Source organism: Nycticebus coucang, chromosome 18 (genome assembly GCF_027406575.1).
Source record: "Nycticebus coucang isolate mNycCou1 chromosome 18, mNycCou1.pri, whole genome shotgun sequence".
Lineage (NCBI taxonomy): Eukaryota > Metazoa > Chordata > Mammalia > Primates > Lorisidae > Nycticebus > Nycticebus coucang.
The window spans coordinates 29,766,951-30,875,038 of record NC_069797.1 but is presented as its reverse complement, the minus strand read 5'-3'; the positions used below and the strand labels follow the sequence as shown (position 1 = coordinate 30,875,038).

Below are 1,108,088 nucleotides of genomic sequence, written 5' to 3'. Positions count from 1 at the left end.
AATAGGGAGCTGGAGACGGAAGGGAGAAGTGGAGGGGCCCCATCATTAAGCGCGGGGCTCAGAGGAGGCGCTACGTCCTGAGAACTGCCCCTGAAAGGTTCTTCCTGTTGGCGTCTTTTGCAGACCAGTCACTGCTCTTTCAATGGCAACTTGGTGCTTGGAGTCTAGTCAGAACCAAATTCTTGTATTTGAGGGGAAATTGGAACTAAGCTCTTTCCCACCCACTCAGAAGCTACTACCACAGTTCTACAAATAGACACCTGCTCATCTCAAGAAAACTACTCATCTGGGGTTCACGGAGTCCGCCAGTGTCTCCTCTGTAGCTCAGCGTGTACTGTGGGGGTAATTTAGGGGAGTGACAGAGCCCTGTCTCAAGCATCAATACCGTTTGGTCATACTCTCTACAAAACCTGTAAAGACGCTCCCCTCTAAGCTTTCGAGATAATTCAGCTGTTTTTCAAGGTTTTGAGACTCTTAAACCCTTGGGTTTTGTTAATATTGTTTTCGTGCCCTGCAATCTCAACCTTTAGTGAGATACTGGGATGGAACCACAGAAGATTAAAAATACATCTATCGTACATTATATATATATATATGTATGTACGTATATATACATATATATGTATATATTAAATGTCTGTCTTGACACTGAAACCCTGTCTCTACAATTCAAAACAGTGAGAATTTTCTGTGGAACCTAGCATTTAGGTCTTAAATTGAAAATCCTCACTGGTTCTGAGGGCCTCTGATGTCTGGAAAAACCCACACCCAGGCACTAATCATTTGAGATATCACAGTCTCTGTCCTCACAGTCAGCTAAAGACTGGGGATATGACATAACAACTGTCTTAATTGGGGCCTACATTGGCCTTTTCACAAAATGATGTTCAAGCATCCTGCCCAAATCATAAAGTTTTATTCAATATCTACCATATGCGGCTGGACACGCTGGTATTGGACACACTGCTATAATATGGAGACTAACAACGCTTATGAAACTCAAAATGTTTCCTTCTCCATTCCCGCTGCTTCACTTGACTAGCCTTTAAGAAAAAAGAAAGAAAGAAAAGAAAAGAAACTCATAACGTAGTGGGAAAGCGATCCAAAAATAACTTTTAAACAATACTGGGTATATTAGTATACCAGTAGTGCTATGGAAGCAGTGAAGAGAGAGCTGTTAATTAGAACCAGAGAGTGCCTGAAAAATGAGGTGACAAGTGACTCTAATCTTGAAGAGTGAATGGGATTTTACAAGGCAAAGAACAGAGTGGCTTTCAAGACACCAACAAAGGCACAGAGACATTAAAGCAGATGGCAAAGCCACACTCCAGAAACTGTGCATCATAGTCTGATGTGGTTAAGAGCAAGGAATGGATCAGAGGCAAGGTATAGGACTGGAAAAGTAGGTTTGGGCCAGGATATGAGGTGTTTTATATGCCACACCTGAGCATCTGGACTTTATGGTAATTAGAAGCCAAAATAGGTTATTAAACAAAGGAGATACATATTCTCAGGTGTATAAACAAAACAATCTGATGGCCATGGGGAGGATAATAAGGAAGGGAGCAATTCTGGAGATGGAAAAGCTAGTTGGAAGGTTCTTTTTTTTTGCCTTATTATTTTTTCATTTTTTTCCTTTTATTTCTTTATTATTATTTTTTGTTGTTGGAAGATTCTTCTAGTAGTGCACTTTGAAGATTACAAAAGCCTTAAAAAGAAGAGGCATAGGTAATCATGAAGTTTTCAGCTGAATGGGAGGATGGACCTTAACCAAGCTCAGGAATACAGAAAAATAGGCGTCTCTGGGAGTAGGCAAGGGTGCAGACCTGAACTCACTTTGCACCATGGCAAGTTTGGGGTAAGCAGAGGACACATAGGAAGAGAAGTCCAGGAGGTAGATGAAAAGATGTCTACAGATTAGGCATGAAACATAGGTTAGAGTTGGAATCATGCAAGTTAGCAAGGTTGAAGAGGGAAAGAGGATAAAGCAAGACAAAGATGAGGACCAAGGCTAGTAACTCAGGCTGGAGCGTGCAGTCATACAGAGTGTTCACAGCACAAGGGCACCAGGCTGAATGTGGCGAGTAGGGGCTGAAATACATCCAATCTCTGCTTGTAAGCCAAGCACCCTGCTCCAGGGCTATACCCAATCAGAGAATGATATGCCTTTCACTACTTCTAAGGATGCCATATGGGATCCTTATGGGGGTACCATTAACTCTGGAAACAGTAACATTTAAAGTAGAGGTGAAGACAAAGAAACCAGCATAAAAAGTTAGAAACAGAAGTCAAAGAAGTAGGAAAATGTCTGGGGAGTTATGTCCCAGAATCCCAGGAAAGCGAGGAAAAAAGATGGTGGATGAGACAAAAAGTTGCAAAAATCAAGTAAGACTGGGTTTGGCAACAGACTAGGAGGCAACCTGAGAGAGGGCAGTTTCAGTGGACAGGTGGAATGGGCAGAAGCCACATTGCTGTGAGTTGAGAGGGAGGTAAATGTTAGGGAAGACCTTTTGGGAGAAAGAAAACTCATGTTAACTGAAAGATGAGAAGGAGCCAGTACAGATGAGAGATCACATATATTTCAGACAGGGTACAATCAACACAGTAAGACCTCAGGTAAAAAAGAAGGAGATAGAATCACTGGGAAGGTGGAGGGGACCAGTTTTACAGCTACTGCCATTCTTTTCATGCTAGTGCTTATATTTCCCAACCCATGCCCAGAGATTCCTATCATCATCTCTTGCTAGGTCTCCTACTCTGCCCTCATTGTCAGGGTGGCACCCTTGTATCAGCTTCCACCCAGCAACTTACACCCATGCACTCAGCCCCCATGTGGGCACAGAGAAGAGGTACAGAATAGAACTGGGTTCTCCTGGGGTCCCCCCCAAATGACCCACCCAGGAAGACAGTTCTGCAAGATAGAATTCTTAGGACCTATCCCTCTAACTCTGGCCAGAAGAAATGTCGTAGGGCCCAGTGACACTTGGTGGGACAAAGCATCTAAAACAGAATTCTACAGTAGAATGAAATCCATAATATTAGAAAATCTTTACAAATCCTGTGAACTGGTGCCATTGCAGATATGCCTTCTGCCTATTGCATTCATTTGGTTCTACCCAGTTAAAGCAATCAAGGCCAGTCCCAAGGCAAATTCTCATCCTGTGACCCTGCCTTTGCTGTCCACCAATCTTTGACATGTGTTGGCCAACTGCTTCTATTTTGATGAGAAAAAAACCCCCAGATTTTATGTTGAATGGAAGTCTGGACTATCATCCAAAACAAACATTCTGCAATTTTGTGAAGCCCTATCACATTTAAGAGTTGCCCCCATTAACTCCAAGATTTGCCTTGGTCAAAAAGCCTCCTGGTATTTCAGCAGCCCTGATGGTAAACTTCAGAGTTCACACCTTGGCAGCCTACTGAGTCAAATTCAGCTCTTGCATGTTTTGTTTGGCCTGCATAGTGATTTCAAAGTTTTGAGTCCACATTTAGAACTGGGGAATTTTATAGACAAATCTGGGTAGCTGGATTCTTTTGAAAATAATTGTTTTCTCATAATAATCATGTCTGCATCCAAAATGAAAAAAAAAATAGTGTTAGAACTCTTTTAGAGTTTATCGGTTTTTGTTTGTCTGTTAGTTTGTTTTTGAGACAGAGTCTCAAGCTGTTGCCCTGGGTAGAGTGCTGTGGCATCACAGCTCACAGCAACCTCCAACTCCTGGGCTCAAGCGATTCTCCTGCTTTCACCTCCCAAGTAGCTGGGACTACAGGCGTCCGCCACAATGCTCACCAGCTTTTTGTTGTTGTTGCAGCCGTCATTGTTGTTTGGCAGTCCCAGGCTGGATTGGAACCCGCCAGCCCAGGTGTACGTGGCTGGCGTCTTAGCCACTCGAGCCACAGGCGCTAAGCCTATCTATCAATTTTTTTAATTTTTATCAGAAAACCCAATAAAAAAGTGAAAAAAAGTAGATCAAGGGGGCCCATACAATTTTCTTTATGTCTAGCTTACTTTACTCATTTACATTTATTGCCTGTGGATATTTGAGTTTTTCAGCCCCTAATTTGGAGTGACCTAGGTGGAGTACGGGAGGATTATCTCTCTCCTTCCACCCTCGTCCTCACCCTTACCCTCATAATTCCTGCCTGCCTGTAATAAGCAAAGCCAGCAGGACCTGACCCTGCTAAACTTTGAGATACTGGATCCTGGGACGTTCTGGACCTAAAGGATCCTATATCCCTTCACTACAATTTTTCTCCAGAATGTGGCGTGCACCCACCTGAGTCCAGATAATGAGTTTAAGGACTACTACCTCCCCTACCAATTCTGAATTCCACGTAGGCTTAATCCAACTCTTGTCTCCCCTCCCTCGGCCCAAAGAACTTGAGATTCAGATTTTAGGTGTTTCAGCATGTTCAACATTAGTTGTAAATTATGTATTTTTTTTTTTTTTTTGTAGAGATAGGGTCTCACTTTATGGCCCTCTGTAGAGTGCTGTGGCCTCACACAGCTCACAGCAACCTCCAACTCCTGGGCTTAAGAGATTCTCTTGCCTCAGCCTCCCGAGTAGCTGGGACTACAGGCGCCCGCCACAACGCCCGGCTATTTTTTGTTGCAGTTTGGCCGGGGCTGGGTTTGAACCCGCCACCCTCGGTATATGGGGCTGGCGCCTTACCGACTGAGCCACAGGCGCCGCCCAATTATGTATTTTTTTTTACTAAACATTATCCAATGTTCTTTACTGTTGTTATACCCGAAATATTGTTCCTGCCTCTGGAATATAATATTTCTAACAATCACAGTTCTATGCATTTGCAATTCACAGAACATGCCAGGCAGAGGAAACAGCATGTTCAGAGGCAGAGGCATGAATGGCTTTGAGTGTGGTTCAGGAGCAATGAGAATGTCTGGTCAAATGTTATGATTCTTTGAATTATGCAAGTCTGAGGCTGAGCTCAGTGGCTCATGCTGGTAATCCTAGTACTCTGGGAGGCCAAAACAGGAGGATTGCTTGAGCTCAGGATTTTGAGACTAGCCTGAGCAAAAGCGAGATCCCATCTCTACTAAAAATGGAAAAAAAAAAACTATTGGGATGTGGTGGCAGGCACTTGTAGTCCCAGCTACTCTGGAGGCTGAGGCAAGAAGATCACTTGAGCCCAAGAGTTTAAGGTTTCTGTGAGCTATGAGAGCAACAGAATGAGACTCTAAAAGAATTATGCAAGTTTGAAATAGTTCATCATAAACTATCAATAATACCTCGCTTTATGCACAAAATTACAAGCAAAGGGAAGCCTTCACAATATTTAACATTTGTCAGGAATTGCACATTTTCCAAGCTGATGTGGGTGCTAATGTCAATTACAAGCTGTTTGTGCTATTGCCACATGCCGGCACCATTTTAGCTGGAAAAACAGTATCTTCCCTTCAATAAATTTACACTTACTGTTACGAGAAAGACAGTCTTGAATTATGGAAGTTTTAAATTTTGTGTGAAGGTTTCAGGAAGGCATTTCTTCTATAAAACTTAGCTGTTCTAGAGTTTGGTGTGGTAGGGATGTAGGATTAGTGGTAGGAGGAAGGTGGGCGTACACAAAGGGAGAGATGAGGTTGAGAAGATGATTTACAGTCAGAAGTCAAGTGCTTGGAGAGGAATGCATCCTTTACTTGTAAGCATACTATAAAATCCTCCCACAGTGAGAAAAATGCAAGAGAACTTCAAATTATTAATATTATTATTGAGACAGAGTCTCATTATGTAGCCCTCTGTAGAGTGCTGTAGTGTCACAGCTCACAGCAATCTCAAACTCTTGGGCTTAGGCGATTCTTTTTGCCTCCTCCTCCCAAGTAGCTGGGACTACAGATGCCTGCCACAACATGTGGCTATTTTTTTGTTGCAGTTGTCATTATTGTTTAGCTGGTCCGGGCTGGGATCGAATCCGCCAGCTTCAGTGTATGTGGCCAGCGCCCTAACCACTGAGGTACGGGCGCCAAGCCAACTTCAAATTATGTTGCTCATGAAGGCAATAGGTTGGCATTATAATCCCCCCCCACTGTCCCTTTCTCTCTTATTCATTCATTCAGATGCTTATTGAATGCCTACTATTTGGCAGCAACTCTGCAAGGCACTTAAAATACAAAAAAAAAAAAAAATGAATACGTTAGTCCCTGACTTCAAGAAGCTTCAGTAGAGTGGGGAAAATGAACAACAAAATTAATCATTAGGCTTGGCACCTGTAGCTCAAGCAGCTAAGGCATCAGCCACATACATGGGAGCTGGTGGATTTGAATCCAGCCTGGGCCTGCCAAACAACAATGACAACTATAACCAAAAAAAAAAAGTGGCTAAGTGTTGTGGCGGGCACCAGTAGTCCCAGCTACTTGGGAGGCTGAGGCAAGAGGATTGCTTAAGCCCAAGGGTTTGAGGTTGCTGTGAGCTGTGACGCCGCAGCACTGTACCCAGGGAAACAGTTTGAGACTCTGTCTCAAAAAAAAAAACATCATTTTTTGATTAATACAAAAATATTCATTAATCATTACTATGTGTCAGGCACTGTATTAGACACAGAAATACACAGGAAAAGCAGATAGACAAAGTCCCTCCCTACTGGTACTTACATTCTAATGGAGGAGACAGATAATAAACACATACATGCAGATAAGTTTAAATAATCATATAAAAATAAGATGGCTGGGCTTGGTGGCTCATGCCTGTAAACCTAGCACTCAGGGAGGCTAAGGAGGAGGATCCCTTAAATTTAGGAGTTGATACCAGCTTGAGCAAAAATAAGAACCTGCCTCCTATGAAAAATAGAAAAATTAGGCATACAGGCTCCCACCTGTAGTCCCAGCTATGTGGGAGGCTGAGGCAGGAGGATCACTTGAGCCCACGAGTTTGAGGTTGCTGTGAGTTGTGATGACATCACTGCACTCCAGCTGGGCAACAGAGTAAGTCTCCATCAAAAGAGAAGAGAGAGGAAGGAAGGGGGGAAGAGAAAGAGAGAGAAGGAGGGAGGGACGAAAGATAAGAAAACAGGACGATGTGTTAGTGACTGGCCAGGGCTAGCAGGGGCATTAAGGCCTCTCAGAGGAGGTGGCCATTTGGGCTGAGAGTGAGTTACAAGAAAAGATGTGGCTTTGTGAGGAGCTATGGGAGAAAGTTACAAAAAGAGACAAAAACAAGCGCAAAGGCCTTAGGGACAGAGCAAGCAGCGCTGGCTGCTGGGCATAAGGGCTCACACCTGGGATCCTAACACTTTGGGAGGTAGAAGTTGGAGGATCGCTTGAGGCCAGGATTCGGAGACCAGTCTGAGCAACATAGAGAGACCCCCATCTCTACAAAAAATTAAAAAAAAGAATTAGCAAAGAGTGGTGGTCTGCACCTGTGGTCCCAGATACTTGAGAGGACCCAGGAGTTTGAGGTTGACAATGCACTCTAGCCAGGACAATAGAGCAAGACCCTGTCTCAAGAAGAAAAGAAACAGCGCCCAAGAAGGTGATAAAGAACTGAACTTCCTTCCAGCACTATCATCTGCACTCACAGTGTGAGAATCATTTTTTGGGCTAATTCTCATGCTTCCTCTTTCAAGTCCAGTGAAAAAAAGTCTGGCTTTTTCTTACTTCCTCCTAAGGGTGAAGACCAACTTTCCCAGAAGCTTTCAGCAAATACCTTTACTGCATTTACTGTCCAAAATGAAGTCAGGTGGCTTTGTCTGAAGTCATCATTGGCCGAGGGAATGGGATTGCTCTTATGTCAGTTGGGACTATCCCTAGTGCAATGGTCAAGTCCCAGAACTGCATTGCCTCTCCTCTGTGCTGCAGGAGTGGGGCAGGTGTTGACAGTCAAGGTCATGTTCACTTCACCATAATAAGAAGTATAGATTTTATTCTAAGTGGAATGGAAGCCATCGTAAGAGTTCTACGGAATGAAGACACATGATTTGATTTGTTATTTTGTTTGTAAGTGTGGATTATTTTATTTTATTATTTTATTTATTTTGCAGTTTTTGGCTGGGGCCGTGTTTGAACCTGCCACCTCCAGTATACGGGGCTGGCGCCCTACTCCTTGAGCCACAGGCACTGCTCTTGATTTATGTTTTTTAAGGGTACCTTGTAGATATTTGTAACACACTTAATTAGAAAAAGTAATATCAAAGAACTCCTAAAACTCAGTAGAGAAAATCCAAACAACCCAGTAGAAGAAGGGACAAAAGACCTAAATAGACATTTCACAAAATAGAAAACATAAAAGTTAAATAAACAATAATAATGGAAATACAAATTAAAACTGGAATAACACCAGAAGAGATCGTTCATGCCTATAATTCTAGCATTCTGGGAAGCCAAAGCAGGAGGGTCCCTTGAGCTCAGGAGTTTGAGACCAGCCCAAGCAACAGCAAGACCTTGTCTTTACTAAAAATAGAAAATTAGCCTGGCATTGTGGTGAGCACCTGTGGTCCTAGCTACTTGAAAGGCTGAGGGAGGAAGATTGCTTGAGCCCAGGAGTTTGAGATTACTGTGAGCTAGGCTGACACTGTTGTACGCTAGCCTGGGTCAACAGAGTGAGCCTGTCCATAAAAAAAACACCAAAAACCTAAACTAAGATGCCATTCATACAGAGATAAGCAAAAGTTTTGAAAGCAGACATTTAAAACACTGTCAACTAATGTCATCACTTTAGAAAGCATCTGTCAATATTTTATAAAGTTTAAGATGCACATACTCTATAATTCAACAGCTCTGTTCTTGTGTATGCTTCTAGAGCCACTATGTCCATGATGATAGCTGCTTGTGGCTATTTATTATTTTATTTTGTTTTTTTGAGACATATTAGATATTAGATATTACTTTTTTCTAGAGTTTCACTATGTCACCCCCTGGGTAGAGTACTGTAGTGTCACAGCTCACAGCAACCTCAAACTCCTGGGCTTAAGCAATTCTCTTGCCTCAGCCTCCCAAGAAGCTGGGACTACAGGTGCTCACCATAATGTCCAGCTATTTTTTAGTTGCAGTTGTCATTGTTGTTTAGCTGGCCTGGGCCAGGCTTGAACCCACCACCTTCTGTGTATGTGGCCAGTGCCCTACCCACTGAGCTACAGGCGCCAAGCCATGCTTGTGGCTATTTAAATTTAAATTAATTAAAATTTAAGCTAGGGCACAGTGGCTCATGCCTGTAATCCTAGTGTTTTGAGAGGCTGAGGCAGGAGACTAGCTTGAGGCCAGGGTTAAAGACCAGTCTGGGCAACACAGTAAGACCTCATCTCTACAAAAATACAAAAAAAATTAGCCAGGTGTGGTGGTGCCCACCTCAAGTTCTAGCTACTCAGGAGGGGAGGTCACTTGAGCTCAGGAGTTCAAGGTTCCAGTGAATTATGACCTTGCCACTGCACTTAAGCCTGGACAACAGAGTGAGACCCTGTCTCAAAAAAAATAAAAGTAAATAGAATTAAAAATTTAGTTTTTAGTTGTAGTAGTCCCATTCCAAGTGCTTAACAGCCACACATGCTTGGAGCATTACATTAAACAGCACAGATGACAGAACATTTTCATCACAGTAAGTCCTTTGGGACAACACTTCCCTAGAGAAATATTCGCACACATACACTAGAAGTCATGTCAAAAATGCTGATTTTAGTGTTACCTGTAACTATGTAGAACCTCAGAAAAAAACTCATTAGTTCACCAAAAGGAATTTGTATGAATTGTGATATATTATTACACAGAAGTAAAAATCTACATTGATGAATTTCAGAAATGATATTGAGTGCAAAAAGCAAATTGGGAAGTGAACAGCATGTAGCTATTTTTCAAAAATTCAAAACAAGCAAAATTAAATGATGTATTGTTTAGAAATACATACATAAGTGCTAGAAGAATTTTTTCTTGTAACACCAAAACCAAGATAGCGATTCTAAAGAGCAGATACTGAGTTTCGAAGGTATTAGTTTTCTATTTAATAAGCAGTGTTGGATACATGGGTATTCGTTCCACAATATTTGTTATATCTAATTTTATACGTTATCTATATTTTTGGTTATATGAAATATTTCTTCTTATAAAGGTCACAATGACTACAGTGTAAACAATGGGCTAAAGAACAGGAGTAATATACGTGGGACACTTGTTAGGAGACTACAATTTGTCCAGGCAAGAGGTGAATGGGGACCTAGATCAAGAAGGCAGTGGTGGAGATGAAAAGAAGTGGCTGAATATGGAGCCAGGCGAGGTGGCCCGTGCCTGTAATCCTAGCACTCTGGGAAGCCGAGGCCCTTGGATCTCCCGAGCTCAGGAATTCAAGACCAGCCTGAGCAAGAGTGAGACTTGGTCTCTACTAAAAATAGAAAAACTAGCCAGGTGTTGTGGCGGGCGCCTGTAGTCCCAGCTACTTGGGAGGCTGAGGCAAAAGAATCACTTGAGCCCAAGAGTTTGAGGTTGCTGTGAGCTATGACGCCACAGCACTCTACTGAGGGCAACATAGAGAGACTCTGTCTGAAAACAAATAAAAAGTGGATGGATATGGTATATATATTTTGGAAGCTGATCCTTCTGACTCTAACCCTAACCCTAACCCTTGTGCTTGTGGTAGAGGTTTGCACGGAACATGGAGGACTTTCTAAGTCTGTCTGGGAGCTTTAGGGAAAGCTTCTTGGAAAAGGTAACAGATCATCTGAGTTTTAGGAGTTTGTCAAGTGAATAAAGGCTGGGGGAAAGGAATTCTAGTTGGAGACAATGGCTTATACAAAAAACTTAAGGCAGCAAGTCTCTGGTTTGGAAACTGAAGACTCGAGTCTAAGGAGAGAGAGGGCAGAGGCCAAAGGTAGAGAGGCAACTGTGTCCACTGAGGAGTTGAGATCTTATCCTGAAAGATGCAGGGAATTGTCTCCATTTTTCTTTCCTTCTGTCAGGGAGAAAGGAAGATCTTTGTGAAAAACAACAAAATATGGCACTGATCCCATGCTGTGAGGATCTAGCTACATGGAAGTCCTAAGTAGGCTACCCTGAAAAATCACTCTTTAATCACTAGCTACTCAGGAGGCCAAGGGGGTGTGATTGCTTGAGGCCAGGAGTTAGAGACCAGCCCAGCAACATAGTAAGACCTCTGTCTCTACAAAAATAAGAACAATTAGCTAGGAATGGTGGCACGTGCTTGTAATCCCAGCTGCTTGGGAGGCTGAGAGGTGGGAGGATCACTTGAGACTAGGAGTTTGAGGTTGCAGTGAGCTATAATTGCACCACTGCAGGCTAGCCTGGAAGACAGCGTGAGATACTGCATTCCAACCTGGGTGACAAAGTGTGAGACCCTGTCTCTAAAATAAAGAAAAAAAGAAAAAAAAAAAAAAAAAGGGAAGAAGAAGAAAAGATCACCCACTCACCCATGGCCCACAATCACCAAAAGCTAAATGTTATTGAAGTACAGAAATGTTTGGATAAAAATAAAAGGAAAAGAAGGGCAAATGGAGGAGAAAATGACAGAGAAAACAGGAGAAATTGGACTTGAGAGAAAATAATAATTAAATGCCATCAGAGACCATAGATCTTGGTTCCCTTAGGAATGCTGTTAGACTGGCTTGAGTTCATTTTTTACTATCTGAAACAAATAGTTAAGTATAATAACTGTGGTGTGATCCTCTTTTCAGAGGCTTTTCCTGAGACAAATCATAAAAATCTCAGCAAGCTAACATGCGGGAGCTGGTGACTCAATTCCACCTTTTTCAATGCATATCCTCTGTAATATCTTCTTAGCCAATCTCCATTTTTAATTCTTACCTTATTTTGCTCTCATTTAATTTTCTTTCTCCCTCATTCCAACAAGAACAATTTATCAGACAGAAGTAAAACTGAACGCATTCACAGTACAAATAAAGACTAAAATAAAATTAATAAGATGCATCTCACTCTGAAAGTGTGTGAAAAACTGCTCTCTCTTTTTAAGACAGAAAAAGAAAGAAAGGGGCGGCGCCTGTGGCTCAGTCGGTAAGGCGCCGGCCCCATATACCGAGGGTGGCGGGTTCAAACCCGGCCCCAGCCAAACTGCAACCAAAAAATAGCCGGGCGTTGTGGCGGGCGCCTGTAGTCCCAGCTACTCGGGAGGCTGAGGCAAGTGAATCGCTTAAGCCCAGGAGTTGGAGGTTGCTGTGAGCTGTGTGAGGCCACGGCACTCTACTGAGGGCCATAAAGTGAGACTCTGTCTCTACAAAAAAAAAAAAAAAAAAAACCTAAGCCAAGAAAAAGAAAGAAAGATTTCTTTTTTTCCTCCTAGAAGTCCTCAATTAGAATACCTGATTTCTTATTCAATAAAAAAAGCATCATGGAGTTAGAAAAAGAGGCCAAAGTTTGAAGTCCATTGGACCTGGTTCTAGGTCCTAGCTCTAGTATTTACAGGCATTTACAGTCGTAAAAGTGGGGCAGATAATATCTACAGTAGCTAAATTTAATTTAGTGTTTCCTATGCCAGAGGCATTGTTCCACATTCTGTACAAGTCTTAGCTCATTTAATCTTCACGGTAACCCTAAATCCGGAGGTAGATTCTGTGATACCCCATTTTACAGGTGAAGAAATGCAAGAACAGAGAGATTAGGTAACTTGCACACCATTACACAGCCCGTAAAGTGGTAGAATTAAAATATAAGCCCAGGCAGCCTGACTCCTAATAACTTAGACTCTGTAAGTCTAAGGATCAAAAGACATAAGTAAAAACACTTTGAAACTCAAGTACTTTACACTTAACTGTCTAAACAATCAACCTGCAGATCTACAAATTGCTGAGTGCTGCTGTACTTCATTTTACAAATTGCCACAAAGCAACCATTTGTGGATGGTGAATGGAACATAATCATGATGTTTTCTTAGGCACGTGTGTCTGTGGGTGTTAAGTTTTCACATTGGTCATTTTCACTTGTCTGATATAGTAGAAAACAATGATGACCTAGCCAGGAGCTGTGGCGGGTGCCTATAGTCCCAGCTACTTGGGAGGCTGAGGCAAGAGAATCGCTGAAGCCCAAGAGTTTGAGGTTGCTGTGAGCTGTGACACCACAGCACTCTACCAAGGGTGACAGAGTGAGATTCCGTCTCAAAAAAAAAAAAACAAACAATGATGACTGCTCAATATGACAAACAAGGAATCAGTAACAGAAGCTTTAATTAGATGATCAATAGCATTGTGGAATTATAAAACTATTATGCCTACATTTAGAGTGATCAAAAGAGATTGTGGGTCAGGCACAGTGGCTCATGCCTGAAATCCTCACACTCTGGGAAACCAAGACAGGAGGATTGCTTGAGCTCAGGAGCTCTAGACCAGCTTGAGCAACAGCAAAACTCTGTCTGTACTAAAAATTGAAAAATTAGCTGGGTGTTGGGGTGGGTGCCTCTAGTTCCAGCTACTCAGGAGACTGAGGCGAAAGGATCGCTTGACCAAGGAGTTCGAAGTTGCTATAAGCTAGGTTGATGCCAGGGCACTCTAGCCAGGGGCTGCAGAGTGAGGCTCTGTCTCAAAAAAAAAAAAAAAGAGAGAGAGAGAGATTGTGAATATTTAGCAGAAATCTGAACTTCTCAATAAATCATTAGATATTTTCTTAAAAACAAACATAACTCACATCTCAAATTAGGGCAAAGTCCTTTAGACTGGTAATTGCCAAGTAAGCCAGGTTTGTTATTAAACACTTTTATGAAGTACCATAACTATAAAATTATTTCAGGAATTCAAGGCTATAATTCTTTAGCAGCAATAACGTTTATATCCTCTTTGGTAGATTTGTTTAATGATGCCCTTGAGCTGCCTATAGAATCTACAAATCATAGCTGGAGCAAAAATGTCATGTTTGGGGCTGAGGATCTGTTTTGAAAGGTACATAGTTTGCAAAATGACACAAGGAAGTAGTGTGGCCTCCTAAGAGTTGTTTCATTATCATTACATTTTTTCAAATTGTCAATCATTTCAGAAAAATACCTCTACTTGGTAAGCCCAACAGAGAGAGTTTTTATTTCAATATGGAAAGAAAGTGCTGTTTCTTTGGTTGAGAATCAAATTAGGTAGTTGGCTTATGTGTAGGTGCTGTGTTGTAAGAAAAATGCAAATTCTTGAACACTAGACTGACCTTCAGCCCATGAGATGCTCACACCTGGGGAGCCGCGAGGGAGCAGAACTAAAGGGAGCTGATTCTCCTCCTCTCCTGCCGGTGTTCCCATGTTCTTTGAGTGGAATGACAGGCTCCTCATAGATACTTTCCATTCTCTCTCTTTCTTTTTTTTTGCAGTTTTAGGCCAGGGCTGGGTTTGAACCCGCCACCTCCGGCATATGGGGCCGGCGCCCTACTCCTTTGAGCCACAGGCACCGCCCGCTTTCTCTCTCTTTTATCCCCTTTTCCCTCTTTCCCATTCTTCCCTCCCTCCCTGTCTTTCTATTTGAATTAAAATGTTAAATATGTCAATAATGTGGATTAAATGAGTCTGTACATGTGTGTTCCTGGAATATAGACAGTACCATATAAATGGTCATTCTTAATGTAAGAAGCAATTTAGCCTAGTGCTTAAAGACCCAAGAGCCAGACTATCTTGGATCCAATCCTGATTCAGCCACTAAGAAACAGTGTGAACCAATATGCATGACTTAAGTCCTCCCCTGTAAAATGGGTCTGACAAAAATAGGACTCTTGTTTTGCGATTGTTGTGAAGATTAAATGAGTAGTAATAAACATATTTAAAGTGCTTGGCTGTGGCTCAAAGGAGTAAGGCACTGCCCCATGTACCAGAGGTGGTGGGTTCAAACCCAGCCCCGGCCAAAAACTGAAAAATAAAATAAAATAAAATAAAAGAATAAAGTGCTTAGGACAGAAAAAGGTGCTTATAGGAATGTAACTATTGTTACGTGATGCCACTATATTTCAGGTAAGTTAGAGAACTCAATTTTGACAATTCCTAACAATACTCAATGGAAACAATATTTGTGTATGATTATTTAATTTTTCATCTCCTGTTGCCACTTCTGTCATACAGCAATCACCAAGAAGATGAAAGGACTGAATAACTGTCCTCTACAAGTCTGAGGATACTTACAGTCCTTACTTAGGGTCAAAAGGCAGAGTGACAGGAGAAGTGACCTTTCTTACTGTGTGACCTTGGACGAATCGCTTACATTTTCTGAACCTTAATATCTCCAGTTGCAAATCATATATAATGTTGGTGTTACGTGTCTCACAAAGTGGCTGTGAGGATTAGATAAGACTCGCGAATGTTTTGTAAACAAAAACGTAGAAGATTGTTATTACTAACTATAACTTAAGCAGAGGCTAATACTACTGTTGCTATCAAGAGTGTCAGAAGAAATAAGGAAAGATAATTCATGAGTTTCCACAGCAACACTTTACTTAGGAATTTGTTGGCGAGAGCTTCATTTTTTTCTTTATATATAAAGAAGTTATGCGTGCATATATATAAAAATATTCTGAGAACTCTTTTTTTTTTTTTTTGCAAATTCACAATAGTTTCTTCCATGTTTTCCGGCAGTACATATGAAAAAAGAACCCATACTAAAACTTGTTTGCTATATTACAACCTTGATGTTGCAAAGTCTCTTGAGAAAAGATTACCTGAGTGTTAAGAAATGTGTGCTGAGTGTTAAGAAATGTGTGATTAACATATCAATTTTGTCCTCGTTAGTCTCCGGCATGAGATTAAGCATAATTTAGATTTTTAAAATAAAACAAGACAAATTAATTTTATTCTGGTTTGCACTATTGCTGATCTAGTTCCTCAAAGACAAGTTGTCAACATACGGTAAGTCTATGCAAAAGGGAAAAACATAAATTTGGTGCAGGTTTTTCTACATTTTTATGACTCCGAATCCAAGGTAGGAAGGATAGGAGTTATTAAGGAGCTTGCCCCTAAAATTAAGCATTATTTTATTAAACTAGATGAAACTTTCTCCTGTGTTCTTTTTTTTTTTTATTTTAATGAAGACAAAGTCTCATTTTGTCACTCTCAGTAGAGTGCTGTGGTGTCATAGCTCACAGCAACCTCTAACTCTTGGGCTCAAGCAATCCTTTTGCCTTGGCCTCCTGAGCAGCTGGAACTACAGGTGCCCACCACAATGCCTGGCAATTTTTAGAGAAGGGGGTCTTGCTCTTGCTCAGGCTGGTCTCAAACTCCTAAGCTCAAGCAATCCACTTACCTTGGCTTCCCAGAGTGCTAGGATTACAGGCTGAGCCATCTCCCATGTTCTCATTGTAATGAAAATACCTCAATTAGTCAGAATAGACTAAGCTAACCTGCAGTGACAAATTAACCCTAAAATCTAGTGATTTGACATGAGTCTATTTCTAGACATAGTTATTCAGAACCCCAGGAGAGATGTTCTGATATCTCTCCACATTGCCACATCAGGGGAAGAAAGAACCTAAAGAACCTTGCTTTGCCCAGAAGTGATGCCATAATTCTATTCATAGCCTTTTTTTTTTTTTTTTGCACTTTTTGGCTGGTGCTGGGTTTGAACCTGCCACCTCTGGCATATGGGGCCGGCGCTCTATCCCTTTGAGCCACAGGAGCCACCCTATTCATAGCCTTTCAACTAGAATTAGTCTTACAGACTATCTAATGGCAAAGGGGCAGGGAAATGTGAAGGGCACAGGGATATTCAGTGAAGGATAAATATCTCTGCTCCAACCCTCCACCCTTAAAGCAGGAAGATGCTGTCAGCCATGTTCAAGTACCACTATCCTCACTGCTTTGGCTCAGGACCATGCAGTGCAGAGGAAGAGCATAGATTGTGGGGTCAGGTTTCCCTGGGCTTGAATTTCCACTCCAACTCATTCCATCTGTGTGATTTCCTAATCCTTCATTTCTTTATCTATGAAATGAAGATTCCAACATTTACCTTTCAGGGGTTGTTGCACAGATAAGAAATGACTTATGCAAACCCTTTGACAAAGAATAATACTTGGTCACCAGAAAGACAAGCAAATATTTAGGGCAACAATTTTCAGCTCCAGCCCTGCAACACTTCAGGATATTGCAAATTATCTCGAAGAATGTTGTAACATTTTCAAAAGGCTCTCAATAACTAAGATTATTGTAAATTCCCTTCGTTTACTAAAATAAATTCTCTATGGGTCATTAGAAGTAGGATTGACATCACATCACTCTTAGCATATTATGAAAGAGGTGACGTTTTTATTATTTAACCTTTGCCCCTTCTGTGATATCTTTTCTCCTTCTCCAATCTCCAGAGTTTGTATCAACATGGGTGTGAATCTTGGCTTAGTCACTCTATATATGTTAGGTAAGCATTCTGAGCCCAGGTATCCTCATCTTCAATGTTGGAACAATCTTGACTACTTCATACGGTTGTTTACAGGATCAAATAATGCAGGGAAAGTCCTCAGCCCAATATAACCAACTGTCCTCTTACCTAGTTCTTCATGATTGTACCTGATCTCTGGGGCACAGAAAGCTATGAGTGCTAATTATAAGAGCTGTTTTAGAAAAATTTCAATGAAACAATGAAAGCCCAAGTCAACACTCAGTTATAACCTGCCTGGCAGAGAACGACATATATTGGGGTAAGGAGATTCTTCTTTGCCGAGACAAAACATTTTCTTTCTTTTTTTTTTTTTTTTTGTAGAGACAGAGTCTCACTTTACCACCCTCGGTAGAGTGCCATGATGTCACATGGCTCACAGCAACCTCCAGCTTTTGGGCTTACGTGATTCTCTTGCCTCAGCCTCCCGAGTAGCTGGGACTACAGGCGCCCGCCACAGCGCCCGGCTATTTTTTGGTTGCAGTTTGGCCGAGGACGTGTTTGAACCTGTTACCCTCGGCATATGGGGCCGGCGCCCTATTCACTGAGCCACAGGCGCCACCCTAGACAAAACATTTTCAAATCAGGGGAAATACACACAAAAATTCAGATTTCTGGTTTCTCTTAAAGAACTAGAAGATCTGTCCATGATGGTAACTATCAGCCTTCCTGTAGACATCGATGTGTTCTCTGTTTACCGCAGTCTCCACTACTCCCTATTACTTTACCTCTAGCTTGCTTCACTCATGGATCTGCTTGACACCTGTAAGCATTTGTCCAATAGGTTCAGGAGGGTAGTTGTGACAGAGCGATGACAGAAGCAGAGTCTGTAAACTTTTTTTAATGATTAAAAAAAATTAATAGCAGTGATTATATTGTTAACCTCTCAAAGACTGCACAGGTTAGCTGGCACACTAGATTTCTTTGCTTTTAGGTGGGATTATATCAACTGGATAATTGTACTGTCATAAAAGAAGCTCAGACTGGCAAGTAGGTGTCCCTGGGAAATATTTTAAATTGGGAAAACAGAAGACTATTAATAGTTTGTTTGATAGACTGGTTCTTTGAAAAATGGAGCCCAAGAAGGTGAAAAAATAGTAGCAAAAGATATTCTTATGAGTGGAAATGTTGAGAAGGGAGCCACTGATTCTGTCATTTCTCCACTGGTATCTGTTGTCCTGTGGGTCAAAGCCAGAAGAATAAAAGTTGAAATTTCAGGTATCTCATTGTAAGTAGAGAAGACATTTGGTGACAGCCAGTGGGACTCTCTTTTAAGTCTTGGAATTTCATGTCATTTGAAGGCAGGCTCGCTTATGATTTCAGTGTTAATAATAGATATGGTTTTTAATCTAGGCTCTGCTTTTTCTACACTTAGAGGCAAAATGAAACACAATAACCATTTATGATTTTGCTGTGCTCTGTTAAAACTAGTTAATGTTCCTTTCCTGTGCTAATGTACAAGGCCACTGTAGTTTATAAGGGTGAAGAAATTCTTTACTAATGACCTGTAATTTCTCCAGTATGTCCTAGAACAAAGCTGATTCATAATTTTACTAGGTGGGGCAAAGGGATTATATTCAGCCTTTCTTGCCAATTCCTTCCAGCATTTAATTGATCTATATGGGAATATTTTGTGAATCATAAAATTTTCAAGCCAATATGTACCTTAAGGAGCTCCTAATCCAACTTCCTCGTTTCCTTGAAGCTCAAAAGACAGAAAAGGCAGCAGAGTCAAGACTGGAACAGGTTTTCTGATTCCAAGTCCAAGTTGATATATAAGGTTTTTTTTTCATTTTCCATTTTCAACTACCTCAACCCCCCATTGCCTGAGAGATGTTTTTTTTCCTTACAGTCTCATGGCTTCTCGTCAATCATCCAAGCTTTCAGATTTTTTTTCACAGTCCTACTATTTTTTCTCATTTTCACAGGGCTTCCAGATTCTACTTTGAGAAATCTCAAGTAAGAGACACGATCTGGAGGCTTCCCCATAAAACTGTGCTGCGGACCTCCAAGAAAACAGAGAAATATGTAATCCACAGTCTTCAGTGGTCTCTCTCTCTCTCTCTCTCTCTGTCCATTTCCTGATGAAGTTTCCAAGGAAGCAAGGAGAGCCTAACAGGAGGATTATGTCTGTTCTTTTTAGAAACAAGTCTGTTGAGATTTCATACGTTTTGCTCATTTCTTCTTTTTGCTTCTGTGTTAATAAAGGGCTTTTAACAACTGTCTGACAGCAGATCTCTCTTGCACTGTCACACATGTAACTGCAAAAATAGATAAAAAAACAAACAAACATTTTTTTCTAAGATAGAGGAGGAGCACAGAAGAGATGTCACAGGTGATTCTGGCCAGGGCTGCCTCTCCCCACAAGCCCCCTCACTTGTGTGGGAAAGAGAAGCACAGACTCTTATGGGAGGAAAAATGAGGAAGGAATGGAGGGGAGGAATGTCAAAGATAAATTATAAGAGAGCTGCAATTTAAACTTGAGATATATAAAAAGAGCACAGGCTGACACATAATTAATGCAGATAGAAATATGCAAATGGGGTGGCGCCCGTAGCTCAGTGGGTAGGGTGCCAGTCACATACACCAAGGCTGGCGGGTTTGAACCTGGCCTGGGCCAGCTAAACCCACAATGACAATTGCAACAAAAAAATAGCTGAGCATTGTGGTGGGCACCTGTAGTCCCAGCTACTTGGGAAGCTGAGGCAAGAGAATCGCTTAAGCCCAAAAGTTGGAGGTTGCTGTGAGCTGTGATGCCACAGCACTCTACTGAGGGAGACATAGTGAGACTCTAAAAAAAAAATATATATATACATATGTATATATGCAAATGAAATGTAAAAAAAGACAAAGGATATTTGTAGGGAATACACTGGCCAGGGTCTGGCCCTGCTCTTTGCATATTCTTCATCAGATAGAGCTCACAAACTTTGTGACTGTGTCAACTGTGATAAGATGAGAAAAATAAAGACATATGCTGAATTTTTTATAATACCAAATTTATTCCATTTAAAGAAGTGTCATATTTCGAGATCATATCCTTCTTTTTTTAATTCTACAACACTTCTTTTGTGGAATGACAGTGAAGGTAGATGGTAACTGATGTGTTTTATGAGCTTCCTTGCAACTTAAAAATTTGATCACTGTATGTCCTTCTCCCATTTTTTTTTTGTTTTTTGATACCGCACTGATTTGTGAGACCCAAATGTAGAAAAATGCACACTAAATAGTGGGTGATTCCCAATCTATTTGGAAGAAATCTCAGTTAATTCACATATACTTCAGGGAGAAGACTTAACAAATATCTTACTTTTCATTCTTTTTTTTTTTTTTTTTTTGTAGAGACAGAGTCTCACTTTACCGCCCTTGGTAGAGTGCCATGATATCACAGGACTCACAGCAACCTCCAGCTCTTGGGCTTCCGCGATTCTCTCGCCTCAGCCTCCAGAGCAGCTGGGACTACAGGTGCCCACCACAACGCCCGGCTATTTTTTTGTTGCAGTTTGGCCGGGGCTGGGTTTGAACCCGCCACCCTCGGTATATGGGGCCGGTGCCCTACTCACTGAACCACAGGTGCCACCCTTACTTTTCATTCTTAACAGCTCTCTCCACAAAAATGTTCCATAAGTATCTCAAAGTAATCATAACAACTACTGTTAAGGGACTAATGAAACACTTCTTCATAACCTCTGACAATTTGACAGGAGTAAATTTAATAATAGCAGTAAATACAGATGGGACTACAGAAATCGAGGAGGTCCTGATACAAAACTCTTCCTGCGTTGGATGGCATCTCTGCTTTCTCATCTGAAATGAACCAGAAAATTAATTATAATGATCATAGCACTTAAGCAGAAAAATCAAAACAAAATCGGGGCTCTCTGAGAGAATGCCTTTCTTCTTGTTACCTCCGGCCCACTTCCCATATGCTGGAGGAGCTCCAGAGAGAAGGCAGTATTTACTGCGAACTTGGCTCCTGATTTATTGTGGAGTATGGCGCTGTGGCTTCCCCCAGGGCAGTTTCTTTCAGTCATTTACATTGTGTGGCAATAAAGTGCAGTTACACAAGCATGGGCCAAACTTGCTTAAAGAGAGAGTAGGCTTGGGACCAAAAGGGTTCTCAACCTTCCAGCTTGTCTTCCTCTAAAGTGGAGGCAGAATTTCCTCCACCTTCTATTCTCCTCTGAACCCCTTCACCTCTAGTACTTCCCAAGGCTGGAGGAATTTGCCTGGAAAGAGCTTTATAACGCACACCACTGCTCCCCAACTGTTTGTGGGAAATTGTTGGCCCCAGCCTAGAGTACTTACAGAGATGTTCCACTGTGCGGGTCTTCGTCTCGTTTGCAGAGCTGAAAGCAAATACGACAAGGGCAATGAGTTTGCCTGCTTTGCTTTTCTCTCTCTCTTTTTTTATTGTTAAAACATTCTCTTTAGTATGAGTTTTCTCATGCCTAACCCTGAGTAGCAATTTACATAGGCATTACATTCATTAGGCCTATTTCCTAAATAGTTGTTCTTATGGACAACCAGTTCTGATACGTTGTTGAAACTCATTCCAAAAGAGTTACACGGACAGAATATTTTTCTGAAGGAAAATAATTTTTGTCCAAGTTAAATGGTTTTCCTATTACATGATCGTGTACCTTATTCAGCATTTTGTTATTCACGAATACAACTTCCCACAAATGTGTAGGTTTGTTTCCTTGGTTCCTCTCTTTTAGGGGATCAGCTTTCCAAATGTCTCACCAGGACTGTGCAAACTGTCAAGGTCATCCAAAACAAGGGAAGTCTGGGAAAGCGTCAGAGCCAGGAACAGCCTGGGTGGCTGTCACGTGAGGACTCTTCCTCCAGTACCCACGGTTCCTCTCCTGTTCCAGCCTGAAGATCACCTCCGGTTTAGTAACACAGTACTCTGCTGAGACCAGGTTGCTGGAGCTCTCCAGCATCACGTCCCTATGCAGAGACCTGTGACTAGGATCCCGGTGTTGCTGCTCCTCCTGGGTGAAGCCCACAGCCACATCCTCAAATAACACTGATCCCTGGACTTTCTGTACAATCTTGTTCATTTTGTGCTGTTCTTGGGAAGACACAGACAACTTTGAAGATCCAGTCGCCACTCCCCCGGGTTGTTGCCCTAGCCCTAGAAGAGCAGGTAGACTCGGCAACCCAGGACCACCTCCCATGCAAGGCCGGAAGAAAACCTTGCCTGCTTTTCTAAGGCCTGTGGATAAACTCATCCAAGTGGCTCAGGGTTAGGTGCCATGGAAAGACCCCCACCTCTGCACTGGCTCAGTTCTCATTTTTTTTTTTTTTTTTTGCCACATTAATAGTTTTTATTGAACTTGGAGAAGATGTAACTCTTAATCAGGATTCTTACATTGCTGAGTATTTTTTCTTTTCTTTATGTTTAGAGTTGAAGTCTCAGTATTTGTCTGGGCTAGTCTCAAACTCCTAGATCCTTCTGCCTCAGCTTCTTAAGTAGCTGGGACTATAGGTGCACACCACCACACTGACACTTTTTTATAGGAAAAAATAAAAAAACTCAATATAGGAAAAATTGAGTTGGATTGTAATAGGGAGTGAGGTGAATTTCTTCTTGGGAGACATCATTGCCCAGTCATTATGTGTTTCATGGAGAATGCCCTTGCTGAATGACGAACTCCGCCTACGGCATATTGGCCGTTCCTTAAAGGCGTTCTGCCTATTTGCCCTCCTTTTGCACTGCATTAAATGACGAGTCAAATGCACGGCATTAACGTATGCATGCACGTCCTCTGAATCATGCTAGCCAATGAGGTTAACTACTCAACAATATAAACCAGCCCACTGCTGGCTCAACTCCAGAGGTGAGCAGCAAATGGCATCTTTTTAATGCAGATCTCTGTATCCCCAGACCAGATGTTCCTCTCCTTGTTTGTTTATTATACCACAGGCAGCACCGGGTAACAACGAAGGGAAATTTAAAAGGAGGAAAATCAGCCCCAAGTCCCCTACCCCTAACACCACAGCTACTTTCCTTCAGACCTTGACTATAGGCACTTCCATTCTTGGTAAAGCTCTCTTCATAATATACATACAATTGAGCAAGTTTATTTTAGATCTTACAGTAGAAAGGCCACATTCCACTTTGCCCAAGAATGGTTCCTAATGCAAGTCACTCACGTAGCCTGTTGTCCGCCTTTAGCTAGCAGAGTTTTTACCCTAATAGCTCAGAATGTTTAGATACCTTTATTATTCTTTTTCTTCTTGCAATCACTCCAAAGCACAACGTTAGAAAGACCACAACACACGCAGCAATGATGGCTTCGATCGGTACAGCTATGGCTTTCTCTGTTGGAAATGCAAACGCAGGGAATGAGAATGAACCTTTATAGGCGGCTCAGATGTCCCAGCCACGATGCCTTCCATTGTATCATCCTCTTAATTAAGTTCTCCCAGCCTCCCCAAAAGGTTATCTCCATTTTATAGATGAGGAACCAGGGGCTTTGAGATGTTAGTCTAAGTGTCCAATATCACAGAACTAGTGAATGGCAGAGGCAGGTTTTGAATCCATTCCTTTTCGGAAGAACAATGTATTATAGTATGATTCACTTCCCCCAAATGAATAGACCATTTTGTATTTTCTTCATCCACAATTTTTGCCATACAGAAAGTAGAACTAGATTGAAGTCAGTGATTTTTCCTGCCTTTTGAAAAGCTCAAAAGATACTGAGAGATATCCCAGAAGGAGAAAGAAAGAGGGGAAAGCTTTGAGAGCAAGAAGAGAAAGGGGGAAAAAAGAGAGAGAGAGAGGAGAGCTTTCTGGATTAAGAAGGGGAGAGCGGCTCGGCGCGCGTAGCACAGTGGTTACGGCACCAGCCCCATCCCCTGAAGGTGGTGGGTTCAAATCCAGCCAGCTAAAACAACAGCTAAACAACTACAACAACAAGAAAATAGCCGGGCATTGTGGCGGGCGCCTGTAGTCCCAGCTACTTGGGAGGCTGAGGCAAGAGAATCGCTTAAGCCCAGGAGTTTGGGGTTGCTGTGAGCTGCAACACCACAGCACTCTACCAAGGGCGACATAGAGAGACTCTGTCTCAAAATAAAAAAGAAGGGGAGAGACATAAGGGGTAGAAATGTATTGGCTCCAAGGTATAGAAAGAAAGTGGCAAAATGAATCAAAGTTAATAAATGCTTAAACATCTATAAAATGTAGCTCTTTGTCAACTATAACCCTAATGTTAAATAATGTTTAAAGCTCAAGAAAAAAATTAATAACTTAATCATAAAATTCAAAATCTATATGAGTTATTATAATCCTTTTAAAATTCTTACAGCAAAAAAGTATGCATAATGTGCTTTGCTTTAATATGTTTAATGGAATATAGGATGGAATTCTGAAAAGTAAAAGGGCTTTAAGCAAAGGTTTTTTTTTTTTTTTTTTTTTTAGCAAAGGTTTTTAAATGACTTTGTCTAAGCCCCTGGATTCTGATGCCACCTAATGAGAGGAAGGGGTTCCAATCATGGTTTAGATAAAATTTTAGATATTTAAAGTAAACAGAGAGTGTGCTACTTATTGCATAATTGAGTTTATGAATTGAGGTGTGGACAACACATATTTACTAAATAATGAATGTGTATTAGGCACGGTGCTCAGCTCTGCAAAAACCAGGACAGACGTGGAGGGCTCCTCTGCCCTCATGAAGCTCATATTCTATCCAGGGAGACAAACAGTAAATGAACAAAAACTACAGATTGAGATAAGAATTACAAAGGAAGCAGGGTCATGACAGGGCATATGAGTGGTATAAACCAGAGTGGAAGGGAAGAAATGACTTTAGATAAATCTAATTTCAAAGGCTAATTTCTATATACCTCAAGATTATGATATAGGGTTTATCCTCCCTCCCCATAAGTATAAAATATACAAACCAATTACCTTTTAATCATTTTCTTTCCTATGACTTACCCATCTTGGGATATTTGTGGGGAGTAAGTGTATTAAATGTTTGCCCTCTCTTGTTTATTCCTAAAAATTATTCTCATGAAGGTCATACCTAACTTCTGGAGAAACTTGGCTCAACAGGCCTCTACTTACAAGCCCTGCATGTCATAGCCAGCTCTGGGATGTACCGAAAGAGCCTTCGTCTTACTGGGGAGCCCCTCCACTTGCATATCAAGGACATGTGTCAAAATGAAGGGAAAGTGAAAGTGAGATGATCAGGAAAAGTATTCAGTCACTGGTCGGAATATTTTTACTAAGCCGAATAAAATAAAACTATATGCGACAGATTTCATTTTCATCAATAAGCTAAAATAAACTGCCTGACCCTCTGGCTTGCTTTGGATTCCAAGTTTCCATTGAAAGTGACTTTGGGATGGAGCTGGAACATATTCTTCTTAGTAAAGTATCTCAAGAATGGGAAAAAAAGTATCCAATGTACTCAGCCCTACTATGAAACTAATTTATGGCTTTCACATGAAAGCTATAACCCAGTTATAACCTAACAATAGGGGGAAGGAGGAAAGGGAGGGGAGGGAGCGGGGAGGTGGACAGAGGGAGGGAGATTGGTGGGATTACACCTGCGGTGCATCTTACAAGGGTATATGCGAAACTTAGTAAATGTGGAATGTAAATGTCTTAACACAATAACTAAGAAAATGCCAGGAAGGCTGTGTTAACCAGTGTGATGAAAATGTGTCAGACGGTCTATGAAACCAGGGTATGGTGCCCCATGATCACATTAATGTTCACAGCTATGATTTAATAAAAAAAAGGAAAGAAAAGAAAGTGACTTTGGCAAGTATAACTACTCCCTCCTGTTTTATGTTGTCATTTATATATTGACAACCCCTCCTTATATATATTTCACCCCTCCCATCTTTGTTATGGCAAAATAATTCTAAGACGTGTGCTAAATCTCGTGCTTAAGAAACGACTATGATGTCATTTCCACTTTTGCATGGCCTCATTTGGGAACAACCCCACTGAGCAGTGAAGTCATGAAAAACTCAGCATTGAGCCTGAACACCAGCAGCGGACAGTGTATGTTACAAAGGCAGCCAATGGCCAGAGGAGTAACAAAGCAAGAATAAATGAGAAAAACAAGTTGGTTTGGAAGAACTCCACCCCAAACAAGTTTCTGCCCACCTGAAAGGCGATTTGCCAAGCTGGCATCCTGATTGCCACACAAGCTGAATGTTTGCTTGTTTTTTTTAAATGTGCCAGGAGCAATTATGATGTCTTCTTAACTAATAGAGATAGTATCATTCCCTATTCTGTAAGTGTGGTCTTCACCACCAGTTGAGATGTGAGGCCCATTTCAGCATGCTTTTGTGGTCTCCGTGGAGGTGAATAGCCACAGCTATTCCACTGTTTCTACCCCATGGGTACTTAGGATATTTATAGGTTTGGTTTTTAAAGCAAGCAGCCCCTGGGTATACTGTCACTGCTCCCATATGCCAGCAATCATGGTGATGGGCATTCAACCACCAGCAGCTCTTCCTCCCCACCAGCTACTCTGTTCCTAGCCCAGACCCTCTACCCCAGGGGGAGGAAAGAAGATGTCCTATGGTTACGTCAATCTGACATTCCTGGCTGGGGTTCAGTTGGCTGCCTGGGGACTGGCAAAAAAGGCAATGAGTGGGTACAGGGAGGCAAATGACAAAGTGAATAATGTTCTAACAAGATACAGGAGCCTCAGCTTGCTGGGCTGGCTCTCGAGTACTGGCCCAAGACCAGAAAATGCTGTACATGAGCAGTTTAGCATCTGCTACACCAGGTAGCTCGCCTTTCTCTTTTTGTATGAGCAAGAAATCCGAGGAGGAAAAAACACTCAGAGATTCATTTGTTCTCTGTTAGTGCAGAGATGATCAACCTGGGTGGATGAAGCATGAAGCCAAGAGAAAAGCTTTTTTTCTTTCCCTCCCTCTTTTGATAAGCCTCCAGGTTAGAGTAAGAGTTAGGAGTGATTTTAGAGATCCATTTTCTTTTTTTTTCTGAGAGTCTCACTTTGTCATCCTCGGTAGAGTGCCAGTGGTGTCACAGCTCACAGTAACCTCAAACTCTTGGGCTTAAGCAATTCTTTTGCCTCAGCCTCCCAAGTAGCTGGGACTACAGGCTCCTGCCACAATGCCCGGATATTTTTTGGTTGTAGTTGTCATTGGTATTTGGCAGGCCCAGGCTGGATTCGAACTCACCACCTCTCGTGTATGTGGCTGGTGCCCTAGCAGCTGAGCTACAGGCACCAAGCCAAAGATCCATTTTCTTACTGGTCACCAACTTCCTTCTTTGTGGTACTTTTTTTGGGGGGGGGAGGGGGGCGGGGCAGAGTCTCAAGCTGTCACCCTGGGTAGAATGCCATGGTTTCATCATGGCTCACAGCAACCTCAAACTCTTGGGCTGAAGCAATCCTCTTGCCTCAGTTATTCTATTTTTAGTAGAGATGGGGTCTCACTATTGCTTAGGCTGTTCTTGAATTCATAAGCTCAAGCAATCCACCTGCCTCAGCCTTCCAGAGTGCTAGGATTATAGGCTGAGCCACCTCAACTGAACCGGGGTGTTTTTTTTGGGGGGGGGGTGTGTGTGAGGGGGTTCTTGGGTTTTTTGTTTGTTTTTACTTCTCTTCTGTTTGTCATTAGGCCATGAACTCAGAAGTCCAGTTCCTACATACCTGGTTGCCCAATTGTTTTCTACACTTGGTTCTAGAAAAATATCTTTGCTCAAAAAGCAGTGTCCTATATGGAATGGGCATAACTCCCCTAAAAAGACAGACTCAGTTTCTTAGTGGAAAATTCCTTGGATGGGAATAATTCTTCAAGAAAATCCTAGCTACGAATTATAATTGTCATTATTATTTGTTGTCACCAAAAATATTTACTGAGCACCTAGTCTGAGTTTTGCTCTGTGCTGGTTATTCCTTAAAAAGAGTTACCTTTGGGTGGCGCCTGTGGCCCAGTCGGTAAGGTGCCAGCCCCACATACCGAGGGTGGCCGGTTCAAGCCTGACCCCGGCCAAACTGCAACCAAAAAATAGCCGGGCGTTGTGGCGGGCACTTGTAGTCCCAGCTACTTGGGAGGCTGAGGCAAGAGAATCGCTTAAGCCCAGGAGTTGGAGGTTGCTGTGAGCTGTGTGAGGCCACGGCACTCTACCGAGGGCCATAAAGTGAGACTCTGTCTCTACAAAAAAAAAAAAAAGAGTTACCTTTAACAATCAGGTGAAAGTCCATGGTCTCCACTTTCAGAGATGAATTTGCAATACAGTTGTAGGTCCCATTGTCAGATTTCCTGACTTTGGTAATTGACAGCTGCAAAGACTCACTTGTCTGGTGGATTTGATGATGGTTTTTCTCTAAATTCAGGATGCTGTTACTTTTGTACCACATCATTTGAGCCTGGGGATTGGATTTCACGTTGCAAACCAAATTCACGGAACTGCCTTCCTCAGCTGTTTGGAAGTTGTTTCCACTTAGGAGAGGAGGAACTGCAAGACTCAAGCATTTAGATTTCATTAGCAGATAAGCAGTAGTTTGTGGTCCCTGTTCAAGGCCTTCCTTTAGGCATTTACTCATTTGATACAAATTTTTGAGCACCTATTAAGTGCTGATCACAGAGCTAGCAGCTGGGGATATAATTCAAAATAACACATCCAGTGCCAAACCCCATAGAACTTCTAATGTGGTGAAGACAAACCATGAAACAATATATGATTATGAACATAATGTGATCATAAATCTGTACCAAGTAGACAATTTATAATACTAGCCAGAAGCATAAGCTTTGGGCTTTTGTTCTCTGAGAGTTAATAAACCAACCCAAGTTAGTGTTGGATAAAATAGTACAATATTAAGAAGGCAGGCATTGGCCGAGTGTGGTGGCTCACACTTGTGATTCTAGCACTCTGGGAGGCCAAGGCAGGTGGATTGCTTGAGCTCAGAAATTCGAGACCAGCCTGAGCAAGAGTCAGACCCTCTCTCTACTAAAAATAGAAAAACTAGCTGGGCATTGTGGCAGGAACCTGTAGTCTCTGCTACTTGGGAGGCTAAGGCAAGAGGATCACTTGAACCCAAGAGTTTGAAGATGCTGTGAGCGATGACTCTCAGCACTCTACTGAGGGTGAAAACATGAGACTGTCTAAAAAAATAAAAATAAGAAGGTAGGCATTGAAGATAGTCCTGATTTCATCCTAATTTCATCTCTACCACTTGGAGATAGTTACTTAACTTCTAATGCCTCCGTTTTCTTGTCTAACAAATGGGATAATAATACCCATCTCATAAGTTTCTGTGAAGAGTAAATGAGTTAACCCCTGGAAAGAATTTACTACAGTGCTTAGCTACTGTTATCACTGTGGTGGCAGTGGTTTGGAGGGTTTTATTTTTGTACTTTATCTAATGGTTGTCCTGGCTGTATATTTACCAATGCCTATTTGCATTTCCTCAGTGGTCCTCTAGAAATAATGTCCTCCCAGAAGGTGTTGTGATCACAACTCTGGCATCTATGGAAGTGGAGAGTCCCTCTCATGCCTCCGCGTTTGCAACTCCTTATTCCCTCCACAACAAGGAGCAGTTGTAGACCCACACATAGTCAAACACATTTATCTCCGTGGCCCTTGCCCTTTCCAGCAAAGATGTAGGAGAGTGACAAAATGGTGGAAGAGTGGGAACCTGGGAAAAGGTAGAGGCGGAGAAGCAGGAAAAAGGAGCTAGAATAATTCAAACACTGAATAATTAGACCCCGAGTAGGCTGTGCTATTAATAACTCTCTCTGAAGAACGACATTTTGTTGCTCTTTGGAATGAGCTTGAATTCTGTATCGTTTCCAACCAGGATAGTATATGGTATTCAGAGGTGTAGGAAGCTGCTAGAACAGAGAACATGATTGTCAAATACAACAATGCCATTTGGGGACAGATCCTATTCATTATTTCTTCTTATTTAACTATTTAAAATTAAGTGTATCAGCTACTAGGAACACCCACTCTTTATGTACATTTCAAATAAAGCGAAAGTCCTCTTTGTCTCCAGGCTGGTCACTTTCTAACTCCTCTGAAATACCCACTGCTGTGAATTGGGTGTAAATCCTTAATAATTATGGAAACATTATTCAGAATCTAAACATCACTGAAATCTGGAACACATGCTTAGATACGTAAATATCATGGTGGTCAGCCTTAATAAAGTGGAGACGTGTTGGAGAAAAAAAAAAGGAGTTTTCTATATCTGTAGTGTTCCCAAAGGGAATATAGTGTACTGTTTTTAGGAGCATGGGAAGGATTTACATAACAGGTTTCATTTCTCTAATGACCTTCATGGTTTTTTTGTTTTGTTTTGTTTTGTTTTTGTAGAGACAGAGTTTCACCTTATCGCCCTTGGTAGAGTGCCGTGGCGTCACACAGCTCACAGCAATCTCCAAATCCTTGGGCTTAGGCAATTCTCTTGACTCAACCTCCCAAGTAGCTGGGACTACAGGCGCCCGCCACAACACCCGGCTATTTTTTTTGTTGCAGTTTGGCCAGGGCTGGGTTTGAACCCGCCACCCTCGGCATATGGGGCCGGCACCCTACCCACTGAGCCACAGGTGCTGCCCGACCTTCATGGTTTTGAGATATGTCCACATTGAGTTATAGAGATCTAGTTCCTTGCTTGCAGAGTGCTATGGTATAATATATGGTTTTTTAATATTGAGTACTTTGACGGACATTAGGTTGTTTTCATTAGAGTGTTAATGCTACCATAAACACTCTCGTACTTATCTCTTCATGTGCATGTATTTCTCCAAGGTTAATATCTGAAAGGAGAAATTCTCAGTCATAGTATAATCACGTTTTAAATTTTGATAGATATTCCAAAAGAGTTGATCTCAATTTCTACTTTTAGCAACAATGTATGAGCAAAACTATTTCTCCACATTCCCCCTTAAACAGTCAAGCTTCCATTTAGCTCTCGAGCTGCTATTTATAACAATAATAATACTTCCTTTGGATTGTGCATAACATCCTTGTCCCATTTTTTTGAGCTCATTTTGATGTATTAGTGGATGAGCTTGTGTCAGCTATTGTCACTATGAATCAGTGACCAATTGGCCATATACAGAGTGTGTGTAAATGTCTATTTTTATGAGACAGAGTCTCACTCTGTGCCCTGGGTGGAGTGTTGTGGCAGCATAGCTCACAGCAATCTTAAACTCTTGGGCTCCAGCGATCCTCCTGCCTAAGCCTCCTGAGTAGCTGGGAATACAGGTGCCTGTAAAAACAGCTGCAATACAGGTGCCTAGCTAGTTTTTATATTTTTAGTAGAGACGGAGTCTCACTCTTGTTCAATCTGGCCTCAAACTCCTGAGCTCAAGGGATCCGCCCATTTCCACCTCCCAGAGTGCTAGTTTTACAGGCATACGCCACTGCACCCTGCCTCGTGTGTATATATACATATATATACATAATGGTGTGTATGTACACACACGTATGTGTGTATGTATCTATACACACACACATATGCTTAGCAACAATCATAATTAGGAGGCTGTTATAAAGATGATTGTAAAAGTAGATTGAGGCTGGAAAACTAAAAACAATTTAAGTCACCAAATCACATTGTCAGCATTTCTCCTGGGTCTCCCTTAGGAAGGCTTCATGGAAAGAGAACTAGATTAGAAGCCTAGGCTTTTACTAGAGGAATAAAGTAGCTCTGAGCCCTATGATGTGTTGACAGCATCCTCAATAAAAACTTAGCTTCACTGACTTTTCCACACATTTCAGTTCTGCACCTCATGTTTAAAAGCGTAAGCTGGCCAGGCACGGTGGCTCACACCTCTAATCCCAGAACGTTGGGAAGGTTGCTTGAGGCCAGGGATTTAAAACCAGCCTGGGCACCATAGCAAGTTGGCATCGCCATAAAAAATAAAAAATTTAGCCAGGGATGGTGGTGCATGGCTATAGTCTCAGCTACTTGAGAGGATGAGGTGGGAGGATTGTTTGAGTCCAGGAGCTTGAGGTTGCAGTAAGCTATGAGAGCTGTCACTGCACTGTAGCCTGGGTGACAGAGAGAGAATCTATCTCGAAAGAAAGAAAAGAAAAGAAAAGAAAAGAAGGAAGGAAGGAAGGAAGGAAAAGGGAAGGAAAGGAAAGGAAAGAAAGAAAGAAAGGAAAGATCCTGGGGATTTGTATTTTGTTCTTAGGTCCAGCTATGATTGGAGCTGCTATTCTGGGCCCCAGTTTCCTCATCTGTCATTTTAAAAGGCTGGATTACCAGACCTCCAAGGTCCTATTATAGTCTTGGATTCTATCAGAGTACCCAAGAGATAGCTTGCTGATAATCAGTTTTTGCCAATTTGTTTAAAATAAAATTTTGAAAAAAGTGTCTTTGTTTAGAAACATGCAAATGATTCACTCTAGAACCTCAAGCTATCGGATGCCCCCATTTTCCAGAGTTGGGTCCCTATCAGTTTCTTCACCCTGGTATCTTAGGGGCAATGGCACCAATTTTTCACAGAAAAGTTGGCTGAGCTCTTTGGCATCAAGTGATTTTTATTTTTGTTACTAGCTTCCAAATAAGGAGCTCTTTCTACCAGTCATACCACTCTGTCATCCTATACCACAACATCCCTTACTATACTCATTTCCCTCACGCAGAACCAGATTTCCAGCCAAATCACCATCATGACCACCTACATACTATCATTTGACAGTCCTCTAACCATATATAGTTCCACCAATGGGTTACCCATACTTGAAACCCAACCATTAAAGAGCTTCACCATTTTGGATTTTAAGATTATGTTAAAAGATCCCCAAATGAAAATCTTTCTAAGTGGAACATAAAGCTAGACACCACAAAGAAAAAGATTTAAAGTTTCAATATAAAAAACTATTAAAATTTTCAAAATAAATAGGGGAAACAATGCAAAATTACAAATGACTAATTTTCTTAGTTTGCAAAGCCCTTATACATATCAACGAGAAAAAGACAACCTAACAGAAAAATGGATAAAAGACACAAGCAGGCATTTCACAGGAAAAGAAAAATCACATGAATACCTTTCACTTGTGAAAAGGTGAACACCTTCGTTGTTAGAATTTGAGATAGAATCTTACTCTGTCACCTTGGGTAGAGTGCCATGGCACATCATAGCTCACAGCAACCTCAAACTCTTGGGGCTCAAGCAATCCTCCTGCCTTAGCCTCCTGAGTAGCTGGAATTACAAGCACCTGCCACAACACCAGCTTTTTTTTTGTTCTTTAGTTTTTGGCCAGGGCTGGGTTTGAACCCACCACCTTTGGTATATGGGGCTGGTGCCCTACTCCTTGAGCCACAGGCACCACCCAACACCAGCGATTTTTAGAGATGGGGTTGGGGGGGGTCTCACACTTGCTCAGGCTGGTCTTGAACTCCTGAGTTCAAGGGATCCACCTGTGTTGGTCTCCCAAGATGGTAGAATTACAGGTGTGAGGCACCTCACCTGGCTCAATACCCTCATTCTAAATTTTAAAAATGAAAATAAAATTTCAAAGGAGGCTAACAAATTCTTAAGAGTTTAAGGGTACTTAGTGCTCACAGATAAATAAGTACTCTCATGCTTTGTTGTGGGAGCATAAATCTGCCAATTTGGCAATATCAAGACCTAGTTTTTAGCTTTGTTTTTTTTTGTGTGTGTGTGTGTTTTTTTTTTTTTTTGGCCAGGGCTGGGTTTGAACCCGCCACCTCCAGCATATGGGATCTGCGCCCTACTCCTTGAGCTACAGGCGCCGCCCTAGTTTTTAGCTTTTTAGTTTTTAGCACTACCACTTAATGTAGTGCAGACATGATAGCTTGACAAGCAGTTTCTTTCCCCCTTACTCACATATAACATTCAGCATCACTGAAATGGACACTGTCTTATCACTCTGCAGCCTGCAGGTAAAGTTGACATTGTGGTCATCTTCGCTGATGGAAGAGACACAGATGGAGCTGGAGTTGATTTTGTTTCCAGATTTCAAATCCACTCTCCCCTCTTCTCGATACCAGAGAAGTTCTTCCTCCCTGGTATGGTTCTGAACAGCACATTTCAGAGATTCTTGAGAGCCACGCCGAGTGTCCAGGATATAGTTCTCCGTTTTACCGTTCACAGTTAAAACAGAGCCTGGGAGTATAGGAAGAAACTATTGAGGTATGCGTGGCAAAAAAACCTAGACGTCCATCAACAGGGGGTGGTTAAATAAGTTATGTTTTATCAGCGAAAAATATATACTCTCAACAGTTAAAAATAGTCATGTTGATCTATATAATTTAATAAAGAAAAAGATCCATATGTATTATTAACTAAAAAAAAAGGAAAAAGTTAAAATGGTGGTCACCAAATTTTGCTGCAATTGGAATTACCTGGTAGTCTTTACGAAAATATTGATACCTGGCTCTCGTCCCCAGATGATATGATTAATTGACATGAGTGCAATCTTGGATTTTTTTTAAAGGCCCCAGGTGATTCTAATGTGCAGTGAAGTTTGAGAACCACTGGGTTAGAAACCAGTATGTACAGAAGGATTATATATATAACATATACACACACATACTATATATATATATATATATATTCATGGAGGAAAGATTTAGAAAAACTTCTATATCTATTGAATTTACATACACACACCAGATTTGATTTTCTTACTTCATGGAGTTAGAAGTAGAAAGCAAGGGAGTAGAAATGGAGAAATGAAGGGACTATAGCAAAATAAAAAAAATATTTAAGACATGAATATAGCAGGTGAAAATGCAGACTGTAAATCATCTCTAATAACTACTACAAATGCATCAAAATTGAACATGTATGTGAGGAAAATGACTTACAGAGGCTTTTCCGATTAGATGATAGGATTATGGACAAACTCAGTCTTGTATTTCTTTTTTTTATTGTTAAATCATAGCTGTGTACATCAAGGGGTACAATGTGCTGGTTTCATATACAATCTGAAATATTCTCATCAAACTGTTCAACGTAGCCTTCATGGCATTTTCTTAGTTATTGTATGTAGGCATTTGTATTCCGCCTTTAGTAAGTTTCACCTGTACTCATTCAGTCTTGTATTTCTGATATCTTAATATTATTTTAGTGGCATACCAAAACAAAAAGATGTCTAAATAGCCGGGTTTTGGTGGATAGACAAGATTTTGTGGGGTAGGTGAGCAGGGTAATAGCAGTTCTTTCTTCAGCTCTATTTTTAGAAATGCATTTATTACATAGTAATATACCTAAATTTTAATTTTCCTTATTCAGAAGTAAATAACAAAACTAAAAAAGACCTTTAAATGCCACAAATCTGCATCCTAGTTAACATTTGTTAGTATGTTAACTTTTCAGTAATACATTAACTTTTCAGCTACTGGCGAGGGTGAGGCAAGAGGACTGCTTGAGCCCAAGAGTTTGAGGTCGCTGTGTGCTATGATGATGCCATGACACTCTACTCTGGGTGACAGAGTGACACTCTGTCTTAAAAAAATTAATTAAAAATATATAGGGTGGTGCCTGTGGCTCAAGGAGTAGGGCGCTGGCCCCATATACCAGAGGTGGCGGGTTCAAACCTGGCCCTGGCCCAAAACTGCAAAATATATATATAAACTTTTAAAAAAAGTATAAGCTACTGGTAAAGATAATGAGATTGATGCCTAGTATTTTTCTTTTTTTTTTTAGAGACGGAGTTTTACTTTGTTGCCCTCAGTAGAGTTCTGTGGGGTCACAGCTCACAGCAACCTGTAGCTTAGGCGATTCTCCTGCCTCGGCCTCCCAAGTAGCTGGGGCTACAGGCGCCCTCCACAACACCTGGCTATTTTTTTGTTGCAGTTTGGCCAGGGCCAGGTTTGAACCCACCACCCTTGGTATATGGGACTGGTGCGCCCTACTCACTGAGCCACAGGTGCTGCCCGTGATGCCTGGAATTTTTTAAAAATCTGGGACAATATATGCCAAAACATTGAATGGTTATCTCTGGATAAAGGGCTTTAGGGAGATTTTTACTTTTCTTTCTCCTTTTATACATTGTCTAATTTATCTCACAATGACTATGTATAGTATGTAAAGCCAGGGAAGGTGGGGAAACTACTTACAGCTGGGGGTGAGGAGCAAACGCAGAAAAGATTTTCATGCAAGTCATGTGTTCAAATCAACAGAAGATTATTTGGTGTAAGATTAGTAATGAAATGCATTAAAATGTAGGAAAATTCTGGCTATGGCTCTGGAGAGAATAGAATACTTCACTTTGTCTTGTAATATTAGAACCCTAAAAACAATGTTTTTTCCATTTGGTTTTTTATTATGTGACTCCTATACTGTGAACCATACAAACTGCATAGTCATTCCAATATGGAATTTAAGGTTATACCCAATGCCCACTGACTTTTTAATTTTATTTATTTATTTATTTTATTTTTATTTTTATTTTTTGAGACAGAGTCTCACTTTGTCATCCCCGGTAGAGTGCTGTGGCATCACAGCTCACAGCAACCTCAGACTCTTGGGCTCAAGCGATTCTCTTGCCTCAGCCTCCCGAGCAGCTGGGACTACAGGCGCCTGCCACAACGCCCGGCTATTTTTAGAGACTGAGTCTCACTCTAGCTCAGGCTATCCGCCCGTCTTGGCCTCCCAGTGCTGGGATTATAGGCATGAATCACCGTGCCCAGCCTACCACTGATTTTTTTTTAAATGTGAAATTTCTCTTTATCTATAAAAAGAGGCCAAAAAGAGTATGAACTTACCTGTCATCTCATTCGGCAGAAAAACAATTACTGAAAGAAGAACTCTACATATTTGCATTACACTGCTGCTCTTCCACGCCATCTTTAAAAAATTCACTTCGAAACTACCGGGAGAAGAAGCATGCAGTTGGTATTGTACTTTGGTTTACAATGATTTTATGAACCTTCCTTCTGTCTATTTAGCGTTTAAAATAAGGTCCCAGATGAATCATCCTGGCTAAAACAGCAATACTTGTAGTTTTTAATTAAACAACCCTGTTCTGACTCAGTCCAAAGTACTTTTAGCATTAGGGCTTTTTTTTTTTCAGGCAACAAAAAGAAAACCACAAGGTAATAGATAAAACTATAGAAGGCACTTTAAGTCCCTGGTCTTCCCTAGAGAAATTGATAGATATCATTTTAACAGAAAAAGAGATGAAACTTACTGCATTCTCAAACAGTCTCAAAAAGTGTTAAAAGTTTCTATTGGGTCTTTTTTAAATCAATTTTTGATAGTGATGAGTCTTGCTCTGTAGCTCTGGCTAGAGTGCAGTGGCATCGTCACAGCTCACTGCAACCTCAAGCTCCTGGGCTCAAGTGATCCTCTTGCTTCAACCTCCCAAGTAGCTGGGACTATAGGCACCCACCACCATACCCAGCTAATCTTTTTCCTTCCTTCCTTCCTTCCTTCCTTCCTTCCTTCCTTCCTTCCTTCCCTCCCTCCCTCCCTCCCTCCCTCCCTCCCTCCCTCCTTCCTTCCTTCCTTCCTTCCTCTCTGGCTCCCTGCCTTCCTTTCTTCCTTTCCTCCCTCCCTCTTTTCTTCCCTTTCCTCTTTCTTTCTTCCCTTTCCTCTCTCCTTCCTTCCTTCCTTCCTTCTTTCTTTCCTTCTTTCTTCCCTTTCTCTTTCCTTCCCTCCCTCCCTCCTTTCTTCCCTTCCTTCCTTCCTTTTTTGTTGAGACAGGGTCTTTCTGTGTTGCCCAGGCTGGTCTTTAACTCCTGGCCTCAAGTGATCCTTATGCCTCAGCCTCCTTAAGTGCTGAGATTACATGTGTGAGCCACCACAACTGGCCTTTTGGGTCGTTTTTGTAAAGTTATTTTCTGATAGGAGAGAGTTTCTGAGACTATTCTGAATCGCGTATATTCAGATGGTGTGTACTTACAAAAGACTCAATCAACATGTGGCCTCTAGTTTTTTTGTTTTTTTTTTTTTGTAGAGACAGAGTTTCACTTTATGGCCCTCGGTAGAGTGCCGTGGCCTCACACAGCTCACAGCAACCTCCAACTCATGGGCTTAAGCGATTCTCTTGCCTCAGCCTCCCGAGTAGCTGGGACTACAGGCGCCCGCCACAACGCCCGGCTATTTTCTGGTTGTTTTGCATTTTGGCCAGGGCCGGTTTGAACCCGCCACCCTTGGTATATGGGGCCGGCGCCTTACCGACTGAGCCACAGGCGCCGCCCTGGCCTCTAGTTTTAAACCGTGTTGACCTCTGCTTTCCCCACCCCTCTGCTACTCTCCCCCTCCTAATACTCCTTGACCCAGCATGGACTAAAAATAATAAATAAATAATAAAGATTATTAATTATTTGGCAGAAATAGATTATGCTGCAAGCCTGCAGCAATCTTTTAATTAATCTTTTGCTTCTACCATCCCTCTCCCTAGGATAATCTCTACTTCTTTCTGGGAAAAACATATACTCAGGACTTCCTTTCAAGAGGTGTTATGATCAGAGTAGAAACACATAGGAAACTCTTTCGCTGCAACTGGCACTGTGTGTAACATGTTAGAAACATTATGTCTGGGTGGTGCCTGTGGCTCAGTGAGTAGGGTGCCAGTTCCATATACTGAGGGTGGCAGGTTTGAACCCAGCCCTGGCCAAACTGCAGCAAAAAACAGCCGGGCATTGTAGCAGATGCCTGTAGTCCTAGCTACTCGGGAGTCTGAGACAAGAGAATCGCCTAAGCTCAGGAGTTGGAGGTTGCTGTGAGCTGTGATGTCGCAGCACTCTACCGAGGGTGATAAAGTGAGACTCTGTCTCTAAAAAAAACAAAAGAAAGAAATGTTATGTCAATTACAAGCCCCACAGCAAGCCTCTTGAGGTAGTTTTTGCAGGTTTAGAGAGATTACATAATTTGCCCAGGATCTCATAGACAGTAAATGGCGGGGTCAGAATTCAAATCCAGGACTACCAAGACCAGGCTTTGTGACTGCCCTACTGCCTGGATTAATAGTCTCTTCCTTTAAGAAGCTACTGTTAATCCCTTGCAGTCCCCGGCCACTTGGAGTTCTGTCCCCTTAACACCAGTCATTATTAGCTTTCAAGAGCTGGAACACACCTATGCCTTCTTTGGGGCTCCTCTGGGGTTATCCTGGACCTGTCCTGACAGGAGCAAGTTTCATTCCTGTCAGGCTCTCCCTTTCTGGCAGGCAACCCTGCAGCAATCTTTTAATAGCATGAAATTAACACTAATAATGATTCTTTTGTAATTTTAAGATTTTGCCAAAAAGATTTCTATCACAGTGTTGTAACAGTGATGACGGCAGAATGTGATCATTAACAGAGTTTTTTCGGCTGGGCACAGTGGCTCACACCTATAATCCTAGCACTCTGGGAGGCCCAGGCAAGAAGATAGCTTAAACTCAGGAGTTCAAGGCCAGCCTGAGCAAGAGGGAGACCCTGTCTCTACTAAAAAAAATCAGCTGGGCATTGTGATAGGTGGCTGTAGTCCCAGCTACTCAGGAGACTGAGGCAGGAGGATTGCTGAAACCAGGCTGACGCTGCGGCACTCTAGCCTAGGTACCAGAGTAAGACTGTCTCAAAAAAATAGAGTTTTCTCAAACATTTTCCATTATAGGTGCTCGATAAAAACTGAGAGTGTGGACTTCTTGGCAGACCTCATTTCACCCTATAAAGGGGGAGGACTGACGTCTCCTCTTTCCTTCCACTCCACCAAGACAGCAACTTTTCAAAATGAATTTCCCCTCCTTTGGGGTGGTGCCTGTGGCTCAAGGAGTAGGGCGCTGGTCCCATATGCCAGAGGTGGCAGGTTCAAACCCAGCTCCGGCCAAAAAAAAAAAAAACACAAAAAAAGAGAATTTCCCCTCCTTTGAGTTTTTAATTTTTCTATCTCTATTTTCTACATAAAACAAATCTCATCACTTACCTGCTAAGCTCTGAAAAACTGACCTCCTTGTTCCTCTGACTGGAAACTCTGGATGATTTCCCTTTTACTATCCTTTATAATAACTTGAATTTGAACACTTTACGACAGTAGGGTCAAGTAAATAAGATAAATGGGGATCAAAGTCTGTTTCTTTTTATGGATTCTTAGAGAAGATAGTAATTGGGAAAGACATCTTTTTGTTTTAAGATATCTTCTTCTTTTTTTTTTTTTTTTTAGAGTCAGAGTCTCACTTTATCACCCTTGGTAGTGTGCCATGGCGTCACAGCTCACAGCAACCTCCAACTCCTGGGCTTAGGTGATTCTCTTATCTCAGCCTCCTGTGTAGCTGGGACTATAGGCGCCCACCACAACGCCCAGCCATTTTTTGTTTTGCAGTTTGGCCCGGGCTGGTGAGGATGGCTCAAACCCACCACCCTCGGTATATGAGGCTGGTGCCCTACCCACTGAGCCACAGGCGCCGCCCAAGACATCTTCTTAAGATCTAAGTTTAGAGAAGTATTGTTCCCATAAAGTCTGAACTTGTGTAAAACCTTGTAGCACATCTCACTAAACACTACCATACTCTGTAAAATGACTCTGTTTTGATAATCTATTATCCCAGGGATTATGATAGGATAAATCCAGGAAAGGTTTGATTTTCACAGCAGTCAAAACATTGAAATATTCTGCACAACTTAAAAAACACTAGAAACACCTTACTTCACTAGTAACCCAAGCCCAATGTGTAAATTGTACCAAGCCAGGCATGGCAGGGGACAGTTTTATCGCCTTGAGGCTCTCACCTGATTGGAGAATCCTTACATTACACTGTGTTTATAGTATTCTTTTTTTTTTTTGGGGGGGGGGATAGAGTCTCAAGCTGTTGCCCTGGGTAGAGTACCATAGTGTCACAGTTCACGGCAACCTCAAACTCTCAGGCATAAGTGATTCTCTTGCCTCAGCCTCCCAAGTAGCTGGGACTACAGGTGACCACCACAATGCCTGGGCTATTTTTTTGTTGTTGCAGTTGTCACCGTTGTTTAGCTGGCCTGGCTGGGCTGGAATCCACCAGCCTGGGTGTATGTAGCCAGTGCCCTACCCACTGAGCTACAGGCACTGCCTGTTTATAGGATTCTTAATCATATAGATGTTATCTGCCAAGTACTATTGTTCCTATTAATACAAAAATACAATAGAATAATATTTATGATTATGCACCCACTGGTTAAGCACACCAGAGATCTGCCCCTTACTAACTTTGTGACTTCGAAAAGTCATTTAACCTCCGTGAGCCTCAGGTTCTTCATCAATACAGTGGAAATAACAATTCATGTGTAGTACCCTCCCTATAACCCCACTGTGAAGATTAAATGAAATGAAGTATATAAAGCTCTTAGTAAGCAGTAGCTTTTATTACTACTATGAATACAGGCTGGGCGGGGCATCCTCAATAAACAGAACCTCACTACAGTGTTGCTAATGCAAGAATCATAGGTGAGAGCAGCTCCTGCTGGCTATACTACAAGCACCACCTAAGCTGGGGTTTGGGTTTTTTTTAAATATTTCAAAGTACTATCAGGGCATAAATATTATTTTGGTTACATGGATCACATTTATAATGCTTGAGTCATAGTTATTAAGTGTGCCTGTTACCCAGATAGTGTTCACCCTTCCAATCTACTCCAGCCCCTCTGTTTGCTTTCCATTAAGTTTTATGTCCCTCTTACAACCTTCAGTTAGTTCCAGTTTAATAGTGAGTACACGTGGTGTTTGTTTTTCCGTTCTTTAGATATTTCTTTTAGGACAATGGTCTCCAGTTCCATCCAAATTGTTGCAAAAGGCATTACATCTTCCTTCTTCATGGATGAGTAATATTCCACAGCATACATACACCACAGTTTGTTAAGCCACTCTTGAATTGATGGGCACTTGGGTTGATTTCACATCTTTGCACTTGTGAATTGTGCTGGAATAAGATATTTGTGTACAGGTGTCTTTTTGATCAAATGACTTCTTTCCTTTGGGTAAATACCCAGTAGTGGGATTGCTGGATCCAATAATGGGTCTTGTTTTAGTTTGTTGAGGTATCTCCATACTGTTTTCCGTAAAGGTTGGATCAATTTGCAGTCCCACCAACAGGGTATAAGTATTCCTTTCTCTCTGCATTCATGCCACAACATCTATTACTTTTTGACGTTTCAATGAAAGCCATTCTGACAGGGGTAAGGTGATATCTCATTGTGGTTTTTCTTTTTTTCAGATTAATATGTAGGTACAAATAATTAGGTTGCAATGCTTGTGTTTGTTAGGTAAGATCCTTATGTAGTTGAGCCCCACACCCAGGAGGTGTGCCATATACCCTTACATTGTGCCCATTGGGTGGGAGCACACCCTCCTTGTGGTTTTAACTTGCATTTCCCTGATGATAGTGATATTGAGCATTTTTTCATGTTTCTTGGCCATTTGTCTGCCTCCTTTTGAAAAACTTCTGTTCATGTCTTTTGCCCATTTTTTGATGGGGTTGTTTGATTTTTTTCCTTGCTGATTTGCTTGAGTTCTTTGTAGAGTCTGCTTATTCGCCTTTTATCTGGAGTATAGTGCATGAATATTTTCTCCCATTCTGTGGCTTGTCTATTTGCTCTGTTGATTATTTCCTTGGCTGTGAAGAAACTTTTTAACTTAATAAAATCCCATTCATTTATTTTTGTTGTTGCTGTGATTACCATTGGAGTCTTCTTCATAAAGTCTTTGCCTAAGCCAATAATTGCAGAAGAGTTTTTCCAACATTTTCTTCCAGAATTCCTATGGTTTCATACATTTAAAACTTTTAACCATCTTGAATTAATTTTTGTGAGTGGTGAGAGGTACCCATCCTGTTTCATTCTTCTGCATGTGACTATCCCATTTTCCCAGCACCATTCTTGGATAGGGATTCTTTCCCTCAGTGTATATTTTTGTCTGCTTTGTCAAAGATAAGTTGGCTGTATGTGTATGGTTTTATATCTGAGTTTTCTATACTGTTTCCTTGGTCTATGTCTCTATTTTTGTACTAACACCATGCTGTTTTGGTTACTATAATCTTATAGCATAGTTCCAAGTCTGATAATGTGATGCCTCCATATTTATTCCTTTTGCCTAAGATTGCCTTGGCTATTTGGTTGTTTTCTGGGTCAAAACAAAACATAGAATTATTTTTTCTAGATCTGTGAAATATGACATTGGCATTTTGATAAGGATTGCATTGTTGAAGATCACTTTAGGTACTATGGACATTTTAACAATGTTGATACTAGTGATCCATGAGCATGATATGTTTGTCCATTTGTTTGTATCCTCTGCAATTTCTTTTCTTAGTGTTTCATACTTCTCTTTGTAGAGATTTTTCACCTCCCTAGTTATGTGTATTCTGATAAGAACAGATACTACACTTGATCTTAGCCAAAAGGCCGAGAAGTGATAGTTATGTGTATTCTTAGCTATTTTTTTGTAGCTACTGTGAATGGTATCGAGTCTTTGATTTGACTATTAGCTTGACTGTTTGGGGTGTAATGTTACTGATTTATGTACATTGATTTTTGCCAAAACACCCAGAAACAAAGCCAAAGGTTCTTACCCAACATACCCTACAAATATAACCATGAAAGTAAAGTGGAGGAAAAAAATCCCCCATCTAAACAAAAGAAAATCCAAAAACAAAAGACAACAGCTGCTCCAGATAAGAAGGAATCAGTGATAGAACTCCAGAAGTTTGAAAAAATCAGAGAAAAATGACACCCATAAAAGGGAATACCAGCTCTCTATCAATGGATACCAACTAAAATGAAAATATTAAAATTACACATAAAGAATTCTAAATATGGATTGTAAGGAAACTCAACAAAATTCAAGAGACAATTGAAAACTAACTCAAACAAACTAGGAAAACAATTCAGTAAATGAAAGAAAAGTTCACTAAAGCGTTAGATATATTAAAGAAAAACCAAATGGAACTTCTGGAAATGAAAAAAAATCACTTAAAGAAATATAAAACACAGTGGACAGTTTTAAAAATAGATTAGACAACGCAGAAGAAAGAATATCAGAGCTTGAAGAATAACTCTTTTGAATTAACTCAGTCAAAAAAATAAACAGAGAATTAAGAGGAATGAACAAAGAAAATAAGAATTATTGAATTACATAAACAGCTAAATATAAGAATCACAGGCATTCTTGAGAGTAAAGAAGAAAACTCATAAGGGCTAGAAAATCTATTTGAGAGAATAATTGAGGAAAACATTGCTGGTCTTGCCAAAGATTTAGACATCCAGATAAACGAAGCTCAAAAAACACCTGGGAGACCCATTGCAAAGAGGCAATCATCAAGACACATAGTCATCAGATTGGCCAAAGTCAACATGAAGGAGGAACTTCTGCAAGCCGTAAAGAGAAAACACTAAGTAACTTACAAAGGAGAGCACATGGGGATAACTGCAGACTTGTCATTGGAGATCTTACAGAACAGAAGGGATTGGGGTCCCATCTTCAGCCTTTGAAAGCAGAAAAAACTTCCAGCCTAGGATTTTGTATCCTGCAAAACTAAATTTCATAAATAAAGGAAAAATAAAGTTCTTTGCAAACAAGCAAATACTGAGAGGATTTATCAAGACCAAACCTGCCTTGCAGGAAATACTAAGCAGGTTTTGAGTTTGCCTCTCTATGGATCCAAGATCAATGTGTTTTATTATTATTACTTTTTATTTATTTATTTTTTTTGAGACAGAGTCTTACTACATCGCCCTCAGTAGAGTGCTGTGGCATCGTAGCTCACAACAACCTCCAACTCTTAGGCTTAAACGATTCTCTTGTCTCAGCCTTTCAAGTAGCTGGGACTACAGCTGGCCACCACAACGCCCGGCTATTTTTTTGTTACAGTTGTCATTGTTGTTTAGCTGGCCTGGGCCGGGTTCGAACCTGCCACCCTCAGTGCATGTGGCTGGCACCATAACCATTGTGCTATGGGTGCTGAGCCTATTTTTATTTTTAATAATAATGGACTGATATCTTGGTTCTGGGTCCCTCCAATGTAGACCCTGAGACAAAGCTTTGGGCACAAGTAATTTATTTAAAGATACTCTCAGGAAGCATAGTAAGGAAGTTAGGGAAGGGGGACAACTACCAAAGAATGTGTTAATGAACAGGTTACCAATGTGGGCAACTGTAGACCCTTTGACAAGGGGTTTGTTCTTTGGAACACACCTCAGAATCAATTCATGAGTCAGAAAGAAGTTTGGATATTTATATACCAATTTTTCTCCATCATTCAATGATGGACACTCTTGAATTGTTGACTCTCTAGCACTTCCAGCCTGCCCTATGAAGGCGTAGTGGACTGTCTCAAGCTGACCAAGAATGTCTAGGCAAAGACACTCAGGAAGTCACCTGCTATGGAAACTTTGTAGACAATTTGTAGGTTGGCCAAGAGGATATGGGTAGGGCACTAACAGCAACTTCTACAACTGGATATTATGCAATATTAGGAAATAATGGTTAATCATTCTTAGGTGTGATAATGGTATTGTAGTTATGTCGACAATGTCCTCATTGTCAGGAGATGCCTGCTGAAATATTTATGGATTGTCATAATGATGATTGCAACTAACTTTCAAATGATTCAGCAAAAATAAACACATGCTTACACACACAGAGCAAATATCGCAAATGTTAACATTACTGAATCTAGACGGGGTACATGTATGTTTGACATTTTATATGACTAAAACATTGGGAAAGTGTATTTAGCAGATATTCGTTGGAAATCTACCACGTGTCAGGTATTCTAAGCATACGGGAAGCCAGGCCCGTCCAAGCCAATATGGTGCCTTTATCATGAGTGAGAAAAAGATGGCTTCTCACGTCACTCTACTGCCATCTGTGGAAAATTATGGTAATAATTTTACAAAGCTATGATGTCTATAAAATGAATGGTGCTCCTTGATCTCCACAACAGTATGCAGGTACCCTGGTACACCCATAGATGAGTAAAACAAATTCTACTAGGGTTGTCCAACCTGTGGCTGCATGCTGATTTTGTGAGGACTTTGCTTATCTGTGGTGCTGGACATCATGAAAAGTATGCATGGATCTTTTTTTGCTAATTAGCTTCCATTAGCATTTGTGTATTTAACGTGTGATCCAAGACAACTCTTACACTTCTAATGTGCAGCAGAAAAGAAAAAAGGTTAGAAACCCCCGGTAGGCCTTCAAAGGTCTTATATTCTAGAGAAGAAAGTTAATGGTGGTCTGCAGCTGCGTAGAGTACCCTCAGGTCCTGAGATGGGATTCAGAGAAATGCTATCATGGTCCCTCTTTTGGAAAGTCAAAGAAATGATGTAGTTTGTTTGAGGGCATACAAATCCCTGGAACATTCTTTTTTTTTTTTTTTTTTGTAGAGACAGAGTCTCACTTTATGGCCCTCGGTAGAGTGCCATGGCATCACACAGCTCACAGCAACCTCCAGCTCCTGGGTTTAAGCGATTCTCTTGCCTCAGCCTCCCGAGTAGCTGGGATTACAGGCGCCCGCCACAGCACCCGGCTACCCTGGAACATTCTTGTTTCCTAAAACTGACAGATGGAAGAAATCCTTTTCCCATAAGTAATTGAGCCTGGTAGTTAACCATTAAGCTTTAAGTAGTTTGATTGAATAAATAGAATTTAATACTCCAGAGATTCTGAAAGTAGCTTAGACCCAAAGGGAGAGAAGAAAGGCAGCCTAGGGTCTGAAAATTCCTGGGAATAGATACAAATCTGCTTCACGTTCTCCAGGCCCAGAAACTTCCGAAAAGGTAACAGAAAAGGGAGTCCAGGAACTGGCAGCCATAACTTTCTGATTAGGGCGAGTGTGGGAATCACCTGGGAACTCTCCAGGGGACTGTCCTCCATCAGTTTTTTTAAACACTTTCATTTATTTTATTTTATTATTATTATTATTTTTTTTTTTTTGCAGTTTTTGGCCATGGCTGGGTTTGAACCCACCACCTCTGGCATATGGGGCCGGCACCCTGCCCCTTTGAGCCACAGGCGCCGCCCAATGTCCTCCATCCGTTTTGATGGGACTCAGGAATCTTACCTTTAACAAGCCTCCCACGTGACTCTGGAACAGTGGGCTGTGAATCTTACTTTGAGAACCACAGACTATGTAACTAGGAATTGACCAGGGTGATAAAGGTGAAAGTTCTCAGTGGGCACTCAAGACACAGAAAAAGGAAAGAAGGGAGGTAGGGTGGGAAGGAGTGAGACGCAGGACGCCTGCTTAGAGACAAATTAGAGGTTCAAGCTGGGTGCTCCACCTTAGAAAGGGCTGTGTGCACAGGGCTACCCTGAGGGAGGCTGGCTGTGCAGGCCTGCAGGCCTCAAAGGACTTTCTGTTGCAGAGGAATGAAGAAGAGGACAGGGAGGGGAGTGACTAGGACATGGGAAAGCCTGAGGGTCCGTGCAGTGACTGCTGGGCAGTGCCATCCCACAGCTATGGAACCACAGCCTCAATCTCTGACCCAACTTGATGTGACAGAGACGGCAACTCAGGAAATGGCTAGAAAGTCACAGCAGGGTCATCTGTCTAGATCACTGGCAATGCCACTGAAGGTGTTATAGTGGCAGAAAAACTAGAAATCAGCCGGTCACAGCCTAACAATGAGACATGGGGTCTTTGAGCAATGCGGGACCACTGTGTTGCCTTTTCCATCCAGAACCCAACACAGCATCCACTAAGCTGCTTACATAGTGATCAGTGACCCTCTAACTTCTCACTCCCCACTATTGGGATTCCTCCATCACCAGAACTTTAGACCTTAAATCAAGACCCCAAAGCCCTCCTGTCCAGGATTACTGGATTTAGCAAATAAAAATACAGGACACTCAGTTAAATTTGAATTTCAAGTAAATAATGAATACCTCTGTAGTATAACATGTTCTATGTAACTATTATGTGCTAATCCATGATGAGCCGATATTTTAATATTTACACTTTAAAACATCACTGTTTCTCTGGAATTCAGATTTAACTAGGCATTCTGTCTTTTATCTGGCAATTCTAGGGTGGCGCCTATGGCTCAAGGAGTAGGGCACCAGTCCCATATGCCGGAGGTGGGGGGTTCAAACCCAGCCCTGGCCAAAAATAAAAATATATATATATATCTGGCAATTCTACATCTGTCTAATCCTCCTTTTTTTTTTTTTTTTGCAGTTTTGGCTGGGGCTGGGTTTGAACCCGCCACCTCCTGCATATGGGACCGGCACCCTACTTCTTGAGCCACAGGCACCAGCCCAATCCTCCCTTTTTTAATAGATGAGAAAGCCAGGCACAGTGGCTCACACCTGTAATCCTAGCACTTTGGGAATCTGAAGTGGGATTATTGTTTGAGGCCAGGAGGTCAAAACCAGCCTGAATAACATAGTGAGACCCCCATCTCTACATAAAGACTTTAAAAATTAGTTAGGCATGTTGGTGCATAATTGTAGTCCTAGCTACTTGGGAGGCTGAGGCAGGAAGATTATTTGAGCCCAGGACTTTGAGATTGCAGTCAGCTATAATGGGCACCACTGCACTCCAGTTTGGGCAACAGAACAAAGACCTTGTCTCAAAAAAAAAAAAAAAAAGAGAGCAAAGAAATAAAGTTCCAAGAGGTAAAGGGACTTGTCCAAAGTGACACAGCTCTTTGGTAACAGGGCCAGGATCAGAATTCATTCAAGACTCCTCCTGGCTGCCACACTGCCTCCTTTTCCAAATATCTGATTTCAGAGTTTCTAAATTTGATTTCTTGAACCACTAAGGAGGAACTTTAGACTGTCAGTGTAATTGCTGAAATGGTAGGCAAAATGTGTGTGTACGCGCATGTGCATGTGCACGCATGCAAGCACATATGTGTCTTTTTCTGGGGAGATGGTCGCCTATTTTAGCCTGAATGGACTAAGATGATATCCTATGCTCCACAACCTACCTATATCAAAAACAAAAATTTCTCTGATCTATCCTATATTCTCCTTTCTTTGTCCTCCATGCATTTTTAATTTGAAGGAAAGAGTCATAGGTACTAGTGTGGGTGGGTTTGTTTTTTTTTTTTTGAGATAGGGGTCTTGCAATATTGCCCAGTATGGTCTTAAACTTCTGGCTTCAAATGATTCTCTTGCCTCAGCCTCTCAAGTAGCAGGGACTACAGGTGACAGCTATGGGCATATTAATCTCTGCATGCACCTAGAAGCTGCCTATGATTATCACCATTTTATAGATGAGAAAATTAAGTAAACTTAGCAGGCCCTCAGGTGAAGATGATAAAACTAAGGTCATAACCCAAATACAAACACAGGCTATTTTCTTGTTGCAGTTTGGCCAAGGTTGGATTTGAACCCGCCACCCTCAGCATATAGAGCCTGTGCCCTACTCACTGAGCCACAGGAGCCACTGGTCAACAGGTTTTTATTTTTCCAGTTTTCTCCACCTGTTGGAATTGACAGGCCAGAATACCTGTAAGAAAATAGGCAGCAGAGATGTGACCTTTGTGACTGACCACTAGAGGTCCCTTCTCATCCACAGTGATTCTGAAGTTAGTCTGCAAGGGGTTAGAAAGGGTATTTCCTTGCAGCAGTTCTGGCTGCCTGTTACAAACCTAACTATTCTGTACCAAGTAATGGAGGAGTGGACGTGTGACAGAGCAGGAGTGACACAGTAAAATGGCTCTCTCAGAAGTGGATAATGTCTTCCAGTATCAGTCTTGAAGGGAGTTTTCAAGTAGGAGTACATCAGAGTTCTAAAGCTTCCTCCTCGTCCAAAAGGAAAAAAACAACAGGACATCCCACCACCCATGGTCACCAAACATCCAATTTCCTTCTGAGTATAATCTTCCCAGGGCATGTTTACTGGAAGCTAATGAAGCTTTGGTTTCAGGGACTCTCATTTGCACAGGCCCCTTCCAAAGGCCCTGACCTTAGTTGCTTTATATTTGTAATTCTGTTTTGTTTTCCTTTAGGAAGCCCCCTTCCCCCAAAGAGTATAAACAGCAAGCCTGTATCTAGCCCGGTCTGGCTCCAGGATACAGGATTTCTGAGTAGAGGAAAGAAAGTAGGGGGAGTTTCAAAGGGAATTTTCTTCTCCTTCTCCCGCCTCCCACGCCACCTGACTAATAAAAGAGGGTTTCCTGTGGGATGAAGAAGAGATTTATACAGGCAGCCACTTAACTTCCAAAGAGCCGGAACTGTGGGGGCACCAGAAGTGAGGGAGCCCCCTCTTCTTGCCTGCTCAAAGCTTTCCTTGGCCAGCAAGTCTGCCAAATCGTGAGAAGCAGGGTGGTTCACTGACAAGCCTGTAGCATCCTGTTGGCTGCTTTCTGAATAAATAAACTATCTTGCCAACCATTGTATGGATTTTGGAAAAACAAAACAAAACCCCACTGTAGCTCCTGAATTCCTATGAATTGTGATGAGGTGTGAACTTTACAAAGGATTAAATAATCAGAGTGGAAAGAACAATTCTGTTTGAGCATGTAAGTGGATTCTGAAATAAAAGCTAAAGCAATATCCAGAAATTTCCAAGCAGATGAGAATAAGGATCTAGGAGCTTTTCTATTTTTGAAAGAGAGCAATGCTGGAAATTTGCAACCAGCAATGTGCTGAAACCAGCTTGCATTCACTGCTAAGAGCGTCAAATCTGCCATAGCATGAGTATTTACACCACTGAAATTGGCAAACCACTAAAATTCTGGGCTCTTCTTTCTAGAACTTTACTTTATTAGCACATCAACGCCTGCACCTAACCACCAACACACACACACACTCACATACAGTGTATAAACTGCAAGCACTGCTCCTGTGTATTTGTGTAGACATAAACACACAAAGCACCACATATACAGAGGGTGCCAAAAAATATATACACATTTTAAGAAAGGAAAAAACTGGATTAAAATTGTAATACTCAAGTCACATTTGACTTTTGCAATTACAAGAAATACAAGATACAAGATAACAAATGTTGGCTGGGCTAGTGGCTTTGAGCCTGGTCCAGGCCTGCTAAACAATGATAACTGTAACCCAAAAATAGCTGGGCGTTGTGGTGGGGGGGCGCCTGTAGTCCTAGCTATTCAAGAGGCTGAGGCAAGAGAATCACTTATGCCCAAGAGTTAAAGGTTGCTGTGAGCTGTGATGCCACAGCACTCTACCAAGGGTGACATAGTGAGACCCTGTCTCAAAAAAAAAAAAAAAGGTAACAAATGTTATCGGTATATATTGAGTATTACAGTGTTTTCCTACTAATTGCATTCAGACGCCAGAGATGTCTCTTTCTTGAATTTGTAATTTTTCACTCCCTAACACAGAGATTTTCAACTGGTGTGCCTTGAGTGGATCTTAGATGTGCCTTGAAAATTTTTAAAGATCGTTTATTAAATTATTTTCAAAAGAAGTTCAAAGTACAGTAAGTATATTCTTTTTTTTTTTTTACTTTTGTTTTGATTAACCTAATTTAAGTGTACCTCAGAAGTTTAATCATAGATTCGGGTGGGCCATGAGATAAAAAAGGCTGAAAAATACTCCTAACATCATGAGGCCCTGAGTGCCACAGGGATTAAGTACCTGATAGGGAAACCTTCTGAGCAGCAGAGATAATATCAACCCCCCCACACAGTATCATCCAAATAGAAACCATGTCAAGATGTGGACAGTGTTTAAAGCTCTTCCTTTGCCTATGTGTATCCTGTTTCTCTGGCACAGGGAGAAATCTGAGATGAGCATCTTTGTGTCAGATGGATAGAAACAGCCAACGTCATGTGACTTTCTCAGGCCAATCCCAACCCTGGAGATGCTTCTCAGCCTGAAACATTACTCTGCGAAACCCTATGTGAGAGACGTCAGAGCGCGGGCATTTGCCTGTCTGCTTCATGCCGGGGACTCCCATAGCAAATCGGCTTTGAGGGAAATATATTATCCCCAGTTTTCAGATGAAAGAACTGAGGTCTGGGGAATTTATTCAAAGATAGACAGCTGGCAGATAGTAGAAGGTCTTGTTAACAATTTAAATAAAAAAATTTGGGGGGGGGGCAGTGCCTGTGGCTCAAAGGAGTAGGGCACCGGCCCCATATGCTGGAGGTGGCGGGTTCAAACCCAGCCCTGGCCAAAAATTGCAAAAAAAAAAAAAAATTTTTTTTTTTAATCAACTAGCATAGCAGGGTTTGTCAGGAACCACACTTTGCCCTATTTTTCTCTAACTCTTCCCTCCCCTAAACCTGTTCCCCAAAGCAAAGAACTTTTCTTTTTTTTTTTTTGACAGTGTCTCAAGCTATCACCCTGGGTAGAGTACCTTGTTGTCACAGCTCACAGCAACCTCAGACTCTTGGGCTTACGCGATTCTCGTGCCTCAGCTTCCCAAGTAGCTGGGACTATAGGCGCCCACCACAGTGCCCAGGTAAAAATTGTAGTTGTCATTGTTGTTTAGCAGGCCTGGGTCAGGTTTGAACCTGCCATCCCTGGTGTATATGGCTGGTGCCCTACTCACTGAGCTACGGGTGCCAGCCAAAGCAACTCTTTCAAGACTTTTAACTACTTCTTCTGAAAATCACCTTCATATCTTTATCTTTAACCAACAGGCTTATCCTTAGGATAAGGAGTGCAGTGACTTAGTTTTGCTTATTTTATGGCCATATCTTCAATGTCTAAAACAGAGGTAGCCACATCATAAATATCTGTTTAAAAAAAAACATCACCTTTCTTTTGAAGAATCTCACTCTGTTCACCTTGCCTAGAGTACCCTGGTGTCATGACTCACAGCAACCTCAAACTCCTGGGCTCAATCATTTTGTCTCAGCCTCCCAAGCAGCTGGGACTATAGGCACCCACCACAATGCCCAGCTAGTTATTCTATTTTTTTTTTTTTTTTTTGTAGAGACAGAGTCTCACTGTACCACCCTCGGGTAGAGTGCCGTGGCGTCACACGGCTCACAGCAACCTCTTAACTCTTGGGCTTACGGGATTCTCTTGCCTCAGCCTCCCGAGCAGCTGGGACTACGGGCGCCCGCCACAACGCCCGGCTATTTTTTGGTTGCAGTTTGGCCCGGGCTGGGTTTGAACCCGCCACCCTCGGCATATGGGGCTGGCGCCCTACTCACTGAGCCACAGCCGCCGCCCTAGTTATTCTATTTTTAGTAAAGTTGGGGTCTCACTCTTGCTCAGGCTGGTCTCGAGCTCCTGAACTGAAGCAATCTACCGGCCTTAGCCTCCCAGAGTGCTAGGATTACAGGCATGAGCCACTGCACCTGGCCTAAAAAAATCATTTCTTGACTTGTTAATTGACCTCTTGCTATGAGAGATGAGGATCTAGTGCACTGATTTTTCCCTCTTACCTCTCCAACTGTTTCCATTAAGATTTTTATCAGTATTTTTAGTTTCCCAGCTACACCTTCGTAACCCTAGGTAATGCACGTACACCTTTATTTCTTGTTCCACACTGCAGATAATATCTTTGGAAGTCACTGTGATGGTCTTGATTTCAGTGCAAATCAGCAAATCTACCTTGAGGGCCCACGCCCTTCCATTCCATACCAAGCCGCCCACACTGGCCACTTCTAGACCAATCAGTGACTCCCTGCCTAATTTTGGGAAATATATTTAAAAATAATGGGCACTGAAAAGTAGATTTTGAACTAGAATCATTCTTGGGCCAGCAAGGGAGAAAAGACTGAAGATAATGGAGCAAGTCCTTCCTAGTTTGTCAAATTAAACTTAGTTCAGAAGCATTCAAAGAAATATCCACAATCCAGATTTTTGCTGCCGATCTCCTGTTCTCTAAGGTGAATTCCTGCTCTCTCTGCAAGGCAGGACTCACATTTTACAATAGGAATACCTGAGGCCCAGGAAGCCTGGGTTCTCCATGGGTATTATTGGCTCAAAATACCAAAATACTCCCGTGGGTGCCCTACTCTGACATAAGATTGGGTGTGGGTTTCACTAGATAAGGTCACTGACACCGTGGAGCACAGGCCGTGAAAGGAAAACAGTGACGGCCTTTGTTTTCCTGGGCCTCTGGCTGGCATTGCACACACAGTGCAAACACTGTCCACGTTGCTGCTTTGTACAGACTTCTCGTTTGTGACCGTATCCCACCTGCTTCCAGAAGACAGCTTTGCTTGTCTTTTATGTTCACTTCCTCATTCCCCGGCCACGCCCACCCCTGTTCTTAAAGGTACCTGCCAGCTCTGTGGATCTGACTTAGGGACTTGACCTACAGGTCTTGTACCTGTCAGGCCTTTGGGTTTGGGTAGCACGCAGGGGGATGGCAGGAGAGCTTGATTCAAGGCCCCACAGCCTCCTGATGGTCCTGTTACCTGAAGAGAACCCCAAGCACTAGCCTGTGTCCTGTCCTCCTGCCATCCTGTGGTTTCAGCAGGAGCAGCAAGCTCTCTGCAGACTGCCCCATACTCTGGATACAATCTGTCAATACATCCTAGGTCCTGGCAATGTTTACTCTAACTTTTGCTGTCTGCTTGGAGACAGTACTCCCTACTGGAACTATTTTCCAATAGTAGGGCAGCTCAGGCCGTGACCAAACTAGATTTGAATTGTTAAGTTTAGGAGTTTGTAGAAAAGCAGTCTGGAGCTCACTGCCTGTTTCTTCTCACAGCACAGTAAGATGATATTTCATAGTTGTCTACTGATGACATTTGCAAGCTTCAACTCTAATTCAAGGTCAGGGCACTTGTCTGCTATTTGTTCTCTGTGACAGAAGCAGTGTATGGACTGGCATTCAGGTGTGACTTCTTATTCCTCTAGTCACACTCCTCTTTGCTGCATGTACAGCCAGGTTTCCATCAGTACTGACTCCAACATAGATATTTTTTCATGAAAGAATTGTTATAGATGAAAAATCTCTTCTCCTACAGCATGAGTCTGCAATGATAAATGGAATAAGGTGTTATTGCATACTTTTCCCTCATAGAGCACACATATGCCAGAGACTGATTTATACTCAGCATATTAGCTGTTTCCTTCCTATGGGAAGAGAAATACTGGATCTTCAATAATGCACATATGATATTAATTATTCTTTGTGCTATTGTGAAATATATATTCGATCTTCATCACTACTTCCTGGTGTACCACTCCACTAAAATCCCTGGACAGACTGGCTGAAAGTCATGTCCTTTTCTCTGCTAATGAATTGAAAGGAGGCTGGCAGCCCCTAGGGAGCTTCAGGATAGGAGCTTCTTACAGGAAAGATTGAGGCAGGATAAGAGGGTAGGGGCTTTTCCCCTCCAGGGAGGGGGCAGGGGCTGAAGGTTAAATTGAACATCAAATGACTTAATCAATCATACCTGTAATGAAGCTTCCGTAAGACCCCAAAGGGACAGAGTTCAGAGAGCTTGCAGATAGCTGAAGAGGTGGAAATTCCTGGAGGGTGACATGCCCAGAAAGGGTATGGAAGTTCTCTCCTCTTTCCCCATACTTTGTTCTGTCCATCTCTTCATCTGGCGTTCATTGATATCCTTCGCAATGTCCTTTATAATAAGCCAGTAAATTCAAGTGTTTCCCTGAGTTCTGTGAGCTGCTCTAGCACATTAATCAAATGCAAGGAAGGGGTTATGGGAACTCCCATTTTCAGCCAGTCTGTCAGAAGCACAGGTAACAATCTGGAGCTTGTAATTAGGTAATTAGCGTATGAAGTTGGGGAAGATCGGTGTTCAGATTGTGCCCTCAAACTGTGGGGGCTGGTACTATTTCTAGGTAGATAGTATCAGAATTGAATTGAATTAGAGGACACCCAGCTGGTGTCCACTGCAAAACTGATTGCTTGCTTAGTGAATAGAGACCCCCCAACCCCACATTTGGTCATAGAAGTCCTTAGCATTGATTGTTAAATGAGAATACAGGACAAACAGTTTGTTTGTTTTTTTCAAATATATTTTTAGACTTTCACATTGTATGCTGTTGAAATACATCCCAAACTGTCACTACATAAAGGACTTTTGTTTGCTTTCTCTTTAAGCATGAAATATGTCATTAGCTTTGTAAATGGATTTATGCCTTTTTTCACATTGGAGTGATTTATAGCATTGTTTTTACGAAAGAAATATAGATATCAATGATGTTGTTAGGGTTTTGGTATTTTCTTTGCTTTTAGAAACAAAATTCTTTGGTTTGAAAGCATTATTTTCTTATTCTAGGCTGGGTGTGGTGGCTCATACCTGTAATCTTAGCACTTTGGAGGGCTGTGGTGGGAGGATGGCTTAAGCCTGAGAATTTGAGACCGCAGTGAGCTAAGAACACACTACTACGTTCCAGCCTGGGGTGACAGAACAAGATCCGGTCTCTAAAAGAAACAAAATGAAATAAAAAATAAAGTGTATAATCCCATGGTTTCTAGTATATTTGCAGAGTTGTACAGCCATCACTATTATCTAATTTTAGAACATTTTCTTCCCCACCCCCCCAAAAGAAACTCTGTGTCCTCTGACATTCACTGTCTATTCCTTCCCAGCCTTCCAGCCCCTGACAACCACTAATCTACTTTCTGCCTCGATAGACTTGCTTACTCTGGACATTTCTTTGCAATCTACTCACACAATATGTATTCTTTTCTATCTGACCTCTTTCACTGAGCATGATGTTTTCAAAATTCGTCCATTCATCCGTATTGTGGTATGTAACTTCATTCCTTTTCACAGCCAAATGTTGTCCATTATATGACTATAACACATTTTATGTATTCATCCATCAGTTCGTGAACATTTGGATTCTTTCTACTTTTTGGCTATTATGAATGATGTTGCTATGAACATTCATGTACAAGGTTTTTTTTTGCAGTTTTTGGCTGGAGGCTGGGTTTGAACCTGCCACCTCTGGTATATGGGACCAGTGCCCTACTCCTGTGAGCTGCAAGTGCCACCCTCATGTACAAGTTTTTATGGGAGGATATTTCTCATTTCTCTTGGGTCTATACCTAAGAGTATAAATGCCGTGTCCTTTACACTCTATGTTTAACATGTCAAAGAACTACTAATCTGTTTTCCAAACTGGCTGCATGATTTTTACTATCTCATCAGCAATGTATGAGGGTTGCAATTTTTCCATGTATTCATCAATACTTGTTATTATTCCTCTTTTCTATTTTAGCCATCCTGTTAGGTGTAAAATGCTATTTCAGTACTGTTACCCTAGGTAGAATGCTGTGGCATCACAGCTCACAGCAACCTCCAACTCCTGGGCTTAAGCAATTCTCTTGCCTTAGCCTCCCAAGTACCTGTGACTACAGGTGCCCACCACAACACCTGGCTATTTTTTGTTGTTGTTGTTGCAGTTTGGCTGGGCTGCGCTTGAACTCACCACCCTCCATATATGGGATTGGCGCCCTACCCACTGAGCCACAGGCACCACCCAATGCCCCACTATTTTTTGATTGTAGTTGTCATTGTTGTTTGGCAGGCCCAGGCTGGATTTGAACCCACCAGCTTTGGTGTATGTGGCTGGTGCCTTAGCCGCTTGAGCTACAGGCGTTGAGCTTTTATAACTGTTTTATTGAGATATAATTTACCCATATGCAATTCACCCATTGAATGTGTACAATTCAGTAGATTTTAGTACATTTACAGTTGTGCAATTGTCACCACCATCTATTTTAGAACATTTTTATTACCACTAAGAAACTCCATATTCTTTAGCAATTTCACTATGGTTTTCATTTACATTTCTCTAATGGAAAATAATAAACATATAGCCACACTTGTTTGAACGTGAGTCAGGTATCATAAATGGTAAGAGAGATCTCCTGAGAGGAATTTGTGAGTTGCAGGGTGTCATTGAGACTAGTTATATACTTACACACACACACACACATATACACACATGCAGAGGGTACCCCCCTGCCGCACCCCCGGCATCAAGCCGTGGTGGGATGGCTCTGTCCGCGTTGTAAAAACTGTGGTAAGGCGGTGGGTGCTCCTCGGAGCGTTGCCCCCAGTCCCCCTGGTTTGCGACAGCAGCGCATAAGTTGCCTAGCATGCCTTTTAGTGAACGTAAGAATTCATGAGGTGCGGCATAAAGGCCTGAATAACCTTTACCCTGAAACCTGTTTAAAACTTGTTTGTTGAGTTGAATGATTAAATGTTGCCTGAATGCCTATAGAAACTAAGAATGAACATAATGATTTACTAATCCATGACTTCATCTACTCTAAGAGACTGAATGTCTCCAAGGGAACATGTTCCCACCATAAAAGTCAGTTAATTGAAACAATGCATCAAGAGAATGCAAAAACGGCGAGTTAAGATGTTCCTACCAGATACCCACTCCCTCCAGCTTCTTATCTCGTTCTTTGAAACTACATTCCTTAGTAAAGTCTTTCTCTGAAATCTATTTTTTCACTATAATTGTTTTCCACACAATTTTACTCATTACTCTTTAAAACTTAAATCTAACACCTAAATCATACACACATAACTCAAATTACATATAAAATCATAATTAAATGTAATGAAAGAAAAATATAAAATGTGAACAAAGCAGTCTCACAAAAAAGGAAGGTTTAAACATAGCTTAAAGAGAAGTAAAAGAGTAACTACTGATAAGCAGCAGTCTTTGTTCCCCCTTGCGGGCAAAAGCATTGTGTAAGAAAAGACGGTTGACTACTCACATCTACAAAACTTGATAAAAACTTTGTAAGCATCAGCAGGTCATAAAAATATCTTTTGTAGTCTGTAACTCATTGTCAAAAATGTATAAATACCATGCCTAAAATTCAGTAAAGTACAGCTGCTTTCTTCATCATCCTTGGTGTGTAGCAGTTTGTCATTCTCCTGCGTCGCCCTTTCAATCAACCTGAGCCGTTCTTGCCCTGAAAGCCCTCGGACTGAGACTCATTCGACTGGCGGTCCGCGGCAGCTGGCGCCCTCGAACAGGGACTTGAAGGACAGGTGATCTTTCTTTTTCTTTCTTTCTCTCTTTTCAGATTGAAGGCGACTCTCACCAGGGAGCTGCAGTCCCGCCGGTAAAGGCTGACCGGTTAAGTGTGAGTAATCAACAGGTACCATGAGGCACGCATTGATCAAAGAGGAACGTATATTCAGTGTCATGTTACAGCATTTGTTAGTTAAAAATGGGTTCAATGTGTCCCTCAAACGGTTGGAGGAACTTATACATTTTCTTATTAAGCAAGGTGCGGAGGAGCCGTACCAAGACTTTATTTCAAGGCTGGAAGAAGCCATTAACAGAATGCTCCCCCCGTCTGAGGGCACATCACTGTTGCTCAAACAGTTAGAAGCATGTATGGATGCCTCACCAGCTATAGCCCAGGGTATGGCTTATGCTGCAGCAATGCAAGGGCAGAAATTTAGCTCATATGTGAAAAACTCCTTCAATAAAGGAGGCAAGGGGCCAACAGCTCCTACCAACACTTGCTACAATTGTGGCAAGCCAGGACATATGCAGAAGGACTGTAAACAGTCCCATGCCAATAAGCCGAGGGGGGACCCACCCGGCTTATGCCCTCGCTGTAAGAAGGGCAGACATTGGAGAAATGAATGTAAATCAAAATTTCATAAGGATGGAACCCCCTTGAATGACAAGGGTGACACTGATCCTGAGGATCAGGACGTACGGAGATCAAAAAACTAGTAAAAGGGGCATTCTCCCAGCCCAGGCCCCAAGGGAGAGCAGGCTGTAGCTTGTAAAACACAGCCTTTATCTACATTGAATCCTCAAGCCCCTGAATTTACTATTCATGACCTTTCACGGGGCACGCCTGAGAGTGCAGGTTTAAATTTAGCAAGTGAAAAGAATGTCTTATTATCCAAATGGGATGGTGTTACTTTAATCCCCACTGCAGTAAAAGGGCAGCTTTTGCCGGGGACAGTTGGAATTATAATTGGGAGAAGTTCAAATTATACTAAAAACTTTGAAGTTATTCCAGTAGTTAACTCAAATTCAGAAAAGACAACGCAGAAGGAGACACCAGCGGCTGCTGCAAGATCTCACCCGCCACTTGGAGAAAATGAAAGTACACTCGCCGATAGCAAACAAAACCACCGGCACCCGGCACATTTCCACTGACTCCAAGACGGCTGAAAAGACCCAGCAGGGAAGGAAGCTGAGGGCCCCCCTGCCCTTCGTGGGGCGGGCCTGCCTCCCAAGTGTTACAGCCCCCAAACAGCAGCACTGACGAAATCCCAAGGGTGAGGTTTAAAACCTTTATTATTGACTCTTTGCCACTAGTAATTTATATAAATAAGAAAAATATTTTTACAAACTAAATCTTTGTCAATGGATAAGATTCTTGTCTTTTAAACCTTCTAATTATCAGTTTGGCTGAGTGAATAAGTAACTTCATGGTAAACTGGAATCCTGTTTAATGGAAAGTGAGTTTTTGAGAGTAAGAGAAATTAAACAGAAAGGAGAATGGCATTGTATAAAGAAAGAATCTTGTGTGATAAATTTTGTCCTGAAACAGAATAGTTATGTAAGAAAGTAAAAGGCAGAACAAAAGTTCAAGAAAGTTTAGAATGTTTGTAGATGGTCTGTGCAAGTTAAATGAAACTCATAAAAGAGAATTTATGAAAGAATTTACATGTGATCCAGTTAACTATGTATTTCCTTTAAAATCTTTTAACTTGTAAAAATAACCAATTGTATTGCTTCTTCTGATATATTTCATGTAAATAATAGATTGCTGAATGTTATGTTAATTGTAAAAAAACCTTCTTATGTACTGTTACCTGTAGACTTGCAAAATAATCCATAGTATGATAACTCTGCCTTACAAGTTTTACATACTGTTAATGAATTAATTAGACCTAAGAGATTTATAACAACATTAATTTTAAGAATTTTAACTTTAATCTCTATAGTCACTACATTTACAGTGGCTACAACTACCTTGGTACAAGAAGTACATACGGCTCACTTTGTCAACTCTTTAAGCAGTAACATTACTCTAACTTTAATGACTCAAGCCAGCATAGATAATAAACTTGAAGCAAAACTTAACATCCTGGAAGAAGTAGTTTTAGCCTTAGGACAAGATATCAAGTTTATACAACATAAACTTCAAACCAGATGTCACTCTGCCTTTCCTGCTATTTGTGTCACTCCTTTACCTTATAATATGTCCACTTCCTGGGACAAAACTAAAGCTCATCTACAGGGTGTCTGGAAAGACAATGATATTACACATGATTTACATACTCTCCAAAAGGATATCACTGCCATCAGTGAAGCTCATTTACCTAGCACTTCTCTTGATTCACTGGCTCAATCCCTCTCTGACAATCTTAAATCTTTAAATCCTGTGTCTTGGATTCAGTACATTGTGTTTATTGTCATTATTGGTTGCCTGATATTCTTTGTTGTTTTACTGTTACCCTGTCTCCTTCGTTGTGTCTTTTCCTCCTTAAAGGCTGTTCGCCAAGACCTCTTTGAGCTACGTTTCATTAACAAAAAAGGGGGAAATGCCGCACCCCCGGCATCAAGCCGTGGTGGGATGGCTCTGTCCGCGTTGTAAAAACTGTGGTAAGGCGGTGGGTGCTCCTCGGAGCGTTGCCCCCAGTCCCCCTGGTTTGCGACAGCAGCGCATAAGTTGCCTAGCATGCCTTTTAGTGAACGTAAGAATTCATGAGGTGCGGCATAAAGGCCTGAATAACCTTTACCCTGAAACCTGTTTAAAACTTGTTTGTTGAGTTGAATGATTAAATGTTGCCTGAATGCCTATAGAAACTAAGAATGAACATAATGATTTACTAATCCATGACTTCATCTACTCTAAGAGACTGAATGTCTCCAAGGGAACATGTTCCCACCATAAAAGTCAGTTAATTGAAACAATGCATCAAGAGAATGCAAAAACGGCGAGTTAAGATGTTCCTACCAGATACCCACTCCCTCCAGCTTCTTATCTCGTTCTTTGAAACTACATTCCTTAGTAAAGTCTTTCTCTGAAATCTATTTTTTCACTATAATTGTTTTCCACACAATTTTACTCATTACTCTTTAAAACTTAAATCTAACACCTAAATCATACACACATAACTCAAATTACATATAAAATCATAATTAAATGTAATGAAAGAAAAATATAAAATGTGAACAAAGCAGTCTCACAAAAAAGGAAGGTTTAAACATAGCTTAAAGAGAAGTAAAAGAGTAACTACTGATAAGCAGCAGTCTTTGTTCCCCCTTGCGGGCAAAAGCATTGTGTAAGAAAAGACGGTTGACTACTCACATCTACAAAACTTGATAAAAACTTTGTAAGCATCAGCAGGTCATAAAAATATCTTTTGTAGTCTGTAACTCATTGTCAAAAATGTATAAATACCATGCCTAAAATTCAGTAAAGTACAGCTGCTTTCTTCATCATCCTTGGTGTGTAGCAGTTTGTCATTTTCCTGCGTCGCCCTTTCAATCAACCTGAGCCGTTCTCGCCCTGAAAGCCCTCGGACTGAGACTCATTCGACTGGCGGTCCGCGACACCCCCCAAAGTGTACACATTTTAAGAAAGGAAAAAACTGTATTAAAATTGTAATACACAATATATACTGATAACAAAGGATGAATACCAGTTATATTTGACTTCTGCAATTACATAATATATAATATATAGATAACAGCTAACATAATATGTAATATATAGATAACAGCTCTTAAAATGTTTTTTTTTGGCACTCCCATATATATATTTTCTTTTAAACCCAGTCTTTTTTTTATTATTAAATAATAGCTGTGTACATTAATGCAATCATGGGGCACCATACACTGGTTAAACCCAGACTTTTTTTTTTTTTTTTTTTTGTGGTTTTTGGCTGGGGCTGGGTTTGAACCCGCCACCTACGGCATATGGGACCAGTGCCCTACTCCTTGAGCCACAGGCGCCGCCCTAAACCCAGACTTTTAAATACTAGAATCTTTATAATACTATATAAGAATCGAGGAGCATGGGCGGTGTCTGTGTCTCAAGGAGTAGGGCCCTGGTCCCATATGCCGTAGGTGGCGGGTTCAAACCTAGCCCCGGCCAAAAACCACAAAAAAAAAAAAAAGAATTGAGGAGCCATAAAAATCAGTTATAGCATCACCTTTGTCAGTCATTTGGGGGTAAAGGATTATTAATTTAAAGACAAGATACACATTTTTTTCTCTTACAAAAAAAACTAGTGTTCCAAAATTTCTGACTTTTCGGTTATGACAAATGACTTTCGAAATTATATTAATAGCAGATATTAAAATAATAAGCACATTTAATTATTGCTTTTTTTTTTTTTTTTGTAGAGACAGAGTCTCACTTTACCACCTTCAGTAGAGTGCCATGATGTCATAGGACTCACAGCAACCTCCAGCTCTTGGGCTTCCGCGATTCTCCTGCCTCAGCCTCCCGAGCAGCTGGGACTACAGGTGCCCGCCACAACGCCCGGCTATTTTTTGGTTGCAGTTCAGCCCGGGCTGGGTTTGAACCCGCCACCCTCGGTATATGGGGCCAGCGCCCTACTCACTGAGCCACAGGCACCACCCTTAATTATTGCTTTTAAGGAAAATATTTAATAGTGCATAGAAAGTAACTGCTCTTTTTTTTTTTTTCCTAGACAGAGTCTTACTATGTTGCCCTGGGTAGAGTGCTATGGCATCACAGCTCACAGGAACCTCAAACTCTCAGGCTTAAGCGATTTTCTTGCCTGTCTTCCGAGCAGCTGGGACTACAGCCTCCTGCTACAATACCCGGCTATTTTTTTGTTGCAGTTATCATTGTTATTTAGCAGGCCAGGGCCGGGCTTGAACCTGCTAGCCTCAGTGTTTGTGGCCAGCACACTAAGCTACAGGGGCCAAAAGTAACTGCTCTTGCAAAGAAACTCTTTTTTGTTTTGTTTTGTTTTCTAGTTTTTGGCCGGGGCTGGATTTGAACCCGCCACCTCCAGCATATGGGGCTGGCGCCTACTCCTCTGAGCCACTTTTAAGAGAGCATTTTGAAAATAGATGCCTGCTAGCCGGGCGTTGTGGCGGGCGCCTGTAGTCCCAGCTACTAGGGAGGCTGAGGCAAGAGAATTGCTTAAGCCCAGGAGTTGGAGGTTGCTGTGAGCTGTGTGAGGCCACGGCACTCTACCGAGGGCCATAAAGTAAGACTCTGTCTCTACAAAAAAAAAAAAAAAAAAAAAATGGAGACTTTACATCCTTCGTATTAACCTGGATGGAAGTAGAAGACATAATTCTTAGTAAAGCATCACAAGAATGGAGAAGCATGAATCCTACGTACTCAATTTTGATATGAGGACAATTAATGACAATTAAGGTTATGGGGGGGGAGCAGAAAGAGGGACGGAGGGAGTGGGGTGGGACCTTGGTGTGTGTCACACTTTATGGGGGCAAGACATGATTGCAAGAGGGACTTTACCTAACAATTGCAATCAGTGTAACCTGGCTTATTGTACCCTCAATGAATCCCCAACAATAAAAAAAAAAAAAAGAAAATAGATGCCTGGAAGTGTTTTCATTGTTATTTTATTCTTAAAAATGATATAACTGTATCATTACCTATGAAACATTTATATCTGTATGCTTAAAAAAAAAACTTGGCAACAGGACTCTTTGCCTCTACTTGTCATGGTAGTAACATGTTGACTACCTATGGTAAAAGTACCTTGCTCTGGAAAGTTCATTATTCCATAAACCTATCTTTCTCTTCCTCAATAAACTTTGTTTCCTTCTTGAATTAAAACAAACTTGGAAACAATCTTTTTACCTATTAATATTCCAGACATAGATTTATAATACTTTTCAATTAGCTTGGAAGAATAACTCTTTGACATCAGTAAATGTATTGGCTGATTTTCAATAAATCTTTTCATAATTGCTGGATGGAAATAAGTATTAGGATTTAAGAATGCGTTTTTGGTACATTTGCTACTGTTTAACTTTGAGAATATCTTTTTTAGCTGTGATGGTAATAAAAACCTATTTTCTTTTTTTTTTTTTTTATTGTTGGGGATTCATTGAGGGTACAATAAGCCAGGTTACACTGATTGCAATTGTTAGGTAAAGTCCCTCTTGCAATCATGTCTTGCCCCCATAAAGTGTGACACACACCAAGGCCCCACTCCCCTCCCTCTGTCCCTTTTTCTGCTTCCCCCCCCATAACCTTAATTGTCATTAATTGTCCTCATATCAAAATTGAGTACATAGGATTCATGCTTCTCCATTCTTGTGATGCTTTACTAAGAATAATGTCTTCCACTTCCATCCGGGTTAATAAGAAGGATGTAAAGTCTCCATTTTTTTTAATAGCTGAATAGTATTCCATGGTATACATATACCACAGCTTGTTAATCCATTCCTGGGTTGGTGGGCATTTAGGCTGTTTCCACATTTTGGCGATTGTAAATTGAGCTGCAATAAACAGTCTAGTACAAGTGTCCTTATGATAAAAGGATTTTTTTCCTTCTGGGTAGATGCCCAGTAATGGGATTGCAGGATTAAATGGGAGGTCTAGCTTGAGTGCTTTGAAGTTTCTCCATACTTCCTTCCAGAAAGGTTGTACTATTTTGTAGTCCCACCAGCAGTGTAAAAGTGTTCCCTTCTTTCCACATCCACGCCAGCATCTGCAGTTTTGAGATTTTGTGATGTGAGCCATTGTCACTGGGGTTAGATGGTATCTCAGGGTTGTTTTGATTAGAAGATGAACATTTTTTCATGTGTTTGTTAGCCATTCATCTGTCGTCTTTAGAGAAAGTTCTATTCATGTCTCTTGCCCATTGATATATGGGATTGCTCGCTTTTTTCATGTGGATTAATTTGAGTTCTCTATAGATCCTAGTTATCAAGCTTTTCATACTGCTTTGTTTTTGGTTGTGTTTTTTTTTTGTTTGTTTGGTTTTTTTTTTGTTTATTTTGATGTTGTTGATGTTGTTTTGTTTTTTAATTTCAACCTTTTCCATACAGATCCTTTTTCTTTCTCAATTTTTCTAGTTTAAGAATAAAAACCTATTTTCAAAACAGACTGAAGTTAGAAACACACTTGTGAATCACTGCATCACAAATTAAGCCAATATATATATTTTTTGAGACAGAGTCCCACTCTGTTGCCCCAGGCTAAAGTGCCATGGCTTCAAGCTAGCTCCTAGAAAGCTCAAACTCCTGAGTTTTTAAGGTGTCCTTGTGCCTCAGCCTCCTGAGCAACTAGGGTTACAGGCGCCCACTACCAGGCCTGGTTTGTTTTTCTATTTTTAGTAGAGATGGGGGGTCTCACTCTTGCTCAGGCTGGTTTTGAACCTTTGAGCTCAAGTGATCCTCCTGCCTGGGCCTCCCACAGAGCTAAGATTATAGGCATGAGCCACTGAGCCCTGGCATTTTTGTTACATTTTCTTCTCACCAGCCACCACTTATCAGATTTAGCCTCCTGGCTGCATAAAAATTAGATTACCTCACTTCCTGGCTTCTGGGAAGCCACAGTTGCAAGAGCTATTGCTGGTGAAGCTGATGCCCCATTAAAACATGCAAATTAGAACAAAGGTGCTGGGTGTGTCCAAGTAAGACATGTTCCCCAGGCTCTACGCCCATGCTCAGTGGTTAGGGTTCTGACCACATACACTGAGGCAGGCGGGTTCAAACTTTGCCCAGGCCTGCTAAACAACGACAACTGCAACAACAACAACAAAAATAGCTGGGTGTTGTGGTGGGCGCTGTAGTCCTGGCTTCTTTTCTTTTCTTTTTCTTTATGAGACAGTCTTACTCTGCCACCCTGGGTAGAGTGCTATTACGTTATAGCTCACAGCAACCTCAAACTCTTGGGCTCAAGCGATTCTCTTGCCTCACCTTCCTAAGTAGCTGGGACTACAGGCGCCCGCCACAACGCCTGGCTATTTTTTTTTATTTAATTTTTTTTTTCTTTTAGAGACAGAGTCTCATTTTGTCACCCTTGTAGAGTGCTGTGGCGTCACAGTTCACAGCAACCTCCAGTGCTTAGGTTTAGGTGATTCTCTTGCCTCAGCCTCCCGAGTAGCTGGGACTACAGGCGCCTGCCACAACGCCTGCCTATTGTTTTGTTGCAGTTTGGCCAGGGCCACGCTTGAACTCGCCACCCTCAGTATATGGGGCCAGGGCCCCACTCACTGAGCCACAGGCACCACCCAACTCTTGGCTATTTTTAGAGATGAGGTCTTGCTCTAGCTTTGCTGAGTTCAGGCAATCCCCTTGTCTCTGCCTCCCTGAGTGTTAGGATTACAGGCATGAGCCATTATACTCAGACGTCATTTTTTGGTGTCTTTACTTAACAAAGTAAAAACTAGGCAACCTTCATGTCAGTCTTTTTTTTTTTTTTTTATTATACCATACTGTATATACTTTATTAAATATACAGGTAATAACTTAAAAAAATAGTGGCATTTCGATACACGCGATTAAAACAAATACAGCTGCTGCAACACTTTACACAATTCTTACTGCAGCCAAAACAAAATCTAAACACACTTGTATTTATAAACATTGGGTCAAGGCTGTACATAAGAATACTATTTTACCTTTCATGGTAAATTTCTAAAATATAACTTGCTACAGTATCCTAACATCTGTAGTTCTTAGGAACTACAAGAATTTTTTAGGAACTTTTGTGCCAGATTATAATTCCTATTCCCTGCCTCTTTGGCTCAATGACAGAAGATCAAAACCAAGAGTGATGTTTCTGCTGAAGTCGCTCAGCTGGTCTCAACGTTCAGGTGCCACTGCATCCACAGGGCCCCTGCAGCAGGGGCAGGTGAGGGAGATCATCAGCCACTCATTGATGCAGGCCAGGTGGTAGAAGTGCTGGCAGGGCAGATAGCGAATGGGATCCCCACAAGAGAATTCCCCTTGTGCTTAAAGTCAGAAGCCAAACAGATGGAAGATCCAGCAGAGCTAAGTCTTTGTGGAAGTCGCTGTCACCACACTCTGCGTCTCGGAGCTGCTTCTATTTTCCAGCAGTTGTCTTATGTCAGCCTTTTTTTTTTTTTTTTTTGTAGAGACAGTCTCACTTTATGGCCCTCGGTAGAGTGCCGTGGCCTCACACAGCTCACAGCAACCTCCAACTCCTGGGCTTAAGCGATTCTCTTGCCTCAGCCTCCCGGGTAGCTGGGACCACAAGCGCCCGCCACAACGCCCGGCTATTTTTTGGTTGCAGTTTGGCCGGGGCTGGGTTTGAACCTGCCACCCTCGGTATATGGGGCCGGCGCCTTACCGACTGAGCCACAGGCGCCGCTCTCTTGTCAGTCTTTATGCAACTTTTTTCTAATACTGTTTTTTTAATTTAAAATTGTAGTAAGAGGCTGGTCTGAAGGTAGTGAGTTATCTTGATTTTTCACAGTTACAGATTGAACTCCTTGTTCTATTCTTTCCCCCCTCCTCACTACTGCACTTGACTAGTCTTTAAAAAAAAAAATTGTAATAAGAGCCCAGCCTGGTAGCTCAGCTCTTATAATCACAGCACTCTGGGAGGCCAAGGCAGGTGGTCTGCTTGAGCTCAGGAGTTCAAAACCAGCCTGAGCAAGAGAAAGACTCTGTGTCTACTAAAAATATAAAAGTTTGTTGGGCGTAGTGGTGGAGACCTGTAGTCCCAGCTACTTGAGAGGCTTAGCAAGAATTTGAGGTTGCAAAAAAAAAAAAAAAAAAAAAAATTAAAAAAAATTGAGATTGCTGTAAGCTGTCATACCAGGGCATTTTATCCAGGGTGACTGAGTGAGACTCTGTCTCAAAAAAAAAAAAAAAAGAAAGAAAAAGAAAAATTGTGATAAAATACACATAACTTAAAATTTGCCATCTTAATCATTTTAAACATACAGGTTAATGGTATTAATTATATTCACGTTGCCAGGCAACCTTCACCACCACATAGCTCCAGAATTCTTTTCATCTCGCAAAACTGAAAATCCGTCTACTCAGCAGTGATTTCCCACTCTCCCCTCCACAGACCCTGGCAGCCACCATCTATTTTTTTGTCTCTATTCATTTAATTACTCCAGTACCTCACATAAGTGGGATCATACAATATTTGTCTTTTTATGAATGGCTTAGCGTAATGTCCTCAAAGTTTCTCTCTTTTGTGGGATATGTAAGACTTTCTTCCTTTTTGTAAGACTGAATGGTATTCCATTGAATGTATATACCACATTTGGGAGGTTTTGTTTTTTATGCTTTTTGGGGTTTCCTTAAGGACAAAGTCTATGTTGCCTAGGCTGGAGTGTAGTGGCTTTTCACAGGCACAACCTTACTGAACTGTAGCCTGAAACTCTAAAGTTTAGACTCACCCAGGAAACTTTTAAAAAACGCTGCTGTAGAGGAATATGAAGAATGGTTGCTTAATGGGTACAGGGTTTCTTTTGGGGGTGATGAGAACGTGGTGGGACTAAATGGAGCTAATGGTTGCATAACCTTGTGAATGTACTAAATGCTATTAAGCTGTGCACTTAATTAATTTATATTATGTGAATTTTACCTCAAATTACACACACACAAAATACTTTCTCCCTGCATTTGCTTAGAGGAAAGAGTGTAATAAAGAGCATGTAAGAACATAGGGGACTTTTAGAGGGAAAGGAAATCTTGGAGGCAGCTCTCGAGAAGTGCGAGATTTTAGCAGAGAAACAGGGTGCTCTTCAAGGAGCTCAGCAACTTTCTTCTAGATGCCCTCAAGACAACTTCAGGTGAATGGTAAGTGGTGAACATTTACATACTTTACTTTTCAAGGCTTTGGTGGGAGTTGGATTTGGATTTCTTTTGGATGTGACTCTGTGCTGAGACAGAGCTAAATATAGCTTAGTTTTACTGGGGCTATACATTATGCCTGTTTTACAAGTTTGCCCAAGGCTGGCCCTAGATTCTAGGAATACATTCAAATGAGACCAAAGGCTCTGTTGCCCAGATGTAGTAAGGTGTGCTCAGATTTGAAGACATCCTCCAAAATAGAACAGCAAGAAATGAGGACTGTGCACTCTTCCATAAAGGGCCCAGAGCTCTACTCACACCCCCAACAAGAAACATATTCAGTTACCAGGGATATTCTGGCAGTCAGCAATTTTAGCCTCTAATTTTGATGAAAATACTTACCAAGACCGATTTGGCATAAACAAAGCACATTCACACCAGCCAGCTGGACTCCATCTTAAGAATACAAGCTGAAGCTCCAGAAGGGGAAGAGATTGATGCTATTTATGGGAACAATCTACAGCCATCTTTCTGTTACAGGTCTGGGGGAAAACGGTACCAAGGAAATTGTAGCACTGGAGAAAGCAGCTACCAAAATATTGTAAGCTCATGCAAGAGCCAAAGCTCCCTAGGAGTCCCTGAGTGCCAGGGACATGGAACAGGAGAGTGGGTCTGACCTTTGTAAGATACAATTACTAGCTCATATAGTCAGTAGGGAAGAGAGACACTCAAAGAAAGCAAAGAAGCAGCAATGAAGCCAGATAAAACAGGGAGAACTGATGTAAAAGAGAAGACAGATATATTAGGGTATGCCCAGATCTGAAGTATTAATATATTCTAGGATGGAATTGGTAGAAATTACAGCAAATCTCTAGGGGCACCAGAGCAGATGGTCCAGTGAAGTTCTCCAATGCTGCTTTCCAAGGCCATGCTGTTCCCTCCTATCCATCTCTGTCCTTTTCCTGGCAATTTTTTGTTCTTTTCAAGGTCTTCCATCCATTTATTAATTCATCCAACAGATTTTGATTAAGCATGGTCTTTATGCCAGGCACAGTACAGGCTCTATGCATACAGAGATGCAGAAAACACAAATAAGGCCAGATTAAGAAGAGCCTTAAGCACTAAAAAGATTAGGGTGTTCCTTTCCCCAAAGATAATTCAAAATAAAAAATGTTACTTTAAAAATTACATGAACTTAGATTGGGTAAAATGGCTCACACCTGTAATCCTAGCACTCTGGGAGGCCAAGGATGGTAATCTCCTGAGCTCAGGAGTTCAAGAGCAGCCTGAGCAACAACGAGACCCTGTCTCTACTAAAAAATACCCCAAACAACAACAACAACAACAACAAAAACTAGCTGGGCATTGTGGTGGGCGCTTATAGTCCCAGCTACTCAGGAGACTGAGGCAAGAGGATCACTTAAGCCCAAGAGTTTGAGTTTGCTGTGAGCTATGACACCACAGCACTCTACCCAGGGTGACAGAGTAAGACTCTGTCTCAAGAAAAAAAAAATTTATATGAACTCTGCCTATATGCTAAAATTAAAATAGTTTCTAAAATTAAAATAGCATATACTGAAAAAAAATGCGTTCTGAAGTTGGAAGATTAGGCACCAGTTACCTAATCTCTCAGAGCCTGCATTCTTGTAAAACGACAACAATAATACAGACTTCAAAGAGTTGTATTTCAATAAATTGCAGCCACAGAAACTGATTCTGCTTACAATGAATTTGTTAAAAGGGTATTATTTGGTTCATAGACTTGGTAGGAGGGCTGGGAAAATCAAAGGTTATACACAGATAGGAACAATGCCCTCAAACAAGTGGCAGAACTTAGGAAACTGCTTTGCTGCAGCTGGTCCAGCCGGCACGAGGCCTCGAGAGCTGGCTGCCTTGTTTGCTCTGTGGCCCGAGAAGCAATACGCTGCTGCCATCTTCACCATGTCCCGGCCAGAAAGAATTATCCACAGCCTCCACTTCTTTGTGTCACTACCCCCCAGGTCAAAGTCTGTCACAAGTTCATCTGCGTGGCAAACCTAGGCCACACACCCATGTCCTGTGAGAGTAAGCACCTGGCATTTTCAGCCAGCAGAGTGGGAGAAGGCCTTGCCTTCCACCAAGACTCCTAAAATGGAGGGTTCCCTAAACACATCAAGGGGTTTCAGGTGCCGGATAGTCAAAAAATAAGAAGGAATGTTCTTTCCAAAATCGTAAGGATTAGAGAGAAGCATTTTGTAGACTTGAAAGTGCCACACAGGTATATCAACACCAGCACTTTGTCACACTGTCACTGCTTCCCTACACTCCCTCCTTCTCCTCCCTCTTCTGGATCTATCTGGTATGCAGTTATACACCCCCCAGGCCAGGACAGGGCACACTCATAAATGCTAAGTGAATGAAAGATTCTGCTACTTTTGTTTGTTTAGTGGAACAGGTTGGTATTTCTCAGTTGTACCTCCAGCTTCCATGATCAGATCCCCTCTTGCCAAAGGCCCCGATTTCCACTGGGGACCCATGTAGTTCATGGGACTCGGACTCTACCTGTGGTCCCAGCAAGGGCGTGCCCATCCTCAGACCTAAATGAAAGCCATCAGCATATTCTGTTTGCCTGCCCACAGTGACTTGTTCAGGGGCGTGCAGGTGATCTAAGCTGCTCCAATCTGAGTGAAACTTGGCAATTTTGCTAGGACGAGGGTGTCTTCTGTTTTCTTGCTGGGTATGAATAAGAACACGTGTTTTTTGGGAGCTTCTGGCAGCCCTCTTGGAATCACAGAAGGAATCAGACTTAGAATAAAGTGAACACTGTAGAAGGCAGGTGCTTGGTGACCGTTTAGCCACAGGATAAAGCTATGCCTAAATCCAGACTTCTTAGAACTTCTCAGTTATATAAGCCAATAAATTCCATTTATTATTTAAGCTTGAATGAGTCAGGTTTTCCGATATGTACAACCGAAAGTATCTGATACCTGCTTCTCTCTTTTCCTGCCTCATGAGAATAGAACTACTGTCTATTTGGTGCTGGCTAATAGTCAGCCTTTTGGAAACAGAGATCAAAATCACTATTGTGGTCTCACTGTTGGGCAGCAGCATCTCCTTTCCTTAGAAATAGGCCTAAATAAATTTTAAAATAGAGTAGTCTTAGCTAACCAAGCGCAAGTTTTTTTTTTTTTTATTGTTGCAGTTAGGTGGGGGTTGGGTTTGAACTCACCACCCTCAGTACATGGGGCCAGCACCCCACTCACTGAGCCACAGGCACCACCCAACCAAACGCAAGTTTTTTTTTTTTGTAGAGACAGAGTCTCACTCACTTTATGGCCCTCGGTAGAGTGCCGTGGCCTCACACAGCTCACAGCAACCTCCAACTCCTGGGCTTAAGCGATTCTCTTGCCTCAAAAGCGCAAGTTTTAAAAGAAATTTCAGTAAACATCTTTCATTTCTCTTTTGCCTAGAAAGATGAAGACTCCAAGGAAGACAAAACTCCATACAACAAAACAAAAAACAAACTGCAAACCAAAGCACCACAAAACATTATGCAAAGAAAGCAAAAGGTATTCCATCTATTACACAGAGGAAAGTACTATAGAGTTATATCCTACCTTTTTTTTTTTTTTTTTTTTGAGGCAGAGTCTCACTCTGTTGCTCTGGGTAGAATGCCATGGCGTTATAGCTCACAGCAACCTCAAACTCCAGGAAGGGCTCAAGTGATCCTTCTAGCCTCAGCCTTCCGAGTAGCTGGGACTATAGGCACCTGCCAGAAGGCTTAGCTCATTTTTCTATTTTTCAGTAGAGATGGAGTCTCAGTTTTACTCAAGCTATTCTCAAACTCCTGAGCTCAGGCAATCCACCTGCCTCAGCCTCCCAGAGTGCTGGGATTACAGGTGTGGGCGACTGCACCCAGCTTCTAACTAGCTGTCCTAAAGCAAGTTCCTAAAAGTATAGCCTGAAACAGGGATGCTTGTATGAGTGATTTTTTTTTGCAGTCTTTGGCCAGGGCTGTGTTTGAACCTACCACCTCTGGCATATGGAGCCAGTGCCCTACTCCTGTGAGCCACAGGCACTACCCTGTATGAGTGATTTTTGAGGGAGAGCCCTCACTAGAAACCTGGAAGGGATGAATGGAAGCAAGATAAGGTAAGAAACTAAGAAAAGAGGAAAGAACTCTTACTTCATCAGCCTGAGTCTGCAGAAAGCTCTGGAGCATAAATTACTCCAAAGTTTATCTCATTTAGACTCAAGGGGGCCCATTATGCCCGGCATCCATCAGTCTTTAGGACAACGCTGGCAAGGGGTGGGACGCAGATACTGTGTGTAACTTCTCAGGCATTTCTGGGAAAAGCAGCTCCTTTCAGCCCAGGGAAATCATCCCCACAAGGGTGAAGGTGTAGGCATCAGCTCAGAGATGGGTACACCAGTCCGGTAGAGAGAATCTTGGCAGAAAACCAAGAGCAACTGCCAGCATTGACATGGCCAAAGTTTCTCTTTAAAATTCCTTTAGTTTACCCATTTTGAGACTTTACTCCATTCAAAACACATTGCCCTTCAGAAATAAAATAATTCTGGTTTATGCTAATTGCAACACATCGGCAAATGTATGAAAATTCCAATCGGATACTGCCTTTTTTTTTTCTTTTTTTTTGAGACAGTCTCACTCTGTCACCCTGGGTATGGTACTCTGGTGTCACAGCTCACAGCAACGTCAAACTTTTGGGCTCAAGTGAGCCTGTTACCTCAGCCTCCCAAGTAGCTGGGAAGACAGGTGCTTGCCATGATGCCCAGCTAATTTTTCTATTTTTAGTAGAGACAGGGTCTTGCTCTTGCTCAGGGTGGTCTTGAACTTCTGAGCTCAGGCGATCTCGCCTCAGCCTCCCCGAGTGCTGGGATTATAGGCATGAAGCACCACACTTGGCCTGCTTTGTGTTTTCATCATCTTTGTCTTCTCTAGGCAGCTTTTGTCCATTTCTCTAATTCTTCCTTAAGTTAATGCGTCTCTGTAGCCCTCAGTTCTTCAATTTCTTCCTCCACAGACTACGTGCCTGTGGTTTCCTGCATACTGAGTTTCAGTACTTTGTTAATGATCAGTAAATGCACATGTTCTTTCCACAGTTTTAACCAATATGTAAATCCGTTTCAGGTTTTGCTCTTTCTTGCTGTAAGCTAGGTGTGCACGCAATGTACATATCCCTCAGACTGAGTTAAGTACAATGGACACCAGGGTGTGATGGCGCGAGGTCTGGACAGATTTTGCAGCTGGGGCTAAAGTTCCTAGCCCTGTTCTGTGTGCCTTGACTGAGCTGATTAATGGCAGCTTGTGCCTTGACTGAGCTGATTAATGGCAGCTTAAACTCTAGGCTGCCCTGATACCCCTCAGACTGTAAGCATTGAGCAATCTGAAAACACATATAAGGTGATGGTATTATACATACTGTGATTGACATGATAATTATATTTCAAATCCCAAATTTGCTTTCAGATGGTTGCCTTATGGGTTCTGAGCTGACTTCCTCTCTTCCTGGTGTTTGGGATGTAAGTTGCTAGGATTTGACTTTCTCCTCCAAAAGTGATCCAGAAGGAGTGTTCACTTCTCAAGAGTTAACACGAGGGGGACCCGAGTATGGAACAAAGTTGAAATGAAGGTTTTAATTGTGATTCATTTTTTCCTCTCCCTTCTCTATTGTCCCTTTTCTCAGGGCTTCTCATCCCCTGAGAGAGGCTGTTGAATTTTTGGAACCCAATTCGTTGAACTATAACCACACTTTTTATGGTCTCAGACAGCTTCTCAACAAATTAGACAGCTTCTCAACAAATTAACTAAATAAAAACAAAACCTTCTGCCTTTCCATTTCTGACTATAGACAAAGTGTCCGTGCTGCTCCTACCTAATACCAGTCCTTCCACTGATATATTAGCTCCCTTCTCAAGCAGTCATATTTGAAGGCAAAACCTAATCTGTTTCCCCCACAAGCCCCGGCAAACTCCTCTCATTTGTTTCTTTTTCCCCATCTTCATTTTGGATAACCGCAAAGGCCACCTACCTGGTCACCTTTACTAGCTCATGATGTCATCTTTAATTCTTCTTTCCTCTTACTCAAGCAGTCGCTAAGTCTTGTCAATCCAACAGCCCGTCAATCTCTTAAATTTATCTTCTTTCTATCCTTACTAAATTCGCCACAATCACCTCTTGCTTGGATGACAACTATTCTTTAGCCCCCCCCCCCACAGCACCTGGAATTCTCTTGTTAAAACACAGATGTGACTACTCCCTTCCTCCTCACCAATGGCTCAGCCAATTTTCCATTTGTTGGGGAATAAAGCAAAACCTCCTTAGCATGGTAGTCAAGGTCTTTCATCCTCTAGTCTAGCACCATTTTGCCTTTACAGTTAACGGCTCCTGCGGCTCCTCCCTATACATCTTATTGTGAGGGTGGGGATTTGCAATGGAGGATGAGAAAGAATTCTGGACACAAAGATTACGATAGAAAGAAGTAAAAAAGTTTATTTTACTTTCAGAAAGAGAGAGAGAGGGAGGAAAGGATGTGGCACATGAAAGAAACACGTTCTGGCCTTGAGGTAAGGGGTTCATGATTTTTTACTGGGGTAAAGAGAAGAAAAAAATCGTTACTGCCCTCAGATGGTATCAAGAAGGCACAAGCAGCTGCGTCTATTCCCTTCTCCTCCACCCCTCTCTGGGAAGCTGGCTTATCAGGGTCCTTGGAATATTGTCTGGCAGGAGTACACTCTGTCTTCTCAGTTTCTTTTGAAGTGCTGTAAAAACAAACTCTTAAAGCCACAGATAGTTAATCAAAGGGGTAGTTGTGTGATGTTTCTTTTCAAAGGGGCAATTATATGTTGTGAGTTTTTTCTCTTTTTTTTGGTTATTTTTCTCCATTAGTTGGTTTATTAGCAATGCTATCTTTGCACTTATATTCCAGCCACCATTCACTACACATTTCTACGCTTCTATCCTTGCTGCTCTCTCAAACTGAGTGTGCTTTTCTCCTTTTTTCCCTGTTTAAGAATTCTTATTGGGCTCGGTGCCTGTGGCTCAAGCAGATAAGGCGCCAGCCACTTATACCTGAGCTGGCAGGTTCAAATCCAGCCCAGGATTCGACAATGATGTGCTGCAACCAAAAAAAAAAAAAAAAAAATAGCTGGGTGTTGTGGTGGGCACCTGTAATCCCAGCTACTTGGGAGGCAGAGGCAGAAGAATCGCTTGAGCCCAGGAGTTGGAGGTAGCTGTGAGCTGTGATGCCACAGCACTCTATCCAGGGCAACCGCCTGAGGCTCTGTCTCAAAAAAAAAAACAACAAAACTTAGCACAAGAGACTTTAAAACAAACAAACAAACAAAAAAAAAAAAAACAAAAAAGAATTCTTATTGGGTGGCACCTGTGGCTCAAGGAGTAGGGTGCCAGCCCCACATACTGGAGGTGGTGGGTTCAAACCCAGCCCTGGCCAAAAACTGCAAAAAAAAAAAAAAATAAATAAATAAAAAGCTTATTAATTGAAAACTATAAAAATAATGGTAATTTTTGAACATTTGTCATATGCCAAGTAGTATGTTATGTATTCTCTCATTTTATTCTCTGAAAAATGAATGCACTCCCTCAAGTTAAAATGGCTAGCAAATTGTTGATACAGGATTTAAACTTGGTTCTGATGCCAAAACTCATGATCTAACAGCATTGGTCAAGTTTTCTGACTCATAATTGCTCTTTCCTTTGTGTTGCAGAAGCAGGTTTCTTTTTTTCATTTCCTTTCTTTCCTTCTCCTTCCCTTCCTTCCTGTAGGACCTTACTCTGTCACCCAGGCTGGAGTGCAGTGGCATGATCATAGTTCACTATAACCTTGAACTCCTGGACTCAAATGATCCTCCTGCCTGTCTTCTCAAAGTGCTGGGATTACAGGCATGAGCCATTTCATCTGGTGTAGAAGCAGTTCTGTTATAGAGGTTAAACACGAAAGCCTTTGAAGTCAGACTTTCCGGATTTGAGTTCTAGATCTGTGGCTTGCCATCCATGTTGTATGACCTTGTGCCTAAGTCTCTTTATTATGAGGAGTGATATTAATAGTATCCACCTATTAGAATTGTTGGTGGGATTAAATGAGTCAACCAATGTAAAGAGTTTAGCACAGTACCGATTACATACTTCTGGCCCTGCAGACACAACCTGTCCTTTGTTGCGTCAATGCTCTATGTCCCTCCATAGATTTAGGCTGCTGGAAGCAGAAAGATCTCCCCGCCTTGTCTTCCAAACTCCTGCACTCAATACACAGATCTTTCACTAGATTGGGCACTCCGCAAACATTTGTCAAATTGAATTAGTAAATCTGCACATGTTTGTGCCAGACAAGAAGATATTTATAAGGTCATGATCTATGCTGAACTATAGCTTTAATTACATGTGAATCTTTTACAGAAAGTGGTTACCAAATTTGGTTAGCCACCCGAAAGCTTCTGCCTGGTTTATAAAACTCCAGGTCAAATATTCATTTCTTTGTGTGGGACACATTTCAAATCACTTCTAGCTAAACGTCTGAAGTGATGATATCCTACATATCCTGATTTGCTTATTATATTGTCTATGCATGTATCAAAATGTCACATGTATCCCACAATTATAATTATGTATACTTATTATTTATTTATTTTATTGGTAGTGACCAAGTTTCACTTTATCGCCCTCGGTAGGGTAGAGTGCCCTGGTATCACGCATTTCATAGCAACCTCCAACTCCTGGGCTTAGGTGACTCTCTTGCCTCAGCCTCCCAAATAGCTAGGACTACAGGGGCCTGCCACAACACCCGGCTATTTTTTTGCTGCAGTTTGGCTGGGGCCAGGTTTGAACCTACCACCCTTGGTATACAGGGCTGGCGCCCTACCCACTGAGCCACAGGTGCCACCCTATGTATCATTTCAAAAAAATCGATACATAATAATCAATTCATTGATTAAGGGAAGAGGCCTTGAAATATCTATCTGGCATTCTGCTTCTGAGAATAGCAAGTGTTTTTACCTTCAAGTCTTTCCCAAGTTCCCTCATTTGTGAGGCCAAGATTTTATTTGGGAGTAGGAAGGGACACCCTTCACAAGATTCAAGACTTCTCAGACACAGCTGGAGGTATTCATCTGTGGGGAAACAAAACCAGCCCTTCACCCTCCTTTTTCTCCTCCGGTGAGCAGTGACTGGTGGGGTTTAAGAGTTTTGGGTTTCACTTCTAACCATAGTAAAAGGCTATAGACTGAAAAGAGGCGTCAAACACGTCTTTCACCTGAGCCTGAGGATTCCTGGGAGTGCATTGGCTCAAGTTACATCCCTTTATTCCACTGCCCTGTGCTTGTTTATTTACATTTTAGCCTGCCTTACTAGGTGAGGCTGCAGGAATGAGGGGTCAGCAAGAGGTTTCAAAGGAGAGTGAACATGGTAGAAAAGGAAATATTTGATTAGCTTAACATGTCTCCTGGGGCATCTTTCATTTGTATTATTGTAAAAGTGCATGGTATAATGATTAAGCACTCCCAGGGGGCAGACAGGGTGGGGAACATGTAGGGGGTTAAGAGCTGTGGCTTTGTTTTGAGTTGCTGCTGCTATGCATAAGGCAGACTAGACCAAATGTGCACAGAGGAGAAGCAGCATTCACAGGACCAGAGTGACCATGCAGAGCACTAAACTCACCATCTTCACCTGATCCTGTGATTTTTCCTGTCCTATTCCTCAACTAAGACTTGTGAATTGCTTAGGCTGTAACTTGGAGTCAGCCTACAATCCTTTCCACTGCCTTCAAATCTTGTCCACTTCCCCTCCCCTAAGTCTTTCAAATCCATTTCCTTCTTTCCACCTCCACTGGCAATGTGCTCTTCCCAGACTCATGTCTTCTTAGAGTTTATCTTCCTTACAGGTCTCTAAGCCTAAAGTCTTAGGCCTCCTATTTCATTCTCCATGTTATTGTCAGAGGGATTTTTCTAAAGGCCTTCCATGGCCTTCCAGATCAAGCATGCTCCCCACAGGCTGGCTTGAGAAGTTCCCTGAATTCTGTCGCCTGCACACCTGTGAGCCCCTTCATGCCAGTAATCCTGACCCTGCAAACAATTCCTAGAACATGCTCCCAAAGCTTGCAGCTCTCTGTGCCTGCTTCTGGTTCTGCCCAGAATCTGTCCCTTTCCCCATGGTTTCTCTTCTCCCTTCCTCTTCCTCAGATTGAAGGAAGTTTTTCTCACCTGTACCCCCATACCTTTATTGTAGCATTTATCATAAACCGCACTGTATCTCTTACCTGGGCAGAAGAATGAACTGCTTCCCAGCATCTAGATTTGGCATACAGTAATTGCCCAATAAATAAGTGCTAAATGAATGAATGAACTCTACTATCATATTAGGGTTCAATCATAGTTCAGGGAAGGGGCCTTTAAATACTTGGTTCTAAAATAAGGAAATAACAATAGACATTTCAATTATGTTTTAGATGGGTAGAATTTCACACTTCATAAAAGGATTGTAAAGTTGTCGTGTTTCTTCAAGCGAAAGTGATGGACTAAAGCCTATTTTGAAAAGGGGCCAGGTGAAAAAACTTCTCTTGACTTGATGAAACACTGTAATTGTCAGCTTTGGATGAATACTAAGGGGTTTAAGAATTATATTCGCCAGGTGTTTCTGGACATGTCAAACCTGCTGCTTAAAAAAAAAAAAAGTCACTCCAAAGCCACAGTTTACTTGCTCAGAAGCGGTGTGAGAAGTGGGCATTTGAAATATGAAATGAATTTTGCCTAATGAGGGCTGAGACCAGTACACACAGGCAACAACGTGGCCTGACGCTAAAGAAACAGGTAACGTTAACACAAAGGGGCCTACTACGTAGCACATTTATGCCAGACATAAAGAGACACCTTCATTCCACACAGCAACTCAAGGATGGAATGGATTGCTGCCTTGTGAGGTAGTGAGCCGCCTTCTACACCCAGAGCCCCCTTCTCTTCCACGAAGGCAGCGAGCCCAAGCCGAGGCAGGACGAATCCGAAGTCAAGGTGGACACGAGACTGGGCCAGGTGTCCTTTGACTCTTCGAACGTAGACTCTTTTAGGCCTACTGATTTTTTCGAGTCCTCTGATTCTTTCGAACCTTTTGATTCTTGGTTGTTAGGTGTTAAAGCGCAGCTGAGAAAAGCTGGGAACAAAGATGAGAAGGGAGCTAGTAAGAGTACTCAGAGCAAAGGGGGAGCCCATTTGGGAAGAAACCATGAAGCAGACAATAAGCAAGTAAGGGAGAAGAGGAACAAACGCAGAAGAGGAAACAGGGAGGCGGAGAAGAGAGGGAGAGGAACCGCAGCGAAGGAGAGAGTGACCAAACGCGTCTGGGAGGCGAGGGAGGAAGGCGCGGCCAGGGGAAGCAGGCTGCTTTAAGGGAGGCCACGCCCTCTAGCGTGACGCAGCAGCAGGCCCGCTCGCAATTGGCTGCTTCCGGAGGGCGGGATGGGGTTGCTAGGCGCGGAGGGGATCCGGGTAGCCCCCGCCGCCCCGAGCGCGGAGCCGGGGGAGCGGAGCCAGGGTTAGCGGCGCTGGTGGAAGATGGCGAGAGGCTGGGGCGCGCGGCCGCCCTGGAGTCTGGGGAGCCTTCCGCTGTTCCTGTGCCTCCTGCTGCTAAGGAGCCCGGCCCAAGCGGCTCACATCAAGAAGGCGGAGGCCACAACAACGACAAGCGCGGGCACCGAGGCGGCCGAGGGCCAGTTCGACCGCTACTACCACGAAGAGGAGCTGGGCTCGGCGCTGAAGGAGGCGGCGGCCGCGGGGCCCCCCGGCCTGGCCCGCCTCTTCAGCATCGGCCGCTCGGTGGAGGGCCGGCCGTTGTGGGTCCTGCGTCTCACGTCCGGCCTGGGGTCGCTGCTCCCTAACGGCGACGCGGGGCCGGATGCTGCGGGGCCCGACGCTGCGGGGCCGCTCGTGCCGGGCCGGCCGCAGGTGAAGCTGGTGGGCAACATGCACGGCGACGAGACCGTGTCGCGCCAGGTGCTCATCTACCTGGCCCGCGAGCTGGCGGCCGGCTATCGGCGCGGGGATCCGCGCATCGTCCGCCTTCTCAATACCACCGACATATACCTGCTGCCCAGCCTCAACCCCGACGGCTTCGAGCGCGCTCGCGAAGGCGACTGCGGCCTCAGCGACGGTGGCCCTCGCGGGGCCAGCGGCCGCGACAACAGCCGCGGCCGCGACCTCAACCGCAGCTTCCCCGACCAGTTCAGCACCGGCGGGCCCCCCTCCCTGGACGAGGTGCCAGAGGTGCGCGCCCTCATCGAGTGGATCCGCAGAAACAAGTGAGTGTTGCCCACCCTGCCGTCGCGTCCACGCGAGCAGACCCAGAACCAGTGGGCGCTTAAACAATGCTGGCTCTAAGAGGTGGCGGCGGTGAGGGTGACACCCTGTAGCAGGGACAGGGCCCAAGGCTACTCCTGTCCCACTAATTGTCTAGGAAGCGCTGCCTGGAGGCTGTTGGTTCAAGAGATGAGGAGACTCCTTTCTGGCGTTCTGGTCCCCATTCTCAAAGGACCATAGGCTGTGAGAGCAATGGAAGAGACCTGAAGGATACGCTAGGTTCGCTCACTCATTTGAAATACAAGTTGTCAATATGGTTGTAACTGTAGGCACTAAGCTCCTTCCATGTTTGCATTTTCTCACTTTATGTTATAGCCACGACCTGATGACACAGACACCATTAATAACCCTGTCTGCATTCAGGTCAGATTGGTTAACTAATTCACATAGTAAGCAGTATAGTTGGGACTTGGGACTCAGGCAATCTGATTCCTGGTCAGGGTTCTTAACAGCCAGGGAGGGAGTCTAGAGCCCAGAATTGGTAAATGATATCTTCATGGTATTCTTCCTTTGTTTATTTGACAGAAATGAGTTCTTCCCCAGTCTTTACCTCTGACTCAGCTAAGGAGCACATCAACTTGGCTGGAGAACTTGCACCAAAGGTTTCTGGTGCCATTTGTGTACCTTATAACTGGCCTGGGCAAAATGGCTAATTGTTACACTTAATACACATCTTGAGCATTATTAAGCACTGTGTGACATTTAAAAAATGAAAAAGTAGAAGCACAAAGACTTCAAGAAATTAAAGACGAGAGAATATTATAAATATTTATGAAATGTGTTTATGTACCAAGTTAAACTTTGCAGGAGTTGTTCCCAGTGGTAAAAATGTGTGTGGGTTTTCAATAATGCCCACACACCTCTTCTCTTTATGTAGAAGAGGTAGAACTTGAGCTGAATCTTGAGAGATGGGTAGGATTCTCAACAAAAAGAAGGACAGGAATAAAGGAAAAGGGAACTTAACTCCAGATGGCATAGTGTCTGAAGTGAGCATGCACCTTTTCCCTTTTTCTAGCATCAGCCTTGCCAGCATGTATACATTTTTGCGTCTTCATAAGGCTTTTGAAGCAATAGTTAATCATTCCATCTTGATTTAAAGAAGGTTTCTGAGTGACAGGTAAGATAAAGGTGATAATGAACACAAGTTTCTCTGTGGGACTTGGAATCATTTCTTCTACAAGATTTCAGTCCTATATAGCACAACATTTTGAGCATTGAGACAGTCCCAGTCATTTTATTATCTTCCTTTTCACTTAACTCTCCTTTATAAGATCTTCTGTAGGTATTTAATTGCATGTAGACTTTCTGGGAAGATTTTCTTTTAAAGATGATCCTGTCATGACCTCTGAACATTTGAATAAGAAAAAATGTCTTGGACATATACTTGCCAGAAGCTGTGATGGCCAGGGATTTTCTGAGACGATCTATCGAATACACTGCTTGCATTGTTTAGACGTTTACAATGTCCTATCACGACCCTTGCAGAGATGTAAATTCTGTGGCTGGATTTTTCCGTTAAGTATTAGTTCTGCTGCTAATGCCAGTGAGCTTTGTCTTGGCTTAAGTCACCTTGAGGCTGTGAAGAGTTGTTTTGTTCTGGGCGGCCCCTGTGGCTCAAGGAGTGGGGCGCCGGTCCCATATGCCGGAGGTGGTGGGTTCAAACCCAGCCCCGGCCAAATTAAAAAAAAAAAAAAAAGAGTTGTTTTGTTCTGTGGCTATAGACTTCCCCAACCATACCCAACCATTTTTCAAACATGTAACTCTAATCAAAAGAGAAAGTAGGTGACTATGTAGGGTGAAGAGTACATCCATCCATCCCCAGTCTTCAAAAAGTAACTCAAAATGCATATTCTTTATTAGTAACAGAGGAAACTGATATGTGAATACAATTAAAAACACAAACACAAACACAATTTGAGACTGATATCTAAATATAGCACCAGCTTTATGAATAGGACATTAAAAAATGCAAACATTGGCTCAGTGCCTGTGGCTCAAGTGGCTAAGGCGCCAGCTACATACACCTGAGCTGGTGGGTTCGAATCCAGCCTGGGCCCGCCAAACAACAATGATGGCTACAACCAAAAAATAGCTAGCCGTTGTGGCGGGCGCCTGTAGTCCCAGCTACTTGGGAGCTGGAGGCAGGAGAATTGCTTGAGCCCAGGAGTTGGAGGTTGCTGTGAGCTGTGATGCCCCAACACTGTACCCAGGGGCAACAGCTTGAGGCTCTGTCTCAAAAAAAAAAAAAAAAAAAAAATACAAACATTAGTCTGCATGGGAAAACTGCCCTTTTCAGTTAGAAGTAGATTTTTGTTGTTATTTTGGATATGTAAAATCATAAGACTTCATTTCTTCCAGTTTAGAAAAATAAATTTTATTTTCTTTGTTTCACTTTACACCTCATCCAATAGGTGTTGAGACAAATAGAAAAATAAAAAAATTTAAACTCCACCATTAAAATAAACTTTATAGTTTACTTGACTCCCATGTTTTTTGCACACTAGATTTATTTTAAGTGAATATACCTGCTTAGGTTTTAAGAGATTATCATATAAATGATTTTTGATATGTTTGTGAAAAGTATTATCATAGTATTGTGGGTAAGTGCAGATTATTTTGGGGGAGCTTGTTTCCTGAATTTCCTGAATTCCTACAATTTCCTGAATCTTTGAAATTTAATTTGTCAGAGATCAGGTTTTCATAATTATTTTCAAGTTATCCACAGGTTATTTGGAGAGCATAATGGAGTTAATTTAGGGATTCACTTTTTATTATTTATATTTATCAGCTACTTTAAATCTTATATAAAGAATAACATGTTAAGTCAAGTTTGAGAAACCCTTGAATGGAAAGCATAAACTACCTTTCAAATAAGATTGCAGTTGATATGCAAAGTTGGTTTGACAAAGACTGAAAGCAGTAATCTTATAACCATTGTAATACATGTCACTTTCTTTTGAAATCCTCATTTTAAGAGTGGTATTGGTACTTTAAAAACTGTGTAATTAGGCCACTGGAAATCCCTGTGCCTTGTCAAAGAAAAAAAGGCTGAGTGCAGAAGAAAAGAACCCATTTGATGGAAATATTTTTTGAGACAAAAGACGTATTTCAGCTAAAAGATATGGAGAAGATTGCTCCCCAAAAGCAAAGCAAGATGAAACATCTTCTAACACAATTACTGCCTTACAGCTCCTGCTCTACAAAGGCGATGAAATCCTAGCCTCCCAGAGTGCTAGGATTACAGGCATTTCATCTACTGTTATATCAGTAAAAGAAATCCTTCAAAGTTTAGTTGATGATGGTGTGGTTGACAGTGGGAGAGGACTGGAATTTGCAGTTATTACTGGGCTTTTCCAAGTAAAGCTCTTCATGCAAGGAAACATAAGTTGAAGCTTCTGGAATGTCAGTTGTCTGAGGGAAGCCAAAAGTATGCAAATCTACAGAAAAGCATTGAAAAAGCTAAAATTGGTCAACATGAGATAGCAGAGCAAGCTATGCTAGTAAAAAAACTTTCTTCACTTTAGGACCAAAGGGAACAGCTAAAGGCAGAAGGAAAGTGGGGCATGGTGACTCAGGCCTATAATCCTAGCACTCTGGAAGGCCAAGGTGGGTAGATTGCCTGAACTCACAGGTTTGAGACCCCCATCACTAAAAATGCCGGGCATTGTGGCGGGCGCCTATAGTCCCAGCTGCTTGGGAGCCTGAGGCAGGAGAATCACTTGAGCCCAAGAGTTTGAGGTTGCTGTGAGTTATGATGCCATAGCACACTACTGAGGGCAACAAAGTGAGACTATCTCCAAAAATAAATAAATAAAGGCAGGAGTAGAAAAATACAAAGAATGTGACCTACAAATTGTGGAAGAAATACCTCAAACAAAGTAGCCGAAGAAGTTGTTAACAAATGGACTGATAACATATTTGCAGTAAAATCTTGGGCCAAAAGAAAATTTGGATTTGAAGAAAATAAAATTGATAAAAATTTTAGAATTCCCAGAAGACTTAGACTACATAGACTAAAATGTATGGTGGTGAAGGATGGATCTATGAGCTTGTGAATATAAATGTAAATTTATAAATATCCAACCTAATGTACTGAATTGTTATTTACCTATAACTATTTATTGTTTTATTAATTTTAAATAAAGAATAAATTGCTAAAAACCTGTGTAATTAGAGAAAGGAAAATAGGATTGAATTATATCACTCAGTTTATCACTCAAATCTTAGACATTTCATTATTTATCACTCAATTTATCACTCAAATTGCAGACATTTATTCTAAAAATATTTGATTAAGCCATTTAACAATGTTTCTGAGACCTGTTGCAAGAAATGGCAAACAATATGAAAAACAGACTGTAGTAGAGAATCTTGAATTTTAAAATTTTAATTAAAAATATGTAATTAAAGTAGCATGCTTCACTTATTTAGAACATTCTTTATTTTATTCTTCCATAATATAAATCCCAGGAGGAGATTTGTTTGTTTTGTTCACTGATGTATCCACAGTGCCTGGAATAGTGGTTCTCAACTTTCTTAATGCTGCAAACCTTTAATACAGTCCAAAGGGATTGCTACCCACAGGTTGAGAACTGCTGGCCTAGAACAATGTTAGGCACATAGTTGACATTTAATAAATATTTGTTGCTTAGTGGATGCTGAAGTCAGTGGGGGAAAAAAGTACTTACATTATTTTAGAAATACAAACTAGAAAGCTTAATAACTTAGCAATAGGGGATGGTTGGGTAGGTTAGAGTTAGGAAGTTAGAATATTTCTTAGTTTTTGTTTCTGTATTATTCTGTCACCCAAGAGTTGACGAATTGGGGCGTAGAATGATAGTCTATAAGGCAGTGATTCCCTATACAAGATGCTAGATATCTTCAAGGAAATGAGCATTTGTAGAGCAGGAGCTAGAAGGCAATAATTGTGTTAGAAGATGTTTCAAGTATGTTGTGGGTCATTACGAAAGTTTTGAGATACACAAAAATCAAGTGTAAAATCTTCATAGATGGAAATAAATGACACCCTCCCAACATCAATAGGCCAACCAAGGTGAAACTGGCACAGGTAAATCAGAAAGGACACTGTTGGCCAGGTGCGGTGGCTCACGCCTATAATCCCAGCACTCTGGCAGGCCTAGGCGGGTGGATTGTTTGAGCCCAGGACCAGCCTGAGCAAGAGCCAGACCCTGTCTCTAAAAAAAAAAAAAAAACTATAGCCAGGCGTTGTGGCGGGCGCCTGTAGTCCCAGCTACTCGGGCAACTGAGGCAAGGGGATTGCTTAAATCCAAGAGTTTGAGGTTGCTGTGAGCTATGAAGCCATGGCATTCTACCCAGGATGACAAAGTGAGACTCTGTGTTGAAAAGAAAAGAAAAAAGACACTTTTGTTGTTGTTGTTGTTTTTTTTTTTTTTTTTTTTAGAGACAGTCTCACTTTATCGGCCTTGGTAGAGTGCTGTGGCAACTCTCACAGCAACCTCTAAGTCCTGGGCTTAGGCGATTCTCCAGCTTCAACCTCCTGAGTAGCTGTGACTACAGGCGCCTGCCACAACACCCAGCTATTTCTTGTTGCAGTTTGGCCAGGGCTAGGTTCAAACCCGACACCCTCGGTATATGGGGCCGGCACCCTACCCACTGAGTCACAGACACCACTCCAGGAAAAAAAAAAAAAAAGATACTGTTAACTGTGTTTTTTGGAGGTGAAATAGTGGATCATAACACAGTCTGTCTCAACACTTTTGTAGTGACCCGAGTATCTTATTTAATTTTTGTAACAATTCTGGAAAGCAGGTGGTATTAACGTCCATTTTACAGATGAGAGGAAAACTGAGGTTCGGTGAATTAGAGGCAGTAAAACTTCTGATTTTATTACCAGCAACAGATCTGAGAGACTGAATGTTCTTACCCATATTTGCCTGGCTTCAACGCCTGTGCTATTGCCACTACACCAAATGGCATTCTTCTCTGGTGTCTGAAAGGGTGCTAATTATGATTACATTGGTTTTTAACTAGTCTCTTTTTATAATCTATTTTAGTGTTTAATCACTGGCGGGATGAACAGATTATGTATTAGAAGTAATTTTCATTGTTTGCTCTCTTCTGTATAGCACTGATCATGCCAAATCTTAACTTTTCAAAGTAGATATGTGATAGGTTTGTTTTTCTTTCAAGCATATATAGAGAAATGTTACATATCAGTCCCCTTTAGAATTTCTGTAGGTGAGTCAATTTCAATCACAGAAAGGCAGAAGCAAGAAAATCCAATTTAGAGTGCAAAGAGAAAAATATTTAATCTCTACTCAAAGTCGTGGTTTGAACTGTTACTTTACGTAAGGGACAATTGTGTAAATGAAACTTAAGCATGTTTTTTTGTCTTTAGCTTTCATCCTAAAAGGAGTTCTTAAATATATATAAGAAATATATAAAATATATATATAAATTTGACCAAATTGGGCGGCGCCTGTGGCTCAAGGAGTAGGGCGCCGGTCCCATATGCCGGAGGTGGTGGGTTCAAACCCAGCCCCGGCCAAAAAAAAAAAAGAAGTTAAAAAAAATTTGACCAAATTACAAATTGGTTTACTTCAAAGAAGCATTAAAAAAAAATTCTTTTGTAGGAGCATCCTTGTCTCCATGTCAGTTTAGTTTTTAAAGGCAAGATCAAAAACCATGGGTCCGGAAAGAGAGCTGCTTCTACAGTGATAAAATGGAGGACTAGTCTTTGATATGCTTTATTGTTTTTCTCTGAAAGTAGCTCAGTGTATCAGGATGTTTTGTTTTGTTTCATTTTGTTTCAGAATCTCCTCAACTGTGGCTTCTCTCTGGAAAATGTGAATTTAATGTATTGTAAAACTACAGTGAGACAAAACACATCCTGCTTTAAATTTTGTTAAGTAGAAATTCTCTTTTGACAATAAATGTAAAAAGCATAAAAATTATTAACTTAACTTGTGTATTAAAAGTATGTATATGTATGCCAGCTATGTTTTCTATGACATTGACACATTATGAATTACAAGCATTAGCATGAACTATATGAAATTATCATTTTTATAGGTCAGAAATGGCTGAGCCTTGGCAGGTTCATATAGTTCAACCTAATACATGATTTTGGAATTGTGGAACTGATTTTGGAACTTCCTAGAACATTAATTTATGTTGTGTTATCTAGCTACTTTCTCAGTAATGGAAAATTATTTACATTTATTTTAGGTTAACTTGAATTATAAAAGCTGTTTGAAATTTTAGGTTGATAACATTTTCTACCACTTGCTGTCGTTTGTGGTGGTCTGCTTCCAACAGCGGGTAGAGTTGTCTGTCTTCTAGGTCTCCAAGAGATACGTCTGAGTTCCTTTATGAACAATGTTGTGGAATTTAAAATGCGCAGTGTTTTCTGTGTCCTTTTTTTAATGATATGTGATTTGGTTGTGTTTTCAAAGGTTTGTGCTTTCTGGAAATCTGCATGGTGGCTCAGTGGTAGCAAGCTATCCTTTTGATGATTCTCCAGAGCACAAGGCCACTGGAATTTATAGCAAAACCTCAGATGATGAAGTCTTTAAATACTTGGCAAAAGCATATGCTTCAAACCATCCCATAATGAAAACCGGTGAGCCTCATTGTCCAGGAGATGAAGACGAGACTTTCAAAGATGGAATCACAAACGGTGCACATTGGTATGATGTAGAAGGTATGCATAGCCCTGAATTTGCTATATTTTCCCTCTGGTTGATTTAGTTTTCTTAAGTCTATTCTGAATGAAAAAGAAGAACATTGTAGAATTTTAATTTTTGAACATCTTATATTTCTTTTTTTTTTCAAACCCATAGTAAAATTAAAAGACTATGTGAACACTTAGGTATCCTTCATTTAAATTCACCACTGTTACCTTACTCCAAATGTTCTGCCTCTTCCTCTCACACTTTTTGTTTCTCCCTTCACACATGATCTTTTGTCAAACTATCCAAAAGTAGGCTCATGACACTTTAAGTTCTTCAGCATGTATTTCCCAAGTATAGGGACAGTCTTCTATGCAACTGTCTACTATCACCATAACTGAGAAATCCATAATAATTCAGTACTATAATCCCATATGCTGTCCATAAATTAGATTTCTCATTTTATCCCCAAAATAGCCTTCGTAGCCAATCAAAATTTGAGCATTGCATTTGGTTCTTGTGGAAGTCTAAGCCAGTTATGGAACATTCTATAATTTGGATTTGTTACTTTCTTCATGGTAAGATTCAGGTCAGATTTTCCAGTAAGACCATTAGTATAGATCATATCACATCATATCAGGGGCAAATAATAACAAGTTTCATGTAGCTAAATTGGACCACTTGGTTAATATAATGACCACCACCAATTTGATTTATCCATTTTATATAAAGGTACATTTTCCTTTTGTATTTTAATCTCTGGGGTAATCGTGTGATTTTTTTTTTTGCAGTTTTTGGCTGGGGCCGGGTTTGAACCCACCACCTCTGTTATATGGGGCCAACACCCTACTCCTTTGAACCACAGGTGCTGCCTGTGATTTTTTTTTTTTTTTTTTTAATTCAAAGTCTTGTTTACTTTGTTGTCCTGGGTAGAGTGCCTTAGTGTCATCATAGCTCACAGCAACCTCAAACTCTTGGGCTCAAGCTATCCTCAGCCTCCTGAGTAGCTGGGATTACAGGAGCCCATCACAATGTCTGGCTAGTTTTTCTGTTTTTAGTAGAGATGGGGTATCACTCTTTCTGGTCTCGATTTACTGAGCTCAAGCCATCTCCTGGACTTGGTGAGTGCTAGGATTACAGGCATGAGCCACCTCACCTGGCTGGTGATATTTTTTTCCTATGGTAAAAATGTAAATACATATACATATAACATAAAATTTACAATTTTAACCATTTTTAAGTATAGAATTCAGTGGCAGTAATTACATTCACAATGTTGTATAACCATCACCACTATTTTCAAAACTTTTCTTCACCCTAAACAGAAACTCTAAGTAAATATAAACTTATTATTAAGTTTATAATTCTCGTTCCCTATCTCCCTCTCCTCACCACACTGCCCACCCACCAGCCACTAGTAACCTCTAATCCAGAGGTTCTCAACCTGTGGGTCTCAACCCCTTTGTAACAATGAAAATACCTCGCAGCATTAGGAAGGTTGAGAACCACTGCTCTAATCTATAACACTGTATCTATGTATTTGTCTATTTTAGATATTTTATATAATTGGAGTCCTACAATATTTGTCCTTTCTCATCTCACTTATTTCTCTTAGCACAATGTTCTCAAGGTTGACCAATTTTGTAACATGTATAAGAACTTAATAATTCCTTTTTATGTATATAATACATTTTGTTTATCAATTCATCTGTTGTTGAACACTGGATTATTGCCACCTTGGCTGCCATGAATAATGTTGTAATGAACATTGTCATACAAGTATCTGTTTGGAGCGTCCTTGTTTTCAATTCTTTTAGGTATACATCCGGAAGTGGTAATTCTATGTTTAGATTTTGAGAAACTGCCAAACTGTTTTCCAGTTCCACCAGCAATATATTAGGGTTCTAATTTCTCATGGAATGCTTTATTTTATTTTATTTTATTTATTTTTGAGACAGAGTCTCACTGTGTTGCCTTTGGTAGAGTGCTGTGGCGTCACAGCTCGTAGTAACCTCAAACTCTTGGGCTTAAGTGATTCCCTTGCCTCAGCCTCTCAAGTAGCTGGGACTACAGGTGCCTGCCACAACGTCTGACTTTTTTTTTGGTTTTAGTTGTCATTGTTGTTTAGCAGGCTCAGGCCGGGTTTGAACCCACCAGCCTCGGTGTATGTGGCTGGTGTCCAACCCACTGACCTACAGGTACCACTGGAATTCTGTTTTTTAAAGAATTGTTAAGTAGCCAGGCCTGATGGCTCACACCAATAATCCCAGCACTTTGGGAGGCCAAGGCACAAGGGTCACTTGAGGCCAAGAGTTCAAGGCTGGAGGTCAAGGGTTCAAGACCAGCCTGGACAACATAGTGAGACCCTGTTTCTACGAAAAATAAAAAAAATTAACTAGGCATGGTCTCAAACACTGTAGTCCCAGCTATTTGGGAGGATGTGGTGGGAGGATTGCTTGAGCCTAGGAGCTTAAGGCTGCAGTGAGCTATGATCAGACCACAGCACTCCAGCCTGGGCAGCAGAGAATTCTCTCTTTAAAAAAAAAAAAAATTGTTAAAGAAAGCTTCAATTGTTTACTTTTTCTTTTTAAATGTTACACAAACAGCTATTGGTCTTCTGAACTTTCAGTATACTTAGAATAATAGCTTTTTTGTTTTTATGCACAGATTTAGAAGGAACAAGTCAACCCATGGAAAAGTCATCAGTGTAACCTTTTTCTCTTCTTGGTATCTGACCATTGTAGATTGGCTTAGGTTTTCTTTACCTTCTAAAAAGTGTCTTATGACATGTCTCTTCATGTGCCTTTATTTAAACCTTTGAATTACTCTTTTACATTTCATATCAAGCCACGTGTGTACACAAAATGGGTCGTAAGTTTGAGAACTTAATACCTTCTAGAATTTTCTCATCTCCGTCCAACCCCGTAGTTTCTACCAGTGTTTCTTGTGTACAAAAAGCTTATACAAAGAAATTTGAAATATTATTTAGAAGCCTACTTCCCCCCCATAATAAGGAGAGATGATTTGAAAATCCTTAAATAATTTTTTATATATAAGGGACATACTTTAATGTCTTTGATCCCCAAATTTCAATCTTCAGTAAATATATTTAATAAAACCTAACTTTGTGAACTAGTGATTTTGTGATGTAGTCAAGTTACTTTATTAATTTGAGATGGTATTATTTAAAATAATAATTTGAAAAATAATTTACTTTTCCTTTTTAGAAATAGTTGTAAAGACTTAGAAAGTAATTTCTAGTTGACTATTCATCTATGTTAAACTATTTAATAATTCAAAAATAAATATCCTGCCTTCACAGAAACCAAGTGTACTTTGGAATTAAGGCCAGTTTAATTGGTTAAACCAGTTATCAGATTTTTCTGATTCTTCAAACATCTGAAGAAGCTAAATTTTGCTGCTGCCCCTGTTATTGTTTTTATGAGCATTAACTTTTCTCCTGCTTTAGTTGAACGGTCAGACAGGTCTTAAGTTATTTCTATAATATCTAGGTTATTTCTCTTCTTTTTTTTTTTTGTTTTTTTTGGCCGGGGCTGGGTTTGAACCCGCCACCTCTGGCATATGGGACCGGCGCCCTACTCCTTGAGCCACAGGTGCCGCCCTAGGTTATTTCTCTTCTTACCTCAGCACGTACTGACTCATTTCCCCTTGAAGAGGAGGCTGTAATAGTTTCAGTAGTTTCAAACAGGGAAAATTTCATTTTGTTTATCTTATGCAGTGTAAGATGTTGTGAAACCTCGTGACTAGGCATATATTCAAACACGGATGTCCAGAGTAATTTCACGTATGGTTTATTGTCATTTATTTAGGAGTACTTCCTTAAAGAATTACAGGCTTTTAGAGCTGAAAGTGAATATATTGATTTAGTCTAACCCTTAGGCTTTATGGAAAATCAAGGCCCAAGAGAACACACAGCTATAATTTATTTGCAGTATAATTTATTCAATTAGCAAACACTTGCTGAGTAACTGCCAGTCCTGTATACTGAACCAGGTGATAAGGATACAGTGGGAGCCAAACAGGAACAATTTGTGCTCTCAGGGGTCAGAGAGTGTGTTAGTGTGGAATGTGAGTGATTGGCCCCTTCCACCTTCTCTGTTATTGCCAGTGTTGACTCAGCCCTTCAGGTTGCCTCTGTGGGTGAGCCTTGCTTCTCTCAACATGCCTTTCAAACCTACAGGACCCATTTAGGGAATGGCTATTTCAAAAAGGCTTGTCAGTTGTGTGCTGCCCTCCTAAGGGCTTTTTATTGTGAGAGCCCAAGCTGGACTTGTTCATGGAACAGAGTACCTTCCTTTGTTTCTTTTCTTGTAAATCACGGTGTGTTGATTTGTATGTCATTTGCCTGTCATTTTTTCTTCATTGTTTTAAAGACATTGTAAAAATCATCTGATGGTTTAGTATGTTTATACCAAAGCAAATTTAATGAAACTGAACTGTAGTGTTAGGTCAATTTTTAAAAATTGCTCTCTTTCAACTTATAAAATTTAAGAAAGGGCAAGTAACCCCAGACTCTATATAATTGAAATTATTTGATTAAATGCCATAGTTTTGTATAACTTCCAGAAGTTTTCTTGGGCAAAACATTGTTATATTTTACTTTCCCAGAGATAGACAGTGGAAGGCAGTGCTTTATAGTGGCAGAGAGAGAGCTATGGAATCCCACTGTCTTGGGTTTGAATCTCAACTTTGCCTTGACCACCGTGTGTGTGTGTGTGTGTGTGTGCGCGCGCGCGCGCGCATGTATGAATAAGAGAGAGATGTCTCGGAAAGTTAATGAATTTCTTTAAGCCTCAATTCCTACACACTGTATATAAAATGTATGAAAGGAAGATAAATATCATCTTCACAGGATTACAAGGCTCAAGTGAGAATGTATATAGAGCACTTAGCTGAAAATCTGGTACATGACTACTTATCTCCACCATGAGTTTAAACCTCATGAGGGTAGGGACCTTATTTATTCTGTTTTCTATTTCCAGAACCATGTGTGGCATATAGAAAAGTAAAAAGTCTTTTCTGAAGGTTTTAAAAATTTATATCTTTATTATTATTATTTTTTAGAGACAGAGTCTCACTTTGTCACCCTTGGTAGAGTGCTGTGGTGTCACAGCTCACAGCAACCTGCAGCTCTTGGGCTTAGGCGATTCTCTTGCCTCAGCCTCCCAAGTAGCTAGGATTATAGGTGCCTGCCACAAAACCTGGCTATATTTTTTGTTGCAGTTTGGCCAGGGCCGTGTTTGAACCCACCACCCTTGGTATATGGGGGCAGCGCCTGTGGCTCAGTGGGTAGGCGCTGGCCCTCTCTTTTGAAATTTTTTTTTTTTTTTTTTGTAGAGACAGAGTCTCACTTTACCGCCTTCAGTAGAGTGCCATGATGTCACAGGACTCACAGCAAACTCTAGCTCTTGGGCTTCAGCGATTCTCCTGCCTCAGCCTCCCGAGCAGCTGGGACTACAGGCGCCCGCCACAACGCCCAGCTATTTTTTGGTTGCAGTTCAGCCGGGGCTGGGTTTGAACCCGCCACCCTCAGTACATGGGGCCGGCGCCCCACTCACTGAGCCACAGGCGCCACCCTCTCTTTTTTGAATTTTTAAATAAATCCATCTGAAAAATAAGTACATCTTTTTTTTGTTTTGTTTTGTTTTTTTGAAAGAGTCTCACTATGTTACCTCGGTAGAGGTCTGTGGCATCACAGCTTACAGTAACCTCAAACTCTTGGGCTTAAGCAATTCTCTTGCCTCAGCCTCCCAAGTTGCTGGGACTAAAGGCTCCTGCCACAATGCCTGGCTGTTTTTTTTTGTTGTTGTTGTTGCAGTTGCCATTGTTGTTTAGCAGGCCTGGGCCAGGCTCGAACCCGCCACCTTCGGTATATGTGGCTGGCGCCCTACTCACTGAGCTATGGTCACTGAGCCAAGTTCATAGTTATTTAAAATATTAGATGATCTTGGGCGGCGCCTGTGGCTCAGTGAGTGGGGCGCCGGCCCCATATGCCGAGGGTGGCCGGTTCAAACCCAGCCCCGGCCAAACTGCAACAACAAAAGAAAAATAGCAGGGCGTTGTGGCGGGCGCCTGTGGTCCCAGCTGCTCGGGAGGCTGAGGCAAGAGAATCGCGTAAGCCCAAGAGTTGGAGGTTGCTGTGAGCTGTGTGACGCCACGGCACTCTACCGAGGGCGGTACAGTGAGACTCTGTCTCTACAAAAAAAAAAAAAAATATTAGATGATCTTTAAACTGGATAGCCTTAACAAAAATTTATATAAATATTCTTTCTACTTTTACTCCCATTCTGAGAAAATAAGCTTGCTTTACTGGTTGTTCCTAGATTAGTATTTTTTGAACTTTTTTTTTCAATTGTGACCTGTAGTATGAAATAGCTTTTAGTCATTTATGGAGTCAGATGTATTACCATTGTATCATGAGGTCCTGCCTTTTAATTTAGTTATTTGTGTATATCTCATTCATGATATATTAAAAATGTCATAAAAGAACACTTTTGTTATATATTCTGGTATGATTTCTTTGAGTCTGTTCCATTTCATTTAAAAAAATGGGATGTTGGAACCCACTAATATCATTCACAACTGCCTGGTAATAGGTTAAGACCTACAATTTGAAAAAACATTATTGTTGATTACCCCATGGTAGAATTGATTTATTTTCAAACTCTAAGTAGGAACAAAGCACCTTAAAAGTTGCATGTGATAACTTACTATTTGGAGGTTTTCTTTTCTTTTTTTTTTTTTAGAGACAGAGCCTCACTTTGTCACCCTTGGTAGAGTGCTGTGGTGTCACAGCTCACAGCAACCTCCAGCTCTTGGGCTTAGGCGAGTCTCTTGCCTCAGCCTCCCGAGTAGCTGGGACTACAGGCACCCACCACAACACCTGGCTACTTTTTGTTGCAGTTTGGCTAGGGCTGGGTTCGAACCTGCCACCCTCGGTATATGGGGCTGGTGCCCTACTCACTAAGCCACAGGCACTGCCCCCGGGGCTTTTCTTTTGCCCTGGCTTGTTTATATGTCTCAGTCACTTCCAGTGAGGACTGAGCTACAAATATTTCTCAGCTGTTCTACTTTTAGATTGTCCTCCTTATAATATGAATGAGTACTGAAATAGGAAATTGGTCAGAAATACAGTTGTCAGGCTTGTGTGTACTCATCTGAGTCTGTGGATTCTATGATTAATTAGGACAGCTGCCATAAAGCTTTGTCTTTTTAAGCCATTACTAATTTGGGGCTGAGCCATTTCAAACTCATAATTATTGTTTTCTTCTCTAGAAGAAGAAAATATTTTGTGGATTTATCAAACTTATTTCCCTCTCCTTTTCTGCTATGGGCAGTTATGAAAGGTGACTAAATGACATACGATGTAACCATCTCAAGTTTTTCCCTGAATAATAAAAATATAACTCCTTTACATTTTAGTAAGATCAAGTCTAATACAATTATGGTCACAACCACTCTTCCTTTAAAGTGGAGCTCAGACAGAGCAGTGCTAATATGCTCTAAATCCTGGGATGCATTTGGCTTGGAGTAGATTACTTGTGGAAAGGGAAGAGCATGGGGAAAATAATTATTCAACTATTTTCAACATCATAAAAGGTTAGATTTGCTCCAAAAATGGACCAAAAAGCTTATGTTTGAGGAATGTTTTCTGTGCCATTAAATGGGGCATTATGACTTAACCCATATAACACTTGAAAACTGTAATCTAAAAATAAATCAAATGAACGGTGTATAACTGAAGAAATACAAAATCTAATATTAATAGAAAAACCATAAATATAGTAAGAAATTTAAAACATGCCTTTCTTAGTAACTGTTGGAGCATAAAGACGAAAATAACAATAAGGATGCAGTAGATTTGAAGAACAGAAATAAACCCATCTGACCTAGTGAATCATGACCGTGTACAGAATACTGTCCTTGTCTATAACTTTCCTGCAGTCTGTTTACTAGACTGTAGATGACTAAGAAACTTATCAATTGTCACACTCAGAGAAAATGTGTCTTGTTTCATTAGTGCCTGTGTTACTTTGTTTTTAGAAGTATACAGGGTGTATATTAAAAATAAAACAACAAAAATATAAAAGCTTAAAGGGTTCTTGTATCTTTGCTAGTTTTTCATTTTAATAGGATCAAGTCTAAACTTCTTTTTTGTGTGCGTGTGTGTTTTTTGGCTGGGCCTGGGTTTGAACCCGCCACCTCCGGCATATGGGACCGGTGCCCTACTCCTTGAGCCACAGGCGCCGCCCAAGTCTAAACTTCTTAGCATGACAATGAAGGTCCCACGGTTCTAGCCTCATTTCCTACCTGTTCACTGCCACTGGACTGCTTGTTCATCCCCTAAAATCTGAACCTTCACACCTGTCTGAAACGCTTGGCTCAAGTTTAGCTATTAACTTCCTCTGAAACCTGTCCTGTAATAAGTGTCACTATCTTCCCTCCTTTTGTTTGTACAGTACCGTCAGTATAATGCTTATACACTACTATGTTTTGTGTCTCCTGTTACGAGTTTGAATTCTTTGATAACAAGTACAGTGTGGTGCTATTCACTTTGGAGTTTTGTTTGTGCAAAATGTACTGGCAGGGTAAAGAGTCCTAGAGGAAGGGAAACTAACGAATTTTTGTTGTTGTTTTCAGAGACCTGTTTGCACTATGTTGCCCATGCTTCAGACTCCTGGGCTCAAGCCGTCTTCCACCTCTGTCTCCCCAGTAGCTAGGATTACAAACACATGCCACTGTGCCCAGCTAGACTAGGGAGGTTTTTGCAGTCATTTGTAATGTGATCTATTTTAGAGAAAGGGGCTTTACCTAGAGGGATTCACGGGAATGGAAAGGGAATATTAGTTACATAAGAAATTGTGTAAGAAGAATTATAGGACTGACCGTTGGTTAATGATAAAACAGACTATCAAAGAATGAAAGGACCCAAAGATAGGACTTTGAGGTTTTTGAGCCTGGAAAAATAAGAATGGTAATGATAATGGGAATGGGAAGAACTAATTGAAGGGGTGTGGGGGTGAGAGAGAGAGAGTATTTTCCCTGCAGATGAGACGAGAGTGAAATTTGGAGATAGTACTTGATGTACTAGTCATAAGCACCCTCTAGGCAATTAGGAAATAGGTTCTAGAGCTTGGGAGATGAGAAACAGAATTGGGAGTCAGGAGACTTTTAGAAAGCATATGGCAGTGTACGTGATTTGAATTCCTAGTGTTCCCTGGCATAATTTAATGGCTTGGAGCTAGAAATTCAGCCAGAACATACGTATAAATGAACAGATGGGTGCTTTTTCACCTCCAAAAGGAATGCATTTCTGGTATTCTACACTAACGGATTTTTTTAAGGAATGCTGACAATTCATATATTAATTCTCAGCCTGTTCATGTTTTAAAAGTACAGTTAATAATCAGATGTAAATTAGTAAAGAGTTTTTTGTTTTATCCGATCTTATGCATTAAAGAGCTGGTTGAGTCTCTTTCTTTTTAATCTGGGTGCTGCCTAATTTAAAAGGAAAGCAAAAGGTAAAATAGTATTCTAAGCAGAATATTTGCTTGCTTGCTTTCTCTTTCTTTTCTTTCTTCCTCCTTCCCTCCCTTTCCCCTTTCGATTTCTTTCCTTTCTTTTTTTTTTGTGAGATAGAGTCTTACACTCTGGCAACCGCAAACTCTTGGGTTCAAGCAATCCCCCTGCCTCAGCTTACTGAATAGCTGGGACTACAGGTGTGTGCCACAATGCCTGGCTAATTTTTTCTATTTTTAATAGTAACTTGGTCTCTCTCAGACTGGTCTTGAACTCCTGAGGTCAAGGGATCCTTCCACTTCAGCTTCCCAGAGTTCTAGGATTACAGGCATATTTGCCTCTTGAGTGATGAGTTTGTTTGACCTTTAGGAACAGTGCAATTGTGTACTTTGTAATGTGGTAACAGGCCTATATGAACCAGACTCTGCTTTAGTGTTTGGTCTCCAAATCTTTAGATCTAGTGTCTGTATATTAGATGTATCTTCTTCTTTTCCTTTCTATCTCTTTTTTTTTAAACTCTAGTTGTATAGAGTACTTAAAAGAGAAAAATGCAGTTCAAAGAGCTGTGTGGGAGATAGTGTTAACCAAATTAGACACTGAGAACAGATGCAGGGCTGTGTAATTTAGTTTGACTCTGCAGAGTCATATCATTAGTAAATATATATTTAGTGGGAGTGGTGAAGGAAATAGATTTTCACAACGTAAATTGCTCAGCATACACAGACCAAGTTCAGTTAAGATTTGGTCACCAGGAACTTGCATTTAAAGATTAGGAACTTAGGGAATTTTATAAAGGGCAACCTCTGGTTTTCCATGCATTGGTCCAGGTTTTACACTTAATTTTTTTTTTATGAATATCATGATCATTACTTTTTAAAAATATCTCAGGAAGTGCAGAATTATCACTTAACTCATTCTCTGAGAAGAAATTATTCACAAAAGTCAAAGTTGTGAAAATTTCTCACTGTCCTTTGAAGTAGTTTTATTAAAGGTATCACATAAGCTCTAAATTGAAATATAAAGTAGAAATTGCTTACCTATATGCCTACACTCTAAAATGCTTTTCCTATTTAAAAAACATATAGTTTTCCCATAAAAGATTAATGTAGTTTTTGTTTAATGCAGTTTGACACTTTATAGTTGGTCTGCCAAGACAAGTAAAAACAAAAAATAAACTTGCTGTGTTTAAGTCTTACCACTGAAGCATCGACTATATTTTTTCTATTGGTTTTCTGCTAGAGGCAAAAGAGTAAATCTTTAGTACCTTTGAATATAGGGTTGAATTTATTGAAGTCTCCTCCCCCCTTTAAAGCTATATCTTTCTGTGGTAAAAACAGCAATAGGGACCTGGTCCATGACAAAGATGAATTGAGTATCTTAAAATATAAAGATTAGTTATGAGACAAATGGATTGAGTTTATTTGGGATGAGCAGATCTTTAGATCAGAAGAATTTGAACCCATACAATTATTATTGGTATTGATCACGATTCCTTGTAGTGCTGGACAGATTTCTAATTGTGACACTTGGAATCTTGTTCTTTGTACTGGTAAAGGAGTGAAAACGTGATATGTTTCATTGTACGTTGAATTCAATTTTTTTCTGAGCATAGAAGATGCTGGATTAGTAGATAGATTTCAAAACTAAAATATATACCTTTGACTTTATTTTGTCAATTCTCCTTGCAGAAGAAATGGTCTAAATCAGTGGTTTTCAAATTGAGTTATGTCTAGGGAGGAGGGGAGACCATTTAGTTTGGATACCTTTAAGAAGACCTTTAGTTCCCACTTTTACACTGTTGGTGGGATAAACTAGTACAATCTAGTACAATCTTTTTGGAAGGAAGTATGGAGAAACCTCAAAGCACTCAAGCTAGACCTCCCTTTTGATCCTGCAATCTCATTACTGGGCATCTACCCAGAAGGAAAAAAATCCTTTTATCATAAGGACACTTGCACTAGACTGTTTATTGCAGCTCAATTTACAATCGCCAAAATGTGGAAACAGCCTAAATGCCCACCAACCCAGGAATGGATTAATAAGCTGTGGTATATGTACACCGTGGAATACTAGTCAGCCATTAAAAAAAAAATGGAGACTTTATATCCTTTGTATTAACCTGGATGGAAGTGGAACACATTATTCTTAGTAAAGCATCACAAGAATGGAGAGGCATGAATCCTATGTACGCTTGATATGAGGGCAATTAATGACAATTTTGATATGAGGGCAATTAATGACAATTAAGGGCACGGTGGGGGTGGGGTGGGGGAAGGGGAGAGCAGAGAGAGAAAGGAGGAGGGAGGGGTGGGGAAAGGAAGAACAGAGAGAGGGGTGGGGACTTGGTGTGTGCCACACCTTTTGGGGGCAAGACAGGATCGCAAGAGGGACTTTGCCTAACAAATGCAATCAGTGTAACCTGGTTTCTTGTACCCTCAATGAATCCCCAACAATAAAAAAAATAATAATAATTAAAGCTTTAAAAAAAGCTTTTTAAAAAGCTTCTTTTAAAAAAAGAAGACCTTTAGTTCCCATACCTAGTCTTTCCTGAGAAAGACGTTTGCTGTGGGTGTTCTATCTCACATCCTCTTCTCCCACTTGACTGAAGACAGGCATACTTTCTTATCCATCTGAATCACATTATGGTATGTTGCCTCCAAGATCTACAAACTTCCAGGGCCTCAGAACATAAGGGACAATTTGGTGATTACTTTAAGGGTATCACCCTAAAATTTTCATTGAAAGATGTATTTTTAATAATGATTTCTTGTTGTATTTATAATTTATACAAATTTATAGTAAAATAATGCCTTTTGGATAAATTGTATGGCAGTGACTATTATAATAATCCAATCCAGAAGATAAAAATTTAATGCTTAGAGCATTACAGCCATTGGAAATTAAGAAAAAAATTAAATATATAGTATAGATTGAAGAATCCTAGGATGATCAGTGCAAGACTTCAGGCATTCAGGTATGTGACATTCTGTGGAGGAAATAGAATGGAAAAAAGATCAGGGAGAAGAAGGGATATAAAATTTCTACTATTAAAGAAGAGGTGTGTTCATGTAGTTTAAAATGCATAATTCTAGGAATCAAATCTCTATGGCATTTTTTTTTTTTTTTTATTGTTGGGGATTCATTGAGGGTACAATAAGCCAGGTTACTCTGATTGCAATTGTTAGGTAAAGTCCCTCATGCAATCATGTCTTGCCCCCATAAAGTGTGACATACACCAAGGCCCCACCCCCCTCCCTCCTTCCCTCTGTTTCCCCCCCCATAACCATAATTGTCATTAATTGTCCTCATATCAAAATTGAGTACATAGGATTCATGCTTCTCCATTCTTGTGATGCTTTACTAAGAATAATGTCTTCCACTTCCATCCAGGTTAATACGAAGGATGTAAAGTCTCCATTTTTTTTAATGGCTGAATAGTATTCCATGGTATACATATACCACAGCTTGTTAATCCATTCCTGGGTTGGTGGGCATTTAGGCTGTTTCCACATTTTGGCGATTGTAAATTGAGCTGCAATAAACAGTCTAGTACAAGTGTCCTTATGATAAAAGGATTTCTTTCCTTCTGGGTAGATGCCCAGTAATGGGATTGCAGGATCAAATGGGAGGTCTAGCTTGAGTGCTTTGAGGTTTCTCCATACTTCCTTCCAGAAAGGTTGTACTAGTTTGCAGTCCCACCAGCAGTGTAGAAGTGTTCCCTTCTCTCCACATCCACGCCAGCATCTGCAGTTTTGAGATTTTGTGATGTGGGCCATTCTCACTGGGGTTAGATGATATCTCAGGGTTGTTTTGATTTGCATTTCTCTAATATATAGAGACGATGAACATTTTTTCATGTGTTTGTTAGCCATTCGTCTGTCGTCTTTAGAGAAAGTTCTATTCATGTCTCTTGCCCATTGATATAAGGGATTGTTGGCTTTTTTCATGTGGATTAATTTGAGTTCTCTATAGATCCTAGTTATCAAGCTTTTGTCTGATTGAAAATATGCAAATATCCTTTCCCATTGTGTAGGTTGTCTCTTTGCTTTGGTTATTGTCTCCTTAGCTGTACAGAAGCTTTTCAGTTTAATGAAGTCCCATTTGTTTATTTTTGTTGTTGTTGCAGTTGACATGGCAGTCTTCTTCATGAAGTCTTTCCCCAGGCCTATATCTTCCAGTGTTTTTCCTATGCTTTCTTGGAGGATTTTTATTGTTTCATGCCTTAAATTTAAGTCCTTTATCCATCTTGAATCAATTTTTGTGAGTGGGGAAAGGTGTGGGTCCAGTTTCAGTCTTTTACATGTAGACATCCAGTTCTCCCAACACCATCTATTGAATAGGGAGTCTTTCCCCCAAGGTATGTTCTTGTTTGGTTTATCAAAGATTAGGTGGTTGTAAAATGTTAGTTTCATTTCTTGGTTTTCAATTCGATTCCAAGTGTCTATGTCTCTGTTTTTGTGCCAGTACCAAGCTGTCTTCAGCACTATGGCTTTGTAGTACAGACTAAAATCTGGTATGCTGATGCCCCCAGCTTTATTTTTGTTACAGAGAACTGCCTTAGCTATACGGGATTTTTTCCAGTTCCATAAAAAATGCAGAATCATTTTTTCCAAATCTTGAAAGTACGATGTTGGTATTTTGATAGGAATGGCATTGAATAGGTAGATAGCTTTGGAAAGTATAGACATTTTAACAATGTTGATTCTTCCCATCCATGAGCATGGCATGTTCTTACATTTGTTAATATCCTCTGCTATTTCCTTTCTGAGGATATCATAGTTTTCTTTATAGAGGTCCTTCACCTCCTTCGTTAGGTATACTCCTAGGTATTTCATTTTCTTTGAAACTATGGTGAAGGGAGTTGTGTCCTTAATTAGCTTCTCATCTTGACTGTTATTGGTGTACACAAAGGCTACTGACTTGTGGACATTGATTTTATATCCTGAAACATTACTGTATTTTTTGATGACTTCTAGGAGTCTTGTGGTTGAGTCTTTGGGGTTCTCTAAGTATAAGATCATGTCGTCAGCAAAGAGGGAGAGTTTGACCTCCTCTGCTCCCATTTGGATTCCCTTGATTTCCTTGTCTTGCCTAATTGTATTGGCTAAAACTTCCAGCACTACATTGAATAGTAAAGGTGACAGAGGACAACCTTGTCTGGTTCCAGTTCTAAGAGGAAAAGCTTTGAGTTTTACTCCATTCAGTAAAATATTGGCTGTGGGTTTGTCGTAGATAGCTTCAATCAGTTTTAGAAATGTGCCACCTATGCCTATACTCTTCAGTGTTCTAATTAGAAAAGGATGCTGGATTTTATCAAATGCTTTTTCTGCATCTATTGAGAGGATCATGTGATCTTTATTTTTGCCTCTGTTGATATGGTGGATAACGTTTATAGACTTGCATATGTTAAACCAGTCTTGCATCCCTGGATGAAGCCTACTTGATCATGATGAATGACTTTTTTGATGATAAGCTGCAATCTATTGGCTAGGATTTTGTTCAGAATTTTTGCGTCTATATTCATGAGTGAGATTGGTCTGAAATTCTCCTTTTTGTTTGGGTCTTTTCCTGGTTTTGGTATCAGGGTGATGTTTGCTTCATAGAATGTATTGGGGAAGATTCCTTCTTCCTCAATTTTTTGGAATAATTTCTGCAGTACAGGAATAAGCTCTTCCTTGAAGGTTTGATAGAATTCTGGAGTGAAGCCATCTGGACCAGGGCATTTTTTGGTTGGAAGATTTTTTATTGTTTCTTTGATCTCAGTGCTTGAAATTGGTCTGTTCAGGAGCTCTATTTCTTCCTGGCTAAGTCTAGGGAGAGGGTGTGATTCCAAATATTGATCCATTTCTTTCACATTGTCAAATTTCTGGGCATAGAGTTTCTGGTAGTATTCAGAGATGATCTCTTGTATCTCTGTGGGATCAGTTGTTATTTCCCCTTTATCATTTCTGATTGAGGTTACTAGAGATTTCACTTTTCTATTCCTCATTAGTCTGGCCAATGGTTTATCTATTTTATTTATTTTTTCAAAAAACCAACTCCTTGTTTCATTAATTTTCTGAATGATTCTTTTGTTTTCAATTTCATTGATCTCTGATTTGATTTTGTATATTTCTTTTCTTCTACTGAGTTTAGGCTTAGATTGTTCTTCTTTTTCCAATTCCATAAGATCTCTTGTGAGATTGTTGATGTGCTCTCTTTCTGTTTTTCGAATGTAGGCATCTAAAGCGATGAATTTTCCTCTCAAAACTGCTTTTGCAGTATCCCACAGGTTTTGGTAGCTTGTGTCTTCATTGTTGTTATGCTTAAGGAAGTTAATGATTTCCTGTTTTATTTCTTCCTTCACCCATCTGTTATTCAACAGAAGATTGTTTAATTTCCATGCCTTTGGGTGGGGTCGAGCATTTTTGTTAGAGTTGAGTTCCGCCTTTAGTGCCTTATGGTCTGAGAAGATAGAAGGTAAAATTTCAATTCTTTTGATTCTGTTGATATTTGTTTTGTGTCCCAGGATATGATCAATTTTGGAGAATGTTCCATGGGGTGATGAGAAGAATGTATATTCTTTATCTTTGGGATGGAGTGTTCTATATGCGTCTATCAAGCACAGTTGTTCTAGGGTCTCATTTAAATCTCTTATATCCTTGTTTAATTTCTGTTTAGAGGATCTGTCCAGCTCTGTAAGAGGAGTGTTAAGGTCCCCTGTTATTATGGTATTATCAGATATCATATTGCTGAGACTGAAAAGGTCTGTTTCAAGAATCTGGGAGCATTTAAATTGGGTGCATAGATATTTAGAATTGAAATGTCTTCTTGTTGTATTTTTCCCTTGACCAATATAAAGTGACCATCTTTGTCTTTTTTGACTTTAGTTGCTTTAAATCCATATGTATCTGAAAATAAGATTGCAACTCCTCTTTTCTTCTGAATTCCATTTGCCTGAAAAATTGTCTTCCAACCCTTGACTTGGAGCTTTAATTTGTCTTTTGAAGCCAGGTGTGTTTCTTGCAGACAGCAAATGGATGGCTTGTGTTTTTTAATCCAGTCAACCAATCTATGTCTCTTCAGTGGGGAATTCAAGCCATTAACATTTATTGAGATAATTGATAAGTGTGGTAGTATTCTATTCGTCTTATTTTGTGAGAGTCCATTGCTTAGTTTTATCTTTTGCAACAGTGTGGAGGTTAGGTTCTGTCCTTTAATTTCTGAGTTCTTACTTTGCTGCTGATCCATTGTGGTGGTCAGTGTGCAGAACAGGTTGAAGTATTTCCTGTAGAGCTGGTCTTGTGGCGAATTTCCTCAATGTTTGTATATCCGTAAATGATTTGATTTCTCCATCAATTTTGAAGCTTAGCTTAGCAGGGTACTGAATTCTGGGCTGGAAATTGTTCTGTTTAAGTAGATTAAAGGTAGATGACCATTGTCTTCTTGCTTGGAAAGTTTCATTAGAGAAGTCTGCAGTCACTCTGATGGATTTGCCCCTGTAGGTCAACTGGCGCTTACTCCTGGCAGCTTGCAGAATCTTTTCTTTTGTCTTGACTTTGGACAGGTTCATCACAATGTGTCTTGGAGAAGCTCGGTTAGAGTTGAGGCGACCTGGGGTCCAATAGCCCTCTGAAAGCAGAGTGTCAGAATCTTTGGTGATGTTTGGGAAATTTTCTTTTATAATATTCTCTAGTATGGCTTCCATTCCTCTGGGGCATTCTTCTTCCCCTTCTGGAATTCCTATAACTCGTATGTTGGAACGCTTCATAAAGTCCCATATTTCTGACAGTGAACATTCTGCTTTCTCTCTCTTCTTTTCTGCCTCTTTTACTATCTGAGTTATCTCCAAAACTTTGTCTTCTATCTCTGAAATTCTTTCTTCTGCATGGTCTAACCTGTTGCTGATACTTTCCATTGCATCTTTAAGTTCCCTGATTGACTGTTTCATTTCCTTCAGCTCTGCTATATCCTTTTTATATTCTTCATATCGTTCATCTCTTATTTGATTCTGTTTTTGGATTTCCTTTTGGTTATTTTCCACTTTATTAGCAGTTTCCTTCATTGTTTCCATCATTTCTTTCATTGTTTTCAACATGTGTATTCTAAATTCCCTTTCTGTCATTCCTAACATTTCTGTATAGATGGAATCCTCTGCAGTAGCTACCTCATGGTCCCTTGGCGGGGTTGTTCTGGACTGGTTCTTCGTGTTGCCTGGAGTTTTCTGCTGATTCTTCCTCATGAGTGATTTCTTTTATCTGTTTCCTTGCCCTAATTTTCCTTTCACTTCCTCTTGCTCTATAAGTTCTCGTGACTATGGAAGTTGCGGGCGAGTTTAGACGGATTGAACACACGCGACCACTTGCCGGTTTTCCACTGATTTAGTCCTCCTCTTGGGGTCCAGAAGTCTCTCGCTGACTCCCTGTATCCTCTCAGGGGTGATGATAGGCAGATCCCACCAGCCAGAGATGCCTGGAGTCCTATCTCCCCAGACTCACGGTGCCCAGATGCAAGGAAGCTGTTACTCGGCTGCCATCTTGCTCCGCCTCCCTCTATGGCATTTTTATTTACTTGATACATTAAAAACATTAATATAAAAGTTTTATTTAAAAATAAGAACATTTACTTAGTACTAATCTGAAAATGAAAGATCAACAGCTCTGGGCCCATAGTGAATTCAGGAAGGGTGAGGGGACCGGAGGGTTAGGTAAGTTCCCACCTCTTGCGTACAATGTAGGAGTATATCACACATTTCTGGGTGAAGGACTCAACTATAACTCAGACTTTGCACTTTACCTTACAAAGGCAAATGATGTAGCCTAGTTGTATGTACTCCCACATTAACCCAAAATTTTTTTAAAAATCAGAATTTACATTATGTAAGAAATTACTTGTTTACAACTATTTAAACTTAAGATGAGGCTGGGCGCAGTGGCACATGCCTATAATCCTAGCACTCTGGGAGGCCGAGGTGGGAGGATTGCTTGAGCTCACAGGTTCGAGACCAGCCTGAGCCAGAGTAAGATCTCGTCTCTAAAAATAGCCAGGCACTGTGGTGGGTGTCTGTCGTCCCTGCTACTTGGGAGGCCGAGGCAAAAGAATCTCTTGAGCCTACTAGTTTGAGGTTGCTGTGAGCTGTGACAGCACGGCACTCTAATGAGGGTGACAAAGTGAGACTATCGCAAAACAAAAAATAACTTAAGATGAAAACTCTTGGATACTAAAATTTGGAACTTAAAATTCTATGAAGTGTTACATAGTTTTCCAGTTTTCTGAGAGACTAGTGGACAATAGAAGCCTGCTTATTTATGATTATTGATAAGTAGGATAAACAGCAGATCATGCATGCCATCTGTACAGTGCTTTATTGTTTTGATGTATGCGTATAGTTGGATGTTTTGCTCTCGAAATTAAAGATTTATTTGACTGGATAAAAATATTATGAAACTGGGTGGTGCCTGTGGCTCAGTGAGTAGGACACCGGCCCCATATGCCGAGGGTGGCGGGTTCAAACCCAGCCCCGGCCAAACTGCAACAACTACAACAAAAAAATATTATGAAACCTATTAATTCTCTTTTAGCCAAATAACATATCAGCTTTAAAAAATAAACAGTTTTCTTAACTGAATCTGGCAGTAACTGTAGCTGCTAGTAATGTCAGGCTTATTTAAAATCAATGGATGGTCCTTGTTACAGTGAACTCATATATTTGCGTGAGTTGTTTTTGTGTTGAGGGAAAAATCAAGACAAAGAATCTGAACCAGCTACTTAGTTACGATTACTTATTACACAGACTTTGACATTTAGTATTGGAAAAATAAATGTTAAGTTTAACATAGATGGCATCTCACAAAAAGTTCTTCATAGCTCGGATAGTTAATAACCCCATTTGTTTCTATGTTTTTAGATAATTTTTCAAAAGTCATTTCTAAACTAAAACTTGGTACTTAAAGACTTCTTGATATTCTAACGCTAAGATAACTTTATCCTTTTGTCTCTATAATAAAGTTAGTTTGGGGCGGCACCTGTGGCTCAGTGAGTAGGGCGCCGGCCCCATATACCGAGGGTGGCGGGTTCAAACCCGGCCCCGGCCAAACTGCAACCAAAAAAAAAAAAAATAGCCGGGCGTTGTGGCGGGTGCCTGTAGTCCCAGCTACTCGGGAGGCTGAGGCAAGAGAATCGCTTAAGCCCAGGAGTTGGAGGTTGCTGTGAGCTGTGTGAGGCCACGGCACTCTACCGAGGGCCATAAAGTGAGACTCTGTCTCTACAAAAAAAAAAAAATAAAGTTAGTTTGCTACTCTTCAGACACTGATTGACTCTTTGGAGTTTACAAAATATAGATTAAGGTAGATATCACAGCTCACTAATCGCCTTCTAAGAATAGTTCATTATTATAGACTCAGAGGAAACGTACTTTACTTTTATGAGACTGAGTCAAGAGAAGGGTACATATTTTGTAGCTATCTGTTCTTGATTTCTGTTTAATCCCATCATGGTCAAAGAACATACTTCATATGGTTTCGGTTCTTTTCAGTTTGTTAAGTTTGTTTTATGATCCAGGATTGGTCTGTCTTGGTGAATGTTTCATATGTACTTGAAAAGCATGCGTATTCTGCTGTTGGTGGGTAGAGTATTGGTATAAATATCATTTAGATCCAGTTGATAGTGTCATTGAATCCTTCTCTAGCCTCTGCTGACTTTCTGTTTACTTCTTCTGCTAATTACTGAGATAAGAACTGAAGTCTGCAGCTGTAATTGTGGACTTGCCCATTTTCCCTTCTATTTCTATCAGTTTTTGTTGCACACTTTATTTTATTTTATTTTATGAGAAGGGGTGCACCATTCCTGGAAGTACTGCAATACCACATTGATGGCGTGGAGTAGATGGAGCAAGCTCTTATTCCAAATCCCTGCTCCAAAAATCCATTTAATATATTGTCCTCGGATAGAGGACGTCTCAGATGTTAAACTGATAAGAACAGATACTACACATGATCTTAGCCAAGAGGCTGAGAAGCGATGTCGTTGCACATGTTTTGCAGTTCTGTTATTAGGTGCACACACACTTAGGATTATATCGTCTTGGTGAATTGACCCTTATCATGAGGTAATGTCCCTTCTTTATCCCTGGCCTTTTTCCTTGCTCTGAAGTCTTATTTTATCTGATAGTAATATAGCCATTCCATCTTTGTTTTGATTTGTGTGTGCATGGTATATATTTTTCATTCTTTTACTTTTAACTTCTTTTTTTTTTTATTGTTGGGGATTCATTGAGGGTACAATAAGCCAGGTTACACTGATTGCATTTGTTAGGTAAAGTCCCTCTTGCAATCATGTCTTGCCCCCAGAAGGTGTGGCACACACCAAGGCCCCACCCCTCTCCCTCCTTCCCTCTCCGCTTTTCCTCCCCCCCATGACCTTAATTGTCATTAATTGTCCTCATATCAAAATTGAGTACATAGGATTCATGCTTCTCCATTCTTGTGATGCTTTACTAAGTACTTTTAACTTCTATGCCATTCTATCGAAAGTGATTTCTTTTTTTTTTTTTTGTAGAGACAGAGTCTCACTTTATGGCCCTCGTAGAGTGCCGTGGCATCACACAGCTCACAGCAACCTCCAACTCCTGGGCTTAAGTGATTCTCTTGCCTCAGCCTCCCAAGTAGCTGGGACTGCAGGCACCCGCCACAACGCCCGGCTATTTTTTGGTTGCAGTTCAGCCGGGGCCGGGTTTGAACCCGCCACCCTCGGTATATGGGGCCGGTGCCTTACCGACTAAGCCACAGGCGCCACCCCAAAAGTGATTTCTTATAGTAGCATAGATGGCATAGAGTTGGGTCTTATTTTTTAATTCAGTTTGACACCCCTTTTATATTGTACTTATCAGACTTCTAATGGCAGTTAGGAGGTGAGCCCAGAAATTCACAGACTACTATGGGATCCCTTTCTCTAGCTCCCTCATATCTTCAATCTCTTCAATAGTCTCTGGCATCGAGGGTCTCCCAATATAGGTGGTAAATAAGGATATGAAAGAAGTCTTCATAGGAAAGAAAGGATCTGCAATATCATTAGTTGTCAGGGAAATACAAATTAAAACTACGATGAGCTGCCACTACACACCTACTAGAATGCTTGAAATGTAAAGACTGACCAGGTGCTTGAGCCACTTGTTAGGTGATGACACAGAGCGGTAGCAGCTGGAACACTGATACATGCTGGCTTGGAATATGAAAATAGTACAAACGTTGGGTGGTGCCTGTGGCTCAAAGGGGTAGGGCGCCAGTCCCATATGCCGGAGGTGGCAGGTTCAAGCCCAGCCCCGGCCGAAAACCACAAAAAAAAAAAAAAAAATAGTACAAACGCTCTAGAAAATAGACAGTTTCTTACAAAGCTAAACTTACTATACAGCTCAGCCACTTCTATATATTTACACAAAAGTTATAAAAACAAGGCTAGGCATGCTGGCTCATGCCTGTAATCCTAGCACTCTGGGAGGCCGAGATTGGTGCTTAAGCTCGATTGCTTAAGCTCAGGAGTTTGAGAACAGCTTGAGTAAGAGAGAGACCCTGTCCCTACTAAAAATAGAAAATTTAGCCAGGTGTCATGGCAGGTGCCAATATTCATAATTGGCAGAGAGGCTGAGGCAAGAGGATCTCTTGAGCCTAAGATACTAAGGTTGCAATGAGCTATGATGATGCCACAGCACTCTACCCAGGGCAATAGGGTGAACCTCTGTCTCATTAAAAATACATGCCCAAACTAAGATCTATGTACAGCTTTATTCATAATCACCAAAACACTGGAAACAACTGTAATATCCATCACATAGTGAATGGTTAAACAAATGGTACCACATTTATGCCATAGAATATGTAGTAATAAAAAGGACTATTTATATATGCAACAATATGAATTTTAAAGCATCATGTTAAGTGAAAGAAGCTTAATACAAAAGACTAGATGCTGTATGATTCCATTTATATGACATTCTGGAGAAGACAAAAATATAGGGAAAGAAATTATTAATAGGTTAATAGTTGTCAGAGCCTGGGAGCTGGGGATGGGGAACTTCTTGGGGTGATGCAAAAGTTCTGTACCTTTATTTTGATGGTAGTTATGTGATTGTATGCATTGCACTATATACTTAAATGGGATGCATTTTATAACATAAAGTATACCTCTATAAGTCTGATTTTTAAAAAAGCTTTAAAGCACCATATTGATTAGAGAGATTGTCAGGTTGTTTTCAATCAATTACTTCATACTTGAGTAAAGGAGAATTGTTTAAAAAACTCTGTATGCTTTCAAAGAAGAATAAAATTTAAAGTATCATGCAAAAATATTTGTATCTGCTGTTTATAACCTTGTTTGAGTAATATGTGGTAAATAGCATGACAATAAATGTATGCCTGAAATAGTTGAAATGGTTGCATGGTAGCCCATTTTATACCATAATTTAGTAAGCTGGTTTTCCTCCATTTTTGGACATTTAGGTTATTTGCAGGTTTCTTCTCCTTTAATTTAAATACTATAATCTTCATTCTTTGAATAAATTATCTTAGCTATTATCTTAGAATAAATTCCTGGAAAAGGAATTTCTATGTTGAAGTCATGCCTATTTTAGAGATTTTATATATACATATACATGTGGATATACTATGTATGTATGTGAGTGTGTGTATACACACTATATATTGTGTATATATATACACATACACACAATTTATATGTATAAATTGTTACCCAGAAATGAGAGTATAAAAATACTATGCTGGCTTCTAGTTTTGTTTATGGTTTGATTTTTATGTAAAATTCCATATGGATTAAATCATTTATTTGATGTGATATGATGTAAAGCTCTACCTGTGTTTTTTGCCACCTAGTTAACCAGTTTTATCCGTGTAACAGTTGCAGACTAATTTTTCCCCATTGGTTTTAAATGTTTCTTTTATCATATTCCAAATGCTTTTGTTTTTGCTGTGATGATTTCTGTTTTGTTCAATTGGTCTGTTCATTTTGGCATCTGAAATGAACTACCTCAGTAAGTAGTTCTATAATATATACTTTAATAATTTAGAATGCAATCCTCTCTTATCACTTGTTTTTAAAAATTTTTAAAGATAATCTCACCCATTTCTCAGAAATTCTCATAGAGTTCTTTTTCCAAATTAACTTCTGGGGCATTTTCTTCAGTTGCAGTAGAAATCTACTTTTGCATGATATTTATAAATTAATTTGGGGGAATTTGATATCCTCATATGCCTCCTGTCTAGAGACATGATTACTGTCTACTACAATCTATATCCTTTAGTAAAATTTTATAATATTAATTTATAGTCTGCATTTTATTACATGTAATCCTATACATTTTGTGGGTTTCGTTGCTGGCATCTTTTTAAAAATTTTTCTTGTTATTGATGAATACCATATAGTAAGGATTGATGTTTGTATTGTTTTTAAGTGGCCATCATTTGATTTCCAATTTCATTTTATATGGCTTTTTGTTTAAATTAAACATGATCTTATCAAAGGAAAATTTGGGGAGTAAGATTTAATTGATATTCTGTACTTGTAGTAGATTCTTCACACGATGCTAATAATGTTCCAGTTAGGTACATTGTTCATTGTAATATTTCCTCACATTTATAGGACCTAGAAAAAGAGGGTTGTCTCCATGAAGCTGCCCTTTTGTTTTGGATTGTTTGTAGAGGTACATGTTAAAAAATAAATTTAGCTTGTGATCTATAGGACTAGAGACCACTAAACACATTTTCTTCTCTTGTAATTAAAACTTATTTTTAAAAGACTTCAGTCCTACTACCCTGGGGGATACAATTATATGTGTCATTGGTTGGAGCTGGCAAGTTAGGGTACTATTAAAAGTTACATCTAGGCGGCGCCTGTGGCTCAGTGAGCAGGGCGCCGGCCCCATATGCCGAGGGTGGTGGATTCAAACCCGGCCCCGGCCAAACTGAAACAACAACAACAACAAAAAATAGCCGGGCATTGTGGCGGGCGCCTGTAGTCCCAGCTACTCGGGAGGCTGAGGCAGGAGAATCGCCTAAGCCCAGGAGTTGGAAATTATGTGAGCTGTGTGACGCCACGGCACTGTACCAAGGGTGATAAAGTGAAACTCTGTCTCTACAAAAAAAAAAAAAAAATGGACCTTTTAATTTCCACTGTCCCAACCTCCTTTCATTCACTCAACACACAGTAGAACCTCTGTAAGTTGACCGTGTAAGAGACTATACCAAACTGGTCAACATGTGGAGGTGGTCAACGTAAGGAGCTAGGCCTACTGTACTGATGTATACATGTGGAATATGTCTGGTCAACTTAAGGATGTGGTCAGTGTAGGGAGGTGGTCAGCTATAGAGGTCCTAGTATATATTTACTGACGGACTATTATGTGCCAGGTACTATTTTAGTGCTTGGACTATCCATCAATGGGGACTAACAAAGACCTCTGTTGCTTGTGATCTGGCAGGGAGAAACAGGCAGTAAGTAATAAACATAAAGGGTAAGAGGAATCGGAAATTGAGAGTGTCTTGGAGACTGTGATGGGGAAAAGTAAGTAACAACTTTAAATGGGAAGATTGGGATGACCTGACATCATTGTCTAGTTGAAACTGGAACAAATTGCTGAAGGTGAGGGAGTTAGTCAAGTAGTGATATCTGGGGGAAGAACATTTTAGGCAAAGGAATAGGTAGAGCAAAGTCAGGAGGTACCTGGTGTGTCCAGGGCACAGCAAGGAGCCAGTGATGGAGAGGATAAAAGGAGATTAAAGAGGGAAAGCCAGAGATGGGGGGAAATCACGATGGGCCTTAGGCCACTGTAAAGACTTTGGCTATTAGAGTGAAATATAGGGAGTCATTGAACTGTTTTGAACAGAGGAATGACATCTGACTTAACATGTTAACAAAACTTCATCTCTGTTGGGAAAAGAATGTAGAAGGGAAAGGGCAGAAACAGAGAAACTTGTTAGGTCTGATTATAGAAATCCATGCAGAGAAATAATGGTGACTTGTACAGGGACACAGCAGTGGATTCTGGATATATTTTGAAGTCAGAGCTAGCATGATTTCCTGACACTTTGGATATGAAATGTGACTCCAAAGCTTTTCATCTGAGCCACTAGAAAGGTGGAAATGCCTTTAGCTACAGTGGGAAATACTGGGTAGAGCAGGTGTGGGGAAGATGAGTTCAGTTTGGGGATATGTTAAGTCTGTGATATCTAAGTAGAGATATTGAACTGGCAATTGGATACACAAGTCTGGAGTCTGGAAAAGCCTCTTAAGACTGTGCTTACTTGGGTGGTGCCTGTGGCTCAGTGAGTAGGGCGCCAGCCCCATATACCGAGGGTGGCAGGTTCAACCCAGCCCCGGCTGAATTGCAACCAAAAAATAGCTGGGCACTGTGGCAGGAGCCTGTAATCCCAGCTGCTCCGGAGGCTGAGGCAGGAGAATTGCGGAAGCCCAGGAGCTAGAGGTTGCTGTGAGTCCTGTGACATCATGGCACTCTACTGAAAGCGGTAAAGTGAGACTCTGTCTCTACAAAAAAAAAAAAAAAAGACTGTGCTTACCTTTCCAGCCTGACGTTTCACTACACCCCTGCAGTCCTGTGCTCCTGCCCCCATACTGTGCCTTCATCCTCCTCACAGCCTTTTGTCAACGTACTTAGGCCCTCCTACCCTATACCTTTATAAAGCCATTTCCACTAGAGTGCTCCGGAACCGCCACGTGCCTTTTGCGGACTCATACAGTTTTAATCTACCCTTCTTTAAGACCTAACTAAAAAATCTCCCCAAGAGGCCTTTCTAGATCTTCTCCCAACCCCAAATTTTTTTTTTTTTTTTTTTGTATAGACAGAGTCTCACTTTATGGCCCTCGGTAGAGTGCCGTGGCCTCACACAGCTCACAGCAATCTCCAACTCCTGGGCCTAAGCGATTCTCCCGCCTCAGCCTCCCGAGCAGCTGGGACTACAGGCGCCCGCCACAACGCCCGGCTATTTTTTGGTTGCAGTTTGGCCAGGGCTGGGCTTGAACCCACCACCCTCGGTATATGGGGCCGGCGCCCTACCGACTGAGCCACAGGCGCCGCCCCCCAACCCCAAATTTGGAATTAGTGACATAGGCCCATATTACCTTTATTATCATTTTTTATTGTGGTAAAATATTCATGATATAAAATTTACCATTTTAACCATTTTTAAGTGTACAATTTGCTGGCATTAAGTACATTAACATCATTGTACAACAATCGTTACTGTCCTCTGTCACCAAGTTTACATTCATTATTTATGGATGTAGTTGTCTACTCTAGATTGTAAACCAACACTTGGCCTTATTTGTAAGTGCTTGAATGAACATGAATGAACCTGACTGTAACCTGATCATCTCTTTTATGTATTCTGAGATTAGACTGCACGTCACCAGCGTGGTGTGATCCTGCTTGGGTGACTTTGGGATTGTGTTCAGTTTCTTTTGCACATTCTTTTTCAGAATGACATTGGTTGGAGTTCACAGAGCCCTGGAGTTTTAAAGATTCTTTGCTCAATTTCTAGTTTACTAGTTTCTGATATTTTACATTTAACCTAGCTTTTTTTATCTTATAGATATGATAAATATCTATAAATATGCTAATGAAATGAAGCATATTGTGTTAGGAAAGGTACACATATTTCAAGAACTGGATGTATCTCAAAGTTCATAACGAAACCTCAACAGAAATGAGATTAAGAGTTCAGGCTCCAGTAATATTGCTACTTTATTTCTGTCAAAGTTTTGTTAATGTTGCTTTTCTCCACTGTTTTACAGATCCTTGTTCTTTGATGAACTCCTAATGAGCAATGTTTTGACTGTTGACATTGACTTTTCTCTAGAAACAGATTTCAGAATTGTCTTTTTTTCTGTTTTCTTCCTGTCTTTTCTTTTATAATCAAATTAGCATATTTTAGACATAGAATCAGTTAGAAGTATCCTTTGTGATGACCTAACACTCACTTTGCCTATAAATAAAGGTGCGTGTTAACACTTGTTAAGTGGCAGAAGAATATGACTCAGGCATACCTGTTGATGCTGTGTCAGTGAAAGGGAAATTATTCTCCTTCCTTCTAATCTGCAGGATCCTGTATAATAACTATCTGAGATGCTTTGGACACTGGAGAAAGATGGCCCTAAAAAAATTGTACTTTGCGTTGTCAGAGGGGGAAAAAAATCGCTAGAGAAGACTGAGGAAATGAGAATTCCTCCTTGCCAGGCAGAGATATATACTAAGATTTTGATGAACTGTGGGGATTGACTAAGCCAAGCCTGGGCTTGTGCGGCACCCTTCAGGGATATTGGAAGGAAGTGACTAAAGTCAGGTCCCATTTCATGTGCAAAATCATGGGCTTGGGAAACCATCTGATATTATAAATATTTGCCTACCTACCTTGCAGGAGCAAGGTGAGATCAAAGAGAAGCTTTCCACTTTTTAGTCTTCATCTACTAAAAACAAGATGTGAGAAAATCAAGGTACAAGAATGATAGGGTTGTAGGGTTTCAACAAAATCTGTGTGTGTGTGGGCTTATACAGGGTGGCCATAAAGTCCATGTGCAATTGCACACTATTTTAAATTGCACATGAACTTTATGGCCACCCTGTATAGGTATAAAAGTGGTAAAAGTGGTTGACCATGGGTATTTATTCCCCTTTTAATTCTATCTTCTGTTAAACCCATTTTAAAAGAGTTTTTTGTGTCTTTTGCTTTTCCCTGATTTGTGTAGCGGTGCCACCCTAAATACAATCTTTCTTTTTTCTTTTAACACCTACTTGATAAAGGGGGAGGATAGTTAGAATAGTAGGTAATTGATAATGCTTTGGCATAACTATCATTTACAATTTTAAGATCATATGTACTCTTTATTTTTTTTATATGTACTCTTTATTATCATTCTGTTATAAATCTTAATCTCTTTGTACCTCACTTCTCATATCTATAAAATAGGTGACATAGTAATACTGCCTCATGTTATTGTAAACGTTAAACATTAATAAACAAAAAGCTCTTAAAACAGATCTACTATTTAGTAAGCACTCAAATGTAGAGCTATTATCACTGCTACTGTTAATTTTTTATTTATAATTATTATTTTTGAGGCAGAAACTCACTCTGTCACCCTGGGTAGAGTGTCGTGGCATCATAGCTCACAGCAACCTCAAACTCTTGGACTCAAGAGACCCTCTTGCCTCCATCTCCTGGTAGCTGGGGCTACAGGTGTGTGCCACAATGGCCAGCTAATTTTTCTATTTTTAATAGAGATGGGGTCTTGCTCTTGCTCAGAATTTACTGGTCTTAAACTCCTGGTCTTAAACCTACCTTTACTGGTCTTAAACCTGCCTTGGCCTCCCAGAGTGCCAGGATTACTGGTGTGAGCCACCATGCCTGGCCTTACTGTTAACTATTATTAACTGATATAGTCATTCTCTTCATAACTGTGCATTCTATCAAACATATTTCCTTCATGTGCTCTTTATCAGTGTATATGCCTTTCACCTTCCTTCTTAGTTTGTACCATAGTTCAAGAGCCTTCTCTAATTTCAAGCAATTTAATAAAAAGAAAATTTATGTATGTAGAGAGATGACTGATTTAGTTTCTTCAGTCTGTTGGAGGGTAGAACTCTTTTTACTTCTATGAATGAAATTATTTTTTCTTCCATGTTATAGGTGGTATGCAAGATTACAATTATGTATGGGCCAACTGTTTTGAGATCACCTTAGAACTATCTTGTTGCAAGTACCCACCTGCCTCACAACTTAAACAGGAATGGGAGAACAATCGTGAGTCTTTGATCACATTGATTGAAAAGGTAAAATAGATGACTGGAAGGTTGTGGTATACAGAAATGGGATTAAATAAGGAAAATATTTGCTTCCATGTAAATGATAATCTATAGAGTATTATTAGATAGGCTTTATTTTGTTTATGTTTCTATTATTTAAGATTATAGATTATCTTTAAAATTATCATCTATTAAAACATACTCTAGCTCTGCCTCATTTGCCTCTCACCCCTTGCTTTCTGCCCCATAGGACTCCCTTTGCCTGTCTTAGAACATTTTTGCAAAAATATAATTAGCCAAATTAGTATTACCAGGTTCTTATAACATCATGTGATCATGTTTGCTATAGAGACTTTACCACCGTATGAACCATGGATATCAGTTTCATTTAAACATCAGGCAGGTTAATATAACAATTGAATATACCAGAAACTATACGTTGTTGAGAAAATTATAAATCTGGCTTTGAGGAGAGGGAATTTCAAAACTATCTTATTAATGTAGAGTTCACACACATGACGTAAGTGTAGGATTTAATACTTTTGTCTATATTTTATTTCAGCTTCAAAGGATTGAAAAATATTCTAGGTTGAGAGAGGTGTATTGTTTGAAATTCTGGCATCACAGTGCAGAGAGAAGTTATGCTCTCTTGCCAAATTGATAGCCTCTGAGCTTTGATTCTTGTTTTTTTAGGTCCACATTGGAGTTAAAGGATTTATTAAAGATTCAGTAACCGGATCTGGTTTAGAGAATGCAACCATCTCGGTGGCTGGTATTAATCATAATATCACAACAGGCAGATTTGGTGATTTCCACAGATTACTTGTTCCTGGAACTTACAACGTTACAGCAGCTTTAACTGGGTAAGAAGTTAAACTACATAGACTGGTAATTAAAATGTCAAGCCTTTGTTTTATATCTAAGACATAATATAATCTAGTAAATGTTACTCTATCTGGCTTTTACTTTTTCCTTATTTTCTGATTTTTCATCTTTTTAAAATTAATTAATAACAGAGTCTTGCTCTGTCACCTGGCTAGAGAGCCATGGCCTCAGCCTCCCAAGTAGCTGGAACTACAGAAACATACCACCACTCCTGGCTAATTTTTCTGTTTTTAGTAGAGAAGGCGTCTAGCTTTGCTCAGTCTGGTCTTGAACACCTGATCTTAAGGGATCCTCCTGCTTCACACTCCCCCAGTGCTGGGATTACAGGTGTGAGCCACCATGCCCGGCCTGATTTTTCTCCTTTATAATGAAAAAATACTGTTGTTGAGCTTTTGTCATGTAGTCTTACAACTAGATGTAGCATTGAAGAGAAGGACAAATTTAAACACTTAAGAAGATGCTTGGCTATGTAAAGCATTGTCTTAAGGTTAATTAAACACACCAGAGTAGGAGAAACTCAGGGTTCTGTAAATAACATTGTGAAGAATGGTCTTATCATCAGTTTTCTGATGTATTAAATAAATGGTTTACCACCTCTCCTGGAAACCTTTCTAGAAGCTTACTTTAATAAGAATTTAATTGATAACATTTAATTTTGAACTTTCCTACTTGGCAAAAAAGTTGGAATGTCAGTTTGAAAAAGCACTGCAGAGAATTGGATAATTTATCCATTCTTTGACTTTTTTTTTTTTGGAAGAATCCATGATGTCTTCTTTATTTTTTTATTTTTATTTATTTTGGTTTTTAGCAAAGTTTCTTTAATGCCTCAGGGTCTCCTGTGGGCAGGAGGGGGGCATTATTATTATTATATTTTTTTATTAAATCATAGCTGTGTACATTAGTGCAATCAAGGGGTACAATGTGCTGGTTTCATATACAATCTGAAATATTCTCATCAAACTGTTCAACGTAGCCTTCATGGCATTTTCTTAGTTATTGTATGTAGACATTTGTATTCTACCTTTAGTAAGTTTCGCCTGTACCCATTCTAAGATGCACCGTAGGTGTGGCCCCACCCATTACCCTCCCTCCACCCTAACCTCCCCCCTCCCTTCCCCTTCCTTGGCCCTTTCCTCATAGTCTTATGAGGTTAGGTTGGCCAAAGGTTTATCTATTTTATTGATCTTTTCAAAAAACCAACTTTTGGATTTATTGATCTGTTGTATAATTCTTTTGTTTTCAATTTCATTTAATTCTGCTCTGATTTTGGTTTTCTTTTCTTCTGTTGGGTTTGGTATTGGAGTGTTCTTCCTTCTCCAGTTGCTTGAGATGTCCCATTAAGTTATTAACTTCCTCTCTTTCCGTTTTCTTGAGGAAGGCTTGCAGTGCTATAAATTTCCCTCCTAGGACTGCCTTTGCAGTATCCCAGAGGTTCTGGTAATTCGTGTCTTGATTCTTGTTTTGTTCCAAAAAATTGGTGATTTCCTTCTTAATCTCATCTATAACCCATCTATCCTTCAGCATAAGGTTGTTTAGTTTCCATGTTTTTGTATGGGTATGCAGGTTCCTGTTGTTATTGAGTTCAACTTTTATTCCATGATGGTCTGAGAAGATGCAAGGAATAATTTCTATTTTTTTAAATTTGCTGAGGTTAGATTTGTGGCCCAGGATGTGATCGATTTTGGAGTATGTTCCGTGGGCAGGTGAGAGAATGTGTATTCAGTTTTATTGGGATGAAATGTTCTGTAGATGTCTGTTAAGTCTAGATGTTGAATGGTTAAGTTTAAATCTAAAATTTCTTTGCTTAGCTTCTTTTTGGAGGATCTATCCAGCACTGCTAAAGGGGTGTTAAAATCTCCAACTACTATGGAACTAGAGGAAATCAAGTTGCTCATGTCTGTTAGAGTTTCTCTTATAAATTGAGGTGTGTTCTGGTTGGGTGCAAAATATTAATTATTGAAATCTCATCCTATTGAGTACTACCTTTAACAAAAATGAAGTGTCCATCCTTATCCTTCCTTATTTCAGTTGGTTTAAAGCCTGTTGCATCTGCGAAGAGGATTTGCAATGCCTGCTTTTTTCTGCTTCCCATTTGCCTGGAGTATAGATGACCATCCCTTCACCTTGAGTCTATATTTGTCTTTTATTGTAAGATGCAATTCTTGTATGCAGCTGATATCTGGCTTGAGTTTTTGTATCCAGTCAGCCAACCTGTGCCTCTTTAGAGGACAATTTAAACCATTCACATTAATTGAGAATATTGATAAGCCTTTTGAGAGTCTGGTGGACATTTTTAGTCCTTTTGTGACTGTGGAAGTTGGAATTTGATCAAAATTTTCTGGGTAGGTTTACTTTTGTGGTGGAGGATTACACTGGTCTTTATGGAGGATAGGTCTGACAATATCGTGGAGAGCTGGTTTATTTGTGGCAAATTTCTTCAACATGTAGTGTCATTGAAGTATTTAATTTCTCCGTCATAAATGAAACTCAGTGTAGCTGGGTTGAAAGTTATTTTGTTTTAGGAGATTTAAAGTCGATGACCATCCTCTTCTAGCTTGAAAGGTTTCAGCAAAGAGATCTGCAGTTATTCTAATATTCTTGCCCTTGTAAGTGATGGTTTTCTTTTGTCTGGCTGCTTTCAGAATTTTCTCCTTCATATTAACTTTAGTGAAATTGATTATGATGTGTCTGGGGGATGTCTTATTTGGGTTGAGTCATGCTGGAGTTCTGAAACTGTCTGCTATCTGAATTTCAGAATCTCTTGGCGTGTCTGGAAAGTTCTCCTTCATAATCTCATGGAGAAGAGACTCTGTGCCTTGTGAAGCCACTTTGTCGTTTTCTGGGAACCCTATAAGACGAATATTGGTTTTCTTCGAATTATCCCAGAGCTCTCTGAGAGAGTGATCTGTTTTTCTCCTCCATTTCTCTTCCACTTTGAGAGTTTGGGAGCATTCGAAAGCTTTGTCTTCAATGTCAGAAATCCTTTCTTCTGCTTGCTCCATTCTGTTACTGAGGGATTCTAGTGTATTTCTCAGATCTTTGAGGGCTGCAACTTCTTGTCTCAATGTGTCAAAATCTTCGGTCATTTGGTCTTTGAATTTGTTGAATTCTTGAGATATCTTTTGCGTTACTGCTTGGAATTCTAATTTGATCTTATTTGCTATCCAGATTCTGAATTCGATTTCTGATATCTCAGCTATGTGTTTGTGCATGGGATCTTGTGCTGTGTCTGCCCCATTGATCCTTGTGGGAGTTGATCTTCTCTGATTATTCATATTGCCAGAGTTTTTCTGTTGATTTCGCCTCATGATTGTTTTTCACTGTTGCCTCTGGCTGTCCTCAGAGTTGGGGAGGTGTCTCTCCAAGATTAGACCCCAACAGGATCACTCTATTGTTGCTGGATCTTTGTAGGGAGTGACCCTGTGTAGTTCCTCTGGGCCTGTCCCAGCCAGGGAGTTCTGGTTGTGGAAGCAGCTCTGGAGTGTGACACACTTGGATCCAGCAATAGGGTGAGAGGTGGTGTGCACGGTTCTGGGAGTGCCTAGTACCCAGTGACTTTGGCACAGAGAGCCCAAGTCTCCAGCAGTCTCTGGCCAGGAGAAGGGCTCTGCTCCGAGGCAGGGAGGGCTCCAGAGGGCACGTGGCTACCAGAGTCCCTGGCCAGACAAGCGGGCCAGTGTGGAGGAAGGGAGGGTACAGGAGGGAGGATGCAGGGTTGCGCGGCTCCCGCAGTTCCTGATCAGGACATGCAGAGGCCCGGCAGGTGTGGGTTGAAGGTCTGGGGTCATAGCGCAGCTCTTATGGAGGTCCGGGTGGTGCCAAGCCCAGGAGTTTGAAGTTGCTATGAGCTGTGACGCCATGGCACTCTACCCAGGGCAACAGCCCGAGGCTCCAGTGTGCCAAAACCAGTCTCACTGTGCCCCTGAGGGTTAAGGCTGTAAGGCAGCTCAGTCCCCGCCTTTAGGCTGCTTAGTCACTAGGTTACTAGCTCCCGCCCAATCCTTGCTCTGCGACCCTGAGGGCAGAGCTTGCTGGGGCAGTTCTCTCACAATGGCTCCCTGCAGCCCAAAGTGGAACACTATTAGCTCTGTCAGGCTCAGCGGCTCAGTCTGGGGCCCTAGACAATGCCCATAGTTTTCTGCACTCCTGCTTAAGCTCTCCCCAAGGAAGTTCAACTGAGTGCCAAGTCCAAAAACACTGAAACAGTTCACAGGTAAGGCCTTTCCGGTTTGCAGTCTCACTGCTGCTTGTACTTATGGCTGCCGGCATGATTAGGTCCATTGAACACACGCAACCACTTGCCAGTTTTCCACTGTTTTTGTCCTCCTCTTGGGGTCCAGAAGTCCCTTGCTGACTTCCTGTATCCTGAAAGGGATGATTATAGGCAGATCCCACCAGCCAGAAATGCCTGGAGTCTTATCTCCCCAGACTCACCGTGCCCAGTTGCAGGGAAGCTGTTACTTGGCCACCATCTTGCTCCACCTTCCCATGATGTCTTCTTTAAAAACTGTAAACATTTATCTTAAGGTCGGAGACCGGAGATTCAGTAGACAGTCAACCAGGTTGGGTCCAGCCGTACCCTGCTCACTGCGCCAGATGTTGCTGTCCAGTGGCCTAGTCAGAGACACGGAGGTAGACACTGCAGATGAAATGAATGATTTTTTAAGGGATGGCTGGTGCTTGCTCAGGCACAGCAGCAAATGGCTGTTCTCGTTCACATTCTCCCATTCTTTGAGTATTAAAGCAATGATTCTAATGAATTAACAGCTTGTATCTTCCAGTATTCTTTCCTTTGAATGTAATTTCTTGATAAACATTCTAGCGTATAGTACCTGAGAAGATTTGGTAAGAGAAATAGTTCTTAAAGATGTAATCTGGACTAGGCACAGTGCTTAGAACTTTGGGAGGCTGAGGTGGGAGGATTGCTTGAAGTCAAGAGTTCAATATCAGCCTGAGCAACCTAGTGGTACCCTATCTCTACAAAAAAATAAAAAATTAGCTGGGTGTGGTGGTGCACAACTATAGTTCTAGCCACTTGGGAGGCTGAGGCAACAGGATTGCTTGAAGCCAGGAGTTTGAAGTTGCAGGGAGGTATGATGATGCCACTGAGTTCTAGCTTGAGCAACAGGGCAGGACCCTGTCTCAAAAAAAGAAAAAGACTTTATGTCTGATTATTTGTGAGGAAACATCCTAAAGCTCTTATATTTATACATCCATGTAGTTTGAGGGTTTTTTGTTTTTGTTTTTTTGAGACAGAGTCTCATTGTTGCCCTTGGTAGAGTGCCATGGCGTCACAGCTCACAGCAACCTCAAACTCTTGGGCTTAAGCCATTCTCTTGCCTCAGCCTCCCAAGTAACTGGAACTACAGGCACTACCACAACACCCAGCTATTTTTAGAGACAAGGTCTCACTCTGGCTCAGGCTGGTCTCGAACCTCTGAGGTCAGGCAGTCCACTTGCTTCAGCCTCCCAGAGTGCTAGGATTACAGGTGTTAGCCACCATGCCTGTCTGTTATTGTTTTTGTTTTGTTTTGTTTTGTTTTTTGAGACAAGAGTCTTGCTCTGTTGTCCTGGGGTTGAGTGCTATGGCATCAGCCTAGTTTACGGCAACCTCAAACTCTTGGATTCAAGTGATCCTCTTACCTCAGCCTCCGAAATAGCTGGGATTACAGACACCCACCACATCGCCTGGCTAGTTTTTCTATTTTTAATAGAGATGGTATCTTTCTGTGGCTCATTGGCCTTGAACTCCTGGGCTCAAGTGGTCCACTCACCTCAGCCTCCCAGAGAGCTAGGATTACAGGCCTGAGCCATTGTATTGGGCCTTAGTTTGAGTTTTTATAGACCACTAAGTGTAAGACTATGAAAAGGCTGCTAGGTATTCATAATTAAAGCATTGTGTGTCTTCTACTCTAAGCCATCTACTTTTTCAAATTTTTTTTCAGGTATATGCCCTCAACTATTAGTAATATAGTGGTGAAAGAAGGACCAGCCATAGAGGTGGATTTTTCCCTCCAGCCAACTGTAACTAAAGTAATCTCTGACCCGACTGAGGCTGTGGCAACTGCTAGCACAGTTGCTGTACCTAATATTCCTCCTGGAACATCATCTTCTCAGCAACCAATTCAGCCAAAAGACTTTCACCATCACCATTTCCCTGATATGGAAATCTTCTTAAGAAGGTTTGCGAATGAATATCCTAACATCACTCACCTTTATTCATTGGGAAAATCAGTAGAGTCAAGAGAACTTTATGTGATGGAGATATCTGATAATCCAGGTGTCCATGAACCAGGTAATTGGTATGGTTTTATGCATAATTAATTAATCAGGAGTGCCTCTCAAAACTTCTATATTACTATGTTTCATCCAGAAAGGTCACCTGTACTATGTATAATTGGAATTAAGAAAACCTAACTAAAATTTAAAACAAGAGAAAGAAAGAAAATGTAACCCTTTTCTCAGAAAAGAAAAAAAAAATCCATTTGATAATCCATATTAGAGAAAATATTTAACATGTGAATAGATTAGATTTCTTTTGCTGATCGTATTTTTATTTTCATATTATGTGGCATATATATGCTTTGAGCATGCTCAAATGTATGTATTAATTAGTAAGGAAGCTATTTGATAAGAGATTTGTGAATGTTTTTCCTTCTTCCTTTGGCAAAATAAATGTCTCCTTAAATTTTTTTGTTCAGGATTTATATGTGTTGGGGAAAAAAAAAACAGAGGACTATGATAATTGAAAAGAGAAAGAAGTCTTCAATTTAATTATTTTGTTTGGGCGGTGCTTGTGGCTCAAAGCAGTAGGGCACCAGCCCCATATGCCAAAGGTGGTGGGTTCAAACTCAACCCCGGCCCAAAACAAATAAAAAATAAAAAAATAAAAAATAATTATTTTATTTGCAGGTGAACCAGAATTTAAGTACATTGGAAATATGCATGGCAATGAAGTGGTTGGAAGAGAACTGCTATTGAACCTTATTGAATATCTTTGTAAAAACTTTGGAACAGACTCTGAAGTCACAGATTTGGTTCGTAGCACTAGAATTCACCTTATGCCATCCATGAATCCTGATGGCTATGAAAAGTCCCAGGAAGGTAAAGTATAGTCTGGTTGTTTCCTGGAATTTCTTCCTATTTTTTTCTTGTAATTTACCATGGGTTTGGCTCTTGTATTCTTATAAAATAGGCCAGTCCATTCAACGATTGTGTGATAAAGTTTAATATTTAATGGCATTTTCCACTTGGTAATGACTTATATTTACTAAAAATTGTGGATAATTTTAAAAAATTATTTCATTTTAATAGTATTTCTTATTAAATTTTTATATTGGGAACTTATTTCATAAGTGAAAAATCAAACCAGGTGTCTTTTGAAGTTAGTACATTTTAAACCTGCTAAACTATTGATTTCCTATTCTTCTGCCTTCTCTGGGCAAGCCTATTTCTTCTGGGGCAATATAGCCAGGGCTAGGAGAGCCAGTTTACACAGGTCACCTTATGCAGAATACTAAAAGAGCAAAAATCCATCTTCTCCTAGCCCACGATTCTTTGCAAGCAATGCTAGCTGTGAGTAAACTAGGCAGTACAGTCTGATATGCAGTCACAGGACTTACTGACCTAACCACTGGAAGAATCAACTGGTCATTAGTACCTAGAGGCTCTCTTGAACAAATAAATTGGCTCAAGCTAATCCTTATATGCATACATATTATTCAGATTCTTTCCCTGTGGACCTCATTCTTTGTTAGCTTCACAAATCCCTGCTACATCTTCCCCAAACCTTTCAGAATGGTGGAAATAATTACTACTAGTGAGCCATGTGATTCAGGTTTTTTGTTTGTTTTGAGACACAGAGTCTTGCTCTGTTGCCTGGGATAGAGTGCCATGGCCTCAGGCCAGTTCACCTCTACCTCAAACTCCTGGGCTCAAGCAATCCTCCTACCTCAGCTTCCTGAGTAGCTGGGACTACAGGTGCCCATGATGATGCTTGGCTAAGTTTTCTATTTTTAGCAGAGACAAGGGTCTTGCTTCTGCTCAGAATGATCTTCAATTCCTGAGTTCAAGCAATCCTCCCATTTGGCCTCCTCAAGTGCTAGGATTACATATGTGAGCCAATTTTTTCATTCACTGGCAATTTTTCTCATTATGACAATAGTAGGGCTCCCACTCTTTATTAAAATGAAATATGCACAGTTAAATTGAACTCTTTCTACCTTATCTGTTTAAACATCCAACTCTATTCTTGCTAACTTTACTTTTTTGTAATAATTTTAATATGAACATACCACAGTTTTCTTCTTTTTCTTTGGTCTTTTTCTTACCATGTCTTAATTTGCTTTATATATGTACAGATAGAAGTATAGAGTCCTGCACTGATGAGTAATTCCTACTCAACATTATGATCATGCCACTGTATGTGGATTATTGACAGTTGAGCAGTGCTTTAATATACTTTGCGCAATTGGATTTGTTTTGTTTTCACAGCATGACCAGAGGGTGAAAATAGTTTTACCTCTCTGTTCAGAAAATCTGGAGACAAATTTTTTTAAATGCACAATATAAGAAAGATAGGTTTTAATCATAGTATAACTGTGAAGCCTGATGTGTTCATGTGTTCATATTTACCTTTGAGATAGGATAGCTGAAGTAGTATGAGTTGGATTAAAATGTAAGTGAAAATGGCTTAAATTTCAATCCTTTGTCATACAGGAGATTCAACAAGTGTCATTGGCAGAAATAACAGCAATAACTTTGACCTGAATCGCAATTTTCCAGACCAGTTTGTTCAGATCACAGATCCTACCCAACCAGAAACTATTGCTGTAATGAGTTGGATGAAGTCCTATCCATTTGTACTGTCAGCAAACCTGCACGGAGGTATGTCAACTTTGTATTTCACTGATTAGTTCTGGTTATGAGCATTTGAAACACTAGTGGAATTTTTTATGTTTATCATCTTAAGCTTTCTTAAAATGAGTATCCTATGGCAGAAAACATTAAAGGTCTTTTCGCATTACTTTTTAGGCCAATTTCCTGGCTGTTTCCCCCCTTTCTTTCTCTCTTTTCCTCCTGTTGTCTCCACCCCCTTTCTCCTCTCTTCTCTCACCTCCGTCTTTCCCTTTCACCTCTCTTCTTCTTTTCCTCTTCTCTATTCTTCCCCTCTTTCTCTTCCTCCTCTCAGACTTCTTCAGATATTTTATATTTATCTTTCACATTAGGAACTTGACAACACTATCTTTGTTATTCATAAAAATTGAACAATTACAGATCTGAATGTTTAGTCTTATTTTTTCCCTAAAGTTTAATAAATTCCTTTATGTAAATTTAGATCTGGGTAGTCTCTTATCTTTTACTTGCTTTATCTTCAACACATTGCCACACTAGAAAAAAAAAGTTTTTTCCTTGGTGCCACAGTGTTTTATTAGGTCTAGATAGGTTATGAGACATGTGAGTTATATATGCTTCATAAGGCTTCACAACAAGCATAAGTTAAATACAACTCATGTGGCAATTAATGTGTTAACTGCAGCAAAGTGGCCCCATTGTCATGTAGTCTCTGAGCTTATACACCTCCATACAATTGAGCAGGAATGGGTCAGCTCAAGAGTTTGATTAAAAATTATTACAGGCTTGGTGCCCGTAGCTCAAGTGGTTAGGGCACCAGACAAATACACCGAGGCTGGTGGGTTCGAGCCCAGCCTGGGCCTGCCAAACGACAATGACAACTGCAACAAAAAAATAGCTGGGTGTTGTGATGGGTGCCTGTAGTCCTAGCCACTTGGGAGACTGAGGCAAGAGAATCGCTTAAGCCCAAGAGTTGGAGGTTGCTGTGAGCTGTGAAGGCATGGCACTCTACTGAGGGTGACAAAGTGAGACTCTGTTTCAAAAAAAAAAAAATTATCAGGTGGCACCTGTGGCTCAGTGGGTAAGGCGCTGGCCCCATATACCGAGGGTGGCGGGTTCAAACCCGGCCCCAGCTGAACTGCAATCAAAAAATAGCTGGGTGTTGTGGCGGGTGCCTGTAGTCCCAGCTACTCGGGAGGCTGAGGCAAGAGAATCGCTTAAGCCCAGGAGTTGGAGGTTGCTGTGAGCTGTGTGATGCCACGGCACTCTACCGAGGGCCGTAAAGTGAGACTGTCTCTACAAAAAAAAAAAAAAATTATCACAGTGTCCAACTAGGGTTTTGTGAATGAGTGAAGTTATCAGTACCCAAGAGAATTGAAACATGTCCACATATAAAACTCACTTGTACACAAATGTTCATTCAATGTATAGTGTACATATTCATTAATGTTCAGTGTGCATGAATGTTCATTCAGCATTATTTATAATAATCAAAACCTAGAAACAACCGAAATAATGATCAGCTGATGAATGTATAAATGAAATTTGGTTTATTCATACAGTGAGATATTTGGCATGAAAAGAAATGAAGTAAAGGCTGGGCATGGTGGCTCATCTGTAATCCTAGCACTCTGGGAGGCCTAGGCAGGTGGATTGCCTGAGCTCAGGAGTTGAGGAGACCAACCTGAGCCAGAGTGAGACCCAGTCTCTGAAAACAGCAAGACGTTGTGGCATTCACCTGTAGTCCCAGCTACTCGGGAGGCTGAGGCAAGAGCATCACTTGAGCCCAAGAGTTTGAGGTTGCTGTGAGCTATGACGCAACAGCACTCTACTAAGGGTGATAAAGTGAGACTTTGTCTCAAAAAAAAAAAAAAGGCAAAATATTGATAATGCTGCAACATAGACAAACCTTGAAAACATTATGCTAAGTGACAGAAGCCAGTCACAAGAAACCACATATTGTATGATTTTATTTTTAGAAAATCTTCAAAATAGGCTCGGCGACTGTGGCTCAAGTGGCTAAGGCGCCAGCCACATACACCTGAGCTGGTGGGTTCGAATCCAGCCTGGGCCTGCCAAACAACAATGACGGCTGCAACCAAAAAATAGCCGGGCGTTGGGGCGGGCGCCTGTAGTCCCAGCTACTTGGGAGGCGGAGGCAGGAGACTCACTTGAGCCCAGGAGTTTGAGGTTGCTGTGAGCTGTGATGCCACTGCACTCTACCCAGGGTGATAGCTTGAGGCTGTCTCAAAAAAAAAAAAGAAAATGTTCAAAATAGAAAAATCCATAAAAACAGAGTAGATATAATAGTTGCCTTGGGATGGGATAGATACTACTGGGAAGGGAGGGAAGAAGAGAGTAACTGCAGGGTTTTTTTCTTTTTGAGTCATGAAAATTCTATAACTGTATAGTAATAACGGTTCTGTAACCCTGTAAATATAAGTGAATTATGTGGTATGTGAATTAAAAAAAAAAGAGTGACAAATGTTAGCACCAGGAAAAATAGGGAAGAAATTTAGTGTCAATGTTTGTTGGAATGTCCAAAAGAAGTATCATAGCTAAGATTTCATGGCCTGTAGAGTATACGACCACTTTAGAAGGACAGTACATATTTATGGATTTTTAGTTTTAGGAAATAAATTAAGATTCCCTAAAAATTGCTTCAAAAGATTGGCAGTAGTTGTAGAAAAACAAAACAAAAATCATAGTCGGTTCCCAAGAGTCAGATAGGAAATAATGAAGTAGCACCCTGGTTGACAAAATAAGTTTTTGTTTTCTTTTTAAATATTTTATGCCATGTTGGGTAGAAAATACTTCCATTTAGAGCATTAAAAATATTCTCTGAATAAGTCACATATCATTTTGGCTAAATCTAAAAAGTTAAAAATAGTTGTATTCCCGTGATAAGTCATAGATTTACAGATGTGGTCTCAAGACCTTGGCACCATGAGGGCTAGGCATCTTCAATCATGCAGACATCTTTTTTTCTGTGACATATTTTGTTTTCTCATTTTAAAGTCCTTAAATGGGTTTTGAAATCTTGGCAAAGAAATATAAAGGAGGATTTCTTGTATGCTGTAGGGAAGAAAAAACTTTCCCTTACCCTCTTAGGTTCTGCATTTGGAGCATGTGAATTAAGTTGGCAAAAGACAGCTACTCGGGAGGTAGCTGATCTTTTTACAAAGGGCAGAAAATTATGGAAAAGTGACTAGAGAAAGGAAAAGAGGGATGGGCTTCTAAGGGTGGTAAATTTGGTAAAGTGGTGGAAATATATGGGAGAAACTAGTGAAAGGTAAGGGTTATTTTGGTAGGGTTTGCTTGTGTAGACTCATCTTGGCATTGATACTGAGAATGTTCTCTTCTTTCTGGTGCTGGGAAGGTACCTTTCTCATGAGAAATTATGCCTCCCTTTAGGCAAAAAGAGGAAAGGCAGAGAGCCCTTCCTTCATCTTCTGTGTCTCAGTTGCCTTTAGCTCAAAGTAATTAATATGCCAAAGTGACATACTTTGGAGTGGTATTTTCTGATCCCCTTTACTGCCAACTTAATAACTTAGAAGGATTTTGAAAGAATATAGGGAAAAGCAAGATTCTTTTTTATAAACTACAATACTAAGGGTTTTTTTGCTGTTTTTGGCCGGGGCCAGGTTTGAACCCACCACCTCTGGTATATGGGGCCAGCACCCTACTCTTTTGAGCCAAAAGCGCTGCCCAATACTAACTTTTTTTGTTGTTGTTGTTGAGACAGGGTCCCACCCTATGCCCCTGAGCGGAGTGCAGTGGGCCTGGTAGCTCACCACAACCTCAAGACTCGGGCTGCGGGCACCCCACTGCCTCAGCCTCCTGAAGCCGCTGGGATTACAGATGCTCTCCGCAGCGCCCTGCTGGGTTTTTCCATTTTTTTCACCAGTCGGGGTCTCACTGTCGCTCAGGCGAGTCACGAAGTCCTGAGCTCAAGGGATTCCCAGCCTCCCACAGTGCTGGGATTACAGGCGTGAGCTACCGCGCCCGGCCCGATACTAACTTTTTTTATTGAGGTGAAGCTTATGTAATTCCAGAGACATTTAGTACATTCACAAGGTTTTGCAACTGCCACCTCTGTCTTGTTCCAAAATATTTTATTTCCCTAGAATAAACATACTAAACAATTGCTTCCCAAAATTGCCCTCTTTCCTCAGCTTCTTCTGGTAACCACCAATCTTTGTTCTGTATGGATTTATTTCTTCTGGATATTTCATAGAAATGGAATCACACAATGACCTTTTGTGTCTGACTTTTTTCACATAACATTATGTTTTCAGGTTCATTTGCGTGTAGCATATATCAGCACTTTGTTCCTTTCAGTGGCTAATATTTTTATGTATGTATACATGCATGTGTATATACATTTTTTAATCCACTTATTTATTGGTGGACATTTAGATTATTTCTACTTTTTGACTATTATGTACAATACTGCTATGAACACTGGCATACCAGTAGTTGAGTCCCTGTTTTTAATTTTTTTGGTATTACGTAGGAGTGGAATTAACATATAATTCCTGAGCCGCACTCGTAGCTCAGTCGGCAGGACGTTGACCTCATATATCAAGGGTGGTGGGTTCGAACCTGGCCTGGGCCAGCTAAAACAATAATGACAACTGCAACAACAACAACAAAAATAACCAGGCATTGTGGCAGGTGCCTGTAGTTCCAGCTACCTGGGAGGCTGAGGCAAGAGAATTGCTTAAGCCCAGGAGTTTGAGGTTGCTGTAAGCTGTGATGCCACGGCACTCTACCCAGGGTGACAGCTTGAGACTCTATCTCAAAAATAATAATAATATGATAATTCCATGTTTAGCTTTTTGAAGAACTGGTTTTCTACAGGGACTGAGCCATTTTACATCCCTACCAGCAATGTATGAGGGTTCAAATTTCTCCATGGCCTTGCCAGCACTTATTTTGTATTTTAAAATGATAGCCATCCTAGTGGCTAAGAAGTGGTACTCCATTGTGGTTTTGATTTGCATGTACCTGATGACTGATGACGTTGGGCATCTTTTCATGTGCTTGCTGGCCATCTGTATATTTTCTTTGGAGAAATACCTGTTCATGTCTTTTGCCCAATTTTTAATTTGGTTTTTGTCTTTTTGTGTGGAGGTGTAAGAGGTTTTTCTAAAAACATATTCTTAATACTATACCTTTAATAGCTGGTTTGCAAATATTTTCTCCCATTCTGTAGGTTATCTTTTTTTCTTTCTTAATAATGCCTTTTGATGCCTAAAAGTTTTTAATTTTAATTTTTTCTTCTTTTGTTGCTCATTGCCCTTTTGGTGTTGGTACTAATTATTTTGGAGATAGGCTATTTGGTAGAAGGACTTTAAGTCTTCTATGACTTTTGTGGGAAACTTTAGAAAATTAGCCATTTGAAAGACTGTACAAAGTCTGATGATTAAGTTCACAAACTCATCCTAGAAAAAGTGCTACATACCTCACTGTTGAATATCACTATGGTCACCTTCCAAGTACTCCCCTTGGGGAGACATTCACCTATGCTAGTTCTTAGTCTCCCTTTAAAGCAGTTTTGGAATTGTTTTTCTGGAATGACCATCATAGCTGTCATCATATGACATCTGACAATTAAGTTTGTAAACTTGCCACTGTGTGCTTACACTGGCAGCCCTGCACAAACACTGTGGTAAGTTCTCGTAACCTTGGTATATCAGTGTCTCACAGCGTATTGTGTCGACGTGTGGTGGTGTCTTGCTGAGTGGCATTCATTATTGTTGTGTGTTTTGACATATGACAACAGCTCTGATGGTCATTCCAGAAAAAGTTCCAAAATTGCTTTGGAGGGTAGACTAGGCAGTGGCATCAGTGCATGGCTTCCCGAGGGCAGCACTTTGAAGGTGACTGTAGTGACGTGCAGCAGTGAGGTGCGTAGCACTTTTTCCAGCCTGAGTTTGTGACTCATCTTTTAGACCTCATATTAAATAGAAGTTGATGCTGACTTTTTTCTGTTTGAATTTTTAGACATGGGTCATGTATCCTGGATGAAATGAAATGTTTTTGAGAAATTAAATTTGGGTATGAGGAGGTATTGAAACATACTTGTTCTTGTTAGCACTATTTTGAGGATAGAATGAACATAGTTTTTCTCTTTTTTTTTTTTCTGGGAATGTTTGCTGGTATTTTTATTATCGGATTGTTTCATCTGAATTCAAAAGTTGCATGTGGTTCATTACTTCCATTCCCATGAAGCGGTATGATAAAAAAGGGCAAAGATGAAAGGCTCAGTGGAAGGTAGAATAAGTGAACAGATGGATAAATGAAAGTAATATGACTTATAGAGAATAAAGGATTCAATCCTATGATGGGGAATAGTGGTGTGTGGCTTTTGCCTGAGAAGCACTCTAATTACCATGAAGAGAGTTGATATCATTTATATATTGAAAAGCATTACTTTTTTTGTTTTTGTTTTTGTTCTTTAAACATGAGACAGGGTCTTTTTGCTATATGGTGCAGGCTGGTCTTGAACTCCTGGGCTCAAGCAAATCTTCCCCTCTCAGCTTCTTAAGTTACAGGCAAGCACCACCACACCTGGCAACATCATTTTCCTTACCTTAGGTTGTGAAAAGTTAAATGATTAACTCCAGTTGAATAATTTCTAATATGACTATAAAATAGTAGCATTGTTTTCTAATGGAGAGCATTAAAAATTCTGAATAATGCTAATATGAATGTAAGATAAATATTTAGTGGGTATTTTAGTGGGTTAAGGCTACTTCTCATATCCATAAGACATTTTAATTTTAGCCTCTCTGTTTTAGATTCTACATCTGAGAAATAAGGAAGATAGATCAGTTGTACCTCATGAGTTTCTCCTTGTTTAATTATTTAATTTTATTTAATTAATTTATTTTTTTTTGTAGAGACAGAGTGTCACTTTATGGCCCTGGGTAGAGTGCCGTGGCCTCACACAGCTCACAGCAACCTCCAAGTTCTGGGCTTAAGCGATTCTCCTGCCTCAGCCTCCCGAGCAGCTGGGACTATAGGTGCCCACCACAACGCCCGGCTATTTTTTGGTTGCAGTTCGGCCGGGGCCGGGTCTGAACCCGCCACCCTCGGTATATGGGGCCGGCGCCCCACCGACTGAGCCACAGGCGCCGCCTATTTAATTTATTTTTTAGAGACAGTATCACTTTGTGGCCTAGGCTGGCATGCAGTGGCTATTCATAGGCACGGTCATAGTGCATAGCACACTATGGCCTTGAACTCCTGGGCTCAAGCAATCCTTCTGCCTCAGCCTCAGAGTAGTTGTGACTGTAGGCACATACCACCTTACCTAGCCTTTCTTCTTATTTTAAAATTCCATGACCTTAAATATATCTGAATTTTACTATAAAAAAATCAAATTTCACACAATTTTTCTGATCCTAAATATTATAAAAGTAAAATTGTTTATATTATACCTATATACTTCTAGTTCCAGCTCTGATTTATAAATTTGACCTGTAAATTCAGGTAAATTCCCAAGACTTTTCTAGTTAAGATAACCTTTAGGTGTCTTGCATAGCTATTTATTTTCTCACTTAACCTATTTTGATCTTCTATTGAGAAAATGAGTATATGTTTTATTTCTATTGAGGAAATTCACCTTGGCAAATTTTAATGGTTTTCCTTCTCTGCCAATATTTCGAAAAGCTTATTCACATGACTGAAAAGCTAATGGTCCATCTTGAAACACATAACATGTTACATTTTCCTCTTTTCCCTTGTAGGTTCTTTGGTGGTTAACTACCCTTTTGATGATGATGAACAAGGAGTTGCCACGTACAGTAAATCACCAGATGATGCTGTATTTCAACAGCTAGCACTTTCTTATTCCAAGGTAGGCTTACGTTTAAACACAAGCTGTATACAAAATTAATTATTTCATTTATAAAAATACCTTAAATCCTACCAGAGTCAGGGCAAGTGCTCTCTTGGTTATGCCTCTCGTGACTCCTGTCAGTCAGCATTGGGGCTTTTTCTCCTGTTTCCTACCTCACTTTTGAACATAACTATCTGTCTTTCTCCATTAGCTTTTGTCTATGTTTTTAGCATGGTACCTGGCATATATGCATGCTAGTTTATTTCATATGATAAATACTAAGGTTATAAACCCAGTAAAGTAAGCTAAAGGTAGGAGGTTGATGAAGTATAGCTCTGGGGCCAAATCTAGCCTACCGTCTACCATCTGGTTTTTGTTTTGTTTTTTTTTGAGACAAAGTCTCACTTTGTCATCTTCAGTAGAGTGCTGTGGCGTCATAAGTCACAACAAACTCAAAGTCTTGGGCTCAAGTGATTCTCTTGCCTCCGCTTCCTGAGTAGCTGGAACTACAGGTGCCTAACATAACACCTGGCTATTTTTAGTTTTTTTTAGAGATGGGTTCTCACTTTTGTTCAGGCTGGTCTTGAACCTGTGATCTCAGGACAATCCACGCCTCCCAGACTGCTAGGATTACAGGCGTGAGCCACTGCTCCCAGCCGTACCATCTGTTTTTGTAAATAAAATGTTATTGACCCACAGCCGTATTTTACATATTGTGTGTGTCTGCATTCTCTTTCAACATTTCAAAATTCATCAGTATAATTTACCATATTAACCAATGAAAGAAGAAAAATCCTGTGAATATCTTAATAGATGCAAAAGGCTGAGTTCAGTAGTTGCACCAGAGACTTTACAGATCTGTAATGCCTAAAATTTTTACTATCTGGCCCTTTTACAGAAGAAGAAATCGCTAATCTCTGGTCTAAGGCTTTTAAGAAAGGGAAACTGGGGAAGGCAGGCCTTAAGGTGATTTGGACTCATTGCCATGAATCACATACATACGCCCTGAATCTAAAAATAATAAATAAGTAACTGAACTCTTCAGATGCGAGCTCTGGAATACAGGGAAGAGATTTCAAAATACTCACAACTTAAAGGATCTGGTGTGATTTAAAGGAATAAGCACAATTTAGAAGGAGAGGGGACTTTAAAGGGAAATCTTTCAAACTCATAGCTTCTGGAGGAGGGAAAAAAGGCAAAAAGAAATGAAGAAATGTCCTTCGGCAATTAGATAGTGAAAGGAGAAAAGAAAAAAAGAGGAGGAAAATGTAGTTTTACCAGGCAGAAGAAAACTAATATCAGAGCACTCACAACAACTCTGCTTTTACCACTGAGGCAAATCAGCAAATGAAATATCCACACTGAAGTGCCTGGACTATGCTAGACTGACAGAAAAGGGCACTATTTAGCTAGGAATCAAGTAAAATAACCTAATGTCATAAAAATGAACAAGAGGAAAATGAAGTCCATGTAGAAAACCAGGAAATGAAATTTTACACATATAAAGCCAGGAAACGCAGCAGCGTCCGTAGCTCAGTGGGTAGGGCACCAGCCACATACACCCAAGCTGGTGGATTTGAACCCAGCCTGGGCCAGCTAGACAACAATGACCATTGCAACAACAACAACAAAAATAGCTGGGTGCTGTGGCAGGCGCTGGTAGTCCCAGCTACTTGAGAGGCTGAGGCAAGAGAATCGCTTAAGCCCAAGAGTTTGAGGTTGCTGTGAGCTATGACGCCACAGCACTCTACCGGGGGCAAGAAAGTGAGACTGTCTCAAAAAAAAAAAAAAAAGGGAGGAAACCCTACCACTAGTAAAAACTGAAAAAGAGGCTTGGAGCCTCACAGTGCTTACAGCACCAGCCACATATACTGAGGCTGGCGGGTTCCAACCTGGCCCGGGTCAGCTAAACAATAAGGACAACTACAACAAAAAAATAGCCAGGTGTTGTGGCAGGTGCCTGTAGTCTCAGCTACTTGGGAGGCTGAGGCAAGAGAATCGCTTAAGCCCAAGAGTTTGAGGTTGCTGTGAACTGTGATGCCACGGCATTGTACCAAGTGTGACAGCTTGAGACTGTTTCAAAAAAAAAAAAAACTGAAAAGAAGCAGAAGAAAAGTGCAAGATAGCACTCCAGACAGATTAAATATATCCAAACACACATTAAGAATATGAAAAATTGGGCAGCGCCTGTGGCTCAAGAGAGTAGGGCACTGGCCCCATATGCCGGAGGTGGTGGGTTCAAACCCAGCCCTCGCCAAAAACTGCAAAAAAAAAAAAAAAGAATATGAAAAATTATCTTAACTCAGTCAAAATTATATCATATATAATCATATAATAAAAACAGAAAAGAAAAAGGGAGGTAATAAAAGAAAATTTGATAGGATTCAAGAAAGAAAAAGACAGAATGATCTCTGGAATGAAGAACAGGAGTTAGGGAACTCAGGTTTCCAAATTGCAAATTTATTACAAAGCTATAGTAATTTAAGAGCATGTGGCATAAGAATGGACATATAGATCAATGAGATAGAATTGAGAATCCAGAAATAAACCCTTACATTGATTATCTTTTTTTTTTTTTTTTTGACAAGTATGCCAGGACAATTCAGAGGGCAAAGAATAGTCTTTTCCACAAATGGTTCTGAGACAACTGGATATTCATATGCAAAAGAATAAATCTAGATCCCTTCTTCACAATATACCTGAAAATTGGCTCAAAATGGTTTAGGTTTATACTTAAATTAGGAGCTAAAACTATAAAACTCTTAGAAAAAAACATAAATCTTTATGATTTTGGTTTTCTAGGTATGTCATCAAAAGCACAAATGACAAAAAGTGATTGTTACATTAGACATCATCAGAATTAAAAGCTTGCTTATTGCAAAGGAAACTATTAGTTTTCTGGATCTGCTATAACATAGTTCCACAAACTGGGTGGCCTAAGACAACAGAAATGTATTGTCTCACAGTTCTAGAGGCCAGAAGCCCAAAATCAAAGGCATCAGCAGGGTTATGTTCCCTCTGAAACAGGTGGGAGAATCATTGCTTGTTTCTTCCTAGCTTCTGGTACTTTGCCAGCAAACTTGACCCTCATTGGCTTCTAAATGCATCATTCCAATCCTTCATCTTCACATGATTATTTCCCTGTGTCTTTATGTCCATATTGGATTAGGGTTCACCCTAATCACCTCATTTTAACTTGATTACCTCTATAAATAAATTACTTCCAAGTAAGATCACATTCTCAGGTACCAAGGGCTTTGAAGGGGGCAGGTTAAGACTTCAGCATATCTTTTATGGAGGATGTAATTCAACCCATAACAGATAATGTCAAGGAATTAGAAAGATAACCCATAGAATAAGAGAAATTTTTTATAAATCATAATTATATCTGATAAAGGATTTAAATCTAGAATATATAAAGAAAACTCTACAGCTAAATAATAAGATAAATAATCCAGCTGAAAATGGGCAAAGACTCTGAATAGACATTTTTTAAAGAAGATAGACAAATGGCCAAAAAGCACATGAACAGATTCCCAACATCATCAGAGACATGCAAATGAAAACCACAGGAAGGTACCACTTTTTACCCAGCAGTGTGGCTATACTTAACAAAGAGAACATACATGTTGGCAAGGATGTGGAGAAATTGGAACCCTCTTATATACATTCCTGGTGAAAAAAGGTGAATGGTATAACTGCTTTGGAAAACAGTCTGGCAGTTCCTCAAAATGTTAGAATTACAGTATAACCCAGTAATTCCACTCTAGGTATATACCATGACAAATGAAGGCATACGTCCACACAAAAACTTGTTCATGAATGTTCATGGAAGCATACTTCCTAACATCCCGAAATGGAAATGACCCAAATGCTCATCAACTGATGAATAAGTAAACAAACTGATGAACAAACAAAATCATATAATGGAATATTATCCAGCCGTAGAAAGGAATAAAGTCCTGCTACATGGTACAACTCGAATGAACCTTGAAAACATTATGTTAAGTGAAAGAATTCACAAGAGACACACATTGTGTGAATCCATTGATGTGTTATATCCAGAGCTGGCAAATCTAGAGAGACAGAAAGTAGATTGGTGGTTGCCTGGGGCTTGGGGTGAGGTTGGGGGGACATGGAGAATGCTCATGGGCCCAAGGTTTCTCAAGTTATCTGTGGTGATGGCTGCACAACTCAGTGAATTCTGAATGCCATCTAATTATACACTTTAAGTGGGTGAACTGTGTGTCTGCGAATTATATAAATGGTCTTTGAGAACCTAAAGAAGACTGAGGGTTGGGCATCCATTCTGTGTTCATATACCGTATAGGCAAAAAAAAAAAAAAAAAAAGAGGCCTAAAAGTTATACACCAAAACATTAAATGATTGGCAATCTCTAGGTTGATATTTTCTTCTTCTGCTGCTTCTTCTTTTTTTTGAGACAGAGTCTCACTCTGACCTGGATAGAGTACAGGGGCGTCTTTGTAGCTCACTGCAGCTGGGCTCAAACTTCTGAGCAGCTTCTTGAGTAGCTGGGACTGCAGCAGGTGTACACCTGGATGCCCAGCTAGGTTTTCTGTTTCTAGTAGACACAGGCTCTTGCTCTTGCTCAGGCTGGCCTCACACTCTTGAGCTCAAGCAGTACTCCCACCTCAGCCTCCCAGAGCGCCAGGATTAAGGCTGTGAGCCACTGTGTCCTGCCTACTCTGCTGTTTTCCTATATTCTTCTGCATCAAAATGCCAGTACAAACAAATGCAAATGGAGATTCTTTTTGTTTCCAGGAAAATTCCCAGATGTTTCAAGGTAGACCTTGCAAGAGTATGTACCCTAATGAATATTTTCCTCATGGAATAACAAATGGAGCTAATTGGTATAACGTCCCAGGTAAAGATGGTTTTATACCAAGACCTTACAACTTGATGTCTTTTTCATGCCTGTGGATGGTACTACTTACTGTTCTTCTAATTCTCAGGAAGAATTGTTCTTTTAAAATGTTGTTTAAATAGTTTAAAACATTCAAATCTTTCCAACTACTTTTATTAATACATTTGGTGTGCTTTGAGTTTTGAGTAAGAATAGTGCACTAAAACTTAATTAAATTGTTATATTTTACTTCTGGCTATTACAAAGAACCTCACATTTGAATTCTTCTTGAATATGAAACTAAAGATGTTTTGCCTGTATCATAAGCATCTAAGAGCCCTCACATGAATGCATTATTTTTTTCATTCAGAGATGATATAAGATGAATTTAGCTTTTTACTAGGAATACTGCTTACTTTTGAGGATCTGACCTGTTTAGAACTTCTTCAGCATGACTAATTTTTAACTTTTTATCCTTTAGGAGGTATGCAGGACTGGAACTATTTGCAAACTAATTGCTTTGAAGTAACTATTGAACTAGGTTGTGTGAAATATCCATTTGAGAAGGATCTGCCAAAATATTGGGAACAGAATCGAAGATCTCTAATCCAGTTTATGAAACAGGTAACTATTTGGAAGTGAAGTATGTAATTTCTCTGAAAAGCAAGGAGTTTTTCATGTGTATAAGTGGCTTTCTTTTTTTTTATTATTAAATCGTAGCTGTGTACATTAATGCAATCATGGGGCACCACACAAGTGGCTCTTATTCAGTGATTTTTAGACAACACTTTTTTGAATTTCAACTTAATTATATTCTTCTAATTTGTTTAGCATATTTATCTAGAAATTTCCTGAATTTGTATAAACAGGGTGGTGATGTTTTGCTCTTTATTTTGAGACTGAGTCTCTGTTTCCCTAGATAGAGTGTTGTGGCATAATAGCTCACAACAACCTCAAACTCCTGGTTCAAGTGAGCCTCTTGCCTCAGCCTCCCAAGTAGCTGGGACTACAGGCACCTACCAGAATGCTTGGCTAGTTTTTCTGTTTTTTATTAGAGGTGGGGTCTCACTCTTGCTCTAGCTGGTCTCAAACTCTTGAGTTCCAGTATTCCACTCGCCTTGGCCTCCCAAAGTGTTAGGATTACAGATGTGAGCCACTGTGCCCAGCGTGATGTTTTTTTTTTTGCTCTTAATAGTTAGTGGTCAGTTTTTACCCTGTCTTTATAAAAGGCCAACATTAATTGGTTACACACAAAAGCATTTGTCAAATAATAGAGGGACTGTGGAGTAAATGTTTTTTTCCTTTTATTGCCAGTGATTTACTATGAAATTATTAATTTCTTCTTGTTTGGATATGCACATTGGCCAGTAGGTAAAAACTGTAAGAAATATGCTAATTGTTAATTAGGATAATCTGACTAATACTTTGTGCCAGCACATTTCTGTATTTTTTTCCCCTGAGTAGTATGGCATTAAAGGCTGTGAATTTTTACTAATATTTAAAAATATTTTATTCCGAAAAATTTTAAACATACAGAAAAGATATGATTAGTCAATAAATATTCCTATACCTACATATAACATTTTTAACATTTTGCTTTGTTTTATTCTTATGTAAATTTTACTTATATACACACACACATTTTTTGGCTAAACTATTTCAATATAATTTACAGGTATTGTGGTATCTTATCCTTAAAATGTTTCAGCATCTATCTCTTTTTTTTTTTTTTTTTTTGAGACAGAGTCTCACTATGTCACCCTCCGTAGAGTGCCATGGCATCACAGTTCACAGCTCACCTCAAACTCTTAGGCTCAAGCGATTCTCTTGCATCAGCCTCCCAAGTAGCTGGGACTACAGGCACCTGCCACAACACCTGGCTATTTTTTGTTACAGTTGTCATTGTTGGTTAGCAAGCCCGGGTGGGGTTCAAATCTGCCAACTTCGGTTTTTGTGGCTGGCACTGTAACCACTGTGATACAGGTGCTGAGCCTCAGCATCTATCGCTTAAAAAATAATATTCTCCTATATGCTATCCCCAAATGCTATTATTTCACCTAAGAAAATTAATAGTAATTTCCTAATATTACCTAATGCCTAATCTGTATTCAAATTTCCACACTTTTTCCTCAAATGTAATTTTATAGTTCTATTTTAGGACCAGGATCTAGTCAAGATTCAGGCATTGTATTTGATTATATCTCCTTTTACTCTTTTTAATCTAGAACAGTCCTTCTGTTTTTTATTTTTTAAAAAGGGACATTTCCTTTTTGAAAGAGGCTAGGCCTATTTTCTTATAGAATGTTCTGTATTCTGAAGTCATAAGTTTAAGTTTAAACAGTGTTATTAAGCGTAAGTCATAAGCTTAAGTTTAAACAGTGTTATTTATGTATTCCTCATGATAAAGACAAATTTAGCCTATGAAAAATTAGCCTTCAGAAGATAACATACAGTAATTTTTTTAATGAGCATTTACATTTAACTTTATTCTGAACTCCTAAATCCTATTTGTTCCATTTGTTTGCATTATTAACAATCTGTTGTTTTGGATATGAGCTCCCAAAATACTCACATGATGGTCTTTACTATTAAAATCTGGATGTCCTTGTACTTTATCCAGGTTCATCAGGGTGTCAAAGGATTTGTCCTGGATGCCACAGATGGCAGAGGCATATTAAATGCCACCATTAGTGTTGCCGAAATTAATCACCCAGTAACTACTTACAAAAGTGGAGATTACTGGCGTCTTTTGGTTCCCGGAACTTACAAAATCACAGCATCAGCTCGAGGGTGAGTAACTGAATGCTTTGAATTGAGTGCTTGAGGATAAGACACACATGACTTTCTTCTGAAGGATAATTACCAGAAAGTCTCAGAGAGTCCACTAAGCAACCTTGAATTTAATGCTATGTAATTTAGAGCTGGGTACACCTTTAACTCTCCTCTAGTGACAGAGCGAGTACACAACCTGTCCAGTGTAAGAAATATGTCAAATTATGCACTTTGGAGAGTGACTTTTTTTTTTTTTGTAGAGACAGAGTCTCACTTTATGGCCCTCGGTAGAGTGCCGTGGCCTCACACAGCTCACAGCAACCTCCAACTCCTGGGCCCAAGCAATTCTCTTGCCTCAGCCTCCCGAGTAGCTGGGACTATAGGCACCCGCCACAATGCCCAGCTATTTTTTTTTTTTTTTTTTTTGGTTGCAGTTCGGCCGGGGCCGGGTTTGAACCTGCCACCCTCGGTATATTGGGCCGGCGCCCCACCGACTGAGCCATAGGCGCCGCCCGAGAGTGACTTTTTTTAACCCTCCTCTTTTCTGATTGCTTGTCCCCTGTCCACAGTGTCCACAGATAAAAAGCCATGAGTGATTTCCGTCACTAGTGGTTAACAGTTCTGGGAAACAACTAATAGTTGGCAAACCAAACAAAACAGAACAAACACTCCTGTTTTGCTGCATACTTCTAGTCATGTTGTCCAATAAATGCTGCTACTTTACATTTGTACCCTTTTATAAAGCCTTTAAAGCTCTTTTAGGTTGGGAACTGTGGCTCATACTTGGTAGCACTTTGGGAGGCAAAGGTGGGAGAATTGCTTGAGGGTCGGATTTTGAGACCAGCCTGGGCAATATATAGTGAGACCCATCTGTAAAAAAAATTTTTTTTTTAAACTCTCTCACAGATACTAATTTTTTTTTTTTTTTTTGAAACAGAGTCTCACTATGTTGCCCTTGTAGAGTGCCGTGGTGTCACAGCTCAGAGCAACCTGAAACACTTGAGCTTAAGCAATTCTCTTGCCTCAGCCTCCCAAGTAGCTGGGACTACAGGCGCCCGCCACAACGCCTGGCAGTTTTTTTGTTGTGGTTGTCATTGTTGTTTAGCAGGCCTGGGCCGGATTCGAACTCTACAGCCCCAGTGTACGCGGCTGGCGCCCTAGCCGCTGAGCTATAAGCGCTGAGCTGACACTAATGTTTTTTTAATGGTTGCACATTTGCCTTATTGCTTCAGTGCAGTTTTGTTCTTATTGTCAGCTCTCTGTGGCCATTTTGATCTTTTTCACAGAGTTTCTTTCCATACAGATTTATTTATAAAGAAAGAGAAAATGAACTTACAACCTTTTGGGGGGGAAGAATTTATGAACAGCTTAGAATTGTAACCAACTGACTGTTTAATTAGAAACTTATTTTTACCATCTTGTAGTTTTCTTTTTTTTTTTTTGTAGAGACAGAGTATCACTGTACCGCCCTCAGGTAGAGTGCCGTGGCGTCACACAGCTCACAGCAACCTCTAACTCTTGGGCTTACGTGATTCTCTTGCCTCAGCCTCCCGAGCAGCTGGGACTACAGGCGCCCGCCACAACGCCCGGCTATTTTTTGTTGCAGTTTGGCCGGGGCTGGGTTTGAACCCGCCACCCTCGGCATATGGGGCTGGCGCCCTACTCACTGAGCCACAGGCGCCACCCCATCTTGTAGTTTTCTTTTTTATGTTTTGATAAGTATAGATGTTACCACAGGACATTTGCCTGTACCCCTACTAACCAGCTTCTTTCTAAAGAGTTAAGTTTGCACACCCCTTGAAGAAAGGGCAAATACATGAAAACACTTACTGTTATTACCTTTGTAAAAATGGTTTTCAAATATCTAGTGATACATAAACCGGTGGTTAGAACCTCACACTAATGAGTAATGAAGTCTGTTCTGTTATTTTCCATTTTGGCAGAATATTAGGTAAACTAAAGCAGCAGGGGATCTGAGAAGTAGGACCAGAGTGGTATGTTTGGTAGAGAATGTCCTAGGTGGGAACCTTTCAAACTTTCCTACCCACATACCCTGAGGGCAGACAAGTGAACTCAAATTCCAGAGGACTGGGAGTATCCACTATAAGCACTGTCTTTTCGAAGTCATATATTTAATCTTAAAAAATCACTCATATTTTATAGTATACTCATGTTTGTTCTTTAGGTATTAAGAAATCATAAATCAGTTAAAATTTTGACGCTTTAGGAAGTGCACTACATTTATCCCAAGGATCCACGTGTCTGCCACACACCTCTGTTTTCTAGGCCTTGGGTTCTCCAGCTTAAGCAATGTGGCTCTTATCTATTTCCTTTATTATAGGTATAATCCAGTTACCAAGAATGTGACTGTGAAGAGTGAAGGTGCTATTCAGGTCAACTTCACACTTGTTCGATCCTCAACAGATTCAAACAATGAATCAAAGAAAGGAAAGGGGGACAGCGTCAGCCCTGAGGAGAACAGTGATCCGACTACCAAGGAGTTTGAAGATTTGATTAAAGACCTTTCAGCTGAGAATGGTTTGGAAGGCCTCATGTTACCCTCCTCCTCAAATCTTGCTCTTTATCGATACCATTCATACAAAGATTTATCAGAGTTTCTGAGAGGACTTGTAATGAACTACCCACAAATTACAAATCTTACCAAGTAAGTTTCACCTTCTTGCTGTCTGTCTTGTCTTTTCTTTTCTTTTTATGTTAAGAGGGTACATTCAGCACTAGCCACGTTGAATAGTCCCTGAAATTTATTTAGAAATATTTGAGAAATTAATATATAAAGAATTGGGGTTTATTTTGTAACAGATATTTGCTTGGAGAACTTTCTGACAGTGAATTTTGGGAACTTTTATGAGCAGCAATGGAGGAGAATTGCGTGTTAGATTACAAATGTATAGCCTGTGTCTTTCAGAAATGCAAAATTGCTTTCCTGATAATTATTTTGACTGATTTCAAAACTCTTTACATTTCTCAGCTGCAGATCTATGGTCTAGTTAAATGTTGCTTGTTTGATTTTATTTTGCTGGAGGTAAATGAAGAATTTGGAATTATCAGTGCACCTGTCAGGAATCATGTGAGACCTTTTTTCAAATTAGAAAATGAAGCCCAGTTGCTGTCATTTTCTGTACTCTAGTCTCCATTCACAGATTCTGTTACCTGAAGCTTTAGGAACATGGGGGAAAATAGGCAGTCCTGGCTCATGTAAAGCTGATGGCTGAGACAACCTTTACTTTCACTTTCTGGGGCTTCTCTTCACTGTTTCATTGTTGGGCCGCCTTAAGTCTTGTTAGTTATTCCAAAATTATTTCTAGGAGTTTTTGATTCCTGTGCTTTGCCTGTTGTAAGTAAAGTCTTCACACTTTGCCATGAGGGTATAGTTCTCTACTGCATACCTCATGAACATGAGCTAGCCTTTTACCTTTTTACTTTGTCTTTCTTCGTTGGTTCTTTTAATTCTACCAGAAATTTTAGCCTCTTAAATTCTAATATATAATATTCATAGATGCAAAGAGTGATACTTACTTTGGCAAAACCAATTACCTGTCTTCCTCAACTGATTATTTTTTCTGCCTACTTTAGGTTTTAATATCATACGTCTCAGTGCCATAGAAAGTTTATAGACCCCCAAATGGACGTCATTTTACTGTTTACTTCATTTTTTTTTTTTAGCATTCTAATTCAAGATTACTGTTTAGTTAAATATTGCCTCAAAATATGACATACTTGCCTATGGTATAGGGCACAAGACAGTTGTAGGTCATATAGCAGCAGGCACTAAGTGTCACTGAATGGCATGATAAGAAAGCAATAACTTTTCTATTAATCTTGCTCAGTTTAATGCTAATATATTTTCTTATAAACCTCCCTTATGTTAAAGAAAGTTCATAAATATACATTTACTGTAGATTCAGGTATTTTTGCAATAAAATTTGAGTTAATTTAGCAGATCTATTAACTAGTAGTGTAGGTGACAGAAGATGGGGCAAATATTGTGAAAATGGGACAAGAATGACTGAATTTGGAGGAATGCTAAACTAAATCATAATCTTTCCTAAATCCAGTAATGTCTTCTATTTGACTTTGGTCAAGAAAAACTAATTTTCTTAGACACATTGTTTCAATTATTAATCTTTAATGAGTTTCTAAAGCTTATTTCATTTTCATTTCTATTTTTAAAGTTCATAAATCAGCATTAACACAATGCTTGATTACTTGCTGACTTTTTGTTTTTTTTTTTTTTTTTTTTTGAAAGTTTGGGACAGAGTGCTGAATATCGTCACATTTGGTCCCTCGAAATCTCCAATAAGCCCAACATATCTGAGCCTGAAGAACCAAAGATTCGTTTTGTTGCTGGTATCCATGGAAACGCTCCAGTTGGAACAGAACTGCTTTTGGCTCTGGCAGAATTTCTCTGCCTGAACTACAAAAAGAACCCAGCTGTTACCCAAGTAGGAAAATAGCCTGTATTGACATGCTTTAAAAGGAAAAAGCTCAGTGACACATTGATACCGGACACCATTTTAAAAGTTTTAAAATTCTTGTTAGATTTTACGCAGAGGCCCTTTTAGTACATTATAAGCTTTGCTTTTTTAAAATGAACCACCATTATAGTATATCCTCATTATTAACAGTTTCTTTCTATTATATTCCTTTGTATATATTAAGAAGCATAGAGGAAAACAATACTAAAAATTTACATTCAATCCTCTGCTCCTTTGTTTAATAATGAAGCTACTCTTCAAATCGTTACAGTTCTTGTACTTACTAACTTGAGGGACATCCATTCTTGGTTACTTGTAACTAAGACCCCATATTGAGAAGTCCAGTGGAAGAGGCAGTGTGGCGTTGTCTACTTTAGCCATCCATGACTACAGAAGAGAACTTTGATCCAGCGGCTTGGTCATGTATGATTAAGCAACCCAGTTCTATGTTGTCTCAGAGAAAGGAGGGAAAAAGTGCATCCTTCTAGAACACTCACTAATTGACCAAATTTTTAGTGGAACACTCACTAAGTCCATAGTGAACTTAGGAAAGGGGAAAGAGCTAATATTTGCTGGACACATACTATGTGTTAGATACTATGCCAAGTACTTTATGTATGCCACTAACTTAATCTTCAATTCTGTGAGAAATTATCTGTATTTTATAGATGTGGAAACTGAAACAGAGATTTTCATTAACTTATAGGAGGTCCCAAAGCTAGTAACTAGTAAAACTGGAATTTAAACCCAAGTGTGTCTCACTCTAAAGCCCCGTGAAGTTTTGTTACATCATTCTGCTTCCTCCAAAAGAAATTTGGAAAGAATTGATGTCATGATTAGGATCAGAAGGGACCTGTGTGATTTAGGGAGATGAACTTAGATTTGGTCAAAAATTATTTTACCATCTTCAGCCAAGCAAATTCTGTTGACTTCTTCACTTGAGTCACAAATAGTATGTCAGAGGGCTGGGCATATTTGGGGAGGCTGAGGTAGGTGGATTGCCTGATCTCAGGAGTTCGAGACCAACCTGAGCAAAGTGAGACCTCATCTCTACTGAAAAATATAGAAAAATTAGCTGGACATGTTGGCATATGCCTGTAGTCCTAGCTACTTAGGAAGCTGAGACAGGAAGATTGCTTGATGCCAGGAGTTTGAGGTTGTTGTGAGCTAGGTGGAGGCCACGGCACTCTAGCCAGAGCAATAGAGCTAGACTCTGTCTCAAAAACAAACAAAAAAAAAGTACATTATTTTGTAAAAATCTTAACTACTATGTCCTTAATAATTAAAAAAAATTAAAACTGTTACAGTTAGGTAACCTTTTAATGACTTTGTTGTGTCTGCTTTTTGTTGGAAAGCATTTGAATATTTGGTTGCAGCATAGAGGTCCACAGATTCAGTTGATTAGTCATTTGTGACCTTAGGGTATTTTGATTTGGGTGGTAAGGAGAAAGTAGACTTGTAGCACTAGTGGTTGAAAAGCAGGGAAGCATTTTGGGGGCATATTGTTGAAGGTATGGGTATTCTACTGAATTTTTCCAATTTCAAATGAATCTTTTTTAGAATCAAACAATGACTTTAAAATGTCACTTACTGAGAACTCAAATCAATTTCATCTGTAGTTCTTTAGGTGCCTTGGTGATTTCAACTAGGTGAGTCTGAAATGCTAACATGAGTGTGAGGTCATGATTCTCAAAGTCAGTGCACCTTTCATTGTATTCTCCAAATAATAGGTCTATAACAGCTGCATATTCTTCACATGATTTGCATATAGTATCTTCCTCATCAGTGGCCTTTACTAACTGGGGAAAATGTGCATCTGAAATTTCCTTTTTGAAGAATTATTTTGAAAAAAGATAGCTTTTTTTGAAATGCTTGGATTTGTTGCCACATATCATATATAGACTTAGTTTTACTTTGCAAAGAAATATTCACATCATATTGATTTGACATGATATCACACAGAAATGCTGCATTCCTATGGAAATCTTCTTTCAGTAATTCACAAATATGCTGATTTTTCATAAAATTTAACTATCTGTTCTTGTAGAGATAAAAATTTGGCTAATACATGTCCCTGCAATAGCTGATGTACTTTAGAATGATTGATAGAGCAAATCTACACCGAATACCTCATAGTTCAACTTTAGCATGTTAAAAATTGAGGATGTCATGTTGTATTATGCATAAACATAGTTAATAATATTTGTAACTTGTTGCAAAATGTCATTTAAACTAGCACAGAGATTTTGCTGATTCAAAGAAATGAGAGCATCTGGATCTCTTAATGCTTTTTTTTAATCTGTGCAATAAACAGATGCCATGGAAGGTGCACAATCTATATATACACTCAGTAAATTTACTAAATTCAGCGCAACATTATGACATTTATCTTGAAAGTTGTTGAAGATATCTCTTCCCTACATTCTGTTCACAAGAGTGCCCAAAGTGGAATAACTCTTTGTAGCCCAAAAAAAAAAAAAAAAAAAAAAATCTTCTGTTATGATCCAAATGAAGTATAAAACCTGCACCAAGTCAGTAGTATGAGTTGATTCATCCAAAGCAATTGAATAATATATATTTACCTTTTGAGGTATTGCATGAAGTTGTTCTGTGAAGTTGAAGGCTAATTCATGCTGCCAATCATTTATGGATCTTCTTAAAAGAGATTGTTGTTTGTTCTTTGAAACATTATCAGGGTCTAAGCATCCCACAACTTTGGCAATGCATTCATTCACAATTTCCATCCCTGAATGGCTTCCCTTTTTGTCCTGAGTTTGTAAGTTGCTTCAGTGGCATTATTTCCAGGCCTATTGTTGCTTGAAAGAATGGTCTTTGCTTTTGTTTTTTATCTTTTAATTTCTGCAATGCAACCTTTTGTGCCTCTCCCTATAGTTTAAAATATTTGTGGTCCTTATGAGTAATATAATGCTGATGAGAATTGAATTTCTTTTTTTTTTTTAAGTGAAAGTAGATGCTCCTTACAGAATAATTTCTTCTCTTAATTAAATGTTTTAAACAAAACTATAATACCATGAACTGACAGTGACCTGGTAGCATACACATACTTCAGGCTGGAGAGGCATGTTTGTTCTTGATGAATTTACATATAATAAATTCTTCTGACATTTAAGTCCAAAATGTATGTATGACTTGCCTTGACATGATTAATAATTTAAAGTAAAATATAAACATAAGGGCAATTTAAACACTGGTTTTAATCTATATAAATCAGTTCAAGGTCAGTGATTAGAGACCTATATTAAAAACAACTGAGGTCAAAAAATCTTTAGGAAGCAACCCTGGACTGATATACATCTGAAGATCAAGGACTAAAAACTATCTCAACGAATACTATTAAGCAAAGGATGTATAACATCCATCCCGGATCTGTTTCAAAAACAGCATGTTTCCAAAATTATACATCTCTAAAAATAGACATCACAGTATTAATAACTAAAGAGATGCCATTAGGATGAGTTCCAGAATATACTTTTCACAAAGCATCCCTGAGCCGACTGTTTAAGGGCTCTATTTTAATCGTGGTGCTCTAAGACCATCTTCTTTGCTTTAATTGGTTGTGTGTCTCCATTTCCATCTTCTTCATAATTGGCCTGGTCCCTCTTGGCAGCCTTTCTCCCAGTTGGCCCTGATAAGCTCTCAGATCTTCTGGCCATTTCTTCATCTGACACATCAACTTGCTCTGTTTCATCTTTTTTTTTCTCTTTTTTTTTTTTTTTTTTGATATAGAGTCTCACTATGTTGCCCTTGGTAGAGTGCTGTGGTGTCACAGCTCACAGCAATCTCAAACTCTTGGGCTTAAGCGATTCTCTTGCCTCAGCCTCCCAAGTAGCTGGGAGTACAGGCACCCACCACAATGCCCGGCTATTTTCTTGTTGCAGCTGTCATTGTTGTTTAGCAGGCCCGGGCCGGGCTTGAACCCACCAGTGGCTGGCACCTTAACCACTGTACTACAGGCACCAAGCCTTCTGTTTCATCTTCAACAGCTTCTGCGTTGTTCTTAGCCTTCATCTGAAGCATTACTTTTTCAACCGCAGGATTAAATCCTCTGAATGACATAGAGAATATCTTCACACCATAAGGAACTCTGCTCTTCTATTATGAAACTTTTAGCACTGGCAAATCTAAAACTTTAGCACTGAAACTTTCTCTACCAGCGCTGTTCACCAGTGATATTCTTTTCTTCCTCATCTAGTTTCTTGGTTTCTAAGTCTAGTGCCTTTTGCACAAACTTCACATGCAGCAGGTTCTCGGACAACTTGGTCTTCTGTTGGGCTGCCATGGCGAGTGCTTCATTGAATTTCCTTAATGTTGATACTGCAGTATCACAAAGCAAGCAAATCACCTTATCTTTAGCAGAAATAAGATAATACTGCAGTTCCCAATCCTCATTTAAAAAATTTGTTTTCTTCTGTTAGCATTCTCTTGGCTGTCTCTGACATGATGGGCTGTTAAACAGATAGAACTAAAAATACTGTTGAGCTATGCATCTACTCACAAATTCCACTTCAAACAGAAACACAATGCACTGTTTTCAAAAACTGGTAACAGACTGGTGTACTCAATGCCCAGAAACTCTCACCAACCAACCTGATGTGGTAGGGGTGTGTAGTAGTGGTGCGTGTCAGGGGGACGTTAGAACTGAATCATAAGTGTAGCAGCTGTCAGTTTAGCCCTTCTGGCTTACTAATGTTCTAATTGTGCTGGTCAATCTGGGAAGATTATTTCACTGAAACTTATTGTATTCTTTGGTATTTTAAATATGCTCATTTAAAAAATAAAAATATAAAAGTTGAACAAAAATGATTAAAATAAAAAGATTTGTTTTGTAAAGTTTGGATTCAGTCAAAAGGCTACACTTAAGGACCTAGAAGGCCACAGCTTCCCCATTCAGGGCTGGAATTACCTGGAGAGCTTAAAAAAATATACACATGTCCAGAGACCCGTATCACCAGAGATTCAGACTCAGTAGGCCTGTGGTGAAGCCTAAGAAAATCTCCCCCAGTGGGGAGCTTTAAGAACCAATGAATTAAAAGGTCTTAAATATTTTCAATCTGTATACTATTTTGCCAGAATAAATAAGCCAAGGATCTCTTATTCTGATTTACTATTAGAAATACTATGTAAGATGAAGTTTATCACAAATTTTCACGCCACTTGGGTAGGTATTAATGCCTCTGGATCATCTGAAGGTGAAATTATTATGTATAAGACAAATATCCCACCTTATTTTTTTTGACGTACTGATTTTGCCTTTTCTGTTTCATTTCTAAATATACATTGATACTTGTCAGATTTAATTTTTTTTTTCTTTTTTTAGAGCCAGAGTCTCACTTTATCATCCTCGGTAGAGTGCCGTGGCGTCACAGCTCACAGCAACCTCCAACTCCTGGGCTTAGGCGATTCTCTTGCCTCAGCCTCCCAAGTAGAGTCCCTCCTGGGACTACAGGCGCCCGCCACAATGCCCAGCTATGTCATATTTAATTTTTAATCTAGAAAATATAGTCTCACTGTTATTCTTGATCTAAGCCAGTGATTGGCAAACTTTTTCTATAAAGGGTCAGATAATATATATTTTAGGCTTTGTGGGGCACTCTGCACTATAGCTATTCAGTTCTGTCATTATAGCACAAAAGCAGTCATATGTAAATGAACAAGCCTGGCTGTGTGCCAATAAAACTTTATATAGCAGGCAGCAGAATGGGTTTGGCCTGCAAGTAGTGGTTTCTGACTCCTGTTATAAGTCATTGGAAGGTGTCTGGGGACATTAGATGTACAGTAGTATTTTACTTCTATAAAGTAATTTATTTGAAGCATGAGAAAATTTTACTTATATAATATATATACACACATACATATTCTCCCTTTAAAATTAATTGTGTTTAAAATAAATAATAAAGACTTGCTGTTTGAGGCATGCATAGAAGGTTACCTATTGATCTACATAAAGCTAATAAACTTTTTGATTTCTGTTTTCTGTTTTAGTTGGTTGACAGGACTAGGATTGTGATTGTCCCTTCTCTAAATCCAGATGGAAGAGAGAGAGCACAAGAGAAAGATTGTACTTCAAAGATAGGACAAGCAAATGCTCGTGGCAAAGACTTGGATACCGACTTCACAAGTAAGACTAATTTGTAAGCCTTAAAGTACTTTGGAGATGATTTTCTTTCTCTTGGCTAGGAGATCAGTTCTATTTTTGTCAGTGAGTAACAGGGGTACTTTCTTGTCTAGGTTATAAATGGAAAGTATAAATGAATACACATCTGGAAAACTTTTTGAAGTTTTCTTTTTTTTATTTGCAAACAATTTAAAGTTTTTTCATAGAAATTCAATCAGTAGTATTGGCCTATTCCATCACTAGTTGTACATCGATGTGTATTCTCTCTTCTCTATTCTCCCATGGTGTATAGATACGCTGTTTTGGAGGGGCCTGTTTCTTATTTACTTAAATGTGATCATCAACTATTTGTATTATTCTGTAACTTTTTTCATTGAATACATGATTGAAATCTTTCCATTTCAGTTCTTAGAGATCTCTAACATTCTTAACTAATGGCATCTTAATATGCTATTTTTTTTTGAGACAGAGTCTCATTATGTTGCCCTCGGTAGAGTGCTGTGACATCATAACTCACAGCAACCTCAAACTCTTGGGCTTAAGCATTTCTCTTGCCTCAGCTTCCCAAGCAGCTGGACTATAGGCACCCACCACAACGCCTGGCCATTTTTTGGTTATAGTTATTGTTGTTCGGCAGGCCCGGGCTGAGTTCAAACCTGCCAGCTCTGGAGTATGTGGCTGGCACCCTAGCTGCTGAGCTACAGGTGCTGAACCTTAGTATGCTATTAATCTATGGTAATTATTTAATCATTTTCTACTGATAGACATTTAGTTTGTTTCTAATGTTTTGCTTTTATAAACAATGCTGCAAAAAACACCTTGCATTAAAAAAAAACAAAAACAAAAAAGAATAAAATAAAAAAAAAACACCTTGCATTTTGAAAACTCTCATTTTCTTTGAAAGACAGCTTATATGTTCCCTAGATTGTTTTTTAAAGCAAGATATGTTAATGCTTTTTTTCCCAGTAAGAATTTTTTTTTTTTTTTTTTTTTTTTTTTTTGAGACAGAGCCTCAAGCTGTCGCCCTGGGTAGAGTGCCATAGCATCACAGCTCACAGCAACCTCCAACTCCTGGGCTCAAGCGAGTCTCCTGTCTCCGCCTCCCAAGTAGCTGGGACCACAGGTGCCCGCCACAACGACTGGCTATTTTTTGATTGCAGCCATCATTGTTGTTTGGTGGGCCCGGGCTGGATTCGAACCTGCCAGCTCAGGTGTATGTGGATGGTGCCTTAGCCGCTTGAGCCACAGTCGCTGAGCCTAAGAATTTTTTTTAACTTTCTTAGAATAATTAGTATCCTGAAATATGTAAAACTCAGAATAACCTACCTTCTATAAAGTATCTTTCTTACTTGAGATAGTGGCTTATGGAGAAATAAAGTATTTATCTACAAAATTTTTAAGTTGTCATTTTGCGTTCAAGTAGGTACTATTTTCATGGATTCTCATAGTAAGATTTAACCTTTGATATTTATATTTGACTTTTCTTTAGATAATGCCTCCCAGCCAGAGACTAAAGCTATCATTGAAAATTTGATTCAAAAACAGGACTTCAGTCTTTCTGTGGCTTTAGATGGTGGTTCTGTGCTAGTCACATACCCATATGACAAGCCAGTACAGACAGGTTAGTAGAATGTCATTTCATATACACATGTATACTATTTAATCTTTAAGGGGAAATTCCAGTTCAGTAATGTCCATCGTGAATTTTCTAAATGGTAAGCATTTGATCACACTCCACGAGTAAATACCTTACATAAGAAGATTGTACATATATGAACAGTTCAAACAGGTACTTGGAGAAGATAGGTCAGGATCTGAGGAAAGCCTAGCTTTGTAGAGTCTAACCATTTTGTTACATCTGTTCAATTTAATCCACAAGCATTTACTGAGTAATTATGTCCATAGACATAGGGAATACAAGTGACTATGACATAACATCTGCCTCAAGAAAATCATGTATAACCAAACATTAACAAGATAGAGTTGCCCTCCCCTGTTTTAAACTTTGACTAACTGATTACACCTCAGGGGCAGTTAAACAGTTCTTTGTTGAATCTCTGTGGGGTCACGATATATGGAGATAGTTTGGATTGTTTTTAGTGTAGCTTACAAAGAATATTACTATTAGGTCACAGTTGCCCCCAAATACAAGTTTGTTTTTTAGTGTGGTAGATGTTTATTGTCTTGATGTGCTTATCTTGGGATAAATAAAACCATTTAGTTAATGATGATAACTTCTCAATAAACTTCAGTGGAATGTCAAATTTACTAGAAGATGACATCTATCTATGAAGGTGAACATGGAGAAAAGTAGTTTGAATTTCTCCACTGACTTCTGAATTTTTCTTTTTCATAGTGGAAAATAAAGAGACTCTGAAGCATTTGGCATCTCTTTATGCAAATAATCATCCATCGATGCACCTGGGTCAGCCTGGTTGCCCCAATAAATCAGGTTAAGTATTTACTTTTTTTTTTTTTTTCCAGTTTTTGGTCGGGGCCAGGTTTGAACCTGCCACCTCCGGTATATGGGGCCAGCGCCCTACTCCTTGAGCCACAGGTGCTGCCCAGTATTTACCTTTTGTTAATGTAATTTTTGTTGCTTTAGTTGGGGAGGGGGTCTCACCTTACAGTCTTATTGATTCTCCATCTCTCAACACTCATAGATGAGAATATTCCAGGAGGAGTAATGCGTGGAGCTGAGTGGCACAGTCACCTGGGCAGTATGAAGGTAGGCTTTATAGAACTTAAATGGAATTAAGAGTATTGGCCACTGAGTGAAAGAATAGGCAACCTTAAGGGAATGACATCTGCTTCGTGGCTTTCTTGACATGGTTAGCCCTCAAATTGCCATTTTAACCACTTTGGAGTATACACTTCAGTGACATTAATTTGATTATATACTTCAGTGACACTAATTACATTTATAATGTTGTACCACCATCACCATATCTCTTCTCCAAAACTATTTCATTGCCCCTAAAAGAAACTCTGAACTCACTAATCAATAGCTCACTATTCCCTTCTCCCCACAGCCTCTGGAACTTCTAATCTACATTCTGTCTCTGTGAATTTTTCTGGTCTAAATAGTTCAACAAGTGGAATCATATGCACAGTGTTTTATCCTTCTGTGTCTGGCTTCACTTAGCATATGTTTTGGGGGTTCGTCCATGTTGTCGTATGTATCAATACTTCATTCCCTTTTTATGGCTGAATACAATACATACAATGCATTCTATGTATATATATGTATATACCACGTTTCATTTATTAATGCATGTGTTTATGGACACTTGCGTTCTTTCTACCTTTTGGCTATTGCGAATAAGGCTGCAGTGAACATTGGTGTGCAAGTATCTGTTTGAGCCCCTGTTTTCAGTTCTTTTGGCTGTATACGAAGGAGTGGAATTGCTGGATTATATTGTAATTCTGTGTTTAACTTTTTGACAAACCACAAAATTATTTTCCATAGAAACTGTACCATTTTCCTTACCAGCAATGTTTCAAAGTTCCTTCTAATTTTTCCATATCCTTGCCAACACCGTTTTTTAAAAAAACTATTATAGCCATCCTAGCAAATGTGAAGTGTATTGCATTGTGGTTTTGGTTTGTATTTCCCTGGTAGCTAATGCTGATGAATATCTTTTCAGGTGCTTGTTGGCCATTTGTATATCTTCTTTGGAAAAACATCTATCTATTCTAAGTCCTTTGCCCATTTTTGAAAAGTGGATTGTTTGTCCTTTTGTTATTGAGCTGTAGGAGTTCTTTATATGAGGGCTGACTGGAAAGTGTCCATCCATATATGTATCTGTTTTTCATATTACATGGCTGAAGGGGTAGACTTAGTGCGAGAGCATTTGACTGCATAGTGTATGGCTGGATACTTTCTGGACAGCCCTCACATATTAACATAAAGGATATGTAATTCCTTACCAGATTTATGATTTATAAATATTTTCTCCTATTTCATAGGTTATCTTCCTAATTTCTTCATCATGTCCTTTGATGTAAACAAGTTTTTAGTTTTCATGAAGTTCAATTTATTTTGGTTTTCTTACTTATTCTAATGTTGTCTTATCTAATAATCCCTTGCCAAATCCAAGGTCTGAAGTTTACTACTCAGGATTTTATGGATTTAGCTTTTATATTTAGGTCATTGATACAGTTTGAGTTCATTTTTATGGTGTGAGGTAGGAGTTCAGCTTCATTTGTTTGTATGTAGAAATTCAGTTGTCCAATCACCATCTTTCCACATCAAATACTTTTGGCACCTGTGTCAAAAATTAATTTACCATAGATAAACGGATTTATTTCTGGATTCTCAATTCCGTTCCATTGGTCTATATGTCTGTTTTTGTACCAGGACTGCTGTTTTGACTACTTTAGCTTTGTTGTAATAAGTTTTAAATTAGGACGTGTGAGTTCTTCAACTTTGTTTTTAAAGATTGTTTTGGCTCTTCAGGGCTCCTCACAATTTCATTTGAATTTGAGCATTGGGTTTTCTTTTTCTGCAGAAAAGGCGATTGGGATTTTTTTTAGGGGTTGGATCTATAGATCACTCTGGGTAGTAGTGGTATCTCTATAGGACTGTCATTCTGTCCATGAATACAGTATGTGATTCCATCTATTTAGGTCTTCTTTAATTTCTTCTTTACTGCAGTTTAATTGATTGTCCATCTACCTACAAATTAGGCAGTAGTAGTGAGCAGATGGGTGGTTAGCTGGTTGTTTCATTCACAAGTACAACCAGAAAATTGACTTCATTCTTATCTCTGCCTGCCTTATCTCCTTCATTTACTTTAAACTTGCCTATTGGGAGGCACTGTGCTATATTAGTGGTAAATAAAATTTATTCCTTGGCCTATTATACAAATAACTGTGTTACAGAATTCATCTATTTGATCTAGAAGAAAGCAACTTTCAACATGCCATGAGAACTTAAAGACAGAAAAGATTATGCAGTAATGCAGTCTTCTCTCCATAGAGGAGATGGTATTTGGGATGCAGAGATGGTAAAGCAGAACATTCCAGAAAGAGGAACAAGTATGGAACAGTCTAGTTAAAATATGGGATGTAATGGAGAACAGCAGAAGATAGGATGGAAAGGGAGTTTGGAGCTTTGAAAGCTTTGTTTTAATAAAGAATGGAAAGTCACAGGTTTTGAACAGGGATGATATAGCGATATAATCTGAGCTGTGGTTTGGGAAAATTAATTTCTGGACAGTGAGTTAAGGTAGTTTGGAGGAAGGGAGACTGATTTGGAATAGTCTAGAGAAGAAGTGATGAGGGCCTGTATTAAGGTAGTAGCACTGGCCATAGAGTCAAAGGATGAAGCTGATGTAGTGTAGAGGTAGAATTGATAAGACTTGGCAAGTAATGATCATGATAATGAAATAAAGAAGTAAGAGACGAGATTTTGTGGCTATGTGAGAAAATGAGTTAATATCATTAAATGAATTAGGAAAAAGAACAGGTCTCCTTGGTAAATTGAGTTTTTGAACTTGTACACACAGGCAGTTTCTGTGCCTGGATAAATGCTGTTACAGGCAGTGCCTAGTGTCACCAGCAGGCAATAGCTTGAGGGTGTCAGAGAACAAATGCTTATTCTTCTTTGCAGAGCTCCAAGAACAAAGATAAAGTTTCTGGGTTTTAGAGGGTAGCTAGCCCTCTCTGTGTGCTCATTCTTTCATTCATTCATGCATTCATCAGACAATAATAACTTCTTCTACCTACCAGGCACCATGGGAAGCACTGCAGACATAAAAATGAATTAGACATAGTGCCTCTCCTCAAGGGCTCTCTTAGGAATTGTCATGTTTGTGGCTGATTACAATGCAGAGCGATTTATTTATATTTGCTGTTAAATGCTGTATAGATTCTCTGTTTACATTCCAAGGTTTTCTTTTTATTTCACTTATTTGTTGTATTACAAAGCCTCATTCTTATTAATTTTCCCTCATTTGACTTTAAACTTTATATTATAGGATTATAGTGTCACCTATGGCCACTGTCCGGAAATCACAGTATACACAAGCTGCTGCTACTTTCCTAGTGCAGCACAACTGCCTTCCTTGTGGGCAGAAAATAAACGATCTCTTCTTAGCATGTTGGTGGAGGTGAGTCCTTCCCTTTTAACTAGAAGCAAACTCCAGGGATATGTTCAATGAAAATCTTTATCAAAACATTGTCATAATCTTTTACCAAAAATGTATATTATTTATTTTAAATTTATATAGAAATATTTTTGTCCAATGTATTTTTCCTAAATAAATGCCATTCATTACCTATCTGGAATCTGCTATAATTTAGGTAATTTAATCTTGCAAGATGTTGTAGGTTCTTTAATTTGGATATCACACTGTTACTCGAGTCAGTGTACCTTTGAAGAAAATCATTCAAGGTCTGAGAGCAATGATTTTCAACCAGTGTGCCATGAGAGGGTCTTAGGCATGCTGGGAAAATTTTTAAAGATCATTAAGGCCAGGCACAGTGGCTCATGCCTATAATCCTAGCAGTCTGGGATGCCAAGGAAAGTGAATTGCTTGAGCTCAGGAGTTCAAGACCAGCCTGAGCAAAAGCGAGACCACATCTCTACGAAAAATAGAAAAACTAGCTGGGCATTTGTGGCAGTTGCCTGTAATCCCTGCTCCTTGGGAGTCTGAGGCCAGAGGATTGCTTGAGCCCAAGAGTTTGAAATTGCTGTGACCTATGATGATGCCACGAAACTCTACCCCAGGAGCACAGAGACTCTGTCTCAAAAAAGAAAAAAAAGGGCGGCGCCTATGGCTCAGTCGGTAAGGCGCCGGCCCCATATACCAAGGGTGGCAGGTTCAAACCCGGCCCCGGCCAAACTGCAACCAAAAAATAGCCGGGCGTTGTGGTGGGTGCCTGTAGTCCCAGCTACTCAGGAGGCTGAGGCAAGAGAATCGCCGTAAGGCCAGGAGTTGGAGGTTACTGTGAGCTGTGTGAGGCCACGGCACTCTACCGAGGGCCATAAAGTGAGACTCTGTCTCTGCAAAAAAAAAAAAAAAAAAAAAAGAGTGTGATCATTGATGCAAATAAAATGTATTCATTAAAAAAAAAAAAAAAGATTGTTATTTTCAAAAGAAGTTCAAAGCCCAGTAAGTATGTTCTTTTTTTTGATCAACATAATTTAAGTGTGACACGAGATAAAAAAGGTTGAAAAGCTCTGTCTTAGAAGATTGTTAGGCTTTGACTGTATCAGAGTTCTCTTTTATATCCATCTCTGTGACTCAGAAGCATTGAATGAGGAGCAGACGAGGTCAGAATCAGTGAAGAGGGAGAAATAAGCAAGCTTTACAGTGTGCGAAGGGATTTTTCTTTTTTTGTTTGCTTGTTTTGGTCATGCTTGAAACTATTGCCTCTAGAATAACTGGCATTGTGAAAACAAAGTTAAATTTTAAACATTTTTTTTTAGGTTCACAAGGGAGTTCATGGATTTGTTAAAGATAAGACTGGAAAACCAATCTCTAAAGCAATCATTGTACTTAATGAAGGAATAAAAGTCCACACAAAAGAGGGAGGTTATTTCCACGTTCTTTTAGCCCCAGGTGTACATAACATCAATGCCATTGCCGATGGGTACCAACAACAACATTCACAGGTAAGAAACTCCCAAATTGAGTAGTGTCAAGTAAATTTTTTTTTTGGTTTTTGGCCAGGGCTAGGTTTGAACCCGCCACCTCTGGCATATGGGACCGGCACCCTACTCCTTGAGCCACAGGCGCCGCCCAATTTTTATCCTTACTAATGCTTCTGTTTTATTTTGAATTCTTGGTAGAAAGTTTGAAAGGAACATAGAAATTAAAAAGTGTAACCACTTCTAGATTATATTTTATCATCTTTTTATCTTTTGGCAACAAAAGGGAAATTTTTATAACATGTTGTATACTTTGGATGGCAGTGAATCATCTCCTTGGTTTGCTGTACAGGCCCTAAGAATGTAGCAGGGATACAGTATCCCCTAAGTAAACTCATTATTCTTACACTTTGTCCTCCTAGGTCTTTGTGCATCATGATGCAGCTAGTTCCGTGGTAATAGTCTTTGACACAGACAATCGGATATTTGGTTTGCCAAGAGAGCTTGTGGTAACTGTGTCAGGTAAAGAAATTTTCATTTTTAGTAGTTAATTAAAACCAGTCTTGACATTGCAGTTTGAGAGTGGATTGCCTCCACGATCCCTGGAAGCTAATCGTTTTCTTCTGATGTCTCCGTGTCTAAACATGATTTTCTAGGATCACTGTTCTCCTGTCTCTCCCTTCGCTGTTTTCAGGTCTGTTCTCAAATGTCACCTCCACAAAGAGGTGTTCTCTAGTCCCCTAACTAAAATAGTACCCCTATCACTTTCTCTACCCTTTTTTTCCATTATAGCTGACGTTGTATTATAAATGTATTCATTGATTTGTCTATTTTCAATCTTTCTCATTAAAACATAAGTACTAACAGAGCATCCCCAGAACCTAGACCCATGGTTGGCACATAGTGGGTCTTAATGAAGAGTTGTTAAATGAATGAATGATTTGCTTTTTATTTAGGTTATAAGTTCCTACAACTTTAACTTTTATTAGTTCTTCTTTTCCATGATCTAGGAAAGAAGAAATGTTTGTTTTCTCCAGCGTTAATGTGCACCATTGCTTGAATTATTGAAAGGTTCAGAAGGACAAATATGTTATAAAATAAATACTCTGCTGTATTGTATTTATTTGACCCAAAGAGCCGAAGTTCATTTATTTCCACATGCAACTTAGACTTGAGGCAAAACAACCAAGTTTTAATACAAAGTGGCCTGTCTTATTCATATAGGCCTATGTGAATTGGGTTCTTTGTCCTAATGTTTCATTTGACAATCTCTTTTTGATTGACCAATTTTGTTTAAATTCTGTTGAAAGCTTTTAGACCTGGCTCCCTCCATTAAAAACAAAATGTAAACTGTAGACTACTACATGATGTGAGCTTCTGTATGTGAGAGAGATCCTTTGCTGAAGGTAGTATACCAGAGGGCGGGCGCCTGTAACCCAGCACTCTGGGAGGCCGAGACAGGTGGATCGCCTGAGCTCAGGAGTTCAAGACCAGCCTGAGCAAGAAAGAGACTCTGTATTTATGAAAAACAGATAAAGAAGCCAGGTGTTAGGGCCAGGCTCAGTGGCTCACGCCTGTACTCCCAGCACTTGGGATGCCGAGGTGGGTGGATTGCCTGAGCTCACAGGTTCCAGAACAGCTTGAGCCAGAGTGAGACCTCATCTCTAAAAAAAAGCTGAGTGTTGTGGTGGGCGCCTATAGTCCCAGCTTCTTGGGAGGCTGAGGCAAGAGGATCACTTGAGTTTAGGAGTTTGAGGTTGCTGTGAGCTATGACACCAACACTTTACCCAGAGTGACAGAGTGAGACTCTGTCTCAAAAAAAGAAAGAAAGAAAGAAAGCAGTGGTAGGTTTAAAAGAGCTTTTAGCACAAATCAAATAAAGTGTAAATAACTTAGTGGTTAAAAACACATGAGCTAGGGTTCAGCTGTGGTTTAAACCTGTGTCACCCATTGGCTGTTTTTAACTTAATTTTTATTATTTTGTTATTTTTTGTTACTAAGACTCTTATTCTGATAATCTTATGTATAAATTTAAAATAAATGAGGGGTTTTGGGTGAAATAAAAAGTTATTAAAAAGGAAAAATACAAGTTATATAAAGCAGGAACAGAATAAGAGAGACAGTTATTTCATTGTGGTAAAAAGAAAAAAAAATAGATGTACATACACTTGTATAAAGAAAGATCTGAAAAAGTTGAAAAAATTGGACTAAGGTAATTAAAAATTATCTCTGGGTAATGGAAATGTAAAGATGTGAGGCTATGTTTGCTATTTTACTTAACTGCATTTTCTAACTTTGTATACTACTCATAATACTGCTTCTGTAATAAAAGGTTTTTCACAAGCGCATGCAATAAAAATAAAATAAATAAGGGATATACGTATTTATTTTAAGGGGCATAGTTATTCATACCCTTAAAGTGTAACACCACCCACATGATGGTTTTTGTTTGGCAGGTGCCACCATGTCTGCCTTGATCCTAACAGCTTGCATTATTTGGTGCATCTGCTCAATCAAGTCTAACAGACACAAAGATGGCTTTCATCGGCTCAGGCAGCATCATGATGAGTATGAAGATGAAATTCGCATGATGTCAACCGGCTCCAAGAAGTCCCTCCTAAGCCATGAATTCCAGGATGAAACAGACACTGAAGAGGAAACATTATATTCCAGCAAACATTGAAAAACACACTTTGCATTATCTCCTAGCATAAGTACCAAGCAAAATTATAGTTCCTCTTGGGAGACACTGCATTAAGAAGATAAACTGTCTTGTTTCTACAAAGAGCTTTGGGAAGTTAACTTGCTAAATTTGTATTTTCTGTGAATTTTGCTGGCAGTTTTGAACTTCCCTTCCTTAAAGTACTCTTAACCTTTAAAAAGAAATCTGATTTCTATTTATGCAGCAGAGATGGGACAGCCACTTTGTTTTTCTTTTTAATTTAAGATAAGCTATTTGGAGCTTATGTAATAATGGCATAAAGCCAACGAGTGGATGTTGTATTTTGCACATAAGGTATTTACTAGTGGCTTTAGGTTTTTTTTTCTTTACTTTAAATGGCCAAAAGAATCCAGAAACATTAAGGCAGGGACAGCAGTCAGAATCTGACATAAAGCTTTAAAAACTCGAGGTTTTCTCAGCCTACTGAGGAGTGCTTTTCTCTAGTTAAAGAAATAGCTGGAGTTTCTCTTATTCAGGTTTAATGGAGGTCGAATTGATTTTAAAACAAATACAACATTAGGAAATGAATAAATAGGCTTCTGCATTTGGCTTTCTACCTGTTCCAAGGCTAGATCAGAACTGGTAGGCTGTGCTCTAAGCAGGATTTCACTACCTCTCTTGTAAGGTTTAGCAGACTTCTAAATATTCCCATTTTAAGGGAGAATGTAAGGGATTTGTTGCAAAAAGACCTAAATGTCCACTTTAATGGAGCTGAGAGGGCGATCTAGCAAAAGCTAAAAATCATATTGCCTATCTTTTAACTTGGTAAAAACCCACAGGTGCTGCTGCTTTTATCTGTGAAGCACTAGCTTATTCTAGGAATGCCTAATTCTTTAATATTTCCTAAATTTGAACCCTTTTCTATGTTGTACACTTAAGGTTTTCAGATGATCCACCTGTCTACAAGATCTGAATTTTACTGAAAATATCTGGAGGTGTGGAAAAGACCTATGTGCACATTTTCTTAGCCTACATTTGAACATAAAATATCTATACTTCATGCTCCAACCCAAGCCTATGCTCTATAATAGCATACTATTTTTGAATAGCTTGGCCTGTCTTGTTCACATAGGCCTCTGAAAGTGATTGGGTTCTTTGTCCTAATGTTTCATTTGATAGTCTCTTTTTGATCAATCAGTTTTGGTAAAATTCAATTGAAAGCTGTTAAATATGGCTCCCTCCATTTAAAAAAAGCATAAACCATGAACTGCAGTGTTATATAACACCATGGTATGAAAGTGTCATCTTCACTGCCAATCAGGCAAAGACCAGAAAGATTACATTTTATTGTGTTTATCTTATGCTATTCGATGGAAAAGATGCTTTTTGTAAGTACAAGTCTTACCAATGATCTAATGGTTTAATACCTTTGAATGTTTTAATGGCCAAGTTGCTGCTGAACTTGTACTAAATCAGGGGATCAAAAAACTTGCTCTCATCTTTTCAAACTATATTCTGTATCCATTAATGTATCAGTCATCCTGGAGCTTTCCTGTGAAGACCTGGTGGTGCAATGGTAGCACATCGGATTCCAAAGCCTTCATGTAGAGTGGTTACCATCCATCCACCTAGTCATTCAACCAGATATTGTGACAAATGCATCCAAAGTGGCTTTATAAAAAAAATTTTCTTCAAGAATGGTGAAGTCATCACATTTGTTAATAAGTATCTGGATAAATCTGAGGATTCAGCGTTAAGCCATTTGGTATTAATTACGGTATTACCAACTGAGTTATGCCGCCTCACTCTCATCCCACCACATACATGGAACAAGCTCGTGCAATGCTAATAGTGAATGAAATATACATGATTTAATTTCTTCTAATCTTTTATTTTTTCTTTAAGTGCGTAATGTATTGCTCTTTTTCAGCTTTAATTTTAAGAGTACAAAGTCAGAAAACCACCAAGGGGCCTATGAATATCTGGCCCTACTTAGAATACATACTAACAGCTAGAAATGAAACAAAGTTTAAGTGACAGCCTTTGCTTTAGAAGCATTGGTCTTCACTAGATACTATTTACATTTACTTCTCTTGGATTAAAAATGTCTTTAATAGTACATGTCAGTGGCTGGAGGTCATGCCAGCCATGTGTGTAAATTTTTTTTAAAGAAATGAACATACAAATAGTTCTTTTAGCAATTTTTCCTAAACAACAATGAAAATTCTGCTATAAATCTGAAATCTTTAATGAATTTCTAAATAATGCATTTAGCTAGAAACAAGGCCTTCTCAACTGGTGTTACCCCATGAACGTGAATGTACATGACCCGTGTCTACTGAGACTGTGTTATCAGCCCTGCTGTTTTATTTGTGGATCTGACCTAGTTTCAGACCACAGTAACGGCTTAAGGCGTTGAAGCCATGGGGAATGGGGATGCAGTTCTTCAGTGTTTCTCTTAGACACTTTCCATTTCCTTGGAATCATGGAGGCAAGTAAGTATTACAGTATTAAGAAATTTGCCCAAATCTGAATTTACTAACAAGGCGTGGTTTTAGTCCCGATGATCAGTTTGTAAGCCACCTTCCTTCCCAGCTTCTTATTTAAAAAAAACAATGTGATTGAGTAGGTAATGTCAAAGTGTCTGCCTATGTAAATGTATTTATACTGATTATGTAGCTCAGTAAGATGAGCCCAAATAATTTCAGAAGGAAACGCCCTTCGGTCTTGATGTATGTCATAGAACACTTGGATGGTGAGTGGGATTCTATCCAGTAGAGGAATGCTTGCAATGCTCATTGAAGAAATTTGCTTTGGGACCTTACGGTGTTCCAGAAAGGAAACGTATTGTATTATTTGGCCCAGGGTGATTGATCGGTTAACCTTTGGTAACTTTAACCTGAATGGGATTGGCTGAATTAATTACTTTTGAATTTAAAACTAATTATGAGTTGACAAATAAATAAAAGGTTAGTGTTTATGTCTGAGCTTATTGTGTTTCTGAGCTCACACCAGTTACTTAGTAATCATGTCCATTTCTATTTATTCTCAGCATTAAACAGTTTAATCTTCTTGTTGCCAGAAATGCACTTGTGCCAGGTTTTGCCCCTGCTGTATTAGATGCTTCTTGGCTATGAATGCTGTAATAGTGCCCTATGTTATGGTTCTTTGGTGGAATTGTTTTAAAAAGGAACAACCCAGCATTTCCCCTATATTTTTTCATTATTGTTATTACTAAAAATTCCATTATTATTGATGTTTAATGATTTTCTGCCTAGTAACTTTTTGATAACTATTTGAATTTCTGATTTGTTTTAATTAGAGCAGATTTTTAGAGGGTGATTAAGGTCCTTGATTAACGTGAACTGAACTTGGATTTCTAGTTCAATAGGAAATCTCTCCTAAGACCCATTTCTCCTATTTTTAGCAATAATTCATTAGTGATTCCACTGTATTACCCTGGTTGATTTTGATTTGACAAAATACATTAAGAAATTTGACAGTAGACTACCATTTTGAGGCAATTGGATATCAGTTGTATAAATACGTATGATTATGGTTTTTATAAATGGCATAAGTTTACTAACCGCATTCTGCTGGCCATGCTGCAGATATTCTGGAGATATGACATAATGGTATTTTTTAATGATTAGATTAAAAATCAACTTTTCATCTCTCCATTTTTTTCCAGAGTGATACTGCTCAGCTCCAGAGCATCTATAGCTATTTATATGAGGTGTTCAGCACCCATTCATCTCAAGTGCTTCAGTCATTGGTTTGTTTCATGCACTGTGCCTTCAAAATGAATTTTTTAAAAGGGATTTTACATGTAGTTGAATAGTAGTTTTAAAAGGTCAATCTGTGTAATTTATGTGAAATCTAACTGTAATGAGGTTCTTTCTGTTTTTTATATGTAAACAATCTACTAATCCTGTATAAAAGTTATTTTATCATGTTTGTCTTTCTTTGTGTTTTGTCTCCACGTATTTAGTTTTTCTTCCTCTACTGGGGGGAAATAGTGCAAGGATCAGAATACAGAGTGTCACCTGTAGAATGTTTCTAGCTTCAAGAATTGACTCAAAAGAAAGCTTTTGTTTTTTAAATAATCACATAATTCAGTAGCCTGTATGGTTTTCTTTTCTGTTTGTAGCTCAGATTGATACATGTTGAGTCCCTTTACAGTGGCACCATGAAGCTGACCACTGAAAGGTTTATGTACCCATTAAAAACTTGCTTGTTAAAAATTCAGTTCTTTCCCCGCGTGAGGCCCAGTTGGAATAATGTGTGCTGAAACTTGTAGGCACGGTGTTGATGAATTCATTGGTTTGAATTCATTTGGCTTTATATAGCAAAACTTTGTTGCTATTGCTACTGTAATAGGAATTGGGAAAGCAAAGTAATATAAGAAACATGGGCTCTGCTGACAGAGAACTCGTAGGCCAGACCAGAGGAAGTAAAACAGGTTGTACTTCAATAGTGATTGGTTACCCGAAAAAGAGTCTCTGCTGTACAAGTAAAGCAGAGAGGTTTGAGTGTGGACTTTGGAGTTGGTCCAATGTATGACTGATTCTTGGCTCTGCCGCTTACTTCCTCTTCCTGTGTGACCTGGTACAAGTTTCTTAACATTCTCTGAGTCTCAGTTCTATAGTGATTAGGAATAATCCATGATGGAATTGCAGTGGGAATTAAATGAAATAATGTTAGCTCCGCGTAATAACTGAATGCCCATGGTAACCAGCATAATTGTCCTTCATTTGCTATTTCTGATCCCTTTTAAAGAAAGTTACTTTATCAAATACATGAATAAAGATCTGTTTACAGATGATCTTTTTTTAGTAATAGTTTATTTATCACTCATATTCATAGCTCAGGAACACAAGTCAGTGATAAATTTCTAGGTAAATCAGCCCAAAGAAATTCTTTATATTCCATAATCACTTTGCGCTCTGAAAGATACCGGCCTTCCTCATCTCTTCAAAATCTTTCCTGGAGGCTCGGCCCCTGTGGCTCAAGTGCCTAAGGTGCCAGCCACTTACACCTGAGCTGATGGGTTCAAATCCAGCCCAGACCCGCCAAACAACAATGACGGCTGCAACCAAAAAATAGCTCGGTGTTGTGGCGGGCACCCGTAGTCTCAGCTACCTGGGAGGCGGAGGCAGGAGAATCACTTGAGTCCAGGAGTTGAAGATTGCTGTGAGTTGTGATGCCACGGCACTCTACCCAGGGTGACAATTTGAGGCTCTTGTCTCAAAAAAAAAAAAAAAATCTTTCATAGAATCATAATTTCTGTAGAAATCTGCATATGCCTTCTTTCTTGTTTCAGCCACAGCAAACTTATAGAAAGCTGCAACTCCCAGGGATACAGCAAATGCTCCAACAATATGAATCTGCAGGTGCCTGACCAAGAGGCCACGCATCTGAGGTTTGGCCAAAGCACTGGAAGCCATGGTAGTTACTGTCCTTGATGGGTATGCCAACCTCAATGCGTCTTTCCCGGCTGAGGCATAAATGAACTCCAGGTGATCTTTTTAACTAAGAAGAAATCCCCTAGACATGAATACTTAAACAAAACTTCTGTTGTCAGTTTAATTATCTAAAGCCTGCAGTAAAGTTTTAATTGTGCCAAATGCTTTATATTTGTTTTTAAATGAAATTAGATTGTATTTATGCTTCTCAGTGAAAACAGCTTTAATTGCTACAGGAAGTCTGACCAGTGGGAATTGTTCTTTTTCTCTCAGTGTTTGAAATATTTCCCTGAATTTTTCTCAGGAGTTTTCTCATGCCTGAATCAAGAACTTTTTTGCTTTGTTTCATAAATAGTAATGTACCAGTCATGTTTAGTTTTTCAGATTTCTTTTTTTTTTATTTATTTTTTTGTAGAGATAGAGTCTCACTTTATGGCCCTCGGTAGAGTGCCGTGGCCTCACACAGCTCACAGCAACCTCCAACTCCTGGGCTGAAGCAATTCTCTTGCCTCAGCCTCCCGAGCAGCTGGGACTACAGGCGCCCGCCACAATGCCCGGCTATTTTTTTGTTGCAGTTTGGCCGGGGCCGGGTTTGAACCCGCCACCCTCGGTATATGGGGCCGGCGCCTTACCGACTGAGCCACAGGCACCGCCCAGTTTTTCAGATTTCTAAAAGCTGATTGTTTTCAGCAAAGTAAACATGATGTTCAGTGCTGCTACACTACTCAGTTATGAATAAGTGCTATCGTATAGTTTTTCACTTCTTATTCTCACTTGCAGTTAGTAGACTGTCAACCTAGTCTATGCTGTTTATTGCAACCCTAAGATAAAAACACCATTAATTATTATCCACAACGTAAAAGCCACGAAATCAGTAGATAATGCTCAATTTTAACTTTAATGTCACAATTTCCACTTACATTAATCAGGATATTAAAAACAGACATGGTATTTCTTTAATGTTTTGGCCAAGGTGAAATAGGATCCTATTCCCTATTACTGTATAGACAAATGTAGATAAGGTGAGCAAAAACAAGATACGCTGGCCTCTCTGGAGTAGAAACACGTTCAAGTTCAGGGGTCAGCATGAAAGAAGATTGAAGACAAAATTTTTGAGTGAAGATTTATTTGATCTGATTGAAGGTATGGTAATTGGAAGTGGGAGTACTTTGAAACAGATGCCTCAAAAATTCAAAGATAATTTATGGATTCAATTAGAAGCACTATGAAGAGGCAATGATAAAGTCAAAGCTGTAGATGGAAAACCAGCAGGTGGAGAAATTTAAGATAGAACATGGAGAAACAGAGTGCAGATGAAATAGAAATTGTTTTTTTGTTTTTTTTTTTTACTTTTTTTAAGACAATCTCATTTTGTTGCACTCAGTAGAGTGCCTTGGCATCATAGCTTGGAGCAACTCAAACTCTTGGGCTCAAGGGATCCTCTTGCCTCAGCCTCCCAAGTAGCTGGGACTACAGGCGCCTGCCAACAATGCAGTAGAGATGGGATCTTGCTCAGGCTGGTCTCCAACTCCTGAGCTCAAGCTTCCACCCACCTCAGCCTCCCAGAGTGCTAGGATTATAGGCATGAGCCACCTTACCTGGCCCTAAAAATTGTTTTAACACAATTACGTTCTATAATTGTCACCGAGGTTCAGCCAAAGTGAAGGAGTCATGAGGGAAAGTCTAGATTCCTAATTTCAAGCCCTTGAAGTTACTCTAATATTTATAATTATTGTTACTTTGTGTCATGGTTCCTAGTAGAGGTTTTCAAAACCAAAAACAGGCTTTTGATCTGATCTAGTGTCTGAAAGATGTGAGATGACAAAAAGAATTGATTCTAAAGGTAGGGAATAGAATAGATGGCAAATGGTCAGGTTATGGTAGTGACTGAAATGGAAAGCCATCCGATTCTTAAGAACTAATTTTAGATAGATTTACAGAAAAGTTGCAAAGATAATACAGAGTTGGTTGCTGGGGGTTTTATTTGGAGGACGGAGTTATAAAGGCAAAAGAGGAAGGACTATATAGTTCTCTAGCACATTTGAAAGAGGGACTGGGCATGGGAAATAGGATGTCTAGAACCTGAAAGGCATATGCCTAGCTTGGGTAGTCCAGGTGACAAGCAATGGCAGTACTGGTTCTAGGTGACCGAGTTACACTCAAATGTCTAGTGGATGGTAGAAATCTCCATTATAATTTCCCCAAGGGTCAAAAAGAGCAGAAAACGTTCTATACAGGGCGGCGCCTGTGGCTCAAAGGGGTAGGGCACCGGCCCCATATGCCAGAGGTGGTGGGTTCAAACCCAGTCCCAGCCAAAAACTGAAAAAAAAAATAAAAAGTTCTATACAGGTTTCAGATGTGGACATTATTATCAAACACTGTAAAACAAACGTACTTACCATTTTCAAAGAAGCAGAAGAAAAACCTGAAACTGTCACAGAGAACTGTAATAGAACTTTTGCAGATTAAAGTACAGAAACAAATGGATAGCTGGAGTGGCAGGTTGGGCCCAGAGAAGTAGTAAACTAAAAGATCTGTAGAAATTCTTACACAGCACAAAAACAAAATAGAAAATATAAAGGAGAGGGTAAAAAAAAGTGGGTTTAACACAATACTACGTGTTTGATCATCAGGGTTCAAGAGGTAAGAAAAAGAAAAAAACTAGGCTCGGTGCCTGTGGCTCAAGTGGCTAAGGCGCCAGCCACATACATCTGAGCTGGTGGGTTCGAATCCAGCCCGGCCCGCCAAACAACAATGACGGCTGCAACCAAAAAAAAAAAAGCCGGGCGTTGTGGCAAGCGCCTGTAGTCCCAGCTACTTGGGAGGTGGAGATAGGAGACTCACTTGAGCCCAGGATTTGGAGGTTGCTGTGAGCTGTGATGCCATGGCACTCGACCCAGGGTGACAGCTTGAGGCTCTGTCTCAAACAAAAAATAAAAAAAGAAAAGAAAGAAAAAAACTAGTTTGGAAACTATTTTAAGAGACAATGACTGAGAATTTCCCCAAATTGACAAAAGATATCAATTCCTAGATTAAAGAAACTTAATCCAAGCAAGAAAAAGTAAATATCCACATTGAGACATATCAGTGAAATTGCAGAGCACCAAAGAAAAAGAAAATATGTATATAGAAAAGACATTTACTTCAAAGTATTAGCAGTTACTAAGAGATTAGACTCACTCTCAGGAATGGAAACCAAGGCATATTGAAATTATACTTTGAAAGTGCTAGGAAACATGTTAAATAACTTCCAACATAGAATTCTACATTGAAACTATCTGTAAGAATGAAGATGATTAGTTGGATGTGATGGGTGCCTGTAGTCCCCTCTACTCAGAAGGCTGAGGCAGAAGGATCTCTTGAGCCTAGGAGTTTGAGGTTGCCAAGGTTGCAGTGAGCTGTGAATGTACCACTGCCCTCCAGCCAAGACCCTATCTCTTAAAAAGAAAAAAAAAAAAAGTGAAGGTAAACTTCCAAGTAGCAGAAAACATGAATGGCAGCAGCCTAGCTACCTACCTTCCAATATTTCATGGCAAAATAATGTAAAACATCAGAAGGTAAAAGTAAACCTATACATAAATCACACTCTCAGGATATTTTAAAGTCACAGAATTTTGAGACTTCAAACCGAATAAAGTGAGGAAAAATCACCAAGTTGCAGCGTGTCCTCACAGGGCCACCCTACCCGCACCTGCACCCCAGGCTCTATAGACGGAAGCAGATGGAGATGAACCGCAGGGAAGACAGAAGTCAGGTGCCAGCAAAAACACATCATGTCCTAACCTTGACCTGAGGCTATTGCTAGAAAGACTAAGTCCACCGAAGACTGAAAGGTCTAAAAAATATGTCCAAGCAGATCTGAGTACAAACTAGAGGGAAAGGGCTTCAAAGTGAACACAATTTAAAGGCAGCAGATGGTGATTGACAGGGGCAGAGCTTCTAGTAAAGGGGAAAAGTGAAAAAACAAGCACCCTTTGACAATTAAATGATGAAAGAAAAATGATGTAAAAGAGGAATATTTAGACTCCTGTGAGTCAAATGAGAACTGCAAAACCGGAGCACTTACAGCTCCTCCCCTTTGCCCAAACATACCAACAAAACCCCCCATAAAGTACCTGAACTTTGTTCTATTGACAGAAGAGTAAGAAAATACAAGTAACAGACATGAATGAATATTGAAAAGGAAGAAATAAATGTCATTCTTTGAGAAAAAATGATACATGCGGAAACTACAAAATAATCTATAGATAAACTAGAAATAAGAAAATTTTGTTCCACTTCCAGCTATAGGCAGGTTAGCTTGAAAGACCTTCTCATGAAGAACAATTTAAAAAGCTGCCTTTAAAGAAAAAAACTGTTTGAAAGACTGAAGAACTACTATAGTAAGGACTTACGGGATCCAGATCCTTGAGCAAAAGGAGTCGAGGGTGGACATGCTAGTAAAACTTTTGCCTTGAGGCATTTATTTCTTCATAAGTGGTGACTAAAAGGTCGAGACACCCAGCAGCAGAGGCAGGGGAGGTAAGAGGCAGAGAATCCAAGCAGAAGTTTAAGACAGCACTATTGGGTGTGGGGAAAAAAGAGTTCAGTGGTAAATAGGTCTTCAATTAGGAAACTTGAACAGCTACACATTAGAAGTAAGGCCTAGCTTGGGCGCCCGTAGCACGGTGGTTACGGAGCCAGCCACATACACCAAGGCTGGTGGGTTCGAACCCAGCCTGGGCTGGCTACACAACAATGACAACTGCAATAAAAAATAGCCGGGCGTTGTGGTGGGCACCTGTAGCCCCAGCTACTTGGGAGGCTGAGGCAAGAGAATAGCTTATGCCCAAGAGTTTGAAGTTGCTGTGAGCTGTGACACCATGGCACTCTACCAAAGGCGACATAATGAGACTCTGTCTCAAAAAAAAAGGAAAGTAAGGCCTAACCAGATATAGACCAATTTTAACAAAAGCAGAATTCCATCTGGTATTAGTTCTATCCCATGTTGGATTAAGCTGATCTTTTCCTACCTAAACTTCCTGAAAGAAGCAGCAAAAAACTCTGGAAGAAGATAACACCATCCAGAGTCTCAAACAATTATTACAAATTAACTATAATATATAACGTCCAATTGAAAGTTACTCTTATTATCAAAAGACAAGCTCAAATGGCCAGGCTCAGTGGCTCACGCCTGTAATCCTAGCACTCTAGAAGCCAAGGCAGAAGGATTGCTTAAGCTCAAGAGTTGGAGACCAGCCTGAGCTAGACTGATACCCCATCTCCACTAAAAACAGAAAAACTAGCCAGGCGTAGTGACACATGCCTGTAGTTCCAGTTACTGGGGAGGCTAAGGCAGGAGGATTGCTCAAGCCCAAGAGTTTGAGGTTGCTGTGAGCTATGATTATGCCATAGCACTCTACCCAGGGGGACAGAGTAAAGAAATGCATCTTAGAATGGGTACAGGCGAAACTTACTAAATGAAGAATACAAGTGCCTACATACAGTAACTAAGAAAATGCCATGAAGGCTACGTTGAACAGTTTAATGAGAATATTTCAGATTGTATATGAAACCCACACATTGTACCCCTTGATTGCACTAATGTACACAGCTATGACTTAACAATAAAAATAAATTTAAAAAAAAGACAAGATCAAAATAGAAAAGAGACAAGAAGAAAAATAGAAATAGTCCTATGGGAGGTACAGATTTTTCAGTTATCTATCAGAAATTTTAAAATAATCATGATGAATAAATGCAAGAAATTAGAAGATATGAATTTTGGCACAGAATTAAAATATATTTAAAGGGTGGTGCCTGTAGCTAAGTGGGTAGGGCGCCAGCCATGTACACAGAGGCTGGCGGATTCGAACGTGGCCCAGGCCTGCTAAAACAACAAGGACAACTTCAACAACAATAAAAATAGTCAGGCATTATGGCAGGTGCCTGTAGTCCCAGCTGCTTGGGAGGCTGAGGCAAGAGAATTGCTTAAGCCCAAGAGTTTGAGGTTGCTGTGAGCTGTGACACTACAGCACTCTACCCAGGGCAACAAGTAAGACTCTGTCTCAAAAAATAAAATAAAATACATTTTAAATTTAAATGGAGAATTTAATGGATACCATGGAGTAGATGTATTTCTTCCTATTCCTCCCACAGAGCAAGAAGCTCATACATTATGTATCAAACACACACATTTTCAAAAAGACTCAAAAAGGCAGAGGCCAGACAAGAGGCAGAGAACCCAAATAGAAGTTTTAGGCCTAATCACAGAGTGGTTCGGGTCACAGGATCTGAAGACAATGAAGATGAGTTCCCTGGGTTTTCTTTTTGTCTCACATACCCCATAATAGGTGCTGGAGAAGCTGGCATCCCAGAGATGCCAAACAGTATAGACAAGAAAAACCCACAGGAAAGCCTCTCTCTCTCGACGAAGGACCAGGAAACAGGTAGCCTAGTAAGATAGAATACTTACAGACAATAACCTTATTATTCTAGACAACACAGAAAAAATTGAGACCCATCTCCATCCCTTGCCAGTAAAGGCTGAGCGGGGAGCCTCAACTTCCACCCTCATCTGGCTGGAATGAAGCACCCGCCTCCGCTCTGTAGTGCCAAAAATGGCCAGTTGGGGAGCCAGGACTTTCATCGCTGCACAGGAGTAACAAGGCTCTCTGCCCACCTGGGGTATCAGTGATAGCCAAAGAAGAACCCAAATTTCTATCTGGAAGTAGAAGTTTCCTGCCTCCCCTGCTAGCACTGCATCAAAGGAAGTCTGCTTAAAGAGAATATTTAAATAAAATCCAGAATCTCATAACAAATACTTAAAATATCAGGATGCAATTTAAAAAAATCATTGATTATGCCAAGAATCCAGAAAATTTCAACTTGAGTGAAAAAAAGATGATCAATATGCCCTGACATCAAGATGACACAGATGTTGGAATTATCTCACAAGGACTTTAAAACAGCTTTAATAAAAACAATGAGCAATTACAAAGTTAGAACAAATGATAAAAAGAGTCTCAGCAAAGACACAAAAGATTAAATGAGGAATGGGATAGAACTTTAGATATTAAAAATACGATAACTTGCATACTTAGCAAATGGGCTCAAAAGCAGAATAGAGGGGAGAAAGGAAGACATTCTTGCTTGTTGGTGCATATGAAGACAGAATAGTAGAGATTACCCAATCTGAACTGTAGAAAATAGATCTAAAAAAATTTAGTAAAGCCTCAGTGGATTTTAACAAAAGATCTAGCATTCATGTCATCAGAGTCTCAGAAAGGTGGAGAAAGAGTATGGCAGAGAAAAAACATTTGAACAAATTGCTTGAAAATTCACCAAATTGGGCAAAAGACATAAACTTGAGAATCAAGAAGCTAAGCAAATTCCAAACAGGGTAAAGCCAAAGAAATCTAAACTAAGCCACATTATAATCAACTTAAGAAAACACTAAAGAAAAAGAACAATTCTTGAAAGCATAGAGAAAAGATACCTTAACTATAGTGGAAAAACAATCGACTCATCAGAAAGCGCAGGCCATGAGGAACTGGCTAACAAAAAGGAATCATCAACCCTAGATTTTATATCTGACAACATCCTTTAGCAATGAAAGGAAATTAAGACATTTTCAGATAAAAGAAAAACAAATAGAATATGTCAACAGCTGACTTACACTTTTAAAAAAATGGCTGAAGGAAGTTCTTGAAACAGAAAGGAAATGATAAGAGAAGGAATCTTGGAACATCAGGAAGGAAAAAACAATGGAAAGAGTAAAATATGAGTAAATACAGCAGGCTTTCTCCTAAATTCTGCAAATTATGCTTGACTGTTGAAGCAAATGCGTATTATAAGATTGTCTGATGGAGTTCTCGATGAATGTAGAGTAAATATTAAAAACAATTATAAGTGAGAGTAGGGGGGAGGACTTTATAGGAAGTAAGGTTTCTACACTTTACTAGACCTGGGAAAATGTCAACACCAAAGGACTGTGATAACACATGTATCTATAAAGGGTGGGTTTTAACAGGTTGAGGAGGCAAGATGAGAGTATGTGGAAGCAGTTAGCACACACACTGTCTAGATTGGTGGCTGGAAATTAAGGCTGGGACTGTAACTACTGTAGGCACGGGGAAAGCAGGCAATGGAGAAGAGAGCATAAGCCAGAAAGGGAGCTGAGGGAGCACAGGTGGAGGTAGGATGAAGGGAAGAAAGAGGCTGGCTGAAGACACACGTGAAAGAAGGTGAGGGAAATTGAGACAGTTGTCTGAAGATGATTCTCCTCTCAGTGAAGAAGGCACCTGCTGAAAGGATAAGCCGAGATGAAGGAGATGATGAGGATTCTGGGCGCAGAAAGTCGGGACCAGCACCAGAAAACAAACCTGTAGGGAGTTATCAGTAGCAAAAGCTAAGGTTTTCAGCCTCGGTACTCAAAAGCTGTAAAATAACGTATTGACCACCAGATGGCAGTGTGCGCGGAGGCTCGCAGCCCGTCGAGCTGGGCGCTCAGAGCGGAAGAGGCGCGGAGGTGACTCTCTGGCCCGCATCGCCTCTACTCTCGTATCCCGACTGACGTTGGACAACAAAAATGGCGGCAGGAACCAGCAATTACTGGGAAGGTGAGGGCGAGGCGGCCTCCGGGTGGGTCCCGTGAGAACCGGAGGGGCTGAGTAAGGACAGGTCTTGGGAGACGCAGCGGAGGAAAGTGCCAGGCCTCCGGAGCGGCCGAGCAAAAGAGCGGGACTTGCCTAGTGAGCGCCCTGGGGCCTGGGGACGGAGGAGACCGAACAGTCTGGAGCGGGAGGCTGGCCTGACTGGGCTCTGTGAGCGGGACCTGGGACTGGGGCTGGGCCGAGTGGACAGAGCGGGGACAGAGTAGAAGAGGGACTTGAGTCGCTAGGTTGAGGGGAGTGGAACTCGGACGAAGGAGCTTGGCTTGGGAAGTTCTTGAGTGGAACTCTAAAAGGAAAGCATGTTGAGCGAGAAGATCCCGAGTCCGGGAGACTGGGGAATCCCCAGCGCCTTGGAGTTGAGATCACTGTTGGGAAACTGAGTGAGAAGAGAGAAAGGAAGAACTTGTCAGTTCGGTCCGTTGGGGGGCAAGTATGAGAGAAATGTCTTTTGCCCCAAGCTGCTAACTTTACCTTCTGTTCTGGGGTCTAGGACTGGTTTGGTTAAAAAGGGAAAGTTGAGAGAATCTGTGTGAATTGTAATAATTACATTTACTATAATACTCTTCCTCCGAAAAATACTTTCTTGTGATTTGACAAGTGCATGTGTTTAATTCCTGAAAATGTGGTCCAATAAAGTGAGCTCATGTAAAATTTATTCCTGGACCATGGTGATCAACAAGATCTGAAAAGGCTTACCTTTTTTTCCCAGCTGTCTCTTTGCTTAACTACAACATAGAAACTACTTTCCAAACCCCTTTCTCCTTTCACTTACCACCCATTGAAGCCTCTGGAAACCACAGTGTTGCCTCTGTCAGCCCGTTGGTGTAAGAGCTAAGATCTCTAAGTTCGTCCGTACTTGGCTGTCATACTTTAAAATGCTTTTAGTGAGTTATGTTTTCTATTAGAGAAGACAACTACTAAAATTACAGAGAAGCGTGCTTATCGTTTAAAACGTGTTAAAATGACCATTAAAAGTGTGTGTGTACTAGCTAGAAAACATTTTAAATTATGCAGAATTCAAGACATAACTGCTGGTGTCTTTAATACTAGACATTGGGCTATTTTATTTTTTTTTTAAGCATCATGCTGAAGTAGTTACAGCAGCTCATTATTGACAACCTACTCTGTGCCAGGGGCTTTAAGCATATGATTACTAATGCGTAGAAAAACCCTGCAGATAGGGGATTAAAAAACAAAAAATCTGACGTTTATAGGTTAGATTGTTGATAAATCTCAGAGTGACCAAGCTGAGATTCAAACTGTGATTTGGTCTGTGAGCAAATATGTTTTGCTATTATAACTCTGCTTCCTCCATCTGGTTGCAAAGTATATTGAAATAGTGTTTTGTATTCCTTATCCCTAAGAAGTTCTTCCTTTCTATATTTCAGCCCTTTTATTTTTTATTTTTTCAGCTCTTTTATTTTAACCTTTACTTTACCATGAGTGAGAATTTATGTATGGGTTTCCAGACACTGGCTTCATTCACACAATCCATCAGATGCTGAACTACTATGCCAATTTCTCTGCTTCCTTGTTTGCTTCTACTTTTAAAACTTATTTTTGTCATATCTGACCTGGTTAGTAATACATTGTTTATTGTTAGTTTCAGCTCTCTAAATTTGTTTTAGTGAGTTTGCTAAAAGGCAATTTTAAAAAATTATTATTGTTTGGGATTCACTCACTGAGGGTACAAACAATTAGGTTACACTGATTGCGTTTGTTAGGTAAAGTCCTTCCTGTAATTGTGTCCTGCCCCCAAGAGGTGTGCTATACTCTGTGACCCCACCGTCTCCCTCCTTCCTCTCCTTTCCCAGCCCCCTCATTCCCCTACCTCCCACGTTGTATTAGTTCATCTACTATAAAAGACAATTTTTAAGTTTTGTTTATGATAATTTACTTTTTATTATGAAAAGAGGTTCATAAGCCTATAAAGATTTGGAACATAAAAAGACAGCAAAGGCCGAGTGCAGCAGCTCATTCCTGTAATCCTAACATTTTGAAAGGTTGAGGCTGGAGGATCGCTTGAGGCCAGGAGTTTGAGCTCCCATCTCTATAATAAATTAAAGAAATAATAGCCAGGTATGGTAACTACACTTGTAGTCCCAGCTACCTGGGAGACTGATGCAAGAGGATTGTCTGAGCCTGGCAGCTGAAGGTTGCAGTGAGCTATGATGATCCTACTACCTATTGCTTGGGCCTGGGCAATAGATTAAGACCCTATCTCCAAAAAAAAAAAGACAGCAAAATCCTCTGAAAAATAGTAATGTCTTCTCTCTTATAATGTTAGCTGATAAGTTTATATGATGCTGGTCATAAGCCATATTGAGTTCCTTTGGGATTGGTATTTTTGTTTTCCTCTGTATTACAGAATTTTAGTTACTGCTACAGAAATAATTTCAAGGGTGTTAAAACAACATTTGTTGTCTAGCTGTCTTTGGAATAAAGCTGAAAATGGTGCGCCTCCCATTGCTACTTCCCTTGCCCCATTTGAAGTTTAAAGTGGCTAATTTGCTTTCTGGGCAAGTCCTTGGTTTCATCTGTTAACACTTTTCTTTATGGGAGGAATCTGGAGGAATTAGATCAATATATGATCATTTTCATAGCTTGTTTTCTTCAGAATAGTCTTATGATTTTCATGTCTGTTGATGGACTTTTTGTGTAATTATTTGTTTTTATAATTTTGTTAAAGATCTCAGGAAACAGGCTCGACAGCTGGAAAATGAACTTGACCTGAAGCTGGTTTCCTTCAGTAAACTGTGTACAAGTTACAGTCACAGCAATGCCAGAGATGGAAGACGCAACAGGTATAGGTACTACCAGATTCTGTCTCTTATGCCTTAAACTATATAATGTTTTTAAAGCACTAAAAAACAAACCAAAATACATAACCTCTGTAACTTGATCTGTTGATAAATTTTTGGTGTTTTATTTTCTTTGTCATTGATTATTTTATTTTTGGCTTATTACTATTGCCTTATTAAAATTATTTCTAATTCTTGAGACTAGTATTTATTTGGATTTCTTAGACAAAGATTGCGACTGTGTCAGGACACTGCTGGGGCTTAAAAATGAGTTTATATCAAAAATATTAGTTTCTGATTCAGCCATTGTAAGGAAATGCAGGTGATCTACCCACATTATATTTCTTATGTTTTCTTATTGCTAAATAGATTTGAGGAACTACCCATGTCAAAGTATACATACTGCTACTCTGGTATTTATTCTATTAGAATGAATCTAATGCACTCAGGGCATTGGTGTATCCTTGCTATTAACCATTGAAGCTGTTTTTAATTTTTGGGTAGAATGCTATTGCGTCACAGCTCACAACAACCTCAAACTCTTGGGCTTAAGTGATTCTCCTGCCTCAGCCTCCCAAGTAGCTGGGACTATAGGCATCCACCAAAATGCCCAGCTATTTTGTTGTTGTTGCAGTTTCACTGTTGTTTTAGCAGGCTCGGACCAGGTTCGAATCCGCCGGCCTTGGTGTATGTGGCCGGTGCCCTACCCGCTGAGCTACAGGTGCCACCCTGGAAAGCATTTTTCTATGTTACCTGTGCTTCATGAACTTAATACTTTTGTTACTCCCCTTTTTGTTTTTTTTGAGACAGTCTTACTCCGTTGCCCTGGGTAGAGTGATGTGGCATCATCATAGCTCACAGCAACCTCAAACTCTTAGGCTGGAGCAATCCTCTTGCCTCAGCCTCTGAGTACTTGGGACTATAGACATGTACCACAACCACAATGCCTGGCTAGTTTTTATATTTTTAGTAGAGACGAGGTCTCACTCTTGCTCAGGTAGGTCTCAAACTCCTGAGCTCAGGCAGTGCACCCACCTCGGCCTCCCAGAGTGCTAGGATTATAGGCCTGAGTCACTGCACTGGGCCTTGTTACTCCTTTAAAGGAAAAACTATCTTAAAAATATTTTCTACGCCTGTAGTCCCAGCTGCTCGGGAGGCTGAGACGAGAGAATAGCGTAAGCCCAAGAGTTAGAGGTTGCTGTGAGCCATATGATGCCATGACACTCTACCCGAGGGCGGTATAGTGAGACTCTGTCTCTACAAAAAAAAAACAAAAACATTTTCTAAGAAATTCTGCTACAAATTAGGACTGACTTTTATAGTATTATTTCAGGCTAACTGTCCCTTTAAATAAAACACCTAAAGCCAGGAGGATCAAGATCCAGCACATATTTTGAAGTGTTTTGTTTGATGCTCAGATTGGAAGCGTGTCACAGTGGGTAAACAAAGCAATGATCAGACATTTTCTTTCAGGAATCTTTTTTTTCTTTCATTTTTTGTATTCTGAGAATTTCAAGGCCTATGAATCAGCACACACCTATAAAATGCATTAAATTTAACTGAATTGTAATATTATGGAGAATGAGTTTTTGGCCATTTCCCTTGGCTTATATCTTGATGAATATGGAATAGTCAGTAGTAGAGATTGTACTCTCATTCATTCTTTCAACAAATATTTACTGAGCATCAGCCATATCCCAGGCACAGTACTAGGTACAAGGCATATGTCTATGAACAAGACAGAGGCAGTTTCTTTCATCATGGAGCTTTTGTTTTTGTTGGCTCATTGTTGTTTTTAACATAACTGGTAGGGGAGAATCTGTATTAGTAGGATAGTACTTGGGTTGCCTTTAACAAGTAATAAAGAACTAGATATTTTGATGTCGTATTTTAGGGCAAATAAATTAAAATATTTCAAGAAAAGGGGCGGCACCTGTGGCTCAAAGGGGTAAGGTGCTGGGCCCATATGCCGGAGGTGGCAGGTTCAAACCCAGCCCTGGCCAAAAACTACAAAAAAAAAAAAAAAAGAAAAAAAAATATTTCAAGAAGAAATAAAACTTCAGACCTAATTAAACATCTCAAAATAAAAATACCCCTTATTTGCTACTTTTTGGCTATTTTACTGCTAGTAGCTATTAACTGTGGAATTAAATATAGGGAGAGGAAATAGTGGTAGGTAAGGTACTTTTCGATATTGAACTGATGGTTCAGTCTGTTTCATTTGCCACCCCCCAAGCACTGTCAAAGGGTAAAACAAAGTTTTCAAGTTAAGACTGGAGGGCATAGTCATTGCCTGGGCATTTATCTGTGTCCAATATAACTCAGATTTATATTGAGGTGCTCATACAATAATACATACCATCTGGGGACCTGATTTAGGTTAGTAGTTTTTCAAAAGAGGCAAAAGAAACCTTTGGGTCATGTAGTTTTTAGAATTAGAATCTGTTAAACATAAGTTACACTTATAAAAAGTTATATTTTAAACTGTCTATTCATATTTAAGAAGACAATTCAACACGTGTGTCTGTGTGTGTAACTAAAAGATGATTGCATATGTATTATCAGTAGAAATGTAGAGGATTAGTATTAAAATATGCTGGGCATGGCTTGTGTGTGTGCGCGCACACACACACACATATATATATAGAGAGAGAGAATGTAGAGCCAGTTCCTATATTCAATAGCTTATTATCTAATCTATGGATCTTTTAAATTTCAATTTTATTTCTGAGTCAGAGTCAAGGAAAGAAGAGAAAACTTCAGAAAACTTCCTTTGGGATAAAAATGTAAAAGATTATTCCTTTCAGACCACATAGCATGATCTATAATTCATTTTATGGCTTCTCCTATATGTTGAGCTTCATAAATAGTTTTATTTAACATAATTGATTATTTTAGACTAAGAGTTTAATTGAGTCCTGCTATAGCTTTAGTTACTTTCTATCATTTAGAAAATATAGAATTTGGAATTTCTTTATGTTTTTAATGTTTAATGTATTAAAGCTTGAAAAAAATCTTATATTCAAGTATGTTTTAAACTAAATTTAGTATTGTAGGACATTCACGATCTTTATAGAAAAACTTCTATAAAATCACAATTTCTTAAGAAATAGAATGGCTGGGCTCAGTGCCCGTAGCACAGTGGTTATGGCGTCAACCACATACACCTAGGCTGGTGGGTTTGAACCCGGCCAGGGCCAGCTAAACAACAATGACAACTGTAACAAAAAATAGCTGGGCATTGTGGTGTGCGCCTATAGTCCCAGCTACTTGGGAGGCTGAGGCAAGGGAATCCTTTAAGCCCCACACTTTGAGGTGCTGTGAGCTGCGACGCCGTGGTACTCTCCTGAGGACAACATCGTGAGACTGTTGTCTCAAGAAAAAAAAAAAAGAAATAGAACGTCTAGGGTTTTACTTGACCTCTTCAAGAATAATTACCTTGTTATTTTAAGAATATTTTAAAGGACTATATTTGAGTAATGGATTCCCTTTAATTGAACTTCTCTTTAGTTCTGACACAACACCCCTTTTGAATGGATCAAGCCAGGACAGAATGTTTGAGACAATGGCAATTGAGATTGAACAACTATTGGCAAGGGTAAGTACTTTCTGTTAAATGGCTATTTTGCTAATAACTGTGTACTTGTTAGATGTGGAACTTGATTATACTAAAACAGACATGTTTATTGATATCACCAATTCATTCAAGACAGTGTGCTTCTCCAGGCTACATGAATTATTGTTACAGCCATTTCTAGGTTATATAGATACTATTTTAGCCTTTATAGATTACTTGAGGAAAATGCTGAATCTTTGCCTGCTGTCTTACTGTTTTTGCTGTTAGCCAAAAGGGCATTTAAGCAAATCATTTGCTTTGTTATTTAGAGTGCTTTCTAAAATATTTTATTTCATTTTTTTTCTTTCTAGCTTACAGGGGTAAATGATAAAATGGCAGAGTATACCAACAGTGCAGGTGTGCCCTCCTTGAATGCAGCATTAATGCATACGTTACAGCGACATAGAGACATATTGCAGGTAATGTGCTGGGCTTGGGACTTCTGTGTTATCACAGGGTTTGTTGTTTTTAAATTCCTGGATAAGACATGTGCACGTGTATTTAAAAGAACAAAGAGAAAAAAATTACTGTGAAAATAAATGCCATGCTTTGGAAAAATTTTTTTGGTCAGAATTAAAAAGTTCCAAAAATGTCTAAGAGATCTTGCTTTTTCCTAGAGAAGTTGAGTAATATTGATCGTTAGGTAAATATATTTCTGCTCTGGGAAACCTAGCTAACTAGTTGTAAAAGTGAAATAACCAGTGGTCATGCAGAAGCAATAACATGGTGATTTAGAAAGTGTTTCTTTGTTGTTTTTTGTGAGACAGAGTCTTAAGCTGTCGCGCTGGGGAGAGTGCTGTGGCATCATAGCTCACAGCAGCCTCCAACTCAGGCTCAAGCGATCCTCTTGCCTCAGTGGTTTTTCTATTTTTAGTAGAGATAGTGTTTCACTTTTGCTCAGGCTGGTCTCGAACTCATGAGCTCAAGCAATTTACCCACTTTCGGCTTCCCAGAATGGTAGGATTACAGGTGTGAGCCACCACACCAGGCTAGAAAGTATGTTTTTATTAAGCTTTGAAAATAACATGAAAGGAGAATAATTTACTGTATTTAGTATATTGTTTGAGAAAATATTTAAAGTATAGATACCGATAAAACTAAACAAACTCTTAGACATTTGCATGGGAAGGAGGTATTAAAAATAAGGTAGTACAGGGTGGCGCCTGTGGCTCAAAGGGGTAGAGCGCCAGTCCCATATGCTGGAGGTGGCGGGTTCAAACCCAGCCCTGGCCAAAAAAAAAAAAAACTGCGCAAATAAATAAATAAATAGCAGTGAACTCTAAAAAAAAATAAATAAATAAGGTAGTACAAATAAGAAGGCAAGTACTTTTAATATTGAGAAAATTCAACCATTTCTAATTTTAAAAATGTCTTAGAAATAGTAATAGAGACTTTATCTAATGCAAAAAATGTGTATATTGAGTGAAAACCAATATCATATTTAATGGTAAAACACTAAAAGCATTCCCATTGAAGAAAAAACAAGTATATCCATGATAACCACAAATATTTACTGTTGTGGTCGAACTTCTTTGTGGTGCAGTTAGATGGTAAAAAGAAATGAAATTATTAGTATCAGGAAGGAGCAGGCAAAATTTCTTCTATGTACGTGGCTAAGATTATATTACCCTAGTACACCTTAGGGTAATTAACTGAAAAAAATAAATGTTAGAAACATTTAGTTAGATGGTAGATTAAAAAGCAAGTAGAGTTTTTCTGTATACAAAGAATAACCTGTTAGAAAATATAATGGAAGAAACTATGAAATCCTTGAGTACAAATTTAATAAGAAGTATGTAGGCCAGGCCCAGTGACTCAACATCTATAATCCTAGCACTCTGGGAGGCCACAGCAGGTAGATCATTGAGCTCAAGAATTTGCAACCAGCCTGAGCAAAACGAGATCCTGTTTTTATTTTAAAAAATAGATAAAATAATCCCAGCTACTCTGGAAGCTGAGATAAAAGGATCCCTTGACCCCAAGAGTTTGAGGTTGCTGTGAGCTATGATGCCACCGCACTTTACCCAGGACAACTGAATGAGACTCTGTCTTAAAAAAAAAAAAAAAGTGCAGGGGCGGCGCCTGTGGCTCAGTGAGTAGGGCGCCAGCCCCATATACCAAGGGCGGTGGGTTCAAACCTGGCCCCGGCCAAACTGCCAACAACAACAAAAAAATAGCCGGGCGTTGTGGCGGGCGCCTGTAGTCCTAGCTACTTGGGAGGCTGAGGCACGAGAATCACCTAAGCTCAAGAGCTGGAGGTTGCTGTGAGCTGAGATGTCACAGAACTCTACTGAGGGTGACAAAGTAAGACTCTATCTCTAAAAAAGAAAAGTCCAGAATTTGTAGGTGTAAAATTCTACCTGATGACATAGAAGAAGGTTGAAGTAAAGGAAAGACTAACTCTGCTTTTGGATGAAACTATTTCCTTCTAAATCAACCCATAGGTAGAATGTTATCCCAATGGAGTTGAGGGGGTTGTTTGTTTCATTCTTTAAAAAAAATGACATAGTAACAAAAGAGTTCATTTGGAATCATAGACGTACTAGAACAACCAAGAAAAACAATCTGAAAATGAAGATAGGTAGTAAGGGGGGCCTGGTCCTAGCAGATCTTGATGTCTTAAAAAGCTAAAATAGTTAAGGCAGTTCGATTCTAGAGAAAAAAATATCAATAGAACAAAGTCTATGTATAATCCCAAATATACATAAAGATTTAGTTTCTGACAAATGTGGTATTTTAAATCAGTGGGGGGAAAGAGAAATTGTATAATAAATGTACCTGTAACAATTGGCCAATTATTCAGTGAGAAAGAAACAACTTCAATCTCAGTCTTCATATCCAGAATAAATTCCAATTGGATCAAAAATTTGTGTAGATGGGCGGCGCCTGTGGCTCAAGGAGTAGGGCGCCGGTCCCATATGCCGGAGGTGGCGGGTTCACATCTAGCCCTGGCCAAAAACTGCAAAAAAAAAAAAAATTTTTTTCTGTAGAAAAAGAAACCATAAAAATAAAGGAAGTAAGAAATATATAAATTTGTAAGTAGTAAAGTACTTTTGAAGCAAGACTTGATACCAAAAACTATAACATGAAAACAACTAGAATGCATAGAAATAATAAAAAGACAATAGGAAAATGGCCAAAGGTTATGAACTTGCTTACCAAAAAATGAGTAACTAAAGCCATAAAAAGGTGCTCAGCCATATTCCCGAATATCAATGTACACATCAAAATGAGATACAGTTTATCATCTGTCAGATTAGAAAATATTGAAACATTTACGTGGGTCATTAGGAAAGTTTAGAGATACACAAAAATCAAGAAATGTAAAATCTGCCCTGACAGATACAAATGAAGCCCTCCCAGCAACACTGACAAGCTAAGCAAGCTGAAATTCACATGGGTGAATTTAAATAGATGCTGTTGACTATGTTTCTTAGAGTAAGAAAATGGACCATAACAGTCGTCTCAAAACTTGCATACTGACCCACACATAATCCATTATTGACAAAAGTATAGAAAAATGGGCACTCATCCATTTTTGGCTGGAACTTAAGTTGGAATAGTCTTTATAGAAGGTAGCTTAGCACTCAAATATAAATGTAAGCTTCTTTGATCCAGTTATTTTATTGCTAGGCATTTACTCTTCGAGTACACTTTTTAGAAAAAGAATTCAGTAGAATATATGTGTAAGAATGTTCACTGCAGCTTTGTGGTTTTTTGGTTTTGGGGTTTTTTTTGTTTTCTGTTTTGAATCAAGGTTGCTTGTTTTTGGGGATAGGGTACAGTGGTCTCATCATAGCTCACTGTAACCTCAAATTCTTGGGTTCAACCAATTCTCCTCCCAAGTTTCTGGGACTGCAGGCACATGCCACATGCCCAGCTAATGTTTCTACTTTTTTTCTTTTTTTTGCAGTTTTTGGCTGGGGCTGGGTTTGAACCCGCCACCTCTGGCATGTGGGGGCGGTGCCCTGCTCCTTTGAGCCACAGGCGCCACCCAAATGTTTCTACTTTTTATCATGACAAGGTCTCACTATGTTGCTCAGGCTGGCCTTGAACTCCTGCCCTCAAGTGAACTTTCCATCTTGGCTTCTCAGATTTCTAGGATTGAAGCATGAGCTACCACACCTGGCTGCAGCATTTTTTAATAGCAAGAAAATGAAAGCAACTAAAATGTTTATCAATAGAGAATTTATTAAATTAGGATAGTGATAAGGTAATGTTATATACAGCTGTTTTAAAAAAGGTATAGATTTCTGGGCGGCGCCTGTGGTTCAGTCGGTAAGGCGCCGGCCCCATATACCAAGGGTGGTGGGTTCAAACCTGGCCCCGGCTGAACTGCAAACCAAAAAATAGCTGGGCATTGTGGCGGGCGCCTGTAGTCCCAGCTACTCAGGAGGCTGAGGCAAGAGAATCGCGTCAGCCCAGGAGTTGGAGGTTGCTGTGAGCTGTGTGATGCCATGGCACTCTACCGAGGGCGATAAAGTAAGACTCTGTCTCTACAAAAAAAAAAAAAGGGTATAGATTTCTATTTGCTATTGTGAAAAGATTGCTTGGAGTTTTTCTTAACTACAAAAAGTAAAGTGTACATCAGAATGTAAGTATGATTTATTTGGCAAAAATGAAAGAATTAATAGGTAAGTTTACATGCAAAAACATTTTGTGAGGCTCGACACCTGTAGCTCAGTGGTTAGGGTGCCGGTCACATACACTCAGGTTGGTGGGTTCAAACTTGGCCGAGGCCAGCTGAACAACAATGACAACTGCAACAAAGAAATGGCCAGGTGTTGTAGTGGGCACTTGTAGTCCCAGCTACTTGGGACACTGAGGCAAGATAATTGCTTAAGCCCAAGAGTTTGAGGTTGCTGTGAGCTGTGACTCCTGGCATTCTACCGAGGGTGACATAATGAGACTCTGTCTCAAAAAAAAAAAAAAAAAAAAACCCCAAAACATTCTGTGAAAGAAGACACAAAAAAATAATAATAGTTACAAGCTGTGGAGAAGAGTGTTTTGTTTTACCTTTATTTCTTTTGGTGGTCTTTTAATATTCTTCCCATATTTATGTGTTATTTGTGTTTTTAAAAAGTCAGTAGGAGAAGCCAGGAGTGGTGGCTCACACCTGTAATCCCAGCACTTTGAAAGGCCAAGTCAGGTGTATTGCCTGAGCTCAAAAATTTGAGACCAACCTGAGCAAGAGTGAGACCCCATCTCTAAAAAATAGCTGGACACTGGAGTGGGTGCCTATAGTCCCAGCAACCTTAGGCAAGAGAATCACTTGAGCCCAAGAGTTTGAGGTTGCTGTGACCTATTATACTATGGCACTCTACCAAGGGTGACCAAGTGAAACTCTCTCTCAAAAAAAAAAAAAAAAGTCAGCAGGGGCTCCCTGAAAGATTGGATTTTGATTTTGATTTTGATTTTGATTTTTGTCTTTTCTGAATTTTAAAAAAGTGATGAATTCTTCTTAATATCTTTTAAAATACAGTGGTAAAAATAAAGGAAAATGTTTAAAGATTATTTTGTTCTTTATAATTTCTTGGGGTTTTTTATTATTAGTTTAGGAATTAAATTTTTATATAAGCTCTGAAGGATGAAATTTGAAAATAAGCCACATTAGGTATGCTGTTGAGTAGAAAGTACCTCCCAAATTTTATCCTAGGATACTTGAAGTCATTTTATCTTAGACTTTTTTCTTTATAATTCTGCCTCATAAAGTACTAGGAGACACAAAGGATAGTGACTTAATTGTACTGTACCCTACCACTGAATTATTTTCCTTTAAAAAAAGTTGGTCACTCTTCAGGAAAGTAATCACAAAGTTATTTTTAGCTTTTGGCAATTTGATTTCTAAATAGTAGTTTTCTTGACAGAAATTTACGATGTGATGACAATACCTAACTGCTTTGAAGAGGTAAAAATATATTATTAGCTTATCTTGAGACTAGATTTGATTTATTGCAGGATTATACACATGAATTCCACAAAACCAAAGCAAACTTTATGGCAATACGGGAAAGAGAGAATCTCATGGGATCAGTACGAAAAGATATTGAGTAAGTTACCTTTTTATTATTTTGTAGAATATTTATTCATATTTACCTTTAGAACATGTCTGTGGTTAATGGCAAATAGAGTAACAAAATCATGACTTAGATTTTGGGGTTTCTAATTTCTGTTTTACTGTTCTTTGAACATTCTGCTATGATACCATCCTAATCTCCTATGCCAGTTTGATCTTCTGCTTCCCTGAGTTTTATCATTCGCTCCTGCCAACCTCGACTTCCCTGTTTTAGTTTAAGATCCAGCTTAAATGATACTTTCATGAGTTCTTCTCTGATCTCTTACCATCCACCCTAAGAATTACAGCATTACCAATAATTGAAGTTCTCCATATTTCCTTTCCCAATTACCACTTCTCCCCTATCCCTCTCCCTTCTCCTAACATATATTCAGGTTATTAATACAGCCTTGACTTCCTTGAATATCTGAAATATGTGGGTTTTTTCCATATTTAATACAAACTCATAGCCTTCATCGCATTATTTGACCCCCAACATTTTAATGCTGACCTTGATCTATAATTTTAAAGTTTTGTTCTTTTCTTGTATCCCTTCCTCTCTCCTTCAATGATATATTCTAGTATTTCTGACACATTTTTTTTTTTTTGTAGAGACAGAGTCTCACTTTATGGCCCTCGGTAGAGTGCCGTGGCCTCACACAGCTCACAGCAACCTCCAGCTCCTGGGCTTAAGTGATTCTCTTGCCTCTGCAGCCTCCCGATTTCTGACACATTTTTAAAAAAAATTTCAGGGGCGGCGCCTGTGGCTCAGTGAGTAGGGCGCCAGCCCCATATGCCAAGGGTGGCGGGTTCAAACCCAGCCCTGGCCAAACTGCAACAAAAAAATAGCCGGGCGTTGTGGCGGGCACCTGTAGTCCCAGCTGCTCGGGAGGCTGAGGCAAGAGAATCGCGTAAGCCCAAGAGTTAGAGGTTGCTGTGAGCCGTGTGACGCCACGGCACTCTACCCGAGGGCGGTACAGTGAGACTCTGTCTCTACAAAAAAAAAAAAAAAAGAAGATACTGTAGATTATAGACAAAAAAAGAAAAGTACGTTTTTTGTTTGTTTAAGAATGTTGGGTTATTTTGGTGAAAAACACTGCAAACTGTTAGGCCTAAACTGTTAGTAAAACTATTAGGTCTAGAGAAGCATTCATATTTATCCATTTATAATAGGTAACATTTTTTAGAGGGAAGTGAAAAGGATTAAATATATATATACATGTATATACATGCCTTCCCTCTCCCCTCCTGCTCTTTTCCCCTTCCCCCTGCTACACTATAATTGTGTTTTCATCATTTATGTGGGCGTGCAGTTGTCTACACAGGATTATGTATTTTATTTTATTTTATTGTTGGGAATTCATTGAGGGTACAAGAAACCAGGTTACACTGATTGCATTTGTTAGGTAAAGTCCCTCTTGCAATCGTGTCTTGCCCCCAAAAGATGTGGCACACACCAAGGTCCCACCTCCCTCCCTCCTTCTCTCAGGATTATGTATTTTAATTGTTCATTTTACTTTGAATATCTCTGTGGTCATTTAATCTGATTTTGTGTTATCTGCAAAAAATGTTATTAAATTTTATCTTTTCTCCTAGGTCATACAAAAGTGGGTCTGGAGTAAACAACAGAAGAACTGAATTATTTTTAAAAGAACATGATCACCTTCGAAAGTAGGTATAATTGAATGTATGCATCCTATGTAGTTTTCCACATTTATGTTTATTTACTTTATAGCAAATGTTTTATGGTGTTTATTGTAATAAGTGCTTCATCAATGATAATTCATTCAGTTCTCTTTATGACCCTTTTCAATAGAAATGAAATTACAACCATTCCCACCATAATTAAGAAGATACTGTGCTGTTGAGTATTTCACATCACTTAATTATTACTTACAGGTTTTTTTGTCTTAATATTGTCTTTTCTTTAGCTTATCTATTGCTCTAATAGTTTTATTCACTATTACAGGTTATTAGTGATGAGTTAATATTTCTAATAATAACTTATGTTTGAATTGTTTGTTACCATTTATGTATGAAGAAGCTTTGCAAAGAGTAATTAGGGGCTGGGCACAATGGTGGCACATGCCTGTAATCCCAGTACTTTTTTTTTTTTTTTTGTAGAGACAGAGTCTCACTGTACCGCCCTTGGGTAGAGTGCCGTGGCGTCACACGGCTCACAGCAACCTCTAACTCTTGGGCTTACGCGATTCTCTTGCCTCAGCCTCCCGAGCAGCTGGGACTACAGGCGCCCGCCACAACGCCCGGCTATTTTTTTGTTGTTGTTGCAGTTTGGCCGGGGCTGCGTTTGAACCCATTATCCTCGGCATATGGGGCCTGCGCCCTACTCACTGAGCCACAGGCGCCGCCCAATCCCAGTACTTTTAAAGGCAGAGGCAGGAGGAGCACTTGATGCCAGGAGTTCGAGACCAACCTGGGCAATATAGTAAGACCCTGTCTTTAAAAAAAAATTTTTTTTTTTAATTAGCCAGGTGTGGTAGCATGTGCCTATAGTCCCAGCTACTCAGAGACTGAGGCAGAGGATTACTGAGCCCAGAAATTCAAGTTTACAGTGAGTTGTGATAAGAGCATTGTACTCCAGCCTGAGCAACAGAGCAAGACCCTGTATCTACAAGGGCAGAAAAAAGAGTAATTTGGCCATTTATCAAATTCACGCCCCCTCAAAATTGTTGTCTAAGATTTCAGAAGAAAATACCTATATATTTTAAAACAAGTCATCGTGTTCTATTCCTGCTTCTTCATCTCTTTTTTTCTCTGAAATATACTGGTTTCTCTACTGTTTGCTCTGTATTTTGTTATAAGATTTAAGGATGAAAAGAAGTTATTTATCTCTGTGAACTCAGCCTATGAGGACTTGAGCAGCTTTTATCTATGATGGTTAAGTGTTAGGAATTATGTTGATACTTGCTACTGAATATCATAATCTGAAGCTCATATGAAGTCATGTCATATGAACTTAATGTGCCATTTATTTATATACCTTAAAGATCACAATTTTAAATATAAGCTATTAAGGCCAGACATGGTGGTTCTTGCCTATAATCCTAGCACTCTGGGAGGTGGAGGTGGGAGGATTGCTTGAGGCCAGAGTTTGAGATCAACCTAAGCAAGAGCAAGACCTCTACAAAAAAAAAAAAAAAAAAGAAAGAAAAGTTAGCCAACTTTAGTGGCAAGCACCTGTACGTAGTCCCAGCTACTTGGGAGGCTGAGGCAGGAAAATCACTTAAGCCTAGGAGTTTGAGGTTTCAGTAAGCTGTGATAATGCCGCTGCACTCTGGCCCGGATGACAGAGTGAGACTCTGTCTCAAAAAAACTATACACACACACACACACACACACACACACACACACACAGACACACAAACGCGCGCGCGCGCGTGTGCACGAACATGCTGTTGAAACCAAAACCCAGAGAGATCAAGACCTTTATGAAAGTCTCAGTGCTTCCACTGTTGGAGCTAATTAAGAAAGTTACTACTGAAGTTTTGAGGTGCACTGTATATAGTAGACAGTGGCATCCTTTCTGATCCATGCAAGTTTCAGCTTGCTCAGCTTATTGGTATTGCTGAAAGGGCTTCATTTGTTTTCATCCACATGGCACTCAGTTGGCATCAGCTATAGAGCTGGGAAGAGAGCACTTTTGTGCGGTGATTTTCTATGATATTAAAAGTGGGTTAAACAAGTCCCAAAGCCTTGAGCATTTGTGGTGGGCTCTCAGGGACCTTACTCCTTCCTGCACACCATTTTTTTTTTTGTTATTTCAAGGATTCAGAAGAGTCCAAATGTCACTGAAAGTCAGGAGAAGAGGCTCAGCGCCCATAGCTCAGTGAGTAGGGCTTTGGCCACATACACTGAAGCTGGCTGGTTTGAGCTGGGGCCAGGCCAGCTAAACAATGACAACTGCAGCAAAAAAATAGCCAGGCATTGTGGTGAGCATTTGTATTCCCAAGCTACTCGGGAGGCCAAGGCAAGAGAATCGCCTAAGCTCAAGAGGTTGAGGTTGCTATGAGCTGTGACGCCACCACAACCCACCAAGGGCGACATAGTGAGACTCTCAAAAACCAAAAGAAAGACAGGAGAGGAGTGGCTGTCCAGTACTGCACTGACTGAGGAAAACATCACTGCTGTGGAAAAAAGGTTCAGGAACACAATTGAGTGACAGTTAAAAATGTTGAAGTGGCACTACCGGTTGAAATGCTGGCAGTGTCCAAAATCCTGCATAATTTTCTTCGAGTCAGGAAAGTATCATTCCAGTGGGTGCCTCCCACTTTTGACAGATGTGCAAAAGTACATCCATGTTGAGTAGTGTGAAAAAATGCTGGTCAGATTCCATGGAGGCAAGTCTAGATGTGTTTCTGACATTGTTACTGGTGATGAAACCTGGATTTACCAGTTTGATCCAGAGAATAAGCATTAGTTGACAGTGTGGATTTTTCCCAGTGAAAATTCACCAACAAAAATGAAGCAGCCCCAAAGTGTTAGAAAGAAAATGGTGGCAACTTTCTTTTCCAAAAGCAGTCATTGTCCCAGCTGTTCCTCTGGAGGAACAAAGCGTTGTGACTACTCAGTGGTACATAGCAGTATGCCCACCAAAAGTTTTTGGAAAGCTTCAACAACAGTAGCCGAAGACAGGACTGCCAGGGACCATCTTGCATCATGACAGTGTGTCTGCCCACACAGCCAACATCATCATTCAGTTCCTGGAGTACACAGAGGTTAAACTTACTGAGTCATCCACCCTGCAGCCCTGACCTGGCCCTATGTGACTATTTCCTGTTGCCTATGTAAAAAATTGCATGCACAGAAGGTTCCCCGGCCCTCACAATAGTGAGCTTATAGCACTTGAACAAAATGAGTGGAAAGTGTGTTTTCAAAAATGATTTATAAGAATGCAGAAGTGCATAGAATGTTGTGGCGATTATTTTGAGAGAATATAGTAATCAAAATGATTTTATGTTTCTCAAATTTTTGTGTATCTCACAACTTCCTAGTGTCCCTCTTATTAGTATTCTTTCTTAATCTGTTGGATATTATTGATTGGCACAAGGGGGCAGTCTCTTCTAAAGTATGTTTAGTTTATAGTATTCATAGCTTTGGTAGTTCTTTTTGTGTTTGATAGAGACCACCATAAAAAGAATTTTGCATTGGATCAAAACTACATAGATCGATTCTTGGAGTACACAGTGATTTAAAAGATAGTATATTCAGATAGCACAGAAAAGATTGGATTATATCAGTATTTCTATATTTATTACCTCAAAAAGAAATTAAACAGAAATATAGTAGTTTAAAAACAATAATTTGAGACTAGAATTATTACATACACAAATGTTATGATTTCAGAGCACATTGTGAATTATAAACTTTTACCTCATTTATTTATTTGATTATTCAAAGTAAGTCCTCAGAAGTCTAGGATTAGAAAAATGATGAAAGGATGGAAATCAAAAGATTTTTCCATTTTTGCTTGATCAGAGTTCAAAGTCTCAGATAATTTTACCTGTAATATACTTTGTATATATTTCTTTTAACATTCTTGTGAAAAAGTTTGCCTGTGCTCATTCTGAATAGAGAAATTGAGGCAGGATGAGGTTGAATGGAATATGAGCATCCGGGGAGTTACAGGAATTATTGAGATTAAAAACAAGCACTTAGTCATTGCTCTCAACATTAGAAAACAGAACTTCTAAATACCTTTTTTAAAAAGTGATCTTTTTGTGTAAATTACAGATACTTGCTAGGTGGTAAAATATTGTGTAAAATATGTTTATAAAATAGTATGAAAACTTTTTACTGGTTTTTCTGTGTTATCTGTATTTCATTTGCTAAGTGCTTTGAGGAAGAATAGGCTAGATTTTTTTTAATAACCTTTTCTAAATAACAAAAGCTATAAGTGCTCTTCATAGTGTTCATTTTAGAAGCATGAATAGTTGAACAACACAAAAATAATTTTTTTTTTAGAGAGAGAGTTTCATTTTATCGCCCTCGGTAGAGTGCTATGGCATCACAGCTCACAGCAACCTCCACCTCTTGGGTGATTCTCTTACCTCAGCCTCCCGAGTAGCTGGGACTACAGGCACCCACCACAACGCCTGGATATTTTTTTTTTGTTGTTGTTGTTGTTGTTGCAGTTTGGCCAGAGCCAGGTTTGAACCCGCCACCCTCGGTATATGGGGCCGGCACCCTACTCACTGAGCCATAGGCGCCGCCCCAGATCCTATAATATTGTTTAGTCATCAGTAGATCGTGAGCCTTTCCACATGTTATTTGATTTTTTTTTTATGTTTTAAAATGTATAGCACATATTCCAAAATATAGGTAATCATGATTCATGTAATCATTTACCTAATATTGACCTTTTGTATTATTTTCAGTTTTTGCTATTATACATAGTGAAGTCTTTGCATGTGTTCATAATTATTCCCTTATGAAAAATTCCTAAATTAGAAATGTAGTATTGAAAAATATATTATTTTTTAAAGCTTTTTATGTAATATTGTCTAATTTCCCTCTAAAATTTACTAAATTTGTAGTCCCATTAATAGCATATACATAAACACTCCCCAATGCCCTCAATAACACTGGTGTTTTGAGGGTTTTTTTTTTAATTCATGCCAAGCAGAGAGGTAAAACTTTTCAGGCCATAGATTTTTATTTATATAAAGGAATATATTTTCATCATAGAAAACTTAGGTTAAACAACCAACCAAAAGAGGTGTAAAGAAATGAGAGTTGTATTCATCTAACAGTGAGGACAAAAGATAATGTATTTCATCAAGCCCATTTGTAATTAATAGGCCATATTTGCTGCTAAGTTTACTTTTATTTTGATTTTTCATGAATCAAAAGTATTTTAATTCCCAGGATTCAGGTAACAAGTTTGATTTTGGACAATAAGGTCAGACATTTTATGGCTAGAAAAAATGTTTTAAGTTTTTGATTTCTTTTTTGTAAAATAATTTTTTTTGTGTTAATGTAAATTTTTACAACTTTATGTCAAAAGTACATATTTTTGATTTGAAAAGAGGAAGCAATTATAATTATAAAGCAATTTTTATAAATCAATGCCAGGCTTTATAGAACTAACTTTGTAATGAATTGTTTTTACCACTTCCCTATACTGACCACCTCCTAAAGTTGGCCTAATTTTCATAAATCGCACCTGTACCACATGTACATATCAGTACAGTAAGCCTAGTTCCTTATTTTGACATCAGTATGTTGACCAGTTTGGTTGCAGTCCGTTGGGTGGTTAACTTACAGAGGATCTTCTATGTGTGAAATCTGATTTTGAGGACTAAAGAGGATTTTTTTTTTTAGTAAAAGGTGAAAGATTTATTCAATTTGAAAAGAAACCAGAGTATAAAAGAGGATATTACTAATGTAACCAATAATTTTTTTGTTTTGCAAAGTGAATTCCCTATTAAATTCCTTTTAAAAAATTCTTATATTGGGTGGCGCCTGTGGCTCAAAGGAGTAGGGCACCGACCCCATATGCCAGAGGTGGTAGGTTCAAACCCAAGCCCTGGCCAAAAACTGCAAAAAAAAAAAACTTCTTATATTGGGGCAGTGCCTGTGGCTCAAAAGAGTAGGGCGCCGGCCCTATATACCAGAGGTGGTGGGTTCAAGCCCGGCCCTGACCAAAAACTGCAAAAAAAAAAAAAATTCTTATATTGTATATAATCAAACCATCTCTTAATTACAGATGAGGAAACAAGAGTTAGAAAGGATATAGGCCAAGGTCTCATAACTATTTAATAGTATAGCTCATACTAAATGCACATTTCCTATGTCACATCACACTGCCTTCCCTGATATTCGCTTCTTTAAAACTTATTTTAATGGGGCGGCGCCTGTGGCTCAGTCGGTAAGGCACCGGGCGCCCCATATACCGAGGGTGGCGGGTTCAAACCCGGCCCCGGCCAAACTGCAACCAAAAAATAGCCGGGCGTTGTGGTGGGCGCCTGTAGTCCCAGCTACTCCGGAGGCTGAGGCAAGAGAATCGCTTAAGCCCAGGAGTTGGAGGTTGCTGTGAGCTGTGTGAGGCCACGGCACTCTACCGAGGGCCATAAAGTGAGACTCTGTCTCTACAAAAAAAAAAACTTATTTTAATGAGCAGTGCCTGTGGCTCAGTGGGTATGGCACTGGCCCCATATACCAAGAGTGGTGGCTTCAAACCCAGCCCCAGCCAAACTACAACAAAAAATAGCCAGGTGTTCTGGCAGGAGCCTGTAGTCCTAGCTACTTGGGAGGCTGAAGCAAGAGAATTGCCTAAGCCCAGGAGCTGGAGGTTACTGTGAGTTGTGACACCATGGCACTCTACCGAGGGCAACAAAATGAGACCCTGTCTCTAAAAAAAAAAAAACAAACTTATTTTCATTGTATTTGGGAACCAGTATGGTATTGAGAATTCAAAGACCACTTGCTTTTCACCTCTCTGAAGAGCAAATGACCTGGCCTCTCTGTGTTTGTTTTGTTCATTTTTAAAATGGGATATTTCAGGCTAGGCGCCTGTGGCTCAAGTGGCTAAGGCACCAGCCACATACACCTGAGCTGGCAGGCTCGAATCCAGCCCGGGCCCGCCAAACAACAAAGGCTGCAACCTAAAAAAAAAAAAATAGCTGGGCGTTGTGGCAGGCGCCTGTAGTCCCAGCTACTTGGGAGGTGGAGGCAGGAGAATCACTTAAGCCCAGGAGTTGGAGGTTGCTGTGAGCTGTGACGCCACAGCACTCTACCCAGGGCAACAGCTTGAGGCTCTGTCTCAAAATAAATAAATTAAATAGATAAATTAAATAAATAAATAAAAATGGGATATTTCCGGTGAGGAAAAAAATAAATAAACTGGGATAATAGCTGACCCTCTGTGTTACACGATTTTAAGGGTGAATAGCTTAGGAGATAAGGGATTGCACAAAATTTGAAGCAGTCAAAAAATACAAAGAATTTGTTTCACATAACTTCTCAAATACAAAACTGTTGTATATAAAACAAATTATACTCAAACAGAATTATTTATAGTATTTAGTTGAGAATTATTTTGTTTCATTTCATTGACTATTTAGCAGATAGGATTGAGTTATCATCTGAGAAGGCACAGATTTACTGTATTTATTATTGTAATTGTGTACTTAGTTGTAAATATGCCCATGAATGAGTAAAGAATTATTACAGTCTAATGTAGGGGTTTACCTTTTATCTGCTGACAATTTATTATGTCATTTCCTAGCTATGTTAGAATTGATAATTTGAATTTTTAACTTCACCACCCGTGTCATTTGTGTAATCCAGACTTGTGGTTGCAGAAATATTTTAGGTAGGCATTTTAAAAACATTAAAAATGTTTTCACTTTTTATTTGCTTCATGATTTTAGCCAAATTTCCCTGAGGTCACAACACTAGTAAAAGGTTAGGATTCAAGCCAGGGTCTTACGATTATGTTGCTTGTGCAATATTGGACTATCTTCTCCAAGGTAAATGTTATGGCATCTGCTTCCCAGGGTTGCTGTGAATGGGCTTTGCAAACTGTGAGGCTGTTCTATATAAAGCAAAACATAATGAGGATTGTAAAATTAAGAGAAGTAAATACTGTAAGAAAGAGATTACAGACCTTTTTGTAATTCTGTCAATTCATATTTCTTGAATGGAATTTGAAATACTTTTGATGCCAGAATCGTCTTAGTGAAATGTAATTCTAATTGTATTAACAGACCTTGACTATATTTGAAAAATATGAGATATATGATCATCATAATTTTAGTGACCTTTAAAAGTGGTGGTTTTATCCTAATTAAATAATCAAATTATAACATCTGTGACCAAAAGAATGGAATAGACTCCAAGGATTTGGCATTAGTTTTATTAGCTATTTATGAACGCTAAAGGTTCGTGATGTGTTGTTTTTGTTGGAATACAAACTTGAATGTTGTGTGCTGTGGAGCTGGTGTTGAGGAGACAGTCACTTGACTCATGAGCAAGCCTCATCCTTCTGGACAGCAGCATTTGCACTTCAACCTCACCTCTTATTTTAAATTTGCTGCTTGTTGTTTACTAGGTAGGTACTATGAAACACATACATGTTCTTTATTTCTTTGTGAAATATCACACCAAGGAGGAAACATCATTATGAAGGTAATGGTAGTGAGGTAGGTTTCAGACAGTAGCACTTTTAATTGGAAAAATGGGAAGCATATGGAAGAAACTTTATGTAATAGTAATATCCATAAACTTTGGAGTATGCAAAGATTTTGTGACATATCCCTCACCTGTACCAGGGATTGTTTGTGCAGTAGAGAATTGAATTTTTAGCTTATAAGAACTGGTGGCATTTGATTATTTCACTGTCTATCATTGCATTGATGGGATATTTTAAAATGACATATCAAAGCTCCATTTATCTCAGGTAGTGCAATTGTCTGCCATATTGAAATAGATGGCAAAGGAAACTAGTATTACTTTGAATACTTTGTTTATTTTAATATTCATGTAATAATGTTCAGTTTTACAAGCAGAGTGACCTACTTGGGGGGTTTTATTTAGAACTCATTTTTCTTTACTTGAAGCTTGTTAGTTCATTAATGAAATCAAATTAATCTTGAGTTGGAGGTGCTCTGACATAGTGAGCTTTTTTTCCTTCCCAGATCTATTTGTAAAATACATATAATATGTATAGCCATATATATTTTAAAATACATACATCTACACACATATACACACATCTGTAAACCACCCCCTGAAACTTAAGAGGATTATTTCGGTGTTAACTCTGATCGATATTTTATTAATCTTAACAAGTATCTGTTACTCATTTATTTATTCATATCAATTATTTAATGAATGTCTCCTGTGTGGTAGATGTTGTACTAGACTTTGGGGAATCAAAGATGAATCAGACTTACTCTCTGCCCCTTGGGAACTTGTTCTGGTTAGAGAAATTGTAAACAAATAATTATATCCTATGAGATGTTTTTAAAAGTACAAAATGAGGGGTGGCTCCTGTGGCTCAAGGAATAGGGTGCCGGCCCCATAAACTGGGGGTGGCAGGTTCAAGCCCAGCCCCAGCCAAAACTGCAAAAAAAATAAAAGTACAAAATGAGATATTTTTCATCCAGTGCATAGCAGCATGCCTGGTATATCTTAAGTGCTTATTATACTCTTGAGTGAATTGATGAAGAGCAAAGAGTTATGAGAGCATACTCTTACAGTGTAGATTAAATAGTTCTATTTGAGTGTACAGATGGTATAGGGGAGGAATTGCAGAGATGACTTTTGAGCTGGACTTTGTAATAAAAGTCACTTTCATTAAGAATTGAGAGAGGAAGCTCAGCACCTGTAACTCAGTGGTTAGGGCACCAGCCACATACACCAGGGCTGGTGGGCCTGGGCCTGCTAAACAACAATGACAACAACAAAAAAAAATAGCCAGGTGTTGTGGCAGGTGCCTATAATTCCAGTTACTTGGGAGGCTGAGGCAGGAGGGTCACTCAAACCCAAGACTCTGAGGTTGCTGTGAGCTATGATGCTACGTTACTCTAACAAGGGTGACCATATGAGAGACTATCTCAAAGCAAACAAAGAATTGAGAGGAGCTTTGGTGGAGGTGAGGATATGAGTCATTAATTAAAGTGCCTTGATTTAAATCAACTGTGTATCTGTGAACTTACATAATTTACAGGATGCTTTTGCTTACAATATCCCTTTTGTGTTTACGACAGTTCCAGGAGATGGGTTCATATAGCCAAATGCTTGAGCCTTAACCAGACCCTGGCTTCTGCATTTAAGAGCATGTGGCCAGTTTTTTTATAGTTTTTCTTTTCTTTTCTTTTTTTTTTTAAGAGACAGAGTCTTACTTTGTCACCCTCAGTAGAGTGCTGTAGTGTCACTCATAGCAACCTCCAAATCCAGGGCTTAGGCGATTCTCCTGCCTCAGCCTCCTGAGTAGCTGGGACCATGGGTACCCACAACGCCTGGCTATTTTTTGTTGCAGTTTGGCCGGGGCCGGGTTTAAACCCGCCACCCTCAGTATATGGGGCTGGCAGCCTACTCACTGAGCCACAGGCACCACCCTGTAGTTTCTTAAATATAATGATTGCTAATATTGAATTTCTTTTACTATATTTCTAAAAGCATTGTTTTCTGAGTTATAAGTATGTGGAAGAGAAATATATACATATAATGAAATCTGTAGAGCAGATCAGCTTACATTAATACATTAGGGGTTTTTTTTTTTTTTGCGGTTTCAGAAACAAATTAGAAAATGGTTCCTTAATGTTTCATAGATTCTTTATGATTCAGTAGTTTTTCAGGATTTTTAGTCCATTCTAAATCATTTATGTACAGTGTGTCCCAAAAGTTGCCCATAAAGTTGCCATACATAGGGAAAGTGTGCCTTTACTTATAAAATATTCATTAGAAAATTTTACAAAGAGGCGACCAACATGTAGAGAATATTTTGTAAATACTTTGTAAAATTTTGTAATGAATAAATAGAAACTGTGGTGCCCATATTGTCTCATGAGCTTTCTGTTTCTATTATGGTTGAACAGTTTTTTATGACATTTTTATTTTGTATTTTTTACACCAGAATGTTTGGTTAAAAATACTTTATGCCCCAAACAGAAACTATGTCCCAATTTGTAATTGACTTCCTGTTGTATACATATTGTATGCTGTATGCAATCAAGATGGTGTGGTACTGGTGAAAGAATACATAAATAATTTAATGGGACAGAATAGAGACCCCAAAAATAGATTCACACAAATATGACCAGCTGATCTTTGACAGGAAAAAAGCTATTTCAGTAACAAAAGTCTTTTAAGCAGTGTTGGAACAACTAGACTCCACATGTGAAATAATGAATATGTACACTGACCTTACACCTTTCCCAAAAATTAGCTCCAAACAGATCATAGACCTAACTATAAACTACAAAAGTAGAAAACTTACAGAAGTTTTATAACATTAGGAGAAATGTAGGTGACCTTGGGTTTGACAATGAGCTTTTATATCCAAAATATACAAAGAGCTCTTAAAACTCAGCCATTAAAAATCTAAACAAAGATCTGAACAGACTTTTTTTTTTTTTGAAACAGAGTCTCACTTTGTTGCCTAGGCTCAAAGTGCCATAATATCAACCTAGCTCCCAGCAACCTTAAAATCCTGGGTTGGAGCAATCTTCCTGCCTCAGCCTCCTGAGTAACTGAGACTCCAGGGGTCTGCCACCATACCTGACTAAGTTTTTCTGTTTAGTAGAGACAAGGTCTCACTCTTGCTTAGGCTGATCTCATGCTCTTGAACTCAAGGGATCCCACCTCAGCTTCCCAAGATGGTAAGATTATAGGTGTGATCCACTGTGCCTAGCCTGGAAAAATACCTAATCAAAGAAGATACATAGGTGACAATTGAAGTATGTGAAAAGATGTTTAACACCATATGTCATTAGAGAATTGCACATTAAAACAATACTGAGATACCATCAAACACCTATTAAATTAATTAAAATCCGAAACACTGACAATATCAAATGCTAGCAAGGATATGGAACAACAGGAACTCTTACTCACTGCTGATGGATGTGCAAAGTGATAACAGCCACTTTGGAAAGGAATTTGACAGTTTTTTTAGAAAGCTAAATATGGTATTGCCATACATTCCAGCAGTCATATTCCTGGTAATAACTAGGAGTTGAAAACTGTCTAAACAAAAATCTGTATGTAAATGTTTATAGCAGCTTTATTCATTTTTGCTAAAATGTGGAAGCAATCAAGATGTCTTTCAGTAAGTGAATAGATAAGCTGCAGTATATCTGTACAGTAGAATATTATTCAGTGAAACAAAGAAGCCATCAAGCCTCCAAAATATGGAGGAGCTTTAAATGCATAAAAGAAGATGGCCTTCAAAAGCTACAAACTGTAATGTCAATTATATGAAATTCTGGAAAAGGCAAAACTAGAGATAGTAGAAAAATCAGTGTTGTCAGGGATAGGAAGGGAAGGAAAAATGAATAGTTAAACACAGGATAAAGTCATCTGAAGCTCTTAATTTCCTCCCTTCTGAATTTAGTTTGGGGAAGGCATTTTCTTTCTTTCTTTTTTTTTTGAGACAGAGCCTCAAGCTGTCACCCTTGGTAGAGTGCTATGGCATCACAGCTCACAGCAACCTCCAACACCTGGGCTCAGGTGATTCTCCTGCCTCTGCCTCCCAAATAGCTGGGACAACAGGCCCCCGCCACAACGCCCAGCTATCTTTTGGTTGCAGCCGTCATTGTTGTTTGGCGGGCCAGGCTGGATTCAAACCCGCCAGCTCAGGTGTATGTGGCTGGTGCCTTAGCCGCTTGAGCCACAGGCGCCGAGCCTGGGAAAGGCATTTTCAATGAAAGACCATCAAAGTAGAGTAAGTAGAGCCCCAATATCCTTTAGCTTTCTGTAATACTGTCAAAATACTGACCTTCTCAAGGGCATTGTTTTCTTTTCTGCTTTGTCTATGTTTTGAGTCTGTTTGTCTTTAAAGCCTGATGTTAAGCTTTTCTGGGCGCTAGAGATAGTTATGTGGTCACTTGAGCATAAATCATTTATTGACCCATTCAATTAAGTTAAAACTATAGCACTTTGGTTTAAAAAATGTGAACAGACGGGCGGTGCCTGTTTTCAGTCGGTGAGGCGCTGGCCCCATATACCGAGGGTGGCGGGTTCAAACCCAGCCCCTGCCAAACTGCAACCAGGAAATAGCCGGGCGTTCTGGCGCCTGTAGTCCCAGCTACTTGGGAGGCTGAGGCAAGAGAATTGCTTAAGCCCAGGAGTTGGAGGTTGCTGTGAGCTGTGTGAGGCCACAGCACTCTACCGAGGGCCATAAAGTAAGACTGTCTCTACAAAAAAAAAAAAAAATCTGAACAGACTGATTGTACTAACTACAATGCAGAGAGTAAACCCTAATGCAGAGTGTCACTCTGGCTCCTTTCCTATTTTCTGTAAATATGAGATTGACCATAATTAATTGTTTTATCTTAGTTTTACAAGTAATTGCCTATCAGATAGAACTTTATAGTTCTAGTACAAATAAATACTCTATGCTCAAACTTTTATGTGCTGAATTTTGTTCAAACTGAGAAATTGCTCATATCCTTCTGAATATCATCAGAGGCTAAAAAAAAAAAAATAGTTTGGCTGTTTCTGTATAACCTCAACACAATCAACAGGATGAAGATAATTAGACCACTTATGTGACCATTCGACTCTTGACTTATCCCCTCTCTCTGCTTCTGAGTCTGAATCTCCCAAAGAGAGAGACAAGTTTGTAGGCAAAACTGGATTCCATAAGAGTGGAAACATTTGCTCTGAGATCTTATATATTGCATCAATTATAAGCATTAAGCTGTTAGCTCCATTTCAGGAAATTTCCATGATTTTAATATGTAAACTGTTCAGGACCCTTCTACATTTTTACATGTGTGTGCCCTGAGTGATGTTATCTATGTTTTTGTAAATATTTTCTCTGTTTTTCTATGTAGCTTAATTCCAACAATTTTGTAGTCTAATAAAATCTTCTAAACATTAAAAAAAAAACCCACAGGATAATTAGGGCAGTAAAACTATTCTATGTAATATCGTAATGAAGGATACACATACATGACATTATGCATTGGTCAAAACCCAGAGAACTAACTGTACAATGCAGAGAGTAAACCCTAAAGCAGGGGTTCTCAGCCTCCCTAGTACTGCGACCCTTTAATACAGTTCCTCATGTTGTGGTGACCCCCAACCATAAAATTATTTTCATTGCCACTTCATAACTGTAATTTTGCTACTGTTATGAATTGTAATGTGAATACAGAATATATGCAGAATATATTTTCATTGTTACAAAGGGGTCGTGGCCCGCTGGTCTCCTGCTTTGTGTGGAGTACATTGGATACTTGCTTGTCCATTCTTCTCATATTTTACTAAGAAGAATGTGTTTCAACTTCAGGTTAATATAAAAGATGTAAAGGTCTCCATCTTTTTATGGCTGAGTAGTATTCCATGGTATACACATACCACAGTTTATTAATCGTGAGTGCCCATCAGTCTGGATCTACATCTTGGTGATTGTAAATTGAGCTTCAGTAAACAATCTAATACATATGTCCTTATGATAAAATGATTTTTTTTCTTCTGAGTATGCCTAGTAATGGAATTGTGGGATCAAGTAGAAGGTCTATTTTGAAGGGGGTTTTTTGCAGTTTTTGGCTGGGGGCTGGGTTTGAACCTGCCGCCTCCAGTATATGGGGCCAGCACCCTACTCCTTTGAGCCACAGGCACCACCCTATTTTGAGTTCTTTAGGATTTTCCATACTTCTTTCCAAAGGGGCTGTATTAGTTCACAGTCCCACCAGCAATGTAAAAGTGTACCCTTCTCTCCACATCTGCAGCTTTGGAACTTCGTAATGTGGGCTCTTCTCACTGGGGTTAGATGATAACTCAGTGTGGTTTTGATTTGCATTTCTCTGAAGATGAAGAACGAAGAGCATTTTTTTCATGTTTGTTGGCCATTCGTTTGCCTTCTTCAGAGAAGGTTCTGTTCATGTCTCTTGCCCAGTGGTAGATGAGATTGCTTGCTTTTTGTTGTTGTTGTTGATTAATTTGAGTCCTCTGTAGATTCTATTTACCAACCCTTTCAGGTTCTTACCTGGCAAATATCTTTTCCCATTCTGAAAATTGTCTGTTTCCTTTAGCTGTGCAGCTATGCAGTTCCTTTAGCTGTGCAGAACTTAATTAAGTCCTATTTGGGTGGTGCCTGTGGCTCAGTGAGTAGGGTACTGGCCCCATATACCGAGGATGGCAGGTTAGAACCCGGCCCTGGCCAAACTGCAACAACAACAACAAAAATAGCCAGGTGTTGTGGCAGGCACCTGTAATCCCAGCTACTTGGGAGGCTAAGGCAAGAGAATCACCTAAGCCCAAGAGCTGGAGGTTGCTGTGAGCTGTGATGCCATGGCACTCTACCGAGGGTGACAAAGTGAAACTGTCTCAAAAAAAATAATAATTAAGTCCTATTTGATTATTTTGGTTGTTGTTGCTATTGCCAATGAAGTCTTCTTCATAAAATCTTGGCAGTAGAATTCTTTATTTTCATACTGTGCTACCTGGATTTTGGAATATCTTATTTTTATGCCCTTTGATGTGCTAAGTGGTCATAACAAGGATGGTTAACAAAACCATTGTGCTGATCAAGGAGGTATTAGCCCCCAAAAACCATTCTGTCTTTTGTGGCCACTTTACCCAGGTGCCTGTTCACCTGTCTCATCTCTCTGCATTGTAAAATCTGCAGGGTTGGTTCCCTATCTTTGCAGCCTGTCTAACCGAGTACTTTGCAGGAGTAGTTCTATACACATTTGTTAAAGGAGGAGTGAGAAAAACATTCCAGGTCAGAAAAACAAAACAAAAACCTGAAAAAGAATAACAAATCTAGAAAAAGAATGACAGACTAAAATAAAGAATCAGAGAACAAGTAGTATGATAATAGTCATATCTTTTCTAAAGTATGTTACCCCAAATTTAATCCAATGTGTTTGCAAAGACTATACCCCAGAATATCCTCTTGAATATGTACAATGAGACATTTAAAGTTCTAAGAAACTTCAGATTAGAAAAAAAAAGAATAAATGCATACTTAATAATCAGTAGATCTTACCAGAATAGTGGGTTTATCTGGAAGTTTATATCAATTTTATGCTTAGATTTAGAATAAGTACGTAGTTGCTGAGAAAATGATAGCAAAAAATACTTAGTGCTTACTGTATCTCTGGTATGGATCTAGAAACTATATACACCTCTTTAATTCTCCGAACAAGTAGGTATTATTACCATCGTCAATTTATAGATGAGAAAACTGGGTCACAAAAAAACTTGCCTGAAGTCACGTACCTCATAAATGGAAGATCCAGCACTTAAACAGTCACACAGTCTGGCTTTCACCACCATATTTGTAATTTTTCAAATTCTTAATCAAAGGATTTGGATTTATATAAGCTATTATGATGTTTTTAAAAAGCTCGTCTTTGTTCCCTAATTTATGCAGTAACTTAGATTTCCTACTCCACTGCTTTATAATGAAATCTCAACAACTTTATAGAATTAACTTAGAAATTTTTTTGGAAAATAATTAGGAAAAAATATGCAAGTGTTTTATTTGAATGCCTACCCTGTACTTTTCACTGTGCCAAATGGATACACATGTCTGGAAGTTTGTTTTCCTACTTCTGCTGTAAAGCTGACCCTTTTATCAAACTTTACTTATAAATTTCTCCCTAAAATGGTTTTGTTTGTTTCTTTGAAATGTGTGATGCATAAAGGCAAATAATTTACAGACCTAAGGTGTGTTTGGTGACTTTATTCAGATTCTTGAATTCTAAAGTTTAGTAACCTGAGATTTGGTTTAGTTTCCAAAAAAAAACTTTCCCAAAAGGGAAGGAGCTTTTATGGGGTAAAAAAATTCTTACTTAGGGCCATGATGACTGTATTTACCTATCTTAGCTCAATAAGTTGGTTATGATTCTTAAGTTCTAAATAGATGATAGTGATACCTCTGAGCTATCTAGATTAAAGAAGTAGTTTAATTTCTTTATGTTATCATTAAAACTGTTCTGACTTTAATTATCAGGTATCTCTGTGAAAAAAATAGATTTAAGGTAACCAATAAAGGTAAGGTGAAAATTATACTATATGTAGATAAATTTATTTTGACTTTTCTCCATATTCAAAATTCTGGGCATACTGTATTCATAACTGGCTAAAAAAGTTTATAAATGTAGAACAACTAAGTGCAAGTTTTAACGTGCATTTAATAATTCCAGAATTTGAATTTTCTTTTAATTTACAGCTCAGATCGTCTGATAGAAGAGACAATAAGGTAGGTATAATTTTTTGTTGTTTTTGTTTGCTTGTAAATTTAATGAGAAGATCAGGTTAATCTTATAACAGTACTTAAAGTCAATTCATCCTCCTTGAAGATGAGATTTCCTCTAGATGGTAATGTATTTTCTTTTTTTTTGGCTGGGGCTGGGTTTGAACCCACCACCTCCGGCATATGGGGCTGGTGCCCTACTCCTTGAGCCACAGGCGCCGCCCTGGTGGTAATGTATTTTTACAGTGTCCTTTCCGTGTAAGGGACATTTGAAACCTAAAACATTTCAGAATCACTGGACTACTGTGTGAATTTTTCCATTTAATCCATACTTAGTATTTTCAGCCTTAAAATATACATATATATATATATTTTTGAGACTGAGTCTCACTATGTCGCCTTCGGTGGAGTACTATGGCATCACAGCTCACAGCAATCTCAAACTCTTGGCCTTAAGTGATTCTCTTGCCTCAGCCTCCCAAGTAGCTGGGACTATAGACGCCTGCCACAACACCCGGCTATTTTTTGTTGCAGTTGTCATTGTTTAGCTGGCCTGGCACGAGTTCGAACCTGCCAGCTTCAGTGTATGTGGCTGGCGCCATAACCACTGTCCTATGGTCACTGAGCCCAGCCTCAATCTTTTTATTCTCGCTTTTAAGTGGAAAGCAATCTTAAGCATGATTTGATAAATGCCATTTTTATTCCATTTATGTAGACTTGGTTTTTATAGCTGTAGAAATCTACTACAGTAATATTTGATATTATCTGTAATAACATTGAGCTAGTTTCTTGCTTAAGTTAAGGGATGCTTACTTGTTGTTTTAACCTGCTTCATTTTCTAGATTTGGGGAATTATTAAATATTTATGACAATAAAAGGTAAATTAAGTAGGTGTCTCTACTTTAGAATTTAGCAATGCATAAAGCATTGTTTTTTAGGAAAGGTAGAATGAAGCACATGGAAATAACAAATATTTGTATTCTTACTAGGGACCCTGGTCCTATGCTAAAGTCCTTTGCATGCATGATTTTATTTCATCTTCTCAATAACGCATGAGATAGACACTAACCATTAGGTCCTATTTGTAAAACAAAAATGCGATTAAGATAAGTAATTTACCTGTCATCACATGAATAAAGCACTAACACTAGAAACAGAGCTCCATTTCAACTACTACTATGTTTACTATTAATACGTTATAAAAAAGAACACAAGCCTTAGAGTGGGATTTGGTTTGAAACCTGGCTGTGGTACTTACTAGATCTTTGTTCAAAGTTGCTTTAACTTCACGGAGCCTTCATTTTCTTATCTACTTAAAAACATGGGAGAGATGATAATACCCACCCTGCAAGATTGTCGTGAAGATTAAAGATAATATGAGAAAAATGCCTACTATAATACCTGGATGATACTAGGTAATCTGTAAATAGTAGCTGTGTTATTAATACCAATCCTTCTTTTAGAAAACTTCTTATTTCAGTATGATTTCAGATTTTCAGAAAGTTCCAGTAGTACAAAAAAATCCCATATACCTTTTATCTAGCTTCCTCAAATGTTAATATTTGGCCACATTTGCTTTTTCACAGTTTATTTTTTGAACTACTTGAAAATAAGTTGCAGATGTGATGCCTCTTTACTTCTAAATATTTCAGTGTTCATTTCCTAAGTGTCCTTTATGAACAGTGTATACTGTTCATATCAGTATGTATTCATGGATTCTTACTTTATTCAAGTGATTATAATATAATCCCATCATTATTTAATAATAATCTTAATAGTTTATAATCTTTTATAATAATTTGCCATTATCATATCTTGAATTTTTATTTAAATTGCCTCTATTACATCATGCCTCTGAGCAGAATTTTCACAGTATTGCCTACTTGTGGATGGAAATCTCTTATAAATTTTTCTCTTTCATTAGTGCATGAGATCTGATCACATTTTTGCCAGGAATTCTTGAAGTTCCTGTATAATCCTTTTTCTTTTTTTCTTCCTTTTATTTCCCCCTCTTTCTGCCAGGTCTTCTAAGTCTAGGCTGCCTTAATTAAACTTTTCTACTCAGAGCTGGCTTACTTAAAGGCTGGTAACATAAGTATAAAAATTTGAGGTACCTAATAGAATAGGAACATTTCTGAACCATTAAACCACTTCTACTATTCTTTTGCTAATTAAAAGCATGTTATTACGGCTCGGTGCCTGTAGCTCAACCAGCTAAGGCACCAGCCATATACACCAAAACTGGCAGGTTCAAATCCATCCCAGGCCTGCCAAACAACAATGACAACTACAACCAAAAAATAGCTGGGCATTGTGGCGGGTGCCTGTAGTCCCAGCCACTTGGGAGGCTGAGGCAAGAGAATCGCTTAAGCCCAGGAATTTGAGGTTGCTGTGAGCTGTGATGCCACAACACTCTACCCAGGGGTACAGCTTAAGGCTATGTCTCAAAAAAGAAAAAAAGGGCAGTGCCTGTGGCTCAAAGGAGTAGGGCACCGGCCCCATATACTGAAGTGGCGGGTTCAAACCCGGCCCCTGCCAAAAACTGCAAAAAAAAAAAAAAAAGGGCATTATTACAAGGTCATTTATTTCAATATTATTCTTTGTTTCAAAATATAATTAGGTACTCCAAGTGAAATATCACTGAATATAGAGCTAATCATGGTCTCTTATGGATAATGTAATATATAAGTATCAAATAATTATTTTTACACATTTGATAGGTAAATAAAAAATTACCTTTTCCTTTTAGAGATACATTTTAAAAATTTGTGAACAAAAATATGTGAACAATTGAATATAGACTTTGACATCAATTTATTGAAGAACTAATATTTTTAATATTTATACATTTATTCCTAAGCTTTAAATGTATAACTAATATTATCTGTTGCTGAAAAAAATATGCCTGAACTTAAGAAAGTTGAAGTTTCAGTAAGTACATCAATGATTTATCATTTTAAAAGCATTACATATAATTTGGAGCTTATGTTTTGCCTCTGAGTATTTGATCTTTAAAAATAACAACAGCCTAGATTTCACTCAGCTTGACTCTAAATGATGGAATGAGATTGGAAAGTATGTCTAGATATATCTGATGTTGTACTGGAAATCATGCATATTCAACAAGATAATAACATAATGTATGATGATAATGTGCATTCTCTAAGGAATACAAAGTGCTTTACAGAAATTACTTTTTAATCTCTATCCACTTGTGAGTCAAAGTGTATAGGAGATGGTGATAGTCCCAGTTTAATAAAAGGTGTATATGATTCAAAGATTGACCTCAGCTTGCTCAGTCTAGGTTTGAAGTTTGTTTTTGCTTTATACAAGACCATAATACCTACTTTTAAATACCTTGTGATAAATTTTTTTTAAAAAATCACATTTTAAATGTATCATATTCTGTCATAGATGGTCACTTAAGCTGAAAAATCAGAACTAAATGATGCAAAGGAAGTTAAGTTTGACTCTTCTTGTGCTCTTTTTGATTTGGGGGATCTAAAATTCAATGTGTTATACAGTTGACATTGACCCCACCACCACCACCACCATTTCCTTCTGCTCTAATCTTGTCTGGTGGTTCTCTCAGCCTGCTACATTGTTCTGGTTCTGGAATGTCCTTTCTCCATTAGCCTAAAATAATCTTTATCAGATCACCTGTTTCTTGAGTTCAGCGTCTTCCACTTTCTTAGTTTATTCCCTCATTATGCTGACCTATGTCCTTTAGTAGCTTCCTAAGAATGAATAGGAGACACATTTTTGGACTTTTCACATCTAAAAAGTCTTTCTTCTACCCATATTCTTGATTCATTGTTTATGTATGATATAGAATTCTAGGTTGGAAATAATTCTGAAATATTTGAATATCACTAATGAATATTGATGCAAAAATATTCAACAAGATCCTAACAAACAGAATTCAGCAACACATCAAACAAATTATACATCATGACCAAGTAGGTTTTATCCCAGGGTCTCAAGGCTGGTTCAGTACACATAAATCTATAAATATAATTCATCACATAAACAAATTAAAAAACAAAGACCATATGATTCTCTCAATTGATGCCGAAAAAGCTTTTGATAATATCCAGCATACCTTCATGATCAGAACACTTAAGAAAATTGGTATAGAAGGGACATTTCTTAAACTGATAGAGGCCATCTACAACAAACCCACAGCCAATATCGTATTGAATGGAGTTAAATTGAAATTATTTCCACTCACATCAGGAAGGTTGCCCATTGTCTCCACTACTCTTTAACATTGTAATGGAAGTTTTAGCCATCACAGGGAAGAAAAGGCTATCAAGGGTATCCATATAGGGTCAGAAGAGATCAAACTTTCACTCTTCGCAGATGATATGATTGTATATCTGGAAAACTCCAGGGATTCTATTACAAAACTCTTAGAAGTGATCAAGGAATACAGCAGCGTCTCAGGTTACAAAATCAACATTCATAAATTGGTAGCCTTTATATATACCAACAATAGTCAAGCTGAAAAAACAGTCAAGGACTCTATTCCGTTCACAGTAGTGCCAGAAGATGAAAATTTGGGAGTGTATCTAACAAAGGACGTGAAAGATCTCTATAAATAGAACTATGAAACTCTAAGAAAAGAAATAGCTGAAAATGTTAACAGATGGAAAACATACCATGCTCATGGCTGGGAAGAATCAACATCGTTAAAATGTCTATACTACCCAAAGCAATATACAATTTTTTTTTTAATTGTTAAATCATAGCTGTGTACATTAGTGCAATCACCTGTACCCATTCTAAGATGCACCAAGGATGTGGCCCCACCCATTACCTTCCCTCCACCAAAACCTCCCCCCTCCCTTCCCCTCCCTTGACCCTTTCCCCATAGTCTTGTGCTATAGTTGGGTTATAGTCTTCATGTGAAAGCTAAAATTTAGCTTCCCAGTAGGGCTGAGTACATTGGATACTTTTTCTTTCATTCCTAAGATACTATTCCTAAGATTCCTATGCTTCGCTAAAAAGAATATGTTCCAGCTCCATCCATGTAAACATGAAAGAGGTAAAGTCTCCATCTTTCTTTAAGGCTGCATAGTATTCCATGGTATACATGTACCACAATTTGCTAGTCCATTTGTGGGTCGATGGGCACTTGGGCTTCTTCCATGACTTAGCAATTATGAATTGGGCTGCAATAAACATTCTGGTACAGATGTCTTTGTTATATTGTGACTTTTGGTCTTCTGGGTATAAACCTAGTAAAGGAATTATAGGATCAAATGGCAGGTCTATTTTTAGGTCTCTAAGTATTCTCCAAACATCCTTCCAGAAGGAATGTATTAGTGGGCATTCCCACCAGCAGTGTAGAAGTGTGCCCTTTCCTCCACATCCACGCCAACATTTCTGGTTTTGGGATTTTGTTATGTGGGCTATTCTTACTGGGATTAGGTGATATCTCAGAGTAGTTTTCATTTGCATTTCTCTGATGATTAAGGATGATGAGCTTTTTTTCATGTGTTTAAGTCCCTTGCCCACCCTGAAATGGGGTCACGTGTTCTTTTCTTGCTAATAAATTTGAGTTCTCTGTGGATTCTGGTTATTAGACCTTTATCGGAGGTATAACCTGCAAATATTTTCTCCCATTCTGAGGGCTGTCTGCTTGCTTTACTCACTGTGTTCTTGGCTGTGCAGAAGCTTTTTAGTTTGATCAGGTCCCAGTAGTGTATTTTTGATACTGCTTCAATTGCCTGGGGAGTCCTCCTCATAAAATATTCACCCAGGCCGATTCCTTCAAGAGTTTTCCCTGCACTTTCTTCAAGTATTTTTATAGTTTCATGTCTTAAGTTTAAATCTTTTATCCAGTGAGAGTCTATCTTAGTTAATGGTGAAAGGTGTGGGTCCAGTTTCAATCTTCTACAGGTTGCCAGCCAGTTTACCCAGCACCATTTGTTAAATAGGGAATCTTTTCCCCAAGATCTCGAAAAAATACTTCGTTTTATATGGAATCAGAAAAAACCTTTAATAGCCAAGACATTACTCAGAAATAAAAACAAAGAAGGAGGAATCACGCTACCAGACCTCAGACTATACTATAAATCGATAGTGATCAAAACAGCATGATACTGCTACAAAAACAGAGAGGTAGATATATGGAACAGAATAGAGAACCAAGAGATGAACCCAGCTACTTACCGTTATTGATCTTTGACAAGCCAATTAAAAACATGCAGTGCGTGGCTGGCAATCCGTAAAAGACTGAAACTGGACCCACACCTTTCACCATTAACTAAGATAGACTCTCAGTGGATAAAAGATTTAAACTTGAGACATGAAACTATAAAAATACTTGAAGAAAGTGCAGAGAAAACTCTTGAAGGAATCGGCCTGGGTGAATATTTTATGAGGAGGACTCCCCAGGCAATTGAAGCAGTATCAAAAATACATTACTGGGACCTGATCAAACTAAAAAGCTTCTGCACAGCCAAGAACACAGTAAGTAAAGCAAGCAGACAGCCCTCAGAATGGGAGAAAATATTTGCAGGTTATACCTCCGATAAAGGTCTAATAACCAGAATCCACAGAGAACTCAAACGTATTAGCAAGAAAAGAACAAGTGATCCCATCTCAGGGTGGGCAAGGGACTTGAAGAGAAACCTCTCTGAAGAAGACAGGAGCATGGCCTACAGACATATGAAAAATGCTCATCATCCTTAATTATCAGAGAAATGCAAAGCAAAACTACTTTGAGATACCATCTAACTCCAGTAAGATTAGCCCATATCACAAAATCCCAAGACCAGAGATGTTGGCGTGTATGTGGAGAAAGGGAAACATTTCTATACTGCTGGTGGGAATGCAAATTAATACATTCCTTTTGGAAAGATGTTTGGAGAACACTTAGAGATCTCAAAATAGACCTGCTATTGGAGCCTAGAATTCTTCTAATAAGTATATACCCGGAAGACCAAAAATCACATTATAACAAAGGTATTTGTACCAGAATGTTTATTGCAACCCAATTCATAATTGCTAAGTCATGGAAAAAGCCCAAGTGCCCATCGATCCATGAATGGATTAATAAATTGTGGTATATGTACACCATGGAATATTATGCTGCAGCCTTAAAGAAAGATGGAGACTTTACCTCTTTCATGTTTACATGGATGGAGCTGGAACATATTCTTCTTAGTAAAGTATCTCAAGAATGGAAGAAAAAGTATCCAATGTACTCAGCCCTTCTATGAAACTAATTTATAGCTTTCATATGAAAGCTATATCCCAATTACAACGTATGAATATGGGAAAGGGGGAGAGAAGGAGAGAATGGGAGGAGGGAGGGTGATTGGTGCAATTACACCTATGGTGCATCTTACGAGGGTACATGTGAAACTTACTAAATGTAGAATATAAATGTCTCAACATAATAACTAAGAAAATGCCAGGAAGGCTATGTTAACCAGTGTGATGAAAATACATCAAATGGTATATAAAACCAGTGTATGGTGCCCCATGATTGCATTAATGTACACAGCTATGATTTAATAATAAAAAAAGAAAAGAAATATTTGAAGACATTGTTTTCAGTATTGCTATTAAAGTCCAATGCCAGTTTAAATGTCTGATCCTTTGTATTGGATGTGCTTTTTTTCTCTAGAAGCTTTTAGGGTCATCTCTTTTTCCCTATTATTTTTCAGTTTCATTTACACCATGATGAGCTCGGCATGCATCTTTTCCTCTTTCTTTTTTTTTACTGTATTCAAATTAATATGAGGGTACAATATTTAGGTTACATTGGCATGCATCTTTTTCAATCCATTGCATTAGGCATCGAGTAAGTTCAAATGATGTGGAAACTCATCTTCAGTTCTGGGAAATTTTCTTACATTATTTATAATTTTCTTCCCTCCTTTTTTTGTGTGGTTTCTTTTTAAAAATTTTAAAAGGTTGTATATTGGGCCTTCTGAATTGATCCTTTCTTACCTTTTCTCTGTTTCCATTTATCTTTTTGTTCAGTTCTCTGGAAGATTTACTTAATTTCTCCTTCTGACTCTTCCATTACACTTTTCTTTTTGCTGTTTTTTTTTTTTTTTTAATTTCCTTGAGCTCTTTCCTGGGAGATTGATACACGTATGCATACATGTTTATATGTGTAGATTTCTTGAATCTGATGGTCTTTTTTTCTCTCTCTGAAGACATTAAATACAATTTTATTTTATTTTTTGGCTTTTTTTTTTTTAATTTTGTTGCTTATTTTTTATTTCTTTACTTTTTGTTGTTGAGACAGGGTCCCACCCTATGCCCCTGAGCGGAGTGCAGTGGGCGTGGTAGCTCACCGCAACCTCAGACTTGGGCTGCGGGCACCCGGCTGCCTCAGCCTCCGGAAGCTGCTAGGATTACAGGCGCTCGCTGCAGCGCCCGACTGGGTTTTTCCATTTTTTTCATGAGTCGGGGTCTCACTGTCGCTCAGGTGAGTCTCAAACTCCTGAGCTCAAGCAATTCTCCCTTAGCCTCCCACAGTGCTGGGATTACAGGCGTGAGCCACTGTGCCCGGGTAAATACAATTTTATTTTAGAGTTTCTTGGTCTTCCTATATTGTCTGTTTCCTCAGACTTGATTTTCTGTTTATCAGTTGGTTTGTTTGGCTCTCTGCCTTCTATGTTAGAGGCGTTTCTCAAATGTCTGCTGATGATCATTAGCTATTTGTTCATGTTTAAGGATGTGGCTCCAAAAACTGGTGAGTAGAAGCTCTTTGTGTGTGTTGTGGATGGTGAGTCTTGTTGGGTGGTGTCCTCAGAATGCATGATCAAGTAGAGACCTGGCTCTTTCATTGGGAACTTCAGATTGTCAGTATCCAAGTCTCTTCTCCTGGGCTAGGTTCTTCTGCTGGATTGGGGACAATCACTAGGCTGCCTGGGATAAGGAAGGTAGTTTAGAGGGCTGGCAACTCCTTATATAAATTTCCACAAATCTCTGAGTTTTAGCCCTACTCCCCAATTCTGCTTGCAAGGATACCTGATTCCTTCAACTCTTAAGCTTTTCTGAGTTCTGGGTAAAACTTGTAGTCGTCATTACATAGTGGTATTGAGGTGAATAACAGTAGTAGATTTGGAGGGACTAAATTTTTGTTGTAGTTGTTGTTGGTTTGGTTGCTTTTGGTTTACCCAATTAAAATTTTTTATTCTGAAATGTCATTTTCAGATTTTACCAAAATTTTATGCCAACTTACTAACAGGTGGAACTGGAATGGGCACTAAAAATGGCAGACCTTATAATTTCTTCAAGAACAGATAATTTTCTAGAATAGTTCTAAAAGTATTAGGAAGACTGAGTTGTTAGCATTGGAGCACATGAGAATATCAGGACCCCAAGAAGACTAGGACTTAATTATTTTCTAAATTTGTATAGATAATTTCCTGTAACTTCACTCAAAAGCGATCCAAATGCTAGCATATCCATATTATTATTTGTGTGTGTGTGTGTGTGTGGAGTAGCAAATGTTGTTAACATTTCTTATCACTAAAGTAGAATTTTTCTAACTTTTTTCAATTTACTTTATTAGGCATTGATATGTTATAAAAGTACAGTCCTCTCATTACAACAACTTAAATAATACTAAAATATATAAAGAAAAAATTAATCTCCCAGTAGGTGCCTTTCATTCTTTTTCTCCTAAAGTAACTTATGTTGGCTCTGCACCCGTAGCTCAGTGGTTAGGGTACTGACCACATGTGCCCTCCCTATAGTCCCACCTGCTGGGAGGCTGAGGCAAGAGAATTACTTAAGCCTAAGAGTTTGAGGTTGCTGTGAGCTGTGACACCACAGCACTCTACCAAGGGTGACATAGTGAGACTCTGTCTCAAAAAATAAGTAAATTGGTGGCACCTGTGGCTCAGTGGGTAGGGCACCATATACTGAGGGTGGCGGGTTCAAACCCTGCCCTGGCCAGATGAAAAAAAAAACAGAAGTAAGAATTGCTACAAAAAATAGCCAAGCATTGTGGCGGGCGCCTGTAGTCCCAGCTACTCAAGAGGCTGAGGCGAGAGAATCGCTTAAGCCCAAGAGTTGGAGGTTGCTGTGAGCTGTGACGCCACAGTACTCTACCGATGGTGACAAAGAGAAACTCTGTCTCAAAATAATAATAATAATAATAATAAATAAATAAAGTGACTTATGTTAACTGACAGTTGTGTATCTTTCCAGTACCTTTCTCACTGTCACACAAATGTACACAAAGATGTTTGTTTCTGAAAAATAAGAGGATTTGTGTTTTACACATTCCATGCCTTGCTCTCATCACTCAATATATCATAAGTATCCCTTCAGGATAATAGAAATAATACTAATTCATTTTTTTTAAATAATCAAATACTATTTCATAATATGATTGTACCATTCAGATATTGTTTCTGGGGTTTTTTGTGGGGGAGGATGTTTTGGGTTTTTTTTTTTTTTTACTGTTTCAAAAAATACTTCAATAAATAGTATGTTCTATTACAGATTAATTGTCTCTTATCTGAAATGCTTGAGACCAGAAGTGTTTTGAATTTCCAATTTTTAGATTAGAGATACTCAATATTTGTATATATCTCCTTATATACTTTTCTTTTTAGACTTCTCAAATCTTGAAATTCAAGTTTTTTGTATTTTTTGTTTGTTTTTTTGTATTTTGTTTTTTAAGTCACTCTGTTGCCCTAGGCTAGAGTGCCATGGCCTCAGCCTGTATCTCACCGCAACCTCAAACTCCTGGATTCAAGCAGTCCTCCTGCCTCAGCCTCCCAAGTGGCTGGGACTGCAAGCTCCTGCCACCACACCTGATTTTTTCACGTGGTCTCACTTTGCTCAGACTAGTCTCAAACTCCTGACCTCAAGCAGTCTTTCCTCCTTGGCCTCCTTGAATGGTAGGATTATAGGCACGAGCCACTGCACCCAGCCCAAAATTAAAGTTTTGATTCGTTTGTCATCTGTTTAGAGTATTTCCTCTAGCTTTTCTATTGAGTACTTCCTCAGTAAGACACGTGGTGGTTTATTCTTTGAGGCCTTACCTATTCAAAAATGTGTTCACTCGGGTCCCAGATAGGTCAGGGCATCACATCAGCTGCTTGTAGGTCTCTCTGGCTATATGGAGCAGTCTCTTCCTAGCTGCACAGACTAGGAGCACTTCAGTCCATCACTGCAAACTCTGTACATGCATATCCATAGTCTTCTACTGTCTGGGCCCTTAAGGAGGAGGTGAAACCCTAGGTCTTTGTCCCAAGCTTGAAGAAGAATCTAGGCTTCCCTGCCTGCCATCAGTTCCCTGGTTTTCTCTTTACTTGAGCCCCTCTCTATGTGACCTTTCTTCCTAGAGATCTCAAGGCAATTGGGGGCTTAAGGTTGACCCTCCCAACATGTCTGCTTTTGTTCTTATGATACTCCATTGAAGAAAGTGGGCCAAAGATGAGGTCAGGAATTTGTACTGTGCCCATCATCTTCCTGGAATCTCAATCTCTCTCTCTTTTTTTTTTAATTGTTTTCAGTGTTTTCAGAATTACTCAACAACATTCTACTTCCCATTGCTTTTTATAATGTCAATATCTGAAGCACTTCTTCGTGCACTGCATATCAAAGTGGATACTGACCCTGCCCGCTGGTATTCTAATGCACCGAGAGATAAGACTGTGGAGAATGATAATCCTGGATGATAGCAAAAGATACTTACTCAAATTCTTTAAAACAAGACGTCCGTCAAAGTAGTCACATGGAAGAGATTATATTCTACAAATAGTGGCCTTTTCCCTTCTTTCAGTCATGTTTAATAAATCTGTGACCTTTGTCATCTGGTTTGTAAACCCAGCATAATGTGTCACACATGTCCCAAAAATCTGCCTACTTGGTTCTCAAGTAGAATTTTAGAATACACTATTTTCATAAATTTAGGGCTGGTTGTATATGAATAATTTTTTGATATTTATGTTTCTGTTCTGTGTTTATGATTGTTAATTCCCTACTTCTCTCTCAACAGTTTTTCCTAATTAAGAACATTTTAGTAGCTAGTCCATTTTAAAATCATTTTAGGAAGTTTGTAATATGTGATTTATCTGTTAATGCCTTTTTTCATTTGTTATTTTAAAGAAAACAGGAAATTGCTTACTGCCTTCTTCAAAAACAAATTAGAGAATAGTAGTGGTTCATTCAGAAAAAAGGACAATGGGAAGGGGTTGGAAAGTGATTTTTTTCCTCCATATGTTTTCTTGCCCTGTACTTTTTAAGATGATGTTGCTCATTGTAGTTTTCTGTTCACTTTTAATGATATGATGTATCTATACAAGACCATCTTAAATGCCAATTTAATTGTCATCTCTTTCTCCTTTGTAGCATTGCTATGGCAACAAAAGAAAATATGACTTTACAGAGAGGAATGTTGAAGTCAATTCAGAGCAAAATGAACACTTTGGCCAGTATCCTTTTTGAATGTTTAAAATCTGTGTTTGGGGAAGGGGGACCGTAATATATATGTGATATATGTGTACTAGGTTTTTTTGCTTTTGGCATGTTTCATTTATCACTAGGGTAGAGCCCATCAGTAATTACAGGAAATGCATATACCATGCATTCCTACTTTGGGAAAGTTTATGCTATTTAATTCTAAAGATTACACATCAGGGGTTTAATACTAGTGGATTTAGAAAAAAATTATAAATGTGAATTCACAAAATTATGTTACATGTTTAAAAGCTCGTGAATTCATGTTAGAACTCCATAGTACACACTACTTTACCTAAATATCATGAATTGCATGCTTTTTCTTTTTTCAGTTTGGAGGGTAAAAATCACTGGCAGATGCTTGGTAGAGGGAAGGAAAGAGAGAACCATATACAAGGCTGGACAATTAAGTTTGTAAACTCATCCTAGAAAAAGTACTACCTTATTGCTGAAAATCACTTTGGTCCCCTTTGAAGTACACCCCTTGGGAAGCAATGTATCAATGCCAGTGCCTAGTCCACCCTTGAAAGCAATTTTGGAACTCCTTTTCTGGAATGGCCATCAGAGCTATTCTTGCACAAAATCTGACAATTAAGCTTGAAAACTTGTCCTAGAAAAAGTGCTGCCTACCTCCTTGGTGAATATCACTACAGTCACCACATGGCTAAGGAAAGTACTTTAAAGGTAACCATAGTGATATTCAGTAATGAGGTAGGTAGCACTTTTTCTAGGATGAGCTTGTGAACTTAATTGTCCAACCTCGTGTGTGGATGAGTTGTAGTTGCTGACAGAGTATTGTGACTCTTTATGCAAAGCTGAATTCTGGGATAAATACTCTATTTGTTTCTTGTGGCTTCTACTTTTTAATTTTTAATTTTCCCAATTTAAATTAAGATTACTAATACTTGTAAAGAAACTCACCAGGGAAACTTGCAAGCCTATTATTTTGAACTATTTAAGATAAACCTTCGGGGGGGAAAAAACTTTCTTTTCTAACGACTAAGGGAAGACACACCTTTAATTTTCAAAGTTGAGTGTCTTGTGGTCCTAGGTAATTTAAGGTAAGTTTTAGTTTGATAGCTCTTTACCTAGGGAAAAGAAGATCCTGACATTTGTTCCGAATTTTATTTTTGCCTTGTCACCTGAAATACAAAACCCCACACATCCAAAATCACTTATATGTTTTATAGGGCTATAAGCTTTACAGAGTTCAGTTATGTACGTTATCTCATTTTATCATTACCACACAAAAAGAGAGAATGTAGAAATTGTTATTGTTTTGCAGATGAAGAAGTGGTCCCAGAAAAATGGATTGTCAGTAGCAAATTAGAGATTTAAATCTTAAGAGTTCATTGCTTTTTCCATGGAATCATTGTCTTTCTTAATCTATGAACTTGGTTACCAGCAAGAATAAAGGCTCTTAGCAACGATAAAAGAGAGTATATTTAGCAAAACTTTTGAAACCTTGAATTTTTTGTAGGAAATACTAATTGAAGCCTTTCTCAATTATCTATTAGAATTTGCCACCTTCTTTTTCATGCCCTGTCTTCATGGTGATGGAGATGGCTAAAATACCAGTTAAAAAAATCCCCAAATATCCATGGAAAATGGATGTCTTTTCTAACAGCTATCTCAGAAAACCTAAAGAGGACTGTGGTTGCCCCAGCTGGAGTCCCTGCCCAACCTAGTCACTGGCTGAGGGAAGGGAATATTCTTACTGACATATCCTGAGTTTGTGTGTATACCTCATGGCAGAGGGTGAGATCAGCCAGATTAATATAGAAGGGGAAAGGGCGATTCCCAAAAGGGAAACTGGACAAAAATATTCATACTGTAGTCTATGCCAAAAATTTATATACCTGTCACTAGATTTGTTTATCCATTTACTAAGCAAGAAAAGATTGAGCATTTTCTCTATATATGAGATTCTTACTTTGTAAAAGTTTTTGTCCAGGGCGGCCCCTGTGGCTCAAGGAGTGGGGCGCCGGTCCCATATGCCGGAGGTGGCGGGTTCAAACCCAGCCCCAGCCAAAAAAAACCCCCCCAAAAAAAAAGTTTTTGTCCATTACTTACATTTTTAAACTTGTTTCTGCACATTGTCCTCTTTTTCATTAATTAATTCAAAAATAAAAAAAATTAATGCAGTGTATAAAAGCTTTATTTCAGACATAGGGAGAAATCCAAGATTAGAAGATGACAGGGTTCTAATCATGTAATACGTAGATTATATAAGAATGTAGAAATGAGGTCAGGTGCGGTGGCTCACACCTGTAATCCTAGCACTCAGGGAGGCCGAGGCAGGTGGATTGCCTGAACTCAAAGGTTTGAGACTAGCTTGAGCAAGAGTGAGACTCCATCTCTAAAAATAGCCAGGCACTGTAGTGGGCACCTATAGTCCCAGCTGGAGCTTGGAAACCTGAGGCAAGAGAATTGCTTGAGCCCAAGAGTTTGAGGTTGCTGTGAGCTGTGACACCACGACACTCTACCGAGAGCGACATAGTGAGACTCTATCTCAAAAAACGAAAAAAAAGACTACAGAAATGAATGTAGACCTTGGTAAGAGCAATTTTGTTAAGAGGAAAATGCAATGAGGAGCTACAAAGAGTGGGGATTATTCCAGCTCTCTGATATCCCAGGTGGTTTTTGTCATTGGTTTTCATGAACTTGGCCTAATACCTCTGTTAACAAAGAGGATACACATGTCAAAAACCATCACCAGAAATACAAAACAGCATAGGTGCTTTGGTCTGCAACATATAAGTAAGAATATGAAGATATTTTGGCAATACTAAGTAAAATACAGTTGTGACTGCTGTAAAACCCCTAAAATCAAAAATTTCCTACCTTTCCTTTTTTTATAATCTCCAAATAGGACGATTAGAGCAATTTAGTCCACTTGTCTACTATATCCTGCTTACTGCTGCAAAATAAATGTAAAATTTGAATAATTTACCAGTGCCTGTGATTATACAGACCCTAGAGTTTATTCCCATCAATTGCCTGAATTGGAGGGATAGGGCATAGCGGCAGGTGTTACCCTGTGAGGAGAAGATCAGGTATTTCTTCAAAACTGTCAGGCAAAACTCACCAGAGAGAGGAGTGAGAGAGATAAGGAGAAGAAAAAAGGGAAGGGGATGGAATGGGGCAGGTGGTACTAGTAGGCTGTGCCTGGGCCTCCCTGCCTGCAGAGTTCTGTTCCTGACCATGGTGACCACACTGACACCTATCTTGACCTGAAGCCTGGCATAATCCCTCTGTTCAAGTATGTGGGAACTGTCATCATTATTTTCTTCTCCTTCTCTATTAATTTTTTTTCTTTTTATTCTCATTTCTGTACTGTACACAAGAAGGGGAGCTTAAATTTTTTTGAGACCTTGAGCAGTAGGCATTCCACAGTTTTAGGATGTGCTGAGGATTCCCTCAGTATGATTTTCTTCCCCTCTCTGTCTTCTCTACTTACTGTTTCTGGACACCACTGATATCTATTTTTATCATTCTTATAACTTTTTATAAAGAGAATTCTCCAAATATGACCTTAATAAAGATTTCCCAAAGATCGTTTTCCTGCTGTGAACAGCCTGATCCAGAGGATCAACCTTAGGAAGCGGCGAGACTCACTCATCCTTGGTGGTATTATTGGTATCTGTACCATCCTATTGCTGCTGTATGCTTTTCATTGATGGGACATCTCCAGGGACTCTTGACAGCCACCACTTTCGTGCCCTGATCTGGAACAAGGAACTGTAGGAGGGAGAAGTTGACTGTGCTAATAATCAGCCTGATCAGCCAGATGAATTCAAGACTGACAGTGATGAATTCTGTGATACGGTCAGGTTGAGCTAAAGCCACAGTTTTTCTGTGCTATCTTTTCTAACACACATTTTTCTGGTTTTAGTTTAAAAAAAAGAAAGGGGCGGGGGGGGTTTCATTTGCTTTTGTCTCCCTAGTAAGTAAACCAATGAACCAATCAAAAACAAAGTTTCCGTGTTTCAGTGCTAGTGTTGAAGCCTGATGATAAGCCAGTTCTTATAGCGTGACTCTTCGGAAAAGCCAGGTTTCTCCACATCCAGACTGCTTTCCTTTTTGCCACCAGATTGAGTTGTGAGTAAAAATAATTTTTGTCCTCTTATTTTACATTCATGATGAGAAATTACAACCGCTTTCTTGATGATCTGTACTTTAAATTTCTACTTTGTGTCCTCACTCCTTTGGTATTCAAGGAAAATTTTGTCTTTCAAAGATTCTTTGAGATGCTGATTGGCCAACTTCAGCATGTTTGAGGTTGTCTGAAATGGAAAACACTGCAAAATAGCTTTTGTCTTTTTTTTTTTTTTTTTTTGTGAACACATTGTGGTTAACTGTATTGCTGAAAAAACATTGAGAATGACAGGCTGTTTTTTAAGGAGCCAGTCATTGTTTTGATTTTTTTGTTTATTTCTTCTATTGGATTAATATTTTCTACTACAAGAAAATGAAATCTCAATTCTACCATGACAAAAGAAACTAATAGACAGTGCCCTCATCTGTTCCTCATCATGTCAAGATTAACATTGGTAACTAAGTGAGGGGCTGCTCAGTTTTCATGAAATTTATTCAACAAGCCACATGTAAAAAGGTATTGAGGGGTCACTATCCAGATGATTCCATTTGTAAGTGCTTTGTAACTTATAAATAAGTTTAAGAACTGTTGCCTAATGTACCAGAAATTTTGTGTTCTGTGAAAATCTATTCATTCCAAATCCGTTAAGCTTTTCCAGACATCCAGAGAGTGGTTTCACTGTTGAAGGTACACGTAGCAGAATCTCTGTCTCTAGCTGCACCTGTCTTCTATTACCGTCCCTGGACAGTGACAAAATTTTAAACCACCCACCAGAATTCTTTTCATTTTTCAGTTTCTGTAAATTCATTACCTGTCTTACTGAACTACCACATAGTTCAAAGACTTCCAACACCTGCACTCCTCACTCAGAAAGAAAGCTGATCTTCACCATTGGAATTTACTACATTTATAATATTAGCTTCAAACTGTGCCACAAGGAATAAAAAATATTAGCATGTAGTTCTTGACTACATCATGGTGTATACCTGCTGTTGTCAGGTGCACTTGATGTATAGGCTGATGAGTAGAATAACACCCAGTCTGGTATAGATACTGAGAAGTTTTTCATTCTGGGGTCAAGGTTTCATTACATTCTAGGTATGGACAGCATTTGATATATTTTTCTTAACTATGGGGTTTATTTTTCTAAAAACGGGTTGGTTAATCAGTTCATTGGCTGCAGATTCCCTTAAAAGAAAAGTAAAAGTTTTCCCTTAAAGGATCAGGGAAGTAAGTTCATTTGTTAAATTCTCTGTTGGGAAAACAAAACTTCTCTCCCCAACACTTTATTATCTTTGATTTTTCAAAGGGCCTTGATGGGTGGTTGTGTCTCGGCTAGAATTTATGGGACTTTGGTTGCTATATAGCTGGCATTTACAAAATCTGAAGTATCATAAATAAAGTTATTTATTTAATTATTCCACCAGTCTTTTTTACTGGTCTGATTATTTGGTGCATTTGTTGAAGCTAACTGAGAATAAAACTAGGATACTAGCTGATCTAGCCTGCTACAGCTAAGCAGACTGCTTTGCTGGCTGCGGAGCCTTTCTGTTAGGATTATGCTTATATGAAGTAGTAAAGTTGGTTATTTTCCTTATGAAAATAAAGAAACTAGTTCTTCCAAGGAAGTTGAAAAAGCTTAGTGTGGATGTTGATGTCAGATAGATCTGACTAACCTCCCAGTGCTGTAGCCCATAGTGAGGGGACCCAGGGCCAGATGTAGACAGCTAGGACAGTGCTCTTTTCCTCTCTGGTTCTTTCACTTGCAGAAAGAAACCCTGGGCAAAGACGTAGAGGTGTTTACAGGAAGGAGCTCCGTTTGGATCTTGGGATAGCTGATCTGAACTCTTTCAGCTTCATGCCATTTAACTTTTTGTTTAACCATCTTGGTTTCCCCCTACTCCCCTTTTTGCTTTCTTCTTTACAGACCGGTTCCTAGGCTCAGGAGCTAACAACAGTAAGTTACTTGTTAAAGCCCATCAGAGCTGGGAAGCCAGAAGGAATTTTCTACTGGGTCCAAATAAATGGTGCCTCTTAGGGGAAGTTATCCTCCTTTAGCATTGTCTTATGTGAAGAATCTTTCTTTTTTGGATCTTTTTAAGTAACCACTCAGAACTTTTCACTTCGCTCAAAAATGTGAAAAACCATTGCAACAAAAGGGCAGAAAATTCCAAAAGATATATTTCTTTCTTTTGGAAACAGAGTCTCCCTAATGTCACCGTGGCTAGAGTCCTGGGACTGCAGGCATGTGCCACCAGGTCCTCCTGATTTTTCTGTTTTTTGTAGAAATGGGGTCTTGCTCTTTCTCAGGCTGGTCTCAAACTCCCAGCCTCAGGCAGTCCTCCTGCCTCTGCCTTTGCCTCCGCCTCCACCTCCCAGAGTGCTAGGATTACAGGCGTAAGCCACCATGTCAGCTCCCAGAGGTGTATTGCTAAGATTTTGTTTTAATATGCTGATGACCTTAGTAACAATAATCAATAAATCTGTTACTCAAATTCAGTCTCCCAGGTCCAAGTGCAATCTTTACATTCTTTTTATTATTGGTGATGCTGAAGGACTCTCTAACCTGCATTGCTCACTTTGATTTTTATATTAGAAAGGGCCTTTCCTTCTCTACTCTTTCTCTGCTTTTTCCATTCTGCCTGCTGCTCAGATCAGGCATGGGAGTAAACACCTAAGAATGGAAACAGGTAATGAGAAAAGACATCGTGAGGGCACTTTTGTACCCGGAAGCAAATAATATTAGTTCTTTCATACTGGATGTGAGTACATCTGAATGGAGAAATATACCTACGGAGCCTTTTGATGCATTGACTCTTGGCCTCTTTTGGAATTGAAGCACCTTGTATTTGCATTGTCTCCATTAATTTTCTATTTTAATGTTAATGCTCTTGATCTAATTAAAATGACTTTAAAGAACTAGACTAGCCTTTTGGTTTTTAATATCTCATGTTCAATCATTAGCCAGATATGATTTGTGGAAATCAGTTGGCCAGATTGTCTAATTTACAGTAGTAAGCTGATGGGGATAAACGGCTGTCTGGTGTCACAATCAATTTTGTGGCAAATACAACTAAAGAACAACTGGGGTCTACTCAGAAAATTACATTGTGTTCCATTCTCCTGTTAGGTTTAGGGATTGTTTAGCCTGGTCTCCAAAAAGATGCAGAACTTTCCATCATGGTCTGAACAAGCTAATCTTGTTTATTCCTTTATAAACCTGCTTACCCTTAAGTTTTATAGGTAAAGAGAAAATGAGGAAGGAACAAGTGAATTTATCCAGGGATATTTCTTGGATAAGAAGCTAAAACAAAGCCGAGCCGTGATCTCGAAGGATCTTTTTCATTTTCTCTGTACCTAAGATCAAACTTTAGTATCAAAGTATTTGCATCCATCCCTGCCCTATTAGCTCTTAAAGAAGAAGGGAAGTCAATTTATATCACACTTTGTTATGATGGAAGATGTTTCCTCATCAAAAATGCCAATACAGATTTTTTAAAAATCCATTCTTTTCCAAATGCACTTTCTAACTTTTTGCTTTTAAAATAGTTTCTTGGAACCAATTTTGTTGTGTTTGTACTTAATTTTTGTTCTCATCCAAATGTGCATTTTCTGACTGTATAGAAAAGCTTTGTTATGTAATTTAATAATAAATTAGAAATCTAAATAGTTGTGCCTGTGGTTTGTATTGAAATAGTAACTATTGGGTAGTTTGGGACTAGTGATTATGAAATCTTCAGTGTTGGTGAGTATTTCTCATGGTGTCCTAAAACCCAGGATGAAACAGCACAGGTGTCACATGTTTAAAAACACCATGTGAAGAATCCACTAATATTTTAGCTCAAGAAATGAAGGAGAATCTCTTACCAACATACAACTTTAAGGGGTACAATAGGAATCTAAATTACAGAATTTAGCCAGAAAAACAGATTGTCCCCCTGCCTAAATAATGACATTTTGTCCTGTAAATCAGAACTTGATTCTCTACCCAGAGAATGGAAATGCCTCATGTCCCATTACTTCTCAGATGTTCTTATTCATGTTTTCTGTGTCCTTTAAAGAAGTTACAGTACAGTTGAAATATAATTCAGATACCCTAAGTTTTACCTTCTTAAAGTACCCTCATGAACTTTAGTACTGCATAACTTCAGAACATTTTTATCACCCCAAAGGAAACCTGGTCTCCAGGAGCAGTCACTCCTTCATTTTTTTAATCTGACCATGCTGTTCTCCGTTTCTCAGCACCCCGGCTTGTTCCTTCCTGCCATCAATGTGGCTTCTAAGGTGCCACCTCTTCCTTGGGAACCCTGACCTTTCTCTGGCTGGCTAACGTGTATGTACACTTAGACATGCATAAAACCTAACTTAGTGGCTTTCCCATTTCACAAAGAGAGACAAGACCAGAGGGATTAGGAAACTTGCTGAAAATTACAGAGTGAAAGGTAAAGTGAGAATTTGAATCCTGAGGGCTCTTTGATGCCAAATATTGTGATAGTTCCACAAAATACATCTTTTTTTTTTTGGCCGGGGCTGGGTTTGAACCCACCACCTCCAGCATGTGGGGCCAACGCCCTACTCCTTTGAGCCACAGGCATAAAAGTCATTGATTTTGCCTGATTTAAAAGGTGATAGACCTAGAAACTATTTAAAGCCTTGTGGCTTGTTATTTTCAAGGAATGCTAACTGTTAGCCATGTGCTTCATAGAGAGGACTGCAGCTAGTCTTACTCCTTTCTGAGGACTAAGGACTCATGCAGTGAAGACGAAGAGAATGTGGTTTTCATTCAACCAAACTCACTGCCTCTAGGAAAGGTATAAAAGGGGATCAGGATTTGTTCATTGCCTGGGAAGGGGGATATATCGGGATAGCAGGACAAGCGTGCAGGTGCCAATCCTGTGTGTTGGGACGGATTGATAGGTAGAGGTTCTGCCTAGAGAAAAGACAGCCTCTGGTATTAAGCAGAGCGCTGGGCACACAGCTCATGGATTAGCTCTACAACATGTCTCCACAGACAGTGAAGAGCTGTGGGATATTCCTGAACACCGTCTAGTTTAGACCCTCAGAGTTCTTTCTAGAGGGTGCCAAGGCCACGTCTGACACAGCACATCACCATAGATCTTAGTGCCAGCCCAACTAAGGCACCAGGGCCTGTCCTTTCCAAGTGGGATGGCTTTGACAGCTGCCACTCCTGTTTAATCTGCCTTTTGACTGCAAAGGATCTGAGTCTGCCTGGACACACCTCCCTCTGATAACAGATGCCTAGAAATAATCAAGTGGGTAAAGAATCTCACTGAAGATGTTTGCTTTCAGGATGTTTTGTTTCTCTAACACAAAAACCAGCATCTTCCTCCTGAAGAGGAAGAGTTTTGCGTGACTGGGTTGGAACAGAAGGGAATATATTTTATCCTGATGACTAAGATTTCCCACCTTGATAAAGCTGCTCAGTTTGCAAAGCTCTTTTATTAGCCCTCTGAAGACACCTAAAAGCTAAGAGGAAAGGTTGCTGGGAGGTCTGTAACTTCCTGCTTAGAGGAATACCGGAGATCACTTGGTGATTTTCTTTTCAATCTCCTAAAGTTGTTTTTCACTCTGTTATCCTGAGGGGCATTCCGTTTCCCTCTAGGAGAGAAACCTTCTTGGAGCCAGCCACTTTCCCTTAGCTAGTGTATTTCTTTTAGATACTTTCAAACATCTAATCATTCACTGAAACTGCGTACAGCTTGGGGTGCCGCAGACAAATATGGTTGGTCGCTAATTGTATTTCAGCACCAAAAAGGTTTGTCTTAAACCAAATCATCTCCCCCAAAGTGACAAGTTATTCCTAAATAAATAGTAAGTACACCCTCAGTCCTCCACGTTTCCCCACCTGTCCCGCACTGCCTGTCCTACAAGCTGTGGCCCTATTGTTGGTGACCTGACTGTGTAGCAGCCACCTCTGGGCTGGTGTGCACCTCTCCTCTAGTCCCTGTTGACCCATCCTGCTCAGAGCTGCCTCATTAACTTCCTAAACAGCTTACAATATGTTGTTAACTGTTCAGGAATATCCCACAGCTCTCTGCTGTCTGTGACAATGTGTTGTAGAAAGTTAACCCACAAGCTGTGTGCCCAGCACTCCGCTTAATACCTAAAGCACAAATAAAATTCTGTTCACTCAGTGAGGTAGTATTATTTTACAGCAAAGAAAAGAAGCCCAAGAAATAAGTACAGATCACTGGTAAGAAGGCAATCGGCTGCCCCTTGGCTAAGCCAAGTTTCCCCAACCTCATCCCTTGTGAACTGCGAGCAGGGCTACCCAGTACAGTAGAAAGGAGTCATCAGAAGTCCTATATTCTGGCCCTGGGTCAGATTTTTTTAGGCCATGAGCAAGTCACGGGGTTTCTCTGACTTGTTTTCCTATCTGCCAAATGGACTCCAGTGACTTTACAAAGTTGTAGAGATCAAAGAAAATAAAGGATCACAACAGTACAGAATTCCTCAGATACTCTGCTTGATCTTAGCCAAAAGGCCAAGAAGCGATCAAAATTCCTCAGAATGTTCTCAAGAAATAACGTAGGGGCAAGGGAAGTTCTCCATTAGACTGCAAGTCCCTGGAGAGCTGGGGCCACGTTCTGTTCATCTTCTTACCACGTGTATGAACTTTATACAGAAAATGTCATATAACTCTTCTAAATTCAGTCAGTCTCAGAGCCCCTATCCTACTGGGCTACCAAAATAAAATCCATCTTGGTCAGACTCGAATCTGCCCTTGGCCTCTTGGGTAATGCAAATCTCCCGAGAGTCTTTCACTCTGCAGAACATTTGGAGCAAACACTCAGCTCCCACGCTGGACACCACGTAGGTGCTCACCGTCTGAGCCATACAGTCCCTTGAAGCACCAGTTCCTCTGTTTGTGCGCCACCCTTGGGCACCCCATCCCATAGCCATTCCACGAGGTGCTGCCGCACACAGGGGCTGTAAGGCAGGGAGCAAGGCATGAACAGGCACCAGGGGCCCCTGCTCCCCACCGCTTCCCAGTCTCCCAGGGAGCTGTCCTGTAGCTCCCAGGAGGAGCTGCTCCTCTCTTAGAAACAAGGCTGGCATCTCCTTTCTGGGATGAGAAGGTAAAAGAATGAGGTGTGACCTCTCTCAGAAGTCAACCCAGTGGCGGTGTCCTCCGTACCTGGCACACAGATTTTAGGTGGATGTTGAATGAATGGAGGAAGGAATAAAATGCATGCCACATAGTTTTGTTGTTGCAGCTTTTTGGCAGGGGCTGGGTTTGAACCTGGCACCTCCGGCATATGGGGCTGGCGCCCTACTCCTTGAGCCACAGATGCCGCCCCATGCCACATAGTTTTAGCACAAATTTGTTGTGTTCATAAGTTTAGGACCCAAAGCTATCCTGTTGTCTCATCTTCCCAGAGTCAGAGGGTGCCTACCACAGCGTCCTGGGGTTCCCCCTCCTCCTCAGAACTATGGAGTCCTGGGCCAGAGCCCTGCCAGTGGTCTAGCTGGGGGCGCCTCCCCTGGGGGACATTTGGCAATGCCCAGAGACATCTCTGGTTGTCAAAGCTGGTGTAGGGTGGAATAGATACTACTTATATTTAATGAGTAGAGGCCAGAGATGCTGCTAAATATCCCGCAGTCACAGGACAGACCCACAGCAAAGTGATCCGGCCTGAAATGTCCCACAATCACTGAGTCCACCTTACCAACCTCAACTAGCTCAGGCTGCCCACGGGACAAAGCGGGCACGGATGGTCTCCACTGCCCTTCGTCGCCTTTCCTTCCTACCACCGCTCATCGCTTTTTCATCCCCAAGACACGATTTACACCATCCCAGGTGACTTGATGTACCAAGGCCTTTATAAACATACACGTGCACGCCCACGTGCATGCAAGTGCTTTTGAAAAAACAGCTTTATTGAGGTATAATTGACATATAATAAACTTCATACTTTTTTTTATTGTTAAATCATAGCTGTGTACATTAGTGCAATCAAGGGGTACAATGTGCTGGTTTCATAAACAATCTGAAATATTCTCATCAAACTGTTCAACGTAGCCTTCGTGGCATTTTCTTAGTTACTGTATGTAGACATTTGTATTCTGCCTTTAGTAAGTTTCGCCTGTACCCATTCTAAGATGCACCGTAGGTGTGGCCCCACCCATTACCCTCCCTCTACCCAACCTCCCCCCTCCCTTCCCCTTCCTTGGCCCTTTCCCCATAGTCTTGTGCTATAGTTGGGTTATAGTCTTCATGTGAAAGCTATAATTTAGCTTCATAGTAGGGCTGAGTACATTGGATACTTTTTCTTCCACTCCTGAGATACTTTGCTAAGAAGAATATGTTCCAGCTCCATCCATGTAAACATGAAAGAGGTAAAGTCTCCATCTTTCTTTAAGGCTGCATAATATTCCATGGTATACATGTACCAGAATTTGCTAGTCCATTCATGGGTCGATGGGCACTTGGGCTTCTTCCATGACTTAGCAGTTATGAATCGGGCTGCAATAAACATTCTGGTACAGATGTCTTTGTTATATAGTGACTTTTGGTCTTCTGGGTATAAACCTAGTAAAGGAATTATAGGATCGAATGGCAGGTCTATTTTTAGGTCTCTAAGTATTCTCCAAACATCCTTCCAGAAGGAACGTATTAGTGCGCATTCCCACCAGCAGTGTAGAAGTGTGCCCTTTTCTCCACATCCACGCCAACGTCTCTGGTTTTGGGATTTTGTTATGAGGGCTACTCTTACTGGGGTTAGGTGATATCTCAAAGTAGTTTTGATTTGCATTTCTCTGATGATTAAGGATGATGAGCTTTTTTTCATGTGTTTGTAGATCATGCATCTGTCTTCTTTAGAGAAGTTTCTCTTCAAGTCCCTTGCCCACCCTGAGATGGGATCACTTGTTCGTTTCTTGCTAATATGTTTGAGTTCTCTGTGGATTTTGGTTATTAGACCTTTATCATAGGTATAACCTGCAAATATTTTCTCCCATTCTGAGGGCTGTCTGCTTGCTTTACTTACTATGTTCTTGGCTGTGCAGAAGCTTTTTAGTTTGATCAGGTCCCAGTTGTGTATTTTTGATACTGCTTCAATTGCCTGGGGAGTCCTCCTCATAAAATATTCACCCAGGCCAATTCCTTCAAGAGTTTTCTCTGCACTTTCTTCAAGTATTTTTATAGTTTCATGTCTTAAGTTTAAATCTTTTATCCAGTGAGAGTCTATCTTAGTTAATGGTGAAAGGTGTGGGTCCAGTTTCAGAATCTACAGGTTGCCAGCCAGTTCACCCAGCACCATTTAAATAGGGAATCTTTTCGCCACTGAATGTTTTTAATTGGCTTGTCAAAGATCAAATAATGGTAAGTAACTGGATTCATCTCTTGGTTCTCTGTTGTGTTCCAGACATCTACTTCTCTGTTTTTGTGCCAATACCATGCTGTTTTGATCACTATCAATTTACAGACCAGTCTCAGGTCTGGTAGCGTGATTCCTCCTGCTGTGTTTTTATTGCTGGGTAATGTTTTGGCTATTCAAGGTTTTTTTCTGATTCCATATAAAACGAAGTATTATTTTTTCAAGATCTTTAAACTATGACAATGGAACTTTAATAGGAATTGCATTAAAATTATATATTGCTTTGGGTAGTATAGACATTTTAACAATGTTGATTCTTCCCAGCCATGAGCATGATATGTTTTTCCATTTGTTAACATTTTCAGCTATTTCTTTTCTTAAAGTTTCATAGTTCTCTTTGTAGAGATCTTTCACATCCTTTGTTTGAAAGATAAATATTTCATCTTCTTTGGCACTACTGTGAAAGGAATAGAGTCCTTGACTGTTTGTTCAGCTTGGTTATTGTTGGTATATATAAAGGCTACAGATTTATGGGTGTTGATTTTGTAGCCTGAGACATTGCTATATTCCTTGATCACTTCTAAAAGTGTTGTAGTAGAGTCCCTAGTGTTTTCCAGATATATGATCATATCATCTGCGAAGAGTGAAAGTTTGATCTCTTCTGACCCTATGTTGATACCCTTGATCGCTTTTTCTTCCCTAATTGCAATGGCTAAAACTTCCATTGCAATGTTAAAGAGCAATGGAGACAATAGGAAACCTTGCCTGGTTCCTGATCTAAGTGGAAATGATTTCAATTTAACTCCATTCAATACGATATTGGCTGTGGGTTTGCTGTAGATGGCCTCTATTAGTTTAAGAAATGTCCCTTTTATACCAATTTTCTTAAGTGTTCTGATCATGAAGGGATGCTGGATATTATCAAAAGCTTTTTCTGCATCAATTGAAAGAATCATATGATCCTTATTTTTCAGTTTGTTTATGTGCTGAATTACATTTATAGATTTACGTATATTGAACCAGCCTTGAGACCCTGGGATAAATCCCACTGGGTCATGGTGTATAATTTTTTTGATGTGTTGTTGGATTCTGTTTGTTAGGAGCTTATTGAGTATTTTAGCATCAATATTCATTAGTGATATTGGACTATAATTTTCTTTTCTTGTTGGGTCTTTCCCTGGTTTGGGGATCAAGGTGATGTTTGCTTCGTAGAATGTGTTGGGTAATATTCCTTCTTTTTCTATATTTTGGAAGAGGTTTAGTAATATAGGTACTAGTTCTTCTTTAAAGGTTTGGTAGAATTCTGACATAAAGCCATCTGGTCCTGGGCTTTTCTTTTTAGGGAGATTTTGTATAGTTGATGCTATTTCAGAATTTGATATAGGCCTGTTCAACATTTCCACTTCATTATGGCTAAGTCTTGGTAGGTGGTGTACTTCCAGGTATTGGTCGATTTCTTTCAGATTTTCTTATTTCTGAGAGTAGAGTTTCTTGTAGTATTCGTTAAGGATTTTTTGAATTTCTGAGGGGTCCGTTGTTATTTCATCGTTACCATTTCTGATTGATGAAATTAGAGATTTTACTTTTTTTCTTGGTTACATTGGCCAAAGGTTTATCTATTTTATTGATCTTTTCAAAAAACCAACTTTTGCATTTATTGATCTGTTGTATAATTCTTTTGTTTTCAATTTCATTTAATTCTGCTCTGATTTTGGTTATTTCTTTTCTACTGCTGGGTTTGGGGTTGGAGTGTTCTTCCTTCTCCAGTTGCTTGAGATGTCCCATTAAGTTATTAACTTCCTCTCTTTCCGTTTTCTTGAGGAAGGCTTGCAGTGCTATAAATTTCCCTCCTAGGACTGCCTTTGCAGTCTCCCAGAGGTTCTGGTAATTTGTGTCTTGATTCTTGTTTTGTTCCAAAAATTTGGTGATTTCCTTCTTAATCTCGTCTATAACCCATCTGTTCTTCAACATAAGGTTGTTTAGCTTCCATGTTACTAGTTCTGTTGTTATTGAGTTCAACTTTTATTCCATGATGGTCTGAGAAGATGCAAGGAATAATTTCTATTTTTTAAAATTTGCTGAGGTTAGATTTGTGGCCCAGGATGTGATCGATTTTGGAGTATGTTCTGTGGGCTGATGAGAAGAATGTGTATTCAGTTTTGTTGGGATGAAATGTTCTGTAGATGTCTGTTAAGTCCAGATGTTGAATGGTTAAGTTTAAATCTAAAATTTCTTTGCTTAGCTTCTTTTTGGAGGATCTATCCAGCACTGCTAAAGGGGTGTTAAAATCTCCCACTACTATGGAACTGGAGGAAATCAAGTTGCTCATGTCTGTTAGAGTTTCTCTTATAAATTGAGGTGCGTTCTGATTTGGTGCATAAATATTAATTGAAATCTCATCATATTGACTATTACCTTTAACAAATATGAAATGTCCATCCTTATCCTTCCTTATTTCGGTTGGTTTAAAGCCTGTTGCGTCTGTGAATGGGATTGCAATGCCTGCTTTTTTCTGCTTTCCATTTGTCTGGAGTATAGATGACCATTCCTTCACCTTGAGTCTATATTTGTCTTTTCATGTAAGATGCGATTCTTCGATGCAGCAGATATCTGGCTTGAGTTTTTGTATCCAGTCAGCCAACCTGTGCCTATTTAGAGGACAGTTTAAACCATTCACATTAATTGAGAATACTGATAAGCCTTTCAAGAGTCCAGTGGACATTTTTAATCCTTTTGCAACTGTGGAAGTTGGAATTTGAACAAAATTTTCTGGGTGGGTTTACTTTTGTGGTGGAGGATTATGCTGGTCTTTATGGAGGATAGGCCTGAGAATATCCTGGAGAGCTGGTTTAGTTATGGAAAATTTCTTCAACATGTGAATGTCATTGAAGTATTTAAGTTCTCTGTCATAAATGAAACTCAGTTTAGCTGGGTACAGGATCCTGGGTTGAAAGTTATTTTGTTTTAGGAGATTAAAAGTCGATGACTATCTTCTTCTAGCTTGAAAGATTTCAGCAAAGAGATCTGCAGTTATTCTAATATTCTTGCCCTTGTAGGTGATGGTTTCTTTCGTCTGGCTTCTTTCAGAATTTTCTCCTTCATATTAACTTTAGTGAAATTAATTATGATGTGTCTGGGGGATGTCTTATTTGGGTTGAGTCGTGCTGGAGTTCTGAAACTGTCTGCTATCTGAATTTCAGAATCTCCTGGCATGTCTGGAAAGTTCTCCTTCATAATCTCATGGAGAAGAGACTCTGTGCCTTGTGAAGCCACTTCATCGCTTTCGGGGATCCCTATAAGACAAATATTGGTTTTCTTCTAATCCAAAGCTCTCTGAGAGAGTAATCTGTTTTTGCCCTCCATTTCTCTTCCTCTTTGAGAGTTTGGGAGCTTTTGAAAGCTTTGTCTTCAATGTCAGAAATCCTTTCTTCTGCTTGCTCCATTCTGTTACTGAGGGATTCTACTGTGTTTCTCAGATCTTTGAGGGCTGCAACTTCTTGTCTCAATGTGTCAAAATCTTCGGTCATTTGGTCTTTGAATTCATTGAATTCTTGAGATATCTTTTGGGTTACTGCTTGGAATTCTAATTTGGTCTTATTTGCTATCCAGATTCTGAATTCAGTTTCTGACATCTCAGCTATGTGTTTGTGCATGGGATCTTGTGCTGTGTCTGCCCCATTGATCCTTGGGGGAGTTGATCTACTCTGATTATTCATATTGCCAGAGTTTTTCTGTTGATTTTGCCTCATGATTGTTTTTCACCATTGCCTCTGGCCATCCTCAGAGTTGGGGAGGTGTCTCTCCAAGATTAGACCCCAGCGGGATCACTCTATTGTTGCTGGATCTTTGTAGGGAGTGACCCTGTGTAGTTCCTCTGGGGCTTCCCCAGCTAGGGAGTTCTGGTTGTGGAAGCAGCTCTGGAGTGTGACACACCCGGATCCAGCAACAGGGCGGGAGGTGGTGTGCACAATTCTAGCAGTGCCTGGCACCCAGTGACTTTGGCACAGAGAGCCCAAGGCTCCAGCAGTCTCTGGCCAGGAGAAGGGCTCTGCACAGAGGCAGGGAGAGCTCCCAAGGGCACATGGCTACCAGAGTCCCTGGCCAGACAAGCGGGCCAGTGTGGAGGCAGGGAGGGTATAGGAGGGAGGATGCAAGGTTGCGCGGCTCCTGCAGTTCCTGGTCAAGGCATGTGGAGGCCTCACGGGTGCAGGGCACAGCTCTTATGGAGGTCCGGGCGGCGCCAAGCCCAGGAGTTTGAGATTGCTATGAGCTGTGATGCCACGGCACTCTACCCAGGGCAACAGCCCGAGGCACCAGTGTGCCAAAACCGGTCTCACTCTGCCCCTGAGGGTTAAGGCTGTAAGGCGGCTCAGTCCCCGCCTTTACGCTGCTCAGTAACTAGTTACTAGCTCCCACCCAATCCTTGCTCTGCGACCCTGAGGGCGGAGCTTGCCGGGGCAGTTCTCTCACAATGGCTCCCTGCGGCCCACAGCCGAACACTATTAGCTCCATCCAGCTCAGCGGCTCAGTCTGGGGCCCTAGACAATGCTCAAAGTTCTCTGCACTCCTGCTCAAGCTCTCCCCAAGGTAGTTCAACTGAGTGCCAAGTCCAAAAACACCGAAATAGTTCGCAGGTAAGGCTTTTCCAGTTTGCAGTCTCACTGCTGCTTGTACTTATGGCTGCTGGCAGAATTAGGTCAATTAAACACACGCAACCACTTGCCAGTTTTCCACTGTTTTTGTCCTCCTCTTGGGGTCCAGAAGTCCCTTGCTGACTCCCTGTATCCTCAGAGGGATGATTATAGACAGATCCCACCAGCCAGAGATGCCTGGAGTCTTATCTCCCCAGACTCACTGTGCCCAGTTGCAGGGAAGCTGTTACTCGGCCACCATCTTGCTCCACCTCAGCCTCCCCCATACATATTTAAGTGACAATTTGCTAAAGTTCTGACATATGTGTATACCCAGGAAACCATTACCATAACCAAAATACTGAATATGTCCACTATTCCCAAAGTTTCCTTGTGGCCCTTTGAAATCCCATCGTTCCTTTCGCCCCTCCCTACTCCGTCCCCCAAGCAGCCACTGGTTGGCTTTCTGTCTCTGTACATTAGTTTCCCACTTCTAGAAATTTATAAAGCGCAACCGTACAATGTGTACTCTCTTACAAGGGGATCTGGTTTCTCTCACTGGCACAACCATTTTGAGATCCATCTGTGTTGTAGTGGGAACCAATAATCCGTTCTTTTTAATGGCTGAGTCATATAGCATTGCATGAATGTACCACAATCTGCTTATCTGCTTATCTGTTTTTGGACTTCTGGGTTGTTTCCCATTTGGGATCATTGCAAATAAAGCTGCTGTGAACATTCAGACACATGTCTGTGTGTGGACCTGCATTTCCTTTTCTCTTTGATAAATACCTGCAAGAGGAATCACTGGATCATTTAGCAAGTGTATGTTTAATGTTTTAAGAAACTGCCAAGATGTTTTCCAAAGTGTACCATTGTACAGTAGATTGTAAAAGAGTTCCAATTTATCCACATTGTTACCAACATTTGCTATACATTTTTAAAGTTTTAACCATTCTATTCAATGTGTAGTGATATCTTGGTGGTTTTCGTTTATATTTCCCTAATGACTAATGATACTTTCTTTGAGAGGCTGAGGTGGGGGAATTGCTTGAGACCAGCCTGGATAACACAGTGAGACCCCATCCTACAAAATATTTTAAAAACTAGCACGGTGTGGTGGTGTGCACCTATGGTCCTAGCTACTTAGGAGGCTGAGCTGGGAGAATCACTTTAGCCCAGGAGTTTGAGGTTGCAGTGAGCTAAGATTGCACCACTGCACTCCAGCCATAACAACAGAGAAAGATTTTGTCTCTAAAATAAATAAATAATAAAATAAGGCCAGGCATGGTGGCTTATGCCTGTAATCCTAGCACTCTGGAGGCCAAGGCCAGTGGATTGCCTGAGTTCATGAGTTTGAGACCAGCCTCACCCAGAGCAAGACCTCATCTTTAAAAATAGCTCGGCATTGAGGCAGGCACCTGTACTCCCACCTACTTGGGAGGCTGAAGCAAGAGAATTGCTTAATTCCAAGAGTTTGAGGTTACTGTGAGGGGTGATGCCATGGCACTCTACCGAGGGTAACAAAGTGAGACTCTATCTCAAAAATAATAAAATAAAATAAAATAAAATGACTAATGATGTTGAGCATCTTTTCGTGTGTTTGTCACTATGTATCTTTTTTGGTGAAATATCTCTTCAAAAATTTTGACAGGGAGGTGCCTGTGGCTCACTGGGTAGGGCGCCAGCCCCATTTCCCGAGGGTGGCATGTTTGAACCCAGCCCTGACCAAACTGCAACAAAAAATAGCTGGGTGGGGCGGCGCCTGTGGCTCAAGGAGTAGGGCGCCAGCCCCATATGCTGTGGGTGGCGGGTTCAAGCCCGGCCCTGGCCAAAACTGCAAAAAAAAAAAAAAAAAAATAGCCAGTTGTTGTGGCAGGCACCTGTAGTTCCAGCTGCTTGGGAGGCTGAGGCAGGAGGATCGCCTAAGCCCAGGAGTTGGAGGTTGCTGTGAGCTGTGATGCCACAATACTCTACCCAGGATGACAAAATGAGATTCTGTCTCTAAAAAATAAATAAATAAAAATTAAAAAATATATATATTTTGCCCACCTTTTATAGGTTGTTTGTTTCCTGTGTAGAATATTGGGAAAGATATTCAAGAAAATGGTATGAGCTATTGCCTGGGGAAAAGAATGAGCAGAGGGAAGATCATAGGTTTTAGAAGGCTTTTAATTTTTCAGTCCGCATAGACTGCCTTTTTTAATCATTTACATTATATTTTTTAACAAAAGAAGTGGCTGTGTTGAAGTCATCAGTATTGAAAGCATGTTTCTTAATGGATGAATGGAGACTATTCTGTGTAGCCAAGAGCACTTCAGAAACTCCACACTGGGTAGGAAATTGGAGCACCAAACCATTAGTGGAAGCTTGAGCATTGTACATCATATCAGATTCAATCATTTATGGCAGTGCACAGTTGGCAATGGCAATGTCTGAGACTTGGCTCCTCTGAGACCCCAACAAGGAGGACTTGGTATTTATATTTAAGTGAATATGGTTGCAGCTTTTTTAATTCCTTGCCTCTTCCCTGCTGAAGGTGACCTATGCAAAGAGAACCCCAGAGCAGCTCTGGACAGCTTGTTTCTGATACAGGCTCTCGCTAATTTCCTTTCTCACAGCCTGCTCTCTGCTTCCAGCCCTGCCTCCGGAGAGGGCACAGTGTGGGTGGTTTTGCAGATCCTGGGCAGATAAGCACCTTGTCCAAGTCCATGTCCCTTAAGGAAGCAATAGGAAGTTCACAAGAAATGCTTTATCTTCCAAAACCTCTTTGTGACTCTACTTTGTGGTCCTGCTCTTTGCTCCAACCCATTAATTCATAAAAATTTCACATAAACTGGGCAGCGCCTGTGGCTCAGTGAGTAGGGCGCCGGCCCCATATGCCGAGGGTGGCGGGTTCAAACCCAGCCCCGGCCAAACTGCAACAACAACAACAACAAAAATAGCTGGGCGTTGTAGCGGGCGCCTGTAGTCCCAGCTGCTCGGGAGGCTGAGGCAAGAGAATCGCGTAAGCCCAAGAGTTAGAGGTTGCTGTGAGCCGTGTGACGTCACGGCACTCTACCCGAGGGCGGTACAGTGAGACTCTGTCTCTACAAAAAAAAAAAAAATTCACATAAACTAAAATTCATCTCCTAGGCTGGGTTCTATCAGATTATTATTTAACTGTAAGGAAACATGGACATTTGCCTTAAAGAAGCTCTCTATTCCAGGGAAAGATCTATAAGGTTGTCATTATGTGGATGTCTTTGATTATGGTATGAAATTTTATTTCAACTTAAAACTCCCTGCAGTCCTCTGTCGAAAATGGCAAATTTTTATGGATCAATCCATTGGTTCAGCACCTGACATTTTTCTTAATTACATTTTTTCCTACCAAAATTGATGTGCTTTTGGCTTGGCGCCTGTGCTCAATGGTTAGAGCACCAGCCACATATATGGGAGCTGGTGGGTTTGAACCTGGCCCAGGGCCTGCTAAACAATAACAATGACAACTACAACCAAAAAATAGCCAGGCATTGTGGCGGGCACCTATAGTCCAAGCTACTTGGGAGGCTGAGGTAAAAGAATTGCTTAAGCCCAAGAGTTTGAGGTTGCTGTGAGCTGTGATGCCACAATACTCTACCAAGGGCAACATACTGAGACTCTGTCTCAAAACAAAAAAATTGATGTGCTTTTATTGTACAAAATACAGATTAAATAGAAAAATATAAAGAAAATAAAAATTCTCTATTTCCTCCACATTAATACTTGGCATACTTTTAGTTTTAAACGCCTAAACATTTACATGCTTTTTTTACAAAAGCGGGATCATGTTGTACATAATGTCTTGGGACCAAATTTTTTTCGTGTAATACAGCCTGCACAGCATCTCATGCCATTAATTTTTCATATGCAGCCATGCTCTGCAATGGCTTCATTGCATTTCATTATGCAGATACCCAACCCCTGATTAATGAACTGTTCAAATAAAACCAACACCTTTTATTATTTTTTGGCTACGAAGAGTTTCCAATTTTTGTCTCATAAGTAACCGAGCAACACTTGACTTTTCTTTTTAAAAATCTTGAAAGCAGGATACCTTTTGCCATCTGCCAAGCCACTATTAATGTTTGCAGCCTCGCGGTTTCTTTCTGGGGTGTGTGTGTGTGTTTGTTTTATGAATTGGACCCAGCTGAGCTCTCCAACTTGTCAAGAGGAATGTTCAGGCTATTTCTTGAACTCGTGGATCTAAAAAGAAGGGAGGCCAAAGCAGATGAATCCTGAGTGGGGAGAGGAGCACTCACCCATTTAGTGTGGGCCAAGAATAGTTATCATGGAAGCAGGGCAGAGGGGATAGAAACAAACGACCTCCTTTGCAAGGCTCCTTTTACACTTTAAGCCTCAGCATCCCCCAGTGCCACCTGTTCTTTGGAACGCTCCACCTTCTCTTTGCTGATTCGTTACTGCAGTAATTCACAGCCCTTGTTACCTATTAGCATCACCTGCAGACTCAGGGTTTCAGAAACAACAATAATGCCAGAATCTATTCCCAGAGGTTCAGATCCAATTAGACTAAGGTAGAGCCCAGACATTGGAATTTTTATTTTTATTTTTTAAGCTTCCTAGGTGATTCCACTCTGCAGCCAGCACTGAGAACCTCTGCTTTATGGCTTCCGGGCCTCATTGGGTTGCTGGCCTTGGTGCTGAATATCATGGGGCCACAGGCTGCTCTCAAGAGTCCCCACTTCCCCACCTGGTTCTGCCCCAGTTGGAAGCAGCTGCTTCAGAAATGCTGCTCCATGGAGGAGCAGGGTATCCCAGCTCTTTCCAAGGGATTAGGCTGAAAGGTCGGCGTTGCACTACTGCTGTTGCCTCCATCTCCCCAGACAGCCAGTTAACCCCAGATATAGCAGACGCTGCCCAAAGGAGCCCCTTTCAGGGCTGAGCTTTTAATGCCCAGAGGCGCATCATGTAGCTGAACAATACTATATTCATCTATATTCACATCAGGCAAAAATGATCCGGCTTTTGGTGGCTGTATTTTCTTCCTGGAGAAAGGGGACCTTGCTTTGGACCTGGAACTTGGTAGCACCTGGAAACAGAGAAAAGGGACAAGCGTGCCTGACAGCGTGAGGGGACAGCCAGCCACGCAGGAGGGAGCATCGGTCCCAGGCTCAGGGGTGTGGGTTTGAATTTCACGTCTACTTCTGCCTAGGAGCGTGACTTCACAATTAATCTTGTTAATGGTCAATTCCTGCTGATTATGTTGTCAGAGTTCTATGAGATAATGCTTGGATCAGCAAAGCCAGGGGTGTAGGACTGACTTGACACAGGAGAAGAGATTTTTTGTGACTGTACTAACCAGGCCTCTTTTGTCCCCTCTTGTTGACGGGGGAGAACACATCTTCAACTTTGATAAGAGCAGTGCAGGGGAGAAATGTGAGCTGTGTGGACAGACAGACGGAACTCGGCAATTAGTAGTTTAACAAGGCTTTGGGGTTTGATAATACCACCCCCCTATAGTATCACATCGTACAAATGCCCACATCCTACTTAGTCTTTCTGTTGTAGACAGGTAACTTCTATTTTTAGTTTGGAACTATTAAAGTTTATGCAGTTCTAAACATTTTTGAGCCTAAATTTTTTGGGACACGCACGTACACTTTTCTGTTGATTATATATACTGGAGCACACAATTGTTGGATTGTAGGTCACATGTATATTCAATTTTAGAATATAGCACCACATAGTTTTTCAGAGTAATGGTACCAGTTCCCACCAGCAATGTATAAATATTCTGATTCCTTCATATCCTCACCAATGCTTATGTCACTGGTCTGAATTTGTATTTTCCTGATGACAAATGAGGTCAAGCAGTTGTTATATTCTCATTAACTATTGGGATATCTTTTTAAATGTAATGCCCATTGAAGTTGCTGCACAACTGTTAATTGGACTATCTCTCTTTTCTCCAATTACTTTGCTGGATAAGTATATTGCAGATACATCCTCCCATTCTGTGGTTTGTTCCTTCCCTTTCCTAATGGTGGTTCTAAGGAATAGAAATTCTTATTTTTAGGCTCGGTGCCCATAGCTCAGTGAGTAGGGCACCAGCCATATATACCGAAGGTGGCAGGTTCGAGCCCTGCCTGGCCTGGGCCTGCTAAACAAGGACAACTGCAACCAAAAAATAGCCGGGCGTTGTGGCGGGCGCCTATAGTCCCAGCTACTCGGGAGGCTGAGGCAAGAGAATCGCTTAAGCCCAGGAGTTGGAGGTTGCTGTGAGCTGTGTGACGCCACGGCACTCTACCCAGGGCGATACAGTGAGACTCTGTCTCTACAAAAAAAAAAAAAATCTATCTACTAATCCAGAATCTTCTATGCTCAGAAAAAAATTGAATTCAACGTACAATGAAACATATCACGTTTTCACTCCTTTACCAGTATAAAGAACAAGATTCCAAGTGTCACCATTAGAAATCTGTCCAGCACTACAAGGAATTGTGATCAATACCAATAATAATTGTATGGGTGCAAATTCTTCTGATCTAAAGATCTGCTCATCCAAATAAACTCAATCCATTTGTCTCATAACTAATCTTTATATTTTAAGATATTCATCTTTGTCCTGGACCAGGTCCCTATTGCTGTTTTTACCACAGAAAGATATAGCTTTAAAGGGGAGAGGAGACTTCAATAAGGAATTTTGATACAAACAAACAAACAAACCAATGACAACTACAACCAAAAAATAGCTGGGTGTTATGGTGGGCACCTGTAGTCCCAGCTACTTGAGAGGCTGAGGCAAGAGAAACGCTTAAGCCCAGGAGTTTGAGGTTGCTGTGAGCTGTGATGCCACAGTACTCTATTGAGGGCAACATAGCGAGACTCTGTCTCAAAAATAAGTAAATAAATAAAACAGGTTGTCATGGGCTGAAGAGATGTGTGTGAAATTAGTGGCACATGGTTAATAAATAGTGTCACATAATAAATGTTAGTTGAATGTGAGTCTCTCTGACATTTTGGGGTGAAAATGAGAACATACTATTTACTATGGATTTAATTCATCTGTGCTCTGCCTGGCTACCCTGTAGTAGCCATGAGTGATGGGGGTGACTTTTTCACGTCTGCTTGCTCTCCAATCACATGCCCTGCCAGATGCCCAGATTCGGGTTCCATTCCTTTTCTTTTTCTTTTTTCTTTTCTTTTCCTCTTCTCTTCTGCTTTCTTTTCTTTTCTTTCTTCCTTCCTTCCTTTCTTTTCCTTCTTTCTTTTTTTGAGACAGAGTCTCGCTCACCCTGAATAGAGTACCCTGGTGTCATAGCTCATAGCAACCTCAAACTCAGGCTCAGGTGATACTCTTATCTTGCCTCAGCCTCCCGAGTAGCTGGGACTACAGGCGCCTACCACAATGCCTGCAGTTTTTCTATTTCTAGTAGAAATGGGGGTCTCACTCTTGCTCAAGCTGATCTCCAACTCCTAAACTCAAGTGAGCCTCCCACAGTGCCAGGATTACAGGTATGAGCCACCACGCCCGGCTCTGATGCAGGTGTTCTTAATTTCTTTCTTTTTTTTTTTTTATTGTTGGGGATTCATTGAGGGTACAATAAGCCAGGTTACACTGATTGCAATTGTTAGGTAAAGTCCCTCTTGCAATCATGTCTTGCCCCCATAAAGTGTGACACACACCCAGGCCCCACCCCCCTCCCTCCGTCCCTCTTTCTGCTTTTCCTCCCCCCCCATAACCTTAATTGTCATTAATTGTCCTCATATCAAAATTGAGTACATAGGATTCATGCTTCTCCATTCTTGTGATGCTTTACTAAGAATAATGTCTTCCACTTCCATCCAGGTTAATACGAAGGATGTAAAGTCTCCATTTTTTTAATGGCTGAATAGTATTCCATGGTATACATATACCACAGCTTGTTAATCCATTCCTGGGTTGGTGGGCATTTAGGCTGTTTCCACATTTTGGCAATTGTAAATTGAGCTGCAATGAACAGTCTAGTACAAGTGTCCTTATGATAAAAGGATTTTTTTCCTTCTGGGTAGATGGCCAGTAATGGGATTGCAGGATCAAATGGGAGGTCTAGCTTGAGTGCTTTGAGGTTTCTCCATACTTCCTTCCAGAAAGGTTGTACTAGTTTGCAGTCCCACCAGCAGTGTAAAAGTGTTCCCTTCTCTCCACATCCACGCCAGCATCTGCAGTTTTGAGATTTTGTGATGTGGGCCATTCTCACTGGGGTTAGATGATATCTCAGGGTTGTTTTGATTTTGTTCTTAATTTCTACATCAGTGAATCCGTCCTTCCACAGGCAGCAAGCTCAGGGGAGGTGGCTTTCCCTCCCTGCAGGCCCCAGTATCCTCCTGAGCCTCAGTGCCTGGCTTCCCCAAGGTCTGCCCCAGGGAGGTGCCTCTGAGCACTGGAGGCCTCCAGGGGAGAGTCTGTCTAGGGAACACGGCCATCTGAGACCTCAGTTCTTCAAGGAGGATCCTTGGCCAGGAGGGATTCTGACTTGATGTGGCTGAACCAGTCAGTGACACCAAAGGGGTCAGGTCTGAACTCCAGACGCTCCAGAAACATTTGCAGGAACCCAGAGATGAGATGAGAATCTGAGGCCTTCTCGTGAAAAGGATGGCTTGGCCTACAAGGTCAATACCAGAAATCCCTAGCAGACGCAGTTCTGGCTAAGTGCTGACGGCTGTGGGTGACCAGTAAAAAGACTGGCAGCATCAGAGGCGTGGGAAAGAACCCATGGGGGACACATCTGCAGATCAGAAACCAGAAACCACCTGGAGGCTCCCTTGTTGTAAACTCTTGCTGGCGGGAGACATCTGACAGTGGCAATCAACAGTCCACAACCCTGTCAAAAGCTGCTCTGAGATATTTGCAGTTTTAGGAGAAAAAAGACCAAGAGAAAGGGACAGTTTCTTTGTAGTTAGCAAGAACCATTGACAGATTTACCTGGAGTGATGAATATATACTATTGATGAATTATTACCATCTCCTACCTTCACCATACTGTTTTCAAAATGATCTAAAGTATGTTTCGCAAACAGAGCCTTTTCTTTCAGATGAATAAAGGCAAACTCTTATAGCAGGAACGAGTCCCCACATTCCTACATAAGAGCAAAGATAGGGTCGCCCTGTTTTAAACTCTCTGAGACCTTTGCCTCGGTTAATTAATGAGCTCACCAAAGCTTTTTGTTGAATTCAATCTTGTGAAATCCATTTTCTTAGCACAAACTCAGGCTTTTGATAGAACAACATCTAAATGAAAAGGACATTGAGGCTTTCCAAGATGTGCTTTGCAGCTGCTTTTCAATTAAAAGCCTTTTAAAAATGTGATCCATATTTCTGATTTGATGCTTTTCTAAAAGATGGAGCTTTTATTATTATATCTGCAGTTCCCTTCTAACTTCCCTAGCTGACTAGCTGCGAGTTCTTGTGCGAGTTCAATGAACCTCTCTGATCCCTGTGCAAACAGCCCAGAGGGTTATGAGGTCATAGTCCACCTGGAGTCCACCTGGTGGGGAGTGATGGTGAGAGCCCATCCCTTCCCTCGCTCTGCCCCTCTCAAGAGTGCCCTGGGGTGGGATTTGCCTTCTCAGGGCCTTCTCTTGTCCTGCCTGGGCCTGGGTCTTCCCACTACCTCCCTGACCACACCCTGACTGTCACGAAGAACATGAGTACATCTCAGGTGTCAAAACCAGCGCATGAAATAGCATGAACTGGGTGGCCAAGACCAAGTGAAAACATTAACCTTATTGGATTCATCAAATAGTCAGTGAAACACCCACTGTGTGCCAAGCCCTGTCACGGTCCCAGAGCATTAAGTACGTGCAGACTGAAGATTGTGGTGGGGGAGAAACAGACAAGTAAACAAGTAAACAAATCAACAAGGGGAGTTCAGAGGCTGGCAAGTGCTGTAATGAAAATAAGGCCCCGGGCGGCACCTGTGGCTCAGTCGGTAAGGCGCCAGACCCACATACCCACATACCGAGGGTGGCAGGTTCAAACCCGGCCCCGGCTGAACTGCAACCAAAAAATAGCTGGGCATTGTGGTGGGCGCCTGTAGTCCCAGCTGCTCGGGAGGCTGAGGCAGGAGAATCGCTTAAGCCCAGGAGTTGGAGGTTGCTGTGAGCTGTGTGAGGCCACGACACTCTACCGAGGGCCATAAAGTGAGACTCTGTCTCTACAAAAAAAAAAAAAAAAAATAGCCGGGCGTTGTGGCGGGCGCCTGTAGTCCCAGCTGCTCGGGAGGCTGAGGCAGGAGAATCACTTGAGCCCAGGAATTGGAGGTTGCTGTGAGCTGTGACACCATAGCACTCTACCCAGGGCGACAGCTTAAGGCTCTCTCAAAAAAAAAAAAAAAAAGAAAAGAAAAGAAAAAGAAAATAAGGCCCCTTAAAGGGAAAGAGAGCAGCTGGGCTATGGAATCTGGGGAAGTTTTGTTTTCATCTTTAGGCTTTTTGCATTTCTAAGTATGCCACAGTGAGCTTGTATTAATTTTGTAACCAGAAAGAAATTAAAGAAGATAAAACCACTCCATGTCCCCAGAGAATGTCACTCGGGAGGGAGAAAGTGCGCACCCAGGCAGAGGAAATGTGGAGGCCATGGGCTGGTGAGAGATTTTTTCCCCTCTATATCCCCCACTTTCTGTCCTGTCGTCATTATGTTGCGCTTGTAATTAAACCTGCTGCTTGGGGAGCCGCTGGTCTCGGTCGCCTGGGATGTATGTTTACCTCCTGCCTGTTTAACCAGCCCAAGAGCAGCTCCCATGGGCTGTGATCAAAACACGAGTTCATCAAGCTTGGTTCCCCTGGGAGGGCAGCCTGGCCCTGCCTGGAACTGTGTGTTGAGACCCTAGAATGCCTCTACGGGCCAACCAGAAAGAGGGAGCCAGGCCTGGGACCTCTCTGCCCTGAGATCTCCATGCTCCAGGACTTCCCAAGCCCCCAACAGAGGGGTGGTTATGAGAGGACTGTGGGGTCTTGTTTTAGGGGTGAAAGCAAATCACACTGGCCCATTCTTAGATCCAAGTTCGATTCCATCACACAGACCTTCCAACATCCATGCTGTCCCTTAAATGGACATCTTGCTGCATCACAGGCCCTTGGAATGGCTTAGCAAGTGGGGAAAGGGCTGACTTGAGTAGGCAGAGGAGGATATGCCAAAGGCATCCAGTTTTCCCAGCAGACCAAGCAGGGCCAGAGGCCCTGCCTCCACTTGGCGTAAGGCGAGGGTTAGACTTACAGCAAAGGGAGTCTGCAGGCAAGAGCACAGATGGGGCACTTGGTTCTAGGGTGAAAGCCATGAACAAGAACCAAATCTAAAGCAAAGGTCAGGAAGATGAGTCCCCTGGGAAGGGCCCTGGAGGTGGCGCAGAGAGGGGGAGCTTTTGTGGAGAGCTAGTCCTTCCAGGGGAGAAAAGAGAACTGCTGAGGGCTTCCAAACCCAAGCCACCACACTCCTTCAGTGAGGTGAGGCTGGCACGTCTAAAGGAGGCAGGTTTGAGGGAGACTGAGGAAGCTCTCGAAATCCGGGCACCTTGCAAAGAGCACTTAGTCGAGCCATTTTGTCATAAAGCAACTGCTGCTGTTTATCAAAAACAAATCCCCTTTTAAAAGCCTGGAAGAAAAATGCTCACATATTCACATTGATCGCTTCAGCTAATGGATTACAGGGAACCATCTCCCCCCTCATATATTCCTATTTCTTCAAAATTAAATTATAAATTATAAAAGTTGCTTGCCGTAAGGTTCTGATGATGTGAGGTATATGGAATAAGATCTGAAAGACTGCCTTTAGCATCACCCAGTCCCACTCCCCCATCCCATGGGTGAATGACCACACTTCGGTGTGTATAACTTAGGTTGTTTTATGTGCTGTTTTAGGTACGTTTAAAGAATGAATCTCACGTGGGCTGGGGAACACAAAAGTCTTTGTGGAAGAGGGCTGCTCTGCAGACTTGGCTGAGCCCTCAGAGTCGAGCATTGCAACATCAGACAGACGCCTCTGTCTGGGACATTCTTGCGCCACGGTCCTGCTCTCTGCATTCCTGAGTGTCCCAAGAAGGCCAGGGTCTCCTCTCACCCAGAAACTTCTTCCTCTAACAGTCAACTATGCAAAAGGGGATCCTTGTTCAACTTCCTTGAAGAATCCAGAATTCAAGCCACATTGAGAAATCTATAGAAGAAATGTCTTCATCCAGTGAAAAAAAAACAAGTAGAGAAACTTTGGAGACACAGGTACAACTGAGGCGAGCACGAGGGCTCATCTACCCCGGCTGTCCGGCTTCCCAGTGTGACCTTTGCTCCAGCAGACATACTCACGGGAAAAAGGCAGCTTCCGCCTGAGACCCTTCTGGCACGCTCCACGGCCACGAAGAAAGTTAAAGTGGTTTAGATTCCTGCCAATCACTCTCAAAGGACGCCACCAACAGGCCAGTCTGGTGGGCCCCAGCATCCCAGGTCCCAGCCACTTGGTCTTGGGGGGCATCTTCCCTCTGCCTGAGCAGTGCGGTTGCCATGGCAACCTGCTCAGCTGACCCATGAGGAGGCAGGGCTCAGGTTACTGTTCTCCCCAGCTCAGGAGAGGGTGCAGAACCTTCTGAACTTGTTCCCCTAATGCTTAAACCCTGTTTTCAAAATGATAAGCAGAAAAAAAAAATGGAGAGAAAATCTGGACATCTAAATGTCCAGCAATGAGAAAAAAGATAAGGAAATAAATTAGGGTTATGGTTTATTATATGTATTATGTAGCCATTTAAAATGGATGTTTACAACAGGTTTTTCATAACTGGGAAATGCTTGGGTCAGCAAATCTAAAGTGGGCTTAGAGGAAAATGTCCCTCAAAGAAGGGGCTTGGCAGCCTGTCAAATTAGGAGACACAGGACATCTGCTCGTTCTTGGCGGTACATGGAACACTCCAGTGTAGTTACAGCTCTGAGAAGTCTTGCAGTCAAGCCGCTGTACTTAGCTTGATTGAATTTGATGTTTTCCTGGTCTACTGCTGACAGAGCCCTTTCCCCAGCCACAGGGCTGAGGCGTGCTGCCCTGTCCCATTGTCCCCTCTCGGGGTGGTCACTCTGTATCCAGTGGGTAGCTGGCTCCCCACATCTCCCTGGAGGCTCCTGGAGCTCTGCAATGCTGGAGTTTCATTTCCTACCCACTCCCCGCCCTTAGCGCCCACCCCACCATCGAGGGAGAGCTTGTCGGATTGCATTAGAGGCCATGTCTGTTTTCAACTTCAATTCTAATGATCTGTTTTCTTCCTTCTACTTTAAATGGTGTTTGTCATAGGCAATGAGCAATCAATCAACCGCAGCACTGTCATTAATCTACCTTTAAGCGATGGATCTCTGAGTGGGCATGAGCTGGGTGCACTGGCTGGCCTCCCTGACCCATGTCTACCATTGGCCGGCTCTCACTCAACATCTTCACCCCTTCACACCTGGCAACTTCTTCAGGACTTGGTGGCACTGCCATTGCCTCAGGGAGAGCTTCCCTGATTCCATTATCTGTATTAGGACCCACCATCACATGTTTTCATGGACACTTCCTAACCCATATTGTAATTATGTATTCATTTGTTTATTCTCTCTCAACACTAAACTGTTAATTCCCAAAATAGCTCAGTATCTGGCACACTTTGGGCATTCAACAGCCATTCAATGATTAAACTAGAACTTGACACTTTATTCTTTTTTTTTTTGTAGAGACGGAGTCTCACTTCACCGCCTTCGGTAGAGTGCCGTGATGTCACAGGACTCACAGCAACCTCCAGCTCTTGGGCTTCCGCGATTCTCCTGCCTCAGCCTCCGGAGCAGCTGGGACTACAGGCGCCCGCCACAACGCCCGGCTATTTTTTGGTTGCAGTTTGGCCGGGGCTGGGTTTGAACCCGCCACCCTCGGTATATGGGGCCGGCGCCCTACTCACTGAACCACAGGCGCCACCCGGTGACACTTTATTCTTAAATGAACTGGCTAATACCTTGATATTTCACATCTAATTTAAATACTAGCTGCTATTCAGAATACATTCTCTTCCTAAATAAAACCTTGATTTTCCCTGGAGCATCAGTGTGCCCAGCAGACTGTATTTCCTAGCCTTCCTTGTAGCTAGGGGTGGTTATGTGACATGGGTGGTTGTTGTCAAAGAACGAATAGCTGAGGTTACTAGATGGGACTTCTAGGAAAGCCCTTTAAAGGGAACCTACTCAGCTTTCACACCCCTTCATGCCCTTTCCTCTTTCTTCCTTCTCGCTACCTGGAATGGCTGGAGCTATGGCAGCCATCCTGTGGCCATGAGGTGGAAGGCTTAAAATCTAGTGGCCCAAGCCAGGGTGCTGAAGGAAGAAGACTAAAGGTGCCTGGGACATGGATGATGACATCATGGAGGCATTGCACCTCTCTGGGCTGCCTCCCTATAGACTTCTTGCTAGTGAAAAAAAAAATCTTATATACACCAATGTTTGGAGGACCTCTGTTGTGCTCAGCCAAATATATTTCCTAATGAATTCAGGAAGAAGCAACTGAACCTATGAGGGGGCAGAGCAGTAATGGAGCAAGAGCTGGAACTATAGATGGGGGACCAAAGGTCAATCCAGCAGCCATCCACAGGGACTAAGGATAATGGGATGAGAACATCTTGGTGACAACAGCAAGGACCAGGTTGTTGCCACTCCTGTCCTTGACACGTTAGCCAGGGCCTCCAGTTTGCATTGTGACTCTCAGGGAAGAGGGGAGGGAATCTGAACTTACTCAAGTTCCTGCCACCTGGCAGAATGGGAGCAAAGGAGAAATCAAATCTGGTTATGAAGAAGTTAACATTTCTCACACACTTGAGTTTGCCCTGAGCATCATACATGCTACATTACCCTTAATAACTAAGTGCTAAATGGCCCTTTTGAATAGAACTGAGTCCAAGTCACCACCACCCCCAGCTCTGTGCCTGGTGTTCCACTGCCTTTACAGCTGCTTTTCAGACCCTTGAGACTATAGTTTAGAGAAGTCTGATCAGGGAGGGAAAATCACTGTAGATTCTCAATAATTCTTTTGGCATCTTCCCACCTCTACTCCTGCCCCACCCAGAGTCACCCAGATGGGGCATCCACCCACCCTTGCCCACACCCAACCCCCTGAAGCTCTGACCACACCTTCACCCCAAGCAGTCCTGTCAGCCTCCCAGCAATCTCCCTGTTCCCAAGCCCCTGGCACAAGGAAGAAGCCGTCATTCATTATAAATGACACCGACAACACTAACACCCGTGTTTATTGAACTCACACCGCGGGTCAGGATGACGCTGGGTTCTTCCCTTGCCTAACTCAGTTCACCTAATAGCATTGTTCCCGTTTTATGCACAAGAAGAGGAGGCTCAGAGATGTTAAAGGACTCGGTATTTAGACTCAGGCCACCTGACTCTGAGTGGCAGGTAACCAAAAGCACAGCCACCCGGGGCCAGGGGCTGCGGGCAGCTTGATCCTCCCAAGGCCGGGTTGTTACAGTCCCAAACCTGTGTGGCCATTCCCAGGCCTGCCGTGTGGGCAGGAGGAGAAACCGACTTTTAGCACAGCCTCCCCCTCTGAAGCCCATTAAGCAAAGAGAATAAACCCTGAGAGGCAAGGCAGGAGGAGCCAGGGCCTCCAGTTTGCATCCTCAGGGCTTCCTTGCCCTGATGCATTATTCATGCCCATGACCAGGCGGCAGATCAATAATGCAGGAGGCAGAAACTCTGACAGGGCCCTGCTTCCAGCTGACCAGCTCTACAACCAGCTGCCGGGAAGGACGGCTAACTGGGCACAGTGGCAGGCCTGCCTGGGAAGGCCACGCAGGTTGTGCCCTGCTCAGGTGGTGCCTGGGGCCCCTGAAATCCAGCTGCTGTCAGCACACCTGGCTGGGCACCTGGGCTGTGAACACCCCAGGAAGGGAAGATTTTTGCAGTTTTCATACTTCCTGTGGGGGTGTGGGGAGGCATTTTGCAATTAGCACAAGGGCACCGTACAAAGCTGGGCCAGTCCAGGGAGTAGGAATTTCTGTTCCAGGATGGGGGTGCAAGAGGCATCACAGCTTCTCAAGGTCCCTTCCTCCTCCTCCTCCTTTCCTGAGGCCTAGAGTCTGGGAGTGGAGACTCAGGAGAACCTAACGTGTTAATTTTGGTTGTGAGTAGAAGTTTCCTTCAGAGCAGCTCTAAGATGCCTGCTTGGCTTTCTTCCACCCTGGGAGGGTTCCAGTAGCTCCTGGGGAGTTGGGCTTTTGGGGCACACCCACCCCAACCCTCTGACTTCCTCTAATCCACACACCCAAGGCGCCTTCTGCACCTGAGCTGTAGCCTCACTGGTGAACATGCTGGGAGGTGGGGTGCAGGCCTCTTCTGCTGTGAGACCCCAAACTAATCTGGGCTTTCTCTCGTCCTTCTTTTGGCTTTTCAGTATTGTCTGGATTCTCTCAGCATAAACCAAGGAAGGAAAGAAGGAATGAAGGAAGGAAGGGAGGGAGAAAGGGAGGAAGGAAAGGTTATTCTTTAGAGAGGGGAGTTAAAGGACCCTTTGGAGAAGCTAAGGCCTAAACTTAAAGTTTCACTGGGCTCTCTGGCTCTCCCTTTCTGAGACGGTGGCAAAGCTGGCCCTCTGCTAGGGAGCAGTGCCTGAAAGCAGAGGGTGCAGGCAGCTCCGGCATCTAACCGGAGCTCACCCGGCTTTAAATTGCATATAAACACCCGAAGGTCTTGTTAAAGAGAAGACCCTGGGTGATAAGGTAAGGGTGTGGCCTGAGCGGCTGCCTTTCTGGCAGCCCCAGGCGAGGCCCACACCAAAGATCTAAGGACCACACTCTGAGCAGCGAGGCTCCGGAGTCCAGGCCAGTGGCTCCCTGCATTGGGTGACCCCTGGCATCACCTGGGAAACCTAAACATCAGGCTGCATAGGCCACACTCAGGCCCTTTAAACCAGATTCACTAGGAGTGGCACCAACTTGGGACTCTAAAGCTCCCAGGTGATTCCCATGTGCTGCAGAGTTGAGACACCTGCTCATTCCTTTATGTGAGGAGACTGAGGCCCAGAGAGAGGTGCGGCCCACCTGAGACCACACAGCCAATGCATGAAAGACTGGGAACGGAGACCAGTGCTCCTGGTTCCTGGGCACTCAGGAGTGTCTTCTGTCATGTGTCAGGGAAGGTAAGGGAGGGGTAGAGCTGAGGAGCGCAGAGAGCAGAGCCCCGGGTGAGCCTTGGGTGCCCGGAACTTCCCAAATTCTGGGAAGGGAGGAGCTGCCAGCTGTGTTCCAAGACATGACCATTCACGTGCAGAGCTTGTGGGCCTGCAGAGATCCTCACCTTGTTTACAGATGGCGAGCCAAAGGCCTTGTCCCGGTCACACAGCCCTCTGTCATTTGAAGCCTTCTGCACCATCGAGAGCTCCATCCTTTCCCTTACTGATTCCAAAACACACGTCCTCTCTCTAATCTTGTAAATTTCTGAAATTGGGTTATATCTGACAAATAATGGCAAAGAAACGTTCAGGCCACCAAGCTGGGCAGTAAAGGGGTGTGACTGTCACTGATGGTGCGTGTAGAGGGGCCTGCTCACCTGAGTGTGACTAAGTTCATGGCATTGCACTGGTGGTGTCTCATCTTCATTCAGACCCCTAGGTGGGGCTGAAAGTGCCTTTGACAACACCCCAACGATGCAGCACCAAAACAGAAAACTGAAGAGAAATATGACCGTCACTGGCTAGGCATGCAGTTAAAGGACAGGAAATGGCCAACTCCCTGGTATTAGCACACAGGCTGTCTAAGGCCTGGAGAGGCACTCACCACCAGAGCCCACTTCTCAAAGACCGTCCTGCTTCACCGGTTCCTGACAGTAGGACCTTGGGCAAATCGCAGGACCTCGCTCATTTCCATTTCTTTTCAGAAAAATGGGAGGATCCCTCAGAAGGCATGAGGATTAAATGAGATAGTTCACACAGGGCAGGGAGCCCAGCGCCTGGCACATAGCAAGCGCTCACCTGGCCCCTGCTCTTGCCAGGATTAACTTCTGCTGACACAGAGTCTGGGAGACTCCTGGTGGATGCCAGTGCCCCACTCTTTCCCTCCCTGGACCTCCAGGGCAGCCCTCTGGACCACCAGGTTCTGCTCCCGGCTGCCCTCATCCATGGGGGCACACACCCCTAGCAACCACAGACTCCCTCCTGCCTGCCATAGACCTTCTCCTTTAAGTCACAGGTCAGATGGGCCAGGAAGCCTGTCCCTCATCTTTGTGTCCCCAGGGCCCCTTGGGGAAGACTCCTCCACCCCACCCCCAGACAAAGGTTGCTTTTCCCTTCTGGCCATCTGGGGAGCACCAGTGGGAGAATTTATGCCCACCTGCCCTCCTCACAGCATTGTGAGCTCTGTAAAGCCAGAGCCTGGGGCTCATCTGTCCCTTCACGTCCCTGGCTGGCTCTGGCTGGCACATGGAGGGTGTTCACTGAATTGAGTTAAAATGAGTTGGATGGAAGCAAGAGATGAGACAGATGGGCACGTAGTTCACTGGGACAGCAGCGGCACTGGGGAAGGACGGGAGGTGAGCAGGTGATCCCCTACTGACCCTTCCATCAGGGTCTGAATAAGCACAGGGGAGTGGGGAGGTGGGAGGACCATTGGGACAGTCGTTTGTCCACTTGTGAGCAAACCTTCATGGAACCTGTGAGATGCGCTCCTGCTTGTGCAGGACCCCACTCACAGACACAGGCAGGGCGTGGGGCTTGGCCTCAGCAGAGAGACCAGTGACAGGACAGGTGCTCGGTCCCCAAGACCACTCCAGCTTCAGCGCCTTGTCTTGTCCCAATCAGGTGGCTCACCTCATGGAGAGGGACAGGCAGAGTCGCCAGCTGGAGTTGCTACACCTGAGTCTTTACCAGGATTATTTCTTTGCCCATTGGCCCATTCGCATTGGGGGAGGTGCAGACACAGGGAATTTACGGAGCTTCCCCACTGGTCCCAACTAGCAAGCAGCCAGGCACGATTTGAATCCAAGTAGGCCTGCTCCAGCTCCAGCCCCATGCTCTCCGCTCTGCTGCCTCCCAGGTCCTGAGATGCCCACCCCCACCCTACCCTCTGCGCCCCCTTCCCATGGCCACCTGGCATGGTGCTCTGTCCACACCACCTCCCCGCTTGGCACCCTACCCTCCTCAGGCCGCTGCCACCTTGGCACTGCAGGCTGGAAAACAAATCCCCCTCCCCCCCACTTCTCCCCTGACAACTGCCTCTCACCTCCCTTCCGTGGGGCTTTTTCTTTCTGGGCAGCAAAGCAAGGCAGCAAGAAGTTGACTTTGGGGCCAGACAGGCCTAGGGATTGGGTCAGTTCACCAAGATTTATTCAGTACCTTCCGTGTGCCAGGCATGGTATGACCTTGGACAAGTCCCTGAACCTCTCTGAGCCTCAGTTTACTAATCTGAACCCAGAGATAAGAGTACTAGTGACCCCATAGGACTACCATGTGGCTTCCAGAGTGTGAAGTGTCCAGCACATGCCAGTAGTCAACAAGGGCCAGTTACCTGCCCTGCTCTCTCCAGGCCTGAGATCTACACAGAAAGAACAGCTAGGGAAGATGGAACTAGCGTTACTCGCTTGCCTTAAGGTTGGAGAGGCTGAGCCCCAGGGATGATGAATGGCATCTCCCCAGAAGAATACCTCTAGTTGGCCCTGGGGCTCAGGTTCCCTGGTGCTTGGCTCCCAGCCCCAAGACTGGGCCCACAGGCCAAGTGACCACTCTCCCTGTTAGTTTTTAGGAGCCCCCTTTGCCCTAGCAGCACAACACAGTCTGGAGGTGAGCATGTATGTTCCGTTTTATTTTTTTCCATGCTAAGAAATACAGAGGCGTTACTGGTGCATGTGGTGATGGCGACGGTGGCAGGGAGTTCTTGTTGCTCCTTGGAGGATGCAGGGAGAGGCTGTGGTAGGGATCACTGTCTCCACACAGCTGGCGACTGGATCCAAGCAGGAGCTGGGATAGCAGGGCCTCTGTCCCCTCCAGCCTCCACTTGGGCTGAGGATGCCAGGCTGCCAGGGGCAGGGACAGCAGAGACCTTTCCTCACAGTTTCCTAGTGTTCAGGGTGGCTGTCTCCTTCAGGGCATCAAGCTGTCCTCCTGTCCTGTGATCTGGAGCCTCTACTTCCTCCACAAACTTTAGGGGCCTCTGAGCTACATCCCTGGCACCACAGGGAAGGTCTCAAGGCATCCTTGCCTGAAGGTTCCGGCTGTGCCCATTCCTGGGATTGTTTGCAGGCCATACCTGAGCAGGGCCCTCGACTGTCCTGGTTTTGAGTGTGAATGAGTATGTAGGTGTGTAGGTGTGTAGGTGTAGGGAGTGAACAGAAGAGCCTGTTTGTCTGAGTGTGACCACAAGGGAAAGAGAAGGTCTGGGCAGGCTGTGCCCTGAGGGCACACAGAGTCCCTCAGCACCATTCTCCTCATGTGACTCAGTCATCTCTCTTCTTCCTTGGTTGCTGAAGCTGGAACCCAGGACTGCCAGGAGACCACCCACTCATGACCCTGCCTTCCAGAGCAGGAGCTGTGAGCATCCAATTCCACAGACCTCAGCCTCCTCTGGCCTGGCTAGACTTCACCAGTGACACTAGTACCTGATTTCACCTAGCCACAACAAACAGGGCATCCCTATGTTGGCCTTGAAGATCCCATAAAGCAATCCCAACCAGTCCCTGCTTTAGGAGTGGGAGAGACTGGAGCTTATTCCCCAGGTGGGAGACATGAAGTAACACCAATGCTAAAGGGACCCACCCAGCATGTCTGGTCCCTGCATGCAGAGCCCCTCCTGGCAGGTGGAGTCTGTACCGACCTGCTTTCTCCCCTACAGCATCTGAGGAGGGTGGAGATGACTATCAAGGGACTGGAGAAGAGACATGAGGGTCCTTATGGCATGCAGGGGACATAGGCTTTCCCAACCTTGGGCCAGTCTGTCTGTGGCTGGGAACCTGCCCCTTCCAGCGAGGGGTGTGACCCTGGTGAAACCTGGGGGTGCGAAACCTCGGGGTGCGAAGGCCTTGCAGCATCCCTTTCCAGGTCTGGGAGCTGAAGCCGGCAGGGCAGGCAGGAGCAGCAAAGGCCCCTGTAGGTAGAGCCTGTGCCAGGGAGAAGACTGGAGAGGATCATGGGGCCCCAAACCAGGGAGGGGGCCAAGGGCCCTGCACGGCTCCTTTCTCATTAGGTCCTAAGACACAGAGGCCATGGAGTCCAGCCTCTGCCCCAGGGCACATGTGTGTACGCCCAAACCCAGGGCTCCCAACTTTTCTGCAGACTAGACCTTTGGCTAAGCCCTTCCCTCAGTCTTGGGACTCTCTAGAATTGGGAAATAACACATCTTTCTAAAAGCTTTCTGGAACACTCTCTTGCAGGTAATGCAAACATTCCCAACTGTATGGGAGTCTGTGGGAAGCCCTAACGGTGGTCCCAAAGCCTCCTCCAAGGAAAGTCTTCTGTTTGTGGATGGCCAGGGCCATAGAGCCAAGCACAGAGCATCAGATGGGGATGGCATCTGCACGGAGCCCTGAGCCAGTCTGAATGGGGACTCCTAAGCCACTCTGCATGGAAACCCCTGAGCCACTCTGCATGGAAACCCCCGCCTGGAGACTCCTGAGCCACTCTGTATGGGGTCTCCTGAGCCAGTCTTCCTGGGTACTCCTGAGCCAGTCTTCATGGAGACCCCTGAGCCAGTCTGCATGGGAACTCATGAGCCAGTCTGCATGGGTACTCCTAAGCCAGTCTGCATGGAGACCCCTGAGCCACTCTGCATGGGGCCCTGAGCCAATCTACATGGGAACTCCTGAGCCAGGCTGCATGGAGACCCCTGAGCCAATCTGCATGGAGACTCCTGAGCCACTCTGCATGGGGTTTCCTGAGCCAGTCAGCATGGGGACTCCTGAGCCACTCTGCATGGGGTTTCCTGAGCCAGTCAGCATGGGAAATCCTGAGCCACTCTGCATGGGGTTTCCTGAGCCAGTCAGCATGGGAACTCCTGAGCCACTCTGCATGGGGTTTCCTGAGCCAGTTAGCATGGGGACTCCTGAGCCACTCTGCATGGGGTTTCCTGAGCCAGTCAGCATGGGGACTCCTGAGCCACTCTGCATGGAGCCCAAGGTTGTATCCCAGAACACAGAGGAGCCTGTGGCAGGATGGGAGCTCAGACTACCCCCTTCCCCAGTAGCTGATCTTGGCCAGATCAGGTACCAGGAGTTCTTGGTTAGTACCCCAAGATGCAGCACAGGTAGGAAGCCAAAGGCAGCCTGAGTTGTCCTGGGAGATAGGCTGGGACCAGAGTCCTCAGCAGAGATGCTCCTGAAGCTAAGAAGTCTGGAAAGAGGCCCATGGGTCATGCTGTCCCTGTACTTGTCTTCACCATCATTCCTCTCGCTGCCTCCAGCTTGCCACGGAGGATTTAAGTGTGGCAGTTGCCTCTTTCTAGCAGGGATCCAGGGCCTGTGCTGAGGACAGCTTTGCTTCTGAACTTGGGGTGCTGGCATCACAGCAGGCATGTGGCACAAAGCATGCAAATGGTCTATTTTCTTCCCCCTCAAGAAAAATACAAAAGGTAAAGTCCCACGTCTTTGCTCTCAGTCCACAGACACAAAGGACTGTGCTATCTCTTTTCCCAACAGTTTGTCTTGTGTGTGGGGCTGGTTTTCTTCTCATTCTGGCAGTTTATGCTGCTTGGCGGAGCCCAGGAAATTGTGAGGATGTGAAACAAGGCAGAGCATAAGGTCAAATACCGGGATGTGTCCGTGAAATTGAAACACATTCTTCGTTGGTTTCACAGTAAACCAACCTTTCTTTCTTTCCTTCCTTCCTTCCTTCCTTCCTTCCTTCCTTCCTTCCTTCTTTCCTCCCTCTCTTCCTTCCTTCCTTCCTTCTCCTCTAGATTCTCTCATCCAATGTGGGCTGACACTGAGGCGACTTAGGGGTTTCCCTCCAAGTCTGTGCTTTTGAAGCTTGGGGACAGGTGGACACTTGGCAGCCCCCACCTGGTCCTCCGTGGTGTGTAGGCATGTGTGTTCAGAACTGTCCAGGTGGCCAGGCCCGCCTCTGTCAGCACAGCTCCCAGGTTAGTGTTATTTCTTCTGAACTGTAAATAAAAGAATAGTTAAGGCAGAACAGAGCTCAGAACATTGGCTCCTCAAGTCTCTGACTTGAGGATTTGGGTTTTTGTTTCCTAGTGGCAAATGGTAACAGGAATCCGGTGCAGGGTCAGGGACCTCTTTGGTTTGGGGCCCTTGCTGGAACTGAACTCCTGCCAGGGAGAGGAGGGCAGCCTCGGTGATGGGCATGTCACCCTAACTGGGACAATCAGAATCAGTCCTAGGACTGTAACTGTTGACAAAGAAGCACTTTTTTCCCCCAGTTTAGTTACTGGACTGATTAAAATGTGGGCTACTCTTGGGGTCACTATTACAGCTGCTCCTTGCCGTCTCGCCAGCGTAAGGAGAGATCCTGCCTGGGAATGGGGTCAACACAACGGAAAGTAGGACAAGAGGGCAGGACAGATTCTTGGCAACATCATTTGGGCCCCTGGATACTATAGCCATGCCTACAGATAGAGCAATCTGGGCTTGAATTTTTTAGTGAAAGCTGATAAATTCCCTTTGCCACTTTGAGTTGAGTAGTTGTCACTTGCCATTGAAAAAGTCCTGGCTAAAATGACAAACAGCAGCAGGGCAAAGGAGACTGAGGCACTGTAAGGTGATCCAGGAGCTAATGTCCTGGGCTGGCAGGCCCCTCTTCCCTCACACCTGCATGGCAGTCAGACCCTGCACTTATGGAGGAAACGGAAGCTCAGGAAGAGGAAACAGAAGCTCTAGAATATGCAGGACCTGAATTCTGAGCCCAGAAAGGCTGATTACAAACTCAAACATCTCCCTCTCTTAAGTGGCCAAGGTTATTCACAGGACCACAGCTGAATCCTAGGCTTTCTGCCCGAGGTGAACACTACGCATTAGACCAGTGATGCCCACAGTTTAATGACTGGGCCAGAGATCTCCTTAAAATGCCGATTCCCCTTCAGTGGGTCTGGGATGGGGCCTGACTCTACATTCCCACATGTTCCCCAGTGACCCCTGCTGCGGGTCCACGGAGCACATAAAGCTTCAGCTGATCACTGCAATGGGCGAGATGCCTGGGGAGCTCCCTTTGTTGAGTGGGTAATGGGAAGAAAATGGCAAGTTCTGATGTGGATAGCCCCCAAACGCACAAAGCTGCCTGGGCCTCATGAGCAGCTAGAGTCCCCTTCAAAAATGGTCCCCTGCATGGATAAACTCACTGGGCCACGGTTGGCGCTCACAGAAGTGTTAGTTCCTGAATTGCACCGTATCATTGTTTACGTCTGGTGTGTCCTGAATGTCTCCGCAGAGATGTACCAAGCCCTCCACTGTCAAAGCATAGTCACATCCATTATCTTGGGTCACTCACAAAAGCCTCTGTACTAGAGAGGCTTCTTCCTGCCACTTCCTGCATAGAAACAGGGAGGGTCAGCCAGGCAGGGCACTGGCCCAAGTCCCAGGGCATCAGAGCCAACCCTGGGCCTGTGCTCTTGCCACACCCTTTTCTGTTTGTTGATTTCACTTTTCAGATGTGAGAGAAGTCAGCAAACCGAGCCCCCCCGCCCCAGAGGGTCATTGCCTGGACTGGGTCACTTTTGTGGAGTGAGAAGATAAATCTCTGGCCCCCACAGGCTCTTACCCTTCCCCTCCCTCCCACCCAGCCCCAGAGGTAAGGCTACACCCTCAGGCAGTCCTCACTCCCAACAAGCTAGCTCACTCTGTGCGGAGGGGCTGGGCCTCACCTGCGAAGTTGACGGTCACAGCCACGATGATGATGACGATCCCCATGACGATGAAGGTGATGCTGAGCAGCCGGGCCAGGCGGCCCAGCCTCCGGGCCCCATCCCGATCCCCCTGCTGCATGCTACTCCGAGACTGTAGAGAGAGGATGGCAGGGACCTCAGGGGGCTGCCTGTCAGCCACATCGGCCTCAGCAGCCCTGGGGTGGCACCTAGCCGGGTCCCCAGGCACACATGTGCCCACTGCAGCCCATACTCCCGCAACTCCCCTAGGGGAGAGGAAGAGGCCTCCTCCTGGAGAAGAGGCTTGGGCTTCTTGTGGGGACCCTTACCCAAGCCCACGCCTCAGTGGCTAGAGACAGCTGGGAGCAGAACCAAGCAGTCCAGGGCACTTCCTCTTAGGACCACAGCAGGGTGGGGTGGGGTGGCAGGTGGGAGGGTGGAGGCCTGAGAGGGTGGACCAGGTCCAGGCCAGCTGGCAGGAGCAGACAGGCACGGCCTCTGCAGACCCCAGCCCAAGGCTCAATTCTGCAGCCATCCTGGGATCCTGCGGGGCTTTTTCTACAGCCTGACATGCTTGCCTCCTTCCCTCTGTGAGCCCCACTCTTGCCATGAAAGAGAAAAAGCGTGCTGCCACTATTCACTGCCACTGTTTCCCACCCCAGATCCTTTCTCAACCAAGCTCTCTCCACATTACACAAGAAGGTGAAGCGCCTTGCCTGAAAAGGCTGGGGCTGGGCCAGAGCCAGTGGTTTCACAGGGCCGGGTTTTACAGATTGCTCCTTCTAGACAGCTCGGCTCTTCTTGAACTTGGTTAATCAGGTGGGTGAGGGTGGGGCGGAAGGTTTAAGGACAGACAGGATGCTAGGAGGGTGCCTTGGCAGGAGGGGCATCCCAAGCCAGGAATGGTGGCCCCAAGATCTCCAGGCTCCTCCAGCTCTTGAACTCCCTTCTTTCTTCTTGCACTTGGCCCAGCCTCCCCAGGAAGGGGCACGGGCAGGGGTCTGCTAACCATGAGACTGCCTCTGGGCAGTCATTTGGTTATTTTATTTCCTGATTATTTGAGGCTCCTGAGTTTAGCATGGAAATGTAGTTAAGGATAATGATGATGGTGACGATGATGCCCTTCCTTGGTGCCAGGAAGCTTGCTAAGGATGGTACCTAAATTATTTCATTTAGTCTCAGAACCATCCTCAGAGGTTGGCAGGGCTGTCGCCCTTCCCTGAGGAAGAAGCTGGGGTTCAGAGAAATTTCCTCTGTTCTCGTGTAGGCACACCCCCAGGCCCTGTCCCCCTTCACCTCTTAGAGTTGTAACAGCCCCACTGCCAACTCTGTGCTCCTGTTCCAGGACAGAGTGCATCAGACTCCATCTGCTTCTTGCCGATGCCTCTCCTCCCAAGCCCCCGTTCACACTGTGTGCAGGAGCCCCAACCCTAACAACACAATTAGGTATGAATTCCTACCCCTCTCACCTCTCTAAGGTCTGTACCCCATGTCTGTCCCCACCTGTCAGGCCACTCCCTCAATTTGTCTGCATGGAGATTTCATCAGCCTCCTCCTCACTGGTCTCTCTGTTCCAGTCTTGCCCCTTCCAACCTCTCCTCCCTATTACAGACAAGATGAGATCTTTAAAATGTCAAGTCTGGACTCGGCACCCGTAGCTCAGTAGTGAGCTATGAGCTGGTGGGTTTGAGCCCTGCCTGGGCCTGCTAAACAACAACAACAACTCCAATTAAAAAAAAAAAAGCCAGGCGTTGTGGCGGGCACCTGTAGTCCCAGCTACTTAGGAGGCTGAGGCAAGAGAATCGCTTAAGAGTTGGAGGTTGCTATGGGCTGTGACGCCACGGCACTCTACCAAGGGTGACACAGGGAGACTCTGTCTCAAAAAAAAAAAAAAGGAAAGAAGGAAGGAAGGAAGGGAAGAAGGGAGGGAGGAAGGGGGGAGGGGAGAAAGAAAGAGAAAGAAAGAAAAAGGATTGCAGCCCAATTCATAATCACTAAGTCATGGAAAAAGCCCAAGTGTCCATCAACCCACGAATGGACTAGCAAATTGTGGTACATGTATTCCATGGAATATTATGCAGCCTTAAAGAAAGATGGAGCCTTTACCTCTTTCATGTTTACATGGATGGAGCTGGAACATATTCTTCTTAGCAAAGTATCTCAGGAGTGGAAGAAAAAGTATCCAATGTACTCAGCCCTACTATGAAGCTAAATTATACCTTTCACATGAAGGCTATAACCCAACTATAGCACAAGACTATGAGGAAAGGGCCAAGGAAGGGGAAGGGAGGGGGGAGGGTAATGGGTGGGGTCACATCTACCGTGCATCTTAGAATGGGTACAGGCAAAACTTACTAAATGCAGAATACAAATGCCTACATACAGTAACTCAGAAAATGCCATGAAGGCTACATTGAACAGTTTGATGAGAATATTTCAGATTGTATATGAAACCCGCACATTGTACCCCTTGATTGCACTAATGTACACAGCTATGACTTAAAAAGAAAAAAAAAAAGGAAGGTAGGAAGGAAGGAAGGAAGGAAGAAGTCGAGTCTGGTCTTGGCTCTCCATGAAAGGGATATACTTTTATGCCTCGGTGTCTTTGCATCCACTGTTCTCCCTACTGGAATGCCTTTCATCATCACCATATTGCTACCTCAACAGCTCTTCATCATCTTTTTTTTTTTTTTTGTGGTTTTTGGCCAGGGCTGGGTTTGAACCCGCCACCTCCGGCATATGGGACTGGCGCCCTACTCCTTGAGCCACAGGCACCGCCCTCTTCATCATCTTTTAAGAGTCATCCTCAGTAAAATCTTCCCACAGTGAGTAATCCACTCCTTCTGGGGCTCCCATAGCATCTTGCATAACTCTGTTTTTCCTTTACCACCTCGAGTCATTGTTTCTTGTGGCTCCTTCTCTAGACTGTAAACTCCTTGAGGGCCAGAACCATGCAGCCTCCATCCTGGTATCCCTCACATCTAACCTAGGGCCAGGCGCTAGTGGGTTCTCAGTAAGGATTTGAAGAAGAAAAGAATAAATGGTGAGAGAAAAAGAGCCAGAGGAGGGTTTGTTTTCTAATGACAGAACTTCATGAAAGAAATAAGGGCTAGGGTGGCGCCTGTGGCTCAGTGGGTAGGGCGCCAGCCCCATATACTGAGGGTGACAGGTTCAAACCCTGCCCCAGCCAAACTGCAACAAAATATAGCCAGGCATTGTGGTGGGCACCTGTAGTCCCAGCTACTTGGGAGGCTGAGGCAAGAGAATTGCCTAAGCTCAAGAGCAGGAGGTTGCCATGCACCACAGCACTCTACCGAGGGCAACAAAGTGAGACTGTCTCTAAAAAAAAGAAAAAAAAATAAGGGCTACAGGTCCCACTGGAAAGACACCTCGCTGTGGGGTTTGGCCCCACTCACTAGCACATGCCAGCTCCAACTCCCTGCATGGCCAACCAGGTCACTGAATTCAGGGCATCAATGACTCTGCAGCATTAGGAGAAAGAGGGGGTGATATGGAGAAAGGCCTCAAGGATTTCTGGGAACTTTGGTTTTAGAAATTCTGGGGCCATCTTGAATCATTGCCAGGGGACTTCTCAGCTGCAAGCATGACATTCAGGGGAAGGAGCAGGATTTAGGAGGTCTGCTCCCCACTTTCCAGAGGAACAGCTGTGCCTTCAGGACCATGGAGAGAGGCAGACATGTGCTGGCTTGGGTATGAGGCAGGTGGGAAGGGAAGGGGAGGAGAGAGTAAAGAGAATGATGGATCTTTCTTTGGTCAAGCTAAGTCCAGCCTCTTTATCCATGGGGCCATGAGACCACACACCTCAGTAACACACATTTGAGCCTGAGAGACACATAGAGGAAGATGCCCTGGGACCAACTGGACCAGGGCAGATCTGATCATGCTGTTTGCTGTGTCAGGTACTTTTTATACACTATCCAGTATAAACATCCCTACTATCCTGCAAATCCTAGCTTCCCGTCTGTACAGTAGAGAGAAAATAGCCACCTCTAAGAGCAGACTCCTAACTCATGGCTGGCAATGACTCCTTGGCCTGGAGGACCAGGACTGCGAAGTGAGAGGCACAGTCCTCACACAGGCTTGGGAGTCACCCCTCCTGGCACTGAATCCTGGACTCACCTCTTGCTAGCGGGTGGCCTCGGGCAGACTACTTTATCTCTCCAAGCTTCAGTTCTTCACCTGTAAAATCTCACAGGCTGTGGTCAAGACAGAGAAGCTCCTTGCCCCTAGCTGGAGTTCTGAAGTCTCCCACTAGTTACCAAATGAAGAATCAAGCCCTTGGCCCCAGGGGTGGAAGGAGATCCTTCATCTCTTTTTAATGAGTAAATTACCTGATGCTTCCCCCATTCCCACTCAATGGCATCATCTTTCCATCCAAAATGACTTAAGTAAAGGCACAATAATGATCATTGCAGTAGGGGCTGTTCGGGCTGCGCATTAATAGATCATTGTGATTGCAGTAGCTGTGGAAGCAGAGGGAAGAAAGACAGTTGGGAAGTGTGAGAGCAGAGAGGAAAGTTGGTGGGGTGGGCAGGATGCTGGGGGGAGTTGCCAGAGGCTGAAACCAGCCCGAGGAGGGAAGCAACAGAAAACAGAACTCAGACAAGAGCTGCTTCGACCCCTGAGGCTTGAGCCAAGCGCTTGGGGTCTGAGAAGGTGTGACAGGGCCGAGCAGCTGTTAGTCCTTCCACCCAGACACCTGGACAACCGCCTCCTTGCTGCAGGTCAAGGCAAAGCCACCTGCTTGCTCCTCCATGCCCCTTTCACACCCCTCTCCCACTTCCAGGCCATTGTTCCAGGTTAACCCTTCAGTTGCTGTAGAGCGGGAAAGTCTGCTGAGGGTCTGAGGGAGGAGTCAGGGCAGCTGCCATGGTGGGAGTGGAGGGTGGGAGGGGTTGGCAATGCTTAGGACTTGGGACAGCAGCTATTTACCAACCAATTCATTAGTATGTCAGTGTTTGAAGCCATATGTCTGCGTGCCAGCTGACCGCCAGCCTTGGTTGGGGCTCAGTACGCTTGCTGAGTGAAAGGATGCATGCACACATGAATGGAAGCATGACAAAATGCACTGCGTGTACATCACATCAACTAAATAATTCAGTTACAAAATATATCTCAGAAAGGAAATATGGAAGGCCCTCAATCTCTGTGGTGCTCCCACATGTTGTACCATCAACTAAATAATTCAGTTACAAAATATATCTCAGAAAGGAAATATGGAAGGCCCTCAATCTCTGTGGTGCTCCCACATGTTGTACCAACAACCCACAGAAACAGGGATGCTTAGGGGTCTCCATCAAAATCAGAGGTGGGGCCACCCACCTCCCCCATGGGCTGTCATGAGGGGTGAAGCCCCATTATTCCAAAGTTGGTTAAGGTCAGAAGTGCCCGTCCACTAGGAATCCACCCTTTCCTCTCCCATTGCAAAGTTGATAACAGCAACCACTTCCATTTATTATTTAGCATGTGCCAGACTCTGTGCTAGGTGCTTTCATATGCATTAGCTCATTTAATCCCCCGGACTGCTCTGTGAGGTAGATGGTTTTATTATGTCTATCTTATAGATGAGGAAACTTAGGGCAAGGAGGGAGGTGGAGTGATAGGAACATGGTCACGCGGCTCATAAGGAACAGAGCTGTTCTATCGCTATTGCTGACTAAAGCCGCTGGGGGGCTAGCTGCCTTCACTGTCTTACTAGCATGGAGGAACATGGAGATTTTGCAGCTTGACCAGGAAGTAAACTCTGGCCACCTCTGGAGGCTCACAGGCCGCAGGGCTGAGCAGGGCGGGGGCTGGACACCTGTGATCACAGCTGTGGGGCCCCTCATCCACCAGCCCTGGTCACAGCCACAGTGGTGCCAGGCTCCGTGTCTCACACCTATAATCCCAGCACTCTGGGAGGTTGAGATGGGCAGATGGCTTGAGCTCAGGCATTCAAGACCAGCCTGAGCCAGAGTGAGACCCCATCTCTACTAAAAATAGAAACATTAGCCAGGTGTGATGGTGAGCACCTATAGTCCAAGCTACTCGGGAGGCTGAGGTAGGAGGATTGCTTGAACCCAGGAGTCTAAAGTTGCTGTGAGCTATGATAATACCATGACACTCTACCCCAGGGTGACACAGTGAGACTCTGTCTCAAAAAAAAAAAAAAAAAAGCCACAGTGGCCACTGCTGGTGGAGGTGGAAGGGGAGGTGGGAGGAAAGGAAGCCAAGAAAGAGGGAGGGAAGTGAAATTCTTCCCTCCTTGCATAAATAGCCTGCAAGTTTTGGCTTTCTTGGCAAGTATACACCGTCCTTGTCCCCAGAACTAGATGCAGGTGGGGCCGTGGAGAGAGCAGTGATGTGCCCACCCAGTTGATGTGTACCTTACCAGCCATGTGGCTGTGGCCAAGGCACTGCTCTGCGTGGGGACAGTGAAGCAGACTCTGTTGAGCTCATGTTCCAGCACACTCTACAAACAGCAACAAGCTCTTGAAAGGATGTCAGAGCTGGGGGTCTCCTGCCACCCCTGGGATCAAGGGCTTGAGCCTTCACTTGGTAACCAATGGGGGCATTTCTGATGAGGAGTTCTAAAGTCTACCCTCAGGACCTGGAGTCATCATAGGAAATTTCCTCTCTTACCACACTCTGTCTCTCCTTGTACCTTGAGATGCCATTGGGTGGAACCAAGTGTCACTGCCCTACATGGATAACTGACCTCCTCCCTGCCTGGGAAATAGGAGTGTCCTGTGAACTAGACTGGTTTTCAGAACAAGGAAAACAACTGTGAACACACCCACGAATGCTCCCTGCCTGGCTGTCCCCTGATTCCCGGGGGAACAGTCTAGTGTCGGGGGTGGGAGCATGGGCTCTCACTCTGGGCAGCTGGCCTTGGTCCCAATCCTGGGGTTCACACTTACTATGGTTATTTCATGCCTCTGTACTTCAGTTTTCTCCACCGTTAAATAAAGACAATAATACCTACACCTTGGCTCAGCAAGGTGGTTATAGCACTAGCCACACACAGAGGCTGGTGGGTTTGAACCCAGCCCAGGCCAGCTAAACAACAATGACAACTGCAACAACAACAAAAAAAAATAGCTGGGCGTGGGGTGGGCACCTGTAGTCCCAGCTACTTGGGAGGCTGAGACTTGAGTCTTAAGCCCAAGACTTTGAGGTTGCTGTGGCCTGTGACATCACGGCACTCTACTAAGGGCAACATAGTGAGACTCTGTCTCCTCCCCCCCAGAAAAAACCTATGCCTCATTGGGGCATAGTCAGGATTAAGTGAGACAACACATGTAAAGAATTTAGAACTGTGCCTAACATTTAGTAGATACTCGGTGAATGATAATATGCATACTATTATCCCTCAATGCTAGGCTCCCTCAATTTTCTTCTCCCTGATATTGAGCCTGATTTCCCGGCTCCTGATATTTCCCCTTAGAAATTCACTTTCACAACTACACTTCACCCCCTGCCATCACCCCACCTGGCTCCTCCTTTGAAATATCAGCTCCAACGTCTCTCTCACCACCCCCATAGCCTTTGACTTCTCTGGGCCCCAGCCCATAACCCCTTCCTCTCCAAGGTTGTTACTATCTTCCCAACCTCATTCCCAGCCCAGCCCAACCCTTCCAAGTGTCATCTCAGCCATCCCTGCCAACATCTTCTGTGCCACCTGGTTCTGTTCTCACAGCATCTCTGCCATCCTCAGCCTTGAGTCCACCCAATGTCTAGGTCTAGAGAAAACCCCACCCCATAGGAGTCTTCTTCAGACTCATTCCTCCCTGGGCATGTCTCCCCTTTCACTATTTTTCCTCCCACCTCCTGGAATCACCTTTTCAAACCCTTGTCTGTCCACAGCCCTCTGCCCATGTCCTACATGTTGTAGGTCTCCAGAGCTCTCTGGGATGGCTCTAATATTTCTGAGAGACATCCAGGGCCTGAAGCAAACCCTGCTTCCCTCTCTTCTACAGTTCTGTCAGTGACCCTCTGCTGGGTCCGGATCCTCATCATCCCTGCCTGGACTATCTCAGGAGCCTCCTACGGGGTCTTTCTGCTCAAGCCCATTCCCACAGCACTGACCACACCCTGCCTCTGCTTAAAACTCTTTAGCAGCTCTTCAGAGCCACCAGGATGAAACAAATTCCTACAGTGAATCCCTGCCCAACTCCCTCCCCCATCCCACCCTCTGTCAGGCCAAATAGACCATCAACTGATCTTATCCATCCACTTCCCAATGCCTAACACAGTGTCATGTTCATAAAAGAGGTACGTTCTCAGGGTGGAGCCCAATCATCCTCTACCACTTACTTCCCTAGAAACAAGCAATTTGCCATTCAGGTTGACTGAACGAATGAAGAGCAAGTAAAACTAGGTCTTAGAGGGTCTTCAGAAACCCCCTCTGCCACAACCCTGATCCAGGCCTCTCTTCGCCTGTCACCTGCACATTCCCGCAGAGGTCCCCTCACCCGATCACCAGCCTCATCCCCTCAGCCCCTCCTCTCACCCTGCGCCAAATTTTCCACTAAAATGGAAATCTGACCACACCCCTCCCAGCCCTAAGTGCCTGCTACAGCAGGGGAGGAAGGAGCTTGAAAACCTTAGCTAAGTGAAATGAGTCAGTAACAGAGGGCCACTCAGTATGGGATTCCATTCTGAAATGTCCAGAATAGGCAAATCTATAGAAACAGAAAGATTAGCTATTGCCCAGGGCTGGGGAAGAGGGTTGGGGTGTAGCTAGAGTGTGCAGAGTTTCTTTTGGAGAGGAAGCAAATGTTCTAAAATTGATTGTGGTTAATATCACACCCATCTGTGGAGTATGCTTAAAACCATTGAATTGCACACTTTAGATGGGTGAACTGTGTGGCAAGTGAATTATCTCTCAACAGAGGTATTTCTTTTAAACCCATATGGCTTCCCATCCCCAACTAGGAGCCACCCAGCTGCCACTTAATTGCTATTACCACATAATATCACCATCTACTCACTTAAGCACTTTGTGTGGTCTAGCCCATTTCTAATGCAGATATTATAGTTATACCCATTTTGTAGGTGGGAATACTGAGAAGAGAAATTTGAATGACTTGCCCACAGCCACATAATTACCCTGTGGTTATGTCTAGCATGGGTGCTTCTTACCATATGTTATAGGGATTTGTTTACAAGTTTCTCCCCACTGGATGGAGGCTCCTGGAAACTGGCATTTGGTGTCTGGTTTAGCACTGTATTTCCTGCACCCAGCCTAGTGATTATCAGACCTGATTCAAGAACTTTAAAAGGGTATAGAAATGTTCTGGAGGTGCATTCGGTGATCTCACACCCTTAGACTCAGATTCCCTTTAACTAGAGCAGTTCCTACCCAACCTGCACCCTGCTACCCTGCACTGGGAGGTGGATTCTAGCAACTATTTTCTCCTGAGTCCTGTGTGGCTTCCCTCCCCAAAGCTTATCTCCCCTCCTGGGGCCTTTCACTGTAACCAAGAGATTGGCCTTGCCCAGAGACACTGGCTGTACATGAGGGCCTGGCTCTGCCTCCCGCGGCCCCAAGTGTAGCAGGCATCACAAGAAGCTCCTTGGAAGGTATCCATCCAGGGCCATGCTCAGCCCTGGCTCTTGAGCCCGTGCCAAGTCCTTTGGACTCAGGAGTGCTACAAGTGTCCTCTGATATCCTGGAAGGGGCGCTGGATATGATGTGGGGCACAGAGGCTTCCCTGGCTGGAGCCTGAGCCTTTATCAACTGGACAGAGGTGAGAAATATGGGCTTTCTTAGAGGACAGCCCGGAGCAAGCCACAGCTTCTGGGGGCTTGGTGACTGATGACTCAGCAGGAGTCACTCCAGAGGGGAGCAAACAGTGTCACCCCACCCAGTCCTCTGGCCCTGACCAGCTGGGCTCTTAACCTCATTCTGAAAGTTATTGCCATGCCCAGCTTCTCTGCTCTCTCTCTCACCCTCTCTCTCTCTCTCTCTCTCTTTCTCTCTTTCTCACACACATTCTCTGTCTCTCTCCTTCCTGGGAATGTCACTTGCCAACATCTAACAACCTTTTCTGTGGGATCCTCTGTAAGTACTTCTAATACCTTACGTTGTCCCCAAATGGCTTAGATTGAGGACAATATAAGACAATTCTCTCAAAAAAAGTAAAGACATCAGTACATGCCCCTCCCTGGCAAGGCTGGCCATGCCCTCTGACTGTAATTTTTACTCATGACCCAGGCCTCCCTTGCCCCAAGTCCTTCAAGTCAGATGCTGAAATCAGTGTAGCCACCAAGGTCCAAAGGGCTGCAGCAGAAACCACCCCCCATCCTGGGGAGCAGCCTGTGAACCCTCCCCTCCTCGTGGGCCCCTCGGGGGAACCAGGCCCTGGAGCCTACAGCGTTCAGCAGAGAAACTGCTGTTGGCTCTTGGAAACCAGAGCTGGCAAAGGCTGGTAGAATGTCCAGGGCACCCAGGGGGCCTGGCTCCCTTCTGGGATCACGGACCCTGGGACCCCTTTCTGACTTCAACCTCTACTGAGACAGAGGCCTACTCAGGAATGACTTTTGGGGACAGTCCGCCCCTTTATAAAAAGCAAGACTCGGGCGGTGCCTGTGGCTCAGAGGAGTAGGGTGCTGGCCCCATATGCTGGAGGTGGCTGGTTCAAGCCCAGCCCTGGCCAAAAAAAAAAAAAAAAAAACTGTAAAAAGCAAGACTCCAACTCTGCAGGATTTAGCTCCAAGCAGCTCCTGAGTCCCTCTCCCCAGCAGCCATAAGGTGCAAAATCAAGCCAAGATGCCCAGAAGCAAAGGTGAAAGAGGACAGCAAACAAAAGCTCTCATCCCTTGGCCCCTCTCCACGGTCAAGAGGGAGGCCCGCTGAGGAAGGGGGTCCTCCCGCAGCCCCCAGCATGCTGCTTAGTTTTCTCTGCACGCTAGGCAGCATGGGTGGTGCTGCCTGCCAGCCCCGGGAACAAACAGCAGTACTTACCATGATGGAAAAGATGAGGGGGATGAGGTTGAGGGGCCAGACAGGGCAGAAGCAAGAGACAATGGCAAGGATGAGGTAATCTTTGGGGACTTCCTGGTCCTGGGCATAGGAGGTGGTGGCAATGGAGGACGCTCGCCTCGAGCTGGCCCGTGAGCCGGGGGACCGGGGAAGTGAGGCCTCCAGGTGCTTCTCAGAGATCGCCTTGTAGGGCAGGCTGTGGCCATTCTGCTCCAGATCCAGAGCTACTGAGAGGGACTTGGACAGATTCAGGGTCTTGTCATCCTTGTCCTCTATCTTGGTGAGGAGTTTCTCCATCTCCGGCAGCTCCAGGGGTGATGTGGAGCCGGACTCCTGTGCTGGAGGCAACTGAGGCTGCAGGAGGTTGGCCATGTCGGCCTGGGGCTTGCACTGCTCTAGCTCCAGGATGGGACAAGGGGCTCCAGAGGGCCCTCAGTGCACCATTCTCCGGCCCCAGGGAAAGGCAGAAGCATCACCCAGGGGATGAAGAGCCAGCTGGGGGTCAGGAGGGCCGGGTGTGCTTCTCAAGACCGGCTGAGTTCAGAGGTAGGGACCTGCTGCCTTGCAGAGCTCCCAGGAAGCTGGAGCCAGCCTTCAGATCAGTTCAAGTTGGAAGCCAACTTTGCTGGCGCTGCTGACAGCACAAATGAGCAGGGAAGCAACAGAGAGCTCAGAGAGCAGAGGAAAGAATGCTCTTCCCGGGAGGCTGAGAGTGTGCGTCTGTGCGCCACACAGCCTCTCTCCCTCTCCACCCTCCTTGGAGATGCTTTTCTTTTTCAATTCCCCTCTCCCCAGAGAACTACCCTGCAGCATTCTGCCCGCCCAGCACAGCCCAGCCCAGCCCAGCCCAGTGGGATTGGGACAGCCTCCACCTTCCACTGCAGCCCTAGGATCTGTTCCTCGAGGCTGGGGCTCTGGAAGAGGAACAGACAAAGTGGGTCACAAAGGGGTGTGTCCTCTGCTGTCCTGGGACTGAACGTTCCTCTTCTCTTCTGCTACAGCAGGCTCACACTTCCTCCTCTCTGCTGGAAACTCTGGGCCTCAGGCCCACGTATCACATTCCACCCAGACCCTGACCCCTGACACAGAAGGTCCCGGTTCCAGAGGTGGGGAGATGAGAGCATCAGTGTGCCCCCTGGAGGATCCTGCCTGGCTGGAGAAGAGCAATCTGGGGGGATGTGTTGGCTCCATCTCAGCCCCGGCAAGGCTGTCCTGTGGGGCTGAAGAGCAGGAAAGCAAAGATCCTCCTGCTCTGGGGCTGCTCAGGGCAGATGCCGGCTCCGAAGGGCCTCTGATTCTGGCTCCGTGTCCTCTTGGATTTTCTCTCTGTCTTTGTTCTCTCTTGTTTCCTTCCTCTGTTCCTGCCTCCTCTATCCCTGCATCACTTTCTTTCCTATGCCCCTCCTTACATTGTTTTATAAAGGTGACCAGGCAGCCCCAGGTGTGTGTGAGGTTTGGAGGGAGCTGTATGAGATAGTTTAAAATCTTAGGGTCATTCATGATGTGAGATGGGAAATTAGAGATGGAAGGGGTTTCAGAGGTTGTGAAGTTCAAATCCATTGATATTACAGCTTAGAAATAGAGGCCTGGCAATGGGAAAAGATTCATCTCAAATTGTATCCCAACAGATATCAATCCCTATTTCCAGTCCCAGGGTAGTAAGGAGCAAAACCAGGCATCATCATGGGAAGAAACGGCTTTGGGTTACATATATACTGGCTTCAGAAATGCTACTTCCAACAAAGAAGGGCCAGCAGGTAGGAGTGTGATGGCGCAGGGCAAGGAGGACTGGCCCGAGGGAAAGAAGCAGGCCCCAGGAGAAGTATCAGTGCAGGACCAGTCTGAGGGGCTGTTTGTGGCTCTGGGGCAAATTTTGGGGTTTCATAAATTTGATTATATGAAGACCCAATAAAGGAAACCCACTGTTATTTTGCAAAATGCAGATCTTGGAGAAGGTGCCGCCTCCTCCTCTTAGTCCTAAGGGACACCAGGTGCAGGGCAAGGGAGTGAGCTGGGCTCCCCTTGCCCAGGAGTTTCCAGTAATATGTTAATGCCTTTATAAATATGTAAGCTCCTTTAGATGGTGGCAAGTCGGGTACCTAAGACCCCCTAGGCTCTAAGTCAGTATCCGCTTGGACCCGGGAGCTGAACCCTGGGTGGAGGCTCTGGTCCCCTGTAGGGCCTAGCCCAATTCAGTAGCCTCTAACCACATGTGGCTACTGAGCATGTAAAATGTGGCTAGTTCTGGCTTGGCACCACATACACTGAGGCTGGCAGGTTAGAACCTGGCCTGGGCCAGCTAAAATCAACAATGACAACTGCAACAAAGAATAGCCAGACATTGTGGTGGGTGCCTGTAGTCCCAGTTACTTGGGAGGCTGAGGCAAGAGTTTGAGGTTGCCTCAAACACCACAGCACTCTACCCAGGGCAACATAGTGAGACTCTGTCTCAAAAAAATAAATAAAATAGCCGGGTGTGGCGGCTCACACCTGTAATTCTAGCACTTGGGAGGCCGAGGTGGGTGGATAGCTTGAGCTCACAAGTTCCAGACCAGCCTGAGCAAAAAGCGAAACCCTGTCTCTACTAAAAATAGAAAAACTGAGGCAAGAGGATCGCTTGAGCCCAAGAGTTGGAGGTTGCTGTGAGCTGTGATGCCACAGCACTCTACCCAGGGCGACAGCTTGAGAATCTATCTCAAAAATAATAATAATAATAAATAAATAAAAATAAAAATAAATAAATAAAATGTGGCTAGTCCAAATTGATGTGTGCTGTAAGTATAAAACACACACTTAGCTGGATACGGTGGCTCACGCCTGTAATTCCAGCACTTGGGAAGCCAAGGCGGGTGGATTGCCTGAGCTCACAGGTTTGAGACCAGCCTGTGCCAGAGTGAGACCCCATCTCTAGAAATAGCCGGAGGTTGTGGCAGGTGCCTGTAGTCACAGCTACTCAGGAGGCTGAGGCAAAAGTATCACTTGAGCCCAAGAGTTGGAGGTTGCTGTGAGCTACCATGCAGGCCACAAAGAGAGACTCTGTCTCAAGAAATAAATAAATAACATAACATATGTACTGTTTATTAAATGTTTGATTAAACAAAAAGAGAGGGGAAAGCCAAGGAATTCTCAGAGAAGTCCCTGGTAGCAAAGTGGCCCCGGATTGGCTGGGGTCAGCACTTGGGAGCCCAGGCTTGTGATGTAAGATAATGGGGTTTGCAGTGCCACCTAGTGGCCTGTGGTGATGAGCTGACTAGCCAGAGTTGGGGTAGGAAGTGCGGTATGGTTTGCAGAGAAGTGGCAGCCAGTATGGTTTAGGGGCTGACTGCCCAGGGTCCCACTCCAGTCTGCAGCTCCCCCAGGTAGATGCTCATTTAGGTTCTTTTTTTTTTTTGATTCAGAGTCTCACTGTGTCGCCCTCTGTAGAGTGCTGTGACATCACAGCTCACAACAACCTCAAACTCTTAGGCTTAGGCTTAAGCGATTCTCTTGCCTCAGCCTCCCAGGTAGCTGGGACTACAGGTGCCTGCCACAATGCCCGACTATATTTTTTTGGTTGTAGTTGTCATTGTTGTTCAGCAGGCCCAGGCCAGGCTTGAACCCACCAGCGCAGTGTACGTGACCGGCTCCCTACTCACTGAGCTACAGGCACCACCGCTCATTTAGGTTCCTACATGAAGACCCACCAGCTATATTCATCAAGGTGTTTGGCCTACACAGTGTTGACTGAACACATTTTTTAAAAAATCATTTCACATAAAAATTGGGGTTTTTTCTTTTAACAGGAAGACCTGGGAATCCTGAGCCAACTTCCTGCAACAGCTGGGCCAGCTTTAGCCTTTAGAAGGGCTTTGAACCCCTGCCCAACTCTGAGGTCACGTGGCCTGGCTGGCATGGGGGTCCGAGTTGGGGGTCCTGGCCCAGCTAGACAAACACATCGGCCTCTTTCTGTTCTACAGTGGGCTGGCCTAGCTGCTCTCTGGGTTGGATACAGGGAACTGAAGAAACTAATTCCTTTCTCTTTTCCTCTTCCCTACTGGACAGTGAGCTCCCAAAGGGAGCAGGTGCACCCCCAGCCCCCTAGGCTGGGGCCTGGCTCACAGTTAAGGCTGGCTGGGTGGCCAGAAAAGGAAGAAAACACCAACAGGTGCCCAGGGGGTGTCCACGCATGACACTGATTCCACCTCTGCCTACCCCAATCTTCTCTGCGCTGCAAGTGAAGGACGCTGAGAGAGGTTAGGGATGCAAACAGCGGCCCTACATACTGGGGTCCTTTGGTGGGGCAGGGAAGAAACTTCAGAAGTGTCGGTAAGTTCACTTAATCCAAAGGAAAGAGGAAAAAAGAACCCCTCGTGTCTGTCCTGCAGCCCTTTGTACCCTTGGCAGCTCACTGGGTGCCAGGAAATCTTATGGGGCTGACAGGGTAGCTGTAACTAAAGCAAACTCCCCTGCTTGCTGAAGCTTTCCTGGGACCAGCTCAACTTGCTTCAGGGACCAAGCGACCTCCTGGCATCTGTGGACACACACACATGCTCTGAGTGAGCGTGAGGAAAGCTCAATGTGACCGTGCTCCCATCAGCCAGTAACCCAGCATTTCAGATCCAGGGAGGTGGGTCCCTTCAAGGAACCCACTGGGGATACTTTGCCCTTTCTATGCTTGCTCAAAACCTACCCCTACATCTCTTTGGAGTTATCCTCCCAAGACAAATCTTTCACCTTTTACCAATAATTATGGAGACTCTAATGAAAACTAAATTTATCGGGTGGTGCCTGTGGCTCAGTGAGTAGGGCGCCGGCCCCATATGCCGAGGGTGGTGGGTTCAAACCCAGCCCCCCGCCAAACTGCAACCAAAAAATAGCCGGGCGTTGTGGCGGGCGCCTGTGGTCTCAGCTGCTCGGGAGGCTGAGGCAGGAGAATCGCTTAAGCCCAGGAGCTGGAGGTTGCTGTGAGCTGTGTGACGTCACGGCACTCTACCAGAGGGCGGTACAGTGAGACTCTGTCTCTACAAAAAAAAAAAAAAAAGAAAGAAAACTAAATTTATCCCTCCAAATTCTCTCTAGGTCTGTTCATGCACCTACTTCCTCCTCTGTGTTGTAATTGGCGAGCACAGACTGTTTGTGATCTGTTCCTTTAACTCACCTTTACGTTCACTTTGTTAGAATAACAGGGTTTGCTCTCCCATACCTCTATGATCAGGCATTTTTGTCGTTTCAAATCTTTCACGGTTATGGAAGTTCATAGGGCCTCTGTGACCACATTCTCACAAATGTGTTTTTCTTTTTGGATTACCCTCCCTGCAATATTTTCATTGTGATTTTGCCAAATTGTTCTCTCCCCCCAAAAGGAACAGATGCAACTAGAAAGCTATAAACTGTATCCTTTCCTCCATATCCCTGAAAACTCTGGATCTTATTGTTGCTATTTGTTTTTGCAGCTGTGTCTCAGTCATTGCTAGAGGCAGGGGCTGTTCCCTGCAAGGACGGCAGCTGGCATGAAGGGAGTGGAAGGCACATATTTCCTAAGAGGAGCCAAGAGACTGGGTGTGCAATGGCTTTTTGTGAGCTGTAAAGCTGGTAAAGTGCTGCAGTAATTGCTATGATTACCTTCCCTTTAAAAGTTAACTCTCTTGCTTGAGCCCAAGAGTTTGAGGTTGCTGTGAGCTATGACGCCACAGCACTCAACTAAGGTGACAAAAAAGAAAAAAGTTAGCTCTCATTTGAACACGGTTCAAGTGGACTGGTATGAATCTTACATATCTACGTAGTTTTCTTCCCTTTTGTATACCAGTTCTTTATGTCTTTGGACCATGACTTAGCAGCTCTGTCTTAAATGTGAATTTTTCCTTTCTGCAATTTTTCTTTTTATATGCATGTCATGTATATAAAAAGAAAGATTGCTGTACTTTGCCCCCTATATTTGGACAAGCACATCTAGTCTCCATTAATAACCTCCATTCCTTTAATAATCACAAATTCAGCTGGGTGTGTTGGCTCAGGAAACACGCCTATAATCCCGGCACTTTGAGAGGGCCAGGCAGGAGGATCACTTGTGCCTAGGAGTGTGACACCAATCTGGGCAACATAGCAAGATCTTATCTCTACAAAAAAAGAAAAAAGAAAGAAAAGTTAGTCCAGCATGGTGGCACATACCTGTAGTCCCAGCTCCTTGGGAGGCTGAGGCAGAAGGATCGCTGGAGGCCAGAAATTCGAGGTTGTAGTGAGCTATCCTTGTGCCACTGTACTCCAGCCTAGGTGAACTTGTTTTTAAAAAACAAATCCTCAGGTGGCACTGTGGCTCAACGAGTAGGGCACTGGCCCCATATGCCGAAGGTGGTGGGTTCAAACCCAACCCCGGCCAAAAACGGCAACCAAAAAAAATAAAAACAAAAACAAAATCCTCACAAATCCATCTTTTCTCCACAGCAGATAAGTCATCTTGCAGAATGGATGTGATCTTGGGAAGTGGATTTTTTTTTTTTTTTTTTTTGTAGAGACAGAGTCTCACTTTATGGCCCTCGGGTAGAGTGCCATGACGTCACATGGCTCACAGCAACCTCTAACTCTTGGACTTACGCGATTCTCTTGCCTCAGCCTCCCGAGCAGCTGGGACTACAGGCGCCTGCCACAACGCCCAGCTATTTTTTGGTTGAAGTTTGGCCGGGGACGGGTTTGAACCTGCCACCCTCGGTATATGGGGCCGGCACCCTACTCACTGAGCCACAGGCGCCGCCCGGGAAGTGGATTTTAAAAAGAAAGCAAGGGTTCCAGAAAATCTGGAAGGCACATAACAAAGTCTGTTCTGGCCTGGTTTCCCCTACATCATCAGGGAGATGAGGGGTATATGTTAGGTTGATATGCACATGTACACACACAAATATTCACACACCCACACATCTACATAACACACACAGAGTACGTACAAGTTTCTTAAAAAACCCAGAATGCTAAGCAAATACATATCAGCATGCAAATACATGATGTGTATAGCCAGACACAAAGTCCTAGTAAGACAATGATACTAGCTAATGAGGGTTGAACTTTTAAAGTTTATAAAACACCTTTCCATGCATTCTTTCCACGTAACAATCTTGTGAAAAGAATAGCTTTTTTTTTTTTTTGTAGAGACAGAGTCTCACTTTATGGCCCTCGGTAGAGTGCCGTGGCATCACACAGCTCACAGCAACCTCCAACTCCTGGGCTTAGGAGATTCTCTTGCCTCAGCTTCCCAGTAGCTGGGACCATGGGGGCCTGCCACAACGCCTGACTATTTTTTTGTTGCAGTTTGGCCGGGGCCGGGTTTAAACTCGCCACTCTCTGTATATGGGGCTGGCACCCTACCCACTGAGCCACAGGTGCCACTTTTTTTTTTTTTTTTGAGACAGAGTCTCACTCTGTTGCCCTGGGTAGAGTGCTCTGGTGTCATACCTCACAGCAACCGCAAACTGCTGGGCTCAAGTGATTCTCTTGTCTCAGCCTCCCAAGTAGCTGGGACTTGCTTACACCACAATCCCCATTTAGTTTAGTTTTTCTATTTTTAGTACAGACAGGTCTCACTCTTGTTCAGGCTGGTCTCAAACTTCTGAGCTCAAGCCATCCACCTGCCTCAGCCTCCCAGAGTGCTAGGATTACAGCCACACACCTAGCCACAAATGTCTTAATAGCTGCCATTCACGGAGTGCTTATGTGGACCAAGCAGTGTGCTAAGTGCTTTAAAAGCATTATGTCATTAAGTCTGCATAACAGCCTATAATACAGTTGAGAACACTAAGGCTCAAAGTGGCCAGGTGATTTGCCCAAGGTCACTCAGCTGGACAGAAGTGAGGAGACAGAAGTCCAGCACATCTCTCCTGCTGTTCACGCGGCTGCGTACATCACGCCTTCACCTACAGAGGGCGCCTTAACTATTCCCAGGCTGAGAGTGCCACTGGGTGAGAAGAACCTGGGTTCCTTTCAATCCTGGAGTTTAGGAAATCAAGGACTTGCTGGCCATTTTATCATCTTTCCAGGAAATAAATACCTGAGGCTGAAACACTTCCCGGGCTGGTCCATCCCAAGATTCTAAGAGTATACGAAGAGTAACAATTAGTGGAATACCTTCTCATTGCCAGAAACGGCTCCCTATGAACCAGTGTCAATCCTCACAGCCACCCTGGGGTGGAGTCATGATCCACATCAAAGGTAAGGAACTGGAGGCTGAGGGAGGTGGCAGAGCAGGATCAGATCCCAGGCAGATCTGCCTATTTTTCTTTCCACTGTCAGAATGTGGTGCTGTCAGGTTCAGTGGGCAGGGCTGGGGCCACAGTTCCCCATGCCACTCCTAGTTAGACCCCTTGCCCCCTCTGACCAGAGTCAAAGACTTCCTAGTGTCTGTGCCATAGTCTTGACTGTGAAATTGGGAGCCCTGAGGCCTGTGGCTGGGGACAGGACACTGAGTGTGCCAGCCAGTGTTGGGGCTTGAAGAAAACAAAAGCATCTTCAATTATGCCAGTGGGACTCTCCTCATCTGCTATGAGGAACCCCCACTCCTTCCTGGGTCCATGCCTAAGAGTATTTCTCCAGCTTCCATGTAGTACCCCATGCTGAGCTGACTTTGGAGAGCCCAGCTCTCCAATGAGACCAGAAAGCCCTCAGGCCTCTGCTTGGTGCATCTGTGTTCTCAGCATCTGGCCCCACAAGCAACAGTGTTGACATTAGGGCCTCAGCCTGAGCTAGACCAGACACTGGCTCATTTTAGAAGCAGAGGAGTTCTCCAGGAAAGTCAGTGGAGCCAGCTGTGCCTCTCACTCCCTCAGCAGCCTTGGCCTAAAGACCCTCCCCAGAATCCTTCCTGGATCCCAAGTTTGCCCCTCATCATAGAGGTCCTGGGAGCTCTATTTGCCTGCCACTTAGGATACATGTAGGTCTTACAGACCCCCAATCCTTGGCCCTGCCCTGAGCTTCCTCCCCTGAGACTGGTGCAGACTCCCCTTTTATGGCAGCCCTCACTGTGACTCACTGCAGACAGCAGCTCTGCAGAAAGGTCCAGAGGTGAGGTTGACCACATCCTTAGCCTGGATGTCACTTTCCTCCCTGGGGCCCCCCACAGTGCTCAGCCATGCCTGGGTTCTTGCCAGGAACCAATGCCCCAGGTACCCTACCTGTGCCCTGGACCAGCATTCCATAGTGAGTTCCAGCCCTCAGGCCTTCCTTCCACCTTGGGCTGCTGAGCCCAGTGGAGTAGTGGTACCAGACAGAGATGGTAATTTTTGCCTTTTTATTTGGCTGCTTCTGACTAACTCTGCCCATCCGGCTTGAGGCTGCAGCACAAGCAAAGGAAAGGGGACCCATACTGTGTCATCAGACCACACCAGGCACCCACCCACATTCTCACACACAGGTCCTGTTGAAAAGCTTTCTTTCTTCCAAAAAGCAGCAAGAGAAGACAGGACTTAGAGGCACAGGAATGCATACAGCACTTTGCAAGATGAGTTCAAGTCCAAACGTAATAGCCGAGCTGGATCTTGCTCTCAGAGCTGCCACCCTAGACTGGGATGTAGGGGTGCCTCTCCAGTTCCTAGAGCTCCTTCCTGCTGGCAAGGTGCCTGCTCTCCCTTCTCCCCCACGTCTCAGCCCATTCAGTTTTCTCTGTCCAGGACGTTTTTTTGCAGTCTTCCCTTTTGCAGTCATCCATCCTGCCAGCCCGGTCTCCAGGTCTGCAGAGGCACTCGCTCAGTGGCTGGGTCAAGAGTGCTGGTAGCCCATCCTGGGGCCCGAAAGAAGGTAGCCCGGCGGCCAGAGAGCCGGCCCAGCAGAGGTAGCTCCCGGACATCGCCGCCAGCTTACCCCGGAGGCCTGGGCCAAGCCCGGCGCCCCCGCCACCGGCCTGGGCCGTCCTGGGTCCGTGTACTGGGAGCATGAGGCGCAGCGCGGCGCAGGTGGCACTAAGGGGCCTGCGGCGTCTCGGCGCGCGAGGCTGAGCCCTGCGGACGTCGGCTCTGGCAGCCGAGAGCTGCAGCCCGCGTCTCTGGCGTCCCCGCCGCGCACGGCCTGGCCGTGACACTCCAAGTGACCGCAGGGCCAGCGGGGTGCGGGGCTGGCGCGCAGGACAAGGGAGAGCGCGGTGATGCGGTGGATGGCCCTGCGCAGCGTGGCGATCTTGGACAGCCTCTTGCCGCCCAGATCGTGCCGCAGCGCTCGGCGCAGCTCGTTGAAAGCCTCGTTGTAGTCCAGGATGCGTTTGCGCTCCCGCACATTGGCCGCCATGCGCCGCGCCTTGGACCGCACCGGCCGGGCGCGCTTCCTGCCCGCTGGCTCCTCTTCCTCGGTCAGGTCGCCCCGGCCGCCGTTCTCCCTCAGCACCCCACACTCCCTCCTGGCCTCCGGACAAGAGCTGTCCAAGTCCTCCACAGAGCCCTCGGCCCCCTTCAGGCCCCTGAGGCCTAGCCCTGGAGCTCCTCGAAGCATGACCTCGACAGGCACTGCTGCTCCAGGGCGAAGCGGACAGTTCCCCCTCCGAGCACTGGCTCCTGCACGCTGGACACTCCCTGGACAGGCCCTCTCTAGCCGGGCTTTATGGCACCACGTGGCTCCCGCCCTCCCCTTCCATCCATCTCCCTCCTGCTTTATTACCTGCCTCCAGGTAGGTTGGGAAGGAAGGAAGCTTGCAGATTCTTGTGCCTGCAGTGCTCTGTCCGCCCCTCTGGGGTGGCTGGGTTCCACATTCTTCCTCCTAACCCCAGAGAGCCAAATTTGGCTCCTGGGCAGGAGGGCTAATAAGCTTACAAAAGGGTGGCAGGGATGGATTGAGCGTGTTTTAAGAACCTGGAAAGTTCTTGCCAAGTCCTGTGGGCAACCACAGAACTGTCACTGAGGAAAAGCCTGACTGTCCCTGAAAAGGGAGGGGCAGATCTGATGGGGGTGGGGGGGTCCTGCAGGTAAGACTGACCCAGAGCTTCTGGCCTTTTCAGCTACCAGAGCGAGGCTGGCTAGATGTGGGGTTTGATTAGGCCTGACTCTCCCCATACTTCACTGAGGTCCCTGTCTGCAGACAGGGCTGGGCTGAGGCAGCAGCAGAGGGTGATGGAGATTTCTTTGGACCCATCACTGACATGTGTTAGGGTCCAGGGCCTTTGGGCAGCCCTATTTCATGACACAAAAGTGGCATATTATGAATTTGATGAACAACCTCTCCCCCTGCTCTCCCCAGAGAGTTGAATTTTAAACAAGGTCTCAGAAAAAGAATAATGCTTTTTTTAGAGAAGGACCCACAGTAGAATTTTAGGCATCTGCAGATAAGTTAAAATTTGGAAGTAACTTAAGGTCACTCATTCCCAGCCACGATCCACATACCTCCAAAATGCCAAGGTCTGTTGTGGCATCAACTGGGATGGGTATGCAGTTAATATCTATTTTGCCCAAAGCACATTACCAATAATCCCATTATGTCAAACTGTGACTTTAACCATGGAGGAAAAGAATAGGACACTGGGAAACTGAACATATGTATTTATTTGGGGATTGTTTGTCTTGTTCACTAAACTAGAAGCATCCTCAGGACTTTGTATTTCTTGGGTTTTATTTTCCCCATATCTACAGTACATGTGGAATTATACAGCAGCGAGACCAGGGTGTTTTCTCCTTTCTATTCAATCTGTTTCCCACCTTCCCAATGCACATGTACATACATGCTCAATCAGTTACATACACACACATTCATACACACACGTGCACACCTCATGCAGTAGGATTCTACAAAGTGTTTGGGCCACAGACATCTGAACCCTCTGATCTACCCATTCAGCTTGTGACAGGATGTCAGTCTTGCCAAGTCTCAGAGTCAGAGACAGGGGACAGGACAAAGCCCAGGACGTCTGGTTCCTAAGTTTCTAGTGCATGGCTACCTCTGCTCCCACCTTCATCCATATCCATTAGCCCCTTGTTGCCACTCTAGAGAGAGTTGAATCACTGTCCTGTTCACCCAGACATGGACCCCAGGGCCTTGTCCAGCCCCTGGACTCAAAGGTGGGAAGACCGAGAGGTGGCACATGGACCTTTCAGTCCTAGAAGCGTGGGGGGGAGGTGGTGTCAGGTGGGAGAATTCCTCCCCTCACCTCCCCAGACAATGGCTTCTCATTACCTGTCCAGTTGTGTGTCCCTCCGTGTACCTCGGCTTCCTTTTCTTTGCCTGGAAGACAACCTCTCTATGAAAAAGTATAGGGAGGGGCGGCGCCTGTGGCTCAGTGAGCAGGGCGCCGGCCCCATATACCGAGGGTGGCGGGTTCAAACCCGGCCCCGGCCAAACTGCAACCAAAAAATAGCCGGGCGTTGTGGCGGGCGCCTGTAGTCCCAGCTGCTTGGGAGGCTGAGGCAAGAGAATCGCTTAAGCCCAGGAGTTGGAGGTTGCTGTGAGCTGTGTGAGGCCACGGCACTCTACTGAGGGCCATAAAGTGAGACTCTGTCTCTACAAAAAAAAAAAAAAAAAATAGAAAAAGTATAGGGAGACCCAACACCAGTCTCTTCTTTCAAGGTATTAAGAATTTGAAGATGGGCTGGGCACCTGTAGCTCAGCTTCAGCTGGTGGGTCCGAACCCAGCCTGGGCCTGCCAAACAACAATGACAACTACAACCAAAAAATAGCCGGGCATTGTGGCAGATGCCTGTAGTCCCAGCTACCTAGGAGGCTGAGGCAAGAGAATCCTTTAAGCCCGGAGTTGGAGGTTTCTGCGAGGTGTGACGCTGCAGCACTCTCCAGAGGGCGACATAGTGAGACTCGGTCTCAAAAAAAAAAAGAATTTGAAGATGGGGCGGTGCCTGTGGCTCAAGGAGTAGGGTGCCGGTCCCATATGCCAGAGGTGGCGGGTTCAAACCCAGCCCTGGCCAAAAACCAAAAAAAAAAAAAGAATTTGAAAGATGATGGCTTGCCAACCGTAGCTCAGTAGTTAAGGCGCCAGCCACATGCACCAGGGCTGGTGAGTTCAAACCTGGCCAGGCCTGCTAAACAATAATGACAACAATAACAAAAAAATAGCTGGGTGTTGTGGAGGGCACCTGTAGTCCCACCTCCTTGGGAGGCTGAGGCAAGAGAATCGCTTAAGCCCAAGAGTTTGAGGTTGCTGTGAGCTGTGATGCCATAGCACTCTACCCAGGGCAACATAGTGAGACTGTCTCAAAAAAAATTTTTTTTGAAGATGGTGACAGCATAGAATTAAACCAAATCCAGGGTGCCCATGAACCTGGTCCTGAATGTAAGTAACGGGCTCAAGCTTTGGAGCTACATTTATCTGGGTACCTGATCTGGCCAATCTCAAAGACCTTGAGAAAAGCTCTCAACCTCAGTTCTCTGCCTGCAAAGTAGAAATGAACCCAGCCTCAGAGGACTCAATGAGATGGAACCCGGTAAAGAGAGGGCCTAGAGAAATACTACATCTGGTTATCCTGAGGGAGCCTAACACCCCTCCGGCTGAGTGTGACCATTAATTAATAGGCTTCCCTTACCTTTGGTGTTCTTGGGACACCCATGAGCTACAATCAGGAGGAAATAGATGGGCAAGTCCAGAGTGCCCTTCATCTCCATGAAAGGGTGGAGGTGACCTGTCGAAGGAAGCCTGCCTTCCTTGTTCACTCCAGGGCAGCCTCAGAGAAGGGAATCTGCCCCAGACACTGAGGGGAGGGAGCCAATGCATCATAAACAAGCTTCAGCTGTTCCCAGTGGCTTTCCTTCCTCCAGTGACTCGGCATTCCTAGAACTCACAGGTCACGATGGACAGGATGCTGCTTAGTACTAATCGTTATTATAATTCATAATAATAATCTTAATAGTATTGGTACTGAGTGCATATCATAGGCCAGGCATTATACTAAGTGCTTTTAAACATACATTATCTTAGCCTCACAGCAACCCTATACAGAAAGCCCATTATTACAATACCCATTTTACAGATTGGAGACGGAGATTGCAAGAGAGTTAAGTAACTTGCCCCAGGTCAGAGAGCTGAGCTGGAGGGGAGCCAGGAACCCAAATCAGGAACTAGGCTCCGACTGGAAGCCCCTAACCCCTCTGGGCTGGGCCTGCATTCTCTGTTCAAAGAGTCCCCCACCACTGGGACCCCACCCAGCACCCAAAGCCTCCAGTGACTACCTATAGCTATTACAGGCCTGCCATCTGCCCTTTGAAACAAATGCCCTTGAGATATTTAAATAGTTTCCACTGAGTGTGAAAAATAAAAGGGCTTGGCTGATACAAAGAAAACCTGGAAGACTGGGAGGAGAGAGCAGGAGGGTCCCCCAGATGGAGAAAGACAAGCAGAAGAGAATATGCACTGGAAGCCAAGAGAAGGTGAGAGCAGTCCAGCTGCCTGCCTGCTGGGACTGAGATTGGCTGCCTGGGGTCTCCTTCACTAATTCTAACGTTCTCTAACCCTAGCTGAGATGATGGTTGCTCAGCTGATGGTTGCTGGGGTCCCCGTGAAAACATCAGAGAATAGAAGTGACAGGCCAGTGCCCACCTGATGACCCCTACTATAGGTGAGCAAGGGCCCAGTGAGCAGGAATAGCCTCAGGGGATTATGATCAGCCTCTAGGCTTCTCTGCTTGCCAGAGTTCTGGATGGAGTTCAGGGAGCCAGCAATGGGTCACCAGCCTTAGCTGCTTACCAAGCTTTCTTCCTCTACAAAGCCAGCCTAGAGCACTCCCCCACAGGGTTCCCCTTCTGTGCTTTTTAATTCCATCTTAAAATTGAGCAATTCAGCTTGGTGCCTGTAGCTAAGCAGCTAGGGCACCAGAGCTGGTGGGTTCGAACCTGTCCTGCGTCTGCCAAACAACAGTGACAATAACAAGAAGAATAGCCGGGCGTTGTGGCAGGTGTCTGTAATCCCAGCTACTTGGGAGGCTGAGGCAAGAGAATCACTTAAGCCCTAGAGTTTGAGGTTGCTGTGAGCTGTAATGCCATGAAACCCAGGATGACATAGTAAGACTCTGTCTCAAAAAAAAGAATTGAGCAATTCATGTTGCACTTTTATGTTCACGCTATGTCCACTTCTTTGTCACCCTAGATTCCCAGTTCCCAGGACAGGGCCTGGTACATAGTGGTTACAAGGAACTATTTGCTGAATATTGAATAAATGGTACAATCTCTGATATTAAGATATTCACGAAATTAGAAATTCCACACTGGTCTGATCAAGCAAGATTTATATTTAAATCCCCATAAAGACTTATTAAACACCTACTAAATACCAGACCTGTGTGCTGCGGGCTTTCACACACACAGACAGCCACAAATATATGTGCTAATTCAAGTTAAGTCTATAAGGTTTGATGTTAAAGTAGAAGGAAGTAAACTTTACAGCAAACAGAAATGTTTTAGAGTTCTCCACCCACCCCAATCACCTGGGGGTGGTGGTGGTGATAGTTCTAAAATTTTAATGCTATGGTTATCAAAGTGTGGTCATAAGGACAACAGCAGCATGCCCAAACCTTCTTGAGCCCCAACTCAGTTCTACTAAATCCAAACTGTTTTAACAAAGCAAAGTGGTTTAATGCTCAGAAAGATATGCAGTATTTTTATATACATAATACAGAAGGAGCCAAAAAAATGTATACACACGTTAAGAAAACACTGCATTAAAACTGTAATACTCAGTAAATGCCAATAACATTTATCTTGTATCTCTTGCAATTGCAGAAGTCAAACGTGACTTAAGTATTACAATTTTAATATATTGTTTTTTTATTTCTTAAAATTTGTATACTTTTTATTTTTATTTATTATTTTTTTTCTGAGACAGAATCTCATTATTTGCCTTTATTAGAGTGCTGTGGCAACACAGCTCACAGCAACCTCAAACTCTTGGGCTTAAGCGATTCTCTTGCCTCAGCCTCCCAAGCAGCTGGGACTACAGGTGCCTGCCACAACGCCCAGCTATTTTTTTGTTGTAGTTGTCATTGTTATTTAGCAGGCCCTGGCTAGGTTTGAACCCGCCAGCCTGGGTGTATGTGGCCTGCGCCCTAACCACTGAGGTTCAGATGCCAAGCCTTGTATACGTTTTTAACACCTTCTATATACACACACAATACATACATATATGTGTGTGTGTGTATATAATGTATATACATATATATTTGTTTTTCTAGAATCTAGTTAAGTAGTTATTAAATTTTAGCTTGTATTTAAAAAATACAAGAGTTCAATACATAATTCATGTGTACTATTAATTTAAGTCCTTTTAAAGGATACTTTTGACTACACATAAATTTCTTATTGCTCATTAACTTTAGAACATTGGATGGATGAGGGTCCAACCACAATAAGACAACTAAGGAGCTCCAGAGGGACAAACAGTAATAGAAAATCAGTAAGTAAGCACCTATTAGTCCGACCAGGGGTAGGAGGCAGGAGGATCGCTCGGCCCCAGGAGTTTGAGGCTGCTGGGAGCTATGATCATGCTACTCGCTCCTAGCTGGGCCATAGAGGGACACTCTCTAAAAGAGAAAAGAAAAAGGTGGTGGCTCACGCCTGTAGTCCTAGCACTGTGGGAGACCAAGGCCCTAGATTGCTTGAGCTCAGCAGCTGGAGACCAGCTTGAGCCAGAGTGAGACCCTCATCTCTACTAAAAATAGAAAAAATAGCCCGGCATTGTGGAGGGAGCCTATATTCCTAGCTACTCAGGAGGCTGAGGCAGGAGGATCCCTTGAGCTCAGGAGTTTGAGGTTCCTGTGAGCTATGACACCCTGGCACTCTAGCCAGGGCACAGAGTTGAGACTCTGCCTCTAAATGAATAGATAGATGATAGACAAATAGATGGATCGATAGATAATAAATGGGAAAAAAAGAGGAAGAAGTGAGGTCGAATCAAAAATTTCTCTGCTGCCCGCCCCCCAACATGAACACTCAGATCAACATTAGTAACAGGAGGTTAGGGCGGTGCCTGTGGCTCAAAGGAGTAGGGCTCCGGCCCCTTATGCCGGAGGTGGTGGGTTCAAACCCAGCCCCGGCCAAAAACTGGAAAAGATAAAATAAAATAAAATAACAGGAGGTTAGTAGAAGTGGGGGAGGCCCACACAGCAGAAGTTTCCCGGTGCGAGGAGCAGGCCCACCCTCCCGCCTCTTCCCTAAACAGTCGGCTTTCCCTTCCTGTGCTCGGCACCTCTCCAGACCTGCTCCCTCGCTCTTCCCTGCACACTTTGGGAAATAGCGCACGGCTGCAAATTCATAATTCGGAGGCCACACTCTATGGACCAATGGCCGGGGCTCCCTGGAGACTCGCCCTGCCCTCCCCCGTCCCCCGCATCCCTCTTCCCACGGGTCCCAGGAAGCCGAGGGGACGCGGTGGCTGCGATCCCCGAGGCCGCTGCGGGGCTCGGGGCGCGCGGGGCCACTTCAAAGGCGGCGGCGGAACAAGCATTTCCGCGGCACCTGCAGCGGCGGCTGAGCCCGCCCCTGCCCGGGAGCGCGAGCCGAGCCAGGCCGGCCGGGCGGGCGGAGGGAGGGCGGCAGCCGTGATTTAGGGCCGGGCGGTTCCGCTGGCGGCGGCGAAGGTGCCTATTACCGCTCGGCTGGGCTTGCGTTTCAAAAATTCCTGCTCTTCCTCTGGAAGTTCCGGCGTCGTTCCCCCGAGGGAGGACAGAACTCCCACCTTGGAGAGAAAGTCCAGGACGCACCCATGGGGTTCGGAGAGCTGGGCCCAAGAGAGGGCCCTGTCCCCTCCTCTCCCAGGCCGCGACCCTCCGCAATTCGCCTGATACTCAGGCATTTGGAATCCAGCAGATCTGGGCTCAAGTTCAGGCTCTGCCTCTTCGAGCTTTTATTGAACGAAAACTTATGGACGGCCTACAGATGTAGTTACTGGTAATACAGCGGTGAATAAAACCTCCTACGACCTGTCCTCACGGAGCTCACGGTGGGGAGAGCAAATGATAAGGAAGGATAAGTAATTTATCTGTAGGTGTATATTAGACAGTGATGAATGCTACAGAAAAACGCCAGAGAGAGTGAGCAGGCTTGTGTGGAGTGGGCAGAGGTGGGCCCAAGGGCAGCCCATCTGAGAAGGAACCATCTAAGTAAGGACTTGAAGAGGGCAGGCGTCAGGGCTTGGGGGAAGAGCATCCAGGCAGAGACCAGCATATGCAGAGGCCCTGACACAGATGGGTCCACAAGTTCCAGGTGTCCCAGGTGGCCAGCAGGGCTGGGGCTGAGGGAGAGGTGAGCTCATTTTGGTGACAAGGACTCAAGGGTGCATGGTCATGTAGGCCACTGCGACATCTTCAGCTTTTTCTTGTCAAGAGTTGTGAAGCCATTAAGGTGCTCCTGTAGCTCAGTGGTTAGGGCCCCGGCCGGGGCTGGTGAGGTTCGAACCCTGTCTGGGCCTAATAAACAAGCAAGCAAGCAAACAATAGCTGAGCATTGCAGCAGGTGTCTGTAGTCCCAGCTTCTAGGGAGGCTGAGGCAAGAGAATTACTTGAGCCCAAGAGTTTGAGGTTGCTATGAGCTATGACCCCCACATCACTGTACAGAGGGCAACAAAGTGAGACTCTGCCTCAATTAAAAAAAAATAATATAGAGTTGGGAAGCCATTAAATATTCATTTCCTCCCTCACTTTATGGATTTTTTTTTTTTTTTTTGCAGTTTTTGGCTGGGGCTGGGTTTGAACCCACCACCTCTGGTATATGGGGCTGGCGCCCTACTCCTTTGAACCACAGGCACTGCCCACACTTCATGGATTTTAAAAAACAAAAGAAAAACCATTAGCTTTTTCTTCCTCTGACTGCTAGATGAGGAATCCCTAACCCCTCCATCCTTTTGTCTTGGTGCCCTTCCCCCCTCCCCCTGTATCCCTGCCTGTGTTCTGGAGGTCGTGTCCTCTTCTCCTGCCTCTGCTCCATTCCAGGGACCTTGCTTCATCAACTGCTCCTCCCTTGGTTTTGTAGCTTTCCCTCTCTGCTGGCTGCTTCCTTGCAAATACGGATGTGCTCAGCTGCTTTCTCCAAAATTCATCTTTCCCGATATCCTGGAATTTGTGCCTTCTCTCCTTCTTTTTCTGTCCCTGACTCATCTCTTACCCTTCATTAGCTATAGAAGTCTATTTTTTTTTTTTTTTCAGTTTTTTTATGGCCAGGGCTGGGTTTGAACCTGCCACCTCCGGTATATGGGGCCGGCACCCTACTCTTTGAGCCACAGGTGCCGCCCCAACTATAGAAGTCTAGCTCTCATCACTCTCCATTCTCCTGTCTACTGAAACCCTCTTCTCTTTCATTCATTCCCCCAGGAAGTCTCTCCTGTGATAAAGACGGCCTAAAGAGCCAAACTGACATGATTCCCACCCTCATGGAACTTGTGGAGAAGGCCATCTAGTAAACCATGAATAGCATGAAATAAAAAAAACTTCATGCTTTTGAAGGGTTGGAAGTGGTACAGAGGAAGGAGTGTGAACTTCTCAGAAGGATAAGGAAAAGTTTGACAGGGGACATCATGTCTGAACTGGGTTCCAAAGGATGAATAGGAGTTTGCCAAGCAGCGAAGGAGTGGAAGGGCACTGAAGATTGAGTGGACAGCATATGCCAAGCCCTGGAAGTATGAGCCATCGTAGAATGATGTGGAAAATACAGCAAATAGACTTAGTTGAACCATGAACTGAGAGACCAGGGAATGGTGAGAGATGAGACTGGGCTCACTAGGCATCATGACAACAAACTTGTTTCTTGTCCAGCTGGGTACCACAATAGGTTGTTATAGCTAGAGCTCCTCTGGACAGTGTGGAGAATGGATGAGACCATCTCCAGGAGAGAGGAGCGGCCTGAGTCGTGCAGGTGGCTGTGAAGGAAGAGGACTGGAATCAACACCTGTTTGGAAAGTAAAATTGGCATGTGGAGATGCCAACTGGATATAGCAGATGACAAAAAAGGGATGTGTTATTTCCATATTCTCCTTCAAGTCTGGAGGCCTGAGATTTCTAGTAACCCCTAGTGATGGGCTCTCTAAACTAAGGTCCAACCACGAACATAGGAGAAGGCCCAAGAAGGGCAAGAGAGCTGATGTCATATGCTCGCCTCTTTCTAAGAGGGGTGGGGAGGTGCTGGGACACCCAGGGCTTGTGGCAAATAGTCTTGTTGTTTGCTATGCAGCATTTGACCATTCTGCTGCATAGGGGCGGAGGGGGAATGCCTCCATGGTGGGGCTCTGGGTGGCAGAGATTCCTGGCAGCTAGGACAAACAGGAATCCAGACATTTTTCCTTTACTTAAATCTGGAGCAGATATCCCATAAAAACAGGCAATAGTGGAGAAATCGCTGTAGCATTACCAGGGTCAGTGGCCTTCAGTGTCCTGTGCAGGCATCCAGAGGAGGTTACTGGCCAGGCCGTTGGTCCAGCTGTCCAGTTTTCTCTAATTCCTATGGGTTTCCCTAAGTTAATTTCCTGTATTTACTTGGTTTTTTTTTTTTTTTTTTTGTAGAGACAGAGTCTCACTTTATGGCCCTCGGTAGAGTGCCGTGGCCTCACACAGCTCACAGCAACCTCCAACTCCTGGGCTTAAGCGATTCTCTTGCCTCAGCCTCCCGAGCAGCTGGGACTACAGGTGCCCGCCACAACGCCCGGCTATTTTTTGGTTGCAGTTTGGCTGGGGCCAGGTTTGAACCCGCCACCCTCGCTATATGGGGCCGGCGCCCTACCGACTGAGCCATAGGCGCCGCCCACTTGGGGTTTGTTTTTTTTTTTTTTTTGTAGAGACAGAGTCTCACTGTACTGCCTTCGGTAGAGTGCTATGATGTCACAGGACTCACAGCAACCTCCAGCTCTTGGGCTTCCGTGATTCTCCCACCTCAGCCTCCCGAGCAGCTGGGACTATAGGCGCCCGCCACAACGCCCAGCTATTTTTTGGTTGCAGTTCAGCAGGGGCTGGGTTTGAACCCGCCACCCTTGGTATATGGGGCCGGCGCCCTACTCACTGAGCCACAGGCGCCACCTTTACTTGGGTTTTTTGTTTATTTGTTTGTTTTTTTGAGACAGAGTCACACTTTGTTACTCTTGGTAGAGTGCTATGGCATCATAGCTCACAGCAACCTCAAACTCTTGGGCTCAGCCTTCCACGTAGCTGGAACTACAGGCACCCTCCACAATGCCTGGCTATTTTTAGAGATGGGATCTCACTCTGGCTCAGGCTGGTCTCGAACCTGTGAGCTCAGGCAATCCACCTGCCTCAGCCTTCCAAATGCTGCAATTATAGGCATGAGCCACAGGCCCGGCCCCTAGGACTTTCTTTCTATTGATTTTGTGAGCTACCTCAGAGCAGCCCAATAACTCCCTCTTCTGCTCAAGAGATCAAAGTAGGGTTTTGTTGTTTGCAATTGAGAATCCTGACAACACAGAGTAGAGAATAAGCAACCATCCAGTCCTCTCTCACTCCCAAGCCCATTCCCTAAACCTGCCATTTACCAGTCTCAAGAGCTGGGGCAGATGACTTAACCTCTTTGAGGTTTCCTCATCTGTAAAATGTGTTGTTGACTCCCTCATAAGGAAGTTATAAGAATTAAATGATGCCCTGCACAGAAAGCTCTTACTAACACAGTACCTGGCACATAGCAGGCACTTGATACTATTTAGTTATTATTATTTTTATCTTTGTTCTGGCAAACTTACTCAATACCCCAGGGTTTCTTTATTCCAAGCTTACCCTCCCCCACTCCCAGCCCACAGAGCAATGTCCCTCAGTCAAGCACTTCCAGATAGCTTGTTCCCTTTTTTTTTTTTGAGACAGAGCCTCAAGCTGTCTGGCTGGGTAGAGTTCCGTGGCATCACAGCTCACAACCTCCATCCAACTCCTGGGCTCCAGTGAGTCTCCTGCCTCCGCCTCCCAAGTAGCTGGGACTACGGGTGCCCACCACAATGCCCCGCTATTTTTTGGTTGTAGCCATCATTGTTGTTTGGCGGGCCGGGGCTGGATTCGAACCCACCAGCTTAGGTGTATGTGGCTGGCGCCTTAGCCACTTGAGCCACAGGCACCGAGCCTAGATAGCTTGTTCTTTGTTCTGAATATTTCTCAGGCCTTTACCTACCCTTACCATTGCCATGCCTATAACACTAAACACAGACTGGTTGTTTGGGCTCTGAAATAAAACTGTCATTTATTAGCTCTATAGCTGTAGGAAAAATACTTAACTTCTCTGAGCCTCAGTTCCCTTGTCTGAAAAATGGGGATATGAAATAGTGATGCTTCTTCAGATTTGTTGTGAGAATAGAACAGAGCATGTTGGCTCGGCATCTGTGGCTCAAGTGGCTAAGGCACCAGCCACATACACCTGAGCTAGCAGGTTCGAATCCAGCCTGGGCCTGCCAAACAACAATGACAGCTGCAACAAAAAAATAGCCGGGCGTTGTGGTGGGTGCCTGTAGTCCCAGCTACTTGGGAGGTGGAGGCAGGAGAATAGCTTGAGCCTAGGAGTTAGAGGTTGCTGTGAGCTGTTATGCCACTGCACTCTACCCAGGGCTATAGCTTGAGGCTCTGTCTCAAAAAACAAACCAAAAAAAAAAAAAACCAGAGCATGTTAAGCTCTCAGCACAGGGCCTGACTCCCATAAGATACTCTATGAACATTAACTTTCCACTCCTCCTGCCCTCTGCTCTCTCTCCAGCCAGCCTGTCCACTGCAGCTGTAAATCATTCAGATAACCCAGAGCATCCTCCTCCCTCCCACCCCAGTACCAAACTCCTCATCACCTCCACCGACTAATGACCTAGTGATTGGTTCTCATTAAAGAAATGACAAAGAGGCCTCTGTGCTTTTAGTTGGGGTCTAATCAGCCATAGATCTGTCCCAGCGTCATTTGGGAGTAAAGTAGGAATTCCAGGTCTGGGGGCCTGGTTCAGCATGGATAGCAAGCTCTGCCTTCTAGGAGTTGCTGAGGCCAGGAACTCTCAGAAAAAGGGCTCTGCTATTTTTTTTTTTTAAATGCAACATACAAACTTTATTTAACAATAGTAACAAGTCAAACAGGCACTTATATTAAGAGAAAAACTGACTAGAAGAAATTTTATCTTAAACATCCTACAGTAACCTACTTGCAGTTGCATTTAACTGAGCTCTGTTGCTGTGAATAATACAGCTCATGCACAGGTATGGATGAATGATTTGTACATTTTTCAAGTATTCACTGAATACTACCTTATATACACATATACATTAAATTTTGAAAAAGATTCAATTGACGATCCCAGATATACTTCATTTTTGTTGATCTTTTGGAAGAGGTCGTCTAAAGAGAAGAATATGCGGCTCTGGCTCATGAATCATGTAATGAACCCAGCCTAGACTCTGTTGGACGCCGAGTCTCCTCCACTCTTCTTCAGACATCAGATGGGTTTTAGGTACTTGTTTGGAAAGTTCTCTGGGTAACATGACATGCCGGTACTCGTAGTGCTCGTCGAAGTACTTGTCGGAGTAGTAGATCTGCTTGTGGGCCATCGTGCGGGCGCGCAGCGGTGCAGAGGAACGGGAGCGCGAAGAGAGGGGGCAACGAACTACACGTCCGTAACCGGCCAACGAAACGACTCGACCAGGGCTCTGCTATTGTGGAGAGAAGAAATAGGGCTGCAAACCTGTGTCCAGAAGGCCAATAGCCATACATGGGCTCAAGAAGCCCATCTGTGCTTGCCTGAGGTTCAATTTTCTCATCTGTCCAAGGGGAGAAATAAATGCTTATATCTTCCTTTTAGGGTTGGCATGAGGATAAAATGGGATAAACTAAAAGTAATTGTTTAGCACTTTGTAGGTGTCAATAAGTTATTTCCATTATAATCAATGTTACTACTGTTAAGTTGCTTTAATTGTAGTTATTCCTGGAAACCAGATACCAATTTTCCAACTCCATTTGGTGAGTAGTTTATTCTTTCTCCAATGCTTGTTATGGCACATGTCTGCCATGCTACTCCTACCATCCCTGGATAATGCCTATCTGGTCGAGTAATTTTGCAGTCTCTTTGTTCATTTTCAGACTCATCCTGAGTGTTTGTGGCCCTTTACACTTCCACGGGAATTTTAGAATCTCTTATCTAGTTCTATGACTATTCTTCTTTCATACGTTCTTTAATATATTTTCTTTCTCAAGGTGGCCGCCCTCATGGTGGCAAAAAGGCTGCAGGAGTGCTAGGACTCACATACATACTCTATCATGTGCAAAAGGGGAAAAGAACCATCCAGGAAATGCGCTCCTAATATCCTGATCCATAGGAACTGTGAACTAATACATGTTTATTGTTGTTTTACCAGTGAGTTTTGGAGTAATCTGTTACACAATGAGAGACAATGTTACAGCAGTTATGCCAGTTCTCAGCCTTTCCTGCAGTTGACTGAGTTCTCCAGTGAATGTGACCAGAAGTGACATGTCCCCCTTGCAGACCTGGCCAGAATACCTTTTCATTTGCAGCCTCCATGCTTCTTCTCCTTCCTGCAGGTTCCAGGACCCCTATGGCAGCCATAGGAGCCACAAGCTGAAGATGGTAGAGCCACAAGGGGGACAAAGTCTGGGCCCTTCCTCAGGTCTGCAGGAAAGCTGCCTGACCAGAAACACCTGCACTGAACAATTATATGAGCAAGAAATAAATGTTTTTAGTTAAGTCACTGAGATTTGGGAATTTATCTATTGCAATACCTAAAATCACCTTAACTAATGCCTTTATAGAGAACTTTGCAGATAATTTTTTAAGCACTTTCATAAATGTCCATTAAGTTTGATCCTCCTAACTCTTTGTGAGGTAGGTAAGGCAGAGCATTCTTTCACCAATGAGAACGGAGGCTCAGAGAGGCTTAGGCATTTCCCCAGAATCACACAGCGGGAAGACAGTGAGGCACATGGTAGTGAAGAGGCAAGATAACCTAATAAAAAATGCTCACATTTCAGGGAATGACAGCTAGGAGGATGATTCCTGGACCCCCTTCTTCCCAGCCAAGTAACCTCGGACAAGTCAGTTAACTGCTTCCTTCAGTTTCTCAATCTGCAAAATGGGAACCCTGACAACCAGTTGTCAGGGCTGTTTGGAGACTTTCAGGAGATAATATATGCAAGATTCCTGGCACCGAATAGGCGCTCAATAAATATTTGATGAATGAGTTTAGCACAGCTTGGCACAGTTTTCTCAGTCAACATTAGCTATTATGATGATGTTTATATTTTATTTAAATATAAACACATTACGGTTTATTTCTATCAAGTTTGTCACCTCCACAGGCCCAGAGAACTCTGGGGCCTCTCGGCTCTCCGGCCCACGCCTCTCTGGCTGCGCGAGACGTGCCCAGCCCCGCCGCGGCCCGCAGCCCGCCTGGCAGTAAATCAGGCCCGGCGACCTGTAATTAACCAGCCGCGGTGGGCGGGCCTGGGGCGGCCACGCCCCCTGTCCCGGGGGCTTCCTGCGCCCCCGCCCCCTCCAGAAGAGAGGCGGGCAGGGCGCTGGGGGGTCTCTCCGACGGCCGCCTGATTTATGGCCTTCTGTGTGAAGGAGATTTATGAAGTAAAAACCCGGAGCCGGGCGGTGCTGGGAGGCGCGGGAGCACCGGTGGTCCCCTGTCTAAATCCCGACACGGGCAGGCCGGCGGACCCCCATCTCCTGGCGCTCCCCGCACCGGGTCTCAAGTCTCCCGGGGCCAGACTCTGAGCTGGGGAGTGGCAGCGTCTGGTGCGTACTGTTTCCTCACCACAGCCTGTAGGGTTCTTGTATCTGTCGCCCCAAGTCTCAGAACCTGGGAGCGAGCGCAGGCCAGGCCAGGGGCCCCAAGCACTGCAGAGGGCTCGCGGGCCCAGGCCTTTTGCCCAAGTGTTCTTGTGCCCGTTTCATGGTCGCAGAAAACAGAGCCTGCGGTAAGGGTGGGGTTTTTAGCAGCCCGGAGGCAATCACACGGGTCTCCCTTGCGGTCAGCGTGTCCAAGTGGTTTTCATGGCCCTGAAGGGCACTCAGCTGAGCTCACCGCCTCGCAGGGATTCCCGGGGCCTCCGCAGTGAGGACAGGGGCTTTAGGTCCAGGGTCCTGTCAGCAGATGAAGAAGCCACCCAGGCGGTGCCACCAGGTTTCCGTCTCCTGGGAATATGCCTGGCAGCCTCTCCCAGAGGAGTGGGAAATGAAGCCACCAGCCCCCTACCACCCGCGGGGGTGTGCGGCTGCTCCGGAGAGGGGCTGGGTCTCCCCACCCAGAAGTGCCTAACTCCTCTCAGTACTCCAGGATCCTCAGAACGTAGGAGAAAGACATTTCCATGGATTTTGTGCCAAAGGCTCAAATCCTGACTCCACCTCTCTCTGAACTGCTGAGTAACCTTAGCAAGTAATGCAATCTCTCTAAACCTAGTTTCCTGATTTAAAAAGCTAAGATGATAGAATCCTCCCCATAGAGTGGTGTGAAGGTTAAAGAAGATGAAATATGGGGCGGCGCCTGTGGCTCAGTGAGTAGGGCGCCGGCCCCATATGCCGAGGGTGGCGGGTTCAAACCCACCCCTGGCTAAACTGCAACCAAAAAATAGCCGGGCGTTGTGGGGGGCGCCTGTAGTCCCAGCTGCTTGGGAGGCTGAGGCAAGAGAATCGCGTAAGCCCAAGAGTTAGAGGTTGCTGTGAGCCGTGTGACGCCACGGCACTCTACCCGAGGGTGGTACAGTGAGACTCTGTCTCTACAAAAAAAAAAAAAAAAAAAAAAAAGAAGATAAAATATGGAAGGCATTTAAGAGAACGCCTGGGCCACAAGCATATACCAAATATTTTTCTCCCTGAATGCAGGGCTGGGGTTTTGTTTGTTTGTGTCAGAGTGAGTTACATACATACTCTGCATCAGGGTGACTCAGGCTGGAATTTCACAGAGTCCAAGTATGTTGGGACAGAAATGGGCTAACTTCAGGTGTGTCTGGGAGTGGGTATCACACCTGTAGGATGGGGAACTTGCAGCCCCAAGGCCAGATCTCCTAGTGTGGTCACTTGACTGAATCTAAACTTCACAGGACAAATACCTTTATTAAAAGGATTTGTTCTGTAAAATTTGGATTCAGTCAAAAGACCACATTTAAGGATCCAGAAACCCACATGTGGCCCCAAGGCTGTGGTCCCCTGCTTCTTAGCATCTGTTTCGTGCCCGGCACTGTCTGTGGCAGTGAACAAAAGAGACAGAAAACTCCTGCCCTCATGGAGTTTACATTCTAGTGGGTGGAGACAGACCTATATATAAAATATATACTGTATATTTAAAATGTTACATCTATGGGCTTTTTATCAGATTATAGGGAAATCCATAACCTAAGAAAAGCTAAGAATCACTAACTTAGTCCAGTCCCTCCAAAGGGGGAAGTAACTTACCCCAAGCCACTGCCCAGTGTCCAGTATGCCATTTTCCCTGGAGGGCATCAGAGTCCCTGTGGCTTCATGTTTTTATTGGCAGGCTCCATCATTGAGCCAGCAGCCCTCTAGAGCTCACCTGCACCCAACCTTATCCTGGCACTTCACTCTAGCAAGGTCCCACACTCTGTGTCCACAAAGAAAGAAGTTACATGAGCGTAGGGGAGGCCCTAGCTTTAGTCTTCTTCCCACCTTGTCACCTTTACACACACTCTGCTTTTGTGTTGGAGGAAGAGATGGCCCTCCCTCCAGAGCCAGCTCTTTAGCCTCTAAACAAAATTACTCCTTGAGTGATGCCCCCTCTGTCACAAATCAACAACTCTCCCTCGGCTCCTTCCTCTCAGCCCATAAGCATGTGACAAATTACCCCCCTAGTGGCTTAAAATACAAGTTTATTATTTTTCTTGATTCTGTGGTTTGATCAGGCAGTTCTTCTGCTTTGTGTGGTATCAGGGTCACTTGTGTGACTTCATTCATCTGGGAGCTGGTCTAAAGCCCCAATGCCCAGGAAGCCCTCTCTAACAATGTGCCCTCATCTTCAGGGGCCTCGCCACATGGCCCATCTCTCTGGTAAGATATCCCAGGCTTCCTTAGAGCGTGGCTGCTGAGTTTCAAGAGGAAGAAAGAGGAAGCTGCCAGTATTCTGTTAAGGACAGAGCCTGGAAGATCCGGAACATCATTTCTGCCAACTCTGTATCGATCAAAACAAGTGGCGAAGCCAGCCCAGATTTACAGGGAGGGAACACAGATGTGTGTGTGTGTGTGTGCAGGGTAAAGCAAGTGTTTGTGGCAGCATTTGGAGACTGCCAGGTATCCAGCCCTGAACTCCCTTGATCCTGGTTCATCTCAGAACTCCCTTGCTGCCTCACGTCACCCCTGCTTACTACTTCAACCATAATCATCCAGATTAGCCTCTCCTCCCTCTGCTCATTGCTTGCCTCCCAGTGGGCTGATATGATACCTGCAGTTTTCACCCACCTTGCTCTACCCATAAGCTCCAAAGCCGCTGACCACTCCTTCCAGAAACTGGGCTCCCTTCCTGGCATGCCTCTGTCTTTGAGATTGCCTCCTGCTCCTTTTCTGTCCCTTGTTTTAACCCTTCTTCTTCCACCAGCCCCTGAAATGTCAAATCTCTATTTCCAGCTGCAACCTCTCTCCTACCTTTCAGACACACATTCCTAATTTCCAGATGATGGTTCTACAGATACCTCAATCTAAATCCTAAACTCTTTTTCTCTCTGGCTCCTCATCTTGGTGAACAAGGTGAACAAATGAGCAAAACCATCACTCCCCTTAGTTGATCCAGCCAAAAACCTAGGCACAATCCTCCATACCTCCCCACCCTCATTTATCTACCCCTTCCCACATACCACCAGTGCCATGGTCCCCGGAGCCTGTCACTGTTATGTTCACTCTAGTCGGGGTCTTTTTTTTTTGAGACTGAGTCTCACTCTATTGCTCCTGGTTAGAGTGCTGTGGAGTAATAGCTCACCGCAACCTCAAACTTCTGTGTTCAAGCGACCCTCTTGGCTCAGCCTCCCCAGTATCTGGGACTACAGGTGCCTGCTGCAATGCCCGACTAGTTTTTTGTGTTGTGTTTTTTCTTTCTTCCTTTTTTTTTTTTTTTTTTTCTATTTTAGTAGAGAGGAAGCCTCACTCTTGCTCAGGCTGGTCTTGAACTTGTGAGCTCAAGCAATCCACCTGCCTGGGCCTCCTGCTGAGATTACAGGCCTCAGCCACCATGCCCGACCTCCAGTCTGTCTCCTCTTCACCCTCATGGCCATTGCCCTGTTCAGATCTCATAGTAGAAAATTTGGGAAAGCCTAAGTCTGAACTAAAGCCAGACAGATGTTTTGGGAGTTTGGGGAGGGGGTTGGTTTTTTTTGTTTGTTGTTGTGCTACCTGATCTCACATTCTTTAAGTGCTGATCACACAGGAGTGGAGATAGTGTAGAAGCTTCCCCAAATTTACTAACACAAGACACTTTCCTCCCAGAGTATCTCCCAGGACAAGTGTTCCAGCACTCACACCTGCTGAATCATTGTTAATTGGTTAAGAAAAAATAGGGAGGCAGCTCAGCTTGGAGGCAGGCAGACCCCTCTCAGAGGCTTTCCCACGGTACAATTGATCTTGAGGTAACTTCCCTAACCCCTCCGAGACGCTGTTTACTCGCGGGGTGATGAGAATTACTACCACAGAAGCGGTGGTGAGGACCACAGGAAACCAACCTTGGAACACCAGCTGGAGCCCGGTGGGTACTCGGTCTGTCTATGAGCCAGGCACGGAAAATCAATTAGCTCTCAGAAGTATTAGTAAATTCTTTCTCTTCAAAAGTGTTCCTATGTCAAAGAGTTTCTTGTTCTTTGGACATACCTTAAAAGAGCTTTCTTAGCCCAAAGCTTTGGAAAGAGAAAACTGGGAAAGGCTAAAAAAAAAGTTAGGCGGTGTCTTCGCGTCCTCTACTGGTCAAGTATTGGAACTGCAGAGAGGCAGCCACCCTAGGTCTCTTGGAGATGCCAAGAGAAAACGGAAGTTTTTTCTCTTCTCTGTGCCCTGGAAGGAAATTGTTCTTTTCTGCCCCTGGCCAGATTCCTACCGCATTTTGCTCAGGGGAATCTCCAAATGTTCATCACTTGCAACCCACAGTTGTCCCATAGGCCCCTCTCTTGGTACATAGATGCTCTCACCTCCCGTCACAGAGGAAAATTTGAGTCCATCAAGCAAGAACCCTCAGCTTCCTGCCTGAGCCCACAAAGTATCTGTCTGCACCCACTTGCACCTCCTTCCCTCCCACTGTCTAGAGCTAACACCTGCTGCCAGGGTGAGGCGTCCTCCACTCCCACCCCTTGTAGAAGCCAGACTTTGTTCTGCTGGCTATGATTTCCTCTCTTCCCCAATTTTTTAAATAATAGATTTTATATTTTAGAATGATTTTAGACTTACAGGAATTTGAGAGGCCTGTAAGAGCGTTCTTATATACCCTGAAACCAGTTTCCGTATATTATAATCCCAGTTTAACAATATGTTATTATTAACATATCACATTACTGTGGTATGCTTATTACAATTAATCAACCAGTATTGAGACAGCATTATTATTAACTAACATTCATTCAATTTCCTTATTCAGCCGCCCTCTTTCTACACCAGGATCTCATCCAAGATGATGTTTAGTTGTCACGTCTCCTTAGGCTCCTCTTGGCTGTGATAATTTCTCAGACTTTCTTTGTTTTTGATGACCTTGACATTTTTGAGGAGGGCCAGCCCAACTAACAGAAATTTTTTGATGTTGTTTTCGTGATTAGACTGGGGTTATGGGTTTTTAGGAGGAAGACTACAGAGGTGGCCTTGGTTGGCCTGTCTCATTTGTCTCCTTTAATCTGAGGCAGTCTTTGTCAGTCTTTCTGTGCCTTTGCCAAAGCCCCTCCACGTCCCAGGGGCAAAGCTAGCAGAGCAGCTGTTTATTCTGAAAATGCTACCAAAATTTCTGCCTTTTCTTTTCTTTCTTTTTCTTTTCCTTCTTTTCTTTTCTCTTTTTTTTCTTTTTTGGGACAGAGCCTCCAACTGTCACCCTGGATAGAGTGCTGTGCCGTCACAGCTCACAGCAACCTCCAACTCTTGGGCTAAAGCGATTCTCCTGCCTCCGCCTCCCAAGTAGCTGGAACTACAGGTACCTGCCACAATGCCTGACTATTTTTTGATTGCAGCCGTCGTTGTTTGGTGGGCCTGGGCTGGATTCGAACCTGCCAGCTCAGGTATACATGTCTGGCGCCTTAGCTGCTTGAGCCACAGGCGCCGAGCCTCTTTCCTTCTTTCATTCCTTCTCTTTCCTTCCTTCCTTCTTTCTCTCTCTCTTTCTTCCTTCCCTTTTTTTTTTTAGACAGAGTCTCACTTTGTCCCGGGTAAAGTACTGTGGCCTCACAGCTCATAGCAACCTCAGACTCTTGGGCTCAAACGATTCTCTTGCCTCAGGATCCCGAGAAGCTGGGACTACAGGCACCTGCCACAATGCCCAGCTAGTTTTTCTATTTTTGGTAGAGACAGGGTCTTGTTCTTGCTCAGGCTGGTCTCAAACTCCTGAGCTCAGGTAATCCACTAGTCTCAGCCTCCCAGAGTGCTAGGATAACAGGCATGAGCCACCTTGCCTGGCCCCAGATTTTTTTTTTTTTTTTTTGTGGTTTTTTGGCCGGGGCTGGGTTTGAACCCGCCACCTCCGGCATATGGGACCAGCGCCCTACTCCTTGAGCCACAGGCGCTGCCCAGCCTGGCCCCAGATTTTATTTGCAAGTATGAAAATAAAAATGAGAGGGGTGGTGTCTTATGACTCAGTAGGTAGGGCGCTGGCCCTATACACAGAGGGTGGCAGGTTGGAACCCATCCCTGGCCAAACTGCAACAACAAAAAATAGCTGGGCGTTGTGGTAGGCACCTGTAGTCCCAGCTACTCGGGAGGCTGAGGCAAGAGAATCGCCTAAACCAGGAGTTGGAGGTTGCTATGAGCTGTGATGCCACAGCACTCACCAAGGGCGATAAAGTAGGTAGATAAAGTAAGACTCTGTCTCTAAAAAAGAAAAAAGAAAAAAACAAATGAACCCCAGGCCTACAAAGAGTCAGTAAAATTTTCCCCATGTGCACTAAATAGAGGCAAGTAGATATTATCAGAGATGTCAGATCTGCCTCAGAGATAGGTGAGGGAAAGGCAAAGAGAAGTATTAATCGGTGGGGGGACATGACCAGGTGGGGGCACCTGGGAACTTGGGGAATCAGCCCTTGTTCAGTCTCTCCCTGTCACACAGCCACATGGGCCCTTGGTTCTGTAGCCTCCAATTCTCACACTTAAAGTTGTTGCAGTATGAAGAAGCCAAAGAGCCCCCGAGAGACAACCCACAAAGGAAATGCTGTTCCCAGCCACTACCACGCCTCACCCCAGGAAGGGCTGGCTAGTGTGGTTTAGGTTTCTGTTTGTTTTCCTGGCATCCAACTCCTCTGTCTCTCACCAAAATGTTCTTAATTTTCTGTTGGAGACTCACCACTCCCTCATTCTCAGAATTTTGGGTGGGATCAGCTTAGACCTGTGGGGGAATCCAATCTTCTTATGGCCTGGGCAGTTGCTGGTCAAAACCAATGAGATGCCCCAGAGAGATTCGCTGGAGCTCCCAGGAATACAAAACCTCCTTCTGGCTCCACACCTGTAGCTCAGTGGCTAGGGCGCCAGCCACATACACCACAGCTGGCCGGTTCAAACCCAGTCCAGGCCTGCCAAACGACAATGACAAGTACAGGTGGCACTCGTAGCCCAGTCAGCAAGGGCGCCGGCCACATACACCTAGGGTAGTGGGTTTGAACCAGCTCGGGTCTGCTAAGCAACAATGACAACTGCAACCAAAAAATAGCCGGGCATTGTGGTGGGCACCTGTAGTCCCAGCTACTTGGGAGGCTGAGGCAAGAGAATCGCTTAAGCCCAAGAGTTTGAGGTTGCTGTGAGCTGTGATGCCACAGCACTCTATCCAGGGCAATAGCTTGAGGCTCTGTCTCAAAAAAAAAAAAAAAAAGAAGGTGGTGCCTGTGGCTCAAGGAGTAGGGCGCCGGCCCCATATACTGGAGGTGGTGGGTTCAAACCTGACCCCAGCCCAAAACTACAACAACAACAACAACAAAAGAAAAAAGAAAAAAACAAACAACAACAACAAAAAAAAAAAAACCAACCCTTCTTCTTCTTGTGGGGAAGTTGCCTGGATAGACTCGCTTGCTAGACGTACATAAGCATGGCTTTAGCTCTGGAGAATGGCTATTTTCACCTGGAAATCATGAAAAATAGGCCTATGAATGGAGCTTGCACCAGGAAAAGAGAGGCAGGAAATGGTAAGAGAAAAACCAATTTCCTGGTCATATTATTTGATGACTAGATGAAGCCATCCCTAAAGATCTACCCCCACACTGTTCAGTTACATGGGCCAAAATGTTCCCTGTATTATTTAAGCCATGTATTTAGCTGTTGTATTGGTTGTTCTCTGCAGTGTAACGAGTCCTAGTGAGAATAGATAATCAGAGTCTATTTAATGGGTATGTCTCAGTCAGCAGGCAGGATCATGAGGTGCTGGGGAGATGCAAAGATAAACAAGATAGAATTCTGTTCTTAGAGAGCCCTTCTCAGTCAGGCCAGGAAGGAAGGGAAGGATGGCTTGAACTTGAACTTGAACTTGAACTCTGCCTCTTTCAAAAAGCAAACATCTGTAAGTAGTGATCACACAGATCTTATATAATCAATTAACTCATCCTTGGCAGCCCAGCTGAGAAAGCCTGTCTTACTTAGGTCATTGCTGGACAGGCTGGTGACACCAAAAATTGATATTGGATAGTTTTGCTCTAAGGATTTGGGATTGACACACTGTGTCCATCAATGAAATAGCAGCCTTTGACAACCCAATGCTCACTTCATTAAACATGGTTAGCAAAGCTTTATTTTTTATTTATTTTTTATTTTTTTGAGACAGAGTCTCAAGTTGTTGCCCTTGGTAGAGGGCCATAGCGTCATAGCTCATAGCAACCTCAAACTCTTGGGCTTAAGCGATTCTCTTGCCTCAGCCTCCCAAGTAGCTGAGACTACAGGCACCCACCACAATGCCCAGCTATTTTTTGGTTGTGTTGTCATTGTTGTTTGGCAGGCCTAGGCTAGATTCGAACCCACCAGCCCAGTGTATGTGGCTGGCGCTCTAGCCACTGAGCTACAGGCACTGAGCCCAAAGCTTTATTTTTCATTGTAAAGAATGAACCTCCAATTTTTCTCCTAAAAGGTGTGAAGTTTGATCTTTCTAAACAGCAGTATCAGGAACATTCTGGTAAACTGCTATTTTAGTGGTTTAGTTGTTAATTCGTTTTTTAAAAGAGGTTTATTTGGCTTGCAGTTCTGCAGGTAGTGTAAGAATCTTGGTGTTGGCATCTGCATCTGGTGAGGCCCTTGGGTTGCTGCCACTCATGGCAGAAGGGGCAGAGCAGAGAGAGTGTGCAGGGATCACACAGTGAGAGGGGAAGCAAGGGAGAGAGAGAGAAGAGGTGGTAGACTCTTTAACAACCAGATGTCATGAGAACTAATAGTGAGAACTCATTCATCTGCAAGGGAGAACATTAATCTGTTCACGATAGATTCACCCCAATGACCCAGCACCTCCCACTAGGTCCCACCTCCCAATACCCCTACACTAGGGATTAAATGTCAAGGAGATCTGGAGGGGACAAACATCCAAACTATAGCAGGTCGCGAAAAGCCTTTCTGACAAAGGAAAGGCACATGCAAAGTGGTATTGTAAGACCTGCACGAAGTCCTGTGGAGCACAGAGAATGGAACCTCAGAGAGGACACCTCTAGGGAGTCTTTACAAGGAGCAAGGGGAAGCCAGGTGGAGAATGGCTGGGAGGGCATTCTGGACAGAGAGAACAGCATAGACAAAGGTAAAGTTGAGGAACAGTCGTACTCAGGTTGAAACGCTAGCAGGTCAGTGTGCTGAAAGGAGAAGTTCAAGGCTGAGTGTAGGAGGAGAGGACGCTGAAGATTTCATATTTCAGACCAAGGAGTTTGGTCCCAGAGGATGGTAGTAGGGGACAATGGATACTATCAAGTAGGAGTAAGATGGTCAAATGTTCATTTTAGAAAGATCACCCTGAAAACTGTTGAGGGTGGTCTGAGAGGAGCAGACTGGGTCAGGCAGCCTGGATACAAAGGGACTAACAAAGAGATCACTGCAGCAGTCCTGTAAAAGATAAGGGATAACAGAGGCAAAAATTTGAAGTAGAATGCCAGCGTGGCAGTGATGATGGCAACCGTTATCAGGCTGGAGGGCTATTTGAGGCCAAAGAAGAGAAACAGATAGAATGATGGGGATATGGAGTAAAAAGGACAGGAGCTGTGCTAAAGAACGAGGGATTTTGGGATTTAGGATTTCAAAGCCAAGCAGTTGCTGGAGATATAATCTCCTAGGCTGAGGTCTTGAAGGTGAGGACGTGACCTGGATACACCCAGAAGTGCCTTTCTCCCTTACCTGTAATCCAGTCCAGTGTGTCCAACCTTTGAGTTTTCTTGGGGTCTCACCCAGTGTCCACTCATCCTGCCTCCATAGGGACCCCTTTGCTACTCCCCAGTGTCCTCTCAGAGAGTACCCAATTCTCTCCCCTTCCCACCAGGACTCCAGGTAGGGGCCATTGCTCGAGGTCCTCCTGCTACAGAGAATGAGTGCTCCTGCAGAGCAGCTGGGTGGCACTGGCAGGAGACTGGCATGAGCTTGGGCTGCGGAGGAGGTTCCAGAACACAGGCTATTTTTATCCCAGCACAGATGCCCAATTCTCAACTAAGGGAGGGGATATGGTAGTGAAAGCAATTTTGCTTTCATTGTTTATTATTTTATTAACCACTTAGGATGCTGGAGGCAGTGGGCATCACCTGGTTTCATTGCTAGTTTTCCTTTTCACAACTCCTTCCTGCTTGTTACTTGGAAACAACATTCTTCCCCCAAGGGGCTAAAGAGGGGTCAAGGAGAAAATGAAATTGACCAGGTGACGATGAATGAAGCCAAGGAGGGCATAAATATTCTGTCCTGCTCCATCAGCAGTGGGAGAGGGTCCAAAAAAACACTTAGCTTCATAAATTGCTCACTTATCCTCCCTGTAGTGAGTTTGCTCCAAATGGCTTGAAAACTATTGCTGCTAATCAAAGGCACAGGCCCGTTGCTGGAAAGGAGCCAGCCTGGGCCCAGCAGGAGTCTGAATTGCGCCTGGATTCATTATCTTTATCTAGTCCAACATTTTAGTGGTAGGTTTTTGTTTGATTTCAAAGTGAGATGGTTAGGTCATTATTTGTTAAATTATAGCTTTTAATTAGCAGATCTATTGAAACGAAAAGCCCAAGAGACACACACACACACACACACACATACGCCTCTAAGTTTTTGTTTGGAATTATAATTATCACTGTTTGGGAAAGATTGGTTGGGGGTGTTAAAGTCTTTCTTTTAAGAAAATTGTCAAATTATATGCTGGTGGGGGTGGGGTGACGGGCGGTGCCAGTGAGCTAGATAGAACCTCACTGGTGATGCTGTCTGTATGATTACCCAGACTCTGGGTCCTTGTATTTGCAGAAAATAAAGGAACAGATGGTTCATAATAGTTCGTATACTTGCTCCTCAGGGTGTGCCCAATGCAGGAACTGAGGCTCCAAGTAGGGAGTGACCTGACAGCAGATGGGTACCCAAGATCCTGGCTACTGGTGGAGTTTTGTTTTCCATGCATCCGTTCCAGTTTCCCCTGGAAATTTGGGAATATGGGGGCTGAGAAGTGTGCCAGAATCAGCCTTGGTAGATTTTGCCTTTTGAGAATTTGATTTCTGCCTTTGGGAGGTGCAAGGAAGGGCTGGTATTCTCTCCTTTGGGTCTGAGCGTCCTTCCTCCTACCTGCCCTACCTGGCTTCACCAATGCTCCGCTAGGTGCAGAACGGCCTCGAGGACAGCAGGGGGCGCACCATCCCCTGATCTAGATGCTCTTGTCGCCCGTCCTTAGGAAACCACATCCCTGCCACCTGCGCGAGCTGAGCCAGTGGGCTTTTTTCCCTTTCATTCCGTGTTGGCTTTCCTACTCGGGCAACAGCAAAAAGTAGATTATATCCTCTGGCTGTCAGCGGCTGTCATGGAGAGTGCCCCAGTTTTCTTCATCTTTACACACCCTAGGAGAGCATCATGGCTCACTGCACTGGGGGCTGAGAAACTAGAGGCCCCTGGAATCTGAGCAGCTTCGCTCCAGACTGGAGCTCTGAATTCCCTACTTCCCTTTCTTCTGTGCTCTGCAGACTCCACTGGGTGGGCAGGCCCTCCAAAGCACCGGCTGAGCCCACATCCACTGTCCCCCACTTCCACCTCCTCTGGCACGTCCATATCTTGTGCCATTGGACCACAAACTGTATTGGTGCAGGGATCAGGGTTGCCCACTTCTCTCAGCTGTCACCAGCACCCAGTACAGTGCCTGACACAGATACACAATATTCAATGAATGAGTAAACACATTCTGGCAAACTGCTATTTTAGTTGTTAGTTCATTCTTTCATGTACCGGGCATGTCCTTTGTGCCAGAGACGGGGGAATCAGAGGCAAAAAATATCATATAATCCCTGTCCTGAAAGAGATTACGATCTGGAGAAGACCTTGGGCATGAATCTTGGCAACTAGAATTTCTAGCTTCCCCTTGCTAGTGGCTAACATTACCTAGCCAGCAGAACCACACCAGTCACATGGTAGGGTTGCATACTGGCGGGACTCACAATATCCTTCTGAAATTCAACCACTTGTCTCGGCAGTGGTCTTGATTCACATCCTCTTCCCCAGAGTTTGGGGAGGAGGATGGTAAGTTCCAATTCTGATGTCCTCAGTCTTCTATTACTTTGAAGCCCTAAATTATATTCTCCATCCAGGCCTCCCTATGAAACCAGAACATCTTGCAAAGGTCACTTTTGACCTGTGGCTTCTTGGTTGTGCATCAGGGTTTAAGGGAGTTTTTCCAGAAAGGGGGATGAGAAAACAGCCTATTCATAAACTGTTTTTTGTTTTAAAGGAAGTTGGGGCTTTTGCTGTAATTTGGGGCTTTGTTTGCTTATTTTGATTTTGCAAACTCTGGGTATAAACTGATGGTCTGCCCTCTATCTTGCTTTCAGCTTTATGTTAATAATCACATTTACTCCATTTATAGGCGCAATCAAAAGAGATGCAACCCTCTCCCTGTGGGGGAGAACAGCACAGATAAGAAGCTCAGAAACAGGAATTGCTTTTTGATGAGCAAATGTCAAATTTTATAGATGAGCTTTGGGGGTGGGAAAGAGGGTTATCCTTATGGCCTGAAGCAACTTAGACTCATTTTTAGAGCTCTGATGGCAGATTAAATGTTTGGGAAGTGGTTCAATGTGCAGGTTTTGGTCTCTAAAAAAGGCTAGAGCACAAAATGAGTAAAAGAAAAGGCTTTAAAGCTTTTCTACTCTGATAACAACAAAAAACCCAAAAATTTAATCTTCATCATTGCATAGTATAGAAAATTTACTATAACTAAATGTTTCATGTTATTTTTTAACCACACAATTGCTCCAGCTACAGCTGTGTGCACTGGTGTGAATCAAATATTGTCTGTCATTTAGATTACACTTCTTCCCTCCATAGCCCCCAGCAAGGATCCCAATGAACACAATTAAAACCACTACACTAGATGGTTTCACAGGGGAATTCTACAAAACCTTTGATGAAGAGATAATACCAGGGCTGTTGAAGTTTTCACAGGCTATAGGAAAAGAAGGAAAACTTCTATACCCATTAAAGCCTTCACTAAAATATAAATATAGGTCTCACTAATTAATGTGAATGTAAAAAGTACAAATGCAGTATCAGTAGATAGATATAGCATATTCAAATTAATATATCATGACCATGTGGGGATTTTCCAGGAATTCGAGGATGGTTCATCATGTGGAACTCTATTATCATATCCTGGTAGTGGACTTCTAGTAGTACTGGACTAGGTAACTTAGAACAATCCTTTTTATAAAGAGAAATTTAAAAGTTGGACAAAGTATAACAAAAAAATTTTTGCAGGGGGGACATAGTCTCATTATGTCACCCTCAGTAGAGTGCCATGGTGTCACAGCTCACAGCAACCTCACACTCTTGGGCTTAAGCAATTCTCTTGCCTCAGCCTCCCAAGTAGCTGGGACTATAGGCGCCTGCCACAACACCGGGCTAGTTTTTGATTGTAGTTGTCATTGTTGTTTGGCAGGGCCAGGCTGGGTTCAAACCCACTAGCTCCAGGGTATGTGGCTGGTGCCCTAGCCGCTGAGCCAGGCGCCGAGCCAACAAAAATATTTTTTAAAGTGTTAGAAAGTTAAGACTGGGATAAATTACTAAATGAGATCTGGACAAGGTTGGAAACTCAGAGCATTGAGCAAAGCACTTGGGATCATTTTTCCAGAAATATTTGACGAAAGTCTAAGGTGTCCAACAGGGATGGGAGACAAAGTTAGTTAGACTCCAACAAAGGTAGGGATTCTGGTAAACGATTTCATTCCAAAGCTTTAGGCTGAGACTCTTCAGGGGTAAGAGTATAGGTAACCCTGAAGTATACTAACCTTCCCTCTTACTGCGTCTGGCTTCTGGTCTATGTGTGATCCAAACATTCTCAAGCTTTGAGCTTGGTGTTAGAGGTCCAGGACATTTGGTAGAGGCAAAAGAAAATCCTCTCTGGAGAAAGATAATATCCTTGCCCCAAATTATAATAGTTTTTGAAATAACAGATAATTGTTTTAGAAATAACATCCAGCATAAAATCAAAGGTAACCAGACACAAGAAGTACAAAACAATATTTTTTTAAAAATATTTTTAATGGTCATCTCAAGATATGATTGCAAGAGGGACTTTACCTAACAATTGCTCAACTATTTTTGTGTGTGTGTGTGTGTGGTTTTTGGCCGGGGCTAGGTTTGAACCCGCCACCTCCGGCATATGGGACCGGCGCCCTACTCCTTGAGCCACAGGCACCACCCAGTACAAAACAATATTAATAACAATGAGTAGAAACAACAGTTAACAGGGACTCCAGTTAATGGGAGGAGCGAACAGTTACACTAAAACAGTGTTTTTAGATCCTTTTTTATCTCACAGCACCCTTGAACCTATAGTTAAACTTCCATTGCACACTTAAATTATGTTGTTCAAAAAAAGAGTAAAAAAAAAGAAAAGAATATACTCGCAGTGTTTTAACTTCTTTAGAAAAGAATGTAATTTGGGGCGGTGCCTGTGGCTCAGTGAGCAGGGCGCCGGCCCCATATACCGAGGGTGACGGGTTCAAACCCGGCCCCGGCCAAACTGCAACAAAAAAATAGCCGGGCATTGTGACGGGTGCCTGTAGTCCCAGCTACTCGGGAGGCTGAGGCAGGAGAATCATCTGAGCCCAGGAGTTGGAGGTTGCTGTGAGCTGTGTGATGCCACGGCACTCTACCGAGGGCAATAAAGGGAAGGAAGGAGGGAAGGAGGGAAGGAGGGAAGGAAGGAAGGAAGGAAGGAATTTAATTAATGATCTTTAAAATTTTTCTCAGCTCGGTGCCCATAGCACAGTGGTTACAGTGCTGGCCACATGCAGCCAGGTTAGCACGTTTGAACTCTGCCTGGGCCAGCTAAACAATAATGACAACTGCAACAACAACAAAAAATAGCCGGGCGTTGTGGCGGGTGCCTGTAGTCCCAGCTGCTTGGGAGGGTGAGGCAAGAGAATCGCTTAAGCCCAAGAATTTGAGGTTTCTATAAGCTGTGATGCCACAGCACTCTACTGAGGGCGACATAGTGAGACTCTGTCTCAAAAAAAAAGAAAATCACTGCTCTAAAACAACTATGTCTACTATGTTCCAGGCAATAGAAGTCAAGCTTGAAAATATCACTAGGAAACTGGAAACTGTAAATGTAGCATAGCAAACAGAAATACTAAAATTTGGGCTGTGCCTGTGGCTCAGTGAGTAGGGCGCCAGCCCCATATGCCAAGGGTGGCGGGTTCAAACCCAGCCCCGGCCAAACTGCAACAAAAAAATAGCCAGGCGTTATGGCGGGCGCCTGTAGTCCCAGCTGCTCGGGAGGCTGAGGCAAGAGAATCGCGTAAACCCAGGAGTTAAGAGGTTGCTGTGAGCTGTGTGACGCCACGGCACTCTACCCGACGGCGGTACAGTGAGACTCTGTCTCTACAAAAAAAAAAAAAAAGAAATACTAAAATTTAAAAAAGTATGATAACCAAAATTTTAAAATTAATGGACAGATTTTTTTTTTTGAGACAGAATCTCACTCTGTCACCCAGGATAGAGTCCTGTGGCATTATAGCTCATAGCAACCTTAAATTTCTAGGCTTGAGTGAACTTTTTGCCCCAGCCTCCCAAGTAGCTGCAACTACAGGCACCCAGCACAACACCCAGCTAGTTTTCTATTTTTAGTAGAGATAAGGTCTCACTCCTGCTCAAGCTGGTCTCACATTCCTGAAGACAATGTCCAGACTGAAGCACAGAGAGACAAAAGGATGTAAAATGCAGAAGAGAGGCTAAGTGACGTAAGATACACTGTGAGTAAAGTTTAGATTCAATTGGAAGGTTTAAATATGGTCCCAGAAGAGGAAATAGAACAGGGAAAAACCAATACTTTGAAAAGATAAATTCTTGTGAATCAACAAAAGATATCAACCCATAGAATCAAGAAGCCAGATAAATTTCAAACACAATTTTACAAAAGGAAATTCATGCCTAGACACATTATATAATACTGCATTATATGAACATAAGATCAGGAGAACTTCTTTTTTTTTTTTTTTTTTTTTTTTTGTAGAGACAGAGTCTCACTACTTTATGGCCCTCAGTAGAGTGCCTTGGCATCAAACAGCTCACAGCAACCTCCAACTCCTGGGCTTAAGTGATCCTCCTGCCTCAGCCTCCGGAGTAGCTGGGATTACAGGCGCCCGCCACAACGCCCGGCTATTTTTTGGTTGCAGTTTGGTCGGGGCGGGTTTGAACCCGTCACCCTCGGTATATGGGGCCGGCGCCTTACCGACTGAGCCACAGGCGCCGCCCAGAACTTCTTTTTTTTAAACAGGAACCTCTCAGATTGCATACTCTTCCCTCTTTCTCACCCAAAAGAAGAGAAGAATGATTATAAATGGCAATGACCGGTGTAGTGAAGCGATACCAAGAGCTGGCTTCACACTCAGGAGAGGATACTATACATTTTCCTTGGGGTGCTCTTCAGGCTTAGAGAACCTTCTGTAGCAAGAAACTACAAACATGAGCACTGAAAGTATTGTTTTAGGAAACATGTTAAAGCACCTAGAGGAAAAGAAATATTTACCCTCAAAGACACTGATGACCAGACTTTTCTTTTTTTTTTTTTGGTTTGAACCCGCCACCTCTGGCATATGGGACCGACACCCTACTCCTTGAGCCACAGGCGCCGCCCGACCAGATGACTTTTCCACAGTAACAATAGAAATCAGAAAATAGTGGAATAATATTTTCAATGAGCTAACAGAAAAGAGCTGCCAACTTAGATTTCTATAGCCAGTAAAAGATCATGTGAAAATGAAGGGGAAAAAAGAAGAAATTTTCAGAAAAACAAAAATGAGAGAATTTGGGGCCGCGCCTGTGGCTCAGTCAGTAAGGCGCCGGCCCCATATACCGAGGGTGGAGGGTTCAAACCCGGCCCCGGCTGAACTGCAACCAAAAAATGGCTGGGCGTTGTAGCGGGCGCCTGTAGTCCCAGCTACTTGGGAGGCTGAGGCAAGAGAATCGCTTAAGCCCAGGAGTTGGAGGTTGCTGTGAGCTGTGTGAGGCCATAGCACTCTACAGAGGGCCATAAAGTGAGACTCTGTCTCTACAAAAAAAAAAAAAAGAGAGAGAGAGAATTTGCTACTGAAGGTGCAAGAAATAATGTATAGCATGAAAATGATAAATTTGAGAATAAGTCTGAATAAACATTGACTATATGAAACAATAATCATTTCTTGAGGGGTTTTGGATATAGATATATGAATTAAAATGTGATATATAAAGTATTAATATCAAAGAGTACTGATTGATATTAAACTTTGATAAGCTAAGAAAATGTGGTATGTTTTATGGTAACAAATACAATAATAGAAAAAGAGTACATACTTTCTTTTCTTTTTCTTTCTTTTTTTTTGAGACAAAGCCTCAAGCTGTCGCCCTGGGTAGAGGGCTGTTGCATCACAGCTCACAGCAACCTCCAACTGCTGGATGTAAGTGATTCTCTTGCCTCAGCCTCCTAAGTAGCAGGGACTACAGGTGCCCACCACAACGCCCAGCTGTTTTTTGGTTGCAGTTGTCATTGTTGTTTGGCCAGCTGGGGCTGGATTCAAACTCGCCAGCTCAGGTGTATGTGGCTGGCACTTTAGACACTTGAGCCATAGGCGCTGAGTCTCTTTCTTTCTTTTCTTTCTTTTTTTTTTTTTTGAGACAGAGTTTTATTCTGTCGCCCTGGGTAGAGGGCCATGGCATCATCATAGCTCCCACCAACTTCGATCTCTTGGGCTCAAGCAATCCTCTTGCCTCAGCCTCCCAAGTAGCTGGGACTATAGGTGCCTACCATGAAACCTGGCTAATTTTTCTATTTTTAGTAGAGACAGAGTTACACTCTTGCTCAGGCTGGTCTGGAACTCCTGAGCTCAAACAATCTATCCACCTCTGCCTCCCAGAGTGCTAGAATAACAGGAATGAGCCACCATGCCCAGCCCCTCTAGCTTTATATTTTGAGACAGTCTTACTCTGTTGCCTTAAGTAGAGTGCAGTGGCATCATCATAGCTCGCTGCAACCTCAGTGGGCTCAAGTGATCCTCCTGACTCAACCTCCTGAGTAGCTGAGACTATAGGTACCCACCACCCCGCCCTCCTCCTTTTTCTATTTTTAGTAGAGACAGAGTCTCACTCTTGCTCAGGCTGGTCTTGAGGTCCTGAGCTCAATCAGTCCTCCCAGAGTGCTAGGATTAGAGGCATGAGCCATCATACATTTAGAAAGCCGTCTACTTTCTAAATTAATAGAGAGGCAAAAGCCTGTGGCTCAAAGGAGTAGGGTGCTGGTCCCATATGCCAGAGGTGGTAGGTTCAAGCCCAGCCCCAGCCAAAAACTGAAAAAAAAACAACAACATATCCCATCAATCCAAAACAAGGTAAGAGAAAAAAGAAACAAAGAATAAGTGAAATAGGGGTGGCACCTGTGGCTCAGTGAGTAGGGCGCCGGCCCCATATACCGAGGGTGGCAGGTTCAAACCCAGCCCTGGCTGAACTGCAACCAAAAAATAGCCGGGCATTGTGGCGGGTGCCTATAGTCCCAGCTGCTTGGGAGGCTGAGGCAGGAGAATCGCGAAAGCCCAAGAGCTGGAGGTTGCTGTGAGTCCTGTGACCTCATGGTAAAGTGAGAGTCTGTCTCTACAAAAAAAAAAAAAAAGAATAAGTGAAATAAATAGCAAACATATAGTAAGATAGCATATTTAAGCCCACAAATTTATGTATATTTAAGTAATTACATTACATGTAAATGAACCAAATGTTTCAGGCTAAAAAAGACTAAAATTTTCAAACTGGATTTAAACCCAAATTCAATTGTATGTCATTTACAAAAGATATATCTATATCTAAGGACTTAGAAAGACTGAAAATGAAAAGATGGAAAAAGATACACTTAAATAGTCTAGAGAAAAATGTGGGTATAGATAACTTACCAGACAAAATATGATTTAAAGCAAAAAAAAAAAGAGAAATAATTACCAGAGATAAAGTAGGTCATTGATAATGATAAAAATTTCAATTCACTATGAAGATATAATTCTAAACAGGTATGCACCCAATAACAGCCTCAAAAAATTTGACAGAACCAAAAAGAGAAATATAAGTCTGCAGATGGGAAACCCATCTTATTAATAGATCTTCAAGGAAATATCATATAATTCTCTGCACAGATGATGAAAAGGCATTTTAAAAACCAATATCTAGGCTCAGAGCCCATAGCTTAGTGAGTAGGGCACCAGCCACATACACCAAGGCTGGCGGGTTTGAGCCAGGCCCCAACCTGCTAAATAACAATGACAACTGCAACAAAAAAATAGCCGGGCATTGTGGTGGGCGCCTGTAGTCCAAACTACTCAGGAGGCTGAGGCAAGAGAATCACTTAAGGTTTGAGGTTGCTGTGAGCTGTGACACTACAGCACTCTACCAAGGGTGACATAGTTAGACTCTGTCTCAAAAAAAAAGAGACAAACAACAACAACAAAAAAAAAAAAACAGGCTTGGTGCCCATAACTCAGTGAGTAGGGCACCAACCACATTTACTCAAGCTGGCAGGTTCAAGCCCAGCCCAGGCCTGCTAAACAACAATAACAACTGCAACCAAAAAAAAAAAAAAAGCTGGGAATTGTGACGGGCACCTGTAGTACTAGTTACTTGGGAGGCTGAGGCAAGAGAATCACTTAAGCCCAAGACTTTGCGGTTGAGGTGAGCTATGATGCCATGGCACTCTACCAAGGGTGACATAGTGAGACTCTGTCTCAAAAAAAAAAAAGTCTATTCTTGATAAAGAGGCAACAAAAATAGAAACTGAGGCAAAAGGATCACTTGAATCCAGGAGTTTGAGGCCAGCCTGGGCAACATAGCAAGATCTTGTCAAGAAAAAAAAATTTTTGTAATTAGCTGGGTGTAGTGGTTCATGCCTGAAGTCCCAGCTACTTGGGAGACTGAGGTGGGAGGATTACTTGAGCCCAGGGGTTTGAGGCTGCAGTGCTCTAGGATCAAAACTGGGCAATAGAGCGTGATCCTATCTCTAAAAAGAACTAAAGTAAAATAAAATAAAAGTACTCAATCTTGGTTATTCTGTTATAGCAGCACAAATTGGACTAAGACAATAAGCAAAATCATAAGACAAACTTGGAAAAACATTTTCAACTCATTTCCCAGGCAAAGGGTTAAATTCCCTTATATTTAAAGAACTCCTTCAAATTTATAAGAGAAAGGTTGATAGCCTAAGAGGAAAATGTGCAAAGGTTACAAATAGGGGCGGCGCCTGTGGCTCAATGAGTAAGGCGCCGGCCCCATATACCGAGGGTGGCGGGTTCAAACCTGACCCCGGCTGAACTGCAACAAAAAAATAGCCGGGCGTTGTGGTGGGCGCCTGTAGTCCCAGCTACTTGGGAGGCTGAGGCAAGAGAATTGCTTAAGCCCAGGAGTTGGAGGTTGCTGTGAGCTGTGTGAGGCCACGACACTCTACCCAGGGCCATAAAGTGAGACTCTGTCTCTACAAAAAAAAAAAAAAAAAGGCAAGGTGCAGAAAAGAGTGCTACCATTTGGGTTACAAAGAGAGAAAGGAAAAAAATAATATATAGCCATAGTATCTTGCATATACATAAAAATTCTCTAGGATAAACAAGAAACTAAAAACAAGAGTTAGGAGTCCTAAAAACTGAATGGATGGCGAACAGCAGTGGGAGGGAGGCTTTTTAGAACATGCTTTTCTAAATATTTGAACAATTTGGATGTCTTATCTATTGGATGTCAAATACACCCTAAAGTGTAAAATCCAGCCTCGTGGCTAATTCTTCCTAACCTGATTGTAAAGCCTCATATGGACCATATTTCCCAGCAACCAAAAGAAGTTGCCCTGAAACAGACTCTCTTCTGGCCAAAGGCGTTGATCCCCGCCTGGGTTAGGGATGTAACTGGGGTGGTTTATGAGACTGAATGGCACTAATTGTGCCCTACATAGATTTTCCCCTAACTTTGGCTTTAAAAATGTATTGTGGTAGGGCGGTGCCTGTGGCTCGGTGAGTAGGGCGCTGGCCCCATATACTGAGGGTGGCAGGTTCAAACCCAGCCCCAGCCAACCTACAATAAAAAACAGCCGGGCGTTGTGGCAGGTGCCTGTGGTCCCAGCTACTCGGGAGGCTGAGGCAAGAGAAACGCCTAAGCCCAAGAGCTAGAGGTTGCTGTGAGCTATGACGCCACAGCACTCTACCAAAGGCGACAAAATGAGACTCTGTCTCTAAGAAAAAAAAATTATTGTGGTAAAACATAGATAATATAAAATTTACCTTTTTCTTTTCTTTTCTTTTTTTTTTTTTGAGACCGAGTCTTACTCCATCACCCTGGGGTTGAGTGCCATGGTGTCATAGCTCACAGCAACCTCAAACTCAAGCCATTCTCTTGCTTCAGTCTCCCGAGTAGCTGGGACTATAAGCACTAGCCACAATGCCCAGCGATTTTATATATATATATATTTTAGAGACAGGGTCTCACTCTTGTTCAGGCTGGTCTCAAACTCCTGAGCTCAAGTAATCCACCTTCCTTAGCCTCCCCAGAGTGCCAGGATTATAGGCATGAGCCACCACATCCAGCCTAAAATTTACCATTTTCAAGTGTATAATTCAGTGGCATTAAGCACAGTCACCTTATTGTACAACCATCACTGTTATCCATCCCTAGAACTTTTTCATTAGTCCATATTGAAACTCCAAGCCCTTGGGTGGCGCCTGTGGCTCAGTGAGTAGGGCACCGGCCCCATATGCGGAGGGTGGCGGGTTCAAACCCAGCCCCGGCCAAACTGCAACAAAAAAATAGCCAGGCGTTGTGGCGGGCGCCTGTAGTCCCAGCTGCTTGGGAGGCTGAGGCAAGAGAATCGCTTAAGCCCAAGAGTTAGAGGTTGCTGTGAGCCGTGTGATGCCACGGCACTCTACCGGAGGGCGGCACAGTGAGACTCTGTCTGTACAAAAAAAAAAAAAAAAAAAGAAACTCCAAGCCCTTCAAACAATAATTCTTCATTTCCCTTTAGCCCCATGTAGTCCCTGATAACTACCATTCTACTTCCTGTCTCTATGAATTTGCCTATCCTGTTTTTTTTTTTTCAGGTACTATAACATTATAAAGGCTTGCGTAGATTGAGAAGCAGCACAAACACACACAAACCTCATTTATGCAAACTAAAAATGTATATAAACAGCACAATACTGTGATACTGGATCATGATACATTACCTGTACATACAACTACTACTGTTATTAATAAACCTTTGGGACACTCAGTTGTATGCCCAACAAGACATCATTAAGTCTTTAAAATCTTCTCCTCTTCCTTTATGGGAGGGTATTTCTAGACACTAATTTTCCCATCTAATATTCAAATATAGGAAACAGATTCCACAAGGTGCTTTAATTGATGAGACCTTAAGTGCTGTTTTCTCTCTTGAATTTTTGGATAGTAAACAGTCCATGGGGACCACATGAATTTGCCTATTCTAGATATATAAGTGGATTCATATAATATTTGTCCTTTGTGCCTGGCTTATTTCAATTAGCATAATATTTTGAAGATTCATCCATGTTGCAGCATGTATTAGAACTTCGCTCCTTTTTATGGCTAAATAATATTCTGTGTATGGGGTGGTGCCTGTGGCTCAGTGGGTAGGGTGCTGGCCCCATATTGAAGGAGCACAGTCCACTGTACCCTTGTAGGTGAATCAGTCTCATTTGTGCTCCTTGAAGTTATGAGACCCTGAGAAGGGACATTTCTAGTATTTGGGCTAGATGTGAGTTTTGGGGAATATTCTCCCTCAGCTCACATAAGCAGCTTTGCTGAAAAAATGCAGGCAGTCACACCTTTAAGGAAAGAATATCCTGAGGGCTCTCCTCAGTGGTAGCTGGAGACAGAGCATCTGCCTCGGGCAATGGACCGTTGCACTTAATCCCCTACCTCTATTTACACAAAAACTTTCATTTAGTCATATAGAGAAGTAGGCACACAGAACAGACAACCCAGCCCTTTGTGGTTCATCTCCATTGTTGTTTATCTCTAAACAAGATATTCTTGGTTTAGAAAGGTGTGTACGTACTTTACTGAATTAACTCTGATAAGGCATCTCTACCTTTTGTCTTCCTTGTTCTTGGATTATTTCTATCCGATGATTTTGGATATATAAGAATGTGAATAAGAATGGCCATTTGCTGCTGTGTCTGAGGGAGCACCAGCCATCCCTTAATAAATCACTCATTTCATCTGCAGTGTCTGCCTCCGTGTCTTTGACTAGGCCAGTGGACAGCAACACATATACCGAGGGTGGCGGGTTCAATCCCAGCCCCGGCCAAACTGCAACAAAAAATAGCCGGGCGTTATGGCAGGCGCCTGTAGTCCCAGCTACTCGGGAGGCTGAGGCAAGAGAATCGCCTAAGCACAGGAGCTGGAGGTTGCTGTGAGCTGTGATGCCACAGCACTCTACCAAGGGTGATAAGATGAGACTCTGTCTTTAAAAAAAAGAAATGCCGTGTATGGATATACCATATTTTATTTATCCAGTCATCTGTTCTTAGTTTTTTGAAAGAATTGCTTTTTTTCTGAGACAAGTTCTCATTGTGTTCCCTGGTTTGTAGCACAGTGGTGTCATCACTGTAACCTCAAACTCCTGGGCTCAAATAATCCTCCTGCCTCAGCCACCCAGGTAGTTGGGACAACAAGTGTGCACCCCATGCCCAGCTAACTTTTCTAATTTTTGTAGAGATAAGGTCTAGCTATTTTGCTCAGCCTGGTTTTGATTGAACTCCTGACCTTAAGCAATCCTCCTATCTCAGCCTCCCAAAGTGCTGGGATTACATACATGAGCCTCTGTGCCCCAATGTCCATTCATCTGTTGGTGCACATTTGGGTTTTTTCATTTTTTGGCTATTGTGAATAATGCTACTTTGAACATTGGTGCACAAGTTTCTGTTTGAGTCCCTGCTTCTAACTCTTTTTGGTATGTATACCTGGGAGTGGAATTGCCCTAAATTTTGGTTTTTAACCAAGTGAGCTAACCCAACTTGACACTCCTCAAAGATTAAGAACAAGATGCTAAGAATTTTTACTGTAAGGAAAATTTGGGTAAAGTTAAAATACATACAATTAAACAATACAGGACAGCCAAGCACTTTGTAGGCAAAATTGCATGGCAACCAAAAGGGCAAAATAAGAATGTGAGGGTGGGCAGCAAATGGCTTTTGCTTTAATATATCCCCTTTGTTTCCACAAATGATCCATGGTTGTGTTGTGTGTTTGTATCTTATGTTCATTCTACAGCCCCAAGAATTTCAAAGGACGCCTGGCCCCCTCCCTCCCTGCATTCGCATAGGAAGGACAGATGGGTCGGCAATTTCCACCTGCTCATAGGATGAATTATAACCAGAGCCATGCCTCTTAATAGCACAGTGTTTTTGTGGGGGTTTGGCACTCGATGAAGGTGGCCCTGTGGTGACACTATGTACCCATTTGCTAACAAGAACTCTGAAAAAGGCTGCAAGCTCAGTAATTTGCTGATTGCCTTCTGACTTCCTCTGTGAGCGCTTCTGGGTAGGGGCACCCTAAGTAGCATTTAAAACTGTGCCAAGGCAGCGCTGAAATAGTGAGAGACGCACTCCACCTGCTCACCTCTCTGGCATCAGGTTTTACTCACCATGGGTAGTAGGGGAGTGGCTGTTTTCAAAGCTGCTTCCTCTACTCAAAATCTTTCTACCGTGGGTCACTTGAACAGTCTTACTTTTGGATATACACTTGGCCGCCAAGAAGTATCCATTAGGAACACAGCTCCCCTACATTCACCCTAGGTGACATTTACACATGGCTTGCATGCCAGGCAGATGGAGAGAGGGCCTCACCTTTAGCTCCAAAAAGATAATGAACTGATACTATATGCAAAAACAGCCTCTTCTGCCTAGATGGGAAAGAAACAATGGAATAATAAACTGTCAGGAATGGAATAGCTCTTTGAGGACCCTTAGCTCAACCTAGAGTGGGTATTTCTGTTTGCCAACCCCTCTTTGTTTGCCAAACCCCTCTTCTCTTGCCAATCACTGCAGACAAAATGAATGATTTTAAAAGGGAACGGCTGGGGCTCGCTCAGGCACAACAGCAATCAGCCGTCTTTATTCACTTTCTTATATACCCAAACTTATCAGATAAAAATAATCCAAGGATAAAGAAGACAAAAGGTAAAGATCCCTTATCAGTGTTAATACAGCAAAGTACGTACACACCTTTCTAAACCAAGACTATCTTGTTTGGAGATAAACAATAATGGAGATGAACCACAAAGGGCGGGGTTGTCTGTTCTGTTTGCCAGTTCCCTATATGACTAACTGAAAGTTATTGTGTAAATAGAGGTAGGGGATTAAGTCCATTGCTCCAAGCAGATGATCTGTCTTCAGCTATGACTTGGCTGAAGGGCCCTCCAGCATATTCTTTCCTTTAAGGCATGACTGCCTGCATTTTTCAGCAAAGCCACTTATGCTAGGTGGGGGAGAATATCCTCCAAAACTCACACCTAGCCCAAGTTAGGAAATGTTCCTTCTCAGGGTCTTGTAACTTCAAGGAGCACAGATGAGACTGATTCACCTTACAAGGACTGTGGACTGTGCCCCTTCAATTAACCTCACTTCCAGTTCCAGGGATGAATCTTGATCAGCCTAAGACAGAGTGTCCCTGGTTGCAGTGATTGGTTTAAAATCAGTACTAAACCCAAACCCATAAGATGCAAGGAAATGTTTGCTGCAGGGGTGGCACCTGTGGCTCAAAGGAGTAGGGCACCGGCCCCATTATGCTGGAGGTGGTGGGTTCAAACCCAGCCCAGGCCAAAAAACTGCAAAAAAAAAGAAAAAAGAAAAGAAATGCTTGTTAGGGGTTCTGAGAAAGAAAAGTCTCCTTCTTTGGGGGAAGTATACAAATAAGAAAGGATGTGGCCTCCGAGGTTCCAGGTAGCTACTTTACAACCACAAGGGAGCGTATGCCTGAGATTTAAACCAATGCGAGTAGGCTTGGTGAGGTGACTCACGCCTGTAATCCCAGCACTCTGGGAGGCCGAGGCGGTTGGGTTGCTTGAGCTCACTGAGTTCAGGACCAGCCAGAGCAAAAGAGCGAGACCACCATCTCTACTAAAAATAGAAAAACTGAGGCAAGAAGCTCACTTGAGCCCAAGAGTTAGAGGTTGCTGTGAGCCATGACACCATGGCACTCTACCCAAGATGACAGCCTGAGACTCTATCTCAAAAAACAAAACAAAACAAATGCTGAGGGCGGCGCCTGTGGCTCAGTCGGTAAGGCGCCAGCCCCATATACCGAGGGTGACGGGTTCAAACCCGGCCCCGGCCAATCTGCAACCAAAAAATGGCCGGGCGTTGTGGCGGGCGCCTGTAGTCCCAGCTACTCGGGAGGCTGAGGCAAGAGAATCGCTTAAGCCCAGGAGTTGGAGGTTGCTGTGAGCTGTGTGAGGCCACGGCACTCTACCGAGGGCCATAAAGTGAGACTCTGTCTCTACAAAAAAAACAAACAAACAAAAAAAAAAAAACAAATGCTGAGGAAGATGAGAAATCAACAGAAAGAAGTTGGGTCCTTGGCACATTTTTTGAGTTTACATGAAGTCAGCCCCCATGCCTGAACTGTTTGGTTATGTGAGCCAACAAATTACCTTTATTTTTAAAGCCATTTTGGGTTGGAGTTTCTGTTACTTGCAACATAAAGTTGTCCAGCTAATTCAAGCCTCCATAAGCAATGCCATAATAAATGCAGACCTTCTGGTGAGATAAAATTGGCGAGGCACAGTGGTTCTAGCACTTTAGGAGGCCAAGGCGGGAGGATTGCTTGGAGTCAGGAATTTGAGACCAGCCTGTGCAATAAAGCGAGACCTTGTTTCTACAAAAAATAGAAAAATTAGGCAGGTGTGGTGGCATGCAGCTATAGTCTCAGCTATTGGGGAGACTGAGGCAGGCAGATCGACTGAGCCAGGAGTTGAGGTTGCAGTAAGCTACAATGACACCATTGCACTCTAGACTGAGAGACAGAGCAAGATCCTATCAAAAAAAAAAAAAAAGGAGAAAGAGGTTGGGCGCGGTGGCTCACACCTGTAATCCCAGCACTCTGGGAGGCTGAGGCAGGTGGATTGCCTGAACTCACAGGTTCAAGACCAGCCTGAGCCAGAGCGAGACACCCCCCTTATCTCTAAAAATAGCCAGGCATTGTGGCGGGCGCCTGTAGTCCCAGCTGCTTGGGAGGCTGAGGCAAGAGAATCGCGGAAGCCCAAGAGTTAGAGGTTGCTGTAAGCTGTGACGCCATGGCACTCTACCCAGGGTAACAAAGTGAGATTCTGTCTCAAAAAAAAAAAAAGAGAGAGAGAAGGGAGGGAGGGAGGGAGGGAAGGGGAAGAAAGCAAGCAAGCAAGATTGTTAGCAGTTTCTGTGGTGTGTGTACCGTATGTTCAGCAGCTTATAGGGCCAAGAGAATGGGAAGGAGGGAGTTTGGCATCCCCAGGTGAGTGTGAGTCCTGACTGAAGACAGAATGATGTGGACTTATCCACAAGGGGAGGGATTATGCCCTGGGTCATAGTATTAAGACCATCCCTGCATAAGTCAGAGAAAGAGGCCAAGTTTGTCTTATGAGAAACACCAGCACACTGAGCAGTCAAGAGCAGGCTTACGTCTCAAAGTCTCTCGATGCCCAGAGCAGGGGTACAAATTTCTTTTTTTTTTTTCAGCCCGGGGCTGGGTTTGAACCCACCACCTCCGGCATATGGGACCGGTGCCCTACTCCTTGAGCCACAGGTGCCGCCTTTTTTTTTTTTGAGACAGAGTCTCACTATGTTGCCCTTGGTAGAGTGCCTTGGCGTCACAGCTCACAGCAACCTCTAACTCTTGGGCTTAAGCGATTCTCTTGCCTCAGCCTCCCAAGTAGCTGGGACTACAGGCGCCCACCACAACACCCAGCTATTTTTTGGTTGTAGTTGTCACTGTTGTTCAGCAGGCCCGGGCCAGACTTGAACCCGCCAGCTTCGTTGTATATGGCCAGCGACCTACTCACTGAGCTGTAGCTGGCGCCAGGGGTACAGATATTTTATAAGATGTCTTTTTTCCGTAGGGGAGAAGTCCTTAATACAAGTCAAGTTTCATAAAAGCCAACACCTGCTAGGTTAGATCTATAGGGTAAGGGGAGTGCTTACAAGGGAGAGCTGTGGTTTCACAGGATTTTGCAGTTTTTGCTGAATTCTGCAGCTTTCAGCTGAGCTTAAAGGGAGGGAGTGTTGAAAGCCCTTAGTAAAGTCCTTAGCAAAATGGAGTAAGTCTGGCTCTATGTACAAAATGGAATTAAGGCGTTACAGTCTCAGTCTGCTCACTTCTTATCATTCCCATTTTCTCTCTATGAAGTAAAGATGTTGGATTTGCTGAACTTTGAGGCCTGTCTAGTTCCAGCATTCTATATATCTTAATTTCTGTAGAAAAAGCACAGGTTTGGAAACTCCACATAGCTGAGTTCAAATCCTGCCAGCATCCACTGTGCAACCTCAGCCAAGATACTTACCCTCTCTGAACCTTTGTTCCTCAACAATAAAATGGGGATATTAATGGTAACTTCCATAAAATTTTTGTGAGGCCTAAATGAATACCACTATCCCATTCCGCCACCCTTCTCTGTAAATGTAGAACAACTATAGGTGGCCAACCAAGTGTGGCCACTGCTTTTGTAAATAAAGTTTTATTGAAACACAACAATGCTCTTTCTTTTTTTTTTTTTTTTTGTAGAGACAGAGTCTCACTGTACCGCCCTCGGGTAGAGTGCCATGGCGTCACACGGCTCACAGCAACCTCTAACTCTTGGGCTTACGCAATTCTCTTGCTCAGCCTCCCGAGTAGCTGGGACTACAGGCGCAACAATGCTCTTTCATTGATATATTGCCTATGGCTGCTTTCTAGCTACCAGAGAAAAGTTGAGTAACTGTAACAAAGACTGTAAGGCCCACAAAGCCTAAAACATTTATGACCTGGCCCTTTACAGAATAAACTGGCTGACCCTTGATACAGAACATAAAGCCTGGACTTTACCTACCAAATGCAATCAGTGTAACCTGGCTTATTGTACCCTCAATGAATCCCCAACAATAAAAAAAAAAAAAGGGCGGTGCCTGTGGCTCAGTCAGTAAGGCGCCGGCCCCATATACTGAGGGTGGCGGGTTCAAACCTGGCCCCGGCTGAACTGCAACCAAAAAATAGCTGGGCGTTGTGGCGGGCGCCTGTAGTCCCAGCTACTTGGGAAGCTTAGGCAAGAGAATCACTTAAGCCCAGGAGTTGGAGGTTGCTGTGAGCTGTATGATGCCATGGCACTCTACGGAGGGCCATAAAGTGAAACTCTGTCTCTACAAAACAAACAAACAAACAATAAATAAATAAAAAGTGAAAAAAAAAAAAAGAACATAAAGCCTTAAACTAGTTTAAGGAATTTCAAGCATAGTCATGAGGTAGGGGAAACATCCTGAAGATATGAAGGAAGTTCTTAATGTCCCTCAGGGCTTTCACAATGACTCTGAGGGCAATTTAAACATAGAAACATGCCCTCTGGGAGGCCGAGGCAGGAAGATTGCTTGAGCTCAGGAGTTCCAGACAAGCCTGGGCAAGAGCAAGACCCCATCTCTACTAAAAATATAAAAACTAGCCAGCATTATGGCAGGCACGTGTAATCTCAGCAACTTGGGAAGCTAAGGCAGGAGGATCACTTGAGTCCAAGACTTTGGGCTCAAAGGTTGCTATGAGCTGTTATGATGTCACAGCACTCTACCTAGGGTGACAGAGTCTCTCAAAATAAATACATAAATAAAAAATAATATAGGGCGGCGCCTGTGGCTCAAAGGGGTAGGGCGCCAGCCCCATATACCGGAGGTGGTGGGTTCAAACCCAGCCCCAGCCAAAAACTGCAAAAAAAAAAAAATAATAATAATAATAATATAAAAAATAAACAAATAATAAACACAGAAACACATACAGGCTGATGTTTATGGCCACTCTGTTTTACACATACTGAACATTTTAATCCTTATTACTATTCCATAAAGTTGGTAATATTATAATCCCCATTTTACAGATGAAAAAACTGAGGCACGAGTGATTAAGTAGCTTGTCCAAGGCCACATAGTTAGAAGGGTGATGTTGAATCCCTGGTTCTCTGGCTGGTAACCACTTGCTGTGCTCTCTCTGCAGCTATCACCATACCCAAGCCTGATCCACCTGCACATGGTTGCTGAAAGGAGCTCCAGTAGGGCATGGCCTGTGCTTCTGGGGTCACGTGGATTGTGTCTCTTGGCCCTGAGAATGCCTGTTCCTCCTGGGCACTGCCCCCGCCCAGTGTAGTCTCAGCTTACCTGATGGCAGGTCTCTCCCTCTTGTGACGATCACACAATCACATAGCCTGCACTGCTCCCACCTCAGCTCTGCCAGGATCTGAGCAGGGCTGCTTTGACTCTTCAGCTACATTTTTTCCTTAAATTTTTGTGGAGATGGGGTCTCACTATATTGACCAGGGTAGTCTCAAACTCCTGGCCTCAAGCAATCCCCCCGGCCTCTGCTTCTCACAGTGCTGAGATTACAGCTGTGGGCCACAGCACCTAGCCTCAGCTATCCTTTGATGCTTAGGAGCTGGTTAGCTCCCTAGGTGTGAGGGTTTTTTTTTAAGGCAAGAATGAAACAAAGTTTATTGAGGAAAAGAAAAGTAGGTATGCATTCACCACACACAGCGAATGGGTCTGGGTGTGAGTTCTCTGTCAAGAATGGCAGAGAGAGGCTGGTGGGGACTGGGCCCCCCTGTCAGCAGTCTTCATGTGGGAACCCAGGTGAGAGAAAATGGGTAGCTATAAGGGACCAATGTACTCACTTCTTTTTTTTTTTTTTTGTAGAGACAGAGTCTCACTGTACCGCCCTCGGTAGAGTGCCGTGGCGTCACACGGCTCACAGCAACCTCCAACTCCTGGGCTTACGCGATTCTCTTGCCTCAGCCTCCCAAGCAGCTGGGACTACAGGCGCCCGCCACAACGCCCGGCTATTTTTTTGTTGCAGTTTGGCCGGGGCTGGGTTTGAACCCGCCACCCTCGGCATATGGGACCGGCGCCCTACTCACTGAGCCACAGGCGCCGCCCCAATGTACTCACTTCTAAATTAGAAACTCTCAGTACACCAAGAAGGAAGGGGTTACAAACTCTGCCCTCCAGTCTGAAAGAGATTGTAAATCATTTACTCCAACTTCCCATTTCACAGATGAGGAAACTGAGAGCTAGAGAGGTGATGTGGTTTCCCCAAGACACCCAGCTGGCTCCCAGCCACATCTCAAGTCAAGTCCCAAGCTCTCTTTTTCATGTCAAGTGGTAAAGCATGTTATTATTATTATGAAGCTGCCTGTGATGCCAGGGGAGGGTGGGTATTTGCTGTGTTCTCAGAACGTTTTCTCATTAAAGGTGGCTAACGCACCCAGCACTTTGGGAGGCTGAGTTGGGCAGATTGCCTGAGGTCATGAATTCAAGACCAGCCTGAGCTAGAGTAAGACCCCGTCTCTAAAAATAGCTGGGTATTGTGACAGGTGCCTGTAATCCCAGCTACTCAGGAGGCTGAGGTGAGAGCATCCCTTGAGCCCAAGAGTTAGATGTTGTTAGCTATCACACCAGGGCACTCTATCAGGGCGACAAAGTGAGACTCTGTCTCAAAAAAAAAAAAAAGATACTGACATACATCAATGACTGACATCTCATATTTGGTTTCAATCACAAAATGGCAAAGCCTGTAAGGCAGTGATTCCCAGAATGAGGTCCTTATACCATGAGTAGGTTGAGACATAGATGATTTCAGATGGTGCGCTCACTTCTCAATTTTAAGTGGAATGTATTCACTTTATGTACATGAGGGAAGTATTTAAGTAGAGACCAACTCTGCTAATGTTTGTTACATGTGTATATGACTGCCTAGGAGGAGGCACAGTAAAAAGCATAGCTAGTCGGTAAACAATAGCATGGCTGATTTGAGGACTGGATAAAAAATATCTATGCTGGTGGCTGCAGTTTGAAAAATGATGTTTTGAAGAATACCAACAATGTGGGGGAAGAGACTTAAACAGTGAGATTTAGTTTTGCACCTTTCAGAATGGTAGAGATTAGAAAGTATGTTCTCACTTTTACAGTATATACATACAGTATTAAATTTGGAACAACAGAGAGTATTTGCATGGTTCCTGGGTGTGGATGACATGCAAATTATAGGCAAATCTCATGAGGCTGCTGTGTCAGTAATCAAGTCGATGTTATTGAAAACAGACTGATTTTTTTTTTTTTTTTTTTTTGTAGAGACATAAGAGTCTCACTTTATCGCCCTTGGTAGAGTGCTATGGCATCATAGGTCACAGCAACCTCCAGCTCTTGGACTTAGGCAATTCTCTTGCCTCAGCCTCTGGAGTAGCTGGGACTACAAGTGCCCGCCACAACGCCCGGCTATTTTTTTGTTGCAGTTTAGCCGGTACCGGCTTGGACCTACTGCCCTGGGTATATGGGGCCTGCACCCTACTCACTGAGACACTGGCGCTGCCCTTTTCTTTTTTAAGCAGGAAAAAGGAGAAGTTAAAAAGTGAGATCTTTAAAATTACGTAAAAATGCTATTGTCTGGCAGTGCCTGTACCTCAGTGGGTAGGGTGCCAGCCACATACACCCAGGCTATCTGGTTTGAACCCAGCCTGGGCCAGCTAAAACAACAATGAAAACTGCAACAACAACAATAAAAAATAGCTGGGCATTGTGGTGGACACCTGTAATCCCAGCTACTTGGAAGGCTGAGGCAAGAGAATTGCTTAAGCCCAAGAGTTTGAGGTTGCTATGAGCTGTGATGCCATAGCACTCTACACAGGGTGACAGCTTGAAACTCTGTCTCAAAAAAAAAAAAAAAGCTATTGTCTGGAATATTAATTGGAAAATTCACTATAAACTCGTGATATACTTTAAATGCATTTCCTGCTTTGTTCATTGAAAAAAATAACGAATAATGGGCGGCGCCTGTGGCTCAGTCGGTAAGGCGCCGGCCCCATATACCGAGGGTGGCGGGTTCAAACCCGGCCCCGGCCAAACTGCAACCAAAAAATAGCCGGGCGTTGTGGCGGGCGCCTGTAGTCCCAGCTGCTCGGGAGGCTGAGGCAAGAGAATCGCTTAAGCCCAGGAGTTGGAGGTTGCTGTGAGCTGTGTGAGGCCACGGCACTCTACCGAGGGCCATAAAGTGAGACTCTGTCTCTACAAAAAAATAAAAAATAAAAAAGTAACGAATAAGATGGCTCGGCTCCTGTGGCTCAAGCGGCTAAGGCGCCAGCCACATACACCTGAGCTGGCAGGTTCAAATCCCTGAACCTGTTGTCAGGCCCACCAAACAACAATGACAGCTGCAACCAAAAAATAGTCAGATGTTGTGGCGGGCGCCTATAGTCCCAGCTACTTGGGGGGTGGAGGCAGGAGAATTGCTTAAGCCCAGGAGTTGGAGGTTGCTGTGAGCTGTGATGCCACAGCACTCTACCCAGGGGTAACAGCTTGAGGGTTTGTCTCAAAAAAAAAAAGGAATAGGGTGGGTGCAGTGGCTCATGCCTGTAATCCAAGCACTCTAGGAAGCCAAGGCAGGTAGACTGCTTGAGTTCAGGAGTTCCAGACCAGCCTGAGCAAGAGTGAGACCCAGTCTCTACTGAAAATAGAAGAACTAGCTGGGCATTGTAGTGAGTACCTGTCGTCCCAGCTACTTGGGAGGATGAGGCAGGAGGATTGCTTGACCCCAGGAGTTTGAGGTTGCTCCAAGCTGTGATACCATGGCACTCTACCCAGGGTGACAGAGTGAGACTCTGTCTCAAAAATAAATAAAGAAATAAAAGAACGAATAGACTGATGACCATCCCAGTATGAACACACATTTCTAATACCCTGACTGAGGGTCTCCAAATGTCATTTCTTACTAAAAGGAAGCATAGTTTTTTTGAGAAACGGCTGATGTCTTGTTTGATACAAAAAATATTCAAGATAGGGCGGCGCCTGTGGCTCAGTGAGTAGGGCGCCGGCCCCATGTGCCGAGGGTGGCGGGTTCAAACCCAGCCCCGGCCAAACTGCAACAAGAAAATGGCCGGGCGTTGTGGCGGGCACCTGTGGTCCCAGCTGCTCGGGAGTCTGAGGCAAGAGAATCGCGTAAGCCCAGGAGTTGGAGGTTGCTGTGAGCCTTGTGACGCCACGGCACTCTACCCGAGGGCGGTACAGTGAGACTCTGTCTCTACAAAAAAAAAAAAAAAAAAAAAAAAATATTCAAGATAAGCCTGGAATATCTTTTCAAACCAGAAAGCAAGCAACAAAGCTATCAAAGACCATTAGAGTGATGTCAAAGGCCTCAAAGTCAACCTGAAGAGGCGCTCCCTGGCCAAAAATGGGACAATTTGGATCTTAGTGGGGATAAAACTACAGTGGAACAAAAGCCATAAACATATTGCAATCTCCAAACTTAACATACTAAGAACAATTGAAAAGAACAGAAAACCTCATTGGTTATCTTTCACAGACACTAGTGAAACAATTCATTATTTTTTTAAAAAATTGAAAATAAAGGTAAAGAGTGGTGCCTGTGGCTCAAAGGGGTAGGGTGCTAGCCCCATATGCTGGAGGTGGTGGGTTCAAACCCAGCCCCGGCCAAAAACTGCAAAAAAAAAAAAAAAAGAATGAAAGAAAAAAGAAAAGAAAAGAAAGGTAAAGAATCAAGCATTCATCATCTGTTTCTATATGTACCATACCTCTGGGTAACCAAATAGTTGTTGAATTTAGCCTGTAATGGCTAAATGAAAAGACTGCCAACACTAAGTATTGACAAGGACACAGAGCATATGGGACTCTCATACCTTGCTGATAGACGTAATAACAGAAAATGGTACACAGCCACTTTGGAAAACATTAGTGGCAGTATCTTTTTTTGTGAGACAGACTCTCACTCTATCGCCCTGGGTAGAGAGCCATGGCACCATCATAGCTCACAGCAACCTCAAACTCTTGGGCTCAAGTGATCCTCTTGCCTCAGCCTCCCAATTAGCTGACCACTGGCACCTGCCATGATGCCCGGCTAGTTTTTCTATTTTTAGTTGAGACTGGGTCTCATTCTTGTTCAGGCTGGTCTCAAACTCATGAGCTCAAGCAATCCACCAGCCTTGGCCTCCCAGAGTGCTAGGATTACCGGCGTGAGCCACTGGGCCTGGCCGTAATAACAGTATCTTATAACAGAAGTCTCCAACCTTTTCTGGCACTAGGGACAAGTTTCATGGAAGATAATTTTTCTAAAGCTGGGGGAAAGAAGGGAAGGGGCAGAATTTGACAGAAGGCAGAACTTGCGTGGTCATGCAATCCATAGGGAGCAGCTATAAATGCAGTTAGTTTTACTCCCTTACCCACTGCTCACTTCCTGCTGTGCTACCTGGTTCCTAACAGGCCACAGACACAGTAATCCTATTCTGTGTGAGTTGTTGTTTTTTTGTTTGTTTTTCTGAGATAAATGAAAACATGTTCACACAAAGACAAGCCAAATGTCCATCATCAACTGGAGAACAGATAAATAGGAAGGTAGTCATCTGATAAAATAATCCTCAGCAACAAAAAGGAAAGAGTTACATAACTTTTATTTATTTTATTTTATTTTTTTAAGAGACAGAGTCTCACTTTATGGCCCTCGGTAGAGTGCCGTGGCCTCACACAGCTCACAGCAACCTCCAACTCCTGGGGCTTAAGCGATTCTCTTGCCTCAGCCTCCAGAGTAGCTGGGGACTACAGGCGCCTGCCACAACGCCTGGCTATTTTTTGGTTGCAGTTTGGCCGGGGCCGGGTTTGAACCCGCCACCCTCGGTATATGGGGCCGCGCCTTACCGACTGAGCCACAAGGAGAGTTACATAACTTTTAATGACTCTTTTAATCTTATTAAAGCATAATTTATTTATCTGCAAGATTAGATATTAACACTTCTGTCAGAACGTTTAAAAATTTGGGGAGAGGAGACAAAGTCTCGCTCTCTTGTTTAGGCTGGAGTGTAATGGCATGATCCTAGCTCACGGAGGCCTCAAATTCCTGGGCTCAGGCAATCCTCCTATCTCAGTCTCCTTAATAGCATGCCACCATCCCTGGCTTATGATAGCATTATAATGAGGGTTGAATGCAATAAAGCACATTAAAACCCCTATTTCTATGGCACACCTCTTGGGGGCGAGACACAGTTATAAGAGGCACTTTACCTAACAATTGCAATCAGTGCAACCTAACTCTTTGTACCCTCAATGAATCCCAAACAACGAAAAGAGAGGGAAAAAACCCTGCCTATTTCTGATTCTAGGAGGAGGGGAAGAGAATGAAGCAAATTTATAAATACATATGAAATAAATCAAACTCAGAAACATTATGATAAGTTTCAATGATCAAACACCAAAGACTACATTCATCATATATAACTACAGAAAAGCCCAAACTATAGTGACAGAAATTCTAGAAAACTATGGTTGCCTAGGATAAGGAACTGAATGCAAAAGGTCAGGGGGGATTTTTTACCCCAATAGGACTGTTCTATATCTTGATTATTATGGGGATTATATGGCTTTTTGCGATTACCAAAATTTCATCTAACTATATACTGAACACAAGTGAATTTTATCATATTATGCCTCAATAAATCTAGAAATAAATAAAATGCTGATGTGGGTCCCCATCCCAGAGGTTCTTAATGAATTGATATTGGAAGAAGCCCAAGACTGGATAGTCTTAATACATCTCCCAGTTTATTTCAAGTTGTAGTCAGGAAAACTCTTGCATTAGAGATCACATGTCTGGTGGACAAGATATGCAAAGGGAGGGGCCTTTTATCTGTGTTCACATCTTCAGCACTCAAAGATATAGGTTCCATCCCCAGCCCAGCTTTGCCCCAGGCATCCTCCTCCTAGCTACACTGTTTTCATTTTCTTCTCTCTTCCAAACTCCTAGCCCAGTGGTTCTCAACTTTCCTAATGCTGAGACCCTTTAATACAGTTCCTCATGTTGCAGTGACCCCCAACCATAAAATTATTTTCGTTGCTACTTCATAACTATAATTTTGCTACTGTTATGAATCGTAATGTAAATATCTGATATGCAGGATATATTTAGGGGACCCCTGTGAAGCGGTTGTTCGACCCTCAAAGGGGTCGCAACCCACAGGTTGAGAACCTCTGTCCTAGCCCTTTCATGCTAACCTCAGAGAAACAAGAAAAAAATGAGGCAGAAAGCCTCACAGCTCGGCAGCGCCTGTAGCTCAGCGGCTAGGGCATCAGCCACAAACGGCGGAGCTGGCGGGTTCGAACCCAGCTCTGGCCTGCCAAACAACAATGACAACTACAACAACAACAACAAAAATAGCCAGGCACCTGTAGTCCCAGCTACTTGGCATGCTGGGAGGCAAGAGAATCATTTAAGCCCAAGAGCTGGAGGTTGCTGTGAGCTGTGACACCATGGCACTCTACCGAGGGTGACATAGTGAAACTCTGTCTCAAAAAAAAAAAAAAAAGGAAGCAGTTCACACTGAAATGTGAATGACTGATAGCCAAATCTTATATTTCTATAGAGGTTACTAATTCATCTTTTTTTTTTTTTTGTAGAAACAGAGTCTCACTGTACCGCCCTCGGGTAGAGTGCCGTGACTCACACGGCTCACAGCAACCTCCAACTCTTGGGCTTATGCAATTCTCTTGCCTCAGCCTCCCAAGTAGCTGGGACTACAGGCGCCTGCCACAACGCCCGGCCGGGGCTGGGTTTGAACCCGCCACCCTCGGCATATGGGGGCGGCGCCCTACTCACTGAGCCACAGGTGCCGCCCCACTAATTCATCTTTTAAAGGTAAAGGCAAGAGAATCTTAATCCCAAGAGTTTGAGGTTGCTGTGAGCTGTGACAACACAACACTCTCCCTAGGGTGACAAAGTGAGACCCTGTCTCAAAAATCAAAAAATCAAAAAAGTAAAGGTAGAATTCCTGCCAATATAATGTTCACAAATGTCTTCCTACCTGCTCATTGCTAGTCCCGCTTTAAGATGGTAGAAAGTCCAAAGAGCCCAGATGAGTACTAATCATTCATTCCCTCAGCAGCCATGTATTAGGCACTGACTCTGTTTCAAACCTTATTAGGTTCTGGGGCAGGTGGAGGAATAAGAGGTGCCAAATGGCCAGGATCCTTGAAGAGCCATACTTGAAGCTTGATGACGTGAATCTTGAGATTTGAGGCTTCCAGTGTTCAGACATGAGGAGCTGTGGACTTAAAGAGCCAAGGAATTAATTATAGTAGTTTGACCAGTGCTGGAACGAAGATCTGTCCCTCTGTAGACAGTCATGCTTAACTGGACCTAGGTGTAACAGGCTCCATGAACAAATTTTGATGACTCCAATATGTTTTTTATACTCCTTTCCCTTAACTAACTACTTGATCTTTTGTGTGGTTTCCCAGAAATGGTGGATTTTATGCAAATAAGTTGAGATTCTGAAGATCCCTGGGAAAACATCCTGATACCAAAACTCACCAACCCCACAACCTTCCCCAATGCATGTAGTTCCTCCTTAAAAAAGCCATGACTGGGGCGGCGCCTGTGGCTCAATGGTTACAGCGCTGGCCACATGCACCAAGGCTTGCAGGTTCGAACCTGGCCCAGGCCTGCTAAATAACAATGACAACTGCAACGAAAAAAGTAGCTGGGTGTTGTGGCAGGCGCCTGTAGTCCCAGCTACTTGGGAGGCTGAGGCAAAAGAATCACTTAAGCCTAAGAGTTTGAGGTTGCTGTGAGCTGCAATGCACTCTACTGAGGGCGACATAGTAAGACTTTTGTCTCCAAAAAACAAACAAACAACAAAAAAAAAAAAACGACCTCCATTAGTCAGGAGACAGATTTGAGGCAGTTTCTCCTATTCACCCCAAAAGATGTCTTTCCTATTTAAAAATTCCTTTCTTCCTTGACAATCCTTGTCTCAATAATCAGATCTTTATGCAGGGAACACCTGGACATAGGTTAAGACCTCCCTCCTTGTGGTTCTAATAACATGGGGAAGGGAAAGTTTTGAAGAGAAAGTCACAGGTGAGCTGGGCTTTGACGGGTGAAAAAGGGTCTTACCAGGTGGAAGAGGAAGCCGCCTGGTGGAGGGAGGTATGGAAACTAAGGAATAATCAGGGGAATGGTGAAGCACTTCATGTGGTTGGGTCACAGAGGAGGTTGGAGGTTGTCCCAGTGACATGGACCAAGTCCAAGTACAGTAGAATCTCTGTAAGTTGACCACCCAAGGGTCTGTAACAAACTGGTCGACATACAGAGGTTCAAATTTCCAGTGCATACATCTGGTGCCTGTCTAGTCTACGAAAACTAGGCCAACTTACAGAGGTGGTTGTTGGAGGGAGGTGGTCAACTATAGAGGTTCTACTGTATTTTACTTGGTAGGTTATGCCAGGAAACAGGAGTAAAAGATAAGGAAAGGAAGACAGAGACGAGAGGGGAAAGCCAATAGAGGCCTCATTGTTGATTTATTACCGCTGTGAGCAACTGGGGTTCATTCCTGTTGGAGACCCCTGAGCAGCCTCACAAAGTGTGCCTCAGAAAGTCCCTCCAAAGATAGGAGCTTGGGGCATTTGGTAACCAGTGCTTATTTCCACTGGCCATGGGATTCCTTGGGTGTGTTAACTTTCAAGTTTCTATCTGGGCTGCTCTTGAGAGCATTGTGACTTCTAAAAAAGCCCTAAGGCGGGAGAAAGTGGAGAGTAGTGCAGATGGGTGTTTGAGGTGAGACCCCAGCAGCCTGTGGGAACTATCAACTGCAGCTGCAACAGAAACCCAAGATAGGCCAAGGGGAGTTGGTATGGGTCACAAAAGGCATCTGCTACCAAGGGTCATTGAGACTGGGGTACTAAATGGGTGCAGCAAGCAGAAGAAATTCAGGAAATGGATTTGGAAAAGTAGGCTGGGGTCAGAGGAGCCATAGCAAAGGGTCTGATGTGCCAGGCTACAAAGTTTAAACTTAATTTGCCAGGCCCTGGCACCTGGTAGCTGCTCAGCAAATATTTATTTATTTATTTATTTTTGAGACAGTTTCATTATGGTGCCCTGGGTAGGCCGTGGCATCACAGCTCACAGCAACCTTAAACTTTTGGGCTTCAGCGATTCTCTTGCCTCAGCCTCCCAAGTAACTGGGACTACAGGTGTCCGCCACAATGCCTGGCTATTTTTTTGTTGCAGTTGTCATTGTTGTTTAGCTGGCCCAGGTTGGGTTTGAACCCACCAACCTGGGTGTATGTAGGTGGCGCCATAACCACTGTACTATGGGTGCCAAGCTTTTTTGTTTTTTGAGACAGAGTCACATTCTGATACCCTGGGCAGAGTGCTGTAGCATCGTCATAGCTCACTGCAACCTGAGTCTCTTGAGCTCAAGCGATCCTCCTTCCTCAGCCTCCCTAATAGCTGGGACTACAGGTGACCACCATGATGCCTGGCTAGTTTTTCTATTTTTAGTAGCTAGAGCTATAGGCACCGATCTAGTTTTTCTATTTTAAGTAGAGAAGAGGTCTCTGTCTTGCTCAGATTGTTCTCCAACTCCTGAGCTCAAGCAATCCACTTGCCTTGGCTTCCCAGAGTGCTGGGATTATAGGTGTGAGCCACTGTGTCCGGCCAGCAAATATTTATTGAATGAATTAATGAATACCAGTGACAGATGCACCTGGACCAAGGTCTTGCAAAGAGCTGGGCTTTAGAATCCAGCAGACTGTGTGACCTCCTCTTTGACCTTCCATTTCTCTCTCTCTCTCTGCCTGTATTGGTGACAATAATACCTTCTCTACAGGGTTGTTTTGAGGAATTAGATCAGCTCAGAGATGTATAGCAACTAAAAGTGTTAACTCAATAAATGTCAGCCACCCTAGCCCTATGCCCATGATGACCCAAAGCCAAGTAATAAAGCTGAACAATCCACCAGCTAGAGACAATGAAGGTTGCTCCTGTGATCTGTTTACAGATGTATGGTGACATTTCCAGTGATATTGGTCCCTGTGGAAAAAATTAGTGGTATTGGTAACAACTTCGTTGAGCCAAAAGTGAATCATACCACTGCTTTTTTTTTTAGAGACAAAGTCTCACTTCATCGCCCTCAGTAGAGTGGCATGGCATCACACAGCTCACAGCAACCTCAAACTCCTGGGCTTAGGCGATTCTCCTGCCTCAGCCTCTGGAGTAGCTAGGACTACACGCACCCACCACAATGCCTGGCTATTTTTTTGTTGCAATTTGGCCGGGGCCAGGTTTGAACTCGGCACCCTCGGTATATGGGGCAGGTGCCCTACCCACTGAGCCACAGGCGCCACCCTATACCACTGCTTTAATTAAAGGACAGAGTTGAAACTATCCTCCCAGGGAACTTACACATTCAGAAATTTATGCTTACAGTAACTTATATTTTTCTTTTTCTTTGTGCATGCAAATATACATATTGAAACATCTTCCAATCGATATGCAATTGATAGGGGTCATCCATCACTGCTGTGCTGTATTTTATCTCCCATTCTGAAATCTTGGCAGAGACCAAGATGCTTGTGGAATACCACTGCACTGGCTGGCTGCAGGCAGTGGGAGCTTCTCAGCTCTTCTAAGTGGACAAAGGAGATTGTGATGGCCTCTGGGTCTTCAAAGTATAAAGTAAAGGTGGGAGAGAAAGTAGACTGAGAAACCAGATGAAAGATTGAGAAATCATTCAAACTGAATAATACAAAATCAGTGTGTTTTAAAACACATCCAGAGGAAATCAGCCCACAGCGGGGAAGGGGAGGACGGCGAGGAGAGGGACTCCAGCGTGCAGGCTGCGGGAGACTGCGTGGGAACCGGTGGCGTTTACCTTTAGCCGTCAAGTTATTTATAAAATCAAAAGTTTCCAATGAGAAAAAACAAAACAAAACACATCCATTCCCCCACAGCAGTCAGACATGAAGACAAACACTACGGTGATTGATGCCAGTGGCACACTAATTAAAAAAAAGAGAGAGAGAGAATGAAAAAGGAAGAGAGATATTAGCAAATGTCTAAACAGACTTTGGTCAGAAAGGAAATTTTGGAGTTGGGAAGTCATTGTGGGAAGCATATCTGCCCTAGTAGCACGTGATTTGCAACATAAGCAGAGCAGGAAAGGCAAAGTGGGAGATTCCTTCATCTGTATGTTCATTTATTATTATTATTTTGAGACAGAGTCTCACTATGTCGCCCTGGTTAGAGTGCCATGGTGTCACAGCTCATAGCAACCTTAAACTCTTGGGCTTAAGCAATTCTCTTGCCTCAGCCTTGCAAGTAGCTGGGACTACAGGTGCCTGCCACAATGCCCGGCTATTTTGTTGTTGTTGCAGTTGTCATTGTTGTTTTAGCTGGCCTGGCTGGGTTCGAACCCACCAGCCTTAGTGTATGTGGCCTGTGCCCTACCCACTGAGCTATGGGTGCCGCCCTCTTCATTCATGTATTCACTTCTTTGCTTCAACGATTACCAATCATGTTTATATCACACTCTGCAAGGAGTAGGAATACAAAAATGAGGAAGACACGATCTTTGCCCTTAAAGTGGAACAGAGGCAAACAAAGATAAAGGTATATACAAGATCAAGTGGTTGTACAAACAAGAGGAGGGTAGGACTCCCCCCCCCAATCCCAGTGTCTCAGGAGTGGAGATTCCTGAGAGTTTCGCCTGTGTGCAGGAGGAAAACAGTCCCAAGGAAAAGGGATACACAGGGTAAGGTTTGGGAGGACGAACTGAGCTGGTAAGGCTAAATTTATTATTATTCTTTTTTTGAGACAGTCTCAAGCTGTCACCCTGGGTAGAGTGCTGTAGCATCATAGCTCACAGCAACCTCCAACTCAGGCTCAAGCGATCCTCTTGTCTCAGGTTTTTCTATTTTTTAGTAGAGACAGGGTTGCGCTTTTGCTCAGGCTGGTCTCTAACTTGTGAGCTCAAGCAATCCACCTGCCTCAGCCTACCAGAGTGCTAGGATTATAGGTGTGAGCCACCATGCCCGGCCTGGTAAGACTAAATTTATTGGAGGAGGCAGAGACCAAATGTGGGAGGGCCTCCCACCTCATGCCCTGCAGTCTGGACTCCACCCTATAAGTAATAGGGAGCCACAGAAGGGTTTTGAGCAAAAGCATGACACTTTCTCATTAGTGGTTAAGAAATATTTTCCTGGGGCGGTGCCTGTGGCTCAGTCGGTAAGGCGCCGGCCCCATATACGGAGGGTGGCGGGTTCAAACCCCACCCCAGCCAAACTGCAACCAAAAAATAGCCGAGTGTTGTGGCGGGTGCCTGTAGTCCCAGCTACTCGGGAGGCTGAGGCAAGAGAATCGCTTAAGCCCAGGAGTTGGAGGTTGCTGTGAGCTGTGTAAGGCCACGGCACTCTACCGAAGGCCATAAAGTGAGACTCTGTCTCTACAAAAAAAAAAAAAAAAAAAAGAAATATTTTCCTTGTAGCCTTGAGGGATTAATTGAAGGGGATTGAAAAGTGGGAGCAGGATGGCATTTGCAGAGTTCAGATGAGAGGTAAGTGGCAGGGTCTGCAGAGAAAGTCACTGCGTTTAGCTCCAGTCCCGGGAGGGTGCCATGGGGAGGAAGTTTCCTGCTGCCAAGTCACTTAGCCTCTCACAGTATCAATTTCCTCATCCTTAAAATGAAGAAAACGTGAATCATTGATAAGCCGCCCCTCCCTCCCCGGCAAGCACGAGACAATTCATCAGGAGCTTCCTCAGCAGGCAGTGTGGCCTCACCCAAAACCCTAGAGAAGAGAAAGGGGAAAGTTGCCAGGTGCGGAGGGGAGAGCTAGGCGGGAGGCCCCCACCCCAGCCTGCCAGACACCTCTCCCCAGCTTCTCTTTTCTTTACCTCCCTAGGGGTCCTCTACCAGGTCCGGGCCCTGCAGGCTTGGTTTGATTCTGTCACGCTGGAGTTCCTTCAGCTTTGAAGTCACCGGAGCCTTCAGCAGAGCCACTTGGAGCTGTCACCCTTGACTATTTCTCCCTGGAAAGGTCTGGTGAGCAGTGGCAAGAACGCTCCCTGTGGCCACAACCTCCTCCCCCCAAGTTTTATCCCCAGCTTTGGATTAAACTGCTCTGTGATCTTGGACAAGATAGTCCAAGAAGCTCAATAAATCCCAGCGCAGGGCAGCCCCGTGGATCAGGAGACGGCTCCCTGCGGCACCTATCCTCGCCGCCGCGCCACACCGCCACCTTTTCTCCCTCGGTGCTAGGCGCCTCCCTGACCCGGGGCAGGCGAGGCTGCAGAGAGCGGGGCGGCGGGGAGTCGGCTGCGGCTCCGGGCGCCCCCGCGCGCTCCCTCACTCGGGCTCCCGCCTCGCGCCGACCGCGCGGCCCCGCGCTCGGGTGCAGGGAGCCGGCGCCGACAGCGAACTGCGGCGGGAGCTGCGCAGACCGACTGGCCGGGATGGTACGAGCCAGCCCAGCCACGGCCAGCTCCGGGAGTCGCGGGCGCCTCTGAGGTGGGCAGCACCGCAGGCCGCCCGCCGCTGGCGCCACCGAGGCTCCGCCCCCCGCCGCGGCTCTCCGGCAGCCCGAGCCCGCAGGGCGCCCGACTCGGCTGCGGGGGCTGCCCGGGGCGGGCCCAGGACCCCAGGCGCCCGCCTCCGCCGCGGCTAGCCGCTGACGTCAGGAAGGCGAAACCCAGAAGAAGAAGAAAAAAAAAAAGGCTCGAGGGCGGAAGGGGAAAAACTTTATTTTTTCTTTCTTTGTGGGGCTGAAGGGAAGGGCAGGCAACTGCGCCAGCGCGGGTTTCCCCGAGAGGGCGCGATCCCAGCCGGCCGCGGCGCGGAGGAGCCGGGCCCGGGAGGCCCGACGGGGCGCACGGCATGTGGGACCCGCAGGAGTTTGAGCGCCACTGGCAGGCCGAGTTCCCCGGGGAGGAGGCGCCCGTCATGAGGCTGGACTCGGTGCAGGACATGGAGCAGGAGCTGGAGCGCTGCAAACTCAACCTGAAGCGACTGCAACAGGTGTTGGCCGAAGAGAAGTTCAAAGTCGTCTACCTGCAGGCTGCCCTGGCCGGGGAGAAGCTGAACCGTAGCTGCGGACGTGCGGCAGGCAGAGACGGCTGCAGCGGGGGCGCCTCGGCGGAGGACCCAGCGACAGCCGGGCCGGAGCGAGCGCCGCCGCCGCCGCCGCCGCCGCCGCCGCCGCCACCGCGTGAGCAAAAGGGAGCAGAGGACTGCGGCGGTGACCTCCCGGGCCCCTCGCGCCCCGACCCGGAGGTGGCGGCGAAGGCCGAGTCTACCCGCTATGTGTGCCTGGACATTCCCAACTGGCCCGGAGTGGCGGCAGGAGGGGGTGCGGTGCGCAGCTTGACTGCAGCCATCCACCAGCAGCTGCTGCAGCCTCGCCTCCTCTTCAGGCCCCGGGAGGACCGCGCGCCCCCCGGCCACGATGGCACTGTCCTCAACGCTCCGGGAGAGGATCTGTCCTCGGCCACCCTCACGGGGCGGGGCTCCGAGGAGGGCGAGCCAGATGCCTCGGGCGCAGACGATGGGGGCGACAGCAGTGACCACGACTTCGAGATGGTGGATTTGAACGAGAAATTCGTACTGGGCCACCTGCTAGTGGCCCCCTGCCGGTTCGGGACCAGCCATGAGGCGGAGAAGCCGGTTCGGGCGTGCAGCCCACATCGCTGGATGCACCTTATCCCCGGAGGTCGGAGGCAGCAGCGCCGGAGCGGCGACCCGGATCAGCTGGAGGAGGATGCTAAGGATGGTGGGGGCTCGACCCTAGCCGCGGATGAGCCCCCCAGGCGCGGAGCCCGCGAACACCTCCCCCCGTGGCGGCGCAGGAGGTTCCTGCGGGTGCCCGGGAGGGACTCGCCCAGCCATAGCTCACCGGAGAGGGGCAGCGACTGTAGCCACAACAGCTCCGATCACGAGGACAGCTTCTCTGCAGGTAGGTGCATCCGTCTTTAGATGTTCACCCCGCACATACCAGAACTGCTGGCATCCCTGTCTGGCAGACCTTAGTGTCCTATCGAGCCTCAGATACCTAGGAAGAAGGGGACGAGATGTACCTGTTTACCCAAAGCCACTTGTGGAACTTAAAAAAAAAAAAAAAAAAAAAGATTGTGCACAGTGATCTGGGACTTGGGTGAATTTATGAAAATAAGCATTATGGCAATGGCAGGGAGTAATAGAATGGTTTGACCAGACCCAGGGAGGAACCTTTCAGTCTTTCTGCTCTATTGCAACAACACTCATCACCCTGCCTACCAGCCCACCTTCCACAGGCCCCTCCAAATTCCTTTGCACCACCCTGATAATATCCTTCTCACAAACTCCAGTGATCCCCCAGATTCCTTGGTGTGTTAGTTTAAATCTTCCACTTTATTTTCTGAATTTATCTTCTCCAGCCTGGGTGTGTGCTGGAGCCAAATGGAAACAGCCTCTCGCTCCAGGGAAGTTACTTAATCCTGGCCATTACTCCCCTTGCTGATTCTTTCCCTTCCTAGAAGGCTGCACCCAGGCTGTCAGCTTCTTAGGAACCTGGGAGCCTGAGGAGAAGGGGCAGGCTTAGAATCATATAGTTTTGGAGCTGGTAGGATGCCCAAAGATCATGTCCAGTCCAGTGTCTTCGTTTAATAAAGGAGGAAACTGAAGCTCAGAAAAATTAAGTACAAGGCTGAGCTAAGACCTTCTCTAATGCCCTTCTGTTATCTATGGTTTCCCCTCACCTCTGCCCTCTTGTCTGAGGACAGGGCCCAGTCTTTGTCATCTTTGAAGGGTGAATCCCCTTGTGGTGGCCTAAATGGTACCTTGCAAGTAGTAAGTGCTCAATAAAGATCTGCTGAGTAAATGCATGACTGTGTTGAATTGAATGTCACCCACTTCTTCATAGGTGAGGGAGTGGGAATAAGGCTAAGGAGGAAAGGTCATTCCCATGTGTGTTGGGGGAGGCACGTGCCTTCCCCTTTGCTGCATATGGAAATGTCAGGGTCTCCTCAGCCACATGGAAAACACAACATTGGAGTCTGGTTGGGTCAGGCTGCAACCAGGAATTTAAGAAACCTCCCTGATCAGTGAAGGAGGAAAAAAAAAAAAAAAAAAGAAAGAAAGAAATTACTGATGCTGGGATTGTTCCAGAATCTCCATTATTAGATTTTTATCTGGGTGAGTTTGCATTTGAATGAAAAACTGTCCACTTTGCTAAAAGCACATTTGGAAGGTCCACCCAGTCATCTGTTTTGATCAATGACACTTATTCATTAGCGGAGATTGGCTGCTTTTTGTCACCCATGCTAGTAACAATTTTTATGTGCCCCTTTAACTTAAAGGAAGAGTGAAGATTTCACTCTAGTGCCAAGTTCCATATGCCCTCAATGGAGGCTGCCCAAGTGGCCCCAGCTGTTTCAGAGCTGACTTCCATCTCATCTCCCTGCAGACCCACATCAATCACCCTGCCAGGTATACCTAGTGCATTGATTTTTTCCCCTGAGGAGTGATTTTTATGTCTGTGAGTGGTCTCTTCTCTCCCTAACTACATTCTAGCTAGCACACAGAGCCCCTTGATGCAAATTAGGAACAAGAGCTGCTTTTAGGCTAATGAATTGTAAAAGGTACCCATTTTGGAAGGACCAATGATAAAAAGATTCTCTTTCCTCTGAACTAAAGACTTCAGCCAGGGCACACATCTCTGGCACTCATGGCTAGTCTAGTAATGTCCAAGCTATATTTCAGGTCCCATTCCAGGCCCTCTCTGCAGGGTAAGCTTGTATAGGGAATCCCTGCACCCCTGCATGTGGGGGTCTTTCTTCCTGTCTCCAAACCTCCTTAATGAAGACATGAATGGGGTGGACATGCATATGCACACATGTGCACACTCATGCATCCATGCCTATACATGTATGTATGTGCACACAGTCACATACATGTGTGTATGTGCACACAATCTAAGAGAAAGAGCCTTTAACCATACAGGGAGGCATTATAGTGAAGCAGTTAAGGCCCCACTAAAATAAGTGTAGCAGTCGATGAAGGCATCAGAGAGGTCTTCCTTGGCTATCCTTGGCCTTCCTTGCTCTGTGTTTTACCACAGCAATCAGGTGCTATAGTCTTGCATGTGGATCTTATTCACTCTCTCCAATAAAATGCAAGCTCCAGAAGGCCAGGGATATTTGTCTCTTTCTTTCACTGACATAGCCTCCAAAGCCTGGAATAGTATCTAATTCATATTAAATGTTCCCTCAAAAATATTTGAATGGCTCACAGCCACGTACACCGTGGGTGGCGGGTTTGAACCTGTCCCAGGCCAGCTGAACAACAATGACAACTACAACAAAAAATAGCTGTGCATTGTGGCAGATGCCTGTAGTTCCAGTTACTTGGGAGGCTGAGGCAAGAGAATCGCTTAAGCCCAAGAGTTTGAGGTTGCTGTGAGCTGTGATGCCATGGCACTCTACCGAGGGTGACATAATGAGACTCTGTCTCCAAAAAAAATTTGTTGAATTATATCTTTGTTTAATGGGATGGAATAGAATCAGAAACATCAGAGGAAAAAAAAAAAATCAGAAAGCATTGCACGTGGTGTTCTGTTCCGGAATTTAGTTTCAAGTCTGTATAAATGTGTGAGCGTACAATGGGTGCTGATGTAGAAATGTATTTCTTGCTGTGAGTTGGACAAAAAGGTTTGAGTACACTAATGAAGACCATGGTCTCTGCAGCTAGACTGCTTATGTGACCTTGGGAGAAGTTATTTGACTTTTCCATGTCTCAGTTTCCTCATCTGTAAAGTTGGGCTAATAAACACTGACTATCTCATACTGCTGATATGAGGAATTAATGGGATAATATTTCCGAAGGGCTTTGAACAAGTCCTGGCCCGTAGTAAACACCTATAAGCGTTAACTAAGCACTACTACAGATTGTTTCTCTTTGAGTTCTTTGAAGTTTTCTATTTCCTAATCATTCTGGATCATAGATGGTTTGGTTTTCTATGATGCATGTGTTTGTTTTCTAGCATGGCTCTGCCTCTTTCTAGAACCCTCCAGACAGGCAGGACCCAAGGCAGAGTAATAATCTTAGCTCATGAGGCTCTTGCCAGATTGGCCTCCACCAGCAATCACACCCATTATCTGTATTCAGAGGTACTTAACTGAAGGCCAGGTTTTATGGGGCAATCCAAGCTTTGGCTTAGTTTCAGGGTGTCAGGAGAGAAAGCATTTAAAGCCTCATATACAAAGGCCCAGAGGCAGAGGTGAAAAGGGCCTTCTTGAAAATGGCTGTTTTCTTTCAGATAGGGCAAATTCCTAGACCAAGCCATTTTTTTTTTTTCCACACACATGATAGCAAAATCAGGATTTAAATAAATTGGTGCCTTGTATCTTTGGTACCAGAAAAGACTAGGCATGCTGGCATGGTTAGGAGTTGGGGGGAGGTGGTGTATAAAGGGGGCGAGGGGGCAGAGCCAGAATCAGCACATGTTGGGTCATGTGTGCTGTGAAGTCAAACCTGTATCTGTGCCCTGGCTCTGTCCCTGCCCAGGTGTGAGACCCTGGGCAAGCCACTGACCTTCCAAGCCCCAGTCTGTCTGTTATTCAGTCTGTCAGACAGGAATAACAAGAATAGCTAACACTTACTGAGGGCTTGCTTTTGTCAGCTCCTGTTCTGAGTGCTTTATACAAATTAATTCCTTTGTACCACGCGCCAGCTTTAATGAGACAGATACTATTATTATCTCCACTTTATATACGAGAAACCTGAAGCTTGACGAGCTTAAGTAACCCTGGCCATGGTCACCCCAGCTTTTAAGTAGCACTTAGGATTTGAACCCATCAGAATGGCTCCCAAGTCCATACTTTCTTTTTTGGCCTGGGCTAGGTTTGAACCCACCACCTCTGGCATATGGGACCGGTGCCCTACTCCTTGAGCCACAGGCGCCGCCCCCATACTTTCTTTTTGCAACAGAGTCTTACTCTGTTGCCCCAGGCTAGAGTGCCTGTGTTGTCACAGCTCATAGCAGCCTCCAACTTCTAGGCTCAAGTGATCCTGTTGCCTCAGCCTCCCAAGTAGCTGAGACTACAGGTGCCTGCCACAGTGCCTGGCTAGTTTTTCTTTTTCTTTTTCTTCTTCTTCTTCTTTTTTTTTTTTTTTCTTTTTGAGACAGAGCCTCAAGCTGTCGCCCTGGGTAGAGTGCCGTGGCATTATAGCTCACAGCAACTTCCAAGTCCTGGGCTCAAGTGATTCTCCTGCCTCCACCTTCCAAGTAGCTGGGACCACAGGTGCCTGCCATAACGCCTAGCTATTTTTTGGTTTAGGGGGCCTGGGCTGGATTCCAACTCAGCAGCTCAGGTGTATATGGCTGGCTCCTTAGCTGCTTGAGCCACAGGTGCCCAGCCTCAGCCTCCCAGAATGCTAGGATTATAGGCATGAATCACCAAGCCTGGCCCAAAGTCCATACTTTCAAATGCCATGGCTTACTGCCTCAAATATTAGTACCTACCTCTTGAGATAGTTACGAGTGTTCAATACAAGAAAATATTTAGAGTTTAGCAGAGGACTTGGTCATAGTGACCATGAAGAATGTACATGCGTATAGGCACGTGTGTGCATTACTGCTGTTTTCTTCATTGCTAACATCCCTGGAAGACCCCAGACCATCTGCTGCTGAGGTCAGTCATCAGGACTGCCACTCACCTATGGAGCTCCTGGATGGACTCAGCCTCAGAGGCGGCAGACCATCAGTTGGATTTCAGACCTCCTCTCCTTGGCTGGGCAGCCTTGGGCAGGCACAACTGCAAGTCTGCATGCAGAGGCCCCGGTATTTTCCCTTGCATGTTGGCATGCTTCTATGTCACCCCTACTATAGAGGTTGGGTGACATGTCCTTCTTAGGGTTTATGCATCCCTTCTGCAGCTTGTAGTATCCCATGTGTTTGCACTCCTTGTGGATCAAAGTGCTAAGCCCAAAGGCGGCTTTTCAGAGTTGGGCATCCTTTTGACAGGAAGAACCTGTTCATCTGATGTTCTGATTTCCGTTCAGATGACAAAGTAAATATTAATGTTTTGAATTGGTGGAATTTTCTCTTTGTATTCAGCTTTGCTCAGGGAGCAAAGTTCTCTATTTTTGCTGGCCCTCAGAATTCATTCATCCATCCATCCAGTCCATTCAGCAAGCATTTATCAAGGTACTTATTTCATGCCAGGCCTATGTTAAGGACTGAGACTACCTGGGTTGATGACCCACCCTCACAATTCTCACTGGCTCTTTGGCTCCTGGGGTAGAAACTGCATATTTATAGATAAAGAAGTATCTTTCCAATAGGTGACTGTAGTTAAATCCTGAAATGAGTGATTAAGGAATGTTATTTAGAACCTCAGCAACATTCAAAAGCCTAGAACTAGAAGAAAATCTTAGAGTTGATATACTCTTGCCTCTTGCCAGATAAATCAGGGCCCTGGAACCCACAAGGTGGGGCTTAGGAACCAGATCTAGGCTCTTTCCATTGTATCTTTCAGCCTCTTCTTTCATGGAATCTTAAGCAGAGAATATTGAAGACATAAATCCTGTCAAAGTCATAGTATCCTGAGCAGTAGACCATCTCATGTAATCTTAGCCATATCAACTGGTAGAAATTTTATTTTATTTGTTTATTTAGAGAGAGAGCCTCACTTTGTTGCCCTCGGTAGAGTACTGTGGTGTCACAGCTCACAGCAACCTCCAGCTCTTGGCTTAGGCAATTCTCTTGCCTCAGCCGCAGGCACCCTCCACAACGCCTGGCAATTCTTGTGTTGCAGTTTGGTGGGGGCCGGTTTTGAACCCACCATCCTCGGTATATGGGGCTGGCACCCTACTCACTGAGCCACAGGCACCACCCATGGTAGGAATTTTATAAGTGAAGGTGCTGGGGCTTGGAGAGGTAAAGGAACTTACCCAGTGTTACACACTTTGCATGTGTTGGAGTCAGCCTTTGAACTTGTGTCAGTCTACAAACTTGAAGCCATTAACTTTCAACCTGGGCTGGCTATAGAATGCCAGATTTCTCTATTTGGAAGGTTCTGCCGCTGGATTTTTTTTTTTTTTAACATTTATTTATTATTATTACTTTTTTTTTTGAGACATCATCTCACTATGTTGCCCTCAGTAGAGTGCTGTGGTATCACAGCTCACAGCAAACTCTTGGGCTTAAGCGATTCTCTTGCCTCAGCCTCCCTAGTAACTGGGACTACAGGCAGCCGCCACCACGCCTGGCTATTTTTTTGTTGCAGTTTGTCATTGTTTAGCTGGCCAGGGCTGTATTTGAACCTGCCAATGAATGTGGCCGGCACCGTAACCACTTTTTTTTTTTTTTACATTTATTTAATTAACTTATTTATGAGACAAGGTTTTGTTCTGTTTCCCAGGCTGGAGTGCAGTGTCCTGATCGTAGCTCACTGCAGCCTTGAATTTCTGGGCTCAAGTCTCCTTCCTACCTTGGCCTCCCAAAGTGCTGGGATTCCAGGCTTGAGCCACTGAGCCTGGCTGAGACTATTTTAATCTTCTTTAGAAATGCATTTCCTAGTAGGTACTCATGTTATCTAGTTCATCTGTAGCCTGATGGGCTTTTCCCCTCTTCCATCAGTGACTAATGTGATTATTGCTCCAGGAAGAATTCCTTGTGTTCAGTGGATGTCTGAATAATTTAATTCAAACGATTGAATTTTCAGCCTTAGCTGTGATAGAATAGTTTTCTCCCAACCTTGTTGTGGAAAGATATGAAAAAACTATTTGAGACATGTGAGCTGCAGGTTTGCTGTGATGTTGACACTGTGTTGTTGACACTGCGTCACTGCTTGGCCCTTCAGTGCTTCCCCCACCCCCAGCAATCGGCACCTTACAAGCACTTTACCCGCCAGCCAGGTAATGAGTGAGTTTGTGTAACAATCTCTTCCTCCTGTACCAGGAGCAAACACAACAAGGGCTGAACCTTTTTTATTCCACTGCTCTATCTTTTTTCCTTCTGTTTATGAGACTATTCACAAAGCAGTTGGCTCTACATTTGGCTCTGGATCTTTATGTTTGTTTGTTTTGAGTCAGTCTCACTCTTTCTCCCTAGGCGTCATAGCTCACAGCAACCTTAAACTCTTGGGCTCAACCTCCCAAGTAGCTGGGACTATAGGCATCTGCCACAATACCTGGCTAATTTTTCTAATTTTAGTAGAGAGGGTGTCTCCCTCTTGCTCAGGCTGGTCTGAAGCTCTTGAGTTCAAGCAGTCAACCAGCCTTGGGCTCCGAGAGTGCTAGGATTACAGGCCTGAGCTATCACACCCAGCCTGGATCTTTATGTTTTAAAGTCAAGATCTTCATACTGTTTCCTGGCTTTGAAATCATGGTACAAACATTCTCCTTATCTGAAAAATGGGGTTGATATTATCCAGCTGGCAGGGTTGTGAGGCTTACATTGGGCAAGTCACTGACCCTGTCCAAGCCTCAGCTTCCTTGTTGACTAAACAGGGGTGTGATAATAATAGGACTATTTCAGAGACCTGGTGTGAAGCCTAAACGAGATAATGTGCATAGCACAGGGCTGGATATATAAGACTTTATTAAATCTTGATGGTGTTATTATTACTGCTCCAAGTCTAGGCATCTGTAGTAGGCTAAACCAGGCCATTGCTCCTATTCGTATCTCTTCATGTAATGAAGTTCCAGGCTTTACTATGTGCCTCTTTCATACCTTTCTGGCCCCACTCCACACAGAAGTGTTTTGCTCCTTCAGGGGAAGACAGCTTTTTATTTTTTTGAGACAGAGTCTCACTATGTCACCCTTGGTACAATGCCGTGGCATCACAGCTCACAGCAACCTCCAACTCTTGGGCTTAAGCGATTCTCTTGCCTCAGCCTCCCAAGTAGCTGTGACTACAGGATTGTTGTTTGGCAGGCCCAGGCTGGATTCCAAACTGTCAGCTCTGGTGTATGTGGCTGGCGTCCTAGCCACTGAGCTATAGGTGCCAAGCCAAGACAGTTTTTTTTTTTTTTTTGTAGAGACAGAGTCTCACTTTATGGCCCTCGGTAGAGTGCCGTGGCCTCACACAGCTCACAGCAACCTCCAACTCCTGGGCTTAAGCGATTCTCTTGCCTCAGCCTCCCAAGTAGCTGGGACTACAGGCGCCCGCCACAACGCCCGGCTATTTTTTTTTGGTTGCAGTTCGGCCGGGGCCGGGTTTGAACCCGCCACCCTCGGTATATGGGGCCGGCGCCTTACCGACTGAGCCACAGGCGCCGCCCCAAGACAGTTTTTCTTAATCCTTCATGGCTCCTGATCCTTCTGCAGTCAAACTCTATCTTTCCTGACATCTGCAAAGCCATCATCTAGCTTATCCTTATTTTCTACTTTCTACCTATTTGCTTTTAACCGATGTTCATTCCTGCCAGTGTCTTTTTCTGACCTTTTTCTAGCATTTGAGATACCCTTGCTCCTCCACTTTCTCAAACCAACCCTACCTTTAAGGCCTGGCTTTTCCTTGGAACCTTGTTTGGGTAAGTAAGGTATGGGTTTGTTGCATATGGCAAAACCATACCGCCTTGCCCCGGAAGTGATTTAAACAAGATAGAGGTTTGTCTTGTATGTAAAAGAATTCTCTAGAGGTAAATAGTCTGCAGAGAGTCTGCTAACTCCATGATCATCAAGAACTCAGACAGTTTTGGTCTTTTTTGTTTTTCTGTCCTCAAAATTGCCTCCTGGTCTAAAATGGCTGCTGGAGAGCCAGCCGTTATGTTCATGTGTTAGGCAGGAAAAGAAGAATGAGAAAAAGAGCATAAGGATGAGTGGCAGCTATTGGTCTGCCTTTTAAGGCACTTTCCTGGAAGCCTCTCTTGACAATTTCTGTTTTTTTTCTCTTTGGGCACCTCTAGCTACAAGGGAGGCTGGGAAATGGAGTATTTTATCTGGGCATATGGCCATCTCAAATAAAATAGGGGCTCTGTTACCAGGAAAAATGGAGGAATTGATATCGTGTAGGCAACTAGCAGCCTCTGGCACAAGCCTTTTCCAACTACTCTAAACCATCTTGTGGTTCTTAGAGGGAGCCCACACACAGCACAATTGTCTCTTTAGTGTGCTATCTATCAATTTATTGACCCAATAAACAATAACAACTGGACCACTGCTCTGTGCAAGGCACGATGCCTTTTATATGTTTATTGTGAAGCGTTGCTCTCGAACTAAGAGGTTAGCTGGCTCCCAGAAAGCAGGGACCCTGATTTATAGCTCTTTTCTCTCTCACAGCAATATCCTTCACAGGGCTGAAAGTGTGGCACGCACTTACTTGGTTGATTTTTAGAATAGTCAAAAATGAGAATCTCAGTGAAAAGAATAAATTTCCGGCCTTGGTACTGTGTTAGAAAATTCTGGTTCTATAGGGTTTGTTTTGGGTTCATTCTCATTTTGAGGAACCCATAACAAGGAAGTGTGGCTCCTCCCGAAACATCAGGGCTGCATTGCAGCCATAGCCAAGTGTTGGGGAAGATGCGGCTATTTTGGAGACTGGACTCTGTTTGTGTACCATAGTAGAAATCTCCGTGCCCACCTGACTCTCTGACCAGCGCTCTGTGTAGCTGTGTTTACACCACGTGACTCCCCCTTGTTATTTCTGCGCCCCGGGTTGCAGAGTAAATCTGCAGTCTTTCCAGAGTGATCGTGTGCCCCTCCTCCTGTTTGATCCTTGCTGCAGTCTGAGATAACACTGCCGGAAGGGAGGTTGCCTAGAGCTCATGCCACAGCTCTCTCTTTCAACTGATGAGAAAATTATCGTTTAGAATTTTTATTGGCACTTGGGAGGGAAGGAACTAGAATATATTTAGCACCTACTATCTGCCAGGCACGATGCTTTACCTGCATTGTCATATTTCATATTGAGAACGGTCTCCTAAAGTAAGCACTACTGTTCTCATTTTGCAGATGAGGAAACTGAACTAACAAGCCTAGGATCTCTTAATGCTAAGTGGTACATTTTCTTCAATTCCTTTTTTTTAGGGGGGGTTGGGGGGGACAGAGTCTTACTCTGTCACTCTGGGTAGAGTACCATGGATTCATAGCTCACAGCAACCTCAAACTCCTGGATTCAAGCAATCTTCTTGCTTCAGCCTCCCGAGTAGCTGGGACTATAGGCACCTGTCACAATACCTGGCTAGGTTTTATCTATTTTTAGTAAAGGTGAGGTCTTGCTCTTGCTCAGGTTGGTCTTAAACTCCTGAGCTCAGGTGATCTACCCACTTCGGCCTCCCAGAGTACAGAATTATAGGTGTGAGCTTCCATGCCCAGCCTTTTCTCCAATTCTTAAATTTTATTGAGAGATAATTCACATACTATAAAAGTTACACCTTTAAAGTGTGTAGTCATGGTTTATTAGTACATTCACAAGTTTATGCAACCATCATCATTGGCTAATTTTAGACCATTTTAATCAGGTGGGGTTATTTTTGGGTCCTGGCCTCTTCACAACATTGCTATTCTCTTTTTTAATTTGCTATGTGCTGTGATTTAAAATAGTTAAAGCAGGCTGGGTACAGTCTCACACATGTAATCCTGGTACTCAGGGAGGCCAAGATGGGTGGATTTCTTGAGTTCAGGAGTTCGAGCAAGAGAGAGACCCTGTCTGGGATAAAAATAGGAACACTAGTCAGGCATTGTGGTGGGTGCCAGTAGTCCAACTACTCGGGAGGCAGAGGTAGGAAGATTGCTCCACCCAAGAGTTTGAGGTTGCTGTGAGCTATGATGATGCCACAGCATTTTACCCAGGGTGACAGAGAGAGACTGTTTCAAAAAAAAACATAAAGAGGCTGGAGAGCCAGGCGTGGGTGACTCATTCCTGTAATCCCAGCACTCTGGGAGGTTAGGGTTAGGTGGGTGGATGGCCTGAGCTCAGAGGTTTGATACCAGCCTGAGCCAGAATGAGACCTTATCTCTAAAAATAGCCGGGCATTGTGGTGGGCTCCTGTAGTCCCAGCTACTTGGGAGGCTGAGGCAAGAGAATTGCTTGAGCTTAAGAGTTTGAGGTTGCTGTGAGCTATGACACCATGGCAGTCTACCAAGGGTGACAAAATGAGACTCTGTCTCAAAAAAAAAAAAAAGAAAGAAAGAAAGAAAGAGGCCCCAGCCTCTTGAGTGCTTTCCCACCACTGTACTAGTCCTGGGCCCCCTTTGAATGGCTGGACAGTGGTGCTGGCCTTAATTTCTCAGGGTCCCAGCCACCACGTTTGTATTTCTTGAGGTTCCCTGAGCATTTCTCGTTCCTGTCCTGAGGCTGTGTTTGGCATGGTGTTAGGGCAACTTGTTCTGATATGTGCCTTGTTTTTATAGCCTCAGAATGTCACATTCCCTGGCATTTAGGAGGTATACAATAAATGTTTATGAATATCTAGATATTCATTTCATCACCTCTAATCTAAACCACTGCCATAACTGATTGGTCTGACTTTAGCCTTTTCCCTCCAAACCTTCCCTTTTATATTCTACATTAAAGCCAAATGACTGCTCTAGCCCCTATGTCAAATTATGCACCCTCTGCTTGCATTCTTCAATGGCTCCCCATCACCTACAAAGTAAAGTCTGAGCTCCTTAGATGGAAATGTGCTAGGTCATCCATGGTCTCCATCCTCCTCTACCCCACACATGCAGACACATTATGCTCCAAATATACCTTACGGATTCATTTCTTGGCATTTTCCTGGAATGCCCTTTCTATATTTCTTTTTTTTTTTGTAGAGACAGAGTCTCATTGTACTGCCCTCGGTAGAGTGCCGTGGCGCCACACGGCTCACAGCAACCTCTAACTCTTGGGCTTACGCGATTCTCTTGCCTCAGCCTCCTGAGCAGCTGGGACTACAGGCGCCCGCCACAACGCCCGGCTATTTTTTTGTTGCAGTGTGGCCGGGGCTGGGTTTGAACCCTCCACCCTCGGCATATGGGGCCGGCGCCCTACTCACTGAGCCACAGGCGCCGCCTGCCCTTTCTATATTTCATATATGGCGGCGCCTGTGGCTCAAAGGAGTAGGGCGCCAGCCCCATATGCCAGAGGTGGCGGGTTCAAACCCAGCCCCGGCCAAAAACTGAAAAAAGAAATCTACATTTCATATAACAAATTCCTATTCATCCTTCTGGTCTTAGCTATGAGGCTACTTCTCTGTGAAGCTTTCCCTGCCTTTCCCGGGTAGACCTGGGAACTAGGTCTGAGGACTCCACTTGGTCGCAAGTAACAGAAAAGCCCTTATCACAATGGCTATGGTAGGCAGAACAATGGTTCCCAAACATGTCCATATCCTAATCCCTGGAACCTAAGTATGTCATCTTCATGGCTAAAGGGACTTTGATATGATCAAACTAAGGATTTTGAGGTGAGGAGATTGTCCTGTGCTATCTAGGTGGGCCCTGTGTCATCATAAGGGTCTTTTTTATTTTATTTTTTGAGACAGAGTCTCCAGCTGTCACCCTGGGTAGAGTGCCATGGTGTTATAGCTCACGGCAACCTTAAACTCTTGGGCTTACACAATTCTCTTGCCTTAGCCTCCCAAGTAGTAGCCAAAATGTCTGGCTATTTTTTTTTGCAGTTGTCATTGTTGTTTTAGCTGGCCCAGGCCAGGTTTGACCCCACCAGCCTTGGTGTACATGGCCGGCACCATACCCACTGAGCTATGGGTGCCAGCGGTTACAAGGGTCTTATAAGTAAAGAAGGAGGTAGAAGAGGTCAGAATGATGCCATGTGAGAAGGACTCAACTTAAACTGTTGCTGGCTTTGAAGGTGAAGGAAGGGAGCCATGAGCCAGGAATATGGTGGCCTCTGGAAGCTGGAAAAGACAAGGAAACATGACTTCCTACAGCCATCGGAAAGGAAGAAACACATTCCTGCCAATACCCTGATTTTAGCCCATTGAGACCTCTGTCAGATTTCTGACCTGTACAACCATGAGAGAATAACTTGGTGCTGCTAAATTTGTGATGATTTATTAATAGCATCAATTGGAAATTAATACAGTGGCTTGAACAGTTAAAGGTTTGCTTTCCTCCTATAACAAGAACTCCAGAGGTAGGCTTCCAGCATGGCTCAGCAGATGCCCTCAGCAGTTCTGACCCCTCATTATTTAGCAGGGAAATAAATGTTACCTCACATTACAAAAACACCAAAACCTGCTACCTTATCAGAGAGCTGTTGGTGTTCCGGGGAGGAAGAAGAGTGCAAAGGGCCCCAGTGGGCATACTGGCCATGTGTGCCTTTTGCCTGGAAGCCCTCCAAGCAACTTTTACTTTCATGCTATTGGCCCAAATTGGGCCATGTGGCCACTGTTAACAGAGAACTGGGGAATTTTTACTTCTCAGTGTTTGTTTCAAAGGATGCTAAGGGAAAAGGGAATTGTGAATGGCTTTGGGAAAACCAGGCCGGTGTCGACCCCATGATCCTTCCTTGAACTCTGCATATTCATTCATTTCAGCCATTATAAAACTCGTCTTGCCTCTTTGTTTCCCCCGTTGGGTGTGCGTGTGTTGGAAGGGGACCACTTCTTTTCATTGGAGTATGCTGCCCCTAGCACAACACTGACATGTTGTATTTAGAATGATTGTACATTTTGAAGTCATGATTTTGTGGGATTTGGAATACCTGGGCAGACTACTGGGATCTTTAAGCATGTAGAGACCTTTTCCTTCTCTTCCTTTCCCCTTCCGCCTTCTCCTCTCCTTTGTGGTCATAGTTGTTGTCTTTTTCTTCATCTTCATCTCCTCTTCCTCTTCCTCTTTCTCCTTTATTTTGGGGGGTGGGGGGACAGCTCACTTAGTTGCCCTGGGTAGAGTGCTGTGACATCATAGCTCACAGGAACCTCAAACTCCTGGGTTCAAGTGATTTTCTTGCCTTATCCTCTGAGTAACTGGTACTATAGGCACCCACCACAAGGCCTACAGGTTGTTTTTTTTTTTTTTTTTTTGAGACAGAGTCTCACTTTGTCACCTTTGGTAGAATGCCATCGTGTCACAGCTCACAGCAACCTTAAACTCCTGGACATAAGAGATTCTCTTGTCCCAAGTAGCTGGGACTACAGGTGCCCGCCAGAACGCCTGTCTCTCTTGCTTCAGCCTCTCAAGTTGCCGGGACTGCAGGTGCTGTCACAATGCCCAGCTATTTTTAGAGCCAAGGTCTTGCTCTGGCTCAGGCTGGTCTTGAACCTGTGAGCTCAGGCAGTCCACCCTCCTCGGCCTTCCAGAGTGCTAGGATTACAGGCATGAGCCACTGCGCCCAGCCCCTCCTTCTCCTTTTTTTAGGATCAATTGATAAGACATTCTAGAGCAGTGATTCTTAAGGGATGTGGTGGGTTTTTCTTCCTTTTTCGAATTTAACATACCCTCAAGGAGATTTTGATGTGCCCTTCTAGCTTACCACCATGTCCACCTGCCCACCAGTTGAAAATCCCTACCGTTTTGAGCTCTTCTTCCTCATGGGTGTGTGTTCTTTCCTGAAGGTAGACAGTGCAGAAAAAGGCTGATACTTCAAACTCAGCCAAATAAGCCCTTCCCAATTAATGAGGAGTTCTAGAAGGAGGACAGTGGAGCAGAGCTCTCCATCAACCTTCAATGAACATGTAGTTTGAGGGAGAAATAAACTATTGGTATGTTAAGCTACTGGGATGTTTGTTACTGTTACTGAGCATTACCTGTTCATTCTGACTGATACAGACACCTGACTTCCATTCATAGGAAGAATAGCTATTTCTAAGCCTCAGAAATCAGAAGTATTATCTTCAAAACCTCTAAGTCCCCTTCTTACTTGTATGTGTATATCAGAGGGTGGGTCTCAAAAAAAATGTAAAAAACGATGTGAAAATGGCTAAGTTGTTTCACAGTTATTTCATTCAGTGATTTGCTAAAAGGATTTAAAAGACACAACAGCAGATTATGCTCACAGCTAAGATTTTTTTCCAAGGAACACAGAGCAAAAACAGCAGGAAAAAATGTATGTATGAGCAGATTCCAGAAAGGTCCAACACAGGCTTTTGATGTCTTCCTTCACCTGAAGACACAAAGAAATCCTGTCTTTCTCTCTCTTTTTTTTTTGCAGTTTTTGGCTGGGGCTGGGTTTGAACCCACCACCTCCGGTATATGGGGCCGGCGCCCTACTCCTTTGAGCCACAGGCGCCACCCAGAAGTCCTGTCTTTCTAAGAGCAAACTGCAGAAACACGTGGAACATCTCTGCACAGAGAAGTCTGTTTGAGTCTCTCGGTCTCAGACTTTCATGAGGGTGCTGGTCACACAGGCATATCCTGCTATATAACCAGTCATGGCAAGCAAAAATAAGGACCCCAAAAATGAAATGAAGCCAGATCATCAATAATCTTAATGCTTGTGCCAAGGAAAGGGGTACACCATGACAGCATCGTCTATTGCTGCAGGTGCAAAATCATAAAATCACTAACATAGTGAAAAGGATACTAGAATTATAAACTATGGAAACCTATTGTTCTCATTGATCTAGTAGTATATTAACTTTATTTGTGAGAGTGAAGGACTTAAATGTCTTGATTTCCCAGCTCCCTGAGAATTGTGATTTCTTTGGGGATTCTGCACATTTGGAATGTATATGAAACCTAGAAAAGTTCTAGAAGTACAATGCAATTTTCCAAGGTCTTTGCCTATTAAGGAGACTTAGGAGGCCATCATGGCAACTTACTCCCCACTTATACCATTATTTCGTTTGTTTTTTTGTAGAGACAGACTCTCACTTTATCGCCCTTGGTAGAGTGCTGTGGCATCACAGCTCACAGCAACCTGGGCTTAGGTGATTCTCTTGTCTCAGCCTCCTGAGTATCTGGGACCACAGGCACCCGCCACAATACCTGGCTATTTTTTGTTGCAGTTTGGCCGGGGCTGGGTTTGAAACTGCCACCCTTGGTATATTGGACTGGCGCCCTACCCACAGAGCCATCGGCGCCGCTCTATACCATTATTTCAAACATAAAGAACAGACTTGTAATGAAAAGTTTGAAACCATCCATTTGTAATTTGGGGACAGCTGACTATAATGAGATGGTTTTGCCATGTTGAGAGTTTAGTGGAAGTGTATATTACAGACATACTTTAATCAGTGCCATCCCACAAGACTATGTATCGTTATTCCCATTGTATAATCATAAGTCCAGATACATTGAGTCACTTGCTCAGAGTCACACAGGACAAAGCTAGGATTGGAACCCAGCTCTTTCTGGGGTGTGGTAGCCCATTTTGCACTGATATAAAGAAAATATCTGGGGCGGCGCCTGTGGCTCAAGGAGTAGGGCGCCTGCCCCATATACCAGACGTGGCGGGTTCAAACCCAACCCTGGCCAAAAACTGCAAAAGAAAAAAGAAAATATCTGAGCCTGAGTAATTTATACAGAAAAGAGGTTTATTTGGCTCTCAGTTCTGCAAACTGTATAAGAAGCATGGCACCAGCATTTGCTTCTGAGGAGGTTTTCAGGGAGCTTCCAATCAAGGTGGAGTGTGGGGGCAGGTGTCACATGATGACAGAGGGAGCAAGAGAGAGGAGTGGTACCAGGCTCTTCATGGACTGATAAATCAAGAGCTCACTCATTATTGAAGGAGAGGGCACCAAGCCTTTCATGAGGGATCTGCTTTCTTTCTTTTTTTTTTTTTTTTTTTTGACAGAGGTCTTACTATGTCACCCTTGGTAGAGTGCCGTGGCGTCAACAGCTGACAGCAACCTCAAACTCTTGGGCTCAAACAATTCTCTTGCCTCAGTCTCCCTTGTAGCTGCAACTACAGGCACCCGCCACAACACTCGGCTATTTTGTTGCTGATGTTGTATGTTTGTATAGCAGGCTCAGGCTGGGTTCGAACCCACCAGCCCCGGGGCATGTGGCTGGTGCCCTAACCACTGAACACAGATAGGATCTGCTTTCTTTCTTTCTTTTTTTTTTTTTTTGAGACAGTCTCATTATGTCACCCTCGGTAAGAGTGCCACAGCAGCAACCTTAAACTCTTGGGCTTAAGCGATTCTCTTGCTTCGGCCTCTCAAGTAGCTGGGAGTACAGGTGCCTGCTACAATGCTTAGCTATTTTTTGTTGCAGTTGTCATTGTTGTTTAGCAGCAGGGTGGGGGGGAGCAGGTTCCAACTTGGTGTATGTGGCTGGCGCCTTGACTATTGTGCTACAGGTGCCAAGCAGAGGGATCTGCTTTCATGGCCCAAACACCTCCCACCAGGCCCCATCTCCAACACTAGGATCAAATTTCAACATGAGATCTGGAAGGGCCAAACATTCAAACCATATCAGAGGCCACAGTTATTCTGTACTCCATCTCACCACTAACTCTTAATCTCTCCAGATTATACCGCCTAACCTCTAAAATAAGGTGATCGGATGATTCTCCAGGCCTAAATTTTACGAACCCCAAGTTTATAAAAGTTAAATGAGCCGGGACTCTGTGCTAAGTAAGGTTTGAATCAGAGGAAGCTAAGTAAGGTTTGAATCAGAGCAAAGCCTTGCTTTGAATCAGAGGAAGCTGGGTTTGGATCCTGGCTATAGGCCACTTGTTATTTTGTGCCCTTAACTAAGTGACTTCACCTCTCTATTAAGCCTGTTTTCTTTTCTGTACAATGGGATGATTATACCTTACCTGGTGTTGCAGAGATCAAATGAAATAATATAGAGAATGTAGCATCTAGCATACGGTGAGCTCTGTATAAATGCAAACAATCACTGGCATGATGGTTAGGACCATGCCATCTAGGACCACATTGCCTGGGTTTGGATCCTAGCTCTGTCACTTAACTATGTGACCTTGAGTAAGTTACTTAACCTTTTTGTGTCTTTGTTTTCTTATTTGTAGAGTAGGGGTGATAATAGTATCATATCAATACTTAAGTTAGCATGAAGATTCAGTAAATCAATATATTTAAAGTACTTTGGACAGCACTTGGCACACAATAAACACTCAGTATATTTTGGTTAAATTTATTATTATCACCATTTTTGTTGTTGTTGTTGTTGGAATTTGGCCGGGGTCAGGTTTGAACCCGCCACCCTCGGTATATGGGGCCGGCGCCCTACTCACTGAGCCACAGGAGCCGCCCTATTATCACCATTGTTACTAGTTCAGCCATATATATTGCTGAAATAGATTATAAAGGTGAAAGATGGTATCTTGCTCATCTTGTTGCCTGGTTATATCCTTAATTGAAACTCGAAATCCTGCTGTTTGAATAATCCAAGAGCCAGAGCAGTGGAGCATCCAATTACGGTTGCCTGACAGCTGCAGCCTGGGGAGGAAGGTAAAGACCTCAGCACTGTCTAGCTGGGGTTGTGGTCCTATTATGGAGAAAGCCCTGCTTTGTATGCAGCTGCCTTGCCTTCTGTTTGGCTGAATAATTGTGCCTTTTTGTTTTATTTTAAAGCAGTCTTAAGGAATCCCGAGCCCACTCCCGCTGACAGCATCGAAAGCCCCAGCATGTCATGCCCCTAATGAGCCTGGCTGATGCTCTTCTGGTACTATCTAGGCAGCCAGGCCAGGAACAGGCACATAGGCTGGGATGGCATTCATTGGCTCCCTTTGAGCACAGGCCATGAGTCCAGACTTCATTAGGGGGCTCCCTGAGCACCCCGAGGGTCCCCCCACGCCTGTCCTCATTGTCTCAGAAGGGCACAGAGTTGCAGCTCCCTGAATGCTGGGTTTGTTGATAACCTTTGTGGGCTGGCAGTGAGAAAACAGAAATTAATTATTCATCTCAGTGGGCCTGAAGGAACTGTTGTACTCTGAGGTGACTCGCCTATGGTCACCAGATCCAGAATTCCCCCGGGCCTTTGGACAGGCAGAAGGCACTGTACTCATTAGAGACAGCTGCTCTGAGAGCAGGGTGGCAAGTGACTGGCCCCAGGCTAAGTGCAGTCTGCTGATGTGCTTTATTTGGGCTGCAGAGAGTTAAGACAAAATTAAGTCAATTTAAAACTGGGAGATTTTACGTAACTATCTGGATTCTGGCTCTTCTTGAAAGATGGAAAGATCAACTGTTTGTGTATACAGAGGCAGATAGAACTGAATGGCTGACACCTCAGACCAGACATGATTTTGCTAAATGCTTTAGCCTTTGGCCCCTCTGTCCACTCACATCGTGAGAAGAGTGAATACAATGTAGGCAGCAGAGCAAGACTCCCTCTCCTCTCCCCGCCATCACACTGTGGAATATAATCATTTATGTTAGAGTAGCGCTTCAGAGGACAAACCAGGTAAGTTTCACTTTGGTTCACATTACAGAGATTGTAGGTGTTCCTAATGGGCAGATTTTCTTCCCACAGTCACTCAGAACCCAGGTTCTGCCCTCCTGTGGATCTTCTCTCCTCTAGGACCTGATAATTCTCAGCTTTCAGAGGACATTGGGGGAATGAGAGAGTGAAGACACACTTGCTTCTCAACTCCCTTCTGCTCACGTTCCATTAGCAAGGACTAGGCCATGGAACAGGGATGCAGGGATCCGGGCATCCTGGCAAGTGTAGCTTCCCAGGGCATGGGTGCTCCCCAGTGACAGCTCTGTCCTAGGGAGTAGGAGGAAGCCGGACTCTTTGGTGGACGCTTAGCTGTCTTACTATAGTCATGTTATATATGCCCCCAGCCAGTGTCACAGACCTTTAGCCTGAGAAATAAAGCTAAAGGGGTATTTGCCTTGTTTTTGTTATTTGTTTCTGTTTTGATTTATTGGGGAAAGAGGGAGGGAAAAACTACTTTACTTTTAATTTCATGCTTCAAATTCTTCTCTTCTCCTTTCTTTCTTTCTCTCTCCCTCTCTTTCTTTCTCATTTCTTGACAGGGTCTTGCTAGAATGAAGCATTTAACAAAATCATGTTTCCGAGGCTGGAATGATCATAACTCACCATAACCTTGAATTCCTTGGGCTCAAGGGATTCTCCTGCCTCAGCCTCCCAAGAAGCTGGAACTACAGGCAGGCACCACCATGCCCAGCTAATTTTTAAACTTTTTGTAGGTACAGGTCTTGCTCAGCCTATTGCTTAGACTGGTCTGGAACTCCTGGCTTGAAGTGATCATCTAGCCTCAGCCTCCTACAGTGCTGGAATTATAGGTGTGAGCCACTGTGCCTGTCTTTCAAATTCTTTTTTTTTTTTTTTGAGACAGAGTCTCAAGGTGTCGCCCTGGGTAGAGTGCCGTAGCATCACAGCTCACAAGAACCTCCAACTCTTGGGCTCAAGCAATCCTCTTGCTTCAGTTTTTCTATTTTTTTTTTTTTTTTTTTTTAAGACAGAGCCTCAAGCTGTCACCCTGGGTAAAGTGCTGTGGCATCACAGCTCACAGCAACCTCCAACTCCTGGGCTTAAGTGATTCTCTTGCCTCAGCTTCCCAAGTACTGGGACTATAGGCGCCATCCACAATGCTCGGGTATTTTTTGGTTGCAGCCATCATTGTTGTTTGGCAGGTCCGGGCTGGATTTGAACCCGCCAGTTCTGGTGTATGTGATTGGCACCTTAGCTGCTTGAGCTATAGGCACCAAGCCAGTTTTTCTATTTTTAGTAGAAAAATAGCTCTTGCTCAGGCTGGTCTTGAACTCATTAGCTCAGTGCAATCTACCCACCTCGGCCTCCCAGAGTGTTAGGATTACAGGTGTAAGCCATCTCACCTAGACTTTCAAATTCTCATATTCCATAAAAGTAGTGATTTAAAACATGAAAATTAGATTTGGGAATTATTTTTTTTCATCTGAATTTTTTATTTGGGGAGAAATAGAACTTAGTCATTGTGCTTATATACATTGAAATAGCTGCCAGATTTGGGGGAGGAGTGTGGAGTTTACAATCAGAATTTTTATATTCATACCTTAAATTGCTACTTCCCCTCATCCCCTTTAAATTGCTGTGGAGTCAACTATAGACAGTCAGCATTTAGCTTTGTTAGGATAGGTAATTTAAACTCATTAAGAAATAATTTAAATATTTTGCCTAACGCATCCCCAGGATGGAGGTTATTCATGGAGGGGAAATATATATGTCAATAAGATATACTAGTATCATAGATTCCAAAAACTGATGAAAGCAGAAATAAATTTTCATTTTAGGTTGAAGGGAACCTTTAATAGCCAACCTTTAGGTTTAAGAGAGAAGAAAAACAGTATTTCACATCTACCCAAATAGAAATAGCATCTTAAACTGCCTTGTTTTTAACTATTTTGATTATTTGGAACCATACCCTGTCACCTGTGAAGATCACCGAGTTTAAGACAGTGTCTTTGCTGCAGATTGCGCTCTCTGAGAAGGTAGCACAGAAGAACTTCTTTTGAGTGAAGACAGTGACCTTCAACCTTTAATTTAGACTAAATAATATCTGCATAAAGTTGGATTAGCTTCTTGCTCTTTAGATGCCTCTTAGATTTGGGTCCCAAATTGATCCTTTCTCTGCCCCAGTCCCACAAATCATAGTCTTTATTTAGGGGAACCAATTGCAGGCCCAGTGTTTGGAAAGAAAACCCAGAGGGCCAGGAGCAGTGGCTCACGCTTGTCATCCTAGCACTCTGGGAGGCTGAGATGGGTGGATTGCTTGAGTTCAGAAATTGCAAACCAGTCTGAGCCTAGAGCCAGACCCCATATGTGGCAGGGTCTGTCCCAGCTACTCAGGATGCTGAGGCAGAAGGATCACTTGAGCCCAAGAGTTTGAGGTTGCTGTGAGCTGTGACACATGCACTCTACCAGGGTGACAAAGTTTGCCTCAAAAAAAAAAAAAAAAAGAAAAAAAAGAAAGAAAGGAAAAGAAAAGAAAAAGAAAACCCAGAATCCGTAGTTTTATATCTGACCATTTTACAGCCTGACCTGACTGCCACCTTGAGCACATTACAAAATCATGAGGTTTTAGAAACTGAAAAGTAGAAGTAATGAGCTTTCTCTCTCAGTTTCTCAGCTATAGCTTGGTTAGTGCCACATCTTGGAGAAAGATCTGTGCTCGTGGTTAGATGGGTTGCGTCTAATTATATGTAGCTCCATTCAAGGATTTGGTGGGGGAATTTCACACTACTTGAGCTGCTTGGCAAAAGAGCAAAAAGTTTCTTGAGTCTAAGCTTCTATCCCAGACAGGGCTTCTCCCCAAGTACCTTTCCTTGTATCTCAGTTTAACACCTGTTGCATGCTGCCTCTTATTACAGTAATTTATATGCTACCCTCACCTTGCTAGGGTTGCTGAAGGCAGATACAGCTTATGGTGGTAATGGATGCAGGCGCTGGGGTTGACTGCCCAGGTTTGAACCGTAGTCCTACCACTTAACAACTGTGAGAATTTTAAACAGTTATTCCACCTCTCTGTGCCTAGTTATCTTATCTACAAAATGAATGCATTGACAGCATCTATTTCCTGGAATGTTGTAAGAATTAGTGAGGAAATCCACAGTAACCAGTCCAACACAGTATCTGATACACTGTGAACAATCAGTAAATAATAACTCATTCACCCTTTGTTTCCCTAGCATCGCCCCTCCTACCTCCTGCATCCTATCTGTTTGATAAGTGTTTGCTAGTTAACCTAAAAGAAAGATTGAGGAAATTACTAAATGGTTATTTGTTCGCTTGTGGAATCCTCAGAACTGACTGAAAGTTAGAATCCTCTGCAGGAACATTATAAAAAGTTAGATTCCTGGCGCCCGGTCTCACTGAGGTGGGTCTGGGAAAAACCTGAAATCTACATTTTTAACAAGTCCAGCAGATTCTTTTTTTTTTTTTTCTTTTGGCCCGGGGCTGAGTTTGAACCCACCACCTTCGGCATATGGGACCGGCGCTCTACCCCTTTGAGCCACAGGCGCCACCCAGTCCAGCAGATTCTTAACAGCCAGCTTAACAGTCCAGCCAGCTTAACAGCCCAGAATTTGGGAGGCTTTGCTAAGTGCATGACATGAGGTAGTGGTCAATGTCTGCAGCATTTTAAATATAGGGCTCTCAAAGGTTGACATTAGGATGCAAAAAAAAAAAAAAAGTCCCCAATGACTAAGAACTTAAGGTTTTTCTAAGCAAAAATTGGAGGAAAAAGCCCTTTTGTGTTGGTGTGTGAATAGATAAGGAGTTGCCAGACAGTGGATAAAGTAATCCATTTGTGTTAGGAGCCCGGCAAGCATTAGAGAGAGGAAAGGAGACCAAGGTGACCTTTGGCTTGAGAGCAAACACTACAGCAGAAAGCCAAGTGACACTTCCATGATAAACAGAGAGGTCCATTCAGATCTACTGTTTTAAAACACTTGGCTGCACTTCCTGGGTGTGGGACACAACTACAACAGGGACTCTACCTACCAAATGCAAACATTATAACCTAACTGTATTCTCACATTAATCTGAAATTTAAAAAAAGCACTTGGCCAGTTGGGGTTTGACCCTCTGACCCTCTTGCTGCCCTCAGATAGTCACCCGGGTGTCTGAAGGTGTCAGGTTATGGGTTTGAATGCTCACCCACATTCATTCTCCTTGCTTTGGGGAAGGAGGACATTGGGCTGGGATCAGATCTTTCTCCCCAAGTGATAAGGGACAGCCTCCCAGTCCCAACACAGTCCCAACAATTTAGTTGGGCTGAGTTTCAGCCTCTCTGAGTCCTGTTCGTTTCTGCCTCTTTTCCTCCCCCCCCTTTTTTTATTATTAAATCATAGCTGTGTACATTAATGCGATCATGGGGCACCATACACTGGTTTTATAGACCATTTGACATATTCTCATCACACTGGTTAACATAGCCTTCCTGGCATTTGCTTAGTTACTGTGTTAAGACATTTATATTCTACATTTACTAAGTTTCACATGTACCCTTGTAAGGTGCACCGTTTTTTTTGTTGTTGTTGTTGTTTTTTGTTTTTTTTTTTTTTGAGACAGAGTCTCACTATGTCATCCTCAGTAGAGTGCTATGGGGTCACAGCTCACAGCAACCTCAAACACTTGGGCTTAAGCGATTCTCTTGCCTCAGCTTCCCAAGTAGCTGGGACTACAGGCGCCCGCCACAATGCCTGGCTATTTTTTTGTTGCAGTTGTCATTGTTTAGCTGGCCTGGATCAGGTTTTAACCCACTAGCCTCCGTGTATGTGACTGGCACTATAACTACTGAGCCACGGGCACCGAGCCTTTTTCTCCCTTTTTCAGAGAGATCAGCCTACAGTAATTTAGGTATGTGAAAAATGGATGTGTATATTTTCTTTACAAGCAGAGATCATTGTGGAGTTTAGACAACAGCTTTGGGCTGGGTGTGGTGGCTCACGCCTATAATCCTAGCACTCTGGGAAGCCAAGGTGGGAAGATTACTTGAGCTCAGGAGTTTGAAACTAACCTGAGCAATAGCGAGACTCTGACTCTACTCAAAATAGAAAAAATTACCTGGGCACGATGGCACGTGCCTTTAGCCCCAGTTACTTGAGAGGCTGATGCAGGAGAATCACCTAAGACCAGGATTTAGAGGTTGCACTGAGCTATGTAATGCCACAGCACACTACTTGGGGTGATAGAGCAAGTAGTGTGCTCTGTCTCAAAAAAACCCCAGTTTTGCTGTTGGGCTGTAAATAGTTGAGCATACCTGCTAGACTTTGATAAACAGAACTTTTTCTAGTATTTTTAAAAATTGCTATGGAGAGTGGGGCGGTGCCTGTGGCTCAAGGAGTAGGGCGCCGGTCCCATATGCTGGAGGTGGAGGGTTCAAACCCAGCCCCGGCCAAAAAAACACACACAAAAAAAAAAAGAAAAAAAAAATTGCTATGGAGAGCATAAAATGTTTATAACTTCCAAACTGATCAATTAAAAAGGTCAACAAAATAATTCCAATGTTTATGGAATATCCAAATCACCAAATATTAGAAGGTTAAAAGAGATCAAATGTCACTCACTTCAAAGCAAGTCCAGAGAGCAAAGCATTGTATGTCTGACTTTATGACCATGTGAGATCAATTCTGGGCTACCATAAACTCCTATCTAGGAGAAAGGGATGCAGGCACCATTAAAGCAAACATTATTGACACTAGAGCCAAGCAGGGGGAAGAGTTCAAAACTCTGCCTCAAGAGCCTTCATAACTATGGGACCAGGCCAGTAAACAGATATTCACTGCATTCAATTTGTATATATAGGAGAGACCCATGCTAAGGGCTTGCCATCTTTAACTGGCTTATAAGACACAAGTTACAAACTGTTAGCAACCTCTTACAGTATGGCTGTCCAGATACTTAATAGCAACAACTAATCTTTGCTGGCTGCCCAGTAGGTAGGTTAGTGGTACCTAACATTTTTTGCATTTCTCCTTGTTTCTTCTGCTCCATTGCCCATTTACGTTCCAACAAAAAGTCCAACAGCTCCCTCTTGAAGCCTTCCCTTGCAGGATCAAAAAGAGAGCAGTAGTCAATGTTACACCCCCAAGTTGGCAGAGAACTCATATGCCATTAGGAGCAAGGACTTCTTATTGCCACAGGTGTAGCTTTGAGTCTGGTCCTTCAGAAACGATAGTGGTGTGTAAGTCACACAATCAAGACCCAGCAGAGGCTGCCATTGTTCCTAGAGAAAGGAAAATACAGGCTCCCCAGTGCTGCCTTGGCTAAAAGCACCTCACACTTGGGTGCCCTGAGTTGCTGCTCTTGATACCCAGTTCCTTCAGGTGACAGACAGAGTTGCCTCCCATGTGTCAGCCTGCCTAGGAATACCAGGCTGGCCAAATTCTAGTATCTACCACCATTGCCTTTCCCTCCCCAGGGACCCATCTGAGGGTCTGGCAATCTCTCTTTCTTTTTGACTCTGTCACCCATGCTGTGAGGCACTGGTTCAATCATACCTCATTGCAGCCTCAAACTTCTGGGCTCAGGTGATCTTCCCACCTCAGTCTCTTAAGTAGCTGGGATTATAGGTATGAGCCACCATTCCTGGCAACTTCTCTTTTTAAACCCTCATTACCCAATGGGTCTGCTATACCTTCTTTCCTAGACAAGAGTAAGGAGGCCACCTCTAGTATCAATGACTCCAAAGTGGATGATCTAAGAAAAACTGTCCATGGAATTATAAAGTCAGGTCATAAGATCTGTGATTCCAAGAGCATTTGCATTAATCTTCCCCCTTGTTTCTCTTCTTCTTTTTTTTTTTTTTTTTCTTTTTGAGACACAGCCTCGAACTGTCACCCTGGGTAGAGTGCCATGGCATCACAGCTCACAGCAATCTTCAACTCCTGGCTTAAGCGATTCTCTTGCCTCAGCCTCCCAAGTAGCTGGGACTACAGGCGCCAGCCACAACGCCAGGACAGGGCTGAATTCGAACCCACCAGCTCAGGTGTATGTGGCTGGCGCCTTAGCCGCTTGAGCTACAGGTGCCAAGCCTTTTCTCTTCTTCTTCTTCTTCTTCTTCTTCTTTTTTTGCAGTCCTCGGCTGGGGCTGGGTTTGAACCTGCCACCTCCAGTATATGGGGCTGACGCCCTGCTCCTATGTACATTTTAAATATTACTATTGTCAAATTGTCCTGTGAAAAGATTGATTCAGTTTATATTCTCACCATACTTTTTGAGAGAGCCTGTTCACTCTTAACAACATTTGTTACTATTTTGAATTTGTGCCAACCTAAGGGACAAAAAATGATCCTTTAGAGCACCCTGTGTTATCTTCCCGGACTGTGATGGGTTTTATTTTAATATACAGTATATATCACGTTTAGGGATTTGGATTAAGAGGAAGAGGCACATGACTAATTTATTATAGTGACGTAAAACACACAAATTCCATGTACTTAGTCTTCCACTTTGAGCTAGAAGCCATATGAAAATTAAGTTCAAATGAAGATATTGTTTTTTTTAATTTATTTTTTGAATTACCAGAGTTATCAAAGTAAGAATCTCAGTTTTAAAAAGTAACATTTGAGGGTCTACTATGAAGCAGGCTCTGTAATAAGCACTTGTAATACAAAAATGCATTCTCAATATTAAAGAATCAAATAGTACTTCAATCTTTGGAATGAAATGTGTTATTCCCTGTCACCTCTCCCCACCACTTCTACTCCAGAAGGAACCTGGAGTTAACAGTTTGTTATGGGGTGGCGCCTGTGGCTCAAGGAGTAGGGCGCTGGTCCCATATGCCGGAGGTGGTGGGTTCAGGCCCAGCCCCGGCCAAAAAAAAAAAAAAAAAGTTTGTTATCGATTATATATCCTTCCAGTCTTTACGGCACTCTTAGAAGTATTCGTATCTAATTTGTGCATGGATTCATTTATTCCCACAACAACCATAAGAGGTTAGCGTTATAATTCCATTTTATGGATGAGAAAACAGAGGCTTAAGAAGGCTGGGTAATGTGCCAGACAGCCTGTAGCTAAATACAGTAATGCACCCCTTAGCAAGAGGGAAACTCCTAAGAAAAGTGTTTGTAGGTGATTCCATCGTTGTGGGACCATCATAGAATTACTTACACAAACCTGGATGGTATAGCTTACAATATACCTAGGCTGTATGGTATAGCCTGTTGTTTCTAGGCTTTGAACCTGTACAGTATGTTATAGTGCTGAATACTGTTGGCAATTGTAATACAGTGGTATTTATATATTTAAATGTATCTGAACATAGAAAAATACATTAAAAATATATTATTTTGGGGTGCAGTGGCTCACACCTGTAATCCTAGCACTCTGGGAGGCTGAGACAAGAGGATCTCTTGAGCTCAGGAGTTCCAGATCAGCTTGAACAAGCGTGAGACCTTGGCTCGGTGCCTGTAGCTTAGCGGCTAGGGCGCCAGCCACATACACCAGAGATGGTGGGTTGGGATCCAGCCCCGGCCTGCCAAACAAGGAGAACTAGGCATTGTGGTGGGCGCCTATAGTCCCAGCTACTTGGGAGGCTGAGGCAAGAGAATTGCTTAAGCCCAGGAGTTGGAGGTTGCTGTGAGTTGTGATGCCAGGACACTCTACCCAGAGCAACCTAGTGGGACTCTGTCTCAAAAAAAACAAAACAAAACAGTGAGACCTTGTTTTCACTAAAAATAGAAATATCAGTAGTCCCAGCTACTTGGGAGGCAGGAGGATCACTTTGGCCCAGGAGGTTGAGCTATGCTGATACCACTGCACTCTAGCCAGCAACAGAACAACTGTCTCCAAAAAAAAAAAAGTGCTGCTTTCGGTTTTTGGCTCAAAGGAGGCCAAGGTGGTGCAACTTTCTTCCATCGATCGTCCGAATCTGAGTTCATCCGACACCAGCCACCTCAAAAAAAAAAATTGAAAAAAAAAGTGCTATTACAATCTTCTGAGACCACCTTTGTGTGAGTGGTACATGACTGTAGTGTGAATGCAAACGTTGCATGGTACATGACTGTAGTTTGAACCCAGGCTTCTCATTGTGAAAAGAGCCAGTGCCTCTTTTGCAGAAAGAGATCAAGTCACCTCTCTGGAAAACATAAACGAAGGAGCTTTGCATAGTGGAGCATTTCTCAAAAACCTAGAATGGTCTGAGGGAGCCCCAAGGAAACCTTAGGGTGGAGCTGAGGCCTCCCAGTTCAGCTACACTCTCCTTGGGCAGTGTCAGTTCAGAGACCTGAGTATGCCTGGTTCTTTCTTTTTTTTTTTAATTTCAGTGTGCTTGTTCATTCTTCTTTGTTTGAAGTACTCCTTTTTTGTTGATTTTCTGCTTTCTCCTGCGGTGCTGGCTGTTTTTGATGTTGTTAGTAGAGACGGGGTCTTACTCTGGCTCACTGCTGCTCATACTGGTCTTGAACCTCTGAGCTCAGACAATCCACCCGCCTCGGCCTCCCACAGCGCTGAAACTACAGGCGTGAGCCACCATGCCTGGCCTATGCCTGGTTATTTCAGTTTCGGGAGACTCTCATCTGGATTTCAGATCTTCCTTTTTGCTAGATAGTTTTACGCACTATGACATGACGTCTTAGGCTCCTCCAGGTAAGATTTCACGTGCAGAGGACTCTAACATACCCCTGGGGAAAACTCGGGAGCTCCTGGCTGTGGGCGCTGCGGGAAGGAGCAGAAGCTGCCGGAGTCACAGAGAGGAAGTGGGCTGGCCTGGCGCCGGGCCGAGCGCCTAGACCTCGCTCTTCTCCCCTTTGCTCCAGGAATTTCCCCAGTGGACCCGGCCCTGAGCCCAGGAAACGAAAACACTTTGAACTATTTATTTTAAAAGCTGCTTTTGCCTCCCGCGTCAGCCTGGGCCTCCCGGAATGTCCGCTGCTTCCTGCCGGTCATTAGCCCGGGGGCGGCAGGACCCACACAAATGCTTCAGACGGCTTAAGAAAGCCTGGGCTTCCCTTCACCCCGCAAGATTCCGAGTGTAGACAGGCCTCCCACGGGCTGCTGTGTCTGCCTCCCTATGCGAGTCTCCGCAGCCTGCTGCGCAAACCTCAGAAACCAAGGCCGTGTCCCGGCAGCGGGGGTCGGGCCGCGACAAGGGCTTTCGATTTGACGCTTGCTCAACCGTGCATGTAGGAGGCGGTAGCTCCGCCCACCCGTGACGTTTCGGGGCGGGGCTCTTTCTCATTGAAATGCCGCAGTGCCCCACCCCCAGCTCTGCGGCCCTACCCACCCGCGGAGAGCATCGGGGAGCCGGGACGCTCTGCAGCCTCTTCCCAGCCGCCTCCGCCGGATCCGCGGCTCCCTCAGACACGTGGAGAGCTGAATTTGCCATTTTCACATCAGCTGAGGCTTCTTGGTTGAAATTTGAGGCCTGTTGGTCTTCAAGCCAGCTATTTCCAGCCGCAGTGTTTCCAAACCCTAAACTGAGACGGGATTTCATCAAGAGTCTGCGGATTTGGAATAGATGATTATGAATCATCTTCCTTTCCTTAACAGGATCATGAAATTTCATGCAACATTTACTTAGAGCTAATATGTGAAAACATGAAAAGCGCATTAGACACATGGGGTGTGGGAGGCACACCATAGAGGGGTCCTTTAGAACAGGGCTGGGAATTTGGGCCTCCTCCTTCACAGGAGAAATGCCCTTGTGTGTGTGTATGTGTCCACACTAAGGCGGAGTGTGGTTGGGGACTTTGCTGAAGCTATATGAAAGAGGCAGCAGGGATATACCTCTTGAATTTGCAATTTAGAATGAGTGATCACACTGAAGTCTGAGATGAGTAATGGAAATAGACTGGAGATTTTCTTTTGAATGTGAGCTGTCAGCTCTAGTATAGCTGAATCTATTACGATGAAGAGGTTCTTCTGGACAGCAGCTAGTCCCTGTTATAATACTCCAGCATGTCCTGAATTTATTACATGTAGATGTGTGGGGTGTGTGTGTGTGTGTGAATGGATATACGCTAATTTATGATTTTAAGATTTTTTTTTTTCAGGCTCAGCGCGTGTAGCTCAAGCGGCTAAGGTGCCAGCCACATACACCAGAGTGGCAGGTTCGAACCCAGCCTGGGCCTGCCAAACAACAATGACAACTACAACCCAAAAATAGCTGGACCTTGTGGCCAGCGCCTATTGTTCCAGCTACTTGGGGGGCTGAGGCAAGAGAATCGCTTAAACCCAAGAGTTGACGGTTGCTGTGAGCTGTGATGCCACAGCATTCTACCCAGGGTGACAGCTTGAGGCTCTGTCTCCAAAAAAAAAAAAAGAAAAATTTTTTTTTCTTGGTCTCGTATTTTCATTTAAAGTTTACTTTGGGCCGGCCTGGTGGCTCATGTCTGTAATCCTAGCACTCTGGAAGGCTAAAATGGGTGAATTGCCTGAGCTCATGAGTTTGAGACCAGCCTGAGCTAGAGCCAGACCCCATCTCTAAAAATAGCTGGGTGTTGTGTCTGGGGCCTATAGTCCCACCTACTTCGAAGGCTGAGGCAATGGGATCACTTGAGCCCACGAGTTTAAGGTCACTGTGAGCTATTACGCCATGGCACTCTACCAAGGACAACAAAGTGAGACTGTGTCTCAAAAATAAATAAATAAATAAAGTTTACTTTGGATAAGCCAAGATTTACGATTTTTTTTTTTTTTTTCCAGTTTTTGGCTGGAGCTCGGTTTGAACCCACCACCTCCAGCATATGGGGCCGGCGCCTTACTCCTTTGAGCCACAGGCACTGCCCAAGATTTACAATTTTGACAAAATTACTCATACATCTTTTTGAACACAGTTGGATACTTGGAATCTTCAGTTTCGCTTTTGCTCAACAAGGAGAATCCAGTGCCCTAGAGAAAATTCTGTTTATTAAAAAAGTTTATATTCAACTTTGATCTTTCATTGTCTTTCATCTTTCATTTAGCAAGCTGGAAGTTTCTTCTTCTTTCAGACATGCCAGCCCTTTATTTACAGTAAAGGAATTATGTTTTTCTAGTGGGTTTCTCTTATCTGCCCTGCTCTTAGATAGCACAGTCAGGAGGGAACACGCTGCATGTATAAGGGACAGGGTTGCTTTGACTTAAAAAATTGCTAATGAGCTAACTCTGCAATGACAACGAGATACCCACAGACAACTAAGAGTGTGATCGGGTGTCAGCGACTTTAGTACAATGCACAATATCGTTTCACTAGGTTTGCTATAATTTCTTCATGGGGACTCTTTCACTTTTCTTTTTTTTTTTTTTTTGGCCGGGGCTGGGTTTGAACCCGCCACCTCCGGCATATGGGACTGGCGCCCTACTCACTGAGCCACAGGCACCGCCCTCTTTCACTTTTCAAGAGCGTGTAGTGTGTGTATGTGTGAAGTGTGTGTGTGTGCGCGCATGCAAAACTTGACCAACATAATGACAATAGCTAATACTGCTTGAGTGCTTATGGTAGAGCAGATACTGTGCCGGGTGTCTTATGCTCATTATCTTGCTTGGTCCTCTCAATCATCTCAATTGAAGCAGTTCCCATTGTTATCATCTTAGTGAAGGAAACTTAAGCTCAGAGAGGTTAAATGGCTTAGGGACATTAGGTCTTGAACTCAGATCTCTTTTGTCTCTAAAACCCACATCCTGACCTAAACCATTACACCTTGCATCTAGAACAGCAGCAGCCCAGACGCTGACTTCCCAAAGCTGTTGTTGATGTCAGTGGCTTCGAGGGATGCTGCTGCATGCAGGGGACCAAAGCCTCTGCAGCAGTGTCCAGGGGAATTAGCAGCTGCTCCTTCCCTGCTCACTTCTTTCCTATCAGGGTTTGATATTTGAGCTGTGAATCCAAACCTAGCTTTTTCTTTCTCTTATGTCGCTCCCCTTCTCCTCCTCAGTTTCCATTGCTGAAAGATTGATGTCCTTAATACTGCCTCACCTGAGGCAGATGGGTACCCTGGCCAACCCCAAGATAATCTCAAAGCTGTAGCCCAATCCAAAGGAATGAAGAGCCCTAAGACCCTGTCAGAAGCAGTACTCAGCTTCTTATTGAAGACACTACAGATGAGAACTTACCTCTAGTGTACCTGGACAGCACTGACAGCCTGGGTGATGTTCCTCTCTTCTCCAAGTAACCAGAGATGTCTTGAACAAACTTGGATGATATACTACAGTTTCCACATAGGGGCTCCCCTTTGTGGTTGTGGCCAAGGACGCCCTGAGTAAAGTGAGGTTGTAGCTCATCTAGGTAGAACTTACCCTGCTCGATGTAACAGCACAGGGGTAGAAAATGAAGCTGGATTGGCCAAGAAACGGGCTGAGAAATTCCTGTGCACAGTCTGGGGAGACAATTAATCATCCCTTGGTGTCTATGGGGGGTTGGTTTCAGGACCCCTTATAGATATCAGAATCCACAAATGCTCAAGTCCTTCACAAAAATGCCTGTAGTATTTGCACATAATCTAGATATATCCTCCCTTATACTATGAACCATCTCTGGATTACTTATACTACCTAATATGATGTAAATGCTATGTAAATAGTTGTTATGCTGTATTATTTGTATTGTTTTTTTATTATTATACTGTAATTTTTAAATTTTTTTTCCTAAATATTTTTGATCCCTGCTTGGTTAAATTCACAGATGCAAGATCCTCAGATAAGGACTGCCAATTCTATAACTATGTAAAAACCCCCATTGTGTGCATACCAAAAAACTGGAAACTGCTAATTGGTAGTGCATTTGTAGGTCATATTTTACTTTTTATTGTCTAAAACTTTTTTGTTGTGGCTTTGTGACTTTTACAACAGAAAAAACTAATTGAATAAATTTTTTAAAAACCCTCAACAGCCTATATACTTCACACCTTTCATGTGGCCTTCTGGTAATACGTGAAACGTATCCGAATGAGAAAATAACAGGATGCTAATTGTGGTGTGGCTTCTGAGCCAACAAACAGCCTGGGTGTTCTTCACAGCAGGACTTTGGCCCATTTCGTCTGTTTGCCCAGTCTTCCCTGCCACTCACAGAGCCAGAGAAAGGTTTTGTTTTCCAGAACAATGTATCTGTGACCCTGACCACTTCTAAGCAAAATTTTTACTTTCACCAGCTTCCCTAGAAGAATGAGGGTCTGAGTAAGAGACAGTGCTTTGTACTTGGAACCGGGCACCTTTGATTGCAGAATTAGGCCAGATGGGAAATCAGCTTCTATTGGTGTCTCAGGCCGCACTCTCCTTGGTGAGACAGAACCTCTTCGTTTTTGGTCCTGAAAGCCACACAAGAAGTCAGCAGCATCTCTGCTGTGGGTAGATGTGCTCGTGTGTACGAAGTTGGGTTAGTGGTCTTTGCAGGAAGCCAGCATTCCGTGTAGGCCTGGAAATGTGGCCTGCTTATGTGTGACAGCTCCATGTGTGGCCTCCAAGAGAGAGCAACAGGGAACCAGGAGTCGTGGGGACCATGATGCTTCTCTGTGGCAGCTTCCTCTTCTTTGGTTAGTTATTACAGGAGGCAAACAGTGTCTCTTTTACAAAAGCAGCCACTTTACCTTCAGTAAAAAGCACCTTAGCTTTCCATAAGGGCCCCCAAAGCAGAGGTGATGGCCAGCCAGGTACAGTCCTAGCACATGTTCCTATCTTAGCAGCCTGCAGCGTGGCTTTGATCTGACAGTCAGTAGGTGTATTTGCCCGAAGAACCAGGGATCTAAGGGATAGCAAAGGCTTGGAGCCCAAGTCTAGCCAAGTATTAAGAGGAAGCACCATAGGAATTCCATTCTGGGGAAACTAAAACCCAAGTTATGATCTTATTTGAGCCTGTGCTGGTCTTCGCCCTAGGGTGATCCAAAGCCACCTGGGATGTTAGCTAAAGGGAGTGGAGAGCCAGTACCCAAGGCTTTGGGGACCAGGAAAAGAGACGGTCCAATACCCTCCTCCCCCCACTCTTGCTGGTGATCTGTTGCTGCCCATGTGACAGGCATGTGGCTTCCTGAAGGGAAGAAACTTGCACAATCAGACAGAAATAGGAACCTGGACGAAAACTCAGTAGGTTATATAGGGGATTGGGCAATGTGTCTAGAAGACTTTGGGCATAAGAGGGGGGTTAGGATGAAGAGCCCGATTTCATCTGAGTCATGGCGAAGATCTGAGGAGGCCCCCAGAGCATAAGGCCTTGGAGTGGTCAGGAGGAAGAGGGTCAGCGTCCTCCTGTCTCTGACCTGTCAGACTAAAAACTGGGCATGGGGCTGACCCTGGAAAAGGTGGGCAGGGGCAGAGATGTTCTGTTCTTGTTTTTGAGACAGAGTCATACTTTGTCACTCTCGGCAGAGTGCTGTGGTGTCATAGCTCACAGCACCCTCAAACTCTTGAGCTCAAGCAATTCTCTTGCCTCAGCCTCCCAAGTAGCTGAGACTACAGACACCCACCACAATGCCCCGCTATTTTTAGAGATGAGGTCTTGCTCTGACTCAGCCTGGTCTTGAACTTGTGAGCACAGTCAACCCAGCTATCTCGGCCTCCCCGAGTGCTAGGATTACAGGCGTGAGCCACTGTGCCCAGACTATGGGGCAGAGGTTTGAAGTCATTCAGAGGGAAGTTAAGGCTAACGCAGCTCAGGGCCAGCAGCCATCCCCCCCTCTTCCCCAGAGCAAGAGATCAGTGTCTATTTCCTGGTGGCTCTGAAATAGGAATGATTCTTCCTTAAAGTGCTTCTTACCATACTCAGCTGAGCCTGGGTCAGGCAGGGCTGGGTGCTGCCTTCAGGAAGAGATGCCTCAGAGATTAGATATCCCCTGTAGCATGGCAAAGTGCTTCTGCCCAGGCAGCCCTGCAGGGGAACTGAAATTCTGCAAAGGGACGGTTTCTCAGAAGTACGAGGTCCTTCCTTAGGAAAATGAATTTCCTATCTCTTACCACAGGCTGTTATCTTCTCCCAGGGCCTCTAGCCCCTTTCACAGCACTAAATAGAGAACTGTCCCTAAAGTTCCACATGTATTAGCATGTGTTAATACTCTTCTTTAAGCCCAGGGGAAAGGAAACATGAATATTTTCAGAGGAAGGAGGTTGGGTGAGACAGGAGATAGAGCTGATACTTATATTCTTAGATTCCCCTGAGAAGTTAGCTAAGGGATAATTTTCTTTAAAATGTTCCTTATCTGCTGGGTGTGGTAGTGCATACCTGAAATCCTAGCACTCTGGGAGGCCAAGGTGAGTGGATTGCCTGAGCTCACAGGTTTGAGACCAGCCTGAACCAGAGAAAGACCTTGTATCTAAAAAAAAAATTAGCCAGGTGTTGTGGTGGGCGCCTGTAGTCCCATCTACTTGGGAGACTGAGGCAAGAGGGTTGCTTAAGCCCAAGAGTCTGAGGTTGCTGTGAGCTATGATCTTACAGCACTCTACCAAGGGTGACAAAGTGAGACTCTTGTCTCCAAAAAAAAAAAAATGGTCCTTATCCACTTACTGCTGGCTGAGTCTGAGTCAGGCAGGGCTGGGGGCTGTCCCAGAGATTAGTTAACTGCTGCAGCACTGGAAAATACCCTTACCACCAGAGGCCGTCCAAGTCTAGGCCTCTTGGAGGAGTAGTCCGAAGGCCAGGAGCTTGTCAGACTTCAGTTGAGGAGGAAGAGGATGGAAATTCCTTTTTGTGCCTTCTTTCCCCTGGTGTTTCCCCTGAAGAGTAGTGTTAAGAGCTATGCTGATAAATTCACGTTAGCATCAGGTGCCAGTGCCTCAGCTCCTCCCCAGCAAATGTCAAAGGGGACATCTGGTTGGGATACTTTCTGAAGCTTCATAACTGGTGGCCAGGTACACTCTGGGCACAGCCAGACCAAAGCGTGAAGTTGGCTTGATTACTTACTTAGAAGTGTGACCTTGAGCCTCTTCTGTAAATCATCTGTCTTCCACACGGTGAGGTGGCTTCTATAAGAGTATAAGTAACAGTGCCTAATGCAGTGCCCAGAACATAAATATTGGTGGATTGCTGCTTGAGTTCAGGAGTTCCAGACCAGCCTAAGGAAGAGCAAGACCCCATCTCTACTAAAAATATAGAAGACAACCGGGCAGCGCATGTGGCTCAGTTGGTAAGGCGCCGGCCCGATATACCAAGGGTGGCGGGTTCAAACCCAGCCCCGGCCAAACTGCAACCAAAAAATAGCCAGGCGTTGTGGCGGGCGCCTGTAGTCCCAGCTGCTTGGGAGGCTGAGGCAAGAGAATCACTTAAGCCCAGGAGTTGGAGGTTGCTGTGAGCTGTGTGAGGCCATGGCACTCTACCGAGGGCCATAAAGTGAGACTCTGTCTCTACAAAAAAAAAAATAATAATAAAAATAAAATATATATATATATATATATATGACAACCAAATCAAGACAACCAAATACTAATGTGGTGTTGTGGCAGGCACCTGTAGCCCAGCTACTCAAGAGGCTGAGGAAAAAGAATCGCTTGAGCTTAGGAGTTTGAGGTTGCCGTGAGTTGTGACAGCACAGCACTCTAGCCTGGGGCAACAGAGTGAGACTCGGTCTTAAAAAACACATAAGTAAGTAAATAAATAACTATTGGTGATGCTAGGGACACATTGGCTGAAGGGCTTTTAGCAAGCTCACAAGGAGAGGAAGCACAGTCCTAAATCCTTGTGTGCATCGAGGTGGGGAGGGTGTTCCAGAAAGACCTGTCTAAGAAAAGCTGCAAATCCTGTTTTGTCCCTGAATTCATGCTGAGGCCACACATTAGATTAACGATAGTTTCTATATTCTCCTCCAGTTCCCAAAAGAAACGTCTCTGCCAGTCATCCATTCTAGTTCCCCTCTCTACCCCCACTTTGAGCCCCTCAACACTGTGCTGCAGAGCTCTCTCCAACAGAAGAGAAAGAACACTAAACCGACTGTGCCCTGAGCCCAGATCCTGTGCAATTGCTTATACTTTTCCTTTTCCCTGGAATGCCTTGCCGCTCCAGCCCCTGGCTATTTCTACCAGTGAAATACTAGCTTTCCTTCCAGGTTCTTCCTTTTAGAAGAATTTAGTCATCAGCTCAGTTTAAAGTGGTGACCACCCCTCACCCCTCCATAACTTACTGTCCAGGCCACTCTCTGGATCCCCCAGGCACACTGCCTGGCCTCTTCATAATTTCCAGTCACATCTCAAGTCCATTATCACAAGTGATCTGGGCAAAGGAATCTTGTTGTGAATAGTTGGGCCCAGGGAATGTTCAATGAGCTTATAGATAATTTTTCTAGACCTTGAAACCACTAACCTTCCTGGAATATGGGAACTGAAGGTGTGAGAGAAGAAAGTTTTTCCCTTCCCTTATCAGCTATTTCCAGGACATCTATAGCTTATGGAATCACAGACCGGGGAGGACTTATGTCATGTCAAGGTGAGGAAACCAAGGCCCAGAGAGGGAAAAGGAGTTCTTCAAGGTCACACAGCAAGTTAGTGGCAGAGCCAGGATCTGGGTTAGGGCATGCTCAGGTTTAGTGTTCTTTCCCTTCTGTTGGAGACAGGCAGCAGAGTGTTGAGGGGCTAAAACATGGATTGTGGAACAGTTGTCATTACTGTACTAATTAGATAGTTGATACATGCAAAGTCCTTAGATCAGCCCCAGCCGACCAGCACAATACAAGTGTTTGTTGACGGGCATGGTGCCTCATCCCTGAAGTCCCAGCCACTTGAGAGGCTGAATCGAGAGGATTGCTTGAGCCCAAGAGTTTGAGGCTGTAGTAAGCTATGATCATGTCACTGTACTCTAGCCTGGGCAATAGAGCAAGACCCCATCTCTAAAATAAAAATTAAATAAATATATAAATAATATGAGTGTTTGTTGCCATCACCTTTTACTATTACTCCTTTGCCCCTCACTGACACCTCTTACTCCCTCTCATCAGGTTCCCTCATTTCAGGAGAGAGAACTCTTAGAGTATGAAATATGCCAGAATATCCTTACTAGGAAGCAGATGGGGACCTGGCAGGAAGCTTAGAGGACAACCATCTGATTACTAACCCTAACGGCCTAGGGTGATTTTCTGGGCCATCACAGATTCAAGGTCTAAAACCAGATCTTGACTAAGAATTGAGTCTTTTATTTATGTCTCTGTCTTGGTGAAGGAAATGAAAAGTTACCTTCCTTTTTTCTTTTTTTTCTTTTTGGCTGGGGCTAGGTTTGAACCCACCACCTTGGGGAGTCTGAAGTTCCACTTCCCAGGACTCTTGGGCCTGTATGTTGGTTACCATGGCTCAGTGCAATCACAGCTGCAGGTCTGTCTGGCTGCCTGCAGACTTTCTCAAGCTAGGTCCTTGGGAGGGTGAGCACCCAGAATCTACTTCCACCGTACTTATACCAGACTGAAAGGAAGATTTCCCATCTGTCTAGTTGGAGTGCATCAAAGCCATTGCTGGAAACCAGTGAGTTACAGCTTCAGCCTATAGTGCCTTGGGGCAGAGGAGTTCAGCATCATTGCAGGCAACTACCTGCTTCTTTCTCAGAATCCCAATAGACAGCAAGAGGAGATAGGACAGTCATGTACCCAGAGACTGCTTTTTCCCAGGGGAGGGCTATGTAGTTTACCTTCCTTCTCTACAAACCAGTTTCACTGCAAATTTGGGACATGCCTAGGAGAATTGAGACCGAAGTTCCCTTGGTGGGCTGAACCATTTCTGAGTTCTTACTCCATTTCCATGGCGGAGCCCGATTGGGTAAAAAAGAGTACAGCATCAAATGCTGGCTTCTTAGCAAGGGAGCCCTGTGCACTGGGGAGTTTTCAGTTGAGGTTTTATGTGAGCAGTTAGAGAATTAATTGGAGCAGCAATTCTGCCAACCGTGATTCTAGCATACTGTTGTTCTTTTTCTGAGTCTTCCCAGAGAGTGTGGCCATTCTCAACATGTGCATTCCACCAGCCCAGACAGTTCTCTTCCAGTTGGTGGAGCTGGGCCAGCTGAAACATCTGTACTGCCTCATGCCAGGTTCTTTGTGACTGGAAACATTCATTCATTTACATTTACTCATTCATTCATTGAAACCACTGTTCGTGCAAGGTGCTGAAATTACAGTGAACAAGTGAGATGTGTCTCTTATCTTCTCAGAGCTCTCTGTCTACAGAAGAGGAGGGAGTCCAATGATTTACAGGAGCGCTGAGTATTTGGAAGGAGCAATGCAGACCTCCCTGGTGGGGTGGTTAGACGAAGTGATATTTATGTCAGGAGGAAGGAGTAGGAGATAACTAGGCAGAGTGGGGCAGCGCCTGTGGCTCAAGGAGTAGAGCGCCGACCCCATATACCGGAGGTGGTGGGTTCAAACCCAGCCCCGGCCAAAAAACTAAAAAAAAAAAAAAAACTAGGCAGAGTGGAGGGAGAGCTATCAACCTGTACGAAAGTTCTGATGGAGGAAAAGGCAGGAAAGAGTAAAGGGGAGAATGTGGAGATGAAGCTAAAAGGGATACAGAGGCCAGGCCACAGGGCCTTGTAGGCCACCCAAAGTATGTGCGTCTTTATCCTGATGGCAGTGGGAAGCTGTAGATATGTCTTTTTTTTTTGAGACAGAGTCTTAAGTTGTCACCCTGGCTAGAGTGCTGTGGCGTCACAGCTCACAGCAACCTCAAACACTTGGGCTTAAGTGATTCTCTTGCCTCCGCCTCCCAAGTAGCTGGGACTACAGGTGCCAGCCACAATGCCGGCTATTTTTGTTGTTGTTGTTGCAGTTGCCATTGTTGTTTTAGCTGGCCCAGGCTGGGTTCGAACCTGCCAGCCTCGGTGTATGTGGCTGGGGCCCTACCCACTGAGCTATGGGTGCCACCTATAGATGCGTCTTAATAGGAGAGGAGTGACATGCTGGGTTTGTTTTAGAATCCTCTCTAGTTGCTATGGGACACCTGGAAGCTTTTAATTGATCTTTGTATCTATGATTTGTGGCTTTTTTTTTTTTGAGATAGAGTCTCATTCTGTCACCGTGGGTAGAGGGCCGTGGTGTCATACCTCATAGCAATCTCAAACTCTTGGGCTCAAGGGATCCTCTTGCCTCAGCCTCCTGAGTAGTTGGGACTACAGGCACCTGCCACAACGCCCAGCTAGTTTTTCTGTTTTTAGTAGAGATGGGGTCTCACTCTTGTTCAGGCGGGTCTCGAACTCTTAAGGAGCTCACGCAATCCACCTACCTCGGCCTCCCACAGTGCTGAGATTATAGGCATGAGCCACTGTGCCTAGCTGCCTTTGTGTCTATGATGTCAGTCTTGTGAATCTGGGGTTGCTCAAACCAGCTCAGACATGACCATTATGCTTTAACTGACCACGGAGGCCATGTGGCCAGAGTCTTCTCCTTTTCCACTCTTTCTTTATTACAACACATGTTGTGTGTATTGGTTTCTCAGCTCAGCCCCTGACATTGTGTTCGTGGGACTGAGCTGACCAGCTCAGGACAAGGTACAGAGAGCTTGGAGAAGAGGAAATTAGGAGTTATGATGTGTCATGATTTAGAACTTGAAAGTGCCTTATCTAAAAGAAAGGTGTAGTTCAGGGACAGAGAACAGGGTTAGGTTGAGTCATCTCAGTGGAAAAGAAGGCAGGGATTGGTCCCTTGGGAGTTAGAGAATGGTATTGCTGGTTCTTGCCTGATTTCTTTTCAGAGACTATCTGCTGGTTCCTAACGGTGTGAGTTGGCCTGCCAGCCTGTCTGCTTCTCTTTTCCAAGGATCATGAGGAGCCAGGGCAAGCTAGGTGCAGGTATGTGTGCCTGAACTCTGGGGAGGGGCAGCCAGAAGCACCAGCATCCCCTGTGAAGGTGGCCTGGATCTGATCACCCCCTATCTTAACCCCTAAGGCAGTGGTTCTCAATTTTCCTAATGCCATGAACCTTTAATACAGTCCAAAGGGGTCAACCCACAGGTTGAGAACTGCTGCCCTGAGTTCATAAAGGTCTAATCTAGTTAGAGAGGACATAAAAGGCAGCATGATGGGAAAAGAAGGGGTGGGTGTCTGAGTTTGCCATGCAACCATCCTCAGTTCCTTGTGACCTGGCAGTGTTCTCAACACTGTTGGCATTTAGGACAGATGTTATGCAGGACAGTTCTGCATGTTGCAGGACATTTTAGCATCTCTGGCTTCTGCCCATTCAATGCCAGTAATGCCTCCCTAGTTATTGTGGCCACTTTAAATGCTCCCATACATTTTAAAAAATACTTCCTGGTGGGGCAATACCAACTACCCCCACCCTAACTGAGAACTGCTGTTTCAGTGATTTAGGGGACAAGGTTATGCACAGCCTTTCTTCAGGTCTCTGCAGCTGGCAAGCAGGGAGATTGGGGAAATCCCCCCATCTGAGATAACTTAGTGAAGATTTTGATCTGGAGATGATCATTCTCTCAGTATTACTCTTGGGGGACCCTGTTGTCTCCTGACCAAACAAAGTTCCTCCTGATTTCCCTAGCCTTACTGCTCTCAATTGTAACCTGCAGCCACCTGAGAATTCCATGGGGAAGCTGAGATTTTATCCAGGCACTTCCAGGCTACCTCTGGTGGCCGAGGTGCCACTCTGTTGGGCCACCAGATGGTGCTCGGGAGCCCACACTTTCTGCCGCAGGACCGGTGGTGGCTGGAGTTGACTGCAGAGGGAACTTGCATTAAAGAGGCCTGGTCCTTAAAGAGACATGGCCACTTACCAGCATATTTGACAGACAGCCCCAAAGCAAGACTCCCCTGATGGCAAGCACCACTGGCTAGGCTTTGAGACTCCTTTGTCTTCGCCTTCCTGAATGTGGAGCCACTGCCTCTTGGAGCCAGTCTCCTTGACAGCTTGCCCTCCCTGAGTCCCTGCAGCCACTCCTGGGACTACAGAGACAGGGCCAGCCGGGTGGGTGGCGTCAGAGTTCCTGACAGAGCAGCGCAGGGCTGGGACGCATCTGCAGAAGTCTGGCTGGAAGAGTGAGGAGCACAGCCAGCTTCAGGGCAGTGGTGACCACAGGAGGGCAGAGGGCCAGCCTGGGAGCTCTGACCCCAACTGGACCTGCTCTTGCTTCCCTTGGAACTGATGAGATTGGAACCATCGAACTAGGTCTCTGGGTTTTGAGGACTAAGAGAATCCTTCCATCTCTTTATCTGCTGGCATCTTTCCAAATGCTGATGGGGACTCGGTGGTGAGTAAATTAGGAAGGGGGCTCAAGACCCTTCTGTGCAGCCCTGTGACTGAGTCTTTGGGAAAACTCCCATGTTGACCCCTGGGTGGTACAATCTGAACAATGTCAAGGGAAGGCCACTTTAGCTGGGACTTGGCAAGGGACCCTCCTAAAATTGCAGCTTGGTTGGTATAATCCAAGCCAGCTGCTGTGCCCAGGGTGCTGGACTTGCTGCGGCCCCAGCCATGGGAAAGGGGTTTCAACATAGCCCTTGGAAAATGTGTGGGTATGTGTGGGGAGTGTCACAGCTACAGGGTCCTGGATGTCATCATGTTTTCTCCTGGCAGAGATACTGAGGGAGGCAGCAAAGGGGGCAAATGCAGCTCTCTGGAGATCAGTCTACATCTTGCCAGAGCTGCAGATCTTTCCCATGACTCAAGCTGCCACAAAACTTTGGTAGAGAAATAAATAACTGGGGAGGGCTTCAAGTTAATCTCTGTTGCCTGTAGATCTCACTGTCTGCCGGAAAAGGCCAGGAAGACTTCTCCCTTAGACGTGACTCTGTGGAGGTCTGAGGAATTTTCTTATTTCCACAGACCTAAGGAGTGAGATGAATCTTAGAATAGTAAATGATTCTTTACTGTATCAAAGAAAAAGAAATGAAGCAAAGTGAAAAACAGGCCACATCAGGATCTCCTAGGAAGCACAGTTTATAGTCTTCTAAGGCTGATAGGTCTAGAAGTCATCTACCTGATTTACCCCGGTGCCCACCTTCTGTAAATGTGAAACTGAGGCTGGAAAGGCTAGAATATGGCCCGAGGCATAGAAGCAGTGGGGTTTGACAGGGACTGGCCTTTAGGAGACTGTCATTGGATTGTGTTCAGCTTGTCTCCAGGGTCATCTGCCCTGTTGTAGTAGATGCGGTTTTCTTTGGGAAACTGTTCTCTTTTTGCTTAATCATTGGTGGGCCTAGAGGGTTCTGAAATAACACTGCCTTGCATCCCTCATGTAGCTCTGGTTTCTTCCTCCCCGAGTTTAATTTCATTCTGCTTATTCATTTGTTCACTCTTTGCAGCCCAATACAGAGATTACACATGTGAACTCAGGATTCAGACTCAGTTCATTTCCAGGTGTTACTATCTCCCCTGGCCAAAGGCTTAACCTTTCTTACCTAGATTTCTTCTTCTGTAAAATGGACATAATAGTAAATTGGCTTATTGTGAGGATTAGATGAAATTAAAGCATATAAAGCAGTGCCTTGCACCTAAGAAGCACTCAATACATGCTTGCTGTCGTTAATTTTATTTATTCAGCATACATTACTGGATGCTAGACTGGTGGGCTTTGGCAGAAAAAGCACTCACCAGGAAGCATAGTGCAATTATAGCCGCTTTGAAGACCTTCTTGAGCCTCATTCATCCACTGGACTGAGCACTGGGTATGCTCCAGTGAAAAAGATGCAATCCCAGCTTTGAATGAGCTGATCCATCACGGAGGGTGCAAACTTTTGTTTTTTTTTGGTCATCAGAGTCTGTTTTCAATTCATTGTGGAGGGCCTCTCTCCTGCCTCTTCCCCCCCCACACGTGTGCATCCGGCCTGTGCATACACTGGTGTTCCCTGCCTGGGCTCACGCTGGGAACACAATGTTTTCACCAGCAGTGACCTCAGGATAGTCAAGGAAGCAAGGACCTTCCTATCATGTACAATGGAGCTGAGCTGCTAATGTGTGACTGGAAGAAAAGTGGAGATACACAGTTTGGCCCCATGGATTAGATGGGGAATGATTAGAGAGGACTTGGGGGAGGCAGTGTGATGGATACAGACTCAGTGCCTAAGGGAGAGCGGGGGTGGGGGAGTGGGGGTGGGTGGGTGGGGGCTGGTCCAGGTCTGTACTTAACTGAATCAGGGAGGTCTGTCTACAAGAGCACCTCCCTGCTGCTCTGACACATTGGGGTTGATGGCTAGTGTTAAGAGCACTTCAGGGTAGCATCACCTTTGGCAAAGTACAGATGATAATGACTCTTTAACTCCTTCTTTCCCAGGGCCTGGTGTTAGGTCTCCCTAACTTCCTCCCTGCCCTCAGTGCCAGGGATCTGGAAGCTTCTGTTCCAGACATTCAAAGGCCCACAGGCTGTCTCTATGGCCAACATTAGACTCAGGCCATGCGGTGTTAAATCTGCTGGGGACCATCCAATTAAAGCATCAAGGGAATTTTGAAGTAACCACTCTTGCCTAAGACACATATGTCTGAGATAGACACCTGGAGATGGAAGAGCGATGGTGCAGAGTTTCCTACAAGGTGATGTCTAACCCTTGGATCAGCAAGATTTCCAGGGACTTTTGACACCCTGCATTCACCACTCAGCTGGCAGTAGAGGAAGCATGTATAGCACTTAAGAGCCTAGACTGCCAAGGTTCAAGTCCTAGATCCCACTGAACTTATCTGGGTGGGTTACCTAGCAGCTCAGTGCCTCTGGTTTCTCTGCAAAATGGAGAAAACTGAGATAACAGTGATGTTCACAGTGAGATAATTCTTGTAACAAAGCACTAAAATCTGAGCTAGGCACACAGTAGGCATTTAGTGTTCGCTATTAGAAATGTTCCTCCTTATGGTCTCCAAGATTCATCTCTCCCTCTACCCAGTATTGTGTGTGGAGTGGAGGGATTAAACAGAATGTAGGGAAAAAGCAAATTACAGCAAGACTAAGGAGAGCAACTGCATCTTTAGCTTGAAAGATGCTGAAAATAGTTTGTTCAAGCCTTTGTAGATAAAAATGTAAAATGTATGCAAATGTATGTGACTCACACAGAAACATACATCCATGGCCTCCTCACAGTCAGCACCGAATATGCCCATCAGGAAAACCCCCCTCTGTGTGGGGAGAGGGCCCAGGCTGTCTTGGTTGTTGTTGTTGTTATTGTTGTTGGGGAGGGGGCGGTGCTGCTGCCTCCTTGGGATGGTGGCTGCTGTTGGCTGTAGCTCATGTTCCTGTTTCCATATCTCTCTTGGGCTTTATGCCTTCAGAGAGCTCCACGTGGGAAGAAGAGAAGCCCTTGCCCTTCTTTGCCCCTCCGGCCTCACCATCCTCCATCTGTTCCTCCAAGAGCCTGCTTGTTTCTTCTCCCTGCCGGAGCTCTATTTCTGGAGTATCTCATTGGAGATGTACACCCCCCTCCCTGCCAAGCTCCAGGTGCCTGCTTGGCCCTCCCTATCTTATATGCCAGTCAGGGAGGAGGACAGCTGAGCAGGGAGGGGCAGCTAGAGGCAGAGCCAGTGCCTGAGCCAGGAGGGTTCGGGTAGGGGAGAGCCGAGTGGACTTTGGGAGAGGCTAATGTTGAAAAGCATCTGCTGTAGCCACCTGTAGAAGCTTCCAAACTCCAGAGCATCACCCCCTTTGCCTCCTGGGGGGTTACCCAATCTGTGATGACCTGGTGGCCTGCTTCTCTCCTTGAGTACTTGATCTGTGGCTGTTTTGGATGTTGAGGAGTACCCTCCTCACCCCCAACACACACACACACACACACACACACACACACACACACACACAGTTCTGTGGATGTTGACAACACTGCCCTCCACAAAGGCCAGACTGAGTTTAACCTTCTTACAGGCCACTGTAGAGCTGTCTCCCATGAAGGTTTTGCCCTTAATTGCCTGGGAGTGGGCTAGGGGCTGCTCCATTATCAGAAATATCATTATTTAAGGTAAAAAAGTGGCTCAGTGCAGGGCTCCCTTAGTGGGCCCCCCTGACTTCCCTCCTTTCTTGGCCAGAGGAGGTCTACAGTACCGAATCTGTGGGAAAACTGCCATTGGTCCCATAGAGCCAGCACACAGCCGACGGGCGTAAGGGCCCCTCAACCTCTTGTCTGCTATTCTTGGAGGGGTCTGTTAGTAGCAATTTTGCTTCCGAAGGTTCTGTTATCTAAGGCATCTTGATCCCAGACTTCCCTCAACTTGTATGGATTGTGCATACATGCTAGGCCCGCTGCGGCGAGGCATCCCGAGAGCGGCCCTGGGGGGAACGAGTGCAGACCCCGGAGCTTCTCCTGTACCCCAGTTTGTTGTCCCGCCCACAAGGGGCATACTGGGGATTGACCTCCGCCCCCTGGTGTGTTAGGCGGGAACTGCGGCGCTCTAAGGTCAAGCGTATTTAAATAGACAAGGCACTGTTGAGGTTTGGAAGGAAAAAGTGCTGGGAGGACAGAGCCTTCCTTGCAGCGCTCAGGATATTAACTCTGTCAGCGCCGCCGCCCAGGCTTGTTTAGGGGAGGGGCCTGGCAGCCGCACAGGCACCCGAAACTGCGCTTAGAGATCCTGGGGTGGCAGGTGATGTCACCCCTGCGGGCCCATAGGTCTCCTCGCGGCACCTAATCTGCGGATTGCCAGAACTCTGCTGAGCCGAGCGAGGGGAGGAGGGCGACCCCGGGTCTGCAGCCGGAGACCCCTCTCGGGGCCACTGCTGGCTTACCGCTGGAGCCTCTCTCTCCTCGGCGTCGGTGGGGCGCAGGGCTACTCCCCACACCCTGCAGCCGGGTCCGGAGGCGTGCTGCAGCTGAGGTGGGGGCGCGCCGGAGCCTCGCGCCGATTGGTCGCGGCCTCCGCCCCCCGCCCCTGGGCGTCGCGCAGCCCTCGGGAAGTTGGTAGTTGGCGGGCGGGCTGCGGGGCTGCGGCTCTGGGATCCACCGTGGTGCTCGCAGCGGCCGCAGCTGCCGGAACGGTTCCTGGGGGCAGTCGCCGGCCCTGATCCTCCCTCGCCCGCCCTCGCCTCCTTCCCCGGCAGCTCGGGCGCGCTCCTCCCTGCTACCTGTTTCCCTGCCTCCCTCCGCCTCCACCCCACACTCTGCAACTTCGGCCTCGGGGGCCGGCCGCCCCTCCCGGCTCCCCGCCGGAGCCCTCCCTCCTTTGTTGTGCGATGAGGGTCGGATTTCCGATCTGACGGAGTCGCCGCCGCGGAGCAGCGAGCATGGAGCCGCTCAGCCACCGGGGCCTGCCGCGCCTCTCCTGGATCGACACCCTCTACAGCAGTACGTGTGCGCTCGGGCCGGGGAGGCCGGGCGGGAGCGGGCCCCGACGTGCCGGGCCGTGTGGGACAGCGGGGCGCTGGGGCGGCCGGCCGTGTGGCCAGGTGCCCAGGGGGTCGGGAGCGGCGTGGGTCCCCCGCGATCGCCCGCAGACAGGGTTCCCAGAGTGGACTAAAGGTGGGTGGGTGGGAGGCGCGGGCCGACAGGGCCAGAGAGATGTGTCACCCCCTCCCACCTGTTGTGTAATTTGGCACTCCTGAGCCCTCAGGAAGAGAGGTGAGTTCGGCTCCCAAGCTGGCCGCTTCTCTGTCCACGCTGAAGCAGAAAGGCCATTTTGGGGAAAGTCCTTGGCACCGGAGTTGGCCCCTCTCGGGGACATCCTGAGACCGTTTCGTGATTTGGGTAGTGGGTGGGATGGGGTGGGAAAGGAGATTGTAGGGGGCCTTTGGATGAAGGAGCTGAAATCTCGAGCTCAGCAATCTTTTTGCCAGCCTCATCACCACCCCCACCCTCATCACCACCACCTCCAAAAAAGAAAAAAGGAAAAAAAAAAAAAAAAACCTCCGGTTCTCCACCCCCTCGCTCCCAAATCTGCTGCAGTATGTGACTGCTCTTGCCTGGCCAAGGGGGTGGGGGTGAGAAGGGATGTGTAACTGATCACTGGCACTTCCTGGGGTCTTGGGTCCAACTGTGAGCCGCCTGCCCCCACCCTGCCCCTTCTCCCCACCCCTCCCTTGAAATACCTCCCCTAAACCCTTTCAGTGACATAGGAAGAGGGTCCTACTGGCCACTGAGGCAGATAGCAGATTTCACCCTTCCTGATCCCTTCGAGTGGGACCCTCCCCCTCTCTTGCAATATCTCTGAGCCCAGAGTTCTGAGGCAAGAACTGGGGAGGCAAGTGGAGCCAAGTTCTGGTTCTAGACCAAGGATACAGCATTTTTAAGGGTCAACCTGGCTCAGGTTCCTTGTCAATAATCATATTTTAGGGTGGGGAGTAGAAAAATATGATGACTTGAGCCCCAGGTCTTGCCCTGGAGGCTCTGCAGTGCTCAACTTTCAGCCTCTGACCTCTGCGTCCCCTTGGGTCCTGGTTGGTCCCCATATCTTCTTTCCCTTCCCCTTTCTTCTCCATCCCACTTTCCTTCCTCTCCTCCCCCCAGGAGCTCTCCTAGTGATGGTTCATTCTGCTTTGGTTTTTCAACATCAAAGGGGCAAAGCTGGATTCCCTGGGCATGGGTCCTGTGCCAAGCACAGCCACTCCATCTGCTCTTTCTCCTGCAGAGGCCAGCATCGTTGGGTGAAGGTCAGGCCCATGCCTGTGTGACGTGTGTGTACGTATGTCTGTGTGAATGGGGGCACACATCTGTTCTGAGCCCTGATGTAGATCAGCTCCTGACCTGAAGTGAGGATTAGTGACCTTCTCTTAGCTGTGCTCTTGCAACTAACAATCATAACAATGCCTCATATTCACATGCTCCTTATGTTCCTGAATATTTCTGGCTCTTCATACAAAACCCAGCATTGGTTTCCCTATTTCCCAAAGCATGGCTTTCTTTCCATTGCTGGAGAAGATTCTCTGACCTGATCATTTCCAAGTCTTCCCTACCCCCCACCCGGAACCACTCTTCCCCTCAGCCTGGAGCACAGAAACAAAATTGCCTGAGGCTGCCTTGAAAATTCCTGACCAGAGGAATACTAGAAAAGGGAATTAGGCCAAGGGCCTCTTAGGGGTTGCTGCTAACTAGCTAACCAGCCCTGACTTGGGCAGGCTGGCATCTGAGCTGTCTACCCTAGTGCTGCTGCCCTGGCCTCTGGGCTCCTGGAGCAGCCTAGATGATGGGGTGGGAAAGGGGCACTGACTTAGCAGGATGAGAAATGGCTTGTGAGCCTAGCGTGAGGCTTTCTGGGGAGGTGCTGTACAGTCATGTTTGGGCTGTTAGCCATCAAGTTTCCTCTTGACAAGAGCCTAATTTAAAACAAATACCCGGGCTGTCATTTGCCTGGCAGCATGGTTTTGTGGCTCCCGGGGGAAGTTCCTTTGCCTCTCAGGAAACTGTTTGCTCACAAGGCTCACAAGGCTCAAATCCTGGGGTGACGAGTCCCCACAATTGCCAGATCCATCAGGAATTGTAGAAGGGGTATACCCAGGGCACAGGCAACCAGTGTGATTTAAAGATGTGAATGACTCAGTGCTAGCGGTTCTTCCTAAGTGTAGCTGCTGGTAGTGGTGATAATAGCATCTCCTGAGTACCTACGGCATGCCAAGCCTTGCGGTAGGTCCTTTGTCCCTCTCTCCAAGCATGGCAACTTTGCAACTCTTACAGATGAGGAAAGAGAGGCTTAGCACAAATCATGTAGCCAAGGCCACATGACCGACAAGTCAAAGAGCTAGAATTCAGTTTGTATCCTAGAGCAGTGAAGGAGGACTCTGAGTGTCACTGGATATGTCTGAGCTTATTCGGGCCTTGGAATGTCGTGGAATGAAGGACATCTGTCTCTTTAGTCCTGTGTCACAGAGTTCTCCCTGAAATGGTCCAGCAGGGTAAGAGGTTTTCTTTTTTTCTTTTTTTTTTTTTTTGTAGAGACAGAGTCTCACTGTACCTCCCTGGAGTAGAGTGCCGTGGCGTCACACAGCTCACAGCAACCTCTAACTCTTGGGCTTACGCGATTCTCCTGCCTCAGCCTCCCGAGTAGCTGGGACTACAGGCGCCCATCACAACGCCCGGCTATTTTTTTTTTTTTATTTATGCATCTTTTTTTATTAATATTAAGTCATATCTGTGTACATTAATGTGATCATGGGGCACACAGCAGAGTCTCAGGTTTTAAAATCAACACTTATTTATGCATCTTAAAACATTTTGTCCTTTAGTAAGGAACCAACTGCTCTGTTGGTTCTTTTTTTTTTTTTTCTGTTTTTCTATTAAAATGATTAGAATAGCCTTCACCCAGGCATGCTTATCAATGGCTGATGGAGGAGTTATCATCTAGACTGGTTAGTGAGATTAAGTACTGAACGCCCGGCTATTTTTTTTGTTGCAGTTTGGCTGGGGCTGGGTTTGAACCCACCACCCTCGGCATATGGGGCCGGCGCCTTACTCACTGAGCCACAGGCGCCGCCAGGGTAAGAGGTTTTCAATGACTCTGACCCCCAGCCTGTCTCTTTGCCTCTTGTGGTTCCTGGGGGCTGGGCCTGGAGCCCAAGTGGGGATGGCTGAAGATCTGTCCTGATCCACTGAGACCAGAGGTTCTTGACTGGTCAGGTGCCGGCCTGCCAACCTACCCCACCACTCATATACTTCTTGCCTTTGTAGTTGTCACCTTATTATTTCCGTTCAGCATATCCCCTCTCTCCCCTATGGTAGAAGTTCTGAAGGGCTGGGGTCATGTTGATTTGTCTGACTCCAGGAAATGGGTTGGGTCCCAGCTGCCAGTGTGATCTGACACTGACTGGAACAAGGTCCTTTGCCCCCAGACAAACTGGAGTGTCAGGTAAGGGTTCTAGTCACTCCCAAATTCCTATTTCTGTGCATGGTTAAAGGAGCTAAGAACACAGAAGTTTTCCTCTCATTTTCCTGCATGGTCATAATAATGTCAGTTTCACCCCTCCGTACCTTGTCTAGATTTTTCCCTGGGGATAGTGTGATTCTCTGTGGGGGCTGTTTTCATTATTTTAACACCTCTGTGTCTTTCACCACCCTTTTCACTAAACACTTCTTTCTTTTTGTTTTCATCTATATGATGGGATTATGCTGGGTTAAATTAAATCCTGTGGAGCACTTCCAAGATGGGTGGGGAGCTCTGAAACTTTCTCTGTCCCTCAGGGTGGAGATAGTCCTCTGAGTAAGATCTGGATTGAGACCTACATGCGTCCCAGGCAGGCTAATAATCTGACTTCTCTTCAAAAGGAAAAGTCTTTAAATTATGTGTTCAGGATTTATTTGGAAGAGAGCTTAGGGCTGCATTTAAGGTCTCTCCTTTGTCTGGGCGGCGCCTGTGGCTCAGTCGGTAAGGCGCTGGCCCCATATACCGAGGGTGGCGGGTTCAAACCCGGCCCTGGCTGAACTGCAACCAAAAAAAATAGCTGGGTGTTGTGGCGGGCGCCTGTAGTTCCAGCTACTCGGGAGGCTGAGGCAAGAGAATCGCTTAAGCCCAGGAGTTGGAGGTTGCTGTGAGCTGTGTGATGCCATGGCCCTCTACTGAGGGCCATAAAGTGAGACTCTGTCTCTACAAAATAAAAAAAAGTCTCTCCTTTGTCATTTCAGCCTTTCTTCCTGTCCCAAGCAATTCAGTTCTGGTTCCAAACATACCTCCAAATGCCTGCAGTTACTTGGACCTTGTAGAGAAGACAGAACGTGACCATCTGTTGTTACTACAGCCTGCCTTTTGGAGCCAACTTCTCTTACCCTAAGCAGTATTTCCGAGGGATATTTTGGTCTCTTATGATATCTTCATGCCCTTTATAGACTCAGTTCCCCATCCATGGGCCAGGAATGTAATTTGGGCTGTAGGGAGACAAACCTATCCCCAGGTGGTCATGAGCCTGCCTCAGTCTTTCACCTTAGTCCTACATTTTAGTCACACCAAGAACCCAGCCACTGGCCTGACAGACTGTGTGAGTTTGATCAGAGCAGCTGCTTAGATTGCCCCTGATGTGCTAGTGAACACCTGCTGATGGATGCTTTCTTGTCTTTGAATAGCTCCAGTAATTGATTCTTTTTTGTAAATAGCAGCCCACAATTGTCATGGCTGTTGTTGGAGTCTCAGAGGTGGGGCTGGCAGAAGGATTAAGTCTTCTATTCAGGAAAACTTAATTTGTTGTTGTTGTTGTGAATGTTGCTGTTATTGTTCTTTGGGAATAGGAAAATAGTTTGCCAGAGAACTAGCTGGAAGATGCCCTTAGCTGGTTCAGAGATGGGGGAATGGTGAGAAAATACTAACTCACTCTTGGAGGTAGGATGGAAGATCTGGGCTGTTCTCTGTCTGAGATATGGTCTGCTTCCTGGGACGATTCTGGTACCTTCCTTATGCTTTCTCCTCTGTAAAATGAGGCTGTGATGTCTCTCATGAGTGTCGTGTGATTGAATTAATTAATTAATGTTTATAAAGTGCTTTGAAGATGAGGAGTGCTATTGACTGGCTCAGCTGTCCAGCTCACTGTGGCCTTCATCACAGAAGAGGGATCCATGAAAGACTTGCTCATGAGTTTGGAAGGGACTGGGAAAGGGGCGAGGGGCCTGGCAGGAGCAGAGTATTGGAACAGTTTTTTAGGTAATACTTAGCCCAGCACCACAGGTGTACTCCCTTAATAGTTTTTAGTTACATGAATGTGAGAGGGAAAAGAAAACGTCTGGGTTCTTAGCTCCTTTAACTCCTAACTCCAGCAGAAACCTGTTAGCTGGCCCATTCACAAGTTGCCTGGTGTGTGGATTTGGTAATTGTAGTACAGTCAGAGACCCCCCAAGGGAGTCCCGTGCTTTGCGAAGGCTTGTGGTTGGAAGGCTTCACTGCCAGGGTTTATGCTACAGCTTTCTGGCTCAGCTTGAGGCCTTTGGGGGAAGCCTGGAACTAAGCAGCTTCAAGACAGCTCCAGGTCTTTTGTCTACTGCCAGGCCCTTGGCAGTGGTCAGCTAAGGTGATGCACAGGGGTTGGAGTACCTATTATATTCTACCTACAGGGTCTGGATACTGCCCGTACCCATGGGAAAGGCCTGCAGGCATACCTGTCTCTAGGACTGCAATAGAGGAGGCTGCATTTTTAGGGCAAGGTATGTTCATTTAGAGACGTGGGCGGCCCCGGTTGGCAGGAGAAGTGCTCCACTGGTCCTTGAAGCTTGGGGAGAATGGGATCCAGACCCTGTGAATGGGGAGGAAGAAAGCAGTCAGAGCAGCAGGCAGACCGCAGAATGCACCCCACATAGAGATCGAAGATGATGCTCAACCCTACCCTTTGCCCGAGACATCTTGGCAAAGGAGCCTTGTGAGGTGGGGCTGCCTGGTACTAAGATCACTTGCAGATGTGGCAGCCAATTCTCGGTCCCCAGATTTAGATCTGATTGGGGCCTCTCACTCAGCTTTGTGCCCCTGTACTTTATTCCCCTCTTCTCTTCCTGCCCTTCCTTCTTCACCACACATCAGAATGAAAGACGAATATGGGTTTCCTGGCCATACAGAAAATGTTAGGGTCAGCCTAGTCTTCAGTAGATGGGGCCACATAGGGTGGGCTCTATGTGGGACCTGATTGATCACCCCTTTCTTTATTATGCCTTCAAGTCCCTCTGGATTATAGGTAGGCATGGCAGATGTGATGAGGCATTTTGTCTAAGGTGAACAAGGTCTCCAGAAAGGGTTGGGTGGCTAGGAGGCCTCAGGTAGACCAGGACCAAAGGAGTTCAGAATCCTCGTCACACTAGATGGCTTTGCTGTTGGCCTCTCCGGGGTGTCAATGGAGTGGGGTGGCCTAGAGAGGCCCCGTATTGACTGGGGATTGTAGGTTTGCTCAGGGCTATTAGGGAAGGATGTGGCCATGATTCCCTTCATGTTATCAAAGGGCTGATCCTATTAGTGTGCTGGGCTAACCCCTTCCTCTGGGGCATTGCCTACTGGGCAGCAGCAAGGGTTTAATGGATCAAGATTACGGAGACCAAGAGACTGTGTAATCAAGCCCAGTTATTTCTCTGGCTGGGGAACGTCTACTCTCCACAGCAGCAATTGATTTTCTCAATTGTGGTTACCCTATCCAGCTGCATGCTACTCTGGGCCTAAACACCTTGTGGGCCATCTTTTTGAGTGAGTCTCTCCCTTGAAGGTGCAATTTTAGGAGAAAGATCCCTCTATGAAGGTTTTGGGGTCAGGGTGGTGGTGTGTCCTGTGTGATAAGCCCTCAGATGGGGACCTCTTTGGGAAATATATCCACATCCTGTAGAGGTACATAGAAATTGCATCCTTGCATCTCCCAGAATCATTAGGCCTGTCTGTTCTGCATTCATAGAAATTAGATTTTTCCCTTTGGTCTAAAAAGAATGGAAGAAAACATAACATTTAGTCAGCCCTACTATGCCCTGGATGCTGCGCTAGGTCTTTCCTACATTATCTTGACAAACTAAGAAAGTACCTGTTATCATCCCCCTGTTTTATAGGTGAGGAAACTGAGGCCCTGAGAGGTTAAGCTATTGCTGAAGGTCTTCTGGCTTGAAGCGGATCAAATCTCATATCTCTCTGACTCTACAGCCCATTCAGCTTCCAACAACAATAATGCGGAAAGCCAGACTGATCAAGCACCTACTGTGTGTCAGCACTGGCTCAGGCACTTCACATGTGTTAGTTATCACCAGTGCTCTGCAGCCCTTCTCTTATGAGGCTGGAATTACCTCTATTTTACAGAAAGGGAACTGGGGCTCAGGGAAGTTAACAATTGCTTCAAGGTCATAGGGTCAGACTGCAAGCCAGGAACTGAGTACCAGGTTGGCTCAACTCTAAACTGTGCTTTCTCCCACACTCTCTTGCCCTCCACAGCGGTGCCAGGGGCCCCTTGGCAGCTGGTATTTCACTGAGGTTGATTGATCTGGTTCAAGTCGCTAGCTAGAGTGATGGTTGTGAAGACCAGGTCTTGTCTCCTCCCACTGTATGTAGGCAGCTCTGTCTCCAGGTGAATGCCCATGCACAAAACTGCCAATCCTAAGGAAATCCCCCCCCATGGGCACTTGAAGCTCATATGCCAGTACTACTTTGTTTCTGGGATTATTGGCAAGAAGTGCTATTTGTTAACATGAGAGAGAGAGAGAGAGAAAATAGACTTTGGGGGTAGGGATGGGGTATAACTAGTTTCCAGGGCAGAGTAGGGCCAGGGGTGAGGAAGTGAGGACTGGGAAGAAGAGAGGACTTGGCAGAGCCTGAATGTGCTGGCCCCGCTCTTGGGCCTTTTGAAATTCACCTCCACAGTTTCAAAAGGAAAATAAAGAGAGCCCTCAGCCATGAATCAGGCCACTGAGCACCAGGGTCCTTTGCAGAGTCCCAGGGCCGGTTGGGCTGCAGGTCCAGCTGCTGTGTTTGAACTCGCCCACGCACAGCATGTTAATGATAGGGACTTGGTGCAGATCTTTAGGCTCCTCTCCCCACACCCACAGTGGCTTCCAAGCCCAGGTCTCCTGCTGAGATGCCAGTGGGTAGAAGCTGTGCCTGGGGGCTTATACCTTAGCAGATCCTCCTTTGGCTGGGAACTTGAGCCAAGTTAAACCCTTCTGTAGCTCTGGATTCTGGCCAGATGAAAAGCAACCTGACACATCCCTCTTTGGCACCCATTTCCCAATAAAAATTAAAATAACAAAGCAATTGATTGGACACCCGATGGGTACCAGACTTGATCTTCTCACATTCATGTTCTCGTTTAATTCTCACAGTAAACCTGTGAAAGGTTGTTACCCTCCTTTTAAGGATGAGAAGGGGGGTGGCTGTTGGGATTGGCCTTTGCTGGTGACTTTTGCCGTAGGGAGGGCACACAAAGTCTCCTCTGCGCTCCTCTGCCCACCCCCTATCCTGGGAGCAGCTCAAGCATCTGGCCTGTATGAACGCTTCTGTCTGGATGAAACCCGTATCGTCCCCACCCCCATTTTCTCCCTGAAGGGCCAACTTTGGTGTTAATGGAGCAGAAAGCCTCGGTTGTTACTTTTCTAGTGCATCATTGAGAGGACTGATGAGAGACCAGCTGGCAGGCCACCCAGCCATGTGGAACAGCCACTTTCCCTTGATTTAAGCCAGCAAGCATTTTGCAGACCCCCATGGCAGCTCTTGGTCCAGTGCTCCCCCTTCGGGAGGCCTGGGTGGGCCGGTGGGCGCTGTGTGCCATCTTTGGGTGTAGAACCTTCAGAGAGCAAAAGCAGGAGGTGATTTCATCTCCTGTTCCTGGAAAGGAAGGGTGGAACACAAATTTGCTGTCAGAAGAGCTGTTTCTACCCTGACTACCCTGTTGTAGCTGGTCAGCTGCCACCACAGCCAGGCCCCTGTAGCGGATGCCTGCAGTATCCTCAAGCCCCCTCCCTGAGTGAAGGACATCACCCCTTGCAGTTGGCTGTAGCTGTGCCAAACCCATTTTAATCTGCCTCTTCACAGAAGAACCTTCAGTGGTGTGTTTCTTCTTACAACACCTTTGATCCAAACCTCCTTCAAGATCCACGGGCTGAGGGTCCTCTTTGTTATCCAGTCTCATTTCCCAGCTTCCCAGCACATTCACCTCCTGCAGCCAGTGAGGCTCCTCACTGCAAACCTCTGTGCTGTGGTGAGCTCCTAACCAGCCTCAGGTCAGCTGCCAGGAAGCCCTCCAGGCCTGGCAATAGCCCTCACCTAAGTAAGATCCCTCAGCTCAGTATCCCTAGCTGCTGCTTGCTCTGGGCCATTTGTCACTTAGCACTTTCTTATCTATTGTTTTATAGTGTTTACCTAGATAATGTTTCCTGCCACTTGTCATTTCTTCTCTGCCAGACTCTGAACTCCTTAGAAGCATGAAGAGTTATAACAAAGACTGCCACTTACAGGGTGCCAGACATTGTCCTGTGCACTTTGCAAAAGATATCCTATTTAATCTTCCACTATCTACTGAAGTCTTAACCATTTTTGTCCTGTTTTAGGAATGAGAAAACTTTTATCCCAAGACTTCCCAAGGTCACAAAACTCAAATCTGTCTGGATGCCCCAAACTGTGCCCTTTGTCAGAGGTGCCCAAATAGCAGGACCTGCAGGAGGAGACCTCAGGGTGGGGTGTGGGCATTTGTGTGTTTGAAAAGCTCCTCTACTCGCCCAATCCCGTTTGGGGACTGACACTTAGCCACTGTGTGGTTCTCCCTTTCCCATATCACCCAGCCAAGCGCTAAGCAAGTTAGGGCTTGGGAAATGCTTTGTGATTGGTTGAGGGGGTGTAAAGAAAGGAAGTGCTCGGGGGGCACCAGGACCACCTCAGAGAACGCGGAGCAGGGACGATCTAAGGGAGAGATGGAGCTGGGCATGAGGAGGGCTGAAGGGCAATTGGAAAAGGATACTGGAGAGATGAAACCAGGGACCCTCTCTCTGCCCCAGCCTTAGGTCAGGGTTTCCCTAGGCCACAGTAATTAATCACCTGGGGCACCCTATGGGAGCCAACACGCTCCCATCCACTCCCCCGTTGAAAGTCTCTCCTGGTGGAAATGCAGATTCTGATTCAGAAGGTCTGGGCCTCTGATTCTGCATTTCTTTTCCTTTCCTTTTCCTTTCTCTCTTTTTTTTTTTTTTTTGAGATAGAATCTCACTTTGTCACCCTCAGTAGAGTGCTGTGGCATTATAGCTCACAGCAACCTCAAACTCTTGGCCTCAAGTAATCCTCTTACCTTAGCTTCCTAAGTAGCTGGGATTACAGGTGCCCACCACAACACCCAGCTAGTTTTTCTATTTTTAGTAGGGGGGGAGTGTCTCACTTTGTTCAGGCTGGTCTCGAACTCCTGAGCTCAGGTGATCCACCCGCCTCAGCCTCCCAGAGTGCTAGGATTACAGGCTGTATCTGGCCTGATTCTGCATTTCTAACAAGTCCCCAGTTTGCTCATGTGCCAAGCACCTGCAACATCCTTCCTCTAAGTCCTGAGTCAGTCACTTGCCAGTCTAGCGTCTTCCTAGCTCCCTCCTTCCTGTAGGATAAAGTCTGACCTCCTTACCATAGCATGGGGGCTTTGTCAGAGGCTGACTCCGTCCCATCCTTAGCCTGAGCCTCACCTCATAGTAGTCACCCTGCCAGATTCCTGACCCTCCTGCCACACTGAATTCTTCACAGTTCCCCAGATGCACCATGCCAGGTCATAGTTTGGTGACTTTTGCACATACTGTTCCTTTGGCTGGAGGAATATCCTTTGGCCTTTCAGCCAGTTGAAGAGAAGGCTAGATGTCACCTCCTTGGGTAATCATTGACGTGGGAGTGGGATCTAGACCTAGACCACTGGTCCTGGAGAGAAGTAAAACTCTTCCCTGTCCCTGCTCACAGCTGAGGTCAGCCAGGGTCCCAGAGGCATGGAATCATGTGACTTGATTCTTCTGCTTTGAAGGTTTGCCACGTTTGAATAAAAATAGAGTTGAGAATGACTGAAGTGCAGCCCCACCTTGGAGAGCAGAGGTGGGCCTCCTCCTGGGGAAGGCCATCTGCATGGGTCCTGGGGAGTCCCTGAAGTCTCTGCCCTGAACCTAGAGAGGCCAAGGTGCTCTCATGGCTGCTCTCACTTGAAAGTTTCCTCTCTTGGCTGTGGAATTATTTCAGGACTTCCTGAGGGGTTTCCTCTGGAGCTTCCTAAGTTTTCTCCTGGGCTTTTTGCCTCCAGGTCCCAACCCCTAGCAGGCGCAGCACCCGGAAGGGCTGTGGATGCCCCTTGGCTGACTGCAGCCCGCACTGGCACTTCCTCCCCCTGGCTACCCACCCACAGGCAAGGCTCCCTCTCTCTGGGAGAAAAAGAGTTCTTCCTGTACCAACACTTCCCCTCCAGGGCTTGAGAAGAACGTTCTCATGGCAGGCAGGTGCTGAGGGCACCTGGCCTGTTCCCTCTTCTGAGAGGAGAGGTGCAGCTGGAAGGAGGCAGTGCAGGGTACAGGGAATGTGGCCTTTGAAGGCCTTTGAATACCTGCTCGGACTGTTATCTCAGGCACTTAGCTCTCGTAAGCTTCATTTTCCTTACCTTAGAATGGGAACAACTTTATCAACCCTACCTAAAGAGTTGTTGACTTTTTTAGCAAAAATACAGTATTCAACAGCTAAATTGGAATTTTAGATAAACAAGGAATAATTTTTTACTTATTCCCTTGCAAAATTTGAGACATACTTACATTAAAAATTATTTGTTGCTCACCTGAATTTCATATTAACTGGGCGCCTTGCATTTTATTGGGTGTTTCTACCATTGAGTTAAGTAGTGTGTATGGAACTCTTTGCAAGGGGCCCATCTAAATGTTCCTTGTTTGTTTTGTTACTTTCTTCTCTCCTCTGTTTTATTACTTCTCTTCTCTGCCCCTGGCACCCAGAGGTCAAGCTGAAGAAAAGTTTCTGTGGAGTTGTCACAGAAATAATTGAGATAGTTTTTATAGAGTTGACACAAAAAATAATGATGTGATTAATGGAAAGATGCCAGTGATGACAACAAACATGGAGCTAGCACTTGGGTGTCCCACATTCTTCAAAGCACTTTATGTACATCAACTCCCTTATTCTTCATAATCTCTTATGAAGAAAAAACTTATCTCCACTTTTCAGATGAAAACACTGAAGCACATATTTGCTAATTTACAAATTTACAAATTTGTGTCTCAGTGTTCTTGTCTACAAAGAGCAAGAAATTAATGTTCTTGCTCTTCACCAGGCCCCCATGCTGTATCTTGCTTACCAGTAGCTACAGGAAGAGGACATACAGTTTCTTTAAGGTCAAGGACATGGAAACCCACAGGGATGATTTCACAAAGCAGGTGATAATGCAGCATGCTCCCAGAGGAGGTGCGACTTCTCGGTTCACTCTCAAATCCTTGCATAGCCAGAGGATTGGGCCAGGCATGAGGAGCTCATACTGGGGTTTATATCTTCTTGCCTACCACCCTCAACTGTCGTGGAGACTGTGGTCCTGTCCCAGGTGCAGACAACCCCAGCATCTCTGAGAGTTCACTGAGAGCATCCTTGATGTAAGCATCCTTAAAAGGCCTGGCTTCTAGGCCTGTCTGACATCCACGCCTACAAATCCTAATTCCTGAGCTGTTGCAGCGTTAGTAATTCACAAGCACAATGCGATGTGCTCCTTCTCCTTGAGAATCTTCATGATTCTCCAGATTAGAATTTTTCCTCCATTATAAAATGCATGTATGGCATTATTATTTTTTTTTTTGTAGAGACAGAGTCTCACTGTACTGCCCTCGGGTAGAGTGCCGTGGCGTCACACAGCTCACAGCAACCTCTAACTCTTGGGCTTACGCGATTCTCTTGCCTCAGCCTCCCGAGCAGCTGGGACTACAGGCGCCCGCCACGACGCCCGGCTAGGATGTATGGCATTATTGAGGATTAGGAAAATACCTACAAGCAGATGGAAGGAAATCTTCCTGCTGCCTCGCCCCCTGAGAAGAGGCCTTCTCCTTACTCTTCTCTTCCACCAGGGTCCGGCCATGCAGTCCGGTGGTGAGTTCCTGACAGAGGCAAGTCTGGAGGAAGCTGACAGCCCCCCATTCCAGCACCAACCCTGGACGCATGTGTCACAGGGGATGAATGGGAAAGAAGGTCTGGAAACCAACAGGTTGGAAAAGGGTGGTTCTGCCCTTTTCCCAGAGTCTTGGCTGGCTCCTTGAGACAGGGTGAGCTGAGCCTCAGGTGCCTGTAACTTCTCCTCCAGGCCTCCACCTGTGACCTGTCCACACCTCAGGCCCGCCCCAGAAGCCAAGGTGAGGAAGGGCCTATTGTTATCAAGGGCTGCCTCAGTGCCATTCCCGGCTGTGGCCAGAGATCCAGTTTCTAGGGAGCTCACGTGGGTAGCGACCCTGCTTGCCCTGCAGTTCAGATGGCAGGTTTCCCCTATCTCATCTCTTTCCCTCAGGCCCAGCTTGTTAGTGTTGTGATCTCTTCTAATTTTCCTAAGATTAACTTTTGGCTAATTCAAAGAGAAATTTGAGATCCAAGAGTTTTGCTCGTTGTCTCTGCTACTAGCTCCTTCCAGTCCTCTGCCATCTTCCTTTTTTCCTATCCCTTGATTCAGAGAGGCCTGGTTCAGTCATTAGGAGACCAGAGTCCCCAGCCTGGTTACTTATTGCTGCATCCATCAGGGTGCCTCAGGAAACAGATCACGTGCTCAGACTGGGGCATCTAGGGAGATCTTTCAACAGGACCATGACCAAAACGTGGGTGGGGTGAAGGGATGAGATGTGCAGGATTCCCAGACCTGGAGACAGAGGCGGTGTCTGCAGGGAGGGCCTGGGGCAGAATATTCCTACCTCATGCCCTTCCTTCCTCTGGTCTCCTGGTGGGGCAGGAAGGCGGGGAGAATGAACCTAGCAGGGCACACTCCAGGAGACTAGCCTGTGTCCAGGTAAAATATCTCTCTGAATCTCTCCCTGTCTGCAAAAAACGGGTTATAAATAATACTGAGTGTGTCCTGGGGTTCTTGTAAAAATCAGCCGGGAAGATAAATGCTGACCATGCGTGTTAACAATACCATTTTATGCCAGAGTAAGGAATAATTGTCCCTATAGATAAACACTTGCTGGGTACCCGCTATGAACTGAATCTTAACATTCTTACTTCTGCTGGGAACCTCTGGAGGATATGTGGGTAAAGTGAGTAAAGGAAGTAGAAATTGCAGAATTGCAAAGCCTGGATTTGAATCCCAGAGCGCCCACTTAATGTCCACGTGGCATCAGGTGAGCCACTTAATAAGCCACTCAGGGCTGGTGAGGGGTTCAGAGGGGAATGGACAGCATTATTACTATTATATTAGCTAGCCATGTGGGGCGTGATTAGAGGACCTTACGGGCGTCCTCGGCCCAGTTTTAAAAAGATTTCACTGGGCGGTGCCTATGGCTTAGTTGGTAAGGCGCCGGCCCCATATACCGAGGGTGGCGTGTTCAAACCCCGCCCCGGCCAAACTGCAACCAAAAAATAGCCGGGCGTTGTGGCGGGCGCCTGTAGTCCCAGCTACTCGGGAGGCTGAGGCAAGAGAATCGCTTAAGCCCAGGAGTTGGAGGTTGCTGTGAGCTGTGTGAGGCCACGGCACTCTACCGAGGGCCATAAAGTGAGACTCTGTCTCTACAAAAAAAAAAAATTAATAAAAAGATTTCACTTCTGGGGCGGCGCCTGTGGCTCAAAGGAGTAGGGTGCTGGCCCCATATGCCGGAGATGGTGGGTTCAAACCCAGCCCCGGTCAAAAACTGCAAAAAAAAAAAAAAAGATTTCACTTCCGGGTGACTGAGGTTTTCTGAAAAGCTGAAAAGCCCAGATAGCTGCTGGGAAGGAAGTGAACCTCTGAGTACACAACCAGCCCTTGTGTACTGAGAAGGGAGTCTTCACTGTCGGTTTAGGTTATGCAGACCTACTACTACCCGGCCCTTTCTCTCAGTCAAGGCGCTTGCCAGCTGTACTCCTCCAGGCAGAAAGGCTAGAGCAGCAACTCCATCCAGTGACAGTATTTCCACTGGACAAGTGTCCCACTGTGAGAGAAGTTTCCTTCTTGATGCAGGGACTCTATTAAAAGTTTTAATAGAAAAAAATGGACAATGCTCTAAAACATACAGCATCTCTCCTCCCCTGCCTTCTTCTCCGACAGAGAACAGTAACACCACCCTTAACCCCAACGTGGGCTCCTGGGGGCAGGCACTGATGGAGTCATCTGCTTCATCTCCCTCCCCCAGCCTATTACACACTCAGCGGGTGGTTATTGCATGAACTCAGCTCCAAAGGGCAGAAATTCTCTCTGTTTTGTTCGCTGTTACACTTCAGGCACTGAACAGTGCCTGAAACATAAGAAGTATTTGGGGAGTAAGTGATGAAGGGATGAATGATAGTTGCTCTGCTTTCACGTGACATTCTCTCTGTGTCCAGATTTCCCCTTTGTATGAAGACCCAGGCATGTTGGATTAGGGCCCACCCCGCTGACCTCATTTTAACATGATTACCTCAAGGTCAAATGCTGAGGTACTGGGGCTTAGGACTGTAGCATGTCTTACTGGGAGATCGCAGTTCAACCCATTGCACTCACCCTCACTGCCTCCACCACCCACTGCAGACAGAGGTAACCACTATCTTGAATTATATGTTAATCGTTCCCTCTTTAGAGTTTTATTACATAGTTATGTATTCCCAAATAATGTGGCTGTGTAGTTTTGCTTACAATTTATATAAATAGAGTCACAGTCTAAGTATTTGTCTGTGACTTGCCTTCTTCTACTTAAAATTATGTTTTTAAAGCTGGGTGAGTGATTCACACCTGTAATCCCCCTGGGAGGCTAGGATGGGTAGATTGCCTGAGCTCGGGAGTTCAAGGCCAGCCTGAGCCAGAGTGAGATCCCATCTCCAAAAATAGCCAGGCACTGTGGCAGGCGCCTATGATCCCAGCTACTTGGGAGGCTGAGGCAAGAGGATTGCTTGAGCCCAAGAGTTTGAGGTTGCTGTGAGCTATTTCTCCATGGCACTGCCCAGGGTGACAGAGTCAGACTCTGTCTCCAAATAAATAAATAAATGAATAAAATTTTTTTGAGGTTTACCTTTGTTCTTGCCTATAGCTCTAAATTATTCATTGTCAATGCCGCCTAGAATTCCATTATAGGAATAAACTACAACTTATTTAGTAGTGATAATGTTATTTCTGCACTTTGGAACAAAATCCATAGTAGGAAAATCATTTTACACTGTAATACAGCACATGCACCGCGCGCGCACACACACACAAAACATGCTTAAAACAAGTTCCACAAAATAATATCTACCCTTGTTAGGTGAGATATTCCTTTTCAGGCCATTCTAAAAGGTGACCCACCAAACTGCATGATCCATTAATAGGTTGGCCTGCAGTTTGAAATAATGAGTGCTGAATGCACCCCATCTTGTGTGTACCTGAGTGGCCCTGCAGTTCTGTGCCCAGCAGGCAGGCATGGGCCATGGTCCTGCTGCTCTCTCCAGGGCTGTCTGCTCTCACACATTCATCGGTTTAAGACCACTGTGCCTTCCATCTGTCCTGTCAGCCTCTCCCTGCTCCTGCAGGGCATGTTCTGGCTGTGGCATTGCCCTTGTTGCTGTATCTCATGGGCTGTGGCCTGAGAGACCAGACCCCTGGGCAGGTCAGAATTATGTACCCTATGGCCTTACTGATTTAGTCAGGTAGCAAGACTGCCTGGGCTCCAAGCTTAGCCACTCAGCAGCTATGTGACCTTGGCAAGACACTTGACCTCTCTGTGCTTCAGTTTCCTTCTCTGTAAAGTGGGGGTAATAATAGTGCCTACGTTATAGGGCAGTGTGATGATACAGTGAGTTAATTTATTGTGTATGTGGTCTCTTATTATCACTGAGCCTGCTTATGCATAGGGGTCTAAACTTGATCTAATTAGTTGCTAGTATCTCTGAATGCAATGGCTATGTTGTAAAGAGGTTAAAACAAAGGATACTGGAGGTGGATAGAAGAGCCGATTCGGAACTCAGGCTGCCAATAGTCAGATCCCAGCTCCACTGTTACCTAGCCACATGGCCATGAGTAAGTTATTTAACCTTCTTGTGCCTTGATTTATTCATCTACAAAATGGGGATTATAACAATAGAACTCACCACGTAACTGTTAAGAGGATTAAATAAAATAATGCACATGAAGCTCTTTTTTTTGTTTTTAGAGACAGAGTTTCACTTTGCCACCCTTGGTAGAGTACCGTGGTGTCTCATAGCTCACGGCAACCTCAAACTCTTGGCTCAAGCAAATCTCTTGCCTCAGCCTCCCAAGTAGCTGGGACTATAGGCGCCTGGCACAACGCCCAGCTATTTTTAGAGACAGGGGTGGGGGTGGGGATGTGTCTTACTCTTGTTCAGGCTGGTCTTGAACCTGTGAGTTCAAGCAATCCACCCACCTTGGCCTCCCAGAGTGCTAGGATTACAGGCATGAGCCACTGCGCCCAGCCAGCACATGAATCTCTTAATACAGCATTTGGCTCTGCCTTTTACTCAGTTACCCAGCCGGAAACTCAGGAGATGGCTTTTTTTTTTTTTTTTTTGCAGTTTTTGGCTGAGACTGGGTTTGAACCCACCACCTCCAGTATATGGGGCCGGCGCCCTTCTCACTGAGCCACAGGCACCGCCCGAAGATGGCTTTTTTTTTCCAGACATGGAAAGAGATTTATTTTCTCACAGGACACTGTTACCTGGTATGAAAGGAGCAGCCACTTGTTCCCAGATTCCCTCTCATTCTTGGAACTGCTCCCTTCATGAGCCCACTGTAGCCAGAGGCCCGGCTTCCCACAAGGTGTGTGCACCTTGGAGCCTCCCCTTCCCTCTGGTGTTTCTAGTGGTGATAATGTTTTAATTTGGGTGCTCAAGGGACTCGCATTGTGCTAGTGAGGATCACATTTTTGGAGCTGGACCAGAGGTCACCTGGGCCCAGGTGTGCCCAGCCCCTCAGTGAGTACCCTTCCTCTGTCCCTAATGGCCTGCAGTGTTTGGTCACTCATCTACCTACCCTATTCTTGTTATAGATGTGGATGCAATGGGGAGGATGCTATGAGATGTCTCCTAGGGCACCATTATCCACCACACGCGCCTGAGTCAGCATCTCTTCCCAACAGTCCACAGCTGGTCAGCTCCCTCGCTGGCACCCCCTCCCATCCACCTTATGGCTTCCCCATCCAACATCAGATCAAGGTTCCCACCTGCGTTAAACCCTTCCATGCCTCTCTGTTACTCTCTGGGAGGAATCCTACTACCTGGTGTAGCCTTCCAACCTCTGGCCTGGCCCTGCTGCTTCTCCAGCCTCTCACTTACCCCACCTTCCCTTCACACCCACACCTCAGCTTCAGTAACACTGAGGCCTCAGTGTTCCCCAAATTCTGCATCAATCCTTGGCCCTGTACCCCTGTGAGTAACCTTCCTTACTGCTTACCTGATAAGGACTTTCAAACCCACTTACCCATCACCTCCCTGAAGAGGCTCTCTGGTCCCCAACAGAATGAATCACTTCTGATAATGTTCACCTTAGTGTAATAATTCAGAATGTGGACTCCGGAGCAGACTGTCCAGAGTGTGAATCTTGGTCCCACCACTTACTGGCTGTGTGATCTTGGGCTGGTTAGCTAACCTTTCTCTGCCTCAGGTTTCTCATCTATAAAATTGGGAACTCTGGGAATATATATCTTGTTTTCACTTTTTTTTTTTTTTTTGAGACAGAGCCTCAAGCTGTCGCCCTGGGTAGAGTGCTGTGGCGTCACAGCTCACTGCAACCTCCAACTCCTGGGCTCAAGCGATTCTCCTGCCTCCGCCTCCCAAGTAGCTGGGACTACAGGCGCCTGCCACAACGTCCGGCAATTTTTTGGTTGCAGCCGTCATTGTTGTTTGGCGGGTTCGGGCTAGATTCGAACCTGCCAGCTCAGGTGTATGTGGCTGACGCCTTAGCCACTTAAGCCACAGGCGCTGACCCTGTTTTCACTTTTTGAGACAGTGTCCCATTCATTTGTCTCAGCAGGAGTGTAGTAGCCTCATCACAATTCACTGCAACTTCAATCTTCTGGACCAGCATGATCCTCCTGCCTTAGCCTTCTGAATAACTGGGACAACAGGTATCTGCCACCATATTTGGCTAATTTTTCTATATTTTGTAGGAACAGAGTCTCACTCTTGCTCAGGCTGGTCTGGAATGCCAGGCTTCAAGTGATCTTCCAGCTTTCACCTCCCTAATTGCTAGGGTTATAGGCATGAGCCACTGTCCCCATCCGTGGGAGTACATATCTTATCGTGGGGATTAAGTGAGCTAATACATGTGCTGGGCTATAATCACTGTGTTTATTAGCTGTCTGTCCCATGTAAGCCTCATGAGGTCAGAGTTGAATTTGCTTCACCTCCGAGATAGGTCCTCATTACCTAGCACAGTGCCTGGTCCATAGTGCCTGCACATAGCAGGTGCACATTAGATATCTGGCAGTTGAATAAAGGAAGAAAGCTGCCTTCACCTTCCTTGTAGAAATGTCCATTCAGATCCTCTGCCTGTTTTTTAGTTGGGTTAGGTGTCTTTTTTTTTTCATTATTGAGTTATAATATTTCTTTTTTTTTGTAGAGACAGAGTCTCACTTTATTGCCCTCGGTAGAGTGCCGTGGCGTCACACAGCTCACAGCAACCTCCAACTCCTGGGCTTAGGCGATTCTCCTGCCTCAGCCTCCCGAGTAGCTGGGACTACAGGCGCCTGCCACAACACCTGGCTATTTTTTTGCTGCAGTTTGGCCATGGTCAGGTTTGAACCCGCCACCCTCGGTATATGGGGCCGGCACCCTACCCACTGAGCCACAGGTGCCACCCCGAGTTATAATATTTCTTTATTGCCACCCTGTATAGTCTAGATACAAGTACTTTTTATCAGATATATGGTTTGCAGTTTTTTTCTCCCATTCTATGGGTTCTCTTTTCACTTTCATAACATTGTCTTTTGAAGCACAAAAGTTTTTAATTTCAATAGCTTGCAGTTTATCTATGTTTTCTTTGGTTGTTAATGCTTTTGGCTTATATCTTAGAATCCTTTGCCAAACCCAAGGTTGTGAAGATTCACTCCTATGTTTTCTCCTACGTTTTTTATAGTTTTAACTCTTAACATTTACTTCTTCGATCCATTTTGAGTTAATTTTTGTATATGGTGCAAAGTAAGAATCCAGTTGCATTCTTTTACAGGGGGCAATCCAGTTGTCCCAGAACCACTTGTTGAAAAGACAATTCTTGGCTCGGCGCCTGTAGCACGGTGGTTACAGTGCTGGCCACATGCACCAAGGCTGCCGGGTTCGAACCTGGCCCGGGCCAGCTAAGCAACAATGACAACTGCAACAAAAAATAGCTGGGCATTGTGGCGGGCGCCTGTAGTCCTAGCTACTTGGGAGGCTGAGGCAACAGAATTGCTTAAGCCCAAGAGTTGGAGGTTGCTGGGAGCTGTGATGCCACGGCACTCTACCAAGGGCAACATAGTGAAACTTTGTCTCAAAAAAGAAAAGAAAAAGAAAAGACTATTCTTCCTCCACTGAATGGTCTTGGCACCCTTGTTGGAAACTAGTCAATCTTGGATGTACAAGTTTATTTCTGAACTCACTTGAGTCTACTCTGTTGATCTGTGTGTCTGGAAAGCCACCTTCAGCCTAATAGTTCACTGCCTCTGCCCATCTGCTCTCAGCAGGCCTGCAGGCTCCCACAGGACACATTACTGGGACATCCCAGAGCTGGATGCCAGCTCCCAAGTGGCCCCTGGAGTTAATCACTTCCCGCATCTGTCAGGGTGACCACTGGGAGGGCCCAATGTGACTGGCCCCCTGAGGGTACGGGGAGGGAGCAGGGGAGGTTGCTCTCCCTCCTCTCAGCACAGACATCACACTGGGGTGCAAGGTCCCAGAGCAGGGCCTGTTTGTGCTGAGGCCCAGCTCCTATTGGGTGGATGCCTTTGATGTGGGCCAAGTAGGAGGATGCCTAGGGCGGGATGCGGCTGTTGGGATGGAGAAGGGAGTGGGGCCTGCGAGAGGGAAGCATTCCTGGCACCCGAGGCATCTTCGCCAGGACAGCAGCCTTGGGAGGGAGAGCCTGCGTCCATGGGTAGGCACCAGGAGGCTAGAGGACACTGGCATTACCGAGCAGTCATTCTAACGCGGCTTCTTTCCCTGCTTCCTCAATGTGTGCACGGTGGGTGGGAGGGTGGGGGGCACTGGGTGACCTGACCTCCTCCTCTCTGAGTGATTGTCCCATGAGGTTGGGGGACATGAATGCTATAATAGGTTGAGTGGCTCTTGGCTGCTATGTCCTCGGTATAGAGTGAATAAGACTCCCCAAGGCAGTGAGAAACCCTTACAGCATATGATAGGTAGAGACCTGCGAGGAGGGGGCCTGGTGGTATCATGGAGTCATTTAGCTTACAGGGGAGTTCTGGGTTTTGTGGGCATTTCAATGAAACTAAAGCAGAGAATGCAACTGAGCAGAGAACGGTAAAGTTGCACCTGTTGAATTCTGAACAGTCTGGCTGCCTGTGGGCCAGGAGAAGTGGGGGTGCTCAGCTTGCAGGGTGCTGGCTCAGAGGGTGGGGAAGGGGCCGCGTGCTGGTAGAGAAGCCCATGGTACAGTCTGTCCACCCCACCCCCACCCCCGTCCCCAAGAGCTCCTAATGCCTTGGGGATGGAGCATAGAAGAAGAACCCACTGCTCACTTCATAGCCTTCGTCCCTTAGATCCAGCCCTGGGAACAGAACGGGGGAAGCAGAGGTTTCCATGGGGTGTGTGCTCATCTCCTCCCTCTTCATTCGTTCTCCCCACTCACCCACCCCCAGTGGGAGCAGCGCTGTGTGAGCGGAGTTGGAGTTGCTCACTGCCGAGGATTGCATCAGCCCCGCCTGGCAGGCTGAGCGGAGCCTGTTGCTGTGGCAACCACCAGGCTTCAGACCAGAGAGAAGGATGAGGTAGTTGCAGGGTGTGGGTTTCTCACCTTGTGATGCTGTCATGTGGTCTGGGGGGCCTGCACGCCCAGCCCTCCCACCGACGTGATGGGGGAGCTGGTCCAAAAGCCACACAGGTGGGAGGATGTGAGTGAAAGACACAAGTGGCCATGCAGGCCCACTCCGTGTCAGGACGGGCCGGGGGGGCTCCCTTAGTCCTTCTACGTAGTTCTCCAGGGACAGGTGAGATGGGGGTTTGACCACATAGACTTGATTCTGGGGAAAAACAGGGGTCCAGAGTGGACCCTTCCCTCCCAGAACAGAGGGCTGCTCTGAATTTGGGCTGATAAAAACCTGCCCAGGCTGTGTCAAGATTTTTTTTTTTTTTTTTGTAGAGACAGAGTCTCACTGTACCGCCCTTGGTAGAGTGCCGTGGCGTCACCCGGCTCACAGCAACCTCTAACTCCTGGGCTTACGCGATTCTCTTGCCTCAGCCTCCCGAGTTAACCACTCGACAGAGCCAATCATCTTGCTAAACATAACAGGCTGCTTGGTCAAGCCAACACAATACTTCTGTTCAGATCTCTTCTCTTCTCTTTTGCCTGCAGTGGGGAAGAAGGTAAAAAGTCTGTGTTCCAGACCCACTGAGCGCCTGCTGTGTGCTGGGCATTGCAATAGCTGGTATCCTATCTTTTTATTATACCCTTTCTCCTACCCTAGGGAGTAGGTAATGCTGTCCTTGCTTTTCAGAAGAGTAAGCTCAGGGACCCAGAGAGATTTAAGTGACTTGCCCAAAGAATTAAGCCTAAAACTTTGGGCTCCATCTCCCTTTTGAATGTCTGGTCAAGAAACAGACTCTGTCTCTTCTGGTGGAAAGACCATGACAGTCTCTACCCAGGGAAGAAGACAGATCCTGTGTGATGGATGGTTGACTGGGCTCTTCTGATTTCTGAATGGGAGGATGAGAGAGGTGGGGGCATTGATGGTGTGGCCTGTGGACAAAGGAAACCCAGGAAGCAACTGGGAAGAGCAAGGCAGGATACTGACGAAGCCCAGAATTATTGGTACATGGGCTGAGCTTGGGAATTTTGCTGGGGACTCTCTAGGGATAAAGGACTAATTGCCAGATTGCTCAAAAGAGAAAGTTTCAGTGAACTGGTTCAGGGTAAACAAGATGTAGACCCAGAGGAGAACCAGGATGTCTGCAAGAGCCAGGTAGTTATAAGATCTGACTTGCTGAGCTTACCAAGCCTAGTACTAGTACTTAATACTCTCCTAAGTGCACGTGACAAATATTTACTCATTTCATACTCACAGACACCCTGTGAGTTCGGGTGCTATTATTACTCCATTTTGAAGATGAAACAAGAACAGAGAGGTTAATGATTTGCCTAAGGTCACATAGCTGGTAAGAGGTAGAGCCTGGGATTCAAGCCCAGGCAGTCTGGCTCCAGAACATGAGCTTTTAACCAAAATATTCTTTTGCCTCTGTTTTTACCTTCTGGAAAGAAGACAGCAAGTTGTCTTGTATGACCCCACCCCCCAAGAAGAGAGAGAGGGTGTGTGTGTGTATGTGTGTGTGCCCAATGAATGTACCACGCTATACCAGTAATGGAGGGAGGGCTGAGGACTGTGCTTGTGAGCTTTTGTGTGTTGACAGCTTTGCCTGCCCTCTGTGTTTGTGGGAGCCCAGGGAAACTGTGTCTGTGCACGTGAATGCTCCTCCCTTCTTCCTTCCCGGCCCAGAGGTGAGGTGCTCTGCTGCCTCTGGTTTAGAGATTTGGAGGATATTGCTGCAGGCTGTGTATTTTGATTGCTTGGCCAACCTGGCTGAAGGGCCCCAGGCTTCCCGGAAGGAGCTCAGATCTAGGGCAGAGCGTGGACGGCAACGGCAGGAGGAGCAGGCGGAGGAAGTGGGAAGTGCAGTTGCTGTGTGGAGCCGTCCTCATGGCTCTCTCCCTCTTGGTGCTCGGGCAACCTGTGTGCTGCCCACAGAGTATACAGCAGAATGCAGCCCCTGAGAAGACACCAAACAAGCTGAATTTCTCCCCAGTGTCTTCCCCAGGGCCAGGACTGTGGGGAGAAGTAACAAAGATGACCATAATAATGTCAGTGACAATAGTAGCAGCTACTAACATTGCTTACTATGTGCCAGGCCCTGTTTTTAGGGCTTTACCCGAAGTAACTCATGTAATGGTCACAAAAGCTCTATGAGATAGTGTTATTATTAGCTTCGTTTTAGGAATAAGGACATGAAGGCACAGAGAAGTTAAGCAAGTTGCCTGAGATCACACAGCTAAAACTGGGATTTGAATTTGGGTAGCCTGGCTTGTGAGCCAGAGCAAGTCAAGTCCTATCTACCACTATCTTGTCTCAAACCCTCCTAGAGAAAGCCTGGACTTCGTAACACTCGTTTTGCCCCCAGTGCAGAATCTTGCTTTTATTTTTCCTGGGAAGCTGGGATGTGCTCATTTGCCTGCCCACAGGTCCTGTGTGTGAGATGTGGCTTCTGACACCAGCCAGGCCCTGGTTGTTGCAAGAGCTGTGCTCCTTCCTGCCCCTTGTGCTCACATGCCCAGGCATGGAGGGGACGTTTCCAGGAGCTCTGCTGGGAGTAGAGGTGATTGACCTGCAGCCGTTGCTGCTCCAGCCTCATCCTGCTATTCTACTTGCCCGCAGTGAACACCTGGGGTAGGGCAGGTCCTGCCATCCTGTGGGCCTGGTGCCGTCTCTCTCTGCCTGTCTTCTCTGGCCTGTGGTCTCCAGCTACCCTTGTTATGGAGGCCAAGTTGAGACGTCTTACTCCCCCATCCCCTGCCAATTCTTCAGCCATGACTGGTCCTGAGCTTGGCTCTTGGAGGAGGCTGCCTTCCTTGGGAGGTGAGGCTGGCATCTCTTAATGCCAGGTGGGGAGATGGACAGAACTGTGCAGATCTGAGTGGAGGACTCAGGAGTTGCAGAGGGGTTGGGCAGAGCCAGGGAAAGTGGTGACCTCGGGGGATGTTTTATTTCCCATCATGACCCCCGGGGTGTTCTCCATGTTCCCCAAGACATTGCCCATGGGCACCAGTTAGGTATAGAGTCAGGTTGAACGCTGGCTTCAGTGTCCAGGTGCTGCCCAATTGGGGGGAGGGAGTATTGGAATTGGAGCTGAGAGATGCCTGGCAGCCCCTGCTCAGGGCTGAGCCAGGCTTGTCTTGTGCTAGGAGGTTGGCAGCGAGACAGAAATAAGCTCTGGAAGTGGAACCTGCCTATGTAATTCAGAAGGTGACTCTTTGGAGCCCTCTTCGGAAGCTGAGTGGGCTCCAGGCCTGGTTCAGTCTGTTGCCTCCTGCTAATATCATGTGAGGGTTTCTGTCTCTGGTACTGTTCCTTCCCTGTCTATGTTTTTTAATTTATATTATAATCCTGTTTTTTAAATTGTGGTGAAATACACATAACAAAAAATTTACCATCATAGCCATTTTTAAGTGTATGGAAGTGGACTTAGTGTATTCATATTGTTGTGCACCCATCAGCACCCTCTGTCTCTCCAGAATTCTCTCATCTTGCAAATCAGAAAACCCTCTATTATAATAAACAACTTCTCCTTCCTCCTTTCCCACAGCCCTTGGCAACCACCCTTCTCCTTTCTTCTGACCACTCTAAGTACCTCATCTGAATGGACTCATACAGTATTTGTCTTTTTGTAACCAGTTGATTTCACTTAGCATAACATCCCCAGGTTCATCCACGTTGTAGCATGTATCTGAATTTCCTTCCTTTTTAAGGCCAAATAATAATCTTTCATATGTAGATGCCACATTTTATTTATCGATTCATCTGTTGATGATCACTTGGGTTGCTTCCACCTTTGGCTATTGTGAATAATTCTGTTATGAACATGAATATTTCCCTGACTACTTTTGGGCTTATTTCACACGTCAGCTGTAGGTCATCCTTGGAGCTTAAGCTGGGATGGGCCCATTGACTTCACCTTGGGAGAGTAGGTGAGTCATTATGCTGGTAGGAAAGGCTTCGGCCCTCAGGTGCCAGCTTCCACCAAATACTAAGCTCTTGGCACCAACCTACTTGCTGGTGGACATTCCAGACTTACTTCCCCTCTGCCTTCAAGAAGAGAGTATTGGGTTCTTAGTCCTTTCTTGAATAAGAAAAGGATGTGGCTTGCCATGAGGCTGGTGTGGGTGGCACTAAGAGAAAGGGACTGTTGGGTATTGATTTGGGAAGTGTGTATGGAACTTCTCTGAGACTTGGATTGGCCAGCTGACCATACATAGAAGAGTTGAGGTGTGGCGGTGCTAGGGTAGACTGTCTATATGGAACCATGAAATCTCAGCTTGCTTCCTGCTCACACTGGTCCATCCCAGGTAGGTAGGGGCTTGTGCTCCACAGAGTCACACAGGGATCCAGCCTGGTGAAGACTGTGCTACCTGGAACCCGTGGCCTTCCAGGTTACTGCAGCAGGGGAAGAGGGAAAAAGAAGAATTGTGCACAGCTTTCCACCACCTCAGCTGGGAAGTGGTCCATGTCATATCCATTTATATTTCGTTGCCAGAACTGATCATGTGGCCCTGGCCAACTGGGAAGGGATGGGAAAGTAGGGCCCTTGACATGCCCAGAAGGAGAAGAGAATGGGCGGTGGTTGAGCACTGATGGTGTTGACCACACTGGGGCAAATGAGTTATGTGAAGGAAGAAGGCCCGTCTGTGGCCAAGGTGGCAGTGGCATGGTGGCAGATGACAGGGCACCGAGGGGATTCATGTGCCACTGACTTCTACAAGAAGTGGCAGAATCACCATCGTCTTCTTCATGTGCCAGGACCTGGATTGAGCTATTTATGGGATTATCTCATGGAATCCTCACAACGATCCTGTGTTCCACTTCACACCTGAAGAAACCTAAGCTCAGGGCCACACACTTGCCTGAGGCCATGTCCTTAAATGGTGGCTGTGCTTATTGGCAGGTGGGTGCTTATGCCACTTGAGAGGCCAAGGGCTGATAGGAGGAGCCAGAAGTGGACCACAGGGAAGTTTGCGTGTGTGTGCATGGATATGTGTGTGGATGTGGGCAAAGAGCAGAAACCAGCGGGCTGGTCTTTGCCTTCCCCCAGCTCAGCCACCCCAAAGGAAAGGTGAGTGTGTGCATGTTGGGAATGCTCAGCTAACTTTTGCAGAGAGGGGTGGGAGTCTGGAGCCACATGGCTCTGGGGCTCTGGCTCTCAAAGCTACTTTGAGAGTCATACTCACCTATCTGGACCTTACATTACTTATCTGCTCTCTGAACTGTCCCTTCCTACTTCTTAGCACTAGATTGAGAATCATTTAATTTTTTATAAATACCCTAAGGACTTATGAAACCATATATGGGACAGGGGCTCTGAGGAGGTTCCTTCAGGCAGTGATAAGTGCGGTTAGGTTGGAAGGTCATCCTCATAATAGTCCCTTGATTCTCCAGAGTCACCAAGTCATAACCTCCTGGCCACTCCCCCTTCTGCCGCTTTGGGGCTGAGCAGCTTTTCCCACAAGGGAAGAGGGGAGGGAGAGCAGAGCCTTAAATCAAATCAGTCCAGGATCGTTACTTGTTATCATTTCTTGAGGAGGTTCAGAGGGGAAGCAGGAAGCAGATTAAAGCTGTTAGCTCTAATGAGGGCTGGTGCTCCTGTTACGGTTTGTCACAGTGACCTCAGGCCCCCAGGCCCTAAATAATCGAATTGGTTGTGATAGGAAGAGATCAGAAAGAATTTTAGGGGCTTGTATCAGCCAGCCATCAGTTATTGAGCAACTGCTGTGTTTGAATACTGTCCTGGGTGCCACAAATAATCCATAGTAAATAGAAGGGAACAGTCTTTGCCCTCCAGACGCCTGCCACCTAGTGGAGAAACCAGGATATACCAATATCCAGTGAACACAGGCAGACTTAATTTCTTTATAGAGGGTTTTTTTTTGGGGGGGGGAGGTTTAATGACCAAATGCTTTATTGTTTGTGACAATAAACAATAAAATCCTTTTGTTTGATATTTCTTATTGCTTTTCAGGGCAGCCCTATGAAATCCCCATTTTGCCGATGAGGAAGTGGAGGCTCCAAGGGAAGGAGTGTCTTGCCAGGAGTCATGTAGAACTGGACAAACGACCCAGCTCTGTCTGATGCCTGGCCACATGCTGGTTTCATTGAATCCCATAGACTAGTGACAGGCCACTAGTAATGGAGTTAGGGGTGCCAAGTCCTGCCGGGGATCTGGTCCTATCGCTGTCTGGTTCATGATAATTTAGGAGATGTTTGTTGAATGACTGTTGCTTATTTGCACATGCAGTAAGCTTTCGCTCCATTATGGCAAGGTTCTCTGGGCATTCTGCACCATTTTTCCCTATATGTTCAGTGGGCACCTGTCTTTCCCTCAGAGTAATTAAGAATTTTAGGCCTCTCTGTCTGTGTGTGGGATTATGTTAATGAACTTGGTCCAAAGAGCAGGCTTTAAGTTGTGAGTCAGTTGTCTATGAGACAGGTGACCTTGGATGTGACCTAGAATCTCCTTGAGCCTCAGTTTGCCCTGTGTAAAATGGGGCCAGTAATAACTACTCTGATAACCTCCACAGGTTGTGAGGATGAAGTGAGATCCTGGCTATGGGCTTGGTGTGCATGCTATAAGACGCAGTGCAGCTAATAGCATCTCTTGCCCATTCCTCAGAGCCTGGAGGCTGGCCAGGCCACACTTCCTTTTCTGCCTTAGAGCCTTTGGCAGCCTCTATCTACCCCTTACCCTCTGCCTCTGCTGCTCATGTCCAAGACCTAAAATTCCTTTGTCTCAGGGTTTGGAGCCTTCAGCTTCTCCAGGCCGTCTCCGTCTTTGCCTCCCGCCCCTGAGGGATGGTGGAGGTGGATGATCAGATCGTGTCTCCATGGCAACCAGAGAGTCCGTAGAGCACCCCCCTCGTGGGGGCCTTAAGTCTGTTCCCGGCAGTGGAGGCGGAGTCAGTACTGAGAACGCTAGCGACACCAGCTGCACCTCCAGGAATGACTGCCTGGTACTCCAGTTGCTCCTTTGCTGGGTGAGCCTCTGCCTGCAGTGGCCGGGGGCCTTGAGCTGCCTCCCTGCCTGCCTGCAGTTTACAATTAGAGCAAAGCCCCTTCTGTCCTCCTGCTCCTTTATTCCCGGGCAAACCTCACAGTTCCTCAATACTTAGGTCAATCCCTGCCTCTTACTTGCAGCCTTCCCTGTGTGTACTGAATTTATCATGATGTCTGGCTAATGGCTTCATAGGGCTATTTCAGAATCTTGGTTCTATTTGGTTAAGGGTCCTTGTCTTAAACTGGTGGTTGTCAGCCTCACTATACATTGGAATCACCTGGGAAGCTTTTAATAGGTCTGATGCCCAGGCCAGCCCATGGGTCATACTCTCCTATCTGGACCTTATATTACTTATCAGTAATCTCAGGGTATGAATCTCTGACATCAGTAGCTTGCAAACCCAGGGAACTTTAGTGTGTAGTGAAGGTTGGAACAAGTATCTTTTTTTTTTTTTTTTTTGAGACACCCTCAAGCTATCGCACTGGGTAGAGTACCGTGGTGTCATAGCTCACAGCAACCTCCAACTCCTGGGCTTAAGCGATTCTCTTGCATCAGCTCCGATTAGTTGGGACTATAGGTGCCTGCCACAACGCCCGGCTATTTTTTCTTTCTTTTTTTTTTGCAGTTGCCACTGCTAGTTTTAGCTGGCTGGGGCTGGGTTTGAACCCGCCACCCTCGGTATGTGGGGCTGGCGCCCTACCCACTGAACCACAGGCGCTGTCCTGGAATAAGTACCTAAAATTCAAGATATAAACTACTCTAGTGGGCTGTGCTGAATGGAGACTCCCTGATTAACGGCTGGGCCAGCTGACAAGCCTTGCTATAGCCTTAACCTGGTTGTAAATTGCCAAAGCCCTGGTTTTGATTTTTAAGGACCAGGAGATTCCTGAGGGTATTTAGGAAGGAGACCAGGGTAGTAATGTTTTTGTTTTTGTTTTTTTTGTAGAGACAGAGTCTCACTTTATCGCCTTCAGTAGAGTGTTGTGGCGTCACATCTCACAGCAACCTCCAACTCCTGGACTTAGGCAATTCTCTTGCCTCAGTCTTCTGAGTAGCTGGGACTACAGGCGCCCGCCACAAGGCCCAGCTATTTTTTGTTGCAGTTTGGGCAGGGTCGGGTTTGAACCCACCACCGGCGCCCCACTCACTGAGCCACAGGTACCGCCCCCTTTTTTTTTTTTCTTTTGAAACAGAGCCTCAAGCTGTCACCCTGGGTAGAGTGCTGTGGCCTCACAGCTCACAGCAACCTCCAACTCCTGGGCTCAAGCGATTCTCCTGCCTCCGCCTTCCAAGTAGCTGGGATTACAGGTGCCCGCCACAATGCTCAGCTATTTTTTTGGTTGTAGCCATCATTGTTTGGCGGGTTCAGGTGTATGTGGCTGGCGCCTTAGCTGCTTGAGCCCAGGGTAGTAATGTTAATAGCTATTTGTATTTATGCCTGCCCTGGGCCAGGTGCTTTGTATTGCATATATTTTTCTCATTGCAACCCCACAAAGACTTCATGAGGTATATTGTTTGTTATTCCCATTTTAGAGATGAGAAAACTGAGGCTCTAAATGGTTAAAGTAGTTTGCCCAAGGTCACATGGCTGGTAAGTGCTAATATTAAGAATGTAACCCCAGTCTGGTTCCAAAGCCTATGCCCTTGACCACTGTGCTGTCCTAGCTTCCCAGCCCCTCTTCCATCAGTCATAGAGCAGGGGCTGCTGAGAAGGAGATGACTTGTCTCATGGGAAAGATGCTGGTCCCTGGACACCTCAGCTTGCTTCCAGGCCACAACTGAAGGGCTCCAAGTGGTATTTTCTGGGTCAGCTGGGGTCACCTGGACCTTGAAGGTGTCTACCCCAACCCCGTTCCCCCACGGCTCCAGCTCAGCCTCAGCTGACCTCTATTGAGGACTTTTCTGCCCCAGATACTGTGCCAAGTTCTTTAACCTTCATTATGTTATTTAATGTCACTCTCACAACCACCATGTGACATGGTATTGTTATTCATTTTTTTTTTTTTTTGTAGAGACAGAGTCTCACTGTACCGCCCTCGGGTAGAGTGCCGTGGCCTCACACGGCTCACAGCAACCTCCAGCTGTTGGGCTTAAGCGATTCTCCTGCCTCAGCCTCCCGAGCAGCTGGGACTACAGGCGCCCGCTACAACGCCCGGCTATTTTTTGGTTGCAGTTTGGGCATTGTTATTCTTATCTTACAGATGAGGGATACATCTTACAAAGCTCAGGGAGGCTGTGACTCAGAGAGGCCCAGAGACAACGGGTTAATTATATTCACTCCAGGTTCTGGCATTCACTCCAGGTTCTCCCAGTTCTGCGGCAGCTCAGCTCCGGCATGGGCAAGAAGACCCTGGATTCTGAGTCTGCCTTGGGCTTTTGGTTTCCACCAAGTGGTGGGGGAAGGCGGAGGCTGATCAGCCTGCTAAGGGCTGATCAGATTGTGTGAGGGAAATAAGGATAGCTCTATAGGTCTTCAGCCTCAGAACTGACTCCAGCTGTTGAGTCTAGCCAGCATCTGGGCTTACTGGGGGACATGGGGAAGATCCAGCTTAGTTCAAATTGTAAGAGTTTGAGGAAAATGGCAGATCTGTGTCTCACTTGGCGGAGAGTCTGGCAGCAGAAAACAAAGTCTGTACATGTTCATAATAGGGTCAGTGCAGGCTTTGTTGTGTGTCTGGCATCCAGGGGAGATCTGAGCACTGTTGTGTGTCTGGCATCCAGGGGAGATCTGAGCAGGGACTGTAATTGTTTTCTGTGAGCTGGCCACAGGCCTCCCACAACGGGTCTGGCTCCTGGGACTTGGTGATGGTGGGAATAGCAGAAATCCTAAGAGCCATGAGGTGGCCCAGCCCCTGGGAGACTGCAGAGGTCCAGGCCTCTGTCACACTCAGCAGGAGTGAGTCCTGTGTTTGCAGGAGGTAGGCAGCCAGAAGACATGAGGGGTCCATCCAGATCAGTGCCACATGGGGAGTGTGGGCAGGTCAGGGTCCACGTGTCCTCCTCTTCCTGGCTGTGGGCGCTATTGCAGGCTCCTTCCCTACTCGGGATGCTGGCGCATGGAGGGGACAGCTGACCACCACCCTGCCTGCCTAAAATTACACCACGGCTCAGAACTGTGGAGGTTCCGGCATGGGCTTAGCCTTGGGTGTCCGAATGTGCAGCTGTTCTCTGCCATCCAGTTTTGTGATTGGGAAAGCACCGCATCACTCAGCACGCTGCAGGATCAAGCGCCTTCTCTGTGTACAGAGGCAGCAGCCTTCACACAGGGAAAACCTGCTCCCCCTAGGGGCCCTCTCCCTGGAAGAAGCAGCCCAGGCTCTGGCTCTGCCCTGGGGTGGGGTCCCCACTGGATCCTCTCTGGGCCTCTCTTCCCAAGCTTGGGCATCTGGGCTCGCCTTCTGTGTCCTTGCTGTCCATACGCTTGCTCCTCTTACCACTGATCCTGACCTCTGCTCCCTCTGAAAGTACCGTCTCACGGTCTCTCCACATTCCCAAACCACACACTCCTCCGCAGGTGCTGCCTTGCTTGCTGTGTGAGCTGGCGAGCAGCAGGCAGCACCACTTCTCTGTCTGGATTATATCCTGGACCCTCTGTGGCACTTCACTCTAGTGATCACTCTCTCCTGTGTACCCTGCTTCTCTCCCTCTGCCCATCCCTTCTTCGAGGGTGACTTTTAGGCCCAGCCTTAACCCAGCCTCCTTCCTCTTCGGCCCAATCCATCCTCACCCCCAGCCCCAGGGCAGTAGCTTTTTGACTCCTACATCTGAATAGATACAAAGGGACTAGAACAAGGTCAGACCTTTTGCCACCCTGGTTAGGGCAGCTCTAAACCATCCATTCATTCAGTCTCAAACAAATACTCATTGAGTACCTACCGTGCGCCAGGCACTTCCTAAATGCTGGGATACTGCCGGAAACAAAACGGGCAAAAATCCATGCTCTTCTGCAATCGACATTCTAGTCCCAAGGAGGCAATGAACAATAAGAATAACATCTGAGTAAACGATCTATATGTTAGGAGGTACTGTGGGAGGTGCTGCAGGAAAAATCTACACAACAGAGTAAGGAGGCTTGGTGGTGCCGGCATGGGGGAAGATTGTAATTTTAAATAGAGTTTGGGATAGGCCTCACTGAGAAATAATTCTCAGCAAAGATTTGAAGGAGGTGGGAAGGTTGGCTGTAAGGGGAATTAGGGGGCTATCTTGCAAGCAGAGGGCACAGCAAGTGCAAAAGTGGGGCACATGCCCAAGGGGTCTGAGGCTCAGCAAGGGGACCACTGGGTGGGGCACAGTGAGCAGTGGGAGGCAGGTGGGGTGGGTCAAGGGGGCCCCATTATCCATAAGGGCTGGCTCCAAGATGGAGCTCTGGCAGGTTTTGACTTGATCTTATGTTTTGTGAGGATCACGCTGGCTGCTGGGTTAATAATATACTGAAGGGGACAGGACAAACGCAGAGAAACTGGTAGAAGGGGATTTCATTAGTCCATGGAAAATTTATGTAACTTGGATCAGGTGGCCGCAGTGGAGATGAGAAGTATCTGGAAGCTGGGTCCATTCCACAGGGAGGGCCAGTAGGAATTTCTGATGGATTTCTGAGGCGATTCTCTTGCCTCAGCCTCCCCAGTAGCTGGGATTACAAGTGCTTGTCACAGGGATGTAGGCGTGAGAAAGAGAGGACCCATGGGTGACCCCAAACAGCTGGAAGGAGGAGGCTGCCATTAGCTGAGATAGGGAAGGCTGCAGTGGAGCTGGTCTGGGGGGCGGGCACAACCAGGGCTTTGGTTAAATACGTGACATTTGGGATGCCTATTAGATATTCAAGTTGAGTAGGCAGTTGGATCAACAAGTCTGGAGTACAGAAGAGAGGTGTAGGCTGAAAATATATATCTGAGAGTTGTCAGCATGTACGTGGTATTTAAAACCATGAGAGTGGATGAGACATGGTGAGGGTGAGAGAAGATGGGGGCAGTCCAAGCTCCAAGTCCTGGAAGTGCCCCACCCACAAGGGGTAGTGGAGACCAGGAGGGCCCAGCAGAGGAGGCTGAGAGGCAGGGTTGGTGAGGGGAAGGAAACCAACAGAGGGCCTCCTGGAAGCCAGGGGAAGCAGGCGCTTCAGGAAGGAGGGAGTGGTCCACCGTCTTGAACACTGCTGATGAGTGAAGTTAGGTGAGGACTGGGAATTTGTTGTGCTTAGACCTGGAAGACCCCATAGGGGACGCATCTCCCCTTCAGGTGTTGGGTATAGAGGCTGAATAGTGCTTGACGCTTGGCTCATTGTGTTCTGACCTGTCACTTTCTAGAGCACTGGATCTGGGGGTGGCGGGGCAGCAGTGATTCTGAGTTATGGTACATTTTGGTTTTAGCCCTGTCTCCATTTCTCACGGGGAAACACCTAGTCCAGGTGGTAAAGCTATCCTTTCCAAGTGCAGTCGAAGATATTGACCTTATAATTGCAAGTGGGATGGCAGTTTTTGTTGGTTTTTTTTTTTTTTTGAGACAGAGTCTCACTTTGTTGCGCTCGGTAGAGTGCCGTGGCATCACAGCTCACAGCAACCTCCAGCTCTTGGGCTTAGGCGATTCTCTTGCCTCAGCCTTCCCAGTAGCTAGGATTACAAGTGCCTGCCACAATACCCGGCTATTTTGTTGTTGTTGTTGTTGCAGTTTGGCCAGGGCCAGGTTTGAACCTGCTACCCTCCATATATGGGGCCGGCGCCTTGCTCACTGAGCCACAGGTGCCGCATGGGATGGCAGTTTTATATCTCATCCTCCGTCCCATCTCCTGTTGTTCCAGAGAGCATAATCTCCACCCGTGCTACCCAAGGAGTGGCCACCAAGCCTCTGCTGTCTGGTTCCTGGACCTGGGGTTGCCAGGCTCCCAGATCCACATGTGCAGCCCAGACCTAGCTGTCTGGCTGCCTGTTGGACCTGCCCACAAGGACGGCCTTGCCTCTCTCAGTCCAGAAATCTCTCCAGCTGAGCTCAGGGTCTGTGCTCTGGTAACCAACTTCTTTCTGTCCTTAGCACCCTCAGTCATCCAGGTCCGGAAGATCTTTCATTGACTGTACTTGCAGTAAACTCTCCCATATCAAGTCTCATTTCCACTGCTACCACCCTTGACAACCCTTGTGAGGATTCTTTGCCCCATTCCAAAACTCCGATATACCATAGCCAGCTTAATTTTCCTAAAACCACTTTGCTGTTTTAGCTTCAGTGTCTCCTGGTTACTGAGCAAAATCTGACTTTTCAGCCCAGTGTACCAGAACCTCCACACCTGACTGCTCTAGACCTCAGCTTCAATGATACCAGTCTATTCATCAGTGCCCTGAACAAACCCCAGTTGTCCTACCTTAGTGCTGCACGCTCAGACCTTCAGCAAACGGACCTCTTCCTCCTTCATACCCCTTTGACGGGTTGTTTCTTCCACTTGTAGGCCTTTGAGAGCATCCTGCTGTGTTATTTTTTTCTGTTTGAATGGGTGCTACCTATTACAGTGGTTAAGAGCATAGGTATTAGAGTCAGACCACTTGTGTTTAATCTGGTTTTCCATGTAGCAGCCACTAAGCCTTGGGCAAGTAAGTGAACTCCCTATGCCTTCATTTTCTCAATTATAAAGGAGTCATAATAATACAACTTAGTTTTTAAATTTTTAAAATTTTTTTCAGGGATCGGCGCCTATGGCTCATGCGGCTAAGGCGCCAGCCACATACACCTGAGCTGGCAGGTTCAAATCCAGCCCGGGCCCACCATACAACAATGATGGCTGCAACCAAAAAATAGCCCGGCGTTGTGGCGGGCGCCTGTAGTCCCAGCTATTTGGGAGGCGGAGACAGGAGACTCGCTTGAGCCCAGGAGTTGGAGGTTGCTGTGAGCTGTGATGCCACGGCACTCTACCCAGGGTGACAGCTTGAGGCTCTGTCTCAAAAAAAAAAAAAAAGAAAATTTTTTTTTCAGGGCTGGGTGCAGTGGCTCATGCCTGTAATCCCAGCTCTCTGGGAGGCTGAGGCAGGTGCATTGCTTAGCTCAGGGGTTTGAAACCTGCCTGAGCAAGAGTGAGACCCCATCTCTACAAAGTAGCCGGGCATTGTGATGGGCACGTGTAGTCTCAGCTACTCGGAAGGGTGAGGCAAGAAGATGGCTTAAACCTAAGAGTTTGAAGATGCTGTAAGCTACAATGACACCACAACACTCTACCAAGGGTGACAAAGTGAGACTCTGTCTCAAAAAAATAAAAAATAGGGCAGTGCCCATAGCTCAGTGGGTAGGGCGCCGACCACACACATCGAGGCTGGCAGGTTGGAACCTGGCCTGAGCCAGCTAAAACAACAATGATAACTGCAACAACAAAAAAAGCCGGCTGTTGTGACAGGCACCTGTAGTCCCAGCTACTTGGGAGGCTGAGGTAAGAGAATCACTTGAGCCCAAGAGTTTGAGGTTGCTGTGAGTTGTGACGCCACAGCACTCTACTAAGGGCAACATCTTGAGACTCTGTCTCAAAAAAAAAAATAAATTAAATAAATATTAAAAATTTTCTAATTGCACCAATCTTAAGCATACAGTTTAATGAATGTTATATGTGCTGACTTGTGTAACCAACACCCAAGAACATTCTAGAACATTTTCAGCACTTCAGAGAAGTTCCCTCAAGCCCTCTCCCAGTTAACACTCTGCCTAGGCACAGCCCACTCCCAGGTAGCCACTGCTGTGAATGTCTTTTGCCATCCACTTGTTTGCCTCGTCTTGAACTTCCTATAATGAAGGAAGGCACACCTTATTTCATTGTGCTTCAAAGATTTTTTCACAAATTGAAGGTCAGCGGTAACCCTCCATTAAGCAACTCTGTGGCTGCCATTTTTCCAATATCACGTGCACACTTCCTGTCTCTGACACAGTTTGATAATTCAGTGTTTCACAACTTTTCATTATTATAAGTATCTTTTAATCTCTGGGGTGCCATGAACCATGCCCCATCAAACTTCATCGGTAAATGTTGTGTGTGTTCTGACTGCTCCACCCCGTGGCTGTTCGCCCACTTCTCTCCTTTTCCTCTTTCCTCCCTTTTCCCTGAGACACAACAATCTTGAAATTGGGCTAATTAATAACCCTACCGTGACCTCTAAGTGTTCAAGAGTCTCTCGTTTCTTACTTTAAATCAAAAGCCAGAAATGATTAAGTGTAGTAAGTAGGACATATCAGAAGCTGAGATAGGCCAAAAGAGCTAAGGCCTCTTGCGCCAAGCCAAACAGGCTTATTGCTGATACGGAGAAAGTTGTAGTGGTGCGGAGAGCCGCCATAGATAGTGATTCCTCTGATGGAACTGGACAAAGTAAATTGGAAACATTCTGAAAAGGATTCCCGGTCTCAATGCCTTTAAGAACACTCATGATTTGTGGGAGAAGGACAAAATATCAACATTAACAGGAGTGTGGAGGAAGTTGTTTCTAACCTCCACTGATGACTTTGAGGGCCAGACTTCAGTAGAGGAAGTAACTGCAGATGTGGTGGAAATAGCAAGAGAACTAGAATTAGAACTGGACACTGAACAACTGAATTGCTGCATCTCATGATAAAACTTTAATACGTAAGGAGTTGCTTCTTCTTCTTCTTCTTTTTTGAGACAGAGCCTCAAGCTGTCACCCTGGGTAGAGTGTCATGGCATCACAGCTCATAGCAACCTCCAACTCCTGGGCTCAAGTGATTCTCCTGCCTCCGCCTCCCAAGTAGCTGGGACTACAGGCACCCGCCACAACGCCGGCTATTTTTTGGTTGCAGCCGTCATTGTTGTTTGGCGGGCCCCGGGCTGGATTCGAACCTGCCAGTTCAGGTGTATGTGGCTGGCGCCTTAGCTGCTTGAGCCATAGGCGCTGAGCCTTTTTTTTTTTTTTTTTCTGAGACAGAGTCTCACTCTGTTGCCCAGGCTAGAGTACTGGTCAGCCTACCTCGCTGCAACCTCAAACTCATGGGTGCAAAAGATCCTCCTGCCTCATCCTCTGAAGTAGCTGGGACTGTGGGCACCTGCCACAACATCCCTCTAGTTTTTCTGTTTTTAGTAAAGACTGAGTCTTGCTCTTGGTCAGACTGGTCTCAAATTCCTGAGCTCAAGCAGTCCTCCTACCTCAGCCTCCCAGAGTGCTAGGATTACAGGTGTGAGCCACCGCGCCTGCCTAGAGTTGCTTCTTATGGATGAGCAAACAGAGTGGTTTCTGTCTTTTTTTTCTTTAAAGATGGGATGCCACTCTGTCGCCCATGATCATAGATCATGCGATCTTTAATGCCTGGGCTGAAGCAATCCTCCTGGCTCAGCTTCCTAAGTAGTTGGGAATACAGGCATGTGACACCATGCCTGGCTAAATTTCAGTTTTTTAATATTTTGTAAAGACAGGGGGGACTCACTATGTTGTCCAAGCTGATTGAACTCCTGGCCTCAAGCAGTCCTCCCACTTCAGCCTCCCAAAGTGCTGGAATTATAGACATGAGCCACCATGCCTGGCTGAAAGTGGTTTCTTGCCATGAAATCTTCTCCTGGTGAAGATGCTGTGAACATTGTTGAAATGACAACAAAGGATTTAAAATAATACATAAACTTAGTTCATAAAGCAGCAGCAGGGTTTGAGAGGATTGAACTCCAATCTTGAAAGAAATTCTACTGTGAGCAAAATGCTGTCGAATGGCTGCAGAGAAATCTTCATGAAAGGAAGAGTCAATCAATACAGCTAATTTTATTGCTGTCTTATTTGAAAAAATTGCCACAGCCACCCCAACCTTTAGCAACCATCACCCTGATCATTCAGCAGCCATCAACATAAAGGCAGGACCCTCTACCAGTCAAAAGATTATGATTTACAGCCAGTTGTGGCGGCTCATACCTGTAATCTTAGCACTCTGGGAGGCCAAGGTGGGTGGATTGCCTGAGCTCTCAGGTTTGAAACCAGCCTGAGCCAAAGCGAGACCTTGTCTCTAAAAACTAGCCAGGGCTTGGCACCTGTAGCTCAGCAGCTAGGGCACCAGCCACATACACCAGAGCTGGTGATTTTGAACCCAGCCCAGGCCAGCCAAACCAACAACTACAATCAAAAAAAAAAAAAAAAAATAGCCAGGCGTTGTAGCGGACGCCTGTAGTCCCAGCTACTTGGGAGGCTGAGGCAGGAGAATCGCTTAAGCCCAAGAGTTTGAGGTTGCTGTGAGCGGTGATGAGCAACATAGTGAGATCTCGTCTTAGGAAAAAAAAAAAAAAAAACCTAGCCGGGTGTTGTGGCAGATGCCTGTGGGCCCAGCTACTCAGGAGACTGACACAAGAGAATCACTTGAGCCCAAGACTTTGAGGTTGCTGTAAGCTGTGACTCCACTGCATTCTACCGAGGGCAACAAATTGAAATTCTGTATTGGAAAAAAACAAACAAGATTATGATTCACAACAGGCTCAGATGATTATTAACATCTTTTAGCAATAAAGTATTTTTTAAATAAGGTATGTGTATAGTTTTTTAGATATAATGCTATTCTACCCTGAATAGGAAACAGTATAGTAAAACATAACTTTTATGTAAGTTATATGCACTGGAATCTCCCAAAACTATGTGTACCCACTTTACTGTAATATCAATTTTGTTGCATCAGTCTGGAGCTGAATCCACCATAACTCTGAAGTATGTTTTATATGCTTTATTTGTGCCTGGCTTCTTCTGCTCTACATAATAGAGCAGAAGAACTTATCTATCGAAGTATCACTTTGATGACAAAGCGAAGTATCCAGCCCACTGGGCTATTTGTTAGCATAGACTTAGCAAATGTCACAAGTGAGTGTTCCTGTGACTACACTGGGACATCTTCGAGGGCAGGAATGGAGTCTGCAGCCTGTGGCTCTGTCATCTGATGTAGTATGTGCCGTGCAGAGAGCTGGGGCTCTCTAAACACTTTTGGTACTTCTATGGTGGAAATGGTGTTCAGGCCTGGGCTTCCCTCAACTGTCTTCCCTTGCCTGCTCATGTCCTCAGTTGTCAGGTAGAAAATAAATTTATTAGGTACAATCAGCCTTTGTATAACCTCTGTTGGGAAGGCAGGACCATTCCATATCCTGAACTTAACTTTACCCTGCATCCACAGGTTCTTAGAATGTCCAGGAAGGGGTGGGAAGGGCTCCCAGACTGTTCCTCAGTATCTGTTTTAGGGGTTAAGGATACTAGGATGTGTTCTTGGCTGTGTCCATCAGTCACTGGTTCTAGAGAGTCTCAGAAGAAGATTGTAAAGAGCTTGATACCTACATGCCTCCTGCTGCTCGGGGTTCTCTTCTCCACTTAGCGCTTATAGAACTTAAAGTGATAGCAATGAGGACCAGTCATTTGGGTTTTAACCCACCTTTCTCAAGCCACCTCTCCACATTGCCCAAAAAGAGCATGTACGAGGTCACCATGGCTGTTCTGTCACTGCTTGGCTCCTATGCCCACCTTTGAGGACACAGGCTTCATTACAGGTTTGGAATAGGTAGCCCTATATTTATATGTGGTCCCTCATCTGGGTAACTCCTAGGAGATCTTGAAGTCACCAAGTTCTGCCTGCATTGTAACTCGGCAGAGGAACCTGCATCAGGAGGAATTATCTAGAGTTAGCAATGTTCAGTGCTGATGAGGGTGGCAAAACCCTGCAGAGAGTCATGGACTAGGTCAGCAGCCTCCTCTGGGCCCTGCCCAACTCTTAGCTCAGCTGGCAAGGCCCTTGGTGAGCTGGTTCGTGCCCGCCTCTCCAGAGCTGTCCCCTCACCCTCTGCTCACTCTGTGTTCTAGCCATGCCTGGCTATTTATAGTCCCCTTCAGGAGCCCTGCTGTTTCACATTTTGTGCCACTGCCAAGACTCCTCTCATTGCCTAGAACTCTGTTCCCGTCCCCCAACCACCTGGCATGCACCCATGCATCTTTCAAGATTCAATTAATAATATTAATGATAGCAGCTAAGATTTATTGGGTGCTTACTATGTGCTAAGTGTTTCACATGCGTTGTCCAATTTAATCCTCTTGGTGGTCCCTGTGTTATTCCCCCTTTCTGGTGCATTTGTTTAGCCAGTATCTATAAGTGGCTGCATTGTACCAGCCATTCTTCTGAAGCACAGAGAGGTTGGGAAGTGGTGGCACATGGATTTGAACCAAAGCCATCTAACCCCAGGGTCTTCATCCTTAGCTATAGTGATAAACCATCTTCCTTAGAGTATCACTGAAGACTTTCCAGCTATCTCTTCACCTTGACTGTTGCCTACCGCCTCCTGTGCCTGTGAGGTTCTGTTGTTTATAGCATCCAGGTTTTATTGCTTATTGGACTATCTTCCTCTTCTGGGCGGTATGGATATCACTTGGGAAATGTGTTCATTTTAAGTAGCAGAAAATCCAGTACATAGGGGCTCATATTTCCCATTTGGTACGAAACAGGAATATTCTTAGTGTGACTTGGTAGCTAAATAGCATCAGAGAAATATCTCTGTTCTTTCTTGAGCTTTTCCTCATGGCAGCAATGTGGCCACTATAGCTCTGGTCATCACATCTGAGTTCAAGGCAACCCTTTTAATCATCAAAGTAAAGGCCTTGCCAGAGGCTCTGGCATACTTCACTTGCATTTCATTGACCAGAACCATAACAGACAGCCAATTGTCCTAATTGTAAGACAGACAGAAAGTGGGTATCTTGCCTGGGACTGGGTTCATTGTTACCACATATCAAATCAGAGTATGGTGAGCAAGCAAGAAAGATGGATATTGGGAGTCTGCTAGCGTCCTAGAGGGCAGAGACCGTGTGTTAATTCCTTCCAAATTTCCAGAACCAGAATGCTCTATAATTGTTTCATCTTGTAGCCTTCCAGACTTTCTTCTGTGTACACTATATCATATCTTATGGTCATTAATCTCCTTTTTCACTCATTAAGATGATGTACATCATCCATGTACGCCTAGTTTTAATGGCTACATAGATGTTCATCTTGTAGAAATCTAATAATTTACTCAACTAATACCTTATAATTTTAAACATTTCTGTGACATAACTTTATGTACATTTATAATTAGTATCATAGATCATAGTCTTATATTATGCTGGATTAAAAGCTGTACCAACCATGAAAGCTCTTGATACCAGTCACCAAGTTGCCTCTAGAAAGGTTGTGCCTGTTATGTGCGCCCTCCAAGAGTTTCTGAGCATACCTGTTCTCTGACAACGCTGGATAGTGTTAATATTATTATTATTATTTTAAAATCCTTGCCAATTTGATAGGAAATGTTTTCAAAAATGGAAGTTTGCATTTCCTTTAGTTACAAATGAGACTAACATTTTAAAAAATACAGTAGAGGGCGGCGCCTGTGGCTCAGTCGGTAGGGCGCCGGCCCCATATACCGAGGGTGGCGGGTTCAAACCCGGCCCCGGCCAAACTGCAACAAAAAAATAGCCGGGCGTTGTGGCGGGCGCCTGTAGTCCCAGCTACTCGGGAGGTTGAGGCAAGAGAATCGCTTGGGCCCAGGAGTTGGAGGTTGCTGTGAGCTGTGTGAGGCCACGGCACTCTACCGAGGCCCATAAAGTGAGACTCTGTCTCTACAAAAAAAAAAAAAAAATACAGTAGAACCTCCCTAGTTGACCTCTTCTCTACATCGACTACCTCCTTAAGGTGACCTCATTTCATAGACCAGACATGCACCATGTGTACGTATCAGCCAGTAGACCTCGATCCTTATGTTGCCCATCTCCATACGTTGACTCACTTTTTGCAGTCCCTTGGGTCACCTTACAAATGTCCTGCTGTATGTCCTTTGAGCATTTGTAGTTCTCCCTTTAATTTTCTGTTCATTTTTCTTACTCGTTTACAAAGTGAAGGTATTCTTTTATGCAGAACACAGGAAACTTCATAGAGTACATCTGAGCTGGATTCGAAGGCTACATAGGATTTCCCCAAGTGGACAAGAGTTGAGAAAGGTGTTTTAGACACAGGAATAGCAGGTACAAAAGTCCAGAGATGGGAAACAATGCGTGTGTGCATGGTCTGGGGACTGTATCAGTTTCCTAGCGCAGCCGTAACAGACGACTGCAATTGTGGTGGCTTAGGACAGCAGAAATTTTTCTCTCCCAGTCAGGAGACCAAAAGTCTGAAATCAAGATGTCTGTTGGGGGGTGGGGAGGCGGCAGTCCTTCCCAAGACTCCATGGGGAGAATTCTTGTTTGCTTGCCTATTCCAGTTTCTGGTGGCTGCAGCTATTCCTCGGCCTGTGGCAGTGTAACTCCAAACTCTGTGTCTGTCTTCACGTGGTCCTCTCCTCCGTGTCTGCTCCCTTTCTGTTCCTTTTAAGGACACATCATTGGATTTAGGACCCACCATCTGGGATGGTCTCATCTTGAGATCTTTAACCTAATTACAGCTACAAACACATCACAGGTACCAGGGGTTAGAATTTGGACATATATTACGGGAGGCCACTATTCAATAGGTCCCAATAGGGACCTTTAAGTCTGACATATGGCAAGAGAATATGACCCTCCCTGTAGAAGTAGAGGCAGGTGCTGGCCACGAAGGGCCTTGAGCTGAGGAGTTAGGCTGTAGAGGTTGGCGAGGGGGTGGGGAGGAAGGAGGGAACATGTCACAGCGTGTAGGAGGTAAGGGGGAGGGGTAGGAAGGACTCTGGAATGACTGGGATTTCCCACTGGAGCGATCTAGTGTATTCACTTCAGGAAAAGTTTGGGTTTGAGGTTCCGATAGGCAAAGATGTCCAGGAAACAATCATAGATGGGTCTGCAGCCCAGCCCTCTCCTTGGAATAGAAATGAAATTTGAGAGAAGAAGTGAAGTAGGGAGTGTCAGAAGCCAGGAGAGTAGGAGGTTTTTCTCCCCTGATCATTTCATGATGAAAAATGTGAAGCATACAGAAAAGTTGAAAGACCTGTACAGCGAACACCCACGTCTCTACTATTTAGAGTCTATAATGATCAGTTTTCTACAATCGTGTCTATCTATCTGAACATCATCTATCTTACTTTTCATGTATTTCAGAGTAAGTAGTAGACATCAGTGCACTTCAGCATGAACTAGACTGCAGTATTTAGTAGTAAAATGCACAAATCTGAAGTGTACCACTCGATAAATTTTGATGAGTGCATCTACCTGTGTGCTCCAAATCCCTGTCAATATACAGAGCATTTCTAGTACCTCAGAAAATTCCCTTGGGCTCATTATAGTCTACTCCTGTTCCCACCTGGGACAACCCTTATTTTGACTTTTTTTAAACCACAGATTAGTTTTGTCTTTTCTAGACCTTCATATAAAGGGAAGCAGGTAAGTTGTGCTCCTTTGTGCCTGGCTTCTTTCACTCAGTATAATGTCTGTGAGAGTCATTCATGTTGTTGTTTCCTTTTATTGTTGAGTGGCATTCTGTTGTAAGGATCTATAAGGAACACTGATTTTTAAGGGGTGGGCAGAAAAAGATTTCACCAAGGAGACTAAGAAGAAACAGTGAAGGTCACAAGAAAAGCACCTAAACAGGGATAGCAAGGAAAACCATCTGGATTAGTTACAATTAGGGCCATTAATGACTCCTGGCTTTCTGCTTGGCAGTCTTCAATGATGGTTTCTATCCTCAAGTTCACCTCATGGCATAATATAGCTGCTGGAGCACCAGCCATTCCATCTACTTTTCAAACTGGCAAAAGAAGGGGGAATGGGGATAACAGAGAGCTTCATGGGTACTTTCCATACTCCTGGGCCTCCCCACTCCTTTGCCAGCACTTCATCCTCACATTCCCTTTGTTCGCCAACTTCATCATCCTCCTGTGACAAGGAGGGCTATAGAAGGAGACTTCTCTGGAGTGAGAGTCAGAGGGAAAAGGATGGCATTTGGAGTCAGAGAAACAGACCTCAGTTCAGGTTCTTTCTGTGACTTTAGGCAAATATCTCTAAGACTCAATGACCTTGTCTATAATTTGGGGTAGAATAAGAACTGCCTTGCAGAGATATAGTTAGGATAAAATGGGCAAGAGATGGTGGAGGCCATGGTCTGTATCTCTGATAAGGATGAAACATGCATACACTGCGTTATACTGACACAGTTCTTCTAGCCCTGCAGGAAATGCCAGGCTGTGTAGTGGAGGTGAGCCACACCACCTTCCCTATTGTCCCTTCTGACCCTGCCCTTGGGAAATAGCTCAAGTGTGAGGGTCTTATTCCTGTGACTCCTGGGAATTGGTCAGTGTCCAGAAGACTCAATATGGCTTGCTGAAATCTGAACTCTTGGGTAGGCCAGAGTCCATATTGCTTACCCTCCCTGCGCCTTGACTCCAGGCATTCATCGGCGGCCTAGAGCCTCCTGGAGGAGAGATGACAGAGCCACCGTGATGTCTCAATTCCCTCCTGTGCTGCTTTTCTTCCTCACATCCCTGGAGATATCAGAGTGAGCTCGCCTCCTGCCACTGCAGACACGGGCCTTGTGGCCTCCAGGGCAGTGGGCCCCATTTCCTGGCTGCATGGCACACATACCTCTCAATGGCTAGGCTGTCACTGTGGCTCTTCATACACATACCTGTCTTGGGAAAAAAACAGCCCACACGCCCTAACAGCTAAATGGGGCATTAGCTTGGGGACTAGGAGAGGAAGTCAGTGGGAACAGGTGTAACAGGCCTAGGGAAGTGCTCTGCTGCCAAAAGGCCAGATTGGACTTAACGCAGCCGTGGCTGGGCGTCCTGGTGACCCGTTGACACCATTCTCAGGTTGCTGGCTGCCCATAGGCTGCTGTGCTGTGACAGAAGAGCAGGAGCCAGGGCCCCCGTGGAGAACTTGGCTAGCTGGGACCTGGCTCAGACTTCAGACCTGGGTGGACGGTTCATTCCTCTGCTCATTCATTCGCTCCACACACTTTACGAAGGGCCTGCTGCGTGTTGACCTGGGGGTACTGGGTGCACAGTTCCTGACCTGGAGCTCAGGGACAAAGAAACAGGATCTACACGGGCACCAGAAGGCCATGTGCTGTAGGAGTTCTGAGCTGGGGCCCCAGGGAAGACGCCATGGAGGAAGTGGTATCTAAACAGATGGCTGGACAGGACCCCTAGCCTCCACCATCACATGGGGTGACTGCCCAAGGTGCTTGGCCCAGGGGATCCTACCCAGAAACGCTTGGGGAGTATTTAACAAATGGATGCTGCCACTGGGCAGTCCAGTGCGTGGGAGACCATTGCTGGTCCCCAGGCTAGCACGGAGTCCAGCAGGACTGTGCTCCTTGTGTCTCCATTCCCACCACAGTGCTCCTGCCATTGGTCCATTACCTCTGCTCAGTGACGAGTGTGAAAGGCGTCTCCATCCCCCTGGGTAGTGGCCCCAGCCCAAGGTGACCCAAGACCACCAGCCCCCCAGAAGCAGCCCTGTCATGTCCTCCATTCCCGGTCCTGGCAGGTCAGGGTTGGTAGAAGCAAACAGAAGGTGGTGTAGGGCAGTGGAAGGATCCTTCATGCTGTCGCAGTGACGGGAGTGACGCAGGGCCTTCTGAGGCTGCCCTTGTAGCCCTTTCAGTGTGGAGCCCTGAGGTGTCCCTCGCATTAGTCCAGCCCGCTGTCCCTAGGAGGGGGTATCTATGCGTGGGCTCTGGCGCCTGGGTAGTGCTAGCAGTCCTGAGGGGTTAATGCAGCTCAACTTCCCTGTCGTCTTTTCTTCCCTCCTCCTCTGAAGGAAGCCCACATTGAAATTATGGAAATAAGTGCTGGCTTTGAGGACTGTACTGTTCACCCATGTCCCTGCCAGGCCTGGGCACAGCCCCCGCGCCCACGCCCTGCTGCCTTGGGCTCTGTCCTTCCTGCAGGGCCCTGTTGTGAGGGGTGAGGGCTCCCTCAGTATACTCTCTTCACCCTCCTACCCTAGAACCTGCCCCATTCCCCCGGAGGGTTTGGGCTAAGTGTACAAATGGTACCCAAGGAGGAGGGGCTCAGGAAGTGACATCGCTTGGCCCGCCCCCACCTCCTATTCCCTATAAAAAGCAAAATGGTGACTCAGAGAGGAGAGTTGGAAGCATCCTGCCTCCTGCTCCCACTGTTAATTTTTAGACTTGGAATTAAGCAGAAGGCAAAGGAAACAGCAGATCGAAATACGCGACTGACATGCTATTAAGCGGGTGGCAACAGCAGAGCCGCTCCTCCCCGACTCCCAGCAGCCTCTGAACGTGCACAGCCCGTGCCTGCTGGCACTCCCCAGCCCCTCACCAGGCCCAGCCCCCCACGCAGCCCCTGCCCGGGCCAGGTGTGGATGGTGCGGCCAGGGTCATGGCAGCTGGGGGCCGCCGCCGGCGCCCACTGCGCTACCAGTCTCTGGCAGCTCTCGTGGAGGACTCTCAGTGGCCTTTCTTGTTCCTTGTCTCAGACTTCAGCTACGGGGCAGACGACTACGACGGAGAGGGGAATGAGGAGCAGAAAGGGCCCCCGGAGGGCTCAGAGACCATGCCGTACATCGACGAGTCGCCTACCATGTCCCCCCAGCTCAGCGCCCGCAGCCAAGGTGGCGGGGACAGCATCTCCCCCACCCCACCCGAGGGGCTGGCACCTGGGGTAGGTACCAGCTTTTCCTTCTGGGTTTGGGGACGAGTGAGAGGAAGGCCTGGGCATTGTGGGTTAGGCTCTGGTTGGGCCAGTATCAGAAGAATGGGACTGCCAGTATTTGGACCTGGCTGTCCTTGGTACCTTCATCATTGCAGTTAGTTCCAGGCTGGTCACCCCCACCTGCTTTAATACCCTGCACCTGTCTTTCTTCCTCTACCCATCTGCTCCCCAGGCCTCTGGGTCCCTCACCTCTTCTTTCAGCTTTTGTTGCAGTCTCTCTCCTTAGCAGGATGGGGACAGGGTTCTGGGAGGGACCAGGCTCTTCTCCCTGCACCCAGGCTGGGCAGTGGCTGCATATGTGGCCTGTGGGCTATAAACGTTCTGATGCTAACCCTGGGAAAGCCAAGGTTTGAGTTAATGTTCCTCCAGGGGTGGCATGAGCTGCATTGTCTGAGGACTGAGGGGCCCCTCCAGCCCTACTCTGTTCACTCTAGAAGGGAATAAACCCCGATGCTGTCTACCTATCTGCTTGTTGACAGAGGCAAGATCTCTGCTTCCAAAGAGAAGCTTTGTAGAAGGAATACTAAGTATGTGCTCGGAGACAGGCCAGAGGGAGAGAAATGTGTGGAGGGTTTGCAATCCTTGTAATTAACGCTGTTCCCGGTGACAAGGACTGACTCTGTCTGGGCCCAGCTTGCGTGTGCACGTCTGAGACACATGAGCAAGCAAGACGGGCGCTTTCTGTAGTTGGTGAGAAGAACCGAAACAATCCTCTTTGGTGGTGTGTGTGTTTTGCAGGGGTGGAGGTAAGGCTCCAGAGTGCCCAATCGTGCTGGACCAGGTGTGTTTTGTGGGGGTCTCCTTTCTTCCCCCTAATACTCCCAGGGGAGTAGTCACTGAAATGCTGTGTGATGCTTTTTCCCCTCCTACAGGGGCATAGCAGCCCTCCCTCCCCCCGCCCCCAAATCCCGCTCCAGCAAGAGGCTGCCTGGACGTTATCATTCTTGAGAAGCCCCAGCTCCTTCCCTCACCAGCCTCCTTGGCCACCCTCCACCCCTCTGCAGAGCTCTCACCCCCTCCTCACACACCGGGGTGGCTGTTATAGCCTTTGGCAACCAGGTCCTTGGCAACCGCTTCCCACTTGGGGGAAGCCACATTGTTGCCATGGCAACAGAGGCTGAGGCAGCGCTTAGTGGCTGCCAAGGCAGTGCAGGCATGTTTGGGAAGGGATGATGGGGCAGGTAGAGGGGATGGGCAAAGGTGTTGCTCAGCTCCAGGACCCCCGACAGCCAGCAGTCTGGCCACTTAGAGATAGCCAACCTGGACAGGCAAGGGCAGGTTTTTGCTACTGATAAAAGGAGAGGTGGGGCCTGAACTGAGGCCCCCCCAGGGAAAGCAAGAAAGAGAAAACTTGCTCCCCACCCCTGCCTTCAGGGCTCAGACCACAAGGCTCAGAGATACCCGTCTCACCCCAGGGACTCAGCTCTTACCTTCTGTGAGCAGAGCAGGAAGATGCCCTATGAAATCTCACTGCAGGCGGGGTCAGGGTCTTGGCTATTCCTTCTCCTCTCTGTCGTCCTCTTTACCTTCCTCCGTCACACGACCACCTTGCTGGAGTATTTGTCCATCAATTTTTAGATTCCTTGGTGAAAGATACTGTCAGGCCCTTTGTCTAGTGGAAAAGATCACAGGTTTAATGGGGAGGTGCCTCAGAGTGCCAGCTTTGTGGCTGTTTTGCTTGGCGGCTCATGAAATAACTTGGTTTGAGGACTTTGAAATCTAGAGATACTATAGAGTGCCACTAATGTGCTTGGCTGCATATGTGGCCTGTGGGCTGTACACCATTGGCTAGAGAATCCTCACGAGATGGGGGTAGAGAGCTTTTATCCAACTTGGGGATTCTGACACGATTCCACCGTGCTGCACCCCTTCTGTTTCTGCCCTTTCCACCGTGTCACTGGCCCCACCTGGTGGACTCTGCTAGTATTGCTATTTACGTTTCAGTGGGGGGCCTGGAAGGAGTTGACACCTCTTCCCAAGTACTTGGGGATGTTTGGGTTAATAAAAATAACAAACGGCCAAGATTTCTGCTACTTGGCTGTGCTCATTTGGCCAGGCAGGTCTCCTCCCCTGCCAGGCTTCCTGTTGAGACCTTGGGAACAGAGGGAACTTTTGGATCAAATAGGTCAATTGTTCTAGATATTCAGATATCTGGCCTCTGGCACACCCCAATAGAGCTTTCCACACCCAAATAAGCAGACAACTCGTTCCTGGAAGCCCAAGATTTGTCCTTTGTATTAGTCAGAGTTCTCCAGAGAAACAGAACGAATAGGATGTGTTTTTGTTTATTATTTATATTTCTCTCTTTTTATATCTCTATATTTACACGCATGTATATCTCGCTCTACAGATAAAGAGATTTATTAGAGGTAATTAACTCAGGCAGTGATGGAGGCTGAGAAGTTCCAATCCCTGTATTCACTTGCTGGAGACCCAGGAGAGCTGACATGTAGTTCCAGTCCCAGGCTGAAGGCCTGAGAATTAGGAGACCCAATGGTATAAGTTCTAGGCAACTACCCTCCAAAAATATTCTAGCCCAAAAGCCAGTGATCTTGAGGCCCAAGAAGAGTCAATGCTCCGTCCATGTCCAAAGGCTGAAAAAGACCAGTGTCCCAGTTCAAGCAGTCAGGTAAGAGAAGTTCCCTCTTACTCTGCCTTTTTGTTCTATTCAGGTCTTCCGTGGATTTGAGGCCACCACACTGGGGAGTGGGGAGGTGCTTCACTCAGTCTCCTAATTCAGATTTTTTTTTTTTTTTTGAGAGACAGAGTCTCACTTTATTACCCTTGGTAGAGTGCCATGACATCACAGTTCACAGCAACCTCCAACTCCTAGGTTTAAGCGATTCTCTTGCCTCAGCCTCCCCAGTAGCTGGGACTACAGGCGCCTGCCACAACACCTGTCTATTTTTTTTGTTGCAGTTTTTGGCTGGGGCTGGGTTTGAACCCACCACCATCGGTATACCCTCACTGAGCCACAGGCACCGCCTCTTAATTGAGATGTTAATCTTATCCAACAAATCACCTCACAGACATGCCCAGATTAATGTTGGGAGAAATGTCTGGGCACTCTGTGGCCCAGTCAAGTTGACACACAAAGTGAACCATCACAGTCTTGCTCTTTCAGCAGCCCAGAGAATGGGAAGAGCATAAGCTTTGGATAGCTGAAAATCTACTCCTCTCTAGCTATGGGACACTAGATGAGTATTCTAACACCGCCGAGCCTGGGTTTCCTTGTCTCTAAGTTGCACTAACTATTAACAACTCCACCGATGGGCAGTAGGAGGATGGACCAGGAGAGCGCTGGCGAGGCCTGTAGTGCCAGGCCTGGCTCACGATAGTACTCAGTGCGTAGTGACTGGGACCCACAAGACTTTTCTCATCAGCTTTCAGAGGGGTGGGAGACAAGAGCATTACAAAGACGTCATCTAACACTGGCTGAGTCTTCTTTTGCCACCAGCCTCCTTTCTGGAGTGGATCAGTCCTGCCAAGTATGGTGGCTCTAGATGAAGCCGGGTCTCGATGTTATTGGCAAGACACACACTCACTACTTCACACACCCCTCCACAGCCTTGCTGTGCTGCTGTCATCTTCATTTATGTCCCTGAGCTGTCAGGGCAAAACCTGAAGCCCAGCCCGCAGACCCTCCTCAAGCCCAGGCTGAGCAGGCTACCCTGGCACGGCCAGGGCCACAGATCACTGGTAGCTGAGTTCAAATGAGAGTGCCTCGTTTCACCCTGAGAAGGGGAGCAGGGACTCTCAAGCTCGGCTCAAATGTGGGGGCATAGGTTTCTCAACCAGGACAGTGGTTTCACAGAAAATATCACTCCCTCAGGACATAAACGGCTCCGTTTCCCCTCTCAGGAAGCTCAGTAAACAGGGGCCACAAGGCAGAGAAGAGATCTACGTTTTGTCCCAGCTCTACCATTTTACAGTTGTGTGACTTGAGGGATGTCACACACCCTCTCTGAGCTCGTTTGTTCATCTGTAAAGCAAAGAACCTCTCTCCTGGCCTCACGCAGCTGTTGTGAGGCTTCTGTGAAATGGCGTTAGGCAGAATGCTTCGTCAATTGTAAAGTCTGTACACGGGTTCAGACTCCAGCTGGCGGAGACAGAAAGATTAAGTGTGGGGGTAGATTCAAATGATCACCATTTTCCCTCTCGTCTTCCTCCCCTTCTCCTCCTCATCACAGCTACTTAGACTTTGCCGAATCTTCTGTGTATTGTCTTACTTAAGGCCTATGGCAATCCTATGAGGTAGATGCTACGATCATCTTCATTTTACGGTTGGGGAAACTGAGGCTCAGCAAGGTGACATAACCAGAGGGGCCAGACCTCTATTTCATAAACTCGGGTCTTTCTGATGCTGGAGACTGTGCGGTGCTGCCGGGTCTGACTCAGATGCCCCTTCCCTTGTAAAGCTGTCACAGCCCATGTGGTTAATCAGAAGACAGGATGGAGGGGTGAGCAAGATCCCATTACCATTTGGATGGTGAGCACAGTTATTTGGAGGGCACATCTGCCCTGCGAGATTGGGAGCTCCAACCCTGCGAGATTGGGAGCTCCAACCCTGGTCATCTCTGTGGCCTCCAGGCACCTAGAGGTTCTCGACTGGTATTTGTGAAATTCAACCAGGTAGTTCTGTGATGGCCTATCAGGAGGGGAGGGCCGATATAGTCTCAGCCCATAGGCTGGGAGAGTTACTGCCCCTCTTCCCTGTCTCAGCCCCTTGTGGAGGCTTGGGGCTCCTGCTTTGAGGTTGCAAAGACTGGAGCTTGCTTCTCTGGAGACTGTGTGAGGCCTGAGGGAGCATTCTCGGTGCCCGTGGTGCAGTCAGGGATGTGCCCTCCTCAAGTTACCAACCCCCTGGCCCGGATAGCCTCATTTCTCTCCTCTGTGGATTTTTGGTCCCTGCTGCAAAGAAAATCCCAACTGATCCTCCTGTGTGTCAGGCACTGTGCCAGAAGCCCAGGGGCTTCCTTACCACCTAACTCCTCCAGCCACTGGGGGAGCCCCTTGTTTTGTAGATGAAGACACTAAGGCTCAGGGTGGCCCCTTGGCTTGTCCAGTTTGAGAAGGCGGTAGGTAAGTAGGTAGCCATAGTGCCTTGGCTGTGACCCTCAGTCCCCTCTGCACCTGGCTCTCCCCATCTCTCTGTTCACACATGGCTGGGCTCTTGCTCACCCCTCCATCCTGTCTTCTGATTAACCACACCTGGCTGGCCCTCCTCACCCCTGTACCTCCCACATTCTGTGTAGGGTGTCCCTCTCCCTGCGAGTGTGCTGGGGTCAGAGTTGACCAGCGTATTTCACATCTACCAGTAAGGCTACTGACAAAGTGACAGTAAAGGTTAGCCATCTCCTACAGGCCCCAGGCACTGTGCCTAGGAGGGTGGGCCTAGCCAGACCCATTCTTTGCCCTTGTGGCCCTGGAAAGGAGAGAGACAGAAGACCAAGGACCCAAACGATTAAGCACTATGTAAGTCATTAAGGGTGTCTTTACAAGTATTTGGTCACACCAATGTGAGCCACCTGAGGGTGGAAGCTGGGCAGCCTCTGGACTTTTTGGTCTCCTAGGTGCAGAAGGGTGACAGAAAACCAACCGGCAGGCTCTCATCCTGTGGACTTTATTTTCCATCACTATTTATGTAGTTTCTCCACCAGTAGGGGTATGAATGAGGTGAGAATGGGTTTGTTTGTTTATTCGTTTGTTTTTTTCATGTAAAGGATGCTCTTGGGAACACCAAGAAAAGAAAGACTGGAAACACTTTCCTAGCCCTTACGAAATGCCAGGCACTGTTAACGATGCTTTATGCATATATACGTGTATCGCTTGTTTAGTTCTCACCACAACCTTGCGAGGTAGGCACCATTATTGCCCCATTTTACAGATGTGGAAACTAAGGTGCAGAGAGGTTATGTAAACTGCCTCCAGTCCCACAGCTAGTAAGTGGTGGTGTACTCATAACCGCTGCCCTCTGCTGCTTCTCAGAACATGAGCCTTAGCATCCTTGTTTTACTTCTTTCTGGCTGGGTTAGTTTGGGCAACCTGTTGAGCCTCAGTCCTCTCAACTCTAGATGGGCATAAATACTTCCCACCCAGAAGGATAGCTTCAAGGACCATATGATGTAAACAACTGGAAAGGGTGGGTGCTGCACCACACAAAGCATCTGTTCCCCAGGTGATAGTGGAACTTGGATTTTACCTAGGATGTGAAGCTCAGTTCTTTTATGGGCCCCTTGCTCTGCCTTCCCCTCCCTGCCACTCCCTGGTAGGGGTGGCTCAGCTCCCAGCAGCATCCCTGCGTGGTGCAGGCTCCTCTGGAGGGCGCCACCATGCGGGGGGTGGAGGGTGGGGCAGGAGAGGTTCAAGGAGGAGAGGAATAAAGAAGAGAGCCCAGAAGCTGGGAAAGAGGTTTAGACTTGACTTGCGCCAGTTCCCTCTCTGCCACCATTTGTACCACCACTGTGAGGGAATCCCCTTAGAGCCCTAAGCCCATCTTGCTGGACGCTGACCCACTACCTGAGGTTTGTGGGCTTAGGAAGAAGGGAAGTGCTGAAAAACTCAGAGAGAATGGTGCTGGGCCATTGCATTTGGCATTGGTAAATGCCCACCCCTCTGCCCCCGCTCAGAGTCAGCTGTGGGTCTAGAGTATGTTTAGAGCAGGGTTTGTGCTCTGGAAATGGCCAGGTATTTCTCTGCTGTGGGGACTTGTCCTGGGCATTGTAGGATGTATAGCAGCATCCCTGGCCTACACCCTCCAGATGCCAGTAGCACCCCCAACCAAAATGGTTTGGTTTTGTGATAACCAAAAATGTCTCCTGGGGAGCAAACTGCCCCTAGTTGAGAACTACTTGTCTAGAGGGAGGCTAAAAAGGTAAGAGCAGTTCTAGTGGATGGGGGTGTCCCCCAAGGGACATTTGGCATTTACTGAGTGGGAAAAAGTAGGTGTTCAGAAAAGATATAGTGAGTAGAAATGCCCAGAGGCTGACAGAGCACGGTGTGGGGTATCCTGGGGAAGATTAGTTAAGGTGTGCAGGTTGGGTGGATGGTTCCTCTGAACCCAGTTATATGACGTAGGATCCTAGGGCTGAGGATGCACCAACAGCAAAGGAGAATGGTGCAGGGTGGATGGGGCATCAGGTTCGTTGCACAAGATAGGAGGTGAGAGTGGGAGTGGGCCAGGGCTGCACCTCTGACACCCCCCACACAGCTGGTACCAGACAGAGGCTTACCACGTGGCAGGCACTTCTCTACATTTCCTAGTCCTTACAGCATCGCTAGAGTTGGTGCTACAATAATCCCCATTTTATAGATGAGGAAACTGAGGCATGGGGAGTTTAAATGACTTGCCTAGGTCATACAGGTGGAAAAGGCAGAGGATTCAAATGCAGAATCCTGGAGAGTTTTGTTTTTATTTGCTTTACTGTGTAAACAGTGTCAAGCCGTGGTGTCACTACCTAACATTTGGTTTAGGGAATTGAACTCTGCACTTTTTGGAGTAACTTCTACTGTAACAGAGAAAGGGAAGGCAGTGGGAGGAGCAAAGTTATTGGAAAGAGGATGAATCTGGGTCCATGTGCAGCTGTAGCAACTCTACCTGCCCCTTGGAGTCATTTCTCATTGGCTCAAGATCTTCTGAGCTCCATAAAATCTAGAGATGAGGCTTAACCTTCTGCTGAGGAGGTTGGGAGTCCTAGGGATAAGCAGAGAGGAGGGAGAAGATGCTTCTAGCTGAGGAACTGCAAATAGTAAAGGCCTGGAGGTGAGAATGTGTCTGGCCCTTTCAGAAGTTATTGTCAACAGTGTGATGGGTTGACTCATCAGGCAGGGCCCCACTGCCCTTGTTTGGGCTGACTTAGTGGCTTCCTGCTGGGCAAAGAATGAGCAGTGTTTCAGAAAGAGTAATCTGATGTCAGTCAGAGGGATGCATTAAAGAATGGTCATATCACGCCCCTCTTAAAACCCTCAGTGCCTTCCCTTTGCCTAGCTGGTAAAATCCAAACCCTTAGCATAACTGTCAGAGCCCTGCCTGGCCTGACCACTTTACCCCTGTTTACCTCTGCGGACTCATGAATGTGAGCTCCAGGAGAGAGATTTTGTCAGGTTTGTAACAAAACTTTTGCTCATTGCAGTCCCCTGTGCCTACACTTAAGCTTGAAACATAGTAGGTGCTCAGTCAGTATTGGTTGAATGAATGCATGAATGCTCCCTGCCCTCCAGCCAGACTGAATTAATTTCATTGTGCCTCACACAGCCTCTTTCCTGTCACTCTCACAGCCCCACCGGTGTGGCTAACCCCTGTTCATGTTTAGGTGTGAGTTTTCATGCCCTCCAGAGAGACTCCTGTGACTTTGTTGCTTGTGCCCTCAGAGCTCAGTCTGCGTTCCCAGTCATAGCACTTATTTTCCCCTATTGGATCACTAAAAATCTAACCATGCAGAAATATATCAGGTGGAAAAGGAAAGTCCCCTCAACTTGCATCCTACAAAGAGGACCTCCGCTAAGAGTTGGTTATTTGATTCTTCTTATTTCTTTCATGTATAAGAAATCTCAAATCTCAAGCTGTCGCCCTGGGTAGAGTGCCGTGGTGTCGCAACTCACAGCAACCTCCAGCTCTTGGACTTAGCTGATTCTCTTGCCTCAGCCTCCCAAGTAGCTAGGACTACAGGCACCTGCCACAATGCCTGGCTATTTTCATTATTGTTGTTGTGGCAGTTGTCATTGTTTTAGCTGGCCCAGGCTGGGTTCAAACCCGCCAGCCTCGGTGTATGTGGCCGGTGCCTTACTGACTGAGCTACAGGCACCTCCATATACATATGTGTTTTTAATGGGATATTATTGCTACTGTTATATATATAATTTGCTCTTGTTTTTTGTTTTGTCTGTGAGTTGGGTTTTTTTTTTTTTTATTAAATCACAGCTGTGTACATTGATATGATCATGGGGCATCATTCACTAGCTTCACAGACCGTTTGACACACTTTCATCACACTGGTTAACATAGCCTTCCTGGCATTCTCTCAGTTACTGTGCCAAGACACATACATTCCACATTTACCAAGTTTCACATATACCCTTGTAAGATGCACCGCTGGTGTAATCCCACCAATCCCCTTCCCTCTACCCACCTCCCCCTCCCTCCCCTCCCTTTCCCCTTCCCCCTATTCTTAGGTTGTAACTGGGTTATAGCTTTCATGTGAAAACCCTAAATTAGTTTCATTTTGTTTGTTTTTGGACAGGGTCTTGCTCTGTTTCCTAGGCTATAGTGCAGTGGCATCATCATAGTTCACTGTTGTCTCAAACTTCTGGGCTCAATTGATCCTCCTGCCTCAGCCTCCTGAGTAGTGGGGACTACACACCCAGCTAATTTTTCCATGTTTAGTAGAGACCAGGTCTCGCTCTTGGTCAGCTTGGTCTCAAACTCCTGCTCTCAAATATTCCTCCCACCTTGGCCTCCCAGATTGCTAGTATTATAGGCTACCACACCTGGCTTGCTTTTGTTATTTTGTTTAATAAGTCTTGAACTGGCTCAGCACTGGTAGTTCAATGGTTAGGGTGCTGGCCACCTACACTGGGGCTGGCGGGTTCGAACCCGGACTAGGCCTGCTAAACAATGACAACTACAACAAAAAATAGCCGGGCATTGTGGCGGGCGCCTGTAGTCCCAGCTACTTGGGAAGTTGAGGCAAGAGAATCTCTTAAGCCCAAGAGTTTGAGGTTGCTGCAAGCTGTGACGCCACGGCACTCTACCCAGGACAACATAGTGAGGCTCTGTCTCAAAAAAGTAAATAAATAAGTCTTGGACATCTGGCATACCAGAGATTAAAGATCTACCACATTCTTCTTCATGACTATGTAAGTATTTCATTGTATGGAGGTATCATAAATCAATTAACCAATCCCTCTGCATAGATACGTGGACTGTTTCCAATCTTTTCACTGCTATAAATATCACTGCAGTGAACATCTTTGTACCCTTGTGGAAATGTTTGTTTCGTTGACATTCCCTAGAGTGGAATTGCTGAGTCAGAGGGTGTGAACATTTAAAATCACCATACTTATTTCCATGTTATCCTTCCTAGAAGAGTTGTACCTCAACTGCATAGTTCTAAGAGTGTGCCCTTCCCCTGGCACTGCCCCTAAGTCCATCAGGTCCATGAAAGTAGGCATACTGTCCCCTGTTTGCGACTCCATTTTGAACACTAGCACAGTGCCTGATGCACAGTAGGCAATTATTAAATACTTGCTGACTTAGTGGCTAAGGGATTAAGGTGGTGGAGGATGAGGGTAGGAGAAAGCCATTTGTGGGAAGTAACCCAGTGGAGACTCTGACATGTGGACTTTTTGGGTGTCAGGAATCTCAGTGGGTGTCCATTCCTTGTGCCCATAGGGGAATTCATGGTCCTTCTCCTCCCGGTGTTGTCCCGGGCTCCAAGTTCATCTCTGGCCCTGCCCCTTTTCTCTTCTGTTCGCTATCCTTTTCTTTTAGGCAGTCTTCCCTTTGCCTGGAAACCCTTATTTCTAGAAGCTGCTCAGAAGCCCCTCTCCTCTGAAGCTCTGCCTCTCAGGCAGAGTTAGTGCCTTTGTCCCGTGTCCCCACTGTGGTTGATAAGTGAAAACACTGCCTCATTTGTTCGTACATCCTTCACCCCGGAAAGATTGAGAGCATGCCAGCGTCAAGGGCCCCGTCTCATAAATTTGTGTGCTCGTCATGCCAGGCCTGCTCTGGGCATGAATGAATGAATGAACAGACAGACAGATAAGATGAGGAGTCAAAGTGGAATATTCCTGTGGCAGTATAGGTGTAAGAAGCTGCAAACCTTGGTTGGGGTTGTTGTGGCTTTGGAAAAGACGGAAGAACCAATGGACTTAGTAAAAGGGATGTAGGGCCTGAAGGAAGGAAGATGGTGGCCCCACTAACAGAAGTGGAAAAGCCAGAAGGGGAAGCTGGCTTGAGGAGGAGGAAGGGTTTTTTGGTTTGGTGTTGAGAGACTGTTGATGGGATTTCCAAGTGATGATGCAGGTGTCAGACCTCGCACCTGTAAGACGCCAGGGCTGGAGATGGTGATGGGTTGCCACTGGCCTGGAATTAAGAAGAGATGAGTTCTCCAAGGGTAGAGAACAGAGGGCCAAGGCCTGGGGCCCCAGTGGGTGACTCCACATTTATAAAAGGCAGGAGAACAAGAAGAGTGAGCCTAAACCTAAGACTGGTCAGCAGTATTCCTTGCATAGTCTTGGGGAGCTGGGAGCTTTGAGGAAATCCAGACAGCAGGGGGCCAGAGAGTGGGAGGGGGAGGAATCTCGCTTTGGAATAAGGCGATTTGTGGTGACTTAGAGCAGGCAATGTGGAAGACACTGGGTTGAAACTCAGGTCCAGGGCGGCGCCTGTGGCTCAGTCGGTAAGGCGCCAGCCCCATATACTGAAGGTGGCGGGTTCAAACCCAGCCCTGGCCAAACTGCAACCAAAAAATAGCTGGGCGTTGTGGTGGGTGCCTGTAGTCCCAGCTACTCGGGAGGCTGAGGCAAGAGAATCGCTTAAGCCCAGGAGTTGGAGGTTGCTGTGAGCTGTGTGAGGCCACGGCACTCTACCGAGGGCCATAAAGGGAGACTGTCTCTACAAAAAAAAAAAGAAAAAAGAAACTCAGGTCCAGGGCTGGCTTGGGGCATCTGTAAGGGAAGGGGGGGGATGTTCACCATGGGACTTGTGAGTCACTTCCCCTTCAGAGGGAGAACCAAGAGCCTGAGTGGAGTCTGTGTGTCCAATGGAGGGGGCATTCTAGTTACTCACTGGAATTTCCACCCAACCAGGGTGGAGGGGGGTAGAGCCGCCTTGGATATTAAGGGAAGCTTCTGTGAGGTTTAGGGTTTCAGGGAAGAAGTGGGTATCGATCTTACCATGCTGGTTAAGGATGTAGGGAGTGGAGATGGGGATATTCTAGGAGACTTCTAAGGGCACCTTGTATTGTCTTGGGTGGGGGAAAGGGCACAGGAGGGGTTCTTGGGGTTTTAGGCCCTTCTTTCATGCTGCCTGCTTGTCTGACCCATGTAGGCAGACCATGCCATGCACTTGGAGCCCAGAGGGCGGGAGACAGAAGAACCTGTGGCACAGGGCCCTGAGCTGGCACTCTTATGCCCTAGGGAATGCCAGGCCCCGTTGTTCCCAAGCCCTGGGAACAGCCTCACCCGCCCAAACCGAATGAGGAATTGTGGCTGAAAGGGCCCTTCATGTGTGCCCAGGCTATTTATAACCCAGCCAGGGCAGGGACAGGGGAAAACCAGGGACTGAAGGAAGGGGGGTGGGGTGGGAGGGTGCCTCTGCTAAACCATGTTGGGATAGTTCCCTGGTCAAAGGCTGTTAGCCCGAGGCCCCAGCAAGCCCTTGGTCTGTGTTTCAGCTTTGGTAGCAGGATGGAGCCTGTCTTCAGTGAGGGCAGGTTCTGTGCTGCTAAAAGAATGACAGGAGCTTCCACGGAATTTGGGGGTGGCTCAGAGATAAGAAACCATGTCCATTCTTTTTCTTTTCTTCCTCTCTCCTCCTCAGTCCTCCACCCAGCTTCGAGGCTCAGCTGAGGTGCCCAGTGGAGCAGAGAGGAATTGGCATGATGTGGGCCCAGGATGGTGCCCAGTTGACCCTCCTTTGGAAACAGTTCTTACAGTTTGACTCTTTAGCCTGTGGCCCTATAGTTGTCTCCTTACAGGACATGCAATATGTGCATTCGAGGCTATTCCTAGACACATGAGGCAAGGATGGACAGTTTGGATGCTGCATTACCTGGTTGGTGGTACTTAAGATAAGTAGCGAGTTGGTTGTGTGTGAAGCTTAGATTCCAAGATGTCAGGTCCAAGGAGGAAGTGGGACAGAGGGGACATTCAGGGAACTCCCAACACACACACACACACACACACACACCACTCCAAACCTTCCTAAAGAATCAACCAGCTGCAAGAAGAAAGGCAGCCCACTGCTCTGTGCACCTAATTCAGGGCACAGATGTGTTTCATCTGGACTGCATTTTTTTAAAAAATGTAAATGATTTGTCTTTTTTGTTGTTGCAGTTTTTGACTGGGGCTGGGTTTGAACCCACCACCTCTGGTATATGGAGCCGGCGACCTACTCCTTTGAGTCCCAGGCACCTCCCCTCATTTTTTTTTTTTTTTTTAGAGATAAGAGTCTCACTTTGTCACCCTTGGTAGAGTGCTGTGGTGTCACAGCTCACAGCAACCTTCAGCTCTTGAGCTTAGGTGATTCTCTTGCCTCAGCCTCCTGAGTAGCTGGGACTATAGGCTCCTGCCACAGTGCCCGGCTATTTTTTTGTTGCAGTTTGGCCGGGGCCAGGTTCGAACCTGCCACCCTCCGTATATGGGGCTGGCGCCCTACTCACTGAGCCACAGGTGCTGCCCTGCCATCATTTTAAAATCAGGAGATTTCAGGCTGGGCGTAGTGGCTCATGTCTATAATCCTAGTACTATAGGAGGCCAAGGCAGGTGAATTACTTGAGCTCAGGAGTTCCAGACCAGCCTGAGTGAGACTCGTCTCTACTAAAAATAGAAAAACTAGCTGGGCATTGCATTGTGTGTCTATAAGTCCCAGCTATTCAGGAGGCTGAGGCAGGAGCATCGGCTTGAACCCAAGAGTTTGAAGTTGCTGTGAGCTATGATGATGACATGGCACTCTACTCACTCAGGTCAACAGAATGAAAAGAAAAATAAATAAATAAAATCAGGAGATGGGCTTGGCACCTGTGGGTCAAGTGGCTAAGGCGCCAGCCACATATACCAGAGCTGACGGGTTTGAATCCAGCCCAGGCCCACCAAACAACAATGACGGCTGCAACCAAAAAACAGCCGGGGGTTGTGGCGGGCACCTGTAGTCCCAGCTACTTGGGAGGCGGAGGCAGGAGAATCACTTGAGCCCAGGAGTTGGAGGTTGCTGTGAGTTGTGATGCCACGGCACTCTACCCAGGGCGACAGCTTGAGGCTCTGTCTCAAAAAATAAATAAATAAAATCAGGAGATGTCATGTAAGAATCCAGATTCTAGCATCTCTTGAACAATCAGAGATGAGGCCACCTTGAGCCTGCCTTACCTTTGGTAGCCTTCAGCTGGAGCTGAGTGGTGGTGTCTTGGGTTCACCCAGTCCCTACCTGGCTCACTTGACCGGTTTACAGCACCTGAGCTCATGTGCTCATGTGGGTGTGCGTTTGCAACCTTTGCCCAGGATGTTGTGTTGAGAAAGAGCTTTCCCCCCAGGTGCTGCCCCTAGACTCCGCCCCCATGAAAGTGGGTGTGGGTACACCTGAGGAGTCAGGACTTGGGAGCGGGACTTGAGCTTCACTCTCTGGAGAAATTGAGGTTCTGTGATGGTGGAACGCAGACTGAGTGCGAGGGGGCAGGCTGCCGATGTTACCTGTCCTGGGTCTTGTGTAGCCTCCTCTTGCAGGGCTGACTCTCCTGAGAGGACACTACTCCAAGGGGGTGTTACTGCCGGTCTCAACAGCATCTGGGCGCGGGGATGTGGCTCTTCTGGCCGCGGTGCCGGCTACAAGTGCTCGGGACCCCGGCTGGCACTGTGCGCCTGTTGGGCGACGCAGCGCCGGGCCTCTCTTTTTAGAAGCTTTGTCCACTCGGCCATAGCCGGGATGACAACTGTGGTTTCTCACCAGGCCCGGGCGGCCCCTCCGCAAAGGTGTTGGAGCCTGAGGCCGAGGTGCGAAAGGGGCGCGGGCTTGTGAGGCTTCCACGGAGACTCTGGGGGCGGCTGCGCGGGGAAGCTGCTCATCTGTCCCCCTGCCCGGTCGCCCGCTCGCTCGCCGAGTTGTAAATAAAGCCTGTCTCTGGGAAGCAGACCTCCCCTTGCGCCCGCCCGGCCCGTCTGCGGCCTCCCTCCTCCCTCCTCGGTTCCAGAAGCCTCCGCCAGCCGCTTGCCCGGTGACCGCAGAAAGGGAACGAACGGCTCCACCTCGCAAGTCAAGACGTGCATTTCCTGTGTATTAAGAGCAAACGCGAACCTCGGAGTCCAGAAAGGGCGGGCTCTGTGGGGCCGGGACGCGGCCGCCGGGCGCCGGGCTCGAGCCCGGGGAGCGGGCGGCCGGGGCGAGCCGAGCTGGGGACGGGGCGACGGCCGCGGGGCCCCCGCCTGCGCCCCACCGACCCGCGCGCGCCCAGGAGGGCCGCGGAGGGCGCTGGCTGCTGCGCCGCCGGCCGCGCGTTCGCTTCGGGGACCTCGCTGCGACAGCGGCGGTGGCCGAACTCCCCGCGAGAAGCGGCCGGCCGGCCGGCCGGCAGGGGCTGCCCGGAGGCCTCGCTTCCCCTTTCTCGGGGTGGGGACGCGGGAGGCGGGACCGCGGCCCGCGCGCAGGAGGGCTGGAAAGCGGCAGCAGGAAAAGGTTCATAATGGAGCCTTTCATCGGGAGCCCGTGGCCAGGTGCCAGGACAGACTCCGGGGAGGCCAGCGTGCTGGTGTAGGCCTGCCCTGCGCGCTCGTCCCCTCCCCGCCTGCCTGCCTGCCTCCCGGGCGGCGCGGCGGCGGCTGCTGGTGCTGCTGCTGGTGCTGGTGCTGCTGCTGCTGCGTGGACCCTGCTTCCTGTTTGCCCTCCGCGGGCTCCGGCTGCCATGGAAGAGGAAGAGGAGGCAATAGGTTTTTTGGACAAGGTTCTGGAGGATGAAGATGTGTTTCTCCTGGAGGAGTGTGAGCTGGGAACCCCGACCAGCCCTGGCTCAGGGTCCCCCTTCTTGGTGGCTGTGAAGGTGGGAACTGTGACACGCCCTGGATGCTTGTCGGGGAGGGGGCAGGGCTGGCAGCTCTCACTGCCGAAGCAGGGTGCGGGCAGAAATGGCTGATATGTGCACCAACCGCACTCAGTCAGCAGGGCTGGCGCGCTGCCTGCGAGGGGATGCTGGGGGATATGCCCACCAGCAGCTGTTCCTGGGGGAGAGGGGCAGTGCCTGCCTCCCCTGGACCAGTTGTCCTAAGGGGGAGTGGCTGTCCTCCTTCCCCAGGCCAGCTGTGCTGAGGGCTTTCTCTAACAGTGACATGAGTCACCTGGTGGGCATGTCAGTGGAATGAGCCTGCTGCCCTTAGAGGAGCTGGCTGATTTCAAACCGGTGGGCAATAAGTCATTGTTTCCATGACAACCATGGGATAAGGGCACTCATGAAGTGCAGGCCTTCAGGAAGGTGCCACCTTCTTCCTAGCTAAGAGACTAGGGACTTGGTGTATGGGGGCTGAGAGCATTAGAAAAGGTCCAGAATCAGAGGTCACTGAGCTTTATTGAAGGGAAAGAATTGTATCAGCTGAAGGAGGGGAAGGTAACAGCTGGCTTTGAGGCAGGCATCAGCTGGGTGGCCAAGGTGGGCATAGGCAGGAAGCATCTGCTGGATCCCAGCCCCCTCACTCTGGAGCTGAGAGCATTCTCTGCACCAGTGCTCTTGCCCTGCCAGAGAGGTTGCCTCAAAGTAGAACAGGAGGGGAGTGGATGCATTAATCCCCTTGCCTTCTCTCTGCCTCCTCTCCAGGGGCAGGGCTCCCCTCTTGGGGAGTTTTGCCTGAGTCTAGCGTGGCACACCACACTTTCCTTTCTCTCTCCTAGACCCACCTTTAAGAGCTTTAACCGTAGCCTTTTGGTCAGCTCTTCTCTGTTCTGTAGCTAAAAGGGAGCACTAGTGAGGACAGATGGATAACGGCGTGTTTGGAGACTGCCAAGCCAGGCTGCCTAACAGAGAGTGCCCATCTGTGGGCCTGAGAGGGTGTGACACACAGAGCATTGCTGGGGACAGGAGGCAGTCCCTGAGCCTCTCTGGGCCTCTCCTTTCCTCGTGGAAGATGGGGATCACAGCCCCACCCACACTACAGTGTGGCTCTGAGGAGGAGCTAGTAGAGGTAAAAATAGACTGCAGACCTGTGGTAGATGGCTGATGCACGAATCTGGGTGGAGCAGTGGCCGCAGGCCTGGGTGGGGAGTGGAGAGGCGCTGTAACAGGAGGCTGGCAGTGCTGGCCCCCTACCTTGTTCTCTGATCTGGTGCCGGCTTGGAGCGCTTTGGGGTAAGTCACATCTCTCAGTGGGCCCACGAAGGCCTCTTGCACTTAGGTTTGACCAGCCTCCCTCCGCCCCCCCACCCGCGGAACAGGGTGGGAACAAGTCTGCTCATGAGCCATGAGCACTGTCTGGGAGCTAAGCAATGTTTTGGATGGGTGGTATGTGGAGTTCCTAATGGGCCTTCTCTGAGAAGCCCTCCCCAGTACACATAGGGGTCCACTCATAGGCTGCCTCAGGGGCCCACCATTTCTCTGGACTCTAGCATATACCTCAGTCTTATCCCATATTTCATTCTTCTTGGACCTCTAGACATCTGTCTTTTCAGTGATGTCCCATTTTCCTTGAGGGCAAGGGCCACATTGTATTCAGTGCTGAACTCCGCACAGTGCTTGGTATGTGACTGGTGTCAGGGAGAATTTGCAGAATGAGTGAGGCCCTCTGGAGCCCATAATGTGTGTACCAGGTCCTTGGTCTTGTTCCACCTCAGAGGTGCTCTAAGGAAGTGGCCCATGGATGCCACGGGGGCCTGGACACACATCACACCTAAAAATGCCACTCCTCCCAGGTCCCCACAAGCATCTGGATGGAGTCTTTCCCTCTCCTTTGCTGCTATAGTGTTCCTGAACTTGTCTCCAGCATGGAGGAAGGGGACCTTGCCTAAGCGTTGGGGGAATTCCAGGCTCCCCATCTCATCCTGAACACCTCTAGAACAGCAGTCCTCAATCTTTTTGGCACCAAAGACCTGTTTCATGGAAGACAATTTTCCACAGATGGAGAGTGGGGGTATGACAGGAGGTAAAGCTCAGGTGGTGACATTGTGCAGCCAAGTTCTAGGCCATAGCCCAAAGGTTGGAGACCACAGCTCTAGAATACCCTCCTCTTCTACCAGACTCCGCCTCAGAAAGAGAAGAGGAGCAAAGTGGCTACAGCTGGTTGATTTTTCATTAACCTGCCGGGCTGTGTTCTATTCAAAGGATAGCGCTATTCAAAGCCTGGCACTATGGAAAAGATGGGTTGAACAAGGCATGGTTTTTCCTCACAAGTTCAGAGCAAGGAGGCAAGTACCCAGGCAATAGGAATACAGTGCAGAAGTCATCAGGGCCATGAGAAGAGTTCTGATAAAAAGGTACCAAATTCAGAGGAGAGACTACTCCTAGTCCGAGTCAGGGCTAGACTGGGAGTGTGAATACACAGGTGCATATGGGTGTACACATGTGTGTGGCCAAGGGGCATTTCTGGACAGTGCACGCTTGTCCTGGGCAGCCAGTGGACTTGGCACACTCCCTCCTGGCAGCTGGTAGGAATCCAAGGCAGTTCTCCTCTTGCTATTACTTTACTTCAGGGGCACTTACCTTAAATAGTAGTTGTGTTTGGAGCATATGCTCAAATGCCAGTCCTATAAATCAATCCTGTTTTTAGTGTAATTTCCAAGATGATTTATGTTTCAGGGGGATAGATGTGAAGTCGGCAGTGGTTTTCTCCAAAGCTGAAGTTGGAGTTTACTGCATCTCTAAACCCAGACTTCCTTTGGGTAGTTAACGATCTATAAATTAATAATGCGGGTACTGATAGCAACATCACCTTCCATCTGTAAAATGGTGTGTACTTTGCAAAAATCCTTCATACAGTTCTATTTAAAGGTATGTAGGGCTGATGAGGGCCTTGTAGCAGCTGCTATTTAAAGGAACTCATTTGTCAGGAATAAAATCCCTTTTGTAATGCAGATTAACCCTTCAGGTATGATTCTGTGCCAGTTTCTAACAGATCGTCTGAAACTTCTATATTTGTTTCACCTGCTCGGGTCTCTTCTGCCTTTTTCACACACAGTGACGGCCATACCTGGGTCCCCTATTTGGGTGTTCTCTGAAGTGTGGGCCACATATGGGGTGATTTAAGAGATGATTTTAGATGACACCTGGATATTTATTTTGCACTTTAATAGTTAAGTATATATTTTATATTTTACTGGACATTAGAAATAATGTGACTTGCAGATCTTTCCTTTGATTACAAGTATAATGTTTAAGATAAGACTGTGCTTTTTAAAAAGGCACTTGTAAGGAACAATATTAAGTAAATAATAGTGTGTGAGTATGGCTGGGCACAGTGGCTCATGCCTGTAATCCTAGCACTCTGGGAGGCTGAAATGGGTGGATTGCTTGAGCTCAGGAGTTTGAGACGAGCCTGAATACGAGTGACTCCATCTCTACTAAAAATAGAAAACCTAGCTGGGTGTGGTGGTGGGCACCTATAATCCCAGCTACTCAGAAGGCTGAGGCAAGAGGATAACTTAACCACAGGAATTTGAGGTTGCTGTGAGCTGTGATACCACAGCACTGTAATCTGGGGTAACAAAGTGAGACTCTGTCTCCAAAAAAAAAAAGGTAGGGGAAGCTTGTAGCTCAGTGGTTAGAGCACCGGTCACATGCACCGGGGCTGGTGGGTTTGAACCCAGCCCGGGTGTGCTAAACAGCAACAAAGAATAGCCAGGTGTTGTAGCAGGTACCTGTAGCTACTTGGGAGGCTGAAGGAAGAGAATCGCTTAAGCCCAAGATTTTGAGGCTGCTGTGAGCTATGATGCCATGGCACTCTACGGGGGGTGACAAAGTGAGACTCTGTCTCAATTAAAAAAAAAAATTATGTGGGTATGGCAAAATCATCAAAGTAGGCTATGAATAACTGAAGTTTCAAAAGACTGCCTGGATGTAATGGGGCCTGCCTAAAACTTTAGACAGCAGCAGAGAGCCTGGAATATAGGGATCGATGCTTCAGGAGAGCGGTACTGCTAGTATTTGATCTCGGTCCCCCTGCAGTTGTTCCTGTCCTCTCTGCTTTGAATTCTGCTGAGGCCGTAGCTGATAGTGCCTCATGCTAGGAAGAGGAGAAAATCTCTGGCTATCCCTGGACTCCCTCTGCTCAGAAGAAGGGCCAGCTGTCTGAGGCTGATGGTTGGTGTGGGTGTAAGCCCCTGGGCATGTGTACAGCCCGCAGGCCCTGTGGCCTTTATTCTGAGCAGATCCTGCTGGGTGCTCCTTGCAAACTATTATGGCCCATGGGCCAAATTCTGTTGTTTTCAAAAAGTCTCACCTCTTGCTGCTTTCCTATAGCTTTGAATCGCAGCCAAAGAGCCAGCCCTGCCTGTTGTCTTGGAGGAGATCAAGCCAGAGGGCCAGTCCTCACTGTTGTCTTGGAAGTGATCAAGGCTCCTAGAGAGCTATCTTGTCTTGGCCTAGAACCAAATCTTTAGAGGCTTTATTTAGCCTCTAAACTCTCTGGAAGACCCGCTGGAGCTGGCCAGGCCTTATCTATAGCTACTGCCCCTACCAGAGTGACTTGACATCTTTGATTTGGCATCTTTGATTTGACAGCTTCAAGCTGGCGATTCTCAGCCTAGCAGAATGGTAAAATGCTGAGGATGAACGAATGAGCCCAGCAGAGCTGCATTTCCTAAGTTCTGCTGGGGAGGCAAAAGGGACAGGTAGCTTCCCTGTGCTAGGGACTGGCAGGCAGTGTGGGGGCCCTAAACTCTGTAAAGAACTCACCCAGGGATTCTGGGCGGGAGAGCTCCTTGGAGGCAGGGACCATCTCCTTCATCATATTGCCTCCCAGCACTTGGTACATGTTAAGGAATGAATGAATGAATGTGGAACTCTGGTATTTTCTGAGACAAGGATAGGTCCGCAAGGATTGAAACACTTGTGAATTTCCAGACAGTTCTAACCCAGGAATATGGGGTCTGAGGAAAGCAAATCAGAGATGGAAGAAGTCTCTGGTGGTAACTGAGCAACAGACCTTCTATTAGTAAAATGCACAAAATTTAATTCTACATCCTTAAGCTCTCCAGCACCTTCATTTCTATCCCAGCCAGAACTTCAGAATGAACATGGCAGTGACTCTTTGTTACCTTTTTTTTTTTGGCGGGGGGTGTATGTGTGTGGGGGGGTGAGTCTTCCTGAACTGTCTTTTAAAAACCCAGTCCTTCAAGTTTGGATTATGAGATGGAAGTCTGAAGGGGAGGGCTGAAATGGGCTGCTCTAAGGCCCAGGGATCTGTGCTCATGCCCAGATGGATGAAGGCTGGGCCTGCAAATCACCAGTTCTTCATCCTGGTCCAACCACCTCTACAGTCAAGTTCACTGTATGCCACCAAGTGACTTCCTTTAGAGGGCATTTGCCAAGCCCTCAGGCAAATCCTTGGTTGGCTGGGGACAGCTGGGGAGTGGGGCACAGTAGGGGAGCCTAACCCCCAGTGTGGGGCATGAGTTCCCATTTGTCAGGCCTGGCCAGCAGCAAGGAGGCCACCTAGGGTTTGACCTGGAGCTGGGACTGGGGGCCATGCTCCAAACTCTGATCTTGTTCTTCAAGGGTATGCTAGAGGCAGGCTGTACTCCAGACAGGTGACAGTTGCTACCCTCTGCGCCTCAGAGGGTAATGATAACACCCACCAGATTGTGAAATTTCAATGAGTTGATCCATGAGAAGCACTCAGCACAGTTCCTGGTATTTGTGAAGTCACTGTTAAATAACTATTATCCTTCCTGGCCAGGCGCGGTGGCTCACGTCTATAATCCCAGCACTCTGGGAGGCTGAGGTGGGTGATTGCTTGAGCTTATGAATTTGAGACCAGCCTAAGCAAAAAGCGAGACCCCATCTTTACTAAAAATAGAAAAACTGAGGTAAGAGGATAGCTTGAGCCTGAGTTAGAGGCCTGTGCTTCTCAGTCTGTGCCACAGCAATCTATCCAGGGAGTCTCTGTCTCAAAACAAACAAAAAATCCTAAATTTCCTAAAGCTTGGAGTCTATATTGGGTTTTTTAATGCCGTTGAAATAAATCATTAAATGTAGTGGCTTACAACTCAAAACTTATCCTCATTTATGCAAATCTAAATAGGATCAGCTGAACTATTCCTGTCTGGAAACTCCAGAGCAGGGGGTCCTCAAACTATGGCCCACGGGCCATATGTGGCGGTGTGATTGTATTTGTTCCCGTTTTGTTTTTTTACTTCAAAATAAAATATGTGCAGTGTGCATAGGAATTTGTTCATAGTTTTTTTTTTTAACTACAGTCCGGCCCTCCAGCGGTCTGAGGGACAGTGAACTGGCCCCCTGTTTAAAAAGTTTGAGGACCCCTGCTCCAGAGGATGGAATCCATTTCCTTGCCTTCTCCAGCTTCTAAAGGCCTCTGGTATTTCTTGGCTTATGACCTCATCCTCTGTCTTCAAAGCTAGCTTCCCTTTCTGTTGTCAGAGCATGTTCTCTCTGACCCTCCTGCCTCCCTCTTACATGGATCCTGTGGTTATAGCGGGTCCTCCAGTGTAATCCAGGATAAGTTCCCCATCTCAGATTTAATCAGATCTGCTGCAGGATCAGCCCTTCAGAGACTTTAGGGCAGCAGCCTCCAGCACAGATCTGCCAACCAGGTTGCTGATGGGAGGCAAAGGGTGGGGACCTGATGGGGACCAGGTGGGAAGAATGTGTGCCTGTGAGAACACTCTGGAGCAGGCCATCCAGTTGGAGGAAAGCAGCTCTTCTCAGGCTTAGGAGGTTTCTGATGGCCTCATTTTCTCTCCCAGCCTATGGTAAGGGTGTTCATTTGATGCCCATAAAGGCTCTGGGACCTGGTGTGGTCGCTGAGGTGGGAAAATTGCTTGAGGCCAGGAGTTCGAGACCAGCCTGGACAACATAGCAAGACCCCTCCCCTCTAAAAAAAACAAAAGAAAAAAAAGGGATCTATTTAAGATTGCAGATAAGCTTCTGAGGCTTGAAAACAGAATGGGAGAGTAAGGAAATCATCAGAGCACAAAATTTGGTACTGGTAGAATCCCAGCTCTGCCACTCCCTGGTCGTGTGACTTGGGCCATTCCCTTACCTCTTTTTGAGTCTTGTATGTTTCCCTTTGTTTAATGGTAAAACATGGTATCCACTTGGCTGGGGCACTTGAGGGCTGAGTGTGTGGAAGGATTCAATTCATAAGCCTGAGAAAACATTAGTTGTATGTATTCCGTGGTGCCAGCCTCAGGGAAGAGGAGCGTGATGGGGGCTGCAAAGGCCTCCCCAGATCACGGGCAGGGGATAAGAAGGGGTGTACTATCAGGTGTGCTGCAGCTGAGGAGGAGGTGCGACTTCAGCTGTACCTTTAGGGAGAGGTGGAATTTAGACAAGGGCATTTTAAGCAGCAGGAACAGCAAGAACCAAAGGCCACTCCCCGGCCAAAAAAAAAAAAGAACCAAAGGCCAGAGGCCAAACGTAGATCTCAGCTGTGGGGGAGACTGGAAGGGTAGGGAGAGACATAGGGCCTCTGCTGGTGTTTAAAGGATATGCTGGACCCCCACATCACAGTTGAGGGTCCTACATATTTACTTATTTTCTTTTTTTTACTTATTTTCTTAAATGTCTGTCTCTCCCACTAGATTCTAAGCCACATGTGAGCAGGAACTACTGTCTGTTGTTTCCCATTGTATCTACAGGGCCTGGTGGGCATTCAGTAAATATTTGTTGAATAGATAAATGAACAAACGAATAACCTAATTGAATCTCCAAATAATCACATTTTGCACTTATTAACATTAGTCCTTGACAAACATGAGGAAAGGTACATTCTCTGCAGATTGATCAGCTCTGGTGTGTGGCCAGGGAGGAGGAGGGAGAGAAGGAGGTAGAGGTCAGTTAGGAGAACCGCAGCAGAGGGAGGGGTGGAATCAGGGGTGGAGGAGATTAGCAAGGAAATTGGTAAGGCTTGGGGGCTAATGTGGCAGAGGGGTGGGAGAGAGAAGGAATGAGGGGCCAGGAGCGGCTCGAGGGATCCTGAATGATAAGATTTCTGTGTATGTCTTCACTACAGAAAGTCTTTTGGGTACCCGCCATGTGCCAGGCACTGTGCTGGTCAACAGGCATCCAGGACTAGGGGATGGGGGCGGCGCCTGTGGCTCAAGGAGTAGGGCGCCGGTCCCATATGCCGGAGGTGGCGGGTTCAAACCCAGCCCCGGCCAAAAAAAAAGGACTAGGGGATGATCTCCACTATAGAGGTAGTAGTTGTGGAGGGAGGAGGGGCCTAGTTTGGGTCTCTGCCTTACACGTGTGATCAGGAAGCCCTGGGGCTGGGGCACGGTACAGGAAGCCCTAGGTTAGAGGGACCCACAGCCTGTACCTTCTGCTGTGTGATTGAGCCCCTGGGGGCAAGAAGGTATGGTGCAGCCAGAAGCGTGCAAGACTGCTCCCACACCAACTTCCATTCCATTCTCTCTATCCTCATTTCTCCCAGTTTATACATCACTTCCGCTGGGAGCCCCGTCTGTCCCCCAGACTTAGATTTGGGCCCCTGATGTGCCCTTCCATGCCCAGCCTCATTCATTCATGACTCTGATTTTCTCTCCTGAATATCCTTGGTCCCCTCACCCTCCCAGTAAACTGCCCAGTACACACAGGGTGGGTCCCTTGCTCACCATTGTAAGGTTGGCTTGGTTGATGGATGGATGGACGGTTATATAATGAGGAAATGTGGAGAAAAAGTTGAGAGGGAAACAAAGTAAGATATGAGCAGTAGAAATGTGAGTGATTGTTTTCTCTTTTATATTTCTGTATATTCCAAATTTTCTATAATACTATTTGGCATTTATTCCCTATGAAAGTGTTAGTTACAAGAAGACAAAACAGGCCACTCAGGATTTTGGTCTCCTTTTTAATGAGCCATTGGGTTTTGTTGTGTGTTGGTCTAGGTGGACGCAGGGAAAGGCCTGGAGATGAGGAAGCTGGTTCTCTCTGGGTTCCTGGCCAGCGAAGAGATCTACATTAACCAGCTGGAAGCCTTGTTGCTGGTGAGTACCGTATATGGCCCTGGGGTCTTTTATCTCTCTGGTGGACATTGTCATACTCTGGAACTGCTGTAGGAGTTGGACAGGTAAGGGGACCTGCACCAGTCCTTCCCTGTGGACAGTCTGACTGCTCTGCTTATAGTTGGTTGTTGGGCAGCCAGGGTCTGCTGGGAAGGGCCTGTGCCTCTCAGCTCTATCTTTTCATTACCCTGCTCTGGAAAAGGCAGAAGCAGCAGCACAGCCAGGCCGTGGATGGTGGGTACACCCATCACCCATGACCTTGGCGGGCATTACTGATGGATCACAGCACTCTGTCCAGGTGAGGCTTGCAAGTTGCCACCTCCACACTATGCTCTGGGAAGTCTCTGCCGGTCATCCTTGTCATCCCTGGTCTGAGTCTTCCTCCTTTCTGGGGCAGTGAACCGTTAGCACCATCTTGAAGCCCTGTGTCAGAAAACATGAGGGAGGAGGCTGTGTTGTTTTGAGAAACGCCATAGCTCTGAGGCATTAGACTAGTCTCAGCACCACATAAAGATGCCTCAATTTTCCCTTCCAAACTGGAGGCATTGTTGTGAGAATCAGATTGGGAGGAGAATATTAAAATGTTTTCCAAAGATAAAAGTCCTATACAGATAGAAGATGTTTTTGCCTTTCAAGAAAGTGCTTATTAGCTGCGTCTGGATATTATGCAGAGTGATTGTGCTACATAAAGTGCTTTCCTCTGGGTGTTTTGCTGTCTGAGACATAAGATAATCATCAGAAAAAAAGGGGATAAGAAATGTAAGGGTGGATCAGTGGAACCTCCTTCTCACAAGAATTAGAAGACACATGTTTTTGTACTTGCTATGACATGAGATAGGTCTCTCTGTGTCCCAGGAGACCTGGTCTTTATTACCCAAGGAATGCCAACTGAAATGTGAAGATAGCTTTGAAACATATTGGGGGGCAGCGCCTGTGGCTCAGTGGGTAGGACGCCAGCCCCATATACCGAGGGTGGTGGGTTTGAATCCAGCCCTGGTCAAACTACAACAACAAAAAAAGAAAAGAAACATATTGGGCTAAGTTTGCCTTAGATCTTGCCAGGAGTTTATCGGTGTGCACAGTTATGTTTTTGAAGTGAGGGACAGGGGAGCAGGTAGATAAAGATTCTGGAGCCCCAGCTCAGGCAAGACCTGACTCTGCCATTAGTGGTAGGCTTTGCACTGTTTTCAAAATGTGCATCTCAGCCCCTTAGTGGGTTGTGAAATCAGAACAGTTGGTTGTGAAATCAGTATAATGGGTTAAACCAGCATCTTAAAACATATGAAAGAGAAAATAGCATGTCGCACACAGTAAGGGTCCTATTTCATGAAGCTTTTGGTTTGTTGTGTGTGTGTACATACATGTTTGTAATTACTGGCCCTCATTATTTCTTACACGTTACTGGCTTTGGTCAAGCTAGGAATAAATTCCTCGAGCCTCAGTCTTCTCACCTGAGATGAGAACACTGTCATACCTTTTCTCTCTGTCTTCATGGGTAAAGAAGATCAGATGATCCCTTTGGGACTTCGCATAATATGCCCATCAGACATATGTGAAATATACCTTACAAACTAAATTGCTGTCCCAAAAAGGGAGCGTGGTTGCTATTTCTAACGGTGCGTATTGGAAAGGCATTCTAGCAAAGGAGCCAGACTGCCTGATGGTAAATCCCTGCTTGACGGCTTACTGGCTCTGGACCTTTAGTAGGCAAATGAGCCTTTGTGCCTTATTTTTCCCATCTGCAAACTGGGAATACAAATACTGTTCTCTTTGTGAGATTGTTGTGAAGAGTAAATGAATTTGTATAGGAAGTGCTGAGAACAGAGCCTAAGGTTGGTCGATGCTGTTATCCTCTCAGGCTGGGTTGAGAAGACAGGTTAGGGCTTATTTGTTTCTCTCAACACACTCTTTCCCTGAAGGAGGAAGTGGCACCTGTGCTCATCAGACATGAAATTCTTAGATCCCAACCTGCCAACAGTGGGCCTCCTTGCCTTGGCAAAGATAACAGATTTAGGGGCCGAGACTGAGCCTCCCTGCCTTGTCTTTCTAACCTGCTTTGTTTTTCTTTTCCTTTCTTTTTTTTTTTTTGAGACAGAGTCTCATTATGTCGCCCTGGGTAGAGTGCCGTTGCGTCACAGCTCACCTCAAACTCTTGGACTTAAGCGATTCTCTTGCCTCTGCCTTCCAAGTAGCTGGGACTACAGGCGCCCGCCACAACGCCCAGCTATTTTTTTGTTGTAGTTGTCATTGTTGTTTAGCAGGCCTGGGCCAGGTTTGAACCCACCAGCCCTGGTGTATGTGGCCAGTGCCCTAACCACTGAGCAATGGGCACCAAGCCCTGCCTTGCTTTTCTATCAGTTTTTTTTTTTTTCTAATGGTTTTTGCCCCAAAGGCAAAAACTATGAGGCAGGCCGGGCCCCCACACCATGCTGAGTGTGGAGGGTCCAGCCTTTCCCCACAGCTTATTTATCTGTGGGCCCCTGCTTGGTTCTTTCTGGAGTTCTTGAGCCCACGTGGGAGGTACAGAGGGACTACTTGGGAGGCCAGGCTGTGGCTGGAGGGCTCAGGAAGAGGGGCAGGACCCTTCACAGCCAGCCAGCTTCAGATGATAAAGCTGAGCAATCACATCCTCTCTCCTCTCCTCCTGAGCTGAGCTCCACACCTCCCCTCTCAGCTACCAGGGAGCTAAAACCCTGGGCTCTTCAGGGTGGTCTGACAAAGAGGCCAGCTCAGGGGAGAACGAAATCTGCTTCCTCCCTGACTCCCCCTCCTCCCCCTCATTCCCACAGCTCTGCTCCTATTGCCGTCTGCTTTCAGTTTAACACTTCCTGATATGCAAAGGGCTGGGTGTGTGTACCTAAGGCTGTGTACACACATGGGCACTGCAGGGACTCCACACAGTTATAGGTTTGGTAATCTTCTGGAACTGTCCTGGTTCCTGGTGGGCTCAGGCTGGGGCCTGGGCAGAGGCGGGGGTGAAGGAAGGCAGACAGAACCAAAGGCACTGTAATTCTGCATCCCCTGGACTCTGGGAACTGACCCCTACCTCATCTTGCTTGTACTGGGACCACAGGGTGTGGGGCCATCGCCCACAGCCCCTCCCACGGCTGGGCACCCCCAGCCTCCTCTCTCAGACGCCATTCCAGGCAGTTCGCTGTACTATCGGATCTCTCCTGGGCCCCCTTGAGGAGCGTCCACTCCTGTGAGGAATAACCCAGGAGATAGTTGGCAAACTTGCCTGGCAGCCTCAGGCCTTCTGTGGTAGGAGATGGAGGAAGTGGGTAGGTTTCTTTCCCCTATTTCAAAAGAAAGGCCAGTTGCTGGGGGACACAGCAGACAAATGGCTGTGTGAGGTCCCATTGGTAACTGAAAACCAGCCAGCCCCATCTTCCTGAGAGCCAGGGCTGAGGTCACTCAGGGGTCCTCTAAGGATTCTCCCTGATAAATGGGGAGCTGGGGCCACCCCTGCACTCTGCAGCAGGACAGGGAGGAGGCAGGGAGTGACTGGTGTGCTGGCCTTCGGCAGCATAGTGGTTCTGGGTCAAGCTCAGGATGGAGCTCTCTGCCTTTCGCCCCCTCCTGCCCCTGAGGTCTTATGTGTGGGGCTTCACCTGATGAAAATAACTGCCTTAGGCTTGGCGCCTGTAGCACAGTGGTTATGGCACCAGCCACATACACTGAGGCTGGCAGGTTCGAATCCTGCCCCAGCCAGCTAAAACAACAACGACAACTGCAACAAAAAAATAGCTGAGCATTGTGTCGGGCACCTGTAGTCCCAACTACTTGGGAGGCTGAGGCAAGAGAATCGCTTAAGCCCAAGAGTTGGACATTGCTGTGAGCTGTGACACCACAGTACTCTACCAAGGGTGACATAGTGAGACTCTGTCTCAAAAAAAAAAAAAAAAAAGAGAGAAATAACCGCCTTAAAGGCCCAGGCCAGCCAAGGGCACACACCCAGCCCTTTCTCCTTCCCCAAGTAAAATCAGGAGTGGAAAAAAGGTCCCAGTCGTGAGAACCTTCTGATGCCCCAAGTGCAGGCCCCATTTCTTCCCCTTTTGTAGACAGAATGGATGTTTAGGAGGAAGCACAGCCCTCGTGTCTTGTCTGTGTGGGTGACAGATAGGGGCCTCCTTAGTGACATCTGAGAAACCCTATCCTCTTTGCTTTCTCAGGACTGTTCCCTCCCTGTTCCCTTTATTCCCTCTCCATGTGGATTGCACCAGGACAGGGGCAAGGATTAGTGGTTCTAGGGCTCCGTGGTGGCTTGGGCCCCTCATTGGATCTTACCTAGAGGTGGAAAGGAGAAACTATAACGTGATCCTGAAGCAGCCTGGGTATCCTTCAAGGCGTGTTAGGAGATCGTGAAGCTCCCAACCCGCCCACCTAGGCTTAGGAGGACAGTATTCCCTTTCTCCTGCCTCCCAGTTCCTTCCTGGGCATTCTTACCTACCCCCAGCCCCCACCTCTACACCTGTTCAGATCTTTCCAGCCCTGTAGGCCCCGTTCTGTCCACCTCCTCCTCTGAACCTGCTCCAGCACAACCTGGGGACCACATGGTTGGTATTTACAGTCTAAGCCGGGCACATCCTCCCTAGCATGTCCACTAAGTTGTTTGATTTGTGTTGGTCTATTTCATCCAAATAGATTATAAAGTTCTCTAGAGCAGGGCTGGGCACAGTGACTCACACGTGCAATCCTTGCCCTCTGGGAGGCTGAGGCGGTAGATTGCTTGAGCTCAGGAGTTTGAGACCATCCTGAGTGAGACCCCGTCTCTACTAAAAATAGAAAAACTAGCCAGTTGTTGTGGCAGGTTCCTGTAGTCTCAGCTACTTGGGAGGCTGAGGCAAGAGGATCACTTGAGCCCAAGAGTATGATGATCCCACGACAGTTCACCCAGGGTGGTAGAACAAGACTCTTTCTCAAAAATAAAGTTCTCAAGAGCAGAGATCAGGTTGAACCTCGTTCTGTTTCCTTAGCAAGAAATGGACACTCAGTGCCTTTTGGTTCTAGCACCGAAAGGGTCAGAAGGAGGGGGTTCTGCTTTTTCCTGCCTTTGTCGCTGTGTCTGGACTTTCTAGAGCTGGGAAGACAAGGGAGCCAGAAGTCAGAGCATTGTCTGGGTGTTTGAGTAGAAGCGACTTCCTCTTGTGGACTAAGTTGGGCTCTGCCACCATCAGAGTGAGGCAGATGGAGGGTTGGAAGTCTGGCTGCAGTGGTTGACTCGAACTGGCAGTTATTGTGCAGGGAGGGCCAGTGATAGCTTCGGTCTACCTCATCATATGTGTTCCCTTCAGTCCAGCATTTTCAGGAGAGTCAATTCTCTGTTAGAATACTTCTCTTGTCAGAAAGCTCACTATTTGGCTTGGTGCCTGTGGCTCAAACCGCTGAGGCTCCAGCCACATACACCTGAGCTGGCAGGTTCGAATCCAGCTGGGCCCATTAAAACAACAATGACGGCTGCAACCAAAAAATAGCTGGGCATTGTGGCGAGTGCCTGTAGTCCCAGCTACTTGGGAGGCGGAGGCAGGAGAATCGCTTGAGCTCAGGAGTTGGAGGTTGCTGTGAGCTGCGATGCCACAGCACTCTACCCCAGGCGACAGCTTGAGACTCTGTCTCAAAGACAAAAAAAAAAAAAAAGAAAAGAAAAAGCTCATTACCTAATGCTCCGAGACAGTGAGGGACAGCTCAGTGAGCTCAAATCTGGCCCCATCACTTTTTCCTTGCCTGCGGTCTACAGAGCCACTCAGACTAAGTTTAAGGGAGGCACAGCCCTCAGATAGATGAGGAACATCAACCATATGTAACTCAGGCTTCTCTCTTCCAGGTGAACGTGCCCTTCGCATCATACCTTCTGCACCAGACCCTGACTCCTGCAATCTGGGAATCTTTCTGATTATACATTTAATATTTACTTGTAGGTGACTTAGAAAATAGAGAATCACACTGAAAAAAATGAGCCCAAGCCCCATTATCCCACAGTCCTAGTGCTGGACATTAAGGTGATGGCTTCAGCTCCCAGCCAGTGCTACAGAATGGTCCTGAGTTGTCACCTGTCACCTCACCCTCTCCACTTGCAGGCCCTGGGGACTCTTGGTATAGACAAGCAGGGAAGACAGGTTTCATGTTCATGTCAACCCTGGCCTTGAGACTCTGAGACCACAGCCATGCTCAGTGGGAAGGATCACCTTGGTGACTTAGCCTTGTCTGGCCCTTGTGTGGAAAGTAGGAGGGGGGTATGTGCCACCTTCTCTCCCTGTACTAAGTGATGGGAACTTGGAACACCAGAGAAGCTGAAACCCATCTGGAGTCCTTGCAAGACTCTATCCTCTGTGTCTTGAAACAGCTAAGGGGATGAGCTGCCAATCAACCCTTCCTTCCATCCCTTCCATGATGAGTTGCCAATCACACCTTCCTTGTGTGACAAGGAAGCTTTGGACTCGAGGCATAAGGCCATTGTGGAAGAAAGAAATGGATTTTTTTTTTTTTTGTGGAGATAGAGTCTCACTTTACCGCCCTCAGTAGAGTGCCGTGACGTCATAGGACACACAGCAACCTCCAGCTCTTGGGCTTTCGCGATTCTCCTGCCTCAGCCTCCCGAGCAGCTGGGACTACAGGCACCCGCCACAACGCCCGGCTATTTTTTGGTTGCAGTTCATCCAGGGCTGGGTTTGAACCCGCCACCCTTGGTATATGGTGCCAGCGCCCTACTCACTGAGCCATAGGCACCACCCAAGAAATGGATATTTTAAAATCAACAAGTGAATGCAATATAGGCCGCAGGCAGGTTGCTGTTGAGCTCAGGCAAGCTGACGGGGGAAATGTGTCCCAGCACCACCCTGGGGTCTGGTAGGGCTGCCAGGCCATGTTCAAGCTGGTAGGAGCCCTTTCCTTGCAGCAGCCTGTGGCTTGCTGGGGCCTGTGACCACAGCTCCTCAGTATAAACCACACCTCGGATGCACTGCCTTTGACGGCCTTGTCTAGGCAGGACTTGGATGTTAGGAAGGGCTAACCAGCACCGCAATCTGCCCTGGGCATGCTGACAGTGGCTTATTTATCCCCAACCTCTGCTCTTTTTCCCTTTTCCAGCCCATGAAACCCCTGAAGGCCACAGCTACCACCTCCCAGCCTGTGCTCACCATCCAGCAGATCGAGACCATCTTCTACAAGATCCAGGACATCTACGAGATCCACAAGGAGTTCTATGACAACCTCTGCCCCAAGGTGCAGCAGTGGGACAGCCAGGTGACCATGGGCCACCTCTTCCAGAAGCTGGTGAGTCTCCCAGTGATGGAGGATCCTCATGCAGACCCTCAGTAAAGCTGTTCAGAGGCCTGGGTTATCTCTGGGTCCTGGAGGAAAGCCTGGCCTGTGCTTTATGGAGCAGCTGGGCCTGGTGCCTTGACTTCTAACCCTTGGGTGTTTCTAGGAAAGGCAGAGACAGGCTGTGTGCATGGGTGCTTTTGGGCACCAGTCTCTCCAAGAGGGCACCATCAAGCCAACGCTGGAATGAAGGATTTAGGACCCTTTTCCCTCAGCCAATAGAGGGGCATGTGCCAGGTTAGAGGTCAAGGACTGCGCATCCAAGACCTTTAGGAGTCACTATATCTTACCAGTGTCTCTGTAAAATGAAGCAGTTGGGTGGGAGGCTGTCAGCTCATGATCCTCTCCTGAGGGGCAGCGCCTGTGGCTCAGTGGGTAGGGTGCCAGCCCCATATACCAAGGGTGGCAGGTTCAAACCTGTCCCCAGCCAAACTGCAACAAAAAAATAGCCGGGCGTTGTGGCGGGCACCTGTAGTCCCAGCTACTCAGGAGCCTGATTGCTATGAAGTGTGATGCCACAGCACTCTACCAAGGGCAACAAAGTGAGACTCTGTCTCTTAAAAAAAAAAAAAAAAAAAAAAGATCCTCTCCTGAAAGCTCAGCCCTGCCTACTACCATTGCAGAGGAGGGGACAGAGTTTACGTCCAGATCGAGCTTTGGGGGATGCTCACGGAAGTCTTCTGGATTCTGTGGTTTCCACGACACCCTCTCCGCCCCCCACCGCTCTGTTTCTGTCTCTGTCTTCTGTGTCCCGTGGAGAACTTGCAGGTCAGACCCATGGAGCCCTCTACCTGGCATTCCTGCCTTGACTATTGACAGCTCAGCAGGCAGGAAGGAGACTCAGGGTCTGTGGCAGGTGTTGGTCTCTGGTTGGGATTGTCTAGGGGAGCAGGGAGCGATTCACCTCCTTTTCCTCTCTTCCCCTGAAACTAGTTGAGCGGATAGGGCTTTACTTTTCTTAAGCCGGCAGAAACCCTTGCTTGGACACTCCCTGGGCCTCAAGTTCAGCCTGTTCAAAATTGGACTCATCTCTGAATTTTCTGCTCTGCTTCCTGTCTTTATCTCAGAGGGTGCCTTGGACTCTTTCTTGGCACCTCCCCCTCCCCACCCACCTCCAGCCCCACCTCCTTGTCCCAGGGAGGCCACATCTTTGATGTTGCTCACAGACACCTTGTTCTCCATTCCTTCTGGTGCTCTTCCTCTTGGCCGCCAGTGACGCTCACCTGGACCACCATGCCGCCTCACAGTACTCCCACCCCTGTCTAACAGCAGGAGAGTCATCTGACCTCCGACCAGACCTTGCTTCTCGCAGCTCCAGTCCCTGCAGCGGCTTCGCCATGGAGAAAGCCAGGCTCCAAGCAGGGCTCGTGGGACCTTCTACATACTGGCTGCCGCCTCCCCCCACCTCCATGCCCCCAACACTGGACTTTCTGTTCCCACTTCACACTGCAGGCACTTTCTGGCCTTTCTGTACTTGTGGCTTCATCTGCCTAAAATGTCCTTCCCCATTACGTCTGGCTCCTGGTCAATTCCCAGCTTAGAAAGAAATGACCTCCTCAGAGAAGCTCTCTTCAGCCCCTGGATGTAGCCCCCAGTGAGCTTAGAATTGCCTGTCTCCCCAAACCACAGGTTCCTGGAGGGCAGACTGTCTCTTCCTCTCATTAGACCCCAAAACCAGTCCCAAGGTCAAGGCATGAATGGATGGAAATGCACCATGACCATCAGGTCTAGGGAGACTGTGGAAGAGCACTGAAGGAGATGTCACAGGGCCTGAGATCTGTGTCCTGGGAGCCCTGTTTCTTGACACCTGGAGTGTTGTGGGTTCAAGCACAGTTTCTAGAGCCAGGTCACAGCTGGATTTGAATCCCAGCTGTGCCACACATTACACCGGTGACTAGGCAACGTACCCAATCTCCCTGTGACTCAGCTTCCCCATCTGTAAAAATGAGGATCGTAACAGTACTTACCTCATCGGGTTGTTGTGAGGAGTAAGTGAGTTAATAAATGAAAAGTGCTTGGACAGGGCCCCAGAACGTCATAAATTAGTAAATACCCAGAAGTTAGGCACCAGCATTACTGTCACCATTATTATCATTGTTAATGTTGTTACTATTAGGAAGAGGCACCCCAGAAGGCATCCTTTCCAGGGAGTGCCACACTTCTGTGATAATTGACCCAAATATTTCCAGTTCATTAAGTTCAGCATGGTGAACTCCCTGGTCCCAGGAGTCCTTGAGGGGCAGCCTGTCCTCCGGAGACTGAAGACAGCAAACCCAGGGTAGGAGGGTAAATAGCTCAGCATGGCGGGAAGGGCTGTTGCAGTTCATCTTCATCACTTAGCCTCTGCTGTCACCTGTTCTGGGCTCCACTCCAGAGCTACCCACTTTCTCTCCCCAGAACCATGAACTGATGTCTGTGGCCCCTGGGGCAACAGGCTGGGGCGGTGTGGGGAGAGCGGGGTGGAGCCCAGGCAGGCCGGGTATCTGGAGGCAGTTTTATTTTCAGCTGAAGTCTCTAAGTATTTGATTATTCATTGCCAAGAGAAGGGAATTAGCATCTCTGCTGTTTGTTTTATGAGATCACTCCTGTGCCAAACTGCTGTTTCCAAGCAACCTCCACTTCCCAGTTAATGACCCTGGCAGGCCAGGCCTTAGGCCCTACAGCCTAGGGTGAGTGTGGAGATGGCAGTGCCCCTACATGCAGGCCTCTGCACAGGTGGCTTCTGCTTCCAGCTTAGGGGAGGGCAGTGTGCCAACCTGGACACCCAGGCTTTATCCTTCTGGGGGGTGGGGTGCAAAGAGAGCCCTTCCCTGGAAGAAGAATATCAATGATTTATATTTGGCTTAGGAAGCAATTATCTAGCACATCTCCTGTAGCTTGGGGCTCCTATGAGCCAATGTTCCCACTGGAAAAAGAAATAGGCTCCTTCCCTTCCTGCCCTGCAATTTTTTATTTGTTTTAAATTCTGGCCGCTCTGGGCCTGAGACCTACAACTTCTCTGGCCTTCACTTCTCCCCAAGCATCCCAGTTCTCTCTGTCCTCTCTGGCTTCCTTGGACCCTAACACTCCCAACCCACCCCACCAGCTTTCTTGGAGAAGGGCACTGTCCTGGGAGCCTCCAGGCCTGTCCAGTGCTGTGGCCAGCTCTCCATGGCCCCAGCTTCTTTGGGTCCCTGAGGAGCACAAGAATTCTGCAGAAAGCAGAGTGGTCTGTGGTGGGCTCAATGGCAGTTCCCTTTCTCTAGCACCTTGATGGGAAGCAGGTGCCCCTGAGGAAGCCAGGTGGCAGCTGTACCCCTTGCTGCTTTCTTGAAAAAAATTTTAAACCGCAAAATCTAGAGAATAACGTAGGAAACAACTATATACTCACCTCTGAGAATTAGCAGGCGGCAAGCTCTGAAGTTATGTAGCAAAACTTTCTAATCAAGAAAGCAGGCTTGGCACCTGTAGCATAGTGGGTTAGGGTGTTGGCCACATACGCCCAGGCTGATTGGAACCTGGCCCAGGCCAGCTAAACAACGACAACTGCAACAAAAAAATAGCCAGGCATTATTGTGGGCGCCTGTAGTCCCTACTTGGGAGGCTGAGGCAAGAGAATCACTTAAGCCCAGGAGTTGGATGTTGCTGTGAGCTGTGACGCCACTGTACTCTACTGAGGGTGACATGGTAAGACTTTGTCTCAGTTTAAAAAAAAAAAAGAAAAGAAGAAAATAAAGCATTATAGAAGCTGAAGCTGCCCCCTACATTCCCCTTTCCTTTCGAAGCAGCCACTGGCATGAATTTCGTGTGTAGCCTTCTGGACAGTAGTTTATATTTTTTCTTTTTCTTTTTTTTTTTGTAGAGACTGAGTCTCACTTTATGGCCCTCGGTAGAGTGCCGTGGCCTCACACAGCTCACAGCAGCCTCCAACTCATGGGCTTAAACGATTCTCTTGCCTCAGCCTCCCAAGTAGCTGGGACTACAGGCACCCACCACAACGCCCGGCTATTTTTTGGTTGCAGTTTGGCCGGGGCCGGGTTTGAACCCGCCACCGTCCGTATATGGGGCCAGCGCCTTACCGACTGAGCCACAGGCGCCGCCCTATATTTTTTCTGTGTATATATATTTTTTGACTTTGCATGTACTTTGTTTTTTTTAAAGAGACAAGGTCTTGCTGTGTTGCTCAGGCTAGACTTGAACTGTAAGCTCAAATGATCCTCCTGCCTTAGCCTCCTGAGTAGCTGGACCTATAGGCACGTGTCACCACACTTGGCTGGCTGTACTTTGTTTTTTTGAGACAGAGTCTCACTCTGTTGCCCTTGGTAGAGTGCCATGGTATCATCATAGCTCACATCAGCCTCAAACTCCTGGGCTTAAGTGATCCTCCTGCCTTAGCCTCCCAAGTGTGCAGGCACCTGTCACAATGCCTGGCTGATTTTTCTATTTTTAGTAGAGATGGGGTCTCGCTTTTGCTCAAGCTGGTCTTGAACTCTTGAGCTCAGGCGATCCTCCTGCCTCAGCTTCTCAGAGTGTTAGCATTACAGGTGTGAACCACAGTACCTACCAGCTAGTCTTTCTAAAATGTGTAGAAGTATACGTATATATGTTTAAATTCAGTCAATGTTCTGTTTTAAACTTGTTGGTGTTGCTACACATAAATCTAGTTCATTCGGGTGCATATGTGTAACTTCTCGGTGTGTATTTGTGTTTGTTTCCAGCATCTGCCCTACTGGGAAGGAGAGTGAGGCAGTGATACCCTCACACACATCTTCTTGGGTGCACACATATACAGGTTTCTCTAGTGCAGCGTTGATAGAAATACATTATGAGCCATATATTGAATTAAAAATTTTCTGGTAGCCACATTTTTAAAAGTAAAAATAAACAAGTGAAATTAATTTTATGAATATATTTTATTTATCCCAACAGATCCAAATTTTTTTTTCTTTGTTTTTGAGACAGAGTGTCATTATGTCACGCTCAGTAGAGTGCGGTGGTATCACAGCTCACAGCAACCTCAAACTCTTGAGCTTTAGTGATTCACTTGCCTCAGCCTCCCAAGTAGCTGGGACTACAGGTGCCCACCACAACGCCCGGCTATTTTTTTTGTTTCATTTGTCATTGTTGTTTAGCTGGCCCGGGCCAGGTTCGAACCCACCAGCCTCAGTGTATGTGGCTGGCACCATAACCACTGTGCTGTGGGCGCCAAGCCCAAATATTATTTCAACATGTGATCAGTACTTGAAAATTGATGAGGTGATTAGCATTCTCTTTTACACGTTAAGCCTTTGGAATCCAGTATGTATTTTACACTTAATGGCACATTCCATTGAGGACTGGTCATATTTCAGGTACTTAGTAGCCACAGGCAGTTAGCAGCTACTCTATTGAATAGCATAGCTCTATGGTTTATATCTAGAAGTAGATTCGCTAAGAAGTAGGCTGAGGTTGTGCCTATTTTCAACTTTATTAGCTGGGGATTTTTGAAAAAAAAAAAAAAATTTTTTTTTTAATTTTTTATTTTTATTGTTAAATCATAGCTGTGTACATTGGTGCAATCAAGGGGTACAATGTGCGGGTTTCATATACAATTTGAAATATTCTCATCAAACTGTTCAACATAGCCTTCATGGCATTTTCTTAGTTACTGTATGTAGGCATTTGTATTCTGCATTTAGTAAGTTTCGCCTCTACCCATTCTAAGATGCACCATAGGTGTGGCCCCACCTATTACCCTCCCTTCACCAAAACCTCCCCCCTCCCTTCCCCTCCCTTGTTTTTTTGGGGTTTTTTTGAGACAGAGCCTCACTCTGTTGCCAACCTCAAACTCTCAGGCTCAAGCAATCCTCCTGCCTCAGCCTCCAATGCCCAGCTAGTTTTTCTACCCCCAGTAGAAACAGGGTCTCTCTCTCTTGCTCAAGCCAGCCTTGAACTCCCAAGCCACCTGCCTTGGCCTTTCAGAGCTCCAGAATTACAGGCATGAACCACCACACCCAACTTTATTAGTTATTCACAAATTGCTCTCCAAATAACCGTACTAATTTATACTTCCACAAGCAGTCTGTAACAGTTCATATTTCCCTATATTCTTGCCAATCCTTAATAGCATTAGGCTTTTAAATTTTGACCCTTCTATTAGGTATGAAATAGTATCTCACTGTGGTTTTAATTTAAATTTCCACCCTTTTCTCTCTTAGAGGAAATTCATATGCACAGCCCAGAGAGAGCTCTCCATAAATATTTGAGGAATTGAATTAATGAGCCTTGGTTTCCCCTTTTAGGGTGGATAGGAACTGCCCTGCCTCCCAGAGGAGGCAAGGCCCTGTGTGATCATAAGTCATGGAAAGCTGTGTGTTAGATTCTGAGGGACAGGTTGTAGTAAGGCAGGGGCTTTGCCTCCATGGAACAGGAGGAGGTGGGGACAGGGACCTGGAAGCAGAGGGAATTAGAGAGACTGTACCTCTGAATGCTGTGTCTCCCACTCTGTATAGGGAGGGAGGGCTGAGCAGGCCACATTTACCCACCTCACCCCCCATCTCTCCCTGTTCCAGCTAATTCTAGTGTGTGGAAGAAGTGTGAGGCATTAAGGGGCTCATACCCTGTAAGAACTTGATGATGCTAAGGGAAGCCAAACGTGATGAATTGAATGTCTAGCATACTAACAAAGGCCCTGCCCTGCTTTTCCCCAACCCCACGATCCCCTTGTTAACCTTACTGGCTCAGCCAGTTTCCATGGGAACTGTCAAGTTCAAAGGGATACTGTAATATGTTCATCCCTGCCTTTCCCCTAGTTCCCAGCTAGCCCTTTGGAGCTGAGTTAGAGGTTCTGAGCGCCAAGGGAGCTCCAGGTGCTCTGGTTTACACTTGTATCCATTCATTAATCCTCTCCCTACCCTACCCTACCCCCACCCTCCCCTCTCTCCATTCTGTGTCTCCTCGCTACAGGCCAGCCAGCTGGGTGTATACAAAGCTTTCGTGGATAACTATAAAGTCGCTCTGGAGACAGCTGAGAAGTGCAGCCAGTCCAACAACCAGTTCCAGAAGATCTCAGAGGTAGGCAGCTCCCCTCACAGCCACCCCAAAGCACTGGGGGTGCTGCTTGGAGCCTTCCAACCTTTGGGTCTCCCCTTGCTTGCCAGTCAGGAAAGTGGTTACCCTAATGGGTAACACTTAGCCTGATATTTGCTTTCTGGCACCTGACATTTTCCCTTTTAATATAATAATATTGATTTGTTTCATTTTTTTTATTATTCAATTTTAGGTTAGAGAAAGGAACAGGGGAGGCAAAAAAAAAAAAAAAAAAAACCCAGGGGTTCATATTCTTCCTATGTTGTGGTGATCTTGAGTGTCACTTCCCTTCTCTTGGCCTTTGTTTCCTCTTCTGTAGGATGAGGTGTCCAGGGAATCCTAAACTTGCTTAGTAAGAACCACTGGGGCACTAGTTAAAATGCAGATTTCCAGGCACTTTCCCTGGAGCTTCTGATTCTGAAGGCTTAGGATGGGGCCCAGGAGTCTATTTTTAAAAGATTCTAGATGATTTTTACGATCAGGAAGATTTGAAAAAGTCTGGACTGGGTAGTTTTTTAAGATCCTCGCCAACTCTGAGACTGCAATCCTACAAACAGAGAGAGGGCAAGAACCACTCATATGGGGAAGCAGCCTCAGACCCTCTGGCTGGGAACATACCTGTTCTGCTACCATAGCTAAGTCTCTCTGTACTCCTCTGCAGGGCAGGGGTGTGGCAGCATTTGCCATTGCTTTTTTTTTTTAGACAAAATTTCACTCTGTGCCCTGGCTAGAGTGCCCGGGTATCTTCATAGCTCACAGCAACTTCAAACTTTGGGCTCAAATAATCCTCTTGCCTCAGCCTACCCCAAAGCTGGGACTACATGCACCTGCCACAACGCCCAGCTATTTTTAGAGAGGAGGTCTTGCCCTTGCTCAAGTTGGTCTCAAACTACTGAGCTCAAGTAATCCAGTCGTTTCAGCCTCCCAGAGTGCTGGGATTATAGGCGTGAGCCACCACACCCAGCAATTAAACAGGGTCTCGCTCTGTCGCTTGAGTTGGAATGCAGTGGCCTCATAGCTCACAGCAACCTCAAACTCCTGGGCTCAAGTGATCCCCTTCCTTAGCCTCCTGTGTAGCTGAGACTATAGGCATATGCCACCACACCTAGATGATTTGTCTATTTTTTTTTTTGTGGCCCGGAGGGGCTGGTTGCTCTAGGATTCTTCAGGAACATAGTACCACTCATCCCTTTATCCAAAATGACCTCAGTGTCTGGCCTGGTAGGAACAGCACCCAGCTCTAAGCTCGGGGTAAGAGAACCTCTGCTTCTGGGGAGGGGCAGATGCTTTCGCAGTTTCGGAATTCCTGCCTGAAAGGCCTCTTGGCCCTTTGCTTTCTCTGTCTCAGCTTTGACTCTAGGAAAGTTGGTTAGACTCAAGATGGTTTTCTTGAAACTACGGGGGTTATGGGTTATGCCCAAGTTTGGAATCAACCGAGAGGCAGCACAGGAGTGGGACATACGCAGATGAAAATGTCAGCTTGATTACTGTTAAAAGCTGGATCGGAGAATGTGGATCTGTAGTCACACGGGGCTCGCTAACACTCTGCCTCTGGAATTAAGTATTGAGTCCCTGACAGGGTGGGAAATCACAGACCCCTCCCCACAATGAGAGCAGAGCCTACCACTCTAACTCGGGGTACAGAGAGAGGAGGGCTGAGCTCAGTTTCTTTCCCTAAACCGTAAGCCAGATGAGTCACTCTCTGCCTGGGAAGGCAGAGTGAGGGGTGGGGAAGTCCCTGCACATGGAATCGTGAGAATGAGAATGGAGAAACAGTGCTTCCCCTCACAGCTTCCCGGCCTCCCTGGTAACCACCAGAACTGGACTCCCCTGGTTGTGCTCAAAGTGGCCCTGCCAAGGCTGCCCAAATGCCCACAATCAAATGTGGTTCAAAAAGTGTGGGGTTTCCTCTTAGCGTGGGTTGATGGCCATTCCCTGTGCACCCTCAACCCTTTTACCCTCTATAAGCCCCTCTCAATGCCTGCCTATCCCAGAGGGCAGAGCCAGGCCCCTGGCCTTCTGCCAGGTGGCTTCTCATCCTGACTCACTTGATGACGCTGTTGCTTCCTGCTGGCATTGCCACTTAATTACTGCAATTAGGCCCTTCTCCTTTGCAGCAAGAATGATTTCATACCTCTAGACTGCACGTGGGGGGAGGGGGTGCATGGAGAAAAATTCCTAAAGCTGGAATCCAGGCACCAGCCAGAGACACAGCCTAGAGAAGCGGAGTAACCCCTCTTCCCCCCCACCCCCAACTCGACACACACACACACACACAGGCACGTGCATGCGTGTAGGCGCATGCCCCAAGCTCAGTCTCTGGGAGTTTCCTCTATCTAGAAACAACTTGAGACAGAGGTAGGAAATGTGGTGTTCTTGCTGTCTGGACAGTTCTTCCCTCCCAAGCAAAGTAGGCAGTATCAACCTGAGTATCTGACCTTGGCCTTACCTCGCCCCTGCCTTCCCTCCAACAATCCTCTTCAAGGCTCTGTGCACTCAGACTGCCAAGTAGGGATTGCATTACAGTTCCAACTGCAGGCCACACCATCCTGTTAGCAAAAGCTGGAGCTGGAACCTCTTTCTCTCTATAGGAGGATAAAAGAGATTTGGATGAGATAAGCCATCCCTGGAGTCTGTTTCCGGCACTCACTACCGGGTTACTGGGTGTGCTATCCAGGAGGCTTGTTGGCTGTTCCTCCCAGGCAGTTTCCTCTCTGTTGCCCAGCTTGGGCAGTTGGGGTGGAGGGTGGCAGGTGGGGCTGAGAGCAGGCTGATTCCTTCTTGATATGGGTAGGATGTAGCTTGGACTGCCCTGTGGAGCTCAGCCATCTCTGTCCCTGTGCCGGTGTCTGGGTCCCCTCCTCCTCATCTCAAGGGTTGCTTATGCCCCAGGAAGCAGCGGGAACACCTGGTGCTTGCTGACTCAAGCCCTGACTGCACTGGGCTGATGTGTGGGATCCCTGAGTAGTGGCTGCTAGGGGAATGATGGGTGGGGTCTTGCCCTTGCCAGCCTCATTCTCTGGAAGACTCTGAAGGTTGTTGGAAGAAGAGTCTTAGGGGATGAGTCTAGGGAGTTCCCATTCTTCCCGTGCTCCCTACCACCCTGTCCTGTCTCTGCTACCTAGAGCCCCCTCCTTCTCACCTGTACCCCAGCCGCTGGACTCCACAAGGCTCCAGAGATCACAGGGGATGTAGGTGGTGAGGCAGAGGAAGCCCCATTTCCACGGGGCCCCTTTGTCTCTCTTCTCGCATGTGCACCCTGGGTTCAGAGCCTCTCTTCCTGCAGTGTTCACAGTCGAGGTAGGGAGTGGAGGTGTAGACCGGGTAGTGATTCCTCTGCTCCCTTTGGCAGGAACTCAAAGTGAAAGGTCCCAAGGACTCCAAGGACAGCCACACGTCAGTCACCATGGAAGGTACTTTGGGGAATGGGCAGGATTACAGTCACCTTCCTTTGTCTGGCTTTGTGGACTATGGGCTGTGTGAGAGTGGTGCCCTCCCTTTCTGTGCATGTGTGTGCACGCGCGCGCGCGCGTGCACTGAAGCCAGCAAGGAATCCAGCCTTGTCCCCAGGCAGCCAGCCAGCTACAAACGTGCTCCTCCTTAGGGTGCCAGCAGGCTGCTCACGCCTTCCCATCCTCCCCTCCCCTCCCCCTCCCTCCTCTCGCCTCTCCACGCGCCTCCCCTCCCCTCCTCCCTGCTGGAAGAGCACTTGGAAGCGGCTGCTTGGTTCTGGAGGCTGTGCAGTGGCAGCCAGCAAGGTGGCTGGGTGGCCGGGCTGCTGATGGGAGCCGGGGAGCTGGGAGCGATGGCTGTACGCTCCTGCTACAGGGACGGAGGCTGCCATGGAAATCCTCCTCATCATCCGCTTCTGCTGTAACTGCACCTATGGTAACCCGGGGCACCCCTCCCTGGAGTGATGCACTTCCCACCTCTGGGGGCCGGCAAGGTTTGGGGGCAGTGGGGAAGGGGGGTGGGCAAGTGGCTGGACCTGGATTACCTCCATCCCAGCCTATGTCCAGTCTGGAGTTGAGGTCTGGGGGCCCCTCAGGACAGGTTGGCTTTGGAATGGAAGGACCAGGCTGGAAGGGTCCAGGTCTCCCTGAGGATCTGTGGGGAATTGGTGAGTTAGCACCTTTGAGCAACTTCCTGGAGAGACTCTTTAAGGGGAGAAAGTGACAGGCTGTACCTGCAAGCCGGGAGACCCTGACGCCAGAGAGAGGGTCCACAGAGCCCATTGGAGAGTGGCAGATGGTCTGGGCAGCGGCGCCGCCAATGTACAGGGTGCCAGCCCAGGCTGGAGGGAGAAGTTGCGAGTTTCTTTGTTTCTGGAGAGAGGAGCAGCCAGGGTATTGTGTGCGCAGAGTGCATATGCTGCCTCTTCTCAGAATAGGGGCGGAGGGAGGATATGGAGCAGCTGAGATCTAGAAGGTCTGGGGAGGTGTGTTTCTAGCCATCGGAACCCCTCGAGCTGAGGTCTCGGTGCTTAGAGTGGAAGGTAGGTCGGTACTGCCCGCGATGCTGTGGAGAGGGGGGTGTGGCAGGCTGCTGCTTTGTGAAGGTCACACACCCACCATTCAATGGAACAGATCAGGATCATCCTCTTTGCAGTTCCTCCATCGAGGTGGGGCGATTGTCCTGTGGACAGGTGCATGCTGCCAGCCAGGCTGTGGCTCATAGGAAGCGGAAGCAGACCTAGGCTGGGAGGTGTCCAGAAGTCCATGGCCCTTCTGTCTGAGGCCCGAAGTGCCACCTTTAACAGGCGCAGGGGCAAGTGTTGCCTCCAGGCCGGATGCCCTGGGCCCCGTGTGTTAGGGCAGCAGACGGCTGGTTTTAGGACCTTCCTTTTCCTTCCTACCAGGTGTTTTGTCTCTGCACCCTTCTCAGTCACTTTGCTTTTCTATCTCCGTGGTAACGTGGAGCTCTGTGTGAAAGCTGAAGGGAGTAGGGGGGTGGCAATTTGCTGGAGGAGAGATGGTGAGTTTTCCCAGGCTCTTTCTCAGAGGCTACAGTGCAAGAGGGGCTGTGCAGGGCCATTGTCCCCTCACCTTCTCAGGCCATCTTGTGTGAAGACCGCTAATGGTGGAAACAACCTCTGAGGCAGCCTTCCTCTGGCGGCCCCAGCAGGACAGCCGCGGGAACTCTGTTCTGACAGGCCTGGTCAAGCAGAGAGCTGCATTTGAAATTGGCCCCTTCGGAAGATCAGAGGGGAATGCTCTTTTTGGTCTGGCCTAGGAATCGGCCACGTCTCAATGCTGCCTCCCTAAAAAGCAAATCAGCCCTTCGCTGCTTCTTCCCTCCCCTAAAGGAGGCTTAGTCCTAGTGAAAAAGACCTGTGACCTGGAGGTAGGATTTCTCTGGTCCCTGCCATACAGTCTTTGAAGTCAGCTTCAAAATGGGGAATGAGGAGTGAAGGAGCTGGTTTATAAGGAGAAGGCTCATCCATCCCTGGTGAATATTTCTGAGTACTCTCCTGAGTATTTACAGGAGCTGCCTCCCCTGAGAAAAAAGATGGCTCAAAGTTAGGAGCATGGGTGGACCTAAATTCAAAGCTCAGCTATCACTTGTAGCATGGTGATTGTGAGCACGTTTGCATAATGCCTCTTTGCCTCAGTTTCCTCATCTGTAAAATGGGGCTAGTGAGAATTGCTTCCTTTTTTACTTTTTTGGAGTTTTTGGCCGGGACCGGGTTTGAGCCCACCACCTTTGGGGCCAGCGCCCTACTCCTTGAACCACAGGTGCCACCTTGCTCCCATTTTTAATCACAGGGAATGCTGCTTGTAAAGCAGTTAACTCACTGCCACTGGGCAGTATGAGCACTTGGCTGACTAGAGACCAGCTTGCACATCTGCAGGCTGCCTTCTAGACACTGCAGGTGTTGTTTGCAAAGGTCCTGGTCAGGAAAGGCTTCTTGGAGGAGGGGGAGAGACAGGCAATGCAAGTTAGTGGGCGGGTGGTACCCAGGCAGGTGAAGGAACAGATGGCCCCTGCCAGGGAACAGATGAAGGGGCAAGAGTTCCTAGAGCAACAGTGAGCCCCTCACCCTGAATTCTCTGGGACACAGGCACACAGGGGCCATAGGAGCACAAACATCAGTATTGCTCTTCTTTCCCTGGTTCCCTCCATATCTGACTGTGGCCCTGGGACCCTTTTTCTGTCCTTCTGTTGTCCCCACCTTTCCTCTCGACCTGCCCTCCTGGGACTCGTTCCACAGCCCCGGTCAGGTGCACTTTTGAGATGACTACAGGCATATTAATAACCTCTCTGAAACCCAACCTGCCATTTGTGCAGACCCGTGAGCTTAGTCAGGAACCTCTTCCTCCTGGGATCCGAGAAGGGCTGGCGGGAGCTGACAGTGCACTGTCAGCTTTCCCTGGGACTGGAACTCAAGGGACCTGGCAGGTGTCTGAACTTGTGCTTTCTTTTGGGTCTCTGGGATTCTTGGGTGTGATTTTCCCCCAAAGATAGACTGGGCCACAGGTGGGTGCTTTAAACAGCCTTAGAAATGGGTGTTCCCTGAGCTAGGAACTAGGCAGTACCCTCAGTATCCCAGGACACCCCAAGCCTGGTCCTGCCTGTTCTGTCCCTGATAGCATGAGGGGAAGGCCTCTAGAAATTGCTGCGTAAGAAAGGGCTACAAGTAAGAAGTGGTTTTCAACCTTTGCTATATATCTAAAGCAGCAAAGGAGCTTTTTAAAGATGCTGATACCCCATTTCATCCTGCAAGATTTGGATTTAGTTGATGGGGTGGGGCGCAGGCATCTGTACCTTTTAAGAGCTCCCCCAGTGATTCTAAATGGGCAGGCAAGCAAAGACTTCAGAGAAGGCCCATGGCACCCTGCTGAGACCGCATCTTCTTCACAGCCAGCAGATTGCTTCCTGAGTGTCTGCTTAGCAGCACCCAGGGTATTTATATCTAGGGCTTTGAAGACTCTTGGGTTTGGGGGCTGGCTAGGGTGTGTCAGCTCTGGGATTCATCACAAGCTGATCCCATGGGACACCCAGTCTCGGGTCCTTCTTCCTCTGTTTCTATGGCAGAAAGCCAAAGGTCACGCTCCCACTGACAGAGGCATCCAGGTGCAGGACTGAAGTTGAACCACGCATATAGGGAGGGGTGGGGCACAGCTGCTCCACAGGAAGGATACTTGGAAGTGTTGCTCTCCCAGCTGCCACCTTCACCTGTCCCTGCTGAATCCCAGCAATCCTCACTTGGTGTCTGGATGGTAGAAGGGTGTAGCATGTGTGGGCCCAGCTGAGCTTGCATTTTCCAGCCTCATTGAGACTCCCAAATGTGAGGCCTGACCTGAGTTCCTTTAGGAAATCTTTGTTCCTTAGGCTGTCACCAGCTTGAGAGCAGAGCCTTTCAGTGGTGATCCGGCCTGCCTCTCTGGCCTCCCTCCCACCTGTCCTGTTCTGTCTGGGCTTTGAGCTTATATAGAGGGGTCTTACATAGAGGTGAAGCCAGTTGTGTGGATCAGGATAGGCAATACCAATTGCGGCTGGCCGTGCCAGGCTTGTGACCAGAGGAATCTGAGAATGACAGGCCTGGGTGAGCTGCCATTCCTCTGCACACAGCACATCTCCTCCCTTATCTCCATTCTGGTGTCCAGGGGCGTGACCCAGCATGTGCTGCACCTTGCAGGGCAGGGCAAGATGCAACTATGGGATTCAAGGTGATGGGTATAGGGAGGCCTCTGCTCTGAGCCAGGTCAGGCCATGGCAGGCCTCAGGGGACAGCCCTGGTAGGAGATGAGACAAGGAGGAAGGGATTGGGGGAGCTGGCCTGGGCTGCCAGGGCTTGTGTCACCTGTTCCGTTCCTTGGCCTGCCCTGGGAGTGAGCGTAGAGGCAGAGGTTGCTGTGGGACTGTCCTGGCTTCCTGCAGGTGGGCATTCATGTGGGAAAGCACGTTGGGTTGGGAGACAGAGTCTGTCTCTAAGGTGTCATTGTTCCTGGTATGTCATCATCCTGTCTCCTTCTCCCTGCCTTTCCCAACAGCTCTGCTATACAAGCCCATTGACCGAGTCACTCGGAGCACCCTGGTACTACACGTGAGTGTCAAATCCTCTGAATGGCCAGGGAGGGGTTAAGAGTTTGGTGGAAGAAAACACCTGCCCGGGGTGAGAGGGCACTGGCGTCACTGAGAATAGCTGATGTAGGGAGTCAGGCAGAGGGTCCCTAGGCCCAACTGCACCTGCCTGGCCCACAGTCACCATGCCAACGGGGCCAGGGTCTAAATATAGCCTGACTACTAAGCTTGACATTTGGCCAAATGCTCCCTAGGAGGCAGGCACTTCCTGCTTCCTCATTCCCTGCCTCATGTCTCCAGTGTCCCTGAAGCAGCTGCAAAATGGATAGAGGGGTCTCTCTCCTGGCTATATGATGAGATGAGCTTCCACCTGGCTTGCCTCAGCGGGGGAAAGAATAATGACAGCAGCAGAAATAAAAGGAGCCCATATCCTTGCTGCTCTGACTCTGCCATTTAGTTCAGGTTTGGCAGTGGTGACTGTGGGTCCCTGAGTCTCAGTGTTGGTGAGAACTGAGCACTCCCCACTGTCTTCTCATGGAGCCCCAGAACCGCTCCCCCAACTCACTGCTCCATTCCTTCCCAGGACCTACTTAAGCACACACCCGTGGACCACCCAGACTACCCACTCCTGCAGGATGCCCTCCGCATCTCCCAGAACTTCCTGTCCAGCATCAATGAGGACATTGACCCCCGCCGGACTGCGGTCACAACCCCTAAGGGAGAGGTGAGCTCAGGGCCCAGCACAGCCTTGCACCCAGGCTGAAGCATGCACAGTGGACCAGATCCCCATCCCTCTTCAATCCTTGGCCACCCCGACCTCTATGGCATTTCAGCTTTAAGTCCAACATCTCATTCATCCTCATAGTAATCCAGTGAGGCAGAAGGGGAAACCAGGGCCTGGAGAGTCTTAACCATAAGTATCAGAACTAGATTTTTTATCTGAGGCGTCTTGTCTGTAGGATCCATGCTTTCTTTCATATCTCATTCTTGAATACAGACAACCGCCTTTGGCCATTATGATGCTGTCAGTATCCCCTGGGAGATTGCGGGAGCAAGTAGGAGCTCAAAGCCACTTTATTTTATTTATTTATCTATTTATTTTTGGAGACAGAGTCTCACTTTATTGCCCTTGCCGTGGGTTCATAGCTCATAGCAACCTCAAACTCTTGGGTCCAAGCAATCCTCTTGCCTCAGCCTCCCAAGTAGCTGGAACTACAGGAGCCTGCCATAATACCTGGCTATTTTTAGAGATGAGGTCTCACTCTTTTTTTGGTTGTTTTTGTTTTTGTCTGGGGCTGGGTTTGAACCTGCCACCTACGGCATATGGGGCCAGCACCCTACCCCTTTGAGCCACCCTACCCCTCGGTGCCACCCCGAGACAGGGTCTCACTCTTGTCTAAGCCACTTTATTTTTATTTTTATTTATTTATTTTGAGACAGAGTTTCACTTTGTTACCCTCGGTAGAGTGCTGTGGCTTCATGGCTCACAGCAACCCCCAACTCTGGGGCTCAAACGAGCCTCTTGCCTCAGCCTCCCAAGTAGCTGGGACTAACAGGTGCCCGCCACAACACCCAGCTATTTTTTTTTGAGACGGGGTCTTGCTCTTGCTAAGGCTGGTCTCAAACCTGTGAGCTCAGGGCAATCTACCCACCTCAGCCTCCCAGAGTGCTAGGATTACAGGCATGAGCCACCATGTCCGGCCTGTCTGAGCCACTTTATATGGGCCACCACAAGCAAGAGCTAGGGGAGTAAGCCCAATTATAGGAAAGGCTGATACTGGAGGTGACTGAGGCTACTCAGGTTGCTGGAATGTCCCGTGTGGGCACCTAGATGTTGTTTGGCAGTTCCCTGTTCCTTCCTATTGGAAGTGGGGTGGGGGATTATCCCCATGAGGAGAAGCGGAAGGAAGAATCAGAGGGACAATTGCCCTCGTGGGTCGGCAGCCTGGCCCAGATAAAATGCTTCCTGTCCAATAGATTTAATTAAGTGGCGTTTAGGAGTGAAGGCTGGCTGGGTTTATGCTCCTTTGTTGCATTTATGAGCCTGCAGTGTCTCTTGGGGAGAGAATCATGAGGAATAGGTCTGGAGAATGACTAATGGGGCATGGACAATTGTCTCTCTGCAGTTCTGGGGCTGGTTCGCAACAGCCAGGAATGTCACTAGTTTATCTTTCTCTGGGGATGTCTGAGAAATCTCCAGAGGGCATAGAGGCACCATGAGTTTCAGGTTATCTTAATTGTATACTTTCAACACATTCACCTACATATTGCAGCATATGTAGGTCACACACAGTACATAAGACACACAGGAAAGGCTGGGACAGATTGTGACAGCTCCAAAGAAGCCCATTGACTCTGAGGGTGGCTGGGAGGAGACTCTGAAATCACACATGGAGCAAAATGCTCTTTACTGTCCAGAGCCCAGGTCAGAGTTGGCTGCAGGTCTCCCCCTAGACACTGCCAACAGCCCCACTGAGGACAGCCCAGTGTCCCCCATCCACTGGGGGTGGCTGAAGAATCCACTGAGAAGTAACATAAACAGGCCTGAGAGGGTCCACAGGTAAAGGTTGAGCTTAAACTAGATCAGCTTCGTAGGCTTAGTGGGGAGGGGTTGCTGGGGGCTCCGTTCATGCCCCAGGGTGGAAAAACCAGGTCATCCTGGATGGGGTCCTTCCAGGTGGGAGCTGTTGACAGCTTCATTTGTTGCTCATATTTTATATACCAGGCACTTGGTTTATTGTTTTACATGCCCCATCTTGATGAATCACCTTAAGAGGCAGATTTCATTGACCCCATTTTATAGATGACAAATCTGAGATTCAGAGAGGTTAGGGAGCTTGCCTGAGAACACAGCAGAGAAGTGGCAAGGATTCAAACCTGTGTCCACATGACCAGCCCGTGCCTTCAGCCCTCCCTGGCTGGACCGTGCCTCTGGCTCTGGCGGGGCCTGCAACTGCTGTCCCCTTGAGCAGGCTGGGGTGGTCTGCTATTTCTCTTAGACACGGCAGCTGGTGAAGGACGGCTTCCTGGTGGAAGTGTCGGAGAGCTCCCGGAAGCTGCGGCATGTCTTCCTCTTTACCGATGTCCTACTGTGTGCCAAGCTGAAGAAGACCTCTGCAGGGTGAGTGTGTGAGTGTGTGGGACCCAGGGGTGCAGTGGAGCCAACCAGACCTCGCTCCTTACAGAGCCCTCAGCAACCTGGGCCAATGTATGGGTTGTTTTCCTTTTAAAATAAAATATTTTAATTAATTTGATTTCACTGCATAGATATTTTCTAAAAATAAGTCATGTTTTTAATTATAAAGATAATATAAGGACATTACAGAAAAAAAGCCATCACCCACCCGAACATAAGCATCAGTCTCCTGCTGCTATATTTCTTTCCCTTTTTAAAAATGCTCTTAAGTTTTTTTATACAGTTGTAATCAGAGTGAATGCCCAATTTGGGGCTCTGCTTTTTCTATTTCATGTCATAAGCATTTTCCCTGTTGCTGCCTAATCTTCATAATCATCATTTTACTTTCCTGTGTGATGTTACAAGTGGATATGCCATAATTTACTTAAGCATTCTCCTTTTATTAGACATGTCTAAATTTTTGCTAACTGCAATTCTGTGAATATTCACTAACTCTACTGCTACCATGTATTGAGGGCTTATGCCATGCCAGGTGCCATGACAAATGCTTTGAATGCGTTATTCCCTATCTTCCCAACAACACCACAAAGTACTTATCATTATCCTCATCTCACAGATAAGAGAAAAGCCTTAGAGAAGGTAAATAAGTTGCTCAGAGTAGCACAGCTAGAAGTGGAAGAGATGGGATTTGAACCCTATCTAACTTGAAAGTTCTTTTCCTTCTCTGTACCCAATAATGTGGGTCTGCTCTGTGCCATGAAGAGAAAACGTTATTCAGGTTATTAACACACTGTTCTACTTTTATTTAATAATCATCTATGATGTGCCAGATACACCACCTTATAGTACCAGGGGCAATAAGCCCACACTCCCTGCACTAAGAGACCAGAATGAGAGATGCAGATCTAAGTCCTAGGGGAAGTCAGAGAAGGAGAGGCCATTGTGAACTTCAATAAAGGGCATGGCTCCCAGGAACTAGATCACATGTGAGTTTTAAAACAGAGGTGGTAAAAATAAGCATATGTGCCTCTGCCTTCAGTCCTTTGCCTGCAGCAGACATTACTAATCAATCATGGCACTCTTTCCCAGTAGGCTTGAATGTGGCTTTATCATCCTCGATCCAATACTTAAATTGATCAGAGTTGGCATTCAGAATAACATCTGTATTCTATCTTTAGTCTAAAGGATAATGAATGTGAGCTAAGGATGGATAGGCTAGAAGAGAGGGAAGGGTGTGAGATGGAGCATAGAAATATGTTGGACCCAAGCAGGAAGGCTTCCCTCTTCTTGACACCCAAGTGTCAAGAACATCAGTCATATTGAGCTGAAAGACTGGTAAGGTACAGAACCGGATCCCTCACAGCTGGCTAGCCCTAGACTCCAACTCTCATCACTCCGTGTGTGTGTTTCCTGATCAACTCCTTAAGAGCAGGGATCATTCTTGCTTCTGGTAAGTACTCAGTAAATCCCTTCTGGGTAGTTTTTTGGTTCTAGGCTCAGCAGTTCAGGCTTAAAGAGCCAACTTCCCTCTGGCTTGTTTGCAGGAAACACCAGCAATATGACTGCAAGTGGTACATCCCCTTGGCCGACTTAGTGTTTCCATCCCCCGAGGAGTCTGAGGCCAGCCCACAGGTGCACCCCTTCCCAGACCATGAGCTGGAGGACATGAAAATGAAGATCTCTGCCCTCAAGAGTGAAATCCAGAAGGAGGTGAGTAAGAGCTTGGCATCTGAGCCTGGGACCATTCTTAGTGGGTCTGTTTGAACCAGGTATGCTGGGGAGGTAGAAGAAGCGGGAATTTATAAAGTTTCAGAGTTTGGTAAGATGGGCAGGAGGAAAGAGTAGGAGACCTTGAATGTGTGAAGGGAAAGATGCTGATTATCTCAGAGTAGCTGTAGGTAGATGGAGGAAGGCCAAGCAATCAGTTCTCAAAACTTAGGTTAATTGTGGAAAGTTTCCTGGAGAGTAGTATGTGTTGAACACCATAGAAAAGGTAAGCAAGAGAAAAAGTAAAAGAAGGCCTTCATAAGGAAAAGAAGGACATCTGCATGAGAAGGGACCTGGGAATCCTCTATTAGAAACTGACAGACCAAGTAGGCAAATAAGGAGAAAGAGGACCTGAATGCCATGATTACATACTTAACCCAAAAGTGCACGAACAGAACTGAGATTCTTGTTACATACACATGGAACATTCACAAATATTTGTTCTACATTAGGCCACTAAGAAAATCTCAAATTGTTGGAAAAAATTAATAGCATACAGGTCATGTTCACAGACAAAATTGGAATAAAATTAGAAATCAACAACTAGCAGAATAATTATATGTTTGGAAAATTAAAACTTATAGGATAAAGAGGAAATCAAAGGCCAAGTATGGTGGCCCATGCCTGTAATCTTAGCTCTGAGAGGCTGAGACGGGCAGATTGCTTGAGCTCAGGATTTAGAGACCAACCTGAGCAAGAGTGAGACTGCATCTCTTCTAAAAATAGAAAAAATTAGCCGGGGATTGTGGCAGGAGCCTGTGGTCCCAGCTACTAGGGAAGTGGACGCATGAGGATTGCTTGAGCCCCAAGAATTTGGGGTTGCTGTGAGCTACGATGATGCCATGGACTCAACCCCAGAGCGACAGAGTAAAAGAAGAATTGTGAAAGAAGAAGAAATCAACATAAAAACTGTAAACGATTTAGAACTGCATGCAAATGAGAATATTGCATATCAAAACCCATGAGATGTAGCCAAAGCACTGTTTAGAGGACAATGTGTAGACTTCAGTTCATATGTTATAAAATAGCAGCTAGAGAAAAGCACAGCAGGAGAATACTTCCCAACAAATGGAGGGAAGGGCACGGAGTGGTTTGGTTGATCTGGTTTCTCCTTGTCACCTGTCTGGTCTGGGCTTAGGCCTCACCTCCCCTGGGAAGCTGCCTCTGGCATCTGTCCCCCACCACAATCAAGGGGGGGTCCTGCTCCCAGTTCCTGATGTTTCCTCTAACTTTTAATCATGCGGAATTACCGTTGCACGGTCAGCTTTCTCTCTTTCCCATTAGAATTTGAACTCCAGTGAGCGGGCTGTTTTCTTCAGTTCTATGTCCCTAATAATTAGCACATGATAAATAGGTGTTTATAGTAAATGATTATTGAGGAATACGTGACCAGAAGGCTTCCAAGGATCCTTTCAACTCAAACATGTCTCTTTGAATAAGGGAAAGGAAGACCACAGCTATAACCCCAGTGGTGTTCAGAGCAGGGGGATGTGCTAGGACGGAGGGTCTGGCTTGGGGTGTGCCGGCCCAGAGGGAGCTCCCTGACAGATTGTGTCCTTCTCCTGCACAGCCGGGCCCTAGCCTCCCCCGGGTGGCAGTGCCCACCACCCCCTCCCCTGCATGTATGTTTTTCACCTGACCCTGGGAGTCAGTAGGCTTTGTACCATCCCTCCTGCCCTAAGTGTGCAGATGTGGCCTTCTGCTCAGTCAAGTCAAAGTTTACTGAGCTCCACTGGCTGTTGGTTGCCAGGCTGTGACGCTTCATGGAATTCCTTGTCCAGTGGAATAGGCAGATGCATCCATTATTGACTACAGAGCATGATACTCCGATGAATCATTGGAGAGGCATTGGTGTTGTCCTCAGGCCACAGAAGACCCAGCAATTTATTTTTTTATTTATTTATTTTTTTTTGGTAGAGACAGAGTCTCACTGTACCGCCCTCGGTAGAGTGCCGTGGCGTCACATGGCTCACAGCAACCTCTAACTCTTGGGCTTACGCGATTCTCTTGCCTCAGCCTCCCAAGCAGCTGGGACTACAGGCGCCCGCCACAACGCCCGGCTATTTTTTTTGTTGCAGTTTGGCCGGGGCTGGGTTTGAACCCGCCACCCTCGGCATATGGGGCCGGCGCCCTACTCACTGAGCCACAGGCGCCACCCAGACCCAGCAATTTATTCTTTTTTTTTTTTTTTTCTTGAGACAGAGTCTCACTATATCACCCTCGGTAGAGTGCTGTAGCATCACAGCTCACAGCACCTTCACACTCTTGGGCTTAAGCAATTCTCTTGTCTCATCCTCCCAAGTATCTGGGACTATAGGCGCCTGCCATAGTGCCCAGCTATTTTGTCGTCATCGTTGTTGTTGTTGTTGCAGTTGCAGTTATCGTTGTTTTAGCTGGTTCTAACCCTCCAGTCTGGGTGTATATGGCCGGCGCCCTACCCACTGAGCTGTGGGTGCTGCCAATTTATTCTTTTTTTTTTTTTTTTTTTGTAGAGACAGAGTCTCACTGTACCGCCCTCGGGTAGAGTGTCGTGGCGTCACACGGCTCACAGCAACCTCTAACTCTTGGGCTTACGCGATTCTCTTGCCTCAGCCTCCCGAGCAGCTGGGACTACAGGCGCCCGCCACAACGCCCGGCTATTTTTTGGTTGCAGTTTGGCCGGGGCTGGGTTTGAACCCGCCACCCTCGCCATATGGGGCTGGCGCCCTACTCACTGAGCCACAGGCGCCGCCCACCAATTTATTCTTTTAATAATAGATTTTGGCTGGGCCTGGTGGTTCATGCCTAGCACCCTGGGAGGCCAAAGTGAGAGGATCACTTGAGGAGTTTGAGACCAGCCTGAGCAAAGTGAGACCTCGTCTCTACTAAAAATAGAAAAATTAGCCAAGCATGGTGGTAGGTGTGGCACCTTCAGTCCCAGCTACTCAGGAGGCTGAGGCAAGGAGCTCACTTGAGCCCAAGAGTTTGAGGTTGCTGTGAGTTAGGCTGATGCCATTGCACTCTAGTCCAGAAAACAGAGTGAGACTGTCCCAAAAAAGTAATAATAGGGTCGGGTGCAGTGGCTCACACCTGTAATCCTAGCACTCTGGGAAGCCAAGGCGGGTGGATTGCCTGAGCTCAAGGTTCGAGACCAGCCTGAGCCAGAGCGAAACCCCATCTCTAAAAATAGTCGGGTGTTGTGGCAGGCGCCATTAATCCCAGCTACATGGGAGGCTGAGGCAAGAGAATCGCTTGAGTCCAAGAGTTGGAGGCTGCCATGAGCTATAAAGCCATAGCACTCTACCAGGGGCAACAAAGTGAGACTCTGTCTCAAAAAAAAAAAAAAAATAATAATAATAATAATAATAAATTTTTTGTTTGTTTGTTTGAGACAGAGTCTCAAGCTGTCACCCTGGGTAGAGTGCCATGGCATCATAGCTCACGGCATCCTCCAACTCTTGGGCTCAAGCCATCCTCTTGCCTCAATTTTTTTTCTTCTATTTTTAATAGAGACAGCATCTCGCTTTTGCTCAGTCTGGTCTCAAACTTGTGAGCTCAAGCAATCCATCCACCTTGGCTTCCCAGAGTGCTAAGATTAAAGACATGAGCCACCGGGCCTGGCCATGATAATAATTTTTAAAAGTTTAATTTCTTTTCTAATTGCCAGTGTAATACTGGCTTGTTATAACAAAATGCTCACAGTACTAAAGTGAACAGAGTAAAACTGGTCATTGCCTATCTCCCACTGTTAACAGTCTGAGGTGGGTTCTTCCAGTCTCTTCTACGCATGTACTGGGCATGTGTGTATTACTTTTTAATGAGACTAGACTACATGTGCTGTTTTGCTTTACTACACAATAGTGTATTTGAATATTTAGACTGTTTCTGATTCTTTACTCTTAGCAGGCAAGTTATAGTAAACAGCACCACAGTCCTATCTCCCTGGATTCTCCACAAGTGGGATGGCTATGGCAAGGGCGTGTGCATTTAACTGCCAGATTTACTCTGAAAAAGTGTCCACTGTGTTCCCCCAGCAGTGTATGAAAGTCACTGTTCCCCACACTGTCACAACACTGGCTGTGAGCATTTGTTACAACTTTGCCAGTCCTTGTGGGGCTACAGAGATTGATTCTAACTGAAAAGCTTTAGGATGGTATTAGAAATGAGACTCAAAGCGTAATAGCAATTAATAAGAGGGAAGGGATCCTTTATAAAATAGACAGAAACTTGGAAAATTGAAAGAGAAGGGTACACCATCTTGCTGGAGAATGAGGCTGAGCCGAGGGGACGAGGTGGAACATGGTGGGTTGTCTGGCAGGGCAGGGGGGTTGGAACCTGCCGTGGGGGACCAGGGGACCAGGCCAGCAGATGGGGCTCTATGCTGAAAGGTATCTGAGGTTTTTTAAGCAAGGTGTCTCTTTTGTACCCAGGATTTAATTAAAAGAGGTGACAGGGTGACAATACAGAGAGGCTAATAACACTGAAAGATTTTTTATTACTTACGATTCCAAGAGGAGACATACCCTGCCACACATGGCCACGTGGGGAAGCACCAGGTCTGGGCAGCAGGCAGGAGCAAAGGGAAAGCAGGGCCATCTACTTGTGTTTTCTGCAGAGAAGCAAGGCAGGGCAGGGAAGGAGCTTTGGAGTGACTAGTTGGAATAATATTGGCAGGCTCTGGGCTACCCAGTGGTCTCTAGTTAACTGGCACATGGCCCTGGGTGATTAGGGCAGAGAGAATATTGGCTTGGAGGGTGAGAGTTGGATAAAGGAGGTGGTTGGGAAGATGAGCTTTGGTTGAGTTGGTTTGTGCATGAAAGATGTGCTCGCAGGGCTGTCATTTACAATCTTCAGACTTAGCCAGGGGAGGACCAGTTTCTCCTCAACCAGGTAGGCTCCCGACCCCTCAAGATGTCAAAACATCACAACATATAGAAAATAAAAAAGCATAATTAATACACAGGGGAATGTTGTACTTAGAGCTGCTGAGTGAGAAGTGGAATCTGAGTGTGAGGGAAACCCACTGTGCCCTCCGTTCCTGCAGAAAGCCAACAAAGGGCAGAGCCGGGCCATCGAGCGCCTGAAAAAGAAGATGTTTGAGAATGAGTTCTTGCTGCTGCTCAATTCCCCCACAATCCCGTTTCGGATCCACAATCGGAATGGAAAGGTCAGGAAGGGCATTGGTGGGAAAAAAGACAGGCCCCTCACCGGCCCTGACCTGTGGGAATCAGGGACACAGGCCCTCACTGCCACTGCCACTGTTGTCACCTGGCTGCCCTGAAGGGAACCCCCTGCCCCTGCCCCTCATCTAGCTGCCTCCTTCCCCAAGTTCAGTGTTGTGCCTGAGTAAGAAGAAACTTGTTAGTGGCCCCAGAATCTGGGACTCTGCTTGGCCTGTGATCACCCCACTGAATTCTCATCTCCTCTCTTTAGAGCTACCTGTTCCTATTGTCCTCGGACTATGAGAGGTCAGAATGGAGAGAAGCAATTCAGAAACTACAGAAGAAGGGTAAACCCACCCATCCTGCCCTGTCCTGATGGTGTCCATGCAGTGATGGGCCATTTGCATTTCCAAGCATTTTATGTCCAGTGTCTCCTCTTCGGCCCTCATAGTCACCCTAGAAGGTGTGAGGGAGGTGATGTTACCAATTGAGACACAAAGAATTTAAGTGATTTGCTGAAGGCATGAGGAATTAGTAATAGGATGGACTCAGAACCCAAGATCACTCCCCCTTTTTCTCTCTCTCTTATTCTCTCACACATACATACATGAACCTCTTAGTTAGATTCTCCTACTCTGACCCCTCTGACAGTACCTAAAATAGTTTTTGTGTGTCCACAAGTCTTTCCCTCCCAAGGACCAAACTTTGCCCTGAGAACTAACCCTGTCTCTGCAGAAACCCCCAAGGAAGAGCAGCAGATCCTAGTGGACCAGCGCTGATGCTCCCTTCTCTTTTGGTTCTTCCTTCAGATCTCCAGGCCTTTGTCCTGAGCTCAGTGGAGCTCCAGGTGCTCACAGGATCCTGTTTCAAGCTTAGGACTGTACACAACATTCCTGTCACCAGCAATAAAGACGGTAAAGACTAGAACCTGAGGTTGCCCACCCAGCTCCCAGGCCATTGCTGGCCTTAAGTGCTCAGACAGACATGTGGCTGTAAATAATGTCTGATCCCTTTCATCTGTGCTGGGGCTGTTCAGTTGCCAGGTACACACAGAGTTCTAATAGGGCTTACAATGCATTGATTCCCCTGGTTGCCCCCAACTTCTTCTTGGGCCCCCTCTGGTTTAAGAGAAGAATCTGGTATCCCAGTGCACTGGGATTGTGTTGTTAATATAGCCATGAAAACAGTCTGATAATGGAAGCCAAAGGCTGAAACATGGGGCAGCAGGGTGAAGGGGAAGGAAGCGGGTAGGTGGAGTAGTATATGAAAAACAAGGCTGGAAGTTTCCAGGGACCCGCTCTTAGAAGGCCTTGAAGGCTACTCAAGGTAGTTTGGAGTTCATATAGTAAGCCAAGGAGCCTGTGGGAGGTTGATGTTTCTGTGCAAGGAAGACTGTGATCAGGGCTGACAACTGTCCATTCTGGCTGCCCATGGTTCTGGAAAAGGATCTTTTCTGTGAAAGGAATTTTGCAGGCAAGCTTTCCGCTACATATGGAGGCCGTTTAGGGAACCCTTTGTCCCAAGGAGGGGGCAAAGCTCGGTTTTCTTTTCATTAGAACAGAGTGACTTGGCTCGTTGCCTGTAGCACAGTGGTTACAGCATCAGCCACATACACTAAGGGTGGTGGGTTCGAACCTGGCCCTGGCCAGTTAAACAACAATGACAACTGCAACAAAAAATAGCCAGGCATTGTGGCGGGCACCTCTAGTCCCAGCTACTTGGGAGGCTGAGGAAAGAGAATCGCTTGAGCCCAAGAGTTTGAAGTTGCTGTGAGCTGTGACAACACCATAGCACTCCACCAAGGGCGACATAGTGAGACTCTGTCTCAAAAAAAAAAAAAAAAAGAACAGAGTGACTTATCTATCATATTAGTTAGTTTTTACTTTGAAAGGCTACACTGAGGAGGGCAGCCATGAGACAGACAAGATTTAGAGGAGGGAGAGTACTCCAGGGCAATGGTATCAAATCCCTGGCCCAGAACAGTTGGTCTGGTTTCCTTAGCAGAGAAGCCGGGAGAAGGGCCCCTGCACCACCCAGCTCCTCACATCCGTACAGGGATGGGGAGTGGGGTGAGTAGCAGGGCGCTTTAGGAACTTTTTCATATGGCCACCAGGTGGTGCTATCACACCAAGGCTGAGGTCATGTCTCATACCCTGTTTGCCTCCCTACAGTCTGGAAAGGAGGAAGGGATATACCTCTCACAACCGCCTATCCCCCGCCCTGGGGGCTGTTCTCTCTTGCAGACGATGAGTCTCCCGGACTCTATGGCTTCCTTCATGTCATCGTCCACTCTGCCAAGGGATTTAAGCAATCAGCCAGTAAGTGCCCCTGACCACCAGCCGTACGAGGAAGTGGCACCCACTATCGTCAGCCTTTCACAACAGTCCCTGTGGGTCCACCATGTGGGGCATCCCACTGCCCACCTGCTCTGCTCTGGTCTGACCAGGCAGGGGCGCTGCCAGCATGCCTCAAGATGCAAGAATTCCTCTGAAGGGCAGGCACCATCTCCTCTTGGCAGGGGGATAACCCTTACCCTTTGTGTCCAAGATCTCTCCCCCTGGAGCTGCAGACATCTGGGCTCCAATCCCATTATCTGCCCATTACAAGCTGCGTGACCTTGAGCAAGTTTCTTAACCTCTCTGAGCTTTGGCAATTATACTTTTTATCCACACAGACATTTGTGAGTTAACTAGACAGCTAACGGTTTCTACCCATTTGCTAGTGAGGAAGCTGAGAGAGGTGAAAGTACGTAGCATCATACAGGATCAGAAACAGGGCCCTTGACTCCTCTCTTCCTGCCCCTTCCTACTCTCTTCCCTTCCTTTCTGGCAGGTGAGGTCTGTCCCTGCCTCTCCCTGCTGCGCACTGAACAGAGGTTATGCCCTTGGCCCACAAACAGCCATTGGATCAACATTTACTGTGAAGTCTCCCTGAGTTTCTGAGAAATCGGCCTCGCTCCTTTGCGTTCCCGTCATGCTCAGGGCAAACTGTGGTTTCAGAGCCTGTCATGCTGTTTGTCACATAATTTGCCTCTCTCGCTGTGAGTTCTTTGAGGGCAAGAACCAGGTCTCCTTTAGTCTTGGATGAATAGGGGCTCAGAATGCTGCAGTAGTTAATTGACAGAGCACCTACTGTGTACCCAGAGAAAATGAGAACATGGCCAGCACGTGGACAGTGCCTCAGTGTGTTCAAAGCCTTTTCAGGCTCATGATCTGCTCTCATCCTCCGGCTTCCCTCTGAGGTCATGGATACCATTCCCATTTTACACACAAGGACACTGAGGCTCGGAGGGCTCAAGGGACCTTTGCACAGATAGTAAGTGCTGCAATAGAATTCATGTCTTTTGACACCAAAGCCCAAGCTCTTCCTTTGAGAGATTTCTCAAAGTCTGTCCAGGACCATCACATTCATCACCAGGCTGCTTGTCAATGCGGACACTTTATGAACCCTCCCTGAACCAATAGAACTCCCTTCTTTGGGGGCTGCCACTCAAGAATCTTCCTAGTTATTGAGCACTGTAGGGTTATAACCCAGGTCTGCACAAAGAGCCTCCCAGCTGCCTGGTACCCAGATGTCTTCTTTCTCCTCTCTCTGCTACTTCCTGTTGTCTGGATGGACCTCACAGGGCAGGCCCGTGGAGGTGGAGTAGGCGTTCTGCCTCCCAAACTGGGTGGGGTGGTTAGAAGCGGAATGAGCTGCTACCAAATCTCTCCTTCCCTCCAAACTGTCTTCACCTCCTTTTTCCTCCGATCCCCTGCCCCATCCAGATGCTCATTCTGACTCAGGAGTTAGGTCTTCTGTATCTTCAGCCATAGCTTCTTGTCCTAGTAAACTCACTAGGCCTTGCATGGTCAGGCTAGGGGTGGACACCATCGTTGTTCCTCTTTTATAGATTCGAGGATTAGGGCGACAAGTTAGGAGATTAGTGCAGGGCCAGGATTTGAACCCAGACAGTCTGACTTCAAAGCTTTCACTTTGTGGACTACCCCCTAGTCTGATGGAAGTTTTATTCATATCAAAATCAGTTGGTGGGGTGGCGCCTACGGCTCAGTGGTTAGGGTGCCGGCCCCATATATCAAGGGTGGCGGATTCAAACCTGGCCCCGGCCAAACTGCAACAAAAAATAGCCGGGCGTTGTGGCGGGCACCTGTAGTCCCAGCTACTCGGGAGGCTGAGGCAAGAGAATCGCCTAAGCCCAGGAGTTGGAGGTTGCTGTAAGCTGTGATGCTACAGCACTCTACCAAGGGCAATAAAGTGAGACTCTGTCTCAAAAAAAAAAAAAAAAAAAAAATCAGTTGGTGCTGATGCCATTTCTTGTTCCTCCATCTCTCAGCTCCCTGATCAGGCAGAGGCTGGGGTACCCAGGGCCTCTAGCACTGTCACCTATTAATCTGTGCCTACATGCTTGTGTGTTCTGGCACCAGCTGCACCTCCCCTATGTTGCACCATGCTGGAGACCTTGCAGGGGCAAGCTCTACTCCCCTTTCTGCGGGAGAGCTGTTCTGAGGAGGACAGCCAGCTGGGCCCCTCCTGGGGCTGATCAGAGAGGCAGCCTGAGCCATAACTCCACCCTCAGACCTCTGCCCCTTTCCCCTTGGTTTATGCTGCAGAAAGTTGGCTGTAGTATCTCAAAGACACCGCTCCCCCCACCAGCAGCACCCCGGTAGATAGCCTTGGGAGCTCCCATGGAGGTGGAAGGCTGCTAGTGTCTGAGCCCCAGAAGGAATGTGCGATGTGCAGAGTGCCTGGGGTCTCTACCACTACTGGGGTCTCCTGGGTCCCAGGATAGAGAGGAGAAGATGGTCAGCCTAAAGGCCAGGGTTCAAAATGGAAATGCCAGGGAGAGCCCCTGCCCCCTGCCCTCTCACCCCAGCCCTCCACCACTCCGTTTCGTGAAGCATCAGGGCCGTGTTAAGAGCTTCATTCCTTTGTCCCACAAGCATTTACTATGTGCCTACTGTGCACCAACCCCTGCTGTTAGTCCCAGGGATATACTGGTGGGTAGGAAAACCCAACGCTGTGCCCAACAATGTTTACACTGTGGAGGGAGGAGAGACTGTGAACACACAGAGACGGTCCCTTCAGTTAAAGCTTAGTGCTGTGAAGGGAACAACAGCAGACCGAGCCCCAGGAATGTGGAGCCTTGCTGGTCATCACAGTGAGGGGTGCTGTAGGCAAGCAGGACCCAGAGCCTAACTGCCTGTAGGGCCTACTGTTAGGGATTACTAACTGCCTGTAGGGCCTCCCACTCTCAAATGCCCGTGACACCTGTGCTGACAAACTCTGGGACTGATGTTGGGACAGGAGGTGACTCCTTCAATCGTGTGGCAGGGAAGACCTTGTGGGAGGCCTCCACAGTGAGGAGACAGGACACACAGGCCAGCGGAGCGCAGCTCTATGCCTTGGGGGAAGAAGGCGGCTAGTGGGGCTGGAGTTGGACGAGGAGGGGAGGGCTAGAGCCACCTGAGAAGAGTGTTGGGAAGCAGGAGGAGCCAGGAGGTATAGGGCCAAGATGGCATCCCACAGGCAGCTGAGAGGGACCTGTGAATGGTCCCCCTTCCTTCCCGAGCCCCTCACCACTAGCAGCCCTGCCCTGGCTCAGAGCTGGGCCTCAGGGGCCTTATGTAGTGTGTCTCTGTCTGTCCTTCCCCCTGCAGACCTGTACTGTACCTTGGAGGTGGATTCCTTTGGCTATTTTGTCAGCAAAGCCAAAACTAGGGTATTCCGGGACACGACAGAGCCCAAATGGGATGAGGTGAGTGGAGGGTTCTGATGTCCCCACAGGGACTCCTGAGTTCGTCACGGAGTATGACTACCTCCCTCTCTGGGCTCATGACTGGTCTGCCTGTGGTTGGACCAGATCTGTCTCTTTGACACCCTCTCCTCCCGCCCCCCCCCCCACACACACTCCCATCTCCCATCTCTTGTCCTCTGGCTTCTAATCACAGGATTTGTGTCATGGTTGTCGGACACTGCAGTTTCAGCCCAAACTCCATTTCATCAGTGATTTGGAGGCCCCGGGAAGCCCCAGGAAATGAAGGTGCCCCTCCACACTGTGTGGCGTGGTCCTCATAGGCCCTGCTCACCCACCCCTTGCAAAGTTGAGGCCTGCATCTGCAAAGAAGCTGTGTCTTCCTGCTTCAGAGTTTCAAGACCCTTTGTCTCCCCAGGAGTTTGAGATTGAACTGGAAGGCTCTCAGTCCCTGAGGATCCTGTGCTATGAGAAGTGCTACGACAAAACCAAGGTCAACAAGGACAACAATGAGATCGTGGACAAGATCATGGGCAAAGGACAGATCCAGGTGAGGGTCCAGGGTACCAAGGCAAGGCTCTGAGAGCTGCCAGGAGGTGGTGCCGGTTGACAGGGAGTCCTTCTCACTCATCGTGTTTGTCAAGGTGCTTTGTGTGGCTTTGCTTTAACGCTGGTTTGAGAAAAGTTCCCTGAGGTGGTTGTCTTCCTCTGCTAGAGATGGCTTCTTACTGTAACCCCAGCTGCTTGCAGGTGCCAGTTCCTGAGGCTTCCACACCTGGCCCAGGTGGATAGCTGGCCTGGAGGGATGACACACGGCTCCTTTTGTCCATATTCCAGCTGTAGTCTAATGGTGGCCTATTTTCCTGGAAAGCCATGTTGAGGATTCTGCTCTAGGTCCATGAGCAGGAGGGAAGAGCATAATACTGATGAGCTGTGCCTGCCATAGGCATGGGGTAGGAGCGGGCACATGGCCCAGGGCTCTGCTGTTCTACCAGAGGGCTTAGCATCCGGCTTGGGAGCTGGCCTCTCGCTTGTTGCTAGGGTTGCCGGACTTTACGTGTTTGGGAGTCATTGGCTTAGGGTGGGTTTCAGAGTATTGGTAGAGGCAGGTCCTCAGGTTAAGAGCGTACGTGCATGCCTCAGCTGTGTTTCTTGGTTCCCCGTAATTGTATGTAGAAACAAGGCCCTTGTTTGTAGCCTGTCTCTCTGGAACATTCTACCAGTTTTGAAGATAGCTGCTCTTTACTTGCCTGTCAAGAGAACTAGGCTTAGGGGGGAGGGATGGGGGCAGTGGTGACATTCAGCATGGAGCCGTCCATACTGCTGTCTGCCCCTTGTTGCAGCCCTGTGCTAAGCTATGACACAAGTTGACCTGGTTTGGAGGTAGATTCTGTGAGTCATGAAATCAAGGGAAGCACTAATTAGTATGTACTGGGATTAAGCTGTGGGCACTGGGTGCTTTGGGCTTCCTAACAATTGCCTCAGACATAATCTGGGTACAGACAGTGACAGCCCCATGTACAGCAGGGAGCTGAACGATGCTTTTTTGCAAGAAGCGTTTGCTCTCCAATGCACTGTTGAGGCTGCAGAGTTTGGTATCTGGCTCTTAACTGGGTGTGCCTGGGGCATTGCTTCTTAGGACCCACGTGGGTCTCCCGCTCCTCCACCTGTCTCAGGCTCCTATGTTTGAACAGGGGGGATGGCACAAATTGGTGGGGGCCTGGCAATTTGCTTCATGTCGCCCCATGTTCCTGGGCACGTCCCTTCCTCACACTGTGCAACCTGTACCCTGTTCCTCAGCACTGTCACCAGGGAAACATCTGCTAGGCAACTATGATCCGTTCCTTCACTATTTAGGAGATGGAGCTCGATAGAGTGTCCTCTAAACCCAGTCCCTAGAACCTAGTTTCTGCAGGATAAGGGGTAGGAGCCCTGTCACCATGTCCCTGGGCTGACCCATCCAGCCCGAGGAGATGCCCAGCCATGAGACACAACCAGCTGCCATACTCCTGTTGGTGGCTGGGAAATGGGAGAGTTAAAGGAGGTACTCAGAGCAGCCAACTCCTGGAGGACTTGGCTCCCAGGGCCCAAAGGCGACATTCTCCCACCTGGATTTTAGCCCTGTCGCTTTTCTCCTTCTGGGTCAGCTGCACAAAGCCCAGGGGAAACACACCATAAATCATTACATCTTGGAGACAGGAGCAGATGGAGGCAGTGGGGGAAGGGGAGGAAGCCAGGTTATGTTTGGCAGAGCAGAAAGCACAGTCTGGTAAGGAAAATGTTTCTGTGTTTAAGCTTCGAGGAATGTTAAATGCCTGGGAGTTGATATTAAAAGAAACACAAACCTTCCTGCTGCCAGCTGACCAGGGCCTGTGAGCAGGCAGTTCGGAGCCAGAGCCCTCCAGAGGGCTTTGAAGTCTCCTGGTGCTCAGCTCTCCAAGGCTCAGGCCCTGGCCCTCAGCTGCAGAGTCCTCTAACCAGCCTTCCTGGGGCTCAGCGAGGCAGAGAGGGTGCCACGGCTTACAAAGTCTTGCCCCATGACAGCTCTCTGAGCTACTTGAGGATGGCCAGGCTGGGTGGAGACTCTGCACCAAGCTGTTCCCACATGCCAGGTCCCATAAAGCCAGGGAACAGTCTGTCCCCACAGCTGCTTCCCACCTCCCTTCCTGCCACCAGCCTCTGGAACTTGGCTCTGCTCCTCTCCAGCAGGTGCTAAGGAGATGGTCTTGGGGTAGGGCTGAGTTCTCAGAGACGTTTGGGTGGCCCAAAAGAAATTGCCCCCCTTTGCTCTCTAAGCCCCCACCTGCTCAGTCTGTCCCGAGAGCAAAGAGGGACCCCATCATGTTAGCTCCAGGCATTTGCTCCTGCAGCGGGTTTGCCCAGTGTGCAGTGGGGGCAGGGAACCTGCAGCTGCAGGCTGGGGGCGGCATGTAGTGACAGACAAATGGCAGCACTAATCACTAGCATGTGTGTCTGGCAGTTGTGCTCTTGGAGGCTATTCCCAAATGTGATCTCATGTGATCCTTGCAGCAGTTCTGCAAGGAAAATAAGTCACATCTTCCCCACTTTACAGACGAGGACACTGAGGCACTGAAGTTAAGGACCGTGGCCAAGGCACCTCTGCTGACGGGGTGCAGGGAGGCCACGCTCACTCTGTGTGTGGTGACCCGTGTCCCAGGCCTTCGTCAGGAAATCTCCCAACCAGGGTCCTAGCGGGGCTAGTGGTCTGGAGAAGGAGCCGGGGTGATGTTCCCCACCAGGACCCTGCTTTATGGCATAAGGTGAGCCTAAGGCTTCCTTTGTCTTGGAGTCTTGTTACCTCTGGGCAGGGGACATTTCTGCCTGGTGCCTGGGAGGAAGTAGAATGAGCAAGCGAGGAAGGGAGCAGGCAGGCGGGGAGGGGAGACAGCTTACTGTGCCTCTGGAGTAAGAGGTGCCGGGATCCTAGTATCTGAGGAACCTACTGTCAGGTTGGACAGACAAGCATGTCACTGCATGCCCAGCCACCGGGAACGGTGCGAGATGCAGCAGTAACAGTGAAAGCTTTAGGGAGCGTGGGGTTATCCCAGCACTGTGCTAGATACTTACATCTGCCATCCCAGGGCAGATGTGCTTACATCTGCACAGGAGTGTGTGGGGTAGGAACGTTATCACAAGAATAAAGATGAGAAAGCTGGGCGCCACGGGGTTAAGTCACCTGTCCAAGGCGCTGGCGGCCAGCTCCAGCCCATCTTGAGCGCTCTCCTGCCTCCCACTGTGCTCTAAGTCATCAGACTGGAAACCCAAAGAAAGGAAGACTGTGGCCTGGAACTAGGGAGGCTTCCAGGAGGAGGTGAAGCCCAAGAGATTTGGAAGCACTGGGGCTCTTTAAATTCTAAACACAATATTTACATTAGAAAGAAAATTGTAGTCATGGTGAAACCTAATCTCAAATCAACCCCACTCCTCTGAAATAGCCGTTTTATTTTGTGCCTTTTCCCTTCCTCGGGTATATAAAATTTTGTATGGTTTTAATCATAGTGAGCATTTTGTGGGGTTTTTCTTTTCTATTTTCATATACTATAGTTATCCACTTCCTTTTCTCTAGGGCTGTAGGTAGACCAGTCTTTATAAGCACCTTTTTTGATACATTGTCAGAAGTACTTTATATGCTTTGTATAAACTGTTTGATATAAAGGCCAGCACAGTCATCGCCATGTTAAGGCTCTGTGCTATTCTAGCAAGGTGGGCAGGCTCTGTGTCTGCAGAAAGGAATGGGGTGGGCATTCCGGGGGCCGGGGAGACCTGCATGGCCCAGGCAGGGAGGCCATGGAATTTGGGGAGGAATTTGGGGAGGAATGTCCCAGGAAATGAAGGAGCCACCCTGCCTTAAGCAGGAGGAGTCATGAGCAATACAAGTAGGAGGGAGGTTAAGGAATGAATAAATGGAAGGGATTAGTGGGGGGCTTAGATGAGAAGAAATCCTAGCCAGCATTTCATCCACTCCTGTTTTTGGAGAGGGAAACCGAGACCAGAAAGGGTGTGTGCTGTGGTCACAGTCACAGAGCTCGTTAGTGACTCCACACCCAGAGACCCCATCCCATGCGAGTCAGGCTTGGTCAGGTACAAGGCAAATGAGTACGTGGAGATGCTCACAGATGTGGGCGGAATAGGCTTGGGTGACAATCTGAGACTGCACATTTAGTGACAGACCCCACCAGCATGGCCCAGGTCTGCTCTTCCAGGGTCAGGAGTCCTCCCTTTCTTTCCCATACCTAACAAGCCTTTACCTCCAGATTCCCCACTCAGGCCACCCCAGTAGCTCCTCCTCCTTGTTGCCTCACACTCAGCCGGACCAGGGTAATGACCCAGCCAAGAGGCCCCCCTTGTCTGCCTTGGCTCCCTGGTCCCAGGGGACTTGTGTATGTTTGCTCTAGTCTATTTCCAGCCACGCTGCTCCAGGCTCCAGATGTGCCGTCCCCAACTGGGACCTACCCCCTGGCTGATTAGCATATTCCCAGGGTCCAGCCTTTCTTGGCTGGCTAGGCCAGAGAGAACAGCATCCCTCAGCGCCCTACATTTCAGTTCCTGCCTCTGACCCCAGGCAGGAGAGGGGTCTGAGGCCAGGAGCTACGCCACCTAAGCAGAGGAGCCCTGCTCCCTGCTCCCTGCTCCCCGGCCCCCCATTCCCTAGGTCAGGCACAAGCCTGGGGAAGTTGTGTTCTTGTCTCCGCCCACCCTGCATGGGAAGCAGCTTCGCTTTCCCGCAAGCTTTCCAGGGCAGCCCGCCCTGGGCACAGGAGTGCTCAAGATCCTGAGATGGGAAGGGGCAGGGATCTAGCCCAGAAAGAAAGCTCCAGTTGTTTCAAGGTATAGGGGGATTGAAAAGTTCAGGCCTGATGGGAAGCCTCTTCTGTCCCCTTCCCTGTTTAACCTCTGGACCTGGCCCCTTGGAAGCTTGTGTGAGATCAGAGCTATTATAAATGACCCCCAGGAGGAGCTTATGAAGGCCAGTCCCTGCCTTTAGGACTGGCCACAGAGCCCAGATTGGCAAATCTGACAATATCCAGACACCTTAATATTCATTCTTTTTTTTTTCTTAATTATGGTAAAATACACATAACATAAAATGTATCACTTTGCTCATTTTTAGGTGTTTGGCTTAGCAGCATTAGGTAAATTCACATTGTGGTACAGCCATCGCAACTATCCATGTCCAGAACTTCTTCATCTTCCCCAACTGAGACTCCTCACACATTAAGTCCTAACTCCCCAACCTCTGATAACCACCCTCTACTTGCTGTGTCTGGGACTTTGACTCCTCCAGGAACCTGACACATAGAATCAGACAATATTTGTTTGTCCTTTCGTGACTGGCTTGCTTCACTTGGCATGATGCCCTCAAGCTTCATCCATGTTGTAGCAGGTGTCAAAATTTCCTTCCTCTTTGAGGCTGAATAACTTCATTGTGTGTATGCACCACACGCGTTTATCCATCCATCCGTGGACATCTGGGTTGTTTCCACCTAAGGCCTTACTTTTAGGTGAGAAAAAGAGCCACCCCTCTGAAAATGGAGGCTGAATAGCATCCCTCTTTCCAGAACCAGGGTCTGGCCCCACCCCACGTGTTCGTTACTCCCCATGACCGCAGGGCATGACTGCTCACTAGTCACCTCTCATGGTGGGAGAAAAGAGCTGGGCCCCTGGCCTTCTGTCCCCCAGGTTAGGCATCCCTGGCTCCTTGCCACTTCTTCTCTCGGGTCCCCTGTCTGTCTTCCCCCTCTCCGTGGTCTAGATGCATGGAGTGTGGAGCATAGTCACCCTGGTACTATGGAAAGAGTGCTGGTCAGAGGGTCAAATTCCTGGTCCCTTGACCTCCTGAAGGCTCAGTTCCTTCATCTATTAAGTGAGGATAAGTATTCCCACTCTGCCTCCATTGTCAGCTTGATGAGCAGCTCGAAAGATGGAACATACCTGGCAGAGCTGGCCGGGGTGGTGACCTGCACGTCTGTTCTTCCTCTAGTTTATTCATTCGTTTCTGTTTAACGAGCGCCCTCTAAATGGCTGGCACTGTGCTGTGGATACAGAGAATGGGCAGGACCTCACTAGCTAGTAAAGGAAACAGAAGAGAATTTTTATCGCTCAGCCACCATTCAAGGGCATTGAGTCTGAGGCTATAAACGTATGGGGCTCAGGGTTTAGCTTCGTCCACTTGTTAGCTGGGAGAACAGGATGACTGACTTTACGTCTCTCAGCCTTGGTTTCCTCACCTGCAAGATGAGAGTCCACGAAGCATAGCCTGGCACAGGGTCAGTACTTATTTAATGACGAGGGCACTTTGCCCTGTGCTAGCAGGTTCAGGAACCCCGTCCCCCACCTTCCTCTAGGGATTCTGGGTATAGCTTGTCCAGCAGCCCCCCCACCTCCCAAAGGCTGTTACCTGCAAGTGGTCCCTGTGTTTGGGTCTTTGGCTGCCTGAGGCTGCACCTGATGGAGTTAAGCTGATGGAGTGAGACCTGGCGTTGAAGAATCAACCTCAGAGGGGCTAGGAAAGTGAGGGTTGGCCTGTGACCCCACCCCACACAGCTCCAAGCTCTTCCCCCTGGAGCAGTTCTCAGCTTGGCTTGGTGCAGTCAGGCCCCAAGCAGAGTGAGTGAGGAACTCGGGAACAAGGGGCCTTTGTCACTAGCTGGGGAACAGCTTCTGGTTTTAATTACTCTGCAGAGCGCAAGGAAACGTGGAGAGCGTGAGGGTCAAGAGGCTGCTCGGGCAGGAGTCAAGGGCTCCCCACCCTGCTCCCTCCCTGGCCCCTGAGGGGGTCTACAGTCCCCATTTGACCCTGCCTGAGGGTCCCACAGGCCAGTTCTATTGCCCTGGAAGCCTGGGCTCTAGGACCTTGGCTCCTTTTAGCCCGGCCTGTTCTATCTCTGCAAGGGCTGTGCCTGAGTGAGCCGCTTCTTGGCAGAAGGCAGAGAACCATGTTGGCTCCTCCTGTTTGTCCCTGCGGGCCTTGTTTAGGGGCCACGCTGATCATGGCTGGGCCCCTGGTGCCTGGCAGAGGCTTGGTCTGCCTGGAATGGAGGGCGGAGGGGGCTGTGGAAAGCAGGCCTTTCCCTTCCCTTCCACTACATCTGTCCCCCAGGTTCCCTCACTGCCCCTGCCAGGCCAGGCGTGCATGTCCAGGACAGGCATGTGCCTCTGGGGTTGGTATTCTCTATCCTTACTGCCTGCTGCTCTGAGAACCAGCCCACGTGGGGGCCCTTCCTTTGCCACCATCATCGCCTCCGTGCCAGCCCCGGAGGGGCTGAAAGTTCACTGAAAAATTCGCTGAAGCCTATGCTCTGCTCAGACACCACCTCCTCCCAGGGAGCTGGAGCCACTGTCCTGCTTTTAGACCCATCTGCTGTCCAACACAGTGTCCCACCTGCTGTTACTGTTCAAGGCAGGGGAAGCTCAGGGGCATGGCCCACGAAAGCACCCACCCTGCCATCCGAAGCCTTTCTGGACTTGTAGCACAAACTCTCCTCTTGTCCCTGCTCAGCTTCTGTCTCCCAGGTGTTCCTGATTTGGGGAGCCTGGACCCCGCACAGTGGGTTCTAGAGACGGGAAGTGTTCAATAGGAAGCAGATGGAGGCCTGAGCCTCCCTCCCCCCAGCCTCCCCTATTTAGGAATGCCGCCTCCAGGCCCACCTCTGAGGAGTGGGCAACCAGCAGAGAAATTCATCCAGAGGGGACCTTGGGAACTGATTCAGCCAGGCCCTGAGAACATCCAGCCTCTCTGCAAACCAAAAAAAAGGGTGCTTTCCTCTCAGCTCTGCGATGGGGGCTCCCACACTCAGAGGCAGAAGACTCGGGTTTGACTCCAGCTGGCCACCCTTGCATGAACTCTCAGAATGCGTCCTCACAAGGCTGTGGATATTAAATGAGCCAGGGAGGTGCACTCAGTACACAGCTAACCTCCCTGTAGGCAGAGGCTGTGACTTTATCCTCCTAGGAATCCAAAAATCTGGGACCTGGGGTGGCCCCACTTTTGATTTTTTTTTCCTGAAAGCTTTGAGAGAAAGACTTAGCAGAATTGCGAGGGAACTCCCTGAGTTAAGGCCGCAGTGAATACTGCACCAGTAAGGGGTCCCCTTTGGCTGGTCTCTGCTGCCTCCCTCAAGCCTGTGGTGGCTGCAGGCCAGCCCAGGATGAGTGAGGACATCCTGCCCTGTGGGCTGGAGCAGGGAGGGCTGGGCGCAGGGTGCTCCAACCTGAGAGGCAAGCACCGTGTGGCACTGGCTTTGCAGCAAACCCCAGAGTGACTTGAGAACCAAGGTGACCCAGAAAACACCAGAAACGCCATCCTGACTAACTAGATAAGTGTTATCTCCTTGTAAAGCCAGTGACAAAGATGCACACCCGTGAACTACAAGCCCAGAGTTTTCCCAAAGCTGGGAAAGAGGTGGAGATAAGACTTGAGTTTCAGATCCGGCACTCTGACCTGGAAGTTTCCTTAAAAAGCCCCTAACCTCCCTGAACTCTATGCTTCCCCCACCCCCCACCAAGGGAGCTCAAGGGCCAAGAGCTGTGGGTCGTGGGCGAGAGAAACTGTGTTCTCATGAGAAGCATCTGTTGGAACTGCCCTGAGCCACCCACAGAACTTCAGGTTCCAGCTGTAGTTGCTTGAAAGGGGTGGGGGGACTTCAGATTCTCCACACAGCTGGGGAATTCCTAGGAGGGCTTGGAAGAGCCACAAGCCAGGCAAGGGGGTAGTGGACAAAGGAGGTACAGAGCAGGTAGACCCCACACCCCACTTCCTACAGGGCCTTCCTACAGGGCCTCTGCTTTTATCTGAGGGGGGTGAGGGAGCAAGAAGGCTTCAGCGTCAGACTTCATTTGGAAAGGTAGTGGGGAGGGGGCAGAGTTCTCAGCAAAAGAAAAAAGAAATTCACTGAAGATCATTGTCTGGTCTAAATTCCTGATTTGACAAATATAGAAACTAAACCCAGGCAGTGCCCATAGCTCAGTGGGTAGGGCGCCAGCCACATACACCCAGGCTGGCACGTTCAAACCTGGCCCAGGGCCAGCTAAACAACAACAACAACAAAATAGCTGGGCGTTGTGGTCGGTGCCTGTTGTCCCAGCTACTTGGGAGACTGAGGCAAGAGAATCACTTAAGCCCAAGAGTTTGAGGTTGCTGTGAGCCCTGATGCCACAGCACTCTACCCAGGGCGACATAGTGAGACTCTGTTTCAAAAAAGAAAAGAAATGAAACTAAACCCAGAGATGAAAAGTGGCTGTTGAGTCCACAGTAACCAGGCAGGACTAGACCAGGGTTGCCTGGCTCCCCTAGGGCTTTCTCTGGCCACCTTGAGCTCAGAGTTGGATGGACAGGAGTGTTCAGTAACAGGAAGGAGGAAAAAGCAGGGAGGCCCAGCAGCCCCGCTCCTCCTGCATCAGGCCGACATGTCTTCACTGTGTGGCCAGGGGTCCTCTGCCCACTGGCTATGCTGGAAGACCCCACCGACCCCACCATACCGTCCTCCTTCCCAGGCATGCTCCTGGCCATGACTTGTGTCCTGGGGTAAGAAAGGCACATTCTGGCCATTCTGTCCCTGGATGGGTTTTCTTCTAGATAAGCACGATGTTCCCAAAGGCTCACATGGATTTTCCACTCTTTTCCATGACTAAATGTGCCATGAGATTTATCAGAGGTTGCCAGGAAGGGGCTGCCAGGATAGTTCTACAGCAGACAAGCCCTTGGGCTGTCAGCCTCTCCTATCCACCTAGAACTGCCAAGCACCCTTGAGACACCAGCATACGGTGGCCTGGCAGAATGGAGAGAAGGATAGAATTGTGTGAGAAATGGCACGTCCTCTGGACTGCCCCGGGAGCTGGTGCAGGCCTGTGGGGACGCGGGGGAGGACAGGAGGTTACCTTGAGCAGGCTCCATCTGGGCTGTGGCACAGCTAGCTTTCAGTCCTGTCCACCTTTCCTTACTTATGCACATCTTTTTTTTTTTTATTGTTGGGGATTCATTTGAGGGTACAATAAGCCAGGTTACACTGATTGCATTTGTTAGGTAAAGTCCCTCTTGCAATCATGTCTTGCCATTATGCACATCTTAAACTTTGAGCCCAAGCTGAAAATGCTCCTTGGCCCACCTGGGTGTCTGTAGCCACCTGTCATCACAGCTCAAGATTACTGTGACCCATGCACAGCTGTTTATTTTTATTCTATTTTATTATATATATGTGTGTGTGTGTATGTATACACTCTGTCTCAATATACATATATATATCTTTTATTTATTTATTATTATTATTTTTTGAGGCAGAATGTCACTCTGGTGCCCAGGCTGGATTACTGTGGCATCAGGCTAGTTCACAGCAGCTTCAAAATCCAGGATTTAAGTGGTCCTCCTGCCTCAGCCTCCTTAGTAGCTGGGACTACAGGTACCCACCACAACTTGCCCTTGCTCAGGCTGGTCTTGAACTCCTGAGCTCAAGCAATCTTCCTGCCTTGGCCTCCCAGAGTGGTAGGATTTGCGGGCATGAACACGGCACCTGGCCCGTGCGTAGCTGTTCAGACAGGGAACAGACCCCTGGGGGCTCAGGTTAGCTGAGTTAGCCTGTAAGCTATGCAGGGCCTCTGTGTCTGGCACATTCTGTAATGAATGAAGGAGTAAATGAATGAGAAGCAGCTTCTAAGCTCTGTTCTACTGTTGGCTGCTTGGTGACCTCTGAGCAAAGTGTTCCCATCCCTGGGCCTAATGCAGGGCTCAGACATCACAGATATTCAGAGGCATGGGATGGGTAGATAGGAAGGCGTAAATGGGTCTCAGTTTATCATTCTGCGGAGACCTCTGCCTAATAATCCATAGGTTTTGTTTAGGATAGGCGCAGAAAATGGTGAAACACACAGTAGCAGTATAGGGGCCACAGAGCATTTATGTTAGGAGGACACGCCCATCCCCACTTTCTCACTGTTGTCCCTGTGACGAGCCATCCTCCCCTCAACTTGCACACCTTCCATGTGAGCGCTGGGCCCATGGGGTGCCCATGCACAGCCCTGCTGTGTTCTCTTTGCACCTGGTTCCCTGCGTCTACCTTCGGGTAGCCTACTCCCAGCCTTGCCTTGCAGGCCTTGTGGCCTTGGGCCCTGCCTCCCTCTTCACCAGCGTCTTGCCTACAGTTCTGCTTCTCCTGCTGGGACCAAAGAGGAGTGTTCTTAGTGGACCCAGGTCACATCCCTCTGGTCCTCATCCTCTGCTGGGTACCAGCCTCTTTTTGGGCTCCCAGCTCTAGTACCTGGACTCCAGGTGACCTATCGGTTCTCCTCACCCCCCAGCCCTGGCTCCTGGGCCATCCCCACTGGGGTGCCTATGGCCTTGCTTCAGCTGGCTAGTCAAAGGCTCTTTTTCCTAGCTTAGCTCTAGAGGACAAGACAGGAAGTTGGGGTTCTAGTATGGCTGGAGAGAGATGAAAGTCGTTCCACTGGGGGGAAAGGAGGTCACCCCAGAGAAGCCATAGCCCCATCCCTAGGTTCTGAGAAAGAACTTTCTTCCTCATGTTCACAGGCTGCAGAATTTGCCTGGAAGCTGTCCTGTCCCCCAGCTGTCACCAAGGCAGCACTGTGGCGGTCCCTGCCTCTCTTGCCCACATGTCTCAGGATGTGTATTATTCCCTAGTGACCTTTTTTTCCTCAGTGATGCCACTGCAGATCACTTTAACCTGATTTTGCCTCAGTCACAGCTGTGCCGGGAAGCGTGTCCCCCTCCCTAGGTATAAGCCAGAGTCCCACGCACATCTTCCTAGGGACACCCCCTCTCATCCCTCTGGCAGACAGCCTAGGGAGGGGATTAAGGGGGATGGGACCATCCACTAGGAATGTTTTTAATTCCTAAGGCAGTGACATCTGTTCATGGGGGCCTTACCACCCAGACTCTGTTTATCCGATCAGGGGCCCTTGCATGTCCTCAGAGAAGGGTTCTGCAAGGTGTGGCTGGATGGAAGGGGTGTGGGAGGAGGGAATGCAGTCACTTCCCGGGTGGCCAGGGTAGTCTGAGCCTAGCCCATCCAGCAGAGGCGAGAAAGGGTCCGTGGTAGGCTGGAAGGACTAGAATTCAGACTGCTGCTTTTGAGGAACTTGCTGGGGACATTTGTCTTGCACAAGTCCTCCTCCCCCCTAAACCATTGATTCCAGGAAGGAATAAGTCTGTCTTGGGAAAGAGAAAGCAAATCTGTGCTGTCCCCAAAGGAAGCTGAAGTCCAGGGGAGGAAGGGAGAGATGTGCATCTCAAGGGAAGAGCCTCCCAACTCGACTACCCGACTGCTAAGGCTCTTATGTCACCATGGAGACCAGTTGGCCGTTGCTCATCCAATCAGAGCTTGCTTTACCCAGACAAGTGTTGAGCCTGGGCTTCCTAAGACAGACAAGTGTAGGGCTTTGGGAACAGGGTTTATACTGTCCCCTTTCTCCCACACACCATTCCCCCAGATTGTAGCCTGTGACATGTGACCAGCTAGAGAAAAGAGAACCTTAGAAAGGCAGCAAGAAGCTAGTTCTGAAGTTAGCCAGCCAGTATGAAGCATGCTGCCGCAGGTGAACATGGTGAGCTATTACAGTGGCACCTCACCAACCAGTTACACAACTAGCAATTGCACATTAGCTAAAGGGATGCAGCCGGGGTGGACAGCCTTTCCCCACAGCTCTGAGGGCCCCACGCTGACCCTCCTATCTCCTCCATGGAGCCTTCCCAGATTCCCTCCAGTTAAAAATTTTTTTCCACCTCCTCTCCATGCTGTCCTGATGGAATGATACCCACTGTTTTTTTTTTTTCTTTTTTTTTTTTCCTTTTCTTTTTTTTTTTGATACCTACTGTTTTGAGGGCAAAGGCAATGCTTTGCCCATCTGGGGATGACGCATTGTAGGTGCAGAAATGAATGCTCTGTGCTGAGTCCCTCTCTGCCTCCTGTTAAGGCTATACTTCTCCTCTGTGGGGCTGGCAGCTTTGTCAAGCATAGGCTTTTTTGGTCATTGCTTGGATTCCTCAGCCCCCAGCCCGAGGTCGGCACATGGCCAGGCCCACATTCATTGCCTCTTGCATGAAATGAATAAAAAGAAGGAATGAAGCCTCCCAAAATGAGCAAAGCCTTCCTGGAGGAGATGAGTTTTGTGGCTGTGGTGAGGGAGCTGCCTGGCCCCTCATGGGACCAGAGGAAGACTCAATTTTTGTTGTTGAGACAGAGTCTCACTCTGTCGCCCTGGGTAGAGTGCCATGGTGTCATCATAGTTCACAGGAACCTCAGACTCTGGGGCTTAAGAGGTCCTCTTGTCTCAGCCTCCCGAGTAGCTGGGACTACAGGCATGTGCCACCACACTGGGTTATTTTTTTCTATTTTTAGTAGAGACTGGCCCTCACTCTTGTTCAGGCTGGTCTTGACCTCCTGAGCTCAAGAAATTCACCTACTTCAGCCTCCCAGTGTGAGCCACCCCACCTGGCTGTCTTTGGAGGTGGCACCCAGGGGCCTTGGAAGAGAGGTAAGAGATGGGTCAGGATGGGTGACCAAGACCTCAGCTGGGCAGGGGACACATGTATCCCCCTGCCTCTGTCCATCTACTACCTTCCCCATCAAGGAGCGCTGGCAAAACTAATGTTCAGCCCCCATTTAGCTGCAGTGGCTTTGGGCAGCTTCAGGTCAGGTATGGGAGAGATTCCATGTGGCCTTGGCAGCCTAGTCCCGTCGGCACTGTGCAGAAGCGGGTGTGCAGTACGGAGCCCTGGAAGAGGCGGGTTGGCCTGGCCTCCCTGCCCTACTCTACCCCTGCAGGCCCCATCTCCACCAGCCAGGCAGAAGGCCATGTGGGGCCAGATCCTGCCACAACAGGGTATCACAGTGGTGGGGACATAGGCTCTATAGGTAGCCAGATCTCCCTGTGTGTCCCAGCCCAACCTGGCCTTGGGCAAGTTGTTCAGTTTCTCAAAGTCCTTAGTTTCCTCAAATGTAAAATGGGGGTGTGTTTCCTTCTTAAAGGCAAGTGAGTTAGTCCATGTATATAGAGGGTTAGCACGGTACCTCTCCCACATCAAACCTCCATGAAGGGCAGCTCATACTACGACCAGTTCTTGACTTTTTCTGCAGTGAAGCCACCTCTTTCTCAAAAAAACACTGAGGGCTCTGAGGCAAAATCCTGAAACTTGTCTGCTGGTTGAGATCTAGCAGGAGCATCCTGGATGCCAAAGGCTGGTGTCTGTGTCCTGACCCACCTGCCCTGGAGTCGGCCAAGAAACCTGCTGACTCGGCTCTTTTTCCTCAATCCAGAGTACCCTCCACACTTCAGCGAGGCATAGTAGTGAGCAGCAGGGGTCACTTGCAGCTGTGTGACTTCCAGGTAATACTTCTGTATTACCTCCTGGAGCCCCAGTTCTCGCATCTTTAAAATGAGGGCAGGAATACCGATAGCACAAACAACGAGGCTAATTACCATCAGATATTTGGGAGACCTGGCCCATGGTCGGTGCTATGCAAACATTGGTTTCCTTCCTGCTCTGTGCCTGGCTCTGCGGTGATGTGACGTCCTGAACACCTCTGGATCGTGTTCCCTAACCGTCTGGGGTTCAGGTCTTTCTCCTTTCTTTGCTGACCATACTCTTCACTTGTGATGTTACCTTGAGAAGCGATTCACTTCTCATTGTTAAGTTAGAATGCTCATTAACTTGAGGGTCAAAATCAGGTTCTTACTCTGTCTCCCAAGGTGCCCGGCACAGACATGTGGCAGGTTGCCCCTGCATCTGCTGTCCTGGTAACAGAAGGCTTTCTGGATGAGGTGTACATGGTGCATCTCATCTATGACAGCATCGTCTTTGGCTTTTGCTCATGTCCCTGGAGAGGGCCCACAGTGGCCCGATTCCCACTAGGGTGCTTTCTTCTTTATATGCCTCAGAAGTGAGTACTCATCCTTGAGTTGGCACTTGGGGCAGGAATTGAGGGTGGGAAGTATAGTTTCAGGGCAGTGTGAGTCCTCTGCAGGGGAGGAGGGCAGCTGTTCAAGGCCTAGATACAGCTCCTGCCTGGACCCCTGGACCCTCCCAAGCCCCCAGGAGCAGGCCGGTGCAGAAGGAGTTAAGGCAGGGATGTAGCAGATGGAGGCACTGGATTGTGTTTAGCTGCTTGTCAAACTTTACTGGGGACTGGAGGGGGGGATTGCAGTCGCAGTCGGTGAGAAGCTGCGCCAGCTTGCCAAGAGTTAAACCCTGGGTTTGGGTATTGGGGGGGCAGCTGCAGCGCCTTCTTTGAGTCACTTCCTTGAGTAGGGGCGGGGGCTGCCCGGCAGTGTGTGGCGCACGCACTCGGCGTCCCGTGCGCGAGACCCGCAGGCAGGGCGAGGCCGGCGGCGGCCGCGGGGAGGCGCCCGGCGTTGCGTTCGCTACGCCTGACGGCTGCTCTGCTGGGGCGCAACGGGCTGCAGTCTCCGGGGAGGGCGGGAGGGACGCGCAGTGGGAGAGGAGGCGGCCTCCTCGCACCATGCGCTTCCCCAGCCGGCTAGAGTAACAGTCCGGGCTGAGCGTTCCGCACAGCCCCTCTCCCTCTGGGGCTGCCCGCGTGCCTGCGATCCTGCTGGGATCTGGCCCCCGCGGGCCGGGCCGCCGGCATGACCGACGTGCTGCCTCAGCCCGACTGCAGCCTGAAAGCGGTGTGCAAACCTCTGGAACGCTGCTGCCTTGATCAGCTGGAGGAGCCGGGGAGCAAGCGGCCCCCCAACACCGGCGCCCGGCTCTGGGGCCGGGTGCGCAGCAAGCTGCTCCGCCACAAGGTGCTAGCGGGGACTGGAAGGGTCCAGGAGAGTTGGTTGGGCTAGGACTGAGGGAGGTTGGGGACTGCTGGGGGCCCTCTCTCTGCCTCTCCCTTTCCAGCTCCTGGCCGATCTGCAATCCTAGGACAGAGGCTGGGGTATGTGTGTGCATCTGCTGTGAGTGGCTGTAACTTCGTGTTGAATGCCAACCCTGGCGGTTCTCTCTGCGTCTGTGCTGTGGCTCTGGCTGCTTTCTGAGTCCTTGTGGCAGAAATACAAACAGACTAGGCAAGGGGCTCGGGGCTTAGGGTCTCCCCACTGTGACCAGCTAGACCTGACCCTCCTGCATCCCGGGGACACTGCTGGCTGTCCCTTTGCTGAGGGGCACTGCAACCACTTCTTCCTTGTGAGGTTCTTTGTGCTGGGTATGGGAAGGCAGTGAAAGCTGCTGAGTCTGGGGGTTGTACATGTCCTCTTCAGGGACCACCCAGCTGACTGCTGGCCCAGTGCCAGGGGGTTCATGACCCAGCAGACAGCTCAGACCAAGTTGTGCCAGGGCAAACTGCCGGTCCTCTCCACGGCTCCTGACCTGAGTTGGGATTAAATTCAGGGATAAAGGCTAACTGTCCTGCAGCCGGGCAGGCTGCCTTTGGGCCCTGGCATTAGGCATCCAAGGAAGAACCAGACTCAGTGCCCAGCACACAGGAAGTGCTTGAGAAGTCTGCAGACCTAGTCACCTGCCTAAGTAAGAACGTCACAGGGTGCCATTCCTGGCTGGGCAGGGCTGTGTCCATCCTTCAGGGTAGCAATAAGGGAGACCTGGGCTAGTCTATGATAGGGATTTGAAAGCCCTCGTGTAACTAGAGGAGAACCCTCTGTGCGAGCTCTTGCTGCCTGCGGCACGGAGACTCCTGGCACCTGCAAAGAGGAAGGGATCTGGGGCCTGTTGGCTCCTTGTTTAGTTTCATCTCTGCCAGTGGGGCATACTGGACTTCCCAGAGGTGACATCACTCCTGGAAAGTGCTGGGCAGGGCAGCAACCTGAGCTGTCCTGCATTGGCCCCTGCGTCACCTTCAGCCTCCCCGGGGATCAGGCTAGCAGAGCCCCTTGGTGCTGAGGCAGCTGTCTGTGCCCGGCAGCATGGAGCCATCCCTTCCCCATACCCGCCCTCCCAGCCCCTGCTGAGGCCAGCAGACACCAACCCAAAGCTCAACATCTATTTCCAAACCTCAAGGTTGGCAAGACACTGACCCAGTAGGTTCCTGGCTCAGTGCTGGCCCAACAGAGCCCTTCTGGTGAACCTGCCCCTTTGGGAGATGCCTAGCAGGTAGAGCATCGCTGGCAACCACTGGCATCACTTTTTTAATTTTTTTTTTTATTATTTTGTGGTTGTTGTTGCAGTTTGGGCAGGGCTGAGTTTGAACCTGCCACCCTCGGTATATGGGGTCGGCACCTTACCCACTGAGCCACAGGCACCACTCCTGGTATCACTTTTTTTTTTTTTTGTAGAGACAGTCTCACTTTATGGCCCTCAGTAGAGTGCCGTGGCCTCACACAGCTCACAGCAACCTCCAACTCCTGGGCTTAAGCGATTCTCTTGCCTCAGCATCCCGAGCAGCTGGGACTACAGGCGCCCGCCACAATGCCCGGCTATTTTTTGGTTGCAGTTTGGCCGGGGCCGGGTTTGAACCCACCACCCTTGGTATATGGGGCCGGCACCTTACCGACTGAGCCACAGGCGCCGCCCGGCATCACTTTTTAAACCCTGAAGTCCCAGACTTTCAATTCTCCTTCTCCTGTGCATGTGTGGCTGGCAAAACCAAGAAGCTACTTCAGGATTTCTTAGCTGGACTCGCCTCCAGAGGTGTCTGACAGCTCCATTGTCTGATGGTGACCTCTGGGTGAGGATGGTAGGCCGGCTGGGCGCTGGGCTGCTGAGCTGGTTGGTGTCAGCACAACTGCAGGATGGGGCTGGCACTGAGCTGCTCAGTGTGGCAGGTGATTCAGTGCCCTAACACATGCTGTGTGACAAAGTGTGTCAATGTCGTGAACACAAGAGTCTGCACCAAGGGTGACAGAGGGACATCTACTTGCTGTGCCTATCTCTTTGCACATAGGCTAGTGGGCGAGCAGGCAGGGTCATGAAGCTACTTCCCACTGTTTTCTTTCCTTCTTTCCCCAGCCACACTAACCTGTTTTTTGTTTTTTTTCCCAGTGCTGCAAGCTCACTGCCAGGCTGAGGGGCTGTAATTAGGTAGTGCTTTAGATGGCTGCGGGAAGGGGGGCAGCAGGGGTCCTTAGTAACTCAGTAACTTTGCCCTAAGGGTTTGATGCTATGGATGTGAAAGATACCTGTGGCCTCCCTGCTCCCATTTAATGAAAGATGAGAGACTGGAAGGGGGAGTGTGAGTCATCTGGAGACTTTGGGCTGGGATTAAAGAATCTGTTCAGATGGAAAAGCCCTGATATTAACACCAAGCCACTGAAATAGTGTGGAGCCTCTGGTCCCAGGAATCTTCAATTATCAGGGGAGAGAAGACTGGGACCACCACAGGCTCTCCTTTGGCTCCCAAAGGATCTGTAGTTAGGTTCTTATCCCCAAGGAGAGTTCTTGGGTTAAAGCCTCATTCCAGCCCCTGGCTTGGCAGTTGCTTTGTTGTGCAAGCATCTAGCAGAGGAGCCACGTGGCATTTGGGTTTGTGGGTTCAGCCAGTGCTCTTGGTCGTTTTTCTTTTTCTTTTTTACCTCAAATCACACTCAAGTACACTGGCTCGGTGCCTTATTCTTCCTCTCATCCTTTCTGCTTCTAGAGTCTTAGGTTGAACTTTGGAGGGGAAGGGATTCCATTCCCAGTCCCTGAAGCAGGGTCACTCATAGGAACCAACACGAGATTAAGAGGGCCCTGAAGTGAGGCCAGGCCAGAAGCATTTATCTGGCAGGGAAATCAAGGTCCTTGCATAGCTTTACAGCCAAGGCAGAGATGCCCCTGACCCATACCAGGACAGACCAAGGCCAGAAGGCAGGACTCAGGCTGGACTGACAGGGGCCAGGGGAGTGGAGGAGAGTTGAGGATAGCTTCTGATGACCTTGTCTCTGCTTCAAGGGAGCAATTACTTGGGTCTGGGTATTCGCTGCTCCCAAAGAGCTTCTCTCAAGAAGATGGAGGCCTCTTAGCACTCTGGGAAGCCAAGGCAGGTGGATTGCTTGAGCTCACAAGTTCAAGTTTAGCCTGAGCAAGAGCAAGACCCTGTCTGTAAAAACTATCCAGGCATTGTGGCGGGTGCCTGTAGTCCCAGCTACTCGGAAGGCTGAGGCAAGAGGATCACTTGAGTCCAAGAGATTGAGGTTGCTGTGAGCTATGATGCTGTGGGGCACTCTATCAAGGGCAACCAAAGTGAGACTGTCTCAAAAAAAGAAAAAAGAAGCTGGAAGCCAGTGTTACTGAGCTCCTGAGTGAGCCCACCTCTGTGATGGAGTTTGCTTCCCTGGTTATAGAGAGGGTGCTACCCAAGGAAGAAGACCATGGAGAGACCCCTATAGGCTACTTGTCTGGGGAAGCTTAAGGGTCAGGATATAGATCTGTGTCAACTTGATTGCCACCACCGGAGAGTTTTTAGCTCCTCCCTGAGTCTGTCATTCCACTTCACAATTCTTCCTAACAAACCATGCGTGTGCACACCATGTGCACATCCCCAGAGGTGCACTTAGCCATTCACTGGCTGTTCTTAGGTACAAGATACAGATGTGTCTCAGACTTGTTTATTCCATACCACAGCCCTGGGCTTCGAGAAAGGTCTTAGAATCTTACTCAATAGAAATCTGTCCTGCCATTGGCTGCCTGCCACTCAGCCCTACCACCCTCCTCCTTATTTGCCTGAGTTTGTGTCTTCACCGCTCACGTGCCCACTCACACTTCTGCAGTGACTTCTATGGGAACAGCAGCAGTAGCTCCCCCAAGACTGGAAACCTCTGTCACCAGCCCACTTCCTTCCGGGGGCCGTGACTGTAGCCACGCCAGCTGGTAGGTCTGAAGTGAGGACACAATGACTCGCGTTCATTTCTAGCACTTGTCCACCCCTTTGAGTGAGAGGACCTTACTTCTGGGGCCACATGGATGGCCCCCTGCCTCCCTACCAAGTTGGCTCCCAAGACATCTATTTGAGTCCACAGAGCAGGAATCCTCAACTTTGAGACCCTGCTGAAGGTTATGGAGCCCACTCGGACATGGAGCCAGCCACATGTACACACTGTGTCCCATTTCAGAGGGAGTTCCAGATCCCAAGGTGGAAACCCGTTCCCTAACCAAACTTGGCAAGGTGTTATTTCTTGGCACCTGGGGATGGCCGGTCAGCTGTGCTGGGCATGCTGCCCTAGTGTTTGGATGGCCCTGACCAGGGAAAGCTGAGCCTGCCAACCCAGGGGATTCCTAAAAGGCCACAGCTGCCTGAGCCCAGTGGTGCAGTAGTACCCAGAAGTGCGGAGGCCCAGAGTTCAGGTGGATAGGCATTTGGTAAGAGCCCAGAAACTTCTGCAGGTGCTGGTTTGGGGGGGGGGAGTTGTCAGGTGTTAGTCAAGGGACGCCAGTTTGGAGAGACTCAGCCCTCTCTGAGTGGCCGGCCTTGCCAACTGCCCACATTATTGGAACTGGTCAACACGTGCCATGTTTGGCTTTCTTTCTCCTATCAAATCATGCTGGAGGCAGAAAAGGTATTTATGTTCTGATAGTTCCCTAGCACCTTGGAGGAACACATAGCCCCTTGCACCCATGACCTGCCTGACCGATCCCTAGGAAAAAACAGTGTTAGTTCTGATCCCAGGGGACCTTAGACTCAGGCCCATTGTGCTAGACCCCCAGGATGGGCCTTGGAGAGGTGGAAAGTGGCCGTGGAAGCTGTTCATGGACTAATTCTGTAGAGGGGCTTGGAAGGGACCTAGTCGCCCTGTAGAAATTTCCCTGGCCCTATTTAGACTGTGGGAGCAGAATGATCTCTATCCTGGACAGCGCCCCTTCCCATCAGATGCCTGAATGCCTTGTCTGCTCCACGTGGCCACCTCCTTGGAGCAGCCCCAGCCCTCAGGCTTGTGTGGCACAGGGTGCCAGAAAAAGAGGGCACCGGGCTGATAGGAATCAAGAGTCTTTCTAATCCTGAGTCTACTAGTTTAACTCGCTGTGTGACCTTGTGTAAATCTCTTCACCTCTCTGATTCCCTGGCATCAGCACAATGAAGGAGCTGAGCAGGATGATCTCTTAGAATCCAGTTCATATGATGATCTTGGCCATGTCTCAAGATTCTTAGTCCTAAGCTGGAAACTCTCTGGGAGAGTCTGGATAGGAGAGGTCACAGGACTGCCCCTGGGCCAATGCCAGCCAGTCAGTGAACACGGGAGAAGGGAGGTGAGCAGGAATGTAGGGCTCCTTGGCCCTTGTCCTAAAGGAACCCTGGTGGGAAGGCATTTGCTCTCTCCATCCCCCAAGTCCCAGTTTGTTCATTTGGTCATGAATGCTGATGGGGCACTTTCCACGTCCTGGGCACACCGGTGCTAGGGGTCCAGAGGCATTGAGTCAGACTAGAGCCTATCTATAGGAGAAGCTCAATCAATAAACAAGGTCTTTTCAGATTGGACAAATGCTGTGAAGAAAGTGAACTGGGTAATGAATTAGAGGGCAGGCAGAGGCCATGCTTTGAGGAGGTCAGTTTTGAACTATGATTTAAATGACAAGAAGAGTTCTTTCATGGAAGATTTGGGGACAGTGCATTCCAGGCAAAGGGACCAACCAGGTAAAAATCCTGAGGCAGATGTGTTCAGGGGTAGACAGGCCTCATGGAGAGTGTGGGGTACTCGCTGGGTGATGGGACAGCAGCCAGATCATGTTGGGCCTTGCAGGTCAGGACACAGAGTTGGGCCTTTAATCCAAATACAGTGGGAAGCTGCTGGAAGGTTCAAACATGGTTTTTGTGATGATGGTATGTTTCAAGTACGTGCTGAGTACCGGACAGTATTCTTAGCTTTTGACATAAGCTAGGTGATGACCTACACGGTAAGTACTATTATTACCCGCACTGCTTTGTATATGAGGAAACCGAGGCTAAGAAAATGACCCAGATAAGGTTACACAAATGACTCAGTGAAGGAGCCAGCACCCAGACCCTGGCAGCTGAGCCCGAATAGAAGCTCTTACTGCTGCACACTTGCTTTATATGGCCTCCGAGGAGGAGGTCCCGAGCCTGTGGAGCCCTGTGGCTGTTTTTCAGTTGTCTGGTCGTCTGGGTGGTCCTGGAGTCTATTGGGGTTAGGGCTGCATGCCCTGGATGTGGGCTTCTGGAGCCTTGCTGTGTGGCTCCTCGCCTACCATGCTGTGCGTAGTGGAAACAGGCACAATGGTTACTCTCAATGGTGAACGTGAGACTTGGCATGGAGGCAAGGCTGGTGGGGAGAGGCCACTCGGAGCCAGCACAGGCAGTGGGATTGCTGGTGCTGTCATTTCCACTGGCCAAGGCCCTGTGCCCAGAAAGGGTTCCTGGCCTGGACAGGGAGGATAAAGTCCAATTCAGAAAGGGACTTACAGAATTTTCACCAAGCCACTGCGAGTCCACAGGGAGCCCTCTGACAGGCCCTTGGCCTTCCCATAGCTGCCAGCCTGAAACTTCCTGGTCAGGACCCCAGAAAGCCTCCCTCCTGGAACTTTGACCTCTAAGGGGCCCCCGCCCTTTGGGGACAGAGCTGCTGATGGCTGCCTCTGTGTTTCTTGGGCGCTGCCCTGTTCCTGTTCTCAAGAGTGGCCCACTGCCCTGCCCTTCCTATGCGGTGCCCCCTGCTTCCTATGGCTGTGAGTTTGCAACCCAGTTCTCAGCTGAGATCTTCCAGGCTGCCTGGGGCAGGGAAGGCAGTATGGGTGGGCCTGCTCTGGGAAGGTATGCCTGGCCTTGGGGGCCTCAGATAGCAGCCCAGGTTTGAGTTTCATCTCCTCCTCCTCAAGGTCAGCCATGCTCAGCCTTGGGACTAAACATGTAGCGGGCACAGGGCAGGCAGAGCCACCAGAACGGGAACACTGGGGAGGGCCGGTTGCACTGGGAGCTAAAGCCTCACTCAGAGCTGCTGAACCCTTTCCATATGTGAGCCTCAGGGACTTCAGAGTTCTCAGGAGCGGGAGAGGAGGCAGGCTACTGCAGAGTGGCCTCACCCCGTGGGCTCCTTGTGATAAGTCAGCCCGAGAGGCTAAGGCTGGCGTGGGTGCAGGTGGGCAAACCTAGGCTGCAGGACACCACAAGGGGCGCTTGGCCCCTGCAGTGTGAGGTCTGCAGGCTGGGAGGGGCAGAGCAAGCTCGACCTCACAGTGCAGGAGAGTTTACTGGGCCTGACCCTGGTCTCTCCTGCCATGTGCTGAGCTGGAAGCCAAGCCGTGGGCCCTACAGCCCCTCCCTCTTTACCCTGCCTCTTTCCGAGTCTCAGCAGCCACGTTGACGGAATCCTCAGTACCCTCCCTGAAGGAGGAGAGGCAGGCTCTTGGCAGCTCCCTTTTGCCCATTGCCAGCCCTACCAGGCGTCTCAAGCCCGCAGTCTGTCCCAATGACAGGCTGGCTTCCATGTCCTAAGGGGACCTAGCCCTGAGCATTGACTGCACTTGGAAGAGGCAGAGGAAAGCCTGCCCAGGACCGCCACCGTGACCACGGCCCTGGAAGCCACAGGAAACGGACCCCCAACCCCCCAATCAGACACACTTCGTGGCTCAGAGCCTGGTCTGCGTGGCCTCTCTGAAACACACCCCAACAGCTCTCCCTTCCGTGTAATGCCCTGGCCAAGGGGAGAACTCACTGAGCTCTTTCTTGAGTCCTTTTCTAATGTTCGTGTCCTACCTCTTAGGGTGACTGAATTTACTGTCCTTGTGGTCAAGAAGCAACCCTGGGGTTTGGGGGAAGTCTACCCACTTCCAGGACAGGGAGGTACCAGGCCTCTGGCTCAGAGGGCCAAGGGTAGAGCAGAGCCAAGAGTGAAGGGAAGGCTAGGGGCAGGCGGGGTGGTGGTGGTAGAGGAAGTTGGGGTTGTGGGGAAAGGGGGTAGAGCTTATGGCCCCTGGGGATTCTGTCTTCAGGCTACCCATCAGCCAGCCAGCTCCTGTGTGACATCCCAGGGTAATGCTGGCTAAAGGCTGTTCCATGCCTCCACTTCCTCTCCAATGAGTGGCCAATTCTGACCTTAAGCCCCTGCTACCCATAGATGGGGCCATAACTGGCCCCTAATTGTGGATGGCAGGACCCCATGTAAGGGCACTTGGGAAGAGGAGGCAGCAGAAACCATCCCAGAAGACTTCAGTGTGGTACAGCAGAAAGAGTGCGCATCAGTAGTCCAGGGTCCTATTTAGGGAACAGGAATGGAGACCCTGCTCCACACTCAAGCACTGGGAGCTGGCCATGAACAAGCATTGGAAGTGATAGGGTCACCTGTGGCAGGCTAGGGACACAGAGAAGGAAATAGGGCTTAGACCTCCCAGAGGGAATCCCAGGACATTCCTGAAACTCAGCCCTGGTGGATGCACCTGTGTGCACAGAGTGCCCTCCCTCGCCCTGGGAACCTCGAATCCTCTCCCCCATGCAAGGTGGCTGGGTGCTGCGGATCCTAAACTGGAGGCCACTTTAGTCCAGAAAGGGGAGTGGCCTCCCTTAGCCACCTACAGAGGCCCAGGTTTTTGTTGCAGGGGATCTGGTGCTCTCCTGGACATCAGCCCCAAACACCAGTCTCTTTGGGGAGAGATACGAATGTGCAGCCCTTGATTTGACCATGGCTAAAGGTAAAAACAAAAAGAAAATAATTGTGCTGCTCTTCGTGACTATGTGTGACCAGTCACTGATAAACTTCTAGATGTTTTGTGGACTGTTTGTCTCCTGCCTGTGCCCCACCTTGGAAGAATGTCTTGAGGCCCTGCATGTCTTAGGGCCCGTTGCTTGTGTGTGGGAAAGAGGTGCCCTTGGTGGTTTTCCCCAGCAAGGCTCTTTGCAAGCCCCATCTCCCTCCTTCAGGTGATCTGATGTCCACCAGGTACCTGCTTCCCTGGGATCCAGGGATGGCATCTGTCTGCTGCGACTAGAGGGTGAGCCAGTCAGGTGTCCCTGTCCACTGACATGCCAGGGGGCTGGCTCCTTTACCCGACACTAATCTAATCAGGAAATAGCAGCGTCCACATTTCCCAGGAGTTATAAATAGCATAGCAATTCGGGCAGCATCATTTCTCTGGAAAAATGGGCCCTGTCCCTCTCTACTCCCCACCCTTGCTTCTCTATATTTAAATGACATCCTGAAATAGACTTGGTTTCTGGAGGCTGCTGGCCTCCTGGGAGACAAAGCATTGTTGTCAGGGTGCTGAGGGCCTAGGCAGGCTTCCCTGAGCAGACACTGGGAAGATGGCAGGAGTAGCAAAGAAGGTGGCACCTTACCCAGGCCTGGCCTCTGAAGGCTGGAGCACGCGAAACAACAGCATAGGGTAACCGGTAGTCTAGGGAGGGTGGGATCTTGCTTCCAGCAAGAAGGCAGAGAGGAACTGCAGAGTCCTGTGGCTCGGGGGCATCTGGAAGGCTCTCTGGAAGAGGTGGGGCTAGAAAAGGGCTTCTAGGAAAATGTAGGGTCCTACCAGGCAGTGGAACAGAAGCCATAGGGAGGTGAGGGACGGAAGGATTGCACAGGAGGTGGCCTGCCAGCCCCCAGATCTGCTGCTAGTGCAAAACCCCAGGCCAGAAGGCCTGATGTCGCCTTTCTGAGTAAAGACAGAGCCAGGGAGACTTGATTTTGAACCCCAGCTCTCACTGCCCAGATGTATGGCACTGGGCAGGTTTCTGATTCTCTTTAATCCTCAGCATCTTCTTTAAAGGCTTAAATCACACAGGTTTGTTGAGATGATTAACTGAAATGCTTTGGGTAAAGGGTTTGTCATCATGTCAGACTTACCAGAAGTGGCTGTCACTGTTTCTCGTAACAACCCTGTGAGGTAGATGTGGCGACCCCCATGAGGAAATCAAGGCTCAAGGAGGTTACACCGTGGAATGGAAGACCCAGATCAGCCTAACTTGCCCTACTTGGGCTGCATCCAGATGCCACTCCAGGACTCAGGGAGGGACCATTGGCTCAGTCCGCAGCAGTTGCCAGGAGGTGCCAGGTCATGGGAAGATGGGGCAGAGGAATCTGACTGGGTGCCATGGAATCGGCATGAGGCTTACGCTAATGCCTGGAGAGGTCCTCCTTAAAAAGGGGTGGTATTGAATATCCCCCATAAATATGTACAATTATAATGTGTCAATTAAAAATTAAGGGCAGGGCACAGTAGTGCACGCCCATGATCTTAGCTACCCAGGAGGCAGAGGCGGGGAAGAGCCACTGGAGCCCAGGGGTTTAAAATCAGCCTGGGCGGGGCGGCGCCTGTGGCTCAGTGAGTAGGGCGCCGGCCCCATATGCTGAGGGTGGCGGGTTCAAACCCAGCCCCGGCCAAACTGTAACAAAAAAATAGCCGGGCATTGTGGCGGGCACCTGTAGTCCCAGCTACTCGGGAGGCTGAGGCAAGAGAATCGCGTAAGCCCAAGAGTTGGAGGTTGCTGTGAGCTGTGTGATGCCGTGGCACTCTACCCGAGGGCGGTACAGTGAGACTCTGTCTCTACAAAAAAATAATAATAATAAAATAAAATAAAATCAGCCTGGGCAACATTGTAAGACTCTCTACAAAAATAAATAAATATAAATAAATTTTAAAATGTTTTTGAAAGTGGCATGATGACTCCAGAATATTTCTCCCAAGGATAGCATCTGCCTCAGTCTACAAAAAGCATTTGAGAGCCTTCTACCCTGTGGAGCCACCGCTGAGGCACAGAGCTGGCAAAAGACCCAGGCCCTGTGTCTGTGAGCCAGCAGTCTAGATGAGATGCAGGGCAGCCTATACTACAGGTCCACGAAGGTTTGAAACAAAAAGAAGTTTGGGGAGAAGGGAGGTTTCAAGAAAGTGAGGCAAAAGTTGCCTTGGGACTCAGTAGGACCCGGCCTCAAGCCTTCTGGAACCAGGAGGACTGGCAGCAGCCATGCCTGTGATGGCTTCAGCTTCCCTTGTGTTTGAGGAGGTGCTAGGGGGCAGTGGTGCCTCCAGGGCTGCTTGGTTCTCTCCACACTATTTCCTGTTTCCTGTCCTCAATTTCATTCCTCCTCTTGGCAGGGAACTGGCTGCTAAAGACTAGGTCTGAACCACTGCCAGCCCAAAGTGAGCCAAGCACAGCACAGACCCCGTCAGAGGCTTGAGCGCCACTTGTCCCCATGCAGAGATAGAAGGTGTGGGAAGGACCTATTTGGAGGTGCAGGAAGCCACTGGCTCACCCTGGACTAACCCAGATCCAGGTTCCCTTCAGTGGTGGTGGTGGCCTGTTATAGCAGCGATGTTCAAACCACAGCACACACACCCCTGGGGGAGCACAGAGGCTTTCCAAGGGTTACATGGGCTGAGAGAGTTTCAAGAGAATCAGGTGCCATTGCCAAAAAGCCATCTGCCCAAGAACTGTATCTCACTGCCGGCCTCTCCCTTCCTCTGCAGATAAAAGACCTGAGACTCACTGTGGGGGCTTGGCTCAGGGTGCCCAGACCTCCTGGGCTTTTAGAAATGTCCCTGGGGGGGTTGAGAAAGCAAAGTTCTCCAATGGCTGGTTACAAAGCCTTTCAAAAGTCAAGTGCTATCCGATTCTTTGCCTTCCACAAAACTTGATGGAGGACTTAATTGTCAGCTGAGAGATCATTTAAAATACATTTTGATAATAAGTGTGTGTGCAATTTAAAGCAAATAACAGGGAAAGAAGTTAAAGAACCACATAACACTGCTATAATGAAATTCTTTTCAGCTTCATCTATTTATTTATGTGAACAAAATGTTTCATCATCCACATCTTTCGAAACGAACCCTCCCTCCAAAAACCCAGAGTTGGTGCTGGGTACAACTGTAGTCATAAAGAGCTGTAATGGACATTGAAACTAAAAAGCGGGAGAATGCAAGGGGGCAAAGAATAAAAATCCACCTATTAAGTACAGTGTACACTATCCTTGTGATGGGTACACTGAAAGCCCTGACTTCAGCATGATAAAATTCATCCAAATAACAAAAAACACTGTATCTGCTGTATTTTTTGAAAAAAAAAAAAAATTGGTGGCTGGGTGCAGTGGCTCACACGTGAAATCGTAAGCACTCTGGGAGGCCATGATGGGGGCGAGAGTCGGAGCGAAGATGGCTTGAGCTACAGAGTTCAAGATCTCCTACTAAAAAAGAGAAAAAGTAGCTGGGCATCGTGGCAGGCACCTGTAGTCTCAGCTACTCATGAGTCTGAGGCAGGAGGCTCTCTTGAGCCCAGGAGTTAGAGGTTGCTGTGAGCTATGATACCACCACTGGACTCTACCCAGGATAAGAGAAAGAAACTGTCCCCCCAAAAAAAAGTGTTGAACTCCATTTCACTGTGTATAAGAATAATAGTCATACAGATAGGTGAACTAAAATGAAATAAGACCTATTCTACCCATCTCATTAAGAGATACAATTCTACCAAAATGTCACTTTGCTACCCAGTGTTAACTAAAATTTGTAAGCTTGCTTTTGACTGTGTGCTGCTACTCATGGTAATAACTAATCCAGGGTATGTTTTAAATATTCAGAGCCTGTGGTCTCAGGAAATTTTTTTTTTTTGAGACAAGAGTCTCACTATGTTGCCCCCGGTAGAGAGCCGTGGCATCACAGCTCACAGCAACCTCCAACTCTTGGGCTTAAGCGATTCTCTTGTCTCAGCCTCCCGAGTAGCTGGGACTACAGGCGCCCGCCACAATGCCCGGCTATTTTTTGGTTGTAGTTGTCATTATTGTTTGGCAGGCCTGGGCTGGGTCCGAACCCGCCAGCTCTGGTGTATGTGGCTGGGGCCTTAGCCGCTGAGCTACGGGCGCCGAGCCAGGAAATTTTTCTTTTCAATTTATACAGATGTTTTGGGGGAAGCAAAATAAAATAGGGTGATGAGTAAAAGCCTTGAAAATATAAAAATAAAAACTAGGACAGAATTTTTTTTAGGAGAAATGGAACAGAAAGGAGAGAAAAAAACAACAGCGTCCCTGCAGAGGAATGAAGAGCTTGTCCGTGTATTTTTTAAATGGATGATTGCAGGTATTAAATCACCATGGTATTTAGATTCCACTGAATACAGTGATGTAACAATTTTATTTTTAAAAGGCAATATTTACATTATTCTGGAAGTTATGTAGCATCCCAACTATTTAAACTTGTCATGGAGATGATCAGATGTTGACTTAAAAAATGTGTCAGAGAGTACATAGTTTTTCAGAATTAGTTTGCGAGTGCATAAGCAAAACTGTTTGAAGGCCTCTGAGTTAGAGTCTGGAACATTCCCACATGAGGGATGCCTCTGACTCCCCGCCGTGGATGCACCTCCCTGGCGCTTTATTCTGTATCTGACGGACACTGACCCTGTGGAGTAGTTGCTTATTTGGGAGCCAACTGGTTGACCCAAGTTATCTCCTTGAATCTTCATAACACCCCAGTGAGGCAGGATCTGTTACTGGCCGTAGTGTTCAGATGAGAAAACTGAAGCTTAGTGAGGCTAAAAGTTGCCCAAAGTCCCACTCCTGGAAGGGGTGGAGCCAGGATCCAAACCCAGGCAGCCTGACCCTTGGGCTCTTAACTTGACCTTGCACTGCTTGTTGTTCAAAACCTCCACTGGCGTGGGCCAGGCACCCCTCCTGACAACTCACATTCGGCTGGGAGAATGTAGAACAAGTTGTTTACCTTTTGTGAATCTCTATTTCTGCCCGCATCTATGAAATGGGGTAATAATACCCATCTCGCAGAGTGATGGGCGGAAGCACGTAACAAAGTGCGTCCTACTTCTTTTACAGGAGAGTCCTTGGATGGGGGGGGGCTCTTGGGACTGGGGCCACCCTAAAGGGTTGATTTCCAGATCAGCCCTGGGGCCCTCCCCTCACCCACTTGCTTCCCCTTCCTATTCAGCTGGCTGTGAGTGGTTGCTCAGGGAGGGAGCCCTCTCGCTCATTTTTCCTCTCTCTTTCTCTGCAGCTGGACCCACAAACTGTAGAAACCAAGAACTGGCACACAGATGTGATCGAGATGAATGGGGTGAGCCAGTCTGGCGGTGGGTGGGCAGTCCTGGCTCTGGCTCCTCCCTCTGGTGCTGTGCTGCTTCTTCTCCCCTCTGCCCATTGCCCACACCTTCCCTGCTACCTACCATCTTGCAGGTGTTAGGGAGGGAGCCTTGGGTGCTCGAGGTAGCCTTGTTTACAGGCCTGGGGAGGGGGGCCCCTGTGTTTTGGGGAACATTCCTCAGGTTCTCATGCTGCCTCACCCCAACCCCCACCAGATCAAAGTGGAATTCTCTATGAAATTTACCAGTCGAGATATGAGCCTAAAGAGGACCCCATCCAAAAAGCAGACCGGCGTCTTTGGTGTGAAGATCAGCGTGGTGACTAAGTAGGTGCTGCCTCTGGTGCCCCCTGCCCCCCACCCCCACCCCTCCTGCCTGTGCCCATGCCTGGTACCAGTCACCTGCAGTTCAGGAGTCACAGCCAGCCAGTTTGGAAGCCACCATGGCCTGCAGAGGTGTATTCTCTGGCTCATACGATGCTTTAGAAATAAATGAGCTGGCATTTACACATTGGAAGATTTCGTAAGAAAATTCCAGTTTGTCTGCTTCTCCTAATAAATGGGGAGATTTATCGACCATGGGCCCATGTTTTGGCTCTGTAGCAACAGGCTGGAATCCAGGAAGTAGCTGCCCGACAGGAAAGGGGTATACCCCCCCAGTTCACCACCCTCCCTCTCCGTCCCTGTGTCTCAGGACCTGACCACCTCCTGCCTGGAGGTTACCAGCTGGGCCCCCATAAACATCTGAATCTGAGGGAACATGATTTCCCCAGTCCCCAAAACATTCTTCTTCCAGTGTCCTAGCTGTCCCTTGGCAGGAGGCCTAGGGTGGGCTGGACGGGGTGGGGGTGGCAAGGCCTCTCTCAGCCCTCTTCTTCCTCCCCCAAGCCCCAATCCCAGAGGCTAGAGCTCCCCAAGGCCCAGGAGTGCCGGGGTGGGGAGCACCCCAGGCTAGCTGCCATCAGGATCCTCCTCCACCCTCCCTTACGTCCCTACCCCCAGGCGGGAGCGCTCCAAGGTGCCCTACATCGTCCGGCAGTGCGTGGAAGAGGTGGAGAAGAGGGGTATCGAGGAGGTCGGCATCTACCGGATATCGGGGGTGGCCACAGACATCCAGGCACTGAAGGCCGTCTTTGATGCCAGTGAGTCTGGGAGGCCCAACCTGGGGGTGGGGGTGAGCAGGCTCACAGGGCTAGTAGGGGAGCTCAGGGGAACCAAGAGCCTTTTTTTTTTTTTTTTTTTTTTTTTTTTGGTTTTTGGCCAGGGCTGGGTTTGAACCCACCACCTCCGGCATATGGGACCGGCACCTTACCCCTTGAGCCACAGGCACCGCCCCAAGAGCCTTTTTTCATGGAGAGGCCCTCACTAGCCCGTGGCAAGGGACCCTTGGTCTGTGATGCACGTGTGTCTAGTATGGCATGGGACACTCCATGTCTGAGTCCCTGTGGCAAGCACTTTTTTTTCACTCTCTCGTAATCTCCCTGCCCTCTCATCTCTTGTATAGATAAGGAAAATGAAGAAGCTCAGACAGGTCAAGTCACTTGCCCAGGATTACTCAGCTTGTAGGTTTTGATCCTGGACTTAAACTCAGATGTTCCTGGCTTTCTGGCTCATTCCTAGGTCCCTATGGGCTGCACGGAAATGAAAGAGCTGGGTTTGCTGACTCCAGGGTCCCAGATGCCCTTTGGGACAGTTCTGCCACTGTGTAATGTTCACAGTGGGGAGAGCTGACCTTTCTGGTGTCCTCCTGCTGGTGTGGGTGTGGCGCCTGGGAATGTGCTAACACTGCTCATCTGTGCAACCTGGAACCTGAGACCATGTCAGAATATGATTTTAGGTGTGAAAAGTGTGTAGTGCCTTCCACAGAGGGGCTTAGCAATGAGGAGATTCCAGCTGGAAGGAGGAGGGTACAGTCCACATGGTTTGGACATGGCTCCAGAGCCCTGGGTGATGAGTTATGCTCCCCTCCCACTCCCCAGTAGTACAGTAGACCAGGTGGATGGTGGGGGCTATCTCAGGCTGGGTAGAGAATGGGGCAGGGCTGCCCATCCAGCTGAGGGCTGCCACATAACCCCTGACCTTGCCCCCCATCTGTGCAGATAACAAGGACATCCTGTTGATGCTGAGTGACATGGACATCAATGCCATTGCTGGCACCCTCAAGCTCTACTTCCGGGAATTGCCTGAGCCCCTCCTCACAGACCGGCTTTACCCAGCCTTCATGGAGGGCATCGGTGAGGCTCCTGGGGTCCTGAGGGCTGGGCTAGGCTGAGCCAGGATACCCTGGGCACCAGAAAGAGAAGATGCCTGTGTTCCCTTGTTCACTGACCTTCCCAGTGTCCTGGGGCCAGGTGGCTGAGGGGCCTACAGTACAAGGGTGGCTGGCTGGGACCTCCTGCAGAGGCCAGGCCCTCTCTCGCCTGCCCGTCTCCCCTCATGTCCCCATGGACGGTGCCCTGTGCTTCCTACTTGGACACTGGCCTTCTTGCTTGGAGACTTACCCAGGGAAGCAACCTCAAATACTGGCCATGGAAGACTCATCCATGGGTGGGCAGAAGCCAGCATCCCGGAGCCAAGGAGGCAGCTGACTCAAGCCAGAGGGCACTGGAGATGGCTCGTGCTGAGCCTTCCAGAAGGACTACTCACTCATCTACCTCCTATGCTGAGGGACCCGGCCAGCAGGCCTTCGGCCTCCAACTCCTGGGGCCAAATCCAGACCCAAGTACATCGCTCCCGCCTTTTCTTCTCCAAGGACAGAGCCTGGGGAGTGAGGAACCCCACAGAGGGCTGGTCACTTTTAGGCACAAGTGTCAGAGGTGGTTGAAAGAGAAAACATTCCCACACTGGCAGTGTATGTTACCACTGGCTTGAACTGAGCCATATAGATCGAGGATGGAGAACGGCAGTAGCACTCAAGGTCCAGGCAGTCAGGGCAGGTGGGGGTCTGCTCCCCTCCAGCCTGCCTTCTAGCTGAGTTGCCAGTCATGGCTTCCTGGCTGGGGTAGCTGCCAATAGCCCACCCAGATACGAGGCCCTTCCCTGAACACCAGGCAGTTTCTTGACCATGGGGGGCTCTGGCTAAGAGCCCCAGAGCTTAGCCCTGCCTGAGCCCCTTCTCTCCCCACAGCCCTGTCAGACCCTGCTGCCAAGGAAAACTGCATGATGCACCTGCTCCGCTCCCTGCCCGACCCCAACCTCATCACCTTCCTCTTTCTGCTGGAACACTTGAAAAGGTAACGGGGGGGGGGGGGCATAGCCAAGGGGAGGGCGGGGAAGCAGGGCAGGCCGCAGCTACACACGCTGGCCTCAGCCCCTCCTTGTGGGTGCTGGCCTCTGCTGGGCCATCCATAGCACTGTGAGAGTTTGCTTTCCAACTTAACACTCACATTCTCCTGTTTTGAGAAACATTTGGGTTGTAATAGCAACCTCAAATATTGGCTGTAGAGTGGCAGGGCTACAGCCAAGGACTATGGGTGGATTTTATAACCAGTGGGTCTCATCTTATCAGTAGTTCTTTCAATTTAGCCTTTTTTTTGCAGTTTCGAACCCGCCACCCTCTGTATATGGGGCCAGCGCCCTACTCACTGAACCACAGGCACCGCCCCAATTTAGCCTTTTTTTTTTTTTTTGGAGACAGGGGCTCAAGCTGTTGCCCTGGGTAGAGTGCTGTGGCATCACAGCTCACAGCAACCTCAAACTCCTGGGCTCAAGCGAGTCTCCTGTCTCCACCTCCCAAGTAGGCTGGGACTACAGATGCCTGCCACAACGCCCGGCTATTTTTTGGTTGCAGCTGTCGTTGTTTGGCGGGCCCAGGCTGGATTCGAACCTGCCAGCTCAGGTGTATGTGGCTGGCGCCATAGCCGCTTGAGCCACAGGCGCCAAGCCCCAATTTAGCCTTTTAAAAATGAAACAGAATAGACAGCACTAGGGTACACACCAAGCAAAGCCTGAGTGCTGTTGTTTTGTTCAATTACATACAGACGTGTGCTGTGTTACAATAGAAAATGTGTTTGTTAGGGTGGCGCCTGTAGCTCAGTGAATAGGGTGCCTGTCCCATATACCAAGGGTGGTGGGTTCAAACCCAGCCCAGCCAAACTGCAACAAAAAAATAGCCGGGCGTTGTGGCGGGCGCCTGTAGTCCCAGCTGCTCGGGAGGCTGAGATAAGAGAATCACCTAACCCCAAGAGGTTGCTGTAAGCTGTGATGTCACAGCACTCTACCAAGGGTAACAAAGTGAAACTGTCTTAAAAAAATAAAAGCCTGGGCGGCGCCTGTGGCTCAAAGGAGTGGGGCACTGGCCCCATATGCCAGAGGTAGTGGGTTCAAACCCAGCCCTGGCCAAAAAAAAAAAAAAAAAAATAGAAAAGAAAAAAGAAAATATGTTTGTTAGACTGGGAACAGTGGCTCACACTTGTAATCCTAGCACTCTGGGAGGCTGAGACAGATGGATTGCTAGAGCTCATGAGTTCAAGACCAGCCTGAGCCAGAGAGACCTTGTCTCTAAAAAAATAGCCAGGCATTGTGCAGGCACCTGTAGTCCCAGCTACTAAGGGGGCTGAGGCAAGAGAAGCACTTGAGCCTAAGAGTTTGAGGTTGCTATGAGCTATGATGCCACAACACTCTACTGAGAGTGACAAAGTGAGACAACGTCTCAAAAAGAAAAGAGAAGAAAAGAAAATGTGCTTGTTGTTGTAGGTCAGGGTCAAAAAAGTTTGCAGCCAGGCCAGGTACAGTGGCTCACACCTATAATCCTAGCACTCTGGGAGGCCGAGGCAGGTGGATTGCTAGAGCTCAGGAGTTCGAGACCAGCCTGAGCAAAAGCGAGACCCCTTCTCTACTATAAATAGAAAAACTGGCGGCGCCTGTGGCTCAGTGAGTAGGGCACCGGCCCCATATGCCAAGGGTGGCGGGTTCAAGCCCAGCCCCTGCCAAACTGCAACAAAAAAATAGCCGGGCGTTGTGGTGGGTGCCTGTAGTCCCAGCTGCTCGGGAGGCTGAGGCAAGAGAATCGCGTAAGCCCAAGAGTTAGAGGTTGCTGTGAGCCGTGTGACTCCACGGCACTCTACCCGAGGGCAGTACAGTGAGACTCTGTCTCTACAAAAAAAAAATAGAAAAACTGAGGCAAGATTGCTTGAGCCCAAGAGTTGAATGTTGCTGTAAGCTATGATGCCACAGCACTCTATCCGGTGTGACAGCTTGAGACTCTGTTTAAAAAAAAAAAAAAAAGTCTTCATCTACATTTCATTTATCAGAGGGGGAAACTGAGCGCCCAAGCCCAGTAGGGACTTGCTTGGGTTAGTAGCAGATCTGTCCTTAGAACCTACATCTTTTAAATTCTAAACTAAGACCCTTTCTACAGAGTTTTCCCTCTGCCCCTTCCATAGTCATGTCAAACCAAGAACTGCAGAAAGTTGATGCCTACAGCAAAGTTCAGAACTGAAACTAGCCCTGAAGGTGTCCTCATTACCCACTTTTGAGCCTAGGACTAATCCCAGATGTGAGTGGGGAGAAGTCCCTGGGCATCACTTAAATCTACTTGCCAACCCCAGGAGGGGACTGCTCTCTGGACCAGTCCCTCCCTGAGCTCAAACCCCCTCGCCCAAGCCCCGCACCCTGCTGCAATCAGCCAGGACAGGCTCCGGCTGGCCAGTGGAGACCTGGATGCGCCTGGGGCTGATGTCTTGTTTTTCCCATTATGAGACATTTTTCCTCTGGTTTGGCCAGGACCAGAGGCCTAACCAATTCCCAAATAGTTTGGCGAGCTTTGTGGGGAGGATGCAGAGGAGTAGGAAGGGAAAATTCATTAGGTTTTCTACCCTGGGAACCGGGCACAGCCTGTTCCCACATCTGGGCCCCTGGCTGGCACATGCATGCGTGTGTGTGTGTGTGTGTGTGTGTGTGTAAGAGTGTGAGAGAGAGACAGAGAGAGATATGGGCTGGCCTTCCTGCACAGCTGCCTGTTGGCATCACAATATGTCTGCCTGTTTCCAAAGCAGGCACATCTACAGCTCCTGCCTGGAGGGAGGGAGTGATGGCATCTTAGGGAGTAGGCACTGCATGGGGCGAATGGGTCTCAGCCCCAGAAATATTTCTAAGACTGAGGGAGACCTAGAGCCTCTCTGTTGTGTTTGGTGATACTGGACCTGCCTGGACACCAGCCACAGATGGCAGCTCCTGCTGTGACTCAGGGGAAGTGTCTTCAGAGCATCTGGCCTATTATGCAAGAGAAGCAGGGAAGATCCAAAGGGAGGCAACGCTGGGGTCCCTTGAGGCAGACCCTTCTGGAAAGGCATGGAAGGACAGCCCCTGGGCTCATCTGGGATTAGGGCTGCTCCTCCCACCACAGCAGGCAGAGCCCTAGGTCTACCTAGCAAATATTGCAGAGCTCCAGGCCTTGTCTTCCTTTCTCCCCTGCCCCACCCACCGTGACCCTTCCTCCAGGTTATAGGCTGCATAGCAGTTTGACTGGTCATGGGTAAACAGAGGTTGCAAGCATGAGTTCTTGGGGGCGGGCAGCCTAGATTCAAATCTCAGCTCTATCACTGCTAGCTGTGTGACCTTTTTCAAGTTTCTTAGCCTCTCTGTACTTTGGTTTAGTTTCTTCACTTGACAGTGAGGATGATGATAATAGTACCTATGTAAAGGACTGTGACGAGGATGTTATTATAGGGAAAGTTCTTAGAACAGTCATTCTCTGTAAGGCAAGGGAGCTGGTGATGATATCTGTGGGCCCTTCTGGCTGTGGCAGTTTACCATCAGTTTAGGGGTGGCCCAGAAGCTGGGAATCTGCTTTAACAGCACATTGGGACACATCCGGGGCTTGTCGCCTTCCCACTAGGCAGTCCCTTAAGAGAGGGAGACTAAGCGAGTACCTCCCAGGAGTCCTCCCAGGAGTTGCTATGGCTTAGCCAAGGGTCCTGAGCGCAGAGTGGCTGCTGAGGAATGATTTCCTTTTCCTCCTCTTCTCCCTTTCAGGGTTGCTGAGAAGGAGCCCATCAACAAAATGTCACTTCATAATCTGGCTACCGTGTTTGGCCCCACGTTATTGAGACCCTCCGAAGTGGAAAGCAAAGCACACCTCACGTCAGCTGCAGACATCTGGTCCCATGATGTCATGGCACAGGTACCACAGCACTGCCCAGGCCTGTGGGGAGACAAGCAAGTCCCCACTCCTCTCCCCTCGTGGGAAGCTGGATTGATGGGCTCTAGGGTGTCACTGAGGAAGCAGAACTATGAACAGTCCTGCCCCTCTCAGGACAAAACAAAATGTGTTGAGTCTAGACAAAGGCCAGAATGTCCCAGTTGCTAACTACATTCCCAGGAGTACCTCAGTCTCAGAGAATGAGCTCAGCAGTATAGGAAAATTCTGGGGGTCTTGTCCTCATGTGCGGAAGCTCTTAGGTTGCTTCCAGGGTCAGGAGGGATACTGGCAAGACCCAGACAGGACAGGGGCCTGTCAGAAGCAGGACTGACTAGCCAAAGGAACCCTTAAGGTGAGGTTGGAAAGCTTATGACTTAGGTTGGGCAAATGGCCCCAGGCTCTCCCGCCCTCTGCCCTGCAGCGCCCTCTATTGCTGCAAAAAGGACAAACACACCTGGCCTGCCAAGGAAAGGGAGATGACCAGAGTCAGCCTGAGGAGTCAGAGGGGGAAAGATACTTGTCCGGCCCAGGGACCATTTCTTCTCCGCAGAGTAGATGAGGACCAGGAGGACAACGACCTCAGCCTTGGTCTCCTTTATCTCCCCACAGGTCCAGGTCCTTCTCTACTACCTGCAGCACCCCCCAATCTCCTTTGCAGAACTGAAGCGGAACACACTGTACTTCTCCACCGACGTGTAGCCCAAGGTGGGGGCAGCTGTGGGGGGTTGGCCAGAGCCAGCCTCTCCAGCCAGGGGCCTAACACAGACTTGAAAGACTGCAATAGAAAACTCCCAGACCCAGCACTCCAGACTCTGAGGGAAGCAGACTTCCAAGAACTGGGATAAGTGCATCTTTTGTTCCACCTTGTACAAAGCCAGCTGACCGGCCCCAGCCTCACCGCCACACCCTGGGCTCCTGCCCTCTGTACCTCTCGTTGTGTCTAATGCCCCGTGCTGTTTGGGAATTGTTTTATGTATCTTTGTCATGCAGAAAAGGTAGTGACCGACCTGGTGTGGGCACACAGATGGCCTGCTTTGTCCTTTCATTTCCTCCATCACTTTCTTTCCTCCTGAGTCCAGTCCAAAGGCTTTACTTTGCGCCGTGTAACTGCTGCCAGCTTCCCCTCTCTTGGCCCTGCTCCCAGACTGCAGTCTCCTGGCAGCCTCCTTCAGTCTCCTCCAGCCCCTCCTGCTGCCCAGCCTGCCCGCATGCATGTGCAGCTTCGGTTTTTGCTCCATCACCTCAAGAGCTCTGAAGAGGTCCCTGGTGGCAGTGGCAGTGGTAGCCCATCTGCTGCCACCTGCTGCCCTGGTCCCCTCCTCGCCCCCACCTGTGGAAGTACATTTGCTTTGCCTTGCTGCCTGTGCAAATGTTGGACAAAGAGACAGACTCACACTGATCCTCAGCTTAGCACAGAGCTGGAGAGCTCATTTCTGGAATTTTCCACTTGAGAATCTCCATTTCTGGGGTGTATCTGCTCTGTTTCCTGCCTATCAGTGAGGCATCTTTGAGTGTTTCTTCTACTGCTTTTCAGTTCCTTTTCCCTTGGTGTTCTATTTCCTTTGAGTGTAAAGACGCACAGGTGACCTGCCATCAAGACAGCCAGAGAGGAGAGAATCTGAGGGGAGGCAGGACTTGAGCTGCTGAGGACACAGATGGGGAGAGCAGTCAGAGGCACGGCAGCGGCACAGGTGTCCTGAGCCGTGGGGGCACACTCTTACAGCACGTTGTCTTTTCTAGTGGAACCCAGGCTTCCTGGAGGGCAGCTAATATGGCTGAAGCAGGTGTCCAGAAACAGGCAGGCTCCACCCAAGGAGGCCACCTGGCACCTCAGTACCTCGTGGTGCTCTTGCCTTAGATTTTACACATATTCTCCACAACCAAGCACTACCACGGGGCAGCCCCACTGCCACATGTACTCCAGGATCTGGGAAAGAAAGGCAGTCCAGTAGCCAGCTCACGGTGATGCCCCCATCCTGCTCCTGGCTTCTGGATGTAGCTTTTGAGTGAACTCTGGGAAACTCTAGAAGCTGGGGGAGGACAAGGAATCACTGGCACCTGCATCTCTTGGGACCGGTTTGCGAGGGCCCTCCTTGTTGACACGGTATTCCAGAGTAAGGGATCAGCAGGTTCCAGTCCCAACTTTAAGACCCTCTGCTTAGTACTGGAAAGGAGTATTTCCAAAGTGCAGTTTCCCTCTGAGCAGCGACTGCCACCTGTAGCAATCAGCCTACAAGGGCAGACATGCCCAGGGACAGGGACTTAAGCTACAGCACAGCTCCTGGGCTCTTGCATGTGGCAGAGCAGATTCTAGGCCCTAAGGACTGGGGAGAACAGCTCCTACTGCCATACTCAGGGCTAAGTCTTGGAAGAAGGACTTCCTGCCCAAAACTGTGGTGCCTACTCAGTGAGGCAGGGCCCTCTCTGACCCTGTTTGCACCTGTTGTCTCTGGCAGAACAGTATACCGTGCACGTTGAAGGAGAGAAATGCTAAAAGAGTAACAACATACCACCCAGCTGCCAGTTAACAGCTTAGCAAGACACTCTGCTCCCTGGGACAAGGAGGTGAAGGGGAAACAATGCCACTTCAACCTAAATCCAGCATCTGGCCACTCCTGAGGTCTGCTGTCAGGTGTTGGTGTGTGGCATGGAAGGCTTTTGCTTGCTTCCAAAGTGATTGTCAGTGATGAATTAGTGGCCCAACTAGAGCTAGTTACATCCCAAACTGGGTGCCTTCCACCTCCTAAATGAGGAACGTTTGCTTCTCAGCATCAGGGAGCCCTGCAGCCCACAAGCTTGCTTAGCAATGTGAGAACAGGAGCAAGGCTGGAAGGGCCGAGAAATGCAAAAGGCTCTTTTATTTATAAATTTTACCCCCCGAGTCGGGGGTCGGGTTCCAGACCTGGACTGAGTGGTACCAAGGAAACACCTGGTAGAATCCGAGACAGGGACTGTGCAGCCTGGAATGCCTAGTCAACCCAGCAGGGTGGGCTGTGCCAACAGGAGCCCAGGACAGGCCACAGCTACCCCAGCTATGCCAGTCCTCACTGGGCAACAGCTGACAGTTGCCAGTTTTGGCTGATACAGGTAGGATGGGACCCTTCATTAATATTTGACTTTAATAAGTTGGTAAGGATATATTTTGTCTATGTTCTGTTTCAATTTATGTAGATTATAAATTGATGTAAACCATGTGAGAAGAAAATGTTAATAAAAAAAATGCAAAGCCCCAACATTTGCACAAAACTCAACCCTGTGGTGTAGATGTTTGTGTTCTTGGTAGTTCAGGGAAGACCACCAATCTAAATATTTAACTCTTCCAGCTGCATCCAGATGGGAACTCCCAGGAATTCATTTACCTAGTTCACTCCCCTTTGGCCCATGGGACAAGGGTAGAGTGCCAGGGAGATGAGCCCAAGCCCTGTCCTTGCTCTTGGCAGAGGCATTCAGGTCAAGCTGGCAAAACCAGCTAGGGAGCTTCTGGTCTCACTTTCTGTATTTGCTGCTCCAGTTCCTCCACCAAGTACAGAGGCCCCACTAGGAATCTGGCCGTCAGTGTGCTGTGGAGAGATGGCAGGAAGTTGTCCATTGAAGAGGATGCTGCTTATTTTATGTAAACTCTTCTCTACATTTTCCTTGGAAGTGGCACATCTTGGGGCAGCCTTTAGCCTAATCTTGTTGGAGAAGCTGGATTCCCCCAGAGGGCCCACCCTCCCTGTGAGAGAGCTGGGGTGGGGGGGTTAATGTAGCTTCCTTCCAGCCTAAGCCACTGGACACTTGAGTTTATTCTGGAGATCAGGAACAGATGTCTCTGAAAAATTGCTGTTTGGTTTATGAGCTCATGCTGGCTCCCTAGCCATCTAAAACAGGAAACTATTCATCTCCTCTCTTGATTGAATGGTCAGTGTGGACAATGCTTGGCTTATTGAACTAATGGCTACTGACAGCCTCTGGGCTCATCTTTTCAAAGGCAGTTGTGAGGGCAGCATTTCTTCTGTTCAGTGCCACGTGCTAGATGACAGACGATCCCAGGTAACTGAAGAGTATTTTGACAGTACCAGGTAGGAGTATCTGGCTGCCCTTGTTTCAGAGTGCTGATAGGTGTGATGCATTTAGCAACAGCAGAGGAAGCACTCTTAAATTTGTTCTTAGAGCTCTGGTGAATGCTCCAACTGGCCTACTGGTGATAAAGCCTCATGGCTATGAAACTGACAGGGACATTATATAGAATTCATCATAGAAGGATAAGAGCCCTGTGCACTGGCTCATGGTTATTCCAAGGAAACAGCTGACACAGCCAGAGGAAGGTGTTACCAGCTGGGTTTGACATCATCACTCACATACAAATAAACACTTGGGATGCCAGACCATTTAAGCTGAGTCTTTGAATTCTGGTTAATGTTGGGTGGGCTAGAAGACAGAGCAGATGAGGAAGAAAGCAAGGTAAGGCAGAGGAACTACTGTGCAGTAGATAAAAGGAGACCCAATACCACTAGCTAAAGGTGGCCAGCATTACATGGCCCCCATGAAGCTACCTGCCTCCCTCCACCCAAGAGCAAAACCCTGCATTCATCAACTTCACATCTCCCTCCACCAAAGCAGCGCTGGTGGTGAAGCTCAACTGTGAACAGCTTTTTTTTTTTTAACCTATAGCACACAATTAGACTGAATTGCTGTTGTAAGAAAAAGACTACAAGATCAAGTCAAAAAGATTAACGTGTTAGAATAAACACAGGAGAGCAGGGTGGTGTGAACACTCCCCTCCATGACATCTGATCTTAGCCAGAAGCTGCTGCAATTGAGTCAACAAGATGCCAACAGCACGACTCTTCAGACAAGTGTCCTGGAGCTGATCCTGGTTCAGTGGTCAGAGCATGAAACCAATGTGTGGTTCAGCAAACTGCAGCCATGCCTACCAGCCAGCCCACAGGAGGGCTTTATAGAAGAGGCCAATAGGGCTTCCACCTGGAATATCAATCCTAGGAAGGGGCTAGGCTAGGTTTCTTGGGGGAGAGGCCCTGGCAGATGTAACAGCTTGGTGAGGATAACACATTCCTCTACAAACCCAAGCTTTCTCTTTCCCTTTGGATGTTCAATCTTTGAGCTACCTGGGACTCTTTCTGGAATCGTGGAATTTAGAATTAAAAGTAAACCAACCTTTTGAACTATAATATAAATACATATTTTTAACAAGGATGGTAGAAGGCTGAACAAATGACATAATTGGTTGGATGGCATAAATTTACCTTACCCTGCCCTGGCATTTGAGATGAATGGGTGCATGAAGTTCCAAGGTAGAATAGCTTCCTGGGCATACACAAAGATGCAGTCACCTTTGGCCCACAACCAAACAACCTAGAGGGCCTGCTGTGGTCAGAACTGAACCTCTGTGGAGCTTAATTCCTACACGTCAACACGTTGTCTTCTGATCTGCTCTAAGGAGAGAGTCTGACTTGGCTCTTCCCTGTCAGGTTTAGCTGGATCCAAGAGCAAGAGAGTGTGGCTGCTCTGAAGGCTGGAGGCAGAAAGCAGCCAGGCAGCTCTCTCACCTCACCAACTATGTGAGGAAAAACAAATGTCATCAGTCCCTTAAGCAAGGGCCTTGGAGCGCTGCACAAACTGTCCTCCAGAGAATAGCTCTGATCCCGCGCTGGTGTCGTCCTTCCCCACAGGCAGTTACTCTCACCGTAGGTAATAATCAATTGCAGCAGAGAAAGCAGCAAAACCTCCACAACCAATGGCCCCAGCCTTTAAGCCAGCTGTAAAGCAAACAGAAGTAATATTACCTGTGGTGACAGCTGCTGGGTCAGGTTGCATTCAGGAAAGGTTTGCACATCCACAGATGTGAAGGGAAAAAAAAAACAAAAACCCAGCTTATCATAGCTCTCTAAGGCTTCAGTGAAAAAAAAAAAAAAGACTTCAGTGAAGCAAAGCAAAAGCATATGATTTAATCCAGGGTGCTTTATCTGTACATTTATTTTGCTTTTCTCATTTAAGAATTAAATTTTCTAGTCTTATGGAAATAGCCCCACATAGGCAGGAAACTGGTTAAGAGAACCAGCCCTTGGAATCAAGTGAAAGCATATGGCCTTTTACCCTGATTTGTTTATGGAATAAATTCCTGGGAAGGTGATCAAAGCAGTCCTGGAAAGAGCTGGGTTTCTCAAGGAGGCCCTGACAAAGCTGAGCAATGGGAAGACCAAGAGAAGTTACTCAACGAACTTGAAATGGCTATTTGGTGAGCTAAAGCAGGTTTGCATGACAGCAAATCATCCCGTCTCTCAAAAGAAGAGAAAACAGGCTTTCCGCTCTGGGTAAGTCAGGGCAGGACAGATGTGATGTGTCCAGCAATAAATACTGCTGTTACTTAGAAAGTCAGATCACCGAGGTCCCATACCCCACACTCGTGATGGGCATGCCAACAGGGAGAAGTGGCAAGGAATTGATTTCTTTCTTTGTTGTTTATAGCAGCTAATAATCTAACACCTCTAGAATATTTGTACTTGGCTTTTTTTTTAAATTGAGACACAGTCTCACTTTGTCACCATCGGTAAAGTGCTATGGCGTCACAGCTCACAGCAACCTCAAACTCTTGGGCTTAAGTGATTCTCTTGCTTCAGCCTCCCAAGTAGCTAGGACTATAGGCGCCCACCACAATGCCCGGCTATTTTTTTTTTTGTTTGGTTAGCAGGCCTGGGCCAGGTTTGAACTCACCAGCCCCGAAGCACATGGCCGGCACCCTAACCACTGAGCTACGGGAACCCTTTCAATGGATAGAAATCTAAGAATCCTCAACTGCAGAAAGATATTACCATTACCATTTATATGCAAAAATTAAAACTGACAACTGTCTAGAATTATTAAGAAAATTCCCTAAAGCAAAAAATTTGCATAGTCTATATGGCTACCCAGGGCTGAAGGACCTAGCCATGCTTCCATACTACCCTGCATACCAGCATACTCCAGGGATTACTCATTGTGAGAATTTTTCCATATTCAATATTGGGTCAGCTCTTTTTTCTAAGACAGATCTAGATCAGTGGTTCTTTCTTTCTTTCTTTCTTTTTTTAAAGAGCATTTATTTATTTATTTATTTATTTATTTATTTTTGCAATTTTTGGCCAGGGCTGGGTTTGAACCCACCACCTCCGGCATATGGAGCTGGCGTCCTACCAATTTGAGCCACAGGTGCCGCCCTAATGGTTCTTACTTGGGCGTGATTCAGGGATATTTTGACAACTTTGGAGACACTTACAGTTGTCAAAACTGAAAGGGTGCTACTAGCGTCTGATGGGTAGAGGCAAGGATGCTCCTAAACCTCTTAGGAAAAATAAGACAGACCCGACCCATGCAAAGATTAATCTGGTCCAAAATGTCAATAGCACCAAGGTTAAGAAAACCCAATCTAGACACTAGCAAGTTTCCAAAACTGAGTTAACATAGAAACCAACATGATTTATTTGTCAGAAGGGAAGAGTATCGAGTGTCCCTAGACCACTCATGTTTGGAAATGTCAGCTTTAGCACATTGTCCAAGGCCACAGAGGGAAACCATTTGAGAGATGTTTACTAACCTCTGAAACCAATGGCTCCTCCAGTGATGCAGCCACTAATGACACTGTTCTTCCAATCTGATTTTCCCCGGTACTGCGGGTGGAGAAGTGCAGTTTAGAGCCAAAGAAACAAGCCAAACAGGATGATTAAGGAAAAATACGCAGGGTTTCTAGTTAGCTAATTTAGTCCCTACTCAAAGGAAACCTAATCTCTTCCAAAACTATAGTTCCTAAAATTTAAATGTGTTCATAAATGCTTCCTGAAGGTGGCATTAGAATGCCAAAACCAAGTAGAGAATGTGAGAAGTAAACAAAATTTCTTCTAGGGCTCTCCAATAAGTCTCATGTTTAAAATCATTAACTTTGGCCAGTAAGGTGGCTCACACCTATAATCCCAGCACTCTGGGAGGCCAAGGTGGGTGGATGGATTGCTTGAGCTCAGGAGTTTGAGACCAGCCTGAGCAAGAGCGAGACCCCGTCTCTAATAATAGCCGGGCACTGCGGCAGGCACCTGTAGTCCCAGCTACTTGGGAGGCTGAGGCAAGAGGATCGCTTGAGCCCAAGAATTTGAGGTTGCTGTGAGCTATGATGCCACGGTACTCTACTCAACGTGATGAAGTGATACTGTCTCCACCAAAAAAGAAATAAAATAAAATAAAATAATTAACTTTGCCTACAAAATGTTAAGAAATAATATAACTCCATATTATAAACACACAGTTTACTTTAGGGACTGTTTTATGAAGATCGATCTAGAACATATCTGATGTTTCTAATCTGCTTTCTAACATCATTAAGAACACTTCTCTTTAAAAGTCATGTGACGGCTGCAGGCAAAGATTTCTCAGAAGGCAGATACTTACAGATTCTACCAAACACTCAGTACAAGAAAACATGGCACCCACGATGGCAAAATTTTTGGCATAGGACATTCCTCTCTGCCCCATGTCTTTAAGAACTTCTTTTGCAGTTGGTGTTCGGTAAGGATCCTTAGGGTCAAAGCCTACGTTGGTATCAATGCCAGCGGTAAACACCCCAAATGCACCTCCCAAGACAAATCCTATAAGCAAACACAGAGATATGAAGATTTCTTTGGCATGTTTCCTGGATTACTGCAGTGGGATCATGCTGAAAAGGATCATACTTTTGGGTGGCCACAGTACAGAGGACATCCTTCCCTTGTCACTCAACTCTCCACTGGCCTGGTTTCCACATGACATAATCCAGGGTCCATCTTCTCAACGGCATCTTGCCTGTATCCTCTTGGATTTCTTCTTCCTTTCATTTCCCAACATTTCTCAAGATTCCCCCTTTAACTCTCTGCTCTTTCTATATTCTCTCATATGTAAACCAGCTACTCTCAAGTTTAGCTATGAACTTTGCACCCTTGGCCATGGTGACATTCATAACAGGCATTTAGTAAGCACCATGTGCCAGATACTGTACTCTGGTCCTTTATAGTCACTGCCTCATTTATTCTTCACAATAATCCTGTGAGGTAGAGGCTATTATCCTCTCCTTTCTATAGATGAAGAACCCAAGATTCAGAGAGGTCCAATAACTTCCCCAAGGTCACACAGCTACTAATGGCAAACCCCACATGGCTATCTACATCTGAACTTCCTGAGCCTGCTATACTTTTCATATGGATGCCCTCTCATCACCTCATGATCAATATGAGTTCAATGAAATAATAGGTACATCCCCTCAAGATTTTTCTCCTTAATTATGACTTCTGTTTCCAGTCACCCCATCTCCAAACCTTATGAGCACTTCTGTTTCTTTGGTTCCCTCTACAATTAGTCCTTCTTAAAAGATGGTGCAATCTTTCACCTTAGTTTTTCAAGTATGTCCATCCCAGTCTACATCCACAATTACCATCCTACTCTACGGCCTTTATCACTTTAACCCTGGAGCACTACAAAGACTCTATTCATTTCAACGTAAGTTCATTTCAATATAAGTGATTTATTAAGGTCAGGTACAATGATGAACAAAGACCCAGTCCATGCCCTCAGTCTAGCAAACTTCCAATATGGCCTTCCCATTCACAGATTTTTCTTTCTTTCACCGCGATCTCTCTTGATTAATCATATTCATTACCACTTGTTACTATTCTATAAAAAAGAAAATCATTACTGCCCTAATGCCTACAAGCAAAAAGCCCAAATCCCCTACTCTACCCTAACTTGAAAGGACATTTCTCTTCTTTATTAATGTGTACGTTCTCAATCCTTCAAGTTACAGCTCCAGGCTCCCCTCTTCTGTGGCCTTCCACAACCAAAAACCAACCCTTCCTTCTTTTTGCTATGCTTCACTTTTATTCATTTGCACTCTCACTATATTCATTTCTTAATATTCTTTTATTCTAAGATTTAAACTCATCCACAAATGTGGTCATTTCCTTTACCCTGCACACAGGAGAACACTGTACATTCTCAAATGGTCCAAAGGCTTAAGAAAAGGTAAAAAAAAAAAAAAAAAAAAGTCCAGAGGTCATGGCTTATGCCTGTAATCCCAGCACTTTGGGAGGCAGAGGTAGGACTGCTTGACACTAGAAGTCTGAGACTACTCTAAGCAAAGTGGCAAAATACAGTCTTTGCAAAAAAAGAAAAAGAATTAGCTGTGTGGTGGCATGCACTCCTGCAGTCCCAGCTACTCAGGAGGCTGAAGCATGGGAGTCACTTGAGACCAGGAGTTCCAGGCTGCAGTGAGCTGTGATTGTGCCACTGCAGCACTCCAGCCTGGGTGCCAGAATGAGACTGTCTCTCTAAAACACAACAAAACAACCCCCCTCCCCATCAAACAAACAAAAAGAAAAGAGAGAGAGAAAAGGAGGGGAATGGAGCCAGGTCCTGACTTTATTCCCCACTTGCTTGCTCTTCTAGTCACACTGGCCTTTCTGCTTTTCAAACCTCAAGTCAGCTGCTACCTTAAGAACCTTTGACTTTGCAGTTCCCTATGTCTGCAGCACTCTTCTGCGGGGTTCCTTCTCAACATGCTTCTCTATATAGTAAAACATGAGCCTTATGAGAACAAGGCTCTTGTCTTTCACCCGGTATTCTCACCGTCTGGCCCTTGACAGATGCTTAGTAACGACTCGTTGAATGAATAATTACTAAAGTGAATGAATCAACCATTTTATAACCTCTAGGCCCCAACCTTAGTACCAATTCTCTGATCCAATCTCCACTTGCGAAAGCTGACCTTAGAGACAGGAGAGGCACTGAACGGGGCGGAGTAAGGTCGGGGTCTTCCGGCAGAGAACCCCGCTGCCGTCCAAGCCCTCAGCCTCCCGAGGGCCCCCAGCGCCTCGCCTCACCTCCCACGCAGGCCAGGGCAGCCTTGAACGCGCAGCTTTCCATCGCTCTCTCGATCATCTTCTGCTCTTCACTCTTGGCAGGGCTCGGGATGCCGCCCAGACTCCCAGGATCCAGGAGCCGAGGCTGACGTTTGTCACCTACCAGATGTTGCAGAAGAAGGCTGTACTGCAGCGGGGCTTCGGCTGAACCTGCCGCCTCGGGAGCCGAAGCCCCGGCCTTGGGGACAGCCGCCGCCATGACAGTAGCTGCCCAGGCAACCCTCGCGTCTTCCCGCAGCAGATTCCTCCAGCTTCACGTTAGCGCCCTGACGGGTTCGCCAGAGTACCTCAACAGCAGATTCGCCACGGTGAGGATGTATGGAAGCAAAAGTCGGTCTGTGCACACCTGCCGCGAGAGCTATCACATCTTCTGAAAGCATCTTGTGAAAACCGTATTAGGTTTGTACAGCTTTTCCCACGGCACTAACAAGATTCAGATTCGTCAGACAGCCACTGCAGCGCGCAGTGTACCGGGATTTGTAGTTCTAGTCCGATAATCCAACTACATTTCCCAGGAAGCCTTGCGCGTGCTCGCGTGCCTCGACCTGATCTGGAGGGTTTTGTAACTCCACTTGGGGGTGGGTGAAGTGAGGTGATGCCCGCGCAAGGCCGCAGTGCTCCAGGATGTCGGCAGGGGGCGCGCACGCAATACTACTGCCCTTCCAGCCTGAAACTGGAACGAGGTGGTGAGGGGCTGGGTCCTACCTTCGTTGAAGATTTCGTGAGCTAAGGATGGAAGGTGCTTAGAAGATAAACGTGAAAAGTGTGCGATAAGTGTATGCAATCAATGCTTTGCTCAATAATTAAGCCTTTGGGGCGGCGCCTGTGGATCAAAGGAGTAGGGTGTCGGCCCCATATACTGGAGGTGGCCGGTTCAAACCCGGCCCTGGCCAAAAACTGCAACAAAACAAAACAACAACAACAAAAATTAAGCCTTTGAAGAGAAGAGACACAAATGTGTGAACAAATGAGTGAAGTTCTCCAAGGGCAAGAAAAAGCAGGGGCGGGAAGGGGAAGTGGAGGTGGCTGTGGCTAGAACTCACCCCAGCAGCCACTTGTCAATGAAACTAGTGATGTGGGACTAGTATTACCATAAAAAGTCAAATATATAGGCCGGGTGCCATGCTCATGCCTGTAATCCTAGCACTCTGGGGGGCCGAGGTGGGTGGATTGCCAGAGCTCATAGGTTCAAGACCAGCCTGAGCAAGAGCAAGACCCCATCTCTAAAAATACCTGGGCGTTGTGGCAGGCACCTGTAGTCAAAGCTACTTGGGAGGCTGAGGCAAGAGACTCGCGTAAGCCCAAGAGTTTGAAGTTGCTGTGAGCTATAACACCACAACACTCTACTGAGGGCAAAAAGTAAGACTCCGTCTCAAAAAAAAAGAAGAAGAAGAAGAAGGTGGTGAGGGTACTGGTCAACACAGGCAGAGATGCTTCTTTGGAGTCCAAAGCTCTCTATGCTGCCACGTGTAAAGGCACATTATTCACCCCGCTTCTACTCCCACAAGCCCCTAAATGAGCTATTCCTAAGTTTCCAGTGACTTCCCATGTGTCAAGTCTAATTCACACCACATTTTGCTAGACTTGTCAGCTGCATTTGACACTGTTGACTTCCTCTCTCCTTCTCTGACGTGTCTTCACAGCTTTGGTGGAGCCCCGTCTCCTAGTGTTGTGACAGCCCTCCAGTTGCTCTTTTCAGACTTCTTTGCAGGCACCTCCGCCTGCCCCTTGCTTGTTGGTCCTTTTAGGGCTTTATCCTGTAGGCTCTTATTCACAGGCAGCTCACTCTACCTGGACAGTCACACCCACATCCACTACCTTGAATCCAGTAGTAACTTTTAAATCTTTCCCTCCAGCTTAGACCTTCTACATAAGCACAAGAATCAGACATTTCTTAGAGGCACCTCCAACTCCACTCACCCTGCCAACCACCCTGTCCTTCAGGTAAACAAGGGCCCACCACTCTGATTCATGCTGAGATCTTAAGAGCCAACATTAGATCTGAGAGGAGTTAAGAAAGCCTCCCAGGCTAGTCTCAGGTAAGGCAGCCTTGAGAAGCAAAGAATGGCCTAAACAGCTAATCCATGGGACCGGTGAGAGGGCAAATTACCAAACCCAAAAGGAAGGGGCTGCCTGGGAGTTCAGGGAAGTTCCAAGTTACAAGGTAGAAAAACTCTCTGCAACAAAGGTACATGGGGGAGGGAGGCTTTTCTGGAACTTCTTCCTTGGCCCAGACCAAGGATGGGGAGGGAACAGACACTGATCTGCTGTCTTCCTCCTCGCTTCTCCAGCCATAGGTGGAATAGGTTTCACCTGATGGAAAACTCGAACATCTTCAAGTATATCCTGAAAGTAAGAAGTGGCTTCCCGTGTCTGTTTCTCTGGGCTGAACCTGTGCCAGAGGCCTAGGGATTTTATCTGGCCACAGCATCAATGGGAGTCCAGCAGCTCTCAGGTTACAGCTCAGTGTTCCACCCCAGGTTGTCTGCTCTGGCAATAGGACGCAATGGGTCAGAGAGAACAGGGGAACAGTTAAGGAGGAGTGAGAGTCACAACAAGGGTTGTAAGAAGAGTTAGAAGACTTTGAGTGGATGACCCATCCCTTGAAGGACTCGAGTGGTGGCACAGAGGGGTGGTGTGCTGAACTGGGGGAGGGTCCCTGAGACCTCAGCCAGCCTGCAGTTCTCTTGGGTGCTGTCTGGCTGTTGGTATGTCACTCGATCCCAGGAGTGAAAGAAATAGCACAGATGGAGATGGACTGAGGAAGTCCAAGTTGAGAAGTGCAGTGTGTCCTATGTGGATTTGAGTTGAATCTGGTAACAATGAGTAGTTTCAGTGGGCGCATAACTAGTAGGAAGTATGGTCACGTAGATACTGAATAGCCAACTGATTCACTGTAGATCAGCGATTTTCTTTACTTTTCTTCTTCTTCTTCTTCTCTTTTTTTTTTTTTTGGAGAGACAGAGTCTCACTTTATCACCCTCAGTAGAGTGCCATGGCGTCACAGCTCACAGCAACCTCCAACTCCTGGGCTTAGGTGATTCTCTTGCCTCAGCCTCGTGAGTAGCTGGGACTACAGGCATCCACCACAAGCCCAGCTATTTGTTGCTGTTGTTGTAGTAGTAGTTTGGCTGGGGCCGGGCTTGAACCTGCCACCCTCAGGAGCCAGCGCCCTACCCACTGAGCCACAGGTGCCACCCAACCAGTGATCCTATGAGAGGATCTTAGGTGAAAATTTTTTTTTGAGACAGAGCCTCAAGCTGTCGCCCTGGGTAGAATGCTGTGTCATCACAGCTCACAACAACCTCCAACTCCTGGGCTCAAGCGATTCTCCTGCCTCAGCCTCCCAAGTAACTGGGACTACAGGCGCCTGCTACCACGCCTGGCTATTGTTTGGTTACAGCCGGCATTGTTGTTTGGTGGGCCTGGGCCGGATTTGAACCTGCCAGCTCAGGTGTATGTGGCTGGTGCCTTAGACGCTTAGGCCACAGGTGCCGAGACTTAGGTGAAAATTTTTAAAGACCATTAATTAAATTATTTTCAAAAGACATTCAAGACACAGTATTTTCTTTTTTTACTTTTTTTAATCAATGTAATTTAAGGGTGCTGTGGAAGTTTAACTATAGGTTTAAGTGTGCTATAAGATTAAAAAGGGTTGAAAAACACTTCTGTAGATAGTGGGTGTTAGACAAGTGACTTTGTATTTAAAGGGCCTCAATGTCCTCCAAAACCAGACAATAACTAGGAGCTGAATTTGGCAGCTGAGAAACTCAAGAAAGAAGACATTAATGTCAAGTGCAAGACTCTGATAAGGTGACTGCATCCCCCAGCATCACCAGGAGGGCTTCATGCTCACGTGAGAAGTATGGGATGGAGGTGAAATCCAAGGATGTTTATGAATCAAGAGTTGGTTTCAATCCTCATGCCACCTGTCAGATGTGGTCCCATAAGGCCTCAAAGGACCCCCGGAAGCCCTGCACACCTGAGTCCACTGCCATTCCACTTGCCCCTCCTTAATACCCTAAGATATTAAGTTAGCTTGTTACTTGATAATATTTAATACGTATAATAATATTTTTCAGTGCCTCACTTAAAACAGTGATTGGAAATCACTTACTTTGGAAACAATTTCGGTCTAAGAATTTGGATTTTCGCTTAAGCCCAGGAGTTGGAGGCTGCTGTGAGCCGTGTGATGCCACGGCACTCTACCGAGGGCCATAAAGTGAGACTCTGTCTCTACAAAAAAAAAAAAAAAAAAAGAATTTGGATTTTAAGAAAGAAAATTAAGTCACCCCACTTCTGGGAAACAGTGGTCAGGGCATGTGCAATGAAAGAACCTTTGTCCATCCCTCCAAATTCTCTGAAGCAAAAGAAACAAAATAAACCTTTGTAGAAGAGGACTGAAAAGTCAGTGCAGTAGCAGGCATCTGGATACTCAGGCCAGGGATGCAGGAGATGTTGGTCAAGCTGGGTGTGGGCCCCTGTGCCTGTAGTCCCAACTCCTCAGGAGTCTGAGGCAGGAAGATGGCTTGAGCCCAGGAGTTTAAAGTTGCAGGGAGCTGTAATTGCACCAGTGCACTGCAGCCTGAGCAAGAGAGTAAATTCCTTCTCTTAAAAAAAAAGCGGGGGGGAGAAGATGTTGGGCAAAAAAAGCCAATAGCATAATACATACGTCTGAGAGAGTTACGACAGGAAGTGGAGACTCTGTCTCTAAAAAAAGAATATTTATTGTCTAGCACAGGGTCACAGGGTCACAGGTGGGATAGGGCTTAACACTGCTGACTGCAGAACATGGAAAGAAAGCAGAGCGTGTGAGGCCTCCAGCCACAACAGTCATGGGGGCCCAGGGGCGGCAGGTGATAAATAGCTCCCACCAGGCTGTGGACAAGATCCCCCATGCACAGCTCTGAGGCTTTGCCTGGCACTCTCTTCTATCTCCAAGTCATTTATCAGCCTAATTGATTCTTATTCATGGGCGGCGTCTTGGCCTGGTGGAGGGCTGGGCTTGCTGGGCGGAGGAAGGCTTAGTCCACGAAGCTGCCCAGTGCCACCAGTCTACATCAGTGGTCCTCAACTTTTCGTGAGCGTCACAAGCTCCTGAAGGAGTTGTTAAATGCCTGAGTGCTGGGCACAGAGTTAGTTTATGAAGCTGTAAAGTTGGGGTGGGCAGGAAAATTGTCATGTCCCAGGCGGTGATGCTACTGCTGGCTGGGACTGCATTTTGAGGACCACCAGTCTGTATCACTGTCCATAGTTACCTCTCACTGGAAGGAGGTTCACAGGACTCGGAGCTCCACTGAGGTGGGGACAGATACTCATTTAACTGACATCTAGAGTGCATGGTAGAGCCGGGGACCCTGGGGCAGGCTTCCCTGAGATGACAGGGAAGGGAGCGCTCTGTTTCATTTCTAGCCTTATGGCAAGTTTGACTTGTTCAAAGGGCTGGAGTTCAAGGAACTGGACCAATTTCTAGGGAAAAAAAGTTACTGATTCCTACCTGGGCACTCATCTCCATAGGTCCTGTAGTAATGCCCTAACAACTGAGCTGGCCATCTCCTGCCACGGGGGACCGACGAGTGGCTTGATTCTGTCGTAAAGCCTCCAGAGTGGTCACCCAGGGAAGACCCAGACGGAGGCAGACCTCCTCCTTGCTTTGCCCTCTAGGTACAAAACTGACAGTTCCTCTTCACACTTCCCACTCACCACACTCCCCCAGGCCAGGGCTTTGTGTGTCCTGGTGTCCTTTTCTTGATGAGAAAGGCTTAGTGGCTGGGTGCCCGTAGCTCAGTGGTTAGGGCGCCAGCCACGTGCACCAGGCTGGTGGGTTCGAACCTGGCCAGGGCCTGCTAAACAACAATGGCAACAACAATAACAAAAAATAGCCAGGTGTTGTGGCAGCCACCTGTAGTCCCAGCTACTTAGGAGGCTGAAGCAAGAGAATCGCTTAAGCCCAAGAATTTGAGATTGCTGTGAGCTGTGATGCCACAGCACTCTACCAAGGGCGACATAATGAGACTCTGTCTTGGCAGGGTGGGGGGGAAGGCCAGGAGGCTGGCCAGGTGGAGATGAACTTTTCTAGAAATGACACACAGGAGTTCAGTGTCACCGTGGCTACAGCACAGGCCAGGCAGGTGGACTTCGGTATTTTTTGTTTTAGCCTCTTTAGATCCCCACAGCTGCGTCACCTGTCACTCGAGGCGGGTAGGCCTCTGTTCAGATGGCAGAGTAAGAGCCTGGCTGCATGGGACCCCTCAGGCATTGCTGCCTCCTTGGCATCAGAAGAGTTTGTGAGATTTCGAACAGCACAAGGACACGGGATGCTAAGGCCAACCTGGGTTTTAGGGGGAAACTCCCATCCCTCCATCCGTCCATCCTTCCCAAGAAAAGAGACTTTGGCACAAACTCACGCTGGGCTGAGGTCTAAGGAGGCAGCACCCATGAATGAGGGTTGGCAGGAAATGTTCTGGACTGTGAACCAGGAGCAAAAAGACTGAAGCCTCAAGCCCCAGTGGAGGAAGGTCAGAAAACAAGAACCAGCCTGAAGCCACTGGGGGCAATCAGCAGGAAACTCAGACCCCTCCACATAGGCTCCTGAGGGAGGTTGGGGGAACAGATTTGAAGGCAGGTTAGAGTGGCACGTAAGGGGGTGTGGCCGCTATTGTGCACTGACGCGTGGCCGCGGTTACGAGGTTCCAGTGTACAAGTGAACGCAATTGAGAATTTATTTTACGCCTCAACCTATCTGGGTAAATGGTGTTTCCACGCACTCTGTTAGTCTTAGTGTTCTTCCTGCTCACCCAAATATCTTCAAACACATTCCTTCCTTTCTGCACATGCCTTTGCATGGACTTATGTCATTTCTTAATTAACAGACTCTTAATTGATGTTCGTGCCTCCCTACTTGCTCTTTTCCAAACCATACAGAATGATCTTTCAGCACGTGACTGTGATCATGCCCCCTGTTCCGAATGCTACCTCATGCCAGGATAAAAATCTAAACTCAATGTGTTGCTTTTACAACTTCTGTCCGGGAAGACACAGATGCTACATCTAAGTTTAGTTCTTATTTGAACATTCCCATTCCCAGTTGTCTGCTCTCAATAGTCTCTTTTGGATCCAGAAGTGATAACTCGGAATTATTCTCCACACTTTGCATTCTTTAGTGTTTGAGTGTTGAGTTTGTTCCCCATCCTCAGTCAAGTGTAAAATGTTAGAATATAGTCACTATCAGCATGTCAGTTATTGTTGATTATGACCTATGAGAGTCTGCACGGTATCTTATTTCAGATTCTAGCCAGGTTTTGGTAAGTGGTCTTAATATTTTAGAGCAGATTTCCTCCATGTCATAATTGTTAGGATATCACATTTACTTACTTGTACCTAACAATCCAGATTTGTATACTATCTTGTTGGCTTTGCCTACAAAAAGCTGTTGGAAATTTGGCAAGCAATCTGACCATCTGGTGGATTGGTGGATTGTTTAGGGCCTACTCCTGACTTGGGCAATGAATCATATACTTTCGCCATACATTGATGACTATCAGGGCCACAAAGTGTGATCCTAAGACCAGAAATGTGCATAATTTTTTTTCTAGCACCTAATACTTCTACAAAAGTGTTAGGAAAACTAAAAAACTAGAGACCAGGTTTGTCTTCATCTCTAAAAATAGCCGGGCTGGGTGCAGGGGCTCATGTCTGTAATTCTAGCACTCTGGGAGGCTGAGGTGTGTAGATAGCTTGAGCTCTTGGATTCGAGACCAGCCTGAGCAAAAGCGAGACCCAGTCTCTACTAAAAATAGAAAAACTGAGGCAAGAGGATCACTTTAGTTTGAGTTGGAGGTTGCTGTGAGCTATGATGCCATGGCACTCTACCCAGGGTGACAGCTTGAGACTCTGTCTCAATAAATAAATAAATAAATAAAAATAGCTGGGTGTTGTGATGGGCTGTAGTCCCAGCTACTTGGGAGGCTGAGGCAAGAGAGTCACTTCAGCCGAAGAATTTGAGGTTGCTGTGAGATAATTTTTTTAGAGACAGGCTTGCTCTGGCTCAGGCTGGTCTTGAACTTGTGAGCTCAGGTGATCTGCCCGCCTCAGTCTCTCAAGTTCTAGGATTACAGGTGTGAGCCGGTGTCTAGATATTTAAAGGCAATATAGGCCTCATTTAGGTGTGTTATTCTGCCCCATTTCTTTTTCTTTCTTTTATTTATTTTTGAGAGAGAGAGAGTCTCACTATGTGGCCCTTGGTCGAGTGCTGTGGCATCACAGCTCACAGCAACCTCAAACTCTTGGGCTTAAGTGATTCTCTTGTCTCAGCCTCCCAAGTAGCTGGGACTGCAAGCGCCTGCCACAATGCCCGGCTATTTTGGGGTTGCAGTTGTCATTGTTTAGCAGGCCTGGGCTGCACTCGATCCGCCACCTTTGGTGTATGTGGCCGGAGCCCTACTCACTGAGCTACGGGCACCGTGCCCCCATTTCTAGAGTAACCCAAAAAGCTTTTGATTTTGAGTTGGACTCAGAACAAGAGAAGGCTCTGCAGCAGGTTCAGACTATGCAAACCACTCTGCTACTTGGGCCACATCATATAGCAGATTCAGTGGTACTTGAAGTGGCAGTGGCAGATGGGGATGCTGTTGGGAGCCTTTGGCCGGCCACTGTAGTTGGATTGCAGCGTAGGCCTTGGGATTTTGGCTTTAAGCCCTGCCATCCTCTGTGGATAACTACCTTCTGTTTGAGAAACAACTCTTGATCTGCTAGCGGGCCTTAGTAGAGACTGACACTCATGGGCCACCAAGTTAAGAGCAACCTGGCTGCCCATCATGAGTTGGATGTTTTCTGACCACCAAGCCATGAAGTTGGGCTAGGCATGCACAGCAAAGCAGAACATTATCAAAAGGAAATGGTAAGTACACGATCGGGCCTGAGCAGAACCAAGGGCAGGAGGAAGTTATATGAAGGAGTGACCCCAAGACCCCAAGCTACTCTTGCTATCATGCCTCGTCTCTTCTGGCCTGTGCCCATGGCCCCATGGAGAGCTCCTTACGATCAATCAGTCAATAGAGGAAGAGGAGACTCATGTCCCACTTTACTGATGGTTCTGCATGATGTGCAGACAACTCCTTCCTGGGACATCCCTAAAGGACAGAGATCCTCTGTCCTCTCAGTGCGCAGAACTTTCAGCGGTGCACCTGGTTGTTCACTTACTTAGGAGAAATGGCCAAATGTGTGATAGGTTTGGCTGTATAGTCAAGGACTTAAGACGGATTGGAAAAATTGGTGATAAGGAAATTCAGGGAAGAAGTACATGGATAGACCTCTCTGGGAGAAAACATGAAGGTATTTGTGTCACATGTGAATGCTCACCAAAGGGAGACCTGAGCAAAGGAGCATTTAAATACTCAAGTGGACAGGATGACCTGTACTGAGGATCCCAGTCAGCCTCTTTCACTCAATGGGCTCATGAACAAAGTGGCCATGGCGGTGGGGATGGAGGTTCTGGGTGAGTTTAGCAACATGGGTATCTATTTGCCAAGGCCAACATGGCTACAGCCACTGCTGAGTGCCCTATCTGCAGCACCAGAGGCCAACACTGAGCCCCCAATATGTACCATTCCCTGAGGTGATTAGCAAGCTACCCAGTGGCAGGTCAATTATGTCAGATTATTTCCATCATGGGAAAGGCATAATTTTGTTCTTCCTGGAATAGAGACTCTGGATATTGGATTTGCCTTCCCTGCATGAAATGCTTATGCCAAAACTACCATTTGTGGACTTACAGAATGTTTTATCCACTGTCGACATAGCATTGCTTCTGATTAAGGAACTCACTTCACACCAGAAATAAGTGTAACAATGGACCGGTGCTCATGGAATTCACTGGTCTCGTCATGGTTCCCACCATCCTAAAGCAGCTGGATTGATGGAACAGTAGAATGGACTTTTGAAGACCCAATTACAGCACCAGCCAAGAGGCAGTATCTTGCAAGGCCAGGGCAAAGTTGTCCGGAAGGCTGTATAGGCTCCAGATCAGCATCTCATAGATGGTGCTGTTTCTCCCATAGCCAGAATTCATGGATCCTGGAATCCATGGGAATGGGGGTGGCACCACTCACTATTACCTCTAGTGACCCACCGCAAAATTTTGCTTCCTATTCCCATGACTTTATTCTTGGCTGGCTTAAAGATCTTAGTTCCAGAGAGAAGAATGTTGTCACCAGGAGACATGACAATGATTCCGTTGAACTGGAAGTTAAGACTTCTTCTCAGCCAATTTAAACTCCCATTGCCTCTGAGCCAATAGGCAAAGAAAGGAGTTACTGAGCTGAATGGGGCCATTGATCATGACTTTGGATGATACTCCACAGTGGAGGTATGGAAGAGTATGTCTGGAGTACAGGAGGTCCCTTAGGGACCTCTTACTATTATCATGGCCTGTGATTAAGGGCAATGAAAAACTGTGATGACCTACTCTGGACAGAACTAATGGCCCAGACCCTTCAGAAATGAACAGATGAATCACTTACCAGGCAAAGAACCATGCATGGCTGGTGGAGGTGTTTGCTGGAGGCAAAAGGAGTACAGAATAGGTAGTGAAAGAAGGTAGTTATAAATACCAGCTACAACCACATGACCTGTTACAGAAACAAGGGCTGTAATTATCATGAGTATTTCCTCTATATTTTGTTATGAATGTGTTTGTGTGTGTATATATATATACAGGCATACCTTGAGATATTGAAGGTTTGGTTCCAGACCACTGCGATAAAGCAAATATCACAATAAAATGAGTCACACCAATGTTTGGTTTCCCAATGCATATAAAAGTTATGTTTACATTGTAATGTAGTCTATTAAATGTGAAATACCAGGTAGTATTATGTCTAAAAACAATACACATACCTTCTTTAAAAATACTCTGTTGCTAAAAGATGCCAACGATCATCTGAGCCTTTTGTGAATTGTAATCTTTTGACTAGTGAAGAGTCTTGCCTCAATGTCATCCATGAAGGTTGGAATCAACTTCTTTAGAACTTTCATTCATGTTGATATTTTGACCTCCCATGAGTTACAAATGCTCTTAATGGCATCTAGAATGGGGAATCCTTTCCAGAGGTTTTTGATTTACTTTGCCCACATCCATCAGAGGAATCACTATTTATGACAGCTACAACTTTATGAAATATACAGGGATTACATGTAACATCACAAGTCAATATGTAGACTTGTGATCCCCTCCTTGGCCACGAGGGGATCCATTCAGTCATCCTGGGCTTTGATATTTTATTTTAGTTCACACGAGCTACCCAGGAGCTTGTGACAGGAGGATCACTTGAGCCCAGGAGTTGGAGGCTCCAATGAGCCATGATCAAGCCAGTGCACTCCAGCCTGGGCAACAGAGCAATCCTGTCTTGAAAAAACACCCAACATACACACATACCCTGTAATGTCTGTGAAGCACAAGAAAGCAAAGTGCAATAGAATGAAATATTGCTGTACAATATCTTTGTTTCTTCTCTCATTCCCTTATCATATGGTATAAGATGCATTGGCTTTATAGCATAGTGTTAAAGTGTTGTTAATTTTACATCATAGAGGGGGCCTGCGCCGGCCCCATATACCGAAGGTGGCGGGTTCAAACCCGGCCCCGGCCAAACTGCAACCAAAAAATAGCCGGGCGTTGTGGCGGCCGCCTGTAGTCCCAGCTACTTGGGAGGCTGAGGCAAGAGAATTGCTTAAGCCCAGAAGTTGGAGGTTGCTGTGAGCTGTGTGATGCCAAAGACTTTACCTCCTCTTCCAGGGACGGGGTTAGTGAGTTTTTGGTTGTACACAGGTTACTTGTACCTTGTTAGGTAGAAATATGACTTTGTTATTTTCTTCACTTGGAGATTAAATATGGTATAAGGAGATGCACATAGGTGCCAAGTTTACAAGGAATAGACTTGTGATGGTTAATTTTATGTGTCAACCTGTGTAGGTCATGGAGTGTCCAGGTATTTGGCTAAACATTATCCTGGCCATGACAATGAAAATGTTTCTGGGTGAGATTAGCATTTGAATTAGTAAATGAAATAAAGTGGATTGGTCTCCCAGATGTGGGCGAGTCTCATTCAATTAAATAAAAAGGTAGAATAAGGGATGCCTGCCTGGGGTGGTGCCTGCCTGGGGTGGTGCCTGTGGCTCAAAGGGTAAGGTGCTGGCCCCATATGCCAGAGGTGGCAGGTTCAAACCAAGCCCTGGCCAAAAACTGCAAAAAAAAAAAAAAAAAAGGGATGCCTGCCCGTCTTGCTTCTGGACATTGGTCTTTACCTGCCTGTGGACTTATAGTCTGACCAAAATTTACATCATTAGCTCTCCTGGTTCTTGGGCCTTTGGACTCAGCCTAGAACCATACCACTGGTTTTCCTGGGTCTCTACCTGGCCAGCTGCAGATCTTGGGCTTCTCAGCCTTCATGATTGTAAGACTCAGTTCCTTATAATTAATCTCTTCCTATATATACATTGGTTCTGTTTCTTTGCAGAAACCAGACTAACATAGTATACATAGAAATCTTCTTCATTCTTTTAAATAAGTAGATTGTATTCCAAATGATGAACGTGTCATAATTTAATCATCTTTATGATACATAGGCACTTTCCAGTTTTTGTCTTTTTTTTGAGTCAGAGTCTCACTATGTCGCCCTTAATAGAGTGCCATGGTGTTACAGCTTACACAACCTCCAACTCTTGGGCTTAAGAGATTCTCTTGCCTCAGCCTCCCAAGCAGCTGGGACTACAGGCGTCCACCACAACACTCGGCTATTTTTGTTGCAGTTGTCGTTATTGTTTTAGCTGGCCTGGGCCAAGTTTGAACCCGCCAGCTTAGGTGTATGTGGCTGGCGCCATAACCACTGTGCTATGGGCACTGAGTCTCCAGTTTTCGTCTTTTTCTAATTTCACCAATGCAGCAATAAAGGTCTATACACATACATCTTTGTGCACGCGTGCTACTATACCTGAAGACCAAGGATTGTGATTTAGGATCTTAAAAGTGACGAATAGATATTTGTTCCGTGTGCGTTTCATATGACATCATGTGCCTTAGAATGCAGTTTCTCAAAAGAGAAGTCTATAATGTGTGTGTTCTTTACAAGGTCATGCATGCTGTGGCTCCTTAATACATATTTTAAAACAACAATAATTTTCAGAATAGTGAAGTCAATTCATGTAACATAATTAGCTAAATATAAGTAGGGATATTCACTTTAAGAATACTGCATAAGCAAAGAGAATGCTTTCTGCAAGGCAAAGGACATTGGCTAATACTTTGTAGGATCATGAATGAGTCTCCTTGCGCTTCTTCTTGTAACAAACACCCACCAGAATTAAGATTTTGGAATCATTTCCATTGCAAATCCCCTCTTTCCACACCCCTTTCAAAGGCAGCTGTGATGTTTGGCTTCTAACCAAGGCCTGCCTGCAGCAACAATTCTCTAAATTTTATTTATATTTCATGTGCAGTATGTTCGAACTCTCACTTTCCCAGGTGCCAGATGCTGGTTTGGACACATTCCAGTGGAAAGTGCTTTCCTGTAAAATAATAAAAGCAAAATGCTTAACAAACTGCCTCTTTATATCACACTTGCACCTAGTGTACCCAAGTTAAGTACTCTAATAATGACTTTACTATTTTCCCCAGTTTGCAATCCCCCAAACTCCCTCTTCACCTGCTTCCACACCAAATGCTTTGTCCTTTGGCTTCTGTAGGATGTAAATGCTTATGGCCCTTTTACATTTCTTCAGTGTTCATTTGAAACTATCAAAGTGTAGAAATCCGCCTAACACTCTTTCAATAGGGCCAAACCCATATATCTACTCACTGGCATTTCAACTATGATTTGGATGAGAAGATAAAACATTTTAGCCTATTGATAGCATTTTCAGAAACAGAATGTACAAATATATCCAATATCTTCATATATGTCATATCAGTAACTTTACATATTTCCACTAAAACTTGTTTTCTGTGTGTTTTATAATATTGTCTTTGTAGTGGGCTGTAGAATTTTAACATGACAGTCTCCTAAGAATGAACATGGAATCCTGGATCTAGTGTGAAAAGAGCGAGATTAGTTGGTAACTGAGAAATTGGATATAATTTGAGAGATTGCCAATCTGCCCTCAGCTTTCATCTCCATCTCTTTCACCCATTTATTGGTAACATTTCAATGAGCTGAAAACCTGTAAAATTCCCTTTTCTACCCTAGAAAAATTAAGAACCTTAGGTGTGAAAGTTTATGTTTGTGCCAGAAACTTGTGGTTATACTCTGAGGTTTAAATTAACTCGTATAAAGTGTCCTATCAGCGTGTGTGTGTGTGTAAAGCCACTATAAAATAACAAAAACATTCTGCTTGGTCCTGTCAGCCTCTCTCTTCACACATGGAGCTCTAGTGCACCTCATTTTCTTTTCTACTCTTTCCATTAGATGGCAGTAAATGCTCAAGAAATAACTTCCAAAGGGCGGTGGAGGGCTCAAAGAAGGGCTTTTTTTTTGGTTTGTTTGGGGGGTTTGTTTTGTTTTGCTTTCGTTGGGTGCTGGATAGCTGAGCTGATAGACCACGGCTCTGTATGGAGGGTGGGCATGGTATACATTTTTTTCTCGTGTGTACATGGGTTAAGTTGAAGGGTAGATTGGGGGTGGGGAGTGGAATACTTGCCACAGACCACCAGTTTAATCCAGGTTCTCCCTAACCATCTGGGAGCATCCTGACAGCGGGGAGTGGGTTGGGAAAATCCCTAGAATTTTTCTCAACTATCAACAGGCTTGATATAAGCTATGAAGCTGATTCGGGAGAGCGGCCAACATTGATTTGGAGTACGCATCTGTTGCATGCTTTTAAGGAGATGGAAGAGAGCCATTTGCGGGTGAGGAAAGGCCATGCGACCTGTGAACTGAAATCCCACACTGCGACCTGCCCTGAACACACAAACTTTTATGAATCTTCTCTCTCATGTGGCTAGCACAGGGGAATGTAAGAGGTGACGTCCTCTAGTACGCTTAGCAACAGAGCATGAAACATACTCACAGAAACAATTGTCGAGCAAGACCCAGCTTGATAAAGTGACGTGTGGTGAAGACAGTAAATCCTGTAAGCGCTGCAGAGAGGTTAGTAGTGTCCAAAGTGGCCTAAGAGTTCGTTATGGGGACAGCAGGAGTAAGAGGGGGAGGAACGAGAAAAGGGAGTGTAGAACTCGGCCAGGGGAGCGGGAGTATTTGGAGAAGTCTGACGAGAATATAGAACTGGGGAGGACAGAGGAAACAGGGGCAGGAGTGCGGCCCAGGCCAGCTCCTCGCAGACTGCAGCCTCGGAAAGCGTCGTCTCAGCGGACCCTACTTTTTTCTTCACTAGGCCCCGGGCATTCCTGACCGAGTGCAGCGTTGCGGATCAGGCTTCTAGCCAAGGCAGTTATCCTGCGCGCCCGTGGCCACGCGGTGCGAGCCCGCACCCTGCGCCCCAGCGCCAGCTGCTGGGGACCCCGCCGGAGCCGACAGCGTTAGCCCCAGGCCGGCCTTGGAGGGGGCGTGGCGAGGGCGGGAGGAGGGGCGTGGCGTGGCGGTCCCTGTGGGCGGGGCTCTCCCCCAGCGCCCGCGCGGAGCCGCTGCCTCCGCCTCCGCCTCCGCCCGCCGCGCGGACAGAGGGAGCGGAGTCGCCTCCGCCTGCCCGCCCGCGTGCCGGGGCTGCGGTGGGCCAGGATGTCGGGCTTCCTGGAGGAGCTGCTCGGCGAGAAGCTGGTGACGGGCGGCGGCGAAGAGGTGGACGTGCACTCGCTGGGCGCCCGCGGCATCTCGCTGCTCGGGCTCTACTTCGGCTGCAGCCTGAGCGCCCCCTGCGCGCAGCTCAGCGCCAGCCTGGCCGCCTTCTATAGCCGCCTGCGCGGGGACGCGGCGGCCGGGCCGGGGGCCGGGGCCGGGCCGGGGCCGGGGGCCGGGGCGGCCGCAGAGCCCGAGCCGCGGCGGCGCCTGGAGATCGTCTTCGTGTCATCGGACCAGGACCAGCGCCAGTGGCAAGACTTCGTGCGGGACATGCCGTGGCTGGCGCTGCCCTACAAGGAGAAGCACAGGAAGGTGAGCGGCGCGGGCCTCGTCCGCGGTGCGCAGCCCGCGCGCTCCCGGGAGCCGGGCTCTCTCACCACCCCCTGCTCGCCCACCCACTCCACTGTCTCCCTGCCCACCTTCTCCATCTTTTCCCTCCTGCCTGTCTCTGTGCCCGCACGCCATCCCGGGACCCCGCCGAGTTTGGGCTCCCGCAGCAACTCCTCGGTGCGGATGCCAGGCTGCGCCCGCACTGGAAAGTTTGACACTCCTCGGCCTCTCGGACCTGGGCTTGTGTCCTCAGTAGTTGGGAGTCCCCGGTCCAGCTGCGCTCGGAGGTCCCGACTCCGTGACCGCCCCCTCCCCTTCTTCCAGAGGTGCGGGGCCCTTCCTGGCCTCAGCCACTGGACTCACCGCAGATACCTGTGGTGGGTAGGGGTGGGCCCCCTACCATAATGCCCAAACCAGGAAGTTTCCCTTCTTTCCGAGAGAAATCTGCTTTCCTGGGATTCCCTAGCCCTAGGACCAGGACCTGCAGGCCGAGTCCGAGGTCAGGCTGGGAGAGGCAGTTTCTGACTACGGCTTTGGGCGAGAAGGTAGCTTCTCTTTCGCCCCCCCTTCGTCTCCCCCGCCCCCCACCTGGGCTGAATTAGTGGCCACAGGGGAGCATTTCATTGTCTGACTATCCAGCCATCCTCCCCAGATGACTCCCAGGCACACGGATAGTCTACTTGCAGATTTCCTGGTGACCCACTGTTGTCTTGGCATACTTTGAATTAAATGCTGAACTGATCCCATGGGTGCAGATTGATTGGAAGAATGAGGATTGGGGGAAATTTATGCTTTGCTGTCAACTTCTTATTCCTCCCAGTTTGCTGCTGAAATCAGTGTGAGTTTCTTTTGGGTGAAGGTGTCTGCTGGAATAAAACAAATTCAGGACATTTCGTAAGGAAAGGAAACAGAAAAAGTTTGAAGTTCTCTTGCTTCATTAGTCTGTCTGATGGAACGTGTGAATCCAGCTCCTTCCGTTTCTGAGGAAAATCTCAGTTTATGGAGTGGAGAGGAGAAGGGTTGTTCTGGGGACGTTTAGGTTGCTCTAGGGACAAAGGTAACACATGCCACGTGTTTCTTGTATGTGTACAGATCTTGTTGAGAAGCATGATTTAGACTTAGTGAGAGCAGAAGGCTTGTACTGTGACCCACAAATGTCTTGGGTAAATCATCCATCCCAAAGCACTGTAAGTACAGACTTGGGATTTAAAGTATGAAATACAGCTTAACAAATAAGGTTTATAAATTTAACATCAGAAAAATATGGGTTCTCCAAACACACTGAGGCAAGCTTGGTATTTTTTAGGTTATTTTGCCCCTATTTGATATCCCTGCTTGATAGATTAGAGTATGACTATGTATGGCCAGTACTTTTTGATTTAAAATATGGAATCCTTTGTTTTCTTTGGTGGTTGTTTTTATGATTCTTTAGGGGAGAAATAATGTTCAGAAAGTGATTTACCAAAAAATATCATTGTTACGGCAACTTTCTTTTATAGACCAAAGTCTATTTGAATTAATGTCTTTATTGGGCAATATAAATGATTTCTAGCTTTTTGAAAACATACAGTGATGGTAAAATGTTACAGACCTGAGGCTTATTGCTGTGTTTTTTACAAAAGGAGAAATAAATATGCTGTATGGTAAAAATATGGAGCAAATTAAGATGTTTTACAGGTTCTTAAAAAGCTTTTTCTGAAAAAGGAGAGTAGTATTTGATATGACTTGGGCCATGTCTGGTTCTCTAGACAGTCTCTGCATGAAATAAGTGTTCTCTGGCTCTGACCTGGACCTGCTAATTTTACCATGATGAAAGTCTGGATGACACAGGGCAGACTCTCATTCAATGCAGTTCAAAATGCTGGACATGCCAGCATTGAGCATGATGCATGAGCATCTCAAAAAATAATCTTTTGCTTAGAGTTTTTCTCATTCACATCCTATATTTCGCTTTGTTCACTAAAACCAGTTCAGTTTTCAGGGAGGTAATTTCTGTTCCCTTGATGTTTGATGTTCTTGAATGGGCAACTTAAGATCTGACCCCAGAAACCTTCTTATCTGTGATGATACATACCAGGTAAAAAGACTCCAGCTGTGTTTCTTATGAAAAACATACTCTTAGAAATTACACCCAGAAAAAAAAAAGAAAAAGAAATGACAAAAGCTGTGTACTCACTTTAAAAGGAATTATTATCCCTCCCAACACCCCCATGCCCCAGACCAAAGAGATTAAGAAGCAATTCCTCTTCTGCGACTGAATTTTTGTCACTCTTGTTGGAAATTAGAGTGCTTAGAAAGAAGTCTATGAGTTCGTGATGCTAATTTCAGCATAAGAACAGTGAAAAGCCCAAGGCACCCCCAGTTCTGGCACTGGATGGATGAACACTTAACTTGTTGATATACCCTGTCCACGTTGTTTCACCAGCTATAAAAATAGTTTTAAAGAAGAGAATTTTGTTTTACAGTGAAGGGAAACCAAAGTTCCAGAATGCTAATTTTTTTTAAAGTTCTCATTAACATTTGTTCTTTAAAACCCCTCGTCTACTTCTTCCCATTGGGATAACAAAGGGAATGGTTCTAATTAGTTATTGGCTGGCATTTCTCTAAAGAAAATTGAAAAATTATGGTGGGGAAAGAAAATGCTGTGTGGTATTTTTTCTTCTTTTATTAATTTCTCCTTTACATAGTAAAAGAGTCTGGGATGACCATATATGTTAAGCCTGCATTTTGCCTGGCTCCTCTCACCTGGATTGGAGCTTTGAGAAAACGCCAAATGAAAGGATTCTAGCATCTTTTTTTTTTTCTTAATTCTTTTTTTCTAAAAAGAAGTTGTCCTGTTTTTGCTTGTTTTAGTGATAGGTACAAAAGTAATTGCAGCTTCATTTTTTGGCTTCCAAAACACACATTATTATATAGCTGTATAGAGATTGTAATTAGATGGTAATAGGACTTTGAGTGCATTTATAAGAGCAATTTTGTCAGGAAACCTATAATCCTGAAGTTAAGGCAGTTAGACTTGTTTTAATAAGTAGGTTGGTAGACGTTTTTCAGATGTCTGAAGAGAGAAAATGGGTAGTTGAAAGTTGTAAAGATTTTGACTTTGGGGATTTGGTCTGTCCCTTTAGTATAAGTTATTCAGTTGTCAAAACTGGAGAGTCCACGTTAGTGTCATAGATATGAGTGCGCTGGTTTTGGTTTTAAAGCCACGGGACTCAGCTTTGCCCGGGCTGGATGCTTGAAGACATTTGCTCAGCGTAGGTGCCCTGACATCAAAGGGTTCAGACCCATTGGCTTCCCTCTGGACAGGTTTGTTAGGCTGTGGTGTGGTCTCAGAAATTCCTGCATGACTAAACGGAAGAGAAAGTCTACAGAGTCAGGGGACTCTGGGCCGCACCCTGGTCATCCTGCTCCAGCCAGTGGCAGTGTCTTCATCCTCTGGCCGCCCTCTGTGGGTTGCTCACTCTGGCCGCTCTTGGTGGCCCTTTGATTCAGACTATATTGGAGGCTTGGCCTGGAATTCACCTGAATCCTTTTGGCTCTTTGGGTGGGACAGGATTTGGTAACAACCCAAATAATCTTAGAGCTCCGTCTTTCCCAAATAATCTTAGAGCTCCGTCTTTCCCACTCTTCCTCAAATCCAAACACTAGCCAGGAAGAGAACAATGTATGTAACACCAAAAGATCACCATCTCTTTTCTTATTCACTTTCAAGGTGGTAAAAGATGGCAAATGATGGTACAGCTTTGAAAATTAGGATTTTCAGAGGGCCGGGGTGCGATGGCTCACGTCTGTAATCCTAGCACTCTGGGAGGCTGAGGCAGGTGGATTGCTTGGGCAATCCACCTGCCTCAGGTTCGAGACCAGCCTGAGCCAGAGCAAGGTTCAAGACCAGCCTGAGCCAGAGCAAGACCTCGTCTCTAAAAATAGCCAGGTGTTGTGGCGAACATCTGTAGTCCCAGCTACTCGGGGGGCCGAGACAAAAGAATCACTTGAGCCCAAGTGTTTGCAGTTGCTGTGAGCTGTGATGCTCAGCACTCTACCGAGGGCAACAAAGTGAGACTCTGTCTCAAAAAAAAAAAAAAAAAGAAAATTTTTTCTTTCCTCATAAAGAGCCTGGACAGGCTCCCACTGGTGTCTGTGTTTCCAGGACTTGAATCAGTCTAATAAAAGACAATAGTCCAATTAAATTATTATAATAAGGGCAATGTTCCTTGAGAGGCTTTTTCCTTGTTCCATTATTTGTAATGTGTATTTTAGTCTTGTTTTTCTTCTCTGCACAATGAAGCAATCTAGTATGATGGCTAAAAATATAGATTCTTGTCCTTCTGCCCAAGTTCAGATCCTGGCTCTGCCAATTATTAGCTGTGTGTCCTTGTGCAAGATACTGTACGTCTCTGTGCGGGTTTCTCATTTGCAAAATGGAGATGATAATAGCACCTGCCTTATAGGATTGTTGTAAATACTACATGAGATTATATACATGTTCCTGGCATATAGTAAGTGCTCAATAAATGCCAACTATTATTATTTGTTAATAAATTATCATAAAGTACTATTTCACAGCTTGAGTCTTTGGAGTGCATTCACATTACAGGATTGTTAAACTTTTATGAGGTATATTTTTTAACTTTTCAAACTTATGACTCACAAGCATACACAGCTATATAGTGAAGGAGTCCAAAGAATTGCCTTACAAGAGATTATAATTGTAAAAAATGATCTCGATAGGCTCAGCGCTTGTAGCACAGTGGTTACAGTGCCAGCCACATACACTGAGGCTGGTGGGTTCCAACCCAGCCCAGGCCAGCTAAACAACAATGACATGTGTAACAAAAAATAGCAGGGCATTGTGGCGGGCACCTGTAGTCCCAGCTACTTGGGAGGTTCAGGCAGGAGAATTGCTTAAGCTCAGGAGTTTTAGGTTGCTGTGAGTTTTGATGCCAAGGCACTCTACCCAGGGCGACGTAGTGAGACTCTGTCTAAAAAAAAAAAAAAATCTAGATAAATGAAAGAATAAAAGCAGGGGCGGCGCCTGTGGCTCAGTCGGTAAGGCACCGGCCCCATATACCGAGGGTGGCAGGTTCAAACCCAGCCCCGGCCAAACTGCAACCAAAAAATAGCCGGGCGTTGTGGCGGGCGCCTGTAGTCCCAGCTACTCGGGAGGCTGAGGCAAGAGAATCACCTAAGCCCAGGAGTTGGAGGTTGCTGAGAGCTGTGTGATGCCATGGCACTCTACCGAGGGCCATAAAGTGAGACTCTGTCTCTACAAAAAAAAAAAATAATAAATAAATAAAAATAAAGAGTTAAAAAAAAAAAAGAAAGAATAAAAGCGGATGAATATAATAATACTGTTCCTTAAGGTGCTGGGGTATTACTGACATTTACTGAGCTCTGTATTTTTATTTGCCACTGCAGCTCCAGACTGCTGATTAATGAAGTCTAGGCAAGATAAAGGGTAACAACTTAAAGATGATTAGACACCCTTCTTGAGAGAAATTATGTACTGGGCAATCATTTTGTGGCTTCCTAAAGCTATTAGGCATGCCTTCCACTGACCTTGGCTGCTTAAATCTGAGCAGCGTGGAGGTTGAAGGATCACTGCTCTTCCATGTGGGAAATGGATGGTGCGCGGGTCTCCAGAGTGGTGGAAACCCCATCCCCTAACACGACCTGCCTCCTTCCAGCTCTGGAATGCTGTAGGATAGGTTTACGCAGACATGCAGCCCTTGATGGTTTAATACTCATCTTCCAGTTAGCCCGGCTTGATCTGACTAGCTATACACAGCTCTCGCTGATTGATTTGTCTTCTGACACAGGTTGGAATGTGAGCCAGAGCCCAGAGGAAAGCAGTGGATTTTGAGGTTAGGGTCATTGATTTAATTCTGTTTTTGAAACATTCCTACCCTCTTTTTATCACTTGTTCTTTTGGCAGGAGGCCTTGTTTTTAATATCTGCACCCATTTGAAAATTAGGCTTTGTATAAGGCTGGTGTCAGGGATGAGTAAGTCCCTTAAGGTCTTTTTTCTGACAGGGTTTGGGGTTCCAGGGTTCTAGCTAGCCCCATCCTGAACTAGATTGGCCCCCTTAGTGCATAATTTTGTTTCAAGGGGAGAGCGTGAGCTTGACATGGGATGTGTTTTCTTTCTTCACAATCTGATTTCTGAGGGGTGTACCACATTAACCACCAGGGTGCTTAGTTTTGTGTATTTCACTTAATTTACCATTGTGCTTATTCAAAGGCACTCAAAGAAAATGGCTATGAATTTAGAATCTTTTTGTGACTCCTGACTTTCATGAAGTTCATACAGACTGTTATTTCACATCTTGCCCTATTTCAAAGCAAACGGTTTTTGAATCCATCTTTCATTCTGCTCCACTCCTTCTTATTGAGTCTAAAAGGCACGGAGTCTTATTGGTGTGACCTCCTTAATGGGTCGCAACTCTAACCTGATTTCTCTGCTTCTATCATCATGGCTTCCTTTAGACTCCTGCCGACCAACAGCTTCTTCCTGGAGTTCCTTGCTTCCAAACCTGACCCCCTGAAATGGTTCTCTAGACCAACGGTCTAATCAAGGATTGGGTTTTTGGGTTTTATTGTTGTTGCTGTTTTAATTTTTAATCAGTCGCACACTGGCATGTGGTCCTGTTACACATATGACTAATACCCATCTTGAGCCATGTGAGCTGACAGGATGCCACTGGCCTCTGTCCTGTTTGATAAGATGAGCCCATTGATCACAAGCTTGGATGCTGCCATTATGTTGAGCTACTGTGAGCATTTCCTAGTTCCTTTTCTTCATTTCTGCATTTTTTTTTTTTTTTTTGGCAGTTTTTGGCTGGGGCTGGGTTTGAACCTGCCACTTCCGGCATATGGGGCCGGAGCCCTACCCCTTTGAGCCACAGGTGCTGGCCTTCATTTCTGCATTTAACTTGTGTATCAGTGATAAACATCTCATAGATAAGCGCTGGTCCTGGGACCCTACCTTGAGCAACGCTGCTCTAGACTGTATCCAGAATGGAACAAGGTCAGAAGTACAACTTTGAGTATGCAATTCTTCTGCTGAAGCATTCTTTTTTTTTCTTCTTTGAAACAGAGTCTTATTGTGTCGCCCTCGGTAGAGTGCTGTGGCATCACAGCTCACAGCAATCTCCAACTCTTGGGCTTAAGTGATTCTCTTGCCTTAGCCTCCCGAGTAGCTGGGACTACAGGTGCCTGCCACAGCACTCAGCTATATTTTTGTTGTCGTTATCGTTTGGCAGGCCCTGGCCGATTCGAACCTGCCAGCTCCAGTGTATGTGGCTGGTGCCCTACCTGCTGAGCTACCGTTGCCAAGCCTGCTGAAGGATTCTTTAGTGGTTCTTCCTAGCCTTTGCAGTCAAGTCTTAACTCTAAAGCACAGTCCCTGATTGGTCTCCAGCCTCATCTCTCACCTATGTTCCTGGGCTATACTGGACTTGGATTTCTGGAATGTACAGTGTTCTCTTCTCCCACCTGCCTGAGTTTGCCACTTTTTTTTTTTTTTTAAAGACAGAGTCTCACTTTATCACCCTCAGTAGAGTGCCGTGGCATCACAGCTCATAGGAACCTCCAACTCCTGGGCTTAGGTAATCCTCTTGCCTCAGCCTCCTGAGTAGTGGGATTACAGGTGGCCACCACAATGCCTGGCTATTGTTTGTTGCAGTTTGCCCGGTGCTGGGTTTGAACCTGCCACCCTTGGTATATGGGGCCGGCGCCCTACCCACTGAGCCACAGGTGCCACCCGAGTTTGCCACTTCTAAACACAGCCTTGATGTCCCTGCTCTGGGATGCTTTCCTGTCTCTCTTTTTCCTCTTGGTAGGATGCTTCTGTGAGCTTCCATAGGTCCTGTGCACAGGTTTTTGAAAAAAAATAAAACAGTTGCTTTTTCCTTAGACAGAAACCAACCGATCAGAGGGAAAGGTGGTCAGTGTTGAGGTGCTAAGAAATTGAGTAGTATCATAGAAAGCAAGTTGTGTGATTTTTAGATTTGTACCTTGAACATACAGTAGTTTACAGGTGATATGGTGGAAATATACAGTTTCAGTGTGACTTAGTTCGATTTTTAACATTTTATGATAAAGTTGGGCCATAACTGAACTGTGTTGATTGTATATCCTTTACATAGTAGGTGGGTGTTTGTGTTTTTGTTTCGTAATGAGTATTTTAAAGCGATCTTGCCTGAGCAAATGGATGTCCCAGGTAGGAGAATCCTAGCAGTCTCTTGTGGAACTGCATTGCCCTGCAATTCTGTGCTCAAAAATAGGAAAAGGCACGACTCTCCGTTTTTGAAATGTCAGACATCTGAGTCCATTAAAATAGTGTCTTATCTGCAGACCTATCATTCCACGCTTTTATTTTTCATAGTTTGCATTTCTCTGGCATCTTTCTTCCAAAGAACTCAAAATGCATGCATGTTACATCTTCCAGCAACTAGTAGTCAGTAGACATTAAGCGTTTTAACTTTTCAAAGTGTGTTAGAGTCGGAGAATTGAAGCAAAGAGAACCAATTATTAGATCAGGGTCACAGTGTTGGATGAAAGAGCTTGGCTGAACTCCCTGAAATTCAACTTGGTCCTTTCTCTTCATGAAATTATGTCTTAAAAAATGTTCACATCAAACATTCTCCACGGAAGAGGAGAGAGCCGAGCATTCTCTTCAACAAATGGCTTTTGGTATGGAGGCTCTCTGGGTATGCACAGAGCGCTCTGAAATAATGTCGAGCTAGTTTAACTGCTTAAAACATCTGCCCCTGCTTGGAAGATGGGAGAGCCAGAACTGCCTTTCTGTTGCTGCCTTTCCAGGGTGATGATTTCTAAGGGCCTTTTTAATGATTTCACTTTTTTAAGTTCACCTGGTGAAGTGCCCCCAACTCCCCTTTTTCCCACGCAGAGCCTAGGGGCTGCTTTAGTGCTTTTTGTTCAGAGACAAAATTGAACCGCAAGGTATCCTGCTGAAATCCGAAGACTAAATCAGTTCTCCCTTTTATGAGGTTTTCAGAAACTGCTGTTCTAACTTCCAGTGAAATCTCACACGTGTGCTTTCTGCTTTATGACAAGGCAGAGGTAGAGTAATTGAAAGTTGCTCCAGTGCTGTTACTCTGGAGTGAAGCCCTGTAATGGAAACTTTTGTTCTGTGGCATCCGTGATTAAAAGCAAACATAAATTTTCTGCTGCTCGCTGGTCATCACTCGTGGACCAGATATTTATGTATGAACTATATGTCAGAAAATCCTTTTTAAGAAAACAATTTAAGCGAACGTCAGCCTTCCTGTCCATTACATTTGTCACTCACTCACCAACTCCCCATTGTATTATTTCCCTAAAGACACCAATTCCAGGTAAATTCAAGTTACGTTTCTACGACTCAGGACGCTTTTGTATTGGTTCGTTGTTGAATCATCACAAAACAGGGTGTGGCAAGTTTTGCTGTTCCAGGGATAGGGTTTTTCTCTTTGTTTTCCTAGGAGAATTTTATCCAGATGTGTCGGTTCTACAGTTTTTTATTTGTCCTTTTTGGTCAGTATCCCTGGGATAAAAATCTGAATGGATTTTAGTCTGTTTAAAATCAGAACACGTTGCCTTTTTTCTCTTTAAACGTGATCAGGTCAAGACAGTTTTCTTTTGATCATGGTGCCTCACAGCACAGCTGCCTCATCTGTTCCTCATTTTTCAGGGGTTTGATGCGCAAACTAAAGATTGGGCAGAACAACGTGCAATATGGAAAAATCAACAGTGTCACGCTTGGAGCTCCGAATGGGTGTGAACGGAGGTGCGCGTGCAGCGTTTTTACAGCTTTGGGCGTGTACTTGATTGCAACTTTAAAAATTGTTTATACCCGTGAGCTTACAGAAGTCCTCCAGTATCATACGTGAATATTTAACATACATTGCACAGCGGATAAAGAAAGAGTGTAGACTTTGGTTCTGGGTTTTCTAGTTTGGTGCTGGCTCTTCCTAGCAGTGTGACTCTGAGGCAAGTTGGAGAATTTTTGATCAGTAAAATGGAGGTAACGGTACCTGTCTTGTGAGGTTGTTGGTAAGGATTAAATGATTTGTTATTTCAAAAGGGCTTAGAACTGGTAGTGTGCGGGACATAACCAGTACCTTTTAAGTGCTTACTCCCATTGCTTGGATATTTCATTCCACATTTTATGGTTAGTCAGATTATGGGAGAGGAGAATTCTTAGCTTTTTTACTTCTTTTTACCTCCTCCCTAATTCCAAAGCACAAAGTTCTTTGTATCACATAACCTGATTTCTTTTTAGTTTCTTAGCAGGAAGGCAATAATGATCTGTCACTTGTTGATTTGGTAACATCCATGTCTTTGAATATGGGTATAATTTTAGACCATTTCTTTGAATGGATTCTTTTTTTTTTTTTTTTGGCCGGGGCTGGGTTTGAACCTGCCACCTCTGGCATATGGGACCGGCGCCCTACTCCTTGAGCCACAGGTGCCGCCCCTTTGAATGGATTCTATATTCTCTTTTGAGCTGGTGGGGGGAGATAATGGTTTGTACATATTTCTCCTGCCATTTATATATTTTTAAACTTTTTGTGGAAAATGTTAAATATCACACAGGTAGGGAAAACAGTAGTACAGCGAATCCCCATGTACCCACCCATATTCAACAATCTGGGGTACCCATCCCCACCTCCAGTGGATTATCTTGGACACAATCCCAGACATCGTATCTGGGATCGATAAACATTTACTAACTTTTTTTTTTTGGTTTTGGACACAGAGTCTTACTCTGTCACCCTGAGTAGAGTGCTTTGGTGTTGTCACAGCTCATAGCAACCTCAGTCTGTTGGGCTCAAGTGATCCTCTTGCCTCAGCCTTCTGAGTAGCTGGGACTATAGATGTCCTCTGTGATGCTCAGCTAATTTTTCTATTTTTAGTAGAGACAGGGTCTCACTCTTGCTCAGGCTGGTTTCGAACTCCTGAGCTCAAGCTATCCTCCTGCCTTGGCCTCCCCGAGTGCTAGGATTACAGGCGTGAGTCACCACGTCACTAAGTAACTTCAATAAAACATAAAGTGATAGTGTGCACCTGTAGTCCTAGCTGCTTGGACAGCAGAGGCAGGAGGATCACTCGAACCCAGGCATGTGAATGAATAGCTGCTGCTCTCTAGCCTGGGGAACATAGTGAAACCCTGTCTCTTAAAAAAAAAAAGCCATAACTACAATATCATTCCTAAAACATTAGTGGCAGTGGCTCACACTTGTAATCCTGACACTTTGGGAGGCTGATGGGGGAGGATCACTTGAGTCTAGGAGTTTGAGATGAGAACGGACTAAGCAAGATCTAAACCCCATCTTTACAAAAACAGTAAAACTAGCCAGGTATGCAGTACCAGCTGCACAGGAGGCTGAGGCAGGAGAATTGCTGGAGCCCAGGAGTTTGAGGTTGCAGTGAGCTATGATGTCACCACTGCACACTAGTCTGGGTGACATAGCAAGACCCTGTCTCAAAAAACAAACAGGCTTGGCACCTGTAGCTCAAGTGGCTAAGGCGCCAGCCACTTACACCAGAGCTGGCAAGTTTGAATCCAGCCCAGGCCTGCCAAACAACAATGACAACTACAACCAAAAAATAGCCTAGTGTGGTGGTGGGTGCCTGTGGTCCCAGCTATTTGGGAGGCTGAGGCAAGAGAATTGCTTAAGCCCAGGAGTTGGAGGTTGCTGTGAGCTGTGATGCAACAGCACTCTACTCAGGACGACAGCTTGAGGCTCTGTCTCAAAAAACAACAAACAAACAAACAATACAGTGGGTTCCTTTGTATCAGCAAATATCCAGTTAGTTTTCAAATTTCCCTGATAGCATTACGTTTTTTCTTACAGTTGATTTTGAATCCAAATGAAGTCTACACATTACATTTGATAGCTGTGTCTCTTAAGTCCCTTTTAACCTATAATTTCCCTTCCCAGCTTTTTCTTACGATTTATTTGTTGTTCACTTCCATTTCTACTTTCCCTGTCTCTGGGTCTACCTCCTTGCCACACTCCAGGACTTTTCTGACCTGTATTTTCCCCCTTTATTTAGGTCTATATAATATTGGCTCCTGGGTTCAAAGGGTTCTAGTTTCTGGTAGCTGAGAAGTCCCGACATAGGTCACCTTTGGGCTGAGGTGCCACTTGTATTTTCAAGTCCTCGTTTCGTCTCTTTGCTGTGCCCGTCTCCGTGGGGGACAGAGGCATGAGGACCAATGGCAGGGTGTAGTTTGCTTTCTGTCCTTTCAGCCTCCCAGCAGAAGGAAAGCAATGTGGCCCCTGTGGCCAGGACGTGTAAACAGTCCAGTTGGTCAAGGCTGAGTCACATCTACACTTGTGTAGCCAGAGGGTAGGGTCACAGTAGACGGAACATTAGAACCGGGGGCACTCAACTTATGCTACCATAGCTTACGTGAGCGTTTCTGACAATCACACTGTTTTGACCCAATGACCTTTCTGTCAACCAAAACGCCAGTCTTTTTCACTAGTCCTACACCGGAACAGATGAGGACAGGGGCCATAATCTTATTCACCTATTGTTTTTTTTTTTTTTTTTTGTAGAGACAGAGTCTCACTTTATGGCCCTCGGTAGAGTGCCGTGGCGTCACACGGCTCACAGCAACCTCCAGCTCTTGGGCTTACGCGATTCTCTTGCCTCAGCCTCCCGAGCAGCTGGGACTACAGGCGCCCGCCACAGCGCCCGGCTATTTTTTTGTTGCAGTTTGGCCGGGGCTGGGTTTGAACCCACCACCCTCGGCATATGGGGCCGGCACCCTACTCACTGAGTCACAGGCCCCGCCCTTATTCACCTATTGTTTTCAAGAATAAGTTTGTTTAGATTTGATCTGTTTTTGCAATCTATTGAAATCTGTTTGTGTGCTGATGTGTTCATCCATGATAATCGATAATCAGAGCTCCTACCAGACCTTTATCTCTAGGCATTTGATAAAAATGTTGACTAGACCAAGTCTGGGACCAGAGTCCCAGGGCACACCCCTGGAGACGTCTTCCAGGCTGATAGCAGCCTGTTAGCCAGTTGTTCCACCAGCTTCCAATCCTGCCCATTCCAAATCCGCCTCCTTGTATTGTGATTCAGCCCACACTTCTCCATTTGGTTAGTGTGTTTACTGGGGGAGGCCTTAACAGATAGCTTGCTGTCACAGATATTTATCGTTTCCTTTTCAAAGAAAGATAGTTGGAAGTGACTTACGTTTGGTGAACACAGGCTTGCTTCTCACTGATCACTTCTTTTCCTAAATGTGTTTAACAACGGAAATAAGCTGTAGGATCTGCCTAAGGGTTGATGTCAAGTTCACCAATCTGTAGTTTGCAGAATCGCCCCCTTTTTGCCCTTTTGAAAATGGATACGCCATCCATCTGTTGGTTGCTGGTCATGAAATCACGGACAATGGTGAAGTGAGCTTATGGCACATTTTCTCCCTCTCAAGGGTAATTCGAGAGTTGCTTTATCAGCTGGGCTTGCACGGGAGTGTGGGCACGTTTGTTCCTGCAGAGGATCCTGGAGGAAGGGCTGTGTCCAGATATGCAGGTTAGTGTGTAGTTGGGAGCACCCCATTTGTTCAGGGGCCCCCTATCTTGCGCTGTGTGTAGTCTGTGTGGCTTTGTCTTCTGCCCAACACTCCCTTTCCCCACTGGCTCATTAGGGCACTAATGGAGCCTGAGGGAGTCTTTTTTCTTAATGCCATTTCCCCCCATCAACACACAGGATGAGAATCCTGCTGGCTAATTAAGTGTGGCATTTTGTTTCAAAATTAGCAATAGACAGTGACTAGCTGCAAAGCCATCCAGTGTCCTTGTGCGGATAGATTTGTTTTTGTGCAGATAGATTTGTTTTCTTATTTATTTGACTTTTTTTGATGAATCAGTTCATTTCTTTTGAAAGCATGGATTCATTTTCTTACCCAAGTGTGTTTTTGCCCCTTTCAGATCACACCCTAAGCTTTATATACATTGCAGTTTGATACCCCAGAATTCTGTTGTTTCAAATGTTAGGGTTAAGAATGAATTGGGATTAAATGCTTTAAGACACTCTCCTGGGGGGAAATTGGTTTCCTAAATTTGACGAAGGCCCCTGGCTTTAGCTCTTAGATGTATTGTCTTAAGCTTTTATAAATGCTCTTAAGAATAAAATGCTGCTTAATACCACTTGAATATATTCTCTCTCATTTGGATTTATGGGAAGTATTAATTTGCAGAGAAGGTAGTGGAATACTTTCAAAGCATTTCTTCCCTGTGAAGGCTCAGTTAGTGACTATTTTTCTGAGATGATGAGAGTCTGTTCCACCACAGAGCCAATAGTTACCAGGCGGATACAGAGTCCCTAGAACAAAACGCGGCGTGCTTTCGCAAGGAAAGGGGGATTTGCTTATATATGCAGCACAAACTAGGGCTGTCCTGCTGCCTGTTTACGTTAAAAAGCCATTCCTTTACTCAGCATACCCTTGATACACTTTTTACCATGTATGAACTTTTTTCCACCTGCAAGAGAAAGCCAGCATTTCGTTTTTTAATTGTAACAATAATCCTCTTTCCAAAGATAACCACTGTTAGTAGTGTCTTGTATATTCTTCTGGAAAAAGAACCATGCATATACTGCATGTGGAAATGTATATGCTTAAATTGTTTTTTACACAAATAGATTTAGCATTTTATTTTTTGAGACAGAGCCTCAAGCTATAGCCCTGGGTAGAGTGCTGTGGCATCACAGCTCACAGCAACCTCACACTCTTGGGCTTAAGCAATTCTCTTGCCTCAGCCTCCCGAGTAGCTGGGACCACAGGCGCCTGCCACAATGCCTGGCTATTTTTTGGTTGTAGTTATTACTGTTTGGCAGGCCCAGGCCAGATTCGAACCCGCCAGCTCTGGTGTAGGTGGCTGGCGCCTTAGCTGCTTGAACTACAAGCGCCACCAGATCTATTTTTTTTTTTTTTTTGCAGTTTTTGTCCAGGGCCGGGTTTGAACCCGCCACCTCTGGTATATGGGGCCGGCACCCTACTCCTTGAGCCACAGGCACCACCATGCCACCAGATTTAGCATTTTAAATTAATCTGTATTTTGTGGAAGGGTAGTACCTTAAAATATTTCAAATAAAATGAAAGGTGTGCAGTGAAAAGTCTTAGCCCACTTACCTCCTCCAGAGCAACTGAGATCACCTTTACGAATGACTCTCTGAAGGTATTTCACCCATCTACAAGTGTGTGTGTGCACGTGAGCTTGCCTTGATACACGTACTTTTTCTTTTTTTTCTTCAGCCAACCCTATTTAATGAGTCTCACTTGTGTTCTTGGCTGCCCTGACAGGTGCTGCCTTTTCCGTATCAGGTGGGTCAAGACTAAAGATGTCATTGCACAGCCCAGTGATAGCTTTGTATGATGTCCGCCTTGCAAATGAACCCAACACAGATAGAGACAAGGAACCAAAGCCCTCAAACCACCACTACCCTTAGAAGGAAAATGGCTCAGGCTGACAGGCTCCCTGAGTGCAGCAGGCCAAGGAGACCTTTGAAAACGGCTTCCCCTGTCCTCCGAGAGGGGCCCCCTCTGTGGCTGACGTAAAGCAATGAGAAGCCAGTGTCTGCGAAATTCCCACTGCTGGCCCTGCCATTTGGATACATTAAGAGGTTCATTCTCTGAGGCTGTCAGTCTTCCCTTCCAGCTTTATACAGGACAAAAGCATTCCCCATGCCGAGCGTTTGTATTATGCTCTGCCTTTTGTGGTAGACTAGTATTAGGCAACTTGTGCGTATTTAATATAGATTTTTTTTTTAACTTGGTAAAGTGAGCTACAGTTTTAGAAAATCTGCCACCCTAAGATCCAGAGTTATGCAATAGATACATTAAGGGACTATCATTTTTGTTTTATAAGGATCTTCCTTTGAGCAGGAAGCACACCTAATTCTTTTAGATTATGAGCTCCTGAGAGTTCCACGTGTGATTTCTTCCACCTATGCATCGCTTGCATTGTGAAAAATGTAGATGTTACATCAAAAGGCTTCTTGCCTGATATTACAACACAACTCTTCGCCTGAACGTTCCTTACTTATTTTCTTGTATATGAGGCAGCTGAGAAAACTTACATGCCATTTGGTTGCAGGTTCATGTAGGCAAGTCACTGATGAAGGATCAAAGGGTTGCTATGGTAATGTTCGTTAAATAGATAAATGGATAATAGAAATTATGAAATGTCAACTTTTCAAGGAATCAGTGAACCTTAACGTGAAACTTGATTTAAGAATGGAAAGGGAGTTAGCGTCAGTTTAGAAGTGAGAATATTTTCTGAATTAGTCATAAATTGCAGATTCAATGTTAGTCCTGTAGGTTAGAACAAAACTGGGGTGATGCTTACCTCATCTTTCCTTACTCTCATGAGGGTATTCTTTAAAGCTGCATATACTAGTGAGATATTGGAAATGCCCTCAACGTTCAGTAGTCATGGAATGGTTAAGTAGATTACAATATTGCAATACTCAGAATCATGTTGGACAGCTGTTAAAAATGGAGTTAATGGTCTTTGCTGGAATATAGGGCTGTACTTCAGGTACTGTATTTAAAAAAGCAAGATTCCATATTATACCATGATTACAGCATTGCATTAGATAGATATGAAGAAAGATTGAAGAAAGTGCCTCAAATTGCTTGTTGTTGTGTTACGGTTGTGGCATCTGTGGATGGTGGATCTCTGATTTCCAGATGAAATGGTCATGGTCACTTTTGTAATGAAAACATAAATCTATGTGAATAATGTCAGTTGGGGCATAGTGGCTCAGTCTGTAATCCCAGCACTCTGGGAGGCCAATGTGTTTTTTTTTTTGAGACAGAGTCTCACTACATCATCCTTGGCAGAGTGCTGTGGCATCACAGCTCACAGCAACCTCAAACTCTTGGGCTTAAGCGATTCTCTTGCCTCAGCCTCCCAAGTAGCTGGGACTACAGCTGACTATTATTATTATTTTTTTGTCTTTTTGTTTGCAGTTGTCCTTGTTGCTTAGCAGGCCCAGGCTGGGTTCGAACCCGCCACCCTAGGTGTATGTGGCCGGCGCCCTGCTGACTGAGGTATGGGCGCCGCCATGGGAGGCCAATGTGGATGGACCGCTTGAGCTCAGGAGTTTAAAACCAGCCTGAGCAAGAGTGAGACCTGATCTCCACTTAAAGAGAAAATAAAAAAGAAAGAAAGAGGTGGCTCCTGTGGCTCAGTGAGCAGGGCGCCGTCCCCATATGCCGAGGGTGGCAGGTTCAAACCCAGCCCCAGCCAAACTGCAACAAAAAAATAGCCGGGCATTGTAGCGGGCGCCTGTAGTCCCAGCTACTTGGGAGGCTGAGGCAGGATGAATCGCCTAAGCCCAGGAGTTGGAGGTTGCTATGAGCTGTGTGATGCCACGGCACTCTACCGAGGGCCATAAAGTGAGACTCTGTCTCTACAAAAAAAAAAAAAAGAAAGAAAGAAAATAATGTGTCTCTGGCCTGAAAGAGCTTGCATCTAAATTTCCAATTTAGATTTAATTTAATTAGTTTTAATAAAGGGTCCCCACCTTTTGATCTTGTTAGCGGTTCAGTGTTTCTAGAAAATGAATCACCTTGCCTGTCATTGTGTCTTACTGAGCAAAGGAACCCAGGGAAAAGGACCAGCTTGCAGCCACCTACTCCAAGAAAGCTTTCCGGAAAGAAGAACTTAAAAAGTGACCTTTTAAGCAAGGGAAGGGTCGTCCAGTTGGATTAAGAAAGTTATTCCAGATATAAATAACCATGTGGGAATGAAGGAGAAAGTGGAGAAGGAGGAAGTTCATTTGATCCTGCTGAGGAGAGTAAGTGTGGGATTGAGGGAGATGATGCGTGTTTAGGAACTGATGAGTATGAGAGGCTGCCGGCCCTCGGGGGGAACATATTTACGTTTCATAAGGAAAACGAAAGTTCCTCTGGCAATTCCTCAAGAAAACACATTTTAGGGGATGCTGACTTGGAGGTGTGATTTCATGTGTGCGAGAAGGCTCTGAGGAGCAGACTGCAATGGTTTGTTTGCAAGGTGAGAGTTGCCTTTTTGGGGGTTTGGGCTTGGAATGAGAAGAAGGCTGGATTCCAGACGTGCCACGGGATAAAAAACAGATGCTTCTTGCACCAAAGAGGCCAAACTCCAACCAAACAACTGTATGCTGGGCCAGGTTGCAGAATTGTGTTTTCTAAAGGCTTCCTTAGAGCATAAAGAGGATACTCTGGGTTAATGGCTTCTGTTTGTTAAAAAAGGAAAGGAAATTCCTCTAGGCATTTTCTACTGCTGTACAGTATTGAGGGGGAGGAGTGGTGACAGGGACTAAGAAGCTCTCATACTGGATTTTTTTACTTAGTATATACTCATAATTTGTAAGCTGCTGTTTCTTTCTTTTTTTTTTTTTTGCAGTTTTTGTCTGGGGCTGGGTTTGAACCCACCACCTCCAGTATATAGGGCTGGCACACTACTCCTTGAGCCACAGGTGCCATCCTGTTGTTTTTTTTAAAGAAAAAATGTATATGCACATATTGCAAAAACCAAGTTTGCAATTTTCATTGCTTTGTGTTGGCACTGCTGAGCCTCCATCAGTCACAAGTTCTCTGAGCATCTCATTGGCCTAAGGCAGTGTCAGTATGCAGAGAAATAAATGACACAGTCCCTGCTCTCAAAAGCATTTATAATTTAGTTGGAGAGAAAGGCATATATATACACACACACACATATAAGTTTGGTGTCTTTTGGATGATAGCTGGTGTATTGGTTCTAGCAGGGGTGGGGCCTGCAGAGCTCTGAGAACTGAAAAGCCAGCCCCTCTCCTGGGTGACCTGGCTCAGATCTGTCTCTCCCACTCTTCCACTTTGGGACTATAGGCAAGTTGCTTTAATCTTTCTGCACCTCGGTTTCTCCATTTGCAACCTGGGAATGATGGTACCTGCCTCAGGTTGCTAAGGGGGTTTAAGACAACGACTAATATAAAAAGCCCTTAGCGCAGTGCTGGGCACATAGTAACTGGTCAGAAGACGGTGGCCACCGTTCTGTTCATCAGACCAGAGAGATTCCAGGGCAGGGCCCCTGTGCTGTTCATCCTCATATTCTTCATACTTACACAGTTAGTACCTCTTATTAATAAATATTTGGTACAAGTATATATTGAAAGAACGAATGGTTTGGACTGAGTTTTGAGGGGCTGGTAGGATTTAGGTAGAAAGAAGAAGGGAATTCTAAGCATAAAGGCGAATCTCAGAGTTAAGCAAGACTCTTTTTGTATTTATGTTTTCTTTTTTTGAGACAGAGTCTCACTTTGTCACCCTAGGTAGAGTGCTGTGGCATCATAGCTCATAGCAACCTCAAACTCCTGGGCTCAAAAAATCCTCTTGTCTCAGCCTCCCAAATAGCTGATACTATAGGTGCCCACCTCAATGCTCGACGGTTTTCCTCTTGTCTCAGCCTCCCGAGTAGCTGAGACTATCGGTGCCCACCTCAATGCTCGACTGTTTTTAGAGATGGGGTCTCATTCTTGTTTAGGCTGGTCTTGAACTCGTGAGTTCAAGCAATCCACCCACCTCAGCCTCCCAGAATGCTAGGATTATGGGAATGAGCCACTGTACCTGGCCAATTCTTTTGTGTATATATATATATTTTTTTTCTTTTGAGACAGAGTCTCACTACGTTGCTATCGGTAGAGTGCTGTAGCATGACAGCTCACAGCAACCCCAAACTCTTGGGCTTAAGCAATTCTCTTGCCTCAGCCTCCCAAGTAGTTAGGACTACAGGTGCCCGTCACAATGCCCAGCTATTTTTTTTTCATTGTTGTTGCAGTTGTTGTCGTTTAGCAGGCCTGGGCCAGGCTCGAACCCACCAGCCTTGAGTATGTACCTGGTGCCCTACTCACTGAGCTACAAGCACCAAGCCTCTTTTGTATATTTGTGATGTCATCATAATTAAATGCCCTTATCACATGATATTGGGCAATGTGGTCATTGGATGTTATACTGGAAAGGATGTTGGGAATTACTTAGCAACTCTTTTATTTTATTTATTTAGCAACCCTAAGAAACTGAGGCCCAGAGAAGAGATAGCCACATGACTGACCAGCCCTTAGGTTCTAGGTTTCCTTATTGCTGGGTCAGAGAGATTTCTTGGCAGTCTTCCCTGTAGCCCTTTGAAAAAGTCTAACCAGTGTGTCTGTAACACTCTGCCAAATTTTGCTCATAGAAGAGATAAGCCTGCTGAAAAGAGGGAAATGCCACAGTCCTATTTTTCCCATGTAATTTATATATCCTGGCCTCTAAAAAGCAGGGCCATTTTCCCGGTCCCAGGAGCCTGTTCCTGAGAGCAGAGCCATTTTTCCCTGGAAGGGCTGGGGTCAGGCCCAGGACGCCGGTCAGACCGCCTATGTGGAAAGCCTCAAGTGGCTGTAACTCATGGCTGAAAAAACAAACATGTTACCTCGCTGAACAACAGCTCAGCACTCTTAAGAAGGGGATTACCAGGGCTGAAATATGTGAAATGTAAAGAAAAGAATTTAAAAAGAGCCAGGTGTTTCACTTGGTGAGTCTAGCTGATGAGGCTTGTAGCTGGTAAAGAGAAATTCCATTCAGATGATCCAGCGGCTTCTTCCTGTGGGCCATCGGAGAAGGAGAGGAGGCCTGCTGGTCTGTCCAGGCAGTTAGCACCCTTCCTGTGTTGTGTTGAGGGACAGCCATGACCTGAGCCCTTGGCACTCGGCCCTGGGACCTGGGGTCATGGGAATTGGCCCTGTTGCTTTGAGGGCGCAGCCTGAGCAAGGAAATAGAATATAGTGGAGTAAGAGAAAAACAGAAAGTTGGTGCAGGACAGTCCCAGACATGTGCTTGGCCTGAGCCTTGAGAGTTTAGAAAGAGGGCTGCTGGGTCAGAGCCTGCTACTTGACTGGATTCTAAAACCAGTCCTTATCCATGAATCATCTTAGTATGTATGCTTTGAAATGCTTTTTGTGAAACCCAGCACAGGTCTCTTTGGAGTTGAGATTTGCAGAGGAGACTCAGAGGAGCCGTGTGACCATGGGTAGAGCCCTGTTCCCTTCCTCCACTTTATAGAGTCTTTAGAGTACTAGCTCGGTGGAGTTCTCCGTGGGCTGATACGTACAATGATATAGGTTAGTAAGATTGTGCCTGGCACAGTCACTAGAGGTGATATTCAGGGGCCTGGGGGAGGGCGTGGTGTGCCGCATTGGAGGTGACTTGTTCTGCTTATGGTGCAGGGGATTGTGGGGGGGGGGTCTGTTCCTTCTTTTGGACTTCAGGTAGCTGCTCAGATGTTCCCTGAGCTAATGTTCCTTACCATTAGCATTAGTAATTGCTTCTGTTTATTGAGCCCTTACTAGATTCCAGGGACCACCCTGTTCAGTGCTTTTCACGTATTACCTCATGGGATCTTCGTAACAATCCTTCAAGTATGTACGATTTATTACCCTCATTTATACGTGAAGACACTAAACCCAAAGGTAAAGTAACAGGCTCGGGGTATGGAGGTGGATTCCCCCACCCCCCACCCCGCCCCGCCAGCCCCAGAGCCAGCCTTTAAGTCCCTCCCTGTCTCAGAATGTGCTGCTTTCTGCAGCTTTGCTCTAGGGTGGAAGAATTTGCACACCTGGGCTTGCGTGGCAGGTGCCCTTTCTGTGTAAGCGGCACATCTGGGCTCAGTATTACCTCCAGCCTGCACCAGTTTTCTTCTGTCCCTTTTTTCTTGTGGTCACTTACACGTTACAATCTGTAAAACCAAACGACAGCCGATTCTTGTTATTCACAGTAATTGTGTTCTATAAAGTTGTCACAAACACTAAATTACCAAATACTGAAGCATGACTCCTAGGGGAAATACAGGGTTAGGTTCCTGAAAGCCTCTGGCCACAACGTTTCCATCAACTGATCAAAACATAATCTTGTTTTATGTGTGTTTTTGTTTAAAGACACCTTATTATATACATTTATAATAGTTAATTCATTGACATTGAGCTCATGCCCAACAGCACTATATCTAACTCATGCCTGAACAAAACTTATCTAACACACACGTTTTCTTTTTTTTCCTAATATTTTTCTCTTTTCTTTTTGCAATTTTTGGTCAGGGCCGGGTTTGAACCCGCCACTTCTGGTATATGGGGCCAGGGCCCTACTCCTTGAACTAGAGGCTCTGCCTAGCATACACATTTTCTAAGGCACTTAGAAAATGGCAGAGGCCTGGCTCTAGGTTTTCATTCTTTGGGGACCAACCATTTTAAACAGCAAAATGACCCTGAAAGCCACAAAAATATGGTAATGGTGGCACTAAATAGACTGTGAAAGGACATCTGCAGTATGAGAGCTAAAAGAAAAAGTCAGAATGTTGCCTTGTTCATCCTCACCTGGGAACCTGTGCGTTGAGTGACTCAGATTTTTCACAGCTCTGCTCACGTCCAAGGATGACCACGAAGGTGTTGCAAGTGTTGATTCTGGGGTTATAAGAAAATTTTAGCAACCAAGCAGATTTACAAATATGGAATGTGTGAATGATGAGGATCTTATTTTTCTAAAATATTATTCTAAATGTGCAGAACCTCTCTAATTCATTGTTTGGCTTCAGGTCCCACTCCTTCAGCAAGTGACTTTATTCTCCCTTCCTTTTTAATCATTTGATTATTTAAAAAATTAGAAAATACAGGCCAGGTGTGGTGGCCTCACACCTGTAATCCTAGCACTCTGGGAGACCCAGGTGGGTGGATTCCTTGCGCTCAGGATTTCAGACCAGCCTGAGCAAGAGTGAGACCCCATCTCTACTAAAAAATAGAAAAACTGAGGCAAAAGGATTGCTTGAGCCCAAGAGTTTGAGGTTGTTGTGAGCTATGATGACGCCACAGCACTTTACCCAGGGTGACAGAGTGAGATTGTTTAGATTCTAATTTTTTTGAGATAATGTCTCACTATGTTGCCCTCAGTAGAGTGCCGTGGCATCACACCTCGCAGCAACCTCAAACTCTTGGGCTCAAGCAGTTCTCTTGCCTCAGCCTCCCAAGTAGCTGGAACTACAGGTGCCCGCCATAACACCTGCCTATTTGTTTTGTTTGTAGTTGTCATTGTTGTTGGGCAGGGCCTGGCTGGGTTTGAACCCGCCACCTCCTGTGTATGTGGCTGGCATCCTAGCTGCTGAGCTACAGGCACCGAGCCCAGATTCTAATATATATTTTTTTGAGACAGAGTCTCACTTTGTCATCCTTGGTAGAGTGCTATGGCGTCACAGCTCATAGCAACCTCAAACTCTTAGGCTCAAGTGATTCTCTTGCCTCAGCCTCCTAAGTAGCTGGGACTGCAGGCACCCGCCACAATGCCCAGCTATTTTTAGAGACAAGATCTTGCTGTGGCTCAGGCTGGTCTCAAACCTGTGAGCTCTGGCAACCCACCCACCTTGCCTTCCCAGAGTGCTGGGAATTACAGGTATGAGCCACCATGCTGGGCCCCGGATTCCAATAATTAGAGATCATGATTGCTTATATTCTATTGCCTATCTTTTCAGGCATTTTTCTATGTAAATATATACTTGGTTATTATATATGTTTACTTAAATACATATGTTTAAAACAAAATCAGAATGTGTGTTTTATGGTTCCTCACTCCTGGAACGTGAGGTGTCAGGCAGGAGTGAGTGGTTGGACGAGGCTGGGTAGGCAAGCTGAGGTGGGGAAATGAAGGGCTTGGAAATGAATGGGGATGTTCCTGAATCAGATTCCATAGATGTGACCATGGTAGTGGGTGGACAGTGGATTCGAGGAAAAGAGGCTAGAGCCACACTGTCCTATCTAGTAGCTACCAGCCACATGTAGTCATTGAGTGCTTTGTAACATAGCTGGTCCTAATTGAGTTGTGCTGTTTACATGTATGCCAGATAGCAAAGGTATAATATGGAAAAGAAAAACACAAAATAGCTTTTTTTTTTTGAGACAAGAGTCTCATTCTATCACCCTGGGTAGAGTACCATGGCATTGTAGCTCATAGCAACCTTAAACTCTTGCCTCAGTCTCCCGAGTAGCTGGGACTACAGGCAGCTGCTATAACACTCAGCTATTTTTAGAGATGGGGTCTTGCTTTTCTTTTTTTTTTTTTTTTTTTGGCTGGGGCTGGGTTTGAACCCGCCACCTCCGGCATATGGGACTGGCGCCCTACTCCTTGAGCCACAGGCGCCGCCCGGGTCTTGCTTTTCCACAGGCTGGTCTCAAACCCGTGAGCTCAGGCAAGGGCTTGGAAATGAACCCACCCACCTTGGCTTCGCAGAGTGCTGGGATTACAGCTATGAGCCAGCACAGCTGGCCTAGTTTTTCTATTTTTAGTAGAGACGGGATCTTGCTCTTGCTCAGGCTGGTCTCAAACTCCTGAGCTTGGGCAGTCCACCTGCCTCAGCTTCCCAGAGTGCTGGGATTCAGGCATGAGCCACCATATGCCTGGCCACAGAATAGCTTTTTAATCATTTTTTATATCAGTTATATGTTTAAGTGATAATCTTGCAGGGGTCCTCAAACTGTGGCCCACGGGCCGCATGAGGAGGTGTGATTGTATTTGTTCTTGTTTTGTTTTTTTACTTTAAAATAAGATATGTGCAGTGTGCATAGGAATTTGTTAATAGTTTTTTTTTTTTTTTAAACTATAGTCCAGCCCTCCAGCGGTCTGAGGGACAGTGAACTGGCCCCCTGTTTAAAAAGTTTGAGGACTGGGTTAAATAAAGGATGTTATTAAAACTAATGCGATGTGCCTGTTTCTAAATTTAAATGTGGCTACTAAACAATCTTTTTTTTTTTTTTGTAGTTTTTGGCCCGGGCGGCGTTTGAACCCGCCACCTCTGGTATAGGGGGGCTGGCGCCCTACTCCTTTGAGCCACAGGTGCTGCCCTAAACAATTTTTAGAATTTTTCTATTGGACAGCACTGAACCAGAGGGGAAATTGGAGAGGATGAGGGCCTACTGCAGGGTGGGTAAGAAGGGACTAGATTTGAGAAGCACTGAAATGTGTAATTGGTGGCTGTGTCCTAGCTTTGGAGGGTGAGCCAAAGGAAGTAGTTAATGGCATTGAGGTATGTACCTAGTGTCACCAGCCTGCGAGGCGGGTGTGTTTGGTGGCTGGCAGAGGCTAAGGGAAGTAAAAGCAGTTGCTTGAGTAAAACTCTGCAGAGAGGGTAGATTTATGCCTGAGAAGGATCTGTGGGTCATCAGCAGAGAACTGTGAGGACTAAGAACCCCACAGAGTGTGTGCGGAGTCCTGAGGAGTGTCAGCAGGGACCTGGGGACAGGACAGCAAAGGGCAGAGCACGAGTGGGGGTCCCAGAGGCCAAGGGTAAGTGTTTCAGTTTTAGAGGGATAGCCATGAGGTGAAATGAAATGGAAAGCAAACTGGAAAAGTGTTGCTTGGGTTTGTCAATTTAAGAAAAGTAGTACAGGGGGTGGTATCTGTGGCTCAGTGAGTAGGGTGCCAGCCCCATATATTGAGGGTGGCAGGTTTGAACCCAGCCCCGGCCAAACTGCAACAAAAAATAGCCGGGCGTTGTGGCGGCCACCTGTAGTCCCAGCTACTCGGGAGGCTGAGACAAGAGAATGGCCTAAGCCCAAGAGCTGGAGGTTGCTGTGAGCTGTGTGACACCATGGCCCTCTACCGAGGGTGACAAAGTGAGACTCTGTCTCTAAAGAAAAAAAGAAAAGGTGGTATATATGGTGGCTCCCATAGCTCAGTGGGTAGGGCACTGGCCACATATACCGAGGCTGGCGGGTTCGAACCCGGCCCAGGCCAGCTAAAAACAACAATGACAACTGCAACAACAACAACAAAAATAGTAGGGCGGCGCCTGTGGCTCAGTCGGTAGGGTGCCAGCCCCATATACCGAGGGTGGCGGGTTCAAACCCGGCCCCGGCTGAACTGCAAACCAAAAAATAGCTGGGTGTTGTGGCGGGCGCCTGTAGTCCCAGCTACTCGGGAGGCTGAGGCAAGAGAATCGCTTCAGCCCAGGAGTTGGAGGTTGCTGTGAGCTGTGTGAGGCCACAGTACTCTATCGAGGGCGATAAAGTGAGACTCTGTCTCTACAAAAAAAAAAAAAAATACAACAACAAAAATAGCTGGGCATTTGTGGCGGCACCTGTAGTCTCAGCTACTTGGGAGGCTGAGGCAAGAGAATTGCTTGAGCCCAAGAGTTTGAGGTTGCTGTGAGCTGTGACGCCACAGCACTGTACCCAGGGCAACAGCTTGAGACTCTGTCTCAAAAAAAAAAAGGGTAGTATGTAAATTTTCACTATGAAATGTCTATACTTTATTATTATTATTATTATTATTATTACTACTATTATTTTCTTCCCGAGACACGAGTCTTGCTCTGTTGTTCCAGGTACAGCGCTGTGGTGTCATCATAACTCATTGTACAACCTCAGACTACTGGGTTCAAGTGATTCTCCTGCCTCAGCCTCCTGAGTCACTGGGACTACAGGTGTGTGCCACCACACCTGGCTGTTTTTTTCTGTTTTTGTTAGCATCAGCATCTTGCTCTTGGTCTGGTTTTGAAGGTTGGACCTCCAGAGATCCTCCTTCCTTGGACTCCCAAAGTGCTAGTATAATAGGCATGACCCACCCTGTCTGGCCTTCGTATTGTTAATATTTTATAGTATTTACTTTGCGCCAGGCATGGCACTGTAGGCTTCGGGCACCTACTTTATCCCCATTAAACAGATAAGAAGTTAGAGGCATGAAGTGACGTAGAGTCGTTTAGTCAGTGGCACTTACAGGGTTCCAGCCCCCATCTACGTGACTCCAGCCCCTATCGTTGGAACTAAACTTTTTTGCAACCCCCAGACTTGCCCTGGCAAGAAATGGGTAACTGTCAAGAGTCTCTCAAAACACTAAAAAACAAAATAAAACAGTCCCCTTCCCCCACCACTCTTTAATAGTGCTGGCCTTGAGGGAGCGATGGTGATGGATGGCACATTGTGGAGAATTCTGCATTCCAGTGCGCTGAGGTCAGTGCATGCAGGGGGCGTGTGGCACTGGTGATGAGAGCTGAGGCTCTGACTGGTTCTGTGCACATGCTTTGGGTGGACGGCCTGCAATTCCTGGGTGCCTCTGTCTATGACCGTACTATGCCCATTGTTTTCCTGCTTCTCATCCTTTTTGCCCTAGTGGCCACCCACTAAAGAATCTATAGGACCCCAGGCGAAAGGTTCCCCTTGTCGATCCCTCTGGGTGAGGGCTGGCTGTGCAGTGAGGAATGCCGCCCCCACCCCCTGGCCCTGCCCAGACTCATGCCTGAGGTTTTACTGCTTTCGTTCACTTCCATACATGGAAGTAGGGCTTGCCAGTCTCTGCCAGAGCACGGCTGGAGCAGGAGGTTTGTTTCTCCACAGCTGACAGACACCTCCTGGCTCCCATTTAAAAATCGTATGGATTGAAAAAGACTCTGGCTTTAACCACACACATCTGCTAAGAGAACGAGAACATCCCGAGGAACAGGCAGTAAAAGTTGCAGCCTGGAGCTTCAGTGCGGTGGTCACCACTGTTCCGACTGTGTGTTTGTTAGAAGGCTCTAGTGATGTGAATAAGCTCTTAAATCTTAGAAGCGGTCAAGAGGCTTTTGAGGGGAGGAGATACACTTTATAAACATAGGTGTATATGTATTAACATACAGGGTGGCCGGGATTGTGTGTGCGCAATTGAAAATAGTGTGCAGTGTAAAATCGCACGTGAACTTTACGGCCACTTTGTATATTCATGCGTGTGTGTGTGTGTATACACACTTTTCTCACTGGTTTGAGAAAAAGAAAAGAAAAATATCCGAGGAGCTAAGTTCTGATGAAATGGTTTAAATCAGTCCAAACCTAGGCCTCAGCCTCAGAGATGTAATCCCAACAGGCATAGACCTTGAAATTTCCAAGTCTGTCCTATATACGTGTATAAATACACGTATCTCATATACCATATGTATAGATCATATTTATACTATGAAAATATACATACCCTGTTTCCCCGAAAATAAGACAGTGTCTTATTTTAAGGTGTGCTCCCAAAGATGCACTAGGTCTTATTTTCAGGGGACACCTTATCTTTCCTGTGAGTAGGTCTTATTTTCGGAGGATGTCTTATTTTCGGGAAAACAGGGTATATACAGTTTAAAGCAAAATGAAAGAAGTTTATTAAGCAAGTATACCTTCAGACATGGAAGGGGGTATCAAGAAAGATTAACAAGTGATAGTACATGGCCTATAGGACAGCGTCCCCCCCATACATATATGTATACATATATATATATATATATATGTATTTTTTGTTTGTTTTTTAAGATAGGTCTTACTCTGTCACCCAGGCTGGAGTACAATGGCATGATCATAGCTCACTGTAGCCTTTAACTCCTGAGCTCAAGGGACCTTCCTGCCTAGCTGGGACTTCAGGTCACAGTAAAACCTGTTACCATACCTGGCTTATTTATTTATTTATTTTTGCAGTTTTTTTTTTTTGGCTGGGGCTGGGCTTGAACCCACCATCTCCAGAATATGGGGCCGGCACCCTACCCCTTTGAGCCACAGGCACCGCCCCCTGGCTTATTTTTTATTTTTTTTAGAGATGGGGTCTGGCTATGTTGTTACAGGCTGGTCTTGAACTCCTGCCTCAGGCAGTCTTCTCACTCCAGCCTCCCGGAGTAGCTGGGATTTTAGGCAAGAGCCACTCTCTCCATGTAACTGATAGATAATATATGTATGTATTTTGAGGACTTCTTTGGTTCTCTCTGGGAAATGCACAGTCCTAGGGTTCTACTCCTTTTTTGTTTGCTTTTGTTTCATGAATGATCAGGGACTAAACCTTGTGGAAGTTAGAGTTGTAGAAAGTAAGAGTCGACAATAGATTCTAAAGTAGTTTGGGGAAATAATGTGTATTTCTTTTTTCTTTCTTTCTTTTTTTTTTTTTTTTTGAGACAGTCTCACTGTGTTGCCCTTGGTAGTCCCATGGCGTCACAGCTCACAGCAACCTCAAACTCTTGGGCTCAAGTGATTCTCTTGCCTCAGCCTCCAGAGTAGCTGGGACGACAGGCGCCCGCCACAACGCCAGGCTATTTTTTGTTGCAGTTGTCATTGTTGTTTGGTTGGCCCGGGCCAGGCTCAAACCCACCAACCAGCCCTGGTGTATGTGGCCAGCGCCCTAGCTGCTGAGCTACAGGCGCTGAGCCAATAATGTATATTTCTTATTAGAGCTGTCTTTACTGGTTTGGGGGTACCTTGCTGGTCCTTTTGGCCCCAGATTCTTTAGCATATTGTCTGGTTCTTTCTTCTGCTAAGATACAAGTCTTAGGTAGTTCACTGGATTTTCTTCGTAGCCTTCCTTGCTTCTATTTAATGGTGTTCTCTGAGCTTTGTTATAGTGGAGTCTGGATTATTTTGAAGCCATAATTCAAGATTGTAAAATTCTGGAGGCATGTGCCAAACTCTGATTTTGCTTTTGGGGACTGGATGGGGAGGTGAAAAGACTTCTGCTAGCCTGACCGTTTGCACTCGCCCCCCAACACCAGATATAGTTTCTGTCTTGGATAAGATCTTAAAAATAAAATCAAACCTTCTAGTCCTTTCTTATCGTGTTTTATTTTGAACTTAAAATAGCAAACTTTAAGCTTATTCATCTCTGCACACACTCCCATCCCCCACCGGATCCCTTTCTTTAATTGTATAAAAAGATTCTGAAATTCTTCCTTGATTCTTTCCTGCCTCCGGGGGAAAGGGGTGAACCAGCAGCGGCTTTATTGCTACAGACCGTGATGTTGATCTGAATTCCTTCTCTTGCTCTTTTGCTAGTTAAAAGATTCCCTGCTGTGACAGATGGATGTGTATTCAGAGGGCATTGAATTTGTAAGGTGGATGGAACTGCCTTCCGAGTTAAAGGGTTTCTTTTAAGCGACTTTTTTTTTCCCTTTAAAAAAAATGCCTTCTCAAGCTTCTGGCTGTCGTCATCCTACTAATTGTTTTGCCTCCTAGCAGGACCAGTACCTAGGGCAGATTACTTCTGATTATTGAATCTTCTCCCCCCAGAAGCTGCTGGCCAAATGGCTGTTATCCTAAGCCGCGTGGCCTAATGCTGGGGTTGAAGGATAGGTAATGTCCACTCCTACCGGCTCTAGCCCCAGCCTCTCCAGCCTGAGTCTGCAAGCTCATCAAGGGTTTGCAGGCCCTCTCTTGGCTGCCCCTTTCCAGACCGAGGAAGCACCCTAGCTGAGGAGGGCAGTGGAGAGGAGACTGCTCTCAGCTCTTGCTTTTTCCTCTTGTCCTGAGGTGTGGCTTTACTTCTTTTTTTTTGAGACAGAGTCTCACTCTGTCATCCTGCATAGAGGGCTGTCATAGCTCATAGAAAGCTCAAATTCTTGGGTTCAAGCCATCCTCTTGCCTCAGCCTCCTGAGTAGCAGGGACTATGGGCGCCCACCACAATGCCCAGCTAATTTTACTATTTTTTGTACAGACAGAGTCTTGTTCAGCCTGGTCCGGAACTCCCAAGCTCAAGCAATCCACCTGCTTTGGCCCTCCAGAGTGCGAGGATTACAGGCATCAGCCACTGCACACAGCCAGATTCTATATTATTTAGGGAACGCAGTTCTCAACCAAAGCCAGCAGTGGGGAGGCAGGGAATGGTGTCAGGACTCAGTTCTGTTATGTGTGCTTTAAGAGCTTCTTCTAAATGAAACATCAAGTGGTGATTTTTCAGCCCTGGCCAATAATCAGGGTTACCTGGGGAGCTTTTAAAAATACCTATTCCTGGGCGGCGCCTGTGGCTCAGTTGGTAAGGCGCTGGCCCCATATACCAAGGGTGGCGGGTTCAAACCCAGCCCTGGCCAAACTGCAACCAAAAAATAGCCGGGCGTTGTGGCGGGCACCTGTAGTCCCAGCTACTTGGGAGGCTGAGGCAAGAGAATCGCTTAAGCCCAGGAGTTGGAGGTTGCTGTGAGCTGTGTGATGCATAAAGTGAGACTCTGTCTCTACAAAAAAAAAAAAAAAAAAAAAAAAAATTACCTATTCCTTGGCTCAGCTCTGGTAGCACAGTGGTTATGGCAGCAGCCACGTATACCAAGGCTGGTAGGTTTGAACCTGGCCCGGGCCTGCTAAACAACGACAACTGCAACAAAAAAAATAGCTGGGCGTTGTAGCAGCTGAAGCAAGAGAATTGCTTAAGCCCAAGAGTTTGAGGTTGTTAGGTAAATTGCCCCCTTGGTGGTCTATGAGATCTCTGCCAGTCAAGTGCCCCCCCTTTCAGAGGTTGCTATGAGTTGTGACGCCACAGCACTCTATTGAAGGTGACATAGTGAGACTCTGTCTCAAAAGAAAAAAAAAAAAAGGGCTCGGCGCCTGTGGCTCAAGCCGCTAAGGCGCCAGCCACATACACCTGACCTGGCGGGTTCGAATCCAACCCAGGGCCCGCCAAACAACAATGACGGCTGCAACCAAAAAAAAAAAAATAGTCGGGCGTTGTGGCGGGCGCCTGTAGTCTCAGCTACTTGGGAGGCTGAGGCAAGAGAATCCCTTAAGCCCAGGAGTTGGAGGTTTCTGTGAGCTAAGATGCCATGGCATTCTACCCAGGGTGACAGCTTGAGGCTCTTTCTCAAAAAAAAAAAAAAAAAAAAAGAATTATAGCTTTCACAGATTGGGTGTGCCTGTGGCCAGGCCCGTCCATGTGCTATGCGGGTATTCTTCTATTCTCACACCACACTGCGAGTGAGGCACTGTTGGGCAGAGTAGTTTTCCCAGTCATTTTGGCAAGATTTGCCCTCCGGCCCTGGAGCTGTGCTAAATGCCTGAAGCCTGAGCATGGCTGTCATTTAAGGCTGCCTTCCATGTGCCAGGCACGGCGGTAGTGGGGGGGGGGATTCTTTATATACCTTTAATTCTCACAAGGAACCTATGCAGTTTGCACTATTACCCCCTTTTCCAGATGAGGAAACCAAGACCTAGAGATGACGAGATTTGCCTCCAGAGCCAGGACCTGGCAGAATCACCTGGTCAGGTGGCCTTCCCTCCTTTTTCCCTGTGCACCACCTGGTTGCATGGGGAACTTGGTGTCAGGTACATTTAGGAAGCAAATATGGCCTCTGTCCTTTGACAGGGATTTCTTAGGGTGTTACTGGGGTTCAAGTGGGCTTGGGTCTTGAGCATAGTGACCACAGACTCTTGGAAAATGGAGAGTTTAGGAAAGTGGCTTAAAAACCTCAGTTCTCAGAAAATGGCCTTTAGAATTTTAAAGAATCTAGACTCCATCCTTGGCTTCTTTTGGTTAACCCAGCTTGCCCAACACGCACACACAGTCTCTCCCTGCTCCAGGGAATGTTTCTGGCAGCACAGAAAGAGTTCTTTGAGCAGACAACAGGGTGAACACAGCCGTGGTCCCAGGAGCCCAAGGACATTTCCAGCCTGTGATTTGCTGGTCTAACCTGAAGGCACTCCCAGTTGGCTGATCATCCCTGGATTAGCATTTCTGTGAAAGGGCAGAATTGACAAGATTCAAGAGAGCTAAGCAGTGAGAGTTTTAGGCACCTCCACTGGACATTCATTTTATTGGGGTCACAGATAGGAAAACATACCCTTGATGTCCACTGCCTTTTCGATGTTTTAACTTTTTTTTTTTTGTAGAGACAGAGTCTCACTGTACCGCCCTTGGGTAGGGTGCCATGGTGTCACACGGCTCACAGCAACCTCTAACTCTTGGGCTTACGCGATTCTCTTGCCTCAGCCTCCCGAGCAGCTGGGACTACAGGCGCCCGCCACAACGCCCAGCTATTTTTTTGTTGCAGTTTGGCCGGGGCTGGGTTTGAACCTGCCACCCTCAGCTTATGGGGCCGGTGCCCTACTCACTGAGCCACAGGCGCCGCCTGTCGATGTTTAACTTTTAACTCTGTCACCTGGAAGAGTCTTATCTGTTCCCAAAGGTTCCTTTAAAGACCCACTCGGGACAGGAGGGCATATGACAGGGCAGCAAACCCCAATACTTTCATCAGCCTGAATACATGAAGCACGTGGGGAAATTCTACATAGACCTTTGTGTGCTCATGAAACCTAGGGCTAATCTTTCTTCCTGCAAGGAGACATGCTTTCTTCTGGTACATTCCTTTTAATCAATCTTCTATCTAACTTTTGCTAGAGATGCAGGAGTAAAAAATGATTTGCTTTTGTCTTGGCTCTATTCTGTGCAAACCTCTTGTGTAAGTGTGAGTTGGGAAGCAATAGGGAGGGGTGAGTCTGGGGCAAACTCCTTCATCTCAAGGCAGCAGACATTCTGGAACATACACCTTGTTGGTCGAAGCATCCCCAATTTTTAGGAGAGGGTAGAAGTTCCTGATTTCTATGAATTGTGAGCTAATCCAAATTTAAAACATTGCATGAGCCAAATAACATATTTAAGGGCCCAGTTTGGCCCTTGGGTGGTCCTAAGGGCCACTGCTAGTGCAGCAGCTTCCAGCACTGTTCTCTCTTTGTACCTGGTAATCTTTAGGGTGCCTGTGGGAGTTTTGCACAGGGAGGTACCAGGAACATTCAGGGATATGGAGTGCCTGGTTTCCCCTTTTTCCTGTGGGAAAAAGGTCTTACCTGGGTTAGGAAGCAATAAAAAAACAAGAAAAGATGTCGTTTAGCTGTGTGGATGGCGCAGAAGAAGTCGGAAGGTGAGCTCAGGACCCCTGAGAGTAGTCAGAGGAAGCCCTCAGAGGGGCAGGACTTGTCTTGGGCTGGGAAGGGACTTTTTAGGGAGATTCCCAGTGTGAGCGCAGAAGTGGTCATAACACATACTATGAACATAGCACTTGACCCTTTCCAAAGTGCTTTCCCAGTATTTATTCCTGATGACAGTGGTGTGAGACAGGGGAACTAACTCATGTTTAGAGACGCTCAGGGAAAGCGTGCGGGGGACTAAGCCTGGTGCCAAGCGCTTTCCATGCGCTAAACGACCCTGGGAGGTAGGTAGTGTTAATCCCTGTTTTTTGAGTGAGGAAATGGAGGCTCAGAGAGGTGAAGTGACTCGCTCAAGCCATGTAAAGTAGTAAGTGACAGAGGTGGGATTTCAAGCTCTGTTCTATCTCCAAAAGCCAGCCAACTTGTATTACAAAACAAGCGCTCTGGGCCGCTCTGCAGGGAAAGGTAGACCCTGGTCCTGGGAGGAGCTTGTCAGGAGTAGAGGGAGAGACAGTCTGTACTGAGGGTGAGTTGGGCCCTGCAGACCCCTGCAAAGCAGGCAAGAACATTTACACTCAATGTAGAAGGATTAAAGCAGCCATGGTTTTGACCTAAGATACAAGAAGACGATCCTGGCGGTTAAGGAAATCAGTCTGGTGCAGTTTTGCTGGAGGAATAAGAAGGGGAAAGCCTGGCCAAGGTGGTGATGGAAGGCGGGGCCTGCCCCTGGGAAGGCATCGCAGGCTGGAGAAAACTGCTCTCGGCCCCTTTTGGCCCTTCCGTGAGTACTTTGAAAAGAAATGCCGGCTGTTCTCCCTACAGATCCCCTATTCGGTGCTGATTATTGAGGCAATCATTCCTAGAGTTTTCCTCTGATGAGCCCTTTGGGCGTCTGACTCCATTTTAGAAAAATCCTTTTCCATTTCGTGCCTGACTTTGTCCTCTTCAGCATGTGTCACCATTGGTAGGTGGTTTGTTATTGTTGGTTTTTAACATTCCCCCAGTGTGGCCTTCCCCTGAGAGAAAACGTTGACCCGGCAGGCCACAATTTAAAACATCTGACCTATGCCCAAGCCTTTCTGGATTTTTTTTTTATTGGTTCTTGTCATTTCTAAGAGTGAAGATTATGTCCTCCCTGGAATCCCCAAACAAAGCTTGGTGTTTGGAGGTGGAAATGAGGGAGGGGGGTTCCTTCCCCTCTTCTCCCCTCCCTACCCTCACCCTGCAACTGGCCTGCTCACACAGGGACTTTGTCAGGACTGAATAATTTGCCAGAGAAGAAAGAAAACAAGCTCTGGTCATTTTGAGCTATTTGCCACAAACAAACAAATAACCGATCTGCTGTGCTTTTTGGTCCTTCGCCATCTGTTCAACTGAAACAGCCCTCCTTCCTACTCCTCACAGTGAAGTGAACAGGGGAGAGAATCCGCCATGTTTGCATGGACACAAAGCAAGGCCTTTGCAGCTGACTGAGAAAATAATTCTTTTTATTTATTTATTTTATTTTATTTTATTTTTTTTTGTAGAGACAGAGTCTCACTTTATGGCCCTCGGTAGAGTGCCATGGCTTCACACAGCTCACAGCAACCTCCAACTCCTGGGCTTAAGCGATTCTCTTGGCTCAGCCTCCCGAGTAGCTGGGACTACAGGCGCCCGCCACAACGCCCGGCTATTTTTTGGTTGCAGTTTGGCTGGGGCGGGTTTGAACCCGCCACCCTTGGTATATGGGGCCGGCGCCTTACTGACTGAGCCACAGGCGCCGCCCTATTTATTTATTTTAATTAAATCATAGCTGTGTACATTAATGCGATCATGGGGCACCATATACTGGTTTTATAGACCATTTGACACATTCTCATCACTCTGGTTAACACAGCCTTCCTGGCATTTTCTTAGTTATCGTGTTAAGACATTTACATTCTACATTTACTAAGTTTCACATATACCCTTGTAAGATGCACTGAGAAAATAATTCTTTTTGGAGGCAGTCCTAGCACAGGGAGTAGCTGTATAAACTTTTCGTTGTTTTAGATAGAGGTCTTACTCTTTCACCCAGGCTGGGGTGCAGTGGCATCATCATAGCTCACTGTAGTCTTGAACTTCTGAGCTCCAGGGACCCTCCCACCTCAGCCTCCTAAGCAGAGCATTTGGACTATAGGTGCACAGTATGCACCTGGTTGATTTTTTTTTTTTTTTTTGGAGACAGAGTCTCACTTGGTCACCCTTGGTAGAGTGCTGTGGCGTCATAGCTCACAGCAGCTTCAAACTCTTGGGCTCCTCAGCCTCCCGAGTATCTGGGACTATAGGGTCCCTCCACAACGCCCAGCTAGTGTTACTATTTTTAGTAGAGATAGGGTCTTGCTTTTGCTCAGGGGCTCCTTTGCACTTTTCCCTGGGTGATCTAAGAACCCTCCAGCCAGTAGATCTCTGTGAAACTCCATTTCCTTTTTGTGACTTTTCTCTGGAGGTCCTTGAACTTGGGTAGTTAATTCAGAGCCGGGAGTCAACTGTTCCCTGAATAACTGTGCAGGATAAGTACTTCAGTTGAGAGATTTAAATTCACAAACATTTTAGTCAAGAAAGAATTATGGCACCTAAGAAGGAGCTAACCTTAATATTTACCTTTAGAAATTGACATACTTTAGTTATTTTAAAACACTAAAGTATGTTGGCGCAGGGCAGGGAGGAGGGGTCTAAAGCTTGCCTATCCCACTGTAAATCCAGTGAGGCGAACACATGCTGTACATTTGCAGCTGTTCAGTGGACTCCTGTTCTTCAGGGTTCTGAAAAGCATGGTGGGTTGTTGTAAAACTAAGCAAGCGGTAAAGTGCCAGTCCTGAGTGGTGAAGTGGTCTGAGCTATGTCTTTGCAGAGGGAATTGCCTTTGACCCCAGCAGCACTGGGTTTTTGGCAGACCTGTCGCGTTTTGAAGTTGCCCAGGGCTCTTTGTTCTTCTTCTTTGTACCACAACATTTATTGGATATTTTTCTCTTTTTTTTTTTGTTTGAGACAGAGCCTCAAGCTGTCACCCTGGGTAGAGTGCTGTGGCCTCACAGCTCACAGCAACCTCCAACTCCTGGGCTCAAGTGATTCTCTTGCCTCCACCTCCCAAGTAGCTGGGATTACAGGCGCCCGCCACAATGCCCAGCTATTTTTTGGTTGCAGCCGTCATTGTTGTTTGACAGGCCCAGGCTGGATTCGAACCCACCAGCTCAGGTGTATGTGGCTGGCACCTTAGCCGCTTGAGCCACAGGCGCCAAGCCATGGATATTTTTCTCTTTTAAAAGTAATTTTGGGGGCGGTGCCTGTGGCTCAGTTGGTAGGGCGCTGGCCCCATATACCGAGGGTGGCGGGTTCAAACCCGGCCCCGGCCAAACTGCAACCAAAAAATAGCCAGGCATTGTGGCGGGCGCCTGTAGTCCCAGCTACTCGGGAGGCTGAGGCAAGGGAATCGCTTAAGCCCAGGAGTTGGAGGTTGCTGTGAGCTGTGTGAGGCCACGGCACTCTACTGAGGGCCATAAAGTGAGACTCTGTCTCCTGTGGCTCAGTGAGTAGGGCGCCAGCCCCATATACCAAGGGTGGCGGGTTCAAACCCAGCCCCGGCCGAACTGCAACCAAAAACTAGTTGGGCGTTGTGGCGGGCGCCTGTAATCCCAGCTGCTCGGGAGGCTGAGGCAGGAGAATCGCTTAAGCCCAAGAGCTGGAGGTTGCTGTGAGTCCTGTGACGTCGCAGCCCTTTACCGAGGGTGGTAAAGTGAGACTCTGTCTCTACAAAAAAAAAAAAGTAATTTTGGGTGTATGTCCATGTAAAACTATAGTCTTCAAAAAGATGTTCTCTTAATAGCTACATGGTATTTCAGTACATGTGTATGTACTATGATTTGCCTAACAATTCCATATTATAGGAAACAGGCCAGTCCCAAATTTTGCCCTAGTAACCAGAGCTGTTATAAATTTGGTTACTTTGTTTTGTTTTTGAGAGGGGATCTCTGTCACCCAGCTTGGAGTGCTGCAGTTAGTGGCGTGATCATAGTTCACTGAAGCCTCAAACTCTTGGGCTCAAGCAATCCTCCTGCCTTTGCCTCCGGAGTAGCTGTGCAGGTGTGCATAGCACCACCATCCCTGGGCTAAGTTTTTCTTTTTTTTTTTTTTTTGTTTGTAGACACGGGGTCTCTATGTTGCTCAGGCTGGTCTTGAACTCAAACGATTGGTCCATCTGCCTGGGCCTCCCAGAGTGCTGGGTTTCTAGGCTCCACTGTGCCAGCCTACTCTGTACACATTCCTTAAATGTAACCTCTTGCTGTTGTGTTGTGGACTGTTTCTGGCAGCTTTAATTTCCCTTCAGCGAGGAAAGGTTTGTAAGGCCCTGTATTTGCCCACAGACAGGGCTTGTACCTTCTGCCTGGTCCCCCTCTTCTGCCTTGTTGCCGACAGAGCTTGAGTTTGTTGGTATACATTTATGTTACCCCGATAAGTGCTTCAGTATCCTGATGAGAGTGGGGAAGATGCTGGACACGTGGCCAGTGTAGCAGGGAATGTCTTTGTTCTCCTCCGTGTTTGTTGGAGCTGCTGAGATGAGGTCCAGGGTAAGCTTGGGGCTTTTTCTTTGGTTCTGTCATCCCACTGGCTATGAGCTGTGACTGTGGCCAGCTCACCTCTTTGTCACATCGAGGCAAGCACCTGTAGTAGGTACCATACCACGGCCAGGACTTCCCAAACCACGCTTTTCAATGCTGCTTTCTGGGGAAGTACCGTCTTCCAAGTGAAATACTTACTCTTCTCTCAGGCCTCTCTTGTCTGCTAGCACTTGCCCCTCCAAGTTAGGGGGTAACAGTGGGGTCCCCCCAGAGTCTCTGTCACTTAACCTCTATATAGTTGGTACTGTTACTGCAGCTCAGGAGGTCAAGAGCTAGTCTGGCCTTGGTAGCCTTTTCAAATGTCCCTGCTACAGCGATTTCTTTTCCCTCCATCACGTCTTATACCAAGCTTAAATCTTCTGGGTTATTATTTAGTGACAACTCACAAGCTGTTGTAGGTCCCTCTGTTTTCCGCTCTCTTGCTGGTCTGCCACTGAGTGCTGCCCAGGACTGTATAACTTCAAAGCCATTCCCCCAGAGGTAACTATCCTTAAACGAAAAGTAAAACGAAAGACATTTCTGAGCTCTTTAAAATAATAATAATAATAATAATAAAACGCCCCATGAATTCTCTGCTTTTCATGTGGTTCTCAGCATTCCCCTGACAGCGTGACCTGTTGTGGGCTGCCAGCTCTAATTCCTTTGATGTCTGTCTCCAGGATACTTCCCTGGAATCTGTGCAGAGAAGAGTGAAATTGTCTGGTGTGAGTGTGTGTGTTGGGGAGGGGAGGTAGAGAGACCCTGGTCACTTTGCATACGTGTTCTGAAGGAAATGAGCTCGAACTGGCAGTCACCCTGGAGGGAATGTATGTTCCTCTTGATTACAGACAGTGGTTCGTGTTTTTTTTTTTCCTTTTTTCCCCCCACCCCAAGTTTTCCCTGAAACTGCTCCTTCCGGGTTCCTTGTGTGGTGCTCACTGCCTAAGTGAGTTTCGGGGGGATAGTCCTCTATAATCCTTGTCTCCAGCATTCTTCAAAACAGACTGTGGGGTGTCACTATTGGGAGTTGATTTCTTCTCTTTCCTCTGGCCGTTTCCCTCTTGGAAAGCCTGGGTTTTTTCTTTTTTTTTTGCCTAAAAAAAGAAAATAATTTATTATAGGGAATTTCAGATATATGTAAAAAATAGAATAATGTCATGAGTCCCTGTATACCCATCGTCTGGCTGCAATGGTGACCGATTTATAGCCAGTCTTATTTCAGCTATACCCTCTCCATCCTGCCCCCTTCTAATTATTTAGAAGCAAATTCCAGAGATATAATTTCATCCATAAATATGTAAATGTGTGTATCCAAAGGCTGGGCACAGTGACTCACACCTGTAATCCTAGTACTTGGGGAGGCCGAGATGAGAGGATTGTGTGAGCTCAGGAATTCAAGTGCAGCCTGGGCAAAGGTGAGACTCAATCTCTATTAAAAATAGAAAAGTTTAGCCAGGATTTATGCACCTATAGCCCCAAGCTACTCAGGAGGCTGAGGCAGGAGGATCTTCTGAGACCAGGAGTTTGAGGTTGCTATAATGAGGCCACTGTACTCTCACTGGGGGAGCAGAGTGAGGCCCATCTCAAAAAAAAAAAAAGAAAAAGTCTATCTATAAAAGGTAAATATTTGAAAAATAATCAATAGTATTATCATATCTCCAAATTAATAATTCCTAAATATCATGAAATAATCTAGTCATTGCTCAAGTAGCTCATATCTCGTTTAACTTAACTGCATATACTGAAGGTACACGACCTGCTTTGATATAAATATACATGGTAAACTGATTACTACAGTCAAATTAATCGTCCATCACTTTCCATAGTTACCATTTTGGGGGTCGGCTTTGTAAAATTATGTTTATATCTTGATTGATATCAAGCTTTCTTTCACTTAAGTGTTTATCCAGCCACATGCCAGAGAACAAAGGGTGGCCGGTGCCATACTACAAACACTCCCAGCCATGTAACCACACGTTTTTGTTAAATATGTTGTATCTAATTATAGCATTAAAAAATGTTATTCCTACTAGGGCACAGTGGCTCATGCCTGTAATCCTAGTGCTCTGGAAGGCCAAGGGGTGGGGATACCTTGAGCTCAGGAATTAAAGACCAGCCTAAGCATGAGTGAGACCCTACCTCTACTGAATGTACAAAAAGTAGGCAGGTGTGGCGGTGGGAACCTATAGTCCCAGCTACTCGGGAGGCTCAGGAAGGATCACTTGAACCCAGGAGTTTGAAGTTCCAGTGAGCTAAGCTAATCTACGGCCTTCTAGTCTGGGCAGGAGAGTGAGACTCAGTCTCAAAAAAAAAGTTACTCCTTTGTTTCTTAAGTAACTTACATAGCGCTCACTGTGTATTTAACGGTGTTGTAAGTGCTTATTACATCTTAGCTCATGTAATTCTAACAACCCTTAAAGATTAGCTTACACATATAGTTACCAGAGGACAAGGTCTTGGAGAGGTCTTGCTCTTTCTTCCAAAGGATGGCTACAGTGTCTGTGTATCACTGTGAGGCTGCTCACATTCATTCTACCAACTGAGAGTGCATAGTCAGGCTCCTTACTGTGAACACTGTTCCCAGAGGGTTTGGCTGCAGTGATCTGTTGAAGCAATTTTCTGTTTTTTTGTTTGTTTGTTTTTTGGGGACAGAGCCTCACTCTCTTACGCTGGATAGAGTGCCGTGGCATCATAGTTCACAGCAACCTCAAAATCCTGTGCTTGAGCAATCCTTTTGCGTCAGCCTCGTGAGTAACTGGAACTACAGGCACATACCACAATGCCTGGCTACTTTTTCTATTTTTAGGAGAGACAGGGTCTCGATCTGGCTCAGGCTGGTCTCCTGAGCTCAGGCTATGCACCTGTCTCGGCCTTCCAGAGTGCTGGGATTACAGGCGTGAACCCCTGTGCCGGCCTCTATCTCTTTTCTGATGGTAGGTATTGGGATGGTGAACACCCATCTCTGGGATACTGCCAGTTTTGTAGCATTTTAACTTTTTCAGGAAAGTTGAGTTTATATGGATAAATGTGATCTAGCTATAATGGCTTTGTAAAGTATTTCATATGTTTTTGCAAGTTAGGACGAAAACCTGTTAGAAAGCTACAGCTCAGCTGTCAGCTGTGACACCTCACTGGCATCTCATGTTCTATTCTCAGGCGTCCCCAGCACCCTTCTTTTCCTTGCTGTCACAGCCTTGCTCTGGCACCTGAGACAGGAGGCAGACTGACACGCCTCATTCTTTCTTGCCTTTCCTCCATGGCTGGTTTTCCTGTGGCCTTGTCTTATTATCAGGTCACTTTTAGGGTACGGGACAGCGGGGAAGGAATGGCAGCACATAGAGTGCACTTACAGAAGGGGCTTTACCTGGGCCAGTGTGTGATGGCGCACAGGCAGCATGTGTGTGGCCACCGCACCAACAGCTACAGTGCCTCAGACAGAGGGCAGCCCTCCTATCCTAAAAACATAAGGCAAAATAGAAAGGCTTTATCAGGGAGGCAGTCTCTAGTCTAATGAAAGAATATCTCGGCTGGGCACGGCAGCTCACGCTTGTAATCCTCACACTTTGGGAGGCCTATGTGGGTGGACTGCCTGAGTTCAGGAGTTTGAGACCAGCCTGAGCAAGAAGCGAGACCTCATCTCTACTAAAAATAGAAAAATTAGCTGAGCATCGTGGCAGGTACCTGTAGTCCCAGCTACTTGGGAGGTTGAGGCAAGAGGATCACTTGAGCCTAAGAGTTTGAGGTAGCTGGGAGCTACAGTGTCACTACGGCACTATACCGAGGGTCACACAGGGAGATTCTGTCTCAAAAATAAATAAATAAAGCTAAAAAAACACACAAAGAATATCTATTTAGCCAGGCCCACTTGTGACTAGTGTTCCCACAGTATGGAGCCTGACAGCAGGCCTTCAGTTGGGAGGTTGAATGTGAGTGGCCTGTTAGTGATACCGAGACACTCCAGCCATCCTTTGGGGGATAACAGATGTGTTCAGGGTTGGGACCCAGGGTATGTGGCCTCCTGGTAGCAAGACTGCAGGTTTTATTCTGGCTAAGTTTGAAGGATGCAGCTGGCATGGCCTATCATGGCTTGGTTTGAAAAGTGGCTTTGTTCTGCAGGACTGCAACAATCAATATCTGCATTGATGGCAGACGCTCCCAGGCTCTTTCAGAGTAAGCTCCTTTTTTTATTCCTGGTCATGTTCTGTAGAGATCCTGGTCTTAGACACAGTAGGTGCTCAGTAAATACACATTGAATGAACAAGCACATACACAGCTCATTGATCAGAATGCTTGTTTATTGCAACCCTCAGTGGATGTTAAAGCTAGGGGTCTTGGCCCTTTCATATGTCCTTACCAGATCTTTAAACATTATCACTTCATTATCTGGGGTTCCTCCTCGTTCTGCCAGATGGTCAGAAGAGTCCAGAAGGATGGAGCGCCTTCGAGGAGGGTTTCTCAGGCCACGCCTTGATGGGATTTCATAGCTCTTGGTTTCCAAGAATTGCCCTTTCCCAAACCTCATTGCTTGCTTGGCTACCCACAAAATAGCTCTGGTTTGTCCTTGCTCCATTGGGCATTGTAACCCAGGGGATGTCTCCCTTTGTTCATCATTCTTAAGCTGGGTGGGTGGGTGGGGGGATTTCTGGCTGTCATAATAGACCGCATAAAATAGGAGAAAAGATGATTTTGTGCCAGAGAATCCCCAGAAACTTAGGGGTTGAGGTGGAGTCCTGTGGCTTTTTTAAACAGTACAGCAAAATGAAGCAAGGATGAATGGCAGCAAATGAATACTCTGTCCAACCAGAAAGTCAGCCCAGAAATTGGGCTAGGAGAATGTTCTCAACTTGGGTTTGGAATTTGGCCAGGCTTGGGATTTTATGGACCATGCGTCACCAATTCAAGTACTTTTTTCAGGAGTGACCCCTGGTTTTCTCCTTACTGTACCTCCTAAATTTCCCCATAGTTCGCCTTTATGACTTTTATAATCATAAAGTTAAAAATAAAATGCCTTCTTAAAAGTTAATGGGAGTTCAAGAACATCACGTCATCTGTTAAACTGCATAGCGAGGCACGTACCCTGTCGTCCCCCATCTGTTTATTTTTCAATTAATAAAGGCCAAGGGATGTTTGTACTTGAGGCTCAAGGACCTTGGCTGCTTGTATTGGAATCCGTGAATTGAGTCCAAATTGATAGTGTTCTGGTATTTGTGGAGGTTTTTATTTATTTATTTTATAAGAAGCTGCTTACATGAAGGCACATTTTCTAAAAACTGACCACGTAGAGTTCGGGATAAACAGCTTTCTAGGAAGTGCTTTGTAAATAGGGTGCTGATTTACCATAGGGGTCTTAAATACTTTTTTAAAATGCATTGTTTTAAGTTAGTGGGAGGCACAGATGAAAGGGGAGATTTCAAGATAAGCCTTGTGAGTAATTTTGTGTTATAGCAGAAGAGTTGAGCTGGATGGGATTGGCTTTGGCATTCAGGCCCAGTCCTGATGCAAGAAGTGTATCCAAGCTTAGAAGGCTGCTCAGGACTCATCCGCCTAAGAGCGACCTTCATTTTGGCTGGGATTTGGGAATTCTGCATGTGGCGAGTCTAACTAATACTAGAAGATCAGTTCTTAGCCTTCGCCCATCCTGATCCTTAGAGCTTTTCTGTTCCTGTCAGTGTGTGTAGGAAGTCGCTCGCCCCCCTTCCCTTCGTACTTTCTCTGCGAGCGCTCCTTTAATTTATTTCTTGGCTGCTTATCTTTTTATTAATCAGGCTTTCTCCCTGGGCCAGGCTCTTCTCTCCCAGAGGCCTGGATGGGCCTTCAGTTGCACGCTCACCCATTGGAGCGGATCTGTGTTTCAGATGCAAATGTTGGCTCCTGTAAATGGTAACCGCAAACCTGGAGTGCAAAATCATATCAGAAAAACAGAATACCTATTATGTGGTCGGTTGGATTGTTTCTCAGTCCCAGCGGCACCAGGAATGAGACACTAAATGACCTTGCATTTTGGAACCTTTGAGGGTTTGGAAATGGATGAACTTTTAGTCCTCTTGGGGGCTTCGGGCTGTAACTATTAAATTTAGTGGGGAAGGGACCATTCCTGGTGGTGGTGAAGGGTGAAATGGCGCAGGGTTAAAGAGGAGGGCCTGGCTGCTTCATGTCTGATTTCCTTTGGGATCTTGGACAGTTCAAATCAATTACAAGAAAGTTTTTACTGAACACTAACAAATAGCTGTTTGGGGTCTTAGTTTCCTGTCTTTAAAAGAGGGAGTGAGTTGGGCTGACTGAATAATTCCCATGTTCTTTGCTGCTCCAAAATTTTGTGTGAAAATCAGGTGGTTATATGGATTCCCGTGCAGTTGAGGACTATTTAGACTTTTTAAAAAAAATTTCAGACTATTGCAGGGGTACAAATGTTTTGGTTACATAAATTGCTTTAGACTTTCTAAGAAACTAGTGAATGATCCATAAAAACAATCTTAGAACCAGTATAGTAATATGTGGGATAATAACACTGCTGATAGCTACATTTAATGAATACTGTGTGTGAGACGTCCTAAGTTTTACATGTATTTTTTTTTTGAGACAGAGTCTCACTGTGTTGCCCTCGGTAGAGCTGTGGCATCACAGCTCACAGCAACCTCAACTCTTGGGCTCAAGTGATTCTCTTGCCGCAGCCTCCCAAGTAGTTGGGACTACAGGCACCCACTAGAATGCCCGGCTATTTTTTTGTTGTTGTTGTTGTTGCAGTTGTCATTGTTGTTTTAGCTGGCCTGGGCCGGGTTCAAACCCGCCAACCTCAGTATATGTGGCTGGCAGCCCTAACCACTGAGCATGGCCGCCACCAGTTTTACATGTATTAATTTATTTGTTCTATCTAGCCGTATGAAGTAAGTGCAATTATTAGCCCCATTCTGTACATGGTGGATGCAGAAATTGAGGTGCAGGTAATTTAAGAAAGACTGCAGATTGGGGTGGCGCCTATGGCTCCAAGGAGTAGGGCTCTGGCCCCATATACCTGGGGTGGCCGGGTTCAAGCCCAGCCTTGGCCAAAAACTGCAAAAAATAAAAAAGAAAGACTGCAGATTGGTAAGTAACACACTAGTGATTCAGATCCAGGCAGGCTGGATCCAGGCTCTTCACCATTAAACCGTGCTGCCACTAAAATGTGCTAATTATGGCTGGGTCATATAGATTCTGTCAGTGACTTCTCAGCCTTCAAGTGACCTAGAGGAGCTTAGGAGTTTCTTATGGTGTTGGGTGCATTTGGTAGGCTTTGTAGGATTGTAGGGGCAGGAGGTTGTCTGAATTGGTGGCCTTGTGGGTGGTTAGGTAGGGAGAGACAATAGACCCTTCAGTCACTGAGTGTTACTGCACCCAGAAGGAGCCTTAAGAAAGGACCCCATCTCTTCTGTTGTGCCTTCCCGCACCTCATCCCTACAGCTGTGGCTCTCATTTTTCTTAAATTAGTTTCACTCAAGAACTCCGCAGGCGTCCTCAACTTTTTAAACAGGGGGCCAGTTCACTGTCCCTCAGACCGTTGGAGGGCCAGACTATAGTTTACAAAAAAAAAAAAAAACCAAAAAACAAAACTATGAACAAATTCCTATGCACACTACACATACCTTATTTCGAATTAAAAAACAAAATGGGAACAAATACAATCACACTGCCTCATGTGGCCCGCGGGCCGCAGTTTGAGGACCCCTGTTAGAGCATTAGTTCTCATTTGCGTCATGCATCTTCCTGGGGGTGCCCCTTCATCCCACCAAGGCCAGCCTCAGTCTCCACCTGTCTCCTCCCAGACCCAACCGGGGGCCTTATTCCCATCGTCTCCTTGTGCTCGGTTGTTCCTGCCTCTTGGAATGCCGTCCCTTCTGCCCTCTGCCCATCCAGATCCTATTATGACCTCCACAAAGCCACCTCCAGCTCTCTTGGATTTTCCCCTTTTTGGAAACTTCTGGTGTTCTTTGCTTTCCAGCTGGTATTATAAGCACTTTGAAGGAAGGGAGGAGAACAAGAAATTCAGATTGCTTTCATTGTGCGTTCAGGTGGGACCCAGACCAGTTCTACATCACTTTCTGGAACCTCGGTCTTTAATTTCTCTAATTAAAGATGGTTAGGCTCACACATCAGCCCACCAACCTCTGGACCTAATCCTAACAAGGCTGTTTAGAGAAGTGAAAGGGAGTCCTGTTTTGTATAGCTGGTAATAAACTTGGGAAGTTCATTCCCCTAAGGAGGAAAGTATGCACAACATGACAAATCATTAAGGAGAGGCACCTGTTCTAGTTAAGAGATGCTAGGGTACTGCGTCACCGGCTTCTGGTGACCACAGAATGCGTGAGTGTACCGAGCTGGGTATGGTAAATTTCACCTTGCCTGCCAGCATTGGTTAGTAGTGGCGTTCCCAGCTGAGTGTCGAGGAGGAGTCTGAGCTTTGTCTAGTTGCCTTGTCTGCCAAAGGCTTTGTGGAGGGAAATGGTGGCTGTCATGAGATGCTCTCTACACTCCTGGAACTCTGACTCAACACGAGGCTGCTCTTCTTGGCTTAACATGCAGAAGCAGAAATGAGAAATTGGCAAAGTGTATATATCCCTGAAGCCTCTGGAGCCCATCATCAGAGTGTACCTACTCACACCTAGGCCTATGTCATTTTATTTTATTTTATCTTACAGACAGAATCTTTCTCTGTTGCCCAGGCCAGGGCGCCATGGCCTCAGTTTAGCTCACAGAAACCTCAAACTCCAGAGTTTAAGCAATCCTGCTGCCTCAGCCTCCCGAGTAGCTGGGACTATAGATGCCCACCACCACCCCTAGCTAATTTTTTTTCTATTTTTAGTAGAGACGGGGTCTCGCTCTTGCTCAGGCTGGTTTCTAACTCCTGAGCTCAAGCAATCCTCCTGCTTTGGCTTCCCAGAGTACTAGGATTACAGGTGTGAGCCACTAAGCCCAGCCTCTCAGCCTATTTTAAGTTAGAAATAACCACTGGATATATGAGAGCTCTATTCAGAATGTCACAAGCCAAATGAAGTACCTCTTGCTTCCTTAGAATAGCAGATGACTTGTGTAAAGCCAGACACAAGACACTCCCAGCCCATTCAGCTGCTTGGCCAAGGGGTCACACAGCCCTCCTGCTGTCCACCGATGGCTGTGGCAAATGTGTGCCTCCCAGAAGACTCTTCCTATGATGAGCCCTTTCTGCTGCTCTCGCTCTCCCCGCCAGAACTCACACAGGGCAAGTGTCATCTCTGTTTAGCCCTGACCTTGGGAAAATTAACTCTTAACTATTCCTTTAGATTGCTTTCTAAGAAGATAATTTTTTTTTAAATTTTTTTTCAGAATTGGCTTAATCCTTCACCTGAGACTGCTTTAATGGATAGTTAACTCTTAGCTAAACTGCCTTAGTGTTTTTTTTTTTTTTTGCAGGTTTTTTGGCTAGGGCCAGGTTTGAACCTGCTACCTCTGGTATATGAGGCCAGCACCCTACTCCTTTGAGCCACAGGCACCGCCCCTGTGTTGTTGTTTTTGTTTGTTTTGGAGACAGAGTCTCACTCTGTTACCCCAGTCTAGAGTACCATGGTGTCGTCTTGGCTCATAGCAACCTCAAACTCTTAGGCCTCCTGAGTAGCTGGGATTATAGGTATGTACCACAATGCCTACCTAATTTTTTTTTTTTTTTTGGTAGAGACAGAGTCTCACTTTATGGCCCTTGGTAGAGTGCCGTGGCATCACACAGCTCACAGCAACCTCCAGCTCCTGGGCTTAAGCGATTCTCTTGCCTCAGCCTCCCGAGTAGCTGGGACTACAGGTGATTTTTTTCTATTTTTAATAGAGATGGGGTCTTGCTCTTGCTCAGGCTGGTCTTAAATTTCTGAGGTCAAGCAATCCTCCTACCTTAGCTTCCCAGAGTGCTAGGATGCTAGGATTATAGGCACAAGCTACCGTACCCAGCTTGCCTTACAGTTTTGTTTTGTTTAAGACTTATGATTTTCTTTTTTTTTTTTTTTTTTGCAGTTTTTGGCTGGGGCTGGGTTTGAACCCACCACCTCTGGCATATGGGGCCAGTGCCCTATTCCTTTGAGCCACAGGCACCACCCAATATATACTTTTTTTTTTTTGCAGTTTGGCTGGGGCTGGGTTTGAACCTGCCACCCTTGGGTATATGGGGTCGGCGCCCTACTCACTGAGCCACAGGCGCTTATGATTTTCAAACCAGGTCTGCATCAGAATCACCTAGAAGGCACGTGAAATATAGTTTCCTAGGCCCCATCTCCAAGTTTTTGACTTGGTAGGTCTGGACTGGTGCCCAAGAATTTAAAATTCTAACAATGAGTTCTTAGGTATTACTGACACTGCTGGTCCAGGGATCAGACTTTTCTTTTCTTCTCTTTTTTTTTCTTTCTTTTTTTTTTTTTTGAGACAGAGTCTCAGTATGTCGCCCTCACAAGAGTGCTGTGGCATCACAGCTCACAGTAACCTCAAACTTTTGGGCTTAAGGGATTCTCTTGCCTCAGCCTCCCTAGTAGCTGGGACTACAGGCACCCGCCACAACGCCTGACTATTTTTTTAGAGACAAGGTCTCACTCTGGCTCAGGCTGGTCTCAAACATGAGAGCTCAGGCAGTCCACCCACCTTGGCCTACCGAGTACTGGGATTACAGACGTGAGCCACTGAGCCCAGCCTCAGGAATCAGACTTTTTAAGAACCACTGCTGAAGACTAAAACCATCCTGGTTTTGGTTGGTAGCTGGGCAGGGAGACAGACTTTTCAGATGATCTTTGCCTTATAAATAATTAAAAATATATTTTAAATTAAATAGCATATGCTTATGGCTAAAACAAAATTAAATGTGATTTATTTTGTTTTGTTTTATTTCCCAAAGCTACAACTTTTTAAGTATTGTGGCTTTCATCTTTTTATTTTTAAAAACCTTTTTGGTCTTGGCGACTGTGGCTCAAGTGGCTGAAGTGCCAGCCACATACACCTGAGCTGGTGGGTTCGAATCCAGCCCGGGCCGCCAAACAACAATAACAGCTGCAACAACAACAACAAAAAAAATAGCCGGGCGTTGTGGTGGGCGCCTGTAGTCCCAGCTACTTGGGAGGTGGAGGCGGAGGCAGGAGAATTGCTTGAGCCCAGGAGCTGGAAGTTGCTGTGAGCTGTGATGCCATGGCACTCTACCCAGGGCGACAGCTTGAGGCTCTGTCTCAAAAAAATAAAAAACCTTTTTGGTCTCATGAGGACAAATGGCCAAGAAATGAAAAAAATGCTCATCGTTACTACTCATCAGAGAAATGCAAATCAAAACCACTCTGAGATATATCACCTAACTCCAATGAGAAGGGCCCACATCACAAGGTCTCACAGCTATAAATGCTGGGGTGGGTACAGAGGGAGGTGAATACTCAACACAGTGTTGGGGGGACTGCAAAAACTAGTACAGCCTCTATGGAAAGTTGTATAGAGACACCTCACAGAACTAAAAGTAGACCTTCTGACCAGGCTTGGTGGCTCATGCCTGTAATCCTAACACTCTGGGAGGCTGAGGTGGGAGGATCCCTAGAATTCAGGAGTCAGATCAGCCTGAAGAAGAGTGAGACTTTATCTCTACTAAAAATCAAAAAATTAGCCAGGTGTGGTGGCCGGCGCCTGTAGTCCCAGCTACTTGGGAGGCTGAGGCAGGAGGATCACTTGAACCCATGAGTTTGAGGTTGGTGTGAGCTAGGCTGATGCCGTGGCACTCTAGCCTGGGTAACACAGTGAGACTCTATCTCAAAAAAAAAAAAAAGAAAGAAAGAAAGAGAGAGAGAAAGAGAAATAAAGAAAATAGACCTTCCATTTGATCCTGCAGTCGCATTACTAGGTATCTATCCAAAAGAAAAAAATGTCATTTTACCATAAGGTCGTTTGCACTCAAATGTTTATGGCAGCTTGATTCACAGTCGCAAAGATGTGGAAACAACCCAAGTGCCCATCAACCCACGAATGGATTAATAAACTGTGGTATACGTATACTGTGGGTAGAATAATGTTCAGCCATAAAAAGATGGAGATGTTGTATCTTTTGTACTTACCTGGAAGGATCTGGAGAACATTCTCCCAAGTAAAGTATTAGGAGAAAGGAAAAGCATCCCATGTACTCAATACTAAGTTTAAACTAGTAGGGCAACAACTACAGGCCCACAGGAGGAAAAACCTCAATTAAACTCAAGGAGAGAAGAAGTTTGGGACGTTCCCACCTACCATACACTGGTACGGTGTACGGGAATATGGGGTAGGTGGCACACAGGCTGCGTGAAGGACGCAGGTACAACCTGAACTTGACTTTACAAATGCAAACAATGTAACCTACTCTTACCTGCCCGCATATTAATCGAAAAATTAAAAAAAAACTTTCTTGGTAATTACTTTCCTATCTTGAAATAATGTATGTTTCTGCTGCTGCTGTTACTTCTCTGTCAACGGTTTCTCAACATTATTTGGTGCTTTTCGAGATGTCTTTTTAGCTAAGACTGAATTCACCTCTCCTTTCCTTGTCCTTGTAACATGACCATATCCTCATTTATGGTTTTCCTGTTACACTTTCAGCATTAAATAGCGTGTTTATGCTTTTGATCCGTTTCCTACAGTAAAGACTTTCTATAATTGGGGAATGTTGGTGTCTGTCTATCCTGCCCTTTAGTTCTCTTGCTCATCTCCCCTATTTCTTGGGCCTCACCTTTTACTTTGTCAAGATTGTTGGTATTTATTTACCTTGTGTTATGTAACTGTGATTCATGCGCTGTGTGTAGGCCGATGTTCATTCTCTGGTTGTAGTTGAAAATCAGCCAGTTAATCAATAGTGGCATTGTTTTGTCTGTAAATATCGTTCATGGCAAATTTAAGTGGTATATTTTTTGTATAGCTTTTCTTGAAGTTTCTAAGTCCTTCCCCCATCTTGTATTATTTGATTGTGTCCTAAATTCCCCCCCCCCCCGAAGTCTCAATTGAGTCCCCTTTCCTGGCATTTTCTAATCCTCCTCCATTCTGGATAGGTTGTCCGCTGGGTCTACTACACAGCTGTATACTGAAACTTTCTGATAGTACTTGCCTGAGTTGGATTTCCAATTGGATTTTATTCTAACCCCAGTCACCGATTAGTTCCAAACCTTTTGGGTTTTTTTTTGTAGCACAGATACCAATTGGAAGTGTTACCAAGGAGATCTTTTTTTTTTTTTTTTTGTAGAGACAGAGTCTCACTTTATGGCCCTCGGTAGAGTGCCGTGGCTTCACACAGCTCACAGCAGCCTCCAACTCCTGGGCTTAAGCGATTCTCTTGCCTCAGCCTCCCGAGTAGCTGGGACTACAGGCACCCGCCACAACGCCCGGCTATTTTCTGGTTGCAGTTTGGCCGGGGCCGGGCCCGAACCCGCCACCCTCGGTATATGGGGCCGGCGCCCTACCGACTGAGCCACAGGCGCCGCCCTACCAAGGAGATCTTAAAGAACAAAATGCATGTTTGAGAGCAGAGCTTTAAAATTTAGTATGTGAGTTCAACACAGGTTAAGTATAAATGGGAATCAGCTGTCTTTCAATTAAGCACTGTTACATAGTTAAAAAAAAAAAAAAAGAGATTAGAGTGGCGCCTGTGGCTCAAAGGAGTAGGGCGCTGGCCCCATATCCATATACCAGAGGTGGCGGGTTCAAACCCAGCCCCAGCCAAAAACTGTAAAAAAGAAAAAAAAAAAAGATTAAAAACTGAAGTAAAGCAAGGATTCCAAATGCTCTTTCCAGAGGAGCCCAGCTGCTTTGCACTTTTGGTCAGTCTGGAATTGGAGCTGTCTCCAATGAGAGGTGCATGGTATGGTGGGAAATGCTAGATTAACATTTATCTCAAGTCTTGAGTTGAAATCCTGGCTTTGGTTTCTCTTAGCTATGATCTTTCTCATATTATGGACAATAAGCCCAGTCTTCCTGGAATAATGGGAAGATTAAATAACCAAAGGATAGAACAGTACACTGGAAAATTGGGATGTCCTTTATATACAGATTTCCATTATGAAGTTGTGATCAGATGTTAGATACTGCTACAAGAGCAAAATGTGTAAAAGGCAAAAGGGAGAAGATTGAGCTGGGATTTAATGCACCATCAAATAAAATTTATAGTTAATTGGACAGAGTTAGTAATCAGAACTAACATTTTACCATAGGAGCCAAATACCAGTGGAGGGCCGGGCAGGTGAAATGAATGCATTGGGCCAGTTGATGGTGGGGAGGCATAAAACCAGGGTCCTTGCCAGTCCCGAGGGAAGCCAGCTCTTACTCCAGCTGACTGCTGCCCTGCAGTAATGAGGGCCCAATGTTGCCAGGTCTTCTGATTTTTCAGGTTTAAAAATCTGGATTTTTATGTGAAACCAGTTAAGTTTGACATGCTGTTAGCCAGTTTAAAAACATTCTTAACATGGGGCAAGCCAAATAAAGCACATACGAAGTTCAACAGTTTAAGTCCTCTGCTTTACGCTGTGGGAATTAAGTGTAAATTGCAAACAGTCTATAAAAATTATTCTGAGTAGATCATTTACACAGCTGATTATAATGGTTATTTGCTCATCTGCTGGTTTTGGGATAACTGCGCATAATTATGAACGATATTCCGCAATACCTTTTCTCAAGAGAATGAAGACTGGTGGGGAGGGGAACACGGTCAGAGTGGATCCCTGTAGAACACATTGAGGAACTTCTCACTAGGTCAAGGTTCATCTGATAATCCAAGCGTCAGGGGTGAGGTGATTTGGCCAGTAACCAGGTCACCTTGTCTGGCACATAGGTCTCTATCTTGTCGGCATGGACTCCCTGGGAAGTCGCATGAAGTGCTTTCCTTATGAAGTTGGATATGTTAGGGATAGCATATTTCTCAAACTGCCACTTCTCTGAAATAAGATATGAAATTAGTTGGACATCTCTTTCTAAAGAAGTGACTCTCCCCACTTCCCATGCTCATAAACAAGTACTCGCTGGAGTTGCATTTCCAGCAAATAATAAGCTTTCCTGGTGACACTTGTATAGCCCTTTCTTCACAAGTCACACCTTCATCTGCCTTCTCACGAGTTTCTTGCCTCCTCCATCCTGTGAATTAAGGAATTCCTCCAAATGGTTGGCCAGAGTCTGCTTGAAGTTTACAGTCTGCCATTTTCCTTTATCTAGGATGTTCATCCTCTCCTCTCTTTTTTAATTACCACCAGTCCAGCATCTCAGAGAAATTGACTTTGTTAACACAAGGGGCTGGGGTGGGTGAGACCCCAGGTAGTGGGAGGAACGTTGCAGCAGACTTGGGTAATTAAAAGCACAGCTGGCGAGGGCTGGCGAGGGGGTGGGCAGGGCTGTCTCCAGGCATTATTTTGAAATTAGGTTCATCCCTTTTCCTTTTTACCTCCCTTTTGTTCTCTACCTCCAAGACCCAGCGCCCTTTGACTGGAATGCCAAGCCCCCTGCACGCAGAAGCCTCCCTGCACGCAGACGCACCCCTGCTCTGCCCTGCAGCCACATCAGCCTGGCCACGTTTGCTTCCGTCACCTCCTCTTTCTGCATTCCTTTCAGCCTTCCCTCTGATCACCAACTTAACCCCCACCCTCCCCGGAACTGCAAACGGGTTTCCTGGCTGCCTCGGGTTTCCTGGCTACCTCGGGTGGGAGATGGGCAAAGTACTTTGTCAGCAGACTCTTTGATTACCCAAAAGCATGTTCTACAAATCCCAAGAAGGTGTGAGACGCTGCTGTGGATGGAGGAAGAAAAAGAAAACACACAGAGACAGCAGATGCGTAGAATTTGCAGATGCCACACTGTCTTTCTTGACTCTTTCAGAGCTCTACGCCATCCCGAAGGTTCCTGACAGGTAGTAATTTGTAATTTGGTAAGACCCAGATTTGGATTGCAGCTGGTTATAACTCTTAATTAAAATTCTCTTTGTGAGAAATGGCTCTTTTGAAAAGAGAATCAGCTGCCACTATTCACTGTGTTAGGGAAGACAGCAAAAACGTCTGAAGAAGTGATAGGTCTCTGCCATAAAAAGGGAGTTTTGGGTGAATTAAAGACTAGAATGATGAATTTTGCTGTTCTGGGAATAAGTTCAGCCTTTACTCCATAGGAAAACAAGAAAGTTCATGAAAGTTTTAGCATTCGCTTGAGCCAGGGCAACATTCAGTCGGGTGAGATAATTTTAGAGAAAGTTGAAGAGGGGGTTAACTTACAGTGAGCAGTGAGACATTAAAAAAAAAAAAAAAGGAAAAAACCAGAAGCCTCTACAGTCTCTTCTGTATTTATGGGTTTGGGGATTTATGAAGCTGTCTGGATGTACTTCTCTGGAATGTCAGGGCTCCTTGTACCCCTGTCGTTGGACTTGTTCAGGCAGGTGCTGTGTGGCCAGCTGTTAAAGAGCATTGTAAAGGAAATTCCCGTGTTTGGTTTCTGGGAGACCTCATTTGTTGACGTTTAAGTTTCTATATCTCTTTCTTGTCATCCTCCCTTCCTTCCATCTTCCTTTTTTTTCTTTTTTCTTCTTTTGGCGCCTCTTAGCAGCCAGAGACAGTCAGCATTGACCTGAAAAGAAGCAGAGGCTGAAGTCTGGCTGTCTCATCCTTACACCTGAATACCCTGGCTGTTCTCAGGCCCTGAGCCAAACTCTCAAAGTAAGCAGTTACTTTTCCTTCCTGTCTCACTTTTAAAGTTTCCTCCCCCCCAACCCCCAGTACCTCCGTCTAAAATTGCCACCCAGCCCGTCTTCCCGCACTACATAGCTGTAGCTCTTGCCGGCTTTACTTGGGCAGGCTTTTCTGAGCGATGGGAGTTGGCAGATGAAAGTAATTTATACCTAAGGTGTGAATGAGGCTTGGTCTTTGAATGTTTGCATTTTAAAATCAAATGAGGCTTGGTGCTTGCCAAGGGCTGAGGGGAAAAGGGGAATGGAGGGCTACCGTTTAATGAGCACAGAGTTTTCGTTTGGGAAGATGGAAAAGTTCTGGAGAGAGGAGGTGGTGATGGTTGCAGAACGATGTGAATGTTGTCAATGGAAAAGAAGCCAAACTCTGTAAAGTAATTTAAAGAGGCTTAAAGAGTCTTACTCTTGAGCTGAATTTAAGGACCATGATCTGGAGCCACGCCCAAGAATCCTTGAGCAGGTGGACGGGCTGTGGTTGGGTTACAGTTTTGTCAGGGAGACAGGAATTACCTGTAAAGTCATAAAACACGACAAGGAAGGCCTATGAAAACGTGGGACATCCCAAAGTGGGGCCTCACAGGGTTTAAAGGCGATCTCATTTGTAATTGGTTGAAGAAGTGAAGCTTTGCCTAAAGGCTTGGAATGCTTTACCTTAAGGTAAGGAAGTGTGCTGGACGGTATACCCAGGCTCAAGTCCTATGTATTGAGGACCTCAGGTTTGTCTTACTTAGCCTTAGATCTGTTAATGAGATACGAAGGGGCTTGGTGCCTGTAGCTCAGCAGCTAGGGCACCAGCCACATACACCGGGGCTGGCGGGTTCAAACCTGGCCGGGGCCTGCCAAACAACAATGACACTACAACAAAAAAATAGCCAGAGGTTGTGGCGGGCACGTGTAGTCCCAGCTACTTGGGAGGCTGAGGCAAGAGAATCACTTAAGCCCAAGAGTTTGAGGTTGCTGTGAGCTGTGATGCCACAGCACTTGACCTAGGGAGACATAGTGAGACTGTCTCAAAAAAAGAGAAAACAAACAAACAAAAAGTTAAAAATCAGGCCAGGCATGGTGGCTCAGGCCTGTAATCCTAGCACTCTGGGAGCCTGAGACAGGCAGATTGCCTGGACTCAGGAGTTTGAGACCAGCCTGAGCAAGAGCAAGACCCTGTCTCTAAAAATAGCTGGGTGTTGTGGCGGGCGCCTGTAGTCCCAGCTACTCGGGAGGCTGAGGCAAGAGGAGCTCTTGAGCCCAAGAGTTTGAGGTTGCTGTGAGCTGTGACATGATGCCACAGCTCTGTACCCAGGCTGACTGAGACTCTGTCTTTCCCTGCCAAACAAAAATTAAAAGTTAAATGAGACTTTTGAAAACACAGGTAATATCTTTTAGAAAATTTGAAAAATAATGAAAAGGACAAGAATATGTGAATTATAAATCTTCCCACTGCTAACATTTTGCATTTTACTGTATTTGTATGTCATTCTGGTCTTTTTTTCTATGCAGATACACTTTTTAAAAGAAATACAAAAGTGGGACTAAATTAGAAATACTGTTTTTTAGTTCCCACTTACTAGATCATGAATATTCATCATATTTATCAACACATCATTAGTTCTTTTTTCTTTTCTTTTTTTTTTGAGACAAGAGTCTTACTCTATTGCCCAGCGTCAGCCTTGCTCACAGCAACCTCAAACTACTATGCTCAAGTGATCCTCCTGCCTCACCCTACTGAGTAGCTGGGACTACAGGCGCCCACTATAATGTCCAGCTAATTTTTCTTTTTTTTTTTTGTAGAGACAGAGTCTCACTGTACCGCCCTCACGTAGAGTGCCGTGGTGTCACACGGCTCACAGCAACCTCTAACTCTTGGGCTTACGCGATTCTCTTGCCTCAGCCTCCCAAGCAGCTGGGACTACAGGCGCCCGCCACAACGCCCGGCTATTTTTTTGTTGCAGTTTGGCCGGGGCTGGGTTTGAACCCGCCACCCTCGGCATATGGGGCCGGTGCCTTACTCACTGAGCCACAGGCGCCGCCCGTCCAGCTAATTTTTCTATTTTTAGTAGAGCTAGGGTCTCACTCTTGCTCAGGCTGGTCTTGAACTCCTCACCTCAAGCAGTCCTCCTGCCTCGGTCTCCCAGAGGTAGACCACATCGTTAGTTTTAACAGTTGCTTGGTAATCTATCCTTCCTGACTCCCAGGTAAGGTGGTCTTCTCGTTATCAAATGCATTCTCATTGTATCCTGTATACTTCCTTCAGAGCACTTAATCAAATGTTTATTTGATGTCTGTCTCTTCACAAGCGTGTAAACTCCACGAGGATCAGTATTGTGTGTGTTGAGCTCATCATTCATCCCCAGGGCCCAGCAGTCTCTTGCATGTTGTAGGTTTACAAGCAAATAGTGAATAAACGGAGACATTGTTGAACATTTCATTTTCCTTTTTTGCTCAGATAGGAAAACCCTTAAATAAAACTTCATATAAATTCATAATCATTTCCTTTAAAAATTCCTGTAAGTTGAACAGGTTTACTGTTGCTAATTATTAAAATAATATATGTTCACTGTATTATTATTATTTCAGAAAACATAGAAATGAGTAAAGAAAAAAATAAAGATCACTCACAATCCTTTTTCTGGTCTCTGGAATAGTTTAAATAGCGTAATTATCTGTTCCTGAGAGGGTTAAAAGAAATTGTGAAACTGTCTGAGCCCAGTGCCTTTTGGGGCAGGTGATAATTTGACAACTATAGATAATTCTGTGATTATTGTAATATTCAGGTTTTGTACTTCTTAAGTTAGATTTGGTCTTTTATGTTTTTCTCTGAGAGTATCCATTTCATCCAAATGCACTTAAAAAAAAACAGTTTAATCTATTTTAATAGGAAACTTACAGAAATAGCGCAGAAGACAGAGCATTAAAAAGGAACTTGTAAATGGGACAACTCAGAAAAGTAGAGTGACGGATGGAATCTTCTGTATGATAAAAATGCTCCAAACAGTATTTAGTTGCCGTCAATAAGAAATTTACTTATTTCAAAACTATTTAGAAATGAGTATACCCATGATCATACTAATGTACACAGCTATGATTTAATAAAAAAATAAAAAAAATGAGTATAATTGTGATATGTTACTTAGTTCAATGTAAGCATTTCATATTGTATATTGAAGTGGTACCCTGAACCCCATAAATGCATCAATGTACAAAGTTATGATTTAATAAAAAAATAATTAAAAAAAAAGTTACTTATTTCAAAAAATCCAAATGCTGGCATTGCCCAGAAAAATTTACTATGTTTATTTATAATTATTATGAAGTTGAACTGCTGAAACTTTTTTACTGAAAACATTTTGACTTGTATTAAAGCTTAACATCCCTACATTTATATTAAAAATTCACGCACAGATGAAAATAGAAAAACCGACAATACATGATTTGTCTCCTGTTTTTCCACTCAGAATCACATACTTAGGTATTTTGACCCACGGGAGAAAAAAGGTAACACTCAGAATTACCGATAACAGGAAGAAAAGAATTTGGGGGCTGGGGATGGGGAATGAAATGTTTTGCCATCATAGCGGATTCTTAAGCATGTTCTCCAGGTATACAGCAGGCTTGATGGATGTCTTTTGACATAACTGTTACACCTTTGGCATGAATAGCACACAGGGGGGTGTCTTCAAAAAGGCCAACCAGGCTGGGCGTAGTGGCTCACACCTGTAATCCTGGCACTCTGGGAGACCGAGCCAGATGGATCCCTTGAACTCAGGAGTTCGAAACCAGCCTGAGCCAAGAGCAAGACTCCCTCTCTACTAAAAATAGAAAAATCTGCCAGCTGTCGTGGAGGACACCTGCAGCCTCTGCTACTCGGGAGGCTGAGGCAAGAGGATTGCTTGAGGTCAAGAGACAGAGGTTGCTATGAGCTTAGTGCTACAGCCCTCTAGTCAGGGCCCCCAAGTGAGACTCGGCTCAAAAAAAATAAAATGAAGGCCAACCAGATAGGCCTCACTTGTCGCCTGCAAAGCACCAATAGCTGCACTCTGGAAGCACAGATCTGTTTCGAAGTCCTGGGTAATTTCTGTGGTGGAGGCTGGAAAGGAAGTTTACAAATGAAAAGTTCCTTGGACGTCCCACGCCTAACATCTAATTTTCTGGAGTGCCAAGGTACGGGGCCTACAGTCTTGAGATTTCTTGACCCCTCCAGTAGAGGGCGCACACTCTCGAGCGGCTTTTGTACCGAGGTGCTTCTTGCGGGCTTTGCCAAGCAAGGGTCGATTTGTGAGCAGTCTGCTTTGTAGGAGTCACGCTATAAATACCTCCTTACTAACTCCTCTCTTCAGTGGGAGCCAGGCAAGCTAGAGACAGCGTTGGCCTTATTGGTGGCTGTGAGCTCAGTTCCAACCGCACTTCTAATTGGTGGAATTCTGAGCCAGTTCTCAGCCTTAACCAGACTATGGGAAGAGTAATTAACTATGCAGTCACCTGGTAAGCAGGCCTCCAGTGATAAAGAAACCTGCTTTCTGGTTGGGGACATTAGAGGGTAGGGATGTAGTAAGCATCTCCATACAGGAACCTCAATCTCTTGGAAGCAGTTGCCAGGATATTTAAAGATTTATGTTGTGTGTGGGAAGCCAAGAACTTTTGTCTCCTTAACAGAGCTGGCTTATTGAAGGTCTCCTTAGGATGAATGGCTATAGCTGTTCACAAAGCAGGGTTGGTTTGTTCTGGGACACATGCATACTGAGCGGCTGGCCAGCCTCACTTAAGTCACCTGTAAAGTGGAGATAATTAGTACCTACCTCAGAGTTCTTGTGATTAAATGAGATGGTGCCTATGAAAAGCTTTGCACTTGTTAAATGGCTATCCTCCTTAGTTTTCTGTGCTAGAACCCTGGGGATAAAATGGAATGAATAAGGGCCCAAGACAGAGTGTAAACAAATACAGAAGGCTAATGGGTGGAGAAAAGGGTAGTTCTCTGCCTGAGGAGTAAGCCTCCATGCTGATGAGGTATTTGTAGCTGCCTCTTAGAAATGATGGCAATTGGGCCGCAGCCCTGGCTCATGCTTGTAAACCCAGCACTCTGGGAGGCTGAGGCAGGTGGATTGCCTGAGTTCATGGATTCGAGACCAGCCTGAGCCAGAGTAAGACACCCCCCCACACACACACACACACTCTAAAAATAGCTGGGTGTTGTGGTGGGCGCCTGTAGTCCCAGTTACTCAGGAGGCTGAGGCAAGAGAATCGCTTGAGCCCAAGAGTTTGAGGTTGCTATGATGCCACGGCACTCTACTCAGGGCGGCAAAGTGAGACTGTCTCAAAAAAGTAAAAGTGATGGCAGTTGGCTATAGGATCAGTAAGGCAAGGAAGCATGTTTTAGACGGAAGACATATCCCATGGGGTGGCTGAAGGGGTAAGTGCATGGAATGTTCCAGGACCACAAAGTGAACTGGTCATTTGTTGAAGCTATAGTGATACCAGATGGAAATGGCAAAAGTAGGTTGGGGCTAGATTTTGAAGATCAAAAGAGCTTATACTGGTTCCTAATGGCACTTAATGGCATCTAGGAGCCATTGGAAGGGTTTTTGTTTACTGAGACAGGATCTTGCTCTGTCACTCTAGCTAGAGTGCAATGGCTGGATTGTCGCTTGCTTCAGCCTTGAACTCCTGGGCTCAAGCGATTCTTCTGCCTCAGCCTCCTGAGTAGCTGGGACTATAGGCATGTGCTACCATGCCTGGCTGATTTTTCTATTTTTTGTAGAGATGAGCTCAGGCTGATCTTCACTCCTAGGCTCAAGCAATCTATCCACCCCAGGCCCCCGCAAAGTGCCAGGGTTACAGGTATGAGCCACTGCACCTGTCTCTGACTAATTTTATTTTGTAGAGATAGGGTCTGACTATGTTGTCCAGGCTAGCCTCAAGCAATGCTCCTGCCTTGGCCTCCCAAAGTGCTGAGATTATGGGTGTTAGCCGCCATGCCCAACCTCAAAGAAAATGTTATATTATAGCAGAGAATTGGGTGATCAGAGTTATGGTTTAGAAGGATTAATGGTGTTAAGGTTGTGGGTTTGAGGTTAGAAAAAAAAGTCCTAAAAGTCCTATCCCTAGTGGGATAGTGGTGGCAACGAAGAATATTCCAGGCAGGAGACGAAGTCTGGGGAAGCTTGACAAGTGAGTAAATTGAGTTGCAGTGAGAAGTAGGGAGGACCCAAAGTCTGCTCAAGCATCCGGCTCGGGTGTTGGGAACAGTGCCTGCTGAGACCAGGGAATGAGTTCCCTTCTGGGCCTTTCCTTACCTTATCACATCTCTCTTACTCTTACCCTAAGCACCCCCTGGCCTCATACCTTGAGCTGAGAAGGCCTTTTGTTAAGCTCTTGCTTTTAGAATGTACCCCTTAGACTTCATTTGTGGCTTATCCTATTTCTAATGGCTCTTACATTTCTAAGCCGGGTCCAGGAATATAGGCCTAGCCCACTTCTGTTTACCAGTCTGGTCACAGATACCCACCAGAATGGATTTCCTAGAATTATGTACTTTGCCCAGTGTACTACAAAGATGTGAAGTGGAGAGCTGGGTTGGTCACAATATCATCAGATGTCATCAGTCTACGTAAGAAATGCAGAGGGAAGAAGGAGGTTGGGGACAGCAATGCTCTCCACTTAGACATGCTGGGTTAGAGCTTCCCTGGGGATGACAGGTGGCCAAAATAGGCGGACAGAGCCCAGAAGAGAGGCTGGTGAGCAGGGGCTGAGGAATCAGGAGCGGACTGGGCCCTGCCAGGATGCAGGACAGATGAGCTCGTGGGGAGAGGAGAGAAAGCCAAGGGTAGAACCCAGAGCCTCTGTGTTGAGGGGCTGACCCGGAGACCGCAGAGGAGAGCAGGAAGACTCAGAAGAGCCAAGAGAGGAGAGTGACGAGTTCTGAGGGAGAGCCGAGCGCGGAGGTTCCATGTGGCAGAGGGACTGGAAACCTGGCAGCGGGTTTGCCGTCAGATGCCACTGGTGGCCTTGGTGCAGGCAGAGGATAAACTTGTGATGAGAGTGACGTGAGGTAGGAGGAGGCTGTGGAGTGTCAGGGAGCTTGGTGCTAGCCAGGTAAGGAAAGGGGTTGCCTGGGGATAAACAGTTACATTGTGAGTGGTGAAGACTTGACTCTGGGTGGAGGGGATGGGGGGTGGGAAGCAGGAGAGGAAGCAGCTCCCATGTGTGTACCCGCTTGACTTTCACTGCTTGAAAATCTGTGTGTTTCATGTTATTGTCTTTGTTTTACAGATCAGAAAACTGAGTCACAAAGAGGTTAAGCAGCTTATAAAGGTTGCGTAGCATTTAAGTGGCAGTATTGGGATGACAGGCCAAGAACACAGTGGAAGGGTTTCTGTCGCTGGGGAGAAGGAACAGGGGCTCAAGGGACAGGGGCTGGCAGAGTCCTTCCTGCTGTCCTGTTTTCTCAGTGACAAGATTGCTGAGTGTAAGTGGCCATGGGGTAGAAGACCTGGTAAGCCTTGAAACACGTGGTGTGGCACCAGTAAGGGAACCCTGGAAGGATTCCTGAGTGGTGCAGTCCCTCAAGTGCCTTTGAGGGTGAGGGACTGGAGGATGGATTAGCAGGGCCATGTGGCACAGGAACTAGCTGAGGCTGTGGTCGATGCCGCCCGGAGAGTATAATTGCCAAGACCCACCTGGATGAGGGTTGCGAGCCTGGGAGGAAGGACACTGCCATGTGGAGGAACTGGGGAGGGAGCTGAACATTGAGACTGGGGATGTAGGAGGAACTGGGATAGCACACCAGGATGCACCAAGGCCAACGGGGTTCATGAAGTCATTTTCTGGTAGGGCTTCAGTATCCTCAGGTGCCCCCCAACCCACCCCCTGAGAAGATAGCCCAGGCCTGTGGGCTTGTTAGGTTGAATTTGAATAATCAGGTGATGTTGCCAGATTCCTCAAGGCCAAAGAGGTGCTAGCTGGCTGGGGGAGATGACAGGAAGCAGGATTTCTAAGTTTGTAATTTTTGATTTGGGGGTATTTTGTTGTTAATGGGTCAGAATGTTGCCACGCTGCAGAGAGTTGGAAGTACAGGTCCTTAGCATGGGCAGAGTGTTATGGAACTCGGTGGACAATCTAGATGGGTGGTGAAGACCCAGGGCGCTGGCAGGAGTTGAAGTGCAGAGAGATTAGAGGTAAGTTTTCTACTATGACTAGAGGTTAGGGAATATTAATTTGTAGGGTGAGGAGAGGGATATATAGCAAGAGGACCTTGCAGTGCCGATGTGGTCTTCCAAGATTGAGTGGAGAGTGTTCCCGGGCGTTTTCTACCAAGACTGCTTTGTACCTAGCCAGATTCTCTGGATTCTTTTCCAATATCATTTTCCCAATTGTTGCTTGCCTCCAGAGGTATGCAGTACCTGATAAATGCTGATCTACATGAGTCTCCCTCCCACCATGGACCAAAGCCAGTGTCTGAGGGCCAGACGGGATGAATGCAGGGATTCCAGTGAGTGACGTAGGCTGTGTAACCCACACTAAGAATAAGTGCTAAAGAAAGGGATCTCACTTAGTTCTCACAAAATGGGCTGCATTAATTTAATTTCCAGTCATGCTAAAGTGATAGGACTTTTTTAGTGTGTTACAACAACACTCACATTTAACAGCATCTTAGAATTAAGGAATTATCACACTGCGTTGACACAGCCTTATTACAAAGTCTGTTTAATTGGAATGATATCCCAGAAACATTTTATTTATTTCAGAATATCATGGGGGTACATACGTTTTTGTTTTTGTTTTAATTTTTGAGGCAGAGCCTCACTTTGTCACCCTGGGTAGTGTGCCGTGGCATCATACCTTACAGCAACCTCAAAGTCTTGGGCTAAAGTGATCCTCTTGCCTCAGCCTCCCAAATAGCTGGGACTACAGGCGCCCACCACAACACCTGGCTGTTTTTAGAGGCAGGGTCTGGCTCTTGCTCAGGCTGGTCTCGAACTCCTGAGCTCAGGTAATCCATCCTCCTTGGCCTCCCAGAGTGCTAGAATTACAGGTATGCGCCATCTACAGAGTTTTCTTTTGTACATTTTAAGTCAAAGTTATGGGTGTGCCCTGCGCCCAGGAAGTATGTAATGTACCGTGTAGTGTACCTGCTGGGTAGGAATTTGCCTATCTTCTTTTTCCCCTCCCTGCTGTTTGTACAGCTTTGTGTTTTGCTTCCGTATGAATACATACGTGTTGATCAGCTAGTTCCAGTTTAGTGTTGAGTACATGTGGTGGTGGTTTTTCCATTCTTGTGGTACTTAGGAGAAGGGTCTCTAATCCATCTAGATTGTTATGAAAGATACTAGATCACCATCTCTTTTTATGGCTGAGTAGTATTCCATGGTATACATATACCACATTTTATTAACCCCTTTGTGTATGGGTGGGCACTTGAGTCATTTACATGTCTTTGCTATTGTGAAGTATGTTGGTATAAACATTTGAGTATAAGTGTCTTTATGGTAACATGACTTTTTTTCTTTTGGGTAAATGCCTACTAGTGGGATTGCAAGGTCAAATGGTAGGTCTGCTTTTGTGCTTTGAGGAGTCTCCATGTTACTTTCCACAGAGGTTGAACTAGTTGGCAGTCCCACCAGCAGTGTCTGAGTGTTCCTTGCTCTCTGCACCCACGCCAGCATCTGTTGCTTGGGGACTTTATGAGATGAACCATTCTCACTGGCTCATTACATTTTCAGTGTAATTTTCATTTGCATTTCCCTGGTGATTATAGAGATGTTGAGAATTGTTTTCATGTGTTTGTTGGCCATTGGTCTATCTTCATGAGAAAACTTTATCCCAGAAACCTTTTTAGTAAGGAAAGAGGCTATGCAAACGTGATTTAAATTATTTCGTTTTCTGAATCCTTAAATTCATGAAAGATTCAATGCCCTCCCCCTTTTTTCCTTTTTGAGATAGGGTCTCTTTCTGTTGCCCACGCTAGAATGCAGTGGCATCATCATAGCTCACTGCAACCTCAGATTCCTGTGTTTTAAGTGATCCTGTAGCCTCAACCTCCCAGTTAGCTGAGACTACAGATTTGCACAACTACACTTGGTTAATTTTTCCTTTTTTTTTTTTTCCTTCCTTCCTCCTTTCCTCCCTCCCACAGAGATGGGGTCTTGCTATGTTGCTCAGGTTGGTCTTGAACTCCTGGACTCAAATGATCATCCCGCTTCAGCCTCCGAAAGTGCTAGGATTACAGTTGTGAGCCACTGTGCCCGGCTAACCAAACTCTTTTTAAGTCAGGCAACTAAGACAGAAGGTAGTTGAACTGAAGTGAATTATTGGCTCAGTAGCCAAATGAAGATGGGAGTTATGAGCTCCCCAAGTCCTGTTTGCAAAGGAAATAAAATGCTATGGTGAAACTCACTGATACATCTTGGGCTTCTCCAGTTTCCTTTTGACCCTCCTTCCTTTTGCCTTCAAACTGAATGTTACAAAGAAAAACAACCTTAATCAAGACCAGACCCCTTTGGGCTCAGGGTTCGGTGGCTCTGTTTCTGGCACAAAGACTAGGCCCAGCTTAGCCTTGGATGTCACTGATTATAGAAGGAGAAAGCTCTGTTGTTTTGGGAGAAGGTGATACTAAATTTTCTGGTGGTTCTTTCATTTGTTTATTTTTGGTTCATTTTCCTGGTAGGATAATGTCATGTTACTTTCTGATTCAGGACACGACTTTTTTTTTTTAATTCAGGGCCTGGCTTTGTAGCCCCAGGTTGCGTGCAGTGGCATCATCATAGCTCACAGCAACCTCAAACTCCTACCCCACACCCCCACTCCTACACACTCCCCCTTTCTGGTAGCAGGAACAATAGGTAAAAGCCACTACACCTAGCTGAGGTTTTCCTTTTCTTTTTTTTTTTTTTTGAGACACAGTCTTACTCTGTCGCCCTGGGTAGAGTGCTCTGGTGTCATAGCTCACAGCAACCTCAAACTCCTGGGCTCAAGCCATCCTCCTGCCTCAGCCTCCCGAGTAGCTGGGACTACAGGTGCCCAGCACAAAACCTAGCTAATTTTTCTATTTTTAGTAGAGACAGGGTCTCACTGGAGCCACCGTGCCTAGCCAGCACACAACTTTTAATTTAATTTATGCTAAAAAGACTTAATGAGTTTCTGTTACATGTCAGGCCCTGTTCTGGACCATTTGTCTTCCATAAAATAGGAACTCAGTAAACATTTTATGATTATCCATTAGGGGTTCTTGTCAACAAAATTGACTATGATCCGTGTTCTCTTTCTTGACTAACTGTGCTGTCTCCTTTGTTTGGAGCTCGAGTTCCACCCTCTCTGCTCACTCTGAGACTCAGCTCAGCCAGTGCCACTACCGCAGAACCTCCCTACATAGCGTTAGTCACTCCTGCCTGCTGCGCCAGAGATGCACTTTGTACCTGGAACCTGGTGTCTGCCTCTAGGAGGTTGAAGAGCGTAGGAAAGTCCACCTGGGGTGGGTAGTTTGAGTTGGGATGAGATGGCGAAGCGGGTCTGAGCCAGGTCCTTGACGGAGGGTTGGATGTCAGGCCAAAGAGCCCAGAGACCCAGTGCAGAGTTCAAAGAGCAGGCTGGAAATAAAACATGGGCCGTGAAGACAGGGTCGGGAATGAGACAGTAGCATGATCAAAGGGTGGGAACAGGTTGAGGAAGAGCAAGGAGGATCTGGGACACCTGCCACAAGTGACAATGTGGCATCTGTGGTTTGACTTTAGGCTCACGAATCAAGACACGAGTCTCCCTCCTGGACCACTTCATCCCTTCACTCACCTAGGATCAGTCTTGTTGGAAGCAAAGTCTATGTTTGATTTGTAACTTCAACACGTATAACAGAACAGGACACATAGTAAGTGTCTAATAAATGTGCTTAGTGAATGAAGATAAAGACCACTGAAAATATCCACCTTCATCGTGGTTAAAACATTTCTAAAGAAGAAGAGGTTAACAGCCCGGAGGCCCGTGGGCTGCCGTAATTTATTGGCATAAGGTCAGTAGTTTACAGGGATCCCTGGGATTCTAAACACTTAAAACTTTTATTCCTTAGATATTGACAGTACATAATCCAGCTGGGCTACAATTTCAGATCTCACCGCGGGGGTATTGTCCTTTAACTGTATATATTCTAAAATCTCCTTAATTTTAAACATTTGGACTATGTTTACTTTCATTGCCTGGTTTTTCGTCCAGTAAGTTTGAAATTTAATATATGAATTTACTTAAAACAAAGAATTCGACCTTTAATCCTTGCCAAAAGCCCCCTGCAAGGGAAAATTATGTTTTAAATAATTTCATTTTCAGCAAGAAGGAGTAGAAAAGAATAGAATGGATCCCGAGCCCCAGGAACCTCATAGCACATCTCTCCTTCTGGTGTTTCCTATTTGATATCGTGCTTTCTGGAAGATGCAATTTTCTGCTTCCATTTCTGTTGTCGACATGCCAGGATTTCCAGCAAAGTGGGCCTGGAGTTTTGCTGGAGGTTACTTTTCCTTGGAAGCAATTCAAATAAAATTATCATTCTGTTTCTCCTTTTCACTTGACATTTGACTAAAACAATGCTTTGGCAGCTAGACAGGAGCTCTTAAGAGCCTCAGTATTTTTCTCCCCATCTTTGCCTTTCAAGAAGCGCCTTTTCAAAATGGGGTTTTAAATTGTACATAGAAATAAACACACAAAACTGATTGCTCGGAGAGCAAAACTCTAGGGACAAGAAAGAAAGAACTGGAAGGGGACACCATGGAAGTTCTGGCTCTGTCCCTGGTAAGTGGTCACCCACTGGCCTGGGAGAACCTGTCCCCTTTGCATCGTTGGTCTGTTGCGTCCTTAAATACTTTTCTTCCTGTACCAAAGCAGGTGACAGGTACACTCTATACCGATTCATTCTCACTTTTGTTCTTTTCTTCGAAACAGTTCCTACAAGTCATGCAGAATTTTACCTTTCTGTATTCTGGGGGTCCTAAGGTCCTGATCATAATTCTATTTATTCTTAACTATGAGATCTTCAACTGTAAGAGTTTTCCAGTGCAAGCTTCTTTCTGCCGTCCTACCCCCTTTAATATTTTAGGTAACGTGCATGAAATTCATCCTGTTTCCTTTTTTCTTCCGGTGCTGTTGATTCCATGAACTTCACTTTCATCATGAATTCTGCAAATGTGGCTCAGGTACGCCTCCCACATCCCTAATAGTGCCTGTGCCTGTGCTGCCCTCTCTCTTAAACTGCATGTTTAGTTAATTACTCTGCTCGGTGGACTGTGAGCGCCTTGAAGGTCGGAGGCTTTGTTACTCATCTTTGCAGCCACTCCAGTGCCTGGTTCAAGGCAGCATTTAATAAATGTTTGTGGAATTGTGTATATTCCTGGCTCCTCTCAGAATCTGGATTTGTCTTTTACTTTTCCTTTGCTGTCTCACTGGACACCTCCCGCCTTAAGACATCTTTTTTCTTTCTTAACAAACCATTGCACTCCTGTCCCATCACTCTCCTTTTTTCCAGGCTTCTCGTTGAGTATTCCACATTCACCCTAACCATGGTTCCCCCTTGCCCACTGACTTCCACTCCGAAGGGGTGTATCCCATAGATGTTTTTCCTTAGTACTCGGTGAATTCTTTCCTGAAAAGATTTTAAACAGGTTCTTGGAATCCCTGTTTTATATGTTTCAGTCTCTCATTAGACTACACTTCTGGAAGACAAGGACTCGGTATCTACAGATCCAGACAGGTAGCAGGTACTCCAGAGATATTTGTTTAATAAATAAATAATGAACTGAATACTCTACACCCCCCTCCCCAAAGAATCTTTATATATGTCATTGTGATGGCACATGGTTATTATTTTTTACCTCTCTCACTTGTGCTGTCATGTTAAAATACCAAGAACAAATAGAATGAAATTAAAATTTTTCCCTGAATTCGAGAGGACACCTTGTTATAATTCATGTCCTTGTCACAACGTAAGTGACTTTAGACCAGTGTAGGTGAAAATAGCAAACGTTAAAAATGTTTTTTTCTACTTCATTTTTGTCTGCTCTTTTAGAGGATGCCAGGAGAGAAGAGTCCCCCGAGAACATCTGTCATCTGTTCGTTGCCGGGGGAGGTAGTGGGTAATTGGAGAACCTGCCTTGCTGTGTCTTTTCCTCTGGTCTCACATGGGGCCATAGCATCTCCGAGAAATTGACCATATCTCCTTTCTTAGCTGATTGAACTGAAGAGTCTCTGCTGGGGTAGGGCAAGGGCCAAGATCTTCATCTGTATTTACTTCTCTTTTGAAATCACTAAGCCAAGACATCTTTTACTAGAGGTGCAGAGGGTCACTGGACTTTGGAAAATGGACAAGCATATGGACTTTTCAGACACAATGTAGAAATGTGCCATTCCTGGCATCTGCAGACACCCTTTTGATGAGTTACATCACTGGGTGCTGGGTTTGATTAACAGCTATTTGCTTTTCCAGATTTTATAAAATCAGGGGAAGGATTTTTAGTGACTCATTAAATTTTTCTGTGAACTTCTTCTGAAAGGAAGTTAGCATGTGTGTGTTCAGAAAATGAAGCTAGAGTTTGTTCACCTGTAATCCTAGCACTCTGGGAGGCCGAGGTGGGTGTAAGTGCCTGAGCTCAAGAGTTCAAAACCAGGCAGTGCCCGTAGCTCAGTAGGCAGGGGGCCGGCCACATACACCTAGGGTGGTGGGTTCGAATCCGGTCCAGGCCTGCTAAGCAACCATGACAATTGCAACCAAAAAATACCTGGGCGTTGTGGCGCGTGCCTGTAGTCCCAGCTACTTGGGAGGCTGAGGCAAGAAAATTGCTTAAGCCGAAGGGTTTGAGGTTGCTGTGAGCTGTGATGCCACGGCATTCTACCCAGGGCTATAGCTTGAGACTCTGTCTCAAAAAAAAGGAAAGAGTTCAAAACCAGCCTGAACAAGAGCGGGACACTGGGGCGATGCCTGTGGCTCAAGGAGTAGGGCGCGGGTCCCATATGCCAGAGGTGGTGGGTTCAAACCCAGCCCTGGCCAAAAACCACAAAAAAAAAAAGAGCGGGACACTGTCTCTAAAAATAGTTGGGCATTGTGGCGGGTGCCCGTAGTCCCAACTACTTGGGAGGCTGAGGCAAGAAGATTGCTTGAGCCCAAGAGTTTGAGGTTGCTGGGAGCTATGACACCATGGCACAAGACTATGATGGGAAAGGGCCAAGGAAGGGGAAGGGAGGCGGGAGGGTAATGGATGGGGCCACACCTACAGTTCATCTTAGAATGGGTACAGGCGAAACTTACTAAATGCAGAATACAAATGTCTACATACAGTAACTAAGAAAATGCCATGAAGGCTACGTTGAACAGTTTGATGAGAATGTTTCAGATTGTATATATGAAACCAGCACATTGTACCCCTTGATTGCACTAATGTACACAGCTATGATTTAACAATAAAAATAAATAAATTAATAAAAAAAGAAAGAAAGAAAATTAAGCTAGATTTTGTTGATGACTACAAAAGAGATGACTCTAATAGAAAACGTCTATGTGGTTCAAAATACCCAGATCAAATAACAAACCAGAGACTGGGAAAGATATTTCCAACATACATGGCAGAGCAAATGGCTATTATTTTCTTAATGCACAAAGAGCTTTTAAAATTAGTTTGGGTAAAGAATTTGAAGGGAGAATGAAATAGTGCAAACATGAAAAGCTACCCGGTTCCACTTACAGTTGAAGTAAAACCGAAGAAATATGATATGTCACTATTAGATTGGGAGAAAGAATGTCTGATAACAAATAGTGTTGATATAAGTGTCTGTGAGTAAAAACTAGTAGCTAAATTATGGTCTGTCCACACAATGGAATCCTAGTCAGCAATTTAAAAGACTTTTAGGGCTCGGCGCCTGTTGATCAGTGGTTAGGATGCTGGCCACATGAACAGAGGGGCTGGTGGGTTCGAACCCAGCCAGGGCCTGCTAAACAACAATGACAATAACAACAACAACAACAAAAATAGCCGGGCGTTATGGCAGGCGCCTGTAGTCCCAGCTACTAGGGATGCTGAGGCAAGAGAATTGCTTAAGCCCAGGAGTTTGAGGTTGCTGTGGAGCTGTGATGCCACGGCACTCTACCAGGGGTGACATAGGGAGACTCTTTAAAAAAAAGAAAAAAAAAAAAAAAAGATTTTTAGTTTGTGCTTTGTATAATGTGCTTATATTTACCTTCTTCTATTTACCAGTTTATTGTCTCTCCAGATTCACCCTTTCTTGCTTGACCTATGAAAGTGGATCTATACCATGGGGCGCTGCCTGTGGCTCAGAGGAGTAGGTGCCAGCCCCATATGCCAGAGGTGGCGGGTTCAAACCCAGCCCTGGCCAAAAACTACAAAAAAAAAAAAAAAAAGAAAGTGGATCTATACCTTTTATTTATTTATTTATTTTTATTTTTATTTTTTATATATTTTTAAGACAGAGTCTCACTATGTCGCCCTTGGTAGAGTGCCATGGTGTCACAGTCCCCAGCAGATCTGTACCTTTTAAATATTTTTTCTTTGGCAACTGAGAAGTAATTAACTGATAACTGGCTGAGCTTTTTAAAAATGAGGGAGGGGGCGGCGTTTGTTGCTCAGTGGGTAGGGCACCAGCCCCATATACCGAGAGTGGCAGGTTCAAACCTGACCCTAGCCAAACTGCAACAAAAAATAGCTGGGCCTTGTGGTGGGTGCCTGTAGTCCCAGCTACTCGGGAGGCTGAGGTGAGAGAATCACCTAAGCCCACAAGTTGGAGGTTGCTGTGAGCTGTGATGCCACTGCACTCTAACGAGGGCAACATTTAAAAAAAAAAAAATGAGAGAGGGATGATTTTTTTTTCTTATGTAAATATGTGTGTTACACGAACATCTTCTGGAAGCTACCTAAGAAACTGTTGAGTGGGAATGTCTCGGAAGGTCAGACTAGAATCTGGAGAGAGAAAGACTCACTTGAAATTTTTTACCATGTGCATGTTTTGTTTTTATAGTTGGAGAAAACTATAAAACTATGGTTAGACCTTGGGAAAAAAACTTGCATTAATGGAGAAACAGACTGTTTCTAGCCAGAAATATGAAATATTGTAAAGATGTCATTTCTTCAAAATTAATTTATAGGCTTAATGCAGTCATAGTTTAAAAAAAAAAAAATCCCAAGGGGAAAGCAGGGCATAGTTTTTATTGTTAAGAAGCTTAGAGTACAGTTTGGGAGACAGAAACATAATGTTCACAAAAAAATGCCTTGAATAGTTACAAAGCAATATATCAAGTGCAAAGCAATAAAATTGAATACATATGTACTGTGGGAACTTGAGGCCCTTTGAGAGAACAGGCAGAATGGAGTTAATCAGCAAAGAATACTTTTTTTAAATGCTGAACAAGATAAGCTAGAGCAAGAAGGAATCTTTCTTAAAGTCCATCATCCCTCAAAAAAATGGAAACTGTCCTCCCAAAGGCTTCACATATGGAGATAATTCTTCCTTTCTGCAGTCTGGTTAGTATTGAGAAGCCCTACATGGAAAGTCCGTGAGCTGTGCCCACATTACTTGTTCCACACCCAAACATAGTGACCCAGGTGTGCCTGTATTTTTGCTTTAGAAAAGTCATCTTGGAGTTTGCAAATGACTGCAAATTAAGTAATCCAGGACAGACGGGACTGGGTTGACCATTCCAAGAAGTCCAATTGCTTGAAGAATCTGGAAACAATACTGGCCACATTTGTTGGCATTAATTCACTGAAGTAATGTTGTGTGTAGAAAATGTGTGTGTGTGTGTGTGTTGTTGTTGTTGTTGTTGTTTTTTTTGCAGTTTTTGGCTAGGGCTGGGTTTGAACCCGCCACCTCTGGCATATGGGGCCGGCGCCCTACTCCTTTGAGCCACAGGTGCCACCCAGTGTGTGTGTTTTTTTAAATCATCAGTTCTGAGTATGTGTAGCAACTGAACTCTAACTTGGAACTGATGATAAATTCTTTTTTATTTTATTTTTTTGGCCAGGGCTAGGTTTGAACCCGCCACCTCCAGCATATGGGACCGGTACCCTACTCCTTGAGCCACAGGCGCCCCCCGATAAATTCTTGAAAAAACAACAACCAAAAAGATCAGATAGTATTATGTGTTGGGAGCTTTAAAAAAAAAAACAAAAAAACACCTCCCACAGCCTTTGGAAAACAGTTTATCATTACTCTATGCCACTTATAAAGATTAGAATTTGAATCATGAGCTGTTTGATTTAGAAAGTGTGACATGTTGCTCCAACCTAGAACTCCATAAAACTTTTAGCAGATTTAAGATTTTTCTCTCAGTAAATACACTGCCTTTATGTTAGAGGAATTTCGCGATGATTCTTTTGTAATATCTTTAGTGGTTAGATATAGATATTAAAGGGGATATCACTTGCTAACATTTCTTAAGACGTATGTCCTCTGTTGCACGCTGTTTCCCATTAGTCTGGTTCATAAGCGTCACTCACGGTAGTTCTTTAAGATTCATTTCTTTTGAAACACAAGCTTATCAAACCTCCATTTTTCATCCTTGCAAAACTCCAGCGGAATTAAAGGAAGGCTGCCTTTTGTGAATAGTCAAATGTCCACCCAGGGTTTGGGTGACTTTATTGTTTTTTCTTTTTGGTTTTTGGCCAGGGCTGGGTTTGAACCCGCCACCTCTGGCATATGGGACCGGCGCCCTACTCCTTGAGCCACAGGCGCCGCCCAACTTTATTGTTTTTTCTCATCAGCGGGGTCTGTCAGAATGGTATATGGAGACTTTATTCTATCTAAAAACACACCCGGGGCAGTTCTTTCATAATGGCTTCCTGCACCCAGCTCAGTGGCTCACTCTGGGGCCCCAAACAATGCCCAAAGTTCTCCACACTCCTGCTCAAGCTCTCCCCAAGGCAGTTCAACTGAGTGCCAAGTCCAAGAATACTGAAACAGTTCACAGTTTTCCTAGCTCCAGACCTCCTCACTGGCTTTTGGAGTCCATCATTGCTTCACTGTGCTCTTGGAGTGATTTCCCTAGTCCACAGGCACGAGAACTTAAAGAGCAAGAGGAAGTGAAAGGAAAATTAGGGCAAGGAAACGGATAAAAGAAATCACTCATGAGGAAGAACCAGCAGAAAACTCCAGGCAACATGAAGAACCAGTCCAGAACAACCCCGCCAAGGGACCATGAGGTAGCTACTGCAGAGGATTCCACCTATACAGAAATGTTAGGAATGACAGAAAGGGAATTTAGAATACACATGTTGAAAACAATGAAAGAAATGATGGAAACAATGAAGGAAACTGCTAATAAAGTGGAAAATAACCAAAATGAAATTCAAAAACGGAATCAAATAAGAGATGAACGATATGAAGAATATAAAAAGGATATAGCAGAGCTGAAGGAACTGAAACAGTCAATTAGGGAACTTAAAGATGCAATGGAAAGTATCAGCAACAGGTTAGACCATGCAGAGGAAAGAATTTCAGAGGTAGAAGACAAAGTTTTTGAGATAACTCAGATAGTAAAAGAGGCAGAAAAGGAGAGAGAGAAAGCAGAACGTTCACTGTCAGAATTATGGGACTTTATGAAGCGTTCCAACATACAAGTTATAGGAATCCCAGGAGGGGAAGAAGAATGCCCCAGAGGAATGGAAGCCATACTAGAGAATATTATAAAAGAAAATTTCCCAAATATCACCAAAGATTCTGACACACTGCTTTCAGAGGGATATCGGACCCCAGGTCGCCTCAACTCTAACCGAGCTTCTCCAAGACACATTGTGATGAACCTGTCCAAACTCAAGACAAAAGAAAAGATTCTGCAAGCTGCCAGGAGTAAGCGCCAGTTGACCTACAGGGGCAAATCCATCAGAGTGACTGCAGACTTCTCTAATGAAACTTTCCAAGCAAGAAGACAATGGTCATCTACCTTTAATTTACTTAAACAGAACAATTTCCAGCCCAGAATTCTGTACCCTGCTAAGCTAAGCTTCAAAATTGACGGAGAAATCAAATCATTTACGGATATACAAACATTGAGGAAATTCGCCACAACAAGACCAGCTCTACAGGAAATACTTCAACCTGTTCTGCACACTGACCACCACAATGGATCAGCAGCAAAGTAAGAACTCAGAAATTAAAGGACAGAACCTAACCTCCACACTGATGCAAAAGATAAAACGAAGCAATGGACTCCCACAAAATAAGACGAATAGAATACTACCACACTTATCAATTATCTCAATCAATGTTAATGGCTTGAATTCCCCACTGAAGAGACATAGATTGGTTGACTGGATTAAAAAACACAAGCCATCCATTTGCTGTCTGCAAGAAACACACCTGGCTTCAAAAGACAAATTAAAGCTCCGAGTCAAGGGTTGGAAGACAATTTTTCAGGCAAATGGAATTCAGAAGAAAAGAGGAGTTGCAATCTTATTTTCAGATACATGTGGATTTAAAGCAACTAAAGTCAAAAAAGACAAAGATGGTCACTTTATATTGGTCAAGGGAAAACTACAACAAGAAGACATTTCAATTCTAAATATCTATGCACCCAATTTAAATGCTCCCAGATTCTTGAAACAGACCTTACTCAGTCTGAGCAGTATCATATCTGATAATACCATAATAACAGGGGACCTTAACACTCCTCTTACAGAGCTGGACAGATCCTCTAAACAGAAATTAAACAAGGATATAAGAGATTTAAATGAGACCCTAGAACAACTGTGCTTGATAGACGCATATAGAACACTCCATCCCAAAGATAAAGGATATACATTCTTCTCATCACCCCATGGAACATTCTCCAAAATTGATCATATCCTGGGACACAAAACAAATATCAACAGAATCAAAAGAATTGAAATTTTACCTTGTATCTTCTCAGACCATAAGGCACTAAAGGTGGAACTCAACTCTAACAAAAATGCTCGACCCCACCCAAAGGCGTGGAAATTAAACAATCTTCTGTTGAATAACAGATGGGTGCAGGAAGAAATAAAACAGGAAATCATTAACTTCCTTGAGCATAACAACAATGAAGACACAAGCTACCAAAACCTGTGGGATACTGCAAAAGCAGTTTTGAGAGGAAAATTCATCGCTTTAGATGCCTACATTCGAAAAACAGAAAGAGAGCACATCAACAATCTCACAAGAGATCTTATGGAATTGGAAAAAGAAGAACAATCTAAGCCTAAACTCAGTAGAAGAAAAGAAATCTCCAAAATCAAATCAGAGATCAATGAAATTGAAAACAAAAGAATCATTCAGAAAATTATGCAACAAGGAGTTGGTTTTTTGAAAAAATAAATAAAATAGATAAACCATTGGCCAGACTAACGAGGAATAGAAAAGTAAAATCTCTAGTAACCTCAATCAGAAATGATAAAGGGGAAATAACAACTGATCCCACAGAGATACAAGAGATCATCTCTGAATACTACCAGAAACTCTATGCCCAGAAATTTGACAATGTGAAAGAAATGGATCAATATTTGGAATCACACCCTCTCCCTAGACTCAGCCAGGAAGAAATAGAGCTCCTGAACAGACCAATTTCAAGCACTGAGATCAAAGAAACAATAAAAAATCTTCCAACCAAAAAATGCCCTGGTCCAGATGGCTTCACTCCAGAATTCTATCAAACCTTCAAGGAAGAGCTTATTCCTGTACCGCAGAAATTATTCCAAAAAATTGAGGAAGAAGGAATCTTCCCCAACACATTCTATGAAGCAAACATCACCCTGATACCAAAACCAGGAAAAGACCCAAACAAAAAGGAGAATTTCAGACCAATGTCACTCATGAATATACATGCAAAAATTCTCAACAAAATCGTAGCCAATAGATTACAGCTTATCATCAAAAAAGTCATTCATCATGATCAAGTAGGCTTCATCCCAGGGATGCAAGGCTGGTTTAACATACGCAAGTCTATAAACGTTATCCACCATATTAACAGAGGCAAAAATAAAGATCACATGATCCTCTCAATAGATGCAGAAAAAGCATTTGATAAAATCCAGCATCCTTTTCTAATTAGAACACTGAAGAGTATAGGCACATTTAGGTGGCACATTTCTAAAACTGATTGAAGCTATCTATGACAAACCCACAGCCAATATTTTACTGAATGGAGTAAAACTGAAAGCTTTTCCCCTTAGAACTGGAACCAGACAAGGTTGTCCTCTGTCACCTTTACTATTCAACATAGTGCTGGAAGTTCTAGCCAATACAATTAGGCAAGACAAGGAAATAAAGGGAATCCAAATGGGAGCAGAGGAGGTCAAACTCTCCCTCTTTGCTGACGACATGATCTTATACTTAGAGAACCCCAAAGACTCAACCACAAGACTCCTAGAAGTCATCAAAAAATACAGTAATGTTTCAGGATATAAGATCAATGTCCACAAGTCAGTAGCCTTTGTGTACACCAATAACAGTCAAGATGAGAAGCTAATTAAGGACACAGCTCCCTTCACCATAGTTTCAAAGAAAATGAAATACCTAGGAATATACCTAACGAAGGAGGTGAAGGAGCTCTATAAAGAAAACTATGAAATCCTCAGAAAGGAAATAGCAGAGGATATTAACAAATGGAAGAACATACCATGCTCATGGATGGGAAGAATCAACATTGTTAAAATGTCTATACTTCCCAAAGCAATCTACCTATTCAATGCCATTCCTATCAAAATACCAACATCGTACTTTCAAGATTTGGAAAAAATGATTCTGCGTTTTGTATGGAACCGGAAAAAACCCTGTATAGCTAAGGCAGTTCTTTGTAACAAAAGTAAAGCTGGGGGCATCAGCATACCAGATTTTAGTCTGTACTACAAAGCCGTAGTGCTCAAGACAGCATGGTACTGGCACAAAAACAGAGACATAGACACTTGGAATCGAATTGAAAACCAAGAAATGAAACTAACATTTTACAACCACCTAATCTTTGATAAACCAAACAAGAACATACCTTGGGGGAAAGACTCCCTATTCAATGAATGGTGTTGGGAGAACTGGATGTCTACATGTAAAAGACTGAAACTGGACCCACACCTTTCCCCACTCACAAAAATTGATTCAAGATGGATAAAGGACTTAAATTTAAGGCATGAAACAATAAAAATCCTCCAAGAAAGCATAGGAAAAACACTGGAAGATATTGGCCTGGGGGAAGACTTCATGAAGAAGACTGCCATGGCAATTGCAACAACAACAAAAATAAACAAATGGGACTTCATTAAACTGAAAAGCTTCTGTACAGCTAAGGAGACAATAACCAAAGCAAAGAGACAACCTACACAATGGGAAAGGATATTTGCATATTTTCAATCAGACAAAAGCTTGATAACTAGGATCTATAGAGAACTCAAATTAATCCACATGAAAAAAGCCAAAAATCCTGTATATCAGTGGGCAAGAGACATGAATAGAACTTTCTCTAAAGGCGACAGACGAATGGCTAACAAACACATGAAAAAATGTTCATCATCTCTATATATTAGAGAAATGCAAATCAAAACAACCCTGAGATATCATCTAACCCCAGTGAGAATGGCCCACATCAGAAAATCTCAAAACTGCAGATGCTGGCGTGGATGTGGAGAGAAGGGAACACTTTTACACTGCTGGTGGGACTGCAAACTAGTACAACCTTTCTGGAAGGAAGTATGGAGAAACCTCAAAGCACTCAAGCTAGACCTCCCATTTGATCCTGCAATCCCATTACTGGCCATCTACCCAGAAGGAAAAAAATCCTTTTATCATAAGGACACTTGTACTAGACTGTTCATTGCAGCTCAATTTACAATCACCAAAATGTGGAAACAGCCTAAATGCCCACCAACCCAGGAATGGATTAACAAGCTGTGGTATACGTATACCATGGAATACTATTCAGCCATTAAAAAAAATGGAGACTTTACATCCTTCGTATTAACCTGGATGGACGTGGAAGACATTATTCTTAGTAAAGCATCACAAGAATGGAGAAGCATGAATCCTATGTACTCAATTTTGATATGAAGACAATTAATGACAATTATGGTTATGGGGGGAAGCAGAAAGAGGGAAGGAGGGAGGGGGGTGGGGCCATGGTGTGTGTCACACTTTATGGAGGCAAGACATGATTGCAAGAGGGACTTTACCTAACAATTGCAATCAGTGTAACCTGGCTTATTGTACCCTCAATGAATCCCGAACAATAAAAAAAATAAATAAATAAAAATAAAAGCACACCAATAACTCTGTCTATTTGGTATCACTGAAAAATAAATAGGAAGTCTTCTAATGTTTTCATACCAAACAGTGGAAAATTGTAGAATTTCAGGGAGTACAGTTGTGTAATGTTTAAGAGCACTTGTAATTTCAGATTTTGCTTTGCCTTATGAGATTAAAACAGAAAAGCAAAACCAAAGATGTTTATTGTTGAATTTGTTATTTTGTAACTTAAAAGAAGATTTTGAGGCTCTTGTGAATAAGACAAATTATTGGCAGGGGGTGTTTTTATTAAAAGCGCTACTCTTCAGGCTGGGCACAGTGGCTTATGCCTGTAATCCTAGCACTTTGGAAGGCTGAGGCCAGTGGCTCTCCTGAGCTCAGGAGTTCAAGACCAGCCTGAGCAGGAATGAGACCCCTCTGTCTCTAAAACTACCCGGGTGTTGTTGCAGGCACCTGTAGTCCCAGCTGTTTGGGAGGTTGAGGCAAGAGGATCACTTGAACCCAAGAGTTTGAGGTTGCTGTGAGCTATGATGACGCCACAGCACTCTACTAAGGGTGACATAGTGAAACTCTGTCTCCAAAAAATAAAATAATATAAAAGTACTAGTCTTGGTTTACAGTTTTTTAAAATATGAGGCTTTTTTTTTTTTTTAAACATCAAAAGGTTTGGTGGGGGTGGTGCCTGTGGCTCAACTGGAATAGGGCGGTGGCACCATATGCCAAAGGTGGTGAGTTTGAACCCAGCCCCCGCCAAAAACTACAAAAAAAAAAAAATAAATAAAAGTAAATAAATAAAAAGGTTTGGTAAATCCTTCACCATATGGCAGTTGAAGTTTTGAGTTTTGGTCTGCAGGTAATTTTTGGTGCTCATGTGGATGGAAGGACCTTTGTAACAACCTTGAGAACCCTCTCCAATGGGCCTTGGGCTCATGTTTGGGAAATACTACCGTGCACTATTTAGATGTAAACAGAATGGCTTCAGTCCAAAGAAGTAAAACATGAGTGTTTGAAGTAGTCAGACTGGGTACTCGAGGAGAAAAATCAGAGGTCAGAATTGAGAAAATTGTTCTTCCTTTGTAATGGGTCTCTATTCTGAGCAATCTCTGTGGAATGCTCAGTCAGGATGGTAAAAGTTAGGATTATATCATGTTTCAGAATATTGGCACTCTTTTTTAATTGGTACTTTTATTTATTTTTTAAGACAGAGTTTCACTTTGTCGCCTTAGGTGTAGTGCCGTGGCATCATCATAGCTCACAGCAACCTCAAACTCCTGGACTCAGGTTATCCTCGTGCCTGATCCACCTGCCCCTTCGTCCAGCTAGTTTTTCTATTTTTTAGCAGAGACGGGGATCTCCCTCTTACTCAGGCTGGTCTTGAACTCTGAGCTCAAGCAGTCCACTTACCTCAGCCTCCCAGAGTGCTAGGATTATAGGCATGGGCCACCATGTCTGGCCCTAATTGGTACTTTTAGGTACAAAAGCAGGAAGGCCTTTGAATGTGGGCAATAGGCATCTGTCGGGAGGGAGGCTTGGGTATAGCCTGAGGTTGAATAGAGGACTCACAGGCAGACCGGCAGAGCGCTACTGAGCGTGTTTCATGAGGCGGTGCTGAGTCTAGCTCTGTTGAGTGTCAATTTTGATGTGCAGTTAAAGAGTGAGTGAAACTGACAAAGACAGGTGTACAACTGGCTTCAAGAGAAGCCACTCTACCTCCATTTTTTTCCCTGACACCCGGTGTATGTTGTGGTCATTTATGAAAGTTGAAATGTCTGAAGACATGCCGTTGTCAACTTGAGAATGCTACAGGTCTGACATCCGAAAAGGACCAATCCATGGTTAAACCCCCCTCTGTCCCTAAAAGTCTACTGTGTTACAGTCTCTGAGCTCGAAGAACCCAGAGAATGGGTCGTGATCCAGGATTTTCCAGAGCTTATTCAGCAGTGAAACTCTGGCCTGTTCCTTCTCCCCTTGATACTTGTGTGGAATGCACTTTGGGAAAGGCTGATTTCATTTTTTCTTTCTTTTTTTTTAATAGTCATCTTCCTTCCTCCCTCCCACCCTCCCTCAGAGGCTTACTCTGTTGCCCCCAGCTAGAGTGTTAGGGCATCACAATGGCATCAGCCTAGCTCACGGCAAACCTCAAACTCCTGGTTCAAGCAATCCTTTTGCCTCAGCCTCCCGAGTAGCTGGGACTACAGGCATCTGCCACAACACTGGGTTAATTTTTTCTATTTTTTTATTAGAGACGAGGTCTTGCTCTTGCTCAGGCTGATCTTGAACTCCTGAGCTCAAGGGATCCTCCCACCTCAGCCTTCCAAAGTGCTAAGATTACAGGTGTCAGCCACAGTGTCCTGCTCTGAAAGACTGATTTCAGACATAATCTAGACTTGAAACACTTGATACACTTACAGCTTAGATGTAAAGTGAGATGCTATCATCACGACCACCGGCAGAGTTAGTGCTCTGCATCTTCACGGAAGGGTGCTAGTGCTCAGTACCTCAGGGGGCCTTCCGGAACAAGGATTTGTTCTCTGGCTACAGTTAATCCTCAAAGACAAAAGTTTTCTCTGGTTTGTCTGCATGCAAGTCACTTAATGACTACTCAAAGCTTGCGTTATTGTTTCCGTTATCATAACAGAGTGGAGCGTGGGGGTGTCTGGTGTGTCTTTTGTTCAGCCATCAAGAAGTATAGAGACATCACAAATGTTAACTAAGATTTATTATTATAGCCAAAGAAGTCGTATCTATTTGTAAAGTGACACGAAGACAGTTTATAGTTCATTTTGTTTTATAATAGAATGCTTTAACTGGAACATTGGCTTCTGTGCAATTTAGATACAATAAAAATATAAACAATCATCACAAAAAAAAAGTTTCATAAGAGGATCCAATTATACAATGTTATGAAGAGGTAGCAGCATGCTGAGGTTTTTCAAAAACACCAAAAGTTCATTGATGTAGCACCACATCCGTTTAAGAAGCAATTATCAACTTTTTCTACCAACTCAAGGCCAAATTTCATGGTGGCCAAAGAATTTTAATAAAAAATAAATTAAAAAAAGAAATATTTAGACATCACTTCTCTCACTAATCCTAAAATATTGCAGACAGAAACAGTCACCTAAATTCACAGGTAATTTGCTAACACTCTTTAAAAGACTCTGAGGCTGGAGGACACCAAACAAGATGGGACAGGAGGGGTGGGTCCTTTCTCCTTGTTTCCTAGTCTGATTCTCTGGGAGGTAAGGGCAGCTCCTTTCAGAATTTGCTATCCATGGCCAGTGATATGTTTTTAAAATATTCATTTTAACAAAATATCTCTTCAACAAAACAGTTTATCACTTGGAAACAGTGATGGAGTTTTTTTTTTTTTTTGTAAAATAGGTTTATAACTTCTTTTTGCCAGGGGACAGGGTCTTGCTCTGGTCTTGCTTTGGCACAATCATTAGCTGCAACCACACCCAACGAATTAAAATAAAATTTTTTTTTTCTGTAGAAGTGAGGTCTTGCTGTGTACCCAGGCTGGTCTCGAACTCCTGGGCTCAAGCAATCCTCCCACCTCGGCCTCCTAGAGTACTGGGATTGCAGGAGTGAGCCACTGGCCTGGCCTGATTCATGACTTCTTTTTTTTTTTTTTTTGATTCATGACTTCTGATCTGGTAATAGTTCTAGGAGATTATTGTGCATTTCTTACTGTTTTTAGTGCCTCTGGGAAGAATGGACAGGTGTGTGCAAAATGTAATAGCTAAGGATGCTATTGATCCCTAAGGATGATCTAGTCTCTTAAAATAGCTGTAAGAGCAATAATTAGCATTTGCATAGCATTGTACAAAACATTTTAAGATGCATTATAATATATGAACCTTTATAAACTGCCCTGTAAGGGAAGCTGTATTGGTGCTTTTTATCTTCATTTACATTTGATGAGACTCAAGCTTAAGAAAACCATTTGCCCAGAGCCATTTAGTAGTAAATGGGCAAGTGTGAACTGAAAACATTTTTCTTTTTAAAAAATGTTTAGCCAGGACAGGCACAGTGGCTCACACCTGTAATCCTAGTACTCTGGGAGGCTGATGCAGGTGGATCGCCTGAACTCAGACCAGCCTGAGCAAGAGTGAGACCCTGTCTCCAAAAAATAGTGGATGCCTTGTAGTCCCAGCTATTTAAGTGGGTGTTTTAGTGGGTGCCTTGTAGTCCCAGCTATTTAAGAGGCTCAGGCAAGAGGATCGCTTGAGCTCAAGACTTTGAGGTTGCTGTGAGCTATAATGTTATGGCACTCTACCAAGGATGACAGAGTAAGACTGTCTCAAAAAAAAAAAAATTAACTGCATAGTGGTGCATGCCTGTAGTCCTAGCTAGTAGGGAGGCTGAGGTGAGGGGATCACTTGAGTAGAGGAGTTGGAGGTTGCAGTGAACTATGATTGTGCCTCTGTACTTCTGGGTGATAGAGTCCATGTTCCTGGGGGGGGGGGAAGGGGGGAAGAAACACATTTGCTTATATTGATTACATTTTAAATTGATTTTTTTTCATTTCAGATATAATGAGTTAAAATGATCACTGTGTTTTTTTCCTTTTTATTGTGACTGAAATTAAAATGGTATATGTGGTTCACATTATATTTCTATTGAATAACACTGGCCTAGAATTATTTCCTATAGTTTACAATAGCATAATTTGCATTTGTATAAATAATGCATCTTATATCTCACCAGTATTCTAACTTCTAGCAACACCCCTCCATTTGGGGGGAGAAGGTTGACCTAAAATTCTTTTTAATACTTGAAGACTGCTTTTTTTTTTTTGAGAGAGAGCCTCAAGCTTTCCCCCTGGGTAGAGTGCTGTGGTATCACAGCTCACAGCAACCTCCAACTCCTGGGCTCAAGCGATTCTCCTGCCCCCCTCCTCACCCAAGTAGCTGGGACTACAGGCACTCCCCACAACACCCGGCTATTTTTTGGTTGCAGCCGTCATTGATGTTTGGTGGGCCCGGGCTGGATTCGAACCTGCCAGCTCAGGTGTATGTGGCTGGCACCTTAGCCGCTTGAGCCACAGGTGCTGAGCCTCGAAGACTGCTTTTAAGAAGCTTGTACATTCTTTTGCAATTTTAGTATAATTTCTTTGGTTTTAATGATACAGCCTTCCAGATAAGGCTCAACTCAATGGCAGAGTAACCACGTGTTAGGTCTGCGGTGGGTTATGTGTGTGAGTTGCGTGTGCACACACTTGTGAGTGACCAGGAATGAGGAGGAGAGGACGGCGAGAAACAGATCCTCCAGGGGCTTTGCCAAGCTGTGCACCCAGTCCCCACCCTTAAAGAGATGCCACCACATAGCTGAGTCCCAGATGCCGATGGGAACATGTTGAGTCAGAGCAGGGAGAAAGTCAAGGGTAACTTTAGAGAGAAAAGCTTTATAGTCCTCAGCCATGGTAGAAAGGAGATGGTTGGGCAAGGCGTTTCTTTTTTGAACCTTTTCTGATTTCTGGGTCCCTCTCCTTCACCCCTGGTGGCCATGGCGTGTTACAAAGCCCAAGCCCGTTGGTAACCGGATGGGAGGCTGAAGTCCCTGGCGGTCTGCAGGTGCTGAAGTGCTTGCCTGGCCAGGCCTTCTCCAGGCTTCGCAGGGCTTGCAGGGTAACAGTGAGGCCAGCAGATGTTGTTAGGCGTGTACAGACAAAGCTCGTTCTAGTTCAGTCTGATTATTAAAATTCTTGGCGGGACTGCTACATGAATCACCTCCACAAAAATTTACATTAAAGTTTATGCTACAAGTCTGACTTCAGCCCACAAAACTGAGAAGACTTAAGAGTCCTAGGTCTACGAATGAAGCCTTAACTCCTCCTTGTCCACAGACTAATGACTTTTTCCCCACAAACAAGGAAACACGGATTTTATTAAGAACCTGTTGTGGGAGCGGTTTGAATCGAGGCAGATGTCAGGTCCTTAGACAACTTGACTTCAAATGCTGCCAAGCCGCTTGTGGGTTATGAGAGTTTGGGCAGGTTCCTTAGCCTCTTGGAACCTCAGCGTTCCATCTGGAAAATGGGGATAGTAATACCTCAAAGAGTTGTCTTTGGTGCCAGATGAGCCAATGCACGTAAAACTTGTAGCAGAATGGAAGAGTTGAGCATCTTAGAGCTGGTAGCTGCTTTCATTCCTGTCGTCATTGTAGCCATTCATCCTGTTAGAGATATTTTGGATGGCAGTGTGGTGCTTGTACCCTGTGACCTTCACTCCCTCCCTCGTGTCTCCTTTGTAAACAGGTTTGAAGGAAAGAAAACAAGTCCTGGAAGGCTGCTGGCATTGCTGCTGAATGACCGTTGCCTTTAAATAGCCTTCTGTGCCTTCCCTTTGGGGAGGGAGCGGGCGAGACAGCCCAGAGAGGCAGCAACTTGTCTTGGGCCGTCTTTTTCTCCACTGTTCTCTCCCTGACAACTTTTTGCCTGCCTGTGTGGACGTATTCTCAGCACCTTCAGTGTGATTTCTAAGGTTCAGAAAGACATTTTCATGTCTTCTGCTTGAAGTATCAACCTCTTGGATATCAGACGTTGATACTGGAAGTTAACTTTTTTTTTCTATTAGTTTTATATTTTTTTTCTTTTTTTTTTTTTTGAGACAGTTTCACTTTGTCACCCTAGGTAGAGTGCTGTGGCTTCTTAGCTCACAGCAACCTCAAACTCATGGGCTCAAGCAATTTTCTTGCCTCAGCCTCCCGAGTAGCTGGGACTACAGGTGCACACCACAATGCCCGGCTATTTTTAGAGACAGGGTTTTGCTCTAACTCAGGTTAGTCTTGAACCTGTGAGCTCAGGCAATTCACCTGCCTCAGCCTCCCAGAGTACTTGGATTATAGGCATGAGCCACTGCACCTGGCTATCTTTATAGTTTCTAAGAACGATAAAGTTAATATTGATTTATATCTGGAATGGATTATATACATTTGTCCCTTGTACATGTGGGAACAGTAAATAATAGATAAAATTAGGGAGAGGTGGTTGATAGTAGCAATACTTTTCCCCTGGTTTCTTGTTCAATCCTGACTCACCAGCTGGGACAGACACCACAAGGGTATTTTTGGGAAATGACTCTGGAGAGCCAGAGCCATTGACTGGTGTCACTGTCCAGCTTCGAGGTTGATAGAACAGTGTGAGGCCTTGATTAAACAGAAAGTTGAGGCCAGGAGCTGTGGCCTATGCCTACAATCCTAGTACTTTGGGTGGCCAAGGTGGGAGGATCACTTGAGGCCAGGAGTTTGAGACCAGCCTGGGGAACATGGCAAGACCTTGCCTCTACAAAAAATACAAAAAGTAGCCAGACATGGTGGCATGAGCTTATAGTCCCAGCCATGTGGGTGGCTTAGGAAGAAAGAGTGCTTGAGCCCTGGAGTTTGAGGTTACATGAGCTATGATGATGGCACTGTACTCTGACCCAGGCTAGACTCTGTCTCAGGAAGAAAATAAAAAGGCAAGTTGAGGGACAAAACTTTTATGTTTTGTGGTTATAGGGCAACATGCAGTCCACATTTAGCTAATATTTTTTGGATGCCTACAACTTGTCAGGCATTGTGTTGGTTTAAATGTATGATGTGTCCTTGAATCCTGTGTGTGGTATTAGAGGTAGGTACTGTAGTCTACATTTTACTAGTGAGGAAGCAAGGTCAGGGCAATTGAAAAACTTGAGTCACATTGAGTCTGGGCAGAGCTGGGAGTTGAAACCAGGTCTGCTATTTCCCAGGCTAATGTTCTTCCTGGAATAAATTGGAGAAAGGAAAGGAACTTACATTGATTAAGTGTCTACTTCTGTGCCAGATAACATTATCCTATTTAATTTAGACATCATCCCCCACCAAATCCCTGCATTTTACAGATGCCAATGTTGAGGCTTAGAGGGGTTTAGCAGATGCAAATCAGAACACAGAGCTTTCTTAAAGTCCGTACTTGTTCCTAGAAACTACCTCCTGCCTCTCAGAAGATGCTTCCAACCCAACAGATTGGGTCATTTTAAACATCTCTGTGGAACAATCCTGAGCTTTTAAATGTTACAAACCCTTCTTCCCATTAAACGAGAAAAAGCAAAATTTTTTGGCCCCCTTCTTTGTAGGCATTAGCTTTTGAGTGATTTTTGGCCTTGCTAATAAAGTGCTAAAGTTTAGGCCCTGTCCCAGTGGTAAGAATTTGAAAAATTAATGTCATTCATTTTTCTTCTCCTTAAACTGGCAGATTTGTTTTGCTTGTAAATAAACTCACCACCTTTCCATTCCCACACAGGGAGGATCTTAAATGCTAGCTGTAGTTTGCCAGCAGCCTTCTGGGAGGAGAGAGATGGCCATCTGACATTTTTCCCTAATTTGTGCCTGTTCATTCCTAGAAGGGGCAGAACTCTGTGGTGGGTCAGAACATGGGTTCTGGAGCCAGATATGTGGTTCCAAAGTACTTGGCTTTATGGCCTTGGGTGAGTCACCATTCCTGAGCCTGAGTTTCCCTATCTCTTCCTGAGTTTGGGGGCTCTACCGGTAATAACATTTTAGTGTTTAAAAACTACACTTTGATAATATTATTTACTTTAACAAAATCCCTTTGATTTACTCTGTAAAGTTTACAAACTTATAAATTCAGAAAGATACTCCCTTTAACAATCTTCCTTTGTTTGACATTCTGTTAGGTTTAAAAAAGGGGGGTGGGGTGGGAGCAGTGGCTTACTCCTGTAATCCTAGTCTGGGAGGCCGATTGGGGGGCATTGCTTGAGTTTGGAGTTTGAGACCAGCCTGAGCAAAAGTAAGATCCCATCTCTACTAAAAATGGAAAAACTGAGCAAGAGGATCTCTTGAGCCAAGAGTTGAAGGTTGCTGTGAGCTGTGATGCTACAGCACTTTACGGCACTCTACCCAGGACGATAGCTTGAGACTCTGTCTCAAAAGAAAAATAAAAAAAGAGTTGCAGGCAGTGGGAGGTGAAGAGGGGTATGCTCACACAAGAGTACGGGGCACATAATTAGGACAGTGCTTCTCCATTGATACAATTTTCCACCTAAGGGGGTCCAGACTTTGGGGGAGGTAGAGAACAGGAGTGGTGCTAAATGTGCTGCGATGCCCTGAGCAGCCACTCCTCACCCCTGCACCTCTCACCCCTCCACCCCTCGCCCCTGCACCCCCTCACCCTCTGCACCCCTTACCCCCTGCACCCCTCACCCCCTCCACCCCTCACCCCTTCCACACCCTTCCCTACCTGCCCACACAAAGAAATGATCTAGCCCCCCAATGCTGAGGTTGAGAAACTGAGCCCTGAGCTAGGGGATGAGCCCCCTGGAGATGCCTAGGGCAGGGTGGAGGTGGGAACAAAGATAAATAGCCAGAAGGGAAGAAACACACACCAGCAGGGGGTAGTTACTGGAAAATTAAATATTGCTCCTCCAGCTCGATAACATGAAGAACTTCTAGGTGTACGATGTCAAGTCATCCTTAAGTAATAGTGAACTAAGAATTCATTTTAGCACAGAGTGGAAGAGTGCGCTGTATTGAAGACGTCTTTGCTGGTCTCCATGGGACTAGCCATTATGAAGCTAACAGGCTATACCGACTGTAATTTCTCAATTTCCTTTCAATAATAGCGGAGCATGCAGGATGTCAATGAGGCTGGCCAGCATTTTCCTTCTCTTATTAAATTTAAGTGATTGCCCTTCTACATCTGACTGATGGCATAACAATGCATTGGACCCTGGAAGGTGCTTTCAAGAAGAAATGGAGTTTCCTTCCTTTTTTTCCCCCACATGATCCATCTTGCTAATTGATTGCCCTCTAAGCAGTATTGGGCAGCCCGCGGTGGCTTTGTTTCAGAGATGCTAGCAAAAAGCCAGCCCTTGATGCTGTCATTTTGATTCTCACCCAACTGCCTTTCCCAACTAGGCATTTGAAGGTAGGGACAGCCTTTCCCTCTGCCTCCTTTTCCCAAAGACGGGGCGCATTCGCGCTCTCAAGTCAACCTGGCTGGGGCTTGCCTGGGAACTGCCAGGAGCTGAAGGTTGTTTTCTTTCTCCCACAGGAAATAATTTTCCTGGGCACGGCAGTCCTGGGTTGCCAATCCCCGGCTTTCATGAAAGCTCACGCATCCGTGACAGTGGCACTATTGTTGGGCATACTGGAGTTTCCATTTAGATCCCGTATTTATCTGCTGCAGGGACTTTCCTGTGAGAGGATCATTTAAACAGTCAGGCATATGAAGGGACCAGTTTGAGAAAAAAAAATGTATTCTGTGTGATATGCAACATCTGAGCAATCGGGTAAGCTTGTCAAGTGGGTTCAGATGAGTGGTCAGGGCTGCTTGGTCTGTTCAGTGGTCTCAGAGATCTGGAGAGGTTCAAGCGTCTGGTGGTAGAGGATTGGAGGGAGTTTTGAGCTAGATGAGAAGGTTCTATTACCAGGAACAGCTCTCCATAAGAAACAAATGTCACTTCCACGGAAACTTCCTGGGGTGAGAGTTAGTGAGATGAGAAATGGAAGGACTGGATAGTTTAACAAATGTTTAGATTTTAGTTTCAACCGAAGTTGAAACACAAATAAAGATACTAGCGGAAAGCGTCTGGTAATCACGTCCTGTGTTTCAGGCACTAAGTGCTGTGTACACATGAGCCGACTTAATCCTCCTAGCAGCCCCAGAGGTATAGAAACAACTCTTAGAGCCCCTTTTTACCAAAAGGCTCAACCTTGGAAGATACTGACAGTGTGGAAAAGCATTAATGATGTTGGGACACTTTAGGCCTCTTTGAGCTGGGAAGTATCCCTGTTGCAGCTTTAGAACGGTATTTAATTCTCTTTTTTTCCCCTTGCCTAGCTATGTCATGGTAGCAAACCCAGAGTATTTCTCCTGATTTATGCATTATCTCTAGTTTTTATGCTTCTTTGGGAAAGCCTCTTTTTTTCCTCTTTCCTTTAGAGAAGATGAACTATATAAAGGAAAGAGGTGAAAGCAAAGGAGGAAAGAGAAAGGAAATCAGGCTACAGGCAAAAAGGGAGTGCTCAGATGTGGGGGAAACTGCTAAGGTGACCCAGTGGGCTGCCAGCGGGGACCTGAGTTGGCTCCCATTTCAGATGTGCATGTGTGTGTCTGTCTCCCAGACAGATTTCAACTTGATAGAATCATATCTCAATTACACTTTTTAGTAGAAGAGCATATGTTAGCGGGGGATAGGTACAGAGCAAGGGATAGTATTCGTGGGGCACCTCTCTCTGTCATGACTCTGCGGGAACCTGGAGATGGATCAGAACACAGCAGCAGGGCTGCGGAGGCGGCCACCGGGAGCACCCCGAGGTTCGGATCCTTCTTTTGGCCTCTTTGAAGCATAGTGCTTTCCATTCCTTATCTCAGGCTACTGGGCTACAGAGGTAATTCTTGAAAAAGTGAAAACCAAGGAGGGCATCTTTCAAACCCAAAGACTAAATATAGTGGCTAATGTCTTGGAGGACAGGAGAGGAAGATTGGGTTCCTCTGGCTAGCCTGCGCCTGGGATTTCCTAAGAGACTGGGTTCTATTTCCTCTCCTAATAAGATTATCTCCTAGAGGAGTCCCAGCGATCTACACACTACAAAAGCTCATTTTTTCCCACCCTCTACCCAGAGAGTGGCCTGGTACCATTGTAGTGATTAACTTGAAAAGCAATGAATGGGCGTCTCTGCCAGGACTTGCCCCAGGGAGGCAGGTTCCCTTCCCACGGTAGCAGTGGTTCTCACTCAGAACGGTTTTGCTCTCAAGGACCTATGGCAATGTCTGGAGGCTTTTTTTTTTGGTAATTAGTAAGAGTGTTTTTTAGAGCAGTTTTGAGTTTTCAGAAAAACTGAGTAGAAAGTATAGAGTTCAGTTCGTGTAAAGCCCTTCTCTCCCCCTCCAGTTTCCACAGTTATCATCTTGCCGTAGCGTGCCCTGTGTGTTATGATTGATGAGCCGATATTGATACATTATTATTAACTAAAATCCATAGCTTATATTTTAGGGTTCAATGCTCCTGTTGTGCATTCTGTTGATTTTGACAAACGCAGAATGATATGTGTCCACCGTGATGCCTCATACAGAACGGTTTCACTGCCCTAAAAATCTCCCGTGCTTCTGGAGATGTTCTTTTTTTTTTTTTATAGAGACAGAGTCTCCCTTTATGGCCCTCGGTAGAGTGCCGTGGCCTCACACAGCTCACAGCAACCTCCAACTCCTGGGCTTAAGCGATTCTCTTGCCTCAGCCTCCCGAGTAGCTGGGACTACAGGCGCCCGCCACAACGCCCGGCTATTTTTTGGTTTGCAGTTTGGCGGGGGCCGGGTTTGAACCCGCCACCCTCAGTATATGGGGCCGGCACCCTACCGACTGAGCCACAGGCTCCACCCCTGGAGACGTTCTTGATGATCATAATAAGGCAGATTTACTGGCACCTCCTGGGTAGAGATGCTGAACACTGTGCAGCATGTGAGACAGCCCTCCCCTGCCACAGCCAACCACACAATGCCAGTAGTGCTGATGTTGTGAGACCATGCTATACAGACCCTTACTTGCCCAGGTGTGGTGCGCGTATTGGGATGGGGATGGGATGGTGGGGCCACCTCAGGAGCCTGGTGTTTGGATGCTAGGAGGCCTGGCTATCCAGTGGCAGAAGGGAGGCACCTGGCGGATTTGGAAAGGCTTCAGGAGAAAGTGAGCTGCAACATGCGGGCAGCATTCTAGCCATAATCCCTACACACATTCCTTTAACTCTCACCTTCTTAAATTTAAACCCTGAGGTCTGAGTCCAATTAAAATGCCCCCAATTATAATTATTGGGGGGGTTAGCCTAAGTTAGGTTCAAATGAAATGCAGTCTCAAATCCATCTAGAACTAAAAGCCCAAGTCTTTGAGTTCGGGTCCCCTGCATTGAAGCATCACGATTATTTTCTCACTGACTCAGTTTTCCTTTCTGGAAAGGACGGCAGTTGCCCTGCTTGTCCCATCGTAGACAATATCTTCCCGAGTTGGTATGTGTTAGCTTTTATGCCCCCAGAACTGTTTTATGGGCAGCAGGACACACAGTGGAAGACCTAATTAACTAAAAAATACGGAAGCACAGGATAGCATTTTAATACTGGGAAAGTGGATGCTGAGTGTGAGTGGGGCAGTAAGCTATGGGATGAGTGCTTTTAAAGAATAGAGACCTAAGCCAGGCATCGTGGCTGGCGTCAGTAGTCCCAGCTACTGGGGACGCTGAGGCAAGAGAATCGCTTTAAGCCCAAGAGTTTGAGGTTGCTGTGAGCTGTGACGCCATGGCACTCTACTGAGGGTGACATAGTGAGACTCTGTCTCAAAAAAAGAATAGAGACCTATAAGGGAAAGTTATAAACTTTCTAAGTCTTGCAAACAGAGGAGGAACTATATTCACACTGCCGGTGGTGTAGCCAGCGTCAGTCCTGAAGACCTCTCATTGCTCTATAAATCTTATCAAATGGGAGCAAAGATTCTATTCCCCTGATAGGTATGGGAGGAGAATCCAAAAACCAAACTCACTCCCTTATAGAATGTAAATACGGATAAAGGGAAATATTCCTTTTCATAAATTAGCTCCTCCACCCTCATCTGTCTGAAGTCATAAAACCCCACATGTAACCAGAAAAATGCTGTATTGGAAAAAAAAAAAAAATCTTTCTTTGTGGGTGCATCTTGGGGCTGGAGAGGGAAAAGCTTTGTGGAACAGAAATGTTCCAACTGAGTCACGTAAAATGAGTTTTATTAAAACTTTAATTGTCTCCCACCTGCTAGTACCTTGTGAAGTTCAGAGGAAAGAAGATAATTAAGAACAGCATTGTTGTATGTGAACGTTGCTGGGTTCTTTCCTTTTCTTCAAAGGGGCTAGTTCTTAATCAAGTTTTATTTCGTAATAAGTAGCTCCAGACACTGCGGTCACGCTGGCATGTTTGACGCTGTTTAATTAAGGTCTTTTACACATGAAGTGTCTGTTTTTGTTATTTTGAATGTTAAATAACATTCATCCATCTTGAGTTTGGACCTTGAATTTTGGTCATTTTATTTTATCCTAGTAAAGAGGGATCATGCCCTGGCTGAATTCCTGCATGCCTTTTTGTGTGTTTGTGTGTGTGTGGTTGGGGGGGGCTGTACATTTTATGTGGCATGTCCAAGGGAAGCAAAGACAAAGCATTCTGGTTCCTTGTTTCTCACTGGGCTCTGAAATATCCATGGCCTTAAACTCGAAGCCCCAGGCTCCACCCTCATTTTGCATTCTGTAACCAGCAGTGTTAATCTGTCTGCATTTCTCACTTATCTCCACTTTCCTACCATCTTCTGCCGTATTCATTGCCTTGAACGCCTAATCAGTACTGTTATCAGGGCTAAGGACTTTTCAGTATGTCCTGATAGTGATAACTTCATCTCATGTGCTCTGCACAGGTATTGTGCTAATGCCCTCTCTGCTCATGTAACCTTCCCAAAGCCAAGGATCACATAGTTAGTAGGTGGTGGAGCTGAGATTCCAGTCTGTTTCTTGACCATGCTCAGAATTCGTTAATCACAAGGCAATAGTGTCTTTCTCTGTATGTTCTAAGACTTAGAAAAGCTCCCAACTTTCTGGTTCTTGTTTTTCTCTGCATCAGAAATGTTAAGTACATCAGACAGCGTTACTATACATTCCAGAGCATCCAGAAAGTCCTCGACATCCAGCTATGTTTTTCTTTGTGACTGATAATAACAGTTGTCTGAAGACCTAAGAGCACCCTACTTGTCTCAAAGTTTTAAAAAAATCTTGCATTGTCCCTGGTCCTCTGCTAAGACACAGATCATCCTTTTTATTGTATTAAAAGCTCCTGAAGAGGGCGGCGCCTGTGGCTCAAGGAGTAGGGCGCTGGCGCCATATACCTGAGGTGGTGGGTTCAAACCCGGCCCTGGCCAAAAACTGCAAAAAAAAAAGGGGGGGGGGCAATAAAAAAGCTCCTTAAGAAGCCAGGCATGGTGGCTCACACCTCTAATCCTAGCACTCTTGGAAGGCCAAGGCAAGTAGATTCTTGAGCTCAGGAGTTGAAGACCAGCCTGAGCAAGAGTGAGACCCCCTCTCTACTAAAAATGGAAAAGCTAGCCAGTTTAATGGCAGGTGCCTATAGTCCTAGCTACCTGGGAGGCTGAGGCAGGGGGATTGCTTGAGCCTAAGAGTTTGAGGTTGCTGTGAGCTGTGATGCCACAGGACTCTATCCAGGGTGACGGAGACTCTGTCTCCAAAAGTAAAAATAAGAGCTCCTAAAGCCCAGCTTCTCTCCTTTTCTGCCCCTAACAGGGCAAGGGAACACTTACTGAGTGTGTGGTGTGCTCCACATGGCTGTTGAACATGGGTGATCTCCCCTTATCTCTGTGACCTGTGCTTTACAAATGAGGGAGCTGACTGAGGTTTGGATAGGTTCAGTATACTCAGTATACTTGCTTTGAACCTCATGGCTCTTGGGTTGTACAGGAGTTTAAACTCAGGCCTTTGTGGCGCCAAAGCCCTCCAAGTTCTTTCCGCTCTACTGTACTTCCTTTCCATTGAATGAGAATTAAATGAAATGGAATTTAGCTTTTTTTTTTTTTTCCTTAGGAAAAAGGTGGAGAAGGCTGTAGAGACACAATGGAAAGCCTTCCCTTCTTTTTCCCCCCCGCAAGCCATAGAGGCCAGCTCAGTAATGGAAGTTCACTTACATCCAGCAAGTGGAAAAACTGGGTCATGGAGCTGCCAGAAGCCTGCATTCCTGTTTAATTGGCTAGCACACGCTTTCTTTGTATTTGTTTACCTTATGGCTAGTCTGACAAATAAAATGGATTCTTTTCTTGGCCTCTGCACTTGGGAGAAGTAAGCTGTGGGGTTTTAGTGAAAGGATTGAAGGGCTGAAAATACCCGGGACCTGGAAAGTCTCCAAGTATGTGGTGCAGAAGGAGGTATTCTTGTTGACTTTGGTGACAAGAGCATTTGAACGGCAGCTTTCTGGATCACACTCATGGAATCAGCCGCTGCCCTGTTCCTGCACTGCTTTGGACACATACCCCCACCCTAACCCTTCATCCCGATGGTCTCTTCCCTGGGGAGAGTTCTGGCCAGTCAGCTAGCATGTATTTATTGAGCTCCTACTAGATAAAAGTTTGTTTGTTGTACCCAGATTGTCAGGCAAAGATTTAGAATAAATAAAAGAATCTGATCAAAGCATTCTTCTTTTTGGTTTAGGTCCGGATCCAGAGTACTAAGAGCTGTTGTGTTTATACCTTCTCTGTCTCCTATCCCTTCGGGATTATTGGAAAAGGTGTTGATCCACTTTCTAGAACTGAATGCTTTCAGGAGCCAACCATTTCCTTTCAGACTCTTCAAAGTCATTGTTCAGTTATGGTTTTATTTCCTGTCTCCTCTTCCCTTTCTCCTGCTGATGTGTTGTTTCTTTCTTTCTTTCTTTTTTTCCTGAAGTCCCTGGCTGTTCTTTCGCCACAGTGACTTCTGGTAACTTAGCAACATTGATTCTCATGGAGCAAAGCCTCCCTGTTGCACTGCTGGCATCCCGAGGAAAAATCATATGAAAGTGTCGGGTATCCAGCAGAATATATCTCCTCGGACTAAATACTCCCTTTGGCTCAGTAAGGGCAAAACCATTTAGTCCAGCATGGATGTTAGAGAACCTTCTTGCTTACTTTATTTATTGATCTTTTAAAGCCAAAGCAATGTAAGCAGAGCCAAGAATAATGCTGGAGAGATTCTGTATAAGAACATATCCTTGCGTAGGTTTCCGGACTGAAATCCGGACTGCCTAACGCTTGGGAGCTGAGAAATCCAGCCCTGTGGGCAGAATGGGTAGATCCTGAGTGCAGAGCCCTTCACTTCCGATGGCCTCCACCTTGCCCCGGCCCCTTTCTGCCTTTTGTGTGGTTCCGTGCCAGGGTTTGGAGCCGTCTCAGAGCCTTTGTTTAGCATTTTCTAAGGGACATCAAAAGTAAGTGTGGCAGTCCCCAGGTGGGCCCAGAGCCTTTCTTCAGAAACAGAGCATGTGTGCAAGGAAAGGAAGCAGCTGTTTTAGAGATGATTCACAGTTAAGAAATGAAGAGAAGTAGGAGAAGGAGCCCCAAAATCCTGAACTCTTTTTAGAGCCTGTCTCCCGCTCTAAGTATGACCTCACCGGGAGTGGTGGCATTAGTGCCCGCTACTCAGTAGGCTCAGGCAGGAGGGGCACTTAAGCTCAGGCGTTTGAATCCAGCTTGAACAACATAGCAAGGCTCTGTCTCTTGAATACACCACCCTAGACCTATGCATCTTGTTAACATAGGCTATATCCAGACCTCGCCTGATCATTATCGACATGTCATCCTGATCAAAATCCTTTGCCTAGGTCTCTCGCTCTCTCTCACTGTTTCATTCTGCCCAGGAAACTTGACTCAGGACTAATTAGTCCCTCTTGCCCCCGAGAAGGTGCTCAGCAGAAGCTGCCTCACCCAAACTCAACTTTCATATGCACGTCAGTTGTTATACTGTGTCCTCAGCTAAACACCTGGCAAGAAAACCAACCTTTTTCTGGTTCCCTAGGTTCTGGATTACTGTTTGGAATACAGATACTTAAAAACTGTTCACAAGGCTGGGCACAGTGGTTCACGACTGTAATCCTAACACTCTGGGAGGCCAAGGCAAGTGGATGGCTTGAGCTCATGAATTCGAGATGAGCTTGAGCAAGAGCAACACCCTGTCTCTACTAAAAGTAGAAAAATATTAGCCCGGCATTGTGGCAGGTGCCTGTAGCCCCAGCTACTTAGGAGGCTGAGGCAAGAGGATCTCTTTTTTTTTTTTTTTTTTTGTAGAGACAGAGTCTCACTGTACCGCCCTCGGGTAGAGTGCCGTGGCGTCACACGGCGCAAGAGGATCTCTTAAGCCCAAGAGTGTGAGGTTGCTGTGAGCTCTGATGTCTGATGCCACAATACTCTACCCAATGAGACAGAGTGGGACTCTGTCTCCATAAAACCAAAAAAAAAAACTGTTTACATCCTGAAAGCATGGGACATCCAGAGGTGCTGAGATACTTGGGGTCAGACATCAGCTAATTTATTGATTCACAAGGAGCCAGCCATCCCTATGCGTTTACCCCATTCGTTAGGTGGCCGGGAACCCAAATTAGGAACCAGGTAGTTTTCTAGAAAGACAGGTAGATGGGAAGAGTGTGGAGAGGGATTCCATCCCAGCCTGTTTTTATCTCCACTGACTCTCCTGGGCACACCACATCTCTGTCCCCTAGAAGTGCTGTCTCTCCCCTGGACGGCGCCAGTCAGGCTTCTATAATTTGCTTTTTTGAGCCTGGTGTCCTCTGTCTTTGCTGCCTGTGTCCTGTTCATCTTTCAGAGCATCTGATTCTGTCTTTAGATGCGTTCATCCCATGAGCCATGATCTCCTGGTTTTGCTGCTCCCCTTTCTGTAATTTTTTTTTTTTTTTTTTAGAGACAGAGTCTCACTTTGTAGCCCTCGGTAGAGTGCCGTGGCATCACACAGCTCACAGCAACCTCCAACTCTTGGGCTTAAGGTATTTTCTTGCCTCAGCCTCCCAAGTAGCTGGGACTACAGGCGCCCGCCACTACACCCAGCTACCCCTTACTGTGCTTTATGGGACAGTGACTCCTTAAATCTTTGGCAAGTGAGCTTATCTTTCCTGGGTGCTTCTCTTTCTGGGCATTTCTGGTTCTCCCAGCGCTGTGCCTGGCTTGGTGGAGAGAAGACCAGAGGGTCTCCTCAGAGGTAATCCCTCTGGAGGGGAGGTTTTCCTTTCTTAGCCCAGGATGTTTATGGCCAGCTTCTTTCTTTCTTTAGCCTGAGGTCATGAAGGTGGTGTAGGAGGAGTTCAGGGCTGTGGATGTAATGGAAATTTGAGGCCTGTGCTGGTTAAACTCCAAGAACAAAGACTACTTTTACAACAGCCAGGGAGCAGCTTCTGCTGGGGGTGCTTAGGGGAAGAAAAGAGAGGCCTAGGCTGGGAACGGGTGTTGCCTGGTCTCAGAAGCCAAGGTGTAGTCGGAGCAGGTCAGCTTCCTTTGTCGTCTTCCTCTAGTCTTTACCTTGTAGGCCTCATCGCCACAGTTCCTACCTGTGTGAGTATGAAGGAAGAAGGAATGGGAAAGAAAGACAGAAAACAAGTCCATGCTGGTTTTTTTCTCTCTCCATTTAAAAATGAGAAGTTTGCAGTTCTGTGGGTTAGTCTGTCAGGAGCAGAAGAGCAAGAGGCTGGGTCTGTCACTTAGAGATCTTTCTTTCACTCCACCATTATTTTAGTTATTTATTTTTTTGAGACAGAGTCTCACTCAGCTGCCCTTGGTAGAGTGCCATGGCATCATAGTTCACAGCAACCTCAAACTCCTAGGCTCCTCTTGCCTCAGCCTCTTAGTATCTGGGACTACAGGCACCTGCCACAGCGCCTGGCTAGTTTAAAAGATGGGGTCTCGTTCTTGCCCAGGCTGATCTTGAACTCCTGAGGCCCAGGGTCTGCATGCTTCGGCCTCCCAGAGGGCTGAGATTACAGGTGTGAGCCACCACACCTGGCCTCGTCACCGTCTCCTGCAAGAGACAGAACCACCCACCTCCAGTTTTCTCCTTCTACTCCCTGGCCTGGTCCTCAGGGACACTGCTTGCTTCCATCCTGTGATTGTATGTGGCCAGGCAGAGTCCAGCTGCCTCTCCTTGTGTCCTCTCAGGCTCTGCAGGCACTGTCCTCCTGGTGATAATAGTTCTGTTGGCACAGTCCTCCCTCTTGGGTTGCCTCTTGGGAGGTTGCAAGCTGATCACCTCCCCACATCCTCAACTGCTGATAAAATCAGTTGGGCTTTGGAGCTTTTCATTCCAGAATTGCTTCTAGAACATTGTTTGGCCCTTAGTACTTTTACTAAGAACTTTTTATCTAAGTACTTGTACTAGAAACGTTTCACTGGGACAGGTGAAATCTTTTGCCTCAGTCCTGCTTTACCTACTAAGGGTTTGGTTTTAAAGATTTTCACTATTTGAATCCAGAAGTTTTAGGGACCTTAAACATACTGTAATCTCTCTAGTTCTCTAGGAATTCTGAACATTAAGCCCAGTCTTCACTATTCATTTTAATTCTCAGCCACAGGATAGGCTTGGGTAGGCAGAAGCATAGCTCGTAGGTGTGGCGTTTGAGCAGGGAGGACAGGCCTGCTGGTTTGCTGTCTGGCCACTGTGTCCTCTACCACTGTCTGGTCATGCAGACCCCACCTCTGCCTTGCCTTCACTCTTTGGCCTCTGCAAGGGCACAGAACTGCTTGAGTCTTGGTTTCCCATTCTATAAAAAGTGGACACATTTAGGTAGGTGACTCAGAAAGCATTTGTCTCAAAGCACCGTTGAGGTTTTCCATTTTGTCTTCTTGGGAAGCGACATGGTAAGTGGGAACAGCGTAGGCTATTCACATTAGAGCAGCTTTCTCATTTAGTGGCTCTGGTTCCTTGAACAGCAGTTTTCTTTTTTTTTTTTTTTTTGAGACAGAATCTCACTATGTCATCCTCGGTAGAATGCCATGGTGTCACAGCTGACAGCAACCTCAAACTCGCGGGCTTAAGTGATTCACTTGCCTCAGCCTCCCAAGTAGCTGGGACTACAGGCTCCCGCCACAATGCCCGGCTAGTTTTTTTTGTTGTTGCAGTTATCATTGTTGTTTAGCTGGCCCAGGCCGGGTTCGAACCCGTCAGCCTCAGTGCATGTGGCTGGCACCGTAACCACTGTGCTACGGGTGCTGAGCCATGAACCTCGGTTTTCTAGTGTGTGAAATTGGGGATGATGGCAATGCCCACCTTCAGGGCTGTGGTGGGGACTAAATGAGATGGTATGTGTGTGAGGCCAAAACAATGCAAGGTATACAGTAGGCACTTCATAAGAGGTGATTGTAAAAAGCTGGTTGTAGTAAGAGGTAAGAATAGGGCAGTTGAGATGCCTGAGGACTGATTATAATGAGTGACTTGTCCCTGGGAAATGCTTTGGATACAGCTGGGTTTTGCCGTAACGAGCCAGATCAAAACATTTGGCCTGTCCTACATAGCTCCCACTGCTTGTTGAAATAAAATGAAATATAATACAAATCATTTTGTGCCTTCACCTGTGTGACATTCGTTCATCCAGCAAATATTTGTTAAGCTAGTGCCTGCCTTTTTCTTGTGCCTAAATAGGTACTAGGAGAAAAGTTGAATAAAATAGCCCCTATTTGTTTGTCTACATTTTAGTCAGGGAAGCAGAATAGAAAATCAGTCATGACTATGCCGATGATATTGCTGTTAAATGAGCACACGAGACCCAGAATACCATTACCACACCTTAAAAATTAATAATCTTTAATAGTACTTTGTTATTTATTATTTTTTTTTAATTGAGACTCACTCAATAAGTGGCTGGTGGTAGGGTTCTGTGGCATCATAGCTCACAGCAACCTCCAACTCTAGGGCTTAAGTGATTCTCTTACCTTAGCCTCCCCAGTAGCTGGGACTACAGGTGCCCGCCACAACACCCGGCTATTTTTTCTATAGAGATGGGGGTCTCATGCTGGCTCAGGCTGGTCTCGAACCTCTGAGCTCAGAGCAATCCAACCACCTCCGCCTCCCAGAGTGCTAGGATTATAGGCGTGAGCCACCATGCCCAGCCAAGGGTACTTTGTTTTTTATAGTTCATTTGTTTGTGTGGAAGAACTTTGAATTTCCATCATTGGTGATGGAAGACAAGCTTGTTCCTTTCCATCCTTACTGATTGTTCTTTTTCTTTTCTCTCTCTTTTTTTTTTTTTTTTTTTTGACAGAGTCTTACTCTGTTGCCCAGGCTGGAGTGTCATGGTGTCAGCTTAGCTCACAGCAACTTCAAACTCCTGAGCTCAATTGATCCTCCTGCCTCAGTTTCCTTAGCAGCTGGGACTGTAGGCACTCACTACCACGCCAGGCTAATTTTTCTATTTTTAGTAGAGACAGGGTATCACTCTTACTCAGGCTGGTCTCAAAGTCTTAAATTCAAGCAATCCTCCTGCCTCAGCCTTCCAGAGTGCTGGGATTACAGGTGTGAGCGACTGTGCTCAGCCCTTATTGGTTGCTCTTGAAAGTGCATGTACCCTGTTTCCCCGAAAATAAGACAGTGTCTTATTTTAGGGTGTGTTCCCAAAGATGCGCTAGGTCTTATTTTCAGGGGACGTCTTATCTTTCCTGTAAGTAGGTCTTATTTTCGGGGAAACAGGGTAGGTTCTTCGGGGCCATTTGTTCTTGGGGACACACCATGTTGTCACCCCTGCTGGTGCTTCCCTTTCACTTACTGTATAGCATACATATACAAAAGTGCATAAAACATAAATGTACGAGTTAATGCATTATTATACAGTGAACTCCCCATGCAGGCACTCGTGAGCAAAGCAATAGAACCTTGGCAGGTTTCAGAAACCTTCTGTGTGTCCCTTTCTAGGCATGTCACAGGAACCATCACCTTTTACTTTTATGATAATCCCTTCCTGGCTTCCCTCCATAATTTTCAACTTAAATGTGCCTCCCTATAGACTAGTTTGGCCTGTTTTGCAGCTCATACACAAATATAATTATTTATTCATCTTCAGTCAAAGTTGACTTTTTGTTTAAGGTTGGTGCTTTAGTGTCATGAGAAGAAATAGCCCACTCCCTGGAGGTTTCATCCTAAGTTTTTTCTTTCACCCTCTTTTACCTTTTATAAACATCATTAGGATCCTCTTTCACTTTCTAGATTATGAGATTGCAGTGATGCTGGCTGCCCTAAGAGGGTAACTCCCCGCATTCCTTTTTCAGATTAATTTTTAGCCTCACTTTTTCCCAGACATCCTACAACTATCCAGAAATAAACAATCATTCAGGCCCTAACTGCTTACTCTTTGTCCTGGCTCCAGTACCCAAGGCATTCTGAGAGTTAAGAGTGTGTGGTTCCTATGGGCTGGCACAGGTGGGACAGAAGGGAGAGGGAAGTTTCCAGAGATTTGAGCCTGCAGAGCCTGATCAGCCTCTGGGAGCTCTAGCGCAGACTGTGGGATTTGTGGAGGAGGGCCTCATTTTCAATAGTCTTGTCATCTTGTTATCAGACCAAGTGCCCTCCTTAGTTTTCAGTTGGAAATATCTGTCCTTCACAGTCGAGGTATTCTTTTGGCTGAAAGGATGCTCTGCCCCAAAATATGTATAAGGAATTTGACCCACAGACCTCCAGCTGTGCCCCCTTGTGGGGGTGGGGTGGGGGGGCAATAGCTCTTCTTTTTCCTATGGTAGATGTCTTTGGGTGTGCCAGCTAATGGCCACTTTGAAGATTCTGTGGGTTTTCTGTGCCCTATTTTGAGTCTGATTGTTTGACTTTAATCAGAAAAATAAACACTTACTCTAAATTTTCTCCCTGGCCTAGCTGAGCTAGGTCCAAACGATCTTTTTTAACTTTACCACATGTGAATTACAGGAAATGCTGTCCTGTTGGGGAAATGGGTCATTTCCAAGTTTTTTTCCAGGAAAAGTGTACCTTGTTAGTTTACTAAGAAAGGCTCAATCAGGCAACAAACAAGTCCTTATTAAGACATTTTCTCCTTTTATGTGTCCCTAATCACAGTCTTCTCATACACTTCAGCCCTGGTAGTTAAATCTAAAATTATTAAATTAAATTTTTTCATTTTATATATGAGGGCATAAGAAAAGACACCTTCCCCCAAAGAATGGTTTGCTCAAAAGTGTGTGTTGCCTTCAGGGACCAGGGTTAGGAATTATGCCCTGAATGCGGGTAAAGATCTTTTTTATTTTTTTCACCTAAGCAATCGTTTTTTTAAAAAAAAAATCACTGTGATCTCACGCACTTTTAATTCCTTCAATGAAACCTCGCCCTTGAACTTGATACATTAGAAGGTTTGCTTGGAATAAAAGTGGAATTTCCATTCTTTACCAAACCAAACATAGCTCAAGAGATTCTACTTGCAGAATGCAATGGGCTCAATGTCATTATGTTCGTCATTCTCTTCCCGGACCAATACAATGCTTCACCACAGTGGGCATTGTGGTTGAATTCCATACCTGTGAGAGAAGCTTCTAGAGACTTCTGGCTTGAAAAGCCCACAGTCAAGCTCTGTCTTCTGAACCGTCTTTTTTGCTGCCCCCTGCTGGATGCTAGAAAGAGACACCTGCAGAAAAGCTCCTCCCGGCCAGCTCAGCTCCCCACTCATCAGTCAACGGGTGGTGTCTCTGCCTGCCAGCCAGTCCCATGGGTCCAAAACCCAATTCATCCCCCCCATCCTCCCCCAGTTTTTCTGTACTGAATTCTCTCTTCCCCCTCTCCCTATCCACTTACTCTTTTATTTATTCATTCAACAAAATATTTGAGCTTTTAGCTGCTTTTACTTTTTCTTTTTTAGGCTCTGCTTAACTCCAATAATAGTGTCACACTGACGCTTTTACCCAAGCTACAACCTTGGCATTTGCCAGTTCATTTCCCCCCATTCTCTGCATCTCATTAGGTCAGAGTACTGTTGTTTCAGGAGTCCCTTCAGGGATCCACCAAGCTCCAGTCGCAGCCCAAAATACTCGTTCTACAACACCTGGCTCCTCCACCAGCGATGTCCCTCCCTTCTCTACCTGCTGAGCTTGTGTTCTCACGTAAGCTGTATGAGCTGTCTCCTCAAGATGTCACCCCCTTAAACTTTCCCTCCACCGTGCACTTGTCACTTGGCTGTCTAGATCTATGTCATGGTATCCATTACTTATACTATACTCCTTTTTGTGTCTGTCTCCCCCTCCAGACTGTGTCCTCAGGGTCCAGGCCGAGTTTTCCAGGTCTGGCCTTATTTCCAGTAGTTTGTCATCATGACCTCATGAATTATGACTTGTTAACCCACACGGCTCCAGCCTCACCATTGCCCGCATCTCCCCTGCCTTCCCTAGCAGCCCCCTAGGCTTTATATTCTACAATCCAGAAAAACTTGCAGTTCCCCCACTGCGCTGGGTTTTATCTGCCGCTTGCTCTGTCTTGGCTGCCTTCCCCCATCCCACTCCACTCCTGGCCTGCCTGGTCAAGTCGGGTTCATTCTTCAAAAAGCAGCTTGGCCATCGCTTCATCTTTCCTCTTCACTTGATCCAACTTGTAACAAAACGAGATGATAAAAATAACCAGTACTTATATGGCACTAAGTAAAGCCCCAGGCATGTTCTACATTTTATGTAGATGAACGGATTTCCTTTTTGTGCTAGTATTATACTTGTATTTTCCTATATCCCATTAGTTTATGTGCCTCTCTTATGCCATGGGGCTTCCTTAAGGGTAAGGTCTACGTCTCAGTTGTTCTTCTACCCCCAGCATTTCCCCAGGACTTCACACTGACAAGGAACCCCGTAATGATTCGTGAAGTGAACTGTTTGAAAAATATAGTCCCCGTTCACATAGAAGTTGTTTCGCACATGTTTGTTTAATATTTCAAGAACTGCTTTTGATTTTATAGATTATACTTTGAGCTGGTGCCTTAGAAGTGACCCTAAGGAGTTTTCCATATAAATGAGGAGCAAAGACCACATTGTTATGCAAAAGTAATAATGAATAATACTAGCAGGAAGTGCTGGTGGTGTTCCCAGTCCAAGGAGGTTGATTCTTGGGTTTAAGAGATCATTTCGGGGTGCATAACTCTTATTTCCTACCCTCACGATTTCTTTGTTGATAGAGAAACTGATAGAAAACAAATTTAGAGAAGAGGACCCATAGCTTGTAATAATGGACCAACATAGGGGAAAGTGATCAAAAACCAAATTAAGAATTCTGCACATTGGGCAGTACCTGTGGCTCAAGGAGTAGGGCGCCGGTCCCATATGCCAGAGGTGGCAGGTTCAAACCTAGCCCTGGCCAAAAACCAAAAAAAAAAAAAAAAAAAAAAAAAGAATTCTGCACATTACTACCTGCACTGACTTACTCAAGTGGCATTTTTACTGGGTCCCATTCTCATTCAAAATGTAAATAGTTTTTTGTTTTTGTTTTTTTTTTTTAAGAGACAGTCTCTCTTTAACCCCCTCGGTAGAGTGCTGTGTCATCACAGCTCACAGCAACCTCCAACTCCTGGGCTTAGGTGATTTTCTTGCCTCAGCCTCCCGAGTAGCTGGGACTACAGGCACCTGCCACAACACCAGCTATTTTTTTGTTGCAGTTTGGCCAGGGCTGGGTTTGAACCTGCCACCCTCAATACATGGGGCTGGCACCCTACTCACTGAGCCACAGGCGCCACCCAAATTAACCATTTTAAAGTGAACAACTTAGTAACATTTAAGGAATTATTGATTTGGGGGTATGATAATGCCATTGGCTATTTTTTCAAATCTTTACCGTTTTTTTTTTTTTTGTTTGTTTGTTTTGTTTTGCTTTTGGGACAGAGTCTCATTTTGTCATCCCAATAGAGTGCTATGTCATCATAGCTCACAGGAACCTCAGCTGTTGGGTTTGAGCAATCCTCTTGCCTCAGCCTCCTGAGTAGCTAGGACTACAGGTGTGCACTACCACATCTAGCTAGTTTTTCTTTCTTTTTTTTTTCCTTTTTTTTTTAGTAGAGAAGGGGTCCTGCTCTTGCTCAACTCCTGAACTCAAGCAATCCACCCACCTCAGCCTCCCAGAGCCAGGATTACAGGAATGAGCCACCACACCTGGCTTGTTTTTGTTTTGTTTTGTTTTGTTTTATTGTTAAATCATAGCTGTGTACATTAGTGCAATCGCCTGTACCCATTCTAAGATGCACCATAGATGTGGCCCCACCCATTACCTTCCCTCCACCAAAACCTCCCCCCTCCCTTCCCCTTCCTTGGCCCTTTCCCCATAGTCTTGTGCTATAGTTGGGTTATAGCCTTCATGTGAAAGCTATAATTTAGCTTCATAGTAGGGCTGAGTACATTGGGTACTTTTTCTCAGAGCCTCCACTCTATCTGCTCAGCTGGAGTGCAGTGGTGTCATCATCTGCAGCCTCAAACTCTTGAGCTCAAACAATCTTCCCATCTCAGTCTCCTAAGTAGTTGTAACTATAGGTGTGTGCCACCACACCCAGCTAATTTTTATATTTTTTTGTCAGGATGGGGTTTCATTATGTTTTCCACACTGGTCTTTAACTTCTGGCTCAAGTGGTCCTCTAGCCTCAGGCTCCCAAAGCACTGGCATTACAGGTATGAGCCACTGTGCCTGGTCTAAATGCTTTTCCCTGATCAACTGTGGAAGAATATGTTTTTTCTTAGGGGGAAGGATTATTTCTTACAAACTCAACCGATATTATCATCGTTATTAATATGAACGAAGCTTCTGGAACTTCACTTTCTCCAGACCTTCTCCAGACCAGTACAGGGGTTTAAGGAGGTCTCAGGCAAACAGATATTAAAAGAAGTTTCCCGGGCGGCGCCTGTGGCTCAGTCGGTAGGGTGCCGGCCCCATATACCAAGGGTGGCGGGTTCAAACCTGGCTCCGGCCAAACTGCAAACCAAAAAATAGCCGGGCGTTGTGGCAGGCGCCTGTAGTCCCAGCTACTTGGGAGGCTGAGGCAAGAGAATCGCTTAAGCCCAAGAGTTGGAGGTTGCTGTGAGCTGTGTGAGGCCACGGCACTCTACCGAGGGCCATAAAGTGAGACTCTGTCTCTACAAAAAAAAAAAAAAAAAAAAAAGAAGTTTCCCATAGAGGCTGATACTCCCCATTGTATATAATCTCAAGGGTAACAGTCTCTTTGTGACTGGTAAATAAATGTATAGAAAGAGATTTATTATAAGGAATTGGTTCACGGGGTAATAGAGGCCTAAAGTTCCACGATCTGTGGTTGACAAGCTGGAGAGCTTGTAGTATAAGTTCAAGTTCAAATTCAAAGGCAGGAAAAGATCCATTTGCCCACTTGAAGATGGTCAGAGGGAGAGATAATTCTCCCTTTCTCGGCTATTTTGTTTTAGTCAAGCCCTTAATGGATTGGATCAGACTTATCATAGTTAGGGCAATCTACTTTATTAGTCTACTGATTCAAATGTTAATTTCACCCCACAACAACCTCATAGATGCACTCAGAATAACAAAATAACTGGGAACCCTGTGACCCAGTCAAGTTGACGCATAAAATTAATCATCACAGGCAAAGACTCTCTCATGCCCTTCTCTCTTTCATTTAATCATTTGCTTAGTATCCTGGCCTGTGAGTATTTGGCATTTTGACGAAAAGACCAGGACTCAGAACAGGAACTCTCCCTGGTTCTTCTCTCTACAGCTGATATTACTTCAGGTCTTCTTTGTTCTGTTTTAGAACTATAGTCCAGAACTTCTTTATCTTCATACATGTGTATGAAATTCCATGCATAACAAACTTCTATAGACATGTCCAAAAAAAAAATTTTTTTTTAAGAGACAGAGTCTCACTTGATCGCCCTCGGTAGAGTGCCATGGCATCACAGCCCACAGGAACCTCCAACTCCTGGGCTTAGGCGATTCTCTTGCCTCAGCCTCCCGAGTAGCTGGGACCATAGGCGTCCGCCACAACGCCTGGCTATTTTTTGTTGCATTTTTGCCGGGGCTGGGGTTGAACCCACCACCCTCGGTATATGGGGCCCGGCGCCCTACCTACTTAGCCACAGGTGCCACCAGACATGTCCAAATTTTGACAATTCCTCCCCCAAGCCTCCACTGCCAGGTTTCCCAGCAAATAAAGCAAATAGCACTATGGATGCTTTGTGACATGTTGTTTATAAGAACATCTTACAAGCTTAGGGATAACTATTAAGTGTTCTGTTAGTAACACAGCATAGCTAGATCAGGGATGGGTAAAACATATAATTCACAGTTTGGTAGTGAACTTCAGCTTTTTCCATTCAAGGAAATTTATTAAAATCAAAGGCATGTGCTATGGCTTATATTTGGAAAACAAACCATGTACTAACTTTAAGTAGTAGATTACTTATTTTTCTCAGCATTGAGGTGGTCACAGTTGACTAATCTTTAACATTGGTACTGTGGGAAGCCTGATTAGGTGTATATTCTCTTGATTAATGGCAGCTACAAACATGGCTCCAGAATTAGAGCTGAGAAGATCACCATGCTTACAGTGTTCTGTTAGTAACAGTGTACGTGCTATAGCTTTGCACATGTGGAAGATTCCAAACCATTTGCTCAAAAGGAAAGAATGGGGATAGGATTCTTCATTTGACCTGGCCCTTCCCATGCCATGGTGTTTCTTTAGACTTATTAACTCTTACTTGGAAATAAAAATAAGACTATTCAAGCCTGCCTTTGAGTCTTCCAAATCACACAATAAATTTAAGGTGCTTTCCCTATTTCTAATAAAACAGAACCAGCATCTTGCTGAGTTAATTTTCCCTTGGTTTCTCTAATCCATCATCTCTGCTCCTGTGGTGGAGAATGAGAATCAGGAAGGGATTGGGGGACAAATGGAAAATTAAAGAATTCCAACACAGGCTTAGAGCAGGGTGTCTCAACCTTAGCACTGTGGATGTTTTTGAGTCGGATAATTCTTGGTTGTGGGAGGCTGTTCTGTGCATTGTAGACTATTTTACAGCACCCCTGGCTTCTACCTACTACATGCCGGTAGCGCCTCCTCTCTTCAATAGGATAAGAGGCAAGAAGATCATTTGAGCTCAGGAGTTTGAGACCAGCCTAAGCAAGAGCAAGACCCTATCTCTACTAAAAATAGAGAAACTAGTTGGGCGTTGTGGCAGATGCCTTTAGTCCCAGCTATGTGGGAAGCTTAACCAGGAGGATCACTTAGACCAAGAGTTGGAGGTTGCAGTGAGCTAGACTGAAGCCACTGTACTCTACCCTGGGGTAACAGAGTGAGCTCTATCACACAAACTTTTTTTTTTTGAGACAGAGTCTCATTATGTTGCCCTTGGTAGAGTGCCGTGGTATTGCAGCTCATAACAACTTCAAACTGTTGGGCTTAAGCCATTCTCTTGCTTCAGCCTCCAAGTAGCTGGAACTACAGGCGCCTTTCACAATGCCTGGCTATTTTGTTGTTGTTGTTGTAGTTGTTGTTGTTTAGCAGGCCTGGGCTGGGCTCGAACCCGCCAGGCCCGGTGTATGTGGCCAGGGCCCTACCACTGAGCTATGGGTGCTGAACCCACAAACATTTTTTTTTTAATTAAAAAAAGATTTTAACTATTTAACATATTCTTTTTTCCTTTTCATTCATTTTCATTCTAGGTAGAATGTGTATTTTCTTAGTGGGTAGACTTCCTATGTGTTTCCATTGAAACCTACATGTACCAATTATTCTTACAGAATCTTTCTAAAGTATTAAGTCTAAATGCTGTAGAAGTAATACTCAGAGTATATAATAAGCAGATGAGAACAGAGATAGGAACTTTTGCCAAAATGCCTTCAGAAGATAGTCCTGTTTGCAGCTCGAGAACTTTAAAGACCTCCTCCTGCTTTGTAAACCATGCAGGTTCAATGCCCTGTCGGATCAGAACAGAGATCTGTTAGGCAGCCCCCTGGAACCTAAAGTTGCTTGCCCTGAACTCCCTAATCAGAGGGCATGAGCTGATGCCTGGTGAGTCAGAAGCTGGGTCACTCCTGGGTTGGTGTCAGGAGCCCCAGGAGCAGCTGCCAACGTCTGCTCTAGATGGCCTTCTTAAGGCTTTCTGGCTTTTGATGTAACCCAGTGTGTGTCATAACTGCCTGCCCTTCGAAGAGAAACAGACTTGTGGTGAGAAGTTAACAAATAATGACCTAAGAAAGGAGATGAGAGAAAAGGAAGTGTTTGGTGGGTTGGGTTCGCCTCAGTCTAGAAGTTCATCTGTGGGAAGGGCTTAATAAAGACAGGTGGTTTGGGTAGTGTTCCACCCTGGCCACCACCTCACTTTTGGAGTGAGTGAAACAACCTTGAGAAGACCTTCCTTCCCTGGCCTTGTGAGGCACCAACAACTTGGACCTCTGTGTTTTCTGCACCTTTCACTGGCTTGTGGGGATTTCTGAAGAAAAGGAAAGCATCTTTCCTCTTTGTCCTAACTGGACATTTCCCTAGCTCTCCTCATTTACTCCTCTTACAGATGTGGACTGGATGGCGGGCCTAGTACAGGGCCAGTACTGGCGCTGGGACCACTAAAATGGGAGGAATGTGGCTTCCTCTCTTTGGGAGAGTGAAGGCCTAAAGTATATGGTGAGGGCCAAGGATGCTCTCCCTCACTCGACTGACCAGTGGAGAGTTCCCAGAGGTTCTCCTTAAGACTTGGAGAAGAAGGCTGGGTGTGATGTGGCTCATGCCTATAATTCTAGCATTCTGGGAGGTAGAGACGGACAGATTGCTTGAGTTCAGGAGTTCAAGACCAGCCTAAGCAGGAGTGAGACCCTCCTCATTTCCACTAAAAATAGAAAAGTAGCTGAGTGTTATTGGCCAGTGTCTACTTGAGAGGCTCAAGTTCAAGAATTGAGGTTGTCTGAGCTATGACACAGTGGCACTCTACCCAGAGCAACAGAGTGAGACTCTGTCAAAAAAAAAAAAAAAAAAAAAAAAAAAAAAAGACTTAGAGAGGAGTGGGAGTTGGGTAGACTCAGGAATATAGTCAGAGGTGAGTGGTCTCAAGAAAGGAGGCGGGGAGGGCCAGGTACATTGGCTCACACCTGTAATCCCAGCACTTCGGGAGGTTAAGGCAGTTGGATTACTTTAGCTCAAGAGTTTGAGGTTGCTGTGCCACAGCCCTCTACTGAGGGTGACAAACTGAGACTGTTTTAAAAAAAAAAAAAAAGCCAAAACTGTGGCTCTCACCTGTAATCCTAGCAGTCTGTGAGGCTGAGGCAGGTGGATTGTCTGAGCTCATAGGTTCGAGACCAGCCTGAGCCAGAGTGAGACCTTATCTCTAAAAATAGCTGGCGTTGTGGCGGGCGCTGGTAGTCCCAGCTACTTGGGAGGCTGAGTTAAGAGAATCACTTGAGTCCAAGAGTTTGAGGTTGCTGTGAGCTAGCACGCCACAGCACAAGGGTGACAAAGTGAGACTCTGTCTCATTAAAAAAAAAAAAAAGGAATGGAGGCAGGGAGAGAGCTATTATTTAGCAGTGGCCAGTTAGGAAGCCCCCCCAAAACCCTGCCCACAGAACAACACATGTCCGCTCTGTGGCCCCCAGAGTAGGTCAGAGGTCACGGTCATATACTTCTGAGGGTCATTAATGACCAGGCAGGATAATCATCCAGGTTGTTCACTTAATGTTTTGATAGGTTCTGCACATCCTTTCCAAGTTAATTGGCTGCTAATACATTTGTTTAGATTTTTCAATCTCCCAAGTGTTAAACTGTCTAGTTTTCTCTTATTAATCACAAGTTTGGGATTATTCAGAGGGCCAAAGTGCTATTCTCCCTGGCTTTGAAAACTAATCCTTAGTGCGGTGTAGCTAGGTGGTTACCTTGAACTTTTCTTTCAACGAAGTATACTTTGGTAGCTGTGCAGGCCCTGCTCCGAGCTCAAGTTTAAGGGACTGGAAAGAATTCCCCAGAGAACCTAGGGAACTTGCTGACCAAGCTGGCATCAGTTTTCTTTCCTGTAAAATGTTTCCACTCACATGTCCAGACTCCAGCCTGAGGCTGGCACCAGCCAAGGTTTGCAGCAAAGCAGTATTTGAATGTTGGCCTGGCCCTGACCCAAGATCAAATCATTTGTTTCACTAAGAGCGTATATTTTGAGATGGCAAACTAGATTAGTTCACATGCAACAGTTTAATCACTGATTTGGTTAAAGGCTTTGCCTGATAGGGTCTGGGCTAAAATTGACCAACCAGAGGGCTACCGAGACTTTTCCTGAAAGAAGACAACCTCACCCTCTTTCTTGAATTATAAAAGCAGAAGTGGGCGCCTGTAGTCCCAGCTACTCGGGAGGCTGAGGCAAGAGAATCTCCTAAGCCCAGGAGTTGGAGGTTGCTGTGAGCTGTGTGACGCCATGGCACTCTACTGAGGGCGATAAAATGAGACTCTGTCTCTACCAAAAAAAGAATTTAGGCTGTACTGAAGGATATAAGAAGGATATAAGAGGTGCTACTCCTCCGTAGGTATCTTATACATCCATTTAGAATATTCTTCTTTTTTTTTTTTTTTGGCCAGGGCTGGGTTTGAACCCACCACCTCCGGCCTATGGAGCCGGTGCCCTACTCCTTGAGCCACAGGCACCACTCCTAGAATATTCTTCTTTATGCATTGATAAAACATGCATATGTGAAGCTATGTGTATGGGTAATGTCTGTACTATTTACAAAAAGTACCTTAGCTTTTTAGGGGCAGTGCCTGTGGCTCCAAGGGATAGGGCGCTGGCCCCATATGCCAGAGGTGGCGGGTTCAAACCCAGCCCTGGCCAGAAACTGCAAAAAAAAAAAAAAAAAAAAGTACCTTAGCTTTTTAAAAATTTGATAACCTATCTTGCCAGTCTTTCCCTATCAGTACACATTGACCTGCTTCAGTCTCTATAGTAACAGCACTGAGTTCTATTGAATGGATACAGCATGATTTACTCACCTACTTCCCTATCAATGAACATTCCAACCCTTCCTTAGTTTTTTGCTATTTCAAATAATGCCATGATAAACATTCTTATACATACATTTTTACGTACTTGTGCATGGATATCTACATTTCTAGAATTGGAAGTGCTAGTCCAGAGGGTATGTACGTTATTAACCTTGGTAGACATTGCCAAGGTCCTTCTTGTAGGAGACAGTGTCATTTGTATAGCTACAGCTTCTGACTGCCAGCCTCAGATGCTGGTAGTGTCCCTTATCCAGAAAATGTTGCTTCCTAATGCAGAGGATGTCAGCAAATGCATTACTACTGTAAGGCAGCACAGGGAGAGGAGCATGGATCACACTAGGCAAGACAGATGATTTCTGGGGACCACGGTTTTCTCTCTGTTCAGTAAATGTGGGCAAGATCGTCTGTTAGGTCCCATTTCATAATTTTGTATAAACCCAGGTGAGGTCGTAATTCTGAGACCTTAGGAGCCTGGCCTCCAGAAGAGGCTTCAGCAGGAGGTAAAATGCCAGAATCGGACCTTTAATTTCCAGATCCTTTATCTTTTCATCTGTACTGAATGAAGTGGGAAGGCTTCGGGGCATCTGGCCCTTTGCTGGGCAGTGGAGAGTTTGAACAAATACTGAGGTCATCTTCATTTTCAAGAGATTTCAGAGCAGCTCACTTAACTGTGTACCCTCCTCTGCTCCTTTGGTGCCAAACACATTCCTTAAGGAGGCCCATTAATTAGAAGGGCCTCAGAGTGAGAGATGGAGTCATTATGGTTTCCATTACTATTAGCTTGGAAGTCTGGTTAGTCTTCTCAGTTGTCAGAACAGATAATTTTCTGGAGAGGGAAGAAATGGAAGATGAGTTTCTCCAAAATTTCATATTTGTCTTGTTCTAACTGATGTTGATCAGGAAAAACATAGCCTGCACAAAAAAGGCAGCTGTTCATATGGGCAGAGCCTGATTTGTTCCTCTGTTTTATTTCCTTCCATACAGCAGCCGTCCCTCCCCGTACACCGAACTTTGAGGTTGATGTCTTATCCCATGTTGTACATGGAACTAGAGAACACAGATCAATGTAACTTTGCACTCCTGTACACTTAGGCAAATTCAAGAATCAATAACTTGAAAAACCAGGGTTTTTGTTTTTTTTTTTTGAGACAGAGCCTCAAGCTGTCGCCCTGGGTAGAGTGCTGTGGCATCACAGCTCCCAGCAATCTTCAACTCCTGGGCTCAAGTGATTCTCCTGCTTCCGCCTCCCAAGTAGCTGGGACTACAGGCGCCTGCCACAACACCTGGCTATTTTTTGGTTGCAGCCGTCATTGTTGTTTGGCAGGCTTGGGCTGGATTCGAACCCCCCAGTTCAGGTGTATGTGGCTGACACTTTAGCTGCTTGAGCCACAGGGCGCCAAGCCAAAACCAGGGTTTTGAGTCCCTGAGAATGAAATGGATTTTATTCTTATGATTCCCAACTTTTTATTTTGAGAAATTTCAAACCTAGAGAAAAGTTGAAGACTGATATAGTGAATGCCCTTCATTTACTACCCACCTACATTTACCAGTTGTATCATGTTGCATCAAGTTCTCAGATGATGGATGCTACTGCTGACCTGGGAAGCATACTTTTATGAACTTCTGATATAAATCTAGACAAGTGTATGTATAGTGGGTATTTTTTTCCCCTAAACTATAGTTGATTCTTGAACAACATGGGTTTGAACTATGAGGGTCCACTTATGCAGAATTTTTCAACCAAACTCAAGTCAAAAATGCAGTGTGGTCTTAGGCCATATTTGGTGGCTTATGCCACTTTGGCTGAGGAAGGAGAATCTCTTGAGACCAGATGTTCAAGACCAGCCTGAGCAACATAGTGAAACATCCATCTCTATAAAAAAAATTAGCTGGGCGTGGTGGTACGTGCCTATAGTCCCAGCTACTCAAGAGGCTGAGGCAGGAGGATATTTTGAACCCAGGAGTTTGATAATGCAGAGAGCTATGGTGATACCACTGCATTCTGGGTAGGGTAACAGAACAAGACTCTGTTGCCAAAAAAAAAAAGAAAAAAGGAAAACAAAAGAAAGAAAATACAGTATTTGCAGCGTGTGAAACTCACCTGTACGGAGGGTTGACTTTTGTGTTTTTTTTTTTTTTGAGGGTTGACTTGTATGTGTGGGTTCCAGGGCTGACTGATGGACTTGAGTACATTTGGATTTTGATATATGCAGATGTCCGATCCCCTGTGTATACTGAGGGCTGACTGTATTTGAAAGTAGATCGTATATATCGTGGTATTTCACTCCTAAACATTTTAGCACGTATCTCCTAAGAGCAAGGATGTTCCCTTTATGACAATACCCTTATCAGAGCCATGAAATTTGACATCGATTGGTGAAATATGTAGGGCAGTTGTCTTGTAGAATTTTCCACAATCTGAATTTGCTCAATTGTTCCCTTGTGGTTAGAGTTAAGTCAAACATTTTTATCAAGAACACTACAAAACTGATGTTTCGTACTTCCTATTGTATCTCAGCAGGAGGCACAGAATGGTTCTGGGCCATTACTGACGCTGCTGAGTTTAAACATTTGGTAATGGTTATGACTGCCAGATCTCTCTACTTTATAAAGCCATTTTCTCTTTTGTAATTAATGAGCAGTAAGTGAGGTGACACTTTAAAACTATAGGGCTATCCTCTTCCCAGTAACCTGTTACTCAGTGGCTCTGGCATACATTGATTTGTTGGTGATCCTGAATCTGCTTTTTCATGGATAATTGCAGAATGCTGATCATTAAATTGTTATTCCTTCTGCATGTATTGGCTTATAATCTTTTATAAGGAAGAGCCCTTTTATCTCCTCCCCCAGTTTTTAGTATCACTTTGGACATGTGGATTTTAATTCAATTGCTATAGTCTCATTAACTTTATTACTTTTTTAAATGCTCTGATTATCCCAAATTTGGTAAATGAGATCTTTTTCATGATGGCTCTTGACTAGCCTGAGCAAGACCGAGACCCCTGTCTCTGCTAAAAATAGGAAAACTAGCTGGGCATTGTGGTGGACACCTATACTATCCGGTAATTGGGAGACGAAGGCAGGAGGATCGTTTGAGGCTGAGAGTTTGAGGACACCACGGCACTCTACTCAGGGCAACAGAATGAGACTCTATCTCAAAAAAAAAAGAAAGAAAAAAGATGGCTTTTGAGTCCTTTTAACATGTCCCCGACATTGGCTTGGTGCCCGTAACACAGTGGTTACGGCATCGGCCACATGCACCGAGGCTGGTGAGTTAGAACCTGGCCCGGGCCAGCTAAACAACGACAACTGCAACAAAAAAAACAGCCTGGGGCGGCGCCTGGGGCTCAGTGAGTAGGGCGCTGGCCCCACATGCCAAGGGTGGCGGGTTCAAACCCAGCCCCGGCCAAACAGCAACAAAAAAATAGCCGGGCGTTGTGGCAGGCGCCTGTAGTCCCAGCTGCTCGGGAGGCTGAGGCAGGAGAATCGCGTAAGCCCAGGAGCTGGAAGTTGCTGTGAGCCATGTGCCGCCACGGCACTCTACCGAGGGCAGTAAGTGAGACTCTGTCTCTACAAAAAAAAAAAAAAAAAAAAACAGCCTGGCGTTGTGGCGGGCACCTGTAGTTCCAGCTACATGGGAGGCTGAGGCAAGAGAATTGCTTAAGCCCAGGAGTTTGAGATTGCTGTGAGCTGTGACATCACGGCACTCTACCGAGGGCAACATAGTGAGACTTTGTCTCAAAAAAAAAGGCCTAGACGTTCTTTTAGCACTTGGTTGCTTTTGTGGCACACAGTAAGATGGTCAGGCCTGGCTCGTCTTTTTCCTGCCTTAGTCTTGGAATCAGCTGTTTCTCTAAGAAATTCTGCTTCCTTTTGGGGGAGAAATGGTCTTTAGAGACCAGATCTGCCAGGTGCTCATTGCTATGTATGTCACTGCTTCCAGGCACTTCCAATAGAAAGAGCTAAAAGGAATTTCAATACTTTTTTAAAAATCTTGAATTCATACCAGTATGTTCAATTGAGAACCAGCCTCACCTTCTTCCCTTTTCCCGTTCTGGAAAAGGATTTCCTGGAATAAGTTGGTCCTTTTCTTGGATTTGTGTTCCTTTTGTTCCCCTGTGAGAACCTTGTTTACAGGTTTTCGACCCCAATGTCATGGCCAACAATAAACCTATCAAGTAAAGTTCAAGATTTCTTTTCAGTTCTTTGTGTCCCGAAGACTATGTCCAAGTAAGGAGGACTGGTCAGAGAACTACATCCGAAAGCCACTTGATTTACTTTCCGTTTTTTTGTGTAGATGAGTAATAATCATCTCATCTCAACGTTAGGCTTACACGTTTTCTGTTCATGTTCAACTTTAGGATTTGCTCTTTCCCCTCATGCTTTTCACTTGGTTTTATTCTGTTAATAAGTAAAATATTGGGGGCTGGCGGGCTAAAAAAAAAAAAGTAAGTAAAATATTTATGAGGTTCAAAAGTCAAAAAGATACAATTTACTGAGAAGCTTTGCTTTTAGCACCAGAGGTAACCAATTTTATCAGTTTTGGATTGATCCTTTCTGTCTTTCTTATTCCACAGGTAGCCCATACCTACCTGTGCCGAGACCTGTTCTTTTTTTTTTTTTTGAGACAGAACCTCAAGCTGTCACCCTGGGTAGAGTGCCATGGCATCACAGCTCACAGCAACCTCCAACTCCTGGGCTTAAGCGATTCTCTTGCCTCAGCCTCCCAAGTAGCTGGGGCTACAGGTGCCGCCACAACACCTGGCTATTTTTTGGTTGCAGCCGTCATTGTTGTTTGGAGGGCCTGGGCTGGATTCGAACCCACTAGCTCAGGTGTATGTGGCTGGCGCCTTACCCGCTTGAGCCACAGGTGCTGGGCCCGGAGACCTGTTCTTAACGCACACACAGAACAGTCTTGAGATCCACTGTGGCCAGAGGAAACAGGTTAGAAACAGAATGGAATTCCTTATCTTCTCTCACCCTGTTCCGTCGCCCCTGGTTTCTTCTATTGCTTAGTAGTCTGTGAAAAAGGCAAAGGTGCTGGTGGAAGGGTAATTAAGGATGACTGTGACAACCTGAGGAGCAGGCCTTTCACAAGGAAACTGTCTGAGTTTGGTTTTGATGGTCTGTTTAATCCCTTTTGACAGGAGTGGAGCTGACTCTGGTATCCCCAGAGCAGATCTGAGACCCCGGAATGAAACAGTTTGCGACTGAGCGGATAAGTTGCTCCTCTGGCAGGCCTTGTAGTGCAGCTGTTGTTTTGCACTTGAGTAATTTGGATTTCCCTTTCCTTTTCGTACAATATTATCTGGTTTAACCTCCTGCATAAGAGTTGCAGGGAACACATTTTTTTCTTTTGAATAAACATCTCGGGGAAGTTAACTTTTCACATTTGTTGTTGTTGTTCTTTACTTGACATGAAGGAGCTTTTATAAGCAATTAAAACTCGGAGAAAACCCAAACCAAAAATTTCCCTTAAACTCCAAGTGACCTCAGTAGGAATCTCTCCAGTATTTCTGGTTTTAACTCCTTTGGTGAATTTAGTCACTTTAAGTGATAAAATAACTCTTTATCCCATTTCTAAATGACAACTTAGAACCATTATTAGTCAAGGTGGAAAAATGCATATAATGTTTTTTTTTTTTTTTAAATATGGTTTAGCGGTCAGACTGAGAAGACTTCCTCTAAAAACTATCGCTGGACAGGAAACTGGATCTGAAAGGATTTCCTGGAATAAGTTGGTCCTTTTCTTGATTGACACATTTTCTCAGTAAATATACTGTGCGTGGATGTGAGATGGCCTTTAAATGAGATATTTCCGGTATTATCTCATTTCGTCGGTTCTTTCTTAGTGGATGAAGTCCATTTTGTTCATGTCAGGGCATTTAAAGTAGAGAAAATAAACTCAGAAAACTAGCTGCTGCCTGCTCTTGGCTAGATATGGGATGGAAAGAAAAGCTGAAGTTTTGCCCTCCGCCCATATTTTCCCATATCTGTCATCCCAGTATCACCTTTGTGGTTTTGTCATATCAGAATGCCAGCTGTACTACTGTTCACTTAATATTTTTCTTTAAATGTGCTCATTTGTAAAATTTAGATTTATATCATTGATTAAAAAGGAAGATGAGCAGGTGTTGGAAAAGTGTTAATTATTGGTTGATATCAAAGTAAGACTTTTCTTCTAATGAATTGGAAGGACCGAAAGAAAATTGCAAAATGAATAACATTCTCCCTGTATTTAATTCAATATTATTTAGAAATACTTGTGCCATCTATTAAAGATTTCCACCAAGTATAAATAAGGAATTCCACTTAGAAAAATTGTTGCCCGATACCATATTTTGATGTCCCTGGTGGTATCTGGGAAGATCGTGACCACTGATACAGATAGCTACAGCTTTTATGCTCAGCTTTTTAGAATGTTCTTGAAAACTAGAGGTTTCACAATAGTTTGGTTATATCTGAAGGAAGTTCTTGTTTAAGATCAAGGACACTGAAGTTTCTTCTAGAAACAAAATATATGCCTACATGTTCAAAAAGATTTAAGCTGATTTAGAAGGTTGCATAAAATGTGGCAGGATAAAATAAAAGTAAGACAAAATGAATAACAAGGATATAAGATAATAAGGAAGAAGAAGATAAAATAGAATTAACCATGTGACTAAAAATATGTATCGTGGTGACCTGTATGCCCGCTATGAGGGATGGTAAGATTTTGCATGAGCTTCCTAACAGCCAGTGAGAAAAAAGAAAACTGTATGTGTTCCACAATTTGCAATATCTGCAAGATAAAATCAAACCAAGTGCTTATGAAAAGTACTTCTTCTAGGATCCCACATAGAGAGGAATTTGTGTGGTCTGTTGAGTGGTGCCTTCAATAGAATCTTATTATAAATCTGTAATTTTCTTAAGACAACCATTGATAGTCACTGATGGTATTCTTCCACAGAAACATTGAATAAAACTGATTCTAGGAGTGGTCAATGTGAAGTTCAGCTCCTTAGTGCTCTGCCTTAAAGTAGGCACCTGTTTTAGATTATCTGGAAGCATATTCTGTAAGCATTTCATCCCCCAGATGAAAGGCAGTGAGCTCAATTTTGTATTTCCTGGATGTGCCTGGGCCATTGTCACCTATGTAAAAGGTGAGCCCAGTAAGAACCAGCTGGAATGCCATGTTACTCCTACAGTCAACTTTGTCAAGGGAGGGCTTCTGGTGGGAAGGCTAGGACTCCTTTCAGAAACCCTTTTGAATCTGTTCTGGCACATAGATGGTTGGGGTAGTGAGCAAGTTCCCAGGTTCCACCTAACGTGGCATGATTTGAGACTGAACAATGTTTAGAATGTATAAAACCACTCCGTCACCTTGGCCAAGAAAGAAAACTCCCAGCACATCCCTCACAGACTAACTAGCTTTGATCCTGGTTCCTGATGAACTCTCAGGGATAAACTATTTTGGTAGTAACTAAGGGAAATAGCTTGTCATATAGGATTGTTACTTAATTTAAAAATTAACTACATCAACTAAAAGCTGGGAACCATCTACCAAAAATAATAACTCTAGCTTTAGAAAAGCGTTAGCCTTTCTGGCAACTGTTAAGGTCAGTTGTCCCATCGAGGTAATAAACTCACATCGTATATGGTAAAAGAAGGCCTACCTGTATTTTTTGTTGCAGAGGGTATATGCCCACCTCATCTGAAAGTGGTTTATCAATTATTAGGTCATTAGAAACAAGTTACAAAGGAGAGAGGCCAGAATGGAAACCTGTTTTAATCTGTTTGAGACTGCTGTCTAGGAAAATATTTACCATTGTGACTCTAGAAATATTATAATGTAGGGTCTGAATGAGGAGTTTTAGTATCTCAGAATTGAGTTCATGCCCTTGGTCTGTGCTAGGGTCTGAATGTTTGCATCCTCCCAAAATTCATGTGTTGAAATCCTCCCCGTCAAGGTGATGGCATTAGGAAATGGAGCCTTTGGGCCGTGATGAGATCACGCGAGTGGAGATCTCATGAAGCCGGTCAGTCCCTTACAAAAGAGGCCCAAGGGAGACCCTTTCTACCATAAATGATGTTATAAGATGTTCACCATCTGTGAACCAGGAAACAGACACTGAGTCTGTAGATCTTGATCTTGGACTTCCCAGCCTCTAGAACTGTGAGAAATAAATTTCTGTTGCTTATACGCCCTCTGCCCACCCATAGCAGCCTGAATGTACTAAGACAAGAAATAAATTGGTACCAAGAAGTGGGGGTGCTGCTGTAACAAAACCCTGAAAGTAGGTAAGTAGCTTTGGAACTGGGCAAAGTTTAGAGGCAGGAAGCTTTTGAGGTTCGTGATAGAAAAAGCCCACATTGCTGTGAGTAGAACTAACCCTATAGATAATTCTGGTGGGGGCTCAGAAAGGAAAGAAGAGAGCAGTAGAGAGACCATCAGTCATCTTAGAGAACATGTAGGTGGTCGTGAACAGAATGAAACTGCAAAAAAGAAAAAAATATATATATGGATGGTAAAGGCCATTACGATGAGGTCTAAGATAGAATGAGGAACATGTTATTGGAAACTGGAGGAAAGTCCATCCTTATAAAGTGGAAATGAACTTGGCCGGGTTACGTGACCTTTACCTATGTGAAGAACCAAAGGTCTGTAAAAAGCTATAGATACTCTGACGTTGCTGGTGGATTTCTCCACAGAATGGCAAAACGCATAATGAGCATGAGGTGATCTGCCTCCCATGCAAAATGCAGGGTCAGTACTCTCTGAAGCCGCCAAGGCCAAGGGCAGATTAGTCTTGCCGGTTTGGTCTCACTTTACTGTGGATGATGTGGCAGGGCCTTGAAAATGACCGTTCACTGGGTCCAGGTGAACTTGGAGTTTCTAGTGAAAGACAAGTGCTTAGCAAGACCAGTGAAGCCATACTTTTAAGACCCCATAGGTTCCAGTCCTAGAGTGTACCCTGCAATGACTTCTCCTTCTAGAACACGTCCAGTCAGAATCCCAACAGGTAAAGACCTCAAGGAGAACACTTTCCTGACGCGTTTCATGTTTGTTGTCTGCTTGCAAAAGCTTTGACTTTAGAATGTTCATCTCGTATTCAGGGTTTTAGGTCTTTTCTTTCCTCAGCCATGACGGAAAAGAATTTTGGCTGATGCAGGGTGAGATTGGACTCACTTATCTCCCTGGCCCCTAAGGGGATGGCTGTTGAGTTGCCCGTCTCACATGACAGGAATTACTTTCTGCTGGGTTTGATCGAGTTCTCTGGCTCTTGGGGTAGAGTTTGTTGTAACACATACATTTGCCCTGCCAAGGTACACAGAGTCTTTAGACTTTGAGGCTTGTTTTATGATTTTTTTCCCTAAACTTAATTTATTCTACATATCCCATGGCAGAGCTAAACGTTTGTGGGTATTTGGCTGCCAAAACTGGTGGTGGATCAGATGGGACTATGCCTATACTTGTTGAAGAAAGAAAGAGAGGATTGCTCTCTTCTGGGGCATATTTGCAGAGTTATACTAATTCAAACAAAGCTTTTCAACAAACATTTTCATGAATAGAACTTACGGGATAAATCTGGGGGACATTTTACCCACATTTTAGTGGGAGGGGGTAACAGTCAAGTTTTTACTAGCCTTAGAGGAGATATTTTGGGTTGAGTAGAAAGTGTTCACTTCCCTGTGCTTATAACTCTGGGCAAGGCTTTCCTGGAGCCCCTTAGGGTGCTATCAGACCCAGGAGATTGGAGAGCTGCCTCTTATTATTCTATGTTAGTATATAAAAAATTTTAACTCTTAAAACACTGAGATGAGCAGGTAGGATCATTTGAATCTGTTTAACTGCTTCAATTCCTTTTTTTCCATTTATTTCCCCTAACATAACCTCGGAAGTACTGTTAATAGTTTAGGTGTGTTTCATCTATTACTTTTTTTTTGGAGACAGAGCCTCACTCATGTCACCTGGATAGAATGCCATGGTATCATAGCTCACAGTAACCTCAAACTCTTGGGCTCAAGCAATCCTTTTGCCTCAACCTCCCAAGTACCTGGGACTGTAGGCACCTGAATAGCTGGGACTATAGGCACCCCACAATACCTGGCTATTTTTATAGATAGGGTCTTGCTCTTGCTCAGGCTGGTCTCAAATTCCTGAGTTCAAGCAATCCAGCTGCTTCGGCTTCCCAAAGTGCTAGGATTACAGGTGTGAGCTACCTCATCGGTTACATTTTTAATGTACTTATATTTCCACAAGTATGTGTTTTCTATATCTTGCTTCTTTCAGCAATTTGCCTTCGAGATCTTTCAAAGTATAAAATAGGTTTATTCCATTCTGATAATGCTAAATTATTTGGCATTAAACATTTGTTAAATTTAACCTAGTTTCACATTTTGTCAATAGGTATATATGAACAGTGTTTTATTTTCTAGGCTAATTTATTTTTCATTTCATCATATTTCCTCTTATTGGCAAGGTATTAAGATGACCTCAATTTGAGAATATTTATTTTTTGAGATATGGTTGATATGAAATGTACTTTATCTGTATATGCCTTTAATATAATAACAAGTGGCATTAATTTATTGTCAACATTTTAAGATGCAAAATGAATTCTGGATCCTGTTTTTCCAATTATGTAGCAGAATCAACTCCTCAAAAAAAAGAAAAGCCTATAAAATCTGTCTAACTGAAAAATTCTTTAGCAACAGAGTCCCCCCCTTCCAGTAACAAGAACTCCAAATACCTAAAAAAACTTCCATGAGAACAGTGGGGTATGGTGGGAAATGAGAATTAAAAGCAGCTATTTCAGATTCACTCACTTAGTCAACAAATATTTTTATTATAAGCCTACTTTGTGCCAGGCATGGTTCTGGAAGCTAGGGTACAGCCAGCTAGGGTGGGTTCAGTGCCTCCCTGTCCCCATGAAGCTCTAGGGTCCAGGGTGGAGGACAGATAATGACAAATCACAAAATGTATAGTGGGAATTGTAATTTAAAAAGTGCCAGGGCTTGACCATATAATGGGGGACCTAGTCTAGACTTGGAAGAGGGGCACTGAGCAGAGAGGCTCCCTGGGAAGGTGATCTTTGACCTAAGATCTGCAGGATGAGTAAGAATTAGCAGGTGGTGGTGGTGCAGTAATGACAAAGGTACACCATGTAGGAAAGGCCCAGGTGACTCCGATGTGAGTTACCTGGGCGCTTTTTGGAAATGTACATTTTTGGGTCTCACCCCCAGAGAGTCAGATCAAAGGTTGGGCCCCCAAAACTGCATCACCCCCGCGTATTCTGATGCAGGTTGGCCTGGGGGAACACTGCATTAAACATTTTTGAGGAAGCTCTTTTCTTCCAGTGTGCAATTTGTGCTCTAGAGAACTCCAGGCCTCCTTTGTAAGGGTGGGTACACTGAGGTTTGGCTTAAGCATAACCCCAGCTGTTCAGGGGGACATGTCCCTGCTCTGTAGCCTGTGCTGACTCAGAGAACAGACAAGGGTCCTCCGTCTCTCCCTCCACTATCCGCCCAATCCTACTTTCTGCTCCACACACACTTCTAGGGACCCCAGCTCCAAGTCTGACACCAACTTGGAGCTCTGGGAGCCAGGTTAAGGAGAAAAGGAAGTTAATATTTTTCCCCTGAAATTTTCTGCACATCGGTATGGACACCCAGAAGTCTGTCTGCATATCCCCTCCTTTTTCTGAATGTAGAAAGAAGAGAGAAAACAGGGACACGTTGGGGAGCAAGAAATAGCTGTTTGGCACTGGGCATCTCGGGGAGCGTGCAGCCCACAGGTGAGTTTTGTGAGGGTGCTTTGTAGAGATACCCCTGGCTGTGGCTGATGGCAGTTCTCACTGATGGGACTTGTATGGCAGTGTCCCCCACGTGGCAGGAGAACTGAGGTTGAGCCAGCAGGGTTTCCTCCTTGGCCAAGAGCCTCCTGGAGGCTGTGGGGCTTTGGAAGGCGTGCAGGGATAAGCCAGGCACCAGATTCTTGTTCCCTTTTTTCACCACCGCCTCCATTGGCACAGGACTTAAGGAATTAAGGTGGCAGGACTGTTAACTGAGATTGGCACCCCTGAGTGAGCTGCATCATGCTTTTTCCATTTTCTGCTTCAAGCCTCTGACTCTATCAGGAGAAAGTCCTGATGTGGTGCTCCAGCTTGCAGTCACTGGGAAACTTGCTAATCTCCCTTCCAGTAGAGCAAGCAGACCTGCCTTCTGCAGGCAGCAGGCGCTAGGTCAAATTTAATAATCGTTTGGTCTTGTTGTTTTTATTTTGACACTTACCCTTTGTTTTTGGCAAGTGGTGCTGGTTCTGCATTTCCAGTTGCGATGTTCAAAATAGATTTGTTTTTTTAAAAAAGAGTCTATTCAAAGCAAAATAAGTAAATAAGAGCCAGAGTTAGAGGGGGCACAAATTGTAAATGATACGTGCCAATGACCGAGTTTGAGAAACATGGGCACTGGAAGAAGCCATCTGGATTTCGCATCTGGTTTAATCCTTATAGCAAGCCTAGGAGGTAAAAATGGTGATTTTTTCCCCCCCTCAGTTTACAGCGGAAGCAGCTTTCTCAGAGAAGTGAAGTGACAGACATAGCCTGCCCAGCTGGGCCACTCTGCTTCCCAGCCTGCCTGTCCTTGTGGCTGGGGGACACGGTGGCCCCGCATTTCTTCTGTGACCCTGTAGCACCCCTGCTTGCTTCCCTTGCATGCTGTCAGAGCATTTCTTGCAGCCCGCAGCTGCTCTCAGAAGCAGGCAGGGCTTACCTCACCCTTTGTCCTGGCTGTCTTCCTTTCAGCCCGGGGAACTTTGGGTTTCACTGTTGCTTAGCAAAGGGCAGAGCTCAAGTGCGCTGGAGGCCCGCAGTCTCTCCACTGAATGGCCCTGCTTTTGGACACAGACCCTTCTACGGGTGGTCCAGAGACCAGTTTGAAACTTGTTGACATTTAACAGTTCGGTTCTGCTATTCTGCTAAAGGTTGACAGGATTATTGTACTCTTTAAAACGGTCAGGCTGTCCCAGAAAGCCCAAGCTCCTTATGGAGAATCAATTTATGTGTGGTTTCTATTCAGAAGGCCTCAGCAGTTTAAGTTTCCTAAGCAAGTGATTAGTGGCATATTCAAGGTCTGATTCACTGGGACATTTCTATTCTGGAGGAGAAAAATCAAGTCTCGTTGCAACCTCAGAAGCTTTTGCACTCAGCCCGTTTCAGTTCCGTGGTGCTGGTGGCTTCCGGAACCAGCCCACGGGAAAGTGGGGGTACACCTGGCCTGGGGGTGTCCACCGACAGCAGCCCCTCACTGAGCTCCTTTGAAAACTGGGGGAGACTTGCTGTGTCTGCTTCAGAATATCACATGTGCTCTTATGTCTTGGAAATGTGCTTTAGGGGAGGATGGTTTTGCTTTTTTTTAAGTGGCCATTCATCTTGTCGGTAAAAGAAACCTCAGACTCTCTTCCATCCTGACTTAGCTCAGGGCGGTGGCTCCTGGAGACCAGGAGAGCTCAGAACCTTCCTGAAGGAAGGGCCACGCTTTGGGAGCTCAAAGAAAGCTGCTTCTCTTGGCAAGTTTGTGAATTTGTTCCTAGCCACCTTCCCTTGTTTGACCCGCAGGTCAGAGTGGCGGACTGATTTTTCTCCTATCTGCACAACCGTGAGATGCACAAGGCGTTTTCTGCTCACCTTGAAGAAGTGCTGTACTTCAGGGGCCCTGGTGGAAGGGGCCCTGGGACTGTTTGCCAGTCATCCTCCCTGGAGAGGCCTCCTGCTCCCTCCTCTGCAGGCCTAGCTCCAGCAGGAGTTTCTCCCCAGGCCCCAGGGCTCTGTGGGGAAGATAGAAGAGTGAAATATGAGAAGGGGGTGTGGAAGGGTTGACAGCATAGGGTCCTTTCACTGGCATTTTAAGCAGTGAGGATTTCATGGAGGGACATGGGCTCTCTGCCCACACACCCACACACCTGTCTTAGTTAGGAGTTGTTTATAAGGCACAGAAAGTCACTCAAACTAGCACAAGTACATTGGATTAGAATCTCAGGATACAGTTGCTGATTGCATGGGCAATCAGATCCAGGAAACAGTGTTCAGGTGGGACCCAGAGGGAGCAAACACAGGATTTTAGGAGCGGGTCCCTCTCACCCTCCTTAGGGGCTGCACTGTTTCTCTCCTTTGGTTATTCTCTGCCTCTCTGGTATCTTTCTTGCTGCTCCCTTCTCTGTCCCCTTCTCTCTGTCAGCTCTATTTCTCTCTGCTTGTCCCTGACCCAGCAAGGCTGCTCCTGCCTGCCTTGATGTGAGTTCTGGTCCCCACCTCCTCCACCGTCTATCTAATCAGCACTCCCCTACCTTTTCTATGTCCTGCCACACTTAGGAAATGATCATTGCTTGTCTGCAGGGATAAAGAGACAAGGCCGGTGGCCACCAGAGGTCAAAGACTTGAAGGGCAAAGGGGCTCCAGCTGCCCCAAGAGCTGAGAGGATCAAGATAGCACCCTCTCATAGCCTATTTGCAACACACTGGTTGGGAAGCTCCAATCTTATTGAATCTATCTTTGTATCCCCTTTCTAAATTTCCAGGAGGAATGTGATTGGTCTTAGATCAAGTGTCCACATGCACTGTAGTCACTAATGGCCAAGACGGGAGCCCATGGAACAAGCATGCCCCTAGGCGTACCGCCGCACAGCGTGTGCCAGGAGCAGGAACTGGCACTCCGGCCCAGTGCCCAGAGAAGGAACAGGCTTGGGTGCTTGTCGGGCTTTTTCCTTCCTTACACGTAGAAAGCTTTATCTGAATCTCTCTAGCCCCACATCCTCTGGCACAAATACTTGGTAGGTTTTGGATGCTCCATAAATGTCTATTGATGAAATAAATCAGACATGCATAGTGTGGCCCTGATGTTCTGCTGAGCAGGGTCTTACACCGGGGCACTGGGCCTGTCCAGAAAACCTCAGTCATCTCTCCCATCCACTGTGTTACATCCTTGGCCCCCGACTTTGCCTCCCCTCTCTAGCACACCTGGCATCCGGGACATTCCTGCTCCTGTCGCCTTCCTTGTTGTTCCCTTCTAAAGCCTCAGACTCAGAGAAGTTAACGGGCGAGGCAGGCCGCCTGTGTTTTTCCTCACTCTGAGGCATTTGGAACCAATTGTGTGGTGGCCCCTTGGAGTTAGCTGTTTAGAAGTAAAACAACACACACTAATACCGCATTGTAAAAATGTCTTTCCGGCCCGAGTCTTGGACTTTTGTGTTTTGATGGAAACGCCCATCTAAATTTCCTGTTTTATTTTCTCTTAATGGCCAGGCATTAACCTGGCAAATGCTACTATTTTTTCAGTTCTGCTAATGTTAAGCAGCGGCAATACCTTGTGGAGATAAGAATCAGTGTTCAGTAATTAGAAATGAATTGTTGGTAGCTGACGTCCTCATGAGAGTGACACGGACCACAGAGAACCTCTGCTTAATTAATAGCATTTCATCTTAGATCTTTCACTCACCCTATTTTATGACAACTTTTTTTAGCAGAGAGATGAGAATTGACATTCTTTGGAAGAACAGGGGGATGTAATACTTTGTTCTGTATTTACTCCTATATTTATTTCTATATTGGATATGTAGCTCTTTTTCTCTTATTCTACATGAATCACTGGGGTGCATAAATTCAAAGACATATGTTTGTGGCTCTCACACATCTGTCTTGAATTTCATCTTTTCCACTCTGTCTTCTGCTTTCCAAACAATTTACCTCCCTCTCTCTTTCTCCCTGCTGTTACTTATTTCATTGTGCTGTGGAACCCTTTCATTTCAAGAGCTGGTAGAGGGGAACACTGCAAGACACCGTCCATTTCTACATCAAGGCATCTTGGCACGTGGTGATCCCAGTTTCTCAGTGTAGGACACGATTCCTTCGGCCCTGGACACAGCTGGTCCGTAGCAGCGCGGCCAGTGCTATTTGCAGAGGCTGTGGAGATGCCTGGCTTTCAGGGTCCCCAGTGAGGTGATGTTGTTACCATCTTGAACCAGTCCAGTCCAATTTATGGAGGGCCTTCACGTGCCAGGCTCTGTGCAGAACGGTCCCTTACGGCTGTCCCTTTTGATCTCTTTTTTTCCAGACTGGGAATTTCTCACATCATTGTAAACGTTTCCTTTCCTCTCCTTGTCATTTGGCTGAGGCTCAGTGGGGACTTCCTGAAGCAGGAAAATGGTAACAAGGGGTTTATAACTGGGCACTCAGAAAGTCCTGCCAAGAAACAGAGCTTTCTGTGCAGCCAAGGGAGAGGGAAAAAAAGCCCTGATGAAATAACAATCAAGTAGGAAATTGGAAAGAGTGCTGTGCTGAGTGGTAATGGCTCCATGGTGGAACAGGTAGGGATGGTGCTGAAATGATAAGCATGTCCGTCATGCTCGCAAACCACACTTCCTGCTCTTATTTTCATTTTCGAGAACAGACGTGGAAAAGCCCGCCCTGCTGACTTGTAATTTATAATAGCCCTGGGTTACTAGGTGTTATGCAATCTCAGTCCTCCTCTACGGGCAGCTGCACAGAGTTTTGAGACTATTTGCCTGATTTCTTTCTGGGCACTGACTTATTGAGTAGCAATTTAGAACCGCAACGAATGTATGAAGGTGCGGCTTCAGCTTGCTTGTTTCTCTGTGTTCGTCGGTAGAGTCACACGGCAGGAGCTAGTAGCTCGCTCTTTTTTGGCCTTATGTCATCACCACCGTCATCCCAGGTATTGAAGACCTACTGCGTGTAAGGCTCTGAAGACTCAAAGCAGCGTAAGGGTCTGGTCTAACGAGGGAGCTCTTGACTTGGTGGATCACTTCACATCTATAAACCCCCTCGTCCCCATAGTTTCTGAAATCCACCCCTCTTTTCTCACTGGCACTTTTCACTATAGGACCTGGTCCTAGGGGTTCTATCTTGTCATTCAAGTGCTCGGTTTGAGCACTGGTAGGAAATCAGAGCCTGGCAGAGTCATGGCTTGTCAACCCTCCCAGAACTGAGGCTGAGGGGAGCCCTGTTGCCCTGTTCTCAGAAACTGCACCAACACTGTCTACTGTGGGTAAAACTCTTTCCAGATGAAGAAGACTTCTCAGATGGATTTTTTTAAAGTGCTGGGTGCAGTGATTCTAACCTATAGAGCCCATAGTTTCAGCTACTGGAGAGGGTAAGACAGGAGGATCACTCGAGCCCAGGAGTTTGAGGCCAGCCTGGGCCATATAGCAAGACGCCATCTGAAAAAGTAACACAGAAGCCTTGCAGGCATATTTTTTGCAAAGTCCTTTCATCAGCTGTGGTCAAATGCCAAAATTGGTGGCCTTATGTCTTGTACTCAGCCGCAAGAGTTGGGTTGGTTAGGGTGAATTGGTGGCATCTACCACCTTCCAACTGAGGTGTGGGGAGAATAGGAGATATTACTGCCTTGATAAGTGTATTTCTTCAGTAGATTCTCTCAATCTACAAGGAATGGCATTTTTCCTTCCACACAGTCCTTATTCCTTCTCTTTTTTCCCCTTTTCTGTTGTTTTAACCTGATGGGCCCCTATAAAGATCTGCTATGAAAACATTTTTTTTGTGTATGATCTTAACATTCTGGGTTGAACTTGTACGATGACACATCTCACAAAGAAGGTTGCAGATTAAAGTCCCAGCATTCAAGTAAAAATGCACTATTCAGAGTGAACATGGGCAAACTTGAACCCTCTCCTGATAACATCAGCAAACAGATCTACCATGACACAAGCCACAGAAACCCTATCCCCCATAGAAGTGCTTGCCTTTGGAGCTGAGACATAGTCTCTTTGATTCCAGACCAATTCTGGCTCCCTGTCCCCCTCACATATGCAAACTCCTAGCCACTTCTTTAGATCTTCTGTCTTTAGAGCATATGGCCCTAGCCTGTTATTACCAGACACCCCCTTACTGTTCCAAACCGCCCTGCCCAGTAGAGGTTTTTATACCAGATGGGGCTTTAAGGAAATCCCTTCTGTCGGCTTGTGAGAATTGCAGCACCGGGAAACGGAGCAGCCTTTCCCTCCGTCTGTGGTGTCGGCCAGAAAGAACCTGGCAGCCATATGCCGCTTTGTACTCCCAACAAACTGCTCATCTCCTGGCTCGATGAGCCATTAGGGCAGGAAGTTGTATGGCGTAATAAATGAACCTCCTTAATTGGTGTTACAAATGATATCGAGTTCCATGTGTTGGGGAACTGGGCTCTCCACGCCAGCAGTGGACTTAGAATAATTTAATATTTTACATTTCGGCACTTTTGAAAGGGCGGGAAGAAAATGTTTATGCGTTTGTCTTTCTTTTTATCTTATTAATTTGTCATTGCGGATTGAAGCCAGTCTGAAGGTGTGGCTTTCTGCAGGGAAGTTGAGTAGCTGCGTTGCTTGGGGCAGTGACTCTGAAAAGGAAGAAAGGAAGAGGAGGAGAGGGCGTCCCACCAGCGTGTTGTACACGGGACATAGCCTCTTTCCCATGGTCACCCTTCAGCCTCGCCAGTAACCCGCTGTGGCCTTCATCACTGGGATTACAAAACTGCAATCCCTGCCAGTGCTGGCAGCTGGACCCAGGCTTCAGGCCACGTGGAGCATTGCTTTTATATTTTTTTAATTTCTCATGCCTCCCTGCATGGTCACCATCAGCCCCTGTGTCTCTAGGGGTTGTGGTTAGAACTAGTGACTGTTCCTGAGTTGAGTTATGCCACTCCCCCATTCTGGGAGAGAAGGACCCCACAGACTGAATGCTGGTCTGGAAAGCATCTTCCTTTCCATGGTAAAGTGGAGGGGGTTAATTTTTTGTTTGTTTGTTTGTTTGTTTTTTTTTGAGACAGAGCCTCAAGCTGTCGCCCTGGGTAGAGTGCTGTGGCATCACAGCTCACAGCAACCTCCCACTCCTGGGCTCAAGCGATTCTCCTGCCTCCGACTCCCAAGCAGCTGGGATCACAGGCGCCTGCCACAACGCCCGGCTATTTTTTGGTTGCAGCCGTCATTGTTGTTTGGCGGGCTGGGCTGGATTCGAACCCACCAGCTCAGGTGTATGTGGCTGATGCCTTAGCTGTTTGAGCCACAGGCGCCAAGCCAAGGGGGTTAATTGGAAGGATTGCCTTCCTCCCCCTCACCTCAAGCCTTTGCTGGGGAAGTAGAGACTCCTGGGCTCTCGCTTTCCTTGGTCAGAGGTGACCTGCTTACCTCGCTGTGGCAGAGAGTCCCTTGTAAGATGTACTGTGCATCCTTGTTTGTGCAGATTACTTCAGGTCCCAGCCTGGCTGGGTCTGGCGGCACCGTGGTGGTATTTTTATTGCCGTGGTCACATCTGCTTATAAAGTGCTCTTGCAGCGTGAGGCCGTGCACAGCTGTGTGCACAGCCCGTTGCTCTAGCATAGACTTTCTGAGATAAAATGTGGGAGGGCACTCCTTTGAGTACTGACTGTGTGCCAGGCATGTTCCTAAGCACTTTGTCCATATTATCTATCCTCACAGCAGCCTGAGGAGAGGTACCCAGGACCATTTTGCAGTTGAAGAAAGCGAGATGTGGGGCGATGAGTAAGTAATTCACCAAAGGTTGCAGAGCTAGGATTCAAACTCAGGCTGTCTGCCCCCAGCTGCTGCTGCTCCTGCCCCTATACTCAGCTTCCCGCCTCCATGCAATGGAGGAGTGGGGACTGCCAGGACACAGCAGTCCCCTTGAGGAAGGGAGTAAGGGGCAGCAGTTGCTCAGTGTGCAACCCAAGAGAAGCATGGAGTACAGCCCTTTATCCTGGAAATTGTCAGGGTATTTGATGGCACAAGACAAGTTAGTAAGGAAGCATAGCTTGCTATAACTGTGAGGTGTGTGGTGGCAGGCAGGCTGCTGACAGACCGAGAAGACAGATCTCTTAGGTAGAGAGAGAGAAAAGGAGAAAGTGGCATATCAGATCCCCCTGTGTCTCCTACTAGTGCCAAAGTGCTTTCTGTTGTAAAAACAAATCAATGTCTTGTAAGCGACATCAGGTTCTTACAACTTGAGAAGTCCCTACTTGCCAGGCTGAGAGTAACTGGCATTTTACTATGTAGAGTTGTCCCCCGGCTCCTCTGTCTGGGGTATCTCACCTTGAGACAAAGCCAAGAAGTCATTTCCACAACCCCCTCCATCAGAATAGGGACGTGCGCGTGGCGTGGGCGCCAGATGGGCTTAGAGAAAACATGTATATCTATTTGTGGTGGAGGAATAATGGCAGTGTTCTCTTGAGGCATCATCATCCTCATTATTTCTCGCATACACAGAACCCTTACTATGTATGAAACAGTATACTGAGTGTTGCCATGGATTAATCCAGTTCTCACAGCAGCAGTATGAAGTGGTATTGGTTTTCCTCACTTTCTCCAGAGGAAACTGAGGCTCTGAGAGGTGACGTAGCACGTTGAAGGTCACCCAGCTGGTATATAGTAGAGTTGGGATTTGAACCCAGGTAGTCTGGCTCCAGAACCACATTCCTGACCATTTTATCTCCACCATCCTGTCCTCCACCAAACCAGAAGCATTGACTAAAGATTTGGCAACCAGTGAGGAATAGACCCAACTGGGAGATGTTGGTTCTTGGGGATGCCCCTCTTTGCCGTGAAAGTGGTTATATGGAGGATGTTTGAACCAGTAAGTGCATCTGATTTAACATGCAGAGCCATTCCTGGCGTGTTCCGTAAACTCAGACAGAGCCAGTCTTCCTTCTTGCCTTTTTTTGCTCATTTCTCCTGGCAGTTGGCACCGTCAACTTTATGTTTTGTCTATACATACACAGTTGCAGCTCCACTTTTTTTTTTTTTTTTTTTATTGAGGCCAAATATACCATTTAACCATTTTCTGCTTCTCAACTTTAAGGTTCTCGAAGGCAGGCATGGTGTCTTACCACCTTCTCCCCCTAAAGCACTTTGATCAGAGTGTTATAAATCACAGCTAATTAAGCCTGGTTGGATTACATAGCCCAGCTAGGTCAGCTGTTAATTGGTTAGAAAATTCACTGTTCTGAGATTTAGAAAAATGAAAGATAAAGTTTTAACATCTTTCCTTCCTTCCTTCCTATTCCTTCCTTCCTATTCTTTCCTTCCTTCCTTCCTATTCCTTCCTTGCTTTATTTTATTTAACTCATGGCTTTGTCCTCAGAAGCAGAGTGGACACATTATTTTCTAAACCTCACATTCTTATGACCCTTGGGGCATAGTTTCTAAAATCCAGCATCATAATTGCAAAGCCATTAGGAGGGCTTTGAATTCTCATAAGCTGGTGACAGCCTGGCCCAGACCACCCACATCTTCTTCCTTGGTCTCACAGTCTGTTTCAGCTCCAGGCATAGGAGAGATGGAAAGGTGGGGAGGATCAGGGATCAAAGGCAGTGTTGGATAAAGGAAGAAGAGCTCTAATTCCACTAGCACTTGGTTTGAGTCATTTATTCTGCAAATTCAAGAGCATTCTGCGCCCCCAAGGAACAAGGAGGAATCTTAATCATGAAAAAGTCATTCATTCATTCATTTTTATAGTTTTAAAGAAGAAAGTTTATTTTGCTTCTTAAGGGTGGGAAGGGCATAGCACCAGAGAGAGAGAGAGAAAGAAAGAGAGAAACTTAAAAAGCCATAAACAGCTGGACTTGATTGCTTAGCTGTCTGGCCCCCTCTCTGACCCAGGGCAGTGTTTTCTCTCTCTCTTCCTTTCATTCATTTGTTCTTCTGTCTGCTCACCCACCATTTTTTGAATATATAACATGCCAAACACTCTCCTGGCCAACAAAGGCCTTTATACAAGGCTGTGAAAATTTCAATCACAGATCAAATCACACTCTGGCAATCATGCCTCAGGAGCAAAGGGAGCAAAGATTTGGTCTTCACTCTGGGGATAGGAGGACATCATCCTTCCGAAGCATTTAGAACATGGCGCCAGGGTAACAACTGCAATAATAATACTTGGTGTTAATAATAGCGGCTAACATTTATTATCTAATGTTCGCTAGGCCTGATTCTAAGCACCGTATGTAACTCATCTGTTCTTCACAAATCTGTTCTTCAATAGTCCTGTGAGGTAGATGTTTTGTCATCCCCATTTCACAGATAAGGAAACCAAGAGAAATTATTAGGTAGCTTGCCTGAGGTCACCACGCAGATCCCCGGAGCAGACTTCAACCGGGTAGTCTGGCTCCAGAGCTTGTGCTAAATAACCTCCATATTCTGCCTTGACCTTGGAGGGTGGCACAAGGGGATTTCTCTCTCAGATTTTGCATATCATGGGCTTTGGTCATGTTTGGTTAGGAAGGATGGGGACACTTTTAAGATCTGTTCTCAAAAGCAGCTCACAGAAAGGATGGTTTGGATTGTGGTCAGCATTTGGTGGAAGGGCAGAAGTAGGGTTTGCCTGAGAAGGCTCCAGCTGACCTGGCCGAGGAGTTTACTGATTAATCCTACATCTGTGTTAGCTTTGGCCTGATCCCACTGATTTGCAGCAGCTGTTGAGAAATAAAAGCTTAGAGCCCAGTCAAGTGCAAGACCCAGTCCTTAGCATGGGAGGCAGATTCTGTGTCACCCTCAGGAGCTGGGACTTCTCAGAAATCACCACTGGGCATTTCCCCGCAGCATCTGTGGGTGCTGACTGATCCCACGTTAGCCCAGCTTTCTTGTGTGCGTTGTTACAGTTCGCCTGTTCCCCACCCTGCCCCTGATAATTTGCTTCATTGTTTCCTGGGTCACCGTGGAAGCATTTCTGTCCGGCATTCCTGGGATGATAGTTCCAGCCACAACCTTGGAATCTTTAACCAGACCCAGCTGCCAGGCCAAGGAATGGGAACTTTATCAAGTAACTGGATAGCCTGTTTCGTCATCCTTTTTGATTTTTGCTAAGTTGAGCTAACGTCGTCTGTTTCTTTCTATTTCATCTTTGTGGCCTTGCTTCTGTATTTGGTGAACTGAGCATCAACACTTAAGAGACCTGGGTGTTGGGGTTTGGCTACAACATCTCCTGTTGGAGTTACCTGGCCTCGGGGTAGTTAGGGAAGAACGCAGTGCAGCAAGTTGAAGAATTCATCACAATGAACTTCTGGCGGACTTTTTGCCAGGATGCTGACGGGAAGAGCAAACACCGGATGCTAAAAGTCATTGGTCTTTCCCAGCTGTAGCAGCGCCAATCAGTGCAGCCCTTCTAAAGGGTTAAGTTGCTTTTTGCCTTTTTGAGGACCAGTAAAATGTAAGCTCTCGCCCTCACCCCAGTCTCTGGGTTCAAAATCTTCTGAGACAGCCAGGAACTGCCTGACTCAACTCCTTCTCCCTCCTAAGCTCTTTTATACCAGACTATACTGTATTTCACACTTCAGTCTTCCGAGCCAGAAGGTGAGGAAATGAAATAGGAATTTCTTTCAGGATCCCATGTGATGCTGGAGTTCTCTTAAGTAAAAAGAAAGCAAAATCTATGGAGTCAGCTAAAAAAAAAAAATCCCAGATGCCCCTTTCAAATCTGGAAATCCATTGTCAGGGCGCAGTGGCTCATACCTGTAATCCTAGCATTCTGGGAGGCCGAGGCGGGTTGGTTGATTTGAACTCAGCCTGAACAAGAGCAAGACTCGGTCTCTACTAAAAATAGAAAAAACTAGCCAGGCATCGTGGTGGGTATCTATAGTCCCAGGAGGCTTAGGCCGATGTTTGAGGTTGCGTAAGCTATGGCTCCACAGCACTCTATGCAGGACAACAGAGTGAGACTCTGTTTCTTTAAAAAAAAAAATATATATATATATATATATATATATATATACACACACACACATCCAAAAACAGGAGAGGGGAAGGAGATGGCAAACAGACCACATAAGATCAGGCAAAAAATATGTTTTGCTGAAGGTGCTTACGGCAAAAACACCACTTGCCATAAAAAGAAATCACTATTCTCTTGAGTAGTTTCATATACAGCCCACTAACTATTAATATATGTTTGATTGATTAAAATATAGGGGAAAAAATGATTGTTGAAGAGGATACTGATAAGACAAGGGGAAAATGGGGCGGCGCCTGTGGCTCAAGGAGTAGGGCGCCGGTCCCATATGCCGGAGATGGCGGGTTCAAACCCAGCCCCAGCCAAAAAAAAAAAAAAGACAAGGGGAAAATAAGCATCGATTGAATTAAAATACTAGCAGTGCCTTTCATGTGTGCAGGCTTGAGAGTCATCGAGATTTGACAATTAAGTTCTTGAACTCAGCCTAGAAAAAATGCTATATACCTCATTGTTGAATGTCACTACAGCCGCCTTCGGAGTAGTCCCCTTTGGCCATCTGGTGACCGTAGTGATATTCAGCAGTGAGGTGTGTAGCACCTTTTCCAGGATAAGTTCAAGAACTTACTGTCTGACTTTGTGCGTCACCTCACTTTAAGTCTCATGTTCAACCTGCGGTGGGAGCATTCCTGGGTGAGAAGAGGGGGCATGACCTCCCGGAAGTCTGGAGCCCTGTCACTTCCTGACGTCTAATGAGGGGTTGTGGCCAGGATGTAAGCCCAGCCTCCCTGAAGCCTCTTTGCTTTCTGCACTACCCTGTTTTCCTCCCTAGAAGGAACTTTGAGATAACAAGGAAGCGCTGATGGCAAATGCTCTATGTAACAGCAAGTAACAGGGTAAACTCATTTCTCGGGGAAATGCTTTTTAAAAAAGTATAGTTAGCTCTGAGTCTGGTAGTTCTGATATTCACCATTCTGTAGGCAAAGGGATGACTTGGAGAGGGCAGGTGGTCTTCAGCGTCAGCTCTGCAGGAGTTCAGGAACAGAGCCCAGCAGGGGAGGGTTCTTTTTATCATCTACTCTTCACTATTGCATTGTCTTAGGTTTTAGGCAAATACTGATTGGGTTGGAGGAAAATTTTTTTTTTTGGTTGCAGTTTTTGGCCAGGGCTGGGTTTGAACCTGCCACCTCTGGCATATGGGGCCGGCATCTGGGTTGGAGGAAATTTTAACAGCAGGAATAATGATTGAGTAATATTGTAGCTCTCCCAGTTGAGTCAAGGTCAGGACATGCACTGCAGTGAACTCTTAAGACAAGGGGGTCTTTATTTGAGGTCCACAGACCTCCTGTGATCAGATAGGTTCCACTAGCCAGCTTCAAGGGATTCATGAAGTCTGTGAAATTATACACAGGTTTCATTGTGTATGTGCATTTTCCTATGGTAAAAGGATCCACAGCTTTTGTCCTCAGTGACTGTCACAGAAAAATAACCATGAAACCAGTGTTTTCAGGGGCCATTTTGGAAATCTTTGGGTGGACTTGAGGTGTTACACACACACATGGAAATGCACAGAGGTGAATTTTGGTGATCACTTCTTTAAGCTCAAGCATTTATTATTTCCAGTCAGCATATATTTGAGAATCCTCAAATGTAAGAGTAACTTTCTGACACAGGGACCGAAATTGCTAAGTTGGAATAATTATTCCTGTGTTGTTCACTGTTGGAGAGCCGAAGAACCTTCCTTGCTGCCGCCTGTGAAAGTCCCATGACAGTCCACAGACATAGCTCCCTGATGACTACATAAGTTCCTAAATAAATCACTATCATGTGAAATTAGACCAAGATGGATTGCTCTATAAAAGGATTAACTTTGCAGCATCATATTTGGTCTAGAATTTTTTTTCCTCACTGATCCAGTAGGTCTTTACTTGGAAACGAAGAACCAGCAACGAATGGCTAAAACACAAGCCAAGACCTCCTGTTTTCCTGAAACACAGTGGGACAGAGAAAGGAGGATCTTTAGGTAGGGAGGAAAAATAAGGCTCATAGACTCAGCGCCTGTGGCTCAAGCAGCTAAGGCGCCACACCTGAGCTGGCAGGTTCGAATCCAGCCAGGGCTCGCCAAATAACAATGACGGCTGCAACCAAAAAAAAAAAAAAATACCCGGGCATTGTGGCGGGTGCCTGTAGTCCCAGCTACTTGGGAGGCAGAGGCAGGAGAATAGCTTGAACCCAGGAGTTGGAGGTTGCTGTGAGCTGTGACGCCACAACACTCTTACCCAGGGCGACAGCTTGAGGCTCTGTCTCAGAAAAATAAATAAATAAATAAATAAATAAGGCTCATAGTAAAATTTTTTACCCCTCCAAGGAGGATTCTTAGAGAAAAAAATATATCTGTGGTGATTTGGGGCAGGGCACGGAGGGGCGTTAAAATTCTTTTGCCTATAGGAGGGACCCAGAAGAAACTGGGTTCTTCCTTATCTGGGAAGTGGAGGACGGCATCTCTGCTGAGCATTTAGAGGTGTGGCTGCCCACATCCTTCCTTTAAAAATATCTACCCAAGCTCAAATCACATGCTTACATTTCAAGTACAATACATGTGCCCATATACAAACCACTATTACAGTCACGTGCATCTGCTAGTTTTATATTTAAGGTTCACAGGCTGCAGTTTACTTCAGAAAATAGTCTAGCTACCCGAAACGGAATCTTATTTCAAGATGTCATTGTTTGTGGGATCCCCACGTGCCAAGGAAAAATATGATCCTAGTGATCCCTAGAGGATTTCTTCTAATAAGGCAAGAATAGTTTGACCTTAAAACAGCTACTGAAAGAAACAACAGTAGGATAAAAAAAAAAAATCATAAGTAGCCATTTATCCCTGATAAGACTTTTGGCCAAAAGGTTATGGGATACTATTCTTTTTTTTTTTTTTTGAGTCTGCCCTCAAGCTGTCGCCCTGGGTAGAGTTCAGTGGCATCATGGCTCACAGCAACCTCCAGCTCCTGGGCTTAAGCGATTCTCTTGCCTCAGCCTCCCGAGTAGCTGGGACCACGGGCACCCACCACAACACCCGGCTATTTTTTGGTTGCAGTTGTCATTGTTGTTTGTCAGGCCTGGGCTGGATTCGAACCCGCCAGCTCTGGTGTATATGGCTGGCGGCTTAGCTACTTGAGCCACAGGCACACAGCCAGGAGACTACTATTTTTTTTCTTTCTTTCTTTTTTTTTTTTTTTTTCAGAGACAGAGTCTCACTTTCTCGCCCACGGTAGAGTGCCGCAGCGTCACAGCTCATAGCAACCTCCAGCTTTTGGGCTTAGGCGATTACTCTTGCCTCAGCCTCCCGAGTAGCTGGGACTACAGGCGCCCTCCACAACGCCCGGCTATTTTTTGTTGCAGTTTGGCCGGGGCTGGGTTTGAACCCACCACCCTCGGTATATGGGGCTGGTGCCCTATTCACTGAGCCACAGGCACTGCCCCTATTTTTTTTTTCTTAACATGTTAAAGAATTTAATCTGCCTCAAACCAGTGGCTAATACTGTATTTGATAACAAGATGTTACTGATATATTCATCATTGTCAGATAGAAGAATTCTTGCTAGTGAGTGTTGTTCTCAAAGTTCTAGCCAACATAGTTCTATAAGAAAAGGAAATACAGGGCCAGGCACAGTGGCTCACACCTGCAATCCTAGCACTCTGGGAGTCCAAGGTGGGTGGATTGCTTAAGCTTATGAGTTCAAGATCAGCTTGGAAGAGTGAGACCCTGTCTGTACTAAAAAAATGGAAAACTGAAGCAAGAGGATTGCTTGAGCCCAAGAGTTCAAGGTATGATGCCACAGCACTTTATCCAGGGTGACAGAGTGAAACTGTCTCAAAAAAAAAAGTAAAGGAAATACAGTTGACCCTTGAACAAAGCAAATTTAAACCATGTGAGTCTACTTGAATTTTCTGCCTCTACCCCTGAGTCTGGAAGACCAAACCCTCGTCTTCTCCTCCGCCTCCTTAACGTGAAGACTACAAGGATGAAGACCTTTATGATGATCCATCTCCACTTAATGAATAGTATATTTTGTTTTCCTTACAATTTTCTTTAACAGCACTTTCTTTTCTCTAGCTTAGTTTATTATAAGAATAAAGTATACAGGCTGGATACGGTGGCTCACATCTGTAATCCTACCATTCTGGGAGGCTGAGGTGGGAAGATTGCTTGAGCCTAGGAGTTTGAGACCAGCCTGAGCAAGGGCAAGACCTCACCTCTACGAAAACCAGAAAAATTAGCCAGGTGTGGTAGTACACACCTGTAGTCCCAGTTACTGGGGAGGCCAAGGCAGGAGAATCGCTTGAATGCAAGAGTTTGAGGTTATAGTGAGCTATGCTGGATTCTATCCAGGGTAAAAGAGCAACAGAGGACAATTCTGTCTTTAAAAAAAAAAAAGGCTGGGCAGAGTGGCTCGCACCTATAATCCTAGCACTCTGGGAAGTCAAGGCAGGAGGATCACTTGCACTCAGGAGTTCTAGACCAGCCTGAGCAAATTGAGACCCTATCTCTACTAAAAATAGAAAGACTAGTCGGGAGTTGTGGTGGGCACTGGCAGTCCCAAGCTACTCAGGAGGCAGAGGCAAGAGGATCGCTGGAGCCTAGGAGTTCGAGGTAGCTGTGAGCTAGGGTTAGGCCATGACACTGTAGCTTGAGCAACAGCGTAAGACTGTCTCAAAAAAAGTGTATAATACATATAAAATTTATAACATACAAACAAACAGTAGGCTAATCAGTAGTTAAGTTTTGGAGGGAGTTAAAAGTTATATACAGGTTTGTGACTGTGCAGGGGGTTGGTACCCCTAACTTCAACATTGTTTAAGGGTCTACTGTAGGTGGTATAACTATTGCAAAGTAGAGTGGTCTTTACTTACAAATAGCATGGCTTTCTATTCATACTAAAAACCCCGACCCCCTCAAGGTCATCGGCGACTTTCTGCACCATATCTACTGGTCAGCTATCCTCACTTTTTCAGCCTCTCGGCAGCATCCGATGCAGTCGCCTGCTCCCTCCATGCCAAGGCACTGTCTTCACCTGGCCTTTGGGACGTCGGAGTCTCTGCATTCCGCTCTTCCGTCTCTAGCTCTCCTGCTCGGCCTCCTGCGGCTGTGGGCCCCAGCTGTGTCCTGGGACCTCTCCTTGAATGATTTCATCCCTGCCCATGACCTTTGACATCTTCTAGTCACCCATGATCCCTGTTTTACATCTCAAGTTCCTTCTCCCCAGGGTCTAGCTGTGCAAATGCAGATGCCGACCTGAAATCTTCCCCTTGCACGTCCGAGAGGCCCCCACGATTAGCCTCTGGACTTTCCCCTCACAAACTTGCTCCTCCTCCACAGGTTCTCATATTGGTTAAGGGAAGCCCTGTTGACATATTTGCTCCAGTCCCCAGACTGTACATCCTTTTTTTTTTTCTTGAGACAGAGTCTCACTATGTCACCCTTGGTAGAGTGCTGTGGCATCACAGCTCACAGCAATCTCAAACTCTTGGGCTTAAGCGATTCTCTTGCCTCAGCCTCCCAAGTAGCTGGGACTACAGGCGCCCGCCACAACGCCCGGCTATTTTTTTTGTTGCAGTCATCATTGTAGTTTAGCAGGCCTGGGCCAGGTTTGAACCCGCCAGCCTCAGTGTCTGTGGCTGGCACCCTAATCACTGTGCTACAGGTGCCGAGCCCAGACTGTACATCCTTGGTCTGTCCCCTCACCACATCCCATGTTCAGGCTGCCAACCTAACTCCCAACTCTGTCTTCAGAATCACTGGCGTCCTCGTTCTGCTGCTGTAGCCCAGTCCTGCTTACGTGCTCAGCTCCTCCCTGGGCTGTTAGCAAAGGTCTCTGTGATTGGCCTCCTGCCCTGCCCTCGTCCTCCCTACAGTCTGTTCCTTTGTGGCAGCGAAATAGACTGCTTCAACTGTAAATCAGGTCATCATCCCACTCCCCCATAACCCTTGGTAGCTTCCTATTACACTTAGAATAAAACCCTAGTTTACATCAGTGTAACCTGGCTTATTGTACCCTCAATGAATCTCCAACAATAAAAAAAAAAAAAAAAAAAAACAACCCTAGTTTACAAGGCCTTAAAGAGCTGGTCCACGAATGCCCTCTGACCTCCCTGGCCCTCTCTGGCTCCATCCATTCTAGCCTTTGCAGTCAGCACCTGGCCCCTAAGCAGGTCCCCTGGGCCTCAGGTGGCCTCCCCCAGTGTGCTTGTAGCTTGCTCCATTTCATGATTGAGGTCTGTGCTCAAATGTCCTTTTTCCAGATTGCTCTCTCTCGAATGCATGCCCCTCCCAGCCATTCCTTTACTCTTACCTTGCTGTGTTTTCTGTTATTTACATGTCCGAAATTATTTTTCTATCTGTCTTCTTCTTTACTGTCTGTCTCTCCCTCTAGAATGGATGCTCCACAGGGCATCAACCTCACCTGCCTTATTCTTTCTTATATCTCTTGTGCTTAAGACAAGGCTGACGGATAGTAGACGCTCCGTTAATTTATGCTGAATGAATTTCAGTACTTATGAAACATAGTGGGGAAAAACAGTGTATTTATAACAGTGTTATCTCCTAAATGTCAATAAGTAGGAGATAGACCAAAAAAACAAAAATGAAGTATCCCTTTTTTCCTAGCAAATTGGAAAAATTAACGTTAGTGGTAATGTTGGTGGAATGTGCAAGGAAATGGCTCTCTCATTTGCCACTAGTGGAAAATATAAAATAGTCTAAGTTTTCCTAAGTGGTGAGTCATAAGTGATTTTTATCTCAATTTTTGTGGTTTGCTATGTTTCCCACTTTTTTTCCAATATTTTTTTTTCCCCAAGAATTAATTTTTTTTTTTTTTTTTGAGACAGAGTCTCACTTTGTCATCCTTGGTAGAATGCTGTGGCACCATAACTCACAGCAACCTCAAACTCTTGGGCTTAAGCGATTCTCTTGTCTCAGCCTCCCATGTAGCTGGGACTATAGGCTCCTGCCACAACACCTGGCTGTTTTCTAGAGACGAGGTCTCACTCTGGCTCAGGCTGGTCTTGAACCTATGAGCTCAGGCAATCCACTCACCTTGGCCTCCCAGACGCTGGGATTCCAGGCATGAGCCACTGCGCCTGGCCCTAAGAATTACTTTTTTACATTAGAAAAATTCAGTAATTTAATCTTCTTCCTTTTTTTAGATTTACCTGGCTAGATCCTTGCACAGCAAACTTAGGAAGCTGATCCCAATGTTAGGATGGTCTCATGCTATTGTTGAACCTCTGAATTCCATATCAAGTTTCTCTGTAGAGGTGCAGGACTGGTCATTGAAATGCCTCAGCACTCTAGTCCATGCAAAAGAGTAAGACTCTGTCTCAAAAAAATTTTTTTAAATTAAAAATTAAATTAAATTAATTAATTAAAAATAATTAAATTAAATAATAAATTAAAAATAAATAAATATACATACACCATCTGGCGTATGTGCAGAATTGCTCTTGTTCTGAGGTCCCAGGCTGGTTTTGTGAGCCCACTGGAAATGTTGGGCTGGGAAAAACATACAGCACTGAGCCAGAGCCCACCCAGTTTGGGATGGGGTCCCACAACCCTTCCTGCCAAGACGCTGCTCTCCACAGACAGGGAAGCCTAGCGTTTCTTGGCAGCCATCCTGCCCTCGTCCCTCAGTGCTTGGGTTAGATTAAAAGCAGTAATAATTATAGCCACACATGCCTCTCCCTCTTCTGCGTGCCCATTGATACTTCCATGCCCCCAGAAAGGAAGCTCAGAGCTTAATGGCCTGACCCTTCTGCAGTTTCTTTTCTGGACGTATGTTGCTAGCTCGATACTTCATTTACTTATGTTCCTTTTTGGGCAGTGAAGTTCAAGAGCATCCGTGGCCATCCTCAGTAGTGTCCACCTGGGTGGCAGTGGGCACGCAAAGGAGCCTGCACTTACCTGGCTCGTAGCCCTGGGCTGTTGCATGCACGTTGTCTCAGCTTCATTCCTCTTAGACCCTGGACCTCTGACAGTTTATACAGCCAACCTTAAGAATCTGCCAATAGAACAAGGATTATTTTAAGTGGCAGTGAGAGCTGAGGGCTGGGGCTGGCTCCAGATACTGCTTCCCTAGTGTTTTTCAGGCTGCATGGCACACATAATAACAACTGTGACATTCCAAGTGCAAGGCCTTGGTGAAATGTCAAGGGCGCAGATTTTAAGTATGTGGTCTATTGGAAAACCTGTCCCTTCTCCCTTGGGGTTAAGGGATTGCAGCAAGCCGACTGGCCACTGTTGCCTCTGATAGGGTGGAGAGGCTCTAATGAAAAGCTTCCCTTCCTTCCTTAACCACTTGGCAGAGGTCTGATTGTGTTTTAAAGATGTATAATCCTTCTTCATCTTCATGCTTTTTAGAGAAAGCATCTGTGGGACAGGCAGGAGAGAAGTGTTGTCTTGGCATGAGTGTGGTTCTCTATCAATTGCTGTTGCCGCTCCAGCCTGAGGGGGATGTGGGGTCTTCTGCACAGCCACCCAGCTTTGGATCAGTTATTCATTTACCTGCACCTCTGTGCTTGCCCCTTCATCTACCCCCCTTGGCCTGAGGGGCTCAAAAGAACTCTACAGTTAATCTGATTTGGACTTAACCACCATCTTTTGCTTTTTTTCTTGCAGCTTAAACTTTGGAACAAATACCGAATTTCCAACATTCCATCACTAATATTCCTAGACGCCACCACCGGGAAGGTCGTATGCAGGAACGGCCTGCTGGTGATCCGAGATGACCCAGAAGGTAAAACCTCGGCATGTCCATCCCGCACTCCTGCTGCCCAACTTCCTCCTCTGTTCCCGTACCTAACCCCTCCCTGTGGTGGAGAGAGTACTAATGTCATATGTACAAGCGGGCTAGAGATACCGTCTTGGTGAAATTGTAGCGTTCTGTAGGTCATGGTTAAGATTTTTAAAGGGATCAGAATGTCTCTCCTGGGGTCTTTAATCCATAGACCAGAGGAGATGGAATCTGAAAAAGGAAGTTCAGCTTGGAGGCCTGAGGAGTCTGTGGAAAAGCTGCTAGAGCCCAGACACTGACATCTAGGGCTGTTTCCTCAGCAGCTGCCCTCCTAACAGTCAGAGGCAGGCTACACAGGTGTTTTCTCTTTAAAATATGTGCACTACATAGTAAAGCTCCATGTTGCTCTCCCAGCCTGGGTGGTGAGTGCACCTCACTTGTTGGTGCAGCCTGCATCCTGTGGGCCTTGGTCTTGCCGGCCACCTGGCCCTGCCCTGGGCGGGCTGCTCTGATCACTGCTCTGTGGCTGTCCAAGGGCAGCTTCTTTCCCCTGTGCACTGGAGTGATAAAAGGTCACATGACCTCCTACCCTCCCTCATCTGTCAACCCACTGAGAGGATCCAACCTCTCTCACAAATTTTCCCAGTAAGAATTTCACCTAATTCAAATAATTGCCCTCAGTGAAAACCAGGACACAGTGGGACCAAATCTGTACCTTCTTAAATTGAAACATAAACACACCCCTCCTACTCTGAAGATCCTTAACAATGCAGGTTCCTGGCTGCGCTCAGTGGCTTATGCCTATCATCCTAGCACTCTGGGGGCTGGGGCAGGGGGATTACTTGAGCTCAGGAGTTTGATACCAGCCTGAGCAAGAGTGAGACCCCATCTCTACTAAAAATAGAAAAAGAAAAAAATTAGCAGGGCATCATGATGGGCACCTGTAGTCCCAGCTACTCAGAGGCTGAGGCCAGAGGAACTTTTGAACCCAAGAGTTTGAGGTTGCTGTGAGCTCTGATGCCACGGTACCCTGTCTCAAAAATAAACAAAAAAACCAGTGCAGGTTCCCTGGCCCCCCTCCCAGAGAATTGTGATTCTTTTGTTGCAGGGTGGGCTTGGCCACTTGCATTTTTAAGCAGTCTGTGCTTCTCCCTTCCCCCTCCCTTACCCCTCAAGAGATTTTGAGGCAGTGGTCCATGGACCCACCCTGTGAGAAAACACTGTTCACTGGAGTGGGAGGATATTACTTTCCCCTTCCTGCCTGGAGTTTACATGTCATCAGAATGCTGACCATCTGGGGTGGGTGGGTGGGTTTTGCTCTCTCTCTCTCTTTTTTTTTTTTATTAGACTTAAATTCTCACTTGATTCCCTGAGCCCCAGCTCAGATCTATTGTATTAGAATCTCTGGGAGTGGGGCCCAGGAGCTTCATATTTTAAAATTCCCCAGTTAATTCTAAAATGCAGTCAGATTTGAGAACCACTGAGATCCTGGGACTGACATTGAATTAACACAGGGTTAATACCTGTGGCAACCATTCTCAAACCTTGGCCATCACCAGGGAGCCTGTTTATGTTTTAAACATATGTCTTCCCACTGTCTGTGAATCTTGAGATTCAGGGTATGACCTGGGCATCTGTACTTTGCAGAAGCCCCAAGAGATGGACCTTATTAGTATCTGGGTTTGGGAAACATTGCCTTGAAGGGAAGTAGGGCTCTGCCAGAGATGAGTTCTACTGTGACTCCTGTGTTAGCTCCAGATGCTGTGGGTATGTTAACAAATACTGTTTGATGATAAAGTTGTCATGCCGGTAGCTCTGAGGCCTCCTGGGTCCCAGGCCTTCAGGAAGAGCCTTAATATTCTCACCATCTGTTGCCTGTTTCAGGTCTGGAATTCCCCTGGGGTCCTAAACCCTTCAGGGAAGTCATTGCGGGGCCCTTGCTTAGAAATAACGGGCAGTCCCTGGAGAGCAGCAGCCTGGAAGGGTCTCACGTGGGAGTCTATTTCTCTGCACATTGGGTGAGTGTTTGGTCCCCCTTTCATTCAGGCAGAAGGAAGCAGTGATTTCACCACCAAGCCAAGCTGTGGTTGGTTTCTGGAGGTGAGACTGCCCAGGCAGGAATTTACTGCCCTTTTGGACCCTGTGCAATGTTGGCATGCAATAGTGCTTATTATATGAATGAATGATAATAGCATTGAGAAAATGTTCCTCATTTTCTTTTGACTAGTCTGTAAGGATGTTCCACTCGGAACATCTAATGGTCCCAAAGTGGGACTATTAACTGCTGCCTGCTGGCAGTTGGGGAGGGGTGGGGAAGCGCCTGTGCTGGCTGTTCACCATTCAGAGGCAAGTTCATTTCCACCTCGTTTATAAACTGGGCTTTGCTGCCCCAGTCCTGCTGGGGTCTGGCTTGCCTGGCCTCTGTGGTGAGCGGCTGGGACCCGCTCTTGTCTTCCAGTGTCCACCCTGCCGGAGCCTCACACGGGTCCTGGTGGAGTCCTACCGGAAGATCAAGGAGGCGGGCCAGAACTTCGAGATCATCTTTGTTAGTGCAGACAGGTAAGGCGTGCGGGAAGTGGCCGGCCGCTCCCTGCTTTTGTAGGCGGCTGACATACTTGTCTTCCTGTCATCTTGCATTTCTTTCTTCCTCCTCGTAGGGCAGGGAGGCAGGGATTGGGGAAAACATACCTGGGATTATTGGCAGAAGGACAGGGAAATTTCATAGTTACTCATTGAACTGTCTGAAGGGGGACCTAGACAACCCCCCAGAGTACTGGGTATGTCTCCATTCAGGCCTGGGTCGTTGGAGATTAGGGTGTATTTTCTTATTTTGTTCATCATTTTAGTTTGTGGTGAGAAGATATGGAAAGGGGAGGATGGGAAAGGGCCAGGGATGAATGCAGCGTGACCTCCAGTCTTGAATGGCAGTGTGATCTTTTTGTTAGCTCTGGTCATAGATTTTGGGGGCTGTTTGATGCATGTAGATAAAGAATCACAAAACAAGTAGGGCTGACAGTCTTCCTGCAGTAAGTCAGGTGCTCTTAGCCTCAGGACCTCTGTTCCCTGCACTCTCTCTGGCTTTCCTCACCAGTGAGCCTCCTGTATGTTAGCCCCGCTTAGACTGAGTCGCCAGGCTGTCCTGCCTTTTAAGGGTCTCTGCGGTGCTGGCACACTGAGGCCACTGGCACATCCTTGTGCCTTTCACATCCACACTACTCTGCTTGGTTTCTGGGCCCACAGTCCTGCTCCACTGGAAGCTCTCTATACCCGCTGGAAGGCAGGCCTGGTGGAACAATCACTTTCATGAGGCTTTAAACGACAGCAACCTTATTGAAGCATGATTTATATACAGTAAAATGCACACATTTTAGGTATATGATTCAATGAGTTTGGACTGATATATTTACCCAGATAATCATCATCATCACAATCAAGACCCAGAACATTTCTATTACTCGGAAGGTCCCTTTGTGCCTTTTCTCTGTCAGTCCCCACTCCCAAACCCCAGCCTCTGGAAACCGATGATCTAGTTTCTATCACTTGGGTAGATCTGTCCTTCTAAGGTTTCTTATATGTGGAATCGTGGCTATGAGGCTGGTTGCACAAATTAGAACTCTCCCTGGGAATGTGGTAGCTTAGTAAATCTGAGCTCCTTAAAAGGTAAGATCTGCCTGTGTTGCCTAGCTTGGTGGCTCCCACCTGTAATCCTAGCACTCTAGGAGGCCAAGGCAGGTGGATCACTTGAGCACAGCCATTTGAGACCATACTGAGCAAGAGCAAGACCCTATCTCTACTAAAAACAGAAAAACTAGCTGGGCATCGTGGCAGGCACCTCTAGTCCCAGCTACTCAGAGCACTGAGGCAGGAGAATCACTTGAACCCAGGAATTTGAGGTTGCTTTGATCTATGATGCCACAGTAGTTTACCCAGGGCAAGAGTGAGAGTCTGTCTCAAAAAAAAAAGGCTTGCCTGTGTTGACACATGAAAAGTCGGGCATGAGTTAAGTTGGTAGGATGCAGGCATGTGGGCTATTAAAATGGCCTGGCATTTTAGTTTGGGACTCACCTGTCATGTGGCGGTGACAGGTGGACACCGGAATAGGTAGAGTGCCACAGTCCCATAGCCTGGTGTATGAGAAGCATGACAGCCAGAGACCCCGGCTCCTACAGCAGCCCTGGGCACTTGGTAAAGGTAGGGCAGGTCTGGTGGTGGTGCATCTGGGGATACCAGGGCCTCGTTCTCCATGTGTGTCTCTCCGTAGGTCAGAGGAGTCGTTCAAACAGTACTTCAGTGAGATGCCCTGGCTCGCTGTCCCCTACACTGACGAGGCCCGGCGGTCACGCCTCAACCGGCTGTATGGAATCCAAGGTAGGAATTCCAGGCCCCAGCTCCAGGCAGGGGCTCCTTGGAAGACTGCATGCTGGGCCAGCTTTGCCTTTTCTTTTAGAACGGTGGTTCTCAACCTTCCTAATGCCACGACCCTTTAATACACATTAACCCTTTAATGTTATGGTGATGAAGATAATTTTGTGGTTTGGGGTCACCACAACATGAGGACCTGTATTAAAGGGTCGCGTCATTAGGAAGGTTGAGAACCACTGTTTTAGAAGAAGAAGAACATCTTCACGATTCCCGTCAGTGCTCGTGTTCCTCTCACATCCCTTAACATCTCTGAAATTACTTGGCCAGGTACCGTGGCTCACGCCTATAATCCTAGCACTCTGGGAGTCTGAGGCAGGTGGATTACTCGAGTTCAGGAGTTCGAGACCAGCCTGATCAAGAGTGAGACCCTATCTCTGCTAAAAATAGGAAAACTAGCTGGGCGTTGTGGTGGGCACCTGTAGTCTCAGCTACTTGGGAGCTGAGGCAAGAGGATCGCTTAAGCTCAGGAGTTGGAGGTTGCTGTGAGCTGTGATGCCACGGCACTCTACCCAGGGCGACAGAGTGAGACTCTGTCTAAAACAAAAAGAAAGAAAGAGAGAGAAAGAGAGAAGGGAAGGGAGGAAAGGGAAGAAAGGAAAGAAAGATTATTAGTGAGACAACCTTATATTTAGTTGTTGTTGTTCTTTATTATGTGAACACCTCCTTCCCAGCCTTCACTCGGCCAGGTTTTTCCTTGGCAGAGCACTTCCCTGGCCAGCATAAGTGTTAAACGTGTTCCCTACATATCAGTAGTGCCAAGTCCTGGTCAACCCTACACAGGTCACAGCTAATATTTGACATCAGTGTTCTTTGTACTACTAAGAGTGAAAAAAGTTCAAAATTTACCACATATTCCATGTCCATGGGGGAGCTCATCAGGTTCTTTGACTTATTTTCTTCACCATTTAGGTTAAGCATAAGCCTTTGTTTAGAGCTAACGTTTCAAAAAAGTTAGTATTTTTTTTTTTTTTCGTAGAGACAGAGTCTCACTCTATGGTCCTTGGTAGAGTGCCATGGCATCACACAGCTCACAGCAACCTCCAACTCCTGGGCTTAAGCGATTCTCTTGCCTCAGCCTCCCGAGTAGCTGGGACTACAGGCGCCCGCCACAACGCCCAGCTATTTTTTGGTTTCAGCTTAGCCGAGGCTGGGTTTGAACCCGCCCCACCCTCGGTATATGGGGCCGGCGCCCCACCGACTGAGCCACAGGCGCCACCCAAAAAAGTTAGTATTTAATATTTTTTTGAATGAGGTCTCACTATATTGCCCAGGTGGGTCTCGAACTCTGGGCTCAAGTGATCCTCCTGCCTCAGCCTCCCAAGGAGCTGGGATTATAGGTGTGAGCCACTGCATCCAGATTAAGATTTCATAATCCACTGGGGGCTCAGGGCCTGTGGCTCAAGCGGCTAAGGTGCCAGCCACATACATCTGAGCTGGCGGGTTTGAATCCAGCCTGGGCCCGCCAAACAACAATGACAGTTGCAACCAAAAAATAGCCAGGCGTTGTGGCCAACACCTGTAGTCCCAGCTACTTGGGAGGCAGAGGCAGGAGAAGCGCTTGAGCCCAGGAGTTGGAGGTTGCTGTGAGCTGTGATGCCACTGCACTCTACCCAGGGCGACAGCTTGAGGCTCTGTCTCAAAGAAAAAAAAAAAAAAGAAGAATCCACTGGGGATCTCATAAAAATGCAGTGGGTTTAGGGTGGGGCTGAGTGCTATGTTTCTGCCAACTCCCAGCGATGCCAGGGATGCTGGCCCAGGGACCACACTCTGAGCATTCTAAGTGTAGATCTTTTCACCCTTTGAGAATTTTGGAGGCTTATGCCTCTTGTTAACAACAAAGACGAAAGCATTTCCCTTTCCAAATGGAAGTTAAAGGGTGTGACGTTGTTTGGTAGACCAGAAGGAAAGTCACCAGTTGAGTGACATAAAGGTAGTGTCACAGATTTCCTTCCAGCGCTCTGCTTGCAAAGAGACATAAGATGTGCATGTTCCTTTAGGTGGGAGCCGTGCTTCTTGAGAAACAGGTAGTTAAATTGCCCCAGCAGGACTTCAGTTTTTTAATTTGTTGATGCATTCATGCAATAGATATTAACTGAGAGCTGACTCCATGCTGTTGCATTCTGCCAGGTATCAGAGATAAAGTTTTGAGTAAAAACAGATATAGTCCCCGCCTGGGAGGAGCTTAGAGATCTAGAACACAGACTCACCCTACTCAGTCAGTGCTGTGGATATGTGTAAGCGGTAGCTGTGAGTGCTCTGCAACAGAGGCACCCGGTGCTGGGGGACCTACCAAGGGAGGTTCGGCCTGATTGGGGATATCAGAGACCACTAAGAGCATTGTGCTCAAACAGATCTGGAAAACCGAGTAGGAATTGACTAAGTAGAGGAGGAGGAAAGATCCTGGCAGAAGGAACAGCATGTGTGGAGGCCCTGCCAGCATTGAGGAAGGTGGCAGAGGTGTCATGGAATAGGGCTGGCTTGGGGACCATGAGAGCTGTCTCTCCTTCCTCAGAAAGTCGAGCAGGAATGGGAAAAGGTCCAGAGGGTTTTAAATGTTTTATCAGGTTTTTTTTACACTTTAAAAAACACACAGGGTTGTGTTTTCTCCTTTCTGCCTACAGGATTCAGGTCTTTGCCCCCCAAATGACTTTCTTTTTCTTTTCTTTTTTTTTGCAATTTTTGGCCAGGACTATGTGTGAACCCACCACCTCCGGTTGGTATATGGGACCGGCGCCCTACTCCTTTGAGCCACAGGCGCCGTCCCCAAATGACTTTCTTTCTTGAAGGAAATGTGACTTATTTTCCCTGACAGTGGGAGGGGGTTCTTCTCAGGCAGTGCACACATTCCCCAGCCCGGGTTTCTGGGGTGTGACTAGAGGCCCTCGGAGGGCTACAAGTGAGACATAGTCTTCAGCGAGGTAGGAGCCAGCTGTCTCCTGAGCCCGCTGAGAGTCTGTGTCCTTGGTGCCCATACCCACCTGCAGCATGCCCTGACTGTCCTGATGGCCATCGTTTCTCCATCTGGCCCTTTTGCAACATGGGGACACTACTAGGCTTTTCTGATCCTCGTTCTCCTTACACACTGTCTTTGATGTGTATCTTCCTCTGACTCCCCTAACACAGGCCCCCCCAGTCACATAATGGCCTTTCTCTTCAGCCTCTGCCTGTGCATGTGTATACAGACGTGCACAATGTGTGACTCTGTGTGACGTGGGTGGGTCGCAGTATACCTCACAGATGACTTGGAGGTTTCTTAGAGGTTCAGGCGTAGAAGAATATTAACTGTTCTGTCCCCACCAGGCATGGGCTCTCCTCCATCTTTGCCCAGGGTGGTGTTTCCTGCGATTTCTTTCCAGTTCACTGATACCAACACCCCAGCCCTGGCCGCCAGCCCTTGCTGCTCAGTGGCCTTGATGGTCATTTAACCTCTTTTCTCAGTAAAAGTCAAAGGTTTCCGTGTGAGACACTGACAAATATTTCTTTACGGATGAACTCAAGAAAAAAAGTAAGAGTTCTTTGCAAATGTGATAGATGTGAATTCAGTGTTTTCATCTGTAAATGGTGAAAACGAACTGTGCTGAATATTTTCTTTTTTTGAGACAGAGTCTCGCTCTGACACCCTGGGTAGAGTGCTGTGGCATCATAGCTCACAGCCACCACTACCCATCCTTAAAAAGATAATCCCGGGCGGCGCCTGTGGCTCAGTCGGTAGGGCCCCGGCCCCATATACCGAGGGTGGCGGCTTCAAGCCCGGCCCTGGCCAAACTGCAACCAAAAAATAGCCGGGCGTTGTGGCAGGCGCCTGTAGTCCCAGCTACTCGGGAGGCTGAGGCAGGAGAATCGCTTAAGCCCAGGAGTTGGAGGTTGCTGTGAGCTGTGTGAGGCCACGGCACTCTACGGAGGGCCATAAAGTGAGACTCTGTCTCTACAAAAAAAAAAAAAAAAAATCCCCACCGTAGAGAAGCGAGCACACAGTTAACAGGAGCATAAATCAGGACAGCCTTTCTGAAGAGCAGTTTGGCATTATACATCAGAGGTCTTAAAAATCTATAAAACCTTTCATTTAGAAATCCCACTTAACAGGGATTTTTTTTCTCCAGAAATTATCCTATAGCACAAAAGAGCTGTGCGTTTTTGTTTTTTAATTTTTTTGTGTACTTTGAATTTCTTTATGGATCGTAGTTATTTCTTTTCTTCAGCCCCTAGAAAACTCAGCTGAATTTGTAACCACCCTTTGCAATTTTGCAAAGCTTGCCATTCCTATGCGTGACCTTGACTCCCCTCCTTCCTCGTTTTCCCTTCAGGGTGATATTTTCATCTATTTTTATTGGATTGTATTAGGTGTTTTCAAAGCCTCCTCAAATCGTTGTTGGGAAAAAAAAAAAGCAGTAGATTTAAATGCATAGGATTCCATTCCTTGAGTTCCAACTAACCATTCAATACTCTCTGCACTGAGCTCTGTGGCTCTGTGGGAGATGACGGGAAGGGTGGCTCGGTGCTGCCCTTAAGTCGGCAACACGAGACTTACCCTGGGAAATAACTAAAGAGCAGAGTGTGACGATGTCTTGAGGAACTAAAAGTGTTGGTCACGTGGGTGCCATTTTGCGTGAAGGCTTAGACGACGGGCACTTGTCTTCACTCAGAGGAGCAGTGCCAGTGCTGAGCCGTACTCAGCTACTCTGACTGGTCAGGAGCCTCTCCATACATAAGCATTTTCATTCCAAGCACCATGTCCGTGGTGGAACAAAATCTTTTCCTCTCTGAGGCAGTGAATTCTTCCCTGGAAGTGGGGGCCTGTGTGGTGCAGCAATTGCCAGTGGTCATTGCTAAGGCTGTGGGGTCATCTGGCACTAAGAAGTCTCCCAAGGACAGCCTTTATAATGCACAGCCAGTTTGGGGTGTGGGCCCTAGCTGTGCCCTAGTCTGGGCCCTAGCTGTGTTTTGCGAGATGTTTCTGAGGATCCTGGGAGGGCAGGGCAGCACAGAGAGCAGAGATCAGGGGCCCTTCAGGACTCCACGTGAGCTTAGGACATGCAGCAAATGCTGGACAACTTCCTGTTGTCCTACAGCTTCCTGTAAAACGCTGGCAGGGCACAAAAACCTAAATTGATAGTTTTGTGTATCTGCCTGAAGCAGAAAGCAGAAGAGGGCTGTCATCTTTCTGCTGCTCCAGCTGTCAGCATGTAAATATTACCGATGGAGGAGCTGTGGTTGTTAGGTGGGGCCCAGCCAGTCGGAAAGCAGGTGACCACAACTGAGAAGGAAGAGAACAGAGTTTTGGAGACTCATTCCTTTGGTGTGACCTTTAAGGCCCTGGCAGTGTGGGGATCACTGGTACGTATGTGGCCCTGACTTCAAGAGGCCCTCAACTGAGGATCAGAAAGTTGATCTGGAGAGGCCTGACCCCTGGCAAGCAGCAGGCAGCCAGCCAAGCCACATTCAAAGAATGTGGGATTCGGCCAGAAGTTGACTCCAGGCGTGCGTGTCCTCTGCAGCCCGGCCCTACACCTGGCCCTTCCTGCTGGCTCCGTGGAGTCCACGCCCCTGCCCCTGCCATCTGCCCTAGTCTCTCTTCAGCTTGGAACTGTTGCCTTTTCCAGCTCCCACCTCCTGCTCTCTCATTCTCTGCTTTCTAGTTCCTCCTGGCACAGTGGTTTGTGCCCATCACTTATTTGACCTCTCTGACCTCTTAGGCTTAGCTTCTGAGCCCTTCTTAAGGCATTATCTAATGGAAGAATCTGAGTTCAGAGGGGACTCGGTCTCAGAGGTGCTGACCTCTGGACCTCTGGTCCTAGAGGCGGTGGTTCTAGAGCAGGGCCTTACAGAATGGGTGGGGTTTAGTGTGGAACCTTCCAGGGCAAAGGCCAGAGTTGGCAAGCCTATGGGGTACTGTAGGGGCAGACTAGGGGCTAAGGCTGAGGAGGCCATGTCACAGAGGGCCTTGAGCACCATGCTGGTGTCCTTAGAGTGACCCTTTTGGGATTTTGAAGGCTTTGATTAAGGGGAGATCAGTGCAGTACTGACATTGAAGCTAGACCAGAAGAGAAATCCCAGGGGCAGGCTGTCCACTGGTATTTCTGATGGACATGTTGAGCACACACTGTGACCAGGCTGTGAGGCAGGCGGCCTGGGCAGCCTCATATTGCCACCGACTGTCTTCTCTTCAGTGGCATCGTGGGGCTGGTGGTGGCCGGGGCGTCTGTAATACATGTTTTTACTGAGCTCCTGTGTAGCATTTGAGGTTGATCTTCCCAGTCAGCAGCAGTGTTCTTACAAGTACAAGTTCAGGCACTGCCTCTGACCACCAAATGGAAGGACATCCATAGCCTGTGGTGGGGTGGGGTCTCTGGGAACATGGCTCTGCAGCCTGGCACAGGCTGGATACCTGGGAGCAGGGAAGTGGGGGATGAGGCAGGGCCGGCACCTCGCTCCCTGTGGGTGACTCATCCCTTTCCCCACTGCTCGTCCTTTACCTCTCTCCTGGCCAGAACTGCTCTCCTGAGTTCCCTGGGAGCACCCCCTTCTGCTGTGAGACATCCCTGGCACTCCCCCAAGTTCCGTTACTCAGCGTGTCTGTGCGTCTTCCCGGCCCCTTCCCTCTTTTTTGTCAGCAGGGTCTTCCCTGCTTTCTAAGGCTCCACCTTTGTTCAGGGGTCTTTCTGCCATTGTTCCGTCTCCTCCGCACCCTGCTGTTTCTCTGTCTCTGCGTTAGTGCCTTCTCTACCTCACGGTATGCTCAGGTCTCTCTTAGCCCTAGAAAACCCATTGCTCTTAAGTATCAATCACTGTCTCAGTCTGCCGGGGTTGCCATAACAGAATGCCGTGGGCTGGGTGGTTTAAGCAATAGAAATGTATTTCTCACAGTTCTGAGGCTGAGAAGTTCAAGATCAAGGGGCTATTGATTGATTTGGTTGCTGGTGAGGGCACTCCGAGTTTGCAGACAGTGCCTTCTCGCTGTGTCCTTATGTGGTGGAGGGAGCAAGCTGTGGCGTCTCCTCTTCTTTTTACAAGGACACCAACCCTGGGGCGGCGCCTGTGGCTCAAAGGAGTAGGGCGCAGGTCCCATATGACGGAGGTGGTGAGTTCAAACCCAGCCCCGGCCAAAAACTGCAAAAAAAAAAAAAAAAACACCAACCCTGTTAGATCAGGACTCCACTTGTAGGACCTCATTGACACCTCCTCACAGGCCCTGTCTCCAAATATGGCCACATCAGGGGTGAGGGCTTCAACATTTGAATTTTGCAGGGGATACAGACACTCCGTCTGCAATAGCTGTCTTCGCTCTTTCTTTCTCCTAGACATCAAAATTCTCAAAAGACACTGCCCCAGCTCCCCCAGCTCCTAGCATGGGTCAGGCCTCGTGCTGGCATGAGGAAGTTGCCATGTCTGAGCTCCAGATGCCACTTCACTGTCCTTCCAGCCCCAACACGGAGCTGACACTCACCTCTCCCAAGGGCACCAGGGGCCTCCTTTTCGTTTGTGTGTATTTATTTAACAAAATGTAGTTACACGGCAGGTACTTATCTATTCACGAAGTGAGAAGACAAAGGCCCAGACCTCGTGGAACTGATGCTCTGAAGCAGACAGACAGTAAGCACAGGCCTGGCTTTGAGCCAGAGGCTAAGGGGAAAACATGACTCACGCTTGTCCTGTGGCAGGGGGCAGAGGCAGCCCCAGGGAAGAAGAGGGTGCAATGGGGATACCCAGGACAGGCCCCTGACCAGTGGCCTGGGTGCAGGGAGTTCTGCTGCCTCAGATCTACAGTGGTTCCTCCCCACCCCCCATCTTTGCCCTCCAAGCCATCCCTAGTCCCTGCTCCTGGAGGGAAATGGGGCTTGGAGGAAAGAGGAGTTATTAGGGGCTCCAGTCTCAGCTCTGCCACTATGCAGCCATGTGGCTCCATACCAGGTCCTTCTCTTCTCCGGGCCTCTGGTCTTATCTAAAGATGTACAGGATTGGCCTGGGCATTCTCAAGTCCTTTCGGGTGTCCAGATTTGGAAGAAAGCCAGGCCGCTCCTGGCCTCCACATCCCACTACAGAGAAGTCATAGTTGAATTGAGGGGCTTCCTAGGCCACTATCTCCTGCCTGGACCAGTGTGTCCCTTTGGGCTAGCCTGCCACTTTACCACTTCCACCCGTCCCTTCACCTAGACTCAGAATCCCATATGCTTATGGCAGCAGAGGTAAGCTTCTTGGCAGGCTTTTATAAGTATAAGAGATTATCCAGAGGTTTACTTTGGTTTTAAAATTCACACTGGATTATTAAAATCAAAATGAATATAAAACAATCCTAGACCTTACTTAAACTATTAATGTTGATTTTTAAAATTTTGTAATTCTGTTTATATGTCTAGGAAATTGTATAAACTTCTTGTTAGGGTTCTCTTGGGCCCTACTTACAAACTTAATTAAAGTTCCTTTAAACATTTTAAACTGATTCATAAATTTAAACCTTTCAAATACTTTCTTGAAGGACAGAAAGTATTCCCAAGTCCTTAAGTAAGACTACTAGCTGGGCACTGATGGCGCATGCCTGTGATCCTAGCACTTTGGAAGGCCAAGGCAAGAAGATCACTTGAGGCCAGTAGTTTTGAGATCAGATTGAGCAAGGGCGAAACTCCATCTCTACAAAAAATAGAAAAATTATCTGGGCATGGTGGTATGTGTCTGCAGTCTTAGGTACTTAAGAGCCTGAGGCAGGCGGACCCCTTGAGCCCAGGAGTTTGAGACTGCAGCAAGCCATTATGATGCCACTGTACTCTAGCATGGGTGACAGAGCAAGACCTTATCTAAAAAAAGAGGTGAGCCTACTAACTTCAATAAAATAAACTTATAAATGTGGTGATTCTTAGATTCTTTTGAATGTGGTGGCACTGTTGGTAGGGTTTCAGCTAAAAAGTGGTTAAGTCTGAATCAATTTCTGTTACATATTGTAGCATCGGAGTCACAGTATAGACCTGTTACTCTAATAGGCCACATTGTCTTAAAAACAAACACTGAAGTTAAATGCCAAATATGCATGGATTTCTTTTTCGGGGGAGGGGGATTTTTCTTTTTTTTTTAGACAAAGGGGCTGCTTCTGGTTCTAGATTTCTTAATGCACAAAAACATTAATGCCATGAATTGTAGTCGTATTTCTAAACTTAATTGTAGATCTTCTAGGTTTCAAAGATCCTCACTTAAGAAGAAAGTAATCATAGCATCTTCTTACTACTTCCAGTAGAGGGTGTGTAAGTTTGAATTGTGTATTCAGTCTGCACTGATGGCCCTATTCATGGTGCCATATCCTTGTCCTCCAAGGAGGACAGCTGCATTTTCACAGTGCCTTGCAACTCACATCTCTGGTTTGACTGTGTCCTTTCTTCCTCCCTTCTACCCTTCTTCCCTCCCTTCTTCTGTCCCTTTCTCTCATTTTTGAGACAGTCTCCCTCTGTCAGCCTGGGTAGAGTGCCGTGGCGTCATAGCTCATAACAATCTCAAACTCCTGGACTTAAATAGTCCTCCTCCCTCAGCCTCCCCAGTAGCTGGCACTACAGGCACCCACCACGACACCTCCCTGGACAGCCTGGGTGGCCTCCTTACCCAGGCTGCAGCAGGCTCTAAAATGTTTTTCTATTTTTAGAGACAGGGTCTCGTTCTTGCTCAGGCTGGTCTTGAACTCCAGAGCTCAAGCAGTCCACCCGCCTCTGCCTCCCAGAGTGCTAGGATCACAGGCGTCAGCTCACCCAGCCTTGACTGGTACTTCTGGATCCTGCCGGGCTCGGATACTGGCAGATCCACCCTAGGCCCCACCATTCCTTGATTGGATTTTGTTTTTCTTTGCCTCTGAGGATATTTGAATGTTGCCAGTCCAGCTGCAAATACTTTTTAAAGATAAGGAACAGTGTGTTCTTTCAGATTCTTCAGGACATCGCAAAACTCTGACAGTTATTTTTGATTGAATTCTGAATATTTCTGATCTTTTGTGTGACTCTGTGGTTTCCACTTCCAAAGTCATTCAGCTGACACGTTATATGTATGTGGTTTCCACGATCCTACAGGGCAGTCTGTGGGGGAGCTCCTGCTCCCTGCCTGACTGTGTGCATGGGGCTGTCACTCTTCTTTCCGTCCGTCTCCTGAAGCGTAGTGACGAAGGTGCTTTTACAGAGCAGTACCAGGCGTATTCCCTGCCTGTACCCAACGGGAGCCACCTCCACCCGGCCTGTCTTCAGCCTTGTGGAGAGGAGTAACTTTATCTAAACAGTCACATCGCCATGCTCTGAGCCCACGAGGTCAGACCTTTGTTATCCTGATAGGCTCCGATGAGAGTGGGTGGTACACACAGAACCCAGAATCCCACCAGTGTGCTGGGAGCTGGGCTTTGTGCTTTTCTGGATTCCAGGCATCACCTGCAGAGTGAGGGAGGCCTTGCCGCATGCTCAGGCTTTGCTGAGGTGTCTGTCGGGAGATAGGACTTTGAGGTGGTGCCCTGGGCTGGCCACCTTCTTGCTGCTGGTGGCCTGGTGGCTGGCTCCCTTTTATGCTCAGGACCAAACCATACTGTGTGACCCTTTGTCTTCACAGGGCCGCTGAAGTTCACCACAGACCTGGCATTTGGCCTCCACCTGTCTTAGGGCCCTCTCCTCCCAGTGCTTTGTGCAGACCACAGAATGTGTAGCCCTGTGAGCTGTTTAAAAATGCCTTTCTAAGGAAACCATTTAGACACATTTGGCAAAAGGCAAATCCCATTAGCAATTGTCTAAGTAATCCCAGGCTGTCAGGGAACTCTTTGCTCTTAGCAGGGAGGCTTAGGGCCCCTTCTCCCCTGGGCTAGGGGCCGAGCTGCCTTTGTTTCCCTGCCCCCAGGCTTTGGGCAGGACAGACAGCCTCAGGTCTGTGTGGGGCCCAGAGCAGCCAGGGTAGGGGGTTGGGGATAGTGGGCAGTGTTAGCCTCCTCGCGGGAGGCTGGGGTGAGGGCCCTTTGCTCTCCTGGCCTCCAGCCATCCCCGTCCCCTCTGTCCGTGTGCACTGGGCTCTCACTCTTCCGCTTTGGCCTCCTGAAGCCATGAAGGTACTTTTACAATGTCACCTGTGCCCCAGGGGTCAGACCTTCGCCTTCTGCTCTTTCTATCCCCTTCCCTGTTTTCCTTTCTTTTACCTCCCTCCTTTCTCCTCTCTTTCCCTTCCTTTGCTCTCTTCCTTGCTCTTTTCAAAAAGAATGGATTTGAGGCAGAATCTGTTTACATAAAAACAAAACACTTGCAGATTGTATTTTTCCATCAGTAGAGGGCAAGCAGCCAATTCTGGTATTTTTTTGCAGACAAACCTCAATATTTAAAGGGTCAGCACAGACTGTGGAGAACCGCCCCATGGTCCTGGGGACGGCAGCTTTGGGGCTCTGTTCTGTGTGTCTTGTTGAATTTTGAGAGCATTTAAAAAAGAAAAAAAAAAAAGGCAGGAAAGGACGGGGAATAATGTAACTAGCACCCATATGGCCACCACTGAAAATTGACATTTTTGCTCAGGGAAGCATCATCCTAAACAAAAGTGTGGCTTCCTTCGCCTCCCCGCCGCCTCCTCCCTTTTCCCTGGGGGAAACACCCCCGGAGACTGACACGTGTCTTCCTCATCTGTTTTCACATTTGCACTGCGTGTGTGTATGAATCTGTGAGAAATATATAGTACTGCTTGGTGTGCCTTTTAGAGACAGGCTTATAATATTGACATACTGTAATATCCTTTTGTAACTCGGTGTTTTTTACTTGACATTTTGTTTTCATGATTTATCCCTGTTGAAATATATATCTAGTTCATTTACTTCTGGTGCTCGAAGTGTTTCACTGTATGACTGTACTACGGTTTACTTGTCTGCTCCACCGCTGACAGATGGTTGGCGGTTTCTAGATTTTCTGTATTATTAGGAACACCGCTGTAAATGTCTTTGATGTCTGACCCCAGACATACCACCCACCTGAGCAGATGTTGGAACCCGTGGGTCAAGTTCAAGTAGGCCTCAGTCCATCCCATGACCTCCCTTGGGGTTTCTCCGAGCTTCACTACCCACACCAGCTGCTTTTGTCCTTTCCTTGACTTTCCAAGCAAGGGGATGTTGAGGGGTAGCTGGGAGCATGAGGAGAAGAGGGATCCGAGGACAGATCCAAGGCTTTGGTTGGTTTGTATTTGTTGTCTTTGCCGTAACGCCCCTACTGCCCTTCTGTTCTAGGTTTCTTCTTAAGGAAACCCAAATGTACATCTCTTTCTCTCTAAATCTTACTCACTTTCTTGGCCCTCCCAATACAACTGTTCTCTTTTCTCTTGCCCTCGTGCGTACACGCTTGTGATGGACACATAGCACTGTGTACGCTGCATTTTTTACTTAGCAATGTAGCACAGGCTGGGTGCCGTGGCTCATGCCTATAATCCTAGCACTTAGGGAAACTGAAGTGAGAAGATCGCTTTGAGATCAGGAGTTCAAGACCAGCCTGAGCAAGAGTAAGACCCTCGATAACAAAAAGTAGAAAAGTTAGTGAGCCGTGGTGGCATGCACCTGTAAGTCCCAGCTGCTTGAGACTTCGGGTTGCCATTCAGATATTGAGAAGGTCACAGCCCTGCCTGGCTCCTCCCCTACCTTTTTTCCTGCCTTCTTCAAAACATCATTTCCCTGGGAGTAGAAAAGCCACCCAAGTAAAGCATAAGCAGTCTCCATAGGCGTGGCTTCGAGATTGTTTTAAATGCTCCACAGTGGGTTCCAGCTCAGGAGGAAGGAGTCTGGGGCTGGCTTCTTAGGCTTGATGTTCTCTGGGTTTCGAGGGAGGTGGTGAGAAGGACTCTCAGGAAAATGCTTATGTCTTGGGGCAGGGGATGTGGGGCTGAGCCCTCCACCCTCTCTAAGAACATAGAGTATTTATTCTGAGCCCCCAAATTAAGCTGGGGTGGTAGAAGTAAAAGCCCGCCAGTGCCACCCTGCCAGACATGACACCATTACTGAAACTGTCACTGTGCTGTTGCCATTGTCTCTGAGTTCTGTTTCTTTAGCTAACTTTTGTCATCCCAGCATGGAGGATTCTGTTGATCTTATTAGAGCAAGGCCTCAGTCTTCTGGACTTCTGCCTTCTCATAAGCCAAATAATTAATCTAAGGATGATTTTTAAAAAATAATGAACTGATTTATTGTAATAGTACTCCCAGAACACTTGCTTTATAGCAGGTATTCTGCTGAAAAGCGTTTTATACTTGTATCTTGCTTACACCTTACAATAACCAAATAATATAGGAAACTGTCATCATCCCCCTTTGGCAGCTGTGGCAGTGAGGCTCAGGAAAGTGATGTGACTTGCCTGGATCTTCCTTGGCATTCCATCTGTGCCTTCCCCCAGCCACCCGAGCCACCCACGCTGGGGAACAAGTTCGAGCAGAGCAGCCATGAGCTGCTCTTTTCATTCCCTTCAAGAAGCCCCTTGCTGGTGTGGAGGTTAGTTTGTATAAAGGCATTGATTAGAAATTCCTATTTCACTGTAAGTTTTAGGGGCTTTGCCCTATTTTGTCTTTAGAAGTCTCTACTTTGGAGAATCCGCTCCAAGGGAGGGGGCGCAGGGATACATGATGCTGGGGACAGGGGAGAGGGGACCACAGTTTTCACCTCCTCCCTCAAGAGCAGAGGGCAGGGCAGTGGGTGGTGCAGAAAGGAAGCTGCAGGCCCAGGAGCCTTCTTCCAACCTAGTTAAGACAGTCCCCAACCCATGTGCTGTGAGAGCCCCTACAAAGTCAGTGGCCTGGTAGAAAAATCAGCAGCTCCGGCTTGGTGCCATAGCTAAGTGGTTAGGGCACCACCCCCAGACACTGAGACAGGAGGGTTTGAACTCAGCCTGGGCCTGCTAAACAACAATGACAACTGCAACAAAAAAACAGCCGGGCATTTTGGTGGGCGCCTGTAGTCCCAGCTACTTAGGAGTCTGAGGCAAGAGAATCACTTAAGCCCAAGAGTTTGAGGTTGCTGTGAGCTGTGACAGCACAGCACTCTACTGAGGGTGACATAGTGAAACTCTGTCTCAAAAAAAAAAAAAAAAAAGCAGCAGCTCTTGCAGCAGGCAGACCAGGTCTCCTGTCCCAGTGTGACCTCTGACTGGCTGGGTGACTTTGGCGTGTACCTTAACCATCCATGAGGGGAGGATGACAGTACTTCCTGAAGCCCTCAGTTATGAGGACTGAGTGAGGTGGCCTTCGTGCCCTGCTGAGCACAGAGCAGACACACTGCACAGGCAGGATCCCTTTTTCTAGGCCAAGCTAACCAAGATCAGCTGGGGGGGGGGGGGGCTGGCACAGTAAACAGATGCTTTTCTCCTGTCCAGGTGCCAAAACCGAGTGGTTTCTGGGGGGTCCACGTCTGACTGTGGTCACTGCGCTGAGTTGGCTCCTGTTCATGCACAGTCCCTGTCCCTGTCCCTGTGCACCTTGGTGTCCTGGGCTCTTAGACATGGGCTCAGGGGAGCTGTTTCTGGGTGGAATCCATTGAGGACTCCTCAGCAGCAGGAAGGTGGGGCTCCATGCCTTTGCCCTGCTGTCCTGGGTCCCACAGTCCTGGACTTGAAAGAGGCAGTGGCCCCAGAGAAGACCCTGCAGAGTGGTCCCTCAGAGGGACGGCAGCACTGGACCAGGAGCGGGCTTCTCGCCTTCAGGCTGGCTTCTCCTCCCTTTGCCGTCCTCTGAACCTGCTTGTCCTCCACAGACCAACTTGGCATCCCTAGCTGGGGACTCCCAGGCTTGCCGCTGTGTCTAATCCCAACAGCGGCAGGCTCCGGCTCACCCCGAACACTTGCAATGGCTCAGTGTGAGCAGCACACCAACACGAATGTCAGAACCTCCCCCGAGTGTTTCTGAGATGTGGGTGGTGATGCAGAGGCGCACATTTCTAGCTGGCTGGCTCCCCGGTGGCGTCCAGCCTGACTGCTTCAGGCTGCTGCCTCGAGTCCAGCCTCTGATCCTCAGAGATGGGACACACCTAATAGGGCCACACAGCTGTTAGGATGAGGCTGGACGTGCCCGACACTCCCCTTCTCAGGAGAAGCCCCCAGCAGTATTGGTACCATGGCTGTTTCTCTCTGGACTGTTGCCTGGTATATCCAGCCACTTCCCATAGGTGTCAACATAATGGATGTGTTTATTCCTGTGGAAGACAGGCCCACCTCTGCCAGCCCAGCGTGCTGGTGCCGCAGCTGGTTACAGAGCACCAGGCTGTTTCTGGTGCCTCAGCATCCCCCCCATGGGGGGATTAAAATGTCAGCAGAGCAAATTACTGACCAAATACTTTGAAATCTATAAATATTAAATTGCTTGGGCTTTCATATAAAATTCAAGCTCTGGTCGCCCTGGGAAGAGAAGTGTCTACAGCATGGGGGCAGGGGAGCGGCTGCCCTCAGAGAGACAAATGTCCCCGAAGGGCAGGGTTGGGGCCGACTCTGTGTGGTGTGGTTAGTGAGGCGCAGCCCTGGTCAGAGGAGGAGTAGCCAGGAGTGGGGCACACGGAGTAGGGAGGTGGAAAAGCCGATGTGACTGTAACTTCGTTTTCATTTGAGGTTGGTGGGGGGTACGTGTGGTTTGCAGGCAAGCTTTGTGTTGCCTTTCTTATCCAACCCAGAGCTCCATTGTACTGCTTCCTCTGTGGCCTGTCCCCCTCAGCCTCCCCAGATGGCTGGGCTGCAGCCAGCTGTCCACCCCCCTCCAATTCTGCTGGGCCCAGGCCCCTCCCCGACACCAGGTCCCTGATCGGGCCATGCTTTGTGCTCGGTCGTGTGTCTATGCGAGTATACTTCGTGGGTTATTCCTTTACCTCGGTTCCATTTTGGACTCTCTGCACGTGGGGCAGCGTCTTCGGCGTCTTTGGCATCTCTATAGGGTGCCAGTAGTGATCAGTTCTCTGATGTGCCAAGACCCTGGGCCAAATCCTTTCGGGGCTTCCCCTTGTTGATCTTTGCACAGAAGGCTCGGGCGAGAACCAGGGCACATTCACCAGGTTGCAGCCAAGGATACTGAGGCCCAGAAGGGCGAAGGAACTTGCTCGGGCTACACTGAGACCCCAGGGAGTTTGGGGCTCTTAGCAGCCAAGGCTGGATGCAGCCCAGGGCTGTCACGACTCTTAACAGTGAGCCTGTACTGTGTCCTGTCCAGTGTGCTGTGTGGGCCTGCTCTCCAGGGCTGGTGGCCATGCGTGCCTCTTTCCTTGCAGGCATCCCCACGCTCATCGTGCTGGACCCGCAGGGCGAGGTGATCACGAGGCAGGGCCGGGTGGAGGTGCTCAACGACGAGGACTGCAGGGAGTTCCCGTGGCACCCCAAGCCCGTGTTGGAGCTCTCCGACTCCAATGCTGTGCAGCTCAACGAGGGCCCCTGCCTCGTCCTTTTTGTAGGTATGACACGCAGCGGGGCTGCAGCGGGGCCCCAGCGAGGGGACCAGACAGGATGGACCTCACTCGGGAGGTGCCTGTTCCTGTAGCTTCTTTTAGTCACTAACAGTGCAGCCTGGGCCTTTGTCTCTTCCTAGCAGCCTTGCTTTTGACCCCAATGATTTATTCATGGCTTACCCCCTGGGGGAGGTGTTCTGGGAGCTGCTGCCGCCTGCCTTCCTAGCTGCTCCCTGCCTGCCAGCAGGGCAGAATAGGTCGGGCTGCTGGGACGATGCCCTGGCCCTCCCTGAACAGACCCATTGTGAGAAAGAGGCGGGTCTGCACACACAGCAGCTGCTTCTGCTGATCTCTGTGCTCTGACGCACTGCCCCAGGGGCTGCAAGACACAGGAACACACACACACACACACACACACAGCCATCTATCCTCAATCCCTCCGTCCCACTCCATGGGTGACTGCGATCAGTCTGGGCAAGAGGAGACCGGAGCATTCACTCAAGCTTCCCTATAGCCCCATGAGATGACTTTGGTTCCTTTGCAAATTGAGCAGTAATTGGCCACGGACCACCTGACCCTCTCCTTGGGACTTGTTGCTCCCTTACGACTCAGAATTATTATAGTAGGATTATGGCTTAGACACTTCCATATCTATCCCACCGAGGGGCTGGGGAGGAGTGTGTGTAGCTTCCTATCCCTGTTTCCTGGAGGTCCAGTTTAGAGGCCCTCAGGAGCGGAGCCAGTATGCAGCCCTGAGGGACTTCTGCACTGCTGACTGGTTCTGCACCTGGGGGACTTCTGCACTGCTGACTGGGTCTGCACCTGGGGGAAGAGGGTCCTCTGGGGAGAGGTGGCCTGGGGACATCATGCACCTGGGGCTTTCCTGCTTGCTGCAGGCTCACACACCCTCAACCTCATGGCCATCTGCAGATGTGGAAATGGAAAAAGCCAGTTGTGCAGCAACTGTATGAATTGGGTGTGGATCAGCGTGTATGCTGTGGAGTCTCTGTGCACACCACAGAAATCTTGGGCACTTCTGGGTGAAATCCCTCAGCCAGAGCCAGGTCTTCCCTTCCCTTCCTTGCCACTTAGAGATGCAGCTCTTACTCCCGGGTGCAGGTTTCCACACGTGAGGCCTGGGCTGGGTGTGTCTCGGCTCCTGCACTGCTGTTCCGCCCAGGCAATGGATGCCTGATCATGAGTTCTCCAGGCAGTCAGCTCCACTCCTAGGCACATCCGAGGGTCATGCCCCCGTGGCCATCAAAGCCACTGATGCCCTCACTGCCAGTTCTGCCATTTTTACCAGGGACCTCAGGTCCTGGTTTAGGGCAAGCTCAGCTGCCGGGGGTGGGTGGGATGTGAGGAATTCAGTGAAAAGAGCTGTTTCCCTGGGTCATCGGTTCTGTTCAGCGAGGCAGGTTGTTCCTGGTGAGAGTGCTGTGGGGGTGTCTTTGCTGCTAGAACATGTGTGCACGGGTGCACATGTGTGCAACATACTTGTGCACACAGGAAGTGTGGCTGTGTCCGAGGGGAAGTTTTTTTCCATTTAGGGGCTGATCATATGGGCCTTTCTGTAGCTGAGGCACTGGGCCCCAGCCTGCTCAGGGGGTGCCACTCTATTTGACAAGCCAGTGTTTCTTTTTGTCTTTTTCTTTCTCTTTCTATCACAGATTCTGAGGATGACGGAGAGTCCGAGGCAGCCAAGCAGCTAATTCAGCCAATAGCTGAGAAAATCATTGCCAAGTACAAAGCCAAAGAGGAAGAGGCACCACTTCTATTCTTTGTAGCTGGGGAGGTGAGTAGGGAGGAAAGGCTGGGCCCAGGCAAGGCTGACTCAGCTGGGGACTTCTAGGACTTGAGTGATACTGGCCCCAGGGTTGACAGTGACTCTGGAAGAGCCCACAGACAAACGTGGCAAGAAAAGGTGTGTCATTAACCATGGAAAGCCATTTCCCACCCCTGCTGCTGCTGCTTCTCACTGAGGAGCCTCAGAGCAGTAGGAGGCCCTCCCAAGGCTGTTTCCTACCCAGGCCACCAATGAGAACTGTAGCCACAAGCTCTGTGACCCATGAATACTCCCTTGGTGCTGGGTCAGAACTAGGCCCTTGATGCTTTACAAAGTATTGGTTCTGTTAATTCTTCCTCCCCCACCAGCGCTTTATAGGGATCCTGGCTTGGCCCTGCAGTCATTCATCCAGCCCAGGGAGAGTGCTGAGGTTGGAAACTGCTGTCATTCCTCATCTCTTACCCAGGCTGTCCCTTGGAGGTCTCCTGCTGGGCTGGAACAAGCACCAAGTGGGGAGGCTTGGGGTTAGTTAAGGCAGGGTGACATGATGGTGGGCCCTTTGGTGGAGTCACCTGGGCCGGGTGCCTGCCCTACCCCCACTGTGGGACTCTGCACACTGCAGACACAGCCTCTCTGCAAGGTGACTGGCTCTGCGCAGGCGCTCTGCCTCGCTCCCACCCTGCCCCCAAGATACTCACTCTGCGCATGCTCCACACCTCCCCATCCCACCCAGGAGCCCCCCATAAGTGGTATCGACAGACACTTTTTGAAGCTGACCCTGTCCTGGCTCCAGTCCAAACCTGCAGGCGTCAAAGCCCTGTGCTCATTCAGGCTGCATTTGGATCTCAGGAGAGGCACAAAGTAGGCAGTGGTGGTGGCTAGACACCCTGCGCCACCCATTCATCACCTCCTCAATAGGCACCCCTGCTCGGCCCTGCTGGGCCCCTCGCAGGCAGCTCAAGTCGTCCCCCTCAGCCCTGGGGTAGAAGGGAACAAAGAGGGTTCACAGGCCCTGCCTTGGGGCCACACCAGCCACTCCACACAAAGCACAAGGGAGGCTGCTTGGAATTTATTAAACTCTAACCCCTGTAGAATGGCTCAGAGAAAAGATGGGTGCAGAACAGAAAGGGCTGAGTGTGGGGTGGGGGCAGGGGCTTTAGAAATGTGTCTGAAAAGGGGTATTTGCAGGTTTCCTATATGCCAGGCACTGAGCCAAGCTCTTCACCTGCACAATCTCTTGCGTTTCACTTCTCTGGATAGGAACATAATCATTGTCCTGTTTCACAGAGGGAAGCAAGGCTCAGAGCCGAGGACTGCCTGGAGGCTGTCGGGGGGCTGGGAGGGCCACCAGCTCCACGTGTCAGGAGCCCAGTTAAATCCATTCTGCAAGGGATGAGATCTGGGCTCAGGGAATGACTTGCCAAAGTCACACAGTAAGTAGACAGCAGAGAGGGGACTGAGCTGAGGTCAGTGTGACTCCACAAGCAGTGTTCTTCCTCCTTCTGTCCCTGTGCTCTGACAAATGACCCACTCAGACCTAGAGGGACCATGATAGGCAGGGGCAGGAAGCAGGCTCCTGAGCCAGCAAGACAGGCCTGTGTCATCTGCTGTTCTAGTCCCCAGCCTGGCCACCTGTCCATCTTGTGCACTTCACCTGGGCTCATACCCTTGGTGGTTTTTCTATTTTTCTGTCCATGAAACAAAGCAACATGGAAAGGAGGTGGGCACAGGAGCTGGCGGAGCAAGCATTAACTGAGCCCAGGGCTAAGGGGGCCCCTTGTTTCTGTCTTGATCCCTACCCCTGGGACAGGCAGAAGTTAACCCTTAGGAAACCTTAATAGGCAATAAAATCCATCTCCCTGTGGTTTGCCCAGACGGTCCTGGGAGAGGAGGCAGCAGAGTGCTTGGCTTGGCCTGAGCCTCCTCAGGAGAACTAGATTTATCCAGGTGTTCCTTGTCTGTGTATCATGAACATTCATCATTATCATGAAACCCTTGTGGAGGGTCTGGATTGGGTGAAGAACGCCAGAGATGTTGAATCAGCCAGCGTTGCTGGGAAGCACTTGCTGTTTTAGGGTGGATGTGGGGAGGAGGGTTATCACTACCAATCTTCCTAAAGTTTGCCTTTCGAGAAAGGAGTGTGTTTGTCTCAGAAACGGGTGAGCTGTAAATGTCATGCCTCCTGCACCCCAGCATTTAAGGCTAGGAATATGCCAAGCCCTATCCCTGCAAGGTGACTTAGGTTTTTCCACTCAGTGTAGAATATTGTGTATTTTATGGTAAAACCTCCTCGGGATGGGTACATAGAGTCCATTTTCTGTTACTCACCAATGGGAGTCAGCGTTGTGAAAGGTAATCTCAGATGGTTGCTCCCTTCCAAATCCTTTCTCCTTGTCTTCATATTGCTGTGTTTGCCTTTATCTTTGAATAAGGCTATATCTGCTGTTAGGGAAGTTCAGCTGCTGGGAATGTATGATAAAGTGCCAGCTTCTTCCTAGGATGAATACAGTAAGCCAGTGTAAATGTCCACAGTACTTACGTAGTTTCCTCTGAACTGGCTGCCTGGGCAACTCATGCCCTCCCTGAAACCATGGGGTTAGCGCAGAGGGCAGTGAGCTGTTTCTGTTTAAAAACATTCCAGAGTTAAGTCCAGATTGGCCTCAGATAATTCACAGTGGGGCTGCAAAAAATGGAGTGTTGATTGTAAAAATAAGCAATCAAAAAGCAGAGGAGGCTGGGCGAGGTGGCTCACGACTGTAATCCCAGCACTTGGGAGGCCAAGGTGGGTGGATTGCCTGAGCTCCCAGGTTTAAGACCAGCCTGAGTCTCTAAAAATAGCTGGGTATGGTGGTGGGCGCCTGTAGTCCCAGGTACTTGGGAGGCTGAGGCAGGAGAATCACTTAAGCCCAAGAGTTTGAGGTTGCTGTGAGCTATCATGCCCTGGCACTCTACCAAGGGTGACAAAGTAAGACTGTCTCAAAAAAAAAAAAAAAAAAGCAGAGGATACATTAAAGTTGCATTCATGCTACTCTGGTGGTTTTGGGGGGATGCAGAGAAAAGAATTTTATAAGCAGCCTCCCCTGCTCCCCATTCTAAGAGCATACCTCTCTGGGGGGGGGGAGAAGTGGGGGGACTGCTCTTCTGGATGGCAGAGCCATCCTACCCTCATGCCATCTGGGGAAACTGTGCCCAGGAGCTCTCTACCCTCTTTCTTGAGACAGGGTCTCCTTCTGTCATCCTGGGTAGAGTGCTGTGGTGTCATAGCTCACAGCAACCTCAAACTCCTGGGCTCAAACAATCTTCTTGTGTCAGCTCCTAAGTAGCTGGAATTATAGGCTCTCTCCATGACACCCTGCTAGTTTTTCTATTTTTAGTACGGGGTCTCACTCTTGCTCAGGCTGGTCTCAAACTCCTGATCCCAGGCAATCCACCCATTTCAGCCTCCCAGAGTGCTAGAATTAACAGGCGTGAATACCTGGCCTCTATCTTCCTTTTTTTTTTTTTTTTTTTGTTTTTTGAGACAGAGTCTCACTTTGTCGCTCTTGGTAGAGTGCTGTGGCATCATAGCTCACAGCAATCTCAAACTCTTGGGCTCGATTGATTTCTCTTGTCTCAGCTTCTCGAGTAGCTGGGAATATAGGCACCCGTCACAACACCCACCTATTTTTTGAGACGGGGCCTCACTCTTGCTCAGGATGGTCTGGAACCCGTGAGCTCAGGCAATCCACCCGCCTCGGCCTCCTAGAGTGCTAGGATTACTGGCATGAGCTAACTTGCCTGGCCCACTACCCTCTTTCTTTGAAATGTCTTGGTTTTCTCTCCTTTTGGTGACTTCAGGATGACATGACTGATTCCCTGAGGGATTACACCAACCTGCCTGAAGCTGCCCCTTTGCTCACCATCCTGGACATGTCAGCCCGGGCCAAGTACGTGATGGATGTGGAGGAGATCACCCCTGCCATCGTGGAGGCCTTTGTGAATGACTTCCTAGCAGAAAAGCTCAAACCAGAGCCCATCTAGTGGGGCTCCAGCCTCTTGGGACCTTATTTAAAACTCAGTCTTCTTCCTCCCTTTCCTTCCCTCCGCCCTCGAACTTTTCCAGCGTGTCCTGAATCACTCAACCCAAGTGTCCAACCTCTCTGTGGTGCCTTGTTTCTACGTTAACTCCTCAGCCAGCACCCCAGGGTGCACACCCTCTCAGCAGCCGCAGAATCCACCATGTTTGGAGACTCTGCTTAGATCCACAGGGATGGCATAACTCGGCCAGAACTGGACTGCATCACTCTCCCAAAGTCACTGGCTCTTGGCAAAGGATCTGCCAGGGTGTCCTTCGGCAGAGTAAACGTGAAGGGATGACCGATGGGGACTCTGACTCTGGTGTCTGCATGTCCCCCCAGAGCCCGAGACAGCTGGGGGCCACTGCCCGGTGACACGCAGACATGCAGGTGGAGCAGAGCAAGGGCTGCGTTCTCCCTCAGCTCAGAGCTGTTGCTAAGAATATCCTTTTCTAAGTCATGCAGTCATTCTTGGTATGAGGGAAAAACAGCAGCTTGCCAGTGTGCTCTTGGGCAGGGGTTCTCCAAATCATAAAGGAAGCTTGTGGGTGTTTTTGGTGAGAAAAACAAGTAGCTAAGGTAATGATTCATATATAGTAATTGCTTACTTTTACTGGGCTCCTTCTTTGTGATATGAGCTCCCCCATTTCATCCTTGTATCTCTTCCTTGATGTTGACCTTCCCCAAGTTTCTGCCGCTCATATGAACAGCTCTCACTGTCCTGGAATTCTGTTAAGGAATTCTTCCCCGTGGACATCTTTCAAGAAACTCAGCCCTGAGTTCTTAGAGGAGCACGGCCTAGCCAGCACAGACCTCTGACTCAGTCCTGTTCTGTGCCTGACGCCTCCTCTGGTTACCCATGTCATTCCCTTTTCTTTTCAGAGCATAACAGAAAAAGAGACAAGAAACTACCAGAATCCTTATTTTTTTCCCTAAGAACCAGCAGGAGGAGCTGTGCCCTAGGGTGGGAGTGAGGGCAGAGGGCACCGCAACCACACATAGAGCCCCTTTGCCAGGCCCAGGTGGCTCAGCCTCTTATTTGGACTGAACTGACCACAACAAGGGAAACAACTACCATGTTCTTAGGACTTGGGACAGAGGACTTTGGCCTAGGTGCTCCCAGGGTTTTAGTCTCACTCGGTTAGGTGCCAGGGTCCTGAAACAGTCCTGGGCCTTACTGCTCCACTCAGCACTACCAAAATCATTTATTTGGAAAACCCAGCCTCCCAGTAAGCAGTTGACACTGTTTTTCCTCGCAGAATTGGATTGTTGATTTGTAGTTCAGAGGTACAAAATTAGTTGGTAGTTAGACTGTTATTTGATGTTGCCAGCCTGAAATGCCATCACCTAGTAAGAAATAAAACAGGCATCTCTGGACGTTATCAACCACTTGGCCTTTCCTGTCCTCTTTTTCGCCCATGATGTTCTGATCTGTTGGGTGGATAGTGGAGGGGGACATATACAACCTGGTGACTTTCACTGATACCTGGAGCTATGTTGCAGAATTTCCAAGAAGCCCACACCTAACATAGTCATCGGTAAGATCTTGGTTTCCAAAAGCCAGGAAGGTCATTTGGCATAAAGTGCCAGAGGCAGGTCCTTCCTGGAACTCCCTAGCAAGCCCCCTTCACTCCTGGTTTGATGTGTTCCTTGATGGAGGGTGAATTCCTGGATTACATAAAGGACACCTCGTTGTGGATATTCTTGCTCATTATCTCCCTCTGGGGGAGCCATGTGCTCTGAAGCCTGAGAAAGCTGGTTGAGGAGACACAAGGAATCACGTGTGGGTCTCTCTGTTAAGAATGAGGCAAGAGGGCGGCGCCTGTGGCTCAGTGAGTAGGGTGCTGGCCCCATATACCGAGGGTGGCAGGTTCAAACCCGGCCCCAGCCAAACTGCAACAAAAAATAGCCGGGCGTTGTGGCGGGCGCCTATACTCCCAGCTACCCAGGAGGCTGAGGCAAGAGAATCGCCTAAACTCAAGAGCTGGAGGTTGCTGTGAGCTGTGACACCAGCTGTGACTTTATCGCCTTTATCACAGGGCGATGAAGTGAGACTCTGTCTCTAAAAAAAAAAAAAGAATGAGGGAAGAGTTGGAGACCCATCAACTTAGCTTTGTCCTAGGAGCAGGGTCTTCCTTAGGAGGTAGGGTGGGCAGCAGTGCAAGATGAGGCCAACGTCCCTTGAGAGATGGGCAGGACTTCTGTCCATTCCCTATACTGTGATGGCCTTGGAGGAAAGGTAACGATTCTTAGCAGGTACTTATCATTTGAGAGCAGAAGGAACAAAGTCTGGAGAGCAGTTGCTTGCTCTAAGTCATTGCAACAGAAAAATTAGGTCATCTGTGGCCTGGGTGCAGTGGCTCATGCCTACAATCCTAGCACTTGGGAGGCTGAGGGGGGTCGACTGCCTGAGCTCCCAGGTTCCAGACCAGCCTGAGCGAGAGCAATATCTTGTCTCTAAAAATAGCCGGGCATTGTGGTGGGCACCTGTAGTCCCAGCTACTCAGGAGGCTGAGACAAGAGAATCGCCTCGGCTCAAGAGTTTGAAGTTGCTATGAGCTATGATGCCACAGCACTCTACCAGGGTCAACAAAGTGAGACTCTGTCTCAAAAAAAAAAGAAAGAAAAATTAGGTCATCTGCGATATTTTGGTGCCCTGTACAGAGCTGACCCTTAGAACTACCAGCCATGATTGTCAAACTGAATCCTTGACACCAGAATTCCTTTCTTAGGAGCAAATGTGTAGGTTAAGATCAGTGGGGAAGGTTCACTAAAAAGGTTTAGGTTTATATAGTGACTACTTGGGAGAAAAACATCAGGGAAGAATCACTTCTCAAGTGCCAGTGAAACGATCCCTTTTTTGCTAGTGTGAGACATCTTAAAGATTATTGATGGAGACAAAGTGGGTGGCATGATAATTCCTACCCACTGGCTTTGAAATACCTTAGAATTCAAGTTGCTAATTGGAAGCAGGTTAAAACACCAGCTGCAACATATTCAAGGGCTTCCGCCATGGGAAGGCCAGGGAAGCCTTGCCCTGCAGGTTGAGGCTGGAAGGTGGCTGTAAAAATGCCGCCCTAGGGTTTCCAGATTTGTGTTCACCCCAGTATCTTCCAGATCCCATTCTACCTATTCTCACAACAGAATTGAGTTTCCTTTTAACTGTCTCCCAACATTAAAAATCTGTTTAAGAAAAAAAGAAAAAAAAACACGTCTAAGGAAAAGGGTATGCATTTGGGAGTGCTATGTACAGTGGGCAGATGAAAACCAGCTTCTTTTCCAGGCATGAGGTGGCTTCTGCTGTTACTTTTTCTCCCTCTAGTGTGTCCCTGAAGTCAGTGGCTCTCACTTATCTGAGTGAGGGCAGAAGTTTTGGCATCAGCCAAGATTTTGGTGATAATTTTCAGCCAGACTTTTTTTCCTGTTGCTTAATTAAAGACATTGAAAAACTCTCCTCCCTGGGCGGCGCCTGTGGCTCAGTCAGTAAGGCGCCGGCCCCATATACCGAGGGTGGCGGGTTCAAACCCAGCCCCGGCCAAACTGCAACCAAAAAATAGCCGGGCGTTGTGGCTGGCGCCTGTAGTCCCAGCTGCTCGGGAGGCTGAGGCAAGAGAATCGCTTAAGCCCAGGAGTTGGAGGTTGCTGTGAGCTGGGTGAGGCCATGGCACTCTACCGAGGGCCATAAAGTGAGACTCTGTCTCTACAAAAAAAAAAAAAAGAAAAACTCTCCTCCCTTCCTGCTGCCTTTTTCCAGGGCAGCAAACTGAATTCAGCAATGATAGACATAGGATGTGGCTCAGGAATGGACCAGTGGGACCGAATATGGTGTCGCTTGGCATAGAGAGGAGATACGCATGTAGAAGGCTGGGCACACAAATCACGGTGCTGGGAGCGACCTGAGCATCTGGTCCTGTTGCTTCGGACCATGCAGGTGTGGGTAGGCACACTGTTTACAGTGCCATTGCCCTGGCCAGCCTGGGCCCACCGTGCTTGGCTCCTGATAGACTGGAATGGAATGCCACCGCAGCACAGACAGCACGGGCCCACAGAGGTTTAGGAGTGTCCCCTGCAGCTTCAGAGGGCTGCCTTGGGAACCAAGGACTGACCTGGGGACCTTAAGGATCTTTCACAGTTGCATTCAAGTGGAGTTGTACTGAAGAAGTGAACACCTAACCAGTGTCCCTCATTGCCCATTCACAGTGACAGCAGCACATACCCCGCTTTCCTCCAAGCAGGCTGTGTAAAGGAAAATTCATTGGTAACAAATAACTGTTGACTATTAGCTTCTTTATTAGTGCTAATGGTCTGTGAACACGTCTGAAGAGCAAACTTTTGCAGGAAGCAAGGCTGTAGGTAGGGAAATCTTAACCTTGGTTCTGCCTCATGCCTGGGGTTTCTCCTTGGGGTGATAGGACATAATGTTCTGAGTGTGCCTCACCACGAAAGCAGGAAGGTAAGTGTGCTTACCATTGCCCTTCAAGGTGTGTGTCTCACCCTTGTTGTTTGGGAATACTTCCCAAGCCATGAAGTACATTAGCAGGCTTGGATGGAACTTGTTCTGAGGGACTGTTGGATTTCCAGTACATGATGTACCAACTCAAAGCCTTTGTCCCCTATAGGCAAAACATGTGGCTCAAAGCAAGCAGAGCTGGCCTCAAGTCTGGATTCCCAGGTGCTCATGCCTCACTCAAATAAGTCACCTACACCCTAGCACTAGGATACAAATTCTGAGGCTTCTACTGAAAAAAGTAGCTCTTCCCTACAGGAACCCAGATACTGAGCATGTAGTAAGATCAAAACTGACCCCATCCTCTGAACACACTCAGATGTTCGGTCATCACTGGCTGTTGTGTCCGCAGCATTTCCTGGGCTTCCAGCAAGTGTTTGGCTTGCGGGTACTGTCTCATGTAACATAGCTCCTTGGATCAGACACTTAAATCATCCAAAGCAATTAAACCTGCTCTTCCATTAATTTGGCTTCCAGTTATTACATTTATATGTACGCTGATGAAAATAAGAGGAAATAAGGTCTTGGCGTTTCGTAGCAGTAACATGAGTGCTTCCTTCAAAACGGAAAAAGGTAAGTTCAAGCCAGGTCTGCTCCTGAAGGGAGAGGCACCTTGGCCAAGAGGAGACCCAGGCCCTGCAGCACAGTGGGATCTTCAGCACCAGCCAGGGAACCTCGGGTGGAGTGTTCTTTGTGGGGACTTTGTGAGGTAGGATAGCAAAAATGGGGCTAAACACAGCCCAGCTTGGATGGCAGGGGCAGCTGGTGTTGCTTGTTAACCCTGGGGCAAGTGGTGGAAGGTCCCAGGTGAACTTGATGCCCAGAGGTCTGCAGAGCTTCTGGACCTTAAAGACCAGGATCCTAACCTGGAGCCAGGGGCTCCACCTGCCCCAAAGCCCTAACTGAAAGGACCAAGCAGTGGCTTCCATGTGATTTCCAGGCTTGTCTGGACATCTGTATTTTTGTCAAGAGTAGCTTTCCCAGAGGCTCCTGTCACAGGGAAAAGTGCTAATTTCTCTGCTTTGGCCACTTCCCATTTCTATCCTACTGTACTTCAGATTCTTTTGCTGAGATTATGTGGGACAGTCTGGATGGGTCTCCAACTTTAAAACCTTAGAACACAGACGGCTTGCAGAATGCTCTCCCTTGGTAGAGGGAGATTTAACTGGGGCCACCTTCCCCCTTTTTCAACAATTTAAATCCAGGAAAAATCCCAAGCCCTCCCTTTAGCATTGGGGTGGTTTTGGAGGCGTGGCCTGCCACCTTGTGGCCAAAGTTTCTGTTACAGCTAGGCTTCAACACAAAAGGCAGGGGAGAGCCTGGCCAGCATCTTGACAATGTCATCTTCCAGACAAGCACTGTTTTTCTTATCATGTATTGCTCAGTTTTTATTCCTATTTACTGGGAAAATAGTGAGAACGAATTTTGGCTTCAACATCTCAGAAAAGTTCAAGATAGTGATTTTCGAAAATCACTCAGCAAATAAATAAAAAAAAACGACTTGTTCCCCTGTAGTCATTTAAGAGTCTGCCCATCCTTACTACATCACACCCATGAATACAGGAAAAGAACTCATGTGACACTCCAACCCTATTCTGTGGTTGCAAAAGCAGTGCTTAAAACGAACCCTATACTCCTGTCCACCCACCCCCTTCCCATACTTGTAAATACAGTGACTGTCATTAGCACTGGCCTCACATCCCTGGCTGTAGCCTGCTGGACACCTGTTAAGTAAGGATCCAGTTTGCTCTGGTCCCCTGGGGGTTTGAGAGAGCAGCAGGGTCCTGCCCCAGTGTTGTGGGCCTGAGAGCTCCAAGCTCTCATCCTCAGAACGTTCCTTCACAGGATTTCTGTTCACATGGCATCCAGGAATGCCAGTATTCTCCTAAGCAGTTCTGTTCCTCTTTAGGGGTGGAGAGGGTTAATAGAAGTATTCTGTTACATTTAAGCAAAAGTGGCACAGAGTAGGACTGACAGGAGGGAGCTGGTAAAAACAGACGCTTTCCTGACAGATGCAGGGTTAAGGGAAAGATTTTTAAAACTCGGTTACTTCCTTTCCTGCATAAAGAGTCCTCGGTAGAGCTATCTGTAGAGGTGCTAAGGTATGACACCACCTGTTAAATTGTTTCTACAGATTATAATATAAACAGTAGCTGAAGTGAAGGCTGTTGCAAATCCCAGACTGACACACCTAAGCTAAAAGGACAGCTAGTGACTGAATGCCATGCCTATAGCACTTAGCTTGCTGAGTTATTAATCTCTTAGCAACGTCCTCATCACCAGCCAAAGGTGAAAACACAGGAACTGAGACCCACCGACCACCATTAAATAAAACATTAATGTAATCTGCTGGTCTGCACTTCACAGGAGTTTATTTTCCACTCACTGATGATCAGACATAACTTGGCCATGACCTATAAGTAGTGCTTGATGGCTACAAAATACCCACCAACCGGTGAAAGGAATTCCTCCCCACGCAAGATAAACACCTTAAGAACTTTCTGGGCACAACGCTCTTAGCGGACCTTTAAAAAATATATAGAGAGAGCCACATGGATCATCTATTTGTGTTATTTTTTTTAAAAAAAGATATAGCATCAAAATTGGCAAACAGATGGGAGATGTCAGGAAGAATTTTGACTTCTGTTATTTTTTTGGAATAGAAATTCGTGGGAATTTTTATTTTTCTGATAACCATATAATGGCATCACACCTTCTTCTTGCCTCCTGAACATAGCTTAGGAAGCCACTGCCAGCCTCCTAAGGATGTGCTGGAGAAGAAGACATCTTCAACCAAGAATTCGTTCCTGTGTCTCCCTCTCAGCTGTTAACTTCTGTTCCTGCTCAAGTGTTCTGCCCTTAACCGTAGTTGTCTTTTCCCTTCAAAAAGCAGGATGCTTGCAGCCATGGCTGAGTTCAGGCTATCTACACCAGGCACAACGGGGATGAGCAGCCTCTTGCCCCCCGTGCTTTCAGCCAACTGCAGGGACTCTAGGCTCACACCGTAAGTCTCACCACCAATCACCACAGCTGCTGGTGCCTCTGTCCAGTCCAAGTCGTAACTCTGAACCTCAAGTTCAGGGAGCCAGCCTTTCTTAGCGCCAGTTTCTAGATCTTCCTCCTCCTCATACCCGTGAAACTTCAGGTATCGCCGATCACACACTGAGCCACGATCACTGGCTTTGTCAGACATTTGGGCCTGAGCATAAAGGCCACAGTTGTCAGCCACGTAGACCCGGGTGTCAGGGGGCAGGTAATTTGGCACTGTTTCCCATTCCAGATTATTGATAAGGGGCACCTGGAAATGTGCACCCATTCCTGCCCGTAACACTTTTGGCTCCCAGGCATCCACACAGCCTAGAAAATAAAAAGATAAGATACAATCAAAAGATTTTATCAATCTTAACAAGCTAGTGAACTTTGGAATAAATCAGATGAATTTTAGATCAGGAGATAAAAATTCTTCTAATAAAACCTTTTCCAAAGCTGGGATCTTCTGCCTCCCCAATTATGACAACACCCAGCAAATAGACTGCAAGATTATTAATTCCTACTGGTGCTGAAAACAGACTTATTCATCCCCTCAACATTTTCCACATACATGCACCAAATTTTTTACAGACAATAGAAAGGACATTAAAACAAAGTCTCCAACCTCAAGGAATTCATGGTATAATGGGTGGTGGCACTGGGATATTTAAACACATAACTACAATATCAGCAATAATTGATATGAAAGAAGCACAAACCGGGTAACAAAAAACCCATGTACAAGTAGGGCAATCAGGAAAAACTTCTAATTAGGAGACCATGTAGCTGGCTCTCAAAGGATACAAGGACCTTGTCAGGGAAAGGCCCAGGAGAGGACAAAGTTATAGAAGTGGGAGAGTGCCATGGCCTAAAAATGGCAAGGGAGCTCAGCAGGCCAATTAATGGGTGGGATGTGAGAGGAGAAGGGAGGCAGGTAGGGGCCAATATAAAGAAGTTTTTGGATCTTACAGAAGACAATGGAATGGAATGTCAGTCACTGAAGGATTTTTTTTTTTTAATGGAGACGGAGTCTTGCTCTGTTGCTTAGGCTAGAGTGCAATGGCATCATCATAACTCACAGCAACCTCAAACTCCTGGGCTCTAGCAATCCTACTTCAGCCCCCCAAGTAGCTGGGACCACAGCCATTGGTACTAGGTCTGGCTAACTTTCTTTTTTTTTTTTTTTTTTGCAGCAGAAACAGCGTCTTGCTTAGGCTAGCCTGACCTTGAGTGATCCTCCCACCTCAGCCTCCCAAAGTGCCAGGATTACAGGTGTGAGACATTTGCCATTTAAGCAAAGCATTATTCAGAATCAGAGTGATGACTCAAAAAGCCCCATCTGGCTTCAATGTTTAATCTGGATCAGAGGAGCAAAGATATTAGACACAGGGAAACGAAGGACAAGACAACTGCAGTAACTAGGCAGTAGTAGCCTTGCCACTCACACAATCCTCCTCTCACACTGCAGTAAGAAGGCTAGAACTTCACTCTTATGTGCACTCACATGCTAAGCTCAACCATGCCAATACACTGGGCTAAATGGCAGACCTGGGCCTTACCCAGTGTCTGCTACTCATCATGGGCAGGGTGGGAGAGAAGGCATAGCCAGGACACCTCAGGGTGACTGCTAGCACAAGTCTCCTCATGACAAGTTATTTTAAAAGTTAATTTGTAGGCTCAGCGCCTGTAGCTCAAGTGGCTAAGGCGCCAGACATATACACCAAAGCTGGCGGGTTTGCATCCAGCCCGGGCCTGCCAAACAACGACAACTACAACCAAAAAATAGCCAGGCGTTGTGGCGGGCACCTGTAGTCCCAGCTGCTCGGGAGGCTGAGGCAAGATAATCGCTTAAGCCCAGGAGTTGGGAGATTGCTGTGAGCTGTGATGCCACGGCACTCTACTCAGGGCGACAGCTTGAGGCTCCATGTCAAAAAAAAGTTAATTTGTAAAACTTCAGGGAAGATTAGGCAGATCAGATTTAAAAAGGAGAGTAAGACACAGAGAACGTAGTAGTGCTCACACACATGCCCAGCACGGGCTTTCCCACACATTCAGGGAACCAGAGATGGGAGATGGGCTAAATAAGGGAAAGGGACCAGAAGATGGGTCCAGATTTGTGAGAGGAGTTGTCTAGTCTGACCACCTTACCTGGTGGGGAGTAGGGAAAAGGTGAGACTTCTCCCCTCATCCTCATCTCCTTGATACTAGACACCCCACCAATTATTTCCTGCTCTTTCCTTCCCTACTTCTTACACACCAGCCATCAGTATCAATGTGAAAACCACTGCTTGGATTATATAGGTAATTTCCAAAACTACACCTGCTATCAGAGCAATCAATAATGGGGCAAATAATGGAAGCCAGCTCTCACGCTAGAGCACCTAATTCTCCTGCTGACAGAGAAATATATTCCAACAAAGCATGACTGAGGAGTTAAGAGCAGCAATTTAGGCAAGTCTCAGCAATGGGCACCACCATAGTTTACAACTAATGGTAGCTTGGGTGTTTCTCCCTCCCCTCCTCAAGGTTTAACAAGCATTTTTGGCATGTCCCTGTCTGTTTAGAACTAACTCTATTAATCCCCATTTCTGATGAGAACGACAGAAATGTAATGAGGCTAATTTATGTAGTGTGTGTGACCCATCCTGAGGCTAAGGAAAATGTATCACACCTGCTTATTCACATGCTGTTGATAGCATTCCTTTCACAGGGCTCAGAATTCAAGAGTTAGGAAGGTCTCATATACCCAACAATTAGAGAACTCCAGATCATTAAATAAAGGACATAAAACCAAGTGTTAAATTTTTTTCCCCTGATTAATTTATAATCCTTCCTTAATAAACTAGCATGTTTCAAAATGATTTTAAAAGATAACCAACATTTACTAAATTACTTATTGCATTGCTGTGCACCAGTAAAGTATAAGGTACTTTATGTGCATTATCTTGATCCTAAAAAATAACACTACAAGGAAGATCCTGTTATTAGTCCTCCTTTAAAGATGAGGAGATCAACGCTTCAGACTATTACTCACATAGGTAGCAAGGGGCAGATCTAAGATTCAAACCCACGCAGGTCCGCCCAGAGCCCTGGCCAACCAGTGTACCTACGCACCAAAAAGTGCTCTTACCTTTGGTGAGTAATACTTTGCTGCAACCTGCCCCAGCAGCAGATCTCAGAATTGTCCCCAGGTTCCCAGGGTCACGGAGATTGTCACAAATCAACAATATGGGCAGTGAATGGTGAAGCTGTGTCTTTGGATAGGTCATCTTAACATGGTCAGGTTTGGCAAATATCCCTGAGGAAACAGGAGATTCATTTCTCTGATGTGGACATGGGGAATGATCACACTTTTCATTTATTTAGCGTTCTTTACACATTCTTAGTTACATAGGGAATACATGAATACACTCTGAAAAAAATTCAAACATGATAAAATTGTACCAGTGACACTCTCTGCCCCCAGCTATGTTCAGTTTTGGAATGTGTCCTTTCAGAACTTGTATCATCTACATATACACACATCTACCCATATGTAGCAGCTTTTTAGTTTTTTTTTTTTTTCCTTAAGAGACAGAGTTTTACTCTGTCACCCAGGCTGGAGTGCAGTGGTGCATCATAGGTCCCTGCAGGTGCAGCAGCCACAAACTCACAGGCTCAAGTGATCCTCTTGCCTCAGGCTCCTGAGTAGCTGGGATTACAGGTGTGCAACACCACACTGGATACTTTATTACAGGAATAAGCCACGTGCACCTGGCAGGAGGTTTTTTTTTTTTTTAACATAAAAAAGTATTCTTCATAAATTATTCTACGATTTACTTATTTTGCTCAATAATATAACATGTCTTGAAAAATGTAACATAATTGGCCAGGGTTGGTGGCTCATGCCAGTAATCCCAGCACTTTGGGAGGCTGAGGTGGGCAAATTGCCTGAATTCAAGACCACTCTGAGCTAGAGCAAGACCCCATCTCTAAAAATAGCTGAGGGTTGTGGCGGGTGCCTGTAGCTCCAGCTACTTGGGAGGCTGAGGCAAGAGAATCGCTTAAACCCAAGAGTTTGAGGTTGCTGTGAGCTGTGACCCCATAGCACGCTACCGAGGGCGACATAGTGAAACTCTGTCTTAAAAAAAAAAAAAAATTCCCTAAATTCCCTTTGAAACATGCTCCAAAGAGACTGTATAATTTTTTGAATTTTGCTAGCATTTTTCTGTATATAATTGCTCCAATAAATGGACTACTGCCTGAAGTTAGGAAAATAAAATAGTATATGATGAAATTGAAATATAACATGATGATAAACTTAAAATTCTTTCCAAAAGACAACACAGGTAAAAAGCCTAACCCACTAATGGAGGCAATGGAATGGTATTAGGCACGTGTTTGCTATAAAAGATGCCATACTTGAGCGGTGCCTGTGGTTCAAGGAGTAGGGTGCCGGAGGTGGCGGGTTCAAACCCAGCCCCGGCCAAAAACCACAAAAAAAAAAAAAAAGATGCCATACTTAAAAGTTACAGTTGTCCCAAAGAACATTTGGCAGAGCAAGGAACCTTTGAAGTCCTCTAACTTCTGCTTGAAGGTCTGTGATGATGAGAACCCACTTTTAAAGGCCCTACTTACATCACTGGGTTTTAGACAGTACCTGAAGTTTGACAGGTAGTGCTAGTTCTATCAAATTCTCCTTTTATTTCTCTCAAGTCTAAAATATAGTAACAAAGATAAGCTGAATATAAATTTATTCTTTTTTTGAGACAGAGTCTCATTATATCGCCCTTGGTAGAGTGCCGTGTTGTCACAGCTCACAGCAACCTCCAACTCTTGGGCTTAAGCAATTCTCTTGCCCCAGCCTCCTAAGTAGCTGGACTACAGGTGCCTGCCACAACACCCAGCTATTTTTTGTTGCAGCTGTCATTGCTGTTTAGCTGGCATGGGCTGGGTTTGTACCCCCTAGCCTTGGTTTTATGTGGCTGGCGCCAAAACCACTGTGCTAAGGCGCCGAGCCTGAATATAAAAAATTTTAAGCTATGAAATGATCAAAGTAGTCATAATGATGAAGGAGGCTACTTAAGTCCAAGATGGGCTGACCACTGTTAGTACACATGCCCAAAGTGGCAAGTACTGTTAAAATGAATGACACTTTCCTTGAAGCATGGAGTGGGTATCAGAGATGTGTAGCTAATGAGAGCACGACTACGTGGTGTAATTATAGGTACTCTAGTAGTCCAAGCGCCCATCCTAGAGTTAACAGTTCTGAGTGTAGGGCCATAGATCCTTGTTACTTGCTGGGTTATAGAGACAAGAGATGGTCCCCCAGAATTTCCTCTCCCAGTTTACAATCCAAGGATGGAATCAGTGAGCCCACTATAGGAAACATGCATGTACCACAGGTGTAAGAGGCCCTGATCTAGACATTCGAACCTTGGAGATAACACCCCCTCCTCCAATTCTCCCTTACCATTTAAGACAAACCTCTTGAACCTTCAGTTCTCAGATCTTAAATATAACTCCACATCAAAAAAGTATAAAGAATTTATCTTCCCACATGTAGATGAAAGACTTTCTAAGCACTACTAGACATTATGGTTACATAATACCTTAAGTTTGAGTCAACCAAATGAAAAAACACTCCAGAAGATGAGCTTCTCCGTTCACTAGGATAAATAAGGCAATTAATAGCAGTTTACACCTCATTCCTTAGACTTGCTTATAGAATAGGTGTTTAAAGATAGCTATTGCCATACAGATAGAAGTTTTGTGAAAATGGAAGGCTAAATCTTTTAGTAAATATTTTCTTAATTTTTAGCCTGACATTAAAGTTTGAAGAAGGGCCCTACAAAGTATAAGGTTTGATGAATAGCGGTTCTTTCTAGAGACTATCAAGAGCTAAAACACAAGTCATGCAAAAAAAATGGCTTCAATTTCCACTGAAAATACTGTAAGATGCATAGGTGTGAGAATTGTATCTTTCTGGGTGTTTTAAGAAAGGTTAGACGGGCTCAGCGCCTGTGGCTCAAGCGACTGAGGCACCAGCCACATACACCTGAGCTGGCCCGCCAAACAACAATGACGGCTGCAACCAAAAAATGGCCAGGCGTTGTGGCAGGCGCCTGTAGTCCCAGGTACTTGGGAGGCTGAGGCAAGAGAATCGCTTGAGCCCAGGAGTTGGAGGTTGCTCTGAGCTGTGATGCCACAGCACTCTACCCAGGGTGACAGCTTGAGGCTCTGTCTCAAAAGAAAAGAAAAGGTTAGACAGTAACACTTTGAATACGGTTTAAATAAGGTTACCCTAAAACAAGAATAAACAAGTAATCCTAGGTCTCTGTGTCTAGTGATACACTGTGTAACCACTGACCCATTATTCCTTGTGGCGTTACTAGGTCGGACCAATCCTTGATATCCTCAAACTTCACCTTAATGAGGCTGACACCTTTCAGTTTATCGACTGGCAGTTCCTTTATGTATTCCAGACGACTAAAGAAGAAAACTTTCGGCACAGCTCCAGCCTGGAGAGCGTCTGCAATGAGCCGACGACCTTCCAGCAGGATCTTCCCTTGCTTTTCCCGAAATGGCCTGGACTTAACTATTGTCATTACACTACTGTGGGTGGAAATACAAAAAACAAGTTAATTACTAAGAGCCTCATTACTGAGACACACCTAGTTCTAACAGACTTAAAGAGTTTGCGGGAGTCAGAAACAACTTCCAAAGACACTTATTTCCACTCTCCATGCACAATAAAAAACAGCGGGTTGTACTGAAGAAGTCCCCCATAAGGGGCACGAGGAGGTTAAGGTACCGCTGCGAGGCGGGAAAGGAAACAGGAACACTCGACAATCCTCAGGAACATATCACCTCAGCCTCCTGTCCCCTGGTAAGGCCTTATCATAGCGAAGCCCAGAGTCTTCCCAGGTGCTGGGCGTCTGGGACCGGGGCACCTGAAGCGTCTGTTTCTGCTGCTGCTCACGGGGACTGGCCTCAGACGCCGCCTTGCGGGGCGGCTTCTCAGGAGCGCGCTTCCGTTCCACCACCTGTCCGGATGGAAACACCACTTTCACCGGGCTCCGCCGCAGCGCTCGGACCCAGCGCCGCGCGTCGAGGTCCCACGTCTGGACCACTGGCAGCAGCGGTCGCGTGGCTAAGCCAACACCCCGCGCCAACGCCGCCATCTTCCCCAGGCCTTAGCGTCCGTCAGGAACGCGCGCCGGCGGCAACCAATGACGTCACCGTGCGTGCGCCGGTGGTGGGCAGGGCGGTGCTGCGCGCCAGACGGCTGAGTGACGGCGGGAGTCATGGCTGCTCGCCGATTTCTGCATTTCGTGTTCAAAGTGGGAAACCGCTTCCACACCGCGCGTTTCTATCGGGATGTCCTGGGGATGAAGGTGCAGTCCGGGACAGATTGGGGCTGGCCCGTGAGGCTGGAGGGGGTAAATGAGTGTGTCGTGAACCTCAGCCGGTAGGTTTCCGACCTTAGGCCCGGGACAGTCAGTTGGCCCTACGTGGGTTTCAGCTTCAGGAAGCGTCGGGAATCACTAGTTTAATAGGCTTTTGAAAGGCGGCGAACAGCCACCAATGTGTGATCATGCATGTTCTTTTATTCAAGTTCATTCACAAATATTTATTGAGATCTGTGCTTGTGGAGCTTGTAGTCTACAGGGAAAGACAATTAGGAAGTTATATAATACTTTTCCAATTAACAGTAACCCGGTCTCTTCCGGTTTGGAGTCTTTAGTATAATCAGCGTATTCCGAATTCTGCTTCTATTAGAGCTAGTCTTGAAGGTCCCTCCTGCATACTCAGTCTCTCTGTGTAAATGCTCCAATTCTCCTTTCAGTAATCCTAGATCTAAATAATGAGGTCAGAATCCAGCTTCTTTCCAACACCTGGAAGCAGCCTCTCTCCAGTCCTGAGAAGCTCTGATGCTACAGGGGATTGCTTGGCTGGAGAAGTTAGTGAGGAGCTCCTGATAAGCCGGGGAACACACCAGTAAGGAAAACTTTGGAGCAGGGGTCCTCAAACTGCGGCCCGCGGGCCACACGAGGCGGTGTGATTGTATTTGTTCCCGTTTTGTTTTCTTACTTCAAAATGAGACGTGCAGTGTGCATAGGAATTTGTTCATAGTTTTCTGTGTTTTTTTTTTTACTATAGTCCGGCCCTCCAATGGTCTGAGGGGCAGTGAATTGGCCCCCGGTTTAAAAAGTTTGAGGACACCTGCTTTAGAGATAAGAAGAGCACAGCTTAATGTAGAGACAGTGCAGTTGACATGGAGTGCAAAGGGGGTTTAACAGAATTCGGAAGTCATTTTTAAAATATCTGCTATTTTTCAGGTTGTTATGTAGAGTTTTGGCAACAACAGTATGAGTGACTCTGGTAATGTCTTCAGAGTCATGGTCTGAGTTGGCATGGGAGTGAAAATTGGATTTGTACATACCCACAGGAATGAAGTGAGAATTTGACAAGTGATAACAAAACTGCAGAGCTTTCCCTTTCTTGTATTTCCTCATTGATAAAAGGATTGTTGTGAAGATTAAATACATTATATATTAGTATTTGACACATAGATAGCATATAAGTATTTAGTACTATTATAAAAATAAAATAGAAGGAGAGATTTTCCAACTCAGCTGGTCTGAAAATAATTCGTGGAGACCTTGCTTACGAATTGACTCTATGGACAGTAGGATTTCCACAGATACCCTGTTTCCCCGAAAGTAAGACAGTGTCTTATTTTTTTTTTTTTTGTAGAGACAGAGTCTCACTTTATGTCCCTTGGTAGAGTGCTGTGGCATCACACAGCTCACAGCAACCTCCAGCTCCTGGGCTTAAGCCATTCTCTTGCCTCAGCCTCCCGAGTAGCTGGGACTATAGGTGCCCGCCACAGCACCCGGCTATTTTTTTGTTGCAGTTTGGCCGGGGCTGGGTTTGAACCCGCCACCCTCGGCATATGGGGCCGGCGCCCTACTCACTGAGCCACAGGCGCCGCCCGACAGTGTCTTATTTTAAGGTGTGCTCCCAAAGATGCACTAGGACTTATTTTCAGGGGACGTATTATCGTTCCTGTAAGTAGGTCTTATTTTTGGAGGATGTCTTATTTTCGGGAAAACCGAGTTGATAAAAGAGAGGAGTTACACTAGGAAAACTGAATAGCCAGTATGAAAATAACATGTTTGGGAAACCTTTTTTGTTTAAGATAGGGTCTCACGCGCGGCACCTGTGGCTCAGCGGGTAGGGCGCCGGCCCCATATACTGAGGGTGTCAGGTTCAAACCCGGCCCCAGCCAAACTGCAACAACAACAACAACAACAAAACATCTGGGTGTTGTGGTGAGCGCCTGTAGTCCCAGCTACTTGGGAGGCTGAGGCAAGACAATCGCCTAAGCCCAAGAGTTGGAGATTGCTGTGAGCTGTGATGCCACGGCTCTCTACCCAGGGCGACAAAGTGAAACTATGTCTAAAAAAAAAAAAAAAGATAGACTCTCACTTTGTTGACCCTAGTAGAGTGCTGTGGAGACAGAGCCTCAAGCTGTTGCCCTGGGTAGAGTGCCATAGCATCACAGCTGACAGCAACCTCCAACTCCTGGGCTTAAGCAATTCTCCTGCCTCAGTCTCCCCAGTAGCTGGGACCACAGGCACCTGCCACAATGTCCGACTATTTTAGAGATGGGGTCTCGCTCTCAGGGACCTCATTTTTTTTTTTTTTTTTTTTTTTATTGAGACAGAGTCTTACTTTGTTACCCTCAGTAGAATACTGTGGTGTTATAGCTCACAGCAACCTCAAACTCCTGGCCTCAAGCGATTCTCTTGCCTCAGCCTCCCTAGTAGCTGGGACTATAGGCGCCTGCCAAGATGCCTGGCTATTTTTTTTTTTTGTTTGTTTAGCAGGCCTAGGCCTGGTTCAAACCCACCAGCCCTGGAGCATGTGGCTAGTGCCCTAACCACTGAACAACAGGCACCCCTAAGGGACCTCATATATATATATATTTTTTTTTTGTAGAGACAGAGTCTCACTTTTATGGCCCTCGGTAGAGTGCCATGGCATCACACAGCTCACAGCAACCTCCAACTCCTGGGCTTAAGCGATTCTCTTGCCTCAGCCTCCCAAGTAGCTGGGACTACAGGTGCCCGCCACAACGCCCAGCTATTTTTTGGTTGCAGTTCAGCCGGGGCCGGGTTTGAACCCGCCACCCTCGGTATATGGGGCCAGCGCCTTACTGACTGAGCCACAGGCGCCTCCCGGGACCTCATATTTTTTAACAGGTTGGTATTGTGTCCCTGAGCTTCAGGGACATGTTTTTATGGTAGTATTAAGGCAAGAGATCAATAAAGATGATTTTTAATAGCCTGAGAGAAATGATGGAACTTGAATGGAGCAGTAACAGTGGGAATCAAAGAGGAAAACAAAAATGAACACATTGAGAGGCTGTGGTGTACAAAGTTCTGTATTAGATGCTTTAGTAAGTTATCCTGTTTTACAATATATTAGGAGACTGAGACTCAGATCCAACTTAATTCAGTAGAGTTACACAAGTGCTGAGTGACAGTCGGAATTCCAAATCAGACTTCTGATACTGAAAGCCATTCTTTTTCCTTACTACACAGTACTGCTTCCCAATCTATTAATAAACTTGCTTGGTAAACTGACCTTTGGGGTCAATCTGTTCTTCCTTACCTCTGCTACTTCTAGCCTGGGAGAAATATAAAGCTCATTTTCTTTTGTTTTTTTATAAGTAAAGCTTACAAGGGATAACATCTGTGTTTTGACATTTTAGTTTGTGCTAACGGCACTTTGAGCAGTACTAGCAAAACTTTACAATTTATTCTAATTCCCTTACTAGGTTCTGCGGCATGAGGAATTTGAAGAAGGCTGCAAAGCTACCTGTAATGGGTATGATACCTTGTTTCTTATAATCTCTAGGCTCTGAATACTCCTGGAGAACAGAAGATAGTTTTTCAAAGTGAATACAAGGCAGTGGAATTTAAAAAAAAGAGAGACAATAAGGGAGGCAATTTCAAGAACACTGGGAAAACATACTCGTTGTTTGTCTACTCTCTCATACACCACTCATGACACAACAAGCACTTCTCTACTCTTTACATACCAGCTGGATGTCCTGTTACTTTGTTCAGTTCTGACTACTTAGAATTAGTGTCAGATCCACAAGTTAAAGGCTCAGTCTGACCAGACTTCCCCAACTTGAGATGCCAATCACAGGTCTGGACCTCCAGATTTCTGACTGACCATCTGTAAGTTAGGGGTTCCCATACCCCTTTCCTTGGGTTTAATAATTTGCTACAGTGGCTCATAGAACTCAAGGAAATACTTTGCTTATGTTTCCTAGTTTATTATAAAGGGTACAACTCAGAAACCTCCAGATAAAAGAGACACATAGGGCAAGGTATGGGAGAGGGAAGGTGCAGAGCTTCCATGCCTTTCTGGGCAGGCCGGTCTCCCAATACTTCCATATGTTCAGCAACCTGGCAGCTTATCCCATGTTCTTTAAGAGTTTTTATACAAGGGCCAGGCATGGTGGCTCACGCCTGTAATCCTAGCACTCTGGGAGGCCGAGGTGTGTGGATTGCCCTGAGCTCACAGGTTCGAGACCAGCCTGAACAAGAGTAAGACCCCGTCTCAAAAAATGTGGCAGATGCCTGTAGTCCCAGCTGCTCGGGAGGCTGAGGCAGGAGGATCACTTAAGCCCAAGAGTTTGAGGTTGCTGTGAGCTGTGAGACCACGGCATTCCACTGAGGGCGACAAAGTGAGACTGTCTCAAAAAAAAAAAAAAAAAAAAGATTTTTATACAGCTTAGTAGAACCTAACCTCCATCTCCCTCATTCCCAGAGGTCTGTGGGTAGTACTGAAAGTTCTGACCCTGTAGTCATTTATCTTTTTTGGTGCTCAGTCCCATCAAGTCACCAATTAACGTATACTCAGGGATGATTAAAAGGGCCTTATTGTGATTTCAAGAGTTTTAGGAACTCTGTAACAGGAACCAGGGACTCAGACCAAATATATTTCACATTATACCATGAATGCAAATAAATATATGCTCTGGATGAAGCAGTGGCCATAGCAAGTTGGAAAATTCCAGGACCTGTTGGAAATTACAAGCTTATTGTTTGGTATACAAGGAAATAAACCAAGGTCTGGTTGGAGAATTATCTTTAGGAATCTGTTTCCTGCATTTAAAAAAAAGGTAAAATTACTCTTTCCCTCAACTAAATGCCACACAGATGGTATTTGGAGTGTATAGTTGGGGTCCATGAGCCCTGTCCACAGATTCTTTCAGCATCGTCTGAAATCATCTCATCCTTATGATTACTTTTAGAACTAGAAAGGACTGTTCCTTTTTCTGTTCTAGGGTAGTCTGGGCCAGATTTGTCTGTGGTCACTGAATTCATTTACTTTTATTTTTCTAGGCCTTATGATGGTAGATGGAGTAAAACAATGGTGGGATTTGGGCCTGAGGATGATCATTTTGTTGTAGAACTGACTTACAATTATGGCATTGGAGACTACAAGCTTGGCAATGACTTCATGGTAAATATTTTTTTTTTTCCTAGCAGGTTTTTGACTAGTTTTAACTTTCAGGGTGTTGAGGGTATATGTCAGTGAGGAGGTGACATTTGAACATAGGCTCAAAGGAAGTTAGTCATGTGGTTATCTAGGGGAAGGGCATTCCCAGCAGAAAATAGTCCACACAGAAGCCCTCAAGTAGCACATGGCATGTTCAAGAAAATGCAAAGAAACCACTGTGGCTGGAATAGAGAGAGCAAAGGGAAAGTCATAGTGACAATAGGGTCAAGAAGTGACATGGGCTAGGATTGTGTTGGGCTTTTTAGGTCATCATAAGCCATCCCTTAGTAAAACAAAGGGCTCTGGGAGGATTTTGAGTGGAAGAAAAATAGGTCTGGCAACTGTCTTGAGAATAGACTGTAGTATGCGTTTGGAAAGTTTACTTTGGCTCCAGAGTGGATGATGGATTGACAAGAGGTGGAAAGGCTGTTAGAATAATCCAAGCCAGAAAAAAGGCTGGTCTTTCATCAGAAGACATAGCTGTGTACATTTCTAGGGATTTTGATTAAGTTAAATAGTTTTTTGGTTAATAAGCAAAAGCAAGTCATCTTAGGTAGCTGTCGGGCCAACATAAGATTAAGATTTCTCTGGCAAGATCTTTAAAATTAGAAGAGGTTATCTTTGGTATGTGTAGTAAATGAATTAGACTTCACTGATTTGAATTTCTGTCCTATGATTCGTGAAGGTGTGAATCTTTATGGGAGAAAACATGCAAAATCTCTTTTTAAATCACTGGAAGAAAATTTTGAATGCCAATGAAATCTTAGATGATTTAACCTAAGGGCAGTGGGGTTTTGGCTCATTATCATGATCATAAAAGATCTGTTGTGATTATTTACATGGACGGTACTTTTTTTTTTTAACAGGGTATCACCCTCACTTCTACTCAGGCTGTCAACAATGCCAGAAAGCTGCAGTGGCCACTCACAGAAGTTGTAGAAGGTGTTTTTGAAACTGAGGCCCCAGGAGGATATAAGTTCTACCTGCAGAATCAAAATCCAACTCAGTCAGGTAATTATGCCAGAACTAGTAAATGCCACTGTTTAAAATCGTCTGTAATGGAAGAAGAAGGAAGCTGCATTTCTTTCTTTTGTAGTCAATATTGACATGACATGTCCTTCCCAAGTTAAGGTTTTTACCTGTTCTCTGAGAAAGTATAACCTTGTATTAGAAATGTGCTTCATGACTGCAGGGGATCTAGACTGGTTCTACTTTACTGGTAGTTTTTTTTTTTTTTTTTTTTTTGAGACAGAGTCTTACTATGTTGCCCTCGGTAGAGTGCCGTGGTGTCATAGCTCACAGCAACCTGAGACTCCTGGGCTTAAACGATTCTCTTGCCTCAGCCTCCCAAGTAGCTGGGAGTATAGGCACCCACCACAATAGCCCGCTGTTTTTTTGTTGCAGTTGTCATTATTGTTTAGCAGGCCTGGGCCAGGTTCGATTCCGACATCCTCAGTGCATGTGGCCGGCGCCGTAACCACTGTGCTACGGGCACCGAGCCTTACTGGTAATGTATTGATATAGGATTCTTTCAACTGCAAATAACAGAAAACCCAACTAGTTTGAATAATTAGAAAATTTCTTAATTCACAGAGCAGGTATTGTATAGGTAGGAAAGATTTCAGGGTTACTTGTGTCCCTAGCTCAGCCATGGCATCAGGAACCCCAATTTTCTCTTTCTATATTCTGTTGTCCTTGAGGGTACTTCTAAGTCCCCTCATGCTTGCAGGAGGGCAGCCAGTAGCAATTAGGGCTACATGCTCCCACATTCACATCTGATAGGAAAGGAAAAGACCAACTGCCCTCCAGACAAGAGTCTCACCCTGTCTCTCAGCTAGAGCACAGTGGCATCAACGTAGCTCACTGAAGCCTCAAAGTCCTGCGCTTAAGTGACCCTTTTGTCTCAGCCTCTCAAGTTGCTGGGACTACATGCAGGGGCCACTGCACCTGACTAGTTTCTCTACTTTTAGTAGAAAAGGAGTCTTTAGCCCTGACTGGTCTCAAACTCCTTAGCTCAAGCGATCCTTGCACCTCAGCCTCCCAAAGCACTAAGTTTATAGGTCTGAGCCCGTACATCGATCCTAACACTGACTTCTTATTGCTGTTTTTTTTTTTTGGTAGAGACAGGGTCTCACTTTACGGCCCTCAGTAGAGTGTCGTGGCCTCACACAGCTCACAGCAACCTCCAACTCCTGGGCTTAAGCGATTCTCTTGCCTCAGCCTCCCGAGTAGCTGGGACTACCGGCGCTCACCACAACGCCCGGCTATTTTTTGGTTGCAGTTTGGCCGGGGCCGGGTTTGAACCCACCACCCTCCGTATATAGGGCCGGCGCCTTACCGACTGAGCCACAGGCGCCGCCCTTATTTCTGTTTTTGTAAGAGTGAAGGAAAATTTTCCTAGAAACTTCCAGTAAACTTTCTCATCAGATTTAATGTACTGTGCCTGCTCCTGAAGCAATCCCTAGCAAAAGAAGTGGGATTATACCTAAACCAGTTGGTCATGTTGTTGGAGCCAAGGTCAGTTTCCCCAACTCAAATTTTGGTACTCAGCGAGTGAGGGATGGAGTGAGGAGCTCACCATGCTGACTGCTGAACAGATTAAGAAAGAAGCTTTGCAAGGTGTGTTTTGTTCACTGTAGAGGCAATCTTATTCTTGCAAATTCAACTACCTGCCCCACCCAAACAGATGCAAAAAACAGGGGAAATAGTGGTGAATAGCTGGGGCAAATCTGCCTGCCATTCCACTCAGTGAATGTATGCCTGCAGTAGACCTGAGGGCATATGAACTCTTTCGCCCACTGGCCTGCCTCGGGTCCCAGGTGCTGGTCAGGCTGTCCTGAGTATAGTCTTTAAAGCTGTCTTTTTCAGGGCAGCACCTATGGCTCAGTTGGTAGGGTGCCGGCCCCATATGCTGAGGGTGGCGGGTTCAAGCCTGGCCCCGGCTGAACTGCAGCCAGAAAATGGCTGGGCATTGTAGCAGGCGCCTGTAGTCCCAGCTACTCGGGAGGCTGAGGCAGGAGAATTGCTTAAGCCCAGGAATTGGAGGTTGCTGTGAGCTGTGTGATGCCATGGCACTCTACCGAGGGCCATAAAGTGAGACTCTGTCTCTACCAAAAGGAAAAAAAAAAAAAGCTATCTTTTTCATCTGGTGCTAAGCGAAAAAAAAGACCATTCCAGTGTGGGAGGTCAGGTTGGCTGCATGGGACTTACTGAGGGATGATATTTCTGTACTTCACTGGTGATTGAAGGGATTTTTATGACTATTTTTGTTGATAGGTGTTTGTTATATCAGTTTGTTGTGTGGTTTTTTTTGAGACAGAGTTTCACTTTGTCGCACTTGGTAGAGTGCCGTCCCATGATAGCTCACAGCAACCTCAAACTCCTGGGCTCAAACCATTCTCTTGGTTCAGCCTCCTGAGTAGCTGGGATCATCAACAGCTGCCACAGTGCCTGGCTATTTTTAGAGACTGGGTCTTGATTTTGCTCAGGCTGGTCTGGAACTCCTGAGCTCAAGCAATTCACCTGCCTTGGCCTCCCAGAGTGCTAGGGCTACAGGCAAGAGCCACTGTGCCCAGCGGTGTTTTTCAACCTTTTCTATCTCACAGCACACTTGAACCTTTAGTTAAACTCCTCAGGCACACTTATATTATGTTGATTTTAAAAAGGTAAAAAAAATGTTTACTATGCTCTGAACTTCTCTCAAAACTATTAATTAATGATCTTTAGAAATTTTTGTAGCACACCTAAGAGCCTCTCACAGGACACCAGTGTGTCACAGCATACCAATTGAAAATCACCGCTCTGTATACTGACTATAAAACTTAACTCTTCAAACTAACTCCACTGTGCATTTTTTTTTTTTAAGTCTTAGTGATATTTCAATATTTAATAGAGAGCCCCACAAATCTAAGATGTTTTTGTCCTTTGGAATGATAGTACCTTTTCAGCATTAATTTCTTTTTCTTTTTTTATATCAGCATTAATTTCTGATTGGTACTGTAGTCAGTTCTGTTTGTCTAGCTGGCATTCATCCTTTCTTTGAATGAATTTGAGAACTTGCTCTTGTGCAGTTTCACCTACTTGTTACCCCTCCTCACTCAGGCTCTGAGTCAGTTGGGATTTGTTGGTTTTGCAATGAAAGGAGAAAATGAAAATTGAGACTGCTAAGCAAGGGCACTTGTGAAAAACATTTGTCTTAGTCACAATATTGTGATTCTGGCACACGGGACTGAGGCAGTGAAAACCAGAGACAAATGTATTGAGTTTATCATAATCAGATGCAGACATGGAACAGCTCTTCAGCAAGTCACTTTATAATAAAGTTCCCAGTAATGTTAGGTCTTTTAACAAAACTTTTTCTTTTTTTTGTAGAGCAAAAAAAAAAGTTGGTTTTTTTTCCTCTACTTTATCACCCTTGGTAGAGTGCTGTGACATCACGCAGCTCATAGCACTCTCCAGCTCTTGGGCTTAGGCGATTCTCTTGCCTCAGCCTCCCGAGTAGCTGGGACTACAGGCGCCCGCCACAACGCCCGGCTATTTTTTTACTTTTTTTTTTTTTTTTTTTTTTTTTTTTGTGGTTTTTGGCCGGGGCTGGGTTTGAACCCGCCACCTCCGGCATATGGGACCGGCGCCCTACTCACTGAGCCACAGGCGCCGCCCAACGCCCGGCTATTTTTTTATTGCAGTTTGGCGGGGGCTGGGTTTGAACCCACCATCTTCGGAATATGGGGCAGTGCCCTACCCACTGAGCCACAGCGCCACCCAAAACTTTCATTCTTTTTTACAGAATAATTGATTTTTCCTTAGATTAGAAAAAGGAAAGAGAGTGGTGCCTGTAGCTCAGTGGGTAGGGTGCCGGTCACATACACTGAGGCTGGCGGGTTCGAACCCAGGCTGGGTCAGCTAAAACAACAATGACAACTGGAACAACAACAAAAAAAAAATAGCCAGGCATTGTGGTGGGCACCTGTAGTCCCAGCTGCTTGAGAGGCTGAGGCAAGGGAATTGTTTAAGCCCAAGAGTTGGAGGTTGCTTTGAGCTGTGACACCACAGCACTTTACTGAGGGCGACTTGATGAGACTCTGTCTCCAAAAAACAAAAAAAGAAAGAAAGAAAGAAAAACAAACGAGAGGGTGGCGCCTGTGGCTCAGTCGGTAAGGCGCCGGCCCCATATACCCAGGGTGGCGGGTTCAAACCCGACCCCGGCCAAACTGCAACCAAAAAATAGCCGGGCGTTGTGGCGGGCGCCTGTAGTCCCAGCTACTTGGGAGGCTGAGGCAAGAGAATCGCTTAAGCCCAGGAATTGGAGGTTGCTGTGAGCTGCGTGAGGCCACGGCACTCTACCAAGGGCCATAAAGTGAGACTCTGTCTCTACAAAAAAAAAAAAAAAAAAAAGTATTATCCGCTACTCGGGAGGCTGAGGCAGGAGAATCACCTAAGCCCAGGAGTTGGAGGTTGCTGTGAGCTGTGTGAGGCCACGGCACTCTACCGAGGGCAATAAAGTGAAACTCTGTCTCTACAAAAAAAAAAAAAAAAGAAAAACAAACGAGAAAAAAAGAAAACAGTACTTACATATTCAGAGATAACCACTATTAACATTTTAGAGTGTATCTTTCCAATCTTTTATCCAAAAAAAGTATAAGTATACTACACATCTCTTCATACTCCATTGTAGCAATTCCACTGTGTTATTACATTGTAGGAAGATAAACAATTCTCTCTTGTTGGGTGTTTATGTTGTTCCTAGTGTTTCATTGTTCTAAGCAGCACTGCGATGAGTGTCTTTGTGATAAAAGCCCTTCATACATCCACAATTACTTTTTGAATTGCTGAAAATAGACTTGCTCTTTCAAAAGCAACGAACATTTTTGCCTTTTGGCATGAGACGCCATCTTCCAGTAATTCACCAGAATGACAAACACAGGGAAAGAGGAGAGGCACCTGATACATGTTCTCTAGGCCTTTCAGAAAACATGGAGTTGTTCCTTTGGCCACATATGTGCAAATCTACAAGAAAGGTGATATTGTAGACGTCAAAGGAATGGCTACTGTTCAAAAAAGCATGCCACACAGATGTTACCGTGGTAAAACTGGAAGGGTCGACAGTGTTACCCATTGTCTTGCTTCCGCCTTCCAAGTAGCTGGGACTGTAGGCTATAACTCCGGGCTATTTTTTGGTTGTAGTTGTCATTGTTTGGCAGGCCTGGGCTGGATTCAAACCCGCCAGCTCCAGTTTATGTGGCTGGCGCCCTAGTTGCTGAGCTACAGGCACCAAGCCAATACTGTAAATTTTTAAAATTATTTGCCAATTAGAAAACAATATTTTTTTCTCATTAAAATATTCTTTTAATGTTTCTTTTTTTATTTATTAAGATATTTGTACATAGATCATGAATACATTTATGCCATTATGGGATTCAGTGTGTTGATTATTTATACAAATTGGGGTGCTTACATCCTACTGATCAACATAGCCTTCACCTCATTTACCCAATTACAGTGTTAAGACATTTGTGTTCTACACCTGATAGATAGAAGTTGTAGAAAACAATATTTTATTTGAATTCTGATTTATTTTAATTATTTGTGAGGTTGAATATTTTTTCCTATGTTCATTGACCATTCTAATTCCTTTTGTGGATTACTGCTTTGTGCCTTTTTTTTTTTATTGTTGGGGATTCATTGAGGGTTTACAGTAAGCCAGGTTACACTGATTGCATTTGTTAGGTAAAGTCCTTCTTGTAATCATGTCTTGCCTCCAGAAGGTGTGGCACACACCAAGGCCTCACCCTGCTTTGTGCCTTTTGCCTACTTTTTAAAGATGTTCATCTTTTTCCAGCTGGGTGTGGTGGCTCACACCTGTAATCCCAGCACTCTAGAAGGCAGAGGCCGGTGGATTGCTAGAGCTCAGGAATTCTAGACCAGCCCTGGAATTCTAGAATGAGACCCTGTCTCTACTAAAAATGAAAAACTGAGGCAGGAGGATTGCTTGAGCCCAGAGTTTGAGGTTGCTGTGAGCTATGATGCCACCACGGCACTCTATCATGAATGTCACCCTAAGGGTGACAAAGTAAGACTGTCTCAAAAAAAACCAAAAACAACATTCATTGTTTTTCCTATTACTATTTAAAGGTGATTTCCATATTAAGGTCTTTTTATGCTGTATGTTGCAATATTTTTTCTATTTTTTTGTTTACTCTTTAATTTTGAATATAATTTTTTTGGTTTTCTTTTTTTCTTTTTGGTGGTTTTTGTCTAGTTTTTCATTTTGTATAATCAACCTAGGAGACTTTCTTTCTTCATAGTCTTTTTTTTATTTTTATTTTTTGAGGCAGAGTCTCACTTTGTCACCCTCAATAGAGTGCCATGGCATCACAACTCACAGCAACCTCAAACTCTTGGGCTTTAATGATTCTCTTACCTCAGCCTCCCGAGTAGCTGGGACTACGGGCACCTGCCAACATGCCCAGCTATTGTTAGAGATGGGGTCTTGCTCCTGCTCAGGCTGTTCTCAAACCCCTGAGCTCAAGCAATCCACCCACCTTGGCCTCCCAGATTGTTGGGATCATAGGCATGAGCCACCATGCCTGGCCCTCTTCATAGTTTTTCTCTTTGTTGTCAGGTTTAAAGAAAACTCTCCCTCCTGCCAAAATTGTATAAATAATTATGTATTTAATATTTTCATGGTTTCATTCTCTGAACTTAATCCTTTAACCCATCAGGAATATATTTTATCATTTAGTTCAAAGATATAAATTTTTCCCACCAAATGGTGAACCAGTAATCTTAGTGCCATTTATTGAATAATGGGAATAATGTACTCCTTCACACTATCTTAAAATCCCTTTCTTATCATAAACTAAATTCTTATATATACATGAGCCTGCTTTGGTCTTTCTATTCTATTCTATTGAATTTACTTGTCTATTCCTGCTATTTTATTACCCAACAGATCCTGTATTAAAAGTAACTCTAACAGTGTCTGATCTTCAGAAGTCCTTGAACTACTGGTCTAATTTACTGGGAATGAAAATTTATGAACAAGATGAAGAGAAGCAAAGGGCTTTACTGGGCTATGCTGATAACCAGGTGAGTAAGCTTAGAAAGAAATAATTATTTTGAGATTGGATTATAATATGAAATTAACATGAAGGTTGTTCCTATAGTTTGTTCAGTGACTCAATATTTATAAACAGAAAGAAGAAAATAAAGATTAGTGATTACCTCACCACCCAGATACTACCTATGTTTATATTTAGGGATACATGCTTTCAAAAGTAGAATTGCTTAATCAGAAGAGATGTAAACAAGATTTAATGCATGCCGTGTTTTCATTTCTTAAAAAGTAACCTAGTATTTGAGCATGATTTAGTTCTTGTACTTTGACCCACCAGTTCTAGGAATTGTTTTACATATCCTCAATACACACACGCAGGAAGAAGTGTGTACAAGGTTATGTGTTGCAGCATCATTTGTGATAGCAAACTATAAGGACATCAGTGTCTGTGGATTAGAGGAGTATGCCAGTAATTTATCGTTCATCCCTAGAATGGATTACCATGTAGCTATCAAAAAGATTGAGGCAAGTTTTTATGTACTGATATGGTAACAGTAAATGGAGGAAAATAAGGAACAGAATAATTTTTAAATTACTCCACCATTTGTGTAAAAAACTATATATATGCAGTGTGTTTAGAAGGATACACAGGAAACTGTTGGCTAGTTCTCTCTGGGGTGAAAATAGGGAAAAGGCATAGTTTTTACTTTATTCCTTTAGTATACTGTTTGGAATTTATTTATTTATTTATTTATTTATTTTTTTTTTTGAGACAGTCTCAAGCTATCACCCTGGGTAGAGTGCTGTGGCATCACAGCTCACAGCAATGTCAAACTCTTGGGCTCAAGCGATTCTCTTGCCTCAGCCTCCCAAGTAGTTGCGAGTACAGGTGCCCACCACAACGCCCAGCTATTTTTTATTTTATTTTATTTCATTTTGGTTGAAGTTGTCATTGTTTTAGCTGGCCCAGGCTGGGTTCGAACCTGCCAGCCCTGGTGTATGTGGTCGGTGCCCTACCCACTGAGCTACAAGCGCTGCCTGGAATTTTGTTTTTTTTTTAAGCACGTACGTGTATAACCTGTTCCAAAAAACAAACCTGCTTTCTGATTTCTTTTCAGTGTAAGCTGGAGCTACAGGGCATCAAGGGTGCAGTTGATCATGCAACAGCATTTGGAAGAATTGCTTTTTCTTGCCCCCAGAAGGAGGTAATGTTTGATACCAGATCTTTTGTTTAAGCTCTGTGACTAGCTAGGTCAACCCAGCTAAGAATCTCGCCCTTTCCTTCTTGCAGTTCATTCTGATTGTGGCTTTGGTATCAAGTTCAACAGTTATTTCAAAAGTGGCTGAGATAATAAAATCAAACAAGTGGCGCCTTGGTTCTTTATGGCTGATCAGATACTCCTCTAGGGCTGATGAGCGCCGTGCCTTATAAGACCACTTGGTGACCCTTTACTCACTTTGCCTCTGTGTGTTCCACAAGTTGCCAGACTTAGAAGACTTGATGAAAAGGGAGAACCAGAAGATTCTGACTCCTCTGGTGAGCCTTGATACCCCAGGGAAAACGACAGTGCAAGTGGTCATTCTGGCTGATCCTGTAAGTATTACTCAGGGAGGGGATAGGCAGTACCAGGGTTTTTTTTCAGAAATGTCTTTTACCAGATCTCTTTTCTCTTTATTGATACAGGATGGCCATGAAATTTGCTTTGTTGGGGATGAAGCATTTAGAAAACTTTCTAAGATGGATCCAGAGGGAAGCAAATTGCTGGATGAAGTGAGTTTGATTTCTAAATTTGTATCACCATAGGCTTCTGAGGGATGATGGCATTAAGTGTGTGTGGGGGGCAAAACAGCAGTGTCTAGCTACTTACTGTAAGAACCACATCCTTTCACTGTTGGGTGACTTTTGAGCCTATGTTTTCATTGCCACCTATGTGACCCCTTATCTGAACTCAGCATTTATGCCTTCCTGCTATGTCAGGCTGCTGTGGAGAATCACTTCTCCTATATATACCATTTTTTTGCTCAGTGAATGGAAATGCCTGGATACCACTCCCCTCTCACTTCTGTAGCTCCTTTGATCATCTCCTTTCCATTGGACAGTATCAGTGTCTTCCTTTCTAAGGAATTGTTCCCAGTAGCATACTAACAAGCTCCAGTAGCTTCCATCCTTTAAAAATCTTTTATTGGACCCATATCTCTTCTCCATGTTTCTTTATAGTCTTGCCAAATCCAGTAATCTCGTCAAACTCAACCATTCATTGTTGGATCCCAACTTCTAGCACAGACCTGTCATGAGGTGGACATTCAGTGAATACTTGGATTAAAGGAATGAATTGGCCTACCTTGGTCCTGTCACGATTGAACTTATGCAATTTCCTTAGATTCTCTGAACTTTAGTCTCCTTATCTAAAAATTTGAGAAAATAAAGAGTATCTACCTCTTAAGATTGTAGTGGTTTGTAGAGCTTGGCAAACTGCAAAATAGCATGTGCTTATATTAAAGCAAAAATATGTAGAAAATACAGGCTTTATACATTTTATCATGAAGGAAAATAGAATCTCATTCATTCTCTTCAGCTGGCAAATTTGCTAGACTCTTTCCTTCTCGCTGTTTCATAACATTGATGAACTTCTTCTGCTGAGTTATCTTCTTTGGTGTTAGAGAGCCTGCCATTTTCTTATGTCTGCGATAGTTTCTATTTAGCCTTGGGTTCTTCTTCATGTATCTAATCCTGAAATATGTTTTGCCTACAGTCCTACTTTGACCATCTTTTATTCTCATTCTGCGTTCTTCCTCTGCTCTGAGGAGAAGTTACCTGCTGCTCTGGTTACTTCTGCTCTGAACTTCAACCATCATCCGTTCCTTTAACTTCCTAATTTCTAGTTCCCACCTCCTTCCTGAGCGCCAGGCATGTTGATGAGCATAATTTTAGTAGAATTTAAAAGCGTTTTAACAAATATGTACACTCATACAGCCACTACTTAAAACAAAATATAGACCATTTTCATCATTACAGAAAGTTCCCTCATGCCTACTTCCAACTCCTTTGCACTCCCATCTCCCAGAGGCACCTACCATTCTGATTTCTATCACTACAGATTTTTTTTGTTTGTTATAGGACTTGATACAGATGGAATCATTCTGTAGGTATTCTTTTGTGCCTGGCTTATTTTACTCAACATTTCTTCCATGTGATTGCGTATATCGTAGTTTTTATTGCTCACTAATACACAGATTTATGAATATGGTTGTTTATCCATTCTTCTGATGATAGACATTTGAATTCCCAGGTTTTTATCTGTTATAAGGAAGACTGTTATGAACCTTCATGTATAAATCTTCTCATAGATAAATGGTTCATTTCCCGTGGGTAGATACTACCTAGGGGTAGAATTATAAGGGAGTGCTTGCTTAACAGTCATCTAAAGTGATTAGACTACTGTGTATATGTGAAAGTTCCAGGTGCTCTGCATCCTCACCAACATTTAATTTTTTGCAGAACTTTTTAGCCATTCTAGCACATGAAAATAGTTTCTCATTGTGGGGTATTTGTTTTTTCTGTTGTTTTTTTTTTTTTTTTTTTGAGACAGAGTCTTGCTGTATCACCCAAGCTAATGTGCAGTATGTTGTCATATCTCACTGCATTTGCAAGCTCCTGGGCTTAAGTGATCCTCCTGCCTGAGACGACAGGTGCCCACCACCAACCCCAGCTAATTTTTCTGCTTTTTGTAGAGATGAGGTCTACTCTTCTTCTGGTTAATCTCAAACTCTTCACTTCAAGTGATCCTCCTACCTCAGCCTCCCAAAATGCTGTGATTACAGGTCTTGAGCCACACCCAGCCTCATTGTGACTTTAGTTTGCAATTTCCCTGATGACTAACGACGTTGAATGCTTTTCCATATGCTTATTGGCCATTTGTTTATCTTCTTTTGTGAATTATACATTCAAGTCTTTTGTCCATTTTTTCTCATTTTTTATTTTTCAATATTTCATGGTTAAAATTCCAATTATACACAAAAGAGTACAACAAATCTTTTTTTTTTTTTCACAAATAGGATTCTTTATTTGTCATTATTAAAAGACTGAATTTTGGACAGATTCTTGGACTGGTGCTTCATATCCATCAGCTCGTTCAACTTTAGCACCTGTCTTGTCCCCAGTGGCTTTTCCAGAGCTACTTCCTTCACCATGAAGCTCCATGAGTTTTCCCAACTCAAACCTGGGTTTCTTCAGCATTTTACTTTTTTTTTTTTTTTTTTTGGTAGAGACAGAGTCTTACTTTATGGCCCTCGGTAGACTGCCATGGCCTCACACAGCTCACAGCAACCTCCAACTTCCGGGCTTAGGCGATTCTCTTGCCTCAGCCTCCCGAGTAGCTGGGACTACAGGCGCCCACCACAACGCCCGGCTGTTTTTTTGGTTGCAGTTTGGCCGGGGCCGGGTTTGAACCTGCCACCCTCGGTATATGGGGCCGGCGCCTTACCGACTGAGCCACAGGCGCCGCCCCAGCATTTTTACTTTTCTAACAAAGGCATCATGAAGAGGATAAATGGATTGGCGTGCCTTTTCTCTGTCTTTTCCAACGCTATCTGGAATCAATTAATTGACAACTTCTTTCAAGTCATTGGTCTGTACCTCTCTGGTCATGATTTCCATCATTTTCTTCCGGATTTGGCGAACCTGTTGGTGCTGGGTATTAAGAGGTCTTCTGTATCTGATTGTTGTGTTTTTTAGTAAAACCAACACAGAACAGACGAAGCAAATAACCATCGGTATTCTTAACATCAACATGAGCTTCAATCATAATCTGCCATTTTTTAACCATAGAACACATTTTGTCATGGGTAAGATCCATGCCATGGAAGTTAGGCAGTTTTTGCCCTGAACATCTTCAGTAATCAGCTTGAATTTTCTAAATGCAACTTCATCATTCTGCAGATCAGCAAGACTCACTTCAAACACGTGACCTTTGAGGCCATCAGATGCAATTTTGGTTCCTTGAGTCCTGGTGACTAGTGTTTTCCCAATATTTCTTACATTGAAGATTGCAGGTGCCTTCACATCATACCAGTCTTTCTTAGAAAATGGATCAACTACTTTCTTCTTGGCTCCCTTTTTGCTGCCTTTCGTAAGGCGCTTGTTCTTGCCAACCGCCATGACGATGCTCAGTGAGCCAAAAGGGTGGAAGTCCTTTATATGACTCTCACCCATGAACTCCATGCCATAATTTTTCATCATTCTTTTCCACCACCCCAATTTTCTTTCTTTCTTTTCCTGGGAAATTCTAAGGCACATCTCAAATCATTTTCCCCTTAAATACTTTAGTATTCTATCTGACACTTTTTTCTTTCTTTTTTTTTCCAGACAGTCTCAAGCTGTCACCCTGGGTAGAGTGCCATGGCATCATTAGTCATCATAGCTCACAGCAACCTCCAACTCTTGGGCTCACGCTGTCCTCTTGCCTCAGTTTTTCTATTTTTAGTAGAGAACAGAGTCTTGCTCTTGCTCAGGCTGGTCTTGAACATGTAAGCTCAAGTAATCCACCTGCCTCAGCCTCCCAGAGTGCTAGGATTAGAGGCATGAGCCACCATGCCCAGCCTTGGTTATTTATTTTCTTTATGATAGAGTCTTTGAAGATCAGGAATTTTTTTATTTTGAAGAAGTCTAGCTTTTTCTTTTTATGTATAGTGCTTTTTTGTCCAGATCAGAATTTAGTGAATCTCTTTATCTGAGAAACTCATGACATTTTAAATTCAGTGTGTCTATAATTTGTCTTACCTCAAATTTATTCTTTTAATAATATTAAATAAAAGTTACTATTTATTGATTAAGTAATCGCTTATATTGACAAGTTCTTAAGTATGTTATGTACATTCTCTTATTCTTAGCATCCCCCTTTGCAAATGAGGAAACTGAGGCTCAAAAAAATTAACCCATTCCACATGAATATCATACTGTCAGTAAGTGCCAGGCAAGGGCTTGAACAGAGGTCTTTTAGGCTTCACAGCCAATTCGCTTTCTACTTTTATATCCTATTCCATCCTCTGGACAGCACCATGTAACTGTTACCCCAATTGTTCAAGCTAGACTTCTCAGAGCCTTTTTATTTTAAACTTTTCTTTTTCTTTTTTTTGAGACAGAGTCTCACTGTGTCACCCTCAGTAGAGTGCTGTGGTATCACAGCTCACAGCAACCTCAAACTCTTGGGCTTAAACAATTCTCTTGCCTCAGACTTCCAAGTAGCTGGGACTATAGGCGCCCACCACAACACCCGTCTATTTTTTTTTTTTTGGTTGTAGTTGTCACTGTTGTTTGGCAGGCCCAGGCTGTTCGAACCCACCAGCTCCGGTGTATATGGCTGGTGCCCTAGCCGCCGAGCCTACTTTAAACATTTAATATACTTTTAATCGTAGTTTTAGATTTATAGACAGAGCCACTTTTGAATATTGTTTCTCCCCACCCCTGGTTTATCTGTAGGTAATCAAGAGCTATGAGTTCTATTTCTGAAATTTTTTTTGCCTATCTACTTTCTCCCTTCAAAAGGCCCTCATTATCACCCATAATATTGCAAAAGTCTCCTGCCACCTTCCAATCCATTCCAAAACAGAAATCCAGTAATTTTAAAAACTGTTTAACGTTATAGCTCTATATTGCCCCCAAGATATATTCCAAACTCTTTGGCGGAGCATATAACATGTCTGTCTCTTCCCTATTGTCTGATCTTCTGTTCTCCCTCCCTCTCTGTCTCCTAGTTCATCTCTATCTTGGGCCCACTGAACTGTTATATTAGCCAAAATACATCTGCTTGCTGCTATTCAAAGGGTATTTTTCCCCTTCCCTTTTGTCGTCCTTCAAAACTCAGAAGCTGTCTTGGGTTCTCCAAAGACAGAGTTAGTTGTTCTTTCCTTCTACATTTTTTTTTTTTTTTTTTTTTTTTGTGACAGAGTCGTACTGTGTCGCCCTCACCAGACTGCTGTGCTGTCATAGCTTACAGCAACTTCAAACTCTTGAGCTCAAGCAATTCTCATGTCTCAGCCTCTCCCCAGCTGAGACTATAGGCACCCACCACAATGCCTGGTATTTTTAGAAACGGGGTCTCGCTCTTGCTCAGGCTGGTCTCGATCCTGTGAGCTCAGGACAATCCACCAGCCTCAGCCTCCCGGAGTGTTAGGATTACAGGCATGAGCCACTGTGCCTGGCCCTGATTTTTAAATACTTTTTATCAAAATGATAAATCAGGCTCAGTGCCCGTAGTTCAGTGGTTATGGTTCCGGGCACATACACCAGGGTTGGCAGGTTCAAACCTGGTAAACAACAATGACAATTACAACAACAAAAACAGAAAAATAGCTAGGTGATATGGCGGGCGCCTGTAGTCCCAGCTATTTGGGAGGCTGAAGCAGGAGAATTGCTTAAGCTTAAGAGTTTGAGGTTGCTGTGAGCTGTGACGCCACAGCACTCTACCGAGGGCGACATAATGAGACTCTGCCTCAAAAAAATAAATAAATAAATAAAAATAAAGCAAATAGTACTAAGATCTTATAGTAATGAAAGGCAACAATGTCTTGCCCCATCTATGAGTTCCACTACTCTGGACAGCCACTTTCAGCTTTACTATTTCTAAATAAAAAATGTATTTCTATTTCTTCATTTTCAATTATAAGGTCATCTGTGACCTCCTGCTGAGGTAGATAAGTGTTTTTGCACTATTTCTCCAGTAAGTTAGTTGCTTCTTTTCTTTTGGTCGGGTATCACTTTGTTTATGGCTGTATTATAGCAAACGCCTTAAGACACACATACCCACACAATTTCTCTCCCCCATAGAAAAATAATTGCTGCATATCTGAGCCCTCAGCTATTCTGTTTAATCTTCAGACTGTATCTCTGCTGCCATACCTGAACTTACCTCATAATGAAAATGGTTATTTTTTAGAAGGTATTTCCATGCTTGCTTTTTGTTTGAATAAATGAATATTTATCTTTAAACAGTTCAAAAGATTCTGTGGAACCAAAATAATATTACTAACAAGACTTCTAAAACTAATGAACAGGGCTGGGCATGGTGGCTCATGCCTGTAATCCCAGAACTCTGGGAGGCTGAACTGGATGAATTGCTTGAGTTCAGGAATTTGAGACCAGCCTGAGTAAGAGATTGCTGTGAGCCACATTTCCTGGATACGGGCTTTGCCCTTTACTCTACTGAAAATGGGCAAACTAGCTGGGCCTTGTGTCAGGTACCTATAGTCCCAGCTGTTTGGGAGGCTGAAGCAAGAGGATTATTTGAACTCAGGTGAGATTGCTGTGAGCTACGATGCCATGACACTCTAGCCTGGGCAACAGAGTGAGACTCTGTCTCAAAAAAAAAAAAAAGAATGAATGAATAAATAAAAATTAAAACAATAAAAATAACTGAACAGAGTCAACGTCAAAGAAGTAGGCTGGGAGGAGGCTTAGAAAAGGGGAATGATGGACCAGGCACAGTGACTCACGCCTGTAATCCTAGCACTCTGGGAGGCTGAGGCAGGTGGATTGCTTGAGCTCACGAGTTTGAGACCAGTCTGAACAAAAGTGAGGCCTCATCTCTACTAAAAAATAGAAAAACTGAGGCAAGAGGATTGCTTGAGCCCAAGTTTGAGGTTGCTATGAGCTATGATGCCACAGCACTCTACCCAGGGTGACAGCTTGAGACTCTTATCTCAAAAAAAAAAAAATCATTCTGGGCTCAATAGGTACAACAGCAAATAGCTTTTCTTCTTCTTCTTCTTTGTCTTTTTTTTTTTTTAAGAGACAGAGTCTCATTTTGTCACCCTCAGTAGGGTGTTGTGGCATCACAGTTCACAGCAACCTCCAACTCCTGTTCTTAGGCGATTCTCTTGCCTCAGCCTTCCAAGTAGCTGGGACTATAAGCACCCGCCACAACACCTGGCTACTTTTTGTTGCAGTTTGGCCAGGGCTGGGTTCAAACCCACCACCCTCGGTATATGGGGCTGGCGCCCTACTCACTGAGCCATAGGTAACGCCCATCGAATAGATTTTCATTATTAGGTCTTGAGTCTCATGAATACTAAAGATTCTTGAGAGTCTACCCAAATGCTGAGAGAGATGGTACTTTCTGTACTGCCAAAGATCCCACAGCCTGGCATGCTTGGTCCCTGCTGGAGTTGGTCAGCGAGCCACATTTCCTGGCTATGGGCTTTGCCCTTTACTCTGTAAAGTGGACTCCATAAGTAGTTTGCTCACTACTCACCAGCATCTCCTGTCACATTGAAGATAATATTCTATAAAATAACATTTCATACTCTTTAAGTGTTAATTTTCAATTGTGGACAGTATAATGAAGAACAGAGTGGGCTATATCTTGTTTTTCAGGCTTGGAATAAATGTATATTCCATTTCTGTTCCTTTAGGCAATGGCAGCAGATAAAAGTGATGAGTGGTTTGCTAAACACAATAAACCGAAGGCTTCAGGTTAACAGAAGACATCACGTGAACAAGCATTTGTGATTCTCATCCTCCACCTGGGAGGCCTGATGTGTCTATTCATAATAAATGCTCTCACCACTTGATGGTTTCCTATACAGGCAAGGAGGCCTGAGTGATGAAGATTTGTATATTTCAGTCTTTGAAAGCTCTGATATAAATATTTTAAAAATAAATTATCATTAATTCAGGTAGAGCAGAACTCTTGCTATAATCTGTACAGTCACTGAAATGGTATATCTTGTGTATAACAAATTACTTTCCAGATTAGGACAGCTATATGAGACATTACCCTTGTTTAGAGATGGAAGTTGTTTTGATGAACTGTGAATCATGTAGATTTTATGAGAGCACCTGTTCAAATGAGTTCCAATCAGTTGCTTATAATGGTAATAATACTCCTAGCACCTGATGACGATACTCTCTTCTAATATCTTGTTGTGGCAGGTCTAGACATTTAAAAAATTTTTAAAGGGGATCTGCGCCTTTGGCTCAAGCGGCTAAGGCGCCAGCCACATACACCTGAGCTGGCGGGTTTGAATCCAGCCCAGACCCACCAAACAACAATGACGTCTGCAACCAAAAAATAGCCGGGCGTTGTGGCGGGCGCCTGTAGTCCCAGCTACTTGGGAGGCTGAGGCAAGAGAATCGCTTAAGCCCAGGAGTTGAGGGTGGCTGTGAGCTATGATGCCATGGCGCTCTACCCAGGGCGGCAGCTTGAGGCTCTGTCTCAAAAAAAAAAAAAAAAAAAAAATTTTTTTTTTTAAAGGAATTTTGTTTCTTGGACCAACAGATTTGGTTAAGATCCCCTATCTTACTTGCTTTTACATTTTGAGTAGCCAGAGAAAGGATTTAATGTGTTGTGTTGCTATATGCCTGGTTTTGTGCTATTTTACAGGTGTACAGAGGGTACCAGAAATATGTATATACATTTTAAGAAAGGAGAAAATTGTATTAAAATTGTAATATTCAATATATACCAATAACAAAAGGTGAATACAACTCACATTTGAGCACCTCTTGTAACTGCAGAAGTCAAATGTGCCTTGAGTGTTACAAATTGCATAGTTTTTTCCTTTCTTCAAATGTGTATACATTTTTCTGGCACTCTCTGTATTATTTATTTGACCCTTACAAGAAAGAACATCATATTAGATGTCATAAAAATGGATTAAATGAGGCTGGGCATAGTGACTCACACCTGTAGTCCTAGCACTCTGGGAGACTGAGGCCAGTGGATTGCTTGAGCTCGGGAGTTCAAGACCAGCCTGAGCCAGAGTGAGACCCTGTCTCTTAAAAAATAGCCGGGCAGTGTGGTGGGCACCTGAAGTCCCAAGTACAGGGGAGGCTGAGACAAGACAATTGATTTGAGCACAAGTGTTTGAGGTTGCTGTGAGCTATGATGCCACGGCACTCTCCCAAAGGTGACAAAGTGAGACTCTGTCTCAAGAAAAAAAAATAAAGTGGATTAGTTTCTTCAGTCTGAAAAAAAGAACTTTTTAAATGTTTGCTTATAGTTTTTGTTTGGTTCTGCAGTACAAAACAAAAACAAATTGGTTTTAATCAGAACAGAATAAAAACAAATAGGTTTTAATCTTTGGAAACAGAATTGTATTGACATATTCATTATTGAATTTTTTTTTAAAGTATACTTCTGAAATCAAGCTGTTAAACCAGTCTACAAGTCTCATTATTTAAAGTGGTAGGCAGTTTCAAATTTTAAAGAAGAAACTGAGGAGATTGGAAAGGATTGACTAAGAGGATACCAGTCCCAAAATAGTATATATAAAATTAACTTGTAAATCATAACCTCTGCTGTTCTCCCTTAATGGCAGGGTAGAGTATTGAAATTTCTGGGTGAGTTTCAGTTTACCTTTTCTTATAGCAGTGATCTTAACTTCATCTCTTAAGAGAAATCTTCGTCCAGCTCCACAACTTTTCAACTTAAATTCCTTATCTTAGGGAAGCAAGCTGTGTTTCAAAAGCAAGCCAGATTACATATGTTCTTCCTCTAGGTTATTGGTTCATTTTTTTCCCTACACATGGGGAAATTATTATATCAACTTTGAATAATCAGATAAACTTCTGTACTTCTTTAGACCAGTGCTTTTCAACCTTGTTTTTCCTCATGGCACTTTTGAACCTATTAAATTATGGTGATCAAAAAAAGAGTAAAGAAAAGTATATACTTATTGTGCTTTGAATTTCTTTTAAAAATAATGATCTTTAAAAATTTTCGCTGCATACCGAAGATCTCTCATGGCACACTGGTTGAAAATCACTGCTTTAGACTATGTTAATTCTCAAGTGTTCCATTGGATAACTAGTTCTTGATATTTATGTCTAGTAATAAAGTTTATTATTCGTTCTCATAGAAAAAAATAACTTTACCCAGTGTATTAGGCTACTGTAATGTGACCATTTAAATTTGACAGAATAAAAGAAGTGGTTTATGTAAGTATGGAATGACTGTCGCATCTAGTTTCCTTTTTATTTGATTATCTTCTATTTTAACATATCAAAATGTTTTTCTCTTAATTCTCTTAAATGTACAATTATGCGTGATAGCACCATGTATGATAAAATCTAATGCTGTTTGTCCACCTGGGACATTTTGGCTTTATGAGGTCAGCCCCTTTTATTTCCTTGTCATGCTTTCCTTTGTTGCAATCTTTAATATTTTAATTATCCTAAAGACAGTCCATGTACAACTTTGGCCTTTGTCGAGGAACCAAAAGCTTGCTTCTGCACAGTTCAGCTAGTAATTTTATTTATTTTTGAGACAGAGTCTCACTTTGTTGCCCTTGGTAGAGTACCATGATGTCATAGCTCACAGCAACCTTCAACTCTTGGGCTCCAGCGATTCCCTTGCCTCAGCCTCCTAAGTAGCTGGGACTCAGGCACCTGTCACAATGCCCGGGTATTTTTAGAGGCAGGGTCTCGCTCTTACTCAGACTGGTCTTGAACCTGTGAACTCAGGGCATTCCACCTCCCTCTGCCTCCCAGAGTGCTAGGATTACAGGCATGAGCCACCCGGCCTTGATTTTAGCTTTTTCAAAGACAGAGCCCCTTTCCCCTCTGTAGTGTTGGGATACTAGCAAATCAATAACCCCTGAAGAGATAAGGGGCCAGGGCCTCAACCTTCCAAAAAGGAAACCTTCCAACTCATTGGAGAATGGTTTCAGTGATGTCACATCTTGGGCATTTCCACAGCATGTTCTCCCTCACCCCCTCCCAGATATCTATGTATGTTCTTGGAATAGGAAGGCTGAGATCACTACTTAAAACCATACCAATGCCAGTCTGATGGAGTTTTACTTAGAGGGTATACATTTTGGACACCTTTCAGGACACTCAGTCACTGCATTTCTCTTTTCCAACAGCAGACACTCACTCATGCAGTTTAAGTGCTTTATTGATGTCCCAGCTACCCTTGCTACCCTTTCAGCAGCCAAGATCTTTTAAGAAGCCCATTCACTACCAGAGGACCCAAGCTACTTCCTTGTGTTTGCCATGGTGTCATTAGTTAGTTTCCTTCTTCTTCAGCTCTTCCACTTTGGAAACGTAGATCCTCATGGCATCCATCTTGGATATCCCTTTGTTCTGGCTCCACGCCTCATACTTGGCTGTGGCCCTCACATCTGAGGCAGGAGGGGCAGGGATGTCGCAGTCGCCCTGGGTGGCCTGTTTGTAGAAGCTGTACACCAGCAGTTTCTCCTGATCACTCACGGGGCCCTTCAGCTGCTTTAGAGTTGTGCAGGCTAACTCGAACTCCACTTGGCTCATTGGGGTTGTGGAGGCTGGGTCCTGGTAGCTTTCCTAGGTGGTACTTGGTGCTGGAAACTGGAGGGTAGACAGAAACAGGTGAGGCTGGTTATTATTAATGGTCTCTGGAAGAAGAGAAAGGGAGCGATTGGTAGATTGTGTGTCTTCTCAATGGGAAATCAAGTGTGTGTTTTTTATAAGTACAGACTGCAAACCAGGAGTCCAGTGGATTGGATCTGGATGTCTCACCTCGCACAGTGCATTTTGGGGTTAGGTTACCAACCCATCAGTGTTCCAAAGGCGTTTATGAAAATTAAGGAGAGCGCTGCTGCTGGGCGAAGGAGGCAGTATAGCATGAGGAGCTTTGAGGGCGAAATGTGAGAGAGGCGCGGCTCAGAGCTTAAGACTGAGACCAGAGACCGCAGCGCAGAAGGAAGGAAGCCTTCTGGCAGCCCGGGACGGACATCCAGTGTGGGTGAACTGTGTGCGGAGCACACCCGAAGTTAAGGAACAGAGACTAATGGGTAGGACACACTGAGAATCAGGAAGCAGGTCTACACAAGAGGATGGTACAGGTGAGTGGCCAGGCGGGGCCGGACAAGGCGCGTAAAGGGGAAGGGGAGGCTTGTACCTGCCGGTTGGCGGGTGGGAGGCCTCGGGCCGAGAGGCGGCGCTGTGGGCTGGACCTGGCTGCTGCCTCGTTCTTGAGGAGTGCGCGTGCGCACGGTGGCCCGCGCTGAGGCTGTGGGCGGGGCCTGCACCAGTCCATTGTGCCGTTCCGCCTACGCCGCGCGCCCGCCCCAGAGGGGGAGGGGTGCCGCCGCCCGCCGCCGCGTTGCCGCCATGGACCTAGGTGGGTGTCCCGGCTCCCCTGCCCAGAGCTTGCCTGGGCGGTGCTCCCCGGCGTGCCCCCCACCCCTGCTGCCCGGAGCATCCCTCCGACCCCTACTGAGCACCCTAACGCGACCCGGGCTAATGAAAACCGCCGGGGCCGGAAAACCCTCTGGAGGGCCGGGAGTGTCTCCTGGAGACCGCGTGTCAGGGGCCCTGGCTCCAGCCACGGCCCCTCCGCCCGTTGTCCCACCTCTTTCCGGCCACTTTCTGCTGGAAAAACAACCGACGTGAATTTAGGTACCCTGAGAGCGGTCGGGATTAGTTGCACGTGCTTTGGGAAATACTGGGCTCGGGGCACGCCTCGGGGAATCGCGGATGCCCTACAGTCTCCTGTATTGACCGTCTGCTAAATTCTTGAGGAAGTTTCTTACCCTCAGTCTTCCTCATCAACAGTCGAGATGATGACACTGTACCTTCCTCACTGAGTTTTGGGGCGTTTTTCATTGAGATCACGTGTATATAGCGTCCAGTACAGTGCCTTGGGGTAGCAGCACCCCTCATCACATTAGCATTTGGGAGGGGCTGCAGCAGCTGAGATGGCACTCCTTGAACCCCCATGTGTCTTGATTCAGAATCCTCTTGGGCAAGGCCTGGGAAAAGGCAAAAGAGGGAGGCGATAGTAATCGATGGCTCCTTGCCAAGCCTCCCCACCGTGCTGGAGACGCCTTTATGGTAATAATACCAGGTTGCTGTTTTGGGAGTGCTGGGGGTGAGGCACCCCTGATGTGCCAGTAATATTAGGTTGTGATGAAATGTCCTGGTCGCTGGCCAGCTCTTCCTGGTGGAAAGGCAGAGTTGGTAGTTTGGCCCTGCAGCTGTGGTGACTTCTGTACCAGCCCCACTACTTTGAGGTTGTTGACACCCTGAGCAAATTGTTTCAGAGCCCCTATGTTCACATCTCTACAATGGGAATAGTCCTCAAAAGGTTATTCTGAAAATTAAAAAAGGTCTTATGTATGTACCACTTAGCACAGTGCCTGGCATGAGCACTGAGCATACCTGAGAAGTGGGCACTCACCAGTGCTGGTTAACCATCAGTGATCAAGCTGTTGGGTTTCTCTCAGCTGGTAACTCATTACTTCAGGCAGCACAATTGGCAGTGCAATAAAACTGAATTTACAGAGTCGGTAGGGAACATATTTGGGGCCCCTGGGAGAGCCACCTGAACCAGAGAGAAAAGCCATAACCCACAGAGAGACCCTTCAGTTATCTAATCGCAGAATATAACTCACCCATGTAAGCCAAGACAGAGTGCCTTCATAAGTGGCTCTCCTGGAGTGCTGAGCCCTTTCGCCTTTTGCTACTCCTATAAATGGTGGGAAAGGCATCATAATCTTTAGCCTCTTATAATCAGTATTTTCTCTGCTGGCTCCTAGCCTGTGAAACTAAGGAGTATGTGAAAATGGAGGCAAGGGGGACTGAGGAAGGAGAAACATCTGGGCCCTGGGAAAGGAGAAGAGCCAAATATTGAATAGTGAGCAGTGCTGATTTTGTTTATTGAGAGAGCCTCACTCTGTGCCCTAGGTAGAATGCAATGGTGTCATAGTTCACAGCAACCTCAAACTCTTGGGCTCAAGTGATCCTGAGTAGCTGGGACTACAGTTACCCATCACAATGCTCAATGTCCAGCTAGGTTTTTTTTATTTTTAGTAGAGACAGGGTCTCACTTTAACTCAGGCTGGTCTCGAAATTCTGAATTCAGGCAATCCATCTGCCTTGGCCTCCCAGAGTGCTAGGATTACAGGCGTGAGCCACTGCACCTGGCTGCACCTTGTATTTTAGTGTCTGGGCCAAAGAAGTGTACTTGATAACTTATGTTTCTGAGCTAGGGAAAGCAAAGAACCACTGATGCTAATTCTGTCCACAATAAAAAGGTTGGGGGAAACCAACATTTACTGAACACTTAATTGGGCTCTTTGTAACGTGATTCTTATTGTACCTGTATTTTGTGTGTGTGTGTGTGTGCCCTGACTAGAGTGCTGTGGCATTATAGCTCACACCAACCTCAAGTTCTTGGCTCCAAGTGATACTCTGGCCTCAGTTTTTCTATTTTTAGTAGAGATGGGGGTCTCACTATTGCTCAGGCTGGTCTCGAACTCCTGAGCTCAAATAATCCATCGGTCTTGGCCTCCCAGAGTACTAGGATTACAGGCAGGTGTGAGCTACCACACCTGGCCTTGTAACTATATCTTATTTAATCCTTAAAGCATCTTTGGGAGATGAAATCAGGAGGTAACAGCACCATCCCAGTTTCAAAAGACTTGAATAGTATATGTATTTCGCCCTCAGAGTCTTAATATGAAGTCTTTATTATCCCCCACATATACAGAAGGGAGGCTCAGAGACGTAACCTGTCCAAGATCACATCACTTAAATGGCTGAGCTAGGATTTAAATTTGTGTCTGACTAAACATCCCAAGATGTCTTCCTTAATAAATCAATGTCAGACTTGGCACCCATAGCTCAATAGTTAGGGCGCTGGCCACATGCACCAGGGCTGGCAAGTTTGAACCCAGCCCGGGCCTGCTAAACAAGGACAATTACAACAACAACAACAAAAATAGCTGGGCGTCATGGTGGGCACCTGTAGTCCCAGCTACTTGGGAGGCTGACGCAAGAGAATCATTTAAGCCCAAGAGTTTGAGATTGCTATGAGCTGTGACACTAAGGCACTCTACCGAGGGCGACATAGTGAGGCTCTGTCTCAAAAAAATAAACAAAATAAATTTGTGTCAGTTTATAGCTCACTGAAGGCAGGACTTTTCTTCCTTAATCTAGGATGGCGGTTCTCAACCTGTGGGTCGTGACCCACAGGAACTGTATGTGCATTACTTTTTGTGTCTACCCCTGATTTCACCCATAGAACCAGGGCCATGAGTAGCTTATCCTTCTTGATTGGTGGAAGCTGTAGGGTGGACTGTACCCTGAAAGATGGAATGTTTGAAAACTGTTTGCAAAGTTAAAAGGGGGGGAAGGCAGGGCTTATCTGATTGCCCGGGTGGCTGTACCCCCTTAGTCTGTCCTTGCTGAGACACTCATCTGTGTGTCCTGTAACACATACTTGGTGACCACTGTAGTTTGGTACTACTTGGTGCTGTTTCCCTTTCTGAACTCTTCTCCCCAGATCTTCTGCTGGCCCTGCTTTGCTGGAGGGTCTAGCCTCAGCAGTGCAGCTTTCCCTTTTCACATTTCCTAAAGGATTTCATTCATATCCCGTTCCAGTGATCCTTCCTGGGCAGATAGCTCCAAAATCTCATTGCATGGCTGACTTTTCTCCTGAACTTAAGCCCTGCATTTCTATTGCTTCAGGACACCTACCTTAAGGTTCTACCTTACACTCCAAATAACCAAATCTGAACCTGTCTTCTCTCAAACCTAATGATTCTCCTGTTCCCTATTTCTAATGGTACCCACCAAGTTCCCAGGAAAGAGAGCTTAGAAGTCATTTTTTATTCCTCAGCTAAGTCCTTTTGATTCCAGCTCTGCAGAGGCTCTTGTAATGATTCCTCCTTCCCCCCTTCCACGGATGTCATTTAAAACCTTTGTCACCTCTAACCCTGATAATGACAGCTAGTCTACTAACAGCTATCTTTCCCCCTAAATTCTGCCCACTACTTTGAAAAATGTTCACTACACTCTTATTTGGCTTTTCTCTGTGCAGGACCCTTGAACATCTGTGAAGAAATGACTATTCTGCATGGGGGCTTCTTGCTGGCTGAGCAGCTGTTCCACCCCAGAGCACTGGCAGAATTGACAAAGTCTGACTGGGAACATGTTGGGCGGCCCATTGTGGAGGCCTTGCGGGAGATCTCCTCAGCCACAGCACATTCTCAATCCTTTGCCTGGAAGAAGAAAGCTCTTATCATCATCTGGGCCAAGGTTCTTCAGCCCTACCCCGTAACCCCTTCTGACACTGAAACTCGGTGGCAAGAAGATGTATTCTTCTCAGTAGGTAACATGATCCCTACCATCAATCACACAGTCCTTTTTGAGCTGCTCAAGTCCCTGGAAGCTTCTGGACTTTTTATTCAGCTCCTCATGGCTCTGCCCACTACCATCTGCCGCACAGAACTTGAGCGCTTTTTGGAGCATATGACTGTTGACACTTCTTCTAGGGACGTGGCCTTCTTCTTGGATGTCTGGTGGGAAATGATGAAGCACAGGGGTGATCAGCAGGACCCCTTGCTCTCCCAATTTAGGACAATGGCCCAACAGTACCTGTCCTCTCCAGATGAGTTCTGCCATCCTCCAAAGAGGTTTAAGTCTGACCCAGATGTGTGTCCTACCATGCCTCTGTTGGCCATGTTGCTGAATGGGCTGAAGCAAATCCAAAATAGAATCCTGGGCCTGGGAATGAAGTGCTGTGCATTAGCCAACTTGGCTGATATGCTGACCGTCTTTGCATTGATGGAGGACGATCCCCAGGAAGTGTCCGCCACTTTGTATCTGGACAAACTGGCCACAGTGATCTCTGTGTGGAATTCGGACACCCAGAACCCATACCACCAACAGGCACTGGCAGAGAAGGTAAAGGAGGCAGAACGAGATGTCAGCCTGACCTCACTGGCCAAACTCCCCAACGAGACCATTTTCGTGGGGTTTGAGTTCATGCACAGTCTGCTGCGGGAGTGGGGAGAGGAGCTGCAGGCCATGCTTAACAGCAGCCAGGGGACAAATTATGACAGCTACCGGTTATGTGACAGCCTGACTTCCTTCAGCCAGAACCTGAAACTCTACCTGGATACCACCAGCTTGTCCAAGGAGGAGAGGCAAATGGTCTCTGAGCTGGCAGAGTGTGTCAGGGACTTCCTGAGGAAAACAAGCAGGGTCCTGAAGAACAAGGGCTTTGAGGACATCACTGCCTCCATTGCCATGGCCATTATTGAGCAGAAGATGGACCGGCATATGGAAATGTGCTACATTTTTGCTTCTGAAAAGAAATGGGCCTTCTCAGATGAGTGGATAGCCTGCCTAGTGAACAACAGGGCTCTCTTCCGAGATCCAGACTTGGTGTTAAGGCTCCTGGAAACAGTGATGGAAGTCAGCACAATCCACAGAGCCATCCCTCAATCTCAGATCAAACAAGTGATGGACTTGATCTTGGAATGTTATGCAGACCTCTCTCTGCCAGATAAAAATAAAGTCCTCTCTGGTGTCCTGCGTTCCTGGGGGCCCAAGGGCCTGTCTGAAAAGCTGTCAGCTTACTTGGAAGGTTTTCAGGAAGACCTCAATACAACTTTTAACCAGCTTACACAGAGTGCTTCTGAACAGGGCTTGGCTAAAGCTGTAGCTTCTGTGGCCCGCCTAGTCATAGTGCAACCAGAAATCACAGTGAAGAAAATGTGCAACATGGCTGTGATCAATCTCGGCACCCACAAGTTCCTGGCTCAGATTCTCACTGCCTTTCCTGCCCTTAGGTTTGTGGAAGAGCAAGGGCTAAACTCTAGGACTTTCATGGTGTCATGCCTCAAAGAAACTGTCTGGACAAAGTTCTCTACACCCAAGGAAGAAAAACAATTTTTGGAGCTCCTGAACTGCCTTATGAATCCTGTCAAGCCCCAAGGGATTCCAGTTGCTGCTCTTCTCGAGCCAGATGAGGTGCTGAAGGAATTTGTGCTGCCTTTCTTGCTGCTAGATGTTGAAGAGGTTGACCTCAGCCTGAAGATCCTCACCCAGACTCTAGAAGCAAATGTGTGCTTAGAGGAATACTGGCTCCAGACCTGCTCCCCATTCCCCCTCATCTTCAGCTTGTGTCAGCTGTTGGATAGCTTCAGCAAATACTGGCAGCTCCCCAAGAAGCGGTGCCTCTCTTTGGATAGAAAGGACCTGGTGATCCATGTCCTGGAGCTCCTGTGTGAAATTGTATCAGCCAATGCCGAGACCTTCTCTCCAGACACCTGGATCAAGTCCTTGTCCTGGCTCCACCGGAAGTTGGAACAGCTAGACTGGACCGTGGGCCTGAGATTGAAGAACTTCTTCGAAGGCCACTTTAAGTGTGAGGTGCCAGCTACACTTTTTGAGATCTGTAAGCTTTCTGAAGATGTGTGGACCTCCCAGGCCCACCCGGGGTACGGGCCAGGCACAGGGCTCCTTGCCTGGATGGAGTGCTGCTACATCTCCAGCAGCATCTCTGAGCAGATGCTGTCTCTCTTGGTGGTAGATGTGGGCAATCCAGAGGAGGTCAGATTATTCAGCAAGGGCTTTTTGGTGGCCCTTGTGCAAGTCATGCCTTGGTGCAGCCCCCAAGAGTGGCAGTACCTTCTGCAGTTGACAAGGAGACTGTTGGGGAAACAGCTCCTACATGTTCCTTACAGCCTGGAGTATATTCAGTTTGTTCCGTTGCTCAACCTGAAACCTTTTGCCCAGGAGCTCCAACTCTCTGTACTCTTCCTGAGAGTTTTCCAGTTCCTCTGCAGCAAGAGTTGTCATAATTGGCTTCCCATGGAAGGCTGGAGCCATGTGGTCAGGCTCCTCTGTAGCAGTCTGACCAACCTCCTGGACTCAGTTAGGTTGATTATGTCAGTTGGGCCATGGGCCCAAGGGCAAGAACAAGACCTGACCCAGGAAACCCTGTTTGTTTACACCCAGGTGTTCTGTCACGCTCTGCACATCATGGCCATGGTCCACCAAGAGGTCTGTGAACCACTCTATGTTTTGGCCTTGGAAATCCTCACCTGCTATGAGACCCTGAGCAAGACTAACCCTTCTGTTAGCTCCTTGCTCCAGAAGGTAAATGAGCAGCGCTTCCTCAAGTCCATCGCTGAGAACATTAGCCCTGAGGAGCGGCGCCAAACCCTGCTGCAGAAGATTAGCAACTTCTGACCTTTGCAGGTCAGAAAAAAGCTGGGGTCTGTAGGGGCTGGAGCTGAGAAGCACAAACTTTATAGTTACAGGAAATTGTACACAAGATAAAAAGTATATGGCAATAACAGTGTAGAGAAAATAGTTTCTTAGGTATTTGTAACATACAAGCTATAATAAAATTCCCCTCTTTTGAGTTTCATCTTATCTCTTGAGTTTTTCTCAGCAGTAACCTAGGATTAAATAAACTCAAATTGGGTTTAGATAGCCTTCAATATCAAGACAAGCTGAGGGAAATATGTTCATAACTGGACTGCACCCTAAATTTTGGCAAATCCAAGCAAGGGTGAAACAACCTAAGTGAAGAGACATTGCATTCTTTTACATTGAGATCCTCTTCAAGAGTTACTTCATTGTTGTATGTTTCATGAGGTACTTCAGAAAGGGCAGCAACTTGTGGGGTAGGAGGAGTATGCAACTTAAAGAGCCCTGGCTCTGTCTCTGATTGGCCATATAATATGTGCCCAAGAGGCTTGGACCCTAAGTGTTAAGGAGGTAGATTAATGACCTCAAGAAAACAGGTCCCTTCTGAAGTGAGGCATGCCACACTCAAGCGATCCTCCCATTCAGTCTTAACTCCACCCATTCAATGTACCTGGAGGAGGCAGGGTTAAGACTGCATGGGAGCCAGGTGTGTTAGTGCATACCTGTCATCCCAGCTACCTGGAAAGTTACAGTGGGAGGATTGCTTGACCATGGCATGCCTCAATTCGGAAGGGACCTTTTTAAAAGTGGGTGAGGCTTGGCGCCTGTAGCTCAGCAGCTAGGGTGCCAGCCACATACACCAGAGCTGGCGGGTTCGAATCTAGCTTGGGCCTGCCAAATGACAACTGCAACAAAAAAATAGCCAGGTGTTGTGGCTACTCGGGAGGCTGATGCAAGAGAACTGCTTAAGCCCAAGTAGTTGGAGGTTGCTGTGAGCTGTGACACCACAGCACTCTACCAAGGGTGACATAGAATCTGTCTCAAAAAAATAAAAGTGGGTGGGTTTATCCTCTAGCCTGGAATGGGGCCATCATAGTTTGGCTGAATGAGTGGGAACAGGGAATGATGTTTGCAGGAACATAAAAATGAGAATTCAAGGTGGTAGGTTATTAAAGGACTGAGAACTGGTTGAGGAGATGTTTATTTTGGGAGATAAGGGAAGAAGACATGCCCCATCACATCTTTTATAGCCACACCCTCTTTCAAAACGTGTTATTCAGGATCTCTCCCCCACCCAAATAGAGCAGGCTTGGCTCTGTGACCAAAAGTCAGGCTTCTGCCCTCAACTAATAGTATTCACTTATGAAGAAAGGGCCTATAGTTATGTGTGACCACTGGGCTTGAATTCTGGGAACCTTCAACATATTCTTGGGATCATGAGCCACAGAAACAGGTCTGAGGTATGAGCAAGGCCATCCTGGAAGATGAACGTATTCACACACACACTCCTCTGCCAGTTACGTGGCTATAAACGGAGCAGGAATTAGCACACAATAGCCAGTCAAGTTGGGTCACAGGATTGTTCTTAAGGAAATCAGTATTGATGTAGTCACCAAGGAAAATAAGTTGGGGAATATTAGTGCAATTTAATCACCAATGGTGACTTATAAAGATATACTGATAGTAAAAACAAACCAGTAAAAAAATTACAGCATTTTATGTTTTTAAATGGCATCCATTAAAGACGGAAACAGCCAAAATTTCAGACATTATAAATCATTCAGTTCTTTAAAAGTTCATGGATGAATTAAAAGGCACTTAAATTCTAGTTTGTACTACCACTTGAAGAAAACATGGTAGTAGTCTCTGAAACCCATCATTAAGGAATGATTAGTGTTGGCACCAGAGGATCCTATTTGCAAGTAGGGTGGTGTCAGTCCCCAGCCAGGTTGCTGCCCTTTTGCTCTCCAGCCTTCTGTGGCTACATCCCAGTACACTCACTCACATAGGACTGGGCTTTGGACGCAAGCTCTGTTTCATCAGGAGGCGCTGGGAAAGTACTCTGTGGTCTAGATGAGACAGCTCATGGTTTGCAGTATAGAAGTCCCTTTTCACATCAGATGAAAAGGACTGTCAAAGAGTGGGATTACCCAGTAAACAGCTACCAAAGCCATCATTTCACTTTGTCCCTCTAATTTTTAGGAGAGAACACCCTTGCATGTAGATACAGGGAAAGCTGGGCATGAAGGCACGTGCTAAAAAGGGACTACCATTTGTGACTTTTTTCAACAAGCTCGTGAATTTGACGTTGGTCTTTTTACTCAGTCAGCCTGCAGAGGTCTTGCCGATCTCTGTTGGCCTCCTTTAGGTTCCTGTCCGTGCCTCATGCTCTACTGGCAGTGAGACTTCTGACTGGAAGTCGGTGTTGACATGGATCAGAGGATAAGTGGGTTATCTGATAAACAACAAAAACTACCTACCCTCGATGATTTTCCTAGGCCAACAGTGCAAGAAGACATTATTTCAAGAACCAAGTCATCATTTGCTTCTGCAGGCCCAGTACTATGGGTGCTGCCCTGAGTAGTTGGGAGTGTAAGTAGCCACCAGTATTAAGGGCCAGGCAGGTGCCCAGACACTCATCACCCTGATGCAGCGATCTTCATATCCTGTGCTTTGACCTCCCAGGGCTCTTGAGATAAGACCCAGGGCAGGTTCTTGGGCTTGCATTAAAACCACCTTGCTGCAGTAGAGGTTTGACAGGATCCAACAGTTGTTACTGAGAAGAAAGTGCTTTTGCACAAGGAGGAGGTTAGAAGAGGGAGGTAATATGAATATTCTTTAGAAAAACTCAAATTCATCTGCTTGTCCAAAATGCTGAGCCCACCCAGGGCACAATTTGGTCCATGAAATACTGAGTAGAGGCGGCAGCTGATAAGAGAACGCACCTTCACTTCCTGACTCCTGGAGCATTTAACCGTCCTTTTTGGCTTGTGGAGTGTCAAAGAGCCGGACTGCCTTCCTGCACAGCAGATAGAACCAGTAGATCTGAGGAGCAATGAGGAAGGCATTGGCCACATTGCAGAAGAAAGGAATATTGAATGGCACCTGGAGTAGGCTCAGTCCCTGCTGTTGGCCATAGGACCAGTACATGAAGGGGAAAAGAAGGATCCGGCAGGAAAAGAAGGTGGCCAGTGTAAGGATTCCGTTCACCTTGTACAGAGGGGTGTGCTGCTGCTTTAGCTGCAAAAGAAGAGGAAGGAGAATACAAGGTCACTAGGAGGTGACACTCTGCTGCTAGTCAGGGAATGACTAGGCCACATCCCACAATAGTAAAGGCCAAGCAGGTCTGTGTACGAATCAAAGACCAAGGCTGCCAAATTCCTTGACACCCAGACATTCTTCAGTTCACTGACACTTGTAGAAGACGTTATCGAGGACTGTCTTATTTATTTTAGAGACAGGATCTCACTCTGTAACCCACAATGTAGTGCAGTGGCACAATCATAGCTCACTGTAACCTCCAACTCCTGAGCTCAAGGGGACCACAGGCACATGCCACCACACCTAGCTCTATATATCTACACCTATTTATATATGCATATGGCTGCATAATTTTTCCAGTAATGATGCTAAATTTTGTCTAAGCCACCTAGTTGAGGAGAACAGTGAATTAGAAATACAAGGAAAAAATGTGATTAACTTTATTAAACTTGGATCAAATCTACAATTTAATCCCCACTGGCTTACATGACCAACTGACCTTCCAGTTGAAGGGTCTGCTATCCCACTATTCCTAGCATAAAGGGTTTCTCCAAACCCTACAGTCTCCGAAGCAAATGCACAGTACGTTCCCTCCTGCACTATTTCTGCCCTTTCATAATACATACCTGAATCAGAATTCTGCCTAATGATACAAATGGAGTACTCAGTTCTGCAGTGAAGATGCAGCCGACAAAGAAGTCCCCAAGGTCTCCCCGGAGCCTCTGCAGATGAAAAGAGAAAAAAGGAAATAAGAAGTAGAGACCTGTGGCTCAGTGGGTAGGGCGCTGGCCCCATATACTGAGGGTGGCGGGTTCAAAACCCGGCCCCGGCTGAACTGCAACCAAAAAAAAAAAAAAAATAGCCAGGCATTGTGGCGCACGCCTGTAGTCCCAGCTACTCAGGAGGCTGAGGCAGGAGAATCGCTTAAGCCCAGGAGCTGGAGGTTGCTGTGAGCTGTGTGACACCACGGCACTCTACCCAGGGCAATAAAGTGAGACTCTCTCTACAAAAAAAAAAATCACCAGAAGGAAAATTCTAACTGGGGCCATTGAAAAGGGTAACAGTGATAGACCATGAAGGGAAAGGGAAATGCTAAATGGGCAAGTGTAGATGCAATTAATACTCGGCCGCTTCCATAGCAATAGCACTTGGATGGTCCAATCCCTAAGATCCAGAGGCAAATGCAGACAAGCTGATTGCATCACACACCAGGCTTTCTCAGAATTTTTTCTTCTTTTTTTTTTTTTTTTTTGAGACATAGTTTCACTATGTCACCCTCGGTAGAATGCTGTGGTGTCACAGCTCACAGTAACCTCCAACTCCTGGGCTTAAGCGATTCTCTTGGCTCAGCCTCCCGAGCAGCTGGGACTACAGGTGCCTGCCACAACACCCGGCTATTTTTTTCAATTGTCATTTCTGGTTAGCTGGCCTGGGCCGGGTTCGAACCCACCAACTTCAGTGTATGTGGCTGGGCCTTAACCACTGTGCTACGGGGGCCAAGCTGCTTTCTCAGAATTTTAGTGACAGTCGGAAGGAACTCTGGGCACTTATCCTGTTTGGATCAACAAAATATGTGCCAGGTCCCATGCTGGATGTTAGGTTCCCAAAGCAATCAAGGGACTTCTTAAAAAATTTAATGCACTCTAATGTTTTCTAAGAAAGCAGTATGGCATGGTAGAATATCAGCTCCATCACTCAGTAGCACTGAGTGAGCTAAGTAAATTCGGAGAGCCCCAGTTTTTTCATCTACAGTGCAAGGCTAAGAATTTCTAATGTTAAGCAAGCTATGAGATTTTATTTTATTTTATTTATTTTTGAGACAAAGTCTCAAGCTGTCGCCCTGGGTAGAGTGCCGTAGTGTCACAGCTCACAGCAACCTCCAAATCCTGGGCGTAAGCGATTCTCTTGCCTCAGCCTCCCAAGGAGCTGGGACTACAGCGCCACAATGCCTGGCTATTTTTTTTGTTGCAGTTGCCATTGTTATTTCTTAGCTGGCCCAGGCCAGTTTGAACCTGCCACCTTCTGTGTATGTGGCCTGCACCCTACCCCCTGAGCCATGGGCAGCACCCAAGCTATGAGATTTAAAATCAACTGCCTACCGCCTGGCAGGCCCTCTGGAATTACAAGTTTCCCTTCTGCATTCCCATTTCTCTTCCTTATTGGGTGGGTTTTCACGGGGAAATAGATCTAAAAATTTTTTTTTTTTTTTTTTTTTGTGGTTTTTGGCCAGGGCTGGGTTTGAACCCGCCACCTCCGGTATATGGGACCAGTGCCCTACTCCTTGAGCCACAGGCGCCGCCCGGAAATAGATCTAGAAAAATTGTAAGGCTATTTGTTTTGAGAGTAATTTTGTGACATCAGAATAATGCACTCAGTATATACTGGCACTGTTAGAAAATTTATTTCGTATGTTTTTACATTATATTGAACTAAAGACAGAATATTAGATAAATGCTAAGGAATCGCAGAGGCTGGGGGATTTCTAGAAAAAATAATGTTGCCAAAAAGGATTGTGAACATTTCAGATTTAATTATTTTCCTCCAATATTTGCACGGTGGATTTAGCTGCTGAAGCAGCTGGCACATAGAGAACGGGCACTGTATGAAAGGGAAGGAAAAGAAAGGTAATCTTTTTTTTTTTTTTTTTTTTGGTGTTTTTTGGCCAGGGCTGGGTTTGAACCCGCCACCTCTGGCATATGGGACCGGCGCCTACTCCTCGAGCCACAGGCACCACCCAAAGAAAGGTAATCTTGACTCCTAAGTAATGGTCAATTCAGCCAGCTCAACTGGAGGAAATGAGTGACCAAGGCTGCTGGTCTACTGTCTTGGAAGGCCATACCTGAGCAACTGGCACAAGGACAAATAGAATGACTGCATGGTGGGTGATCATGAGGCGGTTCTGACTCAGGAAATTTCTAAAAATGGTGGAGCGTCTGTGGTTCTGATCACTGGTTCGGTACCAATCACAAAGGTACATGGCATAGGAGTCATAGATCATGTATGGAATCAAAAACCAGACGTATTCTCGGGCAAGCCAGTGCCTGAAAGAAAGCATATGAGTGGCCTGTGAAATAATGATGGATATCAATTCTGAAGGCCCAAAGCAAATGTCTTCTCAAATGTGTTTTCTTTAGCTTTGTACTTAATCAGCTATTATTACTCCAAATACTTTATAATGAAGATGCTGAAACTGTTAAGAAAAATAGAGAATTTGTCTCTAAATTACAGGGTTAGTTCATGAGGGTCAAAAGCGAAAGGCAGGGATTCGCTCAACCCTGTGTGTTTAAGTAGCTTGCCTGATTTAGCTGCTTATTTCTAATGGAACTTTCTGGCATTTTGTTTTTCCTTTGTTTCTTTTTTGAGACAGAATCTTACTTTGTTGCCTTTGGTAAAGTGCCATGGCCTCATAGCTCACAGCAACCTCAAACTCTTGAGCTCAAGTGATTCTCTTGCCTCAGCCTCCTGAGTAGCCGAGACTATAGGTGCCCGCCACAACGCCCGGCTATTTTTAGAGATAGGGTCTCGCTCTTGCTCAGGCTGGCCTGGAACTCGTGAGCTCAGGCAAACCACCCACCTCAGCCTCCCAGAGTGCTGGGATTACAGGCATGAGTCACCACACCTAACCTTCTGGCATTTTGTGATATAAACTAATACATACACATCTATGTTGTATGATATAAGCTTTGATAAAGATACATATATATACACACACACACACACACACACGAATGATTCAACTGCTCTACCAAGAAACCAGTTTGGAAGGTACCTCAAATCACAAATACAATATTTCCAGTTTAGCTCCTCAGTTGCTTAACAGTTGAGACTTCACTAACTTAACTCCCTGAAACCTCTGCGTTTTCTCTTGCATCAACATACAACCCCACTCTACAGAGTTTCTGGGAAACGATTCTGGTGATTTTCCTCCATCATTTGCAAGAGAGGAAATAGCTAATCCCAACTCCACCAAGAAAAATATGTTTGGAAATGAGCGTGGAGCTCAAGGACCACATTACAGCAGTTAGATACCTGGAGGAAGGCTAAGTCAAAAGACAGTTTTCCTATTCACTTGTCCAAAGGGTGCTAAATCAATATTTGTTGAGTCAAAATGATAGTTTCAGCTATAATGTAGAAGCCTCTGCAATAGATACAATGTTGTTCACAATGATAAACATTCTACAGGTACTTTTCAGGACAAAACACATCTAAATTAAAATCATATAGTATGCGGGGGAAGGATTAGATTCACTCAGCAAGTTTTGGTTGCACACCCATGTGTTAGGTAAAATACACAATTTACCCTCATGGCTCTCAAACTACCTAACATCAGAATCACATTATTAAGAGCTCCATTCCCCAGAAATTTTAAATTTTATCCGTGGGGCCCTCAAATCTGTGTTTTTAACTTTGCCTCACGTGATTTCCTAAGAAGTGAACTACAACACTAGGAATACACTCTACAGAAAGTGCCATTCAGGTTTTGTTCCCGAATGACCCCACACTTACCACACAGCGTAACAGTAAGGCAAACAAGTAATAGCAAATATGATACTCCCATAGTTGCATTCATTATCCAGGTTCCATGATCTCAGTTGCTTTCTTGAAGAAATTCCAAGTAAAGTAACTATAAAGGGCTACTAAAAGTTTACCTAAAATATAACTGCCCTGTCCTCTTGAGTGGAAGCTGGGTTTATAATATTTTTCACATAGTAGCAAATCGGTAAAATCTGAAATTGTGCTTCTTAGGTAGAATTTTCTCTCTGTTTCTTTTTCTTTCTTTCTTTTCTTTTTTTTGATATAGAGTCTTGCTCTGTTGCCCAGGCTAGAGTGCAGTGACATCATCATAGCTCACTGCAACTTCAAACTCTTGGGCTTACTCAAGTCTTCCTGCCTCAGCCCCATGACTAGCTGGGACTATAGGCATGCACCACCACACCCAGCCAATTTTTTTCTCTTTTTAGTAGAAACTGGGTCAGGGTCTTGCTCAGGAGGGTCTGGAACTCCTGAGCTCCAGAGATCCTCCTGCCTTGGCCTCTGAGAGTGCTAGAAATACTGGCAGGAACCATCATGCCCCACCTGGATTATAACTATCACTAGCCTGTGGTTTAACTTTCTTTTTGTTTGTTTTTTGGAGACAGAGTCTCACTTTGTTGCCCTCCAGAGAGTGCTGTGGCATCATAGCTCACAGCAACCTCAAACTCTTAGGCTCAAGTGATCCCCTTGCCTTAGCCTCCCAAGTAGCTGGGACTACAGACACCCATCACAATGCCTGGCTGTTATTCTAGAGATGGAAGTCTTGCTTTGGCTTAGGCGCAAACTCATGAGCTCAGGTGATCTACCTATCTCTGCCTCCCAGAATGCTGGGATTACCAACGTGAGCCACTGTGCCCAGCTTGTGGTTTAACTTTCTTTGTAAAATGAAGATAATCATCCTTGTCTTACTTTCCTAACTAAGTTATTATGAGGATTAAAAACCTAAAAGTGTGAGAGTCCTTTTAAATACAAAAAGTTTAAGTGTTTAAACTGGGGTTGGTGGCTCACTGCCTATAGTCCCAGAGAATCCTGGAGGCTGAGTTAGGAGTATTACTTGAGCCCAACAGTTTGAGACCAACAGACTGGCTTGGATGATATAGTGAGACCCCATCTCAAAAAAACAAAAACAGGCTGAGTGCTGTGGCTCATGCCTGCAATTCCAGCACTTTGGGAGACCAAGGTGGGAAGATAGTTCAAGACCAGCCCAGTCAACATAGAGAGATCCTATCTCTACAGAAAATAAGAAAAAATATGTCAGGTATGGGGGCATGTGCCTGCAGTCTAAGCTACTAAGGAGAGCTAAGGTAGGAAGATTGCTGGAGCCCAGGAATATGCTGCTACAGTCAGCTATGATCCCACCATTACACTCCGAGTGACAGAGCAAGTTCCTGTCTCTAAAAACAAAAAACAAACGTAAGTGCTTAAACTGAGAAAATTGCCTAGAGATATTACTTAGTCCTTTTAGGAACCCCTTTGAGAATCTGATGAAATCCTTAGCCCATACCACATTCTAGATATAATCTGAGGAGATTTACAGACACTCCACCTATTTATAAACCTTCATTTGAAGGCATAAAATGAGAAGGCATAAAACAGAAAAATATTTGGGCATATAGTATATGGGCCCTGAAAGTCCTTTTGGGATTTTTTTTTTTTTTTTGAGACAGTCTCACTATGTCGCCCTTGGTAGAGTGCCATGGCCTCACAGCTCATAGCAACCTCAAACTCTTGGGCTTAAGCGATTCTCTTGCCTCAGCCTCCCGAGTAGCTGGAACTGCAGGTGCCTGCCACAATGCCCAGCTATTTTTTGGTTGTAGTTGTCATTGTTGTTTAGCAGGCCCAGGCCAGGTTCAAACCTGCCAACCTGGGTATATGTGGCTGGTACCTTAACCATTGAGCAATAGGTGCTGAGCCTGAAAGTCCTTTTTTTAATGATATATAGCCAGGCATTGCAGTGGGTGTCTGTAGTTCCAGCTACTTTAGAGGCTGAGACTAGAGGATTGCCCTAGCCCAAGAGTTTGAGGTTATTGTGAGCTATGACACCGTGGCACTCTACCCAGGGTGACAAAGTGAGACTCTGTCTCAAAAAGAAGATGATTGGCTCAGCGCCTGTAGCTCCATGGTTAGGGCACTGGCCACATACAACAAGGTTTGCAGGTTCAAACCCAGCCTGGGCCTGCTAAACAACGACAACTGCAACAAAAAAACCGTCAGACGTTGTGGCAGGCACCTGTAGTCCCAGCTACTAGGGAGGCTGAAGCAAGAGAATCACTTACGCTCAAGAGTTTGACTTGCTGTGAGCAGTGACCCCATAGCACTCTACTGAGGGTGACATAGTAGGATTCTGTCTCAAAAACGAAAAAAGATGATGATGACATACGTGCCTTTAGAGCAGTGGTTCTAAATCTGTGAGTTGCAACCCCTTTGGGGGTCGAACGACTCTTTCACAATGGTTGCCTAGTATCAGATATTTACATTACAATTCATAACAGTAGCAAAAATTACAGTTATGAAGTAGCAACGAAAATAATTTTATGGTTGGGGGTCACCACAACATGAGGAACTGTATTAAAAGGTCGTGGGGCATTAGGAAGGTTGAGATCCACTGCTTTAGACATCCTTGTATATCTAGTAAGAGGTAGAGGGCTCAGAAATATGATATCTCTATTTTACAAATAGAATCTAAGGCATAAAGACACACAAAAGGAAGAACCCTAACACCTGCTGGGCACAGTGGGTCACGCCTGTAATCCTAGCACTCTGGGAGGCCAAGGTGGATGGACTGCCTGAACTCAGGAGTTTGAGACCAGCCTGAGCTACAGCCAGACTCTGTCTCTAAAAGTAGTTGGTTGCTGTGGCGGCTGCCTGTAGTCCCAACTACTCAGGAGGCTGAGGCCAAGAGTTTGAGGTTGCTGTGAGCTGTGACACCACAGCACTTTACCCTGGGTGACATAGTGAAACTCTGTCACACACACAAAAAAAGATAGCCAGACGTTGTGGCGGGTGCCTATAGTCCCAGCTACTTGGGAGGGTGAGGTAAGAGAATCGCTTAAGCCTAAGAGTTTGAGGTTGCTGTGAGCTGTGAGGCCACGGCCCTCTACCAAGGGTGACACAGTGAGACTCCGTCTCAAAAAAAAAAAGAAAGAACCCCAAAACCAAACTTAAGTTTCCCACCATGCTCAAGCCACTAAATCATACCAGGTTGGAGAAGAAAACACAACTATAGTGTTGTAGAACTGTTTAAGTTACCCATATGCAAATAGCTTGTCTTGAAATGCACAGAGATTGCTGGCTGCTGCCCTCCACAACCCATGCTGTGGAGCCACATTTGTCTTAATTTAATCTTTGCAGGTTTCAAGTTTGAGCTGACAAATGGGGCAGTGTTTGCTGTATGATCAGAAAATACTCAATTAAAATAAGAATTGAACCCAGACAAGCAAATAGTGTTAGCACTTCGTATGGATATGCAATCAAAGTCACTTGGCCTATCTTCTCTTAGCTTCAACAAGAAAAGGACTAAAATCATGACAGCAGTATCAACTCCAAGAAAGACTGCAAGCCACAGTGAGATGCCCTACTCGAGATCCCCTCAGGAGGTGACAGGTGACGAGCAGGACATGGCAGAGAAGGATGAGGAAAGGCCACTCAGCTTTTCTAGCGCATCTGACTGGTTCTTCAACTTAACTAGGAGAAAGTGCCGAGGGGTTCTAAGAAGACAGGTGGGAAAAAAAAAGACTTAAAAACAAAAAAAATTGAAAGCACCCAGGTCTAAGCACTATACAAAAGTAGACCACTGTGGTCTTAATTTATGATTTGTTTCACTTAAACTGCAGATAGACAGACATACAGTTCCTGATCTGTCTCTGGACTGAGCTCCAATATGCATACAAGTCAGTTTTCGGAAATCCCTTCACTGCCTTTAGCAAATCTAACAGAAAAACAAGAGCAGCATTTGCAGGGCAAGGGGGTGGTGGATTTGTTCAATAGAAGGACATGTATTGGCCAGCAAAAGCTCCAGAGTAGGAACTCAGTGAGATCAACTGAAAACCAGCAGCACACTCTCACCTCTAAATATTTTTACACTTACCTATCTCATAAAGAGCTTGGATCAATGGACCACCACTGTCCTCTCACCACTTTAAATCAGACACAGACTCTGTTGGTCTCTATCATTTCAGTTTACCTTCAGTTTACCTTCTCATAAACTGGGCATACTGGAAGAAGAAGAGGGAGGACTAATTACGCTGCCCAAGTTCTCCCATCAGTCAGCTACCTAACAGCATGTGCTGATAAAGAACAGGTGCCTGTGAGCCACTAAAATGTGGAGACTTCCAAAAAGTTCCTCAGCCCTGCTATTTGTACTTCTTTCACCTGTCACCGGTTGTTACCTGCTGTTGATTACGTCGCTGCAGGAGCGCACGATGACGATCCCCGACCCGGTGGCCAGCACAGCCTGCACTGAAGAAACCAGCCTGATGTGGGGCAAAGAGGAGAAAAACAACGCGCTCTGGGTCCAGTCCTGGGGACTGCACGGAGCCGAACTCTTCAACCTGACTTCCCCAGTGCTGGCAGTGCGGTGAGGAAAATGGGAGGGCTGCCGCCGCCACCGCGCTGCTGACCCCCAAAAGCAGCGGGCAGCCGTGGGTAGCAGGCTGGAGAGATGTGCACTCCTTCCCCGTCCTCACCCGCACGGCAGCCCTCCCGCTAGTCCCTTCTCCCCCCAGGTGAGGACGCAGAGGGTCTCCGGAAAGGTCCAGTCTCAGCGAAGAGACAGAAAAGGGCAAGGAAGGGCGGGAGGCGGCCCCCTCGCTTCCTGTCGCCCCTCCTTTCCGCCCTCGGCCGAGCACAGGGGCGGGCGCAGGCGGGTCCGGGCGCCGGGCAGCGCCCCGGGCCTCGGCTGGGGGCCCGGCCGCGCCCAGTACCTGGTGCTGATCATCACGCAGTCGGTGTAGGGCCATGCCGGCCGCGAGCGGCGCAGCGCCCAGGTGCAGAGCGCGAAAAGCCCGGGGAAGAAGAGCGAGCCCCAGGCCAGCGTCAGCAGCATGGGTGCTCCGGGTCGGGCCGCCGCGCTCGGCGTGGCTCAGCTCGGCTCCGCGCGGCTGCGGGACTGGCGCGCCCGGCCGGTCCCTGCTTCTGCCTCCGCCCTCCGGCCCCCGCCCCCGCCTAGCCGACAGCGACTCCGGCAGCCGCGCGGCGCTGGCCCGGAGCCCGCAGCTCTCTCCGCGTGACCAGGCCCGCCACCGCGATAGGCGCCGCGCGGCCGGGCGGGGCGGGGTCTCGCCGCTGCCGCCCGCGGGCCCCGAGGGTTCCCCGGGTTCCCCCGTCCGGCCGCGGTGGGCGGCGGGTCTGAGTCCGCGGCTGTTGCGTCCGGGACTGGCGGCTGCGGGCCGACCCAGTGGCGGGAAGGGCCCTGGCTCTCCCCGCTTCTGTTCCGTCACCGCGACGCCTCCCCTCCCCCACGGGCCGTCTCTTCTCCAGGGCCCGAGACAAACGGGGGGTGGAGTGGGGGAGCTGCGGAGAAAGGTAGGAACCCCCTACACAGAGGTCGGGCGACTCACCGGGCAACAGCATTGCCCAGTGCGAAGGGTGCGGCGGGCATCCGTGTTGGCGGGAAGAAAAGGCCTGGGCATGTGGCTGTTTGCCCGCCTGGCTTCCTGGACCGGAGCAGAGTCTTAAGGACTTGGTCTTTCTGCACGTCAAAGGAATCTTTTCCTTGTCCCACCAACTGCTGCAGTTTCTCCAGAGGCGGAATTTCTCAGAAAGCATTAAATGATGCCACAGAATCCAACAGTTCCTCTCTCCACCAACATCATGAGGTGGACTACTTAGCGTACGCTTTTGGTGCTCCTGCCTCTTGGCTTTGGATCAAGATATTATCCAGAGGTTTCATGACTGTTTTGTTGTTGACAGTGTGTCCTTAATAAGTTCCTGGGACAGGTGTCCTAAACCTGAATGGATTGGAATCTATTTCGTGTTCACTAAGCATCAATTAACTGGGTGGGGGGAAGTAAACAATTCATTTAGGTCTCCTCCTGTTGACAGGTACTGTGGGTCTGTTCAAGTCACCATCATGCAGAATGCTGACCAAAGTCCCACATGAAGTCTATGTCCAATAGCACAGCTCAACCTCCCTGGGCCACTATTATGTGTGACATGGGAGGAGACTGGATTACAAGCTCTCTAAGGCTCTTATAGTCTAACTCTTACGATTCTGTAACTTTTATAAAGTGGCAGATAATTTCTGCTGCCAATTAAATGAACTTTTAACCTGGCAGTTACTGGTATAGAAACAGGGAACACAACTTTTCTTTCAATTTGTATTTTTTGTAATTACTGAGTCTAAAAATGTTTCTTAGGTCTAAAAAATGGTTTCCTTTAGTATTATTATAATTATTAATTAGGTTGTGAGCTTTTTGAGCAAATACAGGCTTTATCATCTTCCTTTATGTTTTGTTAAGATGAGGGACTTAGCCAATATTAAGGTAGCAGATAGCCCAAAGAAAAGTCTAACATCTCATCCACTTAAGGCAACAACCATCTCTAATGACCAAATCCACTGCTAACCAACTTGATGGTTGGATTGAGAAAGACACTTCAATTTGGTACCAATGTATCTGGTGAATGCAGAGCTCTGTATTTTCACATTTGCTTGTGGACAAAAACAGCTCTCTTTAAATGTCCCATTCTCTCCAGAAGAACAAGTCTTTGTGCATTCCACTTTGCATGGCCTACCCATTTATCATAGTCACTTCCAGCTCCAGTTTTTCCAGAGGATGGATGACAAGTGCTTACAAGCCCTCCCTGCCTTTCCTCCCTAAAGGGATCAGTAGCTTGCCCTAAGTATGCTAGCACTTTTAAGTGGTGGGAACTGATCTAGCCCTTACCCAAGAAGTGGTTTGTACAGCTTTTCAGGCATGTTCGTAAAAACAAAACAACTGATATTTCATGTATAAAAAACAGCAAGTAAAAGCAGTGTCCAATACCAGGCTCAGGGAAGTCACCAGAATGTTTAGGTTGAATCACCATAAAACTAACAAGTATAAAAATGAACCTCCTGTAACCAAACCTCTTGTGGGTCAATGATAAAGCCAAATAAAAAAGCACCAAACTTTCTTTACACAAACTTCTGCCCGCCCTTCAAAGGTCTCGAATCAAATGTTTTGTCCTCCAATGTTTCTATGTCTTTTCCAGACAAATTTCTAAATTGATTTTCTAATCTGCCTCTGTGTCTGAGTAGTGAGCCTGTTGGTTTTTAATTTGTATGTATGTTTTTCCACCAGAGTGTTAGTTCTTTGAAACAAGGACTATGTCTTTTCATTTTGTATGCCAAGTTAGGCCTGGCACATAGCAAGGGTTCAATAAATGGCTGATTCTTTTTTTTTTCTGAGACAGAGTCTTATTTTGTCGTTCTCGGTAGAATGCTATGACATCATAGCTCACAGCAACCTCAAACTCTTGGGCTCAAGCAATTCTCTTGCCTCAGCCTCTCAAGTAGCTGGGACTACAGGTCCCGCCACACACCAGGCTATTTTTAGAGACAGGGTCTCACTCTTGCTCACGCTGGTCTTAAACCTGTGAGCTCAAGCAATCCACCTGCCTCGGCCTCCCAGAATACTAGGATTATAGGTGTGAAACACTGCACCCAACCAATGGTCAATACTTTTTAAAGACAATGTCTGAGTACTTTACATGCTAGGCGCTAGATCAAACTTTTTTTTTTTTTTTTTTGAGATAAGATTCTCATTCAGTCGCCCTGGGGTTTAATGCCTTGGCCTCACAGCTCACAGTACCCTCAAACTCTTGGGCTCAAGTGATCTTCTTGCCTCAGCTTCCAGAGTAGCCACGACGCCTGGCTAATTTTTCTGTTTTTAGTAGAGACAGGGTCTTGATTTAGCTCAGGCTGGTCTCGATCTCCTGAGCTCAGGCAATCCACCTGCCTCCACCTCCCAGAGTGCTGAGATTACAGGTGTGAGACACCATGTTAGCCTGCTATATCAAACATTTTATATGCATTGTTTCACAATAAATCTGTTATAATCACTGTGTCTGTGTATGTGTGCTGGTGAGTGTCTGTGTGTGTATCAGCAAAATGATACCCAGACCAGAGCAATTAAAAAATTGCCCAGGGTCAGGTTGCTGGTGGCAGAATTGGGATTTGAACACAGTACTTTTCCAGCTTCAGGTCAATGTGCTTAATGACTGTACTGCCTTCAAACTTGATAAGCAGGGAAAGAGTTGGCTTGGCACCTGTAGCTCAGTGGTTAGGCGGCCACATACACCGGGACTGGCAGGTTCAAACCCGACCCAGAACTGCCAAAAAGAAATGACAACTACAACAACAACAAAAAATAGCCAGGCGTTGTGGCAGGCACCTATAGTTCTAGCTACTCAGGAGGCTGAACCAAGAGAATCACTTAAGCCCAAGAGTTTGAGGTTGCTATGAGCTGTGAGGCCATGGCACTCTACTGAGGGCGACACAGTGAGACTCTGTCTCAAAAAAAAAAAAAGGCAGGAAGAGAGTAATAATTTTTCACAACATAGTTTCTCGTAATAACCACTGTTCTAATTGCTCATAAATATATAAATGTGTGGGGTGGAGTTTCTGGGGCAATGATACTGCTGTTAACACGATGTTATATCTACATGTAACTTTATAAATTTTCAAAGCACTTTCACATGAATCATTTGGTTCTCAAAATAATCCAATGAGATAGGCTGAACATACCATTGTTTTCATTTTACAGTTAAAGAAACCTAAGTTCAGGACAGTAAATTGACTTGCCACCCTATAAAGGGACAGAAGCCAGGGCTCCTGATTCACATTCCAAGGTGATTTCAACCACTTCATCTTGTAGGGTTGGGCTTTAAGGACTTTGTAATTAAGCTTCCTGTGTGGATTTCAAGAATGAAGTTTGGGTTAGTAGATGCCAGGATAAGACTTATTTACTAAATTCAGAGTCTTATCCCTTAAACAGGGAATTTGTAAAGCTCCCAGTTTTGGAAGGCTGTAGAGGGATTCTTCTGCCATTAAGGTATGTGATCATGCTTTTTGGTCTCCTATTCCCCTTCTTCTAGACCAGTGATTTTCAACTAGTATGCCATGGCACTCTTTTTTTGAGACAAGAGTCTCACTATGTCGCCCTGGGTAGAATGCCGTGCTGTCACAGCTCACAGTAACCTCAAACTCTTAGGCTTAAGCAATTCTCTTGCCTCAGCCTCCCAAATATCTGGGACTATAGGCACCCGCACAATGCCCAGCTATTTTTTTGTTGTAGTTGTCGTTTAGTAGGCCAGGTTCAAACCCGCCAGCCCTGATGTATGTGGACAGCGCCCTGACCACCCACTGAGCTACAGATGCAGAGCCATGGTATGAAAATTTTTAAAGATTATTAAATTACTTTCAAAGGAAGTTCAAAGCACAATAAGTATATTCTTTTTTTTGATCAACATAATTTAAGTGTGCTGCGGAAGTTTAACTACAGGTTCAAGTGTACCATCAGATAAAAAAAAAGATTGAAAAACACAGCTCTAGACCCCACACTGGTTTCCATTAGAGCAGTGGTTCTCAACCTTCCTAATGCTGCGATGTATTTTCATTGTTACAAAGGGGTCGCGACCCACAGGTTGAGAACCGCTGCATTAGAGTATAGGATACAGGGATTCTCTCCATCTCTGTTCCCTGGTTTCTTCAGCCTTCAACTGAAAAAACATATTTACTTGTAAAATAATTGAAGAAGTCTCAGTTGAATGCAATTAAGATATGTAATGTAGGCTCAGCACCTGTAGCTCAGTGGCTAGGGTGCCAGCCACATGCACCGGCGCTGGCGGGTTCAAATCCAGCCCAGACCTGCCAAACAACAATGACAACTGCAACAGAAAAATAGCTGGGCGTTCTGACAGGTCCCTGTAGTCCCAGATGCTTGGGAGGCGGAGGCAAGAGAATCACATAAGCCCAAGAATTTGAGGTTGCTGTGAACTGTGACATCATCCTGGAGCAACATAAACTCTGCCTCAAAAAAAAAAAAAAATGTATAGGCTACTATGCTTGATCAAGGACATTTTCTGCCTATCCTATTTCTACAGATGCACTTCTTTCCTAAGAAAGTGCATCTGTAGAAAAATCAATTGAGATTCACACATGAAACATCATAATGAGCTCCAGATTTGAAAGAGAACTTGGAGGTCTCCACCTGCTCGTCTACTTTATTTTTATTTGTTTATTTTTGTAGAGTTTCCACACACATCACGGACATTCATCTACTTTACAAATGCCGACAGAGAACAATAATGCAACTCTGTTCTATACAAGTATTTTGTTTAGAACCACACCTCCTTTCTGCATTAGCGACAGGTGAAGCAGAGATAGAGAAGAATAAAAGGAGAAATGAAGTGGTAGGAAGACTTGTGGAGAGAGTGAGCTCAGGAAGATGATCCAATCTGAAGAGACTAATATGGATACAAGGAAGAAAAACGCTAAGATAGACTTTGAAGCACAGGGAAATCAATGTAATAGAGATGCAGTTCCAGTGGTGCCCGTTCGTAATACTGAACAAGAGAAAAAGGACTGTTAGAGAAAGAAGGAATGAAGCTTGCAAAGAGAAAGTGACCACCTTTGGAGTAGCACCAACAAAAGCCATATTGCGCTGGAAGAAATATGGTACAAATACGGAGGTGATTGCTCTTAGGACTAAGGGTGTGGCCAGAAAGAAGTTAATCACCTTCCTCTTAATTTCTCCTTTCCTTTGTTTGCCTGATCAATACGACTCTGCACCGGTATGTGTTTCCCCAATAGACTGCATGGCCCTGATGGTAGGGACTGTCTTTCTGGGAGGCAGCCACGGCATAACAGCACTGGAGTTGGGACCAGAGAACCTGAGTTCCAGTCCTGGCTCTGCTACCCATAAGCCATATGACATGAAGAAAATGACGTAACTTCCTCTGTAACATGGGGATTCCATCTACTTTACGGGGTGGCTAAGAGAATTAGGCGAGTATTATTTTCAAAAGTACATGCTGGGGCACAGGCAAGGGATTATCATTCTGTATCTTGGATCTTCAAGAGCACAGTTCCCTGCTGTTAAACTTCTCAACAAGCATTTATTAGATTAAAGATGCCTTAGGCTGGCCTTAGCCAGACTCCACACTGTACCTTTCTCAGTTTTATCTTGGACTTTCTGCAAAAGCAAATTGTGAATCTACGACACAGTCACATCCCAGATCGTTTCTACGAACAGTGACCACAACTGCACACCACAGGGAAGTCTTTGCTCCTGTACACAATGATAATGGTCCTTGTCAATAAAAACCATAAGTTGCACAAAGAACTGATTATATAATGCTTGCTTTGGGGTATTTTTGCATAGAACTTTCACATACACATTCCTTTTCATATAAATTCAAAAATTAGCTTATTTGCAGATAGTCACACCTACCTAAACGTAAGCATTTCTATACTCAGGTTGAAAAAAATATTCAAGGACACTGAACCAATAAGGAAATTACCTTTGAAATGAGTTAGGAGGAACAAGCAAATCACTGTGAACAAATTCAGCTGCCTTCCTAAATTATCAAACCAATAATTTTCAATGTCTTTATGTCTCATTAAGTAATTCCATATAAGGTTTATTTTACTTTGCTTACTCAAGTCAGATGATTTTTCCTTTTTTTTTTTTTTAATTTTCTGATAAGTAATATATTAAAAAGCAAAACATGCCTACTATGGAATAATCACACATACTGCCATCACTGAGAGATTTTCCTGTTAACATTTTGGTAGCATTCAGCATTTGTTGTGGAACATAACATTTGAGTGGATGGAAACAAATGAAGCCTTCCCAGAAACACCATAAGCCGAGTCAAGTTGAAACTTGCCCAGGTGAATGAGGATGCTATCGATTGTGGTTTTTGGAAATGAAATACTGGACTGTCACATCATCTGTCTTAAAACTTTTGTAGTACCCACTTGTTAATATTTCACTCATTACAAGCATTTTCGATGTTATTTAAAATTTCACAAACCTCTCTCTCTCTTTTTGAAGACACTCTTACTCTGTTGTCTAGGGTAGAGGGCAGTGGCATCAGCCTAGCTCACAGCAACCTCAAACTCCTGGGTTCAAGTGATTCTCCTGCCTCAGCCTCCTGAGTAGCTAGGACTACAGGCACCAACAATAATGCTTAGCTAATTTTTCTACTTTTTAGTAGAAACAGGGTCTCTTTGTTGCTCAGGCTGGTTTTGAACCTTTTTTTTCTGAGACAGAGTCTCACTCTGTCACCCTGGGTAGGGTGTTGTGGCATCGTAGTTCACAGCAACCTCAGACTCTGGGGCCCAAGTGATCCTGTTGCCTTAGCCTCCAAGTAGCTGAGATTGTAGGTGCCTGCCATGATGGGTGGCTAATTTTTCTGTTTTTAATAGAGATGGGGTCTTGGTCTTGAACTCCGAAGCACAAGCAATCCTCCAGCCTTGGCCTCACAGATGTTAGGATTACAGGCATGAGCCGCCGCACTCAGCCTGGTCTTGAACTCTTGAGCTCAAGTGATCCCCTCGCCTCAGCCTCAAACTTCGTTTTTAATAAATCAGAAATAGGCTCAGCACCTGTAGCTCAGTGAGTAGGGCACCTGCCACATACACCGAGCCCAGCAGGTTCAAACCTGGCCCAGGCCTGCTAAACAACGACAACTGCAACCAAAAAATAGCCGGGGTTGTGGTGGGCACTTGTAATCCCAGCTACTCAGGAGGCTGAGGCAAGAGAATTGCGTAAACCCGAGATTTTGAGTTGCTGTGAGCTAGGACTTCACGGTACTCTACTGTGGGCAACAAAATGAGACTCACAAAAGAAAAGTCAGAAATAATCTGCTATATGAATCATTATAAGTTATGGGTTATCACTGGTTTTGAAAAATATTCTAAATGGGGATAGTAGTTTAGAATAGTTTGTTCATAGGCATACCTTGGCACACTGACTCACACAAGGCCTTCTACTCTGGTAACTTTAACCTTAAAAATATTAGGGGCAGTGCCTGTGGCTCAAAGGGGTAGGGCGCCGGCCCCATATGCCGGAGGTGGTGGGTTCAAGCCCAGCCCCGGCCAAAAACTGCAAAAAAAAAAAATATATTAGGACTCCCAGGCGGTGCCTGTGGCTCAGAGGGGTAGGGTGCCGGTCCTATATGCTGGAGGTGGCGGGTTCAAACCCAGCCCCAGCCCAAAAAAAAAAAAAAAAACAGTGATTGGGAGGTGCCTGTGGCTCAAAGGACTAGGGCACCGGCCCCATATGCCAGAGGTGGTGGGTTCAGACCCAGCCCCGGCCAGAAACTGCAAAAAAAAAAAAAAAATATATATATATATATATATATATATTAGGAGTCCTGTCCTCATTAGCACTCATTTTCTGTCTTTAAAATGAGCATCATAATATCTATAGAAATCCAAGCTCCTATTTAAATATCTAGATTTTTCTTTACATAGGCTCCATTAACCACTTTAGTAAGGAATACATGTATGTAGACACTTTATTAAAGAAATGAATGAAGGAAAAGCCATTCTTTGTGAAACTAAATCTGTAGTGGCTTTTACCAGGCACAGCAGATTTCAACTCCAAGAGTTAATTATTTCGCAATAGGATTGTAGGTGAAAACCCAAATGGCCAGAAACAAAGCAATGCAGAGAAAGCTGATTAGTTACAAGCACTTTTAAGTCTTACTTGAGAAAAAATCTTTATAATATAGCAAGGAGAACTTCTGCTCCAAGCACACTAGCACATGCTTATAGGGCACCTAACCATCACCAATTGGTGACATAGTGATGGACCTCATGAACTATTAATGGTCAGTCTTTAGAATGAACTGTTGAGTTGTGAGTCAGGCTGAAATACTTTGCCCTGCAGGGAATGCAAAATCCCATGTTGCCAGGTAACATGATAAAACCTGGCTTAGGACTTAGAAGGATTTGGAAGGTTTTAAATAATATTAGTGCAAGATAAAGGACAAGGGCACACTTACTAACCAAGATACTGCCACCTTCCTTCTGTTATGTGTTGTAAGGCCATTGTTTCATTATGCAATAGTTTGATTAGACTGTGCTTTGTTTTTTTTCTATGACGGTAAGCACCAAGCTTACTCAATCTGCTGCTGTTTAACACTCTACTATTGGGGTCCTGACCAACATAATAACAAACACATAAACTCTCAAAGAGGTGGTAACATTGAAAAGGGAGAGAAAGAACTATCATTATTTTCAAATAATATACCAATTTATCAAGAAAATCAACTGAGGGCGGCGCCTGTGGCTCAGTGAGTAGGGCGCCGGCATAGCCGAGGGTGGCGGGTTCAGACCCAACCCCGGCCAAACTGCAACAGAAAAATAGCCGGGCGTTGTGGCGGGTGCCTGTAGTCCCAGCTGCTCGGGAGGCTGAGGCAAGAGAATCGTGTAAGCCCAAGAGTTAGAGGTTGCTGTGAGCCGTGTGACGCCACGGCACTCTACCCGAGGGCGGTACAGTGAGACTCTGTCTCTACAAAAAAAAAAAAGAAAGAAAAAGAAAATCAACTGAAATATAGTAGATTTAAAAATTCAGATAAGGGGCAGCGCCTGTGGCTCAAAGGAGTAGGGTGCCAGCCCCATATGCTGGAGGTGGTGGGTTCAAACCCAGCCCTGGCCAAAAACTGCAAAAAAAAAAAAAAAAATTCAGATAAGGTGGCTAGATATAGGCTCAGCATATAAATTCTATGAGCCAACAAATACTAACTAGAAAATACAATACAAAGAGGGACCATTTACAATATTTTAAAAAATACACATGAGAAAATGACCAGTTGTAGGCCTAATAAGAAACATGCAAGACCTATGTGAAAAAAACTACAAACTACAAAAAAACTATATGAAAGGCATAAAAGCCTAAATAAATTGAGAACATGGCCCTATAAGGAAATATTCAATATTGTAAACATGTCACTTTCCCCAAAATTGATCTATAAATTCAGTGTAATCCCAATCAAAACTCTAATATGTTTTTAATGCATTCAGTAAGTTCCTTGTAAAACTTAGGCGAATTAGAGAAAATGTACAAAATGCCCAAGAAGCATTTGAATAAAGAATACTGGGGGAGGAGAGGAATTTACTGTATATCAAAATACCCTACAATTTATTGTAGTTAAAACAGTGTAGAGGAAACAAATAGCTGGGTATGGTGGCTTGCACCTGTAATCCTAGCAACTTGGGAGAAGATTCGCTCGAGCCCAGGAGTCTGAGGCTGCAGTGAGTTATTATCATGCCACTGCACTCCAGCCCACGTAACAGGCTAAAACAAACAAATAGATCTATGGAACAAAACAGAGTCCTGAACCAGATCTACTAAATGTTATCTGAAGTAAGCATGTCATACTTGTGAGCAAAGGAAGGCGTGTCTAAGAAAAGCACAGAAACCATTAGCCTTTCATTTGGAAAAAAATTAAGTTAGAAGTTGAATAGTGTCCCCATAAAACACATCTATCCAGAACCTCAGACTGTGACCTTATGCGGAAATGGGGTCTTTGCAGACCTAATTAAGGTAAAGATTGAGATAATACCATACCGAATGAGGATGGGTCCTAAATCCAACAGAGTGTCCCTATAAGAAACAGAAAAAAAACACACAAATACCGAGGAAGGGGCAGTGTGAACATGGAATAAGAGATTGGAATGCCGCGTCTACAATGAACTGTTGGCCAAGGAATGCCAAGGATTGCTGGCAGCCCTAGGAGCTGAAAGACAGGGATGGAGTGTTTCTCCCTCAGAGTCTCCAAAAAGGAAACAACACTCCAACTTACTGATTTCAGACTTCTGGCCTCCAGAACTGTGGGGAAATTTCTGCTGTCAGAAGTCACCCAGCCTGTGGTAATTTGTTATGCCAGATCTAGAAAACTAATAAAATGCTCTACGAGACACCAAATGCAGAAATAAGTTCCAGATATCAAAAGTTAAACAGTATAAATACTTTTGGAAAAAAAAGTTTTAAATATTCTTATCATTCATAGCTTAGAGAAGACTTTTCCAAACAAGGCATAAAACCCAAATGTCACACAGAAAAGGGACTGACAGATTAGTGTACACTAAGAATAAAAAATAAACCTGTATACCAAAAGGCAAAATTAGAAGACAAGAGAAGTATTTGTAGTGTATAGCAAAAGTTAATAACCAGAATAGTCAAGAGATCCTACAAATTATTAAAAAACGCAAATGGGCTAGGCATGGTGACTCACACCTGCAATTCCAGTACTCTGAAATGCCAAGGCAGGATAATCACTTGAGGCCAGGAGTTTGAGACTAGCTTGAGCAACACACCAAGACCGCATCGCTACAAAAATAAAATAAAAAGAAATACAAATGACTCAAAAGAATTATTTAAATGATATAAACTAGAAATCCACAGAAGATAAAAAGTCAACACAAACTTTGTAAGTAAATATTTAAAAGACTGATAATATCCAGTGTGCCTACAGATACAGACACTTTCTTACAGTGCTGGTAAATGATAAATGTGTATTAAAAAGATATAGCATACGGAGGGGGGTGGGGGTGGGGTCTTGGTGTGTGTCACACTTTATGGGGGCAAGACATGATTACAAGAGGGACTTTACCTAACAATTGCAATCAGTGTAACCTGGCTTATTGTACCCTCAATGAATCCCCAACAATTAAAAAAAAAAAGAAAGATGGAAAAAGAACAAAAAAAAGTAAAAAAAAACAAAACTTGGGCCAAGATTGCATATTCATTTGCAGGTGAAGGGCTTAACTTGGTGCCTACCACAAACAACTCAAGAGATAGTTATTTGTTTATTTTCATAATCTCAATGATTTCCAATTTAAGGCCCTACAACAAAGCAATATTCCTACTTTTCCCTTTAAAGAAAGTATTATGTATCCAGAACTACTGGAAATAAAATCCAAAAGCCTAGAAATGTCACTTACAAGGTATCTACAACAACTCATATCAATTGGTAAAGTTTAAAAATTATGTAAGAACTTCATGAAGCCTTAGGAATGGTCCCTGAATTGGTGTGGAGGAAATTCCCTTCTGAACTTAAAAGTCAAAAACTTCAGAATGGAAGAGCTCTTTTAGAGACCTACTCCGGGTCAAATGAAGGTCCTCAGTTCTAATTTCCTCCAGGCTACTTGAGAGCCAGAAAAAGCCCTTTGAAGCTTCTTGTGTCTCCCTTTTCACCCCCTGGCTGCCATTACCACCCTATCACACTTCTCTAACTATAGATTTCTAAGTAAAAAAGGAAATTGTCTAAAAAAAAAAAAGAAAAAGATATGGCATTGTTTGTATTGTTTTTATTTGGGGGGGGGATAGAATCTCACTTGCTCACCCTTGGTAGAGTGCCATGGCATCTTAGCTCACAGCAACCTCACACTCTTGGGTTCAAGTAATCCTCTTGCCTCAGCCTCCCAAGTAGCTGGGACTACAAGTGCCCGCCACAATGCCTGGCTATTTTTTTGAGATGGGGTCTTGCTCTGGCTCAGGCTGGTCCTGTGAGCTCAGGCAGTCCACCTGCCTCGGCCTCCCAAGTGCTGGGATTACAGGTGAGAGCCACCACGCCCAGCCCTGTTTGTATTATAATAGTAAAAAATTAGAAACAACCCAAATATCTACTCATAGAATAATTAAATATTTCATAGTAGTTCCAACTATGGAATACTATATAGCCATTGAAAGGGGAAACAGACCAACATACAGAGAAAGATATCTAGAACATACTAAGGGAAAGAACAAAAAGTAGAGTAAGATACAATTTATATTAAAAGCTGGGTTCGGTGGCTCATGCCTGTAATCCCAGCACTCTGGGAGGCCAAGGCAGAAGATCCCTTGAGCTCAGGAGTTCAAGACCAGCCTGAGCAAGAGGGAGACTCCCATCTCCACTAAAAATAGAAAAATTAGCTGAGTGTTATATGGCAGGTGCCTGTACTTTCAGCTACTCAGGAGACTGAGGCAGGAGGATTATGGCTCATGGCACCCTAGAGCAACAAAGTGAGACTCTTTTAAAAACATTCTTTATTATAAGCAACTTTGATGATAAAAGAATAGGCTAGGCATGGTGGCTCATTAAAGTGCTAGTAAATCCTAGCACTCTGGGAGGCTGAGGTGGGAGGATCCCTTGAGCTCAGGAGTTGGAGACCAGCTTGAGCAAGAGTGAGACCCTGTCTCTACTAAAAATAGAAAAATTAGCCAGGTATTATGGTGAGCACCCATAGTTTCAGTTACTCAGGAGGCTAAGGCAGGAGGATTGCTTCAACCTAGGAGTTTGAGGTCAATGTGAGCTAGGCTGAGGCCCTGGCACTCTAGCTGGGGCAACAAAGTGAGACTCAGCCTTAAAAAAAAAAGAAAAGTTAATAATAAAAGAAAACAATAGAAAAGAAAAATAGGTCAGTAGTAGAACTAGAGGCTCTTCCCTCATGGGGTTTCACACTGTTCAACTGGTAAAGCAACTCTTCCTTTGGCAGCAATTCCCTCATTGTGTTAAGTATCTGCAGACAAAGTGGTTCCACAGGGTGATCCGGCTTCTTTTTTTCCCTTTGTGGTGCTAAGATTTAAAACATCCAAGTATTTCTTGTATTAAGAGCTTAAATTTGCATAACATTTTTAATATTTAATCTTTGCCACAGTCATGCAGGGTAAGCAGAGAAGATGCACTAATTTGTTGTAGGTCACACAGATTCTCAGTGGTAGGATGGGACTTAGACCTTTGATACTCAGAATCTCAAAAATAAACATTTCTCTAGCCTTAAGGCACTTCTTAATCTGTCTTTTTATTATTATTATTAACTTTTCCAATAAGGAAGCTACAGTCACCACCACCACCCCCCAAAAAAACAACTCTGTTAGTGGCCCAACACAAGTGAAACAGTCCTTACAAACTGAAGGGGTGCAAGGTGAGAATTAGAATGAGGGCCCCAAAATTCTGTGAAGGAACAGACTTAGCTAAAAATGATAATAATCTGCCAAAGTCCCCTCCTTTGTTTGATAATAGTCACTGTCCCCTCATTTGCTTCTCTATAAATTGCTTCGCTGGAGGGCACAGCTTGGAAATTGTAAAGATTCTTAACCTTTTTCCATATATAACATAACCTGCTTGGACTCTAGGTAGTTTTTGAGGTATCTTCCAGGACCTGTATTGCAGTGGAATGATCCACTCAAGCAGCGCCCCCTGGCAAGGGACTGATAGTCCCGCCCAAAACCCAGCCAACTAGCAGACCCTGACTGCCCTATCCTCTGCCTCAAAAAAACTGTCTTTAAAAGCCCTGTTTCCCAAATTCTGGGGTACGAATCGTCTCCCCGCTTAGCGCTAATTGGAGCAGACTTTCTATGCTGTACACCCTGCTGTCTCTGCGTATTGGCTTCCTCTTGGGCAGCGCGCAGGTGAACCCTGGTTGGCCGGCAACACAAGGGGAACTAATCCCTATCAAGTGGACGCTGTCCCATCCTACAACTGTCCTTGGTAACACTGCCACTTACCGGCTGGGGTCATTTCACCATTGACACTACTGCCACTGAGCAAGGCGACCCAGGGAGCTGAAGGGTCGCCGGCTTCGCCGCCCGCAGAAGTTGGTGTCGGTGGGTCAGGACTCGGTTGGGGCTTACACTTGCTGGGAAGTCCCGCCGGGAAAACCGGCTGTCCCCAACTCCGGGGCCCTCAGCGCGGGGCGCGCCGTAGGGGAGGTGAAGTAGGCCCTCACCATCTTAAGGAAGAGGGCAGGCAGCCACCGCGGTGTTAAAGGACTCCCCGGGAGACTCCCACAGACGGGACAGGAGGGCTTCCAGAGGTCAGTCCTCCGCTATCCCAGAGTGCCCGGGATCCCGGAAGTGCCAGGCTTCCCGGAAGTGCCGGGGTGGCTGACAGCCCGAGCTTGCCTGGTCGCTGCAGCGGGAGGGGGTTGTTGTTCTGGGGCCTGGGTGAGGGCTGGAGGCTTGAGTGGGACTTGGCGTGGGGGTCGCCAGCGGGTTGGGTGGCGGGATGATGGAGGAGGAGGAATTGGAGTTCGTGGAGGAGCTGGAAGCCGTGCTGCAGCTCACGCCAGAGGTGCAGCTAGCCATAGAGCAGGTGAGCGTTCCGCCCCGTCAGGGGAGAGAAGCGCCCAGGCTGAGGCAGCTCTGGGCGGTTGGACTTGGGGAGGGGCAGGGAAGAAGCAGTCTTTAGATGGAGAGGTGAGGCTGTGTGCAGAAGAGACAGCGAAGGTTTGTGGGGAGATGGAGGTGGAAAAGGGTTTCTGAATCGAGGGAGGGAAAGAAATTCCTTTCTAGGCCGTGATTGTCTTTGGAGGGTGGGGCGTCCTGGTGGGTTTGGACAGGGGAGCCCCCAGGAGAGGATGAACCTGGAAGACAGGGCCCCATGGGTGGTAACCTTAGGCTCTGGGAGTTGCAGGGGTTCATTGATTTTCTAGTCTAGTGTCCCGCTCCTAGTTCTCAGGCTAGCTCCTCGTGAGTGGTGCAGAACTTGGAGGAGAGTGTGACTTTAATTTCTGAAGCTGATGGCAAAGCACAGATTAAATGTTGGAAAATAACCCTATTATCCTTCTTTAAAGGTTGAGAATTCCTGCAGTTGATTAGTTTGGGTTAGGGTGGAGAATATTCCCCGGAGGTCTCTCATCCTTGCAAGAACTCTCAGTGGACTAACTCTCCTTTCCTTGACTTTTTAATGGTAACGATGTCAGCAATAGCGATTTCTTGTACAGGACTTGCTCCCTCTACCCTTTTACAGGCTATTGCTCCTGATAAAGGGAGAAGATCTCCCTTCAAGAAATTGTCATAGGTTATGATTTAAGAAAAAGAGGGTTATGCCTCTAATGTCAACTGGGAAGTTTTTCTGAGTAAAACTGCTTCTCCTACTACAAATAGTTAACATGTATTGACCATTAATGCTTATGATGGGCCGAGCATGTAATCCTGTAATCCCAGCACTTTGGGAGGCCAAGTCAGGAGAGGATTGCTTGAGGCCAGGAGTTTGAGACCAGCCTGGGCAACATAGTGAGACCCTATCTCTACAAAATTTTTAAAAATTATCCAGGTGTAATGGTGTGCACTTATAGTCCTAGCCACTGGGTAGGCTGAGCAAGAGGGTTGCTTGAACTCAAGAGTTTGAGGCTGCAGTGAGTTATGATGATGCCACTGCACTCCAGCCTGGTGATGGAGGAAGACCCTGTCTCTTAAAAAGAAAAAAATACTATAGGTCAGCCGCTGTACTAAATAATGTATTTATATTATCCCATTTGTAGACTTTTTGATGTGTGCTTTCCTAGGTGTAGTTGTATTACTTGCCCAAATCGCATTTGTCATATTGTGAGGATTCCAAAGCATTGGGCAGAGCTTTTAGTGTTCAGGCCTCACTGCTCTACCACTCACCTTCTTTTGATAGAAAAAGACATACAGTTAAATAAAGAATACTAAAAAGACAGAGCACACACACACACAAAAAAAAAAAAAAAAAGGAAAAAGAAAAAGATATACATTTCAGTTGCTCTTTGGACCTAGTGGGTTCTGATGGGAGACACTAATATAACACAATTACTGTTTGACAAGGATATCAGAAGAGCACATGTTTACTATTTCTTAAGAATAAGTGTTAATTATTTACTATTTCTTAAGAATGAGTGTGAAGCATAGGCTTATTTTGTAAGCAGATGTCTTGATGTCAAGATGAACTCAGAATTTTTTGTTACTTTAACATTCTAAGATTGAGTGAAGTTTTGCAGACAATTATGCAATAGCGCATTTGTAAAAAGTAGAGGTATGTGGGCGGCGCCTGTGGCTCAGTGACAGGGCGCCGGCCCCATATACCGAGGGTGGCGGGTTCAAACCCAGCCCCGGCCAGACTGCAACAAAAAAATAGCCGGGCATTGTGGCGGGTGCCTGTAGTCCCAGCTACTCGGGAGGCTGAGGCAGGAGAATCGCCTAAGCCCAGGAGTTGGAGGTTGCTGTGAGCTGTGTGACGCCACGGCACTCTACCGAGGGCAATAAAGTGAAACTCTGTCTCTACAAAAAAAAAAAAAAAAGTAGAGGTATGTGAGAAGTCAAGAAGGGTTGGTATAATGGAATTACATTTTATTCAGAGATTAAGTTTCAAAGTTATTGTGGTGGCGCCTGTGGCTCAAGGAGTAGGGCGCCGGTCCCATATGCCAGAGGTGGTGGGTTCAAACCCAGCCCTGGCCAAAAACCACAAAAAAAAAAAAAAGTTATTGCATAAGGTAAAAATCACTACAGATGTGTTACCCTTGAAATTCTTTAAATTGCTCCTGAAGTACATTGTATAAGCATCTCTTTGCTAAGTCTAGTACTTTTTTTTTTTTTTTTTGAACCCACTACCTCCGGTATATGGGGCCAGCGCCCTACTCCTTTGAGCCACAGGCACCGCCCCACTAAGTCTAGTACTCTTGAGTGATTGGTTCCAATGCTGGTGGAAAAAATATTACTGGGTGAAGTAGTTGGCTTGTGTTAGGGGCCTAGTTAGATGAAAACATTGAAACCTAAGAGTACGCTCAGGAGTGGTGAGAGAAGTGCAGCAATGGAGACCAACTGAAGGACACGAGCACTTCACATCTCTTACTTCCTGCGCGTGGTGGAGCACACATTGATAGCAGGCCAATTGCCTGCATTTCATCTGGTGAATGCATATACTTGGAGGCTGTGTAAATTATGTGTGCACATGATATATCTCCACCATAAACGTATATTACGGAGACAGAAATGCTAAGCATTTAAAAAAGAGAACACCTTCCCCACTTTCTTCTCACTACCTTCCACCTCCCCTTGACATTGTACTAACCTTAAACTCATAATAATAATTATCTTAGAAGACATTTTGATGGTTCAACACAGTATTTCTTTGGAAGCTTTCTTCAAGGATGAAATTGTATCTTGAGCTGGGGCAGTCCAGTACCCCGGGGATCATTTGACTGCCTTTATAGTCTCCTTTGTTACACGTTCTTCAGGTTGTGACTTTGAAGGGAGTTAGCTATATTTCTTAGAGGTGACTTGCTTTCTTCTGTTAACCTGAATGCCAGCTCTCTATTTCTTGACGCTGTCTAAAATATGCAAATTACTTCAATGCGTAGTGAATTCCACTGCAAAGACATCATTAAGCTATGGTAGGTAAGTCTGTTATCAAAGCTTCCTTAATACAACTGTGTCGTCAGCCAGTTAATCCAGTAGTGCACATTGCCTACTGACTTTTCCTTGTCCTGAAGATTTCCTTGATATTGGTAGAACTTTTCACATTTGCACTTCTATTAGTTATGCCAAGATGTTAAAACTGCAGATGTTAAAAATTAAAGATTTACCTTAACAGATATTTTGTTTATAAAAGTATCTGTTTTATATGAAGCATTAGAAAATGAAAAAAGATTTGGTTTTTGTCATCAGGGAACTTAGGATCTAATTGTGAGGAAACAAATAATACATAAAACTAAGTAGGAAGAAGACAGTTTTGTTTTCTTTTTTGAAAGAGACAAACACTTGCTATGTTGCCCAGGCGGGAGTGCAGAGGTACAGTCATAATTCACTGCAATTCCCAACTCTTGAGCTCAAGCAGTCCTCTTGCCTCAGCCTCTCAAGTAGCTAGGACTATGGGCATGCACTACCATTCCCAGCAACTTAAAAAAAATGTTTTTTAAAGACAAGGTCTTGCTATATTGCCCAGGCTGATCTTGAGCTCCTGGCCGCAAGGGATCCTCTCACTTTAACCTTCTTCCAAAGCACTGGGATTAAAGGCGTGAGCTACCATGCACAATTTATAGTCATTTTTAATCCCCTGTTTTAAAAAATTGATTTTCTTTTTAATTGACAAATTTAACAATTACATGTTTATGGTATACAACATGATGCTTTGATATATAATCCTCTCTTTTTGTGCAGGTATTTCCAAGCCAGGATCCTTTAGATCGAGCAGATTTCAATGCTGTTGAATATATCAATACCCTGTTCCCAACAGAGCAAGTAAGTATGAAATTTTGGGTTTCCTTCATTTCAGTGGCCTCTTGCTCATCCTGAGTGTTATGATTGGTGTGTCATACTATCTAATCCTCTAATCGTAGGGCCCTTGATAAACAATTGAGAGTTAAATTCAAATCAAGCTCCATTGTAACCAACAAGGGCAGTAAGCTAAGTTGTGTTAGAATAGAATTCTTTGTATAGTGAGCACAGTATTAGAAGTTGTACCCTCAGATTGTAAGAGTCCTCCCAAATTATCTGTTGTAAATTAGAAAGCAAGAAGAATTTTTATAATGTAAAAAAAAAGTAACAAGTGAGGGTCAGTCCAGCAGGATAAGCCCAGAGTCATAAAGTCACTTTTACCCTGGCTCAGCACCTGTAGCACAGTAGTTATGGCGCCAGCCACATATACCAAGGCTGGAGGGTTTGAACCTGGCCTGGGCCAGCTAAACAACAATGACAACTACAACAAAAAAGATGGCCAGGTGTTGTGCTGGGCGCCTGTTGCCCCAGCTGCTTGGGAGGCTGAGAAAAGAGAACCACGTAAGCCCAAGAGTTGAAGGTGGCTGTGAGCTGTGATAGTACGGCACTCTACCCAGGGTGATATAGTGAGACTCTGCCTGAAAAAAAAAAAAAAAGTCACTGTCACCCTTATTTCAAAATATAAATTTTTAGACTTTATGTTTTTTGTCTTGTTATGTTGGACAACTCATCTAAACAGATGAGTTTTTCTTACAGAATTGGTTTTTGGGTATTTGAGTCAGAAGTAGACCAGAATTGGAAGCAGCATAGTTGGGAAAGGGGCAGCTAGAGTTCTGTTCAGATTTTCATCATTCATTCAACAAATGTGCAGTGGGATCTGCCATGTGTTGTCAGTTACTGTGCCAGGTGCTGGAGATACATTTAATCATGAATAAGACCTAGTCTGGGCTTGGGACCTATAGCTCAGCAGCTCCAGTGTATGTGGCTGGCGGGTTCAAACCCGGGCCAGGCCTGCCAAACAACAATGACAACTGCAACCAAAAATAGCTGGGTGTTGTGGTGGGTGCCTGTAGTCCCAGCTGCTTGGGAGGCTGAGGCAAGAGAATCACTTAAGCCTAAGAGTTAGAGGTTGCTGTGAGCTGTGATACCACAGCACTCTACCGAGGGCAACATAATGAGACTCTGTCTCAAAAAAAGACCCAGTCCATGCCCTTGAGGTGTGCATGATCAAGTGGAGGGAGAGCTACTGGTGTATGCTGGTGAGGTCTGTGATGCTACAAAGAGGAACAGAGGAACAAAGGAACAGTTCTTCCTAGGAAAATCAAAACCTCAGAGAGAAAGTAGTCTGTCTGCCAAGTCTTAAAGGATTTATTCATTCATTCATTTAGTCAGACTCATTAGGCATTTATTGTCTGCTAAGTACTAGGCACTATTTTTATTTTATTTATTTATTTTTTTTTTTATTTTTTGGCCGGGGCTGGGTTTGAACCTGCCACCTCCGGCATATGGGACCGGCTCCCTACTCCTTGAGCCACAGGTGCCGCCCGTAGACACTATTTTTAGAAACTGGAAAGAAATGGTAAGCATGACAGGTAAAGTCCTGGTCTCGTGGCTGTGGTGTCGTGGCTCACAGCAACCTCCAGCTCAAGAGGAAGCTAGTGTGAGGAGGAAGACGAAACAAATCAACAAATAAATACACAGGAAATTATCAAATGTGCTTAATGCTTTGAGTCAAAGTAGGTGCATTGATAGGACATAGTGGCACAGGGTGGGGGGTCCTTTAGGAAGCTTAAAGGGACACTCCCTCTGAAGCTGTTCTCTTTAAGCTAAGACCAGATAGATAGGAAGGAGCCAGGCTTGTGAAAAGTCAGCAGAACATTATTTTAGGCAGAGTGAGCAGCCAGATAAATCTGTCAGAATGAGGAAGGAAAGAAGGTCTTTCTAAATATATGCAAATGCTCAGAAAGAGAAACGAAGTGTGCGCAGTGATCAGAGCCTTGTAGAGATGAAGCTAAGAAGTGGAGCAAGGATCCTGAAGGATCTGAGTCCTCTAGGCAACTCAGTAAAAGGTTTTTTATAGAACTAATTTTACTGGGCTAATATTTAAGCCTGCATCCCCAAAATGTTACATACATATTCTTGTACCCTTTTTTTTTTTTTTGGAGACAGAGTCTTTGTCACCCTGGTAGAGTGCCGTGGCATCATTAGCTCACAACAACCTCAAAATCCTGGGTTCTAGCAATCTTCTTGCCTCAGTTTTCCGAGTAGCTGGGACTACAGGCACCTTCCATGACACCCAGCTAGTTTTTGTAGTTTTAGCAGAGACAGAGTCTCACTCTTGCTCAGGCAGGTCTCAAACTCCTGAGCACAAGTAATTCACCTACTTCGGCCTCCCAGAGTGCTAGGATTACAGGCATGAACCACTCTGCTTGGCCTCTCTATTACCATTCTTAAATACATTAAATTTTAGTAGTATTTGCTATATACATAAAGAATAAAAACAGAGTTTTTTTTTTTTTTTTAGAGACAGAGTCTCACTTTGTCGCCCTCGGTAGAGTGCTGTGGTGTCATGGCTCACAGCAACTTCCAGCTCTTGGGCTTAAGCGATTCTCTTGCCTCAGCCTCCCCGGTAGCTGGGACTATAGGCAAAACAGAGGTTTTAATATTTTCTGGTAACATCCCATGGAACAGTATGGCAAAGCCCTTGGGGATACATCCCCCTTACTCTGGAGACTGTTACTGTAGGCAGTGGGTATTCATTGAAGGACTCTTGGCAGGGTCATATCTAGATCAAATTCACGTTTTTTAAATTCCACCTGGCAGCAGAGTGGGGGATGAACTGAAGGCCAGGTAGGCGAGACTGGAGGCAGGAAGACCATTTAGGAGACCGATGTATTCACTCACTTGAGAGAGATGATGAGCGCCTGAAGGAAGGCTACGGGGTGGAGAGAACCAGATCTGATAGCTATTTAGGGGACAGAAGTCACACAATTTGGTATCTGAAGGGATGAAGCTAGAGGCTCATGTAGAAGCCAAAATTCACTAACTCCCTTCCTCTGCAAAAATATCCTACTCTGCATAGCTTTATAAGAAATTCAGGGGAAAAGGGGTAAGCAGGGCAGGTATGGTCCTGACCAACACGGAGCTTATAGTCTATCTTAATAGGTAATGACACAAGTAACAGGTTATAAGTAAATTAGGAAGTTAAAATAATTTGTATAATTACTCAATTTTACTTGCTCTTAACTGTAATAATAGTTCCCATTTATTGGACGCTTTCTGTGCACCAGGTGCTATTCTACACCTTCAGGGGTATCCAACTTGTGGCCCAAAGGCCACATGCAAATTATGTAAGGACTTTTTTTTCTTATCTGTGGTGGCAAATATCACGAAACTTATGTAATTATGTGTGGACCTTTTTTTTTCCCCCTGGGCTCATCAGCTTCTGTTAGTGTTTGTGTATTTAATGTGTGGCCCAAGCCAACTCCTCTTCTTCTAATGTGGTGCAGAGAAGCCAAAAGGCTGGACATCCCTTCTCACTTCGTTATCATTCTTGTTTTACAGTGAGGCAGAGAGGTAGAAAGAAAGCTCAGCTTAGACATGACAGCATTGTCATGAAAGAATCACACTAAATACGGTGGGTGGAAGCAGAACACCCAGGGCCTGAATTTAGCCTGAGAGATCTGAAAAGGCTTCCTTCCCTGAGCAAACGGCATTTTAGCAGAGCATTATAGGCCAAGTTAAGAATTTTGAGCTTTGATTTCTAGCCTGACAGAGTCAGTGGGGACCTTCACCCAATGCTGAGTGGAGGGAGAAAGAGCAGGTTTCATTGGAAAATGAAGTAGGCGTAGGGTGTAAGGGTGAGTTTAGTTTTGAACACATTTGGTCATCCAGATGGGAGTGTGTAGCTTGGTATTTATGGAGCTCCTAATCTCTGTCATTGTTAATTATCTTGGCATATATCCTTCCAAACTTTCTAATGGACATACTAATGTTTAAAATAAAATTTAAAAAATGAAGTACTGTGTGATTGTCTTTTTTGAGATTTCACAAATAGCCTTTAGAATAGCCCATCATTTTGTATGAAGGGGAATTTTAGGATCTAGCTGGAGATAGACTTTTGGGAACTAGTATAAGGTAGCAATTGCTGACTCACCAAAACAAAGTATAAAATTTGAAAATTATTTGGAAACCACCAGATTTTTCACCTCTTCATGATACGTTTATGTATTTTTCAAAACTACTAACAGTAGCACAATTGTTATTCCACTGATTCGGTTATATGTCTTGTCTAATTATGCCCCCATGAACATGACAACGTGTAGTGAAGTTTCTTAGAGTAACTCAGAAAATTTGTGACACAGGGTTAAACTACTTTATTTCCCTGGTCCCAGAGTTACACTTAACAATTCATCTATCAACCCCGATTCCTGTGCACTTTGATGAAAAGATAACAGAAGTAGTGGCATAACTTAAAATTTCTTTTAACTATTGCTAGAACTTCGGCAAGAGCCATCATATACCTTACAGTAAATAGACCTACAGTAAATAATTAATTATGAGTTTAAATTGTTTAAAGTAGATGTCAGTATATCAGAATAAACTTAATAGAGGCTGGGTATGGTGCTCACGCCTATCTGGTGGCTCCACTCTGGGAGGCCGCGGGTAGGTGGATTGCTTGAGCTCAACAGTTTGAGACCAGCCTGAGCAAGAATGAGACCCCCATCTCTACTAAAAATTGAAAACCTAGCCATAGTCCCAGCTACTCAGGAGGTTGGGACAAGAGGATTGCTTGAGCCCAGGAGTTTGAGGTTGCTGTGAGCTATGACACCACAGCATTCTACCCAGGGTGACAGATAATAAGGGTGGCGCCTGTGGCTCAGTGAGTAGGGCGCTGGCCCCATATACCGAGTGTAGCGGGTTCAAACCCGGCCTCGGCCAAACTGCAACCAAAAAAATAGCCGGGCGTTGTGGCGGGCACTTGTAGTCCCAGCTGCTCAGGAGGCTGAGACAAGAGAATCGCATAAGCCCAAAAGCTGGAGGTTGCTGTGAGCCGTGTGACGTCATGGCACTCTACCGAGGGCAGTAAAGCGAGACTCTGTCTCTACAAAAAAAATAATAATAATAAAAAAATTAAAATGCAGAAAAAGAATAAATTTAATGTCATTTCAAGGAGGAAGGTGCATATATATTTCTGTTGAGTAGAAAGTACTTGTGGGTCTGGTTGTCTGGAGGCTATAGCTGGACTGGATCCCTGGGTGTGTCTGGGAGGAGCTCAGGTTTTTGCATTTAACATAGCTCCTGTGCGGTTCTGAGGAGTAGCCAGGTTTGGTAACAGAGGTCTAGAAAATGTTTTTAGTCTCCAGCAGTAAACTGATGATAATCATTTATCATGTTTTCATCAGAGGTTTCATTAGGGGAAACGATTAAATTGGTGAAAAACTTATAAAACTAAGTAAGAACTTTTGAGAAGAGTCACAAGGGAACATTTATAAAGAGTTTTCTTTGGCCAGGCACGGTGGCTTATGCCTGTAATCCTAGCACTTTGGGAGTCCAAAGTGGAAGGATTACTCGAGGCCAGCAGTCAGTGACCAGCCTGAGCAGCATAGCAAGGCCTTGTCTTTATAAAAAATAGAAAAATTAGGCAGTTCCTGTGACGCAAAGGAGTAGGGCACCAGCCCCATATGCTAGAGGTGGCGGATTCAAGCCCAGCCCCAGCCAGAAACTGCAAAAAAAAAAAAAAAAGAATAGAAAAATTAGCTGTGGGTGGTCATGCATGCATGTGGCCCCAGCTTATCTGTAATGACCCCCCAAATGCTCTGGCTTTATATTGTTAAGTGAAAAACTAAAAACAAAACAAACAAAAAAACCCCCAAAAGTCAAATTGCTTATCATCCTACTTTATTTTTTTAAACCCTATATGTGTAATTTTCATAGAACAGAAGAAGGCAATATACAAAAATGCTGATGGCGATTATGCTTTCCTGAGCACATAAGTGATTTCACTTATTTTATGAATTTTCTATAATAGTCAAGAATTACTATTAAAATCAGGCAATATTTTTCAGTAATTAAGCACTTTAAAATTTTTCTTTTTTTTTTTTAGACAGAGTCTCACTGTATCGCTCTCGGTAGAGTGCTGTGGCATCACAGCTCAGCAACCTCTAACTCTTGGGCTTAAGTGATTCTCTTGCCTCAGCATCCCAGATAGCTGGGACTACAAGTGCCCACCACAATTTTTTTGTTGTAGTTGTCATTGTTTAGCTGGCCTGGGCAGAGTTCGAACCCGCCAGCCTCAGTATGTGTGGCTGGTGCCATAACCACTGTGCTACAGGTGCTGAGCCGAGCACTTTATTATTTTATTTATTTATTTTTATTTTTTATTTTTTTTGAGACAGAGCCTCAAGCTGTCACCCTGGGTAGAGTGCTGTGGCATCACAGCTCACAGCAACCTCCAACTCCTAGGCTTAAGCGATTCTCCTGCCTCCGCCTCCCAAGTAGCTGGGACTACAGGTGCCCGCCACAACGCCCGGCTATTTTTTGGTTGCAGCCATCATTGTTGTTTGGCGGGCCCGGGCTGGATTCAAACCTGCCAGCTCAGGTGTATGTGGCTGGTGCCTTAGCCGCTTGAGCCACAGACACCGAGCGCCGAGCACTTTATAATTATGCAATTAAAACTGGACAACCACATTACAGCTAAACTATAGATAAGTAATTCTCAAAGAGGAAACAAACCACCTTCACCCAGGGCAGCCAATATCCATTGGGCATTTTTCCAGCCACGTGAGGGCCTCAACCCTAGTGAGGATTTTTTTTTTTTTAATTTCAGGTTAGTATGAGGATACATACGATTGGGTTATATTATTTGCATTTGTGAGGTAAACTCTACAAAGTCTGAACTGTAGTCGAGTTCTTCACCCAGAAGTTTTCCATGTACCTTTACATGGTACCTAGTAGGTGGGAACTTACCAAGCCCACCCCCCCTTAGTGAGGATTATTGCAAGACACAAACAGAGGGGACAGAGTGTATTGTATCTGTCAAATGTTTTGGGGTGCACGTAAAGTAGGTCAAGGACCATTGCATTAGGGGAAACATGTAGAGTACAGAAGAGCAGAGATCTTGGATAGACTCCAGCTGAATCTGGCTTGTGCTGCAGATTGTGACCTTAGATAGGGTTGGTCTTTTTAGAGCGTATTTCCTAGTCTTTTTTTTTTTTTTTTGTAGAGACAGAGTCTCACTTTATGGCCCTCGGTAGAGTGCCATGGCATCACACAGCTCACAGCAACCTCCAACTCCTGGGCTTAAGTAATTCTCTTGCCTCAGCCTCCCGAGTAGCTGGGACTACAGGCGCCCGCCACAACGCCCAGCTATTTTTTTGTTGTAGTTCAGCCGGGCCAGGTTTGAACCTGCCACCCTCGGTATATGGGGCCGGCGCCTTACCGACTGAGCCACAGGCGCCGCCCATGTATTTCCTAGTCTTAACATGGAAGATGATGGTAGTGTGCCTTGCATGACTGAGGGCATTAAAGGGTACAATTTCTGTAAAGTATCTAGAACACCATAATATTTTTATGCAAACCCATATTAAATGCTAGCACCCTTTCCCTTCTACTTCCCCAGTAGAAAATGTCTGAAGTGAAGAGAAAGCAGTCACCCATGGGTCCACCTGATGTTCAACCAAATATTTTTGGTTCTTTCTGTTCTTTTTAATAGCCTATTCATGACATTATAAAAATGACATTTGATATTATAAAAATATCATATTTTCCTTTTATTAGCATGGTATCATAAGCAATCTTTGCTATTTCATAGCCACCCTGACCCATGTCTTAGTGATGGCATAAAGGTCTATCAGATAAATATGGCCCGATTTATTTGACTTTTCTATCAATGAGTAGTGAGATCTATTACACTTTTAAGTGAACATCTGACTGCATAAATATTTGGGGCTATTCTCAGAAAAATTGTTATGTCTGCGGATTATTGTATTTAAGAAATGGTTGCTGTACTGCTAAAAATCAGCATCTACTGATGTGGGAAGACCTCCAGGTTCTGTTGATAAGTGAAAAAAGAAGGATGCAGAATGCTTATGGATGTGCTTTCAGTACATGGGTGGTCTCCCAGAAGGTACATAGAAATGGGCTCAGAGCTGTTGCCTCAGAAAAAGAGAACTGGAGAGGATAGGCAGGCCAGGGTGAGAGGAAGCCTTTCTTAACATGATGTATGTATACCTTCTTTGGCTGTCTGAGTTTTTGGTAATGTACGTGTTTTACCAATTTTAAGTAGAACAGAGTTTTGTTTTGAGACAGGGTCTTGCTCTGTTGCCCAGTCTAGATTGTGATGGCATCATTATGACTCACTGCAGCCTCCAACTTCTGGGCTCAAGCAATCCTTCTGTCTCAGCCTCCTGAGTAGCTGGGATTACAGGCGTGCACCACCATGCCTGGCTAATTTTTCTTAATTTTTGGTATTGACGGGGTCTCATTGTATTGTTCAGGCTGGTCCTGAACTCCTGGCCTCCTGCCTTAACCTCCCAAAGTGCTAGCATTACATGCATGAGCCTCTGCAGCTGGCCAGAATATGAATTTTTTTAAATTTTGATATAATTTCCTATTTTCAGAAAAAGTCCAAGAATAGTACAGAGCATTTGTGACTACCCTTCACTCAGATTCCCTGATATCAACATTTTAAAAATAGGCTTTTTTTATTTTGAGACAGAGTCTCAAGCAGTTGCCCTGGGTAGAATGCCGTGGCGTCATAGCTCGCAGCGACCTCAAACTCTTGGGCTCAAGTGATCCTCTTGCCTCTGGTTTTCTAGTTTTAGTAGAGATGGGGTCTTGCTTTTGCTCAGGCTGGTCTTGAACCTGAGAGCTCAAGCAGTCCACCCACCTCAGCCTCCCAGAGTGCTAGGATTACAGGCATGAGCCACCATGTCTGGTCAGATTTTTTTAAGTAATAAAAAATACTTTATTTTTTTAAGCATGAAACAAAGTTTATTGTAGAAGGATAAAATAGGTTTACAGAGCAAGAGTAAGAAATAGTCACGAGACAACAAATAGGTCCCTCGTCATTACAAAAAGGCAAAAAAAAAAAGATTACATTTGTTGAAAAAGAGTGGGTTTCAGCAAAGATGGGCAAGGTAGGAACGGTTATGCCCATTTTGTATGTGAGGACAGAGACTCAGAGAAATTTTAAAAACTTCCTCTCCAGCAAGTTAGTGGCAGCATTGGGCCAAACATAAGCTACTGTTGACACAGTGATTTATTTTATACCCATTTTGGTTTTGAAGTGACAAACTTGACGGAATTGGATTGGATTGAGCACCTTTACTGAGATTCATCATTACCTCAGGCTGTTCTTGGATTTCTGAAAATTCTGAGTTACCAGTGCCTTGGTCAGAATAGAAGATAAGAGAGGAAGCACAATTTCTGTGTGCTCAATTCTTTCTGAGATAAAATGTCTGTTAGGAGAGAGGGAAGGAGCATGTATGAAATTGTATTTTGAAAACTTGAGTTTAAATGGTACTTTAAAATTGTACCTCACCTTCTCCACTAGGGGGCACCATTTCCCTACATTTTCTGATCTCTAAGGTCAGAAATGGTCCATTTGTTTGAATTGTCATTATCTTAAAAAAAAATAATTATAGTAGTGGTACGTAACTAATCCAGTGTTTTGAGAAAATGTCCATGGGGAAAAGAAAAGTGTTAAGCCCCCTCTTTTCATAGATTTTATAGGTTATAGGTACTAATATAAATTGTAACAACTAGTGTGTATCCTTCCAGACTTTTTTCTAGTCTGTATACTTAAAAAATAAATTTCCTTATCGAACGATAGCATAATATAAAGGAGTACACAGACCTTACGTGTGAAGCTTGATGAATTTTCACAGAATAAGTAGAGCCACGCCACCTCTATGCAGATCAATAAATAAAATGTTAGTAAAACATCTTCCGAAGGCCTTGTCTTACCTCTTCACTGTCACTACTTCCCCCAAAGATAGCCGCTACCCTGGCTTCTAATGCGAGAGAATAGTTTCACCTGTTTTTAAACTGTGTAACTGGAATTATTCGGTGTATTTTCTTGCGTCTGCCTTTTTTAGTGCACCATTGTGTTACTAGTATTTATCCATGTTGTTATGTGTTATAATAGTTCATTTTTTTGTTCTGTATTTTGTTGTATGAATTTGTCACAATCCTATATACTAAGGGTCATCAAACGTTCTATAAAAGTCTAGAGATGAAACATTGCAGGCTTTGGGGGCCATACAATGTCTGTCACAACTACCCAACTCTGCCACTGTAGCTCAAAAGATTATATGTAAGTGAATGGACATGACTGTGTTTCAATAAAACTTTGTTTATAATATAAAGCTGTGGGGCTGGATTTGGCAATAGTTGCCAACTACTGCTTTACTTTAAAAGAAAAGAAGTAAAAAAAAAGCGTATCGTTCTGTGTGATTAAATTTTTTGAGGTCTCATAAGTAGCCATCATAACTCATCATTTCCCTGTGAAAGAGGAATTCTAGGAAGTGGAATAACAGCTGGGCATTCTTCTTTGTTATAGTCTCTGGCAAACATAGACGAAGTCGTGAACAAAATTAGACTGAAAATAAGGTAAGTAAAACTATATGATTGTTCATAATGAATGGAAAGTGTGTTGTTGATTTAGTTACTCACCTTCTGGATCACGCTTTTCTGTGAGAGCACTAAAATATCAAGTTTACCGTAGATAGTAATTTTTAAAAAAATTATTCTTTTATCTGGGTTTCCATGTGAACCTCGTAGCAAAGAACTCAATTCTTTGGCCAGTCTTCAATTCATAAAAAAGGGAGGCTACTGTGACAGAGTCTGTTCAGAACAGTTGTAGAAGGAGGCACAAAGGCTTTTCTACTATATCTTTAATAGTTTTATTTCCCTAGTGGGAAATGAAGATGGGCTTATATGTGTATCCTTTGGTAACACACTAGCTGACGATGTTAGATCTGCTGGTTGGCCTCGGTGGTGGCCCAGGATTAACATTGTGATTAATCCAGGATGTGATTGTCCAGGATTATCATCTTGTGTCCTTCCTACCTAAGGCTTATTCTGGTTTCCTCATGTCTGGATTTCCAGTTTTGAGACATGGTAGGTAATTGGTAAGTGTTTGTTCATTATACAAATAGGTTGATGTCAGTGCTTCAGATATAATTTGGGGGCTTTTGTTTGTTTTGTTCTTAACTTTTGATGAGGAAAAGTATTCATAAATCCAGGCGATGACTTTTTTTTTTTTTTGAGACAATCTCACTTTGTCACCCGCAGTAGAGTGCTATAGTGTCATAGCTCACAGCAAACTCAAACTCTTGTGCTCAAATGGTTCTTATGCTTTAGTCTCCCAAGTAGCTGGGACTACAGGCACCTGCCACAGTGCCTGGCTATTTTTAGAGACGAGGTCTTACTCTGGCTCAGGTTGTTCCAAACTCATGAACTGGGGCAATCCACCCCGTTGGCCTCCCAACAGGTGTGAGCCATTGCGCTCAGGCCGAGATGACTTTTTTCCCTACAAGCCTTGGCTCTTTCAGTGAAGACCTCTGACCTATGAATATATTGTTCCATTGGTGTCTTGAGAAATACAAAGAAGACTTTTTTTTTTTTCTTTTTGTAGTTTTTGGCCGGGGCTGGATTTGAACCCACCACCTCCAGCATATGGGGCCAGCATCCTACTCCTTTGAGCCACAGGTGCTGCCCAGAGAACTTCTTTTTTTTTTTTTTTTTTGTAGTTTTTTGGCCTGGGCTGGGTTTGAACCTGCCACCTCCGGCATATGGGACCAGTGCCCTACCCCTTTGAGCCACAAGCACCGCCCAGAAAACTTTTTTTGTTGGACTTTAGCTGTAAGAATCCTAGTGGACCACTAAGTTCTTCAGGGTTTGCATAGAACATGGAAATTCTCTGATGATCCAAAAATCACTTGCAAGCTAGTTATTTTCCACTTTCTCCCTACCGTACCTTTGATGGAGTCTTCAAATGAAAAATGAAATAGACTGATACAAATTCCTCTGACTGAGGTGCCATTAATTATCCCCTGCTGAGCCACAGGGGAAAAAGGAGCTGGAAGCTGTACGTGATCAGGGCCCGGAAGGTGAGCACTGATTTCATCCATCACTCTAGCTCCTTCTCCCTTTTAAGGGTATTTGGGAAGTTACCGAGGAAGGGATTTTGTGTGGGGTAATTTGAATTCTCTGGCTTGTTTCTGTCAAGTTTCAGCCACTTTGTCATTCCCGATTTGCTCCATGAAAAATATTAATACTAAAAAGTTTTATTGGTCCTTTCGGACAGCTCTGACTATTAAGTGAAAATAACCGTTTTTAAAAACAAGGCAACTCATCAGTCTTGGCTCCCTGCACTACTGTGGCTGCCCCCTGAGGTCCCAGGATTCATTCTTTCTTATATCATTCACACTTGCTTGGTTTTCTGTACAAGTAGCTGCAATCTGCAGGAGTTGATGGATAAATTACTAACTTTGGTTTTTCTTATAGTCAACCTAGAATAGATATCATTTGAGTGACTTGTGTCCTAATTTTTTTGCTAGGAGACTGGATGACAATATTCGAACTGTTGTAAGAGGTCAAACAAATGTGGGACAGGATGGAAGGCAAGTAAGTAACTTACTCCTTCGTTTTAATTTTGTACCCCTAATTTCTTCAAGCCCCAACAACCAAGCGGCCAAAATGTTGACGTGTCTTTTTGCAGAGCACTTGCTGATTGTTCTGTTTTATACACAGCAGGACTGCATAGGCTGTCCAGAGTAACCGTGAGCTCTCACTCAGTTGCCCTTGAACCTGGAGCATGTGCTGTGGCACCATTCACCTGGGGCCAGGGGTATGCACACGAGCCAAAATGAGAAGACTGGAATTTCCTGGCCTTTCTCTGTAGTGTTAGAGATCTCTTGTACCAGCCTTTATTTTGTGCACCATAGCTAAATAAGGTTGCTGCTTTTGTCTGTCCACTAAGTTGTTGGGTTCTTTGTTTTTTGTTTTTGTTTTCCAAATGTCTTAGGCAGGAAAACAAGGCTGTCTACCTTGTGGCAGTTCTGATGATGATCCTCAAGGGCTGATCTTGGACTCCTCCTTGGCTGAGGAGTAAACAGAACCCCCATAACCCCAAGGGAGGGAGGCCCTAGTTGTTGGGGTTTTGATATTACTTATGTTGCTTCAAAAGATGGTGACCTGACAGAGCTACAATTTCTCATACCTAATTTTGCTGACAAATAAGTAACTGGAGATCCATTTCAAAGTTTTACCCGTCTTTTTGGATCTAGCTAAGGAGGGGTATTGGAAGGGAATGAAGGGAGAAAGAAGTGTGTGGGAAGGAAATAATCATCAATGACTGAAGGCCAGAAGTTACCTAGTAACCATTTTCCATTTTATTTGGATTCTGTTCTTCTGTCGAGGCTTATTTCAGAAATCGCTGTGGACAATGCCTTTTCTAGTCGTCCTCTCTCACACTGTCTGCTCCTCCCTTTTCATTGCTAATCCAATTAGTCAGGAGTGTGCCTTTGTGATAGCTCCAGTTCCATTATTTCTCCTCTTTGACTTTTTGTCCCCCTGGAGACAGAGTCTCACTCTGTTGCCCAGGCTGGAGTATTGTGGCATCGTAGCTCACAGCAACCTCAAACTCCTGGGTTTAGGCAGTTCTTCTGTGTCAGCCTCCTGAGTGGCTAGGACTAAAAACACCTGGCTAGTTTTTCTATTTTTTTTTTTTTTTGTAGAGACAGGGTCTCACTTTATGGCCCTCGGTAGAGTGCTGTGGCCTCACACAGCTCACAGCAACCTCCAACTCCTGGGCTGAAGCGATTCTCTTGCCTCAGCCTCCCGAGTAGCTGGGACTACAGGCGCCCGCCACAACAGTTTTTCTATTTTTAATATTCATGGGGTCTCACTCTTGCTCAGGCTAGTCTTGAACTCCTGAGCTTAAGCAGTCCTTCTGTCTCAGCTTCCTGGAGTGTTAGGATTACAGACATGAGCCACTGTACCTGGCCTTTTTGGACATTTTTTAGTGCAACTAATTTCTTTCTTTCTTTCTTTTTTTTTTTTTTTTGAGACAGAGTCTCACTTTGTTGAGTGCCATGATGTCACAGCTCATAGCAACCTCAAACTCTTGGGCTTAAGCAGTTCTCTTTTCTCAGCCCCCCAAATAGCTGGGGACTACAGGCACCCACCACAACACCCGGCTATTTATATATTTATTTTTTGAGACAGAACCTCAAGCTGTCTGCCTGGGTAGAATGCCATGGCATCACAGCTCACAGCAACCTCAAACTCCTGGACTCAAGCAATTCTCTTGCCTCCACCTCCCAAGTAGCTAGGACTATAGGCACTCACCACAATGCCCAGCTTTTTTGGTTGCAGCTGTCATTATTGTTTGGCAGGCCCTGGCTGGTTCGAACCTGCCAGCTCAGGTGTATGTGGCTGGAGCCTTAGCTGCTTGAGCCATAGGCGCCGAGCCGCGGCTATTTTTTTAGAAACAAGGTCTCACTCTGGCTCAGGCTGGTCTTGAACTGTGAACCCAGGCAATCCACTCACCTCGGCCTGAAAAGTGCTAGGATTACAGGCGTGAGCCACTGTGTGCAGTCTGGTGCAACTAATTTCTAATAATGTTCATTATGCTGCCCATATTTGGGGCAAGAGGAAGATATGAGCCTTTGTTAAAATTCTCTTATCTCTAATATTCCTCTTTCCTCTCCTGGTAAGTAATTTAAAGGGGTTATGAGTCTTTTTCTTTTATATTTTTAGTTTTACTTATCACTCTAATTTTCTTGCATTTTATTACTAACTTTCCTTTTCAACCTAATAATTTCCATTGACCCATTTGTAGACAGTCTACCTTCTTCCTTGCTATCATCAGTATTTGTTTATACACACATAGTCTCATCAAACTGATCCTATTTTCTGGACTCTTGCATGGTCCTTAGTCCTTATTGCCTTGTTTTTGTCTGTTTGGAGTTATCTCCCATGAAGCACTGCTTCACTAGCAGATTAGGCCCCTGGAAAGGGGGCCCTTAGAGGTCATACGTAATAAGGCAGCCTACAGATGCTCCAGCCTCATTCTACTGGTTAACTTTCCTGATGTATGTCTGATCATATTAGCTCCCTCTTCAGAAACTTCCTTGGCTTTTGCTACCAAATGACATCCAAGCTCCTCTGCCTGGCGCCCACTGCCTCCGTCTGCATTTCCAGCTTTGTCTCCTGCTGTGTTCTACAAGCACACCCTGTGCTTTCTGAGACGTGCTGGTGTTCTTCCTTGGGCCTGAAATGCTTTCTCTCCTCTCTCTTCATTTCACTAGCTACATTTCCAAGCACTTCTTTTTTAATATTTTCCGTTTACCTCATCTAGACACAATCCTAGATGATTCCTCATCTAGGAATCAGAATTTTTGAATTAGAAAGGGCTTGGGACTCAGCTGGTCCATTTCTTTCATTTTTCAGGGGAAAACTGTCAACTCAGGTTCATACAATTAAATGCATATTCCTTCTTCCCATAAACCCCTACAGCCCTATTGTACTTTTCATTTGGCTTTTGGGGTTTTCCTTGACTTGCTAGTGAATACATCTTGTCTCCTTGACTGGTTTATAAGCTCACTGGAGGGAAGAACTGTATCTTTGTCATCTTTATATTTCACTCCATACAGTTTACATGCAATAATATTTTGTTCAACTGTGTTGAATATTTGGTTTATATGAAATTATTTGTTAATTGTAAATAAACAAAAGCCCTTAACCACAAAAATATTTTGATCAGTGTGTATTACTTTAAAGTGCTTTAAAACTTTATTTGTGCCTTGGTGTGTGTAACACCTTCTGGGGGAAAAAAAAAACAACTTTATTTGTGCATGAATGCTTCCAACTTACTACTAGTTTTAGAATAATAGTGCCACTGTTCAGTGTGATTCAGCCTACATTTAAAATGGCTCACTCAAAACTTTTAAATACTTAAGAGAGTCTCAGGTTCTTAAAATTCCAAGAATGTGAAAATAAAATGAATGATTCATCAGGACATTTTGTTGGGTCATAGTGTGTAGATAGATATTTTTTGTTATTTATGTTTTAACCATGGGTCACCAACTAGCAGTATTGGAGAGTCAGCCCAGAAGTAGACAGCCTGCAGGAACGTCAGTGTTCCCACCATCACACATTAATAGGTTGCAGGTTGCTGCAGCACAGCAGGTCATATTTCAGACAGCAAGACCACATTTTCAAGAATGTTTAGATAGCATTTCAATCTGTGATAGAATTTTGTATTTGTCTCCTTAGAATCCAGACAGGAAGCCCAGAAGAAATAATTGCTTTTCTTGTCATCCCCTCCATCTGTCTTTCCCAACAGTTTGTAATGTAAGCTGAAATAGAGGCTTCCCCTCACCCCCTCCAGGAGCTTTTGGGTCCTGTCCTTGTCAGCTCCTAGGGATGAAAGCCTTACTCTCCAGCCCAGGCTGGCTGGTCGTTTGCTAAAAGGAGTCTCTACTTGACTGGCACAGACTTGGGAAAATTATGGATGTTCCAAAATACTGAGTTTTATAGGTCAAGAGGCCCCACATTCCCCTCTTTTCTGGAATGGAGAGAAAGTTTGCTTTTAGAGCTTGTTTTAGCTACTAAGGAACACTCAGAAGAAGAGCAGCAACATGGACAAGAGGAAGTGTTGCTTTTGTAAATTTAATCTTGATTGTGTTCAACCAGAATGGTCGTACTTTTTAATCTTGTAAACAAGAGGAAAGGGTTTATGTACCAGCATGGTGTCTTAAGAGACATTTTTAGCGGAAAAAAATCTTTCAAAAAGCAGTGTCTGACTTAAAAATTATTTAGGGGCAGGGGGTGATTTAGATAATGAAGACATAGGTCATTTCTTTAGTTTCTTGAAATTTCTGAAATACCAGCTGCTCGGTTAGTGCTCTGCTAAACGTTTTGGAGAGTCTTTAGTTGTTGACCACCTCCTACGTGGGCCAACTTTTGAATTGGTCTAGTCTGAGTGACCTCTTCTAACCAGACGGTGAGGCTCTTACCAAGTTTGTATGGTGCTGAATCCTCCCCATTTTTATCTGTTGACATCATCAGTCAAAAGCTTTAATTAAATAGCCACATGTTTAAAACTTTGTGGATAAGATGAGTCAATTTAGCAAGTACACGCTCTGATACGCAATGAAATTTATGCAGCTTCCCAAGAATGGAAACAGACAGCTTGGACATAGGTAGAAAGAGAGGTGAATAGAGGAGCATGTTAGAGGAACAGAAAGCTGGCATGTGAAATTTCAAGGGCTGCCAAACCTCGACCAATTCCCCGTATGCTCACCGAGACTCACAGGAGAGGATCAGCTGCCGAGTTTCTGTTTCCTCAGTGGAGCTTGGCCGCAATATAGTTATTTGTTCAGAGCAAGGCAAAGGTTTGGGAGGAGATGAAAGTTATTATAGTAGACCCCCTCAGCCCTGGGCTTTTTGCTCCAAGACACCCAGTAGATTCTTGAAATTGCAGATAGTAGCAATCTCACCCCCCCCCCCCCAATATATATATGTCCCTGCTTTTGCAATTTGGAGCTCTTACAAAGTCAAATAAAGGTAATTTGAACACAGCACTGCAATCCTATTATCAGTTGGTCTGGTAACTGAAGTGGCTGCTAAGGCACAGCGGGTGGGCCGTATATACAGCGTGGATATACTGGACAAAGGGAGGAGTCATGACTCAGGATGGTATGAGCAGTGCAAGGTTTTTTTTTTTTTTTTTTTTTTTTGTAGAGACAGAGTCTCACTTTACCGCCTTCAGTTGAGTGCCATAATGTCACAGGACTCACAGCAACCTCTAGCTCTTGGGCTTCCGCGATTCTCCTGCCTCAGCCTCCGGAGCAGCTGAGACTACAGGCGCCCGCCACAACGCCCGGCTATTTTTTGGTTGCAGTTCAGCCAGGGCTGGGTTTGAACCCGCCACCCTCGGCATATGGGGCAGCACCCTATTCACTGAGCCACAGGCACCACCCAGAGCAGTGCAAGGTTTTATCAGGTAACATAGAACAGTACACAATTTAAAACTTATGAATTGTTTATTTCTGGAATTTTCCATTTAATAGTTTGGGACTATGGTTGACCATGGGTAACTGAAACCTCAAAAAGTGAAGCCACAGGCTCGGCGCCCATAGCACAGTGGTTACAGCGCCAGCCACGTACACCGAGACTGCCGGGTTCAAACCCCACCTGGGCCTGCTAAACAACAGTGACAACTACAACAAAAAATAGCTGGGCATTGTGGCGGGTGCTGTAGTCCCAGCTACTTGGGAGGCTGAGGCAAAAGGATCACTTGCGCCTATGAGTCTGAGGTCACTGTGAGCTATGACGCCACAGCACTCTCCTCAGGACGACATAATGAGAGTCTGTCTCAAAAAAAAAAAAAGAAACCACAGATAAGGGGGACTACTATATTGCCATCTCCAGCTCTGTTCACGCAAACTTTGATTGGGAGAAGCTTTAGATAATTATAGTACAACCATCTGCCCAGCTCAGGAATTCTTTGTATGATATCTCTGACATGCAGAACTTCCATATTTGCAGAAGCTTGGATGCTTACAGTGATGGGGAGCTCACTACTTTATTGGTCCATAAGACAGACTGTGTCAGTTTTGTACAGCTTTAATTGTGAGGAATTTCTTTCTTAGACTGAACTGAAATAGTCAAGTAGACCTCATTGTAACTTCTCATTGGTCTTAGTGCTGCCAGCTGGACTAGTGCAAGCCTAATCCTTTTTCCTTATTATAGCTTCTAAAATATAAAATGGATATTTTGTTCCTTTCTTAGTGTTCCATTCTTAGTTTCTTCAGCTTTATAATGTAATTTCCAGACCCTTTATCATCTCAGTTACCTTGCTCTGGATAGCAGTTTCTTAGCGTCCCTCTTAAAATGTGGTTCTCAGGAGTAGCCATACTGTGTAAACATACAGTGGGATGGTTCACCTCCTTGGTCATTAACTTGGGACCTGGGTGCTCAGAGGGTCTGTCAACTCCCTGAAGTTAAGTGTTAAATTTTTGTATGGGTAGACATATTTCTGGAGAGAAGATTCATTGATTTTTCTAGATTTCCTAAAAAGGCTGTGACTCTTCAAAAATTAAGGACCTCTGATTTAGATGCTATTTTTCCATTACCTTGGTTTTGGTGGAATTTTTGGCTGCCATATCACACCATTAGAGTCTGTTGAGCCTAGAAGTACCAGGTCAAGAGTTGCAAACAGATGCCCACAAAACTGAGAAAGTAAGCTGCATGGTTTAAGCAGGCTAGTTACTGTGTGTTCGTATACGTCCATCAGGGGAATGAATGTTCTGTCTTAAGGGGACAGCCATAAGTCAATTCTAACCAATTGGTGTCATGTCTGAATGCAGACCTGGAATTGCCAGATCTATCAATTTTTCAAGAGAAGCCAGAAATCCGAATTTCTATGCGACTCTCCCAATTTTTATTTATTTTATTTTTTTATTTATTTGTTTTTTTTATTGTTGGGGATTCAATGAGGGTACAATAAGCCAGGTTACACTGCTCTCCCAATTTTTAAATGTTGGCTTCGTGTTTTCCAAAAACACGACAAAGTCCAAAGGAAACACATCTGTGGGCCAACAGTTTGCAAAACTGCCCCAGGCCTTTTTTCATATGAATTTTATTTAAACTTTCTCCTCTTCTGTTTGTGCAAGAGATTCTTTGAAATTAAGCGCCAGGCTTTATGTGGTTTTATTACGCCAGTTTGCTTGGTTGTTCTAGCCTGTCAAGACCCTTTGGAATCTTACTGACCTCCATTTTGTCATTAGTGGATTGTCAGACATGCTTTCTATGTCTTCATTCAAGTTACAGATGAAAAGATGGAACTAGATGGGTTCAGAGCCACGTGGCATGCCATTAGAGACTTCCTGTTCTTCTCTTCCTCATCCTTGCTTTAGTGCAAAGTGCCAGGCCCAGAACACAATAGACTTATACCAGTCCTTGGATGTGGTCCAGGCCCATGCTTCTTTTTTTTGAGACAGAGCCTTACTATGTTGCCCTCAGTAGAGTGCTATGGCATCACAGCTCACAGCAACCTCAAACTCTTGGGCTTAAGCAATTCTCTTGCTTCAGCCTCCCAAGAAGCTGGGACTACAGGCGTCCACCACACTTTTTGTTATAGTTGTCATTGTTGTTTAGCAGGCCCAGGCAGGGTTCAAATTTGCTAGCCCTGGTGTATGTGGCCGGCACCCTAGTGGCTGAGCCTATGGGCGCCGAGCCCAGGGCCATGTTTCTAAATCTTTCCAAGTCCTGATTCTCCCCAGAAAAGGAGGCTAATAATATTTGCCCTCCTTGCTTTTCATAGTGATATCATAAAGATTTATTAACTAAATCAGCAAAGCATATTGCCTCCCAAGGAGAAAGTGTTCCTTGCTTTTTATTCTCAAAAGTAGCATTTCATCTAATTCAAGTGTTGAAGGAAAAAAAATTTGCTCTTGCAGACTCAGCCGGGCTGAGGGGGGACTTTCCCACAGAGTGTTGATCTTCATTATGTGGGATTATGAATTTGTCATTGTCAGCTCCCTTGTTGGAGGGTTTGTATTCTTACCCACCCTCCGTTACTTAAAATTTGCGCTTTCTCTCACCCTCTCTTAGGAGGAAGATGAATCCTATTGATTGATAAATGTTGAAGAAGATAAATAGGATTAGTATCAAAGGCAACATAAATAGTTTGGGAAAATGGCAATTGCCACTTACTTTCTCCTGCTAAAACACTACAGTTAAAGCAAGTGGGTTTATAAAATAATAGGCTCAAAATTTCCTATTAGTGGCTGAGAATGGTTGGACATTTTTCGTTTCTCTTTGATTTTTTTTTTTTGTATTATACTTTTCAGAATGTCTGAATACAATGCTAACCTTCAGAAATCGCTAAGGTCTGGCCATGACCTGGCGGTGCAGAGAACACTGTGATTTGTTGGGCAGCCCAGGAGTCGGGTGGTTAGGTCAGTCTGTTGTAGGGAAACAATATCCCAAGTTTTGATCGAGGTGCTCTGCCATTCCCCATCCAGGACTTCTTACATCTGGTGCAGCAGTCAAGGGTAGCTTGCCTTTACTTGACAAAATGAATTCAAGCGAATGTTCAGTGTTGCCTGCTTCTGGAGAGCTATCGACTGCAGTAGAGGCAGGAACACATCAAATATCCATGCGTTGTTTATCCCTGCGGTGCAGCTGGGTTGGGTCTGACCACTGTGCTTCATCCTGGGCGTGGCACGTGAGCCTTGATGTAGCGTTCTTTCTTGGCAGACAGACACCTGCTATGTATTTGTAACCTCTTTGCTACTTGTTTTCTAAAATCCCTCATTAGACAACCTGTAAAGAATCCAGACAGCTGTTCTTTCTCCTATATTTACAGTGAACGACCGAACATTTTATTTGAATTCTCTAAGGATTGGGGTAATTGGATATTTTCACTAATGTAGCATTGGCAGCCTAGGCAGGTGAAAAACCTTGAGCTTTGAATTTTAATTTTGGCTCTACTGTTGTTTCTGTGACCTCAGACAGGTCATTTGATTTCTCTAAGCCTCAGCTTCTTCATATGTGACATGTAGATAATAATACCTGCCTTAGGGATAGTGAGGATTAGAGTTAACATGTTTTATTTTATTTAGGTGTTTTTTTTTGTTAATTTTAAGTTAATTTAATTTAAATTTTATTGTATTTCTCAGTTTTATAACTTTGGCTACCAGTGGTTAGTTCTCATTCATGATAACTATAGATCTCAAGATGGTAACTGGTTAATAGGTAATCTAAGTATAGGAGCTTATTTGGTGAATTTTCATCCTCATTATGTTTTCTGAACAACCACACAGGGACATACTATAGGACATTAATTATTCCTTTGGCTCAGACATTTTTGTTGAGCCTGGTATCAGTGAACATATCTGGAATCTTCATCACCTTTATGATAAATTTCTGGATCTTAGCTGGGCACGGTGGCTCACGCCTACAATCCCAGCATTCTGGGAGGCCAAGGCCAGAGGATCTCTTGAGCTTAGGAGTTCAAGACCATCCTCAGCAAGAGTAAGACCCCCCCCCCATCTCTACTAAAAATAGAAAAACTAGCCAGGTGCAGTTGCTCATGCCTGTAATCAGAGCACTCTGGGAAGCTGATACGGGTGGATCACCTCAGCTCAGGAGTTTGAGACCAGCCTGAGCTATAGCGAGACACTCTCTCTAAAAATAGCCAGGCACGCATCTGTTATCCCAACTACTTCTCTCTGAGCCAAGAGAATCACTTGAGCCCAAGAGTTTGAGGTTGCTGTGAGCTATCATGCCATGCCACTCTACCAAGGGTGACAAAGCAAAACTCTTTCTCAAAAGAAACAAATAAAAATAGAAAAACTAGCCAGGCATTGTGGCAGGCACCTGTAGTCCCAGCTACTTGGAAGGCTAAGGCAAGAGGATCGCTTGAACCTAGGAATTTGAGGTTGCTGTGAGGTAGGCTGACGCCACAGCACTCTAGCCTATATAATAGAGTGAGACTGTGCCTCAAAACAAACAAAACCAAAAAGAACAACAACAAAAGCAAATTTCTGGATCTCTTTCAGTGCCTGAGGTGTGTGCTGCTTGGAGCCCACTCTTTGGACGGGCTTGTGAATATCCATGGTGTATTCTTAGGTCACTACCTTGTTGAGCAGCCTTTCTTTTTCTCTCCCACCCTTTCTTTTGAGACAGAGTGTCACTATGTCACCCTTGATAGAGTGCTGTGACGTCACAGCTCACAGCTACCTCAAACTCTTTAGCTCAAGCGATTCTCTTGCCTCAGCCTCCCAGTAGCTGGGACTACAGGCACCTGCCACAATGCCTGTCTATTTTTCTGTTGTAGTTGTCATTGTTGTTTAGCAGGCTCGGGCCAGATTTGAACAGCCAGCCCTAGTATATGTGGCACTCTAACCACAGGTACCAAGCCAAACCTTTTTTTTTTTTTTTTTGAGACAGAGTCTCAAGCTGTTGCCCTAGGTAGAGTGCCATGGCATCATCCTAGCTCATGGTACCCTTCAATTCTGGGGCTCAAGCAATCCTTTTACCTCAGTATTTGTATTTTTAGTAGAGACAGTATCTCACTCTTGCTCGAACTTGTGAGCTCAGGCAATCCACCCACCTCAGCCTCCCGGAGTGCTAGGATTACAGGCGTGAGCCACTGCGCCTGGCCTCTCCTATCCTTTTTTGCAGGAGCCATGCTGCCAGGCCCAAGATGGAAAGGACAAAGAGTTAATATATTTTAAAACATCTAGCACAGTGTTGGGCTCAGTAGCATTTAGCAAATGGCAGTAATGCTGCTGCTGTTGATTGTGATATAACTCATTGGAATCCCAGTGTTCCTAATTCTGCGCATTCAGGCATTTGTCAAGTTCCTGTGACCTTCCTATCAGCTTCACTCCTTTCCTCCCTCCCACCCAGCTTTAAAGCAATGCCAGGTTTACTTGCTCTGAATTATTAGATCCTCCTTACTGGCTTCAGTGTGCTTTTTTCTGTGAATGAAAATCTTGACCTAGCTTATCTGTGGTCCAGAACACCTGCTGTGGCTTCAGGGGTGTTAAAAGTCTCAATTCTCGTGTCCTGTCCTTACGAGCCAAGTTATTAACTTTTGCCTGGGTGAGATGTGCAACTTCGGTCCAGACTTAGGGAAGGTAAATATTCCACATGAAGACAGAATATATGGTTTTGTTATTTGAGATTATAGATAATTTTAGTTTTCTCCCATTTCCAATTTTTATAATTTCCAAATTGTTCTTAATAAGCATATAGATCAGTGGTTCTCAACCTTCCTAATGCCGCAGCCCTTTAATACAGTTCCTCATGCGGTGACCCCCAACCACAAAATTACTTTCGTTGCTTCACTTCATAAGTGTAATTTTGCTAGTTATGAATGGTAATGTAAATATCTTATATGAAGGACATATTTTCATTGTTACAAATTGAACATAATTATAGCATAGTGATTAATCACAAAAACAGTATGTAATTATATGTTGTGAAATATTTATTTCATTTTTCTTCTTTTTTTTTATTGTTAAATCATAGCTGTGTACATTAGTACAATCACCTATACCCATTCTAAGATGCACCATAGATGTGGCCCCACCCTTACCCTTCCTCCACCAAAACCTCCCCCCTCCCTTCCCCTTCCTTGGCCCTTTCCCCATAGTCTTGTGCTATAGTTGGGTTATAGTCTTCATGTGAAAGCTATAATTTAGCTTCATAGTAGGGCTGAGTACATTGGATACTTTTTCTTCCATTCCTGAGATACTTTGCTAAGAAGAATATGTTCCAGCTCCAACCATGTAAACATGAAAGAGGTAAAGTCTCCATCTTTCTTTAAGGCTGCATAGTATTCCATGGTATATATGTACCACAATTTGCTAGTCCATTCGTGGGTTGATGGGCACTTGGGCTTCTTCCATGACTTAGCAATTATGAACTGGGCTGCAATAAACATTCTGGTACAGATGTCTTTGTTATATTGTGATTTTTGGTCTTCTGGGTATAAACCTAGTAAAGGAATTATAGGATCGAATGGTAGGTCTATTTTTAGGTCTCTAAGTATTCTCCAAACATCCTTCCAGAAGGAACGTATTAGTGTGCATTCCCACCAGCAGTGTAGAAGTGTGCCCTTTCCTCCACATCCACGCCAACATTTCTGGTTTTGGGATTTTGTTATGTGGGCTACTCTTACTGGGGTTAGGTGATACCTCAGAGTAGTTTTGATTTGCATTTATCTGATGATTAAGGATGATGAGCTTTTTTCATGTGTTTGTAGATTTTTACGTCGGTCTTCTTTAGAGAAGTTTCTCTTTAAGTCCCTTGCCCACCCTGAAATGGGGTCACGTGTTCTTTTCTTGCTAATACATTTGAGTTCTCTGTGGATTCTGGTTATTAGACCTTTATCGGAGGTATAACCTGCAAATATTTTCTCCCATTCTGAGGGCTGTCTGCTTGCTTTACTCACTATGTTCTTGACTGTGCAGAAGCTTTTTAGTTTGATCAGGTCCCAGTAGTGTATTTTTGATACTGCTTCAATTGCCTGGGGAGTCCTCCTCATAAAATATTCACCCAGGCCGATTCCTTCAAGAGTTTTCTCTGCACTTTCTTCAAGTATTTTTATAGTTTCATGTCTTAGGTTTAAATCTTTTATCCAGTGAGAGTCTATCTTAGTTAATGGTGAAAGGTGTGGGTCCAGTTTCAATCTTCTACAGGTTGCCAGCCAGTTCACCCAGCACCATTTGTTAAATAGGGAATCTTTTCCCCACTGAATGTTTTTAATTGGCTTGTCAAAGATTAAATAACGGTAAGTAGCTGGATCCATCTCTTGGTTCTCTGTTCTGTTCCAGACATCTACTTCTCTGCTTTTGTGCCAGTACCATGCTGTTTTGATCACTATGGATTTATAGTACAGTCTCAGGTCTGGTAGTGTGATTCCTCCTGCTGTGTTTTTATTGCTGAGTAATGTTTTAGCTATTCGAGGTTTTTTCTGATTCCATATAAAACAAAGTATTATTTTTTCAAGATCTTTAAAGTGTGACAATGGAGCTTTAATAGGAATTGCATTAAAATTATATATTGCTTTGGGTAGTATGGACATTTTAACAATGTTGATTCTTCCCAGCCACGAGCATGGTATGTTTTTCCATCTGTTAACATCTTTGGCCATTTCTTTTCTTAGAGTTTCATAGTTCTCTTTGTAGAGATCTTTCATGTCCTTTGTTAGGTATACTCCCAAATATTTCATCTTCTTTGGCACTACTGTGAAAGGAATAGAGTCCTTGACTGTTTGTTCGGCTTGGTTATTGTTGGTATATATAAAAGCTACAGATTTATGGGTGTTGATTTTGTAGCCTGAGACATTGCTGTATTCCTTGATCACTTCTAAAAGTTTTGTAGTAGAATCCCTAGTGTTTTCCAGATATACGATCATATCATCTGCGAAGAGTGAAAGTTTGATCTCTTCTGACCCTATGTGGATCCCCTTGATTGCTTTTTCTTCCCTAATTGCAATGGCTAAAACTTCCATTACAATGTTAAAGAGCAACAGAGACAATGGGCAACCTTGCCTGGTTCCTGATCTAAGTGGAAATGATTTCAATTTAACTCCATTCAATACGATATTGGCTGTGGGTTTGCTGTAGATGGCCTCTATTAGTTTAAGAAATGTCCCTTCTATACCAGTTTTCTTAAGTGCTCTGATCATGAAGGGATGCTGGATATTATTGAAAGTTTTTTCTGCATCAATTGAAAGACCATCAATATGGTCTTTATTTTTTAGTTTGTTTATGTGTTGAATTACATTTATAGATTTACATATATTGAACCAGCCTTGAGACCCTGGGATAAATCCCACTTGGTCGTGGTGTATAATTTTTTTGATGTGTTGTTGGATTCTGTTTGTTAGGATCTTATTGAGTATTTTAGCATCTATATTCATTAGTGATATTGGTCTATAATTTTCTTTTCTTGTTGGGTCTTTCCCTGGTTTGGGGATCAAGGTGATGTTTGCTTCGTAGAATGTGCTGGGTAATATTCCTTCTTTTTCTATGTTTTGGAAGAGGTTTAGTAGTATAGGTACTAGTTCTTCTTTAAATGTTTGGTAGAATTCTGACATAAAGCCATCTGGTCCTGGGCTTTTCTTTTTAGGGCGATTTTGTATAGTTGATGCTATTTCAGAACTTGATATAGGCCTGTTCAACATTTCCACTTCACTCTGGCTAAGTCTTGGTAGGTGGCGTACTTCCAGGTATTGGTCGATTTCTTTCAGATTTTCATATTTGTGAGAGTAGAGTTTCTTGTAGTATTCGTTAAGGATTTTTTAAATTTCTGAGAGGTCTGTTGTTATTTCATCATTACCATTTCTGATTGATGAAATTAGAGATTTTACTCTTTTTTTCCTAGTTAGGTTGGCCAAAGGTTTATTTATTTTATTGATCTTTTCAGAAAACCAGCTTTTGGATTTATTGATCTCTTGTATAATTCTTTTGTTTTCAATTTCATTTAATTCTGCTCTGATTTTGGTTATTTCTTTTCTTCTGCTGCGTTTGGGGTTGAAGTGTTCTTCTTTCTCCAGTTGCTTGAGATGTCCCATTAAGTTATTGACTTCCTCTCTTTCCGTTTTATTTTTTATTTATTTATTTTTTTTTTTGTGATTTTTTGGCTGGGGCTGGGTTTGAACCCGCCACCTCCGGCATATGGGACTGGCACCCTACTTCTTGAGCCACAGGCGCCACCCATCTTTCCATTTTCTTGAGGAAGGCTTGCAGTGCTATAAATTTCCCTCTTAGGACTGCCTTTGCAGTATCCCAGAAGTTCTGGTAATTCGTGTCTTGATTGTTGTTTTGTTCCAAAAATATGGTGATTTCCTTCTTAATCTCGTCTATAACCCATGTATCCTTCAGAGTAAGGTTGTTTAGCGTCCATGTTTTTGTATTGGTATGCAGGATCCTGTTGTTATTTAGTTCAACTTTTATTCCATGATGGTCTGAGAAGATGCAAGGAATAATTTCTATTTTTTTAAATTTGCTAAGGTTAGATTTGTGGCCTAGGATGTGGTCGATTTTGGAGTATGTTCCGTGGGCATATGAGAAGAATGTGTATTCAGTTTTGGGGGGATGAAATGTTCTGTAGGTGTCTGTTAAGTCCAGATGTTGAATGGTTGAGTTTAAATCTAAAATTTCTTTGCTTAGCTTCTTTTTGGAGGATCTATCCAGGACTGCTACAGGGGTGTTAAAATCTCCAACTACTATGGAAGTGGAGGAAATCGAGTTGCTCATGTCTGTTAGAGTTTCTCTTATAAATTGAGGTGCATTGTGGTTGGGTGCATAAATATTAATAATTGATCTCATCATATTGAGTATTACCTTTAACAAATATGAAGTGTCCATCCTTATCCTTAATTATTTTGGTTGTTTTAAAGCCTATTGCATCTGCGAACGTGATTGCAACACCTGCTTTTTTCTGCTTTCCATTTGCCTGGAATATAGATGACCATCCCTTCACCTTGAGTCTATATCTGTCTTTTAATGTAAGATGTGATTCTTGGATGCAGCAGATATCTGGCTTGAGTTTTTGTGTCCAGTCCGCCAACCTATGCCTCTTTAGAGGACAATTTAAACCATTCACATTAATTGAGAGTATTGATAAGCCTTTCGAGAGACTGGTGGACATTTTTAATCCTTTTGCAACTGTGGAAGTTGGAATTTGATCAAAAATTTTTTGGGTGGGTTTACTTTTGTGGTGGAGAATTACGCTGGTCTTTATGGAGGATAGGTCTAAGAATGTCCTGGAGAGCTGGTTTAGTTGTGGCAAATTTCTTCAATATGTGAATGTCGTTGAAGTATTTAATTTCTCCGTCATAAATGAAGCTCAGTTTAGCTGGGCACAGGATCCTGGGTTGAAAGTTATTTTGTTTTAGGAGATTAGAAGTCGATGACCATCCTCTTCTAGCTTGAAAGCTTTCAGCAGAGATATCTGCAGTTATTCTGATATTCTTCCCCTTGTAGGTAATGGTTTTCTTTCATCTGGCAGCTTTTAGAATTTTCTCCTTCATATTAACTTTAGTGAAATTGATTATGATGTGTCTGGGGGATGTCTTATTTGGGTTGAGTCGTGCTAGAGTTCTGAAACTGTCTGCTATGTGAATTTCGGAATCTCTTGGCATGTCTGGAAAGTTCTCCTTCATAATCTCATGGAGAAGAGACTCTGTGCCTTGTGAAGCCACTTCATCGCTTTCAGGGATCCCTATAAGACAAATATTGGTTTACTTCACATTATCCGAGAGCTCTCTGAGAGAGTGGTCTGTTTTTGCTCTCCATTTCTCTTCTTCTTTGAGGGTTTGGGAACATTCGAAAGCTTTGTCTTCAATGTCAGAAATCCTTTCTTCTGCTTGCTCCATTCTGTTACTGAGGGATTCTACTGTGTTTCTCAGATCTTTGAAGGATGCAACTTCTTGTCTCAGTGTGTCAAAATCTTTGGTCATTTGGTCTTTGAATCCGTTGAATTCTTGAGATAACTTTTGGAATTCTAATTTGATCTTATTTGCTATCCAGATCCTGAATTCAATTTCTGACATCTCAACTATTTGTTTGTGCATGGGGTCTTGTGCTGTTTCTGCCCCATTGAATCTTGGGGGAGTTGATCTACTCTGATTATTCATATTGCCAGAGTTTTTCTGTTGATTTTGCCTCATGATTGTTTTTCACCGTTGCCTCTGGCTGTTCTCAGAGTTGGGGAGGTGTCTCTCCAAGATTAGACCCCAGTGGGATCACTCTATTGTTGCTGGATCTTTGTAGGGAGTGACCCTGTGTAGTTCCTCTGGGGCTGCTCTAGCTAGGGAGTTCCGGTTGTGGAAGCAGCTCCGGTTTGTGACACACCCAGATCCAGCAACCAGGCTGGGGGTGGTGCGCATGGTTCTGGGAGTGCCAGGCACCCCATGACTTTGGCACAGAGAGCTCAAGGCTCCAGCAGTCTCTGGCCAGGAGAAGAGCTCTGCGTAGAGGCAGGGAGGGCTCCAAAGGGCACGCAGCTACCAGAGTCCCTGTCCAGATGAACGGGCTAGTGTGGAAGCTGGGAGGACACAGGAGGGAGGACACAGGGTTGCGTGGCTCCCGCAGGTCCTGGTCAGGGAATGCAGAGGCCCGGTGGGTGCGGGTCACTGGTCGGGGGTCGCTGCACAGCTCTTATGGAGGTCTGGGCGGGGCCAAGCCCAGGAGTTTGGTGTTGCTATGAGCTGTGACGTCACAGCACTCTACCCAGGGCAAACGCCCAAGGCTCCAGTGTGCCAAAGCCATCTCACTCTGCCCCTAAGAATTAAGACTGTAAGGCAGCTCAGTCTCCGCCTTTAGGCTGCTCAGTCAGTAGGTTACTTTGACCCGCCCAATCCTTGCTCTGAGACCCTGAGGGCGGAGCTTGCTGGGGCAGTTCTTTCACAATGGCTTCCTGCGCCCAGCTCAGTGGCTCAGTCTGGGGCCCCAGACAATGCCCAAAGTTCTCCACACTCCTGCTCAAGCTCTCCCCAAGGCAGTTCAACTGAGTGCCAAGTCCAAGAACACCAAAACAGTTCACAGGTAAGGCCTTTCCGGTTTGCAGTCTCACTGCTGCTTGTACTTACGGTTGCCTGCGTGATTAGGTCGATCGAACAAACGCAACCACTTGCCAGTTTTCCACTTGTCCTCCTCTTGGGGTCCAGAAGTCCCTTGCTGGCTCCCTGTATCCTCAAAGGGATGATTATAGGCAGATCCCACCGGCCAGAGATGCCTGGAGTCTTATCTCCCCAGACTTGCTGTTCCCAGTTGCAGGGAAGCCGTTACTCGGCCGCCATCTTTAATCTCTCCCCCCGAAATATTTATTTCTAATTATAAATAAACGAAATTTTGTCTTGAAGCCTGGTGTAACATGGGTAACAGTCTTAATATTGCAACAGTATGCGTAAAAAGCCAAATTCAGTGCGAAGGTTGAGATTGCATCTTTCTCACCAGCTCAGAAATTCTCAGGACAGTCTCTGCAAGAGCACAACGAAGATCATCTTCCACAACAAGTCTACTTCTGTATTTAGACTTGAGAACCAACAAGCTGGAAAACCCTGTTTCACAAAGCTATGTTGCTGGAAAGGAAGAAGAAGGCCTAACACAGCCTCAGACAGAACAGGATATGACTTCAAACACTTGATCCAGAATTTTGTAACTGGCATTGTAGAGAAATCAGTTCTCGCTGCATCACTGTTAATAAATTCAATGAACTCCTCTTGTGCTGTATCAGGAACATCTTCAACTTTGACTGTGAATGGGCTTCTGGCAAGTGCAAATGGGGTGTCAGGTGGATTTGGAAAGTACAATGAAATTTCATCTGCAAGCATGTGCAAGTGTTCTTTCACAGAAATTACCATCATAATCCTTTTGTCTGGTTCAATGTCAATGTTCCTCAAAGAAAGCAGATAAGATAGACAACATATAAATTTTCATTCAATTTTTTTTTTGCCAAAGCTGAAGTTTCATTTGGAATGATCGGATCTTTTCAGACAAATTGAGGCATATTGGTTTTGGTCCTTGCAGTGATAAATTTAACTCATTCAAGATGGCAAAGATGTCAACCAAGTAAGCTATTTTCTGCAGTTCACTTTTATCGCTGAAAAGTGCTTCGAACTGCAGTCTTGCTTTCTGATTAAAAAACGTTTTGAGTTCACGACAAAGCACATTTTAAAACTTTTCCTCTTGACAACCATCTCACTTCAGTGTGAAATAGCAGAGCATTGTTCGGCGCATCCAGCTCCTTGCACAGTTGTAAAAACAGTCGACTGTTGAAAGTGTTCACTTTTGGAATAAGCTCCTCCCCAAGTGAATTTCTCATATAATGGAAAAATCTACCACTCTCTTTGGATGACAAGACACTTTTAAATTGTTTAGTTGCAAAATAAAATCTTTCTAAAGCAAAAAAAAAAGAAAGTGCTCACCTTTACAAAATTGACAACTTATGACACTTTACATTACTTCTTGTAACTCTTGTGGCAGCGTCTTCGTTGCTAATATTTGCCAGTGAATCATACAGTGAGTTCCGATGACTTTTGGTGACTCATTCAGTACCAAACATTGAAATCCAGATCGACATCCTAGCACAGCTGGAGCATCATCTGTGCAACACCACAAACCTTTTCCTAAGAGATCTTATGCTCTTTCAGAAATGAACCAACGTCAAATACATCATGTGCAGTAGTTGTCATTTCAAGAGGTTTGCAAAAAAGAAACTCATTTTTAAAGTCTCCATCATTAATATACCTCACAGTTAACATACACCAGTAACTGTGAATAGTTTGCAACATCTATAGATTCATCAAGCTGGATGCTAAATATTGGAAGTAGAACAGATTTAATTTCCTGGATTACCTGATCAAGAATATCAGCAAATATGTCATCTATTCTTCTGCAGACAGTGTTGTTAGATAAGGAAATTTCACTCAATATCATAACGAATTCGTCTCTGATCATAACGCGAACTATGTCTTTGGGGGCTGGCAACAGTAAATCCTCAGCAATGGTGTGAGGTTTCATTGCTCTGGCAATTCTGAGTGCCACCAAATGTGAAGCTTCAACTGCTGCTATGTTTTGTTTGTGGCACTTGCCACCAGTGTCAAGTCTGGCTTTCTTGAGTCCATCAGCTTTGCTTCTAAAATAGTTGGTATCGTTGCTGGCAAAGGTCAGATGCTTGCTATCAAAATGGCATTTTAGTTTGTTCGGCTTCATAGATTCGGCTGATAGAACTTCACAACAAATAACACATTGCGGTTTCTCAACTTCTGCTGTAATTATTGAGGTAAAACCATACTGTAAAAAATCCTTACTATATTTTCTTTTCTTAACGTTCTTGTCTACATGATCCATTGTCATAGGATGGCTTGCTAATGAAAATAATATATAACAATAGCTTGTGCGGCGCCTGTGGCTCAGTCGGTAAGGTGCCGGCCCCATATACCGAGGGTGGCGGTTCAAACCCGGCCTCGGCTGAACTGCAACCAAAAAATAGCCGGGTGTTGTGGCGGGCACCTGTAGTCCCAGCTACTCGGGAGGCTGAGGCAAGAGAATCGCTTAAGCCCTGGAGTTGGAGGTTGCTGTGAGCTGTGTGATGCCATAGCACTCTACCAAAGGCCATAAAGTGAAACTCTGTCTCTACCAAAAAAAAAAAAAATATATATATATATAAAACAATAGCTTTAATAATACAAAAAATGATACACCGCATATACCCTACAGTTCATTAACGTTTCCTGTGATTGGTAAATCTACGTTGTTCTTTTTACATACCTGTTACTATCACAAGGGGGCAGTATTCACATCAACCACAGCTGAATATAAAAAGACCGATCAGCATCCAGATTAAGTTTCCATGGTACAGATATACATATATTTTTTGCAATAGTTGATGATTTTACATTTACCCAGTAATTATAAATCATGCGGTGTCGTTACCTCCAGTACTGCTGCTTTCAACACAGTAGCTGCTTTTAACACAGTAGCTGCTCTCTACACGTGTGACTGGTCCACGTAAGTACATTATGGCCCCAACCCTGTCACACCTATATTTGTACAGGGCGTATGTGATGGGGTTGGCGCCATGAAGTCATCATGCTGGGTACTTGCATGTGGATATATCTGCATGTGGGCGGACCACCCTGGAGACGGTTAGAGGAGCAGTGTCTCAGTTCCTAAGACCATCGGAAATATGTGTTTTTCGATGGTCTTAGGCAACCCCTGTGAAAGGGTCATTCAACCCCCAAAGGGGTCATGACCCACAGGTTGAGAATCGCTGATATAGATGCTTTTCAACTTATAACAGAGTTACAGCCCAATAAACTCATCATAAGTTGAAAATATTTTAAGTTAAAAACATTTAATACACCTAACCTACTGAACATCATAGCTTAACTTTGCCTATGTGAAATGCGCTCAGAACACTTAACATTATCCTATAGTTGGGTAAAATCATCTAACACAAAGCCTATTTTATTAAAAAAAAGTTGAATATCTCATGTAATTTATTAAATACTCTATGGAAAATGAAAACCAGGATCATTGTGTGGGTACTTGAAGTACAATTTCTACAGAATGTGTATTGTTTTTACATTATCTTGAAATTGAAAAATCCTTACTTGAACCATCGTGAGTTGGGGACCATATGTATGTTATTTTAAAAAGAGAAGTAAAATTTTAAGATGCTGCATTCTAATGATCAGAATGGACTGATAGCTGGGTCAGTGCACCGGAGCCCTGGCTACCTGTTCCACACTGGTTTTCAGACCCATTAGGCCCGTGGACCACCGTCTTCCCTTGTTGGATCTAGGACTCAAAGCCACTTGTCCTTCCCACTCAAGCTGTTTGGATTAGGCACGTTGGCCTTTGTGTTTCCTGTTTCTCGTTCCATGTCCAAAACGAGGCAGTTTTTACCGTGAGATCATTAAGCCCTGTCTGTTTACATAAGTATTGGGGTCTGCCTTCTTGAGTCAATCAGTTAAGATATAATAGGAAAACATGCCCTAATACACCCTGCAGATGGAGTGGAGATTAGTGTAGTACTCATTTTTTGTCAGATATGTATTCTACAAATGTTCTTTATCATTGATTTTTCTTTTTCTTTTCTTCTTCTTTTTTCTGAGACACAGTCTCAAGTTGTCACCCTGGGTAGGGCACCGTGATGTCACAGCTCACAGCAACCTGAAACTTTTGGGCTTAAGCAATTCTCTTGCCTCAGCTTCCCAAGTAGCTGGGACTACAGGTGCCTGCCACAATGCCCGGCTATTTTTTTGTTGCGGTTGCCATTGTTTAGCTGGCCCAGGCCGGATTCTAAACCGCCAGCCTCGGTGTATGTGGCTGGTGCCCTACCCACTGAGCCGTGGGCACCACCTGTCTTTATTTTCTGAAGAGAGTCTCTTGATGAACTGAACTTTTTAATTTCAATGAAGTACATTTTATTATTTATTTATTTATTTTGAGACAGAGTTTCCACTATGTTGCCCAGTAGAGTGCCGTGGCGTCACAGTCTCACAGCAACTTCAGACTCTTGGGCTTAAGCGATTCTCTTGTCTCTGCCTCCCAAGTAGCTGGGACTACAGGTGCCCACCACAATGCCCGGCTATTTTTTGGTTGTAGTTGTCATTGTTATTTGGTGGGCTGGATTCAAACCCACCAGCTCTGGTGTATGTGGCTGGTGCTGTAACCACTGTGCTATAGGTCCCAAACCTTATATTTATTTTTGTGATCCACTTCAAGTTGATTTTTTAGAATATGGGTTGAGAGTCTTCTTTAGTGTTTTTAGTTTGTAGTATATAAATCTTGCTCACATTTTGCTAGACTTAACTAAATAAGGTTTTTTTTTTTTTGGTTATTATTGTAAATGATATTTTTAAAATTTAAATTTCTAGTTTTCCCTTGCTGGTTGTAGATGGTTGATTTTTATATGTTAACCTCGTATTCTGAAACTTTGTTAATGTCATTAGTTCTAAGAGTTTTTTTGTAGGTTTGGGGGATTTTTTTTTTGTAAAGATAGAGTCTCACTTTATGGCCCTCGGTAGAGTGCCGTGGCCTCACACAGCTCACAGCAACCTCCAATTCCTGGGATGAAGAGATTCTCTTGCCTCAGCCTCCCGAGTAGCTGGGACTACAGGCGCCCACCACAACGCCCGGCTATTTTTGGTTGCAGTTTGGCCAGGGCCGGGTTTGAACCCGCCACCTTCGGTATATGGGGCCGTCGCCTTACCGACTGAGCCACAGGCACCGCCCGGTTTGGGGGATTTTTTTAAGGTGCATAATTATGTCATCTACGTTTTTACTTTTTGTTTTGTTATCCTGGCAAGGACCTACAGTATGATGTGGAATACATTTGGTGATAGTGTATATCTTTGCTTCATTCCCACGCTGTGGTTGGATTTAAATCTATCATCTTTCTAGTTGTTTTCTATTTGTTCTTTTTATTTCTGTGTTTGATTTTTCTATTTTTTAGTGCTTATCCTAGGATTCACAATATACATTCCTTTTATCAGGTGATATTATTACCAATCTCACAGTGATCGTATTAATGTATCATTAGTAATATAATGTGTATAATGTAAGAACCAGGTAACAGTACACTTGCAGTTCCTTACTCCCACCCTTTGTTCTTGCTTTTTACACATAATAACTCAGTGAGACACTGTTACTATTTTTGCTTTAGACAATTAAGTTTTAGAGTAGTTAAAAATAAGAAAAAAATCTTTTTATGTACTTTCATTGTTTTTCATTTTTCAAGTTCTTTATTTTATTTGTTTATTTTTCTTAGAAATAGGGTCTCAGTATGTTGCCCAGGCTGGCCTCAAACTCCTAGGCTCAAGCAGTTTCTCCAGTAGCTAGGGCCACAGGCCTCCACCCCTTTACCTGGCTATTTTATCTTTTAATTTATATTTAAGGTATACAGCATGTTATTGGATACATGTAAACAGTAAAATGGTCTACAAAGAAGCAAATTAACATATCCATCACTTTACGTAGTTATCTTTTTTTTTTTTTTTTTTTTTTGCAGTTTTTGGCCAGGGCCAGGTTTGAATCCACCACTTCCAGTATATGGGGCCAGCGCCCTACTCCTTGAGCCACAGGCGCCACCCAATAGTTATCTTCTTCATTTCTTTAGATGGAAGCTTTTCCTATACCATATTCCTTTTGCCAGGTGAACATTCTTCAATATTTCTTTCTTTTTTTTTTTTTCTTCTGAGACAGAGCCTCACTCTATCACCCTGGATAGAGTGCCCTAGCATCATAGCTCACAGCAACCTCCAACTCCTAGGTTTAACAATCCTCTTGCCTCAGCCTCCTGAGTAGCTGGGACTACAGGCACTCACCACAACACTCAGCTAATTTTTCCTATTTTTAGTGGGCCTTACTCTTGCTCAGGCTGGTCTGGAACTCCTGAGCTTGAACAATCCTCCCACCTCAGCCTCCCAGAGTGCTAGGATTACAGGCATGAGCCACCTTGCCCAGCCCCTGTAATATTTCCTATAGTATGGGGCTGCTGACAGTGAATGGTCTCACCTTTTATTTGCTTGTCTTTATTTTTTGAAAATATATTTGATTGGTATGGAATTCTAGGTTGACAGTTTTTTGGTGTTTTTTCTTTAGAACTTGAAAGATGTTAATCTTTGTTTTCTGGCTTGTGTTGTTGCTGAGCAGAAGTCTGCAGTCATTCTTACCTGTATTCCCCTGCATGTAATGTACGTGTGTCTCACCTCTATCCTGGCTATCTTCAAGATATCTTTATGTTTCATTTTGTTTTCAACAGTTTATCTATGAATTTAGTCTTCTTTTGTTAAAAGTTACCCAGCTTGGAGTCTTTGCATTTTTGGGGTCTGTGGTTTGATGTTTTTTTTTTTTAATCCTCAACTTCTTCAAGTATTTCTGCCCTATTCTCTGTCCTACTACTAGAATTCTTCTTACACATTTCTTAGTTTAATATTGTCTCACACAGGAGTTAGATTCTCTCTCTCTTTCTTTTTCCTCTTTATGTTTCAGTTTGAGTGACTTCTGTTGACTTATCCTAAAGTTCACTTGCCCTATTATTGGTTCTGTCAAGTGTGTGATCCTGTGTAGAGGGAATTCTTTAGCTCTGGTGCTGTGTTCTTTATTATTTATTTATTTATCTTTTGAGACAGAGTCGCACTGTGGCGCCCTGGGTACAGTACCGAGGCGTCATAGCTCACAGCAACCTCAAACTCTTGGGCTCAAGCAATCCTCCTGCCTCGGCTTCTCAAGTAGTTGAGACTACAGGTGCCCACCACTGCCTGGCTAGTTTTTCTATTTTTTAGAAGAAATGGAGTTTCACTCTTGCTCAAACTGGTCTTAAATTCCAGAGCTCAAGCAATCTACCCTCCTCAGCCTCCCAGAGTGCTAGGATGAGAGGCGAGAGTCCCTGCTTCCAGCTGACACTGTGTTAGTTATTTCTAGTCTTTCCATTTAAATCTTATAATTTCCAGCTCTCTGCTCATGCATGTCAAACACCTTTTCTATGGGATTCTTTAACATTTTATTCATAGTTATTTTTAAATCTACTCCTCTACTTATTATCCAATAATTCTAATAAATAGCTCTTCCTTGAGATTGGTTCTATTGGTTCCTTTGTTTCTTGACAACAGGTGGTTTTTCCTTTTATTCTGTTTTGGGAAGCGGGTGTGTGTGTCTCATAATCCTTTATTGAATGTCGGGTATTTTGTGTAGGAGAGGAGCATCCAGTAGAATTTTTACAAGAGCACCTGAGAATAAGCACAAACCGCTTTGTGTGTACAGCTCTTAGGGGCTCTGTGCTGTTGCCCTAGCCCACACCTAACCTTCAGTAATTTGTTGGAAATGTTAGTTGCTTCCTTCTCACTGCTTGCGTGGCATCAGTGTCTTCCTCTGACCCTCTGCCAGCTGTCAGACATTCCCTGGATCCTGCCCTCAGCTCTCTGATAGGGTCAAGGATAGTTATCGTTTCCAGTTTATTCTTTCCTCATTGTTAGTGTAAGAGCAGTGGCCTTCTCGGGCTTTGTTGTGCTAAAATCCCTGGGTCATTGTGCTCCTGCCTCCGGATGCAGAGCGCTGGGAACAGTGTGCCGTCTGTGAGGGAAACCTCGCCAGACACCAAGTTGACTGGTGCTTGATCTGGGACTTTCCAGCTTCCAGAGCTGTTAGCAATTTCTATTATTTCAGAGTTCCCTAGTTTGGAGTATTTTGCAATGGTCTGAATGGGCCAAAACAAGGGTATTAAAATATTTATCTCTTTTCTAGCTACTTATCTGTATGAAGCCATGTTTTACTTGTATTTTCAACCAAACAGCGTACCACAGCAGATTCAGTACAGAAGCATATAGAGATAATGGCAGAGTCACAGGAGTCATGCCACTCTTCTCAAGAAATTTGTTTTTTGGGGGGAAATATAGTTATTTTCCCCCCCAAAGTTATTTATGTTGCTGTTTAATGGATTTATTATTGTTATTTTAAAATGGATTATTAGCTACATATTTTTTAAATTTCTTAGTTTTAATTTCCAACATTGTTCATGTGTCAAACAACTAATCACCCACATAAACCCTTTTTTTTATTTTTGAGACAGAATCTCACTATATTGCCCTCAGTAGAGTGCTGTGATGTCACAGCAACCTCAAACTCTTGGGCTCAAGCGAATCTCTTGCCTCAGCCTCCCAGGTAGCTGGGACTATAGGCACCCAGCACAACACACAATTATTTTTACAGACAGGGGTCTTGCTCTTGCTCAGGCTGGTCTTAAACTCCTGAGCTCAAGCATCCGTCCATCTTGGCCTTCCAAAGTGCTTGGATTACAGGCGTGAGCCACCGCACCTGGCCTAAAACCCTTTCAGCTATACTAAGAGTATAAAGAGATCCTGAGGTCACAAAGTTTTAGAAATGGTCTTCCTGAATAATATTTCAGTGTTAAATAAGAGTGGGATGGCAGACAATTTGTCCTTGATTTCAACGACAGTAACTTTAGTTAGTATATTTGTTTATTCACTCAGTACATATTTAGTAAGTGCTTTCTGTATGCTAGGCACTATTCTAGGCATTAGGAATAATGCGATGAACAAAGCAAAGACCTTTCTCTCCTAGAGCTGACAATAAGTGTGACATTATCTTATTTTCAGATTCTTTGAATATTATACTCATAACCTTGGGTCATTAAGCTTTCTTGCTAGAGCAAAGATGTTGAATTTTATCATGTGCCTGTTCATCTTCTATGATAAGATCATATGGCATTTATATTCTGTTGATTATTTTAGGTTTTTTGTTGTTGTTGTTATTGTTGTCTTTTTTATTGTTAAATCATAGCTGTGTACATTAGTGCAATCAAGGGATACAATGTGCTGGTTTCATATACAATCTGAAATATTCTCATCAAACTGTTCAACGTAGCCTTCATGGTATTTTCTTAGTTATTGTATGTAGGCATTTGTGTTCTGCATTTAGTAGGTTTCGCCTGTACCCATTCTAAGATGCACCGTAGGTGTGGCCCCACCCATTACCCTCCCTCCATCCTAACCTCCCCCCTCCCTTCCCCTTCTTTGGCCCTTTCCCCATAGTCTTGTGCTATAGTTTGGATTATAGCCTTCATATGAAAGCTATAAATTAGCTTCATAGTAAGGCTGAGTACATTGGATACTTTTTCTTCCATTCCTGAGATACTTTGCTAAGAAGAATATGTTCCAGCTCCATCCATGTAAACATGAAAGAGGTAAAGTCTCCATCTTTTTTAAGACTGCATAATATTCCATGGTATACATGTACCACAATTTGCTAGTCCATTCGTGGGTCAATGGGCACTTGGGCTTCTTCCATGACTTACAATTATGAATTGGGCTGCAATAAACATTCTGGTACAGATGTCTTTGTTATATTGTGATTTTTGTCTTCTGGGTATAAACCTAGTAAAGAAATTACAGGATCGAATGGCAGGCCTATTTTTAGATTTCTAAATATTCTCCAAACATCCTTCCAGAAGGAACATATTAGTGGGCATTCCTACCAGCAGTGTAGAAGTGTGCTGTTTTCTCCACATCCATGCCAACATCTCTGGTTTTGGGATTGTGTTATGTGGGCTACTCTTACTGGGGTTAGGTGATATCTCAAACTAGTTTTGATTTGCCTTCTCTGATGATTAAGGATGATGAGCTTTTTTCATGTGTTTGTAGATCATGTGTCTGTCTTCCTTAGAGAAGTTTCTCTTCAAGTCCTTTGCCCATCCTGAGATGGGATCGCTTGTTCTTTTCTTGCTAATACGTTTGAGTTCTCTGTGGATTCTGGTTATTAGACCTTTATCGGAGGTATAACCTGCAAATATTTTCTCCCATTCTGAGGGCTGTCTGCTTGCTTTACTTACTATGTTCTTGGCTGTACAGAAGCTTTTTAGTTTGATCAGGTCCCAGTAGTGTATTTTTGATACTGCTTCAATTGCCTGGGGAGTCCTCCTCATAAAATATTCACCTAGGCCGATTCCTTCAAGAGTTTTCTCTGTACTTTCTTCAAGTATTTTTATAGTTTCATGTCTCAAGTTTAAATGTTTTATCCAGTGAGAGTCTATCTTAGTTAATGGTGAAAGGTGTGAGTCCAGTTTCAATCTTCTACAGGTTGCCAGCCAGTTCACCCAGCACCATTTGTTAAATAGGGAATCTTTTCCCCACTGAATGTTTTTAATTGGATTGTCAAAGATCAAATAACGGTAAGTAGCTGGATTCATCTCTTGGTTCTCTATTCTGTTCCAGACATTCTACTGCTCTGTTTTTGTGCCAATACCATGCTGTTTTGATCACTATAGTACAGTCTCAGGTCTGGTAGCGTGATTCCTCCTGCTGTGTTTTTATTGCTGAGTAATGTTTTGGCTATTCGAGTTTTTTTCTGATTCCATATAAAACGGAGTATTATTTTTTCAAGATCTTTAAAATATGACAATGGAACTTTAATAGGAATTGCATTAAAATTATATATTGCTTTGGGTAATATAGACATTTTAACAATGTTGATTCTTCCCAGCCATGAGCATGGTATGTTTTTCCATTTGTTAGCATCGTCAGCTATTTCATTTCTTAAAGTTTCATAGTTCTCTTCGTAGAGATCTTTCAACGTCCTTTGTTAGGTATACTCCCAAATAGTTCATCTTCTTTGTTACTACTGTGAAAGGAATAGAGTCCTTGACTGTTTTTTCAGCTTGGTTATTGTTGGTATATATAAAGGCTACAGATTTATGGGTGTTGATTTTGTAGCCTGAGACATTGCTGTATTCCTTGATCACTTCTAAAAGTTTTGTAGTAGAATCCCTAGTGTTTTCCAGATATACGATCATATCATCTGCGAAGAATGAAAGTTTGATCTCTTCTGACCCTATGTGGATCCCCTTGATTGCTTTTTCTTCCCTAATTGCAATGGCTAAAACTTCCATTACAATGTTAAAGAGCAACAGAGACAATGGGCAACCTTGCCTGGTTCCTGATCTAAGTGGAAATGATTTCAATTTAACTCCATTCAATACGATATTGGCTGTGGGTTTGCTGTAGATGGCCTCTATTAGTTTAAGAAATATCCCTTCTATACCAGTTTTCTTAAGTGCTTTGATCATGAAGGGATTCTGGATATTATCGAAAGCTTTTTCTGCATCAATTGAAAGACCATCAATATGGTCTTTATTTTTCAGTTTGTTTATGTGTTGAATTACATTTATAGATTTACGTATATTGAACCAGCCTTGAGACCCTGGGATAAATCCCACTTGGTCGTGGTGTATAATTTTTTTGATGTGTTGTTGGATTCTGTTTGTTAGGATCTTATTGAGTATTTTAGCATCTATATTCATTAGTGATATTGGTCTATAATTTTCTTTTCTTATTGGGTCTTTCCCTGGTTTGGGGATCAAGGTGATGTGTGCTTTTTAGAATGTGTTGGGTAATATTCCTTCTTTTTCTATATTTTGGAAGAGGTTTAGTAGTATAGGTACTAGTTCTTCTTTAAATGTTTGGTAGAATTCTGATGTAAAGCCATCTGGTCCTGGGCTTTTCTTTTTAGGGCGATTTTGTATAGTTGATGCTATTTCAGAACTTGATATAGGCCAGTTCAACATTTCCACTTCATTCTGGCCAAGTCTTGGTAGGTGGCGTACTTGCAGGTATTGGTCGATTTCTTTCAGATTTTCATATTTGTGAGAGTAGAGTTTCTTGTAGTATTCGTTAAGGATTTTTTAAATTTCTGAGGGGTCTGTTGTTATTTCATCGTTATCATTTCTGATTGATGAAATTAGAGATTTTACTTTTTTTTTCCTGGGTAGGTTGGCCAAAGATTTATCTATTTTATTGATCTTTTCAAAAACCAACTTTTGGATTTATTGATCTGTTGTATAATTCTTTTGTTTTCAATTTCATTTAATTCTGCTCTGATTTTGGTTATTTCTTTTCTTCTGCTGGGTTTGGGGTTGGAGTGTTCTTCTTTCTCCAGTTGCTTGAGATGTCCCATTAAGTTATTAACTTCCTCTCTTTCCACTTTCTTGAGGAAGGCTTGCAGTGCTATAAATTTCCCTCTTAGGACTGCCCTTGCAGTATCCCAGAGGTTCTGGTAATTCGTGTCTTGATTGTTGTTTTGTTCCAGAAATTTGGTGATTTCCTTCTTAATCTCATCTATAACCCATGTATCTTTCAGCATAAGGTTGTTTAGCTTCCATGTTTTTGTATGGGTATGCAGGTTCCTGTTGTTATTGAGTTCAACTTTTATTGCATAATGGTCTGAAAAGATGCAAGGAATAATTTCTGTCTTTTTAAATTTGCTGAGGTTAGATTTGTGGCCTAGGATGTGGTCGATTTTGGAGTATGTTCCATGGGCTGATGAGAAGAATGTGTATTCAGTTTTGTTGGGATGGAATGTTCTGTAGATGTCTGTTAGATCCAGATGTTGAATGGTTAAGTTTAAATCTAAAATTTCTTTGCTTAGCTTCTTTTTGGAGGATCTATACAGCACTGCTAATGGGGTGTTAAAATCTCCAGTTACTGTGGAACTGGAGGAAATCAAAATGCTCATGTCTGTTAGAGTTTCTCTTATAAATTGAGGTGCATTCTGGTTGGGTGAGTAAATATTAATAATTGAAATCTCATCATATTGAGTATTACCTTTAACAAATATGAAAGGTTGTTTCAGTTGGTTTAAAGCCTATTGTGTCTGCGAATAGGATTGCAATGCCTGCTTTTTTCTGCTTTCCATTTGCCTGGAGTATTGATGACCATCCCTTTACCTTGAGTCTAAATTTGTCTTTTAATGTAAGATGCAATTCTTGTATGCAGCAGGTATCTGGCTTGAGTTTTTGTATCCAGTTAGCCAACCTGTGCCTCGTTAGAGGACAATTTAAACCATTCACATTAATTGAGAATATTGATAAGCCTTTTGAGAGTCTGGTGGACATTTTTAATCCTTTTGCGACTGTGGAAGTGGAATTTGATCAAAATTTTCTGGGTGGGTTTACTTTTGTGGTGGAAGACTATGCTGGTCTTTATGGAAGATAGGTCTGAAAATATCCTAGAGAGCTGGTTTAGTTATGGCAAATTTCTTCCAACATGTGAATGTCATTGAAGTATTTAATTTCTCCATCATAAATGAAACTCAGTTTAGGTGGGTACAGGATCCTGGGTTGAAAGTTATTTTGTTTTAGGAGATTAAAAGTCGATGACCATGCTCTTCTAGCTTGAAAGCTTTCAGCAGAGAGATCTGCAGTTATTCTAATATTTTTTGCCCTTGTAGGTGATGGTTTTCTTTCATCTGGCTGCTTTCAGAATTTTCTCCTTCATATTAACTTTAGTGAAGTTGATATGATGTGTCTGGGGGATGTCTTATTTGGGTTGAGTCATGCTAGAGTTCTGAAACTGTCTGCTATCTGAACTTCAGAATCTCTTGGCATGTCTGGAAAGTTCTCCTTCATATCTCATGGAGAAGAGACTCTGAGCCTTGTGAAGCCACATCATCGCTTTCGGGGATCCCTTTAAGAAGAATATTGATTTTCTTCAAATTATCCCAGAGCTCTCTCAGAGAGTGATCTGTTTTTGCCCTCCATTTCTCTTCCTCTTTGAGAGTTTGGGAGCATTTGAAAGCTTTGTCTTCGATGTCAGAAATCATTTCTTCTGCTTGCTCCATTCTGTTACTGAGGGATTCTACTGTGTTTCTCAGATCTTTGAGGGCTGCAACTTCTTGTCTCAAATGTGTCAAAATCTTTGGTCATTTGGTGTTTCAATTCGTTGAATTCTTGAGATATCTTTTGGGTTACTGCTTGGAATTCTAATTCGATTTTATTTGCTATCCAGATTCTGAATTCGATTTCTGACATCTCAGCTATTTGTTTGTGCATGGGATCTTGTGCTGTGTCTGCCCCATTGATCTTTGGGGGAGTTGATCTACTCTGATTATTCATATTGCCAGAGTTTTTCTGTTGATTTCACCTCATGATTGTTTTTCACTGTTGCCTCTGGCCGTCCTCAGAGTTGGGGAGGTGTCTCTCCAAGATTAGACCCCAGCGGGATCACTCTATTGTTGCTGGATCTTTGTAGGGAGTGGCCCTGTGTAGTTCCTCTGGGGATGCCCCAGCTAGGGAGTTCTGGTTGTGGAAGCAGCTCCAGAGTGTGACACACCCGGATCCAGCAACGGTGTGGGAGGTGTTGCACACAATTCTGGGAGTGTTTGGTGCCCAGTGACTTTGGCACGGAGAGCCCAAGGCTCCAGCAGTTTCTGGCCAGGAGAAGGGCTCCGTGCAGAGGCAGGGAGGGCTCCAGAGGGCACATGGCTACCAGAGTCCCTGGCCAGACGAGGGGTCCAGTGTGGAGGCAGGGAGGGTACAGGAGGGAGGATGCAGGGTTGTGCAGCTGCCGCATTTCCTGGTCAGGGCATGCGGAGGCCCTGCAAGCGTGGGTCGGGAGTCGGGGGTTGCGGTGCAGCTTTTACAGAGGTCCTGGCGGTGCCAAGCCCAGGAGTTTGAGGTTGCTATGAGCTGTGACACCACAGCACTCTACCCAGGGCAACAGCCCGAGGTTCCAGTGTGCCAAAACCGGTCTCACTCTGCCCCTGAGGGTTAAGGCTGTAAGGCAGCTCAGCCCCGCCTTTAGGCTGCTCAGTCACTAGGGTACTAGCTCCCACCCAATCCTTGCTCTGCGACCCTCAGGGCGGAGCTTGCTGGGGCAGTTCTCCAACAACAGCTCCCTGAGGCCCACAGCCGGACACTTTTAGCTCCATCTGGCTCAGCGGCTCAGTCTGGGGCCCTAGACAATGCCCAAAGTTCTTCGCACTGCTGCTCAAGTTCTCCCCAAAGGCAGTTCAACTGAGTGCCAAGTCCAAAAACACCAAAACAGTTCACAGGTAAGGCCTTTCCAGTTTGCAGTCTCACTGCTGCTTGTATAAGGCTGCCGGCAGGATTAGGTGGATCAGACACACACTGTTTTTGTCCTCCTCTTGGGGTCCAGAAGTCCCTTGCTGACTCCCTGTATCCTCAAAGGGATGATTATCGGCAGATCCCACCAGCCAGAGATGCCTGCAGTCTTATCTCCCCAGACTCACCGTGACCTGTTGTAGGGAGGCTCTGGGGTTTCATTTTTTAAAGAAACCCTTTGCCTTTATTTTGATAAATTAATCTCTTCCTAAGGACCTCGTTGTTACTCAGTTGTAGCAAGCTTTCTGGATTGAAAAATATGTGCCTATTGTTTTTTTTTAAAGAGAGTCTTGCTCTTGCCTTGGCTGGAGTGCAGTGACTCAATCATAGCTCACTGCAGTCTTGAACTCTAGAATTCAAGTGATTTTTCTGCCTCAGTCTCTGAAATCACTAGGACTGTAGGCATATACCACCATGCCAAGTAATGTTCTTTTTTTGGACAGTCTTGCTGTCTTGCTCAGGTTGGTCTCAAAACTCCTGGATTCCTCCCTCCACAGCCTGTTAAAGTACTGGGATTACAGGCATGAGCCACCGTGCCTTGACCTTTTTTTTAATATTTAAAAAATATTAAATGTTATTAATATTTATTTTAAAATATTAATATGTATTTTTAAATTAAAAATATTAATATGGGTTGTTGTATATTGTCCTTTTGATATATTGTTAAATTCTTGTATTTTTTGTCTGGTGTTTTCATTCGTGTTCAAAAATGACATTAGTTTGGAATTTTCTTCTCTTTGGTGATGTCTTTGTTATGTTTCCTATCAGGTTTATGTTAGCTTTATAAAAAAACTGGGAAGCTTTCCAATTTTGCTGTGCATTGAGACCATTTATATAGTATAAAGATGATACCCTGATGGCTTTGAAACAGTTTACCTGTAAAATTATCAAGGTCTAGTGCCTTTTAGAGGATTTGTTCCTTGGCAGCCTTTTCTATTATTTCTGTGGTTAAATTTACATCTCCTGCTTCTTCTTGAGCTGATTTTATTAAGTATAAATTCTTGAAAGTAATTTCACTCAGATGTTTAAGTTTATTCATCCTTTCTAAATCTGTTTATATTCATTTTTCATTCTTAATGTTGTCTTTCTTCTTCTTTCCTGATAGATTAAACTAGGCAGAATTTTTTAGATCTTTTCAAGGACTAGCACTTAGATTTATCACTTCTACTCTTTTCCTGTTTCAGTTCATTACTTTACACCTTTATCTTTATTACTTCTTCCATCTCTGTCTTCTTTGAGTTCCTTTTACTGCTTTGTTATGTAAGAATATGATCATTTATTATTACTTTGGCTACATCTCCTGAGTGTTAAAATGTATTTTTATTGTTGTTATTTTTAAAATAATCTTTGAATGCAGTTTTTATTTTACCTAAGAACAAAGGGTTAAGAGTGTATACCTGTGTGGGTTTGTTGTTGTTGTTGTTGGAGGTGGGGTTGGGCATATAGTTTGATGTGTTTGATGATCCTTTTAAAAATTTTATTAATACTAAATTTCATTTAGTAAATATGGCTTTTTTTTTTTTTTTTTTAAGATAGTCTCACTTAGTCTCCCTGGGGTTGAGTGCTATGGTGTCATAGCTCACAGCAACTTTAAACTTTTGGTCTCAAGCAATCCTCCTGAGTAGCTGGGACTACAGAAGCCTGCCACCACGCTTGGCTAGTTTTTCTGTTTTTAGTAGAGAGACATGGGGTCTTCCTCTTGCTCAGGCTGGTCTCAAAGTCCTGAGCTGGAGTGATCCACCTGCCTCAGCCTCCCAGGGTGCTAGGACTTTTTTGCTTTTTTAATATTGCTGTATTTTAACAGCTTTATTGAGATATATTTTACATATAATTTATCTGTTTAAAGAATACTATTCAATGTCTTTTGATATATCATATTATTACTTTTTTAATTGTGTAACATACACATAACAGTAAATTTATAATTTTAACCATTTTTAAGTGTACAATCAGTGGTATTAATTACATTCGTGATGTTGTACAACCATCACTACTTTATCACCCCAAACAGAAGCTCTGTAACTGTTAAGCAATAATTTTTCTTTCCTACTTTCCCTGCCCTCCCTCCCCCCTACCCAGTGACTTCTAATTTACTTTCTATCTCTATGAATTTGCCTAGTTTGGGGGCTTTATATAATGAAATACTACAATATTTAACCTTTTATATTTGGCATATTTCATTTGTAATGTCTGCAAGTTTTATCCATGTTGTAGCATGTATCAGAACTTCATTCCTTTTTTGGCTGAATTATATTCCATTGTATGGAGAAACCACATTATATTTAACCATTCATCTGTCCGTGGACACCTGGGTTGTTTCCACTTTTTAACTATTGTGAACAGTGCTGCTGTGAACGTTGGTATACAAATATCTGTTTGAATCCTTGCTTTTAGTTCCATTTAGTATGTATCTAGGGGTGGAATTGCTGAGTAATATGGTAATTTTTTTTTTTTTTTTTTTGAAACAGAGTCTCACTGTGTTGCCCTAGAGTACTATGGCATCACAGCTGACAGCAACCTCTAACTCTTGGGCTTAAGCGATTCTCTTGCGTCGGCTTCCTAAGTAGCTAGGACTATAGGCACCCGGCTATTTTTTTGTTGCAGCGGTCATTGTTGTTTAGCAGGCCCAGGCTGGGTTCAAACCTGCCTGGCTCAGTGTATGTGGCCGGTGCCCTAACCATTGAGCTACAGGAGCCGAGCCTAATATGGTAATTTTTTTTTTTTTTTTTTTTTTTGCAGTTTTTGGCCGGGGCTGGGTTTGAACCTACCACCTCCGGCATATGGGGCCAGCACCCTACTCCTTTGAGCCACAGGCGCCACCCTAATATGGTAATTTTTAATCACTTTAATATTTAATCTCTTTAGAAACATTTTTCCATATTGTTCTAAACTTCAGTAGATTTTTCTATCGACACAGAATATATTAACATAAGCATACTTTCTTTCTTTCTTTTTTTGAAACAGAGTCTTGCTTTGATACCATGGGTAGAGTGTCATGGCATCATAGCTCAGAGCAATCTCAAACTCATGGGCTCAAGCAGTTCTCTTGCCTCAACCTCCCAAGTAGCTGGGATTACAGGCGCCCCCCACAATGCCTGGCTATTTTTAGAGACAGGGTCTCGCTCTTGCTCAGGCTGGTCTCCAACTCCTGAGCTCAGGGGATCTACCCGTCTTGGCCTCCCAGAGTGCTAGGATTACAGGCCTGAGCCACTGCACCTGGCCCTACCAGCATACTTCCTCTTTTGTCTTCATTTAGTCTAGTAGTTCTCAACCTTCCTAATGCTGCAATGTATTTTCCTTGTTTCAAAGGGGTCACGACCCACAGGTTGAACACTACAGATTTAGTCCGTATAAACTATGTGTCTCGTATTAGTTCGTCTTAAGCTTTTGTAGTCAGTGCCTAATAATAGAGGTACTCTTCCCCCAGAAGGTAAAACAACCCTGATTTTTTCTTTTATTTGGTTAACAAGTCCAGCAGTTGAACTGTTTCCTTCCTGACCTTAGAAATGTAAGTCCCACTTGTCTGCAACATGATTATTGAAAATGGTGTTAGGAAAATAATATGCCAAGAAGGCACACTGAAGTTTATTATTCTTCAGAGCCATCTCCATATAAACTGGCACTCTGCAGGAGCCAAGAAAGAAGGTCAGGCATAACTTTTGCCAGCTGCTTCTTTCCATGTTAGAGGCAATCACCAGCTTAAACTAAGGCCTCTACATCTTAAGAAGAAAATGCCATTCATCACTACTATAACTCCTCTGGCTAGTACCCAGGACATTCTGGCTTTTGATCACTCAGAGTTAGAGATTTTGTAAGGAAAATTCCACCCTCCATTTGTGCTTGTGCATTAGAAAAACTGAGGTATCACTGCTGAGCAGGCAACGCTTTCTGGGTTTCAGGTCCTTGACACAAGAAGTCATTCAGATATGTTTGAACAATGGATGGGAATTTGAAACTCTGTCTTCCTATAAGAATTTGACCTCCTTTTTCCCTCTGCCTTCTTTCATCCATGGAAACACAGTATTTAGAACAGCACAGATTCAGTGTTGTGGTTGTTCTGTCAACATTTCCATTTAGAAATCTCTGTTTTCAGAAACCTATAATGTAGCTGTAAAATTTCCTTTGCTCTAATTTGGACTGCGAGGTCTCCTCTGGATGGAGATTACTATCTTGGTTTGGTGTTTTGTCCCTGTCTAGATTAAAGCTCTAAAGTACACAAGAAACTTGTCATCCTCCATCGAGTACTGGATCACGTGAGAGGATTTCTGTTTCCATATTGTATTGTGGACTCTCTGAATGGATGCTGTGTTCATCTGTAGGTATTATATGTGATACCTAAGACAATGGCCACCGATTAGAAGGGGGGCCTTTCTTCTAGAGATGGACTTAACTGTACTTACAGACAAATAAATTTGATAATCCAAATACTGTCTTTTATAAAGCAGGAGAAAAGAGGAATCGAGGGGTTTTTACTCCATCTCAGACCTAATTATTAACCTTTGTCACCTCATCGTGTTTGAACTTTCCTTGTTTCCAGTCCCTTGGGAACAGCAGGGACAGTTAGTCCACTGTTTCTTACTCCTGTGATAGAACCATTATCCTATGCTAGGCCCATTGCTGCTTCTAATAAGTCAAATATATACACTTTTTTTTTTCCATTGAATATTTAGAGATTCTGATCTGCAGAGGTTTCTGATGACTGAATTAGCATCTTGTTCTAGTAACACTGGTTAGCCCTGGATTGAGTCACTGTAGGCAAGGATGCATTTTGAGTTGCCTTTGCAGAACATACATTCTGAGTCTTTTTTTTTTTTAATCTATAATACTTTTGTTTTATTACAATATACATATGTGTACCTCACATTCTATAAAATATTGTTGGGTACATTACTTGATCCTCACAGAAATGTGTATTAGGCCATGTAGATACCATTCTCCCCATTGTATAGATGAAGAATTGGGCTCAGGTAGCTTCTGTGACCTGCCCCAAATCACACTCCATGAGTTAACTACAGATCCAGATTTTCTGATTCCCCGCTGGCCATGCATCATATTCTCTTTGTAAATAATGACAGACGTTTAAAAGCAGATTTGGGAGCCCCTTTTTTTCACTGTGGAGCCTGAAAAGTTAATTGGTTCACAAAGGAATCTAAACAATGGCAGTGACCAGGGGCTCATGAACCAGCTGGGTCCCTCTCACAGGGAGAAGAACTTAGACCAAGAGAAGTGCTCAGGGATGGAAAGGGAACTGTGTATCCTTACATACCTGTGGCACTGAGAATATAGAAACCAAGGAGATCCTGAAGAGAGTAAGTGGAATCAGAAGAGAGAAAAGCATTCAGAGGAAGCCTCTGGAAGATTCATAGTCTAAGGAGCATTTGGTACAGAAGGTGTCTCAAAAAATCAGCTGATGGGGGCGGTGCCTGTGGCTCAGTCGGTAGGGCGCCGGCCCCATATACCGAGGGTGGCAGGTTCAAACCCGGCCCCGGCCAAATTGCAACAAAAAATAGCCAGGCGTTAGCTGGGCATTGTGGCGGGCGCCTGTAGTCCCAGCTACTCGGGAGGCTGAGGCAAGAGAATCGCTTAAGCCCAGGAGTTGGAGGTTGTTGTGAGCTGTGTGAGGCCATGGCACTCTACTGAGGGCCATAAAGTAAGACTCTGTCTCTACAGAAAAAAAAAAAAATCAGCTGAGGAACCGTCTACATGTCACCACAAAAGGATGTTGTCTCCTGAATGAAGACCTGTAATATAGAGAAGAGTTACAGAGTGACTGAAATTAGAAGTAATAGTAGGACCTGGGGACTTAGAGTTACAAAGTGACTGAAATTAGAAGTAATAGTAGGACCTGGGGACTTAAAGGAAGTAAGTAACCTCTAACTTGGCAACTAGAAGGCTTACGTTTTTTTTTGTTTTTTTTTTTTTTTTGGTTATTGGCCAGGGCTGGGTTTGAACTCGCCACCTCCGGCATATGGGACTGGCGCCCTACTCCTTGAGCCACAGGTACCGCCTGTAGAAGGCTTAGGTTTTTGTGGGAAGTAGTCCTTTGTTAAACTTGGACACGTCATTCCTTTAAATATGCCCTATTTCCTAAAGTATTGTATTTCTGTATCTTTTATTCCGCAAAAGCAGCTGAGACTTTTAGTTAAACGTTTCTTTCTGCTTTGCCATTTGGAGTTGTTGCTTTAAATGCACACATCCTCAAGGGTTACCTTTCATCAGAGGAAGCAGTGCGTGAGTGCATTCACTCCCAGCTGTGTCTTAAGATATAAGCAGAACTTTAAAATGTAAATGTTTAGTCTTGTTTGGGCCTTGCTGAATTTGGGTCCCAGCCTCATCTTGTGATTTTAGCTTTTTGCTTGTCTCCAGAAAACAATAAAAAAAGAGCCCTTTACTTCACATTTTCAGTGGATGTAGTTTGAAGAAATCATAAATAAAAGTAACTCACATGGAACAGAGCATTTTAACAAATGAGGTGAGAATTACAGCCTTTGCTCTTTACAGTCTTTTGGTCCACAAACTTGGAAAGAAATCTCTCTTTAAATAAAGCCATTTTATGCTCAAGCTTTCTGAATGGACCGTGCAGGAATTGGTGTAAACACCAACGATTCTCATCTAATGGTGCTGTCTGGCATTTGCGCAGGGCCGTCAGACCTGGAAGGTACCTGGTGAGGACACAGGGACGCATGATGCCGAAGCGTGCAGCCATCCAGGCTGTGATGTTCCTGTAGCCTCCGTTACTGTTTAGCACCTTTGTGGGGTTTGGGCTGTATTGTTGCTGTTGCCACTTCTTAAAGCATCTCTGGTCCAGCTGGGGATGCCCTGTTTCCATAGCAGCAATTCTCAATAGTGCCAGAGTGGCCAGCTGTATCAAAAGAAAGGATTTTCCATAAATCAGGGTTACTTCCCCATAGGTATCCTTCAGTGGATATCATACAGGCTTCTGTTTGGGGATTATTATTATTATTTTATTTATTTATTTATTTATTTTTTGAGACAGAGTCTCAAGCTGTCACCCTGGGTAGAGTGCTGTAGCATCACAGCTCACGGCAACCTCCAACTCCTGGGCTTAAGCGATTCTCCTGTCTCAGCCTCCCAAGTAGGTGGGATTACAGGCGCCCACCACAACGCCCGGCTATCTTTTGGTTGTAGTTGTCATTGTTGCCCTGGTGGGCCTGAGCTGGATTCGAACCTGCCAGCTCTGGTGTATGTGGCTGGCTCCTTAGCTGCTTCAGCTATAGGCGCCAAGCCTGGGGATTGTTATATATGGTACCATGCATCAAGGTTTCTGTCCTTTTGAGGAGTCCCTTGCTAATTTGTATCATTCTTATCTTAGTTATTTATATTTCTTATGTGTATTCTTTACAAATTTTTTAAAGACATGTCCCTATTAGGTGATCTTTTTCTCTCAGTGTCTAGAATAATGTGTATAGTAGGTACTCACTTTTAATGGAAGGAATGAAAAAAAGACTTAAACTTTTCCTGGAGAATGTCTCATTTTCATTGTGGTCCAAAGATACTGTCCCCTTAATCCACAGGCCATTCTTTTGAGCACCCTACAGATGCTGAACTTAACCAGCTTGTTTTCAAAGCCAAGAGGAGTCAGCAACCTTTGGCTCTTGGAGGGATAGTCTCAGCAATCCAGCTGGGAGATCTGATAATAGTTGCTGTTTCATGAGCCCCTTATATGAGCTGGGAGCTTCATACACAAAGTCAGGACTCTCTTGGTTGCAGAAGCCAAACATCTCAATTCAAATTGGCTTAGGCAAAAAAGGAAGATTATTTGGAAGAATCCTGTTGTATCTTATTTTGAAGAAGTTGAGTAAGTCTAACTATAGGAAGTGTTACACCTTAGCAGGGCTTGTCAGAAGTGCTGAAGTCATCTTTCTGTGTCTGTGTCTGTCTGTGTACTGGCTTTATCCTCTCTATCTGCAGACCAGCCTTCTCCCCTTATGGGGGAACCTACCCTAAGAGAGATGAACTTTTTTTCTCAATTCTAGTTCTGAAAAAAATCATAGGAAAACTCCAGTTAGCCCAGTTTGGGCCTGGTCTGCTCCTGGGACAGCAGACTAAGAACACAGTGAGAGGAAGGTTTACACTGGGTCAACTCCAAACCCCAGGCTCGGCGCCTGTGGCTCAAGCAGCTAAGGCACCAGCCACGTACACCTGAGCTGGCGGGTTTGAATCCAGCCCGGGCCCGCCAAACAACAATGACAGCTGCAACCAAAAAATAGCCGGGCATTGTGGCGGGTGCCTATAGTCCCACCTACTTGGGAGGCAGGAGAATTGCTTGAGCCCAGGAGTTGGAGGTTGCTGTGAGCTGTGAGGCCACCGCACTCTACCCAGGGCGACAGCTTGAGGCTCTATCTAAAAAAAAAAAAAAAAAAAAACAATTCCAAACCCCATATTCCTTCCCAACAAAACAATCTGTATTCTAGAAATTGTGAAGCTGTGCCTCCTAGAGGTTAAGAGGTGTGGTGGAGATCACACACTAAGTGGGAAGGCCAAGCTAAAAATCCCAGTAAGATAATTCAGAAACCCTTCCTTTTGACTAATACAATGTGTTACTTTCCCATAGGCTAGAAAAGAAAAGGAACTAGCAGGTAGATATGAAGTTGGAAAAAAGAAATCAGAGCAAAATAATGGAAAAAATCTATTTTCTTCCCAGGAGCCTTGAATATTAGTCTTTATTTATTTATTTATTTTTAGTGGTTTTTTTTTTTTTTGGCCGGGGCTAGGTTTGAACCCGCCACCTCCGGCATATGGGACCGGCGCCCTACTCCTTGAGCCACAGGCGCCGCCCATTATTTATTTATTTTTTTTAAGAACAGTCTAAAGCCATACCAGTTCTTCTGAAAATGCGTAACCTTTCCTTCTTCCTGCAGTGGCAACAAAAGGGATCTCAGTTTAAAATCTCAGAAAGGCTGCCTATCTATTCTTTGATAGAGCAAACTGCAAAATTAGATGCATCTAAGAGCCAGGGGAGGTGTTTCTTCTTAAGGCATTTCCACTGGATCAGAGCCTCTGTCTACAACAGTTCTGTAAAAAAGAAAAAGTCGGGAAAGAAGAAAGCAGCAGCGTCTGTGTCAGGTTCCATACCGGTTATCTCCTGCACCCTTGACCTGCTGTGGCTTTGAGAGCCTGTTCAGAGTATGCTTCAGAAGGCAGGGGATAGTAAGAGTAACAATACCAGTTAACGATGCACAGAAATGCGCGGTACTGTAATTGGCTTTGCTGGGTCTTCTAACCTAGCTCAGTGGGTTGCATTGCCTCTCCCGATCACAAAGAGGCCACTACACAAACCTCTTCATAGTAACACCCTCAAACACAGGCTGTAGCCACTCTCCAGGGCTCAGTTCAGAAATTCCAGTAAGGGTAGGTTGAAAGCAGACATTTTGGGGTGATTAGTTCTGTTTTTAATCCACATACAGCTTGGAATAGAAAAGTAGTCACATTTTATTTTAAAGAGTGTCTAGGGACAGTGCCAGAATCTATCTTTCAGCACAATCTGTGAGTAGCCGGGTAGTAAAACTATTTCAGTACTTTTAAATAGAATTTTAACCTTTTGTAGGTCTTATGATTCTTCCAATTACAAAACACTCTTCTGTCTGCATAATTGATTATCAGAGGTTAGGTGTGTGTGTTGAGAATGGACTTGCTTAATAAAGTGAATTCTTCAGAGGAACCTTTTTGACTCTGGAAAATGAATTATATTAAATTTCCTCAACTTTAGTACATTATTATAACAAGCTAAAGTATTCCAGCCAGGGGGGAAAAAAAATCTGGCAGGCAGTTTATCTTTCTTGAAGACTGTGAAATATAAGATTGTGTAAGTCTTATTTGTTTGCTGGGATAAAAAAATAGTACCTTCAGCAGAGACAGTTCTGGTAGGATGCCAGAAAATAAGAGAGGCTTGGCAACCATAGCTCAGTGGTTAGGGCACTAGCCACATACATTGAGGCAGGCGGGTTCGAACCTGGCCCAGGCCTGCTAAACAACAACAACAAAAAATAGCCAGGAGTTGTGGCAGGTGCCTATAGTCCCAGCTACTTGGGAGGCTGAGGCAAGAGAATCCCTTAAGCCCAAGAGTTAGAGGTTGCTATGAGCTGTGACGCCACGGGGCACTCCTACCAAGGGTGACATAGTGAGACTCGGTCTCCAAAAAAAAAAAAAAAGAATGAGATAGAAATAGGGATAGGAAACCTTTCTCTGAGAAAGGATCATACACACTTCTTCAGACTTCAGTTCTAAGTATATAATTTGACCTGTTTTACCTTTCTTGGCTGAATATCATATGTTTTAGGGTGTTTGGCTAGAAGACAGTGGTTAATCCCACTAGCACATCACCGTAACACAGCATAACCTGCAGTGTCACAGAATTCCAAGCAGGCTTGCCCAGAACAACCAGTCCTTTCTAGTGGTCAGTGGTTGCAGAGGCCTCTGTGGTACCTTTATACCATGACTCAACATTTTTTAGAAGGCTCCAGTGGGTTTAGAATGTGTTGACCTCATGTAGCATCTTGTATATTAGACTCCATATTAGCTAAATAGGTAATATTTGTAGAAATGAAGCTATGACTTTGAACTACTATTTATTTATTTTATTATTTTTTTAGAGACAGAGTCTCACTTTGTCACCCTTGGTAGAGTGCCGTGGTGTCACAGCTCACAGCAACCTCCAGCTTTTGGGCTTAAGTGATTCTCTTGCCTTAGTCTCCCGAGTTGCTGGGACCACAGGCGCCCACCACAACGCCTGGCTATTTTTTTTTTGCAGTTTGGCTGGGGCTGGGTTCGAACCTGCCACCCTCAGTATGTGGGGCTGGCGACCTACTCATTGGGCCACAGGCTCCGCCCACTACTGTTTATTTTTTTAAGGGAAATTTTTTAAAAATTTCAGATTAATAGGAAGGTACACGTGGTTAGGTTACATTGTTTGTGTTTGTAAGGTGCAGTCGGAGTTGTAGTTGTGTTCTTCACCCAGGAAGCACGCCAGATATTCATGCGTTGTTCCCTGTGGGTGGGAATCTGCCGAACCCTCTCTCTTCCTCCCCCCTTCTTGAATTTAATTGAGTTTTTCTCTCAAATCATCATATAGTTGTTAATCTAGCTTCAGTTTAGTATTGAGCACATGTGAGGTTTGTTTTCCCATTCTTTTTTTTTTATTTATTATTAAATCATAGCTGTGTATTGTTTTCCCATTCTTGTGGTATTTTATTTAGGAGAATGTTCTCCAAATCTTTCCAGGTTGTTAGAAAAGATACAAAATCTCCATCTCTCTCTCTCTCTCTTTTTTTTTTTTTTTGTAGAGACAGAGTCTCACTGTATTGCCCTCGGGTAGAGTGCCGTGGCGTCACACGGCTCACAGCAACCTCTAACTCCTGGGCTTACGCGATTCTCTTGTCTCAGCCTCCCGAGCAGCTGGGACCACAGGCACCCGCCACAACGCCCGGCTATTTTTTTGTTGCAGTTTGGCCGGGGCTGGGTTTTGAACCCGCCACCCTCGGCATATGGGGCCGGCGCCCTACTCACTGAGCCACAGGTGCCGCCCTTCTCTCTCTCTTTTGAAACAGGGTCTCACTTTGTCACCCTTGGTAGAGTGCTGTGGTGTCATAGCTCACAGCAACCTCAAACTCCTAGGTTCAAGCGATCCTTCTGCCTCAGCCTCCCCAGCAGCTGGGACTGCAGGCGCCCGCCACAAGGCCTGGATAGTTTCTCTAATTTTAGTAGAGATGGGATCTCTCTCTTGCTCAGGCTGGTCTGGAACTCCTGAACTCAAGAGATCACCTGCCTCAGCCTCTCAGAGTGTTGGGATTACAGGCCTGTATCTGGCCCCAAATCCCCATCTTTTTATGGCTGAATAGTATTCCACAGTATACATATACCACAGTTTATTAATCCATTCATGTGTTGATGTGTACTTGGGTTGTTTCCACGTCTTTGCGATTGCGAATCATGCTGTTATAAACATTTGAGTGCAAAGATCCATATGATAAAATGACTTTTTTTCTTTCGGGTAGCTACCTGGTAAGGGGGTTACAGGATCAAATGGAAGGTCTACTTTTTATTCTTTGAGGATTCTCCATACTTCTTTCCTTAAAGGCTGCGCTAATTTGCAGTCCCACCAACAGTGCATGAGTGTTCCCTTCTCTCCACAACCACCTGTTGCTTTGGGACCTTGTGATGTGGGCTACTCTCACTGGGATTAGGTGATACCTCAAGTGGTTTTGAATCGCATTTCTCTGATAATTAGAGACAGTGAGTGGTTTTCATGTGTTTGTTGGCCATTCATCTGTCCTCATGAGAAAAAATTCTGTTCATGTCTCTTTCCCAGGTTCTAACACAATTGCTTGCTCTTTTTTGGCTGATTTGAACCACAGTTTATAATTGTGCCTGAGGTTAGAGTGGACAGTGAGTGTCGGAGCAGTAGTATCAGCACTGCCACTCTTGTATGTGGCCCCTGGTACTTTTAATCAATGGGTAAATATTTGCCACGTTTCATCTGTGCTCCAGATTTGGTTTGATATCATAGGTAAGGTGACCATATCATTTATCACCAAACTTACTTTTTGTGAGTGAGAGAGAGCTATTAATAATTATACTGGTCATGAACTAGATCTGTCCCGGGTAAACCAGAATGAATGATAGCTTTAGCCATAAGAGATGTAAAAATGCCTTTCATACTCTTGGTCCATACTCTAAAGGATACTTCAATCCCATTAAAGTTAAATATTTATACACTAAACATTCAAGAGCATTATTAAAAAGGTCTGTAATTGTTCTGTTACCTTCCCCATCAGTTTCTCTCCTGCTGAATCGTTCTCACCATAGACATGTGCATTTCCCATCTCTAAAAATCCCTCTGTTTACTCCATCTTTTGCCCCATTATTCTTGTTTTCTCATAACAAAAACTTCTTGAAAAAATATCTAAGCCAAGGTCAGCAAGCTGTGTTTGAAGGGCCAGATAGTAAATAATGTTAGTCTTTACAGACCATATGGTCTCGGTTGCAACTGTTCATCTCTGCCATTGTATGGCAAAAGTCACCGCAGACAGTACTTAAACAAATGGCTTTGGCTGGGTTCCCAAAAAATGTTATTTACAAAAAAACAGGTGGCGGACTGGTGCAGCCCACAGGGGTCGTTTGCCAGCCCCTGCTCTGCGTCACCGCCTCCACCGCTTCATCTCCTCACCGTCCACTGCCGTCCCCTGACTTCACTTAACCGCTCCCGTCAAGGGTGCAGTGAGCAGTCCCCTGCTGTCAGAATCAACAGCAGTTGTCTGTCTTCATCTCACATGCATTTTCAACAGCATGAGGCATAATCATTCTCTCTCTCTTTCTTGTCCTTCAGACACTTTGGTTTGTCACTTCTGTGACACCACAGTCCCAGTTTTCTCTCCTGTCACTGTTAAAATTTCTCCATCTCTTTGCCCCTTGCTTCTCTTCTAACTTCTGAATATTGGAGTGCCTGAGGGCTTAGCCTCGAGTCTTCTTCTCTTCTCTGCCAATTCTCCTGTCTTAAAAGGCATAAATACCATCTCTAAAGTGATGACTTCTGAATTTAAATCTCTAGCTTTCACCTCTATTCTAAGCCCCAGACTGGTGTGTCCAGTGTGATGTCTCCACTAGATATCCAATAGGTCATCTTAGCCCATTCTGTGTAGCTACAACAGAATACCACAGACTGAGTAATTTATAAAGAAAAGAAATCTATTTCTTATAGTTCTGGAGGCTGGGAATTCCGAGGTTAAGGGACTTGTATGTGGCAAGGGCTTTTTTTGGAGACAGAGTCTCAAGCTGTTGCCCTCAGTAGAGTGCAGTGGTGTCATAGCTCATAGCAACCTCCAACTCGGGCTCAAGTGATCCTTCCTCTTGCCTCAGTTTTTCTATTTTTTTTTTTTTTTTTTTTTTGTAGAGACAGAGTCTCACCATACCGCCCTCGGGTAGAGTGCCGTGGCGTCGCACAGCTCACAGCAACCTCCAACTCTTGGGCTTACGCGATTCTCTTGCCTCAGCCTCCCGAGCAGCTGGGACTACAGGCGCCCGCCACAACGCCCAGCTATTGTTTTTTTGTTGCAGTTTGGCCGGGCTGGGTTTGAACCCGCCACCCTCGGCATATGGGGCTGGCACCCTACTCACTGAGCCACAGGCGCCGCCCCAGTTTTTCTATTTTTAATAGAGATGGGGTCTTGCTTTTGCTCAGGCTGGGGTCGAACTTGTGAGCTCAAGCTATCTACCCGCCTCAGCCTCCCAGTGTGCCAGGATCACAGGCGTGAGCCACTGTGCCGGGCCGGCAAGGGCCTCCCAGCGTGCCAGGATCACAGGCGTGAGCCACTGTGCTGGGCCGGCAAGGGCCTCCCAGCGTGCCAGGATCACAGGCGTGAGCCACTGTGCCGGGCCAGCAAGGGCCTCCCAGCGTGCCAGGATCACAGGCGTGAGCCACTGTGCCGTCTTGCTGCCATGTGGCCATGAGTGAGACTCTGCCCTCGTGACCCAGTCTCACTGTCTACACTGTTGTATTGGGCATAAAGTTTCCAATACATGAACTTTGGGGGGAACCTATTCAAACCATAGCATTCTGTCCCGGAGCCCTAATTCATGTCATATATTTTTTCCATCTTAATAGTCCCAAGGTCTTAACTTGTTCCAGCATCAACTGAAAAGTCCAACGTCTCCTCTAAATCAGAAATAGGTAAGCCTCAAGGCGTGATTCATCCTGAGACAAATTCCCCTCCAGCTGTGAGCCTGTGTGATTAAACAAGTTATAGTCCTCTCTTGGTATCTGCAGGGCTTTGGTTCCAGGACCCCTCTCAAACACCAAAGTCGGCTAAGGTTCAAGTCCCCTCTATAAAATGGTATAGAATTTGCATAAAACCTTTGTACACTCTACACCCTCTTTTGTACTTTAAATCATTTCTAGATTACTTTTTGTACCTAATTCAATGTAAATGCTTGTTAGACTGTATTTTAAGATTTGTGTTGTTTTTTATTTTCTTTTTCAATTATTTTCAGTCCATGGCTGGTTAAATCTGTGGACATGGAGGACTGACTATATGGTAGAGCAGGTGTAGGATAGACATTCCCATTCTACAAGGGGCAACTAGGCAAGAAAAAAAGCAGCAACAGGCCTCAGGTAAATCCAAAACTCAGCAGGGAAAACATTACGTCTCAAAGCTGGAGGATGATCTTTGACTCCATATCCTGCATCCTGGGTGCACGGGAGCAAGGGGTGGGCCCCGAGGTCTCAGGCAGCCCTGCCCCTATGGTTCTGCTGGGCTCGATTCTCACAGTAACTCTCCTGGTGGAGGTTCATGCCTGCAGCTTTCCTGTGCTGCACATGCGTGCTGAGATGGCCCATACCCGTGATTTCCTTAGGCATTTCCCTAGTATGGGGCTCTCTACAGTGACTCTGGCCCTGCATCAAGTCTCCGCCTGGGCTCCCAGGGTGTCCATGACATCTTTTGAAGTCTAAGTGGCGGTTGCCACAGCCCCACAGATTTTGCATTCTGTACATCTGCAGAGTTAGCACAATGTGAAGACCACCAAGGCTTGGCGCTCGTGCCCTCTGGAGCAGCAGCCCAAGCCACACCCAAGCTCACTGGAACCATGGCTAGGTCCACCAAGGAGTGCTGCCCCAGAATGTGGGGAGCAGAGTCACCGGCAGGCCTGGGCAGCGGACGCTGAGGTCCTGGGGCCACCTCTCTGGAAACGTTGCCCTCAAGACCCTGCTCTGCCCCAGGCTCTCCAAAAGGCTTTTGGGATCATCCTCCCACATTTTTTTTTCTTTCAAAGAACAGCACCCGGCTCCCTTCTCTCCCTCCTAATCTCTTCAGCAAATGGTTGCGTGGCTCCACCCTTGGATCGCTCTCCTAAACGTGCCTTTCACTCCTTACATGGCCAGGCTGCAGATTTTCCAACTCTTTCCATTCTGCTTTACTTTTAATTATAAATTCCTTATTTAAATAATTTCTCTCTCCTCACATCTTACTATCTGCAGTTAAAAGTAACTGTGCAGCTTCTTCGGAATTTTGCTTAGCAGCATCTTCCACCAGATAGCCTAGTTTACCACTCGTAAATTCCACCTTCTATAAAGCCCTAGGGCATAGACACCAGTCAGCCAAGTTCTTTGCCACTTTATAATAAGAATGGCCTTTACTCTAGTTTCCAATACCCTGTTCCTCGTTTCTGTCAGAAACCTCATCAGAATTGCCTTTACTGTCTGTATTTCTACCAACATTCCTGTCACAACCACTAAGAAGTTCCAGACTTTCCCTGAGTTTCTTCTTTTCTTCTGAGCCTTATGCTTGGTGTCCCATTTGCAGCCATACAGGCCTTTTCCAGTATTCACTTTAAAACTTTTCCAGCCTCTACCCATTACCCATTGCCCAAACTTGTTCTAAAACCGCATTTTGAGGTGTTGGTTACAACAATAGCATATAGTTTTGTGTTACTGAAGGCACCAGAAGGCACCAGACTCAGTAATTTATAAAGAAAAGAAACTTATTTCTTACAGTTCTTCTGGTGGCTGAGAAGTCCAAGGTCAGGGGGCCCACATCTGGCAAGCCCTTCTTGCTATGTCATCCCAAGGCAGAAGGTGAAAGGGCAAGAAAGCATGCACCGGCTCAGCGCCTGCAGCTCAGCAGCTAGGGCGCCAGCCACATGCACCAAGGCTGGCGGGTTTGAACCCATCCCGGGCCTGCCAAACAACAATGACAACTACAACCAAAAAATAGCCAGGCATTGTGGCAGGTGCCTGTAGTCCCAGCTACTTGAAAGGCTGAGGCAAGAGAATGGCTTAAGCCCAAGAGTTTGAGGTTGCTGTGAGCTGTGATGCCACAGCACTCTACTGAGGGTGACATAATGAGACTCTGTCTCAAAAAAAAAAAGGAAGGAAGGGAAAGAAGGGAAGGCAGTGACCCACTGCGCCAGGCCTACAGCAGCTTTTTAACAGAAGAAAGGAAAAAAGAAAGAAGGGAGGAGGGAGGGAGTGAAGGTGGGAAGGAGGGAGGCAGGGAAGGAAGGAGGGAGGGAAGGAAGAAGGGGAAGGGAAGGGGAGGGGAGGGGAAGAGAAAGAACCTGCTTGAGAAAGGGGTGAAACTCAGTTCTTTTATCAGGAACCTACTCTGCAGATAATGCCATTAATCCATTCATGAGGGCAGAGCCCTCATGACTTCATCCCCTCTTATGGGTCCCACCTGTCAACAGTATTATATTCAGGATTAAGTTTCCAACACATGAACTTTGGGGGACATGTAAACCATAGCTCGGGCTGTGCACTCTTTTCTTTTTTTGAGACAGAGTCTCACTTTGTTGCCCTTGGTAGAGTGCTATGGCATCATAGCTCACAGCAACCTCAAACTTTTTTTTTTTTTTGTGACAGAGTCTCAGGCTATTGCCCTAGGTAGAGTGCTGTGGTGTCATAGCTCACAGCAACCGCCAACTCATGGGCTCAAGTGATCCTCTTGGCTCAGTTTTTCTATTGTTTTTCTAATTTTGGCAGACACAGGGTCTAGCTTTTTGCTCAGGCTGGTCTCAAACTCGTGAGCTCAAGCAATCCCCCCCCCCCATCCTCCCACAGTGCTAGGATTACAGGTGTGAGCCTTTGTGCCGGCCCATGCACGCTTAATATATTGCACACACAATTCTTGTTTTCCAACCTTTCTGCCACCACCACACACACCTTCCTGTCAGGCCCATCCTCCTGTCTTCCCTAGCTCAGTAAATGGAACCAGTCACTGGCTTTTCAAACCAAAATCTAAGAATAATCTCTGATTCGTTCTTCTCCCTCATTACCCACATGCAGCCCATCAGGGTCATGTGGGTTATACCTTCTTATAAATCCTGAACTGCTCCACTCCTTCCCGTCACCACTGGCTACCTGGTCTAGACCTCTTGCATCTCTCTCCTGTACAAATATAGAAAAGTACAGGATATTTGAATTATTATTATTATTATTATTTTTGTAGAGATGGGGTCTCAAACTGGTCTCAAGCTCCCAGCCTCACGCAGTTCTCCTGCGCTGACACCCCAGAGTGCTGGGATTGCAGGAGTGACCCACTGTGCCAGGCCGGCAGCAGCTTTTTAACAGATCTTCCTCTCCTGCTTTCACTCCTGCCTGGTATGATCCTCTCGCCATGGAGGAGGAGAAGTCTTTTATACATGTAGTAACATGTGCAGTCCCTTGTTTAAGAACCTTCAGCGGCTTCTCATTGCCTTGGGACCAGAATCCCCGTGCTTGTACCAGGTCTTCAAGGCCGTCCATGCTCAGACCCCAGCCTCCCTCTCCAAATTATTTTATGATACTTCCCACTTTGATGTTACACTACTATCTACTTGCTTTTTGATCCTCCAAAACACAAAGGTCTTTTTTTTCTTTTCTTTTTCTTTCTTGCTTTTTCGGGCGGCGCCTGTGGCTCAGTGAGTAGGGCGCTGGCCCCATATGCCGAGGGTGGTGGGTTCAAACCCAGCCCCGGCCAAACTGCAAGAACAACAAAAAAATAGCCGGGCGTTGTGGCAGGCGCCTGTAGTCCCAGCTGCTCGGGAGGCTGAGGCAAGAGAATCGCGTAAGCCCAAGAGTTAGAGGTTGCTGTGAGCCATGTGACGCCACGGCACTCTACCCGAGGGCGGTACAGTGAGACTCTGTCTCTACAAAAAAAAAAAAAAAAAAGAAAAACTCTTTCTTGCTTTTTCTTTTTTTTTGAGATAGAGTCTTATTATGTTGCCCTGGGTCAAGTGCTGAGGTGTCATAGCTCACAGCAACCTCCAACTCTTGAGCTCAAGTGATCTGCTTGCCTCAGCCTCCTGAGTAGCTGGGACTACAGGCGCCCACCGCAACCAACACCTGGCTAGTTTTTCTATTTTTTAGTGGAGATGAGGTCTCGCCCCGGCTCAGGCTGGCAAAACACTGAGCAAGGTCTTTTCGAGATCAGAGTCGTTGCACTGCTGTGCTCGCTGCTTGTTCTCTTACTCCAGGTCCACATGTCCTGACTCTTCTCATCCTGGAGGTCCTAGCTTATCTGCTGTTTTTCAGGAAATGACCACCATTTCTCTTATTCTCATCACTCTGCGTAATTCCTTCACCACATCCATCTCACTCACGAATTTTCTTGTTTCTTTATTTAGTTGCTCTTCCAGTGTCTCCTTCCCCAACTTCTCAAAATCGTAAGTTCCTTGAGGACAAGGAGAGAGACTGTGCCTGTCCCCTCTACCATTGGATTCCCAGTGCTTAGAATAATGCCTGGCATTGGGAGGTCTTCAGCTGAATGAGTGAAGGAGTGAATTAAGGAAACGCTGAGTAATGTGGCTGGCACCGTGACTGCCACAGGAATTTGGAGTAGCAGTTTGGCTGTAGGTAGTCTTCGGTCATGCGTAGTGAAGTACATACATACACACATGTGTGGCTGGCAGGCACCCTCCCGGCCCCTCTCACACTGCTTCCCCTGCCTGCAGAAGAGACGGTGAGTTGTGATACTTCTAATGTGTAGCATCTGTCTTTGTAGGTTTTTGTTTTAATGGCAACATTTGGCTCCCCATTAGCTTTAGTATTCCTTTCTAACCTCATTGCATTGGTTTCTAAATGAGGTTGAAGATTTGCCACAATTATGGAGTCCTTATGCACAGCCCCAATCCTTTTGAGAGCACAATCTCTTGGAACGTCCAAATTAAGAACTCTTCCTACTCCCAGCTTACGGTCATCTCTGTCTTTCTGTAGCCTTGGCGTTACCGTGCACACACATGCACAAATGTGCATGCCCTGTTCATTGTCGTCTTTAACAATGTGTGTAGTAATCACTGGGATAGAAGAAAATCATTTTGTTTTTAAATTAAAACTTTATGATGAAAAAAAAACTTTATGATGCAGTTTTGTAAGGATCCCAAGTATCTGCCTATATCCAAATGCTGGACTCTGTACATCTCTGCTAGTTTGGTACAGAAAAATTGTTGGCTAAGTGCAGTGAATCAAGAGAGCTTTATGGTAATTTTCTTTTGCAACTGGAATTGATTAAAGAGCAGTAGCTGGTGCTATCCTGAATTGTTTTTTTCATTTCTTTCTTTTTCTAGGCCCTTGAGGAGGCTCAAAAAGCTATTCAGCAACTCTTCGGCAAAATCAAAGATATCAAAGACAAAGCAGAAAAATCAGAGCAGATGGTGAGTTTAGGTATCTTCCTAACTTTTTTGCACTAAATAAGGAAGTCAGCTTCTCATCCAGTCATACTAATTAGTGGGCTTTTTTCCCCCACTTCTTCCCAGCCAGTCATGCATGTCTCTAAAGCAAGCCCCTGTGAGTACGTTCTAGACTGATCCACGGGCTGCTGATCCACAGTAGTGACTCACCGCCCCTGCTGCCCTACATTTGCAGCCCTGTTTTTAAATAGGAAAAGTTTTCTTTTTCTCTTTTCCCAAAAATAGTTCCTTAGTCATTTTAGATTCCCGAGAGAAAGAATTTGTTTATATCACGTATTTCTCAATTAAGATATATGTGTTCGGGGGCAGGGCCTGTGGCTCAGTGAGTAGAGCGCCTGCCCCATATACCGAGGGTGGCGGGTTTGAACCCAGGCCCGGCCAAACTGCAACAAAAAAATAACCGGGCGTTGTGGAGGGCGCCTGTAGTCCCAGCTACTCGGGAGCCTGAGGCGATTCTCTTGAGAGCTGGAGTTTACTGTGAGCTGTGATGCTACGGCACTCTACCGAGGGTGACAAAGTCTGTCTCTAAAAAAAAAAGAGGATATACGTGTTCAGTGTGTAACTTGGGAGCATGCTAAAATTGCTCCTGGATCTGGGAGGTGGAACGTATCCTGTGTGTAGTTGTAAGTTCTCCCTCTACAAATTTGTGTCCACCAGTGATGTACTCAGAATGTCCCTCTGGGGACCAGGAACACAGGTACTCAGAAGGTCCCTCTGGGGACCAGGAACACAGCATTCCCCCACTCCCAGTCCATGGGTTCAAATTCTGGCTGAGTAATGTAATGTCTCTAAATTGTCTGAATTTTAGTTTCTTCAACTATAAATAAAAATGAGAGCATCTACCTCATGGGGTTCTTGTAAGAATTAAATGTCTGAAGGGCATGGAGCGTGGAAATAGAGACTTGGGTTTGTGGCCCTTCCCCAGGATGCACTGTGCTCAGCACCACCCAGGGGCCCTTGAAGTGCAGTTGTCAGGAAACACTATCAGGTGCTACTCTTGCTAGCATTTATTGTACTTGGGTTTCTCAGGCACTGCTGTTGTTAGAATTATAATGTGCTGTTTTGGACAATGCACCCTATTCCATCCAAAAAGGTGTATGGCAACAGTTTGAGTAAGCTGCTTCTGAAGTTATTAGATGCCTTACTTTCTTGGACAGTGCTTGGCTGAATTGAAGAAGAAGTAGGAGTGAGGGGAAAGCTGCTATTTGCTGTGCTAAGCAGCAGTGTGCCAAGCACTATGCCAGTTCTTTTATTTATTTATTATTATTGTTATTTTGGGGAGATAAAGTCTCACTTAGTCGCCCTCAGTAGACTGCAGTGGCATCATAGCTCACAGCAACCTCAGACTCTTGGGCTCAAGCGATTCTCTTGCCTCAGCTCCCAAGTAGTTCAGACTATAGGTACCAACCACAGCACCCGGCTATTTTTCAGAGACGGGGTCTCTAACCTGTGAGCTCAGGCGATCTGCCTGCCTTGGCCTCCCATAGTGCTGGGATTACAGGCGTGAGCCACTGCACCCAGCCACAGTTGTTTTATTTTTTAAATTATTATTATTTTTTTTTATTGAGGCAGTCTCATTTTGTCCCCTTTAGTAGAGTGCCCTGGCATTGTAGCTCACATCAACCTCAAACTCTTAGGCTCAAGTGATCCTCTTGCCTCAGCCTCCCTAGTAGCTGAGACTGCAGGCTCCTGCTACAACACCCAGCTATTTTTAGAGATGTGGTCTCGCTCTTGTTCAGGCTGGTCTTAAACTCTTGAGCTCAAGCAATCTACCCGACATGGCCTCCCAGACGCCGGGATTACAGGTGTGAGCCACCATGCCCGGCCTGCCAGTTCTTTACACAAGCAAGCTAACTTGTATAGCCTTATGAAGTAGGTTTTATTGTCATTATTATTTTTATGATTACCAATTTTATAGATGAGGAAACAGACTCAGTAAAACTAAGAAACTTGTTCTAGGGGCACAGAGTTAGTAAATACTAGAACTAACATTCAGCCCTTGTTCTGTCTGATGCCAAAGCCTGCCTTTTTATGTTCCATCTTTTTTTTTTTTTTTGAGACAGAATCTCACTATGTCGCCCTTGGTAGAGTGCTGTGGTATCACAGCTCACAACAACCTCAAACTCTTGGGCTTAAGCGACTCTCTTGCCTCAGCCTCCCAAGTAGCTAGGACTACAGGTGCCCACCACCACACCCCGGCTATTTTCTGTTGCAGTTGTCATTGTTGTTTAGCTGGCGTAGGTGGGGGCTCAAACCCACCAGCCTCTGTGCATGTGGCTGGCGCCATAACCACTGTGCTCCAGGCGCTGAGCCATGTTCTGACCTTTTTTGGCTGTCCAGGGGTAACAGTTGTGTTGAGTTAACTGTGGGCATTCTGTTTAGTGGAATGGTATAAGTGTGTAGTTTAAGTGTGGCCTATCTCCTTGTAGGCCCTACCATTAAACAGTTTAGAAGAAAATGAGTAGTTCGGTTAGTCTAGACTAGAGAAACACAGGATATTGGTTGGGAAGTGATGGGAGATTCTGGGAATAAAGAAACTAGTTAGCTTCAGTGCAGAGCAGTAAGGAATGGAATGGAAGGGACAGACTCCTGGCATGAGGATTTAATGACTACAGGGAATGAGAAGAGTCATAGATGACTGTGACTTTGAACATAGTGGTTAAAGACTACTGATGTTGAGACTGAAGCTAAGGAATCCAAAAAGAAACATAGAGGGTTTTTTTTGTAGGAAATAGGATGATGATTTTCAGTGTTGGGAGTGAATGATCACATTATAGGGCCCAGGTACTATATTTAGTTCATTATTCCACTCCTCATCTTTTTTTGCCTCCAATTTAATTATTCAGTGAAGTGGTGGAGGGATCTTAGCGTTTTTTAAACAAAGTATACAATGGAAATAGACGTAATTTGAGGGTTATAGAGAGAAGGCAGGCCTGATGGAAAAGTCCCCATGAAAGAGGTTTTTAAAAATTTTTTGAGACAGGCCATCTGTGGTGGCTCATGCCTGGGAGGCCAAGGCGAGTACATAGCCTGAGCTCAGGAGTTCGAGACCCCGTCTCTAAAAATAGCCAGGCTTTGTGGTGGGCACCTGAGTCCCAGTTACTTAGGAGGCTGAGGCAAGAGGATCACTTGAGCCCAAGAGTTTGACGTTGCTGTAAACTATGATGCCACGGCACTCCACCAAGGGTGACAGAATCAGACTTTGTCTCAAAAATAAATAAAATAAAATTTTTGAGACCAGGGTCTTGCTTTGTCACCCATACTCAAGTGTATTGGTGCAATCATAGCTCACTATAGCCTGGCACTCCTGGGGATCCTCCTGCCTCAGCCTCCCAAGTAACTGGGACTATAGGCCGTGCTACCAAGCCTAGCTATTTTTTTTGTTTTTTTAGAAATGGGGTCTCACAGTGTTGTCTAGGCTAGTCTAGATCTCCTGGGCTAAAGCAATACTCCTACCTGGGCCTCCCAAACTACTGAGATTATAGGCATGAGCTACTATGCCTGGCCTAAAAAGGCTTTTTTCTGCTAAGATCCAAGTCAGCCTTGCAGGCTTGTGGGTATGGGATTGAACTGGCCAGTTCATAATCTTTATGAGTTCACCCACTTCAATGGGAGATATCCAGTGACTAGAATGTTTGTGCGTGGTATCCAGGGCTCTCCCTTACTTCCAGGTATCACAGGCGTGAGCCTCCGCACCAGGCCTACCTTCAGAACCCGGGGAACCAAACTGCTGTAAGTGCCTGTGGCTCAAAGGAGTAGGGCACCGGTCCCATATGCCAGAGGTGGTGGGTTCAAACCCAGTCCTGGCCAAAAACTGCAAAAAAAAAAAAAATAATAATAATAAAAAGAAAGTTTCTTAATCAACATGGACTCAATTTACTGGAAGATTTCACTTATGTGTTAAATTGGGGAATTTTTTCAACTTCTCTATTGAGTATACTATTCTAGGGACTGAAATATATTTGCATTTCCAGATATAGGATTTCTGTCTCTTGGATGTGAACTTTACTCCCCAGATTGCCTTATTACTCCCTGGAGCCTCCCACTCTCCTCTTACATCATTTCATGTTAAGCTTATGTTACAAGAGCTACACTTTGGTCTTCTTGAGATTTGAGAGAAAGTGTTTGCTGGAGCTCCAAGCCATAAACTCTTAGTTCCATTATAAAAACTATTTCAATTCAGTTAGCTGACTAATCCCTATTTCTGTACCAAACCCCAGAGCTGCAGTGTCACAGGGCATATGTTTCTGACCTTATTCAAGAAAAGCAGTGCTTTACTTGGCTCCTATATCTTATCTATATGCTCATTAGAAAATTGCTATTTGGATCATTCTGTATGGGGTAAAAATAAATTTCATTTCCTTCTTACCACTGAGGGTTTTATAACCCTGCGTAGAATCAGAAGAAAGGCCAAATTAAATAGGCCGATTGGAAATTATTTTTGATTTTGTATTATGAGCGTGTTTGTGTTTTCTCCAAGGGCTAACCTGAGATTTTTTTCCTTGTTTCATTCACATTGGCTTCTTGTGGAACGACTTGCACAAGCATGTCATATTTCTTAACCTTCTTCCTTTCTCTCCTGCGGTTTTTCAATCTTTAGGTGAAGGAGATCACCCGTGATATTAAGCAGTTAGATCATGCCAAACGCCACCTGACCACCTCTATCACAACACTGAACCACCTGCACATGTTGGCAGGCGGCGTCGATTCCCTGGAGTAAGCAACGTGAACTTTCTCTTTTGCATCCATGAGAAATATATAAAGAAAATGGCATTACAGTTTTATTCACTTCTCAGCCAGAGGAGTCTCACCAGCCTGTCCCACTTTCTGCAAGTGGGCCTTGAGTGAAATTTGCTTTGCCCTCTGGTGTTCAAAACTTAACAAGCACATAAAGCTTTGAAGTAAATGAGGTGCAGGTCAGTCTGAAGGAGACTCAAAAAGCCTATGAGAACGACTCCAAGAATATAGTTCATTTTCATGTAGTCGATCTATACCATGAAGACAGACAAGGTGATTTCAGCCCATAATCACCCCCTATAGCCTCTGCCTTGGCAAGTCTTCCTGCTGTTTTTTGAGTGAGTTACAATGTCATTGAAGAGACTAAATGGAAACAGATCTTTGATTTGTCATTCAACCTCTTTTTATATCTATACCCATTTTTTCCCAAATCAGTAGTTTCCTATCTGGCTTTTAGTGGGAATGATATGTGAGAATGCTAGAAATAGTATTAAAAGGAATAGCTGGTCATTTATCACAAAGAAGCAATGCAAAGCCTCCTTTGCTAGCAAGATTCTGCCATTCCATTTCACCTTGGTGGTCTGTCTCAGGCTGAGGATTCTCCCTGCCCCAGCTTCAATATAAGTCTTCGTGTGGATGGAGAAAGAGCTTCTCCACAGAAACTGAGAAACAGTATCCCCTTGGGGGAGGAGGGAGGGAGAATACAGTGAAGGGAAGCAGAGGAGCAGGCGGGCTCTTCCCTGTCTCTCCTTGGTGTTGCATGAGCTCCAGGGCACCCCTGGTCCCTTCTGTGAGCAGTGACAGCTGTGGCCAGCAGGAGAGGGAAACAGCAGTCTCCTGTGTCCCTTCCCTAGGTGCTCAGTGTGACCCAAAACTGTCAGACTGGACAGTGGTAGCAATATAATGTCTTGGCTTGAATTTGATCCTTTTTCAATGCCTTTTAAGGGAAATGATAAATAAAATTTAAAAGCCTAACCCTAATGAAAAATTTAGCTCTAATAGTTTGTACTTTCTCCCTGTAACTATTGATCATGTCAGCATCTTCATGTACCTTAGCACAGGGAAAGCAGACATCTCTCTGACACAGAGTTGTTCATCATTGCCTTAAAACCTACAGATTTGAGTTAACATGTAAGTGCATATAAATGCCCTTTGTTGTATCCTAGAAAGATGTGTTTGATTTGTCCAAATGCTATAATCCTTATATAGTAACATCCCTAACCCTGTTCTCTGCCAAAAGTGCACTAATCCCATACTGCTCGATCTAAATCTGTAGTCTTCCCAGATTCCCCTCCCCAACCCAATGAGAATGTATTGCCTACACATTCTTTTGGAGTCCCCATAGCACGTAACTTTAAGTTCCTTTTTTTGTTTGTTTTTGAGACAGTCTCACTTAGTCACCCTCAGTAGAGTGCTGTGACATTATTGCTCACAGCAACGTCAAACTCTTAGGCTCAAGTGATTCTCTTGCCTCAGCTTTCCAAGTAGCTGGACTACAGGCGCCCACCACAACATCTAGCTATTTTTAGAGACAGGGCCTCGCTCTTGCTCAGGCTGGTCTCAAACTGAGCTCAAGCAATCCAGCAGCCTGGCCTCGGCTTCCCAGAATGCTGGGATTACAGGCATGAGCCACCGCACCCAGCCTTGCATAACTCAAACTTCTATGTAGAACATAGTTCATCCTGCCTGATAGTAGTTAGAGGTGTACTTGACCCTCCTCTACTAAATGATGTCACCTTGTGGATTTAGACCAGGTCTTACTTTTTGTCCACAGTGCACAGTTGAGTTGATGTCTGTGTTAGAGCTAGAATAGCTTGCTCCACATCTGTATCTTGTGTCCTTGGCATTTTTTTAGGGTTTTTCAACTTTTTATTTCCTTGCAGAGCCATGACCAGGCGAAGACAGTATGGAGAAGTCGCTAATCTCCTTCAGGGTGTAATGAATGTCCTAGAGCACTTCCACAAGTATATGGGAATCCCACAGATCCGGCAGCTGTCTGAAAGGTAAAGTGTCACTGGAGAAAAATGCTCTGCCCTTAAGAAAAAGTGGTGCCCAGGAAGTGCTTATGCATTTGACTCAGCATGTTCATTGTAGAATCTAATTATAAGAAGGAACCAGGATGTTGTCTGATTTAACACTATCTGATACAGGCACCACCGCTAAGATACCTCTTACGGTGTCCTCTACAGCTGCCTATGTCACATAGGTGCATCTGTATACATGGACAGTTCTCAGTTGTCTGTATTTGTGAAGGAAACTGTTCCAGATATCTATTTCCTGGTAACAAACTGCCACAAAACTTAACAGCTTAAAATGCTAATTATTTTGCTCGTGTAATTTGGCCTGGCTCAGTAGGAACAGCTTGTCTCTGTTCCGTGCAGCATCAGCTGAGGCAGCTTGAGAGCGGAAGCATCCTTTGCTCACTCTCGTGGCCAGCAAGTTGGTGCTTGCTGTCAGGTGGGGCTCAGCCAGGCTCTGGGGTGCTTGGATTTCTTCATGGTTAGGTGACTGGGTTCCAAGAATGAGCATCTCTAGAGAAATGGGCTTGGAAATCACATAGCATCACTTCTGCTTGAAGACTCTAAGATTCGAGAAGAAGGAGGACCGTCTTCTCTCACCCCCTAGTAGGCGTGTCGGAGTCACATTGGTGAAAAGAACACATGGATTGGCATAGACTGCTGTGGCTTTCTTTGGAAGAATACAGTGCAACACTAGGACTTTAAATCTAACCAAAAAATGACATACTTTCTAACCTTATTCTTTACTTCCTACTCCTTTTTTTTTTTTAAAGAAACATGGTCTCACTCTATCACCTGGGCTGGTCTTGAACTCCTGGGCTCAAGCAGTCCTCCTGCCTTAGCCTCCTAAGTAGCTGGGACTATAGGTCTATGTCCCCAAGCCCAGTTCTCTTTCCTACTACCATTGAGTTTTTTTTGTTTTTGGTTTTTTTTTTGTAGAGACAGAGTCTCACTTTATGGCCCTCGATAGAGTGCCGTAGCCTCACACAGCTCACAGCAACCTCCAACTCCTGGGCTTAAGCGATTTTCTTGCCTCAGCCTCCCGAGTAGCTGGGACTACAGGCACCTGCCACAATGCCCGGCTATTTTTTGGTTGCAGTTCAGCTGGGGCCGGGTTTGAACCCGCCACCCTCGGTATGTGGGGCCGGCGCCTTACCAACTGAGCCACAGGCGCCGCCCTACCATTGAGTTTTTATAGCAGATTCACATCTAATGGAAAGAAAGTCTGATGCTTTGAGAGAAGGAAGATGAGGATTCTCAAGGGGATGAGGGATGGTGAATTCAGTGACTCTTCTGAGAACACAGTGACAATCACTATCAACAAATCCTAACAACCTTCCTTGCAGCGGAGAAGAAATGAAGGGCTAGAATTTAGCAGCTGCCATCATTTTCAACTCTGCCTTCCTAATACGTTTGACTGCTGCAAGCGTCTTTTTTCTTAAGTTTCTTTATTTTTAATTAGACAAGTTTATATGTTTTCTTTTGTTTAAAAAAGTCATATATACAGATGAAACTTAAGTTCTCTTCAGCTATACCTCAAATCCCATTGTTCTCCCTGGAGGTAGTGACTGATACCAGTTTAATGGATATCTCCCCAGATTTTTATCCGTATATTTACATAGATCTATAGTTTTAGTTAATGGTTTTGTTTTGCTTTAAATAAATAGTTTTCATGCCATATGCTTCATTCTGAAACCTCTTTTTGTTTTCTTTGAGACACAGTCTCACTCTGTTGCCCAGGCTAGTTCACAGCAACCTCAAATTCCTGGGTTTAAACTATCTTCTTGCTTCAGCCTCATGAATAGCTGGGACTGCAGGCACCTGCCACAATGCCTGGCTAATTTTTCTATCTTTAGTAGAGATGGGGTCTTGCTCTTGCTCAGGTTGTTCTTAAACTCCTGAGCTCAAGTGATCCTCCCACCTCAGCCTCCCAGAGTGCTAGGATTACAAGTGTGAGCCACTACGCCCGGCCTCGTTTTTTGTTTTCAACCTATCCTATAAATGTATTTTAGAGATTTCCCACGTTGTATTTAACTGATACATAGAATTCCATAGAATAACGTACCACAGGTTATTTATCCATTTTGCTAGCACTATATTGTTTGTTTCTAATTTTTTAAATATATCATCATAAGGTTAGGTAGGCATTAAAATTTTAGTAAGTACTGCCCATTTGCCCTCCAGAGAAGCTTTATAAAGCTATAAAACTATATATCTGCACATTGTGTGAATACCCATTTCTCTGTACCCTCAACAGTACTCAATATTGTCGTTTTTCATTTTTATCTATTTGATAGAAGAAAAATGGTATCTAGTTCTTTTAATTTTCATTTCCCTGGTAGTTTATGAGATTACTATTTTTTCTATTAATGATTGACCATTTAGATTTCCTCTGTGAAGTGCCTGTTCACATCCTTTGCCTATTTGTCTTACAGAGTTATCCTTTTCTTATTGATTTGTAGGAATTTTTCTATATATTCTGGATGTTAATTCTTTGTCAGATCTAGGATTAGATCTTATCTGAAAAACCATCTGAGTGTGTTACCTGGTTTGAAGGCAGATCTTTGACTATCCTTTCAATTTTTTCTACAGTAATGAGTCTATTCAGATTTCCTACCCTTTTAATTTTATAATTGTGGCAAAACATAAATGTAAATATAAAATTAACCATTTTAAATGTACAAAATAGGCATATAAGTATATTCATATTGTGCATGATACCATCACAACTATCCATTTCCAGAACTTTTCCAGAACTTGTTTCGGACAGACTGTGTACCCATTAAATAACTCCCCACAGCCTCCTATTCCCCAGTTCCTTGTAATCTCTGTTCTACTTTCTGTCTCTGTGCATTTGCCTATTCTTGGTCCCTTGTATAATCAAACAATATTGTCCTTTTGTGTCTGGCTTAATATAATGTTTTCAAGATTTATCCACGTTCGGGCGGTGCCTGTGGCTCAGTGAGTAGGGCGCCAGCCCCATATAGCGGGGGTGGCGGGTTCAAACCCAGCCCCAGCCGAACTGCAACAAAAAAATAGCCGGGCATTGTGGCAGGCGCCTGTAGTCCCAGCTACTCAGGAGGCTGAGGCAGGAGAATCGCGGAAGCCCAAGAGCTGGAGGTTGCTGTGAGCCGTGTGACGCCACAGCACTCTACCGAGGGCGGTAAAGTGAGACTCTGTCTCTACAAAAAAAAAAAAAAAAAGATTTATCCACGTTCTAGCAGTATCAGAATTTTATTCTTTTTTAAGACTATATTCCATTGTATGTATAAACCACATTTTATTTATCCATTCATCTACTTTTTTTTTTTTTAAAGACAGAGTCTCATTTTGTCACCCTTGGTAGAGTGCCGTGGCACCACAGTTCACAGCAACCTCCAGCTCTTGGGCTTAGGTGATTCTCTTGCCTCAGCTTCCCGAGTAGCTGGGACTACAGGCGCCCATCACAATGCCCGGCTATTTCTTTTTTTTAATTGCAGTTTGGCCGGGGCCAGGTTTGAACCTGCCACCCTCAGTGTATGGGGCTGGTGCCCTACTCACTGAGCCACAGGTGCCACCCTATCCATTCATTTATTGATGGGCATTTGGGTGGTTTCCACCTTTTAGCTATTGTGTGATAGAATAGGCAAATCTTTTGTTTGGCATTCTGTGTTGCTTATTAATGACCTGAAGTCAATCTCATTCTTACTCCCTTACAAGATAACCTAGTTTTCTTTGGTTTTCTTTTGCTCTGGAAGCCTTTGAAATTTGGAGTCTAGGAGAAGTCAGGAATTTTATTAGGACATAGGTTTATTTATTTATTTATTTATTTTACTATCTGTGATGCTCTGTTCTTATTGTATTCTTTTTTTTTTTTTTTTTTTTTTTGCAGAGACAGAGTCTCACTTTATAGCCCTTGGTAGAGTGCCGTGGCGTCACACAGCTCACAGCAACCTCCAACTCCTGGGCTTAAGCGATTCTCTTGCCTCAGCCTCCCGAGTAGCTGGGACTACAGGCGCCCGCCACAACACCCGGCTATTTTTTGGTTGCAGTTCAGCCAGGGCCGGGTTTGAACCCGCCACCCTCGGTATGTGGGGCCGGCGCCTTACCGACTGAGCCACAGGCGCCGCCCTCTTCTTTCATACTTTCTATCTCTTTGTCCTTTGAGTGCTTTCTGAAAGAACTCAACTCGGTCTTCCTGGGTTTTTTTGTTTGTTTGTTTTTTTTAACTGCTCATGGATGTATATTTTAATAAAAATAATTCTGTCAAAATACAACAGGAGTTTTTTCATCTCTCAAGTACAATTTTAATAGGATGTTTTGTGTTAGAATTCTCTCTCAACCCTCCCACACCCACAAGTTTCATGCTAATGCCAAGTATCAACTCTCAAGGACAAAGGCAGAACCAGTGTGCACAATGTGGAGGATGTCTGTTTCAGCTGTAGTTACTGATGGATGAAAACCCTCTGAGACAGCCAGAGGCCATGATCTGGCCGCAGGTCCAGGTGCATGGGACTGGCGGTCAAGTAGGGCTCTTCTGCCTGGCTGCTCCACGGCATGCATACCTGAGTGTGAGCAACCAAAGGAACTTTCAGCTCTGACAGTTCTCTGCTGATCTTCTTTGTGCTTGCTTAAGAGGTGAGAAGGTGCTGGGTGGCCAGGCGGTCCCCAATTCTCTTGTCTCATGATGCCCCTGTTTTAATGGCCTGTACCTAGCCGGTCTTCCTGTTCTTGTTTATTCTTTGCTTGTGCCCATTCTGCTATTTGGCCCAGCTGTTGAATTTTTTATTTTAACAATCCAGCATTTTGGTTTCTAAGATATCTAGCTGTTTCTTTTTTCATGGGCATAATGTGTTCTTAAATCTTCCTGAGAATATAAATTATATCTATTTTACTTTATTTTATCTTGTTTTATTTTTTTGAGACAGAGTTTCACTTTGTCACCCTTGGTAGAGTGCTCTGGCATCACAGCTCACAGCAACCTCAAATTCCTGGGCTCAACCGATTCACTTGCCTCAGCCTCCCAAGCAGCTGGGACTATAGGTGCCCCCCCCTCACAATGCCCAGCTATTTTTTTTTTAGAGAGATGGGGTCTTGCTCTTGCTCAGGTTGGTCTTGAATTCATGAGCTCAAGCAATCCACCCACCTCAGCCTCCCAGAGTGCTAGGATTACAGGTGTGAACCACCATGTCCAGCCCTAAATTATATCTGTTTTAAAGCTTTGAGTTACCCATTCTGTTTCTTGTCCTCCATTGGAAGGTCTTCAGTTTGTTGAGTATGGTGACTCACTTTCTTGATATTAGCACTCTTCAAATGTTTGGCGATTCTTAGCTGAAAGCTCATTTTTGTTGTTGATGTTCTGTTAGTCTGATCGAGAATGTTCTTTCCCTGATGCCTGCTCATCGGGGAAGAGGCAGCATGTGCTGCTTGGCTGACTGTATCACAAACAGTGCTTCTAAATTAAGGTGGGGCCAGACCTGGAGGAACCTGCCAGGTGGGTGTGCCAGTGGCTCATCTTCTGGGCTAGGAGGCCCCTGGATCTTCCTGGGTATTGTCAGCCCCTCTGGCCTCTGCTAAGGTTCTCAGACCCCAGAGCCCACATTTGCTGTCTGATCTGAGCATTTAGGGTATAGATGCAGATGTGAACACTGGCTTAGCCACTCCTAGTGTGGGGTCCCAGCATATCCCACTGGGCCCCACTCCTGCTCCTGGTGTCTGCTGCCATCATGTCTTTCATTTTTAAGAAGCATTCTTGGGCGGTGATTTCTTCATTAATCATGTCCTACCAGGGGTTCCTCAGAATTCCTAGTCTGCCACTTCTTTTCTGTGTGGTTCTGGATTTTTCTTAAAATCTTTTTATTATTTCCGAGGATCTGGACCAGGAATGAGAGGTTGCAACATGTGCTCAGTGTGCCATCTTATAGTAGAAATGCCAAAGAACTATTAAGGAATGTTGGAACAGAGCTTGGAAGAGTGCTAGGGAAGTCACCACCCTTCCCCTCGTCCTTCCTAACCCCTTCATACTGGGAGCTGGCTGATTGCCATATCAGACTGGGAATGTGACGCAGCCAAGAAAGCAGACATCTGGGACTTTATGAGCTGCAGGAGGGAAGGGGGCATGAATGAAGCAGGCAGACTTGCTCTCAGGGGCCAATATCCCCAACTCCTACTCTCACAATAACCAGGAGTTGATCTGTTTTTCCAATTTATTTTTTCCTTTATTTACTTAATAGATATTTTCTATGGATTTTCTGTATCCTGGATGCTATATTGGGGTACCGAAGGCACAAAGATAAGAAAGACACACTCTCTACCCTCAAAGAGTTCACCATTTTTATATGGGGAAGAAAGACACTAATAGAAAGTTATAACTTAGCACAGAAGCACTAAATCTGGTATGTGCTGTACTGATACCAGATCTGTATGATCTGTGTCTGATCCTGTGTATAGCAGGATCTCAGATGAGAATGGAAGCAGGGGCCAAGGGTTGGGGTCATAGGAAAGTAGAATTTTAATCAGGAAAAAAATTTTTTTTTTTTTTTTTTTTTTTTTTTTGAGAATGAGAGTTTCACTCAGTTGCCCCAGACTAGAGTGCTGTGGTGTCATAGCTCACTCACAGCAACCTCAAATTCTTGGGCTCAAGAGCTCCTCTTGCCTCAGCCTCCCGAGTAGCTGGGACTACAGTCACCCACCACTATGCCCGGCTAGTTTTTCTATTTTTTTGTTTTTTGCCGGGGCTAGGTTTGAACTCACCACCTCCGACATATGGGGCCGGCGCCCTACTCCTTTGAGCCACAGGTGCCACCCAGTTTTTCTATTTTTATTAGAGATAGGGTCTCAATCGTGCTCAGGCAGGTCTTAAACTCCTGAGCATCCACCATCCTTGGCCTCCCAGAGTGCTAGGATTACAGGTATGAGCCACCTCACCTGGCCTTAATCTGAATTTTAAAATAGGTAGGGCCTCACCACCAAGACAGGGAGGGAGAAGATTAGAGAGAGAAGAAATAAAACGGTAATTCGAGAGGCAGCAGAGGGTGATAAGGCTATGTAGGTCCATAGGGTCAGATTTTATAAGTCTTGCTAAAGAATCTATTCTTTATTTTGTGGACAGTAAAAAAAATTTAAGGAGGGAGGGACATGATCTCATTTATATTTTGCAAAAGTCCTGTGGATCATAGAGATACAGGAGACTAGAAATTAGGAGTATGTTCTAGAATAGAAAAGATAAGAACCTTATAAAGCAATGGCCATGAGGTCAAAGAGATGTGTTTAGGAGTTGATTACCAGTTGGTGGGATGGGAGGGGTGTTATTGATGGCAAGAATATGACAGAACTGGATTTTATTTGTAAAAAAGCAATGTCGGGGTTCGATAAGGGTGCCAAGACTATTCACTGGGGAGTAGATAGTCTTCCAGGAAACTGGATGTCCACATGCAGAAGATAGAAGTTGGACCTTAACCTATACAAAAAACAACTCAAAATGGATCCACAACCTAAACTTAAGACCTAGAATTATAGAACTCTTAGAAAAAAAACAAGCACATGTTCACAGCATTGGATTCAGGAGTGATTTCTTGGATATAACTCCAAAGTTCTTGGCAGCAAAAGAAAAAAATAGATAAATTTGACTTTATGAATCTTTTTAAAAACTGACATCAAAAGACAGTATTAACATAATAAAAAGGCAGCCCACAAAATCAGAGAAAATATTTGTAAATCATTTATTTGATAAGGGATTAATATCCAGAGTATATAAAGAACTCCTAAAATTCAACAACAGTCAAAAACTCAATTCAAAAATGAGCAAAAGCCTAGGAGGTTTAAGTCTGCAGAGCAAGCCCACATCTCTTTTAAAAAAAGGAAAAAAAAAAAAAGAAAAGATGCTTCCTATTAGGTCATGAGGTGGTTTTGATTTGCGTTTCCCTGGTGGGCTTTTTAGTTTGATGTAGTCCCACTTGTTTATTTTTACTTTCGTTGCCTGTGCTTTGGGTGTGCTCTTTTCAACACTTTTTCAAAGAGGTGGTAGCTTTATAAATTTGAAGGAACTTTGTCATCACTTGTTGTAATGAATTACCCTTAAAGAGAGAATACCCAACATTTAATAAATATATCTCAGTGTTCTAAACGTTCATTATCAAGTAGCGTTGGTGGAACACAGGAGAATTTACTTTTCTTTTAGTTCATTTCACTATAGTGGCAATAATTTTGTACAGGTGACTATGTGCTAAGTAACACTCAAAACGCAAGAGGAGAAAGCTGCTTGTTTTCAGTGCTTGCTTAACTACACCTGCTTTATAAGAGGTACTAAAAGTTTGAGGAAAGTCCAGACCCTAAATTTTTTTTTTTTTGGAGACAAAGTCCCACTCTGTCACCCTGGATAGAATGCCGTGGCATCATAGCTCACAGCAAACTCAAACTCTTGGCCTGAAGCAGTCCTCTTGCCTCAGCCTCCCAGGTAGCTGGAACCATAGGTGTGTGCCACTACGGCCAACTAGTCTTTCTATTTTTAGTAAAGATGGGATTTCACTCTTGCTCAGGCTAGTCTCAAACTCCTAAACTCAAGGGATCCTCCCTCCTGGGCCTCCCAGAGTGCTGGAATTAGAGGCCCACGCTGCCGTGCCCGGCCCAGACTTCTTGTTTTTAGCATCATTTCTGGTGAGTTTTCCTTCCTAGTGTTTACATAGTGATGGTAGAACCATCTGGAAATGATAGAAATAGCTGTTTGTCTTAGGAAGCCGGGAGAAAGCAGGAGAGTTACACCCTACGCATTTCTTCAGTTTCTTTAATATCTTGCTGTCTATAAATTGCAGAAGTTATAAGAAAGGTTGCCTTCTGAAACCTTTGTATTTTTGAAGTATGAAGATCTTGAGCCTTGACTTGAATACAGCTATTCCTTCCAAACTCCCTTCTGGAAAATGCTTAAATGTTTAATGTAGCATTGAAGGAAAGGTTTTTTTTCTTTAATATCTTAATGTTTCAAACCCTCCTGGCCTGAGCATATCCATGAAAGCAAATGTTTCTGGTCAGAAGTCAGTATTTCCTGAGAAAGAATGGAAGATTTTTGCATTTTCTTGAAAACCACAGAACTCTTGAGCTAAGAAATATTTTGCAGATCTGTTTGTGACCTCTTACATGAGAGAAGCTTGGCTGGTTGGGAAGTCACATGGTCTAGTGAAAAAAGAACTGAACCAGAGAATGGCTTTCCACTGACTGGCTGTACGGCTGTGACAAGTTCTCTCTGGGCCTCTATAGTTTCAAAAGTAGGAAGATTGTCCTTGTTGATCTCAGAAGCATCCTGCTGAGTCACTCTGAGATTCTAGGTTGAGAGTCTTTTTAGTGTCTGTCTGCTTGAAAAATGTAGCATCTGACTCATTAACCACCTTGTTCCATACAGACTCCATGTACTTGGAAGGGCAATATATTTATTTGAGAATTGTTGAGGGTATTTTCTTTGGGACTGTCATTCACAAGGTAGCAAAAATGTCAGGGTTGCTTTATCCACAAATATCTAACTTTTATCATCTTCTTACCCTCAGCAACCATCCCTTATGAAAAACTGATGACACATTCAGGAAAGGGCACCTTTGAACAACCCTGAAGTCCCATAGGTGGAGGATGCCAGAAACTATGTGATTGCCCTCTCTTGCTGAGCAGCACCATGCATCTTTTGTATCATAAGAGGGACCAACATTGAATTGTCACCATGCAGCAGGCTGAGCTTGTTTAGATGCCAGGAGGAATTTTTATTTACCCTATTCTCTTTGAGTTGTAGGCTGACTTTCATAAGGGTGACTGGGAAATCTTGGTAGTTGAATGCATATACTAGACAGTAGAACCTCCATAGGTGACCACCTACATTGACCCCCTCCTTAAGTTGACCTTATTTTCATAGATCACATGTGTGTATCAGTATAGTAGGCCTACTTCCTTTCTTTTTTTTGAGACAGAGTCTTATTACGTCGCCCTCGGTAGAGGGCCACGGCGTCACAGCTCACAGCTCACAGCAACCTCAAACTCTTGGGCTTAAGAGATTCTCTTGCCTCAGCCTCCCAAGTAGCTGGGACTACAGGCGCCTACCACAAGGCCGGACTATTTTTTTGTTGCAGTTGTCCTTGTTGTTTGGCAGACCTGGGCCAGGTTTGAACCCGCCATCCTCGGTGTATGTGGCTGGCACCCTAAGCCACTGAGCGCCGAGCCCCGAGCCAAGGCCTAGTTCCTCATGTTGACCACCTCCGTATGTTGACTTGTTTGTTACAGTCCCTCTGGTAGTCAACTTACAGAAGTCCTACTGTACGCATATTTGCTCTGCTGACAAGGGACGTAGTTAACCCATCTCTTTACAGTAGGAAGTTAATTTTCATTGTTATAAGAGGAAGAAATTTAAAGGAATGAGGCTAAAGATGTCTGTTGACTTTCTTCTAGAATGCTGTTTAGGAATTGATTGTACAGTTCACATCTTAACCTGAAAAGGCACGGGGCTGGGGTTTGGGTTTAGATACCATTTACAGTGTCCGTAAGAGAATGAGTGATCTTTCTTCTGAGTTACTGACGACTACTTCAGAAACCATTGCTGGGAACATTTATATGCAGAAGCTTGTTCTTTTTTTTAATTTTTATTTATTTATTTATTCTGAGACAGAGTATCACTGTGTTGCTACTCTTTTGTCCTGGGTAGAGTGCCGTGGTATCATGGCTCACAGCAACCCAAACCCCTGCATCAGCCTCCAGAGTAGCTGAGACTACAGGTATTGTGCTGCTATGCCCGGCTAGCTTTCCTGTATTTATTAGAGACAGGGGTCTTGCTCTTGCTCCAGCTGATGTCAAACTCCTGAGCTCAAGCAATCCACCTGCCTAGGCCTCCCAGAGTGCAGGGATTACAAGCGTGAGCCACCGTTCTCAGCCTACAGAAGCTTATTCTTCTGCTCCAACATTAAGAGTGCACCCAACTTGCAGCCCTCCCCTCCCCCCCCCCCCGTAAAACCAACTGGCACTGTTTGATGGGTGTCCCGGAATAATGAGTACTGGAGAAGACACACAAAAAATTTAGTACAGGCCTCTCTCCCCATGCTTGTATTTCACAGCTGCTCTTAGTTGTGGCCCCTGGAGAGGAAAAGACTTGTGATTACATGCAGCCCACTAGTGGCACAGCCAAATCTAGCCTAAGTCAAGAGATGACTTTGGGACAGTGCCTGTGGCTCAGTGGGTAGGGTGCCGCCCCATATACCGAGGGTGGCGGGTTCAAATCCAGCCCTGGCCAAACTGCAACAAAAAAATAGTCGGGCATTGTGGCGGGCGCCTGTAGTCCCAGCTACTCAGGAAGCTGAGGCAAGAGAATCGCCTAAGCCCAGGAGTTGGAGGTTGCTGTGAGCTGTGTAATGCCGTGGCACTCTACCCAGGGCGACATAGTGAGACTCTGTCTCTACAGTAAATAAATAAATAAATAATAAAAAAGAGGTGACTTTAAAAGTGGATTAAAGAACATGGCAAGGAGGTCTATATATCAGTCTAGTGATTCACCCTCCCTTTTGTATTCTGACGGTACTAAGCCCCATCATAGGCTTTTGTTGTTTTTTCAGCCACCTCAGTTTCAGAGTCAGCAAGAATATGGAATTAGAGAATGGTAGGGATGGGAATGGGGGGTGAAAGACGCAGAGCTGGGACCATCAGTATTGCTGAGATGGTCAGTAGTTCTGAAAATATGACTGGGGGTGCCTCTGGCCAGGGTTGGGCTTGCCCTCACTGTACCTGTGTGTGCCTCCAAGAAGAGTCCCTGGAGGCCAAAGGAGGCCATCTGCCGACTCACTGTGTGAGGATCACAGATGCTCTCAAATACAAGTTTATGAAAACATATTCTTTTCTCTTATATCAGGTTCCCACTCAAGGAATGTTTCCCACTGTCTGTTGGGCTACTCTGATGTATGGCCCTGATTCTGATCTAGGAACCTAATCCAGTAATAGCTTTATCTGGGTCATTTCTGACCCACTTGAAAACTGACTGAAAGGCTGAAAACCCACCTGTAAGAGTGATTTTAAAAGTTTTGAAGATAGTGGGAAAACCCTGGAAAGTATTTGGAATAAGGCATAATTATAAATATGCCTCAGAAAAAACACTCTTTTGGGCCATGCCTATCCCCTCATTTAAAAACAAAAATCTCAGCAAGTTGCCAGGCACTCATTAGTAGCCAAAGAAATTGTGGTTTTGAGCTGTTCACTATTTCTAGAAACTTCACAAAGTTTATTTGGAAGGAACAGGGTGGAGACCAAGAAAGGAAGCACACTCCTTAATGGTACTTCTAGCAAAGATAAAGTATTTGCCTTGGGTACAGAGCAATCCAGCAGGGTCTCAGAGCCCAGCTGCACTCCAGCTCTGGGAAGTAGCCAGTGTGAGGGGACAGCTGGCAGGGGACATGGAGGACATAGAGGCCGCGATCAGTTGCAAGATGCAGTGTGCAGCTCCTGTGTCATCCTTCTCCTTTTTCCTCTTACGTTCAAGCCAACAAATAGTCCAGAGCTACATGCAGCCACCATGAAGGCTGGGCCTCCCCATTCTAACTGGTTTTGCCTGGAATTCCATCTTCATATTCACAAATTTCTGAACTTAAATCTTCCTTCAGTGGCTTTCGCTCTTTATTGGCAGTGTCCTTTCGCTCTTTTTTTTCTTCTTACTTTAGAAAACATTTCTTTTGTTCATTTATTTAAAAACTTATGATTCTGTTGGTTTCTGGGTTAAGAAAAATCAAAAACACCACCATGAAAGGGTTTAGAGCCCTGTTCCCATTCTCTGCTCCAAGGATCAGGAGAACACTTACACCAGTGATCCAAAATGGATTTGTACACATATGTGCACGTGTGCACACACACTTATTTATTTATTTTGGTATTCAACTGTGTGCTTATTTTTATTTCAGGTTGATCAGGTTGATTTGAGAGTATAAAGAATTAGGTTACAATGTCTGTGTTTGTTAGGTATAGTCCCTGTTGTAGCTGTGTCCCCCACCCAGGAGGTGTGCCATATACGCCCACACTGTGCCCATTAAGTGGGAGCACACCAGTCCCTCTCCCTCCTTCCCCCACCCCTATCTTGAATTGAATTGAGTTTTTCTCGTGTGTGGGCTTCGTATTAGTATTGAGTACGTTGGATACTTGCTTTTCAAAATGGATTTATATTTGATCTGAGCGTTATTCTATAACATTTTCCCACAATATCAACTACTGCCCAGTGAAATTTTGTAAAGGTTAACATACCCTACCTCATGCATGACAGGTGAGGGGTGGCCCTAAAAGAACTTTGAGGGATAGAGAAAGGCCATCCTGAGAATAAATTAGATGCATGGGCCCTGATCATAAACCTGCTGCTACCTGGTGTGTGACCTCTGTTACCTGGTCACACATCCCTGTCCCCTGCCTGGGTGAACTCCAGACATGTCAACAGTTCTGATCCCAAGGGAATCTGTGCATAATCACTTGTGGGTATTTGAAAATTGTGTGAAGTGGTAACATGTCCCTTTTCCTCACAGAGTGAAGGCCGCACAGACTGAGTTAGGACAGCAGATCCTGGCTGACTTTGAAGAAGCATTTCCTTCCCAGGGGACCAAGGTATTATTTTGCATTTCCCTTCCAGTCTTTAGATGTTATCACCCATTCTCGCCAAATTCATACTCACTATAGTTGCCTTCTCATTTATCATTCCAAAAGTGTTTGCTGGCAGCTGCAAATGCATTTGCTACAAGTTTAGGGTAATGAGACCGTCCTTGACTTTAAATATCCCAGAGCAATGTCACTTTCCCATTGGTGTTCTTCTGGGGTCAAAAAGTGGGGATTTGTTGTGATTTAAGTTAGTATATGTCAAACCATATATCTCGTCTACACTATAAATTCCTTTTTTCTCATAGCTGTGTTTAAAAAGAAATCTTCAAGCCACAGTGTTTTTTAGGATTGTTATGTAACTTACTGGTTTCAGTTTGGTGAAAAGACAACTGGGAGGAGCATCCAGGGGCTTATGTAACTCTCTGGGTGCCACGGCTAGGAGCCTCACTCTTAATGATCATAATCCTGTTCTTTGGAATTAATGCCCTTTAGCTCTCGCTGGTAGCAGAGCTGTTTATGTTGTGTCTGCACAGTCCGTGGTATTTCACTTGTGAGCTATTGGTTACCCTTCTCATGTAACAAGCTTTTCCTCACTTGGCTGTCACCATGCTTGAGTAACTTCTTTTAGCTCTATCCTTCAAACTGTAGCAGATGTCATCTTAATGCTTTGCATGTGTCAGAGAGGGAAGAGCTCATACTCAGCAAAAGCTTTTTTTCTATTATTTGAGCTATTCCAAGAGAAAGAATTATTCAAGGCAGAAATGTACTGAAGCACACAGGGGCAAGGAGCCTTCCGTGCTGAATTTGGTGGGTGGAGATGAGGGCTATACATTCGTTTACTGAGCCAAGGAACATTTCCTGGATCTGCTCTATAATTCAATAACTGGAAATATCTTTATCACTTTTTTGTGTGCGTACTCCCTAAAAGAAACTTAGGAAGTAAGTGGGTGTGGTTGGCCCAGTTTTTGTAGATTACTTTCTATAGGAAACCTGCTCCTGATTTTAATGTCTTCATATTTTATGGCTGTCTGTTAGTAATCAGGTATTTACTTATAAAGTTCTTTTCTTTGAGAACCTCATATTCTTTAGTCATCTGATATAACTGCAGGGAAGGAGTAGATGTTGGGAAGCCATTATTCCTGTTTACTACTCGAGGAAAAATGAAGGTCAAAGAAATAAAAAGAATTGTGAGGCTGTTCACTAACGGTGGGCACTGGACTCCTTTTAGGCCTCAGTCAGCTTTGCTAGACTGCCTTTCTATTTTCAAGAAGTTTCAGAAAGATAGATGAAGCCCATCTTTATTATTTAGAAGAAACTAACCATGACCTACTCTATATCTTTTTTCCCAGATCCCACCAGGCAGATGAAGTTAAATGGTTTTCTTTAACAACATGCCTCCCATTTCTCTGGCTTAGTGACTTAGTGTTTCTCTCTCTCTCTCTTTTTTTTTTGAGTTTTCTTTTATCCTTTTTAAAAGTTATGGACTTTTCTTAAAGGCCTTGTGTTACTATTTCTATTTCACAAATGGAAATCAAGATTTTTTAAAAAAATTATCCAAGGTTACCTAATAAATCCTCTGTAAATGAAAAATCTAAACCCATGAACTCATAGGGATTTGCCTCTGCGACTAGATCAAACCTTTTCATCCAGAAGTAAGAGTTGAGTAGTTAGTGTATTTAGCAGATGACATTAACAGCCACTCAGTGCGAAACAAGTCACTGGTTTAACACTATAGGTCTCAGGCAGCTTATGTAACACTTTGAAGCAGAGAAGGATAGATTTAGAAAGAATTGACCAAAAAAATAAAATGAAGGGCGGCACCTGTGGCTCAGTGGGTAGGTGCCGGCTCCATATACTGAAGGTGGAGGGTTAAAACCTAGCCCCGGCCAAACTGCAGCAAAAACATAGCCAGGCGTTGTGGCGGGCGCCTGTAGTCCCAACTGCTCAGGAGGCTGAGGCAGGAGAATCGCGTAGGCCCAGGAGCTGGAGGTTGCTGTGAGTGCTGTGACATCATGGCACTCTACTGAGGGCGGTAAAGTGAGACTCTGTCTCTACAAAAATAAATAAATTAATTAATTAATTAATTAAATAAAATGAAGATTTGGAAGAACCTTATTCATCATCTGGTTAAAGTCTATTATTTTTTATATGAGGTTGAGTAGCTGCACTAAAGCTGTGTGACTTTCTAACCAAGCCAATGGTAGAAGAGTCCAAGTGTTCTTTGTGCTGTAGTTCACTCAGCCAACCATGTTAAGTCCGTGATTTGCTGTAAAGAATTTTTCAGCAAAATTGACTTGCCTTTGGTAATAACAAAGAGCACCCCATCATGGCGTACCAGTAACTGCACTGATAACCTTCCACTGGTCTTTTCAGGTCAAGGGGCTGATACCACAATATTTTACCTTTGGCTGTCTGGGTGGTTGACTATAGGGAAATAAGTCCAGTGTTTTAGAATCTGATTTTTGATTTTAAAGGCTACCACACAACTAAGCAGGTCACTACAAAACTTTTTTTTTTTTTTTGTAGAGACAGAGTCTCACTTTATGGCCCTCGGTAGAGTGCCGTGGCCTCACACAGCTCACAGCAACCTCCAACTCCTGGGCTTAAGCGATTCTCTTGCCTCAGCCTCCCAAGTAGCTGGGACTACAGGCGCCTGCCACAACGCCCGGCTATTTTTTGGTTGCAGTTTGGCCGGGGCTGGGTTTGAACCCGCCACCCTCGGTATATGGGGCCGGCGCCTTACCGACTGAGCCACAGGCGCCGCCCCCCACTACAAAACTTTTAAAGTAGATTATATTATGGTTCATTATTTCACTTCCGAGGAACACACTTGATAGCATCCTTTCTGATCACCTGTGCAAGCTTTAGCTTGCTTGGCTTATCGGTGTTGCTGGGAGGGCTTCATTTGTTTCCATCTGTGCAGATTTTACGTTTCTTGATTTTTGTGTATCTCAACACTTTTGTAATGACCCACATATAGCTCTTTAAGAACAAGAGTCATAGAAGTTGGAATTAGGAAAAAGTGGCGCAGGTGGAGTGAGACTGGTGTCATTCTGGCTTGTGGGCCTCTTTGACAAAGTCTTCTGACATCATAGGCTGGTGTCATGCTGGCTCGTGGGCCTCTCTGACAAAGTCACAGGCTGGTGTCATGCTGGCTTTTTAGGTCTCTTTCAGTTTTGGTTTTCAGAAAATAAAATTTCCTGTGATCATTGTTGGCCCTGTTTTGCAAAAGGTTTCATTGCTGATTCACAGGGTAGTTTTTGTATTGGCTACTGTGAGACGAGCTTAATGATTCTTTCATGAAAACAAGTAACTGATATATCTCTGATATATCCACCCACAGTAAAAAGAATGAGTGTCAAGGGAGGGGTAGTAACACTAACAATGTGAGAGAAACAAGAAGTAGCAGCTGTCAGAGGCCAGGCACTTTAAAGGGGGTTTCTGGCTTTTGAACTGGTGCATGTTGTTTGTTTTACTAGAGACCAGGAGGACCCAGCAATGTCCTACGAGATGCGTGTCTGATTGCTAATATTTTGGAACCCAGAATCAAACAGGAAATCATCAAAAAGTTTATTAAACAGCATCTGTCAGAGTATCTAGTACTTTTTCAAGAAAACCAAGATGTAAGTATTGACCAAATGAGATCAGATGTAACACTTGAATTTTATTGAAAAATGATTCTTGTCGAGCCTACTGATTTATACCTGATGTAGCTTCACTGACTTGTACTGACTTACAGTATTGATTGTTGAACAGTGACTCCTAGGGACTAACTTTACAGTTCAGTGGTTCTCAATCATTTTGAGATCACTGATCCTTTGGAGAAATTAATGAAAGCTATAGATCTTCTCCCCAGAAAAATGCACCTATATACAAAAACTGTGCATAGTTCCTGAAAATTTACAGAACTCTGAAGTCCAATTATGTACCCCAGGCTAAAACCTCTGGATCAAGTAAAAAACATAGTTTAGATTGTTTAAAACCTTAAGCAATATAGAGATTGGTTATCTTTTTCTTAGTTCTGCATTTTTACTTGTTTTCTTAAACTGTTAATATAACTTCTAAGCACCGGGGTGATTTTTGTTCCCTACCTTCATAAGGTTGCCTGGCTAGACAAAATCGACAGACGCTATGCCTGGATAAAACGCCAGCTTGTGGACTATGAGGAGAAGTACGGCCGTATGTTTCCACGTGAGTGGTACATGACGGAGAGGATTGCAGTGGAATTTTGCCACGTGACAAGGTAGATCCCAGCTCCCTACTCATTCTGGTGTTCAGTGAATTTTTTAAATCAATCCCCTCCCCTCCAACGAGTCTCTAGTGGTTCCATGTTGTCCTGTGGGTTGGGTACCACTTTTAGACTCCACCAAATGATTGACACCACCCTCTTATCTCAAACAGGCTGCCTTCTCTCTACTTTTCCAGCCCAAGACCCATCTACCAGAGTCAGCTATACAAGGCATCCCTGTACCTTTCCCCACATCTGTATCACATATACCAGTGTGCTGGCTGTATATATATCCATCGTCATTTTGGTTTTCCGGCTTACTATCATAGATGGGTAGTTCCATAGAGACAGGGATAGTAGCTACTTTAATGACATAGGAAATAGTTGTTGAATGAATTTCCAACCCCTAATACAGTGTTTATAGTCTCTGGGTAGGTAATAATAATGGTATCTGAATGTTCTAAGCACTTTATTATTCATTTATTTATTTATTTATTTATTTATTTATTTATTTATTTATTTATTTGCAGAGGCAGCAAATTTAATTGAATTCATGTGTAATAATTACAGGCACTGTGCCCCGCCTTCCGCTGCCCAGGCAGCAGCAGGGGTGGTGCACGGGCTGGGGCATATGCCCCCAGCTGTGAGGACGGCAGTTCCAGGAGTGATTTTTCAGATAATATAAAAGGACCGCAGGGGCAAGCAGTGGTGCCCCCCACCCCACCAAGACACATCAGATTTCAAGATGTTCTAAGCACTTTAAAGACCTTCCCTCAATCATCCTCTCTACAGTACCCATGAGTGTAGCCCAGGGCCAGCGAGTCCTTTATACTGAAAAATTAAAGCCCAAAAAGATGGGTGCAGTGTATTTACCACAAAGCTAAGGCTAGTGCCAAACTTTATACATTCCTCATTTGCAACAATACTACAGCAGTGTTGGTAGCTGGTTCTTATTAGCTGTGTATTCCCATCGAGTAGTACACAATTACATTTAACTCTGGGCTAATAAGGAGGGTGGAAAGGCCTCTATCTGAGCACCACCCAGCCACCTGAGCATGATTCACGGTGGCCATCTTAAAATCACAGGCAAATCCCATGCTTTAAATATATTCTGGGGGAAAAAATAATTTGAGAGATAGGACTATTTTTTGATTAAGAGAAGTTTTAGGTTCACAGCAAAATTAAGCAGAAGGCATTTCTTCCCCTACCCAGGCACGGATCCCCCGAGGTCAGCACCTTCCTCCACAGTGATACACTTGTCACAGTCAGTGAGCCGACCTTGCACATCATTGTCCCCTAAAGCTTGTATTTTATGTTAGGATTCACTCTTGGTGTTGTATACTTTATGTGGCTATTTTGTTATTGTTGTTTAAATTTTTTTTTAAGAGATGTGGGGGGGGGGGGTCTTGCTGTGTTGCCCAGGTTGGCCTGAAAACTCCTGGCCTCCAGCAACCCTCCTCACTCTGCTTCCCAAGTAGCTGGGACTATTGTGCCTGGCTCCATTCCAGGTAGCCATTGTTTTAAGAAACACGCATGTTAGCACAGATAGCCTTTTTTTTTTTTTTTTTTTTTGGCCGGGGCTGGGTTTGAACCCGCCACCTCCGGCATATGGGACCGGCGCCCTACTCCTTGAGCCACAGGCGCCGCCCCAGATAGCCTTTTAATACTAATTTAAAGTCAGTTCAGCAGGGCTCAGTGGCTCATGCCTGTAATCCTAGCACTTGGGAAGCCAAGGCAGGTGGATTGCCTGAGCTCACAGGTTCAAGACCAGCCTGAACCACAGTGAGACCTGGTCATGAAAAATAGCTGGGCGTTGTGGCAAGCACCTCTAGTCCCAGCTACTGGGAGACTGAGGCAAGAGAATCACTTGAGCCCAAGAGTCGGAGGTTGCTGTGAGCTATGATGTCACAGCACTCTACTGAGGGTGACATACTAAGACTCAGTCTCTAAAATAAAATAAAATAAATAAAGTCAGTTGTTCACTGTGGCAGATTGCTTAAGCCCAGGAGTTTGGCGTTGCTGGGAGCCAGCCTGACGGCATGGCGCTGTAGCCTGGGGCAACAGAGTCAGACTATCTCAGAAAATAAAATTAAATTAAAACAATATAATAAAGTCACTTGTCATCTTCTAAATCCTGATTAGCAAAAAAAGAGTGAATTCCTTCAGAAACTATTAACTAATCCCCTGTAGCCTACAGTTCAGCAGACTTTCAAACTAACTCTGTGAAAAATGAAGCCTGCAAGAGGCTTGGACGTTTATTAAAGCCAACAAGCCGCTGGGAGCGTCAGTACCTGCCAGCGTTGTTTCAGCTAATGGCAGTGCTGCTGCCAAGCTTTTACTGTTAGAATTTTGGCTAATCCTACAGATACATCATTCTCAAATAAACTCAGAGGCCATTTGTTTGATTTTGTCACTTATTTGTGTGGGAAGATAATGATAGGTTAGTGTTTACTAAGAACTCTATGTCACCATTACTTATATCCCAAAACACAATATTTGATGGAGTTGCACATGAACTTTATCGGCAGGGACAACCTCAGCATATAAGTGTTCCTTTTTACATGGGAATTCCCATCTCTCACATGCATTTCCAGGGTTCCTGCTCTTTCATGGAAGAGATGGTTATTGAGCTCTGTAGAAGAGGGAGGACTTTTTAATTCAATAATTAATGACTTGTGCAATTATATGATATATACATTTTAGACTTTCTTTTTTTTTTATTGTTGAACTCATTGAGGGTATAAAGAACCAGGTTACACTGCTTGCATTTGTTAAGTATATGATATATACATTTTAATAAAATAACAAGTAAATGCTTCATATATATTATTAGCAAATTATTGAAAGGTTTAAAGATATAAAAATAGTTGTAACCAGGTAAAGAAGTAAGTCTCTGTAATCCTTGATGTTTTTGACTGGCACATAATTCTGCCTTGAAAGTCTTTTTTTTTTTTTTTTTTTAATTTATTTTTTTTGTAGAGACAGAGTCTCACTGTACCGCCCTCGGGTAGAGTGCCGTGGCGTCACACAGCTCACAGCAACCTCTAACTCTTGGGCTTATGCGATTCTTGCCTCAGCCTCCCGAGTAGCTGGGACTACAGGCGCCCGCCACAACGCCCGGCTATTTTTCTGTTGCAGTTTGGCCGGGGCTGGGTTTGAACCCGCCACCCTCAGTATATGGGGCCGGCCTGCCTTGAAATTCTTATTCAGAACATGTGTTTCTATTTCCCAGGTGTTAGACTAAGCAGGTAACAGACCGCAGGGTAGGAAATAACCACAGACATTGCGTGTGTGTGTGTGTGTGTGTGTGTGTGTGTGTGTGTGTGTGTGTGTGAATGTAAGCCAAAGCCATTTACTTTGTCTTACCTTGAATGAATGGTCATTGTGACAATATTCTTATCTCTTTGTTTTGAAGGACAGAACTTGCCAAGATTATGCGTACCAGAGCTAAGGAAATTGAGGTGAAATTGCTTCTTTTTGCTATTCAGAGAACAACTAACTTTGAGGGATTTCTTGCAAAACGCTTCTCTGGCTGTACCCTGACGGATGGAACTCTGGTAAGACCTTCCCAAGGGAGTTTGGAACATGACGTCAGTGGGTTGGGTTGTTGGGTTTCACCTCTGTTTCACTGTGTGGTGATTCTGTCCATTGGCTTACGTGCTTAATCCCCCCATTCCAGTGATTTCGCTGAATTAATGTAAAAGTGCTCTGTGTGGATTTACTGTGTGTTACACAGTGCTCTATGTTTTTAGAATGTCCCATCATCATTTTATCTAAGCATTGATCCCATTTTACCGACTACTCATCTGTGAGTCATAGAAGCCTCATGTATTTGGTCATAAATACCTTATTACTTGACAGTTATCAAATTTTATTGTACTTTAGATATGTTGTTACTCTAGGGTTTGCCTTTTAACATCTCTGGTCAGCAACCTAGGTCATTGTGTCTCTGTAAACCTCAAAGTGAGGTAAAGGGGTCTGGGGATTGTGTACCTCTACTAGGAAGGTAGAATGTAATATTGCTATAAAATATTCCATCTCTGTGGAAACAAAGACCAGGTCCAGCTGGGCACTATGGTGCGCATCTTGTAGTCCCAGCTACTTGAGAGGCCAAGGCAGGAAGATTGCTTGACCTCAGGAGTTTGAATCCAGCCTGGCAACTTAGTGAGATCCCCCCATTTCTTTTTTTTTTTTTTTTTTTTTTTTTTTTTTGAATTTCAGGTTAATGTGAGGATACAAACAACCAGGTCACAATATTTAATATTTGAATTTGTTAGGTAGAGTGCCTCTTGTCCTTGTGTCCTGCACCCAAAAGAGACCCTATTTCTTTAAGAAAAAAAAAAAAGGTCTCTTTTTGGAGGCCCAGGATCCCTGCCAACACATCACTATGCTTTCTTCAGATTGCCTGTCCATGGAGAAGCCAAATTTCTATGTTTTATTGTAATTTCTGTTTACCCTGTACATACACACGGCTTTTGAGCTCCTTGAATACAGGAATCACAGCTGACTCATCTCTGTCCCCTAGTCTTACAAAGAATGCACATAATTCATGCCAACAGCAATGGAGAGGAAAAAAAAAAAAGGAGAAAGGGAAGAAGAAATAACGTTGAGAGAATCATACCTCTTTAATTTTCTTAAAAGTTGGATTGGGGGGGTGAGGTGGCATATCTCATGCCTATAATTCTAGCACTCTACAAGGCCAAGGCAGGAGGATCCCTTGAGATCAAGAGTTTAAGACCCGTCTGAGCAAAGCAAGACCCTATCTCTATTAAAAATAGAAAAATTGGCTGGGCATTGTGGCAGGCATCTGTAATTCCAGCTACCCCGGAGGCCTCAGCAGGAAGATCACTTAAACCCAGGAGTTTGAGGTTGCTATGAGCTAAGCTTTGGCCATGGCACTCTACCCCAGGTGACAGAGTGAGACTGTCTCAACGAAAAAACGGGGCGGGGGCAGGAGTTGGCCAGGTACAATGGCTCATGCCTATAATCTTAGCATTCTGGGAGGCCAAAGTAGGAGGGTTGCTTGAGCTCAGATGTTCTAGACTAGCCTGAGCAAGAGGGAGACCCCATCTCTGCTAAACAGAAAAATTAGTTGGATGTCTTGGTGGTATGCACCTGTAGTCCCAGGTACTTAGGAGGCTGGCGTAGGAAGATCGCTTGAGCCCAGGAGTTTGAGGTTGCAATGAGATATGATCACACCATTATACTCTACCCAGGGTGACAGAGTCAGTTTTTAAACTGCTGGTAACAACAGAGAAGCAATGGGATTTAGTAGCAAAATTCTTGGGCCAGCCATCAGGAGAGATTTGTGGGCTAGTACTGACTCTGCTATAGCTTATGAATTGCCCTCTCTGTTAAATGGAAAGAGTAGACTGCCCTATTATTAAAAGGGAATAAACAAGTCATAAAACACAGAAGTGGTAATGGAAAGTACTGAAAGGTTTGACAACATAAAAATAACAAAATTCTGTTTGGCAAAAGAAAGCATAAACACAATTAATGGATTAAAAAATAGTTTAAGCTCTATAAGACAAATAATATGTAGCACATGTAAAAGATTCCTAAAAACCAGTAAGTAAGATAAGTAATCCATTAGAAGAAAGAGTACGGGGTTAGACAACTTACTGAAGAAATTAGTTAGCTAGTAAATATGGTGGGGGAGGGGATAGGATACTATGTTTCCGACATCAGATTAGTAAGAAAATTACAAGGTTAACAATGCAGGATTTCATTGTTACAACTTTTTTTTTTTTTTGTAGAGACAGAGTCTCACTGTACCGCCCTCGGGTAGACTGCCGTGGCGTCACACGGCTCACAGCAACCTCTAACTCTTGGGCTTACGCGATTCTCTTGCCTCAGCCTCCCAGGCAGCTGGGACTACAGGCACCTGCCACAACGCCCGGCTATTTTTTTGTTGCAGTTTGGCCGGGGCTGGGTTTGAACCCGCCACCCTCGGCATATGGGGCCGGCGCCCTACTCACTGAGCCACAGGCACCGCCCTCATTGTTACAACTTTTATAAAGAATAAATCGGCTTGGCACCTGTAGCTCAGTGGCTAGGGTGCCAGCCACATACACTGGAGCTGGGGGGTTCGAATTCAGCCTGGGCCTCCCAAACAACAATGACAACTGTAACCAAAAAATAGCCAGGTGTTGTGGCCAGTGCTTATAGTCCCAGTTACTTGGGACGGTGAGGCAAGAGAATCGCTTAAGTCCAAGAGTTTAAGGTTGCTGTGAGCTGTGACATCACAGCACTCTACCCAGGGCGGCAGCTTGAGACTCTATCTCAAAAAAAAGAATAAATCATCATTATCTATCAGAACAAGAAGTCTACCAAAACATCCACATAGTGAGGAAGATGTACAAAGGAAGAGGTGAACTGCAGCCTGTAAATCAAAAAAGTCAGGGTATTCATATCATGTATAATTCTTCTATCATTGAAGAATGGTTACATAAATCAAGATATATCAGTTCTCAACCTTGGGTCTCAACCCCTTTGTAACAATGAAAATACCTCGAGGCATTAGGAAGATTGAGAATCACTGCATTAGAAGGAATCCCCCCCTTTTTTTTTTTTAAACAGAGTCTTACTCTGTTGCCCCAGGCTTGCATGCCATGGCATAGTTTACAGCAACCTCAAAATCCTGGGCTCAAGTGATTCTCTTGCCTCAATCTCCTGATTTGGGACTACAGGCTCCATGTCTGGCTGATTTTTATATTTTTAGTAGTGATGGGGTCTCACTCTCCCTCAAGCTGATCTCAAGCTCCTGAGCTTAAGTGAACCACCCATCTCAGCCTCCCAGAGTGCTAGGATTACAGGTGTGAGCCACCGCACCCGGCTCATGCTATGGAATACTTTATACCATTATAAAAAGTAGCAAAATGAGGACAGATTTTAGATGTGCTAACATGGGAAAAAGACTCTCAGACATATTGTGAAGTACAAAGTGTAAGTTATAGCCCAGCATGTATGGTATGAGTCTATTTATATAAAAAGCAAAAAATGTGTTTATATACGTGACTGTGTAGCTAAAAGGTCTGGAAATGATGCCAGTGGCTGTCTCTGGGGAGAGGAGTTGGAGTGGGAGTAGGTGGAGAAGCAAAGGAATGTTGGTCTTTCCTTTTACTCTGGTATTCTTTTTGAAAATCATCTTACACAAATACATTTAAGTTCTTTTTGTGTACTTTAGCAAGTTATTTTTCAGTTGTTTTAAAGGAGAAACAACTCCAATGAAGGAGATGGGCCAAATCAGTGTTTTCCAAATTCTTCTAACAGCACCTAATGTGGAATCCAAACACAACATTAGCTAACCTTTTTTAAGCATCCACTGGGTGTCCCGTGCTGTGCTGGTTGCCTGTACCTGCAGGCAATCACTTTGTTCAACAGCTGTAGGAGGTAAGTGGTAGGTGTGTACTTACTTACTGTGACCTGAGGCCACAGAGCTAATACCTAAAAACATAATAACTTCGTCAGTCTGCACCTGGAGTCCCACTCACTTGCTCAGCTGTCACCTCTGCTGCCTGTTCTGGCTCCCATCTTTCTGGTACTAAAATCCTGGGACTTCAGTGGAATCTCCTCTGTGCCCCACAAGATCTGCCTCAGAGTAGGTGAATCAGGCTGGTCCCTCAGAACGCTGGCCTGTGCCGTGGTGGCAGCAGCAGCAGCGGAGTTTTCAGGTAAGACCACAATGCCCTGCCTCCTCAGGCTCACTTATGACTTTATCCAAATAAAATTCAACTGGAACCATGAAATACTCTTTGCATACTTGGCAAATTAAAAATATACACTTCTCTCCTTGCTAACTTGTGTTGAAAATTGATCTCTTTTTTAGTAACAAGGGAAAAAGAAATAGGCCACAAGATGGATGAAAATTCCCATAAAGAAAATGCAAGTCAGTAAAGTAAATAGTAAACAGAAATGCCGTTGAAAGACGCTAGTTATCTCCCCTGAGAACTATGTGGTTGGCTTCAGCACCCCCTGACTTCCTTTCCCTGGCTTATTGCTCTGACCTCCCCAAGCCACACTTTTATCTGGTTTCAAGCAGAGACTAGGAACAGCCCTACAGATATCTGCTTGGGAACAAGGAGGTTTAAGCTTTGAGCATTGACTCCACCCTGGGAGCCCCTGAGCTCCTATAGCCTCTAGCTGGGCACTGTCAGTAGAGCCCAAGGATGATTTTTCTGATCCAATATTCTGGCTAACCAGATGGGAAATAGGTCCCAGTGAAGGGTGCTTGAATAGCATTAGTGCCAGACACCTGTTTTGAGCCATTTTTCACCTCTTTTGGCTGGACCCTTCTTCCTGGTAACTTCTGTTTTGCATTTAGGGAGCTATAGGATCAAAGGAGAACAAATGGCCCTGTTGTTTCTGATGATAGAGTAGCTGGTAAACTTAGGTCTTTACAGGACACACTGGAATTCTCTCCTGTCTAAGGAAATGCCCTCAAGGTCAAAAGTGCTAGGGTAACAAGGGCAGGGAAAGACCTCGCTGATACAGAGGCTGTGGAACAGGGTAACCATGTAGTGACCATGACAAACTGACAGGAGCTACACATTTTCTAAAAATAATGCATTTTTGTAGAAAAAAGGTATAGGACTGTGGCGATTGACAATTGTATGCCACCTTCAGTGTCGGGAAGAACAGAGCTGAATGGGCTGGGTTTTCTGCCTTAACCCAACCAGTGCCAAGCTATTGAAATGGAGCTGTTTCATCTCCAAGTGCATGCTGTGCTCTGAGATGATGGTCAGTGGTCAGCTGGGAGCACTTGAACCTTTTCCCCCAGTCCCTTTCTTTTTGGTCTGCCATGTTTAAAATTTTCTGGCAGAACTTGTTTGTAAATTACTCCTTCAGTTGTTCAGTTGTTACTTTCCTCTCTTATCAAGTTCACAAAGGGTTTCAGATTATAAATCCTTGGCCAGAAGATCCTGCTGAATACCATCAGCTCTTTATTTACCCGTCAGGTTGGCCGACTATCTTCTCTACAAATTTCTCCAAGTCATTCAACTTCTTTATTCAACCCCTTCCCTGGGAACATTGCTTATCCCGCTTATCATGACCCAGCAACAATTCTGCATTCCAGGTACTGACAATTGCTGTCTAGTAGCCTTAAAGGATTTTCCCTTGTTTTATTTTATTTTTCCATCACTATAGAAAAACAAGGACTTTCCCTGAGGTATGAGTTTCTAGAAAGGGAACAGACAGCTGGGCTACTTCAGCTATGCAGGGCAGGTCTTGAAGCGTTGTTTCACGCAAGTCTGCTGAGGAAGGTGGGAGGCTGTCCCTGTAGGTGATGTTCACACTGAGCCTGGTCCTTGCCATCATCTCACTCTGAGCCAGGTGGTCCTTCTTCAGGTTCGTTCTGCCCTTTCAGTGACAGGGACTCTGGTGAATTAGTCATGGCCACTGACCATGATCCCAATACTAAGTCCTGGGAAGAGGCTGGCCTGGGCCAGGTTAGGGATTACAGCTGGGCCGACCTACGTGGAGACTTGCCATTCCCCAGTCCTTGCCACCTCCCCACCCCTACCTAGCTCCCCATGCTGCTTTGCTTCCAGGAAATGCTTTTTTGAAAATCTTTCTTTGGCCATTATTTTGTTTCAAGGTATCAGAATAAACTACGAAATGAACTAAAGTGTATCTTGATTCCCTTTAATATATTATTAAATGTTATTATATTACTATAATAATATATTAATTAATATAATTAATTAATGTTATATTGATATGATTAATTAATGTTATGTTAATTAATATTAATTAAATATAATATCATAAAATTTAATGCAATATCGATTATTAATATTATTTTATAATAAATTATAAAATTTAATATATTTATGTTAATATAACGCATTAAATTTTATATATTTTATATAAATTTTATTATATAATTAATTATATTAATGTTGATTAATTACATTAATTAATATTATTAATATAATAAATAGATGAAGGAAAGAAGCACTTTTGACCTTGAGGACATTTCCTTAGACAGGAGAGAATTCCAGTGTGTCCTGTAAAGACCTAAGTTTACCAGGTACTCTATCATCAGAAACAACAGGGCCATTTGTTCTCCTATGATCCTATAGCTCCCTGAATATAATATAATATTATATTAATATTATTATTTTAAAAAATTACCATTTAAGCATTTTTACTTATTTGTTTATTTTTTGCAGTTTTTTGTTGGGGCCGGGTTTGAACCCACCACCTCCGGTATATGGGGCTGACACCCTACTCCTTTGAGGTGCCGCCCATATTAATATATTATTAAATATATTAATATTCTATAAGTATATGCCATATTTTATAGAAAGTTAGTGAATTCCTTGGAGAGGTGCCGTGGAGTAGGTAAGAAGTCAGCCAAGGAGCCAGGCCGGCCAGAGATCCCCCCTTGCTACCTGCCCCCAGCCCACACCCCCTACCCTTCCCTGGATCATTCACAACCGTTTAAGTCCTTGGACTGTTTGACAGTGAAACAGTAAGGACAAGCTTGAAAGTGTGACTACTGGCCAGAATGACCAGCCCCAGCTCAGCTCCTCCTCCTGATCCATGGACACACATCTGTTGTTCTTTTGTTCTTTTGCGACTTTGACATCTGCTGGAACATTAGCCTGAAAGAGCCCTAAGGACAGGGCTTGTTTTGTTTTTACTGTACTACCCCTAACAAGTTATATGGTGTCCTGTGCTGTAACTATTATTTGAAGAAGTGAACTTTTTCCAGTTACCCCAGCTTCTGACCTATTAGGAGGGATTCAAGATAGTCTGTAGATTAAAATGCCTTGAAATTAAAAGCAAATGTCTCGATTTGATTTAACTATATCCATATGGATTATCCATGACCCAGTGATTAGATTCAAGGTGAACAAATCATAGCCTTTTGCTGATAGCAGAGATCAGGTTAGGTTCTGTAATGGCCTTGATGGTAGTTTTCCTTTTTTTTTTGAGACAGAGTCTCACTTTGTCATGTTTGGTAGAGTACTATGGCGTCATAGCTCACAGCTCAAACTCTTGGGCTTAAGCGATTCTTGCCTCAGCTTCCCGAGTAGCTGGGACAGCCACAATGCCAGCTATATTTTAGAGATGGGGTCTCACTCTTGCTTAGACTGTTCTCAAACTCCTAAGCTCAAGGGATTCTCCTGCCTTGGTTTCCCAGAGTACTAGGATTCCAGGCATGAACCACCATGCCTGGCCTGAGTTAATTTTTGTATAGGATGTATATATATAACTTTATATCCTTCTTTCCTTCATATAGCTTTAGGGCTTTCTCGATCACCGCATAATATTTCATAATGTACATATGCATGATTTCCCTAAACATTCTTTTCTTATTAGACCCTTAGTTATTGTTTTCACTTTTCTTTTTTTTTAAAGAGACCAGTTCTGGCTCAGTGCCCATAGCACAGTGTTGTACAGCGCCAGCCACCTGCGCTGAGGCTGGTGGGTTCAAGTCCGGCTGAGCCAGCTAACCAACAATGACAACTGCGACAAAAAAATAGCCGGGCCTTGTGGCAGGTGCCTATAGTCTGAGCTACTTAGGAGGCTGAGGCAGGGCTTGTTTTGTTTTTACTGTACTACCCCTAACAAGTTATATGGTGTCCTGTGCTGTAACTATTATTTGAAGAAGTGAACTCTGAGCCCAAGAGTTTGAGGTTGCTGTGAGCTGTGACACCATAGCCCTCTACCATGGATGTCTCAAAAAAAAATTTTTTTTTAAGTGTTAAGGGCTTTAAAAATACTGTATGAGTTTTTTTTTTTTTTTTTTTGGCCAGGGCCAGGTTTGAACCTACCACCTCTGGTATATTGGGCCAGTGCTCTATTCCTTGAGCCACAGGTGCCACCCTGTATGAGTTATTTATCAGTTATCTTAACTCTTCAGGTAAATATCCTCTATTACCCCCACCCCCAAGAAAGAACAATACATGTTAATTAAAAACTCAAACAAAATAAAATACTTTAAAAGAAAGATCTCTTTTTTCTCAATTTCTCCAAATTCCCAGAGGTAGCCACTGTTTAATAATTTTGGATCTATTTTTGAGACTTTCTTACAAGCAGGCTTTCATACATGTACAGGCTTTTTGTTTTGCTTACAGAAAATAAAGTGTTGCTCATGTTTCTGAAGGACATTTTACTGAGGACTTTTCATCTGATCAGGATTTATTCACAAGTAGTTTTCCTCCTTCCTCTTTGTGTAGGGCCCTAGATGAGAAATTTAATAAAACAGGTGCTTGGGTGGTGCCTGTGGCTGGAGGAGTAGGGCACCAGCCCCATATACCAGAGGAGGCAGGTTCAAACCAGGCTCCAGCCAAAAAATGCAAAAAAAAAAAAAAAACAAAACAAAAAACAGGTGCTTGTGATCTAGTAGGAGAAAGGAACCTATACATAACTGTCACAAAATAGGATATGAACATAGTAGTAGCAAGAGAGAGTGGTCCCAGTGATGGTAAACACCAGGTGTGCTTAGCCCTGTGCTTACAGTCTTGACAATCAGCTAAAGCCCCCCGGCCATCTCTTAAGGACAAGTTAGGAATGGGGTTAGAGAAAGCATTTATGGAATGAGAAATGCAGAGCTTTCATCTCATAACTGAAAGTTTTCTCCTCCAGGGAGCGGAAGAAAGTTAGTCTTAAATTTCAGAGCTCCTTCTTTGATAATTTGACATGTCCTGTGAGGGCCTCCGAAAGGGATTTGTGCAGGCAGACTCAGATGTGGGTATGCTGCTGACTAAAGCCAGACTTTGCCTTCCCAACAGTGAATCAGACAGCTTGCCTATCCTGTGGCTCTTTGTGTTTGGAAGGTGCTGGAAATCCCATATAATTTAATCAGTAGGAATTAACTGGCTATAAGAAGAATTTTGCCTTCCTGTATGGACTCGAAATCAACTGTCAACATAGCAAAAAAAAAAAAAATTCTTTTAAAAATGGAAAACCGTTCCCTTGTTGGCAATTTTTCTTTTTTTTTATTTAGCATCCCCAGAGTTCATGAAATGTGTCATTTGAGTTATTAAAACTCTAAACCCAAACTTGTAATTCTCTGGTCTACAGCAGCTGCAAAGCAGGACTGAGAAGTGTGCTCTGGTTGGCTCTGACAACAGGGCTCTTACAGAGAAGGCCACCTTGTGCTGAGAGGGCTTTCTGCCAAGACCTGTTCGTTTATTACAGCAAATTAACCTGAGCAGTAACGTAGCCCTCTAAGTAGCAGGAATCTGTGTCCACACATCAGGGCTGTGTAACATAACTTTTACCAATAGGGTTACAGGCAGTATGAGCCATACTTTGAGCTCTTTAGTTGTAGACTAGGGAAGGAGGAAGTGGCTCAGTATGCTCTTTTGAACTTGTCACTTGATGGGCCGATTGCTTTCATTTTCTAGAGAGACACCAAAGAGACAAAATGATAGGGATAGGATCTTGTGATTAAAAGGAATTCTTTTTATAGGACATTTAGCCTTGTGCTCCCACTTCTTTCCCTTGTGAGAGTTTCTTCATTAAGAGAAGCACAGTAGGCTCGGCACCTGTGGCTCACGTGGCTAAGGCGCCAGCCACATACACCTGAGCTTGGTGGGTTCGAATTCAGCCCAGGCCCACCAAACAACAATGATGGCTACAACCAAAACATAGCCAGGCGTTGTGGCGGGCGCCTGTAGTCCCAGCTACTTGGGAGGCGGAGGCAGGAGAATCACTTGAGCCCAGGAGTTGGAGGTTGCTGTGACCTGTGATGCCATGGCACTCTACCCAGGGTGACAGCTTGAGGCTCTGTCTCAAAAAAAAAAGAAAAAGAGAGAGAGAAGCACAGCAGTTCTGCTTAACTCAGTTGCTCGCTCCTATTAAATAGTACTGAAAGCTTCCACTTACTGAAGCTCATGGCTCAGCATCTGTAGCTCAGTGGTTAGGGTGCCAGCCACATACACCAAGGCAGGCGAGTTCAAACCCGGCCCAGGCCAGCTAAACAACAATGACAACTGCAACAACAACAACAAAAATAGCCAGGCATTGTGGCGGGTGCCTGTAGTCCCATCTGCTTGGGAGGCTGAGGCAAGAGAATCGCTTAAGCCCAGGAGTTTGAGGTTGCTGTGAGCCGTGACACCACAACATTCTATCAAGGGCGACACAGTGAGACTCTCTCTCAAAAAAAAAGAAAAGAAAAGAAAAAATGAAGCTCATCTATATCTAATTGTGAAATGTTATTCTCAGCCTTGGTAGACTTAGATGAGGAACATTTAGTTCAAAATCAAATCCTGTTTCTATCACTGAACAGTTTTGAACAAAGCTTTTAACTTTGGTTAACTGACTTGCTTCCCACATCTACAAAGGACCAAAAGACAGAATCATAGTGACTTAGCTCAACTGCATGATCTCAAAACTCACTATTAAAGCTAGTGGAATCAGGAATCAAATGCTATTGACTAATTTTATTTTGTTGTTGAAAATTAAATTTGATGGATTCCCTTTCTTACTATTCACCTTCTCTCTAAAATACCAGCAATCCTTTAAAAGACAACAAAAACTTAGAAATACTGCTTTCTAAATATAACTAAGTTTATAGGAATTCGTTTTCCTCTTACCAAAGAAGCCAAGGTTGGAGTGTGCAAATTTGAAATTCTTGCTTGGTTGTTAGACCATATTGCTTCTCACTAGGATATCACACGCAATCATAACCAGGCTTTCTCGCAACCAAGCACGCAAGTGTTGTGGCCAAGAATTAAGTCACTGAAATGAATGTAAGTAGAATTGTCTTAAAGCCAAAATCAGACACGGGTGTGGTTTTTATTTTTTGTATTTAACCTGGGGTTTTGTTTTTTGTTTGTAACACGTGGTGTTATCATTCTGGCACGTGGTGAAATCATTCACAGTTCAGTCCCTCTGCTGTCTCTCTCAGCTGAGGCTTTAGTTCAAGTTGCTTTACTAGTACCAGCTAAAATGTCACAAATATATTTAGAAATTGCCACTCTACTTAGCTACAAAAAGGTGACCAACAAGTAGAGAACATTTTGTAAAATTTTGTAATGAGTATTTTGTAAATAAAGTTACATTTTAGCTTCAATTTCTCATTTTTCCTATGTGTGGCAACTTTGAGGGTGACTTTTGCAAACCCTGTATTTCATGTTTTTATTTATTGTTAGTTTTATTTATTTGCTAATTTATTTATTTTTGAAACACGGTCTCCCTTGGTTGCCTAGCTAGAGTGCAATGGTGTCATCATAGCTCACAGCAACCTCCAACTCCCAGACTCAAGCAATCCTCCTGCTCAGCCTCCTACCCAGATAATGTTTGTATTATTTGTAGAGACAGGGTCTCACTATGTCATTCAGGCTGGTCTTGGAACTCCTGACCTAAAGTGATTCTCCCATCTTGACGAGCATTGCAGATGTGAGCCATTGTGTCCAGCCCAATTGTAAAACTTTAATGCCTGGGTAGGAGACTTACAGCATGTGGCAGGAGCATCTGACCCAAACCTGACAGACAGGGAAATTTGCCAAGCAGATAGGGCTTATCATTTGAGGTCTGATGGATGAGTAGGAGTTTGAGCGGATTAGACTTGGGGTGGCATGGGCAATAAGGCTTCAGGAAGGTGGAAAAACAAGGTGAAAACCTGCAGGTAAGAGTATGGTCCCTATTGTCTCAGAGTCAACTATTAGATCAGATCCTGTGACCTACCTGTCGAAGAGACTTGGAAAAAGTAGATCAATGGGAAAGACTATTCAGTATGCTCAAAAATACCTCTTTCTCATGTCTACTTAACAGAAAAAACTCGAGTCTCCACCCCCATCTACCAATCCCTTCCTGGAAGATGAGCCAACACCAGAGATGGAGGAGCTGGCAACAGAGAAAGGAGATTTAGATCAAGTGAGTCTGCATTAAACCACGGGTAACCTACCTGAAGACGGTGAAAATGGGTCAGCTCGCACCAGATCTGATCCTCTGGCTGTTGACCACATCCAGAGATTACAGCTTGGGTGGTCTTGACAGAAGGGCTTTATCTGAAAGTGCATGTAGAGAACTGAGTGAAAGGGCAGCCTCTCCTGCCCCACATCCCTGCCCCTGAAGAGCCTCACCACCAAGACTGAGCAGCTCGCACAAGCTGAATTAGCCCATGCGGTAGGCAGCAGAATTCTGCCCAGCCTCGTTCGTCGTGTCCTGAACTTGTCAGCTTAGCTTTCGGTTGTACTCTCGTCTGACACGATAATGTGAGAGGCTGAGAGATCCCGGGGAAGCTAGCAGAGGCCTCCAGGCTGTGTAAGCTGATCACGCTAGGTCTGGAAGCCATTGGGGAGGTCTGGAAATATCAAGGTGACCAATGGCATATTTGGAGAGTTACTTTTCAGAGCACACTAGCACTTTAATTTCCTTTGGATTTTTCTGTCCAGCTCTAAATTTCCTCTCCCTTCATCCTACAGAATAGTGTTTTTGTTTCACTGCCATTTTATGACAAGAGAGGTTAGAGCAATAAATCAGGACTTTTCCTTTCTGGATTAGCGATCCTTCTTTTTAATTTTCTACCTTGGCTGCGAGAGGATTCTTTTATGGTATTATTTTGCTCCAGACACCACCAAAGGGGAGGCTGGGAAATGCGTGGCCTGTGCTCCTAGTGCGGTGAGGGTGGGTGTACAGTCCTGGCAGGAGCTAAGAGAGCAGAAGTTCCAGGAGCAGTTCCGAAGTGATGCAATACGGTGTGTCTGGTCCATTGATTAAATGGTGGTAATAAAATGGATACCTTACGTTTTTTATAGAGCTTTGTAATTTAAAAGTCTTTTACTTTTTCGTCTTCGCGATGCCTGCCTCTCATTTTATAGATGATGAAACTGCAGCTGAAAGAGGTTAAGTAATTGGCCCACGGCTGCATAGTTTGGAAGTGGAGGAGCTGAGACTGAAAGCCAGGTCTATTGGTCAGAAACTAGAATTCCTTTCCCAGTGCTCTTTTTAAAAACACCTTCACGTCTCATTAAGAAGTAGAGGACAAAGGAATGAATCTTGGGAATAGAAGTGAATGAACAAGACTGAGGGGCTGTCTTATCCCAGAGATGTGCAGCATTAGATGGGGTTGACTTAAAGCTGTCGTATTATTGGCTGGTGTGGGAGAAAACAGAAGATTTCTTCTAATTAAATGCAACTCCCACATGTTAGGAGCAAGGACTCAGTAGAAAGAGGAGTATGGATGGAGAGCTAATTCTTCTGGTATGTCCTCCCCCACACCGGGTCACCTGTACCCTAGAAGCCTACTCTGCACAGTAGCGTGGTTGGCCTGGCTCCCAGGTCTCCCCAGTGCTAGTGGCTGCGACTGTCAGGTTCAGAATTGTTCAGTCGAACCCTCAGATGCTTTTAGTGCTGCCACAAAAAGTTGTCCCCTTAACTAGTAATCTCTGGATGTTACTAAATTGGATTTTGATAGAGGGGTCTGTCATACCTATGAAATCAGTTTTTTCAGGTAAAATGTGATTTTTGTTTCTCTTGCAACTTTTTGCCTAGCACGGAAGCTTGAAATTGCTATTGTAAGAACCAAGCCCTTCTCATTCTAAGAACACAGAACACTGACATCCAATAAATACATGGGGTAAAGCAGAGTCACGTGGTGGTGAAAATGCTGGACTCTGGTCTGCCCTTAACTGGCCACATGACCTTACATAGGTTATTTACACTCTCTAGACTCCCCTAGTTTCTTTATCTTTAGAGAGGGCTAAAGGTTTTCAAACTGTGTTCCTTGGTGTCCCCTCAGATGTCACAGTGGGGAGTTAGGAGGAAACCAGGGACCTAGGTCCCTGCAATCAGAACAGTTATATTTTGAGTTACTTTGTATTATGGACTTTCTTTTGAATCAGGAGTTTTATGTCTGTTTAACAAACAATCTAAACGAAACTAATACCCCCAGGACTAGATGATCCACCCTCAATTTCACAGCCTGTTATTCATTAGTAATAGAACTTATACACCACTGACTAATGCCATCCCTAACCTCCCACTACTTCACTGGCACTTGTGTTGCCTGTGGCCAATTAGGTGGGAGCATCAGGATCTCCCTCTTCCCAACAGCCTCATGGCTTCAGGAGCTGGGTGCACAGAAAGATAGGAGCCCTATGGAGTACTGGGGAGGGACTGCAGACGTTAGTGGTGAACTCAGCCAGAGAGGGCAGAGGGAAGGCCCTACTGTTCCCTGGGTCACCCACCCCGTTACGTTATTGTATCCAGTAGGCAGTTGGGCCTCAAGGTACAGGTTACTCCCTGCTCACTACTGCAGTTTACCCCTGGCTGTTGAAAAGGGAGAGTGAGCTTGAAAAGAGGCATTTATTTAATAGTTTACAAGTGGGCCTGAACAATCAGTTGCCAACGTATTCCCAGTGATAACAAATGACATCTGAAAGGGGACTGAGGGTGCTCCAAGTGCAAAAGAAAGAGAAGAAATAAGGAATTTCTGGTTTAAAAATGCACCCTTCTGGTGATCCAAGCAGTTAGATTTAATCTGTTTACATTGGATAGCAATAAAAGGAAATAGTACCAGCTGCAGACCTCCTTACTGTGACAGCAGTAACCTTTTATTAGTCCATCAAACTGCAGGAGGAAATAGCTTAAACAGCTGCAGCTTTTGGACAGAATTCACGCACTCAGAAATCCAGCCCAAGTGCTACTGCTAAATGACTTAGTATAGTTTTTAAGCTGAGAATCAACCCTTTGGGGAGCCAGATAGTGCAAAGGGAGACACCACGTTTGAGCTGAAATTCCAGCACCTCCTATCTAAACGTGAGCACATTCACCAAGCAGACAGGCAGGAGGCGGCCCTGTAGGCAGCGGGGAGAGAGGAAAGGGAACTTCATTCAGCAAACCCTCCACAAGAGGAGCTGGGTGCCGTGGTGACAGGGTCCAGTGTCCCTTCTCACTGCAGAAGAGCACCTTCGTGGGCAGAAGCAGGGTGGGATGCCAGCACTATCTGGTCAGGACCTACCTGTGGCAGACTGATGAAGATGAGTTTGTGGGAATATCATGTAGCCATCTTTGATCACTTAGAATCTCAAGGAGCTCTTCTAGACTTATAGAGACATACATTTTTTTTTTCTTTTTGAGACAGAGTCTCACTATGTCACCCTTGGTAGAGTGCTATGGCGTCACAGCTCACAGCAACCTACAACTCTTGGGCTTAAGCGATTCTCTTGCCTCAGCCTCCCAAGTAGCTGGGACTACAGGTGCCTGCCACAATGCCCAGCTATTTTTGTTGTTGTTGCAGTTGTCGTTGTTGTTTAGTAGGTGTGGCTCAGGCTCGAACCTGCCAACCTCGTCATTGTACGTGGCCAGCGCCCTGCTCACTGAGCTACAGGGACTAAGCCAAACATAGAGTTTTTTTTTAATCATATATCACTTTTGTGCATACATAAGGAAATGATAAGCAAAATAAATAGATTAAGATATTCCTAAAACTTCTTCACATGCAGGGCCCACTTTTTCTGAACCGCCTGTTTTTTTTTGTTTTTTTTTTTAGCTTTTTGAGAAAACTTTTACCATTTATTCTTACAGGGACACTAAACAAAACCAAACACATTTCAAACCCATTTTTGCTTACTAGTCTGCCTCTTCTGTGCAATAGAAAGTTGGTCCTTGAAAGCAGAGACCCTAATATTTTGAAGTTATTATAGACTCCTAAATTGCAAACATATTACAGAGAAGTCCAGGGCACCCATCTGCCAGCTTTCCCCAGGGGTAACAGCCAACATGACTATGGTACATTATCAAAACCAGGAAATGGGCTGGGTGCAGTGGCTGACGCCTGTAATCCTAGCACTCTGGGAGGCAGAGGCAGGAGGATCCCTTGAGCTTAGGAGTTCGAGACAAGCCTGAGCAAGAATGAGACCCTGTCTCTACTAAAAATAGAAAAATTAGCCAGGTACTGTGGCAGGTGCCTATAATCGCAGCTTCCCAGGAGGCTGAGGCAGGAGAATTGCTTGCACCCAAGAGTTTGAAGTTACTGTGAGCTATGACGTCACGACACTCTCCCCAGGGTGACAAGGTGACTCTGTCTCAAACCAAAACTCAATAAGGAAATGGATCCAAGAAGTCGACCCAAACTCTTGCTTTACTCAGGTTTGGTGTCTGTGTTTTACACGAGTGTCATCCTCCGGGCCGTGCAGCGTTAGTGAGGTGCCATTGTTGTAGGGTGCTCTGTGCTGTCTCTGGGATGTCCTAGCAGGCCACTGGTACCCATTCCCTAAGACTTTTTATTGTTATTCTTTCCTTTTTAAGAAATAATGTCAAATGTAGAGAAGAGTTGTGGGACTATTACAAGGAACTCCCAAATGCCTTTCCCCCGATCCAGTAAATTGTTGCATTTTGCTGCACACTCGATCATTTCCTCCCCGTACCTCCCACCACTTTCTAAACAACTTGTAAATTATAGGCATATGCGCTTTCCTAAAAGGACATTCACTTACCACAAATTGAAATCAGAAAATTTACCATCAATACAATATAGTGTTTAAATCTTTTAATGTAGTCATAATAAAGTGATAGAATATTGTCATCAATAAGTGGGAAAGTACATGTAAATTAGTGAGTCAATAAAGCTAAACAAAAAGTATACATGGTGTTTTTTTTTTAACATGTTGGTTTTTATTATTTATTTATTTATTTTTGAGACAGTCTCACTATGTCACCCTCGGTAGAGTGCCATGGCGTCACAACTCACAGCAACCTCCAACTCTTGGGCTTAAGTGATTCTCTTGCCTCAGCCTCCCAGGTGACTGGAACTACAGGCACCCACCACAATGCCCGGCTATTCTTTTGTTGCAGTTGTCATTGTTGTTTAGCTGGCCCGGGCCAGGTTTGAAACCGCCAACCATGGTGCATGTGGCTGGTGCTATAACCACTGTGCTACGGGCGCCGAGCCAACATGTTGATTTTTAAATGAAAACATTCTATATTATATAAACTTCCACTTAAAATTACCGGAAGTTATCTACAGCATATGCATATTTTCTTCAAAGAAAGAAAAAAATGAATAATTATAATACTAGTGATGATTGTATTTTAATTAGCAAAAAGATATGAGTATAGTGTATTTTTTAATTCTGAAATCAGGATATCTTGGTGCCCATTGCTCAGTGGTTAGGGCACTGGCCACATACACCGAGGCTGGAAGGTTCCCATCCAGCCTGGAAGGTTCCCATTCAGCCTGGTACTGCTAAACAACAATGACAACTGCAACAAAAAATAGCCAGGCATTGTGGCGGGTACCTGTAGTCCCAGCTACTTGGGAGGCTGAGGCAAGAGAATCGCTTAAGCCCAAGAGTTTGAGGTTGCTGTGAACTGTGACGCCACAGCACTCTACCGAAGGCTGCATAGTGAGACTCTGTCTCAAAGAAAAAAAGTCAATGAAATAAAATACAGTCAGTATATGTAGTCTTACAAAGATAGACAAATTAAATCACATATTCCTATTCATTTAACAGATTGCCTTATTGAAAAAAAATAAAATAATAAAAAATTGACTCTGACTTGGAAAAGATAGAACAAATGGGCAAGGACCAGCCCCCCTCACAACTCTCATAGCCAATCATGGATCCTCCATTTTAAACTAATGGAAGCATAGAAAAACTTCCAGAGCATCTATGCACTGAAGTGAAACTTTGGATCCAGCAAATTCAAACTCAGTGAACCAGTCTTGTGTTTTCTGAGACCCTATTGTAGCCTCAGCCTAAGGTCTGACTTTTGCAGTGGCTTCCAGATGATAAGAGCAAACAGACAGCCCAGGTTCTAGTTATTCTTAGGAAGCACCAGTGTTTCTAGAAACCTTGATAAAAAATTAAAAACACAAAGCTCTTAGAAAGTGAAAAGGGAAGAGAGCTAAGTAGAAGATTGAATGGGATATGACTAAAGCTGGCATTTTATTTTTGATGATCATTACCAGTTTATACAGTTTTGTTTTGTTTTTTTAGGTAGAGTCTCACTTTGTTGCCCTTGGTAGAGTGTTGTGGCGTCATAGCTCACAGCAACTTCAAATCTTGGGCTCAAGTGATCCTCTTGCCTTACCCAAGTAACTGGGACTACAGGCACCTGCCACAATGCCCACTATTTTTAAGGACAGGGTCTTGCTCTTGCTCAGTCTGGTCTTGAACCTGTGAGCTCAGGCAATCCACCTGCCTCGGCCTCCCAGAGTGCTAGGAGTACAGGCATGAGCTACCGCACCCGTTCTATAGATGTTTTAAACATTGCAGTGTTTTTTAAAAAGTATTTTTAAAGATCAGGAAAAGATCATTGTTTTTTTCTGTTTGTCACTGGGGCTTAGCTTTTCCAGTATATATTAAAAGATATGAGCAGTTCAAATGGGTAGAGTTTATGTTAAGTATTCTTACCATAAGTAATAATAATAATAACAGGGGTAGGAGGAAACGTTGGGAGGTGATGGTCCTGCTTATGGTCTTGATGGTGGTGATGGTTGTATCAGTGTATACTTCACCTCAAACTTATAGAGATGTATACATTAAATCTGTGCAGCTTTTTGTACATCAGTTGTACCACAATAAAAATTTTTTTAAAGATATGAGCAGTTCAATTCAACAGGTATGTTGAGGGTGACAATTTATACTCAAATTTTTCTCTGGTATCAACCCTCGTAGGGTGTCTTTGGTTCAGGGTCATTTTGTGGACCTTTGATGTTAAACAGAATTAACATATTTTAGGAGTAGAGAATGCTGTGTAGGAAGATCCTTGCCCATTTTTTAGATGTCTGAAAGGAATTAAGTGGCAAATATAGTTTTAACATGCTTGCCTGCCAAACAAGCTGTATACATTAATGGTTTCCAAGAAACATTCTGGGGACCAGTGCTGGTCTAGTGTTTTAGTGGTGTAAGGCAAAAAATAGGGTCTTATATGTCTACATCTGTCTCTATATCTGCTACAAGGTTATCAGCTATCCTTTCTTAGAAAAGCAGCCTTTATGTTGCTACTTTAGCCTTCTAAAATTTGGAAGTAAAAAAGTAATTTTTTAGGAACGTCTGGTAAGAATAGAAATTAGCAAAATAAATAGTTAGCAACCCTATTGGTTCCCTACCCTTCTTTTTTTTAACATTTATTTTTTGATAAGATCCTAAAGTCTTGTAACCATTGCAGGAAAATAATGATGTTTAAAAAGAGTGTAATTTAAGTAATAGAAAGCTTCTGCATATGCCTTTGAGCGCACTAATAATTATAGAAGCCTCTAAGTCTCCATTTCTCGAGGCATAAAAATAATAGTAATAACTGGATTTCTATGAGGAGCAGATGACATATGATTTAGTGTCAAAGTGCTTGGCCCATAATAACAATCAGTAAATGAAGGCTGTCAAAATTAGATCATTCTTTATAAACTCTAAAGAACTATACAAATATCAGTAACAATATAATATTGTAACATACAGTTATGATAACAGTTATTGTATAACTATACAATATCATAGCAATCAGTAAATGGAGGCTGTCAAAATTAGATCGTTCTTTATAAACTCTAAAGAACTATACAAATATCAGGTGCTATTATTAGCCGGAATTTAAATTTTTAAAACATCAGTCAGACGATGACTAGCTTCCAAGTTGAAAATGCATGTGTTATCAAAGTGGCAGTAAGTCTTTCACCACACAAACCAAGTAAGCGTTGCTGACAACGCTGGCTTCTTGTTCCTGGACAGAGGTGAATCACGATACAGGACTTAGTCCCACTTCAGTTACACTGAGTGCTTTCTTATCTAGCAGCTGAGAGTGAACTTTGAAGTAAGATCTTTTTTGAAATTGATTGAAAATTTGCAAAGATTGCTCAAGTATAAGGTTTCCTTTTTCTTTTCTTTTTCTTCACAGCCGAAGAAGCCTAAAGCCCCGGACAATCCATTTCATGGCATTGTTTCCAAGTGTTTTGAGCCTCATCTCTACGTGTATATTGAGTCCCAGGACAAGTGAGTGATGAACGTTTTGCTGTTCTCTGCCTGCATTTCTTGTGCCTCTGGCAGCTCCTTCCAGAGGATGAAGGGGGGACTTGCTATGCCTGTGACCCTCCCTGGAAACCCATTATAGATATTTTTATATCTTTTGATTGTTATCATTCTGTGAATCTCAGAGGCCTGTGTTTGATTCTAATAAGGTCCCAGATACCAGCATCCCCTTCCCATGTGGGTGCTGAGCCCATAACATCAGCCCACAAAGCTTTGTGTCAGGCTCTGGATATTGTGAGAAAGCCTAATCTCTAATATACATGTTTTCAAGTGTAGTTTAACTTTTCCTTTTGAAATAATTTAGGCTTACAAAAAAGTTGCAAAAGTTAGACAAAAAATTTTCATATACCCTTCCACAGAGAATGTTAACATCTTGTGGAACCACAGTTGTCAAAATCAGAAAGGTAACATTGTCTCTTTATGTCCTCTGCAATAATCATGTATTGACCTCCTTGTTCTCCTTTAATCCTGAATAGTTCCTCATCTTTTCTTTGTTTTTCATGACGTTGAGATTTTTCTTTTTCTTTTTTTTTTTTTGAGACAGAGTCTTACTTTGTCTCCCTCGGTAGACTGCTGTAGCATCATAGCTCACAGCAACCTCAAACTCTGGGGCTCCAGCGATTCTCTTGTCTCAGCCTCCCAAGTAACTGGAGCTACAGGGACCTGCCACAGCGCCTGGCTATTTTTTAGAGGTGGGGTCTTGCACTTGCTCAGGCTGGTCTTGAACCTGTGAGCTCAGGCAATCCACCTGCCTCAGCCTCCCAGAGTGCTAGGATTACAGGCGTGAACCACTGCACCCAGCCAGATTTTTTTTTTTTTTTTTATTTTTTGAGAGATAGGGTCTTTGTTTGAGTATAATAGCACAATCATACTTCACCATAGCCTCAAACTCCTGAGCTTGACTAATCCTCCTTCCTCAGCCTCCTGAGTAGCTAGGACTAGAGATGTATACCACCACACCACCTGGCTAATTTAAAAAAAAAAAATTATTTTTAGAGATAGGGTTTTGCCCAGGATGGTCTCAAACTCCCGGCCTTAAGTTATCCTCCTGCCTTAGCCTCCCAAAGTGCTGGGATTACAGACATGAGCCACTGTGCCCAGCAACCTTAATATTTTTAAAGAATGTTGACCAGCTTTTTTTTTTTTTTTTTTTGAGACAGAGTTTCACTGTGTTGCCTGGTAGAGTGCAGTGGCATCACAGCTCACAGCAACCTCCAACTCTTGGGCTTAAGCGATTCTTTTGTCTCAGCCTCCCAAGTAGCTGGGACTACAGGCACCGCCATAATGCCCGGCTGTTTTTTTGGTTGTAGATGTCATTGTTTGGCAGGCCCGGGCTGCATTTGAACCCACCAGCTCCGGTGTATGTGGCCGGCAACCTAGCTGCTGAGCTACAGTACCAAGCTATTTTGAACCCTCAATTTTGATTCATTTTTTTCTTGATTAAGTTCATTTTGGGGTTAGAATACCATAAAAGTGATACTGTATCCTTCTCAGTGCATTGTGTCAGGAACCACATCATGTCAATTTGTCCCAATGATGCTGATAACTTTGATTACGTGCTTAAGGTGTTGTCTGCCAGCTTCCTCCACTAGAAGTTACTATTTTTCTCTTTATAATTAATAAGTATCTTGTGGAGGGATACTTTCAGACTATGTAAACATCCTGTTGCTCATACCCTTTTGCCCACTCATTTTAGCATCTCGTTTTAGCATCTCATGATTCCTGCCTGAAGCAGTTATTTCTGTAATGTTTGCCAAATGTTGTCTGTTTCCACCATTCCTTCTACATTCATCAATTGGAATTCCACTGTAAGGAAATGTTATTCTTCTCTCCCAGTTGTTTGTTGGTGTATTAAATCAGTGTGGACTCATAGATTCTTATTTCATTTTATGGGTCATCCGTTTAATACAGTATATGCTTTTTTCACAAACTCCCAGCTTCCACAGGTTTTTACAAAGCAGCCCATCATAGCCACGTCTCTTCACAGCCACAGAGTGCGTTCATGTTTCGAGTCCTTTGTTTTTGTGAGGAGATCTTAGTGAAGAAAGAAGGCCCTTCCTTATTCCTCAGTCTTTGTCTACAATACCTGTTGAAGGCCCTCTCATGTTGGAAGGCAGATTTGGAAAGGTCGGGTTTCTGGAGCAGGCCAAGTGGACTGGAGACAGGCTGGGTTGGACTCTGGGAGGAGGGGCCCAAGAGTTTCAAGTGGCAGTGAGCTATGGTGATGCTACCCTACAAGACAGAGCAAGACCCTGTCTCCAAAACAACTTTTTTTTTAATCCCAGAAAATGGACTTATATAATAGTTTCTATATGATCAAATGCAACCCCTATCCCTACCCTGCAAAAGAGTTTGCCTTGTAAAGGCCCACTTGTCCCTCTCCCCTCAACCCACTGGCTGGTCAGACAGGCACACAGAATATCAGTGGTTATTATCACTGCTCAGTCCTTTAAGATACCCTGTCTTCTGCATTCAGAAAGTTTCCTCCCAGGAATTTAATACCGGATCCTTTCCCAAAATCTGCCTGGTGCAGGCCAGGCGTAGTGGCTCACGCCTGTAATCCTAGCACTCTGGGAGGCCAAGGCATGTGGATTGCTTGAACTCATGGGTTCGAGACCAGCTGAAGCAAGAGTCAGACTCTGTCTCTAAAAAATAGCAGGACATTGTGGTGGGTGCCTGTAGTCAGGCTGAGGGAAGAGAATCACTTGAGCCCAAGAATTTGAGGTTGCTATGAGCTATGATGCCATGGAACTCTACCAGGGGTGACAAAGTGAGACTCTGTCTCAAAAAAAAAAAAGTCTACCTGTTCTAAAGGTCATTTTTCTGAATTATCATACATGTAATTTTGGTATCCAATCTTTTCACGTGGCCTTGCTTTGTACATAGTATGCTCGTTGTTCATGGATACTTTGGGCAAAGAGCCAAACCTCCCTTCCTTAGGGACTCTCCATTTCTCCATGAAAAATGTAGTGCTGGCCACTCACCCGGCTGTTTGGCCCCCTAGGATGTTTCAATAGCACTAGGGAAGTAGGAGTAGCTACTCAAAGAATTGCAAAGGTTGTGCTGTTGTTGCTCCAGAATAAACAGCAAAAATTTGAAGAAGAAAATAGAGTTGAAAAACTCCATTTCCTCATCTGTCAAAAGAGAGAATGAGACAAAATAAAGTCTACAGCTGTAGTTGTTAACCTTTTAAAAGACATGGATCCTTTTAAGAACCTAATGAAGGCCATAGAAAGCCTTGTCAAAAAAAAAAAATTGGCCAGATGGTGACTCACACTGTAATCATAGCACTCTGGGAAGCTGAGGCAGGTGGATTGATTGATCTCAGGAGTTCAAGACCAGCCTGAGCAAGAGTGAGACCCATCTCCATTAAAAATAGAAAAACTAGGATGGTGAGAGCAAGATGGCAGCCGAGTAACAGCTTCCCTGCAACTGGGCACCATGAGTCTGGGGAGATAAGACTCTAGGCATCTCTGGCTGGTGGGATCTGCCTATAATCATCCCTTTGAGGACACAGGTAGTCAGCGAGAGACTTCTGGACCCCAAGAGAAGGACAAAAACAGTGGAAAACTGGCAAGTGGTTACATGTGTTCGATCGGTCTAATCCCACCTGCAGCTGTAAGTACAGCAGCAGTGAGACTGCAAACTGGAAAGGCCTTACCTGTGAACTGTTTTGGTGTTTTTGGACTTGGCACTCACTTGAACTGCTTTGGGGAGAGCTTGGGCAGGAGTGCGGAGAACTTTGGGTGTTGTCTAGGGCCCCAGACTGAACCACTGAGCCAGACGGAGCTAATAGCGTTTGGCTGTGGGCCGCAGGGAGCCATTGTGAGAGAACTGCCCAGGCAAGCTCTGCCCTCAGGGTTGGCAGAGCAAGGATCGGGTGGGAGCTAGTAACCTAGCGGACTGAGCAGCCTAAAAAGGCGGGGACTGAGCCACCTTACAGCCTTAACCCTCAGGGGCACACTGGGTAAGTGGATAGGCACTTCAGCAATGATCCCAGCAACAAGCACTTTCCTGCGAAAGCTTCTGCTTAGCCAAGTTTAGAAGTTCAAAGTACCTTTTAAGAGGGCTGAAGAGATATTTAGGGTCTCCACCCTGTGGGGTTTGAGAAATCAGCAGAGGACTCCAGACGTATCAGCATTGTAATTAACATCTCATACCCCAGAAGACCACCTGTTCCCCAGACAATATTCAACAAGATATATACACTGCTTTGTTTTGGGGTTTTTTTGTTGGTTTGTTTTTATTTGTGTTGTTGTTGTTGTTTTATTTTTTAATTTCAACCTTTTCCCTACAGATTTTTTTTCTTTCTTTTTCTTTCTCCATTTTTCTAGTTTAAATACAATTTCCCATTGCTGCCTTTTTCAATAATTAGAACTTCATTTTTGCTAGTGTTTCTACCCCAATTATTTGGTTTTTCACCCAATTTTATCCCGTAGAGTTTTCTGTTTGCTTGTTTTGGTATGATTTATAGCATTTTTGTCTTTCCTCTCTAGTTGGTGGAGATGGGGTACTGTGTCTGATCAGGTTAGCAAAGAGCTGCTGACCTCAAGGGAACCACCCAACCAGGTACCCCCAGAGGTTGGGTTTTTTTTTAAGGTTGTGTCAAAGTACCCTACTGTACACCTATATTGCTCTGTCTCCCTCTTTCTGTGCCTCTCTTCTTTTTGTCAATATTCCCTTTTACCCCCACTCCTTTCTCTATTTTCCTTTCTTTCTTTCTTTCTGTCTCTCTCTCTCTCTCTCTCTCTCTCTTTCTCTCTTTCTTTCATTCTCTTTCCTTTATCCTTTCTTGCTCTTCAACCTTCTCATCCTTCTGGTCCTGTACCAAAAGGACTCATCAAAACCCTAGTCCACAGGCACAGGAACTTAAAGAGCAAGAGGAAGTGAAAGGAAAATTAGGACAAGGAAACAGATAAAATAAATCACTCATGAGGAAGAATCAGCAGAAAACTCCAGGCAACATGAAGAACCAGTCCAGAGCAACCCCTCCAAGGGACCAGGAGGTAGCTACTGCAGAGGATTACACCTGTAAAGAAATGTTAGGAATGACAGAAAGGGAATTTAGAATGCACATGATGAAAACAATGAAGGAAACTGCTAATAAAGTGGAAAATAACCAAAAGGAAATCCAAAAACAGAATCAAATAAGAGATGAATGATATGAAGAATATAGAAAGGATATAGCAGAGCTGAAGGAACTGAAGCAGTCAATTAGGGAACTTAAAGATGCAATGGAAAGTATCAGCAACAAGTTAGGCCATGCAGAAGAAAGAATTTTAGAGGTAGAGGACAAAGTTCTTGAGATAACTCAGATAGTTAAAGAGGCAGAAAAGAAGAGAGAGAAAGCAGAACGTTCACTGACAGAATTATGGGACTTTATGAAGCGTTCCAACATACAAATTATAGGAATCCCAGAAAGGGAAGAAGAATGCCCCAGAGGAATGGAAGCCATACTAGAGAATTTTATAAATGAAAATTTCCCTGGGCGGCGCCTGTGGCTCAGTGAGGAGGGCGCCGGCCCCATATGCCGAGGGTGGCGGGTTCAAACCCAGCCCCGGCCAAACTGCAACCAAAAAATAGCCGGGTGTTGTGGCGGGCGCCTGTAGTCCCAGCTGCTCGGGAGGCTGAGGCAAGAGAATCGCCTAAGCCCAAGAGTTAGAGGTTGCTGTGAGCCGTGTGACACCACGGCACTCTACCCGAGGGCGGTACAGTGAGACTGTGTCTCTACAAAAAAAAAAAAGAAAAAAAAAGAAAATTTCCCAAATATCACCAAAGATCTGACACACTCCTTTCAGACGGATATCGGACCCCAGGTCACTTCAACTCTTAACAGAGCTTCTCCAAGACACATTGTGATAAACCTGTCCAAAGTCAAGACAAAATAAAAGATTCTTCAAGCTGCCAGGAGTAAGTGCCAGTTGACTTACAGGGGCAAATCTATCACAGTGACTGCAGACATCTCTAATGAAACTTTCCAAGCAAGAAGATAATGGTCATCTACCTTTAATCTACTTAAACAGAATAATTTCCAGCCCAGAATTCTATATCCTGCTAAGCTAAGCTTTAAAATTGATGGAAAAATCAAATCATTTACGGATATACAAACATTGAGGAAATTCGCCACAACAAGACCAGCTCTACAGGAAATTCTTCAACCTGTTCTACACACTGACCACCACAATGGATCAGCAGCAAAGTAAGAACTCAGAAATTAAAGGACAAAACCTAACTTCCACACTGATGCAAAAGATAAAACTAAGCAATGGACTCTCACAAAATAAGATGAATAGAATACTACCACACTTATCAATTATCTCAATAAATGTTAATGGCTTGAATTCCCCACTGAAGAGACATAGATTGGTTGACTGGATTAAAAAACACAAGCCATCCATTTGCTGTCTGCAGGAAACACACCTAGTTTCAAAAGACAAATTAAAACTCCGAGTCAAGGGTTGGAAGACAATTTTTCAGGCAAATGGAATTCAGAAGAAGAGAAGAGTTGCAATCTTATTTTCAGATACATGTGGATTTAAAACAACTAAAGTCAAAAAAGACAAAGGTGGTCACTTTATATTGGTCAAGGGAAAAATACAACAAGAAGATGTTTCAATTCTAAACATTTATGCACCCAATTTAAATGCTCCCAGATTCTTAAAACAGACCTTACTCCATCTGAGCAATATGATATCTGATAATGCCATAATAACAGGGGACTTTAACACTCCTCTTAAAAAGCTGGACAGATCCTCTAATCAGAAATTAAACAAAGATGTAAGAGATTTAAATGAGACCCTAGAACAACTGTGCTTGATAGACGTATATAGAACACTCCATCCCAAAGAAAAAGAACATACATTCTTCTCATCACCCCATGGAACATTCTCCAAAATTGATCATATCCTGGGACACAAAATAAATATCAACAGAATCAAAAGAATTGAAATTTTACCTTGTATCTTCTCAGACCATAAGGCACTAAAGGTGGAACACAACTCTAACAAAAACATTCGACCCCACACAAAGGCATGGAAATTAACCTTCTGTTGAATGACAGATGGGTGCAGAAGAAATAAAACAGGAAATCATTAAATTCCTTGAGCATAACAACAATGAAGACACAAGCTACCAAAACCTGTGGGATACTGCAAAAGTAGTTTTGAGAGGAAAATTTATTGCTTTAGATGCCTACATTTGAAAAACAGAAAGAGAGCCAATCAACAAACTCACAGGCCATCTTATGGAATTGGAAAAAGAAGAACAATCTAAGCCTAAACCCAGTAGAAGAAAAGAAATATCCAAAATCAAATCAGAGATTAATGAAATTGAAAACGAAAGAATCATTCAGAAAATTAATGAACAAGGAGTTGGTTTTTTGAAAAAATAAATAAAATAGATAAACTATTGGCCAGACTAACTAGAAATAGAAAACTAAAATCTCTAGTAACCTCAGTCAGAAATGATAAAGGGGAAATAACAACTGATCCCACAGAGATACAAGAGATCATCTCTGAATACTACCAGAAACTCTATGCCCAGAAATTTGACAATGTGAAGGAAATGGATCAATATTTGAAATCACACCCTCTCCCTAGAGTTAGCCAGGAAGAAATAGAGCTCCTGAACAGACCGATTTCAAGCACTGAGATCAAAGAAACAATAAAACATCTTCCAACCAAAAAATGCCCTTATCCAGATGGCTTCACACCGGAATTCTATCAAACCTTCAAGGAAGAGCTTATTCCTGTACTTCAGAAATTATTCCAAAAAATTGAGGAGGAAGGAATCTTCCCCAACACGTTCTATAAAGCAAACATCACCCTGATACCAAAACCAGGAAAAGACCCAACTAAAAAGGAGAATTTCAGACCAATTTCACTCATGAATATAGATGCAAAAATTCTCAACAAAATCCTAGCCAATCGATTACAGCTTATCATCAAAAAAGTCATACATCGTGATCAAGTAGGTTTCATCCCAGGGATGCAAGGCTGGTTTAACATATGCAAGTCCATAAACCTTATCCACCGTATCAACAGAGGCAAAATAAAGATCATATGATCCTCTCAATAGATGCAGGAAAAGCATTCAATAAAATCCAGCATCCTTTTCTAATTAGAACACTGAAGAGTATAGGCGTAGGTGGCACATTTCTGAAACTGATTGAAGCTATCTGTGACAAACCCACAGCTAATATTTTACTGAATGGAGTAAAACTGAAAGCTTTTCCTTTTAGAACTGGAATCAGACAAGGTTGTCCTCTGTCACCTTTACTATTCAACATAGTGCTGGAAGTTCTAGCCAATACAATTAGGCAAGACAAGGAAATAAAGGGAATCCAAATGGGAGCAGAGGAGGTCAAACTCTCCCTCTTTGCTGATGACATGATCTTATACTTAGAGAATCCCAAAGACTCAACCACAAGACTCCTGGAAGTCATCAAAAAATACAGTAATGTCTCAGGATATAAAATCAGTGTCCACAAGTCAGTAGCCTTTGTATATGCCAATAACAGTCAAGACGAGGAGCTAATTAAGGACACAACTCCCTTCACCATAGTTTCAAAGAAAATGAAATACCTAGGAATATACCTAACGAAAGAGGTATATTCTATAAAGACCTCTATAAAGAAAATTATGAAATCCTCAGAAAGGAAATAGCAGAGGATATTAACAAATGGAAGAACATTCTATGCTCATGGCTGGGAAGAATCAACATTGTTAAAATGTCTATACTTCCCAAAGCAATCTACCTATTCAATGCCATTCCTATTAAAATACCAACATCGTACTTTCAAGATTTGGAAAAAATGATTCTGTGTTTTGTCTGGAACCAGTAAAAACCCCATATAGCTAAGGCAGTTCTTAGTAATAAAAATAAACCTGGGGGCATCACTATGCCAGATTTTAGGCTGTACTACAAAGCCATAGTGGTCAAGACAGCATGGTACTGGCACAAAAATAGAGACAAAGACACTTGGAATCCAATAGAAAACCAGGAAATGAAACTAGTCTCTTACAACCACCTAATCTTTGATAAACCAAACAAGAACATCCCTTGGGGGAAAGACTCCCTATTCAACAAATGGTGTTGGGAGAACTGGATGTCCACATGTAAAAGACTGAAACTGGACACACACCTTTTCCTCACTCACAAAAATTGATTCAAGATGGATAAAGGACTTAAATTTAAGGCATGAAACAATAAAAATCCTCAAAGAAAGCATAGGAAAAACACTGGAAGATATTGGCCTGGAGAAAGACTCCATGAAGAAGACTGCCATGGCAATTACAACAACAAAAATAAACAAATGTGACTTAATTAAACTGAAAAGCTTCTGTACAGCTAAGGAGACAACCAAAGCAAATAGACAACCTACACAATGGGAAAGGATAATTGCATATTTTCAATCAGACAAAAGCTTGATAACTAGGATCTATAGAGAACTCAAATTAATCCACATGAAAAAAGACAACAATCCCATATATCAATAGGCAAGAGACATGAATAGAACCTTCTCTAAAGAAGACAGACGAATGGCTAACAAATATATGAAAAAATGTTCATCATCCCTATCAGAGAAATGCGAATCAAAACTACCCTGAGATACCATCTAACCCCAGCGAGAAGGGCCCACATCACAAAATCTCAACAATGCAGATGCTGGTGTGGATGTGGAGAGAAGGGAACACTTTTACACTGCTGGTGGGACTGCAAACCAGTTCAACCTTTTTGGAAGGAAATATGGAGAAACCTCAAAGCATTCTAGCTAGACCTCCCATTTGATCCTACAATCCCATTACTGGGCATCTACCCAGAAGGAAAAAAATCCTTTTATCATAAGGACACTTGTACTCGACTGTTTATTGCAGCTCAATTTACAATCGCCAAAATGTGGAAACAGCCTAAATGCCCACCAACCCAGGAATGGATTAACAAGCTGTGGTATATGTATACCATGGAATACTATTCAGCCATTAAAAAAAAAATGGAGACTTTACATCCTTTGTGCTAACCTGGATGGAAGTGGAAGACATTATTCTTAGTAAAGCATCACAAGAATGGAGAAGCATGAATCCTATGAACTCAATTTTGATATGAGGACAATTAATGACAATTAAGGTCATGGTGGGGGTGGGGGAAGGGGAGAGCAGAGAGAGGGAAGGAGGGAGGTGGGTCAGGCCTTGGAGTGTGTCACACCTTTTGGGGGCAAGACATGATTGCAAGAAGGCCTTTACCTAACAAATGCAATCAGTGTAACCTGGCTTTTTGTACCCTCAGTGAATCCCCAACAATAAAAAAAAAATAGAAAAACTAGCTGGGTGTTGTGGCAGGTGTCTGCAGTCTCAGCTACTCAGGAGGCTGAGGCTAGAGTATCACTTGAGCCCAAGAGTCTGAGGTTTCTGTGAGCTATGATGACGCCACTGCACTCTACCCAAAAAAAATTAAGGCTCTGCGCCTGTGGCTCAAGCGGCTAAGGTGCCAGCCACATACACCTGAACTGGCAGGTTCAAATCCAACCCGGGCTCGCCAAACAACGACAGCTGCAACCAAAAAATAGCCGGGGGTTGTGGCAGGCACCTGTAGTCCCAGCTGCTTGGGAGGCTGAGGCAGGAGAATAGCTTGAGCCCAGGAGTTTGAGGTTGCTGTGAGCTGTGATGCTACAGCACTCTACCCAGGGAACAGCTTATGGCTCTGTCTCAAAAAAAAAAAAATTAAAATCCACCTATACCCACAAGTGTTGAGTATAGTAATTGAGTATAGTAATTTCAGGGAGTTCTAGGAATCCCTTTTCTCTCTTCAGTCAAAAAATCCTAAGGCTGGGGATGGAAGTAAGGTAGAAACTGATTTTGTGCAATTTACTACTCTTGCTGTAGCTCTGACTCAGAAATCTGCACGGGAAGAAAATCTGAGACCATTCACAGTTTCCAAGATGACAGAGGCCCAACACGATGTAGTGGAAAGCGTGTGGGCCCGATGCCAGGCAGACCTGGATGTGAAGCTTTGCACTTAATGGCCCAGGACTTGAGCATGTTATTCAGCCTCTCCCAAGTTTATCCTTTCCACAGTGAGAGTAATAATGCCCACCTCGCAGGCTTTGTAGTGAGAATGAAACATAACGACACATTAGCCCTTGGCATGCAGTAAGTAAATGGTGCTCAGGGACCGTGCCTGCCCTCCCCTCCCTCTGATCTCCTTCTGGACACCTGTGTGGGTGGGTAGCCTTATCAGTGTTACTGGCTCTCTGCTGGGTTTGGCATGGGGTCCACCCTCTCGTCTTCTCAGCCTCTGACCTGCCTAGGGAACATTCTGGCAGCACCAGCACAGCCCCAGCCCCAGCCCCAACTAAAAGCCAAGCGGCAGTTGGAGAACTGCAGAGCCCGGGAGGAGGCAGCAAGCGCAGTGTTGCTGTACCACCTGTTCAGCAGGCTGGGCTAAGCCATCCTTACATGCTTGAAATGGCTTTCTCAACTTTTATTTATGTTCAAGGAGGAAGATAGTATATCTCCTACTCTTGGGAATATAGAGAGATTGCAGAAGAGATTTCTACGTGGCACTTTCTTCACTCCATTCTCAGTGGGGGAAGTTACTGGTGACTCAGTTTCTGCCCGTTGCTCTGAGTTCCTTCTAAAAGCTTTTGTTAAAATAGAGCCCCTACCTTTCTCAGCTTCATCAAGCCTAAAGTCTCTCTGGGAAGTAATTATATCTGTTTATTTTCCATTAACTTTGGATTCACAGGAGAATTACAAGTGTTGACTAATACCCTATACGTCCTTCATCCAGGTTCCTCAGTTAACAGTTCTCTTTCCCTCTCTCTCACATACATACTGACGTGTCACACTCACATGTGTATGTGCAAATGTGCACTTTTTTCCTGAACTGTTTGAGTTCTCAAGTTGCAGGCAAAATGCCCCACTACCCGTTAATACTTCAGAGTATATTTCCTAGAAACAAGGACACAGTCTATAAAACCATAGTACAGCCATCAGAATCAGGAAATTAACATCGATGCACTATTACCATTTAATCCATAGACTCCATTCTCTTTCACCAGTTGTCCTAATCATATTTTTTAATAGATCACAGGTTGATTTATTCATCATGTCTCCTTGGCCTCTTTCAGTGCAGAAGAATAGCTCAGTCTTTCTTTGTCGATAATGGCCTTGGAATTTTTGAGAAGTATTGGCCAGTTACTCTGTGGAATGTCCCTCATTTTGAGTTTCTCTGATGTTTCCTCATGATGTATATGGAAGTGGTGCTGTATTCTTAGTAATTCATACCAGAAGGCACAAAATGTCAGTTGGTCCATAACGGGTGATGTTCATTTTTGTTATTTGGTTTCGATGTTGTCTCTACCGGGTATCTCTGTTTATTAGTAAGTAGTTAATGAATGTTGGTAAAAACCTCACAACTATACCAATAGCCTTTTCCTTATCTTTTTATTTACTCGTTTTCCCACCTATTAATGATTCTTGCCTGAATCATTTATTACTAAAATGGTTACAGGCCAGGTGCAGTGGTTCACACCTGTAATCCTAGCACTCTCGGAGGCTGAGGTGGGTGGATTGCCCCGAGCACGCAGGTTCAAGACCAGCCTGAGCTAGAGCAAGACCCTGTCTCTAAAAATCTAGCCAGTCATTGTGGCAGGCGCCTGTAGTCCCAGCTACTTGGGAGTCTGAGGCAGAAGATTGCTATGAGCTGTGACTCCAGAGCACTCTACCCATGGTGACAAAGTAAGACTCCATCTCAAAAAATAAATAAATAAAAATAAAATGGTTACAAATGTGATTTTTCTAACTCTATCATTTCTTCTGCCTTTAATTTTTTTTCTTTTTTTTTTGAGACAGAGTCTCAAGCTGTCACCCTGGGTAGAGTGCCATGGCGTCATCATAGCTTACAGCAACCTCCAACTCTGGGGCTCAAGCAATCCTCTTGCTTCAGTTTTTTGTATTTTTAGTAGAGACAGGGTTTTGCTCTTGCTCAGACTGGTCTCGAACCCGTGAGCTCAAGCAATCCACCTGCCTCAGCCTCCCAGAGTGCTAGGATTACAGGCATGAGCCACCACACCCAGACTCTTCTGCCTTTATTAGTTGGCTTTCTACTTTAAGAAAAAGCTTTCACTTCATACATACCACACACACACGCACTGCCAGAAAAATGTGTACACATTTTAAGAAAGGAAGAAACTGGCTCGGTACCCGTAGCTCAGTGGTTAGGGCGCTGGTCACATACACCAGAGCTGGCAGGTTCAAACCCACCCGGGGCCTGCTAAACAACAATGACAACTGCAACAAAAGAAAAATAACCAGGTGTTGTGGTAGGCACCTATAGTCCCAGCTACTTGGGAGGCTGAGGCAATAGAATCGCTTAAGCCCAAGAGTTTGAGGTTGCTGTGAGCTGTAACACCATGGCACTCTACCAAGGGCGACATAATAAGACTCTGTCTCAAAAAAAAAAGAAAGAAAAAGAAAGAAAAAGAAAAGAAAAAACTGTATTAAAATTTTAGTACTCAAGTTATGTTTGACTTCTGTGATTATAACTTGTATTCATCTTTTGTTGTTAGTATATATTGAGTATTACTTTTTTTTTATTTTATTTGAGATAGAGTCTTATTTCACCACCCTGGTAAAGTGCCATGGCAATCAGCCTAACTCACATCAACCTCAAACTCCTGGGTTCAAGTGATCCTCCTGCTTCAGCCTTCCCAGTGGCTGAAACGACAGATGCCCACCACAATACCCAGTTAATTTTCCTATTTTTAGTAGAGAGTTTTTCCTATTTTTGGTAGAGATGGGATCTCAAACTCCTGAGCTTAAGTGATCCTTCTGCCTCAGCCTTCCAGAGCAATAGGATTACAGGCATGATGACCACTGCACCCAGCCAAGTAGTATAGTTTTAATGCAGTTTTTTCCGCTCTTAAAATGTGTATACTCTGTATGTGTATATGTGTGTATATGTATATCAGCATAGACTCATGGATACAATAGGTATAAGCATTAGTATCTTTTTCCTTTGTTTTGGAATAAATTTATATCTACAGAAAAATTTCACAAATAGTACACATTTCTCATGTTTCCTTCACCCAGTTTCCCCTAATGTTAACATTTTATGTGACCACAGACAAGTTATTAAAACTAGCAAGTTAATGTTGGAACATTATTTACTCATCTTCAGACCATTGAATTTCACCGGTTTTTCCATTAGTGCCCTTTTCTTCTTCCAGGATCCATCATTATTTATTTTTATGCTCACATTGCCCTTGATATGGACAGTGGGACCAAATCAAGTGAGGCCTCTTCAAGATGGCTCTTCACCTTTTTCACATGCCCCTGTCATTTCTTGAGCATTTGCTTCCTCTCTGGCAAAACAAAATACACCAGGCTTATCTTGCTCTTTCATACCCCAGCTATGGAGTCTTCTATTTTCTCAAGGACTCCTTGTCCCTTTGGTAAACAATAATGTTTAGAAACCAAGTTGTTGTTGGGCGTGGTGGCTTACGCCTGTAATCCCAGCATTCTGGGAGGCCGAGGTGGTTGGATTGCCTGAGCTTAGGACTTCAAGACCAGCCTGAACAAGAGTAGGACCCTGTCTCTTCTAAAAATGAGCTGGGTATTATGATGGGCAAGAGTAATCCCAGCTACTTGGGAATCTAAGGCAAGAGGACCACCTGACCCCAAGAGTTTGAGGTTGCTGCAAGCTAAGATGCCAGGGTACTCTACCCAGGTGACAGAGACTCTCTTAAAAAGGGGGGGGGGGCAGGGCGGCGCCTGTGGTTCAATGAGCTGGCCCCATATACTGAGGGTGACGGGTTCGAACCTGGCCCCGCCAAACTGCAACAAAAAAATAGCTGGGCGTTGTGGCGGGCACCTGTAGTCCCAGCTGTCAGGAGGCTGAGGCAAGAGAATCACCTAAGTCCAAGAGCTGGAGGTTGCTGTGAGCTGTGATGCCACGGCACTCTACCAAGGGCAACAAAGTGAGACTGTCTCAAAAAAAAAAAAAAGAAAGAAAGAAAAGAAACCAAGTTCTGGACATTGGGCCTGCGCATTGCTGCTTGGGTGTCATTGCTTCTAGGTTCTCTGGCAGAGGAAGCTAAGAAGTATTATATGTATAAACATTCATGTGTATATACCACACATACATCTATATCTATTTTTATACCAATTTCAAATTTTATTAAAAGCAATCTCCCCAAATAGGCGGAAAGCTTCTAACTGGTAGAGGTGTCTTAACCCTTGCATCACCTAGAGGGGGACTGACCCTTTTTAAACACTCGATTGTACTTGCGTGAGGGCATAGAAGGGACTTCCTTGTGATTCTAGGCAGGTCTTCCTGTCATGCAGACCTTCCTCCAGTAGTCACACAAGATCTTGTCCAAACTCAGAGTAGTGTTTAGTGTCTGGAAGAAATGATGACCTTTTTTTTTTTTTTTTTTTTTTTCAGTTGAATTCATTTGTGTGTTTTACTTAGATCCCACTGAGCCTTCCACACTAGAAGTAAGTGCTCGATCCCTGTCTGTTTGGGTTGGATCATCTATCCAGAACTGATGACCCTTACCCATTCCCACTGGGGTAACTTGTACTCTTCTCTCCTGTGAAACATTGACAACTTATTTCCTAATGTCTTCTATGGTGGTGAAGCATGCTGATGCAATGTGGAAGATGGAAGGGGAAGGAAGGTTTCCCTGGCTGGTTTATTTCTCATCCACACTAGAGGACAATGTAAAAAGTAACCCGATAAACATTCTGCAAATGTAGATCTTTCTCATTTTTTGAAGTGGAAATTTTCTTTATGCTCTGTGGTCGTAATTTTTAATTTACGATCTTACTGGGTTGGCTCTGTTATAGAAAGGAAGTATCCATCTTCTAGGCGAATAGATGAGTAATTAAAGTGAAAACACTTCAGAGCTCTGGGCCCTGTTTTGGTTGGCACTATTGTTTTGGAGATTAGAATCTCTCATAAGAAGACTAGTAGAGTCTTTGCCTTCTGTTACGTGTTCTCCACTGTACCAGCCCCTATCCCACGTCTGCCTTCCCAACCCTCCATTCCCATTCCTTAGGAGGAAAAAATGGAGATTGATCAGCTAACTGTGAATGGAGCACCAGCATGATGATTAGCCCCACACGTAAGCACGAGGGGTGGGCCAGGGGCAGCAGAAGTAACATAAACATCATTCCCACCCTCAGAGAGCTGATGATAACATACATGCAACAGAAGAGTTTCCTTTTACCTTTGTACCAACTTCAGCTCATTAGAGGTGAATAGCTGGAGCACTGTCTCAGGAAGGAATTACGAAAAAGATCAGTGAAAAGGGGGCCATTGTTAATTAGCACTGCCAGGATGGGAGAAGGTTGGCATGTTTTTTGAGTATATTACGCCTTTACATTGCATAGTAAAGTCTTTAAAAAAAATAAAGTATCACGGAGTGACAGATGATAGAAGTCCCAGCTGGGGGCAGGCTTGGTGTGAGTCAAGGTTATATAGGTGAGATGAGCTGAGCTTGAAAGATGAGTGGAGAGGTGGTGGGAGGGGAGAGCATGTTGACCAGGAAGGCACATGGGCAATGGCCAAGAGAAGGTAAAGCGGGGGAGCCTTGGAGAGGGACTCAGGTTGGAGTGTGGGGTCAGCTGTGGGGGAGAGGCTGGAGATTCAGTGGAAACTGAAGCAAGGAGCATGGAGCTTAGAGTGGTGACTGTGAAGCTTCCCAAGGTCAACTAATGAGATCCTTCCCTGCTTTCTGACTATCAACACAGACACAGACCCAGCCTAGGCCTGAAGTTCTTTGAGGGTAGAGTGACTGCATCTGGATATAATAAACTTTCAATAACAAAAGCTCTTGAGCAGATGTCAATTTTCCCCTATTCCTGCTAATTAATGGTGTCTGTGGTTTTCATATTTTTCTTCCTATTATATAAATACATTTTTAAAACACAGCTGGATTCCTGTAGCCTTAAATAACAACCTAAAAAGATACAGAATGTTAGAGGCAGTGGGGATCCCTCCCATTTTTCACATAGCACAGCTGTGCAAAGAACAATTACTGTAGCCCTGCTGGATTCTAACTAGTGGCAACTCATTATGACTGAGACAAATTGAAGAGTGTTTGGGAAATGGGAAGAAAAAAAAAAACTGACCATCCTCTCCATTGAGTCCTAGGACAAGCCTGGAACAGTTCATACCCTCTCTTTTCCTAAGACTTCTTTATAATCTTTGATTCTGGACATTCTAAAGGAAAAACTACATTAAAGGAGAAGGAAAAGAATTAGAATAGTTTTTACAGTCTTTCTTTGTTTAGGCATCTATCTCTTGGACATAGTTAGGCTGGTGATGTCTAAATATTTGCCGACTTCATAAACTTTCTATGTTTTAGGAAGTACAGTGGTTAAAAGCATGAAGTTTAGAGCGAGGCTGCTTGGCTTTGAATCCTGGCTCCCCTGCTTTCTTGCTACATGACTTTAAATAAGGAGTTTAATTCTTTGAAAACGAGGATAGTAGTTAGTACCTACTTTGAAAAATTATTATGAAAAAGTAAATGAAGTTCAATGAGATGATGATTATAAAGCACTGGCATAATGCCTGGTACATCATAAGTGCTCATAAAATGATACCCCTTATTACTGGGGGCTTTCATTTGTACAAAGGGGAAATGGTATTAATATGGTAGTAGGGCCAGTATACATACTTAAATGGTGGAGTCTAGGCTCAGCTCTGCCACTAAATCGTGTGACAGACTTTCTAGAACTTAATTTTCCCACCTTTTAGAGGGGCCAGTAATGCCCTATCTTGCTCAGAGGGACTTGTGTCAAACGAAGCCCTTAATGAAGTGCCTTAAAAATTTGTAAAGCACGGGTGACGCCTGTGGTTCAGTGAGCAGGGTACCAGCCCCATATACCCAGGGTGGTGGGTTCCAACCCGGCCCCAGCCAAACTGCAACAACAACAACAAAAAATACCCGGGTATTGTCGGCCAGCGCCTGTAGTCCCAGCTACTCAGAGGCTGAGGCAAGAGAATCAGCTAAGCTCAAGAGCTGGAGGATGCTGTGACCTGTGACGCCACCGCACTCTGCCGAGGGTGATAAAGTGAAACTCTGTCTCTAAAACAAAGAAAATTTTGTAAAGTAACACACAAATGCTAAATTTTATTGCTGTTGTTATTATAGGAGTGATGGTGGGGATGAATGATGATATTGATAAAAATAGATCTAATTTTAAATTTTAAAAGCGTAAGGAACGATTCTTCATGCCAGTGATCTATGTACATTGTGTAAGAGCACATTGGCCTTATCTTTCTTGTCATGAAATAACATTTTAGGTTTTCTTTTTCCTAGGAACCTTGGAGAGCTAATAGATCGGTTTGTGGCTGATTTCAAAGCCCAGGGGCCACCTAAGCCCAACACTGACGAAGGGGGTGCCGTGCTCCCCAGCTGTGCTGACCTCTTTGTCTACTACAAGAAGTGCATGGTGCAGTGCTCTCAACTCAGCACCGGGGAGCCGATGATCGCCCTGACCACCATCTTCCAGAAGTATCTCCGAGAATATGCCTGGAAAATCCTCTCCGGCAACCTGCCCAAGTGAGTCCTGTTCTTCATGGTCTGAGCGGTGAAGTAAGATCCAAATATCCCTAAATATGGGAATCTTAAGAAAATCCATTCTGCAATTATTTATCAAACTACTAAGAGTATCGGGGAGGAAACTCTCTTACTGAGTTCCCAAGGGTCTGAAACCATTTCCTCTCTAATGACATTCCACAGCTGACGAAGACCATTGGAGGAAATGCCTACACCAGCTGCCCTTGTAGGTCAGACCGTACTGAGGTAGATTCCAGGGAGTCAATCCCATTATAGATGTGTCTCGTTGACATGGATTCAGCTATAGCTGTTTGGCAAAAAAAAAAAAAGTGAGGTCGTGGTGGAAGTAACTGTTAAATAGCATAAGCAATGTCATTCAACCCTCATTCAATGAGCTTGTGCCCTGGAATGATAATTAGATACTATACCTGAGGAATGAACCTGTTCTTCCCTCAGTCTGGTTAAGTTCCAAAGTCTCTCTCATGGTGTGTGCGTCTTGCTATGCTGGACAGAGCCTAATGTTTAAAGCTGTGGTAAGATTTGGGGAGGGGGGTGTTGCAGAGCACAGCTCTTATTTATGGTGACTCTACTGTGTTATTCTGGGACATTAGAATATTGTTATATTGCTTATTACTTGAAATAAGTGGGTTACTCAACTAGGCTTTTAGAGACGTTTTGGTTATATAGCAATTTCAACTGTAACAGAATATAACCTGAAGTAATGCTTCTAAATTTAGTATTTACAAATCATCCCCAGGTCTTAATTTAACAATTCTAGTTAAAGAATTGTTCCTGTCATTACCACTAAAATATGTCATATGTGGGAGTTTTACATTTTGGGGAGGAAATAGGATATGCTCTCCAGGAGATAAGAAGTAATAGGTATGTTTTACTAATGAGAATTACTTTGACTATGATAAAAATTATTTTTAAATTTTTTATAAATTTTGTCCTGCTTATCTAGATAATCCCAAGTTTATTGTAGCTCAGAAAACACAGAAAAGCACAAAGAAGAAAATAAAAATCGCATGCAGTCTCATCAGCTAGGGAAAACATCTTTAACTTTTTGGTATTTTTCCATTTTTTCTTTTTTATATGTATAATGTGTATGATTTGCGTGCCTTTGTTTAATAAAATTGGGACCGTACTATTTATCATATTATAACTGCTACTTTCACTTACCGTCATCCTATGAGCATTTTCTCGTATATGTTAGTAAGTGTCCCAACAGTATATCAATGGCACACCCAGTTAGGATTTTCTCACTAAAGAAACTATTCAAAGAAATGGGGGCAAGGTGAGAAGAACCAAGAGAGGATTCTGAAGCATCCAAATACTAGTGGGTAATCAATACTACCTCAGAACTCACTCGGGAGCTGGGCTGCCCTCTCCCCCCAAAAAAAAACTGTAGTCATAGGAGGCCGTGCAATGCTTTTGGGTCTCTTGAGGCAATTAGGGCCTTGGGCAGGAGCTGTGTCTTAACATTCACTATGTCCTCCTCCACAAGCCACACGTAAGTTCCTGTGCAGACTTTTCCTAACTGAGAATAGCGGTTGTGGAACCAGCTTCCGCGCTGTGATTGACCCTAGATGAGTTCTGCATACCAGGAAATGCCAAGCTGAAGGGAGAGGCGGCCCAGCAGCCTTCCCTGCCGGTGTCAGGTTATCGCCCTTCACTTGACTAATTACCGGCTGACTCTGGGAATTGTTTCTTCCTAATTCTGATGGTGGGAGAATCTAAACAGATGATAGTCAAGGTGAGGTCAGTAGGAAAAGGATTCATTGTCTGAGGTTTTATTTGGGCTTTGTCCAGCCTTTCCTTCCCCCTTTTCTTTGTCTCCAAATGTGCAGTTTCCAGTTCAGGAAGCAAATTAGAAGTGCTAGTCTGACTAATTCCTGTTCCTATTCCTTAGAACCACAACCAGCAGTGGAGGGCTGACCATCAGCAGCCTCCTCAAGGAAAAGGAGGGCTCAGAAGCGGCCAAGTTCACCCTGGAGGAACTCTGCCTCATCTGCAGCATCCTGAGCACGGCAGAGTACTGTTTGGCCACCACCCAGCAGGTGAGCCATCGTGGCTGCCCACACACCATCTGCTTTTCCTGAGCTATCTGGGCTGCGTAGCTCAGTAAGTTAAGAGTATGAGCCTAACCAGGCCACATACAACCTTGGGTAGACCAGTTGGCCTCCCACAGAGGGAGACGCCCTGTCCAGCCAGTAGACTGCTCAGGCAGCCCGTCTTACAGAAGGGCCTTGTTAAAAGGAGACAGGACAAGAAAGTATGACTGGTCTCCTCCCTGGAGTTGTGTAAGCTGTTCAGAGGGGATGACCTCTGGAAAGTAGGTCAGTAGCACTGTCTCCCATATGAGAAAAGCAATAACAAACCGGGTGATACTAGGACCCAGCCCTTGGTGGTAGTGAGTCATTGGCACTTATTCCATTCTCAGATGTGTTACTAATAGCAAAGCAAAATCTTTTGGGCTTTTATGTGTCTCCTTTTTTTTTCTTAGACAGAGTCTCACTCTGTTGCTCTAGGCTAGAGTGCTGTGGCATCATAGCTGACAACAACCTCAAACTCCTGGGTTCTAGTGATCCTCCTGCCTCAGCCTCCCAAGTATCTGGGACTACGGGAATCTGCCACAACCTGGCTAATTTTTTTTTTTTTTTTTTATTTGTGGTTTTTGGCCGGGGCTGGGTTTGAACCCGCCACCTCCGGCATATGGGACCGGCGCCCTACTCCTTGAGCCACAGGCGCCGCCCAACCTGGCTAATTTTTAGTAGAGACAAGATCTTACTCTTGCGTAGGCTGGTCTTGAGCTCCTGAGCTCAAGCAGTCCACTGCCTATGGCTCACAGAGTGCTAGGATTACAGACCTCAGCCACTTCACTAGCCTATGTGTTTTCTATTTATGTAGCATTCTTAATCTGCCTAAACAAATAACCATTGTTTGGGATGCTGACGTTCAGGAGCTGGGAAGCAGGAAAGGATGATGCCTTTATTAGAGCCCTCTAAATGGCAGTAGTTCAGCAACAGCAAACTGATTTAACAGAAGGAAGACCGAGAATAACTTTCTATTCACCCTTAGACGTAGGATTAAAAGTTCCTCTTCACATTTGGTCTGGGAGTCACCTAAGGCCAAGAGCAAAAAAATTTGCTTCTTATACCCTTTTTGTATTTATTATTTGCACATATTTATTAAATAGATCATAGGAAGACAATCATAAATGATAGTTCAGACAATACACCTTGGACCTTTTTGAGCCAGGGTGAGAACATAGGAGGCCAAATAGGAAATATGCCCACAAAAGCTCCACAGTTGAGGGTAAGCCAGCCAGAGGCAGACACAGTTAGCATACTCTCTTTGGGCATCTGGTCACATTGAGTTATATAGGGAACAACCTGCAAAAGTTTGGCCTTGGGGTCAGAGGCAGCAATTGGGTTAGCCCCAAGCCCTTCCAGGACTGGATAACAGTATCTGAGCACCTCCAAGGCAGGAGTCCCAGAGTTCTCTGATGAAGAAATACTGTTTGCCTATTTTGTGTGTGTGCAGAAAGATATACTTACATACAAATAAAGCATTTTAAAAGGAAAATAACCACAGTAAAAAAAAAAATAATAGTAATAATCAAAATAATCACTCTTAATCTCATCTCTCTCAGATAATCATATTAGAAATTTAGGGTATTTAGAGACAGACTCTCACTTTGTTGCCCTTGGTAGAGTGCTGTGGTGTCACAGCTCACAGCAACCTCCAGTTCTTGGGCTTAAAGCAATTCTCTTGCCCACAATGCCCAGCTATTTTTTGTTGCAGTTTGGCCGGGGCTGGGTTTGAACCCTCCACCCTCGGTATATGGGGCCGGCACCCTACTCACTGAGCCAGAGGCACCGCTCTAGAAATTTAGGGTATTTTTTTCAATCATTTTTCATAAACATAGTTCTGTATATTATAATCTTTGTTCACTTATATATCCTTTTATTGTTGTTATTGTTATAGTGTTAGCATTTTTCCTGTTGCTAAATGTTGTTATTAAATCATTGTCTATCGCCACATAATATCCCATTAAGGGGCTTAATCATAAATTATATAGTAATATCTCTAATAATTGTTTATGCTGCTCCAAATTCTGCTTGTATATATAATCTTACAAAGATATTCTGAATATAGCATCTTAAATGATGTGCATTATTTTATTTATTATTATTATTTTTTGAGACAGTCTTAAGCTGTTGCCCTGGGTAGAGCGCTGTGGCGTCACAGCTAACAGCAACCTCCAATCTGCAACTCAGGCTCAAGTGATCCTCTTGCCTCAGTTTTTCTATTTTTATTTAGTAGAGACAGAGGTCTTACTTTTGCTCAGGCTGGTCTTGAACTTGTGAGCTCAAGCAGTCCACCTGCCTTGACCTCCCAGAGTGCTAGGATTACAGGCGTGAGCTGCTGTGCCCGGCCAGTTTGCATTATTTCTCTAGAACAGATTCTTGAGAAATTCTTTAAGTATGAATGGATACTTTTATTTAAAGAATTTTTTTTTACTGGTTATAAAAGTAAATACATTCTTTGCACCTATATCATGATCTCTAAATACCATTTTTCACTAAAAAGAACTAGAAATTCCTATAGACATAACTAATTACAAGTGGGTCGTGAAATGAACATTGTGTCATACAAAAACCAAGAAAAATGCCAAAAACACTAGTGTCATCTCAAAAGACTCAGAAACTGTAGTGAGTTGAATTGTACCCTCTCCCTGATAAATTCAAGTCCTAGGCCCTATTACTTACAAAAGTGACCTTACTTGGACATATGGTCTTTGCAAATGTAATTATCTCAAGATAAGATCAGCCTGGACTTAGAATGGGCCCTTATCTAATGACTGTTGTTGGTAGAAGAGAGAAAGAGATTTAACACACAAAGAGAAAGGGAAGAATTTCATGTAGAAATAGAGGCAGAGATGAACGTGATGATGCATCTACCAGCCAAGGAACACCAGAGATCATCAGCAAACACCAGAAGCTACAAGAGAGGCTTAGAACAGTCTCAGAACCTCCAGAAGAAATCAACCCTGCCAACACTTTGATTGCAGACTTCTAGCCTCCAGAACTGTGAGAGAATAAACTTCTATTCTTTTAAACCACCAAATTCATGATATTTTTTAATAGCAGCTCTAAGAACCTAATGTAGAAGCCAATTTGAACAAGCTCTACTGGTCAAAATGGGACATACCAATATCAGCTTACATCCATGAGAATATTAACTACAATGGATTGAAAACATCAACTATGTTTAAATCCATTTTGTTATGATTTTTCTTAATTCACATATTGCTTTTGAAGATGCTAAGTAACCACTGATATGAATTAAAACTGATAAAAGAAAGTTCTTACCCTGCCTTTTTTTTTTTTTATTTTGGGTGTCTGTACATACATATATGCACCCTGCCTTTTCTATGTTATATGTGCCTCAGGATAACCAAATCATTTACAGTGGGAAGTATGTCTTTATAGCAGAAGTTTAGTTTATAATGAAGAAGAAAAGAGAATATCATTCTTTGTACTTCCTAATGCAATAATGAATCTGGGCTTTGAGCATCAATGGCTGCTAACATCACAATAAGAGAGACACAGAGCATTATGTATCTCCTGATAGAAGCACATAACACCATCAATGAAGTACTTTTCTGGAAAAAAAAGAACCTGAATCAGATTAGGTTTTTACATCTAACTACCAATTTATAGGAAGTAAAAGGGGCAGAGGAAAATGCCAATTAATACCTATGGATGCAATCAGCAAAATCCAAACTGTGGAAAAATCTAAGGGGCAAAGAACCTGTTTTCTTTAGGAAAAAATTGCAGAGGGGCAAAGAAAAATAGAGAAAGAAACTATACAGACTTAAGAATCTGAGCAGCAAAGAATTAGAAAATAAAAATTTTAAAACAACGCTAATAGAGCTGGGTGCAGTGGCTCGTACCTATAATCCCAGAACTTGGGAGGCCAATGCGGGTAGATTGCTTGAGCTCACCAGTTTGAGACCAGCTTGAGCCAGAGCAAGACCTCCTCTCTAAAAAATAGCCAGGTATTGTGGTAGGCGCCTGTAGTCCGAGCTGCTTGGGAGGCTGAGGCAAGAGAATCACCTAAGTTTGAGGTTGCTGTGAGCTGTGATGCCACAGCAACTCTACCAAGGGCGACAAAGTGAGACTCTATCTCAAAAAATAAAAAAAAAATTAAAAAAAAACAATGTTAATAATATATCAATATTGGTTCATTAATTGTAACAAATATGAATGTTAATATATGGGGAAATGGACTTGGCACCCATAGCACAGTGGTTACCTCAGTGTATATGGCTGGCAGGTACCAATCCAGTCTGGGCCAGCTAAAACAACAGTGAGAACTGCAATAAAAAAATAGCCGGGCATTGTGGCCAGAGCCGGTAGTCCCAGCTACCCCAGGAGGCTGAGGCAAGAGAATCGCTTAAGCCCAGGAGCTGGAGGTTGCTGTGAGCTGTGATGCCATGGCACTCTACCAAGGGCGGCATAGTAAGACTCTGTCTCAAAAATAATAATAATAATAATACAGGGAAATGGATAAGTAGTCTATTATAGGAACTATCGAAACTAGGTTTTCAATTTTTCTGTAAAACTATTCTGAAAAGTATAGTTTAATTTTTAAAATACTGTTTATAATAGCAATTTAAAACATCATTCTGTAGTTTGAATATGTCTCCCAAATTTCATTTATTGGAAACTTAATCCTCAATGCAACAGTGTTGAGAGACGGGACCTTAATGAGGTGATTAGGTCATGAGAGAATGGGTTAATGCAATCATCTCAGGGGTGGTTTAGTCATCACAGAAATGGGTTCTGATGTAAGGATGAATTTGGCACCCTTCTTCTCTCTCTTGCCCTCTCTTACCCTCTGGGCTTCTGGCATGGGATGTTGTAAAAAGGCCCTCACCAGGTGGTGGCAACTTGATACCGGCCTTCCCAGCCTCCAGAATTATGAGGGAAAAAAATTTCCTTTCTTTATAAATTACCTAGTCTGTGGCATTCTGTTATAACAGCACAAAATGGACTAAAATGTATGAGATACCTAAAAGTGAATTCAAAGAAAGACACTGCTGTGGTTTGAATACGGTTTATAGCACAAATCTCATACTGAGGCTTGGTCACCAACTTGGTAGCATTGGGAGATGGTGCCTTTTAAGAGGTGATTAGGTTGTTAAGATGGATTAGCATGTTTGTCTTGTAAGACTGGGTAAGTTCTCTTGGAAATGAATTTGTTTTTCGTGGAACTGTTTTTCATTAGTTACTATGAAAGTGTGTTGTTATAAAAAGAGACTGCCTCTTATGTTTGCTGTTTTCATGCATACCCTGTTACCCTTCCATTTCTTCACCATGTAAGATGCATCGTGAAACCCTAACCAGAAGCCACAGATGTGGTTGCCCAGTCTTGACCTTCCCAGCATACAGAACTATGAGCCAAATCTCTTTTCTTTATTAATTACCCAGTCTTGTGTAGTTTATTATAGCAACACAAAACAGACTAAGTTAGATGTGTAAGACCTCTACCTGAAAATACAAAATGTTGCTGAGTGAAAGTAAAAACATGAATAAATGAAGAGGCATATCACGTTCATGGATTGGAAGACTTTGTTGTTAAGATGTCCATTCTCTGCAAAATGATAGATTCAACCCAGCCCCTTATCAAAATTCCTAAAGGCTATTTTGAAGAAAGAAGCAAGAAAAATTTACAGAGAAATGCAAAGGATCTAGTAACCAATCTTGAAAAAGGAGAAAAAAGTTGGATACACTGCCTGCTTTCAAGACTTACTGTAAAGTTATGGTAATCAAGACAGTATTGCATTGGTGTAATCATAGGCAAAAAAATTAATGGGACAGAATAAGGAACCTAGAAATAGACCCAAGTGTATATGGTCAGTTGATTTTCCACAAAGGTGCCAAGTCAATTAAATAGGGAAAGGAAAACCTCTTCATGATCCTGGTGGTGACAATGATCATATATATGGAAACAACCTCAACCTCTGCCTCTTACTATACCTAGAAATTCAAAGTGGATTATAAACTGAAATTTAAAGCCCAGAATCACAAAACTTCTGGGAGAAAAACATAGGAAAAGATCTCCACAACCTTGAGTAGACAGAGATTCCTTGGTCAAGATATAAAAAGTACTACCAACAAAAGAAAAAAATGTTCAATAAATTGTCTTTCATCAAAAGTAAATTTTTCTTATCTTTTTTACACTAAGAAAATAGATAAGCTACAGACTGGAAAAAAAATTTGTATCACATATAACTGATAAAGGACTTCTGTATCCAGTATATATAAATAACTCCTAATAATTCTAAAAAGGCAAACTAGCCTAAGCAAAAGCAAGACCCCGTCTCTACTAAAAATAGACAATCTAGCCTGGCATTGTGGCGGGTGCCTGGAGTCCCAGCTACTTGGGAGACTGAGACAAGGGGATCACCTGAGCCAAAGAGTTTGAGGTTGCTGTGAACTAGGATGCCACTGCACTATACTCAGGGCAGAGTGAGACTGAGACTCTGTATCAAAAAATAAAAAGGCAAACTACCCAATTTAAAATGAGGAAAAGCCTAGAACAGATATTTCACAAAGGAAGATAGACAAATGTCCACTAGGCAAAGGAAAAGATGCTCAATATCATTAGTCCTCAGGGAAATATAAATTATACTGAGAGCTATAGCTATTAGAATGGCTATAAAGTAAAAAAGAATAAGAATATGGAACATAGAACAACTGGAATTCTTACATACCAATGGCAGGAATATGAACGGTATAATGCATACATATAACCATTTTGGAGGTTGACAGTTTCTTATAACACCTATGACCTGACCTGGGAATTTCTTGTATTTTTGAGAGTCTCATTATGTCCCCCTCAGTAGAGTGCTATGGCATCACAGCTCACAGCAACCTCAAACTCTTGGGCTTAAGCAATTGTCTTGCCTCGGCCTCCCAAGTGGCTGGGACTACAGGCACCCGCCACAACGCCCGGCTATTTTTTCTTTTACTTTTCTTTTCTTTTTTTTTTTTTTTTTTGCTGCAGTTGTCATTGTTATTTAGCTGGCCCGGGCCGGGCTCGAACTCGCCAGCCCGTGTAGGTGGCTTGTGCCCTACTCACTGAGCTACAGGTGCTGAGCCTGACCTGGGAATTTAATTCCCACATATTTTCCCAAAATAAATGAAAACACACCACAAAAAGTTACATACAAGAATGTTTATAGTAGCCCCATTCAGAACAACCCCAAATTGGAAGCAATCTAAGTATCCCTCACCAGGAGAACAGATAAACACATTGAGTGATAGCCAGACAGTGGTCTACTATTCAGCGGTAAACTCAACTACTGATGTACACGGTGCAATGGATGAACTTCAGAACCCTTATGTAAAATAGAAAAAGCCAAACATCAAAGAATACTATATGATTCCTCTTCTCCATGGAGGATACATTCCCAAGACCCCCGGGGGATGCCTGAAATTACAGGTAGTACAGAATCCTGCATATGGTATACTATGTTTTTTCCTATGCAGTAACAAGTGGCCAGTGGATAGCTGGACTTATTTGTGGAATTTTCCATTTAATGTTTTCAGACCATGGTTGATCATGGGTAGGTGCAGCCATAGAAAGCAAAACCACAGATAAAGGGAGACTACTGTATATAGTATTCAAATACCGTACAGGCAAACCCAGTCTGTGGTGCTAGAAATCAGATCATGGGCATGAGGGTGGAGTTGACTAGAAGGAGACAAAGGAGCATGAGGGAACTTTCTAGGAGCATGGAAATGTTCTGTATCTTGTTATAATTGGTAATTACATAGGTATATGTGATTGTCAAAATTCATCCAACTAAACACTAAAGATCTGTACATTTTTTAAATTAAAGCCGAGTACAGTAGCTAATGCCTGTAGTCCTAACACTCTGGAAGGCTGAGGCAGGTGGATTGCTTGAGCTCAGGAGTTCAAGACCAACCAGAGTAAGAGTGAGATCCAGCCTGTAAAACTAGCCGGGTGTTGTGCCAGGCACCTGTAGTCCCAGCTACTTGGGAGGCTGAGGCAAGAGGATCACTTGAACCCAAGAGTTTGAGATTACTGTGAGCTGCGACACTGTAGTACTCTACTGAAGTTGATAAAGTGAGCCTCTGTCTCAAAAAACAAAACAAAACAAAACAAAAATTAATTATATCTTGGCAGCGCCTGTGGCTCAGTGAGTAGGGCGCCAGCCCCATATACCAAGGATGGTGGATTCAAACCCAGCCCTGGCCAAACTGCAACAAAAAAATAGCTGGGCATTGTGACAGGCGCCTGTAGTCCTAGCTACTCAGGAGGCTGAGGCAAGAGAATCGCCTAAGCCCAGGAGCTGGAGGTTGCTGTGAGCTGTGACGCCATGGCACTCTACTTTGTGAGGCTGACAAAGTGAGACTCTATCTCTAAAAAAAATAATAATTATTATATCTAATTTTTTAAAAAGAGACTTAGAAAACATATCAACCAATTGCCAAGTATGGTCTTTATTTGGATCTAATTAAAACAAACTATTTTTAATGAATAAACCACTTTTAATCATCTTTATATCAATTTTAGTTGCACAAATATTTTATAATTATACATGTAAATTATAATTTACATGCTTTAAACATTTGTTTAATGAAAGCACTATAACCCACCTAATAAAACATGCAAAAACATCTTGATTTTAGGGAAACAATAGTCTAGGTAAAGTTATCAGGTTTTGAATCTAAAACAAAGTATTTTTTTAAACGTAAGACAGGCCATGTACAGTGGCTCAGACATGAAATCCTTGCACTTTAGGAGGCCAAAGCAGGAGGATCACTTGAGCACAGGAGTTCAAGACTAGCCTGGGCAACATAACAAGACCTTGTCTCTACAAAATGTTTAAAAATTAACCAAGGAGGAGTCCCACCTACTCAGTAAGCTTGAGCCCAGGAGTTTGAGTTTGCTGTGAGCTATGACACCACCATTGCACTCTAGCCCAGGCGACAGAGCAAGGCCCTGTCTCAAACAGAAAAAAAAAAAAAAAAAAAAACAATGAGGGAAATGTGATCACTGACTAGATATGTGATGATTGATATTAAAGGAATTGTTGTTAATTTAAGTCAAGGCATGGGAGAACAGATGAGAGTGTAAACGAAACAAGACTAGCCGTGTAATGGCAGTTGACTCTGGCTTGACACACTTTACGGTATTTTTGTAAATGTTTGAAATTTTCCCTGTTAAATAGTGTGAGTCATATGTACTCTTAAGTTTCAAATATTACAGAAACATATGTAAGGGATGAAAATTCCCCATAATCTCACCCCTTAGAATAACCACTGTTAATCTGTTTAAAAATGTATACCCTCCCAAACATCTTTTGTTGTGTCTTTTTAAATAAAAATATGCCCATACTGTTCTACAAACAGAGCAACATTGTTCTGTTTTTACCTGAATCGTGGGCATCTTTCCATGTCAGCATTACCTCAGCCTTTTTGACACCTGCATGGTGTGTTCCATTCATTCTTTCAAGAGATCTTTATTAAGCACTTATTTAGTACCAGGCTAATTTCAGTGTTAATTAACAGTGGTGAATGAAGTAAACAAGTTTCTTTCTGGCATGGAACTTAGAACTAATAGGGGAATCAGATAATAAATAAGCCAGCCAAGATGTAGCTTCACTTTTGCAGTGTTAGGAAGAGAACAGATGTAGTTGTGTTAGAGTAAGGAGTTGTCTGCTGAAGCCCAGACCCAAATGTTGGGAAACAGGCTGGAAGGGTTGGGAAGTGAGGGAGCTGGTTAGGAGGATGAGCACTTTAGGGAGAGGAAGTAGGAAGGTTCCCAGGGAGGAGAACCCTGGGGCGTGCCAGAGACTTGCCTAGCAGGCAGGGCAGAAGGAAGTAGGAAGATGAGGCCAGGTCACGGGTAGAGGTCTGGATTCTCTTTTCGTTGTCCTGGGAAGAAGCCACTGAAGAGTTTAAGCATTAGCAGCCTATGCCATAATTTGTTCCCTGGATGCTTTGTAGACCTACGTGTACATTGTCTCCAGTTTCTCAGTTATATGAAGCAGCACTGGAGTGTGAGCCTTCCGAGAACAGGGTCTTCGTTGTTCTGTTCCCTGAATAACTCCCTTACTCTGTGACGCAGTGTGGACAAAGCCGGCTTTCAGTGAATATTGATTGAATTAATGAATGCCACATAGAATATTTGTATATCTTTGTACATTATTATTCTTATTTCATTGAAGCGTATTTCTGGATGTGAGTTGGTGATTTAAAGATTGTGTATATTTAAGTCTTTGGCTTCTTAATAATTTGCCTTCTGAAAAGGTTACACTAATTTACACATCCCTAAGAGCATTTTTATTTTTATTTTTATTTTTTTTTTTGTGGTTTTTTTTTTTGGCCGGGGCTGGGTTTGAACCCGCCACCTCCGGCATATGGGACCGGCGCCCTACTCCTTGAGCCACAGGCGCCGCCCCTAAGAGCATTTTTAGAACGTAAAACGAAACATTAATTATCCTTAGAGTTCTTGTAATAGATTTAGGAGTGCCAGATTAATCAATTCCCAGGGGTATTTTGGGGTATTGACACTTTCTGGTCCAATAGTATTTTTCTTTGAGGCTGTAGGAGGACATTGAGTTGTTTCTATCCCAGACTTCAGGGTCATGAAAGCAGGGATGTTAAAAAAAGTGCTGGGCCCATAGTATCCCCCCCCCCACCTTTTTTTTGAGACAGTCTCACTTTGTCACCCTTGGTAGAGGGCCCTGGTGTCATAGTTCACAGAAACTTCAAACTCTTGGGCTCAAGTGATCCTCTTGCCTGAATTTTTCATTTTTAGTAAAGATGGGGTGTCTCACTGTTGCTTAGGCTGGGTCTCGAACTTGTGAGCTCAAGGGATCACCCACCTTGGCCTCCCAGAGTGGTAGGATTACAGGTGTGAGCCACTGCTCCTGGCTGCATACCATGTTTTAGCTAGTTTTACTGCCACTTACCACCAAAAGTTTCCAATGTTCATGGGCAAGTCTGCAGTTTATGGTACAGAAACTATCTTAAAATGAGAGTCTTCTTTTTCCACATTGCTGAAAGGGAGGCCAAAAAAAATTGGAATCTTTTCAAATATAATGATACGAATTGTAAACGTGTCATAAGAAATAAGTGCAGCACAGTGGTAAAAGATCCAGGTTGAAGGAAGTTTGACTGTCTTGGATAGGCACCTCTGTTTTCTCATCTGTAAAATGGAGATATTAATGGAGGCTTCCTCACAGGGTTATGAAAACTAAATGAGTCAATGCGTGATGTGTGCCTAGAATTGCACCTGTACATGCGATTCAAACTCGGTACATGTTAACTATTATTATTACTGTATTCTCTTGGATAATCATTAACCGTGTTGCTGTTTCTCTCGTTTTCTAACAGCTAGAAGAAAAACTCAAAGAAAAAGTTGATGTAAGTCTGATTGAACGAATCAATCTGACCGGAGAAATGGACACTTTCAGCACGTACGTACCCCGAACATATTTGCTCAAGGCCTGCCCTTCCCCCGTAACAAAGCGGCAGATCACTACACAGCCTAAGAGGTTTCTAAGGCCTTCTGTTGGGTCAGAATTATTCTTCACTGGCTGCTAAGAAGCAGCATTAGAATTGGCACAGCTGCCTTCCATTCTACCGCCTCAGATGCCATCATCCTTTTAGCTTACAGCATATTTATTGTTGCACTATCTAGAATAACCAAGCAGAAGAAATTGTCCTTCGTCCATCCCTGGTCTGTCCCCACCTAAATCCTCAGAGAGTCAGGCCCTTCTGGTGTTGTAGAATATCTGGCATAAATGGCCTGGCTTTAGCCGTTGGGGGTGTAGGAATGCGTGTGTGCATGTGCACGTGCTTGTGTGTGTGTGTTTAACGGGCAAGGGAGGTCTGCCGAGAAGTTCAAACAGTAAAGCCTTCTTGGACTATTCTTTCCCTGTTAATACGTATTACCTTATAATATTTTCATTGTGGTCGGTTTCTGTTCCACTGCCATTAAATGACATAGGCGTGGGCCAAGTCTCAGGTTTCACACCAACCACTTATCGAGGAAAGATCAAAATTCTCTTCTTAGCTTATTTCCTCCCCTTTTCTTAGATTTCTTTTCCCTTCAGTTCTAAATTAAATGTTTTTGGGAAACAGGTACTTTTAGAGGACAACGTGAAGATGGGCCTTGGTTGGTGATGATTAGGGAGACTCACCATGGACTTCTGATGGTACAGGACACACCCAGATAAGACCAGGACAAGAAGGCTGGGTATGGTGGCTCACGCCTGTAATCCTAGCACTCCTGGAGGCCGAGGCAGGTGGATTGCTTGAGCTCATGAGTTCGAGATCAGCCTGAGCAAAAAGCGAGACCTTGTCTCTACTAAAAATAGAAAAAACGGAGGCAAGAGGATTGCTTGAGCCCAAGAATTGGAGGTTGCTGTGAACTATGATGATGCCACAGTACTCTACCTCTACCCAGGGTGACAGCTTGAGACTCTGTCTCAAAAAAAAAAAAAAAAAAAGACCAGGACAAGAAGAAAGAGCCACACTTCTCCTCCATCATCATTAATTGAAGCTCAAGATTTTCTGGTGAAATGATGAACCTAATTTTTATACAGGGGCCTAAAATATTTGTGTAGGGCTATGTTAGTCATTTAAACAGTTGTGTGTTAAGTCGTGACCACAATAATTTGTTTGCTGTGCAGTGTCATCTCCAGCAGTATTCAGCTGTTGGTTCAGGATCTGGATGCTGCTTGCGACCCTGCCCTGACTGCCATGAGCAAGGTAAGATTCTGAGAAATGTCTGCTTGCCAGTCTCGTAAGCATGGCCTGAGCCAGGCTTCCACGCGTGCTTTCTAAGGACCCTGGCCTGCCACTTCTTCAGGTCTTCAGTGCTTAAAGTACCAACTGACAAGCAAATGGAAGGACCTCCTGGGGTCCCCAAAGCACTCAGTTTATCTTGTATCTGAGGTCAACTTGCTTGTCTTTTTAGAATGAGACAGGGAGAAGATGTGTTTGGTGAGTATAAAGGAGATGCTGTCTTTGATTAGCATCTGACACATGCTTAAAAACCTTAGTGTGGTCTGGCCAGAGATAGTGTTTGTGTTAGTGCCTAAGGCTGAGACTTCTGATTCATTCTTCATTCTTGCCCACTGAGAGGTTTTTCCGACTTTCTGAGCTCTGGGGCCAGTTAAAGATTATTTGATCTGGTTTTCTGACGTCATGGTGGTCCATCAGCCAGCTCTTGGCCCTCAAGTCCCCTCCTTTGGCACTTCCTAAGTACTGTCTTGTGTTGCTATTTTTGGATTTTATGTGTGCCTTTTCTTCCTCCCAAAAGAATATAAATTCCTTAAGTGCATGAACCGTGTCTTACACTATTCTTTCTCTCTCATATTGCCTTAAATGTAAAAGACTGTCACGTACGTTGAATTAGCTGGAAATAGGCAATTCTTTATGATTTCTAAGACTAAATAACATGAAGCTGCCCACCTTCTGGAGCTGGGGTTGGCAAACTGTAGCTGTTTGACTAAATCTGGCCTACTGCCTGTTTTTGTGAAGTTTTATCAGAACACAGACATGTTCATTCATTTACATATTATCTGTGGGTGCTTTTGTACTGCAGTGGATTAAAACAGAGGCCATATAGACCATAAAGTGAATTTTTAAAAAAAGTAAAATATTTACTTTCTAGCCCTTTACAGAAAATTTTGGTAACACCTATTCTAGAGTCATAGACTCTTGTAACATTCTTGTAAATTCTGGAGAAAGAACTTCTCTGGGGCCTACTGGCCAGTATCACACTGCCAGGGAAAGAACACTGACTTGGGAGTGAGACAGAGCTAACTCTTCCAGGTTCTCCTTTGGGGATGCTGAGCAACTGACTTAACCTGTCTGAGCCCAGTTATCTCACTGGGGCCCACATATCTAAGAAAATGTGGTTATCTACCTGCTGTAGTTGTGAGGGTGAAACATGAAGAAAGTGACTGACTAGTCTGACGCCAGTCACATGACACGTGCCCAATAAATAAATCTTTTTCCCTCTTGTCAGGAGGAGTGGCTGTGTCACAAGGTTGTGTAAACAGACATTTGGTCTGAATTTGGTTTTGCAGTAGATTGTAAATATTTAACAAAAATAGGATTAAAACCAAAACGTGGACTTTGGGGTCTTATGAACTGAAGTGGCAGGTGCTGAACTAGCTGATATCACAAAGTTTCTATTCAAAAGGCTGATCCTGGCTCGGCGCCTATGGCTCAAGCGGCTAAGGCACCAGCCACATACACCTGAGCTGGCGGGTTCAAATCCAGCCAGGGCCCGCCAAACAACAATGATGGCTGCAACCAAAAAATAGTCAGACGTTGTAGCGGGCGCTGTAGTCCCAGCTACTTGGGAGGCAGAGGCAGGAGACTCGCTTGAGCCCAGGGGTTGGAGGTTGCTGTGAGCTGTGATGCTACAGCACTCTACCCAGGGTGACAGCTTGAGACTCTGTCTCAAAAAAAAAAAATAAAGTCTGATCCTTTCACCAATCAGGGGCCGATAGGCGTTTCTAGTACTTTCAGCATTTATAGGAAGACACTCTGAGCATGCAAATTGAGGCTAATCCGTTTTCTTAGAGGAACATGGCTCTGAGGATTCATTTTGTAGGCTCTGTGATCCCCTCGCTGCTGGTAAGCGTTCTCTACATCCTGAATGTGATCTTTTCCAGCTGCCATCTCTCCTGGACTGCCACACACTTCAGATTGGAATGCAGCTGGTAAAAGAATTTTTACATTTACTAAAGGAAGAATGGAATTTTTTTTTTTTTTCAATAAAATAGCAGTTGGAAGGGGTTTAACACTCCAGGTGTTCCTTATATGAACCGTTGGCTCATTAGGTGGATTCCTCTCAGACGCACCCCCACCGCCACTCCACCCTCCGTTTTTCCCCCAGACCCACACCAGCAAATGTGAACAGAGACCATAACTCCAAAATCCTTTGTTTATATCATAGGAAAACCGCAGACTTGGGAACACAGCAGCAGGGAGGCCGTTCCTTTTTGTCTGAGTCTTCTGGAGTTCTAGCGAAATGAAACCCATGTGATGGGAACAAATAAGCCAAGTGGTCACAAATGGATTCAGCACACGCTCCTGTTACTTGTGCCTGCATCCTATTTTGTGTACTTTCTTCTAGGATTTTTTAAAACTTTTGTGATAATGATTATTTCTGTCTCCGTTTCCATCATTTTTGCTGCTAGTTGAACAGTTCAGTACTCTACCCAGCACAGTGCCGGGAGAGGCGAGGCTCGGGAAGGCCTTGACCTTACACGAAGGTGTTTAGATTCTTGTAGGTGAGGGGCAAGATTGGTGTGAGATGAGAGGAATGCCCAGATCCCTGGAATAGAAGGTGTAAGGAAATCAGTACCATAAGAAAAGTATAAAATACACCATCGTTAATAGAAGGGAGAGTTCTAGGTGAGTTGGGGAGGGAAAGCCTTCATAAGGAAATGGCATTCAAAATAGACATGGGCAAAATTGGTTTTTGTTGTTTTATTAAGACTGGGTCTCACTCTGTGCCCCAGGAAGAGTGCAGTGGAGTTATCAGACCTCACTGCAAACTCAAACTCCTGGGCGCAAGAGATCTTCTTGCCTCAGCCTCCCAAGTAGCTGGGACTACAGGCACCCGCCACCGCACTTGGCTAATGTTTCTATTTTTAGTAGAGAAGGGGTCTCACTTTTGCTTAAGCTGGTCTCAAACTCCTGAGCTCAAACAGTCTGCCCACCTTGGCCTCCAGAGTGAGAAGATTACTGACATGACCCACCACACCCAGCTCAGGGCAAAGTTTTGAATGAACTTGTGATTGGGAGGGCATTTCTTTTTTTTTTTTTTTTTTTGTAGAGACAGAGTCTCATGATGTCGCCCTCGGTAGAGTGCAATGACATCAACAGCTCACAGCAACCTCCAACTCCTGGGCTTAGGCGATTCTCTTGCCTTAGCCTCCTGAGTAGCTGGGACTACAGGCGCCCACCACAATGCCCAGCTATTTTTTTTGTTGCAGTTTGGCCAGGGCCTGGTTTGAACCTGCTACCTCCTGTAGGATATATTTCTTTTTTTCTTTTTTTTTTGAGACAGAGTCTCAAGCTATTGCCTTGGGTAGAGTGCCATGGCATCACAGCTCATAGAAACCTCAAACTCTTGGGTTTAAGTGATTCTTTTGCCTCAGCCTCCCAAGTAGCTGGGACTACAGGCATCCGCCACAACGCCTGGCTATTTTTTGGTTGTAGTTGTCATTGCTGTTTGGCAGGCCTGGGCTGGATTCGAACCCACTAGCTCCAGTGTATGTGGCTGGTGCCCTAGTCGCTGAGCTACAGGCACTGAGCCTCTGGGGCCTGGTTTGAACCTGCAACCCTACCCAGGGGCACCGCCCTGGGAGGACATTTCAAACAAGGTCACAACATCAGCAAAGGTTTGTGAAGTTAGGAAAGCTCAGAGTTATGCTGAAACTGCCAATCTCATTCAACATGTTAGGGATTCCACAGGGCAGTCCACTCAGACTTACATAGTCAAGATTGGAAACTGGGCTTCCCTCAAGGATTTTCTACTCTGTGGAGGAGAAAACTGAGAATAAGTGTTGTGCCTGTGTCGCGGGACCCCCCACATAAATCACCCAGAGACCAAGTCTGATGCAAAAGCAAGAGGTTGCTATATTTACAAACTCGAGCCTGGGTTTCCTGCTCCTGACACAGCAGGAGAGCAGAGAAGCCCCAATCTCTCGAAAAGGGGGAAGGTTTTAAGGGTACAGAAAAGAAAAAAGGGAAGGGGAGTGAGGTGAGCTGCTGAGGTGAGCTGATGGGGGGGGGGCTTGTCCTTGGCTGTCTGGAGAGTGTTTGTTATCGTAAGAGATCAATGGGGCAAGGATGGGGGTCGGGGGAGGGAGCAGGTTGCCTAACGCCTTTGGTATGCAGCTACAAAATGAAGACTGAGGGACAAGATGAAGTTAGTTTTAACAAAATGGAGTTAACTTGGTCCTTACATAAGCAATGTGGTAAATTAAATGCATTTTACAAATGATGAGAAGGCTGAGCGGTGGCTCACACCTGTAATCCTAGCACTCTGGGAGGCTGAGGCCAGCAGATCCCCGGAGAGCAGGTGTTCCAGCCTGAATAAGAGTGAGACCCTATCTCTACTAAAAATAGTAAAAAGTTATCCAGGCATTGTAGTGCACACCTGTAGTCCTAGCTACTTGGGAGACGGAGGCAGAGGGATTGCTTGATCCCAGGAATTTGAGGTTTCTGTGAGCTGTGATGACACCACTGCACACTCTGCCAAGGGTGACAGGGTAAAACTCTTTCTCAAAAAAAAAAAAAAAACACCACCACAGTATTTAGACTCTCTCTCCACCTTGTTAACAATTATTCTTATAACTTTGTCTTTCCTATTAAACTTTGAACAACTTGAGGGCTATGTTTTACTAATTTTTAAACACTCATGGCATAGCAAAGTACTTGCTAAATAGTACTACTCCCTGAATGATTTTGACAGTAAAGATGGCAGGAAGAAGAAAGAACTAAAGGATTGCAGACCCCCCCTCCCATTTAACCTAGGAATAGTAAAAAATAAAAAAATAGGGCTGGACACAATGGCTCATGCCTGTAATCTTAGCAGTCTGGGAGGCTGAGGTAGGCGGATTGCTTAAATTCAGGAGTTTGAGAATAGCCTGAGCAAGTGTGAGGTCCCATCTCTAAAAAGTAGCAAGGCGTTGTGGCAGGTGTCTACAGTTCCAGCTGCTGGGGAGGCTGAGGCAAGAGGATCGCTTGAGCCCAAGAGTTGGAGGTTGCTGTGAGCTATGACACCACAGCACTCTACCGAGGGCAACAAAGTGAGACTCTGTCTCAAAAAATAAATAAATAATAAAAATTTTAAAATCCTGAGAGATACATTACACCACTGAGCAGTTTTGGCTAGGTGAAGCTGGTAGTCAAAAAGTACAAGACCTGGACATGTTTGTGGGAGATGGGGGGGGTCATAGACTCCCTGAATCTCTAGGCACTTGACAAGTGCTGTTGGGGATGACGCAGTGCTCCTCAGTGGTACTTAATAGCAGGGCTTCTGACGTCAGCAAGTAGCATCCTGGAGCTGAAGACAGGTCAGAATTAAGGAATGCCCACACCCAGCTATTAGCTCCCAGGAGTGTGGACAAGAACACCGCTGCTAGACAAAGAGAGAAAAATACAGAGTGGCAAAGTGTATAGAAAACATACAGGAGATGAGTAGGGGAAGCTAAATATGATGAAAGTTTAGTGGTTTGTCTGAAACTGTAACTTTGAAATTACAGTGGTGTTGCTGATAAGTTATGTCAGAATTATCTTTCAGACCACTTTCTCTTCCCATATTGCATTGCATTATTTTCTCTTTTCTTCCTTTTCTTTTCTTTGCTTTTTTTTTAGAAGCAGAGTCTCACTCTGTTTCCCAGGCTGGAGTGCAGTGGCACGGTCATAGCTCACTGCAGCTTTGAACTCCTGGGCTCCAGTGACCCTCCTGCCTCAGTCTCCTGAGTAAGCTGGGACTACAGGCACATGCCACCATGCCCAGCTACTACTTTTTTTTTTATTAGTGTAGAGACGGGGTCTCACTATGTTGCCCAGGCTGGTCTTGAGCTCCTGGCCTGGAGGAATCCTCCTTCCTCAGGCTCCCAAAGTATTACAATTATACCTATCAGCCACCATGCCTGGCCCCATATTGCATTATGTTCTTAGATGAGCTCTATGAGATGATAAGAAGTTACTATTTATTGAGCACTTACCAAAAATCAGACAGCTATATTTGTACTATCTCATTTAATTCTAAGAATAAAATGATGAGATGGCTATGTTATTTACCCTTTTCACAAATAAGCTGAAACACAGAAACGTTAAGTCACTTGCTCGAGACCTCTTGGCTAGCATGTGGCAGAGCCAGGATCCAGACCCCCGTTTCTCTCCACACAGGATCATACCATTCCATACATACAGAGAGTCAGTCTTCTTGGCAAACATGGCAACCGAGGCAAAATTCATTAAGTAACTTGCCTGAAAGTAGAAGAGCATTGAGTCAGTGTGCCCAGTACCAGGTTCCTGAGCGTTCATGCTTACTTGAGTCCACTGCTCGAGCACCTGCACTCATCATGGTGGAAATTAGTCTTCAGCTGTTGTTGATCTGACACCAGGACTTTCCTACAGGGGAGGAAATGTGTTGAGCAGCCAACTGAAGTATTCTAGTGTGCTTTGTATATTTTTATCTGAAACTAATGAATTAACCTTCCGATACATTTGTTTATTTCTGTTTAATATTCTACTCACAGCCAAATAGCTTATAGTAGTGAAGCCAGAAATAAAACCAACTCTCTTGATTCTTTTTTTTTTTTTTTTTTGGTTTTTGGCCGGGGCTAGGTTTGAACCCGCCACCTCCGGCATATGGGACCGGCGCCCTACTCCTTGAGCCACAGGCACCGCCAACTCTCTTGATTCTTGAAAAGGTAGTTATTTGGAGTGTTTTCATAGAAGATGTAAGTCTTTCATGAAGACTTTTGTCTTTTTTTTTTTTTTGTAGAGACAGAGTCTCACTTTATGGCCCTCAGTAGAGTGCCATGGCATCACACAGCTCACAGCAACCTCCAACTCCTGGGCTGAAGCGATTCTCTTGCCTCAGCCTCCCAAGTAGCTGGGACTACAGGCACCTGCCACAATGCCCAGCTATTTTTTGGTTGCAGTTCAGCCGGGGCCAGGTTTGAACCCGCCACCCTCGGTATATGGGGCCAGCGCCTTACCGACTGAGCCACAGGCGCCGCCCTCAATACTTTTGTCTTTTAAATGTTAATTTTGCAAATCCTTAGGATTTCTTATGTCTGATTATGGCTTTACAAGTAGGATTAAAAAAAAATCCATAATTTTAATTAACAGATTTATTTCTTTCAGTTCTTTTTAAAATACAGATATATTTGCAAATAAAAATATACTTTACCCACTGTCTTCTAACATGTCTTTTGTCCTCCTGAACAGGGACTGTTGGTCCCACGGTACCCTCCTCACTATGTCCTTTTGCCCAGGGCTGCTCACATCACGAGCTTGAAAGAATCTTACAAGTCTCCATCCAGAATCAAACACACGTAGATTTTTGCCCACTAATGGTAGTCTTAGAAAGAAACTGAATGAAGTAAACTTCCTTACAGTCTGGCATGCAATTTCTATTAGGTTTTAGGATTATGAGCATGTACCAATTTGGGAGGCTGTATTATCACCCCCAAAGACATTTTGAAACAGTTAGAACAGTCCTTAAATCTGTTCTCATTTTCCTAGTCATTAAAATGCAGATCTATTTCAGAAGGCCCACAGAACACCAGGGTTAAGAAATCCTCAAGTTTACTTTCTACTTGTAATCGAAACACATCTTTCTTTTTTCATAAAAAAGATTTTTTTTCATTATGGTGAATGCAGATCACCTCCATTATGGAAAATACAGATTTTTTTTTTTTTTAAATAATAGAGTCTCACTTTATTGCCCACAGTAGAGTGCTATGGCGTCACAGCTCACAGCAACTTCCAGCCTCTTGGGCTTAGGTGATTCTCTTGCCTCAGCCTTGTGAGTAGCTGGGACTACAGGCGCCCAGCCTTTTTTTTGTTGTTGTTGCAGTTTGGCCGGGGTTGGGTTTAAACCTACCACCCACAGTATATGGGGCCTGTGCCCTACTCACTGAGCCACAGGTGCCACCCAGAAAATGCAGATTTTTTTAAAAGAAGAAAAATAATCCCTAATTTCAATTAACTGATTTATTTCTTTCAGTTCTTTTTAAAATACAGATATATTTGCTAATAAAAATATACTTTACCCACTGTCTCCTAACATGTTTTCTTCACATAGCAGATTTTTTTTTTTTTTTTGAGACAGAGTCTCACTTTGTCACCCTCAGTGCTGTGGCATCACAGTTCACAGCAACCTCAAACTCTTGGGCTTAAGCGATTCTCTGGCCTCAGCTTCCCAAGTATGCTGGGACTACAGGCACCTGCCGCAACACCTATTTTTTGGTTGTACTTTTCGCTGTTGTTTGGCAGGCCCAGACTGGATTTGAGTCTGCCAGCTACAGTGTATGTGGCTGGCACCCTAGCCGCTAAGCTACAGGTGCCGAGCCATTCACATAGCAGATTTTAATAGTTTTCTGTATCATTTAATATAGAACTATAATATTTTTTAGTGATTGCATAGTATTCTATAATACAAAGTGTTTATTGTTAAAATTGTGAAAATAGCAAACATTTACCGTGGGATTAATATGTGTAAGGTACTATGTTAAGAGCATTCCATGTATTATCTTTCAATAATAGATTTTATATATTATTATCATCCCAGTTTTACAGATGAGAAAACTGAGGCTCAGAGGTGACTTGCCCAAGTCACACTCTTAGAAGGCTGCACAGTGTTAGAACTCAGACTGGCTGACTCTACGTTTCATCATCTTAAGTACCATAATCTACTACTTCCCTTAAAATGTATTTAATCCATTCTCTTTCAGTGCCAATTTTGATCATTTCCAGTTTTTAACATTTTTAAACAGTCTGGCAATGGACAGCCACTTTTGTATGTGTATATTTTTATTTTCTTTTTTTTTTTTTTTTAATTTGGCCGGGGCTGGGTTTGAACCCGCCACCTCCGGCATATGGGACCGGCGCCCTACCCGCTGAGCCACAGGCACCGCCCTATTTTCTGAACATGAATAACCATTAACTTTAAATTAGTTGCCTTAAATGGAATTGCAGAGACCAAAAGCAATATAAATACTGAGGTTTTTGTTTTTGTTTTGAGACAGTCTCACTCTGTTGTCCTGGGTAGAGTGCTATAGCATCATAGCTCACAGCAACCTTAAACTCTTGGGCTCAAGTGAGCCTCTTGCCTCCGCCTCCCAAGTAGCTGGGACTACAGGTGCTGCCATAGCACCCGGCTATTTTTTGGTTGCAGCCATCATTGTTGTTTGGCGGGCCTGGAAGATTTTTGATAGATATTTTCAAATTGGTTTTAAAAAAATTATATAGCAGCCCAGTGGGGGCCAATTTTATTAAAAAAGAAAAAAAGGTTATATAAATTCACCTTCCCATTGGCTCACCAATGAATAGGAAAATATATACATATCTCTATCTGTATATTTATCTGTGTAGATCTTCTTCAACCCTTTGTTACTGTACTTTCTATTCTGGATCGTCTTCATTTTCCCCTTTGAGATAAGAAACATGTATCCCCAAGTGAGGAAGTCAGAGGAATCTTTTCTTCCTCCCCTGTACAGCATCATCACTACTGCTGAATCATCTGTGTCTCTGCAGCCTCACTCTAGACAAAGACTGCTTGTCCCAGTTCCCTCAGCTGATTTCAAGTTCACTTATGCCGGTAACTCTTCTTTTGGAAAGTAACATGGTAAAGTGGAAAGAACATGAGCCTGTAATCCCAGCGCTCTGGGAGGCCAAGACTGGTGGATTGCCTGAGCTCACAGGTTTGAGACCAGCCTGAGCAAGAGTGAGACCCTGTCTCTAAATAATAATAATAATAGCTGGGCCTGTGGCAGTCACCTATAGTCCCAGCTACTTGGGAGGCTGAGGCAAGAGGATCACTTGAGCCCAAGAGTTTGAGGTTGCTGTGAGCTATGACACCATGGCACTCTACCAAGGGCAACAAAGTGAGACTTTGTCTCAAAAAAAAAAAAAAAAAAGAAAGAAAGAACATGGCCTTTGGAGTTAAACAAACCAATGTCTAGATTTCAGCCCTAGCAGGTGCAGTGGCTCACATGTGTAATCCTAGCACTCTGAGAGGCCAAGGCAAGTTGATCACCTGAGCTTGGAGTTTGAGACCAGCCTGAGCAAGAATGAAATCCCATCTCTATTAAAAATAGAAAAAGTGGGCGGCACCTGTGGCTCAGTGAGTAGGGCGCCAGCCCCATATACCGAGGGTGGTGGGTTCAAACCCAGCCCCGGCTGAACTGCAACAAAAAAATAGCTGGGCATTGTGGCGGGCGCCTGTAGTCCCAGCTGCTCGAGAGGCTGAGGCAAGAGAATCACATAAGCCCAAGAGCTGGAGGTTGCTATGAGCTGTGTGACGCCACGGCACTCTATCGAGGGCAGTAAAGTGAGACTCTGTCTCTACAAAAAAAAAATTTAAATAAATAAATAAATAGAAAAAGTAGCCAGGCATTGTGGCAGGTTCCTATAGTCCCAGCTACTCAGGAGGCTGAGGCAAGAGGATCACTTGAGGCCAAGATTTGAGGTTGCTGTGAGCTATGACACCCTGGCCCTCTATCCAAGACAACAGAGTGAGACACTGTTTCAAAAATAAATAGGGCCGGGCGTGGTGGCTCATGCCTGTAATCCCAGCACTTGGGGTGGATTGCCTGAGTTTACAGGTTTGAAACCAGCCTGAGGCAGAGTGAGACCTCGTTTCTAAAAAGTAGCCGGGCTTGTGGTGGGCACCTGTAGTCCCAGCTACTTGGGAGGCTGAGGCAAGAGAATCACTAAAACCCAAGAGTTTGAGGTTGCTGTGAGCTACGATGCCACAGCACTCTCCCAAGGGTGACAAAGTGAGACTCTGTCTCCAAAAAATAAAAAAATAAAAAGAAATAAATAAGATTGCAGCCAGTTCATGTTAAAATGTCAATCACAATACCTAGTGGGTGCATACTAGGTACTCCGCAAATGTTCCTTCTCCCTTTGTTCCCCACACAGTGCTCTGCATGCAGAAGGTATCTGTAGATACAGCAGATGCTTGTTGTAGGAGTAAAAGTCGCCCAGACAAGCATCAGAGCGAGTGAGAGCATGAGTCTGTATGTGCAGGCCTGAGAAAAGTCCACTGGCTGGGGCCAACAGCAGCCTAAACCATTAACAGTAGATCCCAGTGGCCTGTCCCAGAGTCCAAATACCTTGAGTCTATGTTATGCATCCCTCCAATCCAATGATCAAAATGAATAGCTGGGAATTTAAATTTTCTGTTGAGGAAAATTAGTTTTGCAGGAGACCTCTTTCTCAGGCTTCTTATAGCAGTAAAAAAAAACCAGCTTCCAAAGCAAGATGGTGGTGAAATGCTGTTCTGTGATCAATGGCTTGGTCAGAATTCTCCGTGACAGTGGGCTCCTCCTGGGAAGAGTGATGCTCTCCCAGCCTTCCCTGTGAAGTGTCGGCATAGACCACGCACTCCCTCCGCATGCAGCAGAGGCAGAGCTCTGGGGATGCTCTGGGTCCCACAGTCTTTCCTTGTGGTTGAGCGTGGGGTCCTGGAGGCTCTGATCACTACCAGCTTCATACTCTGGTTTCCTTGCTGTTTCTGTCACCCTGCGTCTTAGTTACTGCTCTTCTACAAACTGTTTCCTATTATTTATATAGTACCAGTTACACACCATCTGGTCTTCAAACCTGCAACCCTAAAACAAAAAGCTTAAAAGGAGAAACTTGTCAGTGGAGAGGGGTGGCTTTTAAATGTCAGATACAAAAAGTTTACCTGGAAAAGTTGAAGTCTTATTTCTGTTGATGACTTTTCATGATGTTTGTTCTTACAAAGCAAGCTACCATTTCCTTTTTTGAAAGAGACTTGTGCTTGATCACTGTATATTTCATTAGCTTCGCCTTGAAAAACAGGGTTTACCTTGAACTTCTGCCCAGTAAAGTGCTTTTATGCCTTTCTTTTCTTTTTAACAAATGTCTAGCAAGCATCCTGGTGAACTGCTCAGGCTTCAGACAGACCTGACTGTCCCAACTCTATCACTTACCAGCTGTGTAACTTTGGGCAAGTCACCTAATCTCTTTGAGCTCCTTCCCCTACAAGATTGCGTGAGAATTGAAGGTGATCACATATGAATTGCAAATGAGACGGTCTATGTATAGGGCCCAGCAAGGGAACCTGCACACGGTAGGTCCAAACATGGGTGTCTGCAATTCACGTTACAACCTGACGTCATCTGGGATGGATGATGGCAAGCATCGGCCACCTGAAGCAGTAACTGGCTAGAGGCACTGCTAACTCTGTTTGGGGCATTTTTTTTTAAATAGTGAAAGCAATGTCAACTTTCATTGTTTCTCAGTTTTTCTTTTTTTTTTAGAGAAAGTCTCACTTTATCGCCCTCGGTAGAGTGCCATGGCCTCACACAGCTCACAGCAACCTCCAACTCCTGGGCTTAAGCGATTCTCTTGCCTCAGCCTCCCGAGTAGCTGGGACTACAGGCCCCGCCACAATGCCCAGCTATTTTTTTGTTGCAGTTTGGCCGGGGCCGGGTTTGAAACCCACCACCCCCAGTATATGGGGCCAGTGTCCTACCCACTGAGCCACAGGCACCACCCTGTTTCTCTGTATTTTAAGTTGCTTTCTGCTTTCCTTAAGCTGACTTAAATTTATTTATTTATGTATGTATTTATTTATTTAGACAGCCACTGTGCCCTGGGCAAAGTGCTATGGCATCATAGTTCACAGCAACATCAAACTCTTGAGTTCAAGAGATCCCCTTGCTTCAGCCTCCGGAGGAGCTGGGACTATCATAACACCCAGCTAGTTTTTGTAGAGACAGGGGTCTCACTCTTGTAGACTGGTCTTGAACTTGTGAGCTCAGGCAGTCCTCCAGCCTTTGCCTCCCAAAGTGCTAGGATTACAGGTGTGAAACACCACACCCAGCTAGCTGACTCAAATTTAAAATCATAACTCCACTTTGCCTTTCCTAATACTTCTTTTAACTTCACCAGTGGAATCATAACTGACTAAAGTAATAAAAACAGATCAAATCTTTCTGCATACATTCCAAATGTGCACACGTACTGATGTGGCCAGTGGTTATTGAGAGGAGCAAGATGACGTCTGTGCATACTAACCAGCAGAAGCTTGAAGAAGCCCCTTGTCCCATGCTCAGTCTCTCTTCAGAGTTGCTTTGTAACTAGCAATAGAGCATGTCACCACCTCCTTTTATGGTCCTCTGTGAATGGAGAACTGTGATGTTCAGATAATTGCTTATAAACTATCTTGAGATTTTGAAATAAATAATGCTGCCAGTGTGGAAAGTTATGGTCATTACTGTGAAAGAGCTTCGTGTCGACTGGCAATAGAAACACCAAACCCTCCCCACTTCTCTGAGTTTAGCCAGAGTACTCTGCTCCAAGTCTTAATGCAGAGCTGGAGAAAGGAAGATGACTTAACAGCACCTGTCAGTTTTGGCCTCACCCTATGAGCTCATTTAAAATCACCAAGGAAGTCCAGGCTACATGGCTCACACCTATAATCCCAACACTTTGGGAGGCCAGGGAGGAAGGATTGCTTGAGGACAGGCGTTTGCAACAGCCTGAGCAATATAGAAAGACCCTTTATCTTTTCTTTGTGTGTGTGTGTGTGTGTGTGTGTGTGGTTTTTGGCCGGGGCTAGGTTTGAACCCGCCACCTCCGGCATATGGGACCGGTGCCCTACTCCTTGAGCCACAGGCGCCACCTGAAAGACCCTTTTTCTAATTAAAAATTAGCTATCATTACATACCAGTAGTCCCAGCTACTGAGGGGACTGAGACAGGAGGATCACTCAAGCCCAGGAGGAGTTCAGTGTTACGGTGAGCTATTGATCTCACCATGCATTGCACTCTGGGTGACAAAGAAAGACCCTTTCTAAACCATTAGCAAATAAGTAAATGAAATCACTTAGGGTGCTTATGTTTGGATGGGTCAGATCATTAAAATAGGATGGAAAAAGCTTCTTGAGTAAGATAAAAGATAATGAGGAAAACATTGCACATAACCAAAGCATGAGACTAGAAAGTCAGTTCTTATTACACATTCCTTCTGTTTGTCCATCGTTTCTATTTTTTTTCCCCCCGTAAAATATAGAGACTTTTTCTTATCTGGAGCCAGGTACTAAAGACTTGCATAAGATTTATGATGTCTCTCTGTGGGCCTCAGTTTTCTTATCTATGACATGAAGATGGAGGACGTGTCCTGCTTTTCTGTGGTTGTATGGTTACATATCCCTAAAGCTTTTAGAATATAAATAACTGGTGATTTGGAGAAACATTAGAACAAAACATGGAGTCATTTGAGCTTCCCAGGGCTGAGGAATCATCCATGTACAACATGACTCTTTTAAACAAGTTCTCTCAGTATTGAATTTTTTCTTTCCCCAAGAGCTCTGTAAAAATAGTATTTTCTTGCCAGAGACATCAAGACCTCAGAACTACTGACCTCCTTCTATGAACATATTATATGGTTTGTGTTTGGCTTAGGATCTTTTTACAAGACCATCCTGCTCCAATCAGAGAGGCTGACTCAGCAGAACTCCTTCAATCCCCCCCTTCTGAGGGTTAGAGAGCCCCTCCCCTGCCAGTCCAGGGCAGGCTGGAGCTGTTGCTGGCCCTGTCCCCCTGTGGATGCCCACAGGGGAATGGACACTAGAGCATTGCTTCTTTCTGTTCTCCTAGGTCCATCCAATACTGCCAAGTGCTACTTATTCTGAGAAATGCAGACAGTTTCCTGTCGATGTTTTCCAGAGCGTGCCCCCAGTTCTCATCAGTTCTCAGGGCTTGGGCTAAAGGGGTGTCTAAGTTTTATTTATAGCCTAGTCGGGGACCACTTTGGTTCTCTCAGTGACGTCTGTCTCCCCCTTACCTGTTACCTACATGGTCCCCACGTCACCCTGTTAACCTCTGGTCTGCCCCTAGAATAGATCTCTTTTCCTTTCCCTTTATTGAAATCTCAACATAATCCCAAAGGTTTTAGGAGGTTAAGATTCTACATACACACATTTTGAAATGTTTTATTACGGAAAATTTTGAATATATTCTAAGTAGAGAAAACAGTATGATAAACCCCATGTACCTGTGCCCCAGCTTCACTGATCTTGTTTAATGGACACCTGCCTCTACTCCTCCCACCCCTAGATTATTCTGAAGCAAATATCATATGTCATGCCATTTCTACTTTCCTTTTTTTTTTTTTTTTTTGAGGCAGAGTCTCAGTATGTCGCCCTGGGTAGAGTGCCATGGCTTCACAGCTCACAGAAGCCTCAGACTCTTGGGTGTAAGCAATTCTCTTGCCTTAGCCTCCCCTGTAGCTGGGACTATAGGCGCCCACCACAACGCCCAGCTATCTTTTTGTTATTGTTGTTGTTAGCAGGCCCTGGCTGGGTTCGAACCCATCAGCCCCGGTACATGTGGCCAGTGCCCTAACCACTTGGGTACAGGCACCGAGCCTCTACTTTCCTTTTTAAAGAATCCCAAACTTGGCTCAGTGCCCGTAGCACAGTGGTTTTAGCGCCAGCCACATAGACAAAGGCTGGCAGATTCGAACCTGGCCTGGGCCGGCTAAACAGCAATGACAGCTGCAACAAAAAATAGCTGGGTGTTGTGGCAGGCACTTGTAGTCCCAGCTACTTGGGAGGCTGAGATAAGAGAATTGCTTACAGCCAAGAGTCTGAGGTTGCTGTGAGCTGTGATGCCATGACATTCTACCAACGGCGACATAGTGAGACTCTGTCTCAAAAAAAAAATACAATAAAATAAAATAATAAAGAATCCCAAACTCCTCCCAATTTACATGAGAGAAAGGTATATGTCAATTCTCCTCCAGGTTTCATTTCGTTTATCCCAGCCACCTCTCTGATTTTCCACGCTCCCCAGCTGTTTGGAAGGACATGTCCCTCTTCTGTTCTCCTGCAGTCCTCCGCTGGAGGAACAGGTGACAGAAAAATAGGATCCTAATTCAATCTGCCAAGTGGGGGTTCCTTTACCAGCTGGCAGCTTAGCTGGGAAAGGAAAGTTGTTTTGGTCAGTGCCTGTGGCTCAGTGAGTAGGGCACTGGCCCCATATACCGAGGGTGGTGGGTTCGAACTCGGCCTTGGCCAAACTGCAACAAAAAAAAAAAAAAAAGAGGGGCGGCGCCTGTGGCTCAGTCGGTAGGGCGCCGGCCCCACATACCGAGGGTGGCGGGTTCAAACCCGGCCCCGGCTGAACTGCAACCAAAAAATAGCTGGGCATGGTGGCGGGCTCCTGTCGTCCCAGCTACTCGGGAGGCTGAGGCAAGAGAATCGCTTAAGCCCAGGAGTTGGAAGTTGCTGTGAGCTGTGTGATGCCATGGCACTCTACCCGAAGGGCATAAAGTGACACTCTGTCTCTACAAAAAAAAAAAAAAAGAAAGGAAGGTTGTTTTGAGCATGTTGGGGTAGGTAGGAAAAGGAAAGGGCTTGGGTTACTCTTTACTTCAAGAATAAGGTGGGCAAGGCTAGGCACAACCTGTAATCCTAGCACTCTGGGAGGCTGAAGCAGGTGGATTGCTTGAGCTCAGGAGTTTGAGACCAGCCTGAGTTAAGAGTGAGACCCCATCTCTACTAAAAATAGAAAAATTAGCCAGCCATTGTGGTGGGCATTGTGGGCATTCTCAGCTACTTAGAAAGCTGAGGCAGGAGGATCACTTGAACCTGGGAGTTTGACACTGCTGTGAGCTAGCCTGATACCACAGCACTCTAGCCTGAGCAACAGAGTGAGACTCTGTCTCAAAAACAAAACAAAATTTAAAAAATAAATCCTTGTCCTGTCCTGTCTCCATTTCAGATGCAGTGGCAGAACGTGGAGCATGTTGGTGACCAGAGCCCCTACGTCACCTCTGTCATTCTTCACATTAAGCAGAATGTCCCCATCATCCGTGACAATCTGGCTTCCACACGGAAGTACTTCACTCAGTTCTGCATTAAATTTGCAAAGTAAGTTCTGGAGCATCTACATCACTGAGTCAACTTTATGTTTCAGAGCATTTTTACATTCACAGCCAAACTGAGCAGAAGGCACAAAGATATCCCATCTACGGCCGTCCCCACACGTGCACAGTCTTCCCCACCAGAGTGGTACTTGATAAATCGACATTGACAACATCATTATCACCCACAGTCCCCATTCACATTAAGGCTCACGCTCGGTGTTATACAACCTATGGATTTGGACAAGTGTATAATGACATGTATCTACTATTTTAATACCATACTCAGCGGGACTATTTTTAATGCCTTCTCTTTTCCCCAGCTTGCTCACGATTTAGGTGTCCAGCTGGGGCACATTCTGGTGCCTGCAGGCAAACTAATTTTAATTTGTCCCCCAAAGAAGCATAATAATAAAACCTAATGACATGTATCTACCATTTTAATACCGTACTTAAAAGTCACAGATAACAGTAACAGCAATACAGTCATCAGCAATGTCAAGGCAAGCCAAATAGGGGGCATCCTGTCACTTTCAATTAGATCAGTGGTTCTCAACCTTCCTAAAGCCGCAGCCCTTTAATACAGTTCCTGTGGGTCACGACCCACAGGTTGAGAACCGCTGAATTAGATGGACCTAAACACCCCTTGCCCAGGTTGGGATAATTAAAATTATTTTTTACGTGCATGCTGTCTCCTTAAGAGTAGGAACCATCAGTTCTGTCTCTCCCGAACCTTCTCTTCCCCCCCTTCCCATAGTATGTATCACGTACATGGCTGCTAGGATTTATCCACTTTATTTCTCCAGCATTCTTGGGTCCAGAGAAAGTATTAGAAATTGGGCTGAGCAAGTCAGGGAGCTCACTGCTCTAGGAGATGGAGTGCACACCACATGTCTCTTGCCACGTCCTTGTGTGTGGCTTTCATTTTGAAGCAAGGAAATAGTTTGGTCCTTTGCCAGTCAGCATCTGGCTGTAGCACCGGCTCCCATGAGACCAGGTGATGTAGAGGGTCACTATCTTCTCTGACCCATTATCAAATGAGTGTGTTGGCAGCCTGCTCAGGAAAGGGCCTCAGGAAGGTCGTCCCCAACCATGCTACTGTATTTGGGTTAGTCTCATCCAGGTCCCAAATGGTGGTTCAGGACTCCAAGTTTCTGTCTTCTCAAATCTCTCCCAGTTTATGTTCAATTAGGGCTTTGCCTTTCCCTCATAAATAAATCCCTGAGGAGCAACAATTATGGAATGGCTTCTAGTGTTAACTTTAGTTTCTAGTTTGTCAAGAAAGGATAGAGTGGACTCTCCAGGGAGGCATTAATGTTTGCAGTAAGGCAGATGGACCAGGAGTTGAAATTCCCTTCACTCTCTGGGTGCTCATTAGTGTGTGTTAGAAGCATTGCTGATAAATCACCTGGTGACACCCCCCATAATGGCTGATAGAAGTAGCGTCTGTGTAAAAATTTACTATGACTGAAACTCTCTAGTGTGTTTGCACAGGGGTCTAGTTGAGCTTACGTGAAAGTGAGTAAGAAGTCCATTGACTTAGCTAGTGCCTGCATCAGCCTCACATTCTCTCACAGCCCTTTAACTTCGTTACTAAGCCCGTACTGAGTGAAGTGGGAATAGGATGCCCATCTCTTACATCTGGAAAAGTTCAACTTATGATCTAGAAAGTAGTTTTTGGTTTAATCCATGGTACCCTCTCATCCTTGTAAAATCCCAGCCAGCAGTTAGAAACCTTAGAAATGGGAGTTATAAAGAATCCCAGCCAAGGGCAATAGCCACCACCATCATGATGGCCCGGAGAAGCCCTTAGCAGTTACCCAGCGTATCTTGGGGACTTCTCCTCCAAAGGCGCATATCTGGTCCCTGTATCCTCCCCCCTCCCGCAGCCTAGTACACAGCCAATTCAGGGACACCCCAAAGCTACTCTAGTGTGAATTAGCTCAGGGTACAGACTGTGCAGTTGCGATTAGTCGTAAATTCAGTCTCACATTACTTGTTGGGGCCTGGTTTGCAGCACTAAAGAATCCCTTCCATGTAGTCCTATGTCTGCACTTCCTCCTGATCAGCAGACCTTCCCCTAGATCTGATCTCTGGACCTTTCCTTTCCCTCCCCACCCTTGCGCAGCGATAGATGTTTCCTTTCGCCTTCTTTTGGTGTCTGGAGCAAGAGCAGCTTTTCCTGTTGAGACATCAAGATCCACCCCGTGGTCAAAACTGCGGTTCGAACCACAAGCCATTTCCCTCTTCCACTAAGCTGACTCTCTTCCATTCAGTTATGGAGATTATAAGACACATCTATGAGGAGTAGCTGGGAGGATAAAGTGACATGTAAACTTCTTGATAAAGGGCTGGTACTGAGCTGACATTCAAAAAGTGATAGCTGCTGCTATTATTTAAACATTTATTATTTATTCAACATGCATTTACTTGAGCACCTCCTGTGTCCCACACATGAGAGTTAAGTGGTTTAACAGACATGGCCCTGCGTTCACTTGCGTTAATAGTCAAGTGAAGAGAAATAGACACATATGTAATTAAGTTTGATAAAGGAGAGGCCTTTGGACTCTCTATAGAGCGTGGTGGAGATGGCTGAGGAAAGGCGTCCTGGAAGAGACGTCCTTGCACAAGGTCTGTGAGATGTGTGTGTACTGACCAGCGGGCCCTAGGAAAAGGCATTCCAGGCAGAGGGAGCAGGGTCAGGAGAGGCACAGAGACATTAAGTAACTGGCAGCATTGTGGGATCCACAGGCAGCCCAGCAGGTTGGAGCCAGCAAGCCAGGGCTTGGCATGATGAGGCTGAGGACAGAAAATCAAGACTCAAGGAAGCCATTAAGCCCCATTTTGGCTGTCTGCAGCCATTGTGAGAATTTTAGTCCAGGGAGGGACTTGATTGTATTCACATTTGAAATAAATGCCTTTTATAAAACCGGTGTATGGTGCCCCATGATCGCATTAATGTACACAGCTATGATTTAATAATAATAATAAAAATAATAAGAAAAAAGAAATAAACGCCTTTGGCAACAGATGGGTTAGAAGAGATGAGGCTGAAGGTAAGGAGACCAGTTAGGAAACACTCGGAAGAGTTCATGTGAGAATTGAGAAGGGCAGTAGCCGTGGGGACAGCCAGGCAGGGTGGATATGGGGATTCAGGAAAAGAGTTGGTGACTGATTAGATTTGATGGTTGAAAGTAAGGAAGCAGCCTTGGGTAGCTCTTGGTTTCTTTCTTGGGTGATTAGGTAGATGAGACCCAGTCCTGCATTCCAGGTAGGGCTAAGCTTGGATGTGCTGGGATTTCCATTAAGATAATCCAGTGAATCATTTGAGATTAGAGTGGGTGCACGTGCACAGGAGAAGACACTGAGAAATTGAAGAAGATGGAAGTTATAGGCCTTGGAGCAACATTTGAAGAGTGAGGGCAGAGGTGTTTGGCAGCCTTAACCTAAACCTGTAAGTCCTGCTTTATTTTCATCCTCTCTCCTTGGTCATGGGCCTTTATTGCCTTGATTGTAGGCATTCCTAGTTTCTACATCTTCTGTTCTACACCAGTACAACCCAGCTCTCTTGACATAGGCCTCTACAACCGTCCTCAGGCCAGGTGCAGTGGCTCACACCTGTAATCCTAGAACTCTGGAAGGCCAAGGCAGGTGGATTGCTTGATCTCAGGAGCTCTAGACCAGCCTTAGCAAGAGCAAAATAAAAAAACTAGCTAGGGGGCAGCACCTGTGGCTCAAAGGAGTAGGGTGCAGGCCCCATATACCAGAGGTGGTGGGTTCAAACCTGACCCCGCCAAAAACTGCAAAAAAAAAAAAAAAAACTAGCTAGGCCTTGTGGCAGGCACCTGTAGTCCCAGCTACTCGGGAGGCTGAGGCAAGAGGATCACATGAACCCAAGAGTTTGAGGTTGCTGTGAGCTGTGACAGCACGGCACTCTACCCAGGGTGACAGAGCGAGCCTCTGTCTCCAAAGGGAAAAAAAAAAAAAAACCCTCCTGATCTATTCTAATTTCACTCTTTGTTTCCCCTAGACCAACATCACAGCTCACGTGGTCTAGGTTATCCTTAAGACCCCAGTACATTTTTAGAGGATCATGTATTTTGTTTATTGATCTGACAATTACTTCCTTAGCAGTTATTTCCTGTTTGGGGCCTGTTTTAAGACCTGGTAACTACCTCCTGCATATTCTGTTTTTATATATGTTCACATGTTTTCATCTACTAGTAATAGAAGCCCAGACTTAAATGGCATGTGAGTTTTTTGTTTCATCTAACTGGAAATCCAGAGGTAAAACAGATCTGAGAGTGGTTGATTTGATGGTTCAGCAATGTCATTGAAACATGTTCTTAGCTGGGTGAGGTGGCTCCCGCCTATAATCCTAGCACTTAGATGAGATGAGTAATGGCTTGAGCTCAGGAGTTCAAGACCAGCCCGAGCAAGAGCAACACTCATCTCTACTAAAAATAGGAAAATTAGTTGGGCGTTGGGTTGGGTGCCTATAGTCCCAGCTACTCAGGAGGCTGAGACAAGAAGATTGCTTGACCCCAAGAGTTGGGGTTGCTGTAAGCTATGACACCATAGCACCCTACTCTGCATGACAGTGAAACTCTCTCTTCAAAAAAAAAAAGAAAGACCCAGATTCTTTATTGTGCTATACTTGGGCCTGACTTTATCCTCAGAATGGTGGCGATCTGGCAGCGCTAGTTTTAATATCCAAATGCAACAATACCCTAAGGCAGTGGTTCTCAACCTTCCTAATGCCATGATGTATTTTCATTGTTACAAAGGGGTCACGACCCACAGGTTGAGAACTGCTGCCCTAAGGGAAGAAGGGAGAGTCTTGCCCGGGTCTCAGTGAAAGTCCTCCCCTCTGGCTTGGCACCCTTAGCACAGAAGTTACGGTGCCAGCCACATACATAAGGTGGCGGGTTTGAACCCGGCACGGGCCAGCTAAACAACTGCAACAAAAAATAGCCAGGCATTGTGGTGGGTGCCTGTAGTCCCAACTACTTGGGAGGCTGAGGCAACGGAATCACGTAAGCCCAAGAGTTTGAGATTGCTGTGAGCTGTGATGCCACAGCACTGTTCTAAGGGCAGACTCTGTTTCAAAAAAAAGAAAGTCCTCCCCTGTAGTCTGATTGGGCCAGCTTAGATAATGTCCCTTTCCTAGGACCAAAAACAGTCAGCAAGGGAATGCCATGCTCTGACTGGCTAACAGTAGCTAGAAATCATCTCTGAAGTTGAGGTTGGCTAGGATTGACTATTTTCTTGGCCTATCAAGGCTTATATACCTAACACATTAGTGCTTGGGTTAGAAGGAAAAAGAAAGCAATGGACACTGGTGGGCAACAATGGTGTCTATCTTGATTGTCAGTTTTCTTACAGAAGTAAGTGAAACTTCAAAGAAAAGTTTCTGCCTTTCTTTAGAGAAGAGAGAGTGAGCCTAACTTGTCACTTCTTTTTCGTCCACAGCTCCTTCATTCCTAAATTCATCACCCACCTCTTCAAGTGCAAGCCAATTAGCATGGTGGGAGCAGAACAGGTGAGACGAACTCATATAGAGCCCTTACCTTGCAGTTTTGTCAAGGATCAAACACATCCTTCAAGTACAGAGCTGTTCTGGATAGTATTGCTAGCCTGGCAACTTTCTTCTTCCATTAATCCATTTATTTTTCAAAATTCTGTTTGAGCACCTGCTAACTACCATGCTTCGTTGTGGGCGCAAGGTTTGCCCAGTGAACATGACAGAGTAAGTCTCCCCTTCCTGACACTCACATTCCAGTTGGAAGAGACAGATATTACACAAGTTAACAAATCAATTAGAAGATAATTTCAACTTTAGATAAGGATGCTGAAGGTTGGAAAGCACGCGGGAGTAATGGCCTGATATTACACAGTCACAAAAGGCTTCTCTTGGAGCTGAGCTTGAGAGGACTAGGAGAAAATGTTCCAGATGGAGGGAACACAAAGGCTCTTACTATTTTGGGTCCCATAATGGCTGATGCAGAGACCATTTTAGGGCAGCAAGCAAGGAAAGGCTTATCTGCTGGGTATTGAGAAGCTCTGTTCATCTCACCCATGGAGCCTTCTTGATTAGTCCCACTCTGTGCTTTGGGATACCTCCTCATAGTTTGTGGCAACTTATCAGTGAAGCAAAGTCATCTCTTTTCAGCCACTACCTGTTTGGACTATCTGAAATTTGAGCAGTTTGAGTTTAGAGAGCAGTTTCAGCTACTTGAAACAGAAGCCAACAATAATATTCCATTCCTAATTCTTTCAGAATACCCACTTCAATGCAAACAATTCATATGCCAATCAAAGATGATTCTCATGTATTTGTTAAAATAATCCTCTCTAGACTTCAATCTGTCAGTGCCTAGAAAACATGTTTCAGTTACTTTTTATATTTGAAAGAACTCAAACTGCATTTTTAAGGAAAAAGGTTATATAATTCAAGACATTTCCACAAATCTCACTCTTCCAACAAAAGAGTTGACTTGATAGAGGTTCAGCTATCGCCCAGCTCAGAGCCCTGTCACCACACTGGCCCCTTGCTCCACTGGCTCGCCTGAGTCATGTCCCGGTCAGATGGCAAGTTGGCACATGCCATAGCACATTGTGGATCCCTCATGAAGAGTCAGAGCAGAATATGTGGTCATCCCCTGATATGTGTGGGAGATTCGTTGTAGGACCCTGTCAAGTAATAAAATCTGCAGATGCCCAAGTCCCTGATAGGTAATAAAATGGCAAAGTATTTGCATATAACCTACACACAGCCTCTCGCGGACTTTAAATCATTTCTAGGTTACTTATAACACCTGATACAATACAGATGTTATGTAAATAGTTGTTAAACTATGTTGTCTAGGGAATCGTGATGGAAAAGTGTCTGTATATGTTCAGTAGAGACACAATTTTTTCCCAAATATTTTTATCTGCGGTTGGCTGAATCCATGGCTGTGGAATCCGTAGATACCCAGGGTCAGCTGTATAGTACCCGTGCATAGCGAGATCTCTTGAATCTGGGAAGTGCAGTGTTTCATCCTCCTCTGGTAAGAGAGCAGCCTTCCTAAGTTGTGAAAGGGCACTGTGGTCCAAGCATTAAGGTCACAGGCTCTGGAATCACAGAGCTGAGTTTTATCTCTGCAGCCTGGCAACTGTTTTGGACTTACACAAGTTGCTTAAGTTCCCAGCACTTCCTCACCTTTGAGAAGGGGATAATCATAGTCCTACTTTACAGAGGATTGAACAAGATAATGCACATGAAGTGGTTGGCACAAGTCTGGCTCATGTAAGCCCTCAGGAAATGCCAACTCTTCCTAAGTTTAAGCTTTTTAAGACCAGGGCAAGGCTTTGCTTCTGTTTTCATTCCCATCTTCTCTAATATCTCCTCTATACGCAGGCTGCACAGTGACATCTTCTCAGGGCTTACTGCTAGCTGGCTGGCTAGAGTCAAAAGTGTTCTCAGAACTTCCTGCGCAGTTATGTGGATTCAAACTCTGATGGTGCCTGACTATAACATTTCAGTGTTTTCAAATTCTTGACCCTTGCATGTCATGAGCACAGAATTAATTCCCTCCATTAGAAATAGAGTAATATTCTGACTTGTTTCATTAGCACATGTTCCCTCAGAATTAATTCTGTCCACCTCATTGTTATGTGTAATCAGAGTGGGTGTAGAATGATTAAGCTCTATGGGTCACGCATGGTGGCTCATGCCTGTAATCCTGGCACTGTGGGAGGCTGTGGTAGGAAGATCCCTTGAGCTCAGGAGTTTGAGACCAGCCTGAGCAAAAGCAAGACCCCATCTCTACTAAAATTATAAAAAATATTAGCCTGGCATTGTGGCAGGTGCCTGTAGTCCCAGCTACTCAGGAGGCTGAGGCAAGATGATCACTTGAACCCAGGAGTTTGAGGTTGCTGTGAGCTGGGCTGATGTTACAGCACTCTAGCCTGGGGCAACAGAGTGAGACTCTGTCTCAAAAAAAAAAAAAAAAAAAAAAGATCTATGTATCTGGGAGAAGCTTCAGAGTTCTTACTATTTTTCTGGCTGCAGACTGGATGAAGCCACTGGGACACAAAGTTGACTCATTGGGAACATGTTTTCATGACTCGGCAGCTTTTCCCAGGCCTTGCTAACTGATTTAGTGTCTAGTAACCATGACATTTTCATTTGTCACATAAATCTAATGTCGTATCTATTTTCCTAAGATTTTTTCTTCTTTTGAAGAATATTAGACTAATCAGCTCAGATCCAAAGCCAATATCTTCATAGAAATACCAGCTTGACCAGTGTTTACTTCCACCGTGATGTGGACGAGAAAACCATCTGCTGGGACTGGACTTTTACTTGATCGACCCCAGGCGAATACAAGCTGGGGGTGTGGATTGCTGCCGGTCTAGACTAGAGGAGGCGTGGGTACGGTGGAAACCTCAAGGCAGTGTGGTCCTTGAAGGAGTCTTACATGAAATTCAGGTTTGGCTGGGTCCACGCTTGCCCTAAGTATATAGGCCTTGAAACCCAAGCAGTCACGTAGCTGTGGGCACATTCACTCAGGCAGCAGAACCATAGGAATTAAGAAGTTGACAAGATGTTCAGAGACTGGAACAGATTTCGCCCCAAGTCATGGAGTGGCTGTAATCCAAGCTATAACAAAAGCTGTGAAATTTAAAGCTAAAATTTAGCCTAATCTCAGCTGTGTCTGCTTTGCCACAAAGGTGCTAGATTCTAAATTTAGGTTGTACTTTAATACTTACTCTGAAAAGGGAAAGGGAGACATTTTCCTGCTCTTTCTTCTGTTCCTGATTGCTATGTAAAGTGAGTTATTTATCTTTGGGTCCCAGAGTTCTCTTGAGCAATTGCAAGGGCACATGGAACTGAGCCATACTCGTATTTGTAATGCTTCTCGCTGGTTTGTAATTTTCAGAGATTCCTGTGGGATTTGCAGGGTCATTAATTAGTCTTGTAGCTGCAGTCGTCTTATGAATGAGCGCACAGTAGAAATGGAATCCATTTGCCCAAACTTCCCGTAGAGAAAGCAGCACGGTGCGGGATAGGAAAAAGGAGGAGACTTGGGGTCCAGTGCCCACGCTGTTGTTAATGGTCTCTGTGGTCACAAACAGTTGCTTCCCTGTTCTGGGCTCCATTTCCTCATGTTTAACAGAGAGCACTGAACCAGACGTTCTCAAAGCCCCTTCCAGAGCAATTACATTATGAAGTCTAAAGTACTTTGAGCAATATATTGCATGTCTATGAAGTTACTGTCTTTCTCTTTCTGTTATTTTTATATACTATATTGACTCTTTTAGATTGTGGTAAAATATACAAAATGTAAAATTTATTGTTTTAGCCATGTTTAAGTGTACAGTTCAGTGGCAGTAAGTACTTGCACTTGGTGCGCAACCATCAGCGCCATCACTTCCAAGACGGTTTTTTTTTTTTTTCTTTTCAAGACAGGGTCTTGCCCTGTCACCCACACTAGAGTGCAGTGATGTCAACCTAGCTCACTGCAACCTCCAACTCCTGGGCTCAAGTGATCCTCCTGTATCAGCCTCCCAAGTAGCACTACAGGCACCCACCGGCTACCATACCCAGATAATTTTTTCTATTTTTAGTACAGATGGGGTCTCACTCTTGCTCAGCCTGGTCTCAAACTCCTGACCTCAAGTGATCCTCCTACCTCAGTCTCCCAGAGTACTAGGATTACAGGCATGAGTCACCGCACCTGGCCTCTAGACCATTTTCATCTTTCCCACCTGAAGCTCTATAACCATTAAACAATAACTCCACATTCCCCCTCCCCAGACCCTAGCAACTATGTCCTACATAGTTCTGTCTCTGTGAATTTGACTACTCTATAGGTAGAATTATACAGTGTTTGTCTGTTGTATTTGACTTATTTCACTGAGCATAACGTCTTCAAGGTTCATCCATGTGTTGTGTGCCAGAAACTTTTTTTTTTTTTAAGAGACAGAGTCTCATTTTGTCGCCCTCGGTAGAGTGCTGTGGTGTCACAGCTCACAGCAACCTCCAGCTCTTGGGCTTAGGCAATTCTCTTGCCTCAGCCTCCTGAATAGCTGAGACTACAGGCACCCACCACAACGCCCGGCTATTTTTTTTTTCTTGCAGTTTTTGGCCAGGGCTGGGTTTGAACCCACCACCTCTGGTATATGGGGCCTGCGCCCTACCCCTTTGAGCCACAGGTACCGCCCCTGGCTATTTTTTTGTTGCAGTTTGACCGAGGCCAGGTTTGAACCCACCACCCTCGGTATATGGGGCCAGTGCCCTACTCACTGAGCCACAGGCACCACCCGACTCTATTGACTTCTAAACTCAATTCAAGACTCTGCACCCATAGCTCAGCAGTTAGGGTTCCAGCCACATACACCAGGGCTGACCGGTTCGAACCCAGCCTGGGCCTGCCAAACAACAATGACAACTGCAACAAAAAAATAGCCGTGTGTTGTGGCGGGCACCTGTATTCCCAGCTACTCGAGAGACTGAGGCAAGAGAATCACTTAAGCCCAAGAGTTAGAGGTTGCTGTGAGCTATGACACCACAGCACTCTACCAAGGGTGACATAGTGAGACTCTGTCTCAAAAAACTAAAAACTAAGAATTTCAGACTAAACAGGAGTGAGACCCTGCCTCTATTAAAAATAGAGAAGCTAGCAAGGCATTGTGGCATGTGCCTATAGTCACAGCTACTTAGGTGGCTGAAACAAGTAGATCACTTGAGCCCAGGAGTTTTGAGGTTACTGTAAGCTATGGTGCCACAGCATACTACCTCAGTACTCTAGCAACACAGTGAGACTCTGTCTCAAAAAAAAATAATAGGGCGGCACCTGTGGCTCAGTAGGTAGGGCGCTGGTTCCATATACCGAGGGTGGCGGGTTCGAACCCAGCCCCAGCCAAACTGCAACAAAAAAATAGCCAGGTGTTGTGGCGGGCGCCTGTATCTCAGCTACTTGGGAGGCTGAGGCAGGAGAATCGCCTAAGCCCAGGAGTTGGAGGTTGCTGTGAGCTGGGTGACACCACAGCACTCTACCGAGGACAATAAAGTAAAACTCTATCTCTGCCAAAAAAAATACTACTAATAATAAATAATAGTAATAATAATAATAGCCAAACACGGTGGCTCATGCCTGTAATTCTAGCACTCTGTGAGGCCAAAGCATGTAGATTGCTTGAGTGCCCCAGTTAGAGACCAGCCTGAGTAAGAGTGAGACCCCATCTTTACCAAAAACAGAAAAACTAGCTAGGTGTTGTGGCAGGCGCCATTGCTCAAGCCCAAGAGTTTGAGGTTACTGTGAGCTATGATGCCACTGTACTACCCAGGGCAACAGAGTGAGACTCTGTCTCAAAAAAAAAAAAAAAAAAATTAATAATAATTTTTTGCAACAAAGCAGAAAATTGTTGAATCTGATAAAGATCTATATGAATGGTTATGAGAAGATATGGATTATATGGGTCTATCCATTTGTCAAAATAACACAATTAAGAACTATACATTTCAACATATATAAATTTTACCTTTAAAAAGTTGTATGAGAATTAGGAAGTGAAATACAGCACGATTCTTCATCCTTGAACTATTGACATTTTGGGCCAGAGAATCTTCCCCCGTGGGACGTATTAAACAGCATCCGTTACTTCAGGCCACCAGATGCTAGTGACATCCTCTCGTGTCTCTAGACATTACCAGATGTTCCAAGGTGTAGGAGTGAGAAACAAAAATCACCGCTCATTGAGTCCACTGGGATAGAGGCACAGCTGAGAATGTGGAGATATTTTTGGTTGTTGAAACTGGGAAGTGAGCACCTGAGGGCTCACTGTACCATTCTGTTTCCTTCACATTCTGTTTCCTTGGCCAGGGCTGGGTTCGAAACATTCTGTTTCAAACTCTCTATGATAACAAGATTTTTAAAAAATAGTAGTGGCCCACCCCCACCAAGGTTTTCATCACTATTGATAGCCTTGGTGCCCACCAAGAATTGTAGGAGACTCTTTTTAAGAAGGAAAAATTCTCCCTAACAGCTGGGCACGGTGGCTCACACGTGTAGTCTTAACACTCTGGGGGCCAAGGCAGAAAAATCACTTGAGATCAGGAGTTTGAGACCAGTCTGAGCAAGAGCAAGACTCTATCTCTACTAAAAATAGAAAAGTAGGCAGGTGTGTGGGAACCAGCTACTTAGGAGGCTGAGGCAGGAGGATTGCTTGAGCCCAGGAGTTTGAGGTTGCTTTGAGCCAGGCTGAGGTCATGGTATACTAGCTGGGGGCAACAGAGTGAGACTGTCTCAAAAAAAAAAAAAATGTGAGCGGCACCTGTGGCTCAGTGCATAGGGCACCGGCCCCATATACCAAAGGTGGCGGGTTCGAGCCCAGCCCTGGCCAAACTGGAACAAAGAAATAGCCGGGCGTTGTGGTGGGCACCTGTAGTCCCAGCTGCTCAGGAGTCTGAGGCAAGAGAATCGCCTAAGGCCAGGAGTTGGAGGTTGCTGTGAGCTGTGATGCCACAGCACTCTACTGAGGGCAATAAAGCGAGACTCTGTCTCTACAAAAAAAAAGAAAAGAAAGAAATGTTCTCATTCTCCCTGAGTGGTTTCTATTGCTGGATGATGAACTTCTATAGGCTTAGCAGACTGGCCACCCTCACAGAACAATAGCCTATCAACAACATCAGCCAGCCCACACTACCCTAAAAATTATTTCTGAGGTGCACACCAATTTGGCAGTGACCACTCTTGCCCAGTGCTTCATGCCTAAGGAGATTAACCTTTAGCGTTTTTCAAAGATGAAAACTAGCAGATTTTTATAATACATGGTACCTTTTATCTTCATTTACTACAGGCAGCTGTTGAATCTGTCAAACTATTTCCCGCCTTTTCTGTCTGCATTGATTTATGTAAAACCTGAGACCAGCTTTCTGGTAAAGACAGAATTTTATTGTGACTGGCCAGGGAATGAAAGTGTCATATCACCCTAGATATGGGGGACAAAAAAGAATTATGTCTGTTTGTTCAAAACTCTTCCTGTCACTTAAGACTATATAATTATTTATGCATATAATATATCTCTGGGAAGTAGAAAATATAGAAAAAGTAGGAGATATCCCATATGTTTTTAAACATATTCATTGATTTTTTTTTCCCCAGCTAAGACATGGCTTTGGTTTTGAAAAGGCTCTCAAAATTTGCTGCACAGAAGACAAAAGTCCCTTATTAGTCCTCAGACAGCATACTTTAAAAAAGTTTAAAACTTTTTTTAAAAAACTTTTTTAAAGTTTTCCAAAATACTAAAAAGCATAGAAAATAATGTAAAGAACACCAGCTCCCCACTCAGTTCAGTAAAATTTGTAACATGTGGCGAGTGTTCGATCAACCTAATCCCACTGGCAGCCGTAAGTACAAGCAGCAGTGAGACTGCAAACTGGAAAGGCCTTACCTGTGAACTGTTTTTGGACTTGGCACTCAGTTGAACTGCCTTGGGGAGAGCTTTCAGCAGGAGTGCGGAGAACACTGGGCATTGTCTAGGGCCCCAAACTGAGCCACTGAGCCAGATGGAGCTAATAGTGTTTGGCTGTGGGCCGCAGGGAGTCATTGTGAGAGAACTGCCCCAGCAAGCTCCACCCTCAGGGTCGCAGAGCAAGGATCAGCGGGAGCTAGTAACCTAATGACTGAGCATCTTAAAGGCGGGGACTGAGCTGCCTTAGCCTTAACCCTCAGGGGCAGAGTGAGACCGGTTTTGGCACACTGGAGCCTCGGGCTGTTGCCCTGGGTAGAGTGCCGTGGCGTCACAGCTCATAGCAACCTCAAACTCCTGGGCTTGGCATGACCTGGACCTCCATAAGAGCTGCGCCGCGACCCTGTACTCGCGACCTGTGCCCACCAGGCCTCTGCATGCCCTGACCAGGAACTGCGGAAGCCGCACAACCCTGCATCCTCCCTCCTGTATCCTCCTTGCCTCCACACCGGCCCGCTTGTCTGGCCAGGGACTCTGTAGCCGTGTGCCCTCCAGAGCCCTCCCTGCCTCTGCGCAGAGCCCTTCTCCTGACCAGTGACTGCTGGAGCCTTGGGCCAAAGTGCCAAAGTCACTGGGCACCAGGCACTCCCAGAACTGTGTGTACCACCTCCTGCCCTGTTGCTGGATCCGGGTGTGTCTCACTCCAGAGCTACTTCCACAACCAGAACTCCCTAGCTGGAGCAGCCCCAGAGGAACTACACAGGGCACTCCCTACAAACAATAGAGTGATCCCACTGGGGTCTAATCTTGGAGAAACACCTCCCCAACTCTGAGGATGGCCAGAGGCAACGGTGAAAAACAATCATGAAGCGAAATCAACAGAAAAACTCTGGCAGTATGAACAATCAGAGTAGATCAATTCCCCCAAGGATCAATGGGGCAGACACAGCACAAGATCCCATGCACAAACAAATAGCTGAGATGTCAGAAATCGAATTCAGAATCTGGATAGCAAATAAGATTGAATTAGAATTCCAAGCAGTAACCAAAAAGATATCTCAACAATTCAACGAATTGAAACACCAAATGACCAAAGATTTTGACACATTGAGACAAGAAGTTGCAGCCCTCAAAGATCTGAGAAACACAGTAGAATCCCTCGGTAACAGAATGGAACAAGCAGAAGAAAGGATTTCTGACATTGAAGACAAAGCCTTTGAATGCTCCCAAACTCTCAAAGAGGAAGAGAAATGGAGGGCAAAAACAGATCACTCTCTCAGAGAGCTCTGGGATAATTCGAAGAAAACTAATATTCGTCTTATAGGGATCCCCGAAAGCAACAAAGTGACTTCACAAGGCTCCGAGTCTCTTCTTCATGAGATTATGAAGGAGAACTTTCCAGACATGCCAAGAGATTCTGAAGTTCAGATAGCAGACAGTTTCAGAACTCTAGCACAACTCAACCCAAATAAGACATCCCCCAGACACTTCATAATCAATTTCACTAAAGTTAATATGAAGGAGAAAATTCTAAAAGCAGCCAGACGAAAGAAAACCATCACCTACGAGGGCAAGAATATTAGAATAACTGCAGATCTCTCTGCTGAAACCTTTTAAGCTAGAAGAGGATGGTCATTGACTTTTAATCTCCTAAAACAAAATAACTTTCAGCCCAGGATCCTGTACCCAGCTAAACTAAGCTTCATTTATGACAGAGAAATTAAATACTTCAATGACATTCACATGTTGAAGAAATTTGCCATGACTAAGCCAGGTCTCCAGGATATTCTCAGACCTATCCTCCATAAAGACCAGTGTAATCCTCCACCACAAAAGTAAACCCACCCAGAAAATTTTGATCAAATTCCAACTTCCACAGTCGCAAAGGATTAAAAATGTCCACCGGACTTTCGAAAGGCTTATCAATATTCTCAACTAATGTGAATGGTTTAAATTGTCCTCTAAAGAGGCATAGGTTGGCTGACTGGATACAAAAACTCAAGCCAGATATCTGCTGCATACAAGAATCGCATCTTACATTAAAAGACAAATATAGACTCAAGGTGAAGGGATGGTCATCTATACTCCAGGCAAATGGAAAGCAGAAAAACGCAGGTGTTGCAATCCTATTCGCAGATGCAATAGGCTTTAATCCAACCAAAATAAAGAAGGATAACGATGGACACTTCATATTTGTTAAAGGTAATACTCAATATGATGAGATTTCAATTATTAACATTTACTCACCCAACCAGAATGCACCTCAATTTATAAGAGAAACTCTAACAGGGCTGCGCCTGTGGCTCAAAGGGGTAAGGCACAGGCCCTGTATGCCGGAGGTGGCGGGTTCAAACCCAGCCCCGGCCAAATACTGTAAAAAAAAAAAAAAAAGAGAAACTCTAACAGACATGAGCAACTTGATTTCCTCCAGTTCCATAGTAGTTGGAGATTTTAACACCCCTTTAGCAGTGCTGTATAGATCCTCCAAAAAGAAGCTAAGCAAAGAAATTTTAGATTTAAGTTTAAATGACTGTCCATTCAACATCTGGACAGTCATCTACAGAACATTTCATCCCAACCAAACTGAATACACATTCTTCTCATCAGCCCACGGAACATACTCCAAAATCGACCACATCCTAGGCCACAAATATAACCTCAGCAAATTTTAAAAAATAGAAATGATTCCTTGCATCTTCTCAGACCATCATGGAATAAAAGCTGAACTCGACAACAACAGGAACCTGCATACCCATACAAAAACATGGAAGCTAAACAACCTTATGCTGAAGGATACATGGGTTATAGATGAGATTAAGAAACAAATCACCAAATATTTGGAACAAAACAACAATCAAGACACGAATTACGAGAACTTCTGGGATACTACAAAGGCAGTCCTAAGAGGGAAATTTATAGCACTGCAAGCCTTCCTCGAGAAAACGGAAAGAGAGGAAGTTAATAACTTAACGGGACATCTCAAGCAACTGGAGAAGGAAGAACACTCCAACCCCAAACCCAGCAGAAGAAAAGAAATCCCCAAAATCAGACCAGAATTAAATGAAATAGAAAACAAAAGAATTATACAACAGATCAATAAATCCAAAAGCTGGTTTTTTGAAAAGATCAATAAAATAGATAAACCTTTGGCCAACCTAACCAGGAAAAAAAGAGTAAAATCTCTAATTTCATCAATCAGAAATGATAACGATGAAATAACAACAGACCCCTCAGAAATTCAAAAAATCCTTAGTGAATACTACAAGAAACTCTACTCTCACAAATATGAAAATCTGAAAGAAATCGACCAATACCTGGAAGTACGCCACCTACCAAGACTTAGCCAGAATGAAGTGGAAAGATTGAACAAGTTCAACAAGTTCTGAAATAGCATCAACTATACAAAATCCCCCTAAAAAGAAAAGCCCAGGACCAGATGGCTTTACGTCAGAATTCTACCAAACCTTTAAAGAACTAGTACCTATATTATTAAACCTCTTCCAAAATATAGAAAAAGAAGGAATGTTACCCAACACATTCTATGAAGCAAACATCACCTTGATCCCCAAACCAGGGAAAGACCCAACAAGAAAAGAAAATTATAGACCAATATCACTAATGAATATTGATGCTAAAATACTCAATAAGATCCTAACAAACAACACATCAAAAAAATTATACACCACGACCAAGTGGGATTTATCCCAGCATCTCAAGCTGGTTCAATATATGTAAATCTATAAATGTAATTCAGCATGTAAACAAACTAAAAAATAAAGACCATATGATTCTTTCAGTTGATGCAGAAAAAGCTTTTGATAATATCCAGCATCAGTTCATGATCAGAACACTTAAGAAAATTGGTATAGAAGGGACATTTCTTAAACTAATAGAGGCCATCTACAGCAAACCCACAGCCAATATCGTATTGAATGGAGTTAAATTGAAATTATTTCCACTTAGATCAGGAACCAGGCAAGGTTGCCCATTGTCTCCATTGCTCTTTAACATTGTAATGGAAGTTTTAGCCATTGCAATTAGGAAAGAAAAGGCGATCAAGGGTATCCTCATAGGGTCAGAAGAGATCAAACTTTCACTCTTCGCAGATGATATGATCGTATATCTGGAAAACACTAGGGATTCTACTATAAAACTTTTAGAAGGATCAAGGAATATAGCAATGTCTCAGGCTACAAAATCAACACCCATAAATCTGTAGCCTTTATATATACCAACAATAACCAAGCCGAAAAAACAGTCAAGGACTCTATTCCTTTCACAGTAGTGCCAAAGAAGATGAAATATTTGAGAGTATACCTAACAAAGGACGTGAAAGATCTCTACAAAGAGAACTATGAAACTTTAAGAAAAGAAATAGCTGAAGATGTTAACAAATGAAAAAACATACCATGCTCATGGCTGGGAAGAATCAACATTGTTAAAATGTCTATACGACCCAAAGCAATATATAATTTTAATGCAATTCCTATTAAAGCTCCATTGTCATATTTCAAAGATCTTGAAAAAATAATACTTCGTTTTATATGGAATCAGAAAAAACCTCAAATAGCCAAAACATTACTCAGCAATAATAACACAGCAGGAGGAATCACGCTACCAGACCTGAGACTGTACTATAAATCAGTAGTGATCAAAACAGCATGGTATTGGCACAAAAACAGAGAAGTAGATGTCTGGAACAGAACAGAAAACCAAGAGATGAATCCAGCTACTTACCGTTATTTGATCTTTGACAAGCCAATTAAAAACATTCAGTGGGGAAAAGATTCCCTATTTAACAAATGGTGCTGGGTGAACTGGCTGGCAACCTGTAGAAGATTGAAACTGGACCCACACCTTTCACCATTAACTAAGATAGACTCTCGCTGGATTAAAGATTTAAACTTAAGACATGAAACTATAAAAATACTTGAAGAAAGTGCAGAGAAAACTCTTGAAGGAATCGGCCTGGGTGAATATTTTATGAGGAGGACTCCCCAGGCAATTGAAGCAGTATAAAAAATACACTACTGGGACCTGATCAAACTAAAAAGCTTCTGCACAGCCAAGAACATAGTAAGTAAAGCAAGCAGACAGCCCTCAGAATAGGAGAAAATATTTGCAGATTATACCTCCGATAAAGGTCTAATAACCAGAATCCACAGAGAACTCAAATGTATTAGCAAGAAAAGAACATGTGACCCATCTCAGGGTGGGCAAGGGACTTGAAGAGGAACTTCTCTAAAGAAGACAGACACACGATCTACAAACACATGAAAAAAAGCTCATCATCCTTAATCATCAGAGAAATGCAAATCAAAACTACTTTGAGATATCACCTAACCCCAGTAAGAGTAACCCACATAACAAAATCCCAAAACCAGAGATGTTGGCATGGATGTGGAGAAAAAGAAAAAGGCACACTTCTACACTGCTGGTGGGAATGCCCACTAATACATTCCTTCTGTAAGGATGTTTAGAGAATATTTAGAGACCTAAAAATAGACCTGCCATTCGATCCTGTAATTCCTTTACTAGGTTTATACCCAGAAGACCAAAAATCACAATATAACAAAGACATCTGTACCAGAAGGTTTATTGCAGCCCAATTCATAATTGCTAAGTCATGGAAGAAGCCCAAGTGCCCATCGACCCACGAATGGACTAGCAAATTGTGGTACATGTACACCATGGAATATTATGCAGCCTTAAAGAAAGATGGAGACTTTACCTCTTTCATGTTTACATGGATGGAGCTGGAACATATTCTTCTTAGCAAAGTATCTCAGGAATGGAAGAAAAGGTATCCAATGTACTCAGCCCTACTATGAAACTAAATTATAGCTTTCACATGAAGGCTATAACCCAACTATAGCACAAGACTATGAGGAAAGGGCCAAGGGAGGGGGAGGTTAGGGTGGAGGGAGGGCAATGGGTGGGGCCACACCTATGGTGCATCTTAGAATGGGTACAGGCGAAACTTACTAAAGGCAGAATACAAATGTCTACATACAATAACTAAGAAAATGCCACGAAGGTTACGTTGAACAGTTTGATGGGAATATTTCAGATTGTATATGTAACCAGCACATTGTACCCCTGGATTGCACTAACGTACACAGCTATGATTTAACAATAAAAAAAAATTTGTAACATGTTCCTCACATTTGCTTTAGATCATTTTTATATAAAGTAAATCATTACAGTTATTACCAAGCCGCCCCCCACCCCCACCACTGTGGACCCCTGCCCACTGCTTCCTCTCTGCCCAAAGGTAAACTCTATTCTCTTCTGGTTTTTATCATTCCCATATGGGTTTTGAAGTGTTGTATGTGTACATATTCACAAATGATATGTGATTTTGTTTTGCCTACTTTTAAACTTCTTATAAACGCTATCAGACATATCATTTCCCCACTTGCTTTTTTTGCCCCACTTATGTTCTTTGAGATTTATCCATGTTGGTCTAGGTCATTTGCATTCATTCTTTTCAACTTCAGTATCATATTCTATTCATGAATGTGCCGCCATTTGTTTATTCATTCTCCCGTTGATGGACGTTAAAGTTGTTTCCAATGTTTTGTTCTTACAAACAGTAGATGGATGCAGGGAACCTTTTTTTCACATAGGCAAGAATTTCTCTAAAGGATGTAAGCATAAATGCTGTGAAACAGATTATATGCTTCTTCGATTCAGAAAATATTACTGAATTTCTCCCTGATATGCTTCACCTAATTCACACTCTCACCGTGAGTGTGAATTTCAGTGCCATATCCATGATTTTCAACCTTTTTATCTTTGACTATCTGATGAGTATGAAATGGTATTCATTTGTGGTTTTAATTTGCATTTTACAGTTACTCCTACAGCTAAGTATCATCTCACATGCCTTTTGGGCATCTGAATTTTTGTCTTCTGTGAGCTGCGTGTGCACATTCCTTGCCCTGTTGTTGCTGTCCTTGTTGAGGTGGCCAGTCTTAGTGATCTACAGGAATCTGTATGTGTTCCTTATATTTTTCCTTTGTCCATGTTGCACATATCCTCTCCTGATGTGTGTCTTGTCATTGACTTTGCTTGTGCCTTCTTTCTTTTTTAGAGACAGAGTCTTACTTTGTCACCCTCAGTAGAGTGCTATGGCATCACAGCTCACAGCAACCTCCAGCAATTCGATTCTCTTGCCTCAGCCTCCCGAGTAGCTGTGACTATAGGTGCCCGAAAACGCCTGGCTATTTTTTTCGTTGCAGTTTGGCCAGGGCCAGGTTCAAACCCTCCACCCTCGGTATATGGGATCGGCACCCTACTCACGGAGCCACAGGCGCCGCCCTGCTTGTGCCTTCTAAGAAACGTCTTTTATTTTGGGGTAGTAGATATTTCAGTCTCTGCTATGTTTAACATTCTTCTCCACCCATAAGCAATAAAAATAATCTCTGTATTTTCTTTTAGAAATGTTAAAGTTTTTCTTTTTATATCTAGGATTTTAATCTACCTGGAATTGAGCATACTAATTCTTCAGAGGCACTTACTGAGTTCCCTGTGAGAAAGACCAGTAGTCATTTCCTGTGGGGCTCTGGGAAGGGTGCTAACACTAGGCTCTTCGTGCAAACCTCAGGAGCCCGTGCCATTCTCTCCCCTGGATTCTTCTGTATGCTCCTCCATAAGCCTCTTCAAAATACAAAGACTAGGGTAGTAAGAATTTTCATCTCTAGAAACCTCGAAAGGTTCAACAACGCCCTGGCACTTTGCTGGTGTGCAGTTGAATGACCTGCATAGCCTTAGACTAGTCACATTACGTATACTATCCTTAGTATAATTTCTTTTTATTTTTTCCATACAGTCTCAGTATGTCACCCTCACAGCAACCTCAACTCTTGGGCTTAAGCAATTCTCTTACCTCAGCCTCCCAAGTAGCTGGGACTACAGGTGCCCACCACAATACCTGGCTTTTTTTTGTTGTAGTTGTCATTGTTCAGCAGGCCCGGGCTGGGTTCAAAGCTACCAGTATGTGGCTGGCGCCCTAGCTGCTGAGCTATAGGCACTGAGCCATTAGTGTAATTTCTTATGACTTTTTTTTTTTTTTTTTTTTTGAGACAGAGTCTCTGTCGCCCTCAACAGAGTGCTATGGCATCACAGCTCACAGCAACCTCAAACTCTTGGGCTTAAGTGATTCTCTTGTCTCAGCCTCCCAAGTAGCTGGGACTACAGGTGCCCGCCACAATGCCAGGCTATTTTTGTTGTTGTTATTGTAGTTGTCATTGTTGTTTAGCAGACTCCAGCTGGGTTCAAACCCGCCAATCCTGGTGTATGTGGCCGGCGCCCTAACCACTGAGCAACAGGCACCCAGCTGCCACTTCTTGAGAGTAATATCTCCATCTAAGTTATTCCAAATATAACTTCTCCATTTTTATACCATTTTCAAAATTATAATCACTGTAGCCATTAAGTTCATAGTGTCTAGCATTAATTAGTTTAACCTTAATGTCTAAGGTTAAGTAAGTCTAAGCAGAGTAAGTAGAGAATTAGAGGATGCAGAGTGTCATAAGGCCGGAGGAGTACTATTCCTTGCCTATTAGACATTATTAGGAAAGACATTCCAAGGGAAGCAACAAACCTCTCCTAAACTTAGGATTGATCATTGTTGGCTGGACGAGTGGCTCATGCCTGTAATCCTAGCACCCTGGGAGACCAAGCCAGGTGGATTGAGCTCAAGAGTTCAAGATCAGCCTGAGCAAGAGCAAGACCCCTGCTAAAAACAGAAAAACAAGTCAGGTGTTGTGGCTGGCACCTGTAGTCCCATCTACTCGGGACTGCTCAGGAGGCTGAGAAAAGAGGGTCACTTGAGCCCAAGAGTTTGAGGTTGCTGTGAGCTATGATGTTGTCAGGGCACTCTACCCAGGGCACAGAATGAGACTCTGTCTCAAAGAAAAAAGAAAAAGGGTTGATCATTGTCATTAGAGTTAACCAGTGGCAGTGAGAACTGTCACCCCAATGCTGCCTTCTCTGGTTAGTGGCAGTATGATTCTATTCTCATAAACAATTTGAACCAACCAGAATTATCTTCTGGCTTTAAAACCAGGTTATAAAACTTCATATAGAGGCAATATAATTCTGATTTAGTTTTCAGTGCCACCTGGTTGCCAAGAGCAGCAGCAGGAATAGGGGAAATCAGCAGGAATCATTGTGAGCTCTGAGCCAAAACTGCCCGGAGACATTTACCTAACCCCATCCATCACATGAGATGAGTTTAGCCGGTTACTCAACCTTTGGAACTTTGATTTTATCATCCGTAAAATGGGGGCAACGAATAACCTACAGGGCAGGGCTTTTTTATTTTTAATTTTTTTTTTTTGAGGCAGAGTCTCACTGTGTCGCCTGGGTAGAGTGCTGTGGTGTCATAGCTCACAGCAACCTCCAACTCTTGGGCTCAAGTGATCCTCTTGCCTCAGTTTTTCTATTTTTAGCAGAGAAAAGGTCTCGCTTTTTGGTCAGGCTGGCTTGAACTCGTGAGCTCAAGCTATCCACCCACCTCAGCCTCCCAGAGTGCTAGAATTACAGGCGGGAGCCACTGCACCAGGCCCAGGGCCGGGCTTTATGAAACACTCCCAGCATCACTCCTGGCAGTGAAGAAAGTTGATATCTTTATAGATCAGTGACTCTATGGCACACTGGTATGCTGTGAGAGGATCTTAGGTGTGGCTCAAAAAATTGTAAAGATCGGGCGGCGCCTGTGGCTCAAAGGAGTAGGGCATCGGCCACATATGCTGGAGGTGGCAGGTTCAAACCCAGCCCGGCCAAAAACTGCAAAAAAAAAAATTATAAAGATCATTAAATTCTTTTCTTTTCTTTTTTTTTTTCTCTGAGACAGAATCTCAAGCTGTTGCCCTGGGTAGAGTGCTGTAGCATCACAGCTCACAGCAACCTCAAACTCTTGGGCTTAAGTGATTCTATTGCTTCAGGCTCCCAAGTAGCTGGGACTACAAACACCTGCCACAACACCTGGCTATTTTTCGGTTGTATTTGTCATTGTTGTTTGGCAGGCCCACAATGGATTCGAACCCACCAGCTCTGGTATATGTGGCTGGCACCCTAGCCACTTGAGCAATAGGCGCTGAGCCCATTAAATTATTTTCAAAAGAATTTCAAAGAACAGGGTGGCACCTGTGGCTCAAGGAGTAGGGTGCCGGTCTCATATGCTGGAGGCGGTGGGTTCAAACCCAGCCCCAGCAAAAAAAAAAAGAAAAAAAGAATTTCAAAGAACAGTAAACGTACATATCACAATTTAAACTTTTAAATTGATCTTATGAGTATATCGTTGTTCTAATAAACTTTTGATTGTTATAGTAAGTAAATACCGGCTTATTTCTGAAGTAGGTAGGGTGTAGCCTTGAAAAATAAGGTTTTGCAACACGTCCATAGATGGCGCGATTTTACAAGGATTTACGGATGAACACTGATGTATGTCAGAATCATCCAGAGTGGATGAAGCCATAGGCTCTGCAATCCCTCACTGTGCCTGAAGCAATAAGGAGGTATAACTCGTAGTGAACATGCCATACAGTTCTATCTAGATATGAAATAGTGAAGTAGTTGGACACAATGACCTTGCATATCCTAGTTTTGAAAAATTTCCAACTATTTTCAATTAATACCTACATTTCTTTTTAAGAAGTATGAATTATTTATTTCTATTACATTTTTTTTAGACAGATTCTCACTTTGTTTGGTAGCATGCTGTGGCATCATAGTTCACAGCAACCTTAAACTCTTGGGCTTAAGTGATTCTCCTGCTTCAGCCTCCCAAGTAGCTGGGATTATAGACGCCTGCCACAATACTCAGCTATTTTTAGAGATGACGTCTCGCTGTAGCACAGGCTGGTCTCGAACCTGTGAACTCAGGCAATCCACCACCTTGGCCTCCCAGAGTGCTAGGATTACAGGCGTGAGCCACCGCACCCGGCTACATTTATTATTTTTGCCTTGTTTTTTTTTTTTTTTTTTTAAGACAGAGTCTCAGGCAGTGCCTGTGGCTCAGTGGGTAGGGTGCCGGCCCCATATACTGAGAGTGGCAGGTGCCTGTAATCCCAGCTACTCGGGAGGCTGAGGCAAGAGAATCACCTAAAAGTGTGTCAAACAGTCTGTGAAGCTAGTGTATGATGCCCCATGATCATATCAATGTACACAGCTATGATTTAATTTTAAAAAAAAGAGAGAATCGCCTAAGCCCAGGAGTTGGAGGTTGCTGTGAGCTGTGATGCCATGGCATTCTACCAAGGGCGACAAAGTGAGACTCTGTCTCTACAAAAAAAAAAAAAAAAAAAAGAGTCTCAGTTTGTTCCTCTTGATAGAGTGCTGTGGCATCATAGCTCACCGCAACCTCAAATTCTTGGGCTCAAGTGATCCTCTTGCCTTGGCCTCCTGAATAGCTGGGACTACAGGTGCCTGCCACAATGCCTGGCAATTTTTTTTTACAATATAAAAGTATAAGTTTATTTTATATTAGAAAAAGGAAAGAGAGTCAGCGGGAGAGAGGAGAGGAGAAAGCAGAGAACAAAGAGTGAGAGAGGGAAGAGGAGGGAGGAGAGAAAAGGAGCAAGACAATGGCATGGCATCCCAAAGAAAGGAAGAATGCCAGGTCACCTGTCTATTTTTTAGAGACGGGGTCTCATTCTTGCTTAGGCTGGTCTCAAAGTCCTGAGCTCAAGCAATCCACCCAGCTCGGCTTCCCAGAGTGCTAGGATTATAGGCCTGAGCCACTGTGCCTGGCCTGACTTGGCATTTTTATTTTTATTATATAGCATTCAATTAAAATGGACAAGTTTTTAGTAAGGAAACAAAAATTAGAAGATGACACTAGTGCATTGAATATTGCTTCATCCAGTACATTAGCAACTAAATTAAAAATACTTAATCGTTAATATAGTAAAGGTTATTTGTCATTTGGTTTTATATATAGTAAAGGAAATCTACCATGTCCCACTTGAGTAATTTGTGGCAAAACATTAGCAAACGAAGCTATCGTTCGTAACAAATTAAAGAGACATTTACAATCCAGACATTCCCACTTGTCTAAAAAGCCAGTGAAATATTTCAAACGACTTGCACTGAGTAATACTAAACAAGCAAAAATACGGACCAAATATGCGACAATATCAGATAAAGCACAAGAAGCGAGTTATACCTTGCAGAAATCGTAGCTAGGAAAATGAAATCTCATACAATAGCAGAATCCGTTGCCTGCTGTGCACTTGTAAAACCAACATTTGGAGAAGAATAAGAAAAGGAAATTTTTAAAATTCTACTTTCAAATAATGCAGTTTATTGGCGTGTTAAGCATTTATTTGAAAATATAGCTTTTCAAGTAATATTTCACCTCAAAGATGTAAACATGTTTGCAATTCAGTTGGATGAATCTATTGATATCAGTGGTAAACCTCAACTTTTAGCATTCAGTAGATTTGTCCATAAAGAAGAAATCATAGAACAGTTTTTTTGTTTTGTTTTGGTTTTTTAGCCGGGGTTGGGTTTGAACCCGCCACCTCCGGCATATGGGGCCAGCGCCCTACTCCTTTGAGCCACAGGTGCCGCCCGGAACAGTTTTTATTTTTTCAACCACTCTAAACAACAACAAGGGGCCAAGATATTTTCTATTTGATTGAAAATTACTTTAATACTAATAACTTGTCTTGGGATTCCTGCATAAGTATTTGTACAGATGGAACCCCATCTATGTCCAGAGGTCTAAACGGATTTGTTAAAAGAATCTAAGAATTGCCAGGCACAGTAGCTCACGCCTGTAATCCTAGCATTCTGGGAGGCTGAGGTGGGTGGATTACTTGAGCTGACGAGTTCAAAACCAGCTTAAGCAAAAAGTGAGATCCTGTCTCTACTAAAGAGAAAAACTGAGGCAAGAGGATCACTTGAGCCTGAGTTGGAGATTGCTGTGAGCTGTGATGCCACGGCACTCTACCCAGAGTGACAACTTGAGACTATGTCTCAAAAAAAAAAAAAATCCAAAAATTATTTTTACACACTGTTTTCTACCCAGAGAAGTTCTAGTGTCAAAATCATTGGTGTCTGAATTATAAAAGGTCCTAGATAACACTATTAAAATTATTAATTGTGTAAAAAGCAGGTCATTGCTATCAAGATTATTTGTAGAATTATGTTCCTCAGTGGATGCTTCTCACATGCGGCTTTCATTTGCAGATAGTTATCTCGAGGAAGAGTCCTATCAAGATTTTATGAATTAAAAGAGGAAGTATCAACCTTTTAAAAAATGCAGCATCCTGGCTCGGCACCCGTAGGGCACCGGCCACATACACCAAGGCTGGTGGGTTCAAGCCTGGCACAGGCCTGCTGGACAACAATGACAACTGCAACAAAAAAATAGCTGGACATTATGATGGGCACCTATAGTCCCAGCTACTTGGGAGGCTGAGGCGAGAGAATCGCTTAAGCCCAAGAGATGGAGGTTGCTGTGAGCTGTGACTCTACGGTACTCTACAAAGGGTGATGTAGTGAGACTCTGTCTCAAAAAAAATAAATAAATAAATAATGCAGTATTCTAAATTAGGCAATTTACTTTGTGACGAGGTTTGATGCAATAAAGTTAATTTCTTTCAGATTTATTTTAGTGTTTGAACACTTTTTTTTTTTTTTGTAGAGACAGAGTTTCACTTTATTGCCCTCAGTAGAGTGCCATGGCATCACACAGCTCACAGCAACCTCCAATTCCTGGGCTTAGGCGATTCTCCTGCCTCAGCCTCCCTAGTAGCTGGGACTACAGGCGCCCGCCACAACGCCCGAACACTTTTAATAAGAATATGCAGGCAAATCATGAAAATATCAATATTCTCACATCTACAGATAAATTTAGTGCTTTCAGAGAAAAATTACTGCTCTAAAAGGAGAGGATTAAAAGAGAATGCAGTAGAAATGTCTGAACTAGTGAAAAGATGTAAATGGGGTAAAAATCTTACTGAACAAATTTTACAAACTTTAGATTTATTGTACACAAATTTTGAAAAATGTTTTCTTGCCCCTACACTTGACATAACATCTCTGGGTTAGGTGGGAAATCTCCATAAGTGTGTGTATATCAGCAAATATAAATATTACAGAAGAGGAAGAGTTAATGGAAATAAGAAATGACAACTAGGTATATATCCAGAAGACCAGAAATCACATTATAACAAAGATATCTGTACCAGAAAGTTTACTGCAGCCCAATTCATGATAGCTAAGTCATTGAAGAAGCCCCAGTGCCCATCAACCCACAAATGGATTAATAAATTGTGGTACATGTACACCATGGAATATTATGCAGCCTTAGAAAAAGATGGAGACTTTACCTCTTACATGTTTATGTGGATGGAGCTGGAACATCTTCTTCTTAGTAAAGTATCTCAAGAATGGAGGAAAAAGTATCCAATGTACTCAGCCCTACTATGAGACCAATTTATAGCTTTCATATGAAAGCTATAGCCCAAGAATATGGGGAAAGAGGACAGGGAGGGGAGGGGAGGGAGGAGGATGGATAGAGGAAGGGTAATTGGTGGGACCACACCTATGGAGTATCTTACAAGGGTACATGTGAAATTTACTAAATGTAGAATATAAATGTCTTAACACAATAACTAAGAAAATGCCATGAAGGCTACGTTAACTAGTTTAATGAAAATATTTCAAATTGTATATAAAACCAGCACATTGTACCCCATAATTGCATTAATGTACACAGCTATGATTTAATTTTTTAAAAAAAGAAAGAAATGACAGAGGATTTCAGCTAAAATATTTACAACAACAGATATTACAACCTTTTGGTTATCACTCAAGGGTGAATTTCCGAGTATTACCAAAAAAAAGCAATAGAAATATTACTTTCATTCTCAATGTCATATTTGTGTGAAGTGAGCTTTTCTGCAATGAATAATATTAAAATGAAAATCAATGACAGCTAGAATCCTTGGCACAAAATTTAAGAGTATGCCTGTCCAAAATTCAACCTTGCGGGCAGCGCCTGTGGCTCAAGGAGGGCAGCGCCTGTGGCTCAAGGAGTAGGACGCTGGTCCCATATGCCGGAGGTGGCGGGTTAAAACCCAGCCCCGGCCAAAAACCACACAAAAAATAAATAAATAAAAATAAATAAAAAAAAAATAAAAAATGTTAAAAAAAACAAAAAAAAAACAAAATTCAACCTTGCAACGGAGATACTCTAAAAAAAAGTCAAGCTTAGGCCAGCACAGTGGCGCACGCCTGTAATCCTAGCACTCGGAGGCTGAGGCAGGTGGATCATCTAAGCTCAGGAGTTTGAGACTGGCCTCAGCAACAGCAAGATGTTGTCTCTACCAAAAAAACTAGCTAGGTGTTGTGGCAGGAGCCTGTACTCCCAGCTACTCAGGAGACTGAGGCAGGAGGATCACTTGAGTCCAAGAGTTTGAGGTTGCTGTGATCTTTTATGCCGTGGCACTCTACCCAGGGTGACAAAGTGAGGCCTGTCCCAAAAAAGGCAAGCTCAGATATCTAATTAAATGTTAAATTATAATAAACAGAAAAATAAATAAGTATTTTAAGGAGTTTTGTTATCTCTTTATTACAAATTATAATGTTATTTTGTTTTCTGGCCATGATGGTGCATTTTGTTTATGTTAATAAATAAATCAAAAAAGGTATTTTTTTTTTTTTACGTTTTTTTGATCAACATAATTTAAGTGTGCCCTGGAAGTTTTACTATAGGTTTAAGTGTGCCACAAGATAAAAAAGGTTGAAAAACACTGTTCTAGATAATTGTCATCCAAGGTAACCAAAACAAACAAGAAAAGGTAGATTGTTCCCAACATACAGTGTTTAAGTTTGGTTCAGTCTCCTGTATTATCACTAGCTAGCAGCCAGAGAAATTCAAAATACAGCCATAACGAGTTACCATTTTCTGCCTAATGAATAAGTGAGATTTCATGACTGTGTGGTGCTGATGAGAGTGAATTTGCGCTGCTGGCAGATGTGTAAATAGGTGCATTCTGTTTAGAAAGATCTTAAAGTTTATATAAACACACACACACCCCCACAGAGTACTGTACTACAGCCATTAAAAATCATGATTTTTTTTTTAAAGTGACGGGGGTCTCACTCCCTTGCCCAGGCAGGCAATGCAGTGCAGTGACTAAAAAACGGTAATCGTGATTTTTTTTTTTTTTTTTTTTTTCGTAGAGACAGAGTCTCACTGTACCGCCCTCGGGTAGAGTGCCGTGGCGTCACACGGCTCACAGCAACCTCCAGTTCTTGGGCTTATGCGATTCTCTTGCCTCAGCCTCCCGAGCAGTTGGGACTACAGGCGCCCGCCACAACGCCCGGCTATTTTTTGGTTGCAGTTTGGCCAGGGCTGGGTCTGAACCCGCCACCCTTGGCATATGGGGCCAGCGCCCTACTCACTGAGCCACAGGTGCTGCCTAATCATGATTTTTTTTAAAAGACTGCCAAATGGGAAAACAAAATACAAAAACTTCATATATTAAGTGGGAAAACCAGGTGATAAAAATGCATATATATAAATTATAATTCTGATTTAATTTTTTATACACACAAAGAATCGCATGAGTTATGCTGCAGTTAACTGGTTTCTGTGGCTCGTGCCTACAGTCCCAGCACCTCGTGAAGCCATGGTGGAAGGATCGCTTTAGCCCAGGAATTCAAAGTTGCAAAGAGCTGTGATTGCACCATTGCAGTCCAGCCTGGGCTACAGAGAGAGTTCGCATCTCAAAACGAATCAAAACAAACTTGTGGCTTTTTGATATTGTTTTTCCTAGGTAATGGGAATTGTAAATAATATTTTTCTTTTTATATTTCTGTTAATTTTCCAAATTTCCTGCAATGAGAATGTATTGTATAATCAGGAAAATGTCACTAATTGGCATGTGTCTAGGAGGCACTGGGTCCCTGGGAAGTGGCCAGTAACTCTCTGCTTCCCTCCACAGCTGCTGCTGGACACCCACTCCCTGAAGATGGTGCTGCTCGATCTCCCCTCCATTGGCTCTCAGGTGGTGAGGAAAGCACCTGCCAGCTACACTAAGATCGTTGTGAAAGGCATGACCAGGGCCGAGATGATCCTCAAGGTGATGGCGTGTGTCTTTAAAAGGCATCTGTTAAAAGAGGCTGCATATTTATTTGCTCACTTATTCCAAGGAGTTTTGGTTTTGAAAGCACAGGGTAGGACCTATTCCCGCAAGTCCCAAAAGATTGCCCACATTTTGGCTGGACTGGATTTTAGCCTCATCAGGTACTTTGGACAGTCAGTAGACAGTTACTTGGGGATTGGTAGTTTTTCCCAACAAGTGGATTTTTTTGTCATCGTGGGATTATTTCGTAATATGATTTGGCCCAGACTGGAAATCAGATGGAATTGTTGCTGTGAATCAGGGGCTAAGTCAGGGATCCCTCTGTTTCTCAGTAGGGATTTCAGGCCTGGCCATCCATTACTCCCTTCCACATGAGGCTGTCTGTGCTCTGCAGCTTTAAATGGACTCTGAACAGATGTTGTAGTAACTGAATCTAATCAGCAAATGGGTTTTTTAAAGCCTCATTTAACAAAATATTGTACTTTGGATGATGAATGTCTGAAGCCTTGAGCATCCGCATCTGATTTCCACCTGTACTTGGTGAGAACCAAGGGGGCCTATTTGGAAGTGGGGGGAAAGCCAGAGAGCAAATGGTGCCTCCATGATGCCGTCTTTAAGGTCTAGGGCCTGCAGGTGCTTCAGGCCTGTGTCCCAAAAGGAATGACTCGGACGATGGCAGGAGTAGAAAATAGCAGCAGGGCCTCAGACTCCAGCAGGAGGGACCAGGTGAGGGCACTGCTTGAACCTGGAGTTTATGGCCTGTGGAAATCCATAGCAGCCTAATCTTTTTCTTCCGCAGCTGTCTCGCCAGGGAGGACAGCATATAGTTTGGGAATTATTTGCAGAGGATTCCTGAGTGAACTGCTCCTTGCCACTAGTTGGTACATTGTCTGGAATTCAAAACAAAATCAGCCTGCTGGGGGAAAAAATATCAGATACTGCATTCCAAAACCAAATGGAAATGAACTTGAGGATTGCAGAGCCATTCCTTTCCTTCCATCTGCATATTGATGGATAGTTCAAATAAGTATAGGCAAATGGAGCTCAAGATTTTAAGTCTCCAAGATAGGCAGCTTTGGGATTTTTTTTTTTTTTTTTTTTTTTTGAGACAAGGTCTCAAAGATACAATGTTTGTTACCCTGGGTAGAGTACTGTGACATCATAGCTCACAGCAACCTCAAACTCTTAGGCTCAAGCAATCCTCTTGCCACAGCCTCACGAGTAGCTGGGACTAGAGATGCCCACCTCAACACCTGGCTGGTTTTAGAGACAGGGGTCTCACTCTTTCTCAGGGTGGTCTCAAACTTGTGAGCTCAAGCAACCCACCCTCCTCGGCCTCCCTGAATGCTGGAATTACAGGCGCGAGGCACCAAGCTTTGAGATTTTTATTTTTGAGAAAATCCATTACACTTCCTTTTACTGACCATTTCTTAGGAATAAAGATTTATTAAGACAGAGGGACCAGGTTCCATGTACTCATAAAATGTCTCAAACAGAAGACTCTCTCACGTGGTTATTTCCCAGATGGTCCTAATATTTATTTAGTTAGTTTTATTTCAGTAGTTTTAAGGGGTACAAATGGTTCGTGTTTCTTATTTGTTTTTTTGGTTTTTTGGATTGTTTTTTTTTTTTTTGAGACAGATTCTCAATCTCTCACCTCAGGAGAGTGCTGTCGCGTCATAGCTCACAGCAACCTCTAACTCTCAGACGCGAGCAGTCCTCCTGCCTCACCCTCCTAAGTGGCTGGTACTACAGGTGTGCACCACTATACCTGGCTAATTTTTTTATTTTTAGTAGAGACAGGGTCTTGCTCTTGCTCAGGCTGATCTTAAACAATCCAACCTCCTCAGCCTCCCAGAGTGGTGGGATTACAAGTGTGAGCCACCTCACCTGGCTGGGATACAAGTGTTTTTTGTTACAAGGATGAATTGAAGTCAGGGCTTTCAGTGTACCTGTCACCAGAATAGTGTATATGGTACCTGACTGGTTGGTCCTAGTATTTTAAAAATCACCTGGGACCCTAGCCAGGCCTACTGTTTTAGAATCTCAGAGGAGGGGCACAGGTGTCTATTCTTTACAGAGAAGTCCAGGTGATTCAGTGAACTTGGGAAACAGGCCATCAGGACACTTCTGAGTTTAGGGGGGCTGCCGCTTGAGGGGATCTTGCAGAATCCACTTTGTGCTTGGCTGGAGTGAGGAGAGATGACCCTGCCTGCAACTGTGGAGTCCTCCTGAGGCCCCCTCTTATCTCCTCCCTCGGCAGGTTGTGATGGCCCCTCATGAACCCTTGGTGGTGTTTGTGGACAACTACATCAAACTCCTCACAGACTGCAACACAGAAACGTTCCAGAAGATACTGGACATGAAGGTTAGCCCAGTGTCTTGTTTTACCCACACCTGCTGGTCCTTCTCACACTCAGTGGTTCTAAACTGGGCAGGGTGGGTTATAGGTTCCTGGAGGCTCTCACAAATGTGTGCGTCTGGCCTCTCCCGCCAATCGGATCCAAGGAAGCCTTTTGAGGAGGATGGCCCTGGGCATGTGAACGTCAGGATTCTTGTGACAACTCCATACTCACTGAGACCCACTGTTCTGCAGAGGATGGGGGTGCCGGGAGTGGCATGCAGAGTGGGGATTTTCCTTTACCCCCATCCTTTCCTGCCCTTTCTTCTCTCTCAAGCCCTCCTTTCTCCCCGATCTATAACCTTTCTCCCAGGGCATTACCCAGGGCTAGTAATTCCCCTGAAGAGAGTGTTAATCCTCAGCCTAGAGTAATTAGGTTGTTTTTAGAACCCCAGCCTACCCAGATGCTGCACTGTCCCCTCTTGGCCACTCCGGCCCAGATGCATGACCATCCTCCTTTCTTTGTCACCCTTAGGGGCTGAAGAGGAGCGAGCAGAGCAGCATGCTGGAACTCCTGCGCCAGAGACTCCCCACCCCGCCCTCCGGAGCAGAAGGCTCCGGCTCCCTGTCCCTGATGGCTCCAACACCAGAACAGGAGTCATCTCGCATCCGCAAACTGGAGAAGCTAATTAAAAAGAGACTATAGGGACACACAGGCACTTTCTCCCCCCTGGCTGATGACCCTCAGCACCCAGTCCCCTGGAAGGACCCCACCCCACCCCCAACCTCTTCTCTGCTCCTGTGATTCTCAAATCATCAGTCTTGAAGATTTCTGGGACATTTGGGTTGTTTATAAGTGTCTCCCATGCCCTGTCTTAAATCCTGTCCAGGTTGGAGTGGCTGAGTAAGGGCCACATTATAATGAGGTGGTTTAGATTACCTTTGATTCCTGAAGTAGAGGGACCAGTGTGAAAGGGCCTGTGTTCACGCTGTTCCTCAGTGCTCTTCGCTGGGGGAATTGTCGGTGGTTCACGTGGCCTCACCACAGCAGTCATACCTCTGACACGTGGACCTTACTCCCTCCTGCATGTCTGTCCAGGCAGCTTGGACGAGGAAGTCGGGATCCCTCCCCTTCCTCCCTCTGCTGCTATTGAGGTTACCTCTTCGGCCAGAATGCTGAGTCTTCTTCCCGCACCTCTGGGTTTGGTTCTAGGGCCTAAGTTAATGATGTGGCAGATTACAGGTGTAGGAAGCCGGCCTTTCTTTATGAAGGCAATGGAAGTGTGCACACTCTTCCATGTAAATCCCATTTCCTAGTACTTATTTTGTTTCTGGTACTTTTCGTGACTTGGCCAGGTAATCCCTGCATTCTTCCCATTTCTCAGTAATCTCTAAAGGAGAGATGCCCTCAATCTCCCTCAGCCTAGAGGGTTGTACGTGCCAGGCCTTAGAAGCAGGTGTCCCGTCTGCCGGAAGATCCCCGACAGGCGTCTGAGGCAGACCCGGGTCTGAGTGGGAGGGAAGGTTCTGCTGAGTGCACTCACTGGGCTGTGTGAGGAAGTTCTATCCTCCATTCCTTTGATTCCCACTCTGCTTCCGACTTCCCAACAAGCGGTTGCCTTCTGTCCAGAAAAATCAGAAAGTTCTCTTGGAAAACATTTCCTAGGCTTTCCCCTCAGATGAAGCTGTGGGAACACCCAGGAAGCCTGTGTCCCCTAATCCCCTTCCTGTCTATCCATTTGCAAATCCAGAGTACTCCTAAAGTCACCTGAAACAGCAAAGGTGATGTGGGGTGCCCAGGGACATGTCACTGTGTTCATCCTGAGAAAGAGCCTTAGTCCATGGAGACCTTAGGAACAGAATGTTGGCCTTGAACACCAGCTGGGAACCCTGCACAGCTCAACATGCAGCCTGTCCCCGGTCTGCCCCTCCTGTCCACCCCCAGATCTCTGCAGAGCATGCAGGTTGGAATCTCCCCAGAGAATGGCTTCCATCCTCTCAAATCACCCTGAATCCAGAAAACGGGCAACACGTCAGGTGGTTGCCCCCGTTCACTTGGTTCACTAGAAACTAAGCCTCAGTTTGCCAGGACCACAGCCACAGCCAGTCAATGCTGGTGTCAGCTCTTGTGGAAGAAGAATATTTGTTGACCAGCTGGGGGGAACTCTGGGGAGGAAAGTGGCTCTGTCTACACAGAATGCACATAACAGGCCTCAGGATGAAATCAGGACATCAAGTAGCAACTCAGAAATGAGTTTTCAGGACAGAGGAAGTTTCCTAAAAATCCATAAGACGCGTGACAGCATCCAGGAGGAAACTTTAATGTTTAAAAATCTGCCCAGAAACACTGACTCGTCCTCCCCACCTCATGTTTCCAACGTCACCGCTCTGTACTGCTCCCCTGCCCTCCCGCCAGCCTTTCTCCCTGACTCTGTCCCTCAGTCCCCACTTGGATCCTGGGCCTCATTTCTTCTCGTTTCCATCCTATTCTTGCTAGTCGGCACGCTCTGGCATATTGCACATTTAAACTTGAGAACACTGGGCGGTGCCTGTGGCTCAGCGGGTAGGGCGCCGGCCCCATATGCCGAGGGTGGCGGGTTCAAACCCAGCCCCGGCCAAACTGCAACAAAAAAATACCCGGGCGTTGTGGCGGGCACCTGTAGTCCCAGCTACTCGGGAGGCTGAGGCAAGAGAATTGCCTAAGCCCAAGGATTTGGAGGTTGCTGTGAGCTGTGTGATGCCACGGCACTCTACCGAGGGCGATAAGGTGAGACTCTGTCTCTACAAAAAAAAAAATAAATAAATAAATAAACTTGAGAACACTGAAAAGAAAATAAGGGGGTGGAAGAAAGAGGGGTGGCCTTTAGTTGAGCTCTATTAGGAAGAGATTCTAAATAAGACAAGTGCAGGCAGTGCCCGTAGCTCAGTGGGTAGGGCGCCGGCCACATTTGGCGGGTTTGAACCTGGCCCTGGCCAGCTAAAAAACGACAACTACAACAAAAATATAGCTGGGTGTTGTGGTAGGTGCCTGTAGTCCCAGCTACTTGGGAGGCTGAGGCAAGAGAATTGCTTAAGCTCAAGAGTGTGGGGTTGCTGTGAGCTATGACTCCACAGCATTCCGAGGGCGACAAAATGAGACTGTCTCAAAAAAAGAAAAAAAGACAAGTGCAGGAGGGGCAGGGAGGGCCTTGGGAGAACACCCAGGAGCTCAGCAGAGGTTACCTGGCCTGCACTGACTGAAAAGAAGGGCACTGGGCCCGTCTCCAGACAGTGCAGCTGATCCCGCCAGCGGTGTCCACCTCGGGGAGCTGGAAAAGCCAATGGCCTCCTGCACCTGGTTCTTGTCACTCCCTGTGTTTACAGATCCACACTTTTTTTTTTGGTTCATTCATGAGGAGCCGCTTTCTGAACATCTCCACACCATCATTGAGATGTCAAGCTGCTGTTTTCCACGGTCGGTGGTCACAGCCAGGGAAGCTGCTCTCCTGATTTATTACTTTGTTAGTACTCCCCGAGGAACCAACAGATGTCAGGAAGAGTTATGTTAAATGTCTCATTGACAGGGACTGAATACTGTGCACATCCAGTAAAGACAGTGTGTTTCTCTGCAGGGGACAAGTATGTATGCCTCTAAGTCACCTGGGACACTTTTAAAAGTTATGGCTGCCTGGAGACTTTGCATCCGTAAGTCTGGAGTGGTGCCTGGCATAGAGGCTTAAAAGCTCCACAGGTGATTATAATGTTGACTCCTTACTAAGAATCATTACAGTAGAGAGAAGTTTGCTCTGTTGAAGGATTCCTATGGCACTTTTGTATAAATGTATATTTTGCTGGTTCCCTAAGCAAGCATAACTACTATACACCTGAGCTGGTACCAACGTGGTAAAGATTCTGCCGATAACGAGCAGCAGCGATTTTAAACTTGTGTTGATGGTGAAGACCATGTCAAGGGTCAGGCTCTCGCTGTACTGAGTAGGGTGCTTCTTGCTTTGCTGACCAAACCCTAAGCAGAAGCTGTTTATCAATGTCACTTCAAAGTAATATATGAAAGGAGCACCCACAGAAGCAGCAGCTGACAGCTCTGTGGTTCAGCTAGACATACTGTGCTTTCTGGAGCCCTTTCAAGAACCAAAAGACAGAAACAACTTTGAAGTCACTTTGTGGTGAAAATAAATATTGCTAATTTATAATCAATAAATAATTCACTTTTATTATGGACACATTTCTCTGATAGGTGGCTTAGAGGTCCCCAAGCTGGAGAAGATTCTGTTCTCTGGACTCTTAACAGTGAAACAGGAGCCACAATTGGGTATATTGACTTCCAAATTTAGTTCTGGAATTGAAACTGTTGCCACTTTCTTCACTTTCTTCTTTTCTTTTCTTTTTTTTTTTTTTTTGCAGTTTTTGGCTGGGGCTGGGTTTGAACCTGCCACCTGCAGTATATGGGGTCGGCACCCTACTCCTTTGAGCCACAGGTGCCACCCTCTTTCTTTCGTTTTAAAGGCTAGTCAAGTGAAGCAGTGGGAGTGGAGAAGGAACAAAGGCATCTATAATTGGTTGTGATCAATTAGTTGTAAATGCCACTTTCTTTCTTTCTTGAAGAACAAAGGACCAGGACCCAGGGCCAGGCCCAGCCCCCAGAAAAGGTCCTAGATTTCTTGTAACTGCGGTGGCTCCCCCGTGCAGATCTGGCTCCCCCATGCAGATCAAACCGGGTTAAGAGCAGACAAGCCAAGACCAACCTAACAGTTGCAGGGCACGCAGGATTAGTGGACAGGTCTGAGGCTGCTGCCTGATGCGAAGGATGTTATACCGGCCCATCCTGAATTGCTGTCTGGCGAGGAAACCTAGTTCCCTGTTTACAGGATGCTAAGGGAAATGCCAAAAGCACACAGCTGGAAATGTCCTTCCCCTCCCTGGGAAGAAAACTCTCAAAATAACTGCTTTGAGGGTATAGGCAAGTGTTTCACACTTCTTGTCTACTCCAAGTCAGATTCCTAAAAATAAAATAGAACTGCATTGGGCCATTTAAGCAATAGCCTTGGCAACATGGATACGCAGAAAGCTGGCGTACATAAAGAAAGCTGTTTTGTTGCATCTTCTATATTATATAAGAATGTCCAGTCTCATTCTAGTATTTATCAAAATAGATAGCCTCTTGGACCCTCAAAGTTCTGTACCCATGGGACATACACATTTCCTTAAAGGGACTGCTTTTTTGTGTAAACATCTTTCATTTTCCCCATCTGGAAGTGATTTCTTGATGCATATTAGAGCACCAAGTACTGCAGTTAATTAAAGCATTACTGGATGTCATTTGCTAGAATGTATTTCCTTACAGCTGACAGAAAACAGAACAGACTATAGGAAAGAATTAGCAAGCCCGTGAACCTTGGGCTCCCCTCCCAGCAGCTGCCCTGTCCCTGGGGAAGGTGCACCCTTCCTTGGCCGTCCAAGGAAGCAGTGCACAGAATAGAAGGTGGTCGTCATAGTCTGGCCGCCCCTGGAAACCTCTCCGGACATGGTGTAGAGTGTCCTGCTTCTCATTTGGAGCCCTTCTTGCTCTGAATCTCTACCCTTATTCCAGTCACAGTCTGCTTTTCCATGTGACTACCGCGTGATTTCTCTCCTGTATGCAGCAAGTTAATCCTGTTTCCTTAATAACTGGGTGGGCATTTTGCAATGAAAACTTTTTGGGAAGTCTGATGTTCCTTTCAACTGTGGAAAATCTATTACAGCACTTCCATCGGTTTGGCTTCAAGATCATTACTTAGTTTCCATTCTTTGCTTTCACCAGCTCCCCACTTTATTATGGCAGCCAGGGCTCGATCTAATGAGAAAGAAACATCCATAGAACCCACCTAGATAGGCAGGCTACGGTGCTTTCCCGACCAGCTCTCTTCCTTCTCACCTACACAAGCGGGTGGGGAGGTGCTGGTGAGCAGTGGGACGTGAGGAATGGGCCCATTTGAAACAAAAGCAGCCTGGGATTGGAAGAGTCTCCAGAAGGCCTGGTCTGCGGGTCTGGTCCTAGCTCTCGGCACTTGGCAAGTCATGGATCCTCTGAGCTCTGGTTTTCAATATCTGTGACAGGGGATTGTAATGATTAGGGCCATGAAGTTCACACAAGGCCAGGCTGTCTGCACATGCCATGTAAGCCATAGGCACTGTGAACCGTGTTCATTATCACTCAGCAGCTGGGGCCTATGGCTGGCCTGACGGGACTGACTTTTACACATCCTGCTGCTGTGAGCAGGCTGCATCCACACAGGCATCAGAGTATCTAGCCTTTACCTTTTTAGGTCACAAGCATGATCTCCAGCTTACTCAGGGTTTTAAGGCTCTCCAAACCACATTCCCTATGCCCTGGCAGCTGCTATTTCCGGAGCATTTGGGGATGAACCTGCGGACACTGAGAAGAGAGCTTCCTCCCTCCTGAGAGTGTTGCCGAGGCTGCCACAAACGTTTCCTCTGAATGCAAATTAGAAGGGTTGCCAAAGGCATTCTTCCAAAAAAATTCTTTAGGTATGGTGTCTGGTGTCCACAGGCCAGACTCTTCTGCTAGCTTCCCCTACCAGGGACAAAATTGTTGCCTGCAGTCATTTTTTGTTTTTCTTTTCCTTTCTTTCTTTCTGGGTGTATGTGGTTTTTGGTCTGCTTGTTTGTTTGGTCGGGGTCTTTTTGACCTATGATGCCAATATATATATATGGAGTATCTTGGGAGAGGCAGTTTTAACTGGGAAGCCCAAGGTTCACAAGCTGTTTGGATTTCTTTACATTTGCCTTTCAAATCCCTGTAATCAGCCAAAAAGTTCCTACCTGACTTTTGATCCGGTTTCAGGATGTCCATTCAGAGAATGTGGGGTGATGCGTGATGTTAAAAAAAAAAAATAGCATCAAATGCTTTTCCTGCTAGGAATGACTCTCACTTCATCTGAGAGCCTCTGCTCAGTCATCAAATGGAATTAGCACAAATGTAATGCCTCCTCCTATTTGGTGTAATTTTTCAACAAATGAGAAATTAACATAGCTTCTCAACAAATGTGCCTCTGCTTCTGGGGCCAAGAAAAGCATTTGCAAAGTAGGCTGCAACTTTCAGGGGTCCCAAGTGAAACAGCGGCAGGAAACCCTAGAAACCCTCACTCCTTCCTCATTTGCTTTGTGCTGATGGAAAAGGAAGGCACTTCTCAGGGAGAGGGGACACGTGCCAGCTGCCAAAGAGACCACATTCCACAGCACTCTTGACAGAAATGAAGCACTGCAATTGGGCTGATAGAGCAACCACTGAAGAGCTTTTGCAGGCAAATGGGAAAAATACCAATGGTATATAAAGAAAACATCAGGTCACATGAGGAGAGCCCCCCACAGCCCCACACATCCCTCCAACTGCTTTTTTTTTTTTTTGTAGAGACAGAGTTTCACTTTATCGCCCTCGGTAGATAAAGTGGCGTCGCACAGCTCACAGCAACCTCCAACTCCTGGGCTTAGGTGATTCTCTTGCCTCAGCCTCCCGAGTAGCTGGGAGTACAGGCACTGCCATTTTTGTGGTGTTGTTGCAGTTTGGCCGGGGCCAGGTTTCAACCCACCATCCTCAGTATACGGGGCTGGCGCCCTACCCACTGAGCCACAGGCACCGCCCTTCTTTTTTTTTTTTTAAGACAGAGTCTTGCTCTGTTGTCCCAGGCTAGAGTACCATGACATCAGCCTCATTCCCAGCATCCTCAAACTCCTGGACTCAAGTGAACCTCTTGCTTCAACCTCCCAAGTAGCTGGGACTGCAGGTGCCGCCACAACATCCATTTGTTTTTCTATTTTTGGTAGAAATGGGGTCTCACTCTTGCTCAGGCTGATCTTAAACTCCTGAGCTAAGCAATCCACCAGCCTCAGCCTCCCAGAGTGCTAGGATTACAGGCATGAGCCACCACGCCCAGCCTGTTGAACTGCTCTCAACGGACCCAAGTGTCAGGTCTACAGCTGGCTAGCTGGGTCAGCAGAGAAGGGTGCTGAAAGTGGGTAAGGTCCCAAGTGGTTCATCCCTGGGCTTTGGCTGAAGAGCCCAGCTGCTGTCTGGCCTGCAAATAATATCTTTGGTCATGAGAAGGTCTGGGTGATTTCAGTGCCATCTGCGCATAGGAAGGGGGGATATAGGTAAGGGGTGAGAGGAAAAGGAGAACAACTTACTGTATTTATTTTCTCTGTCCTGGATACATCATGACATCTCATCGGATCAAAATCCCTGTTAAGGAAGGTATGATCAGCTCCATTTTTTGTGGATGGGACCTGGAGGCTCAGAGAAGGTAAGTGACATGCCCAAGGCTCTATGGCTAGTAAGGGGCCAAGCCAGGATTGGGCTCAAATCTTCTGCCTTCTCCTTGTACAACATCAGTAGTTTTCAAATTTATGAGACAAAATTTACATGGCATCCCCAAAACAGACAAAAGTATTTTATTCATGCATTTTATGAGTTCAAACATTTTTCAAAGCAAATCAATAAGAACACTGAAACTGGGCGGCGCCTGTGGCTCAGTGAGCAGGGCGCCGGCCCCATATGCCGAGGGTAGCAGGTTCAAACCCAGCCCTGGCCAAACTGCAATAAAAAAATAGCCGGGCGTTGTGGCGGGCGCCTGTAGTCCCAGCTGCTCGGGAGGCTGAGGCAAGAGAATCGCGTAAGCCCAAGAGTTCGAGGTTGCTGTGAGCCGTGTGATGCCACGGCTCTCTACCGGAGGGCGGTACAGGGAGACTCTGTCTCTACAAAAAAAAAAAAAAAGAACACTGAAACTATTTCAGTAATAGCATTTTAGGCTGGACATGGTGGCTCAAGCCTATAATCTAGTACTCCAGGGGGCCAAGGCTGGTGGATTGCTTGAGCTCAGGAGTTTGAGACCAGCCTAAGCAAGAGCAAGAACTTGTCTCTACTAAAAGCAGAAAAACTAGCCAGGTGTTGAGGAGACTGAGGCAGAAGGATCATTTGAGCCCAGGAGTTTGAGGTCGCTGTGAGTTGGGTTGATACCATGGCACTCTAGTCTGGGCTACACGGTAAAACTCTGTCTCAAAAAAAAAAAGCATTTATTTTTAAATCTAAGATTATGGATGAAAATTTGCACGTATTGACCCTAGCATCCAATTTATTTCTGTTTTGCTTTGGTTGTTCAGAATAGAAAAATCTTGATTAAGCCAGCTAAGAATTTGCAAATAGTATCTGTTTTGTTTTAAACAGCCCTCTTCCAATGCAGATACTCCTCAGCTAAACAGAGGTGACAAGAGACTGTCCTGAAGTCTGTGTAGATGTGAACAGCCCTGGCAGCAAAAAGTTAACACAACTGCCCTATAACACATTTGAGGATGCAGGTTGGGTTATTACTTTTTTTTAATGTTGAGTTTTTAGAACAAGTTTAAAATATACATTTAAAGGTGAAGTTAGATGAACCCTGGTGATCAATGGGGTGACAGACATCGCAGCCAGATCACCCCACCTGGATGGAACTGGAGACCATTCCTCTAAGCCAGTGGTTGTCAACCTTCCTAATGCCGCAACCCTTTAATACAGTTCCTCATTGTGGTAACCCCCAACCATAAAATTACTTTCGTTGCTACTTCATAACTGTAATTTTGCTACTGCTATGAACCGTAACGTAAATATCTGATATGCAGGATCTATTTTCATTATTACAAAGGGTTCGCGACCCACAGGTTGAAAACCACTGCTCTAAGTGAAGTATCTCTAAAATGGAAAGACAATCACCACATGTGCCACTCACCATTAAACTGGAACTAATCAATCAACCCTTAAGTGTGTATATGGAAATCACACTCATCAGAAATCAAGCAGGTAGGAGGGGTGGGTAGAAGATGGATAAACTCACCCCATCAGGTGACGGGAACACTTATCAATTTGATTCAAATGGTACAAAAGCTATTGATGTAATCAAAACATTTGTACCCCCAGAATACCCTGAATTAAAAAATAAAATTAAATATTCAATAGGTTAAAAAAATTAAAAAATAAAAATTCAACAGCAAAAAAATAAAAACAAAGTTAAAATTACAACTTTGTAGAGGTTCTTCCCCCAGCAAAACATCTCTGAAGGATTCACAGTGTCCTCAGATGTCAGTTTGGAAGCTGCTGCCCTCATTAATACACATTGCTCATTGTTTTTCCAACTTTAGAGGAGAGAGGTTTGCCACTGTCACCAGAGTACAGGGAAGAGCACCATTTCATTTGAAGTTAACCATCCATTCAACAGCAGCACCTGAACTGGCACCCAAAGTCTGTGCAAATACAGGTTGGGTATCCCTGAAATGCTTGAGACCAGAAATGCTTCAGATCTCAGATTTAGTGGGTTTTCCAGTCTGTGTGTTATATACTTACCAGTTCAGTACTCTTAATCCAAAATTCTGAAATCCCAAATGCTTCAATGAGCATTTTCCTTGAGAGTCATGCTGGCACTCAAAACGTTTCAGATTTTCGGATTAAGGATGATCAATTTATAACCCTGGGTGCCACCTCCTGGTTTGAGGCCTTTCAGCCTTTGGAAGGGACATCTGAGAGTTCTGCTGAGTAACCCCAGTGCAAGGTAGCCTTGTCCTAAGAACAAAACAGTGTAACTGGAATGGAGACAGAGGAGCAGGGGAGGCTTGTGCAACATTTGAAAGGAAGCTGCTACTTCTGAAACCCCCATCTGCTCTGCATCCAATGCAGATACTCCTGAAGCCTCGCATGTTTGTACGCGGTGATTCCCACCCTTTCCAGGACTTGAGACAGAGAAATGACAACATGTGTGGTCTGTTGCATCTGGCCTGGCAGCCACTTCTGGGCAAATCAATAAAAGGCTGGGGTGGGAGGCTATGGGGAAAGCTCCCCACTGCAACCCCAAGGCTAAGGAGATTGACATCTGGGCATTTGCTGTATACCATGCAGTGGCTGAATTGGAACATCAGGGTTGGGTTGCATGTTGATTTTTCTGTTTGGGGACTTTGGTCAAAGTCCCTCCTTTGGCAGATGGGAAACTGAGGCCCCAAGAGTTTCAATCACTTGCTACTCCCTGCTATGAAAGAGGATTGGCAAAATCTACACCACGCTTGTATGCCCCACTTTCCACTCACCATGCCGCCATCTCTGGTGGTCCTCTGGGGGCTATGCTTCTCCCTCCCACGTGCCCGGAGCTTTTACCCCTTCTACCCTCTGCCAGAAGAATTGAGCAGGAATCCCCACACTTCCCATGATCCCACTGACTGCCCAGCCATCACACCACTTCTCTGGTCAGTGTTAGCATTTTAAACGAGGTCCACAGCCTCCAGCCCCACACGTTCCCTCTCAGGCAAATCAGCTCCCATTTCAGCCACTTTCTGAAACTTCTCTTGAAGGTCACTGGTGCTCTTGCCAACCTCATGTTTGTTCTCTTTGCATTTTCCATGTACAGATGGTCCCTGACACATTCAGTAAAAAATGTACTTTGCGTACCATTCTTTTTTTCACTTTTGGTACAGTCTTCAATAAGTTACTTGAAATATTCAGCAATTTATTATAGAATAGGCTTTGTGTTAGATGACTTAGCCTGACTGCAGATAATGCAAGTGTTCTGAACATGTTTAAAGTAGGCTAGGTTAGGCTATGATATTTGGTGGATTAGCTGTATTAAATTCTTTTTTTTTTTTTTTCATTTTGGTTCCTCATTGGTCAACTTGATAAATGCTTTCTTTCTGGGGGCGGGGGATGTGGGGCCTTGCACTGTTGCCCAGGCTGGAGCATGATCTAAGCTCACAGCAACCTGGGCACTCCTGGGCTCAAATGATCCTCCTGCCTTCAGGTCCCAAATACCTGGGACTATAGGTGTGTGCCACCATGCCTGGCTAATTTTTCAAGTTTCTAGTAAAAGATGGGTTTCCACTCTTGCTCAGACTGGTCTTGAACTCCTGACCTCAAGTGATTCTCCTGCTGTGGCCTCCCAGAATGCTAGGATTACAGATGTGAGCCATTGCACCCAGCTAGATCTACTCATTCTTTTAAATGGCTGCATGGATTTTCATAATTCAGATATATCATCATTTATTTCACTGGTGCTATGGTTTGAACGTATGTGTCCCTCCAAAACGTTTAAGTAGAAGGCCAGGCCGGGTGGCTCAGGCCTGTAATCCTAGTATTCTGGGAGGCTGAGGTGGGAGGATCTCTCAAGCTCAGGAATTCAAGACCAGCCTGAGAATGAAACCCCCATATCTACTAAAAATAGAAAAGTTAATTGGTGGAATTACACCTGCGGTGCATCTTACAAGGGTACATGTGAAACTTAGTAAATGTAGAATATAAACGTCTTAACACAATAACTAAGAAAATGTCAGGAAGGCTATGTCAACCAGTGTGATGAAAATGTGTCAAATGGTCTATAAAACCAGTGTATGGTGCCCCATGATCACATTAATGTACACAGCTATGATTTAATAAAAAAAATAAAATAAATAAAAATAGAAAAGTTATCCAGGCACTGTGGTCCTGTAGTACCAGCTGCGCAGGAGGCTGAGGCAGGAGGAGGATCACTTGAGACCCCAGGAGTATGAGGTTGCTGTGAGCTAGGCTGACGCTATAGCATTGTAGCCTGGGCAGCAGAGTGAGACTCTGTCTCAAACAAAACAAAAAATTCATATGTTGAAACTTAATCATTAATGTGATGGTATTACGAAGTGGGTCCTTTGGGAGGTGATTAAGTGATGAGAGAGGAGCCTTCACAGATAGGATTAATGACCTTATAGAAAAGGAACAAGGGAGCTGTATGGACCCTTTTGCTCTCTGCCTTATGCTAAGTAATAAGATCAATGTGTCACCATCTTGGAAGAAGAGAGCAGCCCTCATCAGGCACTGAGTTTGCTAGCACCTTGATCTCAATAGATAAATATCTATTTACCTATTATAGTAGAACCTCCATAGCTGACCACCTCCCTACATTGACCACCTCCTTAAGTTGACCTCATTTTCACAGACCAGACATGCACCACATGTATGTATCCATGCTGTAGGCCTACTTCCTTATGTTGACCACCTCTGTATGTTGACTAGTTTGTGACAGTCCCTTGGATGGTAAACTTACATGTGTTCCCCTATATTTATAAATTGCCTAGTCTGTGGTATTTTTGTACAGCAGCATGAACAGACTGAGACAGCCAGTCTCCTGTCAATATACAAACAGGTTTTCTTGTTTTATTTTTGGGCTATTAAAATTATATCATCTGTGAAAATCTTCCTGTAAATATCTGTGCTTACTTGTATTCTCATTTTTGCAGGATTTTCTCCTAAAATAGTTAGACTTCCCCTTAAAAAGATCAAAGGACATACACATTTAACATGCTGCTACCTCTTGCCAAAACATCTTCCGTAAAGGTTGTTTTGCTGCTCACTCCCCCCGACTGTGTGGGCACCCCCTTCTCCACATCCTCACTCACCCTAGATGTTTTTTCCTGCCTCTCGACCTAAAGGATGGAGTTGTAGCTCTATCTGTAGAAACTAGTAAGTGGAAGTTCCCCTTTTGGTTTTCATTGCACAAAACCAAATGTGACCCAACCTATGTAGGGTCTTGCAAGAAAGCTTCCTTGATCCACGTCTGTTGAGTAAAGACCTTTGGCTTCCTGCCTTCTCAGGGGTCCTGGAGAACAAGCTTTGTGGGTTCACTCTTGAAATCAATGATCATCCTCCGGATATGTAGTGAGATAATATTTTGGCATTACATTGGGTGTTTTTTCCTATCCCTTTTGCTTCTACTCTTTGCCCCACTGCTGCAGCCCAGGTACAGCAGCTTCTATGTGCAGTCCTCAGGTGTGGCTGCTATTGAGATAATAGCTTGAAAGGTTAGCCTTTGAGGGTGGCGTGTGTGGCTCAGAGGAGTAGGGCGCCGGCCCCATATGCTGGAGGTGGCGGGTTCAAACCCAGCCGTGGCCATAAAATGCAAAAAAAAAAAAAAAAAAGAAAGGTTAGCCTTTGAACTCTCGTGTAGACTTCTATAATTCTGTAGTAGAGACAAAATTCCTAAAAGCCGTGGCTGTCAATGCAAGAGTATTAGAAGGCTATCTTATTGTAGTTTGATTTCTTTTCTTTTTTTTTTTTGAAACAAAGTACCATTATGTCGCCCTCGGTAGAGTGCCGTAGCATCACAGCTCACAGAAACCTCAAATCTTGGGCTTAAGCGATTCTCTTGCCTCAGCCTCCCAAGTAGGTGGGACTACAGGCATCTGCCATAACACCCGGCTGTTTTTTGTTACAGTTGTCATTGTTGTTTAGCTGGCCAGGGCCTGGTTCGAACCCGCCACCCTTGTTGTATGTGGCTGGCACCGTAACCACTGTGCTACAGGCGCCAAACCAATGTAGTTTGATTTCTTGTTCCAAAAGTGTGCCTTTAAATTTTAAGTATCAAGATCCTGGAGGACTTTGCATGTAATCCGCGCCATTATCACAGGGCCAGGGCATCTTGACATAAACACTTTTTCCATTCAAAACAAAAGAAGAAGAAGTGGATTTTGACCAAGAGGTGGGAAAAGAGAAAGCAGAGCTGCTATGACTTGGGTTAAAGGCTGGTAGGTACCTGAGAGGAAACCCAGAGCCCAGCACTCATGGCTGAACCCCAGTAGGAGAGGAACTCCCTAATCTAGAAGCCGCTTCCTGGCTTCCAACAATCAACCTGGGAGACTGCAGTCCGCATGGAGAACTCCTGTGTTTAACAAGGCAGCAGAGGAAGAGAGTGAGGGTCTGAAGGAGTTGTCCACCCAGGTAGGTCTTAAAAGGGAGCGCTACAGAGTTGCTGACATGCTCTCATGGGCAGATGATGGCTGCTAAGAGTTCCCAAGCTCCCAGAGGAGCTCCCAGAAGTAGTGAAAGGACCAGCACATTGGAAGAGACGTTGGGTTGGGACAACTAGGATGCAAAACAGGTGGCATGTGGATATCAAAAGCAGAGGATGTCATTCAGTGGCCAAGCAAAACAAGTTATACCTCAGTGGAAGCCAGAGAGGTAGGAAAGTGACCATGGACAAGGTGGTCATGACCAACTTTGCTGCCATAATGTTATATAAGCCTTTCCAGATGCCACCGAGGCAGAAGGGAAGGACAAGAACAATAGTTACCCAGAACTCAACTGATCAATGATAAGAAACTACTCTGAGTTAGCAAGACAGTTTTCCCATCTTGAGAGAAATGGGGTGGGTCTACAAACTAAAGTGAGTTCACCTTAAAAAACTCGAAGACAGGGTGGCACCTGTGGGTCAAGGAGTAGGGCGCCAGTCCCATATACCGGAGGTGGTAGGTTCAAACCCAGCCCCGGCCAAAGAAAACCCACACACACACAAAAATTAAAAAAAAAAAAAAACTTGAAGACAATAAACAAGGAAAAAAAGAAAAAGAAATAAAAAAATTAAAAGACTGTTAGGCTGGGCATGGTGGCTATGCCTGTAATCCTACCACTCTAGGAGGTTGGGTGGGAGGATACCTTGTGCTCAAGAGTTTGAGACCAGCCTGAGCAAGAGTGAGACCCTGTCTCTACTAAAAATAGAAAAACTAGCTGGGCATTGTGGTGGGTGCCTGTAGTCCCAGGTACTCAGGAGGCTGAGGCAGGAGGATCTCTCTCTCTCTTTTTTTTTTTTAGACAGAGTCTCACTATGTCGCTCTCATTAGAGTGCTATGGTGTCACAGCTCACAGCAGCCTCAAACTCCTGTGCTTACATGATTCTCTTCCTTCAGCCTCCCAAGTAGCTGGGACTACAGGTGCCCACCAAAACACCTGGCTATTTTTTGGTTGTAGTTGTCATTGTTGTTTGGCAGGCCCGGGCTGGATTCAAACCCACCAGCTCTGGTGTATGTGGCTGGCAACCTAGTCACTGAGCTACAGGTGCCGAGTCTAGGAGGATCTCTTTAGCTCCAAAGTTTGAGGTTGCTGTGAGCTATGACACCAGAGCACTCTACCCACGGTGAGACTCTGTCTTAAAAGAAGTAAATAGGGTGGTGCCTGTGGCTCAGTGAGCAGGGCGCTGGCCCCATATACCGAGGGTGGCGGGTTCAAACCCAGCCCCGGCCAAACTGCAACAAAAAAATAGCCGGGTGTTGTGGCGGGCACCTGTAGTCCCAGCTACTAGGGAGGCTGAGGCAGGAGAATCGCCTAAGCCCAGGAGTTGGAGGTTGCTGTGAGCTGTGTGACGCCACGGCACTCTACCGAGGGCAATAAATTGAAACTCTTTCTCTATAAAAAAAAATAATAATAAGTAAATAAAAAGACCATTAAAAGGCTCAGCACCCGGTTCAGCGCCCATAGCACAGTGGTTACAGCACCAGCTACATGCACTGAGGCTAGTGGGTTTGAACCAAGCCTGGGCCAGCTAAACAACAATGACAACTGCAATAAAAAATAGCCAGGCACTGTGGTGGGCACCTGTAGTCCCAGCTGCTTGGGAGGCTGAGGCAAGAGAATCAACTAAGCCCAAGAGTTTGAGGTTGCTGTGAGCTGTGATGCCACAGAACTTTACCCAGGGCAACATAGTGAGACTATTTTGAGACTCTGTCTCAAAAAACAAACAAACAAACAAAAAAAAAGACCAGTAAACATCTTTATGCCTGAATATGTAATCACAAAACAATACCCATCACAGGTGCCAAAGGAGACCTGACAGCTCATCACTGTGCACTCAATATGGCATTTCTGGCCAGGAGCACAAGGGACCTGGGCCAGCCACCCCACTCGTCCTTCCCCCGGTCACCAGTGCAGTGCCTTTACAGGATGCATGTCCAGCAGCGGAGCTCACTGGTTCCAGAAGGGATTGCACCTGAGACCCTGGATGGGTCTGCTATGCTCTCCACCAAAGGAAGCTGAGCTGGAGGAGAAAGATGACCACCAGAGCTTTCCCATGAGGTTTCTTTAAAGATCTGGTCCTTGTGCACCCAAGGAAGCACGATGGGACTTCAGCAGACCTTTCATCCCCATAGCTATGCAGTCAGAAGCATTCTTATGTGCAGCCACCAAAGAGCTCCCCAGGTTGCCGGTGAAGCAGGCGGCATTTGGTACACAGGACGCCTGTGGTCTACTCCTCAGTGCTGAGTAGAGGGGCCAACAGATCTCGCAACCCTTGCCGTACTGCTCCCTCCGCCTGGGCCCAGCTCCTGCTCCCTCCTTTGCCTGCGTGCCTCTTGTATGGTGCTTCCAGAGCAGCCCAGCCTTCACTGCCTCCCGGAATCTCCCTCAAGTCTGGCTCCTCCAGGCTGGGCAGAACCTTCTCTGTGCTTCCACACTCTGCCTGGCACACCCCAGGCACTTGACCTCTGCAGGCTGAATGAATGAACCTCATGCAAAAGCAGACATGAACACAAAGACTAGCCCAAAGCAAATTTTGGGAAGAGCTATCCACTTTGGGAGCAGAGGTGCATTGAGTTCTGCTTGAGCAGGGCCAGGATATGTGTTGATAGACCACATTTCTTTTTTTTTTTTTTTTTGTAGAGACAGAGTCTCACTTTGTGGCCCTCGGTAGAGTGCCGTGGCCTCACACAGCTCACAGCAACCTCCAACTCCTGGGCCCAAGCGATTCTCTTGCCTCAGCCTCCCGAGTAGCTGAGACTACAGGTGCCCACCACAACACCTGGCTATTTTTTTGTTGCAGTTTGGCCGGGGCCAGGTTTGAACCCACCACCCTCGGTATATGGGGCTGGCGCGCACCTTACAGACTGAGCCACAGGCGCCGCCCAATAGACCACATTTCAATGAGGAACCCAGAGCTGAGATCCCTTTAATGGGAGGCCAAGGCCCAGGCCAGGCTTGAGTTAGACGGCTCCCTTTACACAAGTGTGGAAAGAACAGACCGGCATTGTGTCCTGAATGTCCCTCTACTCATCTTCCTGTTTACAAGGCCTGTCTTGGTTTGGAAGATGATGATGTCTGATAGTCTAGCAACTCCTGCTTCCACAGCCTGCTAACAGCCCTTTCTCAAATGCTCTGCCTGGCAGATCTGGCCCCAGAAGCCTGCCAGACACACAGCCTCAATACTCAGGAAGTTAGCTGACACCCAGGATGTGACACAGTCTGCCTTTAGTCTTTGAAAAGCAAGGTGCTGAGTGTCTGGGGGAGCAGAGGTACTAGCTGGAATAGAAGTTGGGTACCCCATCACCCCCAGGTTCAGGCAGCCTCTGCATGCAGGACTCAGGAGCTGCTTCAAGAAATATTAATACAAGGGGCCAGAGGATATACCTGGCTCAGGATAGTGGGAGAGGAATTTGGAATTCAAGGTGTTTTGTTTTGTTTTGTTTTGTTTTGAGACAAAGTCTCACTTTATCGCCCTGGGTAGAGTACCGTGGGATCTAATAGAGATAGGGTCTCATTGTTGCTCAGGCTGGTTTTGAACTTCAGAGTTCAAGCAATCTCCCTGCCTCAATCTCCCAGAGTGCTAAGATTATAGGTGTTAGCCAAAGCACCTGGCCCAAAGGGGTATTTTTTTTTAGTTGTTAGATCTGTCTCCTGGTCTAGCCCAATAGGGCTTAAGTCTGAATCCTAGAGCAGGCAGGAAAATAAGAAGCCGTGCTGCTTCAGGACCACCCTGGCCCTGAAACCAGAAGAGGCAAGAAGCACTCTGTTGTAGAGCACCCACGGCCCGGCACCTGTGCTACAGGGACCTCTGCCACCACCAGCATTGGCAGCAGGGCCCAGAACGCAGGGCAGTGCTGTAACCGGCTCTGTGAACAACTTTCAATGTGCCCCTACATGTTTTTTTTTTTTTTGTAGAGACAGAGTCTCACTTTACGGCCCTAGGTAGAGTGCCGTGGCCTCACACAGCTCACAGCAACCTCCAACTCCTGGGCTTAAGTGATTCTCTTGCCTCAGTCTCCCAAATAGCTGGGACTACAGGCGCCTGCCACAACACCCGGCTATTTTTTTGTTGCAGTTTGGCCGGGGCCGGGTTTGAACCCGCCACCCTCGGTATATGGGGCCGGCGCCCTACTGACTGAGCCACAGGTGCCGCCTGCCCCTACATGTTTTTTCTATTCTGAATATAGATAACTTTTTATTTTTATTTCTTTATTTTACAGACAGAGTCTCACTTTATTGCCCTCAGTAGACTGCTGTCGCATCACAGCCCACAGCAACCACTAACTCCTGGGCTTAGGCGATTCTCTTGCCTCAGCCTTCCGAGTAGCTGGGACTACAGGCGCCCACCAGAACACCTGGCTATTTTTTTGTTTTGCAGTTTGGCCGGGGCAGGGTTCGAACCCACCACCCTCGATATATGGGGCCGGCACCCTACCCACAGAGCCACAGGCACAGCCCTTTATCATTTTTTAAATTTGTATTAAATCATAACTGTATACATTGTGATGATTTGATACACAATGTGGAAGGCTTAAATCAAACTAATTAACATAACCATCACCTCACTTCCCTACATTTTTTTTTAATAATCCCCTCTCTTTAACTATTTGACTTTTTGAATTGTTTTCCAGAAATGATAGATTTTCTGCAAAAAAAGGCGAGATTGGCTCTGCGCCTGTGGCTCAAGCAGCTAAGGCGCCAGCCACATACACCTGAGCTGGCGGGTTCGAATCCAGCCCAGGCCCGCCAAACAACAATGATGGCTGCAACCAAAAAATAGCCAGGTGTCGTGGCGGGTGCCTGTAGTCCCGGCTACTTGGAAGGCAGAGACAGGAGACTCACTTGAACCCAGGAGTTTGAGGTTGCTGTGAGCTGTGATGCGACAGCACTCTACCCAGGGCAACAGCTTGAGGCTCTGTCTCAAAAAAAAAAAAAAAAGTCTAGATTTTGAAGGCTGTTGGGCAGACTTCCTGATAACAAGATTCAGCATCCCCCAAACCTGCCCCCCAAATCCCATATCTCCTTGTTATTTACACCACAACCCTGCCCCAAGGCACATGGCCCTTCCTTTAAAAAACCCATGACCACTGCTAGTTGGCAAGACAGGGAGGTGGATTTAAGGCAGTATCTCTGTTCTCCCAACTAGACATTGGTCAAGTCAAAAAATTCCTTTCTGGTTGGGCACAGTGGCTCACGTCTCTAATCCTAGCACTCTGGGAGGCCAAGGTGGGTGGATTGTCCTGAGCTTAGAGGTTCGAGACCAGCCTGAGCCAGAGCAAGACCCTGTCTCTACAAAAAAAAAAAAACCGGGTGTTGTGGCGGGTGCCTGTTTTCCCAGATACTTGGAAGGCTGAGTTAAGAGAATTGCTTAAGCCCAAGAATTTGAGGTTGCTGTGAGCTATGATGCCACAGCACTCTACTGAGGGCCACAAAGTGAGACTCTGTCTCAACAAAATAAATAAATAAAAGAAAATTTAAAAAAATTCCTTTCTTCTTTGGCAATCCTCCTTGTCTCAATAATTGGATCTCTATGCAATAAGCAACTGAACCGGGCAGCGCCTGTGGCTCAAAGGGGTAGGGCACCGGCCCCATATGCCGGAGGTGGTGGGTTCAAACCCAGCCCCGGCCAAAAACTGCAAAATAAATAAATAAGCAACTGAACCATGACTGAAAATCCCTCCCATGTTCAACAACACTACCTGGCAAGGGATGGGGGGATGTCACCCCCCGTGGCACTGTCGCAGCCTCTGCTAAGTGGCTGACAGAGCTGATAGTGGTCTCAGCAAGGGCCTTAGTCCACCAATCAGAGGACTGTGGTAAAGCCATGTCACACAGTTTATCAATCAAAGGCCAGGACAGTGAGAGCTGGAAAAAGGAAATTAATGGCAGGCGTCCCATCTGTATGAGCAGATTTATACATGAGGATATGAGAGATGATGGACACCTTCAGGGATTTCTAGCAATACTTGTCAATAATTGAGGGTCCTGCAAAAGAATAGGCCAAGAGGCAATCAAGTTCCAGTGGACCCCCTGACCAATCTGGCCGGGGAGAAGATGAGACACTCAAAGAGTTTTTCCTTGGTTGCTCTCCTCTCATCCCAAGTTCTTCTCCATCCCTGGCTAACAAAAACGAAAAACATTTCTCCAAAGGCATATAAATGTCTTCAGCAAGAATCAGGAGTTCCCAGAAGTGCATAACTGCAAACCACAGCCCCCTCGGCTTGTGTGTACTCTGCTTTGAATTGGGGTAGGAGGAATGCACTAAGGGCCCACAGCTCCCAGGAAGGACACCTGTCATTGTGTGGACCAAACTGGCTGCTTCAAGGGCTCCCACTCTCCATCCCTTCTGAGGCAGCCTCTGCAGATCGGTCTCAAAGGTGGTCCCAAAGCACTATGGAGACCCTTGAGACAGCCATTTGGAGTGTGGCCACACAGATGAGCCATTTGTTCCCCAGGGACAATGACAGCACACCCTTCGAGCATGCCTTTCAGCCAAGGAGCCAAGGGTCTTAACTGCAATTGCTCAACCAAAGGCTATTTTTCTGGCCTGCAAGTCCTTGTCCAGTATGAATATGCAGAACGGAGCCAGGAGTACAAGTGCATTGATACAGTTCCAAGGAGGCCATGTGCCCCAGCTCTTTGCAAAATCTCATCTGGGTTTTATTTTGCAGAGGCCAAGGAAGGCCCTTTTCTGTGTAGCTAGGGAGTATTTGGGAGAATCAGCTCTTAGCTTACAATTAGGAGGTGTCAGAAGGAGCCATATTTGTCTGGTATCATGGGGGTCCCCACACCAGGGACACTGGCCTGACTCCACGCCAGCTGCACTTGGCATCTAGGTCAGTGTTGCCAGCCGGGCTTGGCCAGACTCTGTGTCTCCGACCAAATGGGTGGTCTCTCAGTGGAGAGGTCAGAAAAGGAACCAGCCTATTCCCTCAGGCCTGTGTCAATCTCAAAGCCAGAGCTATGGTATCCCCTTGACTGTATCTGGTCAGGCCACCTTTGTGAGTCTCAGGGATTGAGACTCACAACACCTGTGTATAGACTCAAATGAGTTGTGTTGTGTCAGAGTAGGTCTTTTTTTTTCTTCCTTTGAGATAGGATCTCACTCTGTCACCCAGGCTGCAGTGTAGTGACATTATCATAGCTCACTGCAACCTTCAACTCCTGGCCTCAAGTGATCCTCCTGCCTCAGTCGCCCATGTACCTAGGACTATAGGTGTGCACCACCATGTCTGGCCAATTTTTCTTTCTTTCTTTTTTTTTTTTTTTTTTGTAGAGACAGGGTCTTACTCTTGCTCAGGCTTGTCTCAAACTCCCGACCCCAAGTGATCCTCTGTCCTCAACCTACAAGAGTGCTAGGATTACAAATGTGAGCCACCATGCCTGGCCAGACTGTGTCTTTTTAATTTAGTTCACTTCTTTGTTGAATTTGGCAAGTCCCTTTAAATGTTCTTTGAGATCCAGCACGGTGGCTCATGCCTGTAATCCTAGCACCCTGGGAGGCCACGGCGGGTGTATTGCCTGAGTTCAGGAGTTTGGGAGAAGCCTGAGCAAGCACGAGACACTGTCTCTAAAAGTCTAGCTGGGGCTCAGCGCCTGTGGCTCAAGAGGCTAAGGCGCCAGCCACATACACCTGAGTTGGTGGGTTTGAATCCAGAATGGGCCCTCCAAACAATGATGGCTACAACTAAGAAATAACCAGGCGTTGTGGTGGGCACCTGTAGTCCCAGCTACTTGGGAGGTGGAGGCAGGAGACTCGCTTGAGCCCAGGTGTTGGAGGTTGCTGTGAGCTGTGATGTCAGAGCACTCTACCCAGGGCAACAGCTTGAGGCTCTGTTTCAAAAAATAAAAATAAATAAATAAAACTCTAGCTGGGAGTTGTGGTGGGTGCCTATAGTCCCAGCTACTTGGGAGGCTGAGGCAAGAGAATGGCTTGAGCCCAGAAGTTTGAAGTTGCTGTGAGCTATGATGCCATAGCACTCTACCCAGGGGAACAAAGCAAGACTTTGTCTCAAAAAAAAAAAAGGTCTTTGAAAACTATAATATTAATTTTAAAGCATTTAAAGAACAAAATAAAGTACTATGTTTTTAAAAGCATTTTGGTTGACATAGGTGCATACAAAGGATAGAGACCCTGATTCTACAGTAAGGCAAACCCACATTCTAGGCCACAGACAACCAGAGCCCCAGGAGCTGGGGACTGCAAGGTGCTGCGGGCGCGGGAACAAGCCAGCATGCGGGGTTGAGACTGTTTTTCATCTACTGTCTGGCTGGGTTTACTGAAGACAAGCTGTTCCAAAACAATAAGCGGCAGCGCTGTGGGGGGCCTGTCCTGGTCTTTTGTGACTTAACTCCCAATAGGACATCAGCTTCATTTAGTGCAGAAAAAAAACAAAAATGCAGAATTGGCATTCATTGTTAGGTGGCTTTTGTTCCTCAGACCCTGCTGGGAGAGGCCTCAGGCCAGAAGCCAAGTCCCAAGAGGACATCCAGTCAGGGCTACGGTGGCCCACTCTGAAAGGACGGCTTTGAGAAGAGGCCAGTCTTTCTGCAGCCTCCCTCGTCTCCCTGAGACCTGCTTGTTCTGTGTAACTCACCCCTGATTTCTAGGTACACCCCTAGCTGTGCCTCAAAAGAAGGCTTGTCTTCATAGCCAGGCCAGGAAAGGCAAAGGTAGAATGGGTTACTTTCCCAAGCTTTGATTAGAGTTTTTAAAGCAATGTCCCTTTGAAAAATATCAGAATAAGGCCGGGGTCAGTGGCTCATACCTGTAATCCTAGCATTCTGGGAGGCCAAGGTGGGTGAATTGCTTGAGCTCAAAAGCTCAAGACCAACCTGAGCAAGAATAAGACTCCCGACTCAAAAAAAAAAAAAAAAAAAGAAAGAAAAGAAAAAAAAATACCAGAATAAGATGTAGGAGTCTCAGATGTAATTACAAAGGACATCCCCTTCTCTGCCACCCAAGAGAACTCTTGGGCAGGCTGAGGTTGAATGGTTCCCACTGTATGAAACTTTGTTTACCCCCACCAGGAATGCCACCGGTTTGAGGAGGTGCTGCAGCAGGCAGGATGCCTTGGCCAGGCCAAAGGTGCTCTCCGGGTTCTCCCAGATATCTATGTGGCTTGCTGTCTGCTTGGGTTTGTTTATCTTTGAGCTCTTTGAGGAAAAACCTGGGGAGACTCCTTGTTGCCTTTTAATTCAACAGAATTCTGGGAGCCACGGGAAGGGTCAGTTTTTAATGCAACTTATTGGTTGGGGGGGGGCATCTGAATGGTTTGGGGAAATCTGTAGGGGACACCTTTGTTTCTCCCCCAGTGTATCAGGGCTGGATTCCTCTTCAAGCCTCTCTGATCTCCTACATGTGTCAGTGCTGATAATACATGTTATGAAGGAGGCCATGGTGAGGAGTAACTCTTGCATCAGGAGCTCCTAGGCAGTTATCCCGAGGCCTGAGGATACCCTCTAGGCTCAGAAAATGCTGTCCGATTCTATTCATTGCCAAGGTGCCCCTCTGGAGTTGGGGAGAGGTTGCTTTTAGGGATCAGATAGAACTCTCATAGGGTGAAAGTGGCCATGCGGATGCTTCTTAGGTCTAGTTTGATGGCCAGTACTTGGTCCAGCAGCCCTGTGAAGTCCTAGAACAGTTGCTTGATGACCCCAGTGCCTCAGAGGTGTCCCCTTGATCTGCTTGGACCACTCCTAAGCTGGCAGCTTCATAGCCCCTTGCTCCTGTTGACAGCTTTGATGTCTCCCCGGGTAGTCTGTTGGAATGTGACCATCTAAGCCCTTCAGAACTGCCCTCAGGTGGTGGCAGTGCCAAGCTCCTCCTAGGCTCCAGGTTTTAGCAAGTCTGGGTGGAGCTACCTCCCTAGAGCACCACAATCCACTCTCAGAAGGAGAATGGCTGTGCTGGCCTAGCACACTCAACTTCCTCAGCCTCGTCCTCCATTTCTTCCAGGCTGATGACCTTGAAGGCATCACCTCCTAGGAGCAACTGTCATCCTCCTGGACACCTCTCCCAATCTGACTTGGTTTAGGGAAGAGTTCTCAGGCTCTACCTGGGAGGGTTTGGTGGGCAAATTCCCTCCAGGTAGCCCAGTTGTCCCACTGTAGAAAGACCACCTTTCCACAACCCCAGCAAGCACTTAGATTCTTCCCCCAAGGCCTGCAGATGGGGATAGCTGGGATGTGCAGATATTGGGGTCACAGAGGTAGGGAGGTATAGCAGTGGAATATGTCCTTGCACTGACCATTTGTCTAGAACTGTGCACTATGAATTTTGTAATCCATTCCCACAGTCCCTGAATGAATGACTTCCCAGTGCACAGGCATGTATCAGGTTATATCTCTGTGGAGGGGATGATCCTGGCTTCCTGTTCATAGCAAGCCACCTTGAACCAGCTGTGTGACTTAGAGCAAGTCAGTGAAATCCCTCTGTTTCCTCCCCTGAAAGTGATGAATAAGCGAGGTAGGCAGAGTGAACTTTGCCAACAGGGCTCTAAGGTCTACCTGCTGTAAATTTCTGTGTTTAACAGGTCTGCCCCAAGCAAGACAAGTATCCTTTGCTTTTGCAGGGATGTGGACTTGGCTGCCATTGTGGGACCTGTACAAATCCCACCTCTCCGTCTAGCCAGGGAAGTGTCCTGACCCAGGGTGGGACTCCTCTTCAGAGTTGGCACTTGGCCTGTAGGTCTGGGCCAGGCTCCCACTCCAGGCCCTTGGCCGAATACCCCTCAGAACCTCCACAGCAAGGCGGCTGGTGGGCGGTTGGGACTCTTACACTCGCTGACGATCACAGAGCTCTGTGAGAAAAAGTACTGGATTTAGGGTGAGCCCAGCCCTACAGCCACAGCTACCGAGGAGTTCCCACTCAGAACCGAGCTTCTCTGTCAAACCAAAGGGGAGGGAGAAGCCCCTAGTCTGTTTTTCGGAAGAGATCTCCCGCCAATGCAAAACTGCAGTCCCCAGTAGGGGGCCCCGACCCCCCGAGGCAGCCCTGAACGCGGACTGAGCTTGTCCGCCTGGTTGCGGGTGGGAGTCTGTACGCACCCCAGGATTCCCGTGCCTGGTGAGGCCGCGGCCTGTCCAGCGGAGCACCGAGGCCAGCGCGTGCTCAGTGCCTCCAGCAGCCCCCTGAGGAGGAGGGAAGTAGGCCTCCTTTCCTCGGGGCAGACGTGAGAGCCAGAGCCCGCCGTGCCGAGCCAACAGGCGGCTGCTGCCATACGAAGTGCATTAACTATTAATAATTTCCAGTTGTTTGCTAGCTGGGTTCGGCCGGCTCCCCGGGCCTCTGCGGTTTGGGACTCTGTTCTGGCTCCCCCCGGACAGCCAGGGTTGATGACATTAGCACCTCCCGGGCCCCGCTGGGACAGGGCGAGGGTCAACGCGCCCCCTACAGCGAGCAGGGGCCCTGCGTCCACCTGTAGCGGGAAGGTCGCCGGCCCGGGCGGGGGCTCCTCTCCGGTCCGCTGCGAAGCCCTCGGCGCCCCCGGCACGCGGCGCTCGGCCTCCCGGGGCGGGCTCGGCGGCGCACGGCGGGAGCGCAGCGGCCCCTGGCGCCCAGCCGGATGGCGCGGCCAGTGCGGGCCGGCCGGGGCGGGCCGGGGCGGGGCGAGGGCGGGGCCCGGGAGCGCGGCGGCCGGCAAGACCAGGACCGCTCCGGCGGCGGGGCAGGGAGGGCGGCCGGGCGGGCAGCGGCCCCGGCCCGCGTCTGCGCCCCTTGCGGCCCTCGCTCGCCCGCGACCCTTTCGCCTGGGCTCCTGGCCCCGCCGTGTACGCAGCCATGGTGGGCCGGCTGAGCCTGCAGGATGTGCCCGAACTCGTGGACACGAAGAAGAAGGGCGACGGCGTCCTGGACAGCCCGGACTCGGGACTGCCTCCCAGCCCCAGCCCCAGCCACTGGGGACTCGCAGCGGCCGGGGGCGGTAGCGGGGAGCGCGCGCCCGCACCCGGGGCGCTGGAGCTCGACGCGGCGACCCCCGCGGCCCCGGTGAGTGGCCCCACGCTGACTCCTTCCCTCCGCAGCCTACTCGCAGCCAGGCCGGGGGACCACCAGCCGGTCGTGCCGCCTTGCTCGGGGCGCGCCGTCGGAGCCGCCACCCGCCCGTCGGAACGGCATCGCCGGGAGCCGAGGGCGGGAGCGCAGCGAGAGCCTGGCCAGCTGGAGCCGGTGGCTGGAAAATTGTCATCGTCTCGGAGGCGCGGAAGCCCCGGGAGAGGCGAGCCGCCATCTCCTCGCCTCGGGGTGGCGGCCCCCAGGGCGTCTCGGCCACATTCCTCCGGGTCTGGGCGGGTGGGGTTCCTGGAACACCCAGACAGCACCCTGGTCTTGCCGGGACTGTGGGCCTGATATCCCGCGGCTTTGCCCGCCCAGCACCGCGCCGAGGGCCAGCTGCTCCCGACTGGTCCCGGGGAGGGGGTGTGCTCTGGGTTCTGATTCAGAGAGCGAGCAAGGCCAGCCTCCCGGGACTTCCAGAGAAGGGTCGCTCGTCAGCCTTCCGCCTTCGTGCCCCCTTTTTGCCCTGAAGACCCAAGCTAGAGTCCGCACGTGATAGGTGGGAGGGCTTTAGGTGGGTAGAATCTTTTAAATTGTAATCCTTTTGTTCTGTTTCGAAGTTTCAATGTAAAGTCTATTTTGCTTTAGGAATCGCTGAGATGTTGATGTTTGTCGCCTTTACCTAGAACTCTGGGGAGGCCACATCCTGCCTGCAGGCTCAAAAAAGCTCAAAGTGGGCCTTTCAGCCCGCAGGTCCCTGGGGGATGGATATTTACAGCCCGGTCCCCTGGGGTGAAGCAGGGCAGCAGTTGCTGTTCTAAGGACCACCTTGAAGCTTTGGTGATGCGGGCATTCTTGACCCCCTGACCCTGTATCTGTGGGCATCAGTGCGTTTTCTCTTTCCATTCCAAGGCTTGTTTCAACTTGGCCGTCAGAGCCCTCCCCACCTGGCCTGTCTGGGCTCATTTCCACCTGCCCTGACCACAGGCAGGCACTCACAGCACATCACTGATGCTGCTCCTGCTATTCAGCGTGCTTTTGCCTCTTACCTCCCCCAACAAAGTCCTCCTGGCTCCTCAAAGCCTTCCCAGGGCCTTGCCAGAGTCTCTGGCTACACCTCCATGTCCCAGGGACACTTTGTTCGCGTATAACCTCTGCTCCCCACCCTTCCCCTGTGCTCCAGGAGCAAGGTGGGCGCTGGGAGAGTATCTGCTGAGTGGGCAGGGATAGCAGAGCAGAAAAGGCAGGGGTGTTGCGCCCCATTCTTCCTGGGCCCAGTGTAAATCCTTCTCTCAAGTTAGACAATGGCAGATCCCAGTAAACCAGGGAACACGATGGGCTGCTCAGTTCAAACTCTACTTACTCTCTTTTTGTATTTGTGACACATTTGTATTCTGTAACACAGAAGCCCTAATTCCAGCAAATCAGGTGAGAATTAGCCCCTATGTCTAGGATGTCACTGTCTCCTGATGAGGCTTCTTGGTTAATCAGGACGCCCAAAGCAAGGACCAAGCTGGAAAACAGTTAACCTTTAGGAATGATGTGCCCTGGTTGGTTGAGTTTTCTGGAGTGTGGAGGGTGACATGGAGAACACTCTAGTGCTCATTTTACCAGCAAAACTCCAAGGTTGAGGTTATGGAATTTCTCCAGTGGATGTCAATCTGATGACCCCAGAGTGAGAGGAGGTGGGGGAAATTTAAAAAAACCCCTAGGCGAGGGCAGCGCCTGTGGCTCAGTCGGTAAGGCGCCGGCCCCATATGCTGAGGGTGGCGGGTTCGAACCCGGCCCTGGCCAAACTGCAACCAAAAAATAGCCGGGCATTGTGGCGGGCGCCTATAGTCCCAGCTGCTCGGGAGGCTGATGCAAGAGAATCACTTAAGCCCAGGAGTTGGAGGTTGCTGTGAGCTGTGTGAGGCCACGGCACTCTACCGAGGGCCATAAAGTGAGACTCTGTCTATACAAAAAAAAAAAACTCCCTAGGCGAGGCACAGCGTCTCATGCCTGCAATCGTAGCACTCTGGGAGGCCAGGGCAGGTGGATTGCTGAGCTCAGGAGTTTGAGACCAGCCTGAGCTAGAGTGAGACCCTGTCTCTACTAAGAGTAGAAAAAGTAGCTGGGCATCATGGTAGGAGCCAGTAGTCCCAGCTACTCAAGAGGCTGAGGTAAGAGGATGGCTTGAACCCAGGTATTTGAACTAGGCTGATGGCCAAGGCACTCTACCCAGGGTGACAAAGTGCAGTGGCTCACACCTGTAATCTTAGCACTCTGGGAGGCTGAGGCAGGTGGATTGAGCTCGCAAGTTCAAGACTAGTCTGAGCAAAACAGCGAGACCCCCCTCTCTACTAAAAATAGAAGAACTGAGGCAAGAGGATCGCTTGAGCCCGAGTTGGAGGTTGCTGTGAGCTACGACACCATAGCACTCTACCCAGGGCAACAGGTTGAGACTCTGTCTCAAAAAATAAAAAGTGAGACTGTCTCAAAAAAAAAAAAAAAATCCCTAGTAGCATTTTTTTTATTTTGGGCCTTTTCTAGAGTGTTGCTGAGACAGTGAAGGGTACCACATAACTGAGGGTTCTGGTTAGTGAAGCTCCCGTCCATCAAGGTTTTCTCGCTGTGTGGCTGCGGGATGGCGCTGCAGCCCCTGGGTTTGGCCATCGTCATGGTACTGAGCTCAAGTTCATTTCCTCTTTTCAGCCTTTCACACAGCCTCAGCTGTGGATAGGGGAACCGCCTTTGGTGCATGGATAAGATCACAGGGTATGAGAGGTGGTCGTTCCGAGGGCACACCAGCATAGACCTGGGCTTTGAACCCAGACCTCTTGGCTTCCTGTCCAGTGCTGTGCCACACTGTGGGTCAGCCCTTCTCTGACATGCCCAGGATGAGGGTCACAGATTACAGTGGTGCCCATCAGCTAGAAGCTCAGAGCAAGGACCTTCTGTGGGGGATGCATAGAATGGCCTGTGGTAGCTCTAACTTTGTTCTTCTGTGTCCTTGAAGAATCCGGCATCTCTCCCCACTGCCCCGGTCCCCAGCTGTGCACCAAGGCTATGCCCTCTGTCCTTTGGTGAAGGAGTGGAGTTTGACCCCTTACCACCGAAGGAAGTAAGGTAAATATTGCAGGACCTGATTTGATTTGATTTTAAAAATGTTTTATTGTTGCTGGGCACAATGGCTCATGCCTGGAATCCTAGCACTCTGGGAGGCTGAAGTGGGAGGATCCCTTGAGGTCAGGAGTTTGAGACCAGCCTAAGCAAGAGCAAGACTCCATCTCCACTAAAAATGTTGCCATGGAATCTAGCATCAGTCCCAGCTACTCAGGAGGCTAAAACAAGCAGGAGGATAGCTTGAGCCCAAGAAGGTTGAGGTTACTGTGAGCTAGGCTGATGGTACTGCACTCTATCCAGAGAGACAGAGTGAGACCCTGCCTCAAAAAAAAAAAAAAATTATGTATTCCAGACATTAATGCTTGTTATTTTAAAAAGTAGCTAATAAAGCCGGGCACGGTGGCTCAAGCCTGTAATCCCAGTGCTCTGGGAAGCTGAAGCAGGTGGATTGCTTGAGCTCACGAGTTCAAAACCACCCTGAGCACCTTGAACCCGTGTCTAAAAATAAAGCCGGGCATTGTGGTGGGCACTTGTAGTCCCAGCTACCCGGGAGGCTGAGGCAAGAGGATCACTTGAGCCCAAGAGTTTGAGGTTGTTGTGAGCTATGACACCACAGCACTCTACTAAGGGTGACACAGTGAGACTCTGTCTCAAAAGTAAATAAATAAATAAAAATTGGCTAATAGTGGAAGTGTGTCAAAAACTGTTGATAGTTTGGTACTCTTTAAGGTTTTATTTTCTATATTCTAACTGATTAAATATTCAGACATCCTTTTTAACATAAAAATGAGATCATATGATATATAAAGTTCTACAAAACTTGTTTTTTTGCACGTCATATATCATGATGTTTCAAATTTTGTTAAAGATCAATTCCTTATTCCAGAAGCTACTCCCCTCCACCCCTGCTTCAAGGGGTACTTTAACATTGTCCCATGTTATAATCTCACTGGACAGGTACTGGTCTCCTTTTGAGAATTATCTCATCCGGGATTATCTGGGGAGGTGGGGGAGAGATTCACTGAGAGGTTCAGTTCAAGATAGGTCTTTTTTAGAGAAAGGAATTTTACTTTTGGTAACTGGTGGTTTTATAGTTGGAGTTTCAGTTGTATTAACACAAAGGGCCCATTGACGCAGAACAAAGAGAGGTTCATCAGTTTGGAGGTGAGCAGTTTAGCCTTTTATTCCTGTGGAGCTTGTATCTTGAACAAAATGGGGACATGACTTCACGACATTAGTTTCCAGCTGGCCTCTTCGCTTGTCCAAGGAGAATAGAAAAGAATGCTGATTCTTTCTCTGCCATGGGTAGGGGCTGGTAGAGGATAGTGCTGTTAGATGTGTCCGTATGTGCTGCGAATAGACATTTTAGTATCTACAAAGCTGTGATAATAAGGTAATAAAAGGCACTCGTGTTTCTCCTCCGTTTAAAAAAATTAATTCCCTTGGGACGGCGCCTGTGGCTCAAAGGGGTAGGGCACCAGCCCCATATGCCGGAGGTGGTGGGTTCAAATCCAGCCCTGGCCAAAAAACTGCAAAAAAAAAAAAATATGAATTCCCAAATTAGCAAGGAAGGGATTAAAAAAGAAAGCATCAAGAATGTGGTTGTTGGCTCCACACCTGTAGCTCAGCAGCTAGAGCGCCAGCCACATACACCAGAGCTGGTGAGTTCAAATTCAGCCTGGGCCTGCCAAACAACAATGACAACTACAGGGTGGTGCCTGTGGCTCAAGGAGTAGGGTGCTGGCCCCATATACCAGAGGTGGTGGGTTCAAACCTGGCCCCAGCCAAAACTGCAAAAAAAAAAACAATGACAACTACAACCAAAAAATAGCCAGGCGTTGTGGCAGGCGCTTGTAGTCTCTCTCGCCTACTTGGGAGGCTGAGGCAAGAGAATCTCTTAGGCCCGAGAGTTTGAGGTTGCTGTGAGCTGTGACACCACAGCACTCTACCCAGGGCAACACAGTGAGGCTCTGCCTCAAAAAAAAAAAAGAATGTGGTTGTTCATTTACTTTGTGGAAATCGAGACTGTAGTTGACTTTTCATTGATAAGGTCAGATCCCTGAGTCCCTGGGTTTGGGGTGACTTTTCTTTTTTTTTTTTTTGAGACAAAGCCTCAAGCTGTTGCCCTGGGTAGAGGGCTATGGCATCACAGCTCACAGCAACCTCCAACTCCTAGGCTCAAGCAAGTCTCCTGTCTCTGCCTCCCAAGTGGCTGGGACTACAGGCACCCGCCACAATGCCCGGCTATTTTTTGGTTGCAGCCGTCATTGTTGTTTGGCGGACCCGGGATGGATTCGAACCCGCCAGCTCAGGTGTATGTGGCTGGCGCCTTAGCCGCTTGAGCCACAGGCGCCGAGCCTGGGGTGACTTTTCATTGATAAAGTCAGATCCCTGAGTCCCTGGGTTTGGGGTATCTCCAAACCAATGGCCAAGGTGGACCAGGTACGTGGATTTCTGGGTTCCTTCATCCTCTCATTAAAGAGCTGATTGCGGCTCGGCGCCTGTGGCTCAAGCGGCTAAGGTGCCAGCCACATACACCTGAGCTGGCGGGTTCGAATCCAGCCCGGGCCCGCCAAACAACAATGACAGCTGCAACCAAAAAAATAGCTGGGCGTTGTGGCGGGCGCCTGTAGTCCCAGCTACTTGGGAGGCAGAGGCAGGAGATTCGCTTGAGCCCAGGAGTTTGAGGTTGCTGTGAGCTGTGATGCCACAGCACTCTACCCAGGGCAACAGCTTGAGGCTCTGTCTCAGAAAAAAAAAAAAAAGAGCTGATTGATCACTGGAGAGATCGGAGAGGCTGCTCACCCCTGGTGGAGCAGGAGAACCCACCTCATCATGTAATAATTACCATGACAGCATTTGCTGTGTGTTATTTCTCCACCCATTTATTGTTGACCACCCTTTCCTAAAAGAGAAAACTGAGGCTTAGGAAAGTTAAGTAACTTGACTAAGGTCTCACAACTTAAGTAAATGGGAGCAGCAACTACCAGCCAGTGCAGGGTGAACTTGGTAATCCTGCCCCTTTACTCCCACCCCACCACATTTAAATCCCGTCTACTTCCTTGTGGTTCCATGTTCTTAATCTCTGGATGACAGTTTCCTCTCCCAGGGTTGTTTGCTACATTAAATTGGCTCTTATAAGTACAGTGTTTAGAATAGTACCTGGCACACAGTGAGTGCGCCATAAACTTTATGCTGCCTCTCCCTGGAGTAGCCACGTCTCAGCATGGACAGTTGATGAGAGTCAAGGTCATGGTGGGAACCTCTGTGCCTTTAGCTCAGAGTCATGGCCTCACGCTGCCTTCTGTCACCCACCAGGTATACTTCCTTGGTCAAGTATGACTCAGAGCGGCATTTCATCGATGACGTGCAGCTGCCACTGGGCCTGGCCGTGGCCTCCTGCAGCCAGACAGTCACTTGCATCCCCAATTGCACATGGCGCAACTATAAGGCTGAGGTGCGCTTCGAGCCGCGCCACAAGCCCACACGCTTCCTCAGCACCACCATCGTCTACCCCAAGTACCCCAAGACCATCTACACCACCACATTGGATTACGACTGCCGCAAGACGCTGAGGAGGTTTCTGTCCAGCGTGGAGCTGGAAGCCACGGAGTTCCTGGGCAGCGATGACCTCTCAGATGAATGCTGACTTGAGCAGGCCGGGCCGGGGCTGGACCAGCTCTTCCTCTGCCCTGGCCCCAGACGGCCCTGGTCAAGTTGGGTGATGTTGCCCTTTTGCGTGTCATTCCAGCCCCCCTAGAGGGGATGCCCACCCTGGGGAAGAAAAAAAAAAATCACTGCATTCATAATGATTGAGATGGGCGGCGCCTGTGGCTCAAGGAGTAGGGCCCCAGTCCCATATGCCGGAGGTGGTGGGTTCAAACCTAGCCCCGGCCAAAAACCACAAAAAAAAAAAAAAAAAAACATAATGATTGAGATATTTGGGGTTTTGTATTTTAATGTTCAAGTTGTTTTTAAAAGGAGTCCATTTCCTGGTTTGCTGCGGGGTAGTTTCTCCAGAGTCTCAATTTGATGAGAAAATTAAAAGACCACTAGGACCAAAGGAACATGGCAATAGTTTGAAGTGGGGGGGGAAGGAAAGCTTTGCTTCCATTGGTCAGTCTATCTGACAAAGAGCGTGTTAAAAGTCCCTGGGATGGAAAAAGTGAGTTTTAAGAGATTTTAGCCACAGGTGTCTTTACTGCTACAAAAGTGGTACTAATTTAGTAAATTGTGACACCCATATGGGCTCAATCTGGAGGTTTTGAGTTCCTTTCCATTTTTTTATTTCCATGTGTATTTCCTATTAACCAAATCTGTTGGAATTTTCTAAATTTTTTTTTCATGATATCAAAAAAATCCCAAACCATATAAGATGACTTTTTTAAAAAATGGTTCACCCTGCTCTTGCCTGCTTCTAGAAGGTCGGATCAGGGGTGGCCGAGTTTGGAGCCGTGGCCTTGGTTGGGGCTCCTTCCACCAGGCTGGCTCTAAGCGCAGGCTGGCCCAGTGCCTTGAACCCTTGGCATCTGGTTAACGTCCGTCCCCACAGGCTTGTGTAACTTTCCTGATAGGTATTTTGGGGTTTCAAAACACTTTCCCTGTAGTCCCAGCTGCTTGGGAGACTGAGGCAAGAGAATCGCGTAAGCCCAAGAGTTAGAGGTTGCTGTGAGCCGTGTGACACCATGGCACTCTACCCGAGGGCGGTACAGTGAGACTCTTGTCTCTACAAAAAAAAAAAAAAAAACACTTTCCCATCTTTTCAGGAGGGAAAATGTAGCGGACAGTCCTTTTGAGAGAAATAGCATTTTAAAAGAATGCTTTAGGAAAACACTTTTTGGAATTCTGTGGTGGAGGGGGTTACTGCTCGGGATGGGAAGAGAACCCCTAAGACCTGCTCCCCCTGGGAGTAGGCAGACATGGATGTGTCTGGTGATTGGCTCATTTTGAGAGCTGTCTGGATTGACTCAGCTTTAAGATTGCAACGGTGTAAGGATTGCAGAAGATTCTGCCAGAGCCTTACTCCTGATCCAAAAAGCAGGGAAGTCTGCACTCGGCTTCCCCCAGCTAAGCGAAGGTGAATTCAGGAGAGGGAATGCTGTCACAATTCAGACTCCAAAATCTAGCCACTGTAGGGAGGGCATATGCTTTTTTCATGTCACTGTGTCAGTGGAAGTGACTGTCACGGCTCTGGGTGTAAACTGAAGATGTTCCCAAAGAAGCTGTGTGAATTCAGCTGAGCTTCCCTGCAGGGGGCCCCTGGGCTTCTGCCTGCCCACCCTGCTGTCCACCACTGCCAGGCTCCAGACCCTTTCCTCTTAGAACCTCCTGCCAGTCCCTGCAATGTAGTGTTTGAGTAAAAGAAGTGGCAGATGTTTTGGGTTTTTTTTTTTTCTTCCAAACCATAGATATTTTCTTTGAATACATCCAAATTGTGTTAAGTGCTTGAGGCTTATAAAGCATTGTAAGCTCCTGGTCCATCTGTCCTAAAAGCAGAATTGATAGCTCTGTGGGTGCCCTGGAGCCACAGTGGGAACTTTTGTTTTCTATGGAAGCAGGTGTGGTGATAATGTGACAATCTCCCTCATTGGAACCCTGTGGAGCCCTGTTGTCTGGTATCTTCAAACAACAACATTTAGTCTGTCCTGCTCCTAATTGGGACCATCCCAGTGTGCAGAGCCTGCAGTCTGTTTCATGGTCCTGAGTTTGCCAGGACCCAGCGGGTCCTCCCTGCCCCCCCCCGCCACCACCACCACCACCTTCACCATTCTGGGATCCCTTAGTCTCCTCAGTCATCTATGGAGCCACAAATGCTTCCTGCACTTTGGAAGAGCAAATTATGCAATGTTTATTGATAAAAATGGACTTTTCTATCTGATTGCATGATTTTGTCATTTAAGAGATAAACATAAGGCGGGGTGTGATGGCTCACGCCTGTAGTCCCAGCACCGTGGGAGGCCAAGGCGGGTGGATTGCCTGAGCTCAGAGGTTCAAGACCAGTATGAGCGGCAGTGAGCCAGAGTAAGACCCCGTCTCTACTAACAACATCAAAAACAGCCAGACATTGTGGTGGGCGTCTGTAATCCCAGCTACAGGGGAGTCGATGGGAAAAGAGCATCGCCAGAGGAAGAAAAAATGAACAACAACAACAAAAAAAAGAGTACGAGGAAGAAGGAACAAGCAAGCTGAAATTAAAAATTAAAAAAAAAAAAGATAAACATAATTTTTTAAATTGCCAGGAGAATTCGTAAGGCTTTTCTCTACGCCAGTGGAGGCACTTGGAAAAGTCCAGAACAGTGTTGTGGTTGTCCACAACCTAGCATGTGACTGGGAGGAAGGGGAAAAGGCAGCAGGATTTTGAGATATCTTTAGGAGTTTTTTGTTTTTTGTTTTTTTGGTCTTAGGGCAACTGTGTTAAGTTCAGGCAAGTTGTTCTAGGTGTAGAGAGAATCTGAAATCAGTAACATAAGTAGAAGTGAGCAATTGTGAATGTGTAGTTCAAATGGAAAAGCAGGTTTTATTTTGTTAAATTATTCGCTAGGGAAACAATTGTAGCCCCTTCTATTCCTCTTTTTCTCCAACTCTGCTTTGCTGACAAGTTACAGGAAAGGAAGCACTTGAAGACAAACGGAAAGCTTTAATGTGGCTCAGACGATGTCGAGTAGTAGATTCATGGTAGTTTGCAAGGTGGGAGAGGTGATTTTTAAAACTCACAGATTAAAAAGAAACATTCCTGTAACTGGCTTATTGTACCCTCAATGAATCCCCAACAATAAAAAAAAAAAAAATCCAAAAAAAATAAAAAAATAAAAAAATAAAAAGAAACATTCCTAAATGTATCTGGGAGATACAGTTTATTTTTTAATTAAAAAGCTTTTTCTGGCTCTGTGCCTATAGCTCAAGTGACTAAGGCGCCAGCCACATATACCAGAGCTGGCGGTTTCGAATCTAGCCTAGGCCTGCCAAACAACAATGATGGCTGCAACCAAAAAATAGTGAGGCATGGCTGGCGGGTGCCTGTGGTCCCAGCTACTTGGGAGGCAGAGGCAGAAGACTCGCTTGAGCCTAGGAGTTGAAGGTTGCTGTGAGATGTGATGCCACAGCACTCTACCCAAGGGGACAGCTTGAGGCTCTGTCAAAAAAAAAATAGCCAGGTGTTGTGGCGGGCTCCTGTAGTCCCAGTTACTGGGGGGCTGAGGCAAGAGAATTGCTTAAGCCCAAGAGTTGGAGGTTGCTGTGAGCTGTGATGCCACCACACTCTACCCAGGGGGACAGCTTGAGGCTCTGTCTCTAAATAAATAAATATAAAAATCTTTTTTCTTAGTCTCTTAAAATTATGGCTTTCATGTAATGATGATTTGTATTTTTAGTGAGAAGTCGTTTTCCTTTAAAATCCTAAACCTTTTAAGAAGTTCTCATTTGAATGAGTCCCTTTTCATTTGACACTCTTCCTGTTTCTAACCTGAAGAAATGCAGAATAGTATTGAACAAAAACTATGTCTTAAATTTATCTTTGACATCTATCCATTTTGCTTTGTGACTTCTTCATTTAACAATAAATGATCTAAAAAAAAAAAAGTAAAAGTTGCAAATACTTCTCTTTTTTGAAATTAAATTATTTTTGGCTTCACTCAGGGAGGGTGAGGCAGGTGGATTGCTTGAGCTCAGGAGTTTGAGACCAGGCTGAGCAAGTGTGAGACCCTGTCTCTGCTAAGAAAAAAAAAAACAGAGAAGAAAAACTAGCCAGGTGTTGTGGTGCATGCCTGTAGTCTCAGCTACTTCCGAGGCTGAAGCAAGAGGATCACTTGAGCCCAAAAGTTTGAGGTTGATGTGAATTATGATGCTATGACACTACCCAGGGTGACAAAGTGAGACTCTGTCACACAAAAAAAATCATTTTTGTCTAAACCAAATGGAAATAAAAACAGCTCCTCATTTTGAGAAATTTTAAAACATGAATATATTTAACAGTCTAAGTCTGCAGCTACAAGATTTTTCAAGGCATACCTGGGCACAGGTAGTTTTAAGGAGATGTATTTCCGGATTTGATGTCTATGTGCTCATTATTAAAATTGGTCTGCCTGAAAATGTACCTGCTAGTGTAAATGTCAAGCTACTTCTCATTTCCCTTATCATCTTTCAAATTGCCCTTCTACCATATTACGGAGGAAATTCATGCCTTAGCCCATCCTTAATTTTATTGTGGTACGTGGCTTTGAGCTGGAAAAACTTGTAGGCATTTGACAAAGGGGCAGGGAACCACTGGTGTCAGGGCGTGACCTACACAGGATTCTGTCGAGGACAGAGTATGGTAGAAGAAGCAGGATTGGCCCGAGTTGGGAAGTCGGGATGTCATCACCTCTGATATCTCATGGAGTGAGGGAATGGGAGTGGTGACACTTTGATTTGCTGCCCACAACTCTTCAGTCTCAGGGTACTGTCTCCCCTGGGGGAACTTTTCCCTAGAGGAAGAAAAAGTTATACCTTTTCCTCACCTGCTGTAAAGTTCATGGCTGAGACCTCTATAACAGAAGACAGACTAGTAAGAGAAAAGCAAGGTAATGTATTTAATGTAAGTTTTATGTGACAAGAGCTCTGTGTATCTGTATGGACTGTCAGAAGCATGATTGGAGGACAAAAGGGTATGATCTAATGGCAATAAGTGTGTGTGTGGGGGGTTACTTAAGAAAACCTGTTTCTTCAATTTACCATGATGTCAATGCGGGTCTTCAGGAGAGAAGGGGAGGGGCAATGGCTTCCTTGGGTTTTATGTTCTGCTTCAAGGGGAGAAAGGGCTGGAGGAAGGTCAAAGAGACCTTCCTGCTTCTGCTATATTCTCAATTCTTTCAGCTTAAAATAGCAAGCCAAAGTGCTGGATTTGGGGTAGCGTCTCCTGTACCCCATCAGTCCCTTTGAGCAAAACAAAGAGAGTAAGAAATATTGAAAGTGGGCTTGGTGCCTGTAGCTCAAGCGGCTAAGGCGCCAGCGACATACACCACAGCTGGCAGGTTTGAATCCAGCCCGGGCCTGCCAAACAACAACGACAACGACAACCAAAAAATAGCCAGGCGTTGGGGCGGCGCCTGTGGCTCAGAGGAGTAGACGCCAGCCCCATATGCCGGAGGTGGCAGGTTCAAACCCAGCCCCAGCCAAAAACTACAAAAAAAAAAAAAAAAATAGCCAGGCATTGTGGCAGGTGCCTGTGGTCCCAGCTACTTGGGAGGCTGAGGCAAGAGAATCGCTTGCCTGGTGTTGGAGGTTGCTGTGAGCTGTGATGCCATGGCACTCTACGTAGGGTGACATCTTGAGGCTCTGTCTCAAAAAAAAAATATATATATATATATAGAGAGAGAGAGAGAGAGAGATTGATAGAAAATGAAAGCCCCATCTCCCCAACGCCCGCCCCGGCTTGGCACCCGTAGCACAGTGGTTACGGCACCGCCACATGCACTGAGGCTGGCGGGTTCGAACCCAGCTCGGGCCAGCTAAGCAACAATGACAACTGCAACAACAACAAAAAAATAGCCCGACGTTGTGGCGGGCGCCTGTAGTCCCAGCTACTTGGGAGGCTGAGGCAAGAGAATCACTTAAGCCCAAGAGTTTGAGGTTGCTGTGAGCTGTGATGCCATAGCTCTCTTCCGAGGGCAACATAGTGAGACTCTGTCTAAAAAAAAAAAAGAAGAAAGAAAAGGTCCTTTATTTCATTTAAGCATCAAATTCGTGGCAAGGCTCTGTGTATTGTCTGTCTTTGAGTTATGACTCAGTAAATATGCCCCAGCAATACATAGTATCATTTCTATAATTTTACAATAGAAAATGAATCTAATTTGGCTGATTAGGATAACCATGAAGCCTAATTTTGCCAATTAGGTTAAATGATATAAATTATCCATAAAATGAATTGGCTAATCAGCAGTTGCAAGGTTTTGAGGAAAAAATTATTTAAAGTACTAAAGGTTGAAGCTGGTGTGTGTTTGTATGAGAGAGAGAGAGAGTCAAAAATTGAAACTCATAATGTTTCTATTTCTCTAACCTGTCAGCACAGTGGTTTATGCCTGTAATCCTAGCACTTGGGAGGCTAAAATTGGAGTATTGCTTGAGATCAAGAGTTCGAGACCTGGCCCAGGTGCAGTGGCTCACGCCTTAATCCTAGCACTCTGGGAGGCAGAGGCAAGTGGATTGCCTGAGCTCACAGGTTCACGACCAGCCTGAGCCAGAGTGAGACCTCATCTCAAAAAATAGCCAGACGGGGTGCCACCTATGGCTCAGTAAATAGGACAACGGCCCCATATACCGAGGGTGACAGGTTCAAACCCTGCCCCAGCTGAACTGCAACAACAACAACAAAAAATAGCCGGGTGTTGTGGTGGGCGCCTGTAGTCCCAGCTACTTGGGAGGCTGAGGCAAGAGAATCACCTACGCCCAGGAACTGGAGGTTGCTGTGAGCTGTGTGATGCCACGGCACTCTACTGAGGGCGATAAAGTGAAACTCTGTCTCTACAAAAAAAAAAAATAGCCAGACGTTGTGGCGGGCGCCTGTAGTCTCAGCTACTTGGGAGTCTGAGGCAAGAGAATCGCTTAAGCCCAAGAGTTTCAGGTTGCTGTGAGCTGTGATGCCACAGCACTCTACCAAGGACAACAAAGTGAGACCCTATCTCAAAAAAAAAAAAAGAGAAAGAAAGGAAAAGAAAAGAAAAGAAAAGAGAAAAAGAAAGAAAAAGAAAAAACGGGGGCAGTGCCTGTGGCTCAAAGGAGTAGGGCGCCAGCCCCATATACCAGAGATGGCGGGTTCAAACCCAGCCCCGGCCAAAAACTGCAAAAAAAAAACAGAGTTCAAGACCAGCCTAAGCAAGACCAAGACCATCTTCTCTACAAAAAAGACACACATTTTTAGTCCCAGCTATTCAGGAGGCTGAGGGCTGAGGCAGGAGAATCACTTGAGCCCAGAAGTTTGAAATGATCTATGATAACACCACTGTGCTTTCTCAAAAAAAAAAAAAAATTCGGGTGGCACCTGTGGCTCAGTGAGTAGGGCGCCGGCCCCATATGCCGAGGGTGGCGGGTTCAAACCCAGCCCCGGCCAAACTGCAACAAAAAAATAGCCGGGCGTTGTGGCGGGCGCCTGTAGTCCCAGCTGCTCGGGAGGCTGAGGCAGGAGAATCGCTTAAGCCCAAGAGCTGGAGGTTGTTGTGAGCCATGTGACATCACGGCACTCTACAGGCGGCAAAGAGAGACTCTTGTCTGTACAAAAAAAAAAAAAAAAAAAAATTCCCCAGCCTTTCTAAATATATCAGATTAAGCTAGTGACCTCAAGACAAAAAAGTAGTAGGTATAATTAATGATAATGTAATAAATCTCCAGATGCCTTTTTGATATACTTCCTGGAAATTTAAGAAGTGAATCTATTGGGCGGCGCCTATGGCTCAAGGAGTAGGGCGCCGGTCCCATATGCCAGAGGTGGCGGGTTCAAAACCAGCCCCGGCCAAAAACCAAAAAAAAAAAGAAGTGAACCTATCAATTAAGTACTAGTAATAATAATAGTAGTAATACCATTATAATAGTAATAATACTCTATCAATTAAGTAATAAATCGTATTGTAAAGAGTGACTCTTTTCTAAATTCTATTCTGATAGTTTTTTTGTGTTTTTGTTTTTTTTTTGAGACAGAGTCTCACTGTCACCCTCAGTAGAATGCTGTGGCGTCACAGCTCACAACAACCTCAAACTCTTGGACTTAGGCGATTCTCTTGCCTCAGCCCCCCAAGTAGCTGGGACAACAGGCGCCCGCCACAACGTCAGGCTATTTTGTTGTTGTTGTTGCAGTTGTCATTGTTGCTTAGCTGGCCCAAGCCGGGTTTGAACCCGCCAGCTCTGGTGTATGTGGCTGGCACCCTAACCACTAAGCCATGGACGCTGACCCAATTCTGATAGTTTTATTTGTTTTTATCATTATTTCCCCAAGTGCTTACTGTGGAATACAAATAAAGTTCTATGACCAAATAAGTTTGGGGAAATGAAAGCCGAATGATGTTTATTGAGGGCTTCTTGGAACCCTTGTGCCAAACACCTTTTGTAGCATAACAACCACCACAAAATCACAGTGACACACAACAGTGAGCATTTATTTCTCGTTTACAAATCTACGGGTCTGATATCGGAGTTCTGTCCCAAGCTAGGCGTTGATTCCGTTGCACTTGGCTCTGAAGCAGGCAGAAGTCAAAGGCTCCAAAGGAGCAAGTAGAAACATGCAACACTGAAATTGCCCTTTATGAAATTAATAAAGGGCCACAAGGTAGGAACTGTGGTAGGGAAAATATGTATCTAGCCAGCCATTGTTCCCTAGCTTGCTTCCTAGAACTGCTTACAGCAGTGACTAGGAGTCACGTAGCTGAGGCTCATAACATTCTTGGCTTTCCTCACTGCTCCCATAGATAACATCACCCTTGTGAAACCTAAGGCTGGTTTTTGAGGTATCTTAGACCTTGCATTCCAGTGGCACAGCTGATCTACCCAGACCAGTGGCCTATATCAAGGAACGGACTCAACTGGTCTTGTGACCCCCCCCACACAAGAACTGACTCAGCAAAGAAGATAAATTCTATACCCCTACGATTCCACTCCAAACCCAGCCAATCAGCAGACTCAAATGCCTAACAATCTGTACTCACCAAACTATCTTTAAAAACTCTTTCATCTAGCCTGAGCAAAAGTGAGACCCCACCTTTACTAAAAATAGAAAAACTGAGGCAAGAGGATGGCTTGAGCCCGATTTGGAGAGGGTCTCACTTGCTGTGAGCTATGACGCCACTGCACTCTACCCAAGGTTTTGTCTCAAAAAAAAAAAAAAAAAAAAACAACAAAAACACCCTACCGGCTGGGTGCCTGTGGCTAAGGCACCAGCCACATACACCTGAGCTGGTGAGTTCAAATCCAGCTTGGGCACGCCAAACAACAATGATGGCTGTAACCAAAAAATAGCTGGGCGTTGTGGAGGGCACCTGTAGTCCCAGCTACTTAGGAGGCGGAGGCAGGAGAATCGCTTGAGCCCAGGAGTTGGAGGTTGCTGTGAGATGTGATGCCACAGCATTCTAACCCAGGGGGACAGCTTGAGGCTCTGTTTCAAAAAAAACAAAAAAACCCACCTTTCTTTCTTGCAGGGTGTGGTGACTCACCCCTGTAATCCTAGCACTCTGGGAGGCCAAGGCAAGTGGATTGCTTGAGCTCAGGAATTTGAGACCAGCTTGAGCTGGAGCAAGATCCTGTCTCTAAAAAAAGTAGATGGGTTGTGGCGGGTGGCTGTACTCCCAGCTACTTGGGAGGCTGATGCAAGAGGATCATTTGAGCCCAAGAGTTTGACATTGCTGTGAGCTATGATGCCAGAGCACTCTACCCAGGGTGACAAAGTGAGACCTTGTCTCAAAAAAATAAAGCAATAAATGAAAAATAAAAACCCATTCTCCCAAATTCTTGAAACCTTCTGGGTCTTCTTGCATAGCACTGTGATATCACACTCTTTCTCTGCTGCAACCCCTGCTGTCTCGGTGAATAGACTTCCTCTTGAGCAGCAGGCAATGAGCTGCTTAAGGCTTAACAATGCCTCTTAAGGTTTACAGTAGGACTTAGGGGCCTGTTACTTCCACCCACATTCTACCAGCTAAGGCAAGGTACATGGCCAAACCTAACCTCAATAGTCAGTGAGCCAACCTTCGTGCTTGGGTGTGGGAAGAAGCACTGAATATTTGCTGTGCAGTAATCTACCCTAGATTTAACGTGGTAACGTGCATTGAGAATCTTCAAAAGGGGAAATCTAGCAGCTAGAATTTTCCAAACTCATTGGACGAGATAACCCATGAGCATTTCATAGGACTAATTTTTTTTTTTAAGACAGAGTCTTACTATGTTGCCCTCTGTAGAATGCTATGACATTACAGCTCACAACAACCTCAAACACTTGGGCTTTAGCAATTCTCTTGCTTCAGCCTCCCAAGCAGCTGGGACTACAGGCGCCAGCCACAACACCTAGCTATTTTTTGGTTGCCTGGGCTGGGCTCAAACACGCCAGCTTCTGTTTATGCAGCCAGTACCCTACTCACTGAGCACAGGCACTGAGCCAGGAGTAATATTTCTTTAATTAACTTTAAGAAATGCTGGTTTATATGTAGAATGATCAGAATCTAGTCAGGAAACCAAAACTAAATTAGATATTTAATATAAAGATCTGATGGCGGCCGGGCGCAGTGGCTCATGCCTATAATCCTAGCACTCTGGGAGGCCGAGGCGGTGGATTGCCTGAGCTCACAGGTTCGAGACCAGCCTCAGCAAAAGCAAAACCCCATCTCGGGCGGCGCCTGTGGCTCAGTGGGTAAGGCGCCAGCCCCATATACTGACGGTGGTGGATTCAAATCCAGCCCAGGCCAAATTGCAACAAAAAAAAATAGCCGGGTGTCATGGCGGGCACCTGTAATCCCAGCTACTCGGGAGGCTGAGGCAAGAGAATTGCCTAAACCCAAGGATTTGGAGGTTTCTGTGAGCTGTGACAGACCCCACGGCACTCTACCGAGGGTTAATAAGTGAAACTCTGTCTCAAAAAGAAAACATCTCTATTAAACATAGAAAAAACTAGCTGAGTGTTGTAGTGAACACCTGTAGTCCCAGCTACTGAAGAAGCTGAGGCAAGAGAATCGCTTGAGCCCAAGAGTTTGAAGTTGCTGTGAGCTAGGACACTATGGCACTTTTCCCACGGTAACGGAGTGAGACTCTGTCTCAAAAAAAAAAGAAAATATTGATAAACCTCAGCTAGATCAATCAAGAAATTGACAGAGGCTGGGTGCAGTGGCTCACGCCTAAAGCAGGAGAATAATTTCAGCCCAGTTTACAGTTGCTGTGAGCTAGGCTGATGCCCTGGCACTCTACCCAGGGTGACGGAGTAAGACTCTGCCTCAACAAAAAGAAAAAAATTGACAAAAAGTACAAAATACCAGGGCGGCGCCTGTGGCTCAAGGAGTAGGGCGCTGGTACCATATGCCGGAGGTGGCGGGTTCAAACCCAGCCCCGGCCAAAAATCACAAAAAAAAAGAAAAAAAAAGGTACAAAATACCAGTTTCATTATTGCATAGAGATCCTACAGAATGAAAAGTATAATCAGGTAATTTTATTCATTTATTTTTTTATTTTTTTTTTTTTAGTTTTTGGCCAGGGCTGGGTTTGAACCTGCCCCCTCCGGCATATGGGGCTGGTGCCCTACTCCTTTGAGCCATATAATAAGGTAATTTTACAAACAACTTTATGTCAATAAATTAAACTTAAATAAATGGAAAACTCCTTAAAAAGTTACCAAATTGGCGGCACATGTGGCTCAGTCGGTAGGGCGCCGGCCCCATATGCCAAGGGTGGCAGGTTCAAACCCGGCCCCGGCTGAACTGCAACCAAAAAATAGCTGGGCGTTGTGGCGGGCGCCTGTAGTCCCAGCTACTCGGGAGGCTGAGGCAGGAGAATCGCTTAAGCCCAGGAGTTGGAGGTTGCTGTGAGCTGTGTGATGCCATGGCACTCTACCAAGGGCCATAAAGTGAGACTCTGTCTCTACAAAAAAAAAAAAAAAAAAGGGTAGCAAATTGACACAAGACGAAATAAAAAATCTGAATATAGGTGGCGCCTATGGCTCAGTGAGTAGGGCGCCCACCCCATATACTGAAGGTTTGAACCCGGCCCCAGCTAAACTGCGACAAAAAAATAGCCAGGCATTATGGCGGGCGCCTGTAGTCCCAGCTACCCGGGAGGCTGAAGCAAGAGAATCGCCTAAGCCCAAGAGCTGGAGGTTGCTGTGATCTGTGACGCCACAGCACTCTACCAAAGGCAACAAAGTGAGACTCTGTCTCTAAAAAAAAAAAAAAAAAGAAAAAAACAACTGAAACTATATACATGCATATACACATGCATACAACAATATATAAATATGAACTATATACATAGAAGAATAATGTAGATATTTCAAAGAAACCAAATTTTTCTCACAAACAAAAATCTCAGGACTGGATGTTTTTCACTGGTAAATTCTATCAACATTCAAGGGAGAAATATACCAATCTTACACAAACTTATTCAGAAAACAGAGAAGAAGGGACACAATTTGCTCTGTGAGGACAGCATTACTGTGATTCTAAAATTTAACACAAATATTTAAAGAAATCCATAGACTAATATCATGAGAATATGGATACAAATATCTTGAAAGAAAGAAACAAATTATGAGGTTTACCTCTGGAATGCAGGGTTGGCTTAACATCTAAACATCAATCAATGTAATTCACCATATTAACAGCCTAAAACAACAACAAAGAAGGTAATTATCTGGCTCAGTGCCTGTAGCTCAGTGGTTAGGGTGCCAGCCACATACACCGGAGCTGGCGAGTTCAAACCCAGCCCAGGCCTGCAAAACAACAACGATAACTACAACCAAAAAATAGCCAAGCGTTGTGGCAGGCACCTGTAGTCCTAGCTACTTGGGAAGCTGAGGCAAGAGAAACTCTTAAGCCCAAGAATTTGAGGTTGCTGTGAGCTGTGACACCACAGCACTCTACCAGGGTTGACAAAGTGATGCTCTGTTTCAAAAAAATAAAAGAATAAAAAGCTAAAGGGCTTACATGAACTGATTTTGTCTTATTTTTTTTTTTTTTTTGGTAGAGACAGAGTCTCACTTTATGGCCCTCGATAGAGTGCCGTGGCCTCACACAGCTCACAGCAACCTCCAGCTCTTGGGCTTAGGTGATTCTCTTGCCTCAGCCTCCCGAGCAGCTGGGACTACAGGCGCCCGCCACAACGCCCGGCTATTTTTTGGTTGCAGTTTGGCCGGGGCTGGGTTCAAACCTGTCACCCTCGGTATATGGGGCCGGCGCCTTACCGACTGAGCCACAAGCGCCGCCCAATTTTGTCTTATTTTAAAGCTACACTTGTCAAGAAGGTATAGCTTGTCATAAAGACAGACAGATATATCAGTGGAACAGAATAAGAGTCTGGAAATAGACTTCTTGCAAATTGATTTTAACAAAACCACCAAGGCGAAAGGAAAATTTTTTCCATCAGTGGTGCTGGAACAATTGGTTTCCCATATAGGAAAAACAAACCCTCAACCTCTTCCTCATAGTATAAGCAAAAATTAATTCCAGATAGATTACAGATCTAAACAAAAAGGAAAAAATATTAAAAGTTTAGGAGAAAATCTTTTTTTTTTTTTTTTTTTGTAGAGACAGAGTCTCACTTTATGGCCCTCGGTAGAGTGCCGTGGCCTCACACAGCTCACAGCAACCTCCAACTCCTGGGCTGAAGCGATTCTCTTGCCTCAGCCTCCCAAGTAGCTGGGACTACAGGCGCCCGCCACAACGCCCGGCTATTTTTTGGTTGCAGTTCAGCCGGGGCGGGTTTGAACCCGCCACCCTCGGTATATGGGGCCGGTGCCTTACTGACTGAGCCACAGGCACTGCCCCTAGGAGAAAATCTTTAAGAACCAAGAATGAGCAGAGATTTTCTCCCTCCCTCTCTTCCTCCCTCCCTTCCTTCTTTCCTTCCTTCCCTTCTTCTCCTCTTGTCTTTCTTTTCTTTTCTTTTTTTTTTTTTTGGAGACAGAGTCTCACTCTGCCATCCTGGGTAGAGTGCTGTGGTGTCACACCTCACAGCAACCTCAAACTCTTGATTCTCTTGCCTCAGTCTCCTGAGTAGCTGGGACTACAGGCACCCGCCACAATGCCCAGTTAGTTTTTGGGTTTCTTTTTCTATTTTTAGTAGACACAGGGTCTCACTCTTGCTCAGGCTGGTTTCCAACTCCTAAGCTCAGGCAACCCACCCACCTTGGCCTCCCAGTTGCTAGGATTACAGGGGTGAGCCACCATGCCCGGCCAAGCAGAGATTTCTTTTCTTTTCTTTTTTTTTTGAAACGGAGTCTCACTATGTCGCCCTTGGTAGAGTGCTGTGACATCACAGCTCATGGCAACCTCAAACTCTTGGGCTCAAGCAATTCTCTTGCCTCAGCCTCCCAAGTACCTGGGACTACAGGCGCCCACCACAACACCTGGCTATTTTTTTTTGTTATTGTTGTTGCAGTTGTCATTGTTGTTTTTAGCTGGCGTAGGCTGGGTTAGAACCCACTAGCCTTGGTGTATGTGACTGGTGCCCTAACCACTGAGTTATGGGCATTGAACCTAAGCAGAAATTTCTTTTTTTTTTGCAGTTTTTGGCCAGGGCTGGGTTTGAACCTGCCACCTGCAGCATATGGGGCTGGTGCCCTACTCTGTTGAGTCACAGGCATCGCCCTAAGCAGAGATTTCTTAAACAGGCTATAAAAGGAATAACCATGAAAGAAAAATATTAATAAAATTGTTTCATCAAAATAGATAATATCTTCCGGCCAGGAGCAGTGGCTCATACCTGTAATCCCAGTACTCTGGGAAGCAGAGGCGGGAAGATCCTTTGAGCTCAGCAGTTGGAGACCAGCCTGAGCAAGAGTGAGACCCCCCATCTCTACTAAAAATTGAAAAATTAGCCAGGCGTGGGTGGCAGATGCGTGCAGTCTCAGCTACTCCAGAAGCTGAGGCAGGAGGATCACTTGAGGCCAGAAGTTCAAAGATGCAAGGAGCTATGATCTCACCTGTGAATAGCCACTGCATGCCAGCCTGGGCAATACAGTAAGGCTCTGCCCGTTTAAAAAAAAAAATAGTTGAGGGCGGCGCCTGTGGCTCAGTGAGTAGGGCACCGGCCCCATATGCTGAGGGTGGTGGGTTCAAACCCAGCCCTGGCCAGACTGCAACAAAAAAATAGCCGGGTGTTGTGACAGCGCCTGTAGTCCTGGCTGCACCAGAGGCTGAGGCAAGAGAATCGCGTAAGCCCAAGAGTTAGAGGTTGCTGTGAGTCCTGTGACATCACGGCACTCTACCCGAGGGCGGTACAGTAAGACTCTGTCTCTACAGAAAAAAAAAAAAAAATACCTGAAAGGCCAGGTGTGGGAGCGCAGGCCTGTAATCCCAGCACTTGGGAGGGCAAGGCGGGTGGATTGCCTGAGCTCACAGGTTCGAGACCAGCCTGAGTCAGAGTGAGACCCCCCCCCCCATCTCTTAAAAAATAGCTGGGGGTTATGACAGACGCCTCTAGTCCTCGCTGCTTGGGAGGCTGAGGCAAGAAGATTGCTTGAACCCAAGAGTTTGAGGTTGCTGTAAGCTCAGACATCACCGCATTCTATGAAGGGTAACTGAGACTCTCTCAAAAAAATAAATCAATAAATAAACATGGGGCGGCGCCTGTGGCTCAAAGGAGTTGGGCACTGGCCCCATATACCTGAGGTGGCAGGTTCAAACCCGGCCCCAGTCAAAAACAGCAAAAAAAAAAACAAAAACAAAAAAAGTTGAAACAAGTATATCTTTGACAATGTTTCTATCACACAGCTGATAACATGCTCGTTTTTAAAGGTCAGAAAATTCATATTAACAAAAATAAAAATCACTCATATTCTCCCCCCAGAAATCTCTGCTAAGTTTTTGAACTGCAGCATTTAATAGTAGTAAGAACAGACCAGTCTAAAGGAGTACATTGTTTTTAGGTGGTGGCTTTGTAAATACTATTTTCAGCCTCACAATAAAGTAGGTGTTGAATCAAGTATTCAGAGAACAAAGGGGCTAATTTTAGGGGGAGCTTTCTCTTTGTATTTGTGGGCTTCTCAGAAGAGAACGAAGGGGTCTTGGGGATTTCAAACCAATTGCTGGTAATTACAAATTACCTGGAGCTTTGTTTAGGTAATTAAATTAGCAAATACCATTAACAAGATATTCCCAATGCCAGCTGTACCACCTTCCCTAGGAAGAGTTCTCCCAATCAGAAAAGTTAGTTAAAAATGTAGTCAGCCAGAGTAAGACCCCATCTCTACAAACAACATCAACAACAGCCAGCACTGCAGGAGAAAGAAGAAAATCAACAAAAAAGGAGTACTTCAAACAAAGAAGAATGAACAAGCACACTGAAATTAAAAATAAAAAAATAAAAAAAATGAGTTCTTTCCCTCATTTTTTTTGTTAATTTGTACCCACTTAATTTTTCCCCCTTTTTAAAAGTTATTATTATTATCATTTTGTTTGGTTTTGTTTTTTGAGACAGAGCCTCAAGCTGTCACCCTGGGTAGAGTGCTGTAGCATCACAGCTCACAGCAACCTCCAACTCCTGGGGTCAAGCGATTCTCCTACCTCCGCCTCCCAATTATTATTATTTTTTAATTTGAGACACAGTCTCCTTTGTCACCCTTGGTAGAGTGCCATGGCATTATACCTCACAGCAACCACAAACTCTTGGGCTCAAGAGATCCTCTTGCCTCCCTTTTTCATTTTTAGTAGAGACAAAGTCTCACTCTTGTTCAGGCTGGTCATGAACTCGTGAGCTCAAACGAGCCACCAGCTTCAGCCTCCCAGAGTGCTAGGATTACAAGTTTGAGCCACCACACCTGGCCTAAAATTATTTTTATTATTATTATTTTGAGATGGGGTCTTGCTCTGTCAGCCAGGCTGGAATGCTATGACACCATCATAGCTCACTACAACCTCAAATTCCTGGGCTCAAGTGATCTTCCTGCTTCAGCCACCAAAGTAGCTGGAACTATAGGCACAGGCCACCACATCTGGCTAATTTTTCTATTTTTCTTTTTTTTTTCTTTTGAGACAGAGTCTCACTATGTCACCCTCAGTAGAGTGCCAAGGTGTCACAGCTCACAGCAACCTCCAACTCTTGGGCTTAAGTGATTTTCTTGTCTCAGCCTCCCAAGTAACTGGGACTACAGGCGCCCTCCACAATGCCTGGCTATTTTTTGTTGTTGTTGTTGTTCTAGTTGTCATTGTTGTTTGGTAGGCCCCGGCTGGGTTCGAACCATCCAGCCCCAGTATATGTGGCTGGTGCCCCAGCTGCTGAGCTATAGGCACCGAGCCTAATTTATCTATTTTTCATAGAGACAGTGGCTCACATATGTAATTCCAGGGCTTCGGGAGATCAAGGCAGGAGGATCACTTGAGGCTAGGAGATGGAGACCAACCTGGGCAATGTAGCAAGACCCCATCTTAAAAAAAAATAAACCATTATTGGGACTATAGTGGTGACAGGGTGATACCTTGTCTCTAAGAAAAAGAGAGAGAAGTACTTCACAGAGCCACTAAAACTCTTTCTGTTGGCTGCTATGAATCATTTGTGTTTTAAAAAACTGGCCTATTCTTTTTTTTTTTTTTTTGTAGAGACAGAGTCTCACTTTATGGCCCTCGGTAGAGTGCCGTGGCCTCACACAGCTCACAGCAACCTCCAACTCCTGGGCTTAAGCGATTCTCCTGCCTCAGCCTCCCGAGTAGCTGGGACTACAGGCGCCCGCCATAACGCTCGGCTATTTTTTGGTTGCAGTTTGGCCGGGGCTGGGTTTGAACCCGCCACCCTCGGTATATGGGGCCGGCGCCTTACTGACTAAGCCATAGGCGCCACCCAAAACTGGCCTATTCTAAAATTGAGTTTGATTACATGGCACCTAGCTCAAGTGACTATACTTGGTCTGTTGGGCCTAGTATAGGATCTGAGTCCAAAATAATGGCTTCCAATAAATTTATTTACAACAGTATAAGTGAGACCCTAAAGGACAGAGCTTTTTCCTGGCACTAAGCTCTAAGACAATGTTACCACAACCTATATCTATGTAAGGAACACGAAGTCAAACATTCATATCTTTTTCCAATGCCATTTGCTATTTGGCTCGTGGAAAAGGTAAGCAGGGCATTTAAAATTGGCAATAATCAGAGGCCAGGAGTGGTGGCTCATACCTGTTATCCTAGCACTCTGGGAGGCCCAGGTGGGTGGATCACCTGAGCTCATGAGTTGAAGATCAGCCTGAACAAGAGTGAGACCCCCAGCCTCTAAAAATAGCTAGCCATTGTGCAGGGCGTGTAGTCCCAGTTACTTGGAAGGCTGAGGCATGGGGATCACTTGAGCCCAAGTTTGAGGTTGCTGTGAGCTATGACACCATGATACTCTACAGAGGGCGAGACAATGACATTCTGTCTCAAAAAAATAAATAAATACAATAAAATTGGCAATAATCAGTAATAACGCATACTGGGATGAGTACACACAGCCTCTGAGCCAGAAGGCCTGGGTTAGAATCCCTGCTCCACCATTTACTAGCTGTGTGACCTTGGGCAATTTTTTTCAATTTTCTGTAAAATGGGTATAGGAAGAGCTCTTTGACTGGATAACCACATGTAAAAGACTTAAATCCAAGACATAAAAATCTTGGAAGAGAGTGTGGGGAAAACTCTTGATGATGTTGGACTGGGGAAAGATTTTATGACAAAGACTTCAGCGGCCATCGCAACTATGACAAAAATTAACAAATGGGACTTAATTAAGCTGAGAAGCTTCTGCACAGCTAAGGACACAACAAGTAAAGCAAAAAGACAACCTTCAGAATGGGAAAAGATATCTGCAGGGTATGAATCTGACAAAGGGTTGATAACAAGAATCTACAGAGAACTCAAAGTAATCGGTAAAAAAAGAGTAAACAATCCCATCTACTATTGGACAGGAGATATGAATAGAACTTTCTGTGATGAAGACAGATGAATGGCTAACAAATATTTGAAAAATGCTCATCTTCTGTGATCATTAGAGAAATGCAAATCAAAACCACCTTGAGGTATCACTGATACTTAGTGAGAATAGTCCACATCACAAAGTCTCAAAGTTACATATGCTGGCGTGGATGTGGAGAGAAAGGAACAGTTTTATACTGCTGGTGGGACTTCAAACTAATACTAAACTTTTTTGGAGGGAAGTGTGGAGAATCCTCAAAGAACTCAAATTAGACCTCCCATTTGATCTTGCAATCCCATTACTAGGCATCTACCCAGAAGGAAAAAAAAATCCTTTTATCATAAGGACATTTGCACAAGACTGCTTATTGCAGCTCAATTCACAATCATCAAAATGTGGAAACGTCTCAACCCCTATGGCCCTGGTTGCGGTCTCTGCTCAAAGGAACCAGGCATGACACAGATTTAAGTACAATCTTGCAAGAGGCAGACTAACCTTAAGTGCAGGGTAGCCCTTTCCTCAGCTGCAGCAAGGTGCTCGGTTCTTCCAAGGAAGCTAAGGCCGCGTTGGGGTGAGGCCCTCACTTCATCCGGCGACTAGCACCGTGCCCGGCAGCGCTATCTCAGTACTCACTCGCGCCCTGGCCTCCGTCTCAGAGCTGGCCTGCATTTACTCAGCTCTCATTGTGCATGACGATGAGGTGACTGTCACGGAGGGTAAGATAAATGCCCTCATTAACGCAGCTGGTGTAAATGTTGAACCTTTTGGCCTGGCTTGTTTGCAAAGGCCCTGGCCAATGTCGACAACTGGAGCCTCATCTGCAATGTAGGGGCTGGTGGACCTGCTCCAGCAGCTGGAGCTGCACCAGCAGGAGGTCCTGCCCCCTCCACTGCTGCTGCCCCAGCTGAGGAGAAGAAAGTGGAAGCAAAGAAAGAAGAATCTGAGGAATCTGATGATGACACGGGCTTTGGTCTTTTTGACTAAATCTTTTTTGTAAGGTGTTCAATAAAAAGTTGAATTCTGCTGTCAAAAAAAAAAGTGCAGGGTAGCCCCAGCGACCTCTGCAAGTAGCCTTTTATTAAGATTGTAACAGACCTTGGGCAGCGACTGTGCTTAATGAGTAGGACCCCGGCCCCATATACTGAGGGTGGTGGGTTCAAACCCGGCCCCGGCCAAACTGCAACAAAAAAATAGCCAGGCGTTGTGGCGGGTGCCTGTAGTCCCAGCTACTCGGGAGGCTGAGGCAAGAGAATCGCCTAAGCCCAAGAGCTGGAAGTTGCTGTGAGCTGTGACGCCACAGCACTCTACTGAGGGCAACAAAATGAGACTCTGTCTCTAAAAAAAAAGACTGTAACAGACCAGTGAGGGAGGATTTGAATAATGACCACATGCTTGAGTGCTTAGGGATTGCCACAGGCTCAGGTTTAAACTCCTGGACTAACACCTGTGGATGAGTTGCCTGAGGGTCCCCCGCTAAGCTGCAAATCATGTCGCTCAGAGGCCCTCTAGCTCTCAGTGTCCTCTGCAGAAACACCTTAAATGCCCACCAGTCTGAGACTGGATTAAAAAGCTGTGGTATATGTATACAATGGAATACTATGCAGCCATTAAAAAGATGGGGATTTTAATTTTTTTTTTTTTTATTAAACTGTGTTAGTTTTTTATTGTTGTTGCAGTTTTGTCCAGGGCTGGGTTTGAACCCACCACCCTTAGCATATGGGGCTGACGCCCTACCCACTGAGCCACAGGCACCTCCCAAGATGGGGATTTTAAATCTTTTTTTTTTTGAGACAGTCTCACTATGTCACCCTGGGTAGAGTGCTGTGGAGTCACAGCTCAAAGCAACCTCAAACTCTTGGGCTTACATGATTCTCTTGCATCAGCCTCCCAAGTAGCTGGGACCACAGGCGCCCACCACAATGCCCAGCTATTTTCTTGTTGCAATTGTCATTGTTTAGCAGGCCCGGGCTATCTTTGAACCCCCCAGCTCCAGTGCATGTGGCTGATACTGTAACCACTGTGCTACATGCACCGAGCCACATCCTTTGTATTAACCTGGATTGAATTGGAACACATTCTGAGTAAAGCATCGCAAGAATCCAGAAGCAAAAATCCCATGTATTCGATTCTAATGTGAAGGCAGTAGATGATCTAATGGGGGCACAAGAAGGAGGGAGCGGGGGGAAGGGGAGGGATGAGGATCACGGTGCATGGCACACCTCTTGGGGGCGGTACACAATTACATGAGAGACTTTACCTAACAAATACAATCAGTGTAACCTAATTCTTTGTATCTTCAATGAATCCCGAACAATAAAAAAGAAAAAAACGAACTAACTAAAAAGAAGAGCTCTTTGCTTACAGAGGTGTTGTGAGGATTAAATGGGTTGGTATATAATAAAGCGCTTAGAATAGTACTTGGCTTCAGTTAAAAGCCATACAAGTGGTTTTTGTATTAACTGTATGTGTTTTTTCTATTAACTGTATTTGACCCGTCTGTAATCTCATTCCCAAGAATGTATCCAAAAGACTGGAAAATCACACCAAAATGTGCATCTAAGAATATTCTTTGCAGAGTTATTTAGAATAGCCAAAACATTAAAAAAAAAAACTACCTGGGCGGCGCCTGTGGCTCAGCGAGTAGGGCGCCAGCCCCACATGCCGAGGGTGGCGGGTTCAAACCCAGCCCCGGTCAAACTGCAACAACAAAAAAAAAAAAAAAAAATAGCCGGGCGTTGTGGCGGGCGCCTGTAGTCCCAGCTACTAGGGAGGCTGAGGCAAGAGAATCGCGGAAGCCCAGGAGTTAGAGGTTGCTGTGAGCCGTGTGACGCCACGGCACTCTACCCGAGGGCGGTACAGTGAGACTCTGTCTCTACAAAAAAAAAAAAAAAAAAACTACCTAAATCTCCACAAATAGGAGTTTAAATAGTCCATACTTTAACAGAAGTGAGGGCCTACAAAAGGGCAAAATGTATTAAAAATTGTCTCTGGGGGCGGCGCCTGTGGCTCAGTCGGTAAGGCGCCGGCCCCATATACTGAGGGTGGCGGGTTCAAACCGGGCCCCGGCCAGACTGCAACCAAAACATAGCCGGGCGTTGTGCGGGCGCCTGTAGTCCCAGCTACTCGGGAGGCTGAGGCAAGAGAATCGCTTAAGCCCAGGAGTTGGAGGTTGCTGTGAGCTGTGTGAGGCCACGGCACTCTACCGAGGGCCATAAAGTGAGACTCTGTCTCTACAAAAAAAAAAAAAAAAAATTGTCTCTGGAAAACCTCCTCCACTCTTTTTGGGAATTAAAACCTGCATTCCTGCCCAGGGCTAGTAATCAGAGGGGCAGAGGAGTATTCTTTGTTCTTTTATTTTTTGAGACAGATTCTCACTGTGTTGCCTTCGGTAGGGTGCCATGGCGTCACAGCTCACAGCAACCTCAAACTTCTAACTCTTGGGCTTAAGCAATTCTTTTGCCTCAGTCTCCCGAGTAGCTGGAACTAAAGGCACCTGCCACAACACCTGGCTATTTTTAGAAATGGGGTCTCACTCTAACTCAAGCTGGTCTTGAACCCATGAGCTCAGGCAATCCACCGGCCTCCGTCTCCCAGAGGGCCAGGATTACAGGCATGAGCCACTGTGCCCGGCCTTGTTCTTTGTTTTAAACCACAGGAGATGGCTCAAGAAATGGTCCCAGCAAAGGGCATGAGGTCATCTTTTCTGGAGATAAGTCCACCCAGGACTACCAACCATCCTTAAACAGCAATAGCCCAAAGCTAAAAACCGCATTTAAAAGCTCTGTATTTCTGCTTAAAAGTAAGACTCTGGGCCCAGTGCCTGTAGCTCAGTGGCTAGGGCGTCAGCCACATACACCGGGGCTGGCGGGTTCAAACCCAGCCTAGGCCAGCTAGAACAACAATGAAACAACAACAACAATAACAAAAAATACCCGGGCATTGTGGCGGGCACCTGTAGTCCCAGCTACTTGGCAGGCTGAGGCAAGAGAATCATTTAAGCCCAAGAGTTTGAGGTTGCTATGAGCTGTGAAGCCACGGCACTCTACCGAGAATGACATAGTGAGACTCTGTCTCAAAAAAATAAATAAGTAAGAAGTAAGACTATGGTTCTTGAAGAGTAGAGTCTATCATCTTCCTCATTTGCTGGCAATTTAATAAACGTCTCTTTCCTTTTCCTCAAACAGCTTGTCCTTCTTCTTTGTTCCGCAGGGACAAGTACAGAACGTTGGGTAACAATAGAATAACAGGCAAACTTTACAAAGGATGATGTGGCTGTCCATACAGGGACTTGGAAAGATGCCATATTTTTAAGAGGATCATGGAAAGACTATTATTATCCCAATGGGCATTAGTATCCCATTAATTTTTCCCCCATAGTTGGATATGTTAATAGAAAAAGACAAAAAGGATAGATACCAAATAGATGAGGTTAACTCTCTTCAAATGGTTCATTACTGCGTGTTTTAAAGACATTTTTTCTTGCCTGCCATACATATGCATTTGCTGTGTAATTTGAAAGATGAAACCTGAGTGTAGAACATCACACAATTCCTGGTGATCTAATTTAAGTATAAGAAACCAGAGAGTTAAGTTTGGCGCCTGTGGCTTAAGCAGCTAAGGCGCCAGCCACATACACCTGAGCTGACAGGTTCGAATCCAGCCTGGGCCCACCAAACGATAATGACAACTATAACCAAAAAATAGCTGGGCATTGTAGTGGGTGCCTGTAGTTCCAGCTACTTGGGAGGCGGAGGCAAGAGAATTGCTTGAGCCCAGGAGGTTGCTGTGAGCTGTGATGCCACAGCACTCTACCCAGGGTGACAGCTTGAGGCTCTGTCTCAAAAAAAATAAAAAGAACAGGGAGTTAAATGGTTAGGTTAGTCTGTTTGCCCTATAGACCAAGGTCAAGAACTGGGAAGATTCTAGGATTTTATACTATTTGCTAGCTAACAAGTTAGCCTGAGACGATTTCATAGATTTGGTTAAAGACACAAGACTCTCGGGTCAGAGACAAAGGATAGTTCATTAGTCAGAGCAAACAGCGGTAGCCAAAGTGTTTGCATTTGTGCTAGCTTCTCCAGCCTCATTTCTCACGGGGTGGCACAAAGAGGTTCCAGATGACACCAGAACAGAAGGAGTTTTATTACTGGAGATGAACTCTGAGCTTAGGAATGGGAATAGTAAATCTGCCCTTTGCTCTGGAGGGAGACACTATCTCTACGTCCAAGGCAGTTCGTCAAAAAAAAAAAACATTCTTTAAAAGATAGTTTGGAACAAAGGTAGTCAGTGACTCTCTTCACAGTTGGGCACAGAAACAGGAGTCAATGCAAGAATTCCTTGTGGCGAATTGTCTTCCAACAAGCTGGGCTTCTCACATTAATATGCATATGAATCACCTGGGGCCTTTGTTAAACTACAGCTTCTGATTCAGTAGGTCTGGTTGTTTGTTGGGGGAGAGGGGACCTAAGAGTCTGTTAGAAAAAAGTTTGTGTTTTTTGCAGGGGATGGGTTTGAACCTGCCACCTCTGGTATAGGGGGCCGGCGCCCTACTCCTCTGAGCCACAGGCGCTGCCCTTGGTTGTTTTTGAGACAGTCTCACTGTGTTGTCCTGGGTAGAGTGCAATGGAGTCATATTCAAAACAACATCAAACTCTTGGGGTCAAGTGGTTCTCTTGCCTCAGCTTCCTGAGTAGCTGGGCCTATAGGTGCCTGCCACAACATCCAGTTAGTTTTTCTATTTTTGGTAGAGACAGGGTCTCGCTCTTGCTCCCCACTGGTCTTGAACTCTTGAGCTCAAGCAATCCACCCAACTCAGCTTCCCAGAGTGTTACAATTACAGGTGTCAGCCACCGCTCCAGGCCATCAACACAGTTTCTAACAAGCTCCCAGCTCAGGGCAGCTCTGCTGGTCTCAGGACTCAGGACACATTTTGAGCAGTGAGGACGCAGGCAGGGTCAGTAGCTGTAGGCCAAGGCTGCTGGACAGAGCTTGGAGTGCTGGTCTGGGTAATGTATGAGTGGGCATCACTGAGGGAGGTAGGGCCCTTCCCAGTGATGGTGGGGAATATGTCAATGGTTCCAATGGCTGGATTTGACCATGAACAAATGCATAGTGTAGCCAGGAGGTCTGAAAGAATGTTGCTCATCACTCCGGCACCCTGGAGTCCAGGTGGTAAAGATTTCTACCTCCCAAGTCACTTCTTCCCTTCCAGCCACAGCTCCGGGAACTGACTCCCTCCTATCCACACCACCCCCGTCTTAGCCACAATCCCACTGACAAGCCCCCTGCCTTGCCCTATCTCTTCCCATATTCTTGATCCCTGAGGAGTGTAGCTTGGTTCCCACGTGCTTAGGGAGCCTGAGTCATTTGCAGCACAGCAATTAAGAGGAGGACCTTTAGACCCAGCCAGAGGTGGGTTTGACATCCCAGCTCCTCCCATTGGTTTCTGTGATGCTGGGATGGTCACTTTCCTAGTCTCTGCCTTTTCCATGTGTACAAGCAGGAGTCATAACACCTTTGCACCTCAAAGCTTATGATGGAGCTGAAATGAAATCATATATGTTAAATGACTAACACATGCCTGGGCAGAGGAAGGGCCAGATAAATGGGGATTTTTATGTTGTTATGGGTTTTTGTTCTGTTTTATAAATTATTTTTAGGCTCGGCGCCTGTAGCTCAGCGGCTAGGGCGCCAGCCCCATACACTGGAGCTGGCAGTTGGAATCTAGCCCACACCTGCCAAACAACAATGACAACTACAACCAAAGAAAAAAAACAGCTGGGCTTTGTGGCAGGTGCCTATAGTCCCAGCTACTTGGGAGGCTAAAGCAGGAGAATCGCTTAAGCCCAAGAGTTTGAGGTTGCCGTGAGCTGCAACGCCACAACACTCTACCCAGGGCTACATAATGACACTCTGTCTCAAAGAAAAACAATTATTTTTAGCCAGGTACAGTGGCTCACGCCTGGAATGCTAGAATTCTAGGGGGCTAAGGTGTGAAGACCCCTTGAGCTCAGGAGTTCAAGACCACTCTGAGACCTTGTCTCTACCAAAAATGGGAAAATTGGGGCCGGTCTCAGTGGCTCATGCCTGGAATCCTAGCACTCTGGGAGGCCGAGGCAGATGGATTGCCCTGAGCTCATGGGTTCAAGACCGGCCTAAGCAAGAGTGAGACCCTGTCTCTAAAAATAGCCGGGCATTGCATAGGTGCCTGTAGTCCCAGCTACTTGGGAGGCTGAGTCAAGAGAATTGCTTGAGCCCAAGAGGTTGAGTTTGCTGTGAGCTATGATGCTACAACACTCTACTGAGGGTGACAAAGTATGACTCTGTCTCAGAAAAAAAAAAAAAGGCTCGGCACCTGTGACTCAGTGGCTAGAGTGCTAACCACAGACACCAGAGCTGGCGGGTTTGAATCCAGCCCGGTCCTGCCAAACAGCAATGACAACTATAACCAAAAAACAGCCAGGTGTTGTGGCGGGTGCCTGTAGTCCCAGCTACTTGGGAGGCTGAGGCAAGAGAATTGTTTAAGCCCAAGAGTTTGAGGTTACTGTGAGCTGTGACGCTACAGCACTCTATTGAGGGCAACATAGTGAGACTCCATCTCAAGGAAAAAAAAAAGGAAAATTAGCTGGGCCTGGTGGCAGGCACCTGTAGTTCCAGCTGCTCTGGAGGCTGAGGCAGGAAGATCTCTTGAATCCAGGAATTTGAGGTTGCTGTGAGCTAGGCTGAGGCCGTAGCACTCTAGCCTGAGCAACAGAGTGAGACTCTGTCTTAAATAAATAAATAAATAAGGGTGGCACCTGTGGCTCAGTGAGCAGGGCCCCAGCCCCATATACCAAGGGTGGCGGGTTCAAACCCAGCCCCGGCCAAACTGCAACCAAAAAATAGCCGGGCGTTGTGGCGGGCGCCTGTAGTCCCAGCTACTCGGGAGGCTGAGGCAGGAGAATCACCTAAGCCCAGGAGTTGGAGGTTGCTGTGAGCTGTGTGACGCCACGGCACTCTATCGAGGGCAATAAAGTGACACTCTGTCTCTACAAAATAAAATAATAATAAAAATAAATAAATAAAATTATTATTTTTTTATTTTACTTTATTTTTTGAGACAGAGTCTCACTTTGTAGCCCTTGGTAGAGTGCCATTACATCATAGCTCACAGCAACCTCAACTCTTGGGCTAAAATCATTTTTATTTTTAATTATTATGGGTACATAATAGTTACATATCTTTATAGGGTACATGTGATGGGTCTTTGTTTATTTTATTGTTTGGGATTCACTGAGGGTACAAAGAACTAGGTTACACTGATTGCAGTTGTTAGGTAAAGTCCCTCTTGTAATTGTGTCCATGAGATGTTTTTATATGATATGAATTAATCAAATCAGGATAATGCCATCACCTCAGGCATTTATCATTTCTTTGTCTACGGAACATTCAGATTCTACCCTTTTAGTTGTTTTAAAGTATACCCTAAGTTATTGTTGATTATAATCACTCTGTTGTGCTATCAAATATTGTTCATTCTAACTATCTGTATTTGTGCACCCCTTAACCATTCCCACTTTAGGGGACTGTTATTATCAGTATTTTGGCAGCAACATGTGGAGAACTGCATATGTCTTTAGCAGTTGCTTGAAAAACATTTTCTAGGGCAGCACCTGTGGCTCAGTGGGTAGGGCGTCGGCCCCGTATACCGACGGTGGTAGGTTTGAATCCGGCCCCGGCCAAACTGCAACAAAAAATAGCCGGGCGTTGTGGCAGGCGCCTGTAGTCTCAGCTACTGGGGAGGCTGAGGCAAGAGAATCGCCTAAGCCCAGGAGTTGGAGGTTGCTGTGAGCTGTGATGGCATAGCACTCTATCGAGGGTGACATAGTGAGACTCTGTCTCTAAAAAAAAAAAGAAGAAAAAAAAGAAAGACATTTTCTAAAAAGACAATCAAAAATAAATAAATAGGCTCGGTGCCTGTAGCACAGTGGTTACAGTGCCAGCCGCATACACCAAGGGTGGAGGGTTTGAACCTCACGCAGCTAAACAAAAATGACACCTGCAACAAAAAATAGTTGGGGGTTGTGGCAGGCACCTGTAGTCCCAGCTACTTGTGAGGCTGAGGCAAGAGAATCGCTTGAGCGTAAGAGTTTGAGGTTGTTGTGAGCTGTGATGCCATAGCACTCTACCAAGGGCAACATAGTGAGACTCTGTCTCAAGAAAAAAATAAAATAATAAATAAATAAATAATGCTCAGCGCCTGTGCTCAGCAGCTAGGGTGCCAGCCACATACACGGGAGCTGGCAAGTTCCAATCCAGCCCTGGCCTGCCAAACAGCAATGACAACTATAACCAAAAAATAGCTGGGCATTGTGGCGGGCACCTGCAGTCCCAGCTACTTGGGAGGCTGAGGCAACAGAATCGCTTAAGCCCAAGAGTTGGAGGTTGCTGTGAGCTGTGATGCCATGGCACTCTACTGGAGGGCAACATAGTTAGACTGTCTCAAAAAATATATATAAATAAATAAATAGATATAAAAAGACAATCAGAGGCCTTAGAGCAAATATCTTATAGGCTGTATGATTCAAGCAAGTCACCTCTCTAAGCCTCAGATATAAAATGGAGATCATTCTTACTGCAAAGGGAATAAACGTGACAGAAGAACTTATAAACTATAAAATGCCATAAAATATTATAGTGACAATAAAGATGGGAGGCATGACACCAAACACATGTCATAAAAATACAAATAACACAAAGAGCAGTGTACAACTTCACACGTGAGCTTAGGGAGTAGAAACCATTCCCTCTTTTTCTTACCAGCTGAATTGAAATAAGGAAGCTGAAGGGGCCCATTCAGTCTTTATTTTTTTGAGGCAGAGTCTCACTCTGTCGCCCTGGGTAGAGTAATGTGGCGTCATAGCTCACAGCAACCTCAAACCCTTGGACTCAAGTGATCCTCTCGCCTCAGCCTCCCAAGTAGCTGGGACCACACGTATGCCAACATGCTTGAGTAACTTTTTTTGTAGAGATGTATGGGTCTTGCTATGTTGCCCAAGCTGGTCTTAAACTCCTAGACTTGAGGGATCCTCCCACTAGGACACTTTGGTGTCCTATGCAGACTTTGGGCGGGGGGGTTTGAGACAGAATCTCACTCTGTTTCCCAGGCTAGAGTGCTGTGGCATCAGTCTAGCTAACAGCAACCTCAAACTCCTAGGTTCAAGGGATCCGCTTGCCTCAACCTCCCAAATAGCTGGGACAACAGGCAACCGCCACCATGCCCAGCTAATTTTTTCTATTTTTAGTAGAGATGGGATCTCACTCTTGTTCAGGCTGGTCTGGAACTTCTGTGTTCAAAGGATCCTCCTGTCTTGGCCTCCCAGAGTGCTAGAACCACCGTGCCTGGCCGCTATTCAGTGTTATCTGGCTTGTAACTCGGCCAGCAGTGACTCCAACAGTGTAGGACACAGCATCACTTCTGGAAATAAAGGTAAAGTCCTCTGAGCATTAGCAATAGGTACCTGTGTCATGCTGCCGCTTTTTATGACAAGGTTGAGTTTTGGGTCTTCTGTACCAAAAGTTCTCATCACTTGTTCCCTGAAGCCACATCAGAAAAAGAGAGACGGGCTGCGCCTGTGGCTCAGTGTGTAGGGTGCCGGCCCCATATACTGAGGGTGACAGGTTCAAACCCAGCCCCAGCCAAACTGCAACAAAAAAATAGCCGGGCGTTGTGGCGGATGCCTATAGTCTGAGCTACTTGGGAGGCTGAGGCAAGAGAATCTTCTAAGCCCAAGAGCTGAAGGTTGCTGTGAGCTGTGTGATGCCATGGCACTCTACCGAGGGCCATGAAGTGAGACTCTGTCTCTACAAAAAAAAAAAAAGAAAGAAAGAAAAAGAGAGACAAGTGGTTTGAGGAGAAGGAAAGAAAAGTTTATTACTTTGCCAGCAAAGGAGAAGAGTAGCAGATTATTGTCCCTAAATCCAAATTCTGCTTCTGAGCAGAAGCATAGAGCTTTTAGAGGTTCTGATCCCATACTCCTATTTTGGGCCAAAATAATCTCATGGCCTTTGCCCAGATTAATCCCATTTTTGGCCTAAATAATCTTATGACCTCTTCCACCTATCCCTTCTTCAGCTAAGAAGATCTTGGGACCTCCATCCAGATGATTCCCTTGAGCTGTCTCCTGTGGCACAAAGAAGGAGAGACATTCCCTGCCACTCCGACCACTAGCCTGAGGCAGGGAGGCAGGCTTCTCTCCCAGAAAGTCCTGAGACAGAAAATATTTTTGCCATTTTTTTCAGGCCATTCTGTCTGTAACCTGGGCCCCAGATGAGAGGTGAGGTAGCTCACTGGGAATCAAACTGATGGTGAAGGCACAGGCCAACTGCATTGTTAATTAGTTACTGCTGTGTGACTATTCCCAAATTTAATGACTTAAACAACTTTATTATCTCATGGTTCCTGTGATCAGTGTTAGGAAAAACTCAAACCGTGTTTCTCCCCTGCTCTTACACCAACACAACAATAATCAGTGCAGAAGATTTCCGTGAGCAAATGTGCATGCCGGGGGGGGGGGGGAAGGGGGAGTGTCCCACACACCAAGCAGCAGATACCAGCTGGGTGCCCTCTAATGCAATTCAATTCTTTTTTTTTTAAACAGAGCCTCAAGCTGTCACCCTGGGTAGAGTGCTATGGTATCACAGCTCACAGCAACCTCCAACTCCTGGGCTCAAGCGATTCTCCTGCCTCCACCTTCCAGGTAGCTGGGACCACAGGCACCCGCCACAATGACCAGCTATTTTTTTGGTTGCAGCTGTCATTGTTGTTTGGCAGGACCAGGCTGGATTCGAACCTCCAGCTCAGGTGTATGTGGCTGGCACCTTAGCTGCTTGAACCACAGGCGCCGAGCCTAATGGAATTCAATTCTGATGCTGTCTCCACAGTAGATCCCACAAGTAGAGGGCTCAGTTCTCCCCCCACCTTCTTCAGGCATCAGTAGCAAGTCTGGGCCTCCAGAACTTTTGTGTCTGGTTACTTTGCTGGAGCAGGTTCGCAGAACCCAGGGAAACACTCATATTTACCAGTTTATTATAAAGGATATTACAAAGAATATGGATGAAGAGATGTATAGAACACCCCTTCCTGCACCCACCCCACCCTCCAGGAGCCTCCGTGTGATCAACTCCCTGGAAACTCTCTGAACCCTGTCCCTTGGGGTCTTTACGGAAGCTTCTCTACATAGGCATGATTCATTAAACCACTGGCCCTTGGTTATCAACTTGACCTTCAGAGACCCTCCCCAAAGTCCCATAACGCTAATGCCTGCCTGGGTCTTTCAGGGACCAGTCCTATTCTGAAGTTATCAATCAATAACATACAAAAAGACATCAGTTTGGAGAGCCTGAGGATTTTAGGGGTTGTATGCCAGGAAACAAGGAAGAAGACCAAATATGTATTTCACGGTATCACAATCAGAGGTCTGGGTGCAGCTTGGCTAGTGCCTGTGACTCGGGGTCTCTCACAAGGCTGTACCCAAAGCATCAGCCGGAGCTGTGGGCGTCTATTTGGACTTATCTGGGGTGGCCCCAAATCCAAGCTCACTCATGCGGCTGGCAGCGGGCCTTAGGTCCTCGCTGCTGTTGGCAGACATGTCACTTTCTTGCCACCTGGGCCTCTTCTCAGGTGGCCCATAAATGGCAGCAGGCTTTCCCCAGAGCAAGGACCAGAGCTGGGGAGAGGGGCTAAGTGCCGGGTGGAAGCCACAGCGCCTGCACATTCACTCTCCCCCAATCCCTCATACTTGTTGGTTATTCTTGAGGACAGTTTTAGGTGCAAAGATTTCCCATGTGCCTGGTCAGCACCTCTCAGGGTCCCCCATTATTAACAGTTTGCATTAGTATGATACACTTGTTACAATTGATGAGTCAGTACTGATACAAGGTCATTCCCTGAAGCCCGTTGTGTACGTTAGGGTTCACCAGTTGTACAAATATTTTACTGTATTTAGACAAATATCTTAATGTCGTGGTGTGTGTCACATAGAACAGTTTCACAGTCCTCAAAGTCCCTCTGCTCCCCTACTCACGCCTTTCCTTCCTCCTCCCAAAGTGCCTTTTACAATTTCCTCTCAGAAGCGATATTCTATCACTTTTGCCGTATTTTTTTCATTAGAAAGAGTCAAGGGCAGCGCCTGTAGCTCAAAGGGGTAGGGTGCCGGCCCCATATGCTGGAGGTGGCGGGATCAAACCCAGCCCCGGACAAAAACTGCAAAAAAACCCCAAAAAAACAAAAACAGAAAGAGTCAAGGCCGGGCATGGTAGATGGCCTGAGCTCATGAGTTCAACACCAGCCTGAGCAAAAGAGAAACCCTATCTCTAAAAAATAGCTGGGCATTGTTGCAGGCACCTATAATCTCGGCTACTTAGGAGGCTGAGGCAAGAGGATCTCTTGAACCCAAGAGTTTGAGGTTGCTATGACAACAGGGCACTCTACCAAGGATGACCAAGTAAGACTCTGTCTCAAAAAAGAAAATGAAAAGAAAGAGTCAATAGTTTCAACACACACTCAAGAGAAGAGTGTGAATACCAGGAGACAGAGAGAGAGCCCCAGGGACAGCTACCATGCCAACCCACACAAAAGCAGTTCCATCCCTGATCTGATCTTCCTGTGGCCTTGGTGGACGTTCACGATGCTCACATAGGAGTTTTGTTCCCAGGTCTCAAACCACTAGCCATGTGCTCACGAGCACCTTGGTACCACGAAATCCAAAGTCTACTCACACTGGGAGTCATGGGGGTATGTCCTACTTATGTGACTAATGTTAAGCTTGCAACCTACACCCTAAGCACCACCAACACCAGATACAAATCATAAATGCAATTACTAGTACTAAACGGTGCTGATAGGCTGATACATTCTGCTCTAGAACAACTTGTGGACCCGTGATTAAGAACAGTTTACAAGGGCGGCGCCTGTGGCTCAGTCAGTAAGGTGCTGGCCCCATATACCGAGGGTGGCAGATTCAAACCCGGCCCCAGCCTAACTGCAACCAAAAAATAGTCGGGCGCTGTGGAGGGCGCCTGTAGTCCCAGGTGCTCGGGAGGCTGAGGCAAGAGAATCACTTAAGCCCAGGAGTTGGAGGTTGCTGTGAGCTGTGTGAGGCCACGGCACTCTACCGAGGGCCATAAAGTGAGACCCTGTCTCTACCAAAAAAAAAAAAAAAAAAACACTGTTTACCTTTCGTTAACAAATTCCATAGCATTGGCCAAGGGTCAGAAGTTCTAGAGATAAGCAGGTAGTCAATTCAGATCAATTGGGATTGACTCAAGCCCTGAAAGCCACTCCTTTGACCCTTGGTCAGAACCTTCTTTAAAAAGCATTATTTGGGGCGGCGCCTGTGGCTCAAGGAGTAGGGCACCGGTCCTATATGCCGGAGGTGGCGGGCTCAAACCCAGCCCCGGCCAAAAAAAAAAACCACACATACACAAAAAAAGCATTATTTGGCTGGGTGTGATGGCTCACACCTATAATCCTAGCACTCTGGGAGGCTGATGGGGAGGATCCCTTGAGCCCAGGAGTTTGCAGAGAGCTGATGATGCCACTGCATCACCTAGCTGGAGCGACAGAGCGAGACTCTCTCAAAAGAAAAAGGATTATTCTTTGCTTGGAGGGCAATGGACAAGTCTCTGTCTCCTTGGCACCTCTTAAGACGATCACTCCATGTTCTGCCCAGATTCTGTGTAGAGTCTACAACAATCTGCTCAGCTCCTGCATGCTCTAGGTCTGTACAGCAATCAATACTGCACTTCCTCAGCCAGTGGGATTAGCCCAGCGATGAGCATACGACCCCTGCCAGGCCAGAGACCTCTGTGGGATTTACTCTTTTCTTCCTAAAACTAGACTCAGGAGGCTGAAGTGGGAGGATCATTTGAGACCAGGAGCACAAGACCAGCCTGGGCAACATAGCAAGACCCCATCTCTTTAAAAAAACTTTAGGCTGTGGCTTGGCGCCGGTAGCACAGTGGTTACAGCACTGGCCACGTATACTGAGGTTGGCAGGTTTGAACTCGGCCCAGGCCAGCTAACCAACAATGACAACTGCAACCAAAAAATAGCCAGATGAGGGTGGCGCCTGTGGCTCAACAGAGTAGGGGGCCAGCCCCATATACTGGAGGTGGTGGGTTCAAACCCAGCCCCAGCCAAAAAAAAAAACTGCAAAAAAAAAATAGCCAAGTGTTGTGGGAGCATTAATCTCTACCTGCTTTGTATATTTATATCTTTTGTTTGTTTGTTTGTTTGTTTGTTTTGAGACAGAGTCTCAAGCTGTCTCCCTGGGTAGAGTGCTGTGGCATCACAGCTCACAGCAACCTCCAATTCTTGGGCTTAAGTGATTCTCTTGCCTCAGCCTCCCAAGTAGCTGGGACTACAGGCGCCCACCACCACGCCTGGCTATTTGTTGGTTGTAGTTGTCATTGTTGTTTGGCAGGCCCGGGCTGGATTCAAACCTGCCAGCTCTGGTGAATGAGGCTGGCGCCCTAGCCATTGAGCTACAGGTGCCGAGCCTGTATATTTATATCTGAAGCACAGACCCCTACTTGGTTCAAGACTATCGGTGGGCTCTTTCCTATCTTGTCCAAAACTCCTCCCCAAAACACTGGCATTTTGGGGCCTTGCCTCATTTCTCCTATGTTCTCTCTTGCTCCAGGCCCAGAGCAAGTAGTTTGTTTTTGTTTGTTTGTTTTTGAGACAGGGTCTCACTCCGTTGCCCAGGCTAGAGTGTCATGGCATCAGCTTAGCTCACTGCAACCTCAACTCTTCTTGCCTTAGCATCCAGAGTAACCGGGGACTGTAAGCGCCCCCCATGCCTGGCTAATTTTTCTTTTTTTCCTTTCTCTTCTCCTCTCTTTTCGTAGAGATGGGGTCTTGCTCTTGTTCATGCTGATCTCGAACTCTTGAGCTCAAGCAATTCTCCAACCTCGGCTTCCCAGAGTGCTAGGATTACAGGTATGAGCCACGGCCCTTAATTTGTCTTGTGGTTTGTTCGAATTTTATCTGTGCGTCAGCCACTGAAGCCACACTTCTTCTGTGAAGCTCATCCTTTAATAAGGTGCAGTCTACACTACCACCCAGGACAGTGTCTCCATGAAACTCAGTGGATTGAGTGCATCCATGTAGCAGTTGCTATCTAAATGCCTAATGTAATTATTGCATTTGAGTCTCATAACTCTAAGGTCGGTATTTTCACTCCTGTTTTCAGATGACTAAGACTCAGAGAGGTTAAGCAATTTGCCTGAGGTCACATACCTAGCATGTGGTGGGAAAGAGAGAAATCCAGCTCTGCTGGCAAAACTTATAATCTTAACTGCCATCCCAGAATGACAGCTCATGGTGGCAAGATGACAATGGACAAACTCCCTCACCTCTCACCATCCATGGAAGACATTGCTAAGTGACGATGGTACTCCAAGTCCTGCATGCCCTCCGACTGCTCCATACCACACCCTCAGCCACCGTGGGTGGGTGGATCCAGAGGGCACGTGAGATGCCAGCCCAGGGGCTGCTCCCCAGCTCTTGCTGTCTTTGCTTTTACCTTGATACCCTTGGGGCATTAGCATGGTCCTGCCGCTAAGCCCTCGCATACTTCCTGTCCCCGCCCCTCCATGGATAGCAGAGAGGATGGGGACCTGGCCTCAGCACAGGGAAGACCATTCCTATCTCTGTCAAGGTCCCTGTCAGCCTAGCCGCTAACCATTGTCCAAGTCAGGAGAGGACTCTTCCAAATGTCTCCACAGTAGGTCAGCTATGGTGGCTTACGCTTAGCACTCTGGGAGGCCAAGGCCAGAGGATCTTCGAGCTCAGGAGTTCAAGACCAGCCTGAGCAAGATTGAGACCTCCCTCTCTACTAAAAATAGAAAAAACTAGCCAGGCCTGGTGGCAGGTGCCTGAAGTCCCAGGTACTTGGAAGGCTGAAGCAAGAGGATTGCTTGAGCCCAGGAGTTTGAGGCTGCTATGAGCTATGACACCACGGCACTCTACTCAGGGTGACTGACTCTGTCTCAAAAAAATTAAAAAAAAGTCTCCACTGTATATTTTGCCAGGGTACAAGGGCAACAATATGCAAAAGTCTGTAACTGGCCTCCTATGGAAGGGTGAGAAAATGGCTCCTCTGTCAGCTGAGGGCTAGCAGGGACCAAGATGCCCATTTTCACTTAACTTTTAAATAAGCTTTTTGTGACATCGGTACTGGCAAAGGCAGGGACCTCATCTTAGACCTCCACTCCATCCCTCTCAGGCTCCACACTGTGTTGCACACAGGCAGTGGAGGCTACCCCAGAGGCCACCCTAATCCTTTGGACCTGTCAGTCTGCATGGTGGGTGGGAGTGATTTCCTCTACATCGGAGTTAGGCTTCTAGGCCCACATGGTGCAGCGGCTGGAAATACCAGGAAACTAACACACACAACCCAAGACTAGCCCTCAGCCAGCGCCTTGGGGAGCATAAATACTCCCAGCTCTCTCACCTGCAGGTAGGATCACTCTATCCGTGGGTTTGCCAGTTGTCCCCTGGGATTAAACCCCAGGTGCCCAGTATAAAAGCTGGTTTACCTGTGTTCCAGGGCAGCTGTCTTCCCTCCCTTCTATCCTCCCTATTGACCTTTATTTACCTCCCAAATAATCTATCTGCATTGGAATCTTGTCTCAGGGTCTGCTTCCAGGAGAATACAAACTTACATAACACTTAGCCCTCACTCATTAATATCTGTGGAAAGAATAGAAATTTAGGGTAACCATAGCACAGTGGTTACAGAGCCAGCCACATACACCGAAGGTGGCCGGTTCAAACCTGGCCCGTGCCAGCTAAAACAACAGCTAAACAACTACAACAAAAAAATAGCCGGGTGTTGTGGCAGGAGCCTGTAGTAACAGCTACTAGGGAGGCAGAGACAGGAGAATCACTTGAGCCCAGGAGTTGGAGGTTGGTCTGAGCTGTGATGCCAAGGCACCCTACCCAGGGCAACAGCTTGAGGCTCTGAAGAGGAGAGGAGAGGAGGGGGGGAGGGAAAGGGAGAAGAAAGGAGGGGAGGGAAAGGGAGGAGAGGAAAGAAAGAAATAAATTAATTTAGAGTATGGCTCGTCACCCATCGCTCAGTGGTTAGGGCACTGGTCACATACACTGAGGCAGGCGAGTTCCAACCCAGCCCAGACTTGCTAAAGAACAATGACAACTGCAACAAAAAAATAGCCGGGCGTTGTGGTGCCTGTAGTCCCAGCTACTTGGGAGGATGAGGCAAGAGAATTGCTTAAGCCCAAGAGTTTGAAATTGCTGTGAGCTATGACGCTACAGCACTCTACTGAGGGTGAATAATGAGACTCTGTCTCAAAAAAAAAAAAAAGAAATAAAGAAAAGACATTTAGGGATTGGTGCCCATAGCTCATTGAGTAGGGTGCCGGCCACATACACCAAAGGTGGCGGGTTTGAGCCCAACCCGGGCCTGCTAAACAACAATGACAACTGCAACCAAAAACTAGTCAGGCATTGTGGCAGGCGCCTGTAGTCCCACCTACTTGGGAGGCTAAGGCAAGAGAATCGCTTAAGTCCAAGTTTGAGGTTACTGCGGGCTGTGATGCCAGGCACTCTACCAAGGGCGACATAGTGAGACTCTTGTCTCAAAAAAAAAAAAAAAGAAAGAAAGAAAGAAAGTTAGGGTAAGCTGTATAGTAAGGCATTTTTTTTCTTTTTTTTGTAGAGACAGAGTCTCACTTTATGGCCCTCGGTAGAGTGCGGTGGCCTCACACAGCTCACAGCAACCTCCAACTCCTGGGCTTAAGCGATTCTCTTGCCTCAGCCTCCCGAGCAGCTGGGACTACAGGCACCCGCCACAACGCCCGGCTATTTTTTTGTTGCAGTTTGGCCGGGGCTGGGTTTGAACCCTCCGCCCTCGGCATATGGGGCCAGTGCCCTACTCACTGAGCCACAGGCGCTGCCCGTAAGGCATTTTTAAATAGGAGGTTAGTGAGTTAGGAGAGAATCACAGGGGCTGAGTGTAGTGGCTCATGCCTGTAATCCCTGCACTCTGGGAGGCAGAGATGGGTGGATTGCCTGAGCTCACAAGTTCTAGACCAGCCTGAGCTAGAGCAAGACCCTATCTTTAAAAACAGCCGAGTGTTGTGGCGGGCACCTGTAGTCCCAACTACTTGGGAGGCTGAGGCAGGAGGACTGCTTGAGCCCAAGTGTTTGAGGTTGCTGTGAGCAAAAGACACCAGGACCCTCTACCGAGGGTGACCAAGTAAAACTGTCTCAAAAAAAGAAAAAAGGAGAGGTTGGGCATGTTGGCTCACACTTGTAATCCTAGCATTCTGGGAGGCTGAGGCAGGTAGATTGCCTGAGCTCATAGGTTCAAGACCAGCCTGGACAACAGTGAGACCCCCATTTCTTTTTTTTTTTTTTTTTTTTGTAGAGACAGAGTCTCACTGTACCGCCCTCGGGTAGAGTGCCATGACGTCACACAGCTCACAGCAACCTCTAACTCTTGGGCTTACGCGATTCTCTTGCCTCAGCCTCCCGAGCAGCTGGGACTACAGGCGCATGCCACAATACCCGGCTATTTTTTTGTTGCAGTTTGGCAGGGGCTGGGTTTGAACCCGCCACCCTTGGCATATGGGGCCGGCGCCCTACTCACTGAGCCACAGGCGCCTCCCAAGACCCCCATTTCTAAAAAACAAATAAATAAATAAATAAATAAATAGGCTTGGCATCCGTAGCTCAGTGGTTAGGGCACTGGCCACATACACTGGGGCTGGCAGGTTTGAACCCGGCCAGAGCCTGCTAAACAAAAACAAAAAAAAATGGTCAGGTATTGTAGTGAGTGCCTGTGGTCCCACCTACTTGGGAGGCTGAAGCAAGAGAATCTCTTAAGTTCAAGTGTTTAAGGTTGCTGTGAGCTGCGATGCCATTGCACTCTACCAAAGGCAACATAATGAGACTGTCTCAAAAAAAAAAAAAAATAGGTGGATATTGTGGTGAGTGGCTATAGTCCCAGCTACTCAGGAGGCTGAGGCAAGGGAACCACTTGAGCCCAAGAGTTTGAGGTTACTGTGAGCTATGATGCCACAGCACTTTACCAAGGTCGACAAAGTGTGACTTTGTCTCAAAAAAAAAAAAAAAGTAAGTCTCCAGGATATTCAGAGCCTTTTCTTTGGGTCTACAGAAGCACATCCTGTGTGAGGAGTTTTACTCATGAGTTTGAGATTTAGAATTTCTTTCTTTTTTTTTGAGACGGAGTCTTACTTTATCACCCTCGGTAGAGTGCCGTAACGTCACAGCTCACAGCAACTTTCAACTCCTGGGCTTAAGCGATTCTCTTGCCTCAGCCTCCTGAGTAGCACCCGCCACAATACCCGGCTATTTTTTTTTGCTGCAGTTTGGCCAGGGCTGGGTTCGAACCCACCCCCCTCAGTATATGGGGCCGGTGCCTTACCCACTGAGCCATAGATGCCGCCCAAGAAAGGAAATTCTTAAAAGAACTTTGCTTTGGGTGGCGCCTGTGGCTCAGTCAGTAAGGCGCCGGCCCCATATACCGAGAGTGGCGGGTTCAAACCTGGCCCCGGCCAAACTGCAACCAAAAAATAGCCGGGCGTTGTGGAGGGCGCCTGTAGTCCCAGCTACTCAGGAGGCTGAGGCAAGAGAATCGCTTAAGCCCAGGAGTTGGAGGTTGCTGTGAGCTGTGTGAGGCCACGGCACTCTACCGAGGGCCATAAAGTGAGACTCTGTCTCTACGGAAAAAAAAAAAAAAACTTTGCTTCGGGAGGCACCTGTGGCTCAAAGGAGTGGGGCTCCGGCCCCATATGCCAGAGGTGGTGGGTTCAAACCCAGCCCCAGCCAAAAACTGCCGACCCCCCCCAAAAAAGAACTTTGCTTCCTAAATTGGTTATGTTCATATGCTCATAAGAAACTATGTCCTTCCTGAGCAATTAAGAGCATCTTGGTGAAGAAAGGCCTTATCCCATCCATATACCAAACATCTGCTTCCTTTAGATATAGGTCTGATTTCCTTTAATTACTATTCTTTTTTAACCCATAAACTTGTGGTAAGGAGAAATTATAAGTTTGTCAGCCCTTGGGTGAATATTTACTCTGGCAGGAGGGTAACTAAATCAGAGTGTATGGGCTTTGGGATGAAGTTTCCTTCAAAGCAGTGATTAGGGCGGTCGCCTTTCACTGCGGGCTGCCTGCTGTTGGAACTGCAGTCTTTGTCTGAGAGGTAGGGTAGGTTCTCAGGGGTCTCCTCGGCACAGGGATCAGAGTGGAAGCCTTTGAGGGCCAAAACCCGGTACCGCTTTCTCCGATTCAGTTTATATACGCGGATCCTCTCTTTCTCTGCCTCCGGGTCAGAGAGAATTCCGTCCCAACGCAGACTTTCGTTGATCTGGTTCGAAAGATTCTCTGCTACTTCAGCAAAGTGGGGGAGACTGACGGTGGAAGAGTAAGGAGGGACGTGCTTGCTTTCCTGTTTGTCCTGTCTGCGCTCTGGCCTTGGGCCGTGGTCTTTGCTGGGATTTAAGATGTCGTGAGAGGATGAAGAAAGCTGCTGGCTTTTCAGGCTCCGACTCTGATGTTTATCTGCTGAGTAAATGAGTAGGTTAGTGTTTGTGGGAATGTCTGCCCTCAGCCTGCCTGGGATGGTGCCAAAATTGCCAAAAATGTAAGGGACTGGAGGCCCCTCCTTACCCAGTGCTGAGGGCACTGAGCCCACCAGTCTCATGCACACCCCCGGCCTGTATGCTCTGCTTAAGGCAGGAGGAACTGTTTTTTTTTTTTTAGAGACAGAGTCTCACTTTGTCGCCCTCAGTAGAGAGCTGTGGCATCACAGCTCACAGCAACCTCCAGCTATTGGGCTTAGGGTGCTTCTCTTGCCGCAGCCTCCCAAGTAGCTGGGACTACAGGTGCCCGCCACAACACCCGGCTATTTTTTTGTTGCAGTTTGGCCAGGGCTGTGTTCGAACTCACCACCCTCGGTACATGGGTCCACACCCTACTCATTGAGCCACAGGCGCCGCCCAAGGAGGAACTGTTTATTGAGCACCCAGTATGAGCCAGGACCTCTGGATAAAGGCAATCAGCTTTGCTTTCCAGGTGAGGAAACTGAGTCCCCAAGAGCTGCAGGAACTTGCCAATGTCAAGCAGTGAGTGGCAGAGCCAGGATGTGAATGGAGGCCTGGCTCCCAGTGGCCTGTTCTTTCCGCTGTACCATGCTGCCCCCAACTTAACCTCGCCACATGCTCACCAAAGTACTTTCCAGTTCTGGAAGGCTATGACTCCATGGCTCGTCTAGACACTTTATGATGGAAGAAGTGGAGAACAACAGAAAAGCTCCCTAAGTTTGACTGACGAAGGCAAAATTATGCCAAACCAGGAAATAGTTCAGCTGTGGCTTGTACTGATTTTTCTTTTTACATTAGTAGCATTTCAGAATTATGTAATATGCACATAAAAATGCTACAAATTGTGGTTCCTTCATCAACTCATCCTTTTGAGGGGAGAGAGAAATACTTCTTTCCACAAGAAAAAAAGAAGAGAAGGGCAGCACCTGTGGCTCAAGGAGTAGGGCGCTGGTCCCATATGCCGGAGGTGGTGGGTTCAAACCCAGCCCCGGCCGAAAAAAAAAAAAAAAGAAAAAAAGAAGAGAAAATAAGAAGAAAAAATCCTCTCAGCATTTTCTTACCTTCCTACTCCCCACCGGAAAACTATCTGGTGTCCCCTGCTGACAGTATTAAGTATATGCCACTGTAATTTTTTTTTTTTTTTTTTTTTTGAGACAGAGCCTCAAGCTGTCGCCCTGGGTAGAGTACTATGGCATCACAGCTCACAGCAACCTCCAACTCCTGGGCTCAAGATTCTCCTGCCTCCGCCTCCCAAGTAGCTGGGACTACAGGCGCCTGCCACAACGCCCCTCTATTTTTTTTTTTTTTTTTTTTTTGGTTGCAGCTGTCATTGTAGTTTAGTGGGCCAGGGCTGGATTCGAACCCACCAGCTCAGGTGTATGTGGCTGGCGTCTTAGCCATTTGAGCCACAGGCACCGAGCCTGCCACTGTAATTTTTATGGTCAAAAACTATGCCAAAAATACAATAAACTTCCTCATTTTATTTTGCAGACACATACAGGGCTCTTTGACCTAACCTCCAAAATTGTCTTGCCTTTTTATTATGATTCCAACTGAAGAAGTAATTGTGATAATTGTGGTCTTCCCCACACTACAAGGTTGACATGCAGAGGGCTGACACTTCTATCTCCAGCTTGCCAGTAGTGCCAGTTCTGCTACAAAGAACCAAGGCCCAGAAACTCAAGCCCAGGCCCAGTCTTCTTTTTTTTTTTGAGACAGAGTCTCAAGCTGTCGCCCTGGGTAGAGTGCTGTAGTGTCAGAGCTCACAGCAACCTCCAACTCTTGGGTTAAAGCAATTTTCTTGCCTCAGCCTCCCAAGTAGCTGGAACTACAGGCCACCTGCCACAACACCCGGCTATTTTTTGGTTGTTATAGTTATCATTGCTGTTTTAGCTGGCCTGGGCCGGTTAGAAACACGCCAGCCTCGGTGTATGTGGCCGGAGCCCTACCCACTGAACAACAGGTGCTGCCCTCTCAGGCCCAGTCTTACTGGAGGTCAGGGCCACCTTCTCTGTAAAGTCACAGAGATGCACCACATGGGTGACAAATGGGCTCACAGCACTCAAGGGAAGGTGCAGTCTGTGTCACTGCTGAATTCTCTCCCCTCACAAGTGCTTAGTGCCTTTGTAGAGAAATCTGGGGATTCTATGAGAAGAGCATGATGAGAGGCAGGGACCCTGGGCTTGTGGCAGGTGTTAGTGTCTGTATGTATGTGAGAGAGCCTGGAGCACCTATATGCATATGGCTGCCTGTGTACAGGAACGTTGGGGGGATGTTTTATGCACTCTCATAATGCGTGTGTGTAGACTGAAGTGTGCGCGGGACAGGTTATCTGTGCTCTGCGCTTCAGTTTCATTTTCTTTTTTTTTTTTGTAGAGACAGAGTCTCACTTTACTGCCCTCGGTAGAGTGCTGTAGCGTCACACGGCTCATAGCAATCTCCAGCTCTTGGGCTTACCTGATTCTCTTGCCTCAGCCTCCTGAGCAGTTGGGACTACAGGCGCCCGCCACAACACCCGGCTATTTTTTGTTGCAGTTTGGCTGGGGCTGGGTTTGAACCCGCCACCATAGGGGTCCGGCGCCCTACTCACTGAGCCACAGGCGCCACCCCAGTTTCATTTTCATTTGATGGTGTTATATTGCTATGAGGGGGTGTTGTGGAGGGCGTCAGGGCTTACAGTCGGATGTTGCAGAGAGGGTGTGATGGTGTTTGTGCAGTTGAAGGCTGCCCCACAGCCTCCACAAGGGGTGGAGTCCCTTTGAAAAAGACACTTTAGGGCAGGGCACAGAGGTTCACACCTGTAATCCTAGCACTCTGGGAGCTGGAGGGAGGTGGATTGCTTGAGCTCAGGAAGTTTGAGAACAGCTTGAGCAAGAGGGAGACCCTGTCTCTACTAAAAATAGGAAAAAAGTAGTCAGGTATTGTGGTGGTTGCCTATAGTCCCAGCTACTTGGGAAGCTGAGGCAAGAGGATGCCTTGAGCCCAGGAGACTGAGGTTGCTGTGAGCTACGATGATACCACAGCACTCCACCCAGGGTGACAGAGTGAGACTGTCTCCAACAAAAACAACAACAAGAACAAAATAAATAAATAAATAACAAGAAGGAAACTTCTCTGCATTGATGTGGGTATGGGTGTCTCCATCACAGCCAGTGGCAGGTGCCCCTTAACATAAGGGGCAGGGAGGACCTCTGCATTTCTGTGATATGTGAGGGTCTGTCCTGCAGGGTCTGTGGGTTGGGGAAAGTCTCTGTGGGAGTCGGCCTCTGTAGGAGGGCAGAGGCCTGGAGACGTGGGGAAGGTGTGGATGTTCAGGATTACAAGTTTGGGCTGAGGGATTAGGAAGTTGAGAGGGTGTCTATGTAAAGCTAACAGTCTCTGTGGGGCTGGGAGGCTGGGGAATAGTGGATCTCTGTGGGAGTTCCTGTGTGGCCCTAAGGGGCTGCAGAGTTGGCGGGACTTCCGTGGTGATTAAGGGGTCTCTCTGTTGGCACCGACGGTCTTTACGGGGAGGGCTGGGACACCAGGTGTGGGAGCGCGAGGGCCTCTATCTGGGACTGGCGGGCTTGTGTCTGGTCTGAGGGGCTCTCCAGGTAGCCCCAGTGGAGTAGAATTTCAGGGGCGGGAGCTGACACAGATAGATAGTTGCTCCTCTTACCGTCCCCCTTGCACGACCCTTTGGTCTTTTTCTTCTTTTTCTTCTTCACTTTCCGCTTGGTCAGCTCTGAGGCACTGCCCCCGATGGGCGGCAGCTTGGACCCCAACCCCGCCGCGCCGCCCTCCCGCTCCTCGTCCTCATCCCCGTCGTCCTCGCCCCCTTCGCCGTAACCCGACGCCCCAGCCCCAGCGCGGCAGTCCATCCGCCTGGGGGACCGCCACCTGCGCCTGGGACAGTCCAACAGAGGCAGCCTCCCAGCCAGTGGCTCTGGGCGCAAAGGGCCCCGGCAGGGCCACGCGTCTCCATGGCAACCGCCTCCCGCCGGGCCAGCGCGCGCCCAACCTGGAAGCTTCCGCCGAGCGGCGTCAGCGCTGTGGGTATGCGCATGCGCGCCCCCGCCGGGCTGAAACCTTGGGGCGGTCCGCTGTGTAAAGGGCAAGAGTGGGTGCAGGGGTTCAGGTGCTTCTCCGCTCCTGTGCTTTTTGTAAATGATAAGTATTCTTACCTAAATTTTTTTTGCTTTTTTTTTCGAGACAGTCTCACTATGTCGCCCTCGGGAGAGTGCTGTGCTGTCACAGCTCACAGCAACCTCCAACTCCTGAGCTTAAGCGATTCTCTTGCCTCAGCCTCCCGAGTAGCTGGGACTACAGGTGCCCACCACAATGCCCGGCTATTTTTTTTTTGCAGTCATTGTTTAGCTGGCCCGGGCTGGATTCGAACCCTCCAGCCTCAGTGTTTGTGGCCGGCGCCGTAACCAGTATGTTACAGGCACCAAGCCTTTACCTTAATTTTTATCATCTCGTTTTTGTATATCTGTCTTGGAATCTCAAAGCCAACATATCCAAAACAAATTCATTGTTTTCCATCTCAGTGAACAAAACAGCTGGACAGGCCGGAAACCTGGTGGCCTTCCTTGTCCTCCACTCTCTCCCTTGTTCCCTCACTTAGACTAGGGCTGGCCGCCACATCTGGCATCTAGACTTTTGGAGCCGCCTTTTGAATGATGTCTGTGTTTTCTAACACTTTCCACAATTTTTTTTTTTTTTTTTTGAGACAGAGTCTCACTTTGTCACCCTGGGTAGAGGGATGTGGCATTATCATAGCTCACAGCAACCTCAAACTCCTGGATTCAAGCGGGCTCCTGCCTCAGCCTCTGGAGTCAATGCAACTACAGGTGCCTGCCACCACACCCAGTTACTTTTTCTATTTTTAGTAGAGATTGGGTCTCCCTCTTGGTAAAGGTGGTCTTGATCTCCTGACCTCAAGCAAACTGCAAGCCTCAGCCTCCAGGAGTGCTAGGATTACAGGCGTGAGCCACTGATCCCAGCAGTCTTCCTACCAATTCTTTTCCCCCACCCCCAGACAGAGTCTCACTCTGTCACCCTGCCCTGGGTAGAGTGCTGCAGCAGTGTCACCATAACTCACAGCAAACCTTAGTCTTCTGGGCTTAAGCAATCCTCTTGCCTCAGCCTCCCAAGTAGCTGGGACTATAGGCAACCACCACAACACCTGGCTACTTTTTTTCTATTTTTAGTAGAGACAGGGTCTCCCTCTTGCTCAGGCTGTTCTCAAACTCCTGAGCTCAAGCAATCCACCCACCTCACCCTCCCAGAGTGCTAGGATGACAGGCCTAAGTCACTGTGCCCAGACTCACAAATTCTCTATCCATGCAGCTGCTACAATAAACATAAGACAATTGAATAATTCACTCTCTTGCATAAACCTCCAGTGATATAAAACAAAAAAGCCAAAAACCCTCCAGTGGTTCTTCAGTATAATGTGTATGCAGATGAAACTCTACTCACCTGTAGCTCAGCCGCTGGGGTGCCAGCCACACACACCAAAGATGCTGGGTTTGAACCCAGCCTGGGCCTCCCAAACAAAAATGACAACTACAACCAAAAAAATAGCCAGGCGTTGTGGTGGGTGGGTGCCTGTAGTCCCAGCTACTCGGGAGACTGAGGCAAGAGAATTGCTTAAGCACAAGAGTTGGAGGTTGCTATGAGCTGTGACGCCACAGCACTCTACCAAGGGTGACATAGTAGGACTCTGTCTCAAAAAAAATAAATAAATAAAATAAAATAAAAAAATAAAGTCTTTACTGTGGCTTATAAGGCCTGATATCATCTGTCTCTTGCTTGTCTTTCCAAGTTTATCCACCATTGATTTTATTATCCAAATGTCTGCAATAATGTGTCTCATCCCATATGCTCTTCTAGAATCTTGCCACTTCTACAGCAGGGTACAGAATCTAATCTCATTTCCCTTCAGTCTGGGTGGGTTTGTTGATTCACTTATAACCAATAGTACATAGTGGAAGAGCCATTGTGTGGCATCCATAGGCTGGGTCACAAAGGTAACGCAGCATCCATCTATCTTGTTGGCCGATGGCTTGCTTGCCCCAAGGAGTCCTGAGCTTCCCGGTAAGAACTGAAGACCCTGAGGCTGTCATGCTGTGAGGAAGCCCAAAAGACCACTTGGAGAGACCCTAACATCTTGAGAAGAGTGGGAGAGAGAGAGAAATCCCAGCTACGCCAGCCCCCACTTTTCTACACCCAGCCATAATCGTGACTGCAATAGCAGCCAGGAGATCCCAGGCAAGACCCAAGCAGACAAGCCTGTCCTGAATTTCTGACTCCAAAGACTGTGAGAGAGAGTAAAACGTTCACAGTTGTTGAAGTCACTGTTGTTTTTTTTAATTTTTTTATTCTTCTTTTTTTTTTTGTAGAGACAGAGTCTCACCTTATCGCCCTTGGCATCATAGCTCACAGCAACCTCCAACTCCTGGGCTCAAGTGATTCTCTTGCCTCTGCCTCCCAAATAGCTGGGACTATAGGCACCCACCACAACGCCTGGCTATTTTTGGTCACAGCCGTCATTGTTGTTTGGCGGGCTTGGGCTGGATTCGCGCTCAGGTGTATGTGGCTAGCGCCTTAGCCACTTGAGCCACAGGCGCCGAGCCTAGATCTCAGTTTTTCATGAAAATCTTCTTTAACTTTGAGATTCTTTTTGGCTGATAATACCTCTACCATTTTCTAGAACCTCGATAAGTGGTATGCTCTCTCACCATTTTAATGGGGATGGGAGATGGAAGTGATGGTCAGTCTCATTGACATCATGATTTGCTTCTCTAATCTGATTTACATTTTGGAAGGAGTCTCTGGAATGACTGCCCTGGTCTTGCCTCACCTTAGGTGACCTCTGGGTCAACCTAAAAGATATTTATCTTTAGGGGCGATGTGTTTGAATCCCAAGTTTTTTTTTGTTTTTGTTATTGTTTTTTTTGAGACAGAGCCTCAAACTGTTGCCCTGGGTAGAGTGCCGTGGCATCACAGCTCACAGCAACCTCAAACTCTTGGGCTTAAGCAATTTTCTTGCCTCAGCCTCCCAAGTGGCTGGGACTACAGTCACCTGCCACAATGCCCAGCTATTTTTTTGTTGTAGTTGTCTTGTTGTTTGGTAGGTTGGGGCTGGATTTGAACCCGCCAGCTCCGATGTACATGGCTGGCACCTTAGCTGCTGAGCCAATCCTAGGGTCTTACTCTGTTCTCATCTTTGTGCTACCATAGAGCTGAGCTGATATACCTTTAGAGTAAGAGGAATTTCTTTTCTTTCTTTCTTTTTTTTGCTTTCTTTTCTTTCCTTTCTATTTTTTTTTTTTTTTTTTTTGTAGAGACAGAGTCTCACTGTACCGCCCTCGGGTAGAGTGCCCTGATGTCACACGGCTCACAGCAACCTCTAACTCTTGGGCTTACACGTTTCTCTTGTCTCAACCTCCCAAGCAGCTGGGACTACAGGCGCCCGCCACAACGCCCGGCTATTTTTTGGATGCACTTTGGCCGGGGCTGCGTTTGAACCCACCACCCTCGGCATATGGGGCCAGCGCCTTACCGACTGAGCCATAGGCACCGCCCTTTCTTTCCTTTCTTTCCTTCTTTCTTTCTTTCTTTCCACAGAGTCTAACTATGTCACAGCTCACAGCAACCTCAAAGTCTTGGGCTTAAGTGATTCTCTTGCCTCAGCCTCCCAAGTAGCTGGGACTACAGGTACCTGCCACAAGGCCCGCTATTTTTTGTTGCAGTTGTCATTGTTGTTTAGCTGGCCCTGGCCAGGTTCGAACCCACCAGCCTCAGTGTATGTGGCTGGTGCCGTAACCATTGTGCTAAGGGCGCCACGCCAGTTTTTTACAGCTTAATTTCTACCCCTATGAAGTTGTAAAATAGCCTAGTTATTAGAAAGACTATTAAAGGGGCATCTCATGAAATCAGATACCTGTCATTCCATGGAAAAGACACCCAGTATTCTCTTTTGCTCATTTCCAAGTCTTGGATAATTACTCCTGAAGCTGGCAAAATTGAAAATATTGATTACACTCATGCCTGTAATCCTAGCACTCTGGGAGGCTGAGGCAGGTGAATTGCTCAAGCTCAGAAGGTTTAGACCAGCCTGAGTAAGAATGAGACCCTGTCTCTACTAAAAATAGAAAAAATTAGCTGGCATGTTTGTGGGTGCCTGGCTACTCAGGAGGATCACTTGGAATTTGAAGTTGCTATAAGCTGGGCTGATGCCATGGCACTGTAGCCTGAGCAACAGAGTGAAACTCTGTCTCAAAAAAAAGAAAAGAGTTGAAAACATCACCCTTGATTGTATTTGTGGTATGGTCTTCTTATACAATATATATTTTTGTTCACTGTTGAGGGAACATCATCCCATCTAACATACACTTTCTTTGGTCACTAAAAGCTCTTCTAACCTTTCTCAGCTCTGGGTTTGGTTCCTAGATCATCATCTTCTGTAACTAGTCACTCCCACTCATACTCAGCCTTCAACTCAGACATCACCTTTTCTGATTCAGATCACAGATTCTACCAGAACGTAAAGAAGGGACTCACACCTATAGTCCCAGCTGCTTGGGAAGCTGAGGGAAGAGAATCGCTTGAGCCCCAGAGTTTGAAGATGCTGTGAGCTGTGACACCACAGCACTCTATCAAGGGTGACAAAGTGAGATTCTGTCTCCAAACAAAAAAAATTTCCAATTTATATGGGTACTTCAAAGGGTGTCCTCTTCTGCCTCTCTGCCTTGTCCTCCCACATTTTCACCCATATTCTATTTAATTATCTGGAAAACACTTCTTTTTTTTTTTTTTTTGTAGAGACAGAGTCTCACTGTACCGCCCTCCGGTAGAGTGCCGTGGCGTCACGCGGCTCACAGCAACCTCTAACTCTTGGGCTTACGCGATTCTCTTGCCTCAGCCTCCCGAGTAGCTGGGACTACAGGCGCCCGCCACAACGCCCGGCTATTTCCTTGTTGCAGTTTGGCCGGGGCTGGGTTTGAACCCACCACCCTCGGCATATGGGGCCGGCGCCCTACTCACTGAGCCACAGGCGCCGCCCTGGAAAACACTTCTAACTCTGAAACTGCAACAGGAAATGGTCAATTCTTTGTCTCCTTTGTCAGACCAAGTTCCTCAAGGTGAGAGAGTATGATATGTTTGTTTCTGTTCTCAGAGCCTAGACTAACTCCTGGCAGAGAGCTGATGTTCTGTGAAAATGAACAGAGTAGAGATAACAGAACCCTCTCTCAATTTCAAGCAAGTGTATTCCTGTTTGGAAAATGAGGAAACTGACACACAGAGACATAAAGTGATTTTCTCAACCTCTGAGTGTTACTTAGCCACCAAATGGGGCCTGGAATCCACACTCCTAGTTCTACGTATCTTGCAAGAGAACAGTAGACTTTGCAATGATGTTCACGGACCAACGGGAAAGTGACAGTATTCTCCTGGTGGTTTTAGTGGCTGTTATTGTTCTGAGCAGGTAAGAGGTAAGGTTTCTTTCCCTGTAAGGATCAGGTTTTCCCTTTTGGCCAGTGCGGATTTGGGCAGGGCTTGGGTAGGGCATGTGGCTTCGTGCCTCCCAGCTGTCTGCTCAGCCCCTGTCCTTCCAATGGGTTGGGCTGATGGTTCCAGCTCTCCGTCCTCTTCATAATCCCAGTGTCTTCCCCACAGCGGACAGGCAGTGTCCCCTCTTCAGCAGCACCAACCTTAGACGGGGGCGAGAGGAGGCCCTGCACTGGGTCTTGTGCTTTCCCAGATCCTGCTGTGATCCACTCCTGCTGTACCTCTCCCCAGGAGACAGGAACTCTGTAGAATCAAGGGGTCCTTGGGTGGCACCTGTGGCTCAGTCGGTAGGGTGCCGGCCCCATATACCAAGGGTGGTGGGTTCAAACCCGGCCCCGGCCAAACTGCAACAAAAAAATAACCGGGCGTTGTGGCGGGCACCTGTAGTCCCAGCTGCTTGGGAGGCTGAGGCAAGAGAATCGCTTAAGCCCAGGAGTTGGAGGTTGCTGTGAGTTGTGTGATGCCATGGCACTCTACCGAGGGCCATAAAGTGAAACTCCGTCTCTACAAAACAAACAAACAAACAAAAAAAGAATCAAGGGGTCCTGCCCACTCAGAGCCCATTCTTTCCCCTCCCTCTTTCTACCCACAATCTGAGTATGTCGGACTTTACTGGGGCCATTTCTTGTGCAAATGGCCCCAGCCTGCCAGTAGGGCCTGTGTGGGCCTCTTTCCTGAGTCTGTCCAAGGGTAGCATGGATAAAAACTGGATGGAGGCTTGGCGCCTGTGGCTCAAGCGGCTAAGGCGCCAGCCACATACACCTGAGATGGCAGGTTCGAATCCAGCCTGGGCTCGCCAAAAAACAATGACGGCTGCAACCAAAAAATAGACGGGCGTTGTGGCGGGCGCCTGTAGTCCCAGCTATTTGGGAGGCGGAAGCAGGAGACTCGCTTGAGCCCAGGAGTTGAAGGTTGCTGTGAGCGGTGATTCTATAGCACTCTACCCAGGGTGACAGCTTGAGGCTCTGTCTCAAAAAAAAGAAAAGAAAACTAGATAGAGCTGGGAGTGGAAGAGGAAAGGGCAGGTCATAGGCTGGGGGAAGAACCCCAAGAGTCTGAAATTCCAAATTTAAATCTAGCTTTCTGGCTGGGCACGGTGGCTCACACCTGTAATCCTAGTACTCTGGGAGGCGGAGGCGGGTGGATTGCTTGAGCTCACGAGTTTGAGACCAGCCTGAGGAAAAAATCGAGACCCCTGTCTCTACTAAAAATAGAAAAACTGAGGCAAGAAGCTCACTTGAGCCCAAGAGTTGGAGGTTGCTGTGAGCTATGACAACACGGCATTCTACCCAGGGTGACAGCTTGAGACTTTGTCTTAAAAAAAAACAAAACTAGCCTTACAAGGCAGTGGTGTTTACAACTAATCGATCACAACTAGTTACAGATTTCTTTGTTCCTTCCCTACTTTCACTGCTTCACTTGACTAGCCTTAAAAATAATAATAAAGATAAATAAAAGTTCTGTACAAATATAAATAAATAAATAAATCCGGCCTTTCGGGTTGTGATGAAGGTGTATTTGCCAAGGTAGAATAGTACATATTTTTACTTAACAGTTTGTCAGGTTAATTTATAACTTTAATATTCAGACATATGGCGCGTGGGCCTGCGTGTCTGCTCTTGCCCCAGGCTTTGCAGTTGTTAAGAGCAGGCCTGCTCTTGATTTTTCCTCCTTTTATAACCCACTGCAACCACTTCCTGATTTTCACTTCATACCCCATGGCACCTTAAAAAACGGGGGGAAAAAAAGGAAAAGAAAAATTCTACAGCTTGTTAAATAAATTGCATAGAATCCATATGATGGACTACCTGGCAGCTTCTAAAAAAGAATGCGGCAGCTCGATTAAGGCTGACACGGGACAGCGGCCAAGACAGAGTGTTCAGGAGAGGGAGCACAGCGCGGGGGCCCTGCGCAGGGTCTGCTGACACCTTCTGTCCCTCATTACTTCCTCCTGGCCCCACCACCCTCCTTGCTGTTTCGTCAAAGTGGGTGCCAGCCCATCTCGGCTCAGGCCCCGCCACTTGCTGCTGCCTCCCGCTGGCACATCCTTGCCCAAGCTGTTCTCTCTCCATTCACACCCCCTGACTGCTCCCTCCATGTCCCTTTGCTGACTTTACTTTCCTCCATGGCACTCATCACCATTTGATGTAGACACCTGCTTGTTTATTTCTGCATCATCTGTCTCCACTAGAAATAGAAGCTGGAAACTGTTTCTTGTTCATGGCTGCATCCCCCAGCAACCAAAGCAGAGCCTGGCACACAATAAAGACTCAGTAAATACTTACCAGATGAAGACATATGTGTAAAAGAAGGGTGTGTCATATATGCACATACGCATATGCCTAGAATACTGCGGAAAGGCATGGCTGAAATGATTGTGTCTTTGAAAGGAGATGGAAGAAGAAGGAAAGACATTTCGTTTTTACTCTGCCTTCCTTTGTGATGGTTGACTTTGTTGCCATGTGACTGTAATACTTACTTTGAAAATTATTATTTTTTTAAGTTCCATAAATTCATCAAGGAAGCTGGGTTTGGTGGCTCACACCTATAATCTAGTGGCTCACCCTGCTAATCCCAGCACTCTGGGAGGCCAAGGCAGGAGGGTTGCCTGAGCTCACGAGTTTGAGACCAGCCCGAGCCAGAGCGAGACCCCGTCTCTAAAAATAGCTGGGCATTTTGGCAGGCACCTGTAGTCCCAGTTGCTTGGGAGGCTGAGGCAAGAGAATCACTTGGGCCCAAGAGTTTGAAGTTGCTGTGAGCTATGACACCACAGTACTCTACCTGGGGACAACAAAGTGAGACTCTGTCTCCAAAATACCCAAATCAAACCAAACCATAAATCCATCAAGGGAAGGAAGAATAATGA

The 1,108,088-nt window shown here is 44.9% G+C and overlaps 17 protein-coding genes, 3 long non-coding RNA genes, 3 other non-coding genes and 3 pseudogenes across 40 annotated transcripts; 12 read left to right on the top strand and 14 right to left on the bottom strand.

The window, feature by feature from the left end:
• Window positions 1–20,639: 20,639 nt before the first annotated feature.
• On the top strand, window positions 20,640–32,354 carry LOC128571207 (uncharacterized). Its single transcript, XR_008375700.1, has 2 exons — window positions 20,640–20,754; window positions 30,738–32,354. It is a non-coding gene; the product is annotated as an uncharacterized LOC128571207 (long non-coding RNA).
• On the bottom strand, window positions 20,748–37,154 carry TMIGD1 (transmembrane and immunoglobulin domain containing 1). The gene is made up of 6 exons (XM_053570895.1): window positions 36,990–37,154; window positions 34,105–34,383; window positions 28,472–28,750; window positions 23,516–23,619; window positions 21,598–21,638; window positions 20,748–21,096 (listed from the first exon to the last, which is right to left on the bottom strand). Exons 1-6 carry the CDS (start codon window positions 37,069–37,071, stop codon window positions 21,093–21,095), a joined length of 789 nt encoding a protein of 262 aa, XP_053426870.1. The 5' UTR covers window positions 37,072–37,154; the 3' UTR covers window positions 20,748–21,092.
• Window positions 37,155–43,481: 6,327 nt separating this feature from the next.
• Window positions 43,482–43,589, bottom strand: LOC128571527 (uncharacterized; annotated as a pseudogene).
• Window positions 43,590–81,286: 37,697 nt separating this feature from the next.
• On the top strand, window positions 81,287–169,206 carry CPD (carboxypeptidase D). The gene is made up of 21 exons (XM_053570867.1): window positions 81,287–82,088; window positions 89,583–89,830; window positions 119,027–119,169; window positions 119,836–120,005; window positions 125,973–126,322; window positions 126,940–127,131; window positions 128,746–128,913; window positions 136,638–136,747; window positions 141,512–141,614; window positions 142,075–142,217; window positions 144,214–144,383; window positions 146,707–147,030; window positions 148,633–148,828; window positions 154,865–155,000; window positions 156,487–156,618; window positions 157,354–157,449; window positions 157,661–157,725; window positions 160,979–161,110; window positions 162,433–162,618; window positions 163,017–163,116; window positions 165,051–169,206. The coding sequence occupies exons 1-21, from the start codon at window positions 81,346–81,348 to the stop codon at window positions 165,275–165,277; spliced, it is 4,134 nt and encodes a 1,377-aa protein (XP_053426842.1). The 5' UTR covers window positions 81,287–81,345; the 3' UTR covers window positions 165,278–169,206.
• LOC128570162 (meiotic nuclear division protein 1 homolog) lies at window positions 82,674–86,163 on the top strand (annotated as a pseudogene).
• Window positions 110,147–110,338, bottom strand: LOC128571517 (U2 spliceosomal RNA). The gene has a single exon (XR_008375916.1). It is a non-coding gene; the product is annotated as a U2 spliceosomal RNA (small nuclear RNA).
• A 10,027-nt stretch (window positions 169,207–179,233) lies between the features above and the next one.
• GOSR1 (golgi SNAP receptor complex member 1) lies at window positions 179,234–230,959 on the top strand. 4 transcript variants are annotated; one of them, XM_053570897.1, is made up of 9 exons: window positions 179,234–179,321; window positions 182,065–182,179; window positions 185,687–185,774; window positions 186,104–186,211; window positions 191,751–191,842; window positions 193,444–193,518; window positions 210,722–210,751; window positions 223,085–223,167; window positions 226,748–230,959. In XM_053570897.1, exons 1-9 carry the CDS (start codon window positions 179,291–179,293, stop codon window positions 226,870–226,872), a joined length of 747 nt encoding a protein of 248 aa, XP_053426872.1. In that variant the 5' UTR covers window positions 179,234–179,290; the 3' UTR covers window positions 226,873–230,959. The 4 variants fall into 4 exon arrangements, with proteins under 4 accessions (XP_053426872.1, XP_053426871.1, XP_053426873.1 ...); XM_053570896.1 differs by having other exon boundaries at window positions 179,261–179,321; window positions 182,065–182,185; XM_053570898.1 differs by having other exon boundaries at window positions 179,309–179,343; window positions 182,065–182,185.
• A 19,849-nt stretch (window positions 230,960–250,808) lies between these two features.
• Window positions 250,809–254,950, top strand: LOC128571209 (uncharacterized). The gene is made up of 3 exons (XR_008375702.1): window positions 250,809–251,216; window positions 251,768–251,870; window positions 253,144–254,950. It is a non-coding gene; the product is annotated as an uncharacterized LOC128571209 (long non-coding RNA).
• A 9,280-nt stretch (window positions 254,951–264,230) lies between these two features.
• TRARG1 (trafficking regulator of GLUT4 (SLC2A4) 1) lies at window positions 264,231–277,940 on the bottom strand. Its single transcript, XM_053570903.1, has 3 exons — window positions 277,051–277,940; window positions 266,082–266,214; window positions 264,231–264,368 (listed from the first exon to the last, which is right to left on the bottom strand). Exons 1-3 carry the CDS (start codon window positions 277,438–277,440, stop codon window positions 264,355–264,357), a joined length of 537 nt encoding a protein of 178 aa, XP_053426878.1. The 5' UTR covers window positions 277,441–277,940; the 3' UTR covers window positions 264,231–264,354.
• Window positions 277,941–286,785: 8,845 nt separating this feature from the next.
• On the bottom strand, window positions 286,786–287,508 carry BHLHA9 (basic helix-loop-helix family member a9). Its single transcript, XM_053570901.1, has one exon. It carries the CDS (start codon window positions 287,506–287,508, stop codon window positions 286,786–286,788), a length of 723 nt encoding a protein of 240 aa, XP_053426876.1.
• Window positions 287,509–299,971: 12,463 nt separating this feature from the next.
• LOC128571205 (cyclin-dependent kinases regulatory subunit 2) lies at window positions 299,972–300,584 on the bottom strand. The gene has a single exon (XM_053570904.1). The coding sequence runs from the start codon at window positions 300,496–300,498 to the stop codon at window positions 300,259–300,261; it is 240 nt and encodes a 79-aa protein (XP_053426879.1). The 5' UTR covers window positions 300,499–300,584; the 3' UTR covers window positions 299,972–300,258.
• Window positions 300,585–319,040: 18,456 nt separating this feature from the next.
• On the bottom strand, window positions 319,041–319,249 carry LOC128571297 (small nucleolar RNA U3). The gene has a single exon (XR_008375734.1). It is a non-coding gene; the product is annotated as a small nucleolar RNA U3 (small nucleolar RNA).
• A 28,275-nt stretch (window positions 319,250–347,524) lies between these two features.
• ABR (ABR activator of RhoGEF and GTPase) lies at window positions 347,525–547,789 on the top strand. Of its 6 annotated transcripts, none has more exons than XM_053570870.1 (23): window positions 347,525–348,754; window positions 443,679–443,863; window positions 468,666–468,764; window positions 475,869–476,054; window positions 483,027–483,134; window positions 486,502–486,562; window positions 491,144–491,196; window positions 491,758–491,898; window positions 494,174–494,295; window positions 495,855–496,020; window positions 501,101–501,223; window positions 501,490–501,565; window positions 502,028–502,132; window positions 503,462–503,536; window positions 506,876–506,973; window positions 507,389–507,520; window positions 537,314–537,373; window positions 537,615–537,724; window positions 538,400–538,539; window positions 539,497–539,631; window positions 540,525–540,630; window positions 544,373–544,520; window positions 545,148–547,789. In XM_053570870.1, exons 1-23 carry the CDS (start codon window positions 347,680–347,682, stop codon window positions 545,235–545,237), a joined length of 3,594 nt encoding a protein of 1,197 aa, XP_053426845.1. In that variant the 5' UTR covers window positions 347,525–347,679; the 3' UTR covers window positions 545,238–547,789. The 6 variants fall into 6 exon arrangements, with proteins under 6 accessions (XP_053426845.1, XP_053426848.1, XP_053426846.1 ...); XM_053570873.1 differs by lacking the exon at window positions 347,525–348,754 and adding an exon at window positions 391,132–391,150; XM_053570871.1 differs by lacking the exon at window positions 347,525–348,754 and adding an exon at window positions 395,516–396,155.
• LOC128571208 (uncharacterized) lies at window positions 437,195–459,041 on the bottom strand. The gene is made up of 4 exons (XR_008375701.1): window positions 458,321–459,041; window positions 445,345–445,526; window positions 438,892–439,705; window positions 437,195–438,622 (listed from the first exon to the last, which is right to left on the bottom strand). It is a non-coding gene; the product is annotated as an uncharacterized LOC128571208 (long non-coding RNA).
• A 145-nt stretch (window positions 547,790–547,934) lies between the features above and the next one.
• Window positions 547,935–555,882, bottom strand: TIMM22 (translocase of inner mitochondrial membrane 22). The gene is made up of 4 exons (XM_053570902.1): window positions 555,413–555,882; window positions 552,954–553,150; window positions 552,112–552,184; window positions 547,935–550,297 (listed from the first exon to the last, which is right to left on the bottom strand). The coding sequence occupies exons 1-4, from the start codon at window positions 555,648–555,650 to the stop codon at window positions 550,221–550,223; spliced, it is 585 nt and encodes a 194-aa protein (XP_053426877.1). The 5' UTR covers window positions 555,651–555,882; the 3' UTR covers window positions 547,935–550,220.
• Window positions 555,883–571,092: 15,210 nt separating this feature from the next.
• Window positions 571,093–744,757, top strand: NXN (nucleoredoxin). Of its 2 annotated transcripts, none has more exons than XM_053567725.1 (8): window positions 571,093–571,551; window positions 716,616–716,733; window positions 718,615–718,748; window positions 719,189–719,289; window positions 720,992–721,098; window positions 737,354–737,533; window positions 739,198–739,322; window positions 743,151–744,757. In XM_053567725.1, the coding sequence occupies exons 1-8, from the start codon at window positions 571,180–571,182 to the stop codon at window positions 743,331–743,333; spliced, it is 1,320 nt and encodes a 439-aa protein (XP_053423700.1). In that variant the 5' UTR covers window positions 571,093–571,179; the 3' UTR covers window positions 743,334–744,757. The 2 variants fall into 2 exon arrangements, with proteins under 2 accessions (XP_053423700.1, XP_053423701.1); XM_053567726.1 differs by lacking the exon at window positions 571,093–571,551 and adding an exon at window positions 716,278–716,377.
• A 5,673-nt stretch (window positions 744,758–750,430) lies between these two features.
• MRM3 (mitochondrial rRNA methyltransferase 3) lies at window positions 750,431–757,451 on the bottom strand. The gene is made up of 3 exons (XM_053567721.1): window positions 757,313–757,451; window positions 754,036–754,203; window positions 750,431–751,232 (listed from the first exon to the last, which is right to left on the bottom strand). Exons 2-3 carry the CDS (start codon window positions 754,172–754,174, stop codon window positions 750,703–750,705), a joined length of 669 nt encoding a protein of 222 aa, XP_053423696.1. The 5' UTR covers window positions 754,175–754,203; window positions 757,313–757,451; the 3' UTR covers window positions 750,431–750,702.
• GLOD4 (glyoxalase domain containing 4) lies at window positions 757,317–783,470 on the top strand. Its single transcript, XM_053567724.1, is given in 13 exon segments — window positions 757,317–757,505; window positions 757,760–757,882; window positions 757,884–757,994; window positions 757,996–758,202; window positions 758,204–758,281; window positions 761,734–761,783; window positions 763,316–763,436; window positions 764,339–764,483; window positions 771,424–771,560; window positions 772,647–772,733; window positions 773,009–773,122; window positions 773,213–773,299; window positions 780,937–783,470. Coding segments are annotated over 13 exon segments (1,515 nt in total). The 3' UTR covers window positions 781,003–783,470.
• Window positions 776,041–776,949, bottom strand: LOC128569569 (40S ribosomal protein S3a-like). The gene has a single exon (XM_053567723.1). The coding sequence runs from the start codon at window positions 776,822–776,824 to the stop codon at window positions 776,330–776,332; it is 495 nt and encodes a 164-aa protein (XP_053423698.1). The 5' UTR covers window positions 776,825–776,949; the 3' UTR covers window positions 776,041–776,329.
• Window positions 783,471–785,411: 1,941 nt separating the features above from the next.
• GEMIN4 (gem nuclear organelle associated protein 4) lies at window positions 785,412–792,669 on the top strand. The gene is made up of 2 exons (XM_053567720.1): window positions 785,412–785,627; window positions 789,330–792,669. The coding sequence occupies exons 1-2, from the start codon at window positions 785,618–785,620 to the stop codon at window positions 792,488–792,490; spliced, it is 3,171 nt and encodes a 1,056-aa protein (XP_053423695.1). The 5' UTR covers window positions 785,412–785,617; the 3' UTR covers window positions 792,491–792,669.
• A 2,608-nt stretch (window positions 792,670–795,277) lies between these two features.
• Window positions 795,278–805,390, bottom strand: TLCD3A (TLC domain containing 3A). Of its 3 annotated transcripts, XM_053568547.1 has the most exons (5): window positions 805,171–805,390; window positions 804,637–804,720; window positions 798,555–798,756; window positions 796,342–796,437; window positions 795,278–795,694 (listed from the first exon to the last, which is right to left on the bottom strand). In XM_053568547.1, exons 1-5 carry the CDS (start codon window positions 805,290–805,292, stop codon window positions 795,425–795,427), a joined length of 774 nt encoding a protein of 257 aa, XP_053424522.1. In that variant the 5' UTR covers window positions 805,293–805,390; the 3' UTR covers window positions 795,278–795,424. The 3 variants fall into 3 exon arrangements, with proteins under 3 accessions (XP_053424522.1, XP_053424524.1, XP_053424523.1); XM_053568548.1 differs by lacking the exons at window positions 795,278–795,694; window positions 796,342–796,437 and adding an exon at window positions 804,336–804,375 and having other exon boundaries at window positions 798,682–798,756; window positions 804,627–804,720; XM_053568549.1 differs by lacking the exons at window positions 795,278–795,694; window positions 798,555–798,756 and having other exon boundaries at window positions 796,380–796,437.
• A 14,343-nt stretch (window positions 805,391–819,733) lies between these two features.
• Window positions 819,734–1,024,058, top strand: VPS53 (VPS53 subunit of GARP complex). 7 transcript variants are annotated; one of them, XM_053568542.1, is made up of 23 exons: window positions 819,734–820,040; window positions 824,125–824,205; window positions 834,746–834,795; window positions 836,176–836,297; window positions 836,748–836,814; window positions 889,702–889,788; window positions 894,425–894,540; window positions 896,445–896,564; window positions 910,076–910,154; window positions 913,625–913,768; window positions 914,246–914,388; window positions 917,789–917,930; window positions 930,112–930,213; window positions 938,176–938,270; window positions 956,635–956,877; window positions 958,787–958,934; window positions 970,320–970,402; window positions 971,621–971,699; window positions 988,463–988,611; window positions 994,077–994,146; window positions 1,019,036–1,019,173; window positions 1,021,440–1,021,544; window positions 1,022,053–1,024,058. In XM_053568542.1, exons 6-23 carry the CDS (start codon window positions 889,786–889,788, stop codon window positions 1,022,221–1,022,223), a joined length of 2,130 nt encoding a protein of 709 aa, XP_053424517.1. In that variant the 5' UTR covers window positions 819,734–820,040; window positions 824,125–824,205; window positions 834,746–834,795; window positions 836,176–836,297; window positions 836,748–836,814; window positions 889,702–889,785; the 3' UTR covers window positions 1,022,224–1,024,058. The 7 variants fall into 7 exon arrangements, with proteins under 7 accessions (XP_053424517.1, XP_053424515.1, XP_053424518.1 ...); XM_053568540.1 differs by lacking the exon at window positions 836,176–836,297; XM_053568543.1 differs by having other exon boundaries at window positions 834,746–836,297; window positions 836,748–836,810.
• Window positions 837,204–837,334, bottom strand: LOC128571475 (small Cajal body-specific RNA 20). The gene has a single exon (XR_008375882.1). It is a non-coding gene; the product is annotated as a small Cajal body-specific RNA 20 (non-coding RNA).
• Window positions 1,024,059–1,047,975: 23,917 nt separating the features above from the next.
• On the top strand, window positions 1,047,976–1,058,165 carry RFLNB (refilin B). The gene is made up of 3 exons (XM_053570288.1): window positions 1,047,976–1,048,324; window positions 1,051,329–1,051,438; window positions 1,054,754–1,058,165. The coding sequence occupies exons 1-3, from the start codon at window positions 1,048,118–1,048,120 to the stop codon at window positions 1,055,082–1,055,084; spliced, it is 648 nt and encodes a 215-aa protein (XP_053426263.1). The 5' UTR covers window positions 1,047,976–1,048,117; the 3' UTR covers window positions 1,055,085–1,058,165.
• Window positions 1,058,166–1,070,870: 12,705 nt separating this feature from the next.
• Window positions 1,070,871–1,075,028, top strand: LOC128571069 (60S acidic ribosomal protein P1-like; annotated as a pseudogene).
• Window positions 1,075,029–1,095,132: 20,104 nt separating this feature from the next.
• On the bottom strand, window positions 1,095,133–1,100,120 carry LIAT1 (ligand of ATE1). Its single transcript, XM_053570740.1, has 3 exons — window positions 1,100,106–1,100,120; window positions 1,099,323–1,099,746; window positions 1,095,133–1,095,623 (listed from the first exon to the last, which is right to left on the bottom strand). The coding sequence occupies exons 1-3, from the start codon at window positions 1,100,118–1,100,120 to the stop codon at window positions 1,095,133–1,095,135; spliced, it is 930 nt and encodes a 309-aa protein (XP_053426715.1).
• Between the last annotated feature and the right edge of the window lie 7,968 nt (window positions 1,100,121–1,108,088).

What these genes read in the sequence shown, in the direction of transcription:
- TLCD3A (XM_053568547.1), bottom strand. Translation starts at nt 805,292, where the DNA reads ATGCTGCTGACGCTGGCCTGGGGCTCGCTCTTCTTCCCCGGGCTTTTC. An exon ending in TCCTTGTGCCAGTTGCTCAG is followed by an intron (nt 796,438 to 798,554) that starts GTATGGCCTTCC and finishes TTTCATCTGCAG; the next exon opens with AGGCTCCGGGGAGACCTTGG. An exon ending in TAGGCAGAATTCTGATTCAG is followed by an intron (nt 795,695 to 796,341) that starts GTATGTATTATG and finishes CTTCTTTTGCAG; the next exon opens with CTAAAGCAGCAGCACACCCC.
- NXN (XM_053567725.1), top strand. Translation starts at nt 571,180, where the DNA reads ATGTCGGGCTTCCTGGAGGAGCTGCTCGGCGAGAAGCTGGTGACGGGC. An exon ending in ACAAGGAGAAGCACAGGAAG is followed by an intron (nt 571,552 to 716,615) that starts GTGAGCGGCGCG and finishes TTTTTCTTGCAG; the next exon opens with CTTAAACTTTGGAACAAATA. An exon ending in CCGGCTGTATGGAATCCAAG is followed by an intron (nt 721,099 to 737,353) that starts GTAGGAATTCCA and finishes CTTTCCTTGCAG; the next exon opens with GCATCCCCACGCTCATCGTG.
- LOC128571205 (XM_053570904.1), bottom strand. Translation starts at nt 300,498, where the DNA reads ATGGCCCACAAGCAGATCTACTACTCCGACAAGTACTTCGACGAGCAC.
- LIAT1 (XM_053570740.1), bottom strand. An exon ending in AGGGTCGTGCAAGGGGGACG is followed by an intron (nt 1,095,624 to 1,099,322) that starts GTAAGAGGAGCA and finishes TTTACTCAGCAG; the next exon opens with ATAAACATCAGAGTCGGAGC.
- TMIGD1 (XM_053570895.1), bottom strand. Translation starts at nt 37,071, where the DNA reads ATGGCGTGGAAGAGCAGCAGTGTAATGCAAATATGTAGAGTTCTTCTT. An exon ending in AGTGATGCTGAATGTTATAT is followed by an intron (nt 28,751 to 34,104) that starts GTGAGTAAGGGG and finishes TGAGTCTTGCAG; the next exon opens with TTCCTCCTCTCCTAAGTGGA. An exon ending in CTTTCACCTGATTGTTAAAG is followed by an intron (nt 23,620 to 28,471) that starts GTAACTCTTTTT and finishes CATTTCCAACAG; the next exon opens with AGAAAGCCATAGCTGTACCG.
- MRM3 (XM_053567721.1), bottom strand. Translation starts at nt 754,174, where the DNA reads ATGACCTATCCAAAGACACAGCTTCACCATTCACTGCCCATATTGTTG. An exon ending in CAAAGTATTACTCACCAAAG is followed by an intron (nt 751,233 to 754,035) that starts GTAAGAGCACTT and finishes TTTATTTTCTAG; the next exon opens with GCTGTGTGGATGCCTGGGAG.
- TIMM22 (XM_053570902.1), bottom strand. Translation starts at nt 555,650, where the DNA reads ATGGCGGCGGCTGTCCCCAAGGCCGGGGCTTCGGCTCCCGAGGCGGCA. An exon ending in TGCCCTGGCCTGCGTGGGAG is followed by an intron (nt 553,151 to 555,412) that starts GTGAGGCGAGGC and finishes GTTTGCTTATAG; the next exon opens with GATTTGTCTTGGGAGGTGCA. An exon ending in CTGAGTGTTTGGTAGAATCT is followed by an intron (nt 552,185 to 552,953) that starts GTAAGTATCTGC and finishes CTCCACCCGCAG; the next exon opens with TACCGGGGAAAATCAGATTG.
- LOC128569569 (XM_053567723.1), bottom strand. Translation starts at nt 776,824, where the DNA reads ATGTGCCTTAGAATTTCCCAGGAAAAGAAAGAAAGAAAATTGGGGTGG.
- RFLNB (XM_053570288.1), top strand. Translation starts at nt 1,048,118, where the DNA reads ATGGTGGGCCGGCTGAGCCTGCAGGATGTGCCCGAACTCGTGGACACG. An exon ending in CGGCGACCCCCGCGGCCCCG is followed by an intron (nt 1,048,325 to 1,051,328) that starts GTGAGTGGCCCC and finishes GTGTCCTTGAAG; the next exon opens with AATCCGGCATCTCTCCCCAC. An exon ending in TTACCACCGAAGGAAGTAAG is followed by an intron (nt 1,051,439 to 1,054,753) that starts GTAAATATTGCA and finishes GTCACCCACCAG; the next exon opens with GTATACTTCCTTGGTCAAGT.
- TRARG1 (XM_053570903.1), bottom strand. Translation starts at nt 277,440, where the DNA reads ATGGCCAACCTCCTGCAGCCTCAGTTGCCTCCAGCACAGGAGTCCGGC. An exon ending in CCCTCATCTTTTCCATCATG is followed by an intron (nt 266,215 to 277,050) that starts GTAAGTACTGCT and finishes CTCTCTCTACAG; the next exon opens with TCTCGGAGTAGCATGCAGCA.
- ABR (XM_053570870.1), top strand. Translation starts at nt 347,680, where the DNA reads ATGTGGGACCCGCAGGAGTTTGAGCGCCACTGGCAGGCCGAGTTCCCC. An exon ending in CCGAGGGGCTGGCACCTGGG is followed by an intron (nt 443,864 to 468,665) that starts GTAGGTACCAGC and finishes GTGTTGGTCTAG; the next exon opens with GTGGACGCAGGGAAAGGCCT. An exon ending in TGTCACCAGCAATAAAGACG is followed by an intron (nt 502,133 to 503,461) that starts GTAAAGACTAGA and finishes TCTCTCTTGCAG; the next exon opens with ACGATGAGTCTCCCGGACTC.
- BHLHA9 (XM_053570901.1), bottom strand. Translation starts at nt 287,508, where the DNA reads ATGCTTCGAGGAGCTCCAGGGCTAGGCCTCAGGGGCCTGAAGGGGGCC.
- VPS53 (XM_053568539.1), top strand. Translation starts at nt 820,232, where the DNA reads ATGATGGAGGAGGAGGAATTGGAGTTCGTGGAGGAGCTGGAAGCCGTG. An exon ending in GCATGGTGGGAGCAGAACAG is followed by an intron (nt 994,147 to 1,019,035) that starts GTGAGACGAACT and finishes TTCCCTCCACAG; the next exon opens with CTGCTGCTGGACACCCACTC. An exon ending in GGGCCGAGATGATCCTCAAG is followed by an intron (nt 1,019,174 to 1,021,439) that starts GTGATGGCGTGT and finishes CTCCCTCGGCAG; the next exon opens with GTTGTGATGGCCCCTCATGA.
- CPD (XM_053570867.1), top strand. Translation starts at nt 81,346, where the DNA reads ATGGCGAGAGGCTGGGGCGCGCGGCCGCCCTGGAGTCTGGGGAGCCTT. An exon ending in TAGCACTTTCTTATTCCAAG is followed by an intron (nt 136,748 to 141,511) that starts GTAGGCTTACGT and finishes TTTTGTTTCCAG; the next exon opens with GAAAATTCCCAGATGTTTCA. An exon ending in CAAATTACAAATCTTACCAA is followed by an intron (nt 147,031 to 148,632) that starts GTAAGTTTCACC and finishes TTTTTTTGAAAG; the next exon opens with TTTGGGACAGAGTGCTGAAT.
- GOSR1 (XM_053570896.1), top strand. Translation starts at nt 179,291, where the DNA reads ATGGCGGCAGGAACCAGCAATTACTGGGAAG. An exon ending in TTGAACAACTATTGGCAAGG is followed by an intron (nt 185,775 to 186,103) that starts GTAAGTACTTTC and finishes TTTTCTTTCTAG; the next exon opens with CTTACAGGGGTAAATGATAA. An exon ending in GAACATGATCACCTTCGAAA is followed by an intron (nt 193,519 to 210,721) that starts GTAGGTATAATT and finishes TTTAATTTACAG; the next exon opens with CTCAGATCGTCTGATAGAAG.